The sequence below is a fragment of the Ambystoma mexicanum genome, chromosome 6q, assembly GCF_040938575.1.
Source record: "Ambystoma mexicanum isolate Mex_15411 chromosome 6q, UKY_AmexF1_1, whole genome shotgun sequence".
Classification (NCBI taxonomy): domain Eukaryota; kingdom Metazoa; phylum Chordata; class Amphibia; order Caudata; family Ambystomatidae; genus Ambystoma; species Ambystoma mexicanum.
The window spans coordinates 749,112,766-750,162,354 of record NC_090937.1 but is presented as its reverse complement, the minus strand read 5'-3'; the positions used below and the strand labels follow the sequence as shown (position 1 = coordinate 750,162,354).

At 46.0% G+C, this 1,049,589-nt stretch overlaps 1 protein-coding gene and 2 pseudogenes across 3 annotated transcripts; 1 reads left to right on the top strand and 2 right to left on the bottom strand.

Annotated features, from left to right (window-relative positions):
* The first annotated feature begins 45,154 nt into the window (after positions 1 to 45,154).
* Positions 45,155 to 45,314, top strand: LOC138517073 (U4 spliceosomal RNA; annotated as a pseudogene).
* Positions 45,315 to 103,294: 57,980 nt separating this feature from the next.
* On the bottom strand, positions 103,295 to 942,953 carry FHIP1A (FHF complex subunit HOOK interacting protein 1A). Of its 3 annotated transcripts, XM_069631271.1 has the most exons (14): positions 942,574 to 942,704; positions 771,590 to 771,649; positions 707,461 to 707,569; positions 605,172 to 605,389; positions 522,278 to 522,904; positions 501,278 to 501,436; positions 467,294 to 467,380; positions 371,726 to 371,893; positions 340,090 to 340,169; positions 339,441 to 339,622; positions 220,596 to 221,672; positions 176,264 to 176,442; positions 168,735 to 168,873; positions 104,270 to 104,663 (listed from the first exon to the last, which is right to left on the bottom strand). In XM_069631271.1, exons 4-14 carry the CDS (start codon positions 605,274 to 605,276, stop codon positions 104,410 to 104,412), a joined length of 3,057 nt encoding a protein of 1,018 aa, XP_069487372.1. In that variant the 5' UTR covers positions 605,277 to 605,389; positions 707,461 to 707,569; positions 771,590 to 771,649; positions 942,574 to 942,704; the 3' UTR covers positions 104,270 to 104,409. The 3 variants fall into 3 exon arrangements, with proteins under 3 accessions (XP_069487373.1, XP_069487374.1, XP_069487372.1); XM_069631272.1 differs by lacking the exon at positions 771,590 to 771,649 and having other exon boundaries at positions 103,295 to 104,663; positions 942,574 to 942,953; XM_069631273.1 differs by lacking the exons at positions 707,461 to 707,569; positions 771,590 to 771,649 and having other exon boundaries at positions 103,295 to 104,663; positions 942,574 to 942,729.
* On the bottom strand, positions 270,817 to 316,087 carry LOC138515694 (protein lin-37 homolog pseudogene; annotated as a pseudogene).
* Positions 942,954 to 1,049,589: the final 106,636 nt, after the last annotated feature.

Here is a 1,049,589-nt window from a genome sequence, read left to right as displayed (position 1 = left end):
AGCACCGGCACCGTTAACAATGGTGCAGGTGCTTCTGTGTCCCCATTCCCGTGGAGTCTGGGGTTTAACGAAATTACCGGCACCTGATTTCCCAGCCGCCGGACTTGAAATAGCACGGTGGCACCGGGAAGTCAGGCCATAGTAATTTTTTATGGGTCTGGCGGCAACCCGCCGGTAGCACCGGCACGGTTACCGCTGGAGCCGTAATGAGCCCCAATTTCTTTTTTAAGTAATAGGGCCCCCCTCAACTCCATGAGGTGTGCGTGTAAGAGTCTATGGTGAAAGGGTGCACACTCAAATGTATAGCCGGCTGCCTGTGTGTGTATGGTGAAAGGGTGCACACTTAAATGTATGGGTGGCTGTGGGGGTGTGCCTGCATGGTGAAAGGGTGCACACATAAATGTATAGGTGGCTACCTGTGTGAGTGTATGGTGAAAGGGTGCACACTTAAATGTGTGGATGACTGGGTGTGTATATGGTGAATGGTGTGTGCGCTTGTGTACAGGGGCACAAGAAAACCTTCATTTCGGGGGGGCTAACCCTTCAAATGTTGGGAGAGGCGCTAACTTCACATGCGGTGGGGAGGGGGAAACTAATTTGTGTGGGCGCATCCAAATTATTTACGCATTTTAATGAGACTATTCTAGTGCAGATTCAATGTTACAAGCAGTTAACTCTCTCCTATAAGTCTCCTGTTCCCTCTCTACCCTTCCAATCACTCCCCTGGCATGCAAGCACTAAACCCACATCACGATTTCAATTGCCTAAACAATGTGGAATTTGAATGCAGGTACTAACAGTGAAATGCTTTACGTTGGTAATTGCTGGGTTCTTGTTAACAGCAAAAACCAGGTGCCGTTTAAAATCTGTGTCCTGTTCGGTCTGGCAACTGCTCTAAAGGTTAGCCAAGTTGAGTCAATATAGCCCAAAATGTCAGGGGGGGTAGTGCTGAAGCCCAGTCAACTCAATGGCGTTGCGCTACTACTTGTGTTTAATGCCTTGCTTACTCCTAGCCCTATTCTTCCTCGTCCCAGTACTTATATACGAGGCAGTACGTGTGTTTGAGGCACTCTGCCTCATACAAAAGTACTGGGAAGAGGTAGAGGTACATGGAGGTAATGCCTGATTTAGCTACCTGTAATCTTCATCACTCCTAGTCCCACTGTTCCTCATCCCAGTACTTACCTATGAGGCAAGGAGCCTCATACGAAAGCTCTGGGACAAGGAAGAGGGACGCAGAGGTAATTCTGGGCCAAGGAGCTGATTGTGGAGGTTGGGGTGGTGGGTGGGAGGGAGAGTGGATGTGTGGGGGGGCAGGATTGTGTGATAAATCATAATGGTTGTCCATGTCCAGGCTAAGCAGGCATGATATGTGGTATTAGTGGCTAGAGAGGCATTTTGATTTAGCCAGTCTAGTCATTCCTCAGTTTGGTATGACTTTCTTTTAACTGGACATTTCTGATAAAGTAGTCCTGCTAACTTTAATTACCTGGCTAGATTGGCATTGGGTGCTGCCAGTCTAGCCATTTCTTACTGCGGCATTGTATATTTTTCTGGGCATCTGTGATAAAATGATATGATGTGATTCAAGTCATTTATAATGCGCCTGTACACAAGTGTACACAAGGGAGGGATGATAGAGGGAGGACAAGACAAACGATCTCACTAGGCCTTGTGTCATTGTGAGAACGAGAAGTGCAAGGGAAAAGGGAGCAGGGAAGTGCAAGTGAGAGGGGAGGGGAAAACAGGGCAGCAATGCTCTCAGTAAGTGCAGCCAGGGCAGAGCAGCTATTGGTTGTGCAAGGAGAACAATGGACTGCAGGGTTACAGTTACAGCCCCTAAGTGCATGGTAGGCCCGGAGGCAGTGCAAGGGTGACCAATCAAGATAGAGCCTGGACTCAGAGAGACTCTGAGGGTAGCCAAGCAGCCATGTAGGTCAGGTAGGTCAGCAGGGGGGGAGAGAGAGCGAAAGCAGCAGCGAAGAGGAAAGCTTTTAGCTGCTTCCGAAACTTCAGGTTGTCTGCCTCAAGTTTGAGAGGGGCAGGGAGGCCATTCCAGTTGGAGGCACCAGCAGAGGAGAGAGGTCTACCCCCACTCTCTGCCTGGAGAAATGTCTAAGCCTTAGAGAGTTGGAGGTAGCTGAGTGAAGGGTTAGAGAAAGAAGGTATTTTGGAAGAGAGCATTGGATTTAGTGTTGGCACTGGCCCCAGAAAGCCTTGTGGGCAATGCAAAGGTTCTTGAACTTGATCCTTGCAGCCAGTGGAGAGATTTCAGGGCTGGAGAAATACAATCCCAGGGCTTGAGGCCAAGGCTAAGTCTTGCAGTCCTGTTCTGGATTATTTGCAGATGAAGGAGACTAGAGGAAGACAGATTGAGAAAGTGGCTGTTGCAGCAGTCCAGCTTAGAGACAGTGAGCTTCTGGTGGAGAGTGAGAAAGGGAAGAGTCCCTTTGAGGAGGAGCAGCTGGTAGTGGGACTTCTTGGTGATGTCCGAGATGTTAGGAGAGAAAGAGAGTGTGGCGTTGAAGATGACACCAAGGTTTTTTGCCTCGCAGGAAGGCAAAGGAAGAGGGCCCAAGGTGGTCTGCTATAGTGAGAGAGGAAACACAGTGGCAAGGGTCCCAATGAGAAGGATCTCTGTCTTACTGGCATTAAGGCAGAGATTGTTGGAGGCGCACCAATCCTGAATCGTGGTTAGACAGTCAGGAATGAGCAAGAGAGGAGAGGAGGATGAGGGGAGCCTGAAGGAAAGCTGAGTCATCCGCACAACACTGAAAGTTAGAGGATAAGGTAGAGATCAGGGAGGCCAAAGTGGCCAAGTAGAGGTTGAAAAACCAGCGTGAGAGGATAGAGCCCTGGGGAATGCCACAGGTAGAGAGAGGTCGCGGAGAGAATGGGACCACGATCGACCTGGGAGCGGAGTGGCGGTCCAAGTGGAAGTAGGTCAGTCACTCTAGGGTCTGATCTGTGATGCCCAGGTTCTCACAGAGTCGATTGATCAGGATGGCGATGTTGACCCTGTCGAAAGCAGAGGAAAGATGAAGGATGAGAATAGAAGGAATGCTGGAATCAAGGTTAGAGAGCAGCACAGGTGTTAAGGAGAGCAGTTTCCATGCCTCTGGCAGCTCTGAAGCCAGACTGATGGTCATGGAGACAACCAACAGATTCAGTGTGGAGAGTAAGCTGGGAGATGGCAAGCTTTTCCAAGAGTTTGCTCAGGAAAGGTGGAGATTGAGCAATAGTTTTCCAGCAGGTAGGATCAGCAGACTGCTTCTTGAGGAGTGGGTGCACAAGGGAGTGCTCAAAGGGAGAGGGGAACATTGCAGTGGCGAAAGAGTGATTACAGAAATCGGCCAAGGCTGGAGCGAGGGTGTCAATATGGGCTTTGATGGTTCTGGAGGAGCAGCGGAGCACCTGTTTGGACGACACTTTCATAGATCGGACTTGTCTAGAAACCTCGTCAGGTGTTGTCGGAGAGAAAGAGGAAAAAGGAGGAGGAGAGAAGAGATGGCCAAAATGGGCCGAGAGAGGAAGAGGACATAGAGGACAGGATGTCCTGAGATTTAGCAGAGAAATGAGAGGCCAGAGCTGTACAGAGGTCATGGGAGGGAACAGAAGAGGTATAGACCACAACAGGATTGACCAGTTCCTTGCAGATTTTAAAGAGTTTGGCCGTGTTGTTCGAGGCCATGGAGACACATGCTTTATTGTGTTCTCTCTTCTTGATGAGTGTTATTGCTTTGACTGGCATTTTGCTGAAAACAGTCTAGGTATGTCTAAATGTGGCCTGGCATTCTGTACTATAATGTTATTACGTGTTTACACTGGTCTACATTGTGCAGCCAGTTGGAAGCATTAATGTTCCTGTACACTGTTGGTGACTTGCATGTATTGGATTGTGTTACCCTACAAAACAATTGCAAACACTCTGGCTTTATAGCCAATTTATCTCAGAAAGTGTGCTGTATATTGCATTAAAACACATATTTATATCTTTTTCCTAGTGCAGTGTGCGGCATACCCCTTCAGCAGCACGTTCATGCGTATTGTTCAAGCGTGACAGTCTAGGCCGGCCCAGAGTGTGGCGCAACCCGTGATTTGTTGCCGAGTTGGGGGGCCCCCTCAGCATGGCTCGCAGGGGGGCCCCCACATTTTGTGTTACGCCACTGCACCTCTGCCCTTGTGCCACTCAAAGCAGTTCAACAATCCAGTACCAGATCAATTCCTGGCATCTGGAAATTCAATCGCAGCCCCCATTTTCTAAGCGCTTACCTGGCTTTAATCACAGACGGATCATCTTCAAAAACAGCCTATATGATATTCAGGTCTAGATCATCTCGAGCGTATCATTATTTAGCAGAAAATCTAGCAATTTCCATGGGCCAGCAGAATTCCAGAAGCTGCAACATCCCGAGAATGGAATATATAACACATGGCAAAGAGAAGACCAGGAAATAGTACTTCTCCGGCCATACACAGATTATCCCACCCGACAGTCTTGTAGTCCAACCTTAACTTTCCGGTAAGAACTGACCGCCCGGCGGGGAGTCCCTATGGGATCGCCAGGGACAGTAAAGATGCTAAACCGGGCCTGCCTCCCCATCATCAGAGTTCAGAGGCTGGCCTGCACCGTATACATGCGGGCCTACGGCAGGGGTCTCTACCAACTAACTGTGATCTATGGTTGTATTAGAGTGTTTTGCCTTGCACCTCCTTCCCCGCAGGCCCAAGTTTGTTTTTGTTGGCTATCTTTATTGTACTCAGAATACCAGATGTTACTATGGCCGAAATAAATGGTTCTCATTTTATCAACTTGATGGGGACCTTGCCAGAATCCTTGCATGCATGAACGTTCCACAAGGGTGTCTGGAGGTCTTAAAGGGATGGTCTAGTAAAAAATTTTATTTAAAAAATAGATAGGCCACATAAAAAAAAAATACTAGCATCCTCCGTTTTAAAACTTCCTATGTAAAATTTTGAGCTATTCAAGCTCAAAATTCGAAAAAGCAAGCACAGGGGCGCAGCCATTTTGTGAAATGGATGCCCTCCTGTGCTGGCTTTTGCTTTTGCGGCACTAATGAAGGAAAAGCCAGCCAGCTGTAGTAAACAAAGTCTACCGCTGGGTGGCTTTCCCTTCATTAGTGCCGGGACTCGGAGGACGCGGACCGGAGACCAGAGCAGGAAAGCTGCAGCTGAATCTCGGTAAGTGCTATTTATTTGTTTTACAAAAAATAAGCACTAGCTGCGTTTTTTTTTCTAAGTTTTCCGGGCTGGAGGAGCCTGGAAAACTTAGAAATAAAACCGCAGCTTTAAAAACGTATTTATGTTTGCGGTCGCTTTTGAAGCGACCCAACGAGACTCCGTCTGGAGTAGTCTGTTCCCCATTATTGCTGGTCTGTCCTCCTCAGCTGATAGGTGCATTCAATACAATATACCACTCTCTGGGTTTTGCAGTTAGTGAAATCCAGTAGTTGCTCCTGTCGGTTCCCAATCATGAAGGCTAAGGTTTTTTCCAGTAAATTTGCATACTGAGCACTGTCCGCATGGATGGTATCCCACAACTGGGCGTAGGTTCCAGAGTCTATTTTTTGGAACTATTTTTTTTTCAAAAGCTGAATGGATCAATTTATCTTTTAAATTAGCTGCGTGTTTAAGAGCAAGCATTGGCAGTTCTATGGAAGATTCAATTTCACAATCGGGCAATACTTTAAAATATTTTGTAGGCTCTATGTCATGGGCGAATGAGTAATCACACATGCCATTCTAGTCTGGCTAGTGTCTTTTTCACGTCTCTCTAGTAGACTTTCTCCCAGAGTGTACTTGGCTCACTTCTTAGATTTGTTTAGGAGATAACATCTTTTACATAACCTTTCGTCAAGTATCTCGGCATGGTGTTTGAAACCCACTAGGTCTGTACAATTTGTTCATCAGCCTAAGGTGTTGTCCAAAGGGAAGATTATCCTTTAGGCTCCTGAGGTGAGAGCGTTTATAAAGTAATGCAGTGTTCCTGTCACTGGGCTTGCGATATAACGTACATTTTAACATGTTATCAGCAATTTTCAAATTCAAGTGTAGTAAGTTTACACTCTATCTACTACATTGCAGAGTAAATCTAATATGTGGGTTACAGTTGTTCAACCAAAAGTGAAATTTAGAGTGTTCATGTCACCATACCAAATAAATAGATTGTCATCAGTATATTGTTTCCACATAAATATATGATGTAGAAACTGATTGTCCTCTGCATATATGAAACCGGCTTCAAAGGAGGCCATATAGAGCACTATCAGACTAGGCACAATGCAGCCCCATTGAGGTTCCTTTGATATGCAGATAGTATTGTTTATTAAATAGAAAAAAGTTCTTCTATGGTGCAATGGTCATCATCTGTACGATCAACTCAACAGCAGCCCTATTGTTACCCAGTTGACTTATCAAATGTTGTCTTACACACTCAATTGCCTCCTCTTGTGGGATGCTCGTGTAGAATGACTGAATATCCATGCTGACAAGGATATCCTTTGAGGGAGTCAATTGCATGCCTTCAAAGACTGAGATCACAGACTTAGTATCCTGTATAAACGATCTGGTTTTCTAACTAATAGTTTTCAGAAAAAAATCAATGAATTTACAGATTGGCTCTAGGATTGACCCACAGCCCAATACAATTGGTCTACCATGGGGGATTGTCTCTATCGTTATAAACTTTTGGGAGTGCAAGCAAGTTTGGAACCTTGCCAATAGAGTTGTTAGCAAAGCCAAATTCCCTCTTAGATAACCAATCTTTCAGTAAACCAAACAACATAGTCTCTTGAATTAGACCTTGAATGTCTTTCGTGGGGTCTTTCCTGAGAAAGCTATAGGTTTCTCTACCATGTAATAAGGCCATTACCATCTTTTCATATTGTGAGGTGCTCATAATCACAATACAAGTGCCCTTATACGCTTGTTTGACTACTGTGATAAATCTAGCAACATTGTCACTGATTCTCTGGAGGGAAGCTTCCTGTGCGTGGCCGGGGAAAGGCAGAAGCTACTTACACTGGAGGGGCTTATCTGTGGGAGGACCACATAAAGGGAGACAACTCCAGGAAGGCAAGAGAATATTAGATTTAAACAACCCTTCAGTGGTAACTCCTAGTAACACCCACAAACGTATACCACACTCCTGTATGACTTATTGCAAAGGTGACACTGAATTCCCAGGCTTTCCTAGTGAAGAACAGTATGCACTTCTCCCCCCCCTTTCTAGCACTTAGATGAAGAAGAGGGATGGAGTAATGGGGATGACTGCACTAGGCAAACCAGCACCGCGTTCTAGTCGTTGGAAACTACTGAGTAAGATGGGGGACCAGAGGGAGAGACAGAGCTACCGCTGCATCAGACTTGTTCTGACTCTGTTTAGGACACCTAGGAGAGGGAAGTGCAGAACGCAGCTCAGAAGCTAATGAAGATGGTGTGCAGTGAAGACAAGTCAAGAGAAGTTTGCTGCAACCCTATCGCGGGCAGCTGGAGCTGCCAGACACAGAGGGTACCAAGCGGGAATAAAGCGGCTCACAGAAGGCATTGCCGGTCAGCAGATGAGAAGCGGAGCGAGACGGAGCTTGCCACTGCATCTGACTTGTTCTGATGCTGTTTAGGACACTGGAGGAGAGCAGAGTGCGGAACGCAGCTCAGAAGCTAACCAAAACGGCATGCAGTAAAGGCAAGCCGGGAGAAATTTGTTGCGTCCCCATTACAGTCTGCTGGAGCTGCCAGACACAGAGGGAAGCCAAGTGGGAATGAAGTGGCTCATGGAAGGCATTGCCGGTTAATGGGCAAGAAGCGGAGAGGACAGAGAAACACTACAAATGCTGAAGACGCTGAGTAACACCGGTAAACCAGGAAGAGCACATTGGTTACCGGGGTGCTTCAGGGTGAATACTGCATGCCGGCCCCGCAGCGAGAGAGCCCAAACAGCAAAAGCCATATAATTAATACAGAGACGAACATTGCGAAACACCTAGATGAAGGCAATAGAATTGAGACACACTTTGAAAAAAGCCTAAGAGAAGGCAATATATTTGATACGGACACTGCGAAAACCCTAAGTGAAAGTAATAGAATTGATACAAAAATTGGGAATAGTGAAGACAGTAACATTAATACAGAACCGTACATTGTTGGAAACTGAAGCAAAGACAGTACAATTGATACAAAGCGTGTGAAGAAAGGGCCGGTGACCCAATATTGGAGAAGTGTTGTTTCTTGGATGCAAGAAAGAGTGAAAACAAAGCGAAGAAGTCCTGGCAGGTAGTGATCCAGGCAAACAGTGAGTCTGGGATTCACACCCAAACCAGAAAGTTGCGACACCCTGGCAGGAGAGTAAAGAGCCCCACATTGAAAGTATTGAACACTGATCAAAGGGATGACCTATAGCCCTTGGTAAGGATAAACTGCAATACCCTCAGAGGAGAGTATACTAGGGAGAGAAGAGGAACCAAGGAAAGCTTAGGGGTCAGAACCCCTTTGGAATTGTGCACTACTGATAAAATGGAAAAAGGAGAAACCAGATCCCTTTAAGGATAAGTGTAATTCAAAAGAACTGTATATTGTGGAGAAGACTTAAGGGAACGCGCCTTCCCCCTTGAAGACATTATAACTCTGATAAAACAATATTTAAAGCCAGTAGAAGAAATCTAGAGGAAGGGAGATCCCCTTTCCTGGTGGAATATTATTCCTTTTTGTTTATGCACTTTAAAACTTTGTTTAAAACTTCCAGAATAAGCTATAAGTTTATAGCAGAGAAATCCCCTGTTTTCACCTTGTATTTAGTTTAGCTTGTAAGGGTCATTTTAGGGTTTTGGGTCCAGGACTGAGGACGTTTTAGTTATTTAACACCCTGACACAGGCATTCTTTAGTTTTGTTGAGGTAGGGAAACCCCTGGTGGAATTAGGGATAGACAGAATGTTCACAACCACTCTTATTATTAGGACAATTACCAACATCCAACATGCCACTGTTTCCGAGTCTTACTCTTGATCCCTTATACTACCAAATCATGATTCTTACTCAAAGATTTTAACACGCCTCGCTCTGTGTTGGAGAAATTGTGCCTGATTGCACTCTTCTGGAGTTGTAACATGCACACATCTTGTAGCATGCATTTTTGGAAAGTAATTATCTGTTTAGAGATCTGGGGCCTGATTACAGAAACTTTGCAATGGTGCAAGTGCAAAGTTGCACTGTATTAACACAAGGCCCTATTTTTAAAATCATTTCGACATATTAGAAAACCATTGCATCGTGAAAAGTGCAATTTTGGCTGGTATAACTACTAGGGCAAAAATTGCCCAGTGCAAAAAAGATACATTTTTGATGCATTTTTGCACCAGGGCAAAGTTCGCCCTACTGCTTATACCATTCCGCATTAGCACTAGGGTAAACTTTGCCCTAGTGCTTGTAACATGCCAAACTGCACTTGTCATGGACAACATCTGAGAAGACGATTTGTTGACGATGACCAACCCTTCCTCTGCTCCTCCCAAGAAGGAGAGATTTGACAAAAAGTATAGAGTCCCAGACACTGCACCTACATGCCTAAGAACACCGCCTACTCCAGACTCGGTGGTTTCAGCAGTGGCTCGCAAACGCTCCGCCAACCCTTCCTCTTGTTCAGTCCCCCCAACAAGGAGGGAAAGCTTTTGGGAAGAAGATAATCACCATCAAAGCAGCTAATGCCATGGCTATCATGTCCACAAATGACCGGGAGCAATGGTTCAAGATGGGACCCATCCTAAAGTTCCTCCCAGATGATAGGAAACCAGGAGGCTTTCGCCTTTCTTTGTGAAGGAGCAGCGGTTTCTATCATGCAATATCCATCTACATAGACATAGCCGACACTGGGTTTCGGCAGCTGGGGAAGGGCAAGGTACTTCGCAGGCAAGGCTGGCTCAAGGCTACCAATTTCTAGGCAGAGGTTCAGGAAAAAGTGATAGTCCTCCCGTTCAATGACATCAACCTCTTCGATAAAAAGGTGGACAAGACATTGTAGACCATCAAGACTGACATGGACACGACCCGCTCTATTGCGAATATTGCAACAATGGCACCAGTCCTTTCGCTCAGGAAAGTCTTATTCCTCCAGAACTACACAAGACCACCCCCCTTCCTACCAGTAACCTTCTTACAAGGCACCTTCCTACTCAAAAGCAGACTCATACAGAAATAATCACAATACTACAGGAGCAAACTGCACCTATGGGGCTCCTTGCAAGCCATAGGCCAACCGGCCAAACAAACCTGGCCCGCCTCAGGTCCAGCCCTCCCACTTTCGCACGCCAGTGGGAGGAATACTTTCCTTATTCATCCACGAGTGGCATTGCGTCCCCACCGACAAGTGGATGCTATTTCTTATCAAGCAGGGCCACATGCTGGAGTTCGTCAATCAACCATTCCTCTGTTGCAGAAGGCGGAGAAACACAAACATCTACTACTGCAAGAGGTTCAGTCGCTCATGTCGGAAGATGCCATTGAAAAAGTACCAGCCAACCAGCGAGGGCATGGCATCTACTCTAGGTGGTTCCTTGTATGAACAAAGTCAGGGGGTTGGAGGCCCAATCTAGACTTCCGGGTCCTAAACAAATTCTTAAAGGCCCAAACTTTCAGAACGGTAACCCGTCAACAGGTCCTGTCCAAACTGCAAGAACAGGATTTTCTCATATCCCTCGACCTAGATGACGCCTAACTTCACATCCCTCACCACAAGAAGCACCGCCACTACCTGCATCAAATGCATGTTTTTTCAAGGTAAAGGGTTTAGTGTTATTTATAATGGGTTCTAAAGGGTAAAAAACAGGGATTTGTTGCATTTTGTTAGATGGAATGGTCATTCAATAGTAAAAATTCGATCGAATGACCATAAACCTCAGAAGGGTATTATCCGCTGCGTTCCATTAGTCAATATGGTGCGGATCTGGCAGCCATCCTGTGACCTGTTGGCATTTTTTTATTCTGAATCAATCATCTGCCTGAAAACAGGTGAGCTACTGCTGTGTCTCCTGTCAGAGTGCCCCTGTGAGTGACAGACTGCCTTGGAGTTGGCATTTTCTGGAGGCCACCTGTGTGACAGCTCTACTACCGTGTACCACATCAATTTAAAGCTGTTAATGATTGCTGGCTTTTATGACTAGATACAACAGCCAACACAAGTTTGTTTGTTTCTGCAGTTTATTTGAAAATCACACATGGTCATGCAAATTGTGTGAATAGATGCAGAAGACCAAGGAAGACAGAGGCAAACATGAATAATCACATGCATTAAAGGCTTATTATGAGTAATCATGTATGACCACCGCAAGCCATCTCCTCCATCACTGCTGACATACTCGTCGCAAAAGTGGGGCGAGTTTAAAGGAAATATTTTTGGCTATCAAGTTGTAGTTCATTTTAAAGAAAATAACCCCCTGTATATTGAAGTGGACACGCGTCCTCTAGTCTGCGGCAATCCCCAGCAGCACTGACATCACGCACAGGTGGCTGAGAGGATGCTAACAAGTTCAGCCACAGCATGTGCACACTGGGACCACGCTGCTTTCTTTCCTTGCCGGTACTGTAGTGGCTGACCCTGCACATCCGTTTAGCAGTTGGTCTGCATCCATAGCGCTACATCCTCGAGGTGCTGAGGCTGGGCTCTTGCACATTACACGCTTCAGCAAAGAGGCCCACACTGGAAAGGCAGCAATTGCACCGGAGGTGCCAGCCACTTCCAAGAGAATCCCCCCCACTTTCCTCCTCTGCACATCAGTAGAATAGGTTGCTAGTGCAAACACTTTCTCTCATTAAAACGTCTTGTAGTTTGGTCACCAACATTGCTTTTTGCACTGGACATTTATCACATAGGGCTGTTGATCCGGAATAAGTACTGTCACTCTTTCACAAAAACATGGGTCACAAAACGTGTCCAGAAGGTAAAAGTCACTGTCCTTGATTGCACAAATGTGGCTGAGCCCGCAAGATCATGAGCATTTTGCCATATGGCATCCCTAGTTCCTCATGACATCATCCTGCACACATCCTGGACACTCACTGTATGGTGTTCAGACACTTCTCCAGAAGGCTAATTGCGCCAGGATTTCACCGAGGCCTAATTTCTCACGACTCACCCTCAGAGTTGCTTCTTTGAGCAGCCTAGTCGCCTAATTCTTTAGCTTCTTGGGTTCCATTGTGTAGTCGATTATAGCAAGGCGTTGTTCAATGAGGCGTTCCTTCATATGGAGGGTGGAGCTCCAGCAATTAACACCCTCCAGCTTGATTCGGTGATGTGCCAGGTGGTGTGTGTCCTGGCAGTGGACCAATACGTCACGAGCAGTGTCAGAGCTGCTGAAGTTTACGTAATATTTTACAGTACACTGCCTTTTAGGAACCGTGTGACAACAAGGTTGGCACATGAGGAAAGTATGGTATGTGAGTTATATCAGTCTGGTGCATGGCGCCCACGGCATTGTTGTAATTGTCTGCCGTGACAAAGCCAGTTTCTAAGAGCGAGTTAACCAAGTCGTGCAGTGATCACCAATTTGAGTTTGTAGTAAATATCTGTGACATCTGATCAAAGCTCTGCATGTTGTCTGTGCAGCGTGTGACACCCAGTGTTCAGCAGCAGTCCTGTAGTCCATGTTCTCACCACCTGTCGACTAGGAAATGCACCTTCTCTACCTCCTAGACTTGAGTGCCTTCTGTAGCTCTCGGACAACCTTTTGAAACAGCTCTGGAGCTGCAGTCCTTGAGAACAAGTAGCAGCTCAGTATCCTTCATCTGGAAGCCACATACTCCATCAGTTCACAGAAGCTGCGGTGTTCCTCAGAAGAGAATGGCAGCAGATCTGCAAGAAAGCTTCTTGGCTGTCAGAGCCATGAGTTGGTGAAGCCATGTGGTGCTTGCAGTCATAGGGGATTTTCTTTTCCAATGCCACAGTCTGTGCTGGCTGCCGTATATTCCCGCCATTTCTTTGCAGTTTTTGTTGCCTGCCTTATCTGCTCCTGCACTAACAGCCCACCAATGCTGTCACTCTTTTTGCCGACCTGACCCTGTCATGTTGACAATGGAGTTCTGGGTTGAGGGGCTGGGTGGGGCAGGTGGAGGGAAGTGACACGGGGCAGGAGGGGCAAGGCCGTATTGGTTAGATGTGTTGGAATAAAGCTGTGTTAGAGAACACGCTCGTCTCGGTCCATTTATTGCGCAGCATGGTGCACGGCTCCGGACGGGCGGTCCCCAACCCGGAGCAACCTGAAAGACTCCATACTGACTTGTGGTGGATTTTCATCTCGGCTTTCATTTCCAATGTACTCAGATGGGAAACTAACTTGCCCCTGCTCAACTCCTTCTTGCATAAGGAAAAACACAATGTTGCTTCTTGCTCTGCACACAGTGAAGTAGTCATCCCAGGCTGATGACATGTGTGGGATGCAGTGATGTGTCTGCTACATTGGTTGGTGCCAGCGTGGTATGAGCCTGTGCGAGGGGCATCGTCCTGCAAATAAAACATAAACCTCAGCCCCATTAGGTGTTGCTTCCTGCCTGTCAGCCCTGGGCAGCGCACAGCAATGGATAGTGCGCTCTTTCAGACTCCGATTCAAGGCCCTTCTCAGGTTCACTGTCCCCAGAATAGTCTGAATAGTCCTTCAATTCTGAGTCCTGATCTGGTGCCCACGACAAGCACTGCTGCTTTTTTTCTGTAGGCTCATGTGGATGACCGCTGTCTCCTGTGGGTCTGCTGATTATTCCCCTCGGCGAACCCCATGTACCAGTGCCACTGACAATCCATTGAAGTCCACAGCAGCATTGTTACCGCCCTCTCATGGGTTAAACTCCTCAGCCCCCGTCGTTGGGGAGGCAGAGTTTATGACGTAGGAGTTGGGGGAAAGGGGAGTTATGGGTAAGGCGCGAGAGTGCCAGTTACTGTTATGTTGAGGAAGAATAAAGGTGTTCCTGCAAAGACCTCCGTGTACGCGTCCTCCTTTAGGGGTCTAGCAAAAGGGCGACAAGGTTAATTTTCCTGCGTACCGGAGTCCTCCTCTGGCATTCCGCCGCATCCATGCTCGCGTGACGGACGATCCGCCGAGCCTCCTCCTCCTGCATCACGAGCCACGGCGATCCGCCACACACGCTCGAGCGGCTGCTGAGCCTCCTCCTCCTCCTCCATCGACACGCCTGGTCGTCCTCTTCCTCCTCCGCTGCTCGCATCACTGCATCTGGACCAACAGCGTGAGCGCCGGAAAGAGCGAATCTGTTCCTGAGGGGCCTTTTCGGAGCACGGGTGCCCGCGATCCCACCCACGTGCCAGCAGCTGCACACGACAGCGTCGTCCTTCTCTGACGCACGTGCTACGACACAGAAGGTACTGTTCACGCCTGTGGCACAGCCAGCGCTCCCTGACAGCAAAGCACCGTTTACACGTGCACCACACTCACAGTTCCTCATCCGTACTGCAGCATGAGCAACCCTAGATCCAATCCTGGGTCCAACCCTGGGTCCCCTCAGCCACCCCGTGCTGCGAAATCAATACAGCTGCGTTTTCCCCCACCATTCACCATGACGCCCCAAGCCACCAAAGGGCCCAGATGGACTGACTGGATGGACGACTATCAGCACTTTGTGAGGGGGTCCGGTGATGGCGACTCCCCCAACATCACAGACATCTTTCTCAGCCTAGTTGGGGGGGGGGGAATAAAGACAGTAGTGAAAACAATTCCCGCAACTGAACAAACCACGTTCAAAAACCTGATTGCCGCCCTAGGCAAACTCCTCATCATCGAAGTCAACCGTGACTACGAGAGATATCTATTCAACCAATGCACCCAGTTGCCACAAGAGACAGTCGATGAATTCATAATTCGCCTAAGAGTGAAGGGAGCAAACTGCCAGTTCGACGCATTCTCCCTAGAAGAAGCGATTCGGCTGAGGGTCATAGAGGGATGCCTCTCCCCCGCACTCAAAAAACAGCTATTAAAAAAAACCCTCACAATCCCTGAAGTCAGTGAGCTTGCTCGCATACATGAGAGGGTTGATGCCCAAGCCTCATCCATGGGAAACACGGGCAACCCCAAACAAGACACAATGAGCTCATCGCAGCCATCTTGTCAAGGCGACAGAGGATCGCAACTATACAGGGCACAAGCTACGCAGGTCCCACACCAACAAAGACAGTGCTACTGCTGTGGGATGTCGTTTCCACATTCAGGGTCATGCCCGGCCCTATCTCAACGATGCACAAATTGCGGGAGAGAAGGACACTTCCATTCCGTATGCAGAGAAGGCATACCATTTCCCCCGATTCGCCCCCAAGCGCCCACCAGGATGCCTCTCCGTTCGCCGCCCACACAGTACAGACAACCAAGATGCTATCAACAAGGGCAGTGGCAAAGGCGATACATCAGAGCAATTGATGAGTACCAGGCGCCGGGGTACCTAACACAACCCGACCAGGCGGACCGGACCAGACATTTCCTAGACGAATATGATAATCCACCGGCAGAATACAGGCCTGAGACATTCTACCACGATGATCAGGAAACAGCCTACAACGCACCTTATGACCCATACGACCAGGACGAGTTCGTCAATCTCATACTTGACAACAAAGAGGCCAGGGAGGCCCCCAAAATCCCGATCAAAATGGGGAACTGCCAATTTCAATTCATGGTCGACTCAGGCACTACTGTAAATATCATGGGCGAGCAGGACTATGCCAGGATACCAAACCTGCCATCACTTCATCCATCATACTCGAGAATCTTTCAGTGGGGAGCTGCCACCCCCCTACAGACAGTGGGACACTTCGCACAACGTCTCCTCCTGAATGATCGGCAAGTGGATACAATGATCCACGTTATCCGCTCGCTTGCCAGGAGCCGATGTCTACTCAGTTATCACACGGCTTCCCGCCTGGGACTGATTGAGATTCACGTGAAGGTGGGAGACACCATTACCGCAACCTCAAACAGACTGAACCCAAAGGACTCGGCATAATCGTGTCCTACCAATCGCAGGACCTCATCACACAAGGCGACATCATGAGGAAATTTCCTAATTTATGCACGGGGCTGGGAAACCTCAACCCCCCCCCCTTAAACTACACATTGATCCCTCGGTAAGACCAGTGCCACAGTACCCCAGAAGGGTGGGGTTCCACCTCCAAGAGGCAGTGTCAGAAACACTACAACAACTGCTCTCTGAGGGCATCATCGAACCAACGGCTGGGCCAACTCCATGGGTATCCCCCCCTCGTGGTTGTGCCCAAGGAAGGGGGCAAGATTCGTTTGTGTGTGGACATGAGGGTGGCCAACACAGCAATTCAACGTGAGAGGCATCCGGGACCGTGTATTGAGGACATGATTGTGCAGCTAAACAACGCCCAGATGTTCTCCAAGCTCAACCTGATCCAAGGCTACCATCAGCTGGAGCTGCATCTGGACTACAGGTCCATCACAACTTTTGCGACGCATGACAGACTTTTTAGATACCGGAGATTGAACTTTGGAATCTCTTCTGCTGCAGAGATCTTCCAGGAAGCAATACGCCAGATAATCAGACCCATAAGGGGCATCTTGAACTATAGCGACGATATTCTTGTCTTTGGATCGTCTAAGGAGTTGCACCCCCTCTGTGAGGCTCTTCAAAAGGCTGGCTTCACACTTAACATCAACAAATGCCGTTTCAGTAAAACAATACTTAAATTCTTAGGGCATATCTTTTCCAGTGAAGGGATGATGCCGGATCCCGACAAAGTCGACACGATCACCAACCTCAGCGAACCTCAGCAGGTCGCCAATGTCCGCTCGTTCCTCGGCATGTCGGTATACTGTGCGAGGTACATACCCCACTATGCTTCTCTCACTGACCCTTTGAGAAGACTACTGCAAAAAGAATCATCTTTCAAATGGACTCCTGCATGCCGAAAAGCATTCACCAGCATCAAGCAGGCCCTCATGGAGGCCCACCGCCTTGCCTACTTCAACCCCTCGTGGCGCACGGAGGTGGTGGTGGATGCAAGCCCGGTTGGCTTAGGAGCCATCTTAGCCCAAACCAGCGGCGAGCATGTTAACCCCAGACACGTGGTCGCCTACGCAAGCAGGGCGTTGTCAACGCCAAAACTGGCCTACTCCCAGTCAGAGAAGGAGAGTTTGGCCGGGGTCTGGGCATGTGAACACTTTCACAACTTTCTCATTGGCAAAAAGTTCACCTTAGTCACTGATCATCAGGCACTTCTGTCCCTGTTTGGGAACCCGCACACCAAGATGGCACCAAGGATTGAGCGGTGGGGCATCCATTTACAAGAATACAACCATGACATCATACACCGCCCTGGCGGCGAACTCAACCCTGCTGATTACTTGTCTCGGCACCCGGTCGGGGCCCCACTAACCCGGAAAGGAGATGTTGCCTACGTGCAGTACGTAGCATCTAACTCATTACCACCGGCTTTATCGCTTGAAACAGTCACCGCTGCATCAGCCGCCGACCCTACAACAGCCCTCGCAATCAGCCTCACTTTGACCAGCAAATGGAAAGACCATCATAGGGCTATGCTGGCTCATCCGGGAGTGAACAAACAGGAAATTGAGAGACTGGCAAGGGTGCACAAGGAACTGGCCATGAAGGACAACAATATTCTTCTCTGGGGGTGCAGGATTGTCATCCCTGCCACACTAAGAAGCGAGGTGGTCCGCACGGCCCATGAAGGACATAGAGGGGCTGAAAACACCAAAATACAGCTGAGGTGCCATGTCTGGTTCCCCTTCCTAGATGCGGCAGTCGACGAATGGGTGAAGAACTGCTATGCTTGCCAGTGCACGGCCTGGCTGAAAATCCACCCCCACTACAGCACACACAGATACCTGACCGCCCCTGGGAGCAAGTAGCCATGGACTTCTACGGACCCACGGAAGCAGGTGACTATCTCCTACTTTTAATAGATGAACATTCAAGATTTCCAATAGTCAAAATGGTTACCACCACAGCGTTTCCCCAAGTAGCAGCGGTACTGGAGGAAGTGTTTAGCGAGTGGGGAACTCCCAAAACAATCAAATCTGACAATGGACCGCCGTTCTGCGGACATGAGTTCGGGACGCTAGCGAAACATTTGGGTTTCAGGCACATGAAGATTACCCCTCGTCACCCGCAAGCGAATGGAATGGCAGAACGCTTTATGGCGTTGAATAAAAAGACGATACACAGAGCCAGGCTCGAAGCAGTCAATCCGCACCAGGCATTGTGCCGCCTCTTAAGAGACTATAGAAACTCACCCCACGAAGCTACAAATAAGACACCCGCCGAGCTAATGCTCCGCTACGAGGTGCAAACTCGCATTCCACGCAACCTGTCAAGTGAAGAGCCGCTTGACACGGACATACTCCAAAGGGATGCAGAAACAAAAGAGAAAGCAAGACGTGACACTGATGCTCGGCGCCGAGCAGTGACAAAAGATTTCCACATAGGAGATGAGGTTCTCGTACAACAGCCAACGCCCAGGAAGACAGATCCGCGGTTTGCCCCAAGTCCCATGAGGGTAACCGCAGTGAAAGGCATGATGGCGACAGCTGAGGATCAGAACAGAGCCGTCACCAGGAACTGTCAACAATTCAGACACTATGCCAAGAGGGAAGGCACGGAGACCCCCAGAGACCGGCTACCCCAGAGCCACGAGTTCCGCGAGACGACCTATGGACCCCGGCGGTGGAAGATGGTGGAGGTTCAGACCATGAAGCGGAGACTCAGAATATCTTAGGGCCGGGTGCCCAAGGTGAGAGACCACGGCGAACCGTCAAGAGACCTACGAGACTTGTGGAAGAGTGCTAAATTGATGTTTGGACATATTGTTCGGGGGTGGTGTTACCGGCCTCTCATGGGTTAAACTCCTCAGCCCCCGCCGTTGGGGAGGCAGAGTTTATGACGTAGGAGTTGGGGGAAAGGGGGGTTATGGGTAAGGCGCGAGAGCGCCAGTTACTGTTATGTTGAGGAAGAATAAAGGTGTTCCTGCAAAGACCTCCGTGTACGCGTCCTCTTTTCGGGGCCTAGCAAAAGGGCAACAAGCACCATCTGGGTTGATATTGGCAAAAGCAATGGCAGCATACGTACAGCACCTGCGGGGGCCATTCCGCATGATCCTGCTCTGTAAGAAAGCAACATTCCATATTGTTTACGCAATATATCACCTAGCCCTTTATGCTGTATAATCAAATGCCTAGGTGAGCTGACCTATGCACCAATCTGCACATGAGTCAACAGCACATAGTTTTTCAGTGCTGGTCTTTGAGATTTCGCTGGTACTTACATTGTTGCCTGAAAGAGCTCCTCCCCTCAGTGCTCTGAGGGGTGGGGGGGGCTTACTCTGAGATAAAGCACATAACATAACAAGTGTGCGTTAGCCTTATGTGGTGCATTCATGTTACCAAGGCAGCCCCCCGGACTGCAGCCCTGATCTGTGCAGTAACTGCACTCTAAGACAATATGTTATCAGAGTATCACATTATTCCCTCCTTTTTCTGAGTGCCAGGCCTGCAGCACAGCCTAGAATGGATCCACAGCAGCCTGTCCACCCTTTTCTCCTCCAATGGCATTCACCTTTCACACAGTCTATTCTAGACCAGGCCACATCTGGCCTCCTGGCTGTCAGCCCTGAGTTGGACTTCTGGAGTTTGCCCCGTGAGGCCACCTGGCTGTCAGCCCTGAGTTGGACTTCTGGAGTTTGCCCCGTGAGGCCACCTGGCTGTCAGCCCTGAGTTGGACTTCTGGAGTTGCCCCGTGAGAAAACGTTAACGAGTTGGATACTCTTGGATGCTTCACTGTACGCCAGTCTCCAGACAAGCTTTGGTGCTCTTTGATACCTATGGTGGTGACTTGCACAGTAGAACATAAAACATATCTTTTTTTAAAAACTCAACATAAAATAATATACAGAACACCTCTGACATGGACCTTTTCCGTTATTTTATTTCCCCTGTCCTTTGGTGCATTGACACAGCCGCCTGTGAGCCGTTAGGGCGCATGCAAGTAAGCAATACAAGAATATGTGCTTCTTTTCCCTGTGTCTCCTCCTTCCCTCGCCATGTTGAACTGGGTGACCAGGCCACGTGGCAATTCAACAGTTAGACATCCTCACTGTAGCAGTGCAAACAGTATCCTTTTCTGCTGGCCTGGAGACAAGTGCGTGTGGTGGTGTGTGTGCCTAGGGGCGGGGAGTATTTAAACTTCTGTCCGCTTTCTTCCTCCATTAATTACACATTGGGCTGCGCGTGCACCCATACCTGCCTCTGGAATCCCCTTGAATTGATTGAATTAACTAAAATGTACTTCTCCAGGCTTATCGAAAAATGCCTATTTTTAGGGGTTGTTGTTGTAATTGAATGTGGGCTTCAACCGGCTTTAATGTAATATAGCCTGGGATTTGCAATGGTTTGTGCGGAATTTGCCTACCTCTGCACTGCCCAATTCATTTGTTTTGACAGGATTTCATGGAATTCTGCTGGCTTGCCGTCATAGATTTGAAAAAGGGAGATCCCTAATTGTTTTTAAACCATAATGTGTTTTTTATGTACACCATGTGTCTGCCTTGTTATCTCTCTCTCCCTCTCACACTATCTCTCTCTCACTCTATGCCCTTTCCCCATCCTGTGGGGCTTTCACTTCTTTCTGTCCTTGTGTTTTTTTTTTAATTCTTCGTTCCAAATTTTGCTTTGTTTACCGAAGCCCATTTCATATCTAAGGGCGTTTCATTAATGTTTTGTTTTATCTACATGTATGTTTGTTTATTACTGCCTCCTTCTTCAATTTTTAGACATAACGGCGGTTAAGTTGTACAAACACATTACGAGGCATCGTGCTATGTTATGCTATGCCATGTCATGCTGTGGTATGTCACATTTGCAACTTCATATCACTTTGTACGAGACCGACAAAGCATGTAAGGCAGCAGGAAGCTGATCTATAACTGCCCCCAAAATATGTGAAACATGCCAAATTGCCCATTATGGCCCTACAAAAGCAGACTCTAAAACTCTTCTGAACATACGATGACCCTGCTCACCTCATGTGAAGAGTAGGAGGTATCCGTGGCGCAGAAGGAGAAGGGTAGGCATGGCTAGATTATGCAGAATGAGTCAGGCAAAGAGGGCTCCAACCTCCCACACCCCCATTTGTATTACTTATAAAGCTCTTAGCAGGCCTCAAGAATTTCCAGGCAGCCTTGCTCCCAGTGGACCCACAGAGCACTGTGGGTCTGAGATTGCCCACAGTTCCTCCCAGCCTCCTTGCCTATGGAACCTTCCTGTGCGTGGCCTATAGACTAAGTAGAAGAGAGTGGGTGCTCCCCTGCTCCTTGGCCATGACCCTAATACAATGAAGAAGTACAGAAAGGCCTCAACGCCTGTGCTTATTGTGCCAGAGAACATCTTCATATGTACAGGCAGAGGCGTTGCTAGAGGGGAGGGACCTAAAGGGGCTAATAGCCCCTGTCTTTTGGTTGTAGCCCCGGATAGACTCTCAAGAGCTACAACCAAAAGGCTATCTAGCCCCCATTCCCGACAGTTCTGACATTAGCGTAGCCCCGGGTCTTTTTCCAGGCCTAGCAACACCTCTGTGTACAGTTGCCATGTTGAATGCCTCCCTTGGCTTTAGCTGTAGTGCCAGGCATTATTTAACCTGAACTCTAATGTAATTCTCTCATTCTGCATTCCAGTGATTTATTTATCAATTGGCTGCATGCCAGGGCAGCACTTGTTCTCTCTTCTTCAAACAAATCTGGTATGGCTCGGGGTCGGGGAGATCCTTTTGTCAAACTCTGTGTCCAACAACACTCATTCTGCACATAGCAAATTCCAGGTTGGGACACCATTCGTCAGCAGACGCAAACTTTCCCGAACCCTGTCAGGCTATAAGCAGGAGGGAATCCAATATGATTATCTCGTTAGTAGCACCCACAGCTACTAGGAACTCCTAAGCACACCTCATGGCCATTGTGCATCCACAGCATGAATTAACGTCATACCACCACACCAGTAATGACCTCCAAAAGAAGAAGGGAAGTACCCGTCCCTTTTTTTGATTACATTTTCATCACGTCAACATACTGGAAACTATACATTTGTCTCACTAAGCTAAGCCCATTTGCACAGCTCTCAATGCAAGTGTCATTTCCTTTGAGAGCGGTACATTGAATAATCATTTTCACTCTGCTTAGGAGCATGAAAACCCTCTGATAGGAAGCACCCCACTAGAACATGGTCCTATTGCATTGTTTCGCCTATATCACACTGTATGCACGTATGGCTAATGTCCGTTATCTTGTCTTTGACTGTCATATAGGTCTGCTCATTCTCAAATGGAGACTGTCAAGTGGACATGCATTGAATTTATCTTTGACATATCTGACAAATGTGCATGTAATTTGCATGCAATTGCATTTTATTCATTGTGCATGTGTTCAAGATGTAAAGTATAGTAGAGCCCTTAACTGTAGACAGTTGTCCTTGGGGTTGATGGACTGATTTACACTAGCCCCATTCCACCTGTAGTGCTGCGCCGCATAGAATATAGAATATGGGTGAGTCCCAAGAAAGAATTTGTTCCAGCAGTCATATAGTCACAGACAAATCCATGACGTAGCCTCCTGAACACTCTTCATACTATGGCTTTTATAATGTCACTGCACTATCTCTGCTAATAATGTAACAGTCACTATTTGCATGCAAGGTTTACTCTTTTGAGTGCCTGTCTGTTCACACTACAGTCTGCCAAAAGGCCATTTATGCACGGTGGAGTGCTGTAGAGCACAGACAGCACTGCATTGTTTGCTGGTTACTGGCTTGAGAAGGTGTTTCCGGACGGGCATATTTTGCAGCAACACTCCTACTAGACAGTCTCCTGGCAGGTGCGCAGCGGCGCACAGTGCTGGAGAGTGCAGACGGATAATTGTGACTCAAGGAGAAGTTATGCAGTTCTTCTGCTACATTGGCGCAGCACAAGTTCTATTGAGTGAAGCTTTTTTATTGGGCAATGTCAGTTTATCAGAACTTGCCGTTGTGTCCTTAGCTATATATGGTTCTTCATGAGAGATGGGTGGCCTGATGATGAACTCGCCAGTCCGAAATGCATTGGCCCGATTTGTCTGCCTAATGACATTTTGAATTGAATGGATTCAAAATAAAGATAATTGTCTTTTATCAAATGGGAGAACTAACAATGTATTTTATATGGAAATTTGATTAGGTTTAGGACTACAAGGGTGCAACGAGCACTGAGGGAGTTTCGCATAGTTGTTTATGTATAAGATTAATTCTAAACATTCTACCATCACCTCCTTTGTTTTGCTAAACTCCCCTTTCTTAAGCCTGCATGATGTCCCACTTTTCGAGCCTTTGAGCAGTCCTTCCCCCTGAGCCTGTGCACTTTCCTTCATATGTCTGCAGGACCACACTGTCTGCGAGCATGTTCATTTGTTCCCCACCCTCAAGAATGAGCACTGCCGTTTTGTTCCCAAGCACATGCTCTGCTCTCTGGTCAAAACCAATAGTTACTTTTGGATTAATTACAGTAACCCTAACAGTTGTACAGTGACACTCAGCAAGAAAGCACATAGTAAGTTAGCTGGACAATATACTTTTCAGAATAGCGGAACACTTATTCCAGGCACAGTATAAACCTATAACTGATTCAGGATAACACTGTTATTCTAGGGGAGTTGGACCTTGGGGTACAATATTCAATTGCAGTTGCATTTGAGTTCACTTATTTTGGGAAAGCACACAGCTAACACAAGGTAAGTAATACCTCTATACTTTTGTAAGGAGCTACCAGCAACCTAAATGGTAAGTATGACCAAAGCTGTCTTATTCTGTACAGGCTAACAGCAAGTCAGGGGAAGCAAGACGCAGTGGGGGACACTCGTACAATTATCCTAACAAGAATAATAAAGTGAAACCAACAGCATTACTTTTGGGAAGAGGGGAACTCAATTCACAGGTGAGTAACTTAACCATCAGTCTACTTTCAGTTAGAATGGCGAGACAGTTTCTAAGGAAAGCAAGACTTAAAGATGACTTATTTAAGAAGGCACGCCGCTTATTCAAGGTAAGTGAATCCTATGTATACTTTTCAGAATGGCAGAACAACTCTACGGTAAGTAATAACTTTTTGTAACTAAAAACTCTCAGAGCTATAGTTACAAACTAATTCATTGACAAGTAAGTCACTTTTCGACACTGGTTTTACTTTTCAAGGCAGACCCTTAAGGTATCCAGCCCTTCCCAAGGCTAGTTCCTGAGTTCTCTCAGAGGCAAAAGAGGGACCCTAGTGGTCTAGGAGCCAGCTGTAGGCAGGCTGAGATAGGGCTCAGTTGCAGGAAAGGTTCAGAGTTCCAGAGGAAGACTGTTCAAACAAGTAAGTATTTTACTTTGGAGTTAGTTGTGGGTCCAGGGACTTCAGAGAGGACACCCTAGGAGGATTCCAGCAGTGGGCCTGGGTGAACTGGACGAGAGACCTCCCAATCACAGAAAACAACCCAAAACTACTCAGGAATCACAAGAGACTTAAGGTAAGTAAATACCCAAGCCAGCACAGTACCTCAGCACAGAAGAAGATTTTGCAGCAGGAGGACTTCAGGATCTGCAGCCAAAAACCCAGTCATTGAATTCCTTCATCAAGAAGACAAAATGAGGACTCTTGAAGGACTTTTGCAGCAAGCATCACAGGGAAGGTTATAGGCAAGGTTTTTCTCATGGCTGGATGAGTTTCTGTGGATTTGGCGCCTATTCAGGAGCACAGAAGAAGACAGATTATAGCCAAATGTATTCTCATTGTTTGCAAGGTCCAGCACTCTGGTGAGGGGTCTTTTTACACTCCATTCACATCTCTGGCGGTCCGGCAGGATGCCCACAAAGTTTCAGCAAGTTCGGAATTCAAAACACTGTGCACCCAACAATGGTTTGAGATCCCAGGGTATTGCAGCACCGCAAGGTCGCAGCACGAGGTGCGATGGCTCAAAATGCAGGTCTTCTTGAGTCTAGTGGGGATCACAAGACTCTGGGTCAGGGTAATTGTTTTCGGAGTACACAGGTCGTTTGGAAAGAAGGGTAACAGCAGGCTCGTGTTACACAGCAGGCTTGCAGAGAGCTGGAAATTGTCTCAGGCGCGTTTCCTTCATCATCCTCTTCAGTTTTGGTTCCAGTGGTCAACTACCTCTTCAGCTTCTAGGATCTGACTTTTATGCAGGAACCCAGCCAATCAAACAGCCTTGCAACATTCAAACCTGGGGGGTTGGCAATCCTTTCAGGACAGCCAGCCTCCCAGTTTGAACTGGATTCTCACACTCAGACTGGAAGACAAAGGACTGCAGAGTTTTGGACTCCTCCCTTGCTTCCTGCCTTCACAGACACTGTAGCCTTGGCAGGGAAGATAAAAGTCCCCCGAAGATAAAAGTCACACAAAGGAATTTCCTGTCCTTGAGGGAAGGAACAAGAAAGGAGAAGGAACACTAAAATGGCGAAATACGAAGAGAGGGGCCATTTTGGTAAAATGAGCACCCATGGATGCCTTTACGGGGCTGTGCAAACAGCCCACGGTTAAGGTGCACTGAATTAATAAAAGGGTTCATTGCCACCAGCCATTAAAGGTAAGTTCTTTCTTGTAACATAAATGTTACATTTAAAGTGAGAAAGGGGCTACTCAGTATCTCCCCAGCACTCCACATAAGGTGGGGGGTGCTGGTCTCACCTTATGTAAAAGGGATCCAAAGATGCTTTCTACCCTTGGGAACTGAAGTTATCACAAGGTTAGCCAGAGAGAGTTAAAAGGGCAGCCCCTATGGCAACCCAGCAACAATAGGTACTTATTGCCAAAAAGTTGTCGAAGAGCATCACTTTTGAAAGACACTATCGAGAGTCTTAAAAAATGACACCCATAAAATGAGTAAAAGATTCTGTGAGTGTGGAAAAACGTTCCCACTCACAGCAAAAAGTTCTGGGGTTGACACGGGTCGGGAAGATTTATCTTTGCTATGAAAATCTTACCTAACACCCTGTGAGGAATGCAGGTCTTATAGGCCACTCTCCGTTATAAACATAGATACTAAAAAATACCCCAAAGTGATTATCAGTAGGTTGCTGCCTTCGATGCCCTCATTAGTACTTCGAGACAAGGCTGGTTTTATTCACGAGTAGGTCCACTACTTTGAACATCAGGCGGCTCTTTCTTGTGATGGCCCGCATTTCGGCCAGTGCACAAGCTGTGGTGGTAGCTCTGGATGCACAGAAAGCATTTGATATGGTGGCCTGGTTATATCTGTTCGCTGTGCTACGCAAATGCAACCTGGGTGAACAACTGATTCCATACATCCGACTCCTCTGCACATCCCTGTCTGCCACTGTGTGGGTCAATGCGACACAGTCTAAACTGTTTGTCCTACGTAGGGCCACATGGCAAGGATGCCCATATCGCCCATTCAATGCTCTGGCGATTGAACCTATGTCAGACTAGATGCGACATTGCCATGGACAACGTGGTATTCAAATAGCAGGACGACCAGAGATCATCTCACTAAATACAGATTATGTATCTCTGTACATCAGGGATCCACAAAATGATGTAGACCCCATTATGGAGGACATAACATGGACAGGTCGATATTCGGGGTTCACTGTGGACTATGGTAAATCTGAAGCATTCCCCCTAACCGACCACACAACACAATCTCATGACATTTTTCCTGAAGTGGGCACCAGACAGGTCCAAATACTTAGGTGTTATAGTCACCAAAGACCGCAGCACACTAATGCTGACAACTTTGCTGCCCACGCCGCATATACGCGTGCGAAAACGGATCTCTAGTTGAAAGTGCCAATGTTCCTGTCCGGCCAATTGGTGCTGATTAAAATGATCCTAGTGCCCAAGTTCTTGTACTTGTTTTTTAACGTTCCAATGTAGCCGGCAAAACAGTACTTTACAGACTTGCATGGCAACTTCTCTCAATTCCTGTGGAACTCTGCCATATCCACCCATTTTTTCCTCACAGCCCCAAAGGGGGGTTTACTAACCCGCACATGGAGATATACTGGCTAGCAGCCCAGATGCAATTTGCGAGTTATTGGTATGGAAATGTTGGACTCCCGCCACACGGTAAACTGAAGAAGGCAGCAGTGGGGATCGCATTGGTCCAAGCTGGGGTATCAGGTATTGGGGGATCTGTTTCCAGAGGGAGAGTTCTTGACGCCCCATACTTGGCAGGAGGAGAATAGGGGTACACCCACAGAGCTGCTTCAGTTTTACAGGTTAAGAGCAGTAGTAAAATAAAATGTGGGACTGCCGCCCGGTTGACCCCTAGAAAATACCTAGTTGTCTACATATCCAAATCCTATGGTTGCTGTGGCGCCTTGCATAAGGGTTTTTTAGACGGGACCCCAGTGGAAGAAGATCAAGCCTGAGGGAGGTGGGCCGCGGAACTGGAGTTAACGGATGAACTGTGGCGGGGGGTCAATGTGCATGCTCACTAACGTAGTGTCGATGAATATGCGACTAAAACTTATCCATATAAGGTCCTACACATGTAGCTATTACACACGGCGCAAACTACGGAAACTATACCCTGGGCATGATCGTTGCTGCCCGAGATGTGGTGGGTCTGATGCAGGCTATGTGCATATGCTATGGGCCTGCCCAGAGCTGGGGCAGTTTTGGGAAGGTGATGTATTATGTATAGTTCACTATTCTTGGGAGGCAACTTGAGAAATGACCTATGAGTATGTTATTTGGGAAGTGCCAGGGGGCTCCAGAGAGGCGACTGAGATCCATTTCGACTATGGGTTGCATAGTAGCCAAGCAGTGTATTTTACGCAAGTGGAAAGCCTTGCAGCCACCTACTGTAAAGGACTGGCTGAGGGGAGCTAACATGGATTAGCAACGGCGAAGACACATGCGTCACAATGCAGCCGGTGTCGTCACGACCGAAAGACATATGGGGAGCATTTCGGTCATCCCGTGCTGAAGATTCACAGAGATGCATAATACTGTGAATGTTCCGCATAGCTGTTGATAGGACTATACCTGTGTTCACTGTTATGATGATGCTGCATTTTGTTGTACGTGCCAAATTTAAATAAAGGTTTTTTTTAAAACCCCTGCTTCACTATTTAACCAAATTGTGTAATCGTTGAAAATAATTTAATCTCTCACCGATTTAACTGCAAGAATTGGAGTCCTTAAATTATTTGGAAAAAATACACTCATTCAGTGATTATGATGATTATTGTGATAGGTTATTTATAACACGCTTAATACCCAGAGGTTTCTAAGCGCGGACCCGAGGATCGAACCTGTGTTGCTCCGTGTCGTCTTGCTTCCGAGGCGAGCACATTGCTGCTGAGCTATCACCCCGCCGTGGGGCAGATTTATTAATTTTAGGGACAAAGTGGTGTACTCTTGTGCTCCTCTATTAGTGACCCCCCAGGCCATCCCCTAGAATTGCATTATTGTTGCTCTAGCCCTGCCTCAGTCCCATATCACTTGAGTTGACAGGCAAATAGTCTCACAGACATTCCATGCACCAGAGATTCGAGTATAGCGAGGGGAGGGGAGGGGTGGGTTGCGGCAGAATCACCATGAATTTCCTCACCCGTGGCTGCCAGTCACTCCAGTTGCTTAGGCCCTCTAGATCTGTGCTCTGCATGAGAATGAGTTAAACTGTTTTCTATGCCCTCTTATATGTTACGGAATCTTGTGCAGCATCCCTTCAGCCATTTTGACGGTTTATAGAAAATTCTGGATCTGCAATGATGGGTTTGACACTAATGTAATAGCAGTGGGGAGCAGAGCAAGGATGCTTTGTTCTAATGTTTATATGTGCAAATCTGAAAAGATAGTGCTGTCTGTGGGGTGTATGTTTTAGATATTTTCTGAGCAGTCGTTAATGTGCGCTCGAAGTTGCTATGGTAATTGTGTAGTTGTCTGTGGTGTCTGTCAGAGCAGTGCTTAAGGGCATTGTCACCAGGAATCAAATTTAGGAGGGGCACAGAGGGGGGCCACAGACAAAAGTAGGGGGGCGCCTATAAAAAAAGGCAATGTGGGACATCAGAAGCACTCCTGAAGAGAATCTTTTGTGCACACCAATTATCACACCCCACTGCACCTCCCGTCCCATCGGAATGTAGGCACTAAACCATTAAGACACTAATGACCCATTATTAGCGGTTTGGTGCACTACATTCTGATTGGAGGGGCTTCATTGGTTGTGGCAGCATTGATTGCGGCCCTGTGTAGGGCTTTCAGCGTGCAATTTGAGCAGCAACAAAATAGGGGAAGAGTTTAGCTTCAGATGGTTTGTTTTTACTGGTGATTCGCTGTGGTGGAGCCAAGGACCAGAAGGGCATAGGACCAGAGTAGGAACTGACCAGAGCAGCCAAGGACCAGAGGGTGAGTCACCAGGGAGCCAAGGACCAAAGCAGCAGCTCACAAGGGACTAGAGCTGCCAGATGGCTCCATTTCACGGGGGACACCCTACTCTACCCCGGGCTTTGCTTCAGTCCAATTAAAGCCACTGCAACCAGGTAACTACTAGCAACTTCAAAGTGCATTGAGTTTGAGGTACGAGTATGGGCTTGCCAAAGTATTGGATTTCTATTTCGCTCAACTACTGTTATTTGTAAGTAAACATATTTATTTAGAGAAGGGAATACAACATTAATGTAAAATTAACATGAAAGCGTCACCTGTCATAGCTGGATTGACTTCCCGTTGCATGCAAGTGGGGAAATGTCATATTGACCTACTGACACGGTTAAGAGCTCTATCGCAATATGTATAATAAAGATTACCCCTGCTAACTGCGCAGGGAGTATTAATTCTATTAAAGACTAGGGGGCAAGCATTTTGCTTCAACTTCTTTATTACTACCCTTCAGCAGTTTCAACAACTATCAAACAACAACAAAGAAATGTCCATGTGACTTTCACTTTAAACTACAAATCCCAAAGTCTCTGTAGTCCTTCCTTCTCTCCAGCTCAGTTATGACCACATCCTGTCCCTGAGCTCCTCCTCTCTTTTACGTGCTCTTAATGTCTTGATACCAAAACTTCACGTCCCGCCACCCGAGCAAGGACTTCATAACTCAGACATAACTCTGTAACGACTGAACTCTCGTCGTCTTTCCTAGTCCATCCCCTCAATTGTTCTTCTGCTCCTCCCCTAGAGAAAACAGAAAATATATAATGTCAGGGTGGCACTTAGTTTGTCATCATAACCATACACTGTTACATACAATATGATTATCAAACAGTCGCGGGTGGGAACTAATGCTCGCCTCCTAGTCTTTAATAGAATTAATACTCCCTGCGCAGTTAGCAGGGGTAATCTTTATTCTATGACAAGACTGGAGACGAGCATTATGCTTGTTCAAAGCTGTCCCAATACTGCACTCGCTATACTTTCAGCTGGTTTAAAATAAAATTCTCTGAAGGTACGATCACACGCCCAGTCTGCTGCTGCCATAATATCTTGCAAGGGAACTCCTGTCCTATATGCTTTAGATGCCATGGCCCCTCTCACTGAATGTGCCCCATATTGTCGCAAATCAATTCCTGATGGTACATCACTTCTCTAACCCATCTCGCTATGGTAGCTGTTTTGACCGCCTGAAAAGGCTTCCTACGCGCAATTAACAACTGATTTGTCCCCATCGCTCTGTTCTCTGCCGTCCTAGCTTCGTATTCCTTGATGCAGCTAGCGACGCAGTATTTAGCATTATCTGGGAAATAGGGGTAATGCACTGTGGATGTATTCGATTTGGTCCTCTACACCACTACGAAGGTAACGCCTTCCAGCCCAAACGTCCTCCTATTAATCTCCAATGCTCTAACATCGGACACCCTCTTACAGGACACGAGGCACAAAAGCATCGCTAACTTGCCCGATAACTGCTTAAGCGACAAATATCTATTAGCTGGCCAACTTTCTAATAATCTCAGAACTTTCATCACGTCCCACAGTACCGTATATCTGGGAACTGGCGGCACTTTAAACTTAGCCCCTCTGACGAGCCTACAGACTGCTGGGTGTTCACCTGCTGGCACGCCTTCAATCGGTACATGACCTGCAGAGATCGCAGATCTGTACACTCCTATAGTGCGGAATGCCTTCCCATCTTGCAGTAGTTGTGCTAGAAAATTCAGAATCGCCACTACAGGCGCCGAAATGGGATGAAAACCTCTCCCTCTGCACCAGCTCGTCCACCTAGCCCAAGCCGCGTCGTAGCTCCTCCTAGTTGATGGAGCCCAGGATTCGGCGATAAGCTCTGCAGCCTGCTGCGAAATGCCTGGCAGCTCCCATCGTCGCCTGATATCCTGCACGCGATGAGCGGGAGAGTCCCTTTCGCTCTCAGAGGATGCCACTGCCCAACTGGGTCCGTGAGCAATCGCTCCCCTTCCGGGAGGACCCTCGGCAGATCTATTAGGCGCTCAATAAGCGTCGGGAACCACACTTGAGCTTTCCACAGTGGTGCTATCAGCACTATTTCTGCTCTCTCCCTCCGACACTTCGCTAGCACTCTGCTCAGCATCATGAATGGGGGAAACGCGTAGTGCGCTCCGCCTGCCCAGTCCTGCAGGAATGCGTCTGTACCTCTTGCGTCTGGGTCTAGTCTCCAACTGAAGTAGTTGGGTATCTGGGCGTTGCGGCGAGAGGCAAACAGATCTGTGTGAAACGGACCCCATCTATGATTCAGAGTTTGAAATACTGCCGGATCCAGCTTCCAATCGCTGGAGTCCATGGGGTAGCGAGAGTTCCAGTCCGCTATCACATTCAGAGATCCAGGTAAGTATTCCGCTGTCACTGACGTCCCGGACCTCAGGCAGTAATGCCAGAAATCCTTCGCTAGCTCGGCTAGCATCTTGGATTTCGTCCCTCCTAAGTGGTTTATATAACGTACCGCCGAAATGTTGTCCATCTTTAACAGTACGCACGACTTCACCTTGTCTCTCGTGAATGTCTTTATCGCGAAAGAGCCCGCTAGGAGTTCTAAGCAATTTATGTGCAGGCTCAGCTCCTCTGAGCTCCATTTCCCTCCAGTTTGCAACTCTCCGCATCGAGCTCCCCATCCTATACGACTGGCGTCTGACTCTATCACTAGGTCCGGCCGGTCTCCGAATATGGCACGACCATTCCAGGCATCCATATTCTGCAACCACCATTCCAGTTCTGGGATGGATTCCTGGTCCAGTGGGACCGATTGATGGTATCTCAACCCTTGTCGTAGATGTCTGATTTTCAATCTTTGCAAGGCTCGATAGTGTAATGGACCTGGAAAGATAGCTTGTATGGAAGCCGCTAGGAGGCCCACAATTCTCGCTAAAACTCTCAGAGAAATCACTTTCTTCCCTAAACATGCTCTGATTTCTCTCTTGATGTCTCGGATCTTCCTTGCTGGAAGTTCCAGGGAGGCTTTCCTTGTGTCCAGGATGAAGCCGAGAAAGTCTAACCTTTGTGCCGGCTTGGTAGCCGATTTCTCTGTGTTCACTAGGAACTCCAGTGATCGCAACAGGTCTAGTACCCACTGCGTCTGATACTCCAGCGCTCCCCGATCCTCTGCTAGCAGTAATAGATCGTCCAAATATATGATCACCCAAATCCCTTTCTCTCGGATGGCTGCGGCTACTGGTTTCATTAACTTTGTGAACGCCCAAGGCGCTGATGCAAGCCCGAATGGCATTGTCTTGAATTGCCAGAACTGTCCCTTCCAGCGAAAAGCTAGGAAACCTCTGAAACGCGCCTGCACAGGCAATGTCAGGTATGCGTCCTTTAGATCTAACCTTGTCAGCCAGTCTCCCTCTCTCAGGGAATCTCTGAGCTGATGGATCCCCTCCATCTTGAAATGATGGTACACTATCCATCCGTTCAGCTCCTTTAAATTGATAACTGGGCGAACCTTCTTCCTGTGAACGAGAAACATATTGCTGAGGAAGTTCGGGGCCCCGGGGCATCTCTCTATTGCTCTTTTCCTCACTAACTGCTCCAATTCGGCATTGAGGGCCTTTAGCTCTGCCTTCGCTAGCTGCGGGCGATGGGGCGCCCTTGCCTGCACTGGGTCCTGAATGAGCTCTAATTGCAGGCCTCTGACGGTTTGCAAAATCCAGGCATCGCTGGAAAGCGCGCGCCAGTTTCCCCAGAACATACTTGTCCTCCCTCCCACCGGAGGGTAAGTAATGGCTCTTACCTGGCGTGAACCCTTGGCCACGTCCGGCACCTCTTCCTCGCCGTCCTCTCGCATTGCAACCTCTGGCCGGGAAGAAGGTGTCTTGCTGCCTGTTCTCCCAGTAGTGGGCTCTGTTATTCGGGGGTCTCCTTCCTCCCTGTTGGCGACCGGTCGAGCGACCCCTGTAACAGCCAGTCCCGGCTAAAACTCTCTGCGGGAAGATCTTGCAAATAGATGCCTGTGCTTTTTCCAGGGACGTGTACGTGCCCACGAAGCAGCCCATCTCTTTCCCGAAAGTCTCTCCACATAAGAAGCCTTGGGCTGCTTCTCCGGCCTCATAAGATGCCAGGTCACTGAGCTTCGAGTCAATCTTTAGAAGTAACCCTCTTCTTCTCTCGGAGGCTATAGCGCAATTCGCGTTTCCCAAGAGGCAAACCGCTCTTTGGCCCATCCGGCAAGAGCGTCCGGGTCCACTTCTTCGCCCGTGTCTCTCACTCTCTCCGCTAAGTCCATGATCTTAGCGAGAGGGCCGGCTAAATCCAGGACCTTCTCCTGGCAGCTTTTCCATGACCTATCAATCCCTTTACGGGGATCCTTATTGTTTTTCGAAACAAAGGTGAGCATCTTCGGATCTAGCTCGGGGGTTTCCGCTACCTTCCCCGGCAAGTCTGGTCGGGTGCATTCTGCTCGAAGCCGCTGTCGCACTTCTTTATCTAGGGCTTTCCGCAGCCTTGCTGTCATATATTGAGCCACTCTTGGGGAAGGCTGCCAGTCGGAAGACCTTGGGTTTCTGATAGCATCCGGGTCGAACATATCGTCCTGCTCCTCATCGAGGTGCTTCTCTTTTCGGGCTTTCTTGCCCCCACTGGGTTTCACCCACTCTTCCTCGACTGGCTCCTCCGGCTCCAGAGGGGACGAACCCCTTTCCTCTGGCTCTTCTTCCGAGCCTAGGTCATCATCTCCTTCATTTTCTTCCCCAGGAGAGGGGGTCATGAGGTCCGGCACGGCCTGACGCAGTAAATATGCTTGCTTAAGCTTTGCAAAGGCGTCAGTGACCTCGGGGGCCTTATCATCCGCCCCATCCGTAGGGCCCTGGGGGTCTGCAGAGGCTTTCCTCTTGCGGGCCTGAATACTCCCCGTAGACCCTGCTCCAGAGGGTTCGATGGGCAAGCTGCGAGTCTTCTTGGTGCTTTCGGTAGGCTGGTGAAGCATGGCTTCCAGTGTTTCTAGCCTTTCTTGTAAGGGTCTCACCCCTTGTGCCACTGCATCTACTAGGGAATTCCCCAGCACCTCCTTGAAACTGGCAGCCAAGTCAAGGGACTGCTCCTCCTCACTCCACTCGAATTCTGACATGATAGGGGTGCTGCATGCCTCAATACCTTGTTATAGGTGTCTTATGCTGCCCACTTCCTAGCAGATGCTCTGAGACAACTTCTGTGTCCCTACGAGATAAACTCAGTCTCTCCTTTTCTCTCTTTTATTTATTTTTTTTTTTTTTGTGGCTGCACCGACACACTTGATCTGTTGAGCCTGTATCGGCTTATGGGTCTGAATCTTGTCCTCTGAGGCAGAAGCCTCGTATATGTGTGCTTGCTCGCACTGTTCTGTACGTTTTTTTTTACACCGCGGGAAGCTCCCGCACCTGCCGCCTTCTCTCGAGATCACGCAGGCCCTCGCTCGCCGTGTGCCTCACGGGTGCGGGTCTGAAAACGTGCCTTCGGGAGCCGCGATGAAAGCTCCATCGCGATAAGAGGAAGGATCTTGCTGCCGGGGCCGCGTCGCAGAATGAGTGTGACGCGGCTTGGCGCCTCGAAAAACTCCGCCCCCACGAGGGTGGGGGCCGGAGTCCTCCCTCTCGGCCCTCTGCGAAGGCTCGATGCGCCTGACGCCCACCTCGCCTCCCTGTGGGGGAGGGGAGGGACCTAAGCGCGTCCGCTCCCGCTGTAAGGGCGGCTCGAGGGAGCTCTGCGGCCCCGCAACACACCCCTGGTGTGCCGGGAATACGGCACGGGGCTAGCGGCCGCCGGAGCTCCTGATGCTGCTATGAGGCAGCCTACTATAATCACGCCCAACGCTCGCGCACGCCATGACGCCACGGAGTCTACTCACGCTCGGACCGAAGTCCTGCAAAAAAAACCTTCCTATCTGCGTAAAGCTATTAAAATAAAACACATAATATGCTGCGTAAGCATGCTATGAATCCTCTCACATCCTCAACTTCAATAAATCTTACAGTAATCCTATCTAACACACAATAGCTGGGAGGTAGAAGGAAAATCACTTATCTGCTTGAAGAGCAGTAAAAGAAGAGGAGGAGCTCAGGGACAGGATGTGGTCATAACTGAGCTGGAGAGAAGGAAGGACTACAGAGACTTTGGGATTTGTAGTTTAAAGTGAAAGTCACATGGACATTTCTTTGTTGTTGTTTGATACAGTTGTTGAAACTGCTGAAGGGTAGTAATAAAGAAGTTGAAGCATAATGCTCGCCTCCAGTCTTGTCATAGAATCTGTTTGTCATGCTGTGTTTTAGTGTAAATGATGTCTCACTGATAACACGAATAAAGGAGTTCTGAGGAGATATGTGCGTCATCATGTTTCATTTCCAAGCACAGCTGGATCAAAGATTTCTATTTGTTGGGGATTTCAGGAATCTGGTGCCGTTTTCTTATTATTAGTCCAGGGTGTCAAGTCAAGCCCAGATGCAAGAGCAGCCAATGAAGATTGCAACCTAAATCTCGAGCCCCTTTCTGTCCCACCCCCATCATCCATAGCTCTCAACTCACCCGCTTTTGGCGGGTGCCACCCGCCTTGAAAGCGAATGAATCACCCGCCAAGCCCCTCATACGCCCATTCACTTCTATGGGCCTCTCACCCGCCAACAATAAAATCGGGTGTTTTCACCCGCCTTGGTGACAAAAAAGGTTGGGAGCTATGCATTATCCCGCCCGGCGGCCGCCGCTCCACTGCACGGCCTGTAGCTATGAGCAGGAGCCGCCTGTCTAGTGTAAACGCGCCATTCCTGAATGCACGTGACGCGATTCCCGCATTCTTGCCTCTGCTGCCATCTAGCGGATCATCGTCTTTGTAAGAGTTCCAAGTGGGCTCAGTTTCAGCGCCAGCTCCTTGGGGTGAACTCAACGACATAAACCAGGAACGGGCATTTATTTCACCTCGAGTCCCGCAAGGTGATTGACAGATACACGTTGCGAGAACCTGTCAACTTTGCGGGGGAGCAGAAGGGCTGAAAGGAAACGGGCACGGGGTCACTGAGGTCTGAGTATTAGGGTCTGTTTGAAGGACGAACGTCACACATTCATTGCTTGCATTTAATTTAATTGTGAGTATTTGTATCTGGTTGCGGCTTCGTGCCGCTGTTAGGGGTCGATTTTCGGTGTACACAAAACGAAACAATGTTTTTCGATGCAATTCATTCCTACTGAATATGTCAACCAGGTTTTAACCTGCTTGTTATTTTTTCACAAGTCCAGTGCTTGAGATTTGAAAATATGGTAACAGCTGTAAAAATGGGGAGCAGCGTGCCAATGACACCCCTTTGCATTGTGGTCAAGCTCCCATTCGGCTAAAAGTCAGTGAAATGTAAGATTAGCAATAACTGCGTGCGGCATCTATTGCGTTTCTGTGCCGCTCGTTTCCCTGGTAGTGGGAGAAATCGGTAAACGGAATAATAAAGCCCATTCAAAATTATAAATGTCCCCGGCACCAAGCCTGTACAAATAACACATTCCATTAAAATGTAGGTGTCGGGGATTTGCAAATTGCACCATACTTTAATGTGCCTGACCTTCAAGTGTTCCCGCCCAGCGTTGCTGAGGTAGGCCGATGCCACACCAAGGATTAATCAGGGCTGCTTTGATCACGCATCTCGGTTATCACGCGCATTTAGCACCTTGCTAGCTCCACGTGGCCAGACGCATTTTTTATGCACATGGATGGTGTTTAACTTTCTTACATTTTCCAAGTTATTCATCTTAACAGCAACACTGCATGTTCAGATGGCAGTGTCTATAAATATAAACGGAGAATTTGACGATACTAGAAATTATCCCAAAACAATTACTCACGCGCGGATCTAGCAATTTCGTTGACTTTTCTTTGCTTTTTAATGCTGTGAGCATTGTAATTTTCTTGAATTGGGACGCATAGATAAGTAATATGCTGGAAAGGCGGTGGTGTTAAGGGGGCACATTCCTCCGCAGAATTTTAAAGCAGCATTGGGGCAAGGTAGGTGCTACACGAGCAGAAAGCATTTATTAATTTATGTTTTTAGGTACCTATGCTGCTAGGTAGCCACTTCAGAACTCTGAGTGGTATAGACAAGGCATCGAGAGCGTTCAACTAAATGGTTCATCGAGGATCAGCAGGCAATGGGGAGGCCGTTCGATCTAAAGAAGGAGCGACAGGCAGTGTGGAGGAGGTTGACCTTCAGGAGGAACGAAAGGCACTGTGGAGGCGGTTGGCTTCAGAAGGAGCGACAGGCAGTGTGGATCTTCAGGAGGAACAATTGGCACTGTAGAGGTGGTAGATCTTCAGAAGGAGAGACAAGCAGTGTGGAGGAGGTTGACCTTCAGGAGGCGGTGGATCTTCAGAAGGAGCGACAAGCAGTGTGGAGGAGGTTGACCTTCAGGAGGCGGTGGATCTTCAGAAGGAGCGACAGGCAGTGTGGGGGCGGTGGCTCTTCAGGAGGATCAGCAGACAATGTGGAGGAGTGGATCTAAAGGAGAAGTGACAGGCAACATAGAGGCAGTGGATCTTCAGGAGGAGCGACAGGCAGTGTGGAGGAGGTGGCTCTTCAGGGCTCTTCTGAACTTCAAGCGGTCTGATCTGGAACCATTTGAAATGGAACCACGAAGGCATTCTAGAATGAAGAGATCCCACCTCATAAACTGATAGCCCTTTGAGGGAGGAAGTTGGGCATGGAGCGTGGGTATTTTTTTGTACAGTGAAAAAAAACTTTCTTCTAAACCTAGTTCTTCATCCCAAGTACCTTCAAAATGATGATTAAAAGTTATAATATCACCACAAGTGCAAAGGATCCCTGGACAGCTCCACAAAGAGAAATGCTGCCTTCCAGTTTTGTCAACCAAATGCTCTATTTATCTAGAGCATATATTTGCAATTTCTTTTAAAACATCTAAATCCAGAAACAACCTCATTTTTAAAGAACAGTCTCACACACTGACACATCTGATGTGACAGTCACAGAAAAGGTCATACAAATATATCCTTTAATTCATACATTACAACTGCTACACGCAAACACTCACCATTGACGTTGCGCACGCTGCAACATGTGCTTAATCACGACACACTAAACCGTAAAGGCACACACATTTCAGTAAATATATCATTGCACCTGTCATGCCACTGGGTTGACTTTACATAGACATTACCATGTTGCTACTACATTGCTTCACACAGCATTCATCTTTGTAAACGTGTATCACACTCCACTTACAGAGACTATTTCAGCCAGACTCTTCCATCCGGTCCAAGAAGCAGACCCATATCCAGGCCTACATCTCAGGGTTCACCAACAACACGACTGAACTTTTCAAAATCTGTAAGCAACTTGCCAATCCTACCGCAGTCTCTACTTCTCCTCTTCCTTCCCAGATGCTCTGCACAGATTTGGCCTCCCACTTCACAAACAAAACTCAGTAACACCTGCAACGACTTGCTCTCTAATCCCAACTCCTGTGCGCCTTTTGTTCTCATCCTGCGTGATCTGCCCTGTGCCTTCGACACCGTCAATCATGCCACTCTCTTAAATCGTCTCTGCAATACTCTCGGCATCACAGATCAGGAATGACTTGGATGACATCTTTCCTTTTTTATTGGTCCTTCAAGGTTCAAATTGTCCCTTTTCTCTCCTCTACCTCACTCTGTACCTGCGTTGTCCCTCAGGGTTCAAACCTCTTGCCGTGGCTTTTCAACATTTACCTTGCCCCTCTTGCACACTGGATCTCCACCGTCTCTCCTCATTTCCAGTGTTATGCGGATGACGCACAGCTTTCCTTTAAGCTGCCCTCCTCTATTTCCTCTAATTCCCGATTGACTGCTAATCAGGCATAGTGTGCTGCTAATGATCTCTGTCTTAATGCCAGTAATACCGAGATCCATCTCATTGGACCTCCTGCCCTTTCCTTCCCCCGCCCTAATCGCTTGCCGCCCTCCTTGGGCCCCCTCCCCTCACTCTCTTGTGAGACAAACAACCTGGGAGTCATCTTCAACTCCTCTCTCTCCTTCTCACCTCATATCACAGACCTTTCCAAGAAGGCCCACTTTCAGCTCTAACTCCTCAGAGACATTCTCCCTTTCCTCACATTCCCCTAGAAACCCAATGTCTCCAGAGCTCTGGTTCTCTCCAGGCTGGACTACTGCAGCGGCCTCTTCCTTAATTTGCCTATTTCCTTCCTCTGCCCTTTTGAACTAATCCAGTTTAGGACTGCACGACTACTGAAACAGCACTGTCATGGTCCAAGGTCCTCAGGCCAATCTCCTCCTCTTTGATCGGCAGTTCCCTCGCCTCATCAACTTCCTTTCATCTCCGGCTGTCCCCTCCTCCCATTCCTTGGCTACCTCGCCCACTCATCGCTCCTCCTCTGCCCCTCTTCAGGCCAACTCCACAACTCCGCAGGGCGTACCTCTGATTTGTACCCCTCCCCGGAAGGTCTTCAAGGCCAGCAACCTTCTTCACCTTGCCACTCTCAACTCTCGCTCTGCTGTCAAACACTCCTCTGACATCTGCCACCTCCTTTAAGAACTAGACCTGGATGTCTTCGGTCTTACGGAGACATGGTTCAAGGCCAGCTCTGTCACGAGCTTTGACATTCTCCTCCCTGATGGTTACAAGATCCTCTCCGCACCCAGATCCACTCGGCCCGGAGGGGGTGTAGCCCTGATCTTTCCAGAATGGATTCCTGCCACCATCATTCCCACTCAGATTTACTCCTCCTTCGATTTCCTTGTCTGCAGGCTTTCAATCGCTCCTAGCCACTCTTTTACTGTTGCTACTCTCTACCGGCCTCCTGGGCAAATCACCTCTTTTCTTTCTGAATGGGCTGACCTCTCCTCCTCCCTCCTGACCTCTACCACTCAACTTCTCCTCCTTGGTGACCTCAACATCCACCTCGATTCTCCCTGTCCCTCATCTCTGCTCTTTCGTGACCTTTGCAATTCCCTCTCACTCTATCCTACCCTCTGGCCCGATGCACTCTGTTGGACACACACTCATCCTGATCTCCTCAGGCCTCCCCCTCTCTATCCCTCCGACCACTCTTCTATCCTGGAGTGACCACTGCCTTCTCTCCTCGCAACTCTCACTCTCTTCCCCCCCAAGCCAAGCTCACACCTACACTGCCACCTACCTTCTTGGACATCCGTCCTATGAAGCGTGTGTCAGTTTAGGTTTTCGCTGCCACCTTCTCTCTCCTCTCCTCCTCCGGCTGACTCGCACCCAGACACAACCCTTTCCCTTCTCTACTCTTCCATTTCTGTTACTCTTGATGCTCTTGCCCCTGTCATGAGGATACACTTGAAGTCCAAAGCCAAGTGTAATTCCTGGTATGACTCCGACCTAGCTACACTTAAACGGAAGTGTAGGGCGGCTGAGAGGAAATGGAAGGCTTCTCGTTCATCCTCTGACAAACTGGCCTGTCGCCTGCTCCAAAGGCAATACAGACTCTCTGTCCGCACCAAGAAGAGAGTCCACATTCAAGCCTGTGTCTCTGTGGCCTCTAACAACTCGGTCAAACCCTTTAAAATCTGCAAGGAGATTGCCAACCCTGCTGGAGTCTCTACCCCTCCTCTTGCCTCCCAGGCTCTCTGCAATGACCTTGCCTCTCACTTGATCTCAAAAACCCAGGACATCTTGTCCACCCTCTCCTCCCCGCCCCTTCTTATTCCCCCTCAGTCTGCGCTTGCTAACAACCCTTTAACCTCCTCCCCTCACCTTCCTATTCCCCCTCAGTCTGCACTTGCTAACCCCCCCTTTAACCTCCCTCTCCCTCTTTCTCTTCCTTTCCTCTCTTCTCCCCTGATGAGTTCGCTAGACAAGTCCGATCTATGAAAGCCTCATCGAAACAGGTTCTTCCCCGTTTCTCTAAAACCATCAAGGACCACATTGACACCATCGCTCCGGCCCTTGCTGATTTCTGCAACCATTCCTTTGCCTCAGGATCCTTCCCCTCCCATCTGAAACACTCCCTTGTGCATCCTCTGCTCAAGAAACCCTCAGCAGACCCTTCCTGTCCTGTTAACTATCGCCCATTCTCCATTACTCCCTTTCTGGGCAAACACCTGGAAAAGCTGGCCATCTCTTAGCTTAACCTTCATTCTGATTTTGTTGGCTGTCTCCATGACCACCAGTCTGGTTTGAGAGCGGCCAGTAGTATGGAAACTGCTCTCCTGAACATCTGCAAAGATCTGCTCTCCAACCTTGACTCTAACATTCCCTCTGTCCTTATCCTACTCAATCTCTCTTCTGCTTTTGACACGGTGAACCATCCCATCCAGGCTTGTCCTTGGCAATAAACCCTCGGATCGTATCTCTCCAGCTCTGAAATCTCTCGTTGGCTCCCAGTGGATGCAAGGATTACATTTAAAACCCTCTGCACTGTCCACAAGGTGGCCTGGGCCCAAAATACCTTCTGCTATCCCTCTGCAAATACCTCCCCTTTCGAGCCCTTCACTCCTCTACCTCTAACTCCCTCAGGGTCAGTCGTTTTTCAAAGAAACAAGCTGTGGGGAGATCTCTGTCTTCGGCTGGGGCCTCCCTCTGCAATAGCCTCCCTGCCACTCTAAAACCTGAGGAGAACCATCTCCGGGTCCGGAAGCACCTCAAGACCTTCCTCTTTGCATCTGCCTTTGCTCCCACTCTGCCCTGCTGATCCGCTCTCTGGGCACTGTGCACCTGGCCACCCTCAGTCCCCCGGGCCCAGGCACTGGCTCACCCTGCCACCCTTCTGCACTGCCCCCCAGCCACCCATCGCACTGGGGACTGTACCTGTAACCTTCACAGTCCCCCCACGCCCCATTTTTCTTCTTTTATGCAGTTATCAGACTTACCCAGTTCTGCTGCTGTAAACACAGCTCTTGCCACTTGCTGACCGCACTACCCCTGTTATTGCTTCATTATCTATTTATTTGTATTTATTATTTATCTGTTCTCCTCTGCTCTGCACTTTCCACTCTCCCCCTTCCATGCACTTTTCCACTTTCCCTTTCCCATGCACTTGCACGTTCTCAATGTCACTGGGCCTAGTAAGATCGTTGTTTTGTTCTCCCCTGTTTCCCCTCCCTTGCCTTGTTGCGCTCTGAAACACTTGTGTACGAGCGCAATACAAATAAAATATCATATCATATCCTTGGCCTCAAGCCCAGGGACCCCATCTCTCCAGCCCTACCATCTCTCCACTGGCTCCCAGTGGCTGCAAGGATCAAATTCAAAACCCTCAGCATCATCCACAAGACTTTCTAGGGCCTGGGGCTGCGCTATATCCAACATTCACTGCCTAAATACCTCCCTGTTAGAGTCCTCAAGCTCTAACTCTCTGCAGATCAAACATTTCTCCAAGCAGAGAGTGCGGGGTAGATCTCTTTCCTTGGCAGCAGCATCTCCCTGGAATGACCTCCCCTCCCCTCTCAGACTTGAGCAGGATTTCCTTATGTTCCGGAAGCTCCTCCAAATGTTCCTCTTCTCCTCCTCCTTCCTGCTCTGCCTCCCCTGCTAATGCCCCTCCTGCTATGACTGGCAGCCTGGTCCCTTCTGAGTCTTACAGGGGCCAGTCCCTCCTCCTACGAGTCTTCGGCTGTACCCCATCACCAGCATTTCCCTTCGGCACCTTTCCTTTCCCTGACTAACCTACTGAGTCTGGTCCACCCCTGTTCCGTGCACTTTTTACACTTACTCCCGTCTCTCTGTGCACTTGCCCTCCACGGGCTCCCCTAGCACTTACCCTGCCTCAGCCCTGCCCCCTCTTGCACTCTTTTCCTGCACTTGCACAATCTGAATGTCACAAGGCTTAGTAGGACAATGTTTTGTTTTCCCTCCGCTGGCCCCTTCCCCCTTTGTCTTGTGCCGCCTGGAAACACTTTCTTCTGTAGAGGAGCCATACAAATGTCCAATAAATGCATATGAAAATGTCAAATGCAAGCATAAAAACAACATCATAACCCACATGATAACTGTATCTTTTGATCAGCAATTTAATCAGGGGAGATCCATTATTCAAAGGAAGAAAATCTAATTTCTTTAACAAAAACCCATAAAGATTGAAAGAAAGAGTGATACAATCACAAACTCTTGTGGTGATGGTGGTAGTGAACAAGCTTGTCGCCTGTTGGGCAGTTATTGATTTGTAGTAAGTGACCAAGTACATCACACCTTTCCATAGGCAATGTATTATGATACACTGAATATGTATCCGAAATCACACAATGTCCAAGTCACAGCCCATTGAGGCAAGAGGGACAAAAGTGCAGCTACTCAGCGTGGCTTTGTACATAGATAAACGCACACCTTAAAGCAGGGGCCTGCAACCTTTGGCTCTCCAGATGTTTTGGACTACAACTACCATCATCATTGTCTACTTTATTCAACAAGTTGTCTTTAGCAGACAGCTCAATACTAAAAACCTCACAATGTCTAAGATGACAAGATGTCTAAACATTTCAGCCAGTACATTAAATTTAAAATAACAGTTCATTTTCTTGGTAAGGGAACAGTAAGCACAGTGAACAGAACTTCAGATAAAAAAAACAGTAAAAAAACTATGTTAAAATGATTGTAAACATGTAAGATCGGGCATAATTCATAGTAGTATGATGATCTCATCTCTCTTTCACTGCAATTGCTTAGTTAAATACTTCTGACGTGACCAGGCACAGTGTACAAATTCTACCACAAAATATACATAGTTGACATTATTGGTGAACTGGCATTAATGAAGCCGCTTTCATAGGACAAGTTACACCAGCTTTTCTAAACAACGGTATTAAAAACAGCCTTCTAAGGTCACTTTTTCTTGCAGAATAGCAGAAAATGCATAATGGACTCTCTACTCCGGTTGCAAAATGGGCATCTCTGTGAACTTTGACCTTTCCAGCCAGTTGTACATTTGGCGAAATTTAGGGTGCCAATTCTAAGTTCCCAAAACATAGCACGGGCATAGGCAGGTTTTATCAAGTCCAGATAGCTTTCAATGCCCTGTTCAGTTTTAAGAGCCAAATAATTCAGGCCTAGCTTTAATTTAAAGCAATTATTAATGAGTTTTTCATAATTTGTCTGCCTTGTGGAAAGCCTCACTTTCTCTCTCGTACAATTAGATGTGTTTTCAGGGTTATCCCATATGGCATCTAAGCCCAAACATTTAAATGTTTCCCTAACATGCTTTGCCCATGGTAATGATCCCCCGCCTGGTGTACTTAGCACAGCTAAAATTGCCTCTCGCTATCATATTAGATCTGGGGATGCCCAGAGTCTAATCCAATAAAACATTGGTTTCCAGGCTAACTGATCGTTAATGGGTTCAAGACCACACTTCATCTGCAATGGTACATTCGTGAAACTATTCGGGAGGTGCTAAAGCATTTTTAAGAATGTATTCCCTGTGATCTCAAGTTAGTGATTATTAATATAACGCCATAATTCACCCCCATACTGGGAGCTGGCACAGATCGGATCTTGTAAATTGTTATTCCGAGGGTGACCGCCCTCTCACCATGGTTGACAATAAATGTTCTTATACCTCCACGGTTTCTATCAAGAATGACATGTGATCTATTCATTTGGAGTGACCATGAACCACCTTTGGCAAATCTAACCCCCAAATAGTCATACTAAGGTACTTGTTCCTGCTCAGCCCCCTCTATTTCCATACGACAGACACAAGGTTTAACTTTTGCTGGACTAAATACCAATTTGCTTTAGCTATGCGCAGTGGCAGTATCGTAGCTCATGATATTTAACCAAGGCACGATTATTGCTTATTGCAAACTTTACTACAACTACCATCGGCCTCCGATAACAAAGTGCATGGTGAGAAAGCATGGTAGTCCTGGTCTAATATCTGGAGAGCCAAAGGTTGCAGACCCTTGTCTGAAAAGTTACTATTTTACAAAGAAACTAAAACACTTCTCATCCACATTTAAACCTATTGGTTGTGTACAAAATAATCTTGTTATCCATCTACTTGCCTATTGTCTTGGGAGTGTCTTTATATTGCCACCTCTGCCCTGTTTATTCACTAACTCTATGCCATCATTTATTAGGCTTGTTGTAGATCCCTGATGTGTCTCAGTAATTACGGCAATATGATATTATGCATTACCTTTATTAATGTCCCGGTTTGTGTATGTTGTTCTTTAGAAGCCGTAGCATGGACTCTGCATGGTTTTCTGCATCATCACACAATCATAACAATTAGGTAAGTCCTGGTACATATTATGGAATGTGTGGCAGTCAACCCCTTTTTCACTATTGTGTGTTTAAACTCTTGAAAACGAGAAGGAAAGTCACAGGCCAAAAACCTTCTATTCTTTAAGGGGATTAGTTCAATATAACACTGACTTCTATTTGGCTTTCTAATAGCTATTTGAAAGTTTAGTTCCTAGGCTGGAAGGTCTGTGGAATTTGTTATGTGGAGTAGTTTGGCAGTTCCAAGTGTGCGTTATTTCTTACCAAATGCAAGTGCTTTTGTATCGCAATCAAGAGCCCAGGACACAGCTAATAAAAGTTTACATTGAAAAAACAAGGTACGATATAGTTAATTAGGCAGGACCATTCTAAAAGGAGTCTTGCAAATTTATACAAAGTTAATTGACTTTATTGGGTTTTTAAAAATGTAAAAGTAAAGTAAAGCATATAAATAATACAGACATCAATTGTACGACGTGCAAAATACTTTGATCAAATGCAACAAAAACTACCATGAAGTGCACACATGAGAAAATTGATCTTAAATTCGTAAATATCAATACAAGACAAGACCTGTGTCAACTAAAAGAAGACAAATACTCACACATCCACTGGACTCTCAACCACACGTCATCACATATTTCATTTCCAAAAACAGACAACGTAATCATAGAACATGTTATGTGAAAATAAAAACAGCCATTATATCTCAGCTGGTGCCACACGTTTTGTAGAAATTGTGCACCAATACTTTTCACCTGGCGTTGTTCTGAATAGACACCTAGGGGCACAATTTCCTCACAAAATATATCATCCTTTATATACAACTGCCAACTCGAGTTTCGGCAAAGTGTTGTAAACAGTTCATCTAGAGACATACAGCCTTCTTCAGGGCAGACCCGAAACAGTTCGCTGGTGGATGGAACATTCATATATGCAATAACGATATTGACCACTATACAAAGCAACGGTTATTTAAATTTTCGTCCTATCTCAGGACAACATTTCACCAATTTTTATTAACTCTCTCATCACAGGAGACTGACTTGTGAAAGCTTAACTTGTGGTTCTGACGGGCATGGGAACAAAAGCCAACCTCCCACACGGAGCACCTAGGGCAACAATTACATCTATAGATGTGCCAAGCCTGCAACAACACAACACATGTACAATGTAGCAATATGATATTATCAAGTCATGAATGTCCAAGGTTTAGGATTCTGAAATAGTCACAATAATGAACTCCAGAAAATTATTTTTTGGTTTTCACACAGCCAGGTCGTCAAATCATGCCACAAGATGCTGTCTTAATGGGGCAAGCTGTGCGGCCAACAGGCCAAACCAACAGCAGGGCTAGCCAAGTCTAACTGAATGCACCCTGCAACCTGTGGGGAACAGATGGAACCGGGCGCCAGTATGAAGGATAGTAGACCCTGGGTTTATCAAATAATCTCAGTCTGAGAGTGAAGACCCATTTAAGAAACATGGCACATGTGTATAACAAACTGTGTGTTTCGGAAGGAAAGAAAGATACTGGATCCAATGGAGAATCTACTGCCGAACTCGTCACCATCGACAAGCCCAATTAATTGTGCAATGTCTGATAAAGTGGGAAGCGAAGTTAAACCACTCATGCAGAGCAAGGGAAAGACCCAGGATGCTAAGGCGGAATCAAATAGGGAAAACACCGGCAGGACCATCACCACTGTGGAGCCCAATTAATCATGCATGCACCAGTGTGGAAGAAGCCGTTCAGCTAAGTGCTAAGCTAAACCACAGGGGAAATACCTGGGTTGATACAGTGCATGGCGCTCAGGACCAAGTCCTTCCAATCAAGATAATGTGGTGTAACGGCAGTGTAAATACATAGTCAGCACAACAGACCCCCACCAGGCTTACCTACGGCAGAACACTGTTCACTGCCTTATCCTCTCCCACCTATTCCGTTCACCTTGCAACACTGTTCTATGTGGCCATTGTGGGTTTGAAGCAACTGGGTCAGTCGAAGCATAGACAAAGAAATGGGATTAGCCTCCCCCGCTGCTACCAGTGATGGGTAGTACCAGAAGGTACATAAAAGCAGTCGGTCATCTTAGACTGGGGGGCCACGTCCAGAAAAATGGCTCTCCTGCACGGCAATCCAGACTCCAAAAATTGAACATGGAAAATAAAATGGCAATTGGTACTTGAGTAATTCGGAGTAGCCATCATTTGTACAAAAATTAGGGGCAACATGCTCCACTGAAGTGTACACACATGCGTGTGGGGGGATCCATGTACTACAATCCATGCTTGCAGTGAAAGCCTAGATACCCAAGTACAAAGGAAATTGTCCATAACTGACATGGGAAGGAGCATCATTCGGAGGAGCGAGATATACGGCCCGCAAAGGGACACAATGACGGGTGTTCCAGGACCCCTACATCCATTAAATGAGGCCTCGTTAGAGGGGAAGAAAGTAATCAATATCATGTATACCAGGAAAATGCCCAGAAATCACTGGTGGCCATAACAGGTCAAAAATTGAAAAGACTGGATGGCCTGCAGAGAAATTAATTGTGTCAGAGTCAGTCAGTATATATCATCATTAAGACCCAGCCTTAAACTGTTCAATCTGTGGATACAGATTTGTTCCAATCTGAACAGGCATGATTTTATAGGGCAACCAAGCCGAACAATTTTCAGCTGGTGGATCGCACACCATCTGATGTCATCCAAACAGTGTTTGTGCTGTACTAGGGGCGCAGTAACCCCAGCATTTCTAATTCTACTGCAGTGCTCGCTCATTTTCACCATGATCTTGCACATGATCACCCCAACATAAATCAAATCATATATGGACACAGGATGGTGTAGATAACGTTGGTTGCATTACAAGTTGTACATTTGCATAGTTGCCACTTGAAGTTAGCATGCACAAACTCAGTCATTTTTTTGTGTCTAGCGACAGACCCCACAGTTGCCACATGGATGGTGACCCATCACAATCATTTCTCAAAATTCTGCCCATCTGAAGCAAGGGTTGTTTGAGAGGGTTGATCTCTAGCAGAGAAACATGAGTAGACAGGTTCATTCCTCACAGTGTAGCCATGTTCCAATCAACTGCTGGATTTTGTTGGTATACGCCGAAAAAGTTGTTAAACACACCATCCTGTCTGAGTGTTCAGGTGGGTCACTAAGGGCCAATAAGGCCTCCCGGTTGGTGTAGCGTGCCCTTTTTGTGGTGTGCTGGACAACCATAGGCAGATATCCGTCTTCTTCAAGTCTATCAGCTGTGTTTTGGGCTTGGTCCTGAAAGTCAGCAGTAAACGTAGTGTTACCTCATAACTTGAGGAAGCGCCTGTAGGGTAGGCTATCCATAAGGCCATTAGGGTGTTGATTATTGTAAACCAATAGTGTGTTGAGTTCTGTGGGTTTCCTAAATAAATTTGTATAAAGGAACCCATCCCTTTGGCCCAAACAGAGATCTATAAAAGGCAAAAAAAGGCAGCCTGTGTTGGTGGTAAACTTCAAATCAAGGTGGCATACGTTGAGTGTTGGGATACATGTCCAGCTCCCCTGTCCCCCCCAAACAATTCAGGCTGAAAAAAATATATTAAGAACCGAGGAAACAAAGAGGCACGGCTATGAAGGGTGAGCAATAGGTGACATAAGAATAGTGTGGTGGGGGGGGGGGAACAAGGGTGGAGTGAATTATGTATCCTGAGAAGGCACGAGGGTGGAACGTGTATATGTGTGTTCATATAATATAGTAATAAGGTGATACAAATGATCAATGTAAGAGCCATCTCCATCCTGCAGCAGAAAGTACTGTAGCACTGCCATACTAAGGTTCAGGCACAGGGTGGCACAGGCCGCAGTAAGGCAGCAGCACATCCTGGCTCCCAGTTCTAAAGCACGTCCCCATCACAGTTCCCAGCCCAGGCATTAGCCAAAAATACCTTCAGGACAGACAGATAGACCATCCATTGTCTCCTGCTGCATGCCTGTGCAATCAGAAACAAATGCAAATAGATGAGCGCAGCTAGGGCTGTGCTCGTGCCTTAAGGATGCTGTCCTGGGAGCCAGGGCAGAGGTCTTGAGCTGCCAAAATAGTCCAACCTAGATTTAGGGCTCTCCCCACTGAAAATTGTCACTATTTGAACTGCCAGATGCCCACAAGCAGAACACTTAAATCCCCCACAATTTGACTGATTGGTGAGGTCCTGGAGATGCCCAGGTGAAGGCCCAAAGAGGGGACAGCTGCCAAGGGGGGGGAACACAGAGCAGGATGTCCTGTGATTTGTACTATGAGGTGCATGGGGTGATGCCAACAAATTTGGTTATGCACTGGGGGCGCCTGCGTGTCTTTGATCAGAAGAAGCACCTCTCATTCAGAGGGCCAATTTGACCTTGTGAGTATCCACTGAGCTCATGTCCAACTACCAGGTGCACATCACCTGATTTGTCCATGGGGTGGGAAACCTTACACAGCTCGCCAACAATGTTCGAAGAACCCAAGATGGCAAGCCAAAGACCACATGGAAGGGGGCTGGCATAGGGTGAGCGTAGCCAATCAATCGAAGTTCTGTAGGGGACGGGTGGTATGTAGATAAGGGATAGCCAATGAGGGGGGAATGAGCACCTTATACTGAGTGGCAACATCGCCCTTTATAATGAGCTGTTTACCATGGAGCACACTGGTTAGTTCAAAGCAGTCAAGATTAAATGACCCTACTGTCATGTTTTTCCTTTCTGTTTGAGAAATACAACTTTGTCCTTGCAATAGGTGCACCAAGCCTTTTTGCTAAGAGGATTGTTTTTTGGTGTCTGGCTGTTGGTGGTCTGCCCAACAAATCTGGTGACCGGGACATCATCCCAGCCCCCTCTGCAGGGACATAGGATTTTTGGCCGCACATCAAGAGGGACCGCACTTACCTGCAGCGTCCAGTCCCTTTTGCACAACCTGAAGTAGTTTACAGGAGCTGTGTTTCCAGAATTCCTGTGTGCTCTTTGTAGCAGGGCGCTGCTCCCGGATTTTGCAGGCCGTTAACGGGACCCTGTGACGGAGGAACTCAGGAGAGCACATATATGTAAGTGCACCTTTTGCAGGAGAAAACAATGTGGGGAGGGGAAAAGGGGATTAGCACGACTGTTGGGGAGTGTGGAAGAAGGTAGTGACGTGGTGATTGTGGTGTGGATATTTTGTAGAAAGATCACATGGTTTTTGGTTTTTATATATTTTTTATTATTATATGGAATAAGAGGAGGGAATAACGGGATCCTTCCCAATTGGGTGAAGACGACAGTGGTGTATCTTTAAGGAAAAGGAGAAACGAGTAGAGACTCTATATTGAATGGGCCTGGGATCTCCCTGCCCGATATAAAGGGTATGTGGGAAAGAAACAGTCGTTTTGGTGTTTTATATTGATTTTTGTTATTGTATTAGTATGGCCCAAGGAGGGGACCCGGTTTGTGTGTAGAAGGTTGTGGAGGAGTGTGAGTGTGATAGGTTCAGGTGTGAGAAAGTGGGGATGTAGTGGTATGAGATTGGGGTGAGGGGTGAATGAGTGATATGTGTGTGAAGGGGAGCTGTGGACGGTATTAGAAAGGGAAAAGGTGAGGAAACGGGATGACACGGGTGCCGCTGGATCGCACCCTGGATAAACAGAACGTTTTAATCTTAATATGATTCGACGGAGGCAGAAAATATGGAGCTGGAAACCTATTACAATATATGTGTGCAGCCTTACCAGTATAAGGAACAGATTTTGAAGTACTACTGTGAGTGGGTGGCTGAAACAAGGTGGGGACTGTTCAAACCTTGACCAGAGCAAGGAGTGAATAATGAGGTTCTGGGACACAAGTATACATTCCTGGCATCAAAATCTAAGGGGAGAATGTTAAAGAATAGAAAGGAGGTGTTGGAATTATGGAAAATGGTGGAGGATTTAGAGGATGTTTGCCTGAGTCAGATGGGAAAACATTAGCCATACCACCAGCGTCGTGTGTCTGGACCATGCCCTGCCCATTCAAGAACCCCATGCCCCGCCCACACCAGAGGTAGCAATACAATTGCCATCTGACACACCACAGCCCCCGTTAGGATGTTACCAGGCCCACGCATCCTCAGGGTACACAAACCCAGTAAACGTCCCCCTGCTCTCCACAGCACCACCACCTCAGTCACCACAACCCCAGTATCAGAACCTCGCGAGCACCATTAAAACAGCAGCTGTATGGGGGCAAGAGCAGGGGGGCCAAGATCAGACACCACAAAAGGAATAAGAGGCATTACGAAGGATGCAGGAGGAGGTGGCATGATTGAGAATGGATAGGAGAGAGGGTCCAAAGGCACCTATTTGGTTGGACGAATGGAAGGCGGGGACATATTGTTTAGGATTGATAGTACGGCTATTAGGGATGTACATATTGAGAAAGAGGACAGGGGCAGAGGAAGACAGTGGCCAGGAAGCTTAGAGTACAAGACGGTGCAGTCGGAGGATGAGATAGGAGGAGAACCAGGGGACACAGTGGATGAGATAGACTAAGGGGAGGCTCACCCTGTGATAACACAGCGAGTGGAGAGTTTGTGGGGGCCCAGGTTGAGGAACCGTGTGGCATGGGCGTGTAGCAGTGGCAAAAGGTAAGCAGGTGGAGAAGAGGAAGGTGAAAAAAGTGATGGGGATGCAGTTCCCCCTGTCACATAAAGGACCATGGAGGGACCAGGGAGGGCATAGTAGGTACCCCGGCCAGACATGGATACAAATAAACTGATTAAGGCCCTGCCATCTCTCATGGCGGGTGCAGGGAAACAGATGTATGTGTTTGAAAAACAAATGGTTGTTATCATTCTGGCTGTAGGTGATTTGAAAAGTCTCTGTTGCAATACTAGGGGGATCAGGCAGACGACATCTGGGTGAAAGCAGGGTGCCCCGTAGTATGGTTAGGGGATGCTATTCATGATGGAGCCCATTTTAATATCAGGGTTCAGGTGTGGACAGCATTGCGACACACCTACCCAGACACCCCAGAACTCCAGTCAATCATGCAACGCAGTGTTCCCCCCCCATTGACCTCCAGTCAATCAAGCAATGCAATATGCTACAGACATAAGAGATGTGAAGGGCGGAGACAGGCGTGCCATGGGATCGATCCAATTCTTTTACTTTGTGGTTAAAAAAAGGGCTCCCCAAGGAGGTGCAAATGGCCCCCAAACGAAATAGTGGGGATCGAGGCAAAGGGGTGGGCAGGGATACAGTCCATAATTACAAATGGGGAAAAAGAGAAAGAAACGGCCCAAGGAGTACAGAGGAAGCGAAACTAGTGCAGAAAAAGTTAGCAAAGATCTCAGTAGAAGGGGCAGTAGTAGCAGCATTATAGGGCGGTACAGGCAGACGTGCGGACGGCACCTGCATGTGGAGGAGGATACGAGTGGCATGGTGGGTTTCAACCGCAGTACCAGGGGGGGCCCAGGGAGGGTACCCTTGGGGAGTACGGAGGATGTGCAGGATCCAGAAGGGGGAGAGGAGGTTTTGGGGGAATAGGGCCTAAAAGGGGAAATACTGGACAATGTTGGATGTGTGGGAGGATGGGACATTTCTCACAGGAATTTAGAAGCAGGCCAGCAGTTGCCTATAATCAAATTCCACTGGAGTGCCGACCCTGTACCAAGGCCCTTTGCGCCTGGAACCACAGCGGCCCAGAATGGTGTGCTGTAAGCACCCGCCCCACCTGCTCCCCCTCTGGAGTTTCCGCAGCTACAATCAGTTCCCAATGCCGCATGTCCGTACACAGCATATTCTGCCTCTCCCCAAGCACCTCAAATACCCAACAGTAACGCCGTTCTCAATGCCACTGTTATACATTACCAAAGGGCTAGTGTGCTGGGAGGGAATCCTTTTGTCTTCCCGGGGATGAACACCTACCCAGATAAGGCAGCCCACAGAGAGCCTTAGCATGTGCCCAGTCATGTCAATCACTGCCAACCCAGAAGCGGAATCCTTGGTGGGCATGGAGGTAGATGTCAAACCCTTTATTTTCATGGTGGACATAAGTGCAACCAAATCATGTATCAATAAAAATCACTTTCCTTTGTCACGTGAGGTTATGGACATGCAGGGCTTCCCTGGGGAAGAACAATTGGCCATCAAGGTGTGGGGTAAGGTAGTACAGGCCCTGTTGTTCTCAACAACGTCCCCTGTGAACCTGTTAGGATGAGATGTGCTCAGCAAGTTGAACAAGACGTATCATTCACAGAGAGGAGTTGTGTGTCCAACCCTAGGAATGTGTCACATAAGAGCCATGGTGGTCACTCATGCCTTCGAGAGTGAGATGGCAGCCCGGGGATTGGAATCCATCCAGATTTGTTCATTTATGGGTTACAGTGTTGCTAAATGCAATCTTGCAAGTGGGTAATGAGTGCTGGCAGATACCCTCTGACTTCCTATTCGGACCCACCCAGCCTTAACACATAGCCGGGATTATCCTCATCTTCGATATAGAAGGGGTGGTGGTATTGAAGAAGAGGATTGTCTTAATGGGGACACTACAGATGAAGGTCAGTGGCGCATTGTGTTGAGCATAAAACCAGCACCACCGTTGAAAGAATTGCCAGATGCTGACTTGTTTGAGAATAATGACTATGATGGTGAGATAGCACTGGCCCTGTGTGTTCCATGAGAGATCATCATACAATATCACCAGGTCCCGTGTCCCACGTTTGTAGCAGAAAGTATGCCATCATTTGCCCAAGAAGATCTAGCCCAGGTACCCAGCCCAGGTATTTTGTGGACAACCAATCCCCATGACATAGAAATCCTGCAGAGCGTTGCTCCAATTCAAATTACCCTTAAGCCATGAGCCGTATTGCCCAGAGTGAAACAGTACCCACTATCCAAGGAAGGAATAAATGACACCATTGCAGCACTTTTACACCAAGGCATTATTGTACCTTCTAACACTCCCTGTAACACAGCTATATACCCCTTCAAGAAATCAAAAGGATCTAGTTGAAGGATGATTCAGGATTGATGCCTTCTAAACAATAAAGTGCAAGGTGAGTTTCCGGTAGTGCCTAACCCTGTGACAATACTATGCAATATACCCACGACTGCGACACACTTTACTGTTATTGACTTGAAAAATGCACTCTTCTCAGTTCCATTGCACCCTGACTCCCAATATATGACAGCCTTTACACATGGTGGGAGGCGATTCCAGCACACTAGGTTGCTGCAAGGGTACTGAGAGTCCCCCAGTATGTTTAATAGGGTATATGTGGATTTGGGGAACGTACACCATTTTTCAATATGTATAGAGCAATTTTTGCCCTGGTGCTTTTAATATGCCAAACTACACTTGTCGAGGTGCAATTTCTTTTTAATGTGTCCCAGTGTTTTTAAAAATAGGGCAAACTTTGCCCTAGTGCTAATACCATGCAAACTTTGCACTTGCACCAGTGCAACGTTTCTGTATTCTGTCCCGTTAGGCATGAAGCATAAATTGTGTTCCATTTACCACACCCAAGCCAACCATGTTGTCGAGCGAATCTGCATCCTCTTAAAGGCAAAACTGTCTAAACTATGTGTCACCTTTAAGAATTGGGTCCACTGTTTCCCCTTGGCCCTTTTCAGCATGCGCACGCAGCCCTGTAAGGATCACCATCCATCCTCGCATGAAATCTTGATGGGCAGGCGCATGCACATGCCATTGTCGCCAGTTAGAAGTGCCGCTGATGCTCACAGGGCTATGTTCATTTTGGAGTATGAATTTAAAATGTACCTCTCTGCATTGATGAAGTGAACCAAACTTGTCTTCTGATCGCACAGTGCTGCACCCGAATCTGCGAGCTCGCCACCCACCCAGCTGGCCCCAGGGAACAGGGTATATGTGCAGAAATGTGCCTGCAGGTAGAGTGAGCAAGGTACAACAGCCCATTTACTGTTGTGTATGTCACTCCAGTGGCAGTCAAAGTAAAGGAATCATTGGATTGGGTACACCTCTCAGCTGTCCAGAGGTCTCCCCATGCAGTAACCTCCTTTGTCGGAAATAACAACATACGGTCCCCCAATACCATGACTGTCATTCATTCTATCCATACATACGACAATACAGCACCTTGGTAATTTCACATTGAATTGATTTGTGGACAGTGTGATCGATTTTCCTTTTGTATATATCTCTTTTGCATTTGTGTCAATCATCCTACCTCATCACTGCAAGACTACCTCAGCTCATCCAACGATCCAGCAAGGTCTTCGACTCCTATGAGGGGCAGCTGCTATGTTTTCTGAATGTTTGAATACCATTACTACTGCACTTATCAAATTAAGAAGCACTTTTCAAAATGCAAAGATTTTTTATGAATTGCCGGGCTTACACACTTCTCATTACAGTCTCTGAGTAATGACTATGATGATGTATGTAAAGTTTTTGGTTTTCTTCTAAGGTTTAGCATCTATATGATTGGTCAAGTTATATGGTTGAGACATATAAAGGGTGTGTGCGATAGGGGTGCATGTGTAAATAGGGGAAGGGATCTTTTTGGGGAGGGTACAGTTCCATCTAATGTCCTTTTTGAATGGCCTTATCGATGTACAACAAACCCAAGTAATCAACACGGTCACATGGAAATGGTCATGGAGAGAGAAAAGGGGGGTGGATGAAGAAAGGGGATATGACCAGTACAGAGGGACTGGATTAGATACAATGGCTGATGTGCACCACCCAGAATGTATCAATGTGTGGTACAGCCACATGCGCTCAGTGGGGAAACAGGGCAAATGGGGGATGTTAGGTCTGCTCCTTGATCACCCACAAATCGGGAGCACCCAAAAAAGTGCCGCAGGAAATGTTATCTCTAGAAGCTTAATGCTTAGTTCATCTAGTGCTATGTCAAGTTTACAGCTTGTTCCAGGGGCACAGAGTGTGACTTGTGTTGATGGACAGACGAAGCAAAATGTGCCAAGAATGACAGACCCACAATGCAAACCAGGTCCACTATTAACAATGGAAGGTGTGCTGTTCTTATCAGACAGTTGGCAAGAATCAGTAGTCAGCTGCACAGAAGGGGGACTGCTGGGGTTTGATAAAGAAGTAATCTGGGATTTCAACAAGTACTATATGGGCTGTGTATGTTCCGAAACTGATATGGATCGAAACCAAAGGAACACCTGCGAAAAGTGCAAGCGCCAGAAGAGAACGCACTGTGTTTTTAAGGGCTTGGAAATGTTCCAGTGGAACCCAACAGCAAATGCAACAAGACTTTGTATATCCCATATCTAAACAAAGGTACCGCAGCCCTCATGGACATTTACTCGGTGTGTAGCCAGCAAGCATACTTGCATCTCCCACCATCATGGAGAGGCACATGCTAATTGGCGACAGTACATTCAGCCATCCTTGTAGTACCTGAATCACACCCAACAATAGCACAAACACCTGTTGCAACCACGTGGTGACAATCCCCACCCCAGACCCCACAAATCAAGAAGAAATAAGCGCTCTCTGCAAAGATAGAAGAGGCGATCAAATTATCTGTCTAAGGACTCCACCAAGTTGCTGAAAGAAATTCCAGATAAATATTGACTATCCACCAAGATGGAGGTCTTCTTTGCATCCCTTTTGATACCAGGGGTCCATGCCACAGCCAACACCAAATGGCTTCAGACGCGAGGTGGGAGAGGATCCAGTTGGTGAACGACACAGAGCAAGGATTGAAGGTGATTAAGTGCAAACTGTGTGCAGTCCGGTAAATGATTCTCCAAAACAGATACATGTTCGACCTGTTGACGGCCATGGAAGGGGGCGTGTGCAAAGAAATTGGACTGTCTTGTTACAGGTTCAACCTCCACCCCCTCCAAATTATGCAGCAAATGGGTCCCTAGTGCACATCATAGGGGCCCTGCATAAGCTGAAGACAGGCATGGAAACCGAAGCAGGACTGGAAGCTGAAGATTGGTTTGATAAAATGTTCTCATGGGTATCGTCATGGCTTGGATCATTGGTGAAGATATTGGTCCTTATTGTAGTGCTCCTGCTGGTGATGTTCTGTACATGCCAAATGTCCTTTCAGTGCTGAATAAACTCCCGAATAGTGTGATGGTGATGGTTTAGATTGGGGCAATTGGTGCACCTCCTAGTACAAAAGATGGGCATGCTCAGATAGACGACCCTAAAAAAACCTTGTATGGTGAGAATTGAGAGAGTCATAGACCCCCACCCCCACGGGACGGTATCTACACCCCCATCAGACCCACAGAATTATACTGAACATTGGGTGAACTTATCAGGTGATGGGGGTGTATTTACCTTACTTGTTCCCCAGAACAATATGCCCAAGCAGGTGAAAGCCTACACGACATGTGTAAAGTATGGGTGCCTAAGGAGGGCACCTGTAGAGCATGAGAAGCAGTGAGTTAGTTAATGGAGGATGAACAAACAGGGGAATGGTGGTATACATGTCCAGCTCCCCTATCCCCCCACAAATGATTCAGGTTGACGAAAATGTATTAAGAACGCGTAGAAACAAAGAGGCATGGCTATAGGGTCAGGGGGAGCATTAGGTGACAAAAGGGCAGTGTGGGGGACAAGGGCGGAGTGGATTGTGTGTCCTGAGAAGGCCCAAGGGCGGAGGGCGTATATGTGGGTTCATAGAATATAGTAATAAGGTGATACCAATGATCAATGTAATAGCCAGTCCCGTCTCGCAGCAACAAGTACTGAAGCACTGGCATGGTAAGATTGAGGCATAGGGTGGCACAGGCCATGGTAAAGGCCGTAACGCATCCTGGCACCCAGTTCTAAAGCACATTCCCATCCTCGTTCCCAGCCCAGGCATTCAATGAAAAGACCTTCAGCGCACAGGTAAACCATTTATTGTCTCCCGTTGCAGGCCTGTGAAATCAAAAAGGAATGTGAATAGCCAAATGCGGGTAGGGCTGTGCTCGTACCCTGGGAGCCAGGAAAGAGGTCTTGAGCTGGTAGAATAGTACAACTGAAATTTAGGGCACTAGCGTCCCACAAGATAATGGTCACTATTTGAACTGCCAGATGCCCACAAGCAGAACACTTAAATCCCCCACAATTTTACTGATTGGGGAGGTCCTGGAGTTGCCGTGGGGAGGGGGCAGCTGCCAAGGGGGGAGCACAGAGCAGGATGTCCTGCGATTTGTACTACGAAGTGCATGGGGTAATGCCACCATATCTAGTCATGTGCTGGGGAGGCAAGGCAGGGCGCCTGCATGTCTGGGATCAGAAGAAGCGCCTCTCATCTCAGAGAGTAAACTTGACCTCAAGAGTATCCACTGAGCTAATGTCTAACCACCAGGTGCTCATCACGTGAGTTGTCCATGGGGCGGGAACCATTCTTATACGGCATGCCAACAATATTCAAAGAACCCAAGATGGCAAGCAAAAGACCACGTGGAAGGGGACTGGCATATGATGAGTGTAGCCAATCAATCGAAGTTCTGCAGGGGACGGGTGGTATGTACATAAGGGATAGCCAATGAGGGGGGAATGAGCACCTTATACTGTTTGCATCATGAGTGACAACATCACCCTTTATAATGAGCTGTTTGCCATGGAGCACACTGGTTAGTTCAAATCAGTTCAGATTAAATGTCCCTACTGTCGCGTTTTTCCTTTCTGTATGAGAAATACAACTTTGTTATCCTTGCAAGAGGTGCACCAAGCATTTTTGCTAAGAGGATTATTTTCTGGTGTCTGGCTGGTGGGGGTCTCCCCTACATAAGCCATGACACAAATTCCACTAGATGTTCCTCGGTACCCATCCCAAATAAAGATAATGCCATCAATGTAGCACTTCCACATTGTTCTATTGGCTCCGTGTGGGCTATTGTTATATACAAAGATTTCTTCGAACTCAGTACCCTTTTTCTGAGAAAATACATCCTCTCCAAATGCAAAAAGGTTTTTGCAAAGGGCCAAGTTAAGTAATGCCACTATGTAGGTGGTATGTACCACTTGTGGCCCCGTCCTAGAGGCAAGCCTTCCTCTAATTACCATAAGGGCCTAGCCCAGGGGTATGCTGTTATAAAGGGCCGCTATGTCAAGTGTAACCAACATTTGGGAATTTGGGTCAAATGGTACTCCTTTAAAGCTCTTAATGGCTGATGTGTTCTTGAGGTAAGATTGGGTGTCATTTGCAATGGTTTGAAAAAACACATCTATGTATTGGCCCATTGGTTCAAGCATGGAACCGTATAAAGCAAGAATAGACTTGCCTGGTGGGTTGTCTACCAATTTGTGCATTTTCGGAAGAGGATAGATGACCGGCACCTTGTACTGATCAGGTGTTAGTAACTCAAACTCCTTACGTGTTAGAAAACCCTCCTCCAAGCCCTTAGCACACAAGTCAAGCAAACCATCCCTAAGCCTAGTCGAGGGATCAAGTCCGATCTTGGTGTAATGTTCATCATTGTCTACTAACGTCCTTACAATATTGGTATAGAAGCCAATGTCCATAAGTACAATGTCCCCGCCTTTATCAGCAAACTTAATCAAAGTTCTTATTATTAGCCAGGTCTTTAAGCGCTTGTAGCTCGTTCTTGGACATGTTGTATTTACTGTGGTTCCCTTGGTCTGTAAACAATGTGGGACGATCTTTCAAAATACATTTTTCAAATATGGTAAATTCAGATGGGATTTCAGAGTCACTTGGGGTGAAAGTTGACTTTGGTCTAAGGCATGTGGCTGCCTGTTCATCCATGCGATCCTGCCCCTGAAAGAAAGTCTTTATAAAAGATTTTCTAAGTTCAATTTCCGTTTGGAGACGAGACGCTGAGTAAAAACAAAGTTGAGGCCTTTTGACAGAACGTTGGTATGTGCATGAGTAAAGGGGATATTTGCCAGGTTAAAGATCAGAATGGCTAGCAAGGGTAGTTCCCTCCTCCATGTGTCGAATGTATTCAACCTGCCATGAAATGGATCTTGTCCTCCCCTGCTGGCCCTCGGAAGCAAACCACCTCGGCCTTAAACTTTGATGAAGATTATTTGCATGCATTTTTGTGGTACTGAAAACTGTCAAAGGGGAACCATATTAGCCTGTAGCGTTTAAGCTTTCCCAGGAACACTCCCTTGTCTACTTAATGTAGCTGATGGAGTGCTCATTGTTACCAATGGGCTGGCTTGGCTCGTCCATAATGGGTGGCAGGTTGGTTTCCAGTCACCAGTTACGGACAAACTGCTCCTGCTTTCATTTCCTCTTCTATCCTAACAATATATGAAAGACCTTGCTGTGTTTTTGTTAAACCCCTAATTAATTTAGGCATTTCCCCAACGGCTCCAACAGGAGAAAAAATAAAGTTGTTGAACTGATCTTGCATGTTGTATGCTCTGTGGTATCAGTCTTGTGACATGATGTACATTATTCCATGAATCATTCAGAAAGGAGCTGCAGCATTTTTAAATAGTCATCCAGTCACAAGTTAATGCCAGTCTGAAATGTCATCTTGATATCAGCGAGGGATACACAATTCAACTTAAACTCTACATATTGCGAACACTCTTCTCCATAGCTGCATTTACTTGTTCCGATTGCCCTTTCTCTATTCATTGCTCGCCTTCAACGTCAATTGCTCAAGTTTTCCCAACATTGCCTATATGATGGTGCTTTTCCTTCCACTACCAAGGAATGGAAGTTCTTGTCACTAATCTTCCCATGGATGTAATTCTAATACTTTTCTTTTTACTGATAAGCTTACTTTTAACCAAACCCAGCAATCATGTATAGATGTACAATTTCCTTCCCCACCATTTGCCAGTTCTTCAAAAGATTTCTTTCAAAATTCATTCCAGGTTTAGGCAATGCCAGAACTCGTAATTCATAACACCCCTAAATTCCTCATATCCTGGGCACATGGGACCTACTTCCAGCAACATAAGAGTATGCTTGCAGTGGGATCACTTACAATCTGTGGAAATTCAGAAACGAACTTCAGAAATTAAATTATTTAAGGCTCGAGTGTGTGAGCTGCCTTATAATCTCCTCCAGCCCTGATCCTCAATGCTCCAGCCTTTTTCTTTTTTTTTTTTGAATTTGTTTATTACATTTAGTTAAACATACAACCAGCAGAGCCTTGAACTGGCCGCATACAACACCTTTTGAACACCCCCCATTCCCGTACCTCCCACCCGCCCAACTTTCAAGACAATTTTAGACTGTACCGCAAGGTCCTTTCTGCTTTATTCCACAGTGATCGTACTTTCACTCGATGAGTCCACCATCTTGGGGCTGAATAGCGACACTGTGAGTTCCACCCATTGGAGTAGGTCGTCAGAGGTGTCCAGTCTTTGCTGGTTTCGGGCGTTCTCCCAGGCCCCTGTTTCGGCCTGTGTCCATCTCCGGAGGTCTTCCCACCATGTTACTAAGCACAGGGCCTGGGGGCGTTTCCAACACATAGCGATGCGTCGTTTTGCAAGTATGTACATTAGGTCTTTTAGCTTATTCAGTGGCTTATTCTTCCGGTTCCTGGGGTATCTTCCCAGGATGCATGCTGTGGGCGTATGCACCTCCAGGGTGACGTCAGCCTCAGCCACTTTAGTTTTGATTAGTGTCCAAAAGGTTAGTATTGCGGGGCACCCCCAGAACATGTGGGTCATATCCGCGTGGGGTTCGTTACACTTGGGGCATCCCCTGCTGTTGGCTCTATTGAATCTGGAAATGATTGCCGGGGTGAGGTATGCTCTGTTCGTAATGTAGAACTGTATAAGCTGAAATCTAGCGTTTCTAGATACCTTTTTGTGGTATCTTGTGATGGTTTCCCACTCAGCGTCTTCGATTTGCTGTCCAAGTTCCGTTTCCCACTTTCCCTTGCACTTGAGACTGTGCTGGGTAGTACTGTCTAGCAATGTTTCGTAAACCCTGGAGGTCTCGTGGCCCCCTTCCGCCGCCGCCAGCAGGCTCTCGATCCTTTCATGTCCGGTGTCCAAGTTTTCTACAGATGGCCAGCGGGCAGCAACTCTCTGCACTACAGCGTTGTGCAGAAGGAATTGACCAGTGTGTATTCCCGAGATTTCCTGCAGTTCGGCAAAGGTCAGGATGCCTTGGTCATCTACTAGGTACCCTAGGGTGGCAACGCCGCACAGCTCCCATGTGTCTCTTATTATTTTCCGACTCCCCGGTCTGTTTACCATGATTGCGGCTATCGGGATCTGTGGGGATTAGGGGTCCTTGAGGCCCATGGCTTTGCTGGCTCTTTTCCAAATCTGAGTTCCAAGTTGGACTAAGTATGGGTGTTGGTGTTTTTGACATGGCTCGACCCACAGCAGGTCTCTCAATAGCGATTGGGCGATACTTGGCTGCAGCAGGCGGGTGTCTGTAGAAACGCCATCCGCCATCCACTGGATCACATGTTTTAGCTGTCCGGCCAAATAGTAAAGTTCAAAGTTGGATACCCTCAGTCCGCCCTTGTCATAGGGTCTTTGCATCGTGTCCAGAGCCACTCTGTGCCTTCCTTCTTGCCACAGGAATTTTCTGCAGAGCTTATGTAGGTTGTTAAAGAATTGATGTGGAATGTTGTATGGCACGTTGGTAAAATGGTAAAGCAGCCTGGGTAATGCTACCATCTTGAGCAGCCCCACCCTGCCAGCCACCGAAAGCGGCAGCCTGCCCCAAAAGTTCATTGATTTCACTAGGCCTTCCTTTGCCCTGACTGTGTTAAGGATGTGCTCCGTCTTAGGGTCTCTGTGGATCATGATGCCCAAGTATTTAAAGGAGGCGGGTTCCCATTTCAATTCTAGTGTGGGGAGCTCGTTGGCTTCAAACCCGCTCAAGGTCGCCAGGGGGAACAAGCAGGATTTACTATGGTTGATGTGGATGCCAGTGACTCTGTGAAACCCCTCCAAGGTCTCTAGAATGTAGGGCAGTGTGTGTTCGGGGTTCTTCAGATAGAGGAGCATATCATCTGCGTACATAGAGAGCAAATGGGATACACCGTCTATCTCGATGCCTACGTCTCCATATTCCTGTCTGAGGTATGCTGCAATGGGTTCGATGGCGAGAATGTATAGCATGGGGGATAGGGGTCAACTTTGTCTAGTACCTCTGGATAACCTCCATTTATCCGAATACATTTTGTTGGTACGCACTCTAGCCTCTGGGTTGGTGTAAATGAGTGTTACCCATTTAATAAAGCTAGGCCCTATCCCCATTTTGGACAAGGTAGCTAGGAGCCACCTCCAGTGAACCGAGTCAAATGCTTTGGAGGCGTCCAGAGATGCCACTGCGCATTTCTCTTGTCTACCCTCGGTACTGTAAATGACATGGTGTAGTTTGCGCAAGTTTTCCGTGATGGTTCTGCCCGGCACATAGCCTGTCTGGTCTTGGTGGATTAGGATTGGGATGGCTCTGCGCAACCTCATGGCCAGTATTGCCGTCAGAATCTTGCTGTCCACATTTAATAGGGACAAGGGCCTGTATGACCCACAGTCTGTGGCATCCCTGTTGGGCTTCAGCAGCGGGATGATGGTTGCTTCTCTCATGGTGTCCGGGAGGTGGCCTAATTCATACACCTCATTGAACACCTGGGACAATAACGGGGCCAGTGTGTCTTCGTAGGTCTTATAGAACTCGCCTGGGAGTCCGTCTGGTCCCGGTGCTTTCCCAGAGGGCAGCGATCTGATGGCCGTCGCTACCTCCTCGGGGGTGACGGGGCCTTCCAGGGACTCTGGCATTTGTTCCTCGAGGTGTGGTAGCCTAATGATATCTAACACATCCTCTATTGCCATGTCAGTGGCCGGTGAGGGGTCAGTATAGAGCTTCTGGTAGTATTCGGCAAAAGTGCGGTTGATATCTGTTTGTGAGTATATGTCTAGCCCTACTGCATCCCAGATTTGACAGATGGGTTGTCTAGGGGCTTCTCGTTTATATAGCCACGCCAGCAACTTCCCAGGTTTGTCACCTAGGGCATGGCTTCTTTCGATGTGTTTGGCATAGCTGAGCCTCCCGAGCGCCTCCCAGTGCAGCATGCAGGCCTGCTTTAGTTCGACTGTTGTGCGTATTTGGGCAGGGTCCGATGAGGCTGCAGCCTCTAAGTGTTGTAGCTCGTCTTCCGTACGCGTCAGCTGGGAAGTGATGGATTTTTTGGGCGCCCCCTGCGGGAGCTATCATGTGCCCCCTTATCACTACTTTGTATGCCTCCCAGGCAGTGCTGATATGCTGGACACTGTCGATATTAATTTGCCAATAAGCGGATGTGCATTGCCCTATTTGTTCACAAAATGCCTTGTCTAGTAACGCTTCACTCCGGAGCCTCCATGTGGGTATAGGGGGTCTGGGTGCAGTTGGGGACCATGTGGTCATCAGAGGGGAGTGGTCCGACAGCACTCCAGCCAGGTACTGAGTGTCTTTGAACGCGTCTAAGTGTTCCTCGCTAACCAATATGCTATCTATTCTAGTGTGTACTGCATGCGGTGGTGAATAGAAGGAGAAGGCTCTGCCCTCAGGGTGCTGTGCTCTCCAGAGGTCGCATAGGGCATATTGTTGTGTAAGGGCCTTTAATATTTTTGCGGGCGGGGAGGGCTGAGTAGGTTTACTGTCTGATCTATCCATGCATGGATCTAGAGTACAATTGTGATCTCTTCCCCATATGACCGTGCCATTTCGGCTTGGGCTCAGTCGGGTATACAATGATCTAAAGAAGACCGTGGCGTCGTGGTTGGGGGCATAAGTGTTGACCAAGCATAGTTCTTTACCCTCTATGGTGCATCGTATCAGTACCATTCTACCTTCGTTATCGATGTTAGTGTGTGTCACATTAATGGGAATGTTAGGGGCTATCCATATTAGCACCCCCCTGGCATAGCTAGAGTACGTGGTACCTATTAGGGTCCCCCTCCACACCCCAGCCATCGCTGCTAATTTCCGTGCATTCAGGTGGGTCTCTTGTAATAAGGCAATGCCTATCTTGTGGCGTTTAAGGAAGGTGTAGACTCTGTGCTGCTTAATATAACTGTTCAACCCTCTAACATTCCATGTCATTACTCTAATCGCATTAGCCATGAATGTGGTGTGGGTAAGAGTACCTGGGTGGGCTGCCCGGCGGCGCCCGGCTCCTGGTCCGGTGGCCTGTCATGTGGCGAGTGAATCTGGTCGGTTCCGTTGACGTCTTTGCGTATTTTAGTGGTTTGCGGTGTATTCGTTGGTCTTAATCTTCTTTGTCCCCATAAACATTAACCGTTAACTGAACTTGTAACATAACTTGTCTAGCGGGGTATCCCCCGTTCTGACATTCCCGTTTCCGCCCCATTGACCTAAGTCCCTTGGTGCCCTACGGGCGGGTAATTACCCAAAAAAATAAGATAGTTCTAGGGCGGGTGTGGCTTCACCTCCTGATGTAACAAATGCAAAGTATTTCCGTGGTTGGTGTGGCTCTGGTTGCATCTAGGTTGCCGCTCATTATCTAGTAGTTCTGAATATGTGGTAAATGCTGCCTGGGGATTTTGTAAGCGATCTCCTATGAATAGGGCGGTTTGGGCTTGCGCTGATTCGGTTCCCAATCAGGGATCTGTGCTCTGTCCATCCATTCGGTCGCTTCAGCGGGAGTGTCGAATAAATGGGCTTTGTTGTTGTGAAGGACCTTTAATCTGGCCGGATATAGGAGCATGTATCGCAATCCTGCATTTTTTAGTCTGGCTTTGGTGTGGTTAAACATAGCCCTGCTTCTTTGGACCTGTAGGGTGTAGTCGGGGTAAATGGTGACCTTGGCGGAGTCTCTCTGTATGGAACCGCCCAGCCTAGAGAAGGTCAGGATTGCTTCTCTGTCTTTGTAATTCAATACTTTGGCTATTATGGGCCTGGGCGGATTTCCGGGGGGCGGCCGTCTGGCTAGGGATCGGTGGGCTCTCTCAATAGTAAAACCTTGAGACAGCTTCCCCGCGCCAATCTCGTGTATAAGTAGGTTTTCGACGTAGTTCGTGTGGTCATTGCCTTCGATACCCTCGGGTAGGCCGATGATTCTGATGTTACTCCTGCGGGCCCTTCCCTCGGCCCTATCTTCAAGGTTCTTTACCTTCTGTACAAGGACGTCCACTTCCTTTGAGAGCTTCGCTTTGGACTCGGAGTGTTCCTTTATTTGGGTTTCTAGGGTGTCTGTTCTATTGGCAATGGAGCGCACATCTTGCCGTAGCAGATTCAAGTCTATGGCCACAGCGTCTATCTTATTTTCCATGGTTTTCTGGAGTGTCATGATGGCCTCCAGAAGTTGCGAATTCGCTGGTTCGGGTGCTTCTGCATTTGGTGCCTCATTGCTGGCGTGGGTGGCGTCTGGGCCGGGTGCCCCAGAGGCGGCAAAGGATTCCATAGTGGTCTGTCTATGTTTGCCTCTGGCGTTTTTAACCGACATGGCTTGAGTGGTGAGGCGGCCTGCCGAGTACTCTGTGGGCCCTGGGTGGTGGTCGGAGTGATCTGCTACGTGGGAGTGCAGTGCTGCGTTATATGGCCGAGTGCGTTGCCCACTATCCTTAAGGGCTGCTGCAGGCGGGTTGGGGTGATCCGAGGTAAAGTCGGGGCGTGAGGGCGCTTGTGGCACAGAGGCCCTGCGGGGCCGCCCCCCGCAGGCTGGTTTAAGGAGACGCTCAGAGGTTAAGGCCGTTTGGGTATCAAGTCCGAGGGAAACGGCCCACCGATGCCTAGTTCGGCCTGGCTGGGGTTTTGACTAGGGTATGGTTTGTCGTGTTGTCTTGTCACTCCGCTGCAGCCAGGGCACAGACCGGTGCACCCCGGGGGTTCGCGTTTGTTTCCTAGCGTGGTGGCCTCCGCGTTTGCCCGGCCCTGTTCAGCTGGCCGCCGGGGGTGCCCATACCTTGTGTTGGCCACTGGTTACACTGGGGCCTACCACGCTGGCCCCTATTGGTGTCGCACGCAAGTGTGCCGCTCCGCCTCCTGGTGCCAGGCCCCACGGGTCCGGGGGCCGTGAGGGGTAGAGCTCTCAGTTTTGGAAGCTGGGGAGATAGAGATCTCCGCTCCCCCCCTCCGACTCCTTACCGCCCTTCTTCAGTCGTTCTGCTGCCTCCTCCTGCTGTCGATCAGGGTCCTCGTTGTGGAGCTGCTGCGCCCAGCGGGGGACACCACCGGGCTATCCTGTGGTGGAGCGTCGTCTCCTGGAGCCCCATCCCGGGGTGCTGGGCAATCAGGGTAGCGCTGGGCTGGCTCCTCCCCTCGTTCTCCGTGCCCGCCGCGGTCACGCCTCCGCTGACCGGGAACACCCGGGCACCGGCCTCCGCCTCAGCACGCCAGTGCCGATCGCTCGACACCCGCTCCCCACAACAGAGGCCCCGAGTCCGGTGGCGTCTCAATTCCGGCCGCTAGTATCCCCAGAGCGGCGTATGTCTATGCGGCCGCCATTTTCCGGCCGCGGCGTCTCTCTCCTCTCATGCGTCGCCGTGTCCAAATGAGGGCACGGAGCCGCCCCAAGCCGCGGCTGTAAGTTCCCCAGTCATTCACAGTCCGATGAGTCTATTTTCAGGCGTTATTGCGATCTTTATCTATAGTTGGCGGCGGATCATTGAACGTATTGTACGGAACTCCTCCAAAGTGCGGCTTCCTCACATGGCGGTTGGCCACGCCCCCCTACTCCAGCCTTTTTCTATGTACATCTTAAGAGCCAAAAAGGTCTCTGTTTAGCATATTATATAACTTTACAGAAACATTTCCCAAGTATATATTTTTCAGGTAGAATTTCCAATATTTCTGACTTCCTAACTACTAATTCCCATCAAGTTCTCATAAGAAATAGGACTCCTACATGTATTTGTACGTGCAGCTCGGTACTAGATACTTGGACCAGGCGATAACTTGCCAATCCTCGTGAGCCCACACTCTGTCCAACATTAAACAGGCTCTAGCGTGATTCATTCCGTAAACTGCTCCTTTTGCTGGGATTGAGTGGGTTCAGAAAGGAGCATACGTTTCACATTTTACTTTAGACACATTCTGGCACAGACACCAACATTTGAAACCTCATTTATGTAAAATTTAGCATACTGGAATTTACAAAGAAATGTGTTCTAAATAGGTGAAAAGCATTACAGTATGGTAACTCTCGGCTACCTACTAGACAATACTGCCAACCACATGGACGGCATTATCTCCATTAGCACCCCGCTGTATGCAAGGAGATAGTGCTAATGGTGAGCAGTGTAAAGAGGGGGAAGGGAAGAAATTATTATTTAATTTGATTTAGTTGATACACAACTTTTCAAATATTAGTCATATACATATAAACGAACAATCATTTCAATAAAGATTTTTCCATTCTTTAACAATGTACATAAAATAAAAAAACTAATTTGCACCCAAACCCAAGACATGAATACAGAATACAAAATACAAAACGCAAGGGTACAGATTACCTTCATCCTTAACCATAACCAATCAGATGAATAGGACTGCCATAATCAATAAAACAGAATCAGTAAAACAATAAAACAAAATCAATAAAACACCATTACATGCACAGAGCACTTTACCCCTCAGTATATAGAAAAAGAAAGGCACCATTAAAATGTTCACCAAGTAACCCCACATGGAAGAAATCGTCACAGGGAATACAATACCCTTAACCCAACCCAGATGCTCTCCGGAGCAAACACCACCAATTATGCTGATAATGTTAACTCCCGGAATCTTGTTAGATTTCTTCTCCACGAGGCAATACCAATCTTAAAAATTGCACTATCGCTATCTGTACCCTCTCTGTTGGGTTTGAGAACAGCATTTGCCAAATTTGCTCAGCAGAAATTTGAGTGCGAGTCATAAACACATCGTTAAAGTATCTTGCGCGGACCTTCTTTAGGGAACCACAATCAACCAGCAGGTGTTGAAGAGTTTCCCTTTGATCAGCCACTAGGCATATATCCTAAACCTTAGAAAGTCAGCCCGAATCCGTGGCGACAGGGATTTCACTAAGTACGGGGCCATAATACCATAACCTTTTACTCCAAAGGACCAGATATTGAAATCCTTGTAGTGTGTACACCTGGAAAGAGTCTTAGTCCAGTTTGCTTGAAAGATCTTCACTTCCGCACACTCTGGGTTAGCAATTAACAATTCCAATGTGGCATCAGCCTCCACCAGGTAATCCAGCACACCATTCCGCTAAAACTTGGGGAAGGCATTCCTAGATTTTAACAAGGCAGGGGCGAGCACCTCAAGAATAGTACCGCTATTTATACCCAATAAGCATTTACGAAAAAAGGCACATTGTCTCCACGCAGCCTGTGAGTGGAGAGACAACAGGCCCAGTTCATAGCATATAAGGGTTATCGGAACTGTATTGGGCAGGGCTAGTATCTCCTTCCAATACCTTGACTCCAATGCCTCCCAGGACTGCTGGATATCAGGCAACCTGCCCTCAACACCATAAAGCATAATCGGGACCACTTTCATTTTATAAAAGGAGACCACATGCTTCAGGGAGAATTTGCTGAATTTTTTAATAAGAATTCTGGACTGAGATGTTAGATGCTGTAATTTATTTTGACCGGGAGCTACCTCCTCACTCCTAAATTGTCTATTGGAGATCTCAACCCCCAGATATTTATAATTGGATACTCTTGCCAATTTAATATCCTGAATCAACCATGAGAGCATGGGGAGGAGGGACCGCTTCGCCAAGGTGGCACTACATGATATTACTTGAGATTTAGTAACATTGATCTTCAGTTTATTTGCATGCACATACTTCCCCGAACTTGCTAACATACGTTGAAGACCTCAAGGAGTTTGCGATAATAAAACAAGGTCATCCGCGTATAGCAGATACGGGATTTGTTGGTCCCCAATCTTCGGAGGGGGGGGTCACCATTACAATTCACAAGTTCATGTCCCAGATCAATGATAAAAAAATTGAAAAGGAACGCTGCCAATGCGCATCCCTGTTTTAGACCACGCTGGGTTTCAATTTCGGGCGATAGCATCCCATCTAAAGTAATATGAACTCTCATGGTTGTTTTTGTATTAAACAGGATAATTAAGGACAATAAGGAGGCAGGACACTGATGTGCTTCCAATTTACGAAATAACAGCTCTCTATCCAATGAATCAAAGGCCGCTTTGAAATCAATAATTCCCATGTACAGGGGTTGATTTCGTTCTGCCTGTTGTGCTTTAATCAGATTCAAGGTTATTATGTTTGGGATTGTACCAAGTCCCTTTACAAACCCTGTTTGCAATGGGTCTGAAGGTTTTTTACTCCAAACCCCTGACTGAAGTTTTCTCAGGATTAAACAGCAATACAATTTCCCCGGTACATCAAGCAGTGAAAAAGGCCTATAACTGCTTGGATCTTGTCTGTCCCCCTTCTTATAAATGGGTATGGTGATCGCTTGGGTCCATGAACTAGGCAGTCTCTGTGTTAGATTAACCAGCCGAAAGATTTTAAACAGTACAGGGGCCCATAATTCAGGAAATCCTTTCAGCTCAAAATTATACAGGCCATCTGGCCCCGTTGCCTTTGAGTTACTGGCTGATTTGATCAAAAATAGGATGTCAGCTAATTCAAACAACAGATGGAAGGCCGCCCAGGGTCTACTAAATTCAGTGACCACTTCAGATGCCAGGTAGGCATAGAGCTGTTTAAAGTGGTCAACCCACGTCTGAGTTTGCACTGCATTTGCCTGCAACATCAGTTGTGGGGCCACCACAGAATTATTTATTGCAGACCATATTTTAGCAATATTTTTCCCCGCCAATATGTTGAACATATTTGCTCCATCCTCCTGGAACAGAGCCGCACGCCGACCTCTAACCCAATTTCTATATGTGGTTTTCAGCCTAGTGATAAGGATATTCTTTGCATTGGCGGGAGCCTTTTGAGCCAATCTAAGTTCTGCACGAAATCTAGCTTTTCTTTTTTTTACCTCCTGTTGTAAACATGGAGGTGAGATGTTATTTGCTTTCCTTTATTGGGTTGGGACTGACACACCTGAATGAAATCAGATCGAACAATTGCACCATTCCCCATCATTGAAACATAGTCAGGCTGGCCTATTCTCAACAGTCGTCCGAAATGCATTACATCGTTCTCCGTCCATCATAGTTTGTTACCCTCCGCATTCACTACACAGGCGCCTTTCACAGACATGACGTCTTTCTTGTCCCTTCTCGGTTCACATCCCCATTTTACTTTCAATATGTTGTGGTCACTTGCATCAGATTTTAATACAGAAAAGTTCCTAACTGCAGGCCACAGAGCCTCATTAACATATATATATAGTCAATGGTGGAGCTACTTTTACCCTTTTGCCACGTCTGAGCTGGGGGGGATATCGGTGTCAAAGTTTCCATTAAGCACCATCAGACCTCTAGCTTTCACTAGCGAGGCCCACCTTCTCGCTCTTAATTTTTGCAGCCAAGATTACTCAAACAATTTAAGTTTAGATCACCCGCCACAACAATTGCTCTTACATTTTGGTCCATGACCACCAGATCTAATGTTTCATTTAGGTCTTGAAAGAAACTATCATCCGACATGGCAATCAGGTTCCAGTAGATATTCAAAAGAGCATAGCCCACTGGACATGCCCTTACTTTCACCAACAACATATTTTTATTCGGGATGGCCCATAGTTCCGAGGACAAGCCTCTGCCCATCTTTATCGCGGTTAAAAGCCTGGACATCAGGCGGCCTGCCACTGGTTTAATTGCAGGATTCAAATGAACTTCGTGATCATCCCATATAGGGACATCAGTGAGCCAAGTCTCCTGCAAAAGAACAATATCACAGATATTCAATTCACTGTGGGCATTATTTACAAGATGAGTGAATCCCCTGGTGTTACAACTCACACAGGATATCTGCTCCGCCCCCACCCTTCCCTCACATTACTTCTGAGTGCCCCACCTACTATTCATACCAGGAGATGAGCGAGAATGCGGGCCGCATTTTTCCTAGTTTCCCCCAAACCGCCCCTCTGACTACTCCTGTAATGACCAGGGGTAGATGGTGATTGTCGTTCTCTCTTGAACCGTTGACAGAAGAAAACCCAGGGCATATAACTCGTTTTTGGCCTGCCAGATTACATTTTGCACAACTCTGGATTCCACCCACAAAATTACTGAGTTTAGTTGACCTTTTACGGGAAATTCAACTAATGACATATTGGAGGAGATGACATTGTGTAACTGTGGGATCTCTGAAAAAATGGCCAATACTGCCCGCCTATTTAGATCATATTGAGTACAGGGTGGGTTCCTGCAGGCCAACACTAGAGGGAACGAGGTAGTCATGCTCCTAGCAGGGAACTTAGGCGCTCTACCCACGTTATGAGAAGTCGTCTCAGCCGAGAGGAGAGCCCCCACTTGTGAAGTAGGAACTTGAATTTTGTTCAGGGCATTCTCAATTAGAGACAGAATTGCCCCTGACATATGGGACAAGTCAGCATTATTTTCTTTTTCTGAGAGATACCCTTGAGGTTGTAATGTCATACCACAGCCTTCAGGGACCGTCACCTCACACCCTTTGATCCCCTCCATGGGTCTACCTCCAACCTGAGATATTTTGTCAGAGATCGGTCTACTCAGCCTGAAAGGCACTGCCCCCACTGCTCTTTCTTGCACCGTTCTACTTTCCAGTGTCTGTTGGATGTTATGGGACCGGGCTCACTTGGTTTCGGTGGCGGCACTAACAGCGTTGGCGTTACTTCAGCCATGTATGCATCCACGGCTTTCCTAATTTCCGCCCGCTGTACATCATAGGAAGAGTCTATTACCCCTAAGTCAGACTTAGAATTGGGCAAGGTTTGAACAATTTGAGACTCCCCTGAATTCAGCCTTTTGTCTTTGTCGCTGTCTTTTTTGGACAACTCTGCCAACAGATTGTCTAGAGGCGGATATGCCATAGGGGGAACTGGGCGAAAATTCAGGGTCTCATTTCGTCTCTCCAGTGCCCGTACCCGATATTTTTGCTTGATGGCCTGCGACGCAACAATGGTGGTGCGTTTGGGAACAGGAATTACCTTAAAAAACTGTTTTACAGATGAATTCCCTACATTTTTTGGGGTTTGTTGGTTCTTTGGGAGTTTTTTTGAGGTCATTTTTTTTCTGAGGTACTTTTCTTTTTTCCTGTTCTCCACCCACCTTAGATTGCTTCATACCTTGGGTGGCAGAAGGATCGGGACTATCACCCTTCTTACCTGTTTGGTCACAAGGGGCAACCACACTAGCAGATGGCGCTAGTTTCAAGCTATTTTCACCTACTACAAAACACCCCAAACCACCTATAGGATTTTCGTAGATGATCTCATCAAAACACGGAATTACTGATTTGGCTACATTTGTATTTATGTTAGCATGCAAGTCAATGCCCCAGATACTACTTTCGTCTACATTACTCTCCGTTTGAGATGCCACTGAAGTCATGAGACCCTTCAATTCGCTTGTTGACACTCTTATCCTACACTTTTGCAGGGTTACATACATTCTTCTGCGTAATTAATTTCTGTTCACATATATTTAAAGATTTTGACATTGCAACTAACGCAAGATTCATGCTGTGTAATGCAATTCCCCATCCATTATCGGGCTGATGTATAACTACAGAGGTGTTCATACTTTGATTGGTAGTTGACACTTTTAGCACTTCAGGGGAGTCCTTCACAGATGGTGAGTCGCTTATAGTGCTCTCAGAAAACATTACTGGCGATGTTGTCTGATTTTCAGAGAGGAGGTTATCAGAAAACACAGTCATTCGCATCCAGATCAATCACCAAGACATCACCCCCATCCCTCTGCCCGAGCCGGGGCCTTAGGCACATCCTGCTGCAAAATCCCTGTTGCTGGGATAAGCCAAGTAGGGCTGTGTCTGATGTAGAACAGTTGTCCGACGGGCATTCAGCCTGCTGACCCTTATTCTGATCCACTAAAACGCAGACAACAAACCATTGCAGAATTGGCGAATGTCCACATTGCCTGCCGCATTATCTTTCCAACTACCCCTTCTCGGGGTAGAACATGAGAGGGATGCTTGGCTATTTTTCCCTGTGGAGCCCACTCTCACACTCCTTAGGGGGCTTCGCACAGGCATTCCCGTTTTTAGGGATAGGCGAATCATGGTCTTCTCACACTTAATTATCCCCCCTCACCTGGAGTACACACACCAGTACACCCTGGGAGTCCCCGCCGCCCCAACGCTGTGGTGGCAAAGCGGGAATCTTCGGGACTCGCGCGAAGGCACAACCTAAAGGTTACACCCCGTCCAGGCAATAAACACTATCACAAGGATCACATCCGCAGTTACTAGCGAAGGGGCAAAACAGCTTAAAGTTATAAACAAGTGCCACAGGGCACAACTGCTTCTGTACTGCTACCAGAGGCTACCGGACCGTCAATTCTGGTCTGTGCAATCACTTACTCTTGTAGCAAACAGCAGTAGGCAGAAATATTACCATTGCCCTCATTGTCTCCTCGTGACTCTGTATCCACGTAAGATCAGCAGGCAGAATACAGGAGACATGGCAACCACTGTAGTCAAGGCCTCCAGACGACCACAGGGACTATCGGGACCGCAGCGTTGTTTACCGGAATGGACTCAGCCGCACGGCCGCACAGCCACTCAAACACTCGAGCCCTCAGACGGTGCAGGAATTAAAGGAAAGGACCCAGAGAAGACTGCGTACACATACGTGTACACCGAAGACCAAAGAGCCGTCAAGCCGCACCTCACGAAAGGATCAGAGAAACAAAAGGGAAGAAATGTGGGTAGGGATCGTGGCATGAGGAGCCACACACATAGCTTTTGAGTAATGACAAAGACAGCTGCACCCAGACATTGAGAGTGGGAAAAGGAGAGAAAAGAGACACAGCAGTGAAATGTGTTGGCGGCCGATTCATGGAATTTCGTGCAGAAATTGCTCAAGGGCCACGCGCCGAGAAAAATACTGCGCGAGCCTGTGAGCAGAAGAAAAAATGCATGCCCTGTGTATTCATGGAATTATTCGCGCAAAGTAACCGTATTCACAAGTAACATCTTGAACGCCCCAACACGCCATCATGCAAAACAGAAAACTGCCAGATCAGCTTCCTTTGCACACACCCTTCAAACAGTGCGCAAGGTCTCCCGTAAGCCGGCCTGTGACTTGGGGACCCTGCGTGGGGTCCACCGTAACTGTATCTGGCACCCCGACAACATGCATATGAAAAATCTTAACTCGGCATATAACTTGGGAAATCTGCATGTGAACCCACATAAAACGTCCCTGAATCACACTACACTGCTTACACTCACCCCCAAGTTACATCAGAACCCCTGAATGAGTTCACACACCCTGAAATCCGACATGCGAGACCACCAGCATGCTGATAATTCTACGCACAGGTGTACTTACGCCTGCCTTTGGATGGTGGATTGTATGAAGGACCTGCATGGCCATTTCCCAGCTGAGACGTTGCGCGATCGAATCTATCAACATGTCTCATGCCGTGCAATTGTGGACATGCGAGAGACTGCAAGCAGGCGGTCCTGCGGAATGGCCACTTTTTTGCAATTTCTTCCTCATTTTTGGTGTTCTGCCTCCTTCCCAGCCCTCTAAGCAAGCCACGCCCATGCTCTGCTTGGAGTCTGGTGCAAGGCCCTTGACGGCTCTCACAGACATGCCTAGCCAGCACAAACTCCACTCAAGAACAGGAAAAGTACAGCACATTCGATTGCATGAATCGACGAAGGGGGATTTGTGCACAGTTGCACGTGCAAGTACCTTATTTTCTGTGCAGATAATTTCATGAATCGGCCCCCAAGTTTAGATATGTGGAAAAGTAGTGTGCGGGGAGCAGGGAAAGTTCTCAAGACCATGGACATTGTCACCATGGCAGAGGGACTCGTGGAATGCAAGCTTGTTTCAGCAGATATACGACTGCCTTCACCCGGTCCCAATTAGTTGCCGCCTCATCACATGGATTTATGCATTGCATGTATTGTTTACATGAAAGGCCTTGTTGCAATGGTTCCGGTGTTAACTGTTTCACTATGTGTGATGTTGACATGTTCCAACTTTGAATGTGGGGTAACCTGGCGGCTGGAATCAGCCAAACCTGTGGTGCTGTGGCGTGTAGTACATTGAAGATCCTTTCCTAAACCAGATAATTTCCACAAAAACCCATCATATGATTTGGAGATAAGAACTGATACAGGATTGTTTCTCCGGTACAGTGCAGCCTGACGCCCCGATGTTAGAGTATGCTTTCCTCTAACTAGTTTCTGATACAGAGCTGCAGAGTACAGAGCTGAGGTGTTTCGAGAAGCTGCTTACTACAGTAGCGAACTTTTCTTGGCAGCAGTCCTGAGGTGAAAGAGTAAGGGTGTGCGAGGCATGTTGCAGTTCGGTCAACCGGGCAAGGTGGGAAAGGAGGGGAAAGTTTTTTTATGCATGCGCTGCACTCTCCTGAAGTCCCTCGCCAGAAACATTCAACTCTAGCACTGTGGCCAGCTGTAAGCTTCACTTCGGCGGAGGTGTGGCCGCGAGAGCCTAGCGAATACACAGCCGCTGATTTGGAGGGATTAACTGTTTCAAACCTAACATCTCTTCAGGACTGACGCGGGTGACTGCGGGGTGGTTCCTCACCCTTTGAGCCAGAAGTGTGCCAGCAATAAGGAGAACGCAACACGTTAGACTACCGACTAGTGTGCTAACCACTGCACCTAAACACAGCCAGACCTGTGGCTGTAGTGGGCATGATCCAAATGTCCAAACTACGCAATGGAAAGCTGAAAATCACAGAAAAGTGGTGCATTGCACTACAAGCCCATAAGGAACTTGAAAGGATGTGTGAAGTGCAGCAACTTCAACTGGAAGGGACTTCTGTGGAACTTAATGCAGTTTCTAATGAAGTGGAACCCCCTATAATGCAGCACCAACGTGCATCTACGCTGTTGTCCACAGAAGACAAGGGTAACAAAGGTGAATTACATACTGAGCTGGCTCTTAAAGTAACCTGTACTCCCAGTCTGTACTTAGAAGCACTGGGAACTGGACATGACCCTAATAAAGAGGCTTAGGATCAGACTAAGGGGATAACTGGAAGTGAACTGATGCTCAGAGGAAAAATCCATGTAACGTTTGCCAATTCAAACCTTACGTTCACTGAGATTGACATAAATGCTGTGACAGACACCAACTCAACAATCCACATTACTGATTCCCGGGGAACAATAGACAATCAAATTCCCACTATGACAAATAATGAAGATTAGAGTATACTGGACCAGTCTTTTGAGAAACTCTAATGATATGGACGGCATAAAGGAGCGCTCCCACTGAAATAAGCAAAGAAAGAATGTCACAGTGCCAATCAGGAAGTCAAAGACCTGGAACTGGTCATGAATAGGAGTTGAGTCCTTTAAACAGTTCATTAATAGATCATCAGAACTCAAGAAGGATTAGACAAGCCCAGACCATACCATTAAATTACAATTATTTTACCCCTAAGAACATCACGCTGCAGAGGGACTCTAACATCATGCCACAGATGGAAACCCTAGGCCCAGTCTCGATTTCAGCACTTCACTTAGTGCTGGAATCCATGTTGAGGCTACATGACAATGTAAAGGAGTTAGTCTAGGAGAATGCCTTAAAACTAAATTCCTTGGATCAAGGGTTGAGCAAACTGTTGGCTAATAAGCCAGAATTCCCATGCCAGTGTAAGATGAGGGGTCTTGATCCTGAAACTAAGGAAGGGGCAGAGGAAATGGTATCAAATATGACCAAAATCCAACCACTAGAGGCGGCATGGGTGGAAACAAGGACTGCCCAGGAGGATTTACAAGAGTCGTGAGACCGAACAGCGAATCTCCAGACGGCCCATGCCACTCGCTGAATTGTGCCTCAGGGAGAGGCAAACCATCTTGGAAGAACCTTGTCTGGTGGAGGAGGTACACACAATCAGTGACTCAGCAGGAGAGGAGAGTGGTCAAGAAGGCTGGATAAGAGTGAATAGACAAAAAAGGAAAGGTAAACTTCAAAAGAAGAAAGAATCTAAAAACCTACAAGCCGCAAATGGCAACAAACAAAATAACTCCAGACACTTTATTAATGCCTTATCAGGAGAGGTGACTGAGCAAAACGAGACAACGAAATCCGAGGACAAGAACCTCGGACAATAAAGGCCTTGCTGCTAAAACCTACAACTAACAAAAAGCAACCAAGAATAACCCTATTTCTGGAGAATCCTGAGGCTCTTAATGTTGACACGCCTTCCCAAGATGTCCCTACCTCTAATCATCTTGAAGTAGAGCATGCAATTCCTGCTGAGCTGATGATGAGTTTGGCTGTCAACCCTGACGGTCGAGTGTAAACAGGTCACGGTGGACACGGTTGTTGCTGTTTCTTCTTCCTAATCGAAGCAGCGGCTTGGATCCACTGTGCAGAAACCTGTACCGGAGACCTTTGAGGGAACAATGAGTTGGCAAATTGACCCACAAATACGTGGCTCTCTTCACATATATAGGGGCCAAATGATAAAAGGTTTTCATGCCATTCCTCAGCTACGGGCCTTGAGTTCTGACGATATTCAAAGGGTGGCATTTCCAAAGAAAGGCACAGAGAGGTCAGTTTGCTATTACGCCTCCAATTTGATTGAACAAATTGTCTGGAACAATCGAGAAGCCCTTAAGTCTCTCGGCTACCAGCTGGGACAATTAAATACACAAGAGGAGGTCGAAGCCTACTTGTCCCCTGTACAGATACCACAGGCTCTCGAAAGTATTGTATCAAATAAGTCTGGAAGTCTAGCAGTCGGAAGACCAGATTTAGAAGAATAGTCTTGGCTGGTACCCACAATTTAAATGTTTAAGAAAACCAAGGCTAAAAAGTCGAGTCTTTGAGGGAGGTCCCATGAAAGTAATGTCCTGGAACACGTGCAGCTTTCACAAATTAGACAGTCATTCTGGGCCGGGCCTAAAGACGGCAACTGCGATAGTGCTACAAGAAACTATGGCCATAAACATCTTTGAACTGAAAGGTTATCACACTTACTGCAAGCCAGCATCCAGAGGACCAAAGGGAAGACCAACAGGTGGACGCACAATTGCAATTGACAAACTGTGACAGCATCCACTCAGAGAAAAAGGTCAGGTCTAGAGACCTGATGGTGATTAACCTCAATTTACCATGCTTAAAAGCGAGTGTGATGTTTGTAAATGTTTATTGGAATCGAGCAAATACTGAACTTGCAGATTTACAACGGGAATTAGATCACCTGTTTACAGAGTGGTTGGGGAGGGGCACATTTAAAAAAATAAAAAGAAGTACCTTGTTGTGGCCAGGGATCTCAATGCTACCTGTGTACAATCACAACTCACAGGAGGGCCCCACGGCACAGAGGATTTCCACCCAATCTGTGCAGCAGGGGGTTGCATGGGATCAATATTTTGCGACGTGGGATCTTCAAGTTTGTTTACCAGGGGAATTACAGTTGAATGCATTTTATACTTGAGCAGTGGGTCTAAGAAGTCATGGATTGACCCTTTCTATGTATTTGCAGACTTTGGCTATCTAGGTGATCCTTTGGTGAGGGAGAACACCCTTGGCAGTGACCATTTTCCTTTCATTCTTACTATGCGCCTACCAAATTCCACCTATTCTACCCATCATATGGAATATAGTGCAGCATTTATTACACAGGAGGGGGGAGAAGTAGGTGGGGGTTTGGCGGTGAAATGGAATGCTAAAGTGTGTAGAATCTTTACCACTATATGTGAACATTAGCTGCTATGCATGGAGATTAAGGGAGTTAGGAAAACCACCAATAACTACAACCAATGCCTACTGGTATGCATGAAACTTCTCTCTAACAGGGGCCAAATGATCGGGGGGTAAACACCATAATCAGCCCTATGACATTAAGGTTAAGGAGGCGAAAGAGGCCAAGAGGGCAGCTATTAAAATCTCCCTTAAAACGACAACAGTTGGACCTGCATTCCAAGAGGGCAAAATGCAGATTGTAGCAAAGTATCAACATACTCTGAAATGCCTTGGGCGGGAAAGACTCATAAGAGAAAATCAAGAGGTTAAGACCCTCTTTCAAAATGATAGAATGAACTTTTGGAGAAAAATGGGAGGGGGGAATTACTAAAGGTTTGCAGAATTGCATTGAGTGTAATATCACAGCACAGGAGTGGGTAAACTACATCACCAAAAAATACTCTATGCCCTATGATGAAGGTCAACTAACTTTACTCAATTTGGGGAGGGAACAGTGCGATTTTGGGTCGCAGATTGACTATAAACTATGGTCAATTGGCAAGGCAAAACCGTCGAGGGCTCCTGGTCATGACAACATTCCTCCGGCTTTAACTAAAAGTAAACCAGAGGTCAGGGCCAATCTCCTGTGGGACCTATTCAGTCATGTTAGTCGAACACTCACAGTTCCCTACACGTTGAGAGAATCATTAATAATTCCTATTTTTAAGCAAGGAGACAGGAGGGATCCTAGGGACTTTAAACCTATAGCCCCCTTGCACTCCTCTAAGGAGTATTTGCAACCCTTCTGCTAATAGAACTTCAGGAAGAAATTACAACACAAAACCTGCTATCCCAATATCAGATCAGGTTTTGTGCAGGAATGGGGACCTCCCTAACCGTCCTATGTCACATCTTCTAGCAGCTGTTAAAAACTGAGAAGTGGGCACAGTTTACATGGCATCGATAGATATGTCAAATGCCTTCGATACCGTAAGCAGATCGAGGCTCTGGAGGAAACTCTTAGCAATGAAAATGACAACTAGGTTGGTACAGCTCTTGGCATTACTGCATACGGACACTTAGGGTGAGGCTGAGCAGGCAAGGAGCCATGACGGACCCTATTGGTCCGTATGTGGGTTTACAGCAGGGTTGTGTCGTGGCTCTAACTCCGTTCAATCTTTACCTGGCCGACCTTAAAAAAAAAAAAAGTCTGGGAGGGAGGCATTACCAACTCTTTTAAGCTGGGCTCAGTATCCCTAGATTGGATTGCCTTTGCAGATGACATTGTTTTGTTTTACCTGACACCAGTTGGGCTGCAGAGGAACTTAAACCTTTTTTCAATTATGCAGTAGAAAACAACCTCAAGACAATATGGGAGGAAATCCCTTGAGAGGGTTCAGTCCCTGTTATACCTGGGGTACCATATTACCACAACGAGCTCCAGGGAGCGTTGGAAACAACTGATTAAGGAAAAATGTGCACCTCTGTTGGTAAAATGAGGCAAGTCTATTCTCAGCTCTACCACTTTGTTAAAACCTCTGTTGCAGTACTAGTTGTCTAGCATGGATGCAATGCTGTTTTATGGTTTTGATCTGGGGGAGTACCTCAACTCAGTTCAAAGGATACTTTGGAAAAAAAATCATTGGGACTTGCAAACTCAACCCCAACATCAATCATCAGACAGGACTTTGGCCTAATCTCACTGGCAACTAGAGCCAAGTGGAGAAAATTGGCCGAGTTTGCGGAACTGCTAAACCCACCATTAATGTCCCTCTACCATTGTTGGGGTGAAGACCAGACTAGAGAGTCTGGTGCTAGTCTTACAGCATTGAAGGAACAGATGACCAAAACACTCTCAGTAATTGGCTCCTCTACAGAAGAGCTTTCTACCAACTTGGTCACAGTAAAGAAGAAGCTCTTCAAATACGATTGGCCGGTCTCTTCAGACCAGCTGGGTACCTGCGCCCTGTATGGAGAGTATGCCAAATTCCTTACAAAAAGGGAAGAGATTACAAAATATATGATCTTCGCCTGCCCAAGATTGAGGGCAATTTACCTTCGCTTTCAACTTAACCAAATCCCCACACTAGAAAGAACAAGCAAGTGGGTCTGGGAAACCAGACTTGTAGTATTTGCACTAACTGTACCATTAAAGAGACTACTAAACATCTAGTAACCAATTGTCCAGCATTGGGTGAGGAAAGAAATAGATACTTTGGGACTTTAACTGTGAGTGATGTTATGTGGTCTGGCCTGATGGGAGGGCAACGGCAGAGTCTGATTCTTCACTGTGTAGGTTTCTTGCCTTACTAATGAAGAAAATTGAAGAGCTAAGGAAACAATCAATTTAATTCTATATTAACTGGATTCATTTAACACAAGATGATGATGCTAAAGGAATCCATTTTAATGTAAATATGTATTATGATGTATCATATTTTATTTATTTTTCTCCTTTTGCATGTAATACTGAATGGTTTGTGCACTTGTTTGAACCAAAACCTAAATCATTTTTTTTTTTTTAAACGTGTTTATTTTTTGGTCGATACACAAGAAAGCATACATCATAACAAACAAAGGTTTTGCAAATTATTAAGCCCAATCAGTCCCTTTGCTTTCTGCTAGCCTTCCCCCCTCATCCCGCCAACCCTCAGTCCTCACCCAATTCTTGGTCGTCTGCTCGCCGTTCCATGCCTGTGTCCTCTGCCGATAAGGCGTTTGCCACCGCACGTGGCTTGAATGTTAGAGCCGGATAGCTCTCGCCGTAGTCTATTAAGGCCGACCAGATGTTTGTGAAGCGGTGAAGTCGACCTCTACTTGCAGCTGTGATTTTCTCCGCTATGAAAATGTCCCATAGTTTTAGCCACCACAGGATCATTAGGGGGCCCTCCGGAGATTTCCATGTTCGTGCTACCGTGATCTTGGCTGCTAAGAGGAGCTGGGGGGATTAGGGGGGCTGCTGTTCTGCCAGATCATGGGTATGTGCCTGGGATCGGGGCTCCTAGTAGGATTGATTCCGGCTCCAGGGGCAGCGTGATCTTCGTTATGTCCGCTATCGCCTCCGTGCATTGGGACCAGAACTTTGCGACCACTGGACATGACCACCACATATGTATGAATGATCCTGGGAGGCCACATTGGCGCCAACAGCGGGGGTCCAAAGACTGGTTGATGTGGTGTAGTCGGAGTGGAGGATAGTACCATCGTAAGAGTAGTTTATGGGCACATTCTCGATAAGTGATGCAATAGGAAGAGGAATGGGCACGAGCCCAAATGTCTATCCACGTCTGGTCCTCTATCGGATGATATAGGTCCGCTCCCTATTGAGACATGTAGGTCTCTCTGGTGGTGATAGAGTTTGTCTGCATTAGCTTGTATATCGTTGAGATCCGACCTTGGTGTGGGGGGTCCGGTAGAGTCAGCTCTATGGGGTCCAATTCTCGAGTAGCTGCCACGCGAATTGATGGATGGGAGCACCAATGTCGTAGCTGTGCACAAGAGAATCTGTTTCCCTTAGGTTAAAGGTGCTCTTACATTGGTCAAAGGTGAGCGGGCAGCCCCTTTCAAAGAGCTGGCCCAGGGAGTCGAGACCTCCTGCGATCCAGTTATTAAAATTTGCAGGGTGGGCTCGTGGTGAAAATGTTGGGTTATGGAGGACTGGGGCCGATGGGCTCAGGTCCCTTGGGATGCCCCTATATTTGCGTGTCCATTGCCAGGCTTTCAGGGTATGCTTGGTGGAGGATAGCATGGTGGGCCATGTTCTTCTGGAGGTGGGAGATAGATGCAAAAGGAAGCGGAGGGGGAGAGGCAAGCGGGATTGTTCCAACTCGGTCCATCTGGGTCGATTTGAGCTAATGATCCAGGCTTGAGTGCAGGCTAATTGTGCTGCAATCTGATATTTCTGGAGATCAGGGACTCCCAGGCCTCCTAGGTGTGGACTGGTCAACATCGTTTTCATTGGGATTCTTGATTTTTTACCCTTCCAGATGAAATGTAACACCTTCCTCTGGAGACGTTGAAGCGGTGGCCTGGGGATCAGGACAGGGAGCGCAGAGCAAGTATAAAGGAGTCGTGGGAGGAGGTTCATCTTGCACGCCGCTATCTGGCCCAGCAATGAGATCTCCTGTGAGCGCCAACGATCGAGGTCCTCCTCTAGGGATTTAAATAGTGGTTGGAAATTCGCCCGATAGATGTCCTCTGAGCGGGCTGTGATCTGGACTCCCAGATAGGCAATCGCCTTTTCCGATAATCGGATCGGGCAGAGGGCTTCAAACGACGCTTTATCCTCAGAGTTCAGTCCCACCCCTAGGGCGGAGGATTTCATAAAGTTTATAGCGAATCCCGACGCTTTACCAAAGGAGTGTAGTTCCGCCAGGGAGGATCTTAGTGATTGGGTGGCATCCGTTATGGTTAACATCACATCATCCGCGTATAACGCTATTTTATGTTGAGTAGGACCTACTTGGAGGCCTTTAATTCTGGGGTTAAGACGGATTTGCTGGGCCAAGGGTTCCATAATTAGGGCGAAAAGCAAGGGGGATAGGGGGCATCCTTGTCTGGTCCCACAAGATAGGGGGATCGGATCAGATAGAAAGCCGTTGACTCGGAGCATGGTTTTTGGGGATTGATAATTCGCCAGGATGAATTTCTGAAATGTGGGGCCAAAGTGAAAAGATTCTAGAGTGAGTCGGAGGAAGGACCAGACCACCTTGTCGAAAGCCTTAGTCGCATCCAGAGCCAGCACTGCCAGTTTTCGTGAGTCTCGTTGTGCGATCTCCACCAAGTTCAGGACTCTGCCAATGTTGTCTGGGGCCGATCTATTCATTATAAAGCCTGTTTGGTCCGGGTCGATAATGTCCGGGAGCACTTTTGCCAATCTGTTGGCCAGCACTTTTGAATATATATTGGCGTCCAAATTCAATAGGGAGATCGGCCTGTATGCCGCGATGTCATTCGGGTCCTTCCCTGGTTTCAACGCCAAGACTGTGATCGACTCTTGCAACGATGGGGTAGTTGTTCCAGATCCAGCAAAGGAGTTGAAAAGAGTTGTCAGGGGGGTCACCAACTGGGGGCGAAAGATTTTATAGAAGCGGGTCGAGAACCCGTCGGGGCCTGGGGCTCTTGGTTTAAGACTCTTGATGGCTTCGTCTACTTCTTTGCTCGAGATCGGGGACTCCAGTTCGTCTCTGGTCGTTTGGGAGATCTGGGGAAGCGCTGCCTCTCGGAGGTAGGATTGTTGGTCTTTGAGCGATCTAGGAGATGCCGTCATCGTGTCTGTAAAATGGGTCACCGCAATATGCTGTTTGTCTCTTTCTGCAAATTGGACTCTACCTTGCAAGTCCCGGAGGCCTAGGATTACGTTTCTCTTCTTGATTTTTGCCAGCTTCTCCACCAGGAATTTGTTGGCTTTGTTTCCTTTGGCATAGTAACTTTGCTTGGTTTTGGCCAGCATCTGGGCTGTGCCTTCCGCATAGTGAGCTTCCAGTTTCTTTCGGGATATCTGTAGGGCTCGGTGGGTTCTAGGCGTCCAGTTCTTTGCTTTGCATATTGCTTGCGCTTTCTCCACTTCGTCCTGCAGGGCCTGGCGGATTTGTCACTTCTTTTTGTGATAGGCCGCTCCTTGGGAGATGAAGACCCCTCTTACCACCGCCTTCATAGCGTCCCATGTGGTGGCCGGTGAGGTACAAAATCGGGTCGAAGAGCGACCATTTGCGTTTCAGAGGTGGATCTGGGTCATGAGCTCTCATTGTCAATATAATTGGGGCATGATCCGATAGGATTCTGGGGCCGATGACAACGTCGTCTGTGAACGCTAACGCCTGGGGAGAAGCCAACAGGAGATCAATGCGGGAGTAGGTTCGGTTGACATAGGAATAGAATGAATAGTCACAGGAGTCTGGGTGTAGAACTCTCCAAGTATCCACCACATCTAGAGTTCGGAAGCACGGAAGTAGAGCCGTCGCAATGCTATAATCTTTATGAGCCGGGGGGTGAGATTAATCCCTAATTGGGTCTGGGACCCCGTTGAAGTCCCCGCCTATTATTGTCTGGCCCTGTATAAATTGTGATAGGGCTTCCTCCAAGGTAGAGTAAAATTCCTCCTGCTTTTCATTCGGCGCATAGACCGAGATCAGCGAGTATAATTGGCCATATATCTGGCATTTGATCGCTTCAAATCGGCCTTCCGGGCATAGTAAGGAGTCTAGAATTTGAGGATGGAGATCCTTGGCAAAGAGTATTGCTGCTCCCCCTTTCTTGGTGCCATTCGATGCTATAAACTGGAGCGGGAATTGTCTGTTCCGAAGCCTAGTGAAATCCGCTGGGATCAGGTGGGTTTCTTGAAGAAATACCACTGAGGCCTTTTCATCCTGCATACGTTGTAGAATAGATTTCCTCTTCTGTGGCGAGTTCAAACCTCTGACGTTGAGCGTCAGGAATCGGACTTTCTGGTGTGGCTGTAGGGTTTCATGCTCTGCTTCAAGTGATTGAGAGATTGTTGGAGGGGAGGGACGGTGGGGGTCAGGCATCATCCGTGGGCTTAATTTCGTTGTTGCTCTCCAGTGATCGTGTTTTCTGAACCCTCCAACGGGAGGATAAACTTATCATTTTAGGGGAGGCCGGAGTTTCATTTCCAGACAGTCCCCCAGCCAACAGGGCTTTCAGTGGTCTATTAGCCAACAGGGCTAGGGCCATCAGTCTTAACTGGGTTCGTCTCCAAGGGTGAGAAGGTGGCATACACCTTGGAGTGGGGGGTATGGACCGCGAAGGTCCCGCGGCAAACTTATCAGCTAACATACTTCAGCGGGCAAGAGGCTCTGAGCTGAGGTTCTCGTAGAAGTGTCTTATTTTCGGCGTCTCTGCGTTTTTTTGACAGGGCTGATGGGCCTGCTTTCGAGGAGGCTGGTCTAGGTCATCGGGAGTCGAGGTTGGACTGCGAGGAGGCGAATATCTTGGAGAAGCTGAGTGTAGGATCGATTCGGCATCCTCCAGGTGACTTATCGAGCGCTGGGTCCCTTGGTAGTTGAATGAGAGGGCTGCCGGGAATAGCCACCGGTATCTGATCTTCTGGCTCTGTAGAAATTGGGTCAGGGGCTTGAGAGCTGTCCTTTTTCGGAGGGCCATCATGGAGAGGTCTTGGTAGATCTGTAGGTGGGTGCTCATGAAGGATAGTTCATCTTTAGTGCGACTAATCGCTGCCAGAGCTTCTTTAGCGGAGTAGAAATGGACTAGAGTGATCACGTCTGGAGGGGGATCTGTGGGTACCCCTCGTCTCGGGCATAGCCTGTGGGTTCGGTCAAGGATCAGTTGGGTCTGGTCCAAATGTGGGAGAAGGGTTTGAAAGAAGTTTCCAATGTATTCTGGGAGGTCTTTATCTAGGATGGATAAGGGCACTCCGCGAATGCGCAGATTATTTCTTCGGGCCCTGTTTTCCAGGTCTTCCTGCTTAAATTCCAGGAGCTCGCTTTTATCCTGAAGGGTCTGAATCGATCGTTGCATCTCTATTATAGCTGCATCGTGACTCTGAGTCAGGTCCTCGACTTCACCTAGTCTCTGTTCAGCTTCTGTAACCCGTTGGTCCGTGCGTTCTAGTTTCGTGGTGAATTCGGAGATGCATGATCTAAATTCTTCCTTGATCTCCAGCATAAAGGCCTGTATATCCCCTTTTGTTGCTAACTTTCCCTGTTCTTCTGAGGGCTTTTGTGGGGTAAGCTTCTGAGGGTCTGTTTTCTTGGCTTTATCTGTAGTTAACAACATTGTGGAGATATCCGAGTTTTTGGATCCCTTTATGGCCTTCGTCATTGTAGTGGTTTCAACGCTCTTGGGAGTCCAGATAGGATGTTTCAATAGGTTGATCAGTAGGTCCTCTGCTCAGGTGGGGGTCTGAAGCTTTGCCAAGGTTGCCCCAGGAGCAAGCAGGCCATGGTGGGCCGGGGCGCCCCAGGAAGAGGTTGGGTTGGAGGGGAAGATTGGGCCCTGTGTGGTGGGCTTTGGCACACCGATGAGGGGGGGTAGCTCAGGATCAGTCCTCCGCGGCTGAGAGGCCGGGCCTGTCCTCAGTTCGCCCCCAGGAATCACACGGGGTTCGGGGTTTGTCTGGTAGGGAAGGCACTTCCTCGCCGTGGCACTGGTCTCGGGTCTCTAGGGGGAATGCTCTGCGCCACCTTCAGGGAGAGACAGACCGATGCCTCCTCCGATGCCTCCTCCGGATCGATCTTGCTTGTGTGCTTTTATTTTGTTCCGGCTGCAGGGCCTTATCGGGGGGGCCTTACCTGGATTCCGGAGCTTCTCGTCGCTTCCCCACCGCGGCTGTACCGCCGCTCGCTTTCAGCCAGGTTCCTCGGGCAGGTGTAGAGGCCGGGCCACCACTCCGCGCGATCCAGCGCTCTCGGGCTCCGGCAGCTCTGCTACTGATGTAGGTCGCGTCCCACCTCGGGGAGGATCGCAAGGCTCCGGGAGACTCTGCAGATGGTTCAACGGCCCTGTGCAGGCCGAGCCGAGGCCGATTGCCCGGAATCCGCGGGTCCGCCCCACCCTCACCGCTGCCCCCCTCCAGGATGCCGCAGTTGTATCGACTGTTGCTTGGGGCTCTTCGTCGATCCCTCAACTCCGCTCCGACTTCATCTGGGTCGATTATTCGTTTATGCCTCGATTAGGCCGCCTCACAGTCGCTCCGCCCGACACTTACTTCCCCGGACTGGGGTTGTCGCACTCGGCGGCCATCTTGGAGGCGAGATCCTGGGCCCAGGGGGGGATCTGTAAAGGAGCTATTTTAGCAGCTCCGTGTCCGCCAGCCGTTGCTGAAGGTTTCAAGGGGTGCCTCAGACTCTCATGCTTCCCTGGAATAGCAGATTATTGTTGGATGCCCGCTGCAAGGGCTGCATTTCGCTGGATGCCGCGGGACTCAAGCGGAGGCCATTAAAGGAGCGTCCACATCGCTGGCGCTCCAGGCCACGCCCCCTAAATCATTTTTTTTATTTTTTAAAAGCTAAGCACTGATAAATCCGACAGAGGACTACAAAGTTCTCGGATTGTAAGGCATAACGAAAGTGGATATTCTCAGCCCAATATCATATTGTAGGTCAGGTGGAGGCCATTCTCCATCTCTTTGGGTACAGTACAATTTTCCCCTGCTCATTTTAAATGATTTATTAGCGGAAAATAAAGTTACTATTGCACCATTTAGTTTCCTGAAAAGATATTTTGAAAGAAAGTAGGAAATTGTCTGAAAAAGAAACTTAGGAATTACACTATTTAAAAAAAAAAAAATCAGATTGCTAAATGGGAGAAGCATAAAACGTACAATAATGATTCGTCATCTTACTTTATATATTCATTTATTCTAATACATCTCATGCCAAGATCCCTTTTAGGATATTCTAAAATTGGGGGAAGAAACACTTCAGGCAAAAAGGTTGTTCACATTAATGTGAAGGTCATCGTAGCTGCAGTCAGACAATTTCCAGATAGAGCACAAAATACATTTTTGAAAACATTTTATTGGACATTTGTATGGCGCCTATACACAGGTGTGTCCAGGTGCCACAAGTCAAGATGGGGGAGTGGGTGAACATGGGAATCACAAAAGTACAAAAAAAGAGTGGTTATATTGGTCTTGTGACAATGCTACCGTGCAAGTGCATGACAAGGTGATAAGTGTCAGGGGGTGGGGAATAAGAGAAGGAGTGCAGGAAAAGGGAGCATCCTCGTACGGGGGTGGGCAAGTGCTGGTCGGGCCAAGGTGGAAAGTGCCTGGGGGAAAGAGGGGGAATTGGGTGGAGGAAGAGTGCGGTGGACAGGGAGGACCGAGTTGGGATAGTCCGTGAAAGGGAGCCTGAGGGCAAGTGCTAGCAAAGGATGCTGAGGGGGCTGGTGGGGGTGGGGTGGTCTGGCCCCTTTAAGACTTATTGTAATATATCTTGGATGAAGTGACGACATCACTGTACATGGAATGTGGTGAGGTCAGTGTAAGTGGAGTGTTGGTGTGTTGTGATCTGAAGCTGCATTCTATGCTTGGCAGTTGGATGTATGCTGCCTTGGAAAGGACATGCCAATATTTTGTTCCTGGCAATTGAACTACAATAAACCTACTTAATAGTTTACCTGCTGGTCCGGGTGTTCTTCAGCTTTCAAGTTATTACACTGGCGACGAGGATGGGATCCTGTCGAGGAGGGAACAGTCTGGATCCAGGAAACATTGCCCTCCAGTGATTTCATGTCCAGTGCCAAGTTGTCAGCAGGTTGGAGCCCAAGGTTGTTTAATTGGGCTGCGTGTGACTCTTCAGCAGGCCGGGTGGTGCTGAATGGAGGAGCTGGGTTGGCACACAAGTCGGTGTGCGGTGTTGGTTGACACAGGGTGTAATGTTGCCCAATGTGTTTTGGCACAGTTGTAAGTATTCTGGGGGTGCCATGTAGGTATTATTGGGTTCTTATTCCTTTGGTGGAGCACTTTTCCTGTTTCATGGATCTTCCTTGGTGTGTTCGTGGTTATAGGTGTTATCTAGAGGCAGCTTCTTGTCGCCATTGGAGCTGGGATGTTGGGCATCACGTGCTGGCCACACGTGCATGTTGGGGATTGTCTGGTGCTGGTTTTGTTGTGGAAGTTCCTCTTATTTCAACAAAGGAAAGGAGGGAGAAGTGTTGTAATGTATCTTGGATGAAGTGATAGCATCACTGTACATGGAATGTGGTGAGGTCAGTGTGAGTGGAGTGTTGGTGTGTTGTGATCTGAAGCTGCATTCTATGCTTGGCAGTTGGAGGTATGCTGGCTTGGAAAGGACATGCCAATATTTTGTTCCTGGCAATTGAACTACAATAAACCTACTTAATAACTTACCTGCTAGTCCAGGTGTTCTTCAGCTTTCAAGTTATTACAAGACTCTGAAGGGACCAAGCCCAGTTTCAGCAGAAGATTGGGAGTTTAGCACAGGAGGGGGAGAGGGAAGGAAGAGGAGAAAAGGAAAGTCTTGAGAAGTTTCCGGAACTAAAGAGGATCCGGCTCAGGTCTGAGAGGGGGGGGGGAAGGAGGCTGTTCCAGAGGGAGGTGCCAGCCAAGGAAAGGCATCTACCTCCCACTCTGCTTGGAGAAACGTTTGACATGCGGAGAGTTGGAGACAGAGGACTGAAGGACTCTGGCGGGGAGGTATTTCGGGAGAGAAACCTGGATGTAGAGCGGTCCCAGGCCCCAGACATCCTTGTTGATGATGCAAAGGGTCTTGAATTTGATCCTTGCAGTCACTGTGAGCCAATGGAGAGATTCTAGGGCTGGAGAGAAGCAGTCCCTGGGCTTGAGGTCAAGGATTAATCCCGCAGTCCTATTCTGGATTAGTTGAAAGGGGTGAAGGGAGGAAAGAGGCAGGAAGAGGCTATTGCAATAGTAAAGCCTAGAGAGAACCAGGGCTCTGGACACACGAGCATCTGGGGGAAGGTGAGGAAAGGAAGAATGCCCATGAGGAGGTGGAACAGAAAATTGGACTTCTTGGCAAGGTCTGTGATGGGAGGAGAGAGAGAGGAGTCACAGATGAGGTTTTTTGCCTCATAGGTGGGTGAGGAGAGAGAACCCAAGAAGTCTGGCCAGAGAGTGGGGAGGGGGGAAATAGGGTGCAGGCATCCTGATTAGAAGGATCTCTGTCGTACTGGCATTAAGGTGGAGATCATTGGCAGAGCACCATGCCTGAATAGCAGTCAGGTATGAGGGAGGAGGGGAAGGCGAAGGGAAAAGGAAGGGGGAAAGCTGTTGGGTGTATTGACCCACGTTCGAGCTATTATGCTGCAACATTTGGTGCTGTGGGCTTAGAAAATCCAAGATGGCCGGAAAGCCCATATTGCGCCAGAATCCAGGAAAACTGCGCAGTTTTTGCGCACACCAAAATGGTCGCCTAACCTCCCACCCACCAGTGCGAGCGTGATGGGCCAGGAGTGCCATGAGTGGAATGTGTGCCAAAGGAAAAACAGCAGTGCCTGTTAGTTCAAAAACACTTTGAAATCACCTTTGTTTCTCTGAATGCAAGCTCAAAATGCCTATTCCAAACATTGCAAGATATTCAAAAATCTCACTGAACACCAGCAGACATTTGGCAGAATGAAGTCTTGTGTGCATACAAAATCTGGGAAAAGAAAGAGCCTAAAATAATGTTCATAATGAAACTGGCTGAGCTGCGGATGTCAGCAGCTTAAGTTACATTGGACTGAAAGCCACTAAAATCTAAATGTTTAAAATAAATGAGTGACCTACTGTTGAATGTCACATATTTTGCAACTGTTAAATGTCATAGTTTTGAACTTAGAATCAGCATTCTAGCTGCATGTGTAAAAATTGTAAGTTTGATTTGGATGTAGAAAACTGGAACAAAAGTGACATTTAGCTGAAGCCTGGCTTAAAGAGATTGAATTCTGCCTGGCAACTACCCCCGAAAGGAGTTGAAACTTGCCCAGCAACTCTTCCCAGGCCTGGCTGCATTCTGCTGCCCCCATCTTTCTGCTGCCCCCATCAAAAGGAGATGACACCTCTCTGATTGAATCAGGGGAGTGGCACCTAGGACTGGAAGGAAACAGAACAATGTACTTTCCTTGGCAGGCAAATGTTATATTGGGGTGGGGGGTCGTAAAATAGCTTCCTCTTGGGAGAAACCATGAGGGGCAGTGCCTCTGTGAGCAAGCTGAGCTGGAGGAAGTGGACAAACCAGAAATTCCACCATGTGCTTTGGGAAACCACACCCCTCTGGGCCAGAGCATAATTTTAAAAAGATGGATAATTCATAGTGCGGACTTGTCAAAATTATATAAATATCATCATTCTTGTGATTTTTCTGTGCACATTTTAAGAGGGGTTAGGACTCTGTGGTATGTTCGGGGGGGGTAGTAGCGGAAAATAGGTTGTTACTCCAAATGTATGCATGTTAAAAATCTGACAGCTTATCATCTGATACTCATATTCCTTGTGCACATTTGTGTAAAATCTGGAAAAGTTTAGAGGTCGTTATCTGGATGAAAAGGGCAGAATTCTGTCAGAAGTGGACACGACATCTTACAAAGACAGGGATCGGATGGTTTGGTGCTACAGAAAATATGGTAACTGGACATATAACATTAGAAAAATGGTACATAGATAAATGTGTATTTGGACCAAATATAGATTTGTGTGCAATTTGACAAGGGGAGGGATTTCAGCCAGCCATAAAAATAGCATCACTCTGACTCATCCTGACTCACAACTCAGTCCCCCAATCAAGGGAGAGAGGAAAACTTGGCCAATGATAAGTTGTGAGGGGCAGGCTTAGTTATGCCACGCACACACCCATTTTCTAAAGACATAAAAGGAACACCAAAACCCAGGTAGAGACATTCATTTTCCATTTTCTTACGGAGCATTTTGCCGGACCACACATCATCTAGAAGGAACATCCAGAACTTAGACTCCAGATAGACTACAGAACTTAAAGCAAAGGCCTAACCCACAAGCTGAGAACTCTTCTCAGCAGGCCTTCAGAATCCAGCAATCCAACCAAACTATTCTACAGCCGGGCGAGCTGTTGGATTCTTTGCCTAGAACTTTTGCCAGAACCGGTAGCAGACCCAGAAAGCAGTGCTGACTCAGAGAGCTGTGACTTCAGAACCACCCGCCAGGAGTCCAGTCTAAACCTGATCAGACCTTGACGGCCTATTTCAACTTTAGAGTGTGAGTACTCAGCTAGAACTGTGCCAGAACCAATCTTTTAGTCTAAAATAATCTGATCCAAACCATTTTAACCTGTCCAGAACTGCATCATAGAATCGTGTGTCCCTTCTCTGATTTTAAACCTGTAGAAGTGTCATTTTGCCATTTTGAATCATTATTTCATTTCTGAAAAAACACCTTCATAAAATCATCCGTATCTTTGGAATCGTAGGTGCTAGGAACGTGGTTTAACTTTCATCTTAAAGCTAAGATTCTAAGCTTTTTTAACTCCTTATAGTTCCTCCGCGATCGACACACTCGGAAAAAAGTGCAGCAAATTGACAGTTTGCTTCATTTCAACCACGTGTAAAAATATCTGTCTTTTGCTTCCATTACTGAATCCCGTTTTCAACCCGATAACCATCCCTGAATCATTGGTAGGGCTGACCTGAACTGATTTAAAGTATCTCTCACTCACCCTGAACCTCTAGAGGGAATTAAAAGCATTTTCAGCATATTTTTCACTTCATTGCGACCACATTTAAAAAGGATCTTGCCTGCTTTAAAATCATACCTGTTTTCCTCTAAGCTCGCTGGGGGGAACTGGAAATTTGTATTGCATTTTGTATTCCTGAGAATTGTGTGCTCTCCTTCCATCTCCTTATCTTGCATAGGGGGAGGGAATTGTCAAAGAAAAAGTGATCATATTATCTTTTGTTGAAATCATATCAAGTTTATTTCTGTGCTGCATTTTTCCCTCATTGCTTTTCCTTGAAACCATAAAAGTATTTTCTGCTACCTTATCCTTCCTATACTAACTCCTCATTGATTGTAAAGAAGTGTGCTAGTGTCAGATTATCTATTGTAGATCAACATTATATTCATAAGGGTGCTGTCAAATATTAATTTGTTATAAAAAGTGATATATATATTGTTTAATTTTTCCAATAAATCTTTTAAATTGCAAAACAAACCTACTTCTTGTCTCAGTGAGATCAGGGGGATTCATAGAGAGGGGTGTTTTACAAGGGTTTATCATCCAGAGTATAACTTGTCATAAAAATATATAAATAAGGGCTTCCCTTGAGCAATCCCAGACAAGGCACTGACTTAGTGGGAGTGCTTGATTGGAGTCACTTAACAAAGCAACCGGAAAGAGAGCTGTGTGTCATCAGCGTAACACTGGAAATGAGGGGAGAAAGTCGACATCATTTGGGCCAGAGGGGCAGGGTAGATGCCGGAGAGCCATGGCGATAGGATAGAGCCCTGAGGGATGCCACAGGCAGGTGGAAGAGAGAAAGGGGCCCATTTGCACTTGGGAGGGTCTGTTAGAGAGGAAGGAGGTCAGCCATGCCAGTGGCCTGTCCATGGTTGCCTAGGGTATCATGGAACCGGTTTATGAGGATGGAGTGGTTGAGTGTGTCAAAAGCGGAAGAAAGATCGAAGAGCATCAGAACAGAGGGAATATTAAAGTCCAAGTTAGAGAGTAGGTCTTTACACGTGTTCAGGAGAGCAGTTTCCGTGCTTCTGGATGCCCTGAAATGGGACTGGTGGTCATGGAGGCAGACAGCCATTTCGGTATGGAGGGTCAGTTGGGGGTGACCAGCTTTTCCAGGAGGTAGCCCAAAGAGGTTTGATAGAGATAGGGCGATAGTTAGCTGGGCAAGAAGGGTCAGACAGCTTTTTTTTAGGAGACTTTGCACAAGAGAGTGCTTAAGTGGTTGAGGGAAAGAGCCTGTGACAAAAGAGTGGTTGCAGAGGTCAGCCAAGGCTGGGGTGAGGGTGGTGATGTTGCCCTTGAGGTTCTGGAGGAGAAGGGGAGCACCCGTTTAGAGGAGACTTTCATAGAGCTAAAAACTCTCGAGATCTCATCTGGTGCAATGGGAGAGAGGGAGGAGAGTGTGGGGGTCAGGTTGGCCAAGAGGAGTGAAAGAAGGTGGGGGAGGTCAGGTGGAGCAGAAGACAGAAGACAGGATGTCAAGAGTTTTGGAGGAAAAATGGGTGGCCAGTGCAGAGCAGCGGGCCTGGGAGGGAGGCAGAGAAAAGGAGACTGAGGTAGGATTGGCAAGTTGCTTGCAGATTTAAAATAGTTCAGCCGTGTTTTTAGTGGCTCCAGAGATGCAGGCTTGGAAATTAAACCTCTTTTGGAGCAGATGGCGAGACAGTATTGTCTTTGGAGTAGGCGGCAGGCCAGTTTGTCTGAAGATGAGCTATAAGTCTGCCACTTCCGCTCTGCAATTTTGCACATTCATTTCAAAGCGGCTTAGTTAGAGTCATACCAAGAGTTGCATTTGTAGGCAGGCTTCATGCAGATCCTCATGACGGGGGCAAGGATATCCAGGGTGTTAGAAATAGAGACATGGACGTTAGTTAGAAAAGAGTAGTAAGGAGAGTCCAATGAAGGGGGAGGCAGGGATGAAGGAGGAAGCAAAAGCAGCGACTGACACACTTCATCGGTTGAATGACAGAGAACGAGACGGACAGTGCTTGGGGGAGGAGTCTGGGGACAGGGGCGGTCAAGGAAGGAAGAGAGGTGAGCGTGGACAGACCAGGAGAGGGTAGTGAGAGGGTTGGAGAGAGTGATGTCTGTTGAGATGAGAGCATCCAAGGTGTGCCTGTCAAAGAGGGTTGGACCAGAGGGAAGGATAGTGAGTGAGAGAGTGTTGCATACGTCACGGAAGAGAACAGGGGACACATCAGGGGAATCGAGATGTATGTTGAAGTCCCCAAGGGAGATAGGTTGGGGGGGTGGAGAAGAGGAGTACAGAGGTCGGCCCATTCTGAGAGGAAGAGGGAGGTAGGTCTAGGGGTCTGTAGATGGTCGTGAGAGTAAGAGAGAAAGTAGGAGAGAGAAACAGGTTTGTGTGGGGATGATGGAGGCAGGCACCCACTCAGGGAGATCAGAGCCACTCGGCCGGCCAACCAGGAGGGTCTGGGGTTGGACATGATTTTGTAGCCTTCAGAAAGAAGAGTGTCAAAAACAGTGATAGAGTTGGCCTTGAACCATGTCTCAGTGAGGGCAAGGACGTCAAGGTCAAGGTCTTCAAGGAGTTGACAGATGTCAGAAGAATGTTTGATAGCAGAGCAAGAGTTGAGGGTATCTAGGTGAAGCTGGTTGCTGCCTTTAACATATTTGCGAGGGGGGGGTAAAGGAGAGTGGTGCCACCACTGTGGGAGAGGTGAGAGGGGGGGTGCGAGGGAAGGAGAGGGGGGAAGTTAAAGAGAGAAGGCAGATGCCTGTCAAGAAGGCAGAGGTTGGGCTGAGAGCACTGGGCCATGATAGTGCCATTATGATAGACATTAATGGTGCATTTGGAAGATACGAAGTGAGCTAAGAGCACTTACCATCTGGTGCCGCCAGTAATGGGTGGAGGAGGAGAAAGGGGAGAGGACACAGACCATATGGGGGGTCTATGGGTTAGACGGGGACAGCAAAAAGAATGTCAGTGATAGTCTGTCTGGAGGAAGTATTGATGTAGGTGTTTACGATGGGTATCAGGTAATATCCCCATATATATGGTCGCCATATATAATATCGCCGGGAAAAGGTTGTGGCGATATTATATGGGTGACCATATATATGGGGACAGGGGCAGCAACAAAAAGAAAACAAAAAGGGTTTGGGGGTTGCAGGGGTGTCCCCCGCCTGTTCCATGCAATAATGTCCCCACAAAAAACGGCCATTTTTCTACATTTTTGCATGGCGATATTTTTAAGGGGACATTATTACATGGAACCTTACGATGGGTAGACCAGGGTTGGATCTCAGGAGTGGCTTTTTTAGTTTCTTCCTTTCAGACTTTGTGAACGAGGGAAGATAGATGGAGAAGCAGTTAGAGGACAGAGAGCACAGTGGGGGCAGAGAAAAAAGGGGGTAGAAGGGTCAGAGGGGAGAGGGTCAAAGGCACTATGCAATGATAGAATCACACCAGTCGGCCAAGCAGACCGAAATCAGTGGGAATGCTGGAAGTGCCCAGATTTACAGATTAACAAGTTTGTATAATGCACCTAAGTTGAATTTGAACAGAAAGCACTCAAAAGCAAAGGGTGCAAATAGCAGGGGGTATTAATGATTGATTTTCTTTTTCTTTTGAAGCAGGGAGTTTAGAGAGCAATGGAGGAGCAATCGTTGCGAGGCACATCACGATGAATAGCAATGTTGGTGCTGAGATTACTGGTTACAGATAGGCAGGTAGGGAGCAGCGCAGGCAGCAGTTTGAGCAGTATAATATCAAGGAAGGTGGGTGGAGCAAAGCGATCCATAGTTGCTTATCAGGGCAAGTGGGGTCAGAAGAAAGATTTGTGGTCAGAGTGTGCGGGAGACCAAGTCTTTAGGAACTATGCTGAAAAGTTGCTTCAGGGAGAGGTGCTCCAACCAGCTTCAGACAGGTTCAGACAGGGACCTTTGTATGGGCGTGGGTGCTTGGGTGCTGGGGTTGGACCTCTCGCCTGCCAGTAGGCCAGGAAATAAGGAGTGATACCAATAGCAATGTTGCTATCTGGTCGCTATGGCAATGCTCAGTAGACAAAGGAATGCAGCCATCTTGTAGCAGGAAAGGCACGCTGGTTTTAGTGCATGTGAGTAAAGCACACCTATTTATTTTTTAAATGCGTGCTTGGAATGCAAAATCCACAGTAAATAACCTGGCGGGCGCCTGCCAAGCCGATGCCCATAATTATCAGCTCATTCAGAGTGCATTTCACCCAATGCAGGCAAGATGGCTTTCCTGCTCGGTAAGCGCTCAGCAGGCGGCTTTCATTCGGAAATGGTGCATAAGAAGTCGAGTTGAGGCATTCAGCGACCATCCCACAGGAAAAGGCAGGCAGAATGGAAAGTCCAGGCCCCATATAAAGTCTAAATCTTTAACACACGCTGATCATCCACTCCATCCAGGATCTTTGTTTTTTCGACTTGTTTTAAATTTTCCTAGTCAAGTGTCATAAATATCTACCCGGGTGTTGGCTTCCTTATATAGCAGCAGTACTGACCTGATGAGCTGAGGTGGTCTCCTAAATCTTGATCATCAGGTCAAGCGTTACTCTGTGACCAGGAACCCAACAGCCAAGGGCTGTTCACATGATTATGTTTAATCTAGCCAATGTGCCATGTTAACCGCACTAGAGTCCAATGAGCTGCATGGTGCAAAGTCTAAGTTTTTTTTATTAGCAAATACAAACCGGTGATGGCTGGAAGGTTTAGACTGAAAGCCTCATCACAAGTTTGGCAGTAACCCTTAAATGCGGTGGTAACGCTATTACCACTATTACCACTGCATTTAAGGGTCCGCCAAATCACGGGCGTGGCTGATTTACCCCCTGCTCTGAGTTTGGGGCAAATCCACCGCGATTTTGCTGATTTCCGGTGCTATTACCGACGGCGGTAATACCGACGAACATTCCCCATTGGGCCCAATGGGGAATGGGAAATTCCCGAATGGGCCCAATGGGGAATGGGAAATTCCTGAACGGGCCCAATGGGGAATGGGGACTTACCGTTTCGCCAAACCCGTGATCCGGCGCTAATAGTGCCGGGGGTTTGGCAGTAGGCTAATAGCAAGCATCCCCAGACATGTTTGGCCTTGTTGGGTCTCATCAGTGAGGAGTAGCTTGCGTCTCTAGGTCCAGCAGGCACAGGACCCACGTATGGGCATACCCGTCCCACTCAGGGTGACAAAGCAAAAATAAAAGAGGTGATGGTTGGGCAACACTCCAGACCATCGCTCTGGCTGAAACATGTCTGTGGATGCTTTTGGTCTTGTGCAGAAGGGATGTGATCTAGCAGTTCGGGCTGGACTTCCCCTTTGGGTGTGGGACCAAGCCTGATTTGCATATTGTCTTTTCCCTTTTGTAATGGCTTGGCAGGCGAAGAATGACGGTCTGGGGGGTTCCTCAGAGCAAAGCCAGAGGTTAAGATGTATTCTAAACCTTCCAGCCATCACCTCTTTTGTTTTGCTTTAGTTCTTTTATTAGGACATGCATTATCTTGGCCAAGGGACTTTTCTTTAACATTTGACAGTGGAATGTAGCACATTGATTGGCTTATTAGAACCACATTGTTCTAGTGGTTCATTAGGCTTTGGCAAAATCATGAGAATTCCCTCAAGGGTCTCAGCATCATATTGTAAACCTTATGTAGATTAAGAGTAAATATATGTTAAAAGTGAATTCTAAATATCTCTTTCTTGATATGTTCAAAATTAATTGCACAGACCATCTTCACAAGGGGCAATTTGGCAAAGCTCTTAGCACGGATTTCCTTTCGCTAAAGGTGACTGTGTCCTTTAGTGTTAATTGAACACGTGCTGCTTGGGATAGTTATTTCATTTTAAATGCCCATCATCTTTGTATAGCCCTGTAAAAATGTGCAAATTCTTTCTGTTTGGTCTTTTAGAATTTGGGAAATTTAGAAATCCGATAATGCCCCTTCTAAATAAAAAGGTTCCTTGTTTTTGCTTGCCACACTACAACCTCTGGCAAAATGACCCTCTCCTTATAGTTTCTGTAGGTAGGTATTTTGATTTAAACAATTCACCCACTCATACAGGGCTTCCAACGTTGAGCTTGCTATAATATACTCTTTAAAATGTCTTTCTAAATGGTACAATGCAACAGAACTAATCCATCAAGTGTTTGTACACGCTCTCCCCTCTCATCTTTACCTGTGAAATTGTGTATGATGTTATAAATCCTAAAAAGCATGAGGAGTTATGCAGTTCAAAATGCCCCTCAAACTCTACAGTCTTTCCCACAAATATCCCCTCCGCTGGGACAGAATTATCAATCATCCGTGCTTTTCTGCACCATATTCAGAGACCTCGTGTATTCCCATTTATGCCAGGCAATGGTCTGTAAAATTCCTTGGCTCTAGCATTTCACCCAATCTGAGACTGAGCTAATGAAACAAAACATTTTGCTCATGCCTTCGATTATTTTGTCTATGCGTATTCATACATGTCCAGGGACTTGACTTTTTAAGCATCTATTAATCCCAAAGTCAGAATTATGACCTGAACTCAAAGAAGGCCTTTAAGTTTACGTTGCATGCCAGTAAGTATAGTGTTGATTTATTTCAATGTATCTGTTGAGGTGAATGTAAAATTAAAATAATTCCCAATATAAGAAAAATGCTTAAACTGAAGGCCAAATCTTTTAGAGGGCCAGGATTTTCTTGTATAGGACCATAGAAGCGTGATAAACTCAGGATACTGCAGCAAATCCATGATAGCTATATAACCCATCTACCTTTAGTAACTCAGTTGTGCTCGTTAGGTTTTGGCTTACCCCCTCTATACCAACAAATAGCTACCCAAGAGCTGATGTAGTGCTTGCTAAAACGGTTCATCAACCCAAACATACTTCTCCAAGTGAGAAGATGCTTTATTTCTAACCTTGTGGATTTGGTTTTAATTATAACCTATATCCACCTGGAGTATGAAGATGTGTCATTAATGTTTTGCTTTTGTTATGGACAGTTCAAACCATTGAAACTTGGAGAGGTGGATCTGAAATGCCTATTTCTAACATTTCTGTCTTACTGATTTGCGAATATGTCTACTCTGACCTTTATCTCCACAGTTTACTCATGATTGCTTGTGGCAAACACCTTTTGAATTTAATCTGCTTACCCTCATGTGACCATATTGTTTGTTATGTTATATTCTACCCTACGGCTCTCTCTCTCTGCTCATGTTGGAATGAAATGAGTATATCCCCACCCCCCTAGACGTTTTCAGGTGAGGCGAGCTCCATACAAAGTGATGTAGTATATAAAGGGGGAGAAAACCGCACTATTAAGCACCATGTAGAAGCACTGTAGCGCCAACAGTAGATGCGCTGTACTGGAAAACACATAGCACGACTCCATTTTGTATTTGGCCCGAAAAGCATAGGTTTGCATGATCGCGCTGTCCACAAACCCAGTTCACTAGGCCCACTCATTAAGATTGAATGAATCGGCAGAGCCCCGTTCCCACGGAAGTTCACTTCCCCCTCGTCCCTCCAATGTTGCGAATATTTAGTATCGTCCAAAGGAATGCACCCTACAAGAGCGTGAGACAACACCAGGCTCCACGCTGAATACATCCATCTCCACTAAACTGCCAGTAGGCCTCTAACCCCCACCCAGCCAGTCTGGAGTCAGCCCCACACCACTGACCCGACCCTCACACCTTTGCATTCCCTGATAATCAAACAACCCCCCTTTTCCAACACCAATCAAGTGTCCGCAGAAGATCCAAGCATGCACGGCTGTATTTCTTCAAGCATGAAAACACATCTATTGTAACACCAGGTACAGGGAGGGATACATTAAAGATCAAAACCCTGAGTGGAGACCTTGAGTGCGGGAACTGCGGCATCACACACTGTGGGTAATAATAAGCAGCGCTCAGATACCCGAGGGCTCGTAGCGCTATATAAATGCCAAATTATTATTATTATTATCAACAAAGCCCTGAATGTGTGGGTCAGCGTGACTGTATTTCATCCTCACTTCACACTGGCATCATATCCTGTGCCGCCCAGGTGCATGCCACTGTGATGGAATAGGGAGCTTAGCGTGTTAGTTTAGCTGATACAATAGGTTATACGAGCGACCCCCGACCTTCACCCAAGACTGCGATGAGCCCTGCTGACCCACGTGGATCCCGATAAACAAAAGAACTAACCAATTGTAACCTGGCACCCCCTATGCAGCAGGCCCATCCATAATGCCTAACCAATCACTAGTATTAGTTTGTACTGTATACAATGACGCGACAAGGCCTTTTAAGCTTTTGCTTTACTTTAGAGTAATCTGACCGCTCTCAAGCAGCAGAGTCCTTTGCTGATTTTTTGTATTCTGTACAATTAAAACTTTGTTATCCTTGCAACGCTATTTCCTGGCCTATTTCCCTAGCCGGTTGTCTTTATTCTGGAGTATGCTTAAAATAAAAAAGGGACTTGCCTGCACTCATCGCCTTTGCCTACCTCTTATTAACCCCGCTCTTTAGACGGTAGGACAGAGGATAATAACCTCAGTTTATTTGACGAATATCTGTGCTCATTAAGACTGCAGTTAGACAACCTAGTGTGAATCCTTAAGCGTCACTCTCACTACGAATCTTCCCTCTTTCCCGGGGCTGTTTATTCTAGTTGAGTCTTTGTATTAATGCTACTGCGCACAGAAACCACTGCGATGGCATTAAGCACTTTATAGCATGGAAGCAACATATGCGATCGATGAGCTCTTACTAATAATAAACATGCCAATAATGTTTTGTTTGTCCAAGCAACACTGCTTGACCCAAAAAGTGAATAGTCCAAACAATAAAGACACCCCAATCATGATCACATGTTTCCCTTTTAATTTTCCCAGGTCCTTTTCTATTCCACTGCAAAATATATAATACAGGACATTTAACCCCAGAGGTGCAAGGCGGCAGATAAAATAACTTAATCGAATATAAATAACCAGTGCTTTCAACCTGGAATTCAATTTACCCTTCACCGATATGCCATTAAAACATCCTCTGAAGGGTCATTTACCATCTATAAGAGATGTTTCTGCAAATAAAATAGAGACAAGTCATGTTCTACATTTAAAAATATTGAAAACAAACAGTTCTGTTCCAGGTTGGCAGCAAAACAAATATATACAGTAAATCCAAATTTCATCAAATAGGTTATATTGTACCATGTGCAAATTCTACTTAGTAAGGCTGGATTCTGTAATTAGGTCGTTGTGCCATATTCAGTTTGAAGGATGCTAGACCAATGAAAAGCGGCCTGCAGTCCGCACACACTTCCGGTACACAGCACTGTGACTTTATGGACAGCTGAGAGTTTAGGCTTAGCTGTAATCTAAGGCAATAGGTACAGTGCAAAGCACATGTGGCAGAATTCCACACTTCTGCAGCTGTGGACCCTCGAGAACCCAGGCGACTCTGCCACCAAAAACAGAAAACACAAGGCAAGATGAGGGGGTTCCATTTTTCCTGAAGGCTGAATGTCATGGATGGGTCATCTGTGTAAGAGGCAATCGTGAACATGTTAGTGTATGTTTCATATGTGCGTTGCATTCCACTTCTACCTGTGTTTGGAGTCACTAAACATTTTTTTGAAGAGGCTCTACGGTCCAGCTTTCCAGTGTTTTTTTTTTTTTTAAATATAAAGTGTCAATGAGTTTACCTGAACCCAAGATAAACTTTCCGATAGTGTTTCAAAGAAAACGGTTGAGGGTATAAAAACGGAAAAATTACATTTAGGACGTACAATTTTCGAAAAAAATAAATGTGCATATCAGATAAATACAACACCCTTGACTGTACCTAGAAATATCTCTTTTTGTCAAGTGTTACAGGAAGGATTGTTTAAAAGTGTCAGCCCCTATATATAAAAGCAGCTTAGTAATTAAAATACATTCTCAAATGTTTTATAAAAATCTATAGAAGCATCTGTTAGCAAGTTGTCTCTTCCAAGTTGCTTAATAGCTTGCAACATAAAATGGAATGTTCCTGTGCAAGAGCTGCAAGTTCTTTTAAAAATTCGGGGAACAGTACTGCTCCCAGGATGGCAGTCCTGACGTGAGTCGGAACGCTGGGGAGCGGGATGGTTTTTCTTGCTTTGGTTCCCACCGGAAGCTGAAGTGCATTTTGGGTGGATTCTAGAACGTTTTGCCCACTGCGCGCGTCACCACTGCCGTGCATTTTATCTGAAAGAGAATGAGGACAAACGTGCATTAGTTTAATCTGCAAATCCTTTTTGGCTCAGCTATCATGATGGCAAGTGAAGCCCCGCCCAGATAGATGCGCCAGGATGCTTGCCCGCCGGCGCAAGCTAAAAAGAATAGCATATTTGCGGACGCATTTGACAACCACCTTCTGTCGGAATGAAAGCATTGTCTATTGAATTCAATACCTGAACGCAGAAAAATCAAATCTGCATAATTACCAGCCTAATTGAATTCGCTTTACATTTCATTTCAGAATTAATTTGAGAATGTTGCAGTACAATCAGCGCTGGTGGGCATGCCAGGGAGCACGCCCAACCCAGTTCTTTAATCAGCCAATAATTAACATACCAGAGGGTGGCACCACTTATTAGACCAAATTCATGAAGGTTGTTCAAGTGACGACCCAGCTCTTACAACCATTAATTACATTACATGATCTTTGATCCCTGATGAAAGCACACTAGCATGTTTTCCCGCAAACAATCGCTACTAGAAATCTTGAAGTTAAGCTAATTCATACAAGAAGATTGAAAAGACGGCGCGTAACACGTTACAATTTATTATTGAAAGAGCAGTAGCCAGAAGGGTTAGAACAATCGAATTGGATTGCAAGCAATGACATAAATGCAGCAACATATTGGCCCAACTATCTCTAAATGATCCCATGTGTTATGCTGCAGAGTTTTTTTTGTTTCTTTAAGGGTATGTCTGAAGCCTAGCATAACATGTAACGGGTATTGGGGTTAAAAACCTATTCTCAGTCACCTTCTATATAAGTTTACCCAACTATCTTACATATTTGCGTTCATCAAGTTGAGTAAGTTAAAACTACTTGTATTGGTTACTACCCCTCATTACACAAACAAAACTAAGATAAACCATCCCAGCCTCTTTAAGTGAGCACTGGATGTATCATGCCCTCTCAATCTACCGCTCTCTTTTCGAATCCTCACTCGTGGGCATGTACGAAGGCCCTCATATAAGAGGATTTCTTCCACAGCGCGGTGGGTGCAGGTCAATCCATAGAGTTTAAGCATAATCGTGAGACAAAGAGACTTGGGTAAACAATACCCCATTCCCCCACCTCTTTAAACCACTTTTCGCCACCAGCTGTATTTGGTCAGCATCCTAATTAGATTTATATTAGGCCAAGTGAAAAATGAGGTGAAGAGGCTTAGATCTTGGAACCCTCAAGCTCCCACCCACACAGTCCATCACACCCTAGGTCTTATGGTCTCCAGTTTAACTAACAACCATCAAACAGTATGCAGGGAAATAACATTGATGGATGAATTAAATAAAATAAAAAAGTATCAGTTGCAAGCTTCATCCTTTGCTAGAAATCAGTGATATACATATATATGCATACACCCTGAAAAAACTTTAGTTAAGATGCCCATATTGATCGCAACAAAAACCCTAAAATTCAGCGCGCTCCCGATGATGTCCCCCATAATTCCATTTTGTATGTCATTGTGAATGCCTTCTCTTATAATTCACATATGTGTTCATGGGCTTTGCAACGGGAACGCGTCAAGTTAAGCTGGTCATGACTACCCAAATGCACTGAATTTCAGGGTTTTTTTGCCATAAATTTGGGCTTTTTAACTAAAGCTTTTTCAGTGAATTTCAAGGGTGTTCTACCATCGTTTTTTTCCACGCCACTGGCCATACCCACTGTATATCTTACATCATTACCAAGCCACTAGCCATGGTCTTCTGCCGTTAGTTTTCTGGTTTTCGCGGGTATAGCCGCAGTTATCTCTCACATTGAAGAAAAAAAAAAGATGGCTGCTTTTCCATTTCTGACAAGTCTCTGCTGCAATGCACCAGGGGAGATATCGCTATCTTTTGGTGGGGAGAAGGCAGCACCCTCTAATATGTCAAATATTTTAAAAACTACTAGACAGAATAACCCCAATCCACAAAAGGATTGAGAGTCAACACTTCGTGCCCAAATTGTTCCGACCTGGTCCAAATCCATCCAGCAGTTTTTGCTGTGCAGGCAAACAAAAATTGAGCTTTATGGTCTATAGGAAAATGAAGGCGGGTTATTAGCAATTATTTTTTCGATATCCTATGGTAATAAGTAGTTATGACTGGCTTACATAAGAAACCTGAAAAAATGAATTGCTAATGACTTTTGACTCATACAATGGATCTGGCCGAAATTCTGAAGACAATTAGGTACGCCCAGGCCCCACCAGACTGCAAATATTGGGGAAGATTAGTTACAAAATTAAAATGTTCTTAAGAAAACAAAAGAAAAAACACGCAGTTTTGGCCTAATCCGCATTCATTTTCCCATAGATAAAAAAAGGTCAATTGTTGCCGCACCTCACAGCCTAAACTACTGGACGGATTTGGACCAGGTCCGTATCAACTTGGGCACGAAGCGTTGATGCAAGTTAATGGCCCTTTCAGGCTGCAAATGTTTTTTGGACATTCAGAGCTCTCTGACACCGTTTTGGACCACCAACATTTTCTGGACTTTAGGGGGTCTAGGATGCATATAAACCCCTTTTTTGGGCCTTCAAACTTTTCAAGATTTCTGGAGTTCTAAGACACATTTTAAGACGTTTTTTGGGCTGCTAACATATTCTGAACTTTCAGGGGTGTAGGATGCATTTTTTTGTGCCAAAAATATTGCTGGGAATTTCAGTGGTATAGGATGCAGGTTATTGCCCCTTTCAGGCTGCAAATGTTTTTGGGACATTCAGAGCTCTGACACCGTTTTTGGGCCACCAACATTTTCTGACTCACGATCCTTTTGTGGTTTGGGGTTATTCGTCCATTACTTTTTTGAATATTTGACAGAGAAGGTGGTGTCCCCTAGCTATATTGAGAAGAATCCGGGTGTTTATAAATGAAATGAAACATCCACCATCTTTTCTTTTTCTCAATGCGAGAGATAGCCGTGGTTATACCCCAGGTTATAGGCAAGAATATCGAAAAAAAATGAAACAGCAAAAAAAGCTTTTGCTGGTCAAAAAATATGCAAATGCCATCAGTCTAGAGGTGGAGGTGGCAAGAGGACACCAAGTGAAACATGGGAGTTGTAGGGGGAATAAGGACCAAGAGCGGAGTGCCATCTGCATAACACTAAAAGTTAGAGGATAAGGTGGGCCAAAGGGGCCAAGTAGACGTTGAAGAGCCAGGGTGAGAGGTTAGAGCCACGGGGAATGCCACATGTGGAGACATAGGTGGTGTAGAGAAAGGACCCAAGTTGGACCTGGGACAGTAAATTCAGGAGGATTGTGATCAGGATGGCATGATTGACCGGGTCAAAAGGAGATGAAAGATCAAGGAGGATGAGGACAGAAGGAAGGCTAGAATCGAGATTAGTGAGCAGATCTTCACAGGTTTTCAGGAGAGCAGTTTCTGTGCCTCTTGTTGCTCTGAAGCCAGACTGCTGGTCATGAAGACAACCAAAAGATTACGTGTGGAGAGTAAGCTGGGAGATGGCCAGCTTTTCCAGGAGTTTGCCCAGGAAAGGAGTGATAGAGATCGGCAGTAGTTTGCCGGACAGGAAGGATCGTCAGAAGCCTTTTTTAGGAGGGGGTGCACAAGGGAGTGCTTGAGGGGAGAGGGGAAAGTTGCAGTGGCAAAAGTGATTGCAGAAATGAGCAGAAGCGTTGTGCAGAGGCGTTGCTAAGGGGGCTGAAGGGGCTATAACCTGGTTCTTTTGGTTGTAACCTTGGATGGAAGATCAGGGGCTACAACCAAAAGGCTAGCTAGCCCCGAGTCCTGACATTCGTGTAGCCCCAGACCTTTTCCACCCCTGCAAATGAGGGCCCACTCAATTTAAATTATCTCCTCCAGCACAGCATTCCCCCTGTAGTGAAGAATGTGTCGCTGCAAGCCAGCTGCTTGCCAATAAATGCAGTGATGTCACTGCTCAAACCAGGAAGAACGGTATCTTAACCATCTGCTCACCAGTGGCAGTGCACAAAAGAAAAACAAACCCACAAACAGATGGAAATTCAGGGTCGGCCTACAATTATTTTGCATGATTTAAAGTGTCTAGGGCAACAAGGAAAGGTCAACAATTAAAATGTTTAGAAGTACACTGGTGGGGAGGTTTATTCGAATTTTTAAAGGGAAAAAACACTGCCTGAGTCACTGCATTTTGAAGTGAAAGAGTATTAATAGATCTGGAGTTGAGAAGTAAAAGAAGTAAGGTTTTGAGTAATTTAAGAAAATAGCAGGGCTTTAAATACAGGGGGGTGGTTTCACTCATGACTCAACAGCGTTTCGAGGCTATGACTTGCAGGCTGCATTTAGGCAGCTGTAAGGTCGGGTGACTCAACCAACCGAGCTATTCACCACACCCAAATAAGCATACATACACAGGCTATGCAAGCATATTTTGCTTTAAGTCAACATACCAGAGAGGAATTCATGACTGTATAAGCTGTAGGTTTGCCTTCCTGTTTTAAGGATACCTTCATTGCACAGGCATACATGACTGTCTAGTGACTGTAATCGCTCAGTCTGCTACTGAGAGCTAAAGGCACATATTGAATGAAGATTCTTTCCTTGATTAAGATGACCAGAGGCAAGAGCCACCAGCCAACGACACACAGTCTCCTGTTCAGGCAGATGCAGACTATGTGGGTAGTGCTAGGGTATGGGTAAAAGCAGCTGGCAGAGAATGAGAGGGGCAGCTTTAGCAAAACAAAAACAAAAATGTGATGGCTGGAAGGTTTTGAATTAATCATAACCCCGGGCATAGCTCTGGACAACCCTCCAGACCATCATTTTATAGCCTGCCAGGCCATTAGAGAAGGGGAAAAACAATATGCAAATCAGGCTTCGTCCTACCCCAAAAGGGGCAGTCCAGCCCGAACTGCTAGGTCTCATCCCTTCTGCACGAGACAACAAGCATCCCCAGACATGTTTCAGCCTTGTTCGGCATCATCAGTGAGGAGTAGCTTGGGTCTCTAGACCGGGCTGACTAAGGACCCACGTCTGGGCATACCCGTCCCACTCCGGGTGACTTTAGCAAAAAAAAAAAAGGTGATGGCTGGAAGGTTTTGAATTAATCATAACAGGCATGTGGTAGGGCCAAGCCCGTTTTGCATATGCTTTTTCCCCTTCTGTAATGGCTTGGCAGCCTGAAAAACGATGGTCTAGAGGGTTGCCCAGAGCTATGCCCGTGGTTATGATTAATTCAAAACCTTACAGCCATTACCTTTTTGTTTTACTAAAGTCACCCTGAGTGGGACGGATATGCCCAGACGTATCCAGACACGCCCATCCAGCGGCCAGACAGCGCTCAGACGCGCCCAGTCAGTGTCCAGGCGCGCTTGCCTTTCCCCCAGGATGCCGTTAAATGCCGGCGAAATCACGGGAGTGTGACGTGCCCAAAGTAATAGTAAACAGACTTCCCTTTATCAGGCACTCGTCAAAATTTCAAAATAGTGCAAATAAACAGTTGCTCTCACATGAACACTTCCCAATCTGAAGGTTAAAACTAATAACAGTTTTTTGTTGTTAAAGAAAGCATCTAGAGCACAATTAAAATACAATGAAATGGTAAGCATAGGCTCACAAGTGATCAGAATTATACGGGAACACTTCTTGAATAGTTTTTTTAAATGTACATCCCCTATTTGCTAGTTAATTCCATGGTTCTTTTCTGATTTAGTTAAAACATTTTCAATACCTTTCTTTGTATTGTGGGCATGAAAATCGGGCAGGAGTATTAAAGAGTTTTAAAGATAGGATCTTACCCATACACTAAAATGCATCATGGATTATTTCATTACATTTACTGGATGTCTCAAACTTCTTGTGTAGGTTTTACTACAAAATACCAGTTTCTACTCACACCCACATCAGCCATTATAATTCTTGAATTCAGATCAGAATCGCAGCATTTCAGCCATCTGCTTCCAAATGTGAAACACACCTCCCCGCCCTCCCCAACTTTTAAACTTTCTACATGTTTTTCTCTGTTTTCCCTCACCTTTCTAGTGCAGTGAGCTTTTTGCTATGCAATATTTTGTTGGGTTCCGATATATATGCTTGCACTCTAATGCCACCTTATGGCCAAAACATTGCCACAGAGAGGGGAGAGAAGAGAAAGTGTTTAGAAGCAGAATATTTGGGCCGTCTTGTCAAGTAGCAATGCAATTGCCATGCTTTGGCTGCAGCACAGATTATTTTTAGTGTTCTTCCGCTCACCATTCTTTCTCCTAGTCCTTCATCCTAATGCTTTGTCATAGTCCTTCACCCTCATCCCAGTCCTTCTCCTTCACCATTCCTTTGTCAGTCTTAGTCTTCCCTCAGTCCTCCTTCTCTTCGTCTTCCATTATAGTCTTTCATCATAGTATTTCCTCTTTGTCCTTGATCTTCTACTTTGTCGTAGTCCTTTACCTTATTCCTGCTCCTTCATCAGAGTCCTTCTCCATTATAATCACTTGTCCTAGACCGTTTCCTTTTTCATAATCCATCATAGTCCTTGTCCTTCTTCAGCAAAGTCCTTTACCTTCATTAAATTGATTCATCATCTTTCTTTTCCTTTGTCATAGTCCTCCATCATAATGATCGTCCTTCTCGTTTGTCTTATCAAAATCCTTATCCATAGACCTCCTTCAGGGTCCTTTGCCATAATCGCTCAACATAGCCTTTCGTCATTGGTATTAGTAATGCACAACCAGGCAGAATAAACTGCATTTAGGCACAGGTCGTAATAATTCAAGTTAATCGCAAGGCTACAAACTGAGTAGTAAGAGAGCAAGAATCATTGAAATAGGTAGGTTTTAAGAGCTTTACGGAATGTCAATAGGGGGGCCATATTTCTCAAATTGAGGAGCAGGCTGTTCCACAATCATGGACTGTATGCCGAGAAACATCTCCCCTTTGAATACAGCAGAAGGGAGGTACCACTAATAACTTTTTGTCTTCTGATCCAAGTGGCTGGTAGGAAGAGATCTTATCTGTTAAATATTTTGGAGCAAGTCCATTTACACATTTATAAACCAGACATAGCATTTTAAAATCAATTCTTTGGACTACCGCCAACCAGTGTAAAGAGTGCCAAAGAGTTGAGAACTGATGAACACTTAGGTAATCTAAAGATCAGCCTAAAGATCTCCATGCATTGTATGATGTTTGAGAAAGATTCAGACGGGTTGTCAACCCACAGGTATAACGGAGTATCATCAGCGTAAGAATAATATGACAGGTTGAATTTAGTTAGAATGCTCATCAGAGGCTGCATGTAGATATTGAACAGGATTGGGGACAATGAAGACCCCTGAGGGGCTCCACATTGAACAGAGATTCATTTTGCCAGATAGTTGCCTAATTTTACAAAATGGCGGCAATCCATCGGAAAAGAACGAAGTCAAGCCAATGCTTGGTCCGACGCTGCCACCACAGAAGAGTCTGGAAAGCTTGATATTGAAAATCTACTTTGTTTCCTACAATTGTTTTTCTTTTTTTTCTCAGTAGTCTAGTACGGATGAATATACCCCCTTCGTCATAGTCCTTGTCATTCATCCTAATGCTTCTCTAATTATAATCCTTTGTCCTAGTCCTCCCCTTCATGATAGTCCATCATAATCCTCCATCACAGTCCTCTTTATTATAGTACATCATAATCCTTCTTCATCATAGTACATTTTAATTGTCTCCTTCATCAGTCCTTCTACATAATCGTAGTACTTTGTCATAGTCCTTCTCCAAATAATTCAAAATTCTTAGTAGAGGGGCTCCCAAACTTTTTTTTTTTTAGGAACTTGTGGTTTCACCCTAAATTACCCAGGGTAATCCAAAGGTGGACCCCCTTGCTCAGTGCGCTTAGAGAGGCACAGCTTCAGCTCACTGATGAGGCCCAACTAGGCTGAAACATGTCAGAGGTTGCTGTTGGTACTCTTGTTCAGAGGAGAATGGGTTAGCATTTTGGTGCTGGTCTGTGGGTGGGACTAGACTGATATAAAAATAGATAGGTTTCCTCTGTGAAAGGTACAGTGAGCTACGATGTGGTTGTAGACCCTCCCGAGTGGGCACCTTCCCAGAGAACAGGCTATTTGGCCTTGTTCGTTCTCAGTAGAGGGGCCTACTCCTGTTTCAGTCTTCTTTCTCCCAGAACATATTCCTCATCTTTGCAGGTCCCCTTTGTCCTAGTCCATCCTAGTCTTTCACTCTAGTCCACTATCACCCCAGTCCTCTTACTTGGTCCTACTACTTCATCCTTAACATACTATGTCCAAACCATAGTGTGCCAGTTACAGTCCCCTTCTCTATACCCCCTTGTATCAATGACTCAATCTTTTCTTGCCCCCTCACCCAAAATATGGTCCTTTCATTTTGCTTATTTGTCTTTCTTTTGCTTGCTATCGCTTTGAAGCTCACAACTTAATTACACAGCAGGGACCTGTTAAGTTTACACTTTTGTATAAACAGGTCCCCGCTGTGTAATTGTCCTCATTTACATGTCGGAAAGGGATTCAAAAAGGGAGTGTAAAAAGGCAGCGTACGTGTGTGACCTTTGGTACTCTGCCGTGCAAATTGAGTAAACGCTGCTGGCCATGTATGCATGGGTGGGCGGCATTTACAATGAATTTCTATGGATTCCGCCTGCTTTTTGCTCGTGCTCCTCATCTACACCATGCAAATACTTGAAAATGACCCATAACTTAAAGTGTAAGAGCCATACGCAACAGATTTATGCATTATGTTTATGTTACCGCTCATGGAAAATGGGCTTCTTTGTCTTCCTTTCCATTCCTCTCGCTGAGGCATGTGCATAAAGAGTTTGTTTCACTTGTCCTGTTTAAATGTTTCTCAGAAAGAAATGGGCAAATGGGCTGCATGCTACTGGATCTACCTTGCAATAGTTATAACAAGCATGTTTAAATCATCTGCATGGACATGGTGCTAGTTCTTGTTAGTATTATAATAAAAAGAGGACCCCGGATTCCATAGGAACTTGGGTTGAATACATAGAAAACATAACGTGCTCCTATTGGAAAATATGATAACCAATTTCACAATAGCTATACCTGCCCAAGAGTGTAGTTCAACTTCAGTGGCCACCAAATGATACTCTACTTAATCAAAACCAGTTCCTCAACAAAAACATCACATACAGATATTGGGACTAAGTGGTGGATCCATGTTTGTTCCTTGTTTGCCAAAGATACATCTCTGGCAGGGCATGGTGGAACCGTATCCAAAATCCACCATATAATGGTATCCTCACTATGACCAAGCTCCTGGAAGTGTTTGACCAGTGGGGCAGTGGATCCACATCTTATTTGTGATCTTTGTTTAGTGATTCAGGTAGTAATGGGTCCTGTCGTCTTACCTATATACCTACGCTCTCATGAGCATTGGACGCAGTTTGTGACATATTGTGTCTTACAATTTGTCATAGTTCTTAGTGTCCAAACATGGTTGGCCAATCTCAAAGTCAAAAATCATTTTGGTAACTGTATACACACTACATGGTCCACAAGGGTAGTGAACCCATGACTGATTCCATGTTCCATAAAAAGGGGTGTACAGTAAAGATTTTCTTGATGTTATTAATGTTGGCGCTGTAGGTCAAGACACACCAGTTTATCACATGTTTGCCTCTCTATTTTTGGTGTAATACTTCACTTCTTAAGACTCATTTTCCCTCAGTTGGTTTAATCGTAATGTCTAAGAGATAAATAGATAATTACTAGAGGTATTGGTAAACTGGATGTGATGGTCGCATTGATTAAGCAAGTTTAAAAAAAGCTCAACCAAATTATCTACCTCATGCCAAATCATGACAACACCATTGATGTAACATTTCCAAAGTTTAATATTCTGCAAGTAAGCATTAGATGTATCAAACAAATGTTTATGCTCATTATCAGCCCTATATAAAATTGCCATGCTAGCATGGTTTGTTGGCAAAATTGGCCATTAAACTGGAAATAATTATTTTCAAGAGCTATTGAAATCCGATCAATGATCAACTCATGTGGGTAATCAGTGGCAGAGGGGGCCGAAAGTCAAATGTCTCTGATGTGGGCAATGGCTTCGTTCTGCGGTATATTAGTGTAGAGAGGCTGTATGTCAAGTGTCACCAAAAGTTAATTGTGCGCCAAATGTAACTTCTTCCGAGAGAGTAATTGCATGATTAGTATCTCTAATGTAGGAGGTAGTAAGTTGACTCAATGATTGGAGGAAGTAATCCACATAGTCACTTAATCATTATCTGTTATTGGTCATTATCTACAGACATTTACTGAATGTACAATGATTTACGATTTTCCTTAAACTTTAACTCCAATTGATCTCACTTTCCTTCTCCATTCTTCTCTGAGTCCTTGCACTATTGAACTAGTTTTAGGAAAATTCATTTTTGAATTGATTAAATACCTGTGCATTAAATGTTTTTGTTGAGTAACTGTTTTTGATTAAGCCAAGTATAATTTAGTGCCCACTGTAGTCTAGCTACACTCTTTGGTAGTTATGGTTATTGAGAAATTGATTATTATTTTCAATTTGTTGCATCTAGTTAAGAGCACAAAATTTTCTTATTGCTGCAAACTATAGCTATCAAGCAGTATATGGTTTCCTACACACGGCCTGATATATAGTGGGTCTGTATTTTATTTCGGAATGGCACAGCTATGCTTAATGGCCCTGTAGCAAAAGTATTGCTAGGGGTTAAAGTATCCTATTGGGCTTCTTTTATTGCTGTGTGTAATTAGGAATAGACCATGCGTTTTAATATTACTGATCTTAAAGAGATCAAAATAATGTTATGGACCTCTGTAGCAGGCTTTAGCCTCGGATGCCAATTTACAATGGTAGAAGCATATAATCAGCCAACAAAGGCGAATGGCTCAAGTAATAGTCATGGCATGACCAGCCTTTAAGCTTGTGCATTCTTTGAGCTGGGCTTGTTCTTTATGTGCCAAACACAAATGTATGACTATAACTGTAAAGTATAATGAACAAGTGCAAAAGTCCAAACTATTTATTTTGCCAATGCTTTATTTCCATGCTTTAACATCTTCTTGAGATATTATATCACAAAGGTCAAAAATTATCAAACACAAGTTAACAGAAATAATCAAGAAAATATCACCAACATCTCAGTGACAGCAATATTATATACATCACAGTAAGTCAACGTTTCGAAGTAGCTGCAGTGTTCATGGGCAGTTAAACACTGTATTACAGTCAGCCAGGCGCCATAGAAGGCTTGGTAGGAGTGGAGTATGTCGGTTGCTCACTCCATGGCTATCAAGATCCAGACCCTCACCCACCACTGCACCATTATCGGGCCTCCTATTAGTTTCCATGAGGCACCTAATGTCAATTTGGCAGCCATCAGGTGCTGGGTGGCCACCTTCGCCATTCTGGCCCCTGTAAAAATCCAGTCTCCCCCAAGGCACGAGACGTACCAGTGATGTAGCCTATTCCCTTTGCGCCCCAGTTAGTGCACCGACACATGTGAGGTACCGTTTTCGTCACGACACCTGTGGGAATGTGGAAAGTTAGGACATTTGTTTTCTCTTGGTTTTGAGAACGTTTTCACACATTTCCTACTGAACCTTTTTACACAGCCCTTTCATGTCCCAAATGTGACCTACATTTAGTCACTGCTTTAGGCACACTGAGCTTTTGTAACCTGCACCAGTCACCTATCTTTCAAAAGGTCTGCCTGTGCTCTTTCAAAAAATGTATGCTTGACATTCTTCACCACATTTGTTTTCCTTATTTTCAAATGCCAAGTACGTCCGTTTAGTCAGTCAGCATAAAAATCCTGTGTACCATGGCTCAGATTTTGGCTCGTGGTATTGCTTGTTTTGTGAAACATTACCAAAATGTGTGATTTCCTAACTAGATGAGTCGGGGGAATGTAGCCGTGCATTGCTTTTCTCAACATTGAAAGAAGCCATTATGTTACCAGTCCAAACCTGTCTAGCACCTACTTTTATTTCACTCACTTTTCAAATTTTTGCCCAAATTATAGAAATTTTAGGTGCATAGTTGTTGCCTGACCTATGCAAATCACCCGTTCCTGTACTTAGAATTTTGTCTACTTTTCAGAAATGTATGCCTTTCTGGGTTCCCATCGAGCTTTCCTATCCTCTTCTTCCATTCCCTTCCAAGCAGGTCCTATTAAATAAAAAGGGGAAGAAATCGGCTACCTTGCACAAAACTGAAGGTAACCTTATAAATGTATTTTTTTTGTTTTTACTGAACCTGTTCTTGAAAGCCTGGAAAATGGCGAATTCAGAGCTTCAAACTATTTGTTCCTAGATCTTACAAGAAAAAATCCACAGGCTTCTTTGTACACCATTTTATTAGCATTTTCTGATAAAACACAAAATGTGCTCTCTTTTGTTATTTTCTCTCACCCCACTAGAGCAAACTAGGATTCCTTGGTAGCGTTATGGCCGCTTACATGTGGAAATAAAGGGGGCCAAATGTGGCTGAGATATCTGTTGTAACAAAAAAGTTACAAGGGATTTAATGCAACATACTGAAATCCCCAAAAAAGGGCTCAGCAGTGGGTGGGAAAGCCATCAGCAGTTAAGGGGTTAAAGTAACTTCATAGGGCCCGAGTGCATGATTCTTTAAACTTTTCAAAGAATCTATCTTCAAAAGCAGTCAAAGGGGTGCAGCTTGAAGATGTCCAAAGGGCTGATTAGGAGGCGTCCGGTACCAAGACGGTTGCCTGACCAAATGAGGAGCCCCAAATCTGAGGGAAGATGATGCCACTGGGTAAGACGTCGATCAAGTTGTCTTCGGTTACCATTGGACCCATAGAAAATCATCTTTATTCACAGTGGGTGGGCGCAGAATCTGGCTAGGTGCCAAAGTTACTGTGTGCAGAGACAGGTGAAGAAATCTGATATTTCCATTTTGAGGTGGGTTTGTTCTTGCCCCGGTCTGTGTCACGCCTCAAGAAGGCTGTGAGGTTGCAATACAGGTTGGAATTGTCATGGAACCTGCAATTTGAGGCAAGCCAGAGACCCAGGGAGCTTTGCTCAATGCAGAGCTTTTCTTTTTCTCAGACCCTTGTGGGTCTTCTGGGAGTATTCCAGTAAGCCCTCAGAGAACTATCTGGAAGGTAGTAGACGCTCTGACCATTAAGGTCTAGTAGGCTTATAATGCCGAGGAATCCCCTCGGGTCTAGAAGACCCAGTAGTAGACCCTGAAAGGCCCTATTTGACAACACCGGTGAAAGCCTGAACGGCCTCAGTGACTGCTCTGGTTACAGTCCCAGAGAGTACCTCAGTGTTTAAACAGGTAGAAGCAGAGATGGCCTTGCAGCAGACCCCAGCGACGTGGTGGCTAACTGTTACAGGACTTGCGTCCTTCCGGCTTGCGTGGAGTGCCTGACTTACCGCCTCAAAGATTGTGAAGAAAAACTCCTTAACATGACCGGGAGGCGATGCAAAGAATATCTCTCTCCACCGGGTCAGTCTCCTGCGAAGAGTCTGGGGCAAAAGAGCATGAAAGGAGGAACCAGACACCAGTGGCTGGGCCCTAAGCACTCTAGGCAGCGCGCATGGTTATCCTCCACGGCGAAATGCCTACATAAGAAGCAAAAGGTGGTAAAACCAGTAACGCCCGTCATAAAAGCCTGACTGGTGTTGCTGGGAGGCGAAATTAAAGAAATTGAAATTGCACAGTAAATAATTGCAAGTGTTCACTCGTGTTGCTTTGGAAAAAAGGACTGGTGTTGCCGGTAGGCAGAGTCAACAGGGCTGGCAAACTCCCACGCTGTGCAGCCTTTCACTCAATGTACATTTCTTAAAGGGAAATTTACTTTTGTGATATGCAAAAGTATTTCGGTTCCGTCCCCATAAGAACTCCCATAAGTATGGAGGAAACAGGATGGGATGTAGGTGTATGGTTAGAATGGCCCTTAAATCCCACCAACCGCAGTTGATTCTCCTGGTCCCTCTGGAAGGGCTTGAGGGCTGGGACAGGAATCGCCTATCGGGAAAAGAGCAATCATGGTTTTATTGTTCCCGCAAATGGAAGCCTCTCCATTTCTCCAACTAAAATCGCGTGGTTTAGTCAAGTCTTGTGTGGGATCCTCTACATTTCTGTAAGGGCCCTCATTTTTGTCTGCCACAATTCCAGTTGGTGAGGTTTGCATGCAGCCATGCGGCTGTCATGCACTTGATAAATGTTGCAGCTGCAATCCTTAGCATATATTTTACTTTAGCTGTATCACTTTTTTCAGTTCAGTTATCAAATATAATGGGAAAGGTCTATTTTGGTTCCTATCATGTCTGATAATTGAGATCTCATGGCTTCTTTATAGGATTGTATTTGGAGCCAATTCCAAAAGATATGCCCATATGTTTCCATCATCTAGCATCTTCTCCAACATCGCCGCTTGGGGTCCCTTCCAGTTTCAAGAAGCAGCAGAAGCGCTGAAAAACCTCATCACCAGCTTCCATTGAAATTATCTCTTGCTCGGGTAAACCTTTGTTATGTAGGCAGATTCAAATAAGAAGTCCCAGTACTGATCCGGAAAGCTGACTTCTTGTTACTGTGAATCAATCTTTCAAATAAGTTATAGGATCATATTTGTTCATTGAAGAGGTTATTCTATTAAACTGGGAGACGTCTATGTGAACTAGACCTTAAAATATATTTATTTAGCAATTTGTATAGCGCACCCAACCCGGAGGCATCCAGGCGCTGTTCTTACAGAGGAAGGCAGTCACTACCGCTTGCCCCCGCCACACCCGGGACTCCTGCCTTAGCCCTGGAGTCAGTAGCCTCGGGTTAAGGATATGGGTAAGTAACCGTCTACTGCTGGGAGTTGTTACTCTTAGTGTCCAGATGGTTCCCAAGTGCAGGCTCACTCACTCCTTCCCTCAGGGACTTTCTAACTTTGCCTACTCTCATCATGGGCTACTGTTCCAACAGGACCTTGCTTTGCAACCGCTCTAAGATTGTACTAGTTTCACACACAGCCACTTTCACCTTAAGCATAGGTGCTACCTACTACCTCTCCCCGTCTCCTCCCCACCAACATCTGTCTCTGCAATGTTTCACTCCGCCTTCCTACCTCCACCCTTTGATGTTACTCTTATCCGTCTCCCACCTTACTACTGCCACTAGGCCTCCTCTAGTGCTACTACAACTCTCACCCTTCTACTCATCGCCTCACTACTGTTACTATTCTCCTCCCACTACTACCGCTGTACTTCTCTACCTGCTACCCCCTACTCACTGTCACTCTCTACCTACTACTCCTCGCTCACTACTACTCCTCCTCCTCCTCCTCTCACTATGACTACTGTGAGAAACCCGAGGCGTTTCTCGCTTGCTATTCCCGGGGTCCCGGATTCAGGTGGCCAGGGAAGGGCCATCGCTCTTGGATCCCAACCCTGGGGGTGGACAAGAGAAGGAAGATGATCTGGGAAGGGGACCAGGGGAGAGGAATGCCCTTTGGCGAGACACAATATTTCCCCCGTTTTAGTACATCCCTACTCGACGTCCCGTCTGTCATTATGGGATACTTTTGACAACCCATTTATACACAACACTACAGTTACCGCCTTCACCCTGACGAAAAGCCACATGGTTTTTCCAGTATTCTTCAGAAAAACGACAACTCCCATAATCCCTCCACACTGTTTTTTCCTACAACCACTGGGACGAGGAGGAGAGAGATTTTGAGGATGAGGATTACCAACAGAGAATCACGGACACAGAAGACAGACTCTCCCATTTCTAGATCAGACTGTCCCACTAATGAGGCCAGGCAAAGTCAGGCTTCCCTCCACAACCATGCACACCTGAATTTAATCATACTCCCAGGAAGTATAAAAGGCGGAGCAGGTGAGCACACTGAGCGCGTTGGGGATGCTGGAAGGTGCCGGAGAGAAGGCGAAAGCTCTAGCGAGCGGCAGAGACCCTGGTAGACACTGGCCCTGCTATTTGAGAGGAGACTGCAGTCTGGAGGAGGGAGTTGTGCTTCCAGGGGCAGCTGGGGTTGCCTGGTGACACCACCACAGCAAAACTCCTCCCCTGGGACAAGCATGCGAACCCAGGTCTCTGAGGGGCAGAGGGAGAGACCCTGACCTCCAACTAACATCCCCTTTTAGCTCCTGCAGCTCCCAGTGCCCGAAAAAGCCACTTTTAGGAGCAATGAAGTGGGAGCGAAATTAGCCCAGTGCATTCTGGGACCAGAATTCCCAAAAACCTGGTTTTGCTAAATTGTGAACTTTGAAGGGAGGCTCGAACTCGGCTGACGGAACCCTTTTGTGAACATTGAGAGCTGGAAAAGAGGTGACCCACGCCTAACCAAAAACATTGACTCCTGCTACAAAGCCGATGCAGTAAAGTCAACACAGCCGGTGAGTCAGGGAGATTGTGAACTGTGACAAGTGTGAACCCGACGGAGAGATGCCCAAAGTGAGTTGTTGGTCTGAGCCTGACTGTTGGAGGCTAACGTTGAGGGCCTTCGGGGAGGCCGGCCTGAGGAGTCAAAGTGGTCATACGAGGGACAAGTCAAACCCCTTGTACAGTCGAAAATCTATGACACATTGTGGAGGTAAATGTGAACCCGACTGAGGGATGCCTGTGAATTAGAGTAATCAGTAACCCATCCAAGAACATTGTGATGATAGAACTGTGTGAAGCCTGACTGGCGGCTCTGGGGAAAGCCTGACTGGCAGCTTAAGGGAAAGCCTGACTGGCAGCTGAAGCCCTATCTTAGGTAAGGGAAGAACCTAATGGGTCTAGAATGACTTTCTTTTTGAACTATGCTAAAGTGGCAATGTGAACCCGACTCACGGATGTCAGGAGTAAGCTAAGGAAAGTGAATCCTGCTTTGTGATAAAGCAAAGTGAATTGTGTTATTGCGGCAAATGTGAACCCGGCTGAGAGATGCCTGCGAATTAGGGTTAACAGTGATACACCCGTGAACATTGTGACAAGCGTGAACCCGACTGAGGGATGTCCACAGTGAGTGGTTGGTCTGAGCCTGACTGAGGGAGGCTAACGTTGAGAGAAGGATCGGAACCCTTTTGAGGGGGCTCCCGGATGAGAGCAAATCACCCAATGGGAATGTTTGAGAAAGAAGTTTTTGTTTGAAGGAATCGTGAAAAGGGGTTTGGAGCCCGATGGAGGGGGATCCCGGGTCAAACCAAGCCACCCTACAAACTGTTTGAGCAGAAGGAACTGTTTGCTTGTTTAATTCATCAAGCCCTCTGAAGCAAGAGACATTTTGGATAACTTGAAAGATACTGTAACCTCGTGCCGGAGAAGCTCAGAAGTGTACTCTTTTCGAGTGTCCCCCCCTTGTCCCGTGCTAAAAACATGGCAAAGGGAGACCCTGGCCTTAAAATCCTGACTTGTCATTTTGTGAACACTTCTTTCTTCTTTTGTGAACATTATCCCACACGATTTTATAGCATAGCAGTAAGGACTGGCAATAGTTTTTTCTTTTAGTATAGGCCCTTTTTATTTGACTAGACTCCACTAGGACTTTATTATTTTTAATTGATGATGGGAGTAGCTTGCTCCCATCTACATTTAGGTTTAGATAGGCATTTATCTCAACCATTTTACAGTTTAATAAACTGCGATCACTTGCGTCTGTCTTACTTTGATACCATGCCTTCCTTACACTACCACTACTCTCCCTCCAACAATTACTACTCTTGTCTTTCTTCCATTACTACTCCACCCTCAAACCACTACTACACAAATGCACTCCTTTCACTGTGTCTTCCTTTTCACAAATCGCTCTCTAACCTAACTCCTGCTCACTTGCCACCCAGGCACGCAACCTCACTCTGCAGTACCAATGCCTTGCCTTCTTTCAATAAATGCCTCCACACTCCTTTTCTCCTGCTGGTCTCTTCGTCCACCTCCACTCCACTGCTGACCTCAAATGCATAGCCCCCCTTTTCCTGTTTCTGCCTTACATTTCCCTCCCCTCTCTATGATTAGTTATTTCCCCCTGACTGATGAAACTTGCTCACTCCAAGCAGGGATGAAAAACTTCAAAGGGGACTAAGCCACGCCCCTTCCCGCAAGGGGGCTTGTCGCGCCTGCGTTTGCGATGAGGCCGACCCTTCATGTGGACTGCTTTCTCTGGGCACCGAACTCCCCTCCCCCCGTAACCCACGCAAACGACTGTCCCTGGTGGTCAATTGGGGCCGCAATTATGCTCATGTGTCCGTTTGGCCCCACCCCATGTCCTGCCACAGTGTTCCCTCTGTGTGCAGCCCCGGCTGCTACAACGCAGCGTTAGCATTCCGGGATGAGTCTGCTCGTGGGTGCTGCTGCTTCCTTCTTTTATACTGCTGCCCCGATTCGTGTGGCGCAATGACCTCAGAGTCTTCTCACACGCAGGACTGGCAACCCTCTGCAGCTGCTCGAGACTCTCCACCGCTACTGCCCACTTGCACACCAGCCTTGTCACAGAATGTAAGATTTTACTTGTGTTAATTCTTGCACTTGCAGCTGCCGTTTATCACAACGTATGGGTCAATCCGGAAATGTGGCAATTTAAAATCTAGTTATTTGTGAATTAAATTAGCAACTTTTCAAACCCCATTGGCTCGTAGAGGTGTATTTAAGTGTCCCATCCACGCGTTATGGAGGTAATCCCCCTCTCAGTTTCCTGAATGCATGGAGCATTTTTCTGCTTTTAGCGTTTAAACCATTTATGTTGAGGAAGATTCTTTTGATGTTATCAATAGGATTTGCCTCATTTTCCCACAAGTTAGATGTGCGATTCAAAGCGTTGGGATTCGGGTATGGTGTCCATCTTTTGTAGCAGTGAGTAAGACCATTTTGGGGATTGGACAGGAAACTCTGTTCAGGTGAGATCCGCATTGGCAGGCCTCAATGTACAAGGTTGGTTTGTGAGTAGCCAAATCAAGAAACATTTCAACTAGCAAAACTACTCAAAACATAACAAGTGATAAATAACAACATAACCTAGAAAAAGTAGGCATTATAGATCTCTGGTCTTTGCCCCACCAAGGCTGGAAGACTGCGTGAAACATGCCTCTCCCCACCTCATAAAGGTGCGCTACTTAGTGACCCCTCAGGCCAGCAACCTAGTAGGGAGCCAGAAGGTACTAGGATACCAGTGGGGATAGTATTGTGGCATAAAGCAAAAGGGATACTGGGGGAGTAATGACATAACATGCTCTAATTAGTTAGAAAAAGGAGTACAATGCATCCCCTTTTCCACTAAAAGGGGATAAAGGCATCCAGAGACTACAGGGCTCTGCCTTTGTGAAGAGGATCATAGGCTCAGTGAATAGAAGCCTAGGAGGCAACAATCATCTAACTTGTAAATCAAAATATTTCCTTTGTACCGGTAAAGCCTAATATTGGACCTAGCATCCTTACCGAAAAGGCAAATAACAAAAGCTATCCTTAAGGTATGGCACTAAATTAACCAGGTACGCGACAATGCCAGTTGCCTGGCTTTGTCAAGAGGGGATGAGAATCCCTTTCAGCTGGGAGTGGGAGGCCTGGCAGGGAGAAATCCTTCTCCCGAGGACGATAGCGACAGTTGAGGATCCCATTTCCTATCCTCCCGTAGCAAGTGCATGCTGTTTTGCAGTCGTTATTCAGCCCAAGCCATGTCTCCTTAGCAGAAAGCTCACCAGTCCGTTTCTATTTGTTAGAGATAACGTGAAGCTGATTTTAGCACAAAGAAACTGCAGAGAAAGAAAAGCCTTACAGAACCCCATGTCGCCTGCAGTAAAGCAGCAGAAATATGGTCTCACCCCAGTACACCTTACTCTTCGGTATCCCTTGTGCGCTATGGTCCCCTGCCAGAGATGCAGTGTTAAGAGAAGAGAGACCTGCCAGCACTGTGTCTATGCAATAGAGTGCAAGTGCCCAGTTATCCCAAGCCCCGGCAGCAAGTGCAAGCAGCCAGTGATGGGGCTCCATAGACCACTGGGACACAAACCATAACATACAATCAACGGTATGATCTATACCTAATTTTGGGGCGCATGGACAAGCGTGCCCCAACACAAACCTGGACAATTTGCTTACAGAGCCACCATCGCTTTATCGCAGCAAGCCCATGTGCATAAAGTCGGCGGAGCTTAGACCGCTAGTTACCATTTCTTCGCTGATTGTAACAATCCCCAGATGGGAAAAGCACCAGGTGGATTGGACAGGGAGAGCAAGACAATCGCAGAGAAGGGGGCATAAAAAGAAGGATGGAAGTTGTGCGTTGTTTGGGTGAGATCAGAGGAGCTGGAGGTGGCAAAGCAAGAGACTTGCCAGAGGAAGGAAGGAGCGACAGAGTGTGGAGGTGATTTCTGGAAAAGGTGAGGTATTGGTTAGGGAATGCAAGTGGTACTGCAGTGTAAATGTGCGTGATAGTGTAATGAGTGGCAACACGTGAGATGGCATAAGGAGCGACTGACGTGGATGAAACTGGGTGAAAGGAATGTGACTGAGCAGCAGGTGGGTGGAGTTGTAGTAATTGTAGTGTGGAAGGGGGAGTTGTGGTGTGGAAGGGTAGAGTTGAAGTGTGGAAGAGGAGAGTTGTAGTGTGGAAGAGGGAGACATTTTAGTATGAAGGAGGTGGGGAGTTGTAATGTGGAGGAGGACGTTTTAGTTTGGCGGAGGGAGTAGCAGTGAGAAGGAGGGAGGAGTGAACATCCAAGGGTGGAGGCGAGGCCTAGATGAATGAAAGAAATCAGGGTAACACAGGAGAGATGAGAAGTTAATAGAGATGGGTGGAGACGGAGGAAGGAGAGGTAGAGAAAAAGGGAGAGGAGAGTGTGAGAATGGAAGATGAAAGATTGAATCAAGAAGAGTATTAGCAAGTCACAATCCTTACCCCTGCAGAACACCAATCACTGGATAGTGTAGGGACAGTTAGAAAGTCGATGAGGGAGCCTAGTTAAATAAGGCAAGGGGCCTTTAGGTGGACATCATAGTTTATTTAGTGATTTAGAGTACCAAGGGTGATACTGTTGCTATGAACTAATCTGGGGTCAGGGACGTCTGAGCTACGAGGAGGAGATTTCAGAGAAGAAAGCAGGGCAGCCATACGACCCATTAATACATCAATAAAACCATCTCTGGAGCTTGGAGTAATTCTTTTCCTATCTGTGACATATATGAGAAATTATAAGCTACTCACCATAGTGACTAACGTACTCTTAGTCCATAGTCCCCTTTCCTCCATACTGCATGGCCGTCCCTTCCAAGGGACGGGAGACAGCCTTTTTCACCAGAAAAAAGCTTCGTCCCCTTTAAATTTAGAGGGGTGCCGCGCTGGGAGCATGCGCTACCCTGACTCCGCCATCCGGCGCCACACCTCAGTCCCCATTGATGCGTCGACAATAGATTTTAACATTTCCTAATGACACCAGTATTATTAGGGGGGAGGATGGTGGGACGTATGGAGGAAAGGTGACTATGGACTAAGAGTACATTAGTCACTACGGTGAGTAACTTATAATTACTCTTAGATCCCGTCCCCTTTCCTCCATACTGCATGGGCGATTACAACTTATTGTAGCCCCAGGGTGGAGAGGGGACCCTCCTTAAACAAATAGGTTCCTGAGAACCTTTTGTCCCAAGGCTGCATCAGATCTAGAACCGGCATCCAAACAGTAAAGCTTGCAGAAAGCCGAGGGAGAGGCCCAAGTGGCCGCCCTGCTTATGACTTGTCAAAGGGACATGGCGCTGGAATGCGATGGCCGTTGCCTTGGCCCCGACTGCGTGGGCATGACTGCGTGTTGGCCCTCATATGCTTCTTTGATGGCAGAGACCAACTGGTGAGATAGCCTGGCCTTGTGCCTCCGAAAGTGACAAACAGGGCTGCCGATTTACGGAAGCCCTTGGTCCTGTCCAAGTAGAATTTCAGGGCACGTCCGACATCCAGGCAGTGCAGCACTCTGTGCTTCGTCCTTGGGATCTGGAAAAAACTTAGGTAGCACTATTTCCTCGTTCAAGTGGAAAGCAGACTGAACCTTGGGCAGAAATGCCGGGTGTGTCCGCAGGACTACCTTGTCCTTGTGAAAGGTAGTATATGGTTCTGAGGTGACCAGCGCCTGGATTTTGCTGACTCTACGAGCCGAAGTGAGGCCGACTAGTAAGGCCGTCTTGATGGTGACCAGCATGATGTCCACGGATGCCACTGGCTCGAACAGTTTGTGCGCAAGGGCGCCCAAAACTATGTTGAGGTCCCACACTGGGTGTGGTCTCTTGATGGGCGGGTAGCGCCTTGCGAGTCCCATCAGTTGCTTCTTGACTATAGGGTTGTAGGAGGAGAAAATGCCTTTCTCCAAGTTCCTGTAAGCCACAAGGGCTGCGAGGTATGTGCGTCAGGTGTCCACCTGCACGCCTGAGTGGGCGGGGTGCGCCAAGAAGGAGAGCACGTCGTCCAGGGTGCACGCCAAAGGGTCAATTCCCTTGGAGTCTGCCCAGTGTCAGAATCTGGTCCATTTGCTCTTGTACTGGGCCCTGGTAGATTTGCTCCTGGCGCCCTGTATGATCTCCAGATTAGCCTGTGAGAGGCTAAGGTGCCGAAGCGTTACATGCTCAGGTACCACGCTGTGAGGGCTAGTTTCTCTAGAGCAGGGTGGATGAACTTGCCCCCCTGCTGTGCCATCGGATGTGCTGGGCTCATCGGGAGGTGAATCGGGGGCACTTCCAAGAGACTGAGGAGCTCTGAAAACCATGGCCTTGCCGGCCACCATGAAGCTATCAGAATGATGAGGAGTTGGCGAGACTCCTTGATCTTGCAAATTACCCTGTGAATCAGGGGAGTGGGCGGAAAGGCGTAGGCCTTCATGCCAGTCCACTGGAGGTGAAATGCGTCACCCAGAGAGCTGGGGCCCTGACCTTGCCAGGATGCAAACTGGAGACACTTCTTGTTCCGCCAGGTGGCAAAGCGATTCACCTGGGGGTGACCCCACCTGTTGAAAATCTCCCGAATAACGAATTTGTTTAGCTGCCACTCGTAATTGTCCGCTCCCAGTCTGCTGAACCTGTCCGCTTCCAGGTTGGATTCCCCTGGGAGGTGGACTGCCGCGATGTTTTCCAGGGCCCACTCCCACATGCTGATCGCCAGTCTGCACAGCGGATCTGGTTGACGTAGTACATGCTGGTCGAGTTGTCCGTCTGGATGAGGACACCCTTGCCCTTGAGAAGTGGTAGGAATGCCCTGAGTGCCAGCCAGCTGGCCTTCAGCTCTAGCCAATCGATGTGGTATTCCTGCTCCCGTAGAGTCCAGGTGCCGTGGACCGAGAGATCGTCCAGGGTGGCTCCCCAGCCCCCGAGCAAGGAATCCGTGGTGATGGTGGCTTGCGGGGAGGTGGGCCGGAAGGGCTTGCCCGTCCGTAGGTTGCAGTCTCTGGACCACCACGTTAGGTCCGGGTGGAGAGATGGAGGAACGTTTGTTATCTCGGATTGAGAGCCCCGCTCCTGGTTCCATGAGGCGGCAAAGTGCAGCTGAATCCTCCTCATCCTTAGTCTTGTGTGCGGGACGGCCAAGAGGACCGCTGTCAGTAGACCCAGGAGATGTTGGTGCCACCCTGCCAAGGTCACCTCTCTGCTGAGGAAGTGGGTGGTGATGTTGTCCTCCGAAGGGAAGACCTTCTCGGAGTACGTGTCCCAGATAACACCCAAGAATGTCAGATTCTGCGTGGGCTGCAGCTGCGACTTCTGAGATTGAGCGAGAAGCCCAGATCGTGCAGTGTGTTCATAAGGGCATGGGAAGAGTGGTGAACTGCTTCCGGAGATGTAGCCCTGATGAGCCAGTCGTCGAGGTATGGGTAGATGTGGAGGCCCTGTGCTCTGAGGAGGGCCGCCACCGCATTCATTAGTCTGGTAAAGACGCTGGGGGCCGAGTTGAGGCCAAAGGGAAGGACCTTGTATTGAAAATGGTAGCCCATGATCCTGGACTGTAGGAAAGAACGATGCGGCTGCCAAATCGGGACATGTAGGTACGTGTCCTTCAGATCCTGGGAGCACATTCAGTCTCCCCTGTCCAATGTCTCTGCTATAAAAGCTGGCGTACCCATCCTAAATATTTGCAGGGTAAGGAGAGGTTGAGGGTGGAAAGGTCCGGCACAACTCTCAGGCCTGCCAGGTTCTTCTGAATGGTGAAAATCCTGGAGTAAAAGCCCAAGCCTCGCTGGGAGGCTGGGACTTCCACCACTACCTGGCTCTCTACGAGCGACCGGATCACTGCCAAAAGAGTTGCTCTCCCAACCTGTGGGAGCAGAGGGGAGGAGGGAGGACAGGCTGAGATAGAGAGACGGTACCCTGTAGATACTACGGATAGGATCCAGGGGTCCGCGAAATACTGGCACCAGAAATGTGCATGGAGAACATGCCTGCCCCCCACCGGAGACACGTGGACCCAAAGGGGCGTGTCATGCCTTCTTTCCCTCGGAGGCTGTCGCTGAGGAGGGGGACTAGAAAAAGCCCTTACTCCACCCCCCTTTTTGTTGCTTGCACCAGTTAGGATAAAGACTTAGCTGTTTGTGAGCTGTTTTTCTTCGTGTCCAGCTCTTCATCCGTAGAGGAGTGGAAGAGGTCCCCCCCTCGAGCGGTAGATCTAGTATGTGTTCCTGGACATCCGGGTTGAATTTTGTTGCCTGGAGCCAGGCTGTTCTTCTCATGTCCATGGCGATACAGATGGCACGGCCTGAGGTGTCAATATGGGCCACTGTGGATTCCATGAGGTCATGTGCTACCAGCTTGGCCTCGGCTAGCCCTGCCTTAAAGCGTAATTGGCTTTGGGTGGGGAGTTCCGGGAGGAAGTCCGCAATTTCCCGCCATAATCTTAGGTTGGCAGCTGCCAGCATGGCATCGTCATTGGCCTGACGCAGATGTAGAGAGGCGTTGGAATAGAGTTTCTTGCCATATGCCTCCAAGATCATCTCCTTGCCTAGCAGCGCCGCAGAGGAGGTGGCTGAGGACGACTGAGGCTTGGAGTATAGTGATGCCGCAACAATCATCGAGGAGTTTGGCTGAGGATGGGCTAAAAGCAAGAGTGTATCCCCCTCAATCTGCCTGTACTTGCCGTCCAAGACCCCAGCCATTCTTGGCGAGGAAGACTACATCGGTCTGCATAGGAATCCCTGATTTGGCAGAGGGGCGTTGTGTGAGGACTTCCGCCAGAACCCCCTCTGCCGGCTGCTCGACATCGGGTTGGGGTAGGCCTAGATACTCAGCCAGACCAGCGAGACATTCGTGGAAGGCCCTGGCTGAGGATGGCGTGTCCAGATCCTCCTCCTCATCCGTATCCTGCGGCTCTGGAGGCTCCTGCGGAGGAAGAGGAGTAGTTGGTGCTGTAGGCTGGGGTACAGGGACTGCGTCCGGAGGCTGTGGAGGCGGCTGAGGTTGAGGAGTCAGCTGTGGAGCCGGAGGAGGCAGCTGTACCGGGGCCTGGGGTGCCGATGGAGGCGTTTGTGGTGCCGCTAGCATGGCGGGAATGACTTCCCTGATGGTGTCTTTGAGGATAACGCCCATCCGAGGTGACTTCATGAGGCTGTGGAACCTCTCAAAGAAAACCTCCTCACTGACTGAAGTGGTGGCAGGGGGTGCTGATGGGGTAGCGGGATGCTGCTGTGGCCGCTGCATACCCTGTCCATACGGACACAAAGGAAAGCTGCCCTGCACATAAGAGGGATAGGCTGTAGGCCACGTACCTGGTTGAAGCCAGTCCCACCTTGACACTCGTTCTTTGCCAAATTCCTGGAATGGCGTCAGCCGGGTGCCTCCTTCTGGCACAGTGGGCATTTTGTCGGGCTATCTGCCACGTGCCTGCCGTGTGTTGCTCGGCCCGCTGGACCCGGCCTCTTCCAAGACTCTTGCGTGTGGATCACAAGGCCTACCCTGCTCCTCGGGCCTAGGCCCGGTAAGTGTGACACCCATGACCCGGGGGTTGGTAGAGCTGCGTTTAGGTGCCCCCTCGGACTGATTTCCAGTATTAGGGCGTAGCCCCTCGGCCATGGTGCCGGTACAAGGGCGGAGCCCCTCGGGTGAAGACCTGGTTAAAGAACCTTCCGGTCCCTCACCACCGTTACCGGGAGGATCCGAGGATCCCTCGGCCTGGAGGTCAGTAGCTGTAGCAGCCTCGGTGCAATGGCTGGTAGAAGGACCTGACTGGTCCCTCCCGCACGGGAGAGTCCCTGGGAAGGAGTCTCCCTTGCGGGGTGCGATGGAGAATATGGGCCCTACCTTGGGCCTGGCTTGATGTTTCACGAAGTTCTTGAGGTCCTCTGGAGGCGACTTCTGGAAGAGCTCCTTCCACCTGGATATTCTTTTCTTCAGCGCTTTCGAGGACAGCGAGTCACACGCTGAACAAGCTTGCCAACCGTGGTCTGGGCCAAGGCAATGTAGGTAGAGGGCGTGGGGGTCTGAGGTTGGGAACAGCCTGTTACAGGCTGGACACCTGCTGAACCCTGTGGAAGTCAACATGCGCCGGGGAGAAGCGTGACGCTTGAGGATAGAGTACCTGAATGACAAAACGACAAAAAAAGAAGACAAGGAGAAGAAGTCTCCATGCGTGGAATTACATGGTCGGAGCCAAACCTAGGAGCGCTGATGAATTCGGCCCGTTCCCGTCGACGCAGAAAAGGGGACTGAGGTGTGGCGCTGGAGGGCAGCGTCAGGGTAGCGCATGCTCCCAGGGCCGCACCGCTATTCACCTCTAAATTTAAAGGGGAAGAAGGTTTTTTTCTGGTAAAAAAGGCTCTGTTTCCCGTCCCTTAGAAGGGACGCCCATGCAGTATGGAGGAAAGGGGACGGGACGCAAGAGTAAGATTGAATCATGAGGCACCTTGGGAGTGAGAGCACCAAAGTCATATCAGTGGTTTCATGAGTAGTATGTACACATATTAACATAATTTCAAATGTTTGTGTCGTTTATCATTCTATTTTTTCTTCATCATCTCTTCTTCTTCTGTTCTTCATATCAATGAGGGTGATGTTCCTGAATGGTTTGTTTATTAGTGGGCAGTCGAGAGGCCATCCTGGCAGATTTCTCAACTCATGTTTGGCCATTTTGTCAGTGTTCAGATTACATGCTTTAGTGTTGTGAAAATGTGTATTTTACCTCTGTTCACGAGTGGTAGTTTCACTGGGTGGTTTTGAGAATAGAAGAATATTCTCTTTGTGTCGCTTTTGGAACTCTTCAAAAGTTCTCCGTTAGCCATTCAAACTGCTGTGGTGAAATCGAGGTATATCAAAATGTTAACATTTTGTAGATCTTTTGCTTGTGCCCTTATAAGAATGTAATCTTTGTCTCTGTAGCTTAAAATCCAAGCTATAGGACTGGGGTTTTCCCCTGGTGGCAGTGGGGAGCCAGGAGCCCAGTGAGCATCTTCCTTTATAAATTGCACTGATAGGTCTATGCTGCCTACAAAGGCGATATTAGTTTCTGTAGGAACACCGCCATGTTGCCAATGGGAGTCTATTCTGGTTATCCTAAGATCTGTATGTTTTTGTGTCTGTTTAACGCTTCCACGTCATCATTTTCCACTTGAACAGATTTCACAGTTTTCTCAAGGGATTTGACTGTGAGGCCCATTGGTCGAAGTTTGTATTCCACTGTACTTCATTGGCGTTTCTACTTCATTAATCCAGTCTAGGTATATTTTTCAAGAGTTATTTGAATAAAGTCTACTCTGAAAGAGATGCAATCTCTTTTCAGGGAGACCTCATGGAGTCCAGACTTCTTTGACATTAGCAACTCTTTTAGGACTTCTTCTCTCGATGTGTAGTTTGTATACTTTGATGTCAGTTTTTCACTTATTTGCTCCCTCACCCCCTTGCAAAATATCAGACTCTTTGCATTTGAGTCTAAATTGGGTTCTGTCTAGCTTTGAATTCTGCAATGGGCAAGATAGTGTGTACCCTTGTGGGACTATAGTCAGTGTGTCTGCTTCTATAAAACCAATACATAGGCAGGGAGGATTTCTGATCTTATCTGTTGTGGTCAGTAGTTCGCATCAGTTTGCCGTGTGATGCGTGTTGGGGAATCATCCCAGTTATTAAATTATTAGCATGTCTTTTCCTTAGAGTTTTTGAGTCTCTGCTTTCTCATGAGGTCTTAACTTTCAGAGATACGTTTGCAGCAGTTGAGTTGCTTTGATGGTCGTCAGGACTGAGTCAATCTTCTGTAGGTTTTATTTCTCACCTATCCATTTTGTGAAACTTAATTTGAAAGCATTGTATTTGCAGTTTTGCCATAAGTCTTAAAATACATTTCAAATAATTTCCGATTATCTATTGCCTTAATTCCCATCCTCCCCCACATTTCTTTGAGTGTGGCTTATGAGGTTCTGAAACCCTGCACCACACCCCACCCCACCCTTTATTAACAGCAGCCCTCTGCACCCGTTTTCTGGTTCTATAATGTGTTTTTGTAAACAGAAATATGCCTCATCTGAGCCCCTGCACACCTTCTCACCTCCAGAGGAGTTCACCAATAGAAAAGGCGACTGGGGTCTCTGATGTGAAAAGGGTGCACCCATCAATCTCACGCTAACAGCCACTGGCCTTCAGTTATGTTCCTGCCGCTTCTCTCCTAGAGTTGGTGAGTTTCCTTTCTTGATCGCTAAGGCAGTCCAAACATCTGTGCCTGGGTCCTCCAGCTCAAGCGCAGGTCCTTCTAGGAAATGGTGGTAGGCAGCTGCCAGCAATGCAGGCCTGGCATCCACAAAACCTGATCACCACCTATGGCACTTCCACTAGGAGATGGGTCTCATCCAGATCCTCTTAACTTCCGACTGCCCATCATATCATTGAACTGCTGTTGTATTTTCAAAATCGAAGGATTTTAAAGACTTCATGCAAAGTTCTGCCAGCACTCCTACGAGAGGCAGACATGTTGGATCATGGCCGCGCCCCTCCCCAAGGGACCATTTCAATTTAATGTTGTACCTTTTTGGGTGCCCAGGACTTTTGCAGCTTTCCAACAGCCTATGGCGTTGGTGCTGAGACCATATCGCTCCTTTGCCGGAGCATATGTGGTTAACATCATACTTAGAAAAACCTGGGAAGAGCATATGTGCCTTTTACATCTGGTGGATAAGACCTTCAGGAAGGCTGATTGATAGCTAATCTGATGAAATATTGTCTTGCCTATCCCATCATAAAATATCTGTAGTTGTGATTGGCCAATGTTCCTGTACAACCCCAGACAGAAAAGTACCCTTTCCAACCACTAAGAAGCAACTGCAAATGTTTGTGGACCTATTCGGACATTACAAGTGGTTCATGCCAAAGTTCTCCATCCTAATCAGATGCCTTATTGACAAGTTAAAATGTAATTAAGGTTCCCAGTTTACATCACATACCTCCTTCCTTTCCCAATTCCTCCTCTGCACCAGAAGTTTGGCCTGGCTTCTGGGTGCCTATTTAAGGAATTGATATTTGATAATTGCATTACTCAGAATAAATACGTTTGGAGGTTCAGGAAGCAACACATAATCGGAGGGTTGCAGTCTTTATTTCCTCACAACTACGGTAATCGACGATGACTTGGGTTAGGGGCATTTTCTTGCCTGATGTTATCTGAGGCCCACTTAATAACCTGGCACTTAATTTCTATGAATGCAAGCGGGACTTACGTCGTTGACAACTCCTGGGTCACTTCCACTACCTCTGCTTCCTTTTTTCACTCTTCCCTCCTGATGTGAACACCTCTTATTGGAAATCTACTGCCACTACCTCTTTCTGTCCACCCTCTACTCCTGATGTTACAAACTCTTCCTGCTTTTCACTGCCACTGCCTCTTCCATCTCTCCAGCCTCCTCCTCTTCTGCTGCTTTCCATTATTAAGCCTTCTCCAAAGTTGATTATTTTGGAACCCACACGCTGTCACTGGGACTGGTTATATTTTTGTCTTCGTCCCTTCTCCCCATTGGTGGACTTTTCACTGAAGATCTGTACCTTGAGTGGTCCTTGGGTGAGGGCGGGGGTGGGGTAGCTTCTCTGAGTGAGTGCACTGGGGCTAATTAGGACTGAGGTGGTTAGACCTAGCCTACCTGACTTGTCAGCTATTAGGCTCCCTCAAATGGGGAGGGGGCGTTCTACCATTAATCTGCTGCGTATTACCATGGTTTAGGTCCAAATTCAGAAAGAAAACCTGAACAGGGATCACATGGGTAAATACAAAAAGTATTCAAAAAACCATTGATTCAGAGTGTGGAGACAAAAAAAATGCTAAATGCCAACTGACAACAAAGTGCTAAGTGCCTACTACATGTACAGAATACCAAAGTATCTTAAAAATTGTAGTTTCAACGACATATTAAATCTAGTTCAAACAAGAACTGATGGTCGCCTTCGTCAGGGCGCACTAGTAAGTTGTATCTACCAATTGGACAACACTAATATGTGCAATTTATAATTGAACAAGTGAGACCCGTGATAGCACCAGTTTGGTACTTCAGGCTTCATTGTAGATCCCAATATCTGTAAAGGCCCAAAATAATAAACAGGAGAAAACGAATACAGACAAGGAAGGAAAAGAAGAAAAAAACATGTGTATTAAAATCAAAACACTGACTGTGCCTCAAATTACTCCACACCCAGTTTGAATCCAATGTAATGAACTATTGCTAACAAACTACTGATACGTACCTTTCTGATACCATAGATGCAATTACTCATCTAGAAGGTTTACCCTTTGAATCCAACACTGAAACTCTATTGACACTTGATGTGGAATCTTTGTATTCCAACATACCCCAACATGAATCTTTACTGGTCATGAAAGACTTTCTGGATAATAGACCTGGGTTCCAGCAGGTTCCTAGTGAAGTGTTAATAGATCCTTTGGAAATAGCACTTTCTAGGAACTATTCTCGGTTTAAGTCCACTTATTATTTACAGGTTAAGGGAACAGTGATGGGAGCTTCTTTTGCCCCTAATTACGCCACCCTCTACATGTGGAATTTTGAAAAAAGGTTCATCTTATCTAATACCAACCCTTACAGATCCGCCATCAAAGTGTACAAGCAATTTATTGATGACACCATTATATGGGATAAATCTAAAGGCGATTATCAGATGTTTCTCACATGGGTGAACAATGTGAATGTCAATCTTAAATTCACTATGACGGCGAGCAATTCTTCCTTACCTTTCTTAGATGATCTTGTTAAAGATGGAGGTGGACACATCATAGTGGATTTATACCGTAAGTCAACTGATCGTAATACCATCTTAAGATACGATAGCTTTCACCCCCAATCATTGCATGACAGCATCCCTTATGGTCAATTCCTTAGAGCTAGACGCAACTGCTCCAGGACTGAAGATTACACTATTCAGGCAGATATAATACAGGACAGACTTCAGGGTCGAGGATACCCTTCCCATTTGCTTAGACAATCTCGCAAAAGGGCCAAATTTCAACATCACGATATCCTTTTGACTAAACCCAATCGGGAGAATGTTACCAAGGAAAGAATAGTTTGTGCCATGACCTTCAATACACACCATCATAAAATTAAGAAGATCACCACAAGACACTGACACCTTATGCAAATGAATATTCCTGACTTACCATGCCCACTATATGCTTTTAAGAAAGGTAAGAACTTGAAAAATTGGCTTACCAAAGCTGACAGAGCCGTGCCTGTGAGTAAACAAAATATACTTCCGAGCCTTTGGGGTGCTAAAGCCATTATGGGACATTTTCCATGTGGCTTCTGTAACCAATGTGCACATACGACTGCTTGTACTTCTGTCAAGATCAATAACAAAGTGTGGCACCTTAAACAACACACCACATGCAACACTCAAAATGTGATTTATGTGATAGTTTGCCCTTGTGAAAAAACATATATTGGCAAACCATCAAGGTCCATTAAGTTGAGGATTGGAGAGCATAAGTCCAAAATACGCACTAGAGCTATTACAGCTCCATTGACATCCCACCTTTTGGAATATAATCATAATTGCGATGACTTGAAATGGTGGGTACTAGAGAAGGTCTTGGTGGTTGATTCTATTAACACAGCATCTAGATTGGCTCAGAGGGAACAATGGTGGATGTATAACACCAACAGCTATGAAACTGGCCTTAATTGCCAAGAAGAGTGGCTCAACTGTGTTCCTTGATTTTCTCTCGATTTTCTGTGGTGCTTTGACTATTTTTTGTCATTAACAAAAATATTTTTTTCTATTCCAAATAAGGGTTATAATATACTTTTTCTGGTACAAAATATCTGGGATTTTTTCTACAAATATTTTTCCTTAGTTCAGTGGTGTTATATTTGGAAATTCTATTTTGGTACAACCGCGGGCCTCCTGTGTTCCGGGTGCCGAGTGGTTGAGTGCTTTGGCCCCTCATTGGAGCCTTATTTATCCCAGCCAACAATCGGTGCCTGAGAAGGCGGTTATTCCTTCTTTTGTTTCTATGGCACTCTGTTCTAGGAGGCCTGACCCATTTCTGTCTCTACATTCTCGTGAGGATGAGGATATCTTGCTAGCACGCCAGCATTTTCACTGAAAGGGGGACACGCTGTGGAGTTACATCCCGCGGCCTCTGAGCATTGATGAGCCGTATGTTTACGCGACAGAGTAGTGTACACCCCAGCATATTTTGACTATGGTAAGTACACTTGCTTGGTGTTTCATAAAAAGGCAACATCTATCCATTACAGCTTATGGACTTACTAGTCCATGGTAGGCACGGCTATGTTGAGTATTTGAGCAGTCTGGCTATATTTGATGGGGCACGTACCCGTCCGACGCATTTATCTAGCCTACAATATAGGCTTGACCTTGTTTAGCGCCATTATAGGTCTTGGTGACCGTTTAAATCTAATGTCTTCGACACCTATATATATTTCTTTAGGGCCGGGTTATGTCCATTAGGAATGCATTCTGCCATCTGTCTTGATGAGGCCAGACAACTGCCATATTTCCTTAAATTTACATTCTGGAGACGCAATTAACGCTAATTGCGCTATGATTTAATATCGGCCACTACAATGCTTTGCCCTTAACCTTTTAGGCTAGATCTTTAATGTTCCTCTGTGCTATTCTATTACAGCAGAGGACATTACTGCGACATTAAGAAGATTTTCAGTATCAAAAGTCGGACGGATGTATACATGGTTGTTCGTTCTACGTGTGCACATGCTCTGTTTTGGCACAATGTTGAGGTTAGTATATTGACAGAAACGTGGCTCAATGTGCTTGGGACCAGTTCTTTTGATGCATTATGTTTAGAAGTTGGGATAATTAATTAGTTCCCATAAATACATTTTGTCTCCTCAGATGTAATATCATTGCCATCTGTTTATTTAATGGGCTATGTGATGAAAAGCATTATTCTCTGCGCCCATCATGGACTAATCAAGGTGAAGATAATTTTGTTTGTTAGCGATAGTTCATTACTTTGAATTCAAATTGGGTGTGGAGTAATTTGAGGCACAATCAGTGTTGTGTTTGATTTTAATACACATGTTTTTTTCTTCTTTTCCTTCCTGGTCTTTATTCATTTTCTCCTATTTATTATTTTGGGCCTTTAAAGATACTGGGATCTACAATCAAGCCTGAAGTACCAAACTGGTGCAGCCACGGGTCGCAGTTGTTCAATTATAAATGACACATATTAGTGTTGTCCAATTGGTAGATGCAACTTACTAGTGAGCCCTGACGAAGGCGGCCATCAGTTCTTGTTTGAACTAGATTTAATATGTTGTTGAAACTACAATTTTTAAGATACTTTGGTATTCTGTACATGTAGTAGGCACTTAGCACTTTTAGACATCTAGCATTTTTTGTCAGCTTTCTTAGAATGACTAACATATACTGTTCATGAAGTACAGATGGATTTGAACTATACTTGTCAGTAAAATGTTAGGTTACTTTTATCTCTGTTCTTTGACAATTTGTGATAATTTATTTATATGGATGTACATTTAAATGTATTTTAGGAAGATATTATGTGAATGTATTAAATATTTTTACGGTATGATGATTTTTTGATAAATATTAAAATATGATGTTTACATTTTAGCTATCTTACTGAGCCTCTTCCCTCTCCACACTCTGAATCAATGGTTTTTTGAATACTTTTTGTATTTACCCGTGTGATCCCTGTTCAGTTTTTCTTTCATATATTGCTCCCCCGATCCACGGTTTTGGGGACACCCATCCTTTCCATTTACTTAGGCCCAAATTAAGGTCAGAGACTCCAGGGTTGATCAGCCTTGATGGTGCAGAGGGTTAGAAGAGACTAGCCCCTACTAATGTCCTCGCCCTGGGAAATGACCAGGGGGGGCCCAACAACTTCTCCAGGCTCAACAGCCACCTGCTCGTTGTGGCACAGACCACCTCCCCAGAGTCACAGCCCAGAACCAAGCAGGTTGGCTGTCACAAAGCTTAGTAATTCCCAAATGTATTAACTCCCCCTTCTCTCCAATGAACGGAGACATTTGCAATCCTCATGCTCCCTTAGTGGGTTGTGCAATGCCCTAGTGATTATCGGTCTTGTTCACTTCTGCTTCTACTGCATCTACCTACAGTGGCACTTGGGTAAGGCCCAAATAGGGCACATTTAGTAGTATCCACTTTTTCACTGTATTGCGCCTCATTTATGTAACCAGAATCATATGTATGGCACTTTATTTTTCTTCATTGGACAGGGGATGTTCTGTGAAATTTGTACTTTTTAATGTATATTAAGTAATTGACAAATTATCAGGCACTTTTAATTAAACAATTGGAGGGAACTGATGGCAATCAATGGAAACTATTTCCATCAAATATGATCTATCTAATTGGAAAGGGGATATCACGTTTCAGGTGGAGGTAGTACATCAAGAAGGAACAGTACCAACTGAGGGGTGCGCCACAGAGACCTCAACTCTACCCCCTTTTTAAAAGAAAAATCTATACATCCCGGGGCACCCAGAATAGTGTGCTCTTGATTACTGAGTCCTACTTTGATTTTCAGACAGGCACTTGTCAGAAATAAAAGTAAAAAGAGAAAGGCTATGAAAAACCAACACTGCCTATGACTTAATTCATTGAAAAAACTTTGTTAAACGGATGTTATGGTTCCAAGTGAAACTGAAAAACCCCTGAAATTCGCAGTTATGGTAAGCTAAGCAACCATAACTCGCGCCACCACCGTGCACTGCTAAGACTAACACCCAGGACATCAAAGATGACATCACAAATGTCATTGATGACTTCACTGATGACATCACATATCTGGGCCACTTGTTTTTGTTCCTTGACATATATAGGCCAGGTGGTTTTGTTCACTGGCAGTCAGAATGATAAAATTTAAAAAGGTGCTATATAGCTAGATGTTAATCTTGTCATATGTTCTTTAAGTACTTTCCTTAGGGTTTGGTCTCAGCTCATGGTGCACATACATGGGGAAATGAGCAGGCCTCAAACACACAATTAATTTGTATACATGAAGATAAACTTTAATGGCATTAATATTTTCTGATGCAGTTTTTCCTCCTTACTTTAGTTTCCCTGTATGTGCCTCTGATTTGTATGCATTGTGGTGCTTCATATGTATTGTTTGTACCAGCACAAGTGCTGTAAGTCTTGAATTGTTAGCTAGTTATTACATGTTTAACATTACTCAAAACTCTGATAAGGGAGCATTCATTATTTTACTATCCAAAATGACAATATTATAAATAGTGTAATTCTATGGTGCATGCTGCAGTCATTGCCTATGTTTATATATGATTAGGTTTCTGTATTTACAACACTCCAATACAATAATATTAGATGAGTACATTCTTTAATAGATTATGTAGTTCATGATAGGTCTCCCGATCCCTCCTGAAATCTTGTTATCAACAATATAAACACAACACCTTGTAGAGACTATTTATCTAAATGTATTTCACGTGTGATGTCATCAGTGAGGTCATCAATGACATTTGTGATGTCATCTTTGATGTTCTGGCTGTTAGTCTTAGCAGTGCACGGTGGTGGTGCAAAATTATGGTTGCTTAACTTACCATAACTGGCGAATCACAGGGGGTTTTTCAGTTTTACTTGGAATCATAACGTCCGTTTAACAACGTTTTTTCTTTGAATTTCATAGGTTTTTATTAGTCCAACTTAACCACAATGTCCCCTTAACAAAGTTTTCTAAATGAATTTCATAGGTTTTTATTAGTGCTACTTAACCATAACGTCCCTTTAACAACGTTTTTTCGTTTAATTTCATATGTTTTTACCAGTTCATGATATTTTCCTACAACTTACTAATATCATGGTGAAGTTAGGCTCTAGGAGTGGAACCTGCCTGTGCTAAGCTCCATTTGATTTAAGGTTTGGGAGTATCGCAAGATCACAGGAGTGGTTTTGGGGTTTAGCCTGGACCCCAGTTTGGTAGGTAGGTAAAGAGTTTTTACTCCTAGATATCTTGCTTGGATTTGCTGCAATGATTAGTTCCAACATTCTGGTAGGTACGAAGCAATTCGTTTTTTATTTGGTGGTTTTCTTGGGTGGTTTTTTGAATACAATTGTCAGTGTTTAAGAAACACTATTAGGACTTGATGTACCAATTCGGTCCGCTGACCGAATTGGTACATCAAGTCCTAATAGTGTTTCTATCCTAATTTGAAATAACTTTACGACAAAGCCAGACCCAGGTGGACATGTCCACTTTAATCCTATGTTTTGTCCCTTGTGGTCATGGCCAGTAGCCAGATTGTCTGGATCATGACCTTATTCCATGACCCGGACAATCTGGCCACTTCCCATGGCCACAGGCTACCCCTCAGTCACTAAAGGTATGCCGCTATTTTTTGTAGCTACATTATGACAAATAATAAAACACTGGCACATTTGCAAAACCATGCTTGTAGGTCCTTGACAATGCTCCTTATGCAAGTTTGCTGGAAATCCACCCATTTTTTATTTTTTCAAAAGTGTCAAATGTATGCACATACAATCGTCATATAACGTAGCCTCCACTTTACAAAATCCATTCAGACTTTACGAAAACATCTAAATCTAGATCTTTACAGGCCGATTCATGGAATTAATGTGCGGCGAAAATGTCTGCGCAAGCGTGCGATGCGCAGCAAGTGCGAAAATCGCAGTGCAAGCGTGCGAAAGCCATGCACATCAATTCATGGAAGTCTGTGCGCGTGTAAATACTGGGATGTGCGCTAAAATCCTGTGTGGCGCACACGTCATCAAACGGCATGTGCTACGTGCACAGCGAAAGCGCACATAGCGCGGCGAACACAACAAAAGTAGGCGTAACACGGGGCGTAACACGTGGATTGGGGAACAACGCGTGAAAATGTGGGCGTTACGGGGAAGTACAGGAGGCAAATGCGCGGAATGTCCACACGCGCGCCCACAACACGTATTCATGGAATCGAACTGGGGAAATGCATGCGCCAAAAAAGACGCGCTAATCCGGAAACACGTACGCCAGCAGGAAGCAGGTGTATGCAGACCCGCTCAGCATAAAAGTGCACGCAAGCAACAAACAAGCTCAGATGCTACGATTAACATACTGTTCCTCGCAGCAGTGGTCGTGGGACACCGCAGGAGGAGGATAGTCAGGGCCAAAATTTTTACACCCAGGACCAGCCTTTTTGGGATGCCTGATGACCAGGTGTATGGGAGGTACAGGTTTCCACCTCACATAATACTCGACCTGGTGAGTGAGTGGGAGGATGACCTCATCACCCACCCTGTGCTCCCAAGCAATGAGGCCCTTGGAAAAGGTGCTCAATGTACTGCACTTCTTGGCCACTGGTTCATTTCAGCCGACAAGTGCCATAGTGGGGGGGGGGGTGTTGCAGGCCAAGCAGTCACGCTGCCTACACCAGGTGTTGGCCATCATGACTGCACGCCATTCAGTCCGCAGGCACATATACCTGCCCAGAACACCTGCAGAAAGGCAGGCTGCCGTCCAGGATTTTTACAGGGTGGCACACTTCCCCAAAGTGCTAGGTGCCATTGATTGCACCCATGTGGCTCTACGTCCTCCCAGGGCAACTGAGCACATCTATAGAAACCGCAAGCACTGGCATTCCATCAACGTGCAGGTAGTATGTGATGCCAAGGGAATCATCACCTCAGTATATGCCAACTATCCAGGGTCCACCCATGACAGTTTCATTTACAGAATGTCAACCCTAAACCGGGATCTAGAAACTGGGCGGCATGGCGATACATGGCTGCTTGGTGAGTATAAATGCCTCTGCACATGCATGCATGTCAGATACTGAGTAATGTCACAACCCCACTAATGATACCCATCATCACCTCCCCCAGGGGACAGTGCCTACCCACTGAGCACCCACCTGATGACGCCAATTCGGAACCCTACCACACCACCCGAGGTAAGATACAACACAGCCCATATTGCAACCCGGGGCATAGTGGAGCGCACATTCGGAGTGCTCAAGTCACGCTTTCGCTCCCTTGACCGCTCTGGTGGGCAGCTACTATATGCGCCCCCTGTAGTGTGCAGGATCATTGTGGCAGCATGTGTCATGCACAACGTTGCAACCCGGCGGGGCGTACCGGTGGACATGGCAGTGCCCCCACATACCCAACCACATGCACAGCCGCTGCGCATGGGAGGGGAAAGGGCACGTGGTGTGGCACCCCGTACGCAGCTGGTAGCTAATTACTTCACCTAAAATCACACCCCTGTGGAGTGCACACAGCCCTGGTACATACCAGCTGACAATCAATGATGATGACATAAGGGACAGTCAACTATCACAACCATACCAGCCTGAGATTGGTCACCTGGAAGTGTTACATTGTGTGCAACCCTACCTACCCAAAGACAACCAATGCTGTGTCACAAAAAGACCCACATTTATGCTGCATGAATGACTACCCCCTTGCTAAATAGAACATGAAAACAGCGCCATGTCACCCAACCTCTCCCCATCTCTGCTACCCAACACACCATGGCATGTCATGTAATGTGAAAGCAAACAAAGGAATGCACACCACATGACACAAGTGTCACAAAGTGCACTGTCCCAAATGGAAACAGGCAACAGACAATATGCTCCCAGTAATCAATAACAAACAGCACACATGACCAAATACTTACCAGCAACACAATACAGCAACACAGGATGAAACATTGCCAAAATATGACAGTACCAAATCAAAGTAGTGCAAGTTTTACAACCTGAATAAGCCAGCACATCAACCCCTTCCAACTGCAGAGTGTTGACGTCAGGCAAATGTGTCAGTGTACTGCATACAACATGAACTGCATCCGCAAAGGAGACGGCCTTGTGAAGACATGAAGAAGGTACCTGTCAATAAGGAGGAAGACATGGATGCACAAGCACATATCAATACACCATGCAGTGTTCAATACAACAATCCCCACTAGGGATGTGTACACAGTTTTGACTAAGGACTGCCCACACAGCTCATGGGAGCCCCAATGTCACTGTGTAAGTCACTGTCACTTGGTCACACCCTTTGCAAGCCCATGGAAAGGGAAGCAGGAGTTGTGTGTGTGTGTCAGGAACCTAAGCATCTAACCCAAACACAGGACAAGCCTGCATGTGCCCAGCTGGAATACACAGTGGATGCCCACGGGAGCCACACAAGGCAACACACTGTTAAAAATAAAACAAATAAAAAATAAATAAATGGCCATGTGGGGGGTTGGGGGGTGCGGGAGGCCACCCAGGAGGTTCGAGGACAGGGTGCACACCAACACCCACATGTGTGGATGTTGCGAAAAAAAAAAAACCTCCATGGGCTCATGGCCTGCATGGCTACGCTATTGTGGGAGAACTGCTGCTGTCGCTCTCTTCACCCTCTGCTTCTGCATCAGGAGGTGGTGGTGCTATGGGAGGCATCCCAGTCAAATCCCTGGTATGGTCCTCTATGGCAGCAAGCATGCGGGTGTTGAAGGTCTGATTCTGGAGGATGATAGTGCGGAGATCCCCATGCAGCACCTCACGGGTTGCCTGCATTTCTGCACGCATGGCCTCGCGTGATGCCCGGATCTCCTCCCGAGATGCCTGCAGCTCAGCTGAGAGCTAACGTGTGAGCTGCTCCAGCTGCTGTTCTGACCTTAAATTTCGGGAAGCCTCAAGTTCACTTAGAGTCTGCCTGAGGAACTGGAGTTCTAACCTCAGGGCTTCCCTGTGGCCCTGTGACTCCACAGAAATGGCTTCCCACAGAGTCTCCAGTGCCGCCCGTCGGTCCCTGTTGGACGCCAACATGTCTTCCCTGTGTGATTGGAAAATGGAGTCTGTTGCCTGCTGTTGTTGCTCCATCTGCCTTTCAGGGTGGAGAATGGAAGTGGCCACCTTCTCCATTGCCTGAGCCATCATTTCAACTGATGCTCCCTGTTGTGCTGCAATACCGTACATGGAGTTTTCCCATACAGTATTGCCTGGTGGCGCACGGCCACCGCGTCGGCGGGCACCACACCTGTTTGGGGCAAGGAGATCTGCACCTTGCTGTGCCAGCACTGCCTGAGGCTGCAGGACTGCATTCCCCTCTGATCTGCTGGCCCAGGAACAGGATCAGATGTTGTGGAGTGTGACCCTGCATCCGTAACCGGCAAAGGCAGAGTTACCAACACTGACATCCCCATAGAGGGTTCTACCCCTGGTGCAGGTGGGTTGGACAGAACAGAATCCCTGCCAGAAACACTCACCTGCGACAGCACATTAGTCTCATCATCCGATTCAGCACCTGAATCATAGAGGTCTGGGGAGGTGCAACCAGAGACACCCCTGGACATTATGGTCTGCAATAAGATTGGGTTTTCACCCACCACCACACCACGTCCTCCACTGGTGCCCGGTCGTGCCTGAGATTCCTCCTGGGTCTGCACCATCTCCTCCACCTCTACAGCATCAAGTGCGTCATCAACTACAAAAAACATTAAAGACAACAAATGGAAACAGGCATGAGCACCATAGCACACACATAGGCCTTACAAGTCAGAGATCCAGTACATGATTTACACATGTCCCACATGACAATAACCCTGGCATGCATGTACTGTCAATGAGTTGGAAGGGGAGGCAAAAAGCAGACACTGAGGACACCAAGATGGAAAAGCAACACATTTGCTGCATGCTGGGTAGCACTGGCATCACACATTAGCCTGTGAGTGGCATGTCCAATACACATACATGACACATGCCAGCACACAGATGGCATGTAGGCTAGCCATGGTACATTTGACAAGTACAGCCATATGTCAGTGAATGAGTACTGTCACCCATCCATGTGAGATGGACATGATGAGATGAAAAATGCTAAATAGTGTGACAAAATACGCATGTGCCACACACTGCAACACATCCAGTGTACAATAATAGTGATCGCAGGCAGATGTACACATCAATGGTTGGTCACTTCAATATGACAGGAAACAACTATCATGTTCCACATTCAAACAGGCCCCAAAAATTAATGTGAGCAGGCCAATACTCAATCAGCCTGAATGAACACTGAAAAATTCAGTACAATGTTGTAGCAAGTTGACAGTTCAAGGGCAACTGAAGTAATGTGGTGCTAATTGGCTACTGTGGGCATAAGGGATAGTGTGATACCCAAATCCAAGGCCGGTGAATGTTTTGGAGGAAGCACATGGGTGACCCATACCACTCAGGAGTACACACCCTCACCTGGCACTCAATCAGAACCCGTCACCCAAACTACATACACATGGATTACACACACATGCATGGGCACTCACCGGACAATGTGTCGTAATCTGGTAGGTCTCCCATGCCTTGGATCTGTTCCTCTGTGACGAAGGTTCCAGCAACAGACTCATGTTCAGTGAGTTGGTTGTCCTCTTGTGGAGACCCACCGCCAGTCACCAGAGAAGAGGCATGATTTGAGGCCAGCTTGTTTTTTGCTCTGCGTTTCAGGTCATTCCACCGCTTTTAGCAATCATCAGCTGTGCGCCTCACAAATCCAAGGGCACTAATCTGGTCTGCGATGGTCTGCCAGTGTGCCCTACGTTGACCAGGTGTGGTCTTGCACCCTGCAGTCACCACCATTTCATGGCTATGTGCCGACACAAAGGCCACAAGTGCATCAAGTTCGGCGTCATTGAAGCTAGGCTTCCTTGACATGCCGGAGTGTGTAACCGTGCCTGGGGTCTCAGCCTGTAGTGCCAGAGCACCCTTCTTTTTCAAAGGTGGTACGGATCCTGAGTGGCTTACGCTGCTCTGGTCAGTAGGGGCAGAAGCGCAGGTGGACTGGGTACTAGAAGTGTGCGAATGCACAATGACCATATGTCTTGGTGCAGGCATTGGCTGCAGGGTGACGTTGGCAGGGCCAACGTCGGTTTGATGGACCTGGACCGACACTGTCCCGGCTGGGAGACTCAGAGCTGGGGTGGATAGAGCTGCAGCTGCCCCTGCAGCCTCCCCATCCTGCCTACTTGGGGCAGCATATGACATTGCTGCCCCAGATCCACGTGGCCTGGTGACAGCAACGTGCACCGCCACACGTGGCTTAGACTTGCTGACCTGGAAGTCAGCCTGGGAGTCATCCTGTGCTGGTTCAGGTGCCAAAATGGGCTGATCCAACAAGGGCTCAGCTGGGATGGTGTCAGCTACGTTTCCCACAACCATGGGGGGGCATGGGTGTCCCTGATTGGTCCTACACACACGGGGGTCTAGGAGCACCCTGCAAATCCTGGCCACGTCCCCTACCGCGCCCACCATGCCCACCTTTTGGAGGTCGGCCACCTTTGCCTCCCTTACTGCATGGTCGCCTCCCAACCATGGCACTGATGATGTTGTGCGTATGGAATTTGCAGTAAACAATTGTCCTGGGCAATTGGGGTGAAAGGGGTAGGGTACTAGATGGAATTCGTACCCTAGTGCTCTAGCAAGGCTGTATGTGACCCTTGGGGGAAGATGACGGGTCACGCAATGCACAGGCACCCCAAAAACAAAAGCATACGTGCACGCAATCCCTGGTAGACCACGTGCATGGAAAAATAAACCCGCACTACGCTGTGGCACCCAGAAACACAAAAATAAGCATACGCGTGTTACACGCAGCCTACAATGACCTCTGAAGGGGTACACGACACACGGGGCAACCACAGTTGGAAAATACGTGCGCAACTCACCATCTGCCTTGTAAAAGAACGTGAAAAAGGTGCACATGCGCGCGTATGCAACACCCCCGCCAAAAGAAGAAAATAACGCAGTCTGAGGAAACAGGGAGTACGAACTGGAAATGTTTTGAAGTAATCGCGTGTGAACCGACAAGGAGTACAAGATACACCCGCTCGCTCTCCACAATAAACACGTACAAGGAAATAGCATGATACTCGTACCTTTTAAGCCAGCCCACACGTGAAACGTCACTTACGCGCTTAGGCCCTTTCCTCCAATAGCACGGTGACATGCAGTTTTCTCACGTGCTGATTCACTCTGTATCAAGCTGGCCACGCGAATACACACGGAAGACCACGCTCCTGCCCAAAAGGCCATTTCCCTGCCCCCCAGAGCCCTGAGCACGCTCCACACGGACCAGGATCTGAATGGACATCGTGACTGCCATCAACGAGGAGGGGGAGGCAGTCCGCGACATCAAACATGTCCGGAAGTGCTTGGAGGACTACAGGTCCAGAACCCTCGACAAGGCCCAGCGCCTCTTGAAGGCAGCGGAAGGCAAGGGGCGCCGGGGCCACCTGTCAGACCACCAAATTAGGGTCCTGGAATGCACACGCCAGCGCTCCACGTCCAGGCCCTTGAGAGGCAGACCCGTCTGGAGTCGAGCGGGAAGTGTACATGCATACTGATTGGATGCTGTGCGTGTTGTGGTGTGCCAGTAGTGTGCAGGTTGCACATGCGTATTTGTAGGGCCATGTTTGGATGTGTATGTACAGGGGTGTGAGGCTGACACATGTGAGTCCTCTTATGTGTGAGACTCATGGATGGTGCATGTGTTGGTAAGCATGCAGGCCAAATGCAGGTGTGGGAGCACACATGTTTGAATTACTGTGTATGTACGTTGGCATGGTTGTGGTGTCACACATGGATGGTGGTTCCAGCTGCATGTATCTGCACTGTGTACATGTGCATGTGTGTGTATTTGACAAGTGTGCAACTGTGATGCAACATGGATGCATGTGACACTGACATGTAGAAGGCTGAATGGCAGATGTGACATGGATGACGATCTCATCACTGCGACAGATGTACACATGCATGTAAGTGTGGTGGCCTGTGTGCATGTGTTGTGCGCTGCCCGTGTTTCATGTGACATCAGGCTCACCTTCGGCTGCTCGTGCTGTTTGTGTATGGATGGTGCTGCCTGGTGGAATAATGCTGTAGAACTGCTCATGTGTGCGAGTTGAAATGACATGTGTGTTGGGGAGTGTGATGCCATGTCTGAAGTTTGAAACTGACACTCATGTACAACTGTCATGGGTGTATCAGTCCATTGTCCAGATGCCTGTGTTCTATCTCTCTCTGTCTGCAGCGTCAACTGATGAAGAGGGCGGAGAGGGTGCTGTGGAGCAGAGTGGCAGGGATCGCACCACCAGCCTGAGACGCAAGGCCCGGCTCCCCTCCCAGGTTGCCATCTTGTCGGGGAGTAAGGAGTCTGGTGCCGCGTCCCAGGCCGCAGCTGCCGAGGGTAGGTCCAAGAGGCGGAGGTTAGAGGTGACTCCTCGGCAGCAGAAGGGGCAGCTGAGACCCCACAGGGTCCAACGGAGGAAGATGGCACAGAGTCATCCAGGTTGGTGGGGGGTTTGATGGAGGAGGAGGCCGTGGAAGGGACATACACGGGGTCTGGAGGTGGGGATTCCACTGGTGGTAGTGGTGCAGTGCAGGGGCAGGGACAGGAGGCAGCACAGGCCACCGCAGAGGTACCTGTGTGTAATCCTGTCCCCGATCCTGTGACTGCATCATCCCGCACCAGCAGGGATGCCTACGTCCAGACCCGTTTTCAGGGAGGGGATCCGCTTACAACAAATGGCCTTCCTCTCCCTGCAGACGTGGATATCCGGGACCGGGTTGAGCCTGTCCTGAGTGGGATGGCGTTGCGTCAACAGGGCATGCGAGGTGACCTGCAGTGTTTTCGTGAAGACACTGCAGGTCATCTCGAATGCCTCGTTGACCTACTGGGACTGGTCACCAGGGCTGGATTCCTCCGTTTGCTGGACCTTGTTCCGACCCCCTCTTCACCTGAACACCCTACGTGCCAGTCGTCCTCCATGCCATCTTCCCAGCCATGTATCACCTGGGTACCCTGTGGAGCTGCCTCTGACCCAGCGGCCAGGCTGGTGGAGGACACATCCCTGCCACAGTCGGGAGTCAGACGTCCAGCAGGGGTGGCCACCACGACAACTGCACCCCAGCCAGAGGAGAACGTGTAGGCAGCAAGACCAGGGGCACAGGCACAGCAGCAGCAGCAAGGTCGGAGCCATGATGGCTCGGGGCCATCGACATCGGAGGGGCAGGCATCGGCAAGAGGACCCAGGATTACAAGTGTCTTGAGTGTGGCAGCGTTTGGGCCACGCCATAGAGGCGGAGCGGCAGTGGGCGGAAGAGGCACGGCTCACAATGCTCAGGGCGGAGAACTCCATGTGGAGGGCACTGAGGCGGGCCGAGTGCCTCGAGGCAATTCGCAGGGAGTTGGAGGTCAACATGTCATCGTCCCTGCAAACCTTCGGGGCCATGGAAGAGGACCGCCTCCAGGATATTGAGCGGGAGTTCGATGATGCCCGGGACATCGAAAAGTGAGCCGTCAGACTAGCACGCTGCCATTGTAAATAGTTTTTAGTGTTAGGTTTTATTTTCATTTTCCTTTGATTTGGGGTGATTGGACTATGCCCCACACATTTGTATATAGTTTTTTTCTTAGGTAGTTTGTTAGGTAGGTTTAATTTCTTTTGTTGGGCTCATGGACCCTTGACAATGGATTGTACATAGTTGGACAATGGATTTATTTGAACTTTTCACTTGGATATGAACATGGATTGATGGATTTTTCTTTTTACGTTTCCTTTGGATTTGCTTTGGTGGAGGGAGAGTTTGGACTATTTTTCTTTTAGATTTCTTTGGATTGGTTATACTTTTCATTTACTCATCTTTTGGACATGCTTATCATTTCATGTTTGCTATTTTTTATGCTTTCTTTCATTGCTTTATTTTTGTACATAATACATTTTGATATTTTACTTCCATGTGTGTGATTGGCTCATTGGGTTCATGCATGTGAAAATGTGGGTTTACTCAATCAATGCCAACCAGTGTGTGTGTGTGTGACGGACATGTGTTGATGTACATAGTTGACTTTTGGTTTGTGTCTTGAGATAGGCATGTCAGTGTGGGGTGGATTGGGAAATCATTGCGTCTCAAGACTGGGGTGGCGTGCTGTGGTATTTTGGTGTAGAAGTGGGCCATGATTGTGCATCTTTATGTCATGTAGGGGGGGGGACATGAGTGGGGGCCTGCTGGCAGGTGCCCCTCAATGCTGGGGGGTGGGGGTGCAGGGGGACATGAGTGGGGGCCTGATCGCAGGTGCCCCTCACTGCTGGGGGGTCGGGGTGCAGGGGGACATGAGTGGGGGCCTGCTGGCAGGTGCCCCTCACTGCTGGGTGGTGGGAGTGCAGGGGGACATGAGTGGGGGCCTGCTGGAAGGTGCCCCTCACTGCTGGGGGGTGGGGTGCAGGGGAACATGAGTGGGGGCCTGCTGGTAGGTGCCCCTCACTGCTGGGGGGTGGGGGTGCAGGGGGACATGAGTGGGGGCCTGCTGGCAGGTGCCCCTCACTGCTGGGGGGTGGGGGAGCAGTGGGACATGAGTGGGGACCTGCTGGCAGGTGCCCCTCACTGCTGGGGGGTGGGGTGCAGGGGGACATGAGTGGGACATGAGTGGGGGCCTGCTGTCAGGTGCCCCTCACTGCTGGGGGGTGGGGGTGCAGGGGGACATGAGTGGGGGCCTGCTGGCAGGTGCCCCCCACTGCTGGGGGGTGGGGGTGCAGGGGGACATGAGTGGGACATGAGTGGGGGCGTGCTGGCAGGTGCCCCTCAATGCTGGGTGGGTGGGGGTGCAGAGGGACATGAGTGGGGGCCTGCTGGCAAGTGCCTCAATGCTGGGTGGGTGGGGGTGCAGGGGGACATGAGTGGGACATGAGTGGGGGCCTGCTGGCAGGTGCCACTCACTGCTGGGGGTGGGGTGCAGGGGGACATGAGTGGGACATGAGTGGGGGCCTGCTGGCAGGTGCCCCTCACTGCTGGGGGGTGGGGGTGCAGGGACCCATGAGTGGGGACCTGCTGGCAGGTGCCCCTCACTGCTGGGGCGTGGGGGTGCAGGGGGACATGAGTGGGACATGAGTGGGGGCGTGCTGGCAGGTGCCCCTCAATGCTGGGTGGGTGGGGGTGCAGAGGGACATGAGTGGGGGCCTGCTGGCAGGTGCCTCAATGCTGGGGGGTGGGGGTGCAGGGACCCATGAGTGGGGGCCTGCTGGCAGGTGCCCCTCACTGCTGGGGCGTGGGGGTGCAGGGGGACATGAGTGGGGGCGTGCTGGCAGGTGCCCCTCAATGCTGGGTGGGTGGGGGTGCAGAGGGACATGAGTGGGGGCCTGCTGGCAGGTGCCTCTCAATGCTGGGTGGGTGGGGGTGCAGGGGGACATGAGTGGGGGCCTGCTGGCAGGTGCCCCTCAGTGCTGGGTGGGTGGGGATGCAGGGGGACATGAGTTGGTGATCACTAGTGCAAGGTGACATGAGGCCTGGCTGGGGGGGAATGCCCATGGTGGATGGGCTGCCTGCGGGACATGACCAGGGGTGCAGGGTAGTCCCCTGTGGTGTGGGCTGCCTGCAGGGCCCGTGGGGGGGGAGGGGGTTGAGTGCACACCTGGGAGGACCCACACTGCCAATTCATGTGTGGGACTCCCCGCGCACCCCACTGGATACACATACCCCTCACTGATTGCGAAATTGCGTGTGAAGCTTCCCGGGCACCCCACTGGATACACGTACCCCACTCGCACAGGGCCTACCGCGTGTGAAACTCCCCGTGTACCACCCAAATACACGTACCCTGCTCGCACAGGCCCAATCGCGTGTGAAACTCCCCGCGAACCCCAGTAAAACACGTACCCCGCTCGCACAGGGCCAATCGCGTGTGAAACTTCCCACACCCCCCCGAAATACACGTACCCCGCTCGCACAGGGCCTACCGCATGTGAAACACCCTGCATACCACCCAAATACACGTACTCTTCTCGCACAGGGCCAATCGCGTGTGAAACTCCCCGTGAACCCCAGTAATACAGATACCCCGCTCGCACAGGGCCAATCGCGTATGAAACTTCCCGCCCACCCCCGAAATCCACGTACCCCGCTCGCACAGGGCCTACCACGTGTGAAACTTCCCGCGCACCCCCGAAATACATGTACCCCGCTTGCACAGGGCCTACCGCGTGTGAAGCTGCCTGCGTACCACCCAAATACACGTACCCTGCTCGCACAGGGCCAATCGCATGTGAAACTCCTCGTAAACCCCAGTAATACATGTACCCCACTCGCACAGGCCCTACCGCGTGTGAAACTCCTCGTAAACCCCAGTAATACACGTACCTCGCTCGCACAGGCCCTACCGCGTGTGATAATTCCAGCGCACCCCAGGAATACACGTTCTCCGCTCGACGTTTGCTGTGTAGTGGCCCTGTAAACTGGTCCAGGGTTAGCGCAGCCCTTTTCGCTGGATTGGGCATTTGGATGGCTTTTCCTTGCGCGAGGGGCGTTCTTGGGGGCGCAACTGGCGCTGCGGGATGTTCTCTGCGCGAGGGCTCTTTTTGCCTTGGGAATTCCATGAATACGCGGTGCGCCAGAATGCTGTTTAGCGCACACGGCTGGCGCACGATCCCTCTCTGCGCTGCTCCCGTGCGCTGCCTCTGCGCTGACATCTATTAATTACCCCCATAATCTTTTTGCAAACCTTTGTGTAGATTTGTCAAATGGCACCACATTTATAAGCCTTTACAATATTTTGGGACCCCCACTCTAATTTTGCTCCCCCTCGACAGAATCCCACCAAACTTCGCAAAAACATGTCATGTATATCTTAATCTATTATCAGTTTGCCAAATGAAGTGTCTTTACATTATTTTGGGACCCCCCCCCCTCTAATTTTGCCCCCTCTTCACAAAATCCTCCCAAACTTCGGAAAAACATTCATATCTAAATGTATTATCAGTTTCCCAAATTAAGTGAGGATTTGTCAAATGGCACCTCATTTATAAGTCTTTACATTATTTTGGGACCCCCCCTCTAATTTTGCCCCCTCATGACAGAATCCCACCAAACTTTCCATACTCACTCAGAATCAGCCCAGGCATATAGCATGGAACATTTCATGCAGTTCCATTAAGTGGCACCAAAGTTATAAGCCATCCAAGAACTGCATTTCACCAACCCTGTAATGCTGAGGTGTTCGCGAACTTTCACAGAACTGTTCGCGAACATCAGGACTGTTCGCGGACATTCGTGGCAAAAAACACCTGTTTTTTATGCTTCTTGCAGCCATATCCCATCCTCATCACCCCTCGCTTCCCCAGAGATTTTTTGATAAGTTTGACAAGTGGAATGCTGTGTTTTTTCATATGTTTTTACCGCGATGTCCACGGACATCGGCCGCTGTCTGCAAATCCAAGATGGCGGGTGTTTCCAAAAATCTGACGCCCTTCACGCTCCTCACCATCCAATCAGTGAACACGTCATGTCCGCGGACATGACGCAAGCCGATTAGCCAATCGGAACACTGTCCGTGGAGCGAACAGGGAAGTGTGTCCGCGACCGGACATAGATATCACTAATTTTTTGTGACCTACTTTTTGGTAATTTTTTTTAAAAACTACTGGACGGTTTTTCACCAAATTTACAAAAGCACGCTTTCGGAACCAAGCCGCTGCTCCTGCCTCAAATTTGGTGAAAATCCGTCCAGCGGTTTGGGCTGTAGGCGTGAGCAAAGTTTTTTCCTCATTCAGTCTATGGGGTAAAAATACATTTTGGGACCCCCCCCATAACTTTGCCCCCCTAGACCAAACCTCACCAAAATTTGCAAAAGAATTCTGAGTGGGCCATATACTTTGCTTGTAAAGTCTGGTGAAGATTCGTCCAGGGAGAGCGAAGTTATAAGCCGCCCAAAAAGTGCTCTTCCTATGGGATTAGCAATTTAACCATAACTACACGGCCACGGCCGTGTAATATCCTATAACAAGAGCAACACAGAGGCCTTCACTTACACTACCTAGGTGCCTACGTATATTCTCTCCTTGTCCCAAATTCCTCATGCCCTCGGCAGATTCTGAGCAAGTATGAAATGTGTGCATCAGCTTCAACTCCAAAGGTTAGGTTGAAACACAGCTCACTGCTCCAGCAAACTAAGTTTACCTCATCACTATACTATGTGTAATGTGTGTCCACCCTAGTCGGGCAATGCCAAGGAGCGTTGCTCTTGAACTCCACAGGAATGCCAAAATTGTTGTTGTGCTTCTAAACTGTACAATAACGTAGTATGCACTTCAAAATATAGGGTAACTTCCAAATGGAACAGACACAAAAATAAATCGATACAAAATGGTGCAATCTGCATCGTCTTTATCAGACAGGCATGCCTCAGAAGCACAAAGGTGATAAGGATGGAGATTGGAGAAAACCACTGATGGGTGCAAGTCTCCATATGTAATCTGCAAAGCCACCAGCAATAACTCAGCATTGTTCAGGCGTAAACCAACCCAGATCTCGGTAAGGAGTATATGTTTATAATGGAGTCAAGAGTGCAACAAAGTAAAGTGATGAGATGTGGAGACCTGGGAGTTCAGTCACATGGAAGTTAACTCCTCCATTGTATCCAATTAATTTACTCTTCCAGTATATCCAATCATTTTGACTATTCTAGTCGTTTCTGATTTACTTTGACAAGAAATACAAGTTCTGGGGCCTTTTTTTTTCGACTCACGGAAACCAGTAGACTGAGATGGTGCAATGCACCAAGTCCCATATACTTCATCAGATGGTAGCCACTGAATGCACTGCGTAACACAGAGCTGTGGAAGAAGCTTTAGCATGTGCTCCATTGCATGGAAGAGGTATGCAGGGAATGCAGTCCTGAAACGGGCTACCTATTGTAGGGCAATTCAGTGAATATCAGGAAAGGCACACAGTGGAACTCATTGAAAATAAGTTGCAATTATAGCAGTGTTGTGGATGGCATGTTAAGGAGTTCTATTTTACTCACAGAACATGACTGCACATATTGTGCTCACAAACTTAATTGCAAGGAATTTGGAAGTAGGTCTGAAAAAAGCATTAATGGGTGTCGAGCAATGTTGAAATGCAAGATTTAAAAACACAATCTGAAAGAAGCAAGTATTGTTTCTATTCACTTCACACCGTGTCTAAAAATGTTTATAGGTATGCTTAAGATTCAATTGCCACGGTTTGAGTGGTGCAGTGCAAAATGTTAGCTCAGTGTGTCTCATGCTCGAGAATGGGTGCCAACTATTTCAGCTTTAAAGTGAAAAGTCAGACGCTTGAGTATACTTAATAAAAGCGCATCTGCTTCTAGAGGAGCTGTGGTAACAAGGAGGTTAATAATAGGATTGTCTTCCTTTACACTAAAAACGATTCCATGAGTAAAATTCATATTTGATGTGTCAGAAATATGCAGCCAAGAACAGTCTTCTAATTGCGAGTGTTTTTAATCATCTGAAAAGCCTTATTTAGACATTACCTAACTTGCAATATCAGCGTCTCCGAGAGAACGTTCCAAAAGAAAATATGTTTTCAAGAAAGAGCGGATGAACTAACCAATAAACGGGCGCAAAGAGGCGTCTACAGAGAAGAGTCTTGGCAAAATCATTCACAAGGCAGCGCAATAGGCAAGATCAGAATTATTTCATGCCGACATTAAAATCATAGAGAATATTTTTTTTAAGTAAATGCCCCGTTCAAAATTCTAGGATAAAACATGTAGGGGCTCATTTTCGAGTTCCCCATAATTTGGCGCCATGGACTGGTTAAGTTTACACTCAACCATAGACAGGTCCCTGCTGCCAACTATTCCTCATTTGCACGGCGGAGTGCAAAAGGGTAACGTGAAAAGGCAGTAAATACGGATGTACGACACCCGTTTGCACTACGACGTGCAAATGAAAAACCCTGCCTGCCATATATGCATGGTAGTCAGCGTTTACAAGGATTCCTTAGGAGTCCATCGGCTTTGCTGGTACAAAAAGCTGGCGTATTCCAGAGGAATCCACAGCATTTGCACTGGCAGAAAAATGCATGCCGACGCAAATGCTGTAGTATTTGCATGATGGAGAGGAGTGGTGGAAACTTAAGTTACAGTCTGCTCCTCCTCTCTGCCATAAAAATTGGGGGAAATGAGCTGTGACAGGAATGTAGTGAGTAAAAGCCTTACACAAGACTTTTACGCATTAGAATCCTGTTACGGCGAGCTCAGAATTTGCCATGTTTAAAAAGCAGGAGCAGGAAGGGAAATATTCTGGGATTTGGGGATCATTTGACGAATTGTATAGTTAAGGCAAGTATCTTATAGAGAAGGGTTGGCAAGACGTGAAGGATAGGGAAATATATGAGTTTTGTCTTTTTGTTTGTTGGATGTATTGTCTAGCGTTGATATCCCTGCTTTTGTGTTGTACTATTGAACAGATTTATTGTTGATACTGTAATGGAATGATGTTATGGTTAGTATATTGTTTAGATGTGCTGATGCAACAGATATTAGTAGTGAGAAAGTATTGCATGGATGTTATATGTTTTTGTTGTCCTTTATTAAAATGATAAAGAGTTTTTAAAAAATTCTATTTAGTGTTAAAACATTGGACAACATTATCAACAAGTCCAGAAAATAAACATCTATTTAGGAGCAACCAATGTTTGCATTCCAACCTAGATAAAACCTACAGAGTATATTACATAACCCTGAAACAGGCAGAGGTATACGACAGACATTTCCTGGTAATTTATTTTCTGGACGCCTAACAATCGTTCCCTGCATATTCTCGAACTGGTGTTATTCACTATTCTGAAACTCAAGTCCTAGACTATTTGGGCAGAGTTCTGAATTGTGGTATTAGTGTACATTTGGGGAAACATCCCCCCTGGCGTCATTTTCCCTGGCACCATTTTCACTGAATACCCCGAAGAGCACCATTCTTGGGTTAAGCCTCTAAACATTGCAATTAAGTTAGTAAAGACGAAGAAATGAACCTTCTCTTTACTGGAGAACAAATCAAGTTACAACCTATTGATGCATGTAATGATGGCTATGTTAGTTATATACGTGAACAAGAATGTCTAATACAATTCGCCCAACTGAACACGCACAAAGCAAGCAGTCACCTTTAGCAAGACACTTCCAAGAATCAGGGCTTGGACTCAGCCAAGACTTACCACATTGGAACAAGTACCCAAATCTTTAAAAGAAAAAATGCCTGCTTCTTGTGAACTGAAAAACATGATCGTGACATACCCAGCTATCAAGAAAAGCATTGTGGCTATGTAAAAACATATTAAAAGGCACCTGTGAGGTCATCTATTAGGTTCTCGTGACTGTGTGCGATGGAAAGGCCATGGAGTTTTGCTCATTTCTACAAAGTACATACTGGTAATGCAAATGGAGGTCACCTTCAGTACCCTTTTGCAGAATAGGGGCTAGTGTCTTGAAAACATGGAACATCCCGCACCGTTGATGTATGTCGCTTATAACGGATGCAGCATTGACGGTGATGAACTTGTGGCATAATGATTGCTGGATAATAAAATACAACAGTCAACAGGCTGGTGGACGCACATAAAGCAGGCGTGTATAGCATGCTCCGAGCAGTTAGGGCCGAATGCCCGAATAGTGGCTGTACCCAATCTTTTCCCAAGGGGGGTACTTTACGCACGGATAACCCCATATAATATTTATTTTTTAAAATGTGCATGAAGCAACATAATTATAGCTAAGTGCAGAGAGGATTTATGCACCTAAATATACAGGGCTGTCTGTGCCTAGTGCACTGTGTAATGTTTGCAGCCCAGAAGGTAGATTTGATGGGGGGAGGGGGCACTATGTTCACCGAGATACAAATAAACTTGACAAACCACAATTCCTTCACAATGAGCTTATCCGCACGATTCTTTCATTTTTAATTATGGACCATAAAAGAGTGTTATGCTTTTTAAGTTTCGAATCTGACTCGTTAGTCTATCCCCCGCCCCAGCCCCCCCTCCCCCCAGCCAAAACCAACCAAAGGAATGCTAGTGGCAGGATTTGGTGGCAGAGGGGGCGATGACTCCTCCTGCTGCAGCATTTAGTACTCAAACTACATCACAGTTGGTGCATCAATATGAAAGACCATAGGGGTAGAAAACCCCCAGCCCTCTCCCTATCTATGCACCCGACTTCTGCTGGTGGGTATGCCCAGACGTGGGTCCCGATCCTGCTGTGCCAAGAAACCCCAGCTATACATAAGTGATGATGCCCGATGTTAAGAGAATTCTCTTTTTATGCTGAATTTCCTAACCTAGTGAGTCCCCCAGCAGCTTTGCTGGATTTCTGGAGTTTGTTTTTTTCTCTCCTGCCAAGAGTGAGACTCTTTTTCCCACTCTTGGATATGATTCATGGTGTTCCTTTGACTGGTAATGTGTTTTATGGGCTATGGGGTCCTTTACTCCATAGGGTCTCATGTGTTTTTTTACTATGTGTGTTACACAGCACCATCCGTGCAGTGACACAGGGGTGTCATAGTGACACCCCACCATAGACTCCATACCCTGGGAATGACTACTGTTTCCCAGGGAATGTAAAGTCACCATTGGCTTTACTAGTCCCAAATTGCGAACAGAAACCAGTACAAACCATCATATTGTGGACGTACTGGTCAGGGCAATTCGATTGCCCTGGGGTCTGTTAGTCGAGGGGGGCACGTCTCCGTCCCCCCTGATCGAGTTTTGGCTGGTGGCAGTGGATACTACTTTTTATATTCAACCGCGAATATATCCCTATGGGATTTTCCCATTGTTCGAGGCTACCAACTTTAATTACTTAATTCTCTTAGCCTCGAACATACCGCCGGTTTATTTATTTAATATTAATTCGCCGGTTGGTATTTTTTGACAGGACTCGATTCTAAAATGGCGTTTGTGTTTTCTTCTGTGACTCCAACCCAAGTCGAGCCCTTTGTTCCACTTTTGGCAGGCTTCTCCACAGAAGCCTCCAAAAGTGGTGCCACTCTGTCTGGGTACCACAGGAGGTGTGGGAGGGGGTTTAGGCACCCTGGACTGAGTTACCTTGGTAACTCAAGTCGCACTCTTGTGTGATTGGCCCAAGTGGTGAGCGGCCGGCTCACCACTTAGCATGTTTGAGTGACAGCTAGCTGAGTGAATGGGGGTGTGCTGCATAAAAGCAGGGCTTTGGGGACTGGAACTTCAGAAGTCGCCACAGGACCTGAGAATCCGACAAGGGAGAAGCTGAGCCGACCTGCTACGACGACACCACCGGTGGAGCCCTGCGGAACCGACTCGCCACTTCCCGACGACAGAGAAGATCTCCCTGCTGGAGAGTCTTCTTCCCCTGACTGGTGGGCACAACCAGTTTACCTTCTTTTTCTCGCATCCCATGACGTCTTGTGGTCGAATTGCCCGTGCCAAGCACCCCGGCAACCGGATAGCCACTTACCACTGGACCGCGAACCAAAGGACCGCTCCTTTTAACTGAACTCCGCGGCTGGTTTCTTCCCTGGCAGTGCAACGGACTCCTGTCTTCCTCCCCGACGAGATCCTCTCTTCCCCCGGACGAAGCACCGACTTGCATCCGCTGTGAGGAACAACTGCTCCCGCTGGAGTATTCTCACCACTTTAAGGTACCGTGTCCTCCAGGCCTCCCTTTCTAAAGATTTCTACAAGGTAATATGAACCCCTTAACCTTCTGGACTGGGCTGGCCGCCTTGACCATCTAACTGGTCCCCCTTTCTTTTGGTCCTACTCTTTCTGAACCGTTTCGAGACTTTTGTGCACTTTTTAACCGTGTGACCTTGGACACATTTCGTTCTGATCCTCTTAAAGTGGATGCGGCTTTCTGAACTCTAACTTTACGGTTTGACTCTGCCTTCCTCTCTTGCTGTGTTCTTGTGAAAGTGTTGGGATCTGTTTCAATTTACATCCTGCTTTTCTCTCCCTTTTAAAACAAATTATTAGAGTGCCATCTGCGTTAAGCGCTCACTGCTGTCTGAAAATAAGTGGAGCTTTACTTAAGACTTGTCTAATATTCTTTTAAGGGAGTGTATATCTTTTAGTGACCGTGTTTTTGAACTGCTTAATATTAGTGCCTGTGTGTTTTATTAGATGGAACAAGTTACTTACCTGTAACTGTTGTTCTCCAGCATGGGTCTGGCATGGATTCACATGCTCATGAATATTCCCCGTCGTCAGGCTGGGAATCCTCGGTAAAGAAAAATCAGTATCAGTTTAGTTTCTTATCTGTCTTTCGTAGTAGTAACCAATCACTGATCTCTGCGTCATACTGACCACAGCCAATGACTGCTGTCTCCCTAAGCCCCGCCTCTGGCAGCCATCTTCAGATTTGGTAGCACGTGAAGTGGCAGTATGACCAAGTGAAGAGCCGCAGAGGGGTAGGCGGGAGGGTTCGCATGTGAATCCATGCCAGACCCATGCTGGAGAACAACAGTTACAGGTAAGTAACTTGTTCCTTCTCCAGCATGGGGTCTGGCATGCATTCACATGCTCATGAATATAAGAATACATAGCAGTATACACATTCACAACCACGGGAGGTGGCAAAAGGCTCAACATTAAGCAATACAAAAAACTCAACATTAAGCATCTCTTACCTCCTCGCCACGCTCACCTTAAGCGAACAGGTTGCGCAGCACTGCTTGGCCGACCCTGGACTCCTCCCTGGAATCCCGATCGACGCAGTAGAATCTCATGAAGGTGTGTGTCGACCTCCACGTAGCAGCCCTGCAGATGTCCAGCAGGGGCACACCAGATAAGAACGCCGTAGTAGCAGCGATCGCTCTGGTCGAATGGGCTCTCGGACGGCCTGGCAGCGGTCGGTTGGCCAACCGGTGGCAGTGCATGATGCAGCCGGAGAGCCATCTGGAAATAGAAGACTTCGAGAGAGCCTTCCCTTGATTCACAGGTCCAAAGTTCACGAATAGCTGTGATGTCCTCCGAAAACTCTTTGTGCGGTCCACGTAGAACTTGAGCGCTCTAGCCACATCCAGCGAGTGCAAAGTCCTCTCGGCCGGCGACGAAGGAGACGGGAAGAAAACAGGTAACACCAGGGGCTCGTTAAGATGGAAGTCCGACGGCACCTTGGGCATAAAGGAGGGGTGCGTCCTAAGCACCACCCTCGAGGCATGGAAAGTCAAGTACGGTGCTTTGCAGGATAGGGCCTGGATCTCTCCCACTCGTCGTGGGGAGGTAATGGCCACCAGGAATGCAGTCTTCCACGACACAAACTTCATCGGTGCGGAGTGCATCGGCTCGAATGGGGGCCCCATGAGCCTGGTCAGCACCACGTTAAGTTCCCACGCTGGGGCTGGGGCCTTCACCGGCGGGAACGACCGGAACAGTCCTTTCATAAACTCTTACCAGTCGATGGGACCACAGGGACGTCCGTCCTGTGGTTCGGGTATATCTGGAGATCGCCGCCAGATGAATCTTAATGGAGGCATGGGCTAGCCCAGCCTTTGCCAGCGATAGCAGGTACGGCAGCACTTGAGGGGCCGTAATCCATAGGGGGTTGATCTTCTGTGCTCGGCACCAGATATAGAACCTCTTCCACTTGTGACCGTAGCATTTGAGAGTCGAGGACGCCCTGGCCTTTGCAAGAACCTCTCTGCAATCGGCCGGTATATCGTAGCCTCCAAACTCTAGCGCTGCAGGAGCCAAGCCTGCAGGTTCAGCAACGCCGGGTCGTAGTGGAAGATGGCGCCTCCTTCTCTGGAGAGAAGGTCCGCGTCTGCCGACAGCTTGATGGGAGGGGACGTTGACAAGTCCAGAAGGTCCGGGAACCAGATCTGCCTCGGCCACGCCGGTGCGACGAGGATCATCCTGCACCGGGACCTCTTGAGCTGGTTGATGAGTCGAAGCAGCAACGGCAACGGAGGGAACGCATACAGGTATAGGCCATCCCAGGGGAACGAGAACGAATCGCCCATGCTTCTCGGCTGGGGAAACCTGCTGGCGAACCTCTTGCACTTCGAGTTCGTCGCTGTTGCGAACAGGTCGATTTGAGGTTTGCCCCATCGTCGGAAGAGTTGATCCACCTGATCCTGGCGCAGTTCCCACTCGTGACACGCGCGCAGCTCCCTGCTGAGCGAGTCGGCGATGGTGTTTCTTTCTCCTGCTAGGTGGAAGGGAACCAGGAACATCCCCTGGGCGACCGCCCAGTGCAACAGATCCTGAGCCTCCTTGGATAGGGCTGGGGATCTGGTGCCTCCCTGCTTCCGTATGTAAAACATTGTCGTGGTGTTGTCCGTGAAGATCTGCACCACCTTGCCCTTGAGCGATGGGAGGAACGATTTGAGAGCCCAGAACACGGCTCGGAGTTCCAGGACGTTGATGTGCAGGAGCCTCTCCTCCGGGAGCCAGAGGCCTCTTGCGTGGAGATCTCCGGTGTGGGCGCCGCAGCCTTTCAGGGAGGCGTCCGTCGTCACCGTCTCCTGGTACGCCGGCGTCTGAAAGTCCTTGCCCGCCGTGAGGTGCGCTCGAACGCCCCACCACAGAATCGCCGCCGGAACACCTCGTTGAGGGAGACCCTGTCTTCAAGGTGCCCGTCGCCTGCATCCAACGGGCGTTGAGAAATTCTTGAAGAGGGCGCATCCGTAGTCTGCAGAGGCGCACCAGGTAGTGCACTTTGCCTAGAATGGTCTTCGTCCGTTCCTCCGACGGTGCCGCCAGGCGCCTCACCGTATCGAGCTTCGCTCCCAGAAACAGGGCCACCTGCGACGGCACCAGGTGGGACTTTGGGTAATTTATGGCGAATCCCAGGCCTGTGAGTAGCTGGACGGTCCTCGTAGTGTGTTCGACGGCGAGTTCCCTCGTCCTTGAGCGGATGAGCCAGTCGTCCAGGTAGGGGTAGACGTGAATCCCCTGCAGGCGCAGCCGCGCCGCCACAGGTGCTAGGCACTTGGTAAAGACCCTGGGGGCCGACTTCAATCCAAACGGCAGTGCTCTGAATTGGTAGTGGCGTCCCTGGACGACAAACCTGAGGAACTTTCGGTGACTTTTGAGGATGGGAACGTGGAAGTATGCATCCTCCAGGTCCAACGACGATAGAAAGTCGCCTTCCTCCAGCTGTCCCAGCACGTGCTGGAGGGTGACCATCCTGAACTTTTGTGACCTGATGTATTTGTTCAAACAACGAAGGTCCAGGATGGGGCGCCAGCCGCCCGTCTTCTTCCTGACGAGGAAGTACCTTGAGTACACCCCGGAGCCTCTTCGGGACAAGCTCGATGGCGCCTTTCCTGAGCATCGCCCATACTTCCAACAGCAGTTGCGGGACGTGATTTTCCTTCCTGGCCACAGGTGGAACGTGAGGGCACTTCTTCAGGAATTCGATAGTGTCCTCTTGCCAGGGTATCCAGCACCCAATGGTCGGTGGAGATGGACTTCCACACGCCGACGAACTTCGTCAGCCGGCCTCCCACCGGGGTGCTTCGATGGGGGCCCGAGGCCACGGCCGGTTCAGTCCTGCTTGGAGGTGCTGGCCTTGCTGCCGTGGCCACCTTGCCAACGGTGGCGAGGCGCTCCCTGCTTGCCGCGACCCCTGTAGGCCTCCTGAGACGAGGAGCGTGCCGCCTGGCGGTAGGACGACGAGCCACCGCTGGATCCCTTGGAGGCACCCTGTCTGCCTCCAGAGCTCCGAAAGGGCCGTCGTTGCTGAAGGGCTCCTAGGGCGCGGGCCATCTCCGTGTCCGTCTTTATGGCTTGGAGGGATTCGTCCACCGCCTTCCCGAACAAGTTGCTGCCGTCGAACGGCATGTCCAGCACCCTGGTCTGGACGTCCTGACGGAAGTCGGTCGCCCGGAGCCAACCCCGTCGTCGTAGGCAAACACCGTTGCCCAGCTGGCAGAACCTAGTATCGGCAATATCGGTTGCCACCGTTATGTCGTGGTCCGACGCCACCTCGCCTTCTTGAAGTATTTCCAGGGCCTCGGACCTCTTGTCGTCCGGTAGGAAGTCCAATATGGGGGCTAGCTTAAACCAGAGCTCCCTGTCGTAACGGGCCACGATCGCCAGGGCGTTGGCCGCTTTGATCGTCGTCGCCGCCGACGAAATGACCCGCCGCCCCATGGCGTCCAACTTCTTTCCCTCGCCGTCCGGCGGGGAATTCGACGTCGAGGCTCCTGACCCCGCCGCTTTCTTCTTCGCCGCCGCCGAGACGACCGAGCCTGGCGTTGGCTGGGCCCTGAGGCACAGGGGAGCGGTTTCGGGGACCCGGTACTTCTTCTCGTACCGGTCCCGTTTGGCTGGTGCCGTGGAGGGGTTCTTGAGAACCGACAGGCCCTCCTCTCAGATGTCATCGATTAGAGGCACCGCGATGATAGTCTTCCTCTTGGCCTCCCGGCGCTGATAGAGGAAACCTTCTTTTTTCTGCTCCTCCGGGCAGAGCTGGAACAATTCGGACGCCCTGGCGATCATGGCGTGGAATGAGCCAATATCGTCGGGCGGCGAGGCCCGTGCGACGGGAGACCCGTTCCGTCGCCGTCGCCCTCAGAACCCGTCGTCGAGCCCATCGCACCGTCATCTCCTGACTCGTGGGAGGATGAGGAGGGAACTGTAGGCCTTACGGGGGCGAGTGGAGGAGAGGGTTGGGTCCTCCGTCGTTTGTTCTGAGGACTTCCCGACGGGCCAGGTTGCGGGTCCTCCGGCCTGGGCCGTGGTAATCTCGTCCTTATCTCAGAGCATAAGGACTGGATCGCAGACAAAATGGCCGCCGAGCTATCCTGAGGCCTAGGTTCCGGCTGCGCCGGAAGGGAAGGCTGCTCCTTCCTCGCAATCGTCGTCTTCATCGGTTATCTCCCGAGGATCTTCCGTACGGGATCGAACCTTCTAGAATTGGACTTCGAGATTCCTCACGGCCTCGGTCATTTCCTCCTCCAAGGCTGACTCCGAGCTCGAGGAGGCTACCGTGCCCCCCCTCGCTTCTTCCATCATGGTGGCCATGACGATGGGCTGAAAAGAGGATTCCCTCCTTGGCGGCAGGGAAACTCTAGTCCCGGAGGCAGTCTCCGCTGGCGGGGTCTCTGCCGGCTTGGCCAGAGTCACCGCGATCGCCTCGATAGAGGCTTTTGCCTGCTGGGTAGGGGCCTTCACCACCTGAGGTGCGTCCCGGGCATTCTCCTTAGGGGGAGGGGCAACGCCTCGCTCCCCCTCTTCCGAGATCGGACGGGGCTTCTCCCGAAGCTTACCCGGGGTCTCAGACTTCCTCTTCCCCGAACCGGAGCGCTGGCTCGTGGTTGATGGTGCCGGGGAAGGCGCGCCCTGCCTGGCGACCGAAGAGCCTGACCTTTCGGCACTCCCAGAGCCAGCGGACTCGCGGCGCTTGTCCTGGTGTTGGGCCCCCTTCGCCGGGGCACCCGCACAGGACTTAGAAGCCCGCTCAGACCCTTTCTTCTTCTTCTCACCCGTTGAGCCCTTCTCCAACCAGCTGGCGAGATGGGATTGACGGTCCCTCATGGTCCGCTCCGACAAGTTCTTGCAGAACTGGCAGTCCTTCTCTACATGAGTCTTGTCCCCATGAAGACAGTAGAGGCATCGCGAATGTTCGTCCTCCTTAAACACATTCTGCAGCCCGCATCCAGGGCAGCTGCGAAACAGCTTGGGTCCGGGTGACGAACTCGCGTCCTGGGCCATCTCGAAGTAGGCCGCGAATCTTCTGGAATCCTCCAAGAAGTTGATTCGATGAAATCTTCACCCTTGAGGGGCGTAGGAAAATCCTGCAACGGGTAGCCGTTAACGGGAGTAGAAACGGTGGAGCTTGAGGCTCGATTAACTGAAAAAATGTGAAAATTCACCTGAAAAAGAGCGAAACACGCAGTAAAAGCTCGAGAGCTAAGCACGAGGACTCCCAACACTTGAACGTGTGGTAAAAATCTGAAGATGGCTGCCAGAGGCGGGGCTTAGGGAGAGGGCAGTCATTGGCTGTGGTCAGTATGACGCAGAGATCAGTGATTGGTTACTACTACGAAAGACAGATCAGAAACAAAACTGATACTGATTTTTCTTTACCGAGGATTCCCAGCCTGACGACGGGGAATATTCATGAGCATGTGAATCCATGCCAGACCCCATGCTGGAGAAGTGGTTTTAAATAAATAATTATATCTCTTTTACACCAAGCTCTGGTCAGTGTTTGCTTGTTCTACTATGTTCTTTTGACCTATTGTGAATACTCTGTATACTGCCTAACACTTCTTGAGGGAAGTCTGACTTCTCAGCCACAGCTACCAAGTGAATCTGTGTGGTACAGACTGCTACCAAGTGGGTTTACTGCCACACACCAGTAGTCTTAAATCTTTTGCAGTGGTCCCAAAGGGAACTGCACAGGTTTCTGCATAACACCCGAAAACAGATTAAACATGCCTGAGGTTGCCTGGAGTTTCCTGGTTTCCTGCAGAAGAGATGAGATTGGCAGTTCAAGGCTGGACTGTCCCTTTTGGGGTGGGACTAAGCTTGTATTTGCATATGGTCTTTCCCCTTCGGTAATGGCACAGCAGGCTAAGAACGATGGTCTGAAAGGTTGCCCAGATCTTTACCCGTGCTTCTTGAGTCATTCAAAACCTTTCAGCCAATCACTAGTCAGCGGTGCATACTCCTTTATTCCATGTTCTGTGAGGACTAAGCCTGGTAGACCACAGTCCACTAAATCCCCAGAGGCCATCAGGAAACTAGGGCACACATTTCTCGTGGTTTATCTTCACCCCACTTACCAATGGCTACGCGTCCTCACCCTTCTTACACTGCCAATTCAGCCTCCGCCATCCACATCACTAAATTCATACACACGAAGCACACAGGCAGCCGGCTGGCAACCCATGGTGCTCAACTCTGGAACAGACTCCCATGAAGTTTCTGGTAACTAAGCAACAGCAAGCTTTTCACAAAAGATCACAGCAAAGTGTTTTCTCTCTCCCCGCTTATGCTCCTAGCCCTTGCTGGCTCTCACTGTGCTGCCTTATTCTGTCTGTTTTCTCGACAGACTAACATGCCCAGTGAGATATGGTGGAAATTCTGGACAAAATCACCATGATGCTGTCCAAAAGGCAATGCAGATGCAATGGACACATGTGCTCATTGCCGGAGGAGACAAATGAAAATGTAGAACCCATCACTTATGGGGTACTAAGAGGAGCCAGTCTGGCATGAGCTCTGAGAGACAGACAGACAGACAGACAGACAGACAGACAGACACACACACACACTGTAAGAGATGTATCCATTAAGAATGACTTAAGCAGACTAAAATAATTTAAAAAAAAACATAGAACGTACAGAAGATCAGTTCCAGTGAAGGAATAATAAGCATTAAAAAGCGTGGGAAGGGATCCAAGGGGCCTGACTGACGTGAATCGGCTTTAGATGCAGTGTTGCTATGGATACAGCTGCTAGACCAAGCTAAGCATTCATGTCATACATAAAACATGCATGGCATGCTCTTCAACTCCCACCTAGACCGTGAGCAAATATTAGAATATTACTGGGACGCATTCATACATGTTTCATCCGTTCCAATTCACATATATTTCAAATAGCCTGCGGGAACCAAGGGAACACCAATGTTATCATCGCCCTGCAAGCGAGAATGATGAAAAAAACATGAACAGCCAGAGAGAAACGAGTCACTGGGATACATTTCTTCTAATGAATTCCACCGTTCTGTCTCTCGAGCGAAACATTAATCCGTTTGAAAAGCGCTCCGATGCGATCTTTCGGCCATTTGAGGAACAAGGCAGGCGAGCATGGGTTCTCTTATTTGCTGTGCGCTTCCTGGAACCGGGAAGGTGAGAAGCCAGCAGGCCTATCTGCTGACCCGTGCCGGGACGCTGCTGTTCACGCTTACCTTTGGTTAGAAGCTGTATGTTGACGTCTGACACATCTACCCGGGAGAGCAGGTGCTGCTGGGCTTGCACAAGCAGTCTAGGGAAATCTTTTTCAACGGATGCAAAGTGCTCAATTTTATTTTTCACAGATGCCAGCACCTAAGGAAAAAAAAACAGACAGCAAAGGGACAACGATGACATATCTGGAGCCAACTAACATGTATTTGTTCTCATTGTTTACCATCATTTGCAACCTGGAGTATGCTAGAGCTGCACGTGGCGCAACCAGCCTGCCATCCCTTGGGCGCAGAGCGCTGGGGTTAAATAGCACCGACTTCAGGCTGCGCAGGGACAGGTGACGGCATTAGATTGCCGAAGGGCCAAAACAATATTTGAAGAACATATTGTTTGGGTCACACTACATTTCAAACAGAAGTCTGACCTTTGTTTTTGTCAAAACATTTGTAGTGATATTTTTGAAACACAACTGAAAAATGATATGTATGCAACATCTTTTGCACACTTTAAAACGTGAGCCCTCCAACTCTCACACCTTCAAGGATGAGAGTACAACTCAAAAATGTTTTACTTCACCATCTGCTCTTACTCTGTATACTATGGCAACTGGAAGTCCATGTCCAGACATTAATATGATGTAACTTTGCTTTAGCTGCCACCCTTCAATTGCCCCGACAAGGGCGGCTGAAGTGTTCAAAAAGGCACTACTGGCCAAGCCACTGCCACTGCACAGGCTACAGAGTGGGCAAAGAGCCAAGAATCCAAACTACCTGCAACCAAACCCAATGACGATGCAAAGACCCACCCATCGCATAGGACAGCTGCTGGCCTTTATTAGGAGTCCACCACCTCCAACGCTAGAACGAGACCTTCGTGATACTACAAAAAAGCCTGGCACGTACAGGGCTGTACCCTATGCTCTTGGATGCAGAGTATGTACAATGAACTGTGCAGCCTGAAGCAGCAGTTCTGCTTTCTAAATAGCAATGAGGGGCCTAGGGAGCTGGCTTCCCAGCTCAAGCAGCAGAGCAAAAGGCAGACGCCCTGGGTATGGGTCAACCTTTCTGAAATCCAAAGTATGCCACAGGAAGATTCAGGGGAGGAACAACTTGTGGTGCCTACCACAGCCTTCAATTTCATTCCCCCCAGCAGCCCCATATTTATGTAATACAGATACGTAAAGGAGCGCTTTACAAAAGGTGTACAACATTACAGATACATAAAGGAGCGCTTTTCAGAGAGAACAGAACAGATATACAGCGTGAGGTAGGATACAGAGGGGCACAGAGGAGGGGTGCAGCTGTACAGGATGGCAGAAGAAGATAGGTAGGCGGCGTCTAGCGAGTCTGATGGCGTGAGGGGCGAAGTGATGGCCTAGGTGTTGAGGAGGAGAGACTCCTTGAAGAGGTGGGTCTCGAGTATTTTTCTTAATTGTAGGAGTGAGGGGGAAGAGTCTGATGCGATGGGGAGGCGGTTCCATAGTCTTGGGGCATAGGCAGAGAAGGATTGTTTTCTGGTTCTTTCTTTTTTGCAGCAGTGAATTTCAAGTCTGTACGTGTCCTGGCTTCTAGTGGTGCACTGTCCACCAGAGATGAGTTTCTCTGCAAGGTAGCTGGGTGACTGCCTTATAGATGATGCAGCAAGACTTGAAGGTAATTCGTGCGTGCAGTGGGAGCCAGTGAAGGTCGATGAGGGCCGGTGTGATGTGGTCGTATATCTGCCTAGACCCTTGATGAGGCGTGCAGCCGCATGTAGGACACTTCTCAGGGGCACAAGGGCTGTTGTGGTGAAGTGGATCCACTCTGAGCCAGCCCTAAATCTTCAAGAGTTGTTTAAAAACTGGACTAGCTTGGTACTCTGCCCTAGAAGTGAGTTTGCAGTTTTTCAGGTCAGCCCAATTGGTAGGCTGGTAAAACCTTTCAATGGCTGCCTGGTGTGCGATTGGAGGGCCACAACTTGAGTGAATTCACAAAGCTAGGGGAGACCCTGTTCATTCCTCAGATTCTTACCCAAATTGCCGGAAGATTGCCACAAAGATGGGGTTCTGATTTGTCAGGATCAGGTTTCGAGATACTTGCTGGACCCTGGTTCCTTTCTTTGCTCGACCTATTTAGTGTTCTCCTCATCACTGCTCGAAAACATATAAAAGTCGAGTTATTGGCAGTGGAGCAAGTTACTGCTGGAGGGTTAGAAAGGGTCATGCTGCTAGTTTTGCATTTTATATTGCAATCCAATGCATTAAACACTCCTGTTCTTTCCTATATAGTTATATTGTGTGAGCTTCGGTTCTCCATTGGGTAGTAGTCAATGCCTTCAGAGTTCATATTGTACACGGTTGGTCACCTGGTAGCTGTGTTCTCCCAAAGCTCCCCAGCATCACGATCCGCCATCAGATCCAGAGCGTCTTCCATCTAATCTTACCCCCACAAGACCATAAGGGTTATAACTATCGTTGGAATCGCCGGGACTTCTGGGGTTTGTCTTCTCCTCATCGTAATTGCAGCGGTTCATAATCGCAGTTCCCTCCACACCATGCTGAATAGCCTCTGGGAAGCCAGAAGAGCTCACAAGTTCTCTGGAACTACCACAAAAGCTATATATCCAGTTGTAAAATCCTCCCCCAACAGCGTTGAAGAATTAGAACTGCCCCTGGACCTATACTTCTGCCTATTTACAGCCCATCCTTTAAGTTCTTATCCAATTTATATTAAACATTCTTGTGATTCTTATCGAATTTATATCAAATTTATGTTAAAAATATCAAATTTATATAAAACGTATATCTAGTTTATATCAAAATTATTGGGGTTCTATCACATTTATGTTAAATTTATATCAAATATAAACATTTTTGTGAAGCAACCACATTTATAGGGGGCCAAGGGCGTGGAAAGGGGCAGGGCCACCTGTCAAATGGAACACTTGATGGCAGGTACTACTGTACCCTTTAGAAGCAGGAAAGTTAGCAGGGATGTACACAACTACAGAACCTCAAATACATTTTGTCACAGAACAAGTATAGTATGATCTACAGGAATCAATATTTAAACATGGCATTTTTGTGACCATGTACACAATATACTACTGGGGATGGGAGACCCAGTGAGGCCGGGGCAGCCCAAGCCAAATAGCTGGCGCCTTCTCCACTGGGGTTTCGAGCCAGGCATAGGCAAACCTTGCCTGCTTGCAAAGAAAAAGAATGTTGTGCAAGGACATTATTTTGATCTGTCAATCCATCATGGAATTTGAACTTTTGAAAGTGTCTCTTAAAGTGCAGTCAAAGAAAATGTTCAATTTCCCCGAGTTATCCTGCCATCCCTTTTCCTTACGATGTGTGTGTTTAATACTCAGACACACAATACCAGTAAGCTAATTGGGCTTCATCCTACCCACCCATCTCTGAAATTCTGGGAAGGTGCACGTGCAATATAGCAGCTTTTATAAGGATGAGTTACCGCTAATTAACAGTGTACTAGAGAGCGTTCCCACAGCCAGCAGCTTACAAAGACTTGCAATTACTTTTTGAACATATTGCTTTGAAATCAGCTGGCCTTTTTTTGTTCGAAAATATGCATCCGATTACAACTGTGATGGATATGTTTCCTTTTGAAAGCCCACATACTGCTCCAGTTACCTAGCAAAACCTACACTTCAAAGTGAGCCACAAACTAAAACTCCTTTTTTAAGTTTTTGTGTGCATGATTCTGCTAGTTGGCACACAAAAAAAGGATTTACCTTTTTGCGGTTACGTGAAAAAACCACAAGTTACACGTTTTTGTCCAACTATTGGCAGCTGATCTCATTTCACAATTTCTTTTATTGTGGGTCTTTGGGTCAAAAAAGTACTGTGGTATGAAACAGGAGTTTTTTCAGGCTTGCATGACTTTGCATTCTGATAACGGAGGTCTTCCATTTGCTTAACATTGTTACAACAAAGTTGTATAAATTGTCAGGTTCCTTTACAATGTGATTTGTCTATTTTAAGAACTCTCTAGGAGACTATTATTGTAGTTCTTGAAAGCCAACACTTAAATATAAGTTTGTAATGCCAGGGAAATCATTTAATTTCATTGTGCCTCATCTGCAAATCTAAAAATCATTCATTTCACAGTGTATGTAATTCAAAAAACGTCTCACTCATGGTTTCGTAGAACATAGTGTTGCTTCATATAAAATAATAGATAACCTTCATAAATTAAGCATTAAGTTATTTTTCTGTTGCTTTTTTCAAGGCAACACCATTTGAAAGCCATGTCCCTCCTCTGCCTGCTGCTGCTGGTTATGGTGGAAAGTAGGATGAGTTGTAGGTGGTTATTGTAGACATGCCTTGCCCAGGAGACCACACAATAGCAACTGCAGGCACACTTTATTTTTTTAAACTTCCAAACATAAAAGAAGTTGCTTTTGTTTGCTTATATCCATAAACAATATTATTTCTCCATCTTGTTGTGCGAGATGTGATGAATCCATCCGATGGTGTTATCACTCCTTTCCCAGGAGTGATCTCTCCCCCATATGGCCAGGGGCTGGCAGCCGCTACCTGATCCTGACCCTGTGGGTGGCTATATGAGGGACGATCACATGTGGGAGGCAAACCCCAAGGGAGTTACATCATCATACGAGACATGGTTTTCCCTTTTTTCTTTTGAGGATACCCCCATCCATACTCCATACCTTAATGGCATATGGTTACATCTCCCCTCCCCACCTAGGAAGGTTACTGAAAACACATCCACATACTCGGTCATACATAAAATACACAAGTTGCCAAAACCCGACTTGCCTTCCAAAACTACTTTTCCAGACTTTTTATACAAGTCTTCAAGAACGGACTTCCTTTTTCCTAAATGCGAAAGTACTGGGAAGAGGAAGATGTACCTAGTAATGAAGATCAATGGAGGGCAAGAGCACAAGCTGTGCTCTAGTTGTTGCAGGGAAGAGCAAGTTGCCGGGAGATTTAAAATGGCAGACCAGCTGGCAGGTAGACGCTGGCTGGAGAACTCTAGTCCTCTGAGTCGATCGAGGGACTGCAGGGCTGGTGCGAGGTCTGTGGAGCTAAGCCAGCTCACCGAAGGAACCGAAAGAAGTTGACTGCAAGCAGTGATGTGCAGTGAGGACTCCAAAAGCAGACGAGAATATTAACAGCGTTTGCCGGTGACGAAAAGCAGCAACCTCACCGCCCAAGCTATGAGAGGTTCTGAACGGAAGAGCGGAAGCCTCGAGAGCCAGAGAAGCTACAAGGCAGAGGTGGCAAGAAGGAAAAGAATGACAAAGCACTGCAGGCTGGCCATATGAAAGCCTATACACACCATCAAGAGCTGGTGAATCCACCCAAGGGAAGCGGGGAAACCGGGGTGTACTGGCTATCCCCCCGAAAGCAAACAGCATTGAATAAAGTGTATGAGAAAGAACAAGCAACTGAATATTACTTTAAAAGGCAGAACAAAGAACATTTAAGAGACTGTCAAGTTTGTGAGTGCATGTTGCATGCCTATAAGGAAAGCCCTGGCAGGATAGTATACCAGGCAGAGTCAAGAGAGAACAGAGTAGATTTGACACTATTAAGTCTCTGAAAGTGTGCGAAGTGCACATATGAGGAAATCCCTGCAGGAGAATATACCAGGCAGATTCACGTCACCAGAACATACACAGGAGAAAAGCCCTGGCAGGAGAGTATAACTAGCAGATGCAAGTTGCAAGTCTGTTTATAGAGAAAATCCCTAGCAGGAGACTATACCAGGCAAATGCAAGCTGTAAAGATACTCATATAAGAAGGTCCTAGTAAGGAAGAATACCAGGCGAGCTCAAGTTGAACAGTGTGTAAAATAGGTCAGCTAAGGAAGTCCTGGGAATGATAAAGCCTTTTCACCTTAGAGTTAATTTTGTTAGAATGCAAGGGCCAGAATAGTACTTGCAAACGGGCGGTTTGCTTTGGACATCTTGACATTGGACAGCACCTTACATTTATGTTAGGTAGAGAAATACCTCTTAGAGTAGGGATAGCGAGGCATTTTTCAACCACTTTTGTGTTACAACAAATATGTATTGCGTAAATGATTAGCCCCTATGTTGGCGTCTCAATACTGCCTCCGCACATATGTTATGCAATGTTCAGCTAAGTTATGCTGTCTGAGCCTCTCTTCTAACTGCCTACTGACCCTTCAAAGACAATCCAACTTTAGCATCACTTAGACTTACATGTGCAACTGCAAATGCACCACGAATGCGCAACTGACAAAAACAACCACACATCACATTGAAAACCCTGCATTCCCATGCAGGTGGGTTCTAAAACGAGCTAAATGTTGTGCTTGTGAAACGTATCTGATCTGGTCAAATACACAATTGCTGCTAATTTGGTACTAGTGCCTATAAACATTTATTGGGGGAGAATTGGAAGGGGAAGTCATGAAAATAAGTTTGCCACGCCTCTACAAAGTCTCTGAAGATACCCCAACCCCAAAGTGGGGGTCTAGTTGAGTCACTGCATAACCAAATGCATATATGATGTATGGGTACTTCCTGTTTTTTTTGTTCTCGGGGAACCTGTTTCGAGAGACAAAGATACATACACCACAATACAAGGGGATACCATGTTTCCTCTTATGTATTGTGATAACCAAATGCATGGCAGATGGACGCTTGAGGAAGTGAGTCATGCAAACTCTCTATTTTTAAAAAAAAAAACTTCTAGGCAAGTAGCATGCTCATTTGGTAAGTGCATTCCCTTACCAAATGACTTGCACTTTCCCTCATCCACTTCCATAAACACATCATATTTATGTATTTCTATATATGAACTGCGCCCCAATGTTTGGTTTATACATCTCTTTCAATTGAAGGCAATCTACAAATGTTACTATTTGAGTGTTTAATGCACATGTGAGTTTCCAGAAAGCGTGGGTTGGCAATGTGGGATGGTAGAACACCAGGTCTAAGGTTTGTGTTGCGTAGGGATTTGTAGGACATGAGGTATTGGTTTCTCACTGTGTGGAGAAAGGGGTTTGGGGGATGCCGGGTCTGGATTTTTGTGTGGTGGGCTTGGGGAGCAAAGGATGCCATTTGATTTGGGTATTTTGCTCATGTTTGGCTCTTAAAGCCTCGGCCCATGAATCGGTTCTAGTTATTGCAACAGGACTCTTCTTACACATTATACTCCCTTCCCAATTGAAAAGCAATATCTTCCTGGAATCCTTCTGAAGTCATCTGATGACTCCATCATGCAGTAATCCATGTTTCTAAAGCGCAAACCTATTTCCTTAGCAGCTAGGAAAAAGCATAATTACATTGCACAATACTCTTAAAAGCTATTCTTCTTCTTTTTATCCAGGTGATATTGAGGCATTTGGCCCCCATGAGCCAAAACACCCCAGTACATTTCTGCCATAAAAAGCCTACACCCACTATCACTCCTGAAAGGACTCTACAGAAATGGACATGAATGCAAATGAAATGGAGCAGTTAAAGAGAAGAAAAGGCACAAAAACAAATACAGGCGGGGTGAAGACAAAATGTCGCACTGCATGAGTACCTGATACAGTGACCGCACGCTAGGCTGAAAGACCATGTTGGTGTTGAGCAGGAAGGAGCGGATGAGCGGCTGCGGGTAACAGGCCAGCTGGGTAATGATCCCAATAAGCAACAAGTTCACATGCAATGAATTGTCCAGCATGTGCTCCAATTTGGAGAGCACTACACTTATAAATGGCCCTGCAGCAAAATAAACAAGAACAGGAAATCAGGTTTAGTTATGAATTTACATTTTAAGCATGCAGTGTACACAAGGTCATGCATTTGAGTGCCGATAACTTCTCCCTCCCTCCCTCCCTCCATCTGTCCCTCTTCACTTACAACCACCCAAAATGAGCATGAAGCCCTTTCTTTGCCAATAACACTACAGCGATGTGCACTTATTTTAAAAAAAATAACATGTCCAAGGGACAAAAAGTTGAAGTCTACTTGTCTTGTAAACCAAACTGCTTGTCCAATCTTGATGCCTAAATTAATCAAGTATGAATCCCTTCGCAGCCTGTGCCACCCACAAAATTATGTGAGAAATAAGACAGGAGGACTTGGCCTGCGGAATGTGGGAATAAGATATTTCAACCATTGAAGCTGGGGTATTGCCCCTGAATAAAAGTAGTTAAGGTTTTTCTCATCACTTGTCACCATCCAATAGTATTTGTCATTTGTATTTCATTACAAATAGATATTATACGGCACTTCAGTATTTTGCATAACACAGACTTCCAACAAGGTGAAGCATATAACCATAGCTGACATGATGACTTGCTGAGAGAATATGCCACAAGCAAAACACTGGATTCTAAAGTTAATCTGATTTGCTACTGCTTGTTTTATGTTGGTGTACCTTTTTAATGCGGTCTCTATCCTGCTATTTAGGGCTGACCTGGCCTGTATGCAGTGATGCTGGCTGAAATGACCAAGGCTTCCTGTTGCTGAATTATTGGAAGGCTGATGTGCTATTACCAAAAACCTTACTGGACTATTCTATTGCAGAAACCTCTCCCCTGGCCTTAAACATCCTGTCCTAATAGTTCTGGGAGCATACAAGCATTACTGCTGCAATGCACTGCTTTGTTAAGAGAGAGAGAGTGAGAGAGAGCACCTTGACTGCTTTTTTCAACTTGGCTCTTTTTTTTCTCGTTACTAGGACGAGCAGATTCATAGAATGTGGGGTTCAAAGGCAGCCCCCAGACAAAAAGGAAGCTGCATTTTGCTATGTTGGGCCTAAAAACACACAGAGATGACTGCCAAACTGAAAGGGCAGCATTTCTTTCTCAACCACCACATCAAAATGTTGTTTCCAGAGAAATAAAAGAAATGGGCCTTCCATTGGAGTGAAACTACTTTCCATCACACGTGACTGATGTCTAAAGTGCACCCTTGCTGACACACAACAGAGCAAACAAAAAAGGGTAACTTTGCAAAAACAGAAACAGTTATCATGTAAAGGTGTGCATTTGCAGCTTAGAACAATGAACACATGGGAAAACGAAACTCCATTGCCAGAGTCATGTGAATATAAAAACTGACGCTTTCACAAGAGAAAATCTCTTGGATACTACGAGTCGGAATAAAACCAAGATAACATATCAGATCATGTTTATCACTAAATATGTGCAAGACACTGGACTACTGTACAAAATATTGGATAAGCACTGGAACTTACTTAGGCTAGACTCAGGTCTGGCGACTTATATCACAGAGAGACCTAGATTGGTGTTCACTAGAAACATGAATTTGCGGCACCAATTGAGTCCCTCATTTTTTTGAACCTCCACCAGTGATGAGCAAACATTTAGAGTGGCTGAAGGGCCCTCTTATAGGCTTTCGGAAATGTGGTTTCTGTAATTTCTGTCAATATGCAATGTCACCAGTCAAACATTTCTCTTGTCATCAAGGATTGTCCTTCAAGATACATGATCAAATCATCTGTAGGTCCAAGTATATTGTATATGCTATTCTGTGTGTTTGTAATCGGGTATATGTTATTAGCACCATACGGGAACTGCGAGTACGAATACGGGAACATTTGAATAAACTCAAGGGACAGGACCCCAAGTTGCCATTAGTCATACATTGGCAAAAGACACATCAAATGGACGACATCAAAGACATACGGTTTGTTGGACTACAACAGGCAAAGCAACACGCCAGAGGCGGAGATAGACAGCTTTTTCTACAGCAGCTGGAGGCATGCATGATTTGTATACTCAGGTGTACCACATTAGGCTTTAACCAAGACCATGAACTGAATGTATTTCTTTAACATCTGGCATAACCAATTTTCAGATCTACTGCTTTCACCCTGTAATGATAACCGTATCTTCCTAATGCTGTGATTAATCTATGTTCAGGAAAGAGAGGGTCGCTTCTGACAGCACAACTATGGGCATATTTAATGTTTTGCTATTATCAGATGATGTGATCAGGCAATCAGTGGGTGGGTAGGGTCATCCCCCCAGCAGTATTACACTTAGGCATTTAGCTAATGGACAGCTTGAGTGAATCTGTTTACAGTGCGCACTGTGCATCAATCAGGCACAAATTATTCTACAGTTCTGTTATGCTCTTTGGGACCTAGAGTAGGCGTTTTGCTGGTTAAAAAAAGACAACAGAGACAAGTACAAATTTAACAAACAGATTGGTCTTCATCTTCCTTTTTCCCATAAATTACTACTATAGCTTGGTGTTTTCCAGACATTTTACAGCATCACAGATCACATTCATGTAAACACACCAAGTGGTCTCTAGACATATCCTATCATTATAGACTGCACTTATCCAGGCACATCAAAACATTAGGTCACGTGACAGGGAATAACGAGAGAGGAAATTAAACGCTCACGTGATGATGCGAACGCGCCAACACAAAGGCGCGATCACATGAGCGGGAGTATGCAATCAGGTGCCATTATAACTATAAGCGGAAACAGCAAACTCTGCATTCCCGACTTCCAAAACAGATGCGCAGCGCCCACCAGGCAGTTTGGCATTGAGTCCAAGGAATCAAGTAAGTACTGGGCATAATTAATCCTTGATCCAGTTGTCAGCTTCTGTCGCATGGAAATAATGTTAAGTGCCATGACCCTAAGTTTAACTCTTTCACAAACTCTACAGAGGGCAATCAATTGTGAGCTTTACGATTATGGATGTCAGAAGAAGGGTGACAACGCGAATGCCATCAAATTTGAACTAAACACTTGCAGCATCGTTAGAGCACAGGGTAAATACCGATTTTATTAGGTTTCCTAAACCTTTGAGATCTGCCTCAAATTTGTTCCTAGTACTCCACTTTAATGCACTATTTGTTTGTCAGACTTGTGGAAAGTACAGAGGCTTGAGAGAACAACAAACACGTTTACAATTGACACAGGTAGCAATATCTTAGCTGGAGCACGGCGAACACCAGTATACCTACAAATTGGCCTTAGTTAGTAGTTTTATGCATTAGCCCTGACATGCATGCTGCTGTTTGGATATTTCAAATTATAAGCAATTAAATTTCACAGACTAGGATCTGCACGTTTGGAGGTGGAAGGTCAATATAACATGCACTTTGAAGTACTGCTTTAGGGATGATCACTCACTGGTGTTTGGTGGCAGGTGCCAACAGTAGCTTCACTGTACTCGGGTGACAGTGTTTTGCAACATAGGTCTTACTCAGTTCTTGAACAAGTTTAAATAACCGGACAATGTATTGACTTTGTTCTCTATTTTGTGTTTCTTTTTCTTTTCGCCCTTTGACTGACCTATCATTTGTTGATACATGCATTGAATTGAAAATTGAAATGTGTCATGGAGGACAATACATTGTGAATGACCATTTCTTTGATGTTGACATTTGGAATTATTTTATATTTGATGTGGACCACTGATTTGATACTAATCAAATTCGTTCCATATATATCTGCTTCTCCTGCACCTCCCCCTGTTTCTAAAACAGGATTTCCTATTTTTCTAATACTAAGGATTACTATTTGTATTTTCAAATAGGCCCAGTCTTGAAAAGGACCCAAGTGGGTCAAAACACATGCTGGCTTCTTAATGGGCTGTGACAAGGGCAAGACCCTCATATGTGTAGGGCAATAAATAAGACCTTCATATATGTACAAGGTTTCCAAATGGGCAATCAATAAGACCTGCTGTTTGCAACTAAATAAAAGACCCAATATGGGCATCTAACATCTTTCGTTGACTTGTTCATTCGCATTTGCAATTAGTGACAGCGCACACTCCCTACCAAACATTTTCTGTCATGTGAATATATGTTAGGATGTAAAGATTCATTTATTTATTCATTGATCGAGCGCTCAAAGCCCAAAGGCAACTAGGCGCTGATACAAATTTATTAAGATGGTTACAGGTTTTTTTGGAACATAGCGTCAAAGCCTATGAAGCTACTGAGGCAGATCTGTCCTGAAGAGTAGGGTTTTTAGATTTATTCTAAATGACCAGAAGAGGTGTCATTTCTGAGGTGAGTGGGGAGGACATTCCACCATTTAGGAGCGATTGTAGGGAAACTTGCTCCTCCTGCTTTCTGTCTTCTGTACTTGGGGGTGATGAGCAGATTGGTGTACGGGGAGCGGGTTGGTCTGTTAGATTGGACTTTACGGATAAGGTTACTGAGGTATAGGGTGCCTTGTTTGTGAGTGAGCATGAGGATTTTGAAATGTATTCTGTCCTGGACTGGGAGCCAGTGGATCTTCCTCCTGATGGTAGAAATGCGTTCATGGCTGGCAATGTTTAAAGGGGTAGTCCAGCTAAAAATGTTATTTAAAAAATAGATAGGCAACATTAAAAAAAAAAAAGAATACTAGCACTTTTTTTTTTTTAAACTTCCTATGTAAAATTTTGAGCTATTCAAGTTCAAAATTTGCAAAAGCAAGCACATGGGCGCATCCATTTTGTGAAATGGATGCTCGCCTGTGCTTGCTTTTGCAGCACTAATGAAGGAAAATCCAGCCAGCTGTAGTAAACAAAAGCTACCGCTGGGTGGCTTTTCCTTCATTGGTGCTGTACGCGGAGGACGGGGACCGGAGACCAGAGCTGGAAAGCTGCAGCTGAATCCTGGTAAGTGCTATTTATTTTTTAAAAAAAACCTTATTAGTTATCGAAAAGGTACTACAAACCAAATCCCTCAATATGCCTATCTCGCTTATAATGCAACTGGCAGAGATAGCATTAACGAAGAACTATTTCCTCAACAAAGAAAGCTATTATGAACAAATAGCCGGAACAGCGACGGGTGCAACTTTCGCACCCACCTTTGCCAACTTATATGTTGCAGATTTTGAGAAGAGATATATTTACCCTGAGAGTAATCCATTCATTAAGAACATTGTGAGTTGGCATCGATACATCGACGATATTCTACTGCTATTTGATGGAGACAGGTCAACTCTAGATAACTTTATTTGCTGGATTAATGAATTAAACCCTTACCTCAAATTTACACATGAAGCTAGCAAAACAGAAGCCACTTTTCTAGACCTGAAAATCATGAAGATAGGGCAATCTTTTGAAACTACTGTCTTCCAAAAAGCAACAGACAGAAATTCCCTTCTTGATTATAACAGCTATCATCAAAGATCACTGAAAGAAAACCTCCCGTTCAGACAGTTCCTCCGATTTAGAAGGAACTGCACGACTAGAAGAGAGTATGATCAACAATCAGAAAGATTAGCTAACAATCTCAAGGATAGACATTATCCCCACATGAAATCAATATGCCGCTATAGATAGCGAGACATCAATTACCATTGTATGGACAATAGGTAAAATGGTGGGGACCCATACGAACAGGGACTTTTCCTCCGAGATAACAAATAAACTATGTATATCTGATAAGAACCGTGGTTCTATGATGACGGGGCCTTTTTGTTTCTTATAGGCCCCATAGATACAGACGAACAACTTCTATACAGCTACTGTGAACCAAGACACAAATGCAAGACAGGTAAAAACTTTGAAATAGCCGCACATAGTTATCTTTCCAAGATACTCTCCAGCAGAATGAGAGATATCAGCAGTTGTATGCCATCTATTTTTAGATTTTAAAGGACACAGAAAGCTGGTCAAGTGATAATAGACTCCTCCGAGACTCCAATACAGCAAGAATATAGACGATACCTCAAAATAGACATAGGTAAGGCTAACATCTTTATACAATGTGGATTAATAGTTACATTTGAGGACACAAGATACTTACCTCGAAAAAGCACTCAAAGACTGATGATAGTACATCTGTCTTTTTCCTTGTTTTTTAATCCCATAGGACTCAGGGACAAACCTGTTAAAGCCCATTGGACGCCCGAAGATACCTCTCAGCATCCATGGAAAAGAATTGAATTGCACGAAGAATGCAATACTAAGAAGCATTCGTCCTGAAGAAAGCGGCTACTAACTTGCACCGCTGAAACTGGTTGACTATTGTTGTAGTAGTATTGGACTGATAATCCATACTCCGAGACCCTATATACACAGATGAAAGGGATCGTATAAGTAATAAATCCAAGCTGTATGTACCCAATATAACAAATAACTTGCTGGGTGAATAGAAATTCAGCTTTTTTACAGTTCTCTGACCTCAGTGGTCATAGAAATACTTTTGGATAAGACGCACATACTGGAGGAGGTACAAATAAAGATTGAAACCAACCACCAGTAAGTGTGCATTTATGTTTTAGATATTGAGGAAAGTAGTGAGAGAGGAAAGGGTGAGGACCTCTACATTACCTTGTAGGTGGCACACCAGCACATACTAGGGCTGGCTCTATCTACACAGTAGATATTTTACATACAGGGCTAATACTAGTTATGCTAGGGACACAGCTGCAGGAATAACTTTTAAATACATTTCCTTCTGTTTATAATGTGTTAAAAGATTAGGGTACAAACAGGAGGTGATTACCCGTCGACTCCATTTTGTAACTTCTCAGTCAGGAAGGAGCCTTGTATGTGTGCCTTGACTGTGGAGCAGCTTGTGCCTGCCGGCCGGCTCAGATTAGTTAAGAGCTGCAGTCAGGCCAACCAGGTGCACCGGGCATCAACACAGCCCTGGAGGTGCTATTTTTTGGTGGCAGCCATCTTGGAGGATGCAAACCTCGCGGTTTGTTTTAGTAAGCGAGGATACAAATTCATGGTGCAGATGCAGATATGCTCGTCGTGTAGTCAAATTCAATATCGGTATTATTCAGCTATATTCCGTGTCGGCTGGGGTGAAAGGCGAGGAGCGAAGCGTGGCAGAGAGCAGGGCTTGCTATTAAGCTCAAGGCTTACCTTGCGGCGGGTGAGATCAGCTGATCCTGCTCCTGGAGATTTGCAATACTAAATATGGCAGGCTCAGTCAGGAGGGAGCCTTGTATGTGTGCCTTGACTGTGGGCCGGCTTGCTGAACATTAAGGCATGATGTGAGGTATTAAAAGGCCTCATGTGTAAAAGAAAGTAACATTTATAACAGTTTCTGTTCACAACACTCAAACAGTGACCTGCCCCCTATCTTCCATCCAGCTAAAACATATTTTTGAAGCCACAGCAGTGACCAGGAGGTAATTTATGATGTGCTGGGGCCAGCAACTGGGTAAATAAAAGCAGCCCTTAATCGGTTGACGTTTCTAAAATACTTGGATTTAAAACTCAAATTGTGGTCCATCTCTTTGAGCTAATGACATTTGACGGACACCAGCCAGTGGCGGAGTTAGACCCATCTGGCCAGAGAGATCAGACCACTTCTGCAGGTCTTTCATTTTGCAAGAATGCTGATGGATTTATACTAGCCTGGATTAACAAAAAGAAAAAGATGGACCACCATCTAAGCCGAGAAATGAAATATACTGTTGATTGTAAGAATATGTGTAATTAAGGATTTGCCATAGATTTACATGGAGGATCAGGTTTTGTTAATTTTCTCAAGAACCATAAATCGCACAATAATGGGACAAGTATCACTGTAAATTATAATCTAAAATGTGTTTGTAGCTCCCCAGAAAATGTCACAAAGCAGTGATTTGGGGAGGTGATAGCTTAATAAATTGCATATCTGTATAGAACATTTCATGTTGGTAACTGTTTTAAGGTTTGACTAAATCACGAAAACTCCCATTCGAACCTGCAACATCGTACCGAGATGTACGTACGTACGTACGTACGTACGTACGTACGTATGTACGTACGTACGTACGTATTTAAGTATACATTCAAAATAGTTGCCATGTTGCACTTTAAGTGCAAACTTCAAATGTGTAGAAATGTTAATTCAAGAGGGTGGTCTTCTCCCTCCCAAAATGTGGGCTTGGTAAATGTAGGGCCTATCAAAGAAAAGAGGTCCGTCCTTGGGTAAAGGGATGGAAAATAGTTGTCTAATCCCTATCAAGAGCCAATAAGATGGCATCTCAGAATTTAAGCATTTTTCTGGGAGTGGTGAAAGATTCATAAGGAGACGCACAATGAAAATTAGGGGACTGCCGGAAATCGCAAGTGCTGGAACTGCATACAAAATTGGAGGAAACCAGGGGACTAAAATCTGGATGAGATCTATATTAATGCTGGGGGGCATTCTTGATTGAACCCGGAGAGGCTGCTAACCAAGTCCTGATGTTTCCCCTGAGTATCCAGGAGCCTTCAGCACTTTTACCTATTAGATGAAACCAAGAGATAGTTTATGCAAGTAAAGATGTCCAGCCAAATCAAGTCTTGTGAGGATCTGTTTGATTTAATATCTTACCATTATTGATTGTGTGGGCAGACTAAGTAGACCCTTAGTATTTTTTATTATATAATAATTTAATGAACTCCCCTATAGCCAACTAACAGTGTGATAATGTTGATATTCGAGAAAAAAAAAATAATGCCTCCAGTGTAAATAAAAATATGGTCTGCAAAATAATTGGGGACTCCTATATCTCATTGCCAACCCCAAAATTTCCTAAAGGGAGGGATGCATGAAAATCGAAATTCCGAACTGCTCACCATTCCTCAGAACCTGTCTAAAAGCAGAAGGGCGCTGAATGTAAACTGAATATCTGGGTTGCGTGTGCTGGGGCAGAACATTGTCTTCCCAAAGTAAAACAGAGCATAGTCACTGATTTAAATGCATACATTCTACTGAAAGTAGAAAGTAGCTCCTGAGAGAAGGGAGATTGTGCATTGCATTGTGGTGAAGGAAGAAGGGTTCTATATAAAAAGTGTTGTTTTTAAAAGTCTGTTGTGCTCCAACACTGCTAGCATTTCCAAGTGCATAGGGAGATTTAAAAAAATAGAGCACTGCATGTGGGAAACAGTTTTTGCCAATAGGAAAGTATTGCATGTTATTTAAATTAAACTTCACATAATGTGTATTGTTACGTGTATGATCTGGTCAAGTTTCAGGATGCTACATGTTATTAAAAGTGAACCCCAGGGCTCTCCAAACGGTCAATCACAGGTAATCAGTAGCTCATTTGAGCCTTTTCTGTCACTCTGGCTAAACGGACAGAAATAAAATACTGCCCGGAGCAAGCAAGTGCTTTGGCTGATCACAGTGCAGTACTACATAGAAGGAATGCTGTGATTGGCCAGAGCACATTCCTTGCTAAAAGCTGCACCCCATTGGCCCATAGTTTGGCATTGTGCGTGCACAGGGTTAGTAGGATTTTCATGTTAAAAGGCCATGTTGGTGGAGCTGTGCTGCGAGAAATGTGCCCCTGTAACCTCGAAGACGCTGGAAGAGGAGGCTGCAGCATCCAGATTTAGCAACTAAGTTTTTGAGAGGGTCGAGGATCAGGAGAAGTGATTTGCTGCTGCACGTGTTGAAAATGATCCCAGGACGAAACAGAGACATTAAGTATGATAGCTAAATGTCTCAGCTTCGTCCTGGGCTCGTTTTAAGTCACAGGAGCCACATTATAAACACCGGGGCTCTGGCTAGAAAGCCCTGGTCATTTCTTAAGTGTGCCAGACTGAAACGTTGTCCAGGGGCGGCTCGTCCATAATGGGCGAGGGGGCAGTGACCCGCCGGGTTTTTGCCCCCTCTCAACCATTATGGAGGAGCCAGCCCATTGAAATACGAGCACTCCCTAAGCTGTTTTTTTTTCAGCTGAGGGAGTGCTCTTAATTGTCAAAGGAAAACAGTGGGTGATTGGAAATGCTGGCTGGGGAACTGCGCTCCTGCGCCTCCTCGCACATAAGACAGAGCAGGCTGGAGTGGGGCGTCGAGTCACCCAGCCTCATTCCCTTTCATGCTAGCAGGGGCCTGAGCCACGGGCGTAATGGGGGGCCCCACCACCACGTCCTTGGACTTAAAATAAAAAAAATCTTTTGTTTTTTATTCACTCTACGTTCATAAACAAATTGTTTCTTTATGAAGGCAGAATGATTACAAAAATAAACCATTTCTTTTTGAAGTCTGAGGGCTCCTCCCACCCTCTAAACTGGAGGCCCCCAGGTCATGGGGTTAGGGAGCTCTATGACTTCCAAAAGAAATAGTTTCTTTTTGAAGTCACTCTGCCTTCATAAAGAAATTATTCCCATTATGACTGAGTCCTTAATGGAAATTATTTATAAAGTCGGAGTGACTTCAAAAAGAAAACCATTTCTGTTTTAAGTAATAGGGCTCCCCTCAACCCCATGAAGTGTGCGAGTTTATGGTGAAAGGGTGAACACGGAAGGGTTTGTGTGTGTGCGCGTGCGTGCGTGTGCGCGCGCAACAAAATCTACATTTCAGGGGCGTGGGGGGTTCTAACCCTTCAAATGTTGGGAGAGGCGCTGACTTCACGGGCGGAGGGGGAGGGGCAAACTTATTTGTGTGGGGGCATCTAACTTCTTTATGCATTCTAATGAGACTATTCTAGTGCAGCTTCAATATTACACAAAGTTAACTCTCACCTTTAAGTCTGAAAGCACCCACTTATGGACTGCTGTGAGAATAAGTAGTCTCCTGTCCCCTCCCTACCCATACAATCACTTCCCTGGCATGCAAGTACTAAACCCACATCACAATTTCAATTGCCTAAAGAATTATGCATTTGAATGCAGGTCCCAACAGTAAAATGCTTTACGTTAGTGATACGTTAGTGAACTGGAACTGCACTGGCTACCTGGACACCTCCGATCTCGGGCCCAGGTCCTCCCCTGCCAGCGTCACACACCTGCAATGCCCACCAGGCTACCCTCGCACTTTGGGACTGTTTCTGTATCCCCACAGTCCCCCACCAGCCCTTTACACCTGATGTCCGCACTTACCCATGCACTTGCCACATGATGGCCGTTACTTTCCTTGTTATCATCTTACCATGTGCTGCACTGTCCCTGCCCCCTTCCCATGCACTTGCGCGATCCGAATGACACCTGGCCTAGTAGGATCGTTGTCCGTCCTCCCTTTGTTCCCCCTCCCTTGCCTCGTCGCGCCTTGAAAAACTTGTGTATAGGCCCGTTACAAATGCCATATCATATCATTGCTGGGCCTTTGTTAACAGCGAAACCCAGGTGCCGTTTAACATCTGTGTTCTATCTGGCAACGGCTCTGTAGGTCAGCCAGGTCGAGTCAACATAGCCCAAAATTTCAAGGGTGGGGGGGGTTGCTGATGGTGTTGTGCCACTACTTGTGTTTAATCAGTTGGTTACTTATTGCTAATCTTCATTACTCATAGCCCTATTCTTCCTCGTCCCAGTACTTGTGTATGAGGCGATGAGGTAGGGTGACATGGAGGTCATTTATTTATTAATATCCATATAGCCATACGGCTTTGTATATACAATTACAAACATAAACACAAAAAGAAAATAGAATACATCAAACAGGAACAATATACGCCAGTTAGCAATCCATTGATCACCACCCGACTAGGGTACAACTAATAGCATGGGCCTAATGGTAGGGGGTACGGGGATGTTTGTCCCCCCCCCCCCAACTTTCAGGGCACACTATTTTGTCCCCATTCATTTGAATGGGGCACCTTTTCTTCAGAGGTCATGTCCCCCCAACATTTTTAGCAGTTTCTCCTCTGAATAATAGTACAGATATTTGATCATAAGCGTCATTAAACAAATTAACTACCAATTGATAAAATGTTAAAAACATCTTACACAAATTAAAACATCAAAATTGTCAATTATTAAAAATGGTGTAAAACAATATCTAAAATACCTTTACATTTCCTATAAAATGCTCATCTCCAGCCATACATTTAGACCAGATAGATGACATATCAGAGCAGTCCAAACTATTACCATAAGCTTTGACAAATCGTTCCCTGATAGAAGATATACTTGGGCAGAGTGCCATTAGATATTCCAAAGATTCTAGCTTATTGTCGCCACACACCCGGCACATACGATTAGAGCGTTGACAACCAATTTGCCCACCTTGTAACTCAAGGGCCACACTCATATTAAATTTAAAGAGCAAATACTATTTAATTATATCACTGTTAGGATAGGCATTGATATATGCAGGCTTACAGTCACAGGCATTTCTATAATGAATAAACAGACCACTGTTAGAATTGATACTTAATTTAACTAAGTTGTTTTCATAACTGAAGGTAGTCAGATTCTGTTTCAACCGATCTTTCAATAGTGTTAGGGAGAATTCTCTGTTAAGGCTAATTTCCCAAACCTAGTGAGTCCCCCAGCAGCTTTGCATTTGAAAATGTCCTTTGACTATTTAATGTGTCTTATGTGCTATGGGGTCTTTTACTCCATAGGGCTTCATGTGTTTTTGGTATGTGTGTTACACAGCACCCCCAGTACAGTAACACAGGGGTGTCATAGTGACCCCCAAACATAGACTCCATACCCTGGGACTGACTACTGTCTCCCGGGGCATGTAAAGTCACCATTGGCTTTACTAGTCTTAAATTGTGAACAGAACCAGTACAAATCATCATATTGTGGAAGTACTGGTAGGGGTTATTTGATTGCCCCAGGGTCTGTTTTCCAAGGGGGCACTGTCCAGTCCCCCCTTGTCGAGTTTCTGGCTGGTGGCAGTGGATACCACGCGAAATATTCCACCGGAATATTTCCTATGGGATTTTCCCATTCATTTTAAACACACCACTTTTTGGTGCAATGTTAAAGATACTGCATGGTTATTTATTTAATATTTATTCCCCGGTTGGGTCTTTTTGCCAGGACTTGGTTTTAAAATGGCGTTTGTGTTCGCCTCTGAAACTCTAACCCAAGTCGAGCCCTTTGTTCCACTTTTGGGCAGGCTTCTCCACAGAAGCCCTCCAAATGGTGCCACTCTGTCTGGGGTCAACAGGATGTGTGGGAAGGGGATTAGGCACCCTGAACTGAGTTGCCTTGGCAACTCAAGTCGCACTCTTGTGTGATTGGCCCAGTGGTGAGCCGCCCCGCTCACCACTTAGCATGTTTGAGTGACAGCTAGACTGATGAATGGGGGTTTTGCTGCATAAAAGCAGGGCTTTGGGGATTGGAACTTCAGAAGTTGCCACAGGACCTAAAGAATCTGAAGATGGGCGAAACTGAGCCATCTACAACGACAACACCACCGGTGGAGCCCTGCTGTACGAACTCACCACTTCCCCGACGACAGAGAAGATCTTCTTCCAGGAGAGTCTTCTTCCCTTTGAGCTGGTGGGACCAACCAGTTCGCCTTTTTCGCCTTCCTGGATCGTCTCATGATCGAATCGCCCGTGCCAAGCACCCTGGCGGCCGAATAGCCACGCTTCACCACTAGAGTGAATAAAAGGATCGTACCTTTTAACCGGGAAACTCTGCGGCTGGTTTCTTCCCTGGCAGTGCAACGACCTCCAGCTTTCCTCCACGTCGAGATCCTCTCTTCCTCTGGACGAAGCCCCAACTTGCACCCGCTGCCAGGAACAACTGCCCCCGCTGGAGCTTTCTCACCATTTCAGGTACTGTGTCCCGCCTGGTCTCCCTTGCAACAGACTGTACAAGGTGTCCCGTAAATCCTTGACTCTCTATCCTGGTGTGACCTCGGACCTGCTAACATTATCTTTCTGACTTGATCCAACCTCTTTTTGACTTTTCTGCAAAGACTTTGAGTGCATTTCCACTGTGTGATCTTGGGCACATTCCGCCTTGCTCTCTACAAGAGTGGGCCTGGCCTATGAACTTTTTACTCTACAGTAGACCCTGCCTTTATTGACTTGCTGTGGTTTCTTAAAAGTGTTGGTACAGTGTGTTTTCCTATTCTGCATGTTTTCTCCCTTTTTAAACAAATTATTGGAGTGCCATCTACGGTTACACGCTCACCTCTGTTTTGCTAAATAAGTGGTGTCTTAACCTAGACTTGTCGATTAATTAACTCGGAGGTGTATATACTTATAGTGACTGTGTTTGAACTTGCTTGACATATTAGTGCCAGTGTATTTTTACAAGTGTGTTTTTAAATAAATAATTATATGCTTTTATACCAAAGCTCTGGTCAGTGTTTGCTTGTGCTACTGTATTTTTAGCTCTATTGTGTATACTCTATATACTGCCTAACTCTTCTTGAGAGAAGTCTGACTGCTCAGCCACAGTTACCAGGTAAATCTGGGTGGTACAGACTGCTACCAATTGGGTTTACTGCTTACTCCTGTAGTCTTAAACTTTTTGCAGTGGTCCCTAAGGGAACTGCACAGGTTTCTGCCTAACAAATAGATACGCAGACCTAGATACCAACTATCCTTCACAGCCAACTCACCACTTATATTACCCATGGTACCCTATTTTGCCACATCAATCCAAGCATAAAAAAGCTTTAAGGTATCCAACTATAATCTTACTATTGAGCATGCACAGTTTTTCAAAGCATGTGACTACTTGCTAAATAAAATCCAAACATATCCCGTTTGGATCAAATTCAAGATAAAAGAATTGAACTGAGACTGCCTGCAGCATTCAGAATAACTTGCGGAGCATTTTAGCCTCAAATTCTTTTAAGTCGTCACCATATTTATAGCCCCATACTTCAATACCATGATACAACATAGGTAAGATATTTGTGGTGTATATTAAAAAAATCGTTGAAAATCAGGAACGCCCATTCCACCCAATGAAGCAACTCATTGTCTGAATAGATTTAATGCATTTCACTCTGGCCAGTGCAGGTTCCAGTTCAGGGTGTTCTCCACATGTAACCCAAGGTATTTATAAGAAGTAACACACTCTAGTTTTGAGCCGTGCAATGGCCAAGCAATATTATTCAGCTTTTTCATCTTCCCAGAGAACACCATAACATTACTCTTGCCAATGTTTACTTTAAGCCCATTAATAGCAGCATACTCACCCAATGCATCAAACATAGTTGGCAACCCTTTCGTTATATGATCCATAAGGAGAATATTGTCAGCATATGCTAACTGATTTGTTGGCTTCCAACTTTCAGAGGACAGGTGTGCAATTTACTAAATTCCTCTCAAGTTTTCTAGATGGAGGTTGAAAAGGGTTGCAGCCACGATGCAGCCCTGTTGCAACCCTCTAACTGTTGCCACAGAGGCAGACAATCTACCTTCCCCATCCAACCGAACCTTAATGCTTGTATCCCTGTGTAGTAGCAGAAGCATTTTTAGTAATCTGGGAGGTATGTTCCAGGCAACTACTTTTCACCATAGCCTGTTCGGCAACACAGTATCGACGGCTGCACTAAAGTCTATAAACCCACAGTAAACTGAACTCTCTCTTCTCAACCAGGCATATTCAAAGGTCAATACTAGGATTAACAGATTATGTGACGTGGAGGCTTTCTTTCTAATCCTGTCTGGTTAAGGGGCAGAATAGCATTCTCTTGAATGCAAGTATTCAATTCAACAAGTAAAACTTTAGCGAGTATTTTAGCAGGTATGTCCAGCATTGCTAACACACGATAGTTAGCTGGCCCATTCCATGGACCCTTCTTGTGAACAGGACACATATGGCTTACCCGCCAGGTACCGGGGAGCAGCCCAGAGGTTCCAATGTGCACAAATAAAAGATACAAGGCATGAGCCCACCATTCAGGAGAGAGCTTTAGAAGGCTATTACAAATACCATCCGGGGGAGCATCACGTGAGTTATTCAAGCGCTCAATTATTATAATGTCTAGAACCTTGGCCTTGCACACCCATACAGCATCCGCATAGCTCTATTTGGAGTCACTTGTGTGTGAAGCCCCCAACGTTGATCCAATATGAACTTCCCATACAGGTTCTGAGACACAGTTTATCATTCAACCAAATTTTTCAGCCCCACAAATAACTTGCCAAATTGCATTGTTGTTATTTGTGGTAACCAAGTAGGCAATGTGTTGCCACTTTTCCTTCTGATATCTCAATTTGTGATCCCTGAGTCAACTACGATACTTCTGTTTTGCCAATTTTATGTGATAAGTAATCACAAACTGAGTATATAAGCCCAGTGAAGGATATAATACCTCAAACTTCGGTGCGCAATTTCTTTTTTGCGATTCCAAAACACGATCATCAAAATTATTGTGCGTATTATGAGGCTTGTTACAGCGCTTATGTCAGCTTTTATATGATCTCCATTCACTAGAGATTTCTTTAAGGTTGGCAATCAGCGGCTTAAAATAGCCTACTATGTTAAATAAGGCACATAGATCTAGGCCATCAAAGTCCTCAATAAAACGTGGCAAGTGTGTGTCAGAAGCAGTTTGAGCTTTACTAAGATTAGTTCATTCCAATGCTTATTATTTAGATAGATATCGTCATTAAGATCATATGACCTTGTAGCTGGTCTATTGCTAAATTGTTTCAGAAGAACACAAAGAGGGAGATGGTCACTTTCTTCACGATGCAAAATTGCCATGTCCTCCACTAAAGACAAGCCCTGCCAATTCACAAAGACGTAGTCAATAGTGGATGCACTGTTGGCACTAACTCTCGTGTGGGCCATATGAGTATCCCCTCTAAAATGACCATTAAGACAAATAAAGCCAAAAGCTTCAAGCAACGTAGTCCAGGCTTTACCTTGTTGATTAGAGGTAGACGTCTTAACTGGTGCGGAGTCATAGATCTGTGCATAGTTGGGATTAGAGATTGCCATGCTCGCATTGAAGGCACCCATTATCCATACTGGAAAGGATTGGTTGTAGGTTTCCAATATTTGTCTCACTTGGAGGTAATGGCAGGCTTAGTTACCTGTGATCTTCATTACTCCTAGTCCCACTCTTCCTCGCGTCCCAGTACTTACCTACGGGGCAACAAGCCTCATACTTAAGCACTGGGACAAGGAAAAGAGACATGGGGGTAATTCTGTGCCAAAAAGCTGATTTGGGGGGTTTGGGCAGGGGGTGGAAGGGAGAGGGGATGCGTGAGGGGTGGGGTGGGACAGGGATTGAGCAATAAATCATAATGGTCATCCATGGCCAGGCTAAGCAGGCATGATATATGGTATTAGTGGCTAGAGAGGCATTTTGGTGCAGCCAGTCTAGTCATTTCTTAGTTTGGCTTAAAGTTTATTTAACTGGGCATCTCTGATAAAGCAGTCCTGCCAAGTGTAATTATCTGGCTAGACTTGCATTTGGGTGCTGCCAGTCTAGTCGTTTCTTACTGCAGCATTGTATATTTTTCTGGGCATCTGTGATAAAATAACCATGATTAGTCTTATTGCTTTGACTGGCATTTTGGTGAAACCAGTCTAGGTATGTCTAAATGTGGGCTGCCATGCTTTACTGAAATATGTTATTAAATGTATAGACTGGTTTACATTGTGTAGCCAGTTGGACATGTTTTCATTGTGGCATGGCATTTGTAAAAGCAAAGCATTATATTATATCAATTAAATCACTAATGTTCCTGTGCACTGTTGGTGACTTGCATGCATTGGATTTTTGGATTGGTATTACCTTATAAAACAATTGCAAACACTCTGGTCTTTTAGCCAATTTTTCTCAGAAAGTGTGCTATATAATGCATTCAAACACATATTTATATCTTTCTCTTAGTGCAGTGTGTGGAATACCCCTGCAGCAGCACGTTCGTGCGTGTTGCATAAGCGTGGTAATCTAGGCCGGCCCAGAGAGTGGCGCGACCCATTATTTGTTGCCGAGTTGAGGTGGGGGAGCCCTCAGCATGGCCCCACCATTTTGTGTTACACCACTGGCCTGAGCGCTGGAGAGGAAAGACCAGTGGCAGAAGGTACGCTCGTTAATGTTCTGTTTTTTCAAATAAAAATTATGTGTATGACGCATGTGTGCTTGTGTTAGGTGAATGAATGTATGATGATGGATGCTGGTGTGCTTGAGAGCGTGATTGCTGTGTGCATGTTGTGTAAATGTGTGTTTGTATGTTCATTTATTTATTATTTAAGTGTGTGTATGGATGCGTGTATGCTTGTGTAATGAGTTGAGTGCATGAGGGGTGCTTGTGTGAAGACATGGTGCTTTCTGTGTGTATGTTCTGTAAATGAGTGTTTGTATGATCCATTATTTAAATATGTGTATGGATGCACGTATGTATGCTTGTGTTGTGTCAGTGCATGATGGGTGCTCCTGACTCTGAATGAGACAGCAAGTGCTTGCTGTGTGTATGTTGTGTAAGTGTGGGTGTGCGTGTTTGTGCTGGTCCGAGATGATTTTGGATTTTAAAAATACCTATGTTGCACAACCCTCCCCTCCCCACTGGCCAAATCAGCTCTCCGTCTGAGGTGCTGTGGGGCCCAGGGTAGGTATATTTTTACTGGACATCTATAATAGATGTCCAGCAAAAAATACCCTACCCGCCCCCTGGATTCCCAGGGCCTGGAATACGCACATAACCACATTGTGTGCATGTGTGAGGAGCTCGGGACCCAGGGGTCAGGCGTGTCATTTTATTTACTGGGCATCAATGATAGATGTCCAGTAAAAAGAAATATGCCTTTCCCCAGTGCCTCCCAGCGCCTCGCATACACATAATCACATTCATTGTGTTTGTGTGAGGCACTGGAGCCCAGGGGGCAAGCATGGCAGTTTTTAGTGGGTATGCCCAGTAAAGAATGATAGTCCAGTCCGCTGGGAATCCTAGCGCCTCATATGCTATGTCAAGCCTGACCCCTAAGTCTCCCAGCGCCTCGCATGGACACACAATTGATTATCTGTGCATGTGAGGTGCTGGAGGGTAATGAGGGAAGGAATGCCATTTATTAATGGGCATCTGATATATGCCCAATAATAAAAAATACCATGACTTGGCACCCCAGCACCTCGCATGCACACAATGTGTGCCCGTTAGGTGCTCTGGGCCTCAGGGGGCAGGCATGGCAGTTTTTCCATGGCATCTATGCCCAATAAAAAATGCCATGACAATACCCTGGGTCCCCAGCTCCTGACACACATCTGCCCCCTGCGCCTCGCAATCAGAAAATCACATTCATCATTAATGTGTTTATGACTGACTGTAAGGCACTGGCACACAATGGGGCAGGCATGGCATTTTGTACTACGCTTGGTTGATTAAGCAAGCATATGTTATTATGTAGCTAGACATGCATAATAATGCAGCCAGACTAGCCATTTCATATTGTGGTATGACATTTTATAATGGGCAGCTTTGATAATACAAGCATTATCAGTGGTATTATTCTTTCTGTGGCATAACATTTTGCATTGGCCATCTTTGGTAAAGCAAGCATGATAAGTGTTATTACTAAGCAAGACTGGCATTTTTTTATGCAACCAGTTACCATTACTGAGGCACAACATTTTGTACTGGGCATCTTTGATAAAGCAATCAGGATCAGTGGTATTATTCTTACTGTAGCATGACATTTTGTATTAGGCATCTTTGGTAAAGCAAGCATGATAAGTGTTATAATGTAGCTCGACTGGCATTTTGGTGCAGCCAGTTTGGACATGTGTTCATACTTTGGCATGCCTTTTTTATGGTAAAGCCAACTGGAGCATGCCCTTACGTGTGGATACCGCCATATATTGGCAGAATAAGACATGCATTACTTACCGTAAAAGCATTTCTGATGATTGTATCTGCTCGGATTCACATATAGTCCGACATCCAGTGGTAACCGCAGAGTATTGCATCTTGTCTTTCGAGAATCAAAAGGGGACATCGACATGGGCGTGCCTGTAACACTATCCCTACGTGATGTGTAGTGTACCCAAAATCCCTCATGCGTCAAGGTCCCTCCGATTGTCTTTTTTCTGCCATGAGCGAGCCTATGACTATCGTGAGTGAGCACAGAAAAGAGAGAAAGTAGTCAGACGTCTATGTTCCTTCCATCCGAGCGGTCTGAAGGGTGGGCACATGTGAATCTAAACAGATACAATCATCAGAAATGCTTTTACGGTAAGAAATGCATGTCTTCTGATGCTTGTTAATCTGATTAGAATCACATGCTGTGCATAGACTAGCGAGCAGTACCCGGAGTTGGAGATGGGTTGTTAGAAGGAACAGTAGTGAAAAGATGTCTTAGTACTGCTTGTCTCACCTGAGAATCAGACCTAGAATGAGTGTCTAGGCAATAGTGTTTTGTAAAGGTGTGTACAGAACTCCAGATTGCCACTTTGCAAATGGGCTCTAGGGGAACATTTGCAATAAATGCTATGGCAGCCCCAGTGCCCCAAGTAGAGTGTGCTCTAGGCTTTAAGGGCAGTTCTCTCTTTGCAAAAGTGTAACAGAGTGTGATGCTTTTAACAATCCACTTAGAGATTGCGGATTTAGAAACAGGATCCCCTTCTCTACCAGCTGCCACTGAAACGAAAAATTGGTACGTCTTTGTCAGTGGTTTAGTTCTGTCCAGGTAAAACATGACTGCCCTACGCACAGCTAATGTGTGTAGGCTTCTCTCGGCCATGTTAGTAGGGCTCTGGAAGAAAGTAGGCAATTCTATTGATTGGTTCACATGGAACTTGGAGATAAATGTAGGCACAAAACGAGGGTGAGTGCGCAGAACCACCATATCTCTGAACTGTAACAAAAGGGTCTAGAACTGAAGGGGCCTGTAGTTCACTAACCCTTCTTATAGAAGTGATAGCCACTAGGAAGGCTGTCTTGTAGGTAAGATCTTTGAGATTTGCCTTATGCATAGGCTCAAATGGAGACCCCATAAGTCTGGTTAATACCTCATTCAGGTCCCATCCGGGAGCTGGGTTTGAAATGGAGGGGGGGAATGAATCCTCTTGACCCCTTCCATGAAAGCCTTAATAACTGGTATCTTCCACCATGACACTTTTTGTTGTGACGTAGTGTAGGCTGAGAGAGCAGCTAAGTGAACCTTAAGGTAATTAAAACCCAGGCCTGAGTCAAGCAGGTGAGTCAGGTACAGTAAAATTTGAGTAGGAGAGCAGTCAATGGGATTGAAACCCTTGGTATTGCACACATATACAAACGAAAGATTGAAGGGAAATTATTTCATGGCCCCGGGATTCTTCCCCCCCTAACACGGGCTTGCGCAAACTTCCAAACTAAGGAATCCCGTTGCCTTTATGCTATGCCCCATAGGCGGGAAGAGGAACACTATTAAATCACAATGCCTACGTTTATTACCCAAATTACACTCGACCACTAAAAAACTAGCTTATTACAACACATGATTTTATTAAGATAATACATTTTAAAAATATATTAAACATTCTTTGTAAACATTCCATAATAAACACATGATTACCTAAAATTCATATCACACGACAAGAAGCTCACAAAGTGCAAACGTGCTTCTTTTCTATTCACACACCTCTCATACAAATGTTAGTCCACACTCTCTTCACCATGCAAAGTTATACAGACACCTGTCGAATACACAAAACAGAGAGCTCTCAAATTCTGAATTGCTCCCTCCAGACCGTTCGTGCCCTTATTTAACAAATCCTTTTAAATAAAAGGGTCTCATTAATTTAATTAATCTTTAAACAATGTTGCCTACTAATAGAGCAACCGTACTGCCGGACATGTTTCGTTCTTATAACAATGTTAGACAAATGACAGAACTTCTTCAGGGGAAATTTGACAACCAGGTTCTCTTGGTCTTCTCACACTTTGTGTGGAAATGTTCCTCTATGACCCTATAGGGGGCAGCATAAAAAACAGCTATAAGTTATGCTGTTATTTAATCACATATAATCTCACCAATAGAGTTCCCAATCTCCTATGGTTGACTTACTGTGGTGACTTCAATAAATTATGCAGTCCACGGTATCGTAGGCCCGTTTCCAAAGTCAAACGGCCCACCGTTGCAGTCAAACACCGCGCACACTGGTGTCACCGTCTTACTACAGCTGTGGAAATACAAACGACTCAAGTGCCAAAAACGAAATTCCACGTCACATCTACTGTTTTTGATTTACTACCACAACGTTTTATAATGTCCATTTTATATTTGACACTTCAGTGGTAATAGCAATAAAAAACGCTTTTAATATGGCTCCTCAGTAGGAGGCTACCGTCCAATCCTATGCCCTACTTAACAAGACGATGGAACCCCAACCAAAATTGGACTCTTTAAGCCCTCCTGCATTTTTCCATGACACATTTCCTTTTTTAGCGCAACTCCTTCAGTCGCTCAGAGTATTCCCCAATATGTGTACCTAGCCTACCGATAGCATAACAACAATGTCTGCGATACGGTGCACGGGGCATGGGACACTTTTAAAAAGAGTCACTTATATGTAAGATGATGGCTTCAATCGTAACGGTAGTTGGCAGGTTTTACTTGATCCTGTGAACGGGACCGCCCCTTATGTTAAGCCAACCCGATTGACACTCCGACAAGAAGCCGCTCGGTTAAATCTTCATAAACGGCTACAAAGAAAAAGCACACCGTTCCGTTCCGCGTATAGCAAAACGAAAGGCACAGCCTGAACTTCCACTGTCTAACAGCATACTAACAATACTGTGATGCGGTACGTTACACAGTTTGTGACAGTAATATCCTTCGGAAAAGCCAAACACTAGCGTTCCCCGACAGATTTAATTGGCACTTACTTTTCATTCGTTTGGTGTCCTGCGTTACTTCTAACGTGCTCACGTACGTGTTGCCTCAACCGTCTGATGCTGGGAGGAGCATTTCGCAGTCCTCTCTTAAATACAGCGGTAAAAATGCACACGTGCCTTTAATTACCCTTAATTGATTAGAAAAAAAGGGCTACTCCAAGAACGTGGGTATGTGAGTGTTGCAAAAACCAACTCCATTTTCTAATTAACCAGCCTTGAAAGGTTTCCTGTATACAGGTGTTAAATTCACCTTGTGTTATCTACAGACTGTATATAATTGGAGAGGACCAGCATGAAACTCGGTGAGCACAGAAAACGCTACACAAAATGCAAGTGATCGGTATAAATATTGTGCCACTGTCTTCTTAACGACATCACACCAACGTCTGAAAAAAATGACCATTACAGTGGGTCACCTCACCCAAAACAACAGGGGGTGATAGAGATACCCTAGTATTGTGGCATTGCTAGTCGTTGTAAAATTGCTATATCAAAGTTAACATGTCACGACACGCAATCCCAATCAACGGCTTCATTAAGTCCAGTGACTGCTGTGTTACACAGGAATATAAGCCATTGTTCTTTTGCCTGTAGCCTTTTGGAAACATCTGCTTCATTTCCTGATGGAATATGGAGCAGAACTGTCCACTTGAAATCGTTTGGTCCATGGTCCATCATTAAAAAATGACTGACCATGGGAGCTGTAATAACTTTATTCTTAATACAGCTCCTATGCTCGGAAATGCGAATTTTGAGTTTCCTCTTGGTATACCAATGTACAACTTGCCATACTGGCACCATATCGCATACACAATATTATTCGTGTTGCAATTACTGAAAGGCACTTGGGTCCAAGGTTTGTTCAAACCTAGGTCTACCTGAGTAGTGCTACTAGTCTGATGACTTGATGCATTTGCCACATGGCGCGTGGCCTAATGCTTTGGGAAGACCCCATTCTTCAGTAATGCTCATTTGTTTGGCCATTTTTTTTTAAGATGTCATTTTTGGTGAGTAGGTCTTTCAGATTAGGGCCTCTCTTGAATGCACATAACGGGAGATCAAGAGGGCACTCGCCTCTCATTAGGATACTCCAATTTATCTTAATCTTAATGACCTGGTTCGTTTGAGGGGTGTATGTACTCTCAAAAACTAGCCCTTCCTGCTCTTTTGCTCTGGTGTTGTACTCCAACAGGCTCTCACGATCATTATTTTTCAATCTTTTCAGCGCACGGCGCACTAACTTAGTCGGATATTTTCTGGCGGTCAGTTTATCACTCAAGGAATTAGCTTCCGTCAGGAAAATATCTTTTGTAGAGCTATTACACGCTTAAGTCGTAAAAACTGCCCAACAGGAAGGTTCTCCCTTGTATGTCGGGGGTGAGAACTGCCGAACTCTAACAGTGAGTTACGGTCAGTTAGTTTGTGAAATGGTCTGACCTGTAGAATGTTCCAGTCGGTGTCAACCCAGATTGTGATATCCAGAAAATTAATCTCAAGATTATTCTGTGTGGAAGTAAACTTCAAATACGGATTTTGGCAATTGATCCATAACAAAAATTCTTTTAAGCCTTCAGTAGTACCATCCCAAACTATCAAAATATCGTCTATATAACGACGCCACAACCCAAATTTACAAAAGTATGGGTTGGTGGAATTGTAGATGATCTTACGTTCAAAGCTTTTGACAAACAAATTTGCTGCCGAGGGGGCTACTGAAGAACCCATTGCTGTACCATGGGTTTGATGGAAAAGTTGTCCATTGAAAATAAAGTAATTCTCAATAAGTGACATTTCTGCACACCACAGAATAAAACTGTTTGGTGTATTGCCCTCCGTTCTTTTAGTGAGGAGTACCTCTTCCAACACCTGTAGAGTTTCCTGTTGTGGGATGCAGGTATAGAGTGACATTATATCTAAACTTACGAGTGATTGTGTATTTGGATCAAATTGCATCTCTTCGACTATGTTAATGATTTCCGTGGTATCCTGCACAAAAGAGTACATAGTATGTACATAGGGCTTTAAATATCTGTCGGCAAACTTTGATAGTTGCTCAAGAATAGCACCAGTTCCGGAAACAATCGGACGGCCCGGTGGATTGAACAGAGTGTTGTGAATTTTAGGCAAGATGTACAATTTAGGTATGGTAGGATTCTTGACCACAAGGTACTCACTTTCTTGTGGGCAAATCCAGCTTCTGGCACAAGCTTTCTCAACTTTATGGTTGATCAGAGTTGTGAGCCTCTTTGTAGGGTCGATCTCTATTGGTTGGTAAAACTGTCTGTCTTGCAATTGACGCCGACATTCGGTTATATATTCCTGTCGAATTAGCATAACAATTGCCCTGTCCTTATCTGCTTTCCGCAGAATGATGTCCGTGTTTGTAGCGAGGCCTTTGAGGGCTGCTTTTTCTAATCTAGAAATATTCTGAAAAGAGTGTTTCAAACCTTGACTCTCTAATTGATGTAAATCGTGCCACACTCTTAGCAAAGACAACTGCTTCAGGGGTGTAACTACTGGTAGGTGGATTAATAGAAGATTTATTACAAAAACCACTAATTTTTCTCCACATCAAAATTCTGGTCAGCAAAAAATTGTCAAATGAATTTTACGCAGTAACTGTTCTATCTCTGCGTGTGTTCGGAATTTATCATAGCTGACAGCCGGGACAAAACCAAAACCTCTATTAATCAATTTTACCTCTTCAGCATTTGGTAGGTATGAGGAAAGATTCACTAATCGGGTCGGCTGCTGCGTAGCTGCCTCGGTTCGTCCCAAATGTCTGGAATCTGGCATGGGTCTAAAAAAGGTTGTGGTGGTTGTTGTGGACCTCCACTTGAAAAACCCTGATTTCCCGCATTATAATTCCTTCTGTTGCGTGGCGTCCTGCCTTGCCGGCCTTGGTTCCTACCTCGTTGGCGGGAACCTCTATAACCCTTTTGATTAGAGGAATTACCACCATTTGAGCTGCCTGAACTAAAAGAAGTGTTCCCAAAACTCACCCTTGGCATTGCACCAGATAAAGCGTTTCCATTTAATGGAATAGCAATATCGGGTGTTAGGTTTTCTCGCTACCTTAAGTATGTCCATGCATCTCTGAGGGAGTTGTAGATGTCCGAACTCTATGACCTCAGGAGCCAGGCCACTAAATTCAATGTTTGCGGGCATGGGTGAAGTGTCTCCCCTTTGTCCTGACACAACATGTTGTACGGGCAAGGTAGTTTCACTGGGGGAGATGGAGACATCTCCATCAGATGAGCGAACCAGGGTTGGCGGGCCCACATGGGGGCCACCAATATCATGGTGACTGGTTTCTGGTGCATCTTGTGCACTATTGTGTTGAGTAGGGGAGTTGGGGGGGGGGAAAGCGTAAACAAATTTCCGTGACCATGTGATCCACAGTCTGTTCCCCTTGGAGCATTTCAGTGGGTACCTGGAGGCGTAGTCTTGGCATTGACTGTTCTCCAGAGTTGCAAACAAGTGGATCTCTGGGAAGCCCCATTCTGTGAAAACGTTGGAGACATTGTTTTCGTGTAATTGCCATTCATACATACATGGGTAGTGGGAAATCTTTGCTGAATACGCCTGCCAAAAGATTGAGTTCCCCTGGAATATGTGATAACAGGAACATGTGTTTGAGAGCCCACTTCCAAATGTTCTGGGACAGTTTGGACAGCCCTGGAGAGTGAGTGCCCCCCTGTTTGTTCAGATAGTACATGGCCGTGGTGCTGTCTGTGAGGATCAGGACCACCTTCCCCTGCAGTTGTGTCTGAAAAACTTTCAGTGCTTTTAATACTGCTAACAGTTCCAACGGGTTTATGTGGTTGGATGCTGTCTGACGACCAAACTCTGTGCGCTGTCTGTTGAAGCAGGTGAGCTCCCCACCCTGTGAGATGCATCTGTAGTGAGAGTGGCCTCCACTGTGGGGGTGGTGAAGGATTTCCCCTTCAAAAGGTTCTCCCTCGACCACCACCATAGCGAGAGAACGAGGGCTGGTGAGACAACCATTAGATTGTTCCATTGTCCGCTGGCCTGACACCACTGGCTGTTGAGCCACTCCTGCATTGGACGCACGCGCAAGCGCGCGAGGAACCAAATAAATGCATGACGCCATCATTCCTAACAGTCGCATAGCCTTGCGTACCGTCACCTCTCGACTGGCTACATATTGAGGGATCTGGAAACAGCATGTTTTGGACTCTCTCGTTGGAGGGGAAGACAATGCCGTCCTTTGTTTGAATTAGAGCCCCTAGCAACTGCTTGACTTGACTGGGGTCTAAGCTGGATTTCTTCTCGTTGATGGAGAATCCCAGGCTGAATAAGAGGTCTATTGTCTTTTGGGTATTTGACAGGCATGTTTTGTAGGAATCCCCTGCTATGACCCAGTCCTTGAGGTAAGGATAAACCGGGATGGATAACCTGCTCAGGTGTGCTGCTGCCACTGCCAGTACCTTTATAAACACCCTTGGTGCTGAGGCTATGCCGAAGGGTAGTACCTTGAACTGATGGTGCTTGTTCTGTATCATGAATCTGAGGTATTTTCTGTGCGCCGGCAACATTGAAATATGAAAGTATGCATCTTTCATGTCCAATGTTGCCATGTAATCCCCCTGTGTGAGCAGGGGAATTCCTTCCTGCAGAGTGACCATACAAAACCTTTGGGGCTTGATAAATTTGTTTACTGGGCGCAAATCTAATACAGGGCGCATGGTGAGATCCTTTTTGGGTACAAGGAAGTACACTGAATAAATACCCTTGTTTACAGAAGAAGAGGCACGACTTCCTTGGTGCTCTTTTCCTGCAGGGTCTCGACTTCTTGTAGCAGGATGCGCATATGTTCTGGCATCGGGCATCTTGCTCATGGAGGTCTGAATTGGGGGGACTGGCCAAATTCTATACGGTACCCGTGGGCAACGGTCTTGTGTACCCACTGGTCTGTAGTTATCCCTTCCCGTGCTTGAAGAAATGATGTTATCCGGCCCCCGACCGGGGAGGTATGAGAGGGGACCGGATCTGTGGGTCATTTTTGGCCTGAGGCTGGGGAGAATCAAGGGGTAGAATTGTGACCCCTTCCTTTACCACGTTGTTGGCCTCTTGGGGGATACGGGGTGGTGTAGGTGTTGGCTCCTTGGGTAGAGGACCAAATATTTCCTGAGCTGTATTGGTTCGAGGGAAACGTTGACCACGAAAGGAACGCTTAGACCCACTCCCCCTCCTCGGAAAAGGCCTCTGGGTGATCTGATCCGGGGTCTTGAGGGTGTCTTGCTCCTTCTTAGCGGTTTTGAGTGCTTCGTCAACAGCCTTTCCAAATAAATTAGTTTCTTCCACTGGCTTATTTATTAAGGAGGCTTGAGTCTCTAGTTTAAAACCAGAGTTGCGTAACCATGCGTGCCTCTTCAGGGGGGAACCTTGAGCCAAGGATCTGCCAGCTGTCTCTGCTGCATCCAAAGTATTTTTAAGGATACTCTGATTAACTGCCTGCCTTCTGCAACTGCGGAGAGCAGGTGAGCTGGCAGCGGTCCTGGGACTTCTTGAAGGCCCTCCTGTAGCATTGCCCATTGTGCATCGGCATAGCTGGCCAACAAGGTTGTATTATTTGCGATGCGAGTCGAAAAAGCTGCAGCTGCCGTGACCCTTTTCCCTAGAGCATATAGTCACTTAAACTCCTTGTCAGAGGGTGCCTCCCCAGTTGATAGGGGACCCCCCTGTTCTGTTCCTGGTTGTTGTTACTACCAGTGAATCTGGAGTAGCATGACCCCTGATGTAAAGGGGGTCAGAGGAGGAGGGTCGAAACTATTTTTCTACCTTAGGAATTACTTCTCTAGTTCGGGCAGGCATCAATAAAGAAGGGGCCAACCGCTTCTTGATCAAATTTAACAGAGGAATAGCTTGGCTGGCCGGTGGTTTTTCTTTTAGGACGTCCTCCACAAAATCAGCTTCTGGAACAGCCTCCTGGGTAGCAATATGGATATGTTCCACTGCTTTCCTCAATGTGGCGTTGAGCGCCATTTGGTCGTCGACTAGGGAGGCTTGTCGAGTGGGTGTGGTTAGGGGGGAGTCCAAGCACACGGCATCAAGTTCCTGTGTTGGAGTAGGTGACTGCCAACGGCAAGGATCAATTGGGTCGGGGTTGTCTCCCCGAGCCTCTGTTGAGTGCAAATGAACATCCTCACCGTCAGCAAAGGGATCTTCATCTTGATTGTATAGACCCATAGGAGCCTCCTCCTCAGTGAGGTTATAAATATATTCTTCTTCTTCCTCCTCTTGAGAAGGGTCAAAGACTTTCTGAATCTTAGCCACATCGAGGGGGGGGGGTTCTCCTCTCTAGGTCTTTTGGGTGTGGATTTTTCAAACAACTCTAGCCTATCCATACATCCCTCTAATTTCTCTTTGGTCCAAAAAGATGAACTAGAAGGTTCCAGGGGTGGAAAGGGCTCCTGTAATGGATCTTCTTTCACCAAACGGTAGAGATTTCTCCTTTAATGTTTAAGAAATCCCACCAGTGCCCTCCGAAAAGTCCTTTCGGGGGACCGATGGTTGACTCGTGCCCTTCTGTTTATCTTTGGGCCTCTCCGTGGGTTCCGATGAATCCTTCGGCCAATCCCTGGATTTCAAGGAATCCTTGGACTTGTCATTGGGTCTCGATGAATCGTTGGACCGTTACTTCTGACCGTCCGCTCAAATAATCCTAGTGATGCTTTCGGTAATCACCTCACAGTCGGGAAGTTGTAAAGTTCGGGCCTGCGGTTGCGGGGTTACTTTCGGTGGAACTGGGGCCTTCTCGGCCGTGGATGCTTTCTTCCGATGCGTCTCGATGGACTCCTGAATATTGGGGGCAGCGCCCTTCGATTTAGAGGGCCCAGTCACAAGGCGCACCTGCCGTTGCGGGGAGGGCTGCCAATCCTGATGATCGGCGGGCAAAGCCGAAGTTATCAGTGTGCCCGTTGGCACTATGGACCACTTCGACTGTTTCATCGAAGACGTCCCTGGGGTTGTGTTCTTAGTATTGTGAAACGTGTGTGTCTTTGTCGCCGGGGTGTACAGTCCCCATAGCAGGACCTGAGTTTTGCCTAGTGGGGCTAGGTACAGAAAACGCGGAGCGAGAATGCTCTGCCAAGAGGTCAATCGCCTCCGATTCGGAGGCCTGTTCGTCACTCAGCCCCTCGTCACAATCAGTGCTTGTGGCAGCGGGAGAACTAGACTCGGCCTGCGACATTCCATAGGGCACCCACTGCTTAACATGGCACTCCTTCAGTGTCTTCAGACGCAGTTGCTTGCAAGCCGCACAAACCGTCTCGTCATGATTCAAATTATATGTTATTTATAACGCGCTTTATACCTAGAGGCTTCTAAGTGCGTACCCGGGGATTGAACCTGTGTGGCTATGCGTTGTCTTCCTTCCAAGGCGAGCACGTTGTCGCTGAGCTATCCTCCTGAGACTAAGGGGCAAACACTTGAATTGCCATAGCATTTCTGTGCTGGACTGCCCATTGGGCGGGACAAAGACTGATATGCAAATGGATATTTCCCATCTGTGAAAGGTACAGTGAGCAAAAAGCGTGAGCTGCAAACTCATCTCAGAACAGGTTATAATGCCATTTTCTTTCTGGAGAGGAGAGCCTGCTACCCTTTTTTTGGAGTCCTCTCCATAGCTGAGGAAATAAAATAGTGAGGAAAAAACCCAGGGAACAAAGAGGAAAGGGAAAGGCATTCTTAGAAAAGGAAATGTCCACCCGACCCCGCTCTCCCTACTGTGTGGGCTGGCCAGAAGGCCCAAAAAGATGAGCGCCGACCGGAACACTGTCCGTCGAAGATCTGTGGAACTGTTTTCGGTGGAGATCTGGAAACAGCTGTTGATGGAAGGGACGGTAGGATAATATATAATAACTCTAATAATATACGACCAAAGGTGGAGGATAACAATAGCAATGTCTCTGGACGAGCTCCGCATAAGGCGACCAGTATACTTGGCGGAGAAAAACAATCTGAGGGACCTCGACGCGTGAGGGATTTTGGGTACACTACACATCACGTAGGGATAGTGTTACAGGCACGCCCATGTCGCTGTCCCCTTTTGATTCTCAAAAGATAATATGCAATTCTCCGTGGTTACCACTGGAAGACGAACTATATGCACATCATGCGATTCTAAGCAGATTAACAAGCATCAGAAACATGGTCATGTTTTCTTATAGTATTACTGGAATGATGCACAAAGCAAACATGAGTATGTTCTTATATGGGAATAATAGGGTAGTCAGCATGGAACTGTATGGGCACAGCCAGTGTGAAAATGTTCTATACTGGCACATGTTGTGGGTAAAGGCATCATGAAAATGTGTTGCAGAAATGCTCCTGTGCACGGTTTCGGATTAGCATCTGTTTGACTTTTTTCATGGGTTACATTACAAAACCCAATTGCAAACTGTTTGGCTTTTTACCCAATTATTCTACAAAATGTGCCCTAAAATGCACCGTTTTTACCCATTATTAAAAAGAATATCTCAGTGGGAGAATGCCCACAAACTTCCCTTGAGTGGTGCGGGCTCCCTCGCTACGCTCGGTGGCTCTGGCATATCAGGGACAAATATTTATGCCCCTCCAGTTAAAAAATTCACCAGCCGCCACTGTGTGAAAGACTGCCACACGGACACCATTTCAGCCTGGCACACTGGGGAAATGAGCAGGGCTGGCTCGCTAGAGCCCCGCCGTTTCTGTGCTTGGTTGTTCTGCGGGTGACAGGGAGTGGAGTCAAGAGAAGATGGTTGCTAGTTAGGACGTTCCTTCCTGCATTCCACTTCCCTGCAACCACCTACTTCCGTGGAGGCTCCTTTTATATCCTTCAGGGAGGCTGCCCACCTTCGTTTCTGTACTTACCTACCCGGCTTGGTGCTTCACAAACCCGTACTCTGAAGAGGCCCAGCGCCACCACGTGTCGTGTCCTACAAAATGACCACCTATAGAAAAATACAATGGATAAATCGCCACCCGCCAACGGACAGGTGTTGAATAAAAAGCGCTGCGGCTGGTGTCCAAGTCAATCCCCCCTCCCCCTCAATGCATGTCTCTGCGCTTTAGGCCTAGGGCTGTTTGGTGACCTTTCTGGCACTCCCTTCGGGTTGCTTTGAATGTGTGCGCGTGTTGATGTGATGGCTTGTGCCATTTAGCCATGGCACAGCCATCACTTAACCAGGTGCTTCCCCTCTCATCATGCTTTTATAGCGCCTTGATGCAAACAGTGCTGTACTCGCTCCCTTTTGACCTCGGGAGGATGAAGGCTCAAGCTGGCCAGGCTATGTCATTCAAAGCTGCTCTAGCAATATCAACAGAGATGTCTGCTGCAGAGCTGCCTTATATAACCGGTGTCCTGCACAAAGTGTACAATAAGCTATGCTCCGAGTTTTCTGTCCCAGTGAATGTGTCAAGTGGGTACACGACTCTTTCCGAAGCGCATATAAAAAATGTGCCTACGCTGACCCGGAATCTGAAGTCCCTATTTAACATCACTGGCATTATGTTTATAGCGCCTTGATGCTGGATTTCAACCGCTGCTAAGCGCCGTGTGATAATGGTCAGGTCTCTACCCTCCCCCAACCCACACACGGAGACAGAACGCCCGCAAACGGTGCAGTACTTGTGCCCTTTGGACCTCGGGAGGATGAAGGCTGAAGCCAGCCATGCCACTGTGATTCCAAACTGTGCCAGCAGGTTCAACAGCAAGATGGCTGCTGCGAGCGCTTCCCTGGCAGAGCTGCCTTTTATCGCCTGTCCTGTTATCACAATGATTGATCTTAAACACAGTACCATCAAACACTGCAGTCCCACGAATGTTAAAACTTTGCTGGTGACTCAGATGAAAAGAATAAGGTTCCAGCAAGCAAGAATCCTGCAGAGGACAAGCTGCCATCATGGTCCTTAAACATGTCACAGGGCAGTTCGGTATGCTTTCCACCATACCCAATGCTGGAAATAAAAAAAAAAAACACTTTTCTATTTGAGGCTTAAGCAGCCGCTCGAGCTATAAGTTAATTTCTTTATTTCTAGTGGACCCACTTAGTCTTGAAATAGAAGTGTTAAAAGAACGTTAGAAGAAATCTGTATACTTTTTGACAAAGTTATGTTTTTCAGTAAATAGGTTGCTGGCGAGCGCTTCCCTGGCAGAGCTGACTTTTATTGCTGTCCTGTACAATAAGCTGTGCCCCCAAGTTTTCCCTCCCAGTGAAGGTGCCAGGTTGGTGCACGACTACTGCCACAGAGCACAGAAATCATTTGCCTACGCTGAGCCGGAGTCTGAAGTCCCTATTTGATATCGCTGCCCTTACGCTTTCCTGGACTGGAATAAAGCAGGCCCAAGCAAAGCATGCAAGCTCTTGAGTGGAGTTGCTGAGTGGCTCTTTATAAAAGAGCCTTTGGGTTTTTTGTGCAGGGAGCTGTGACGCAGATGGCTGTGGCTGTCCTCTCTTGGTGCACTTGGTGACGGCCTTGGTGTCCAGACCAAAGCAGTTTGGCAGGTGCAGAAGTGGTAAGGAGAGGGTGAAGGTCGAAAAGCAGAATGCCAAGGAAAAACAGATCAGCAAATTAGACTGTTGCTGAATTGTTATATGTTTAGAGCTGCATGTAAATCATTTGGCTTTTTTCCACTATTCTTGGTGCACAATGCGTTCTAAAATAGCTTTTTTTGACCTGGGGTTGGGTATGCCCCCTCTGCCCTCGCCCCCCACTCGGTGTGAGAAATTCTGCCCATTAACAAAAAACAAACTTAGCACCCATGCAGGGGAGTGATGGGTAGGGTGGCAGGAGACAGCTCATTTGTAGTCACAGGAACCACATGTATACACAGCTGAGCTCCAACGAGCAAGCCCTGCTCATTGCCCAAGTGTGCCAGACTAAGAGAGAGTGTTCATATGAAAGATTGGTCACCAGTCTTTAGGTGGCCAACGTGTAAAAAGCATTGCATTGCACCTGCTATACTGTGGTTGTGAGTCTCCACCTTTCTCCCCCTGGATCTCAGGCTGTATTTCAAGCTGGAGATCGAGGGAGGTGTTGTTGAAAAGGGGAGATTCTCCCCTTTCCAACGACACCTTTTGTGAAAGCATTGCTGGGCGCGGATAGGGCGCAGAGCGCTCAATCCGCGCCCAGCAATGCCCACTAGACACCAGGTATGTCTTTGAATAAGGGGGGAGGTGGGTGCTGCTTACAGTAAGCAGCCCTCTCCCCCGGCCCCCAAAGCATGGGGGCACATATGTGAAGAACCCTGGGGGCAGATGGCTGATCATCTGCCCCAAGGGAAGGGGGCAAAATAAAAAAAAGGAAATGAACAGGGATGGGGGTGGCGGGGCCCCAGACACCAGGGATTTTTTTTGCCCCTGTGAAAGGGTGGTGGCCCTCCCCCCTCCCACCCACACCAAGTGGAAAAGGGGTTCTACCCCTTGTAGCCCTCCCTGGGTGCAGATTTCTGGCCCCAGGCAGGAGTACATGAGGGGGCCCCCCATCCAATTACAACCCTCCAGTGGGTGGGGCTGTAAGGATTGGGCACCCTGGGGCCACTTTGGCACACCAATGTGCCCCTCTGCGCCAAGGGGAGTTGGGTTACCAAAGGTGCCAATCTGCCCCAGGGTGCCCAAACCCTACTTCCCCATCCATTGGGGGGCCTGTCCGATGTTTTGGGATGGGCTTCTCCGCCCACCCCAAATGGAGTGTGGTCGGGGCACCTCATGCAGCCCTGCCTGGGGGCAGATATCTGCCCGTAGGAAGGGGCAAATGGGTTTTCACTGGGGGGGGGGAGGTTCAGTAGACCACCAGGGATAGCTTGAAAAGGGGCAGGGGGCATGCTTGAAAAGTATCGATTTGTTTTTGCTGGTGTGACCGTAGGCAACATGTTTTTGATTTTGTTTACAGCTTTCTCTACGCGAGCAGCTGCAACGTTATGCGAGTACTGTTTTTTATTATTCTATGATTAGGGCCCACTGTCAGTGGGGTGGGTGAGACTGGGGCTGGATTGTTGGTGGTGTGGGTGGGAATGGGCCGTCTGGGCAGATATTTTGGTGGGCTGGGACACAATTGCAGGGGCAGGCCACAAATTGTCCCCCATGCCAGCAGAACATTGGTGTTTCCCTGGGAGTGGATCCCTCCTATGCGAGTTGTCTCTGTCTGCAAGCCCAGACTCCACCTCTGGCTGTGCTACGTTACAGATGTCACCTCCGGGGAGGAATGGGGATCCTGCCAGGGCTCCCTGGAGCTGCCGCTGTGCTTAGGGGACGGTACACCCACATGGTACATTGATGTCCAAGGTCAGGGACAGCCCCTCCAACCGTCCTGGAGTTGCGGCTGGGCTGCATTACAGCTTTTTCCTTCGGGGCGTTATTGGCACACTGCCGGGACGCCCTGGTGGGGAGAAGCTGTAAAGCAGGGCAGCCAGAGCTCCAGCAAAGTCGACGGTAATATCCCTGGCCTTGGGCTCCCTTCTCCCATGTGGGTCTTTGCCGGGGGTTCTGGGTAATACATTCTTACGAAAAAACAATTGGTCTCCAACTCTTGATGGAAATGGTATGTCTTTTGCCTTTTGTTGGATGGTCCGCCTACTTGTGCATCCATGATATCAACTAGTGTAGTTTGTACGTTTCTTTTGGGACTGTGCGTGCAAAGTGATCTGGGGAGGAATTAAATCCATGTGTTATTATTTAAAAAGAATTCAGCACACACAAAGTTCTACTTTGTCAAAAAATAAAAAACAATGGCATTGTAGCACATCCCCAATTCCTGCCAATATAAGCTTTGTGGCATACACCTATGCCAAGCCACAGATTTCTGGCAAGGATAATGAAGGTCAAGTCCTAAAGTCAAAATAATGGTTTGAAAAAATGATCATGGCGAAAGAGGAGGACATTAATGTTCAAAAGGTTGTAAAAAGCATTAACAACCTTTTCGGTACTGAAGACCTATTCTGAAGGTGGCGCATTCTTCCCAAGTCAATATGAATCCGCCACTTTCGGAATATATTTGGCGGTTGCTAGGATGGGTGGGCAATCACCACAATCGTTACCTGCAATTTAAGATGGGTATTCTTGTGGCACTCCTCCACTTTTAAATGCGTGTTAAAGTGGTACACATATATGGTACCATTTAGTTGCTGGTATTGTGGAGGAGCGCCACAGGAAGCTGGTCGCAGTGTAGGTGGGTGGGCAAACAGTGTTGGGAGGGCTGGGATGGCTGGGCCACGGATTGCATTGAACGCCCCTGTCTCTCACCTGTATACTAGCATTATCTTTGTGCTGTATTTTAGCATGACATTTTTTTTAAAGAGCAGTGTAGGCGGTAGCGCTAGTGTGCAGGTGAGAGACATGGTTCAATGCGCGTGTAAATGTAACCAATATCCTTATGGAGACATACACAACTGTTACTTGGCATGTTGAATATGAAGGGTTATTGGCAGCACTTTCATAAAATAACAATGTCGTTATTTATAGTACTGTCTAGCGGCATTTTGCAACAATGCATACACATTATGAAAATAATGTTCCTAAAGGAAGCCGCCTGCGATCCCAAAAAGTAGCTGAACTAAAAGCAGCCCTGCAGATGCAACAAAAGACATCCTTCGAACTTACACACTATGTGACAAAAAGCAAATGTACTTTTACAGATGGTGCAGTTGTGAAACGCACAATAGCGCTTGTGGCAGTGTGTTTTAAAACAGTTTAAAAACTGCCCTGAAATTATGTCTGCAATTTCCGATGTGCAGTTAGGTGCAAACAACATGGCTAGAAGGGTATCTACAATATCAGCCAATGCGATGGGGCAGCTCGAAAAAGATTTGAGCGCATGCACAGGGTTCGAAATTGCCAGGAGCTGGGAGCTATTCGGCTCCTGGTTACAGCCGAGGGTAGCCTGGTTAGCTTGAATACAACAGCTACCAGCAGCTAATTTTTGACTCCTAGGGCAAGTGGGGTCATACAAACCCTAGCTATGTGATATTAACTGTCTATGTTTGGGGATGTATATAAAGAATGATAAAGAACACACTTCAGGGACACTTAGAGCACATTGGATAACATGGAAACAGTGGTCGAAGTGAGCGGGAGCGGTGCTCCTCTACTTTTTTAAATTAAGTTTTACAGCTCCTATACTTTTATTTTAAAAAGAAACTGTTCCGGAACGGTTTAATTTTAAAATAACAGTGTAGTGAGAAGTTGAAACGTGCCTTTTAGTGCACTGCACTGAACATTCTCTTAAACAGCAGGCAAATGTGTTTGGGGGTTTGTATTGTGTGTGGGAGGGGACAGGGCAATAGGGTTTGTGGGGAGCTGGGCAGGTCAGCAGGGAACATAGGTCCACTACTGCTTTCCTTACACTTCGACCACTGCATGGAAAGGACAAAACGTTAGGGTTTCCATCTTGAGAAAAGTTAGATTTGCTCGGTAATCTATACTAGCTCCTGGTTCCCCATGGGTTGCTCCTGCCCAACTGGTTGTACCAGATACTGAGAAGCTGCTTTTTGCTCCTGGTCAACAAATCCCAATTTCGATGCCTGCATGCACATTTTTGTCCGTTCAATGTGATGAATCGATTGATGCAAGTGATACTGCCCAGCTGGTGGTGTTTGTTCGAATGGTGTTTCAAGACTTCACCAGTAAAGAGGAATTCTTGACATTGTTGCCTCTGAAATGCCCAACTAGGGTTGTTCTCTATAATGATCAGGGGTGTTGCTAGGTTTGAAAAAGATCCGGGGCTACCCTAATGTCAGGACTGTCGGTATTCTGGGCTAGCTATAGCCTTTTGGTTGTAGCCCTTGAGATTCCATCCGGGGCTACAACCAAAAGACCTGGGACTATAACCCCCTAAGCCGCCCCCCCCCAGCAACGCCTCTAACAACAAGGTCAAGAATATTTTGGAAAAATAAAAATGCCATTGAACAAGTTGGTGGCAATAAAAACTGATGGTGCACCAGTAATGACCGGGCGTCATTCTGGTGTTGTTGCATGTTGTAAAGCAGACCCGGAATTCCCTCCGTTATTGCACTACCACTGCATAATCCATCAACAGGCAATTTGTGCCAAAGTGATGGAGTTTGATCATGTAATGGCCCCTGTTTGGAGAATTAATTAAATTTGTGCAAGGCCAAACAGCACAGAATGTTCAAAATATTCCTGGAAGAACTATCTGCCGCACATGGTGATCTATTGCTACACACAGAAATCCTGTGGCTTAGCAAGGGAAAAAATACTCAGTCTATTTCTTTCACTTTTTCCAGGAATCAAAACATTCATGGGGTCGAAAAATGAAGATATTGGCCAGTTATGCAGCATTTCTTGGCTTCTTGTATTGGCATTTGTGATAGATGTTACAGAGAAATTAAACACTCACCTGTGAGCTGCAAAGCAAAGGTAAAAACATTGCCGTCATGATAAGCGTAGTAAAGACATTTAAGTCCAAACTTAACCTTTTTAGCGAACAAGTGGAGAAAAGGAAAATGCAGCATTTTCATTCTGTAATCCAAATGCTGACAGAGAATACAGCTAGTGCTGAACTCCTGAAAATTGAAAAATATAGCAATCTCCTGAGTAGGCTTAAGGAAGAGTTCAGTGACCGGTTCAGGGATTTTGAGAAGCTGGAACCACGGGAGATGTTCACCTCAAACCCCTTCATGGAAGTCAATATTTGTGAACTTGCAGAACAAATGAGTACACTGTTTAACCTCAACAGCTTTTGCAATGGAAATGGAGATGGTCAGTCTGCAAGGTCACATTCAGTAGAAAAGCAGTTCATCACACCAATTTCTGGAGCCTTCTCGATTACAAGGAATAGAATAGCATTTGCACAGCAGCATTAAAAGTGACTTCTCTGTTTGGTTCCATCTATCGCTGTGAATCTGCTTTTTCACACATGAACTTCCTCAAATCAAAATCTTTAACCCGTCTGACCGATTAGCATCTTAGTGACTCCATCACAGTTGCTGTATCAAGTTACACACCAGATTATAGAGCAATGGTGGATAGCATGCAGTGCCAGCCTTCTCACTGAATACCCCGATCCGTTTCCTACATTGTGATAGTATTTTCATGAGCCAGCTACTAATAAAAAATGCAATAACAATGTTTCTGAAGTTATAACTGTGAATGCATGTGTTATTCCCTCCATCTATAAAGAGCAAATAAAGTGGCCAATAAAATATGGGTACAAATTCCCACCACCGACATCACCCGCTAGTAGCTCTCCACTATTGGCCCTCAATCAAAAGTAGCTCCAGCTAGGGTAAAGGTTGGAAACCCCTGATCTATACTGTACATATTGTGGGGTTAAAGAGCTTGTGATCCGTCTTATCCTGAACCAACTAGTGTTTTAAATTTGTGTGAAAAGGCAAATGTTCGGAAAGATAAGCATTTGGGCCACTGAGTGAGGTGGCGTGATGTGTGATTTTGTACCAATATAAATGTTCCTATTAATTAATACATTTATATTCTTTCTAAACACCGACCTGGTCCTTGGCTTACCTACTTCTAAAGGGTGATGGGTCTACGTGGTTCTATATCAATCACAGACCGAGTTAGATTGAACTACAACAAAGGTATATTGGTGGGGTGCTTTTGATTTGGGGGGGGGGGGCAGAACTTCCTGTATTAAAGCTGATCCATAAATATATCCAACAAGCAGAACATTCATATGGTGTAGCATTATTAGTGAGTTTTTATTGTTTGCTCTTGGAAAAAAATGGTAGCTCTCAAATGTGGTTTTGTTGCCAAGGAATGGAGAAATGCTGATTGAATAACAGAGCTGGTTGGATAAGGTTGACTGTGTCTCAAGGATTCAGCTTTATTGACTGAACTACTTTCTTGAAGTCTTTGACGCCTGCAATCCAAGATAAAAAAAGGCCACTACATGGTATTAAAATATTAAGAATTCGATTAACCAAAATCTATAATTCTGTTTGACCATGCCCACATATAACATCAAATGTTATACTAATCATGTGGACATCTTTATTTTGAATGCATTGTTAGTTTCTCCAATTAGCAAATTAAGGTATGTGCTGCATAGTCCTCAATGCTAACAGTTTGGACACTTGTGTCGGCCTGGGAAATGGCACTTGCCAGGCAGAGCCGTAGATGGTAAAATGGGCAACATGGTGCGAGTAACTGGGCATCGAATAGCAGTGCCTGCCAAATGCCTAATACACAAGCCAACACTTTTTTCTTCCAAGTGTGCTTATAAATAGAGTGGCGGAAGGCAGACTTGTTCAGACATTACACCAGTAGCAGGTTTGCAACTCTAAGTCGTTAACTCTCAGAAGACAGCTTTGAAAAAAAACACTTGCAGGCACCAAGTACAATGTGTGATGGTAAGGTTTGATTAAAGGAAGCTCAAAGAGTTTCCATGAGGAGGTGTTTTAGGCAGTGAATGGCAGGAACTGGGTGGGTAGGAATGGCCATAGGGATTAGCATGACCATGGGCAGTCAATGGGTGGGCAAATAACCAGAGCAGCTGTCCCCCTCATCTCCACCGTCTTTTCCTCCAGTTCAGATATAACAGAGAAATGCGCAAATGACTAATCAGATGGGGACATTGCAATCGGATGCTTAAAGCTCTTCTGATTAGCACATTCTCGGTTTTATGGGGAATTGTTTAGTCTTACAGCTCCTCTTCGTTGTTGCATTGGAGCCCCTTGCAATTAAGATTTGCGACTACACGCCCACAGGGGACTGCCGATGGGAGCGCAGAGGGAGATCATCTCGTTTTATGCTGACAATGTTCTACTGTATAATAAAAACCCTCACATCAATCTGGTGGCCTTGATTCGGGAAGTGACCCAATTTGGGTTATACTCTGGCCTGAAGGTCAATTGGTCAAAACCCTCCATTTTCCACTCACTGAGAACACCGCCTGCCCCCCAGATATTGGAGAATACACATCGGAACCAATGTTAGTCAGACACCTCTAGGTATCACAGTGAGCAGAACTCATGCAAAATTACTTGTGGATAACCACTTCACTGCCTGGAGTCCCTCTGCTAAAAAAGTGTCTAATTTGTTGACATTACCAAACTCTACATAGGGAAGGGTTTCCCTAGCAAAGATGCTCATTCTACTCAAGATGTAGATCTGGTCCAAAACATCCCAGTCTTGCCTGGTAAGGTCTTTTTTTATCAGTTGAGATCCTGCCTAATCAATCAACTTGACACGGTAACCAAAAACCCTTGAATAAAATGGGTGACGATAGTCTGACCATTCGAGCCAGGGGGATTAGCAGCCCCAAACATGGAACTATATAACCTGGGGTCAAAGGCCCAATTTGCATCCAAATGGATGCCAGGCGCTCTGCCGTTGCCACATCTTCAAGCAGGACAAACTTCTATACATCCTCAGCCTTTACAATCTGCAATAATTTCAGGCAATGTGCAAGATGAGTATAAATTCGACCCAGTTCGCCGTACTACAGAGCCCTGCAAAAAGCGGCACCAGCGCATTAATATTACTCTTTCGTAGGCTCCAGAATTCCTTCTTTGGGGGGGGATTCAAACCCCATCACGAACATGTGACAAATGAATCGCAGACTCCTGGAAAGAGGTGGGAATACAGCGATTTGTGGATCTACACCCTATGGCACTTTTGTAACTAAAGAAAAATGTACAGCCAAAACAGAGCGAGACCTGCATTCCATTTTTCAGTACCACCAAATGCGTGAGGCATTCCATGCATGGGATCAAAACATTCCCTGTGAACATATACCTTCCGCTCTAGTAAAGTACATAGTATTTCCAGTGGCTGTAATCACAACCTCTATGATACGCAAATCAATACAGAATCTTCTACCTCCACCTATTCCCAACATAACTAGTTTGGAACTAGTTTTAGCAAGGGTGGAGTTAATCGTGGCGGGACTCCCTTTCTCCTGTGCACCTCCTCTTTTCTTTTTTCCGAATCTGACCAGCAGCCTGGATCCTGGTTTGTAGAGGAACCAACTCCGGGGGTTCCCATTTATTTGTAAGAATTGTGGGGATGACAAACTCTGGATCAGTTGGGGGCCAATTGAGTTAAGGGGTGGACTTCAAAATGCTGTAAGATGGTCCTCCCAGATAAGGGCGCCAGGGGGGCTGGATAGCCGATCGTTGGCCGGGTCTGGCGAGTTCGTGGCGTGAGAGCGTTCTCGGAAATTCGTGTGAATTTTGAAGTCCACCCCTTAACTCAATTGGCCTTGAAAAAGACTTCGATTGAAACGCGCGTCGGCTGTGTAGCGAGTTACCATGTCAAAAACTTGTCATTCATTTCTACAATGATGTTTTCGTTGGTGCCAACTAACCAAAAATAAACAAATTAATGACTATGACCTGACTGGACCATGTAATTGATCAAATCGCTCAACAGCGACCATTGGACCACCATACCCTACCAGCGCCCAACTGATCCAGAGTTTGTCATCCCCATAGTTTGGAACTAGACATGGGAATCCAAATGGATGACAACCTGGAAAAGAATATACAGTCATACCCGAAAAGTAGCTCTCAATGCCAGATATAAGCTTATACAGTTTAAAATCCTACAACGAGAATATATCACTCATGAGACAGCGAGTTTGACCCCCAACTATAGTGGAGCTTGCCCTAAACACAAAGTGGACAATTTTTCCATCTGCTGTGGTCATGTCTGTTGATTCAGAAATTCTGGTCAGAAATCCTAGCAACAATACGTAATATCTTGAGCCTTGACATCACACTTGAATCTCTTATGTATCCTAGGAAGGATGTGCCAAAGAATTCCTACAAACTGTTGTCAATAAGCCTTCTTAAGCACCATATCCTCCTATACTGGATGACCGAGTTCCCACCCAAAGAAGATGGCTGGCTTAAAGACCCAATTTGGAGCTGTGACACAAACAATATATTGTGTCCTGGTGACATTTGGGGGTCCTTAAGACATTATCTAACCCCTACCCAATATGACTGCTTCATATGCTGCACTCTAGGAAGGCAACAACAGAACTCGTACAAGGCTACAATGCACCACATCTCTACGTCGCAATGAGTCCACAGAAACAACAATGATGAACCTGTACAAATTATCATGCCATCCTAAGTTTGATGTCAATGTAGGTTTTCTTGAACCTGTCGCCAAAATCAACGCCTCTACTAAAATGTTTTTCTTTCCCTGTCCTTCACCGCTCATTTGTTTAATGGTACCATTCATTGCTGGGATCAGTACATAAAATGCAAAAGAAGAAAATCCATTACATTTTCCACCACCTCCCTCTTCCTTGGACCAGTACCCCATTAGTAATCCTTGGTATTATTCTACCCCCTCTTCATCGTCCCGATACTCCAATAGTAATCCTTAGTATTACCTTGTCTCCCTATTTTTCATCCCAGCACCCCATTAGTAATTTGTTGCATTACCTTGCCTTCCTTGTCCCAGTACCCCATTAGTAATCCATTTCATTTCTACCAACTCACTCTTCCCTTGTACCAGCACCCCATTACGCCACCTCTCTCTTCCTCGTACCATGTCTCCATTATCCCCACCTCGCCTTTCCTCCTCCTTATACCCAATAAGTAATCTGAAGCATTACCCCAACACCCTGTCCCTCATCCCAGAACCCCATTAGTAATCCATTGCATTACCCCACTTCACTCTAGTGCACCATTAGTAATCCATGCTGATCTAGGGGTCAAAAAAAGTTTAAATACTTCATAAACCAAATTTTGTGTAGCGGAGGAACACATATTGATAAAGGATATGACATCAGTTATGTTATCAGAAGAAAAAGAAGGTAGAATTACTTAAACTTTAGTTAAGGGACAGTTAAGGCGAATAAATTCAGTGCAACAAAACCCTTGAAATTTATTAAAAGAAACCTTTGTACAAGTGACGTTAATATGCCGATTTATTGCAACAAAAGCCCAAAATCGACGCAGGTGTTGGAAGCTATGCCAACTTAACTAAGAGCCCACCATTGTGCAGCCCATAAGCACACTGATATCACCATAAATGACATCACTGATGGCATCCCATATGCCATCATCAATGACATGACTAGTACAGCAGATGGCACCTGCAAGTAAGAGATGCAACATTTCCTGGCAGTTAAAACTTTTTTGAATTAATTGGCATCCTTTAAATACCTGGGGTCTGGATAAGTATAGCAAACCCTTACATAAAATATAAAAGAACAAGTGATTGTGGTTAGACATTTTCTCAAGATTGAGGTTAGAAAAATTGTTCATAGCTGCTGCCCCATCTACCGGTTATGTATGTGTTCGCCTGCAATGCTCTAATATAACAAAATTGAGCTTTAAGTCTGACACCCCATTCAACATACTCCATTTGTTTTGATTTGGAAGATGTTGCCAACCTTGCTTGAGGACGTGTAGCAATTTGGCTGCAGCAGCATATGCGTTATTTTTATCATAACAAAATAAACCCTCAAACATTACAATGTCGTCCAATTGCTGAAGCATTACTGTGAGCAAACGCAAGCTCTCACCTGTAAATGGTGCTCCTTGGAACCTAGCAGGGTGGTTGGTAAAGGCAGAGTTCTCTTTTGAACCAAATGGAGAAGGTATGCTTTCAGCAGAGGGGGTTTCAGGTGAGAAGCTTTCAAAGTCGTCCTCATCTTCTTCCATTGCAGAAACTGGTTCAGGAGATATTGACCCCTGCTCCTCCAAGGCTACTGTGTTACCGCCCAGTCCTTCCATTATCTCATCGCACCTTGCAATGAAATCTTCACTATCCGGGCTGAGTGTCCTCATGAGAGCTCTTGTGTTTGAATTAGTATCTGGGCCAGAAGAGAGGCTAGGAGACAAATCCGCAGAGGTGTCCATTTTAGAAATGTCATTGCCTATTTGCTCCTTTGTCCCATCGTGTCTCAAGCTTGCATTTTTCATATTCTGCTCCACCAAGTCCTTATCTGATTCAGAGGGAGAAGGAGGCCCGTTCCTCAAGGCTGGTTCCTGAGTTTCATTCTGAGTTTTAGTTGGCGAGTTATCAGTTTCATCTTTGGAGTTAGCAGAATCCTGGGCATCCTTGAGAGCACATAATCTGTAAACCATAACATCATCCTGAAAATCAGACTCTTCGATGTATGACCCCTTTATGATCATTATTGCATTCTTTTTCATCTCCTGAATATGCTTAGGCGGCTCCACAGGTGAAATTGCACCTGTACTGCCTGTTTCATTGCAAAGCGGAGACAAGCTTGTGTCTGACCCTGGCGAAATGCCAGTGTCATAGCTGTCATCCCATTCCAGCTCCATCTGTAACCTGCCTCCCAAGCCAGTCAACTCCGAGGGAGCCAAGTTCAACCGAGGTCTCCTTTGGAGTCTAAGCACAGGATAATCCAGTTTGGAGCTATTCTCCTTAGACAGGGCCTGGAAGGAGGCATCAGGGTCAGGAAAGTGCCCGTCGTAAGGAGAAGACCACACTTGACAATCCCTCATGCAGCGGAGGATGTTCGCCTGAGCATCCCAGAGATATTGAAGATAACTTATGTCCACAGCTCTTCCATACTCCACAATGCACATGGATTCTGCAACTTCGACGCCAGAGGACTGATCAGTAGAACCTGAAATGAAAAGATTATTAATAGTCTTGACCACAATATTTACATAAATAAAAGTACATTTACAGAAAGCTCTAAAGAGGTTCACATTTAGCACAAGAGAATTAAGGGAACAATGTCGATAGGTGCATATGAACTTCCAACATTAGGAACCAGATCTGCATTCATCAAAGAAAGAGTATTTCTCAGGTGTGGGCACAAACTATCACTCGTATACAAAATAAAAACCACGTCATCACTGTAAAATGGGACCTCCACCCAATCTCTGGTACTGTTGTACCCAGAAAGGGGGAAATACACTTCCTCCCCTTGTTCCGCCAGTGTGACACTCAAAGTGGTGCAACATGCCACATCCAAACTAATAGCATCAGAACGTTTGGGCACTTCTCCCCAACACCAAGTAGGCTACACAGGCTAATGATAAAATCCCAAATCATCTGCATTGCATACATTGGAAGTAGCAACCCAGGATCCACCACCCTTTGCTATAATGCTAGTCATTTCTGGTTGTTCGTGCAATTCCAAACATGGCACCATTGTGAGACTGGAAACAAATGCCTGAAACGGAAAACAGGCCTCCTTACTGCTACCCGCTCTGTGGAACAGCATCCCACTAGACATATGCACTGGTCCATCACTGCTACATTTCAGGAAAGGAAAGAAAATGCTTCTGTTCGTTTAGCTAGTACTTTAAAACTAGAATACTAGACAACACACCTCCTGTAACCCCAAAAAGAGTCCACCTCAAACAATTCTAGACTCTGTTTAAAGTCGCTCATACCCTGTACAGAGCGTAGATGCTTCCCAACTAGGTTTGCCCTCTAGGAAAAAGTACACCTGCATAAATGACTAAACGAAGGACACATCCCAGATATCGAAGAGCAGGTTAAAGCACTTTCAGAACAAACATTTAACAGAGAACATTTCAGCCACAGGCTTGCCATCATCCTTTCAACCCGGAGCTTGCAAAATATCAGGGTATGGTAGGTCTGACTCCACTTCTACCCAATTTTGAAATTGTGCCCATGTTGTCACGAAGATATGGTGACAACACGACCAGAGAAATATCATTTTTATTTGGAGGTTGATAATAATGTTTTGGTATGATAGTGTACTTTCCAAGGGCTAGCAACAAAAGGTGATATATTAAACCCATTAATATGTCTCTGCAGCCGCCTTTTAGAGTAGGACTCACTCAAGTCTAGGTGAGGTTTGGTCCTCGTGTTAAGGCTTGCCAGGTTCCTGGAACCCCCAGCAACCAGTACTTCAGGCAAAAAGGGTCCCCAGGTTACACCACCCGTCTACCCTTTTGTGATGTAGATTGGTAAAGTCCCAGTAAGTTTACCAGCCTGTTCTTTCCCTGACTCTGCAAAGAAAAAAGTGACTAAATTCCTGATTTACAATAGTGTCTCTTTATGCATCTCTCTGTGGCATCACTGTGACCATGGGTTAAATTGCATCCTTCAGGTAAAAACTCCTGACAAAGTTCCAAGCAGCAGGGTATACAGCACCGCTCAGATTTGGGGTAAGCAAGGAGGGTTTCTCAGTGATTGTGCAATGGTATTTCCCTGTCCCAGGGGTCTGATCCCATTACTGAGACACGTTTCACTATCCTCCTTTCCAAAACCAAGACTCACTTGTGCGTGGGACTTGTGTAAGGATGCCAGCTCTGGTCTTCGAGCTATTTGTCAGCTATCCTCCTTGCTGTTTCACCACAGCCTCTCATCCATCTCCTTCCTTCACGTTTGGTCTCTCTTCTCCCTCCTGTTCTTCGCCTGTTCAGACTGCTTCCCTCATCTTAACTCACTTGGCAGTCTCTTGCCTTTTTCAATGGTTTTCATCCTCCAACCCATTTCCGTAATCTTGTCCCTTCCTCGTTATTCCTCTCCTTCCACCTCTTCTTCACACTCTTCTAGAAATTCTCTTTCTCCCATCAATGGACTGTCCCCTCCTACTGGGTCTTCTCCAATCGCTCCCCTCTCCTCCTACAATCTATGCACTCCTCTTCCCTCTTGAAAGCTTAGCTCATTCTACTCCTCCATCGCCTCTAGCCCCATACCTCTTTCCATCTACATCTACCCTCTCAACTAGTTCCCCCATTCAACCTCCTCCCGCACCCTCAGCTATCTCCTTGCCGTTTCGTAGTCCTGCACCTTCACCTCTCTCAGCACTTTTGCCTCTCCATCCATTATCACTCCAATACTCTAAACACCCACACTCACTATCCCTTCTCTCAGCTTTCTATTGAGTCTCGATTCCTCCCTCAGGGCTGAGTAGCGCTATATGGGCTGCATGTTTAATTAGAAATTATTTGGCGTTTGGAATTAATCATACAGTAGCAACTCCAGTCACTTCAATAAATCGAACCCACATACCTACGGCCCTTAAAGACGAGGTTGCAATAATTGCAGATAGATGGGGATGCAGATTTTACTCAAACATCAATAATCAAACGGACTCAGGAAGTTGGCAAAACTCTGCTGTTTTATTTGCAATTGTCAAAACACTAAAACAGGGAGTTGCAACGAACATCAATGGACGTTCGCTCGATTTCTCTCAGTGCGTATTATAAAAAACACAACTTTTATAGTAAGAACTTGTCATAAGTGACGTCATACTACGAGGAAAACTACAAAAACCTACTTGGGGATGTGATAGGATTACAGGGACCAAGTATAAGTTCCATACTGACAGGGGAAGTGATTGGGTCTCTACTGTCAAGGGGGTAACTAAGCCCATCTCAAGTACAAGTCATCTTCCGTGTCACACTAATACTCAACACTTTATTGGGCAAGGCATAAAATAAGCAGTGCTGTCGTATAGCAATTTGCTATGCATTTCTGGAAGTTTGCTAATTAAGGTGAAACATGTATAGCAAAAATAGCTATTTAAGTTATCCTTTTCAATGAAAGCACAGCTCACCCTGCATTCCTCTTTTGCCCTTGGGCCTCTCTGCCCCCGTTTTTCCTCTGGTCACTTCAGTAATCATCTCCACCACTCTTAAGTGCCAAAGGTCTGTGTGGGAGGGCTAGTCAAGCATTTTTATTCTTCAAATAATTGCAAGCCAGAAGTAATCAGAATTACATCTTTTCATTAAGCCAACTATATACTGTCTGGAAAAGAGCAGTATATTTTAACTTTATATTTTTTAAAAGCCAGTCATTCAATTTGATTACTTACATAATGTGTAATGGCATTAAAACATTGCAGTGTCTCCATGCTTTACAGTAAAGTTTAGGTTAGTATATCTAAATCCCAGTGTCAACTAGATTTCATTTTATTGGGGAAGAGGCATCATATAGACGAGTGAACACTTTTGAAAATGTACATGATTACACCGCCAAATAATTGATGGTAAACCTAGCTCTGTGACCTACTGGCTGCATACATCTGCAACTGAGCAGAAGCCATACGCTTGTACAGTCTCTCTCATCACCCTGTTGCTTTATACCGCTAGCCTGAATGTGAGATGGCCACAGGCTACAATTTTCCATCTACTTTTCTCAATTCTCTGACTGCTACGCCATCCACTCTAATTAGTCTCATACTTTCCTTCCTCTTACATAATGAATACACAAAACTAACTAGGCATGCATGCAAAGTAGTTATCAATAGTTCCAACAAGTCTGTACATCAACAAATCTGCTGCAATACCTTCCAGAGCTCACTTTGCTCTAGGATGATGATTGCCTTGTATAATAGCACAAACATGAGAGGGGGCCAAACTGTTTTCAGAGCCTTTTTATCATATCTATTTGTGTCCATTCATGGAGCTAACCTTTTACACACACTCTTATAGGGCAAGAAAAGTCTACTCGCCCAGTCATATAGTCGAGTAGATTGTATGAAGAGCGAGTTACCATTTCCAGGGGACGTTTGACACTTTTAATATTACTTTTGTTTGCAGCATGCACCTGTGGGTGGCAGCAGCATGCAAAACAAAGTGGGTATTTGGTGACTTGCACCATTTTACAGAAAACGTATTATCATTTGTCTGTCATCTGGCCAAACTGTATTTCAATAATGTCTTACTTCATGGGTACACACAATGCTGTATTGGTGCTCGTTCTGTGTCTTGGGTACAAACAACTTCTGGTGACATTACAACTATTGGTATACAATTGCTAATCAAATGGGCTTGTTTGCTAATCAAGAACATTTTAATTAGCAAACTCTGCTAATCAATTTTTTAAAACTAATTTATGCCTTGTTGGTTATGCAAAGTATAGGGCTCTTTAATACATGGCTCTCTATCCTTCTGGAATATTCCACACGCTAGCAGCACGTAGGCTACCATGTGCAGGGAGGGCCGGCATGATCATGCCTCCCCTCCCAATTAGCCCAACATCTATCATCACTCTTGCGGTGTGCCAGTCAATTAGTGCTTTGAACTTGGCATTGCAGAAGCTCTCTGTATTCGAGAAATAAAGGTAGTATCTTCTTGGTTTCGGTGTAGCTTGACCCAATGTCTATTTTGATGTGGCCATGTAACTGGGAGACTGCATTTTCAAGCTCTCTGCAGCATTTAATTCTATTAAATATTGAACTCTTGATGCCGTCAGTGTTTTTCCATTCCATCTCAAACAGAAGTTTGTTTTCTTTCACACGTTCATTGTAACTACTGGATGGATAACCAGGCTCACTGTGGCCTCGACCTCTTGGTGCTGGGCCAGCCAAGCTTTTCTTGAATCCTCCTTCACCATCAGTAATTTTCCAACTGCTTCACACTGAAAAACCCTTTCCAATCATGGGGTTTCAAGCCTTGCTTAAAGTGCACTGTGGAATAGCCAAGTTCTATACATTCGTATGTATTATACATTGGCGCATGGCCGCAAACTATTCACTAGGTAGCCAGCCTTAGGATCACTTTGTCTACTTGCGTTACTGTGCCTGTACAGGTGTAAACTGATTTATATTTTCTTCAACGTTTCTGTAGCATGAGCATCTTCATCTTGAGCCCGAAATGTTGCTCATCTTTACCACCATCTCTTCAGAGTTTATAGAATGTCTATGTTCTTTTACCTCGTGCATCTTTTCTAGGTGTCAGCTCCATTCTGCATGGCGTCACCAGTCTTCTCTTTCACTCATTTTCACACTTCCTGCGGGCCTTTGTCCAGAAGGTCATTATTTCTTTGTGAATGCATATATGGTTTTATCAATGGATACCTCATTTCCAGGATTTTCTGCACTACAGGCACCCTCACTGGTACGGCATGTGTCTCAATTTTTGGCTCCCAACATATAGGCAGCCTGCGGGCGGAACATTTGGTGGGGTACTTGACTCCTCATCTACACAATACTTGGGTGCACATTCCACCAAAAGGTCAGAGCCTTTAATAAAATGGTAAGTGCATGTTGGCATTCCATGCAGTAAATGCAAAGCACTGGTGGCGGAGCTACCAACTGCTCTACATTTTCGTTCAGGAGCCGTCGCATGTTCAGGTCCAGAATCACAATGAAACCTCAAATCAGTAATCTTTACTCCATCATCCTTCTTGAATTCTATGGGTCCACATAAAGCCGGGCCACGGTGATGGGATTAGTCTTGAAAATTAAATGATTTAATGTACCAGCAGCACAAGTAGGAACAATGTTCCATGCCCCTGCTGTAGTGGTGACAAAATCAATATCAATATATCTCTCTCTCTCTCTCTCTCTCTCTCTCTCTCTCTCTCTCTCTCTCGGGAGTTATTCCAGCGCTGTAATTACAGTGAACGGCGAGGACAAGCTGCAAAACGAGCTGAGGAAGGTTACGATTGGTGTGGGCATAATTTGTCAAAAAATATCTAAAAATCAGGTGAACTGCTGCAGCCGCGACAGAGGTATTACTTGTGGTCCTCGTCGAGCCCAGGCAGGCTGTGGCTACATAACCAGCTATGGATGCCGTGGGCCCTTCCTGAAAGGGACGAGGTTGATGGTGACGACTTGGGGTGAAGCCCAGCAGATGGGGAAATCAGGAGCGTAGAACGTGCGCAGTGGGGAGAGGATGATTAGCTGGACGCTTGCCGAAGCTCACGGAATCCGCGACGGGCTGCGTTGGCGACTGCCGTGGCCCGCTTGATACCGGAGTGAGGTGGAGCCGCCCTGAGCAGGCCCCAGCCATGATTATCCACAGGGACTGTGAGGTGCCGTCTGCTGAGGTGCCTGGGGTGGCATCGCGACCGGTGCTGTCTGGAGGTGGTGAGCGGCAAGGACAATACAGCCACAGGCTGAGTGAGGACGAACAGTGATAATACCTTGTCTAAGTGCAACGGAACCGGGAGGCGAAAGTAGACTGTTGAACGAATATACTGCCTGCTGGGGTTCCAACAAAGCAAGTGGGCCTTTGGACAACTGGATTCAATAACTGATTGACTGATTGCCTTTTTGCACCTGTGTGTTGTTGCCACCCTGTAACATGGGGCAGGCACCATGTACTTGCCCATGAATCTTAGATGTCCCCATATATACTATGATGCAGTTCCCCATTACATGAGGTGAGCTTTCCAAAGTATGTATTGTTTTGCACCTTTAAGGCCTTTTGTTTGCCTGCTCAGCAACTAAGACATCTGTCAGTTCTTTGCACTTATTGTAACCGTAAGCTTAAGTTAAAGCGCCTTGATACCTCCAGGTTTTGTTGCGCTATACGAGAACCAAAAAAATAAAAAATTAAAACTGTGAAAAAGCAGCAATCCCAGCCCGTATTGCATGCCTTTTAACACTTTTAACACTTTTGAAGAGACCGCACATCTGGGTTCTACGTGGTAGTGCACGTCCAGATCAAAGCATGCAATAATTCGGGGTGAACACTGACAACAGCAAGGACGTGGCCATGTCCTAATGTGAATGCTGGGGCACTGCTGATCTGACGGCTGGCGGGTGATAGCTACTGGCGACGCTGTTAGGCTGAGTAGTGTGGGTTCCCCTTCGCTCAGCTCCCCTAGTTTCTTGTTGTTGGAAAAAATTATGGCCGTAGGCTTGTTTTATTTTCTACAAAACAATAGTACCAATAATATCATGACAAGTAATAAATGACACCACTCGTTTTTGGGCCCATCGTGTCCCGGATGTGTAGATGCCCCTCCCACATCTTGGCTGGTCTTTTTTCCCGGGGCATCCTATCCTGGACACGTGCCGCCACACCTGAGTGGGTGAAGCCTCGGCGGCTCAGGTCCCCCCAAAAAAGCGTCCCTACTTACAACCCCGTTCCGCTAAGGCTCTAAAAATGTTATCCGTAAAAGTTCCCATTCCTTTGTTGGATAAATGTATCCCATCCTGGTGAAAAAGGTCTGGGTTGTTCTGCGAAAACCCATGTTTTATGAACTGTAGCCCCATGCTTTTGCAGTACTTTTCTACAGCTTTGTTGAGCTTTTTCCTTGCCACTTCGATTGCATGCCTCCTGTGCGCGCCATACCAAATTCTGCGTGTGATAATCTCTGACATGAAAATTTCAGTTTTCCACCAGCAATGCGTTATCGCCCTTAGGGACTCACATATGTTGCGCAGCAGTTCCCCTTTATTTGTTTTGACCAAATCATTCCTGCCCAGGTGGATTACCAGGTATTCGGGTGGATCCCTGAAACCGATCAAATCTGACAACCGGTCATGGACATCCTCACAATGCATCCCGGGAAGGCCCCACCAGGAAGTTATTGTCTTTTTGAAATGTAGACCCTCTCTGAAATCTTCGATCCACCTGCCCGCCCGGGATACGAATGAATGGCCGACTATCCATGCCGACTTGTATGGGCTCGTATCTGCGTGGGGTTGGATAGGAAAGAAATCATATCAAATGTTCTCTTATATATCTTTTAAAGCATTGAGACCTCCACCCCCCGATTTTTTTCACTCCCTTCTCCCCCAGCCCTCCTGCCCATGCTGATGTGGCTGCCCCTATTCTAAAGGAATGGGTCCCAAATTCCGCCGCATCCTGCTTTGGCTATGGTTTTCTTTAGTACAGCCTGGAATTGGTATCTGCTTAGAGCCCTGCCGTCCCTATGGATTAGCAGTTGGCCACCTACATCAGGCCTTACCTTGATGAATTCTTGTGTTATGCACCTGGGGCAGTGCCCCCTATCCTTAATACAATTCAGATCCATTGTTCTACCCTTTCCCATTTGATCTGTTTTTGATTTCCTAAGTAGAATTGACATGCCCTTGGACCCCATACTGATGTCTCCCATTGCCAGGCCGTCCCCTACCACCGTGTTGCGTGCTACTAGTTCCCCAATCCTGAACGCCCCGTAATACGCTAGCGCAAATGCAGCCCTGAACAGCTTTGTCTCGTAACTATCGCTGCACGTGCTCTCTAACAGCTGTAAGAGTTTTATCATTTTGTAAAAATTAAGGGGTCTCCTCCCATCCGGCTTCTTTCCTTCCAATTTCGCCCAGCCCTTCATTGCATATTTTATTCGAGGGCTGCAAGTTGGGTCTGCCACCCCTGCCACCTTGGCTGTGTATGCGACGGCGGCCAAATGAGCTGCCGCCCAGCTTTTTCTTTTCCCTTGCGCAAATGCTTTCTCCAGGAATGTACACATTTTGGAGATTGTGATCTCCCCCACTTTTTGTAAACCAGTTTCTTTTAACATATTATTTACATTTTTCTTGTATTGCTTACAAGTCTTGTATGTTATGGCGTTCCTGGCCAATCTTTCTATCACCTGGCCTTGTACCTCCCCTTCTGAATCAACCTGGTAGCTGACCGTTCTTTCGCCATTGCTTCTAAAGGGACCCATGCCTTTAGCGGCGTGGGCGTTTTTTCCCTGTTTGCGTCCGGCCGTAGCTCCCGAAATTTGCCCCACTGGAAACGAGATAAGGCGTCAGCGACCACATTTGCTTCCCCGGCGATATGCCTCGCTTTTAATGCCACATTATTATTCAGACATTCTAGTGTAATTGCCCTCATCAATTCCAATACTAGCGGGCATGATGCGCTTCCATTGTTTACCACATGCACAACCGCCATATTGTCTGACCACACATTCAGTTCCTTGCTATTCAACTCTGCCTCCCAAGCACACAGAGCTACCCAGATAGGGAACAATTCCAATAATGTGATATTACTCGTCCACGATGCCTCCCGCCATGCATTTGGCCATTACTCTGCGCACCAGTTTCTGCCCAAGATCGCCCCAAAGCCAAAACCCCCGGCTGCGTCTGTAAATAGTACCCTATTGCTTTCTTCGTTTAGTGGTGAGCGCCAGATTACCGCTCCGTTGAATGCTTTCAGAAATGCGCCCCACACTTTCAAATCCTTCTTGATACCTCCTCCAATTCTGACTCTGTGGTGGCCTTCTTTTGCCCCTCTTGTTCGCTGTTCTATCCTTCTCTGAAATATCCTGCCCTGTGGTATAACCCGTCCAGCAAAGTTTAGTTTTCCTGCCAGTGATTGTAGTTCCTTAACCTTGGCCTTGTTTTTTCCCCTTAGGCTTCCGATTGTACTCAAGAGGTCTGTTACTTTTTCCTCCGGGATCCTGCACACTCCCTTTCGTGAATCTATTTCTATACCCAGAAATTGTATTCTCTGTGTGGGGCCCATTGTTTTTTCTTCTGCCAGCGGAAAACCCCACTCCTCCATTAATGACATGAATTTATTTAAAGTTGCCCCACATAACTCGGAACTCTGTGGCCCCACGAATAGAAAATCGTCTAAGTAGTGGACCACTTGTGCCTCCTCTATCTCTTTTGTGAGTGACCATTGTAAGAACAACTCACTTTCTCAAAGTATGCACACGAAATGGCACAACCCATTGGTAGGCATTTATCCACTTAATATTCACCCTCCCAGTGCATGCATAGCCACCTTTGGGAATCCCCGTTGACTGGTAGTAAGCGAAAAGCTGATTTTATATCTACCTTCGCCATCCATGCCCCTCTCCCTGCTTTCCTGACCACCTGCACTGCGTCCTGAAAATCTGCGTATGCCACTGATGCTGCTTCTTGTGCTATGCCATCGTTTACCGATGCCCCGGGGGGGTATGATAGGTGATGTATTAGCCTGAACTCGCCCGGTTCTTTCTTTGGGACCAGACCCAATGGTGAGCATATATATACTTCAAATGGAGGAGACCTGTATGGTCCCCCTATCCTTCCCAGTTCTACCTCTTTCACGATCTTTCAGCCCACCAACGCCCTGTTTTCTAATGCGGATTTCAAGTTTTTTGGGATATCCTGGGACCCCTGACCCTCAAAAGGTATCTTAAAGCCCTCCTGGAAGCCTCTTCTGATTGTCTCTGCGATTTCATTGTCTGGGAATACCCTTAGCCACTTTTCCATTCTTTCAATTTTTACGGGTGTGGCCCCCTTCTCCATGCTTTATTCAATTCCTTTTCTCCAGAGCCCTGTGTGTGCTAGCTGATGTTCTGGTACATTTTGCTGTGCTGTGTTCGCCCTTACAATTCTCGCATTTTTTGCCCCAGCTGCATGGTACCCCGTTTTCAAAATTTCTGCATTGTGCTGCCTCTGTTCTAGTTAATCCATTGGCATTTCTTCCTCCCCCTTGTGCTGTTGGCAATATATTGTTCTGCCAACTCCTCTGTGTGTTGTATTGCCTGCTCCGAAAGCTGAGCTCTCTCGACCTGTCATAATTATTCTCCTATCTTCTGTTCCCATATCTATAATCGCTCCTGGAATCGTACTGCCAATATTGCTTCCTTTGAAAGCCCCCGGAGCCTCTCTGTTCCCTAGCGTCCCATTTTTCTTTTAGCACATTGAATATGTATAGGTTGAAGTTCTCTTCGTCCCAACCTATGTCTGGGAAGCAATCCATTTCCTTTCTAAATTCATGGTCATATTCTTTCCATGCCTCCCCCCCAAATGCTTTGTAGACCTTTAACACCCTCTGCTGGTATGTTACCAGTGATAAACCATCTTCTGGATATTTCTGCAGTATGATGGTGGACATAATTTGGAAAGCTGCTGTCCAATTATCGAAATTCCTAGCTACTGTTGCCCTTTTCAGTAAACCCTTCTCATCCTCTTTTATGTCTTCTAGTGCTACATTTTGGCCTCTCTTTTGTACCTCTAGCAATGAAAATATATCAATGAATTCTTTCCTCCATATCTTGTCCTTCACTTTCTCGTTAATGTACCATGCTTGGGCCTTCATTGAACGTCCCTGTACGTCCCTCCCCACTGTGGCCCTGCCATATTTCGTCATTACCGGGGCAGGCTCTTGTACTGTTATGGTTGTGAGCCCGGTCGGTGCCACCGGTATGCCGGTGTTCGCCCCTTGAGGGGTAGTACCTGGTAGTCCCCTTTGTCCATCCCCCTGCGTGATGGGTACCTCGCTGTCTGTTGTGCCTAGACCATCAGCTCCCTGACCACCTCCTGCCCAATCTGCCCTGTTCTTCTTCTGCCTATCCTTGCGTATCACCCCCTTCCATCTCACCCAAGCCTTTAAATGCTCTCTTTCCTCATCCTCGCTTCTCTCCTCCTCTTCGGATGTTACTGCTGTTTGCTCAGACCTGTGGTTTTTTCGTTTTTTCTCTTTACCCTCTTGAGCTCTGGGCGACTTACCCTGAACCGTTATGCATTCTTTCAACATTTTGACAATTTTTTCCCCAATATTATCAATCTTTTCTTTACCTTTTTTGTTGGTCTTCTTTTGCTTCTTCCTGGGCTCCTCCGGCTGTTCCTGTGTTCCCTCTGCTACCTCCCTTGCCCTTTTCTGGCCTTGAGGTATTATTGCTTCATCTTCGCTGCTGCTGGACTCCTCCAGTAGCAAAGGCGACATTGCCCTTGCCTTCTCCTCTTTCTGCATGATCTCCAGTACCCATTGCGCTCCATATTCCTTTTCCGCCTTTTTTGCCCATGCGCTAAATTCCTGCGCTCTTTTTGCCCTTGCTTCAGCCATTGCTTCACACTTGGCTCTTGAATCTTGTCATAAAACCTTTTCCACGAGCCTGTGATTTGAGCTCGCAATCCTCTGATCTGTAGTTAGCCTCAGTGCCTGTGCTATCACTGCAAGCCAGTTTGTTGCCGCTAAACCGTGACTGCCAATCCTGTAGCACTTGTGTTGTGCTCGGGGGGCCCGCCTTCTTTGAGATCTGTGTCCTCCCTGAGCCGGAGAGAAATTAAAAAATTTTGCGCCCAAATATAAATTCTTGCGCCCATACGCTTGAGACTGACGCTCTGCTTGCCGTGCTATGGAGGCTCTGCTGCTGCAGCCCTGCTCACTCCTTGTGTTGTGCTCGAGGACCCGCCTTCTTTGGGCTCTGCGAGCTCCGTGTGCAGCCGCTCGCTGCCGTGCCGACCTCCTCGGACTCTTCCGGAGACCTGCCTTCTTTGAGTTCTGTGTCCTCCCTGAGCCGGAGGGAAATAAAAAAATTATGCGCCCAAATATAAATTCTTGCGCCCTCTCCGGGGCTCGAACCTATGTCCTTATAGGCTTGAGACTGACGCTCTGCTTGCCGTGCTATGGAGGCTCTGCTGTTGCAGCCCCGCTCACTCCTTCTGTTGTGCTCGGGGACCCGCCTTCTTTGAGCTCCTCGAGCTCCGTGTGTAGCCGCTCACTGCTGTGCCGACCTCCTCGAAAATGTGGATTCTGACAGCTGCCTAGAACTTTCAACCTCATGCACTGTAGTCTGCAGTTCTACAGTTGCACCAACGCTTTATGGCTCTTGATGTGCGAGGTCCGTGTGCAGCCGCTTGCTGCAGGCTTCCTCGGGTTCCTTGTCCTGTCTTCCTTGCGTCCTCGGAAAAGACCCGAAACGCCCACCGCTCCTGCTTCCAGACCCTCCGACCGTTTCTCTCCACGTTGCTGCCGTCCTCTCAGCTGTGGGAAAAAAGGGGAAAAAACACGAAAAGCCTACAGAGGCAAAACGATCTTCTCTCCCCTTAAACCAGGCCCTGAGAGCCTACCCGTGTTAGGTGAGCTCCCTACCTGAGTGTGGCTCTCCTCCTTCTTCTGGGGTATTTATTCCCCCTTGGCCTATTGTTACTAGCTGGGGGCAGGACTTCCTCCTGCCCCCATGCTGCTAATTCTCACACCTTTCCCCTCTCAGCTCCTGGGTCGCCTAGGCTACGCTGCGGGTGGGGGCGCCGCCTGGCTGCCCCTCCCGTTCTTAATTGCACCGTCTGTGTTCCCCCCACCCTGCGCCTAACCCCCCAGGCCCTTTATCGTGCCGTACTTCGTGCCACACGGGGCCTGGGGCAGATTCTGTGGCCGCGCTGTGCTTGGGATCCCACAAGAGTGGCAGAGAGTGTGCCGTCTCCGGCGGAGGCCCTCATATGCACAGCGCATGCAGCAGGGGGATGCCGGAGCCCTCTCCCTTCCGGGGTGGCTGCTGGAGACCGCAGCACAGACAGTCAGCTGGAGCCTGCCTACAGGCTAACATACAGTAACGGACCCTTGTTGCGGTTCTAGGTCGGCGCTAACTTCGCCCACTTGGGTGGGTGCCCCCTGGTCAGGGGGGCCCTGTCAGAGGGTGGGGGATAAGTGAGGAACTTCCACCCCTGATTGCTAGGCGGTGGAAACCTGGCGCAACAGATTGGAAGAGGGCTATTGGTGACACTTTGAATACAGGAATGGGGAGACATATTGAGCCCACCATATGTACTTAAAGACTCCTCCAAGCTAGTGGGACATTATGTTTATCCCCCAGGGGAGTGGGCTCTCTCTCCCGGTGCCAGTGGTGCACAGTCTGCAGGCGGAGCTGCAGGTCTGCTCTTCCCTTTGCGGCCACCTCCTACCAATTGGACAGAGCATCAGACAAACAGCACGGGAGATTGAGGATATGGGAAGGTATAACAAATAGCCCACCTCAGTGAGCATTGCAGGGTGTGCCAGGGAATGCAACAATATGCCCAAAGGAGCTGCCCCTAAAAAGAGCGGTACGATGGATACATTTGCCAAACCCACGGCTAAACTGGCAGACACCTGCAGCAAGGGAGTGACCAGCCAGGAACTGGGAGAATCATCTTACTCAACGCCTCCCGTCACTCTACAGGGTGTCATGACCATGATGCAACAGGGATTAAACTCTATCAATAGTACACTGAATGGCATCACTATTAATATCACTACGATCCGGGCCCAGCTGGAAACGGCCACGCAATGAATCACAGAGACGGAGCACAGAGCATAGTCACAATTCAGGGTACTATGAGGGTGGGGGGGAGTGAGGTTTGGGGGATGCTGGGGTGAAAGTGTTATTAAAAAGCACAAGTTGAACATCGCAAGCTGTAGCACAGATGAGAATTGGCACGGAGTAGAAGGGAGCGCACAGATGCATGCGAGAGAGGATGGCTAGAGGAGAACGGACTGTTGTGAAAATATTAAGTTGGAATGTGAGAGGATTGGGCATCCCCATGAAGATGCGCAAGGTGCTGGCATATGTTAATAGGCACGGGGCAAAGCTTCTCTTTCTGCAAGAAACGCACCTACTGGAACACCAGGCGCGGAGGGTCGCCCCTGGCTGGAGAGACCAGAGCTATTACACTTCTTACTCCACCAGAGCTCGGGGGGGGTCAAGATCCTGGTGCATAGGTCACTACCATTCATGCACTATGCAACAGAAAGATGATTGCAGTAGATTATACGGTCCGAATGTGGACGACGCTGAGTTTTATGATGTTATATTTCAGAAATGTGCTAAATACCAAACGGCAGCTGTAATTTGTGGCAGAGATTTCAACACAATACTAGATACAGACCTGGACCGCACGTCCAGTACACATAGAACTCTGATGGGTGCAACACGCACAATAAGCACGCACATTGAAGATCTGGGTCTGCGAGACATCTGGCACTCGCTACATGGTACACAAAGGACTTTCACTTATTATTACACTCTACAGGATATGCACTCACGCTAGACCTCTAGTTGACATCACAGAGGCTGGTGGGTTGGGTATCATAGTGCTGTATATTGGCCAGGGTGCTATCTGATCGTTCTCCGGTGTTGCTCTCGCTCAGTGTCCCGGAGGGAGCTGTCATGGTGGCATTTTAAGGCTACGTCCCTGCGGGACCCTGTATTCCAAACAAGTATGGCACAACACATTACTGATTTCTTTGAAAATAGTGATAGGTCAATGGCCACGCAAGCACCATGACAGGCGTTTAAAGTATATATGAGGGGGGTTGCAATGTTGACCGAATTTGGGGTTCTGCGCAGGGGTGGACTGGGAACTAAAAGAGGCCCTGGAAATAATTACTGGTGACCAAAAGAGGCCCTGGAAATAATGTTCAAAGTGGCCCCATATGACACATTTTCAGCAAGCCCAATGCTTTTCCTTTGAGAATATTTGGAAATACCACACAAAAGAGGCCCAGGGTGCAGAGGCCCACCGGGAAATCTCCAGAGTTCCCTATGGGCCAGTCCACCCCATGTTCTGCGCGATATCAGAAGTGATTTAGAGGCATGAAGACTCATTAGCGCAACGGCAAGCAGAATATGCTGAAAATCCGATACCACAACAGGGAAATGAAGACACAATTAGACTAATATCGCTACACAGCCGACAGATAGCTGTGTTACTTCGAAAGACCAGCTGCAGCCCAAAGTTTTGGGGAGCAAGAGAGACCAGGGAGGCATTTAGCACAGACGGTGCACTCCGAGAATGGTAGCACAATCATCCCTTGTATAACTAGACAGGACGGGGTGGTGGTCAAAAAGGTGGAAGAAGTATGCAAGGTGTTCTATGATTTCTATGCGGCCCTATACTCAACACGGAGCAAGGCCACAAGTGATGGGATTGATGATTATTTGACTAAGATACCTACAACATTATTTTCAGCAGATGCCCGCAATGCACTAGAGGCACTTATAGCATTAAGTGAGATAAAGGAGGCAATTAAGAGCTTACCAGGTTGGAAGGCCCCGGGCTCGGACGGTTTGGGAGCAGAATTTTATAATGAATTTGCAGATGCATTGGCTCCCAGTCTTCTGTCGGTATGGGCTGAGGCATTGGAACTGGACATCCTACCCGAATCAATGCGTGAAGCGGTTATTACCCAGTTATTGAAGCCGGGAAAGCCACCAGAGGATTGCCGGTCACACAGACCACTTTCCCTCATTAACACGGATGCGAAAGTGTTCGCAGAAATACTTAGCACCCGATTTAATCCGTTAATGCCCCATATGGTGCATGAGGATCAGGTGGGATTTGTGCAGGGTAGGGCGACAGCGTCCAACATTCGGGGGATAAATAACATCATAGCAAGGATACCACAAGACATTGACTGTGTGGCTCTAGCCTTAGATATTCAGAAGGCATTTGACACGATCTACTGGCCCTTCTTGTTTAGGGTATTACATAACTATGGGTTTGGTCCAAACTTTATAAAGTGGGTGCACATTCTGTATACTAGACCGTATGCTGGGGTCTGAGTCAATGGGGTTCGCTCAGCAGTATTGACGCTGGCGAGGGGAACCAGGCAGAGGTGCCCGCTATCGCCTTTGTTGTTCGCTCTGGCGATAGAACCTCTGGCGGACCTGATGAGGGCCCGGCATTCCCGGGCCGGTATTAATACCGCTGGCCAGGTGGAATTAATAACACTATATGCAGAAGATATGTTGTATTTGAGAGACCCAGGGAAATATCTACAGAGGGTACTTGTGGCGGTTCAAGAGTTCGGGAAATACTCCGGTCTCCGCTTAAATAGCAATAAATCTGAGATCGTCCCGTTGACGGACAAGGTCATTGAACCTAGGGACCTGTTCAGATTGTGGTGGTCATCTCAACATGTAAAATACCTTGGAGTTGAGATTGCCCGATCGGCGGCCCTCACACGTTCCCTTAACTATGACCCAGTGGTCAATGCAATGTGTGCTAAACTAGGACGGTGGAATCAGCTCCCCATTTCCTTGATGGGAAGGTTGGCGCTAATGAAAATGATTGTTTTGCCCAAGCTATTTTACCTCTTTAGCAATGTACCGCTGTGGCCTGGCAGTGGCCTTGTACACAAAAATAAAGGGAGCATGCTCCGCGTTCGTATGGAAAGGGCAGGGGAGGGTCAGTTGGAAACGACTCACGCTGCCGTATTTCTTGGCTGCACAAGGATATTATGCACCGCACTGGATGGAGGGTGGATCACAGACGGCTTGTGCAGGATTAGAGAGGCAAGGGAAGGAGAAGGAAGCCCTACGGCATAGAGAGGCCGCAAGGAAGCGGGGGAATGGAAACCAGTTGGATCCTGTGCTTGTCACAGCATGCAAGGTCGAGGTTGGTCGACCACCCCAAGAATACAGTGATGTATAGTCTGAGCATGCCGATTTGGGGCACCCCCTACCTGGACCCGTCAAGAGATATAGTGTTAGCGGCACACTGGCGAGGGGTGGGCATACTAAATCAGGACGACTTGTATCGTGGCTTGGGACATGATTAAGGTACATATGGGAGATACCCCTCTCCAGAAGCTTCAATGCTTAAATACTTCTGTCTCCATTCTGCTGTGGCATCGGTGTGGCCCGGATTCCCACAGGAGCCGACTTCTCCACAGAGTCTTAATTATATCATATGCCCAGGCGATGTAAAGAAATCAGCTTCCGCATTATATAAACTAGCTCAGGTAGAGAGGGGAACACGGACACCAGACATCAAAGGGGACTGGGTGAGGGACCTAGGCATAACATTCTCTGAGGAGAGCTGGCTGCAAATATGCAGACTCACAAAGCAAATATCATTCAATTCTCGTTATAGGCTTATGTAGTTTAAGATCCTGAATAGAGTGCACCTCACCCCAGCTTGATTGAAGAGAATGTAGATTACTGCTGAGGGGAAATGTCCTAGATGTGGGGCAGAGGAAGCTGATATAATGCCTATGTTGTGGTCGTGTGGGGAACTGTCGGAGTATTGGGGCAAGGTGTGTGTTGCACTTGAAGAGATGGTAGACCAGCTTGTTCTGTAGGAACACATGATATGCATACTCGGCTATGTGCAAAAAATGAATACACTGAAACTGAACCTGCTGAACATCGGGTTATTGTTAGCTAAGAGGGCAATATTAGTGCAGTGGAAGAGTAGATTAAGTACCACGGTCCAGGACTCGATGGGCGATTTGACATGGTCAAACGAAGGAAGAACTGTACATCAGCTTGATGCACCCAGTGGGCCGGTCGAGGGACATATGGGAAGGCTTTTGGCAGTACCTAGCGAATAGAGATGGTGGAGGATGATGAAGTAAAAGAATAATTAATGACGTATATTACAATGCCCTGGAATAACAACGTTGGACAAAAACTCACTGTGCAATACAATTTATGAGAACTGTATGGTCGTATCTGCTGTGCTCTTGTACAAAGTTAAAGTTTTTAAAAAAAAAACTTAAGCTGTCTACAAATCATGTTAAAAGAAAGTGTATTTATAGTTCATGTGTGTACAAAGCCATCAGCGGATACATGCTGTGCAGATGGAAAAATGCTACTGAAATGTGCCTATTACATGATCTTAGCCAAATCTTGTACAGTAAGAAGTTCATGCGTTCATTTGAATGTGTCAAAAGGCCAGACCAACATCAAACTTTTAAAATTATATGAATTTCCAAAAATAGACCTCTGCTGTCCAATACATGTTCATGGGGGAGATCAGGCTGTTTGCCATCTTGGAGAAGAATAATTCTGCTGACACTGTTCCTAGTTGGCAAAATGTAGTGCTAAGGTTCCAAACATTCCTGTGCTATTATGTCACCTACCACAATTCAGAATGCTGTTACTTAAGTAGGTAGACAACATGATAATCTAATAGTAATTTCTTTCTAAACTGAGTTTTCACCTAACTCTCTATTGAATATTTTAAAGCACTTCATAAATCTTGAATAACTTATATTCATTGCAGAAGCTATGCTTTAAGATCTTCACTTGCTTTAAGGACTTCCCAACTATCCTATTCTAGTATGCACATCAATTTTCAAATTTTGTGATGTACAGAATGTGTAGAATTTGACAGCAATCATTAAAGTATGTTCTCAGAATATGCAAAGCGACCTCACAGATCTCTATAGCCAGTCAGTACAAACTACATGCCATTAAGCTGCTGCATAGATGTCAATATGATCCAGTCCTTCTCCCAAAGATGTTCCAATCGTCCAGCCCGGGGTGTTTGCGCTTGTGTGGAGAACGGGCCAACATAGCTGGCATAAGGTACCTAATTGAAAACTAGTGGCCTCCCTTTACTCATGCAGTGGCTCTGATGCTCCCTGTTCTCCCACTATGGTGGAAGCCTCAGTCACAGCAGTGGCTGATCTGTTGGCCCGCTCTTAAAATTGGTAAACAGAATAAATCCTCTGAACCATGGTTTTCTGAGGAATTCAGGGCTGGGAAATTAGTGTGCAGCCAGCCAAGGAGGAAATGGCGTATAAGCTACTCCCCTGATGCGAAGTCCGAGTTTCGTCACTCTTGTCAGTCTATCAAAAAGCGATTATAAAAGCCAAAAATAGTTTTTTTGCTCATAAGGTGGAATTAGCCATAAACCAGCCTATGGCCTTATTTGAGCTGGTTCAATCTTTATCCGCCCCACCAAGACGGGCTCCCATGTGCTGCCCTCACAGGACTTTTGTGACTCGCTTTTCTCTTTTTTTCACACTAAGACTGAGGCCATCCGTAAAAATATTGATGGGGGGTAGACCAGTCGGCTGCGGATCTTAATTTTATTGACTTACCGCCGTCTAGCTGCACCTGGTCCACTTTTCATGTTTTTTCGGACCAAGATGTACTAGGGCAATTGGTCACCTCAAATCTGCCTCAACTGCTGATGCCATCCCTCTGGCCCTCAAAGAAATCTCAGGCGATTTCATCTCCTTACTTACCACTACAATCAATACCTCATTTCGGGACGGCGATATTCCCACCACACTCAAACATGCATTGGTGATTCCCCTTAAGAAGCACTCCCTAGACCCTTCTGTACTTGCCAACTTTCGCCCCATCTCCCTCTTGCGTTTTTTATGAAGCTGCTGGAGGCCTTGATCTCGCCGCTACTCTCCAACTTTTTGGAGACTTCTGTTTTCTTTTTGACCCTTTTCAATCAGGCTTCCAGCCGTGGAGGGGGACGGAATTTGTGTTAAACTCTGTGTTGGATGATCTTGCCCACCTGGTGGATCAAGGGGGAGTCGGAGCAGTGTTGCTGTTATATCTTTCTGCTGCTTTCGACACACTGGACCATCCCACCCTGATCTCTCGTTTATCTACAGCTGGTCTGTCTGGACAAGTTTTGTGGTGGTTTACTGCATTTCTTGCTGATCCTCTCACTCAGTCTCCCTTTCTCCTTTTTGCTCTCAGCCCATATTGCTGCTCTGTGGCGTCCCCCAGTGGTCTGCTCTTTCCCCGATTTTATTCAATATCTATATCGGGCCTCCTCTTTTCATTCTAGCGCCCGGTTTCCAGTACTATTTCTATGCCGACGATACGCAGATCTTGGTCCGCTTGGATCTCGCCCGTTCCGATACGGTGGCTCGGTTTAGGAGGTGCCTTGAGAACCTCGGAGCATAGATGGCAGCAAATCGGATAAACTTGAACGGTAACAAAACCGAGGTCCTTGTTGCTGGTAATAATTCTCACCTTTCTTTCTGGACAACTGATTTCTGGCCTGCCTCTTTGGGCACTTTCCCCCAGTCAGCCTCTTCAGTTAAGAATCTCGGGGGCAAAATCACTTCCTCTCTTTCGATGGATGAGCAGATCCTTTTTAAATCCATGTGTATCATTCACCGTTCGTTTCATGGACTAGGGGCAGATTACCTTCAAGCAAAATTCTCATGCCATGTTTCATCTTGCTGTCTCCGCTCGCAGTCAGCTCTTGTGGTTTCTGTCACTCGTGTTGGACTTTGCTGTGCGGGCGGGCGCGCTCGCTCAGTGGCTGGTGCCAGGTCTTGGAATGCCCTTCCCTTTGTTCTTCGTGCTACTGTAGACCATCTTACTTTCCGTCGCTTTCTGAAAACATATCTGTTTTGAGATTTCCTTAAACGGTCGCCTATTTGCTGCCAGTGCCATGATGCCTCTGGGCGAACGTGCGCTTGACAAATACTGGTAACATAACATAACACAAACTTACCAGATAACCAGAATGCTTAAAAAAGCTACTGAGACCCACATGGTCAGGTAGGCACACCGTCAAAGGAAGCAAGTCAGTCACAAAGAGAACAGAGGAACAGCTACAGGAGAGAAATCAAGATGGCGATGATGTCATACTGTAATCCATACAGCCACAGGAGACCAGATGAGAAAAATCCGAAAGTGAAAAGAAGCATATTTTTAGAAATTTAAGTTGTATTAAGAGCAGCCAAATGAGAGATCCAACCCATAATCCCAAGACAATACCTTAGGTTCCTTAGCCAATCCCAAAGGTCAATACAAGAACAGAAACTCCTTAGGGACTAGACAACAGAGTGTGGAGCATGGAGGTAGCTGCATAACAGTAGCAGTAGCACTTGTTCCTGGCTGTTTTCTGCCAGAGCAGGGAAACTTCCACTTGGAGAAAGGTGGCAACTTTGCTGGAGGAACTACTGGCTACATGGACGCCGATCCAAGGGCATGAAGCCTTCCAGGGGCCAAGGTGAAACCTACCCACATGAATGCTGATAAACCAGCTCATAGTGAGACTTGAACCTGTGAATGTCCAAAATCCTGGGGTCTCAGGTGGGGGTGGGTGGGACCTCTCAGGAATGCTAAGGTCTAATCTGATCAAGTTAAGTTACAGAGATTGGAGACAAATCCAAGAGTGCAGCAGGGAGCACTGACAACATGGCCACTTTTAACTGGAAGATAAAGAGGCAAAGCTGAATCTTGATGAGAAGTCTGAGACCAAGGAGAAATCTAAGGGAAACAATTGAAAGCACACAGACCAAAGGAGGGTTCAGACTGAGTAAACCCTGGAAGAGCATTTTCAGTAGAAACCTTATTTTGCGTTTGAGATGAGGGATTGACTTTGTAGAACAGGATTTATGAACACTTACTGGCCAACAATTGGACATGTTTTTGTTATAGCTTTGCGATTAGCCTGGAGGCTAAGGATTTGTTAAGCCAAGGTTCAGAACTTAATTTGCATCACATCTTTGGACACTATTTTTGTAAACTAGGGCGTCCCTGCGACTAGAAAAAATAGGTATGGGCTTTAACATTTGGAGGAATTCCAGTGAATGTGTCCGATACTGGAGAAATATCACACATGGAGATTCCACTCGCCCCTATATATGTTTGGTTCAATCTATTCCCTGATTTAGGAGTAAATAAAATAAGTTGTCGAAACCACACTTACCTTGTGTTACATGTGTCATTGTTCAGCCTCCCTACGTAAAGTGCTTACAAATTGAAGAGCTAAGCACGAGAATATGGGGAAGAAGTATGCACTAAAAGAGTTTGTAATTTGTTTACAGTCTTTACACTACACTTACAGTCATCTTTATAGCACAATTCACATTATATTGCATATCCTACTTTTTATCAAACACTTAGAAAACCACAAAATGTACATAAGAACTTTTGTCTATTCAAAAAACAGTTTTATATTATCTTTACGCCGTGACACATGCATTTGTCACATTGATTACAAGAATGAAAAAACTCAATAAAGCCAAACTTTCAGAGGTCAACATCACCCATATATTTACAAAAACACAGACACCACACGGTCATACCATGCCAAAGAAAGCTCAAACTGTTGGCATTGCCAATGCTGGTTTTCCATTCCACTGCACAAAGCAATTTCCCCTGTTTATTTGTTGGAAACAGATTTGTCACTTGGCAGAGCAGCTAAAGAAGCCTGTAACCATGTGCCCCATTAGCTCCCAATAAACCTTTGCAAAGTGGCAAGAAAGTGAGATAAGAGGAATGAAACCCTAGCCACAAAGCTACTGAAATATTTACAAACACTTTGAAGGTTCAAGTAACTCAATTGTTTTTTTTCTGAATTAGAGCAAAGTCAGCCAATGTAAACTGTCACATACATCTAGGAATAAATGGGATTCCACGAAGTGAGAGGATTCAATGCCACCTTGCCCTCTAACTAGGGACCATGGGCATGCAACCTTTGTCTCTCCAGATGTTTAGGACTACAACTCCCATCAACCACAGCAAGCAGAAGCGAGGGATCAAGGGAGTCGTATTCCATAATATCTGGAATGCCAACATCTACAATGTGGACATTGATGCAACCACTATAAGGAGTTTCCAGGGGTCGCATAACTCCCTTGCAAACCCAATTATTTAAAAAGAAAGTTAACGGAAGCTCCTGGTGTAGCATGGTCACCTTCAGCCCCTGCGCTGTAGGGGCTCCGCCACACCAGGTCTGAGGGGTCTAAGGCCCTGTCCTCACCCATCGGGGCTTTTGAAAAAGAAATATAATGTATATTTTGCAATGCATGTGTGAAGTGTGTGTCCAATGCATTTATGTGAATGGTGGGTGAGTAGAAATATGATGATGTGTTTTTGACTGTTCTGGGTGTGTGAGTGTGTGAGTGTGTGTGTGTGCCCCTGTGTGGTGAATGCAGTGTGAATGAATATGAGAGGGGATGTATGGGTGAGTGACCAGTGGGTGAAAGGGGACGCATGGGTGCATGTGTGTGTAAGGGCCTGGGAGACTGGGGATCACTAGAGCATTTTTCACATATCCTTAATTGACTTTGCATGTTTTACTGGTATTTTCGGGCAAAGGCAAATTCATTTGTGTGATTACTTGGCTAGACTGGCATTTTAGTGCAGTCAGTCTAGCCATTGCTTACTGTGGCATGATTTAGTACTCTGCATCTTTAAAAAAGCAAGCATGATATGTAGTGTTACCTCGCTAGACTGATGTTTTGGTGGAGCGGCCTGTATATTTTTTACTGTACATGACTTTCTTATTAACTGGGCATCTATGATGAATCCAGCATGATAAGTGTTTTTATTGGTCTAGACTGGCTTACATTGTAACCAGTTTGGACAGGTTTTCATATTGTCACATGTTACTTTTAATGGCCAAACCAACGGGAGAAGGCTCTTACATAGGAGTACTGACATATATTGGCAGAGCCAGTTTTGTGCCCAGTGCCAGCAATGATACTTTAAAAAAAAAATCTTAAAGTGAACATGACTATGGTTCTTATACGGGAATACTAGCATATGTTGGTGGAACCAGCATGGAAATGTATGGGCACAGCCAGCATGAAAATGTTTTTTATACTGACATATATTACAGGGACCAGCATGATAATGCATTGGGAAATGCCCTGTGCACGTTTGGTGACTTGCATCTATTCTACTTGTTTTTACGATTTACCCTACACTCTACAAAACCGATTGCTGGCCTTTTATCCACATTTTCACTGAATGTGTGCTGTGTAATGCACCATTTTAACCCATTATTAAAACCATTTTCTCAGGGGAGTGGGAAGAATCCCCCTGATAACCAAACCCATCTTTGTTAGCGTGTGCTCCCTCGCTATGCTCGGTCGCAATCCCATACTTGTGGCAAATATTTACACACTCCAAAAAAAACAACTCACCAGGCACCAGTGGTGGCTGGTATATTTGTGGACCAGGCACCACCCCCTTTTTTCTACACTATGTGAAACATTTAAGCTTTGATTAAAAAACATTTACTTCTTTCACTTGCAGTAGTGCATGCCCCTGCAGCGGGATAGTCATGTGTTGGTCTGGGCCGGCCCGGGGTGTGAAGTTCCCTGTGCGTTAAGGTGCTTGGAGGGGGTGGGTCCAAAATGTGCTACGCCATTGTCTGACAAAGGGGTAATGCACAGTGCGTGCCTTGAAGTCTGCAAGTGAGTCCCCGGGTGAGAAGCAACTTCTGGGTGTTTTCAATTTAAAATAACTGTGTGCTGCCACAGACTTGTGTGCAGCAATGATATTACATTAAATGGTGGGGGCTTTTTAAGTCCTCCGACACCCAGTATTACGCTTGCATAATAAACACTATGGGGAGGTCTTGGCTTGGGTATATCGAAAGAACCTTTGCCAGGTATTATACCCCAGCAAAGATAAAATTATCAGATGCACTCCCCTGTGGGCATACAGACCAGTAGTCTAATAGGTTTATTCTTTTGTGGTGGTAGCTGACTCAGATACATTTATAACCAGGGAATTTTGTTGATACAAAATCCTGGTCAATGATTTAATTTTCAGGGCTTGCTCGTGCAGCATTTTTCTCCTGGGTAAACCGCAGCGCAAGCCTCCCCAGGTTAGTGCTTTTTAAACTTGTTTAACACAGTAACCCCACGTCGAATCTGGAAAATGACATTGCCCAAATGTGTTATCGTGGGAAAAAACCTTTTAAAAAAAATAATAATAAAATCACACCTCCCTCTGTGCCTCGGTTCTTAGATCTGGCTGAAACGAGAGCGCCTGGAAACACGGGTGCTAGACACACATGAAAAATCTCAAGGTCATGTGCCATCACTTCCTATGATGCCACGTGGGAGTAGGGTCAAATGGCATCACTTCCTGTGATGTCATCTGGGGGGTCAAGGGTTGCAGTGTGTCAATTCTGCTACCCTAGGCATTTTGATGAAATTGCATCCCTGGATAACATGAAAGCACATTAAACAAAATCATCATATTCCTCTGAGCATGTTGGTTTTGGAACTCGATTTGTACATGGGATTACACAAATGGAAAACTCTGGTAGTTCAAAGAAATTCGATCTATCACTTTTTAAAACACACTGCAAGGAAAAGGAGATGCATGTGATTCATACATGCTTATGAAAGGGAGGCATAGTATCACAAGTATGACACTGACACAAAAGGTACAATGTTTAAAACCTTTATTGATGTTTCGATCGGGTTGGAGAAACTCTTACTTTGCCCTATAGCTAACATGGGAGTAATGTCGACCATGAAATAATAAACAAAATAGTCCTAGTTGAGTTTGTCAAATCAAAATGGCCTAAACTAACAAAACCTAATTCTTGCCCTCTATTGTACAAACATTGTGAAAAGGAGACTATGTATGTAAAGGAAAGTCTGGTTTCAAATATAAAGAATAAATGTGGTAGAGTCGGATATGGGTTGTTTGTTCATGTGTTTTTTGTTCGCCGGTGAACTGCCTGAAGTGCAATTGCTAGGCTGCGCATTTTGACCTTTCATTGTTTTTTTCATTTTTGTCCCCTGCCGCCAATGGTAAGGAAGCGGGGGACACCCCTAAAACCCCCAACTACTGAACATGGGGAGCAGGGGACACTCGAAAAAAATATAACACCCAATTCGATCAAAACGTCCATACCGGTTGTTTTTTTCAATCAAATTGGCTGTTACCACTGATTCAACTTTCCTCCCCACGTTGGACAGCACAGAGTAAAGCTGTCCCTTTAAGCAAGATGACACACTCTAGCTCAGGCTCTTAACACAAAGGCAGTTCAATACGTGGATCGAGGCCCGCCTGGCCTTCTACGTTAAAGTCTTTCTTTCCAACGTTCAAACACAGTTCACCTCGGTCCCCCTGTGTCGGGCTCAGACCTCCTAAAGCAAGGTTCACATCGGTCTCCCTCAATCGGGCTCAGACCTTTCACAGCCAAAAGTTTGTCTCTCTCAATCAGGCTCAGACCTTTCAGGGGGTTGCCTTCCCCAAGCTTCATTCACCTCCATTAGGGATTCCCTTCCCCTAACTTATTATACCTTTGGTCTCCCTGTATCGGGCTCTGACCGTTTCTTGATGCCGAAGGCTTTTGCATGTGTGTGGCTTTTTCTTAAAACCTCTGCAAAACCACTTAGACTTTCCAACTTTTAACTCACACTTCTATATCATTTGCCCCAGTGCTTCCTGGTCTGGGTAGTTCACTGCATTATGCTCTAAAGTTCAATGTTCACTTTTTATTCTCCCCTTTTGTCAGGATCAATTTCAATCACCTCGCTTTTGCAGTTCATTCACTTTTTTACTACAAACCTTTCACCTTTAACAGAGACTTTCAAGTGGGCTACATCCTTTCGCCGGACCACTCCGTTACTCAGTATCGCTGACTTTACAGCTATCGTTACTTCAAGGTTCATTCGCAGGTCTGCCTTTCTTCAAGTCTCATTCACACGCGTGCAGCCTTCACTTGTGTGATATAATGTTGCCACTTCAATCTTTCTTTAGCATGCACCGGTCTGTCATGATGCCTACCTCTAAGGAGCCAGGCCGGGCCCAGCAACCCCAGAGGCAGACATCATTTTCCCCAGGGAAGTCTCAGCGGGCCCAAGTCGGGGCCCTTTGGACTCAGTCCTGGCGCCTTAGGCGCCAGGCTCATAGCGGACCCTAGTCCTGGCGCCTTAGGCGCCAGGCTCATAGAAGAGGATATGTGTTTAAGTGCTTGGGTGCACACGTACCTGATGCAGACCTTGCTGCTTCATCCAGGCCCTCTTGAGGCCTGAATGGGACTACTTAACCTGTAGGACTACTTCACCACCCGGGTGTGGTCGGGGAAGGATACATACCTGATTGGTGGAAGGATACATACCAGGAACTTCTTCCAAGGCTATTTAAACCCCACCCGAACAGCCACACATGCTTCGCGTTGTTCTGCACCTAGCAGCTGGACGCTCACCGTGTCAGCTCCTGCATCCTGACTTCAGCCACGCCTGCCAGCACCCTGGAACACCTGCAAGGGGAGAAAGGAAGAGAATAGGAGAAGAAAAGCACTTACCTGCTAAATCTGCATTCCGGAGTCATTTCTCCAACGGCCCTGAAAAGGAAGACATCATTTTAAAGGCATTTCGTTTCGATCGCTGCAGCGCTGCATTTTACTCACCTTTGCAAGGCGCTTCCATCTTCAGCAGCGATCTTCCGGATTCAGCTACGCCCCGGCGCCTAGAGGAAAAAAGACAAGAACAAAGGTGAGAGGGAGAAAAGGAATAAGGAAAGCTCAGTTTCCTTTTAAGTCTTACCTGTTGGATTATTCCCACTGCATTTCGGGTCCTGCCGCTTCCTGGCATCTCCGGACCCCGGCCCCTATGGGGAAAAAAGACAAAGACATTGAATGAGCGAATGCAAAGACATTACCTGAGCGCTCATCCAGAACTGTTTCACTTCGGGTCGGCGCCATATCTCCGGCACTCCGAACCCCGGCCCCTAAGGGGAAAAAGACATAAGCATTAGCGCTTGCTGCAATTAGACAACGAACATTATTATTAAGCTTGAACTTTTGAACAGAACTTTTACAGCGCCTTACCTGAACAGTCAAGCTTACCTGAACTCCCATCAATCCTCAATCCAGTGAAGTAACTGGGTTTCAACGCGCCCCTGCATCAGAAGCAGGATGGAGAGCTCATCCTTCCAAACCCTAAGGTGAGGCTTCACGGGGAATCGTGGAGGAGGTATCGTGGAGGGTTGGAAGGGAGTGGGAGGCTTGAGCATTGTTCCACAGTTGGTAATATTCCCTTTTCACGCACAGGAGGGTATCCAACGAGCCAGGGAAGCCAGAATAGAGGGGCCCTTCCTGTCCATCTTCAGAGTTCTGCGCCTTCGACGCTGCGCCTCCGTGGGAACCAGGTGAGCGTTACACGGTCTCTCACGTTGCTTGGCAACTCACCGGCTGTGTGTGTTTCTGTTCTGTGTGGCTTTGATTCTCAAGTCAAGGTTAGTACCACAGGCTTGACCTCACCTCCCCACCTCTGCCTTTCACTCGGGAGGTTCGCTCGCGTTCTTGAAACACAATGCAGCTTTCTTGTTTGGGACTCGGCCTTCTCTCCGTGGCTCTCGTCCCTCGGCCCGTTGCTCTGCTCCAGTAGGTTCGCCTTTGCCCCGGAAGTTCTGCTCTTACTCGTGTTCCACCTTGCTCAGAGTGTGTTTCTAAGTTCCGCCTTTTATCCGTGTGAGGAGAGCTAATTGATATCAGATGTATGCACTTAGGGCTAAGTGCCTGACCCAATTAGTGGGACATGTCCAATGCGATGTCTAAGAGTTAGCATTATTACTCTCATTTGTCCTCTTCCTCGGCCCAGTGTGTGTGTGGAAAGGTGGGGCAGTTGGGACACTGGAGAATCCTATGCAATAGGAGGGATCATAGGTAGGGGGAAGGGAGGAAAACCGATTCTCTCCACCGGCTGCCTCACCCCCATTCCCTGAAGACCCCTCAACCAGGTGATCCTCCCGCACTGGTCCACCGCCAGGGTCTGGATCCAAAGGCTATGGCTGTGCTGTGGCCACTTGAGAGAGAGATCCCCGGTGACTAGCAGGTGAGACACCCTTTGGTTTCTCACAGTTTAATGTCAAACGTGAATAGGGTTTTGTTAAAAGAAAGTAAGAACAAGCTCAACTTCAGCTACCACCAAAAACGAACAATAGTGACATTCAAAAGTAAGCACTGATCTACGGTGCTCATTCCCTTGTTGAAATGGTGTTCGACACTAGCTAACATATTTCTTTCTAGGAATATGTTCATTACTAAAGTTGTGTGTTGCTACATTTAGCAACCAGATTGGCTCATTATTGTCTGGATTTCATTGGTTCACAGATTTTGGAGATTGCTTAAGCAATATACATCAAGGATGGAGAGTTTTAACAGGTCGTAACAGCGCTTTGCCCAAGTTAAATGCAGGCTTTGGGCTGTGACCTGCAGGTAAAGCTCTCCCGCCCCCTTCTCAGTGTATATAGCAGGGTGGAAATGCCAATTTTTTTGAGGAACTCTCCTTTGCATGGATCACGTGTGCAGAGCAGCCTTTAAAAAAAAAAATTAAAAAAAAAGTACAAGCCAAGATGGCCATGATGAACACAGAAAATTAGCCCTTTTTGTGGGTCTACATCAGCAACGGAGATGTGGCGGCCCGGAAAGGGAGGTAAGGCTTGGACGGTAGGGTGGGATTACTGTGTAGATGGGTTTGGGAGAGGGGTGCAGGGGAAGCTTTAGGCTAGCAGTGTCAGCCAGTGCAGGGTACAGTATGGAGAACAAAACATGGCAACCTGTGGGAGTGGTGCAGTGGCAAGCATGACAAGCAGGCTTTACTGCACAGTAAAGCATGCTCTACCTTCCACCTGACCTGCTGGCAGCTCTCCTGCAGATGCTAATACGGAGGATGGCACATGGGTAACGCGCTTGTCTTGGAAGCAAGACCATGCAGAGCAACAGAGGTTTGAATCCCAGATCTGTGCTTAGAAACCGAACTCGAGTACAGTATTGGGCACATTACAAAAAAACAATTAAATAAATAAAATACCAATTAACCTTTGGTCAACGATTCTGCTAGTTTACAAAACAAACTAAATGCATTAAACAATACTCAAGTAATCCTGCCATCTGGTCTTTGCATTACCCAACAAGATATCACCCAAGATGAAATGCTAAGATCTGGTGCCTTTGTTACTTAGTTAAAACTTCTTGGAGGTCGGCAAGTGCACTGCAGAATCTAATCAAGGAGCACAGGCAAGGTGGAGGTCATGTGGAGAGGATAATTCCCAAAAGGGCGTGACTATACCCTTCTACTCCCTAGCTCATGACACATTTTACAGACTTGACTTTTTTGGGCACGCATAATGTGGTTCAGAGTTGTGCGCTTAATTACATAGGGGAATATCCTGCCAATAGACCATGCCCCAGTGAGCATAAAACTAGTGCTCAAACATGCCCAGGTCAGGCATTTCAACTGGCGCCTCCACATCGCTTTCCTGCACGACCTGAGAGTAAAGGTGGTGATTAACAAGGAGTTTGGGGAATACATAAGACTGAAATCAACCAACAAAGTTAGTAATAGCACAGTGTGAGATCCTATGAAGTGTTACATGGGTGGCTGCATGATGAACCTGACTGGCAAAAAGGAGAGGAAAACACGCAGAAGGTCTAGAGAAGGAATTAGGAAACTAGAGACCCTATTTGGAATGCTTCCATTGCTTGAGGACAAATGGATATTGGAGAAGAAGAAATATAAATTGAACAAACTGCTCACCTATTAACTTGATTATGCGTTATTTTGAATGAGAAGAACATATTTTCAACCAATAGAGGGGCGGAAAGCTGCTGGCTCAAACTTTGCTGCATGGTAAGCAAACGTATGATTACTGTGATCCAAGCAGAGGGTGGTGAACAGTCAGGAGGCTATTAGTGAGGAATTCAGGAAATATTACTCATTGCTGTATTGAAAGGAGATAACGGGAGGCATGTTAAAGTGCTTCCTTGATGGACTGATGCTGCCAAGCCTCGTTTAAGAGGTGGGGGAGGCAGTGCCAGACTACGTAATCACCAAGGAAGAAATGTAGGCTGCTGTTGCTGAACTAAACACTAGGAAAATACTGAGCTCTGACAGATACTCGGCGGACTTCTACATCATCATGGAGGGGCAGGAAATAGAAATGGTGCAGACCATTTTTTAAGAAGCTTTAGCATTAGGGACCCTGTCTAAAAGTCTACAGCTAGCAACCATTACTTTACTGCTCAAGAAAGATAGAGGCCACATCATGCAACAGCTGCAAACCAATCAGCTGGATGAATATTAATTGTTAAGTGTTAGCCAAGATGCTGGCAAATTGTTTAGAGAAGGTTCTCCTCAAGATGATTAACAGAACAGTGTGAGTTTGTGAAAGGAAAGATGTGCTTTAAAAGATGAAAAGGTTGCTGCATACGATGTACAAATCAGGGCTCGATGTCGATTGTCCCTCTAGATGATGAGGAAGCATTCAACAGGATACAACGGGACTAGCTATTCTTGATTTCGGACAAGGTTGGCATTAGACCAAGTTTTCCAGGTTTATGGGACTGGCAAAACCCCTGTAAACTTCCATGATGGCCTCAGTTTTGACCAATGGATTGCAGAGCATTCGTCATGAGCTTGGCGGACTCGTCAGATACAAACTGTACGGTGCGCTCAGCCCCTGTCTGTTTTATTCTTTATACTGTTTTATAGTTAATCCATTTTAGTTCCTTTTAGGCTACGGGTTATAGCCGGTGTCACAGTGCATGACTGGGGCCCCTCCTACCGACACGCATCTTAAGTTATATATATTTTATTCTCTTATTTTAATTCTAATTTTTTTCCCTTGTAAAGCCAGAGCCTCTGGCTGACGGTGCCTGGCTTCAGGGCACTCTGAGGCTCGGCTCGGAGCATGCCAGAGCTTTTCTTTTCAATAGCATTTATTGACTCAGTCTGATTTCACTCTCCACCAGTGAAGCCCAAGGATTGGCTAAGGTAATAAGATGTGTCATTTAGCAGGGGCGCCAACAGCGCAGCGGTCGGGTGCAGCAGGGGCATGACTCCTGCACCAAAGTCAAGCCCGTCTGTGCTAACAACAGCCAGACTCGCCTTGCTCTATCAAATCTCACTATATTTCCTGCTAAATTCACTTGTGCCGGAACGGAGATGCACTCTACTTTTACTATGTTTAATATAGAAACTCCCCCTCTGAATTTGCTTTTGCTCAACCCTTGACGCCCCATTTGAATTGGATGCACGATTTATTACTGGACTGAGCACCTGATGTACTGTGCCTGACGGAAACATGGCTTTCTGAAACCTCGGCCTACACATTTAACACTGCGCTCCCTCCGGATTACAGTATTGTCCATTTAGACAGGGAAGCATCCCACCCTGGTGGTGGACTCGTCATAGTTGCCAAGTTCCCGTCAGTTATTACTTCTATTCCTATATCGCATTCCATTAAGATGGAAGCTCTCTTGGTATGCCTAACTGTCTCAGGCACTCAGGCTTACCATCTGCTAATTGTATATAGCCCTCTGGGTAACCACTTTGATTTTGTGGACCCATTACTGGCCCTAACCACGGTCCTCCAACTTAAATACCCTAATCTATTGGTTTTGCGGCATTTTAATATCCTGGTCAACTCACCTCTGCCCTCATGCTCTGCTCAGTTCTCTGAATCTATGGCTGATTTGGGGCTAAATCAACTTGTCTTGGAAGCTACCCATTCTCACTGAGGTTTCCTCGATCTTATTTTGTCTGCTGACAATATTTAAATTGACTTGCCCATTCCAGTGATCTGGTCTGATTGTTATCTGATACCCTTCGTATTCTGCACTTAAACAGCCTTCTGCCACACAGGCCAATGGCTATCTTACGCCGTAACTGCGAGGAGCTGATCTGAATACGATGGTTGCGATCATCTCAGAAAAGTGTAAATCGACTTCTATGCCTGATCTTTTCCTCCTAGCCCAGATTCTTCAAGAAGCAGCCGATAAAGTTGCTATGCAGAAACTCATTTATCCTCGTGAACGACGCGCTGAGCCCTGCTTTTCAGAAGAGTTGAAAGCCACCCTTCTTGAAGTGAGACAAGTAAAGCATAAATGGTGTCGGACCTACAACTTGCAGGAAAAAACAGACTTTCAAATGCTCACCTACAGCTACCATAAGGCTATTAAGATAGCAAAACAATATTTTACGTGCAAAGTACTCTCTGCTCTTAATCAATCCAAAGAGTTGTTTTCTGTGGCTAAATCATTTAATTCCACAACCCACATTGCACCCAAATCTGCCCCCTCTCAAACCCTATGCAACTCTCTAGCAGATTTCTTAATTACTAAGGTTACTGGCATTCGTGAACCGATTCATAACAACTCGTCTCAGACTGTAGATACTGGTACAGGTAAGGTAGATATCGCACCTCTGCACATATGGTCCCACTTCCCTGAGGTTTCATTTGGCAATCAGTAAACTGAAATCCGCTGCCCCTTCTGTTCCGGTGGTAATCCTGAAGAAAATTCTCCCCAAGAAATTTCCTGGGTAACACCTATTGTTAAAGGAATAGTGCCATCTAAAATGTTATTGGTTCAAAAGATGGGCCATGATCAAAAATATCTATAAAAAATATTCATTAAAGTTCCTATGTAAACTTTTGAGCAAATGAGGCTTAAAGTCACACATTTGAAGCACTAGGAGGCATCCATTTTGTGAAATGGATGAGCCTCCTGTGCTTGGGTTAATTTCTGCCCTTGCTGCTCTAATGAAGCAAAAGCCAGCCAGCTGTAAAACAAAAGCTACCAGCTGGTGGCTTTTGCTTCATTATTACCAGAGCGCAGAGATTAACACAAGCTGCTGCTGATAACTGCTTTAAATTTCATTCTTTTAAAAAAGCACCGCAAAATGAATGCTGCGGTTTTCTTTCTAAATTAGAAAGAAAACCGCAGCATTTATAACGTTGTATTTATGTTTGCTGTGGCTTCAGCTTTGAGTCTCCTGGGCTCCCCCTGACCCGGGGGCGCCCAGGAGAATCAAAGATGAAGCCACAGCAAACAAATACAACGTTGTTGTATTTAAATATGCTGCAGTTTTCTTTCTACATTTCCCAGGCTCCTCCGAACCGTAGGAGCCCGAGAAACGTAGAATGAAAACAGCAGCATTTACAAATACGTTGTCGTATTTCTGATTGTGGCGGCTTTCACTTTGAGTCTCCTGGACTCCCTCGACTCGGGGGGAGTCCAGGAGACTCAAAGCGAAAGCCGCCGCAGTGAGAAATAGAACGTTGTTGTGTTTGTAAATGCTGCGGTATTCGTAGAAAGAAATCTGCAGCATTTACAAATACAACATTGTTTTTCTGACTGTGGCGGTTATGCTTTGAGTCTCCTGGGCTCCCCCGAGTTGGGGGAGCCCAGGAGAGAAAGCGAAAGCTGCCGCAGTCAGAAATACAACGTTGTTGTATTTATGATTTCCGTGGTTTTCCAACCACGGCAATCACAAATACAACAACGTTGTATTTATAATTGCTGCGCCTTTGCTTTTTGCCTTTCATTTTACGTTTTCTGTGCTTCCCTGGGCTTGGGGAGCATCGAAAACATAAAATGAAAAATGAAAGTGAAGGCAGCCTCCTCAGCCCATGTACAGCTCTGCTCTCACTGCAGTAAGCAAAATAGCTCCCAGTAGGGGGCTTTTGCTGCTTGTTTAGTGCTGCCAGGGCAGAGCTTAACATGAGCTGAGGAGGCTGCCTGAAATGGAAAAATGGATTCTCCCATGTAAACGCTTTGAGCCTCTTTTGCCCGAAAGTTTACATAGGAACTTTCTTTAAAATTATGTTTAATGCATGTTTTTGATTATTGCCCATCTTTTGGGACAGTAATATTTTTGAGCGCACTATTCCTTTAATGACTCCTTTGAACAGGGATCTATTCCCTCTGAGCTCAAGCAGGCCACTGTTCTTCCACTTCTTAAAAAACCCTCATTGGACCCTGTGGTGTTGGCTAACTATCAACCTATTTCATTTCTTTCTTTTATCTCTAAGCTACTTGAAACCTTGGTAGCACTGCTTCTCATCTCCTTTCTTGAGCATTCTAATACTCTTGAATCTTTCCAATCAGGATTCTGGCCAGGGCGAGGTACTCTAATGAAGGCATGGTATCAAGAATAGACAGACACAAGAGTGTGGGATAGGGTTTTCAATAACGAAAGAAGGGTTCCCAAATAATAAGTCAGGATGTGATTGCCAGTGGTCTTCCTTCCCCACGTTTTGAGCACGGCACAAGGCAGATCTCCTGAACACAGCACACACAAGCTTTTCCAGCATGAGGTAACAGTTCCGTACCAGCTATCAGATTCTTCAATGGTTAAGTCTCTTTTCAATAAAAAGTATTTTGCCTTGGAGGGCCTGATGTATTCAACAAAACAGACAAAAAGTTATTTTCCAAATGGACTTTGGGTGATGACTTTTCACCCCTGCATCTCCCTCGGTCGGGCTCGGATCCAAATGGCAAGAGGGACAATCCACTCCCCTGGTCTTACAATACTTCTTGCACTCACAAATCATAATGTCTTTTTAAACAGATCCTCATGCTTCGCTTTTATAGTCGGCCTACCTCTATCGGGTTCACTCTTGCCAACTTCTGCAAAACAGTTCACTGTGGACATCCCTCGGTCGGGTTCACTCCTGTCAATTCACTGTTCATAGGTACTTCAGGCCTCGCCTCATTTTGTTAGCATCCCTCTGGTAGGTTCACTCTTGCCAACTTTTATTAAACAGTTCACCGTGGACATCCTCCGTCGTGTTCACTGTTGTCAACATACTGTATTTCAGGAATTTAGACTTCACCCCTTTTATCAGCATCCCTCCTTCAAGTTCACTCTTGCATTTTCTCATTAATTTCTTGTCATGCGGGTCTCACTTCCCTTCACTTAACACAAATGTGTCGGCCAAAGACTTTCGACTGTACAGAGGATTTTCCAAGACCCCTGTTGACCACTTTGCCCCTTCTCTCGCCTTTCCCAAGGCCTTCTGGTAATAGTAGTTTCAACAATCGGGTAATCGCCCAGAGTTTCTCGAGTGAGCACCCATGTGGTGTCTGGTTCATCTGCTGCTGGCTTTCTCCTTTTACATGCACAGTTCATTGTACATTCTGCAATCAGCAGTTTGCTACTTTTGTTCAACACACTTCGGTTTCTTTATGAGTCCTCCCCTCGACTCACCGGCTGTGATGAACCGCTTGGCTTTCTTTGTATCGGGAACCAAGGACCATACCACGGTAGCAGGCATCTCCCTCTGTCCTGCTTATCAGTGTAGGCACGCTCTGTGTACTGTTGACATCTGCTGCAACACACTTGGGCTATTGTTCGCAGTCTTACATTTCCTTCCACGGAGGTCTCACAGGCCTTTGTCGGAAAGGGCAAGGTCGCTTCTCTCCTTGTAGCCCTCTCGGTTTGAGACTTCTTTCTCTTCCTTTTGAACTGCCATGCCTGGATAGCTGTCTCGTCGTGCGGTCTGTCTTGCTCGTCCTGTACTCTTGTGCTTCTACTTTTATCCCTGTAGAGAAGGGAAAGGGCTGTCAGGTGTGTGTGATTCTGGTCAATTGCCTGACTTTGTCTGACCCTTGTATTGGGATATGTCAGGTAAATGGCTCTGGTGTTAGTCCGCTGTCCTTTGTGTTGTGCGAAAGTGTTATTGTCGGAAAACAGGGGAGGCAGTGTTTTGGAATATCCTACGTTGTAGGATGGGGAAAAGGTGTGGAAAGAAGGGGGATACTGCGTCTCACCCATTGGTGTCCTACTGCCAGTCCCCAAGGAGCCCCCCCCCCATCCAGGTGATCCTCCCTCACGGGACCACCTCAAGGAACTGGATCCAATAGCGATGGCCGTGTCCTGGCCACCTGGATGACTGATTCCTGAGGACTAACCAGGGAGACACCTTCAAGTTTCTCACAGTACCTAGAGTGTACTGGTGTCAGTAACTGATGACCTAACCATGCTGATCAGGATGGAGTGGGAGCCCTGATACTTCTCGATCTGTCAGCACCTTTTAACACTGCCAACCACTTCATCCTGCTGTCTCGTTTAGCTTCTGCAGGCCTCTCGGAAACCATCCTGGCCAGGTTTTCTTCATTTCTATCAGATCGCTGTCAGTCACTTTCACTTCCCCCGCTTCCACTTGACATCTCGCGCCCTGTTCTGTGGTATCCCACAAGGATCCACCTTGTCCCCTCTATTTAACATCTTTGTTCAGCCACTGGTTCTCATCCACTCTTGCGGCTTCAGGTGCTATGCCTATGCAGACAACACTCAGATAGATTCTGGTGCGCTTAGATCGTGGCCAACCTGAAGTGTCGTCCGGGTTGTGCGAGTGTCTGCTGGCTGTAAAGGGCTGGATGGATAGTAAATGGCTTAAGTTGAACAGGGATAACACAGAGGTGATGGTGGTGGGCTCTCCTCTTAGATCCCCTCTTTCAACCTCTTCTTTTTGGCCATTTACTCTTGCCCCCCCCTGGTGCCGTCAGTCAAATATGTGGGTGCATGTCTCATCTTCCACATCGATGGCTGCGCGAGTCAGCGCTGTGTGCAAGGCAGGATTTTACTCACTGAAACCTTCATAAGATAATTCCTTTTCTACAGGTGGTGCTTCACCCCCAGGTGGTTACCTCCCTGATTATTAGTTCTATCTACTATTGCAACGCCGTCTACTTTGCCCAGCCAAAGGGTCTACATATGCCACTGCCAAGTGGGGCATTTAGAAGACTGAACATTTGCATGAGAGAATGTATCTGGGACAAGGACACAGCACATTGCCTTAAAGAAGCTTCAGAGCTCTCTCAAGCAGGGTGGAATGAACTTTCCTAACTTTGAGACACACCATACATACTGCTTTCAGTTTAATGCATTTGGACAAGCAGGTTTTGGAGGACACTCAGGTGTACAGAGACTGGGCACAGTCTGACAGATTTGCTGTGGGGCCACTACAGGCATGTCTACTCTCAATGACTGTTTGCAGAAAGCGCAAGGAGAAAGATCTGGTCACAAAATGTGTGAGGTGGTTCTGGAAGATGGTGTGCATTCTGCTGGCATGTAATTTGTATTTATTTAAAGATGCAGTGACATTGATGAACTTCTTGATTCTGATCAATGTGAGACCAATATTCTGCAAGCCTGGCACTCGGTGGGAGGGTGATGCATAGGAGATGTATGAACTGGATACAAATTGCTGATTTTTGAGGAGCTGAAGACGATTAAGGGACTAAAACACTGCACATACAGTGAATAAGGGAAACTGAGCAGAGAATTAGATATTGGAGAAGATTTTCCAAGTATGTCAGCAGGGGAGGTTTCCGTTTAAGTAAGATCAATGTCGGGCTGCCCCATAGGGTGTCATTGGTATATAGGATCTTGACTGCTGATTAAGTAAATGATAAACTGTTAGTGGCATGGTCAGTAAAATTGTGATGGGAGTTGACCGGGATGGAACTGACCGCCTGGTGCACAAACATCGAGATCATGTCTGTGGATTGGGGGGCACATTGTACATACTGGGCATCTGAGAAGATGCTCAAAAAGGGACTCACTCTCTGACAATCAAGACATGTTGGGGATGGGGCTAACTGATGGAACTAGTAAATATGCTGTGGAAGTGTGTGAAGGTAGGAGCCTTTAGGAGAGGAGTGAGGTCATGCATTGAAAAATATGTGTAAATGAGATTCCAGAGAGATGTGAGGTGATGGTCCTGCAGAGGGTGCGGGGGGCCCGAGTTGCAGGGAGCTGGAGAAGTTGGAGTATGACAGTAAAGTCTGGCTAAAATGGGTGACGATGCTAGCTCTTAAGTCTATACTATGGGTCTGGAAAGCACGACCATGCCCCATGGTGGATGTTTGAGCTGAGGCTATGAAGAAGAAATAGTATGGAAAAGGCAGGTTACAAATGCTATGTTAGCTGAGTGTCGCCCGAGGGGATCTTGGCGCTGAGCTACCAGAGGACAATGCACAGTGATTAGTATCAAGGTTTACTGAACAGAAAAGTCTTCAAGAAAGGCTGAAAGGAATAATGTTCTGCATTAGCACGGAAGGAACTTTGATGGTAAAAGACGCTTTCGAGCAAAGGGGGAGGGTGAGCACATACGGACAGAATTTGGACTGGAGGAACTCAGCCCCTGAGCCATAGAAGGCCCAGTGCACAATGCACAAAGATATAACCTGCACGCTACAAATAATAGGAAGCCAGAGCAGCCTGCACAGAACTGGCGAGATATGCATGGAAAAAGGAATCTGGGCCACTGTTCTGGCTGCAGCATTCTGCAAAACTTAGAGATGATGTAGCAGGAATGGAGGTTGGACAAGGAAGAGAGTTGCAATAGTCTGCCATGCTCAATACCAAGGAAGTTACAGGGGCATGGAACTGAGCAGGAATAAAAGCCATCACTTTGCACAGCACCTTGAGGTGAAATAACCTGATTGACAAACAAAGGCAACTTGAGCTTCCAGCGAATGAGAAGAAGAAAGTTTAACTCACAAATTCTTCACTACAGGAAATGGTACAGGAAAGGGGCAGAGAGAAGAAGGCCAAAAAGAAGGAGTCCACAGAGTATGAGAGATGGGGGCTGACCACCAGCACTTCAGTCTTGCCCCATTTAATTTCAGCCAGTGGTTGCCCATCCAACATCCCACAACCTCAAGGCAGTCTGACTCAGGGTTGGGCTGAGATGGATCAAGCCGCATAATGATCAGAGTGTCATCCGCGTAGAAATAGCATCAAAGACAGTGGGAGTGGATAAGCTCAACCAAGGGTTGGATGTAAATGTTAAAAAGAGAGTGGGGACAAGGCAGAGCAGTGGGGGACCCCACAGCACAAAGGAACAGGAGAAGAGTGAAAGAAGGAAGAGAGAGATTGTGAGTGACCAGACAAAAAAAAAGCAAATCAAGTCAGTACCTGCCGACTATACCCACCCTAGCCAGCTGATCAAGCAGGATGGCGTGTACAATGGTATCAAAAACCATTTTGCAGCTGAAAGATCTAACAATATCAGCACCTGCGCTCCACCCTGGTCCGAGAGTCGGGCAACGTCACCAACAATGGAGACCAGCAAGTTCTCTGGGCCATGGCCAGGGCGGAAGCCAGATTGAAAAGGATAAAAACACACACAGAGTCAAGAAATAAACTCCCAAGAGGAGAGATTAAAGATTCAAAAAGCTTCATGAGAAAAGGTAGTAGTAATATAGGATGGAAATTGGCAAGAACAGAAGGGTCGAGTGAGCTTTATTTTTAAAAGAGGAATCATCAGTGCATGCTTTAACAATGGAGGAATGAAACCCCACTGACAGAAATGATTGACTGCCAGTGCTACCCAAGATGAAATATAAGGCATGATGTCTTTGAAGGTTGTGAGAGGAATAAAATCAGAGGGAGATGTCGATTTCAGCTTTAAAGGGGCTGACACTATATCCTCAGAGGAGAATAAAGAAAAAGTAGACCAAGAGCGAGCTGCCACAAAGACAGATAGGACAACACTGAATTTAGCTGTCTTTAAACCAGACTGCACAATTTTTTCCCGAATTGAAAGGATTTTTTGGAGGAAAAAAAACAGAGATAAAGAATCACAAAGCTCTTGTGAAGCAGAAACCCCAGCCTGAGCAGTAGGCAGAGGAGACAAGGTGTGAACAAGCTCGAACAGTTCCCTGGATTGGTTAACAGCAGAGACAAATCTACATTTAGTTGCCAGAATGGCTTTGTGGTATGTCGCAGTGACTTGGCCTAGAAGCGTACGACCAGACTGGTGGTAGAGTTTGATAGACTTGCGTTCCACTTGACTGCATTCGAGGCTTAGTAATTTAATAGCCTCATCAAACCACGGCTCAGATGGAAAGCTATGTTTTTTGCATAGTTTGAGAGGGGCAAGACAGTCGGCAGTGGTAGAGAACACACAGGTCAGAGAGGAAAGGTCGACAAGCTGCAAAGCAGCAGAGTCTTTAATAACTGTGCCTGCCACAACGGCCGTAGTGACAGGATTCCAGTTACATTTCCACATAGTAGGCTTAGGAGGTAAGGAGAGAGCACGATCAATACCAATAATAAAAGAGATTACAAAGTGGTCTGACCAGTCTTCCTGTAAAGCAGGGGAAAACGGTGACTAGGGTTTTAGAAGAAGAATAAATTAGTTCAAGAGTGTTCCCTTGATGATGAGTAGGGCTGGTAGCAAGCTGATGCAGACCAAAGTCCACCAGTGTAGAAAAGATGCAAACGATTGTTTCATGACATGAAGATTAAAATCGCCAACTATCATCAGTTTAGAATATTTAAGCTGAAATTCTGTGACAAGTTTGCAAAAAGCAGTACAAAAAGTGGAATCATGGCAAGGGAGGGCGATCCACATTTAACACATTTCATGTAGTAGAGGCCTTAACAGAGAAACGGACACGCAGAGCCGCCATCTTGACATTATGGACAAGAGGCACTGCATTAGCCATCAAGGTCGACTTCTGAACCAAGGCAATTCCGCCACCCAGGTGGTAGGCTGTGCGATCAAGGTGCATGATACTATAACTATCTGGAAGCGCCTGTGCAACCACTGGACAAGAATGGTCACATAATCAGCTCTCAGTTATGCAGGCTATGTCTGGTAGGTTATCCCAAAGCATATCATAACATGCTAATGAGTGTGCGACCAGAGACCGAGCGTTCAAAAGTACACAAAAAGCTTGTCCGCAGAGGTTGAGAGTCTAGTGGAAGCAGTACATAAAGCAAAGCCAAACAACCATATCAGCAAGGGCAAAAAGGAGGAGCTGCTCCTGAGAAATACTCTGATGCCTCAGGAACCAAGGTATCTTGAAGATCTTGAGCCCATAGCCTTGACGCAGTCCAAACGAGCACAGGCGGGCCAGACTTTGACATGAACGGCCCGTCTACACTGCGCTCGTCAGCTGCGCTTCCAGGCTGGGGGCAGTTTAAATAGACACATGGTATTTACAATAGCAAAGCCCTCCAACTGTCAGAAGGCAGTGAAGAAAGACTCCCACAGAGTGGAGTGCATGCAGCAGTAGGAATGAAAGACTGCACATCTCCAGGCACGAGACCCTGAAAGGCGAAACAGAAAGCCAGGCACCTTTCTGCTGGAAAATCCAGTTTACATGGAATCAAGGGGGAATTCAAATAATAACAAAAGTAAAATTAAACATGTAACACAAGGTAGATAAAAGGCATCCAGTCAGTCGCCAAGTCGCGGATTGAGTATATAAAAGGAAATGAAACGTAAAAGCCCAAAAGGCAAATCACGCAAACCAAACCAATAAATGAATAAATGTAACGAGAGATGGTAAGATTCAACTCAGTTTAGGAGTTGTATGCTACCTATGAAAGTCTTTAAGGGGAGCATGTCAGCCTGTTCATGGGGGAGCGGTTGAGTGGTTGAAGTCCCTGCCTCACCAAATCTTTGTTCTAAAATGTTGTCTTGAGAATATGAAAAAGTATTTAAATGCAATATATATTATAATGTTAGTCGTTAACAATTAAAAGTACATTAGCACTAAACACTTTATTGTAGCAATACTGAAATGCATCATGCACTTTAACATGAGCAATGTTTGCACGCACTGTGCACTTTAATATTGTCCATGTATGCATTCCCTCTCCTATGAGATTCATTTTAGAGGGTTAGATTACCTCTAATATATCCATAAGATGCCAGACTTGCCAGACAGGAAGACACTGGCTCCCAGTAAAAGAACGCATCGCGTTCGTTCAAAATCCACACTCTCACCCACAAATGCCTCACCCGCACAGCACCCTCATATCTATCGAACACCATAACCAAATCCACCTCCACACGACCAGTCAGAACTCGCTACGCCAACCCAATTCACCCCCCCCCCCGCATAAACAAAGCGAGAGCTGCAGGGTTAGGCTTCCCCTACATAGCCCCCAAGTTATGGAACTCTTTACCTGCTGACATCAGAGCTGAAAACTCCCTCTTCGCCTTCCACAAAAAAGGAAAAACTACCCCCTTCACTTAATCCCACTCTAGCGCTTGCAATTGTCAATGCTACTGTAACTAAGGAAATTGATCTGTAACTAAGAAACATTTCTGTAGCCAGCCCCACGAATCCCCCGGGCTGCTGCGCGCTCTACAAATGTGAATAAATAAATAAATATGTTAACGTATTATAGCTTGATTATATGGATATTATTTAGTACTTTCCACAGGACTTGAAACTACATAATTTTTTATTCTTGGTTTTGCATGCATGGACGGAGAGCACTATGCACTTTATTGCTTTTAGCAATTATTGCTGCTTGGCATATTTTGCACATTCATGGCTACTTTACCACTTTGCACTGTTCTTGTTTGGCTTCTACTATGGGCGATTTTATAATGTATTTTGGTAGTCGGCTGGAACTTTGTAACGATAGTGGACTGCAAGATTATACAGACTGGCGCACCCTGCATGGATGAACATCACTTTTTTCTCTCACGACCCACCTGTGCACCTGTTTGTCTAACTCTATTTACGAATTTGGGCACCTAGATGTGGCCATTTGGCCTTAGCGATTTTCCTTATTCAGCTAGCCATATAGACCATACAGGTTCTATTAGCGCAGCAATTGAGATCGCATCTATTCAGCAGCACACAGCTAATTGTACATGACTAGTTATTTTATCCGTCATGTACTAAGGTGGTTTGATCTTGTTTATTATAATATAGGGGGGGGGGGTTTCTCCTCGGGGCATGCATCAGTCAAAAAATATGAAATTATGTTATGAAATCTACTTGGTTATTTAAGTAACCGTGTCCACTATATGCACTTGTACTATACTGCTGGACAATGTTCAAACATGGCCGCCTTTTGTTACTATGAACGTGTTGCTATGGGGAAGTGGCCACTCTATATATTACCATAGAGTTGTTAAGGTTTAAAACGTAGTCCATTATCTGTGTTTACCCAACCTACGTGATCAAGTGGTCAGAATACCGCGAAACGCGTCGGTTGTAATCCAGGTTTCTCTTTCTCCGATGGACATGCAATAATAAAGGAACTTTTGTGCTGCCTGGAATTGCTGTCATGCTCCCTTATTGCTGAGTGGACACTCATCACTTAGCTGCCCTCAGGTGTGCATTCCGCCAGATCTACCTTCTCACAAGGCTTTTCATTTTTTGGAGACACACACACACACAACACACAACACACACACTCTGAAACCTCATGATCCATTGCGATGATAGAGAATGTATAAGACTTATTCCTTATGAAAGTCTACTTTCTATATATTCCTGTAAATATTAATGTAGTCATCTGCACCTCTACTCAAATCCCGACATTTGTTCTTCAGTGGACTCTACAAATGTTTAAATGAAACCAATGTCACATGCACTCCTGATTACACATGTGAAACTATTATTTAACCCTCAAAGGATATAATGGGATTGATTTCAGTTTGGCATCAAGGGCAAGGAAATACTGTAGCACAAAAACGGTATAGTCATGTAGCTACAGTAATAAACCTACAGAAATCCATTATGGTCATCATTTTGGGCTCCCTCATGGAAAACGTTCCCTTATAGAGTGAAACAGATTGTTCAAACTAAGCAATAAGCAGAATATGGGTCAAATACTACATTCTGATCCCTTTTCTTCTGTGTTTTAGGAATGATGCAGCACATTTGAAATTTAAAGATTCCGGTTTTTTGTTGAAGACGCAAAATCGCTATAGGCCGGGTGGTCCGATTATTAGAGGTTTCTGCCTAGCGTAGCTGTCATATGAGCTCATGTATGACTTTTGTCAAGCAGTGTAGGAACAACATCTCCATAAGGAGCAAAGAATTACACCAACAGGCAATATAGTTTCCCCCAAAAGTTAGTTTAGTTATGGTCGTCATCATCAGGCAGTACAGGTAGGATACAGTCCTGCCACAATAAGAATAACATAATCCCTCAGGCAGGAGGATAGGTGTTGCTGCATTACAGATTATACTTCTGACACATGACCAATCAGCCAAACTGAGTAATATCCCTTCCATCGATTAAGGAGTATAGTTATAGCACCTTTCCCTACCAGACAGTAAAGGCATTACAATCCCTCCTAAGATGGTATCGGTATTACACTTTCCACTCTAAAACCAGTGTAAAGGCTGACACCCCCTCATATCTGTCAGTATTGGGATGACATTGCCCCGGCAAGGCAGAACAGATGTGACATTTAACAGAGTATAAATAGGACATCTCCTGCCATCTGATGAGAGGTATGTCCCCCCCCTTAATGAGTCGGTGAAGAGATGAACTCTAACCCATTCGGGCAATACACAGCTACAACAGTTCCGCTTATACATCTGATGTTGGCTGTATGACAACACCTGTCCTTCGAGAATAGCTATGACACCTGCACACTACCGGGCAGTTTAGCTATGGCCCCATTATGCAGTATAGATTTGTGCACCTAAGCTTATAAGATAGTGTTGCTAAGAGATCATCCCACCAGGCTGTATAAAAATGGCACTTCCCTCCACTAGACAGAATATGAGTGGTGATTTCACCACTAAGTCACTAAATACAAGACACCCCTCTCACAACCCAGCCAACGTTTTAGCACAGAACCCCAATAATTGGCCATCCAGCACACGTGTGATATTTTACTGCATCAGGTGCAGGTAGCCAGACTGTGACCAAAAAAGTGATGGGTGTGAAGGGATCATGAAGTAAGACACAGACAACAGGTTCAACGTTCTGGTAAATGGTTTAGTTTACTTAAATGTCAGGATGCAGTATAGTCTGTATCAGTAATTTCAACTCGAATGTCTGATCAAAACCTATAATTGCCCTCACAACTAAATGTATACAAAGTGTAGGGATGTCAGCAGCAAAAGAAATAGGGCCTCATCACGAGTTAGGCGGTAACGCCGGCGCTAATAGCGCTGGCGTTATTAGCCCTACCGCCAAACCCACCGGCGCTATTAGCGCCGGATCACGGGTTTGACGGAACGGGTATTGCCCATTCCCCATTGAGCCCATTCGGGAATTCCAATTCCCCATTGGGCTCAATGGGGAAATTTCAAGCTTTTCCCGCCGGTGGTAAACTTGCCGAAAATCGGCAAATTTTCAGCATATTTCCCCCCAGCTGAGAGCTGGCGGGAAATCAGCCGAAGCCATGATTTGGTGGACCCTTAAATGCAGCGGTAACAGCGCTACCGTCGCATTTAAGGGCTACCGCCAAACTCGTGACGAGGCCCATAGTGTTCCAAATAAAGTTCTGAGCATCTTCTGGCTCCTGGCTTATATTCATCTTCCTCTTCCCCCAAGTTCAGAACAGTTCTAAAGGGGCCCCAGGGTTCCCTTCCCCAAGGGTTGAACACAATACACAAACTCTCGGGGTTCCCTTTCCCAAGAGTTCAACACAGTTCAAAATCTCCTAGCTTTCAAAACACGTCCAGTTCAACTCCTTAATCATCCAGCCTTTTCAATAGTTCACATAGGTTGCTCTCTTTCTGCATTTATCATTCACTTCAGCAACTGCTGCAAAATACATGCTTCTTTACATTTGCTTTCCTTGGCTCTTTTCTAGCAGGGGGTCACTCAGTCTAGGCACAGTTGTCAGACCACACGGCCCACCCATTATGGGACACGCAACCGATAACCCTAGGCACTTTGTTATACTTCTGTATTTCTTCAGATTTTCACCTACACATGTTTTCTCTCTCTGAACCTGTGTTGTTGGCCAGCACTTATTTCAGATTCTCCTTGGCAGTCTCTTGGCTTTGCTGCAACATGTATCTCTTACAACTCACTCCATGGTGTTCCCCCTTTTCCACCACTTGCTTTCACTTTATTCATAAGTGCTCATCACTTGCTTTAATTTCATGTTGTATTCAAAATATGCTCCTCATATCTTTCAGGTAATTCAGTATTCAATAATGTTTGTTGCATTCCCAAAAGTACTCTGCAACTTGTTCGGCATTCGAAAACACTTGGTTTACTCTTCCATAGCAATCGTAATACTTTCCAGTTCGTTCGGCATTCAGGCATGTCTGTTTCTAGCCCCTGGAGAGCCCCAGTACGAGTGTTTCCTTCTTTACACTCACTAGTATGCAGTGCTCCTCTCGGCTTCTCGATTCTGTTTCACAGCTTTTCGTTCCGACTTTTCCTCACAGAAGCCTCAGCCATCAGCACTTACTGTCCTGGAATCCTGCAGCATGTAGATCTGCTCTTCCTCAGTGAAAGCTATCCATGGCCTGCGGCAATCAGGAGGCTTCGGTGTGCCGCAGCTCCTGCTGTGGACACCGGGCAAGGAGGACAGCAGGATTCTTGACCCTCTTAGGGCCAGAATTGGCCCCGGCATCTCTCTCACACTCCTGCTCAGCACTGTTTTCCTCCAGCCGGTTCCTCTCGAGCCCGCTCCACGTCTACAAGCCACGTCCTTCTCTCCAGGCCGTCTCTCTCCCTCTGTTGGGACGGTTACCCACTTTATACACGTGGGACTTGTTAAATAATTGCAGGTGCAAGTCCTTCAGTTGCCCGACCCAGGTTAAGCCAATTAGCTGGACATGCCTGGCTTTTACAATTAAACTCAATAGCCCTCTTCCTCTTGTACCAAAGTCATGGCTGCGAAATTATGGAACTCCTTACCCAATCCACTCAGAGCGGAACCGTCCTTCCTGGCCTTCAAGAGCAAAGCCAAAGCCTGGCTGTCTACTCTAGACCAGCTCTGATTAATAGCACCCATTGTCTTCTCTGACCTACTACACTGGCGCCAACCCTCTATTTGCCCGTTCCGATTGTTAATATGTACAGTAACTGTATATTTTCCTTACCCTTTTGCTCACTGCCTGTACCCCCCCCTCCTTGATGTATTCTGTTTTATGATGTACTCTGCCTTATGTACCCTGTATTTTTTTGCCTGTAACCTAAATGATGCTCCCTGATGCCCTTGGGCCTGGTGCTCTTTACAAATAAATAAAATACAAATACAAAGTGGTGTGAAGGAATGTAAGTGTGCATAACTCCCACTTGTTCCCTCCTTGTCCAAGTCTTAAGGTGAAAAGGTTTTGGGTGGGAAGAAGGAGCAAAGACTGTCAATAGTCCATGAGGGCAGAGTGAACATACGGTTCATTATGACAAGGGAAAGGGAGATGCCATGTCTCACCAAAGACATCATCTTTCCACTCCCCAGGTTCCCTCTACCCAGGTGATCCTCCCTTGCATTTACACCCCCCGGGTCTGGATCCAAAAGTAATGGCCTTTCCCTGGCCATCTGAGAGGACGACGACGGGGGGAGAAGATGTGAGGATGTCCTCCGGTTCCTCACATTGGGATGAAAAGTTTTGTATTAATCTTAACCACTGGCAGTGCTCCTGGCAGGGACAACCTTCCACATCAATGTTTAATTGCCCATCTGTGCCACTGGCGAAGGGGACCACCCACATGCAAATCAGTCTGGTACTGCCACCAATGGGATCCGTCCAGTCTAAACTGCTAGCCCTCATCCCCATTGCACATTAAAACACATGCAACCACTACTGTAGGCAGGGGAACTACTTCCTTTTTTTTCATTATTTTACAAAACATCTATTTTTTTATTAGTTAGAATTCAAACTATGTGATATGATATATGATATGATAAGGTATTTGTAACGCGCCTATACACAAGTGTTTCAAGGCACGACGAGGCAGGGAGGGAGGGAAACAAGGGGAAGACAGACAAACGATCCTACTAGGCCAGGTGTCATTCAGATCGCGCAAGTGCAGAGGAAGGGGAAAAGGAGAAAGTGCAGGGGGAGGAGGTGGGGGGGAAAGTGCAGTACAAGGTAAGTAGCGTAAATAAATAATAAAAATAATAAATAATAAATAAAAAGGGCCAGCTGGTGGCAAGTGCGAGGTAAGTGCAGAGCTGGGAAGGGGGCTGTAGGGATACAGTGACAGTCCCGCAGTGCAGGGGGAGCAAGGGAGGCAGTGCAAGTGGAGAGTGGCTGGGCCCTGGACCGAGGTCGCTGAGAGTGGCCCAGATGCAGGTATAGTGCAGAATTCAGTGGGGAGTTAAGCAGGTTTAGCAGGGGAGAGGGAGAGAGAAGGCAGAAGCGAAGAGGAAGGTTTTGAGGTGCTTCCGGATATTTATGACTGTGGAAGCAGTCATAAATATCCATCTGCATCAAACCCATTTTCTGGATCAATGAGGTATCTCTCTTTGGGTGCAGAGCTCAGGAGACCATGTCACTGTCTCTCAAACATCTCTTAAGATCTTCATGCTCTCAGAGTACCGCAACTGGTTCTTATGAGAAGCTTCTTTACACCTCTTGCAGATCTTCTTCGAACGCTCCATATTCTCATAGATGAGTGTGCACATTGTTGGCATCAATTCTGGTGGCACATTGATATTCACAGGTTCTTCCTGGCCATGATCAGAGCAAGGGATACACAGGTTTTGTGGCTCACAAGCCTCGTTCAATGGTGAGCGAGAAGGATCTGGCATCCTGTACACATCCTGAGAAGCCCCATTTATCACCTCAGTACCCTCGTCATCCTCAGACAACAAGCCAGGACAGGACTGGTGCAGAGCTCCTCCTCTTGCACTGAAGGATTGTTTCTCATACATGCCCGACAGATTGGGTAGAGAGGAGTGTTCTCATTGAACTGGGCAAAGTCCACACTCTGATTAAAAAGTTTGATAACATATGTGTTAGATTTCTGCTGACCTTTGTCCGTCATGCCATCATCCATCTGTTTCCTCTTCTTGCATCAGTGGTGAGGAAACCTGTATGAAGGCCAGATGTGCCCATCGACGCTGGCAAAGTACCGTCTGATGGGGTATATGTTAGATAGCTCCATTTGCCTAATTGTCTGCATGTAGTGCCTCAAGCAGCCCCTCCTGTGCTACCCTTGGGATTCCCATGCTTAGCTCTGGCTTTTCGGTGCTGATCCCCACACTCATGGCCTGCAGGACGATTGGCTTGGTCCGCGTTGCCACTATATAAAGCACCAACTTGTAGATGTATTGAAAGCACCCTGCAGCTCGCAGCTCTTAGCTACACATCCAGCTCGCCCGACAATGGCCCCTCTTTCGGGAACTACTTACTTGTCTTTTCAACTGGGCTCCACGTCTGCCTTACAGGCCCTTCTTCCTGGTCTTTGCAGCATCTCAGTCTGTGCTGCGTTTCAGCTGGGCTCTATGTCAGCCTTCTGTGACTCTTCTCCCTCGGTCTTAACCATAGGTTTGTGCAGAGTTACCTACACAATGTTTCAGTTGGGCTATGCCTTGGCCTACTGAGGCTCTTCCTCCTCGTAGCTTCTCGGGGCTGCTCCCATGAACATAATTTAGGGGTTGCCAGGAGTACCAGCTGTGTCCCCTGGGTGTTGGCCTGGTATCCTTGGTATGCTTCAATAAAATTGGAGGGCCCAGGGGGCATGGCTATTTCCATGCATAGGCCTTTTTGCAATTAAAGGCGGCTTTGTTTTTCCTTCTTAGGCTCTCTGTTTTCTTTAATTTTGAAGGCAAAGGGAATGAGGGATTGAGGGAGAGAAAGACCAATTTGTGGGAGGAGGACCGGATTTTGTTCGTGTAGCAGGAGTCACTTAGTGACTCCTACACCACTTACCTATCCTCACTTGGTTTCAAAGATAGTGCTGCTAGTAGTGAGCATGCAGTATCCAGAGCCAGGTACAAAAGGACGCAGAAGATCAGCTTCAATAAAAAGTAAGTCATGTTTGCAATTAAGGAGGCTTTGTTTTTTCCTCCTTAGGATCCGTTTCTTTTTTACTTTGAAGACAGATGGAATGAGGGATTGATGGAAGGAGAAAGAGAAGACCAATGTGAGTAACAAGATTTAAATTTCATTGTAGGAGTCACCTCGTATATGCTGTGTCGCCTGCCTGTCCACAGGTAGTGTGTTGCGGGTAGTGTGCCTGTGCCTTCATATTGATAGGTGAAAGGCATGTGAAACTTAAATACTTTGGTGAACATGGGGACGGGGCGGTGGCAAAAGTCGTGTGCAGGTGACAATGGGAGGTACAAACGTGATTAATTTCCTGTCTGACCACTCATGTGTTGCGCGAATATCCTATATCTGTGTGTCATTGTTTGCGCTTATGTAAATCTTGTACAGGGTCCAATTGATTTTAGGGCAGTCAACACAGCCCATGGCGAGCCAACACGGTTATGCAACCCCGACCCGCTCAATGCATTTCAGATGACTCTTGCATTTGCACCTTTTTGGAAACAGAAAGGCCCCTGTTTTGTTTAATCCTCCACCTCCACTTCCACCTCCATGCAGAAGTGCAGGCACACCCCAGGGAGTACAAATGGCTAAGTGGCCACCCAACAACAGAATGCTGCAAAACGATAAATACGTGAATGGACATATGATATGATATGATATATTTACAACACGCCTGTACACAAGTGTTTCTAGGCGCGACAAGACAGGAGGGGGAAACAAAAGGAGGGCAAAACAACAATCTTACTTGGCCTGGTGTCATTCAGATCGTGCAGGGAAGAGGTAGGGGAGAGGTGCCGGGGGGAGGGGAGTCGAGAGAGGGGAGAAGTGCGGGTAACTGAATAAGTGCAGCCAGTCAGGTGTCTCATAAGCGCAGAGAGATGGGACTGTAAGGTTGCAGGTACAGACCCTTATGTGCAGGGGGAGCCCGGAGGCAGTGGAAGGGCAACTGGATATGCAGGAGCTTGGGCCGGAGTTCAGAGGGTAGCCAGGTGACCAGCGCGCAGAGTAGTCGGGGACATCAGCAGGGGGGAGGAAGAGAAAGCAGAAGCAAAAAGGAAGGTCTTGAGTTGCTTCCGGAACCAGAGGTGGTTCTGCTCAAGTTTGGCAGGGAGGCTGTTACAGAGGGAGGTCTCAGCCAAGGAGAGAGATCTGCCCCTTACTCTCTGCTTGGAGAATCGTCTGACCCTCAGAGTTGGAGGTGGATGAGCGGAGAGCTCGAGAAGGAAGATGTTTAGGAAGAGTACGTTGTAGGTAGTGTGGTCCCAGGCCCCGGAAAGCCTTGTGGACAATGCAAAGAGTCTTGAACTTGATCACTGCAGCCAGTGAAGAGATTTCAGAGCTGGTGAAATACGATCCCTGGGCTTGAGGCCAAGGACAAGCCTTGTAGTCCTGTTCTGGATAAGTTGTAAAGGTTGAAGAGTAGAGGCAGGCAGATTTAGCAGGAGGCTGTTGCAGTAGTCCAGCCTAGAGATGACCAGGGATCTGGAGACAGTGATCTTCTGGGGGTAAAGTGAGAAAAGGAACAATAACAGAGGAGGTGCAGCTGATAGTTGGACTTCTTAGAGAGGTCAGAGACATGAGGAGAGAAGGAGAGAGTGGAGGTTGAAGAGGACACCAAGGTTCTTATCCTCAAAGGAGGGAGCAGGATTAGAGCCCAGAGTTGGTGGACAGAGAGAGAGGGGAAAGGAGGGAGCAGGTGTACCAATGAGGCGGATCTCAGTCTTACTGGCATTAAGGCACAGATCATTGGCAGCACACCATTGTTGAATTGCGGCCAGACAGTCTGTTATGAGAAAAGGAGCAGAGGTGGCTGAGGGGATCCTGAAAGAGAGCTGAGTGTAAGCCGCATAAGACTGAAAATTGGAGCAGAAAGTAGCAATGCAGTGGGCAAGAGGTGCCAGGTAGTGATTAAAAAGCCATGGAGAAAGTTAGACCCTAGGGGAACACCACAAGTAGAGAGAGAGATAGAAGAGAGGAAGGACCCCAATTGGACCAGGGTGTTAGAGGGGGGGGTCAGTGAAAAAGGAGGTCATCTAGGCCAGAGCCCGATCAGTGATACCCAGGTTATCACGGAGGCGATTGAGCAGGATTGCATGGTTGACTGTATCAAAGCAGAGGATACATCAATGAGAATGAGGATAGAAGGAAGATTAGAGTCAAGATTAGGGAGCAAGCCTTCACGGGTGTTCAGGAGAGCAGTTCCCATGCGTCTGGCAGTTCAGCAGCCAGACTGGTGGAGTGGAGACAACCAACCGATTCAGTATGCTGATTAAACTGGGAGATGGCCAGCTTTTTCAGGAGTTTGCCCAGAAAAGGAGTGATGGAGATCAGGCGATAGTTAGCCAGAGAGGAAGGATCGGCAGAGGGCTTCTTAAGAAGGGGGTTCACAAGGTAGTGCTTGAGGGGGAGGGGAAAGTTCCAGTGGAAAACAAGTGATTGCAGAAATCGGACAAAGCTGGAGCAAGGGTTTCCATGTGGTCCTTGATGGTTCTGGATGAGCAGGGGAGAACCTACTTTGACACGACTTTCATAGATCGGACTTGTCTAGAAACATTGTCATGGGTGAACAACGGAAAGCAGGAGAAAGGAGGAGGAGATACGGCCACAGACGGCCCAGGAGTGGTAGAGGTGGTAGAGGAAGAGAGGGTGGTCAGGATGTTCTGAGTTTTAGTGGTTAAATGAGAGGCCAAGGCCGTGCAGAGGACTGGAAGGGAACAGGAGAGGTAGAGACTGCAGCAGGATTGGCCAGCTCCTTGCAGATTTTTAAAAGTTCTGTTGAGTTGTTTGATGCCGCAGAGACGCAGGCTTGGATGTAGGCTCTCTTCTTAGAGGACAGATAGTCTGTACGGTCATTGGAGCAGACGGCAGGCAGGTTTTTCAGTGGGTGCGCCTGATGCCCTCCACGTCCTCCCAGCCGCCCTAAACTTGCGTTTAAGGGTGGCGAGGTCAGATTTATACCAAGAGTTGCACTTATATTTGGGCTTTAAGTGGTTCCTCATGACAGTGGCAAGGACATCCAGAGTGTTAGAGATAGAGAGATGAAGGGTAGAGAGGGCTGTGTCATGATGTGAGTCCGCCAAGTGCAGGAGGAGGAGAGAAAGTAGCGGCGAAAGCCCCAACTGACACACACTTCACAGGTCGGATGACCGAGAAGGTAGGTGGCAGGGCTGGGATCGGCTTGGCCTGGGGAGTGGAGAGAGAGAGAGATGGGAGGAAAAAGAGAGGGTGGCCACACCAAGAGAGGAGTGCTGAAATGGGTGGAGAAGGGGAAGTCTGAGGAGATCAGAACATCCAGGGCGTGCCCTGCAGAGTGAGTCAGGCCAGAGGGAAGAATAGAGAGAGAGAGAGAGAGAGAGGGAGGGAGTCACAGAGGTTACGAAAGAGTCCTGAAGAAGAGCTAGTATCATCCAGGTGGATGTTCAGGTCTCCGAGGAGGAGAAGGTGACAGGTACAGGTAAGGAGAAAGGAGGAGAGGTCAGCACACTCAGAGAGGAAGAGGGCGACCTGGCCAGGCGGCCGGTAGATAGTGGCCACTGTGAGAGAGGCCAGGAGAGATAGAGAGCCTCATATCAGGCGTTCAAAGGAGTAGTTGTGCCGCATTGGAATGATACAAGCAGGGATCCACTCTGGGAAAATCAAGGCTACACCCCCACCGGGATGGTGTGTTCTGAGTTCGGAGAGGATTTTGTAGCCATCAGGAAGGAGAGTGTCAAAACTCGTGACAGAGCTGGCCGTGAACCAAGTCTCGGTGAGAACAAGTACATCCAAATCAAGCTCTTCCAGGAGACGGCCGATGTCAGAGGAATGTTTGACAGATGAGCGCGAGTTGAGTAGTGATGTGGAGCAGGATGCCATTTTTGAAGGACTTCCGTGGAGAAGTACAGGCCAAAAGTACACTCTGCTGAAGTGTTGGAGGCGCCCGAGGAGGAAGGAAGAAAAGGCAAGGTAGTCGGAGAGTAAAAAGAATGTGCCAGAGGGGAGGCAGAGGAAGAAGGCAACAGGGTGGCCAGAGAAGCAGCAGGGGGCGATGGAGAGGTGGCTGAAGAAGAAGGGGCAGAAGAGCAAGAGAGGGGTAAGAAGGGATAGCAGGAGAGGAAAGGAAGTTGATAAGGCGTGGGAAGCGTCTATACCAAAAAGGAGGAGATTGCCCTGAGGGCCCTGTACCAAGACAGCGCCATTCAAGTAAACATTAATGATGGTCTTAGAGGAGTGGAAAGGGGCCAAGAAAGCCTCCCACCAGGTGCCTCCATTAATGGGAGAAGAGGAAAAAGGAGACAGAACAGAGACCATATGGGGGGGCTCCATAGGCCTGGAGAGGTAACGACAAAGAGGATGTCGGTAAGGGTCTGTCTGGAGTAAGCACTTGTGTAGGTATCAGTGATAGGGAGGCCTTGGTTGGAGAAGAGGATGTCCTTTTTGAGCTTCTTGCTACCAGACTTAGTGAGATAGTCAATAGAAAAAGCAATTAGAGAAGATAGGTGAGACAGAGCAGCATAGAGGGTGCGGGGAGGAAAGAGGGGTGGGGAGAAGAAAGCCCAAGCAGGGGAGGGTGGGTGGCAGTAGGGGGTAGACAGGAGGGAAGCACAAGGGAGGGACACAAAAGGGAGGGGAGAACAACAAAGATGAACTACGGGCCTACGAAATCAGATGCAATACAGAACCAACAGCAAAGCACAGAGCGCAACAGGGAACCTTGAAGTAAAGAATGCAGAACCAACAGCAAAGCACAGAGCACAAGAGTGAACCTAGAAGTGAAGAAAGCAGGCAATGTAATGATAAAAACGTAGAGAACACAATTTCGAAACCATAGAGAACACCACAACATCAGAGCTGTAGAGAATAACACAAAGTCAATACCATCAACAAGACACAAAACACAACATGCACCTAGCAGTAAAGAATGCAGGCAATGAAATGTAATTCCAAAAACCATGGAGCACAACACAATGTCAATACAGTACACAATAGATCAATGAAGGGAAGGGGCTGAGATGCGGGAGGAAGGTAGGAACACAGGTGGAGGGAACGAAACAGGGTGCAGGGACCTAAGATGCAAGGGATCGCATACTGCACGAGAAACAGGGGGTGCACGTGGCCTAAGTCACGAGGTAACGCACGCGGCCCGAGTTGCCGGGGAGCACATGCAGCCTAAATTTGCGAGTGCGCACACGCAGTCTAAGTTGCAGGCGAGCACATGTGGCCTAAATTGCGAGGGAGTGCATTTGGCATAAGTTGCGAGGAAGCGTACGCGGCTTAAGATGCGAGCGAGCGCACATATGCAGGGGGGATGCAAGTGCATGGAGGAGTGCGAGGACCGTTTCCAGGGGGAGCAACGTCTATGCAAGAGGGAGAAGGGGCATATGTCAGGTGGGGTTGCGTGGAATGAAGCAAAGCTAACTCTAACCACACCTTCTTACCCTGTGTGCACAGACGGGAGGGTGAGGTTGTCCGCACTCACAGTCTGCGCTGTTACCCCATGCCACCAAACACCTGTCGCTCAACACTGCGTCCTTTTCCTGCAAAGGTTTTGCCGCAGAGGGTCTGAACCTCGGTTCTTATAGGCACAGAAGCGTGGACGTAGCGATGCTTTGCTACGTTTAATCAGGCAGCATCTCCTGCGCACCTGTGTCACTCAACACTGTGGCATAGTCCTGCAAGGGCTTTGCCACAGAGGGTCTGGTCCCCAGTTCTTATAGGTACGGAAGCGTGGATGTAGCAATGCATATTATGTATAATCGGGCAGCGTCTACTGTGCACCTGCGTCGCTCAACACCGCAGCCTTGTCCTGTGAGGGCTTTGAGGCAGAGGGTATGAACCTCAGTTCTTATTGGTACGGAAGCATGGACGTAGCAATCCGTGCTACGTATAATTGGGCAGCGTCCCCTGGGCACCTGCGTCGCTCAACAGCGTGGCCTTGACCTGCGAGGGCTTTGAGACTCAAATAACATTAAAAACATGACTGTGAAAACCCATCAAAGCTTAGTGAGTTAAGTTCTCACCCGGACACTTCAGCCCAGTAAACAGGTGCGGAATCCTTCACCGTACCCTTCCGAGATTAATACATTGAGAGGCACCCAATTGGCTAATGGTAACACGCAATGCAGTACTTAAAAGCAGGAAGTAACAAATAAGTGCTATAACTGTACTCATAGTAACAGTTCCACAAAAAAAACTTGACACTTGTAATAAAACTGACCATATCAACCTGCTTTTAGCTTGCTAGAAACCAAGTCACCCCATTATTTACTTATTTTTTTAATTTATTTTTTGCATCATATGACCTAAATAAATAGGTTTTAACACAACAAACATATTACAATCACTTAATTTACAGAGGAATACAATAATTGGACAATTACACATCTCAAAACAAAATTGCACATCTTAAAACAAATTCAATTCCATCAAAAAGAAATACAAAGCCAACAATGTAGATCTTGAGCAGTAAACAGAGTGAACGAGTTCCCAAAAGGATACTCAGAAATAATATTCTTGGAAAACAGACATTCCATCGGATATATCCCTAACTAGCGTCAAAGCTGGACATTTAAAGACTCAACGGGCCCAGAACAGTGCAACTACATTTTGCATCATTCATGTCCTTCAGTTTCCATCTAAAACCATTTTCTTTTGTTAACAACACATTTAAGCGGAAACGCAACAGACATCTGGCACACCCCAATGAGGGGTATAAGAGCAAATGGGGAGCAGAGCCTCCTCTTTTCCTATGCAATACCCCGGCTTCTTTGTTTAGCTTATAACACCTTGCTTTGTCGCTAGTCTTAATCCAGTCAAGGTCTCTGCATGACTCCCTGGATAGAGTATTATTTGCTGCTAATTCATCTATGGTAGTCGATGCCGTTTTAGGAAATTCATGACTTGATTGGATTAAGAGACTCTCTCTCAAAGCTCTTAGAGGATCCATTTGTTCAAAGATAGAGGCGGCGGTGGGTGGCAATATTTTGAACATAGAAGGGATCTAATTCCAAGCAATTCTATGATTAACAGAATTTATGCCTAATTCGTGCCGAATAATCGAATCAGGACTGCTCTTGGTAGGCCAAATACATTTTTCCATAGAAACCCCTCTATGTCACCCCATTATTTATCGGGGACTTTCAATCAGACCTACTCTATCTGCTGTTCTGCATTGAATACATGTGAATACATACACACACGACTTTAGGAATACTCAGGCTGTCATTTTGAAAGGCATGCCAATAACAAATTCGCCCTTGGAACACAGGCCTGAAGAAAAGAAAAAATCTTTCGTTGCTTTGTTTGCTGTTTTTTTTTCCATTCTGCCCAAGTGTGAAAGCAGCGCACAAAACAAGGTAATGCCGATTTTATGCACAGTCTCTGCTGTTCTCGTTACGGCAGGGTGTTTTATGTATAGCTTGGCAGAATAATGCTGAACCGTTATTCTGATGTTGTGCTACACTAGTTTTACACACACTTTACAGAGATATTTTGAATAACACCAAATCTGTGCTATACACTTCTGAAAATACATCTTTGCCTACAATTACGACACGTTTATACAAAGCCTAAGGTAAGTGAATGGCAACAAAAGTGAAGTGTTCGCCTCTGACACGAAGACAGGCTGCACTTTACAAGTTCATATACCGGCAGTAGCGGTGCCGCCAGGACGTAAATAAAGTGCTGTTCAACCTGGGGGAATAATTCAGCTTCCTGGTCTCCGTGGAAGGTGGAAGATTGGGTAGAAATCGTAATGCACCTCCTGTGGGTATCTATGTGTAACCTGCAGGCAATGCATCCGGCTGTGTTGAGATAATGATACAGATTTGCATTCTATGCTGGCACCTGCAGTCACCTCAAGAAGGTGTATGTGTAATGTTGTATACTCAATTGGTGCGCCAAGCTCGTATAACAATAATGCCAATTCGATTTAAAGGTTTTTATTTTGCATCCTCTTTGTTTAAATCATAGTCAAATTATTGAGCCCATCTTGGTTTACCACGTGTTTCGGCCTGCCAAGGCCTTTTTAAAAAACCGGCCTGATTTAAGTAGTAACAGGTAAAATATATGTTTATAGAATACAATTGCATATTCAAAAGACAGAAAATAAAGGAGCGGTGTTGGGTCAGATTGGTAGGGAGAGAGAGGAAAACAGCGTTCGCATCAAATTAGTTACGTCTTGGACATTTTGTGCTTTTGAAATTTGTTATATAAAATGCCAATGTTATCGCCATTTCGTTAGATATTGTAGATATTTAATATATTAAATCAAGCGATAGCTACCAAGGGTCATAGTCACCTGGTCGTGACTTGAAAATGCAAGCTGACTGGGGGGATCTTCATTCATGCTAAATGGTGATTGATAAATATTGCTCAAGTGGTTCAAATATACCCACTGGAGTGGTTGACATGCTTAACCTGGTGCATATATTTGGGCGATAGTAATGTATTAGTAATATATCATTACTCATTAAATTTCTGTATGAAGCTGGTCTTTAAATTGATGTTATAGTACGTGTCCTGGGTAATATATTGAGGAATAATTGCCGGGCGGGACCTACAGCAAAAAATCAGAACAAGATGGACGGATTGTGTTTTGTAATGAATAGTATACTTTTATCTTAGTAGTCTGTGTATCCTGATCTCTGTACTTTTCCATTCAGATTAAAATAAGAATTAGCTGTGTGGTTTCCCGACTACAGGCTAGCAATTCCATGCCCCGCGATTAGTTCATGGTCGCGTTCGCCTGGTCACGTTGTTATTTTGAAGTAAATTCTCGTGACGTCCTCCTGTATGAGCGCAATGACGACGCACGTGCTCCGCGCAGTGTTGCCTATGTTGCAGCGGACATTCTTTGGGCAAATGATTGGTGGGTCTTAAAGATGGCTAAAACTCACTGCCCTCATTAAAAGTCCTGGCCGCACTTTGTGGGCCGTTATCACGTGGCATGTCGCACCAATCTCATCATCAAGGCTTAATTAGCACTATAATTGGTACAAGCAACCAGTCCAGTTGCTTATATTGCAGGCATTACCAACTGGTACATGCCAGTGTCCCAAGCAGCCTCATTGTTGGCCAATGGCTTGCCCCTTCCTACTCTTCTACCTCCACTCTTCTCCAAACATCTTCCATCTGCCCCCTTACTTAACCTCCCTTACATCTACCTGCTCACACAAGACCTAATCTCCCCTTCCACCCTCTCTGGTCCCGCCCTACTCACTCAGTGAGAGAGGTATGCTCAGATGTGAGCCCCTTGCTTTCTGCGCCATAGGGAACCAACATTCACCTCACTGGCTGGGCCCAGCAAAGCTGAAACATGTCTAGGGTGGCTTGGGTTTCCATTCTGAGAGGATGAAGCCTCATCCTATGTTTTGCCATCCTCACTTCAACTGTCTCCCTTGCCACCATGGAAATTGAAGACCAGTGCAATGCAGAACACCTGTCTACCATTTGTATGGCAGCCATCTTTGTCACCAACCAAACAAAAATGACATCAAAAACACACCCTACACAGCCAATTTCTTGCACAAAAAAAGGTGCCTGTGTGCCGTTAGCCTTAATGGCGACAATGGCGAGCTCTACCACGTGGTAATGACCTGCCTCCCTCGTTAAAGGCGCTCGCTGTGCTTTGGCCTATTAACTTGGGTTCAGGCCGTTAGCACTCAGCATGGCCTACCAAGCTCATTATTATTGCTTAATTATGCAGCTGTCTGTCCCTGACCAGCCACAAATACTTTAGTGTGATATAACACAAACACAAATTCAGAATGCAAGTGTTTAATCTATGTAATTGGTCTTGAGGTTGTGGAAAAACAAGATTTACCGACTGATGAAATTAGCATTTTACAGGAGATCGTGGACATTTGGATTTACATTTTAACTCCCCTGTGTAATAACTGCCTTACCCAGTAAGAAATTCCAGCTTCTTGGAAAGGATGTATTTGAGTTGTAATATACCCCAAGAGGTTATCCCACAAGCCTCAATAGGTAGAATACGATTGCGTTTAAGAATGCAACCGCGGAAAACCTTTGCAAGAATACTATTACATCAGCTCCATGAGAGTACAGAGTACAATCTATTCGCCGAACGGGACAAATGGCTATCTCAAATGGTGTGCTCACACTGGACAACTGATTGGGCAGGCTTTGAGTACATAGTTTAGAAGACAATTCCATGAGAGGGCGATAGAGAGCCGTCCAAGATGGCGGCCTCCCTGTGAGCTCCGTGAAGCTCCCCTGAGATCCTGATCAATCGCAGCCATCGTGATGGTGATATGAAGCCCTAACGCCAGCAATATTTAGACGAAGCGTTTACGAACCCAAATCTGCGTTTAATCTGCTTGTTATCTAACGCCTCGCCTCTGAACACACGGCAGAAAAAACCTCCCCCTTCCTCTTGCAGGCCTGAAGACGAGGCCTCTGCTCGGGCGCGGAGGGCCAGGGGCACGGGAAGGCAGCCGGCTGGGAGGAGCCTGCCTCCCTATTGCAACATCCGAGCGGCGCCCACTTCAGGATAAGATCCGAGACCGCTGGATGTGTGCCGCGGTCACCGCTGCAGCCGGGTGCGGCCTGAGAAGAGCGAGCGGCCCAACACCGGCACCAGGAAGAACATAGAGGCAACCGACCGCGACCCGCGGGAGCCCAGGTACGATTGTCCTGCGCACCCCTAAGCCGCATACACATGCACGGCAGGCAGGCTGAATATCCTGATCTCCCTCGTGCGGCAGGCAAGCAAGCGACAAGTCTCGGGGCTGCATCGGCCCGGAAGCCCGTTCCCTAAGAACAGGAGAGCTGCGGAGGGGGTGCCGAGGCGCGACACCGTTGCGCATGTCGGAGGGGAGAGCGAGGAATACTCGGCAGCGAGCGGCACCCCCGGACTCAAGCAACGAAATATAGCAGGGAGGCCTGGTGGCCCTGGAGTTCTGAATATCCTATTGAGGTACTATATACAGTCATGAGTCCCGAAAATCTACCACAACGCCTCCGGGGACACAGCCGGCCCTATCCACAACAAGAATGGGGAAAACCGATAGATCATAGAGAAAGCTGACCTTTGAAAGCTGCTCCTCCACCAAAACGGGCCCCCCCCAACAGTAGATCGCAATCCCCCACCCAGGACCCACCGCATGACAGAGAAGCGACGCAGGACTTCGACATCAGGGAAATACTACTCGATCTTAAAGCCGGCATAAGTGGCCTGGGAAGCAAACTGGATACACTCTCCTCCAAAGTAGACCAGCTCCAACACTGGTTGGACAAGCACGCTGACCGGCTGGATGCAGTCGAGCAGAGGGTCTCCGACCTTGACGACGGGGCGTCATCCCTGACGACCAGAGTGTCCTCATTCGAGACGCAAATGAGAGCGGTAATGGCCAAAAATGAGGGCTTGGGAGGTCGCTCCCGGCGCAATAACATAAGGATTGTCGGAGTCAGGGAGCACCAACCGACTTCCAAGATGGAGGACCACGTGGAGAAGATCTGCACTGACTTGTTTGGCCCTGAGATCCTGTCCAAGCTTTTTGTAGTTGAAAGAGCCCACAGAATCCCCAACTCAAGACCTATCCCGGGAGCGAACCTGCTTCCCATCATAGCTAAGCTACTAAACTATAAGGATCGAGATGCCATCCTCAGGGCCGCAAGGGACAAAGGGGACCTACTGTACGAGGGAGACAAGATACAGTTCTCCCCTGACTTTTCGCAAGCAGTCCAGACACGGAGACGGTCGTTCACAGCTGTGAAACTCAGGCTGCAAGAAAACCAAATCCAATATTCAATGCTATTCCCGGCGAAACTTTGCATCCAATTTGAGGGAAAAACTCATTTTTTTAGCACGCCTGAAGAAACAAGCGACTACCTGGATCGCGCTGGCTGCAGACCAGCCCAGAATAATGGTCTCCCACAAAGGGGACGCCGACCAAGAAGAGACCCGCCATAACGTTACCTCCGGATGAAAAAACTAATCAAAGGCTTCCATTTTTCCATCGACGCAATAAATTCACCATCACTAAATAAAAGCGTAACAGTGGGAGGGAGCAAACCTCTTGGAGGGCTACCAGCGCCCCTTGCACAGCAATGTTGACAGTTTGTTTTATTAGGGACTGTTCGTCGTGGTCCAGTTGGGGGTTGCCCACTCAAGGGAGAGATACGAGTTCAGTGCGGCCGCCTTATACCCCGCACTCCCATTCCACAACAATCACGCTACACGAAGCAGTCCGATCAGAAGCCAAGTTCTCCAGCCATCCGTCGCAATATCCGGACCTGTCAAACATGAACTCACCGGATCTCTCTGATGACAGTGCCAGCACTTAAAGTCGCCACCTGGAACATCCGTGGGGGCAACCAGCCAGTGAAAGCAAGGAGAATCTTCCAGTACCTCCGCAGACACAAAATCAACATTGCCATACTGCAGGAAACCCACCTCTTGCCACAGTCGGAACTGCACTGGGCCAAATCCTGGGGCTGTCACAGGTATTTCTCATCATACTCTTCCTATGCCAGGGGAGTCACAATCTTAATAGACAAGAGAGTGAACTTTAGTGTAATTGATTCACAGAAAGACTCTGAGGGGAGAGCTCTGCTGGTGAGGGGGATAATCGCAGGAAAGGAAGTAATAATTGTGAACTCCTACGTACCAAATACTGACAGCCCAAACAACTTTAACTGGGTGATGTCCCAACTAGGAAAGACCAACGCAGCAACCATTATATGGGGAGCGGACCTTAACACACCAATTGATCCCAGACTTGATAAATCCCACAACACAGCGGGGAATCCGTCCAAAGCCAGTGCTCAAGTTTGGGAGATCTGCCAGACTTTTGGCCTATCCGGCACCTGGAGGCACCACAACCGAGACGCAAAGGACTACACATTTTACTCCGCCGTCCATAACACTAGCTCCCGGATTGATTACATCTTGGCGTCGACCCACAGCCCATTCGAATGGGGGATGAGCCAAATTTTGCCACGCACCTTGTCTGACCACTCAATGGTCACTCTCGAGGTCTCCCTAGCCAACACAGCAGTTCCCGGGCTTAACTGGAGATTCAAACCAGGCACACTTGCCGTTGCAGTTTTCGCAGATGAACTGCGCAAAGAAATAATGGCCTTCATCGAGACAAACGAAGGCTCTGTTGACTCGCCCGGTACCATCTGGGAAGCTCTAAAGTGCTTTGTCCGTGGCATATGCCTAGCTAAAGAAAATGGCCTATTAAAACGGATCCGCAAAGAGTTATCAGACAGTGAACAACGTCTGAAGACACTAGAGCTCCAGGTCCTCACGACCCCAAACCCGCACACCAAGCTAGAACACGATTCAGGCGCAGGGGGGAGGGGAGGTTAGTCTCGTTGCTATATAAATCCCTGGTGGTCGATATTGGGAAGCCCAACCCTAAAACACAGCTAAAATGGGAAACTGCCATTCAGGAAACAATACCCATGGAGGACTGGTCCTATATCCTATGTCAAACTCAAAAGGTCGCACTAAACACTCGCTATGAACTAATACAATTCAATTTTGTACACCAAACATTATACCCCAGTTAAAAAACACAAGTTTCACCCGGAAACATCGCCCCAATGCAATAGATGCGCGGCGGCCCAGGCGGACTTCCTCCACCTAGCGTGGGACTGTCCTGGAATAAGGCGTTTCTGGAACTCGGTTTTGCAAACAATTGCCGACATCATAGGCGAACAGGTGACCCCACTACCACTGGGGCCCCTACTGGGTCTCACTAAATACCTTCCACCTGCAGCACGTAAATTAGCATCCCTTCTTCTGGTGCTGGCCCGAAGGAGGATCGCCATGTCATGGAGCCGAGCCCCACTACCCAAAATCGAAGACTGGAAAAAAAGATATAACATACTGCCAGGACGTGGAAAACAAACTTATAAGAACCCTACCATTGTATGCACAACCCCCCCTCCCCATGACATCTGGGGACCATATATTGCATACCTGCTAAATTGCAATGAATCTTCTGACTCTGATTCAACTAGTACCTGAAAGGAGATTATGGAACTAAGATCCTCAACACTCCACTGAATTTTTAAATTATCAGACTATGATGAAAGACTGTTTCGGACTTTTTTTGTTTTGTGGGGGTGGGAGGGGAGGCGGCCTTGAAGGGGAACTCGGGATTGGGTAATGTGTTATTTCTCTTCCTTCTACCTTCCATCATTTCCTCTCATGCCCCACTCTTTTACCCTCTTCCCTTTTGCCCTTTCCAATGGTTTTGACAGAGCACCATGTTGGTGCGTTTGTATTCAAAATTCAAAAATAAAGTTTAAAAAAATAAATAAATAAAAGAAGACAAATCCATTATATTGCACATTTGTGGATTTTGCTATAGTGTTTCAATGGGGAGGGATAAGAGGAATGGCGTTGTGTACTTTATTATCATGTGTGGGCTCAAATGGACTGTTGATAATGCTCTATACTCATAAAACGTAAGCTATATTGCAAGTCTTTTCAATTGTCGTGTAACATGCTACACTGAAAACAAAAGCACATCGAGACAGATGAAAAGGTGACTGTTCACTAGGCTACTTGCAAGGGATCACCTAAATAGAAACGATTTGGCCGTGTTTCTGAAGGTCAATAAGGTAGGCAGACCTAGTATTTTCAAGGTAGAGAAAGGCACAACCTGGGCCCAGAATAGAAAATGTTTTATAACCCCGGTTGTGAGGGCCAAAGCGCTGTATAGGGATGCAAGGCAATAGATTTTGTTTTAGGTAACCTGGCCTTAGGCAACGTAGGCACAAACTAGACAAAGCAATCTGAAGGAAATGCTACAATGAATTGCGAGACATTGAAAAGATCACCCAAGCAGGCTTTGCTTGTAGAGTCCAAATACTAAATTGACGGCAACATGCCAAACGGACTCGAATCTATGCAGGCGATAGGCAGGTATCCGAATGTACTGAAAAAGAAAAACACACTCAATGTCTGAAATGCCATACTAATGACCTCCATTGTGAACAAACTCCTGTGATCCAGTTACAGGCAGTTGGGAAGTAAAGCCTGATAATAGATGCCCCTGTATCTGTGACGACAGCACTGAAACCACTGTGCAATTTCTGATTTTGTGGGCATGAACTTTAGTTTAAGAACAAGGTGGTTACTGTCTCTTAAGAGAGAAAAACTAAGCCTTTTGGCCAGTCTTGCTTTTTCTACTTCCCTTCCAAACTTGGAATATAGCGTAGTGGCAAAAAAGTAATCCATTCCCTTACACCATCTTTGACACTACAACCATACCCGTAATGAGCTGCCATAAAATCATGAAATTCTATTGCGCCGGAAAAGACGAGAATTAGCTAGAACAAAACGATTGGCATGGAGTGTTCTAGGTTCCAGCAAATCTGATAACGAGTCGAAAAAGGTCCCTGTCAACCAGGAGGCTGAAACGACACCAGGGTTCCAATCAACTAGGATTATTGCAAAACATGTTGAGTAGAAGGATTCCATTTGGAGCAAGGAGAAAATGGTCATCAGAAAAAAAGTCCATCCTCCCTGAATTTAATGTAAAGTGGTCTCGGCAATGGAAGCTTCTGCAAGATTACTGCAACACCCTTAATGACTGCCTTTGGTTTTGACTGATGTGACGGATGTGGTTTTGTTCAATCCGACACCTACTTGTCTTAAAATGTTCTCCATCTTATTCCTGTTTCAAATGTAAATTAACATGCTTAGTAAACATTTTTTTTAAAAAACATTGCTTGAAATTTTGAATGGTTACTGCAAAATAAAAAGTTCAAATTCAATAAAGAAAAGTACCAAATATGATTTTTAATGGGAAACAAAAATGTAAGCTTTCATTGTTTGACTCCTATGCAGTTATGATTGTCAGAGCATACTTGCATTCAGACATTACTAAATGACAAATTAGCTTGATCTAAGCAACAACCTTCCATGACAAAGTAAATAACTTGCATTGCAAAAGGCATAAGTGGTTCTGAAGCTAGTTGTGGAGCCAGTCCTTTGTCCCATAACAAAGGTTTATGAATCTAAAATTGCTTCAATTTTACTATTTGGGATATAGATATGCTACATTTGTACAGAGTCTCCATTGAAGACAGTGGTAGGGTGTTTTCTGAGCATGTTATTTGCTGCCAATGACTGCAATTGTGGAGGACACCTTTAAACTAGAAAGATAGTGCATTACAGTTTCAAGCTTTGAATGCTCTTGCCAAAGGTCGCAGGATACACAGTGTGCGTTCCGATACAAGGTGATGGCAGCATCAGCACGGGCTCTCTTAAGGTTCACAATGTATTTGGAACATTTAGTGAACTACTTAAAAAGCATGGTATAGTTATTAAATATTAGCACCTGGGATGAGCTTTGCAGCCAATCAGCTTGCTCCGATCGTAGGCTGGCTCCCACAATCCAAGTTCAGTCCTTTGCTCCTTCCACAGCCCGCCCACCCCCACTTACCCGCTTCCTCTGTTGGTGGTGGTGGTGGTGGTGGTGGTGCCACCGCCTATGCAACGCAGCCTTCCAGGATGTCATAGAAATGGAAGATGGGCCCCTGCCTTCCATCTCCCCGGCTGCCATTTTAGGTATTTTGTTTAAATAAACAAGACACTGCAAGCGCGTCTCGTACATTCAAAACAAAATAGATTGTGGTCAGCACCCTTGGTTTTTGCTTTAAAAAGCTGGGGTGCTAACAGGAATAAAACCGCATCCGTGGAACGGCAACGGGACTCATTAAGGCCCTCTCGCCAGGCTTTATTTCTATAAGAGTATTATTGAATAGTGCCAAGTCTGGGGTACCAGGTCAGATCATCGTTATTTAAGGGGGTTACTAGTTACAAAAAAGGAGGTTCTTTGGTAATTAGTCCTTCTTGTACAGTTTCGAAGTCAGGGTTGGTAGAAGAACCCTGTACTTCATGCATTAAGTAGGGTGAGAAATCAGTCTGTTGAATCTATACATTATATATGGTCATGCTTGCTAAGCTTGTGATAAAAAAAAAACTGTTAATCTTGTTTATAGTGTAGGGAATTAGGTCAACGAACAAGGTGTTACAAATGACAAACTGGATCAAAATTGATTTGTCGTCCTCTTCAGACTTTTAAAAATCTATTTATGAAGTAACTTGCTAAATTACAAGTCATTAACTGATGTAAGCATTATGACCTAGGGGGATTATTAGTAGCATGGCAATGCAGGAAAACATTTTTTGGCAGTAACGGAATTACCGCCACTTTCCCTGCTCAGCCATACTCAGAGTATGGCTCTGGAGTGGGTGATTTACCTCCAGCATCAATAGTGCTAAAAATGCCCCACTTGTAATCCAGCAGTAATTCCGTCGAAAACAGTAACAGTAACTCCATTGAGCGGTATTCTGCCGGATTTACTGCCGGAATACTACCCAACTCGTAACCTCGCTAAGCCCCTGGGTACTTATTGAGGTTACGTTGGAAATGGTTTTACTGGCTCTAAGTTTACCATTTTAATGATTCTACTAATAACATCAACTTGAATTGAACATCAGATCTCACCAATGACCTTCATTTGGAAGGACAACAAACACAAAAAGGCATCTGGCTGCCGCCCTCAAACATGTTTAGTCAGCTAAATGCTGGTGTGGAGAGTGGTGTTCAGTGTCTGTGCATTTTAAAAAACATCCATAACCGAGCTTGCCTTTTGTAAGGAACTGAACCACAGAAATATCAGTCACCACAATCATGATCGATTTTGAAATTTGAGCACTGAATCCCCTTTCTTTGCCTTGAAATCAGTTGCTACTGAAACGATTAGTCATTCACCGTCAGCGACAGTCTAGACATAAGAATTGATCATATTAGCAGCTATGAAATGAGCTATGAGGTCTGTGCTCCTAATTAAACACAGCAGCAATTCGCAGAATGAAAATCTAATAGCAATTTTCTGCTTACATCAAAAGAAGCTGCCTTTCGCTCCCTCTCTTGGATAATACATAATCTCAATACGCTGCTGAGCAAAACAAACATGTTCAATTTAATAAGAGGAATTACTTTTCTACGTGAAATGGATCCTGATTCTTCCCGCACCCACTAAACGTGTAAAATGCTGTGAGTGGATGAAAAGAATTGGAGGCATTTGCGAAATGTAACATCCGGTAGTTAGCAGCTCTGCCCCGGCTCATGTAATGGCTGCCTCCCTCATGGTAAGTCGAGGCTCCAGACATGTTCTGCCTACACTGCACAGAGCACACCAAGCAGGCTGCCGAATGCACCACCACAAATGTACTTCGGATAGATAAGAGACTCATCCAATTACATTACACCTACTTATGAGATGTACAGCACCAGACACAATCGGAAACTGTGATGTGCTTAGTAACCAGTTATTCAGCCGGGTTCCTTCCGATCACAATAAAGGATAATTAGTGGGATATCAGACTGAGGTGCATCCATCCACAAGCCAAGATAGGAACTCTTATTTTCCTCATTTTTCTGTACAAACAAGGGCTTCCAACTGGTTCTCTATTTTTCTAAGGGCCTTAGCCCAAAGTCTATCCCGGCCTCCGTAACAGGGTCTGTGGCTCTTTGTGGATCAAACATTCACTCACATTTCCAGAAATGAGAACAGTGTTCCCAAACACTAATACACGTGGGTGGTTAGCCTCTTCTCCATACAAAACGCACTTGCCCTTCAGGGAGTAAACCTGCACTGTCCCCTTAATGTATTCAAAACAAACTAACCATCCAGGGTCGCCAAATATACTGTTAAGTGTCTTAATTGAGCCAAAAGAGCCTGGCCTTCGGTGGAGCGGTTGGGGCATAACCACGCTTTGACCTAAGTGGTAAGGGTGCTTTATTGCGGTATTCAATCTTTTTTTACACCAATGAGCTTACCCTCCAGAGTATTACAACCGTTTAGCCATTTCGGTTGTCGGGGTGCGTTGAAGCCAAGGCTACCACCAGCAGTCAGCTGGCAGCCTTAGGATGTCTGGTGGGTTAGACGCTGACTCTTCAGAAAAACAGTGGTCTAGGCAATGGAAAACCCCCAGTTGGTAAGTCTTTCAATCTGTCCCTCACTGGTTGTTCAACTCCTCCACCATGATCACCAGTGAGAACCATCTTTGGACTATTCTGTAGTTCTACTTTTTCTCAGCAATTCTTGCTCCCCAGATTCTCCCTCAATCCCTTCTTTGTCTGGGCTTCCACTAAAACATTCTACTCACCTCTATGACAAATTCTTTAGTACGAGTGTTGCTTTATTTTTCCTATTCTCGTGTCAGTGGCAGTCGTTCCTACTTTCTCAGACAGTAATTCCTACGTGCATTTACCTTGTGTTGTTGTGCTTTCTCATTATCTCCTTGCCTTCGGGCTCCCTCCCTTCTATTGGGAGGCCCTTCCTCAACTTCCTTTGTGCCCAGCCTGCTTACCCTCTTGGGGCATTTCCCACCACCCACATTCTTCTAGCGGGAGGATAGCTCAGGGACAAAGCGCTCGTCTTGGAAGCCAGATGATGTGGAGCAACACGGTTCGATCCCTGGGTCCGCGCTTAGAAACCTCTGGGTATTAAGCACGTTAAAAAATAACCAATTAAAATTAACATCCATTCTCCTGCTGGTTCTTTTTGGCACTACTTCTTTCCCATGGTCCTCTTGCTTTTCAAACTTTCTTTGCCTACGTGCTGATCTTTCTCACGACCCCCAACCACTATGTTCCTTTTGGGACTATTTTCATTCTATAACCTCCCTTCTCTGCTGAGGTCCCGTAGGTGGTCCTCCAATGGAAACACCTGGCTCAGGCCATTAGTTGGCTTCTGCCACTGGCGGTACACCTGTCCAACCCCTTTCCTATGTGTACGGGTTTGTCTCTTACCTACCCAACTTCACAGGCACAGACTTAACCTTCTCAGGGTCAGACAGCCCTGTCATGGAGGACATATGACTTCCTCCTGGTGATGCAGCCTGAGTCGGGTCCCACCATTTCCTTGTGCCCACAAAACAGACCTCTACATCCTGGGAACCATCGGACCCCCGCAGCCCACCACAGGCTCAGCAGGAACTGAGCCAAAGATTAGCACGGGACACGACCACGGTCTCCAACTGCTCATGGACCCACGGGGCCAAAGATCTCCTTGTTGGAAGAGCCATTTGCCGGCCACATAGATAGAATGAGGAAAATGTGACTATAGGGGCATTCTCCTGATTTGTGTGTTGATATATACAGCACATACAGCACCAACTGCAAAAGTGAGCTACTTCATGGCAACCCAAGAGAAGAGTGTGGAAGTGCAGAGAGAAAGAAGGGGATTCAGTTAGCTGATCATTAACAGGTGTTGGTAAATTCAGATCAGTCTATGGGCCAGGAGAGAAGCAGGGTAAAAGTACAAACAAGAGGAAGTGAGTAGGCAATTGCTAAAAGAAGCATGGATAAGAATTGCTGAGGAGAAATAAAGGAGCAGGGCCAGGCAGGAAAGAAAGCTGCAACCAGGAAAGGTCTGCAAGGCAGGAACCCATAGTACACAACGGTCCACTAGGGTATTAAAGACTTCCAGCAAGAGGAAGGGCAACTTTTACGCCTTAGTTAAGTGTCATTCAGGCAAAAAGCTGGTTGAAATGGAGGGTTTTGATTTTTTTCCTGAATCTTCGGCTGGAGGATGTTACACAAGCAGTTTTTAAGCAACCGACAATCTTATGGTTCTGGGAGGGTAATCTCTTTTGATGCAAGCAAAAAGTTACCCGGCATCTAATGCCTCATGAATGCAGCGCAAGAACTGAAAACAAAAAAAAAAAAAAAACATTCCAGCAGAAGACCGTGCATGGCTTTCAAGGTTGGTTTGACGTTATTTTGGAACAATTGAAGGATGTGGCTAAGGTAGTCTAGTCTAGCTAACATCATAGCCCCGATAACCTCCAATTTGTGGTGTATATTCAGAAACGGCAAGATTCGCTTAAGCATGTACAGGTGGAAATGAAAGGCTTCTAAAAGAGAGTCAGCAGTCAAAACATATGCATGTTTCTTGCTTCAAGCAAAACAAAAGGGAATGGCTGGAAGGTTTGAAATTAATCTTAACCTCTGGCATCGCTGTGGCCAATGCTCCAGAACATCGTTCTTTACCTGCCAGGCCCTTACAAAAAGGGGAAAGACCATATGCAAATCAGGCTTAGTCGCACCCCAAAAGGGGCAGTCCAGCCCTAACTGCTAGGTCACATCCCTTCTGCACAAGCATCTCCAGACATGTTTCTGCCTTATTGGACGTCATCAGTGAGGGGTAGCTTGGGCCTCTGGGCCCAGCAGGCATGGACCCATGTCTGGCCATACCACTCACACTTGGGGTGACTGAAGCAAAACAAAAGAGGGGTTGCCTTGTTTTGATGTAGTCAGCCCGAGTGGGATCTGGGTCCCATGCCTAGAGGCCCAAGCTAATCCTCACTGTTGAGGCCCAATGAGGCCAAAACATGTTTGGAGATGCTTAACTCGTGAAAGGATGTGACCAGGCAGTTTGGACTGGACTGCCTCTTTTGGGGTGAGACCACGCCTGATTTGCATGCAGTCTTTCCCCTTGGTAATGGCTTGGCAAACGAAGAATGATGAGGGTTTCCCAGAGTAATGCCAGAGGTTAAGATTAGCCATTAACCCCTTTGTTTTGCTATGCTTCTTGCGTCAGCAACAGGTGTAGGAGGTAGGGGCCATGGAAGGTGGCCACGTAAAGGGGAGGGAGGTGCTATGCTCAAGCTTAGAACATTAACTTTTGCTGTGTTTAGGCATAGGCGATATGAAATAGCCATTTCTTGTATAGAGACCTGGCACTTGGTCATTGCTGCTTTCCTAACTGTATTCTTCGCCCTATGATTGTAAAGCACTCCGTTACTTCCCGAAACTAGGTCCAAGCTCAATTAATACCCCAATAATAATAGTAATAATAATATTGAGAAAGCAGAATTTTGCAGCTTAAATGCAATCTAAATGATTTGTCACAAGCATGCTCCCTGGTCACTGCACACCTTTCTTCCTCATCATACTATGACTTAGTAGCATCTTCCACTTGTTCAGAAGGGCAGCTTCATACAGAAAATATACCACAATTCCCTGAACTTTCTTAAATCTTTGCAGGCCGTGATTGTTTTGGGAACTAAGCCCAGGGTAGAAATAGGTTTCTACCCTATGTAATAGTGGAAATGCATTTAGTTCAGAATCAGATCTCATGATAAGGGTAATGCACAAGAGAGCTAGGACTGATACATTATGCACTGCTCATGACCCAGCACCTACTGGGATTATCTTAATATTTGCACATTGTGACAAATCTAGCAACATTGCCACCGATTCCCTGGAGGGAAGCTTCTCTTACGGGGCCAGCGAAAGACAGAAGCTACCCGACTCCGATCCTGGGAGTGGGCATCTGTGGCAGGACCACGTAGGGAAGGACAAACTCCAAGGAGACAGAAGAATACTGAATCTGAATAATCCATCAACTGTAATTCTTAATGACACCCATGTGCCTTTGCAACATTCTTGTGTGGCCTATGGTGATGTAGCTAGAGAAATCCTGGGTCTTCATTGCCAAGAACATTATTTACCCGCCTTCCCCCTTGTATAGTACTGAGAAGAGGAACACGGATGGAGTAATAAGGTTCATCAGAGCAAGTAAAGCACAACGAGCTCCTAGACTGGATGGTATTTGTAACCAGTTATTAAAATCTGACTTGGAAATCTTGTCAACAGCACTTTACTGGCTTTTCCACTGAATCAGCATGACCCAGAATATTCCATCTTCATGGCGGGACAGCATTATCGTCCCTGTCCACAAAAAAGGGAGCCACACAGACCCTGGTTGCTGGCTATGCTGTATGCCCCGGCGAAGCTCTTTGCTAGGGTCCTGTTTGAAGAGTTGAGAGCCTGGGCCAAGAGCAGCAATATTATCCCTTATAACCAACCAGGCTTTCGGAAGGGCCTTAATACCACCACTAACGGCCTGGCTTTAGCCAGTATTGTCCACCAGGCTTGGCTAAGCCAAACAATCCCTGTTCACGTGGCATTTATTGACCTCAGCGCAGCCTTTGACTCCGTGGACAGGGGTAGAATTTGGAGAAAGCTACGCTCCTGGAATAGCCCTCTTGGCCTCTTAAAAATTATCATTTGTCTACATGAGCAGACTAGGGTCAGAGTTCTCCTAGATCAACATGGCGCCCTGTCTAGTTGGATTTCCACTTGAAGGGGTGTCAAGCAAGGGGTGCATTCTGGCCCCTATGCTGTTCAACTTGTTAGATTTTGGATAGGCTATTGCTAGCCAGTCAACTACACCACCTAAATTAGGAGACACACCCATCCAATAGATGGGATATGCAGATGACGTTGTTCTCCCTGATCTTACACCTAGCAGTCTTTAATCCTCCCAAAGTTCTTTGAAAACATACTCCGACATATAATCTATTGGATTGAACATAGCTAAAACCAAAATCATGATTTTCTGTCCAACAAACAGGAAGGCACAAAGAACAACGTGGCAGATGGATGGGAGTGGAGTCGAGGTAGTCTCAGACCTGGACATTAACATGGAATCCAAATTACGAGGAGATCTCCATCTTGAACATACCAAGACTAAGTTATGCCACTATTGGCTCATTTTCTCATAACGTTGGGGGGTTTAGCTATTCCAATGGAGCATTATACAAACTGCACCAAGCTAAAATCTTGCTGATAGCATTGCATGGTGCAGAGATTTGGGGACACAGGATTAATGCATATCTGACACAATTGGTGTCGGTAATCTTAAAGAGACTTTTGAGACTGTCTGCCCACACATCTTTGGAAATGGTTTACCTTGAATTTAACGCTGTGCCGATCCTTGTTCGCCATCATATTTCTGTCCTGACTCTGCTCTGGAAGCTTGTCAATGCTCAGGAAAACACATTGAATTGGCTAATGCATGGAGTGTTGCAGTCTAGCGCCAGTTTCATGTCTTCTAGTTGCTTGGGGAAAGCCAGATTCATTGCCAATAGGTAGCTTTCCTTGGCCCTAGACAACGGACCAGCAATGTCCCTTGATCAATTTAAGAACATCATGAAGGAAATCTTATACTCTTAGAGTAAGCACAACTGATCGTGAATTTGACCATTAAAAGCAATGCCACAGAATACATTGAGTACATCCAGGCCTGTGGAGATCTTCCTAGTTATATCAATCACTTCCCGGGTAACTGCCTGGTCTGGTATTACCTCAGAATTAAATTCAATGTTGTTGAGTCTCTTGAGATAATGGGCGCTTGAAGGAATATTATGAGGAATTCCATACATTGCCGGCTGTGTGGTGAGATATAATAGGGTTTTTATAATGTGCTTAATATCCAGAGGTTTCTAAGTGCAGACCTGGGGATTGAACCTGTGGTGCTCCGTGTGGTCTTGCTTCCAAGGCGAGTACGTTGCCCCTGAGCTATCCTCCCGAGACATGTGGCTGGAGTCTGTTAAACATTTCTTGTCCTACTGCTCCTCTACCCTTAAGCTATGTATTCCGGCGCTGCAATCAGCAGGAATGATTGGGAACAACACGAGTGAGGCTGCTTGGAACATTCGTATGAGCAGGTGTCATGAACCTTGCATTGTAGACTTTACTATCTTGTGGAAAAGATCAGACAGGTTTTGGCCATTCTGGATTGGTGATTTGGGTTTATAATGATGCTGAGTGCCATTGGTTGGAATGCTGGGTGTTTTGAAATTTGATTTTTGAAATTTGTCCAGAATTTTGATATGCAATATGGAAATGTGTAGTATTCAAACTTATCTTTTGTTGACTATGTAATACAGCAAATAAAATAATGAGGATTACCAGAAGTGGTAAGCCAACGCCACGTTCTAGTCTTTGGAAAATGCTAACCAATGCCCGGACATTTAAAACTGACACAGCTGAACAGAACGCGAGAGAGAGGCAGCGACTGCGGCTTCTGAATCCAACTTGTTCTAACGAGAACGGTGTGCAGAGAAACCGAGCTGAGAGACTGAGAGAAGCTCACCACATTACTTCCATGGGCAGATTGAGCCGCCAAAAGCAGAGGAAGGCAAAGCAGGAACCAAGCGGCTAACGGGACAATCTCCCAGTCAGCAGGCCGAGAGTAAAGAAGAGGTTGAGATGTGAGGAAAGCCAAAGCCAGCAGTTAAGACCGGTAAGCTCGGTGAGAGTGTAATGGGACACCAGGGCGCTTCAGGGCAAATGATGCATACCATTGATCGAGCCTAATTAAAGGAACTGGAATAGTTCATACGAATATTGTTAAGAAAGAGTCGGTGACCCAATACTTGAAAAGCATTATTTCTTGGATGCAAGAGAGTGAATGGAGAATGGAAAAGCGCTAGCAGGACCAGGCAAACAGTGAGTCTGGGTCTCACATCCATGAGAGGACATAAAAATGCCCTGACAAGAAAGTAAACCAGGGGTAAGAAGAGAACTGAGAACAGTCATGGGTAAAAACCCCCATTCTGAAATTGTGGAATATTGATAACCAAGTTCATATAACCCATCTCGCAGCTTATGTGCCCTCCCCCTCTCACCAGTATGGTACCCGATATGATATATGATATGATAGGTTATTTATAACGCGCTTAATACTGTCACGGCTCGCTCCCTTCGCTCCTGTTCCTGCCACTTGGGGGCATGTTTTGGGGTTTATTCCCTAATGGACATTTCCTCCGAACCTTATGCTACAGTGCTGTGATGAATTGGGAGCGCTAAAACCTTATTTTCCAAGTTACTTCCCTTCCGGATCCATTTCAGGTTTCTGGCAACCAGCTTGCTACTTTAGTCTAATGACTATGCTTCCCAGAATGCCTGGATCACTGCTTCACCACCTCCCTTGCAGGACAAGGTTGGGTGGAGGATAGGCAACACCTGTGGCTGCAGGTGCAGCAGGCGGCACACCTGAGGGGTGTGCTCGTTAAACAGCTTTAAAAGCCTCAGTTTGCTTCAGTCCAGCGCTGGTCATTGTTGCAGTGTTCCTGTTGTGACTGGTCCCTTGTTCCTGGTTCCTAGCTTTTGTGCCTAGTTCCTAGTTCCCGTTTCTTGTTCCTCTGCCCTGGATTTCGAATTTATGTGCTTAATTGATTTCTGCTTTCTGGATTTCCCTTTCTGTCTTCCTCTGTCTGCAGGCAGCCTTTCTCTGTGCTTTACCCTTTGAAGCAGCCCAATTTGCCTGTGTTCTCTGTTTCTTTGATGCTGTCCTTTGCTACTGAAAAACTTGATGCATTAGTCTTTCCCTTTATAGATTTAGCTTCCTGCCTTTTCTCCTTGGATGGGTGGGAGAGGTTTCCTTTTGTGATATCATTTTCCCTGATCCTTACTTTCTATTGGGATCCATTCCATGTTTTCCATTGCACTTCTGCATTTATTTCCCATTGATTATTAGGTGTGGGGTGCTGTTGTAACTAGCCCCTGTGTGAATGCCTTTTGTTTTCCTCACTATTCTATAATCAGAATTCCTACTTGCCCTTTGACTTGGGTCTTATGTGTTTAGTTATCCTCCACCCTTTGCTGTTATAGCCTTCTGCGTCCCTGTTTGATCAACTGGGTTTGTGGGTTTACTGACATTCAAGTGGTCTTTCCGGTCCTCGTGAGTACTGTTTCTAAGTTCCTTATTCAGTATCATCCAGAGTGTCAGCTCACAGATTCTGTCCTTGCTTGCCCTCTACGTGGGCTTAGCGCTGTCAGTATCTGTAATAGCATAGTGGGTAAGGAGTTTGCCGACTTACCTTTCAGTCATAAGGAGGTTCTAAGTGCTTACCCCCCATCCCTTTTCATATATAGGTATTATTGTTTCACTCTATTTGCACTCCTGGGTTTTAGTATACACGAGTCTTGGGTATTGTATGCACGTTGTTAGATTCAATGTGGTTCACTGTGCGATTCCGTGCACATTTCCCTTGCCATATTCATTGCCTTCCTCCTTTCTTAACAAATACCCAGAGGTTTCTAAGCGCGGACCCGGCATCAAACCTGTGTTGCTCTGGGTCGTCTTGAGCATGTTGCCGCTGAGCTATCCTCCCTGGACGGCCACATGCCCTCCACCTCACCCAGAAAAGGACACCTTGCGTGGCAACACTGGTTCCCAACCAACCCCATCATGCTTCTCAATCATTAAGCCCTTTGCCACCACTGCACAGATTCCCTTGATGCTAAACATATGCAAACTACTCGATACCTATGCCACCAACCGTTTACTTAAAGTACACATTGGTTATCCGGCCACCAGCAGACCCTGTGTGAGACCTACCGGCCAATCCAGGCTCTGTTCCATAACCTATCACCTCACCACCACATCCTCTCATCTACCCAGCACTCTCAAACTCACCATCTCAGCCACACCTACCTCCTCTCCTACTCACAAGTCACAGCAACCCCCACCAGACCACTCCTCACTCCCAAAAACTCACATGACTTCAAATTTCTGGCTCCATGAAGCCTCCGGCCATCTGATCTCCCAAAATGTCCCTCCCAATTACACTCCACTTAGGACTGACTGACTCAATGCCATTGGAGGTGGAGTAGTCCTCATCTTTAAATCTTCCCTGAAGATCAGACCATGCTTATTTGGAAATGCTTCATTTACTTCTAGCATCCCATTATCAAATCTGCTTGGACTTCTTAAGAATCCTTCCATTCACTGTTCCATCCCTATCAACTACCAGCCCATCAAAACTGTTCCCTTCTTACTCAAAATTCTGGACCATCTTGCCTATACTCAAGTACAACAATTTCTGGAGCAACACAACCTGTTAGGCAACAGACAATCCAATTTCCGTCTAAAGCACAGTACCGAAACTGCACTGTTGGATTTAACAATCCAAATGGACAGGATCCGTGACTCTGGAAACCTTGCCATCCTCCTCCTACTAGATCTCTCGGCAGCGTTTGATTTAGTCGACCGTAACATTCTTTGCCAGCAGCTTAGACTTAATTTCCACATCTCTCCTGAAGCCACTGATTGGGTAAAATCCTTTCTCAATGAGGGCACCACCAGAGTATTGCTTGGAGACTCAGTTGCTGATCCTATCCCAGCCCCCCTTGATGTTGCGCAAGGTTCTTGCCTCTCGCCCATACTTTATACCACTTACCCAAAACCTCTCTTTGATTCCAGCAAAATCATTTATACCACCTTCGCGGATGACACGTAAATACTCATCCCCATCTCAGGCAATGTAAATACTCATCCCCATCTCAGGCAATCACTCACAGGACGCTTCCCAAAAACGCAGTTCATAATACCATCCAAAACTGAATGGCCACAAATAACCTATGCATGAACGATAAAAAAACAGCTTCTCATCGTGGCCTCCCAATACCGCCTTAAACACTTGGACACTTCCTTTTCTTCCTTCTGCGTCGATGACGCTACCGTCATTGTCTTGAACCACATCAAAACCTTAGGATTTCACCTTGAAGCAAACCTCTCCATGACTATACACGTCAATTCACTTGCCTCCTCCAATGGCTAGGCTCATCTCACTGAGTAGGTTATTTCTTTCTCCTGACAACTGCCTCACACTCGCCAGAGCACTTATCCTCTCTAAACTTGATTATTGTAATATCCGACTCCTAGGCACCACTGCTGCCAACATCTCCAAATTACAACTACTGCAGAACAAAGCACTTCGAGCAGCCCTGGGTTTGAAACGCTCGGATCACATCACAGCTTCCAGACGAAATTCTCACTAGCTCCCCATCAAAGCACGGCTCACATTCAAAGCGCTGACCATTGCGCACTGATGTCTTTACAAGGTTGCACCCCGTTACCTCAACAACTGCATGCATAACGACCTCTCCTGTGAGCTCGGATCTAGCACCAGCATGGCTCAGTCTCTTTGGAACTCCTTACCAGCATCCATTCTAAATTGACAAACTTACACTACGTTTAAAACACTACTAAAACGTGGTTATTTGATAAATTTGAAAAACGGTGGCCATTATTGACACTGTCTTCTGTACATGTGACCGTCTTTACCTTCTGTCTGTAATTAACGCCGTGACACCCATGGGTCTGGGTGTTGTCATAAATGTAAAAATAAACCAATGTAAAAAGGGAAGAATCATACACCTTAAGGATAAGTGACAAAGTTGTGAGTACCCTTGCAGGTTAGTACACCAGGGGTAGAAACAGGATTGAGAAAGCCCAGGGGCATGACCCCTCCTTGAAATTGTAAAACAGTGTTCATCAATACAAAAAGGGAAGAACCATACCCCTTTAAGGATAATAGAGATCCGGAGAGTGAAAGATTGAAACATATAAAAGAACTGTGTGCTTAAGGGAGACTCAAGGGAGGAGTCGTACCCCTTGAAACTGAAGTAAAACATTATATTTAAGGAGTAACGCAGGGGATGAGGCCCGCCCACCCCTCTGTGAAGCAGTGGAACATTATTGACTCTTTCCAGAAGTTCTGGAGAGACAGTGGAAGATCTAAAAAATCATATGGGGAGGGAGGAATCCTTTTCCTGGTGGAAGTTTATTTCTTTTCTTTTCTGCACCTTAGAACTTTATGTTTTGGAACTTTGAGAGTGTATAGCGCACAGAAATCCCTGAATTACACATTACATTGAGTTTAGCATGTAAGGATCAGTTTAGGGCTTTTGGACACAGGATGCTTTTTCGTTGAACATCCTGGCACAGATGGCCCTCAGTTTTGTTTAGGCAGGGAAACCCCTCGTAGAGTTAGGGCAAGGTAGGATTTTCTCCCAACTCTTTATTTTATCTTAAGAAAATTCTTGGCCAAAAACATAATGCCACTGTGCCTGGCTCTTACACTTAATCCCTTTCAAAATAGTCACTTTCTGAAAAAGAGGGATGCACTCAAATATGAAGCCACCCTCAACCCCCAAGGGATTCATAATTGTGCACTTATGCAGACATTCCCAAATGTACACAGAGATGCGCAAACACAGTACAGCGCATATTTGCACATGTTTCCATTGGCACCTGTCTCAGTGCCAGTCTAAATAGACAAATATTTTTTAGACATTCAGTTTCTAACAACAGTGACCCTGCTCGTCATAATGTAGCTCTTGCTTTGAATTAATCTTTTTAATCAAGACTTGAATTCCACCCAGCATAGGTTGCGGAGTATGAATTTGGGGTTCAGAATTAACTCCTCCAGCTAACTAAAATAGTCACTGATTCTCAATTTGTTTCTGTATGTGTTCATGTAGCATTCTTTATATTTGATATATTTGAATTTGGTTCATTTTTTGGAGGGCAGCTGTGGGTAGAAAGCATACCACCTTCTTGGTGATAGAATACCGCAACCTGATTTGATTTCAGGTTCTGGAATCAATGAGCAGTTTGGGCATGGGATTTCTTCCAAAAAGAATTAAGCAAAGATTAAAACATTTGATAAATACGCTTTCTTTTAAAGTGATCACATTGTCTGATGCACACAAACATGTATCGTAGGACTATTTTTTAACATTACATGTTTTCACTAGTTTATTTTATTTTAACAAAATTGAAGCAACTTAAACCAAGTCAGTCTCCAGCTTTACCCTGGAGATTAATGCAATCTACATATATCCAAAACAATGATCAATACAACAAAATTGTACCAGACTATATGGATCTGACTATTCTAAGTCCTCACAGGCATTCACTTTCAATCATACCAATCTTTATATAATATGCATCTAAAGACACTAGGCATTCTAAACATGTGTACACTGCATCAGCTCCTCTTGCCTACACAGTTTAGCTTATGAAATGTCAACATGAGGCAAATATGTGCATTAACTTATTTTAATTATTTCAAATTTCTTCCTTGTTTTTCCCCGGTAACAAAACAAGAATGATACAAGAGAAAAAATACATCAATTAACACTCAAAATGTATACAAGTACCAACTCTCTTGTGCAGGTGTAAGGTTGTGAATTAATTATCTTATTAGGGCCACTTGACAAATAGACAATGACTGGATAGAAGTGGACTATATGTTAAGCTGTGCTCATGCAGAAGGCGACTTCCTTGCATGGGCGCACACAAGTTTGAATTCCCACATGTATCCTACTTTTTATGGATGTGTGGGTGCAACTACTACAGACAAGTGCATGTGACTCCTCATATCTAGATGTGTTATTTCATCTATCGGTATGTGTGTGTGAATGGCTTTCCTTGCACATGAGGTATTCCTTTCTTTCCAGATGCATGCACAGTTTTAAAAGGGCCTGCTTGTAATGCTTTCACTCTCTTTATATTTCTGAGCTGGAGATGTATTCTCCAGTAAGAGATATTTATTTGAAACCCCCTTTTCCCTCCCACGTTACCCCTAAATCTGCGTAAGCCTTAAAAGCAAGGGAATGCCGAGGATTTGCACTTTGCACAGTTTCAATGAACAGAATTCTTTCATCATGCATTTTGTCCGCAAACATCCAATATATACTAGGTCTTTCCACGGCTGCATTAAATGCATGACAACATCCCAGACAATAGTTCTTCGCATGGCATTGTGACCTACCGTAATTCGGCACCAGTTTAAACTACCAACTATATTCGCAAATATATAATTTTACAAAGGCAATCCCACTTTCAACTGGATGCCAAAATGCTTTGAGATTTGTATTTCAATGATTAGTGGACTGGGTTTTACAGAAACCACATCACACTTCATGGATATGTATGTTTTTATACGTGAACATTTTAAGATGTTTAATAATTGAATTCTGATCATTCCTGATCACTGTACACTTAACCATTTTCCAGCAATTTAAAAAAATGAAAATGCCCAATTTATTTTACATAGTCTGATAGACATTGCTTTTATGTACAACATAGCCAAAGTTCAGATCAATTGGATGCTGCATGGCAATGCGCCAGGTCATTTAGTTTTTGCACATTTAAGGTGAGATTGTTTTCATGTAAATGCATTGATTTCTTCTATTGTGCAATTGAAGCAGTTCTCCACAAGAGGGCTAAGACGACACATCACCTAAATATTCCCTTTCCAAGTGGCCACTATTCAAAGTAAATTTTCTTGGAGTTCATATTCTAAATGACGTTTCACTTTGACTAATCCAAGGCAGCTATCTGCTCGTAGTGAAACAATGTCATTCACCCCTTCTATACATTTTGCATGCCTATGGGAACTAATTTATGTGAAATTTCTTCTGTGGAGTGAATTATTTTTTCCATTAGTGAATGACTGTAGTACATTTATGTAGATTTATGGAGCTTATCTTATCAAAGGGCATTGCTAGAGCTGTTAGAAGAAAAACAATTTCAAGAAAAAATGGTAACTAGGACACCAGTCTCCTTCATCCTGTGGTGTGTTGAGATGACACTCGCTGAAAGCTACTTCAACTTTAATGGAGGATTCTATTGGCAGACCCATGTACCAGCAATGAGGGCAACCCTAGCACCTAGCGTAGCAAATCTCTATATCGAAGCATTCTAAATCATTAAGATCCACAGCGAGAACAATCCATATTTGAAACATATACGTGCATGGAGATGCTATATAGATGACATTTTGATCATATGAAAGGGCAGCGAGTCAAAGGTGCAACTCTTCTGTGAATAGATTCAACAATACAGATACTCAAAATTCACGTATAACTCCAGTAAAAACAATTAGAATTTCAGTTGAGGAAGAGAGTAAAACACTTTGTGAAACCTTTCCATAAACCGACTGACTGCAATTCGCTACTCTACTATGATAGCTTCCATCCACGCCACGTGAGCGACAACCTTCCCTTGGGCCAATTCCTATGTTTAAAAATGAACAGCACTAGGAAACAAGACTTCAAAGAAGAGGCTGGAGAGTTAAGCAAAAGGCTACACCACTGAGGTTATCCAACGTGCCTAATATCGCAAGCGCTGAAAAGAGCCAGCAATAATAATCATGATTCACTCTTGGAGTACAAAGTATCACAAACCACGAGTAAAGAAGATGAACTGGTGTTCGTCAATACCTATAGTCATCTTTCGAATCCCATTAAAAAGATAATTATCCAGAACTGGAATCTCTTAGAAAAAGGTGCAAACCCACTCAGTAAACCAATAGTCATGTTCAAAAGAAGCAAAAACCTGAAAAATCAGATAACCCGTAAAGACATACGTTTGAAACCATATGCACAGAAGACACTACCAGAGAAATGGGGCATGCCTGAACTAAATTGACACTATTCTTGTGAAACTTGTTCTTGCTGTCAATTTACCATCAAGCCACGGAAACATACAAGCTTCACCAACTGTAATTCAACTATGGTCCAGTATGAAATTTGGTGCCCTTCTAAAAAACTATACATTGGGAAAACAGAGAGAAAAATCTAAACAAGCATAACCAAACATCGAAGCTGCATAAGCAAAATCGGACCCTCAATGCTCCCCTGGTTGGTGATTGGATTGAATTCATGCATCGACCTGAAGAATTAAGGTCGACAGTACTATTCAAACTTAGGGTAGGGACAGATACAAACTATTGAGAATGGAACAACTCATTTACTTGGCCAAAAGTGTTGAAAAAGACCTGAACAAGAAAATGAACTGGTCAGAAAACTAAACTCGGGGTGAGCAGGTTGATAACCTGTTGGGGCACCCATAAACTACAACAACATTGATGCCAAATATGCCAAATAACCACAGCAAACAAATACCAGATAACGATTCAGGCCAATACCTTAGTCTCGGACAAGGTCATCAGTCAGAAAGAATTGGTTTGAAATAGGAAGAGCACCCGGGCAACTACAATACTGGAGATACCTGATGTGACTTCCACCGACAGAGAAAGTATGGCACCCAGAATCCCATGGCATGAGGTATCGTTGCAGCAATATGAAAGATGAAGAGGTGATGTTCCAGCTGAGACCCTGTGGAGATACATTCGAAATACCTGATGTTACTTCTACCGACAGAGCGAGAGTATGGCAGCCATTATTCAATGGCATGAGGGGTCGATGCAGGAACCCGTAAGATGATGGGTTACGTTCCAAGGGAGGCCATCTGGAGTTAGTGATCTCCATGGCAACGCATCGGCATACTGATAGAAAGATGACTGGTGTAGAGTCAGCGCTTGTCTGGGCAGTGTAATACAGTCACGGACATGGAAACAGAAAAAGGAGGTAGGCACCAAAGATCGAGCTACTTATACCGGACAAAGACTAGGAGGCTGGTGTTTTTTTAGCATCTAGAGAAATATGGACCACACTACAGGTTGTTGAACAAAAACAGTGAGTGGGGCTCTAACTGTTCGGCATTAGTGAACATGCATAGCATGTAAACGGTAACTCTGTAAAACCAAACATTTTGTTCTTAGACAGTCAACTGCATCAATGCCATTGAGTCTTGTGTGGAACAAAACCGTCATGGACCTCAGGTTCGTATTACACCGGTAAAGGGAAAATGTTGACTGTGGAGATACAAAGCTAAACGAAGATGGTGACAGAGCAGACGCCATTTCGGGTAAGAACGCTCTGGTTTTCCCACCGACATGCAATGCAGCACTGGGTTATTAGGAACGACATGAACACTAGCAGGTATCCACATTAGGACCCCCAATGTTGTTGTTCTTCCATTTAGATGGTGGTATTGGACTCGAGTACAATATTACCAATAAACAGCTGCATTATTGCTGCTCTTCGCTATAGATGACAACAGTTTCATAAGCGTCACCGTTTCAGACCTGGGTAAGTTATTGTGTAGCTGCACTGCTGTGTCACGTTGTTGATGTAAGGCTCCAACAGCGAAACCAGACGACACAGCCCTACTGCACACCAACACAGAGCTATAATAAAACATTTGCTTCGGGTAAGCGTGCATAGAATTATAATTTACGCACCTGGTGTTGCACCACCTAGACCCCTCTTTCCGAGTCCCCAGTAGTCATGAAGTAAGTTACTTCAGCGATTGAGGAACATCGGTTTAAATTCATAATTAAACTAACAGTAGAGACCTGTTGTTCAAGTCGGTATTTGGCTAGACTGCAATATAATTTTTGGCAGCACATGGGGCGAATCCCCAATGCAAGAGGCACCACATACAATTTCTGCATGTGGCACAGAGCATGTCTCTGTTAGAGTTCTTGCTTCGTATTAAGATTGTTACAAACATGTAACCATATAGAATATAGTTCATATTCTGTGTTTAATATATTAACTATTTTTTAACATATGGTATACTAAAACCAATGTTCAGATAGTTTCAGGAGTGTACTTTGGGTCTAGTGGAAGTGATTAGATCTTCATGCAATACAGCGAAGATAATGGAGCCTATTTATGACCAACAAGAAGCGGAAAGGAAGCTCCATTTATCGCTGCCATTTGCACAGAAAAGACAGTTACCCCCCTGATGAATTTCCTAGAATGTCAATATAATATCAGACACGGAGGAAAGAAACATGTTGGGTGTTTGTGTAGTGAAAATAGGATGAATGGGTGAGAATGAGTCTCTAATAAATAACTGATGTGTGTTAATTTTTACATATTATTGCACAGCACGTAGTACTTTCAACCATAGACGTGTGCAAATATTGTGACTGTTTTTTGCAGTGTTTTTTACAGTGCTTTACTTTAAGTGATTTGAATAAAATATGTTTTTTTAAATAATTGCGACCGTCATCGGCTGCTAATTCAAAGCTACACACGATGGCCATAGGTTCTATTTATATTACAATCCACTAGAATTAGCGACTCATACCCACTTGGAATAATTTAAATCCACAAGCATTTTTGTCTGGTATATAGGTTTACAACCTTTGAGGGGATGATTGTTGAGGTTGGTTTCTCTTTGCCCTTGCCCCTCCGTCTTTGTTTTGCAAGAGATGAGCATTTTAGTGTGGTCTAAAATCCACCTGGCATGCCCATAACATGTAATTATTTTATGTGAGGGGTCAGCAATGCGAGGCGGACAACCGTTTGATGATTGCGCAGCATCTGCAATTCTGAGTTTGGGGGAACAGAACCCTCTCAGAATAAGCAGGTGAAATCTGCTGCATCCACATTCCAGCGTCCCTTTGATTCTCCCATTTCTGCCTGGATTGCCAACACTGTGCCTGCTTCTTTCTACTTCTGATAAAACAGCTCTCACTCCAGCCACAGTTCCAGCTCCTCCTTATTGCTTCCACCTGAGGGGGCCTTTTATGCCCCCAGATTCCTTCAGGTGAGGACTATTAGGCTCAATTGCCTGCCTACTGCTACAGCACACCTCTTCAGTCCTCTTCCTCGTCTCAGTACTCCTGGGTTTATGGGACTTGTAGTCCCCAACAACAAAGTTAGTTCTTTTAACTTCGGCAAACAGCCATCAAAAGTGTGGGATTACAGGGCAAGTTAAACAGTGGGGTTTCCCAGCCTTCCTGGCCCATTTACCCCCCTCCTCCCGCCCCCACAATGTGATCCTGCCGCAGTACACCACCCCCAGGGTCGGGATCAGGAAGAGTCTACCTTTCACTGGCCACATGAGAAGGGTCCCAAGCCAGGTTTCTGGGAGGAATCATTACTGATTAATCACACGTATGACCGGCTCCAACTGGACTAGAGGCCTTGTAGGACACTCAGCATGCCTTTCAGTGAGAATTTAAACTTACAATTTCGTTTCTGTCATTTCATTTCAGCCCCTCTATGTTAAAATTAAATCTATAGAACTTTTAGCAGTGTAATTGCACAATAATAGGCCTTCAATATTCTTAATAACTCGTATTTCGCTCAAATAAAGACAGTCACTCGAAACAAATGCATTTTTCTCTGCTTAAAGCTTAACTTCAATTGTATAATATCCTGTGATTGATATTTTGAGCTCAAGAATTCACACACAACCAATATATGCTTTGCCATGAAGGCCTGTGTTCTCCAATGCACATGTTTAAAATGGGCAGTGATGGAAATACATTTCTAAAACACTTTAGGGAATTATTGTATTCCTTGGGAAATGAGTGCACTCTAAAAAATACGACAATGTTCTTGTCGAACTCCCAGCTCCATTCTTTGAGTTTCTTACAATGGGTGAATGGAAATATATGACTGTACATTTTGAATGATCAAGTCAGTCTTCTTTTTAACCGTAACCGTTATCAGGAGGGAGAAATGCACATTAAGCGCCAAAGTCAATACATGTCATTACTCTTCATCTTGCCAGGAAGGCCCTTCTCATTTGATTTATTCCAGGCCGCATGTTTATTATAAAATCCCTCATAATGCGTGGAGTAAGACATAGCAACCAGCGGATACCAGGTGCGCAAGACCCAACGTACAAGGTTAAGGAGAGCAGAGTGGGATTCTTGCAACAGCAGGGGAAAAACACACAAAGTGATGTGATGAATCCTACAGATCCTTCACTGAACCCCTACCTTAAGTCTCCTCCCAGGGGGCCCGGAAAAAGCAGAGACTTCCTGATCCTGACCTTGGGGGTGGTGTTCTGCAGAAGAATCACCTGTGAGGAGAAAAGGCCCAGGGAAGTGAGGGGCATCCGGGGGTGAGAAACAGCATTTGCCTTCCTATAAAGAAGACATATCACAGATGCCAAAGTACATAATGGCTTGTCGCCATAATTTGTATATTCCACAAGTTGAACACTTTTCTGTTGGTAAACATACACAACCCGTTGACATAAAGAAATAAAACCCCTTCTCAAAACAGAAAATCTCATACAGCTAAAAGCTACACTAACTCCCAAAAGTATAGTGAGCTGAAGTATGCGAATAATAACAGTCTGACTTCTAAAGAACTGTATTCCTCCTATCAATTAAGCCCCATGACTAACCCTTATGACACATAGGAAAATGTGAATAACAGAAAAACTGTTTCTACGGACTTAAAGTCCCATAATCCCCCCAAGTACTGGGACGAGGAAGAGGAACAAGGCAGGAGTGGTCAACTAACAAATGTAAATGACCCATAGCTGAGGGAGACAGAGGCTTAAAAGGCCCGCTCAGGTGCAGGTAATGGAGTGAAGAGAAGCTGAGGCCGCAGTGGAGAAAGCATGAGGATAGCAGTACGAGCAGGGAGAGCAGTTCAGACCGTGTATGCAACCGAGGTCGGACTGGAGAAGGAAGACACCAAAAGGCTGTGCCTGGTCCGCAGAGGGTCTGTCTCTCCAGATGTCCCAGGTGCAGAGGTCATGCAGCAGGAAGCATGTTCAGGGAATGCCGGCCCCTTGAAGACTCATTCTGCAGAGGCAGCACAGCAGAAGGTGAAAGCACAGAGGGAAGTTTTCCATCTGGAGAGGTCTCCGGTGGCTGGCATGCACCAGGAACTCTCAGGAGCCAGGAAGGCTCCAGCAACAAGTGACGTGAGTAAAGGCGGAACAAGAGAGTTTGCGGGGTAACTGGTAGCCACAGCAGAGCAATACCAGTAACCGCAGGGAGGATCAGAGGTCGTACAACCTACCCAGTGAGTGCACAGTGTGAGAGTGACTCCAGGACGCTCCGGTGCCTCTCGCGTTGTACAGGCAGACAGTTTCACTCGTGTATGTGTGAAGGAAGTGTTAAAAATATTTTTGAATACCGAACTATTAAAAATCAGTGGAAGCGGCCTACTAAACTAACTATAAAATTGGGCATTGAGTTTATGGAAAGTCCAACAACCTGGAGAGGCAACCTTGTTGTAAACTAATGCCTACAACTATTACACAAGCCAAGAGAGGGTGAAACCTAAGCAATATAAGTCCAACAGATATTGCCAAAGATGGAAGGGGAATAATAGAAGACCCCAGGGTTGTGAAGTCTGTTATTCATCCTTGATTAACTATATAACAGCTAATTGTGAGAAACCTAAAGGTGTCTCACCCGCTAGTCCCTGGGGATCTGTCATCTAAGTAGCGAGGACAAGGCCATGGCTATAAGATGCAGTTCCTGGGGGTGTACTAGTGCGGGAGGCTCATCTCGATCGGGGTCCTTAGGGTGTTGAAGTGAGACACCAACGGGTGAGACGCAATACCCCCTTCCTTTTACCCATCCTATCCTGTAGGATATTCAGAACTTCTACCCCCACCCCTTTTCCAAAACCACAAACACTTTCCTACACTGTGACAGACAACGGACTAACACCAGAGCCGTTTACATGACATGTCCCAACACAAGGGTCAGGCAGAGTCAGGCAATTGAACTACACACAGCTGACGCGCCCCCCCCCCTCCCTTCCCCATAGGGATAAAAGGCATAGCACGAAAGCACACTTCGAGCAAGGCTGAACTCATGAGGAAGCAGCTATTCCGGACCAACAGTTCAAATGGAGGAGAAAGGCAGAGAGACCTGGAGGGAGGACGAGGAGGGAATTGCCCTTGCCCTTTTCCATTCAGACCCGCAAAGCCTCTGAAAGGGAAATCATAAGACCGGGAAGTCCAGCTGGTGTGTGGTGTGATAGGTGTTAACAGCGCATGGGGTCCTCCCACGCTGATCGCCAAAGCAGGGAGAAGTGTTTGCCGCCGTGGTGCCGTCCTTGATTCCCTAGACAAGAATCTCCAACAGTTCAGCACAGCCAGTGATTCGGAGAAGAAAGATAGTAAACCGAACTGTGCTGGGCAAAAGGTTGCATGCAGCAACCTTGTTGAACAAGAACTTGTGTAAATGAACTTTAAAGAAACCCTAATAGAAGGTTAAGAAGCAGAGTGGTCTGGCATCGCAGGGGCGCACATTCGAAGGACTCTGACTGAAGCCTTTTTGGATTGTGTTTTGTTGAAACTACATTGTAAGAGGCCGTAGGGGAGGCCGGTGTGAAGTCCCAATGTGGTCCTACGAGGGTCGAGCAAAATCCAGCGTAAACTCCAAAGTCTTTAACACACTGGAGAAAACAGATTGAACTGTGAAATTGGCAAATGTAAACCCGACAGAGGGATGCACGCGAATTACCAGGTTACTCACCGTAGTGACCACCTTACTCCTAATCCATAGTCCCCTTTCCTCCATACTTGTGGGACATCTCTCCGACCTGTGGGACAGGACCGGAGCACTTTGTAAAAAGCATCCAAATTTTTATCAAAAATGTGTCCCTCCTCTCTTTCCTGCGCGGGGCCCGGCACGCGGCCTTAACCCCGCCCCGCGCATCGCCCATCAGTCCTTTTCTATCGCCAGGCCAAAGACCCATTAGCAATAACAGAGGAACCTTATTAGAGGGGACGGCGGGCGGGCGTATGGAGGAAAGGGGACTATGGACTAGGAGTAAGGTGGTCACTACGGTGAGTAACCTGGTAATACTCCTACGTCCCGTCCCCTTTCCTCCATACTTGTGGGAGATTCCCAAGCACTCCTTACAGGAACTACGGGTGGATGGAAATACCCCTTACTGAAACAGGTTCTTCAGCACAGCCTGACCAAACTGAGCGTCAGATCTTGAGCTCATGTCGAGACAGTAATGTTTACAGAAAGCAGATGGAGAGGCCCAAGTAGCTGCCCTAGCGATGGACTCCCAGGGGACATATTTCTGAAAAGCAACCGCGGCTGCCTTGCCCCGCACCAGGTGTGCATGGATACCCTTAAGAGGTTTCAGCCCTTGGACGGTGAAAGACTCTGTGATGCAGGCGGCAATCCACCTAGAAATAGTTGCCTTAGACGCCGGCTTGCCCTGAGGGTTACCGAAGGTCACAAAAAGTTGAAAAGAACTCCTAAGCTCAGAAGCCCTGTCCAGGTAGAACTTAAGAGCACTTCGGACATCAAGACAGTGTAAAACCCTTTCCGCCTCTGAGGCAGGGTTCGGAAAAAAGACCGGAAGGAAGATCGCCTGATTCAGATGGAATTCGGTCCCACCTTCGGTAGAAAAGCCGGGTTCGTCCGAAGGACTACCTTGTCCTTGTGAAAGCCCAAGAAAGGATGCTTCACTGACAATGCCTGGAGCTCACTCACTCTCCTTGCTAACGTAACGGCGACCAGAAAGGACACTTTCCAAGAAAAGTACTTGAGGTCCACCGTAGCCATTGGTTCAAAGGGTTTATGGCACAGCGCCGTCAGGATTACATTTAGGTCCCATGGCAGGTGCGGATTACGAACCGGAAGGGTAGAGGCGTGTCAAGCCAGCAAAATGCCTCTTCACCACTAGGTTAGTTAGAGAATAAGAACACAGGTCTGTAGAAAGGTAAGCGGAAACCGCTGAGAGAAGTCCTGCATGACAGGACATGAACCCCTGACTCTGCCAGGGAGGACACAAAGGACACTGTGTCAATCATGGCCACCCTCGGATCCAACTTCTTCTCCAAACACCAATGACAGAACCTAAGCCATTTACTCTTGTATTGAGATATGGTCGAGGGTTTCCTGGCTGCCTGAATAATGCGCATGTTATCCGCAGACAAACTCAGATGCTCTAAAGACTTGAACTCAGGCACCATGCCGCCAAGCTGAGCGATTGTGGGGAGGGGTGCCACATCCGTTTTTTCCCTTTGTTGAAGAAGATCGGGAGTTACTGGTAACCTGATCGGCGGATACACCGACAGGTGTTGAAGTTCTGAGAACCAAAACCTGGCCGGCCAACACGGGGCTATGAGTAGAAGGGAACAGTTTGCCGAGTTCTTCAACTTCCAAATTGCACGGTGAACTAGAGGCAGAGGCAGGAAGGCATAAGCTCTCATGTTGTGCCATTGAATCTCGAGAGCATCCCCCAGAGAGGAGGCTCCCAACCCCCCTCTGGAGGCATACTGAGGAAGCTTCTTGTTCGCCGCCGTAGCGAAGAGGTCCACCTCCGGTGTACCCCAGCGTGAGAAAATCCATGAGAGGACCTCTGCCTTCAATTCCCACTCGTAGCGGACCACTGTCTGCAGGCTAAGGGCATCCGCTGTGACATTCAGCTGGCCCGGGATGTGTACTGCAAGCAGCCAGACACCATGAAGCACGGCCCACTCCCAAATCTGGATGGACAGATCCACAAGGAGGGTGGGGGGAGAGATTTTGTTCCCCCTTGTTTGTTTATGTAATACATTGACACCACATTGTCCGTTCTTATGCGGACCACCTTGTTGACGATGAGCTGTCTGAACACCCTGAGCGCTAGGAAGATCGCCAGAAGCTCCAAATGATTTATGTGCAGGAGCTTGTCCTGAGGCGACCAGAGGTCCGAAACCTGAAGAAGATCGAACGTCGCACCCCACCCTAAAAGGGAGGAGTCTGTTGTGATCATCACCATGGGGACCGGGTCCTGAAACCCTGCGCCCCCAGGCAGATTGCTGAGAGATGACCACCAATCTAGGTCCACTCTCATGGAATCCGGAATCATTATCCGCATGGAATCCGGATCCACTGCCTGACGCCATGAACTCTGAAGAGCCATCTGGGTCCGTCTCATCTTGAGACTAGCAAGAGGAAGAGCCAGCACACACGAGGCCATGAGGCCCAGAAGCCTCTGGAACCACCAGGCCGACATGCTCTCCGACTGCGCAAACATCTGACACATGGCTAACAGATCCGCCATTCTGTCCCCGGTCAGGTACACTCTGCAGTCGATCGTGTTCCAGCGAAAACCCAGGAAAATCAGGTCCTGCGAGACCGTCATGGAAGATTTCTGCCAGTTCACTGACAGTCCAAGATGGAACAGGAGCTGAAGGAGAGACTGGAGATTGCCCACTGCTGTTAGCGGTCAAGGGCTGCGTAAGAGCCAGTCGTCCAAATACGGATACACATGGATACCCTGGAGATGAAGATAGACCGCAATCACCGACATCTTCGTAAAGACACGCGGCGCCGAGCTGAGGCCAAAAGGAAGCACTCGAAACTGGAAGTGTTCCTCTCCCAAAGAGAAGCGGAGATATCTCCTGTGTGGGTTCCAAATCAGGATATGCATGTACGCGCCCTGAAGATCCACAACGCTGAGCCAATCGCCCATCTGTAAGGAGGAGCGTATCTGGCTGGGCGTGATCATCTTGAATTTCTCTTGGGGTTGGAAAAGATTGAACTGGGAAAGATCCAGGATGGTGTGCAGGCCAGCCTGGTTGGGTTTGGGCACCGTAAACAGCCGGGAGTAGAAGTCCTCCCCTCGCTCCTCAAGGGGAACGGTTTCCACAGCTCTGAGGTCCAGAAGTTTCAGAACTTCGGCCTTGAGGGAGGGTGAGCCCGACAGCTGAAAAGGAGGGGTGGGGTAGGGGGTAAAGGTAAACGGAAGCCCGCTCGAGCGACTTGCAAGACCCATCTGTCTTCTGTGATGGTCTGCCACGCCTCCCAAGGAGACACAATGCGTCCTCCCATCGGGGTCTCGTGCGAGCGCTGAAAATCCTCATTTGGCAGGTTTATCTGTGGTGGTGCCACCTGAACCTGATGAGGAGGCTGAGGAACGGGAGAAAAACCGCATGCGTTGTTGTCTACGGCGGTTATTCCCTGCAGGAGTATCCACTCTGCAAGATTTGCGGTCGAGGAAGCCCCTAAACCCAGAGGAGGGTCGACTTTGCGACAACGGTCTCTGGGATTTGAAAGGAGCTTTGACCAGAACAGACAATGACTTAGCCGTCTGAGTGCTATCCTTGGTCTTGGTGAGCTCTACATCAGTAGTAGAATGAAAAAGCTTCTTACCATCGAATGGAAGGTCCAACACCTTGTCTTGCACTTCCTTAGAAAATTTAGTGGCATGCAGCCACGCCTGCCGTCAGGCATCAACCCCAAGCATCAGGCCCCGAGCCGAGGTGTCTACGTGGTGAGCCGCAGCCTCCAGGAGATCCTGGGCCAAGACCCTGGCATCGGAAAGGCCTCCTTTGAAGTCTTCCAACTTCTCAACCGGGATGTGCTCCTCAAACCCCGACAGACCTTTCCACATCCGCATGTTAGTTCCCGCCAATATCAACTCCACATTGGCCTGTCTGAGCTGCAAGTCTGAGTTGGCAAAGATTTTCCTCCCTAGGGAGTCCAGGAGCGTGTCCTCCTTTCCCAAGACCTGAGTAGCCATCGTGGAAGAGGATGCTGCAGGTCTGGATTGCAACATAGCCGCAGCCACCACTGTGGAGGAGGGAGGCGGGCAAGATGACAGGGCCACCTCTTCTAAAGAATGCAGCCTGTACCTCGCATCAATCTTCTTATTGACAAAAAGTCCCGAGTGTGGCTTTTCCCAGACTCTTCGGACCTCGGCCAGCACGTCCTTCTGCAGGAACAGGCCGGTACGCTCCAAGGGAGAAAGGGTGAACGCCCCAGAAAGCACGCCCTCCTGTGGAGCGGGTACCTCGGGCACCGGAACATCTAAGAAACTCATCATGTCCAGTACCCGGTCATGAAAGGCTCTGGTAGAGCAGGTAAGGTCCTTGTTGTCCTGATCGCCTTGAGGGTCATCTGACAGGTCAAGATCCTGCTGAGCCGTGTCAGGCACTGCCTTGTCTACTGGGGACAATGGAGGCACAAGCGGAAGAGCCGGGGGAGGCACCACAGGCAAGGGAGGAGCCGGCGGAACCACCGGAGGAACGGGTGGAGCCGGAGGCGCAGGTGGACATATCTCCTTGAAAAGCCCTTTGAAATATTCCCTCATGGGGTCGGTGCGCATAAGCGCTTGAAAAGTACCAAAAAAAGCGTCCTCAGGAGATTGCTTCGGAACCTGAGGAGGCCTCTCAAGAGGTGGACAAATCCAGGGACGTAACGAGGAAGGGTGGCACACCGGCCCCTCCCCCTACGTATCCACATAAATCAAAGGAGCCGCCCCCGCGGGCAACGAAACATTGTGCGGAAGAGGCATCCGGGCGTTCCAATCATAAACCGGCCGGTAAGGATGCGCACAAGGGACCTTAGGTTCACCCAAGGGACTGTGCCCTACACCAGAGGCCGATAGCGTAGTTGTAGGGGTAGAACCTAAAATGGCCGCCGTGGTCGTGGCAGGAACGGGCACCATTTTGTCATCATCTGAGGGGAACTGCGGCATGTGAGGAAGTGAGGCAGGGGTCCCCGTCGATGGATCAGGGGTCTTAATCTTAGCCTTAACATAAGGAACCTCGGCAGAGACAGTACTATGAGGCCTGGAATGTTTTTGAGCCATACCAACCGCCAAATTAGCCTTCGAAGGAAGGACCTCGGCACTGCCGGTAAAAGAAGAACTTTGCTTCTTTCCCCCCTCAACAGATCTGGTATCCCCACAAGAGCGGGAACGGTGACCAACCGCTTTCACCAACAAAGCCTTGTCCCGCCTCTCAGAACTATTGGTAGCTTTAGCCTCTGAACGAGGGACCTCGGACCCAGGCCCGGTAACAGCCTTATCTGCACGGGCCTCTAACATCCGTTCGGTAACTACCAGCCCAGCCAAGGCCTCGGGGCGCACCCCGGTCTTGTTTTTGAGGGAAGCCGACAGAGACCTCAGAGCGAGCCCCGGTACCCCACAATTCAGTAGAACTGGGTCTACAAACAGCCCCCACAGGAGGGGCCTTTGCGTACTCCGGTGTTCACAGGCCCCTTACGGAGACCCTCGGAGAAAACTCTGGTAGAATTATTATGCCCAACGGGCACCTCAGGGAGAACCCCGGTGACAGAGCGATCACCGCCCCTCCCGGACCGAAAGGAACCCGGAAAGGTATCCCCCAGCCGGGGTGCTCTGAAAAGTAAAGAACTTACCGGGCGTTTCTTCTTCTCGTCGATGAACGACTGAAAATGCGAAGGAGGAGTTAGTCCGAACACCACCTCCCACCACTCCAACCGACGTTGAAGTGCCCGGAACGAAAGGAAGTCACAGTAAAAACAGGAGTACCAACAGTGTTCCGGACCCAAACACTCTAAACAAAGAGGATGGGGATCTGCCCTCACAAAGCGATGGTGACACGATGAACAATCTGGTAAGTCTAATTTGAAAGACAGACAGACTAGTAAACGAATGCTAGCGAGAGCCAGAGAGGAAAAAGGGAGGAAAATCTTCTGAGGATGCAAGCCGATCGAGCGGAGAAAAGGACTGATGGGCGATGCGCGGGGCGGAGCCAAGGTGGGCGGGGTTACGGCCGCGTGCCAGGCCCCGCACATGAAAGAGAGGAGGGACACATTTTTGAAAAAAATGTGGATGCTTTTTACAAAGTGCTCCGGTCCCGTCCCACAGGATGGAGAGATGTCCCACAAGTATGGAGGAAAGGGGACGGGACGTAGGAGTATTGAGGATAAACAGTGATATCCCATGAGCCATGTGGCGACAAGTGTGAACCCGGCTGAGGGATGTCCACAATGAGTAGTGGTTTAAAAAGACTTTGATGCTTTTGAATAAGTTTTTGAGTGAAAGGCCATAGTGAACCCGATTGAGGGAGGCTAACGTTGAAAGAAGGATCAGAGTCCAGCTGAGCTGATTCCAAGGGAAGAAGAGCAATCGCCCAAAGTGACAGATTACCAAACTACATTTTTTTTTTTTTATTGTTTATGGTTCAGCAGGCCTTCTTTGCAGGAAAGAGATTGGCCCCAAAAGGTCCTGGCATTGTTGAAAGGGACTGTAACATTGTGCTGGCGAGGCTCAGGAATGTGCTGTGCTCAAAGGTCCTGCCTTGTTGCGTGCTTGAAACATGGGGAAGGGAGACCCCATCCATACCATCCTGTCTTATCATTTGGTAAATACTTATTTCTTTTCTTGAGAATTTATGCCCCACTATTTGGTAACTTATTTGTAAGGATTGGCAATAGTTTTTGTATAGGCCCTTTTTATTTGACAAGACACCACTAGGACTGCCTTATTATTTTTTGATGGTCGTAGCTTGTTCCCATATTAGATTTAGGCTTAGATTAGGCGTTTTTCTCACCCATTATACAGTTTAATAAACACCCTTGACCTGTGATCACTTGTGCCCGTCTTTTCTGGTGCCACCATGAGTTCATTACATAATATAAAAACACATTGCCAAAGCCAAGAAAGAAACAGAACAAATCTGTATCCTTAACAATATTTGGTTACTGGTACAGTGGGGGAAACAAAAGTGGCAAACAGGCTGCCCTTCTGAAGAAGGTTATTCAGAGGGAGAGAAGCCTAATTTCCAGAGGAATCTTAAAGCACACACATGTGGGTCTTGTTTTCCTGAAAGGTTAATAAAGGTGTAATGCTGCTAACCAAAAAACATTATAAAGTGGTTGCAAAGTGCACGTTAAAAGGTAAACAATGAAGCACTTTCTATTTTTGAAGAGTTATTCGGGCAGGGGAGTATACCCGGATAGTAAGACTGGCATGTAACACCATGGGAATAGACCAGGTAGTAGTTGACAAAGTGCTGAATTGTGGTAATACAATACAATGTAATATTATTTATGGTGCTGATGGAAGAATTGTATAATCCTGCTGTGGAGGAGTTACATTTCTTGAAAGCATTCAGTTGTGGCAAAAAACATCCTGAAAAAGGCAATTTGTGTTACCTTGTGGAGAAGTTTATTTTGAGATTCATTCTTATGCGAAGAGGAGAAAAAACACTCTATTTTGAAGAACTGGAACTTTCTGTTCTCCAGTGGAAGTTACAAAGAACTGTGTTAGAACTTTGTTACCAACAAGGACTTTCTTACCTTCTTTTGAATTGTGGAACAAGAATCCTGGTTCAATCTGGGGAAGGGGAATTCACCTAGACCATAAGCCATGACTGTAGTCATATTACAGGTTCAATTGTGATATTATTTTGTTGGGTTGAATTGCCATGCATTACCCTATTGATTTGTTGAATGTACGAGTGTGAGGGACAGATATCCTCTGTTAGAGTGTTTCTGTTAGTTACTTTAGGCAGGGAAAACCTTTTTATGGTAGGGACAGTGAGGTGTTCATCCAACCCTTTTGATTTAATAAAATGGCACATTTTGAAAACTCTAACAAGTGGTCACATTTCTGACGCCTCACAGTGAACTTTCATCCTCAGTGTAGGGGCACTGAGAGCAGGAAAAGAAATACACTTGTACACACAGACGCTAGAATGTAGGGTTAGTGTGCCATCATGGCAATGCTGCCAGATCCCACCTGGCAGACAGACGTTTGTAAGCTCCGGCAGTAGGCCTCATCCACTGGCTAATTCCAATCCTTGAAACAAACCTCCCAGATGGCAGTAAGTGATCCCAATCCGTTTGACTTTTAGGAGGTGGTTAACCCATTAGAGCAGATCCAATCACAACAGAGCCTACTAATATAGGGCCACAGACCCACCAACCTGCACACAACTTAGGAAAATTACTTCTAGCACAGACCAATAAAGAGAGGTACAAGTTTTCTTACATTGAGGGTGTTATTTTGGCATTACAGTAGGAGGAGGAGGAAAGAAACTAGAAAGTCAGAAACCGCAATGGCCAAGCCAAAACAGCATAACTGTCAGGAAGATCCAAAACAGAAGGTGGCTAAGCCAAGTCACAATGTGGAGCAGGCCAGGCTGAAAGGAAATACTAAAAAAGAGAACCTACAAAGAACCTGGGTCCAAAACCCTGTAGGAGAGAGGTCTTGAAGGTGGAAGTAGGAAAATAGTCCACATATTAGTTGTAGATAAAAGTCCAGTGGCCCAACTGGAGTTTACATCCTTTGGGAAAGCCAGGTGGGGGAGGAAAATTCCCCATGTATAGGGAGAATGGGGGAATTCCTTTGCCGAAAAACCCTAGGGTAAGCAGGAAAGTTACAATTATTTCGCTGGTAAATCATCCAAGGAACCTGTAGGGCAAGAGTGGTACGATGCAGGCCTTGTCCTGGAATGGACAGTTGACCCAGGACATGAAGTGCTATTATAATAGATACTGTTGTATATGGAAAAGGACATGGCCCCTTTAAGAGGACCAAGGCAAGGGGAGCGGGAGGAAAGCGGAAGGGGAGGGGGACAGGAGGAAGGAGGGCAGAACTTGTGAGAGAGGAAATAAAGCAGGTTGATAGGACACCAGGCTCCGTGTCTTTAATCAGGTGTATGCATGAGTGATGCGTACGGCAGGCCTAACACTGGCGACGAAGCCGATGCGAAGACTTGCGTGCCGGCAGCAGTAGCAGGAGGGCGGTGAGCCCAGCAGTTGAGGAGGGCCCGTGTGCCCGGCAGTTCGAGGTGGGCCCGTGTACCCTGTGGCCCAGCAGTGGCCCGTGTGCCCTGCAGCCCGACAGAGGGCCCGTGTGCCCGTTGCTAATCGGAGGCCTGTGCGCCTCGAGAAGGTGAGGCCCGTGTGAGGAGGGCCCGTGTGCCCGGCAGTTCGAGGTGGGCCCGTGTACCCCGTGGCCCAGCAGTGGCCCGTGTGCCCTGCAGCTCACCAGAGGGCCCGTGTGCCGGTTGCTGATCGGAGGCCCTTGCGCCTCGAGAAGGTGAGGCCCGTGTGCCCCAGGTGGGAGAGGACTGCGCGCTTCGGTGGACGGGGAGGGCCCGTGTGCCCGGCATCGACCGGCGGCCCGTGCGCCCCGCACAGAGGAAGTCTGCGCACCTCGAGGGAGCGAAGCCCACGTGCCGGAGAAGTGAGGAGAGAGTGCCGGAGGACCGGAGTGGGCCTGTGCGCCCAGGAGAGACGTGCCAACACCGACAAGAAGACTGGTGAACCGTGATGACCACTTCAAGTAAGGAGGGGGGGGAAAGGAAGCCTCGCGTCTCCCGATCGTGACAAATTAAAGCAATCTGGAAGGACCGTAACTCGGGGAAGGACCCCGTGCCTCCCCCACGTGACACTCGCAAATATCACGGGAGAATAAGAACCCTGTGTCTCCCCACGACATTTTCGGGTCACAAGAGAAAGCAACAACAAAAGAGATCCCCGTGTCTCCCCACGTGACACTTTCAATTCACAAAAGAAAGATACGTCAAACGAAATCCCCGTGCCCCCCCCACAGGACATTTGCAATTTACACGTGGTCACAAGAGAAAGGGACAACAAAAGAAATCCCCGTGTCTCCCCATGTGACATTTACAAGTTTTATGCGGAAACTGCAATTTACACGAGGAAGCTACCACAAAAAGAACCCCGTGTCTTCCCACGTGACATTTCCAATCAAAAAAAAAAATCAAAAGGGAATACACTATCAACACACCACGCGAGAGAAAGGAAAACCTGCGCCCACGTGAAAGCTGTACAAAGGACCGTAACACCATAGTTAACCACTATATGCACCTAAGTGCCACCTAACCAACAAAAGGAATTTCAGTGACACCATCATGTCGGCTCCAGACGCTGCAGACCCCAATGCACAGCCAGCACCACTAGAGATACCATCCTCATACGCCAGCCTAATGAGGAGACCTGCGCCGTTCACTCTAAACCCACACCATGACCAGGGCCAACGATGGGAAGAGTGGATGGAAGAATTTGAGGACATACTAAGCATCTTCGCAAACGTAGCAGGCAGAGAAATTAAGAACATCATACGCACAATCCCGTTACAGGACCGTTCCACATATGCAAAACTACGACAAGCCATCAATGACAAAATTGTCATCTCACCCAATCGCGACTACGAGAGATACACGTTCAACCAATGCAGTCAACTACCCCACGAATCAATGGGGGAATTTGTCATTCGCCTTCCAAGAAAAATATGGAAGTGTGACTTCGCCAACTTTAATGATGAGGAAGCCATCAGGCTACGTATAATAGAAGGCTGTGTATCGTTGATGTTCCGGAAACACCTCCTAAAGAAGCCCTTATCCCTAAAGGAAGTATTAGACCTAGCCAGAGTTTACGAGAGAGTGGACATCCAAGCAGCGGCCATCGAGAACCCCAAGAAGGGAGGGGTAATGGCAGCAGTACATCCCTAGGCCCGAAACACAGCACAACAAACAAGGATGAACACGAGGTACCCGTCACAACGGACACAAAGTGACCGCCAATGCTATCGTTGTGGATTTGAATACCCACACAGAGGTCCCTGTCCGGCCATCGGCCAACGCTGCATGAGATGCGGCATGGAAAATCACTTCCAAGTGATGTGTAAAGAACTGCTACCGGAAGGAGGATCATCACGCCCGAGACATGCCACTCGCACGATGGAAACTCACACAGACCAACCTCGCCAGACGGACAGAAACACTTCAACATCCGCAAATGTTTATCAACGCCCAAACACTGTAAGAGCCCTCAAAGGTCTCCAGATCGAGCCAGACAAAAAAGATCATGAACTATATGACACGCACAGGAGTAACGTCATGCAAAACGTGGAGTATGAAGTGACCCACAAGGGAGAGACCACAAGCTTGTGTGAGCAAGACAGAGACCCATACCTCAGCTTCCCACCCCAACATCACCCAGGAGGGAATGACCACACTCAATACTTGTAAGATGGCTACGACAGAGAGTACGTATGTCTCCTCAGTGTTGAAGATGAAGACACGTCGGCCCCCAGAGTAACGGTCCAGCTGGGCAACATCAGAAACAGATTCATCATTGACACAGGAGCGACAGTAAATGTCATGAATGAAGACATCTACCGTAACATAGCGTCATCATACCCCCTACAAGAATCCAGAACACACATTTTTCAATGGGGAGCGACACAACCCATGTCTTCTAAAGGAAAGTTCCAATGCAATCTACGGCACAGAAACATCACAATACCGGCCACGATACACGTCATAAGGAGCCCGTCCGTCGGCCGCTGCCTCCTCAGCTACCGAACAGCTAAGGCCCTTGCCCTAATTGACCTACACTACGACCAGTCAGAAGAAATAGAAGGGCTACCACTGCCACACGGACTCATCGGGTCAGTAACAGACAAGCCCTTATCGAAAGAAGATCTCAAACGCCAATTCCCCAGGCTATTTGAAGGGGTGGGCATGTTAAAAGACTCATGCATCAAGCTGCACATTGACAACATCAGACCGGTCCCACAACACCCGCGCAAAGTGGGTTTCCACCTTCAAGAACAAGTATCAAAAGAAATACAACTTCTTCTCTCCAATGATATCATAGAGAAAGCAGATGGACCAACACCGTGGGTATCGCCAATAGTCATCGTCCCCAAAGACAATGGTCGTCTCCGCATATGCGTTGACATGCGCATCCCAAACACCGCTATCCAAAGGGAAAGGCACCCGGGCCCAAGCTTAGAAGACATGCTGATCAGGTTAAACCAAGCCAGGTTCTTTTCGAAGCTTGACCTCAACCAAGGATATCATCAACTTGTCCTGGATCCAGAGTCACGGCCCCTCACCACATTTGCAACGCACGATGGGTTATTCCGATATAAAAGGTTAAATTTTGGCATATCGTCCGCCGCAGAGATCTTTCAAGAGACCATCAGACGGCTCATAGCATCGGAGATGAATGCACTAAACTATAGTGACGACATCTTGATATTCGGGAGAGATCAGGACCAGCACGACAAAGCCCTAAGAACTGTCTGCTCCATCCCACAAGACGCGGGACTGACCCTCAACGAGCCCAAGTGCGACATCAACAAGACAAGCTTAAAATTCTTCGGACACACATTCTCGAACAGGGGCATAACAGCCGACCCGGACAAAATTAAAGCAATAACCGAACTCCAAGCACCTACGACCACTGCAGAACTACGCTCCCTGTTGGGAATGGCAGGATACTGCGCGCGTTACCTCCCAAACTATGCTTCAACAACTGACCCGCTCCGCAACCTCCTAAAGAAAAATACACCATTCACTTGGGACGCACCTTGCCAGGAAGCGTTCATGGCAATAAAGGAAGGCCTCTCCAACAACCGACAACTGGCATATTTTCGTCCAGACTGGCATACCATTATTACAGTTGATGCGAGCCCGGTGGGACTAGGAGCCATCCTAGCCCAGACCGACCCCTCGGGCAGTACTCGTCACGCAATAGTTGCATATGCTAGCCGCGCCCTGTCACACACTGAAAAAGCTTACTCTCAAGCGGAGAGAGAAAGCCTAGTCGCTGTATGGGCATGCGAAAAGTACCACCATTTCATCATCGGTCGAAATTTCACCCTGGTCACGGACCACCAAGCCCTGCTATCAATCTTTGCAAACCCCAGGATGAAAATGCCGCCCCGCATTGAACGGTGGGGGATAAGACTGCAAGAGTATGATTACTCCATTATCCACAAACCAGGGGGAGGTGCCAATCCAGCGGACTACCTATCCAGGCATCCCCTAAGGGACAAAAAGGACGCACTAGAACACAAAGCCACTGAATATATCTCATACCTGTCAGCAAATGCCACGCCACCCACCATCTCCTTAACAACATTTGAGGAAAGAAGCAAAGCAGACCCGACAATCAGAGCCGCTGTCTCCCTCACCCGCTCCAACAAATGGAGAGAGCATCGCACAAGAAAAACGGAAATGGAGGAGGTAGACCAGAAAGAACTCGACCGGCTGTCCAAGATACACGATGAACTCATAGCCACAGACCACGGACTCCTATTAGGGGGAAGAGACTAGTAGCACCCAGAGACCTGAGAAAGACCCTGCCAACCCTAGCTCATGAAGGCCACAGAGGCATAGAGAACACCAAACGATTCCTCAGGAACTACGTCTGGTTCCCATATATGGATGTGATAGTAGAAGACATGCTCAAGCACTGCAGACCCTGCCAACTAGCAGCGCAAGGACCGAACCCAAAGCCTCTGCAGCTAACAACGCTCCCGACAAGACCGTGGCAAAGAGTCGCAATGGATTTCTATGGACCCCTAGAAGAAGGGGGTTATCTATTAGTGATAATAGATGAGTATTCGAGATTCCCCTTTGTCAAACAAACGATGTCAACATTATTCGAGGAAACCGCACCCATAGTGGACGAACTGTTCAGCGAATGGGGCATCCCCAACTTTGTCAAAACCGACAACGGATCTTCATTCCAAGGAAGGGAATTCGCAAACTTTGCAAGCCACCTAGGATTCCACCACCAAAAGATCACCCCGCTGTGGCCCCAAGCCAACGGGATGGTGGAACGATTTATGGCTACCATCAAACTGACAAGACAAAAGGCAGTGGCAGAGCAGACGCCACATCCGAAGGCCATCTGCAGCATGCTCCGGGGCTATCGGAATACCCAACATGACGCGACAGGAAAACCACCAGCCGAACGCGCATTCCCCAATGGGAGGATTATACACCTGAAGAAGATCTAGACATCAGAGAACGAGACGCCGAAAAGAAGAGGAAAGCAAAGCAATGGGCCGACACGAGAAGGAGAGCGAAAGAACAACAGTTAGAGATCGGACAAACTGTCCTCATGCGACAAAGGAAGCGCAAGAAAACAGACACCCGGTACAGTCCCGAACCGCGAATCATCACGGCCATCAAGGGACCCATGGTCACAGCAACCTGAGACCTAGGAGACATCACCCACAACTCCTCATTCTTCAAGAAATTGTATCTAGAGGAACCCGAGACACAAGAAACGCCTACTGAGGACAGTAGTGAGCAAGAAGAAACAGAGCCCCCAGTGGAATCAACTGGCGAGAGCCGCGAATCACCAGGGAGACCCCCTCAGACAATAAAGAAGCCAATGAGACTCATCGAACAGATGTAATTGGACTTTCATGTTAAGCACGGGGGAGGTGTTGTATATGGAAAAGGACATGGCCCCTTTAAGAGGACCAAGGCAAGGGGAGCGGGAGGAAAGCAGAAGGGGAGGGGGACAGGAGGAAGCAGGGCAGAACGTGTGAGAGAGGAAATAAAGCAGGTTGATAGGACACCAGGCTCCGTGTCTTTAATCAGGTGTATGCATGAGTGATGCGTACGGCAGGCCTAACAGATACTCACTTTATTTAGCACAGCCTCACCTCCGAACGCTATTAGGAGTATCTCATTCTGCCCTAACCCTATGACTAGTGAAGAGGTAAAGGAGGAATACAAGGCCAAGGGTGGAGTTATACCGTCCTGGGACTAGAGGTTATGCATACCGATTTTAGTCATTGTAATCTACAGGGGCCCACACTGAAACTAGAATAGAGTTTTTAGCTACACAGATCTACAACCTTGCCAAGCAAGTCTGTTCAGAATCATCCATTGTTCCAACTACCTTGTGTCAACTTCAGAGTAAACTGGTTGTTCGCCCCCCACCCCCCAATCAATGATGTCTACGTGTTCAATTCCTCCCTTCTGTAGGCAGTATAAGGAAACATTGTGGATAAAGAACTGCCTCTGCTGAGGTTATCCAAGAGTATGCACTCCATTATGGAGGAACGCTTAAAGAAAAGAAAACTAAAAGTGTTCTCTATTCAGGGAGACTGGGGAACTCAGTGGCCAGCAGTAGCCACCCACAAAGTGATTTGACACCGTGCCAGATCGTAGACAGAGGATACCACAGAGTTTCCACAAGTTCTCCCTGGGGCAAACAATGGGTCCCACAGTTACAGAAGTTAGGAAAGAAACCCTGTGGCAAGCAGGGGACTATGCGCTTCATGAGATGAGGAAGAGAGTCAGCACCCCTTTGCAGTGGAGGAGACACTGAGATAATCAGAAATTCGTAGCTCCATGCATTCAGAATCTCAGTAAAGACAGACAATTACATCCATCAGTGAATTCTGCAACAGAAATGAACAGAAACTATAGTTTAAGATGCCGTCTCCAACATATTCAACTTGAAAGGCGCATCGGACTGGTAAATGTTTTGGGTGTTCTAAGACCAATTCCAATGGGCAGTAGAGCATCCACAGAATAAACAATGCACTGTGAGAGAAATCACCCATACAATTTAGCAGTCGAGGACATTTTTCAGACCAGAGAAGCCATACAGAGCAGACATTCTCAAATCGGTTGTAATATGACAATGTCATCTGGCTCCAATTAAGGTCTGCTTAGAATCGGCAACTGGTGATTGCAAAATGATGGTGAAAAACAATCATTTATTGATGATTTCAACTATACAATCACACACAACAGCCATTTGTGGGCGCTCCTGACATAAAGGGGGAATGTGCAGTTTACATAGGCATTCCTGATATTTGGGAGCAATGAGAGCATTGCTGAGCATTGTTTTATTTTGGACCTGGCCCAATAAGTGCATTCATTCAATATTGTGACCTGCTACTTTGGTGAAAACTAGTACATTTACTTAAAAATCCAGGCTGAATCCAGAATTTACAGTACATGACAAACTACTATGTTAAAGGCAAACTAAAGGCCTACTTGAACTGCCAACACAACACTATTAAATTCACGATGTTACATTCCAAATCGACAATTAATTTCCTGGATTTATGCATCAACGTGAAAGTTGGACATTTGGCATGTACTTTATATAAGAAAACTACTGACAAACACTTTTTTACATTTTAAGAGTTTCCATCCTAGATCTCTTAAAAAGAATCTGCCATTCAGTCAATTTCTTAGACTTCGAAGAAATTGTACTGAGATTGCTGATTATTACACACATGCCAACAAATTAGCAAGTGATCTTAAGGAACGAGGCTACCCAAAGAAATTGGTATCCCATGCCCTAAAGAGAGCAAGATTCACGCCTCGAGAAAACTTGCTGGAATCCAACTCGAGAACACAAAAACAGGATTGCATAACATGTGTCACTACTTATAGCACACAATCATTTGCAATCAAGAAGACACTCTTGAAATATTGGTCCATGGTGAGTAACTGTCTCCAAGATAAAGGCAAACCTCTATTTGCATTTAAAAGATCGAGAAACTTGAGGGACAAACTCGTACATTCTACTAGCCACAGCAAACCCAACACAAGTCACAGAATTCTTAGACCGTTGTTGGGACATTTCCCCTAAGGAAACTGCCGGGCTTGTAAATATACAAAGGAAATGTCCAATTTCAAAATTCAGGAGAGAACATGGGACATACGCTTTTTGTCGAATTGTAAAATGCCAATGTCATTTACTGCATCCAATGCCCATGTGGACTGAGGTATGTGGGCCAGACCACAAGACCAGTCCACATAAGGATCAACGAACACCGATCCAGGATTAAGTGTAAGAATCACCAAGCGCCAATGGTGTCTCACTATGTGGCCTTTGCCCATACGTCTGAGGACATTCAATGGTGGGTATTGGATACTGTGAAAAATAGTTCCAACCCTAAGAGCATTGAATGACAAAGAGTCTAGATGGATCCATCGACTGGAAACTCTTGATAAATTGAGAGGTCTGAATGAGGAAACCCCCTCCTATCAATTTTTACATTGACTTTGGGTACCCCCCAAAATGTATCCTACATTTTGGCGTGTGATTTTCCGTGGACTTTTCTGATGCTTAGCACGATCCATGTGGTCACTCCTTTCCCATGTTATTGACTATGACTGCACTGCACTTACAGCAGCCCCGTAGCAGTAATAGCTCCAACACACCCAGGCAGCCACCATACAGACCAGATGGTTTTCCGTCTGCAATGCGCATTATTTTTTGACGTTGTATTTAGCGGCCTGGCCCGCTTGACTGCTGCGCTACCATCACAAGCAGGGTGTTATTCCCCCTTCTGGCCACCACCACTACAATGGCGCACTTTTTCTGGCGCCTGGACTGCATACCCAGTCTCGAATTACGCCAGTAACGTGGCTGCTCAGGCGCATGCCACACAACTCGATCTTTCATCTATACGATTGCATATCGAGCTCGCTTAACTCAATCAGGGCTGCATTACTATATCTTGGACATCATTGCCCAGAGGACCTTTTAGCCTCGCACGGCTAAACTGGTGAGACTGCGGAAACTGTATGATGATGACACGCGCTGCTTTTCATCCCGGTACACCCACATGACAGCCCTGCTGTGCTTATCAGAGTTTTTCTTCTCTCATGGGATTCGGGGGAGTATGAATGATTAGAGGCCATACTTGCTCTTGTTGCTCCCTGTAGTCCCCAGCCACACCTTAGTTGTGGTCCGCATACAGTGAGCGCTTTACCTTAATGCATTATTTTGGCATTTGTTTTTCTTGACCTTTAGATGCACAGATTCAAGACGAGTAACGAACGATCCATCTGATACGTGCACACAAGAATACATGCTTCTTTTCAATGACCAGCATTAACCACGGCTTCAGGTCAGCCTCTTCTTTTGGTACTTTTACTGTCTATACACTGTCTACCACGTAGGCTTTAGGAACATGATGCGAGAGAATTTGACATATTTTTCGGGTTCTACTCTTGTTTCCCCCCTAGAAAAGCGATGCGAATATCGGGCCCTTTGCACCTGATTGCATTCAAGCTAATTGACACCATAATACTCCAATCCAGCCTAGCCGAGATTTGTCTCCAGGCACTTCTTCTATTACTCCATCTGAGGTAAATTTACCCTCCATGGTATGGGGCACATTACCCAGATCTGGTGATGTTATTACACCGCATTATGTTTCTTTGCTTGTTTCTATCAATAAGTCTTGGTCTATATATACTATCTGTTCCTCTGACTCAATTTAACTATACACAGACTTAAGCACTTTTTATTTTTTGGACTATGGGCACACACTTCTGCCAGAAGCACTACTCTCTAGAACTTGACTTTTTTCTGGCTTTGGGTGTTAATCTCCGCTTTTCTTCCCTATCCTTAGCAGAGGTATTGATTACTTTTGTTCAAGACTTGAGTTCCTCTTCTTTTTTTACTTTTATTTCCGACAGGAATTGAAATGTTTTTATTCTTTCATTAGCCATCTACGGGTGGCTTTTTAGCTTGAATTTTTTGCCCTTTCCCTTTACCCTTTTCTGTTTTTTTCATAGGGGTTAAAAACCGTATACATCTGACTTTTGGTCCTGAGGAAGGCGTTTTCTGTTTAGACCTCGACGCCGAAACGTATTTGACCACACCTGACTGACCTCTTTGGCTGACAGCGGTGGCCACTGTGCCTATATGCATTGGGCCAGTTCACACATACGTAGACCTGAGCAGCACTGTAAGAAGCGGTTGGCAAGTGTGAATGTATAAACCAAGCTTACACCAGCCATACATCTCCACACCCCACTAGGAATTATAATTGTTTCTTTCGTTCCTTGGTTTTCCTTGGAATGTACACAGGTGGACTCCCATAAATAAAACAGGGTGAAAACTAAATAACTTTATAATATTTTTCTGCCTATAAGGATAGAATTCATGTCCTGTGATATTTAGAATTGTTTTGTTTAAATGTAAAGTCTTTTTTTCAGTGGTTTGTCCTTTTGAATTGTTTAATTTTTTGTATATTTTCTTTACTTCACCTGTTTCCAAATATTATTGTTTTTTTACAGTGCATGATTTATTCTGATGCCGTTAACATGATTATAATATGTTATGTAGTCAAAATTGAACCTGCTTCCAGATAATATTTTGTTAAATGACATTGAGGCTCATGCACAAAAGATTGTTTTATGTTTTTCATTAAAATAATGAGAAATATTAATTTTTGTATGATCAAGATTCTGCATTGTGTCAAATGTATATCTTCAAAGTAATGATCTTCTGATAACATTAATGACATAATTATATGCAAAGAAGAGGTTTAACACACATAACTTAGGAGCAATAGATTTAGTCTGTGGTAATCCTTGCTTAAAACTGTTTAACACACAAACTGAGGTTAGAGAAAATAAGGTGAGCATCGGTAATGGATATACCGCATCACCATTACTTTATTCCCTGTGGGGACACAATTTTGTGATTTTTAAAGGCAAACTAGCGGAATATTTGTAGTTTCTTCTGCGAGTCAAAAGTTGTTTATACAAAATCATTCTATGAATACAAATTGGGAGCAGTAGATGGAGATTGTTGGAACAATTCATGCTTATGGATGAACTTATTCTGCTTTCATGAAAATTAATATTTTATTTTAGAAGCAAATACTTTCCTGTTTTGGGGTCATTTTATTTGCAATTTTGATAATGTTTTGTAGATGCTATAATAATATGAACAGTTTATATGTGATGATAGTTCTGTGCTAAAGAAAAACAAGTTACTTATCTTACCTGGTAACGTTCTTTCGATGGGATGTTCCTCGACGTATTCCACATCTTTGACAGTAATTACCACAGCTATGCTGCTTCGGAAATCTTTTTCGGCGTAGGAGTCCTGCATCAATGACATCGATACGCTGTGCCTCGAGGGCCTCCGTCAATGGTCGACGTTACCTGATGTTATATCTAAGAAGCACGACGCTCGTAGCCTCAGTTGTAGTTTTTTCCCCCCAGAAAGTGTGGCACCAATCTTCTGCCAGTATGACTACAGAAAGCCTTGCGGAAACGTAAACTGCAATCGCATAAGAAATTCTGTAGTGGGGCAGGTAGTGAGGGTACGATGTGGAATACGTCGGAGGAACATCCCATCAAAAGAACTTTACCAGGTAAGATAAGTAACTTGTTCTTCAAAGGGATTGTGTCCTCCGACGTATTCCACATCTTTGACAGACTCCCAAAGCAGTACCAACGTATGGAGGTGGGAAACAAATTTACAAATGCATCAATTTAGAATGCCCAATCAAATTGCAGAATAGAGGACTGCCTTACCAAAGGCCAAGTCCTGCCCATGAATAGAGTCCAGGGAATAATGTTTCACAAAAGTATGGACAGAGGCCCATGCGGCTTCTTCGCAAATATTGCGAATCGGAACACCCCTCTGTAGGGCAGTGGAGGCAGCCATACCCCTAGTAGAATGAGTACGCAAGCCTACTGGAGGGTCCTTTCCCACCAAACGATAACACTCAGATCGTCAAAATGATCCATCTAGATAAGGTCTGCTTGGAAACAGCCTGACCTAAACGCCTCCCAGCATAACCAATAAAGAGCTGATCGTCCACTCTGACCCGGGACATCCATGAGAGATAGAAACTCAAAGCTCTCCCAGGGTCCAACCTATGGAGCCTCTCCTCTTCCTTACCAGGATGTGGAGGAGCATAGAATGCCGGAAGAATTACCTTCTGGCTCAGATGGAATTCCGACACAACCTTTGGAAGAAAGGAAGGCCGCACCCCAAGGACAACCCTGTCCTTATGGAACACAGAGAAGGGTGGTTTGGCGGAAAGTGCCTGCAACTCACTCACTCTGCGTGCGGAAGTAACCAACTAAAAATATAGTTTTAAAGGACAATAGTCTCAATGGACAAGATTCTAAGGGCTCAAACGGAGCTCCCATCCTGGAACCTGGAAAGGTGATTGTGGAAACACATTAGTTAGCCCTTTTAGAAACTGAGATATCAAAGTTATTTTAAAATGAGAAGATTCCTAAGACGAGCGCTTAAATATGGACAGCGCCACCAGGTAACCTTTAATGCTACCCACTTGCAGGCCCTTGTGGGTTAAAGAAAGCAAAAAAGGCAAAACCAAAGGAATGGAACATTGGAAAGGATCCACATTCTGTACTCTGCACCAGTCGCAGAACTTTCTCCAACGGCAACGGTACACAACACCTCCATCATGTCTTTGGGGAGGTCCCAATCCTTATACCTCAACCTTTCAGATACCAAGCGTGAAGGCTGAGGGACTTGACCTCAGGATGGAGAACCCGAACCCCACGGTGTGGAGGGCAGATGGACATGTCGAGAAGGTCCGGTTACCACGCTCTCCTGGCCCATGCCAGAGCAATGAGGATCATCCGGGAACCAAACCTCCGTAACCTCCGCAACACCTGCGGAATGACTGGGACTGGAGGAAACGCGTACAGCAGTGGGAAGGACCACTCCACTACGAACACGTCCCCCAAGGCTCCTCTTGGAGGAAATTCCCGCAAGCAGAATCTTTCGCACTTCCAGTTGACACTGGTGGCGAAGAGATCCACTTGCGGGGTTCCCCAAAGGGCGAAGATCTCCAACAGAACTTCCAGAGCCAGCTCCCACTCATGAGAGACCGTGCTTTGCCTGCTCAGAGTGTCCGCCGCCCCATTTTCGTCTTCTGCCAGATGAACTGCCGAGATCGAAATTACTGCTGAATGGCCCATAACCAGAGCTACATCGCCTTCCTGCACAACGGGAGTGACCCTGCCCCCCCTTTTTGTTGAAGTAGTGCATGGCCACTGTATTGTCTTTCATAATCAGGACATTCTTCCCCTGCACAGATGGCAGAAAAGCCTTCAGGGCTAGCCTGACAGCCGCAGCTCTAACAGATTGATGTGGAGTCTGGACTCCGATAGAGACCAACGGCCGCTGGCCGTCAACTCGTTGGCATGAGCTCCCCAACCTGTGAGGGATGCGTCCGCCACGATCGTTATCTCCGACCACGGTTGCCAAAATGAAGCACCCTTCATCAGATTGCCTTCGACGGCCCACCACAGAAGATCCTGTGCGACCGAGGGCGGAATCTGAACAATATCCGACATCCTGCCGGAAAACTGCGACCACTGCATCTTGAGAGCCCACTGCAGAGATCTCATCTGCAGCCAGGCCTCTGGCACCAGGAGAATGCAGGATGCCATGAGGCCGAGCTACCTCAAGAACTAACTAATGTTGAAATTTGCCCACCATCTGCAGAATGTGATGAGCCCTCACCTGGGGAGGCGAACACAACCCCAGGGATGTGTCGAACACTGCTGCGATGTACTGGGGCCACTGGGTAGGGGTCACATGGGACTTCTTAAAATTGAGGGAGAAGCCCAGCTTGTGAAGGGAGTGGCAGGTGATGGACAGATGATGCAGGGCTTTCTCGGGAGAACGAGTTCTGATCAACCAATCGTCCAGATAGGGGTAGACGTGAATCCCCCCCTTTCCTGAGATACGCTGCCACCACCATCCGTTTGGTGAAGACCCTTGGGGCGGAGGGCAATCCGAACGGCAGGACCCGAAACTGAAAATTCGAGTCTCCAACCGCGAACCTCAGGTACTTCCTGTACTTGAATTGAATTGGCACATGAAAGTAAGCATCCTTGAGGTCGAGAGACACCAACCAATCCAGAAGTTGAAGGGCCTGGAGGACTTGAGAATGAGTAACCATCTTGAACTTGTCCTTCCTGAGGAGCTTGTTCAAACCACGCAAGTCCATGATGGGTCTCAATCCTCCGTCTTTTTTCGGGATCTCAAAAAATATGGGGAATACCATCCCTTGTTCCTCTCTGCTACAGGCACCAGTTCTATGGCACCTTTCTTCAGCAGGGATAGGATTTCCTGCGCAAGGAGCGGATCCGGACGCTTCAAAGAGAGCTTCCCCGGTGGATTGTCATGAGGCCTCTGCCGGAAAGGAAGACAGTAGCCGTGGGCTATGATCTCCAGAACCCGCACATCTGAAGTAATGGCACGCCATTCTACAAGATGCTGCGCCAGCCTTCCCCTAACCGGCGAACCATGGGACATGGCCTCATGACTGAGCGGAAGCGGCTGCGGCAGTGCCTGAGGGCAAGGAGGCAACTGCCCAAGCGGCTTTGGCACCTCGAGTACCTTGTTTTCCACCTCTGGTACTCCTACATTGGCCCCGTTGACTGGCAGCTTCTCTCGATCTACCAAAGGAAGAGTAATATCGAAAGGAACCTCCACTCCATTGCTGTCCCCTAGGATGAAAAAGGCGGAGGTTGACGTACTGCAGCGCTCAAAGACTTATCCGCAGCTTTGGAGGTCTGCAACCTCTCAAGGCTCTCGTCAGCCTTGCTGCCACAAAGATGGACACCATCAAAGGGCATGTTGAGGAGCCGGGATTGCATATCCGGAGCAAACCCCGACTTCCGCAACCACGCAAACCTGCGTATCATGGTGCTCGCAGCCATGGACCGGCTGACACAGTCTGCCAAGTCCAGACCCGACTGAATGGATTCACACATGGCATCCTTGCCATCTTGCACAAGGGCTAGAAAACCATCCCGTTCCTCCCCTTCGGGAATATGCTCAGCCGCCAACGACACACAATTCCACAGAGTGAGTGAATCTTGCCATGGCACAAACCGAGTTGCCTGCCTTTAAAGCCATACCCCCAGAAGAAAACACCTTCGCCCAACCATTAAAGTGCTTGTTGTCCCTATCCTGAGAGATAGTAGGGTACGCAGCCTGCTTTGCTGGGGCCGTAGCCGCTTGCACCACCAGACTCTCCGGAGTAGGGTGTGTAGACAAGTAGCAGGGGTCACCACTGGCTGGCCGATATTTTTTCAGCAATGACTTATTCACTGCCGGGAGACTCTCCGGAGCAGTCCAAGCCGCCACCACCCTTCTTTGCAACGCCATTTGAAATGGCAATACCGGGTCAGTGGGTGGACCTTGATCCAGGATATCTTTAAGATCATCCTGCAGAAAATCAGCAGATGGAGCCGACCACCCCAAATACTCAGTCACCCTCGACATGAGGCGCCTGTACGAGGAGTCAGCATGTGTACCAGGCTCAGGCCTGTCAACCTCAACCTCCGGAGAGGTATCAAGACCACTGGCGTCATGTAAAGATTGACTATGGTCTTCCAGTCGGCTATGACCAGACAACAGGTCATCAGGAACCTCAGGAGGCACAACCCCCTCTTCATCAGACCCTTCCTCCACCTCTGAAATGTACTCCAAGGGTTGGAACGATTCCACCCTGAGAAGAGGAACGGAGTATGGGTCAAGCATAGGCCGCACAGACTTGCTAAGAGCCTTTCTCTGAGCTTCCACAGCTCTCCAGGGCACCTTTGGTAAATTCTCCTCAAAAGGCGTTGAGGGCGCTGATGGAAGTGGCCTCGACGTTGACCGAGGCGCCGACGACTTAGACTACAGCTTCGAGGCTGGAGCCCCAAGCGTGTCCTTCAATGGCCTCGGTGCCGGAGCCTCGAGAGAGTCCCTCGACGGACATGGCGTCGATGCCTTCTTAGAAGGCCTCACAAGCTCCAACGGTCTCGACGGCGTCGAGGACCGGGACCTGGACCGGGCATGGTGGCGATCATCCTTGTCCAATCGGGACCGCGACGGTTCCCGATGATTGTGCCGACCACCCGAGCCCAAAGGCGTGCGAGCGGTGGCTCTAGCGAGTTCCTTACTTGCTGGTAGAATTCATCCCATTTGGCCGGCGACAAGTGTTTTGTGGGATAAGCCACCCGCCGTCTGGCAGAGTCCTCGGACGAGGAAGGCGACCGGTGACGGCGCTTCCATGAACGAAGAGGCAGAGGAATGGCAGGACCCACTCCTAGAACGAGACCACCTGGACTTACGCCGATGCAGAGAGTCGCCCCTCGAATGGTCGGTCGAAAGACCAGTAGATTTCGACTTACGGGGTTTAGCAACCTTGTCTACCGACAACTTCTTCCGCTCCTGCAAGGCCTTTGAAGTTAGGGAATGGCATTCATTGCAATCGTCAGTGGCATGGCTCTCACCGAGGCACCACAGACAAACGTTGTGCGGTTCCGTAATGGACATTTTGGAACCGCAGTCCTGGCACTTTTTGAAGCCCGACTTCGGGGTAGAAGAAGACGAAGACATTTTCTCAACTTTAGCAAATGAAGTAGAAGAACTGAGGCGCGCCGAGATTCCGAAGCGAACACGTTCGCAGAAAAAACGGAACTGAGGCTACGAGCGTCCTAGATATAACATCCGGTGACGTCGACCATCGATGGAGGCCCTCGAGGGACAGCGTATCGACGTCATCGCAGCGGGACGCCTACGCCGAAAAAGTTTTCCGAAGCAGCACAGCTGTGGTAATTACTGTCAAAGATGTGGCATTCGTCAGAGGACACAATCCCTTCAAAACAGCATTTCATAAATGTAGCTTTACCTAAACCTCCAGTAAATCAATGTTTCTGGGTTTAAAGACAATACCAGACAGCACACTGGGTTGATATCCTGAGAGGAGCCACCACCGTGTATGCCCTTCACATGCCCATGGTACAGAAAACACCATACAGCCCTATCCATACGGAAACCAATCATAAATAGGCTGGAGACTGAGGCCTCTAACGGGTTCCTTCCATTGCCGATGAATGCTGCCATTGAGGGCACAGTTTACTGGTTGTTACATTGGAACTGTGGTACAAATGCAACCTCTTGTTTTTCAGCTCTGCATAGGTGGTTGCCTATTTAGAAGGTCAAGTTGAAGTAGAGGAATGGGTCAGCTTGAAAAATGAATAAACTGGTCAAGCAGATGAGGTGTGTCGCCTCAACGTCAACACCCACCACTTACTGAAAAGGAAGATGACGGATGTGGCTGTCAGTGAACCAGATCAGACCTTTAGGAAGGAATTTACTGTAGGTTCAAATTTACTTCATGCACCACTTTTGATATCATCTTGTGTCAACAGCTTAATTGTGTTGTTTCAGTCACTCTTCAGGCTAAGGTAGCTTGAAAGAATATCCCAGGGAGAATCAGGCTCCTACAACACTGAAAAGGGATAGCTGAAATGTTTTGAAAGAATCCAAAGCAGAGGCAATTCTGTGGGCAACCTCCCCTCGCCATTGATTTTTAGCCTGCCATGTATTTGCTGAAAGAAAAAGACCATAGCAGATGGGATTTGGCCCCACCCCAAAAAGGGGTAGGCCATTCAAAACTGAAAGGTCACATCTCTTCTGCACAAGACTAAGCAAACCCCAGGCATGTTTGGGTCTCATTTGGGAAGTTATATTATACCTGGTGAAAAGAGCTGACCCCGACCATGCCAGGGTGTCTTCAGCATAACCTGGTGAAGCAACTATTGCTCTAGTCAAGGTCAATGACCACTGTTGTAGCTCATCTGCCTCTCTTCTGAGATCCGTCAAAGTTGACTGCCACTGCCATATTAACCATGTTCCACATCCTATCTTCTTGGTGCAGCTCCTGCACTCCCAAAACCTGTGGACTTGCCCAAGTAAAACCAGTCAGCCACCTCCAGCCAGGGCACCCTTTACTCTCTGTCCTTTAAGGTCTCATGCTCACTGGAAATAGACAAGAGCATCTGGGCTTCTAGAGGCATCACTAGGCCACCTTTTTGTTCTGTATGGAGACCAGTACTATCTTCCCCATGTACATAAGAAGGCTCTGTGCCGCTGTTCTGTAGAAGCGTTCATTCAGTCCAAGTAATGTTATTGCCAAACCGCCTGTTTCCTTCCCTAGGTTAACAAATTGTATCAATGGTGGATACAGCTACTCAGGGAGATCCTAAGACTGTTGGGCTCAGAGGTTCCGATTACGAACTCTGCAGAAGAGGGTGGAGGAATCCTAATAACCTGTAACTCAAAGACATAATCTTGGGTAATTCATGGAATATTGGATTTGGTTGCAGATTAGTCCAAATGAAGGACTTCATATGAGGCCTTTTCTTTGCTGGCATTTTGTCATTGAAGACCACAACTTACATTTGTATTATAGTAAACAATTTTCTTGAGAACTACATCCTTGTATCAATTTCTTTGTACTTCCCACTCGCGTTGCCTGTATCAACACCTACCTTTTAGCGATATACTGTGATTATCAAAAGGTAGCGCTCAATCATGCCCATTTGTGGAATAGTCTAGGTTTCAGAACACTGTTAGCAAGTCATTTCACACTACAATTGAAAGCAACATAATCTAAATTGGACATCCCCAGTACCAATGTTATCATGTGCACAAAAATGACATGCAAGACTAGTTGAGCTAGAATCCCATTACCAGACATCTAGACAAACATTTTCTCTTACCTGTATTGACCTTTGACCACAGGATATAGTCTCTCTCATGACTGCCAAGTGTTAATGTGATTCCGCTGGCACAGCACACAGGTGTCAGCGCAAGCAGTTTTGCAGCTGAGACAGAGTAACAATCCCTTTCTGTGACTGCCCAGCGTTGGCTCAGCATCATGTGATTACAAGGGATGAGGTACCTAAAAAAACCAACAGGTCCATGATGATTGGAACATGTGCACGCTTTTTTCAGCTTAATGTATACATTCTTTGGACATCTTTGAACAATTGACTAAACCTCCCTTTAAGAAAAAAAACAAATGTACATTTTATTTCCTGGTCTCCCGGTCTTTATCCAGTGCGTCAGTGACACCTGCAAGTTAATTGACTGCATGCACTTCTAGAAATGATATGATATGATCATATCATAGCCCAGGCTGTTGCTTGCCCATATTATATCAATATTAAAATAGGTATGCTTCCAGAAAGTGTCAAAATAATCGGAAAGCATCAAAAGCCTAGATTACATCAATTATCATTATGACACAAACATGAGTTTACAATATAAAAATATAAGCAACATAAAATTCTTTAAAACAAAACTGTGGGCACGCTTTTGTAACATTACTGACACGCAAGGTTTGGGGATACACAATTTAGGGTTTACCTTAGGAGCAGCTGTAGCATCACATCTTCACAGTGTAAACCGATGAGTGTTCTGAACAGTGCCAAAGAGACAACACACAGCTGAAAAATGATAAAACATACAATCAGTTGAGAAGCAAAACTTGAATCCTTTTTAACAGGATGCTTGGGATAAAAACAACTCAAAGGAAACATCAAGTGGTTGGAACAATTCAAAATTGCCATACTGAGTGTTTTCGGTTATGATGTGATCCATTGTGAAATTACATTTAGTTTCTAAACGTTCATGTCAGACCACGCACTTGGTATACATGACTTTTAATTAGCTTTGTTTTCAAAACTGTATTGGCTCAAGTTTTCACTTCCACCAGACTGCAGCAAAGGGGGCAGGCTGTTCCAGTGACAAAGCTGAGCAACAGATCTTAATAGGTTTCCTTAATTCTTCTGGGCCTTTGAATCATACTGCTGGTGATGTGTGTTCTTTGGACCTAGTGCGTTTAGCTGACCCAGCTGTGGTCGGCAGTTGGTGCAACATCTTGATGACATTGGTTACATGGAGCAAGGTAAGTGGAAGGTTGGGAGATTCTTAACTATATCAAAAATGGTTCAGCATTTCTGTTTCTCCTTATCCTTCTGGGTCTAATGGAAAATCCTTTGAAATCTTAGGTATAACCTGTTGGCCACTAGCACCACTTAAATGTGAAATTCATGGTAGAGGCTAGGACGTATGGTTATAACTCAAGATTTAAGGTTAACCTAACCAAATCTGTGATCATGCCAACAAGAAAAGTTATTTCACAAGCAAGGGTCTTTGCAGACAAACTCCCACTCATAAGAGCCGAAAAAGAGATTAGGTACTTATGGATTAGACTCGCACAAAAAAAGACTATCTGTACGTCACCAACCACTTAAATCTATGGGACCTAAGTGAAGACTTAAAACGGACTACATTGTCCTTCACTTGGATAGCCAGGCTCAATGTGCTCAAAATGAATATTCTCCCCAGACTTCTTACAAATAAAGAGATGTTACCTATTTTGGTACCAGATTACGTTTTAATACAGGGCAACAGGAGGTTGCTGGCATTTCTCTGAGGAAGGGGCTCTCACATACAAGTTTCTTATTTTGCCAATGGAAACGCGGGGAGTGAGGTTTCCAGATTTTCCCGCTTACTAAAGGGCCTCTCAACTTAGAGTAATGATCGATCATTTCATTCCCCATGTCACTAAGCAGTAGGGGATGTTGGAAAATGTGGGGTTCGCTCCAGTGTCCCTAGGGGACTAACTGTGGCCGTAACATGCCTAAAAGGATTCTACAACACCCTGTTCTAAAAGTTGTGTGGGCCCTTTGGAAAGCAGGAAATGATACTAAATGATTATCGACTTGTCCCTCCACAGTGAGTTGTATATGGGCCCCCCCAATTAGAGACTTGCTAACAGGCTCAAATAGTCTATTAGAACTCTGCTGCTGTTGGAAGAGTTTTCATTTCGCCACGGTCACTTTAAGAAAATCTACTTCAAACGAGGCGAGGCACGGAGTCCCAAGCAGAGTCCAGTCACTCGCCAGTCTGTCGACTGCAGCAGAGTGTGGCTGGGGGAGTCAGCTCAGGGGGACTCGTGGAAATTAAGAGGACCAAAGGAGTTGATCGCTTGAAAATATGGGCAGTAAACAACGCAAACGCGGCTTGCCTGATTTGAATTATCCTGGAGAGCGGGCGCATAGCCTACGAAGTAGTCGCCTGCAACATCCCGCACAACATACCTCGAGGCTGGTGAGGGAATCGGTGGGCAGGCCAACAAAAGAACTGATAAATTATACTGGTAAGCCACATATGACATTGGAAAATCTGCTGCCCTGTTCTCCCCGAGCCCCTCCAGTCAGTTTCCGTCTTCCCTCACCCGTCGCCCCGGGGACTGATTCGGTCTACGATGAACTTACATCATTGACATGTCACTTGGGATTGCTCCCCCTCGTAGCGACAGAGATGCCTTCGCCCACCTCCCGTGGTGGCCGTCGAGACCAGAGGACAGGGGTACGAGGCATCCAGGAACAAAAAACAACCCAGAGCCTCAATGTTGACAACAAATGAACACATCCTTTTGGATCTCAGAGAAGGTGAATCAACTGATAAGTAACTCATGGAGAGTTTTTTTGGTGATGACCCTCCAGAACAGCAGGCTAGTCCACTTCATATAGCCGATCAAAGCAGATGGACCAGAACCCCTGCCCAGAAATGGATAAGACTACATTTGTTAAAAGCACGATGGGCGGGCTTGACCTCTGGAGAAAAATTGATGACCCTAGATACCAGGACCAGAGCATCGCCTAAGTCAGGATACGCCTGATCCACTACTCTTCCAGCTGTGCTGCTACAGTCGGAGGAATCCAGGGCAAATAAGATAAACCCAAGAGAGCAGAGGACTCCCATGACAGGCGCCGTGATTCATGCAAGGTATAGGCTGAATCAACCTGAAGGCCGTCCTAAGGGAGAGGCCTTCCTGGCTGCCCCTGCGGCTGCACCCTTGAAGCAGATTACACCTGAGAAAGAAAGCCAAAGTCTCCCTAACCTTGACTTAGGAACCCTTGGGAGCACGGAAGCCATGGACTTCCTATTAACTCAAAGGGCTGGAGCGCACATTTGCCCATTTTAACCCCCGGCTGAGAGGACTAGTTGCAAACCTAGTGAGCCCAATGCAGTTTAAAAAAACACTAACTGGGAGTGCAACTCAAATCTCCCCAACTTACATCTGCTCCCCAGCTGGGCGCCTGCCATTGAGAGCCCACCAACCATCTGGAGACAACGAAAATCATCAGACAGGAAGGAGAGAGAACAGTCATTTAAGATGATTTGGCCAGGACACCTTCAGCCAGATGCCAGTCATTACTACTGCTATAGCTCCCTTCATGAAATTGTATGAAGCCATAAATTATACCCTAAAAGAATAATCTACTTTACTGCGATATTACACTCCAGGATGATAATAGAAGGCTTTATCATAGCTGAAAAGGCCACAGGAGAGGGGCGCTTTACTGACAAGCAGCTGACAGATGGCCATCTATGCTGCTCCAAAACATCGCTCTTGGAAACACAGAGATCAGACCAAAGGAAAATTAGACAAGCCAAAACACTGCCCAAAAGACTACGGTGAGAAGGTGAGTGCTACAGAGGAGAAGACACAAGCCACCCTAAACACAGCTACTACAGTGGCAGATTTAACCATAGACACCGGACCAACAAAATCTTTCCCACTTTTTGGTAGGAAAAAAAGAAGAACAGAGATGAGCCTCCCTTCCCAGACAGCTCAACCACAGCTATTGCAGGCCAAATCAAAAGGTCTTCAAAACACCACCAAAAAAGAAATGTTTTCCAAATTGAACCAATGGACGAGATATGCAGCATCCAACAAAGAACCAACAAAAAAACTCATAAAAGACAGGCCAAGGCCAACCGGAAGAAACAAGGGCCGAATGCAAACCCGCCATGCGGGAGAGAGGAAATCTCGGACGTGGAGGCTCTAAACACACTTTTAAACTTATCAACCTTTTCAAAGGATGGAGACGAGGCATACTTGAGTGATGCCCCAGATGACATTTCCACCTACTCAATGCCCTGAATGATAGATGGGAAACCCGAGTACAAGGGATTACCCATAAGCATTTCTAACCATGGCTGAAAGAGGAGATATAGCTGTGGCTAAAGCCATGGAACAGGAACAGAACAAGCCAAAGGTTCTAGGGAATAAGGGTACCTACTCTGACAAGGCCCTAGATGGCCCTTCAGAAAAAAGGCCAGAAGCTCCTTGAGTCTCGAGGATCAGCTCAACACTGCTGCGATAGTAGAGAATGATTTTGTAACGCCCTGTAATCGTTGGGCCAACATGGGCCCATCAAGGGGCAAGGAGTCCCCTAGAAAGACTAATCTCATTTCCCTAAAGCATAGTGTTTCAAAACCTACGGTTTCTCAAAAGCCTCAAAGAAACGAAGGGCTGACCGGGAGTAGACTGTTGGGGAGACGTCTGAGACTGGAGCGTGTGGTTGATGAAGGGGTGGAATTGATCCTGAATAGAAGGAATGTTCTGAGGCTATGCCAGTGTATCCTGACCCTTCGCAAAGTAAATACAGACGACTTGGCTATCGTGGAATTTGAAAAATAAGATTGTTTGGATTTGGTACATCTGCACCTACACTCGATTGCAGTAAACATTGATTCTTTCGGCGGCCCCAAGTTTCCTGCTTATGGGCTAGGACCTTAAAGACATAAGCAAGGAGAGGGGGGAAAGATGAACCCAAACGGCAAATAAAAATCTATAGCCAAGAAACACCCAGCTATAGAAGACCTACCATACTCTTTAGCAGGGATTACCATGGAGAAAGGTCCCCTCAAGCCCCCTCAATGATTATCATGGCTAAACCTACCATCCCTACCATCTGTAACGTGATCTCCGCCCCCAGACATCCAGGGATAAAGTTGACGCAGACAATAAAACAGCGAGGTAATGTGGTGAATGATAATATGGAGAGAGAGAAATAAATCAAAAATGACCACAACTGCAGGAGAAGGAAAACTGATCCTAGTTGGAGTCCGCTCTATAAAACAATCCCTCTCACTCGGACAACCCCCCGCTCAAGGTGGGGGGGGGGAGAAGAACCTCACTATGACTTCATGGAATACAAGGGGCTCATCTCACCTCTTCGCTAAAGGGGAGTTAAACTGGTGTGAGCTGGACTTTGTATGCCCACAAGAAACTTGGCTACGAGACTGTCCAGTCTTGGATGGGTTTACATCGTTTTTGAATCCCACTGCGATTGGCGTGGCAGGCTGCCCACAAGTGGGCCATTGACTTTGGTCAGGAATAGTATGGACTTTGAAGTAAGATCTCATATTATAAGAGATATGAACTCTGATTGCATTGCCAACCAGCACAAAGCATTCCGAGGTCACTTAGAAACTGGTAACGTACAAGGTCAGAGAGGAGCCCTATGGATGGACTTAATGATTATAAACGGCCATTGAAAAAAGCGGGGCATTGTCATCGCACCTGGAAAAGAGGTTCGCAAGGATCAGTCATTGACTATATCTTTGTCTCTAGGGATCTGATTGACTTTGGAGACTTCTTAGAAGTGCTGCCGACCACCTCTAGCGATCACAACATCTTAAAAATGACATGGTTCAATCAAGTAGCTATAGAGAAATTCTATGACCAGCGAACTGGAGTTAGTAAACAATGGATGCCAACTGAGAATGACGAGGAAGGACGTCCAACTAGCAACTGCCGCTTTTAAAAAAAGAATTGCTGAATCATCTACTCTGAGCACATTGGGGCAGTTAATTAGGTTCAAACGATGATCCCCTTTCTGGTACAAAATGTGTCGAAGGGGAAAAACTCTCAAACTGCACGCATATAGCCAGCAGGTATTTATAAGAAAAAAGGAGATGAGGATTTCTATCCGACGGGCCAAGAGAGCTGCCCCTCCATATTGCAAATTGACAGTGAGAAGGATTAAAAACACCTATAACAACTGGCTCAAGGGCAATAAAAGTGCTACTATACAGCACGATGCAGAATAGATGCTGAAAATGATCAGCACCAAGAACACAGCAGAATTGCGGGGCGTCCTAAATCAGACAAACCAAGACTCCAATCTTTCACAAATAAATGGAGTGACAGAGGCTAGTTGGATTGACTTTTTGAAAACTCTAAATGCTGCCCCCGTGATGGGCACAAGAGCCACGCAGCGTGTCCAAAGCCCATGGAGTTTGAACTTTGATAATGAAGACTCGACTCATTTAATCAAAGCGCCAATCCCTCCCGAGCCTCGGGGCCTGATGGCCTCTCAAATGCATCACTGAAGGAAAACTCTGTGGAATGGGCTACAATGCTGGAGACGATATTGAAGACCGTGTTGAAATCCCAAAAAATTCCAGATTCCTGAACGTCGGCCAACGTAGTACCAATCGTCAAAAGTGGTAACAGACGGGAGCCGAGTAACTACCTGGCCATCGCCCTTTTGGACATTCTGGCCAAAATCTATGCAACACTCCTTCTTAAGAGATTAAACACCTGGAGGAGTGAGGCTGGTCACTGACATTTTCCAGACTGGTTTTGTCAAAGGTTTGGGAACAGTTCTACTGATATGTATACTATCGACTCTGAAGGACAAAACCTTTAGGACCAACGGCAAGTTGTATTTGACCTTTTTAGACTTTCAAAAGGCATTTAATAGCATCAACAGAGAGCTTTATGGTGCAAATTACCAACTTGGGGGTGCCCGGAGAACCGTGTGGCCCAACTGAAGTCTCTTCATTCCAACACCACCATTAAAATATGCCTAAACACCAAGGGGTGGCTAAGTGAAGTAATTCCAACGTGGAGAGGAGTAAAGCAAGGTTGCCCTTTGGCACTGGCCCTCTTCAACCTGTACATTTCTGATTTAGACACATCAATAGAAAAGATGAGATGCTTTCCACAGACAATAGACAGGGTAAGGGAGTTCCTAGTCAAATAAAAACAGACGACTTAGCTGTCTTGGATCAAACTGATGTTGGCTTACAGAGACAGTTACAGGCCCTGAGTGAGTATGCAGCAGAAAAATACCTTCAAATTAAAATTGCAAAAACAAAGATCTTGCTATTAAAGAAGAGCAACCCGGCAAAGGTGAAACACTTCTCATGGTTTTTGGGGACCGAAGAAATCGAAACAGTGAAATCCTTTAAATACCTAGGGATACACATCTCTGGAAGTACGGTGGAAACGCATACTTGGGTCACCTTAAAGGGGAAAGCTACAGCTCTAGCAAATCAGGCATTGATAATGAAACGCAGATACTGTCGCTACTCCAATCGCCCTATTTTGTAGATGCACAAGGCCAAGATGTTCCAGGTTTTAACCTATGAATCGGAGGCATTGCTTTGATTCCTGAAAAAAAACATTGGGCCATTCGGGAAGGGAATTTTTGAATAAGGGTACTGGGCCTTCCTAGATCAATCCCTATCCAAGTCATTAGACAAGAGTTGGGACTATGCTCTCTAAAAGCAGCAGCATAATGGAAAAACCTTAACTTCTTCTGTAAGTGCACAGATCTAAATGCACCCCCAATCCTGGCCATCATAAGAGCAGCGCTACTGAAGGACGATGGGAATGCTCTTGCCACCTGGGGAGCAGAATGCAAAGCCAAATTGGTTGAGCTAGGTGTATCAGTGAAAGTTCTTTGCCGTTCTCCAGGGATGGTAAAGAGGAAGCTGTGACCTTGGACTGGATCACAACAACCGATTATGTAAACAACTATAAGCTATTTCATATTCCAGCAATTGAACCCGGGAATAGGGGCAATCCCCCGGAATACATAAAGAAGTTCCCGGACCCACTGTTCAGGGCTGACTTTATGAAAATTCTGATGAACTTGTTTAAAACCAACAAAGTCCTGTCAACCAGGGCAGGGATGCAAATAACTAACCCTGGCTGCAGATTCGGTAAAATCTCTGGACAGATGGAAAACCTTTGCCACCTGTATATGAAATGCCAGGCACTAACCACAATCAGGACTAAACATATTGGTTGATTTCTTGAAGCCTACATAACAATAACTACCGAAGAGTGGTGGCCTCTGCTGCTAAGACGAGAGAAAATTGGCCTATCTCTTGCAGTGGTAAAATTCATAAGAGAAGCACTTAACTCACTGGAAGAAGACGGCGGACTGGAGACCGTAAACTAACTTTTAAATTGGAAAAAAGAAGAACTGGATATCAGGACTGTCATTTTGATATTTTGCAATGTTAACATTAAACTAACATTCAAAAAACAAAAATAGACTCAAATTGATTTAAATTAGGGTACGATACACGTTAGGAAAAGCCAGGATGAATGTGGGATAGGGGAAGATATTTAACATTAACACACATGCAGAAGCTGCTAAATGTAGGATCACCGTTTCTTTATCTTCAGCTGAAGGGTGAACTGAATGACAACCAGTGGGGCGAGAAACTAAAGAGAGCTTACTCCCTTTGAGATATTGTTGATATCCTAGAGCAGCAGTGGATGACTAACATCTGGAATGCACAAGCTATCCTATAAACTGAACCCCTAGAAATATTGAGAATTAGAAAGCAACTGGTGTAAGATTTGGAAATAGAGGTGGATGACAGGTTATGGGCTAAACTTTGGCATTCAGTGCACAGAACCTCCATTGCTACTCAATACAGATTGCATGCCAAGAATTATTCCACAGATGGCAGTATACTGCCCAAAAATATCCTGATGTTAGGTCAGATTTTTGGAGATGTTGTAGGAGGGTATTGTGAGAAACCCAAGGGTATTCTCACACCTACTCCCCCTGGATACTCTCCTCGGGTGGCTAGGCAAAGGCCATTGCTTTTGGATCCTGAACCTGGGGGTAGAGAAGCGAGGGAGGATCACCTGGCTGGAGGGTCCATGGGGTGCCCACAGGCGAGAATGGTATGCCTTTTTACTGTTGAAGACCAACCTAACCCTACCCAGGCCTTTATAGGCTATTGTAAAACCTCTCCCCTCATTTCCCCATATTTTACCTCTGATAGTACTGGGACGAGGAAGAGGCGACTAAGAGCAATGAACACTAAATCCTCATTTCACCACTCTAGTACTGGGACGAGGAAAATGTCTGCAGAGTGCTTTATAGGTCAGGCATGTCCATTTAACTATAGCCAGGCAAACCCAATTGAGAGTCCACACCTGCAACTTATCAAGTGGTTGCAGGTGTATAAAGGGAGACCAAAAGAACAGCAAAGAGTCACAGGGAGGCTTGTGTGGGAAAGACCAGCAGGGGGACCCTTTTCATGAGTAGGCAGCCGTGGTGGGTCCCGAGGATAAGCCCGGATGCCAGCAGATATCCCAGAGTCTGTGGAGCCCAGAACGAGTCGGGCCCTAAGGCTGCCACAGGTGTGGGAGCCTTCATGGTTAATGGAAAGCAGCTGTCGCTGCGAGCAAGAGAGAAGGAGAGGACGCTGTCCACGTCCGTGGAGCGAAAGCAGAGCCAGTGGCATGTGTCAGGAAGCTCCCGGAGAGCGGGGCTCGCAGAGACCGGCCTGCCAGCTTGCAAAGCCAACTGGAAGCAGAGTAGCCGAAAGCAGAGTACCGGTGAGTGCAAAGGATGGGCATTCAGAGCCGGGGTGCTCCCAGGGGCTTATGCATAAGCACTGAAGTACCGTATGAATTATATTGAATCCCAAACTGAATTAAAACCTGAAGTAAAGCTAAATCACGCACGTTGAATGCCCAACAGAATGAAAACTGGAATCTAAGCTAAATTAAGCATATTAGATATCGATCTGAATGACACTTTATGAGCAAAAGCTAATAGCTGGTGAAAGGCAAAAGGGAAAGTGCCCGATTGCAATCAGTCTATGGAAAAGGTGTGGAATATATAAAACCACCTTAAAGTGAACTTCATGATTGGATACAGTGTGGCAAGGCCGAAGACTGGCATAGACGTGTGACACTTAATTGCAAAGACAAGAGGCTGACAAAGAGAAGTTAAGTGAATCTGAACCTGACGACAGGGGCAAATATAAGAGAACCTGTGTGGGCTGAAGAGCCTAGGGTTCCTGGTTGCGTGACCTGTGATAGGTGGACCGTGTGGTCCGGCAACTGCACCTAAACCTGGGAGCCCTGAATTGTAAAGGCCAAGGACATTGTGAAATAAGCCAAGATGGAGCACTGTGAGTGGATTGGTAATGCAAGACCTATATATGTGTTGAACTTTAAAGATTTAAACTAGTACAGGTTGCTACGTTGAAGTCTTGGGGAAGGGAACCCTGAGACTTAATGAACTGCAAATACTGTCTTGTGGACGGAGCCTCAAGACCTCTTTTCATTTGAGCTGAGTTGAATTGAACTTGGGGAAGGGAACCCCGAGGATTGTGTGGAACTATTGCCTTGAACTTGGGAAAGGTAATCTTGAGACTTTTGTGGAACTGTCTTGAACTTGGTGAAGGGGAGCTGAAGAGGAAGCTAAGAGCTGGAAGAAGCTCAGAACGTTGTGTTGATCACCATTTACTTTATTATTGACATACCTACACATGGTTTAGCTTTAGTTGTAATGGCAAGGATAGGTTTTGGACAAAGACAGACATTTAAGTTGAACTCTTTTACTCAGACTTTTCTTAGTTACATTCAGGTAGGGAAATCCTACCATAGCATAGAGCAAGTTAGGCCTTCTACCATCCCGACATTTGATTTAATAAACCATTTTATTTTGAACTTTGAATCTGTGGTCTGTGTCTTACTTCATGATGCTTTCACAGTATGTGCATACTGGCATATTTGGTGGGAATGTGAGCATGTTTGAAAATATTGGGAGGAAACACTTCCCGATTCATGACCTGGATGGACAAGATAAAAGGCTGGACCAACTTTTAATGCTTTTCAGTATACATGAGAAGGGAGTGCTCCAAGCCAGTCTCATATGTTACACAACATACTCTTGGCAGCCAGAGTGAAGTTGGTCAGGGTGTGTATGAAGCCTAACCTACTGATTTAAAGAAAACTGTAGCAACAGCAAAAGGAATGTACACAGTGTTTAACGGTGCACATGCTTAATGAATCCTCATGAAAAGACTAATGGTTACCATTCATACTAAAATATTTCAGCAAATATTGGCAGTATGGTTATTTGCAGAATATAAACCTATAGGACGGCTCTAGATGTTAAAGGAATGGTTTGGTCAAAAAATATTTTTGTCCCTATGGGTCGGCCATGTGCTTTTTATCATAATTCGATCGATCGTACAAACATTTCCTGTGCACCTTACCCGCGTTTTCTTCTCTTGAACACAAGCAAAATCAGGCAGCAGGGCACGGCCATTTTGTGATAATCCTATCACTTTCCGCATTGCCCTGGGTGGCCTGCGTTTGCAGCACTAAATCATATCCCCTGCCCCTGAGCCTGACATCACTAGACGCGTACCGCCCATTTCACAACGCCAAAGCACGTCTCGTGTCAACATTCTCTGCGCCTCAGCTAATGACATGTCACCATGGAAACGGCAGGAAGCCTCTTTCCTCGACAAGTATAAACAGAGCGTTTCCCAACACACAACAGCAGATTTTCTTTTCCATTCCCCTCGCTGTATTTCTTTGAGTATTCTGTGACTCGTTTCTCTTCTCTGGTCAGCTACCTTCGTTGCTAGTAGCCCGTGTGAACAGATACCAGTACGAGGAGGAATTACTGGAAAGAGCAAGCTCTGTAGATGATGGGGATTTGGACAACAGTTGGGCGGCGTTTCAACAGATGAAGAACCTGGGCCTAGTCGCATGGACGTTGTTTCCACCTGGTGTACCTGCAATCTGTGCGCGGTAATGCCAACCGAGGTGGAGAACTGCTGCTGCCGAGAAAACTCTGGATGCTTGTCCTACATATCGCAAGGCAATCCACAGCCGCAATGCGTTACCGAGCTGCCAGACTTCACGGCAGTCTGTCTCACACGGTCCGTGTTGAGGATTTTGATGGTGCTTATGCACGAACTTCGCGCAACAGTTCGCCCTCCTAATCCAAGTACCGAATAAGTGTAGTCTGGTTTTGATGTCAGTTAGGGCACTACTATTTCTTGGTTGTCCCCTATATTCTCATAACTTCAAGATATCATTGTCATATCCGTTTAGTCTTGCAATTCTTTAGTAATAGTCGCATAAAAGTCGTTCAATATTGTGCAGTGTCTAGTTAACATTTTTCATGGCAAAAATGCCATTGCATACAAGAATTGTCATTGACAACTAAGGTTTAATACACTTATCTTGGTCATTTAAAAACAGATTGTATCCTTCTCTTTCATAGGTGGTACCGGCTGGTGGCCTATCGGTCGTAGACATGGTGGCTTCATGGGAGGCTTGGACACCACGTTCGACGAGTAACACCCGCTTGTGTTGTTGGCGCCATTAGACGAACTTTCCCCAGCGACAGTGGTCAGTACAGGGGATTTTCCCTCGAGGAGCTGCAACCAGACCTTTACAATGTCTAGTATTATTGTGCCATCAAAATAAGAAAATAAATAAAACGCAACATATTCTTTTATCAATGGTTGTTTCAGTTTTTAAGTGAATCAAGTGTGTCTCCATTCAGCAGTGTTCCGGTGCCTTGTCTGTACGCCTCCCGGCCCATCCATCCCACCCCCCACTATCAAAGGCAGTTTGCACCAGTGGATGTGCGCTGCCATGGGGTGCTGTCAGGGGCGCGAACAGCCAAGGTGCCAAACAACATATACACTTCAAAAGGTATCCTACGCCCAGGGGCAATTGCTCGCATGGCCTCCTCTGACCCCGTGTCTCCAGGCAGGCCTCCCCTGAAGCAGACCATGCCCCTGCAATCCACATAAGTGTGTCTCCATTCAGCAGTGTTCCGGTGCCTTGTCTGCACGCCTCCCGGCCCATCCATCCCACCCCCCACTATCAAAGGCAGTTCGCACCAGTGGATGTGCGCTGCCATGGGGTGCTGTCAGGGGCGCGAACAACCAAGGTGCCAAACAACATGTACACTTCAAAAGGTATCCTACGCCCAGGGGCCATTGCTCGCATGGCCTCCTCAGACCCTGTGTCTCCAGGCAGGCCTTCCCTGAAGCAGACCGTGCCCCTGCAATCCACATAATACCACGACATATACACGTCATACATTCACAAACACACCCCTTTTTGTTATTCTTTATAAACCACTGGATATTTACCATGAGAACATCTTTGAGCACAGCAAGTCAACTCGTGAACGTGCTACTCTGTGACCGCTTCGAGTGAACTCATCAGTGTGCTACCTGTGAACATCTCCCTTTTCGCCTGCCACTAATTACTCTGCTTGCTGAATCCAACTGTTTGTTGGTCAAGGTAAGGGCATGTATCCTAATCATATCTCCTTCATTTGTAAATTTATATTTATTCCAAAGTATCTAACTCCGTACTGCTATGTTAATTTGTGTCACTGCTATTGACAAGAGTTTCTTTTGTTATGTTATCGATAGATCAATTTTTATCAGTGTCAATTGGCATCGTATTGCATCCTTCGCAGACCGTGTCTATAGCATAAGCATGTTTCCCTGTTCGTGCATGATAGAACATTCAAGGGACGAGTAACATGTTCCGATTTTCAACACATCAATGAATGGTTTGTGAAATTTATCCTATAATACAGCCGCACACGCTGCACTGGTTTTGCTGTGGTGCCCAAAAGAAAGCGTGCAATGAACAATGTATGGTCCAATTCATTCTTTCTCACATGCTTATGCAAAATATTTTTAAAATAATGTTGACCTTTATTTTGCAGAATTTACAACAATGCCTGCATGTTGACATCCGACCCATGAAGCGTGTGTCAGTCGAAGCTTTTGCTGCCTCCTTCTCACCCCCTCCTCCACTTCAGGCTGACTCTCACCCTGACTCAGCTCTTTCCCTGCTCTACTCCTCTATTACTGCCACCCTGGACGCCCTTGCCCCTGTCATGAGGATACGCCTTAAGCCCAAAGCTAAGTGCAACACTTGGTTTGACTCCGACCTATCCTCACTTAAATGTAAGTGTAGGGCGGCTGAGAGGAAATGGAGGGCCTCTTGCTCATCCCCTGACAAACTGGCCTGTCGCCTGCCCCAAAGGCAATATCGCTTCTCTGTACAAACCAAGAAGCAAGCTCATATTCAAGCCCGTGTTTCTACAGCCTCTAACAACTCGGACGAACTCTTTAAAATCTGCAAGGAGCTGGCCAACCCTGCCGCAGTATCCACCTCTCCTCTCGCCTCTCAGGCCCTTTGCAATGACCTTGCCTCACACTTCATCTGTAAAACCAAGGGCATCCTGTCCACACTCTCCTCCACTCCTTCTCCCCTCCCCTTCCCTCCTCTGCCTGCTGATCCTCCCTCTGATTCCCCTCCCCCCTCTTTCTCCTCCTTACACCCCAGATGGGGTTGCCAGACAAGTCCGATCAATGAAAGCCTCATCACAACAGGTTCATCCCTGAACCTCTAAAACCATTAAGGACCATATTGACACCCTTGCAGACTTCTGCAACCTCTCCTTTGCCTCTGGGTCTTTCCCCTCCTCTCTGAAACACTCCACTGTGCATCCTCTACTCAAGAAACCCTCAGCTGATCCCTCCTGTCCAGCTAACTATCGCCCCACTTCCACCACCCCCTTTCTGGGTAAGCTCCTGGAAAAGCTTGCAATCCCTCATCTCAACCTTCTTTCTGACTCTGGCAGCTCACTCCATGATCATCAATCTGGCTTCAGAGCTTCCAGAAGCAAGGAAACTGCTCTCCTGAACATCCGTGAAGATCTGCTCTCCAATCTTGACTCTAACACTCCCTCTGTCCTTATATTACTTGATCTCTCCTCCGCCTTCGATACGGTCAACCACACCATCCTGCTCAACCGTCTCTGTGACAACCTTGGCATCACTGATCGGGTTCTGGCTTGGCTTACCTCCTTTCTCTCTGATCGACCCTCCCAGGTACAACTTGGATCCTTCCTCTCCTCTATCTCCCTCTCTACCTGTGGTGTTCCCCCAGGGGTCTAACCTCTCGCCCTGGCTCTTCAACCAATACTTGGCAACCCTTGCCTACTGCATTTCCATCTTCTGCTCCAACTTCCAATGCTATGCTGATGACGCACAACTCATTTTCAGGCTTCCCTCTGCCACTTCCTCTCCCTCCCTCATCTCGGACTGTCTAACCGCCATTCAAAAATTGTGTGCCGCCAACGATCTCCGTTTAAATGCAAATAAAACTGAGATCCTCCTCATCGGCACACCCTCTCCTTCCTTCCCCCGTACTCTATGGCCTGCCTCCCTCTGCCCCCCTCCCACCCCTACCTGCGAAGCAAAGAACCTCGGGGTCATCTTTGATTCCACACTATCCATCTCTGAAATCTCAAAAAAAAAATCTAACTTCTTACTACACCTGCTCAGAGGTACCTTCCCTTCCTCTCCTTCCCACAGAAACTCACTGTCTCCCAAGCTCTTATTCTCTCTAAGCTGGACTACTGCAACAGACTCTTTCTAAAACTACCTGCCTCCACCCTCCAACCTCTACAGCTAATCCAGAACAGAACTGAGAGACTTGTCCTTGGCCTCAAGCCCCGGGGTTGTATCTCTCCAGCACTGAAATCCCTCCACTGGCTCCCAGTGGATGCAAGGATTACATTTAAAACCCTTTGCATTGTTCACAAGGCTTTCTGGGGCCTGGGTCCAAAATATCTTCAACTTTCCCTTCCGTAAATACCTCCCCTCTCGAGCCCTTCGCTCCTCTACTTCTACCCCTCAGGGTCAGCCGCTTCTCTATGAAACGCGCAGGTGGCAGATCTCTGTCCTCGGCCAGAGCCTCCCTTTGGAACGGCCTCCCTGCCACCCTGAAACTGGAGGAAAACAATCTACGATTCCGGAAGCTCCTTAAAACCTTCCATCTGCCTTTGCCACTCTCCTCCCCTGTTGATCTGCCTGCTCTTCTCAGCACTGGCTCACCTGCCAACAGGGCCCCCTTGACTCAGTTACCTGCCCTCCCGGGCATCCTCCGGCACTGCCTCTTGGCCACCCTTGCACTGGGACCTGTTATCTGTACCCTTACAGGTCCCCCCACTCCTCTCCTGCACTATCAGATGTTATCCTATCTGACTTGCCCTGCACTTCTCCCCTCACTGGCTGCACCTATCACTGCTCTTATCACCCTATTTATTCACTTATTTCATCCACTAACTTATATTTTTCCTATGCCTTGCACTCCTTTGCCCCCCCTCCCTTTTTCCTTTGCACTTTTCCCCCTTTCCCATCCCATGCACTTATGCGGTCTCAATGCACTGGGCCTAGTAAGATCGTTTTTGTTTTTATTTTGCTCTCCTGCTCCCCATCCCTTTGCCTGGTCGCGCTCTGAAACACCTGTGTGTGGGCGCGATATAAATAAAATATCATATCATATATCATGTTCTGTTTTCGGTTGCCCTTCGAAGACCCATGACAAATCCGAAGGCCTTTCAATGCATGTATTCCCCAAGACTGTTTTGATCGAATAAGAGAATGGGTCAGACTTTGTGGATATCCACCGGAAGACCTTGAAAGTAGAGTCAAACAAGTCTTGGAGGACAAGAGGGGTCATCGATACCACATCTGCAGCCTGCACTTCTCCCTGGATACGTACGACACATCCTTGTACACAACCAGGAATCAACTGAGAACAACTCGGAAATTGCTCCCAAAGGCTATTCCGACTTTACTCATGAAAATGCCTCCACAGGTGAGTCACTCTTCCAGAGTTAGCTGTACGCCTGTATTTTCGGTGTAAATGCCACTTATAGTAGTTTCCATATTTATGTGATTGAATAGCTGTTGAAATAATGACTCTTTTGCTAAACATCAGTCCTTGTTTTGTAGAACCCACATAGAAAAATGATTTATGGGGACGGATAACTATGCTATATTATGCATTTCAATAAGTGTAATTTTCTCATATTCAGTCTCCTTACATGCCATTTTGTAATGTTGGAATTTCTAAATCGAATAATACTTTCCCTTTACCACTCCATGACTATCCACCGAATATGAAGGAACAAGATTCAACATCCATGTCTTGCCTGGAGTCATCAATCACTTCGAGCGCGTATCAGGTAATGTAACCTAGCTATTCTGTTCCGGACTGGTTTTATGCACGGAATTCTAGATAATGTGATCATATATTCGCAACGTATCATTGCATTACACAATGTTTCTTTACTACTTTACTGTTGATATGTACCTTTGTCTTTCCAAATTGTGTGTCCCGTTTCCAATCTTTTCGACCTTACTAATGCAAGTACTGTGTTTCAGGGAGATGCTGAAGCGTCCACTACATTCCGAACACCCCTTGTAGTAGATCCGGTGTCAGAGGTATGGGTCTTCATAGCTCAATAGGACGAGATAATCTGATCATATTTTCATATCGTCTAATTTTTTTACACGTTTCATTCCTACTTTACTGTTGATATGTACCTTTGTCATCTTTCCATATTGTGTGTCCCATTTACAATCTTTTCGTCCGTACTAATGCAAGTATTGTGTTTCAGGGAGATGCTTCAGCGTCCTCTACAATTACATTATCCATTGTGGTTGTTCCGGAACCAGACCTTACAGTTGATCTGGACGCAGAGGTATGCGCTCTGACAGTGCCATCTAATGAAAGAAAGTTGGTCTAATTAGATGTGTAATGCCAATGACTTATTTTAAATGGATACTATTTTTTGTAGGGATGTATACAAGATCCGTATATTGAACCGGAGGAACGTGTATCTGAGTTGGTGCGCCAGTTTGCTGATGTTAGAGTAAAAAAGGTTTCAAAGAAAAGAAATAAAAATAAGGTTAGTTATAACTTTCTATTGTTGGCAATAGTTTTGTGCTAAGGCCTTCATTATATGTTTTTTTTGTAATGTCAATTGTACAACACTGTATGTTGGATTTACACTGAATATCCCTTTTCCCATCTGTCCTGTAGTTGCCCGATGGAGTACGGACTATGCAGACACAAACAGCGATACAAATGACAGATGCTGCTTGCCAAACTGTTTTCACCATGGAGGAACTATTCATTGAGGCGCGTCGTGTTCACACTCGAGATGCCTATGTCCAATGGCCAGAAAATGAATTTAATAAGACCGGCGATTCCAGCAAAGTGTTCTTGGACCATTGCTACAATGCGCCCGCTCCGCCAGAGGAAGGTGAAATTGAATTTACAGATGATAGTTTAACATTATTAGATGAGCACTTGACACAATCTACACCCGCCAAAAAAATGCCCCCCAAAAAGCAGTCCACATTGATCTTTTCTCCTATCCATCGTCAAGTAACAGATGTTGAAATGACAGAAACTGAAGCATCAACACTATTGACCGACGAAACAGACAAAGATATCGACTACAGTATGTCCGGTTTGGCTGATATGTCCACATCGGTTCACTCCGAAACCACAGTGTTGCCAGTATAATAAAAGAGGCCAAATACATAGTATTCGACAGCAGCTTGATGGAGATTATACAGATGCTGAAATGTGTGCATTCAGTGGGAGGGGAAGTATGTGGAAAGCCATTGGTGAGCGTGACTCGTCCAACACAAGGCAGTATCCTCAAAATACATGCCACCTGTGAAAAGTCACAAAGCATTTTAATGGTCCGCTCAACCGATGCTGGGGAAACTGCCAGCTGGCAATCTACTGTGTGCAGCAGCTTTACTTTTCAGTTGCTCCAGTTTCATGAAGTTATCCAGTTTCTTTCAGTTTGTGGGACTCCATTTTATTTCTAAAACGCAATACTACAAATACCAACGTGATTATCTATTCCCTGTCATTAGTGATTCTTGGAGAATTGAACAATTGGCTATTCAAAGTACATTCCCCGACAAACGGTTCAGGCTAGCCGGCGATGGATAGTGTGACAGCCCCAGATTTTCTGCTAAGTACTCCACCTACCATCTTCAGGACATGGAAAGTAAGAAAATTGTGAGTTCGGTGGTCGTGCAGGTGTCCCAATGTAAATCCTAGGTGGCCATGGAGAAACTTGGTTTTTATAAAATCACTGGAAGATCTACAATCGAGGGGAATGCAAATCGACCTCATAGCCACGGACAGACACGTTTCAATAGCTAAGACAATGAGAGACCAGTATCCAAATATTAAACATCAATTTGATGTATGGCATGTTGCCAAATCAATCAAAATAATCTCGGCTGCAGGGGAAAAAAAAAGGTTTGGAAGGTATTTCGCAATGGTCCCAGTCTTTCAGCAGCCATCTTTGGTGGAGCTCAAAAACATGTGGTGGGTCTGTGGAAATTCTACTGATAAACATGGCGGTCACTAATGCACCACTGTTCCAATGTTCACCACTGGACAGAAAAAAAACATTTCCACCAATGTGAACATGACCCTTTGTCCCCAGAGCAGGCACGGAAGAAGAAGTGGTTGATCCCATCTTCACCTCCACACAAAGCCCTTGAGAAGATTGTGTTTGATATAACTCTATCAAGAGATCTTAAGGGTCTCACAGAATTCTGTCACATAGGAGATTTGGAGGTGTTCCACAATATGTGCCTAAAGTATAGGCCACAGAGATTGCATTTTGGCATCCAGGGGATGAAATGTCGGACTTTACTTGCGGCATTAGCGCATAACGAGAATGTGGGCCGGGAACAATCTAGGACTGCAGGAAATTTAGGGATGCTTCGCTACACTATGGCCTTTACAAAAAGAAGCAAACAATGGGTTGTCAAACCAGTATATGAGAAAATGGAATTTGATTTTGTGAAAGATCTTATTGTTAATGTCGTTGAGATGCATACTCATGGAATTGCGCACAAATCTGTTCAGAGCACACATACATTGCCCCAAAACATTGCCAGCGTGCCACGTCCACCCAAAGCACAACTTGTTAAATCGTTCAAATCCCGGTTGAAATGATTACCGTCTGTTTTTATTTTTGCAAAAAATGTTTCTATAAACTGTACAAATAAAGTATGGATTTTGTCTTTTGAAATCTATCCTCTCAGTCCTTTTCTTAAAAATATATTACAATTATTACGATTGCTTTCACATTCACAGTTTAGTTGAGATACTGTGGGACCTTCATTTTTCGTGTTAATGACCAATGGGTAACAGCGTGTAAGAATATTTGGGTTTTGGCAGTTGACTTGCAATAAAGTTCTGCAAAAAGCTGAATAACTGCTGGACCTACAAAAGGGATTAGACCTAGGCCACAAAACATTCTAGGCACGCAAGAAGTACTGACTGTGAAAACATGCCATGGGGTAGGAGGTCATGAGATAAGCAGAGGTGGCCCTATTAGACACATTTTGACTCCGTTTTTGTGTTACATCGACTATAATTTGGGAATAGGGGCATTCTGTCATTGGCAAATTTCACCTACAGCTCAGCAGCACCACGAACAGCGAGCAGTGATAGCCCCCAATTTTCTGTGCCCGTGTTTCAAAATTCATGTTCTCATGGATGCGTTGACACAGGATGTTCCAAGTAAGAATGTATGTTCATTTTGAGTGAAGGTCACCAGCTTTGAATTTTTGCTTGGGAGCTGGGAGGCCCACGGGTCCCGCGCACAGTATAAGGTTCTATTGTTTTTTTACCTTGAGAGGCAGGGACCATTCCGAAAGGGATTGAATTGAAGAAGGGTGTAATAATGTATGATATGATAAGGTTGCCCATTCCAAAACTGCACCTAGTTACATATATGTTCAGTTTATGAGAAAACGTTGACACGAACGGAGGAGTCTGCATTACGCCTAGAGAATGGAAATGCCGAATATAATGTTAGTTTTTCTTTAGACGATTTCATAACAGAACTAATCGAAATACGAAAAGCTGACTGTTACTGCTGGGTGACATTGTACTTGTTTGTTCTGTTTGGTATATTGCAATGAAGTGCTAGTACAACCTTTGTGTGGAGGGCTATCTACCGGGCAGATGGGCAGGCCAGCATCGAGACGCATGTAGACCATCACTCGTTTCTCCCTGGCTCTACGCTAATAAATCATTACATTGTTTTTGCACCTGGAAATCGTGCCCCAGTTTACGCTTTACTTTTAGAGCTCAACATTCTCATTTGCACTATCCTCGGAAGCAAATAGAGTACTTTGATATTCCACGTTGTATTCACTCGGTTCACATTGTGTCACCTCTGCGCTAATAAAGGAAATGATTAATTGTAATAAAGATCGGCTACTGAGACACTTTTCGATTTTTATCGTTTGCAAACAGGTACATCGTGCCGTTCTGCGATTGTGATCTATTCCAGACCCCAACCGATGGCTTCTTCAACCACCAGCTGCAGCTACATGTCAATCACTGGATCTACTTGACCGTATTTTGGGACGACAGACAAGGTCCAATCTGTCCGTACGCGGTTCCAGCGATTAGGAGCAACATTACAACCTTTACGGTGGTCTAGTGCCAAGTTGAAGCACCAGTCTTGCAATTCACTGTGCAACCGAAGTGCTTTGTTTACCCAAAACGAACACCCTGTGTACCCAAAAGGAGCAGCACGTGACTCACGATAAACATTTGCAAATTTATGAAACGAGAGCAAATAAAAAAAGTTCAATTTTAATTGATTTGGTCACACGCCGAATGTTATCAAAACATTTAATGTGAAATAAATGTACTTTACCAATTGTAGAGTATTGTTGTTTCCTTTAAAATACTGTTTCATATTCCTAATTGTGACGCGCCGCGCTGTGAGACGATGTGTGTTTTCTGGGTTCCACGTCTAGTCGCGTAGGTGACGACTGGGCGCGTTTGGCCACGCTGCCCAGCAACGTCACGGAGAGAGGCGGAGAATATAAATGATTTGGTGATGTCAGGCTCAGGGGTGGGGGATATGATTTAATGCCGCAAACGCAGGTCACCCAGGGCGATGCAGCAAGTGATATTATCACAAGATGGCCGCGCCCTGCTGCCTGATTTTGCTTGTGTTCAAGAGACGAAAACTCGGGTAAGCTGCATAGGAAATGTTTGTACGATCGATCGAATTATGGTTAAAAGCACATGGCCGAACCATAGGGACAATAATATTTCTGACCGAACCATTCCTTTAAGACTGGTGAGAAGAAAAGTTGCAAGATTGGGGTTTTGAAGGGCGTGATATCCTACGTCTGGGAGTGGAGCGCCAGAGCATGCTAGCTTTTTCATTCATAGTATTGATATATAAGGAATACGGTATTTGGTTTCTTATATTTACCAATAATAGATTACATTGAAATGGTATGATGTAAAAATGATATATAAGCATACTGCGATTGAACAAAAATGCAATACAGTGATGGGTTCATATTTTTTCCCCCATTCATCATCTCTTGGAAAAATTTACTAAAAACCTATTGGAAAACAAAAACAAATTCAGAAGTGGAGCAGAAAATGCATACAGTCAATACGAGAATAAGAGCACGTCATATCCTTTTCAAAAGGCACTGAAAAATGGCCCATGTTCCTGGCCAATCCCGAAAAAAGGCTATACTAACAGCTGCTTCCATGTTGGGAGGGAACTGGCTTAGTTTGAGAAGTTGTAAATGTGAGGAAATGCTGGCTACTGTGCAGGTTAGGTCACTCACATCCACTGAAACCTTTTACCCACTTCAGTGCAAGGCAATTCCATGGTGCCGATTAAACAATCTATCAATCCATGGTCCCGATACAGAACCAATTCCTTGCCTGCATCTAAAAATGTGTCACAAAATGTGCAACGACAGGGACTACATATTTTCTCTTCTATAATGAATCAGACAAGGCATATCCGCAGTTCAGTAAATTAACGATGTGTGATGAATCCAATGGACTTGCCACTTTTTTTCCCGGCGGTGAACTCCTCCCATGTGGCCAGGGGACAGCAGCCGCTACTTAACCCTGACCCTGGAGGGTGGGAGGGTGGCTGTATGGAGGAGGATTACACGGGGGAGACAACCACCGGTGAGATATCCTGACTCCATTGAGTGAGACGTGGCAACTCCCCGTTTTCCGTGAGGAAGACCCTTCAATACCCAAGAGCTTAATGCCCTATTGTAAGTTGCTTGTTCTGCCTTGTAAAGGAAGTAAAGAAACCTCTTCTCCATGTTTTTTTGGTCAAACCCCCAAATATGACCTAAATACACAAATCTCCAATACAACCCTTTTTTCTGATGTACCTTCAAGTAAAACCACTAAGAAAAACTACATAAACACCAAGTGTCCAATGACACCCATGGAATCCAACTCCTATAATCACCTACGTACTGAGACATGGAGGATACAGGAGTTTGTACAAGGTATCAAGAACTTGAAGCACAACATGCAGTCTAGTTGTTTTTTCCAAATCACCTGTGTGCGGGACATTTAAAGATGGCAACCGCACTACGGAGTACGGCAGTGCAGGAGAAGACATCAGCTCATATGCAGAGATATATGCAGAGGCTTGTCAGTGCTAGAAAGACGTACTGGTGTGGCGGAGCAGAGGATACTGCAGAGATTTAAGGAGAAATGAAGTGCGCGAGCAGGAAGTGCAATGAGATGCTGGGAACCGTGAGAGAGTTCCTGGGCGCTCAGCAGCTCTAAGAGGCAGCGTTCTCCATACACAGACCTCAAGGAAAGCATGCATGCAAATGCAAAGCCGCGAAGGAAAGTGGATGGACATCTGCACACTCCAGAGTGGTAAGCAAGTGAAAGAGCCTCACTGCAGAAATATAAACCGGACCGGAGATGCTGGAGAGAACCAGGGAATCAACCCGAAGCCAGTGGGGACCCCGTGGTGTTCCACTGCGCCAACGACAATTTGAATGGGATACCATTGCTAAGACTACAAGAAGACTGTTTGAATGCAGACAAGGCAAAGTACAGCTTCAAGCCCCAGTGAGCTATAGATGCATGAAATGCAAGTGTGGGGCAAAGTCTGAGCGAACATTACCACAGATATATATAACAAACATACACAATTCTGCTGATACATAAGAAATGCCCATTCAAAAAATAGCCATTGGCGCCCCTCTGTGAGAACGAACACGACTAAATGACCTGTTCTTTGGGAAGGTACCCACTCGAGAGTCCGCAGCCACACTTTAGCTCACTATACCTTTCACAGAAGGGAAGATAAATTTGCAAATCAGTCTTTGTCCTGCCGACATGAGCTGTACAGTCAAGAATGCACGCCAAATGGTACTAATCCACAAATACACTTTCAAGTTGTAGATCTCACAAACAAAAATTGAAACCAATGGTCACTTGTTCAAAGAAAAGAAAACAGACTCAATTTAAAACAGTCAATGTAACAAAACAATTTACTTCATCAAACAAAGCATACTCCTTCAATATAGCAGAACTTTATCAGCGTGTTTTCAAATATCACACACTAATGACATAAATTAAATACATTTCACAAGCAGAAACAAACATTTAGCATTCGAGTTGTCATACAAACAATTGAAAGCAAAAGGACACTCAACAACTGATGGTCGCTTAGTTCAGCAGACAAACGATAATCTACCATTTACAACCAATATATTCAAAAACCAAATAGTTTTAACAAAAAGTGTCAAGTCTTAATGATAAAAATCGCTGGCACGTCACAATAGCGGACGCGTTTCGGATCATACATCTTTTTTCCAATCTCTTAAACTGCTGTTTTCTTTAGATTCACAAACATCTGTAACCTGAAAGATATTTATGTAATTACTCATTACTCATTCCTTTATCATAACCAGCTGTTACCACATAGTAATGTCAGTTACTAACTTCTGATGGAATTCCCAACACGCAGGTGTAACCCTAAAGTCAAATGTTGAGAAACCTACTCAGACTCCTGAAATCTTAAAGAAATGACACACCAATTCAAACTACATATACACCAAATTCATTCACCCACATCTGGATGGCATGTTGCGTAATAGGATAAAAATAAAATCCTCCCGTTGTCATGCTCTGCAAAATCTCCAAAGAACGAAGTGTAAGTAAATGAGCTACCCCTCCCAGCTTAATGTGAAGAGTACCGTGCATACGTGCCCTGCTAACTATGCCTGTCAAGTCAAGAATCAAGACATCAAGCATACCGCGGGGTGACAGACCGGCGAAACTGGTCAGTTGCCCCGCATCTGTATTACAGGGTTAGATACATTGTGTACACAAGTGTCAGTGTCGGGGAATGCGAGGTAATGCGCGGCGGCCATATTGGAATAAGTAAAATCCTTATAGAAACATCTGCAGTGTTGCAGGTTCTGCCCATGAAGATAGAATTAGAGCTTAATATAAAGGTAAAGTATGCTTTCCAAGTGAGTGGTAAATAAAATCAGGCCAATATCTGAACTGAATTTGTGACGTCATCTTGATTCGCAAAAAGTCATTCTAAATTAACCTCCAACTTGGGGTAACTCAGACAATGCTACAGTCATCCAGACAGACCCCAAAGCAACAGGAAAAACGGTATCTCCAGGGGTCAGCCTGATATCAAAAGGTACTCTGTCCCTTGATACAATTCTACAAAACAAAAGGTGTGTAATTGGTTAAGAGCACCTTCCCCAAATAAAGAAGGTAGACAATGTCCTTTGTGGTCATAGGTTATCCTGACGGGTACTGTGACTGTAAAGATTACTTTATCTTCACAAACGGGTGTGGGGTCCCAGACCCATGGGATTCTCTCGCCTTGGCACTGTATTTCTTTTTCGTTAAGGGTCTTAGAGCTTCCACCAGGGGCTTCCCTTGTGCCCCCGTGTTGTAGCTCCAGCATCTGCCAGGGCCCTCTATTACCCTTCCAACTGTCCCGGTAACCCTTGTACCCTCTACCGTCTCTGCCCGGTCAGTCTCAGGGTTTTCCACCCTCAGTTTCTGGTGCCTTTAGGCTTCTTGGCTTTCCCGGCCTGCTGTGGCGTCTCTGCAACACTTGCAGTTCCTCAGCAGGTGCACCTTCTTGCAACCGCACGCTCCCACGGCTTGGCTTGCCTGGACGTTCGCTGCTCTGCTTCACCGGATGGTTCTTTTGTGTTAGACCAGGTAAAAGCGTCTCTGCCTGCCTGGTAAGCTCTTCTGTAGCTGCTGTGGTTCTCTGCCAAGCCGAGCGTTCCCCACGCACAAGGTTCCTCCAGGGAAGGCCTCTCTCCCCTTTCTAATTTGTCGCTATATTTTAACTAGCTTTTGCCCAATAAGCTCTCAAGACCTAGACTGTTCATTCATGTTCTCACGAGTGCGCTCTATGCTACTGCATGGCTTCCTCTTCCCAGTACTGTTCTTTAGATCTTTCAATGAGTCAATGAGCCTAGCCTGCTGAGCCTGTCTGCTTCTGACTTCTCCTCGCCTGGAAGATGAACAGCATGGAGGTGAATACCCTGGTTCACTGCCTAGATCCAAGTGTCTACTTTTAGTCTGCAAAGAGATGCAGACCTTGTTCCACCCTGCTCGTTTATATTGTACATTGCGGTGGAACGATCCTTATGACAATATGACAACAGTTTTCTTGATTACGATCCACTGAAATGCTCTCAATGCCAGTGACATAGCTAACTGCGCCAAATAGTTTATGTGTTTGTTCTTTTCCAGTACGTCCCATGAATAGCAAAATTGTTCAAGCTTGCTCCCCAGCACTCCATAGAGGAATCCGTTGTAATTGTCACTGCGTGTTGGAGTTTCGTGAATGGGGCCACGTTTAGGACACTGGACTCTTGTTTCCACCATTATGTGTCTTGATGTAAAGAGAAAGGGATTGACATTTTGTCTGTAGGCCAAATGCATCTGAAGTGACACAGTTTGAGTCTGGCTAGTGGGACTGAGTACACACAAAGCCATCAGCCCTAGTATATGTTGGTACCACCTTGCTGAGGTGGACTGTCTGGAGAGAAAGTGATTGACTGCAGAAACAATATCCCTGAACCTGTTCAGAGTCGGGAATATCTGATCCCCAGAAAAAGCAAGCCTTGTGACGGAGCTAGCTCCGACTTCTTCAGATTGATTGAGAACCCTAGTTGGAGTAGTAAATGAATGAGCTTGTCGCATGACGATGTCACCTTCTGAAACGAACTGGCTCTGACAAGCTAGTCGTCCAGGTACGGATATATGTGATGAACCTCCAACCTGAGGACAGCAGCAATGTCATTCATTTTGTTTGTGAACATACGAGGAGCCAAAAGGGAGCACCTTGTATTTGTCCCATCACTGTAAACTGTAGCATTTGCCTGTGCGATGCCAAATGGAAATGCGCAAATAAGCGTCCTTGAGGTCCAGCGGGCACATCCAATTTCTTGTGCGTAAACCCTCTGCAATGAGTGCTGGTATCCCGATCTTGAACTTTTCTAATGGGATAAAAAGGTTGGGGTATGATAGATCAGGGATTGTCGGGCGAGCCTGGTTCGTTTTGTGATTAGCAAATATTCTTGAGTAGTAACCTAGACCCTCCTCCTTCTGTGGGATGTTCTACATCGCTTGGTTTTGAACCAGCTTCAGTATCTCTGAAAGGAGAGCTGAAGACCCTATTTAAAGGAGTGGAGGTGAAGACGGATATTGGGAAGGAAGGGAAAAGCGAAAACCTCGGTAAACCACAGAAATCAACCAAGGGCCTTGAAAGAGCTAACACCATGCTGACTCATGCTTGGCTACTCTGCCCCCGATAGGGGTGTTGTGGACCCAGATTCTGGCCTCATTGCTTCATAGGATCTCAGGATTGGTGGGATGAAGGGAACGAGAAGAACCCCATGTTTACGGTACGCTGCTGCTTCCTCCGGTGTGTACTGGGTGAACAATCTTTCTGCCTAGCCCTTCTATCTTGGAAGCCTCTGAAGCCTACACATGAATGGGGCTTATGTTCCGCTCTTTGTTGTGAGACAGAAAATTGTTTAGCTGGTGGTTTCAACAAGATTGCAAGATACTTTGCTGTCTGTGTGCTTGTTTTCTTTTTAGTCACTTCATCAGTGGATGAAGAAAACAGTTCTATTCTGCATATACGCTGTAAACTTGGCGGTGTGCATCCATACAGACTTCCTCATATCTGTAGCCACAAAGATGGCTCTGCTGGCTGTGTCGATGTGTGATACAGAAGATTCCAATAGGTCTCGGGCAATAACTTTGGCCTTGGCTAGGCCTGATTTAAAAACAGTTTACTCAACCGTTAAGTCAGGGAGAAAGTCCCTCATCTGCCGCCATAATTTCTGGTTGGAACTCGCCAATAAAGCATCCACCTTTGCCTGCCTGAGGTGCAATCCAGCCTTTATCTCAACTTTTTAATCAAAAGGATTCCAATATTTTATCCTCCTTGGACAAACATGCTGTTGCTGAAGATGTAGCAGGAGTGGAACCCGCTGAAGGCTTTGAATAGAGAGATGCAGCGGCGACGACTGAAGAATGTCAAAGAGGGTGGGATGCTTATAAGACAGTTTCACCTTCCATTTGCCTGAAACTGGCATCCAGGCGCATATTTGTAGCTAAGGTGGAATGAGGCTTGAGCCACACCTTTTTTGCTACCGCCAACATGTCCTTTTGTAGCAGAATGCCTGAGCGGCTAGTCTGCCTTAAGGATAGCACTTCTGACAACACTCCTGCTTCTTGTTACTCCTGAAGAGGAACAGGGACTCCTAAGAACTCTGTAAGACCTAAAATACGGTCATGGAAGGCTTTTGCCTATTATGTGTCATCATCATCATCTCTGAGCCTGTAGGCACATTTTGAGTCACGTCTGGTGGCTGAGAAGGCTCAGAAGGCAGAAACCTCAACAGACTCCGGACGGGGCATTGGAAGTGGTGGAGGAGGCAGGGGCATCGGATCTGGATGCAGAGTCTGAGGCTGAACTTGTGGAACCACCTCTCTGATCATGTTTTTCAAAACGCCTGCCATTTGCTGTGACTTCATCAACAGCATAAACCGGTTAAGAAACCTTTTCTCAGAAGCTGCCTGGGAAGACAATTGTCTCTGTGCAGCAGCTGCAGCCACAGCAGCTGTTGGAGTGTATGAGGCGGAATCTGTAGCATGTAAGTGGGCTCAGCAACTAGTGTAGAAGGTGCGGAAGGCCCACTTGCAGATTGTATGGCATTCATTGTAGCATGTCTCCTGCCTGCGCCCTGATGACAGAGGATATGATGTACACCACAGTGAAAGAGGCCACTCACCCCTTGCCCTCCAAAATCCAGTATTGGATGACTACATGGCTGCGGAGCCCACTCTGAGGGAGAGAAGCCGAGAGAATATTGGGACTCCTCCCCTGGAGTACGCCATGGTGTCTCCGTTTGCTTGGTCGCCATGATTGGGCAAGGTCTAACTGGAATACTCTCAGCCTGTGTGCTCGGAGTGGAGCCCTGACCAGGAGGCTCCTTACTGCCCTTGCATTGCACCCTGGTACTGTGAAGGACCTCAGATGTAAGGGGGCTTACAGCCCTCAGGCGTAGGCCTGGTACTCTTTTGCGTGTAAGCATCCCCTCAGGTACAAACCTGGTATGAGAGCTTTGCAGCCCCTCGGACGGTCATCCTTTAGAAGGAATTTTAGGCCCTTCAACGACTGGGCTGGTAGATCTCCAAAGACCCTTTGGTACGTGTACTGGTAGCCCTAGAGGCCTCAAGGCTGGTACCAGATTCTCTAGAACCGCTCTTAGCCAAAGAACCCCCATCAGAAGGAGTGTCCACGTTGTGGTGGAGAGAAGAGATGACTTGCCTTCTACTTCTGTCGAGTGAAGGCCTTGAGGTGCTCTGGAAGCGACTGCAAGAAGTTCTCTCCACCGTGTGGGATGATTTTTCAAATATTGTGATGTTAAGGCGCTGCATGCCGCGCAAGAATCCCACCGGTGTTCAGCCGCCAGATACTGCAAACAGAGCAAATGAGGGTCTAAAGCGGATCTTTCTCAAGACGAGTACCTGGAGAGCCCGCTCAGAGCAGACATGCACCGGGGAGCGGGGCACCGGAAGCCGTGAAATGAAGAAAAAAAAAAAAACCAGGGAAAAACTGTTGTGCAGCAAAAAAAAGCATGCTCTATGCGAGGTGGGCCCGATCCTGTCCGAGTGGAAAACAGGACTGAGGTGAAGCACCAGTGGACGTGGCTAGAAGGGCATATTATGCCCACAGCCACGCCCTGCACATTTAAAATGTAAAGTGGAAGCATTTTTTTCTTTTAGAGGAAAAATGTTACTGGTCTCATCCCTGTACCGGGACGCCCATACAGTATAGAGCAAAGGGGACGGGACGTAGGAGCAATATTTATACTATATGGATCAACATCTTGGCGATGTTCTTGATAGTGCTAAAACACTTGGTATCAGTAGTCGCTGTGTTGAATTTCTCTGATGTGTGTACGTATTAATTCCCAGCGAGGACAGATAGCACTACTGATTTAGGCTTTGTTGCAAGCAAAGATAGTGCATATTTGCAACAGACAGTTTTGCAGTTGATAAATGTCCTTGTGGTGTTGCTCATGCTGGTGCCAATGGAAATTCATGGCACGTGCCACATTTGAAAAATCTATGCGTTTTAACTGATAGTAGTTGGTGGTGTCTGTAGGTTTATTCAATAAGCTAAGGCTCATCATGCCTTAATGATTTTTGGCACATGTTAAGAACATTTTCAGTGTCCCAATGTAATTAGAGAGGTCTTTGTCTAGTTTCGGGATGTGCCAGTGGCGTCTTAATTTTGCACTGTTTGTTTGCTGTGTGTGGAGTATTGAGTGGTGAAATATTTTGTCGTGGATCCTATTCCTACTGGACCCTAGAGTTGTGTATAGTGCACATTTGTTTGGCAGTAGCAAATTCCAGAGCTTGGATATGTCACTGGTTTTATAATCCCTTTTGAAGACATGCTCTTTCACATTTCTAATTTTTAGTTGGTAGAAGTCAATATTGACATTTTCTTGCTCTTAAAAATTCAGCTGTGGGCTTGTCGGTTATAGTGTTCATTAGGTGAGCACTGTGAGCATGTAGGATAGATGGCACAGCAAGTAGAGCGCTCACTTTCAAATCCGTACAGAGCCTGCCAGGCAGGCCCGAATCCCAGCAGGGACAAACCTCCTCAGCCTTTCATCCTTCCGAGGATCGTGGGTAATAATAAGCAGCGCTCAGATGCCTGAGAGTTTGTAGCACTGCATACGTGCAAAAGTATTATTAGAGTTGGTTTCTGTTGGTATAACCTCGTTTCCAGTATTCCTTAAAGAAAATATAGTTCAAGGTCCATGAATTAGATATTTATACTGCTATATGTTAGTGTGAGCTTTTTAAAGAAGTGATTGTCACTGAGAAAAAATATGTATTCATTAAGTTCCTGAATGTTGGCATCCCAGATTCAGAATAACAGGATGTTATCGATTTACCTACTCCATGTGGTGACATTTGACATGCGATTACATTTGGTGTGTGGGCAGGCATGTCGGAGCTCAAACAGAGACCCAAAGAGGTTGCCAGGGACAGCGCCTGTTTTCCTTCCATTGAGACCCCTTGCTTTTAGAGGTAGACATTGTTAACTAGGAAAATATTGTTTTTCATGGCAAGCAACAGCATATTCATGTAGCCTGCAGGTACTCAGCACTGGGTATATTCTCTACTCTCCAGCTAACATATCAATCTAACTGATTTTGCAACTGCTGGCTTCAATTTGACCAAGTGAAGAGCCTCACTTCTGCATGAAACGAAAGGCTGGGTGGTACGGCCTGAAACATGCTATGATACAGGGAAGCTTTATTTTTATAATGGGATGAACCAATCATTGCAACTATATAGTATGTTTTGGTTGGTACGTGCACTGGATATGCTTTTTGTTCTTCATGTTTTTGTCATTTTTCAGAGTCTCCTCAGTGACTAGATTTTCTATTTAGAAACAACACACATTTGTGTCCTTGTACCACTTTAAGGAAAACTTTGCGTAACATGCAGTCAGTTCCTATACTGGGATTTCTGCAATCGCTGAATGCAAGTTTTTCTGGAAGGGTTTCAATTCCCTTTGTGGTTTCCGGTGTGATCCTGGCAACAGCACAAACTGTTCGGCGAGCAGTAGATTACAAAAATCATACAATCCAGCAAAAGAGCAAGTTGATAAACCATGAATGTATGCAAATAGTGCACTTTGAGAATCTGACTAAGCAGAGATGGTGCACTTCATCATCAAATGTGTGTTCCACTTCTCTCAAAGTCGTCACACAATGCATCTGCGCGCCTCTGATTCCACATCTGTTTTCATATTGTACAATTATCGTTAATAAGCATATTTAGTGTTGACCTTACCCGATATGGAGTGTTGATTCGGCTAACAAGAGTGTCCAAGATGTGCACATTCTCATACTGATGGAGGAGGATGAAGCGGAGGAAGATCTTGAGCAGAGCGGGCTCCGAGACACTGCGTAGAAACAGGTCCAGGTAGGCGGTGGTCGTCATCACCTCCTCCACAGTGACCTAGATGCAAGAACACAAAAGCCTATTAAATCACGATCAAAGGCTATAACTAATCCAGTAGCAAGGAACTGAATGGGGTTTTATGCCTAAAAAAATAACAAACTCCATTACACTAGGGCGTCTTTTTCTCTGCACTCATCACATGTCCAATAGCCTGCAATTTCTATTTCACCTCCAAGCTAACATACAACAAGTGAATAGTCATTAACTGGAGACCGAGACATTTTACAAATGTTCTTTTGCTAAAGAGTATGAAGTTAATGAGGACAATCAATACAGAAATAGTGCTGTTAAAAAAATACACTTGATTTAATGTGTCATTAAACAGGCACTTAAGACTTTACTTCAACCTAGGAGGCATTTACGTGCGAGAGGGCAGACATAGGCAGTACACAAGCTCTGCAGCTCCACATCTCACTTTTAGCCCACAGTGAACGCGGTTCTACTGATCCATCCAAACCAAAGGAAAAGGTGGAAGGACTAAGGAGCTCTGTAACTGGAACGGTAATAGATATAGTTACACATGAAGGAAAAGAAAAGAGACCTTACAAGAGGGACTGCTTCTTATATGGTATGTATTCACCATAACACCTTTCAATGCAGGAAGGAAAGCAAGGATGGAGATACAGGTAATGGAATGTCCCCAAGTATCTTTGATCTGACGCTCAGTGTTACACAACCATTTGTCTTATATTCTCAGAAATACATTATGAGTTGGGGGATCCAGTCACTACAAAGCCTAGTTGAATGGAAGAGGCTATGCCTATTTAGAAAATGTCATGTCAACAATGAAACAAGTTTATATTGTATATTAAGCAAAGAGGTGAGGGAGGGTACATTGAAATCGGGGTTTATGAATTTTATGTTGAATGCCTGCGCTCAGTGAGTAATTTGGGAATTACCATAGAGACTTCATTGAGTAACCCAAACAAAGTAAAGAAGTTAATCCAGAGAAATGACTGGGCAACCAACAATGATGTTTTAAAATCTTGCCTGTATGCACAGATTATAGACTCTCAAAAGGAACTAGGCACTATGGAACCTTATCTGAAACGCTTCTCAAATAAGAAAATGAGAATTGATTTTATGCGTTTTAGGTTTAATGCGTTTTAGGTTTAAATTTCCCACAAAGGAAATTTTAAGTATTAGAGCTGGTGAGCTGGAAGCCTGTGCACAGTGTCGATATTGCAAATGTCAGAATGAAATAGAAACTCTCCCACACCTTCTTCTCTATTGGACAGCTCTAAGAAGGGAGCGAATTGAATACTTGAGTAAATATTTGGCTTGTGTACAACGGGTACCATTGGAACTACTCAAGTGGAACATTATGCATGGTAAATAGGTTTCCTTGAAGTTGGCTTTGAAGTTGGCTGTGCTCAGGTTTTTAAAACTCATTTGTAAACTTCCTTAATGAATGTCATGAATTGTATTAGAAATATTATTCATCAAGTGGTTATTTTATATGTTGAAAATGTTATGTGTTCATGTTTTTTATGGAAAGGAAATTTGTACTTCATTTTTCTACAATGCTTTATATTTTGTAAAGATTTGGAAAAACCAACACAAATAAATAAAATAATGTCTCTAAGTATGGACCAGATTTACAACCTCTGTCATGAAGTTGTGGACAGGGTGAAATAATGAGATTAATGCCTCGACAGACTGTATGCTATGTTTTTTATTTTATGTATATCAAAATGGCTGATTAGCATGGAAACCCTTTATTGACCCTCTGAACTTAAACTTTGTTTTTAGTAATCCAACAAAGGATGGCAAAACAGCAAAAATAAAGGAAGTGTCAGACAAACAGGCTTTGTGCTAACTTCACCCCAAAGGTCCAGAGACAGTTCCCAGAGGAGCACTTTTCACGCCTTTAGTTCCTGTTCCAAGGCCCACTGGACCTCCTTATGCCAGACTTGAGGGTTCCCACACCCCTCCTATTTCCCCTGATCTGCAATGTCCAGGATTCTGCCCACATTGTGCTCTTTTACTTAATCTCAGGCCTAAAGGTATCTACATCATTTTCTCACAGTATTTTGGCGTAAGGGTTTTAACACACCCTCTGTTCTTCCTCTGCCAGTCTCTTGGTCTTAGAGGGCTTCCCACACCCTTGTTTCTTCCCCTGGCAGTCTCTCGTAGCTGGTACAGATACATCTTCAAACCCTGAGAAACCTGGGCCAATTTGCCTTGGATTGTGAGTTACAAAAGAGGAGCCTGGCCTGTCCTTCCTTTTCTCGGTGACCACAAGATGAGACCCCAACTCCCCTGGGCCTGATAGTCTTTCCTCTTGGGCTAGCCTAAAGGTCTTTGTTCCTTATGTCTTACCTCCTCCCAGTCGCTATGGACTTTATCTTTTTCTTGTCTGGTGTTCACTTCCCTTCTCCCGATACTCAAACCTTCTTCTCTGTTCAATTTCTTCAAATGTTCCTAAACCACCTCCTAATGTTCACCTCCTCCTAGCCTAGCTTTTACCAACCCCTCCTGACTAGTCCAATTCACCAGTTGTTTATCAACTCCTCCTTTACCCCTTCTCTGATGTTGACTCTGCACCTCCTTGATCTCACCTTCGACCCCTAATGATGTTGCCAATCTTCTTCCTGAATCCTTCCTTCTTCCACATGATGATGCTGCTTCTCATTCCGCTTCTACACCTCACTCCCTCAGGACACCACCTTTTTTATTTTATTTATTGAGCGTGGCGCTAACTTCAAGAAGCAATGGAGGATTTTACAGAGGTAACAACAGAACAGATACACAGCAGGGAGTAGGATAAAAGGGGCACAGAGGAGGGATACAGCTGTACAGGGTGGCGGGGAGCAGAGTGGGCACGGCGTCTAGTGAGTCAGGTGACGCAGGGACAATGTGATGGCCTAGGTGTTGAGGAGAGAGTCCTTGAAGAGGTGGGTCTTTCGTTTTTTTCTGAATTGTAGGAGCGTGGGGGTGAGTCTGATGCTGATGGGTAGGACGCTCCATAGTCTTGGGGCATACGCACAGAAGGCTTGTTTTCGGGTCCTTTCCTTTTCGCAGCAGTGGATTTCAAGTCTGCATGTGTTCTGGCTTCTGGTGGTGCGCTGTCTGCAGGAGATGCTGCGGTTCTCCGCAAGGTAGCTGGGTGACTTGAGGGCGACTGCCTTATAGATGATGCAGCAAGACTTGAAGGTGATTTGTGCATGCAGTGGGAGCCAGTGCTGGTCGATGAGGGCCGGAGGGATTTGGTTGTATCTGCGTAAACCCCTTATGAGGCGTGCAGGCACGTGTAGGACACTTCTCAGGGGCACAAGGGAGGATGACAGGAGGCCTTCGAGAAGGACATTGGCCCCATCAAGGTGGGATAGAACCAGTGCTTGAAAGGGGGATCTAAAGCTGTCCGGAGGGAGGAAGGGATTGACTTTCTACTGGTGGGAAAGTTGATACCAACTTGTATGAGTTTTCTTAGCTATGTGTGTCTTCAAGGAGAGCGGTTTGTCGATGTGGAACCTGAGGGACTTGGTGCAGCCGGTGAGCTTGGGTGTGAAGCCCTTAAGGTTCATGTTTGATAGCCAGGTCTGTATGTCTGGGTGTTCGTTGTTGGTGAGGAGTAGGAATTCGGTCTTGGAGGGTTTGAGCTTCAAGTATGCACTGAACATCCAAGACTGGATCAGCGAGAGACAGGTTTTGAGCCTGTGATATGTGTATGGGCGCGTTATAAATGCCATATCATAAGTGTTTCAAGGCGCAACGAGGCAAGGGAGGGGAAAACAGTGGAAGATAGATAACGATCCTACTAGGCCAGGTGTCATTCAGATTGCGCAAGTGCGAGGGTAGGGAGAAGGGGAAGAAGTGCCAGGGGAAGGGAAAGGGGAAAAGTGCAGTACATGGGAAAGAAGAATAATACAATAAATAACGACCTGAAGGTGGAAAGTGCAAGGTAAGAGCAGACATAAGTGCTGGTAAGGGGACTGAAGGGATACAGAACCAGTCCCTAAGTGCAGGGGGTTGCCAGGGAGGCAGGGGAGGTGTGCAAAAGGCGGGACCTGGCCCCAAGATCAGAAAGGGTGGCCAGGTAACCAGTGCAGAATCGGCAGGGAATTTCAGCAGGGGAGAGAGGCAGAGAAAGCAGAAGCAAAGAGGAAGGTTTTGAGGTGTTTCCGGAACCGGAGATGGTTCTCCTCAAGTTTCAGGGAGGCAGGAAGGCTGTTTCAGAGGGAGGCCCCAGCCGAGGAGAGAGATCGACCACCAACTCGTTGCTTGAAGAAGCGGCTAACCCTGAGGGAGTTGGAGGCAGATGAGCCAAGAGCCAGAGAAGGACGGTATTTAGGAAGAGAGAGTTGAAGGTAATGCAGCCCCTGGCCCAGAAGGCCTAGTGGATAATGCAGAGGGTTTTGAACTTAATCCTTGCAGCCACTGGGAGCCAGTGCAGAAATTTCAGTCCTGGAGAGATAAGATCCCTGAGCTTGAGGCCAAGGACAAGTCTCACAGCCCTGTTTTGGATAAGTTGCAGAGGGCGGAGAGTAGAGGCAGGCAGATTTAGATAGAGGCTGTTGCAATAGTCCAGCTTAGAGAGAACCAGGGCTCTGGAGATGGTGAGCTTCCGGGGGAAAGAGAGGAGAGGAAGAATACCCCTGAGGAGGTGCAGCTGGTAGTGTGACTTCTTAGAGACGTCGGAGATGTGAGGAGAGAAGGAGTGTGTGGAGTCGAAGAGGACCCCGAGGTTTATAGCCTTGCAGGTGGGAGCAGGAAGAGGGCCAAGAGAGGCTGGCCAGAGAGCTGAAGGGAAGGAGGGAGAGGGTGTGCCGATGAGTAGAATCTCGGTCTTACTGGCATTAAGGCAGAGGTCATTGGTGGCACACCACTCATGGATAGCAGACAGATAGTCGTTGTCCTTGTGGATGTCCTTGATGGAGCCGATCTTGAGGTGTAGTTGTAGGTCATCGGCATATTGGTGGATGTGATGTAGTGTGCAGCTAGGAGGGCTCCCAGTGGCTCCACATATTGATTGAAGATCACTAGGGAGAGGATGGAACCCTGCGGGTCTCCACAGCTGACGCATAGCATTGGTGATCTAGGGGAGTCCATCTGAACAAACTGCTGGCGAGGTAGGACTTAAACCAGCGTAGGACAAGGGTGCTAATCCCCATGTGGCGATGTAGATTGTTCGTGAGCGCCTTGTGGTCTACTGTGCTGAAAGCAGCCGAGAGGTTGAGCAGAACCAGGAGTCAGGGGTGGCTGTCGTCAAGCGTTGATGGCATTGACCACCTACATAGTTATCGTCTCTGTGCTGCATCTGGATCTGAACCCTGATTGGTAGGTTTGGAAGAGATTGTGGGTGTTGATGTGTTGCTGCAGTTGTGCAGCTACCGCTTTCTCAGCCGGTTCTTTGCCAGGTCTCGGCCTAATTCCCCCCCTTCCATCCATTTCTTACATTGCCATGTCTCGTTAATGTCTTCTTCCGCCTCTTTCTGATGTTGCACGCCTCTTCGTTACTCCCTCCTTCCACATCTTTCTAACCCTCTCGCTTCCTACCTACTTATCTTATGCAGGCTCATCTCTCCTTCCAGACTCCTTCCTCTGTCAGACCATTAGGAAAGGCTCTTCAGTCATTCTCTTTCAAATGAGCCACCTTGACTGATTGGGCCTTAGGTTTTAATAATGGGATTGGGTCCTCCCTTGGGCTGGTCCCTGGGTGAGGGTCTGCACCTGTGTTTGGAAATTAGTTGAGGCCTGTGATTGGAAAGCTCTAAATGTCTCAACTGGGCTCAATGAGGGAGCCTGAGGGTCGACCAAGCATTTAAAGGACATATGTTTAGTAATTCAATGAGCAGCAGGAGGGAAGACAACACTGGCAGCAGCAACCAAATCATATCACTGACTTATGGGCAAATGTAAAGGAACACAAAGTGGCATTTCCACAGGGACTTCCATTTCTTATGAAGCTCTTGGAAGCACTTGTCTCCCCTTTACTTTTGTTCTCCTTGGCATTTTCAATCTGGGTTCAGACAAGGGCGAGGTACGGAGTCTGTGCTGGTTTCACCTTTCTCGGTTGGCCGATCAGGGTGTGGTGGGGACACTTATCCTTTTAGGTCTGTCCGCAGCTTTTGATACCATTGACCGCTCCATCGACTGGCTAGCGCTAGGATTTCCTGCTCCGTCCTGGGCTGGCTTGTTTGTATCCTCTCTGGGTGATCGTTCACAGTCACTTTCTCTTCGCCCTTTTTCCATCTAAACCTACTCTCATCACTCGTGGGGTCCCTCAGGGTTCTGCGCTTTCGCCGCTATTGTTCAAGGTCTACATTCAGCCCTTGGCCAGACTCGTCCAGTCCCACAGATTCCTGTGTTATTCCTACACCGAAAATACGCAAATTGTTGTGCTTCTCAATCTGGCAGCAGCAGATGCTGCTGTTCGTTTGCACTGCTGCCTGGAGTCCCTGCAGGGCTGGATGACTCAGAACTCGCTAAAGCTCAATGTAGACAAAACTGAGGTTCTGGTGGTTGGGTCTCCTTCAGCTACTGGCTTTCTGGCTCATCTCGCTTGGTCCGCTTCCTACCCATGTTAAGGTGGTGAAAAATGCTGTAAAATCTCTGCATCTCTTTCTGCAGAAGCCCAGGTCAGCATGGTTTGCAAGAAAGGATATTTCAAACTGAAAATCTTGAGGAAGGTTCTTCCTTTTCTTTCCCCATGCACCTGCGGGCCCCTGTGGTTATTACTTATATTTTTGGGCTACTTCATTATTGCAATTCTTTGCATCTAGCCCCACCTCTTTACTTACTCAACAGTCTGCAGGTGCTGCAGAATTCTGCAGCTAATGCCACTGGTACTCCTCTGCGCGAATCTATCCCTCCAGTTCTGCGCCACCTGCACTGGTTGCCGGTGGTACGCTGTATTGACTTTAAGGTGCTCGTCCATCATGCTTTTTATGGAGTGGGTGCTGAATTCCTGCAGGAAAATAAATGTTGGCCGTAAAAGCCTGCTTGAGCTCTAAGGTCTGAGCATGCTCATCTGATTCAGGTCCCTAGGTTTAGATGCGCTTGTGTGTGGTGACAAGCGGCTATCCTCTGGAATAAACTGCCATGCTCCCTCCACTCGACTGAGAACCATCTGTTTAGAAAACCTCATCAAGAGTCTACTCAAATATGACCACACCACCAAGGCCCTGATCGACCTTCACTGGCTCCAACTGCACGCACAAATCACCTTCAAGTCTTGCTGCATCATGTATAAGGCAATCGCCCTCAAGTCACCCAGCTATCTCGTGGATGAAGTTTCTCCGGCAGACAGCGCAACACCAGAAACCAGGACACGTGCCGACTTGAAATTCGTTGCTGCAAAAAGGAAACAGCCAGAAAACAAGCCTTCTCAGCCTTCGCCACCAGACTATGGAACCTACTCCCAGTCAGCACCAGACTTGCCCCCATGCTCCTACAAATAAAAAAATAAAGACCCACCTCTTCAAGGAGTCTCTCCTCCTCAACACCTACGCCATCACATCGCCCTCTGCACCACCTGACCTGCTAGACGTTGTACGCCCCTCTCCTCCCTGCCACCCTGTACAGCTGTACCCCTCCTCTGTCCTTCTGTATCCTACACCCGCTGAATATCAGTTCTGTTACCTCTGAAAAGCACTCTGCTATGCATCTGTATTGTTGTATACTCTGTCAAGTGCTCCATTGCGTCTTGAAGCTAGGTCTGCACTCAATAAATACAATAATAATTTAGCAAGCTGTAAATTGTCTAGCAGGTTAGCAACTTTCTACTTGGTAACACTTTGAAGTCCGAGATCTAGTCAACAATATCGTAAAAATTGTTAAGAAACTCTACTGTGAAAATAGTACAAAAGCTAAAAAGACATTTTTGACAAACAAGCTTTTAAAGCAAGGTAGTTTAAGACAAGGCCAACCCAGCTGCCTGCCCGCGTTTCTGGTAAAATGTAGATAGATTGCTGGTTTAGCTTGCCAATTATCAAAAGTGCACTAAATAATAAAGAGTTCTACAATTAATTCAGTATCATCTAATATCTGCCATACTGCAGAAAGAAAGTTCTTAAGAAAGAGCTCAGATTAAAAAAAAGGAATCTACTTTGCTGGTTCCGTTGCTTTTCTTTGGACTCACAGTGCTGCCTATAACACTTTGTGCCAGCTCAGGCAGCAAGCATTCTGGCATCAGAACTCAAATCTAAAAAGTAGAATGGGTAATGGCAGCAAAAATGCTGCAATTCTTACTGATGGGACGTCCGGTCACAACAAGTCTGTATTAAGGCATCTATTAACTGCATTTTATAAAAAAAAAAAATATATATATATATATATATATATATGACTCGTACTGTATTACTATTGCTGGTAGGGCAGTAAGGTTATTTTATTCAAATATAGGTCATCCAGTCCTATTGACTTTGTGGCATTGTAACTACTGACTGGGAAATATTACAGGTCTTTTTGCATAATGTATGCATATGACTTTGTTGAACGCTTTACAAGCCAAGGCAAGCTATTTAAGACTGATCCTATGTAATCTTTCTCTTTACTATTGCATTGAACACATTTTAGGTGCAACACAAAGTCACAAAACATCTGTGTATAATGTGCATTTGGTTGGGTTTGATACACATTTAATTTGCAATGTACTGAATACAAAGGCTTACAGGCTCTCTCGCTTTGAAACAAAGTGGTCTAATTCCACAAGGAAATCATGCCATTGCCTACCCTTCTGAAAAAGCCATATGTTAGGTTTACATTTCTCTACACTCAGTGCCCTTATCTGCATATCTTTGTATAAAAAGAATGTTCACAGAATCGGAAACAAAATTAGCCTCACATTTACGCATGCGAGACACAAAGTATTGTTTCATAGCATTGGATTGTTTTAATTCATTTAGAAATGTGCTAAATTTGTATTATTAATGCAATTCACAAATAGGCTGCTGTCAGTCACAATGTGAGTGCAATGCTTTAGGTTATAAAACGAAAAGGCCCTACAAGTCTGTTGGTAGGTGCAGTGAACTACCGGTAGGCCTGACCTGCTGGTAGTTTTAACCCATACCGGTAGTTTTTCTTTAACTAAAGCACTGTCACCGTTACCAACAGTGCCAGTGCTTCAGTGTTCCCATTTGCATGGGGTCCTATGGGACTCCACTGGAATGGGAACTTACTGTTCCTCCGCCGCCCGTAATATCTTGGTAACACCAGAATATATGGGGTGGAAATGGTAAGGCGAGTCTGCCTTACCAGCGGGTTACTGGCAGACTTGTAATGAGGACCAATATGTTATTTGAAAACAGTTAAATGCATAGTATGGCTTTAAATTGAATGTAAACATCTTTATGAAGAACATGTCCTTGAACAATGAAGAGTTAGCTAGTTTAAAAGAAAAATAGCTGGATTTCTTTGTTATGCAGCTGCATGTTATCATTTTTGAAAATCGTCCATTTTGTAAATTCAATGGCATTAAATAAATAAATAGGCTTGATCACAAATGTTAATAGTATGAAGCAGACAGAAAACTGGTTATTACTGTGGGAGGACATTTAGACCAGCCTCTGAAATCACCATAACTAGCAAGTGAACTGTTCATTTTTGCAAATCAATGGCACGTTTAATAGAAACAAAGCTTCCAGGCACTGTTCAGTTTTTGGTGGTGGATGGTCCAGGGTCTGCTCTGGGCTTGCTCAATTATAGTAGGTGAGAAGGTTACAGTTTGGGAGAGAATATCTTGAATACAGTCCATGAATGACTTCTGCACAGTTATTTCTTGAAATCAATGTCAAGTCAATGGGAAATGAGCCTGCCCGGCACATTCAAAGATGAATATGGGAGGGTTTATATGTGAGCAATCCAAATTTGCCAAGTTTGCAAAAACTCTCTGAAAAGCATACAAAGACCTCAAATGTGTTGCCTCATTTATGTCATGCTTACCAAAAATACATATTTCTTTTACCAAAACCTTCAGCTTGTGTGCAAAGTGCTTAAGAACACAAAGCCTGTCTATCACTTAGCAGTGCAAAAGAGTGGGTTCCCAATGAGGTGTGAACTCCTGTGCCCTGCACACTATCAAGGGCCAAATACTAGCCAAAACATTACTATGTACATTTAAACATGTGGTTTAAGGAAATATCCAAAATGTCTCAATTAAGTTAATGTTCAAGCAGACTATCTTCAAGAAAATAATTCCAAACACTTATCTTCACAGATTCTGGTTTAATATGAAACCCAATATATTTCGAGATACAACACTTCATCAGGGGTAGTGTACTGTGACGACTGCTGCAATTAACAAAAAAGAGGGCCATGTAAATCCGTTATAGATACTTTCTTTAGATACATATGTTATTTAAATCACCTTAAGCTTGATAAATCACCTTTTAAATAAAACATCCAGAAGTCCTCTGGTGTTCTGTTTAGCCAATAGCCAGTGCTCAGGTATTTCCAAACTGGCGTAACCAATGACCTGGAGAACAAATTAGGGTAAAAAATGTGTAACCCATGCATGTATTTATAGGTGTGTGGGACCCATTCTAGGTAGGGATACAACCATAAATGTCGAGAAAAAAATTGTAAAATGAATAAAAGAAAAAATGACCGTTTTACCACTACATTTATAATGTTCAAGTGTGAGCTGTATAGTCCTGCAAAGTTGATAACATTCAAAAGATATATTCCAAATCTGCAGAAGGGGAAATAATGTATTCTAAATCTTTACCTTAACACTAAGGTTTAGTATCTCAGTATAAATTACCGTTGTAAACTGTCACCATAACAATGGTATCTTACCATTTCTCTAATCCTTGGATGATAAGCAGTGGGGTAGAGTACACATCATATGGTGTGATATTCCTAGTATTCAGAATTGGATAACTAGAGGTAAAAGAAATAGGTCTCTTGTAGTTGACCAAAATTCGGTAATGCATAAGATGCAATAGAGTATGATGTTGCAGCCATGTAGTCAATGATGTGTCAAATAGTCTCACCTGAATCTCCTAATGGTGTGTAACAATCTGGATGTTGTAAGGATTACAAGGCCTACTCTACGTAGGTATGGTGTGCCTTGGCATCCTATAAGACATAAGTTGACATGTCTTGATTAATTAGAGTGGTCCCAGTAGAGTACCAAATAAACTATAGAACAGACCCTAAGGTCTCCAAATCATAGTCCCAAGTTAATTTACCAATGAATTGAATTTGATGGGGACAAACATTACTCCATGGATTCGCACAGTGAAAGGAAATGATCTTGCGGTTCAAAGATGGGAGCTGGTATTTATACCATGCGCGTGACGAGATGTCATTGCTTACGTTGCCGCAGGTTACCGAAACAGAGATATACATATCTTGCCGTAATGACTTTCATAAAAAGATGCTAACCTATAGCGTAAAATATATATTTTTTAAATGTTAATTTTTTAAAAAGAAGGTGGAAGTGGCAATCCAATCCAAGTGCCATGTGTAAAAAAACAATAAAAAGACCGGTAACTATCATGTGTCATCATCCATATGGGAAATCGTACTAGGTGCCTCAATATAAGGATGTATCTGTGTAACAGATGTTACTCAAAGATGTACAACTTGGACTCATTCATGGAGTCATATGTACACAAGCCCCATAAGTATAGAGGACCCATGGTGAAACTTACCTGTGACTCTCCCATTTTAATTAGGAGCTCTTATAGTTCTGTAAATGTACTATAATGTCACCAGAGGAGTCATAAGTGGTCTCAATATGATCTGTCTGTGTAAGGACAAAGTCCAGAGTATCCTCAATTATTATAGGAGTACTCAGCGAGTGGGTACACTTCTATAATGTGAACATACTGATGTCCCCGTAGAATAGAAAACTACTATCCAGACTTGCATACCAAATTGTCATATGCCATATCACACCGGTGTGATCCCTTTGTCTGTTTAGTAATGTCACATTAGGTAAATGAGCAAGCTCAGGGTGGTACATTGTACACACAAGACAGGTTTAAGTTGTTATATTCATTCAACCAGTCTACTCTAGTCACCATGTCTCAAAACAATACATGACTAATCTTGGGTACATACAATCGCTTGCATTTATAGGATGTCAATACATACTTGTCACTAAAAGAGGAAAAGGCATGCATTTCACTTGGACCTAGGTGTGTGCCCAATGTCAATGGCCAGACCTCAAACCAAAAGACACCCGAGTGACTAAAAATAGTGACCCAGATAAAGTTCCTCATTCATGCCTAGGGGGGCTAATGGCATCCAAATGGTAAATCCACTATAGCTCTCTCTGTGCCCATTTATTTCTGCAGGACCCTTGATAAGGGTCGACCACCTCCAGTATCCCACATCTAATTTGTGCCCCGTGTGTCTTGCTTCTTTGAAGTGCCTGTACACTGGTGATTTATCATTGGCTGTCTTGATGCTAGACGTATGCTCAGTACACCGATCTTCAGCCCTCCATATCGTCTGGCCCACATAGTATTTCCCACAAGTGCATTTGAGAGCAGCTGACATTTTGAGAGTCACAACTAGCAAAGCAATGTGGTGTGATCTTTTCTGCCTGTGTTAGGGTATCTAATATGATTGCCCTTGATTATATTGGAACATTGTTGACCGTTAAGACAGGGAAACGTCCCCAACTTAGGTTCACGTAACACCCTCTGTGATGGCCTTTTGATCCTTTCTGCCTTGATCAGTGTGCCCCTGAGGTTTTTACCTCTTTTGAACGCCATGATAGGAGGCTCTGGGAATAATTTATGCAAGAATGGATCCAGTCTAATGAAATTCCAATTTTTCTTGATTGTTCTGCCAAGTATCTGAGAGTGTGAATTATTCTTGGATTAGAGAAATTGTAAGATATCATTGGTACGGTGACAGTTTACGTCAATTCATGAGGTGATACTAAACCTTAGTGTTCAGGTTAAGATTTTGGATACATTATTTCCCTTTCTGCAGATTTGGAATCTATCTTTTGAAGAAAGATGTTATCAACTTTGCAACACTATACAGCTCACACTTGAACATTATAAATATAGTGGTAAAACAGTAATTATTTTCTTTTATTGAATGTACTATTTATTTCCTTTAAATTTATGGATATGAGTCCCTACCTAGAATGGGACACACAAACCTATATGTACATGCATTGGTTATATATTTTTTTACTCTTATTTTTTCTCCGGATCGTTGGCTATTGGTTACACATACCACCAGAGGATTTCTGGATTTTTTTATTTAAAAGGCAATTTATCAAGCTTAAGGTGGTTTAAAAATTATATGCATCTAAAGAAAGCCCATATAGGTGTTTACATTGGCCCTATTTTTTGTTAAATTGCTGCAATTTTCAGAGTACAGAAACACTGATGAAGAGTGTTATATTGGGTTTCACATTAAAACAGAATCTGTGAAGTTAAGAGTGTTGAGAATTCTTTTCTTGAAGATAGTCTGTTTGAACATAACTTAATTAAGACATTTTGGATATTTCCTTAAACCACATTTTTAAATGTACACAGCAATGTTTTTGCTAGTATTTGGCCCTTGATAGTGTGCAGGAGACGGGAGTTCCCACACCATTGGGAACATACTCTTTTGTGTTGCATATTTGTACAGTCCATGTGGCAGGAGTGGGTTTTCTCCCATGCACCTTAAGTTTCACTTTATACTGTTGAATTCTCACAACCTACTAGTCAGATATAAGTAGAACAGCCTAACATAGGAGTACGTAGTATATGTTTTATGTATGGCTTAGAAGTGGTCAGACGTTTCAGCCTTACACAGTGCCATGGTGAGCCAAGGCATGTAGAAAGCAGCGTCCTATGAACTGCCAGGTTGCACAGATGGGAAGGCTGTATGGAAATATGGGCACATTTAACTGAGGGTGGTATTTCAACCACGCCTTCCTTGGGAGCAGAAGCCCCAGTCTAGCCTTTCTGGCGGTTCCCAAGTCCTGCTAGGACCTGTAAGGCAATGGTTATATTGGTGTGTGAGGCAGGAATTCTCTTAGCCTGAGGCTGGACGCTTGGGAGTGAATTTACATAACTCAGCTCTGAACTATTCTTCTCATCCTGGGTTACAGTTACTGTGCCTTGTTAATAGAGGGGATCACACAAATGTTTTTCCGTGTTTAGGGGGCTTCTACCTGCTGTCTTGTGGCTACGTCAAAAGCGCTTAAATAATTTAAGGAAAACATCAAATGGAAATGTCAACATGATAACATGACCTAACCAGCTAGTATAAAAAGGAAACGGACATCATATTCTCCCCGGTCCTCCAAAAGAAACAATTGAGCACTGTAAGGGGTCAAGAGTAAAACTCTGACACAATGGCATGTTTGTTGGTTGCTATAGACTTATTTTCAGAAAATAATACGAAGGATTGGACATGGCCCCATCTATTCCTAAATCTAAAAGGATTTTAATAAAACTAAGAACTGTGTCAGAATGTTTAAACAAAAGAGTGTCCTCCGTCATGTGTCTGGAAATCCTGATCTAACCCTTACACTGTAAACTCACTATAATGTGCATTGGTATACGCTGGTATACTATATACCTTTAGCTTGTTTCAAAAGTTCTGAACATAAAGGATTTAAGGTGCACAACATAAAATAAATACAGGGTTCTGCCAGGAAAGGGATCTCCCTTCCCCTAGAGACCTTCTTGCAGTACAAAGCATCTTTCTGATGTTTTAATAGTATTCACAAGGGCATGAGTCTTCCTTTGAATTTCCTTCAAGCATGCAGTTTCTTTACAATGTTATACTTTGTTCACTTTTTACCCCTTGTGTACTCTCTTGCCATGGTCCTCTTGATTTGCTCTTCAATTCTTAAAAAGGGGCATGAGTCTTCCCTTTTATTTCCACAACTTCCAAGTTTATTTGCCTTCCTACTCCTGGTTTACTCCCTTACAAGGATATCGCTTTACTTCTCCTCTCACTTCTGGTTTGCTTCCCTTTCAGGATATTGCTTCGCTTCTCACCTCTGGTTTACTTCCTTGCCAGGGTATCACTTTACTTCTCATCTTCCTCTATGGCATATGAGTCTCACTTCTTATTCCTGGTTTACTTCCTTCCCAGGATATCACTTCACTTCTTACTCCTGGTATACTCTCCTGTCAAGGTATTGCTTCACTTCCTACTTCTGGTACACTCTGCTGCCAGGATATTACTTTGCTTCTTGTCACCCCCTCCTGGGTAGGAGTCTTACACTTTGTCTACCTGGTACATTAACCTACCAGGGCTTCATCTTTCTTGAATTACTCTTTCTTTCAACCATTTCACAACAGCTTTCCACAGCTGGGTCAATTACCCCTTTTCAACATTGTATTTACCAAGGGTAGGGTCTCCAACCCCTTTTCCACTCTGTTCTTAAGTATCACAGTTCCTCGTTTACAGTTTTGGGTTTTCGTCTCACTTTTAAGAATGTTCATATACACATCACTCCTTCCTTTGGAATATTGGGTCTCGGACTCGCCTTCACCAATGTAGGGACGTCATTTAGTAGTCCCCAGGGGTCGCCTACCCCTCAGGTCTCCCTTGCTACCCCTGTGGTCTGCCTTGCTACCCCTAAAAGAGTGTCTATTTTTTAAATTGAGGGTCCTATGCTGTGGCCAGTAGCATGTGACTCTTTGTTTCTGGAATGGCTGGTTTTCTGATAGCTATATCTGGTAAGATAGCTCAGTGGGTTGAGCGCTAGCTGCTGCAATGTGTGTATAATCTGCAGCTTCAACTCCCGGCAAGGCCAAATCAGCCTTTCATCCTGCTCAGGTTAATAATTGAGTACCAACACAGGTTGGGTGATATTGTATGTATATTTGTTCTATATGAAGCGCTTAGGCATAAGTGCTATATAATAACACAATATTATCGTTTGGCCTTGGATGTCTGCTTGTATTCACAGTAATTTGGTAATATGGGCCTATATGCACTGATATTAATGTATATCATTTTACAGTGATATAACCATATTTCTCATAGTGTACTTCGAAACAATGCTGTGATGCAACTTCCTGTTTTGTCAAGGGGTGAAAGGTTGTGTTCCATCGCTTCCTGTGATGTCACTTGGGGGATGGGGTCAAATTGCATCACTTCCTGTGATGTCACCAGAGGTCAAGTGTCATGTGATGTCACTTCCGCTACCCCTGGAATTTTGGTGAAATGACGTCCCTGCACCAATGTTCTTATTTATATCCATTCTGTTGCTTTCAGTGACTTTCTCTCGCATCCTCTGCGTGATGCGATATTCTCTGCTAGGCACCCCGGAAACCCATTCTGTCTCCCTGAGCTTATCAAGCGCCACTGGCGTTCCTCACGTCTCCTCTTTGGCTTCTCATTCGGTCTGCTGACTAGGCGTCCGTGCTGTCAGCTGGTCCATCTTCACTCTACTCTCTGTCGCCCGATCCAGGCGGCTCCTGCTGCTCCCGGTCACCAGGCGGTAGGCTGCTTTTGGTTTGGTTCTTCCTCACACCGTCCGTTTGAGCCTCCAAACTACAATTTACAAGCTTCTTGCTTCTGGCGTCTTTATCAGCGTTCGCACACATTGCTGACACACTCTCCTGATCTGCTGACCTGTCGTTCGTCCAGTCAACCGTTCCACCTTTGCTTTCATGTCTTTCACTCTGGGCGCCTCCCACGGTTCCTGGTCACTAAGAGGTTGGATGTTTTCGATCCAGTCTCTCTCACCAATTGCTTCAGCCTCCATGCTGCTGCTCGCAGCCTCCCAGTTTCCAGCATCTCGTTCAGTGCTGGCACAAGCCGCTGACAGCTTCTCACTCTACCTCTCTGAATCAGCTGTTTTAAACTTAACTTCCTGGCAAAAGCCAGCCTTTTCCAAAGACTAGAATGCAGCCTTGACTTCCCACGTCTAGTCATCTCCATTGCTCCATCTCTCTTGCCCGTCGCAATGTTAAAATGGGGAACTGAGGGCAAACGGGGCATTATGTTGGAAAAACCTGGAATTTCTTCCTCCATGTTACAGTAAGCCTTACTGGTATGTTGGAAAGGTGTATGTGTGTCATGTGGAATTTTACTTAACTACCAGGTTATCTTGTTTTATGGGTGTTGCATCTCCCTGGAGTTTTCCTTCCCCTATGTGGTGCTACCGCAGATAGCCACCCCCACAGGTTAGGTGTAAGGCAGATTCTGCCCTTCCCTGGCCACATAAAACAAGTTTCCCTCCAGAAAATCAGTGACTTTATCGCCAGATTTGTCACAGTACAGAACACTACCACTCAGGTAGATTCTAGTTAACATGCATTTAACTTTGGGAAAAGAACACATTGATCCCAGCAGAACAAGACATCACATAACATGTTTCTACAGCTTTTAAAATGACATGGCATAGCTTAACATTCCACAGTGTAGCATAATGTGCTCTACCACTTTTTTAAGCATCTTCTATGCGCTAGATGGAATTACCAGTAAACATCTCAGACCAAATAATTGGACAGACCTAAGGAAGATGGTAAAATACTGCTTTAATCTCTAAGGAAGAAAGCAGGGAGATATGACAGCTATCAAAATAGATGCATGCATATTCACACCTTATCCTGCTTGTACAGAGCTTATATACCCTGACATATGTCATTTATGACATCATCCTACATGGTATTTGCCAAACCTAGTTTCAGGGGAATGTCTAATTATAGAATAATATAAGTGTTAATATCTCATTTGATGCATACTTGTCTGTAGGACACACCCTGAGCTACTTCTACATACGTAATATGGTATTGTATGAAATTATCGACTATAAAAAGTCCAACCCCACCAAAAGACCTAAAAAACACCACGAAAAGTTATAACTACCAAAAGTTCAAACTTTTCGTGGTATGTGTTTAGGTGTTTCTGTGGAGTCAGACTTGGGGCCGGCGGAGAGGGCGTCCCCCGCAACACCTCGCTCACTACAGTGAGCAGGGGTTTTGGGGGGAAACCCCTGCAGCTGGCCGGAAAAAGAAAAAAAAAGAAAAAAAAAGAAAAAAGAAAAAAAAAGAAAAAAGAAAAAGACCCTGCAGCGCTGGTTCCTGATTACGGAAGTGAAAGGGAACTGGCGCTGCAGGGACTCAGCGCATCTTCAAAGGTAAGTAGGGTTGGGGTGTGTGTTGGGGTGTGAGTTTGTAGGGGTTTTTAATGTATGTTCGCACGGGAAATGTACAAACCTTTTGTGGTTCGTACATTTGTCAGGCAAACTTTTCCATCGCTGACTTTTTCGCAATGGAAAATTCACGCAGATCCACGTAATATACTGATTATAGCAGAGAATATGGCAGCGGATTGGTAAATGCATCATGGTCTGTAAAAGTGTGTGGCAGGCTTTACGATTGGTTGGCAACCCTTTCCACCCTTGAACAGTACGTGCCTCATTACAACCTTGGCGGAGGACCATGGTGCTATTAGCACCATGGTCCATGCCGCTAAGGGTGCAATTCCGCCATGGTGGATGGCGGAATTACCGCCCCATTCCAAGGTGAGTGGGGCGGTAATTCCCCATTCACCAATGGCCCCTTCCCCATTCCCATTTTTGCCCCATAGGGCATAATGGGAATGGGGAAAGGCGATAATTACGGCACCGTAAATTACGGTGCCGTAATTATCACCAAGGTCCCTTTGCGGCATGGCTTTTAACGCCCGCAGAAAGCAGGCGTTAAACAGCCATCCCACAAAGGGAACCTTGTAATCAGGCATTAAGGGTCGGCGCCGTTTACGGCGCCGTAAACCCCTTAACGCCTGAGTCGGAATGAGGCCCTACGTGAGTGAAAACAAAACCTAGGTGTTCGAGATGAGTTAATTCATTCCTTGTTTTCCCAAATAATCCATCGCATGTCATCAACCTGATCCCTAGTCAAGGTCTTCTGTTTGTAGTTGAGCACACCACTATCTCACTATCTCCATCTGGGCTTTTAATGAATAGCCCTTGTTTTGACTTCCGAGTCACGTGTTAGGAGACCACGATTTTGTCCATTTCAGCCTCTTATTTATGATTATTTGATTTTATTAAACAGGGTGCCATTACCCTTTCTGGACTTTAGATACTTGCTCACTCAGGCTTTTGTCTTTGTGGTTGTTCAACACCTGGCACCTGCAAATGTCCTCGTCTCTCATAATCTTAGAAGAAATATTTCTTAAGCACATGGTCTGTTCATTCAACTCTTTTGTGCCTTAGACCCATCTCTCGAAATAGCCTCCTTGATCCCAGGCCAAGGTACTCCCCTATTCCGCACACACATTCTGCAAAACAGCTTCTTCATCAGTTCTTCAATTTGAAAACATGGGTTGTCGTCCATTTTCTTCCAATGGCCGTCCTAAACGTTATGTATATACTTCTTTTTAGCAAGCTTCTATATGCCTATTCTACCTTGCATTACAGCGTATTTACAGTCATCGGTCGGCATGTTACTTCATCTTTTTATGTTCATGATTACTTCATCTTTAGGTACATGTTTCCCTTAGTGCTTCAGTTACATAATGTTCATATCGTTTCAGCATAGGTTCATACATCTTTATGACATCATTCTGTTGTCATCAGACTTGATTTACGAGTTTGCCCATATTACCTATATGCGCATTCTGGCATCGTGGCAGTGGGCATTCTACTTGGTAGCATCCTCAATCTGAGGGTATATTCTGAATGGCTGCCTAAGTGCATATTGTCTTTCATACACTCGAAACGGTATAGGAATGTTACATGGATTCATGCATGAGTTCCCGATTGTAGCTCTTTGTCTGCTACTCCAATAGGACGGGTTTGAGAGGGCAGGGATCAGAGAAGAGGCATCCACCTGCTCCTCTACAATACCAAACCTAACTGCGTGTGCTATTTCCGGGCATGGACAATATAGCTTAGTGCAGGCAAGTAGCAAAACATGCCATCGCTAGGCATCCCAAACAAATAATGATGCAACCCAGCAAAAACAGCAATGCAAAGGTATAGTGTTACACACAGACACACTCACCAACACCATTGGTTCCAGACTTAACGTTTCTGGATTTGAAGTCTTCTGCTGCTCGTAGGTTTCTAATGAACATATGCAAGGGGATGGCTGAATCACAGAGCAGGGCTGAGCTGCTTGAATATGAAGCAACAAGCAGAGTTTCTAATACCTTCACTTTTTTTGCCTGCATCTATATTTTAGGGCCTTAAGCCATTTATTGACCAATTTTTGCAGCAGATTTTTTCTTTTCCACGATTAAACCATTAAGTGACACCATGATGTATTTTTAGCTGGTAATATTTCAACTATTCTTTGTGCTAGTGAGACACATATTGGATTGTAATATGCGTTTGGAAACAGCACTTTAAGGCCTTTGTTTCCTCTCATATCTCCTTCACCAGGATAAGTCCACCCATCAAAGCACTTGTTGCTGAAACATAGGGATACAGACATGGATTAAAAAATTATTTACTTGTATTTTTTTATCAAAGGCTTTGGATTGTTATCAGGTGACTGCCCTTAGAAGCCATGGACATTTGATTGAACGTATTAACCCTTTCCATTTAACGGGTTTACAGTGGATTGTATAACCCCACTTGTCTTAAGTGTTTCTAAGCTCATTTGTGACACTTCAGATGTGACTCAATGTTCTCTGTACTCAGAAATAACGGATACTAGGAATTTTTGTAGGGGGAGGGGTTTGGAGGGTGCATGAAAGAATGCGATAATGACTTAGGTGCTTGAAGCAAGTTGCATGCACCTGGCAAATTTCAAGGGGCAGAACTTTGAAAAACACCCACTAGCCAACAGTGTTGGTTTGTGTATAGGTATTTGGTAGGCATTTGCAATGGGACGGACATCCTATTCCCAGGAACTTGCACCAATTTCCAGTTGTTGCCATTTGACGGCCAGGTCCATTAGGTTATGATTTTTTCATATGGCAGTGCCTAACTAAGGCCTACCAATATGCCTACCCAAAAGCCAAAAAAGATTAGCTTTGCATGTTCTTGTTTTTAACAGGACTTCATCGAAAGGATCCTGCAGCTTACAGCCAACTTGGTTAAGACGTTTTCATTACAGCTGCAATGAATCGATTAACTATCAGAATTCTGTTTAGAAATAACACCTGCAGCCCCAATACAGCATGTTGGCATTACAGAGCTAGCAATAGACACCCCAGGAGGTGATGTTTTGGGCAGTGAGGGTCAGGTAGCGGGTGGGAATGGCCATAAGGATTAGCATGGCCATGGGCAGTGAACAGGTAAATAAATAACCAATACCACTAACAAGGTGTGTCCCTCCTCACATCCCAACTCCCTCCTATCTGTAATCCACCGAAATAGTTTTGGCTTACAGGTGGTGCTTAATACTCCAAAACTATCCTTTAAACCCCTACCCTCCTTCGCTTCCCCATCGTTAATTTTGTGCGCTGTCTGGCACTGCACATCTGTTTGCGTTCTAGCGTTAGTGCTGTCACCCGCAATCGAGAATAAAAAATATATTTTCTATGCCACCTGAACTGGAAATAGAAAAAGTCCACCCTTCAATTATGAAGAAAGTTTTTCTACTGCTAGTGCAAGTATTCCCACTGCCACTAGAAAAACCTTTTTTCTATTTCCAACATGGACGTGCATCCTTTTGATAGAATCAGACAAAAGAATGTTCTATTTTCAGTACAAGCACTTAACCTTTTTTGGGCAAAGCACCATAAAAGTCTGAAAGTTTGAGAAACCACTCAAAAATCGAGTTTAGAACCCCTCAGACTATTTTGAGCACAACTAATGAAGGCAATGTGATGCATCCTGCAAAAGAAAGGCAAACTAATGGAAGACAAGAAGGCACAGCAAGATACAGCCATTGCTCCATTTAGAGGTTCATAATAAAGTGCTGGTTACCAACTCGTTGCACCCTCTTTTTAAATGTGTGGAGGGCTTAGCTATGTTGAGGTGGCTCTCTGGGTGCAGCTGTGCTAAGCTAAAAGCCTGCTGGTCGCCGATTACACTTTCCATCAAAAGATCTGGAGGGTAAATCTAGAGACTGAACTCACTGAAAGATCATGTCAAGACTGTCTGCCAACATATGTCTTTTTCCACCAGAATCCTGAGCCTATCTTGTACATTCTAGTCCGATTAAACTTGTGCACACTGCTGCCAATGTGAGCTGCAGTAGGACAGTCCATCACAACACCCCCTACCAGAAGCCTTTCTTTTTTTTGTTAACTTGTTTATTTATTAACAGCGCACAGGAGCAAGCATGATAAACTTACATTTATTACAGACAACATATGACATTTGAGATGCCCCTCCCCCCCTAACCCCTATGCCTGCAGAAGGCATTGTTCCCGGGCCTCATTCCGTTCCGCCAGGCGGCGAGCTGTCCCCCCATAGAATGGAGAGCGTTCGCGATCAGGCGCAGCTTAAAAGTAAGCGCCGTATATTTCTGGTCATAGTCCAAGAAACGATAGAGTCTGCCCGCCTTAGCTGCTGTGACCTTTTCAGCTATTAGGATGTCCCAGAGTTTGATCCACCATAGGGGCATGAGGGGGCCTTCTGCAGTTTTCCAGGTGCGGGCTACCGTGATTTTGGCGGCCAGCAAGAGTTGAGTGGTCAGCGTGGCCCTCCTCCCCGTTCTCGGGTAAGCGTCCGGGTGCGGGATCCCAAGGAGGACCTGTTCGGGAGTTAGCGGAATGGTAACTTGGGTGATGTCTTTTATAGTGGCGGGGCATTGGGTCCAAAACTCCTTTACCTTAGGGCAGGTCCACCACATATGGAAGTAGGATCCCAAGTGGCCGCATACACACCAGCAGTGGGGGTCCAGGGCTTGTTGGAAGGGGTGAAGCCGTAAGGGGGCTAGTACCTTCGCAAAAGCAGTTTGTGGGCGCATTCCCGGTTGGTGATGCAGCGGGAATTCGTGCGCGTCCTGGTCCAGATATCCACCCAGGATTGGTCCTCTATAGCGTGACCCAGGTCTGTCTCCCACAGGGACATGTAGGAGGGTTTCGAGAGGAGGGGGTCGTCCAGCAGTAGCTTGTAGAGGGCGGAAATCTTCCCTCGGGCAGGCAGGTCAGCCGCTGTGAGTTCCAAGGGAGTAAGAAGCCGAGTTGCTGCCATCTGGGTCTGGGGGTTGGAGCACCAGTGTCTTAGTTGGGCATAGGAGAATCTGTCCCTCTCTGCTAGCTGAAAGGAGGATTTACATTGTTCGAAGTCAAGGGGGGAGTCTCCTGCGAAGAGCTGTCCCAGCGTTTTAAGGCCTCCTGCAACCCAGTTTCTGAAGTTTGCTGGACGAGCTCCCGGGGAGAAGGCCGGGTTGTGGAAGATCGGGGAGAGCGCACTCAGGTCGCTTGGGATCCCTCTGTATCTGCGGGCCCACTCACATGCCTTTAACAAGTTTTTCGTGGCCATCAGCACATCTGGCCAACTCCGACGCAAAACGTTAGGGAGGAACGGGAGGAAGCGAAGAGGCAGGGGTAGGCGAGATTGTTCGATGTCCACCCACTTTGGGCGACCTGAGGCCAGTCCCCATGCCTGGTGATGGGCCAGCTGCGCTGCGATATGATACTTGCGGAGGTCCGGGACCCCCAGCCCTCCCAGTCTAGCACTGGCCATCATTGTTTTCCAGGGAATCCTCGCTTTCTTGCTCTTCCATATAAAGTCAATCAATTTCCGTTGAAGCTTCATGATGGGGGGAAGGGGGATTCAGACGGGAAGGGAAGCACAGGCATATAGGAAGCGGGGAAGGAGGTTCATTTTGCAAGTTGTTATACGGCCCAGCAGGGAGATTTCCTGCGACCGCCAGCGCATGAGGTCCTTCTCCAATTCCTCGAAGAGCGGAGGGAAGTTGGCCTGGTAGACTTTTGTTGGCTGTGCTGGGATCTGGACCCCCAGGTATGGGATTGCTTGGGTGCTCCATTGGAACGGGCTTTGCTTCTCCAGGGCGACCCTTTCGTCCGGGCTCAGGCCCACACCGAGGGCTATTGATTTTGAGAAGTTGATGGCGAATCCCGTTACCTCGTCGAAGCTACGGAGCTCCCCCAGAGCTGCCCTCAGGGAGGATTGGATGTTTGTGACGGTTAGCAAGACGTCATCCGCGTAGAGGGCGATCTTGTGCTGGGTGGCGCCTATCTTCAGGCCGTTTATCAGTTGGTTTGTCCGCACCCGTTGGGCCAACGGTTCCATGACCAGGGCGAAAAGCAGGGGGGACAGGGGGCATCCCTGCCTCGTTCCGCAGGTCGGAAGGATAGGGTCCGACAGGCGGCCGTTAACCCAGAGCCTGGTTTTGGGAGCTTGATAATTTGCCAGGACCATTTTCTTGAAGATTGGGCCAAAGCTGAAGGCTTCGAGGGTAAGGGTAAGAAATGACCAGTCCACCTTGTCGAAGGCATTGGTCGCGTCCAGGGCATTATTTCACATGCGTTATGGCTTCCTCTAATGTTGGTTAGCCTATATCTACAACCTCTGATGTCCATGTTTAGGAAATTCAAGCTGGGCTTCCACTCCTATGACACCCAAATGTACTTGAGAGTAAATGAATCAGCGGAGGAAACATTTCACAATTTAGTGTCTTGTTTAGATGAGAAGGGTGAGTGGATGTCCCTGAATCACCCCTGACTGAATCCTAACAAGACAGGTCATTTTGCTTGGCACTAAACACATTAGGAGAGCAAGCTAAATGCCCAATGCCACGGTCTTTTTGGCTTTACAATGGCTTTTGCCTCAAAGTCCAAGACCCTGGGGTGCATTTGGCAGGCCAATTTGGGGTGCGAGTACCAGGTTGGAGCCAAGGTGCAGTCGTCAGTGTTTCATTCTCTCTGACTGCTATGTTTGGCTCTTCCATTTGTCCCCCAGACTGACCATGCTATCGTGGTTGGGGCATTTATCAATTTGAAACTGGACAATGGAAATAATACCTTGGCGGTTATCCCAGTTAAACAACTGATCCGACTTCAGAGGGCTCAGAATGCAGCAGTAAGACTTCTTTTTATAGTACCCAAAGCTACCTCTATCTCGCCCTTGTGTAGATCACTGCATTGGCTTCCTGACTAAGATCTTGTGTCTGGGTTTCAAGTGTTTGCACAATCCATCACCTAAATACCTTGCTGAGAAACTGATCCATTATGTACCAACACGTGTGCTAAGCTCCTCAAACAAATCCTTATTGGTTATCCTGCCATCAAGATGCTTGTCCAGGGATGATAGGCATTATTCTGTGGCATAGATGTTGTAATGTATTGCCCTCTGATATTCACAGTACTACATCGCTTCCTTGCTTTAGGAAGGCTTTAAAAACTAATTTCTTTAAATTGTGAGTTTTTGGTGGCATCGATCTTTAGTTCTGTTGTTCGCTAATCTTGGTGTGTTTTGAGTCTTTATGTAGAACATCTGCACTTTGATGCAGTTAAGTGTCAGGCGCGTGTTACGAATGCTTCCAAATCAAATTTTATTGGCAAAGGTACAGCTGGAGAGTAATGCGTCTACTTAAGCCAAGCAGACTGAATGCACATCCAGAACTTGATATTGAGAGTCAACTTGATCGTTTTTAGGTTTCTTTAGCCAAAAAGACTGCATGTTTTAGATGTCACTATGGACTAGAGGTTCATGTATCCAGGTAGAATAGTTGGTATTATATTATATTTGTATGTATAGAGCTTCAGATCGGCTTCCTCCTGCTTCCAAGCACTATAAAAATATGTGTTATTGCTACCAAATGCAGCAGACGATAATTTATCACCCTAAGAAGGATGAAGGACTGATTCAGCCCTGCTGAAATATCTAGTTGGAAATTACAGGCTGGCACATGTCAGGGTTGAGTTTTAATCACTGAGCTATCTAATTACGACAAAGTATGCCATTTAATCAACTGTGCACTTGAAAAGAAGCATTTATAAGGATGCCTACCTACTACCCTCTCATGCCCCGTCCATTACTTTTTAAAACATATAACACTATTAATTTCACTTAACAGTGGACCATGACATTTTCATCCTGCATCCAAGAACGGTAATAAGGGTCATATTAACAGGAAATGTAACCGCCAAGAGCCAAAGCATTACCAAATGCTTGTATATGCACATTTAAGTAAGCTGTAAAATAGCTCAGCAAGCTAAGTGCTCATGCTGGTATCTATGTGTGATCTGCAGATCATGGGTTTGAATCCTGGGAAAAGGTCTACTCAGCCTTTTATCCTTCTAAGCTCGACAAATGAGTATTCATATCGGTTGCTGGGTAATAAACATTTTATGAGTGTTTTATGTAAAGTGCCTTGGTCGAAAGTGCTATATAAGTAATGATTAAATGCCTAAATGTTAGAATAAATAAATCCACCAAAATAATGTCAGTGTTAAATTAGTATTGCTTTAAGCGTGAATTTTGTGACTCTTATTCAACTTCACACATGCCTGTATAAAATCATATCCCAGTATTTCCTTGCTTGGAGGTTATGAATGCATTGGCAGCAATGATGGTACTTTCGCACAGCTTGCTGAGAACAGAAATCATTATGATGCCAATCTATAAATTATCTACAATGTAGTGTACACTTTGCTAATCTTTGTTCATGTTATCACAAACTGTAAATTGCAGGGGAAGGTGACGTGGTTGGGGGGGCCCAATGACTGGAATAAGGCCAAAAGTCAGGCAGGAAGAAGGCCGTCCAGCTACTTCATGCAAGCTACAGAGAGTCCAGGTGGCAAGTATGGGATCTCTGTGTGCATAACACAGCTGAGAAAGCCGCACCATAGGAGCTACAGTCACATGCCTTTTGTAGCTAGCCTGCACCCTGCCATTTCCCTAGCCAGCCTGCACCCTACCATTTCCCTACTGGAGCGTAATGGGAGGCGTTAATGGCAGAGGGAGTGGATACTGACCTGATGCAACCAACACGTTTCCACCTACCTCTGAATGTATCTGTGCTATAGTATGGATAACTTCTGGGGTAAGTGTTCCTGAATGCACTCTGCTGCAAGTGGGTGAAAATAGGACATCGTGCGAGGCCTGTGTAAGTGTGGTTTGTCAACCGTGCCTACCCTCCTCAATCGAGATCGCCCTACCTATCCACAAATCCTACTGGTGAACTTGACACGGTACAGTTCTCAGGTTTCCAAGCATTAAACTATTGATCGATGCAGTTGTAATTATCTTACTTAAGCCATTTGTCCACCCAAAACCAGTGGTGGCTGGTGATTGTTTTATTGGAGGGCGTAAATATATACCACAAATATGTGAGAGTGAGCGTAGCGAGGGACAGCCCGAACAAACCAAGGGGTGTTTGGGTGTTCACCCCAGAGACAATTTTTTGAATAAAGGGTTATAATGGAGCATTATACAACACACATTCTGTAAAAAAATTGGGAAAAGCCAGACAGTAAGCAATCAGTTGTGTAAGGCAACTCGTGCAGAAATGTGATAGATGCAAGTTACCTACTGTGCACAGGAGATTCTCAACACATTTTCATGATGCCTTTACCCACAATATATGCCAGTATAAAACATTTTCATGCTAGCTGTGCTCATACATTTCTAGGCAAATATACATGCCAGTATTACCATATAACAAAATACTCATGTTTGCTTTGCGCATAATGCTAATATAAGAAAGTGTGTCCAATGCATGCCAGTACCCTCACATAAAAACCATACTCTTGTTGGCTTTGCCATTAAAAATACCATGCCACAATAAGAAAACCTGTCGAAACTGGCCGCACCAATGTAGGCCAGTCCAGACATGTAATAACACTTATATATGCATTATCACACATGCCCAGTAAAAATTCAAGCCACACTAAGACATTTATAGCTAGAATGGCTGCAGCAAAATGCCAGTCCCGTCACATAGTATTGCTTTATCTAGATGTCTAGTAATAAATATGCCACAGTAAGAAACCGCTGGACTGGCTCCACCAAAATGCCAGTCTAGCCATGTAAGAACACGCATGCTCGTTTGTTTGTTTTATTATTTGTAATGCGCACCAGACACGGGGGTATCAGGGCGCAACAGTTACAAGAATATGCTAAGCTTCGTTACATTGTTACATAGAGTGAACTACAGTTACATAGAGTGAAATACAGTACATACATGGGTCGATGAAGACTAGAGGAACTAAAGGTGGATTTACAGACATGACAATACATGAATTAGAGTTTTTTCAAAGGATCAGAAGTAGGTAATGCTAAGTTACATCTTAGTTACAGGAGCACAGGGTCATCCCAGGGTGGGAGTTACACCGCCAGGTTTACAGGTCAGAGGATTTGAGCCATGTGATAGTGTTTGATCTGAAGTTCAAGTAGGATTGGTCTTCTCTGAGTGATGGGGGTAAGGAGTTCCAGAGTTGGGCCGATTTGACGGGGAGACTACAACCTCCAATCTTGGATAGTTTGAATCTGGGAACGGACAAACAGTTCAGGGTAACTATTCTGGACAGTCTTAAAGATGTCAGTCTGTGGAATCCTTCAGAGAGGTAAGTAGGTGCCGCGTTGTTTAGTCATTTGTGGGTGAGTGAAGCCCTTTTTAGAAGGATTTTATCGTTGGTCGAGAGACAGTTATTTTGTCGCCTACTCTCAGAGATATGACCTCTTCTGGCAATGCATTGGGCCACTCTTAAGGCATTATTTTGGAGAGTTTGGATTCTCCTGATAATGGTTTTGTTCGAACCTATGTAAAGGGCATTGCAATAATCTAAGTGGGACAGAATAAGGGCTCTGGCCAGGATGATGCAGCTATTGTTAGAGAGAAAGGGTTTACCAGTTCTAATAAGTTTGCACGTGTATGTGGTAGTGGACGCTAGTGTGTTAACCTGTTTAGAGAAGGACAAGGTAGAGTCGAGATAGAATCCTAATGTCTTTACCTCCTTGGCTACCTTGATGAGGTTGCCGTCAATTATAAAGGAGGAGTATTCGGGGCCTAGTTTTTTTAGGTTGGTGGGGGTACCCAAGAAGAGTTCGGTTTTATCATCATTCATGCATAGACCCTGTGTTACCATCCATGCATGGATGATGAGGTACACTCTATTCTCCAAGGCCAAATCTGTATCATAGTCTCCTGAAAGTGGGAGGAGAATCGGAGTATCATCTGCATAATTAGTGTAGGTGATACCAAGATGGTCCAGATCGTCAAAAAGGGGCTTGGTGAAGATGTTGTACAACGTAGGCGAGACACAGGAGCCCTGGGGTACCCCGCAGGTGATGTGTATAGGTTCTGCCGCTGCTGATGGCGAGAGGATCCTCATAGATCTGTTGCTTAAGAATGATCTAATCCACGTTATGGCCTCTTTGGAGAAATGTGCTGCTGAGTCGAAATGGTTGCATAATACCTTATGATCCATAAATCAAAAGCAGCTAAGAGGTCAAAGAGGAGAAGTAAGGCTGATTTCCCACTGTCTGAGTTCATCAACTTGGGCCTTTAGATCGATAAGGGTGGTCTCCGTGCCATGTTGAGGACGGAAACCTGACTGACTCGCTCCTAAAAGGCGATGCAGTTCCAGGTATTTTTGAATTTGCGTGTATGCCACTTTGTCTAATATTTTTAAGAGAAAGGGAACTGTTGCGATTGGCCTATAATTGGTTGGTGTCTGGGGGTCTAAAGTGTTTTTTTTTAAAATAATGGAAGCACCCATGATTCTTTGAGGTTAATGGGAATAGTACCAGTGGCAAAGGAAGCGTTAATACGTTTGGAAATGAACTGCACGCGGTTTGTGACTGGGTGCAGTGCAAAGTTTGCAGTACAGGTTGAATATGGTAAAGTGTGTGTGTTCAGGCTGAGTTGTGGCATTCGGTTTTAGACCAATTGGATCTTACTGATTGCTTTCAATGGCCTATTCTTTAAAGAGCAGTGGCCCTCATGAGAATGCCCCTCAGATATATGCGTCTCTGATGGTGCAATGTTTGTTTTGGGCAGGTGGAGATAAGGTGCATGCTTCTACCACTTAGAAGAAATGGGTAGAAGACGAGGCTCTGTCATGTTCCAGCATTGCATGCCACCTATATCTACTTGGGAGGGTTGTCTAGCGTGCCCAGTGATTTGGATGCAATGAGGAAGACCACTTGAGAGGAACCGCTCTCTATTTTTGTAACATAGATATTGAGGCTCCAGATCAAAATCGAACGTGACTTAAGTAATGTGCACTGCCACAATAAGAGCACACGACCAGGCTGCAAGTAATCATGGTATTATTCCCATCAGACAAGGGGCACGTGAAAAGGTGATTAAGTATCGCTGTTAAGAATATCTGCTCTATCGGAAAGTAATGTATTAAAGGTAAGTTGTTATTTTTCTTCTAATACCTTCCTCCACAGATCTAAGCAGATTCCACAAGCCTCAGAAATATATATACACCAACAAACCCTTATATAGATGCATACCGACAGGGCCAACCATACAAAAGTGTCATGCTCCCATGCCAAAGATTTCAGGCAGTAATGTTTGACAAATGTATCTGGTGGCAACCATATAGCAATCTGCAAGACATCCAACAAAGAACTTCCTCGCTCTACAAGGTGGAGATAGCTGCCTGACGTCTAGCTGAATGGTCAGATACCTTCAGGAACATCCTTGTTCCACAGCTCACAGAAAGTATTGAGGCATGTGACAATCGAATAGGGAGAGGGTGCATTTGGTAATCGTCTTCCTCTTGTGTGGGCCAGCAAATACAACAAACAGCTACATGTTGGTAATATAGCCAATAGGGCAGCTCAGCTGAATAATGCATCCACTGCAGATCTGTGTGCAACTTGAAGGACAAAGGTTAAATTCACAGTGGGGCCACTTAGCCTCAAAATTGCCAGGTCACTAAAATAAGTAAGATTGTATTGAGCAATAAAAACACCAGATTTATGTGTTTTGTTACCAAATGCTTGCCAATTGAATACCCCTACCTGAAACAGCGGTTTAAATGTACCACTTCGCTTTGCTTTTTGGCGGGTGTTTCCCCAATACTTTGCTGTTCCTTCATTTCGATTGTGTTACTGAATACATGTTTTCACTTTTAGGGAGTTATGCACATTTTTAGTTAGGTATTTTCAGCTTTTAGACATAAAACCAACAATTTGTATTTTCAGCCCTTTACGGAAAATCAGTTTGTATTTTATTTATAAAAAATGTGTAACGGCCAGACCCACGCATATTATGGCGTGTGTACAGAATATGCAGTTAAAAATACAGTAACAACCAGATAGTACAGGCAGGACAGGTGAAGGTGAGAGCAGGTAGGAGTGGAGAGTGCCATTATTCATAATAGAAATGCCAGGTTTTCACCAGCTTCTTGAAGATGCTATAAGACCTATGAAGTGTGTTATAAGTGTTTTTCATTACGATCACTTCATTGGTGTTTGGACGGGAAAATACAAAGGCTTGCAACCCTCTTCGAATCGTGGAGGTGAAACTGCTCCTACTTCTAAGAGGAGTTCACCAACACTTTCAAAAGCTGTCTAACAGGTGAACTTGTTACGTGTAGCTTCTTCACATGGTTTCTTTTGAAAACGGATATCGAAGCAGAATCGCCCTGAACAGCGCCATAACTGACAACATGTAGATGCTCTTATAGCACCAACTGGATAACCATCTGGAGGCGCAACACACTTTAGTGGATGGTCTGAGAACCAACAACATCACATCAAGTACATCTTTTGAGAAGAACCACAACCTCTCAATAACCAGGCATGAGGAATCGGGCTGAGCAAGCTTGGAAGAAGAAGAATCTAACCCCTGCCCGCATTTGAAGATCTCTGCTTGGAGGAAGCGTCTGTGGTCATATTTGCAGGTGCACGAGCTTTCAATAAAGGTCTTTCTTGCCCAGTTTGTAGTCACAGGGATTGTGGCAGCCCTTTGATGAACTTGCAGAAGAACACACACACATTCAAGTGTTAGTCTTCTATGGAATCTCTTTGGGGAAACCTCCAGGAACATATCAGGGCAAACCAGTAATTCAGTCAGTCCAAAGACCACATAGCACACATGGTCTCTGACACATCCTTCAAGCTCCTACTGACTAGATGTTGCCAGCTTGTGCTCAGAGGGTCCACAAAGAAATTTGCTAAGTCAATTACTAAAAAGGAAATCTGCACTCATGTCCCAGAACCAAAGGACAATGCGCCTGCCTGCACAGGGGAGGGGTGTTGGGCTCATCAAATACTCTCCCTCTGGGTCTTTACGTTCTTCCAGCTCCAACTCTGTGTGTCAAGCGCTTCTCTAAGAAGCAACCTGGAGGCTGATCTCTTTCCTTGGCAGGCTCCCTCCTCTGGAACAGCCTCCCTCTCCATTTTGAGCCGAATCTCCTCAAATTCCGGCAGCGCTTCAAAACATTCCTCTTTACCTCCTCCTTCCCCTTCCCACTACCCGTCCCGTGCGAAACCCCTCAGTCGCTCAGATTGGTGATCTTGGCCCTTACGTGTCCTTTTGGGTCCTGGCCTTCCTCCCAATCACCTTCAGCCCCTCCCGTTCCGAGCACTTGCCCTTGTGCAACCACTGGCCTGGGTTCCCTCATAGGACTGCACTTATTGTATCGGTAGACAACCAATCTATGTGACCTCTGCCAAGCAATTACCGGTTTCCTGGCAACTTACTTCCTGGCACTTCCCCCTCTAGGGAATTTCCTAGCACTTACTCCCACTTCCTCATTCCTTCTCTCTCCTGCACTTGCACAATCCGAATGCTCACAAGCCCTAGTAGGATCATCTCTATACTGTTCATTATTGTGTTCTATTGCTGTTGTCCCATGTTCCCTCCCCTGCCCTGTGTGCACAACAAAACAGAATTTCTTGCTGTATAAGCACCTTACAAATGCACAATAAAATAAATAAATAACAACCTGAGCTGTATCTGGTTTGATGGTATATTTAGGGGCATTTTATGCTACCTCCGTCTGAGTGGCAGCAAGAAAAGAGAAGGATTGGCGGAAAAGTTCCTGGAATGGAGTACATCATTTACTCTGATTGCTTCAAGAAATGTTTTATCTTGATTCCAAAGGTAACACATAACTAAAGTATTCCTCGTTGAAGGGGCTCTGGGGTGAAAGTACCATCGAGGAACATACAGAGATGGAGCCATTGTCCCTACTAGCACAAAAGCATTTCTATGTTGGGGTTTCTGTTGCCATCTAACACAAGGAAAAGGGTTAAATGGGTTTTTGTTGACACAAATTTTCAAGTGGCAATATTGGTGGACCTAAATTTGGTTGCTGCATTTTATACTTTTTTCCTTTTAATGGGTCCCTCTCATACCGTCCTATATATTTGTTTTACCCGCCACAGCCAAATTTATATTGATCAACTTTACCAGTTCAAAAAGGTGCGTCAGTGAAACCACAATACACAAAGGAAAAGTTGTCTTGGGGACAAGACCGAACTGAGTGTCTTAGACTTTGTAGCAGCCACAGCAGTTCACTCATGAGACTTTGTTGTAGCTCTGCAGGATTTGAATTTCTCAAGGGAGATGCCAAAGGGATATGACCCATGTGAGAAACCTGAAGGTGTCTCCCTGACGAGTCCCCGGGGATCGGTCACCCAGGTGGCCAGGACACGGCCATCGTTATTGGGTCCAGTTCCTGGGGGTGCACCAGTGAGGGAGGATCACCTGGATGGGGAGTCCTCTGCGAGTGGAAGTGGGAAACTGACGGGTGAGACGCGGTATCCCCCTTCGTATAACACCTTTTCCCCACCCTACCACGTAGGATACTCAAACACTCCATCCCACCTGCCCCCTCCAACACAAACACTTTCGCACACCAGGAAAGACAACGGACTAACACCAGAGACGTTTACCTGACATGTCCCAATACAAAGGTCAGGCAAAGTAAGGCTATTGACCGGAATCAGACACAAATGACGGCCCTTTCCCTTCCCCACAGGGATAAAAGGAGGAGCACGAGAGCACAACAAGAGCAAGGCAGACCACACAAAGACAGCTATCAAAGTACGGCAGTTCAAGAAGAGGAGAAAGGCGGCGAGAATCGAGAAGGTGACAAGGAGAGAAGCAACCTTGCCCTTTCCGACCCAGACCCACGAAGCCTGTGTAGAAGGAATCATAAGACTGCGAACAATAGCTAGCGTGTGTTGCATCAGATGTCAATGATACACGAAGCATGCCTACGCTGATAAGCAGGACAGAGCCAGATGCCTGCTACCGTCCTTGACTCCAGATACAAGAAAGCCAAGCGGTTTATCACAGCCGGTGAGTTGAGGGGAGAGCCGATAAGAAACCGAACTGTGTTGAACGAAAGTCACAAAGTGGTAAATTAAAGGGAAGTTCAAAGAACTGTTAACATTAAGGGAAAACCAGCTGCAGAGGGGTCCGGCACCACGTGGGTGCTCACCCGAGAGACTCTGGTTGATCACGCGTTTGTTGAAACTACCGATACCAGAAGGCCTTAGGAGAGCCGCAAGGAAATGGTCAAAGTGGTCGTACATGGGTCTAGCAAAATCCTCTGTAAAGTCAAGTCTTTGACCGACAAACCTTTGGAAAGCTAAGGGAGATGAATCCCGCTTAGTGAGAACGGAGACAGAACTGTGTGGTTGGCAAGAGTGAACCCGACGGAGTGATGCCGACAAGAGGGGGCCAAGCATGATTCCCTAAACACCGCGATGACAAGAGTGAACTGGGTGGAGGGATGTCCACAGTGCGTTGTTTAAAAAGACATTAAGACTTCTAAATGTAACAGGTGGAAGTGTTTTGTGAAAAGCTGTAGTGAACCCAACGGAGGGAGGCAAACACTAGAGAAGGGTCCGAGCCCAGAAGAGGGGGACCCATGGGTGAAAAGCCATCACCCACTGACATATGAACAGCAGAGAAAGTCTTTGAATATAAGTCATAGTGAGGCTGATATTCGAGAGGGGTCTGAGCACTGAGGATGATTGAGGGGTGAAGAATCCTCAACCCAAGTGCAATCCGAAAATAACTTTTTGTTTGTTATTTTTGAACACATCAGGTCCTCGGAGGCAAGAGACTTATTGTAGAAAAGAGACTTAACCACCAAAGGTCCGGCTACCTGAGAATGGAACTGTCGTCTCGTGCTGGGAAAGCTCGAGCGTGTGCTATGCTCAGGAGTCCCGCCTTGTCCCATGCTCAAAACGTGGGGAAGGGAGACGCCCTGGCTACCACACCATAACTTATCATTTGTGAACACTCTTTTCTTTCTTGTGAACACCACCCAACACTCTTTTTGTATTTAGTTGTAAGGATTGGCAATAGGTTTTTTAGTGTAGGCCCTTTTATTTTGACAAGACGCCACTAGGACTGCCTTATTATTATTTGATGGTCGTAGCTTGCTCCCATCTTAGGTTTAGATCAGGTGTTTTTCCAACCTGCATATACAGTTTAATAAACACTCTTGAACTATGATCACTTGTGTCTGTCTTTACTGTTGCCACCACGAGTTCCTTACACCCATCAAACAGAATTACAATCAGCTGGTTTTGAATATCTTCAGAAAAAGACCAATAAATGCATTGGAGTGGGACATGATAACCATATCTGCGCCCATCAACCATACTTTCAACGGTTTCAACACCCAACTTTAAAATGTATTTTGAAAACATCCTTGCCATCAATACCACATCTAACAGACATATCTGGAATGTATCATCATCAGGCATTTGTTTGGCAAACTTCATTACTAGAGCACAATCTCTGGGAGCATCGTGCTCGGGTACATGAGATATTAGCAGCCAAAAAGGAGAGGCCGCTGGAGGCGAGCACCTTCCTTCCAAATCGGTACATTTCTTTCATTCTATGCAACGCAGCAAGTTGGTAAAAACATGTGGAAGAATGCATAGTGCATCTGTATGATGTTGGACTAAATTTCCTGCCTTTGTAGCACATTATACAATACTTACTCGGAGTTACGCTCATATGGTTTTCTGTCACATATTGCCCTAGGAGATTAAGGAGTTACTGCAAGACTATTGGTGTCCTGTCTAGGAGCTATAGGTCTACCGCATACGACACCCAAAAACAATGCTCCCCTTTTATCTTGGGTGACACGAATGCAGCACTTTCTAAGTATTTCCCTAGGTCAGGGAGGTATACATTAAAAAGACAGGGAGCGAAGACGCACCCCTGTCGAAGACCCCGCTTTGTTGTAATTGGATCTGTGACTTCCCCATTCGCGTTCAGTCTTACTCTCACTGAGGTGTTGGTGTGTACCCGTTTCAGGTTGTTAAACATGAATTTGGGCATGCCCCAACTCGAGAATTAGGACCAGAGACTAGCTCTTTCAACTTGGTCGAAGTCAAGACTCAGGTCCACACTTGCACAATGGTCATTTCCCTCCGCGCAGGCCTGATCTATCAAGGATTGGATACACAAACCACTGGGATCCGTTCCCAATGACTTCTGAAAGCAGGGCTGGAACTTCGATATACGTCCTGTGACCATCATCCAGTCCTAAATACTGGTTAGTAAGCATTTGGCAAAAATGTTGCTCTCTACGTCAAGTAAGGCTGTTGGCCTGTAATTTGCAGGCTCACTTCAATCCTCCCTTTTGTGCACTGGCACAATGACCGAAGTGCGGCACGATTGGGGAATGATTCGGTTAATAAGTACACCTTGGAACAGAATGGCCAAGATGTTGGCCCACAAATCCGGGTTTAGTTTTCATATTAAATTACATAACCCGTTAGGGCCTGGGGCCTTGGGGCTAGACCTTGCCTTAATTATTGCACAGAGATTTTCCTTACAGATATCCATGTCCCATCTTGAGTCTCCAACCAGCATGCTGTTGTCAAACGTAACTGGCTTGTATACCACAGTATAATACCTCTTCCAGGCTTCTTCGGCGACAGGATTTATACATTCTGGAGCATCCTTATCCTTATATTCGTTAATGATGCCCCAGAAGTTTTTGGATGATTGTTGTAGGATATCTTTCAGCATCCTTTCCCCTTCCTTTTGGGACAATGTGTGCCTGTGGGTTTTAATCATCCAGTGTTTATAGGCTTGCTTAGCCTTTCCGATTAGTTCACCCTTGTCTATCTCCCACAACTTGCTAGTTTTAAACTCCCTGATTTCACTCCACATTCTTCTTTTCCTTCACCGGATTTCTTTTATGTGCCCATTAGGCCTACAGGGACGAAAGCCTGTCCCATTGTGTGACATTGATCTCGTCACCCTCTGCTTTATAAATATTGGGAATGTCACCACCCTCAACTTTTCCCTTTTTTGAGGGAAATTCACACCGTCCCAAAATTCCCTGATCAGCTTACTGATGTTTGTCAGGCTACTCTTGTTCCAACTTAGTCTATATTTTTGCTGTTTTAGAGTTAGATTTCTATTCACTATTTGGTAAGGTGGTTTTATCTGCATCTTAAATTTTGAGACTAATATGTTGTGGTCACTAGCCTAATTTCTAAGCACTTCTAACCCCAATGTGTCCATTAGGAGGCCCGCTGTCACCATGACAGTCTATCCAGGAGTGAAGATAATTTCTATGCCAGGTGTGTTTCAGCAGCCACCGAAGGCGTAACCATGGAGGATGTGCATACCCCACCCTTCCTAAAACTACATCCACAAGGCTCCCTGCTCAATCTGGGAAAGGAAGAACTTATTTGAGGTATCAATGACTTTGCACAATGATGTTTAAAGTGGGAGGCAATTGGAGTTTTGGTCTCCTACCATGATAATATACCAAACGTCAGATGTATCCAATAAATCTCTGAGCGGCTTCCCAACATTTTCCAAAAACAGATGCAATTCCCTGTGTGCATAGTGCCAATAAGTATTTATCACGAGGATTTTTTTCCTTACTGCATTTTATACCATGTCTAAGGCCACCAGCAAAAGACCCCTACAATTACTAGTAATCTAGCTCCCTTTTATTCATATGCCCTGCCTGATAGCAGTACAAAGACCCCCTGAAGGACGGCCCCCATTTATTCTCAGAGCCGTTTTGCTAGAATAAGAGGTGCCCATCCCACGCCAATTCTTGCAAAGCACAGGTTTCTTGAGACTTGGGTCAATTTAGCAAAACCCCTCACATTTCGAGACGCAAAGTCAACGTTTGGGTGCTTGGATCCGCATCCGCAAGCACTTTCTTGCTGTTTCCAAGTGCCATGTAGGAAGCTCCCTCACCTAGTCGCCGTTTTCCACAATGAAGAGATGACAGCAGGCCAATTAACCTTGTTTGGGCCATACTTAGGTAAGTGTTCAAACTCTACAGGCGTATTTTTTAGTTCAATCTTTTTCTGGACCTGGTTTGAGTTGGAGTAGATGGTTTACAGGCCTTTTGTAATAGAAACACTGATTGGGGCAACCATAAAGCCTACATTGTAAAGACTTTTACTTTCTGATATGACCCACTCATACACCAGTTTAGAATTAAAGTGCATAATACAGAAGTTCGTATCCCTTTTATGAGGGGATTCAATTCTGTCAATAACACCAGAAGCCAGGGCCTGCAGCTTCGGTATTTCAGCGAATATCAGTAAGATATTTGACCTGTTTAGGCATAATGAGTAGCCCTGAACCATGGTGTGCGACAACATAATTTGGAAGCCTTTCTGCTGTCCTAGCATTTCGCTTGCGGCCGGGGGTTGTGCACCCCCTTTTTTATCCTGTAGGTAACTGGTTCAGTGATCCTCGAGTCTTGATCGATACATACGATTCAGTAGTTCGGAGGTCGGCTACCCATGGTAACAGATTGTCCCCCTGCCGTGGGGCTCCGTCTGAGTGTTGCTAGGGAGATTGCTCGCCAGGTCCTACCCCCAAGCTGGCTTCATAAGGCCATGGCACTTCCAGAGGTCTGACCAAGCGTATGGGTGAGGTACTTTTTGCAGCTGATGCAGGGAGGCCTTAGTGGCCTCAAGCCTCGTCTCCGAACCCAAAATGAACAGCAAAGTGACCCCTCTGTTACCCGGAAGAATATATTGTCCAGCCTCGTCTCTTTAGGTGCCGTTTCATCCATCCTGCTCGACACAGGGTACTCTGACCTCCCTTGTTTAAAACCTGGTTGGGATGGGCCCCATGTGCCTTCGTTGAAAAGAGGGCCTTTAACTGGAGCCCAGCATGCCCCCCCCGTTATACACCCCTGGGTCTTAAGTCCCGTAGAGAATGGCCCTTTTAAAGTTCAGCAGCTCCAGACTACTTTGGCAAGCCACACTCTACCGAGGCAACTTTTTAGCCCCCAATCTTCGATTCGGGTTGGGGGATTTGGTAGAGTTATTTACAGAACACCCATTGCCCAGAGGTACCATTTTGTCGATCTTGACTCTCTTGGAGGGCTGGTCTCTGAGCTACCTGGGTCAGAATACATCGATCTCCACCCACTCTGCCCCCTTGAGGGTGAATACAAAGTGAGAGTCTGTGTTGAGCTTGCTTGCGAGACTTTATTCCTGTCCATCAATAGTTCCCTTATGGTTAACTTCTTAAAGAAAGTGTGGGTGACTGCATTTGTTCTTTTAGACGGGTTCTGATTGTTGCTGGCTTTTATGCTGCTCATGTCCCAGGAGATTGCCGACTCGGGATCGTCTCCATTATTCCCAGACCCCTGTCCTATCGTCAAACCATTCCCGTTGGCCCCCAGGCAGAACGGTTGCCTCACCTCCTCATCTGAGTCAGATTCTATGGTTCCATGTAATAATGTCGCCACAAAAATAATCGCCATACAAAAATATCGCTGAAAAATGGTCGTTTTTTTTGGCGACATTATTGCATGGAACATGCGGGGGACACCCCTGCAACCCCCAATTTTTTTTTTGCCCCTATTGCCACATATATGGTCACCCAAATAATATCGCCACGACATTTTTCCGGCAATATTATTTACGGCGACCATATATGTGGCGATATTAATACCTGATACCGATTCTATCAGTATAGGTGCAGGCACTAATATGCCTTCCTGGGCTACGGGCGTCACAGGCCGGGATGGAATTTGTTTGAGTGTCCACATGTCTTCCATTTTCATGTTTATGTTGGAAAGCATGATGGAGTGGGTTCTCACTTCGTCTCAAATGTTGTCATAAGGTAACGAAGGAACTTCAGACTATGTTTAATGCTGACTGAGTCGGGGAGGTAAGTCGAATTCTCTCATCCACTTTTGTGTGTGTGTGTGTGTGGTGCAAATTACTATTCCCATTGTGGATATCTTATTTGGGAATTAGAGAAGATGGGAGTCTGCCTACAACACCCTCATTTTCAATAAAGTGTGTTAACTCAGCTGGCGAGCCTGCAAGCGATGGATCACGTGTGTGTTGAAAGATGGTGTTATTTTGGACTATAACCTCCTCTCTAGATATTAAGTCCACGTGTTCAATCAGGCTCTGGTCATTTAGTTTGTTCATGTGCGTGCCGTCCAAAGTGGCTGTTTTTATGGCCACTTCTTTATTCACAGTGTTCGAGTCAGAGGTTTTGAAATACTCCGTTATTGTCCGGCCTGCAATTGGACGAGAGGCTGGGTGCAGCGAAGAACTGGCTGCTGAAGTCTCCAAAAGTGCTCAGGTGGGATCCCAGGGACTAGCTAGGGAGACACCTTCAGGTTTCTCACAGAAATTCCCCGTTTAGGTCTAGCTCCCCTGAGCATGAATTCTCAGCCGAGTCGCTGCCGTCCGTGTTTTCCACAGTGTTGGGTCCTAACCCTGGAACTGTTGCCTTAGGGGATAAGTCCCCCGGGGGGTGGCGGAGGTGTAGGTCTGGACAAGACCATGTGAAGCGTCCCTAGCCCTTGCACCATCAGCTTTGAGATGTCCTCCCCTGTCCTGGGCCCCACCATCCTGACTTCTAAACCCCTCTCTGACCTTGCCATGTAATGGTGCAGGTGTCGAACAGGGCCTTGCTCAGTACCCTGCGCGTGGAATAAGGGTAGTCACTGTTGCAGATGGGGCTCAATAAAAGTACCAGTAATACAGACGTGGCAGGCACTGCAAAGTACAAAGTACTGGATACTTTGTGCCACACCCCATTACAGCTAAGGCGTCAACCAATGGTAATACGATTGATAAAGTGCACACTTGGCACTAAGCGCTTAAACACAGCTCAAAGGACCCTCTCGTCCCACAGACACTGTGCTTGCTCAAATAGCTGGCATGTACGCATATAGGCATGTAAACCCTGTGTCGGTCTTACCGCTTAGGCCCCCTTGGCCGCAGTTTGCAGACTTCTGCCATCCCAACCAGCATGGGTCACAGCCTTTGATGGTCCCCAGACGGCAGAGGCCTACACCCCAACATCAGCACGGATGCCAAATGCTGACACATATCCTTCAGCTTGTTCCACTCCAATGCTCTCAACAAGCGAGGAAATGCAAACGCCAATGTGAGGAAAGGACCTCGCCCACGGTTATGCACTATGCTTTCCAGCTAGTCAAGCCGCACCACGATCAAGCTACTGGCCACTTCCAACAAGCTCTCACCAACCTTATGCATGGCTAGATTGAAGGATGACACTGCATAAGAAGAGGAAGAATATGCCTCTGGAATGTCTAAGGAGTTGTGCCCAATTAGCTGGCTTCCTGATGGCTCAAGGTGAAGGACTCCACTTCAGGATCTGGGTTATAGGTGCCCATAGGTACATCCATGTTCTCATAACCACCCGCAGTTGCTTCAAGGATGCAGGCATTCGTCATCATTATCAAGAATGTGCTCAAAGGGAGCCTGAGTGCAGTGTTGTCACAAGCCAAGATTAATTGATTGATTGATTATTTATATAGCACCTATACACAATGTGCAAAGAAAGGAAGGGGGAGGAGGAGGAGGAGGGGGTGGCTGTGAAGCCAGGCAGCTATGATTACTATGCCTGACGGCAATTGGGATAGTGCCAGGCTCAACAGGAAAGGAGAGGGGTGGAAAAGGGAGGGGGGGACAGGGTGGGATGAGAGACAGGCTCTACGGTAGTAGAGGTAGGAAGAGGCAAGGGGGCGGGGATGAGGGAAGAGAGGGAGAGGTAGGAGAAATTGAGTGGGGTGAGGAGTAGGAAGGATGAAGAGGAAGGGGGAAATCAAGGAGGAGGGGGGAGACATGGAAGTTCATGCAGAGCTAGGGGGGCACACAGACACTCACGGGGGCAGGGGGGACACACAGGCCCTCACGAGAGGAATGAACACCACAGAAAGAAGAAATGGAATTCATGTTTTACTGATCCATGGATATCCCTTTGTGCCACTACTAGGGAACCTTCTCTGGATAGTCAATCTGGGGGTTATAGAAATTCAGAAAACTATCTGTAGGTCTAGGGGATGAGGACTTCACCTTCATCAAGCACACAGTCTTAGTTTCCTACTTCCTTTTAGGATTCCCTCCTGGAAGGACTGGTCAGTCCATAGAAAACAAATATTGTTGCTCCACAGAGGATGCAACTTGTAGGTTAGGTTTAAACACGTGTATTACGGACTATATACAAAGTAAGGTAGCGCTGCCCAGGAGTTGTAAATATCAGCATTGATGCTCCAGATTCAGTTGAATCAGGGTCCACAGCGTCTCCTGGAGGATAAGGCGGGTCTCTCAGGGTTTGCTCGGTTTTGGCCTGTCTCCCTTTCTCAAGGTCCTGATCTTGCTCACACCCAATACTGTCTCACTGTCCTCCTTGCCCACTTCTGCCTTTGGACATTACACTAGACCTCAGCACTGTCCCTCAAGCTAGCTGTCTAACCGTGGTATTATGGCACATGCTCATTCTCCCTCCTACTCCTACCTGGCAACAGGTGGGCTTGAGCGGTCTTACTCTCTGGCTATCAATATCCCACCGCTTTCCACCATCATACGTCTTGTGCCCTGCTTCAACCCTCCTCCTATTGTTCCTAGCTCTTTCCCATTTCTCTGCCTACCTCCCCGCTCTCCAGACATTTTATCTGGTCGCCTTCTTCACCACCTCGGACCTTTGTTGCCCTCGCCCTTTGTTCAACCTTTTATGTTCTCTCTGTTTCTCTTGCTCCTTCAACACTTTCTATACATCCACCTTCTTCGGCACCTTACACTAAGGGCTCCTCAACCTCCTTCTGGATCTTCACCTCTCTCTGCTCCTTCCTCCCCCTTCTGCATCGCCAGCTGCCTCTGCTGCTTCACCTTGTCCTGCATTTCCAATTTTCTGCTCCTCCACATCCTCCTGCAACTCCAGCTCCTTCTGATCCTCCACCTCCTCCTCCAGCGCCTTCTCTGCTAGTCGAACGGCCCACAACTAACGTTACATGCTCCACACTTACATAGTTCACCAACCTCTCCCCCAGGGTTGTGTTAAAGTTAACGTGTGGCATCTGGGAAGTGTAATGTGTTTGTGCTGGGGATTGGTGACCGAGAAGGTAGCCAAGTGTTTCAGGCTTTTAAGATTGACTCTTGGTTATGCTGGGCCCTGCAGACTGAGTCTATATTATGTTGATCTACAATCTGGTTTTGGAATCTCTGCGCAGGAATGTTCATGCACGCTCCCATAGAAGAGACCAGTGCTGCAACACATTGCTCTGCTATGCATTCTCTCAACCACTAACCTCATATGCATGACCATTTTTCGGAGCGATTATGTGCAAACTATAACCTTTAGAATCTGTTAAATGTTGCAGTACCATGGCTCCATGTAGCAAGGGCTGGAGGGAGAAGCCCACACACTTCCAAAGGTCTTTCTCCAATGGGCCGCAAAACACTGACAAATCCCCTGCCGGCCCATCCTCACACTAATGGGGAGAATCAGAAATCTTACCTACTCCACCTCTGGCCCCCACATTGCGAGTCACGCTTGCACCAGCAGCCATGGTTAGACAGTGGATATTGTCACATATCCCCCACCAACCTCTTAGCTCCCCCACTTGGCTGACTATGGAGTACTGACTCAGATAATCTGCATTAGACTGCAGGTAACCCCCCACGGTGGGCTACAGTAAAGGTTTAGGTTTGGAGGATTAAGAATCAAAAGCATAACTTGGGGGTGGTCTTCCTTATTCATAGTTAGTCAGACCATAGAGGCGTGATCAGTTGCCAGAAAACATTTCCTCCCATTTAAGTAGTATTGGAGTACCTCCAAGGCCTATTTAATGGGCAGACACTATGATATGATTGGTTATTTATAACACGCTTAATACCCAGAGGTTGCTAAGCACGGACCAGCGGATCGAACCCGTGTTGCTCCGTGTCGTCTTGCTTCCAAGGCGAGCCTGTTGCCGCTGAGCTATCCTCCCAAGACAAGAGTTCTATTGTAGTGTAATAAATTTCTCATTGGTACAATTTGTGACTAATAAACAAGATTGGTTCCAAAGCCCACAAGTGATACTGCAGTCTGCAGAACACATCTTTCACTGGAATTAGGCATCATCAGAGGTCCCAAAAGACGGCTCTGCTTCAGTCACCCACTTAAATTAGTTAGGCTGGTTTTATTTAGTTGGCAAGTCAATGAGCCCTCCATTGTTGAAGAATTTGGCATGTAGCTTCTATAATAGTCAGCAGGCCCAGAAATGTTTGCAGAACTTGTGGAAAGTGATGTGCAGTACTGCCTCCACCTTCTCTTCATGGGGTTGAACAGTACCCTTCCTGACTTTGAAACTAAGGTATTTCATCATGAACATAACCCGATGGCGACATTTGCTGTGGTTGGCCAACAGGCTGGACTGTCGCACACTCTGGCAAACTTGGTAGAGAGGACATGTGTGTGTAGCCCAGGCTTTACCATAGATGATTATGCCGTCTAAGTAAGCTCATTCATATTCACAATGAGACTGCGGGAGTGTGTCAATGACCTGTTGGATTGTGGCAGCAGCTAAGTGGAGCCCAGAAAGGAGAACAGTACATTCTCACAATCCCATAGGTGTATAGAAGGCTTCTCTTGTCTTTCTTGTGACAGGGGGACCTGCTAGTAGCCCTTGGTAAGATCCAAATTGATATGTACTGGGCTGCTCCAATGCATATAATAATTTTACAAATCCAGGGTATGTAGCTGTGCATAAAAATTGGAGATTTCTTGGACTTTTCCCCTTACGCAACACCTCTAGTTTGACTTGCTTATACTCGAGGACAAATGCCTCGGTTTCCTTCCATGCTTTCAGCAGGTTTACAGGGTGAAGCTGCATTGCTTCCAGTGATGATCTTATGGGCCTTGATAATAGACATTTTCCGGCTCGTATAACATTTTATGAGGTGCATGGTGCTTGCCCAGAAGATCTTTTTTTATCTTGGAAGGAGGAGTAGGACCATGTCCCCTACCGGATATCTTCATTGCTTGGCTAGTCTGTTTAGGTCTTTTTTGTTTTTACTCGGCTTCCTGTATGTGTTGTTGTACGAAGGATTGCACAATTTGGAGTCAGGCTTGAGTATCAAAGTGGGCCATATTCTGACTCCTACCTTCCTAATTTTTACAATCTTCTTGTTGCATGCATAAAATGTCCTGGGGCTCGCTGCAATACACCACTTCAAAAGAGGAGAACCTGGTGGAAGCTCCCCATTTCAGAAGATTCTTGCAGTCTTGATTAAATGTCTCCACTAAGTCATCCATTTGCAGATGATGAATGGAGGTGCTCAGGATGTCTTTGTCGGGAATGTTCTTCAGTCATGCATTAGTTTTGACATAACGGTGGTCCCCCGATCCATCAAAATACCTGTAGGAAACCCTGCAAGGGAGAAGAATGGGACTAGATATTTAAAAATGTGGTTCACACTGTACGTTCTGATCAGCAAGCATCAAGTTATCTCGTGGCATAGTTCAATATGACCAAGATGGACTTATTCACGTTCTTGGAGGTGCTGAGAGGTCCCATAATACCCATCCCTATCCTGCAGAATGGGACGTCAGTAATTGGAAGAGGCTGTAAGGGGGCTCAGGCCACAAATCTGCAAGAGATCCGACAGATTGGACAGGTTTTGCAGTACTGGTTGACCTGTCATTTTATCCCTGGCCAAAAAAAGACTTAATACTTGGGCCTGAGTCTTGGCAATTGCCTGGTATCGGGTGGTTAACTTGGGAGTGCAAGGTGTGCTAATGCCTTTCAAAAGGTGGTGGTACCAGCAGCTGATAAAGCTGTTGCCTATTTTCAATAGGGTTTTTTCTACAAAGTATGACCCATCTTCCTCCTTGGTAATTATATCCGCCAAAGTGGACTGAAGTGATGAATGGTTTCTTTGGGCGCCCCCCCCCTTGGTCTTTCATGAGGATTCAATATCATTTCACACTCTTGGGGTGGTTGTTCTTATTTGAATATGGTATGTAGCAAGTACTTATAGAGCGCACACTCCTCTTGAAAAGGCATCCAGCCACTAGATGCAAAATTAACCATCAAGTTACACAAACAGCGAATTCAAGGTGGAAACAGAAATGTTTTCAATTTGTCAGTTCCAGGTGGTTGTTCAAAAATCGTAGTTCAGCCGGCAATGCATTCCAAAGATTGACAGCCCAAAAAAATAAATACCCAAACTCCCCCCAACCCCCAATCTGGCCAATTTAGGTTTGGGTACCTCCAAGTGACCAGCAGAAGAAGAACGCAGATGTAATAGTTTATAGTGAATAAATTGCTCCCTAAAAAAGGAGGGAGTACATTTATAAAATATGTAAGCGCAGGGATTTGAACTGAATCAGTTTCCCCACTGGTAGCCAGTGCAATGAATTTAGTGCATTGGTGATATGTGCCCTACGGCTGCAGCAATCTGTACAATCTGCAACTTACTAATGGCATACTTGGGCTGCCCTAGATATGCAGCATTACAAGAATCCAAACGGCTGGCTATAAAAACATTAACCAATTGGATTTTGTGAGGAAATGAAAAGTAATCCAATAGGGTTTTGTTGGGGGTTATAGTGAAGAATACCAGACCCATATCCTGTTTCCCCATTTCCCTATTTCAGCAGTGCTGAGACTGGTAGTCTCTTTTCTTGTGTATGCAGGAATAATTTTTCATATAAAATGTGTGCTATCAGGTCCTGTTCTTGCACAAATAAAACATGGACACTATGACTGAATATTAACACCATAACCTCCACCCCTTGGTTACAAGGTATTAGCTCTGCTTCTGTGCCTATTCCATATTTAAGGGCCAGTCCAGACCTGGCCACTATTTTTCCATAGACTACCGGGGAATTGAGCACTTAACCTCATAAGCACCACTGCTTCAGCTCTAGAAGGAATGTCCATGTCGTCAGTATTGAGATCAAAACTAGCAGGAATCCATTCAAGCTTCTGTGGATCCCATATTTAACACCATTTGTCACCCGGCCAAGTGGACTCAACAGAGGCAGCAACTTGTAGTTTATGTTCAATCAACTATGCCTATTTGTGACTATATACAAAGTTAAGCTACTCAAAAAAGGGGTCAGAATGGCAACAAAAGTAGGTTTTCAAAATGTTACTCAAAAGTCTTGCAGGTTCTTTCCCAATCATCACTCACATTCTTTTATGGACAACATTGATCTGCAGGACTGGGTCTGAGTGACTGGTTGCTCGTTCTAGAGAACAAACAGGTAGGGTAGTGTAGTCCAGGAGATGCAAGTATCCTCATTGTAACACGGTCCACAGCATCTCGCAAAGGACATGCGTGGCAGGAGTGTATTACTGCATGGATGGGTTTTATCTCACCTTTCTGCCCCAGAATCCTGAACCTACTGACACAACCGTGCCTCAATTCCATCACCAGTGCAATGGTCACTTGTGCCTTGGAACCAGACACTCAGCGCTATCTCTCGAGCTGGCTGCTGTCTAGCCTCCTTCAAGTTCAGCCACATATTCTTTCCTCCACCAACTCCTTCTGGACATCTAATGGATTTGAGTCGTCTTATTTGGGCTACTGATATCCCTACACCTCCAAGGGGTTTTCAAACCATCACCCTACTTGTTTTCCTGCATCATTTCTCCTACATCAGATATTATCCTTGCTTGCTCGCCTGCTCCTCCTTGAAGTTCAGCTCCGCCACAATTGCCTGTTCTCTTTTCCTCCAGCTCCTTAAACTCTTTCTGCACCTTCATCACTGCCACCTTTCATTCTCTCTGCTCCTCCACCTCCGTCTGCAAGTCCACCCCCTCTTGCACCTCCAACTGTCTGCTTCTCCACTGCCTCCTGCACCTCCAGTTCATGCTGTTCCTTTGCCTCCATCTAAACCTCCAGCTCCACCTAATTCTCTCCCTCCTCCGCTACTCCAACCACTCACAACTAACCTTCCTATACCCATGTTTGTATAGTTCACAAACCATTCCCCTTGGCCACGTACGGAAAAGCTAGGTAGGCCATCTGTGGTGGATGCTTCATATTCTGCTCATAATCCACGAAAAGCCACAGATCTGTATCCACCAGAGTTCGCTGAAAAGTTAGCTGCTGGCATAAAGAATCTGGATTCAGGGTTGCAGTGAGTACACTATATAATAAAACATCTGAAGAACTTATATTATAAACATTTCTGATCATCCAACTGAGAAAAAGAACACAAAAACACATGGTAGAGTTATTCCCCATTGAGTAAAGTTTAGTGTCCTTGGAACAAAAAGTAGCACTGGGTTCAGATGAGATGAAACCAAAAGTAAGTAGTGCTAAATAGACATTGGGAGAACGACAAGCTCAGTAAACAGTAAAAGTTCATACCAATAGAAATAAACAAACTTGACAGTGTCACAGAGAAAAGATAAAGCAAAAACAAAGAGGTGATGGCTGGAAGGTTTAGAATTAATCTTCAACCTCTGCCAATTGCTCTGGTCAACACTCCAGACCATCCTTCTTCACCTGCCAAGCCATTACAGAAAGGGGAAAGACCATATGCAAATAAGGGTTGGTCCCACCCCGAAGGGGCAGTCGAGCCCAAACTGCTAGTTCTCATCTCTTCTGTACGAGACCACAAGCATCCCCAGAAATGTTTTGGCCTCATTGGGCATCATCAGTGAGGAGTAACCTGGGTTGCTACACCCACCAGGCACGGGACCCATGTCTGGGCATACTCATCCCACTCAGGGTAACAAAGTAAAATCAAAGAGGTGATGGATGGAAGGTTTAGAATTAATCTTAAGATTCATTCTAAATCGTCCAGCCATCACCTCTTGTTTTTCTACAGAGGAAGGATATGGCAAGATATGGTAACATTTGACAACATATCAAACCAAGATTAACCTACTTAGAAAGATTAAATAAATCGGTGTTGTTGAATGTGGACAACAGATCAGAAGGAGCAGAGCCACCTTGTTTTGTGCCGGGAAGGAATGCATAAGGTTGTAGTGGAGCATCTAGTTAAGAGCAATGCAGCTATGACAGGGTGCTCTGCTTCTCCATCTTCTCCATGAATAGGGCAACAAGTTGTCAGTTCAGGCTGGGTACAAATGTGGTCCTATTGCACAGTCGGAGTCTGGTCTCTCAGATGTTCTCACTGACAATGCACAGTCAATAAGTGTAGGAGGTTGCTACATTTGCAGTGGTATGTTGTGTTGACCACAGTTTTGCCAGTGTATTGAAATAATCACAGACATTAGGAGTTCTTTCATACAAGAAATCATCACCAGCAAAGCAAGTACAGCAAGAGAAAGGTGTCACCTGGTCTCTTCAGTTCCCGTTCCCAGATTTGAAAGGGTTCTGCACTTGAACTTTAATGTAATTCATAAAATAACGTAATAGTGGTTTAAAAAAAAGTGTGATCAAATAAAGCCTTGTGGTGCAAACGCACAAAGAATACTCTGACCTTTTAATAATATAGGGGTTCACCTAATAATGTATTGCTCGGAGCAGCAGGTAATCTGTAAAAATGAAGTGAGAGGTAGAAATAACATTGATGAAAATTACAGGGTAGTAATAATGTATGCAATGGTGACCTTTTTACAACTGTAACCAAAGGTACAATTTAAATGCATTTCATCTTGAGATCTGTGACACAATGCACTCAGATACAGACCACAATCAGCTCTTTGTAAGTCTAGAACAAAAGCAACATCAAGTTAAGACATTCTGCAACCCCGTTCTCTTGGTGCGCAACAGTAACAGACTCCACCTGTGTGAATGATGTGTTTAGATTCCTTAGGAATTCTCTGAAAGTTTTTATTCCGCTTTAAACAATAAAATGGGGCGTCATTCGCACTTTGTTCGATCGTGAAGAGTCACAGCGACCCTCTGCTTAAGTTTCTAAGCTCCCTGTAAAATTCTGGAGGCCTGGCAAGTCCTAGATTCACTTCTCTGCTCACTCAGTCTCTACTTATTAGTTTGGGCTATTACACCTAATAATGCCCAAACTATTCCATTCAAATAATGATTTGTGTATACATATGGAGGAATGGCATCTGACGAGGAGCAAAGAGGAATGCATTTGAGGAGGAACACACATTGTATTAGGTGTGGTTAGGTTATAGGCCCTCCCATTCCCTGCCCCTAGCTATGCTAATCTCACCCATTCCTGCCTTTCCCCGCCCAAAAGTCCTCCACATGGGAACTCTTTGAACTCTGAGCGCAGCCATCTTGGCTCCTCCATAACAACACTGTGCGATGGAGCAGGTGGGCGCAGAGGGGCAGGACTAGGTCTGCAGCAGCCAGGCAGAGGAGGAGGGGCGTTCATCTGGGGGAAGGAGGCGGCTGCAGGAGTCGGTTTGCCGAGGGCCTCTGCGGGAGCGCATCGCCCCTCGTCTTCTTCGTAAGAAGACATCAGTGAGACCTTGTAAACATCTTGTTTCCCCCACAGCTTTTTCTTCTTTTTTCTGTAAGTGTCAGGTAGGTAACAAGTAATGGATCACAAAACAGTGCACACAGCTCAGTCTCGGCAAAACGAAAACAAAAAAACACTAGCAGTACACACGCTTGCCAGCACAGCAATCCCTTTCTGTGAAAACATAATAGTGCAGAAAATACGACAAACAATAGTTAACTACATCCGTCCAGATCATGTTCTACCAAGTAGCACATTTTACGACCCGAGCCTTTGCCAAACCTGAAGCAGCGAGAATCCTTAACAACAAGCATGTTATCTCAACAAAGCTTTACCTTTTAGCCCACTGGTCTCTACGGAGAGTTCTGTTGCTGTTATTTGCATGCAAAATAAAGGTTGTAATAAGAAACTAATGGCAATACTGGATGTGTAATACACAATATTAATAGACGGGATGAGGCTGGATTGAAGCCTAAGTTGTTTCACCATTTCATTTTAAGCATGCACTCTTTTCAAACCATTTAAAAAAAACCTTGGGGGTGGGGGAGTGTGGGCAAGAAATCCCAAAATAACAAAATCACAGAGGCAGTGCTGTCTCTCTGCGTTTTATGTGACAGTGATATCTAAGAAGCAGAAACGGCACCGATGTGAGCGGCCAAATGCATTTGAATAACGTAGGAACTAATCATGTCCTTGCTGCACTGCAATGCGTTACTCCCACTCTAATGGAAAGAAGCATAACCACAGGGCTTTTAGTTTCATGGTAAAATAAGACACTAACCCATTCTCGAAGGGTAACCTGCTTCTTGAATCAAAGTCAAACAAGGGGCAATCCATTCATCTTGTCTTGAAAATAACTAGGGGTGTAACAAAATTCAGCTTTGAGTAAGTATTCGGCCGAATTCCAGCTGCAAATGAGATTTTCGGCTTCGGCCGAATACTTAATTTAATTTTCATTCTAAGTCGAATAGTTTCCTCTAAAAAATACATCAAGTACTGTGTAGACTGTGCTGGGAATCAGCTGGGCGTGTCATGTTAATCCTTTAAAAGGATCATTAAACTTCATGTGCTGGACAGATTAATCAGGTGGTTTTCTGGGGAGAGGTGAGCTGAAGCAAAACACTCAACATTTAGAATGTGCAGTAAGAGGTCTAAGTCTCCCTTGTATTTTGCAGCTGAAAACCATTAAGCTGGAACAATAGTTTACACATTCTCCCACTTTGTCCTCTTCTCAGGTGGCCAGGCCATCGCTCTTGGATCCCGACCCTGGGGTTGGAGAAGCGAGGGAGGATCACCTGGGTGGCGGATCCTCGGGGATTGGGGGTGGGGGACCCAGATGCGGGACATGGTATCCCCATTTCCTTATTGAAGAGCAACCTAACCCTGGGTGGAGGACACTTAGGGAGTAGGGAGAGGACGTTGTTGGGTAGACATAGTATCCTGATTTCCCTGGTCAAATTAAACCCTCTATCCCCCATGCTTTTATGGGCTGTTGTCAGTCTTTATCCCGGTCTCCCACTCAAAATATCCCACAGACAATGCTTTTGAGTACTGGGACGAAGACAATACAGCTGTGAGTTATGCACACTTCCATTCATGCAAAACACCACTTCGGTACTGAGACGAGGAAGAGGGCCTTGGAGGAGTTCAGTTGTAATAGTCCGGTATCTCCAGATAATAAGCTTTCTCGTGGTCTGGCAATCAGAGTTAAAGACTCACATCTGCAATCATTGGCCAAGTCACAGGTGTATAAAGAGGGTGGCCAACCCGCACACAGAGAGAGGTGGCATGGAGAGAAGGATGCGGCCTGGAGGAGCGGAGCAGGATGGAGAGAAGTGGCTTGAGAGAAGCCATGCAGAGGAGTGTGGAACAGACACCAGGGCCAAGGCTGCCGTGCGAGGGTCTGAAACCTTGCCGATCTCCCCGTCCCATGCTCACAGCAGGAGCTGGGGAGCACCAAAGCCTCCCGATCATTGCAAGTCTCCAAGAGAGCGAGTGAGGCTCTCGGTAGCTTCTGCTTGGGGAAAAGCGGACCTACATGTTACAACAGTCCAGGACAGCAAACACTGCTAGTAGAAGCTCCCGTGAAAGGAAGGCTAACAATGCGAGGCTGGAAAGCAAAGCCAGAAAACCCAAGGGAGCCCCTACACAATACCGGTGAGTGACACGCAGGCAGAAGGTTAAAGCCACTACATTTGAATACCAAATAAGCTGCAAGCTATTGCCAATGCTTTTGAAAGTTGAAACGTGTATCAATGAATAAAGTGGCTAAAAGACAAAAAGGATGTACTTGGATATCACACAAAGCAAAGCAAGTAATGAACATTTCTGAAGGAAACAGTAGCAAGGTGGTACTGATGGGAATTACCACATGAGAGATGTGAGACCCACATGGTGGCAAAGGTCGAAAGCTATCAAAGGATATGAAATGAAAGTGAAAGCCACAAGTGGCGTCTAAGTTAAAAGAGTACTACGAAAGCTATGAGATTTGAATTGAACGATGGTCAAATATTAAAGAATTACAGGTTAAGGGAAAGAGAGCCTGTGCTGGCAAAAGCCGGAGGAGTACATGGAAGTGCACAGGGGTATCAGTTGCGATATATGATATGATATGGCATTTATAACGCACCTATACACAGGTGTTTCAAAGTGCGACGAGGCATGGGAGGGGGAACAGAGGGAAGACAGAGACAGCGATCTTACTAGGCCAGGTGACATTCAGATCTCGCAAGTGCAAGGGAGGGGGAAAGGGAAAGTGCGGGTAGGGGGGAGAGGGCGGTGCAATATATAGGACCAACATTAAAAAAGAAATAAAAACCGTAGGTAAAAGTGCAGCCAACTAGTGGCAAGTGCAGGGGTAAGTGAAGACAAAGTGTCAAGAGCTGGTGGGGACTGTAGGGATACAGAAACAGCCTCCAAGCGCAGGGGTTGCTCGGGAGGTAGTGCAGGTGTGCAGCTGGTGGGGAGGGGACCTGGGCCCGAGATCAGAGGGTTGCCAGTTGACCAGTACAGTTTCAGTCAGGAGTTCAGCAGGGGAGAGGAGGAGAGAAAGCAGAAGCAAAGAAGGTGGTCATGAGGTGCTTCCGGAACGAGAGATGGTTCTCCTCAAGTTTGAGGGAGGCTGTTCCAGAGAGAGACCCCAGCCGAAGAAAGATCTACCACCAACTATTTGCTTGGAGAAGCGACTGACCCTGAGGGAGTTGGAGGCGGATGAGCGAAGAGCTCGAGAAGGAAGATATTCATGGCCTTGGAACGCATCACCCTGCAGCCAAAGCCCCCAAAATCATTGAACTCCAAGATAAACTTGTACATTGTTTTTTAAAAATCATAACGTCTCCAGCATCACTTTGCCCAAAAGCCTTTTCTCGCTTTCCCTCTGAGCAGCTTTACTGCCCCCTATTCTTGAAACCGCTCACCCCCTTTGCTCATGCTGCATGTGCAGAGCACTTTTTTTGACGCCCGGGCACAAACAATGGCCCTTTGTTGCTCTTGGACACAAACATGGGAGAACAAATGATAGTGACCTGTGATGGGTGGACGTGTGGCCCGATAACTGCGCCTAGACCAAGTGACCCCTACTTGAGAAAAGCAAAGGAAAGCAAATGTCAAAAGGTGTATGTTTTACAACAGTTGTTGAAAAGAATTACAAATGAAGAAGCAGAACAGTTAATGTGAATTACTGGAAAACCTGGATGACCAAAGACTTGAACTGGTAATGTTTTGAAAGCTGGAAGTGTTGAACTCTTGGGAAAGGCAACACCACGATTTTGCAAACTGTGTTTAACTCTTGGGAAGGGAACCCCGAGGCCTTTGTGGAACTATTCTGAACTTGGGGACAGGAAAATCGGAGTCTAAGCTGAGAGCTTTTTTTCTTTTTATTTTGTGCACTTGTCTAATCATAACCATAGACACCTATAAAACCAAAATACAGTACATTAACAATAATTATCAACAATTATCCATTTCCTAGCTTACAATAAATACTTATAAAATTGCCACATTCTCAACAACTAAAACAAGGTTACATTATGCCACAGATTTGGCAATGGCAACCATTACGCCATACATAAAAAAAGCAGCTCCTGTGACTACCAAGGATTCAGCTGAGAATGTTGCTCCCCAAAATTGACTGGCACCAATAGTCTAACCAGGACACAAATTTGGCATACGCCTTTACATAGACTACCTTGAACACCCGGCAGTCCATTAAAATATGCCTTGCAGTCTAAACTGTTGTGTCGCAAAGTTGGCAGCACCTCACCTCTGCAGGTGAATTTGTCCAACAACCTATATATTCTTGCGTGGGCAGGAGATTGAACCGTAAATAGGTAATGAATCGCTTAAGCTTCACCTCACTTATCTTTGTTAAATATGGGCAAAGGCTGTTAACCTTAAAACTCTGTGCGCTTAATTCAGTGTAGTGTCTTCCCCCTGCAACCTTGTAGCATTTAAGACCATGTCCCACTGAAACGACTTTTTAAAAACTATATCATGGTCATTAGGCGTAGAGGACATTTGGTCAAAGTTCTACACAATATTGACCTTATCGGTAAAACCTGTATCTCTCAGACTTTATAAAAAAAACGTTCTTACTGAGAGTCCATCCTTTAACTAGCAGTGTCTTTAACATACCATTCTCACCCACACAATCCCCTAATTCGCTGTATAATTTATAGCGTCTAATTAACCATCTTGTGCAAAATGAATAAACCCCCAGCTTAAACCTAGCCACTTTCACCGGAATGGCAGCTGGAACACCGAGTATAGACCGTAGTATTCTCACCTCTATACATTCAAACCATTCCACATGGGACTCAGCTTAAACTTCCAGGCCATAAAGCAGGCCAAGGACTATACTTTTGTTGTAGATTGCTACCAACCCCTCCACATTATTACCTCCTCTAGAAGCCGTATATATTTTTATTAGCTGCCACTTTTTCCAAATTTCTGCATAATGTGATCTTCAAAAAACGTCTTAGTAGGCAGTGACTTTATTGGGAATCCTAAATAGATATATTTGCTCATCACCTCCAAAGGGAGCTGACCCAGTTTCCAAACAAGTGGACTACCCACACACTTTACTATTAATTATCAAAACCTTCGTTTTTACTGTATTAATTGTTAGATGGTTTGCTGAAGCATAAAGCCACAGGGTGGCGATTGATCTCTGGAGGCCAATCAGCGTTTGGTCTATTAAAACAATGTTTTCAGTGCAGAGCAGCCAGGGTACCGGCTCAAGGACAATCCGTGGGTGAAAAGTGCAAACAGGTGAAGGCATTACCCAATTCTGAAATGTACGGATTGAACAGGAGGCGCTCCAGGCCACACCCCTGCTTAAGGCCTCTGTTGGTGTTTATTTTACTTGCTAGGCAGCCCTCCTGATTCAATCGCACAGAGACCAGTGTATCACTATATAGGAGTTGGATGAAGTACAACAGAGCTGGGTCCACTTCCCAGTTTCTCCCAAAATAAAGGTCTAGGAGACTGAATCAAAGGCTTTGCAGAAATCAATGAAACATAGGTATAATTTTCCATCCAGACATTTCAAAGTTTCCCCAGTTAAATACTGCAATGCGCACAAGTTGGTAATAGTGTTCTGACCTTTTCTGAACCCTGTTTGAAATTTACTCCAGAGGCGGTTCTCCACCACCCACTGTGACGATCGCTTTAACAAGAGGGCTGCAAGTTTTTTTGAGCTACAGTGCAGCATAGCAAGTAGTTTATAATTACAAGTGTCAGGCCTGTCTCCACTCTTAAACACAGGACCAACAATCGTCTCCCTCCATCTCTCAGGGATACGGCCACTATTTAGGATACGATGGAATAACCGTGCGAGTTGAGTGGCTCAAAACTCAGGGTTTGCCTTAAACACCACTTCTGCTCCTGTATCAGGCCCCGGAGCCATTGATGCTTTCAAGTTAATTATAATTAATACATTGGCCCTATCCAATCCCACAAATAACTCAGCCAGAGGCCTTATAAAAACCAGAGCCTGTATTCCCATCGCCCTGATCCAATATAGCTCACTGAGGTGTACCATCCAGGACGCCTCCTGGAACGCACTGAGCTCATGCCCACTAGATTTGGCTAGACATTGCCTACAGTATGCCCAAAATGTCTTGCTGTCATTGGAGCGAACCAATGAGAACATGAATTCCCAATTACTGTTGGACATACTATGCCTATGGCTTCTAAGCCAATCTTTGTAATTGGTAGTAAGGGAGCTAAGCCGTTTCCCTTTCTCTATACTTGTCAAACCTTCATTCCTCCCAACCTGAGCTTTTTCTTTACGAAACTGACATTTCCGTTTTTGGATAGCAATATCAAACAGACCCTCTCGCTTGGCTTGCGAGCTACAAAGATGTTATCAAGTATAGAGGAATGCCTACCATTAGACCAAGGGCAGGGTAGGGGCAAACATTTGAGTGATTTGTTGTTCAGGCACACCAGGTCAAACTCGATGCACAGCTTTCCCCATCCAGAGTTGCCCATCAGTGCCCTTGGAATCATGTGTGCCTATTCCTCATTTTCAAAATCGTACTCAAGAGTTCTTTGATTTTCAAATACCAAGTGTGTGTTAAGGTCTCCTGCAATAACCAAGTTGACATCAGGGGACTGGTCGTACCATGCTTCCACCAACAGTACTATTCTTAACCATATGTTACTATCGGCTGGTGCGTTAGGGGGATCGTACACGTTAACAATCAGCAAGTCCCTAGCGACAAAACTATTGTTATAAATACACACAGACATTATATACGGAGAAATAGGTTTATCATCAAAGAGTCTGGCATTTAGATGTTTTTTACGCCCACTGCCAGGCCACCCTAAGGGCGCACCCTGATGTTTTAGCGAGCAGGGCTACAGATCACAGTGTATCCATCAAGACAAAAAAGGGTCCAGGAGCCATGTCTCCTGAAGCAAAAATATATCACTTGCTAGCAGGGCCGCTGCACCCAAATGGACTGGTTAAGAAGCTATTATGACTGAGTGTTCCTGGAGAGCCAAGAATAGTTATCCTGTTTACATCATTATTGATCACTTTCAAAAGTATGTGACACCCAACTAGATACCTCTTTAAAGTCCCCTTTAGAGGGGTCATCTGCACCAGAAGCCCTTAGAATTGGCCGTGAAATCTGGGATGAGGCCTTATCCTTCAAACCGCTCATTGCTTGCAAATTAGACAGATTCAGTTGGCCTGGTTATGAATGATGTGTGCTTGTAACATACAGTTAGTTGAAAGCCCAGATTGCAAAGTTCCAGAGGATGGGAACTCGGCAGCACCACCAAAGTAGCTGATGAAAATTCGACGATTGCACAGTTGGTCGGACTGTTGAACTTGGGGAGCTCGATTAAATTTGCATCTTCCGTTGTTATGATCTCAGTGGCTCAATTTTCCCACATAACTCAAAGAGACCTCTGCGGTCTTAAAAGGGGCTCTGATCAGACACGTAAAGTTCTTCAATTTTTACCCATTTGCTCATTGTCCTCAGTTTAGTTTTAGGCAAGCAGTCCAATATGGATCTTTCTTCATGTTGCTGCTGTACTTGCGATGAGGTGGCAATAACTTGGGACTCACTTGGAATCCTGGCTTCAATAGCCAGGTGTTGGTTTAACACCTGGTGAAGAGCCTTTGCAGCAACCACCAACCGGCTGTTCAATTGCCTGTTTGTCCAAGGGGCAGGGCTGCTTTATGTTATCAGCCTTCCTTGTGGTTCCACCAGACGAGCGCCCTTGGCTTTAACCTTGGCTTTGCCCTTGGGCCTGGGCGGGTCGCCCTCCTCTCTTCCCACCCCAGTGGCATCCGGTTGTATGATAGCTCATAAATCCAATATAGATGGTGAATGACTTTCACAAGATGACTGTCTCACCTGGGGCGCTGGCAAGACGACCTTCTCTGTCCCCAGAGCCAAGGGCCCAGAGTTAGCCAATATTATGTCTAAAACACAAGCCCGCAATTGTTTTAAATCTCGCTGTTCACTTGCAATGGCCGTGCACAGTGAAAACAAAGCACTCACAGAGGAAGCCAACTCATTCAAAGTAGCTGAAGTTATGGAATTGGAGCAGCGCAGTGGTACTGTTCTGGGCATCCCATTTCACTTTGGCTCGAAGAGAAGCTGGAGGAACTGAACATGAGTCCCTCCAAATCGGGTGTGGCCGATAAGTGCATGTCAGTTGCATTGTCGAGATTACTGGCAGCTGTTTGAGTAAACTCATTGATTCCATTTCCTTTTTGATGCTGGCCCAGTGATCGATTTAACAGTGGATTATTAATGTCTATGGGTGAAAAAGCCGGTACATTCCCACTAGATGTGCCTTACACCAGCAGAGACACTGGGGCTCCCACGGTCAGTGCCACTTTACTTGTAAGATTCTTACGAGTCACTCCATCAGCCAGGGACTTATACATATCTGTAATTTTAGTGATTTTATCTGCAATTGGCATTAACTGCTACATTATAGGACTATTTACATTTGCTAGCACCAATGGAATATTTTGGATTTTTTGATATTGTTGCCCAAAGGTGCCGTTGGGCGCGATGTGGGAGGGGACACTGTTAAATTGCTTGCAGTGTGGCTCAACTGTTTGTTCCTTGTTAACTGTGCTGTAGTGCTTCGCAGGACATATTTGCGAGCCTTTTGTTTAGGCATTTCGCTCTCCCCTAGTGGCTAAGGTTGTATAAAGGGAGCTATCAAAGCCAATCCTCCAGCCAAAGGTTCTACTTAGGTGGTCAGTAAGCAATCAATTATTTAACTCTGGGTCTGCTGGAGTATCACTGTGTACCTTAATTAATATCCGTCTTACAATAAAAGCAGCACAGCCACCCAAAAAAGGAATTCCCCACACGCTCACTGGTAAATCAGCGACCCGGACTCCCATCTACTCCAGCACCTGCTGGCTTAAGCTCTCCAGACGCCGGATGACGCGATCTTGCGGCGGGCCGTGTAGACGAGGCAACCACTTAGTGGCAGGGCTCAGGAAACTCCTGTTGTCTAAATCCCTGCAGTTAAATGAGTGTCCCTGTAAAGAAGTTCTTGCTGTCCCTCCAAGTGTTGTGGTATCCCTAGTGTGCGCTATTTTGTCCCTTTCTAGGATGAGGGATAGACAAGAACCTTACCCTATCATCTCTCACTACTTTCCTGCATCTAAAAAGTATGCGCACACTTATTGGAAGTCGATTATTAGTTTTATTGATATCGCCTCCAATGTGTGCGTCTTATTATTCACAATTACTTGATAAAGCCTAATCAAGTGTTTCTAAAAAACAACACAGTTCCCTTTTGCTGTCTGTAATAAAAGTTTATGTATTTTAACCAAGCTCACAAATCTTTTGTTGTGGGTCTCAGGGTTTAGGCCATCACTCCCAAACCTTTATCGTGACGACCAGTTTCAGCGGTTATGAAAGTCTTCCTGCTTTCTTCAGGACATATAATGGCATTGGTTCATTATATTTTGATATACAACATAAAAGGAAATAATTTTCATTCTCGTCTTGTTATCCACGTGGTGGATTCAGGAGGATATCTCTGGGTTTTTGACGGGCGTTGTGGGTTTCTTTTCACATACCCTATCTTCATCTGCTGGCGAGTATACCACTGTGTCGTGTATTAGCATTCATCACAGTTCATGCTGATCAGACAGTCTTGAGGACGGAACCTCAAGACCCTTTTCTTTTGAATGTGTTGCATAGAAGTTGGGGAAGGGAATCCCAAGCTTTTCATTTGAACTATATTGCCTTAAATTTGGAAAGGGTAATCATGATACTTTTATGGAACTTTCTTGGACTTGGGGAAGTGGAGCGGAGAAGGAAGCTAAGAGCTGCAAGAAGCACAGAACGTTGTGTTGATCACCATTTCTTTGATTATTGACATCCCTACATGTTTAGCTTTAGTTGTGAGGGCAAGCATAGGTTTTGGAAACAGACAGGTTTTTAAGTTGAACTCTTTGACTCAGACATTCCTTCGTTTCATTCAGGTAGGGAAATCCCACATTATCATAGGGCAAGTTAGGCCTTCTACCATCCTGACATTTGAGTTAATAAATTATTTATGTTTGAACTTTGAATCTGTTGTCTGTGTCTTGCTTCATGATGTCTTCACACTAGCCAATAGATTGAGAGTTTTACAAAAACATATTTTTAACCAAAAGGACCCAGTCTGCGGCAGCGGAAATATCCCTCCCAACATTAGAGGGATATTTGTGTAATTAAGATAATTAGATATAAGTTTACAATTTAGAATCATTGGACCAAACGGACACAGAAGTGAAGCAAATAAGCAAAATAAACATGCACATGACAATTAATGATCTGAACATAAACACTGTCCCTTCACTATAGGGTCAGCCGAGAACCGTGGGGGACTGGAAACAGGGGCATAGACAGGGTAGGGCCTGAGCAGGCAAGGCCCACCCAAAATCTGTAAATGCCCACTCAGCACCACTGTGTGGGCATGTACATATGTTAATGTCACTGCGGTGGGCCAAACTACATTAGCTTCAGGCACCACTATTTAGACAATCCTGGCTATGCCTAAATTAACCTATATATTTCTCCCTGTGTATTGTACCATGCCCCAAAACACCACAAACATACCCCATCCAAAAAACACACCACAAACAATACCACACTCAAAAAACCAAAACCTTACTATCCATTAGTGAAGTATTTTTCAAATGTCTCATCTTCTCTATGTACCACAGGTAGAAAACATAGCTTTAGCATCCTAAAAGTTTGTATTCAGTAGCACTTCAGCAGTCAGCAGGGTGCTAACTGATGTAATCATGCCTTTTGTGTTTTAGTGCCTTGCTGGATCCAGAAAGCCAAAGAAGGGCTGGCCCAAAAGGAACATTTCAAAGTATGAGCAGACACATCCCGGTCTCCCTCACAGTGGTTGCATACGTGCATACTATACTTTTGGGCTAGCGTAAGTTACTCTGGCCTGCCCAACAAGTGACACCTATAAATGCACAAAAACACAAGCTTTGCTGTTATTGAACTGTTTATTTTCTGGGGTTATACGAACGTTTTCTGTAGATAGAAATGAAGAGAAATGCAATAAAGAATGGATATACATATTTTAAAGTGTTTTTAATTGACAGCGTGTTTTTCTTATTAAAAAGGCAACTATTAGGCTCTGTATTTGGCTCTGTATTCATCTTCGGCCAAATACTTGTGCAACTATTCAGCCGAATACTTCAATCTATGATTCGGTGCACCCCTAAAAAAGTCCCAACAATGTAATGCAGGGGATTGCGGTGAGGCTTCCCGTGGATCGCTTTTGTCATTATAATTACTTCACTCCCAGGCTATGTGATTGGGGTGGCGCCGGGATACTGAGGTGGGCACTGTAATATGGCTCAAATTAGAACAGCAAGCTCACCCTGACAGCGGCGCGGGGGGTGGGGTGTGTGGCACAAACACACCTCTCGTTTCAAACTCACGCTACGGACTTCAATGCATCCGCCCCGATTTTAATCTTGCATGCTTGAGAGTTTTCAACTTGCGCCTTCATGGTATTAACAACAAAAAACCAAGCGTAAACAGAAATAAGGAGCCTGCAAACTCAGATCCAGAAAGCTTGCACAAAAACCCTACGCTTGCACAAGCATCATCTCAGGACTGGACATTTCTCCCGGAATTTCACACCACTATAGGGCTGCGCTGCTGCGCTTCTGGTCTATGTTCTGCAGGTTGGGTGCCCGCACAAATCGTGGAGAGAAAATATTCATGGTTTAAACAAGAGTGACAACGGAAGTTTGCAATGGCTTTTTCCAAATACTTGGTGACTCTGGCAGTTCTCTCTCTTGCTTTATCTGCACTACCTCCTCCCCTGTGGCTCAGTAGCATTAGGTCATGTGGCCTCTGCTGCTGGCACAAACCTTGACATTTTTGTAATGTATTTTACACCACTGGCTGCCAGCCCTGTGTGCTTTTCATCCCCTTCGTTTTCCTTTGTTTCAGGCAATTTCCTTTTCCGTTGTTCCCCACCCCCATTCAGCCCTCTGTGCTGTTCCTTTGCTGCTATTTATGGACATGTTCTTTCTCTAGTTTTTCCACCTACCATATCCAACCATCTAAGATACTCAACCGACTCTTCTCTCCACCTTCATGCATGCTTCCTCTTCCATTGTAGCGAAGTAGCATCAGGGGACGTTGCCTCTGCTCTTGACCCATTTCACAATGCTTTTTCTCGGGTTTTCCACCATTTGCCTCCAGCCCTCTAGTTGACTTTCCCTCCTCCTCTTTGCACCTTTATCTGTGCTTCCTCTTGCCCTGTGGATCAGTCAGTTCAGGTCACGTAAAGCCCAAGGCATTGCCAATTCGTGTTTCTACATATATCCATCTCTACATAGCAGAGCAGTATGGCTGTGTCTGGGTGTTTCTCTTTTTAACGTTCCTGTCCACTTGTGAGGGAAGCGCAATCTGCTGAGGCGACATATTGCTTTTAAACCCATTGAACACTTCTGACTCCAGAGACCCATGATTGAGGACATGGGTGCAAGAAGGTAAAAGGGAAGGCAAGGGTAGTGATCATTGATGTGGGTGGACAATGCAACTTCAAAAATCAGCAAAGTCGAGTTCAATAGAGTGAGCAACTGGACGAGAGGATGCTTGGCGTCTACACAGGCCGTTACTGTTAACTTATAACATTTAAATGAGCTGAACGACATTTACAAGTGCAGGCATAGAAAAAGCCACGGTACCTCATCAATTAAATCTAGATGTATACCCCAATCGGCTATTAAGCACAACATCCCAAAATCTATCCCAAATTCCGTTAGGCCTACCCATATTGCAGTGTTGTATCTTCTTCCCAGTGTGGGGCTTTGATTGGAGAACTCCATCGCACTTTATTCCTAAACACCTGACCAAGCTAGCACAGCTCTTAAAACTCTGAACCGTCTATTCCAAATGAAGTCCAATTAGATGTCCAGAGCCAAGAGAGTTTTTGCACAGACATGCGTGCAATAAACATGCTGCGTTAAGTTACGGTTATTTTCTCCACTCTCATACAAATACCTATCAACCCATGCTGCGGTGGAATGCTTTTTCTAACCTGCGCCCTAAAAAACCCCGTTTTAAATTTTCCTTGATACTGAAACTGAAATACCCTGCATTGACCACTACCCCCCACCAACCCCCCTGTATTATGACCTGGTGCAGTAAAATACAGAAATATTCTACCAGGCATAGTAATTACAATACTATTACACGATTAGGAACTTCAAAGAATTGCCTTTTCTTTATTCTAATTTAATTCGCATTGTCAGATTCCACCTTCAGCCGGTTTCATCACTCATGGCTAAGGCGGCCATTTAGCTTCTTAAACATTCCTGTTCAGTATCAGATTCTTCTCAATTCAATTAAGTTGGGCATTTAAAGCCTTCAGCCACAATCTAAATTAACCCTACGTTCAGTGAGCTGAGTCACAAGTCATGTGTCATGCCGATATGCGGGAGAATAAAGTCATCTTGGGCGTCATCATGTGTGACTGCCACAGGGTCAAACTACTGTTGCTGAATTTGAAAGGGAATACCAGAGGATTAGAAATGGAATGCTGCTGTATGGCGGCTGGGTGTTTCAATAGAAGGGTGCGTCTGTTAAAGGGCGTTTTATTCCATGGAAAGCCAGCAGTGTATTCTCGTCAAGATTCTCGCAGACAGACAGTGTGTACGCACTTGTCAGCGACTGGATGAGTAGGTAATTATTATTATTTTTTTTTTTTACCATCACTAGTGATGAGGGACACTGTGGGAATCATCTTTACGCTGCAACGAAAATGATTCCTTTGTTTTTAACGAGTCTGAAAGATACTTACAAAAAATAAAGAGATTGCCATCAATTTCTGGAATGCCTGGCGATCATGTTGATCCCACATAGACTACCACCATAGGTTCTTCATCTTCCATTAATTCTTTAAAAGTTGACATGATATATTAGCAACATTTTCAGCGGTCCGCACTTGGTCATTCAAATCACTCACTACTTAATTCCGACATCACATACCCGGGCCAAGTGGGACCCATGCCACTGGGCAAACAGCTGTTTTATTAAGAGGTGGATGGGATCCAGTGGAGTAACTTTGCTGAAAAAGTTGGGGGGAGACATGACATCTGAAGAAAAGGTACTCCAGCCAAATGAATGGGGACAAAATGGTGTGCAATGAAAGTTGGGGGCGGGGGACAAACACCCCTGCCCCCCCTAAAATTACGCCCATGATGAGATCACAAGACCTGTCTCTTACGTGGAATTTCCGTAATTTGGTCATCAGATCACGCATCCCTTTCTGTTTCTCGAGAGCTTGTTCCCAATGCAGATTTACTTTTTCACTGACTGGAGTCTTAAAATCCTAAGTGTGTTGTACAAACTGGGCTGCGTTTACTGGCTAATTCCCTTGTGCCTTCCAGGTTTCCTTGAGGATGTCCAAGGCTTCACGGGGCTCCCAGCGGCCGACTGGTTCTAAGGGTGAGAATCCAGTGGGTATTTGAGGGGTGGGTTTTCTGAATGGCAAACAGCGACCAGAGCTGTAGGCCATTCCAATTCTTTCCATCCTCCTCTAACAGATTACCGTACAAGTTCTTTTAAGTCTGATTGAAACGTACCACTGAACCGCTCATCTGGCAGTTTGTAAATGATTGGCACCAAGTCTGGATTTTCAGGAGAGCCTTAACTTCCCCTATGAGTTTGTACATATAGGTGACACCTTGGTCCGCAAGTATCGCTTTCAGGAATCCGACTCAGGTAAACAGAAGTAACAGGTCTCTGAGCATTTGTTATGTGTGATTGTTCCAAATGGTGAAGGCTCCAGTTAGCCTGTAGCATAATCAACAATTATCAATATTGATAGCCGTCTGCCATCTGCAGTTCTCCAGATTTTTTGGACTACGACTACCATGATCCCTTATGATGGACTTTGCTGCCTTCGACTTATGGGGGTTGTAGCTCAAAACATGTGGAGAGTTGCAGGTTGTAGACACCTGATATATAGGCTTCCCGCTCAAGATGGCTTTAGGTTTCCGATGATGGCTATACTTTATGGCAAGGTGTTGTCAAGAAGGGATGGGAACCACTCTCACCATGGGTTGGGAGGCCTACCAGAGAGAAATACAGAGCCAGTTCTTCCCCTGAGGACGACGGTAACAGTGGAGAGAATCCCAGTTCTTAGCTCCCACTTGTGCCAGAATGCTGTTATGGAGTACCTCTGTCTCACACCATGCTTCTTGAACAAGATGCTGACCAGACTCCAATTTGTCAAAAGTCAACGTACATGATCTGAGCCAAGACAAACAGCATCCAAGAGAGCAGCCCCCCAGCACCATACACGGTCTGCATTCTGTCATCAGAAGCCTAGACTTAAGTGAAAGCAACAATACAGCGCTGCTGGCTTTTCACCACCGGAGATAGAAACCCAGCCAGTGGGGAGAGATGGAATTGGCATACCAGCAACTACGTGGCAACGAGAGAAGCCACACAACCCAACACAGCCAGCAGTTCGCTCCATAATCCGCCGGGAACTAAACAACAGGACTCTGACCCTGAAAAAGACTACACTTACCATGGGGTAGTCCAGAAGGAAGCCCCCTAACACGAACTTGGAGACTGAAAACCTCAGGCCACCATCACTATTCCGTGGTGGGCTGGCACAGAGAAAAGGGCTAGGCCTTAGCCCACTATTTAACAGTTTTGTAATTGTGTCAAATTGAGTGCTGGGAAGACAAAGCCAGATTGTGAAGGGCAGGAGGACCAATGGCATGAGGAGCATAAGGAGAAGAACAGGAAGAAGGACACTGTGGGTGGTTCGGGTGAGATCAGAGGAGGTGGTGGTAGACCAAGAGACAAGGAGTAGGAAGGATGGAGAAGTGGAGTGTGGGAGCGATTCCTGGAGCACATAAGGTGGTGGTTAGCGAGTGCAAGTGGTACAGCATTGTGAGAATAGGAATTTATCTGTAGTGTTTGTGCGAGTGAAAGAAGTGTTTGAGTAGACAGGTGAGAGGAGTGATAGTTGCAGTGTCAAGGAGGGGGTAGTAGTGTGTAGGAGGGAGGGGTCTTGTGGAGGAAGGGGTAGTAGTATAAGGGAGGAAGTAGCAACATCAAATGGTGCAGGTGTGGCTGAAAAAGAAGCAGTAGACAAAGGAGGGACAGAGGAGGAAGACGCAGCGAGCAGGAGTGAAAGAGGGTGGAGTTCATAATGGGAAAGTAGTGAGGAAAACACCACAAACTTTGAGGGAGAGGAGTGCAAGGGCATGATAGAAATGAGGCAGAATTAGGCAAAGTATCGGTGAGGCACAATCCAATACACATATTACATGACTAACTCGGGAAGAACCCAAGGAAGGCATTCTGACTTTAGGCCATCAGGCATAGTAGGAGTACTCTTGTTCAGAGGAGAATTGCCTAGCATTTCGGTGCTGGACTGCCCCAGGGCAGGACAAAGACTGATATGTTTGGGATATTTCTTCTCTGTGAAAGATAGTGAGCTAAAGACTCTGGGTAAGTCTCTCGTAACCAGGACTAATGTCTGGCAGAGGGACTCCCAGGACCCCCCTTGTTAATTTGCATAGTAGGAGTAAGACCTTCGATAGTAGACCTTCGATAGTAGGGTAAATGTGCTGTATAAACTAACCTGGGGAGTAGGGACGAATGGGTTGAGGATTTGTGTGTATTAGACAAACGAGAGAGGGATTGCCATAGGACGAGTTGAATTCTGAATAAAAACCCTTAAACTGTGTCAGTGCATTGGGAGTATTCCTTGAACAATCTGCGACAACCTATTTGTGAAGTGGCTAAAACGGGGCCCCACCGACATCTTGTCAGGACTCGACCTTACTTCCCAAGTCTCCTCCTCACCTGATTCTTCGGGTGACTGGTCCATGGTAACGGAAGAAGACTTCATACGGGATTTCCTCTTGTCGAGTAACGGCCTCTCCTTAGGCTTTCGATCCCTCCGATCGTGTAGGTAGGGTCTGGCTCCTCCGGAGGCCACCTTGGAAGGGATGGGTACCTGCCCTCGGGGGACTCTGGGGAGCCAACCCCAAATTCAGGGAAAAAGCCAAAGGGCTGAAAAAACCCTGGTGTCCAACCTCACAGAGTAGAATGCGGAAGTCTGTGTCTTTAGAAGATGCAGTAATAAATGGCAAGTCTTTGAGCTGGGGTGGCGATAACCAGAGAAGGAAGTGGTCCAGCTATATCCGGAGTATGGATCTGAAATGCAACAGTAGCAACTGGTCCAGATCATAACAACTGAAGAGGAACTCGCAGAACTGAGCAAGCAAATAGAAGGTTAAGGAATGACCACCAAACAAGGCGAGCAAAGAAGGAAGGAAGTACCTAAAACAGAAGCACGAACGAACGAAAGAAGAGAAAGAGAGATAGAGGCTAGAAGGATGCAGAAAAAGGTAGGAGGGCTAGTAGCAAGGTCGGTGGAAACCGGGAAAGAAGATGAATCAGGCAGCATCTGAACAGAGCGAGAAGTGCCAAACGCTTACCCTGGAGTCAGATGGAGACGCGGAACGCCGCGGAAAGGAGCCAAATCCGAGAAGTGAATACGGTCAGAGGGGAATGGAGGTAGAACGCCAAAGGGTTGAAAAGTGGAGAAAGACAGTATGCAAGTGAGCAAGATAGGAACTGTAGAAGGAACGTATGGACGAAAACACAAGGAAAGCACAGGAAGAAAACTTCAGAGTATGCAGCGGAGCACTGTGAACACACAAAACAGATACAATGTGCAGAGCAGGGGGCGGAGTCGGCTTTTATACCTGCATCCGCCATATTGAATGAGGACTAGAGTGGGGATGGAGAAAGATGTCTAATGTCTCCAGTACTGCCACAGCTTCTACCCATGATTCCTGACACATCTGCCCTATAGGTTTTTTAGCAGACTGTGCTGTCTCAAAGGGCCTGCAGAGTCGCCAACACATTCTAGCCCAACAGAATCTTGCAACAAGTAATCCTGTGCCTTGGCCATAACCTCATACCCTGTTAGTTGGGTGTGGGCCATCTCAAATACTGTATTACTGAATGGATTTGGGCCTAAAGGTTGAACACAAGTGCTGCTCTCCACCTTGGCGTTACTCTCCTCTCAAAATGGCAATCACACTTTTTCTACAAAGAAGCAACCCTCTTTGTCTGTGCCTTTCATCAAAGATATCACATGCTGGAATTCTCCCTGCAGCAAGGGCTCTTAAGGGGATAATAAGGACCTTATCATGTACACCTGTATACTTTTAGGTTATGTGGACCAGGATCACTCATGGGCTGTTCGTTCTTTCACCTGGCCCCTGTGTTTCTACTCCCCTCCATATTGCTTGTTGCTGGCCTGCAGCTCTGAGGGCTGAATCTTCAAATGTGCAGTATTTCAATTTTGAACAGGTGACCCCCTGTTAAGGTAAAAACCTCATTCTGCCAAGGATTCCTTAGTTCTGCATGGGAGTGCCTCATTCTTTCTGGTTCGCTGCTCTCATGTGTTTGCAGTTCCCCTCTGTATCCTGTGGTGAACATAGGGTAAAATGTCAATCCCATCTCCAGGGTAACCCATGGGCTGCACTTAAGGGAAATCTCTCTTGTCCTGACTGTTCATTTGCAATCTGGATCAGCAGATCTCACTCTCTTGCCCCCTCCCACGGGCTCCAATTCTATCACTCGTGTGTGGGGCAATTCGTTTGGCTCTGATGATAAGCCCGGGGGCAAGCGAGGGGTCCTTGGGGGATCATCCATATAATGACTTCTGGGTCTACATCATGGAGCAAGTGACACTTCCTGGACCACAGGGTCCTGTAAAAGAAATCTCTATTGAATAAAAGTGCTAACTTTATGGGGTGGCATGTGCACAGCAGTTTGAGAAAAACACACATGCAAGCAAAATGCGTAATATTTTCAAGTGCCCTAAAACCAAAGATGACACGGCCCGAGATTAACATTTGAAGTACCAGAAATGATCCTGCAACCTTTGTTAAAATTGGGAATTGCCTAATCTGTGGAGAAAGAACAGCAGGTGCCGAAAGAAAAACGGATTTTAATTTTGCTGCCAGGTCTACATTTCTCTCCCTAAATACTCCCCTGCTAGAGCCCAAGTAGAGAGTGGGGGGCAGGTCTCGCTCCTTGGTTAGTGCCTCCCTTTGGAACAGCCTCCATGCCCCTCTCAGACTTGAGCCGGACCTCCTTAAGTTCTGGAAAATGCTTAAAACCCTGCTTTTCTCTACCTCTTTCCCTTGCCTGTTAATCGCCTCACTGCTGCTGAGACCGGCGTCCTGATCCTCATGATCAGGAAGGATACCAGGCCCTCCTTCCCAGTCGCTACCAGCACCCTCTCCCCCACTGCACTGCCCCTACGGCCCCTGCTTGGCAGCTCTATATCCCACCCTTGGGAGTCGCCTGCACTAGCACTTAGCCTGAGGTTCTCCTCCTTGGCTCTTGCCTCCCGGTCCCCCCACTAGCACTTGTCCACTGCCCCCAGCCCCCACCTTCCATCCCTATCTCCTGCACTTCTCATTACACTTGCACATCCGAATGCCACAAGACCTAGTAGGACCACGACTGTAGATTTACTATCTTGTCATTGTGTTATTCTTTCCCGTTACCTTCCCATTTAGCCTTGTGGCGCTTTGAAACAATTCTGTTGTTTAGGCGCCTAACAAATGCTCAATAAAATAAATAGCTAAAAGGAACGCCGAGAGTTTATCTTTGTGTAGTATACATACAAAAGATAGATTTACTGTACAGATGCTCTATATTATTCATTCAATCCCATTCTTCTGCTTTTTTTTACCTGTTTAATATATAGACCAAGGTTACTAGATTGTACCACCATGAATCATATCTTCATGGAACCTTCTAATAGCCAATAGCTATTTTCGTAATACACCAGATGGAGCATCCAAACCCAACATATTGTCAAAACAGCAATAAATATTCTTCTTATTCGGGCTTTGTACTGAAATCTGAAGGAAAATATACTCTGACGAATTTTATAGCAGGCATGCATGCTTGTTAGGCCCAGTTCACTACATAAGGCTTCAACGTGTACTTGGTAATACCCCCAACGTATAATGCCATAATTTGCGTTCTTAGCCGTTCTAACTCTATCTGTCAACATTGCAAGGCCATATAATGTAACTGCGACAATACAACCGTTAAAGATCTTAAGTAGGCCCTCCATTGAATGGCCCATATTATGAGTTATAAATGATTTTATGCCATAGCATTTCTTAATCACCTTCATCTTTATGTCATTTGCAACCAATTTGCAGTCAAATGTTTCATATATTGACATTCCCAAATACTTATGTTTTACAATGTCTATGGAAGTGTCGTCAAATTTCCATACAAAGTTTTTAGATCTATTTTCATTTCTGCCATTCACTATCATCATTTATGTTGTCTTCATATTGATGACTAGATCATTTTTTTAGAACCATAAAGTGCTACCAAACTCTATTGTAGCCTGATCGGGGTGCGGTCAAAAATGACTGTTGCCTGCGTATGTCAGCCACCCAATCGATTGATGTAATATCTTGGGGGGAAAACATTGACAGTTGTTATGAGATTCATCTAAATATGACACATACAGATTAAACAGTGTTGGTACCAGAGTACACCCTGGTTTCAAGCCATAGTTGGTATACATCAGTTTTCCCATTTTGCCATCCTGATTGGCTCTCACTTGGGTGCAAGTGCCGGAATATAGGGCCTTAATAAAGTGCAGGATTGTAGGGTCTAGCCCACAACTTTGTAGTTTCCACCAAAGCCTTTGTCTGTTAACAGTGTCAAACACTTTGGGGTAATCTATGAAGCAAATGTATAAAGCATCTCCCGTATTCATGCGAGCTGAGCAGATTAAGTATGTTAAGATCCTCAAATTACCTAGTGTGTTCATTCCTTACCTAAATCCTGTTTGTTTTTTTAAGATGTTACATGTTTCTATCCAAGCGCTAATCTAGAAATTGGCAGACAATCCTGGCCAGAGGATCCACCATCGCCAAAAGGTGATAATTTTCTGGTGTGTCCCTTGGTCCAGTTTTATTAATAGGTGCTAGAATGGATTTATTCCAGCTATCTAATCACATGTTTAAAGATTTGTTCAAGAAACTATTGCCCAATCACTAGGACTTCCCTTTTAGACTATATTTGCTACTTGATCTGGGTAACGGTCTCTTGATGCCTTTAGTCTTTTAGTCCCTTTGACCACACTTGCACCAGGGACACAGGAAACACTTGTGTACAAGCGTGATCTCGAACTCTCCAGCTGTATCTTATTTCGACCTTTAAATATCCCACTCAGGTCCTCTGGTGATATCAGTTATGTCATCAATGACATTTGTGATGTCATCTTTGATGTCATCGGTGTTAGTCTTAGCAGTGCACAGTGGTGGCGCGAGTTATGGTTGCTTAGCTTACCATAACTGGTGAATTTCTGGTGTTTTTCAGTTTTACTTGTAATCATAATATGGATAGATTGTTATTAGTCCAAAGTAACTATAACATCCCTTTAACAACGTTTTTGCACTGAATTTGATGGGTTTTTACCAGGATACCCTTAGTTTGTATAGATGTACCATACAACATACTGAACCCCCCCCACCCCTGGCCCCATGCTGATGGGTACAGTGACCGCGGCCTAAGCGATTGTCCGCGGACCTCTGGTAGCGCCCAAAAGCTCAGGTGAGATCTTACATTGTAGCATACATCAAAGACACTGAACATGTTGAAAGAGCAGCACGTAAATAAATTACAAACAAATATATACTAGGTCTACAAACTCTGCACTTGAAAAACAACAGTAAAATTCCATAGGATATACAACATAATGGAACACACCAGAACAAAAATAACCTATGCCTCCAGCAGAATTACCTCTTATTTGTTGCTTTATACAGAAATGGCAAACCAACTGTCAACAGCACACCTTGCAAAGCACTAAAGGCACAACTGAACAACAAACTGGTATGTGCACTACATTCCTTCCTATAGCAACGCACTTTGTTCACTATGCTAGACTAAAAAATAATTTCTCTTTTTTTACACAGAAATGGCTAGCACCCTGGAGTGGCTTGAAGAAAATGATCATCGGGATGAAATTAGTGAAGACAGTGAAACTATTGGTACACAGTGCAGTTTCCAAAGTAAGCCAATTAATACACATTGTTTCACATGTACCTGACATTTATTTTTCTTTAACAGTAGATACAGAAAATAACGGCAATGCACCAGAAACAATACATCATGTACAACTCCGAGAGCATATGGAACAACAAAGTGACACTGTGCAAAATCATCTAGTGCATTTGGAAGAAAGAACTTACCAATTAAAGAACACTTTTGCTGATTTGAAAGACTTTGTACAAAGACATATCATGGAGAAAATTAAATATCACTGCCCCACCTGCACCTGTACCCCTTCTCCCTGTCTGAGCCAATCATCCCCAAAAATTCCCCATCACCAAAAACATTACGATGGGACCTCAATCACTTCCTCCCCTAATACCAAACCTCTAGAAAACCCCAAATACCCTGTATATGTCTCAATTTCTGCTACCCCCTCTCTTTCGTAATTTGTATATGTGTGTGTAAATAAAGGTATATGTATACTGTTCCTGTATGTGTCTTATTTTTTTCGGGTTCCTGCGAATATTGCACCTGTCCGGAACTGTCCGCCGCACGTATGTCACACTTTTAATTAGTCCGGGGAGCCTAACCTTGTCCATAGAACACCTATGCGCATGCGCACAACCAATCCCATGCAATATATGCCCTACGGACACCCATCCCATTCGCGAACATCTGTTATGTCACCATGGGACCGCACCAACACTCGGCATAGGCCCTTATCTGAGGGCAGTGTCCAGGCCCCCAGACACCAAAAAAGTGTTTTTTTGAGCAATTCAAGAGGTTTTACTATGAAACTTCACCCTTGCACAGGTCGCAGACCATGCCCGTGGCGATTTGGACACTTTGTGGAGCCTTTTGAATGCTCTTTGGTGTTTGAAGTGACCGTGGAGTGCGCGGCTGTCTGCGGAGCGCTCCACAGCGCCTCTATAAAAGGCCACACCCCAGAACTGCTCCTCATTCCGTCTTTGTATACCAGGACCAAGCATTGCAGCACATTGCTGTACATTGCTGTTGGCTTACATTGCTTTCCTGCTGGACTGAACTACTTTTGGAAAACATTCCAGATCAGATGGCAACCATGGCTGTTGCGGCTTCTGCTTCAGCCCCACCCAAACCCCTCCACCACCACCACGACCACCTTTCCAAGGGCCTGGAGAGGGGAACAGGCGTGGAGATGTAGAGAGGGATGAAGAGGAAAACGATGGTGAGGTAGTGGAAGTACTTACTACTGCCAGCCAGGTGTGGAGGCTCTTTACCACCGTTGGAGGGGTACCCAACGGCTGTGCAGACAAGGTGCACTGCACTGAGTGCCAAATGGTGCTCAGTCGTGGCAAACCGGGTCTTTACAGCTACGGGACCACCTCCATGCGGCGACACCTGAGGTCGAACCACAAGACGGCAGTTCAGAGGGTCGTTCCCTTTGAACAAAGTAATAGGTTGAGTTCCTCCACAGCATCCTCCGTAGCCGCTTCTGCCACCACAAGAGACACTCCTGTGGGGCAGCACATCCCTGAACCAGCCTCGCAGGCCATACGCGATGCAGCAGACACTTAACATTCGAGGGTCACTGTATTGTGCATGTACTGTGAAGCAGTACTCTGCCGGGGGAAACAATTTCGGAGTGCTTTCGAGGTTTCGGTCCGGAAGCATGAGAAAGAGTGCCCCCTACCCAAGTGAGGCCCACCCAACATCTTCCTCTCTCCACTTGCACTTTCTTATTCCCGTGGTTGGTGCCCCTTCCTTATATGTCATGAATAAAAAAAAAAAACAGGGTAGCTGCCACTTACCCTGCATAACCTACTCCAGAAGCATACTGTAATTTGTCCCATCTCCTAGCATCAAGTGGCACTTACAATACCGTTTGCTTTCAATATTGCCTTTTACCCTTATCGCCCATTGTAAAGTGCAAACTGTTATTCTCTTCATTCCTTCTGCCATTTTTACAACCACTTCCCCCATTAACACACCTGCTATAAAATGCCTACAATGCACACAGAAAAGAAAACTGCATGTATCTTACCAAAGCATACCAAGTACTTACCAATGCATACCAAGTACATGCATTGCATGCATATGAACAAGGTACCAGACACTTACCTTGCATAACCTACTAAATAATCATACTGTCATTTGTCCCATCTCCTAACATCAAGTGGCACTTACTTACAATGCTGTGTGCTTGCAAACTTTTCTTTTAATGCCCACATGCATACCTGTTTCACACTTCAGATTTCCATTTTATCACCACTCGCTCTGATGTATTCATAAATGAAAAAAAGAAAACCACATTGAAAACACTTTTACAGCTAGTTGAAAAGGCAGGTCTTATGTGAAATGCCCAGAATGCATACAGAGAAAAGAAACTGCATGCATGTTCCCAAAGCATGGCAGGTACATACTTTGCACAATTGATAGAATGCACCATTTCTTCAAAAGCAAACAAATACATGTGTACATTAGGAACAATGCCATTTGTAAATGTGGATAAATAAATCAAAAAAAAGAATTTCAGCACTCATGTTGCAAGTATCTATGTACAGGAAAGTTAATGGAATTCCACACACAAACAATCCTTTCCTATCTGTACATCTTTCTGAGCCTTTTTCTCACCCTACTACAACTTGCGCTAATCCATTTCCAAAGTAAATAGTGCAACAGCAACGCACAAACCTAAAAAGGTGCACCTCATAGGACACGCGTATAAATACACCACTGCCCCCATAACGACACTGATGCTCTCAAGTCTCCATTCATATACAAAGCTGTGCAATTTCTCACACACACTAACTCTTCCTGTCAAGAAATCCTTCTATAACTTTAAATAATGTGTTCACCAAGTGCAATTACTGTGCCATTAAACACACATATGTACCAACTTCCTTCTTTCACAATTATAGTGAAGACCACTCTCCTGAAAGCCAGTGGCGTCTCAAGTGGAAAATAGAACCCAGAAGAAACCTACTGTTCACATCCAACAAAATAAGTGCAATACTGTCGTAGTGTTCTGCCTATTACTCAGACAGTGCTGTGCTCCTGCATTATAGGCTACACAATTGTATCAACCCAACAGCATTTGCTTCACTCTTACTCATTGCACCTCAGTAGGTGCACACTTTGTATTGTCATCTGAACACCAGTATAGTAACACACAAATACCAGTACAGCCTTCCCAACCTGAAGTAACAGCCCATTCCACAATCACAGACCTCTGTATGTATGCCTACCATCATATTCAGACACTCAGGCACAGTGCACACATACACATTGCACAACCTCCCAACCCACACTTTCCTTTCATCTCCAACAGACACTGAAGAATGCCTACCAAAAATCAACTATGTAGAAAGCAACGCAGAAGTAGAGCAGATCAAACTAAAAGCATACAAAATAGCCATCTGCCTCTAGCAGAATTTCTACAAAAAGTTCAAGCAAAACAGCTAATAAAGTCAATAAGCAAAACTGAAGCAGCTTGCAGGAAAGAAAGTGACTCTTTCAAAATGTAAAAATAAAATGTATTAAGAAGATTGCAACTACCACTAGTGCTAACACTGCACCTATAAATCTTGATGTAAGTAAGCATTCCAAAAAAATAATTTTACAAATATTTTTCCACCACAGAGTCCTGACGGACCTTATAAAATCAGGGACAAATCACGCTCAACCCTTAAAACCTACCGCAGAAAACCCATCCTGTAAGCTCTCATCGACAGTGCAAGCCTTCTCAAAAGGAAATGATCTATATTAGTTTTAAACCGAATGAAACCACTAACAAAACGAATTACTAAACTACAACAAGTACTTTGCAACAGACGGAATATCAACATAAATGGCTTTGCAAACATCTGTGCAGGTGAGCGGAGTCACACCACCAGCACAGAGCCATATTTCAATGAAGACGCATACAAACAAAAGCAAACAAACCCAATTGTCATACACAGCAGTGGACGAAGGTATGAAAAGGTTGACAATACCATTACGGAAGAAGAAACGCTGCTCACAAGAATATCCCCAGCAAACTTACAATTCACTATCCATTCCACCGAACTAATACGTCCAGTCTACAAATGGCCGTGCCCATCAATGTGTAACGTGCAAAAAAAACCTCACATTTTACTCCAGTTCCTCAATCAATATGTGAAAGGCAAAGACATTAAAAATTTAAATATGACAAACTATAGACTCCTGTACAGTGCGCAATACGCAGGACTACAAGGACATTCATTAGCCTGAATTTCGGGACCTACTTGCAAAAGCACCTTCCACCATATCAAAATGTTAGCAACACCATTCGACTATGAAATCTCAGTCATAAACTGTACTATGCAAAAAGTCCTGCTTTAGCACTGGCCCATTTAAATAACATTCTCCTACATGGTATATATGATATGATATGGCATTTATAACATGCCTATACACAAGTGTTTCGAGGTGCGATGAGGCAAGGGAGGGGGAACAGAGGGAGGACAGAACGATCTTACTAGGCCAAGTGTCATTCATATCACGCAAGTGCATGGGAAGGGGGGAAAGGAAAAAGTGCGAGGGGGAAGGGAGAGGGAACAGTGCAGTACATGGGATAGTAGAATAAATAAGATAAATAAACTGCATGATGGTGCATGTTAAGAGAAGACATAAGTGCTAGTGGGGGACTGTACGGATACAGAGTACAGTCCCCAGGTGCGGGGTTGCCAGAGAGGCAGTGCAGGTGTGCAAATGGCGGGGCCTGGGCCCAAGGTCACAAAGGGTGGTCATGTAGCCAGTGCAGTTTTAGCCCAGAATTCAGCAAGGGAGAGGGGGAGAGAAAGCAGAAGCAAAGAGGAAGGTTTTGAGGTGCTTCCGGAACTGGAGATGGTTCTCCTCAAGTTTCAGGGAGGCAGGAAGACTGTCCCAGAGGGAGGCCCCAGCCAAGGCGAGGGATCTACCACCAACTCGTTGCTTGGAGAAGCGACTGACCCTGAGGGAGTTGGAGGCGGATGAGTGAAGAGCTTGAGAAGGAAGATATTTGGGAAGAGGGAGTTGAAGGTATTGCGGCCCCAGGCCCAGAAGGCCTTGAGGACAATGCAGAGAGTTCTGAACTTAATCCTTGCAGTCACTGGGAGCCAGTGCAGAGATTTCAGTCCTGGAGAGATACGATCCCTGGGCTTGAGGCCAAGGAAGAGTCTTGCAGTCCTGTTCTGGATAAATTTCAGAGGTCGGAGAGTAGAGGCAGGCAGATTTAGATAGAGGCTGTTGCAATAGTCCAGCCTAGAGAGAACCAGGGCTCTGGAGATGGTGAGCTTCTGGGAGAAGGAGAGGAAAGTAAGAATACCTCTGCGGAGGTGCAGATGGTAGTGTGACTTCTTAGAGACATCAGAGATGTGAGGAGAGAAGGAGGGTGTGGAGTCAAAGATGACCCCAAGATTTTTAGCCTTGCAGGTGGGTGCAGGAAGTGGGCCAAGAGAGGCCGGCCAGTGAGCTACAGGGAAGGAGGGAGTGGGTGTGCCAATGAGTAAAATCTCAGTCTTACTGGCATTAAGGCAGAGGTCATTTGCGGCACACCCCTTCTGGATAGCAGACAGACAGTCAGAGATGAGGGAAGGAGAAGAGGAGGCCGAGGGTAGCCTGAAAATGAGCTGGGTATCATCCGCATAGCACTGAAAGTTGGGACAGAGAGCGGCAATGTGGTGGGCTAGGAGTGCCAGGTATTGGTTGAACAGCCAGGGAGAGAGGTTAGATCCCTGGGGGACACCACAGGAAGAGAAAAAGATATCGGAGAGGAAGGACCTGAGTTGGACCTGGGAGGGTCGGTTGGAGAGGAAAGGGGTCAGCCACGCCAGAGCCTGACCAGTGATACCCAGGTTATCACGGAGACGGTTGAGCAGGATGGCGTGGTTGACAGTGTCAAAGGCAGAAGAGAGATCAAGAAAGATGCGGACACAGGGGGTGTTGGAATCGAGGTTAGAGAGCAGGTCTTCACAGATGTTCAGGAGAGCAGTTTCCGTGCTTCTGGCAGCTCTGAAGCCAGACTGATGGCCATGAAGATAACCAACAGATTTGGTGTGGAGATTAAGCTGGGTGATGGCCAGTTTCTCCAGGAGCTTGCCCAGGAAGGGGGATGGAGATTGGGAGATAGTTAGCCAGGCAGGAGGGGTCGGCAGCAGGTTTTTTAAGAAGAAGGTGCACAAGGGAGTGCTTCAGGGGGGATGGGAAGACTCCAGTGACGAAGGAGTGATTACAGAAATCAGCCAGGGCAGGAGCCAGGGGGGAGTCGTGGTCCTTGATAGTTTTGGAGGAACAGGGGTGAACCTGTTTCGACAAGACTTTCATAGATCAGACTTGTCTAGAAACCTCGTCTGCAGAGAAAAGGGGAAAGGCAGAGAAGGAGGCGGGTAGCTGCAGAAGGGCCAGAGGAGGAGCAGGGAACGGAGGGAGGGAGGGAGGAAGGAATGGAGGGAGGGAGGGAGGCGATATGAGGAGAGGGAGGACAGAATGTCCTGAGTTTTAGAAATGAAGTGAGAAGCCAGTGCTGTGCGGAGGGCCTGGGAAGGTACAGGAGAGGTAGAGACTGCGGCAGGATTGTCCAGTTCCTTGCAGATTTTAAAGAGTTCAGCCGAGTTGTTAGATGTTGCAGAGATGCAGGCTTGGATATGAGTTCTCTTCTTGGTGAGAAGGGACAACCGGCATTGCCTTTGCAGCAGGCAACAGGCCAGTTTGTCAGAGGATGAACATGAAGCACATCATTTCCTCTCAGCCACCCTGCACTTGCGTTTTAGGGTGACGAGATCCGAGTCATACCAGGAGTTAGACTTGGCTTTGGGCTTCATGCAGATTCTCATGACAGGGACAAGAATATCAAGAGTATCAGATATAGAAGAGTGGAGCATAGGGAGGGCTGTGTCAGGGTGAGAGTCAGCCGAAGGTGGAGGAGGGGGTGAGAAGATGGTGGCGAAAGCCTCAACTGACACGTGCTTCATGGGTTGGATGACCAAGAAGGCTGGGTGGCAGTGATGGAGGTGGCTTGGCCTGAGGGGTAGGGAGGGTGAGGTGGGAGGATAAGAGAAAGTGATCACTCCAGGAGAGCGGAGTGGAGAGGGGGACAGAGGGAAAGGAGATGAGAACATCCAGAGTGTGCCCTGCAGAGTGAGTCGGGACAGAGGGGAGAATAGTGAGTGAGAGAGAGAGTTGCAGAGGTCACGAAAGAGTCCAGAGGGAGGACAGGAGGCATCCAGGTGGATGTTGAAGTCTCCAAGAAGGAGGAGTTGAGTAGTCGAGGCCAGAAGTGAGGAGGAGAGGTCCGCCCACTCAGAGGAAGGAAGAGATCTGACCAGGTGGCCGATAGATAGTAGCCACAGTAAGGGAATGGCTACGGGCGATAGAGAGCCTGCAGGCGAGACATTCAAAAGAGGAGTAGGCCTGTGTAGGAGTGACAGAGGCAGGAATCCACTCTGGGAAGATCAGAGCTACACCCCCTCCAGCACGGTTGGACCTGGGCGCTGAGAGGATCTTGCAGCCGTCAGGGAGGAGCGTGTCAAAGCTAGTGACAGAGCTGGCTGTTAAGCATGTCTCAGTGAGACGAGGACATCAAGGTCAAGTTCTTCCAGAAGGCGGCAAATGTCAGAGGAGTGTTTGAAAGCAGAGCGAGAGTTGAGAGTGGCAATATGGAGAAGGTTGCCATCCTTGAAGGACTTCTGGGGAGGGGTACAGATCAGAGGTACGCCCTTCGGAGGTGAAGAGGGAGCCCATGAGGGGGCAGAGAGGGTGGGAGAAGGTAAGGTAGACCCGAAGGGGGCAGAAGGGGGAGGCAAGGTAGCAGAGGAAGGGGGGGAGGGGACAGCTGGAGAAGAGAGGAAATTGATGAGGCATGGGAAGTGTCTATCAAAGAGGTGAAGGTTGGCCTGAGGGCCTTGGACCAAGACGGTCCCATTAGAGTATACATTAATGATGACCTTGGAGAAGTGGAAGGAGGCCAGGAGGGCGTCCCAATGGGTGCTACCATTAATGGGAGAAGAGAAAGGAGAGAGCACAGAGACCATATGAGGGGCCCATAGGTCTGGCCACGGAACGACAAAGAGGATGTCGGTGAGAGTTTCCTTAGTGGAGGCACTGGTGTAGGTATCAGCGATAGGGAGGCCTGGGTTGGAGACCAGGATGTCCTTTTTAAACTGCTTTCTACAAGATTTAGTGAGGAGAGCAGGATAGTCAATAGAGAAGCAGTTAGAAAAGATAGGGAAGACAGAGCACCATAGAGTAGGTGGAAAGGGAGAGTTGGAGACACTAGAGAAGGACACTAGAGTAGGCAGACAAGGCAGCGAGAGGCAAGCAGGTTGAGTAATAGGACAGGACGATGAACTCAAGATAGAACTCACAAAATGCAAATTTATGAGACAGGAGAAAAAACACACCTAGTTTTAGAATCCTGAAGGAGAAGGAACAGGCCTAGGTTTCACAATGAAATTTTAAATACTGATACAGTGCATATTATAAAAACAGCAGGAAAGAAAGCACCTAAGTTTGAGAATCCTGAATGGAGGGAGAAAAGGCCTAGGTTTCACAATGCAATTTTAAGTACTGATACAGTGTATATTATACACATAGAGGGAAAATTCCAAAGCCAAAGAACTACTTGAGGAAATAGACCACATCCAAAGCAAATATCTTGGAACTGAAGACCACTTAGAAAATCCAGAACCTTTAGAAAAGAGTAACAACCTTGCAGATGTCAACCCACTATTACACACATACAAACAAGAAATAATAAAGTTTAAAAGCACATCTGCTGAAGTACCAAACCAAGTATGTGTGTGTATTGCCGCAGAACCTTTTATAATAAAAAAAAGCACCAAAACTGTAGAAATAATGTACAACATAGAAGACAATGAGGAATCCCAGTGGTTCCAATTAGCTCTCTGTCTTATAGCAGAAAACACATAATATGAAATTACTAACCCCGCAATACTTTCCAGCTAATGCACTGGAAAACTTGACAACAACCAAATACCTTTACGGGCTATAACTAATAACTTGACACATTCCCACTGCCAAAACCACACCAACAACTTAACTTGTATGAGAGCATTATAATCCAAACAGTGCACTCATTTCAAGCAATAATACGCCTTCATCCAAAAACAGCAAAACTGCCTCCCTCTGAATTACTGAAAAGCATTTGTGGCAAAGTAGTTTATTTGCCGTTAGATCTGAAAGAACATGTAGACACTCTAGGAATGCAACTGCCAATAGATCATTCTTTGATAATCCTAGTTAATGGCACACCTACAAAAGACAAAACATTTTTGCAGCAACTAGTGGACTTACATAAAGTTAGGGAAGCTCTGCAATACCTAAAAGACAACAATGAATACTACAAAGAAATAAACATTGAAGAAAACCTAAGGGAAACCACTGAGATAATTCAGGATTCATCAGGAACTGGCCAATTTGGTCTTCTAGATCCTACTTCAGCCTCAAATATTTTAGACCACTATACAATTCATCCACTGCACTGCACTGCACTCCAAAGACAACATAGACGATGCACTGGAAACATAGCAAATGCGCCAAGCCAAAGGATCTCCAATCAGAAAAAGTGTAGAAGCACGAGCCTTTGCTCTACTTTTTCCTACTGGAATAGGTGGAAGGTACAATGAAAGATGCACACAAATAACAGCATCAGAATCCTGCTCTTAAATGTATTCGGAAGACCCCAGATTAAGAAAAAACGTTGAATACATATTCCACCTCCTCTTTGAAAGTGAACTAGCAACTCAATGTTACAGAGTTGCACACACATGGAAAACAGGATCCAATTTTCAAAACATGTCTGCTACACAGCTACTTCAAAAGGTGCAAGAGAAAGATGACGTTTTACATTCAAGTATTACACATCTTTTAGCAAACATGCGTGCTACGAAAGAATACTGGTTCCGACGTCACGCAGATGTACGCTGTATGATACACAACCTTGGCCCGCCCACATGGTTTGTGACTAAGTTGTGCAGAGTATGCATGGGAAGACTTGCGCAATTTCCTAAGCATAGCAAATGAAAACAAGGCAAATATAGACTTAAAAACACCAGGAGAAATCTGCTCTCTTGTAAATGTAAATGTAAATGTATCAAGGTACTTCCATCATCGCTTTATTGCCATGCTGTACTTCATTTGTAATAAAAACAGTTCCTGTCCTCGGAGAAGTGGAACACTTCTTTTGGAGAAAAGAATATCAAGCCAGTGGAGCACCACACATCCGCATGCTTTTGTGGATTAAAGATGCTCCTAAATTTGGTCATGACAGTGATGCCACTGTTTTGCAGTTCATTCACAAATATGTCACTTGTGAAATCCCTTCAGAAAGTACACATAGCGACCTACATGCACAAATGTTGCAGTTTCAAGTGTGGCAAGTATTTTCGGCGCAAATATAAAAACAAAGGGAAATACTACACCAAATGCCTCGGTTTCCCTAGACCAGTTTTAGCAATAGGGCAAGTTATCAGCTTCTTCGGTTAGACAGTGTGAAAGGCAAATCACCTAAGAACACATACTGCATAAAAAGAACAGAAGCATCAAGGTACATCAATTATTACAATACAATCATTGCCCTCCTATGGAATGCAAATACAGATGTGCAGAACATTGCAGACAATTCCACTGGAGTTGCACGATATGTCACATCCTACTTAACCAAAGCAGAGAAAACAGAGCTGAAAGACTTCTGGGATGACATTACATATCTGACAAAACACCGTCACAGAAATTGTACAGCTTTGGCATAAAAATGCTCTCCCATAGAGAATGTGGCTGCTACGAAGCCGCAGACCATTTAACCGGCACCGCCTTGTATGGGAAATCTGAAAACATCCCAACAGCCAGCACATTTTAAAGACTCCTCAACACAAAGAACTGTATTACATGGCCCTACTGCAGCTTTTTAAACTATGGAGAAAGGAAGAAGATTTATTAGACACTCATGCCTCCTATGGAGATGCTTTCAATGCAAGTGAAAGCACTATAACAGATATACATTTTACGCAGTACAAAAACATGTTGGACAATGAACGCCAACAAGAACAACTACTCCAGGCACAACTAAATATAGACACTCATGACAGCAGTCAACCTTCTCTAACAGGAAGACAAGAACCACTTGGAAAGCCACTCATAGCAAATAAGGCAGAATTAGCCATGACTGAAGTAGAAAACCCTCTGCATTGTCCACAAGGCCTTCGGAGGCCTGGGGCCTCAACACCTTCAACTCTCTCTTCCTAGATATCTTCCTTCTCGAGCTGTTCGCTCATCCGCCTCCACTCCCTCAGGGTCAGTCGCTTCTCCAAGCAACAAATTGGTGGTAGATCTCTTTCTTTGGCTGGGGCCTCCTGCTGGAACAGCCTCCCTGCCTCCCTAAAACTTGAGGAGAACCATCTCTGGTTCTGGAAGTACTTCAAAACCTGCCTCTTTGCTTCTGCTTTCTCTCCTCCTCTCCCCTGCTGAACTCCTGGCTGAAACTGCACTGGTTACCTGGCCACCTTTTGATCTCGGGTCCAGGTCCCCTCCCTCGCCAGTTGCACACCTGCACTGCCTCCTTGGCAACCCACACACTTGGGGACTATTTTCAGTCCCCCACCAGCCCTTGACACTTGATGCCCGCACTCACCCTTACACTTGCCACTAGCTGGCCATACATCTCTTTGTTTTAATTTATTCTTTCCCCATGTACTGAACTGCCCCCTTCCCACCCCGCACTTTCTCCTTGCCGCAACCCCTACACTTGCACAATCTGAATGACACCTGGCCTAGTAGGATCGTTGTCTGTCTTCCCTCTGTTCCCCCTCCCTTGCCGCGTCATGCCTTGAAACACTTGTATATAGGCACGTTATAAATGCCAAATCATATCATAAAACACCATGTGTCAGTATCGGCAATCTGCAGAAGACTTTGCTCTACTGAACTCACAAATAAACAACGAGCAGCATAGCATTTTCCTAGAAGTAACTAAAGAAATTGAACATAGTGTGCAGCACGAACTAAAACGTGTACCTGTCAAGACTATAAACCTATACTGCTGTATGTGTGTGGTCAAGCTGGTTCATGTAAAACATTCTTAATAAAAATCATCAGCAAGTTCCTCCAACAATTGACAAACAACAATCGTTCAGCTGTTGTAACTGCCCCACAGGTTTAGCTGCCTACAACATAGGTGGTGTCACTTTACACTGATTGCTACTCATCCAGTAGAACACCAAAACAAATTCCACCACTACAATCTTTCAGCAGAAGCTGCTATGGAGCTACGCAGAGTTTTAAAACAAATGAAAATGCTGCTAATAGAGGAGTTGAGCATGGTCGCCAACCTAATGTTGGCTTTGATTCACCTCAGGTTGCAAGAGGTCCTTAAAACAGACTACGAAGAACTCTTTGGAGGAAAACATTGTTTTCAGAGATCTTCAATTAACACCAGTGAAAGGTGAACCTATTTTTAAAACCTTAGGACACAAACTGTGCCATAAAAATCTTGGCAGCATAGGAAATGTAAATCTTTGGCAACATTTCCAATCCAAAGAACATGCGTCAGTCTGCAAGCCTCACCTATGCCAACATTTTTAAAAGTATTCGGATTGGTGTACTATCTAAGGAATCTTCATTAAATACCAGACACATCATGAGCTATATGGACATAACACATGTGCTACTGATGTCATGGAACAATTAGCACACAAAAATGTAAACTGTATGTCCTTAATGCCAACTCCTGCAAGCTGCGCACAATTCAATGAAAGAATGCTGAAAAAAGAAATGCAACCACTAGTGCAAATATACTCCACAGACAAACTGGGTGTGCACGGTATGACACTATGTGTCAACAAGCCACAGCACGACTAAATACCTTAGAAAATTATTTCTAAAACAGCTGGTTTAGAGAAAACGTTAACATTGTGTTTAAACTGTATAGTGATGCTAAAACGTAACCTTGACGTGGAGCAAGGAATAGTTAATGGAGCACTTGGTAGTTGTTCGTTTCCAGAGATACCCACGTGACAACATTCAGTTTGCCAATGTTCACTTTGACAAACCTTCAGAAGTTAAGAGGAGAGGACGCTCAACAGCCAGATTCCTTCTTTTCAAATACATGTATGTAGAGAACAGTTTTCTCTGTCTCTACGCAGTCACCATTCATAAATCACAAGGTCTAACCCTAGATCAAGCATTGATTGATATTGGCAGCACAGTCTTTAAAGAAGGCATGAGTTACGTAGCACTGTCACGCCTACGTACACTTGAACTATTTCTAGTCAATTTTGATTCAAGTAAAGTCAACGTTGACATTCCTTGCATTGTAGAGTACAAAAGACCATGTGCACTCTAACACCCATCTCAAAATGTACCCTGTTCCTCAAAAAGGCAAACTTTGTAAGAGAAAACTAGTGCAAACTCAACTTATACATTATCTCACAACAGTACCACCAAGGAAATGGAAAGCAGCTAGTACTTCATCAATTATCACAACCAAAGAAGGATGTACTGAAAAGAAGAATGCATAACCAACTGCACAAACAAAGACACCTACCTCTTCAAAGAAACTACTTGCACTTCCATCAAATGACTCAGACACAGCACTGTCTGGTCCATTTCAGTTTTACAATACAACGGGTGTAAATTGCTGTGCAAATGTAGCAATCAATGTTCTATTCCAATTGCTACTCATTTTTAAAAAACATTTACTTAAACGGCACAGACCAATTGTGTTTGCAAATGTTAATCCTTCACAGAAATGCAACAAACAATCCTGACAACACTTAGTGTTTCTGGAATAAGGCAGGAATTGGGCTATTGTGCAGGAAGGGTGAGATCACTATAAACACACAAGAAGACCCACAAAAATGTCTAATGTACTTACTATAAGTAATTCAGAGCGGGCATATACTTTTTTTGCAAAGTTTGGTGAGGATTCGTCCAGAGGGATCGAAGTTATACGCCGCCCAAAAAGTGCTCTTCCTATGAGATGAGCAACTTAACCATATCTACACGGCCGCTACCGCAGGCGTATATATATAACTATATCTATATATATACACAGACACACACTCGCAGTGTGTTGAATCCCATGTCGTCATCACTGCTTCTGTGAGGGGGGTGGGGCTGGAGTCCCTCCCGTGAGGTTAGGTTGGTGAGGCCGCAACCCGAAAGTCTCTCTGGGTCTGGTACTCAGCGGGTGGATCTCATGGGAGGCGAGACCCCCTTCGGGATCAGTGACGAACACATCGGGAGAAAACGGTATTTCCACCGGGTACTTGACCATGGTGCCCCTTTCCAGAGTTGCACCACTTATCCTTCCTCTCCTCATTACTCTTCACACTTACCCTCCTACCCTATCTACTTTGATAAGGCAACTCAACCATAAAGCACTGAGACGAGGAGGAGTAATAGTGAGTTACCCTTTCAATACTCATCTAGTACTGAGCCGAGGAGGGAATGTGGAGCAGAGTATGCATTGGAACCACCTTCACCAATATAATGGTTCACGATCAGAAGATAAAAAACAACTAAGGACTTGCCAGATTGTCAAGCCCTCCATGGAGGAACAGCGAGAGCCAAGACGAGACAGACGTGCAGACGGTTGCTGAACGGGATGCCGCACAGAGGGATAAAGAGTCCGAGCTGGTCCAGGACGGGAGGACCGCATGGGCCAGAAGCGGAACAAGACTCCATGCATCCCAGAGACCAGGGTACTGCGAAGGCAAACCAGCACCCCATCCCCAAGCAGAAGAAACCTCTGGAGCCTCTGCTGGAGCAGGTAAGCTCCGGAAAGTTACCTGAGTGCCGTGAAGGGGCCCAGTTGCCTCAAGGGAGCCAGCACCTGCGCGAGTCATAACACAAGGTATGCAGGAAGCCACAGGGGCTCGGAAACCTCAAGGAGTGTGCTGCAAAGCCAGAAAAGGCAAGTCTAGTGTACATGGATTTGTACTAAGGCTTGGAAGGAGAGTGAACCAAATCTACAGAAAATCTACAGAAAATGAGAATACAGCCGAGTCTGTGACTCGCACACAAATAGTACATGGACTTGTACTAAGGCTTGGCAGGAGAGTGAGCCTCCAGTTCTACAGCTTGGAGAGAACATCCAGGCAACACAACACTTTTACAGTGCATCATTTGGTGAAAGGGAACCAGAACTGCACCCACGGGTCAGGGACCCATACAGGTTGGAAGGATCATCCAGGCAAACCTTTAGCAGAGCAGCACTTGCTGACGGGAAACCAGGGCAGTAGCTGGCAAGGGTAAGCCAAAGCTACCAACGAGGGTCTGGGACCCCAAAGGACTGATTTGTAAGCCTGAGTAAGGCTGGGGAAAGACCCCCATTTCTCCAACAGCCAAGAAGTGGCTGGTGTTAGATAAAGAGGATCTGGCAAGAACTGCCTTTTGTCCAGGGGAAGGGAGACACCCGTCTGGATCAAAAAGACATTGCCTTTTTATTTAGTTAGCCTAGTGTGTAAGGGACAGAGCTAGGATTTTCACACTGGTTATTTCCATTGAGGCAGGGAAAACCTGAGTTAGGGTTTTCTTTTCCTTTTGCACCTTTGGATACATGTTTATAGTCTGACATGTGCACCCTTACAACAGCAAATCGAGAGGTTGTAGTCTGCATAATTTCAAGAGAAAGACAGATCCCACATTTTCTCTTTTTACTGAACTCCTGTGAATTTTATGACCCATCAGTTCCAAAGCTCCTGCAGAGATGCAGAGAATGGCACCTTCCATCATGAGGAACAGGCAATGTGTCAGGACTTTGTACTGTATTTCAGGAAGCTGGGCTGCAGAGACCACCACCCAACCGGCACCGTATAGTGCACTTGCAGAATTCTTCACCTGGGCCTTTGGTCTGCTGCTGTGGAAATCTCCAAGTCCCACAGTAAAAAAACATCCTTGAAAAGTAAGACTATAAAACCTTCTCTCATCTATGAATACTACCACCCCCTTCCATCTTTCCAAATGTGGTTCATACCAGCATCACCCTGCAAGTTAACAGTCATTTCAGCATTCTATAAGACACAAAACTGTGTTCTCTTTCAATTGGCCAAGACCATAAAATTAGCATAATTCAAAGTTTACTTTCCGATCCCATCCGTCCGTCCGTCCGTCCGTCCGTCTGTCTGTCCAACCTTCCGGCCATCCATTTATCCATCCGTCCATTCCCCATTACTCATTGAGCAGTCACCCAGTAAAGTACTTGAGAAAAAAAGCATTTTCAGGGATGAACCATGACCATACTAGCCTGAGGTTGTCCTTTGGTCAACCACAGAGAGGGAGGAAAGGGTAAGTGTGCTTTAAAAAGATTCCTCCCTAAAGGACTGCAAGGATGAGATCATGCATGCAAATGACCACCAGTATCGATTGCTTCCACTATTTGAGATCAGGCTTACTTCTGAGTTTATTTGGTAAAATGACTTAAGGTTTGCTCTTTTCATTTGCTTTTGTTTACTTTTTCCCTGGCATGAATTTCGTTTGAAAATTGTATTGTTTATTGGTTTTGCTATTTGAATAGGTTATATTAAATCAGCGCCATATAAATCAGATATTTGACATGACATTGTTAAAAGGACACCAATGATAAATCACCAATGTTATGAAAACTGTCCCGCAGGTTGAACAATTCAGCAGTAGGCATGTCTCCTTGGAATGTAACACTGTAATATTTGTGCAATTTGCTGTGAAATTGAGCACTTCACCAGGTTCTCGCAAAACTGGACTAGCTAACAGTGTGATGCACTAATTAGATACATTTTACTCCAGTGAGCAGTGCGACTGCAGTAATTGACATATATTGCGGGTTATGGGTTTACATATGTGCATATCAAGTACTTGCTTCTGTCAAGGGCACCAATAGGCTCAATTTGATACCGACAGAAAAAACACCCCACGTTTTTCAACCCCTCTGTTATTTTGATTCGGGTTTCCCCACATGAAGTGGGATGTGGAACAGGAAATCTGTTCTTTGCCTTTCCCCACTGTGTGGGTGAATCCACATGCATCTCCACAAGCATCACACTTTTGATGCAGGCCCAGGGGCGTGGGTCCCCGTGGATTCTGCTCACTCTTTGTATGAAAAGAGGGCAGGAAGAGTCTGTAAGGGGTGTGCAGTAATGGCATCCGCCACATAGTTTGTTGGTCATCATTACTGATCACTTCTGTGCGAATGTCTGCACACTGTAGTAATCCAGAATGATAATTTATATTAAGTGGAAATAGATACAGAAATGAAGGGAACCCTGGGTTCCAGTACATATATCATCTGCATGAGACTAATCCGGGGGATCCTTCGGATGAACTTGTGCTGCCTACGCTCCCACAGTCAGGGTCTGTTTCAGCAGATTCTTCACGGACAGCAAGTAGGCACAATCATTACCATAAAATATCCACGTTCAGAATATTTACGTCAGTTTTGCTCTAAGCTACTCAAACCAGTGTTGCGAGATGCATGAGAAAAAGCCGGATATGTACAGGGTGAGCATAAAGGTCAATGGATCATCAAACCTTTAAGGGTTTATATGGCTTTAAAACTCCTACTAGATTTATGTTAGCTGTTAATTTCAACAAGCAGTGTTTCACTGAGAGAATAATAAAGGCTTATCGAACAACAATCCAGTTAAGCCTGGCTGTCACTTAGAAAGTAAATCTATGAACAAAATAAAATACTTGAAAATAGTTTTGTAACAGGGCACATCTAGTTGTCTTCCTAATCCAGGACAATACTCCAACTCACTATTACACAGTTATGATTCTGATGCATGACAGTTTGTCTAATGTGTGTTGACTGAATAAAAATGCAAACAAGCTAGATGCTTTGGAAGTATTATAGGGACAAAATGTCCTACAAAACATTGAGCCTTTTCCTCCAAAACACTTGAAGGGGCATGAATACGAAAATGGTCCTGTAATAAGCAAACCCATTAACGGCAGACCTTACGGAATAGTTCCTACAACATCTGAAAACCACCAACATACGTGTGATACATTGACAACATTTTCCATGATTTGGATAGGAAGGGGAATATGCTCTCATAACAAACAATTTTATCAATCAGTCAATCCCTTCCACTACAAATTACATTCCCATGAACTATTCCAAGACAAGCATACACTTTCTGGATAACTCTGAGAAAGAATGGCCAGCTGGAAACCACAGTGAACAAGAAACCGATGGACAGAAGCAAGTAGGCAGTGTCCATCCTAGCCACCCAAAGATCTGTCTTTTACAGCCAAACAATCAGATACCAAAGCATATGCTCCAACACGTGGATAAGGGACCAGCAACGCTATGCACTCCACACATCCTTTCTACAAAAGGGATACTCAGCCAGACAGATTGACAGGGAGTTTGGTCATGCATTCAAAATTCAAATAGAAAACCTGCTGCAATGCAGAGCATGCAGGACTCAGAACAAGTGCCCCTAGTTGGCACCTATCACCCAGCGTTACCACAACTGAACCAAATTGTGAAAGACTATCAACCAATATTCATCAGGGACGAAGAACTAAAAGACATTTTCAATGTTGCACTTTGATTGCAAATGAGCAACTAACATTTCTAGCAGTGACCCGACTAGAAGCCAAGAACAAACGAGATTGGAGCTTACCCATGCAATACAAGGAGATGCAAAACCTGTCAACACATCTAGATTGAAAGCGATATAACAAACTCTCAGAACCAAACAATACAGATTCAAGGGACATAAAACAAATATACCCAACATTGTGTACTTCATCCAATACAAGAGAAGACCAACAAGGAAAGCAAGTAAGTTAAATCTGACAGGAACTGCGCGAAACAAATTTACGCAGACATACCATCTCTAACCTCAACCTAACAAAACTCATCAAACCAGAGACGTCAAAAAACACCTGGTTTAACAACGATGTTCTTCAGTCTAGATTGGAGAAAAGGGTCCTGGAGAGAGAGGATGGCATATAAAGCCCTCGCCCTTAATATGAACTATAAAAATCTGTCAAAATCTTTAAGAATACCATTATCGAGGCTAAATCAAAACACTTTAATACTATGTGTATTTGTAGTTGTATTTATTTTATTTGTATAGCTCTCCAGGCCCCAGGGCATCCGGGCACATATCTTAGAACAACAAGGTACAGATAAGACAATGGTTACAGTTACATTGGAATTTAAGGCAGTATTCATGAGTGTAGTGCCACGAGCGAAGTACATAGTAAGCAGGATAAATAAAGTACATAGCAGGTGCGAGAGAAAACAGGTGAATATTGGAGATGTGGAAGGAGGATACAGTTAATAATATCAAAGGCATATAGTGTAATCCAGCGGTGTCAAGAAGTAAGAAGAAGGCTGTTGAGTAAAGGGGCGAGTGGCAGTTAGTCGAGTGTGGAGGATAGCCATAGCTTAGCTTTTTGTTTGAATAAAGTTGGAGAAGATAAGGATCTAATGGTTAGAGGAAGTTAGTTCCATAGTTTAGAGGCTAGAACTGGGAAACGCACACCCCCTGCTTTCTGAAGTTTGTATCTGGGGATGGTCAGGCTATGTGCTTGGGCTGATCTGAGTGACTGGGTGGGCACATACTGAATGAAGCGAGAAGCTAGGTAGATAGAGGCCTGGTTGTTTACACATTTGTGTGTGAGGGTAAGGGATTTCAGTGATGTCCTTTGAGCAACTGAAAGCCAACGTAGGCTCTTCCTTATTTCAGGGATGTGTTCAGATCTGGGGAAGTTGAGGGCCTCTCTAATGGCATTATTTTGAGTGACCTGGAGATTGTTGAGGTTGCGTTGATTAGTCCCTTGATATAGTGCATTGAAGTAATCGAGTTTAGACATTACCAACGTCCTGGCCAGGGTAATGCATTTCTGTGTGGAGAGGAAGGGGCGGCACGCTGTAATGAGCTTACATGTGTAAGCAGAGGCAGCGACAACAGCATTAGTTTGTCTATTGAGGGAAAACATAGAATCTAGATAGATTCCTAAAGTTTTGGTGTCATTAGATACTTTGATGGAATTGCCATCAATATTGAAGGATTTGAATGATGGGTCAAGCTTGATCAGTCTCTGTTTGGTACCCAAGATGAGAAGCTCAGTCTTACTAGAATCCGTAATGCTAAATCTAGTTTGGGGGAATTGTTTAGAATCTTGAAAGAGGTTGAGGGCAAGAGTATTGATAACACCAGTATTAAGTGAGATTCTGCCTGGTAACAAACAACTCAGGAGGAATTTTAAAACAAAATTTGTGGTCACCAGGAAATTATTCATACACAGCAACTTGGCTCAAATGCCCTGCTAAGTAAAAATCCCACTCCCATTGCTACTGACTCTCTGAATTCAATTTTAAACCAAGCACCGCAGCAGAGATCTTGAAGATAATTACCAGTCTCAAACTTACACCAGGTAAGGGAGATATTTGCCCTGCAAATATCATTCAAGAATCTCTTGGCTTACTGCTACCATGGATCACTAGAATGGTGAATTTGTACTTTAGCAAGGGTGTGGTACCCAACTCACTCAAAGAGGTTTGGGTTACTCCCCTTCTTAAGAAAAGCTCCCTTGATCCTCTCTATCTAAAAACTATTGCCCAATAACTAACGTCCCATTCCTGCTAAAGATCCTGGATAAAGTAGCCTATCTTCAGTTCCAAGATTTCCTGCAGAAGATCATCATTTTAGGCACTCACCAATCTGGATTTAGAGTATGGCACAGGACAGAAACAGCCTTATTGGATCTAAAAACCTCCCTAACGGATATAGTAGAAAGAGGACATCCAGCATTGTTAATGCTACTTGATCTTGCCGGTGCCTTCGACCTGGTCGACCCCGTCATTCTTGTCGACAGGTTGAAGGACTTTGTTGGCTGCTCCAATCTGGCATCTGACTGGATTGCCTCTTTTCTTGGCGCTGGGTGTCTAGAGTAGCATTTGAAGAAGCTCAGTCTCTTCCTTATACTATCAATAGCGGTGTCCCACAGGGATCTTGTATATCACTTTCCGTCTTCAATGTCTATATTAGACCATTACTGGATTTACTTGACCGCCTGGGTGTCCGGTACACCAATTATGCAGATGACAGCAGGGTGATCATTGAGCTAGCAGGAAACTATGCACAGGACTCTGTAACCATTAATCGTGTGCATGCTGCAATCCAGTCCTTGATGGCTGAAAACTCTTTGGTGCTTAATGACAAGACGGAGCTCCTCATAGTGGCCACCGGGCAAGGGCACAAGAAACTGGACATTGCATACAAAAGCTTTTACATTGCAAACAACCAAATCATGGTTATGGACTATGTGAAAACTATGGGCATCCATCTGGACGCTGAACTGAGTATGAAGTCCCGTGTGTCACACACTCGATTCATTCTGTCACTAACAAGTCCATCCTGGCTTCGGCCCTAGTGAACTCGAGACTTGACTACTGTAACAGTCTTTTGATTGGGACAACACAGGGGAAGCTTCAGTGATTGCAGATCACCCAAAATAGCCCTGTGCGAGCAGGGCTGGTCTTCATAAAAAGGAGCGCATCACAGACTCTCGTAGGACATTGCACTGGCTGCATAAGGATTATTAACAAACTTCTAGCCTTATCTTACAAGTGTAGGACCTCTATTGCCTGTGTATATCTTGGAGAGCAACTGGTCGTTGATCACCCCTCCAGACATCTTCGATTCAGTGACACACACAAATTTAAACAGCCATGGTTCAGATTAGCTACATTTGGTGGTGCCAGCTTTTCTGTGATGGCTCCTAGTGAATGGAATGCCCTCCCACTGGCAATGAGAATGTCCTTCCTGTCTTTATTTAAGTGGACAGTCAAAACCTATCTTTTTAACCTCAAGCCAGGTTAAACCGCTGTTTTCATGTGTTGTCTGTTTTGAGTGCGCCCTGAGGCCTACGGGCATGAGACACGTAAGAAGAAATCAATAATAATAATAACAACAATAAAACAGAATAACTGTTAGAACATCACTTTAGTCAAGACAGACATTAACTGACTTGCTGGTTTTGGTACTGAAGACAGAACTCCCAAATACAAGATGCCAAAGAGCACGGGATCTCAAGTAATTGAAGGCGCTCTACCTAAAGAGCTGAGATTTGAATAGGGGCGTGGGCTTCATGTCTCAGTATGGTGAACTTTGAAATCCAAGCTATCACACAACAATACCATGAAAACACTGGTAATGTAACCCTCAATTACATGTAGGTGCCAGTGATTATGATTCACCCCGTATTTGCCAATATCCAAAAGAACTGACAAATCACTCATCATAGTGGCTAAAAGTCGTTTTTGCAAAGTATAATTAAATATTCCAACCACTGCAGCATGCCTGAAATGGCATACAGAACAAGCATGCAGGATATGAACATGTACATGATTGGTGTAGAGTTTTTCCGCAATGCAGTCGAGTCTATAAAATGAATACTCTATGAAAACATCCTTCTCCTATTCCTCTTTAAACCTTGCACTTGGAGGCATTTATATCATGAAAAGAAATGTACATTTGTTTCAAAGTACTCTAGATCTCCATTTTAGAAAGCACTTAGTGTGTGGGAAAACACACAAAAACGGGATTGTATTAATTATGCAAATGCACACATCCCTTTAAACAGTGTGCTGCATCTAGCTGCTGTGTCCGACAGAACTCTTAGATAAGATAATCTCAATACTGTATTGTATGCATGCTAGCCTTGGCAAAACTCTCAGAATGTGCCTCTACCGTCACACTTCTGCCTATTGCCATCTGATGAAGGTCTTTGGGGCTTTCGAAAACGAATCCATTTTTTATTGCATCATAATACTCTGTTAATTGAATACATTTTTTCTATCAAAACTCCAAATATCCCAAAAATCTAAATGTGATTTAAAAAAAGAAATACTGGACTAGCACAGTGGAAAACATTTGCACAGTGACAAAAAGGAACTCGCAACATTGAACCAGTCATTCAACAGATGCAAATCTTGGTAAACCACTCACCTTATGGAGTGCTGGGGCCATCACCGGCACTAGGAACCCATTGTAGATGTAGTTGACAAGCTGATCACGAATGAGAGGATGAGCCACCTAAGGGAGAAATAGCTTCAGTCATGAAAATGAGAAATTAGACCCTTAAACCTCTCGGTGCTGGTTTACACACGTTGATAAATATGCAGTGCAGTGGGCAAAATGCCTGGCAACATAGAGATATGTCCTACCATGTCAACAAGATATGCCCCCTATCAACACACTGAGTGAGCAGCTTCCATGAGCACAACACAAACTTAAATTCTCCGGGGGAAGTTGCACATTGCATGCTTTACCTATCCGAATTGAAGAAAAATGAATACGTGTATTAATTAGTCCGTTAAAATGAATATAATTCCACATTTGGTGTGTTGATGTAAATATTGACTCCATTAAATAATACAGATGAAAAGAATTACATTTACAAATCTGATTGATGAAAACATTCAATTAAATAGCGCATGTACTGTCAAATATTTAAGTATTGTTACTGTTTTAACATGGTCACTTTCTGTATGTCTGGATAAATGATGCTGTAGCATTTGTTTGAATTGATTATATAATACTAAATTACACTAATAACTTGCACATTATATCTCTACATTTTTTGTGAAGTACCCAGAACACCAAATCAGCTTTTTTGCAGAGCATGAGGCCTTCTCTCTTCCTTAGCCCTCACCCGTGATAAAAAAAAAAATCAAAATAATCACTCAATCTTTTGAGGTTCAAATGTCTGAGCACCTTTTTCTTCGGTTGTGTGGTTGGGAGCCTGACTTTTGCAGAACATGTCGGGATGTCCCTCTGTGCAACTGACACCATCAGGCCTAGTGCTCCGGGCCTCGTGGAGGAGGGCAGGGCTAGAGACTCACTCGGTTCTTGCCAATATCAGTGCAGCGTGGGGTTATAAGGCTCACACCCGGTGCTGCTGGTCTCAGAGACTGACAAAGTTTCTCCAAGCACTTGAGTCTCATCTACTCTAACTTTCTGCCCCTTGGGCACCTTCTCCTCTTGAGGTACTCTATCTTTAGTCTGATCCTTCCCCTTCTCCAGGGCTTTTTCCTTCTACAGACCTCACCACACTACTCCACCTTCCTCTCTTTTACCTCTCCCAAACTCACCTTACTGCCACTAGTTTTCCTCCTTGATTCTTCTATTGGTTTCTTGCCATAAACTATTTGAGGTTCCTTATATCTTTTTCCACAATCTTAACTATTGTCTCCACCTCCTGATAAAGACTCTTAATTCTCCTCCACCTCTTCTTCCTCTGACCTTCTTGCCCCCTTATCCTGATCACTCCCCTCCACTTTTCATGTACCACTTTATCTCTGCTTCCCAGTTAGGCTCTCCTTCTCTTCTATATAGTTATTTTCATCCTACATTAACTCGACTGTACACGCCATAACCACAACCCCCTCCTTTCTCCACTACCTCTCAACTGCCTCTATCCTCCTTGTGCCACTGCCATACATGCTACCGCTTCCTAAGCTTCCAACTCTTGACTTCCATACTCTCGACCCCTTTTATAATTCAGCAGCCCTACCCACTCACAGCACTTGGTTAACTAATGTGGTTCCTTGGTAAGTGTTTTTTTGCTATTGGGTAAATTGCTGCCAGCTCATGAAACTCCCAGCTGATTCCACTCTTCTTACATATTGTGTGCCCTGTGGCCCCACGTTCAGTAGGAGGATTCGACATCTTTGACTCACTCGATCACTTTTTGCAGCTTCATGGCAGCTCGCTTTCGGGCCTCCTTGTTCTGACCAATCGCTTGCCTGCCTTTGTGGAGCTGTCCCTCAAGCTCTCGCAGATCAGGATTACCGGAAGCTGTGCAGGAAAGAACTTGGAACACTGACTGTAACCTGTCAATTCAAGTCCTGGAGATTGAGCTGTCTGACTTGCAAGGCACCATTACAGCAATCCTGAGAGAGAGACTGCCAGGATCCTAACTTCCTTTTAGCACTCCCTACCCTGCCCCTCTCGAAGTCACGCCATGGTAGCAATTGTTAAATATGAAGACTGCAGTCCATATTTGGTGATCATATATTTTATTTAAGATCACATCAACAAAGAAACGACCCCCAGAAGGGAGCCTTCAGTAGCTGCATCCATCTGCCCTGTCTTTCATATCACAACATTCTCTATGTTAACAACATTCCTAAAGAACCTAGTGTTGCAGATCAGCTCCACGTTACCATGGAGCCTATGCAGCCAGGGAACTATGTACAGTATGATAAGTAGATTACACAAACCTATTTATAATAACTATTGTATAATGTTAGTGCTTTTGTAACTATTGATGCAGACCCATCCTAACAGCATGTTAACCTGAAAGTCTTTTGGGCTGTGAATTCATGAAGAGGCAGACAAGTGAGTAAAACCTGGGTCACAAACATTTATTCAAATAAGAAGAGGTTAGGAAAATGCCTAACTTGCCCTATGCTAAGGTGGAATTTCCCTACTTAACTAAAACTAAGGAGAGTCTTTGTCAGGAAGTCCAAAGTAAATATCTGTGTCCAAAACTATAGCTGCCCTCACAACTAATTGAATATATTGGGTAGGGATGTCAGCATCAAAATGGAAAGTGTTCAAAAAAAGGTTTGGAGCTTCTTCCAGCTCGTTGTTGGAAAAGGGGTTTTCCCTTCCCAGAGATTCAGGATGGTTCACTTTGTCAAAAAGAGGGGTTCCCTTCCACACGCTTTCAAGTCTTTCAATGTTCCAAAACCAATACAATTCCTTAGGATACTTCTCAGCTTTCTGGCAGCTTTGCCTTTCGTCAATTTCATCAATATCACAAATATTCAGTTAAATAATATCAGATCAACCAAGTTTCTCCTTGACAGTGAAACTCAAGCTTATGGGTGAGTTACGTTGTTTTTCCTTTAGGTGGGTGTATTCGGTCCAGGCGCAGTCGTCAGGCCACATGGTCCACCCATTACAGGTCACGCAATCGTCCCACCTTACTTGCTTCTTCTTCACAGTGACACTGCTACTGTCTCAGCTTCACAGCGGTATTGGGTTTTCCACTTGATACTCTCTCAAGACTTGTTTTGACACTATTCACTTGGTACACTTTCAAATTGTCTTAAAGCTTTTGCCGCTGCTTATTCTTTCAATTTGCACAGTTCTTCATATTCTTATGGCACTTCCCAATGCTTGTTTTCTTCAGTTTACACAGTACACAGTTACCTTTGTATCGGGGATTATCACCAACTGCTTGCAATTCAAATCCTGTTCAGTCACAGTTGCTTTATTTTGATTCGGTATTCAAAACATAAGGCTTCATTTCATTCCATTCAAGCACATTGTCCCGGGAGGATAGCTCAGCGGCAACGTGCTCGCCTTGGAAACAAGACGACACGAAGCAACACAGGTTTGATCCCCGGGTCCGCGCTTAAAAACCTTCCAGTATTAAGCGGGTTATAAATACGCAACTAAGAGGCATATTCCTGTAACAGTGCCTCGATGCCCACGGGCTGTGTGAGCGCTTTAAAAATGCAAATAAATAAATAACTTGCCATAAAACTCTCAGTTTACTCCACTGCTGGGACTGTGTACCCTGTTCATGGGCGGTTTCTCACTTTTCAAATACTTCAATTTCTCCGGCCCTTTCTTGGTCTTCTCAATTCCATTTAATTCACAGTTCAGTATTCACAAATCCTTCTATTCACTTTTCTTAGCCTTCAAGTTATAGCTTTTAGGTTAGCATATTGTCAAAAGTCTCTTTTAAGCTGGACTGCCATTCACAGTGCTTAAACGGTCCCTCGAACGAACGGACAAACGAACGAACAACCCAACCTGCGCAGAGCACGCGGTTTACCCGACAGCATACCTGAGTCATTCAAACGCCTTTGACTCACTGGGTATGTTGTCTCTGGCTCCTGCTCTTTATGTTGGCAGGCTCTCTGTGGCTGTCGCTGCTCCTAGCTCAGCGCGCCTTGGTTACAGGATCTCTGCTGACTCGTTTGAACAGAGAAGGAGTTCCTCTGGCACCGGGAGGGTTGCAGGCCAGTTCTGCCACCAGAAATCCTTCCTGCTTCAGCGACTCTGCAGCTCCTAGACACTTCAGGTACGCAGGTATGCATCTCCCTGGTCTCTCCTCCGGTTTCTACGGCAAGTGTTATACAGACAATCTCATTAGACTCACCTGAACTGGCCATTTATGCCACCCTCCAGGTCCCAGGTGCAGGCAATGTTCCTTTTCTGGGTAACAGTCATGGTACTTGGCATCCCTCTTCCTCGTCCCAGTAAGATGTTTGTGCAGGTCTGTGTTAATAAAGAGAGGATGTATAAGTCTGGGTTGTCTGTTCCTCATCTCAGTACCTGATTGGGGTATATTTGGAGAGTGTTTTCTGGAGTAATATGGTAAAGTGTGTTAATTCCCTATAAAAGCATGGGGGATGTTGGACTCCTTGTGAAAAGGAAATGGGGGATACAGTGTCTCACCCAAGGGTGCCTCATCAGCACCCCAAGTCGCAGTCACCCAGTTAATCCTCCCTCACATGTTCACCCCCTGGGTCAGGGTCCAAATGAGAGGGCCTTACCCTGGCCAACTGGCAGGAGCATATATTGGGGGAAGAAGTGAGGACACCCTCAGATTCATCACAGTGCCCATAAGTATGTTCCCCCTTATTAAAACAACTCTTGATCTGCGGAAGCATGACAGTGAAGCTACAATGGGGGGCTAACCTGGTACTTCAATCAGCCATCCTTCTGAAGGGGCACCAACAACCTGCCTACCAATACGGAGGCTCTTCCATATGAATGGGTCAGGAGGCCGATGGCACTGCAGAACTGTTCCGATAAACTGAGGATCCTGGCAGTCCCGTCCTTTATGTCTTCCGGTACACACACCATGTAGTGCATGATGGTGCTCACTCCTTCTCCTCCAGTCTTAGTCTCTAACCTGAAACATGGGACTTGGTCCACATGATTTCAAAGATTACAAATTATCTTAAAATGAGCCTAATCTGTGTTTTTCCTAAAATATTGTAACCAATTTTTACAAAACCTCCCAGGAAGTCAGAGTTTATGCTAAAAAGCTATAGAACCCTTGCTCAGAAAATGGGCAAACACTGGTTTTATGCAAAGAACACCACCTTAAACACCATTTCAGAGAACTGTGTGCTCACACTGTGGCTATCAAAGCACATTTACACCAAGTTCAATTTTGTTTAAAATCGAAAGATGTATTATAAACTCATTAGCTCAAAATGTGGTCAGATCCATTTTTAATTCAACTTTTTTCGCTATCACAGTGAACAGACCCCTCTCATCCGATATTGCCAGCCAATGCATTTCGCACATAAAGCCGTCAGGGCTAAATATCTCAAAGCATATGAATATAAATCAATAATAAACCATGGTTCAGATATAACAATAAAGCATTCAAAAAAGCATACATAAGAAGTTAAAATGAATGGATGATAGGAAAACAAAAAGAAAAAAGGGAAGGATAAAAAAAATAAAAGCGCATTATCATACATCGTCATGGTAATATTCATGATGGTCGTAACTACACATATTGGGAAATATTCCTAGGTACCTCCGTCGATAGTGTTTCTTCTTATATGTGCAGTAAAGAGAAAAGGATAGCTAAATGTCCATGCTGTACTAAAGGTGCTAACAGTAACAATACACCTGCCAAAATTGGTAAAGCCTACCTGAGCCACTCTATTCACTGCCAAATAAGATTCATGAAGCATGTAGCTTGAAACAAATGTATAACAAATATCTCACGTGCTGATCTTGCTACAAAAAATATAATCAAGCAAAATAAAAGTGCATTGTAAAAGAAAAGTACCAGGAACGTACCCAAGACGATTGTGCCGCTAGTGTCTTCACTACATCCAAGAAAAAGATAACCTTTTTTAAATTTTTTAAAACATTTTTAAACAGTTTATTACAAACTTTTAAAAAGAAAGGAGACATGAAAAAAGATACAATATTACAGAACGACAAGACAATTTCAGTTGTTAGGATTCTGTTCGCTCTTCCAACAATGCAATTTTCATCTGTGAACATTCCTTAAGTTATTTAGGTATAGTCCACTATATTGGTAGTACAGCAATGCTGTCAGAGATGTAGATGACTGTACCCCGACCTCAGGGCAAATGTTAATTTATTATTTGAGCCCTCAAAGATGACAACTCATCATTGTTCGCAACACCAGGTGGATTTTTTTTCAATTTCCGATCCCAATAATCTTGTTCTCAGATCTCGTAGAGCGGGACAGAATAGCACTAAATGTTTTAAGTTTTCTTCCGTAATTTTACATAGCCTACAGGTGGTAGCATTCTCATAATGTTTTTCCTTAGTTTTAGAATTTCTTTTGTTTCAAGTTGGTTCAATCTGAATCTTAAGAAGAGATCCCGTGAAGTTCTATCTGGAAATTTGGTCAAGTACTTAGCCAGAGTATTACACGATTTCGCTTCAGGCAATACCAGCTGCATACATTTGTGGAGGCTTCTTTGCTGTATCGTTAGCAGCCAATCCCATTGCCAGAGCTTTTTCTTGACCTCATTGGGGTTGGACCATAGCATATCTTTTGTTGTATTTAGCATTTGAATCAGGTCCGTACAGCTCTTCTCCCACATTCCTTGCATCGTTCGAACTCCGTTATCAAGGGATTTTTTTCAATATCTGGAATTGCGGAATGTTATCCATGCCATACACTTTGCTATATAAGGAAAGTGAGTTCCACATGACTTGGCAGTGATTGACGGCAAGCCCAGCTCGAATCTGATACACGACAACGGGGTTCCATTAGGTATGTGTAGGATCTTTTTCCAAATGTGTATTTGCACGCCCCCCATACCTTGTAGGAACATCCAAAAAGGGGCTCGGCTCCATGAATTAGCGCCGGAACTACCTTACTTTTATAAAAGTCAAGGACTGGTTTTAAGCTAAATTTCCCATATTTATTATTTATCATTACTCCCTGGGTTGTGAAATGTTTACCTTTAGATTTAATTACTTTTGCCATGGGATCATCGTCAGTACTTGAGCTTATCATCACACCAAGTTATCTTGTCTGACTGACTCATGTTCTCTCAACCGATTTTCCATTGGAATTTTTCCTTCGATGTTCTTTTTTGGCCACGTAGGTTCTTCAATTCCAAAATCTCTGTCTTTAAAATGTTAATTTCAAGACCATTTTTATCAATATACTCTTGCAAGGCATTCCGTTTTCGTTGCAGGCCTATGCGGGTTAGGTCTAAGGGAACTATATCATCAGCATATAGTATCCAGTCTACCAAGTTTCCATTAAGTTTTGGCGGAAACAATGTTGTGTTTCTGAGTGCATCACCAACATCCGATGTAAAAAAATTAAACAGGACCGCACCTAAGGGGCAACCTTGTTTGACACCTCGCTCTGTATTGGTTTCAACAGGGTGCCATTGCGGTCAAGGCAAATTATTATATTGGTATAAGAATATAGTTCTCTTATTGCCCGGATAAGTGCTTCAGGGCATTCTCTCTCCCTTAGTTTCCTCCATAGCATATTCCGGTCTGCCTCCTAGCTTTATGCTTAATGCCACAAATATGCAGTAAAACACAGCGTAACGTCAGTGCATGATGTCACGTGGCATGACACAATGGTAAACATTTTCTTTTTAAAATAAAAGGCCATAATCCTGTGTTGTCATAATACCAGTAACGAAATCTGCTTAAAGGGTGATGAAAAAATAGCCTAATCTGATTTTATATTTAAAAGTCAACACTTGCAATGTAAGTAACAAAAAGGCTATTATTGGCTGGAGTAACAGCCCAAATAATCTATATATGTATTTGTGAAAGTGTGTTTGTAGGTTCGGGGTTGGTTCAGCCCCATAACAGTTGGCGGGTTGAAATTTTGGCCCAGAGTTGGCATACCAGTCTGGGGTGTACTGGCGAAGGTGAAATCTGACCGACCCCACCTATTCGCCCTGCACTGTGATAACAGTATAGGCCATTTCAGGAGATTGACGATTTTTAAATTTTTCAAAAATAGCAAGTTATGACAATAAAACATACACAAGGCTATAGCAGACCCCCAGGTGCATGTCAGTTACAGACCCGCGCAACACCGGGTGGTACTGGTAGTAAATGTACAGAAGTGCATGTAGGCAGACCATATAGTGACAAATACTTCATACTGTGAAATATAAAGAATGAAAAGGGAAGTCTAGTCTAGTGATGTTAAATGTGATAACTAAAAAGAACTGTCCTAAAAAATGAATGACCAAAAACACAATAACAAAAATACCTCCTTGATATGCCGACACGGAATTGAGCATCATTGTTCTGCCAACATGCTACAAAGGCATATTATCCAGCGAATACCTTTCTATATTTGCTGTAAGGTCTATCAAAGACTAAACATTTCCTAAGGAAGGCATAGAACTAGTTGGTAGCTGTACTCGGTGGCGGCTGGAGAATTTTTTCCATTGGGGGGTTTAAGTATTTCAGACGAAATGTGAGCAAGCGACACAGCCCTAGCCAACCAAAGGGGAATTCAGGAACCATATAAAGGGTTCTCCAATCACAGAAATATTCAAAAAAATGGGTTAGAATAGTGCATTGTACAGCAAAGTAACAATTCATACAATTTATAATCTTTTCGTAGGGAGGCTATCACATGAACAAAACCAAAAGATGCCAGGTCCCGACTCCAACAATAGACAAGAACATGTTAATGTCAAGCACACAATATATGCCAGTGTTCTATCAGCATAACAAGACATTTTCCTTTGGCATGTGGCCAACAGGGAGACTTAGAAAGTCCAAAGCGCAGCTACCAGATTATGAGTTAGCAGCTACATCCCCTTTGCTCCACAAACCTCTAAAACGCTCCCCAACAATCAACTGATAACGTTCAACACCCTCTGCATCACAGATAGTGTGCCTCGCACAAAGGTTCGTTTTTTTGCTCACTGAAAAGAATGACAGCAAGGAAACATGTATGGCTATCCATACGACTAAACGTTTCATGAGGAAGAAGAAATCTTGGAGACAAAGTTGTGGTAATCTGCATTTATTTCAAGCACAAACAATCATCATAAGCAATGAATGGTGGAGCTATAAAACATTTTCAAGAGTACAAGCATCGCTACTACCACCGCTGGCATGGACACCTCTATCAAGCTATGGGCAAAATGAGAATCTATGACTGCATGTTTTCCATTAAACAGTGCCAACTAGACGGTGAGAGGAGAAGAGTTGATGGGCACGCTCTACAGATTAAATAATGTAATTAATGCCACATTCTGTTCTGTACTGGACTACCAGTTTGGGCAGTTGAATGCCGAACTTGGCCTCCACTTAGTAAGAGCTCAATCCTTGGGTTGGACCCCAAAAGAGTCGTGTGTTGCTGCGTGTCATGTAGGTTCTCTGAAGCTGCCGTAACCCACGGGAATAAAAACACCAGGCACAGGTTTACAGTGCAGCCCAGTGATCTTGGACAAACACTGTGATGCCCTATTAGTTATTTTCAGCATATATACATTACATGAAAATGTAGTTCTATAACTTCCTGGTTGAAAAATGAACTGCATTGCAAACAAAACATTTCATGCTGTTTTTTTCGTACTAAACTAGGCCTTTGATCTGAATTCTACCACAAATTTTGTGATGCTGGTTCTTTAATAGTTGCAAAATTGCAAATCCCGAAGAAAGGTATATTCAGCAAGAATATTGCTCTTTCTTCGTGTGTGTGTTGGTTCGAGGGATGCTGGGGAGGAGGCGTGATAAGGGCCAGAAAGACAATTTCGCTCTGAAGCTGTACTTAGCCGTATGCCTTCAATGACCTGAAGAGAGCTGCTCATTGGGAAGCTGTTGCAGCATTTCCTCTACCCCGCCCCATACGGTCTGAAGGAAACAGTGGACCAGCTCCGCTGCTACTGTACACAAGAAACATTGATACTGCCGAAATCGGTGACTGCTACTTCCAGAAAATCAGATGTGTGTGACTGCAAGAAGGCAAAGCACCCACAACCAAGACTGTTGCATTTGATGAACTTTCGCAAGAAGCTATTTTTCTAACCTTAAAGCAAAGCACTAGTGTCAGGTTTTACTTCCTCAGGGAGATAGGGGGAAGTCGTATGATTAAGAAATCGTGAACCCAATGTGGACAATCCAAAAGGGCTTTCTTTGTAAGTTCATCCATTTCACTATTCTTGAGCATAGATGAAATCTGCGTGCGCTGTGGTTCTCCTGGCCCTCAGTTTGCCTTCCTGGAAGTGAGACGATCCTATGCTGTTAGGGTGTGGCCAGCCTCCAGGCCCTCGGGTGAAGTAAGTGCCCAGGGTGACAGCATCGCCTTAAGTTTTCATTGCCATTCTAGGCACATGCAGGGATGTCCCTTATTTACTTACTAACAACTACAATGAGAGGCTGTTCACCTGATTGCTAGAGTCAGAGTCATGCAGAGAACCTTCAGCAGTTCAATGGCGCATGGCTGCTGTCAATCAATGGGCCATATGAACTTTGCACAGCAGCGAGGCCAGACCTACAGCGCCCTATTGAAGTTAATATTTAGTTTAAAAGAGCACTACCATGCACAAAACAAGCGAAGTCTTCGTAGAGCGGGACTCGCCGCTGCTCGTCGTCATGCCCTGTCAGCCAGCCACCACATGATGGCAGTGTACAGGGGCGTTGCTAGGGGGGGCTAATGGGGCTATAGCCCCTGATCTTTTGGTTGACTTTACTGGGTCCTCAGAAATCTTTCAGCATCAGCGTTTGCCAGAGGCCAGCACAGGGGCATGTGGATATGCTCTACTCAAGGTGTTTCTGAACGTCTGCACTTTGAAGTCATGCCCACTTGTCTATTTTGATAGACCTTGGGATGCATGGCTCACCAGGATCTTTTGCAGCTTGTAAAGGACCACCTCATTTATGGTCAATGTCACTATGACCACCACTTGATACCTTCAATTATCATCATGAGTACAGGAAGGAAAGAGCTCCATGCTAGGGTGCAGAAACAAGTCCTTACTTTTGTTCTAGGGGTATTATCATTGTTCCTGGCTACATATCAGTGTTGGCAATTGCTTGACAGAAAGGGCAGGTGTTTACCGTCTCTTTGGTCAGCTGATGGACCCAGCAAAGCATACTTTCCCCACGCAAGTGCGGCTTCATCTTTTTGCCTTTCGTGAACAAGGAGGACAACTCATTTGAAAAAGAATGTGGCAATAGGTTTGGTAGCTCTCAGCAGAAGGTCTTCCACCATCACTGATCAATGACCTTGGATAGCAGTCATCACTGCACCTGTGTTAATGTGGGGTTATGTTGGCCCATTGCACAGATTCAAGGGTGGTGTAGAGAATCGCGGGACTCCCAGTCTTGCGAGATCTCGGAAACACCTGGAATTGCGGGTTCGCGTGAGCGCGAAAAGAGAAGCCGGAGCAGAGGGCACGGAGCAGATCGAGCTCCCGGCGCTCCTCTGAAGAGACATTATTAACCAATCTACAGGCTTTGAACAACCACAGCAGCCTGCACAGTGTAGGGCCAGTTGCCCCAAGACTTGATTGCTGTTGAAGTAATAGTTAATGTAATGCGGACATCAGCGCCATAATAAAAGGGTCCAACCAGTTACACTGAAGTCTCCTGCACATTATTATCCAACAGGTGGCCTAGATAATCTACAGCAGGCGTGTCACACACGTTAGGTCAGGGGGGAATTCCAAAGTACCTATAGCTGGCTGCACCAATTATTCCATGAAAATTAAAATAATAAGACTCGTTGGCGTGTGGACTTTTAAAGCCGTTCGAGCAAGCGAGCCAGGCTGAAACCACTCAGGAGGGCTCAGAGGGGATTCCACTCTGGACATTTTTAAAGAAACTAATACGTTGAATTGGTCAATTTTTCAGCACACGTTTACAGGTTTACGTTTACAGGGTAATTTGGAAAAAAAAGCCATTGGATTAACGAAAGATCTACAGGAACCATAAATATTGCATTACTCCAGGTTAAAATGTTGAACGGTTTGCAAGAGCAGCATCACAAAATGCCACTTAGGTTTGATTTCATGGTGTAAGATTACAAAGTAACCTTTTTGCAGTAAGTGTACAAATGATGCTGCACCAGCAACATTCCACTAGACTCCTCAAGGAATGTGAGCAACATTGAACTAGACTCCTCAAGGAATGTGAGCAACATTGCACTAGACTCCTCAAGGAATGTGAGCAACATTGCACTAGACTCCTCAAGGAATGTGAGCTCGTGGTTAATGAATGATTAAAGATTCATATTTGTTCAGGTTTCAGCCGTGGCATCGGCCTACTGGTATGCTCCAGGCTATGATGACGTTTTGCAGAGCATTTCTGTATATTTTGTTGAGCTCAGAATAATTGCCTTCTCCCTTGTTAAACGTGGCTAAATTCTTGAGCGATGGCTGCAGAAAACAATCCTTTTTGGCTTTGTCTTAAAAGAATGTAGCTGTTTAATGGTCAGGCGTCGGTTTACTTCCATGTATATATTTAGCATTATTTCTATGTATGTTACATTTTCGCTCAACCATGTTTTGTTGCAATGGCACTGCCAATGTGGGGTGTTGGGGCCTGAGGATGACAACAAGAGTAAGAGCACTATAATGCGAGAGAGAACATGCCAACGCCGAGTGCGCTGTATTAAGACTTGCCATTGCAGTTACAGGGTACCATCCAAGCTGGGCATGAGGGCAGCAACTCAGGGAAGGCTTGCCTAGCCGGGGCCTGGGGGTAGCACTAGGGACCCTTTATACATCTGAAGTGAGGCGCGGGGTTAACTCCCTGCTTAGAATGTTCTCCTCTTTCTCAAGAAACAAAACTTAAAATTCACATAGGTACCCGCTGAAAAAAAAGAAACCACAACTGAAAAAGCAAACAGTTCACAGAGACCCGTTAAAGCCAAGATAAAGAAAATGAGCCGGGACCAGATGAAGGCGGAGTTGTTTTTCTTCTATAGCTTTAAATGAAAGTGGCGGTTTTATTTTAAACTACGAGTCGTCCACTGTGACCGAATGCACCGACTGAATGCTGTCTGACATGCAACTTAGTGTACTCACACTCGGTGTTCACATTCAAAAACCCCAACACAATTGAAAAGATGCTGATCATTTAAACAGGATCCTTACGTTAGAGTCATCTCTGCTGCTACCTGCAAACTGCCCTATGCCTAGCGATGCTAATGTGAGAGCGGCAAACTTGATTGTTTATGAGACAGGTAAGGACGCCTAGCTAAAGTAATGTTGCATGACAAATACGCAGCCATACATAGACCTTGCACCATTCCTACTCCCCAAAGTGCCTTTTGTGTTAATTCCACGGAATTATGCACCCGACCAGATTTACCAAGAACACAAATAAATGTGAAAAATAATACTTGTGACTTCAGTTTTTAGAGAACAAAAAGTAAACTAGTACAAATGCACCAGAAAACATGAATAAAGATAGTAATCACCTTTTACATATCCTTCGCCACAAGGACTTTTCAGGTGTCTTGCATTGTGGCAGTGGCACAAGTTACTAATGCCAAAATGTAATGGTCACACATTTAGTGACCTCTAAACGATGAAAGCCTGAATCCACTCTGCTGGTATTCAAAGTTGTGACATGTATATTTTGGCGAAAGCTCACACACCTGAACCATACAAGGTGTATTTTGTTCACTGGGGTAATCTGAAGACCATACTTACGCCCCTCTATTTAAAACAATTAGCAGCCACTACTGAAAGAAATGCTGAAGGAGAATGACATGCCACTGGCCCAGAATCGCAAAAATCAAACCACATCCACGAACCATGGACAGGCAGGCACGTGGAGAGGGCCATCCGGTACCCAACGCCCAAATACCATGACTGCACAGCTCACCTGCCTGTGGACCCGCAATCACACGTATCAGCACCATTCAGATTCTTAAAGAAGTTCATATCCCGGGGTGATAGCTCAGTGGCAATGTGTTCGCCTTGGAAGCAAGATGACACGAAGCAAAACAGATTCGGTCCCTGGGTCCGCGCTTAGAAACCTCTGGGTATTTAAGGCCATTAAAAATGCGCAACTAAGACAAAAACAATTATGCAACAAAAAAACCCCCAAAAAAACAATTCCTGTAACAGCGCCTCGATGCCTACGGCTGTGTGAGCGCTTTAAAAATTCTTTTTTTTTAAAATTTCAGAAAATATCATCTGAGCAAGCAAACTCAAGCAGGAGATGCCTAGGGCCGACTGAGGTACCTGGCCATTGCGTGCCAGGAGCACTCAAGTCAATTCACCATCCCACAAGGCATTATTGTGTCATCACTTCCACAGATCATTATAAAAATGAATGAGGCAGTCCTAAAAGCCATGAGATCATGTAAATGTCAGGGGTGACCTCCATAAATGCCCTCAGAGCACAACTATAATATAGCTCTATGGTATGCCGATACACAGGAACCTATATCCTTGTAGTCCATACAATCATGTGCAGGCATTGTGGGACTTGCATGGTGATGCAATTATTTCTGGACAATAAATGCTGGTTTTGAAAGCAATGATGTGTCAATATGGGTGTCATAAAGGTGAATACTATGGCCTTTTTTTACAAAATGGAATGAAGTATAAATATGCAGGCATCATTACCTAAGGTTGCCAACACAATCAAAAAGTAATAGGGAAGGCAGGAGTGTTTAAGACAGAAAAGAATGGCACCAAACATTCACATGAAGATGTATTCATGGAGATTTGAAAAAACTTGGGATTGATGTACCATAATTTGATGTCACTTTCACATGCATTGGAAGAGGGAATCCATTATAGGCTTTTAAAAGATTGTCGCTGTCACTCCATGAAACAATCACTGGGAAAGTCAGTAGGTTTCACTTTGGAGGGTGACAATTTTGGTAAAGCCCTGTGAGCTCAAAAAAGGCATGCTCTCTACATTAACAAAGCCAAACCTGTTGGGTTCACCAATGCTCCCGTAAATTAGTCATTGAAGAGAATTCCTAATACTTCTACATGTCTGGCAGTTTGGCAAGCTCCATGTTTGACTACGTCCTTAGTTGCCTTTTACTTTTTCTTACCAGCAACTTCTGTGTGCTCTGAAAATCAGCCATGTTTATTTAGCATTTTGGCATAGACTGATAGGTCAAGAATATGCGGCTTTTGTAAGCGTTAAACAAAAGGGTTTTTATGTGGGCTCCAAAACACAGGGAAGGTTGGCATAAAGACAACCAAAAGTGGATGACTCTGTAAAAGAGCGGGAAGGTTCAAGTATAACCAAAACCTGTGCAAAAAATGTCCAGAGCCAGGATCCTGATAGGACAGTAGTGATGAGCCCAGAGGTCCTGACTTTCCTCAGGACATGTTCAGGGGGATACCTTCTCCAAAAGTACTATCCACAGTCACTCAAAGATTCAGGGTTACCGGAAACCCACCTAGCAGTTGTTAGCATATGGTGGCCTTCCTGGGATGTGGTCTCCTGGTGTCCAGATGATAGGCTATTTCTTCCCCATCTGTCCTGGGTTGATGTTCAGGCTGCAGTCATTACGAGCCCTCTAGACAAAGGCGATGCACTTGACTAGGCAACCTCGGATGGTGAATATTATTTATTTTATTTTTTTTAGGTACAGAGGCGTAAATATTTCCCAGGAGTGACCAAGCCTAGCGAGAACGCCTAAACTAAACAAGGGGGATTGGAAGGGCCTCTCCCCAAGAGAAAATGTTAAAAAGAATGGGTCAAAATAGTACATATTACAGCACACTTTATATGAAACAAACACTGCGTAAAAAAACACACCGTTTGGAATCTGTTTTGTAAGTTAAAGCATGAACAAATCCAAAAGGTGCAAGTCACCAACAGAGAAGAGCATTTTCTTGATGCCCTGTCCCACAATATATGACAATATAAAAATAAAAATAATTAATGCAGGATGTGCCCATCACTGTCCATGCTGTCTGCATCACTATATACCAATATTTCCCATATTTGAGCATACTCACTCAGGTTTTTTTTTTGCTCCTAATGCCAGTAATGCTACAATTAGAAAAAATGCACATACTGGCTGGATCTGCCAATATATGCCAGTATTCCCAGGTACGAAGATTTTCTGGTTGGTCTTTGTCCATAAAAAGTGCCACAGCACAGCAAGAACCTACATCCAGACTCGCTGAACACTGTTGGCAATTCTGGCCACAACACTTATGTTTGCTTTACTTCTTGATGCCCTGTGCAAAGTGTCATGTTACAGTAGGAAAATATGTGGCATTTCCACAAATGAGGTGCCCCCTAAATCAGAGCCCCCCCTGCCTCAGCTTGCGCACACACACACACAAGCATACACACATTCATACAGCCTACGCCACACTACAAACATACTCATTCAGCTGCACACCCATACAGCGTTAAACTGCTCATCTGCTCATTCACACATGCAGCCATTCAGCCATTCAGCATACATACACACTAATTCATCCTATTACCCATACAACAGACACCCACTCATTCACACTCATACGGAACAAGTTACTTACCTGTAAATGTTGTTCTCCAGCATGGGGTCTGGCATGGATTCACATGCTCATGAATATTCCCTGTCGTCAGGCTGGGAATCCTCGGTAAAGAAAAAAATCAGTTTCAGTTTCGTTTCTGAACTGTCTTTCTACTAGTAACCAATCACTGGTTTCTGGGTCCTACTGACCCCAGCCAATGACTGCCCTCTACCTAAGCCCCTCCTCTGGCAGCCATCTTCAGATTTGGTAGCATGTAAAGTGGCAGTAGGACCAAGAGAAGAGCCTCAGAGGGGTTGGAGGGAGGGTTTGCATGTGAATCCATGCCAGACCCATGCTGGAGAACAACAGTTACAGCTAAGTAACTTGTTCCTTCTCCAGCATGGGGTCTGGCATGGATTTGCATGCTCAAGAATACATAGCAGTACACACATGCACAACCACGGGAGGTAGCAAGGCTCAACATTAAGCATTTCAACAACTCAACATTAAGCATCTCTTACCTCCTCACCAGGCTCACCTTCAAGCGAACAGATTCCCTGGAATCCCGGTCGACGCAGTAAAATCTCGTGAAGGTGTGCGTCGACCACCACGTAGCAGCCCTGCATATGTCCAGCAGGGGCACACCTGACAAACACCGTGGTAGCAGCGATCGCTCTGGTCGAATGGGCTCTCGGATGGACGGGCAACGGTCTGTTTGCCAACCGGTGACAGTGCATGATGCAGCCGGAGAGCCATCTGGAAATGGAAGCCTTCGAGGTTCCCTTCCCTTGCTTCACAGGTCCAAAGTTCACAAACAGCTGTGATGTCTACCGAAAACTCTTTGTGCGGTCCACGTAGAACTTCAGCGCTCTAGCCACATCTAGCGAGTGCAAAGTCCTCTCAGCCGGCGACAAAGGCGACAGGAAGAAAACAGGTAACACCAAGGGCTCGTTGAGATGGACGGCACCTTGGGCATGAAGGAGGGGTGCGTCCTCAGCACCACCCTCGTCTCGTGGAATGTCAGGTATGGAGGTTTACAGAAGAGGGCCTGGATCTCTCCTACTCGTCATGCGGAGGTGATGGCCGCAAGAAACGCGATCTTCCACGACAGGAACTTCAATGGTGCCGAAAGCAGAGGATCGAATGGCAGCCCCATGAGCCTGGTCAGCACCACATTGAGCTCCCACACCGGCGCTAGAGCCTTCACCGGTGGGAACAATCGGAACAGTCCTTTCATAAACCCCTTCACCAGGCGATGAGACCATAGGGTGACCGCCCCGGAGTTCTGGTGTAGCGGGAGATCGCTGCCAGTTGGATCTTGATGGAGGCATGCGCCAGCACCGCCTTGGCCAGCGATAGTAAGTATGGCAGTACTTGAGGGGCCATAATCGGCTAAGGGTTAATCTTTTGTGCACGGCACCAGACAGAGAACCTCTTCCATTTGTGTCCATAGCACTTGAGACTCGAGGACGCCCTGGCCTTTGCAAGCACCTCCTTGCAGTCTGCCGGGACATTGTACCCTTCAAACTCTAGTGCTGCAGGAGCCAGGCCTACAAGTTCAGCGACCCTGGGTCGTGGTGCAGAATCGCACCTCCTTCCCTGGCAAGCAGATCTGTGTCCGTCGGAAGCCTGACCGGAGGGGACGCTGATAATTCTAGAAGGTCCGGATACCAAATTTGTCTCGGCCACGCCGGTGCAACGAGGATCATCCTACACCAGGTCCGTCTGAGTTGACTGATGAGTCGCAGCAGCAATGGCAACAGGGGGGAACGCATACAGGAATAGTCTGTCCAAGGGGAATGAGAAGCCATCGCCCATGCTCCCCAGCTGGGGAAACCTGCTGGTGAACCTCTGGCACTTGCCGTTCGTCGCCGTCGTGAATAGGTCGATCTGGGGATTGCCCATCGTCGGAATAGGAGATCCACTTGATCCTGCCACAGCTCTCACTCATGGAACGAGCGCAGCTCCCTGCTGAGTGAGTCGGCAATGGAGTTCTTTATTCCTGCCAGATGGAAGGGTACCAGGAACATCCCTTGGGCGACAGCCCAGTGCCACAGATCCTGCGCTTCCTTGGATAGGGCTGGGGATCTGGTGCCCCCCTCCTTCCAGATGTAGAACATCATGGTGGTGTTGTCGATGAAGACCCTTACCACTTTGCCCTTGAGGGAAGGAAGGAACGACCTGAGGGTCCAGAACACTGCTGGGAGCTCCAGGACATTGATGTGTAGTGACCTCTCCTCCGGGAGCCAAAGGCCTCTTGCGTGGAGATCTCCGGTGTGCGCTCCCGCGTCCCTCCAGGGTGGCGTCCGTCGTCACAGTCTGATGTGCCGGGGTCTGGAAGTCCATGCCCGCCGCTAGATGCACGCAGGTGCCCCACCACCAGATCGTTTGGCGGAAAGTCTCGTTGAGTGAGATCCTGTCTTCGAAGCTGCCCGCCGCCTGCATCCAACGGGCATCGAGGAACTCCTGCAGTGGTAGCATCCGTAGCCTGCATAGGCGCACAAGGTAGATACATGAGGACATCATTCCGAGTAGGGACTTGATGGATCCCACCTTGGCCACGTCCATGGTCAACAGCCGTTGTATCTTGCCCAGGATGGCCTTCGTCCTTTCCACCGACGGCGAAGCCAATCACGCCACTGTGTCGAGTCTGTCTCCCAGGAACAGGGCGTCTTGCGACGGCACCAAGTGGGATTTTGTAAAGTTGATTCAGAATCCCAGTTCCGTGAGCAGTTGGACAGTCTTCGCTGTGTGATCGATGGCGAGTACCCTTGACTTTGCTCGGATGAGCCAATCGTCCAGTTAGGGGTAGACGTGGATCCCCTGCAGGCGCAGCTGCGCCGCCACTGGTACTAGGTACTTGGTGAACACCCTGGGCACCGATTTCAATCCAAGGGGAAGGGCCTTGAACTGATAGCATCACCCTTGGACCACAAATCGCAGGAATTTTCGATGTCCTTTTAGAATGGGGATGTGGAAGTAGGCATCCTCCAAGTCCAGCGACGATAGGAAGTCACCTTCCTCCAGCTGTCTCAGCACATGCTGGAGGGTGACCATCCGGAATTTCTGGGACTTGATGTACTTATTTAGACGAAGGTCCAGGGTGGGTTGCCAACCGCCAGTCTTTTTCCGGACGAGGAAGTACCGCGAGTACACTCCTGAGCCCCGGAGCCTCTTTGGGATGAGATTGATAGCTCCCTTTCTTAGCATCGCCCGTACCGCCAGCAGCAGTTGAGGACGTGGTTTTCCTTAGTGGCCACAGGTGGAATACGGGGACACCTTTTTTGAAATTCCAGAGGGTGCCCGCGGGCCAGGGCATCCAGCACCCAACGTTCGGTGGGGATGGACTCCCACACGCTGACAAATTACACCAGCCGGCCTCCCACTGGGGTACTCAGGTGGGGGCCCGACATGGGGGCCTGACACCACAGCCGGTTCAATCCTGTTTCGTCGCGGCCTTGCCACCTTGGCCTTCTTGGCGACGACAACGGGCTTGGCGGTACGACAAGGAACCGCCGCCAAATCCTTTGGAGGCACCTTGCTTGCCCCCGGAGTTCAGAAAGGATGGCCGTCATTGTTGAAGAACGCCCAAGGCCCAATCCGTCTTGGTGTCCGCCTTGATGGCCTGCAGTGACTTGTCCACTGTCTTGCCGAACAGGTTGTTCCCGTCGAAAAGCATGTCCAGAACCCTGGTCTGCACGTCCTGGTGGAAATCGGTGGCCCTGAGCCAACTGCACCGGCGAAGGCAAACGCTGTTGCCCATCTGGCGAAAAACCGGTGCCGGCGATGTCCGTGGCCACCGTTATGGCGTGTTCCGAAGCCACCTCGCCTTCCTGTAGGATTTCCAGGGCTGCAGCCCTCTTGTCGTCCGGGAGGAAGTCCAGGAGCAGAGCGATCTTGAACCACAGCTCCCTGTCGTAGCGTGCTAGGATCGCGAGGGCATTGGCCGATTTAATCGTCGTTGCCGCCGACGAGATGACCCGTCGTCCCATGGTGTCCAGCTTCTTCCCCTAGCTGTCCGGGGGAGGGTGTAGAAGTTGAGGCCGTCGCTCCCGCCGATTTCTTCTTGGCCGCCGCGGAGACCACCGAATCCGGGGACGGCTGTGCTCTGAGGCACATAGGGGGCAGAGACCCTCAAAGGTCTTAGAAGAACGCTCTGACTTCTTACTCTTCTAACCTGCTGCTGTGCTCTTCCCCCTCCAGCCAGTTGGTGAGCCGAGTACGACGATCCTTCAATGTCCGTTCGGACATGTTCTTACAAAACGCACAGTCCTTCTCCACATGCGATTTGTCGTCGGGAAGGCAGTAGAGGCACCGTAAGTGCTCATCCTCAAAGACTTTCCGTAGTCCGCATCCAGGGCAGCTCCTGAACAGCTTGGATCCAGCAGGCGCCATGCTTCCTTTGTCCTGGGCCATGTCCACGAGGGGTAGGCCTCAAAGATCTTCTGGAATCCTCTGAGAAGTGGAAACTCGATGAAAAGATGCCCTTGAAGGGCGTTGAAAATTCTGAAAACGGGTCCCCGTTGATCGGAAGTAGCATCGGTGGAGCCTGAGGCTCGATTGACCGAAAATATAAGAGTAAACTCTTCTAAAAAACACAAAACGCAGTAAAAGCTCAAGAGCTACAGCACGAGCACTCCCAACACTTGAACGTGCAGTAAAAATCTGAAGATGGCTGCCAGAGGAGGGGCTTAGGTAGAGGGCAGTCATTGGCTGGGGGCAGTATGACCCAGAGAACAGTGATTGGTTACTAGTAGAAAAACAGTTCAGAAACGAAACTGAAACAGATTTTTTTTCTTTACCGAGGATTCCCAGCCTGACGATGGGGAATATTCATGAGCATGGGAATCCATGCCAGACCCCATGCTGGAAAAACTCACTAATTTACACGGTCACTTACAGACACAAACCCTTGCATGCACTCATACTTGAATACTTTTTTTATTTTGTATTACCTGTAACACCAGTACAGATTCAGCTCTGCCTCACGTCGCCTGCCACAAGGGCCCTTTGGTTCAAGAGAAGCACAAAACAGGAGCCAGGAATCGGGGAGAGCTCTGAGCTTCCTGCACATGTGTGGTAGAACCAGTGCACCTCAGTTTCGAGGCCTCCAGACCTCAAAATATGATAGGAGGTGCAGGTGCATCCCCTATGAACATTTGGCCCTTGCAGGGCTTCACCCTGAATTCTCAATGGGACGTGGAATGCTGGGGAAGCAAAAATACCCAGTCTTGCATGGCCCATTAGACATGCATGCTGGGATACACAACTGTTAAAGAGAATCCAATTTTCCATATACAGAGTGCTCCCTCAGATGCTTGCATTTTGCTTAGTTCATCCATAAAATGTGGCGTGTTTGTGCCCAGTCACCCATTATGGAAAAACTACCCCTGTGAAAAGTATAATCCCTGCTGAAACGGGTTCCTCCAGAGTCAGGGCCTGGCGTGTGTGTCTCATGTGTCCTTAAGAGGCTTTTTGTAGGTCACAATCAATGTGGAGCCTGGGTATCTTATGGATGCTTCTCAATGTTACTCATTATACAAGGCATTTTCTACAATCCTTTTCTTAGCAGGCAATGTGGTATCCTTTCTTGGGTAATCTGGGTGAAATGGACCGCCTAACCATTAGCATACAGTTTAGTGTCCCGGCAAGCTTAGGTTAGCCTCTGTGCAAATTCTGGTCTTTTAGCTTCCTCTCCCTGGTGCCCAACGAAGCTTCCTTCATGATGGGGTTCTCTGGGGAGTCCCCTGGCAAACCTGGCAGTAACTCTTATCAAACTATTGTCTGGTTAACAATCAGGTATTTTATTTTTTAAGACACCCTCAATCCAAAATCCCTTTTTGAGTGGCTGGTTCCATCAGTATCTGGAGTAGAGCTTCAACCTAACATCTAACTTTCTTCACTTCTTCTGATCAGCCATCTCTTCTTGGGTCACCTGGATTTGCAATTATCATTCTTTGGGCCCTTGGACCATAGGACTAATTTCTCTCCACTCGGACACACTCACTGCTTTCCATCACTTATCCCACTCGTAGGTTATGCCTCTTATACCCCTTCACAATCGTGGGTCCTGTTAGGCAGAAACCTGTGCAGTTCCCTTAGGGAACACTGCAAAAGATTTAAGACTACAGGTGTTGGCAGTAAACCCACTTGGTAGCAGTCTGTACCACCCAGATTTACCTGGTAGCTGTGGCTGAGCAGTCAGACTTCCCTCAAGAAGAGTTAGGCAGTATGCAAAGTATACTCAATAGGCACTCAGATACAATACAATCAAACACTGACCAGAGCTTTGGTATCAAAGTATATAATTATTTATTTAAAAACACACAGTTGAAACACTCCAGCACTCTTATTGTAAACTTATCCTAAACACAGTTACTATTATGATATATACACCCCTTTTTCCCTATTAGATAAATCACAGTAAAACACCACTTATTTTCATACAGAGGTGAGCGCTTAACTATATTGCACTCTAATAAGTTTGTGAGAAAGGGAGGGAAAAAGACAGAATATAAAGAGGTACACCACTCGCTGATTCAGGAACACTGTTAGCAAGGCAGAGAGCAAAATGTCACTGGTGAGCCAAAGTCCAAAGGTTGGGCCCACTCTTAGAGAGAGCAGAGCACAAATGCGCCCAAGATCACACAGTTACACTAGGCTTAGAAAGTCTTGCAGAGGGTTCAAGAAGAGTTTAGAGAGGCTTAGAAAAGTTTTAGCCAAGGTGTCCCAGGATAACCCAGGTTCGAAAGCCGGGGGCTAAATCTACCCCGTACAGTCGGTAGCAAGGGAAGCCAGGCGGGACACAGTACCTTAAGTGGGAAGGATCCTCCAGCGGTGGGAGTTGTTCCTGATAGTGGGTGCAAGTTGCGTCGTCGTCCAGGGGAAGAGAAGATCTCGACTTGGAGGAAAGATGAAGGTTGTTGCACTACCAGGGAAGAAACCAGCCGCAGAGTTTTCCGGTTATAGGTGGTACCTTGGTTTCGCGGTTGTGGTAAAACGTGGTATCCCGGTTGCCGGGGTGCTTGGCACGGGCAAGGCGGCCACGAGGTACGTCAGGAAAGCGAAAAGACGGTGAAACTGGTTATCCCCACCAGTCAAAGGAAGAAGACTCTCCGGCGGGAGATCTCCTCTGTCGTTGGGAAAAGTGATGAGGTAGTCCAGCAGGGCTCCACCGCTGGTGTGGTCGTGGCAGGTTGGCTCAGCTTCTCCCTCGTCGGATTCTTAGGTCCTGTGGTGACTTCTGAAGTTCCAGTCCCCAAAGCCCTGCTTTTATGCAGCAAACCCCCATTCACTCAGCCTAGCTGTCACTCAAACATGCTAAGTGGTGAGCCGGCCGGCTCACCGCTTGGGCCAATCAGGATGGAGTGCGACTTGAGTTGCCTAGGCAACTCAGTTCAGGGTGCTTAAATTCCCCTCCACCCTCCTAAGTACCCCAGACATAGTGGCACCACTTTGGAGGGCTTCTGTGGAGAAGCCAGCCAAAAAGTGGAACAAAGGGCTCGACTTGGGTTGGAGTCACAGAAGAGAACACAAACGCCATTTTAGAATCAAGTTTTGGCAAAAAAATACCAACCGGAGAATTAATATTAATTAAATAAACCGGCGGTATGTTCGAGGCTACCGTAAATAATTAAATAAAGATAGTAGCCTAAAACAATGGGAAATCCCATAGGAAAATATTCGCGGTTGAATATAAAAAGTAGTATCCACTGCCACAAGCCAAAACTCGATCGGGGGGGACAGAGACGTGGCCCCTTGACTAACTGACCCTTGGCCAATCGAACTGCCCCAGCCAGTACATCCACAATATGATGGTGTGTACTGGTTCTGTTCAGAATTTAAGACTAGTAAAGTCAATGGTGACTTTACATGCCCTGGGAGACAGTAGTCAGTCCCAGGGTATGGAGTCTATACTGGGGGGTCACTAAGACACCCCTGTGTCACTGCACTGAGGGTGCTGTGTAACACATATCACAAAAACACATGTAGCCCTATGGAGTAAAAGACCCCATAGCCCATTAAACACATCTAGATTCAAAGAAACACACTCAAATCATGCCCAAGAGTGAGGGTAAAAGAGTCTCACTCTTGGCAGGAGAAAAAAATAAACCCCAGAAATCCAGCAAAGCTGCTGGGGGACTCACTAGGTTAGGAAATTCAGCCTAAACAGAGAATTCTCCCTAACAGGTCCTATGGACTTAGCCACTGTAGGTAACTTTCCCTTGACCTCCTTGTCCACCTCCACCCCTTTCCTTCTTCAACCAACCCCTCAAATTACTTGTCTTCCTCTCCTCGACCTTACTTCTCGGTCCCTCTTAAAATGTCCTACTTCTCCTTCACTTTATTCCTTCCTCCGCCGTGCTGATCTTTCCCTCTTAAAAAGCTTTCCTTTGACTTCCCTGTCCTCTTTCATACACTGTTCACTCCTGTAATGCCTTCCTTTCTCTTTGTATTACTTTGTCCTCCACTCTTCTCCTTGTGCTCTATATTCTACTCCAAGCTGCCTCCTAGTCTCCAAACACCCACCTGCAAAAACTCCCCATCCTTTGTATGCCTCTGTCCTGTTGGCGATTGGGGCCTGATGGGCAGCAGTGGAGACACCAGTGATTGGTTATTGATCTGCCCCTGGGATTGGGGTAAGGGCTACAGGTCACATACATTCACCATGTGTATTCACTTGTGCTCCCAGTTACCATGATAGAAAAAGGAGGTCTGTATTGTTGGAAGCAGCAGGCCCTGTCATGGCAGCCACTTGTTTTTTCCATAAGGAACTCAAGGTAAATTTGGGATTGTGGTTCTGGTGCGTTTCATGATCCATGCATTCACCTTTCTCTTTCCCAGAGCAGGTGCAGTGTTCATGGTCTCTGATCGTGGGAACCTTGACCAAGACCCATTTTCTCCAGAAGTGTTGGGGCGCATTGTATCACTTGGAATGGTTCAGGTCCAATTTTCTTCAGAAGTAGTGCTGAGGGTGAGGTCAGGAATGGGAAAGAGATCCACCATACACCAGCAACTTGGCTGGCATAATTTTGCGGGAGGCCACCCCCGAACTCCAGGGTCCATCTTTTCATATTGCAGCCTCACCAATGGGACTGACAATACCAATAATGATTTTCTTTTTATTAGATACTGCTACTTTAATCCTGTAAATCACATTACATTTTCACACAGCAGGATGGATTAAAAAAAGTTCAGAGAAGAGTGTCGAGTGGTGTGAGAAACCGGAGGGTATTCTCACTCCTACTCCCCTTGGAACCTCTGCCCAGGTGGCCAGGGAAAGGCCATCACTTTTGGATCTTGACCCTGGGGTAGGAGCAACGAGGGAGGATCACCTGGGTGGAGGGTCCCTAAAGATTGGGAGTGGGGTTTCCTCAGGTGAGTCATGGTATCCCACCCTTTCCCATTGACAACCAACCTAACCCTCCCCCAACCTTTATGGGCTATTATAAACCACCTCCCACCATTCCCCCATTTGCAACACTTCACGGTACTGAAACAAGGAAGCGGAGACAGAGTAATGCAGACCAGACCATTTCACCTCTTTAGCACTGGGACGAGGAAGAGGAAGATGCATAAAGTGTAGTGAAGGCCAGGCATGTCCTCTTAATTATGATCAGGCAAATCCAATTGGAAGTACAAACCTGCAACTTATTAAACGGTTACAGGTGTATAAAAGCAGACACAAGGTGCAGCCAAGAGAGACATGGAGACCTGTGGGAAGGAGAACAACAAGAGACCTGTGTTTGGAGGAAGAGGCCGCGGTGGGACCTGTGGGACAGCCAGGACACTGGCCCAATGTCCAGTGTGAAGGAGCAGGAGCCCCTGCGACGAGGGGTGTGCAGCAGGAGCTACGGAAGCGTTGGAGGGAGTGGGACACTGTACGTGTCCCGTCTGAGGCAGTGGCCCGCTCAGCAGGGTAGAGACAAGCCCATGAATGTGAACAGGGCTCACGCCAGTGTGCCTGCTGACAAGCGAAGCTGGAAGAAAGCTGGAGCCGCCGGGGGAACATCACCGCAGACCGGTGAGTGTCAGGAGAGGCCCTCGGCAGCTGGGGGGTATTCCTAGAGGGTGGTGAAGCAGCAATACATTACAGAACGCAAGGAAAGCGTACAAATAAAACTGCTAGATGTATATTGAATACTGATCCAAATGGGAAATTGAAATTAAGCATATTGAACATGTATTTCACAACAAACTGAATGAAACTTAACCATTGAGCATATTGCATATCTGATAAATACCGGGCAGAGTGAAATCACACAATTAAGCTTGTGAAATATAAAACTAAAGAAAGCTTTATGGGCAAAGCAAGTGAGAAAAAGATTACCAAAAGGGAAAGAGCCCAAGTAACAACATTTAAGAAACGACCTCAGTATGAAAGAGTGCCATAAAAAGGTGGGACAGAAGTAAGACCACCACAAAGTGAGCTTTATGAACAATTACAGCGTGGCAAGGTCAAAGACTGGGAAAATGTGTATGACATACTCTGTTTACCAAGGAGAAGCCAAAGAAGGGTGATTATTATACAAAAAGCTAAGAGGCCACAAGGAGAGGGATACTGGTTGCGCGACCTGTGGTGGGTGGCCTGTGCAGTCCAACAACAGTGCCTAGACCAATGAGCCCTGAACTGCTAGAACCTAAAGACATTGTGGAACCATACTAAAAACGGGCACTGCCAGTGAATGGATGAGGTAATCCAAGAATACGGTCAAGCAGACCTTACTTAAGTTGTGTTAATCTTTTTGTTTGAAAGATTGAATTAACTATAACTGGCAGAGTTGAAGTCTTGGGAAAGGGAGCATAGAGATATGAGACATTATGTGTTGTCTTGGGGCAAGGCTTAATTACCATTTTCCTATGAACTATATTGATTGGAACTTGGGGACGGGAACCCTGAGGATTGTGTGGAACTGTATAACCTTGAGGCAAAGAAAGGTAATTCTAAGACGTTTTGTGGAACTTTCTTAAACTTGCTGAAGGGAGCTGAAGAAGCCGAGAGCTGGAAGCAGCTCAGAAATTTGTGTTGAACACTGTCTCGGTTTGACATCCATACACACATCTTTAATTGTGAGGACAAGCATACGTTTTTGACACAGACCTTTAAGTTGAACTCTTTGACTCAGACTTTCCTTAGTTTCGTTCAGGGAGGGAAATCCCAACTTAGTAAATGGCAAGATAGGCCTTCAACCGCCCTGACACCCAAGTTAATAAATATCTTTTGTTTGAATTTTAAGTCTGTTGTCTGTGGATGCCTTCACAGTGTATAGAAAGTGGAGTGAGAAACAGTCAACCCACATTTATCAGAAGCAGTGTTAAATATGCATCTTTTATCGAATTTTAAACCAATACAGGGAACATTTCCAGGGCATATAGTCTTCACCAAAGAGATGTGCACTACATTACACCACCAGCAAATTTATAAAATAATTACTTTGTTTTGCACCAAAAAAATCAGTAAGCAAACCTATTCTCCTTCAATATAATGTAGATATTCATTGACTATAATGTATCATGCCACAGCACAATGTTGTAACAGAAGGAAAACGCGTACAGCAAACATTTTAACTGTAGTGTTTTGTTAGATGTCACTATGCACAGTTATCGCACACAATGAAAAGCCATACTGAATAGAAACATGCTCATGTTGCTGGCACATCAAAGGCAACAATAACATCGACAGGCATGCCCAATCATTCCACAAACACACCCTTTAAAATGCTGCTTTGGTTGAGAGGCAAATTCTCTTGGAGACTTAGTCTGTGCGTCACGGAACAGCTGATCTACTACCTATCTCACATATGCCAAAGGTTGTTACAACCAGTGCATCAGGCACGCAGCCATGCAAGCCTGCTAGAGAAGTGGGTGCACCACTTCGTGGCACATCACTATAGAAACCTCATTTTCTGGTAGAGAAGGATGTGTGGGCGCCACGTGATTTCGTGGGACAAGGTCTTGTCAGAAAATGTCTGGGCATTTATAGAATGCCTGTGAGGCCAGAGTGGCCTTTTTCTTTTCTGGTGGCCCCACTCAAGAAATTGATGCCCAGGAGCACCAACCATATGTGTTTACTTGCCAGTTCTCCCTCTCCTGCCTCCCTCTCCGGCATTGACCTTAGAGCAGCACCCCTTTTCCCTTTGCAAGGCATGTGGACATGAACTCTCCATGCTTGATTTCATGCTCATTTGTGCTGCATTGCTCGGCAGCTAATTTCTGCTCACCATGACAGCCCATTATTTTGTACAGGGCAATGTGGTGACAAGGAATTATGAGACTGACCAAGTGGGGCTGTAAGGATTACTATAAACTTTAATTGTGATATAATCATAAGCTATCTAACTCTAACACTAAAAGGATTTCAATACTTAAACTAAAGAATTCCGTGCAAGTGTCAGGAAGTCCGGTGAAGTCTGACAAAATGCAGTCTTGGTGAGGGCACCTTCTCTATTCCTATCGCTACAATAACCAGAGTCCAAAAAGAACAAATCTTCCAATCCAGGAGAATGACTCCCTTCCCCTGGAGGCAAAGTCTTTTGACAAACTGATAGTTCATAAAACGTCAAACAAAATTCTGTGGGATTTCCAAGGGGCTAGGAGAATGATTCCCATCTTCTAGCTTATTCTTCAAAGTTCAGTGTATACTTAAACCTGGTTGGTATTTCTCTAGACGAGGTTCCAAACAGTCTACTTTTCTCATTTATCCTGGTGAGCCCCCACTGGCACAAGGAAGATGTTCCCTGCGTTTCTTTTGAATTATCAATATCACACTCTTGTGGAACTTACCAGGGATCTCTGCAACAAAGTGGTTCATGACTTACTTGGTCTCTTTACTGTTCAGTCCAAATAATAGCATATAAGGTATAGACAGCCGAACCTTGACATGGGCAATGGTGGTTCTTTAGCTGTGCCGAAGACTGTAGACCCAGTAACACTGGCTCCTGGCAGAGTCGGGTGTCGACCAATAGCAGTATAGAGGTATTTCTCAAAAGACTTTGATTGGTCCACTCACTACAGGTCACACCACCGCTGCGCACTCGCTCCTTCATTAGGCTGACTACCGGCCAAATGACTAAGTGCTTTCCGGGTGTTTTATTGATGGTAAAAGGTTGTGGGGCTGGTGCTAGCTGCTGTTTCAGTCTCAACTGTATACTTGCCCGTCAGCCACCATGCTTTATTCAATTAATTTTTGGTTTTAGGGTAACACCAAGTTCTGTTTCTGCTGCTTCTCGTACAGTCCTCGCATGGGCTGTGCTTTAGAAATCCTCATGTATTCCCCTGCACCAATCCCTCTGTGCTGGACTTGTTCCTTTGGTAGAACACTTGGACTTGACTACCAAGTCTCTCCACCTTTGCATCCCGGTTTAGAGATGGGCCTTCGCCTCGACCTCCGTCTCAACTGGGATTGCTCCTTTTGTCAACGTCTTGAGCCGTCAATCGTCTTACTTGAACACTGACACACTCTCTGGCTCCAACTCCCTTTCTCGCCCTCCCATTGCTGGTTACTAATGGCCTCATATAGCAGGGCCGGCACTAACATAACATTAGTTCGAGCAGCCACAGCTGGGCGAGCGGTTTTCTCGTTTTGTTATATCATTTTCATGTTCTTTCTCGTCTCAGAGTTTTGGAGAATCAGTTTCCCATATTTTAAAAAGGGCACCATTCCAATTGAGGAAAAGAAGTGCTGATTGAGGTCATCAGTGTGCCGAGCTGGCTCTTGGGTTGTCAAGGCCTTCATGTTCACCTTGCCCCAATGTACGTTATCCCCTCCTGAGGAGATCAACTTGTAGCTGTGATGGTTATATAGAGAGGGGCCTTAAGGATTGATTTAGAGTTGCAAACGAGAATCTTGATTTTAGGGTCAGGTTAAAGACGGCCACACTTCTGTCGAGAGCAGGGGTTTTAAAAACTGTAAAAGTTACTTAGTTTTGAAGGACGAAGGGAATACTGGGTAAGAAAGATCTTCCACAAATATATGGCTATGTAACACAAATCCCTGTGATGATCTTCAAACAAGGAGGAAACCCACCTGGGGGTGGGACTCTCCATCCTTATGGACATGCTTTTACATGTGATAGGCAAGATGTATTTTCAAAGGTCTTACAGCAGCTCACTAAATAGCATCTCAGTCAACAAAGTGACAGCGAGTAACTCCCCTGAAATCTCACAAAAAAAGAAAATGAAGGCACAGGAGTGGCCTGACCCAGTGCACCAAACACCATCCCTATTCATCACCTCATTTGATCTGGCTACTCTGGGACATCCTGCGCACCTACGGTCAGTCCTAAGGGCCCATCTATAAATGGACCTTGCCATCATTGTATGCAGCCACAAATTTGACCTCAGCAACAGTAACCATTCTCAGGGTCGCAATTTCTCCATCCAAGGCACCAGCAAAGCATAATCTACTGTAGAAACTATTTCCTTAGTATATTATCAGATGGCAATAACGGCTTTAGGGGTGCCAGCACAGGAGCAGTATTGGCACTCCCTACAGCTGTTTTGCCGATACCAAAGCACGTCCATATGGTGCATTAATTGGCACAGCTGCCGATGGCCCCATGCCTGCTATTCCATCCCAATGCTAACAGCAAACACACAAGGTCTGCTGAGCCTTCAACTTCATTAGCAACAGCTACACAGATCGTAGCTACTGTACAGTGTGGAACCAGTTGCTATAACAAGGATACAGGCCATGAATACCCAACTCCTTGGTCAATTTGTTAACATGGCTTTGGTCGTTGTACAAACCAGTGACCAAACAGTATCCAAAGCAGCAGGGCAAGATATTCCCAAGGAGAAAGTGCAGACAATGAATAGTGGGTCCAGGGTGCAAGCTTGGGGGTTTGGTGACTCCAGGAACTGACTCTAAGATTAAGGGGGGTCTGAGGCTAATACTGATTGAGGACATGGACTCCTGCATACTATTCATAAACAGTTTGTTGGTCAAAGATGGCAATTGTTCAAGGCATTTGACTTCTGAAGTAAACAGAAGGATATCGAAGAAAGACGCAGTGGATGCCTTCCCGATCTATGTATACATACAAGTCAAATAAAATGTGTTTGTGGCTTGGTGACGCGTTGGCGTATGGTAGGCAAGGGCGTATGAGAGGCAAAAGGAAAAGGCGTTTGTGAGGTGAAGGTGGGGTGTATGGGAGGCAAATGGACCCGAGAGGCAATGGTGAAGGCAGGTAGCATTCCAGAAGTTTCCAAATTGTTGCTATTAGTAATCAGATCCAGGCTATGCTTCCGGGCACAGTTATTGAGTACAACTCAGTCGATACAGTGGTGGATGCCGATGAAAGTCGATACAGTGGTGGATGCTGATGAAGCCATAAACTATCCAACAGAATTCTTCAACTCACACGACCCTCCCGGGAATGCCGCCACATCCCCTTCGACTGAAAGGTGGGTCCCCCATCATGCTGCTTCGCAATCTCGACCCACATAGGTTGTGTAATGGCACATGGTTGTTTGTAAAAAAAATTGGTGCTCAATGTAATTGAAGCAACCGTGTTGACCAGCAAGGGAAAAGGAGAAGATATAATCATCCCCCTCATTCTGACAGACATGCTGTTCAGTTTTAAGAGCCTACAGTTCCCAGTCAGGCCGGCATTCAGTATCGTGAACAAGGCACAGGGCCAGTCAATCAAGTGCACTGGTGTCAACTTGGAATATCCATTTTTCTACCATGGGCAGTTAGATGTTGCGTGTTCTAGAGTTGGATCCCTGAATCAATTGTATAGCTTTGCACCAACTGGAAAATAAAATGTTGTCTATAAACAAGCCTTAGAATGAACATGTACTTTGGTAATATTAAACTTTAGAGTTGTTGGCACCATCGGCATCATGCCACCCATCATGCTGCTCAGGAATCTCGATGCTGTTCTCACGTACAGTTATACAATTCAGAAGGAGTTTTTAAGAAAAAACATTTTGTAATTGGTCTGTGTAGTCTTTACAAGGAAACATTGTTAAAATATTAGATAATCGTGAATTTTTCTTTTCACCTTTCTTATGAAGTCTTTCCGAAAAGCGTAAAAAGCTACCTTGTGGTATTTCTAACAAATAGAACCTATGAGAAAATGAAATCCGGGCAAGGCCGGGGATATCAGCTAGTAGTGTATAAAGGTTTGGTAGAGGATAGCCCAAAAGAAAGAAATCTGCAGATTTTTAAGGCTCAGCAAATTTCTCACTAGGTTTGTCAACATGTAGGTCTACAATGCTGACAAACTATGCAGAATTGGCCCAGAACAAGGTCACATACCAACATACTATTTTGTGGGGCATATATACAGACGCGTAGCCAGGTTGTTCTAACAAGTGGGGCCTGAAGGTAAGGTAATTGGACCCAACGCGGCAACATTAATATCTGTAAATCCCGGCACAGTGCTGCTGTGTGGGCATTTACAGATTTTAGGTGGCCCCTGCCCACTCAGGCCCTACCCTGTCTACGCCTCTGCATACATAAACATTCACAGAAGGAGTGGTTGGAGTATGACAGTTTATGAGAAGAAAAATCTTATGATCATGAGTTGCAACAGGCGACCAAGGACATACGTATGCGGTGCAGTCTTTTTGTTCACACTCATTTGAAAATGAATTTCTTACAAATGAAAATGTATTAAAAAACCTCCAGATTAGTTATGCAAAAAAACACATTTTAATGATCCTGCCCATTATTAGCATACAATTTATGTAAATTAAACCACAAATATATGTTGAGCTGTGCATGCAAAGGTCGAATTGTGTGTCAGATGTATTAAAAAAAAATGCCGATAGATTCATGTTTACAATAAAGAACGGGCCACAGAAGTTGATCTTGATATGTGTTAAGGGAAACCTATTGTATGTACAGTGCAAAACGTGTATCTGCAATACAGACTATCACTGGCGATGCTTTTTCTCAGCCCAGATGAACTGCAGGCAGATAAATGTAGCTTGCGTCAAGTACTGAGCAGATCTGAGAACCAACAACCAATTCTATAGAGGGTCATGATCCTTCTGCTGTCACGCTATGGCTAATTGGGACACTAGGACTGCCTTAAACAACATTTACCCTTCCCACCATCAGCGCCCCAACTAAAGTCATTTCAAAACATAATTCCGACCAATAAGGGATTTCCCCTGTATTGGAATATCCCCAGTATTTGCAGCAACTGCAAACCTTAAACATCTGTAAGAGGTCAGCTTCTAGGGCCTTTCAAGGAGGGTTTTGTATCCCAGCAACAGGTATGCTGAGGAGTGGTGCCGCGGAACAACAAAGCACTGTTGGTTAGCCCATTGAAGAAAATTAATAAATTCCCCTCAGGAAGATAGTTGGTCCTTACCCATAGCCTCCCTTTGCACAACTGATTAGCTCCCTATTGTGTTTAATTCCAAAGAAGGAATATAGCCACTTCTGCCCAATCCAAAATGTAACATTCAACATATGCAAGGTAATGGTAATATACAAGCTTGACCAACCAAAGAACTTCAATGGGAGTCAAAAACTGAACAAATGTCTTAACAGTGCGAAAAAGCCCATCATCTTTACCTGTATGACGGCATTGCAGAACTCTAGAGAGTTCATAAACTGGATGAGTTCAGGAACCTGCAGCCAGTCCTCCCTGCACAAGCAATGCCACTCATCTCCTTTATCTTCCAGTTTTGTAGGCAAAGAGGAGTAAAGGCCACTCAGTCCTGTTGCCAGCACCTGCATATCAGAGATACAATGAGAGAAAATCATTCTAAGACATGCAGACATACCAGGCTCTTTTATACTTTGAAAAAAGTGCAATTAAGTTAACATTATGGTTACAAAAAACCAATGGAATTTAACTATTATGAAGACGTGGAAACACAACGCTGTGCCCTCAGTTTGCTGATGATATCACGATTGGGATTATCAAGGTGCACAGTCATCAGCTTCACTTCAGGTGTATTACAGGTTGAAGCGACACATTTTTATGCATAGCTGCGGCGCGGAGGTGGCAGACTTCAAACTCTCACTCTGACAAACTGGCTTGTCGCCTGCACCAAAGGCAATACAGAACTCTCGACTCGTACCAAGAAAAGGGCGCACATCCAGGCTTGCGTCTCTGGTGCATCCAACAAAACTGCTGCACTCCTTAAAATCTGCAGGGGACTAGCCAACCCTTCCGCAGTCTCCTCCTCACCTCTTCCCCCCCAATGCCTGCTGTAATGCACTGGCCACACACTTCACTTCAAAAACTCTGCATGTCCCGAGTACCCTTGCGCCCCTCTTTCCCCCTCCCCTTACCTTACCCCCTTTTCTCCTAGTGTTGGCAATAAAAGGCTGTGGTTTTTATTGCATATCACATAATGCACAATCTTCATAATCATCATAATACATAATGTACACTCTAGGGCACAAGGTCCCCCCTGGCCCGTGCCATCTTCCTAGATGACGTGGGCCCCATTTGTTTGCCCTGTATCCCTTCTCTTCTCTCTTCTCCTTTTTCTTGGGTGAGAGGGTTCCTGGGAAAGAAAGTATTCCGTGTACTGCTTGTGTGGGGGCTTGTCCCCCCCCGGTCGGCTGGAATCAACAGCATTTTGCATCTTGTGGTGCTCTTTGTTTCCTACCTGGGCGTTTCCTGTTTCCCCGACTGCGGTGCTTTGCACCTTCCCATTGTGCTGTAGCACCCTACAGTGCCCCTCATCCTGCTGGCTCCAGGATTCTGAGGGAGGCGAGAGGGAGAGGTGTTGTGCTTTCCCTGTGTCACTGGCTGGTACCCGTCAGCCAGTGTTCTCCCCCTCTACCTTCCGGTCCTCCTTGCCCCACAGGTTACTGGCCCTTGCTTTTTAGCTGTGGGGTGCCCCCTCCGGAGCACTGTCTACAACCACTCTTTTGCTACTGGATCTTTGGTTTAGGATGATTTTCCAGAATCAAAAGGTTCGCATGAACCTTTTGTTTTAAAAATGCTACCACCAAAGGTTCGAACACCAAAAGTTCGAAGCTTTGGTGGTAGCATTATTAAAAAAAACAGGGGCTGCGGGGGTGTACCCCGCATCACTCTGCTCACTATACTTTATGGTATTGTGAGCGGGGGCTGCGGGGGACACCCCTGCAGCCTTCCGTTTAAAAAAAATAAAAGAAAAGGACCCTGCAGCGCCAGTTCCCGATCACAGGAGTGAAAGGGAACTGGCGCTGCAGGGAACCCAGCGTGAAGATGAAGGTAAGTGGGGCTTGTTTATGTTAGGGGTGTGGGTGGGGGTGTGCTGAGGGTGTGGGTGGGGGAGTGTTATGGGTGTGTTGTGTGTGTGTGTGAGAAAGGTGCAAACCTTTGGTAGTTCACACCTTTCTCATGTGAACGATTTGCCCGCTGTAATTTCAACTGCGGGCAAATCACTCGGATTCGGATCTTTCCCCTCCTCCCTCGTGCACTTCCTTCTGTGCCCCCCCCTGAAAAATACCTTCTTGAGACCAGTCTTGTCCAGCCAACTACCGCCCCATATCTATCACCTCCTTTCTTCGGAAACACTTGGAGAAGATGGTCTTCCCCAAACTGACTCAACACACTGAACTTTGCGGTTGCCTCCACAACCATCAATCAGGATTCCGAGCATCCAGAGGCACGGAAAGGAACAAGTTACTTACCTGTAACTGTTGTTCTCCAGCATGGGTCTGGCATGGATTCACATGCTCATGAATATTCCCCGTCGTCAGGCCGGGAATCCTAGGTAAAGAAAAAAAATCAGTTTCGTTTCTGAACTGTCTTTCTACTAATAACCAATCACTGGTCTCTGGGTCATACTGCCCCCAGCCAATGACTGCCCTCTACCTAAGCCCCTCCTCTGGCAGCCATCTTCAGATTTGGTAGCACATGAAGTGGCAGTAGGACCAAGAGAAGAGCCGCAGAGGGGTAGGCGGGAGGGTTTGCATGTGAATCCATGCCAGACCCATGCTGGAGAACAACAGTTACAGGTAAGTAACTTGTTCCTTCTCCAGCATGGGGTCTGGCATGGATTCACATGCTCATGAATATAATACATAGCAGTACACACATGCACAACCACGGGAGGTGGCAAACGGCTCAACATTAAGCATTACATAAACTCAACATTAAGCAACTCTTACCTCCTCAGCAGGCCCACCTTCAGGCGAACAGGTTGCACAGCACTGCTTGGGTGACTCTGGACTCCTCTGTGGAATCCGCAGTAGAATCTCGTGAAGGTGTGCGTCAACTTCCACGTAGCAGCCCTGCAGATGTCCAGCAGAGGCACACCAGACAAGAACGTCGTAGTAGCAGCGATCGCTCTGGTCGAATGGGCTCTCGGACGGCCGGGCAACGGTCGGTTGGCCAACCGATAACAGTGCATGATGCAGCCGGAGAGCCATCTGGAAATGGAAGCCTTCGAGAGAGCCTTCCCTTGGTTCACAGGTCCAAAGTTCACAAATTTCTGTGATGTCTTCCGAAAACTCTTTGTTCGGTCCACGTAGAACTTAAGCGCTCTAGCTACATCCAGCGAGTGCAAAGTCCTCTCGGCCGGCGACAAAGGCGACGGAAAGAAAACTGGCAACACCAAGGGCTTGTTAAGATGGAAGTCCTACAGCACCTTGGGCATGAAAGAGGGGTGCGTCCTCAGCACCACCCTCGTATCGTGAAAAGTCAAGTACGGAGGCTTGCAGGATAAGGCCTGAATCTCTCCCACGCGTCGTGCGGAGGTGATGGCCACAAGGAACGCTGTCTTCCATGACAGTAACTTCAACGGAGCCGAATGCAAAGGCTCGAATGGTGGTCCCATGAGCCTGGTCAGAACCACGTTGAGCTCCCACGCCGGGTCTGGAGCCTTCACTGGTGGGAACTATCGGAACAGTCCCTTCATAAATTCCTTCACCAGTCGATGAAACCACAAGGACGGCCGTCCTGTAGTTCTGGTGTATCGGGAGACCGCTGCCAGATGTATCTTGATGGAAGCGTGAGCTAGTCCAGCCTTGGCCAGCGACAGTAGGTATGGTAGCACTTGAGGCGCCGTAATCCGTAGAAGGTTAATCTTCTGTGCACGGCACCAGACAGAGAACCTCTTCCACTTATGTCCATAGCACTTGAGAGTTCAGGACGCCCTGGCCTTTGCAAGAACCTCTTTGCAGTCTGCCGGGATATCATACCCTCCAAACTCTAGTGCTGCAGGAGCCAGGCCTGCAAGTTCAGCGACTCCGGGTCGTGATGAAGAATGGTGCCTCCTTCTCTGGAGAGAAGATCCGCGTCCGTCGGCAGCTTGACTGGTGGGGACGTTGACAAGTCCAGAAGGTCCGGGAACCAGATCTGTCTCAGCCACGCCGGTGCGACAAGGATCATCCTGCACCGGGACCTCTTGAGTTGGTTGATGAGACGGAGCAGCAACGGCAACGGAGGAAACGCATACAGGACCAGGCCATCCTAGGGGAACGAGAAAGCATCGCTCATACTCCTCGGCTGTGGAAACCTGCTGGCGAACCTCTGGCACTTGGAGTTCGTCGCTGTCGCGAACAGGTCGATCTGGGGTTTGCCCCAACGTCGGAAGAGCCGATCCACCTGATCCTGGCGTAGTTCCCACTCGTGGCACGAGCGTAGCTCCCTGCTGAGTGAGTCAGCGATGGTGTTTTTTATTCCTGCCAGGTGGGAGGGAACCAGAAACATCCCCTGGGCGACGGCCCAGTGCCACAGATCCTGGGCCTCCTTGGAGAGGGCTGAGGATCTGGTGCCTCCCTGCTTCTGGATGTAGAACATCGTGGTGGTGTTGTCTGTGAAAATCCTCACAACCTTGCCCTTGAGACGGGAGGAACGATCTGAGCGCCCAGAACACGGCCCGGAGCTCCAGGATGTTGATGTGAAGAGACTTCTCCTCCGGGAGCCAAAGGCCTCTTGCGTGGAGATCTCCGGTGAGAGCACCCCATCCCTCCAGGGAGGCGTCCGTCGTCACCGTCTCCTGATACGCCGGGGTCTGAAAGTACGTGCCTGCCGTGAGGTGCGCACGGGTGCCCCACCACTGAATCGCCCGACGGAAGACCTTGTTGAGCGGGATCCTGTCTTCGAAGCTGCCCGCCGTCTGCATCCAGCGGGCGTCGCAGAACTCTTGTAGCAGACGCATCCGTAGTCTGCAAAGGCGCACTAGGTAGATGCATGAGGACATCATACCGAGGAGGGACTTGATGGACCTCACCCTGGCCATGTCCGTGGCTAGCAGGTGCTGCACCTTGCACAAAATGGCCTTTGTCCTCTCCTCCGACGGAGACATCAATCGCTCCACTGTTTCGAGCTTCGCTCCCAGAAACAGTGCCACCTGCAACAGAACCAGGTGGGATTTGGGGTAGTTGATGGCGAATCCCAGATCCGTGAGTAGGCGGACGGTTCTCGCTGTGTGCTCGACGGCAAGTTCTCTTGTCCTTGCACGGATGAGCCAGTTGTCCAGGTAGTGGTAGACGTGGATCCCCTGCAGGCGCAGCCGCACCCCCACTGGTGCTGGGCACTTGGTAAACACCCTGGGTGCCGACTTCAATCCGAACGGCAGAGCTCTGAATTGGTAGTGACGTCCCTGGACTACAAATCTGAGGAACTTTCGGTGTCCTTTTAGAATGGGGATGTGGAAGTAAGCATCCTCCAGGTCCAACGACGATAGGAAGTCACCCTCCTCCAACTGTCCCAGCACGTGCTGGAGGGTGACCATCCTGAACTTCTGTGCCTTGATGAACTTGTTTAGCCGACGTAGGTCCAGGATGGGGCGCCAACCGCCTGTCTTCTTTCTGACGAGGAAGTATCTTGAGTATACTCCGGAGCCCTGGAGCCTCTTAGGGACGAGCTTGATGGCACCTTTCTTGAGCATCGCCCTTACCTCCAACAGCAGTTGGGGGATGCGAATTTCCTTCCTGGCCACGGGAGGAATGCGGGGACACTTCTTTAGGAATTCCATCGAGTGCCCATGGGCCAGGGTATCCAGCACACAACGGTCGGTGGAGATGGACTCCGACACGCTGACTAACTTCGTCAGCTGGCCTCCCACCGGGGTGCTTCGGTGGGGGCCCGACGCTACGGCCGGTTCAGTCTTGTTTGGAAGTGGCCTTGCCGCCTTGGTATCCTTGGCGATGGCGGCGAGATCCTCCTTGTTTGCCGCAACCTCTGTAGGCCTCCTGCGACGAGGAGCGGGCCGCCTGGCAGTATGTAGAGGAGTCACCGCTGGATCCCTTGGAGGCCCCTTGTCTTACTCTGGTGCTCCGAAAGGGCCGTCATTGTTGTAGGACTCCCAGGGCTCGAGCCATCTCAGTGTCGGTCTTGATGGCCGGAGCGACTCATCTACCACCTTACCAAACAGGTTGTTGCCGTTGAACGTTGTCTTGACAGAAGTCCATCGCCTTGAGCCATCCTTGTCGTCACAGGCAAACACCGTTGCCTAACTGGTGAAATCCGGTGCCGGCAATGTCCGTTGCCACCGTTATGGTGTGGTCCGACGCCACCTCAACTTCCTGAAGAATCTCTAGGGCCTCCGCCCTCTTGTCGTCTGGTAGGAAGTCCAGCAGGGGAGCTATCTTGTACCAAAGCTCCCTGTCGTAACGGGCCACAATCGGTAAGGCGTTGGCCGCCTTAATTGTTGTCGAGATGACCCGTCCCCCCATGGCATCCAATTTCTTTCCCTCGCCGTCCGGTGGGGAAGTGGAGGTTGAAGCTGCCGCACCCGCCGCTTTCTTCTTGGCCGCTGCTGAGACGACCGAATCCGGCGTAGGCTGGGCCCTGAGGCACAAGGGGGCGGCGTTGGGGACCCGGTACTACTTCTCATACCGGTCCCTCTTGGCGGGCATCGTAGAAGGGTTCTTCAGGATGGCAAGTCCCTCGTCCCAGATATCGTCGAGTAACGGTACCGCGAGGTACTTTCTTTTGGCCTCCCGCCGTTGGTAGAGGAAGCCTTCCTTCTTCTGTTCCTCCGGGCAGAGCTGGAAGAGCTCGGATGCCCTGGCGATGGCGGCATGGAAAGAGCCAATTTCGTCGGGAAGAGAAGCCCGAAGGGGTGGTGATGGAAGGTCTGTCCCATCGTCACCACCGTCGTCATCCGTCCCCATCGCTGTATCCGTTGCCGTGTCATCTCGGGGGTCCTGCGAGGGGGATGAGGGCTCCACAGGCCTTGTGGGCACGAAGGTCGGGGTGGACTCTCCTCCGCTTGTTCGGAGGGCTTCCCGACGGTCCTGGTTCTGGATCCTCCACCTGAGTTAGTGGTAATCTCGTCCTTATCTCGGTGCATAAGGATTGGATTGGCAGCAAAATGGCCGCCGAGCTGTCCTGATGCTCGGGCAATGGCTGCGACGGGCGGGATAGTTGCTCCTCCACTGGGCCTTCGTCATCACCCTCGTCGCTTTCTTCGATCACAACAGCAGGATCTCTCCCGTGGGATTGTACCTCCTCGAACCTCTCATTGAGGCCCTTCATGGCTTCCACCAGCTCCTCCTCAGAGGCTGAATCCATTTCCGTAATGGCCATCGAGCCCCCCCACTCCTTTTCCACCGGGGTCTTCACGGGGGTCTTGTCGATGGGCTGGAAAGAGGATTCCCTCCGCAGTGGCAGGGAAACTCTGGGCCCCGAGGTCACCTCCACTGGCGTAGTCTCCGCCGGCTTCGCCAGGGCCGCTGCATCTCCCTCGATCGAGGCCTTCGCCGGTTGGATCAGGGCCCTCACCACCTTAGGTGCATCCTGGGCCCTTACCTTGGGGGGAGGGTCACTGCCTCGCTCCCCCTCGGCTCCCTTTGAGATCGACCGGGGCCTCACCAGAAGCTTATCCAGGTTCTCGGATTTCCTCTTCCCCGAACCAGAGCATTGGCTCGTGGCTGATGGTGCCGGGGAAGGCGTGCCCTGCCTGGCAGCCGAAGAGCCTGACCGTTCGGCGCTCCTGGTGCCCGCGTACTCGCGGTGCTAAGCCTCACAGTACTTAGAAGACCGTTCTGACCTTTTCTTCTTCTCACCTGCTGGGCCCTTCTCCAGGCAGCTGGCGAGGCGGGTACAACGATCCCTCATGGTCCATTCCGATAGGTTCTTGCAGAACGCACAGTCCTTCTCCACGTGCGTCTTGTCCTCATGAAGGCAGTAGAGACATCTCGAATGCTCGTCCTCCTTGAAAACATTCTGTAACCCGCATCCACGGCAGTTCCTGAACAGCTTGGATCCGGGCGCCGAGCTTCCCTTGTCCTGGGCCATGTCCAAGGTAGGCCTCGGATCTTCTGGAATCCTCCAAGAAGCGCAACTTGACGAAAACTTCACCCTTGAGGGGCGTAGAAAATTCCGAAACGGGTCCCCGTTGATCGGAAGTAGAACGGTGGAGCTTGAGGCTTGATTTAACCGAAAAAATGAGAAAATCTCTTTGAAAAAAGCACGAAAACGCAGTAAAAGCTCGAGAGCTATAGCACGAGGACTCCCAACAGTTGAACGTGCGGTAAAAATCTGAAGATGGCTGCCAGAGGAGGGACTTAGGTAGAGGGCAGTCATTGGCTGGGGGCAGTATGACCCAGACACCAGTGATTGGTTATTAGTAGAAAGACAGTTCAGAAACAAAACAAACTGATTTCTTTTCTTTACCGAAGATTCCCGGCCTGACGGGGAATATTCATGAGCATGTGAATCCATGCCAGACCCCATGCTGGAGAACTGCTCTTCTTAACTGTAGCATCTCCTGATTCCAACACTCCAGCTATTCTCATTCTACTTGATCTCTCCTCTGCATTTGGTGCAGTCAACCACCCCATCCTCATAAAACAGCTCCATGATACCCTAGGTATCTCGGAGCAGGCACTGGCCTGGCTGACCTCCTTCCACAGTGACCGTCTGTCCCTGGTTATTCTGGGTTCTTTCTCCTACCCCACCTCTATCTCCACCTGCGGTGTCCCCCAGGACTTCAACCTTTTCCCCTGGCTCTTTAACACTGATTTAGCTCCACTCACACACCTCAGTTTCACCTTCGCCCCAAACTTCCAGTGTTATGCAGATGACACACAACTCTTACCTCTGATCCTCTCCTTACTTCCTCCATCATTCCTGATTGATTATCTGCCATCCAGTCCTGGTGCACTTCCAATGATCTCTGCCTTAACGCCAGCAAGACTGAGATCCTTCCTATTCGGACTCCTGCTCCCTTTTTCTGCCCTTCACTCTGGCCATCTTCTATGGGCTCTCCCCCTTCTTCATCTGAAGCCAGAAACCTTGGATTTCTTCCTTTCCTCACTTTCCCCAGAAGCTCAATGTCTCCAGAGCTCTAGTTCTCTCTAGGCTAGACTACTGCAATAGCCTTTTCCTTGATCCACCCTCTTCTTCTCTACAACCCCTCCAGCTAATCCCGAATAGGGCTGCAAGACTTATCTTTGGCCTCAAGCCCAGGGACTGCATCTCTCCAACCCTAAAAACTCTCCACTGGCTTCCGATTGCTGCAGGGATCAAATTCAAATCCCATTGCAACAGTACTTTGCCAGAGATTTAAATGTGCCATTACTTCACCTATGGCCTTTAAAATTAACCTTTTTTTTAACTTGACATTTAAATCTCTGGCAAAGTACTGAAATGAAGAATTTAGGTACAGGTTTACCACTACTCTTCACACTTGCAGTGTGTGTGGGGTACTTTATGAGCTGTGCAGTTGGCCAAAGGATTCTACATATGGGCAGCATGCAGACAGCATGGGACTGTAGCATTATGTCGACTGTTATGTACACAAATCATATTTTATTTTGGGAGAAAGTGAAATACGGAAAGACACTGAACGACAGATGGTCGAGGAAAAGGGGGTAGGGGTCAAAGGGTATATACACACTACCGCTAGTTAACAGAAGGTAGCTTGCAATAGTTGGCAAATCCTAGCCAAATCTCTTCATTCTGGTTCACCCTGTTCCAACCCACCCAAACGGTTCATGTTGGTCTTTTCGCTTTCTCAAAAAAACCCTTTTTGTGCATGCAAATCTGCTCGGGAGGCTCCGGGTCACGTGACCATTCGGTTGTGTGTACTCATGCAATGTTTTCTTACACAGAAAGTCCAACTATCTTTTTGGAAAATTCAATGTTTGAAGTGTTAAGTATGGGGGAGAGCGGGTTCCTGTCTGCAGGGTTGTTTACCTGCAAAACCTCACCTTCAAGGGACATAATCAATGGGCACAGGTGCAGAGGTTTCCCGCCAACACGAGACTGATGTTGCCCACATCTGCCTTCCTGATCTATACAGAATTTCCCTATCCAAATAAGGCTTGAATTCAAATAAATACACACATCATGTGCATGGTTTTAATAGCTACCATCGGCAACAGGAGCACTTCTATGGGGGGCGATAGGGGCACGTGACAATGCTGTGTTGGCAGTTCAGATGAAGATGGGAAACTATAATGTTGGTGCGGGCCCGTTTCGCAGATCGTCCGCACACACACTTGGCTTATCTCAAGGGTTCAAAATAAAAGATAACCAATATGCAAGGGAACTCCAAAACTGTTACCCTGATGATCCCTTTATTTAGTATTGCTATGCAGACTATGGCCGACGAGGTGCTTTTCAAGGTTGAAAAAATAAAAACACTGTTTACTCAAACCTCTATATTTTCATTTGTGGGTTCTGGGCCTGGAGAGTTGTAAGCTAGCATTACCCACTTCTCCCCCTTTATTACTTCATGAAGGATGTCTGATCCTTCCAACAAGCAACTTCCCAGTATCCCATGGATACTCTCCCTTTAAATCAAAAACACAGCCTCCATTGGCCCCACACCATCACCTACGGGACCTTCCTATACTGAAAAGCTTCCTGTTTTTTGTGTCTATCCTTCAGACAGCTGTCTGGGCTGGGCCCGGCCTTATCCTTTGTATTCCCATGGCAAGGCCTGTTACTTTCTGGTGAGGGATGTTGTACCTTAACGGCAGAACTGCAGGGGTGACAATCTCTGTACAGTAGCGACAAGGCAGCCATGGCACGTTCCTGTCTGGCTGGGCCAGTACAGGGTTGCATGCACCACTGCAAGGTCGCCATGAAACAGAGGGGCAACTAGACTAAAACGTTATGGGCCTAACCCTTGAAATGTTGGGAGAGGGGCTATCTTAGGAGACTGTGGTTGGGTGGGGTACACTTATTTTTGTGGGGGGGTGTTCACTACCAAGGCATGTCTGTGGGAACTAGTGTCAAGTTCGCAGCAAATTGTGCAATTTAAAATCACATCTGGCCACTGACGCAGCCACTAAACAGGATAGGATTGACAGACAAAATGCACATTTCTATTGGCACTTGCCAGCATGGTAAAACTGTTTGGAATGTAGTGTGTGGTTGGCTTGGTCAGTTGCTAGTTCATTGTGAACGCCGAGCAGCATTGTGGTATAATTCGATTTTAGCTGCAGTCTCGCAAAGGGTGGCGTTTTATTTTCATCTTAAACCAGTATACCTCAGCTTTATAAAGTAACTATTTTGTGAGCCACATTCTTAACCAAATGTGGTTTATATGGCATCTAACTTATTTACACATTCTATTTAGACCACTGGGCGTCGCGCTGGGGGTCCCAAAGGGTTTCCTTCTTGGTTTGGTCCTCTCTCCTGGCCAACTTTTTCCAATCTACCTGCAGGAGCTGGCCAGCTGCTACTGCAGTCACCTGTGGTTCACTGTAGGGTTACTGCGTGGTCTTTGCTCTATGTCAGGTACCTCAAGAGAAACAGGGGTCTCGGAGCATAAAATGTCTTCCACCCCTCAGATGATTATTGTCCTAGCTACTTGTGGGTTATACTGTGCCCCGTTAGTGGGTTCTCACTTTTGCCATCAGGGGGGATGGTAAGAGGGGGGTTGTTCCTCTGTCCATGACTCCTCAATCTGTTGGCCTCCCTGCACATCTTCTCTGTAGTCTGCTCTATCTCCACACACACACTGCGTGCATACAGTCTCCTGTTTTTTGGTTACAGAATACTGGGCAGTTGTTTTTTGGGACATGGCAGTCCCTGCCTTCTTTCATCCGAGATGATTAATGCTCACATGGCGGGCCCTCCCTTCGGGATATCGATGGCCAAGGAGGTGGCAGGAGACTCCAAGTCTCTTTTCAGGACTGTCTTGTGTGGTATCACTCTCTCTCAGCAAGGGGCGGAGGGATTGGGCGGGAAGACGATGCCCTCCCTGAGCAGGGGCCCTCTGTCAACTCAACCTAGAATCCCTCACCACATTTTGGTTTTAGAGGCTTGTATGTATGGGTCTATACATTAAGGCATGGGATGGGTGTGTGCCACTTTGGGAAGTGGCACACACCTATCCCGTGGCATCCCATGCCTATCAGTTGGGGGATGTCATCTTAGTGAGGGTTAGATGGCGTTATGTGTTTATGTCGAAAACAGGAGGCAGGCCGGAATTTCGGTGCCGGGTTGATGGCATGCAATTTGCAGGTTTGGCACGTTTGCCATAGGGTTGCGTCATCAGGCTACTTCTTTAGCTCACAGTAGCTTGTGCCATTATTCAATGTTTTTCTTCCAGTCCAGGGACCTTATCTAGGATTGTATCCTTATGCTCACCAGGGTTGGGAAGGTCAGCTTTTACTGAGGTTTCACAAGTGTGTTGTTCCTCCACTTTCCCTCTCTCTTTGAACCCTTAATCTTGCTCCCCTCGATTTAGAGATCATGCCATGCCTCCACTTCAAGTGTGGGGGATATACAGGGAGAGTTTACGCTGGATAAGGAGATGAGTTGACTCCGGCTTCTTTAACTGTTACAGGAGACACTCCTCGATCTGCCATTCCTGACAGGTCAGAGAGTCCAAAAGCTGCATTACAAGGATGCCTCTGCCAGGGTTGTTGTCAGTGGCTTTTGGTATGGGTAGAAGATGCCTAAAAACTATCCACATTGAATCAGGACTGAGCATCTTGTTATGTATCCAAAGGAAGTTAAAAAGTAAATATAGGAAAATGAGTGCATAAACACTTGTGACGCCAAGGGTTCCTATAAGTTGTTTCAGGAACTAAATCTTAAAAACAAGTGTTTTGGAACTATCCCTTTCTACATGAGCAAACGCCCAAATGGATGGTTCTTGAGAACATTTTTGAGATTTGGGTTTATCCTGCTGCGCACCCGAGAAATGTTGTTTATTAGGAAACTCTGTAATGATAATTAATGCAGATTATGCCATCAGGATATAGAGTCAGTGAAGCATATTTGTATTCAATGTCCTGTCCTGCAAGTCAAGTGGCAGCAAATGTTTTACAAATGTGTTTATGAAGAAAGTTGGCTTAATTACGATGTATTCTGTAATGGGCAGAACCCAGAATTTTTATTGCGGCAGCGACCTTTTTAATTTATTTATTCATTTAATGCATCCATGTAATGACGAAACACAAAAGTATCACAGCGTGTGTGCATAGAGCAGTCAAACAGAGTGGCATGAAGGGTATTTGTTGAACAGCCACGTGTTCATGAGTTTTATGAGGGTCTGGTAGAAGCACACATTTCTGATGTTGGGGTGGAGTGAGTTCCAGAGGCAGGGCGCTGTAACGCAAAAACATGCGCCTCCTGCTCTTTTTCTTTTGAATCAAGGAGTGCGCAGGGTGAGGCTGGAAGAAGAACCTAAGGGCACACAAGGTTTGGGGGTGATGCTGTTAATGTAAAGGGGCACTTCTTTGTATTAACAATGGAGTGTGATCGCCAGCATTTTAAATTTGATGCAAACTTAAATGGGGAGCCAGTGGGCATCACGCCTGGATGCTGAAATGTGGTCTGGGCGGCTTGGTCCCAAAGCTGCACGAACAGCTTTGTTTTGCAGAAGTTGGAGTTTGGCGATGTTCTTTGCAGAAGTACCCATGAAAAGGTAATTACACGAATCCAGTTTCGTGTTTATGAGCGCTCAAGCAAGCGTCAAGCAGTTGTTAAGCGTGAGGAATTGTCTGCTCAGAGATGTAAGTTAGGAAGTGTAAGCTGTGGAGGATGACAAGGCATTGATGTGTTTGGACACGGTGAGTTCAGCAACTAGGTAGATTCCGAGGGTCTAGACACATTATGAGACTGTATTGTTAGTACCATCGACTGGAAAGAACGAACGCAGGGTCTAGGTTTCTGAGACGGGAGGGGGAGCCCACAATGAGTAGCTCTGTTCTGTCATTATTGAGATTGTGGGAGGCCATCCATTACTGGATGATGCAATAGATCCTGTTGATAGCGAGAGCATCGTCTCATAGCTTCCTGTAACGGGAATTAGTATTTTGGTGTCATCTGCAATGTTAGTGTAGAGAATGCTGAGGGAGTCTATATGGTCGAATAGAGGCTTAGTGCATGTATTATAGAGGGTTGGAGAAAGGTAAGCCTTGGGGATTCCAAGAGGCACAGCAATGAGATCTGCTGCTGAAACCCTGACAGTGGTAGAAGAGTAGTGAAAAAAGTAGTGGAACTGTGGTCTCAGCAGGGGAGAGGTGTGATGCTGGAAATGCATCGGAGGGACAGGGCCTCCGTATCCTTGTCCTTTACTGCTTTTTATCATGTGTTCTGTCGTGTTTTCCACGCAGGAGTTCATGTGGGACTCCTGGCGGTGCAGCTCTCTCTCTTTTGGTTTGTTGAACAGACCCGTGGGATACCCTTATGGCTTCCATGGGTAGGGGTACAACCCTGTGCCCCTAGTGAATGTTTTTGGGCACATGTGTGTGACCCACAGAGCAGGGTACGGGCTAGTGGCAGCTCTGTGCTGAAATGACTGGTGCCCTGAGCGTCCTCCATTTTGGGATGCCCAGGCCCCCATGGCCTCTTGCCTTCCATCACCTGTTACCTTGATCTTCCCGAAGTCCCGGGAAGCCCTGCCTCTGTCCCTTCCCCCTGACTGGATGTTGGGTGGAAGTGTGGGGAAGTGCCGACCAGACTGGCTGGAGCCTTCTCAACGACAGTATGTTGTGGGTACGCCTGTGGGTGGGACCTGGGTGAATGGAGTGTGTGACGAATATACATTCTATGTTGTGGCTGTCTAGTATCTGGTGTTTGACACAATGGTTGAGACAGCCCTGCCCGAAACCAGTATGAATGCAGCTTGGAGTGTTGAATGGCTCGGTACTTGTCCCAATACACATAACTTGTTGAGTGTCTGGAGAGAAGTGAATGACCCGAATACCTCGTGGGCCTGATTGGCTGGCTGCCTGCATGAATGAATGCCCGTAGTCGTGATTGGATGCTTGAGTGTGACCCAGCGGAATGAATGGGAGATCAACAGTATATCTGGGGACCTCTCACTGTTAGAAATCATGTTCAGAAGCTGAAGTCCACTACGACGAGTAAATGGAGTAACTGAAGCTTGATCCTGAAGCCCTGCTGGATGAGAAGAATTGCTGTTGCTCTCCTTTGCAATCTGAAAGCTGCTGTGCTTCAAGAACCGACTCAGAGAGGACCTGGTAAGGCGCCCTCTTCCTGAGATATGAGGGACCATCGTGCACAGCTGATCTTTGCCTAAGCTCCCTGGTAGACAGACCTTTGACAGGCTGCCGACCCGATAAGGGGACTGCTGCAGAACTCCAAGGAGAAGCCGGTCCTCCGCTGTCGCCGACTGGAGCCGCCATGCTCCCGTTACCTAAGAACTTCATTGATCCAAGGACGCTCTCGTCCACATCGTCGCCACTGTATCCTGCTGGAGAAGGCCTGACTGTCGACACGCCGAGGAGCATCCACAGGTGGGTTTCCCACCACCCAAAGACCACAGACGCCGACGACTCGACGCCCTTGCTGGTCCACAGTTCTTCAACTCTTTGCGGTCCAGAGCTATCGACACTGAGGTGCCCTGTACGCCTCTTCCTGGCAGGACGTTTACGCTTCCCCATCAACGAGCACCGCTAGGAACGACGCGGCCACTTCACTGTTGTAGCTCGACCTGTTCTCTGTCGGACGGTCGACGACCCGCGACTCCTGCCTGAAAGGGAGGACACTCAAGAAGGGTTGTCGAGTTCCCTGACGAGGAACGCTACAACGCCAAGGTACTTTGGGGTTGCAGAACAATTGGAAAATCTAGTGTGAACAATATATGGACTGGGCTTGTATCTTTCTTCTACAGGTTGTCCAGGTGGGGGGGATCTCCACACAGAACTGTGTCTAGTGGTAGGGGCCAGTATTCTGCCTATTGCTCAACCATCTTGCTTTCCTTCCTCTCTACTGCTGGTTTCCTCTTTATTTTGATCTGTGTGTCATTCTGACCGTATGCACTTTAAGGGATCTAATAACGTTAGTGGTACCACTTTAGAATTGTATATATATACCATTGTTGATTTTCGGAGTACAAAGTGAGTTATCGTGTTTATGACTTTGAATATTAATTATATAAAGACTGTTTTAACCAATACAGTGTGTGGACATTCCTTTGTGGGTGCTTTGGGACTACACTGTACTTAAGAACCAGCTCGCATCACCTCCTGAAAAGCTAGGCCTTAATTGCTCGACCACGTATCAATAAGAGAATCTCAGCAGGGGTCTCTGTGCCTCCCCTCTACCATATAGAGAGCGGAAGTGCAGGCCCCCCCCCCCCTCCGGTCTTTACAAGAGGGTAGGCAGAAGCATTGTGCAACATGTGACAAGGTGTTGTGCTGGGGCATTGCAATAGACCATGTGACTAGAAACTAATGGCCTGATTCACAGAGCGTTTTCCTATGGGAGTGTGCCGTTAGAATAGGCTTCAGTGAATCAGCCGCTTAGGCTCCTATTACAACTTTATACTGGCACAAGGACATGAACGGACACATTCTCTCTATAGAATGGTGAATCTGGTCGTAAAAAGTGGAGTAATGGTAAACTGAAAAAAAAAAACAATCGTGGAACACCGCTCCCGACCGTTCCCACTCCCTTCGATCACTGATCCCAGATTAAGACTTGGAAGTGTGCGCACTCAAGAAGATTTGATCAAGGTGGTGGCCTCGATAAAAAAAATGGAGATTCAAGGAAAGATTATGGGAGAGCATATCATAGTCAACCAGGTCGAATTGACTTCAAACCAAATGATGTTGGTTTCTTCCTTCCCTATTTTTTACATTTTGTAATAATGGATTGTTGTATTAACTGATAATTGATGTATTTGATAGTGTTTAATTATGGTTTTATGCTTTTTGTTTTATTTTTCTCTTGTAAAAAGGTTTTGATGAAACCAGTACAATGCAATAAAAAAAAATAATACATTGCACAGCCTGGAGCTAGTGAAATCACCTTGATTTTTCTTGCGTTCACTTCTCTGGAATATTGTTTTGGCAGACATGGCTCACCAATCACAGTTAAAACGGTCAAAGGGGGCCTCTGTTTGGATTTCCTGTCATCTGTGTGATAGTGGAATACGTTTTGTTTGTTCCCATAGATTGCTATGTAATGGCATCATCTAAAATAAGCTTCTCCGTCACATGGATGAAAAAAGGGAGGTCAACCATCCTAATTACTTGCTAGTAGCACTGCCGTTGCCTGGCATTGGTAAGGTGAAGTGATTTTCTAACTCCGAATGTGCTCATCTCCTGTGGGGAGTGATGCGTGTGCCCAGAGTGCGTGACCTCAAGTCATGACCATTCCAGTCGTTCATTTGGGGTTGAGTTTACAGGTGCCAAAATTGAATGATAATGCAGAGCTTGAAAGCAGGCTTTTCACAGGACACCTTGACAGGTCAGAGCCAAGACTGGCCATTGGGGAAGCCTACTCATACTTTCCATCAGTGTGACTTACGCAACATTAACTCCTCACTTTTTGCTTCTACCTATATCTCTGCTCTTCCTCCCTACTCCTCTTTTGCAACCCTATCTGCTGATGACACTGCCTTTACCCTTTCTTTGTCTCCCTATTCTTCTCTTGATTTAATCTACCCCTCATTGGCCTTCCTTCCTACTCGCAAACCTTCTCAACCATGGCTCTCTCCTCACCTAAGTTCTATGCGTCACTTTCTTCGTCGTCTTGAAAGACACTGGCCGAAGACCAAATCTACGGCGCGTTACTCCTCAAACTTTCCCCATCATGGTCTCTATTATGATTTAAAACTATTTTATACATTTTATTATAAACAAACCACATACAACCAAAACTTGCAGTACATGTCTTAACATTTCAAGGTGTACATATCTCCCGCCGTGTCTACTGCTTCCCCAATTCCCCCCACCCCCGAACGAGCCTACTACATTTTGTCATACACATCTTCTTCCAGAGGGGTTCCTTTATGTATTTCCTCAACTGATTTCTGGTCGCTTGACCAGTCCTGGGTGTGCCTGTTCAGTGTGGCCACTACTATGATGATTGTTTACTCTCTGCTAAACACTTATATTTCTCTGGCCTCCTACATACACAGTCCGCCCACCCTAGGCATCTTTTTCAAATTCTTTCTCGTCTTTTGTCTCCACCACCCTTGAATATTCAGCTTGTTCTACTCTTTCAGCCTCTGACTTAGCCCAAAGTTTTTTGTCTAAAGTAGCTTCCCTCTGCTCTGATATTGAAGCTTACATCGCACCTGCACTCTCGACTTCTTCCCCTCCTGCTTCCTCTACCTCTATTTTCCCGCTTTCAACCAATCTCCAATGCAGACACTTCTCTTCTACTGGCTGAAGCCCACCCCACTACTTCCCTCACTCATCCAATTCCTTCTGCACTCGTTCTCTGGTGTCTTACCTAACTTCTTTCTATAATATCGGTCTCTCGCCCTCAACTTTTCCCTCATCCTTTAAGCATGCTTCCATTATTCCAATTTTAAAGAAACCTACTGCCAACCCAATGCTCGTCTCAAGCATTCATCCCATCTCCTTACTACCCTATCTCTCAAAATTACTCGAACGGCCAATTCCTCTATTCTTCCACAATTCCAGTCAGGCTTTCGCACTCTTCACTCCACTGAAACTGCTCCTCCCTCTGTTTTGAAGTCACTACTTACTGCACAATATTCCAAACACTCATCCCTTCATATTCTTCAGGATCTTTCCGGTGCGTTCGATACTGTTAATCACTCCCTTCTATTGGCGTCCCTCTCTTCCTTTGGTTTCACCGTGTCCATCAAATCTTGGATGTCTTCTCACTATCTCACACTTAATGTTGGGAAAACCAAGGTTCTCTTTTACTCGCTAACACTCTTCCCCCCCCCCGCTTCTCTTCCTCCCTCCTTTATTTCTTTCCCCCCATCCCAACTTCCAATATCTACTACGGCTTGGAATTTGGGGCTTTACCTTGACTGTACCCTATCCTTCTCTCACCACATTTCTCTAACATCACGCGCCTGCCGCTTCCATCTGCATAACATCCGTAAAGCTTGTCCATTTCTTACTTTTCAAGCTTTGAAACTGTTGATCTCTTCCTTTATTTTTTCCCCAACTCTTCTACTGCTCTTCTGCTCTCTTTGGGCTCCCACTTTCCTGTCTTGCCCCTCTAAAATCTGTCTTCAACTCATCTGTTCGTCTTCACTAGTGCCCAGATTACTCATTAGTCTGAGTCCAACTCTTCCTGGTCACATTCATGAAACCCTGCCCACCCATGCCCTGGGGTATGGTCATCTAGCAGCTTCCGGAAGGTAACTTGGTAACATACAGGAAGTTTTGCAGTATGGGACAGCTTCTTATGGTCCCAGGATCAGATGGCAGGGCCTAGGGAGGCTGTGTTTTGATTTATACAGAGTATCCAGTGCATACATGAAAAATGCCTGCCGGAAGGATTGGCCATCCTTTATGAAGTAATGAATATGACGAGTAAAGGTTTCAGAGTTATGAAGATTACCCTATGCAAGCAGGCCATAGTCTATTGTTGAATTTACCAGAGCCACATATTTTAAAGTCTGGCATTGGCCACGGACTAGTTTGCTGTAACTTCATAATACAATCCAGGTTTAGGGAAAATGTTGTGAAGATAGCACAGATAACGAGTGATGTGCCCTTACTGCACTGGTGGGTCTTATTTATTTCACTCTAAAGTGCGCACAAGCCCTTAGGCATCAGGGCTCTATAGAACCTGTTACATGTGGCCCGCGGGCGAAAGTCATGAGGTTACAGAATATGCGTCATCGTACAATATTAACAGTGTCTAGAGGGTCACAGCCTTTTCATGCTTAAAACAAGTGTGCCCACAAAGCAGCCCGTGAGCTCCCTAGGAGGACAATGGAAAGTATTCCTAGGCACGGACTCAAACCAATACCCTTAAGAGTTTCATTTGATGCCATCTTATGTTTTACAATCATTGTTTGAGAACATTACTGAAACAATTTTTTAATTTTTATTTTTTTTAAATTCCATTTTCAATAAAACCGAATGCCAAGAACTGATCACCCTTCTGCTGCTGTGTTGTATGTATGCCACAAACAACATCCAGATGCTTTGAGAAATAACTAGAGCATTAGATTTGACAATGTAAATACTTCTTGGGTGATAACGGTTTAACATGCAAAAAAAGATTCAAATGTGAAACGTGATGGGGGAGGAAATATTAGTTATTCATGGGCCTAATCATTTGCAACACACTGCCATCTACTCCAAGAGGAAAGTCATGTTTTAATGGATGTGTTAAACACATCTCCTTCGACCCCTCACTGCTGGGCATGCTGGGTTGCCCATACGGGTAGCTGTAGGCAGTTTACTCTGCAGTGCAAACCTAAAACGCTGGCATCTCGATGCCTGCTCATGCGTGCAGAGTTACCATCTGCCAGTAATGATGGCGGATACACCGGAAGCTACAGAAATATGAAAATGATATAGACACAGAAGTAAACACGCTCTTTATTTACATTTTTTAAAAGGTAACACCAAACAAACAACACACAAGTAACCTATGCAATTCCACAGAATAAAACCATCCTTATAAGTAAATAATCAGAATAAAAAGCAATAGCACATTTGAAGCAAAAAATGAATCCAAATCACTACATCTAACAATGGCTTTCCAAATAATAGAGAAAAATACAAAATAAAAATTAAAAAAAATAAAACACATGGGACGTGACCAGACATACATTTTAATACTTTGAAGTTAGGCTGGGTTCCCGAATGATCACACGTTTTTGGTTACCTGGTAAAATGCTAAACTCTCACCATTCCACATCGGCAAAGGTAAATGTAGTCTATGATATATCATTCAGAGAAAACATTCGTCGTCAGCGCACAGTTCCACTGGTGGAAAAGGTAGTATATTTTCCAAGCCTACTCCGTCTACATACCGGGTTGATTAGAGAGCATTCTAAGTTCCCCCTCATGTTGGATTGTGTTTAACTGCAAGAAAAAAGTGTTTTTTTCATATAGATGCACTTAGCCATTTGGACAACTAAAAGGCAGAGAAAGAGAGTGAGCGAGGGAATGAGAGAGGGAAAGAGGGAGAGAAAGTGTGTGAGTGTGTGTGTGAGAAAGAGGGTGTCTGAGGATGTGTTTGAGAGGAGTGTGTGTGTGGGGGGGGGGCGGGGTGGGGTCCAGAGGGGGTGCGCCAACAAAGCTATGCTGCCCTGGAAAAATACCAAATATACTACCTCGGCATATAATTTTTAAACTTGTTACGATTCAGGACAACACAGCACTATAATATACAATAAGCTCCATTCACGATTTCATGGAAATACTAAATGACCGTTTGCCGTTTTCCTTGTTCCATAGGCCCCAAAATGGTTCCACCAACAAATGTAGTAAAGTGCGACACAAACTTACCGGACAAAAGTAGGTGCTGTCAACAATATGATTTGCAACAACGTTATTCTCAGCAGATAAGGACATGATGAAGAGCAGTGCATCCCGCGCCTGCTGGCCCACAGTTCCCTCCCTGTGGATAAAGGGAATCAAAAGGGAGAAGATCAGGAAGTTGGCAGCACCCTGATCCTCACTGGTGTGGAAGAAGAGCTCCAAAATGGATGGGTCTTTGACGAGGATGGAACAGAGTTGGTTCAGCAATACAACCAATGCGTTTTCCACAGTGGGTGTGGCTGTCCCTGAGCAAGAACTTAGAAGCATCATCAAAGGTTTCAATATGGGTTTGTGGTGTAACAAAGGCTGATGGGACTGGGTGACCAACATTTCGTACATCTTCAGCTGCTCAAGTTTTGTTTCATCAGTGAACTCTCGCCTAAGGCTCCAGAGGAATAGCTTCTCCATGACATTATCAGAGACAACAAATTCCAAGATGGGCCCCATGGCTGCATCCTTTGCTTGTTCATCTATCAAGAGCAAGAGCATGTGCTCCACATAGTTTTGCACAGCACTGGCTTCATCTGCAGAAATTGTCCCATGTTTTGCTTGTGAGTTTTTTAAAGGGTCGTGCTTCTCCAAAATCTTTATAACCTAGAAAAACATAAGAAAAACAACATGAATGCAAAAGTAGAAGATTCAAGTAAAATTCATGACAGATTTTACAATGACAAAAAAATGCACAAATATTTGCATATTAAAACATTGTACGTTTTGAGACGAATCAGAGGCTGTCATCTCTCCTCCCCTAGGGGCAGACCTTTCCAATGGGGCCAGAGCGATGTGTCCATAGTACAATAGTCCCTCTGGGGTTGGTACACCGAGGGAGGATTACATGAGGAAGGAAACCCCTTATGGGATTAGGGACTTCTATTCCAAGAGAACGCGGTATACCCCCATGTCATTACACCCAAATACTTTTCCAATACCAAATCCTCCTTGCCACCTGAGAATACAAGGTATGCTAAATTTTTTCTATGAAGAACGCAAAGTCCGAGGATCACTCTAAAGAACCAGAGTGAGCAGTCTAGCTTCTCAAGGTATGCGATTGGCCCAAAGCCATTCAACAATTCAGCGCACAAGTTCAAAGACGTCTCAGTTTAGACACTAAGGGAGAGCTGTCCTCCTCCGAGGTACTTGGCAAGCCATGTACGGCGAGCAGCGGGAGCCAGAAGCGAAGTCGTGAGCGGAGGAGAAGGAGAACCTAAACGTGGTCCAGGGTGGAAGGACTACTCAAGATGCTGCTCAGTCAAACCTCTGGGCACCCCAGGCCCCAGCAACACGCTCGAGAAAGAGAGAACATACAGCCAGCTAGATGCATACGTCTGCAGAGCTGCTGCAGACCTCGCTGGTTCTCCGAATGCTACCGGAGCCTCACAATACGACAGCTGCTCGGGAAACGCTGGTACTTGCATGGAAGAGACAAACAGGTACGTGGGTTACCTGAAAGGTGCTAGAGGTCCGGGGAAGCAGAGAGGTGAAAGGAGAAGCTAGATTAAGAGGGTCTGGGACCCTGATGGTGAAGCGCGAGTCTGGGACCCGCACCCTTTTGAGAAACCAAGAATAAGAAGTTCTGGGACCCTGACTGTAAAAGGAACAAACAAAGAAGAGTTGTATGCTTGGCAGGGGAGCAAACAAAGAGGATACAATGCGAGTCTGGGACAAGCACCCATATGAGACAAAAACACCTAAAGCCATTCAGAATACTGAGAGTCTGAGACCCACACACAAAATAAGAGTTTGATGAAGAATAATTAACCAAAAAGGAATCCTGCGATTGGTAGGGAAGGGTGCCAAGCTGTTGGGATAAAGTACTGTGAATTTAAGAAGCATACTTTTGTGAATTACCCAGTGATGTTTACCTAAGAAAGTACAGAGCTTAGAGACCCAAAAGGAAAGAAAGTAGAACAAGAAGGACTCTGGGGGGAAAGGACCACAACCCTTGCCTTGGAGTCCTACATTTGTGAACATTTATTTAATCACTTTGGATTACCCAAGAGACTAGGAACTTTTCTGTTGGTTGGTACTACAATGAACCCTTTACTTTGGGAAGAGAACACCCCTGCACAGTTGGTTTAAGTTATTAGTGTTAGGGACAGAGGTCGGTTTTTGAGACATGACAGTGACAGACATTTCAGTTTTGGACATCCTGACAATTTGCTTTGTTTTCCTTGAGACAGGGAAGCCCCCCTTAGATTTAGGGATAGAGAGTAATTGTTCCAACCCATTCTTGAACAATAAAGGTTTATGGCCAAAAATATGCCACCATTGTGTCCGAGCCAAACTTCTGCACCCTTACAGTCTACACAGGGGATAATTGGGAACGCAATGTAAGTTCTTATCTAAAAGAATAAGAATGGAGAAAAGGCTTTGGACACGTTAGAAGTGTTGCCATATATTAAAAAAAGGCAAATTCAGTAGAAAATTCAGCACCCTACATACAACGCTTCATGTAAAATGCCATACAACTCTGGTAAATGCCCAAATACGGTGGGTTTGTGTCTTTACAAGGTATGGTAAAACAAAACAAAAGAATGCACGGTTCACTGTGTAATGTACCTTAGGACAGTCCTGAAAAGAGATAAGAAGCTTGATTCTGTGATTGTCTACTCGGCATGAGTGCAGTGCCACTATGCATCACGCTTGATACTGTTCACATTTCTGAGTCAAATGTGTACTAGGATTGGCTCAGACCCTAGATTCCACCGTATCACTCCTGGCTAGAAATGTTTGCCTCTAATATACATTTCCTAGTTGGGCACATTTGAAGGAAAAGGCATCTTTTCAAGCTAAACGATATTTAACAGTTAGTTAGCAAGCACATCTAGTAAGTTGTAAACCTGCTAAAGACATTTGGGATGGGGTCAGTTCCCCTGCTCCATTATATTAATAAATGTTGCTAATTGGCACATTCATAAAAAACATTTTGACAATTCTTTTTATTAGGGGCAGTTAGTCCATCTGTATGACAGTGCAGTGAACTGCTAGTCATAATGGAGGAGCCATAGGTGGGTAGGCCCAGTGAAAGTTGAGCAATCCCTCTTTTGGGTTTGTGACGTGTTCACTCATTATCGCATGTCATTCAAGACCAGGGGGCATTTTGCTTTTCCAGCCATGAAAGGCCCAAAGGGCATGCTGGCTGTGGTAATGCATGGCTATTTCTTTATTAGGGGCACTCCAGAACTGTGGGGAGAATTAAAGGCAAATGAAGACTGCCTGAATACAAAGTAAGAGGTGCTGAAAAGTTGCACTGCTTCTTAAAGTGTGACACATATGATTAAACTGTTTGGAGAAATATTGCACCGACAAAACAAGGAAATTGGTGCTGCCTTTTGTAATGGACGATACCCAATACAAGACATAGAGGCTGCCTTAATGTAAAGCTATAAACAGCTGAAGAATGTATCATTGTATTCATTAATATTTTCACCAGTCACTTGCTTCCTTGAGAGACAGCACTTAAAGCAGGAGCAGTGTGCATGGAAAAGATGGCTGGCAGCAACATGCAAATGTAAAGTACTGGAGAGATGCAGAGCATTTATATCATCTTTTTATTGATAGTTTTGCTTGTTTTTCTTTGTTTCCCCCCACAATCCGATACAACACATACAGTAAACATCCCATAGCTTCCTCCCCCCACCCCAAACTACAAACAAATATGGCACTATAGTGCAATACCGACCATGGATCCAATTACCAAATGATAACATTTTCCATTTATTTATTCCGCCCACTCTCTTGCAGCAGCCACTGAATCTCATTTACAGTGTAGGAGGTATAGGGTTCATGGTTTCTGTTGTCCGTTTACTGTTCAGGGGCTGCCTGCTTGATCTCCTTAGCAGCCATATAGTTATGGAAGGGGAACCAATAGTCCAGTGGTCTATTCCGTGCTGGTAGGGTGGAGACATATTAAGTTTCCTTCTGTTCGCACATGGACATATAGGCCAACCATTCCAGAAACACAGGGGCTCTAGATTTCCCCCAAGATTTGGCGATTAGCAGCCGAGCAACAGATGCCATGTGTTGGGTTTTATACTTGGGTGCAGTGAGTCGTTCAGCTTGGGTTAACTTCTTTACTAAGTTGACACAGCAGGTGAGTACATATGAAGCAGATAGGTTAAGTAAATAACAGGGAGAGACATCCACCGGCCCCCTTATCCTTTAAGTTTCAGGCCCCAACTGACAAATGTCGAACACATAGGCACACAGCATTCATAGCATTCCACACCAACATTCTGTCAGGCACTCAAGCATGCACACCAATCAAACAAAGGTAAACACAGACTGTGGCTGGTCGACTGCAGCGTGGCGCAGGCTACTGTCAGTTTTACTGAGAAAACCCAGCTGGTAACACGAGTGGTGTAACTATCGTGCTGGGATGAGGTACTGTTGGTGTTTTGCTCATTGCAAATAGCCCGATGTCATTTAAAAGGCGATGAGACAGTGAAGCAAGCTTGGTATAAAAGGGTGTTCTCTAAACGTCTTCATTGTCAAAGTGCTGCACCATGCCTGCAAGTTCTTTTCTCAGCCTTTGAGCCCGAGCCCATTAAGGTCAACATCCAGAACTCCAGCAGTATTGCCAAGAGTCAAAGAGCATAGTGGACATAGCTATTTCAATCGCTGACCAGAACGGCGGGCTGCACCTGGGGACAGGACCAAGCAATATGTGGGAACTCGGTCATTCCCAGAGTGCATCTGGTACAGTTGGATGATCTGTCCGGATAAAATATCTGTAGTTTCATGGTGGAGTAATACACTTGGTCCAGGAATTTAAAGTGAATTAAGCATAGCAGATTGTTCAGGGACAGAGATTTTGTTTGTAAGCTGATTTGTTTCCATTGATTTTCCATGATCCCAACTTTTGAAACTGTGCCTCGAAAATCTTTTCGTAGGTGAGTGGAACACCCCTGAATTTATAAATCGCAAATGTGAGAGAGTAGAGAATGTCTATCCCAATTCAATTTGCCACTTTTTGCCATGCCTTACAAGTGATTGCAATTGGCTGGATTTCGGTCCGATCCCATGCAGGGGCTAGTCATAACAAACTATCATACCACTGGGGCACGTAACCCCTCTTTCCAGGAAACATGAGGGACACCACCACCAAATGGAGTACTGCAAATTGGGCGGACAGGAAATTTAAGTACAAGTCTGGGTATTATATCCGCCCCATCTCATAGGTCAGCGTAAAGGCATCATATGACACCCTACCCTAGTGACTGGCCCAAAAAAGGCGAATCAATTTACGGAGTCTGGACCAGAAGTTAGCAGGGGGCCAAATCGGGGTATTGTTACATATATAAAGGAGTTTTGGTAACACCACCATCTTAGCCAGGGACATCCAAGCTACCTGTAAAATGGGCAACAGAGTCCAGGCTACAATTCTGTGTTACAAGTGTGTTAGTACCTTCAGGTGGTTTTGCTCAAAGAGTGTAGTCGGGGAGGTGGTGATGCAAATGCCTAAATATTGCATGCCGTTGAGGCACCACCTAAACTCACCGCCATTATCCCCCTGATGGGCTACTGCGGTTAGAGTTAAGACCTCTGATTAGACCAATTATCTTCAGACCGGACATATCCCTGCATAGCTGAATAGCTTGCACAACAGGCAACACGTTCACTTTAGGGAGTTTCAAATATGTCGCCTGCGTATAGCGACACGATGGAAATGTGAGAGTGTAACCCGACACTACGATGAAAATGATATTCCCTTAGGTAGAAGATGAGGGGTTAGATGGCTAGGGCAAAAAGAATGGGAGACGGAGGGCACTCCTGTCTCATTCCCCGGGTGGGAACTATGTATTCTGATAGGATTCTGTTTGTGTCCATCGCGGCTCTGGGAGTTGTATATAAGAGACGGATCCAGCGCAGGTATACGTTACCCAGGCCCATGTGTCTCAGGACCTCAAATAGAAGAACAAGTTACTTTCTTACCTGGTAACGTTCTTTCGATGGGATGGTCCGACGACGTATTTCATATCTATGACATGTAATCACCACAGCTGTGCTGCTTCGGAAACTTTTCGGCGTCTGCGTCCTGCGTCGATGACGTCGATGCGCCGTCGTCGAGGACCTCCTCCGACGTCCGACGTCATCCGATGTGATAAGTAGGACGCACGACGCCCATAGCCTCAGTTGTAGTTTTTTCCCCCAGAACGTGTGACATTAGTCAACTGCCAGTCAGACACAAAGCCTTGCGGAACGTAAGCTGCAATCGCAAAAGAAATTCTGCAGCGGGGAAGGCAGGGCGGGAGCGATATGGAATAAGTCGTCGGACCATCCCATCGAAAGAACGTTACCAGGTAAGAAAATAACTTGTTCTTCGAGGGGATTGGGTCCTCCGACGTATTCCATATCTCTGACAGACTCCCAAAGCAGTATCAAAGCAAGGAGGAGGGAAAGAATTTAGAATCAAAATTTAGAATAGCCAATCAAATAGCAGAGCAAAGGACCGCCTTGCCAAAGGCCAGATCCTGTGCTCGGATGGAATCGAGGGAATAGTGACGTACAAATGTATGTACTGAAGCCCAGGTGGCTGCATCACAGATGTTGCGAATAGGAACACCCCTCTGCAGGGCAGTAGACGCAGCCATACCCCTGGTAGAATGGGCCCGCAAGCCAGCCGGTGGATCCTTACCCGCCAAGCGGTAGCACTCCGAGATGGCCAAAATAATCCAGCGAGACAAAGTCTGTTTCGTCACAGCTTGCCCCAAACGCTTTCCAGCGTAACCAATAAAGAGTTGATCATCCACTCTGACCCGGGACATGCGTGAAACATAAAAGCTTAAAGCTCTCCTAGGATCAAGCCTACGGAGCCTCTCCTCTTCCTTACCAGGATGCGGAGGAGGATAGAATGCCGGAAGAAAAACCTTCTGGGCCAAATGAAATTCCGTCACTACCTTCGGAAGAAAAGAAGGACGAACTCTAAGGACAACCCTGTCCTTGTGAAATACAGTGAAGGGAGGCTTAACTGAAAGTGCCTGTAACTCACTCACTCTGCGAGCGGAAGTAACCGCAACTAAAAACACAGTTTTCAGAGTTAACAGCCTCAAAGGGCAAGAATGTAAAGGCTCAAACGGAGCACCCATAAGAAACTTAAGAACAAGGTTTAAATCCCAACCGGGCACCAGGAAAGGTGACGGAGGGAACATTAGTGAGCCCTTTCAGGAACTGTGAAATCAAAGGGATTTTAAAGTAAGAACACTCTTCAGACGAGCGCTTAAAGATGGACAGCGCCGCCAGGTAACCCTTAACGGTACCCACTTGCAAGCCCCTGTGGGCCAAAGAAAGTAAAAAGGACAGAACCATGGGGATGTCACATGCAAAAGGATCCACATTCTGAACTCTGCACCAGTCACAGAATTTACGCCAACGGCAACGGTACAGAGACTTTGTTGCTGGCCTTCGGGCCAAAAGCAACACCTCCATCACGTCCTCAGGGAGGTCCCAATCCTTATACCTCAACCTTTCAGAAGCCAAGCGTGAAGGTTGAGGGATCTGACCTCTGGATGGAGAACCTGACCCCCCTCCCGTGAGAGCAGATCGTCTCGGTAGGGAAGACGACGTGGAGGGCAGATGGATAAGTCGAGAAGGTCCGGGTACCATGTCCTCTGAGCCCACGCCGGGGCAATGAGGATCATCCGGGAACCGAACTTCCGTAACCTCCGCAGCACTTGCGGGATGACGGGGACTGGAGGAAACGCGTACAGCAGCGGGAAGGACCACTCCACCACGAACGCGTCTCCTAAGGCTCCTTTTGGAGGAAATTCCCGCGAGCAAAACCTTTCGCACTTCCGGTTGACACTGGAGGCGAAGAGATCCACTTGAGGGGTCCCCCAAAGGGCGAAGATCTCCAGGAGAATCTCCTGAGCCAACTCCCACTCGTGAGAGATCACGCTCTGCCTGCTCAGAGCGTCCGCCGTCACGTTTTCGGCTCCGGCCAGATGAACTGCCGAGATCGAAACTTCCTGCTGGATGGCCCAGAACTCGAGCTGCATCGCCTCCCTGCACAGAGGAAGTGACCCTGCCCCCCCTTTTTGTTGAGGTAGTGCATGGCCACTGTGTTGTCCGTCAGGATCAGGACAGTCTTTCCTCGCACAGACGGCAGAAAAGCCTTCAGGGCTAGCCTGACGGTCCTCAGCTCCAACAGATTGATATGGAGTCTGGACTCCGACGGAGACCAGCGACCGCTGACTGTCAGCCTGTTGGCATGAGCTCCCCATCCCGTGAGGGATGCATCCGTCACGATCGTCACCTCCGGCCAGGGAAGCCAAAATGGAGCCCCCCTCATCAAGTTGCCTTCGACGGCCCACCACAGAAGGTCCCGGGCGACCGAGGACGGCACCTGAATCGAGTCTGACATCCTGCCGGAGGACTGCGACCATTGCGTCTTGAGTGCCCACTGCAAAGATCTCATCCGCAGGCGAGCCTCCGGCACCAGAAGAATGCAGGATGCCATGAGGCCGAGCAACCTCAAGAACTCGAACGCTGGGAGCGTCTGGGCATGCTGAAACTTGCGCACCATCTGCTGAATGTGAAGAGCCCTCACCTGGGGAGGAAAACACAGCCCCAGGGAAGTGTCGAGCACTGCTCGGATGTACTGGAGCCGCTGTGTTGGCGTCAAATGGGACTTCTTTTAATTGAGGGAGAAGTCCAGCCTGTGAAGGGAGCGACAGGTGACCGACAGATGATCCAGGACTTGCTCGGGAGAGCTCCCCCTGATCAACCAATCGTCCAGGTAGGGGTAGACGAGAATCCCCCCTTGCCTGAGATGCGCTGCCACCACCACCATGAGCTTGGTGAAAACCCTCAGGGCGGAGGTCAATCCGAACGGCAGGACCCGAAACTGAAAGTGCGAGTCGCCAACCGCGAACCTCAGGTACTTCTTGTGCTTGGGATGGATCGGCACATGGAAGTAAGCATCCTTGAGGTCGAGTGACACCAACCAGTCCTGAAGCTGAAGGGCCTGGAGGACTTGAGAGAGAGTAACCATCTTGAACTTGTCCTTCCTGAGGAGTTTGTTCAAACCGCGCAAGTCCATGATGGGTCTCAATCCCCCGTCTTTCTTCGAAACCAAAAAATAAGGGGAATACCATCCCTTGTTCCTCTCCGCTACAGGCACCAGTTCTATGGCGCCTTTCTCCAGCAGGGCTTCAATTTCCTGCGCAAGGAGCGGATCCGGACTCTGCAAAGAGAGGTTCCCCGGTGGATTGTCGTGAGGCCTGTGCCGAAAGGGAAGACAGTAGCCGTGGGTTATGATCTCCAGAACCCAAACATCTGAAGTAATGGCTTGCCATTCTACAAGATGCTGCGCCAGCCTTCCCCCAACCGGCGAACCATGGGACATGGCCTCACGACTGAGTGGGAGTGGCTGCGGCGTTACCTGAGGGCAAAGAGGCAACTGCCCGAGCGGCCTTGGCACCACGGGTACCCTGTCGTCCACCTCTGGTACCCCTGCGTTGGCCTCTTTGACTGCCAGCTCCTCTCGCTTTACTGAAGGACGAGTAATAGCGAAAGGAACCACCCCTCCACTGCTGTCCCCTAGGACGAAAAGGCGGAGGTTGGCGAACTGCAGCGCCCAACGACTTCGCTGCAGCTTTTGAGGTCTGCAACCTCTCAAGGCTCTCGTCAGCCTTGCTGCCAAAAAGGTGTACACCGTCAAAGGGCATGTTGAGGAGCCGGGACTGCACATCAGGAGCAAACCCCGACTTCCGCAACCACGCAAACCTGCGTATCACGGTGCTCGCCGCCATGGACCTACTGACGCATTCAGCTAAGTCCAAACCCGACTGAACGGACTCTCACATGGCATCCTTACCATCCTGGACCATAGCAAGGAAACCATCCCGTTCGTCCCCTTCGGGAATATGTTCAGCCGCTAACGCAACACAGTTCCACAGAGTGTGCGTGAAACGCGACAAGGCACAAATGGAGTTGGCCGCCTGAAGCGCCACACCACCAGAAGAAAACACTTTCTTCGCCCAGCCATCAAAACGTTTGTCGTCCCTATCAGGAGGGATGGTAGGGTACGACGCCTGTTTCGCCGGGGCCGTGGCCGCCTGCACCACCAAACTCTCCGGAGTGGGGTGCCTGGTCAAGTAGCAGGGGTCGCCACTGGCTGGACGGTATTTTCGCGACAAGGATCTGCCCACCGCCGGGAGTCTCTCCGGAGCAGTCCAAGCCGCCACCCTTCTCTGTAAAGCCATATGGAACGGCAGAACCGGGTCAGTTGGAGGACCAACATCAAGGATGTCTGTCAGATCATCCTGCACAAATTCCCCTGAGGGAGCAGACCATCCCAAGTACTCAGAAACCCTAGCCATAAGGCGCCGGTACGAGGAATCAGCATGAGAGCCAGGCTCAGGCCTACAAAACTCCACCTCCGGAGAGGTGTCCAGTCCACTGACATCATGCAGTGACTGTCTCAACTCGTCAAACTGACTATGGCCCGAGACAATTTCATCCGGAACCTGACTAGGAACCAGGCCATCAGAATCCTCATCCGCCTCTGAAATATAGTCCAGGTGGCGAAAAGAAGGCACTCCTAGGGGGTCCACCCGTGACCTTGGGTACCTCCGACACGAAAGGCGTCGATGGCGTCGAGCGAATCGGCGCCAGCGTCGAGAGAACCGGCATCGGCACCGAGAGGATCAGCGTCGAGGAAATCGGCGTCGACGTCAGATGCAGCGCCTCCAGAATCGGCGGCGTCGACACAGCCCTCGAGACCGGAGCCCCGAGCGTGTCCCTCGATGACCTGAGCGTCGACGGCATCGACAACTTCCTCGGAGCCAGAGCCTCGAGAAAGCCTGTCGACGCCCTTGACGCCACAGACGTCGATGCCTTCTTCGAAGACCTCACAGATGCACACGGTCTCGAACGCGTCGAGGACCGGGACCTGGAACGGGTACGTCGAGAACGAGTCCCCTTGTCCGAACGGGACCTCTCCCGTGACTCGTGCCGACCACTCTTGCGAGCGGTGTCTCTCGACCTCACACGACCGACCCCACTCGGGGACGCGGACGGCTGAGTACCCTGCGACTCAAGAATCGCCAGCATCTTCTTCCCGAAGGAAGCCCATTCCTCCGGCGTCGCACGGCTGGAGGGGTAAGCGACGCGCCGGGCAGAGCCCTCCGAAGAGGACCTGGAAGACGACCGGTGACGGCGCTTCCGAGAATGCCTCGAAGAGGCTGAGGAGTGGCGAGACCGACTCCTAGAAGGAGACCCACGAGACTTCCGACGATGACACGGAGAGTCACCCCTCGAATCATCCGTCGAAAGCCCCGCAGACTTCGACTTCCGGGGCTTGGACACCCGACCTACCGACAACTTCTTCTTACGTTTGCGTAAGGCTTTGGACGTGAGCGACTGGCAGTCGATACAGTCATCCGTGTCGTGGGCCTCCCCGAGGCACCAGAGGCAGGCGTCGTGCGAGTCCGTCACCGACATCTTGGACCCACACTCGCCGCACTTCTTGAAACCCGGACGCGGGGTCGAAGACGAAGTAGGCATCTTCAGAAGGATTTTCACAAACGAGCAGGTTCGAAGAACCGAGAAGAACAGAACTCCAAAGAGTCGAGGCGTTTAAACCGAGAAACACGAAGCAACACGTTCGCGGAAAAAACGGAACTGAGGCTATGGGCGTCGTGCGTCCTACTTATCACATCGGATGACGTCGGACGTCGGAGGAGGTCCTCGACGACGGCGCATCGACGTCATCGACGCAGGACGGAGACGCCGAAAAGTTTCCGAAGCAGCACAGCTGTGGTGATTACATGTCATAGATATGGAATACGTCGGAGGACCCAATCCCCTCGAAAGGGCCATTTGACGGAGACGAAGGCCTTCTCTACATCAAGCACTGCGACTACGATGGGGATGTCTGGATTAACATTGTGTGGTCCAACAGGGATCGTGGAAGGATCTGTGCATCTTTTACGACATGGAGTAAGGCAGGAGTAACCATTCCATAATCGATCCTAGAGGAGCTCCCGTGGACCCCAGAATAGAAGGTGTATTCCTTGGCAGAGGGGTGCAGGACTCTCCATGCATCATACAGTCTGTGATATTCCGCCACGTCTAGCCACTTAACCACGGCTTTAGGGAGCGTGGTTTGCTGTGCCCTGGATCTGTCAAGGGTCAGAGATAAGGCCATATTGAAGTTTTGTAATCCGGGAACCTATATAAATGGCTAGCACACTCTTGGAAAAACTCAGGGGAATCAGTATTCAGGGCATAAATGTTTATAATGAGAACCCGAAGGTCCAACATTTCTCCGGCTAAAAGCAAGAATCGACCCTCTACACCACCGATCAGTTCATGTAGTTTAAACGATAGTCAACTGTGAATATATGTAGCCATGCCCAGAGAGTGTGATGAGAATGTGGAGCCATATCGATGTACACCACATCCTGGCACATTTGGGATTCTACTGTCCGGAGCTAAATGTGTCTCCTGTAAACACATGACATTGACACCATGATTCTTGGCATAGTTTGCTAGGAGTCGTGTTTTTTATGGTTGGTAAAACCCTGTATGTTCCACAAGAGCAGTGATATTCTATCCCTTTCCTGCACCATTAGTAGCGGTACCATAGCATATCCACCAACTCATGTGTCCATACCTTACGATCCGAGATAGTCTACAGCCCCTCCATAGCACAATGTGACCATTCGGTTTTAGAAATGAGATATAATAGAGCCAGGCATTACCACTGCAGTCGCACCCACCCCCAATCATTTGAAATATAAAACTCCCTCCCACCCATGCCAGAAACCAAAACATTCTGTCTACCCCCCCCTATAACCATTCAGTTGAAACAACAACTGAAGCACATAACACCCGCAATATCTGCGGAAACAGGGCCCCTCAGGTGGCCAACAGGCTACAAGGGTAGTGGGCCTTACCCAGTGTGCTTTAGCTTCCCAGGAGGCTGATCTATGATGAGTATGAAGAAAGTACGGTCTGGTCAGTTCACCTCAGGGTCGGAAGGGTAATCCCCAAAAGGTCCACATGTGAACCTAAGGTGAGTGATCTGGGGACCCTCAGGACCCCGGCAGTTCAAGGGCGAACTGTTCAGCTGCTTCAGGGGTGGTAAAGAAAATAGTGTTCCCTCCATGCATTATGCAGAGCTTGGCAGGGAACAACATTGCATAGCGGATGCCCTTTTGCCACAGGGTTTTATTTGCCACTTGAATAGTCTTTCTCTGGTCTTGGACATGAGGGCTGGTGTCTGGAAACAGTCGAAACCACTGCCGTGCCCCATCAGAGCTCACCACACTCCCTGGTCACCTTGAGGATCGCATCTCTATTATGATAGTTGAAGATACATGCAATTATGAGTTTCTCTGGTGCCCCTGGGGACAGGGGGAAATTTAGTCACCACGGAGCGGTGTGCTCGCTCCACAAGGAACATCTTGGAAACCAAGGGGGTCCCCCAAAATCTCCAGGACTAGATTTTCAACAAACTTCTCCATGTGCTCGATAACAGTGGATTCAGGAATCCCCAGGATGCGCACATTGTTCCGTCGGGATCTACCTTCCATATCATCATTTTTAGCTATGATTTCTTTCATGGTTAGTTGCAGAAGAAATACTTCACTTTGTAGAACAGATACCTTGTCTTGCACCTCGCTGATTCAGGTTTCCGCCTCTGTCATGCAGTTGCAAAACTGTTCAATTTGGACAGCTGAAACATCCACTTTACAGGTGAGGGCATCGATCTTCGTGCCCAGTGTGTCTGTGCTACTTTTAAGTGCCAGTAGGGTCTGTTGGAGAGCAGCGACATCAAGCTGAAAAGGATCAGGGGCAGGAGACGAAGAAGGGAGAGAAGCATCCGGTTTGGCGAACTGGCCACCTTCGCCTTCTTTTTGGGGTTCACCATGTTATCATCGTTAACAAGGTACAGTATTGCAGAAGTATAACACCAGCGTATTCTATAGTGTGCAACTGTGGGTTAATTGCAGTATATATACTATATCTACATGAATGATTTTAGACACCAACTCCCCTTGCGCAGTCATTTATGGGCGTTAGGAGACTCCGGGTGCAGAGATCTTGCGCGGGCCAACAGCATCTGCGGGTCGGGTGCCCTCAGTGGGCAGCTGAGTGATATATAACGTGGGCTTAATTGTAAATCTACAGCTGCAATGTTTATAACGTGGGATTGGGGAAACACGCCCCAGGGGTTCGGAGCAGCCCACCGACAGTAAGTGGCTCCCTGGTCGCTCCCCAGTGGTCAAAGGCACTCGCCAGCAGCAAGGGAGCTCAACGGAGCATTGATAAAGCAGAGCGGTTCCCCTGCTCCTGCACAAACAGCAGCCGCGCACAGCCAAGGCGGCCAGCAACCCCAGGTGGGGCACTCTACACTCACTGGCAGTACCCGCTGAGTTCAGTTTAGCGTGGTGGCGTCAGCCGTCTCAGGGAGCCACGGGTCCTCTGGTTCCACACCGCCAGACGTCTGCCGGCTCTCTCCGCCAACGTTGCAGGCCGCACCAACAGCTTGCACACCAATCCGCAGTCACAGATGTTGGCGGACCACAATTCTCGACAATCAGGACGGTAACTGTATTTAAATACACATCTGACTTATTATTAGTGCTTCTGATGTAGGAAAGTCAGGATTTTAGGAAGGATTTAGAAGCCCACATCGCAGCGTTCTCAGGCTGCGCCCATTTCTGTTATCGTGCAACAGCGCCCCCAGAGCATTTATATAATCTAAAAGATAGTGCTCATTCTTTACACATCATGGAACATGCCCTTTACTACATATATCTTCATTTCAAAATGCAGCTTCCCTGCTGGACCTGAAAAATAAACTCTTTGTATTCAGATCCACAAAGTGGAAAGACTATTCCAGTCTTATGTAAGGGTGCAGAAGTAGACTCCGGACACAAAGGTGGCACACTTTTTGGCATAGACCTTTAATGAACTGAAAGTAAGGAAGAACACTACCTTTCCCTACAACAAAGAGGGGGTTCCCTGCCTCAACCAAAAACTAAGGATAATGTCAGAATGCCCATCAAAAGAATAAAGTATAAAATCCAATGTCCTAGACCTAATTCCATCCCTTACACTCTAACAGAAAAGATATAACTAAACTACACCCTGCATAGAACACGATGAATCCCTTCTTCGGGATGCTTTAGGCAGTTCAAAGTTCCAAAACAATATTTAGAAAGGCGTCTCTCTTCCCCAAGTGTTCTTCAGGTTCTCTTTATCAATTGTCTCTGTTACAGTTCTGATTTCTGCTAAAGGATAGGACTCCTTTCCTCTGGTCTTCATGTGATCTATGCCAATGTTTTCCCCCTTGGGCTTTCCCTTTGTGCCAAAGAGTCTTTACCCTTGGACTGCTCACTACTTGTGCCACGGTTTTCCTTCCCTGGACATCTCGTGCTTTGGTTCAAAGGTTCTCTTCCACTGGACTGCTCATACTGTATGCAAAAGTTTCTCCTCCCCTGGACTTCTTGTGCTTTATGCCTATGGTTTTCTATCCTGGACTTCACGTTCCGCTCTTTAGGTCCCAGACCCCTTGTTCAACTCTGTTCACTAACTTGCCATGCCTCTCCTTCAGTCTTTCTGGGATGCTCTCTCGCCCCCTTATTCTCAACTTGTTTGTTTAAGTGTTTGGGTCCTTGACCACTCATCTTTGCAGTCTCTTAGCTAGACCCGGTTCACTATCCTCCACGGCCTCTCTTTCAGTCTCTTTGGCCCCCTTCACTCTCAGTCTCACTCTCTTGTTGGTCACACTGGGACAAGGAAAATGGCTCTGCACTTCCAACCACAGCTGCTGGGGTACCGCTGTGCCTTCCTGGTTCACCGCTGCATACTTTTATGCTTGGTTTGTGAGGGTTCTGGTCCTTAGCAACACTGGACAGCTTCTGCGGATTCCCCTGGGCTCTCGCTGTCGGCACTCAGCTACTGTACAATACTGGTTTCCATCCGGATGTCAAGTCTCACCTGGACAACTCGAATGGCTTTGCTTCTGCCACTGGACTCTGCACCAGGCAAGTGGTGGGGCTCCCCAGCCTGGCAGTTCTCCACCTCTTGCTTCCAGGTGGTCGGATCTGCTGCGCGCCCTTCCTTGGCATTCTGCTCCCCGACTGGAAACTGCTCTGTGACAGGACAGACTGAGTTTCTATGTCCTGACTTCCTCCTAGCTTCTGATAGCTAGCATGCTCATGTTGGTTCCGCGTAGGGCTCTGCATCCTCCTGATCTTCCTCGTGGCAGTTCTTTCTTTTTTATTTATTTATTTTTGGTTTTAAAAGAAAAACCTTTACAAAAGAATAGTGCCTTTCCAAAGATAAAATTGCAATAGGATCTCGGAAACCAGGGAATAACTGGAATAACTGAAGGGGCCAAAAAGTGTCAACCAGGAAGCTCGATAGGCCGTGTCGTCTTTTGATACTTTGTTAGTATAGTAAGTTTCTCTGAGACTTTTACTATCGCAGCAGTGAGCATAATTTCCTGGCCGGAGATCAGTCTGTTCCAGAATGCATCTTGGTTTAGACTCACTTCTCTGCTTACAAATCTCCTCAGTAAAGACACTCTTATGGGCCATGTGCCTTCGCACTCCAGCAGTAGATGTTTCAATGTTTGGAGGTTCGAAGTTTTACAAATTTCGCAGAATTTTGTTACCTTCTCTCCCCGGTTTCTTTGAGCCAATATTTCTCCTGTATAGGCTAGGTTCAGTCTCAGTCTGAGAAAGCTGTTTCTTATCTCTCGATCTGGGAATTTTTACAGGTAACGTGGCATGGTGCCAAGTTTCCTATCTACTATCAAGAAGGAGTTTAATGTTTTTATGTTTCCGACTCCTGTGATTGTTTCGATCCAGTCAGCCATTTTTAGTTTTTTTTTTACTTCCAGGGGGTTTTGTAGAAGGGTTTCTGTTGGTAAATCAAGCTTATGCAGAATCTGTCCAATCTTTTCTTCTAAGCTCGATAGTTGATTTGATTTTGCTTTCTTTAAATGTTGGTTTATATCGAAAAAAAGAGTGGCCCTGCTGGCTATGATTATATTACGATAGAGCGACAGAAGTTTCCACTCTGCACGGCAGCTCAAGGAGGTCAGGCCTAGTTCGAACCTCAGACTGACTGACGAAGTGCACATTGGTAGGGAAATGGACGATTTCCAAATGAGTCCCTCGATTTTGTTCCAATCGTAGTTCCACAGCAGAGGTTTTGCCTCCGGTCCATAGAGGAGGACAGGAACTGCTTTGCCTACGTAGAATTTCTTGAGTGGGGACAATGAAAATTTACAAAATTTTCCGTCTAGGTTTTTCATTTGTGCAATAATTTTCGAGGTCTTGCTGAGAATTGATGAATTCACCTTGTTGGCAGTTGGATGGGCTAAGACTTCATATCCCAGGTATGTGAGCTCATCTACTCGGGGAATTGCCTTATTGTCCAACACCCAGATCCTTGATGTTACCTTTTTTCTTGGATGTTTGAAAATCAGGACCTTGGATTTTAGTGGGTCGATTATTAGGCCGTTTAACCTGGCATATTCATTGAGTTTGGACAAAAGATGTTGCAATCCTAATGCTGATCCATCCAAAAGAACTAGATCGTCCGCATAGGCCAGCCAGTGTAGTCTTCTGCTGTTAATCCTGGGACAGATGAGCAACGCCGAGGCCAGAAAGTCTCCAATGTCTGATAGAAATAGGTTGAAAAATAATGGTGCACCCAAACATCCTTGTCGTACCCCTTTAAGGACCTGGATTGCTTCTGATAGGTTGCCGACGTCATCTAGCCTCACTCTAATCGTGGTATTTTTGTGTAGTTCAATGAGCATAGCCAGCAGGAGGGCTGGAATTCCCCAGTTGTTTAGTTTCTGCCAGAGGAGTGATCGGTCCACAAGGTCAAATGCCTTGGACAGATCTACCCATGCCCCATACAGTGGAGAGCCTTCTTTCTCATTTGAGCTTTCGCTCAGCAGGTTCAGTATGAGGCCATTAAGGATGGTAGAGAGACCCTTCCTGAAACCTGTTTGATGCGGGGGGAGAATCTCGTTTGAGTCCACCCATAGAGAAAGTTCCCTCAATAACATTCTTATGAATATTTTACTGTCTATATCCAAGAGGGCTATGGGTCGATAGCATGTTGGATTTAGCCTATCACCCCCTTTGAAGAATGGAATAATCACTGCGTTCTTCCACGACGGTGGGAAAGTTTTTTCCCTCAGGATTCCTTGAAAGAGATGAAATAGCAGTTTTGACCATAGTTTTGGCTGATTTTTTAACACCTGATATGTGAGGCCGTTCGGACCTGCTGCTTTTGAGGTAGAGGATGATGTTTTGAGTTCTTCGATATCCTCTTCAGTAAATTCCAGAGACCAAGTGATGTTGCAAAAGGTAATATCTCTTGAGCCTGTTGCTTCGAAGTTCTTGGCCAGATAGTCTACCCACTTGTCTTCCGGCACTAAATTGCAAAGAGAACTATTTTGGCCAGTTTCGAGTTGATTTAGAACTGCCCAAAAATTTCTGCAGTTATTTGCACTAAGAAGCAAAAGCATTCTCTCCCCATCCTCTTGTATTTTTAGATGTTTGTGGTTCTTGGACCAGTTTCGATAAATTTGTTTGGTCTTTTTAAGTTTTTGAATGCAGCCTAGAGGATCTTCTGCTCTGGTCTGTCTTATGCTTCGCAATGTTTGTCGCAGGATTCTTTTCCTTTTGAAAGTTTCCTCATCAAAGTGATGAAGATGTGTCTGTTTCACCACCATTTGTACTTCACTTGGTCGGCAGATGGACCATATAAACTTTCCGAATCTTTCTGGATGGCACTCTTCGGCCAGTATTGAGGGATGAACTACTGCTAAACGATCGTTCAAGTTTTCCCCCCCACGTTTGTACTTGACTACTTTCAGTTTCCCCTTTGAGCCCTCCAAGTCCTGTCTGATGCGTGGGTTTGTAGAACACTGAGTTTCAGGAAAGTAGAGTTCCAACATCGCATGATCACTTCCCCCTTCCCAATCTAAGGTGAAATGATGTGGGTGCAGGGTAAGTGATGGTGAAGCGAAGATGTAGTCTATTATTGATTGCAACCTTCCCCAACGCCATGTTGGTCCGGGGTTGCCCGTACTGCTATCGTCTTCAGATATCATGTCAAGATCCCATGATTGAAAGAAGTCCCACCATTGTTTACCTTTCTGTGTGGTGCTGTGTTTAGGTAAGCTGTTTCTCCTATTTCCTACACTAATGAGATCTGTGTTCAGGTCCCCTGCTACAACAATCTGTGCTCCTATGTGATTAATCTTAGCCGTGGAGAATAGTTCATTTAGAGTTTCTATGTAATCTCGGAGTTTGGAACTGGCTGGGTTCCAATAGATATTTACCAGAATGAGAGTGGCCCGGCAGTCGCTCTGTCCTGTCTCTGCTTTACAGGCCTGGATACCCACTGGATTATTGCAGAGCGTTACCACATTTTTAATGGCGGAATTTTTGGTTGCTATTAACATTCCTCCTGCTGGTCTTCCTTTAGCTTTTTGAGAGGCCTTGGGTTTTGCACTGTAAAGCCCTCTATCTCGATGGGATTAGCTAGCCATGTCTCCTGGAGTAATAGAATATCATTGCGCTCTAAGAGGTCGTTTTTGAGTTGCTTTTTCTTCAAGAAGTTTGGGCCTCTGGTGTTCCAGGAGACTAGTCTAAGGCCCCTCCGAATAAAGAGTAGCAAGAGGAGAAAGAGGATGGGGGTACCAGAGTCCTACCTGTATGGCGGGAGGATTTATTTTTAACAGCATGATGGTGTGTATACTGTGTTCTCCCTTGAGAGTCCTTTCTTCTCCCAGAGAGGGGGTTCACACCCATGGGATCCTCCCACCGAGTACCACCCCCAGTGGAATTATCGGCTAGCGGCCTCACCTCCCTGGCCTCATGGGAAGGGCCCCCCTCTCGGGGAGAATTGACGATATCGAGGGATTTGTCACAGTAAACAGTGTATTTCTCCCACACTTTCAGATTATTGTAGAAAGCTTAATAATATGGTGGACTTTAAATAATATCTAACATTGTAAATGAGGGAAAATGTAATGGTTCTATAGATCATATCACATTTATGTTGCTTTGAATAACATTGTACCGACTTCAAGTTGCCCACAGTGTCAATCTGGAGAAATCTGGACCCAACTACACAATCCATTTTGAAAAGGAATCCTTGAGCAACAAGGCATACGTGTATCAGTGTATCAAATAATGGAGAGTTGCGGTGTATGTAGAGAATAACAGCTGCTGGTAAAAACCTGTTCATCATAATCCAGCTTCAAACATTTTCTCACACCTAGCGTATAGATGGCTGGCTTGATTGCTAAGCAGAGTTCAAAAGAAGATCTGATAATGCAAACAGCACAAAGGGGCCTGTTAAGTGCCTGATCAATTATTGATTAAGGCCGCCCATATAGCTGTTTACATATCTTATGTGCTGAGTATTATGTATTGGTCACAAGACACGGTTCAAATATAACAATGTATGGAAGTGATATTGACTCCTAACTTTGGAACCATTCCAGATAAAAACGTGTGCCAAGGGTCTCCTCTTTTTTGTGAAACCAAATTTGTATCTCTATATAAAAGTCAAGAATTGTTTGTCGGTTTGCGGCTTGACCAAGCGTTGGCGTGTGGCAGGCGAAGGCGAAGCGTATGTGAGTCAAATGGACTTGAGAGACAAAGATGAAGGCAGATAGCATTCCAGAAGTTCCCAAATTATTGCTATATAAAGAGGTGCAATAGGCATTTGGTTACTCTTATGAATAGCGCTAAAGTGTTATTTCACGAGGTGCAGTGTGAACAAGCCATTGTTGCTGCTAAAAATGACTGTCAATGAAATTAATAATCAGTTCCAGGATATGCTTCCGGTCACAGTTACTAAATACAACTCAATCAATATGGTGGTGGACACCAAGGAAGCCGTAAACTATCCAACACAATTCCTCAGCTCACTTGGCTCCTACGGGAATGCCACCACATCACCTTCGACTGAAAGTGGGGTCACCCATCATCCTGCTTCGCAATCTCGACCCACCTAGGCTGTGTAATGGCACAAGGCTGTGCATCGGAAAATTGCTGACCAATGCAATTTACGCAACAGTGTTGACCAGGAAGGAAGATGTAGTATTCATCTCCCGCATTCCACTCATTCCGACAGACATGACGTTCATATTCAAGCCCCTACAGTTCTCAGTCAGACTGGCATTGGTTATCACGGTCAACAAGGCACAGGTCCAGTCAATCAAGTACACTGGTACAAACTTTTGTTCTCACGTACAGTTATACGTTTCAGAATGAGTTTTTAAGAAGAACAAAATATTGTGTTGTGTAGTGAATTTTTCTTTTCACCTTTCTTATGGAGCCTTTACGAAAAAGCGTAAATCTACCTTTAGGAATTTCTAACAAATAGTACCTATGAGGAAATGAAATCCCGGGCAACGCTGGGTTATCAGCTAGTTTTATTAATATTCATGCAATTATGAATCTTTATCGCACAATTTATGTCATTTACGCATGCATGTGTCTGCAGGAACAGATTTCGGAAATCCATGTATTACTATTGCAGGTTGCAACCTGAAATAATAGAACAAAAACCATTCTGGGGTCAAGAATATTAAGAGCAGTTTTGGCGCCAACCTTTGATCATTCATTGCAGATTGAAGGGTGTATTCTCTGGGATTGTCAGATTATTATTAAGTAAACCAATGAAAAGACTTACACAATCACAAAAATGTGGTGTCACATGGTACTAGGAGAGGTTACATGAGGCAAATCACAAAGAAGAAGAGGAACACAGCCAGACAGTTTGGAAATATGATTAACAACAACCTGCCCTGCCCAGCTGAAAGGGTGCTGAGATGGTAATATCTGGAGATGAGAAGAATTGTGCAGGAGGGAGATTGAAGCGGGTAGTGGCAGATTTCACCTTTGTCTAGACCTGAGGTATTCAAACTGTGTGGTGCAACCACCAAGGGGGGCATGACCCCTTCCCAAGGGGGCAGGGGGAGCGCAAGACCACAGCTTGAAAAAAAAAAATAACCCTGTGGCCCCCTCATCCATCAGGAAGGAAGATGTAGTATTCATCTCCCGCATTCCACTCATTCCGACAGACATGACGTTCATATTCAAGCCCCTACAGTTCTCAGTCAGACTGGCATTGGTTATCACGGTCAACAAGGCACAGGTCCAGTCAATCAAGTACACTGGTACAAACTTTTGTTCTCACGTACAGTTATACGTTTCAGAATGAGTTTTTAAGAAGAACAAAATATTGTGTTGTGTAGTGAATTTTTCTTTTCACCTTTCTTATGGAGCCTTTACGAAAAAGCGTAAATCTACCTTTAGGAATTTCTAACAAATAGTACCTATGAGGAAATGAAATCCCGGGCAACGCTGGGTTATCAGCTAGTTTTATTAATATTCATGCAATTATGAATCTTTATCGCACAATTTATGTCATTTACGCATGCATGTGTCTGCAGGAACAGATTTCGGAAATCCATGTATTACTATTGCAGGTTGCAACCTGAAATAATAGAACAAAAACCATTCTGGGGTCAAGAATATTAAGAGCAGTTTTGGCGCCAACCTTTGATCATTCATTGCAGATTGAAGGGTGTATTCTCTGGGATTGTCAGATTATTATTAAGTAAACCAATGAAAAGACTTACACAATCACAAAAATGTGGTGTCACATGGTACTAGGAGAGGTTACATGAGGCAAATCACAAAGAAGAAGAGGAACACAGCCAGACAGTTTGGAAATATGATTAACAACAACCTGCCCTGCCCAGCTGAAAGGGTGCTGAGATGGTAATATCTGGAGATGAGAAGAATTGTGCAGGAGGGAGATTGAAGCGGGTAGTGGCAGATTTCACCTTTGTCTAGACCTGAGGTATTCAAACTGTGTGGTGCAACCACCAAGGGGGGCATGACCCCTTCCCAAGGGGGCAGGGGGAGCGCAAGACCACAGCTTGAAAAAAAAAAATAACCCTGTGGCCCCCTCATCCATCATGGAAGAGACATGGAGCCAACTCAGTGAAACACTAAGCGCTCCCTCAGCTGCTTTGTCCAGCTGAGGAAGTGCTCCTAGGCTGGCTGAACTGTCAAAGGGAAACACCATTTCCCCAGCCTCACATGCTCAATTAGCCATGCAAGGCCCGGGGTGCTTTGATTCGCCAGCCTTGCATAGGTCATTGGAAATGCAGGCTCTGGAACTGCATGTCTGTGTGCGCGAGGGGGGAACTCCTGCACCTCCTCGCACATACAGACAGGGCAGGCTGAAGCAGGGCGTTTCGGCACCTGCACTCAGGCCCTACATGCATGTGCAGGAACCAGGAAACGCCTGCTTCTCGATTCCTGTTCATGATGAAGGAGCTAGAGCGTTTGGGAGGAAACTTCTGGATCAGAGCAAAAGGTACGTTTATGTTCATTTACTTTTTATTTATGTGCTCACACATAACTTTATTTGGCTTTAAAATCATAAAAGCAACTTTTCATCACAAAGAAATAAACATATTTGACTCCAGAAATACATCAATAGAATTACATCTATTGGAAGCCCAAAAGCCGAAAATACATGGAATCTAAAACAAAAACATTTGAGGTTCGTCAACAATGAATGCCAACGGTGCATAGCACATTCGCGGGGGATTTAAAAAAATAAAAAATACATTGTAGACATACCATTAGCCAACACATATGGCTCCAATCTCGATGATCCCAAATTCTACAGGCAGGTAATGGAAATTATGTTGAGCGGAGGCCACTCACCGCTTATTTGGGGAGGAGATTTTAACACCATCCTTGATTCTGTTCTCGACCGGTCAAGGGACACCCAGCTCAGCCTAACTAACGCGGGCCACATGATAAGACAGATTTTTTTGTTTTTTTTACTTATTTGTAAATTAAACTAGAAATCTTTTTAAAGGAAGTATCACAAATATCACATGCTCAATCTGCGACTACGCGCAGGACACCAAAACACTAATCTTCCGAGACAACCTGAAACATAACATGACATATTTAGTGAATTATAAAACCAAGTATGTTATATATGTAATTATATGTGTATGCAAACTAATGTACATAGGCAGTACCATCAGGAAACTGCGAGTGAGGATACGTGAACATCTGGGATCACTGACGTCATAAGATGCCAAATTCCCCTTGGCGCAACACTGGCAGCAACAACACCAACTGGAAAGAAAGGAGGACACCAGATTTGTGGGTCTGGAAATCATCAGGCCAGAACCCAGAGGAGGGGATCGTGAACTAAGGATACGCCAAAGGGAGGCAAAACTCATTTGTAAATATAGAAATGTACAGCTTGGCCTTAACACTGAACATAAGTTAAATATGTTTCTATAAGACTTTATGTAATTGTTAGACAGATTGTCGGTCACTCTGACAATGACTTGAAATGTTGTAACTGGAGGGATTTAAGCCAGTTCATTGATTGACAATACAAGATCTCCCAGAATGCTACAAGCACTCCTTAACAGGCTACTTCAACGTGAAGGACCCATCATACAAGCTCCCCTTAACTAGTCCACCGACCGTCAGGGACTTTACCCTGGCATCTTATTTACCAGATAGGTCCCCCACCTCCAAGTGTGGCCACGCTTCATGCACTGATCTGAAATACACGGAATTAAAATTCTAACCTTGGGGTTGCTGGAACACCCTCATACAAGTGTCATTATTAGCGATTTTAAATATCAAACATGACAATTCTTGACAAACAGGCCGCTCTGAACAATATTGGACGCTCATTGAGTATCCTGAACAGTTAATTATCACTTCGCTTCAATCGATAAGGGGTAAAAGACAAAAGCATAGCCCCACGGTACACAAGGGCCACACACAACATCCAGCGTGGAGAAGGGAGCAATCGAGCTGTCTCATTGGCCCAACCATATCGGCTGACCAAGGACCAATCGGACTGATCGTTGGTCGGGACCAATGGGTGGACACTTTAGACGTCAACTATAGTTCTCTGTCTGTTAAGCCCTATCATTAATGTCCTGATAACCGCTATGCTCCCGTTACGTTAGTAAATTTTGTCCAACTTTATTAAATGTCACGTAAACCGTGGAAGCCTCTGGAGCCTTAGGATGCATCTCACTATGTGCTCTGGCCCTGGGTAATGGGGACCAAGCCCCATTCTAAAGAGCAAATCCAAGAGAACGTTATAGGTACCGAACTCTGGGTAGTTACCGGGCGGGGGGGCTATTAACATAGGTACAGCGGCAACTTGTAAACTAATGGAAATTAACACGAATGGTTCTAGCGCCCACACACAAGCACAAATCTACAATCACCCCCCTCACAACGTGATCCCAACATACCATTCGTCAATATGTTAACTTGAATTGAGCTCTAGCCCAACACGGCACACGACACTGGCTCAACAATGGCTACTATGCCATTGTCACCTAGGCAACTCACCACGGCATTCACCTGCAAGTGAGGAATTGGGAAATGACCTGCATATGTACTAGACCGTACCGAACCATGCATTAACCCTTAACTAAATGTTACGTTCTGGCCCAGCACGGCACACATGCATACCATACAGAGACGAGTAAACGACGCTCACATGCTAACTGGAATCAGGGGACCCTAACTAAACATTTTAGAATCTGCTAGTTCAGCACACCACAACCAGTCGAGCACCAGAACAAGTGTAAGGACGAATGGAACGAACTGGCATTCACTGGATGGGCCAATGCACGGGATCAGGCACAGGAGCTTCAAGCACACGCGGACTTCATTAACCCCTCAAATGCAATGAAGGACTTCCATCACAGCTACATTATTATTGATCACTGGAAATGTACTAAACCTTGCACCAAGGGGCACGCAATTTCTTCACGCTGTAGGCAAACTAACACAGTAACCACACACGGGCTGGGGAAAAATTAGTGCTCCCTTTCATCCAATTGGGTATATTACAATGAATGGAGGCATCAGGAAACGGCAACCTACCGTGGACCTAATAGTAAACAAATCAATCTAGGAAAACTCCTTATTATAGCTATCTCTTCCCATATAGGTACCATCCCCTACTATTGCTGAACAAGGAGATATTTTTCCAACCATCCGGAAATGCACTAATTCTACAATTGGTAAGTCTTTACAACCCAAGTTCTAGCTTACCTACAAAACCAATTGGACATTAGACACAACAACTGAAGAATCTTTCTTATCTCCCTTTCAAATTCTTTTTTCCCCTTGCATTCTACCTCTAACTCCATGGAATAATAACTATTGCATACATATGGATAAAACTGACAACTACAAAATGCAATTGCAATGTAACCAATGGGCCACAATGCACACAAATGTACTGCCAAAAATTTGAATATGTCACACCGGACAAATGTCCTGTGACTATGAACAAATGTTTATTGACATGTCAACTGTGGTCTTGCCGCTAATTGCTATCAACCATTGACTATAATCTAATATCAATCAATGCTTCTCTATCACCAGTCACTTTGCACTTTTTCACTAATGTCACAAAATTGTAGCCTTGAGAAAACCCTCATGGGTTGAAACACGTGTCGGCACTCATGGAATAAAAGTATACAACATACTATGTACCACATGCCAAGATAAAGCAAAAAATATGTTTGTCACAGGAGTGTTTGAATCACTGAAGGAGAAATAAACCAACAAGTGTTGTAAACACATATTGTGTGTGGAAATTGATGCTCATTTGATAAAAAGGAACCACTGTCCAGCGCCTAACTACAAGGTATTGGATCTCAGACACCCAGAACAATCTTTGTTCAAGAAACAGTTTGCTGTCATTAGCAATTAATTTTTTCTCCAATACAGTACCTAAAGTGGCCACTCGTCGACATTCTTCAACCAAATGGTGGAAACTACAGACAGGGACACTACACCACAAAGTCTCCAAATTCAAATTGCTATTAAGGCCTCTTTCAACAGCATACTGGAGCAGATCGAGCACAAAGCGATCACCCACTATGAAAACTTTGCGTTTCGCCATCGCTGCCCGCCTCACTACACACAGGTATGAATAAAAATATGGCCACCTTCTCCTGTGACGCACAATTTAAGCAACTCATTGGACAATTGCAATAATCACATTTCTATTGGTCAACATGTTCAAAGGCACAGAATGTAGCACATGCTCCTCCCAAAGTACCGTTCGAGCCGCACCTCAGTTCATTAACAGTCTTCCTTCCCTTTCCACTATCCTCTTCCCACCACGCCCTGATTAGGTATTTGTAAGTACTTACACACGCATTCACCAATGGCCTCCAAGACTTCAGCATCTAACAATGTCACTTCTCCACAACAGTTAATATGTACCATTACAACATTAGGCTGTACGTGTGCGGTTATTGGAAAGCACTTCCAGTTAAAACTTCAGTGAAACATTGCAGTAATTATACATTTAAATTCATGCACCTAAGCACCCATCACCACAAAAGAAACTGATGGACATTGTTGTAGCAGTGTGTGGACAACTCATCTCTAAAAAGCATACTAATGTTCCTCCCATCTGCCACCATGAAGTGGCAATTTGTTGCTATAAGCTTCCAACATTTTTATTTACCCATATCATACGCTATATTAGCTAATCAGTAACTCTGTTGATACCAAATGTGTTTCCCACTAACTCACCTACTACATAACTCGTAAAAATTAGGCACTAAATGCACCACTGAATGTATTTTAGCAACCTACAGAGGGCAGAGTCTGCACGGGTGTGGTGCTTTCTACGCTGCACTGTTGCCACAGGCTCTTTTTAAATTAGCCCACCTCCAATTTCTGTCCTCACCAACTCATGCATAAAAGAGTGCGCAACTTGTCCTTCGCCTCCACGGCAGGTATCCCATCTCTAATTTAGTCAAATTTGTGCACTACCTCCCACTAACTGCGAACAATAAAATAAAAGCCCTGTGCATTATGCAGAATGACATCTGGTCCGTGGGACCTCAATACCTTCCATTCTCACTTCCTACATATGTGCTTTCTCCACCTTTTCCCTCATCAACCTCCTACACAGTCCGGGTCAGTTGCTTGTACACGCAATCAGATGACGGTACATGTCTTTCTTCTGCTGCAGCCTTCCTATACAACACGCTCTCTGTCTCCCTGCACCTTGAAGAGAATAATGGTAGGCTCTCAAAGCACCTGCAAACCTTTCCATGTGCTGCTTCTTTTTCCCCTCCTGTCCCCTGCGGACTTCCTGGCTAAAACGTATTTTGCACTGGTTTCTTACCCATCCTATCAGTGTCCCATTCCACCTACCTCCCTACACTTCCACCCCTGCACTATCCTACAGCCAACCCCCGCACTTGCGGACTGCTTTCTAGAACCTTAACAGTGCAACCAACACTTTATGTCAACACTTATCCTTCCACTTGCCAGCTCCGGACGTATTTGCATGTATTTCTGTTTCTTATTGTTCCCATATACTGCACTTTGCCTGCCCCCTTCCCATTCACTTCTGCACGGTCAATGTCAGCTGGCCTAAAGGAATCAATATCTCTGTATGGCCTCTGTTCAGCGTCTTTCCTCGGCGCTCCTTCACACACTTGTACGTATGTGCAATAGAAACAGCAGAAAGTACCATAGCACATCATATGATTTAATGCACACACTGCATGCATAACATCATGGCTGCCACATACTTTATACACTTCACAATATGGTCTTCCAGTGCAATGCATGTACTACAAATGTCGGAAAAGTGATCCCACAAAAGCAGCAGGGAATGTATAGTAGTAACGTTACACAAGTGCGTTCAGTCCATGCATACAAACATGATGCATGCCCCTTACCTTGCACGCTTTCACCAGAGCCTCCTACATTTTTGTGTACAAACAAACCTTCTTGCACAGTCTGTGTGTAGACACCACAACCAGTAAGCACATTGCCCAATTGCTTTGCCTTCTCAGTGGCAATGCTATAGCTGCCATCCTAAAAACAACCGGATGTGCCACGTGGAATCCTCACAGTACAGCTATACACTAGAGGGGGAGGGAGGGTTGAGAGGATGTTAAGGGTAGTGGGGGGGGGGGTTAAATAAAGGGGTGGGGATTGTGCCTTTAGGATGGTGTGTAAAACCACTGTGGTGGCCTAGAAGGATGACAGGACGCTGTATGGTTTCAATGGGTGTTTATTTAGACACCAGCATAATAACAATGTGGGGGGTTGGGTATGGTCCAGAGCAGGGCTGGGGTCTGTACTCACTGTTGTGCTGTCTAATGATGCAGTTAACTTCACTGCATCCAAGGGGTCATGGAATGAGACACACTTAGCCAGCAAGAGCACCCAGGAAGCTGTCCTCAGCCTTGGTATTAGGCTCTGCTGGCTGGGTCGCTGTCAGGTGGGCCCAGTCACTTATTAAGCTCCTTCTCAGAAGAAGGGCCATGGCTAACTGCCTTGGTCATCTTCCCGCCGAGTGCTGGCGCTCGGTTCTCTTCACGCTCGTTAATTCTCGCAAGGAGGAGTCCCCACAAACACTTATATATTTTTTTTCCTTTTTGTCGTGTTTTTATTATATACGTGCATTCATTCAAATGTTTTCTTCTTCCGTCTTTTGCTCACTGTCTGTTTCCTTCTCCTCCTGACATTTTTCTCCACAGAAGATTAACCGTTATCTTACATTCCTACAGGTTTGTCTGCAAACCTTCGTGCACAGTGGCAAACACAACAGCATTGCCAATGGAAGTCAAAATAATTCCATTTCCCTGGAACCACTGGTACTCTCGCTGGTTATTAATGCTGTCATAGTCCATGCACAACATGCCAACACTGGACAAAGTTGCACATGCTTCTGTTTATCCAACGTCTCTCAACCTCCCTCTAGCTGTGGACAACTGACACCGGCATGCTCCCATTTTCTCCTTGGTGTCATTGATGAGAACATCACCTTTGCAGTAGGAAATATCTGCAAAACAGCTCTCATCAACCTCTTTAAATAAACAAGCAAACAAACACGACATGTGCCACCAAAGGTAGTCCTCCAAAATGCACGACCACCACATCCACAGTACCAATAGAGGCCACATATTTGCAAAGAAGATCCAAACAGCCGAAACCCCACGCAAACTGTGGCCCAAAAAGCCTGCACTCCTTCCAACTGAAAATCAGTATCGAAACCTCTTTCCACGGCATACCTGTGCAGATCGTTCACAAAGGTATCACCGACTATAAGCACTCGCCGTCTCTCCATGTCCGCCAACTTCAATACATCTACCTTTCGTTAATATGTCACCGCCCCTTCAGTTAAACCATACCCTCCAATCCTCATTGGAGAATCCCCACAATTCCATTTGCGAAGGCGCCATGCTCATAAAACCATGATGTGGCACGTGCACTTTCCCAGCTACAGCTAGGGCCACGCCCCAGTAAATCACACACAATACTTCTTCCCTTTGCACTCGATTTTTCCAAGAAAGCCATGATGTGGCACGTGCGCTTTCCAGCTACAGCTAAGGCCACGCCCCAGTAAAGCAGACAATACTTCTTCCCTTTGTACTCGATTTCTCCAACAGTCCCTTACTGGCACCTATTAACTATCAAATTTTCTAAAACGCCTGCACCAATTACATACTTAAACTCTGCATTGAACATTATCATTTCTGTACACAACTCCATATGTCCCCTTCAACACTCTGAGAACACGTTCCCTTTGCGTCCAAAGCCCCTCCACCAGTAACTTTTCCTACAGAATGCCCTATTTCTGCATCCACAATAATCTGCCGGCGCACCCAGTACATCTTTTGCCATGCACACAACACGCCACCCTTGCGCACACACACAACACTATGAATGCATGCATACGACCCTGTACGCAGCTAACATAGTACACAAACATAACATACATAGCGGCACATCAACCCAACTCCCTCGCTCCATAAAGCACCCATTGACGTAAACCGGTCACAATTACCACCATCCACAAACATACCATAGTCTCCATTCACCCCTACCCACTACCATGCAGAAAGTATTGTTTCACTAGCAACCTAACCACAACATTGTCACAACATTTGCCCTATGTCAACAATTCTACACACATCATAGTAAAGAACCCATATAAGCTGAACTTCATCCATACCCTGTGCCATACTTCCAGTATGCATACACTGCACCAAGCGGGGACACTGCGTGACTTTTCATTGCACCATCTCCAATCACACATCCAAAACTTTACAATATTCTACCATCACCTCACATTAGCCAGATGCACAGTAAACATTGCATTAGTGGCGTGGGTTTCCCCAAGTCCTAGGCTCTTCAATCCATGGCCTACAATCTACCACCTTCAGCCATACACCCAATAGGCTACACCTTCAACACAGACACTGCAACTACATAGTGACAGTATGCAAACCCAGCACCCAGTGGACACACTGCACCACTTTTCACAGCACCATCTCCAAGTACACATCAAAACTTTACCATGTTGTAACAGTGTCCTCACCTGCAAAACCACACACGCAGTCATGGCAGCTCACTTGTCCTGCTCTCTTGCATCTGAAATGTGCTCCAAACCCATTCTTTACAGGTCACAACCCTCTGCCTGCTGCAGAATCTAAAATGCCTTATTACTGTGTGTGTCCTAAAGTCCTAGCCTCTTCAGTGCATGGCCTACGCCCTTCAGCCATGCACCTAACAGTCTAGGCCTTCAAGACTGTCACTGCTACATAATAGCATCATCCATTTCACCAACTTCGCCTATCCGCATACACACCAGTACCACCAGCACTACTACCCAACCTGCGCACTGCCACGGACCTATAAGCAACAATTTGCACTACTTACCATAATGTAAAAAGAAAACACTCTCTCCTAAACCCCTGTGCACTTTCATTCACATACTATGGCCGTCCCCATTTCCGTTCCCAAACTATAGTGCCACTGCCTAAGTAGCCACATTCAGTTTGCAAAAGTAGCCTACTTCAATATATGTGCACACACTGCACTATGCAAGCACCACCCTGCACCATATGTACACCCACATCTGCTTTACTGTGGTAGATCTGGTAAAGCCCTATGCTCTTCACTGCATGCCCTATGGTCTACGGCCTTTGTCCATGCAGCCAATATTATAATCCCTCCACAAACCCAACGCAGCTTCCTTAACCCATGCATGCCACCATGTGCCCAAGTACTGCTTTCCATCCGCATGACACAGCCACTCACGCTCCCACCCAACTTATTTCATGTGCAATTCATTCCCCTTCTACACTGTACCTGCCACCACTTAGCACAGAAAGAGGTGGCCGCAAACAGGTGACCTGCACAGGCATCCACCAATCACATACAGAACCTCGGCATTGCACCCATTCACTAAAACAGGTCGCTATGACCAAAATGCATAAACATACCACAGCCTCCACTAACCGTACCCAGACCCATTCAGAAAGTATGGTATCACTACCAACCTAACCACAACTGTTGCACAACATTGGCCCTATTGCCACAATTCATCACACAGCATAGTTACCAATCACAATTAAGGTTCACTTCTACCATATTCTCTGCCATATTAACAGTATGCAAACCCAGCACCAAAGGTCCGACACTGCATCACTTTTCACATCACCATCTCCAAGTACACATCAAATACTTTACCATGTTGTAAAACTGTCCTCACCAGCAAAACCAAACATGCAGGCATGGCTGCTCAATTGTTCTGCTCTATTGTGTTTTAAAAGTGCTCCACACCCTTTTTTTTAATAGGTCACCACCCTCTATGTGCGGCAAATTCCTAAATGCATTAGTGCGCCTTCAACAGTCTCACTTCTACATAATGGCACCATCCATTCACCAGCCTGTAACTGCTGCAATTTCCGAAATGCATTAGTGCGTCCCGTGTGCTACAGTCCTAGCCCCTAGCCTTTGGCCATGCACCTAACAGTGTACACCTTCAACACTATCACTGCTACATAATGGCACCATCCATGTGACCAACTTCACCTATCCACATACACAGCACTACCACCAACACTAATACCCATAATCTACAAAAAAACACCCTCTCCTTCACCCCTGTGCACTTTCATTCACATACTATGGCCGTCCCCGCTTCCATTCCTAAACTATAGTGCCACCGCCAAAGTACCCTCATTCGGTTTGCAACACTAGCCTACTGCAATCAACTTCCACACACTGCACTATGCAAACCCTCCCTGCACCGGATGTACACCCACACTTGCCCCGTTACTGCATTACGTATGGTAAAGGCCTACGCTCTTCACTCCATGCCCTACGGTCTACATCCTTACTCCATGTAGCCAATATTGTAATCCTTCCACTAACCCAAATCAAGTTCCTTAACCCATACATAGCACCATGTGGCCAACTACCGTATTCCATCCGCGGCAGAAATAGGTGGGCACAAACAAGTGACGGCACAATGTATGTGGCTGTTGCGCCACCTGCCTCCAATCACCACACAAAGTACTCGACTGTAGGTACCCACCAGTTCATGCAGTACGCGCCAACAGCACAGGCACTCCTCTGTCTTCTTCCACCTACACACATATTTCATATAACCCACTTTTCACTCCCCTACCCGTTCCGTACGGTCCATTTTCCACACCCTCCCGCCGCCGCACTGTCCTCCGATACACCATGGTGGCGTTTCCCAAATACTTAGACGCAGAGCACAATTCCCTCCAGCCAATCACCGGCCGCGTCCAACGTTTGCCGACATCACGGAGTACCGCAGGCCAATGACACTGCAGTCCGCGGAGCGAACAGGGAAATGGGCCCGCACAGCTGACCCATATATTACACATTTTTTGGGATGGACATTTCAGTAATTTCCAAAAAACTTGCTGGTCGGATTTCCACCAAACACATAAAAAGCATGATTTCTGAAACAAGCCCCTGCACCTGCTGCAAATATGCCGAAAATCCATCCAGCCGGTCTGCCTGTAGCCGTGCGCAACGTTTTCCCCATTCACTCAATGGAGAAAAAAAATGTGGGACCCCCCATAACTTTGCCCCCCCCTACACCTCAGCAAACTCGGAGAAAAAATTCAAAGCCGCCCATATCATTGTTTTGCAAATTTTGTTGCAAAAATTGGTGCAGATTCGTCCATGGGGAGCGAAGTTATAAACCGATGAAAAAGTGCTCTTCCTAGATCTGGCAGTGTGATATATACAATTGATTTTTTATAATAATGCATTTCATGCCAGACTCCAGCCTCTAAGCATGGTAACGGGAATCAAACCCATACTGCTCTGAGTGGTTTCGATTCCAAGATAACTGTGTTGCCCCCGATTTATCCTCCCATGTTACTGTTACGACCAATCTGCCATCTTCATTGCTATGTGGCTCATTTAAACCTAATGACCAGTAAGCAACAGGGTTACAATTGGAATACTTTTGTTATTCAGACCTCAATATGTAGACAGAATTGAATACGGAAATGAATGCATATGTGTGAGAAATAGTGAGATAAATGCAGACAGGTCAATTACATTTTTGTAGACAAGCTGCCTTTGCGTAGCATATTGTTGAATTCACCTGCATAAAGCTGGGCACCACCTTTGTATTTTATTTATAGAGCGCTTTCGCCAAAGCACTTTACAAAACGTTAATTTACACAGTACAATAGTAATGGTAATGATGGCAAATCAAACAATTCAGCTAGCTGGATAGAGAAAGATGGGTTTCTATTTGGGAGCGAAAGATAGGTAGATGAAGCACAAATAGAAAGGGGACCAGTGTTCCACTGTTTGGGGGCAAGAAGCGGGAAAGAACAAAACCGGCAAGAAGCACAAGGCGGCTTAGGAACGGACAGACAATTTTTTTTTTGCGTGAAATGAAAGCGGAGAATAAAAGAGCAAAGAAACGAGGGAGCCAAGCCATGAAGTGCTTTCTAGCTGAAACTAAGAAAGTGAAAAAATAGAGATCTAAAAGGAGCATAGAAGCCTAACAAAGAGAAAGGGTAATAAATGAAGTTGAAAAAGCGACCGAAAAGCAGAAATGAAAACAGAGTGTACAGGAGTAAAAGAAGTTTTAGGGAGAACTAATAAAAGAACTGAGCAATAGTTTAAATGAGAAAATACAGGAGAGTAAATCAAACTTTAGTAGCCTGAAATGATCAAAAAGGCCACGCACAATGAAGATTATAGAGGTGGAAGAGAGCAGAGTGAGCAGTATTGGAAACGTGTAGGGAAAAGTAAAGGGGCAAAGGTGACACCAAGAATTCGAGCGGAGGATAAGAAAGAAAGAACGGGGTGGGAGGAGAAGACCAGACGGAGGAGAGACGGGAGTAGGGGAAGAAGTAGGAAAGAAAAGAAACTCTGTTTTAGAGGGGTTAAGAAGAAGAATTCGAGAGGCCATTCAGGACTTGGCTGCTACCAGACAGGAGGAAACGTATAAAGAGAACAAGAAAAATAGGAGAAAGTAGATGATTTGTGAATCGTCTGCATACAAATGGCAAGATAAGTTAAATGAGGAAAAAAAGGTCAGCTAGAGGAATTGTATATAAAGAAAAGAGAAGAGGTCCAAAAACAGAACCTTGTGGAACACCACAGAGGAGTGGGTAGGAAGAAGACGCCCCACCCAAGAAACAGAATAGGTGCGGTCGGAAAGATAGGATTTAAACCACTTAAGCACAGAACCGGATAAATCAAGAGGTGAGAGAGAAGAAAGCAGCATAGCGTGACCGACAGTATCAAAAGCAGCAGAAAGATCAAGTAGAATAAGAATGGAAGATTGTTTGTCATGCCTAGCAGAAAGTAAAGCGATGGAGGATACAACGTCCGTTTATCGCGGTTTGTTTTTTCACAGGGTTTTTTACCGCTCATTTTTTTAACGAAAAAACCCATCTTATTTTTTAGGGGGGGTTAGAAAATTATTTATATGGGGTGTGGGTGTTTGGGAATAGATAAAATAAATTAAAGGGAATGGGGGTTTGGGGGGGGACACCCCCCACCCAAAAAATAAAAAAAATAATTTGATGGGTATTTTCATTAAAATATTAGTGGTAAAAAAAAAAATGCAAAGAAAATCCTGCGATGAAATGACATGGAACCCGATGGAGACGTGTAATAGAGCACATTGAGTAGAATGAGCAGGAAAAAAAACAGATTGGAGAGGCAGAAGAAGAAAGGAAGACACTGGAGCATAGACAACTCACTCAAGTTGTCTAGACAGAAAAGGTAGCAGAGAAATAGGAGGGAAATTTGAAGAAAGAAGGGTCCAAGGAAGGCTTCTTAAGAATAGGAATACTAACAGCATGTTTCAACAACAATGAGAAAGTAGCAGATCTAAGTGAGCAGTTAATTAGTACAGTGAGAAAGGGAATCAAAGGAGAGTAGATCAGGGAAATGAGGGCAAAAGGAATAGGATCTAGACGGCATGCCGTAGGGTGAGCCATGGGCAGGAACAGAGAAGTATCAGAATAGGAAGTAAAAGAGGAAAGTGAAGGAGAAATAGTGGAAGAGGGAAACTGAGAAGGTGGGCAAGAAGAGGGAGAAGATGAACAAAGAAGTTACTTTATAAATAAAATAATCTGCAAAATCAGTAGCCGAGAGTTGAGAGGGAAGAGAAGAGTCAGGAGGACGAGGCGAGAGGATAGTGTAATAATTGAAAAAAAGACATTGAGGATGGTGAGAACGAGTAAGAGAAGAAACGTTTTGTTTCTTAGCAACAAGCAGACAAGAATCGTAGGAAGAATGGTGAGAAATACAGTAAGCAGGAGCACTGGATTTCTTTCAATGGTGCCCCGGCCTTACGCAAGGCAGAACGGAGGGAACGAAGTGTGGGTGAGAGCCATGGTTGAGAAGGTTTTTTTACAAGGGTAAAATGGATGAGATGGATAGAGATGGTCAAGTGTTGAGTGTAAAGCTGAATCAAGAGGAGTAGAGTCAGATTCAACAAAAAGAGAAGCAAATTGGTTAATGGGAGAAAGCATGGAAGAATAGAGGAAGAAAAGAATTGAAAGAACGACGATCATGGCGCGAAAGACAAATAGAAGGGAGGGAGTCAGAGTGACTATCTGGAGGGAGAAGACCAAAATAAAGTAAAACATGATCAGATAAAAACGTGGGATGAAATACCATAAGGGTATCTGGAGAAAAAGAAGTCAAAATTAAATCAAGCAAAGAACCCAGATTATGAGAAGTAGGGGTGGAAAGCTGAGCTAAATGGAATGAGGTGAGTCAAAGAAGCACGAGTAGAAGAATTTACCTTGATTTCCTTTTTAATGCATTTAAATACATTTGAGCTTCAATCAAATTACTTGTATCCTGACAGAATTGTGAGGGGGGAAACTGTATAGCTAGGGGTCAAGGTGTCCACTTAATTAAGACTACATTAATTAAAATATATCTTAAAGAACATCACTACAAATGGGGCGGGTGGCTGCCTGGAGAGGCTTGACTGACTCATTCTCCCTGCTTCCTAACAGAAGGGGTGACTCTGGAATTTGATGACTCAGTGTGGGTTCCACAAGTGGGTTGGAGCAGCAGTGTTGAGTTAAAAAGAACATGTTTGTGTGTGTGTGTGTGTGTGTGTGTGTGTGTGTGTGTGTGTGTGTGTGTGTGTGTGTGTGTGTGTGTGTGTGTGTATGAATGAATGTAAGAGGGTGTTTTTATCTTTGTGTGTTTGTATAAATGCTGTGTGCTGGACAATGCAAGCAGGGAGGTAGGGATTTTGGTAGGTGCCGGAATATATTTCATCGCAATCCTGCTATGTTATGGACAGTGGCCTCAAGAAAGTGTTACGGGGTAACGCTGGCATGCACTAGCACAGCCAGCACAGAATGTCTTACTAGTGACAATTTGGCATAGTTAGGCATAGCAATCATGAGTGGGTGCTTAAAATAGCTATACTGGCTTTATATTAGGCAGAGCCAGCATGATTGTTTCTTAAATTGTCAATGCTGACATTATTGGCACAGCCAATGTGAGAGTTCTTACATTGGCAATCCTGGCATTATCCGGCAACATGAGTATGTTCCTAAAGAGGCAATACTGTCAAATATTTTAACAGCCAGCATTAAAATCTCTTACTAAGAGTACAGTAGAACAGTAAGTACAGCGCAAAACATGGTGTGTATTCTAGACGCCGCACAGCCATCTAAAGTGACAATAAGAGTTTTGTGGGCAAAGACATCATACAAACGTGTTAGAAAATACTTTTGCGTACTATTGGTGACCTGTCAGATTAAATGTTTTCATGACATAATCTACAGAAAGAATTGTAAATTGTATAATTTACAATTTTTTTGTTGCAGAAAACTATTCTACAGAGCACATCATTTTAACTCAAACTGTATTCAGATTTTTTGGGGGAGAAGCCACTGGACCATCTTTGGCTTGGGCGCCTGTGTTATTTTCAGATACTTGAGCTATTTATTATGAAATATTTACACCCCTCCAGCACCCAGCGATTCTGTTCACAACAGGGCAAACATTATGCTTAAGGGGGTTTAGGAATACCTTCCTGAACATGGAACATTGCAAAACTGTCAAGTGGTCGAATTTTGAAATGACATTGTGTCAAGTAAATTGAATACCTTGCAAACAAAGGGGGGTCTGGGAATCTCTCTACCAGCACGAACACAGCCCAATGACCAGTTCTTGGGTGAATAACCCCTGGGAGAGACTCTACCAAGTCTTTAGCTCACTGTCCTTTTCACAGAGAAGAAATTTCCCCGCATATCAGCCTTTGTCCTGCCCAGGGGCAGTCCAGCGCCGAAATGCTAGGCAATTCTCCTCTGAACAAGAGTACCATCAGTAACCCCATACACGTGTTTCAGCCTTGTTGGGCATCATCAGTGAGGTGAAACTGTTGCCTCTCTAAGAACAGTGAGCAAGGGGTCCACGTCTGGATTGCCCTGTTAACTTAGGGTGAAACCCAAAGTTAATGTATGCAAACTAAGGGGGGTCTGGGAATCTCTCTACCAGCACGAACACAGCCCAATGACCTGTTCTTGGGTGAATAACCCCTGGGAGAGACTCTACCAAATTGAATACCTTGTTTTTGTTCTGAAAAGGCTTTTCCGTCTAAACATTCTGCAAGCTTGACAGGAATAGACTTGAGAATGTGCATCACAAATCTGTTATCTCAACAATGTATTTCTTACCTAAAATACACAAGCCTTCAGAAAAGCATCCAGTCAGTCCAATAGTTTCTTCAATGGGCTTCCTTTTAGAACGTACCTCTAAATATAGAAACGAACTCTTGAAACAGCATTGAGTTTCCACTCATACACCAGGCACAGCGCCAATTCGCTATTAATGTTGTAAATGTTTGTGTCCTAACACATACAATTTGTGACACTAGATGTTGTTTAACCTAACATCAGTATATTAAGACATTGGCTGTGGGTCTTGCACGTTTTCTGTGGATACAAGATCAAATTAGCTAGAAACAATAGATGGCAATTATTCTTGAAGTAAAAATTATGGCTTGATAATACTATATTACAATTGAAGACCAATACTACAGGGAACTTCCCTGGGCTCCACCAATGTTCCAATATATGCAAATCTATATTGGATGGTGGGCAGAGACTATTGCATGGGCTAAACAAGTGAGCAAGTTGCAGACCGTATTTTATTTTGCAATACATATATAGCTATATCTATAAAAGTGAAAGTGTGTGGGTTTGTGGCTTAGTGAAGCGTTGTTCCATATAAAATTCCACACTGTTTTACCAATCTGCACCAAATTGTGCATAGTTACCTGTTGGGACCCTCCGGACATTACTGGGTAACATGATATTTGGACACCCCACCCCTTTGACCGGATTTCAACACCTTCACACATGAGACGGTTCCCTGAAATCAGCAATACACTAATGTGGTCGAAGGAGGACCGGTCCTCAACCCTAGAACGCACGGTTTCTGGGACATTTGCACCGCAACAAACTGCACCACGCCAGGGTGAGGCAACAGGTGGGAGAGAGCACAGTAAGTCCCAGTACGCAGCAGACACCAACTCTCTCCTCCCCAAACCCAAACGTCTGCTCCAGGGTATGTCAGCCTGCCACACACGCGCATTCTCACTGCAGTTTACTTCAGAGTGCAAAGCACATCAAGTGATTAGCGAATCGGAACAGCGACCTACAGAATCATTGATTTTCAACCATTGATGAGAGTGCATCATATCTGTCCACAGAACCCATTCGGAGAACTGGTATTTTTTCCTAATATACATATATTCATGAGGGTTTAGCAGCAGAACACGACAAGCTGCTGCTTCCGAAATCGGAAACTCCAATCAGGGAGGCAGAAGCTCCCATAAGAGTCATCATTAATAATCGCGGAAAGAAGAATAAGAAGATTTTGCAAACATGGATCAATACCGAAGATGGATGAAGATACTCCTATCAGGCTAGGAGACACAGCAGACATTACTTTCTCCAAATCATATTCTCTTAAGTATATGTGCCCGTAGTCTGCTTCCCCTATGCAATCGACATGAAAATTGACTGACCAAACAAAGTAACACAGAGATTCAGATATTATAATAAATGAAAGGTCTATGACATTGCATTCCCTAGAAAATCATTAAAATATGCAGAATCTACCAAATTGTGGCAGATTTTTTACACAATCACGTGCTTAACACCATTTGTGTTCTATGTTATTGTTTGGCCATAGAACCGGATGTTCATAAGAACAATAATCTAGCAGCCCAGAATATGGTTTCTCCCGCATTATCCATGCAATTAAGAACCAGGATTCCAGCTTTTCTCTCTCGCACTTTCCCGCTCTCCCCTAATGTCCTTTTTATGATTTGACACAGTCTACTCTCTTTCCTGGCTAGGCCATTTAATCACTCTTCCAAAAGGTATTTCACTTTCTTTGCACTCTTTTATCACTGGGACATGTATTAAGATTCTAGAAATTACCTTTACTTGATTTCTACTCTTCAATATTACTGGGACGAATATGATTATACCAGTAATGATCCTCACTGGACTCCCTCTCTTCAAGGCTAATGGGACGAGTAGGATTCATGTACCAATTCTGCAAGTTGTCCCTGCTACCTTTTCGACATGGGCTAATGTCACCGGGATGGTCTGTTGGAAAGGAAACCTTTCACTCTCCTTCAGGATGGCTTGAAGCTTCTCTTCTCTCTGCTTGCTTCCTCTACACCTGCTCAACTGTGTCAGTGGCTAAGTGCTCTCGGCGACGTTATCAGACTGCACAGTTCACCCCTCCTGGGTCACACCACCACTCATGGACTGCTTTCTTCTCTGGGGTTCCTACTCCTCCAACGTTTCCTGCCTCTTGCTCTCTTTGTGGCTTTCTCCCAAACCATTTGGTTTTCAGATCGGCATCCTCAATGTCGATCTACTTCCTCTGCTGGAATCTCCCAGGTCCCATTTGACAATGCAGGATTGAAACTCTTGGGTCTCTCTCTTCCAGGACTCCTCCTGCTCTTTATGACACACACAGTTGGGCCTTCCCCAGCGTAGGATCATAGTCTTTCTTTGATTTCACTCAAGTATTCTGTATTACGTGATCATTCTTCTTCACAGTACCCGATGCATGATCGATCGGTATTACTCGTGCATTCTTCTTCTTCACAGTATCACCAACGTATACTTCCTCATAATATACCAGTGGTTTTGTATCACAATAACAAACAGTGGCTTGGTCTTCTTGTTCTGAAGTGTAGTTGTCACTGATGGTTTAGAAACAAATAACTCAGTGAGTTCTCTATGGAACGGGAGCCCTTGACCCCAAGGGGGGGCAGTCTCTCTTGGTGAGATCCTGTTTGCCTCTACCCCTAAGGAGATTGTGTAGCGGGCTCACCTTCCTAACCTCACAGGGAAAAGCTCCCTGCCACCAGGGAGAAGTGACTGAATCCCACGATTCGTCACAGCTACCTTTATTAAAGTGAAATTGTTGCTCACATGTTTTGCACACTTGGTAAAAGTTTGTTTTTCAATTGATTAATTGTCGTTATTTACAAAGTAGTTGATTTAAATGCCTCACTAAAGAGAACACTGAATAATGTATTGCTGTGGGTTTCAGCCGACATGCACTCAGTATATTTTTCATTCAATGATTCAGGTTTATTTCAGTATTATACCATAAGAATATGGTGTGACCATTGCCATTGAGTAAAACTTTCATCAAGAAAGCCGACAACCATAAGCTTTACAGAACAATTTCCACAATACGCATATTTAAATTAGCATCAATAGTCATAAAGAGCCACAAAGCACACAATACTAAAAAAAGGAATAACTTATCAAAATTCATACGGCCAAACTATTATCTTGCATCTTGGTACTGATCCTCTTTGCTCTTAGCCTCTTCCTCATCCCAGTGCTGCCATAGGATACTGTGCTAGTGTCTTTCTCCTCAGTGGTCTGTACTAGAGAAGTATCACATTGGTACATTGTGGCACTTGTTGGAGGGGTATGAGAAGGGGTTTGAGGGAAGGTGGGAGGGTCAAAGGGATACTGCATTCCCCCTATGTGGTCACTGCACTCAATCGGGTCCTCCCTCCCCATGAGATCCTCCCGTTGCGTACCACTCCCAGGAGGACTATCGGGTAGCGGTCTCACCACGCTGGGCTTCCCAAATTTAAAACAATGACGATACCTCAGGATTCCTTACAAAGGGCTTGTCCTTACCCACTTGACATCTCTGATAGTGCACCCTCTGTGTTAGGTACTCCTTGCCCTGATATCTTATGGAACATGGAGGTCTCTTTACAACGCCAAAGAGCACAGTCCGAGGTCAATGGGACTATAGATTGCCAGGTGGGGAGGGGGGTAGTGAGCTTAGTTTCCGATCTGCTTAAAAACGGTTTAGTGCGACTGGTGCACCAATGTGACAAGATCCTACGAAATGGATGTGGCAATATGGCCAGGGACAGGGGGTCCCAATATACCGACCCTCAGTCCAACATTGCACAGCGAGCAGGGGTACCAGGTGTCTTTGGCCACCCTACTGTCTACCCCAAGAGGCAGCCAGGAGAACTTGCAACAGTGGAAAAACCTTCAGGGGTGCTATTGGCTAACCCTATAGACTATAGCATGTCTGTGTGGCGCTTTCTTTAACTGGAACACTATTTAAAAAGCTAGTTTCCAAGGTATGTTGAGATCTCAAAACAAAAAAACTAAATCTGAAGGAAATTCTCAAAGCTTAGTCTGTTTTATACAGACTCTGTAGTGTCACAGATGGCCTCCAGAACACACCAACTATCGAAGGCAAATCAAGGGTGTTTATTGAAGGGATTTGAGTAGGGGCTCACTAAGGGCTGTCCCCTCTCTCGCTCTCTTGCCTTCCCAGAGTGGTTCCCTCCCTAGCCCAGGTACCCCTCAACCCCACAGAGCACAGACGAGATCAGTAACCCCTACTCAGTGACTGGTTGGTTGCGATAGTCTACGGGCAAACACTTTCTATTTGCCTCCCTTTGGGTACAATCTAGGTGAACCTTAATCTAGGTCCCACAACATTTGGTAACAGAAGATGTGACTTCCAAACACTCAGATCTCACAGTCATTTCCTGTATCACCCATGTACTCATTGCCCATATATTCTATCATTCCTCTCCTTCGTCTCTCCCTCTTCCCCTCTGTCCCTCTAATATTCTGTTTTACGCCTACACTCTACTACAGCTTTCTCCGCACCAAAATATTCTACTACAGCTCTCACCACACTCTATTACTCTCATCTCCACTGCTACTCATCTCTTCCCAATCCACTGCTACCACTCTACACTACAGTCCACCCACACCTACTCCATCAGAACCCTCCTTTCACTCTCACACCTTCCTTTGACTTTCTCCCCTACTCTTCCTAGTTAGTCACACACCTTGCATGCACACCCACACCCAAGTACCACTTTCTCCCACCAACCAATACCTCAATTTATACAATCCTTCAGCAACGTTTCTCCATGCCCCTCTGCAGTGGAAGATCTGGTATGCATCCTGGCTAAAAGAAGGATTGCAATGGCCTGCTAAGCAGCGGAAGGCCCTCGCATTGAGGCTTGGTGGGCAGAAGCTGAAATCGTAGTGTGGCATAGGGCTGTGTACAGAGGCCAACGGGAGGTTAACAATGATGTGACAGCATGGAGCACGCTTGTGCAGGGGATGTTTGCGACCCCTGAAGACTGGGTGCCTGGGGTCAGGAATGAGGGAGCAGGGGGTATTGTCTGCCATGATGTTCGAAGTAATGAGATTGAGAGACACAACTAGGGGGAACTGAGACATGCTCAGTTAGTAGTTGTGGTAGGGAGGGGGGTTATTACGTTGTTACAGTAAGGGAAGGGGCAGCAGGAGACAGTGGGGCTGGGGAATGAGTGGTCAGGAGCAGATAAAGGTTCTATTGGGCATGCAGGCATGTGGGGGGGTGTTCCATACCTGAAGGACTGCACCAAAAGGGCGAAGGAGCCAATGTAGTGCTTTTGACAAATGTCGACCTGTACTGATGTCCTGGATGTTTTTTGCATGTTTATGTAAAATAATAAAACACGTTTAAAAAAGAAAATACTTCCAGCGGGACTGAGACACAGCCTGTACATCAAAGCAGTAATCTGGACACTAACTGTAAGCATGAAACTAATTCTGTAATTGACTCTGGTAATGGCGGCCATCCCGCTCAATGTAAACACCAGTGGACCTGCATACAAAAAGGGGGATGGGCTTAATGCCATTATATGCACTTGTGTATCTTTAACCTGGCCTCTGGAACGAGAGAAGCCCGGTTGGCCCAGGGAACCATCTGAGAGAGAAAACCAATGGATAGGGAATATGATGAGAAGGGGCACAGGGAACAGTAAGATTTAGGTTGTTCAGATGAGGTCAAGGGAGTAGAATGAGGATGAAAAGACCAAGGTGAGGAAGGACTTGCAGAGCAAAATTTCCCTCTAAGCTGTGCACATTTCTGCTTGCCCAGCTTCCTTCGGAGTGCCGCTCAGAAGATTTTTTAGCAGTGCACACAGACAATTCTGAACCATTCTTAAAGATTTAATAAGGCACAAGCCACAGCAATTACCTGACATTTGCTGACTTTTAAAATAACTAACTAGTCTTGATATTCTTGTCTAGCTCATTTACATTACATTACTATGCACGCATAACCTTAAAAACCCTAAAAACAAAATACACCCACTAGATGTTAAGAACTAAAAAGAAAAGGTGGCTCCACAAACAGAAAAATGTAACTAAGATATGCCTGCACAAATTAACCAAATAATGCTCCCTTCCCAAACTTTACTCTACCAAGCTTTTACCTTATGTCTCTAACTTTTGCCTCGGAAACGATATTACCGGACAACCGTGACTACTCCTCTCTTGGCTCTATGATAGTTTAACAGACATGCTCCTATATCCACTTGTTTTATGTGTTGTAATATCAATAAAGTTCAAGCTCTAGAATGTCTGTTACTCATGGTGCCTTAGCAAAAGCATCACCCACGCTATGTAACAACTATTATCTCAAATATTAGATGCTGACTAAGTAAGCAGGCTACTTGGATGTGTAATCTCATTCCATGCTTCCTATTCTGTGTATACATGTCACGCACACGCTTTGAAGCAGTCCCCTTGCAAGTGAACGCATTATAAAACTCAAATATTAATTTGCTCTCTAAGAATTTTGAGTAAATAAATGTCATGCTCAGTGTCTCCTAGTTCAGCATTGCTAACCGTGCCCTATAAGTGGTGAGCAACATTGCAATATCATTTAGTTGGCCAGTAAGGAATAATGGGTATGGGCTATGCCCGGCATTACTTGTCTATAGTACTAGGGCAACCAATATTCAGACAGTAGAATGCTTATCACACATTCTGCATCCTTTCCAAGTATTCAGAGTTCCATTGGGCATAGACCACATTTTATGGTAACTTGCTCCTACACAAAAAAGGTTTCACCGAGTATGGTACTGTGGCAGATGTTGAAGTCTTGGACTGGTTGATTACTATTTATAAATCGCATATAAAATATTTGTGTTTTTAGCCTATTTGTTTGGAAAAAGTGTTGCAAGATGCACCTTTTACGCAGATTTGTAAAGAATTGCAGTCGATTGGAAAGGGGAAATTCCTTTCCAAACTCTCTTTAGAGACGGTAACTGACGCTATGTGTGCCCACAAAGTGGCTTACCTCATTAGTCCAGTTGTGCACAGGGAAAATAATGCGAGCGTGAAAGCCAACCAGTTCCGCACATAGAGAAAAATAATTAGTGGGAACATTGCATCCTGGTCAGATGCGCCTTTCCACGCCACCGCAGGAATTGTTCCAGCAGACATGCTCCCCAGTCCAACTGGAAGTATGAGCATGGTGGTTGCAGCCATGTCATCATGAGTGTACAGACTGCCAGTTTGGCACATATACTGTTCCGCTGTCTTGCTGCAGTTGACATTGCAATGCTGGAGTGTGTCTGGATCACCAGTTCAGTGTGAGGGTAGCACAGCGGTTCTGCAGTTCCTCTGTGGCACTCTACCAGTTGGGTTGCTCGCTCACTCCTGTGCCAAAAGACTGCCATACAGATAGGGGGCAAGAAAGATTGTTACGTATTCCAGTCATGCAGTCACAGGTAGTAGGGACAGAAACTGGAGCTCTCCCAACTCACACACCCACCTTCTGGGGTAGGACTGGCTCTGGTGAAAACCATGGTAGGTCTCCCACCCCAGGTTGACAGGACTCCCCATCCCCTCTTGACATGGTAGTTGCCTGACCCCCATCACAGCAGCTTAAAACAAATGTATGACAAGATCACACAATGGACAGAGTCAGCGAGTCAGAAATCATCCAGGTTAAGTGGGCTGCTGGCACATTCACCTCCATGAATAGTCGCACATCCACTGTGCATTGCTGCACGGTTTATGGGCTTCGGACTAAAGGGGTAGGCAGTCAGTCATCTTCTCAAGCACAGCATTAGTGTTACATGACCAAGTATCCTCTTCAAGGAGGACTAGTAAGAAAATATGGCCTACTGTGGCACACATACCTATGAGTTGCTTTCATTGCCTTTGCTGGGCTTTCCCTCAAAGTGCAAATGCCCCTCTCAGGCTGCAATAGACTATCCCACGCACTAACAGCTTGATGGATAACGGATGCTCACAAACTCCCTGCTATGCTTGGCAGTAGCCACACCTCCACCTCTGCACAGATGAAATGACGACCCTGTTCAAACAGGACTCATAAAAAAAAGTATGTGATCTGTGGGTTCAACCCCTACCCCACACCACCACAGGAAATTGGAGTTTCGTACCCACGTTGTCCCACTAATCCCACAATTTATGCCCGCAGGAGTGCAGCATTGCTTCCCCGGAAAGTGACTCCCTCACGCACTTAATGAGGTACCCAATACCAAACTCAAAATCCACTTCCCCAGTTAATGAATTACTGCAGGATACCTCTTCTGCCCTTAGGATCATGAAAACCATACGAGTCCGAGCCTACAAGGAAATAAGTGAAAAACATCTTTTCCGTGTTAAGTGCCACTGGCCGTTTCTTCAGATTAAAACCTACACTAGCTCTACAGCACCGACACACAGAATAAGCACCTTTTTAAGCTTGTTGGCTTATATTTCTGAATTTTGTGACTTTAGGTATGGATGGCTTCATCTCAACCCCCCTCAACTCCCCACCCCTAGAAATATGAGACGACACACGTCTTGCAATGTAGCTAAAAGCTTAACAGTACTCAGCCACTGATGTAATCACACCTTTATAGATGATGCAACAAGAAACCTTCTCCTATTATTAAATTGTGATGAACTGAAAGGTTTTGTCACTCATTAAGGAGGTCGGATCTAGGTGAACTAGAAAACAAAGCGCCTATTCAGATGGGCACAATTGTTTTGCATCATTTTGTAAAAGGTGTTGGGTTACTGCCATGTAATCGCATCCTGTGCTGGTCTCTGCAATTGTATTAGACTCGGTTATGCCTGCATCACAAAGTCAAACTTTTTTTCCAAGTGACCCAGGACTTCTACTATTCAGTCACGAATTTAGTCACAATTATTTTGATAGAATGTGTTCTGTCTGTTTAATGAACGTGGTCAATGTTAGAGACCAGGTATAAAATCAATGGCAAAAAGAAAATAATATTTACAATGAAATTAGGAATGTGATTAAGGACTACTACGTTAAGAAACGATGGGAACTGATCAAGCGTAGAGAAGATGATGCTTTAAGCACACAAAATAGCGTTAGTGGGATACAAGAAAACAAGAGAAAGAATACTTCTGCTGAGGACTGTAGGGGAGGCACGGTATCACAAGTATGACACTGACGCAATGGGTACAAATTATAAAACTGTTATTGAAATGGTTGGGGTCTGAGAAACTCCTAGTCTGCCCTATAACTAAGATGGGAGTAGTCTAGACCATCAGATAATAAATAACACAGTCCTAGTGGAGTCTGTCAAATCAAAATGGCCTATGCTAACAAAAGCTAATGCATGCCCCATCTCTTGTACAAAAAAGTGTAAAAAGGAGAAATGTATGCAAAAGGAAAGATCAGTGCTCAAATGAATAAACGTTGAGCCGGCTCTCCTCCCCGTTAGACCTCACAAAGTAAAGCTGTCCATGTAGGCAGGATGACACTCTGGCTTGCGTTCCAACACAACAGTTGTAGAACATGGATCAAGGCTCGCCTGGCCTTCCACGTTTAAATTTTTTTTCTCGACTTTCAAAAATAATGTTTAAACCAAAAGGTTCACAAAGGTCCCTCTCTGCCAGGCTCAGACCCCTTTTATATGTCGAAGGCTTTCAAATGTGCGTGGTTTACTTTTCAGACCACTGTAGGACAACTTTGACTGAAAATATATAGTTCGAATTTTTAGGAGTTAAAATTTTCCATATCACTTTTGCTGTATATTTTGATTTCTCACTTCGAAAAATGTACCTTTCACAGAGACTTTCAAGTGGGCTACTTCCTTTTGCCAGACCGTTCCGTTACTTAGTATTGCTGAACTCGAATACGCCATTTACTACAAAGTTAATTCACAGGTTTGCCTTTCCTCATATTCGATTCACATGCTTGCAATCTTCAGTTGTGATAAAATGTTGCTATTTCAAACTATAACACACACCAGTCTTTCAGGTTGCTTGCCAACTCACTGGATGTGTCCGTTGTTTCTTTGCTTTACGATTTCAAATTCATGAGTCAAGGTTAGTACCACAGACTTGGCCTCGCCTACCCAACTCTGCCGTTCACCCGGAGGGTCGCTGGTGTCCTTGGAACACGATGCAGTTTTCCCCTGCGGGATCTGGCCTTCTCCACGTGTCTCTTGCAGCCTGTCAGAGGCAACAACCGCCAATAGGGAACTCTGGGGGTTTCCAATCCGTTGTTCTCAACCCTTAGTCTGTTGCTCTGCTCCAATAAGTTTACCTACGTACCTGGAAGCACTGCTCATTCTCGTGTTCGCCTTGCTCAAAGTGACTCGTTGGGTTCTGCCTTTTATTCGTGTGAGGAGAGCTGATTGGTATCAGGTGTATGCACTTAGAATTAAGTGCCTAACCCGATTAGCGGTACAATGTGTAAAAGTTAATGTTACTCATAGTCACCCTCTTCCTCGGCCCAGTGTCTGTTTAAAAATGGGAGGGGGGTGAGACCTCAGCATTCTTAAGGATTTCAATCAGGTGACACACACCTTGGTCTCGGCCTAGTACGCAGCACACGACTTGAATGCTTATATATATATATATATATATTCAATATTGAGATGGTACACCACTCATATAGCACCCCCTTTTCAAATACCCTGTGTCACAATGGACCATGAACCAGACTGGTTGGTAAAATACAATATTTATTTTAAAATTCAAAAGAAATCATACACTTTTTAATATGGAGCAGCAATCACCAATGGGGTGATAATTACAATGAGAATGTGAGCAATGCACTGGGTTTAACCTGCTAGTGGAACATAGACACAGCACAGCAGACTAGGAGCACTTTTTGGTTTGGTAAAGATAGCACTCAAGTTAGGATTTCCCCCTGCAATGTTCCCTCAACCAACAAATAATCAATTCTGAGTGGATAAACAGAAGCAGCCGGTAAAAAGGAATAAGAAACAGGAGACTGAATCCAAATCTGACCTTCCCTGCCCAAATAAGAGAGAAAAACAGATTTTAAACCCCTTGTAATGTTATGAAATGACACTCGAAAATGGACAAATAAATAATGAATGTGTGTTAAAATCCTTCAAGCAAATGTAATTCCTCACCAAGCAACAACGCAAATACACTAACAATCACAAAGAATGGATTACCAAAAGCATACAGTTTGAAAATGAGTGGCAAGTTTAAAACATGTTGCAGCGAAATGACACGTTGCACATTTTTCGATTCCCGCCTGAAATTACCCAAACGGTTTTTAGTAAAAACGGGTGAAATACACTGATTTGGAGTGCGGTTTGGCTGGGGGATAGAGGTATATCACAGGGGTATTCTGGAAGTGAAAGTAAGTCTTTAGCTATGAAACTGGGTGAGTTATGCAAGATATAAAAAGGTGCGCTTTGAGTCAAATGGAGCTGTGAAATGGGAAAGGAAATCAGTTGTGACAAGAACAGTTTTACTTTGCACTAGAGTATTTCAGGCTAGAACCACCAAAGACGGACACAGTAAGAGCCAGTTGATTCGCAAATTCAACCCCGTCACCCAAGCGCCCAACCCTGGCGGATACCAGTCCGATCACTCGAAATAGGACTAATGGTTTAGGATTACACAAGACAAAATTACTAAAGAGATGGCGCTAGCACTAGAAATCAAGGGCAGGGTTGCAAGAATGATTCTGACCATTTTAACAAGTTATCAGCATAAGGATAGGATGACTTAGCAAGTGAGATAAGGACAAAGGCAAGACAAGGTATACTGTGGGTTTCCATGGGGTGGTGATTTATACTCCAAGTCCACTTTTTAGTTTTGGGGATTTTTGGACCGTCAACTGTTCTGGTCACTACACGGCAGCACGCCTAGCAAACAGCTGGGCAGTTCTGGTCACTGGATGGCACTTCTGGACTGGCAATTCTGGTCACTAAAGATCAGCTGGATGGCAGGTTTGCATGCAGTTAGGGGGCAGCAAGCCAGGCTGGTTCAGGATGCAAAACGGACCACAGCTCTCCCCCTTCTCATGGGAGATTAGTGGGTTTTCAGAATGGAGGCCTTGCTCGGAATAGGATCAGCACTGCTTGGGTTTTGCAGTGGGCCCTGGAGTAGGGTGAGCAATGCTTTGGCCTTGAAGTTGGGATCTGGATGGATGGAACAGGAACGCAGTGCAGGAACGTCAGGAAGAGTGTGAGTTTGTCTTGTTAGGGACTCTTACTTATAATGCATAGTGACATCATAGACTATTTTGCGGGGCCGGCTTAGCTAAGCCCGCCTCTAAACAACTGGATTGGACAATCCATGTTGGTTGCCTCCCCTGGGATGTGACTCATTTCAGGAGGTTGCATTTTATTTTATTTTTTATTTATTTTAAATTTAATGTGATATAGTTTTTATAAACAAAAACTTTACACATATTAATCAACAAACACAATGAATCATTCCTTAGAATCCAAAATCATCTCCAAATAATCACAAACATAACTATCACATATAAATAAGCATACTATCTAAAATAATAAAAGAAGAAAATTATCGGAGGAGACAAAACCTACTTAGGAAAACAGATAAACATACAAATATGTACCTATCCATCGATTGATCAATACTTCAAGTATTCAGAATATGATACATATATTCATATATTCAATCACTTATGGGTATCTTTCACTACTTTTCTTTTCCAGGGAGAATATAACAAGGCTCCACCCCCCGTGAATATAGACACTTTCTAAGCTGAGAGACTATTCAGATATCATAATTCATAGTTGTTATTCATTCGTCATCATCAGCATACACTGGGCAACTATTCACATCTCGTAATATTCACAATTAGTTGTTACTCAATCGTTTGTCAACATTACACCAAACTCTGAAGAGAGCTAAATGAAGACTGGCATTTAAGGTGTTTAAACACATATACCAAAATTCATCTTCCTCAATGTTATTCAGGTCATGCACTTGACTGCCATAGTGTTTAATATATAATGAGCCTAATTTAGGGCATAGCATTAGAACATGTCTGGCAGTTTCAAATAAAGTTCTCTTTTTGCAAATCTGACAGAAACGTTCAGCTTTAGGGATTGCTCGTTCAAACCATTCACCATTAATACAGGAAGATGGTTAATTCGTAATAGAAAACGTCTGAGATTATCAGATGGGCACAGAGTTAAATATCTGAGGCTTTTTATATGTGTATAGAATATATGAAATAAAGCCATATCTTCACAGACTTTCTAGGTGTTTAAAATTGTTTTGCCAGTCCCATAACTTCAAACGCTCCCCCAGCTGGAATTTCAGATATTCACAATCTTTGTCGCACTGTGGCTTCCACCCTATGGTCCTGAACAATGTAGTCATTTCATCCATGAACTTATCAGTGGGAATAGACAGGCTATCTTCTCTTACTGATATCAGTAGCGGATTGATAGTATTCACTTGAATTTTAACAAAACATTCTGCTCTTTTTTTAAGAACCATGGATTTCAGTGAGAATAACCCAAGTTCAAGTATCATCACTGCCATTGGTATCCCTTGCGATAATCCCAGTAGTTTACGGCAATAACCTCTAAGTTCATATTGACCAAGGCCTCTAATCCGTATATCACCATGGGGACAAGACATTGGATATATAATTGGCGTGCGGCCCAAATGGAATACCCACTCTGATTTCGAGTGAACTGGCTGATCATGACAGTTAATTGGGTGGCTTTTGTTTTACGATTTTGGGTGCAAGAATCAACTAATTTTGGAGTCAAATTCTACTCCCAAGTACCTATATGAGGGGGTATAGGAGATTTTGTGGTTTCCAACATACATACGTGTGCGGCTGATTTTCCCAAAGGAGTAGAGAATGAATTCCGTCTTATTCTAATTGCTAATTCATTCAATTCTGCATACTCCCAGAGCCGCTCCGCAGATTGTTGAAGGCCGCTGAATGTATGGTCAAAAATGACCAAATCATCCACATAAGCCACATAACCAAACAATGATTAATACCCACTTTCGGAGGACAGTTATGAACAGCTCTAATGAACTCAGGAATGTCAGATACAAATAAATTGTATAAAGTCGGTGCAGTACCACATCCCTGTTTCACCCCCCAAAGTTGTTTTATAGGTCTGGTAGAAGTTTCACTGCCATCCAGTCTTAATTGGACTGAGGTATTGCAGTGAAGCTGTAAATAATGAAGCACCCCGCAGGGGAAGCCATTCCTCTCAGTTTATTACACAGCTTTTCCCTATTAACAACATCGAAGGCCGCCTTAAAATCAACATATAAGGCGTACAATGGGGGATTGTTTGGTAATAAGGCTGTGTCCCTTAAACTATTCATAATAAAGAGATTATGAGAGGTAGAGAATCCAGCACTAAAACCGCTTTGAAAGCAGTCTAACACCCCTATTCCTTCAGCCCAAATTTGAAGTTTTTGTAGTAATAAGGAGGAGAACATTTTCCCCGAGCAATCCAGCATAGACAATAATCTATAATTGCTCGGATCAGATCTGTTTCCCTTCTTAAATACAGGAACTAATATTGCAGTCTGCCAAGTTTCAAGAATTCTGCGCAGAAAATAGGATTGTTTTTCATGACTATATTTGCAAGACCATTAGGTCCAGGTGCACGGGAAGCCTTAAGATTCAAGAAATGTTCCTGAAGTTCTATCACACTTACTGTAAAAGGCGGGGGGGGGGGTATGCTTATCAATAAATGGCCGTACAGTAGACTCCACCATCTTCCCATTGTGTTGTTCAAGGAATCTACCCATTCCTCAGCATTTATGGGATTGATCTGGGGAGTTAACCTACTCCCCGTAGCCTCCTCAAGTAAGGCCCATATATAATTAGCACAGTATTTTGCCAACATTTAAGTTTTCTTGTTCTTTTCCATTGTTTGAACCAGGACCTATATTGATTCTTTAATTCTCTGATTTTACTATGGGCCACGAATCATGGAGCTAGTAGTAGTCTTTATTTTACGTATATCACTTCTAAGTTGACGTTTAACATCTCTGATTAATCGATCATAGATCGGAATAGAACCCACATCCCTAATAGGCCAAGGTAACTTTTTGGTGGCATATTTGCCCGTAAAGGCGTATATCCACCTCTCCATGTCCTCTAGGGTCATGGAGTTCAATACATTCTGATGCCATGTCTCCCAGTCTTCACTGTCTTGGCAAGCTCTTAAAATATTCTTATCTGACCACACTAATCGTGTGGCTGCATGGTTAACTAGAGTAATGCCAGTCGGGCTCATAGTACCTTCCAGATGTAAACTCAAGACCTCATGATCGCTCCAATCATTATCCAGAATTTTCATATCTTTTACTAGGGATGCCACATCAGCACTCGTGCAAACAATCAAGTGTTCGGCGCACTTCCCCCACCCTCCAGGTATATTTCCCCAGATGGTCGCTCAGAGTGCGCCCATTAATGACTTCAAGATCCCATCTTTTCAAAAAACACAGCCATCTCTCTCCCTCCTCATCACAATTATGTTGCATATGAGAGAGCGGATTTAACAATTCATTATTCATAGTTCTTTCTCCTCCTTTCATTTGACAATTAAAATCACCAGCAAGTATGACATCATTACTTTCCAATTCACTCCTCCAAGTACACAGCAACTCATGCAGAGAATCTTGAATTCGTTCTCTGCCAGTTCCACCATGGGGATTATATAAATTCATCAGTAATAATTTCACCCATGTATCTTTCATAGAAATAACCACCTCCACAGCATTAATATTGTCCTCATACTTAGTGGATATTTCTCTTGATGCAATTGATTTCTCTACCCCAATAATTAGGCCTCCATAAGGTCTTCCAAATTGACCCTTTTTTGTAGGAGAATGATATAGCGTATACCCATCTATTATAATAGGAGTGAGTAACCAAGTTTCCTGCAACAAAGAAAGAATGTTCTATAATAGGCAGAAGTGAACCATTCATTACCAAAAAAAGTTTGAAACCCCTCGTGTTCCAGGACAGTAAAGTAAAAGTTCAAGGTTTATTCACCACCGAGGGCAAGGCATCCGCTAACCACTTAAGGGTGTTCTATCATTCATTTGTACATTGTTCCCAGTGGTTAATATAGGCTTTCTGATTGTATTATCCTTAATAGGCTTGGATATCATGTTTATTAACGGATCATTGTCATCAGGATTAACATCCACCCCCAGCCCAATCTGGGCTAGGCTATTCCTGTGTTTCCGTATCAATTGCGTAGATGCCATAACCTTGCAATGTAAAGCTGTCACATTAGGGCTAGAGGAATCTAAGGGTTCAACAAAAGAGAAGTCCTCAGAGTGAATTACTCTCAGTTGTGGTATTAAATGCAATTTGGTAAGCATAGGCATAAGAGATAGCCACTTGCCACTTGTTTTCTGGTTAACATTTTTCACCAGACAGATCTTGTTCTCCACTTCACTTTCCTCTCGCGACTCCTCTATACTTTCCATGTCGGAGTCACAATTCTCTTGACTACATCTTAAGGTATTCTTATGAGGAGTAGAGGATTGGTTATCTCTCATTTGAGAATTCCCAGAGGAGGCAGTAACTTGGCTGTTATTACTGACAATGGAAATTTCAATGTCTTTTTCAGTTAGGATCCAACTAGTTTAGTGTCCCAGTGCTCTTTTTCTGCTGTTTTCTAGCCTTGGAGCTCTTTTCTTAGCCTTTCTCGATTTTTGCTGTGGATTGACTGTTAGGCAGAGGAGATGCCACCACCACCGGTACCTCTTTCATTGCTGCTCTCTTTGCCATTCTACGTTGTTTCTTAGTAGTGTATGTTCTTTGATCTTCCACAGGTATTACAGGTACCTCGATATGCAAAGGGGCCTCAGAAATGGCCTGTTCTTTCTCAGGCTCTATATCACATACCAAATCAGGGTTGGGTAAATCAAGCTGTAATACCGTGTTCACGTGGATTCTCACACACAATTTGAGAAGAATTTTTAATGCGAACTGTGAAGAAGATATTGATGCCTGTATGTCGGCAATTGCAGTGGCGTTAGATCGAGATAAGTAATTTATGAGATCTTCAGACGGATTTTCCGTATCCTCAATATCAATCTGAAGATTAGGGGTCTCAGATAAATGGCCAGTGCTAGGTACATCTGAAGAGCTAGTTGCCGGCTGAAGAACCTGCGCCTTAATCGTGATAGCTGCTGCTTTAGGAGGTAGCCCCATCGAATCATCATCTTCAGTAGTGTTCCTTGGGGCTGGCGCCATTGACCGCTGTATAGATAAACAGAGGTCTAATAAAGAATTGTTATCGATATCATCGTAGTTTGTTGAGTTCAAAGGCTGACTCCCATTATTCACAGAGGGGGTACTCTCTTCTCTGTGCTTATACGTGGGTACAACTGCAGCTTTATTAAATAATGCTGGAATAGTACCTCTCTCCTTAGGAGGTGATTTCACAGTTTCCCCCTCTGCACTTTTATTAGTATTCATATTCACTTTATTCGAACTTCCCTTTCTCAAGTTATAATTTGTTCTGATACTTTGTGCCTTTGGAGGCATAATCACAATCTGTTTGAGAGATGAATAGTACTCACCACAGGCAGAAATGATTACCCTAAATTGGCAGTTACGAGGATTTAATCCACAATACTACTCAAAAGCTGTCAAGAATGAAAAATCTGTCACTTTAAGTAAAATATAGCCTTGTCAGCTTAGTTAGCTGCAGAATGGGCACTGTATGTCAGGTTCAATTGATAGACTGATTAATTCTTGTAAGCGACCCTCCCTTCAGAGATAAGTGCTTCAATAGGAGCGGAATCAAAGAGGATAATAGTCCCCCACACTCTCCCACTCCTGGTAATACACAAGCTCGTGATAAAGGATTATATAAGGGCAAACGTGCACTACAATAGATCACCGCCCCTTTCTTTCTCTGGGCTCGTGTTCCAATTTAATAATACAATTGGAAAGTGAACAGACTCGCCATAAACGAGATAGTCTGCTAAATGCACTATCAAGGAAGGAAGGGGAGAACAGGGGGAAAGGAAGGGAGTGAGGGGAGTGTAGGGGAAGGAAAGGCAGGAACAGAGGGCGGAAGCAGGAGAATCCTCCACACCGGTAAGCCACACCAGTAAGCTAGCTGCCTAGCTACTGGTAATCACTATACCTCGGCAGAAGGCAACCTCCGCTTCAACGCCGCCGCGGTTAACCCAGCGATCCACTCGACTGTCGGCTCTCCTTCTCGCTGACAGACCTCCTCTCCTGGCTTGCTCGCCTGCAAGCACTGCTCCCTGGCAGGCCTCAACCGCTCGCTCCATCTCTCAAGCCTCTCGCGTCTCTCGCTGACTCACGGACTAGAGGTTGCATTTTATGATGTAAAAAGACTTCCCACAGACCTTTTAGTCAAAAATCTGTCATACCAGAATGTACACATTTGTACAGTTGTGGCACCTTAATAAATGACACAATCAGGTTACATAATTTATGTAGATGAACAGCCGTCCAATCCTGCAATCTGTGAGACATTGTTTTGTCCTTTTATACTTTTTTGGTCATTTCCATGCTGAAATATTCGACCTAAAATTCCATAACTTTATACAGATGTGTGGATCGTCATAAGGGATACAAGTATAAACATTTGCATTTAAAACATGGATGCATTTCTTGTAATCCACAATACTTTGCCATTTCTGTCCCCAAAGTGTCAGTGAATTCTACCAGGTCTTCAATGAAAGCCCATAAAAGTAAACTTAAACTATAACATTTTCACTCATTCTTGCTGCAGAGATAAAAAGTCTTTAAAGTTTATTTATAACAGTCTTTGGAAGCAAATGGCAATCCTTGGTCTGTCACTAGACCATTCATATTTTTCTTTCTTCAGCTGCCACCAACTGTCACTTCAGGCCTGCCTTTGGTGGGGTTACCAGTTTGATTGAAGGTTTTATGGCCCCCCTACACTTCACCTGTTAGTGTCCCAGGACTTCTAGTGACCCAGCCTGGAGCACAGACAAATGTCTGACGAGCGTGTGAACTTTCTTCATCTTGGTCCACGTTTTTCAAGCTAGCAATTATCACTTTCGTGTCCTGGAAGTTTATGGTGTGGCTCCCTTCCTAGGGGGAAGCTTTATCTCTGCCAACCGGAATAACCAGTTTTTGACATCTTGCAAATCCAGCCAAGGCAGTTTAAAACCTTCATTTTCTGATATTTGGTCCTGAATTAAAACAAACCTGTGGAATAAAATAGCCCATGTATGTATTTTCACCAGCCCCAAACCCCTTCACATTTCTAGGTAATGGCAGGCTTTCCTTCAACAGTTTACTTTTTAAACAGGCATTTTTCTCCTTTTATTTTGCAAAAGCCCATTTTTACACATGTGTTGAAAACTGCTAGCATTTCCTTTCAAATTCGATTTTGCCATCTGACTTCCCAATATTGCCTTGCAGTCATAGTTATTTTCTTCTAGGCAGTAGTTTATTTGAAGCATAGATGCATTGAAACTGACATGGCTCAGATAGCTGGAGTCTCTTTTGAACTACTCAGCTTTGATACATTTGTAAAGAAATTAATGTGTTTTCCCGTGTGAAGTGAAGTTTCTTGTTGATTTCTCTGAGAGTTGGTTTGACAGGGCCTGTCATTCAGAAATCATGCCTGGTTTATCTGAGGCACAATGAGATACTGGGCATGGCAGGGCCTTATTAAGCACAGTGATTTAAGGAAGAACAGATGGAAATAGCATCAGCAGGATTATTTTAAGGTGAAAAGTTTCCTTTTTAATGGAGATCTTGGGCTTTCAGCAAAGCAATGCTGCCTTTTCACTCCATTTCTTTTGTAAAGGTAAGACCACACTGGTACGCTCCCTTAGTGTGTCTCCTTGTTTCATCCTGCACCCGTGTGCTTGGCAATAAGGTGCAGCAATTTTTTGTTGCTGCCAAAACGCAGTTTTGAGGCCATAGCGCTCACAGGAGCCAGCGCAGCCATTTTGCTGTTTCTGTTCACATGCAACTTGGTGATGTGGGGAAATAATGTTGAGGGGGTCAATATATCCCACAGCATCCTAAAACAAAGGATGTGTTGGATGAACAAAACAGGTGTTAATACAACATCTCACCATTGGCTGTCTCACCCCCACTTCCCAAAGATACCTCATCCAGGTGATCCTCCAGCGCTGGTCCACTCCCAGGAACTGGATCCAAAAGCGGTGGCCATATCCTGGCCACCTGGATGACAAGTCCCTGCAGACTAGCGGTTGAGACACCCTTTGGTTTCTCACAGGACACATTAAAGGGAAAGTGCAAAAGCATGAATAAACGAACAGAACACTTGAGAGTAAAAGTAAGTGTATATCAGTTTGAATGTATCTTCTTATAAATACTTGTAAAGCGCATTGTTCGCCTGAAGGCATCATGGCACTACACTGTAGAGGTGGGAGCCCTTCTCAAATGCATGAATCACACAAAACACAAGTGGTTTCTAAAGTGATGATCTGAAACTGGAGTGTTCCAATTCTTGATTGGCTCTCAGTGAAGTTAAACACTTCAAAAGCGGTAAAAGCCTGAATCATTATCTTTCACCACTAGGACTATATGATTACCCACTGGTGTATTTTACTGTCATCACTGTACACAAGAAGATGTTCAACTGAATGCACCGTTTTAGACTCCATCCTCCCAAAAAGCCAGCCAATGCCCACAAGAACACTTCAAAATTAACAAGGTTTATTGTTGCTCCCACCACACATTAAGGAGCAAAGTATTCAATTTGAAACCTACCATAACAGAAGTTTTGGCTTTGTACTATTATAATTCAATTTTGGTAGTACATTACGCCCACAAAGGGCTCTTCAGGTTAAGATCAGACATGTTTGGTCAATAAGCCATCCTCTGGCTATGATACAACACAAAATAAAGAGAGGGAACAAGAAGAAAATGCAATCCTTTCTTTGCAGCCAAACACATTTGCACATGTATTCCTCAAAACACCTTTTATTCAAGGTATACTTCGTCCACAAGCTATCTCATGCATGTGTTACATGCAGTTCTTTAGCAAGAGATTTTCAAGAGCTCTACTTTGCAGTTGAAAATAAATGTACCCCCAAGCCCCAATTTCGGTTGGTGAAAAACACATTAGAAGAATTGTTTAGTATGCTTCCACAAATCTCAACTCAATGACCGATGCATGAAAATCTGTCTGCCAGTCCTTTGGAGACCTGCATTGGCTAAGGAGCTCCAAAAGAAAACTACAGTGATGGGATAAGCAACTGGCTGGGATGTACAGTGGGGATTACTGCATAGATCTTATGAACGCTCTACTTGAGCTAAGGAGGAAACAGACAGTACCAAAATAGTGATATTTAAAGACTTACGGAGGTTTTAATACCCTCAGCTAAAATCATCCGATCTGGAGACAGAAGGGTTGCTAGGTGAATCCTTGACCTCAGCTGACTGTCTTTCCCTCAGCCAAAGTAGCACCAAAAAGCATTTAGATTACATTCCTTTTTTCCCCATCACACAAAGACCTAAAAACGTGCAGGTTCAGCATGGTCTGCCCTATCTCACTACAAATGCAAACCAATGAAGGGCATCTACCAGCACAGCTTCCTTTTTCACAACCTTACTTCAAAAGCTGCACTGTGTTGCATGGTTTTTCTGTGTGTAAATAGCTACATTCAAATGAAAATGCTCCAGAGCGCTCATCAGGATTTAGGCAGGGGCAAGAAAGAATAACAACAGTAACTACGTTACTTTCCTCTTCTCATTTTGCCATTAATCCTCAAATTGGACATTTCTCAAGTTCACATTTCCCATATGCATGTTCAAAAAGTTACGTTTCTAAGGATTTCCTGAAATTTCATATAGTTCTCTGCCAAACAAAGGTGGGGTGCTAAGGTGCTCCAAAATCCAGGCCACTCTTAGTAAAAAGTGGCCTCCGGGTAGTAGCCTCTTGGCATGGGAACAATTGTTAAGCATGCCGACACAGAAGTAGGGTTTCAAGCAGTACTTTTTAAAATTGTAATAAGGTTTCAGACATAAACCCTTTCACAAGACACTGAAACAGATGAAACACTTAAATCATACCTGAAAACAGTTAACGTGACTAGATGGTTCCCAAAATCTCATATACAAAGTGTGACACATTCAGCTAAATTGTCACTGATTCCCTGGGGAGAGTGTACCCTCATGCTGACAGGGAAGGGCAGAAGCTACCCGACACCAACCCTGGGGGTGGCTATATGTGGGAGGACTTCCGGGGTTGAGGGTGACCAATCTCAGGGGAGAATGGGAGACTTGCTGTATAGGACAAGGTATTTTCCCTTTTCCCTAAAGAACAATGACAACAATAATCTGTTACCTTCTAACCTTTTTTTATAGCATGCTTTGATGCAAGAGCAGAACATATAAGTATGCATAGTAATCACCTCCATGCATAGTTCCATAGAAATACTGAGATGAGGAAGAGGACAGGAGTGACGAAGATTACTGGAGCCGGAAAGTCAACGCCGCATTCTAGTCTTTGGAAACGGCAGAGAAAGACCGGGGCCATTTAAAAGTAACGTAGGTAAACCGAATTGGCGAGAACAAGAAGCATAACGGGAGAGCCAGAGACTGGAGAGGCTCCCGTCTTGTGCAGACATCGTGAAGGACACCAAAGGGGAACAGATTGCAGGGTGAGTGCAGAGGCCAATGGACCCAGTGTGCCAAGCAATTGCCAGGTCGGGGGAAGTTCACTGTTTTCTGACAACGGACAGCCAGAGCTGCCGAGGACAGAAGAAAGCAAGACGGGAAGCGAACAACTCACTGTGTGATTACCAGTAGATGGAGCGCAGACCCCAGGGAAACACTGATTGCACTAAAGAAGCCAGCCATAACTGGTAAGCTGAGCGAGAACGGGTTTCCGGAGCGTTTCAGAGTGAATGCTGTGTACCGCGTACTACGCGATTAAGCCTAAATGAAAGCAGAGCACTTCTTACTGATACGAATATTGTTGAAAGAGCAGGTCTAAGTGAAGACGAAGCAATTTTTACTGATACAAATGACAAACATTGTCAAGATAAAGAGCCTAAGCAAAGGCAGTGAAATTACTAAAAGTGTGAACAGTGCTAAGAGCAATAGCCTAACTAAAAGCAGTGGAAGAAAGAAAAAGGTAGCTGACCCAATACTTAATAATCAAAAATAATCAGGATGTGAGATCCTACAAATCGGCAGGCTATGGTTCTGAACAGAAGAGTTTATTTAGGAAAACCACAAGTGTTATAGTTCAATTAGTTTACATAGCTTTTGATAAGCACGAAAAGCTCAAAAAGAACGGACAATAGTGATTGAGTTTGATGGAAATACAGATTGAGTATTTACCTCTTTTGTGGTGAGGTACAAAGTTCCACCTAAAGGCACAGTGGTATACAGCAGTTAGAGAAACATGTACTTATACAACAGTGCACCCGGGACATAGGGTGGTCCAGGGTACCGTAAACACGGGGTGTACGCAACATAATATACAAGACATTCACAAAAAAGGGTATTTGCAGTTGTGTCAGTTGTGATAAATGTTGATATTTCTTTCGTCCAGAAATATTGGACTCGAATTTTTCCTTTACTTTGTTGATTATATATGTCAATTGTTTCACTGTTCTACATATAGTAATTGTTCTAAAACTGACCGCACAAACTTGTTTTTTGTTTTTTGTCGATTCTAAATAACTATCTAGAAGAGTTAAATGTTATTGTGTTTTCTGCACTGACTCTCTCCAGTTACTCACTTTACACAGCAGTAAAACACTTTATGTATTTTTTATGTATTGCTTGTATTTCTTAATTTGTGTTTTGAGATTGCATTAATGTATACCCATAGGCAGACTCATCCCGTGATTGCCAAAAACTAGGCAACACATTCTCTGTCTTCACAAGTAACTCAAGAAAACAGGCCCAGCAGCTCGCATGGCTTGTATCTCTTGAATACCTAGTGGTTACTAGCATACAGTAAAGGTACATATCTTGTTTCATAAACTAATTGAACTATAACACTTGTGGTTTTCTGAAATAAACTCTTCTGTTCAGAACCATAGCCTGCCGATTTGTAGGATCTCACATCCTGATTATTTTTGATTATTATATATGTGCCCCCCTGGGTATATCAGGACTCCGCCAGGTGCTCTTATTTTTACTTGATTAAAGCTGACCCAATACTGGAGTATTGTTGTGAATTGAATAAAAAACAAATGAACAAAGAGTGGAAAGGACCTAGCAGGTTAGTGAGCCAGGCAAACAGTGAGTCTGGGACTCGCACCCAAGCAATAAAGTGAACATACCATGGCAGGCGACAATAATAATTTTATTAATGTGATACAGTTTCATATACAAGTAAAAAACTGTACACATAACATAAAATTAAGACAGGATCATTAAAACAATATATACAGATCATGGGCTAAAACAAACTTTACCTACTGCATATTATAAAATAAATAAAAGTAAAACTAATGACCCTACAACAACAGCAACAGATATCTCAACATCAGACATGAAGCTCATGCAGGTTTTTGCTGAAAAATCATATATTATATATATATATATATATATACAGATTTATACCAGTTGCAATAAATTCAGCCTGTTTACCTCTAACTTTCACAATCACCTACAGAAAGAGGCGTCTAGATACAGGACCAGCCCTAGTGCTGCAGTTCACACGAATGAGGGCATCACGCCACATCTGGAAGAGTGCTATATGTAATTTGGAATTTAGTGTGTTGACACACTGATGCCAGAATTCTATCTGCGCAATATATTCCGGATTGTGGAACAACTCGCCCAGATTTTTAACTTGGCCTACTCTCGTCCCACGACAAAGTTAAGACGTGGCGAGCAGTTTCAGACTCCGAGGGCAACGCACATACTCTGCAGTACCTTTCTAATTCCACTAGTTCCATTTCAGGGCGTCTAGTGGTCAAAGTAGGCAGATGGTTAAAACGCAAAAGCAGAACAAAATGCCTCAGCTGGTCAGGAGGACAGAGATTTAAATAGGGCTGAGCCTTTTTAAAGGTAAACACATGCATGATGAATTTATAGCTTTTCAGGTTTTCCAGGTGAGTGAAATTACTCTGCCAATCCCACAAGTTTAGGCGTTTCTGCATACTGAGGAACAGGCGCTCATTTTCCCGTCCCCACTCGGGTGACCAACTGAATTCTTCACACAGGGTATTCATGTGGGCTTCTAGTTCATGCTGTCTACCAGCCTGAGCATCCTCTTTAATGGCCATGAGAAGCCTATTAGCAGGCTTATTGTTAAATCTGATGTAAAATTCCACTCGCTTTCTTGGAACAATGGCTTTAAGGGAGGTAATTCCTAACTCCAGCCTAAATATAGCCATAGGGATGCACTGAGGAAGGCCAAGAATCGTCCTCCAGAACTTTCCCTCAACCAGCTGTAACCACCCCAAGTCCATGTTGATAAGGGGATCTAGGCTGTACGTAACCATAGGTACTAAACACTGTATATACAGTTGGCGTGCAGCCCAGATCGAACACCCACTCTTCTCCCGCGTGAACTTGTTTATTAGCGCTGTGAGTTGTGCAGCCTTAGTTCTGCGCGCCTGGATGCATGAGATGTAGTTCCCCCTGTGGTCGAACTCTACACCGAGATATTTATACGAATGGGTATAGTTGATTTCAATGATACCCACCATCATGCGAGGCCTGGCCACCCTTCCTGCTGTATATAGTAGCAGGTTTGTTTTATAATGGTTGATGACAAGAAGATTGGCCTCAGCATGACGCCATAGCTGTTCCGCGGATCTTAGGATCCCACTGAAAGTGTGGTCTAGGATCACGAGGTCATCCACATAGGCCAATATCGTACAGTGGCTAGAGTCAACCTTAGGGGGGCAGTTGTTAATCCCCCGTAGGTATTCAGGAGCGTCAGATACAAATAAGTTGTATAAAGTAGGAGCTGTAACACAGCCCTGTTTTACACCTTTCATCTGTGGGATGGGTTTGGTCATAGTACCTTGGTTATCGAGTCTCAGTTGTACCGATGTTTGTATGTAGAAGCTCTAGATAGTATAAGAGAGACTCAGGGCAAGCCAGATTTCTCAGTTTCCTCCACAAAAGGGAATGGTTAACCGAGTCAAAGGCAGCCCTGAAGTCTACATACAAGGTATACAACGGGGGACTAGCATGTGCCAGCGCCTTGCTTCTCAGTGAATTCATGATAAACAGGTTGTGGGATGTGGAGTAACCAGTTCTGAAGCCGCTTTGGAATCGATCTAGTATTCCCGCACCATCAGCCCACTTTTGCAATTCCTTTAAGATTAGTGCCACGAACATTTTACAAGTGCAGTCCAGCACAGACAGTAACCAATAGTTCCCAGGTTCAGTTCTGTTGCCTTTTTTGAACACTGGTATGAGAATAGGTGCCTGCCAGGTTGCTGGAATTTGTCCCTCAGATAAGATTTTTTCAAATAAGACTTTAAGGAGGCCAGCCCAAAATGGGGGGTTATTTCTCATCACAACATTAGATAAGCCATTCGGCCCTAGGGCACGGGATGAATTCAACTCTCCAATTCTGAGTTTGAGCTCCTCAGTAGAAACCACAAAGGGGGGGTAAAGGTTTAATAAGGGTGGGACTACTAGCCTTACTGCTAACCACACCATTACCGTTTTCTAAAAAGTTAAACCACTCCACACTACCTATAGGATTAATCGTATGCGAGGTCTTGTTCCCCTTGGCCTCCCCTAACACGGACCATATGTTTCGTGTGTTTCTACTGCATAGTGTTTTGACAGTGTGCTGCCATATTTCAACTTTCCTGTGCTTATTATGTATTTTTAACCAGGTTCGATAGCCATTCTTCAATTTCCTAGTGTTGTTAAAGATAGTCAAACTAGAGAAAACCCCCGATCTAACCAATCGAATGTCTTTCCTGAGCTTCCGTTTCCTGTCTGTAATGGCCCGGTCATAAGTAATATCCTTTGGTGATTTCCCCACCTTTGACCATGCTCTGCAGGAAACATGTAAACCAGAGAAAGCACCTTTATCTCTCAATTTGCTCAGAAGACATATGGTTAAATCTATAAGCCTGATTTGTGTCCCAGTCACCAGTGGCCTTGGTTGCCTTTTGTACATTCTTCACTGACCAAGAGATACGATTTAAAGAATGGTTGACTGCCAGGTCTCCCAAGTTGGCTCACCCCGCCAGCGGGGAAGAGATCCCCATACTCATGACCAGGAGATCGTGGTCACTCCATTCGGTTTCCTTAACCCCCATGTCTAACAATGGAAGCAACCTCCGCGCTGGTCAAAATGTAATGAAGGGTGCTCCCCGCCCGCCCATTTCTCCAGGTGAACTTGCCAGGTCTGTCACCCATGGTGCACCCATTAATTATCTCAAGGTCCAAACACTCAAAGAAACCAGACCAACAGTCCCCTTCGGCGTCAGGAGCTATGTGCTTCCAGAGGCTGAGGTTACTCAGAAGCGGATTGTTACCACTACCGCCCCAGCTATTTATACGACAATTTAAATCCCCAGGCACGATCACAAGGTATTTCTCATTGTCAAGTCTCCATTTACCCAGTAGCTCATGTAGGATTTCATGAATAGGTTCTCTGTGCTTTGCCCCCCGGGGGTTGTATATGTTGACTAATAACACTCTTTCCCATGATGTTTTTATCAGAAGGGACAATTCAACAGTACAGATGAGATTACCATCACCAATGAGAATCTTTTTGCTGGGGATCTTGTTAATGATCCAGATAGTGAGGCCCCCAAACGGACAGCCTCGCGCTCCTTTCAGGGCAGGAGTATGGTATCAAGTATATCCATCAATAGCCATCGGGGACTGCAACCACGTTTTTTGAAGGAAAAAGAAAGAATGTTTATTGAGGAGTGAGGGGGAACCCTTGGCTGTTAAGAAATGCTGATGGCCACCATGTGTGTTCCAACTCAATAAGGAACAATCTCATGGCTGTTGCAATACCATGGGCAAAGAGTCCGCAAGCCATTTCAGAGTACTCTGGATGTCGCTCAGCTGGACCTTCTTTGCTGATGGCTGGGCTGGCCTGCCACCCCTATTTTTAGATGCTGAGTATTTCTCACTCGGAAGGGAGGGATCTTCCTTTTCCTTACTCGCATCAACCTCCATGCCAAACTGCATAAGGCTTTTCTTGTGTGTCCGAATCAGTTGAGCCGATGCCAAGACTCTGCAGTGGAGGGCTGAGATATTTGGATTGCGTACCCTCAGTGGTTCCACAAACTGAAAGTGCTCTGAGCATATAACACGCAATTGAGGAGTAAGATGTAATTTAGTCAGGACCTCCGTTCTTGTCAGCCACCTATCCCTTTTCTTCTGATTCAGGTTTTTGATAACGCACATTTTACTTGCTTTGGGATCATCTGCATCTTTGGCTGTTGGCTGTTCTTGGTGCTCCTCTTCCCTAAGATTCTCTTTCCTACAAGGTGTAGAGAACTTTGTAGTCACCAATTGTGCTGACCGAGAGGTCTGATTCTGAGACTTCTGTGTCTATACTTGTTGAGTCATGGGTTTTATCCGGAATGACCCACCTTGTAAGGGTCCCAGCCCCTTTCCTCGCATGTTTCTTTGTTTTCCGACCCCTTTTCTTTGCTTTTTTGGATTTAACAACGGGGGCATTGGTGGCCGGTAGAGAGTAGGCAATTTCCATCACCGCGTTCTTTGCGGCCTCCCGTTTCAGCAAGCGTCGCTGCTTTTTTGTCAAAGGTGGTGTCGAGCTGCCCACCACAGGTATCACAGGGTTTCCATTGTCCATAGGTGCCACCGGTCCCTGGGCCTCCATTGGAGATGCCAATTTTCTTGGCAACTGGTCCGACCCCACCTTAGGATTGGGCAACCCTAGCTGTATAATAGAGTTTGTGTGCATCCTTCTACATAGTTTTAGCAATATTTTTAATGAAAATTGGACTGATACCATGGATGCCTGCAGCTCAATTATCGCTGTTTTATTTAGGAGTTCTGCTACCCCACTCCCTCCACTGTCAGCATGCTCCAGATCTGCCGTGTTAATATATAGATCAGGGGAAGCCAAAAGGCGTCCCATAGTTGGTACCACAGGTGAAATGGGAGTGGGGTGGATGGGATGCATTCCTGACAAGTTTGATGTGGAGTTACCAGTTTGTTTAGTACTAGGGATCTCAATTGCTGCTTGGGGTTCATTATGAGCATCATACAGGACCTGCGCCACCACTAGCGTTGTGCTTTTCTTCGTTGGCGTAATAGGTCTATTATTGGCTGCCTTGGATTTTTGTATAGAGAGACATAAATCAAGGAGTGAATTATTATCTTTATCATTGTATTTCATAGAATCCAAAGTTTCACTGCTATTGTGTAAAGGAGAAGAAGCCCCACCTTCCATTGCACTTTTGTCCGCCGGTGGGGCCACTTTGGGAATAATTTTAGAGAACATAGCAGGAATAGTTCCTTTGTCCGGCTCACCTCCCACCGCATTGTCAACACTGTTCTTGGGGAGCTTAGAAGGCTGTTTTGCCATTTTTTCCATGTTCCCACTACGTAGGTTATATCCGGATTTCACAGATTTTGCTTTGGTCATTTTGTTTTAACAAACTCGAACTCCCGCTTCCAACGATACCGTAACCAATATGGTCGGGAGCTTGTGGAAGAGCTACTGCTTTAGCTCACCTCGTGAAGGGAGGGGAAGGGGGTGGAAGGAGGGGTGAGTGCGCTGTACAGCACAGTAAGCCAATGGGGTGAGTGGGGTGGTAGCACAAAAGAAAAAAAAAACAGGCACCCTCACAGGCCGTGATGCACTCCAATATAAGAAAAAACTTGTGGATGGGATCAAAGAGGGAAACCAACCCTCCACAGTCTCCCGTCTGTAAATAAACAGACTACAGTTAACTTGCAAATGCCTTTTCTTACCGTTCCATAACCGGTAAGCGCCAAGTGAGAGGTCTCCTGTTGGTGCGAGCGGCACTTCGCGTCTGGCCCGGAGAAAAGGGGATCCTGCCCACCGCAGTCCACAAGTGACCACAAAGGACCACTTGTCCTCCCACTTCCCCGCAGGCGACAATACCAGGGGGAGGAAGGAGGACTATAAAAGCTTAGGGGTCAGAACCCATATACATGGATGTGGATTAAAAAGAAGGGAGGACTCATGCCCCTTTAAAGATATTGTAATAAAGGAACAATACCCTGGCAGGAGAGTATCCGGGTAAGAGGATTGAGAGAACTATTGACGTGCAGGGGATGGAACCCCTACATGTGAAAAGTGGATATAATTATTGATGCAGAAAGGGAAGAGCATTTTCCCTGAAAGGAATAGAAGTACCAGGAGAAGAAGCAAAATAGTGGAACCCTGGTAGGGAAGCAAACCAGTGGTAGAAGAACAACTAAATGAGTAAGTTGTGGAATAGCGACACGGGGGGGGGGGACCATACCCCTTGAAAGAGTTAAGAAAAAGATAAAGTGACGACCTGGATAGAAAAGAAACCTCAACGAGAGAAGCATCTTCTTGGGAAACACTGGGTGCACCAGAATCACCGAACTGACAGAAACCAGATAAAACATAGGGGAAGCGATAACCCCTGTTTTCTTGGTGGAATGATAGTTCCTTGCTTTTGTGCACCTTTTTATGTTTGGAACTTCAAGAATAAGCTACACGTTTATAGCTCAGAGCAATCCCCATTTTCGCCTGGTATTTAGTTTAGAATGCAAGGGTCAGTTTAGAATTTGAGACAGGGCTGAGGACGCTTTGTTGGTTAGCATTTGACACAGATGTTCTTCAGTTTTGCTTAGACAGGGAAACCCTCAAGTTAGGGATAGATAGGATTTCCCCAAACCCTCTTATTATTTTTACAATAAAAGTTCATAACCAAAACATAAAATGCCACTGTGTCTGAGTCTTACTACTGACCTCTTACAATAGTTAAGAGCTGAAAAAGCTAAGGAAGTCTGACTATCACTTAAAACACAATACCAAAAACTGGATCAGGAAAATAAATCTAAAATTGTCAACAAGAGAGAGAAAGAAAAACGACCTATAAAGTACAAGTTGGGGCAATCTAGTTTCAAGCAGTGCTTGAAGTAGTCTGGGATATGGAAGTGAGAGAATGGTGCAGTGTCCGTTACCAACACAAGAAAACCATCAATTCCTACCGAGAGCCCTGGAGGGTATTAGGTCAGTGCACCCCTAGAAGAACCATGGAGGGGGCCGGATGGATATGGCTCATTGCCTTCATGCCCCATATATGCAGCTAGCCTTAGATATTAGGTGTTACTGATCAATATCTAAAAGACCTGGGGTTTAGGGACACCTCGGTTAGGGAGGAGGGAGACCATTGGAAGTTGAGTGAGGGTAACTCATTAGAGTACTCCGCTCGCAACCTGACCAGAACAAAAGCAGTGATTTTTACCTTTCTGAAAATAAAAACCCTCCCCTCCTGGGAGCTATTGAAGCCATTCGTGACACATTATATTAACACAAAACAATATAGGAGAAATTAAAGTTACTCACTGTAGTGACTGGAGTACTCATAGTACATAGTCCCCTTTCCTCCATCCTTGTGGTTATTTCCCAACATGGGGATGGTACCAGAACCTTGGGCAGCGAAAGATTGAGCTTCCCCTTCAAATTTAGTATAGTGCGCGGGGGCACGGGCTCGGGTGTGGGAATAGCCCACCGAGGCCCCGCCCTCCAGCAGCTCACCTTTGAACCCATTGGACGCTTAGATACCTGGATACACTCATTACCTATTAGCCATTGGAATACTAGCGGGGAAGGTGGGTGGGACGTATGGAGGAAAGGGGACTATGCGCACTCTAGTCACTACGGTGAGTAACTTTAATTACTCATACATCCCATCCCCTTTCCTCCATCCTTGTGGGTGATTCCACCGAACAAGAACATAGGCTGGAACTGTGGTAACCTGCCTCATATCTAGGCCGAAGCAAAAATGTTCTTCAGAGCCTCCTGATCAAACTCTGCATCGTGCCTGGAGCTAGTGTCCAGTGAGTAGTGCTTACAGAAGGCCAACAGAGTGGCCCAAGTAGGCGCCTTGTTGATGACATCCCAAGAAGCAGGTCTCTGAAATGCACCGGATGTGGCCTTGGCTCTGACCGCATGGGCATGAATCCCATCTGGAACAGGTCTGCCCATGGCAGTGTGTGTACTGAACCATCCAATGAGCGATGGAAGCCTTGGAAGCCCGAGAGCTGGTCAGGAGCCCCCAAAAGTCCTGAACAATGCCTCACACAACCTGAAGGATTTCGTCCGAGATAGAGAAAACATGAGGACCCTCTTGAGGATCAAGGAATGCAGGGCCCGCTCTGCCTCTGACTGCAGGTTTGGGAAGAACACCGGCAGGCAGATCTCTTGATTCAGATGAAAGGGAGAGACCACCTTCAGCAAGAAGTTTGGGTGAGTGTGCAAGATGACCTTTTTGTGAAACATGGTGAAGGGCTCGCACGAGGACAAAGCCTGCAGCTCATTAACCCCGAGCACAGAGGTGAGAGCCACCAGTGCAACTGTCTTTAGTGTCACCAAGCAGATGTCCACAGAGGCCATCGGCTCAAAAGGCTTGCGCTGCAAAGATGCAAGAACTACATTGAGGTCCCTGACCGGGGTGGCCTACGCACCGACAGCAAAAGCCTAGACAACCCTTTAAGGTGCGCCTTAACCACTGGATGGCCGCAGAAAACATACTTGGGGGAATTCATTTAAGCCCTAATGGCCACCCTATAAGTGTGGAAAGTAGCCACCTGAACTCCAGAATGAGCCAGGTGGGATACAAGTATGTCATCCAGAGGACAGGTGACAGGATCCAAACATTTAGTCTTATACTGGTACCGAGTCAAGGAACTCCTGGCCTGCTGAATGATATCCCAGTTGTCATCTGAAAATGTAGCATTTTGAAGCCTCGGCTGGTCAGGAACCAGGTCAACAGTGCCAGCTTGGCCAGGTCCGGATGCTCCACCGCCCTGCCCTGCTGCGTCAGGAATCCCCTGCTGGAGATTGGAAGGTGGACAGGACCTTGGGAGCACAACAACTGCAGCAGATCCAAAAACCAGGGTCTTGAAGGTTGGTGGGGGGCAATCAGGATGAGGCTGCAGCCCACTGAAGCGTGAAACTTGCAGAGGGTCCGTTTGAGGAGAGGGGTGGCCGGGGTCGTACAACACCTGCTGCGGTGCCAATATATCTGGAAGGCATCTCCCAGAGACCCACAACCCTGCCCTGCCCATGAAGCAAACTGGGGGGACTTGTAATTCAGAGGGATGCCAACAAACCCAAGTCTGTGAGCCCCCAGCGCTGGAACAGGGGAAACAAGGAGTCTGTGTGAAACTCCCACTCTTAGGTGTTGAACCCCAAGCGGCTCAGCTGGTCTGCTTCTGCATTGCTGACCCCCAGGTGGTAGACTGCTGAAATCCAAACTCCCTCTGTCAGGACCCATTCCCAGATCGATACCTCCTCCATGCAAAGGCGGTGGGGGAACATGTTTCATCCTGCTTGTTTAGGTAAAGCATTGTAGTAGAATTGTCAGTCCTGACCAGAAAAGACCCGTCCCTGATGAGGGGGGAAAACGCCTTGAGGGCCAGACCCACTGCCCGGTGCTCGAGCAGATTGATATGCAGGAGGGCTTCTGCCTTGGAGCAATGGTATTGGGATCCTGTCCGACTGAAACCCTGTCTCCTGATCCCAATTGGCCGCTAGGTAGAGCTGGAGGGAATGTGCTGAAACCACCACACTAAGGTTTTGGAGTTGGCCAGAAAGTGGCCCACTGCCTTGCAGAGGGACAGGAGCCTCTCAGGCGTAGGGAACACCTGCTGAATGGTAGTGTTCCAACGCACTCCTAGGAAGATGCGTTCCAGAGAGGGGCACAACTGTGACTTCCTCTGTTTGAGGGAGAACCCCAGCTGATGAAGGATATCTGACAATCTCTGGCATGTGTGCAACACCCCTTTGGGTGATCCCTGCCCTCACCAGCCAGCCATCCAAATAAGGGTACAGATGATGGCCCTCCAAGCGGAGAAGGCCCGCCACTGCATTCATCAACTTCGCGAAGACACGAGAGGCCGAATTCAGGCCAAAAGGCAGCAACTTGTACTGAAAGTGGTATGACAACTGTGAATTGCAGAAACCTTCCATGTGGTTGGTAGATGGGTACATGCAGGTACGCATATTTGAGGTTCAGAGAACACATCCAGTCCCCTGCACATAGAGATTCAGCTATGTGCGCAGGAGTAATCATCTTTAAGCGTTCCATTAGTAAAGACAGATTTAGAAATAACAGGTCCAGGACAACCCTCAGGCCAGCCTGGTTGTTCTTGGGTACTGCAAAAATCCTTGAGTAGTACCCAGAGCCCCTGTCTAAAAGAGAAACCGGTTCTAGCATCTGCATCTCTAAGAGCGAAAGGACCTCCCATAAAAAGCTGGGAACCCGATATGAAGAAGAGGAGGAGAGGAGGGTAGCGGCAAAGAAAGAGGAAGACTGAAGCCTGTGGAGAGTACAGATAAGATCCACGGGTTGCTGAAAAGACACGTCCAGGTGTCCTGGAAAAGAGCCAAACGGCCCCCCATATACATGTAGTGTTCCCTGGGATGGAACAAGTTACTTACCTGTAACTGTTGTTCTCCAGCATGGGTCTGGCATGGATTCACATGCTCATGAATATTCCCCGTCGACAGGCCGGGAATCCTCGGTAAAGAAAAAAATCAGTATCAGTTTCGTTTCTGATCTGCCTTTCTCAGTAGTAACCAATCACTGGTCTCTGGGTCATACTGCCCCCAGCCAATGACTGCCCTCTCCCTAAGCCCCGCCTCTGGCAGCCATCCTCAGATTTGGTAGCACGCAAAGTGGCAGTATGACCAAGTTAAGAGCCGCAGAGGGGTAGGAGGGAGGGTTCGCATGTGAATCCATGCCAGACCCATGCTGGAGAACAACAGTTATAGGTAAGTAACTTGTTCCTTCTCCAGCATGGGGTCTGGCATGGATTCACATGCTCATGAATATAAGAATACATAGCAGTACAAACATGCACAACCAACGGGAGGTGGAAAAGGCTCAACATTAAGCATTACATCAAAAACTCAACATTAAGCAATTCTTACCTCCTCACCAGGCTCACCTTAGGCGAACAGGTTGCGCAGCACCACTTGGCCGACCCTGGAATCCCGGTCTACACAGTAGAATCTCGTGAAGGTGTGCGTCGACCTCCACGTAGCAGCCCTGCAGAAGTTCAGCAGGGGCACACCAGACAAGAACGCTGTGGTAGCAGCAATAGCTCTGGTCGAATGGGCTCTCGGACGGCAAGGCAACGGTCGGTTTGCCAACCGATGACAGTGCGTGATGCAGCCGGAGAGCCATCTGGAAATGGAAGCCTCCGAGAGAGCCTTCCCTTGGTTCACAGGTCCAAAGTTCACAAATAGCTGTGATGTCTTCCGAAAACTCTTTGTGCGGTCCACTTAGAACTTCCGCGCTCTAGCTACATCCAGCGAGTGCAAAGTCCTCTCGGCCGGTGACGAAGGGGACGGGAAGAAAACAGGTAACACCAAGGGCTCGTTGAGGTGGCACCTTGGGCATAAAAGAGGGGTGCGTCCTCAGCACCACCCTCATGTCGTGAAAAGTCAATTATGGAGGCTTGCAGGATAGGGCCTGGATCTCTCCCACTCGCCGTGCGGAGGTGATGGCCACAAGAAACGCAGTCTTCCACGACAGGAACTTCAACGGTGCCGAATGCAGGGGCTCGAATGATGCCCCCCCATGAGCCTGGTCAGCACCACGTTGAGATCCCACGCCGGGGCAGGGGCCTTCACCGGTGGGAACGATCGGAACAGTCCCTTCATAAATTCCTTCACCAGGCGATGGGACCACAAGGACGCCCGTCCTGTGGTTCTGGTGTATCGGGAGATCGCAGCCAGATGTATCTTGATGGAGGCATGAGCCAGTCCAGCCTTGGCCAGCGACAGTAGGTACGGCAGCACGTGAGGGGCCGTAATCCGTAGAGGGTTAATCTTCTGTGCACGGCACCAGACAGAGAACCTCTTCCACTTATGTCTGTAGCACTTGAGAGTTGAGGACGCCCTGGCCTTTGCAAGAACCTCTCTTCAGTCAGCCAGGATATCGAACCCTCCAAACTCTAGTGCTGCAGGAGCCAGGCCTGCAAGTTCAGCGACTCCGGGTTGTGATGAAGTATGGCGCCTCCTTCTCTGAAGAGAAGATCCGCCGTCCGTCGGCAGCTTGACTGGTGGGGACGCTGACAAGTCCAGAAGGTCCGGGAACCAGATCTGCCTCGGCCACGCCGGTGCGACGAGGATCATCCTGCACCGGGACCTCTTGAGCTGGTTGACGAGTCGGAGCAGCAACGGCAACGGAGGGAACGCATATAGGAACAGGCCGTCCCATGGGAACGAGAAAGCATCGCCCATGCTCCTCGGCTGGGGAAACCTGCTGGCGAACCTTGGGCACATGGAGTTCGTTGCTGTCGCGAACAGGTCGATCTGTGGTTTTCCCCATTGTCAGAAGAGTCGATCCACTTGATCCTGATGTAGTTCCCACTCATGGCACGAGCGCAGCTCCCTGCTGAGTGAGTCGGCAATGGTGTTCTTTATCCCTGCCAGATGAAAGGGCACCAGAAACATCCCTTGGGCGACGGCCCAATGCCACAGTTCCTGGGCTTCCTTGGAGAGGGCTGGGGATCTGGTTCCTCCCTGCTTCCGGATGTAGAACATCGCGGTGGTGTTGTCGTGAAGATTCTCACCACCTTGCCCTTGAGGGACGGGAGAAAGGACCCGAGGGCCCAGAACAATGCTTGGAGCTCCAGGATGTTGATGTGGAGCGTCTTCTCCTCCGGGAGCCAAAGGCCTCTCGCGTGAAGTTCTCTGGTGTGCGCTCCCCACTTTCCAGGGAGGCATCTGTCGTCACCGTTATCTGGTGGGATGGGGTCTGAAAGTCTGTGCCCGCCGTCAGATTAGCACGGGTGCCCCACCACCGGATCGCTCGTCGGGAGGTCGTTGAGCGGGATCCTGTCCTCGAAGCTGCCCGTCGCTTCGAGGAGGGACTTAATGGACCTCACCCTGGCCACGTCCGTGGCCAGCAGATGCTGCACCTTGCCCAGGATGGCCTTCATCCTTTCCTCCAACGGCGAGGCCAGACGTGCCACTGTGTCGAGTTTGGCTCCCAGAAATAGTGCGACTTGCGACGGGACCAGGTGGGATTTGGCAAAGTTGATGGAGAATCCCAGGTCCGTGAGCAGCTGGACGGTCTTCGCTGTGTGATCTACGGCGAGGTGCATTGTCCTTGCTCGGATGAGCCAGTCGTTCAGGTAGGGGTAGACGTGGATCCCCTGCAGGTGCAGCCGCGCCACCACCGGTGTGAGGCACTTGGTGAACACCATGGGTGCTGACTTCAATCCGAACGGGAGGGCCTTGAACTGGTAGTGCCATCCTTGGACCACGAACCTGAGGAACTTTCGGTGTCCTTTCAGAATGGTGATGTGGAAGTACGCATCCTCCAAATCCAACGACGACAGGAAATTGCCCTCCCCCAGCTGTGCCAGCACGTGCTGGAGGGTGACCATCCGGAACTTCTGTGCCTTGATGTACTTGTTCAGTCGTCACAGGTCTAGGATGGGGCGCCATCCTCCTGTCTTCTTACCTCCAATAGCAGTTGAGGGACGTGATTTTCCTTCCTGGCCACGGGTGGAATGCGGGGGCACTTTTTTAGAAATTCGAGGGCGTGCCCCTGGGCCAGGGTGTCCAGCACCCAACGGTCGGTGGAGATGGACTCCCACACGCTGACGAACTTCCCCAGCCGGCCTCCCACTGGGGTGCTTCGGTGGGGGCCCGACACCGCTGTCGGTTCAATCTTGCTTGGAGGACACCTTGCTGCCTTGGCCTCCCTGGCGACGACGGCGGGACCCACCCGACTTGCCTCGTCCTCTATAGGCTTCCTGAGACGAGGAGTGGGCCGCTTGGCGGTATGTAGAGTAGCCACCGCCGAATCCCTTGGAGGCACCCAGCTTGCCTCTGGTGCTCCGAAAGGACGGCCTCCGTTGCCAGAGAACGCCTAGGGTCTTAGCTGTCTCTGTGTCAGCCTTGATTGCTTGGAGGGACTCATCCACTGTTTTCCCAAACAGATTGTTCCCATCGAACGGCATGTCCAAAACCTTGGCTTGTACGTCCTGGCGGAAATCTGTCGCCTTGAGCCACCCTCGTCGTCTAAGGCAAACGCCGTTCTCTAGCTGGCGGAAACTGGTGTCGGCAATGCCCGTTGCCACCGTAATGGCGTGGTCCGACGCCACTTCGCCTTCTTGCAAGATCTCCAGGGCCACGGCCCACTTGTCATCCGGTAGGAAGTCCAACAGGGTGGCGATCTTGTACCATAACTCCCTGTCGTAGCAGGCCACGATCACAAGGGCGTTGGCCGCCTTAATCGTTGTTGCCGCTGACGAGATAATTTGTCGTCCCATTGCGTCCAGCTTCTTTGCTTCGTCATCTGGCAGGGAAGTTGACGTTGAGGCCGATGCCCCCTCCGCTTTCTTCTTGGCCGCCGCTAAGACGACCGAGTCAGGGGTCGGTTGTGCCCTAAAGCACAAAGGGGCCGCCTCGGGGACCCGGTACTTCTTCTCGTACCGATCCCTCTTGGCAGGCGTCGTAGACGGATTCTTGAGAAGGGTGAGACCCTCGTCCCAGATGTCATCCAGTAGAGGCACAGCGAGGACTGTCTTCCTCTTGGCCTTGTGCCGCTGGTAAAGGAAACCTTCCTCCTTCTCTTTGGGGCAGAGCTGAAAAAGCTTGGATGCCCTGGCGATCATTGCATGGAAAGATCCGATCTCGTTGGGCGGGGAGGTCCGGGCTGGCAATGGGAGCTCCGTCCCGTCGTCACCGCCGTCGTCGGTACCCGTCATGGCCGCGTCCGTTCCCTTGTCATCCCCAGGGACGGGGGACGTGGGTAAAGGCTGAGCAGGCCGCGAGGGCTGAAAAGGCGGGTCTGGATGGATGAGTTTTCTGTTGTTCGGGGGGCTTCCTGCCGGGCCTGGGTCTGGCTCTGGCTCCTCCGTCGAGCCTGGTTCCAGATCCTCCGTCGGTGGTAAGGGCAATATCGTCCCAATATCGTCCTTATCTCTGAACAGAAGGATTGTATTGCCAACAAAATGGCCGCCGAGTTATCCTGCGGCTCCGGAAGCGACGGGTGACTAGGACCCTCGCCGGTGCCGCCGTCACTCTCGTCATCACCTTCATCGGGATCCCTCCTGTGGGGACGGGCCTCTTTGACGCCCTCATTGAGGCCCTCTAAGACTTCTACCAGCTCCTCCTCGGATGCTGTGTCCGTGTCCACAATGGCCACCGCCCCCCCCCCTCTTTTTCCGCCGGGGTCTTCACTGGGGTCTTTTAGATGGGTCTGAAAGAGGCTTCCCTCTGCGGAGGCAGGGAGACCCTGGGCCCCGAGGTCGCCTCTACTGGTGTAGCCTCCACAGGCTGCGCCAGGGCCGCCGCGACTTCTTCGATAGAGGCCTTGGCCGGGTGAATCTAGGCCTTCACCACCTTGGGCGTGCTGGAGGCCTTCACCTTGGGGGGGGGAGTCACCGCCTCGCTCCCCCTCGGCTGAATCCTTCGAGATGGACCGGGGCCTCTCCAGAAGCTTACCCGGTTCTCGGATTTCCTCTTCCCCGAACCAGAGCATTGGCTCGTGGTTGATGGTGCCGGGGAAGGCATGTCCTGCCTGGCAGCCGAAGAGCCCGACCGTTCGGCGCTCCCGGTGCCCGTGGGCTTGCGGTGCTTTGCCTTCTGTTGGGCCCCCGTCGCCGGGGCACCCTCACAGGACTTAGGAGACCGCACAGACTTATTATTATTATTATTCTTCTCACCTGACGGGCTCTTTCCTTCCAGCCAGTTGGAGAGACGGAGGAGTTGGTCCCTGATGGTCCGTTCCGACATGTTCCTGCAAAACGCACAGTCCTTCTCCACGTGCGTTTTGTCCTCATGAAGGCAGTAGAGCCATTTCGAGTGCTCGTCCTCCTTGAACACATTCTGCAGCTGGCATCCAGGGCAAACCCTGAACAGCTTTCCGGGCGTCGAGCTTCCTTTCTCCTGGGCCATGTTCGGGTAGGCCACAGAAACTTCTGGAATCCTCGAAGAAGCGTAATTCGACGAAATCGTCACCTTTGAGGGGCGCAGAAAAAAACCGACATGGATCCCCGTTAATCGGATGTAGAGATGGTGGAGCTTGAGGTTCTATTTGACAGAAAAATAAGAAATTCTCTTTGAAAAAGTGCGAAAACGCAGCAAAATCTCGAGAGCTAAACAGGAGGACTCCCAACACTTGAGCATGCGGTAAAAATCTGAGGATGGCTGCCAGAGGTGGGGCTTAGGGAGAGGGCAGTCATTGGCTGGGGGCAGTATGACCCAGAGACCAGTGATTGGTTACTACTGAGAAAGACAGATCAGAAACGAAACTGATACTGATTCTTTCTTTACCGAGGATTCCCGGCCTGACGGGGAATATTCATGAGCATGTGAATCCATGCCAGACCCCATGCTGGAGAACTTGACATTTCTTTTTGGTGTCAGAGGTGGGGGCAGAGGAGAGGGAGCGGAAAAACCTGTGCAACGTCCTATGCTGCTTCCTCCTATTGTCACTGGCCGACCTGTCAGGCCTCCGCGTACTGCATTGCCGGCACACCTTGAAACCAGAGAAAGCACAGGGTTTGAACTCGTTTCTGCCCTGGGACTAAGGGAAGGACTTCTGTCCACGTTTGGCAAGATGGCCAAGGACGTGGCGGTTTGAGCGAAAGTTTTCTTCTTTGTCAACTTGTCATCGGTTGACGAACAAAAAAGTTCCACGCCCGCGAAGGGCAGATCCAGGATCCGCTCCTGCACATGAGATAAAAACTTAGTGGCGTGCATCCATGCCGTCCTTCTCATTTCGACAGCAAGGCACAAGCCCTCTGCTGGCTGTATTGATGTGGGAGACTGAAGACTCCATGAGCTCCTGTGCAATGGCCCATGCATCTGCCAGACCAGCAGTAAGAGGGCTTGCTTGTCCAAAGGGAGGTTGGGAAGAAATTCCCCAAGCTCCCGCCACAGCTTCTGGCCGCAGCCAATAGGGCGTCTGCCTTGGCTTGCTACAGAGGCAGTCCTTAGCTGGAATAACAGCACTTTCCCAAAGACTCGAGGACTTTGTCCTCCTTGGAAAGAACTGGATGTGGCTCCCGTGGAGGAAGACGAAGAAGACTATTGTTTAGAATACAAGGAGGCTGCAGCCGCTACTGAAGAATCGAGTTGGGGGGCCAGAAGGATTTGCTCCCTGAATGTCAGCCTGAACCTGCTCTCCTACTTCTTATTCATCTGGGCGTTGGCCCTGGGCTTCTCCCAGACCTTTCATGCCCCTGCAGGACCTCCTTTTGGAGAGGGATGCCAGACCGGATCGTGGTGCGCTTTAGCCAAGACCTCTGCTAGCACTCCCAACTTCTGAGACTTTGTCGGGCAGAGGGAGCCCCAAGAACTCCACCAGGCCCTAAAGGCGGTCATCAAAGGCCTTAATGGATGTTGAGGGTTCATCGTCGTTGTCCACCCACCTCCCCCTTTTCACAGAGCCCCTTCATCTGAGGGGAACGCATGAGGAAGAGGAATAGCTTATTGAAGCGGTCCTCACTAGCTGCCAGGTCCCTAGGGACCGGGCCCTCCCGAGGCGCTGGTCCTCCACTCCTTTTCAAAGCAGCAAGGCGCCTGTGGCGTGTAGCCATAAGGCTGTGATAGGTAGATGTATCCCTGAGGAGACCAGATGCCTGTACCGTACAATCCGCTGCCGCTTCCAGAGGGAAGGGGACTGGGATTATCTTGCAAAGCCCATTCAATGGGTGAAAGCATGGGTGGGCCAGAGTTGGAGCCACAATGGCCGCCGGCCCGCAGGCTCCACCACATGCCTATCTGCCATTTTGAAGCCCAGCACCATGCCCTGGTGTATGGGCGCAAAGTCCCTGAGCCACGAGAGGCCTCAGACATTGAATGATACAGCTTGTTTCTTGTACCCGAAGCAGAAGCGTTGACCTCAGATCACACCCAGAAACAACCTCGGAGCGAGCTCCAGTAGGCTGGACGCCTGTGACACCTTTGTCAGTAGCCGTGCTGGATCGTGCCAAGGACAGAATCTTGGAGGTGACACTCGACAATCCCTTAGCCCCTGGGGTTGAAGAAGAGGACAAACTTGATTTCTCTTTCTAGGACAGCCTGGTACTGTCCCCGAGCCCCTCAACTTGGGAGCCGGTAGCCAGGACAGCCTTGGGTCTGTCCCTGCAGAGCCCGGAAGAGCCCCCAGGGTTAGAGGCCTCTGCCTGCCAGAACATGAATCCAAGGAACTCCGATCTGTGGGAACCCCGGGGAAGGAGTCGCCGCGCTGTGGAGCCGTACTGAACAGAGCGCCTACCTTGTCTTGACGAGAGGTCCTGGAGACGAAGTCCTAAAAATGGGATGGAGGAGAAGTGTGGAAGATCTCACTCCACAGTGACAATTGATTCTTCAATGCCCAGTGACCGAGAGCGCTGCAAGCCGAACATGCGTCCCCAGCGGTGGTTCGGCCCCAAACACTGAAGACAGAGTGCAAGGAGACCGAGGCCGGGAACTAGCGGTTGCATGAGACACATTTCGTGAATCCTCTTGTGGTCGACATGAGCTGGGGGAGGTGAGGCATGGAAGGGAAGTTGAAGATTGAAAAAACAAAACGGGGAGCACGCAGAAAGCTAAAAAAGTCTCTGCGGTGGCCGCCAAGTCCGACACTGTCCATGCAAGAAAGGGCACCGAGTTGAGGCGCCAGAGGGCGGGCCCTCGGCTGGGCATTCCCACGCCTGATGCAGCGCCCCTGTCCACTATTAAATTTAAAGGGAAAGCTCAATTTCTCGCCACCAAATGTTCTGGTACCGTCCCTATATTGGGGGACACCCATAAGGATGGGGGAAAGGGGACAGGACGTATGTGGATGTATACATGGGGAGTATGGATACCTCCTACCACTGCAGAGGAACTTCACGTGCAAATCAAGGGATAATTTGCAGAGATATGGCCACTGCTGAATGATGAAGTCTCTCAAAATGTACTCATGCAGCAGCTACTCCCGGTGAGATGAGGGACAGCATGTGCTCAATGGAGGTGCAGCGGTGCACCCCAAAAAGGCAACAGGTTCTGCATGAGAAATCCCGGGCTGGACAGAAGGGGAGGAGTGGGGTGACAATGCAGTTGATTTCTTTTGCGCGATGTGAGGCAGCGCACCTCTCGAGAACCAGCGAGTGCAACTAATGCAGGGAGGTGAGACAAGAAAGTAAAGGGAAGTGTGGCAGAGTGGGCCAAGAGAGGCTCCGTTGGTAGCCATGAGAGCGGAGCAGCCATGCCAAATGGCATCACCGTAAGAGGAGTGTGGACATGTCCCCCATGGCACTAAGGTGAATTGGGGCAGTCCGGTAACAGATTCCCACATCATTTCACAATGGCTGCTGGTAATAACCAAATAATATGGCTGCAATGAAGGGCGTCTTCCAGGTAGACTGCTTTGTGCTCAAAAGGGATGCAAATGAACACTTTCTGAACTCAACAGGCACTATAAATGACTGCCCCTGCTACCATAACCAGTGGGGCTCCACCCTTTCCACTTGTGGCATGCTGGCATGTTAGTGTCAAAGTACTGAGTTACAGTACATCGGGTGGTTGTTCTTGGTGTGTTGTGAGGAATGTGCCCAAGTCCTGGTGGAGGGGCACACATGTGAGAAAGCATTTTGTGGAACTTTGTGCTGGCACATGTCACTGTTTCATCTAAATATCTGTTAGCATAAGAACATTTAATTTCAGGCACGGTGTGCCTATAAGAGATTACTGCGTATAAGTGATTTCGATTAATTACCTGAGCCCAGTGGTTTTTAAACACTATGGTGCAGGTCTCTGGGTCCACTCCCCGAAGGCTCATGGCTTGCTGCTTCTTACCCATACTGTCAGCCAATGACATCATAGCACCCCTGAGGGCTGCCCTGGGGCATTGTAGATTTCCATGAAAACAGCACGCTCAGTCAGCATACGGAGGGTGCATAGGGGAAGGCTCCATGCAGCTTTGTGGAACAAATCCTACAAACAAAAGCAAACAATCATAATTAGGCATTATAAGGAAGTGGGGGGCGGGGAGGTGGTCACGAGAAAGCACGGATGAATGGCAGTTTCAGTGTCCCTGGGCCTGGCCGCTTTTTCAGTTCCCACAAGCTGCAAACGCTGCCAAAGCAGTCACGTATGCATCTCTCTTAGAAAGGCGGCCTTGCTTTCAAGCACATGTAAGCACTGGGTTACCAGGCAACAAAAACCGAAGAGCAGTACCCGCACAAGCTGCATTAAGAGCCAGATAGAGCGGCCAAGGCCCGGATGTACCTGTCGTGAATCTATTTAGGAAGTCACTAGTTTAGAAAACGTTTATTTTTAATTGTTACAAATCTCTGCTTTGTGAAATCTCATTCCGGCAACGTAGCCTTCTCACACAACATTTCATTAAACATAAGCCGGCTTGTAAATTCTAATTAAAAATGTTGTCATTCGCAGCAGAATCGTCTAAGGCTCAGGGTGAGTGGGCGGAGTGGCAGAGGGAGGAAATAGCAAGAGGACACTCGCACTAGTGACACCAGTTTTGTCATTGCCTCATTGGTACATGACGGAGCACTGTGCAGCTTCCCCACAGTTTCCCATCCGTAGGTGTATTAAGCCGGCTTCAGAATTGTATTGTATTTTATTGTTTATATAGCGCTTTACTCCAAAGCGCTTTACAGCATAACAACCAGAAAGCATCAATCAAGGAACATAGAAGCAATAAAATATACATGAATCAAACCAGAAAAAAACAGCATGTGGAACAATTTGCATTTGGGAAGGAAGAAAACAGGAGAGGTATGAGAAGGAGAAAAGGGAAAGTGAAAAGGGGGGTAGAGAGAGTAGAAGGGAGGGTGGAGATCATAGGGGAGACAGGGAGAGATAAAGGAACAGGAAGATGGAGTGAGGAGGAGAAAGAAGGAGGAAGGGGAGAGATGGAGTGATTTCAAGGAGGAACGGAAGGAGGAATAGGTGGACATGGAGCAGATAGAGAAAGGAAGGGAGTTCCAATGTAGGAGGGCAAGGAGCTGGAAGGAGCAGAAACGAAAAGAGGCACAAAGAGGTGGGGGAACAGAGAGTAAAAAGATCAGCAGAGCATAGGGAGTGAAAGGTGGCATAGAGGGAGAGAAGAGATGAGAGGTAAGGAGGGGCAAGGTCATGAAGAGATTTAAAAACGAGACAAAGGAAGTGGAATTTAAGTTGGGAGTGGAAGGGAAGCAAGCCTAGAATTCAAGTGCAACCAAACCTTTGGTCACTCTCTCGAGACTGTCAATAAGGGCAACAAATGCAATAGTGAGTTTGGACTGCCTACCTTCCATACCATTTACAATTCTCACTTTAACCAGTAAAAAAACTTTGTAACTCTAATGTTATGTTTCAAAATGTTTTCTCCTTTTTTTCTTCCAAATGTTGATTTTTGGCGTGGGGAGGATTCCTTCCTGTACATCTGCCCTTGTCTTAGGGCCTCATTACACGGACGGCGGTGGACCAAGGTGCTATTAGCACCTTGGTCCATGCCGGTAAAATACCAGCACCGCCTTGGTGGAAAGGGGAATTACCGCCCCATTCCAAGGTTGGCGGGGCGGTAATTCCCCCTTCCACCACTTCCCTTCCCCATTCCCATTTTTGCCCCATAGGGCATAATGGGAATGGGGAAGGTGCTAATTACGGCACCGCAATTTTGCAGTGCTGTAATTAGCACCAAGGTCCCTTAGCGGGTTGGTTTTTAACGCCTGCAAAAAGCAGGCGTTAAAGCACCAACCCGCTAAGGGACCTCATAGTAAGGTGGTAATGGTTAACGGTCACCGTTACCATTAACGGTCACCGTTAACCATTACCGCCTTCCGTGTAATGAGGCCCTTAGTGTAGTTTTTTAAATAATCTCCATATTTTCCCCTTTTAGCTCTACTGAGCTTCCAGCCCCAAAACACACCTTTATCAACCCACTATAACTTTGCCGGTACATATGTTTTTAGCACCTAATTAAAGCATGCAGAGTCCATAGCATTCCATGGTAAATGCCTACAAACCATAATTTGCAGGGAGCATTTACAGGTTTTACAAAACGGAGAGTAAAAATGAACAGAAAAGGTGACTGAACAGCATATGAGTTGGTAGTCCCATGCATATAAAATTCTTTGTAAAATGACTAACATTCTACAAAAAGATGGTAGATTTCATTTCAGAAAAGCATCAGTTGCTGCAGTGCTCCATGAGAGATATATAACTTTTCCTTGGGCCAGAGGCATGGGTAGCAGTTGTGTTCTCTAGAGACCCTAAATAGCGTCTGTGTGCATTGGCAAAGTCAACAGTTTGGGCTTTTTTGTAACCACGGGATAGGCATTTCCTAAGCCCTACCATCATGGTACTACCTGGACATAAGATGGCAACATGTGGAAAATGTGATTACTAGGGCATATGATAGAAGTGTGTGGCTAATGTCTAACACATATGCACAACCCAAAACTGTTGGTTTCGTCAATGTTGGTTTTTAACAGGACATCATTGCAAGGGACAGCTGGAGCAAGTGGCTGAAGGCACGCTTAGTTATGACGTTTGATGTTGGTGCTTGACATAGCTAGTTCAAAGAGATCCTAGGACGATGCGTTTTGGGCAGGGAGGGTAGGTAGTGAGTGGATTTTCCATAGAGATTTGCATGGCCCTCGGCAGTCAATAGGTGGGCAAATAAACACCCACAAGCTGTGTGCCTCTCCTAGGTGTAAGCAATACAACTGTTTAGCCTGCAAGTGCCACCTTAAAGCCAAAACTAAAAATGTATATTTAGTACAGATGCTGTTGGTGTAATTACCATAAAACGACCAACACCGCTGACGACAGCAATCTAAGCCACTTTATGCCGCTAAAAACCAAACCTAAAAGTCTACTACCAAGGATGATCCTTGTGGTACAGCTTTCGCAGCGGCTCTCCTGACACACTACCTCCCCATGGACAACAACATTCCGACCCGAAAAATACACCAGTGAAGCCAGCAGCTTTCGCTGTGGCACACTGCAATAAGCTTACCCACACTCATCCGCCTACTTTGATGGTCCTCTAATCAACAATGGACCACTGGGTGCAAGTTTGAATGGACTTGTAATGTTTAAGTGTAATCAAAGCTGACAAAAAGTTGCCTGATTTTGTTTGGATTAGAAATAAGCTATGCAGCAGCCTTCTGGAGAAGCGAAAGACTAGATATGGATACACAGAGCTAAAGTACAATGTCAAATTCGAAGTATGACTGCTAGTGCTCCAACAGCCGAGGTTGATAGAATGTAGTAGTGGCTGTAATAATTAGGACTACCTTGGCTTTACATTAACATCTAATCTACAGGGGAGTTGGCATATCATAATTAGTTTTAATTAGAAAGTATACAAAAACTTTCATACTTTTATACTTTAATTTAATATATTCCAAAGTAAATGCATACAATGATTTCATTATACTTCACTAATAACAGTTAATTCATGACATACAAAATCTATATAACATTAATAAATTACATTATCTATAATGAAAGGATCCAACATTCTCGCCAAGCAATTCACTTAATACAATTAAAAAGTGATTTAGTGCAATTATCAGGCCAGTATGATTGCAATTTAACTGTCTGTGTGAAAATCGTACGCAGTCCAGTTCTTCAACCTCATATTTAACTATTAAAAATCTTTCTTTTTTCTAAACCGACTACATTCACAAGTGAGCTATTCTATTGTGTTCAGCATTTCAGGTTGCTCACATAGCCTTCAAGATACATTAATATATTTTAAGCCCTTCCTGGGCCCATAGAAATCTAACATAGGGAATCAATTAAACCTAGACTGCATGTACGCCCGCCCTATATCTGGGATATGGAAAACGTTCTAAATACTTATTTATTTAAGGCATCATTCTACATCACCCAATCATAAAGTTTCACTTGGGTTTTAACTTTGCAATGGTTATTAATATGGTCTAAACTGGTTCCAATCTTATTTAGATAATTCATATTCTCATTAAGAAAAGCCATTAAAACAGGTGATTGCCCACTAATCCATTTGAGTAAAGGCAACACACAGCATGCTTTTGGCAGTGTTGAGTACCCTATATAAGATCATCGAACTTTTTTAAATGGACTACAGAATGAATCATGCAAGCCAAACTCCGTCAATGCCATTGAGGGGCTAGCAGGAAGGTCTAACATTTCCTTCCATACAAAGTACTCTAGTCAGATCTCCCTCATGTAAGGAGCTCAAGACTTCTAGGCCATATGTAATGTTGCGAATAACGAAGATGAAACAATTTAACAACGGGACCAATGAGTATGTACAAAATGTAGTTTTGATTTTTTTCATTTGCGCCAAGAACGAAATTACTTTCAACTTGCCAAATCTGACAACAACCCTGCTTCATAGCAGACGGGGAAGCCTAGATACATGACATGTTGGGCAACCAACAGCCTTTTTCCGTCAATGCACCAATTAAATGTATGCACTCTATTAGTATTTGCAAATACCATATTCACAGTTTTATCCGTGATAATCTGCAAGCAGTTGTCAATAACATTATTATGCAATTGCATAAATGCATGTTATAGAGCAGTCTGCGTGCTGTCGAATAGGACAATGTCATTTGCAAAGATAAATGCAATCATGTGGACACTACCCAACTTCAGGGGAAAGATATGGTCAGTAGCAATTTCCTCCATTAGAGCTGAGATATAAATGTTAAACAGGAAGGTGGCGCGGACACATCCTTGCCTTAAACCTGTTCTTATCTTATCTGAATAGGCCTGGAATGAATGTAACCTTATATATATTTTGGTCTCTGTATGTAACAAAATAAGACCTTTTGGGAACATGTGGTGTATACCCCACTCCCAGAGCTTCTACGACAACCTGTATCGGTATCTGAAGTCAAATGACAAGTTTAAACAAACAAAAAGCAGCATACAGTGATGATCCGCTTACGAAATCCCGTTTGGAAGGTGGAAAACTTACTGATTTTATTTGCCCATTCATTTAGTTCATCCAAAATGAGAGAGGCAAACATTTTGCTTGTTCTATCCAAGAGCGCAGTTCAGGAGGCAAAGAAATGATTCTATAAACAAAGAATTAAGGACGCAGAGTCAAGCTCCAAAGATCTGTTCAAAATTCTCTGCAAGCTGTAAGTCCCATGCTCCGTCATCTAGCCAGTGATCAGAGACACTATCTGGTGTACTGATAGCCAGAACTTTGAGGCAAAATATTAATAATATCAAGGAAGTGCATTGTGTCAAGTCTTGTGTCACCCAAGATCCAGCCACCACCGCCAGACCAGATCAATCATTTTCATCTCAGCCTCTTTAGGTTCTGTGAAATATCGGAACCAGATACACTTGAACTACTGGTGAAAATTAAACCTACCATCTGCAAGGGTGATATCTGTCCGGCCACCATTGTTAAATCATGTGCAGTTATCTTGGTGCCTATTATCACCAAATTTGTTAATCTCTCTTTTGGGGAAAATGCCGTCCCAAGCTCTCTTAAACAGGCCAATATACCCAGCAACTATCGCCCATTTACCAACTCACCCTTTTTTGAAAATTCTTGATATGGTGGCGTATCAACAAATTAAAAAATTCCTAGTTTTACATAACATCCTTGGCTCTAAGCAATCTGGTTTCAGAAGCAATCACTGTACAGTAACCACTCTTCTAGACCCGAAAACGTCCATTCTTCAGCATGCGGTCAAACGTAAAGCATCTCTTTTGATGCTATTAGATCTTACTGTGGCCTTTGACCTTGTGGATCATACCATTCTAGACCCCAGGCTACAAGACACTGCCCATTTCTCGAGCAAGGCAGCTAGTTGGGTCCTGTCCTTTCTCTCCAATCGGATGGCGACAGTCTTTTTTGAAGAGACTATGGCATAGGGCTATGTGCTGGAGTGTGGGGTGCGCCAGGGCTCCTGTGTGTGCCCAACGCTTCAACATCTTTACTCTCCCGCTCTTCAGCTGCCTGGATGCAGAAGGCGTTGTGTATGCAAACTATGGGGATGACACTCAGTGTCTTTTTCCTCTCTCTGGCGACCATGAGCTTGCTTCACAGTCCATTAATAACACTTACAATCGCATTCATCAATGGATGACTCTTAATGGCCTGGTACTTAACAATTGAAGGACAGATTATGCTGGTAGGCTCAGTTTCCAAACCGCGTAAATTAGATCCGGCGTATGCCACCTTTACAATTTCTGACTGCCTTTTAACGACACTCATGAAAGTCAAAGTCAAAACATTGGGTATGATACTGGATTCTGAGCTCACATGAAAGCACGTCAGCAGCCTTGTGTCTCGTGGCTCCTATTAAGACAAGCTATTGGTACAGGCAAGACCATTCCTTGATATGAGAGATAGCGCAACACTGTGCCAGCCTTCTTCAGGGCATTGGAAAGATGGAGCTTAATTGACAACAGGTAGTCCAAATAAATGCAGTCAGGGCGGTGACGGATCATTGCAGAACAGAACACGTATTTAGGACATTACGCATGCATGTCTTTACGGAAAAAGCCCGGGATATCTGACCAAAAGAATAAGGTGGCTGCTAGTTAAGTGAGCACTACGACCCAAACAACACAGGATTGTTGGAAATGCCTAGTGCTAAGCTCTCCCATGTACAAAATGGCTGCTTTTCAGTGGCCACACCGCGGTTATGGAATGCCCTTCCCCTGGATTTTAGGGTTAGGATAATCACACTATATTTATTCACTGCTATCTCCCTCTACCTGATTGATACTTGATAGGATATGGCATTTAGAATGCGCCTACACACAAGTGTGTTGCTTAGCTATGTTTGTCTTGTCCCCATGCTTCTATGCCCATGGGCTTCACTCCAGCACGTTACAAATTAACTAAATAAATAAGCGCTATAGGCCTATAATGTTCTGGGTTGGTGCCATCTCCCTTTTAAAATATTGGGACTAAACAGCTATTCCTCCAAGAGTAAGGGAGTTGCCCTTACATGCATATATGATTAAATAGAGGACACAATAGCTCAGCCCAAAAGGGCAGGATTGTCTCTGAGAAGAACGGTAAATACCCCATCCAGGCACATAGCTTGGAAATGTTTGTATACAAATATTGTATTCTCTATATAAAGTTCGGTAAACTACCCCAACAATTACGTAGAGAAGCAAGGTCAGAGTTTGCCACAGATTGTGAGAGTCTTCTGATGAACTCAAGCCATAATAGATTCATCTTTAACATTTGTCTGTAACCTGTCCTGCATATCCTCAACTTAAAGGAGAGTTCCAGGACTTTTTTTTTATTGTCCCTACGGTTCGGCCATGTGTTTTTAAGCATAACTCGGTAGATCGTGGAAAACTTTCCTATGGACCTTACCCGACTTTTCGTCCATTAACGCACTCGAAATCAGCCGCCATTTTATGATAATCCTATCACTTGCCGCATCGCCCTGGCTCACCTGCTTTTGCGGCACTAAATCAAATCCCCCGCCCCTGAAACAGACTTGATCAAAACATTCATATTCCCCGCCTCTATCCGTGACGTGACTGAGCTGCGTAGGCAAACGCGCCCAGGCGTCTTCTACGCGACTCCACACAGAACCAGGAAATCAACACAGATGAGCTCAAACAACACAGCGCGCCACAATTGGGAATATGAAACTGTACTTTTAAATTAAACCGCAAGATTGTAAATTTGGTAAAGTACATTTATTTGACATCAAATGTTTTGAGAATATTCAGCGATTAGCATTTTTATTTGCACATGTTCCAAAAAGTTCGTTTCGAGGCACACGATGTTCCTTTGCTGTACACAGGGTCTTAGATCATCTTACAATACAGCGCCACAATTCGGAATATGAAACAGTGGTTTAAAAGCAAACGGCAAGATTGTACATTTGGCAAAGTACATTTATTTGACATCAAATGTTTTGAGAATATTCAGCGATTTGCATTTTTATTTGTTCACGTTCCGAAAAGTTCGTTTCGAGGCACACGATGTTCCTTTGCTGTACACAGGGTCTTAGATAAATGAATTTTTATTTGCTCTCGATCCAAAATATTTCGTCTTGAGGCAAGCGATGTTCGTGTGCAGTAGACATGGTGTTGGTTTACGATAAAATAAGCTCTTCGGTCGCACTGATAATCGCATGGCTATTCCAACAACGAGGCACTAGGGCACCACAACGGTCTGTATGTTGCATCTAGCCGTTAGTACCGCGTAAGAGCATACTTGTACTTGGCGATCGTCCTACAAAATGGTCAGGGTGCTAACGTTGTTCACGCGGAGAAGCAACTGGCGATTATAGAAGCCATCCGCCGGTGTCTGGTACTCGTGACACAGACAATAATGGACGATGTATCTATTTGAAAAACATAAAAAAAAGGAAATTAGTCTCACCATCAGATCTTTATTAAAATTATTCATTTTATATATTAGGTCTGGAAATTATTTCATAGCTAGGACAGTGCAACTGGGTTTTAAACGTCAAGGGGGGCTGTAGGATACTGAGACAGTCCCCCAGTGCAGGGGTTGACAGGGAGTGCAGGTGGAGAGTGGAAGGGCCCAGGACCGAGATCGCAGACAGTGGACCAGTTGTAGCAGGGGAGAGGGAGAGAGAAAGCAGAAGCAAAGGTTTTGAGGTGCTTCCGTAAAAGTATGATATGATATGATATGATATGGTATTTGTAACGCGCCTATACACAAGTGTTTCAAGGCGCGACGAGGCAGGGAGGGAGGGGAACAAGGGGAAGACAGACAAACGATCCTACTAGGCCAGGTGTCTTTCAGATCGCGCAAGTGCAGAGGTAAGGGGAAAAGGAGAAAGTGCAAGGAGAGGAGGTGGGGGGGAAGTGCAGTACAAGGTAAGTAGCGTAATAAAATAATAAATAATAAATAATAAATAAAAAGGGCCCGCTTGAGGCCAAGGACAAGTCTCGCAGTTCTGTTCTGGATAAGTTGCAGAGGGCGGAGAGTGGAGGCAGGCAGATTAAGATAGAGGCTGTTACAGTAGTCCAGCCTAGAGAGAACCAGGGCTCGGGAGACAGTGAGCTTCTGGGGGAAGGAGAGGAAGGGAAGAATACCTCTGAGGAGGTGCAGCTGGTAGTGTGACTTCTTAGAGACGTCAGATATATGAGGAGAGAAGGAGAGTGTGGAGTCGAAGATGACCCCGAGGTTTTTAGCCTTGCAGGTAGGGGCGGGAAGGGGGCCAAGTAGACGGTTCTCCCCAAGATAGTGCGCGGTACAAAACAACATGCCACATAGAACGAACAAGTACAACTTAACCCGTCTTTAAAGCAACTGTATAGTAATTAAATTGCGGTATAAACTCATCTAAAGAGTTACTTACATTATATTTGCATTTTCCATTGCGTCTGTGCGTAGGGCAGCCCCGAAATACCACTCCTTCTATGCCGACGTTATTTCTTCTAATGAACGAACATGAAATGGCTTTCGTTTCTGAAATTATATTCATTATCGTTTCTTACGTGGTCCAGGCGTGTCAAGGTCAAAATACAATAGAACCTTATTCTGAGTCGTGGGCCATTCTGGCACCCGAGAAAAAATCAAAGCAGCTGACCTTCACTTCGAACGAGCACACATTCCAAGTTAGCTACATTCAGTGTAAGGCATTCTCACAGGACTTGAAATTTACACTCCATCTTTGCATTTTGTCTGCGTGCTTTGCAGCCACACAGAACCATAAATACGGAGAGATTCTATATTTATTGAAAAATGATTTATATTACTGTTTGGTTTAATTTAATGCGCAAATGAACAAGGTTGGCTAGATACACATATTCAATGGGCCTGCGACATGAGGAGACTTGAGAGAACAGACAATCAAATTACAATCATTTAAACCGTGATGTGTATTTCTCAATGAGTTCTTCTTTAGGTGGACATGGAACAGATGCAATGTTGGGTGGCAATGCAGTTGTCCCCTGCACAGGTTCGTTCACAACTCCATTTATGTGCCTATCTAGGACGTCAACAATAAGTTTCTCAAACTCATATTGCATATCCTCAAACACTGGTTTGATCACCCATTGTTTACTTCTTTTAGTGAAGGCCTTATTGTAGCGAAGCGTCCCTAACGTTCCGGTCGTCCTACTTTGTTGACGGCCAACATTATGGTTATGTGCCAAGACCGCTAAAAGAGTCCGATTTATCATGCCCTCCATGCCAAAATGCAATCGTTTTGGCCTGTACTTTAGGCACATATTGTGGAACACCTCCAAATCTCCTGTGTGGCAGAATTCCGTGAGTCCCCTCAAAGCTTTTGTTATAGTTTTATCAAATACAATCTTTTCAATGGCTTTGTGAGTGGGTGATGAAGGAATCAACCACTTCTTCTTCCGTGCCTCCTCTGTGGACAAATGGCCATGTTCACAATTGTGGAAATGTTGGTTCGTGTTCCATCGGTGAACGTTCGTACAGTGTGGCATTACTGACCGCCATTTTTCCAGTAGAATTTCCAACGACCCTCCACATGTTTTTGAGCTCCACCAAAGATGGTTGCTGATTGGCTTGGACCACTGTGAAATACCTTGCAATTCTTTTTTTTTACCTGCAGCCGACAATTTTTTATTGATTGATTTTGCAAGATGCCAAACGTCAAATTGGTGATTTATATTTTTGTACTATTCTCTCATTGTCTTGGCAATTGAAACGTGTCTGTCCGTGGCTATCAGGTCGATCACCATTCCCCGCGATTGTAGTTCTTGCAATGATGCTACAAAGCCAACTTTCTCCATGGCCACTGAGGATGTACTTTGTGACACCTGCACGACCACCGAACTCACAATTTTCTTACTTTCCATGTCCTGAAAGTGGTAGGTGCAGTACTTGGCTGAAAATCCTGGGCTGTCGCACTGTCCATCACCGGCTAGCCTGAACCGTTTGCCCGCGAATGTACTATCAATAGACATTTTTTCCATTCTCCAAGCTTCGCTAATGGCTGGAAATAGATAATCGGTTTGGTATTTGTAGAACTGAGTTTTCGCAATGAAACGGATTCCCACAAACTGAAAGAAAGACTCTAATTTTTTAAAACTTGAACCACTAAAAAGTGCAGCCGCTGCACAAAGTAGATTGCCTGCTGGCAGTTGTCCCAGCATAGGTTGTGCAGACCATGTGAAAGGATGATATTTTGTACAGGTGGCATGTATTTTAAGGTTAGTGCCTCGAATTGCACGAGTCACATTAATCAATGGCTCCCCACATACTTCCCCACCTATCAAATGCCCACATTTAATCCGAATAATAATATCAATCAAACAACTATCGAATACAATGAATTTGGCCTCTTTCCTTATACTGTCAATCTGCATCCCAGCTGGTTCGGCCTGTAACGTTGAGGACATGTCACTCACATGAAAGGTAGAATCTCTGATATCGTCTTCCGCTATGTTCAGTGATATTGATGGTGTTTCATTGTCGTCTACTTCATTCTCTTCCATTGCAACATCTGTTCCTTCTCCGGCGATGGGTGAATAAAACAATTTCTTCAACTTTCTCGCCGTCTTAGTTTTTGCGGGTGTGGATTCTGTGAATTGATCTCCGACTGCATCCGAACTACCAGGAGGACATTCACTATCAATGGCTGGTGGTGGTATAGCTCCGTTGTCAATCACTTCATATTCTTCCCATTGGCACGATGCTTCTCCAGTCTCAAGTCCCTGCCAAAAGGTTTGACAAGCAACATCTCTCGTTCGCTTCACTGTCTGTGTAGATCTAGTTCGTACACCCACTCGCAACTAGAGGACAGATTGGAAAAGGGTTGTTCAGTTTAAACACACCTTACAGTATTGAACTATTAACAGTGAAAAACAACATAATATAGTGACCAGGACACTAACCTTCTTTTGCTTTCTTTTCTTTGAAGCTTTCTTGCCTCGAACTTCAACATCAGGACGCTGTTGCTCCGACTCGTGTGTGCATGTCTCCACTTCCTCTTGCGCTGCAACGACTATGTTTTCCTGATAAGCACATCCATCACGCACTGACGCTCCATGGACTCCCTGAAACATAGAACTTTCATTAGTATGTATAATAATATCGAAAACACAAAATGTACTTGGGGACCAATACCCACGTACTTCTCAATAGCAAAACACGAATGAACGCTTTGTGTAGAACATTCAAACGACAATTATTCACGCATTGTTGATCTAGTTAGATGGAACTGTCAAGATCCATACCTCGGGCTCCTCATAGACTTCCATTGATGATATTATTGAAGATGATGCTTCAGTGACTCCCTGAAACACAGTAATTGCATTAGTATGGTTTTCTATTTTGATAAAAAGAACAGAAAGTTTGTGCAGGCGTGAACGGCTCATCTAAATAGACCTGCACAAATGATCAGTTGTCTAAAATAAATAATGGATATCTAAATATGATTCGATTTGCTCGATCGTTGGAAGTGTCACCACCCAGAAATCTGCATCAACTACTAGGGGTGATGTTCTTGTAGAAGAAGCTCCGTCATCTCCCTGAAACATAGTACTTGCGTTAATAAAGAAGGAAGTATAGCGGATGTAATCACGTCATATGATTTCGCTTCATCGAACTGTCAGTATCCATACCTCGAAATGCATAAGAACATCAAGGGACGATGTAACTGCGGTGCACACTTCTGCAAGCTGTTGCGCCGACCCGTAACTGCACGCTCCCCCTTCTTCTTGGACTAATGCTCCATCGACTCCCTGAAACATAGGACTTTCATTAGTAATGAACACAATATTGAAAAAAGAAGACACATAGGAGGGCGACGACAGAAGGACATATCAATGGCTAAAAACGAAAGAAACATTGTGTGTAACAATCACGCTACAAGAATGCAAGATCTGATGATCTCCATCGATGGAACTGTCCTGAAACGTACCTCGAGCATCTGAGTGACATCAACGGTAGTCGTCAATACGTTGGACTCCTCAGCATCTCCCTGAAAGACAGTACTTGAATTATTTTGGATAACAATAATTATAACTGAAAACAAAGACTAGAGGACGAGTACAAGGGTGTACCATTAGGTAAAATAATTACACGATAAATTAAAACTATTGATTTACATGCCTAAAACAAGTCAGTGGCAGAATAGCCAAGTAAGATTACCCGATAGGCGCTTGAAGTGGCTGATGACTGCAATAACGACACGGATGGAGAATCTTCCGCCTTCATTTTGAGTGGATACATAAATGGGGAAATTATTGTTAGCTAATGCTACACACTACCGCAAGGCCGAGAGATAAATACGTAAACTTGACTCACCAGTGGAGGGATGTGGACGAATAGAGTGGGAATAGCGGTTGAGAGCAATTTTCGCCTCGCTCGCGGTGTGTTCTTCTTTATTGGCAATGATGTGGAGTACATGTCAGAGGTAAAGTGCCTGCTGCAGATGCGGTATCGATCACCCCTCTTGTCCGCAAAGACTTCTAGGACTCTACTTTCAAGCTCAGAGGGTGGATATCCGCAATATCGGACCCATTCTCTTATCTGATCTATTGTCTTAGGGAAAACATGCATTATAGTACCTTCAGATTTATTATGGGTCTTCGAAGGACAACCGCCAATGGAACAGGCAGGCATTGTGGAAAGTTCTGAAAAGTAAAGATCAACAATTCTCTATGAATACCAATGTGTTAAAAAATTAAATACATAAAAGGTTCAATGCAAGGTATGTTTTGGTTCTTGGAACTATACACGTTATTCACATGCGGATAAGTATTTGAATAACTTTAAAAAAATACAAAAATAATTTGACTAAACTCAGAACATGTGACTAGTTCCTTGCATGTACTGTCTTGAACGAAAAGAAATTGGACGCAAAATGAGTATGGTACATGGCCTTACCTTGACGAGCAAACAGTTAGATGCAGGGATCAGAGTAGTTTCTTGTCGTAGAACAGGGAGCAGTTCACAGGTTGCAAATTGATGAGTTTGCTCAAAGTGGTCACGGAAGTTCACAGAGACGAAGAGCAGACAACCAGCACCTTCACGGGTTGACTAGCAAAGCGCAAAGAAGTTCTCATTAGAAATATGAAGTGGGTTATAAAGAATTCGAAACAGGGGTGTGTTTGTGAATGAATGACGTGTATATGTCGTGGCATTATGCGGTTTGCAGGGGGGCGTCCCGCGTGAGGGGGGATGCTTGGCAGGAGACACGGGGTCTGGAGGTAGACATGGGAACAACAACCCATGCTCTATAGACCACTTTGAAGTGTACATGGTCTTTGGCACCTCTTGGCCTTTATCGCTCCCTGACAGCTCCACTTGCCAGCACAAGTACCCCGGTGCGAACTGCCTTTGATAGGGCGGGGGGTGGATTGGGGCGGCGATCGTGCAGACAAGACACAGGAAGACTCGTGAATGGAGACACACTTATGTGGATTGCAGGGGGCCGTCCAGCGTGAGGGGAGATGCTTGGCAGGAGACACGGGGTCTGGCGGTAGACATGGGAACAACAACCCATGCTCTATAGACCACTTTGAAGTGTACATGGTCTTTGGCACCTCTTGGCCTTTATCGCTCCCTGACAGCTCCACTTGCCAGCACAAGTACCCCGGTGCGAACTGCCTTTGATAGGGCGGGGGGTGGATTGGGGCGGTGGTCGTGCAGACAAGACACAGGAAGACTCGTGAATGGAGACACACTTATGTGGATTGCAGGGGGCCGTCCAGCGTGAGGGGAGATGCTTGGCAGGAGACACGGGGTCTGGCGGTAGACATGGGAACAACAACCCATGCTCTATAGACCACTTTGAAGTGTACATGGTCTTTGGCACCTCTTGGCCTTTATCGCTCCCTGACAGCTCCACTTGCCAGCACAAGTACCCCGGTGCGAACTGCCTTTGATAGGGCGGGGGGTGGATTGGGGCGGTGGTCGTGCAGACAAGACACAGGAAGACTCGTGAATGGAGACACACTTATGTGGATTGCAGGGGGCCGTCCAGCGTGAGGGGAGATGCTTGGCAGGAGACACGGGGTCTGGCGGTAGACATGGGAACAACAACCCATGCTCTATATACCACTTTGAAGTGTACATGGTCTTTGGCACCTCTTGGCCTTTATCGCTCCCTGACAGCTCCACTTGCCAGCACAAGTACCCCGGTGCGAACTGCCTTTGATAGGGCGGGGGGTGGATTGGGGCGGTGGTCGTGCAGACAAGACACAGGAAGACTCGTGAATGGAGACACACTTATGTGGATTGCAGGGGGCCGTCCAGCGTGAGGGGAGATGCTTGGCAGGAGACACGGGGTCTGGCGGTAGACATGGGAACAACAACCCATGCTCTATAGACCACTTTGAAGTGTACATGGTCTTTGGCACCTCTTGGCCTTTATCGCTCCCTGACAGCTCCACTTGCCAGCGCAAGTACCCCGGTGCGAACTGCCTTTGATAGGGCGGGGGGTGGATTGGGGCGGTGGTCGTGCAGACAAGACTCGTTTGCCGTAGGGCCTCACCAAGGAGAGGCCATCTAACTGCATGTAAGAGGCAGGCTGCAGGATCTAGTACATGGAAGGCAGGGGGGTGAGTTTATAAATACCTCAGCCTCCCAGGAGAATATATGGGTGCATTTCACCCTGGAGACCCTGAACAAAGTGGTGTGGTAAGTATTTTTGGGGGAGGAGGCAAGGCCGGGAGGCTTGATGCCAACCCGCAAAATAACATATGTATGTCTGCTGCATATGGGTTCAACGGTTATGTGGATTGAAGGTGGGCGGCCAGCGTGAGGGAGGATGCTGGCCGGAGACATGTGGTGTGACAAGACAAGGCACAGGAAGACTATTCAATGGAGACACACTAGATTCATTTAAAAAATCAAAACAACCATTGTTAAAATATATGTTGGGTTTTATTTTAGATCTTAATTTCAATTGAACATAAATAATAAACATTACACATTGTAAAGTTGCGGTTGCAGCACATCCCGGGAAAAGCCGCGGTATTGTCCACTGTCGCTGGGGAAATGTTGTCTAATGGCAAGTACCGCACAGGCAGGTATTACTCTCCGAACGCGGTGTCCGAGCCTCCCGTGAAGCCACCAAGTGAAGCAACGATAGGCCACCAGCCTGTACCACCTGTGAAAATGAAAGATGCAAACTGTATTAAAATGACAACTTTCTTATCACTGTCGATTCAGGTACAAAAATGTCATTCTGCTTTGAAAAAAATTCTATCTAGAAAATGCACAACATGGAACCAATTTATATGCATTCGAATGATATGTAGATGTAGTTTTATATGTGGGAGACGACCATGAAATAGTAGTGGCATCACTGACATCACAACCAGAGTATACTTACTCGTTACTCGGATTATGCGGACGAACAGTGCCGCAAAGTTCGTTCATAAGCACCATCATCATCCTCAACACTGTCCGTGAGAGGCAGGCTTCCCTGAACTCTGGCAGCTCGGTGATGCATTGCGGACTTGGCTCGCCTTCCGAAATGTAGGCCAAGCACCCGGAATTTTCACGGCAGCAGCAGTTCTCCTCCTCAGTTGGCATTAGCTCACACCGATAGCAGGTGCACCGGGTGGAGACGCCGTCCATGCGACATGGTCCAGGCTCTTCATTCGTTGACTGGTCCTCCCAACTGCCGTCCGAATCCCCATCGTTTTCGCGTGCTTGCCTTTCCAGTAGTTCTTCCTCGGTGTACTCGGGCTCGTACATATACGGCATTATTGTAGCCATTGTGTGGTAAAGAAAGTAAAATAATTTATAGCGGTGGTACTGGTATCTGTTCACACGGGCTACAATCAACGAAGGTAGCTGACCAGAGCACAGAAACGAGTCACAGAATACTCAAAGTAACACAGCGAGAGTAATGGAATCGAAAATCTGCTGCTGTGTGTTGTGAAACGGTGTGTTTATACTTATTGAGGAAAGAGGCGTCCTGCCGTTTCCATGGCGACACTTCATTAGCTGAGGCGCAGCGATTGTTGACACGAAACGTGCTTTGGCGTTGGGAAATGGGCGGTACGCGTCTGCTGATGTCAGCCTCGGGGGCGGGGGATTTGATTTAGTGCCGCAAAAGCAGGTGAGCCAGGGCGATGCGGCAAGTGATAGGATTATCATAAAATGGCGGCTGATTTCGAGTGCGTTAATGGACGAAAAGTCGGGTAAGGTCCATAGGAAAGTTTTCCACGATCTACCGAGTTATGCTTAAAAACACATGGCCGAACCGTAGGGACAATAAAAAAAAAGTCCCGGAACTCTCCTTTAATTTATTAATACCCCAAATCTACTTTTATATACCAGGATTTTCAGGATAACAGCACCACCCCTTAATTTCATAGACCCTTTGTGCCGTTTGAGCCAATATTTGTATTTTTGTTTTATACCCCAGATAATGGCCGATGTGATTCGATGGGGGAAAGCTTTCTTGGTTTGCCTCATCTCTTTTCTATACTCTCTTTTTGTGTAAGCTTCAAGACTATCATAAGAATGGGCTCTAAAAAAGGGCTGTTTATTAGTAAATGTCTATCCTGTAATAACGGGCGTTTAAGTAATCCATTATATTACTGTAGATAGAAACAAGAGAATCCTAAAATGCCATTTCTACCTGTCCCTGGTCTAACCATCTAAGTAGGCGTGTTGTGACTATTTCTTTGGGGGAACAGAAGTGTTTCAACCTAGTCTCCCAATTATTGACCATTAGCTCTACTAAAGAGCTACTCTCCAGTTTATCACCAAGAGGGAACGCCAACAGAAACGTTATATAAATGTGGTAGCTTCTAGTACTATCCTGTACCACAAACGCTTTGGCTAAAATGGCAATATTTTGTGTAGCATAATAGTAATCTATGGTAGAGCAATTTTCACCTATCCGCCAAGTGGGCTTGCAGGGTGTATCCCCTGCTAGGTTTCCAATAATTGAAAAAGGTTTCAAGTATAGCCCAAGAAATGCCTCTGGGTGAAACACTGATGCGGTAAGAGGGTCCCACACCACTATTCCCTATCTGGGGAGCACTCAGACAGATACAGTTTAGATCTCCTACCAAGACTATACAATAAAAAGCTGTAATATTGTACCAGTCAGACAAGAGAGTGTGCCCATCAACCGGACCAGCACATATGTATTGGTATATACAGGATTCGAGTATGGATTAATCAAAAGCAACTGTTTGTCCCAAACTCAAACTAGTTGCTAAAACAGAATCAGTCTACATGGCATTCCTTAAGGCAACTACCCAAACTGTTGCCCGCACCAATAATGAGCTCTCCCCATGGGAGACCCATAGTACCTTTATTTGCCTCATTTAATAATAGGGAGTTCCCATCTAAAAGGAAGGATAGACGCCAGCCACACTTCCTGCAGCAAAAAAGCACAATGTTCCAAAACCGTTAAGCTACAATCAATAAAGCTATTACAACCCCTAGCATTACAGGGAATAATGGACAAATCCCTTTTGTTAAATGCCATTACCCTTTTCAATGTTACTCTTATTGGCTAGTACTGTAGGCAACCAAGACCATTTTTTTCCTCAGCTTTATTGATTAATCTTCATTAGGGGTAATTTGTACAAGTCAAGTCCCCACCCCCAGAGTGCAAGAGATAGCCTCTATTGGTTAAGACTCAGAAACAGATTTGTTACATGCATTTGTGATCTGTCCAACCCACCCCAAGAGTACTTCTCTCCCTCTCTTGTACAATCAGTCTGTTTGCAAGCAAAATCATCTAGGCGTACATCACAAATGACTCCATTTCTAGCAGGTTTAAATTGTAAACCACCTTTGAATATCTGGGAGCTACAACAAAGCCTTGCCAGTTATCTGATCTGTCACAAACTCTACCAAGCTGATATATTTTGAGATCAAAACTAGCAGCATCAGAATCATATTAAAGAGCTAAAGCATGGCATATTTATATAATAGTAGGTGGCCCTGATCACAAAGATCTGTTCCAAGCCAATTGCTAATTGTGTCTGTTCAGCTTTACAATTTCTTTTACTCGATTCAAGCAGTTTTTTTAAGATAGATACCGATTTTCTCAGTTATCTTTCGTTCTTCAACCGCTGGAAGATTGCTATTCAGATCAGAGCCCCCTCTCTTAGGCTTTATATGTCATAGGCATGGGTCGTCCTTGATAAGTTGGTGGCTATCCTCCATAGGGGACAATTATGTTGCCTCGTTGTCTAAAAGGAGCATAGAGCGACAATTACCTCTTCACTAGGCATAATCGGGTCACCAGGTGGTTGGGATATTAAAATCAATTTTTTCAGTAAGGTAGCCTTCATGATGAACACTCATGCGTAGTTATGCTTAGGACCTCACCTTTGGCGCCTTTTGGTATCAAGACTAGTTGTCCGTTCTTCGATTTTGGTTGAATGAGCCTTATCATGGGGAGAGAGACAGAGTCTCTGAAGATGGAAGTCTGTGCTTGAGTCACATACAAGGTGCGCTGCATCATTGAACTTATGCTGTAGCCTCCCCCTATGTTTTATTTCGGACTGTATCATCACATATTTCATTTAGGCGAACAGTGTACTGTTTTGTTTCTTCGGGTATAATATAATACATTATAACCGTTGATTATAAGAAGACTAGGTGAAGACCTTCAATAGTGTGAGGTCTTGTCTTCATTCCCCTTCACAAACTTAATGATATATTAGAGATGGCACTATCATTACAGGATATTTCACCAGCAATTATTTTGTTGGTCAAGGGATTTGTTGCAACAGGTGAAGAATTGATGAATAGATCCATTGTTTTTGAAAGTGCCCTCACTCTGCCTTCCTTTGACTCAGCTTCCAGATTAACATAAAGGAGTTGTCCATCTTCTCCAACGCCCTCTATGTATTATTTTGAACATATTGCTGATCACTTTACTTAGTCTTCCGAACTCAGCGTCCACATTCTCAGTTCACAGGGAACATGGTCTGGGCTACTTGGAGGAGGAGTCAATTCGAGAGCCTGTAAATCACTGGTGTCGAATTTTGGGACACAGTGCAGCTGTTCTCTCATATCTGATTTTAGATCATGTCATTACATCGGAGGCTGGCTGTAGGCGCATATCTTGGCTAACACACATTAACAAGCAAATGACCTTGGTAAATGGCAAAAACTGGCAAACAAGTGCCATTGCTGTTCCTTTTTTGAGCCCTGTATCAATTTTATGAAACGTTGGAAGTAGACTGGCATTACATTGAGAAGACAAACTCACTAAACATTTAATTGCACTCATTTTGTACTGGCCACTCAAAAGGCTGCAGACTATCTTCTGTGGACAAATCACAGGCACGCGAGAATATCAATTACACAAGTTAAGCTCAATGTAGTTCCATTGAGAACTGTAATAGGCTAAAGGCAGACTAACAATGCAGACCAGCAAAATACATTTGATTGCCCATTTTGTAATGGTGTATAGGAGGATATTTATAATTGTCTTTTCTTCTGCCGAAATTACTGTTACATCAGGAACATAACAATTGGGGCTCTGCTTAGGCAACTGGGTTTTAGGCAAGGCAGGCAATACTAATGGCTAATGCTCCAGTGGCAGCATGGTCATTACAAGTTCGTTGTGCATAAAAGCAAAGCAAAGTATTAATGTTTTTATGTCTATTTTATCAAACATATTTATATGATTTGTCAATACTGTCTGGGTCCTATTATTGTATTGCTGTGCATTTTGATTGTTTTGTACTTTGATGGATGCTTAGTTTATCCAAATAGAGTATTTTGACGCGTATGGTAAGGTAGGATGTGTCTAATGAAGTAAAAGCTGGTGGAAACATACTTCTTTTAGCCTCCTCTTAATCAATGAAACCACGATGCACTCAAGAGTTGTGGAAATGGCTGGAAAAGATGATAACCCAAGCCAACCTGAAAGGCAGCAACTGCTACTCTTTCTATTAATATAAGCTGCCCACAAGCCACGTTCTGACTGCATACAAATATGGGATACAGGCAGGGGCAGCTTGCCGAGTGGCCAGTGTTGGAAGAGGACGTGTCATTTTGAAGTAAAGCCACCATTGGCCCACTCCATCAGCCACTACCAATAAAGCTAGCTTTCCAGAGTTCCCGCACATCGCAGGCAATGCATGTAAATGCACTGTCTGCGCAGGTGGGCAGTGAGATCATATATGCATGTCAGTGTATTGAGGAACTGGTGTGGCAGCAAGGACTGTGGGGTATCCCATAAAATGTGATGAGCTTTGCTGGAGGCATACTTCTGCAATGTATTCATTGACAGCAATCCCATCAGCGACCCAGCATAGGACAGGAGCCCAAACCAAGTGGGGGTGGGGCACTCTCCCAATACGGCCTGAGAATGTGCTCATGATGTTGGTGCCACCAATATACATCACTGCCTCTTTAATTCACACTCATGGTGTTGTAGCAAACCAACATAGGCAATCATTGCAACTTAAAAGAATGCTCATGATGCAGGTGCCAACAACATAGGTCATCATTGCCACTTAAGAAAAATGCCAATTATGTTTTTGACAACACTATAGGTCATTGTAACAGCAAAGTATTTTTTAAATGTAATTGCGCTTTGGCTTGTTATTCTAACCTTTCACAATACATTTAAGGATTACATACAATAAAAAAGGAAGACAAAACAATGTAGCCTATATTCATACAGTTCAATAAAAAAAGTCAACCTAAATTACTCAAATTTAAAAAGATCAATTAATTCATCATAAAATACATACAACATACTTTCTTATCGTAGATGATAAAGTATCTCAGGGAAATATGAGCATTAAGAACCTGATAAATGCTAGTGTTAAGGGAATATTTGAGCCTGCACACATTCTATGCCAGAATTCCACCGGAGTTAATGATCTCACCCAGCATGAATTTACCCAGATACAAATGGATAATTTTCTCAAGAGCCTTGCAGTCTACCACCAAATGTTCAACATGGTTGGATGCGCATTACAGAAACCGCATACCCTTTTATGCCTCGCTATCTTCGCTCTCACACACAAATTTAAATTGTAGGGAACAGGTTAAGTCGGGCTGTTAGAAATAGCCCTCTCCAATGAGAGTTAGGAAACTTCCTCAAGTAGACTGGCACATTATTAAGCGGCTTCTCCCAAGTGTTGGCATATGTAAACACAGCTTTTACAGTTGTCAGTCCTTACCCAACCTTGCAGTCTTTCTACCTTCATAGGTGTAGATGAAGTGTCTGAAGTGACCTCAATGGATAGGCAATGCATAATCCAATTATTAAAATCAGCATCCCGCCTTTTCTAAAACATGTTTTTAGTATGCCAAATAGAGAACATCCCAGTGTAACCAATATTACTCTAAATAAAGGCAAAGTTTTCCAGTTTACAGAGGCCTGCAATGAAACTAAGCCAAGTTCATAACGTATGATTGGGATATGTTCTCCCTTATGTTACCCCTTTACTTTTCTCCAAAAAACATGCCTTCCATCAGATATTTATGTTTGACAATAGGAGATCGGCATCCTAAGTTAAAATCGGAACTACCTTCGAGTTGTACAACTTTAAGGCTGGCAACAGGGAAAACGCCCAAACCTACAATTAATCTTTTTTTGCTTGCAACACCAACATTACTGCTTTCTGTCTCAAATTGGTATTCAGACACTTATTACAGATCCCATCAGTGTGATAACTGAAATACCCAATAGAGGTGACAACCTCTAAGCTAGATTGATATAATCTCCACTCAAAATGTATAATATATAGAACCACATCATTATCTCGTATATATTTTTCAAGGGCATTAAGTTGCAACTGAGGCCCAATTGGTGTTTGATCTATAATCTAAAATCACTAAATCGCCCATGTAGGCCAGGGATGCCCCCAATTTAGGTGGAAAGGATCTCGGATTTGTTAGGGCACCCCCAATGTCCGAAATAAATCAAAACGAGTTGGTGCCAAAACGCAGCCTTGTTTTAGACCTGTAGCAGTGGGGATAAGAAAGGACAAAGGTCCTTCAGTGTTTAGTCTAACTTGGATTGTTGTGTCAAAATGCAAAGCCTTAATATATCCACAAAATAGGGAGGACAGCCCGATTTTAACAATTTGCACCACAGTAATGAGCAAATGGCGCAATCAAATACCATTACAAAATCAAAAAAAGCCACGTAAATTGTATGAACTTTGGTAACAGCTGTTGCTTTAAAAAGATGCAAAATAAAACCATTCATGGAGGTGCCCAATCCCCGCATAAAACCCAATTGATGGCTGTCAAATTTTCCTATCTCACTTGCCCATCTAAACAGTTGTTTTAAGACCATTGAGGCAAAAATCTTGGCAAAAGGCCTTGAGGGGGAAAAGAACCTTTGCTATCCCCATGCCCCATACCTTCACCAATCATCCTTTCTTATCTTGCCCACATGCTCCCTTGCCTCAAAACTACCCTACTTACAGCACTTCTATCATTTTGGGGAAGTTTCCAAAAACAGATCTAGATTTCCTTAATGGCGGACTTTCAGAAATGAGAAATCTTGCCACCGTCAACCCATCATGGGTTCTGGTATTGACTGCATTTTCAACATTCTGACTTTGAAATCAGAAAGGGATGGGAAATAATCTAATGTCCAAGCAAGGTAACATTTAACAACCCATACCCTTTTTCGGAGCATCTTTTGTGCTTCAACTTGCTTATCGACAAACTGTTCACTTTTACATTACAACTAATGGATGCTCATGTAAACCCCCCCCCCCCCCGTCACAATTCACCAGATTTGTAATTAAAATGCTTAACTTATGAATACAACCGTGTTATTTAAATACTACAAAATATAACCAAGTGTCTACTCACAATTAAACTAATGTTTTTTTTTTCTTCACCACGAATGTATTGCTTTTACTATCACATGCTAAGATCCTTCCAGATTTCGGGGGCCCAACTTGAGGGCCCCACCACAGTCTACATGGTTACAGTGTGGCATTAGCACACGTGTGTGCAAATCATGGCTCCAGCCTCGAGGGAAGGGGCTGCCAGAGTGATGATGTGTCTGCTGTGGAGAGAAGAGCATAGCAGCCTGAAAGATAGTGTCCTTGATCAAAAACAATGCGTATGCTCCTTAAAACAGCATCGTTGGACGTGTTAAATAGTGACAGTGCTTTATTTCAAAGAATTGAAAAAGTTTCCTTGGTGCAAGGCTGAAATGACAGCTGCCCCCTCGGCGCACTCTCAGTGCAGGACCTCTTTCTACAGTAAACACAGACTCGGAGAAACTGGTAATACACCATACAAGCAGTGGTGCCCACCCAGCGGGGTGCGCTGGGGCCCGCGCACCCTCAGGAAAGGCTGTTTTCGTTACAGTCCCTTTTACCTATAATGGGAAAACCAAAAGTCTATGCCCCTGGTGGAGCCAGTAAGACAGCCCAGCAGGATCATTTGCGCGATGAAATAAATCTGTGTGTGATTTGCAAGTGGCAGGTTTAACTCCTAGCTTCTTAAACTTCGTGGCATCAACAACTGTCATTTAGCTTGGCTTTAAACTGCAAGCCAGAATTTTAGTAAAAGCACTCCCTTGTATTATTACGCATATTAATAATAGTACGCACACTATGACACACATTTGCAGGTAGATGTAGAACACAAATGTAGGCCAGAGATGCCAGTTTCTCTAATGCAACCCTTAATCAGGTTGCACACATGTTATGAAATAAAACAACCAATAATTACAATGCAAATACATTACGTAATTCACACAGCTCTATGGCTCAAGCTTGAAAATGGTAGGATGCTCCTTTTACGCCCTTACCTTTAAGCTTCCTTTGGCTAGCTGTCCAACCCTCTGGCTGAAAACGATCTACTGTTCACACACCGAGATAACTGAAGATGTGCTTATGGGAAGGTGTGCCATTTCTGCTATATCAACTAAACGCACAAACGCATGAAAACAAAAAGACGGGTATACATGCAGGTTTGGTTGGTTACATAGAGCTCAACACTGCCCAGAGGACATTTCTTTGTGCTTTCTGGGAACAAGTGTGGAGGGTGAGGGACTGGGGAGTTGCTAAGTCTGGAAAAGACCCGGGGCTACGCTGATGTCGGAACTGTTGGGACTCGGGGTTAGCTAGTCTTTTCGCTGTAGCGCCTGAGATTCTATCCGGGGCTACAACCAAAAGATCAGGGGCTATAGCCCCCTTAGCCCACCCCCCTAGCAACGCCCCTGGTGAGGGAGGAAGGGAAAGGAGCGAAGGGAATAAATGTCAAACAAGCATAGATCACCACTTAGGCCTCATTTACTAAGGAAGCTACTAGCTGGGTGCTTTCATTCCTGTCGGACCGTACTGCCAAGGTTTTCCATTAGGATACCATGTCAGAGGGGTATCCTTTAAACTGTGGCATACCACCGGGATCGTGCCCGTCTCCAACTCTCTTTAATATCTTTATGCTCACATTGTTTGATTAGACGCTGAAGGTACTAGTTATGCTAACTATGCAGACACTCAGTCTCTTCCCGCTCACTGGCAATTATACCAGAGACACGGAGGTCATCAACGCTACTTATAACCAAATTCACTCCTGGATGTGGCATAATGGCTTAGCCCTATACAACTCCAAAACAGAGCTCATGATCTTGGGCACTGCTCCTAAATTGCGCAACATGGATCAGGCCTACTCTTCCTTTCAAATTGCAGATGCCTACTTCCCCACCCTCAAGAAAGGAAAGACACTGGGAGTAATTCATGATCAAGAGCTCTCAATGAGGGCACACATCAGTAGCTTAGTGTCAAATTCATCTTATTACATCAAGCTCCTGGCACAAAGTAGGCCGTATCTTGAAGCTTCGAGTTGTGCCACTTTGGCAAGGGCAATCATAGACAGCCATCTGGACTACTGTGCAAGTATCCTAATAGGCATAGGAAAAGAAGAACTTAACCGCCTACAAGTTGTTCAAAACAATGCAGTTAGGGTTGTGGTGGGTCTGCACAAAACCGATCATGTATCAGTAGCACGGAAATCACTACATTGGTTGCCTAGAGCAAAAAGGGTCATGTTTCATACCTGTTTCATTCAGGTGGGCAGTGAGATCATATATGCATGTCATGTCTAGTGTTAAGGGAATATTTGAGCCTGCACACATTCTATGCCAGAATTCCACCGGAGTTAATGATCTCACCCAGCATGAATTTACCCAGATACAAATGGATAATTTTCTCAAGAGCCTTGCAGTCTACCACCAAATGTTCAACATGGTTGGATGCGCATTACAGAAACCGCATACCCTTTTATGCCTCGCTATCTTCGCTCTCACACACAAATTTAAATTGTAGGGAACAGGTTAAGTCGGGCTGTTAGAAATAGCCCTCTCCAATGAGAGTTAGGAAACTTCCTCAAGTAGACTGGCACATTATTAAGCGGCTTCTCCCAAGTGTTGGCATATGTAAACACAGCTTTTACAGTTGTCAGTCCTTACCCAACCTTGCAGTCTTTCTACCTTCATAGGTGTAGATGAAGTGTCTGAAGTGACCTCAATGGATAGGCAATGCATAATCCAATTATTAAAATCAGCATCCCGCCTTTTCTAAAACATGTTTTTAGTATGCCAAATAGAGAACATCCCAGTGTAACCAATATTACTCTAAATAAAGGCAAAGTTTTCCAGTTTACAGAGGCCTGCAATGAAACTAAGCCAAGTTCATAACGTATGATTGGGATATGTTCTCCCTTATGTTACCCCTTTACTTTTCTCCAAAAAACATGCCTTCCATCAGATATTTATGTTTGACAATAGGAGATCGGCATCCTAAGTTAAAATCGGAACTACCTTCGAGTTGTACAACTTTAAGGCTGGCAACAGGGAAAACGCCCAAACCTACAATTAATCTTTTTTTGCTTGCAACACCAACATTACTGCTTTCTGTCTCAAATTGGTATTCAGACACTTATTACAGATCCCATCAGTGTGATAACTGAAATACCCAATAGAGGTGACAACCTCTAAGCTAGATTGATATAATCTCCACTCAAAATGTATAATATATAGAACCACATCATTATCTCGTATATATTTTTCAAGGGCATTAAGTTGCAACTGAGGCCCAATTGGTGTTTGATCTATAATCTAAAATCACTAAATCGCCCATGTAGGCCAGGGATGCCCCCAATTTAGGTGGAAAGGATCTCGGATTTGTTAGGGCACCCCCAATGTCCGAAATAAATCAAAACGAGTTGGTGCCAAAACGCAGCCTTGTTTTAGACCTGTAGCAGTGGGGATAAGAAAGGACAAAGGTCCTTCAGTGTTTAGTCTAACTTGGATTGTTGTGTCAAAATGCAAAGCCTTAATATATCCACAAAATAGGGAGGACAGCCCGATTTTAACAATTTGCACCACAGTAATGAGCAAATGGCGCAATCAAATACCATTACAAAATCAAAAAAAGCCACGTAAATTGTATGAACTTTGGTAACAGCTGTTGCTTTAAAAAGATGCAAAATAAAACCATTCATGGAGGTGCCCAATCCCCGCATAAAACCCAATTGATGGCTGTCAAATTTTCCTATCTCACTTGCCCATCTAAACAGTTGTTTTAAGACCATTGAGGCAAAAATCTTGGCAAAAGGCCTTGAGGGGGAAAAGAACCTTTGCTATCCCCATGCCCCATACCTTCACCAATCATCCTTTCTTATCTTGCCCACATGCTCCCTTGCCTCAAAACTACCCTACTTACAGCACTTCTATCATTTTGGGGAAGTTTCCAAAAACAGATCTAGATTTCCTTAATGGCGGACTTTCAGAAATGAGAAATCTTGCCACCGTCAACCCATCATGGGTTCTGGTATTGACTGCATTTTCAACATTCTGACTTTGAAATCAGAAAGGGATGGGAAATAATCTAATGTCCAAGCAAGGTAACATTTAACAACCCATACCCTTTTTCGGAGCATCTTTTGTGCTTCAACTTGCTTATCGACAAACTGTTCACTTTTACATTACAACTAATGGATGCTCATGTAAACCCCCCCCCCCCCGTCACAATTCACCAGATTTGTAATTAAAATGCTTAACTTATGAATACAACCGTGTTATTTAAATACTACAAAATATAACCAAGTGTCTACTCACAATTAAACTAATGTTTTTTTTTTCTTCACCACGAATGTATTGCTTTTACTATCACATGCTAAGATCCTTCCAGATTTCGGGGGCCCAACTTGAGGGCCCCACCACAGTCTACATGGTTACAGTGTGGCATTAGCACACATGTGTGTGCAAATCATGGCTCCAGCCTCGAGGGAAGGGGCTGCCAGAGTGATGATGTGTCTGCTGTGGAGAGAAGAGCATAGCAGCCTGAAAGATAGTGTCCTTGATCAAAAACAATGCGTATGCTCCTTAAAACAGCATCGTTGGACGTGTTAAATAGTGACAGTGCTTTATTTCAAAGAATTGAAAAAGTTTCCTTGGTGCAAGGCTGAAATGACAGCTGCCCCCTCGGCGCACTCTCAGTGCAGGACCTCTTTCTACAGTAAACACAGACTCGGAGAAACTGGTAATACACCATACAAGCAGTGGTGCCCACCCAGCGGGGTGCGCTGGGGCCCGCGCACCCTCAGGAAAGGCTGTTTTCGTTACAGTCCCTTTTACCTATAATGGGAAAACCAAAAGTCTATGCCCCTGGTGGAGCCAGTAAGACAGCCCAGCAGGATCATTTGCGCGATGAAATAAATCTGTGTGTGATTTGCAAGTGGCAGGTTTAACTCCTAGCTTCTTAAACTTCGTGGCATCAACAACTGTCATTTAGCTTGGCTTTAAACTGCAAGCCAGAATTTTAGTAAAAGCACTCCCTTGTATTATTACGCATATTAATAATAGTACGCACACTATGACACACATTTGCAGGTAGATGTAGAACACAAATGTAGGCCAGAGATGCCAGTTTCTCTAATGCAACCCTTAATCAGGTTGCACACATGTTATGAAATAAAACAACCAATAATTACAATGCAAATACATTACGTAATTCACACAGCTCTATGGCTCAAGCTTGAAAATGGTAGGATGCTCCTTTTACGCCCTTACCTTTAAGCTTCCTTTGGCTAGCTGTCCAACCCTCTGGCTGAAAACGATCTACTGTTCACACACCGAGATAACTGAAGATGTGCTTATGGGAAGGTGTGCCATTTCTGCTATATCAACTAAACGCACAAACGCATGAAAACAAAAAGACGGGTATACATGCAGGTTTGGTTGGTTACATAGAGCTCAACACTGCCCAGAGGACATTTCTTTGTGCTTTCTGGGAACAAGTGTGGAGGGTGAGGGACTGGGGAGTTGCTAAGTCTGGAAAAGACCCGGGGCTACGCTGATGTCGGAACTGTTGGGACTCGGGGTTAGCTAGTCTTTTCGCTGTAGCGCCTGAGATTCTATCCGGGGCTACAACCAAAAGATCAGGGGCTATAGCCCCCTTAGCCCACCCCCCTAGCAACGCCCCTGGTGAGGGAGGAAGGGAAAGGAGCGAAGGGAATAAATGTCAAACAAGCATAGATCACCACTTAGGCCTCATTTACTAAGGAAGCTACTAGCTGGGTGCTTTCATTCCTGTCGGACCGTACTGCCAAGGTTTTCCATTAGGATACCATGTCAGAGGGGTATCCTTTAAACTGTGGCATACCACCGGGATCGTGCCCGTCTCCAACTCTCTTTAATATCTTTATGCTCACATTGTTTGATTAGACGCTGAAGGTACTAGTTATGCTAACTATGCAGACACTCAGTCTCTTCCCGCTCACTGGCAATTATACCAGAGACACGGAGGTCATCAACGCTACTTATAACCAAATTCACTCCTGGATGTGGCATAATGGCTTAGCCCTATACAACTCCAAAACAGAGCTCATGATCTTGGGCACTGCTCCTAAATTGCGCAACATGGATCAGGCCTACTCTTCCTTTCAAATTGCAGATGCCTACTTCCCCACCCTCAAGAAAGGAAAGACACTGGGAGTAATTCATGATCAAGAGCTCTCAATGAGGGCACACATCAGTAGCTTAGTGTCAAATTCATCTTATTACATCAAGCTCCTGGCACAAAGTAGGCCGTATCTTGAAGCTTCGAGTTGTGCCACTTTGGCAAGGGCAATCATAGACAGCCATCTGGACTACTGTGCAAGTATCCTAATAGGCATAGGAAAAGAAGAACTTAACCGCCTACAAGTTGTTCAAAACAATGCAGTTAGGGTTGTGGTGGGTCTGCACAAAACCGATCATGTATCAGTAGCACGGAAATCACTACATTGGTTGCCTAGAGCAAAAAGGGTCATGTTTCATACCTGTTTCATTGCACATTCATGCCTTCGTGAAATAGCCCATCTTACCTTGCAGTGCAGTTAAAATGGCTCCCCGACAGACGCAGCCTTAGATCCAACAACATAGGTCTATACTGCAAATCCCTAAGGCAAGATTATCGCTGGTAAAAGATGGATGCTTTTCTACCTCTGCACCACGATTATGGAATACCCTTCCCCCTGACCAGAGGTTGTGCCCTAGCCTCCACATATTCAAACGCAAACAGAAAATGTTCCTCTTCGAATGAAAAAGAGAACTACCATTTCTGTCTGATTTAGGATCCCCTGCCTGATTTGGTCTGTTGCATGTTGTTAGTCTCAATGCTCCCATGCCTCAGGACTCCTTGTCCAAGCACTTTAGAAATTTGTAAAATAAATAAAGAAGGTAAAGCGAGGAAAAAGGAGAAAGAGTCAAACTTCCCTATGCAAGCTAAGTTATTTGGATGGGGCTTAATATTGCCCTGAACCTACACATCTGGTCTTATCTGGAAACATTTATCACCCTGCTTGAGCACCATAGCCAATCAGAAGGCTTGGAATGTGGGCCTCAAATAATGGTAAAGCCTAATTTCCAAGCCCTCTGACAGACTCGATAATCTTCTCCTAATTCCTGCTCTTCCTCTATGGCTGCACCAATAACCCCTCCTGCGCCACATACTCTCAACTCCTATCCCCCCCTTGCTCTTCCCTCACAAAACATACAAGCCACGGTCCACTATCAGTCTCCGATACCTAGGCTATTGCTGCTCCAAGGACACGTAATAAAGAGAACAATTATTGCCAATGCCAACAGTTTGGGCTTTTGTGTCAGCATGAGAAAGGGTATTAACTGCCCATCGATGGTAGAAGCTGCAAAATGGTGCAAGTACCCAGGCATCTAATAGCCGTGCCTGATGAATGCCTGCACAAACCAAAACTGTTGGCTTTGTAAAAGCTTGTTTTAGCAGGACTTCAATGATGGACACGCATAGTGCTTATAAATCGAAAGGCTGAATGCAGACCTGCTTAAGACATTTTTATTACATCAGTAGCACGTTTACAACCGCAATTAAGCCATTAACTTTCAGAAGACTGCTTTGAAACAACACTCACTGGCACTTTGCAAAGTGTGATGGTAGGCTTGGCTAAAGCAAACTCAAAGAGTTCCCAAAAGGAGGTGTTTGGGGCAGGAACTGAATGGTCGTAGGGATTAGCATGGTAGTCAATGTATGTGCAAATAACCAAACACCACCTTCATGGTTTGTGTCCCTCCTCATATGCCATTTCTTCCTATCTATACTAACAGTTTCGGATTATATGTGGCGCTGCCGCCTAATAGCCCAAACTAAAAAGGATTCTGGGAGTTCACTTCATTTCCATAATCTTTGCTTGAAGTTTTTAAGTGGGAAATCATTTCTTGCTTGCTTTCACAGGTGGTAACAGCACATATGGCTTTGTTAAAGGCTGTTGCTTCTCAGCGGGCCATTAACTTGATCCACAACCCGTTACAGTGTGTAAGAGCCCACTACTTTTTACTGCAGACCTCGGTAGGCTCTCTCTTCGGTGATAACAGTACACCTAAAAATGATAAACCAGCAAAAAAATAAACGCAAAATAAAAAAAAGGTAGAATAGTGGAGGACAGATTCAAACGAAGCTCCCCTGGCTGCTGCATATTTCCCAAAGTCTAGTGGGCAATCCTCCACACTAATAAGGTTCTGATTAGGAAACATACACACGCATATATTGCGCGACAGTAAAGAATGTTGCGTCCATGGGCAGTGCAGTTTACATACAGCGCCACACTTTCGAAGGGGGTAGGTAGTTTTCCTTAAAGCATATCAACTATGAGGAAAAAATAAAGAATGGGAATGGCTTGCTTAAATGCAGGGTATTTATTCCCAGCACAAGGTACATTGCATGATGGCCAATAGTGCAAATGTCCATAGCAAGTAATGTAAACTCGTTGGTACATAGTATGAGAAAATGCAACCTTCCCCTTTACTAGTCTAATATACCTACAGACTGCACTTGCTCTCCTCCTTCGATGTCACTTTCAATGCCTGGTCCTGAAGGCAGTTCAAACAAGCATTGGCAATGGCAACTGTTTGCGCTTTTGTGCTGTAGGCATGTGAAAGGCACTAGTCAGGTACTGCCAGGGACGTCATTTCACCAAAACGCCAGGGGTAGCGGAAGTGACATCACATAACCCTTGACTTCTGATGACATCACAGAAAGTGATATTTTATTTTTTTATTGACTTGGTTGAAACAAATCAACCTTTCAAAAACGTTTAACATTACACAAAACAAAACAACATTTATCCCATTTCACAAACAAAACAAGTGATACAAAAAAGAAAGAAAAAAATAAAAGGAAATATTACATTAAAAGATTTCAACACTATACATTTCACAGTGTATCGATATATAATAAAAGTAGAAAAACTAAACATTAGTTCTTACCACAATTCATGCTGGTGTACAAGCACTTAAAGAAATAAAATGATTCAAATTTGTATTAAGCAAATTAAAACATGCTAAGCAGAAATACTGGTAAGGCAACACATCCTTCACACTCAACTAATAAAACTGAAATTATCCTCTCAAAAGTCATTTGATCAACCCCGAAGTGACATCAAGGGAAGCGATGGAACACGACCGTTTACCCATGGACAAAACAGGAAGTGGCATCACATAGCATTGTTTCGAAGTACACTATGAAATATATGGTTACAATATCACTGTAATGTGATACACATTTCGTACAAGAATGTATCACCATATGTATAGGCAGAAAAAAACATGCTATAAATGCAACTTGCGAAAAGCAAAATACATAGTCGGAAATGGATGCTTATTCTACTCTAAATGCTTTTTGCAGGATTGTGTCTGCATTGTGAATTTGCGGTGTTTAAGAACAGACTAAATCAGGGCCTCACTCCCTGAAGTGTGCCTGAAATAAACCTTTAATGAGTCTAGCAATTACTGTTTAGAATTCCAGAAAGACACATGGTCCTTCCTATTCTTTCTTACACAGGGGCACTATTCAAAGTGTTACACTTGTAAAACCCCCTGTTTTTTTTAACAAAAGCCTGAACAAGAAAGCAAGCCACTCTAGAAGCAAAGAGGCACATGGCCTGGCCACAGCGCAGGAGCTTCAATTTTTTTGGGCATGAAGGAAGACCACAGGGGTAGCAAGGTAGACGTCAGGGGTTGCCAGGGAGACCCCTGGCGACCCCTAAATGAGGTACCTGGGTACTGCCGTAGTGGTATTAACTGGCTATAGATGATAGCAGGTGCAAAATGGTGCGAGTAGCTGGGCATCTAATAGTGGTGCCTGGTAAATATCTAATAGTTATACACAAGGCGAAACTGTTGCCTTTGCCAATGCGTGTTTTAACAGGACTTCAGTGAAGGACACCCATAGTGCTTATAAATTGAGTGGCAGCAGGCAGACCTGGCTAAGAAATTTTGATTACACGAGTAGCACGTAAACAACTCCAATTAAGTCATTAACTATCGGAAGACTGCAATGAGAAAACACAGCAGGCACTGAGTCCAACGTTTGATGGTAAGGCTAGATTCAAGCTAGTTCAAAGAGCTCCCATGAGGAGATGCTTTGAGTTGCGAGGGACAGGAGCTGGTCATAGGGATTAGTATGGCCACGGGCAGTCAATGGGTGGGAAAATAACCAAACAACACCTACAAGGTTTGTGTCCCTCCTCATATGCCATTTCTCCCTATCTATACTTTAATGCAATAGTTTTGGCTTACAGGTGGCGCTACAGTACCACCTAATAGCCCTAACTAAAAATGGAAGCCGACCTAAGTTAGAAAAATGCTAAATCACCACTTAAGAAAAGCTATCAAGCTTTCTTTGTCATGGTCATAGGGCAGGCCCCCTCATGTTTTGGGGGCCCATGTTAATGGAGAAGAGAAAAAGGGCCAGGCAATGTGCCTCGGTGCGACACTGGCAGCTAGTTAAAATTTAAACAGGTGGTGCATAAATGCCCACAACAAAATGGACTGATCGAGCAAAGCAATGGCCCCTCAGGTTTTCTTATCCTCTCCTGCCTTAATCTTTAAACTTTAAACGATTCCAAATAAAATGCCATACGATTTGCAGGTATTTCAGAAGAAGCATTTCTCTGCAGAAACAAATCATAAATGGATAAGATAATTGTGCCTCAAACACAAGTAGTGGGTGCACAGCAGACAAATGTTCATGCCAAGTCCCAGGAGGATAGCTCAGTGGCAGCGTGCTCGACTTGGAAACAAGAGGACACGAAGCAACACAGGTTCGATCCCTGGGTCCGCGCCTCTGGGTATTAAGCGCGTTATAAATAACCTATCATATATATCATATATCTCATATCATAAGTCACTAAAGAAGTTCCCCACACAGTGTGCCACTACTTCTCTGTGAAAGAATGACAAACAAACTGCATGCCAGTAGAAATCACACCGGTCTCAAATTTTTCCTCAGTGATGAGCCAAAAGCAGAGTCATATTGCCAGGAAAGAAAATGCAATAAAGAAATGCGATTGTTGGCCCTGATCCGGCTACTACAGGCGGAGTTACTTCCAAAGTATATCAGATCGCTGCTTTAAATAATCAGGGTGCTGCTAATAATATGTTGCTCAATGTTACTAAAATATGCGAGGGGGCTGTCAAATATGCCAAAACTCGACTCAATTATAGAGCTGTCAGTTTCCCATATACCTTTGCATTTTCCCCAGGCCATAACAGTGTCATGCCACTCAAAGACATTACTATGCCAGAAAGATCACCATGACAGTATCTTCTTGCCCCAACAAATTGTTACATCCTGCCAGTGTCACATTGCCCTCAGAAAAGGACTATGCAATTTCCCATGGCGTTTGCAGTCGGGGACACTTTCTTTTTTGCCAGAGCTGGATCAATAGTGAGTCCCAGCACCTCGAGTCACCCAGGACTCTTACTGCCCGTAGCTTCGTTCCCAGGAGGGGGCGGAGCTTGGAGAAGCACCACGTGACCTGACCAGACTGCAAAACCCACCTGCAATCAGGCGAGCGCTGCGTTTGCAGTCGGGGACACTTTCTTTTTTGCCAGAGCTGGATCAATAGTGAGTCCCAGCACCTCGAGTCACCCAGGACTCTTACTGCCCGTAGCTACGTTCCCAGGAGGGGGCGGAGCTTGGAGAAGCACCACGTGACCTGACCAGACTGCAAAACCCACCTGCAATCAGGCGAGCGCTGCGTTTGCAGTCGGGGACACTTTCTTTTTTGCCAGAGCTGGATCAATAGTGAGTCCCAGCACCTCGAGTCACCCAGGACTCTTACTGCCCGTAGCTTCGTTCCCAGGAGGGGGCGGAGCTTGGAGAAGCACCACGTGACCTGACCAGACTGCAAAACCCACCTGCAATCAGGCGAGCGCTGCGTTTGCAGTTGGGGACACTTTCTTTTTTGCCAGAGCTGGATCAATAGTGAGTCCCAGCACCTCGAGTCACCCAGGACTCTTACTGCCCGTAGCTTCGTTCCCAGGAGGGGGCGGAGCTTGGAGAAGCACCACGTGACCTGACCAGACTGCAAAACCCACCTGCAATCAGGCGAGCGCTGCGTTTGCAGTCGGGGACACTTTCTTTTTTGCCAGAGCTGGATCAATAGTGAGTCCCAGCACCTCCAGTCACCCAGGACTCTTACTGCCCGTAGCTTCGTTCCCAGGAGGGGGCGGAGCTTGGAGAAGCACCACGTGACCTGACCAGACTGCAAAACCCACCTGCAATCAGGCGAGCGCTGCGTTTGCAGTCGGGGACACTTTCTTTTTTGCCAGAGCTGGATCAATAGTGAGTCCCAGCACCTCGAGTCACCCAGGACTCTTACTGCCCGTAGCTTCGTTCCCAGGAGGGGGCGGAGCTTGGAGAAGCACCACGTGACCTGACCAGACTGCAAAACCCACCTGCAATCAGGCGAGCGCTGCGTTTGCAGTCGGGGACACTTTCTTTTTTGCCAGAGCTGGATCAATAGTGAGTCCCAGCACCTCGAGTCACCCAGGACTCTTACTGCCCGTAGCTTCGTTCCCAGGAGGGGGCGGAGCTTGGAGAAGCACCACGTGACCTGACCAGACTGCAAAACCCACCTGCAATCAGGCGAGCGCTGCGTTTGCAGTCGGGGACACTTTCTTTTTTGCCAGAGCTGGATCAATAGTGAGTCCCAGCACCTCGAGTCACCCAGGACTCTTACTGCCCGTAGCTTCGTTCACAGGAGGGGGCGGAGCTTGGAGAAGCACCACGTGACCTGACCAGACTGCAAAACCCACCTGCAATCACCCTCGCGGCGTTGAGCCCGGCAGGGGTAGAGGGCGTTGGCTGTTGAGCGGCTGTTTGGCGCTAACGGCGTGAACGGGAGACTGCGGAGGTATTCCCTCTTTGATCCCGTTCCGGTGACCAAGCGCACTTGAAGTGGGCTTTACAAGTGGCTGTTGGGCTGTTCGGATGCGTGGAGGTGTGGAAGTGTGAATATTTGTGAACATCTGCAGGTAAAAAGTTGCTTTTCATATGACATCTAGTGTGTGGAATTACCACATTGCAAAATTTAGTTTGCAACAAACACAGAACTAGAGGAAAGTTGTAATTATTATTAATTTCTGTGTTTTGACTGTTCTATCTCCAGTGTTGTGTGGCTATACACCTGGTGCAGGATTGTACGAGAACTCCCGTAAAGTCGAACTAATTGTGTACTACGACTTGGACAAAAAGTCAACTATGGTAAAAAATCTACGGAGTGGGAAACGGTGCTTAAATAACGCCTCAGCGGCCCCAAATGAGGGAAATGTTTCAGAGGATGATTATTATGAAGACTCTGTGAATCAAATAAAAAAAAAAGGGCGCAATATAGGAATCACTAATGTGGATCTGTCACAACCTGGGTATGTGAAATCACAAGTTGGGATTCCCCTGGGTGTTTCTGTGGCGTATAGAGGTACAGTGATGACAGATGAAGCATTAGTTATACCGGTTTCTTCAAAGAGCATCTGCCCTGAGGTGTCTGATGTCACCACACACCCAAAGAACTTGATCTGTAACATACCCATTAATGATAATTCGATTTTGGGTGCGGTTGGAGACATATCTATGATGCCGGCATCTGATACATCATTGGTAGCCCCTGCAGTACTCGCCGAATTACACAGCCGTATGAGACTGTCTAATGGGCCGTCTACACCCGCAGCAAGCTCTCATGGCCTTAGGGATCAGGTTCACTTTCATGCTGCAATAGAAGTAAACCTGAAAGAGTTAAGAGAATTGAAAAAAGGATGAGAAGATACTAACAAAAAATACAACACCTAAGGCTAGTTCCCCTGCTTATGAGTCTGGAAACAACCATGAGGACATCAGTTATATCCATTCTCCGGTTTTGGGTGGGGACATTGATCAGCAAAAGGGAAGAGATAATCCCACACGTCGTCCAAACTCATCTCTTCCTCTTTTTCCACTTGAGGATACTCTTGTGGATCTCAACAATCCAGAGCTTCAGAATTTTCCTGTTCTAACAAGAATTCTGAACCTGCTTGATAAGGGTCACGAGTACACTCATGGCGCAATTCATGCGTTGAGTACTTCTAATGCAGAAATTATGAACACAATATGTAGAATTGAAGGATTCATGATATCCCAAGAAAAGTGTAACAACTTCTGGGCATCTCAATTGCTGATTGTAAATCAGCTGGGGGGTAAGGGAATTGAGAAGAACCATCCCATACAGCATGATCAATCCTCTCAAACAGATGTGAATATAGATTTAATGGTGAACGATAAAAATTTGCAGAACTCATTAGGTACCAGACAAACTTCACTTATTCCTCCCGAGTACCTTGAAATTGCAAAACTTCAACATGACCGCATTCTAGTACTTGAAAATATCATAGTAGCAGCAAACCTAATACCATCAGAGTTAATGAGAAATGATGGTGGATTTCAATTGACAACAGCAGAACTACTGCCGGAACGACCTGATAGTCCCACGGCTCTGACAGACTTGATTGACCTTGACATAGCGAATCAAGTATCAACCGTGGATAAGTCTATCAGGGACGAGGAAAAAGGTGATTTACAACAATCCACATTTTCTATGTCCAGGAAAGCAAAAAAAGCATTTGCAAGAGCTCAGAAAAGAAAGGGTCCGTCTACCATCCCACTAGTGCCGACAGGAAAACAAACAAAAAAAAATTTCTAAAAAAACAAAAAATATAAAATCATGCAGTCCTAATTCCTCTGTCTTATGTCTTGGTCAAAAGCAACTAGATGACATGGGCATTGAGATAAAGGAATTGGGGAATTGGGCAAAGAAAAAATTCTATGTTTGGAAGAGAAAAATTCACAGGATGTTGAAATAGATTCTATATTACCCTCTTTGATCCAGGCACCTGAAGCGCCACATGTTGTGAGACCAGGCTTAAAGATATCTAATATGAGTGGGTTGCAGGATCACTCGCCTCTGTTAATTCAAACACAATTACAAAGCTTCTTCGAAAAAATTGATAAAAAACTTACCACCATGTCTGTCCAGGTTTCTAAAGAATCAAAGGGCATAGTAGAGAAGGAGGCTTTTTGTACAAAGAATATAGAGATGTGTGCTCAAGATAAAAGCAACGATGGCAACGCCTCGCCGACCTTGGAGAAAGACGCCTATCTCATGAAAGGGGCCCAAGAGGCACCCCTTCCAGCACTATCAGAAAAGGAAAAATTCAATGAGATAGAAAAGCTGGGAAAGGCAGTTTCCCCAAAAGATCTTCCTGTGGAAATGAAAACTGTGCTAGGCTGGAGGGCTGATAAAGTAGTGCTTGACAATCCTAGTTTAAATCGTGGTGCAGTAATGAAGATTTTTTGCCAAATCCCGGCTCTACGTAATTTGGTATCAAATGACATCGACTGGATAAGATTACCTTCCTCATGTAACTACCGGATGATATGCAAGTTTAAATCACCTATAATTGCCTCGCTGATTCGGGCTCATTATGGGGACTTGGAGTTTCTGGGTTATAAGTTATTTGACTTCTACTCAATGAATGATGCAACCGAGTTCCTAGACTTTCAAGAAATAGAAAGCCAGCAAAATATAAAAAGTGAATATAATAACAATCAGTTGACAATGTTGCAGGCAAAGGTAAATTCACAAGCAGAGTCTGTGGAACAAATTATAAAAAGTCTAGCATGGCTAGAACCCTTGACGAAATCAATCCGTAAAGAGACCCCAGGAGATGAAAAATCATAAAACAATTCCTTTTTAGTAAAATCATGGAATTGTTGTGGCTTTAAAAACTTAAAGTCGTGGTTTCGGATGCTAGATTGCGAGAATCGCCCAGCAATCATTATCCTACAAGAAACCATGGCCACCATAGATATTCCTATGGAGGGATTTACAAGTTTTTTTAGTCATGCTCAAAAGGGTCAACTTGGACGTCCAAAGGGCGGCCTTGCCATTTATGTCTCCTTGGTATATAATGTGGAAATAAGGAAGTTATATTCCTCCGAGGAGATGCTAGCAATTATTGTTATGTCAAGGAGTAATCAGAATGTTCCATTGTTGATAATAGGCTTATACTGGAACCCAAATGGAACACACATTGATGGTATTCTTGAAAGACTGAATGCTTTATTGTTGGAGGTGGTGGATGAAATGCCCAACATCGAAATTATTGTGGGTGGGGATTTCAATTCAACTCTCATACAAAAAAATCGGGAAGATGAAGGTCAAAATGTTCAGTATGCAAAGTTGTCGTGTGAGAGGGGCCAGTTATGGTCAGATTTTTTTAAAGAATGGGATATGCAAGTTATTCCTTTTGCATGTTATGGGTCAAAAGTCACCTGGACTAGGGGAATATATAATTCCTCGATTGACTATATTGTCACCTCAAAAACATTAGCCACGATGGCTTTGCCCTGTACAATAGAAGTATCTGCCCTGAGTGATCACTCGATTGTGACATGCACTATGAGTTGTAAATTTGGTACTTATTCTATCTACAAACCATTGGTGTTACCTGAATCCGACAGACAGATGCTATCAATAAAGTGGAATTTGAAAACGTGCAGGTCATTGAACAGCCTAGTCAGTTGTGATATATTAAAATATAATCCCAAGCAGTTGTCCACGGAAGAATGTAGATCATTAGATCTCATGAATGAGAATATGATTCACTACCACCTCAGTCAGATAGTCACTGGAAACAAGCAAGACACATCTACTGATCTAGTTGGACGTCATAATTTTGAGATAATGAAAAGAAAAAGAGAGAAAAATGTTGAAATTAGAAATTTGGCTAGGGACTATACCCTTCATTTTGATCAAGTAACGTATAGGAAAAAATTAATTCTGACTAAATATAAACAGGATATCAAAACTATTAAATTCAATGCATATCTGAGAAAAAATCAAAACATGATTAATCTCATGATCGGTAGGAAAACACGCGAAATCTGGGCTATAGTAAGAGATACTATGGAAAGAAGCCAGGCAGAGAAATGCTCTACAGTGAGTGGCGACCTATGGACTGAATTTTATAGTAACAAATATATATTACCAGATAAGTTCAGCTCACTTAAGTACGATGTAAAGGTATCACTACTGCCCCACACTTGTCCATGGGACATCGAAACAATTGAGTCAGTGATTACGAATTTAAAGTTTTCAAAAGCAGCGGGCCCGGATGGAATTCCTCCATGCCTGTTGAAGGATGATCCAAAATTTTGGGCAGCTCACTTAATGCGTAGCTTTGATATCATCTTTAAAACAAAGAAACTACCAGCTTCCTGGACATCTGCTCTAATTATTCCCCTTCATAAAAAAGGAGGAACAGCTGACCCAAAAAACTTTAGACCCATAGCTTTGATAGATACTCCTGCAAAAATTTTTGCCAGTTTACTTCTTAGAGAACTGAATGCATCTATAATGTCTCTACGTATCCTCTCACGCTTTCAAACAGGCTTTAGAAAACGCATGGGAACACAATTGAATGCAACTATTCTTGCGCACTTATTAAAGAGCTCAAGAGGAGAACTTAATGGTCCAATTTATATGGCATTGGTGGACCTGTCCTCAGCGTTTGACTGTGTGATTAGAGAAATATTGTGGGCAAAAATGCACAAATGGCAGATCCCAGTCCATTTAATAACAATGATAGCCATGCTCCATACTAACACCAGTTATAGTGTAAGAATTGATGGTACGGGTCGGCTAACTGACCCAATAAATACGTTTATTGGGGTGAAACAAGGCTGTAACCTCGCGGCCACTCTGTTTAATTTGTATCTAGCAGATATAGATAAGTTGTGGGAACAATCGAACAGCTTTGCTGTAAAATTGGGACATCTAAGCATAAATTGGCTAGCTTTTGCCGATATCATCATCCTTTTAGATCGCACGCCATTTGGACTACAAAACAAAATACATCTGTTCTATGGCTACTGTGAAGAACACAACTTGACAGTCAACCCTGGAAAATCGAATATAATGATTTTCTCTAACAAAAGGAAAATAACATCATTTAAATGGCTAATCAATGGAAACATGATTTCTCGCTCACTAGGGGTGATTTATTTGGGATATAATTTAACGAACTTGGATTCATTGAAAAAATGGCAAAAAGCAATATCAATTAAAGCATTGCCACTTGTAGCACAAATGAAGATTATCCATCGTAAGCTCTGTAGATTCTCTCTTATCCCACTAATAGAGTTTTACCTGCTTAAAGTAGAGGCAATTATATTATATGGACTGGATTTATGCACATTGGCGATGGGGCATATTCTAAATTCCGTACAGGGAATGATTTGGAAAAAGGTATTACTCCTGCCCCTTTCGTTGCCAAATCCCATAATAATCCATGAATTGGGGCTTACATCTCTGGCGTCAAAAATCATATGGCGCAGGTTGGCAAACTTTGCTAAAGTTCTCCAACCAATGGAAAACTCGCTATATGAAGATTTAGCAGTTATGATTAAGAGGGGCAAACCTGATTCTATACAGAAGTCTTACAAGGAGATACAACAGGTATTGGATTTGATTGCGCAAAGTACAACAGACCTAGCTACCTTGCCTCAAATAGTAAAAAAAAAACTATATATTTATGATTGGGCAAATACATCTGATTTAATTGGACAATATAAAATGTATGAAGAATATTCTAAATTTAGGCATAACCAAAAACCAATATTACTATATATTAGGCAGGTACCTAGTAATCTGATAAGAGCAACGTACATGCGATTCAAGTTTAATTTACTGTTAACGAAAGACCGTATGAAATGTTGGAAACATAACAAAAACGAGGGGTATAACTTGAATTGTAGATTTTGTATGAGTGATATAAATGAATCCTTGAAACATCTAGTATTATACTGGATTTCTTTTGAGGAAGATAGACAAAAATATTTGGGCAAATTCCTATTTGGCACCATGGGAATTCCCCCAGAAACGCTATCGGTAGAATGCATGTGGGGAAACAGGATTTCACTTATACTTGCACTAGTAAAAGTCCTACAAATTATTGAAAAAAAACTCGATTGGGTTGAGAATTATAGCAAAGAATAGAAAAAGATGTGAAATCTGTAAATGTTTTATTTAAGTATGCCCAAGTATATTGACAGCCTCATCCGATACTGTTTGGACTTGTAGTGCTCGAATTAGACTTATAAATGCCGTTTTATTATGCTGGTAGAAATATTTTATATTTTAAGAATAACTGTGTTATACATTGAAGAAACATGTTTTCATATGTATTTGGAAACTTGAATTTTATGTTTGAAGTAAATTGGATGTTGTAAAGATCTATCATCAAAAACAACAATAAAAAAAAAAAAAAATTCCCATGGCTTCATACTGGTTTCCCATTGCCCCCATAAATATGCCAGTTTCACGTTGACCAAAGTAAACGTGACATATGCATGCTCATATTGCCCATAAAAGTAGTCTCTGATGTGCATGTACCTGTCCAAATCACATGACAGTGCCACTGCGACAGAATGGCATCTGTGAGGGTGCAATAGCCCCAGCCTTCTGGATTTTTAATTAATACAATTATATTGGTAATCCTGCCTCTGTAAAGGGATCTTCGCTGATCAAACTCCCTTTCATAAATGATCCTCACAAAAGAAAAACTGGGTGCACCCTTGTCCCTTCCAGGGACAGCCTCCTGACAACCCCCAGCAACTGCTTTGCAGTGGCAACAGGGCAGGATAAAGGCCACACGTGCATTCCCCGAATGCAGCCTGCTTGAGCCGAAACTTCAGAGGCAATCCTTTGCCCAAATCAAAACTGTGCTTCAGGAGAGCCCGGTGGCACATTCTCTAAACATAAGACCTGTCTGGTTTGGCAGGCTGGCTCCTAAGACTAAACAAGTATGCAGCCACAAGGCATTGATGTCATTTTAATTGCCAACGCGGTGACCAGTGACTCATCCATGGCAGGGGTAAGTGTCAATGCGGATCATTTGGCCTACGTTCCACACACATTCATTTGGGTGTAGCATAACACCTTTCCTTTTAAGCCCCTGAAAAAGTGTGTTGCCTTCCTTTGGAGAACAGGATGTCCCCCTGGGGTATTAGGTGGGAAATGGGCTTCAAAGACAGCCTGCCAGGATACAACAGTCCTGTACCTGCTGAGCCTAGAGACCCAAGCTACTCTACACTGATGAGTAACAACAAGGCCGAAACATGCTTGTGGATGCTGGTGGTCTCGTGCAGAAGGGATGTCACCAAGCAGTTTGGGCTGAACTACCCCTTTTGGGGTGGGACCAAGCCTGATTTACATATTGTCTTTCTGCTTTTGTAATGGCTTGGCAGGCGAAGCACGATGGTCTGAAGGGTTGTCCAGAGCAATGCCAGAGGTCAAGATTAATTCAAAACCTTCCAGTCATCACCTCTTGTTTTGCTTCATAGACAGCCTGCCAGGTTACAACAGACAACTGTCACCAAGGTGCTGATTACCAGAGACTCTGAAGTAGGAAGATAGAGGAAGGGGGGGATTTAGAGAAAACTGGGAGAGCAATACAGTTCACAGAATGGTTCCACCAACTGTTATCTTTCCGGGACTTTTAAAACGTAATGTCCTTGCACCGCTTCCTGCAGACAGGCCACTTTGGGTATTACATCACAGGGCAGAGGACAGCCCTGATAGGAGCCCTCACAGAAGACAAGAAGGGAATCAATCAGCTGTAGCACTTTGCCTATATAATGGAAGGGAGAGGCCCCTCTTAGGGAATTCATCTTTGGACCATCAATAGGAGGAGGATTCACTGGAACCTGATTGGGAATATAGTCTATACCAAAGGCCACTGCCAGACAGGTGAAGCGCACATGCTGACAAAGGAAGTGATAAACTTGTCTCTGTCCCGTTCCCAAGGGGCCATTTGGGGCAAAAGACCGGGAGAAGCAGAGCGGGTGCCACAGAAGGATCATTTGCAGACCGGCAGCAATGGAGATGCTGTCGAGGTCACGGTCACAGTGAAAGGCAGACGTTTCACCGGCGCACCACGAAGAAGCCATCAGGGGAATGGCGAGAGGGTCTGAAAAGTGGGAAACGCTGTCCTGGGGCACGGATAGTGCTGAAGCTCTACGCCACAAATCGGACACACCAGCAAACACTGGTGAGTCTGCCCAACAACATTGGGAGTCCTAGGGCGTACCGGCAGGAACAATTGGAAAGTTACTTTAAACATCAAACAAGTAACATAGAAAGACTGAATTCACACAAGTCTCCATATACGAGATGTGGATAAATGTCATGAGCAAATGAACTTTGAAGCAAATGAGAGGCAAGATCTGTACACATCCTCATATGGAAAGGTCACTATGGGGAAGACTGGAACAAGTATTGCCACAAGCCAATAAAGGTTAAGAATAAAGATGACAATCCAAACTTGAGTAAGTCTCCATATAAAGGATGCCAATATGGGGGAAGTTGGAACAAGTGTTACCTGGAGCCAATAGAGTACAACTCAGTGAAGGAGTACAACTGTGTTATACTTAAAGAGAAAGAAAACTGAAAGATTAACTGAAGACCTGGTGAAAGAGGTGCATCAGGCAGCAGGCCTTTGGGGGTAAGATACCTGCCAGGAGTATACCAGGACATCTACCAAGCACAGAGGGGGGGATTCCTGGCAGGGAAGCATGTCAGTTAAGCCATCTAGAGTTTGCGAACAGGAAAGACATTTTTGTGAAGTGGGTTCCTAGCAGGAGAGTACACCAGGAGACCTTTAAACAGTTCAGTAGAAGAGACACTTTGCGCCATTCTTATAAAAACCACCACTACTTTGAAAATATACTCTTTGTTATTCTTAAGAATGTGTTGTGTAAAAGACATTTCTACTGCTCATGGGGAGCTATTGCTTGTAAAGAAAATGTTCTCATCCCTAAAGTGTTAAAATATAATTTCTTAAATTGCCAAGAGATACTTTGCCATCATTAAACCACCATTGTTTGGAAAAGGCACTTTTTATCATCTTAAGGAAGAGTTGTCGGAAAGGCATTTCTACCACTCTTAAGGAATTATTGTTTGAACTGAACAATTTCAACATTCTACCTGAAGCAGTTCAGGGGAAGGGAACCATCCCCTGGATACAAGGAATGTTTTGTTGGATTTATAGATTTGGTTTTTGTGCCCTTTTTATGGAATTTAAAGCAGAGGCATTTTCCTTGCACATTTTGCTGTTCATTTTTAGTCCGAGGTTCAGATATGTTTTGGACACTAGGATAGTTTGCCTACTTTTGACGACGAGACACAGGCTGAGCTTTAGTTTTGGTTTCATAGGTAGGGAAACTATCTTTAGGATAGTGACAGAAAGGCCTTTATCCAAACACTTTAATTTTAATAAAATGTCTAATGTTGGATACATTACAACTTTGTGTCAGTCTCTCATTTCTGACCCATCACAGTGTCAGACAGACACTAACTTAAGATGCTAAGAGTGGGACACTGTAGGGTTCCAACAGGTACATTGTGCTTCTGGTTCTCATCTACCCTCCACGGACCAGCCATGTGTAATGATTAATGGGTGAGCCTTGAATGGATATACAGACTGGCTCAGCAGTCTGTTGTAAATCATGATTCCAACAGGACATGCAGAGCAATTTTCCAATAAAATGGTGAAACCTGTCCACAGCACACATGAAATGCTCATTGGCTTTACATTTTTGAGTGGCAAGTCCATAGACATAGCATTGGTTCCAAAGCAAAGATTGGCACTTTATCTTATTTTGCATTTGTATAGTGCCTTTTACCATTGTTAGGATTACGAAGCGCTGTGGGTTGAACGCCATTAGGGACCGCAGACCAGGTCAGTAGAGAAAGTAGTGCAATACAAGGGTGCACTCTGCATGTGTGCAGCATAGTGCAATCAGTGGTTTGTAGCTGCATACTAGAGCTAGGTGTGATGTGGTGGTTGTGCAAGATCAATAGAATGTGTGCAGCGAGACCAATGGACTACAGTATCTGCATTCTGGCAGTGCTGGTTGCTTGAGAATGGCCTTGTGCGTTTGCAGGTAGGCTGAATTAATCAAGGGGTGTAGCTGCGTTCTACTGTTTGTTGGTGCAAAGGCAAGAGTTGCATAGTGGTGTGCTTGAGTGTCTGTGGGGCACCTTGTTCCTGTTCGGCTTCCAGTGCGGGCCGAGGGCGTGGTAGCTCATTGTTTCTTGGCGGGTCAGATTGTTTGGCGAAGACTGATGGGTGGTGATCGGCAGATCTGTGCCAAATAACTCATGTTATTGTATTGGTGTTGTGGCGTCTTCGGTCAGCAAATTGCTAGACCGAATCCCTGGAGGGTGGTTCTACTAGGACATTCCCAGGGAGTTGGGATTAGCCAAGAATGAGTGCTAAAACATTCCTTGCTTTGAATTCTCCACAGATATTTCCAGGTATGTGGCATTAACAACCAAGGATTTTCAGCTTTGATAGTGTAGTGGATATTTGCTGGTCAATGATCAGGTTCGTAAGTGCCATTAGTGCTAGGGTTGTTAGTTGTGCTAGATAGATTACCGGTGGGTGGCTCTGCTATATTCATATGATAATGTGTGATTAGCAGATTCACTGCTAGACAGCTCCCAGTAGCTAGTGCTGGTGTTACATTTCCAGGTGTGTAGGATTAGCAGGCAAGTGTCGCCTTTGACTGATTGCATAGTGCACAATTGCATAGCCTTGATCATGAATGTTATTGGTTCTTGGGTTACGGGTCAAGCACAATCACCCATGATTAATTGCGATGGATAGCTTTAGGCCACAGAGCGTATGGAATTCTTGCGGGTGAGGTGAAGAATACATTCTGTCAGGTACCGACTTCTGTCATGATCCTGCTACGATTCGTGTTCCAAGACTGGGCAGAGGCTCTGGGTGGTGGAGTTAGATAGCGCCAAGCCTCACTGTCTATGGCAGGGTCTGTAATCAGCGGGCTACCATGCCAGGTGTCCATCATGGTGGTAGGTCAGGGTGGTTCACTGCAAACCCTTGTGCGTTTTTAGGCAAAGAGCTAGGTTTTGAGTGCTTTCCGGAAGGCCATGTAGTCTTCGCTATGTCTAATGCGGGGAGGGAGTGAATTCCACAAAGTTGGCACCAGGGTTGGGAAGGCTGGCCCTCCGATCCTAGCCATATTGGAGGCCGGGGGCCACTAGGAGGAGGGAAGTGCTTGACCTAAGGGTGCAAGTCGGGTGGTAAGGTGTAATCTTATTTTGTAGGAATTTCAGGCCTCCATCGCTCGTTGGGTAAAACATAGTAATTTGAAGGTGGCCCTGTGTCCAATTGGGAGCCAGTGTAGGAGAGCGGAGAGCCAGTGAGATGTGGTCCCTTCGTCCCAGTGCGAAAAAGCAGTCTAGCAGCTGAGTTTAACTGGTATGCGAGTGCACCCAGATAGAGGGAGTTTGCATAGTCAAGTCTGGACATGACAATGGACATAATTGCATCTAGTCTGTTCAGGTAGTAAAGATGTGCTTCAGGAGCCTTAGGTGGAAGTGACAGGCTTTGGAATTATTTTTGATGTGGTAAGACAGTCAGGTCCAAATCCATTGTGCAGCCAAGGTTTTATTTTTTACAGTGGCAGTAGTCGTGGGGAGCAGGCCGAGTGAGGGTGGCCAGGGAGTCGGGTGGGGGAATGGAGTAGATTTTCCACATATCATGATCTCTGTTTTACCTGGGTTCATGAGGAGATGATTAGTCGTCATCCAGCGGTTGACGTCCGAGAGACATGCTGCTACGTCAGGGGTGGGGTAGGTGGTATATTTAGGGATTCCCGGGATGATTTGTTTGTCATCCGTGCATAGTTGTAGCAAGTGAGGTTGTGTGAGTGGATGGGCCTGGGGGGGGGGGTCAGGTAAAGGTTGAAGAGACGCGGGGAGAGGCAGGCCTCTTGGGGTACTCCAGTGTTTACTGGGTGTGCCGCGGAGAAAAGGGGGAGATGGGTTATTTGCTTTCTGTTAGAGAGGAATGAGGTGATTCAGGAGAGAGCTGAGACCCATATTCCTAAGGAACTCAGTCTGTCAAGGAGGATCATGTGGTTGATGGTGTCAAATGCTGCTAAGAGGTCAAGAAGAATAAGAGTTGCACATCCCTCTGAGTCAGCTGTCACTTTCAAGTCATCCCAGATCGAGATCAGCATGGTTTCTATTCCATGGCATGGACGGAACCCTAATTGTGCAGCGTCTAGGAGATTGTTAGATTCTACAAAGCCACTGAGCTCTAAGTAAGCAGTGCTGTCGAGGAGTTTTGCCAGGAATCTGGTATTGGAGATTGCCCTGTAGTTGATTGTAATAGAGGGTCAAGGGATGCTTTTTTAAGCAGAGGTTTGACATGCGCAGTTTTGAAGGAGTTTGGGAACTTGGCAGAGATGATGGAGTCATTGAAAATGGACCGCGCCAGTTCTCCCGCACAGGTGGATATGAAGATTTCTTTTAAGAGAGGCAGGACAAGGGTCCAGGGGTGAGCCGGAGAGTCGGCTGGCGGATAATAGTTTTGTGACATCCTCGCTCGAGGTAGGGTTGAAGGAGTAGAAGGAATGGTTTTCAGGTTGGAAGGATGGGAGGTCTGGTAGAGTGGGTGTGGGGCGGGTGGGCAAGAGGGAGAGTTTAGCATTGATGGTGGTCGTCCTGTCTAGGGCCGTTTTGTGGAAGTGTTCAAACAGGGAATTGCGGAGGGTTTGTGATGGGGGATTCGTGGCTGCGGTGCAGGGTGGGTTCAGGAATTCAGTGATGATCCCGTGGAGCTCTTTGCTGTTGCTCTGGCAGTTCAGGATCTCTGTATTATAAATATGCTTTTTTAGCCTTTCTGATCTCCGATTTATAGTTTGTGATGGCGGGTGAGTACTGATTTGCTTTGTGGGGTTCTGGAAGCTAACCATTTGTGCTCAAGGCAGCGATAGTGGGTTTTTAGAGTCTTCAGAAGGGGTATGAATCATTTGGGCGTAGGTCCTACGGGGAAGGAAGCGGACATGAAAGGGGCGCTGAGCTCTATAGGCAAGGGTCCAGCTGTGGTCAGGAGTGGCGGAAGGGTACTTAGTAGTGCAGCGGACAGATCGGTCCTGTAGTACCTTGGCCTTGTTTCAGCACTTGAACAGGGATGAAGGGGTATGGATTGGCTTGGGAGTGGCACTGGTGTGAGGATGAAGAAAGGTATGGCGGAGTGGTCTGTCCAGATGAGGGATTGGGGGGTGGACGAGGTGATGAGGATGAAAGAGCTGAAAATGGCGTTCAGTGTGTGGCCAGCTGTATGAGTTGGTCCTCTGATATGCTGGGTGACTTGGAGTGCCTCAAGGCTGTCGACCACTGGTAGAGTCATGTGAATGAAAAGCAATGTTTAGAATTTCGAAATTTTTGCAGAAGAGGCAAGTCACTGGAATGCATTAGTAACTGTGCTCTTTCTTGGCAAGAGATGATTTTCACTGTATTTCTGTATAATCAAATTTGCGTTACCATTTTCTTGGAATTTGTAGTAGTTAAAAGATACCCTGATTCAAAGTTATTTGTTGTAGCTATTTGGGTGTATGTTCAACTACATGGAGTAATAAAAGGAAGTAAATTAGTGATAACCTCAGATTCTAAAGCATTCTAAGGATTAGCCTTAGTGTTTTGACTGAGCCTTTGGTTTTCAATTCTCTGCAAACCTTTGATTAACAATACATAAAACAGGCATAGTTTATCTGTTAACGCACGCAGGCCTACGGGCCTGCTGCTCTGTATAATAATTTAATAATCATTTGCTTCAGAAAATGGGTAAAAAAATCATTAGGCCACATTTCTCCTTCACTATGCCTCAAAGACAAAACATCTGGTGATAGCACCGTTTTAATGTGCAGGACAACATGCAACTAATGTAACAGGACATGTACATGGTCCATAAATGTTTTTAAAGCAAAGTGATATGCATGGTGGTCGGTCACAAACCATATGCCTAGGCATGTGCATGTCCAGGAGCGTCTTGTGGGGCTGCACCCAACTGCTACATAGAAGGGAACCTCATTATTAGACAGTTTGAGATGATGGACGCAAGGGTCCATGGCACCTCACAGAGGTGAGGTAAATGGAAACACTCATGGGAGGTGGGGAAGTTAAAGAAAGCACTGACAAGGTTCATGTATGCTTAAAGAGCCATCGACACAGCGAATGGACAAGGAATCCTATATATCAGGCATTCTAGGCTGCAGAATCTTATATCAAACATGAAGGACCACATTTGATGCAGAATGAATGCTACAACTACAACAAGCAAGCCTGTGGTTGGCACTGTAAAAGCAAAGCATGCCGTCTCGTGAGTTTTATAAAGAAGTCTATATCACACTGACAAAATGCATGTCAGGGTTTGAGGACACCACTAAGAAAGACCTAACAAATTCTCATTTGGTCACCGAGTAATCCCACACTCAGGATCAAAACATAGATAAAGAGGTGGATCTCAGGTAGCCTGAAGCCACCCTGAGCTGAGGAAGAAAACTCTCAAAAGATGTGACTCGAATCAATATCAAAAATTACCAAGGGTTATGAATACTAGATGGTCAGGCAAAGAAGGTATACCTGCAGAGTATGAATGAAGGCCAGGAAGCTAATGAAAAAGAAAATGGGGTTCAGAATATGAAGCAATTCTAAAAGAACTCAAAGACCACAACCTGTAGGATGACTAAGGAAACAGGATACTAAAGCCTGGAGAGGAGACCCGCCTGCATGTAGATGCTAATTTCAGAAGTAAGCCACCCGCACATTGACATAAAAGTCTGAGGAGGTAACAACCTGGAACACGGAAGGTAAAATCAGAAGTGCTAACCACTGGCATACGGCCATTCAGAGGTCTGAAAACGCCAAACTCCACAAGACTGTTCATTGTGCAAACCTACCAGGGCCATCCAAACAGGTCAGCAAGGTAGGGCTTCAACAAAGAAATACCATTATGATAAGGGCTGGGAGTGAGCAGGAAAAAACAATGCCAAGATCTCCAGCCAGGGAAGTGGAGACACAGAATCCAACAATACACACGCAGAAACCCATTGTGGAGCAATTAATCTAGGGTCAGAGCGGTTTAAACACACTGCAGGCAAAATGGCACCATACATGCTCAGCTAGAAACGAAAAACATGGCACCATAATGTTTCTAAAGTCTGCACATGTGCACTCTAGGATTGTGGCACCATCACCAAAAGACACCCGACACCAACTTGGATATAGTCTCACTATCACTTTGCTGCATCAACTTGCGGAAAAACTGAAGAGGTCGCCATTCGTGAGTGGCATGCCTGCTACGAAGGACACTGCAGAATCATGAGCAAATCTCTTTCTCACCTCCAAAGTGATTTGCCAACAACCCACCTTCAATGCGCAATTGCAATTAATAAATGCGCTTTTTTTTTGCATAAATATACACTTGAGGTCTCATTTTTTCCATTTGTCAAGTAAACCGCAAAACTGATATTCACTATGCCCAACTATGATCATGCGTGAAGAACATGACCTCAAGTAGGGTTGACCAGGGTTTGCGGCCTCTGGACGGCAAAAGATGCGCCACAGAAAATGACGTCACAAAATGTGTCTAATATCCATGGGAATCAAACTGTTACAGAATATGAATGTTAACTGTTAATATTACATATTTGGCAATATTTCCGGAGGGAGGCTTATTTTGGAGTAGTCTACAGGGTTATCTGAATCATTTGTAAATATGTCTAATTTTGGCACGTAAGCCTCAGTGAGATAAATTGTCTTACCCAGGAGCACACATTTTGTCCAGTGACCAAGCCAGAATTGGGAGACCAATCAGTAACTCCGCCACTTGAGCACATATCTTCACAGCTGCAGATAGTAGAAATATTGTTTGTGAATGGTATTTTTGCAACTTTGGTTTGAATACACAATCGGATTATGGCATGCAGGGCATTAAAGTGGTGTTTGTGTTTTGCTAACCAAAGTTACCTGTTTTTGCACAAGTTCCACGATTGCTTTTAATTTTATGGGGTATATATTTGGCCATATTGTCCAAACTAGCAATGTACCTTTAATTTAGACGATTATTTTGATTGTCAAAGAAATTAATCTCCAAGCAGTGCTTTATTTTTAAAACAGTATGCTATACGCTATCCTCCACCTCCCTCTTCCTCGTCCCAGTGCTTACTTATGAGGTACCCAGCTCAATTGTCAGGAGCCCTTCTTTTATTTCCATTCTCTTTTTTGTTCATGTTCCACCCCTCCCACTGGATGTATAACACCCTGGTGTCTGGCCATGCTGCAATTCAAATAGTTCCAGCCTTTGGGAGGGACCCAGGAAGGCTGCTGGGCTGTCTCGTGCAACTACTATCCTCTCCCTGCCTGGCTTGGAGGTGAACTGAAAAAATGGATCCTCTGGCCTGAGCTTCTTGACTGGGCCTTGGGGGACCTGCCACGAGGATTGGAGTTTCGTTTGTAAGTATTTGGAAGAGGAACATGGAAGTAATTTTCAGATTGCGTGTGTGTAATCTTCATTACTCCTTGTCCTGTACTTCCTTGTCATAGTCCTTGCCTCCAGCCCCAAATCCATGGAATCAGCCAAAAGGTACGGCCATTAGCTGTTGTGTGCCGTTTCCTGCGGTTTCGGTGGATGTATGGGTGAGGATTGGCTCTGGGCCAGAGAGGGCAAAGTGCCTTTGCTGCAGGTTTTCCTTACAGTGCAATCGAAGCAAAGAGTATTTACAGAGAAGGAATGTAGGCAGTGAGCAAGCAATCCTGCAGGTCTTCAAATGTTATCAATAGGGTTGAAGTTCAGAAAAAGGGGCAGGGCTCATTAACATACACACAGGGACTGAACGTATTTTAAAGTGAAATATGCAAATTTAGTTCAAATGGCCTTTCGTAATAGAAGGGAATGCGTAATACAAATGAACACTGTATTTCGAAAAATGGACCATCAATACCTGAAAAAGAACCAGATAGAGAACGTTGCCTGCAAATTATAAAAGGTGCACATCTTATATCCCATGGACAGCAAAATACCAATACAGGGGATGTGTTTTGAAGACATTTCCACATGGTATTGTGGGTAAGTGTGCATTGTGAGCATGAGGTCCTGTGTTCATATCCTGGAGACCGAACACTTACCCAAACAAGTTTTTTTGCATGCTGCCCTCAAAAAACACCTAAGTGGATGGTGTCCACTCTGTCAAAAGTGGGCGGACGCTGTCTACCCACATATACCCTCAGCATGTACCCGGAGAATCCACGCAGGATGAGCGAGAACACCACCTTCAGTACAGCAACCGCTCTTCTCATACCCATGGACCTGGTAAATCATCACAACCAATGCATCTCCCCGACCCCATCACCGCCACGTTTGGCTTTCAAAAAGAATCTGTTTTAAAAGAGGACGGAAAAGTACACAGATCATCATTAAAGTTCACTGGATATATAGGAATCCTCATAGAAGTAAGCTAAACAGAAAGACTACAACTGTTGTGTTATTTTCCCCCGAAGAGTAACAGGGGATACCAGGTATATCTCTGTGTTGTGATCTGTCCTGGATCGAACCGAAATATATACCTAAACGAAAAAAGATCACAACACTAGTGTTTCCATTGGTAAACTCAGGATATGTGCACACTTCTGTACAACCGATACCTCACAACAACATACTATAAGGTATCATTTGTTAGAATACCAGGACACGACATGTGGTGTGAAACAATTAAATTCACATCACTCCAAATTACAATTCATAATAAAATCTTTATTAATGCATACCTTTCCGAAAATCACAAATTCTAAAAATCATCAATGAATCACAAGATAACAATATATAACACAAATCCTGTAAAGTGCTAGGATGGATTATGATTCCATCAGTACATACACATAACCATATAACATTCCCTGACGAAACTCTCCAAACATACCTCACTCATACACAAACTGAACATGCTCACTTCACTATTCTGTAACGTACTACTAACACCACAGTCTAAAAAAGAGACAACACTCTAAAATACAAGCGAATGTCCTATCGTTTTTAAAACGATAGATATAAAACTGCAGCAAAACAGAAACAAATTTTACAGTCAAATCAAAGTATTTCGCCGTTTGTTGCATTATTCCTTATACAACATATTCATGCTACCCAACCCAACATGTTTCTTTCCGTACATCGTTCATTAGGTGGAAATTCATCAGGGGTAAGTAGGTCTGGAACCTTCAAGGAAAGGTATATAGAAGCACAGACGTGTAGACAACATAGGAAGCTCACACCCTTATGACTGCTTCAATTATAACCGCCATCATTAACAAATGGTATTGACAGGGCAGCCATCCCCTGTCTGCAAGCTGACAAGATGCAAGTTGGTGTAGTCGCATAAATCACACATCAACTGTGCAGAGCTTATTCTCCCAATTTGTATAGTGTACGGCCTCAGTCGTCGCAGCTACTAGATCGTTCCAGTCGTAACTCCTCTAACGACCGGAACAATTCTGCCATCTTGCAGCATTACTGCAAATAGCACCAAAGCATCCCATTGTGTTGCCGGCCACTTCGCGGGTCACTTCCAATGCGTCCGGTGTTATTTTCCCCCATCTTCAAGACTATAAATGCAAAAATGCAATTGAACGAAAGGATACAAAAATGGCTTGTAGGCTTTCTTTGATGATTTAGACACGTAACAAAAGATCACGTGAATAGGTAACCTGGGTGTTCTGCATCGTTTGACAAAGAAATACTGATGATATTATGATGCAAGTGGAATGTGATATTATGCGAAACAAACAAATTTGACACACCAAAAATTAAACTAGCAAGCAAGTTTGCAACATGTTTAAATTGTCCTAAAAAAGAGGATTTGGGCATAAAACTATTTTTTGTATGTGCCTTCAGAATAAATTATTGCTTTTGAACACCTTGTCCAAGACAATTGTTCTTAAATGGACCAATTCCTCACTGCAAGACCCCATGGGGTAGAATGGGCTGCTGGAGAGTTAGGTGGATTCTTGTCTCTAAAAGAGTCACATGGGGTTGGCTGCTGACATCACGGACTCACTAAGACGGGCACAAAAAGCCCTGTGTCTGAAAGCCGTGTAGCCCCCGTTAAATGCAATTTGTATAACTTGATATACTCGATGCAGCTGGTGGCTGTAGAGCCCCCAAGAGCAAGGGGGTCCGGGACGCCGGCACAGTCTGCCCAAGCCTCGGGCCGGCTCTGGGGTTGAACTCGCAGCGAAAATAAAAGCTCTCTGGCTGCTGGTCACATGCCGGGTGACACTTCGGCATATTCAACCGGTTACACATCTTTATAACGACGCGTTTTATGTAGATGGCACATATACCGAAGATTTTAAAACAAAATATAACTTTGTTTTTCATGTTTGGGGGTGGGGGGATTCCCAAACACTGGTTTCCCAACCCTAAAAACCCACCCCACACGTTTCCCCGCTAGATTTTATCCTTTACCCCACCCCCTCACATATTTCGTTATAAAAGTTTTGTTATATGTGCATGTCTAGTCTACATAACATTTTCGTTATAAAGAGTATATACCTATTGAACTGCACTGCACTCTCCAACGTTTTACCAATAAACACTCACCGAAGGGCCCAGGAAAATGACGGAGACAGTTTTTGCACTTTAGAAGTGCCATATGATATGCCATACCGTACAGTTTATGTTGTAAGAAGGTATTCGAAAAGGAAATTTAAAGTGGAAAAAAAGAAGCTTCTACAAACTTCATTTCTTTGCAGGCCGCAGTGTGCATCCTCGAGTCCGAGAGCACGCACATTCATTGACCATTGCAGTATAAAATCCATAGTTACCTTGAACTTTGGTTAAACGACAACTTCTGGTATCTACACAATCGAGTTGTGTTTACTCACTTGAGGATACGCGAGAAAAGGCCTGGTGGGGTAAACTATTCATCGGGTTGCACTGGATGACGCACGGTGTAAGCAGGTCAGCACGGGCCTGCTGTAACCTTGTAGGAAAGGCCATCCACTGAACTCACACTTGGATGTCTTTTGTATGTATACAAGCATCGCCAAACATGAAATCCATGGGCGGGGCCACCTCTGCGCCAGCTGCCATATTGTCAAGAGCTCTGCGGCTCGCCCGTTTCTAGTGAACGCGAGCGTTTCATTTCATAAATCCGCAGCCCGTCTGAACCACTTCGCCAGGGCGCTGCTGAAAGGCTGATCTATGCTACCACGAAAAGCAGGCCCTCGGCGCAAGAACCTTGATAGGCTACTGAGTGCCGAGACTAGCCTGTGACTTTGCCCCTTTGTTTATGCTATGCGTTCCCTGGACTGGCTCAAGCCAGGCATCAAGAATGAAGCATTTGTCTTGCATTCTCCGGTCCCTTTCCACAAAAGGAAAAGGAATGCATCCTGCTTCACTAAAGCAACGGGATCCTACTCCTCTACGAGGTCCGATTGCACAGGTTTGTGTTCCTCAAGCCCGTGTTTGACAATACATTGTGGGAATTCCCATTTACAGTGTTGGTTAAAATAATCGTGTTCATGGTGTGCCAGGGCCCCACTCACAAACGGGGCAGTTTTTAGACATTCGTACAGGACTGGAGGGGTAACAAAGTAGTGTTTTGGATTAATTTCCATGGCCTCTACTGGTTACCTCCAGTGGGGAAGCTTGAAGCAGTCCAGTTGGTTGGCTGCTCCAGGGCAAGTTCACTGTTCCTGGATTCATTCATTTTTGCCCACTAAATTGCAAATGGAGTAAAGTTTCAATAGATGCCGAGTGTCTATTGCATAACTGCATTAATGCAAAAGACAATTTGATTGGGAAAGCTAAACTAAGGAACAAAATGTTTTCCACAAACATTGAACGAGTCAGACGAGCGTATTGGGGTTTAACAACGAAGTAGGGCTTTCTGCATTTCTTAAAGGCACATAAAACACCGACAAGAGGTCTCATCTGGACTAGTTCCAGTACTAAAAAGCAGTAGCACTTTCCCTTTTATGCCCGTTTTGAGTAAGCCACAGTCAACAAATGCCCTTTATCTGGACAATGAAAGATACGAAATTTGCAGGGAAAATCTAAGGCACATGCAATGGCTGGTCGCTGCTCGTCTCCCAGCATTGCAAACAGCTGATTTTGAAAGAATACAGTGCATGCTTAGCCAAGTAAACCAGCCCTTCACAGCGACAGGACTGCACAGCTCAATGCCCCCTCCCGCCCCCCCACCCCACTAAAGGCGCCATCCATTTATGAAAAATTAAAAGCACCCCCATGCCTTTATATTTGAAAGGGCTGCTAGATCCAGGACACCAACGCGTGTGGGACTCCTACTCTCTGCCAGCTGATGAGTGCCTTAAGAAAATATCGAACAAGCTTTTTAGAAGAGGGAGAAAGGATGAAGATGAAGACTGACCTGAACACGCAGCCACAACAGCATGGGCGTAATTTTAGGGGGTGGGGGAGAGAGACAAGGGTGTGTATCCCCTCCCCCAACTTTTGTGGCATACCATTTTGTCCCCACTCATTTGGCAAGGGACCCTTTTATTTAGATGTGATGTCCCCCCACCCACCACAACATTTTTAGCAAAGTTATTCCACTGCACAACAGGGTATTTGAGCTTCTGTTACCGAAAATTCCATGTACAATCCTGACGGACTTCATGAAAACCCTACTCATTTTAAAAATGTGAAATGGTGACAGCAGTCACAAACTCCTTTGCTTTCCTCGTAAAAGTAAGTGCAGCCCTCACCTAAAGAAGCCCAAGGACGCGCGGCCACCTGCTTTATGCATTGGTCAGTGCTCTTTGACAAGCTTCATGTGCATCAGAAACAAGTGGGCAATGTCCTAGATACAAGCACTGAAACCATCTAGGGGGTAAACCCAAATCAAATGTATATTAGGATGAGCCAACTCATTCATAATCAAAAATCATCTTCATTATGCACCCAATTTTGAGCGCTGGAATGATCACTGCAACTCATTGGCAGAGTAGTGAACACAAGTATCGCTAAAGAAAGGCAAGTAGAGTCATCTTAATAGCAAAGTGAAGGATCACATCCTGGCTGCAAAGCTCAATGAGCACTGTCCGAGATTTTAATTCGAACCGACAAGACACATATGAAGCCAAACAGATGAAAAGCATAAAGTAGGCTTCTATGTAAGTGGAAGTATCAGCAAATTCTAAAAGCATACTAAAAATTCCGATAATCGCGATTCAAATTTGATGTACCCAGTTTTTGATGTTGAGGCTATTTCATTAAACAATGTGAAATGAAATCTTTATTCTGAAACAGTCCGAGGATTGAGTGGCCCCCAAAACGGCAGCGTTGTTACAGGACAGCGCTGTACATTATATCCTGTGCTTGAAATGCAAGTGGAGGGTGATTAAGCACACACGCTACAGATCAACAGCCCCCGATTTAGGCCACTTCTGGAGGAACAAAAACATTTGCAGAAATTGGGGTTAGGTCAACAACCTCTTTAGAAATAGAGGTTTGAGGGTTATTTGTTGGAACACAAGGGGGCCCAATAATTTTTCATCAAGGGCAATGGAAAATTATCTGTTTGGTGAGGGGGATGTCCTGATGCTGCAAGAGACGTGGATATCAAATCAAATTGCAGTAGAGGGTTACCATATAGAGGTGCAAGGTGCCTCCCAGAAAGCAAGAGGGAGGCTGAGTGGGGGGGATGCTTTTAGCCTTTAAATGTGCAAAATGTAAGGATATCAGCACAGTAGAATCGCATATGCAGGGCTTGCAATTGTGTAAAGCAACGTTGAAGAATGACAAATGTGATCGGGTGCTATTGTTTTGTAACATTTATTGGAACCCCACTTGTATAGATCGTAATGTCTCCTTGACTCAGTTAGCCAAATTGTTGGGACATAATTCTGGGAGGGGATTTGAATACACAATGTATTCATTTGTCAAGGGATCAAACAATGTCAAAGGGGAAGAGGATTACGAAGAAAGTTCACTTATGGGTAGAGTTCCTAAATGAGTGGGACCTTAACATGTCTAATGGAAATTTGCCAGGAGATACCCCAGCCAAACCCTCCAGAATCCAAGGCAGTTCTATATCAACACTGGATTATCTGTTTCTCTATGGCATGCTCTTTGAACAAAGAGTCACTTTGAATATCATAGAAGGGGGAGGGAGCGACTACCTTTGCTTAGAGCTCTGTTTCCCAGAAATAACATCAGGAACTCAACTAATAAACAACCAGTGTTTGGAGGTGAGGAAGGGAAGAGTCTGTCAACTTAAATTTAAAGCAGGGGAGCTAGCACTTAATGAGAGGTTATCAGCTCTGCCTGTATATATTCAAAAAGAGAGCTGTTCCCCCTCAAGCTTTGTAAAGTTTATTTGGTTGACTCATCCACCAAAGACCAATAGCGGGGGAGCAAAACAAGTTCACTGACATATGTATGATGAGGAATCAATGTAAAAGAAAAAGAAACTTAAGAAGTTAAGACAGATATAAAAAAATAAAAGCAGTCTGGGTAATGAGGAGGTTAAAAAGGCAGAAAAAAAGCCTTAAAAAAGTCATACAAGGAATGGTCAGTGTCGAGAAATATGAAAAGATACCAACAGGACGGGCAGCATATATTAGAGATACTGGCCAAGAGGGACGCAAAGGGCTTTTGGTCTGTAATAAATGAGTTGGAAGGTAAAATACCATACCAACAATGTAATCTGGTTCCAGAGAAAGATTGGATTAATTATTTAACTTCAGCATTTGGTACAACACTCAGGCAGTTTGGCACCTGACTTTCAATGAACTAGACATTGAAGATTTAATTTTAAAGGGGTCAACCTCAAAAGTAGCCGGACCTAATGGTCTGACCTACCAAGTGTTAAGGAATAACTCGCTCTTTAGAGAGATCCTATTAAAGAAGCAACTCCCACTCATGGTGAACTGCTACTGTAATTCCTCTGTTCAAGGGAGGCGATAGGGCGCTGGCATCGAACTACCGCCCTATCGCCCTCTTGGATATTGACAGCAAGATTTTTATGAAAATCTTGTTGGGAGAGAGGAGTAAGAGTATTATCCAAGTGTCAGACGGGTTTCAGGAGGGGCTTATCAACCGCAATGAAGGGTATGGTGATAAATCTTATGAGTGCGAGGACGCGGGAGAGCGGTGAAGAACAACTGAATCGAGCATGGGCAGACCTTTCCAGGGCCTTCGACCAGGTAGACAGGGGAAGGCTCTGAGGGAAGCTGAGAGCAAAGGGTTTACCAGAAGGTTTGTTGAGGATGCTCATTGAGTGTCACAGAGAGAATGAGATCAGAGTGGGACTGGATGCAGAGGGGCACATGTCCGAACCGGTTGGAGTGAACTGGGGGGTAAGACAAGGGTGCTTAGGGGTTCCCTTTTTCTTCAATATGTACACAGCAGACCTGGGGGACTACCTAGCGCCGTTCTCATTGGCGAGTCCAGTGTTAAATGGGACAAAAATACACTGGCTTGCCTATGCGGATGACGTGGTGGTCCTGGATAGAACGTCCATTGGGTTACATCATCTACTCAATGGCCTGCACCAATATGCTGCTGAAAATTGGCTCTATTGAAACCCAAATAAATCCAAGGTAATGGTCCTCAGGCAAAACAACAAACGAATCGCCTTCACCAGTTGGTCAATTGGGGGGGGTGGTCAAGGTGGAGGACCTGGTTTACTAGGGTTACAAAATCTATGCGCACCCGGCAATCTGCAAGGTAGAGTTGGACATTGAATTGAAAATAAAACCCCTTGCAGCACAGATGAAGAAAATCCTGTGGAAATTTGAAAAATGTTCCATCATCCCTGTACTGAAATTTTATCAGGCGAAGGTAATCCCGGTTCTGCTTTATGGTCTTGAAGCATAATCCCAGTTATGGAATACCATGTGGCCAAAATGGGAAGGCATTTTGTGGAAAAAGACTGCGGGCTTGCCAATGAACCTGGCAATGGACAATTTTAGATTTGAGCTGGGCCTTAGATCTTTTAAATGCCAAGCTGGATGAAAATTGATCACATTTCAACCACGAATTGCCAGAGCCCAGGATAACTCATTGTTTACAGACATGAGGAAGCACGCAGGGGGGGGGGGGGAATCAAAACTTCTGGGTAAATTAAACTCAATTGTGAAAGATCTACTTGCAGACAGAGAGAAAGGGATTGAGTTGCTGTGAGTGAACCAAACAAAGGCAAAAAGGAAATTGGAGGAATGGGATTGTGGATACAGACCATTGGAAAAGTAAGATCAGGTCCTCATCCCAACCCCCTACAAAAAAATGATAGAACATTGGGTTTTATAAGCAAATACCTGATCAAATTCCCCGACTGGAGAATTAGGAATACATTCCTAAGGTTGAGACTTATTGCACACAGGCGAAGTGCAGACAAAAAGAGGAATGGGGGAAATGGCTATAAACCTCTGCCACATGTGCCTAAATCCAGAATACCAATCAATTAAACATCTAATGATGGAGTGTGAAGGAACTCGAAGGGCAAGACAACAATTCTTTGGCAAATTTGTATCCGAATCAATTTACTGGGCACAAAATGAATTATGGGAAATATTGATAGATGGTCAGTCTCAACAAAAGACAATAGCAGTGATACAAATGCTGGAGAGCTGTAAGATGGGGCTTTATGCCTTTAGGCCCTTGGTATGAAGGGTCAACCAGTATTTTGGTAATTGGGAAACTGTTGACAAGAAATCTGCAAGTCTGATTTCCATCTGATGTTCAAACCTGCTGGTTTCTTCTTTTTATGACTATCTGGCTCTTCTGTCCTCTTTCATCTTCGACTCCTCCTCGCCCTCTTGCCATCTTTCCCTCCCTCCCGGTTTTTTTTCTTTTTTCATTTATTGTCCTTTCCTCCTCCTCCCCCTCCCCTTGTACAGTTTATTCTCCTTTGGGATTGTCAAGTATTTGAAATGGCCACACTGAAAGAAAATGATATCGTTTTAATGGTGTTTTGTATGGATTGGAAATTGTTTGATTGTTTTCTTAACCTGATTGAAGGAAACATTGTGTATGTTTTAGTATATGTTTGTGAAAGATGAATTTGTCAATTGTGAACGTTTTTTTTATAACCATATACAATTAAAAAAAAACATTTCAAATTCAATATTATATTTGAAGGAGTCAACTGAGCATATTGTACTTGAAACCGTCTGGTGAATTTTCAAGCAAAACGTCCTGGAAAACATACAGAGGTATGCACCTCCAGCAATAATCTTTATTTACACAAATCATTTCCATGTGGTTTTTAACAATGCTTTTGAGATAAACAAAAATGTGCAGTGATAAGTGCTATTTTCTGTTAATGGCAGACTATTTAGGTTAATCATCATTACTCCTAGTCTGCCATCTTGTCACAGTCTGTACTATGTTATTTGTTTATATACAGGGAAGAACAGTGCTCTTTTGATAGTAAAAGAATGTATAATAGATAAGATATCAGATTTGATGGGAAGCAGCAAGCGTCTTATAATGGGGTGAGTTTGAGTGATATTCTGACCAGGTTGTGGTGGGCAGTAAATGGAACAGTCACCGGGGACAATACAAAGATGGACTCACATAAATTAAGAACAATCAACATGAAACATTTTCTAAGTGCTAGTAGGCAGTACGGCCAGCTATGTTAGGGATGCAACCCTGATGGATGAAGAGTTTGAGTGAATGTAGAGAAGGTGAGGACAGATGCAGGTTAGAGGCGAGGGAAACATTTTAGCATGAAAGCAGATGAGGGGTAGGTTAAGGGCATAACCCTGGGGTAAGAAGGTAGGCTTTCCATTTGGCTTAGAACAAATTGGTGTGGAGCATTTCTCAGATGTCTGGGAGAAAACAATACCATTCAAGTGGGGCAAGAAGAAAAAGAGTGGAAGCGAGATGAACAGAGGGCGAGGTGTCACAAGGGTAGTCGACCAGGCAGAGTGGAGATTACGAGAAAGCTTGTACAGTTGGGCAGAGGAGGCTAGACACAATGGTGCCTTGTCATGCATAGATTTGTGAGCCACGGTAAGAGTTTCAATCTGGCCCTGTTTTGCACATCAGCCATCCAGCCTAGTGACAGTGAAAGGAAATAGGTGTGAAGTGAGGAGGTTCAAAGAGTCCTGGGAGCCAAGTTAATGATCTCGTCGAGAGGACAGAAAGCATATCTGTGGAGACCAAAGAAGATGCTGGCACAGTAGTCCAGTTTAGAAAAGACGAGAGTGATTAAGAGATGCTTAGCGGTGTTGAAAGGAAAGAGGTGCGTGATTTCCTTTCATATTTAGAAGGTTGAGATGCGCCGCCATTGTAGTTTTGAAGATGAACCTAGAGTAGCTGTGAGAGTCGTAGATGATACTGAAGTTTCTAGCTGAGTAGTGGAGAGTGACAGGTGCAAAATGGATAGGCAGGGGAGAAGATGAGACAGTATTTGGCAAGGAAGAAGAGCGCCTCGGTTTTGCAAGAGTTTAACATCAGAGTGCAAAACCATCCAATATCTAAATGCAGAGGCAGTTGGAAATCTTGATAGATAGATCAGAGGAGAGTTCAGGAAAAGAGAAAAGGATTTGGGTGTTCAACAAGAGTTGGTATGAGGACTCAAAGAAGGAGATTAGTGCCACAAGAGCAGATATGTAGAGTATAAAGAGGAGAGCACCCATGACAGAGCCTTGTAGAACACTAACAGAGGATCAGGTTGAGGCTAACAACGGCTCCCTGCCTTCCAATGAAGTTATCTACATACATTTTAGAATTCTCCCATACTCCTTAAGGGCAATCTAAAACACTGCCTCTCTGTGTACTCTGCCTGTGGTTTGATTAACCCCAGACAAGGAGGTAGAAGAACCAAGGAGGGAGAGGGTGAGGGAGCTAAAGACTGTGATGGGACAGGCGGACTAGGATTAATGATGACTAATCTGTGTAATATATGGCATTACCTTTCATCCACCGAGTCTCATCACAATCCTTAACGAAAGCAGTAGCTTTATATACCCCTCTCTAGTCACGACAAATACAGTACTAGGCACACTGCCCAAGAAAGTATTAAGAATTGCATGCTGAAAATGACAGAGTATTTGAGGCAGTGGTAGCCAGAGCGGGGTCACTGTCGCAAACCAAGGACTCCACTGTTATGTTTGTGGATGTGCTGTGTACAATGCCCAGGACGCATCACTGCCGCTGATGAATTAGTCTGCAGAGGGATGGTAGATGTAATGTTTACAATATGATTAAAAGACATAAAATACCAATTGGCAATGCCACATTGAAAAGACAGGCAAACCGTGGCCTCCCAATTGCAGACATTTCTGTCAGTGCATCCTCCAGAGAAATCTTCTCTGACATCCTTTTCTCTGTCCCATCTTCAGACCTAAGGACCTCTCATCTCTACTCTTGCCCCTTACTCTTCCCCCTGCATTAATGGCGGCATCAAGTGGGAAGTCCTTTTGGCAGGTTTCTTTTCATCTTGCTGCTGCATTAATGTCTACTTCACGGGCACCATCCTGGTTCAAGGCCTCAGGTCAACCTCCTCTTCTTTGACCAAATCCTGCCATCACTCATCACCGGATCCTGACGTCGCTCATCAACTTCCTTCCTTCCTTCTTTCCTTCTCCTGCCTCTCGCGCTACTCCACCACCTCTGACTGAAGCACAACGCCCCTCTACTCCATCTCAAAAAACGTTCAAAGGCAGCAATCGTCTACACCTGGTGACCCTCAACGCATGCTCAGCCAACAAACACTCTGCAGACATCTGCCTTCTCCTTGAAGACACTGACCTTGACATACTCGCACTCACTGAGACTTGGTTCAATGCCAGCTCAGTCACTTCCTTTGACTCTCTCTTACCCAACGGCTTTAAGATCACCTGCAAGCCTCGACCTGACCAGGCAGGTGGTGGGGTTGCCTTAATCTTCCCTGAGTGGATTTCTTCTTCCATCCTACCCTCTCGGCTCGATTCATCCTTTGAGAGCCTAGCATGCAAACTGATCATCTCTACCTCCTCCACCCCGATGACAGGGCAAGACAACAATTCTTTAGCAAATTACATTGTGGCGAGAAATGTGAACCCGGCTGAGGGATGTCCACAGTGAATGGTTGTTTAAAAAAACACTGATAATCTTGAATGTTACGTTTGGAATGAAAGGACATGGTGAACCCGACTGAGGGAGGCCCCCGTTGCAAGAAGGATCAGAGCCCGGTTGAGGGGGATTCAAGGCTGAAGAGAAATCACCAGACATGAAGATTACTGAAAGAAACTTGTTTATGGCACATGAGGTCCTCTGAGGCAAGAGACTGTGTGAAAGAGACTTGGCCACAGAAGGCCCTGATATTTTGAAAACAAACTGAGCTTGTGCTGGTGAAGCCCAGCAGTGTGCTGTGCTCCAGAGTCCCGCCTTGTCCTGTGCCAAAAACGTGGGGAAGGGAGACCCCAGCTATCATTTTGAGAACACTTCTTTATTTTCCCTGTGAACATTATCCCACACTACTTTGCAGCATAGCAGTAAGGACTGGCAATAGGTTTTATTAGTATAGGCCCTTTTGATTTGACTACGACACCACTAAGGCTGCCATATTATTTGATGGTCGTAGCTTGCCTTCTTCTTAGATTTAGGTTTAGATTAGGTGTTCATCTCACCCATTGTACAGTTTAATAAACACCATTGAACTGTAATCACTTGTGTCTGTTTTTACTGTTGCCACCATAAGTTCCTTACAGACACCAGCACCCAACTTCGTCCATGGGCTCTCCCCCTGCTTCCTCTATGGTAGCCAGAAACCTTGGAGTCATCTTCGACTCCTTCCTCCCTCATACGCAGGACACTGCCAAGAAGTCACTTTCAGCTTTTCCTTCTGAAAGGAATTCTAACTTTCTTTCCTCACCTTCCCCCAGAGACTTAATGTTACCCGGGCTCTGCTTCTCTAGGCTCGACTATTGCAATAGCCTCCTCCTTAATCTACCTTCATCTACTCTGCAACCGCTCCAGCTAATTCAGAATAGGGCAGCAAGACTTATCCTTGGCCTCAAGCCCAGGGACTGCATCTCTTCTGCCCTACAAAGTCTCCACTGGCTCCCGATTGCAGCACAGAATAAATTCACGTCTCTCTGCATCATCCACAAGGCTGTCTGGGGCCGGGGACCACTATCTGCAACTCTTTCTGACTAAATATTCCCCCTCTAGACACCTACATTCCTCTGGCACCAACTACGTGTGAGTAAAGCAGTTTGCTAAACAGAGAGCAGGGGGTGGAGTGTTTCGATCACTTTCCTCAGCTGGCTCCCTTCTTCGGAACAGCCTCCCCTCCCTCTTTGTCTTGAGCAGGACCTCCTTAAGTTCTGGAGGAAAAGCCTAAAGACCTTCCTTTTTACCTCTTCCTTCCCTTTTTCTCTCCTCTGCTAATCATACAGTAGCTTGATTGGTGTGCAGGGCCCTTATGCATCCTCTGGGCCCTGCCCTCCCACATCTCATCTTCCCTGCTGCTGTCCATCCTCTGCACTTGCCTCGGCTCACCCTCCACCACTGGAGGTTGCCTTTAACTTTCTTTCTTCATAGCACTTCACCTGCTGCTCTCCGTGAGTACTACAGCACCAATCCCATACCCCTCTCCCCTCTGCACTTGCACGTTCTGAACACTCACAAGGCCTAGTAGGTTTGTCTTCCCTACCCCATTGTCTATTGTTTTATTTAATTATTTAACGTTGTTGAAATTTCATTGACTATCATCCTCTGTCCCCTCCCTGTTGCCCCGTGGGCACTTTGAAACAGTATTTGCTTCCTGTATAAGCGCCTACCAAGTGAACAATAAATACATTATTTGACAACGATGTATCGAGTGGCCTGCCCTAGTGCCCGACGAATAATCCTTGCTTCAGAGTATAAAAAAGCTACCCACATATACACTGCTTCCCCCTAGTAAGAATGAGTATGTCATATACATCACTGCTGGTGTTTATATGTGTATGCCATGTAAGTTTACCAACATATCCAGTCATATTATTCAGACATCAAGGGTTTGAATATTCTTGATTGACAACACTTCAACTTGGAAAACACATGTCGGGCAACCACGCCCACCAGGACCCAAACACTGAATCCTGATGCCAGCCGCTTCAGTTGTGAAGGCATCGGCTCACTGAACTACTAGTCTGTCTCAACAAGATTTTCCTTAGAATTGTGGCTCCTAACTGCTCTAGACCTCCTGCCACTTTAGGGAATTGAGCACAGCACCTTCAAGTGGTGACTACTCTACCCAGTGAGCCATCCAGAACCGAATGCAACAGAGCTGTTTTACTTGATTAATCTATTACACCACAACAGTCCGTTAGAAGGTAGCTTTTTTTTCTTTTTTTTAAAAGCTCTTATGTGACTTACTACATGATTTAAGGGGAACCGATAAGAAGCCAGGTGGAGCGATGGCACAAATTCTTATTGCAAGACGCATATGATGACAACCAATGCTTCGAAAGGTTGTCTACGTAGTCTTTCCTTAACGGAGTACATCTGTCCTCAGTTATTATTCGAGTAGTTTACAATGGTATTAGCCAATTACCTGCATTTCCCCTGGAGTGGAAAGGCTTGTGTAGCCGAAGACATGGCAAACACCCCCTCCCTCTTCACTTGTAATTGTTTATTTGTAAAGTGTTTATACACAAGTTAAATTCTTCAAAGCGCTTTTAATGGGGGGAAGCGAACAAGGGAATACAGTTGACATTCTTAGGCCTTGAAGATTCCAAATGATCTAACAACAATAGCTAGCATACTAGGCCAGAGGCATATATACTAGCAAGTGCTTGACAAAAATGGAGAAAAGGGGTGGGGAGGGGGGAGCGAGGAGCATACCAATCAATGAACTACAGTACTGATCAGGCAACATTTCAGACTGCTTGGTATTTGGTCATCCAATGCGCCTATGTATGAGAATTTCAAGTACGACCAAGCTAGGGAGAGGAGACAGAGGGAGGACCGGACAGACAGTCTTGCAAGGCCTAGAACATTCAAGGTCAAGGACGTGCAAGTGCGCAGAACAGGAAGAGGTAGGGAGACCAGTGCGCCCAGTCCAGCAGGGGCCTGGGTTAAGTGCAGTAGTTGCTCCTCTCACGGAGCATAATGCAGTAGTGCCAAGCAGAGTGCAGAGGCCGGAGGCAAGTGCAGGGCTGGCAGGGGAGCCTTGGACCTGTCGGGCTCTGGAAGTGCACCAGGAGACCAGTCAGCTAGCTTTGAAGGTTGAGGAAGAGAAGGATGGAGGGAAATGAGCAAAGAGAACGAAGGTTAGCAGGGGAGAGAGAAAGAAGAAGAGAAGAGGTTTGTCTTAAGGAGTTTCCAGAATTTAAGGAGGTCCGGCTCAAGACAGAGAGGTAGGTAGGCTGTACCAGAGGGATGCACCTGCAGAGGATAAGGATCTACCCCCAAATCTGTTTGGAGAAATGGCTCACCCGCAGAGAGTTGGAGGAGGGCTCTGGAAGGAGAGTATTTGGGAAGAGAGCGTTGTAGATAGTAAGGTCCCCAGAAAGCTTTGTGGACTATGCAGAGGGACTTGAACTTGATCCTTGCAGCCTTCAGCAGCAAAAAATCTGTTAGAGCTTGAATGAAGGCCCATCACAGCATAGGCTTAACCTGAGGGCAGTCTGCACCAGCGAGAATAAGGAACGATGCACTAGTTTATACTCCCTGCTCATGTTGGCAAGCGGGTGAGAAGCAAGGAGACGTGCTAAAAGTATCTTGGCTGAACCTGCCTACACCATGAATGCTCTGTCAGCCTGATGACAGTAATTCAGGAACCCCAAGAACATGTCCGCTTTTACATGGGTGAACGATCCAATCTGCAATAGCAGGACCCTGCTAACCAGACACCGTCACAAGTTCCACAACAGTGCGACACATATATGCACATAAGAAAAAAGCCAACAACAGTGGATAACAATACTGTTGTCAATCAGACACTCCACCACGTTATGGTACACACATTGCTTGTAAACTAAGCATCCTACGTTATTCAAATGTAAAGATTTATTCCATCAAAGCTTGCATGGGGAGTTTAAGAAAAAAGCACAACACCCTAGGTAGAGGGTGAATGTGTGGAGGATCAGCATCTTTGGAAGTAGGGCCCACCAGCACCCAAACCGCGCAACTCAAGAAAGATGTACACTCACATATCTGGTGCCCAATGGCACAACCATAAGTCTTGAGAATGTAAAATTCCACCATTATAGACTGGCAACAGTGTGGCCTGCTAAGAAAAGTAAAAGGAATTACACCACAGCTTGAAACAGCACTGCCACTGAAAGGAAGCGGTAGGTAAGGGGAGGGTGCAGGTGAGGTATGGGGCCTGCAACTATACAACGCTCCGTAACACCATTCCATTTTCTTCAGCATGTAACAAACTGGTAACAGCCTGGTCCCAGCCTCCTTTTCGATCTCCATTTTGAGACCGAAAAACACTACAAGAGGACAATGAGAGGCAGTGTTTTATTTTTATTTATTTGTTACGTACTAGAGCCCACAGGCATCAGGGCGCAAAAGATATAGAAGAAAAGCTACAAGAAAGCCAGAACGAGCTATTTAAACAGTAGAGTCTTTAAACGTTTCTGAGAGGTAGGCAGATTTCTGGCAGCACGAAGGTTCCATAGGGAGCCAATTCCAGGCCAGGGCTGCCTGTACCGGAAAAAGAGCGGCTATTGCCTTTGGCACACTTGCTTCTAGGACATACTAGGAGCATCGATTTGTTGGACCGAGTAACTAGCAGATTGTTGTACGGTAATACAATCTTTTAGGTATAATGGTGCTTGTCCTTACAAGCATTTGTGTGTAATGGTGTTCACCTTAAAGCAGATTCTCGCCTCAACAGGAGGCCAGTGTCGATTCCTTCTGTGCACAGTGATAGGGTTGCATCTGGGTATGTTTTTCACAATTCGCACCGCGTCATTTTGTAGTATCTGCAACTTTTTGATTAGCTCTATTTAGTAGGGAGGTACAATAATCAAATCTAGGCATTATAACGGCTCGAACCAACATGCCACAGTTTCCCGGGGAGACATACAGTTTCACTAGTCGCAATAATCTCAGGTGATTTTGAGATTTATTTACTACATTATCAACATGAGCCTCGACACTCAAGGATGGTACAAAAGAAATACCCAGGGTCTTAACTTTGAAGGCTTTCTTAATGTAGTGAAGCCAGAGTACTGAGCATCTAGCTTGATCGTGTTTGAGAAGGTCCGAAGATGAGAAACTGTCTTTGCTCCACTGAGGCAGAGACCATTTGTCGCCATTCAAATTTGGACCGACTTGTGAATTGAGGAGATGCTCTCAACATCTTTATCATAGTCTCCACTCAGCTCCATAATGAGCCGAGCATCATCGACATAGTTGGTGAATCACTTTCCCAGGTTGTCAAGTAGATCACACAAAGGATGGCAATACACATTAAAAAGGGCCAGGGAAAGGTGTGCGCCTTGAGTGACTCCGCAATCGATCAACTTTAGCTTTTACTAGACGTTACCCCAAACAAATGTAGCCATCTATTCTTGAGAAAGGATCTAATCCAGACTTCTGTTTCCCCAGAGCACACTCCTATACTTGCTAGCCTTATAAGAACCTTCTCGTGGTCAACAAGATCGAAAGCGGCTGATAAGTCTATCAGCAGCCCTGATTTGCCTTTATCCATGTTTAACATTTCAGTTTGCAAATCCAGCAGGGTGCTTTCCGTGCCATGTTATGATCTAAAGCCGGACTCTCTGGATTGTAAAGTACTGGTATTTTGCAAATGCTCCTGTAACTGTATAGTAGAAAGTTTGTCAATTATCTTGAACAAAAAAGGAACATTTGTTATAGGCCTTAAGCTACTACACACTTTGTGGTCTTTGTCAGGCTTCTTAATCAGTGGAGTGACCGTCACAATTTTATAAGATCTGGAACATTGTCACCAGCAAACGTGGCGTTACTAAAACGAACAAGAAATTGGGAAAATAGTTCAGCATGTTCTAAAATGATTTTAGACAGGATATCACCAAGGCATGTAGTTTCTCGCATTTTCTTAAGAACTTTTCATCATTAAATCTTCCAAAATGGCTTTAACTTTGCTTAAATGTGGAAGCTCGCCAGTGACTGTAGTCGAGACTTTCGAAATGTTGGCTAAATTATCGGTGATCTTAGCATGCGCTTATCTAATTTTATCAGCAAAAGCTTTCTGGACTGCTTCACAGTCGTCATTAGTTGGAATAAAATGATTTAGCTGGACTCTAGGTGTCTCCAAATTCCTAAGAATCTCTAAGAGTTTAGAATTTGAGTATTAAAATAGTTTCATTTTGCCATAGGAATGTCATTTCGATATTTTTCTATGGACTTCCATGTATCCTTATTCCTCCCTGCACCCATACACCGTATCCCCGCAGCCCCCAGACTCCTTCGGCTCTTACTTTTTCTTGCTTCCGCGCAGTAAGAGCAGGTGTATACCATTTCTGACTATTAGAGCTTTCTCTAATAGTCTTAGACTTCAAAGGTGCCATATGGTCCACCGGCTTTGTTAAAGAATTCTCTATTCTATTGCCAGGGAGTGCGGGAATCAAAACCAGAGGTAGAGTCCATGAGCCCAGTAAGGCAACATTCCAGATCCCCAGTTTGGATGTTAACATTTCTGCTAATTACATTGTGTAGGTAATTATTTTTGTGGACTAGTTTAGTGCGGAGCGTACATTCAAAAGTCACAAAGAAGTGGTCGGACCAGACACATGGTCTGATATCCAATGGGCTTAAAAGATAGTTTCTTAGCTGCAACCCAATCTAGCACATTGCCCATATTATGAGTTGGCTCTTTACTAAGAACAGAGAAAATATTAGTGTTAAAAAGTTGCGAGGTTAAATACGTTGGGATCCTGAGGATTTCCTAAACGTCTATTGAAATCTCCCAGTACAATTGTTGAACTGTGGGGTTTATTCAAAGATGCTAAGATGACTGACATTTCCCCATGAAAGGATGGCATTTCACTAGGCGGGAGATAGACAAGCATAGTATTTATGCAATTATTAGGAGTAGGTGTGATCTTTAGTTGCATGATTTCACAACCCTCACAAGTAATAGGTGCCTGAAAGAAGCCAAACTCTTGCCTAGCCATAATTGCCACCCCCACCCTCCCTGCTGTGATCTCCGTTTGCTCCATAAAATGTATAACCATTTGGGGCGGCGAAATCTACGTTAGGACCACTAGAGACTTTTAACCAGGTCTCTGTAATGCACATGATATCAATTTGCTGGTAAGAAATGTAGTCCCGAATATCCATGGCATGCTTATCTAAAGATAGAGTATGAAGTCATTAAATCTTTACGATTTGGCCCCCCCCACCCCATACAATTCGTTACTCATTGCCTAAGTGTTTAAGGGTAAAGAGGTGATGACTGTTTCAAATATAGGTAAACCAGTATCATGTGGAGTAACAACAGATTATCGTGCTCTGGGCATTATGGGGGGGGAGGGGGGGTCATTTGTCTGATGTATTAGTGCATGCATGATCCAGTTGATGGTTAACCAACACATTGTCACCTAGTCCCTGCAGGTAGATTTCATTTTTGATATTCAATTCAGGACCGTGTTCAGTAAGAGCTAGCAATGTTGACGTAATAGCTTGGTGTTAAATACACTGCATTTGTCAATGATGGCCTGTCTCTGCAATCTTTGGGGCAAATAATAAGGCGTCAAGCTGGGGATCCATAATTATCAGGTCCAGACTAAGACACACAGGACTTGAAAGTACTTACAGTTGAAAACCAAGACGATGGGTAAGCCACACCCCACGATCAGCATCTCTCGCACAGCCTGGCTAAGCCCCGACTCACCCGTTTGGTAATCAGTATTGCAGCGTGCCTGCAATCCCCAAGGGAGTTGTAGTTCCTACAATGACCCTAAGTGATAAGGTGCAAGCAGCTCAACAAAACCAACGGTTTTAAAAAGGAATGCAATCATACCTCTAAAACAATAAAAGGTTAAGCAGCAAATCACAGCGATTTAAAATGGGAAAAATAATTCCACAAGCAAATTAAGCGATTCTAAAGTGATGAGTGCTAACATCCAATAGTATCTAAGGTGCCAGTATTCAAAAGCGAGAGTGGGAAAATTCCAGATTCTATGGGTGATATAGTTGATTTCTGTCTGGAAGGCAGGGAGATTTCATTATTAAGGACTGGGGCGAGACAGAATTTTTTTTCCGCATAAAATGTTTTGTTAAATAGCTTGTTCATCTCAAGCTTTTTTACAACAAAAATACTCCACAAAGCTCCTTTACTTATATTCTGTTTTGTGCCCGCCAAGGAGTAGCACAGTGGTGTCTTCAATCACAACACAGACACCATCGTACTTGGTATAATATTTTATTTTTGCTACGTCACCAACAGTGCAACTTCTCTAATCCTCTTTTCTCTGACAGTGCCCTCTCCCTGCTAGTCACCCCCATTAGGTACATAACCTCCCCCCCCACTTATCTTAAGACCATTACATGTGTGGTCGTCCAATTGTACTCTTAGATTTCTTGATATTCGCCTTCAAATTCTTTCTTCATTGGGGTTCATAGCTAATCCCTCTGGGTTGATACAATGTCCTGTATGTGTATAACCACTGACTTCTTTCTGTTGTCCTTCCAACCCATTTGTTACCTCACCACACGATCGCCAGAACTGGTGGAAGCGCAATGCATTTCTTGTAGCTCACTTGTGGGCTGAGGTAGCTGTGATCATGGTGCCTTTGTGGGCTGGTACGTGGAAAGATTCAAGTGTATAGCTAGAGTTCATCTTCTTAACCCGTTTCAAATTCCTTGGCATGTGCACTTCTCATTTCAGCTTTTTGTTTCATCTTGGCATCTCTGGCTCAGACTTCGACATCCTCTAATTTCTTGGGATAGATATTTTGGGGTAACATGTCACCATGGGTCTTACCATGATGAGGCCAACCTGGGTCATGCCTATAGCTGTGTGTGGTGGTGTGTCTGATACTGTTGCAGCATCCTGCGCAGGGCCTGCTGGAGGGACATTCTCTATCTCAACCTTCTGTGTGGTCGTCTTTATTGTGGTCATAAATCAATCAGCCATGCCATTAGCCTGTGGTTACAGGAACACATTTGCCAGTAGTTGAATCCTAAAGGGGCATTCTGAAGTCTTGACTGTTGAACATCATCTCATTTCACTACTGTTGATATGCCCCATTCACTGAACACTTGAACAATGGCTTGGGCCACAGACCTGAAGTTCACGGATAGGAAGATTTGCGCTATGGGAAATCTGGAATATTCGCAGATAGAAATTAATATGAATGTGATGGCCCATCAAAGTCAACAACAAGGATGTACCAAAGATTCAGAGAGTTCTGTGATTTGCAGAGGCAACAGAGGGCTTGATGATCTCATTTCATTTATAAGATCCCTCAATGGCCTTCATGTGCTATCTGTATGATCAAGTTCCTTAGAGTCTTGGGGATGGAGATTTGGTCTCTTGTAGTAACAGTGAGCTATTAGAGTTCTATATGTATGGGTACAAGGCATTTCAAATCTTTAATGTGTGCTCCTGCTGGATGTAATGTTTGTGTTTTGAGATCCTTCAGTATGTCCTCTTTGGTGAGCTCTATGGACATCTGGCATTTAGCATACATTTTGTATGGCAGTGGCTATAGCTTTTCAGATATTGTTGATGGTAGTTTATTCACAGTCATGTAGTTAAAGGTAATCATCCCCTTCACTGATGGCATTATTGGTGTGGGTTGTGAGGGGTCAGAAATGAGACACGGACACAAAATTGTAACATTTTCAACATCAGAAATCTTTATTAAAATAAAAGGGTTGGATAAGGTCTTTCTGTCCAAATCCTAAAGAGAGTTTCCCTGCCAAGGAAACTAAAACAAAAGATCAGTGTGTCTTGGCAAAATAATACTAATCGTCCTTGCATCCAAAAGTTATCTGACCCTCACACTATAAATGAACAACTAAAGATGTTTGCTAAGAGTTTCTATTTTGATTAAGTAACATTTGTAAAAATCAAGTAAGAAAATCCAACAAATAGTCTCTGAATCTGGAGTCTGGTTTCCCTTCCCAAGAATTAGTTCTGGTGGAATAGCAAGGGTATTTCCTTCAAACAATAAGCCTTTCAGGAGTAGATGAAATGTTGATTTCTTCCAATACTTGTTTCAGCATGGCAAGAAGTATCTTTTCTTCTTCAATACAGATTTAGCTCTCCTGGTGTAGTCTCCTGCCAGGTATCTCTTCCATAAGGTATTTTCCTTTCACAGGGTCTAGAGGATTTACCTGGTATATTCCCTTGCCAGGCTTTTGCTTGTGGCAATGATTGTTCCAACTATCCCCAAATCGACTTCGCGTGTAAGTAGACTTGTACAAAACTTGCCTTCCAGCTTCTTCCTTAAATGTGCACCTGCTGAGGATAACATTCACTCTAGCATTCCTAATATTGCCCTCTCTCTCACTCTCACGAGGACTTGCATACGTTCTGTCTTCTATTTGTCCACATGCCTGTCCTCATGCCCCGGGATCCCCGATACTCAATGGCAGACTCACCAGTGAAGCTGTGCCTTCTGGAAAGCTTTTCTGGCTTTGCTGACCGTCACTTGGCTCCAGCGTCAGTTCTGCGTTCGCGGGCCCGTGACGTTGCAAGGCTCTCACTGGACCGCGTTCCCAGCAGCCTCATCTTTTCTGCTGACCCTCCAGTGGTCCATCCGGGGCAACAGCAGCACCATTCCCAGTCTCCAGTCTCTCTGGCTAGGTATGCCTCCAAGCAGATGCTTATAAGCACCAGCTTCACCCAATGCGGTTCTCCTCCTCACAATTGCCTCTACCACCAGTGCTGCTTCCCTCTCCGCTTGCTCTGCAGGTTCCTTCTTTCTTGAATCGAAACTCTCAATCTGATTTAAAGGTCCCGTGTAACTGGTCTCTATTAGGGTAGCTAGATGGCATAGTCAGCTTGATGTTCTCTTCATTCCTCATTAACTTCCTGTTGGTCAGTGGGCTTATTACTGTTACGGTGATGAAGTTCTTGTCTGATGCTACTATTGGGCAGATGGAAATCTGCTCAAGCCTTTCTCTTCTGCCCCTGTGTCCCGTTTGGTTCTTTCACACTTCCCGTCACCTTCTTTGGGACTTTGGTACACCACCGGGGCTTCCTGGGACTGGGGTGCGCCTCTCCAGCTCCTGGGGCTTCTCTCCTCTGCTACTGCAGCAGCTCTGAACTCTTCTGGACTGCTCGGCTCTCTTCCTACTTTGCGTTCGGGCCTGCTCCAGCTGGACCCACGGAAAAGCCACTCAGCAATTTGTCGGCGTCCTCTGCTCTTAGGCATCCCCAGTCAGCCGATAGGATTTGAAACTCCAGCTCTGGATGGTTTCCACACCTGCTGCCTCTCCCGGCTAGGTCTTACCAAATCTTCAGTCCTTCTCTTATACATAGTTGCCAGTCCCGCCCTGGTGGATTGTGAAAGTCCTTTGTTGTTCTTGATGGGTTGATCTTCATGCATCCTCTCGGCCACCTCATACCAGAACTAGCAAAGTCAGTAATCTTCTCTTCTGTACTCTTATTCGACTCTTCTGTACTCTTCTTCGACCCTGGTACTTTCTGTTTTGGCTGTTTGTCCTACACTACAGAAATACATGGGTCTACTCTTAAGGATGTGGTTTTGAATGGAGGGGGGTGGTGGTTAGGGAAGGTTGGGGTGTGTACCCTAGGTGATCGTCCTTATCCCCAGAGGCAGGGAGGGGGAGTCCCTCCCCATGAGGTCCTCCCGCATTAAATCACCTCTAGGGGGACTATTGGGTAGCCGCCGCACCTTCCTAGCCTTATGGAAAAAGGCTACCCCTTTGGGAGAACTGACGATACCTAGTGAATCGTCACAACCTGCTGAGTGTCCTCCTATCCCTCCTTCTCCCATTCGGAACTCTGCAGTCCTGCTCGGCACATAACAGCCCGGAAATAACATTCCGCGGGGAAATAACATTCCACATGCTTCGTTTTTTCCATCAGTGGATTAACAGGATATTACATTTACAAATGTATAGTGCTTTTGCCACAAATTAACATGGCTGTACAACAAATGGTATTTAGGTGGCATATATTTTCAAACTATTTTATGGCTGATCAAGTCCCTCTCCACCATACTGTGATGTCTACTTCCCTTACTCGTTATTCGGATAATATCAATTATTCTTCGAGAGGGAGGGCGGGGTGCTAGAGCGTGTGTATGTATGCGTTCATGTTCTTATGTTTTGCTATTTGTTAAACAATAACAGCCAGCACTTGCTTTTGTTTATGGCTTAGATTAGCAACCTGTTTAGATGCTTCCAGTGTGATGACATAATTACCACTTGTGACTGCGCGCACCCTTGTGAATTCTCATTACTGGTGAACGCCTCACATGTAACCATTTTTCTTAACTATGACCAATCTGTTCCCAACAAAGGGCCACGAATGAATCGTCCCAAACGCAGGTAAACAAAGACCTGGAGCACATAATGCCCCTCCATTTCTTTCTTGCCATCCTGAAATTGTACGCCCCTGGGAAACATGTATGTAAATCGTCATTTAGATGGCATGTACATCGCCATAATGCGTTCAAGGGATGTGAAATGAGTTCATCTCAACGCCCAACCATTTCCTGACAACTTTTCATAACAAGATGGAGTGCTATAGTTTTCTGTGGTTCTTGTTAGATTGGGGAATGGGTTGGAAACTGGCTTTTGGGCAGCACTCATTGAAATATATTTACTGAATTGAAGTGTCAGCTCCCAGGGCTTGAAATATGCACTAATGCACAAGCTCAAGCAACATGTGCACATATCCCAACTCCATCCAGGCTGCTGTTTGCAAATTATATTTCTCCATCCATACACCAGAGGGGACACAGGCGGTCTGGCCATTTGTACATGTGTGCGGATCCGGTGTATGAAGTAGCAGTGCATCGCCATATGTTTGGATACGTCTCCAGGCGAGTGAGGAGCGGTTTAGCAAAGTAGCTAGAACACAAATAAGTTAGTCTTTAGAGTTGTACGCACAGGACACACCGGGCAGCCAGAACGTATTTTCATTTGTTTGGCCTTGCAGAGGGAACTGAGCAGAGTGGCATGCAGAAATTCCTGAAAAGTTTTGTCAAACTGTGAATGTTAGCATGCTAAAGGTCAGGTAACTTACTAACCAATATAAGCTCAAACTCTGCATACTTATCTCACACAAAAGACTCACACAACCATCTCTCGCACAACAAGCCACACGCACTTCACAACAGTGCAACAACACAAGCCGGAGCAACAGCACACATGGACTCACACCGATCCAGTACCCACACCAAAGCTCAGCATCCGGTGTATACCAAGTTGAAGCTGCCAACAGAACACCACTCCTCTCACTAGCCTACTCCCTCTTCACCTTACTAACCCATCCCACCTTATCGTTTACAGATCCGCCAGAGCGCCTGGGGACCACTTCCGTTGGTGACGGTGCGCGGTACAAATATCTTTAACATTTAGGCATCAGAAATAGCCGGAAAGGTGGTCGACAGCACTCGCTGCACACCGCAGCCACAACCAGTTCCTTTATCAATCACTCTCCTCAGGAGAGTGATAACGACATACCCGCGCTATCAGGATAAAAATTCTACTTTAACCTGATAGTGCAGAATCTTCATTATTATCACTCATGTATAATAACTGCCATAGTGTGGAAAGCCAGAAGGAAAGACAGACTTTCAATGGCAGGAAAAGCTATGACTTCTTGCCTCCAGCGAAGTGGAGGATTAACGTCGACAGCAAGAGACACTTCTCTGCAGACCCTGAAGCTACTTCACAATTTGTGGAAAAAGAACGGACAAGAAAAACACTTGATGGCCTAGATTGATGCAGTCTTCACCCATACATAAGTGTGCAATTGTTGCTTAAATGTTATTTTCCTCGATCATTTTTGTTGGTTTATCAATCATGATAATGCGTCAATGAATATGTTAATAAGTTTTGTCTAAAGTTAACACGACTTGAGGTTATAGATATCCTGTTTGGGATCTGCAGAGCTTACTTATGTAAACGGTGCTCCACAATGTGCTGTTGTGTGGCATGCTATCTTTCAATAAAGATTCGACATCATCACTGCGTTCTTCTCTATCAGGGAGTGTACTCATTTTGGTTCATTTGGTGGGTTGGATAAAAAGTATTCCCATCAGCTGTGCTGGCCTATTAGGGTACCATTGCTGGATCTGCAGTTGGAGTTGGGACAAAAGATGGGGGTAAGAGTATGCAGTTGGGTTAATGAGGAAACTTACAGCATTCATACTATGTGATCCAGTAGAAGCCATGGCATCAAAATAAGCGGATTCATCGGATTGTTCCATTCCTTCCCTCCAGACTCAAGTGGTTACACAACAAACTGATTATTTTCTTTAGCCCTAGCACATATGCCGCTTGGTCCCTCTCCCATGACCTAAAAATGAGCCAAGAACCAGACCGATGTACGGGAAACATATTGGTATTTATTTAAATACAAGTAATAGAACTTAGCACGAAAATGCCAAACACCAATTTATCCGTGGCACAACACAATCAACTTCTCAGCATAAACAAATCACAAAAGTGAATTAAAATAAGACCACAATCACAATTCTTCACTTTCTGCAAATTTAAATTCACTAAATAATTACACTGATCAATCACGAAGGCAATTATGTAATGGTGTGCGATTTTGATTTTCCTGTAGGCTGAGAAGGATAGCAGTAGGATTTCAAGATTGGCAAAAATGCATATGGCAATTATGATTTCACCCACACTTTTGGTTCAAAATAAACACAGCGTGATTGAGCGGTTTGTTTTTCAGACCTCCCTTGCTTTAGACCATGTTGGGAAGTCAGACAGAAAAATGGGAATGATTTGGGGAATTCTGGATTTCAGACCCCCCCCTTACTGAAAGGCCTGTGTTGGGGAAGCTGGATAAAACGGTTGGACAGATTTAACAAAGACACCCCTCTTCCTTAAAGAAGTCAGGGGCAGCTGGACAACAAGGATTACCCAATTAATGTTTAGGCTATAGTTTTCAGCACACACTAGGAGTGAACTTTATTAATTTCACATTGTAACAAAATTCACCAATAGTGTTCTGCCAAATGGGGAATTTATTAATATATTTAGTTAAATATGCTAAGGATATACACCGTTTTGCCCCCCTCACTCTCTGCCGACTATAAAGGGAAAGGATTCAAGGCAAGCAAACTCCCCCGCATTTTGGTATCCCAGGGCTCAGTTCTACTTGCCTAGAAAGCCTCTGTTTATAGTTACGGAAAGCCAGATACATCTCGGGACACTCTGGAAAGATAGGACAGGGGTCTGATCACTCCACTCTCAAAGATGGCCTCCCGCTCTCCACCATAGGACCCAGTCAGTTTTGAGGCCTTCCTAGAAATAGACAGCTCCACCAAGATGCACTCTCCGCAATCTCCTCTGGAGTCGCCTTAGAGCTGTCAGATGGTACATTTCAACACCCTTCCTGATGGTCTGTCCCTTGTCTGTCTGTCTTTCTGTCTCTGTGTCCTAGTGCAGTCCCCCTTATATAGCAGCAATGACACCACCAATTTTACAATCTTGGTCAAGCACCCTGCAATAATTCAACAGTTAACCTTCTCTCTCCTCCCAAACCCAGCCTCCAAGTCAGGATTGATTTAGGGGTCTGGAAAAACATATGGCAATTCCCACTTGTAATAGGCATTTGTTCTTCTCTCAACATTTTGGCAAAAACTAGTCATGTATCACAACTTCATAATTTTACTATCAACTACCATAATATACTTTTTTTATTCAGCTAATCATTGGGATATTAGATAAGCTGACCACCAAATCTGTACCATGTAGCACGGCCATGTGTGCCACCTTTCTGCTGTTTCCATAAAAAGCACAACAGTTATGAATATGTAAGTTATTAAGCATATCATTTTCCACCCACTCACCAACTCTCACATTTGGAACATGTTCAGATCAACCAGAAACCTAGTTTAGCTGGCCTTTACAGTTCCCTGAGTCGCAGGTTGATGCATTTTAAATCCCCAAAATGGCCTGAAAAATACATTACAAAAATGGTACATAGATGAAATCCATCTGCCTTATGATGGCTGAGAAAAAGGCCTAAATGAGAATAGTCCTTTTACATTCATTGTGAAACTTCATGTGGGACAAAGGGCCCTCCTCCTGCCTTCCGACCATTTGTTTTCACTGGGTCAGCCTGTACCCAGAGTTTTTTTTTATCAGTCTCCTTTATGTTCTTGTAGTTAACGCTTCCAGAGCCAGCAGGTCTGGCGAACACAGAATTTTGACACCTTTAGCAGGACACTTTATTTCAGTTAGTAGCGATGTGACATCCAGGATGGGAGTGGGACATCTTTGCCCACAGCCAACAAAAGGGCTTGTCTGGGGCTGACATTTTCCATCAAGACAAAGTGGCTCTTCAAATGTCACTGGAGTTTTGTAGGTGAAACATAACATACATTGCTTTTTGTCAACCTGCACATTCAGGTTTTATTTTCCTGACATTTTTCTGTGAGCAGTGATACTTTTTCACTTTTAAAACTGCTTTTATTTGCACACACCTGTGCAAGCCGTTTTTTGTCAATGTTTAAAATACTGCTTTCTATGTGACAGGGATCTTTAATTCCTCCTTTTGTAAATTAAAATGCTGCTTATCCACTGGTAATGACCGGTAGGCCCCTTTCCTCATGGCTATTTAATTTTACTTGAAAAACAAAAACAAAAGGCCACGCCGTTTTTGTTTGTTTTTAGAATCTTGTTATTCATCTGAAAGGGACCTGTTTGGGGCCTTTAAATGCACCCCACAGAGTAGACAGAAGAGGAAAGTAGGGAGGGGAGAGGGGTACAGAGTGGATGGGGGAAGAGTAGAGTTGCGTGAAGGGAACAACGAAGAGCGACAAGAGAATGGGAAGATGACCAGAGGGAGTGAGACAGGATGGAAAGAGAGAGAGGGAAAGAAAGGGAGAGAAAGTGACTGAGATAGAGGGAAAGCCATACTGTGACATTAAACACTTGAAATATCAGATCCCATCAACAAAACCATGGGACACATTATGTTAGCGCATCCTTAGAAAAATCCCTGGAGGGAGCCAGATCGATAAGGCTTTTGCATGCATGTCCTTACGGTTGCAACCAAACAGTAGGTGTTTCCGATCTGTAGTTACCAGCTTGGGGAATAGACACGTCTGGGCAAGGGAGGAGGAACACCCACTGGCAACGAGAGAGGGACACTGTTTAGCATGCCTGAGATCAGCCCCTGCACAAAATCTCTTGCATTATTTGAGGAACTGATGATGAAGACCCTTTAAACTATTTCCAGTGTGCGTAATCCTGAGGCCATATGTGACATATTTCCACTGGACTTGGTTCTTGTGATTCTTCTCATTCTGTCTCAGTTTTCTGAGATGTTTAAAACGTTGGTGGCATCTCACTGTACAACACATTGCTCTTCAGATATCAGTCATACCCTTCGAGCTTTGACAAAAGGCTCTCATGGCTCTCCAGGTAGTTCCTACAGCATTCCACACTCCAAAGGCAAAGCTTTCTCCAGACTACTCTGCTGTAGTAACCACAGTAGCCCCTGAAGCAACTTCGGTTGTGTGTTTCACAATGCCACCTGAGGACAGAGAGCTTCCTGCTCATAGCCTTCTGAACCCTCTTTCTTCCTAGCATCAGCAGTCACTGCCTCGGTCGCATCTACCATTTCTCCACGAACGGCTGTGTAATTTGTTGTCTAGATACCATGGCCCCAAAAGCCAGAGGCACAACGGGTTGGACACAAAAACTTGACATAGATCTGTACCTTTTACCTTTCTCATACTTAAAATGGCCCTCCCCTATTGGTGTGAAGCCCTACACATTTTTCTTTCTGGTCTCATTTGGCGACTGTTCTTCAGCTACTCCCTAAACCACAGCATTTAATCTTAATTGGTTTCATACCAGACTCCAGCCTCCAAGCACAGTACTGGGTACGAAACCCGTGCCGCTCAGTGCAGACTTCTTTACAAAACCAAAGCGTTTCCCCCATAGCTATTCTTCCTGGTATTTTCACAAGATCGAGTGTGGGGATGTTATAAAAGATCAGGCCTCCATCTTCATTCGGCCAGAGGTGAGTGATCTCTCTTCCTGTGTTCTATCAAGGGTAACTGGTTGTGGTTTAACTTCTCCCATGGCTTACATGCAGCAAATGGGGCGATGTTATGTTTATTTATAAAGAAATTTTTTCTGTAACAGAAATTATTTCTTTAGGATGGCAGAGTGAATACAAAAATAAACTTTCTTTTTGAAGTAGGTCACTACCCCCACCCCTTGACATGAAGGCCCTAGGCTGGAGGCCTCCATGTGATGAGGTGGGGGAAGCCCTATGACTTCAAAAATAAATAGTTTATTTTTGAAGTCACTCTGCTTTTATAAAGAAATGATTCACGTTATGGTTCAGTCCTTAACAGAAATAATTTCTTTATGAAGTCAGAGTGACTTCAAAAGGAAACAATTTATTTTTGAAGTATTATGGCTCCCTTCAACCCCATGAAGTGTGCATGTGTGAGTGTAAGGCGAAAGAGCGCACACAAATGTATGGGTGGCTGGGTATGTGTGTGTGCGTGTATGATGAAAGGGTACACACTTAAATGTATGGGGGGCTGACTGGGTGTGCCTGTGTGGTGAAAGGGTGCACACTTTAATGTATAGATAACTGTCTGTGTGAGTGTATGTTGAAAGGGTGCACACAAATGTATGGGTGGCTGGGTATGTGTGCGTGTGTGTACGGTGAAAGGATGCACACTTAAATATATGGGTGGCTGCCTGGGTGTGCCTGTGTGTTGAAAGGGTGCACACTCAAATATATGGATCACTGGGTGTGTTTGTGTATATATGGTGTGTGTGCTTGTGTTCAGGGGCGCAACAAAAAACTTACATTTCAGGGGGCTAACCCTTCAAATGTTGGCAGAGGCGCTAACTTCACCTGTGGTGGGGCGGAGCATTAGACTATTCTAGTGCCGTGTCAATGATACAAGCAGTTAACTCTCTCCTTTAAGTCTGAAAGCACCCATTTATTGGCTGCTGTCAGAATGACTGGTCTCCTGTTCCCTCTCTACCCTTCCAATCACTCCCCTGGCATGCAAGTACTAAACCCACATCACAATTTCAATTGCCTAAAATAATTTGGCATTTGAATGTTAGTGCTAATAGCGAAATGCTGTACATTAGTAATTGCTGGGCCGGGCCCTTGTTAACAGTGAAACCCAGGTACCGTTTAACATCCGTGTCATTTTCTGTCCGGCAACTGCCCTGTAGGTCAGCCAGGTCAAGTCAACATAGATCACAAGTTCAGTGGGGGGGGGAGGCGGGAGTGCTCTAGCCCAGTCAGCTCAATGGTGTTGCACCACTACCTGTGTTTAATGCCTTAATTACTTATTGGTAATCTTCATTAGTCCTATCCCTTTTCTTCCTCATCCCAGTACTTGTGTATGAGGCAGTACTTGTGTATGAGGCAGCATGCCTCATACACAAGTACTGGGATGAGGTAGAGGTACATGAAGGTAATGCCTGCCTTAGCTACCTGCAATCTTCATTACTCCTAGTCCCACTCTTCCTCATACCAGTACTTACACATGAGGCAAGGAGCCTCATACGTAAGCACTGGGACAAGGAAGAGGGACATGGAGGTAATTCTGGGCCAATGAGCTGATTTTGGAGTTGGGGTATGGGATGGATGGGAGGGAGAGGCGATGTGTGGGGGCGGAGGGGGTGGTATTGTGCAATACATCATAATGGTCGTCCACGTACATTCTAAGCAGGCATGATATGTGGTAATAGTGGCTACAGAGGCAATTTGGTGCAGCCAGTCTAGTCATTCCTCAGTTTGGTATGACTTTTTTTAACTAGGCATTTCTGATAAAGAAGTCCTAAGTGTAACTACCTGGCTAGACAGGCATTTGGGTTCTGCCAGTCTAGCCGTTTCTTACTGCAGCACTGTATATCTTTCTGGGCATCTGTGATAAAATTGCATGATATGATAAGTCCTATATAACGCGCCTGTACACAAGTGTTTTTAGGCGCGACACGACAAGGGAAGGAAAACAGGGAGGACATGACAAATTATCTTACTAAGCATTGTGTCATTTAGATCGTGCAAGTGTGAGAACGAAAAGTGCAAGGGAAAAGGGAGTGGGTGGGGGAGTGCAAGGGAGAGGGGAGGGGAAAACAGGGCAGCAATGCTCTGAGTAAGTGCAACCAGGGCAGAACGGCTCTGGGTAGTGCAAGGAGAACAAGGGACTGTAGGTTTACAGTTACAGCCCCTAACTGTGTGGTAGGCCCGGAGCAGTGCAAGGGTGACTGATTAAGAGCCTGGATTCAGTGAGACTGAGGGTAGCCAAGCAACCAGTTGGTACAGCAGGCAGATAGGTCAGGTAGGCCAGCAGGGGAGGGGGAGAGAGAGAAAGCAGAGGAGAAGAGGAACGTTTTGATCTGCTTCCGGAACTTCAGGTGGTCCAGCTCAAGTTTGGGAGGGGCAGGGAGGCCATTCCAGAGGGAGGCGCCTGCAGAGGAGAGAGATCTCCCCCCCTCCCTTCTCTGCCTGGAGAAGCATCTAACCCTTCGGGCTTGAGAATGAAGGTACTTTGGAAGAGAGCATTGGATGTAGTGTGGATCGCAGCCACAGAAAGCCTTGTGCACAATGCAAAGGGTCTTGAACTTGATCCTTGCAGCCAACAGGAGCCAGTGGAGAGATGTCATGGCTGGAGAGCTAGCGTCGTAGGCTTGAGGCCAATAATAAGTCTTGCAGTCCTGATCTGGATTAGTTGCAGAGGGCGGAGAGTAGAGGAAGGCAGATTGTGAAAGTGGCTGTTGCAGTAGTCCAGCCTAGAGAGAACCAGGGCTCTGCAGACAGTGAGCTTCTGGGGGAAAGTGAGAAAGGGAAGAGTCCCTTTGAGGAGGTGCAGCTGGTAGTGGGACTTCTTGGCGACATCTGAGATGTGACGAGAGAGAGAGTGGAGTTGAAGATGACATCAGGAATGAGCGAGAGAGGAGAATCCGCATAACTCTGAAAGTTCGAGAAGAAGGTAGAGATCAGGTGGGCCAAAGGGGCCAAGTAGAGGCTGAAAAACCAGGGTGAGAGGATAGAGCCCTGTGGAACGCCACAGGTAGAGAGGTGGCAGAGTGAAAGGGACCAAATTGGACCTGGGAAGGGCTGTCGAAGGGGAAGGAGGTCAGCCACTACAGTGCCTGATCCATGATGCCCAGGTTCTCACAGAGTCGATTGATCAGGATGGTGTGGTTGACCGTGTCGAAAGCAGAGGAAAGTTCAAGGAGGATGAGGACAGAAGGAATGCTGAAATCAAGGTTAGAGATCAGATCTTCACAGGTGTTCAGGAGAGCAGTTTCCATGCTGGCATCTCTTAAGCCAGACTGATGATCATGGAGACAACCAACAGATTCAGTATGGAGAATAAGCTGGGAGATGGTCAGCTTTTCCAAGAGTATGTGAGAGGGGAAGTTCCAGTGGCAAACGAATGATTACAGAAATCGGCCAAGGCTGGAGCAAGGGTGTCAATATGGTCCTTGATGGTTCTGGAGGAGCAGGCGAGCACTTGTTTCGACTACACTTCCATAGATGGGACTTGTCTAGAAACCTAGTCCGGTGTTCGAGAGAAAGAGGAGAAAGGAGGAGGAGAGGGAGAGATGGGAGGCCGAGAGAGGAAGAGGGAGAGGAAGAGGAGATAGTGGACAGGATGTCCTGAGTTTTAGCAGAGAAGCGAGAGGCCAAAGCCGTACAGAGGGCCTGTTGAGGGAACAGGAGAGGTAGAGTCCGCAACAGGATTGTCCAGTTCCTTGCAGATTTTAAAGAGTTTGTCCGTGTTAGAGGCCGCAGAGACGCAGGCTTGAATGTGTGCTCTCTTCTTGATGAGTCTCATTGCTTCGACTGGCATTTTGGTGCAACCAGTCTAGGTATGTCTAAATGTGGCCTGGCATGCTTTATTGTAATGTTATTACGTGTCTACAATGGTATACATTGTGCAGCCAGTTGGATGTGTTTTCATTGAGCATTGGAATTTTTAATGGCAAAGCATTCATGTTCCTGTGCACTGTTGGTGACTTGCATGTATTGGATTGGTGTTACCATACAAAACAATAGCACACACTGTGGCTTTTTAGCCAATTTTTCTCAGAAAGTTTGCTGTATATTGCATTAAACACATATTCATATCTTTCTCCTAGTGCAGTGTGCGGCATACCCCTTCAACAGCACGTTTGTGCGTATTGCACAAGTGTGGTAATCTAGGCCGTCCCAGTGTGTGGCGCGACCCGTGATTTGTTGCTGAGTTGGGGGGCCCCCTCAGCATGGCTCACAGGGGGCCCCCAGATCTTGTGTTATGCCACTGGAGCCGAGGTGTCTACGTGATGAGCTGCAGCCTCCAGGTGATCCTGGGCCAAGACCCTGGCATCGGAAAGGCCTCCTTTGAAGTCCTCCAGCTTCTCGACCGGGATGTGCTCCTCAAACTCCGACAGACCTTTCCACATCCGCTTGTTAGCTCCCGCAAATATCAACTCAGCGTTGGCCTGCATGAGCTGCAAGGCCCAGTTGGCAAAAAATGTTCTCCCTAGGGAGTGAAGGAGCTTGTCCTCCTTTCCCAAGACCTGAGTAGCTGTTGTGGAAGAGGATGCTGCAGGTCTGGATTGCAAAGTGGCCGCAGCAACCACTGTGGAGGAGGGAGGTGGACAAGACGACAGGGCCACCTCTTCCAAGGAATGTAGCCTGTACCTCGCGTCAATCTTTTTATTTAAAAAAAGCCCAGAGTGTGGTTTTTCCCATACTCTTTGGACCTCGGCCAGAACGTCCTTCTGCAGGAACAGGCCGGTACGCTCCAAGGGAGACAGGGTGAATGCCCCAGAAAGCATGCCCTCCTGCGGAGCGGGTGCCTCAGGCACCGGAACATCTAAGAAACTCATCATGTCCAGTACCCGGTCATGAAAGGCTCCGATAGAGTGGGGAAGGTCCTTGTTGTCCTGATCGCCTTGAGCATCATCTGACAGGTCAGGATCCTGCTGAGCCGTGTCAGGCACTGCCTTGTCCACTGGGGACAATTGTCATGATGCCTACCCCCGGGGACCCAGACCAAGTCCAGCAACCCCGGAAGCAGGCATCAAGTTATCCCAAGCAAGCCCAATAACCCCTGCTAGGGGCTATTTGGGTCCAGTCCTGGCGCCAGGCTCATATGGAGAGTCAGTCCTGGCGCCATAGGTGCCAGGCTCATAGATTAAAACTTACCTGATGCAGACCATGCTGCAAGAGCTCCAAGCCAAAAGAGGCTTGGAAGGGACTACTTTACTTCGGGACTATTTTTTACTCGGGCGGGGCTGGGGAGGAATACTTACCTGGGACTACTTTGGAGGCTATTTAAACCACGCCGGAAGAGGAGCACACGCTTCACGTTATTCTGCATCCAGCAGCGTAACGCTCACCGTCCTGCAAGTCTGCATCCAGCCTTCTGCCACGCCCGCCACAAGTTTGGAGCTCCTAGGAAAGGGAGAAAGAAGGAGAAAAGGTTAGAACAAGAGCAATACCTTTGATCCTTACCTGAATTCCCGATCCATCGCGCCTTCAAGCTGGAAGAAAGAAGCTATTTATGCGCGTCGCCTCGCCTGCTGCAGCACTGCGCTGAACTCACCGGCCTTCGCAGCATCTTCACATTCCACCGCATCCTCCTGCATGTTCCCGCCGCACTCAGGCACCTAAGGAGAAGACAAGAACCGCAAGGTGAGCCAAGGGAATACACAGAGGAATATTACTTACCCCCCCATAGACTTACCTGATTTTACCACCGGGGGTACTATTCCTCTTCATGGGTCGGCGCAGCTTCCACTGCATCTTCGCCGAACCCCGGCCCCTAAGGGGAAACAAAAGGACAGAAAGGTGAAACAAAAGGACTAAAAAGGGGAACCCTCCTCACCACAATAGACTTACCTGATTTTACCGCCTGAGGCATTATTCCCCGAGACTTCATACTTTCTCTCAGCGCCTGAATAAGGGAGAAAGCAACAGGTTACATATTGACATTATTTTATCGAACTGTGTTAGAAAATACAAATCCTTACCAGAATACTACTGGTTGCCTCGAGGAACTCTTCATTAGGGTCAAGCTGCAACCTGCAAGGAATCGGAAAAGAGTGAAAGTCAGGCATTTGAACTCTTACGAACTTTATAATTACAGCGTGTTGCCGGGAATCTCGGAGTCAATATTGTTCTGGAACTCACCAATTCCTTCGAGCCAGTGAAGCAACTGGTTATCAACGTGCCCCTGCGCTCAATGCAGGATGGAGAGCTCATCTTTTCAAACCATCAGAAGAATATTCCTACGGGTCAAGCAAACGAAGCTAGGTGGGCCAGTCCAGTCCGTCATCTCGGCCCTATGCGTCACATTGGTGGAGACCGCAGCTGTCCAGTTCCGATCGACGCCTCTGTGGGAGCCAGGTGAGCGTAACAATGGAGGCACAGGCGGAAGAGCCGGGGGAGGCACCACGGGCAAGGGAGGCGCCGGCGGAACCACCGGAAGAACAGGTGGAGACAGAGGCGCAGGTGGACATATCTCCTTGAAAAGCCCTTTGAAATATTCCCTCATGGGGTCGGTGCACATAAGCGCTTGAAATTTACCGAAAAAGGCGTCCTCAGGACATTGTTTCGGAACCTGAGGAGGCCTCATGAGGTGGACAAATCCAGGGACGTAACGGAGAAGGGTGCGACACCGGCCCCTCCACCAACGTATCCACATAAATCAAAGGTGCCGCCCCCGCTGGCAACGAAACATTGTGCGGAAGAGGCATCCGGGCATTCCAATCATAAACCGGCCGGTAAGGATGCGCACAAGGGACCTTAGGTTCACCCAAAGGACCGAACCCTACACCAGAGGCCGATGGCGTAGTTGTAGGGGTAGCACCTAAAATGGCCGCCGTGGTCGTGGCGGGAACGGGCGCCATTTTGTCCTCATCTGGGGGGGAACTGCGGCACATGAGGAAGTGAGGCAGGGGTCCCCGTCGATGGATCAGGGATCTTAATCTTAGCCTTAACATAAGGAACCTTGGCAGAGCCGGTACTATGAGGCCTGGAATGTTTTTGAGACATACCAACTGAGCCTACAGGGCGAACCCCGGTGACAGAGCGATCACCGTCCCTCCCTGACCGAGAGGAACCTGGAAAGGTATCCCCCGGCTGGGGTGCTCTGAAAGGTAAAGAACTTACCGGGCATTTTTTCTTCTCGTCGATGAACGCCTGAAAATGCAAAGGAGGAGTTCGTCGGAACACCTCCTCCCACCGCTCCAACCGACGTTGAAGTGCCAGGACCGAAAGGGAGTCACAGTAAAAACAGGAGTCCCAACGGTATTCCGGACCCAACACTCTAAACAAAGACGATGGGGATCCGCCCTCGCAAAGCGACGTTGACACGATGAACAATCTGAAAGTCTAACTTGAAAGACATAAACAAACTAATAAACAAACGCTAGCAAGAGCCAGAGAGGAAAAAAGGGAAGAAAATCTTAGGATGCAAGTGCGTCCGGCCCCGATCGAGCAGAGAAAATGACTGATGGGCGATGCGTGGGGCGGAGCCAAGGTGGGCGGGGTTACGGCCGTGTGCCGGGCCCCGCGCAAGAAAGAGAGGAAGGACAATTGTTTGGAAAAATGTTGATGCTTTTTACAAAGTGCTCTGGTCTCGTCCCACAGGACGGAGAGATATCCCATAAGTATGGAGGAAAGGGGACGGGACGTAGGAGTAAGAGCGAAAGAGGACATGGCGACGTCATAAGAGACTAGCGTGACGCACTAAGAAGACTGGCTGAAGAAAATGCGTGGACCTTATAGAAACTGATGAAGTTAAGAATCGAGTAAACTTTTATATGCAAAAAGAAGATTGCACGTGTGTGATGCACTGCAGAAAATGCAAGCCGCTCAAAAATGGCAACACCTTTTTGCCCCCCCACCCCCAGATGCAGCAACGTAGATTGAGTAACCTTAGAAGCTGGCTATACGTAGTGCATAGACTGAAGGCGGAGCCGCCATTGTATAGAAGCTGGACGTCGGTGTCATGAATTTAGTAAGCCCAGACTTATGGAAAGGAAAAGGCCGAGAACTGTGTTGCAGCAAGAATTCGCGGAAGTCGTGGACATGAGTGGCAAGGCTGTCTGGCCTGGTACCAAAGCTGAAGGCAGCCAAGGCGATTATCTAGTCTTGAAGGCGGAGAACATGAGAAGCTGAATCATCCCTTGTTAAAGTGCAAAGAAAGAACACCAAGCATGCTAAGTTTTATTCATTTATGACATTTAAATGCTGCAAAATGGTCCAAATCGTGGTCTGTAATGCGAGCCAAGGATGAAAATAGAGTTGAGCATTGAGTTCCAGAAGTACGATACTGTGTGCTCGCACTCCCTTCTATTCCCAGAGACAAGAATACTCTGCAAGGCCAAGTTCAAAGACAATCTTCCTGGCAGAAGGCATAGGTGATGAGACGTTGGTCTAATTGGGTGGGGAGGAAAAGTCAAGTCCACTTCCTGGCACCTGGGTCTCAGCTAACGTGCTGCTAAGTAAACCGAATGTTCCAGACATGGCACGGCCATGCCAACCAATTGTAAAGGGCCGTATAACGAAGGGCCTTATAAGTTTGAGAGCCAATGATATACTGTGTACTTACTAGTGTAGAAGATGACACATTTTAGAGGTAGCCATAAGTTGTCCACCTAACATTAGATATTCAATCAAAACCTCACCCCTTACAGAAAGTATACTTTGATGTTCCCCTTGAACGTATCACAACCCCTCATAGGTTTTTCTCATTTGTAACGTAGTATGATGTCACTTATGTTGAATTTTTTGTATATAAATGTGTTTTTATGAGATATGCGCCAAGAGAACGTCCGTTGATGTCCATTGTAACGCCCCGTTTCAGAAAATGGATATTAAAACAGTAAACTTTGCCATCTTCCCGAGTTGGTTCAATTATTTGGTGTCACTTATTCTGCATCCCATGGCGCTCTAAGCTCAGCATCAAAGAATTATATTTATTTTTTTCAAACAAGCTTTTCCATCTATCACTTTTGAATGTTACAAAGTCGTCCTAGGTGGCCTAGCCATGCCAATAAATGGATTTCAAGCTGGTTTTGCCCAAAATTCCTAATCCGCCAAGGATGACATCCAGGGAGGCTAAACAGGTCGCGGATTGCTCGCTTGCAGAAGGATTAGATTTAGCATTTTGGGCAGGACTGGACTGCGACGATAGGACAGGCATGCTTTGCACATGGTTTACCCCATTCTGTACTGGCATAGCAGGCTGTAAATCGATGGAATTGAATGCAACCTTGAGCACTTGGGAGTGGTAATGAGGAATTCAAAACGTTTCCACCCATCACTCTTCAGTGTTGCAAAATATTTTTCAAAATAATGCCGATTACTCACTTTAGATGGACAAATCAGATTTGAAATAAAACCGCTTTTTAGAATAGAGCGTAACCATTTACAATTGACAATGAAAACCCTTGCGTGAAGCAATCCCACATTTTGTCATAGCAACAGGTGTAGCATGTACTCTGATACTAAATCCGCTTGCTACGACCTGTTACATTATTTAGCAAGTGCGCAACGACAGCGGCACTGGATAAATGATAGCATTCATTTGAAAGAGTTTTTGTTTTGCAATACTTAAGACTGCTGCCAACAACAGCTGACAGCCAGAAAGAGACCTACTTCACGGAGCTGGAAGAGAAAAGGCTGTGCTACACACTAAAGCACACTGGTCCCGCCACAGCCTCAGTGCTAAAACGGACATTTACTTCCAAAGACTCTACATTGCTGACAAGAAAAAAAATGCCACTTTCCAACTCAAGTCTATGAAGGTGAAAAGACAATTGCTGGAACATGTAGTTCAGGCTTTCAACGACATACTCTGCAAGATATTAATGTCAGTCCGACAGATAAGTAGACTAATTACACATTTACTATAGGGCCCAATCCTTCCTCCCCATGTCCGGTCTTCAACGTAGCCATACAATAAACTATCACAGAGCTTTGAATCTGGGCAGCGTTTGGCCTTTAATCATTGCATTTTATCCCAGAGAAGCAGAGCTTGCATGATCGGCCATGGCAGCAAGAAGCTCCGATGGTCCTGGATAACCCTCCTTAAGTTTCGATAGCTCCCAAAAAAGATCAAACACTCTGAAGGACACCCAGACCCCTTCGTGGATTGTCTCAGGGCCATGCAGCTGGTCCAATAAGCTGCTAGACCTACTGGAACAGTGGAACTGGCCCAGCTCGTCATTACTGCGATACTGGGTAAATAGGTTGTTGTAATGTAGTCTTGTCATGTGATGTCACTGGCCTGGAGAGCTTGCTATTAGAACGTTGATGCATGAATGCAGCTCAGGAGAATGTTGAGTGGATCTGTGAGTGAATGTTCCGAGAGTGTCAGTTGGGGGCCTGAGCTGGGTTGTTAGAATGGCCGGCGGGTTTTCTCCAATGTATTAAGTCGAATACCCCTCCCTGTCCCTGTCCTGTACTTCATGTAATGTATACAGCAGAAGAGTAACTGGATGGTGTGTATATATATGTACAAACTGTACAATAAAGCTTCCTGGAAAAACATATGACTCCACAGCAGGTTTGAGTGCGAGTGCCAGCATGGATGACCACCAAACATAACATAGGTAATTTTAGCCTTTGAGACTTGCAAGATAGGCACCTGCTGTACCCAAAATGTGCTTCTATTACCCAAATTAATTTTCTTGCAATGTACCAACCTATGAAGGACGAACGGCACAGCTTGCCCTGCTGTAAAGCAAACCTCTGACCCACAGATGAGGCCGAAATCTTAACAGTGAGTTCTTAAGCAGCAGAGCTGGAAGGATTGGCAATACTGTATAGCGTCCCTGGGTGGTCGTCTGCGGCGGTTGGATGGTTGTGTGGGGCCTGCAATTCCCTCCTGGTTGTTTGGTGCTAAAGACGTTATGGAAAGGGGAAGAGTGCAAGGGCGTAGAGATTTGGTACCCTCAGCGAGTGACATCTTCGGTGTGCTCATGCTTGGAACAGAGTAAGAGATTCAGAGGATACAACTTTCAACTCTAAAGGGACAGCAACACCTGCCCACATTGTGGAGGGTCATTAAGATTACAAGTTCATGCAGATGAGATCACAGCAGGTGAGGATGAAGTAACCGAGCATCACTGTGAGCTGCTTATGCACATCAAATGGATAACAGTTGGAATGCTAAATTGCCCCCAAAGGAGAGGACGGGAGTGTAGGACTGACCTATTTTCACTTTAAAATTATGTTTACATAAAGATGAAGATTCCCATATTTGGCAGTCACTCACCATCAAAGCCTGCTGTCACTGAGCTCTTGCCCAAGACAAAGCAGAACAATGACACCTTGAAAGCTAAATTCAGTGAAATGAATGACTGTCAAGGCGTTGCAGGGCAGGTTAAACCATTTGATGCATCTGAAAACAGGCGTAAGAAACAATATTATTGAAATTAAACTAAGATCCTTAGAAGCAACCAGCGTCCAATAGAAAACTCCTTCCATTATGAAGAATCTGAACCTGTTGGGGGTTTCCTGCAGGAATGGAATGATCAGATTTGAACATCTTTTCGGACAAAATGATTGCACTGATCTTGCTATGATATGATAGTTTATATATCGCCGATACACAATGTGTTTCAAAGTGCTTCAAGGCAAGGGAGGGAACAAGGGAAAATACAATGACATTCTTACAGGCCATGAACAGTAAGGTTGTGAGATTAACTATCATACTTGTCCTGATGACATTTCAGATAGTGCAAGAGCTAAGACATAGCTAAGGAAGGGAGGGGGAGAGTGGGAAGGAAATGGAAACAGACAGGTGACTACCGTACTAGGCCTGACGACTTTTCTGGTAGAGCCGGAGAAAAACAAAAGGTGAGGGAAAGGGGTGCAGAAAGGGCGGGGAGGAACAAAACAAGCGACTATCGTACTAGGCCCGATGACATTTCAGATAGTGCTGGAGGGGGAAGGGAGGGAAACAAGTAAGGAGGGGGGGGGGCAGACGAGGTTGCTATCATACTAGGTCCAGGAACAATTCTGATAGAGTAAGTGCACAGAAGAAATTAAGGGGAGGAGATGGGAAAAGGAAGAGGAGTAGAGAACAGAGAGTAAGCAGTCAAAAAGAGTGGAGAAGCAAGAGGGAGAGCGAATACAATTGCAGAAGTCAGTAGTAACACACAATGTTGCAAGCCAGGATACAAGACGACCTTGGGAACAGCACGATTCAGGGCCACCATGAGGAGAACATGCAAAAGAAGTCCAGCATGAGAGTTGAGAAAGGGTGGCGCACCGTGAATCAATGAAGTCCATAAAAGTCAAATCCAGCATTGGCCACAAGACGGTGAAGAATGATATGCAACCACCGTGGGTATTCATTATTATTCTTATTTATTTTTTCTATGGTGCCACACGCCCATAGGCTTCAGCGCACACAATCAACAGTACAAGAAAAACAATACAAAAAAGAAAGGAAAGTCAGATGGTGGAATTAATGGTGGGCTGCGAGATCAAATTCTCATTAACCGAGTTTAAGATTAAACAAGTAGGTTCCCTTGAACTCTGTCAGAGATTGGGTAGATCTCAGCACTGAGGGAAGTGCACTAGTTCCTCTAGTTCCTCCATATTTAGCCAGCCTAAACCATGGTTGCTTAAGTTTGTGGCTGTCATTAGAGCGCTAATACCAGATTGGATGATTTATGATCAGATCGATATTGGGGGACAATGGAGGTCCAGCACTTGTAAGAGAGTGTTAGAAGCTTATGCAAGATCCTATTCTTAAAGCAGAAGCCAGTGTAGAGCCCTTCTTAAGTTATTTATATGATCACGTTTAAATAAACCATAAACTGCGCTTCTCCGAGTAGTTTGAAGGGAATGGGCAGTATTCCAGTCTGGAATTCACCAAGACCGTAGCTACAAGTCGATCGATTACTAATGGAAATATATGGCCTAATTTGATTTGATCATATATGCGCCACCTGGGCCTTGTAGTCAATTCTGCCTCCAAATCTTAACACATCGGGTCACCATGATCTTATTGCAATCAATCACAAAGCTTTCATAAGCTGGATCTAGTTTCTTGAGCCGTGGCCCGGTATCCACAATGAGAAGCTCTGTTTTTGCATCATTCAGCGCAAGGGAGTTTGAAACCATAAATGACTGAATGGCAGCATTTGCCCCATTCATTCTGTGGTTTGTGTCCCTGAATTTTAGCAGGTTGTCTTTGGGTATTTTTAATGTGCAAACAAATTCCCTGTCAGTGTGTCTTGTCAAGTAACCTTTTTACAAGAAGGATTTACAGAGTGTGGCAAACTCAGTGTCCCGGGTCTTCCTGACGGAATATATGTATACTGGTACTAGGGGAGCCTAAAACACCTTGCCACATCCTTACACAAACCCCACATATCGGGGCACACAAACTCATAGAATGCAACATTTTCACAATCCCAAAACCTGGCCAGAATTCCCATAAGTACAGGTTTTCCCAAGAACTCACATCCTAATCCCCAACTCACTACCAAACCCATGATTGCTATCACTTCTAAAATACATCATTTTGTACCGTGAACCGAACCTGGACTCGGTTCCCAGAATGAGTGTTGAAAAAAAGGAGCAGGACAGAGAAAATTGATAGGAACCTGGGGAACTGACAAGAATCCTAAACACATTCCTATAGTTCCCCCAGACACTTTAGAAAAACCCAAATCAGACCCGAGCACAGCAGAAGGCAGACAGCACAGGAGAGAGAGGGCAGACTGATGGCAGCCGACACAGGACCATTCAAAGTTTGGGTGTGCATTTAGCCAACCACACAGCATCCAGATGGCTGTCAGCAACCCAGCAAGGAAGTCCCCAGGCTCCTTTCCTCACCCAGAGAGACTTCTGAAGTGTTGCCACTCTACTCTTGCACATGGAAAAATGATCACACTAAGCCACAATAAGAATTAAATGTTCAGGAAGCAGAGAATTTAACTACCAGAGGCTCTAAAATTAAAACCTCCCAGAAGACAGGTCAGCAACACCACAAACTCCTAGAAACATCACTAAAACTACAAGGCTTACTAGAAAACATTTCAGTATTTTGAGAAGAGGAGACAAGCAACCTGCCTGAAAGCATCCATCTCAAGCACTAACACTAACTGGAAATTCAAGATGCCATCCCATGTCTTGGAACGTTGCTTAGTTACAGAGGCAGAGAAGGAGGAGTAATCAAGATACGTAGGAGCAGTCTCCTTTCTCCCACTGGCTGACAGCTAGTCTCAATTGCACCTATTAAAGAGCAAGAACACCCAGTGTGTCACAGAACCAGATGAAGCGGACAGCTTTTCACCACTCCCTTGAGAGAAGGAGAGGCTACTACCTAATGCAAAGCAGTGTTTTCTGCTGCAGAGCAGAAGTACCCCTGGCATGAGGGTCACAATAGGCTGCCTGAAAAGGACCCCCAGTTAAGGGGGAGAAATATTTGTTCCTTCAGAAGCACTATGAGAGAGACCAGGGAGAGGGGGAAGACCACACTTAGTACAACTGGCCACTTTGCTTGAGAAGCTACTTGCTACCTTGACCTTTATACAAGGGTGTGAAGCCTTCCATGGGTTGTGTTGAGACCTCAGAAAATGTTCTGTTGAGGACCCAAGGTCATGGTGAGACCTCGGAGAGAATTCTGAGAATCGGAGTTTGTGGTAAGACCTCTGCGAAAGCAAGAAAGCAGAGGTTGCGAAGAAACCTCAACATCCCAATAGGAACAATGGGCCATGACAAGGCCGTTTTGTGAGTAACCCAGGATGGAACTGTACAAGAAAAATGATGTATACTTGTTTTGTTAAAGTAGGGTCAAATTCAGAAAGACTAGGCCTATGAACATTTGTGTTGGTCAAACTTGGATATTTTTCTGTTTTAGTTTAGGGTTAGAAAGGAGGCTGGCGGACTTATTGAGTATAGGTCTGAACATATATGTTGGTCACCTCTTTGGATTTTGGTTATAAAAAAAATAAATAAATGGTGTCCCTGGAAGGGTAGAGACTTATAAGAATAGGCTTAAGCTTTTGTTTTTAAAACCTCACCACATTGTGGCATAGGGTGCACCATACAAAAAAATACTTAATGTAGGTCCATCCTTGACACTGCTTTATGGAGGGATTCCTCAGTTTCTAGTTGGTTCCTTTAGTTCCTATAGGGATACATCCAAACCCCTGCCCCTGTTTCAATCTTAAAATAAAAACATTAAGACATGACACCATGTTATCGCGGTCCCAGCCTCTCACAGCAGTGGCACGCAATCCTAGAACATTTTATATGCAACTGTTTTATGAATAATGTGTGCCTTTTTGGTGATCCACAGCACTGTTAGAATCACGAATTGGTTTCAATATGTACAATCTTTTCTTGCCACGTGTATGCCTCTGTTGATCACCTGGCCCTCTCAGGCCTGCATCCCATGCATATTCTTTCCTCTCCCAAATGCAAAATATTTTTCTTTTTTTCTAGGAGGAAAGATTTTTAAATGTGGTTTCTTTGCTAAACATTAGCTCTGCAGCTACCATCTGATCAAGAGTTCTTTAGGACTTCAAAAGCTAATGCATTTCTCCATCTCAACTAATTATTTCCGCTGAGACCATGTGACAATATCAGTAATCAGGCATTGTTACAACAAGGTGTTGAGAACTGCAGTCGGCCTGGAATAGACGGCCTACCAAGAGGGGGCAGTGGCAGTTGGGAGAGCCCCAACCAATTCCTATCCCCTGCCCAAGCACCACTTTGTAGCTGAATGGTACCACATGGTATTACAAAAACAAATTCTTGCCAGTCTTATTTCTATCATTACAGACAACCACATATCACAGAAAACTAAGCAGGCTACCAATAAGAGCCTAACCAATCAGAGATCCCAGAATCAGCCTTCCACTCAACAGAGCACTGTACACCACGAAAGGGGAGCAAACTGGCAATCTGAAAGAGAAAAGATCTGCGCAGCTGCAAAGAATGACACCCCCCCCCCCCCCATCTCCCTACCTGGGCAACCTGTAACGGAAACACTATGGTGTACCTTATTGGGTCTATTACAGCCCAGTCCAAAAATGTTCTGCTTTACTTCTACAGGTTCCACCACTCCAGAGTACCAGTGATGCCACAGGAGAACAGGATCCAAGACTAATCTAGGACACCTGGATGATTCCAGAGGCTGGAAGATGCTCTTCCTCGTTACAGTACCTTTGGTGACTTGGCAGGTGAAGAGATGGAGGTTCTTGGCTTCAATCGACAGGACCCCTTTAGTATGGACCCCCTTTGCAAGAAGGAGTTGCTGCGATGTTGAGGCCAAGAGAAAAAGAGGAACCAGACAGTGGTGGTAAGGCAGCACTTTCCGTCTTCTCTGTGGTCTCCGTTGGTGGGTCGTTACTCTGGCTGTGGATGTACCGCAAAGGGGAAACTTATCAACTCCGAAAAGGCCTGGCTGAAGAGGACACAACCCTTGGGGACCTTAGATGCCCTTCGGTGGCAGAAGTAGGTGTCAGGTTTCAGGATTTCATGGTTTACAGATTTTTGGTTCTTCAGTGCTGCAGCCGCAGCACGTAACTCTGGATGGCTTCTAGTGAACTGGACTGGATTACAGACCCTCCCCAAGGCTGGACACTCAGGACGTCTTCTTCAGTTTTCGGTGCTGGGAAAACTACTGGAGACCTTCCTCTGCACGCAGCGAACTGGGATCTTCTTCGGTGGGAAAAGTGGTCAGATGTGTCAGGGATGTCCCTTGAAAGATTCTTTCATCAGGTGAAACTTTCGCAGCTCCAGGGAAGCACCATGCCAAGGTACCCCCTCTTCTGGGAATATGTAGCAATCTGGCTTCCAGCGGTCATGAAAACTCTTCTGGGCCCTGGGCGACACCTTGATTTCTTCGGATCGAGATGTCCAAGCACACCTCTTCTAGACACACAAAGACCCGTTTTCCGTATGGCAGAGAGGGTACTTCTGATCAAGAGTAGCAGGTGCATGATGGTCCCTCGTAGCTCGGGGAGAGGTCTTCCAACTAGGTCCTCTCAATTCAGGCCTTGGGTCATCTCGGCATGCTTCGGATTCCTTGAAGAAATACAGCTGCAGACTCCTTCCTATGACTGGACCCAGGATTCAAGCTCAGGTTTCAGCTTCTGAACAAATTGGTGAGTGAGAGGTCCCTAGTTATACACATTTGTTCCCCAGTCATTCAGGCTGAGCCAGGTTCATTCAGCCAATCATGAACAAGTGCATTAATGCAGGCAGGCAGGCAGTCAATCAGGCTCACAGGCATTCAGGCCCTTCACCCAAACCAGAGACCCATAACACAGATGTGGATTGGAATAAGCACCCAGCCTTTCAGAACATTGCACGCATTCACTCCAGTTTCAGTCAGGGCTGGCACATGCATTGTCACACACAACCAAAACCAGACTCTCGCAACACAGAATGTGGGTGGACTTCAGACTACATTCATACAGGTCCCACCCCAAGGGTGTGCCCACAACACAGCCCTGGGAAGCCTCCAGTCATTCTGGAGGGAGGCAGCCCCCGAGCCATATTTGGTCTTTCCACTCAACAGCCAGTCAGGGAGAAGGGGACAGAGTCAGGGCATCCCAGGACTTTGGGAAACAAGGTGTAAAAGCAATAGAAACCTAGAGGCTACAGTTCCCATCTTGGCTTTGTCCAGGAATCCATTGATTCCTATGGCAGGGACTGGATGTCCCAAATATGGAGGACACTCAATGCCACTGTTAAGTCAGCATATAGCTGCCACCAGCCCATACCTGGCTCTGTGGGCAACACACGGTGTACACGGGTGTACACCTACCCTTGGGTGCTGCAAGGGTATGATAGATTTATAACGTGCTTAATGCCCAGAAGTTTCTAAGCGCGGACCTGGGGATCAAACCGGAGTTGCTCCGCGCAGTCTTGCTTCCAAGGCGAGGCGTTGCCCCGGAGCTATCCTCCCTGAGGTATCCCATGGGTGTTCACCAAAAAAAAAAATGAAGAGCTGCACTGCCAGAGGTCCAGGCTTGACCTCAGAGGCAGAAAACAGAGAAAACACACAGAGAAGTGGTAGGACAAGTACTAGGAGGTCCTGTCCCTCAAATACGTATTTAAAACATCACAGATGTGTAAAGAGAACTGTGAAAATGAAATGGAAATCAATTGGATGGCTACTGCACCTATATGTGGATTACCCAGTTTCCCAAAACTTGAATACATGAGGGAAGACAAATTGATGGGCAATCGAGGCAAAGGAAGGCATGTGTGACTGAGGAAGCCACGCTACGAAGACCTGAGCGCGCGCGCACACACACACAAACACAAAAACACACAAAAGCCCCTTCACCTTTTCACAATGACTACTCAATAACAACAAAACAATTGAGGGTTAAACCTACCTGGATCAATCCGGGTGAGGATCTGTATTTTGAAATCACTCTTCAGACATAAACCAATGTCTCTCAAACAGAAAAAGAGCATGCTCCCATTTCCGGTAAGCAGGAGATTCTGTAAAAGGGTGGAAAGAAGCCTCTATTATTAAGTGGAATTTGACGCTGTGGCCTCTTGCTCTTATACAGTGCGTTTTTCCACAATGCATTTTCCTCTCTAAAGTTTACAAGAAAAACAGTCAAAAGTCTGGACTGTTCTGGTGGGTTGATTTTATTAAAGCGCACGCACACTCAGCAGCCAAAAAAAACTCAGACAATGTAATGCATTCCTGCATTATCAGGACACTACAATCCTTCTGTAAAGAGATAAGCCACCTTAAAGTGATGGGGAATATACCAGTGCACAGCTTAATAATATATTATTGGACTCAAGTTCATAGTCTGTCCTTCTTTCCCCTCCCCATCACTTCCCTCTTGTTTTTCCCACGCATTCATCTATACACAGCCAACTCTTGCCATGCACACTTCTGTCAGGTGGCTTGGCAAGCCCAGTTATCCCCCTTGCTCGAGTGAGTGTTTCTCACAAACTAAGCTGGTGAAAGCCTCCACATAAATAGGGCCCTCTTGAGCACCTCTCAGGTCTACCACGCAACCACACACCAGCCATACTCTCACGACAAGTGCACTTTATTAAACTATTAAATCTGTACAAACCTGCAAATCCCGATGAAATATGGCAGAATATCTTTTCCAGCCCAAGATTCACAGTAAGAATAGCAATACTACATTTTCTAGAATTATTATTACAATATGTAGATGTAAATATGAAGACTACAACCTGAAGAAGGACTTTTAATATAGATAGCTAGTCAGTCTGTATGCAGTGCTAAAAAGCACCCTTAAACTTAATCTCATGCTATCTGAAAGTTGCTTTCCTTTTTTTCTTCTTTTAACCTGTTTTGATGTAACATTCCAAACTAGTAAACGGAATTCTGTAAATCTGAATGTGGGGCTTTTATATGCTGTAAATGTTGTACATTTTGTAAATATTGTAAACATATGTAAACATTTGTAAACTTGTAAAATGTGTTTTGTTTAAGTTAAATGATTGCATATTTGAAAGATTGATTTATTAGCCAACCAAATAAAAAAAAAAGAAAATCATATTTATGCTAGGTTGGACAGCCACTGGTGCAATCTGAAAGAATGATGCAATCTTTCCCCTTGGCTTACTCGTGTTAGTTGCAGCAATTTCAGAATGTTCAAGCGTCGGTTTAGCCAACTTTGATACTAGCTGAGGAATTGGAGCGATATTCAAAGGCTTCCGTCTGCCCCTGAAATTATATTGAATGGGCTTAATGCTTTTTTTAGATGCAATTTTCAGCTTAGTTCATGTTAAAGATTGCAACTGGCACTAAATCGTGATTGCCGATCCACCTCTGCTCTGACTCACCGACAAGCAGACGGCCAACAGCATTCACCACACACTCAACCCAATGCGCGCATGCCAAGGCAGGCGGGTGCTGCAATTTTAGCACTTCTTGGTCGAAAGGCGGGACAAAGTAGATTCTGTCCAATTAATTCAATTAGTTCCATTATTCTGGCCAATAAAGATTCAACGTTAGTGTCCCAGTGCTATTCCAGCATGTAGTTCATAGCAAATGCAGAAAGGCCTGAAACTTAATAAAATCGAAATGAGTGAAGGTAGCAGGTAAGTAGGAGCAGGCAGCCAACAGCACTCACTGGTCAACCGACCCAATGCACACCAAACGAAATGCATAAAGAGAACACAACAAAAATACAAATCTTAAATACATTATAAGATTGAATACCATAAACAATAAACATCAGTTGACATCAAAAACCCTTAACTAAAATTTAACACACAAGTTCAGAATAGTTCGCCACTATTATTGTATGTAATCATGAGTCATTAGTAGCCCAAGCAGAGTTAATTTGTCCAATATGAATGTTTGCCATTAGAACATGTCCGGACACCAGCAACTAAAATGATCATATGCATACTTTAAGTAAAGGGATGCTGTAAGACATTGAGTACATTGCATATTTGTAACCGGAAGTACAATGTAGAATCTCCTAGGAACAACCCACCACTTTCAAAAGAACAAAACAAAAGGTGCATGCTTGTTTTGATTGAGACATGGTCACAGGTCTAAATTTTTCTCCCATAAAACATGAGAAGCTATAGGTAGCTGGGAAAACCTTAATTTCGTACATTTCCAAGCCATGCTATTGCCAATATAATTAAAATAACTGTTAGAAATGTCCTTCACATGTCTGAAAGTCATGCAGAAACTGACAAAAGACGATACGTGCGTGAAGCCAAGGAAAACGTTACTTTGTGTTGCTTCATAGTGTTTATTGATTAGTGAAGATAAGTTGAGACAATGTTCTGAACCACCCAGTCCAGAATGAATCTGGGCAGGGTAATGGTGACCATTCAAATGATATTTTGTGAACGTCAGATAAATAAATATATCCAGACTTTTTAGTGAATTTTAGTGAACTATCACACAGAGCAATTGAACATGCCAGACTACTCAAACCCTTTTTGGATAATATGGTGAAATAGGCAAAGCAGATGGTAAAATCCTTGATGTTAACATTGCTCCAAAAAAGTTAGTCAAGAGAGCCCAAACCTCAGGGTTTACACTCATTTCTGGGCACACCATCAGGAGCTGGTGCTTTACAGGATTTTAGATCATGAGTTGAGTTGATGTAGACCGTAAGTTCTTGAGCAAAGCCATCGAGGCTAGTAACTTCATACGTCATTTTGGTCACTTCCTTCCTTGTAGAGGGTATAGAGCTACCATTACAGACTACATTGGAGAGCTTAAACTTGACTCTAGGGATAATGGTCACTTACAGGATCTGAAGTCCTGATTGGAGCTGCACGTATCCACTATGTGCGTTCGCAGAAAAATAAACAGCAGGGGCAAAGGGACTGACTACCTATGAAGGTACCCTTGGCCTGTGTAACAGTAGGCAGGCAACCATTTATACAGCATAAATTATGATTAACCATAAAATGAAGGAGTCTTTTTCCTTGGCAATTATAAAACTGCATGCCCTACACATAGGCATAAATAAATCGCCACCCAAAATTAGCACGGAATCATTTGAGGTCACAATCTCTGCATTAATATACTTATCCAAACAAAGTATGATCCAATTCATTTGGACAGACATGATTTACGTCAGTACCAGAACAGCGATTTTAGAAGTTGACAATGAATAGTTTGTACCATATCAAAGTCTAACATTCAGCACTTGTATCGTTTAGATTCTAGTTGGACCAATTTAAAATGACATAATATCAGTAAAATAAGAAAAGAAATCCTGTGGATAAACCGACCAGGTTTCTTGTAACAAAATTATATCAAAGTCTGCTATAAAGTTCATGCAATTTGGATCTTCAAGTTTGTAAGTATAACCAGCAATTTTCCACAATAACCCTGCCCTCGGTCTACTACAGAAACATGTTCCCTGCCCAAAATGCATGGTCTAGGATTAGAGTTTTCTTCCAAATATGGTGGGAAAGATATCTCTAGGGTCAACTGTCTCAGGTTATAAGAAGTGACAGCCAAATCTTTATGGACAAAAGTAGTGTTAACTGTTTGACATAGGCCACCAGCAGACACATCATTTTCATAACATTGCAAACATCAGAGCAGGATGAACAGATCCTTAAGGCGGTCATTCACCAAATGATCCCCTGCCCCTACTTTTACCACTGCCTGGTTATTACAACACATCCATGAGCCTTAATAGAGAAGTATTTCCCACCAAGAGGACAGACCTGGAAGAGCTAAGGGGGTAATATTCTATATTCAATGGTCGTAAGGTTGTCCACTAAATCTTTATCAAATCACATTCTTATATAATTGAGATTATGGTTGGTTAGATAATGAGGATACACTGTATTAATGGCATCAGGTCTAATGGTGGAAAGACAACCTTTGGCATGACGTCACCAGTGCAAACATTAGTTAATGTTAGTTAATGAAAACTGACCTTCATAAATCTCCCTTTGAGCTTTGCAACACCATACCTAAATATCACAGTATTCTGGAAAAATTTTTGATCAGTTTTAATACTCCACAGTGGAGTAGATCTAACAACTGAAGCTGAACAGTGCTCACCTAGAGACCTTCTTGACTGGTCAAACATTTTTAGGTGTAGTCTCTCATAGCTGCATTGTATATTAATGTTTGGTTAATCCAAGTAAAATGTATTCCATAGAAGGGCCACACTGGCCACCACGTATTGCTTGAATGAAGAGAACCTATACTCTGCATAATGTGAGGAGCACCTCTCCGGCATCACCTATCCCATGCATCAGCCATAGCTACACCACATTTCATGCAAATTTAACCTTAACACATGCACTCAGGATAATCTAGATGGTATGACAAACCAAAAGCCATAGCCCTAACCGATACAGTGCCACTCAATGAATGCACTATTCCCGTCACAACCCAGTTTAACCACAGAAAGGCTTGCAATATTTTGGAGCACCCTTCCGACCACTCCTTACACCTGCAAGTTACTCTACACGAAGTACCCATCTAAAGCATCAAGTATCCAAAATACTTGAATCTAGTATAGCGGGCACCTGAGCGGTTAATAGAATGTGCACCTTCGGACAGGTAAACGGTGCTATGAAGTCATACCAACACTGACGTGCACTAGTCAAAACTCTTGACATTTTATTATTCACAAAAATAGAGGGTGGTTGTGCTTATATTAGCCTGTAACCTCTAGCCAAATTAAAATTATGCCAAACAACCTCTTTTCCTAATGGAAGAATAAAAGATCATTTCCGGCACAGGCATGATTTGCTCTAAGTGAACTGTTAGGAGTTCAAAGAAGGAAGCACTATTTTTATTTCATCTGAGCCATGATTTAGCTCCAAAACATAACATGATATTTCTGCTTCCAGGAGACTTACTTCCGACTACGACACATTGTTTCCAGCATCTGGTGGCTTATAGCCCTCGCAGGACAAGGCGCAGTGTTGAGCGACGCAGGCGCACAGGAGATGCTTTGCTATTACACATAGTATGCTTCACTGCGTCCACACTTCAGAGCCTTTAAGAACCAACGTTCGGATCATCTGCAGCAAAGCCCTCGCAGGACAAGGCTGTGGTGTTGTTTGACGCAGGTGTTTGCCGGTGATGGGGTAGCGGCGCAGATTGTGAGCACGGATGACTTCACCCTCCTTTCTGCGTCCACAAGGTAAGAAGGTGCGTGGAGCATTAGCACTGCTACACTCCATGCACCCCCCCAGACATAGTGCCCCTCTCCCTCTGTACTCGTGTTACCCCTGCAGCCGGTCTTTACCCCCCTCAGGCGCTCGCTTCCCCCTGCCCACATGTGCCCCCTCGCAATTTATGCTGAGAGTGCTCCCTGCTTCTCAAGCCACGCGCACTCCCTCACATCTGGCCGTGCCTCTATCTGGCTGTGTACTCTCTCACATCAGGTTACGTCACAAATTAAGCTGTGTGCTCCCTCGCATCATAGGTTCCTGCATCCTTTACAGGCCTACCCTCCCAGCACTTCCCTACCTTCCTCTCGCATCTTGTCCCATCCGCCCTCTGACCTATTGTTTTGTAACCCCCTTGCGTGGTGTTTCCCTGTCCATTCCATTGTTTTGTTTCACTACTGTATCTTTGCATCGTTTCATTACTGTATCTTTGCATTTCCTTCTAGGCTCTTCAGTTGTGTAATGTGCCTTGGTGGGTTGGGTTTCTGCACTGTACTTTTACCCTGGCGCTGTTTTAGCTCTACTTTAATGACATTGTGTTTCTCCTTGACTGCATTCCTTACTTCTAGGTTCCTTGTGTGTATTGTTCCTTGCGGTTGGTATTACATTGCATTGCATTGCCTACTCTCTTTACGTCCAGGTTCCCTATTGCGTGTTGTGCTTTGCTAATGGTTCTGTATTGCATCTGATTTCATAGGTCTGTTCCATGTTCTGTGCTGCGCTCCCCTGCCTGTTGTATCCCCCACTTGTGCCTCCCCCCAGTGCTCCCCCCTCCCCATTTGGGCTCTCCCCCCACCCTCCATTTCCTCCTGCACCCTCTATGGTGCCCTCTGTCTCACCGCTATTCTATCGACTATCCAATCCCACTCACTAAGTCTGGCAGGAAGAAGCTCAAAAGGGACATCCTGGTCTCCAACCCAGGTCACCCCATCGCGGATACCTACACCAGCGCTTCCTCCAGAAAGACGCTTATCGATATCCTCTGTCGTTCTCTCCAGGTCTATGGACCCCCCATATGGTCTCTGTTCCCTCTCCTTTTTCCTCTTCTCCCATTAATGGTGGCACCCGGTGGGAGGCCCTCCTGGCCCCCTTCCACCGCTCCAAGACCATCATTAATGTCTAAATGGCACCGTCTTGGTCCAGGGCCTTCAGGTCAATCTCCTCCTTTTTGATAGACGCTTCATGTGCCTGATCAACTTCCTTTCTTCTCCTGCTATCCCTACTTACCCCTATCTGTCTTCTTCCTCTCTGACTACCCTCCCATCTCTTCCATCCTCCTTTGCCCATCCTCGGGCACTTCCAACACTTCCGCAGGCATACCTCAAGCCTGTATGCCTCCACTGAAGTCCTTCAAAGGTGGCAACCTGTTTCACATCGCTACTCTCAACTCTTGCTCTGTTGTCAAACACTCCTCTGACATTTGCCATCTCCTGGAAGAGCTTGATTTGAATGTACTCAGTCTCACCCAGACATGGCTCATGCGCAGCTCTGTCACGAGTTTTGACACACTCCTTCCCGATGGCTACAAGATCCTCTCCGAACCCAGAACCAACCGTCCGGCGGAGGTGTAGTCTTGATCTTCCCAGAGTGAATCCCTGCTTCTATCATTCCAACCCAAGACTACTCCTTTGAATGCCTGGTCTGCAGGCTCTCCATCTCTCCTGGCCTCTCTCTCATGGTGGCCACTATCTACAGGCCGCCTAGCCAGTCGCCCTCTTCCTCTCCGAGTGGGCTGAACGCTCCTCCTCCTTCCTTGCATCTACCTCTCAACTTCTCCTCCTCCGAGAACTGAACATCCACCTGGATGCTACTAGCCCATCTTCGAGGCTCTTTCGCAACCTCTGTGACTTTCTCTCTCTATTCTTCCCTCTGGTCCGACTCACTCTGCAGGGAACACCCTGGATGTTCTGATCTACTCAGACCTCCCTCCTCTATAACCCCTCTCACCACTCTTGGAGCGACCACTTTCTCCTTTCCTCCCATCTCTCTCTGGCTCTACCCCTCGGGTCAAGCCGTCCCCAGCACTGCCACCTACCTCCTTGGTCATCCGGCCCATGAAGCATGTGTCAGTTGAGGCTCTCGCCGATACTTTCTCTCCTCCTCCAACACCTTTGGCTGACTCACACTCTGACAGCCCTCTCTAACCTTCAACTCTATATCTCCAACACTCTTGACGTCCTTGCCCCTGTCAGGAGAATCTGTTTTAAGCCCACATACAAGTGCAACTCTTGGTACAATTCTGACCTTGTCGCCCTTAAACGCAAGTGTAGGCTAGCTGAGAGAAGTGAAAGGCATCAGGCACACGCTCTGACAAACTAGCATGCCACCTGCTCCAACAGCAGTACAGACTCTGTCCTCTCTAAGAAGAGAGCCTACAACCAAGCTCGTGTCTCTGCAGCATTTAACAACTCGGCTGAACTTTTCAAAATCTGCAAGGAGCTGGCCAATCCTGTTGCAATCTCTACCTCTCTGGTCCCCTCTCAGGCCCTCTGCACGGTCCTGGCTTCTCATTTCACCACTAAAACTCACGACATCCTGTCCACCCGCTCATCCTCTACCTTCTCTACCATCCCTGGCCCATCTTCGGCTGCTTCTCCTCCTCCTCCCTTCTCTTACTTTCCCCTGTTCACCCCTGACAATGTTTCTAGACAAGACCAATCTATGAAAGTCTCATCAAAGCAGTTTCTCCCCGGCTCATCCAAAACCATCAAGGATCACATCGACCCCCTTGCTCCAGCCTTGGCCGATTTCTGTAATCACTCCTTTGCCACTGAAACCTTCCCTTCCCCTCCATAAGCACATCCTCTGCCAATCCTTCCTCTCCGGCTAACTATCGCCCGATCTCCATCACTTCCTTCTTGGGCAAACTCCTGAAAAAGCATGGAAACTGCTCTTCTGAACACCCATGAAGACTTGCTCTCCAGTCTTGACTCTAATCTTCCTTCTGTCCTCATTCTCCTCAATGTATTCTCTGCTTTTGACACGGTCAACCATGTCATCCTGCTTAATCGCCTCTGTGACAGCCTGGGAATCACTGGTCAGGCCCTGGCCTGGTTGACCTCCTTTCTCACTGACCGGCCCTTCCCAGGTACAACTGGGGTCTTTCCTCTCTTCAATCTCTTTCTACTTGTTGTGTTCTCCAGGGGTCTAACCTTTCACCCTGGCTTTTCAACCACTACTTGGCACCTCTTGCCCACCGCATCGCTACTTTCTGCTCTAGCTTTCAGTGTTATGTGGATGACACCCAGCTCTCCTTCAGGCTCCCCTCAGCCATCTCTGCTCCTTCTCTCATACCAGACCGTCTGGCCGTAATTCAGGAAGGGTGTGCCGCCAATGATCTCTGCCTTAATGCCAGTAGGACAGAGATCCTTACCGGGACACCTGCTTCCTCCTTTCCTCTCTCTGGCCGCCCACCCTGGACCCTCTCCCTGCTCCTTTCTGTGAGGCTAAGAACCTTAGTGTGATCTTCGACCCCACCCTCTCCTTCTCTCCTCATATCTCTGGCATCTCTAAGAAGTCACACTATCAGCTGCACCTCCTCAGAGGTATTCTGCCTTTTCTCACTTTCCTCCAGAAGCTCTCCATCTCCAGAGCCCTGGTCCTCTCTAGGATGGACTATTGCAACAGCTGCTTTCTAAATCTCCCTGTCTCTACTCTCTGACCTTTACAACTTATCTAGAACAGAATTGAGAGACTTGTCCTTGGCCTCAAGGCCAGGGATCGTATCTCTCAAGCTCTGAAATCCCTTCACTGGCTCCCTGTGGCTGCAAGGATCAAGTTCAATAACATATGCATCGTACAGAAGGTTTTTGGTTGCCTGGGACCGCAATACCACCAACTTTCTCTTCCTAAACATCTCCCTTCTCGAGTTCTCCGATCATCCACCTCCAACTCTGTGGGTCAGATGCTTCTCCAAGCAGAGAGTGGGGGCAGATCTTTTTCCTTGGCTGCGGCTTCACTCTGGAGCAGTCTCCCTGCTTCTCTCAAACTTGAGCAGAACCACCTCCAGTTCTGGAAGCAACTCAAGACCTTCCTTTTCGCGTCCGCTTTCCCTCTTCATCTTCCCTGCTGATGTCCCCCGACTGCTCGGCACAGTGGTTACCTGGCCACCCACTGAACTCGGGCCCATGCTCCTGCATGTCCAAATGCCCTCACACTGCCTCCGGGTTCCCCCAGCACTTAAGGGTCTGTATCGGCAACACTAAAGTCCCTTCTCTTTTTACTTATCTCTTTGAGCTAGCTCTATCAACCAATAACATCAAACTTTGTTTTGCACATAGCCTACCCATTGCCATTTCTAAGTTGCTTTAATAAAGAGCAAAGGGATTCATTGCATATATAAGTGTGCTACTGATGCAATAGGATACCTTAACCAAGTGTGCCTTCAGCTACTTCACTTATAGGCAGTATGTGTTCGTGCATATGTTCACTTTTCGAAGTCCTGTTATAAACAAGAATTGGCAAAGAGTTGTAACTTGTGTATAGGAATTACATAGCCATTTTCCAGGCACTGCTATGACCAGGGACTAATACAATTTTCCAGCTGTTACAGAGAGAACCATTATGGCGGTGCCGGCAAATACATGGGGTTGTTTGGGACATAATTAAAGATCATACATCTGTAGACTGCAACCTGAATGCATACATTATATATACACACCCTCTACACCGAGATACATACATTGTATACTGCGAGGTATACACTGTGCATTGAGATATATACATTATATATTGAAATAGATACATGGCACACAGATACATTCATTGTATACTAAGAGGTATATGCTGTACAGTGAAATTACATATTGATGTATGCATATTCACTGTACACTGGAGGTACATGCATTGTAGACCGAGATGCATATACAGTATTTTATTGATATTGATAGTATTTGTATACCACCTATACACACGTGTTTCAAAGCGCTTCAAGGCAAGGGAGGGAGCAAGGGAAAATACAACAATATTCTCACAAGGCCTTGAGACATTAAGAATGTGAAATTAACTATCGTACTATGCCCAACGACATTTCAGATAGTGCAAGAGCTTTGACAATGATATGGAGGGGAAGGAGGGAGGGGGAGGTAGGAGATGAGACAGACTACTATCATACTAGGCCTGACTACATTTCTGGTAGTGCAGGGGAATGACAAAAGGTGAGGGAAAAGGGGGGTGGGGAGAGGAAGGAAGGAGAGGAACAAAACAAGCGACTATCATACTATGTCTGGCAACAATTCTGATAGGGTATGTGCATAGAATATAGTGAGGGGAGGAGAGAGGGAAAAGACAGGGAGAGGAAGAGAAGACTGAGAAGCAGTGAGTGTGGTGAAAGAGAGGAATAAGCAAAGCTGGTGAAATACAGTGTTATAGAGCACATAAGCAAGTGGAGAGAGCACATCAAGTTGCAGAGGTCAGTACTGAACACATATTGCAAGAGATTAGCAATTACAAGCCATGATTCAAGTCGTAGATGGGCACAACATGACTTATGGTCACCAGGATTACGTGATGCTTAAGGAAGTCCAGCATGAGAACGACGAGATTTCAGATGTGTGAACCAACATGAGTCGCACGAGTCCAAAAATCAAATCAAAGCATCAGCAAGAAGGTGGTGATGGTGTCACCATAATGTGTCAATACAAACTCCCACAATGGGCAGGAAGGGATTGTTGATGCGGGGGGGGGGGGGGGGCGGTAGCAGGAGAGGGATTCCTTGGGGGATGGGGAGACAGCAAGATAAAGAATTTAAGCATACAGGCATCACATGCATACAACAGATGGGGGACAGCGAAATACAAGAGGCATGCAGTGTTACACAACTTGCAAAATTTACTGTGCGATGGAGCACTTGTCCTCACCCCAGCATCAGAGAATTTGGCATTGCCTGATGATGGTGGGGATGGCATGTGGGGACAGAGGGAGTAAACACAAGTTGGTGCATGTTTTCCTGCGGTCTGAGCAGGTTCAAACAGGAATTGCCCTTTTCTTTGTCTGCTCTTCACTTCTGATGCCCGGTCGAAAGACGCCCTTGATCTAAGAGTTAAGAGCAGGAAGGAAGAGGCAGGGCTAAGAAGGTGGGAGGGGCTTATGCCAGGTGACCTAGATCCCACTTGCTGCTGCTCCCCATCTGCAAAGGGAGAGGCTGGAGGGCTCCTCAAGTAGGGAAGAAGAGCAGCAACCAAGAAGGCACCAGGTGGGCGGGGTTTGCTAAGTGGGGAAAAAGAGTGGCAACCAGGAAGGCAACTGGTGGGCAGCCTTAGGCCAGGTGACCTAGATCCACTTGCACCTGCTCCCTATCTGCAAGGAAGAGAGGCTGGAGGGATCCTTGAGTAGGGAAAAAGAGCAGCAACCAGGAAGGCACCAGGTGGGCGGGGCTTAGGCCTTTTGAGATGCATATATTTATATTGAAATGTGTATACATAGCACATACATTGTATACAGAGATGAATATATTGAAATGCATACATTTTATATTGAAACATATATTACTGCTCAGGTAATGACCTGGGGCCCATAGTTACATGCCCCGAGGCATTACCTGAAGCGGCAATATCCCCCCTACAAGGGGCTTATTGCCATTAGTGCCCTGGCCCGTAAGACCTGGGTACTAAAAGCAATTTCTTTCCATTTGCAAAATGCTTGGGCGTTTCGCAACTGAAAAAAAAATGGCCGCCAAGGAAGGGGAAGTCAGTTATATCTTTCCATGAAAAAAATAGGAAACAAAGTTAACAAAAATAATGGCTGCCATGGAAAGGAGAGAAGGGACAATATACAGTCCCTTCTTCCTTTCCATGGTGGCGTGTCGCAGATCGGGAGTGAACGCTCTTGGGACTGAAGTGTTCCCAGCACGTTGCTCCCGAAAAGGATCAAAAAAGAATTTAAGTGGTGGGGGTCTGCAGGGGAGGGCACCTACCTTGTTCCCCGTTGGGGAAGATGGCGGTCTCCGGCCCTAAAGGAGGCTCAGAGTGGCGGGATTACCGTCTGGTAATGCCCCCGTTCCAAGCCTCCTCATTGGCTGGGAGGGTGACGCCCTCCACCCACCCCAACGGGTAGTATTTATATATAATGCACATAGTGTGGATTGAAATACATATATTGTATAGCAACCTATATATATATATATTATACAATGAGATGTGCATTGTACATTCTAACTCATATACACAGCATGCTGAAATGCAAACATGATGAGAAAATGCATATACGATATGAGAAAATGCTTATGCTAAGAGACATTCATCCTATATTATAATGTATCTACTACATAATAAAAAGACATACTGTAAAGTGAACATTCTTGTACACACCATGTCAAAACATACATATTGTTAAATAAAATGTGTATGCATTCACTGATATATATATACATACACACACACACACACCACATGTTGAAATATATACAAGATATATTGAGAATATTTATATATTGAACTGACAAGCTTGCAAATAGCATGGTGAAACTGCTTACATATTAACACTGTTCTTATACACACACACTACTTAAAATGCCAAATGGTTTGCAATTCTGCTCACTGGAGGGAGACGGGGGGAGCTTGGTCTTCTCTTGCTAGTTTCACTTTCCACAAGTTGTTCTGAAGAGCAGCTGGGCCTTCAAAGACAAGGGGACACTTTGAACAACATTCCCTGACTGCCAGTGTCTTTAAAATTTGACTGTTAGCTAGCTCGAGCTGCTTTGTTTCGAGTGCCTGGTCATAATATCTGTTGGTTTTGGAGACAAGAGAAATGGTCGTCATCGCAGCAGTATGTTACTGTAGATTTTCAGCAGTGGGCATAAGATGGTTTGAGGTCGTTTTGCCTAGGAGCACAATGCGCTTGTTTATGTGTCCTTATTACGGTTTCTCAGTAGGCAATGGGTCTTACGTCCTACATATTTGAATTCTAGATACAAACTTTTTAAAGTCCATTAACTATTAAAAATTATTAAATAAAAATAGTCCTGGGTGAATAAATGATGCATTTGGAATGCAAAGATTGTTCGTCTTCTTCATGCATGCATATGCATGCATATCTATCACAAAACAAAGCTCATGGAACATTTGAAAGAAAAACAAAATATGACAAAGTAAAAACAATTGTTATGAATTGAAAACCAGATACAGCTGGTCGAATGTTGTACCTGTGATCTACACCAAATCAGCACAAGGTCTTTTGTCCAGACTGTGAAAAAACCACAGGGTGTTTCACGACCTAGTCCCCGGGGATCCCATACTCAGGTAGCTGGGGAAAGGCCATCGTTTTGGATCCTGACCCTGGGGTGGACAAGCGAGGGAGGATCACCTAGGTAAGGGGGCCACTGGGAGTGGGGAATAATCACCCAATGGTGAGACATGGTATCCCCCTTTTTCCAAAACCAATCTAACCCCTATCATTGCTTATTTCATGGGAAACTACAATTCCCATAATTACTCTCCACTCTGACAGTACTGCACAGAGGAAGATTAGGAATGAGGTTAGAAAAATCCCCTCCCCTGACTTGTACTGGCCCTTTCCCTGTAATGAGGCCAGGCAGAGTCAGACACGTATCTCTAACAAGGTACACCTGCCACTTATTAACACTCCCAGTGAAGATAAAAGGTAGTGCATATAAGAACACTGTGAGCGAGGCGGAGTACGAGAAGGAACAGCTCTTCCGAGGCTGATGCAAACCAGTCTGTGGAAGTTGGAAGGCCAACGGACTGATCGGCAGTTGGGAGGATCAAGAGAAAGCCAAGCAAGATTTCCAAGCTTTCGGGAAGCCGTGAGCGTTTGAAGAGCAAAGCCGAGTGAGCACAGGAAAGAAACCTTCAAGTTGCCATAAAGCAGCCAGCGATCCTCCTGGGTGAACGGCAGAGGAGGCATTGGTAACGGCCTTGAGCTGCAAGAATAAGATGAAAGAAATCCCATTAACACGACCAGTGAGTTCTCCAAGAGAACAAAAGTCTGGTTGATGTTAAAGGGAAAGTGACTGTCATTTGAAAGTTGAAGGTTGCGCGTGTGCCAATAAAATGCAAGAACAATTGATGAAAGGAAAGGATACAAAGTAACAGGGTGGTCCTTCGAGGTGAAGTCGCACATTCGAAAGTCTCTGAAATGTTATGAGTTTTGAAAGATATTACAATAGAGATTAAAGGAAAGCAAGTAACTGCGATAAAGAAAGAAAGTTGAATAAGAGGAAAGTGAAATATAGGAACTGAATACGGCAAGAGGGCAAAATAGAAGAACTTTGCTAAAGGCCAAGAAGGCGAGTTAAAGAAAATAAGAACTACAAGTACCAAGAGGCATTAGTGCTGCAAGAGAATATTGTGAATTGAAGGATTGTTGCAAGAGAGGTTGAAGTGGTCATGCAGCAGTTCATGTGAATTCCTTGTAGTTTGAAAAGTATTCAACAGTGAAAAAAATACTTTAGATACAACATGGGGAAGGGAACCCCCATGATGGAGAGACAGGCTCGAGCCGAGCAGAGGGAAGCCTGTGCAGACCTATGAGAAATTGAGAAAGTAAATGCGAACTGATTATTGATGTCACCAGAAAATGGAAGCCTAAGATTGTACTGCTGAATTGTGCCAGTAAGCCGAAGTGTGCAAGACTAATGGAATTGTGCCATCCACCTATCCTTTTTTTTCCAACAGTGGGGTTGAATCTGTGGAAGGGAGTTAATGCTGAAGCCATTCTGACATTTCTTTTTGAGACACTATTTTTCTTTTTTATACCCTTAACGCATTTGTCATTTGAGAAGGAGGGCAAGGTAAGGTTGTCTTAGTGTAGGCCTTTTTATTTTGACCCGACTGACGTGGACGTATTTGTTGTTCTTTATTCGTTTTAGATTGAGGGCCAGTTAGGAATTCTACCAACCGAACTAAAACTTTAAATAGAGGTTTTCAAAACTAGTATCCATTGTGTCTGTCAACTGCTCGATACTATGCCTTCCTCACAAGACCTAGACAAGCCACAAAATACTGTAGGGTGTAGATAAAATGCATCACATACCGTCAACATGCAGTGTTTTTACCCCACATTCCTAAAGGCCGCACATAAAATGCAGCATGTCCCGAGCTCAGAAAGTGTTAGCAAACTACTGCCTTGAGTGACTAATCCCTTGGTCTCATCGCTTCTTCCCAGGAAGAAGATGCCTCCCATGGGACAAGGGAGGTGTGAGAAGGTGTCTCACCCGCTAGTCTCCGGGGATCTGTCATCCAGGTGGCCAGGACACAGCCATCGCTTTGGGATCACTTTTGGATCCAGTTCCTGGGGGTGGACCAGTGCTGGAGGATCACCTAGGTGAGGGGTCTTTGGGGAATGGAAGTGGGACACCGGATGGCGAGACACGGTATCCCCTTCCCTATAACACCTTTACCCCATCCTACCAGGTAGGATACTTAGGAACTCAACCCCACCCCCCCCCTTTTCCAACATGAACACTTTCTTGAGGACAGCACACTGTGAGAGAAAACAGACTAACACCCGAGCCGTATACCTGACATGTCCCAATACAATGGTCGGGCAGGGTCAGGCAATTACTGATCATTACACACACCTGACTTCCATCACACTTCCCCATACAGATAAAAGGCAGAGCACAAAAGCACATTTTGAGCAAGGCAATGCACACGAGGAAGCAGCAGTTTCAAGATGGCAGTTAATACAAGGCAAAAGACTGCAAAACCTTAGAGGATTACAAGGAGGGAAGAGCCCTTGATCTTGTCACCGAAAGACTGTTACTTTCATGAACCTTTGAGAATAGGAAACGTAAGACCAGGAATCAAGGCTGAAGAATACTGCATTGTGTGTTGGAGGTACTCAGGTTCTCCCACATCGATAGTCAAGATGGGGAGAATCGTTTGCTGCCGTGGTACTGTCCTTGGCTCCTACAATAAAGCAGCGCCAGTGATGTCAGCACAGCCGGTGAGTTGGGGAGACTGATACCAGACCGGTCTGTGTTGAAGTCAAGCAGCAACATTGTATAGTGAAAACTGAGGCGAACAGTGTTTGAAGCGTATGCATAACTAAGCAGCAGATGAGTGATTGAACTTTGAAGCCAAGATACGATACCGTAGACAGAGTGGTCCGGTACCATGTGGGTGCTCATTCTAAAGTCTCCGTTCGGTATCCAACTGAAAGATTGTAAATGTGAAAAGTGATGAATTGTGAAATCGAAGTGGTTCTGCAACGTGTCAAGCAAAACCCTGTGCACATTTGAAAGTATTCGATAATTGATGAAAAAGAATATGAAGTCGATCTGCACCTGACTGAGGGGGATCTGAGATCTGAGCCCAGCTGGGGGGGATCCGCAATTTGAGCCCGGCTAAGGGGGATCGGGGTGAACCGCAAGTCACCCGGGAAAGAATATCCTACGAGAAATTGAATGCATAACTCATTTACAAACATTGTGTTGAGAGGTTCTGAGCCTGGCTGAGGGGGATCCGAGGTGAATAGTGAAATCGCCTAAGGAATTGAGTGCTTGTGAATATCTGAGAGAGGAAAAGAACGTATAATTTATTTGTCGCATCAGGCGCTCTGAATGAAGCGACTTTGAAAGACAGACTTGGGTACAGAAAGCCCTGATGCTAATGATTGAACTGTATCCTCATGCTAGGAAAGGCAGAGACTGTGCTAAGCGGAGTGTACCGCCTTAACCTGTGCTGAAAACGTGGGGAAGGGAGGTCAATGGCCTAAACATTCTAACATATCATTTTGTGAACACTTTTCTTTTTCATAACATTGTTTCCCACACTATTTGTATTTAGAAGTAAGGATTGGCAATAAGTTTATTAGTATAGGCCCTTTTATTTTGACAAAGACATCAATAGGACTGTTATTATTTGATGGTCGTAGCTTGCTACCACCTGTAGATTTAGGATTAGATAGGGGTTTATCAAACCCTTTTTGAAGTTCAATAAACACCATTGAACTGTGGTCACTTGTGTCTGTCTTACTGTTGATGTCATGCCTTCCTTACAGGAGGTGAGGCTACTGCCCGATAGTCCCCCGAGGGGTGGTACTCAGTGGGAGGATTCCATGGGAGGGGACCCCAGCCAACGGGAGAAGGGAAGATTATCAAGGGATAACGTAGTATGTTAACCACCATGCTGCCATGCATTGGTCACACAATAACACAGATAGGGCCCAAACACCCCCACCTTCTTTGTCTCCTCTTTCTTCTGCTAGTTAATTCATGCATAGTAACCCTGTCTATCAGATAGACACTACTGCAATGAGGAAGAGAGGAAAGAGTGAAAGTACTGGCACAAAGAACAACAGGGCAATGAAGAGCCCTTTGCGAAACCAGACAAACCTACTAGCTATCCGAAAGACAGTTTACCATAAAAACCAACAAAGTCCTCTCCTCAGAGTCCGTTCTGTGCCAGAGGATCATTGAGCTGGGGAGCAAAGCCACGCAGGGAGGACATGCTGCAGACCTGGATGCCAGGAGAACGAAGTCGGCGTTCGAGAAGGCTGAACAGAGGGAGTGCTCACCTGAAGGCTGGGAAACCTGGTGGCAGGAAGCAAGCCATCCGAGTGGTCCAGCGAGGCCTGATGTATGGTGAGAAACCAGTATGGCAGAGCTGCCAACAGCAGACCACCAGAGCCCAGTGAACGCCAGATATGCTTGCTGGTGTTGCAGAGGACCAGGACCCTCACAGACCGAGTCAGAAGGTGCACAGTGGGGGACTGGGAAACTGCAGGGACTGCGGTCGGGAGGAAGTGCAGAACCATCTTCCTCATCCCAGTGGGAACCAACAGATAAACAAAATATACTTGGTGAGAGAGCACCCCAAAGAAATCAGAAGAGAGACATGGATCTGGGAGCCGAATGTTGAGAGGCTTGGAGAGTTATAAATACAAGAAATTGCCTGGCAGGATAGTGAACCAGGCCTGAGAATTACCAGGTTACTCACCGTAGTGAACACCTTACTCCTAGTCCATAGTCCCCTTTCCTCCATACTTATGGGACATCTCTCCGTCCTGTGGGACGGGACCGGAGTACTTTTGTAAAAAGCATCCACATTTTTTTTTGAAAATGTGTCCCTCCTCTCTTTCCTGTGCGGGGCCCGGCACACAGCCGTAACCCCACCTACCTTGGCTCCGCCCCGCGCATCGCCCATCAGTCCTTTTCTATCGCAGGGTCAAGACCCATTAGCAATAACAGAGGAACCTTATTAGAAGGGACGGCGGGCGGGCGAATGGAGGAAAGGGGACTATGGACTAGGAGAAAGGTGGTCACTACGGTGAGTAACCTGGTAATACTCCTACGTCCCGTCCCCTTTCCTCCATACTTATGGGAGATTCCGAAGCACTCCTTACAGGAACTATGGGTGGATGGAAATACCCCTTACTGAAACAGGTTCTTCAGCACAGCCTGGCCGAACTGAGCGTCAGCCCTAGAGCTCATATCGAGGCAGTAATGGTTACAGAAAGCAGATGGGGAGGCCCAAGTAGCCGCTATAGCGATGGACTCCCAGGGAACATACTTCTGAAAAGCAATCGCGGCTGCCTTGCCTCACACCTATTGTGCATGGATACCTTTAGGAGGTTTCAGCTTTTGGACGGTGAAAGATTCCGTGATACAGGCAGGAATCCATCTGGAAATGGGTGCCTTAGACGCCAGCCTGCCCTGGGGTTTACCGAAGGTCACACACAGTTGGGAAGAGCTCCGAAGCTCGGCAGTCCTGTCCAGGTAGAACTTAAGAGCTCTTCGGACATCCAGGCAGTGTAGAACCCTTTCCGCCTCCGAGGCAGAGTTCGGAAAAAAGACCGGAAGGGAAATCGACTGATTCAGATGGAATTCGGTAACTACCTTTGGAAGGAAAGCTGGGTTCGTCCGAAGGACTACCTTGTCCTTGTGAAAGACCAAGAAAGGATGCTCCACCGACAATGCCTGCAGCTCACTCACTCTCCTCGCTGATGTAACAGCTACCAGAAAGGACACTTTCCAGGACACGTACTTGAGGTCAACTGTAGCCATTGGCTCAAAAGGTTTATGGCACAGCGCCGTCAGGACTACATTTAGGTCCCAGGGTGGGTGCAGACTACGAACCGGAGGGTAGATGCGTGTCAAACCAGCAAAATGTCTCTTCACCACCGGGTTAGTTAACGAATAAGAACACCGGGCTGTAGAGAGTTAGGCGGAAATTGCCGAGAGAAGTCCTGCAGGACAAGACATGAACCCCTGACTCTGCTAGGGAGGAGACAAACGAAAGCACCGTGTCAATCGTCGCCACCCTCGGGTCCAATACTTTCTCCAAACACCAATGACAGAACCCGAGCCATTTACTCTTGTATTGAGATCGGGTCGAGGGTTTCCTGGCTGCCTTGATAATGCGCATGTTATCCGCAGACAAACCCAAATGCTCTAGAGCCGTGAACTCAGGCACCATGCCGCCAAGTTGAGCGATTGTGGGGAGGGGTGCCACATCTGCTGTTCCCCTTGGTGAAGAAGATCGGGGGTTACTGGTAACCTGATCGGCGGACACACCGACAGGTGTTGAAGTTCTGAGAACCAAAACCTGGCCGGCCACCACGGAGCTATCAGTAGAAGAGAACAGTTGACAGAACTCTTCAACTTCCAAATTGCTCGATGAACCAGAGGAAGAGGCGGGAAGGCGTAAGCTCTCATGTTGTGCCATGGGATCTCGAGTGCGTCCCCCAGAGAGGAGGCTCCCAGCCCCCCTCTGGAGGCGTACTGAGGAAGCTTCTTGTTTACCGCTGTGGCGAATAGGTCCACCTCCGGTGTGCCCCAACGCGAGAAAATCCATGAGAGGATCTCCACCTTCAACTCCCACTCGTAGCTGACCACTGTCCGCCGGCTGAGGGCATCCGCGGTGACATTCAGCCGGCCCGGGATGTGCACTGCAAGCAGCCAGACCCCCATGAAGCACGGCCCACTCCCAAATCTGGATGGACAGATCCACAAGAGGGCGAGACTTCGTTCCCCCTTGCTTGTTTATGTAGTACATTGACACCGCATTGTCCGTTCTTATGCGGACCACCTTGTTGACAATGAGAGGTCTGAACGCCTTGAGCGCCAGAAAAATCGCCAGAAGCTCCAATTGATTTATGTGCAGGAGATTTTCCTGAGGTGACCAGAGGTCCGAGACCTGAAGAAGATCTAATGTCGCGCCCCACCCGAAAAGGGAGGAGTCTGTCATGATCGTCACCATGGGGGCTGGGTCCTGGAACCCCACGCCCACTGACAGGTTGCTGAGAGATGACCACCAGTCCAGGTCCACTCATGGAATCCGGAATCATTATCCGTTTGGAATCCGGGTCCACAGCCTGACGCCAGGAACTCCGAAGAGCCATCTGGGTCTGTCTCATTTTGAGACGCGCAAGAGGAAGAGCCAGTACACACAAGGCCATGAGGCCCAGAAGCCTCTGGAACCACCAGGCCGACATGCTCTCCGACTGCGTAAACATCTGACACGTGGCCAACAGATCCGCCATTCTGTCCCCGGTCAGATACACTCGGCAGTCTATCGTGTTCCAACGAAAACCCAGGAAAGTCAGGTCCTGTGAGACCGTCATGGAGGATTTCTGCCAGTTCACCGACAGCCCAAGATTGAACAGGGGCTGAAGGAGAGACTGGAAGTTGCCCGCTGCTGCCAACGGACAAGGGCTGCGTAGGAGCCAGTCGTCCAAATAGGGATACACATGGATACCCTGGAGACGAAGATAGGCCGCAATCACCGACATCTTTGTGAAGACACGCAGCGCCGAACTGAGGCCAAAAGGAAGCACCCGAAACTGGAAGTGCTCCTCTCACAAAGAGAAACAGAGGTATCTCCTGTGTGGGTTCCAAATCAGGATATGCATGTACGCATGCTGAAGATCCACCACGCTGAGCCAATCGCCCGCCTGCAACGAGGAGCGAATCTGGCCGGGCGTGATCATCTTGAATTTCTCTTGGGGTAGGGAAAGATTGGACTGGGAAAAGTCTAGGATGGTGGTTTGGGCACCGTAAACAGCCAGGAGTAGAAGCCCTCCCCTCGCTCCCCAAGGGGAACGGGTTCCACAGCTCTGAGGAGCAGAAGTTTCTGAACCTCGGCCTTGAGGGAGGGTGAGCCCGACAGCTGAAAAGGAGGGTTGCAGGGTGGGGTATGGAATAAAAGTAAGCGGAAGCCCGCTCGAGTGACTGACAAGACCCATCTGTCTTCTGTGATGGCTTGCCACACCTCCCAATGAGACGCAATGCGTCCTCCCACCGGGATCTCGTGCGAGCGTGGAAAGCCCTCATTTGGCAGGTTTATCGGTGGCGGTGCCACCTGAACCTGATGAGGAGGCTGAGGAGCAGGAGAAATATCGCGTACGCTGTTGTCTACAGCGGTTATTCCCTGCAGGAGTATCCACTCTGCAATTTTTGCGGTCGAGGAAGCCCCTAAAACCAGAGGAAGGTCGACCTTGCGACAACGGCCTTTGAGCTTTGAAGTGAGCTTTAACCAGAACAGACAATGATTTGGCCGTCTGAGTGCTGTCTTTGGTGAGTTCTACATCAGTAGAAGAGTGGAAAAGCTCCTTACCATCAAATGGAAGTTCCAGAATCTTGTCTTGCACCTCCTTCGAGAACTTAGTGGCATGTAGCCATGCTTGCCGCGAGGTATCAACCCCAAGCATCAGACCCCGAGCCGAGGTGTCTACGTGATGAGCCGCAGCCTCTAGGAAATCCTGGGCCAAGACCCTGGCATTGGAAAGGCCTCCTCTGGAATCCTCCAGCTTCTCGACTGGAATGTGCTCCTCAAACTCCGACAGACCTCTCCACATCCGCATGTTAGCTCCTGCCAAAATCAATTCTGCATTGGCCTGCCTGAGCTGCAAGGCCGAATTGGCAAAGATTTTCCTCCCTAGGGAGTCCAGGAGCTTGTCCTCCTTTCCCAAGACCTGAGTCGCCGTCGCGGAGGAGGATGCTGCAGGTCTGGATTGCAACATGGCCGCAGCCACCACTGTGGAGGAGGGAGGCGGACAAGACGACAAGGCCACTTCTTCCGAGGAATGTAGCCTGTACCTCACGTCAATCTTTTTATTGACAAAAAGTCCCGAGTGTGGCTTTTCCCAAACTCTTCGGCCATCGGCCATCGGCCAGAACGTCCTTCTGCAAGAACAGGCCGGTACGCTCCAAAGGAGACAAGGTGAACGCCCCAGAAAGCACGTCCTCCTGTGGAGCAGGAGCCTCGGGCACCGGAACATCTAAGAAGCTCATCATGTCCAGTACCCGGTCATGGAAAGCTCTGGTAGAGCGGGGCAGGTCTTCGTTGTCCTGATCGCCTTGAGGGTCATCTGACAGCTCAGGATCCTGCTGAGCTGTGTCAGGCACTGCCTTGTCCACTGGGGACAATGGTGGCACAGGCGGAAGCGCAGGGGGAGGCACCACGGGCAAGGGAGGCGCCGGCGGAACCACTGTCGGAACGGGTGGAGCCGGAGGCGCGGGTGGACATATCTCCTTGAAAAGCCCTTTGAAATATTCCCTCATGGGGTCGGTGCGCATAAGTGCTTGAAATTTACCGAAAAAGGCATCCTCAGGAGATCGTTTCGGAACATGAGGAGGCCTCTCATGAGGTGGACAAATCCAGGGAGGTAACGGGGAAGGGTGCCACACCGGCCCCTCCGCCGACGTATCCACATAAATCAAGGGAGCCGCCCCCGCGGCCAACGAAACATTGTGCGGAAGAGGCATCCGGGCGTCCCAATCATAAACCGGCTGGTAAGGATGCGCACAAGGGACGTTAGGTTCACCAAAAGGACCGAACCCTACACCAGGGGCTGATGGCGTAGTTGTAGGGGGTAGTACCTAAAATGGCCGCCGTGGTCATGGCGGGAACGGCCGCCATTTTCTCCTCATCTGAGGGGAACTGCGGCATGTGAGGAAGTGAGGCAGGGGTCCCCGTCGATGGATCAGGGGTCTTAATTTTAGCCTTAATGTAAGGAACCTCGGCAGAGCCGGTACTATGAGGACTGGAATGTTTCTGCGACATACCAACCGCCAACTGAGCCTTCGAAGGAAGAGCCTCGGTACTGCCGGTAAAAGAAGAAACTTTCTTCTTTGCCCCCTCAACAGATCTGGTGTCACCACAAGAGCGGGAACGGTGCACTGTCACCGACAGGGCCTTGCCCGGCCCCTCAGAACTTTTGGTATCCTTAGCCTCTGTACGAGAGACCTCGGACCTAGGCCCGGTAGAAGCCTTATCGGCACGGGCCTCGAACATCCGTTCGGTAACCTCAAGCCTAGCCAAGACCTCAGGGCGTACCCCGGTTTTGTTTTTGAGGGAAGCCGAAAGAGCGGCCTCAGAGCAAGCTCCGGTACCCCAGGGCTCAGTAGAACTGGGTCTACAAACAGCCACCACAGGAGGGGCCTCGGAGCGTACTCCGGTGTTCACAGGCCCCTTACGGAGACCCTCCGAGAAAACTGTAGAATTATTAGGCCCGACAGGCACTTCAGGGCGAAACCCCGGTAACAGAGCGATCAACACCCCTCCCGGTTTGAGAGGAACCCGGGAAGGTATCCCCCCGGCCGGGGTGCTCTGAAAATTAAAGAACTTACCGGGCGTTTTTTCTTCTCGCCGATGAACGCCTGAAAATGCGAAGGAGGAGTCCGTCCGAACACCCCCTCCCACCGCTCCAACCGACGTTGAAGTGCCCGGACCGAAAGGGAGTCACAGTAAAAACAGGAGTCCCAACGGTGTTCCGGACCCAAACACTCTAAACAAAGAGGATGGGGATCCGCCCTTGCGAAGCGACGGTGACACGAACAGTCTGGAAAATCTAGTTTAAAAGACAGAGAGACTAGTAAACGAACGCTAGCGAGAGCCAGAGAGGGAAAAAAGGGAAGAAAATCTTCCGAGGATGCAAGTGCATCCGGCCCCGATCGTGCGGAGAAAAGGACTGATGGGCGATGCGCAGGACGGAGCCAAGGTGGGCGGGGTTACGCGCAGGAAAGAGAGGAGGGACACATTTTTGAAAAAAATGTGGATGCTTTTTTACAAAAGTGCTCCGGTCCCGTCCCACAGGACGGAGCGATGTCCCATAAGTATGGAGGAAAGGCGACGGGACATAGGAGTAAGACATAAGAGAATTGGAGGAATATACATGCAAAATAATGCCTGGCAGGAGGTGAAGGGAGACATTTTCCCCAAGCTGTGTGGAACTATATTGTAAGGCCTAGTGACGGCCAGGGGAAGGAGGATATTCCTCCATCACTTAGCAACTGCCTAAAACCATCCAGAAGGAAGGAGTCACCCTTCCGGAGAGAGGGCTGAACCTGTTATATAGGTTTTCGTTTGAAGTGTAAGGGACGGAAATAGGTTTGGGACCCAGGACAGTGGACCATTCTGACATCATCCTTAGTTTTATTTTAATTTGAGGCTGGGAAACCCCTCTTAGTTAAAGAGAACAGGTAGGCTACTTCCTTATATTCTGTTTCACACAACTGTATGCCAACAAGCATGGAACCCTTGTGTCCCAGAGTCTACACTGCACGCTTACACCTGCAAGCTTTAAAAGCAACATATCCTGCATTCATGTGGTTTTTGAAAACCAAGGCCCTGCACATCTTTTGTATATTAAAGTATGTTATACATTAGAATACAAATTTAAGTCAGTGGTCTAATTGACTTCTCCCTATTTATGAAACTATATCTGCCTAAAACATTCTAGAATGATATATATATATTTGCACAAACACAGACATTTTATACTTTTGTTGAAGACTGTTAAGTTTACATATAGTCCAGAGAAGCTGAGATTTGGCTCAAACTACCGAGCTTAACGCCAAACAAGCCCTTATAGATTCCATGAAGGCCCTTGTAGTTTGGAACCAGCCTGTGTACGGGTCGTGGCTTGCTGTAATTAATGTCCATTAAAGTCTCTATTTCAGTGCTTACAAAACAAATCAGCTAAAAGTGCAAGTTAACTCCTTATTTTCCACAAGCAAATAAAGCTTACAGAAAGCAGAGTGGGTATAGCACCCTGGATACTACTTTCAGAGCAAACATTTCATTTACTTCAGAAGGATGAAGGGTCTAGTTGTCCCTGCCTGGATTTGAATAATGTGATCTATCATACATGTATGTTCATATTTATTCAACAAGAAGGTATTGGTGAGTGCTTTGATCAGAAAGCTTGTGCATGACGACAACAATTAGCAGATCGTGGTCCAGATGTTGGAGCGGGATGGTGCCATGGGAACATGGACTGGAGATAACATGGACCAACACGTTTTGTACATTGTGCACAGATATTGTAGTTACATTATTTACATTTCGTACAGGTGTTTATTTTGGGGGTTGAATGCAGTGTGGAAGTTGGTACTGGGGGTGCGGGGGGGGGGATTCCCCTTTAGGTCTCTGGTGACACTTTCCTGACTAGAATCCACATTCTGAGAGTGGTCTTGAAGGCGGATGTTATATTAAAGTCCCACAGCAAGGTATTCTCCCACTGCATGTACAACGGGCTACAGGCCCTTGCTGTTTTCCTGAATAATCGACTTTTCTCTGACAAATCCTAATATGAGCCTCATCATGGACACAAATGATGGTGTGCACCCTTAGGATTTCAAAACCCCTCAAGGTCAGGCATATATATACCATGCACCCGGTCTTGGTTTGTACGAGTGCTCTCACAGGACGTACAATAGGCACACTTCTAGTTGATGGTAGTTTACCTTGTTTCTAGATGGGGTACACGTAGCCTGCGGGGTGGACCAACCTGGAACACTAGTTCAAATCCAGTACATTGTACCACAGAGCATCCCTGTTTGGGCGAGTGGGCTTTCCCCACCACACCCGACTGTTGTCAGCAGCCTTCCAGATAAGAAGTGTACATGTCTGTTTCACATCCTAACAGATAAACAACAAGCAATTACTCAAAGGTTCTGATCATCCAATGGAGAAAGTAAGGCTTAAACAACACTGCCAGTTTCAAACCTTCAACCAGCAAGTTGCACATGTACCACTGCAGCAAATACATTAACACACTGTGCTAGCTTACCCAGGTAAGTTTTTTAAGAGGCCCCGCCTATGTGCCCATCACATCATTTACTACCATTTTATGGCTCTCCCCGCTCTGCCTGACAAAACTAGCTGAAAAGCCAAAGAATTCCTAAACTAATCAATTGTAAATGCCTGCTGTAATCGTTAACTGTGGGAGGCATTTACCGTTTCCCCACCGAACGCAGGTGAGTACAGATGACATTGTCTTTGTTATTTGCTTTTCCACTACATGGAAGAAATTAGCAAAGTCATGGCGGTTTGCATTTCAGCGCAAATGAAGGTGGTCCCCTCCATGCAATATCCTCCTTAACGGAAAATGACCCGCAGGCTCCATCAGAAGAGAAGTTATGGCATTGTGGCTGCCGACTGAATAGACCACGCTTGCGAGCCAGAACCCAGTCTTCCCTGCACTCACCTGTATGCAGGAGAGGAACACAGTCCTAGTATGAATGAGCAGCTGACAGCACTCACAAAGGCAATGGTGATAGTCTTACATCGGGGAGCCTCATACCCAGAACACTGCTTCTGCCCGACTTCAAAATGGCACTGCAATCTTCAACACTGCATGAACACCAATTACCAACAGGAGATTATTATCGGTTACAATTGGGAACCCTCATTAAAAGGAAATGTGATGAATTTGATGGAGCCATTACTGTTTTCCCGGGGGCGACTTCCTTCCATGTGCCAGGGGACGGCAGTCGCTACCTTATCCTGACCCTGGGGGCGACTATATAAGGGAGGATTACATAGGAGGGAACAAGCTCCAGTAAGGAGTGGTGCTATATGGGACATGGTCTCCCCCTTTCCCTGATGAATCTTCTGTACATAACACCCTAATTGCCTATTGTGATTCTTTCCCTGCTCCCTCAAAGGAGAGTGCTGAATTTCTCTCAATCCAATCTACAGACCAACTTTCAAACACCGACTTGCCCTTAGAACATGTTAAAACCATTCCTCCAATGTTTTTGTGCAAGTTAGTTAAAAGAAGCTACTGTTCCCATAAATACCTTAGCACTGCGACGAGGAAGAGGAATAGAGTAATACAGAGCAGGAGAAGACCCGAGCACAGGAAACGCTCTAGATGTTGAGAGCGTGGACCTTTGCCCAGAATGTTTAAAACAGGATCACCAGAAGAAATGGCAGTCTGTTGTTGGGAGCAGTTGGTTTGTTAGTTTCCACTCGTTCGGCGCATGTGCTGATTTGAATATAGAGGTTTCCTCTGTCGTTTCCAGCTCTGGTGCATTGAGAAATTGAGGTCCAGCACTAAGCAGCCATAGCCCACACCAATGGTAAACTCTTTCCTACTACCCAATCACAAGCCTAGTAAGGGTTTGGACCAACCATGGACGGACTCAACACCTTAATCACTCACCCTGAGGTGTTCATCACTACACCACCACAGTGACTTTTTCACAACAAGGACCAACCCATCTCTTCAAAGGTTAGGGAACACCCTGCTCTATTGACTATCATACAACGGGACCAGCCTGCCAGGCATCACAATCTATGGAGATTGCACATCCGCTGAAACATCCAATTTTGTGGCAGATGGCTATCCACCTTGACATCCCCCATGGACACCCCCCTTGCGGGTGCAACTTTGACCAGCATTTCAAGGACCGTCACAACCTACGGGCCACAGGTCTAACCCCACAATGGACCCAATCACCCTCATGGATAACAACCCACCGTGCCTCGGGGCCACTTCATCAACCGCCCTAAGTGGCACATACTGACAGGCACAGTGGGATATAGCCCAAACCTCTATGCATGGCTCGCCACCTATTGTACACTCCAAAGGGCCCACCGACCTCTTTGGGTGACACCCACAGCTTTATCACAGCTTTTTCGCGCACACCAACCTGTGTGTTTTCGGTTTCTTTATTTAATTTTATTTTCACAGGCCAACTGCCATTATACTGCACGACTGTTCGCATTGATTATTTTTGCCTCCCTGGGACACCACAGCCACATTTATCCGGGGATCAGGGACTTATCAGGGACCCAGAACCATTCTCCAATTACATTCAGGCACCTAGGCCACTTCTCTATCGCCTCTCTGCCATTTAACAACCATGGACAAGATAGTCCTTTGTAGCTGGATCCGATGGCAGAGACGCAACAGCATTAGGAGGCAAGATATCCATTAGAGAACGCGGCAACCTCCGCTTTATGAATTAATGCACTTTAGTATTTACTTATGGAGAGCTCACGCTCTCACCACTGCCAGCATGTGTCCCCTCTCACCAATGGAACCCCAGGGAGGAGGTCGCTCGAGCACACGATCCTGTGCCTTTAACTAACCACCACCCGGCAACCCCCACGAATATCAGAACCTCACTGAGGGAAATGATTGGGAATTAACCCAATATCTGCTATTTAGAAGCACCGAACACGCGGCATGTGACCCTTCTCCCACTCCTCATATGGCCCCCTCGATGACAGGGCACTGGGCACCTCAGCCCTCACTCCACGCAATCACCACCTTGCATTTTCCCCACTATTCAAACCTTATTGCAGCTAACTTTTGGGATCTCATCCCAGGGCCCATTTTCAAGCGGCTCTCAGCACATGGCACCTGACCCTTCTCCCGGTCCTCCTGAGGTACCTTGAGAGAAGGGTCACGGGGGACCTGAGCCCTCACTGCGCCCAACCGCCACCCAGCACCCTCAATATCATACCTAGTAATTTTATCAACCAGCATTAGGCTCATTGTTACACCCAACACACGGGCTCAGTAATTAGGGGACCAATTCCCAGCATGCAGCAAGGGTCACCCACCTACTCACTCCATTTCACTCACTCCAATTCAACCACGGTATAAGCATACAAGGGCCTTATGGCAGACATTTTATTTGATGTAAATAGCAGGACTATGGGATACGGCCCACAACCCAACTGCACTGCACCTACCTTAACGGCACAGACCGAACTAGCACGGGACCTCACCGCCATTCTATCCATGACTTCCTAGGTAAACACCTCAGAAAAAATCAATAAGACAACGGCGGACTCAGCCTCACAACTGCCAGCAACGCAGGCCGAACTGGAAAGACCAGACATCAATGCACCCAGCATAGATCATGGCATACCTAAGCCCTCCATACACCAGGTGAGCCTTGCCCACTGATACAGCTCCTTCTGACCAATACTCGCACTTCCTGGACATGATTAACAGTCTCGTAGAAACTTTTTTCTCTCCCCCTGTCTTTTCAAAAACCTTTTTTTCCAATTATGACGCAACATTTTCATGTATATGTCAAAACATAACTAATTGTATGTTGGATTCAACTAATTTTGTAAACGGCATGAAATTAAATAACATAATGTGAACTCGGACACCATGTCACCTCATTTGGATGTTGCCAATGCACACATGTGGTTGAATAATGACACCCTGTCTAATTTAATCTCCTGTTTTGAACCACTTCACACTGGGCTATCATACTCACCTTGCACTGTACACGACTCTAATTTTACAAACTCATCCATTATCATGTATCTTTAAACCATATTGGTAGCCTTGAAAAAAACCTGCAAGGTTGAAACATGTGTCGGCACCACTTGATACCGCACCAACTGAACAATTCAATTGAACAAAAAAAAAAAAAAAAAAAAAAAAACTAACTTTTGTGGACCTCAATTTCTCCATGCACTAGAGCTGGAAACGATAGAGGAAACCTCTATATTCAAATTAGCATACGCGCCGAACGAGAGGAAACTAACAAACCAACTTCTCATACATACAACAGGCACCATGAGCACAGGCCTTTTTTAAGTTTCCACCAACTGGCTGCTAGTGCACCATAATAACAGACTGTAGGCACAGCAACCCACGGTTCCTGGTGCTCTTACCAAACTATTGTTGGGAGCAGGCTTCGTGTTACTGTGGAGTTGAGAGGACGACGTTGGAGCCAACCCGCTCAAGTGTTAACCAGAGGAAGGCTGTGTGAAGAAGATTCCATGCGGGAATGCCAGAACCACGTGAAGGGATCCTGTGCGTTTGCTGGTGGAAAGATGCAGCAAGACACTTAATGGACACCCACGAGCAGAAGAGAAGCCCAGACGGAACAACAGGAAGCAGGGATGCCAAAAGCCGAGCAGCGCGAGGAAGAGAGCATCTACAGACTGCGAGCAGACAGGGAAATTTCACAAAGAGCCGGTGAGTCCATGCTGGGACGAAGGGAACACCGGGGTGTATTGGTGAGCATTCTGCATGTTAAAATTTGAACAACCCATAGCGGATAAAGAAAGGATCACTTTTGTTAACATCGAAAGCGAGAAAGTAAAAGTACATTTAACACTGAAGGGAATTTTTGAAGCTTGCCCCTATGTACAGGTAATAAGAAACAAGAACAAGTTAGTATTTACAGGACAATGTGAATTAGCTAATAACGCTAAGGCGGTGAGTTACCAAGATTGGAAGTGTGAGCAAAACACTAACAAGTCAATATTCTATGGCCAAAAGGGCTAATGTGGTAAATTATCAAAAGTGGGATTGCAGAGACAGGCAATTACACGTCTGTGAATACAAGAAGCCCTGGCAGGCAAATATTCCAGGCAATTACAAGTGTGTGAATAAAGGGTAAGCGAGAAATCCTGGCAGGCGAGTATACCAGTTACTTGGACAACCAGAAGGCTAAAGATAATCGTGCCTAATTTTGGTATTGGTCAAAAGGAAAGATCAGAATTGTTATTTTCAGGAAAACAGGAAGAATTCAGGGGAAGGAAAACACCCTCTGGATTAAGGAGCAAAATCCTTGAAATAGATTTTGTTGAGTTATTCATTGGGTTTTCCATTTTTTAACATTTAAAAAATGCTCCCCAAGTAAAGACCAAAGATAGTCGAATATAATTTTGTATTAATCCAGAGAAAGTACAAGAACTACTGTTTGTGAGAAAACATGGTGAAGGATCCAGGGGAAGGAGACACCCTCTGGATTATGGAGCATTAGTTATTTATTCTTTTTCCCATTTGAACATTTTTGAAACACTGACAGCCAAAGACATCCTTTTCACCTTAAGATTTATTTCCTTAGACTTTGAGGGTTAGAATAGTACTTTGGGCACAGAACAGTTTTGTTTTAGACATCCGGACACCATCAGATCCTTAGATTTTAGTTTCATTAGGGAAACGCTTCTAGAGCAGGGACTGAAAGGCATTTTGCCAACCCCTTTTATTTATCAATAAAAGTATTTAGCCAAAACCATATCTAATATGTCAGAGTTCCATTCCTGACTTCACAGAACACTGGCCAGCGAAAGATTGCAAAGGGCTAATAACCAATAACAAACACAGCATGTGAGAAAGAGGACAAACGTATCAGTGTTAGCATTACATAATCCAAGAAATCAGGATCATTACTAAACAGACCAGGGCCATCCATTAATGTTGCACATGGCTACCAACTTGGCAGCACAAATTGTAGAGAAGGTGTACCAGGAAGAACCAGACATTGGGGGAGAAGGAGAGACGGAGGGATTTATGAGCTAGTTGAGACGATATATGTCCCAGAGAAGATGAGAAAGTAAAGTGCCTGCTGAAAGTTATATTCCAAACCCTGGCAGAGGGCTAATGCGGAGGAGGGAATGGCAAGAGCCTGCTGAGAACTATATCTGCTACTTGGGTAGGAGACCAACAGAGCATAGAAGAGATCTTAACCCTGGAGACTGAACTGTAGGTGTTGGGTTGCAATAAAACAGCCTGACAAAACCCTAAGCGAGGAGGAAGAAATACCTGCAGATAGGGGGGTCTGTGTGTGATCAATATTGTCATCAATGTAGGTGGGCAATTCTGGGATAGAGAGTACCGTTATCTGAACCAGACAAATACACAAACCCATGGGGGCTAGGGGAGACTGTCATGCCAAGAAAATCTAGAAGTAAAATGTGTGCTAGATCTGTGAGATGACTGAAGCTAGGAAGCCAGCAAAATACTAATTCGAGAATCTTTGGGAGGATCAGGACTACTATACCTTAAAAGTACTACACCTTACTATACAAGAAGCCTATGTTATTTCTATTGAAGGTATAGCCACATATCCGGTTTTACTAAATGCAAGTGCTAAAACTGACATAGGAAAAGAATGATTTCATTGAAAACAGGAAACTTATTTGAGCAATAAAAGGGTAGTAATTAATCCATGCAATAAGCTTGAAGCTCAGTCTCTCTTCTTGCATGCACTTTGGAAACCGAAAATGTACTTTCAGATGCAAGAATCTTCAGGCCACACTGATGCAAGGTCCAAAATGAGACTTCCTTGGCCTTTTCCAAATGAAATACTGTACAGTATTTCTGATCAAAGCGCTCACCAGTACCAGTTCTTGTTTAATAAATAAAAACTATATATATTACCTCAAATTGTTGCTATTCAGGAAAGGACAACCAAGCCCGTCACCCTTTGGAAGCAAATTATAAGTATGCTCTAAAACTAGCATCCAGCATGCCATATCCAATGCGCTTTGCTGTAAGCTTCGTTTATTTGTGGAAAATAAGGAGTCAACTTGTGCTCTTAGCCTATTGTTTTGCAAGCATTAAAACAGATAGTTCTTTGCCTAAATGGTGCTGCCAAGCCCAACATTGTGGAAAGGCCGCCATCAGATTCTGGCTGTGCCATTTTCGGGGGTGTCCACCACACAACCCCCTTTCTCGACGGCCCTCGCATCTGCCTCTTACCCACTGCGTATCCCTACCCTCCACTTACTCGGTCCCCCGTTCAGGCTCTAGAGGCTGTGCAAGATGCTCTTTTGTGCGTCATTTGTGGCCTCAGAACGCACCTTTATGCCTATGAGTTGCAACAAGCTTTGACTTGGATTGGATCCAATTTATTAAGGACTTCATGGGCCTTGTTAGGCTTGCCTAGGCTTAAGCCTCAGAGATCGGATTCCAGCCTCAAGTTCTCAGGAACACATGTAAACTTTCTGATAGCCACTTATTAACATGCAATATTCACCAACAAAAATGTATAATGTCTGTTTTTATATCATACATATGCAGCTTTGTAAACACGATCAAGAGTGTTTCAGAGATATTGAGATAGAAATAGGGAGCAGTCGATTATATCAATTACGTGCATATATATTCTAATAGATGGCAACATATTTTAATAAACAAAAGATTTGTAGTACATTGTTTTGCGAGCCGCACGAGTGCAGGATATGCTGCATTTAAAGCCTGCACAGCAGCACTTTGCAAATACGTTCTGAGCTCTGTACATATTGTATTTTCTGAATAGCCTTTAGGAATGCAGTTTATAAACACTACATATTAACTATGTCATGCATTTCGACTATATCATGCAGTGCTGTATGGTTTAAATAGGTCTGGCCATGCATCTGTGCGCTTATTTGGAGTGGATAATAAGTTGCAAAATCGGACCAGCTGCTTTCGGTGTCAAAAGCATAAGAATTGTTATAATTTGGTGAGAGTTTGTTATTCAAAATGTTGCATAAGCCTTCTTTTGTAATAAAGATATGCATGTATGAAAAAATAAATCTTTGAATCCAAATTCAATACTGAACTGAATACAACTAGATGGGCAAAGCGAATAGCGGATGATAGCCAAAAGGGAAAGTGCCCATTTTGAAAGTAACATATGGAGAAGAGTGCACTTGCGAAAGAATGCAACAGAAAGGTGGGGCATGAAAAAGACAACAAAGTGAACTTGTATGAATGCATACAGTGCAGCAAGGCCAAAGACTGGCAAGAAGTGTGTGACATGTTATGGCAAAGCCAAGAGGTTAACCAGGAGTGTGAAACTGCACACAGAGTCAAGAGGCCGACAAAGGGAAGCCAAGTGAATGTGAATCTGTACGCAGGGGCAAGTACAAAAGAACATGTTGGCGTTGGAGATCCTAGGGTTCCTGATTGCGCGACCTGCAATGGGTGGACTGTGTGGTCTGATAACTGCACCTAGACCAGTGTGCCCTACATTGTGAAAGTCAAAGGCATTGTGAAATACACCAAGAAGAAGCCCTGTGAGTGAACTGATGAGATGAACAAGGAGGGTCAAGTGGTCCGAGATTTGTGTTGAACCTTGAAAGACAAACAAATATCAGTTGCTACGTTGAAATCCTGGGGAAGGGAACCCTGAGATTTGATGAACTGCAAATGCTGTCTTGAAGACGAAGCCTCAAGGCCCTTTTTCTTTTGAACTGCGTTACCTTAAACTTGGGGAAGGGAACCTCGAGGATTTGTGGAACTGTTTTGAACTTGGGAAAAGTAATCCCAAAACTTTTGTCGAACTTTCTTGAACCTGGAAAAGGGGAGCTGAAAAGGAAGCCAAGACCTGGAAGAGGCTCAGAACGTTGTGCTTATCACCATTTCTTTTGGTATTGACATCCCTACACATCGTTTAGTATTAATTGTGAGGGCAAGGATATATTTTGGACACAGACTGACTTAAGTTGAACTCTTCGACTCAGACTTTCCTTAGTTTCGTTTCAGGTAGGGAAATACCACCTTAGCATAGAGCAGGTTAGGCCTTCTGCCATCCTGACATTTCATTTAAAAAACCATTTTGTTTTGAACTTGTAATCTGTTGTCTGTGTCTTGCTTCATGATACTCTCACAGTAGCCAGTAATGTCTGGGGGTTCCGAACAGGTAACTATGCCTAATTTGTTGCAGATTGGTGCAACGGTGTGGAATTGTTTAAGGAACAAACAAAGAGGTTTGCTGCTTCATATATAGAGAGATTAAACACATGGCTCTAAATTAGAGTTAATCAAATAGTTTACCATCAATCAGCTCACAAAAACCCCAATTAATTTTAACTAAAATCCATTTTAGCACTTCAATGCATTAGTGTACTACATGCCTCTTCAAGAAAAATACTGAAACAAAATATCGAACGTGTCCCTTGTCTTCAAGTCTTAATTCTAGCTCATTCCAAAAATTCACGATATCGAAACATAACGTATGTTCTTCTCCCCTTAGGTGAGGTAGCCAAATTGTTTAATTGTCCCTCTTAAAACCCAACCATTTAAAAGTGTTGAAAAGTGCCTTTGATGCTATTTAAAGGCAGTGCATTCTTTTAGAACGCTCCATGCCCGGTCTCGCGCCCAATACTACAGTTAGTTGATTTAATCAGTCTCATATAGGCTCTTCATTTTTCTCAACATGGAAAAAGCTCAGTATATGATTGTACTAGACAGGACTTTTCACCCAAGTACAGGATCTCCTTTTTGTCCCTCCACCATTTTTGCTTTTGTTTCAGGGTTTGTCTCCTTAAATGACAAGCTTCTGTCCAGATTTAACTGAATTAAATCACATTTTGTTCACACAGCTGATCCATACCAATATGGGGAATTTTCAGTTCTTCACTAACAAGTTGGATAGCTGTACCTCCAGGAAAACTAGTATTGGAAAACTAGTATTGGTTTACACAAAAGCACCCTAGGTTTGTCCATCCAAATAAATCTGCTTGTCGCTTTGGAGAAATGCAGAAAACAAGACTCATTGGGGTCGAGGGTCTCCACGTTGTACACATGCCTGCATGCTAGAATACAATTGTGCATTGCAGGCCATAAGACGTTTTGATGGAACAAACAGCATGCCTGTTTAAAAGGGCCGAATTTATCAGTTTCCAATCTGTGTGCAGACAACACAGTTCTGCATACAGTAACACAATGGTGTACTAATGCTGGCATATATTGTGCTGGGTGAAGAATCATGAAAAGTGATATACAGTGGCAGTGTTACCATATGTTGTGGTCAAATCTGCCAGCATCATGAATCGGAGGATTTGCAGGGCAAAGCTTCTGGCACCAGCATATATTTGGAGTGGCGAGCATAACTTCATGAAAGTAATTAGTGTCAATGCGGACATATTGTGGGAATTCGGCACAGCTTCATCAATGTGATATGGAGTGGCGATGCTGGCATAAATTGCGGTGGCAAGGCATAAGATAAGCAGCATTGCATCACAATTCACGATACTATGACTGTTTTTCATTTTATAAATCCTTTGGCACTAACTGCGACGTGATTTTAGAGAGGATGAGCACATGTTTTATTCTGTGCATCAAGCTCCAAGACAGCACAGGGCCTATACAAAGGAAAATGGAGACCCAGGCTACAGGCTGACCCCAACGCTTATTATTAATCACCACTTTGGCATATGGAAACAGCAGATAAGAGTGACTGCTGTGTGAGAGCTTTCTGTCTTTGGCTGTAAATATTGTGAGGGAGTCAGGATGGTACTAAACGAGTTAGCCCTCGTCTTATCGGCATCTCCTTCCTCCTCTGTTCCCAACATTTTTCTATGTCATTACTTTTTTGCTCACTTCTGCACCCTTCATTGATTTTCTTCCCCTTTCTTGTTCATTTTTCTCCCTCATTTATCCAGCAGACCAGATAACTTTCTATTTTACCCATCTCCCCTGAACTCTTCTCAGTTGCCCTGGTTTAATCTTTTCCTTTCTCACACCTCTTGCTTCCTAAGTCAATGGTCTTCTAATTTGCCTTTCTTCTCTGCCCACCTTTGCTGAGCTCTAGATTCAGCGAAGACTGCAATGTCCTTAGATATGATGGGCTTTCATGTGTGCGTGCAAACACTTATTGTGTGCATGCATATGAAAGGTTGGCGCGTGCATGTACGTGAAAGGCTGAGTGTGCGCATGTGACTCTTTGGTGTGGTGCATGTGCAAGGCTATAGTTTGTCTGTGTGAAAAGCTATGCTGCATGTGAAAGGTTGGGCGTGCAAATGTAAGACTGAGGTCTGTGGGCAAGTGAAAGTCTTCATTGCTTGTGCAGAGCTGTGGTGCTCTGGTATGTGTTGCTGCGGTTATTGTATATTGTACAGGTTACCATTTGGGCAACATCTTAATTCAATGACCGCACCAAAAGCTAAGATTGTGTTTAACCCTACTATTGGCAGGTTCTATATTCCGGACAAAGCTAACAAAGCATAGGCTAGTCTTTTTTTTATTAATGTACATGCCATACGGTAGCGATTTGATAGAAAAATGTGCATGCAGACGTCAGACTTTCATACCAAACGTGAACTTTGCTTTCCTTTTAAAGTTGACAGGTTGATCATTGGCACGGATGTGTGAAAAAAATCTTGAAGTCTCCCCATTTTTGAATTTTGACATCACTGCAAGTGATAGCACAGATTCAAGATGGCCACTGACACTAGATAGACGTGTCAACGGTAGCTCCCGAGACCGTGGTAAACAAGGCGGTTCCACCACCTCCAGAGCGCAGGCAATGAGGGCAGAACGGGAAGGAAACTGAGCAGAACCCTTGGAGCGGATCGAGAAGGCAAGGGGAGTTTGAAACTCGAGGTGCCAGGCAGAGAGAGGTGACGATGCAGGGCTGCGAGGAGCAGCGCAATGAGGAAGTGGAGGCGCGATCCGGCTGCAGGAGGAAGACCAGAGGTGAAGGAGTGAGGTGCGCACCGGTCGCAAGTCATGCTCTGGAGGAACGTGTTGCAGGTCCCAGGAGAAGAGCCGTGGAGGAGGGCGCGTGCCCAACCCGACAAGCACAGACAACCACAGAGGAGCTTGCCTGGAGGAGTGCTGACAAGTTGCAGGAAAGCTGCACCCAAGAAAAACGCAGTGAGTCAGGAGGATCATTCTCTGACCGGACCCGGGGCACCACCATGCAGCGCAATGCCCCTGAAAGGGGGCACGAAAAGTATTCCGCAGCCCCCCGCCAGACCCCCAAACACTGGAGTATGCTGCAGGGAGGAGGCAAAGAGAGCAGGGGGACCCAGGACTGATTCTGGGCTGGGGATCGTCGGCGGAGGCCCCACTAAATGCTGGGGATCGAGAGGAGCCCACAGCACTCATGCCCAAGGCGGGAACACCCATGCTCACAACAGTAGGCAGCCCAGTGATAGGGCGAAGGCCGGTACACAAGGATTAGAAAGGGGAGAGCCCCCCCCACCACTACCTGGAGCAGCGCCAAATAAGCATTGAAAAGAGAGCAAGAGCGGTGAGGCATTGAAGGCCACCCCCCACTTCAAAAAAGGAAATACACCATGGAAAGGAACAAGGCTGACAGCCCAATCTATACAATCAAAGGAAGAACAGGGCAAGGCCCTAGGGCATAAATGACATCCAAAGTAAAGGGTAGAGCCACAAAACTGGCCCCCACCACGGGAGACACACTGGCCACCCTCCCCATAATGTGGCCAACCCTGGAAACTAGAGATCTGGGTGAGAACAACCCGGACCGCTCGAAGGAGCGCAAGGACCCCGCAGAAGTAGAGTTATCAGCACCTATATCCAGGCAAGACTTTCACGGAGAAATGCTGGCCATTCAGGCGACCTTGGCCAAAATGTTCCAAGAACAATTCCAACTAATGCGCACCAACCTCAATTCAGCGCTCGTGGAAATGAGGCAGGAGGTGGACAAAGAGACCACGGCAAACAGCGAGGCTATAGAACGCTTAAACGTAGAGACTCAGAACCTGGAGCTGCAAATGGAAGATATGGAAAATGGGTCCCAGAAAATTAACGTAAGAGTTAAACTACTGCCAGAGTCGGTACAAGATAGAGAACTAAGGGAGGTGACAGGATCTTTGCAGGCTTACTGGGAGAAACAGAGCCAGAGACAATAGAGCTGGACCGGATCCATAGGGTGGGCCGGCAAAATAAGGGTCCCAATGCGAGGCCCCTTGATGTCCTGGCGGCATTTGCAAGGTATGGGCAAAACAAAGCGGTCTTGCAGGCAGCAAGGCTACAGGAGCCGGTGTTACACAAGGACCAACAGATCTCCCTATACCAAGACCAAGCGAACAGCACACTAACCAAGTGTCGTCAAATGGGCCCAATAGTCAAGGAATTGAATTAACAAGGAATCGGGTACAAGTGGACCTTTCCCTTTCAACTGGTGTTCTTGTGGGAAGAGGTACAAAAGAGAGTAGACTCCCCTCATGAGGGAGGAGACATATTGCATCTGGATTTGGGTCATGACCAGCTGGGAGAGGGGCCCTCTCTACCAGAGAACAGAGCGAGGCCTAGACCATGGGAGTGGGCGTTGGCGGAGGAAAGGCGCAGAAGGAGAGTGATACTACGAGGCCCACTTCCAAAAGGGGGATAGGAGGCTAATGGAGGAGGGGGGAATGAGGGATAGAGGAGGTCGACAGAGAGCTCATGAGCACCAGCGGTAATGAGGGATGTGGGCTTATAGGTCTGACTAAGGGCATAGGGGCACAGGGAGCACAAACATGTTAGATTCAGTAAGGGTGGACAAGCCCGGGTGGGGTGGAGGTGGGTTGGAGTAGTGGGGAAGGATGAGAGGGATACATCCCAAAGTGGGGTCTGGGATGAGGGGGAGGGGAGTGGAGGAGTGGAGGGGGTAGCAGGAGTGAAGTCAGAAAGGGGGGGGGGAGAAGGCAGGAGTGGGACCAAGTGGGCAGAATAGGCATAAAGCAAAAGGGCACACCTCGAAGGAGATGAGGGGCAAGGGTCATTATAGAAGGGAGGAGAAGTAGGCTCGGACCATGGGAGAGGGATAAGACCCATACAACTGCAAAATGGAGAGATTTACTAGGGTGGCAGGGCCCAATGTTTTGGCATTGCAGGAAACGCCTCCTAAAAAAGGACCAAGCGCGACTCAGATTAAGGGGCTTTGCCCAGATATATTTTGCTTCGGGCCCAACGAGGACAGGAGGAGTTGCAGTGGCCATTAAGACCAGCATGAACTTCAGGGTCTCAGAGATCAAAAGGGTTAAGGCGGTAGATATATAATACTAAGAGGGGAATATAAGGTATCGGCCTACGCCCCAATATAGGCTAGGGATTCATGAGGGATTTCCTAGGTGAACTGTAGGAATGTGCGAACGGCCACATAATTCTGATGGGAGACCTTAACAAGGCATGAGATAGGCACCAGGACAGGTCAGCGCAGGGAGGGCCAGGAGGTGGAGCATTAGCGTCTGCCCTATTGCAAGATGGGTTGGAGAGTATGGGACTAAGGGACGTGTGGAGGGGACGGAAGGTGGAATAGAATGGTTATACATTCTTGTTGGGGTTCATGGTACATAATCAAGAATCAACTATATATGGGCATCGGTGAACCTAATGGGTAGCGTGGAGGAAGTGGAGGTAGGCCCTCTGGGACTAGCCGATCACAAGATACTATCTGATAGCTGATCACAACTGCTCATCGGCAATTACCTCCATCTCAGCCCTTCCATGGACGGACCATCACCTCATCCAATTTACCATTCCTACCACGCCTACTCATAAAACCTTAACCCATGCCCCACCCGCTAAAGTAAGAAGCTCCAAAAAACTCACTGCTGCCAACCTCGCCCCTCTCCTTGATACCTCACAACTCAAGCATCCATTCCCCACTGACCCTACATCTCTAGCCAACATCTATTCCAGCACACTCACTCAAGCCATCGATCTCATTGCCCCGCTAGAAGAAAAAAAAGGGAAAAAATCTATGTACTGCAACTCCTGGTTCACTGAAGAACTATCCGTCCTACGCACCAAGAAACGCAAAGCCCTAACCAGGTGGCAAGCAGCGCCTAATCAATCCTCGCTTAAAGACTTTAAAGAGATCTCTCTGACCTACAAAAAAGCCATATTCCTTGCTAAATCCGAATCCTACAACCAGAGAATCACTAATGCCAGTTCCAAATCAAGAGAAATTTTCTCCATATTCAAAGAACTCACCACACCAGCCTCTAGCCCAGACAAAATCATCAAGGATGAAGCATGGTGTACAGGCATCCAGGCTGCTCTCCTCAACAAAGTTAAATCACTCCAAGACAAAATAGCCTCCCAACGCAAAGCTCTCAACACCCCCACCTGCCCGCCCATACCTCACACCAACAACTCCCCATCACAAACACCCCTTTTTGCCTTCAGAGAAGTCTCGGAGACGGAAGTCAATGACCTCCTTAAAAAAATCAAACCCTCCACTTGCAAAGGGGATATCTGCCCACCCTCCGTAATCAAAGAGAGCGCAGAATACCTCACCCCCATCATGACGGCTTTTATCAATGCCTCTTTCACATCTGGAAGTGTACCACAATGCCTAAAAGAAGCCTGGGTCCGCCCGCTCCTAAAAAAACCCTCCCTTGATCCTTCCTCCCCTAACAACTACCGCCCCATCACCACCGTCCCCTTTCTCCTTAAAATCTTGGACAAAGCTGCACACAATCAAATCCAACACTACCTGAAAACAAACACCATCCTAGGCAAAAGACAGTCAGGTTTCCGCAAAGGCCATGGGACTGAAACTGCTCTTCTAGATTTAAAAAATCAGATTACTAAAATAATGGACACAGGCAAACCTGCCCTCCTCCTCCTACTCGACCTTTCTGCAGCATTCGATTTGGTCCACCACAGCATTCTCACAACGCACCTCTCCAATGCTGCACACTTCTCTCACAAGGCTACCACATGGATCACATCCTTCCTTAAAGGCAGGGCCATGAAAGTGTACTCTGACCAGGATAGCGCCCCCCCCACCACTATCAATTGTGGAGTCCCACAAGGGTCCTGCACCGCACCGACCCTCTACAACCTATTCACCAAACCCCTCTTTGACCTACTGGACTCCCTCAACATAGCGTACACCAACTACGCTGATGACATGCAGGTCCTCCTCCCCCTCTCTGGAGACTACGACCTTGACTCAGAAGCCCTCCTCAAAATCTACTCAACTATCCAAACATGGATGGCTATCAATGGCCTCTGCCTAAACGGAGACAAAACCGAAATCATCATCCTAGCCCCTAACGAAACTCTAACCAAACTCAGCCCCAATTACTCGCACTTGATCATCGACAGTATTAGCATACCTGTCTCCTCTGCCGTCAAGACCTTAGGAGTCTACATTGACGCGACACTCTCAATGACGAGACAAACCAGCGCCATTGCCTCAGCTTCTGCTCTGACTACCAAACTCATCTACACCATAAAACCCTACCTCACCACGCCCAACTGCCTCTCCATAGCCAGAGCTACTATAGGAGCCAGACTGGACTACTGTAACGCCCTCCTGGCAGGCACCTCATCAAAAAACCTAAACAAGCTCCAAATAGTGCAAAACAATGCCCTCCGTGCTGCACTACACATGCCCAAAACTGACCATATCTCACAGGCCAGAAGACGCGTCCATTGGCTCCCAGTCAAGGAAAGGACCAACTTTAAAATACTCACCCTCACACACAAATGCATTAACCACACAGCACCCCCCTACCTATCTGAGACTATAACCAAGAACTCCTCCATCCGCCCCAGAAGAAGTCACCACGCCAACCAAATCCAAGTACCCACTGTAAAAAGAGCCAAAGCCGGCGGCATTGGCTTCCCTCACATAGCACCTAAGCTATGGAATGCCCTCCCCAACGCGCTTAGAGCAGAACCATCTCTGTATCTCTTTCGCAAATCCCTCAAAACCACGCTATTCAACTAACTCCACCTTCCCTTCACCCACCTCAGCTCGCACACATCTGATACGAAAAGTGTTCGATACGAAATGCTTCCTGTAATGAAAATTGCTTTGTAACCATCTTCCTTCCATTGTAACCAGACTATGTATGTATTCATGTAACAGCGCCACGATGCCCCCGGGCTGACGTGCGCTTTAAATAAATCTGAATAAATAAATAAATCAATGAACATGAACCTGCAGGGACATACATCGGCGCTATGGAGATAGAAAATCCCACGAGAGCTGCTCAGAGATCCAGTGATACAGGAGGACTTGTGTGGGTCAGGGGGGAGGATGGGGGAGATCAAGGCCTTCTTTGAGCTCAATAAATGGTCCGATACAGGAGAGGAAATTCAGTGGGATGCATTCAAAGCAACCATGAGGGGAGAATTCCTAGCGTCAAGGGCACAAAGGGAGAAACAGATGAAGACGTTCGAGATCCAACTGAAGAAAGAGGTGGAGGAGGGCCAGGAAAAGGGTGTGGATACCCCTACAAGAAACACTCTCGGGGCATACATTCGAGCAGTAGGGCAACTAGCGGTCCTCAGAACAAAGAAAGCAGAGGGAGCACGGTTATTTGTTAGGCAAAAGTATTATGCAAAAGCCAATAAGGCGGATGCGCGGTTATCGCGATTACTGAGGTGAGCAGGGGGTGAGAATACAATTATAGCCATGAATGACAAAAGGGGGAACCGCCAATCCAACACGGAGGAATTGTAGCACTGTCTGGCCAGGTCCTACGAGTCCCTATATTCATCCCAAAACCCACTGAGTAGACTTCCTGGAAAAAAATACAGCTGCCCAGAACCGGCCCCAGTCCACAGAGTTATTGGGCCAGGTGATAACGGAAGAGGAGATGAGGAGAGCTACTGCAAAATTGCCCACAAATAAGGCCCCGGGAGCAGACAGCTACACGGCCGTCTTTTATAAGACATATGCTTCACTGCTAGTTCCCCAAATGATGCAGCTTTAGAACACCTTTAACACAACAGGACGCATTGCATCTTCCATGGAAGAGGCTAAGATCACCCACATACCCAAAGCCAATAAAGACCCCACTGAATGCACCTCATGCAGGCCCATAGTGCTTATAAGCTTAGAAGCAAAAATATACACTAAAAGATTGGCACCCAGGCTAGAGGGCTATATTCTGTCACTGATTCATCAGGATGAATTGGGTTTTGTTATGGAAAGACAGACAGCCGACAACATAAAGAGGGTGGCACACCTAGTCGAGAAAGCCCAGAAGACGGCCTCAGTCCTTTTATCACTAGATGCGGAAAAGGAATGTGACTGAATGGAGTGGTCCTTTTTATTTAGGGTGATGGGGAAAATGGGTTTGGGGGGAAACTTCCTAAAAATGGTCCAACCCAACTACAACTCGCTGGTAACACGATTGATTGATGGTGAATTGATCCATGTCACACCCTATTTGCCTGAGAAGGAGGATTAAACAGGGGTGCCCACTCTCCCCATTGCTGTACACAATCTATTTAGAGCCTCTGTTACAAGCAATATGGGAGTCAGGGGAGATCAAAGAGATACCCTTTGGGGGTAGCAGCACAAGGTTGCAGCATTTGCCGACTATATGCTCCTGTCATTGACCAGACCTAGAGAATCTATACAAGCATGAAGGGAGCTGCTGGAAAGATTTGGGGCAGTATCGGTCCTGCGGGTTAAGCTCAATAAATCCAAACTGATAAACCTAATGGTGGGGAGGGAAGAAACAGCAGAGTTAAAGGCATCATCCTTTATATGGAGCCTAGGAGGAATTAACTACCTGGGGGTTAAAATGACACCGACATTGCAGGGTTGGTATGTAGCCAACTACTCCCCCATATTAACGGCTATTAGGAAAGACTCCCAAAGGTGGAGGAATCTTAGAGTCTCTTGGGTGGGAAGGATGGTGCCAGTCAAAATGGTCACACTTCCCAGATTGCTCTACTTTTTCCAGGCGATTCCGCTGGCAGTACTTTCCAGCTTCTTCAGGGAATTGGGGAAAATAACACGAGAGTTCACATGGGAGGGGAAGAGGCCAAGAATTAGCCGTCATCTCTTGACGGCTCCAAAGATGGAAGGGAGATTGGCTCTCCCCAACTTCCAACGATACTACGAGGCACACAAATGCGGGTGATAAGAGACTGGTTCTTCGGAAATGTAGGGAAGCAGTGGGTCTTGATGGATAGAGCCGTAGCACAACACGACTTGAGGGAGATGTTGTGGCTGTCACGACAACTCAGGCCAAAACATCTTTATCTGAGCGCCATCACCAAACTGTTGGCGGATACTTGGGATAAATTGGTGAGGAAACAAGGAATCACGACCTTTCCATCCCCTTTCACTCCTATCTTTATCAATGGGGACTTTACCCCGGGGGATGCAGGATGATTCGGGTTATGTTCCAGGGCCAGAAAATGTGTTCCTTTACAGAGTGCAAACATGAGCTTGGGGTGGAGAAGGGGGAGGGACACTTACTTCCAACTAGCTACTGAATATAAATATCAAGGCAGCAGCTACCCGACAGGTTACCCCATTTGGAAAGCCCTTGCTAACACAGGATGAATCAAAAGGCCTCATATCAAACTTACACAGGATAGTGGATGACGCCACCCCCCGCGCCACATGGCCGTACATGGCGCATTGGAAGAAGATGACGGGGCAGGAAATAAGCAGGGAGGAGTGTGGAAAGACTGGATAATGATACCCAAAGTGGCGAAAGCGTCGCAACTCCAAGAAACATGGTACAAGATCATGTATGGGTGGCATTATACTCCTGCCCTTCTTCATAGCATATAGCCAGACGTGTCCAAGGAATGTTGGAGGGGTTGTGCGGAAGAGGGCACGGCATCTCAAATGGTGGCAAAACCCCAAAATTGAACTGTTTTTGATGGAGGTGTTACAGGCTCAAGTCCAAGCATTTGGGGCAGGGACTGGAAGACCCCTGGAACGATTATTGGTGGGGATGAGAGAGGCGGGGAGGAAGGAGAAAGTAAGGGCCGACAGGAGGCATGGGTGGTACCGACCTTGGCAGAAATGACCTTTATCGCTCAAAGATGGAAAGGAACAGGCGTCCCCTCAGTAAAAAAGAGTGGTTCTGCAAAGTTTGGGAACTGGTGGTGCTGGAATGTGACACACATGCAATGAACAGCAACCTGCAAACATTTGCCAGCGATTGTGGCAAGATTTTAGCATTTTTGAAAGATGACTTTAGGGCTCAATGGTGTCCCCAACAACTAAAATATCTGGACCTACATGGCACAAACCCCGACGAGAGAACCACGCAAGAGGAATGAGACACTGAAGTCCCAAGAGGGGGAAGGGGAGGAAGGGTAGTGGGGAACGTTTAACATGGTGTAAAATCAATAAAGGGAATACAAAAAAAAAAAAAGTCAATCTATGCTAATTATTTTTACTGAGTAGCCTTGAATAATCAATTTTGCAGGACTAATGTATACCATGTGGTGGGCCATGAAAGTGATGGCAGTGTTGTTGGCATATATTTTGGGCAAAGCTTTTGGCATCATGAATGTGGCTGAGACATGCGGGTTGATATGGAACGTAACTTGTATACTCTTATGTCGTAGCATTTTTCATTGCAAAACCCTAATGCTTAGGTGGAGAGGAATAAAAGACAGTCTTATTGCCCTGACATCCTGTGCTGTTCGGGCACCTTGGAATACAGAGCCATCTTCCGACTTCCTAGTGAACAGCCGGAGAGGATGCATCCACCTGAATAGGCGCCGGTAAAACCAGCTTTGCCCTGCTTAAGCTTGCCAGCCTTTTGTCTCTATCTCTCTTCAACTTGGACCAGTGCACTCCTGCACTTCTAGGCCTTCATCCTCTCCCCTGCCTTGTCCTACCCCCGCTATCCTCCCCTGTCTGCCCATCATGAAGCCGGATTGGCTTGTGGGTAACCACATGGCCTGGAAAACCTATATGACCAACTACACCAAGGCAGTCTTGCCCATGCAGCCGGCGAAGGGCAGTGGACAAGGGCTTGCTCCTTGCTTGCCTGGCTCCCCATCCCTGCCACACGCCTCACTCTGCATCAACAGCGACTTTCAGATAAGGGATGCCTACTGTGTATCTCACCACAGTTATACTTTGCCACACTTACATTTTTCCTCCCAGAGTTTTCCCAATTTAGATAATTTGAAACTCGCCACTGTCCTATTTTACCACATGTACATTTTGCCTCCTGGAATTTACCGGCCTAAGTATGACACGTTTGATCTCACCTCTGATATTTTGCCACACTCGCATCTCGCCTCTTGGAGTCACAGCAAGGTCTGGGATCCTTCACCATATGTCCAGAACCAGGTTAAGCTGCTTTGGACTCATTTCCCACCCCCTAAGAAACCTGTATAAATAACTGTCACCCTCCCATTAAGACAGGATCTCCTCACTCACAACTTCAGACTATGGCTAACAGCCCCAGAATTGGAAGTTTCAATTGGCACTCCAGAAAGGCCCCATTCACCCGGTCAGAAACCCTCCTTACACATCTCCAACACCCACAGAACCTGGCACTCATGAGAAGCAAAGACCAACACCCCACTTCCTGCCAAGTTAACCCACCCCTCAGCACCCCTTTCAACAACTAAGTTATCGTTCCAGCCCTCTCCCTCCCACCAGGCCTACTCCACTGTGGACCTCTCCACTTTCAATCTACTAGCTTCACCTGCCCATCAGAACCTGTCCATCCACACAGATCACACTTGCATCTGAAAGCACCTTAGGTGCAATCCTTGCCCCCACCCCCTGCTGGGCCAACATGCAAACTCTTGCCCACATGCCTGCAGCTCCCTCAAAATATCTAAAGAATAGACACCTCTCCTTAACCGCCATGCCTAGCGTGCAAAACCCCCCTAACTACCGCCGAGTTCTAACTCACACCTACTCCCCCGCCTCCTCCCCACACATCCAAATCCAATCAAATCACCTCTTAACCTGCTAAATAGCCTCCAACACCCTCATGCCAACCACTCCACGAACCTCAAAGACACATCATCGGATTCCCATCTCCGAACTGGAAATGGAAACCCATCTCAGAGACCTTCTAACCCCCCCACACACCCACACAATCCTGCAGTGATTGTCTCCTTCCCTATCTGCCACACTACAAGTCAGCCTCCTGACCTCTCCTTTCAGCCCTTACTTGCCTTCACAGCCTCCATTACCATCAGCCAACACCCTCTCCACATCGAGCCAACCCCATCCCTCTGTGGTCATCCCTTCGCCTCTCCCAGCAGCCACCAAGAATGTAAACCTCCCCCTTACTTCATACAAATGACGAAACAGTTGGCTGAATTGAATTCTCATCAAGGTCAGGTTTGTCGCAAAATATTGTCACAATATTTATGACCTAATCTCATCAGAATGCCCAGACATCCTCTTCATCACTGAAACCTGGTTCTCCCAAATCTTCAAGCTGATGGTGCATGAAGCCTTGGCACCGGATTACTAACATATTGTGCAAAACAGGGCCAGCAGGGCAGGTGACGTTGCCATCCTTTGCAAAGGCTCCCTATCCACCTCATACACTGCCGAACAGGCCTGCACAAACTTTGAATCCCTCTTGGTAAAATTCCTGCTCTCCCCCTCTTATACTCCCAGCTTCTTGCTCATATATCGACCCCCGAATACAATGGAAGTTTTGCAGAATCCCCAAGTGACTCCATAGTAGCCATCATAGACTGCCACCTCACAGTATTGGGGGATTTCAACATGTGGTTCGACATGCCACAACGCAATGAGGCAATAACTACTGGACAACCTGGAAACCTTGCTTCTAACACAGCTAATCTGAGGCCCAATCCTCTTGGCTGGTCACACCCTAATCACAATCATCGGTTCACTAGACCTCACCACACTACCACTGTGCCCGGTTGTCTGGTCAGATCACTCTGCCATCCTCTTTACACTTTGCTCTGTGGACCCACCCGCCTCTCCGGCAGCTCCAGTGCCACCAACTCAATCCCACCACTGGGAGGAAATCAAAGTGATTCCCGACATCGCAGAGACCCTACTCATCTCCCTGACCTCTAGCTCTTTTACACAGATCAGAGCACCATCCATAACTTTGATCACTGGCTTTCAGAAGCAATCCGCTCCTTCTCCTGCTTCAGATCTTTCTCTAACACAAAAGGAAATTCACACAGATAATTTAACCCAGCCCTCAAAAAACTGAAAACCTTGAACCCCATCCTGGAGCTTAGATGGCGTGCAGACCAACAGTTATCCAGCAAACTGCCCTACGCCTTCCAACTCAAACTATATCGTGCAGACATACGCAAAGCCAAAACGCTGTACTATTGGAACAGAATCTCCAAAGCCCTGCACCCATCGAGGGTCCTCTTCAAGCTCATCTTGAAGTCAATCCCCTGCCTGCACCACCAACATTCCCAACCACAACCAATCCCTCTGACTCTCTGAGACAACTTCCCCAACATGGTCCTAAAGACGCAAATGCATCCTCTAAAATCTCAATGTTAGCCCGCATCTCCCCCTCACCCCACCCACATCAGAAACACCCTCCATCTGCCCACTTTTCTCCAACTTCTCAGCCCCCCCCCCCGTCCCCTCAGAATTCATCAAACTACCATCACTCTGCTGGGAATCAGGATCCCCTAGGGACTCCTGCCCCCTCACCTCCCCCTCTGCTAAAATAAATCTTGACAGCCACCTGTGCCGGGGACCTCGTAAGACCAATCATGAACTCCTCTCTCACTTCCGGTATCTTCCCAGCAGGATTTAAGCCCTCCAACATCAAGCCCCTCCTCAAAAAGACCTCTCAATCCTCTTGTCTCGACCAACTATAGACTCATCTCAAACAACTGCTATATAGCTAAATTAGATGATTGGGCAGCATACTCACAACTATGCCCCTTCTCAGGATCAAGTAATACCCTTGGCTCTGCTCAATCTGGCTTCATACCTCTACGAGGAACTGAATACTGCCTAGTCTCCATCTGGGATGATCTTAAACGACACTCAGAAGGTTGCACTGCCCAAATCCTACTCTACCTCTTTGCAGTGTTCTACACCATTGACCACTCCATCCTCGCCAAGAGACTACATAACATCGGCGTCAGACATACAGCTCTGAATTGGATATCCTCCTTCCTCTCCAACAGATCTCAAATAGTACACATGCCTCGGTTCTTCTTGGCTCCCCTCCCAGTCGCCCACAGTGTCTCCCTCTCCCTTCTCTTCTTCAACCTCTACCCGAATCTGCTTCCAGCACTCATTTGATCCAACGGTTTATCATGCTATAATTACACAGACAACACCCAAATCATCTTCAAAATCCCAAATAGCCCTGCTTCTACCACAATCTCACAACCTGCCGCTCAGAGATCTAACTGTGGATGACTGCCAACCACCTCCTATTCAATCTAGGCAAAACCGAGATTACACTATGTAGAAAGACTGCCCTCTTCCTGCAACCCACCCCATGCCCGACCTCCCCGGGCCGACCTCCCACCACCTCCAACACAGTAAATAATATTGGGTGCATTATGGATGCAAAGTTAACTCGGTCACATTAAATCAACGCTGTGGTAAAATGTCCCCTAAAGCTTCTCTCTGAGGAAATTCCCTGGAGCAAAATCTCTCGCACTTCGGTTGGCACCGGTCGCAAACAGATCCAAGGGGTTCCCCAAAGGGCAAAGATCTCCTGAAGAACTTCCTGAGCCAATTCCCACTTGTGGGAGACCGTGCTCTGCCTGCTCAGAGCGTCCGCCGCCGCATTCTCCTCTCCGGCCAGATGAACTGCCGAGCGTGAGATTCCTTGCTGTATTGCACAGAACTAGAGCGGCAGCGCCTCTCTGCACAGTGGGAGTGACCCTAACCCCCCCCTTTTTTGTTGAGTTAATTCATGGCCACTGTGTTGTCCGTTATGATGAGGACGCTCTTCCCACGCACAGACGCCAGAAAAGCCTTCAGGGCTAGCCCGATGGCCCTCAACTCCAAAAGATTTATGTGGAGTCTGGACTCCGACGCAGACCAACAACCGCTGGTGGCCAGCTCATTGCCATGAGCTCCCTCATCCTGTGAGGGAAGCATCTGTCACCACCATCACTTCTGGCCACGGCTACTAAAAATGCTCCCCTCTCATCAGATTCCCTTCGCTGGCCCACCACAGAAGGCCTTGTCAGACCTTGAGTGGAATCTGAAGAGGACTCCACATTTTGCCTGAGGACTGTGACCACTGCGTCTTGAGAGCCCATTGAAGGGATCTCATCCTCAGTCTGGCCTCTGGCACCAGGAAAATGCAGGATGCCATGATGCTGAGCAACCTTAACAATTCGTAAGCCGTAAGACTCTGGCCATGTTGAAATTTGCTGACCATCTGTACAATGTGATGAGCCCTCACATTGGGTGGTGAGCACTTCCCCAAGGAGGTGTCTGACACAGCCCCGATGTACTGGAGGTGGTGAGAAGGTGTCAAATGCAACGTCTTGAAATTGAGGGAGAAGCCCAGCTCGTGAAGGGAGTGGCAGGTGAGACGGAGATGATCCAAAGCTTGTTCGGGAGAATGCGCTCGGATCAGCCAGTCGTCCAGATAGGGGTATATGTGAATCCCTCCTCTCCTGAGATACGCCGCCACCAACACCATGAGCTTGGTGAAGACCCTCGGGGCGGAGGTCAATCCGAATAGCAGGACCTGAAACTGACGTGTGCAAGTTGCCAGCTGCAAACCTCAGGTACTTTCAGTGCTTTGGATCTATCGGCACATGAAAGTAAGCATCTTGTAGGTCCAGAGACACCAACCATCTTGAACTTGTCCTTCCGAAGAACTCGTTCAAGCACCGCAAGTCCAAGATGGGTCAATCCTCTGTCTTTCTTTGGAATAAAAAAATATGGGGAATATCATCCCTTGTTCCTCTCTGCCACAGGCTCTAGTTCTATAGCACCTTTCTCCAACAGGGTCAAGATTTCCTGCACAAGGAGCAGCTCTGCAATCTTCAAAGAGAGTTTCCCCGATGGATGCTCTTGAGGCCAACGTAGGAAGGGTAGGCAGTAACTGTGGTCTATTGTTTCCAGAACCCAAGCAGCTGAGTAATGGCTCACCACTCTTCGAGATGCTGAGACAGTCTGGCCCCAACCGGCGAACAATGGGACCAGGCCTCATAGCTGTTTTGGAGTGGCTGCGGCAGCACCTGAAGGCAAAGAAGCAGCTGCCTGAGCAGCTTTGGCACCCCTACCCTGTCCCCACAGGTAGTTTTACGGTGTCCCCTTTGACTGGCTGCTCCTCTCGTTCTACCAAAAGAGGAGTAGTAACGAAAAGGAACCCCACCCCCCTCCATTGCTGTGCCCTAGGACGAAAAGGCGGAGGTTGACGCACAGCTGCGCCTAATGATTTAGCAGAAGCTTTGGAGGTCTGCAACCTCTCAAGGCTTTCGTCAGCCTTCCGGCCAAACAAATGAGAGCCATCAAAGGGCATGTTGAGAAGACGGGCCTGCACATCCAGAGCAAAACCTGACTTCCGCAACCGCGCAAACCTGTGTATCACGGTGCTAGCATGTCATGGACCGGCTAACCCTATCAGCCGTGTCCAACCCAGACTGAAGGGATTTACACGTGGCATCCTTGCCATCCTGCACAATAGCAGGAAAACCATCCCTTTCTTCCGCTTCGGGAATATGCTCAGCTGCTAGAGAGACAATTGTGTGTGTGAAAACTTTGCCACGGCACAGGTGGAGTTGGCCGATTTCAGTGACATACTCCCAGACCTTAAAAGCCCATCCATCGAAGCGCTTGTCGTCCCTATCAGGAGGGATGGTAGGGTACGCAGCCTGCCTCGAGGTGGTCGTGGCCACCTGAACCACCAAACTCTCAAGAGTAGACAGGTCGCTGCTGGATGGGCAGTATTTCTTAGTCAACGACTTGTTGACCGCCGGAAGAGTCTCCGGGGTCTGCCAAGTAGCAGCCACCCTTTTTTGTAACACCATGTGAAATGGCAACACTGGGTCAGTGGACAGACCCTGATCTAAAATGTCTGTCAGGTCATCCTGGGTGAAGTCAACTGGAGGCCTGGACCACCCTAGGTAATTCGTAACTCTCAACATTAACCTCCTATAAGAGGATTCAGCATGAGCCCCAGGCTCTGGTCTCCCAAACTCCACCTCAGGAGATGTGTCAAGACCACTGGCATCATGTATAGACTGACGCAGATCCTCCAACTGACTGTCCTCAGGAAAGACCATGTCAGGAGCCTGAAGTTTTTCACCAGGAGTATCAAAAGGCTCCAAATCCACATCAGACCTCTCCTCATCCTCATAAATGTCCTGCAGTGAATGAAAGAACTCCTTCCTAGGGACAGGAGCTGCCCTGGAGTCAGGAACAGGCCTCACAGTCTTAGATAGAGCTTTTCTCAGAGGATCCACAGCCACCGGGGCCTCCAACAGCAAATTCTGGCCATTTGGCCCCAAAGGTGACGAGGGCACAAGGCTCCGTGGGCCGGACTGAAGGCAAAGCCCCTACAGCCACACTTGAGGGACACGGCACCAACGCTGTCGGTGCCCTCCTCGACACCTTTCTAGATTTCGTCGGTTTTGTTGGGGACGAAGACCGCAACCTAGATCTGGCACGTCTCTGGCGATCCACCAGAGTCTTGTCCAAATGGGACCTCGACTATTCCTGATGTTTATCATGCCGAGTGCCCGAGGCTCAAGGGCGCACAAGCATCAGACCAAGACCATTCCCTGGCGGCTTCCACCGAAGGCGCGGACTGAACTGTGCCCTGGGATTGAAAAATCGCGAGCATTTGCTCCCTGAATGCCTCCCATTCCTCTAGAGTGGAGGATTTAGTGGGACAAGCCACTTTCCTCACGCAGCCATCAACTGATGAGTACAGAGAAGGTGACCGGTGATGCTGCTTCCGGAGTGCCTCAACGAGGAGGACGAATGGCGGGAACCACTCCGGGACCGAGATCCCCTGTACTCGCTCCGACGAGGCGTCACCCCTCGAGTCGTCGGTAGACAGACCCGTAGACTTTTTGGTTTTACGGGGTTTGGAAACCTGACCTACCTGAAACTTCCCCTTCCCGCTAGGACGACTGGCACTCCGAGCAGTCATCGGTATTATGGTTTTCACCCAGACACCACAAACAGATATGGTGCAGGTCCGCGATGGACATTTTGGATTTACAGTCCTGGCATTTTTTTTAAACCCAGACCGCAGAGTCAGTGGGGTTGAAGACAAAGACATTCTTTCAAAGAAGATAACACCAGGCGCGCCGAGGTGTCGAAGCAAACACGTTTGCGGAAAAAACAAAAAACTGAGGCTACGGTTTGCTGTGCGTCCTATTTATAACATCCGATGATATCACCCTCGATGGAGGCCTTCGAGGGACATCGACGCGACGCAGGACGCCCCCTGCCGAAATATTTCTGAAGCAGCACAGCTGTGGACATTACATGTCAAAGATGTGGAATACGTTGGCGGACACAATCCATTCGAAGTGTTAACCAAACCCTTCATTGATTACTAATGGGATGGCATAATACAGACTAGACTCCCTTACCATAAAAGGAACTAGAGTTTCTACATGTTGGCAATCTAGTTTTTTCCATTTTGCATGCATTATACAGTTCTAAACATGACCGCCCCTCAACCCCCTCCCACCCAGAGTAGATCAAATGCATGAGGCATGTACTAAATATCTACCCCAAATATGGTGCTAATTTCTTTTATGTCTTTATCCAGACTCTCCAGGACAGGTTACTCGAACTAGAGGAGGGCGCTTGGAAGGAAAACTGATTTCTGGTTACTGTGATGGTTTCCTCTCTTCACACGTCTGAAGGCATAAAAAGTTATTCAAAGTAACCAGCTTATTGTGCTAATGATATTTATCTTGATTATTAGAAAGCTAAAATATTTGATTAGCAATGGCATTATTTTCAATGTAATGGGAAGCGATTGGTATGCAAGCCATAAAATAAATATGCAGCAGATTTGTGTTCTTCTGAAACTAGCTTTTCGCTGGGTGTGCGAGGGACTGGGAGGGTCCATTAAGGAAAACCCTAGTGACGAATTAAAATACAACATGAAATGCAGATGGAAATGCTACATGGCACATTCCCGGGCTCAGGTGTCCTGGTGTGGTTTATGGAGAGGTTTCATTTCTAAAAATAGATGTTCAAAAAGTCAGAGATGTGGGATAAGAATAATGTATTGTGTCGCAGCAGGGGGGAAATTGTTGCAACGTGGCACCATAGGGTGGGGATATGAGGTTGGCGCTCTTTTAGCCATTTAATGGCTTCTTAGGAGAGGTTTTAGTCCCAGTCACACTAACCTGTGTATTTACATCATTCTGGGCTGTGCGTTGACTACCATTGCATTATTTGGGATGGCAATCTGGTTTAACTCAACAAGAACCATAAGGGTTTGACCAACAATCCGGCCAATATGGAACTTCACCGGACATTTAGCCACGATGTGATTGATCTTTTGGACTTCTACATCATATTACAAATAAACTGGCCCTTTGGCTTACAGGCGGGACACCTCTGCAACGTAATTCTGCATCATCAACCTACCCACACACAATCCCTGCTGTATAGCTTCCCTTAAAGAGTTTTTCAATGAAACAATTGTTTGTGTAACTTCAAAAATGAAGAGCAAGCCAGCAGTGCCGAGAAAAGATTTTAGGATAGGGATCCTAACCATTCTGTCATCTCAAGTGTTTTATAAAAAGTTGACATGAAGCCCACCATCGCACTTGCACCACATCCTTTTGACGACACGCCACATGGCAATAGTGACCCTAACATTGGGAGTCTCCACTTAATCATTTGCAGTAATAATCAGCTCAAATAGATATGTGGAATTATCTCCAAGGACTGTGCCATAGATTAGATTCTCATTTTGGCAAATTCTACCAGATTACCTTCAGGAATGGGTCTATAAAGGTCATGAGTAAGTGAAAACGATTGCATAAACGTAACAACTGTTCTGTCTGCAGACCTTTTCAAACGTGTTGTAGCATCAAAATGGTAAATTACCAGAAACACAATATAATCATTGCTCTTTGAACTCCTTGTGTGTTTATACTAACCTACGAGTCTGCATTCATTTACCTAGGATTCACCATGCGTATGCTGAAAATTGTGTGTATTGAAACACGTACAAGCAACAAGAAAATGCACAGACTGTTCTGTTGCAATATAGCCTTAAAAAAGACAAGAGTCTTCCTCCGATTGCTTGATTCTTAAAGATACAGAAGATTTGAACACCATAGAGGAGGCAATCCCAGTGGATTAACATGTCTGGGTACCAGTGCTCCATATGGCCTTTACATCGATCCAGCACTATATATATGCACTACATGTATTCTTGCTATGGCATTTTTTCAGTTGTAGATAATACAGCAAAACATTGTTTGCAAAAATGTACTAATCCGTGCCATTGTAATGATAGTTTGTGGAAATCCTATCATGTACCCTATATATATTATAGTTACCATACAATTGGGTACTATAGCCTCAAGAATAATGTATTTTGATGTTATAGTGTTGCTCCAAGATCTAATAGATCTAGTCTACTTATCAGATTTTCAAAAGCGATCATTACACAAGTCTCTCTCTCTCTCCCTCCCTAGTGTAAGACAGTATGTACTGTCGATGACTTGCAACCTGTAAAAATCACAGTTGCTCTTTTGCCATTTTCAGTCATCGCTACTTTTGAGCATTTCTCCCGACATTAATAGTTTGACCCACCTATACACTGTGCGGAAACAATCGTTTCCTGCTCTTTACTATTGGCAGAAACAATCAATCATACATATTGAAGTATATTACTACATTTATGCATACTGTTTTTACTCACTCGTGATGGCACCCGTTTTGGACTATGAACTTGTGCTTGAGCAACTTGCTACATTCATGTCGAGTTAAAAACTATTTTGTAGGTTTCGAACCACCCCAATGACAGAGTACTGGCGTTGTAAAGAATGGCTGTGCCCCTGATATGTTCCAGACCCATCTTTTCGGAATGCAGATTTTTGTACTTGGACACACTTTATTGATCTACGTATGCACTTCGAAAAGATGGCTGGTCTGTTGTTGACTGCAGAAAAACGAATCCAAAACAAATGCTTTTCCTCTTCAAACGGAGTCGAATTTTATGAGAGAAATCTGCCTGGTTTCATTGTGAAATACTTTCTTCCATAATTTTAAGACGTCTCTCAATATAAGAGCCTCTGCCCATTCGTATTTCAAGTCATTCCTGACTAACCAGCACAAATATTTCAAGATGCACGCTATTAGCCAGCCATACAAATTCACTCACTACTTCAATTCTATACATGCACACAGCACACAATTTGTTGCTTGCCAATAATCAATTATGACTAACGATTGGCTAGCGGAGAGTGCAGAATTTGGACCCTGCAGCACAGATTGATGTGCTATGTCTCAGAGGCTTTCATTGCTCCCACAATATGTCCAATAGGGCCTACAATGGCAATGATACTCTATACTGTTTATAAGATAACCCTTCCACATATTCTAGCCCGCCGGACACTGGAAATGACCTGTAAGTGCACAAACACAAATCCAGGGGTTCAACGAAACAGTTGAATGTAATTGAGTATTCCACTCATGTTAAATGACGTGTGCGACTTAACGGGTGGGACTAAACTGGATTTATTTTAATGGATCCATATCTGAGCAATTGCTATACTGCAAGTATTAATTGCTCAAATGCTCAATGTCTATGGACATGTCACAGTCACAGTCAAGCTCTGTCCGTGAGTTGCATAGCATGTTTAATTGTGAGCCTGTTTCCATACCTTTGTCAATAAAATCCAACAGAAACAGGGTAAGGCCACCAAAGTCACCTTTGTGGGATCATTCCATGCTGCCGCTCCCACACTGTCCTTGTCCTCCCAGTGCCTACTCTCATATTATCTATGCAATGGCATCTACGGTGCCGTCCCATCGGAAACACTAGGAGCGCTCCAAAAGTCCCACAATTATGTACTTTACCGCATTCATGTGCTAAAGGGAACACAAGCATCACTCTTCCAATACAGTCACTATGCTGGTTTCCTATTGAGAAGAGAACAGGGTCCACATTTCACAGTTTTTTCCACATGCTTACAAACACTTAATGTTAGGGCTTAAATGAGCACAATGTCGTTTGAATTGTCACAGGCTTCATTGTCAAACAGATCTGTGGTTATTCTTATGTTCCCGCAATGCTCTTCTATTTTATCCAAAGCAAGCGTTGTGTCCCCTTTCTTTTGCTGACACGGATATTTCCAAAGACACTAGGGGTGTACCAGACTAACCAACTTGGACTGATAACATTTTATCCGACTTTAATGTATATGGTTTCTCAGTGAGTGCAACATACTTATTAATGTGCAGTCAAAGGAGCGACGTTGCAGAGGGCCCCCCAGTAAAGGCCTCTCCTCTCAAGGTCGATCTTTCTACCCCCCCAATCCCACTGGTCAATTTCAGACCGGAGGTTGGAAGGGGTAGTAGAGTGCCCCATACACTCCTTCCGCTCCACAACTGTGCACCCCAGTCCTCCCACCCTGCTCACTCACTCTACCTTTCCCATCCCGACTTCATGTCAGATTGAAGTCTCCAGCCTGCAGGGCAGAAACGTGACACACAGTGCAATGGCTTAAGTTATTGTTATATATCTTTTATGGCGCAACTCGCCCAAAGGCCTCAGTGCGCAGCACGTCAGAGGAGTGAGAGAGTAGGTCAAGACCAGGGAATCCAGAAGAAGAGGTAGAACTATCCATCAGAAACAAAGATACGTTTTGAGAGCTTTTTTTAAAAGAAGGTAATTCATCACAGAGACAAAGACGGGCAGGGAGGAGGTTGCACAGGCGTGGAGCAGTGGAATCAAAGCTCATGCCACCATAGCGCTGAAGCTTAAATCTTGGCGAGACGAGTTTCAAAGTGCGACTAGACCGAAGTGAGCAGACAGGGAGAACACGTCTGATCCGATTACTAAGATAAATGGGTGCTTTCTCATGGAGACATTTATTTGTGAGAAGTAAAAGCTTGTACAATATAGAGGGTTTTACAGGGAGCTAATGCAAGGCAGTTTGTGCCTCAGTCCCATGTATTCTGGAGAGGCCACCAACAGCATGCACCACATTATTCTGAGCAACCTGTAACATTTTCAGATTAGATTTAGAAGTGCCCGCCAGAAGGCAGTTTCCCATAGTTAACAAGGGCAACAGCAAGGGAAGCAGCGTTGGCATCAGAAAGGAAGGGTTTGATCTGCCGAATGAGATAGGTTGTATAGGCACACAAGGAGTCAAGATAAACACCCAGTGTCTTAACCCAAGGACTAGTGTTGATGGAAGAACCCGCAATATCAAAGGCAGAGTATTTAGGATCAAGTTTTAACAGACGCTGGGGAGAGGCGACTAGCATAAGCTCAGTTTTGCTACCGTTGAGAACCAGGGAATTGTTTATCATCCAATTTTCTATCAGACCGTCAATGTGGTTAATATAAAGAAGATCTTTTCCGTAGTTGCCGGTGAGTTTAATGATGATCTGAGTGTCAGCAGCATAATTGGTGTAAACTACACTGAGACTGTCCAGAAGTTTGAAAAAAGGACAAATATACAAATTAAAAAGGGTAGGCGAGAGACCAGACCGGAAAGGAGTTCAGGAGAAGACTTAAAGCCATCGGAGGTAACCCAAGCGGATCTAGGGCCCAAAAAAGAGGACAGTCATTGTAGCGCCGCAATGCTGGAGCAATTGGCAATACTCCCCAACCTCTCAAGCAGCAGGGAATGATCCACACGGTTGAAGGCTGCCGAAAAATCGAGAAGCATAAGAAGGGCAACCTGACTGGAATCAGTTATTTTACATAAATGAGCTTTAAGGTCCATCAAAGCAGTCTCAGTACTTTGAAGTGCTTGAAAGCCAGACTGAAGAGGACCAAGCTAGTTATTGGTTTCAATGTGTAGTTGAATTTGAGAATAGGCAACCCTATCAAGAATCTTCATAAGAAGAGTAGTGTTGGTTATAGGACGGTAATTGGAGACAGAAGAAGGGTCCATGGAGGCTTTTTTCATCACAGGAGAGATCCATACCTTCTTGAGGGATTCAGGAACTATAGAGGTAGCAAAAGAAGTATTAACCAAGTGTGTAACTAAAGGGATCATACAGGCAAATGATTCTTTCATTTTGGTATGTGGACAAATGTCATCAGGACATGAGGATGGTTTTATGTGGGAGATGATCTCTGAAAGTTCATCTTCACTGATAACTTTAAAGTTAAAGGAAAGAGTGCAAGGAGAGAATGGAGAAAGAGTGAAACCATTAGACGAGGTACAGCTATTCGTACAGGAGAGAGAAGATCGCAAGGAGTCAATCTTGCTGTGATGGGAGTTCAATTTATTTCTAAAGCCCTGTTCGATGTCGGAGCACCATAGATTGCTTTTAACCAGGGCAGGGCAGGAATTATCTTTCTCTTCAAAATCCCTAAGAATAGTAAACAATTCTTTGTGGGAGGAGTGAGCAGAATTAATGCGCTCGTCATAGAAATCTCGTTTGGCCTGGATGATAGCAAGCTTATAGTTGGACGCTGCAAGTTGATATGATGCAAGGGTGAAGGCATTGCTATTTTTCTGCCAGGCCTGTTACTTTTGTCTTTTAGTTGTTCTTAGAGTGAACATTTCCTCAGAGAACCAGGTTTTAGCTAAAGTTTCAGATCTAACCATTTTAACTACAGAAGGGGCAAGGAGTATTGGTTAAGGTGGAGTCAATCTTGTTACACTGGTCAACAAGAACATCAGGGCAGTTAGAGTGGGGAAGATTAGATAGAAGGGGAGAAGCAAGTTCCAAGATGGCTTCAGGGGTAATTTTAGGATAATTCCCAATAGCCGATTGAGCCCTCGGGTTGGTATTCAGCCTGGCAGGTTTGCAGGGCAGGTCCAGAAGAAAAGTAATTAAACTATGATCAGACCAGGAACAGGTCGTAATGTCAAAGTTATATAAATTCAAACAGTGAAAAAGGACCCTGTCAAGAATATGACCATCTTTAAGGGTAGGGGTTGTTAGGTGTTGTTGACGACCGTAGGCTCCAAATGAGACGCATAAGCGAATAGCTTGGTGATCTTTAGTATGAGAGGCCCAAAGGTTAATATCTCCAAGGACAACAACATAGGAAGCCATTTTAAGGATTTCGCCAAGAAGCATAAGGAGTTGTTCCTCAAAAAGGGGCATAGATTTAGGAGGCCAATAGATGTTAAGAAAGCAAATGGTTGTATTAGCGGCAATGGCAATTTTTTTATCACAGTTCGTTCACAATCATCAATAAGGATGGTATTATATTTATGAGCAGCAAAAGAATCTTTAATAATAGCGGTTCCCCCCTCCCCACGGTTCCAGTTGGTACAAAATATTTGATAGGCAGGCAGAGTTGCAGAAACAGCTACATGATTGGAAACATTAGAGAGCCATGTCTCAAAGATGCATAATATATCCAGAGATTGAGTATAGATCACATCATCAGCATGTTTGACCAGCGAACACGTGTTCAGTAGTCCCACACGCAGATGTGAGCGAGGGAGGTGCATCACTGCAGAGGTCATGAAAAGGCAGGGGAGCAGACTTACAAATGATAGAGAGGGGGTGACTAAGGTAACCAAATCACAAGTGGGAAAGGGAACCCAGGGAGAAGGAGAAGGAGCAAATGTGTTCTTACCAGAGAAACTGGTGGGCAGACGTTTCTGAAGCGAGAAGCGGAGCAGCCACGGACTGGCACAGACCGGCCTCACTCATGCGTCTGGTTGAGGCTTAAGAGGGATAGAGAAGTACATTTTGGATGGGAAATGTAGTTCCCAAAGAAAGCAATGACTGCAGATACTTGTCAGGCAGTCGTGGAGGAAAGTCCTGTTACGATAAACATGGCAAGTTTATAAATTCTGAAAAGAGTTCAGAGGAGGGTAAAGTAAAAAAGTTTGAGTTGAATTGGATTAGAAATTATTTAAAATGCATTACAGTTGATAGCATTAAAATACAATACCAGCAACTAACAGTAAAAAGCGAGACACTCTTTGGTGCATCGCCCTTCAGCTCTGTGGTCTTGAGACCACAATCCATAAAAACAGCTTCACCGCCACCCACCTTCTAGGTATGTTTTATTTCCTCAGGCCACGCTGATGTCAGCAAAGGCTGTGGTGGCTCTAGCAAACGTGCACCGGCAAATGTGGGGGGAAGGGAGAGCGGAGGTGAGGGGGCCGAGGACCCGAGGGGGATCAACCTACAATACACTGGGTACAGCTAGTATGATAGCAATTGTGGAGGCAATATTATGTGAAAATAGTTCTAAAAAGCAAAATAAAACAATGGATTCTGGGGAGTAAACAGTTGGATACAGACTACTTGAAATCGCTCTAAAACAGAAATTCTCAAAATTAAAATTTGAAAAATGTATTTTGAAAAACAAACATTCTCAGTATCTCTATATCTTGTGTTGATATGGACCACGGCAAAGGCTGCCAATATCAGCTTAAAGATTATGACTTGCTTCCTGAAGCTAGGTCCACACTATAAGTACCTTAACAATAATAATAGCCCCAACAATATGGGTGGAGGCACTGACTGGCATAGCATACAGAATTATATATGATATGAGACTTATATGATAAGGAAAGTGGTAAAAGGACTATCTGACTGCAATTAGGGGTGGAGGAAGTGGTCATTGGCATGGCCTTGGAGGCCATTACGGTCACTATCAGGAGCCTTTGCAACTCCACTTCATATGGGTTAAGGCATTTATTGGTTCGACAAATAGATTGTATGGAGGGTGAAATGAAGGTACTGGAGGGAGAAACAGTTAATAATTTTGAGTTAACGGAAAGGGTTGCAACAGAAAAGGTGGAACAACATAACCTGTATGATCACTTGGGTAAATTGGACTGCATATCTAAAATGCATGATTAAGGCGATAATGGCGGGAGAGAGCTCACTTGGCTGGTCAACAGAGAAAAAGGGCATAGTACAATTACAGCGATTAATGGACCTGATTGGAGGGTCACTGTCAGGAGTCAGGGTTTGGGCAGGAAAAGGCATATAATGCGGAAGTAAAGTGTGGGAACTCCACTTCCCAGTAGGCAAAGGGGCATTGTGTAGTTCCCTATGCGCGCCACTAAGCAGCTGCAGGCAATCTAAGAGGCATGCTTATAACCGCCAACCGGTGCTGATAATTAATGTTGGAGAGCACGGGCGGCAGCAGCGAAGTAGCGGGCTGAAGATGCGCTGAGGCTGGCAGGTGGCAGAAATGCTGGAGGGGGCGTTGGACTAAGCGCTCAAAAGATCCTGGCGAGAGCCGTGCAGGAAGAGACTCGAGTCGTGGCGGTAAGAGGAGATTGCAGAGCTGAAACTCTGTCATTTCTTCGGGTCCGGGCCGCCTCAGGAGGCGCCCGGACATCCAGTTAAGTGGCTCACAAATTTGTATATGCTTTTATGCTAATCTGCTAATGCCTGGGTCGCGGCGCTGAAAGGAGGTGGCCAGGCGCAGAACTCTGCCTCATTACTTCAGGTCCGGACGGCCCGAAGAGGCGTCCGGGCATTCAGTTAAGTGCGTCTTACTATATGCACGTTATTATTGCCCATATGCCCGGAATTGAGAGGTGGCCTAAATCGTATCACTTGGTAAAGAAACATTTATAGCTCATGCAGGCCTGCTGTGCCTGCAGGGTTTTACCGAGACACATTTTTGGTTAAAACAAGAAAAGGACTGGTTCATTAAGGAGGTGTTGAGAGAAAAGAAGATGCCAGTTAATGGCCCTTTTGCACACACAATGCTTATTTCAACTACACGTACAGCGCTATGTTCCTTGTTTTGTGGCTCTACTTGCCCATTTAGGGCTATGTGTCTGTCACAGTCACTACAGGGAATTCCCTAGTTTGTGCCATCATGCTTACGCAATATTATGTTCTGTGTATGAGGAGTTGGTTATTGGTGTTTGTTGCATTTAAGTTATGACCACTAACCTATATGTTCTATGTGCTTATGTGAGTCTATTGAATATGTCATTCTCTACTAGTTGTATGTATTAAGGTTAGAAGTACAGGGGTCGAGAGTAGAATTCATGTGGTAACAAGTCAGGAGCTGTTTTGTCAGGCAGGAGTTATGCGCAGCTAGGTTTTTCTATGTATGCATGTTTCTTTACCCCCATCTTCCCTTTGTCATTCCATCCCCTTTCCCTAACTCAGTCTTCCCCCCATTGGCTGCCACGTGGTTTCCTCTATTAATATTTAGGTGCCTGTGCCAACCACGGTGGGAGGGTCGATCTATTCGGCTTCTGTGGTTCGGGAGAGGGGATTGATATCCTCCTCCTTTATGCAGTAGTGACAGTCACCAGGAATCAAGATGGTATTAACGAAGTATTTCAGACTATTATGCAGCACTTGTACATGCATCATTAGGACCGACTCAGACCAGGTTCTCGTCTTATTGGGAAAAGCATACTTACCGAAATGTTTGACGTCCCTCTCAATTTTGGAGCTGGCTCACTAACTGGACAGCTGGGCACCTGGGGTTAGAAGAGACATAAAAGACTAAGTAGATTCTACTGGCATGGGGTGTAACTCAAAATCGAGCTGTTCTGTGACAACGGTCCAATCTGCCAAAAAATCGCCCCCAGATGATGTACCCAAAGCCCCGCTGCATCCATTACCAGTCATAGAACTGTCTTTCTTCAGAATCGGCATGTACCTAGACGCTGGAGCATTCAAGATCTGGCAACCAGTACATCTTGGTAATTTTGGACTATGCAACCAGATATCCTGATGCCTTCCCTTTAAGGAGTAACGCCAGCAATGCCATCCTGGAGTTTCTCCAACCTCACTTCACCCGAGTGGGCTTCCCAGCCAAAATCCTAAACGATCAGGGAAGCAGTTTCATGTCAAAGCTAATGGCGGGCATGAAAACCCAGATGGCCATCCAAACACTCCATACCTCAATAAACCATTCCCCAGGCCAATGGTCTTGTCAAACAGTTTCCTTGGACCCTATAACATATCCTAAAAAGGCTGGTCACTTGGGCTCTGTTAGCCATCCGAAAGACCACAATCTTCTACGGGATTCCCTCACTTCGTATTGGTGTACAACCAGAATCCCCAATATGTTGGCTATCATGTGGGATAAATGGAAAGGACCAGACAGCCGACAGATCAGTGAGCATCCAATGGTGCAGAATACGCCTGAATACATGGAGGCACACAGACCCTTTGCAAGAGCTCCAGCCCCAACAAGAGAAGTTGTCTAACAAAAAAGTCAGGTTGTGCACCTTCCAAGTGGGTGACAAAGTAATGGTATTACTCCCAACTACTCAAAACAAGGTATTGGCTAAGCGGCATAGACCAATCACAGGAGTTGTGTCGCATCTCACCTACAAAGTACAGAAAGCCGATTGACAGAAAGTAAACTGCAGGCGTGGAAGGAAAACGGTAATACCAAACTCCTGCTTCTATATGCCAACAGCATTTGGGAGAGTTCTCGATCAATTGAAATTCATGCAGTGACCTTGCCAGTTGGTCTCCTTGCAAGCAGCCATCAAGAACTCACCCAATTGATAGGGAGTTTTTGTGCTCGTTTTACACAGAACCTGGCTGCGTGAAGGGAGTTGTCCACAAAATCCAGGGAGTGTTATACCCCACCAACAATCTGATGCGAGAAGGTCTATAATGAATGGTCTTTGCAAATAGTCCATGTTCCCAGAAAATACATGAATTTTGTAGTGCCTTCAGACGACTCAATATCCAAACCTGATGCCATCTAATGCATTGGATAGATGAACTTGTGGAGACCTTAGGGAAGGCAAGGTTCGTCTACACCCTGGTCCTGACACTAAGGGCTACTAGCAGGTTCCCCTGGATGAAGAAGTGAAGCCGAAAATAGCCTTCTCACCTCCAGATGGACTTTCCAGTTTACCATACTGCCATTTGGCCTTTACTGGGGACTTGCTAACTTCCTGTCACGCTCACCTGATTCCCACGGAGGCGCAGGTCCGGCTACGAGTGCTGATGCTTCTTCAATGGTGAAGCGCAGGACTCAGAAGATGGACAGGAAGGGCCCCTCTACTCTGGCTTTTCTGGCTCGCAGGAATATTCCCCTGTGCATGAAAAGGGAGTATTACCTGCTGACGGAATAATGCTCAAGCCTCCCACTCCCTTCCAACCCTCCACGATACCCTTCCACGATTCCCTGTGAAGTCTCACCTTAGGGTCTGGAAGGATGAGTTCTCCATCCTGCTTCTGATGCAGGGGCGCGTTGAAACCCAGTTACTTCACTGGATTGAGGTTTGATGGGAGTTCAAAATAAGCTTGACTATTCAGGTGAGGCGCTGGAAGAGTTCTGTTGCAAGTTCAAAAGTTCAAGCTTATAATAATGTTCATTGTCTTATTGCAGCAAGCGCTAATGCTTATGTCTTTTTCCCCTTTGGGGCCGGGGTTCGGAATGCCGGAGATATGGCGCCGACCCGAAATGAAACGTGCAGTTCCAGTAAATGACAGGTAAGTTCTGGATGAGCGTTCTGGTAATGTCTTTGCATTCGCTCACTCAATGTCTTTGTCTTTTTTCCCCATAGCGGCAGGACCCGAAATGAAATGGGAATGACCCAACAGGTAAGTCTTAGAAGGAAACTGAGCCTTTCCTATTCCCTTCCTTCTCTCACCTTGTCTTCTTGTCTTTTTCTCTCTAGGCTCAGAGAAGTGGGTGCGGATCCGGATGATCGCTGCTGAAGATGGAGGCACTCAGGAAAGGTGAGTGAAATGCAGCGCTGCAGCGATCGAAGCGAAATGCTTTTAAAATGATGTCTTCCCTTTCAGGATCGTCGGTGTGATGTCTCTGTGATGCAGCTTTAGCTGGTAAGGTCTTCTTTCTCTCCAATTCTCTCTTATCTCTTATCTCCCTTTGCAGGCAACCCAGGATGCTGACCGGCGTGGCTGAAGTCCAGATGCAGGAGCTGACACGGTGAGCGTCCAGCTGCGAGGAGCAGAACAACGCGAAGCGTGAGTTGCTGATCGGGCGTGGTTTAAATAGCTTTGGAAGAAGTTCCAGGTATGTATCCTTCCACCGATCAGGTATGTATCCTTCCCTGACCACACCCAGGTGGAAAGTAGTCCCACAGGTAAAGTAGTTCCATTCAGGCCTCAAGAGGGCATGGATGTAGCAGCATGGTCTGCATCAGGTAAGTGCACATTAAAACACTTGAACACATGTCTAGCTTTATGAGCCTGGCGCCTAAGGCGCCAGGACAGGGGTCTAAGATGAGCCTGGCGCCTGAGGCGCCAGGACTGTGTCCAAAGGGCCCCAGCTTGGGCCCGCTGGCACTTCCCTGGGGGGAATGATGCCTGCCTTTGGGGTTGCTGGGTCGGACCTGGCTCCTTAGAGGTAGGCATCATGACAGTACCCCCGCTCAAGGCCCCTCCCAAGGTTGTTCCCTCCGGGGGTTTTGGCTTGTTCGGAAATCTCCGGTGGAACCTTTGTATTAATCGAGGTGCGTGAACATAGTTACTAGGCTCCCACGAGCAATCCTGAGGTCCATATCCCTTCCAGTCAACAAGATAGAAGAGTTTTGACTTTAACACCTTGGAGTCTAAAATGTCTTTAACTTCGAATTCTAATTCCCCTTCAATTTGAACTGAGTCTGGAGGCTTGGACAGTCGGGTCCCTGGTTGTACTGGCTTCAAAAGTGATGCATGAAAAACTGGATGAATATGCATGTTAGACGGTAAATCCAGTTTAAAGGCCACGGGATTGATTATAGCCTTGATGGGATAAGGTCCTATGAATCTGGGATTGAAGGTTCGCGGGCCCTTGAGGGGTAAATGTTTCGTTGCTAGCCATACCTGGTCTCCTACTTGGTAAGGAGGAGTTTTACTTCGGTGTAAATCAGCGTTTTCTTTATACTTTTTCTTGGCTTGCTGTAAATGAGTTGCAGCTTCTTTGAAGGCTCGGGTTATTGTGGAATGCAGATTTACTGCGGGCATTTCCAGGGTCAGAGGTGGATCTAGGTCAGAGGTCCGAGGATGGTGACCATACAAAGTATAAAAAGGAGTTTGTCCGGTTCCAGAATGCACTGAATTGTTGTATGCATATTCTGCGATCCAAAGGATGTCTTTCCAATTTAACTCGGATTGGTGTAACATGCACCGAAGATATTGCTCAAGAGTCTGATTGGTTCTCTCGGTTTGTCCGTCGGTCTGGGGGTGGTGACTAGTGGATAACCGCACATCTATTTGTGCTAGTTGGCAACACTTCTTCCAAAAATGGGAGATGAATTGACTTCCACGATCCGAGACTAATATGGAAGGGAAACCATGTATGCAAACTATATTCTCCAGAAATTCCTTGGCCAAGGTGGAAGCTGAAGGCAAACCCTTTAAAGGGATAAAGTGGGCCATTTTGGAGAATAGATCCACAATTACAAGGATAGTGTTGTAACCAGCACAAGGGGGCAGGTCAGTTATAAAGTCCATTGACAAGGTGTCCATGGTGCCGATGGAATATCCAAGGGTTGAAGTAGGCCGGCTGGCCTTTTCTTTTGACCCTTGTTTTGGGTGCAAATTCCGCAAGACAATACATAAGACTTTATGTCTTTTCTCCAAGAAGGCCACCAGAAGTGGCGTTTGATTTTTTCCTCCGTTTTAGCGGTACCAGGGTGTCCTTCCATTAATGATTCATGATGATGGGCAATAACAAGTTCTTGCAATTCTTTACTTGGCAGAAACAACCGCTCCTGGAAGTAGGGTAAATCATCCTTAACGGTGTAATGAGGACCCTTTTGACTCCATTCCAGTAAGGCTGAAGAGTCTAGAAGTTGTTTTACTTGCGTTTGGATATCCTCAATAGTTTGCAATGAAGTTAAGCCTAAGATTCTTTGTTCAGGTATGATTGGCACAGGTTCTAAACTCGAATTGGGTTCTTCCATGCCAATCCGGGATAAGGCGTCCGCTTTACCATTCTTGCAGCCAGGGCGATAGGTAATTACAAAATCAAATTCCGCAAAGAATAAAGCCCATCGGAGTTGTCGTGAAGATTGAGCTTTGGCCGTCTTTAAATACTGTAAATTTCTGTGGTCCGTAATTACGGTGATGGTGTGTCTTGCCCCGAGAAGGTAGTAACGCCAAGCCTTGAAAGCAGATTTAATAGCCAGTAACTCTTTGTCGGTAATTGCGTAGTTGATTTCAGGAGGAGAAAATTTCCTGGACCAAAAAGGCCACAGGGTGTAGTTGGTTAGTTTCTGGGTCTCTTTGCGACAGGACAGCTCCCATGGCCGAACTGGATGCGTCGGTTTCCACAATGTAAGGGAGATCTGGGTGCGGGTGCTTCAATACAGGTGCAGAGGTGAATTTGGTTTTCAGGTCCTGAAAGGCTTGTTCGGCCCTCAAGAGTCCATTCAAAGCATTTGTTTTTCTTTAGGAGAGCTGTGATGGGTTGGACTGTTCGGGAAAATTCCGGGATGAATCTTCGATAGAAATTGGCGAAGCCGAGCATGCTCTGAACTCCCTTCACCGAGCTAGGAGATGGCCATTTGAGGATGGCGTCCACCTTTCGCGAGTCCATTCGGACTCCTTGAGGTGTCAGGATGAATCCGAGAAACTCAACTTCTGTGGTATGAAAAACGCATTTTTCGAGCTTTGCAAATAGTCTGTGCTGGCGCAATTTCTCAAGAACTGCCCCAACATGTTTTCTGTGATTGGATTCTGAAGAAGAGTACACCAGGATGTCGTCAATATAAACAATGACACAGACATCGATAAGTTCCCGAAGAACATCATTCATAAAGTACTGAAAGGCGGCAGGTGCATTGCACAAACCAAAGGGCATCACCTGATATTCGAAAAGCCCAAATTTGGTGTGGAATGCAGTCTTCCATTCGTCGCCTTCTTTTATACGCACCAGGTGATAAGCTCCTCGGAGATCTAACTTGGTGTACACACAAGCGTCTTTCACCTGGTCGATAAGCTCAGGGATCAGGGGCAGAAGATAACGATTCTTAATCGTTATTTGATTTAGGGCGCGATAGTCTATACATGTTCTAAGGTTGCCCTCTTTTTTCGGCACGAAGAACAGAGCTGAGGAGACAGGAGACTTGGACGGGCGAATAAAACCGTTGGCTAGGTACTGATGTAAATACTGACGCAAATGCAGGTTCTCAGGTTCCGTAAGAGCATAAATCCTGCTACAAGGTAGTTGAGCATTGGGTACCAGATCGATTTGGCAATCATAAGACCGATGGGGAGGTAACGTGTTAGCCTGTTCCTTCTGAAAAACGTCTTGGAATTCTTGGTATTCTGACGGTAGCTGTACAGGGGTGGAAGTTGCTGAGGCTAGACCCATAACTGGATTTCTTGGATAACAAGTTGGTTCACAATTAGGAAAACTTATCTTCTTTGCTCGCCAGTCAATTCTGGGATTATGTGTTTCTAACAAAGGAATTCCAAGAATTACTTGAAATTGTGGGGCCTTGATCAGATCAAACACAATTGCTTCCCGATGTCCATCCTGACCCACCAGTGTCATTTCAACAGTGGAATGCGTTACAGGCCCTGAGGCTATTTCGGTTCCATCTACTGTAGTAATGACATCTTGGGTTACTTTCGGGCGGAGAGGGAGCTTAATCCTGGAAGCCAATTCACGGTCTATGTAATTTCCAATAGCTCCACTGTCGATGTATGCTTTTATAGCATGCAACTGCTGAGGCTGTTTTGGGTCCACGAGCACCATTGGCATGACAAAATGCGAGGTCAAAGTTTGTTTTCAAGCTCGGCAAGCGGACCCCTACGCTTGTTGGGCTAGGTCGTTTCCCGAATCAGGTGTCAATATATCGTTATCAGTGGCTCCAACCACCTTCTTAGGTGGTTTAACCGGACAATTTCGAAGAAAGTGACCGGAAGTCCCGCAATACAGACAAAGTTGCATTTGCCGCCTTCTCTCTCGTTCCGTCTGCGTTAATGGTCCTTTAACACCGCCGATTTGCATAGGTTCGGATACGTCGGTACTCTTGGAGTTAACTTGGGTTTTGATCGGTACTCGGGTTTCGTATTTGAACCGATCTGCTTTTCTATTTTGAAGTCTATGATCAAGTTGAACCACCAAGTCTAATGTAGTCTGCGCAGACCTGGGGTAGATTTACAATCTGAGCTAGAACATCCTTAAGCTCTCCGCGCAGGCCTCGATGAAACAATGTAATCCTTTTGTTTTCTGGCCATCCAGTTTCCACAACCAGTCTATTAAAGGTGGCAACGTAGGACAGGAGATCCTGATTACCTTGTCGTAAGGATAACAGTTCGTTATCAAGGGCCTGTCCTTGAGAGTGTCGAGCAAACAATCTTTCCATGCTGGCCTGGAAGCCCTGAAAATCCTGGAGAATGGGATCATCCTGATTTACCAATGGAATAGACCAATCGGCAGCACTGCCACTGAGGTAAGATAGTATAAAGGCTACCTTGGTCTGGTCGTTAGGGAAGGCTCCGGGTCTGCATAGAAAGTGTAAACGACATTGGTTCATAAAGACGGCATATTTCTTGGGATCCCCGCAAAACGTTCAGGCGGGGCCAAAGGCATGTGTCCAGGTAGATTGATTTGTACCGGGTTATTCAAACCCATTGATGTGGAAGTACCTCTGGGATTAGGTAAAGGAGTGTGCCCTGCCTGGGCCTGCAGTAACCTTTTGGCCAGGTCATCTGTTCTTTCCTTTGATAGGATCAGTTCTCTTTTGAGAGCGTTAGTCTCCTGGCGGGCTGAGTGCACCTCTGCCCGTAATTCCCCCAAAAGTTGAGCCAGCTGATCGGTCTCGGAAGTCTCCATAGCGCCCGGGTGGGAAATTGTGGGTAGGCTTCGCGTTCTGTCACGCTCACCTGATTCCCACAGAGGCGCAGGTCCGGCTACGAGTGCTGATGCTTCAATGGTGAAGCGCAGGACTCAGAAGATGGACAGGAAGGGCCCCTCTACTCTGGCTTTTCTGGCTCGCAGGAATATTCCCCTGTGCGTGAAAAGGGAGTATTACCTACTGACGGAATAATGCTCAAGCCTCCCACTCCCTTCCAACCCTCCACGATACCCTTCCACGATTCCCCGTGAAGTCTCACCTTAGGGTCTGGAAGGATGAGTTCTCCATCCTGCTTCTGATGCAGGGGTGCGTTGAAACCCAGTTACTTCATTGGATTGAGGTTTGATGGGAGTTCAAAATAAGCTTGACTATTCAGGTGAGGCGCTGTAAGAGTTCTGTTGCAAGTTCAAAAGTTCAAGCTTATAATAATGTTCATTGTCTTATTGCAGCAAGCGCTAATGCTTATGTCTTTTTCCCCTTTGGGGCCGGGGTTCGGAATGCCGGAGATATGGCGCCGACCCGAAATGAAACGTGCAGTTCCAGTAAATGACAGGTAAGTTCTGGATGAGCGTTCCGGTAATGTCTTTGCATTCGCTCACTCAATGTCTTTGTCTTTTTTCCCCATAGCGGCAGGACCCGAAATGAAATGGGAATGACCCAACAGGTAAGTCTTAGAAGTAAACTGAGCCTTTCCTATTCCCTTCCTTCTCTCACCTTGTCTTCTTGTCTTTTTCTCTCTAGGCTCAGAGAAGTGGGTGCGGATCCGGATGATCGCTGCTGAAGATGGAGGCGCTCTGGAAAGGTGAGTGAAATGCAGCGCTGCAGCGATCGAAGCGAAATGCTTTCAAAATGATGTCTTCCCTTTCAGCATCGTCGGTGTGATGTCTCCGTGATGCAGCTTTAGCTGGTAAGGTCTTCTTTCTCTACCAATTCTCTCTTATCTCCCTTTGCAGGCGACCCAGGATGCTGACAGGCGTGGCTGAAGTCCAGATGCAGGAGCTGACACGGTGAGCGTCCAGCTGCGAGGAGCAGAACAACGCGAAGCGTGAGTTGCTGATCGGGCGTGGTTTAAATAGCTTTGGAAGACGTTCCAGGTATGCATCCTTCCACCGATCAGGTATGTATCCTTCCCTGACCACACCGAGGTGGAAAGTAGTCCCACAGGTAAAGTAGTTCCATTCAGGCCTCAAGAGGGCCTGGATGTAGCAGCATGGTCTGCATCAGGTAAGTGCACATTAAAACACTTGAACACATGTCTAGCTTTATGAGCCTGGTGCCTAAGGCGCAAGGACAGGGGTCTAACATGAGCCTGGCGCCTAAGGCGCCAGGACTGTGTCCAAAGGGCCCCAGCTTGGGCCCCTGGCACTTCCCTGGGGGGAATGATGCCTGCCTCTGGGGTTGCTGGGTCGGACCTGGCTCCTTAGAGGTAGGCATCATGACACTTCCGGAGACTAATGATCTGAGTCCTAGCCCCATGTGAGGTATTTGCTGGAGCATATCTTGACTACATTTTTCTATACAGAACATGGAAAGAGCACGTCACAAACTTAACTGCCATGTGTGATCAACTGTGGAAAGCTCATTTTACTGGCAATCCAGCCAAGTGTCTCCTGGTGCTATCACTTGTAAAGTACTTAGGGGTCCAGGTCAGAAATTGTTAAAGGCATACTCTAGTAAAAAAATTTTATTGTCCCTATGGGTCGGCCATGTTTTTTTAAGGCTAAGTGGCTCGATTTTAGAAAACTTTCCTATGGACCTTACCCGAGTTTTCGTCCATTAAAACGCACGCGAAAACAAGCACCTGGGAGCTGCCATTTTCTGATAATCCTATCTTTTCCCCGATCGCCCTGGCACACCTGCTTTTGCGGCACTAAATCAATTCCACCGCCCCTGAGCCTGACATTATCAAAACATTCATATTCCCCGCCTCTCCCCGTGACGTTACTGTGCTGCGTAGGCAAACGCGCCCAGTCGTCTTCTGCGCGACTCCACACAGAACCCGGAAACCAACACAGATCAACTCACAACACAGCGCGCCACAATTCGGAATATGAAACTGTACTTTACAATGAAACAGCAACACGGTACATTTGGTAAAGTACATTTATTTGGCATCAAATGTTTAGAGAATATTCATATGAACTCCGGAAGACATTTATTTTCTTTTATCTGTATCCGCAATAACTGTTCCGTTTCATCTTGGGTCACGCGCTGTTCCATTATGGCACACAGGGTGTTCATTTTCGTAAAACGAATCACTTTGGAAGCACGGTGAACCGCAAGGCTGTTCCATCAACTAGGCACTAGTCGAGCCTAAAGTTTGTTATGTTACTTCGAGCCACTAGTACAGCGTAAGGGCATGTGGGCCCTTGGCGATCGTCCCATAATATGGTGATCGTGCTCCAGTTGTTGACACGAAGCTGCAGGTGTCTGCTGAAGAATCCGTCCGCCGGTGTCTCAAACAGGTGGCAGTTGCAGAACGGGATCAAATACCTGTTAAGAAAACAAATAAATGATAATTAGTCTCACTATGTTCTTCTCTAACATAAATGCGAAAAGTAACGAGATAAATCTAGGGCAACACACAATGATAAACGACACTCTACATGCATGAGGAATGATATGATATACGATATGGCATTTGTAACGCGCGTATACTCAAGTGTTTCTAGGCGTGACGAGGCAGGTGGGGAACAAGGGCAGACAGACAACGATCCTACTAGGCCAGGTGTTTTTTTCTGATCGCGCATGGGGATGGGCTGTACAAGGATAGTTGAATACAAATTAAATAACAGGGCCAGCTGGTGGCAAGTGCAAGGTAAATGCCGGGACAAGGGGCTGAAGGATACAGAGACAGTCCCGTAGTGCAGGGAAAAGTGGCTGGGCCAAGGAGCCAGATCGGTGACACCAGTGAACCTGCATGCCCATGTGCCCACTACAAACAGTTTCAACATCTTTTACAGTCATCATTCATTCATTTATTCATGCATCCATTCACTAAATCTTTATTCCGGTATAAAAGCGTGTAAAGATTTACTTACATTATATTTGAAATTTCCATTGTGTCTCTTCGTAATGCAGTCTGTAAAACGGACCATGCTCTTGACAATGATTTTTCGTATACTGACCTAAAACTGAAACTCGGTCTAGTTTCTGAATTATCTGCCTTATCGTCTCTTACGTTATTGCGCACTCCCTTCAAATGTAGTTCTTTCAGCATTGTCCCTGTCTCAAGGTCAAAAAACAATAGACCCTTATACTTCCAGTGCGACTTGTGGGCCTCATCTGTGCACTGTCCTTCGCATTCTTTATTTGCAACATCACATAGTATAGGCATCTGTGAGAACTTGAAGTTTAGAATCCGTCTATGTAGTGCGCCTCAATGTGCAAATGCGAACTGGCTTCTCTCCCAAATGCCACGGCCTGCTTGGCTGGCGCGTTCTAAGTGCCCCAATTTTGTCCCCGTTGTCTGCGAGCTTTGCAGCCTAAATTGAAACATTTAATTTTTTGCGGAAGGTCAGGGAAAGTATAAAGTACCACAGGAGTTGAGTTAAAAGTGAGATTTATTGTTTGTTTGTTTGTTTTATTTTTTGCAATACGCAAGCCTCCCCTCCGTTAACAGTGCGCAGCATTTACATTTACATGAGATGAGACATGAGAAAAATATATACATACACATATGTGAGGTGAATAGAGAGAATTCAAAGATGACACCCAGCTTCTTCGCCACCCATGATGGTGAAGTTGGGGGTTAGGTTTACTGGTACACTGCACAATAACATTTATTTACAAAAATACAACCCTATTGCAATTATTTAAACCGCGATTTGTACTTTTCAATCAGCTGTGCATCGGGTGGGCATGGCACAGTCGCAATGTTTGGTGGCAATGGATCACTTCTCTGTACAGAAACGTCCAAAATTCCATATCTGTGCTTCTCTAACACAGCAACAATAAGGCCTTTCACAAAGTCGAACTGCATTTCATCATAGACTGGTTTAATCACCCATTGCTTACTTCGTTTTGAAAACACCTTGGTGTAGCGAGGCATCCTTACTTTGCCCCTAGTCCTAGATTGTTCACGTCCGACATTGCTGTTATGGGCCAAGACGGCTAGTAGAGTGCGATGTTTCATGCCCCGAAAGCTAAAATGCAAGCGTTTTGGCCTGTACTTTAGGCACATATTGTGGAACACATCCAAATCTCCTGTGTGACAGAATTCTGTCAGTCCTCTCAAATCTCTTGATAGAGTTTTGTCGAAAACAATCTTCTAAATGGCTTTGTGTGTCGGTGATGATGGAATCAACCACTTCTTCTTCCGTGCCTCCTCTGGGGACAAAGGGCCATGTTCACATTGGTGGAAATGTTCATTTGCTGTCCAGCGGTGAACGTTGGTACAGTGGTGCATCAGTGACCGCCATTTTTCAAGTAGTATTTCCACTGACCCCTCGCAAGTTTTTGAGCTCCACCAAAGATGGTTGGTGATAGAATGTGACCACTGCAAAATACTTTCAAAACCTTTTTTTTTTTCCTGCAGCCGAGATTTTCTTATTGATTGATTTAGCAAGATGCCATACGTCAAATTGATGTTTAATATGTGGGAACTGCTCTCTCATTGTCTTGGCAATTGAAACGTGTCTATCCGTGGCTATGAGCTCGATGTCCATCCCCCTCGATTGTAGATGTTCCACCGATTTTATAAATCCTAGTTTCTCCATGGCCACTGAGGATGTACATTGTGTTACCTGCACGACCTCCGAACTCACAATTTTCTTACTATCCATGTCCTGAAAGTGGTAGGTGCAGTACTTGGCAGAAAACCCAGGGCTATCGCACTGTCCATCGCCGGCTAGCCTGAATCGTTTGCCTTCGAATGTACTTGCTAGAGTCAATTGTTCAATTCTCCAAGCATCACTAATGGCCGGAAACAGATAATCACGTTGGTATGTGTAGTACAGCGCACTAGAAATGAAATGGAGTCCCACAAACTGAAAAAAAGCCTCTAACTTTCTAAAACTGGAGCCACTAAAAAGTGATGCAGCTGCACACAGTAGATTGCCTGCTGGCAGTTTCCCCAGCATCGGTTGTGCAGACCATGAGAACCTATGATTTAATCTACAGGCGGCTTTTATTTTGACGTTAGTGCCTTTCATTTTGCGAGTCACATTAATCAATGGCTTCCCACATACATTCTCTCTAACGGAATGCACACATTTCAGCATACTTATAATTTCCATCAAGCAACTGTCGAATACAATGTATTTGCTCTCTTTCATTAGACTGTCATCCTGCGTCAACGTTGTTTCAGCTTTTGACGATGTGGAGATGTCAACACATTGGAAAGTAATATCGCTGCTATCAAGTATTGTTGCGTCTATGGATGCTGCGGCAGCTTCATTCTCTCTCATTTCAACATCTGCTAATTCAACATTGATGGGAGAACACAACAATGTCGACATATTTTTTGGTGGCAATTTTTTGGCTGGTGTAGATTGTGTAAATTGATCTGCAACTACTTCAGAGCTATCTCCAATACATTAAATAACATCTTCTTGTAGTGGTCCGGTCGCACAGTAGCTATGGTCCAATGCAACTTTGCTGTAGTCTCCAAACAGAGCTAATTCATGTTCTGGCCATTGGACATGAGCATCTCGAGCCTGAACACGCCTCGCCTCAATTAATAGTTCCTCCATAGTGTACATGGTCTGGCAAGCCACATCTCTCATTCGCTTCAATGTCTGTGTGTGTATAGTTCTGATGCCCACGGGTAACTGGAGGAGAGATTGGAAAAGGGATGTTCAGTTTAAACACAAGATGGAGTGCAGTAGAATTGACTAGAAAAAAACATAAAATAGTCCCCACCACAAATTTTTTTTTAAAGTTATTAACTGTTTGTAACTAACCTTTTTTGTTTTTTTTTCTTTGCAACTTTTTTGACTCGACCCTCAACATCTGCACGCTGTAGCTCCGATTCGTTTCCGCATGTCCTCCCTTCCTCTTGCGCTACAACGGGAATATTTTCTGTATCCGCATAGACAGCAAGGAATGAGGCTCCATCGTCTCCCTGAAACATAGTACTTTCATTACTATGTATCAAAATATTGTTAGCATAAAACACGTGAGGACGAACACACAGGTACATCTCAATAGCCAAATACGATTTAAACATTGTGTGCAACAATCAAAGGACAAGTATTCGACCAGTGATGATCTATTTCGATTGAACTGTCAGTATCCATACCTCCGGCATGGACAGCCATGAATGGTTGTATTGGAGAGGAGGCATCCGCATCTCTCTGAAACACAATACTTGCATTAGTATGCTTTTCAATATTGGAAACATAACACACACTTGGGGTCGACGGCACAGGTACATATAAAGAGATAACTGCAAATGATGCATTGTCCAAAAGAATCAAGGAAAATCCAAATATGATCACATTTCATCGACTTATTTCAACGATTCCTTTACATCTGCATCATCTCAATGAGATGTTGTGATTGAGGTGGAAGCTCCGTCGTCTCCCTGAAACACAGCACTTGCGTTTATAGGGAAGAAAGTATAGCAAATGGAATCACGTTATATGATCACGCATGATGGAGCTGTCATTATCCATACCTCGTGCTGCTGAAGAATATCTATGGATGTTGCAAATGTAGTGCGCACTTCCGAAAGCTGTTGCGCCGATTCGTATACTTGAATGTCAGGCTCTGCATCAAGTGTAGGGGTTGACGCTCCATCGACTGCCTGAAACATAGTACTTGCATTAGTGAGGATTACAATTGTGAAAACATAACATACACCTGGGGTCGACAGCACAGGTACATATCAACGGCTAACCACGAATGAAACATTGTGTAGAACAATCAAACGACAAGAATTCCAGCTCTGATGATGATGCTCGATGGAGCTGTCAGTATCCATACCTCCTGATGTTGAAAAACATCTAGAAATGTTGTAGATGTGGCGGACGCTTCAGCATCTCCCTGAAAGACAGTACTTGCATTAGTATGGATAACACTAATTATAACTGAAAACAAACACCAGTGGACGATAACTAAGGTGTATATCAATTGGAAAGCAGTAACCAAACATTCGGTAAAATATTTACACGATAGAATAAAACTATTACTTGACATGCATAAAACAAGTATGTAGCGGATTAGCCTAATAAGATTACCTGATACGCGCTAGAAGTGGTTGATAACTGCGACCACGTCAAGGATGTAGAATGTTCTTGCTTCAGATTCAAGGGATAGTCAAGAAGTTGTAAAGGTCAATTAATGATTGATAATGAAATGCCAATATTGAAAATAGCCATGTAAGCCGACAGAATACTTGAAAAATGCTCAATACAGCACAGTTCCCTGTCCCCATATATATATACATTGCGTTTGTGGGTTATGAAATCGAAAAAGAATATATTGATAAATGTCATTATTCAAAAAACTATACACTCATATCAATATCGAAATTATTACAAGGGATAGAACACTTACAATATCAATTAATCCATTCGGCTACACACTACCGCAAGGCCGAAAGCTAAATCCGGACACTTGACTCACCGGTGGCGGAATGTGGACGAATAGAGTGGGAATAGCGTTTGAGCAATTTCCGTGTAGTTCGCCGTTTATTCTTCTTTGTTACCCATGAAGTTGTGTACATGTCCAAGGAAAAGTGCCGGCTGCAGATGCGGTATCGATCGCCCCTCTTGTCCTCTAAGACTTGTTGGACTCTACTTTCCAGCTCATCCAGTGGATATCCGCAATGTCTGACCCATTCTCTTATTCGATCGACAGTTTTCGGGAATACATGCATTGTAGTTCCTTCAGATTTCGCATGGGTCTTCGAAGGGCAACCGCTAATCGAACAGGCAGGCATTGTTGATAAATCTGAAAAGTAAATATCGACATTATTATACAATCTTCAAGAATAAAGATTTGATACAAAAGTAAATGAATCATACAATGATCAATGCAAGGTTTGTTTTGGTCGCAGGAACTGTACCAGTTCATTATGTGCAGCTTAGTATTTGCATAAATTGCAGAAATGTATAAATGATGTGACTAAAATCTGAACATGTGACTCATCCCTTGGATGTTCTGTATTGCACGAGAAGGAAACATGCTTACATCATAGACTGGATCCCCGAAGGATGCAATTCGATGACAATAGACACAGATGAAAATAAATAGATCTATTGATAGCATAGCAATGGAAACTCTAGTCAATAGCAATGAGACCAATGAACATAGCACTATTGTGTACTCTACTCGCAAATAGATAGAAATTTAGAAATCTGCGAAATATGACTAGGATACATGGCCTTACCTTGACCAACAAACAGTCGGATTCAGCAAGCAGAGCAGTATGTTGCAGGAGAATAGGTGGGTGGCCACAGGTAGCACACTGATGGGTTTGCTCTAAGCGGTCACAGAAGTTCACGGATAGCACGACGACGAGCAGATTAGCGTAGATCTCAGTGGTTGCCAGGTAACACGTTCAGGAGTTGACTTGCAAAGCACAAAGATGTTCTCATGAGACATATCAAGTGGTTTATAAAGTATTTGGAACAGGGGTGTGTTTGTGAATGAATGACGTATGTATGTCGTGGTCTTAGGGGGGCGGCCTGCTTCAAGGGGAGGCCTGGCTGAAGACACGGGGTCTGGGGAGGCCATGTGACCGATGGCCCCTTGGCGTGGAACACCTTTTGAAGTGTACATGTAGTTTGGCACCTTGGCCTTTCGCGCCCCGGACAGCCCCCCCCCATGCCAGCGAGCATCTACCAGCGCGAACCGCCTTTGATAGAGGGGGGTGGGATGGATGGGCCTGGGGCGTGCAGATAAGGCACAGGAAGACTGCTGAATGGAGACCCACTTATGTGGATTGCAGGGGGCGGCCTGCTTCAAGGGGAGGCCTGGCTGGAGACACGGGGTCTGAGGAGGCCATGTGACCAATGGCCCCTTGGCGTGGGACACCTTTTGAAGTGCACATGTAGTTTGGCACCTTGGCCTTTCGCGCCCCCGACAGCCCCCCATGCCAGCGCGCATCCATTGGCGCGAACCGCCTTTGATAGAGGGGGGTGGGATGGATGGGCCTGGGGCGTGCAGATAAGGCACAGGAAGACTGCTGAATGTAGACACACTTATGTGGATTGCAGGGGGGCGGCCTGCTTCAAGGGGAGGCCTGGCTGGAGACACGGGGTCTGAGGAGGCCATGTGACCGATGGCCCCTTGGCGTGGGACACCTTTTGAAGTGTACATGTAGTTTGGCACCTTGGCTTTTCGCGCCCCTGACAGCCCCCCATGCCAGCGCTCATCCACTGGCGCGAACCGCCTTTATATCGATATACAGTTAATCGCCTTTATATCAATGATAGTATATCGTTGCTTATCAATAACAAATGCCACATACCGGAGATTCTTGTGAGCACAGACCCACACCTCAACCGGTGTATTATAGTGGTCAAGACCCTAAGGCCTGTATAATCCAATGGTAATTGTTAGTATAGATATATGTGTGACTTTTATAGAGACATAACCTACTGAAAGACTTTGAACAAGTGTTATTTAGTGCATGCATTATCGAGAATATGTTATGTTAGCTTAGATAGATAGTGACCACCCTGCTTCACAGCGACCAGACCTTCACCCATTCGGAGCACAGATGTCTGACGTCCATCCTTGAATGGAGACACACTTGATTCATTTAAAAAATCGACACAACCGTTGTTAAAATATATGTGGTGCTTTATTTTGTATCTTATTTTCATGACACAAAAATACAAGACTTTAAAGATTGTACAGTTCAGGTTGCAGCACAGCGAGAGAAAATCCCCTGTACTGACCGCTGTCACTCGGGAACGTTTCTCTAATGGCACGAACGGCAAAGGCGGGTATCACTCTTCGAACGCGGTGTCCAAGCCTCCCGTGAAGCCACCATGTATAGGAACGATAGGCCACCAGCCTGTACCACCTGTGAAAAGGAATGAAACAAACTGTTTTTAAATGACCCAGATAAGTTTAATAAACGTTTGTTGTCAATGACAATTCTTGTAACTAATGGCATTTTACACGGACAAATGCTATCTAGACAATGCACACTATTCAACGCCTTACATGCGTTACAATGATATGTAGATGTAATTTTGGATATAGTAGAAGAACATGAAATAGGAGTGGCATGACGAGCAGAGTATACTTACTCGTTACTCGGATTACGAGGACGAACAGTTGCTCGAAGTTCGTGCATAAGCACCATCAAGATTCTCAACACGGCCCGTGTGAGGCAGGCTGCCCTGAAGTCTGGCAGCTCGGTGATGCATTGCGGTCGTGGCTCGCCTTCCGAAATGTAGGCCAGGCATCCCGAGTTTTCTCGGCAGCAGCAGTTCTCGTCCTCGGTTGGCATTAGCTTGCACCGATTGCATGTGCACCAGGTGGAGATGCCGTCCATGCGACTAGGCCCAGGCTCTTCATCTGTTGAATCGTCCTCCCAACTGCCGTCCGAATCCCCATCGTTTTCACGTGCTTCCATTTCCAGTAGTTCCTCCTCGGTATACTCAGGCTCGTACATGTAGGGCATTATTGTAGCCATTGTGTGGTAAACAGAGTAAAATAATTTACCGAGATGGTCCAGGTGTTCACACGGGCTACAAGCGGCGAAGGTAGCTGACCAGAGCACTGAAACGAGTCACAGAATACTCAAAGTAACACAGAGAGAGGAATGGAATCGAAAACCTGCTGCTGTGTGTTGTGAAACGGTCTGTTTATACTTATTGAGGAAAGAGGCGTCCTGCCATTTCCATGGCGACACGTCATTAGCTGAAGCAAAGTGAATGTTGACACGAGACGTGCTTTGGCGTTGGGAAATGGGCGGTACGAGTCTGCTGATGACAGGCTCAGGGGCGGGGGAATTGATTTAGTGCCGCAAAAGCAGGTGAGCCAGGGCGATCGGGGAAAAGATAGGATTATCAGAAAATGGCGGCTCCCAGGTGCTTGTTTTCGCGTGCGTTTAATGGACGAAAACTCGGGTAAGGTCCACAGGAATGTTTTCTAAAATCGAGCCACATAGCCTTAAAAAAACATGGCCGACCCATAGGGACAATAAAATTTTTTACTAGAGTATGCCTTTAAGTGTTAACACAACAAGACTAGGTGGAAGCTGTAGAAAAAGCACCAAAACGAGTTGTCAACAGGGATGTATATGCCTTTAATGGCTGGTCCGCTACTATCAGACAATCATCCCAAATTCTGGTGAGAACGCTACACCCTTTTCAAGCAAGCTTGTCAAGCGTCACCCTAACATCATCCAATAGGATCCAAAGGCCTAAGAAACCTTCAACAACCTAGAGAATGCTCTGTGTAAGAGAATTTATCTTGCAGCCACATGCTTCATCCGTTGGTTTTGGGGTAGTGTTGTCGCAGGTACAAGAGGGAGAGGAGAAGCGCAAATGTTTATCAGCAGAAACATTCACATTCCTTCTAATAGTATAGCCTTCCCTTGGCTCACATTATCACAAAAGACAAAGGAGGAAGATGTCCTGGCTGTGCAATTCCTCCCTTTATCCTTCCTGCAAAAGTGTCCAGAATGCCTGCCTACATTTGTTATGCATATTCTGTCTTCTTCTAGGGGTGGGTTTTTATAGTGTTTTGCTAGTTATACAATTAATGTAAAGTATACATATTTTTGTAGAACCTTGGTTGGTCATTCCTTTAGTTTAGAACTGTTGTACTATTGCTGTTTGGGTTGCTACTGTCTTCCCTCAGCCCACATTACCGCAAAAGGTGAAGGAGATATCTCTTGGCTGTGCCTATTTTACCTTTATGATTGGGATCACTGTTAATTTGTAGAATTGTGGGCCTGGTCAGGCGGTTTAACCACTAATACTCCCTGTATTCCTGCAGAACAGAAGTGATTTCATCACAATGTCATATTTGGAAACTTCAAAAACGGGTTTAAAAAACAATTCTAAAAAAAACAAAAATGAATATGCGCTCGCCAATAACTGTAGCAGAGGGAAAATGGCCAGACAATTCCAGGTCAATGGCGGACCAGTTATCCCTGCAGGGAGGGGGTCTAGATTGACAAAACTGTAAACCTCTATAAACCTACAAGTCGTCAAAAGAACAAACCCATTTCTGAATCAATCTTCAACACATAGGGCCTCATTACACTGATGGCGGTAAGGATTTACCGGTACAATACCGGTACCGGTAAATCCTTACCGCCTTACTACGAGGTCCCTTTGCGGGTTGGGGGATTTAACGCCTGGTTTTTGCAGGCGTTAAAAACCAACCCGCAAAGGGACCCAGGGAGCTAATTACGGTACTGCAATTTGCGGTACCGTAATTAGCGCCTTCCCCATTCCCATTGAGCCCTATGGGGCAAAAATGGGAATGGGAAGGGCAATGGTGGAAGGGGGAATTACCGCCCCGCCAACCTTGGAATGGGGCGGTAATTCCCCTTTCCGCCAAGGCGGTGCCGGTATTTTACCGGCATGAACCATGGCGCCAATAGCGTGTAATGAGGCCCATAATGTTGTTAATCCTTTGATAACAGGTGCAGGAAAGAATTTCAGACTAAAAACAATTCGTCCTTGGAGATGGCTCATTTACTATTTATGTGTAAAAGTGGTTGTAGTTTAATCAGGCGTGCAATAACTAGAGCCACCTTAGCAAAGGGAAAGATAGGGCAGTAAGATGGATCAGTCTTCATAAAAGAAAAAAAAAATAAGTAAGTGTTCACCACTTTTTAAAACTGGGTGGACAATGATCAATCTGAGCCAACCCATATTCACAGGTTATGTATGCACTGTAAGAAGTGCTTGCTGTAACCCAAAGGTCTAGTCTCTGGCAAATAAAAGTTCCATTCATGATCAAAAATGAATACCACTTAGATGTCCGATTTGTTTCAGATAAATGTTGCGTTTCAAAAACACATTGCATGATACAAAGTTCACAAGTCTCTGAAAGTCAGCTCAAGATATTTTCCGATTAAATACTGCAAACAGGATTTGCAGGTTCGGTCAAGCCCGTCATGATTTAAACACAACAGAAAAATACACATAGGGCGTTATTTACTGTGCTTCGGTGCCTCAGAGGCAACTTTCGTATCCAATAGGGACTGCACAAATAAAACCTGCTAATATTTGTTAGCAAATAAACTATTATTTATTCTCTTTAATCCAGCTTTCCCCGAAAATACAATGAATTGGTATTTATGTTCAGAGAGCCATCCATTACAGGATTCCAAACATGTATAACAAGGCAAAAGGAATTCCCTGAATGGTCCACATCTCTCCAGGCACCTTCCTGGGCGTCAGGAATCTTTGCCATTTTTCTTCGCAGGGCCAGAAATGTGGTGTGTTCTTCCCGAATGCAGTTGAGGGAAGACTCTCTATTAGGTTTGTACAGCTTGAGGTTTAGTAGGTGGTTCAAAAACACTTCTGTGGCCTAACTGAAGAGTAGGGATGAGAGAGCACATTTCGTTCAGCGGATACTGTGCTTCACAGGTGCTTACGAGACCTTTTCAAGAGGGGGGACAGATGCATATCTGGATCAGAGCGGCCAATGACATGAGGAGGGTAGAGCAAGCATCAGCAGAAGAAGTATGACTACTTCAATGAGGTGTGGGGGGATGGGCAAGGTGACTGGAACAAATTAGACAGCCACGGATGAGGAGTAAGATGCATCAGCTGGCGGCGGGATGGGACACTTCACTGAGCTTGAGTGAAGTAAATGTGGTGCATCGCCATGGAAGTGTTAGGGCTGGACACAAGCAAAGCCAGAGCAAGAAGCAGAGCAAGAGTAAAGCACTGCATACATTACTGAGGCAAGTACATACGTTACTGAGGAAAGTAGATTAAAGGAACACATATGTGACAAGGTGAGGGCAGGGTACATCAATGGGACACTGCAATAATCAAAATGTACCCCCAGAGAAGGAGGAGGGACAGGCACATTAATAGGGACCAATAAGGGTAAATTTGTAGTTTTAATTACAGGCCATTTTCTAAATACATCATTCTCATGGATTAGTGGCTCAGGTTGGTCACGCCTCCCCCGCAAACCTCAGGCTTCATTTTGTTAAATATAGGTAGCTAAGTGGGAAGGGGGCGCTGTCGTGCAACAAGATGGCCGCCTAAGAGTGGAGCGTCTCTCCGGCGTATTATCCTTCTAAAATTATATCCTGTATCTGCCTTCATCCGCTCTCCTGGACCAGCGGATTCGACCATTGTACCTATCCTGCAGCCACCGGGAGAAACAACGGACGAAATCGGCCCCGGCGTGCCCAGATACGGCAGGCGGGGGGGGGGCCTTGCGCCCTCCTCGGTTCCAGAGTAATCTACGCGAGTGCCGTGGCCCTGGGTGAAGTGTGGGCCCTGCAGTGGGCGGGTCCGACCCCGTGGGCGGAACGGACTCACAGCACCAGGTCTGCCTCGTGTGCCACCTGATAGGAAGCAACGATCGCTCATCAAGGACGGTGTCCTTTCTGGTAGGAGAAGCGCCTTGAGACCTGAGCTGCGTGTGCCCTGCCCCGTCCCTCCGCCTGATTCACCCGCATTCTCCTACACGGCCCTGGGGGGCCCTGTTCAGGCGGAACCCCCACTGGTCTTGAACACTGCCATAAAGAAGGGGGGGGCGGAGCAGAAAGCACACAAGCTACAGACTCTAATCCTGTGGCCGACCGCGCGGGGCAGGTGGTACGGACCTGCTGTGGATTGGACCCGCGGACAAAAGAGGGAAGCGGAGAGTGACGCTGTGAACAACGCTGCTTGGTATCTGCGTGTGGGCCCCGAAAGAGAAGCTCCTGTTGAATCAAACACTGTCCGTCCCACGGCGATCGTCCCACGCACGGTGCCTTCCTCGGCCCTCTGGCCGGCGGCGGCCTAGTATCACACAGCGGCTCCTAGATGGACTACCACAGCAGCCCTCCTCACAGTCCGGGGCAAGCCTCCCCCCAACGGCCACCTTCGATCCTCGCTACAACGGATATTAACATTTGGTACACTCGTGGGATGCCTGGGAAAAATGCACTCAAGGGCAGGAAGACCGGGCCGATGGACTCTTTCACGAACTCACAAGCAATCGTAGAGGCCTCTGGCCCTTCAGCAACAACTGACCTCCCTGCCACGGAAGACTCCAAGTTCGACCATCTGTTGACAACGGTTCAGAACGGATTCCTGGCGATAAATGTCAAGCTGGACGATATTGTCTCCACGATAGGATCCCTTAAAGCCAGGGTAGATAAGGAAAGTGCCAGAATCACTGATGCCGAAAACAGAATAAGTGCAAACGCAGACTCGACTCATCAAAATACTCAAGACATAGCTGGCTTCAAAAGCGAAATGAATAAGCTCTGCGATAAGTGTGATGATTTGGAGTCGAGGTCGAGAAGGAACAATATACATATTGGCAGAATCCTTTTGCAAAGGCCCGATGGAAACCCAAATCGAAGCCCTTTTGAGGTCCCTCCTAGGTGCCGACTCCTTCTCTTCACAATTCTTGGTCGAGCGAGCACATCGCACCCTGGCTCCACCGCCCAAACCGGGGCCCCCACACCGCACGATAGTGGCAAAACTTCTAAATTACAGAGACAGAGACGCAGTTCTGTGGCTGGCAAGGGAAAAGGGCCGTTTGAGACACGGCAACGACAACATACACATATATCCTGACTTCTCTGCGGGAGTCCAAACTCAGCGACGTTCCTACAAATCCATCAAACGACAGCTGCGGGTGAGACAGGTTCCGTATGCGCTGTTGTTTCCAGCAAAGCTACGGATACACCATGGCGGACGTGCGCACTTCTTTCATTCCCCGGCAGCTGCGTTGGCCTATGTGGAAGCTGCTATTCCTCTACCTCCTGGTAGGAACGAACCTGATCAAAATCTCCTTCAGCAGCCGGTATAGTAATCTACACAGTACACTCTCCGACCGCAGCTATGATCCACCCTTTACCTACAACGAATCGGCTATTCTCGTCTCACCAAATACAGGTAGGATTGTTCTATTTTTTGTTGTTCTTATTATTCTCTAACATTCATGGACAGCCGGATGAGATGCACTCGCCCCCCTCCACGAGTGAAACCACAGGGTTTTGAATGGGGTTCATCATCAAATTGGGCCAGATGGTGTGGGTGGGAACCGGGAAGTTGGGTCTGTTTAACCGGCCAGAGGTAAGGTCGAAAGCCCCAGTTGGGCAAGTTGCGAAACAGTTTATTGCAGTGTTTAATGTTAAAAATGCAGTCACAAGTCATGCGCTGATTCCCCCAAATCGTCATCCTGTTCTCCCAAGATTGTCTCTACACCAATTGACATGGCACATAAACCTCACACCTCCAGTGGGTTGTCGCTTAAGCTGCTAACTTGGAACATCCGGGGTCTGAACAATAGAGCTAAATCCAGCAAGGTGGGGGCATACATCGACAGGCACCGTCCCCATGTGGTAATGCTTCAGGAGACTCATGCTCTCCAAGAGACTAACGAGAAGATCTTGAAACAATGGGGTAACAACAGGTATTATACTGAATACTCGTCGCAGAGCAGGGGTGTCCTCACACTAATACATCCATCACTGGGGTTCGTCCCTGAAAAGAGTAGATCCGACCCGTTGGGTAGATACGTGGTGGTATGGGGCACATTGGCTGGGGACAGATGGGTGCTGGTCAACTCCTATGGTCCAAACACGGACGACCCCGAATTTTATGCCCATCTCCTCACGGAAATAGATGTGATAGCTGACACATGGGTGCTGTGGGGTGGAGACTTTTAATACTATCCTAGATATGCTACTGGACAGGTCTTCCAGTCGACAAAGGTCACTCACCAGATCCGCTAACGCCATCCACCAGGCCCTACAGGACAGGGCGTTGACCGATGCCTGGAGAGGGATACATCCCACAGACCATCAATACACTTTCTATTCGTCAGCCCATGATTCTGAATCTAGGATTGACTATTGGTTCATATCCGCTCCCCTGCTGAGCTCCGTGGTGGGCTGTGAAATCCTCCCCCGTACGTTTTCTGATCATTCCCCAGTTACGCTTGAGATGACGCTCCACAATATCAAGCGTCCGTCCCCGCGCTGGAGAATGCCCCCTAACATCCTGAAGGACCCCAGCATGGTTGAATCGTTGCAAACTGAGATGGAGAAGTTCTTTCGACTGAACACGGGGTCTGTGGGAGATTGGGCTACGGTGTGGGAAACGTTTAAGGTCTGGGTGAGGGGTAATCTTATGTCAAAAACCATTGGCCTCCTAAAGAGTGTCAGGTCCAACCTCAATATGATCGAAACACTCTTGAAAACAACTATAGTGTAACGCATGACAAGAACAAATTGGCGGACAACAATGCACACCTCCTCAGATTCAACGAGCTAGCAATCCTAGAACTACAATACATGTCCACTCCGACCAGGGCCCGTAGATATGGTAAAGGAAATAGAGCAGGACATCACTTAGAACGCATATTACGTAACAAACACAATCATCCCCCCATCGCAAGCATAATGACAGACAATGGTGATCCCGTGCACACAGAGGAAGAAATCAACGCCGAATTTGCCAAATATTACACCAACCTATACGCAAATCATGATACACGGAGTCTTGTAGACATAGCGACATACCTGAACGAGATAGATCGCCCTACCCTCTCACCCGAGGACAATGTTGTCCTTGAACAAGATATAACCAAGGAGGAGATCGCTGAGGCAATTAAAGCACTGGTGGCTGGAAAAACCCCAGGCCCCGATGGCCTAAGCTCGGACCTCTATAAAACATATACAACAATACTATCCCCTATTCTAACACATGTATGGGAGGAAGCTCTGAGCTCCGGCTCCCTCCGAGATTCCATAACCGACGCAGTCATAACGGTCCTATTGAAGCCTAGACGTCCAGCCCATGACCGCTCGTCCTATCGTCCACTCTCCCTAATAAATACAGATGCCAAGATATATGCAAAAGTACTTGCGAATAGAGTCCTCCCTAAAATGACTTCCCTAATACACCCTGATCAATGTGGCTTCATCCGGACGAGATCCACTGCCCTAAACCTACGTAGACTGTTCGGTATTATGGCCCAGATCAAGCCTGACGCGCAGGCAGTGGTCGTCTCGTTGGACGCCGAGAAGGCATTCGACTCCGTCTCATGGGCATACATGTTCGAGGTCCTCAAAAAATTCGGCTTTGGCCCGTATTTCACACACTGCGTCAGACTGCTCTACACTTCTCCCAAGGCTAGGGTCCTAACAAATCGCACCCTCTCTACCCACTTTACCTTGCATCGGGGCACCAGGCAGGGTTGCCCCTTCTCCCCATCCTGTTCGCACTCACTGTCGAACCAATGACGGCTGCAAGCAGAAGAGAACAAGAATTGAGGGGCATCAAGTTGGCCCGCAGCTACCAATATATCTCATTATTTGCGGACAATGCTCGATTGTATATACGTAAACCGGAAAACAATTTAGAGCCCATATTGGCAATAATACAGGACTTTACTTTTCATTCAGGGTACAAAATCAACACAGCTAAATCTGAAATCTTCCCACCGACAGTCCACCTCCTGTCCTTCACATACACACGATCTGCGATGGTCCCCGGATTACATCAGATATCTGGGGATCCTTGTATCTAGAGACAAACAGTCGCTATATATAGATAATTATTAATCCACTTTACAGACGATCCACGCCAAACTCCAGATCTGGACCAAGTTGCCAATATCACTGGCCGGTCGGATAGCAGTGCTCAAAATGGTGATCCTCCCCAAACTCTTATATATCTTTAATAATGTCCCAATATGGCCAGGCAGACCCTTTTTTGAAAACCTGCGATCCCCGTCAACTATCTTCATTTGGAACGGTGGGGCCAACAGGCTCAAATGGGAAAAACTGGTGGAACCCTACGACACGGGGGGGCTTCGCCGCGCCCGATTATGAGCTGTACTACCTTGTATCTCAGGCTCATTATGCCAAATACTGGCAGAATCCGATTTCGGAACCACCTCATGTCCCCATTGAACGCCACTCGTTCCGCCCTACGGACTTGCGATCTATTATTTTTGCGTCATCTTATAAAGACGATTGTAAATTTGACCCAGTGGCTTGCACGATCGCAGCCTGGGCTGCAATCGGCAAGCGCCTCCACATTGATATTCCCTATGACTCCCAGGCTCCATTGTGGAATTTTCCGGGCATAGCCCCCTTGTATGACCCCGGTATACACAAAGCCTGGATCCCGAACTATGACATTACAATGAAGGCTATGTTCCCAAATGGAAGCTTTGTCACCCCCGAAGACTTCGCTGACACAGTGGGGAGAGGCCAACTTGTGACACTACAATATCATCATATGAAAGCGGCGTTCAGGAAACGCAGGCCATCATTCCCAGCTGAACCACCCAAGCACCCCACTCACAGGCTCATATAGGCGTCTCCACACTGTACAACATAGTCCAGACACATACGAAGTCCTCCAACAATATAAAGTCCACCTGGGAAGAAGACATGGGTACAACGATAGAGGAAGGAACGTGATCGAGGTACTGCCTCCTTACAAAGAAGGTCTCCCTCAACGCGGGGCTCAGACTCATACAATCCAAAATACTCAAACTCCACTATACCCCTGTTAAGATGGCTAAAATCAAGATGTCCACAAGAACGAACTGTCCCAAATGCAATAACCCTCAAGCTGACTCATACCATATGTACTGGGCCTGCCCTGAAATAATTGGATTCTGGAAGACAGTGGCGAATATACTGGAAGACATTACTCAAATTCCCGCACAACTTACCCCCAAGAAATCTGTTTGGCGACATCGGTAAATTCCCAGAAAAAACCAGGCGGCTATTCAACGTCGCTTGTGTGGTGGCTAAAAAATGTATCTTGCAAAAATGGAAGAGTCCCCACGCCCCCTGTGCAGAACAATTCCTAAAATCACTGGCATATGTGCACGAATGTGAAGAAACGTACATAGGTCTGGTCCCCTCTCCTTGCAGACCTAAAGACATTTGGTCAGCGTTCAGGTCTTACCTTCGCACCACCACACCTAATTCGGAAGAGGACGATGCCGATTGAAATGTGTGCCTTCATCCCGCCAACAAATGTTTAATATCTTTAATTGTGATGTTGTTTTATATAGGTATATGTATGGGAGAAAACAAAGTGTATAACATGTATATCCAGTGACACGGAGTGGTTCATGCGTGTGTATTGTGAACTGCAACTGAAAAATAAAGTTTTTATATAAATATAGGTAGCTAAGTGGACTTTTTTAACAGTTCAAATGCTCGCTTATGGATACATTTAGTGCTAGTGTGGACATCTGCTAGTGGTCAGAGTGTCCACCCAACAGTAATTCCTCTGGTCCTTTAGTCAGTTGGCATGGCATTTGAGAAAACGTGGCTACTGCATGCGCACATACTTTGAGGACACAGCCGGCTGGCGAATGAAGGAACCCTATACATGTCCCCTTCACATTTGAGAACTATGGTTTTCTGGAAAATTCTGAAAATTAGTGTGTTGACTAAATGCACAATACGGACAGCACAATGATACTTATGTACAGCCTGAACAAGAAGAAAATAAGTGGTGTAAGGATGCAGAAGGAGGATACTGACACACAGGTGGCATAATGTTTGCAATCAACTTTTATTCAGTATAAAAATAAAGAAGAGAAAACGTATCTTTCCCTACATCTATGAGGGGTTTCCCTCCCTCAACTAAAGTACTAATGGGTTTGTCAGAATGTCCTAGTACCTGAATTCGTCCACCATCCTGTGTCAAAACATCCTGAGCTCCGTCCCTTACACTTATTACTAAACTAAAGGTTGTGCCAATGTTCTTGTTCCAGGTGAATGACTCACTCCTCCTGGACTGGATAGCGCAGTTCTCTTTTGCAAGTTCCTTGCCAGGGCGAACGACTCCCTTCCCTGGCCTTGGTTAACAGGAGAATGACTCCCTTCTCATGGTATCATGGTTCACAGTTCACAACACCAGGGTGAATGACTCCCTTCCCCTGGCTTCCTCTAATACTTGGTTTCACAGTTCACACACTTGGTTTCTCACTTAACAACAGGGAGAATTACTCCCTTCCCCTAGCTTTTCTCGACTTTACTTAGAGGGTCCCCGACCCTGGCTTCTCCCTCTTCAAACTTGGGAAGAGATGGTTCACTCTCCTACCAGGCACTGCTATGAAGATGATGGTTTATATTACCCATTTGTGTGGGTGCGGGTCCCAGACCAGTCTTTGGTTGTTCCCAATAACTTTCCTGCCATTACTGGATCCTGGGAGAACCACCCTAGCCTGTGTGTTGCCCCCTTGAGCCCCTCTGGCTCTTTCGTATCTCCCCTGGCTCTTTCGTATCTCCCCTTACCTCTCTGGGGTTTAGATACTATACCAGGAATTCCAGGGTTCGGAGTGCACCTCTGTAGCTCTGCGGGTCAGTCTCTGCTGCAATCGTTATGCTGGTGTGCCTTCCCGGCTTCAGGATTTGATTTGCCTATTCGTGGCGAACAGAGAACTCCTTCTGGGTCTTCCCGCCATGCTCTGCTTCTCTCCGGCTACTGTTCCACACTTTATTCTCTTGTGCTGGACACTGGCTGCTCTCCTCAACAGGGCACTTCCTTGCGGACTGCCTCCTTGAAGCATCGCGATTCGCGTTCTCCTTCCTTCCAGCTTCCCAATCCTTGTTGTTCTTCCTTTAGTGCTTTTTCCCTTTTATTAGTGAACAACTGGTTACTTGGTTGCACACTCTCCCACGGAAGACTAGAACGCTCTCTTTGTTCCACAGGGTGGCCTTCATTACCCTGCACCTCTTCGTCATCTCAGTATTTATCAGACAAGCCTCCCCAAGGTAGTCAATGTGCTTCTTCGTCTCAGTAGAGTTCAACTCCATGGCCAGACACATACCACAGAGTGCATGGGTCATGGAAGTGTGTAGGGTGTTGGGTGAGGGAGGGGTGAGGGAGGTCATACCACATTCTCCATAGATGGTCATCCTTGTATCGGAGGGCGAGTATCTCCCCATGAGATCCTCCCTCTGTGCATCACCCACATGGGGACTATTGGTTAACAGCCTAACCTCACTGGCCACATGGGAAGGGGCTAACCTTCAGGGAGAAGTGACGACATCCATGAATTTGTCACAGTGGATACAAGAAAATGGATGCAAAGCTCCTCATACAAATCTTACTCAATACCCCATGAAATGGAAATACGGACATGCAGCAAATCCACACAAACCACCATGGCCTTTAGAAGAAGAAGAAACATAGGAAGAGGTCAACACCCTCAATTACCTTCAATTCGCTTCCGATCTCAGTTGATGCAGAGGCTGTGTTCTAGACCCCATGTTCTAAGTACAGAAAAAAACACCACTGGTAACAAAGATATTAAGGAGAAATTACATCTCGCATATGGTCACCAAATTGTGCCTTTATTTGATCTAGATAAAATGCATTGTAGGTCAAAAGGTTTCCCCGATGGTTATGGCCCAAGAGTATTCCATTTGAAGGGTAGCTTAAAAACAGCATTGAAATCTGTAAAGTCACCACTAACTTAGCAGGACCCACCATCCAAAAATGTTACCTCCCACAACCCAGGGTGGACTTATTGCCTTCATAAGTAGAGCCATGGGGATCACCAAAATGCTCATACGGACACTCAAAGTCCTGATAAAACAATTTGCTAGAGGTCTCCAGCCTGCCAAGATACTTGCAATAATCTCTCTCGCTTACGATTAATCTAGCATGCCTCACATATTTCCATGATAGGCCCATCGTTCTAGATGCCTTTTGGGAAATGTGAATCAGAGCTTTTGATTACATTTGATAAGCTATATTCACCAAGTTGTCTTCTTCAGCCATTTCAAACCCAAGACCGTGTTGGACAAAATCCCAAATTTTAACAAGGACTTCCTAATCGGACATTTTCCAAGGCATGTTTTGCATGGATAACTGTAGTGCTCCTCCCGGCATTCAGAAATAAAGCAAAACGACCCCATTAATTTCTCACCACCATTTCCCCATCAATTGGGCAGATGACGGGAGGACTGATCATCCACAGTGTAATCCTAGCTCAGGACCCCTTCCAAGCATTAAGTTTATCCAAGTACAGTTCAGTTGGAAGCGCACCCCTGAATTCCAAATTGATGACTAATTCCATCAGATCACTGTGTTATTCAAAACTGTTCGAGGTTTAATAGCAATATAGTTATTTCAGCACACAATCTATTAGACTAAGAGGACAAAGATTTGGTAAAGTGAATTACAGAAGAAAAAAGGAAAAAATACTATGCATGCATGTTATTTATAAAGTACTAACGTAGTTGGCAAGCAACAGAGCACTATACTTGGCGCACATTAAGGGGGATTAAATGTAGGGTACTCACATAGATTATATTAAACTAACTAATCTGAAAATATAACATGTCAATTAAAACGAAAAAAAGTCAGAGATGCAGTGTAGATTCAAAAATGAACAAAACATTGTCCAGCAATAACCGGGATGGTCGATCAAGTACAAACATTACTTTAGATGAATCTGCAGTCAAGGTTTTCAATTGGGAACTCTGCAATGAGCACCCGAATACTGTGGAAAAAAGCAGTGCAGTATCCAGATGGTGCCTCCTACCTATGGTGCAAACTAGGAGGCTAGGAGTTGAGTAAGCAAACTACATTCTGACTAAAGTTTGCAAAAGGAAGTACAAAGAGAACCAAGCTTTCCAGCGTGCCATTCGGGGTCCGCTTGTAATGAGCTGAACTAGCGTATCCTGTGCATCAGAGGAGGACTGTAATACAGGTCATGTTGCAGAAGAGAGAGGTTGTCACCCTACTTACATGGTCAGGCCTGACAGTAACACAATCGCCGCAGCCACGGTCCCGTGGACACCTTTGCCAGACACTTTTCTGCTATTTTCTCGATCTTACAAATAGAGGAAAACTTTGCTCCGTCTCTACTTATCTGCGTGTACAAATAAAAACCGAACACTGCAAGTCCAAAGTAGAAGGGGCCCATAATGGTTAATATATCTCTTGAAATGTGCAGCACGAGCTCTGAGCCGGGGCAACAAGAACGAATGATTTGGAAAACTTGTTCCATTAAAAAAAACATTTCGATTCCATCTTGAAGGTTAATTTCTGCATTAAGATACTTCCAATAGATACAACTCCTCCATTCCCTAGGGGACAGATTCCATTCTCAATGTACTCCTCTTCATGCTTGTGAATGTAACTAAGAGATCCAACCAATATATCAACTTGGGCAAATTAGCACGATGAGCAGTCTAGCGGGCCAGTTTCAGGGTGACACTCATTACAGATTCCCTGCAGAGGGTAAAATAGGAAACGTCCACACAAATGTCTTTAGCCCACAGATCGCAATCTGCTCACCTCAGAGGCATGCAAGCTACAGTTTTTGCCAGCTCAAATACATGGACCCAGGGATAGAAAAGCAACATTCTGGGGCACAGCAAAGTTTGGAGGAAATGACTCAGTGGCACCATCTCCATTTAAGGTGTGGTGTATTTAATAGCTATTGTTCCACATTTTATATCAACTTCTGGGGCATAGCACATAAAACCTATTTCACACCTTGGACGATTTAAGAGCTTCCTTTGTAGTCCTACGCCTTGACGAAAATCCTCTGGTGTTCTGAAATCTGAGGCTCTACGTTTGTCAAATAGTCCTGCACCAGTTTGGCAGGTTTGGACTTTGATAACAGGAGGCAAGTGAAAGGTGTTTTTCACAAAGCATTCACGTCAGGGCTTTTAATGCAATGTTCATGTTTATTAGGAAAATGTTACAATTTTCAGTCTCCGGCCTGAGGTTTCACAGTGCAAAGGGTAAACAACAAAAAAGTGTGACACTTGGGGTGGCACTAACTTTCTCACTCTCCACCTCGAGTAGAAGAGATCGGTCCAAAGAATAAGGAGTAACAGGACACACAAAGAATAATAACGAGCAAGAAAAAAAAATAATAACAAACAAGATCTAATGTCAAAGAAAGCTTTGGGAGAGTGTGTAAACCCATCTAGAGCAGAAACAGAGGTGGTCACTGTTAGAAACATGTTCAGTGGGTTTGCAGAAACAGTGGTATCTGGCCATGGGAATGTATGAAGCAAGAACGGCAGAAGCCATAGTCGGGGATCATAGGCCAGAGCACAGTGGCTGTTGGAAAGAATAACCAAGCTAAGTCACGATTAGAAGGTGTGTAAAATCCAAAGGGCAACCAGAAACACTCTTGGTTATAATGCAACAGAACTCATTCTGGGCTGTTACTTGGGCTTGTAGCAGCAGTCTGGCCAGTCTGTGTATATCACAACATGGTTTGATGTCCCTGGACAATGGCAGGGAGTGTTTTGTATACTTGTTTCTGTGGTATGGGTGTTTATGTGCTTTTAAGGTTCTTTGCAAATTTTTCCAGCATTTCCTGAAGGGCAAAACCACAAGATGACCTTCATGGAGTGTAAAATTAGTAAAATCAAATTCATGATTGTCAGAGTCTTATTTCTAGAGGATCAGGTTTCACGCCTCTGCCCCACCTCAGACTTTCCTCTTGTTGGAGCTCTTCCTTCCTTTGTCCCCTATCACAAGTCCATACAGAGGTGACTAGGATTAGTGGAGGCCGCTCTCCTTTGCAGACTTCCAAAGTGGATTTCAGGGATGCAATCACATGTGGAAGCTGGTATTTTTGTGCCCAAAAATTGGGCCAAGCTTGGACTTCCAAACGTTTTCAAAGAAGCCTGGTCTGGAGTGGCCTAACAAACGATGTAGGAGGGCATGCATGTTACTTTGGACTGATAAACCAGGTAAGCAGTGTTAGAACAATGGCAGATAAAGTGGGAAAACAGCAAGGGGCAAGGGCCACAGATCCATCCTTTGTTGAACGGCAGCTACTTTGGACCACCAACAGTCTGGGTTGCGTTTGCTGAGGATCAGAAGCTAGACCGAACTCTGGCACACAGAGAGCACCTGGCAGCAATACAGGCCAGTCCCAGACAGCGACAAACTCAAAAATGCTTTGCAACACACACCACTCTGTTTTCGTTTCTTTGATTGGTTCCATACCGGTTTTTGAAGAAAATAAAAAAACAACACTTTGTGCTCAAATTCCAAACTGCTCTTCAGTTGTCTGGTTCTTAGTTTGATGAAACAGAAATGTGTCGAGGGCAGTGAACAAATCTTGAAAGAGCTGCAACTTGAAAACGTTTCACATTTCAAAATGTTTCAAAGACTTATATCAACGTACTCATTTCCTATAGTTTTGACTCCGAGCTCTCGCTCCTTTCCACCTGCCACCCGAATTCTAACACTCCTCACAACTTTCCAGGATTGAAAGAGATGTCTTTATTTGACTAGATCTATCTTGAAATCAGATAATTCAGCCTAAAAGTATTTTATTTGTTCCAATCTTATAACGATTCTGCGCTCTTTATAATTTTTGAGCCCCAAATCCTTCCCTGGTCCAGTGTCCTTTGGGGAAGTCAGAAAACATTGAAGGAATCCGAGATCCCTTTAGTCTATATAACCTAATGGTGCCTGCCAATAGGATGGGGAGGTCTGATGAGGTAAACTGAGTGAAACGTGGGTAAAAAAATCAATTAACCAGCAGGAATCGGAACGGGCAAGGCAGGGATCTTTAGGCGAAGGGGGACGTATCAGAAGAAGGTACAGCCATGTAGTCATAAGAATGCTACACCAGTGGGATATTCAGGGAAGGCCATCAATGTGTAACATGTCAGGAAGCAGTGGCATGTGTAAGGGGAGGAACCTAGATTAAAGGCTGGGTAGGCACAGTTCCATATTTGAGAAGGTGGTGAAACGAGAAAGGGATAATAATGAAAGTACTTGGGTGAGAAAGTAAGAAATGAAAGCTCAAAGTGAGAAGAAACCAGGGTGAGGCAAAATAAACAAAGGAGGGCGAGGCAAAAGAAAGAAAGAAAGGAGGGCGAGGCAAAAGAAAGAAAGGAGGGCGAGGCAAAGGGAGAAGTTGTCAGTGATGGGATCGCACAGGGTTAAACACTACTAACCTCAAGGTGACGTCCCTCAGTGTTGAGGAAGACGGGAACAGACAAGAGACATACCATCAGGAAGGCTGCTGGAATTTACCATCTGACAGCTCTAAGGAGACACCAGAGGAAATTGCTGAGAGTGCATCTGGGTGGAGCTGTCTATTTCTAGGAAGGCCTCAAAGCTTACTGGGCCCTATGCTCGAGAGCGGGAGGCCATCATTGAGAGTGGAGTGACCAGACCCCTGCCCCATCTTTCCAGAATGTCCCGAGATGCAGCTGGCTTTCCTGAACCTTAAACAGAGGCGTGCTATGCAAGTAGAACTGAGCCCTGGGAAACCAAAAGGTGGGGGGGGGGCATAGTCTGCTGTACCTGAATCGGTTCACTTTATAGTGGGTGGTGGGCAAACATTGTGTAGATCCTTAGCCTATTTAACCAAAAATATGAACGTAATTAATTTCCCATTTGGCAGAACATTACGCGGTGAATTTGGTTAAAATTCGAAATTTAAGCTCACTTCCCAGTGTGCGCTGAAAACTATAGCCTATACATTCATTGGGTAATCCTTGTTGTCCAGCTGACCTCGACTTCTTTAAGGAAGCGGGGTGTCTTTATTCTTAAATCGGTCCAACCTTTTTATCCAGCTTCCCCAACACACGACTTTCAGTTAGGGGGGGGTCTGAAATCCAAAATTCCCCAAAGCTTTCCAATTTTTCTTTTCGACTTCCCAACCTAGACCAAAGCAAGGGGAGGTCTGAAAAACAAAGCAATACATCACCCTGTGTTTATTTTAAAACAAAAGTGTGGGCGAAATTACAATTCCCCCATCTGTATTTTTACCAATCTTGAAATCCTACTTCTACCCATATAAGCCTGCAGGAAAATCAAAATCGCACAATATTGCATGATAAGCACCTTTGTTATTGATCAGTGTAATTATTTTGTGAAGTGAAATTTGCAGAAAGTGAAGGACTGGGATTGTGTTCTTTTTAACTCACGTTTGTGATTTATTTATGCTGAGAGAAGTTGATTGTGTTGTGCCACGGATAAAGTGGTGTTTTGACAATGTCATGCTAATTTCTATTACTGTTAATTTAAATAAATACCAATATATTTCCTGTACACCGGCCTGATTCTTGGCACACTGTTAGCTTAGGGGGAGAGGGATCCAAGGGGCATGATATGTGTCTAAGATAGGGCTTAAAAATGTTTTTTTTAAAAAGAATAGTTCGTTGAATAACCACTTGAGGGAAGGAACTCCCTGTGTTGAGGATGGCTTCTATATAAGCCATTACATCAGTTATGGCTTCTGAACATCACCACAAAGTTTTGCGATGGCATACAGTGTATGCATCTTCGTGGCATGTCGCAGAACTAGTCGCACACTCAAAATAACGGGTGTATTATTCTACATGCAATTTACTAAAATACATTAGAGAACACCCTTACACTTTCTAAGTAAGCTTGACTGTTATCATAGCTTTGCTTTCACGACAACGAGAGATTCCATAAGCAGCAAGGTCTCAGCTGCAGAATAGGAAGTCAGTCAACAAAGCCGTAGAAAAGGCCTCAGATCTTGGCTGCGGATGGGGTAAATCCTGCTCGACAGGCAACAGTCAGTGGGTGCGGGTGGATGCACGCATACACGTGAAATTACACGAGGCACAATTAACAAGCAATTATCAATGCAAAAGTCATCAACACGAGTTACACCGATGACTCATCATTTGTCCTTTGTCTTGGTCCTTTGTTACTGCAGAAAAAAATGTCTTCTTCCTTGAAGTCAAGGTAGTGTGCACGCCAGTAATTGTTTTGTTGAAAAATCAAGCCGTTTCTAACATCTAAGAGGTGCTATGTCGCCATATCGTTTTAGACCTTGGTAAAGCTGAAGTGCCTGGATTCAAATACTCCCTGCGAGTGTGGGAATCTATTCGGCCTCTACCCGACACGAGCACTGCCGACACCCCGACACGTTTCCTCCAGGGGTTTTCATTGAGAACCCTTGGGTTTACGGCGACAAATAACGCACATCTCGGTTGCATCCTACTTGCAACTCCTAGGAATGGAAAGGGTAAAAAGCGAACAAAGACGACACCCAATGCCAGGTATTTATCTCAGCAAAGTAGATTCTTGCAATCAGGCATGACTTGCGTGTGAAGTTCTCACAATACGTAAAAGAGCCTCTATGGCCAGACTATTTACTTAGCTAAATTCCCACGATATGCATGTACACTCTGCGATGGAACACAAAGGAACACATTTAAGAAAGAAACCTGCAGAAAGAAAAAAGGTAAGGGAAACAAACAGCTCTGCCTTTTTGCTATTAAATGAGCACATGTGGAAATCATTAGTTTCTGTCGGATGAACAATCCAATTTTTTCTGAATTTTCAAGGTAGGCTTGGTTCGTAAACCCAAAGTCCCAGTGACTTCCTTGCATGCTGATGCAGGACCAGGTGATGTGCAAGAGCCCGAATACAGGAAGCAACCTTTCAGAGGTCTAGACCAGGAGGGCAATCCCTGCTAGAGGCGAGCCAGAGAGAAGGAGAGAGTGTGAGTGTGCATGTAAGCCTCTTAACATACCGACCCTGGCTGCCTGGCACGTGGTATACAATAGGTTAAACGAACCATGTATTCCACATGTAAGCCCCGAAGGATTCAAGCACCCTCTTGTTAAAGAAGGGCGCACAAGCACCAGCCTGCTTGCTATTCCAGGAGAGGGGGGCACTACTAGGACACCCGAGTACACAAGTGTGCTAAATGAATAGACATGGTACCCTGGCACTGCAAGGCTCTAAAACATTCTTATAAGATATATTAGAAGTATAGAAAAGGGGCTGGTAGGTAACCCAAAGGACCAAACCAGACAAAGGCAGCTCAATCGGTAAAAACCTAGCCACCAAGTGAGATGCAGCACCACATCTTTTATTAAGCGGAAGAAAACAATACAAATGAGCGCACATTTAAAACAAAATCAAGGATTCTTTTGTACAATAGTTATAAAGTCATCCATTCACAAATTCAAAAGCTGGGGTCGAGTAAATGATACAAACTCCTAAACAAGCAATGGTTAGAAGCATTGTAATAGCTATTCCGTTGGCCCACAGGACACTATTTGCTCCTCGGAAACAGTCACTCCATTTACTAAGCAGCCGGGAGGCACTCTAGAGCAGCAGTGCTAGCATTAGAACTTTGATATTCCCAGAGGCAGCCCGCCACTATGGCTGAAGGTGATGGGGTGTGTAGTGTCATTCAGACCGAGAGCACCCTTTTCTGTCAAGTTTGGCCGGAAACACGTCACAGGTGTTTCCTGCAAGAGCAGTGACAGTGAAGAGTTGGTCAGCAATAAAGACGGACATAAATGCACATGGCGTTGTGTCTTTATTTATACTGCGCCCCGCCGACCGTAAACCCAGAAGCAGGTTGAGTCGTGATGCAACACTGGCGACGAAGGTGGGATATGTTATAAGGGGGACCGGGGGGGAACGCGAAGCGTTTCCCCCCCGGGGAGGTTTTTGGCGCTGCACACGGCCAGCGAGTGGCCGTGGGGGGCAGAGCGCCTCCCTGGGTATTTAAGGGTCCAGGGAAGGTTCGTGAGGCAGGCGACGGTTGAACTTGGTGATTGTCCTGGTCGCCTGCTCCCGAGCCTTCCCTGATCTGGGTCTGGTAGAGGGTGTTTGTGAGGTGAGGTTAGGTTAGTAGTGGGTAGTCTAGGTTTGGGGGCTGGTGGGTAGTTACATAAAAAAAACAAAAATAAAAATAAAAAAAACGTTTTTGCAGGAGGTACCGTAAATAAGGTACCTCCACTTACTTTGGTTTCTGTGGGCTGCGGGCTCTTTAGGAGCAGTTTGTTGGGGAGGTCTCGGTAGGTTTCTTTTACTGCTCTACATTATCCGGAGCAGGAGGGGGTTGGGCTTCTATATATACGGAGCTTGCGGGAGTTTTACGGGCTCTGCTGGGCTTCCGAGAGTTTAAGTTAAATAAACAGCTGATTGCTGTTTTCGGGGTCTGTGTAGAAAGTTCTTGGGGAATTTGTCATCTGCTCGAGGTTGGGAGAGGCTCTTCAGATTTATGAGCCGTGTTTGTCAGGTAATTGTGAGGGAGTTTTCTAGCTGCATCTGCACACGCGGTGTCTGCTCGAGGTCGGGAGGGGCAGTGCAGTGTTAAAGGAGGCGCGCACATGTTATTAGTCTCCGGTTAAATTTTCAGTGCTCTGTTGGAGTTTCTCTGTTGGGGGTGTTTTTAGGGGTATTACTCCTTAACAGTTTTGCCACATTTTGGGGGTAGGAAATTAAAAAAGAATAAATAAATAAAAAAAGAAATAAAAAAATGGGTTTAATTTAGTTTCTGTCATTTGGCACAGTTAGTAATATCTGAGGGACAGTTAGATAGCTGTCTAGTTTCCTCAATCTCTAATTTTAGTGCAGCCTGTTTTCATTTTACTACGGCGCATGCGAGGCAGCAGTATTCTCTGAGTGAAAGGGGGACAGCAGTTCCCTTAAAGGGACCGTTCTATTTACCTGTGCCTTGCAGTGCGAGTAGGCCCTTAAGCTGCCAGGGGGCAGTGTTTTAAGGTTTTTTGGCATCATTTGAGCTTGGGCATTTGGTTTTTGGGGGTGTTTTCTTTAGGGCAATTAGGACGTAGGTTTGAGGGTCTCTTAGGGCATTGGGCATTCCCATAGGGATTTATAAAAAAATAAATAAATAGATAAATAAATAATTATATTTAAAATATAGATATATATATATATATATGTATTAAGAATTAGGAATATATCGCCTATTTGGGAATTGTAAGAGTTATCTTAATTTTGCTATAATATTTTATTTCTATAGCCCAGTTTCTTTTTCTGGGCCCTACATTAAGTGATAGTTGTCCTCAGGGGTTGCCAGTCATTTGGTCGAAAACAATTGGTCGACTGGACAACTGGTCGAATCAATTTGGTCGAAAACCAAATGGTCGAATTTTTTTTTATTTTTATTTTTACCCCTCTTTTGGGGGGTCCCCACCCAACCCCCTTTTTTCTTCTACACGAAAACCCACAAAACACACATATAAATAAAAAAAAAAAAATTCCACCATTTGGTTTTCGACCAAATGACGTCGACCAAATTGCAGTCGACCAGTTTGTAGTCGACCAAATGACTGGACACCGTCCTCAGGTAGGTTTTTGGCTCGGGGGCTTAGGGTAGCTAGGTGAACGGTAAAAAGGGGCATATTTTAGTGCACAGATAAATTATTTAGTGCACTGTGGTGGGACAAGGAGCCGGCAAGAAGGGTTTAGTGGATGCCAGGGCTCTAAGGGAGGCCTTGGAAATTATCAGCAGGGCGTCTAAGGCCCAGCTGGAAGGGGCGGTGGTGGAGGTCACGGGTGAGGTGGAGTTACGTGGTGGTAGGCCGCAGCGTAGAGCTGCGACTGGTGGGGCTCTCGCGGCAGTGGTGGCTTGCACCCCCGCGGCGGGGAGAGGGGAGGTTTGGGAATCCAGGGGCAGGAAGATGAGGAGGGAGATAGACAGGAGGGCGCCCGGGGGAGAAATTATTTCGGATGGGGAGCCAGTGGGGGGGGGGGGGGGGGGGGGGGGAGTGAATGATAGCCCTAGGGAAGCTAGGAGTGCTCAAAAAGAGGTGGGAAAAGGGAACCACGGTGGGGGTGGTGATGGGGCACAGAAGGGGGCGACAGGGCAGAGGGGAAGAGGGGGTAAATACCTGCAGAAGAGTGCAGGTGGGAGAAGGAGGGAGAGGTCCCCATCAATTGAGGAGGTTACAGTGGGGCGCAGAACGGCCCCCCTGGGTAGGAGGAGTGAGGGCGGAGGGCGCTGCGCAGCCCCCGCTGTTCAGGTGGAGGTAGAGGGTTTTAGAACGGCCCCTCCTCAGTCAGTGCAAGGAGAGCCTAGAGGGTGCAGCATGGCCCCTAGCGATGAGGATTCCAGGGTGGAGGACGGCACGCCTCGCCCGAGAGAAGAGGACCAGGCAGGGGTTTCTGCGGCCCCGCTGAGAAGACTTCAAAGGAGTGGTGGGGCGGACGCCTCGGGCTCACACGAAGAAGATCAACTCAACTCGGGCATGAGCTCGCATCCACAATGGTATTTAAGGGGTGATGAAGTTGGATTGGAGGATTATTTCGGGCAGTGGGAGGTAGAAGGTTATAGGGCTGTAAGGGAAAAGGGGGAGGAGAGAAGAAGTTTGAGGTGGGATCGGGAAAGGCAGGTGCACGGTGGTCGGGGGGCAAGAGGGCGGGGGAACTATTGGCGGGGTGAGTCTGCTGATATGTTTTGTCCCCGCAGTAGGAGCCCTCTAAGAAAAGAGATGAGGAGCATTGGTGTGGACGACAGACGGCCTGTGTGGAAAGAGGTGAGCGGGAAAGGAAATGGTCATCTGCATGGCAGAGGGGGGACACGAGAAGGGGGACAGGAAATGAAGGGTCTGGACTGCAAGGGGTAAGGAAAGACGTTGGTGTACAGGCCATTGGAGCCGTGGGGGATGAGAAGAGCATTTGCTCAGTGGAGGTTCAAACGGACAAGGTGGTGGAGCCATTGGTGCTCGAGGTGCAAGTTGAAAAAGAAAAGGAGGTTGAAGTGAAAGGAAAGGAGAAAATACTGCCATACATGGGTATAACACACTGTTGGGGGGGCACTTGATGGCAGCGACCAGGGAGAAGATTCAGGCGCGGGAATTTGTAGATGTTTTTAAGTTGCTCCATAGGGAAGTGAGAGCAAAGGAGGGGTCTAAAGAAGAAGAGGGAATTGGCTTCGCGCCCAAGGGTCCCGGTGACTATTGAGAATTGGACGTCTGCATTTATCATTTATGCCAGTGTATATTGTGAACAATTCCCGGAGCGATGCGTGGCCCTGCTTAAATATATGGACGTAATTAGGAAGGCTTTCACAAGTTTTGGGGGTTTTGCCTGGATACGCTATGATGAGGAATTCAGAGCAAGAATGGCGGAGGACAGTCAGGCTGTCTGACGGGAGACAGACATGGATCTTTGGCTGCAGTGGATGGCTCCAACGAGGCCTGCCCCGACATTGCACACAGCAAGTGGGCTGCCTGTGCCTTACCGGCCCTTTCTTGGTCGCCCCGCCCATGAGGTGGCGGGGGGAGGAGGCAGAGGACAGTCCTCAGCAGCATGTTGGGCTTTCAATAAAGAAGGATGTACGAGGTGGATGTGCAAATTTAAACACGAGTGCAGCAGGTGTGCGGGTCGGCATCCGGTTACAGATTGTTTTCAGGGAGGGGACAGTGGGTCAGGGCGAGGAGTGGGGCAAGGAGGTGGGGGGGGGGGGAGGAGGACCGCATGCCAGGTAAATTGGGGTGTTCCGGTAGGTCGGGCTCAGTTTATCAGAAAAGGAGGGGGAGCACAAGGTTTGATGAGAGGTTTGGGGGCGATCCAAAGGGTGTAGAAGAGGGGGAGGAGGAAGGTGCTTAGGTAGGGCAGGGGGGGGCGCAGGGGGGATGTAACTGGAAATTGTTAAGGGGTGGTGGCCGTCGTTTCGAGGGCATGGACGACGGTGGCAAAGCCCTCACGCTTGCCGCACGACAAGGTGAGTAAGCTTCAGGCTGCATGGACGGAGGTGCGTGAGCGCCTCCGGTGCAGCAGGGGGAAGTGATGAGATGGGTCTGCATGGACGGGGGTGCGCTAGGGCCCCTGGTGCAGCAAAAAAAAAATAAATAAAAATGGAGCAACGAGGCAAAGGGGCTGGAAGAGGAATTTATCTGGAATGGTCTGCATGGACGGGGGCGTAGGTTTGGCCCCTGGTGCAGCGGTGGAGAGGAGTAAGGCAGAAAAGGGGCCTGCATGGACGGGGGTGCACTACGGCCCCTGGTGCAGGTGGGAACAGGTGGTAATGGACGCAAGGAGATTGAAGATTAGTTATATGGAATAGACTGCATGGACGGGGGTGCAGGTTTGGCCCCTGGTGCAGTGGCGAAGAGGGGTAATAAAGAAAAGGGCCTGCATGGACGGGTGTGCACATGGGCCCCTGGTGCAGGGTGGGCAATGCAGGACCATATTAGGAAGGTGAGGGAAGGTGGGGGGCAAGGGTAAGCAGGAGGGTAATAGGTTAGAGGAGAAATGGGGTCTAAGTGGGATTAGGTGTATTGTTTAAAGGTTAGGTGTAAGGTGCGAAATTTAGGGGGACAGGTAGGAGAGGACCAGGGGAGTTTCCGGGGAGGGATAAGGAGATGGCCAGGAAGGATAGGTTATTGAGGAGGATGTTACTAAAGGTGTGGGAAAGGTTAGGTGGTTGAACTCATTTCATTTAGGAGGGGTGCAGCATCTGTAGGTAGCAAGCTGGGCTATTCAGAGGAGTAGGTGGAAAGTTTGGGACGCTGGAAGTAAGGGAGATACAAAGGGTATGTCAGGGACCGGGGCAAACGGGATGTCTTTGAAGAATTTTTCAGTAGGTAGCAGGAGTGTTGCGTTTATTATGATGTTGTTGACTTGTAAGTGATTTTGTAATTTCTTTTACAGATGCTGCTAGGAGGTCGGGTCAGATGTCAAAAATCTGGTTTGTGGGACATTCTATGGTTAAGTGGGCGGGGAAAGAAGATGAGAAAAGGGCTGTTGGCAGGCAACTGGGTTGCAGCTATAAAGATGTTGTGGTAAAATGGTCCGGGTTTGTGGGGCTGCGCTGGGATTAGTTGCTTCCTAGGTTGGCTGGGTTGAGGGAAAGCTATGGGCCTCCAGATGGGGTGATTATTCATGGTGGGGGAAAGGATGTGGTAAGGGATACGGGTGTGGCTCTTCTTAAGAAAATAAAAAAGGGATTTTGTTATGGGTCTGAGAAGTGTGGCCTCAAGCATCTGTAGTGGGGACTAAGTGGTTGCCGCGGAGAGTTTGTAGGGGAGCGAGAAGTGAGGGAGCGATAGAGCGGGCTAGGACGGGGATAAATGGAGAGATGGTTTGTGCCTCGGTGGCGGTACAGGTTATGGACCATAAGGAAATAGTCTATGAAGGATTTATGATCTTTAGAGAGGATGGTGTACACATGTCGCTTTATGGGAATAATCATCATCTGGCGGACTTGGGCACTTGGCTGGGAGATTGGTTAAGGAGTTGGAGGTAAAGAAAATTGGTGGGGGGTGGGGCAGAAAGAACACCTCGGTGGAGGGTTTTTCTGGTGCCGGGGGCATGGCCCCTTTTGATGTGGGGGGAGGGAAGCACAATGGGGGAATGGCACGGGAAAGGATGGGGTGGTGCTGTTTCCACAAGTGGGCCACCCCGGGGGAACAGGTATTGAGCCTGGAGGGGCATAGCCCCGGGGAGAAAGCGGGACGCCTGGAAAAGGGGTAAGGAGACGGTAGGGTCCAAGGGATAGTTAGGGAGGAAGGGGCTTTATTTAATTATTGGGGGAAATTAAAAATGTTCAATTATTTAATTGGTTGTTTAAAATATTTCTTTAGTTTGTAAGGCCATGGAGCCAGGTAAGCGTTTAATTGTAAGCTTTGGCCTGTCACATTAAAGCGACCTTTTCCACCTTTAAATGAGTCTGGGTTTTTGTGCAGTAAGCCAAAAGGAGGGGCCCGGATTCGGGCCTGTGCGAGTATCAGGTATGCCCGTTCATGAGCAGCATGAGCCATCTGACCGCGCTGCATTGCAGAGTCCCTATAAGGCCTACCTCTGCCTGATTGCCGAGTGGTATCCGCCTGCACTTTATAAGCGCTGGTTGCCGGCAAGCACTGCGGTGCATGAGGTCACCACGAGACCACACTGCATCACTGCATGGTGTATCTGGATGTCCTGGAGACGGACTGTGCCATACAGACTTGGGAAGATGGAATTCCCCCCCCCCCCATCTCCACGCAGTTACTCAGAAAGGAGTACAACAGTGAATTTTGGCTAGCAGAGGGAGCACGCACATCAAATGATGGGGCAAGCTAAATAAAGTAAAGATTGAAACTACAGAAATACAGTCTGAAGCCGCAGAGAGCCACCGACACAAGCTGCAAATCAACATCAGCCAAGGGGAAAGTGATAGGGTGAGTACACCGACACCTGCACAATGTCGTGTGAAGAGACCTCTGCATCTGCGCCAGCCATTCCTGCGCTTTTTCAACCCATCACGCCCACTCAAGTTCAGCTGGAGTGTGTCCAGCTGTAAGGGGTGACCCCTTTCGACATCACGGACATGAGTAGCCGGTGGTTGTTGGTCTTCTATGTTAATACAGGCATGCTGGGGGTGCGTGACTCAAGATGTCTAAGAGGACTTTTGATGCATTCACTGGGGCCCACGTTGAGACACATGGTTTATTAAATGTCTCTGCAAACTACTGTCTCGTACACAGATGTCATTGATGCCTTGAAAGCATATTTAGCTCCGCATCGCAACATTGACTACGGGAAACCCATGTTCCATACCACCATGCAAGTTAAGGGCGAAACTTTGGATTTGTTTGTCATGAGACTCGGGGAGAGAGTAAATTACTGCAACTTCGAAATTATTCCACAGACAAAGCCCATTGATCGGCGGGAGCGTGTCCCCGGATTTTTGTAAGAAGCTACTCCAGAAGAGGTTGTCCCTGGAGGAGAGCCTCATGTTGGCAAGAACCTAAATGGCTATTGATACGCAAGCTGAATCCATGAGGAAGGTCACCATCTCCCAATGCGAGCTCTGCCCCGTAATGTCAGATTCAAGCATTGGAAAAGACACGCAAGAAAGACACGCCAAAATGTTTCAGATGCAGCTACGATTTCACTCATGAAGGACATACCCAGCACTAGGCCATCAGTGTGATGCCTGTGGCTAAAAAAAACACTTCAGGTCGATGTGCAAAGCATCCACATATAGACCAAGCCAAGGGGAAAGAAGACACTCAATAAGGCCGTCTGAGGGTCAGAAGTCCTCACCCGCAGGCTATCACCCCAGCGCAGCAGTAGAATCTCCCGGGAAAGGCAGTGCACATCACCACGAAGTCCCAAATTCGCTACCAGAAGCTGCCACGAAGGTCGCAAATCCAGTACACCTGATGAGCAGAAGCAAAAGTCTACCAGGCAAAGTCTGCGCTACATCGAGTCGTCTGAGACGTCAGTTCAGATGAGCGATCCTCCAGCGGTGAGCGGAAAAGATGATATGTTCACGCCATTGGAAATAGAACAGCAATAGAATTCAGCCAGGCAGTACCCTTGCAGCATAGCGGATGTTCTCACTAATACGGGAACCACTGCGAAAGTCACGAGTGAGGCAGGTTATGCCTCATTGAAGTGCCTTGCCACTTTACAGGGTTCAGATATTGACATTTATAGCTTGCATAAGCTACTGCCATGCAAAGGCATGTTTTAGTGCACTTGCTCATACAAAAGCAAGTCATTGAAAGTGATCCTTTCCGTGATAAAACGGAATGTGCTTGGAGGCAGCTTTCTGAGCTTCAAGCCAGCAATAAAGATGGCGCTGGTACACATGTATTGATTAATGTCAGTATATACCTCCAGCCCAAAGGACATGGCAGTTCAAATGTTACAGTCGCTCTTTCAAGGTCTGGGCACGCTAAAGAGAAACCAAAGAACGTTACAAATTGACAAACACAAAGCTGACAGCCCAACACGATACCGAAGTCCTTTGAACATCCAAGTGCAAGTGGAACAGGAACTAAAATCTCTACTTGACCAAGACAACATAGAGTACGTGAAAGGCTAGGCTGGATGCTCTGTGTTTCCCCCATAGTGCCAGTGCCTAAAAGAGAACATAGGGACAAGGTACGCTTATGTGTGGACAGGAGAATGCCAAGAGATTGAGAGAGAAAGGCACCTCACACCTCGAATGACAAACATGATGCACTGGCTCCATGCGCCAAAGTGTTTTCTAAATGAGACAAAGGATATCATCAGCTAGCGCTTCATCCGGACAGCAGATATATCACCACCTTCAGGACACACGTCAGAGTGTCATCAGCCACCATCATTTTCCAAAATGACATTCACAAAGTCAAACACATTCCTCAGTGTCTGAACTAAAGCAATGACATTTTGGTATTTGGGGCAACTCAAGATGGTCATGATGGCACTTTGCAAAGTCTGCACGGCGCTGTTACAATCAAACCTCACCCTCAATTCCAGAAAGTGCAAATTCAGCAAATCCACCTCAGAATTTTTTGTCCACATCTCATGCGACGGCCTACAACCGGACCCGGTGTAAGTACAGGCTCTGGTTGATTCATCCATCTCAGCTGTTTTCGGAATGGCCAGTTATTGTGCACGATACAATCAAGACTTTGCGTCAGTCAGCACACCGTTGCGCCTCCTCACAGCGAAAGGGCAGGAGTTTTTCTGGTCCAGAGAGTGTAAAGCTGCATTTTAAGAGACCAAGTCTCACATATCTTCAGCGGCCTGCATGTTTTACTATGATCCAGATAGGGAGACAGAGGTAACAGTGGATGCAAGCCCTGTGGGTCTGGGAGCCATACTGGCACAATACAAGAAGGGGTCAAATTCGTCAAAGTGTATGGTCTCTTACACAAGCAGGAGCCTGTCCAACGCTGAGCGTGCTACTCCAGCCAGAAAAATCTTGGCTGTAGTGTGGGCCTGTGAGCACCAACATCTTTTCTTATATGGCACACCATTCACAGTTATTACAGATCATCAGGTCCTCACCACCATTTGTGGCAAGTCCAATGCCAAGATCACCCCCCGCGCCCCTGCATCGCTCAGTGTGGCCTACAACTTTAAGAATATTCCTTCAAGATCATTCACAAGCCCGGAAAGGAGGAGAACAATCCAGCCAACTTCTTCTCCCGGTTCCCACTACCGGCTGGAGTGGCAGCACAGACATCCAAGGAAGAACAATACGTAAATTACCCCGTTAAAACATTCTTCCCCACAGCATTGTCCATTCAAGAAATAGTATGAGGAACGAAAAGGGATGAGCTGCTGTCCATAGTCCAAGATTACATTCTTGAGGGAAGATGGTGCACCAAAGCGAACGCAGAGGACGGGCTAGATGAAGAACAACAGAAAACATTGCAAACCTTTACACTCCTGAAGGACGTGCTGTCCACATCAACACAAGGACTAGTAATAAAAGAAAATAGGATAGTCATCCCACTCTCCCTACAGAATCGCATCATAGAACTAGCACACAAGGGACATGGGGGAATCGTATCCACAAAGAAGTTGATGAGAACCAAAGTATGGTTTCCCAAAATGGACTCCAAAATACAGGCAGCACTGGAAGATTTCATGGTGTGCCAGGCTGCAGTGCCCCGCATGTTTCCTCAACTGTTGCAAGTAATCTCCATGCCGCTAAATGTGTGGGATGAGGTGACAGTCAACATGTTCAGGCAGGCAAATGGGAAATATGTATTGGTGGTCAGATGAAATGTCTCCATACCCAGAAGTTCACCTGGTATCGTCCACTAGAGCACATGCCATCATCCCCGCACTTGATAAGACATTTGCAGCCTATGGCATCCCCTCGATAGTAAAGACAGACAATGGTCCCCCCTTTAGCGGAAAGGAATTTGCCAGATTTGCTCAATACCTGGGATTTCAGCACCGAAAGATCACACCATTTTGGCCCCAGGCAAATGGAATCATGGAACGATTCATGGCCAACATCAAGCACACAGTGCAAGTATGCACCATCACAAATGGGCATTTCATGCAAGCCATCTGTGCACTACTAAGGAATTACAAGAACACCCCGCACAGCCCTATGGGGCTATGTCCCTCGGAGCTCATGTTCAACCCAAAAATCTGCATTTGTCGGCCATGTATCCTGCAGACAGGACACAACGCATCCGCCAAAAGAACAAGGACAATAGGCAGAAGATGAAAGAATATGCAGATACAAGGCAGAGTAAGGGAGCACAATATTCACTTAGGAGATGCTGTGTTGGTGTGTCAGACACAGACTCAGAAGGACGTGCCAGTCTTCTATCCCATGCCCCTGTGAGTGACGGACATTAACGGAAACATGGTCTCAGCGGAGAATGATGATCAATTGATTACCCGGAATTCATCATTCTTTTAGAAGGACAGCCAACCCTGCAGGGAGAGACCATCGTCAGAAGATCTTAGCAACAGCGATCCCTCTGATAGCCGTCCCGAAGACATGGACGCTGATGTGGACACTGATGACAGCAGTAACAATGAGTCAACTGCGCAGCCACCTGGTCGAAGTCCGTCTAAGAGGGTTGTGAGTCAACCCACAAGATGGATTTAAGTAATGGAATAAAACAGTGCATGTTGTGGTTTATGTAGTGTTCTAGTTATTCGGGCCGAGAGCGCCCTTTTCTATGTTAATAGTCATAGTTGGTAAGAAACATGCCACAGGAGTTTCCTGCAAGAGCAGGGTCAGTGAAGAGCTGGTCTACAATAAAGACAGGTGTAAATTCACACGGCGTCGTGTCTTTATTTATGCCGCACCCCGCCGACCATAAACCCAGGAGCAGGTTGAGGCCTCAACGTAACAGGGTGGATGCTATCACCTCAGCAGAGTGGCGCCCCTTAACCCGAGTGACAGGTAGCACAGTTCCACATGTACTTTATTTGCATGCTAACTATTCTGCCTGCCTCCAAGCACTTATTTGTTTTGTGCATTGCTCATAATAATGGGAGACATCGGGCATCGAAGACTAAATAAGTGTTATTACTGGCCTACATGGAATACAGGTCAGTCTAGTCATTATGACAATTCACAGTATTGTGTCACTTCTCCCCAGAGTTGAGGGCGGAGAGTCCGCTGCACAACATTCCCCCTAGTGGTGGCGCTAGGCAGGACCTCGCAGGGAGAGACTCCCCTCTTAGGGGCCAGGACTCCCCTTCCATCAAGGAACTCCCTAAACTTCTGGATGAAAAGCCCCCCCCCCCATATCAGCAGAACTTCCTGTAAACTATCCTGCACAAGTCACTGGTACTCAGTAGTTGAAAGCCAATCAAACAGAGACGAAGATGATTGAGCAAGTAATAATAAACACTCAAAGGAGAGCGACAAAGGGCTACAAGTCTACGCTGTGGATGGGCCAAGACGCCCTCATGAAAAGAGGAAGGACCAACGTGCAAGTAGCTTGAGGCAATGGCGTGACCCAAGCAGGGTGGATTGACTACTCCTTGAACTACACCGAGACCGCAGGAGAACTGGCTCAGCTGAGCCGTGCAGAAAAAGGAAGAATGAATCAATGGAGGCCGCATTTGTTGCAGCAGAGCGAGCCTGACCCCACAGGAAGAACTGGTGACGCCAACCCATCTAAGAAAAGATAACGGAAATGGCAGGAGACCTGGGAGGGGAGAAGGACTCGAGGAACATGAATGCAAGTAGCGAGTACACCGGGACTCATACTCGTTCCAGTGACTAGGAATACCTTAGAACAATTGAAGAATACAAAAAGGGACTCCTCATACTAGTCCCAGTGGTTGTGAGTACTCTAAAGAAAGTGGAGTATCAGTACACTCGGCTCATAAAATGTGAAGGACACAAAGAAAGTACAGGACACTTTGAAGCTGAACTCCAAGAAGGAGTTGATATTTCAACTAAGTGTAGAAACTAATAAAGAGACACTGCAAGATTCCAAAAGGAACAGGGTTCAAGAACAGCATCCAAAAGCACCCTAGTGAAACTAAAGGAACTGGCTCAGCGAACCTAAAAAAACTTTTGAGGATAGCATACCGAGGTTTGAGTAGCCTATCCAGTAGAAGGTAGTCATTCCCCTGAACATCTTTTCTTTGATTTCTTTGGTATAGTGGGTCAGTTTACGGTAGCTTTTTGGATGGAGGATGGACTATGACTTTGACTACATTCCTGATGATGAGCACACTGGTTAGATTATATGTCAGGACAGGCATTTTCTTCATTATTTTAAAATAAAACATGAGAATGCCACCATTATGTCTGCCTCCTTCTCCTGATCTACCACACCATATAATAAGACCATGCTTGCTTTATCCTAGAGGCCTAGTAATAAAATGCCACAGCACATTAAGTATATGGAGACTGGCACTACCAGTCTTCATGTATTTTCTTTTATTGTGGCATGGCAGGGAAAAGCAAATATGATAAGTGTTATTTCGTGGTTAGCTTGGCCTATGGTATGCATGTACTTTCTCATTGTATGGAATTTGTTAAAGCATTACCCAAAACTGTTTTTTCTTACTAATTCATGTAGTGAATAACCAGAACCCCAAAATTTGTATTCATTCATGAGCTTTGAAATGTGCCAAACGGATCCCATTCGTATGCCAAAATAATATTTGCCTTTTCTTTATGCAGAGGGACCAACCTAAACATGGAGACCTCTTTTCCACGCCTGGCCCCTCCCACCATGTGTGTTCCTTTTTAGTTTTGACTATTAGGTGGCATTTAAGTGCCACCTATAAACCAGAACTCTCACATTTCAGTACAAGTAGGAGGGTCATGCCTAGGGACGCACATCTTCTGGGAATTGTTTAGCTATTTATACACTTATTGACTCCCCCTGGCCACACTAATCCAAATGGCCAATCCCACCACTACCTTTCCCTCCCCACCCAAAACAACTCCCCCTGGCGGTAACTTGATATGTTGGCATGCCAGTGTTATTTCAAAGCATTCTGCTGAGAATTAATGGGTTAATCGAAACTGCACATGACCTACTGAAATAGTAAAAATGGCTTAACCAAGTGGGCCATCAGTGCAAGAAGCCGAAGTCCTTAAAGTGGTTGAAGTCCTGTCAAAAACGAGCACTGGCATAACCAACAGTTTCAGTACAGTCTTGGTTTGTTTAGGTATTAAGCATTTGTCAGGCACTTCTATCATAGGCTTAGGTACACCTTTTTCCAGCTGTTGATATCTTATTGCCAGATAGCATTATCTCAGTGCCTAGCAAACGCCTATCCAACCAAAGACAGAACTGTAGGTTTTGCCCAATTCTGGTCTATTGTGATGGCAACTGGTAGAATTCAAATCAGTATTTTCCGTATTGAGGCCTTCGTGAAATAATGCTTGCATAAATTATCCGTTTTCAGTATGGTTACATTGTTTGCAGCGGAAGGCTTCTCACTCAAAAATATCCATTAGGCAGCATGGTCTGTCTGTCACAGTGTACCCACTCACAAGCGTCCATCATGTTGGACCACTGCACCCGGCAATTATTCAATAGTACCCTTTTTATTATAGCTATGGCATTGGCAATGTAGCACCTTCGCTGTTTCTCCCAAACCCACGTGCCGAAAACCTATCGGAGCTGAACAAATAGATTTAGCAAACTGTGTTTTGATAATACATTTCTTTCATCAGGTTTACATTTACAAACAGGTAAGTCAAACAACAAAAAAAAAGTGCCATACCCTAATCACGATTTACAGGAAAGCCTCCAAAACCCATTAGAACATGGATTTCATTATAGATCACCTATCAGCCAATCAGAATGCTTGGAATGCAGTCTACAATATTGGATATAGACCTCTTTCTAAAAATTGTTACTTGAGGTGCATGCAGCACAAAAATATTTGTCTTCAGCTATGTAAACGCAGACAGACAGTTACATTCCCCAAACTAACAATCAGCGATAGACACAAAATGTGTCGTTTATTCCAAATAGTTCCATGTTCATTAAATGAACATTACATATTACGTGCGTGTGCACATTTTTTATTGTAAAACGTGCTCCTTTCTCATTAGACAACTATGTGCTCATTCAGATAATGACCCATCCCCAATTAGTAACCCGGTGAGAGCGAAGCAGAATGCAACAAGCATTCCGATTGGCTCTCGCCAGGTCCCTACCCGGCCGGAAATCCCTCCGTCGGGATTCCACGGCCTTTGTCCCCGGCGGGGGGCGTGGCAGCCCCTCAGCCAATGAGGAGGCTCGAAGCAGGGCCATCTCTGCTCCGAGCCTCCCCGCGGCTGAGAGGCTGCCCTCGCCCCCCGCCGGGGACTCGGGTAAGTTTTTTTTTTTTTAATCCCTTCCCACCCTCCCACTCACCCCCCCCCCAATTAACCTTCTTGGTCCTACGTCCCCGGCGGGGGACGGGGGGAGCCTCCAGCTGTGTGGAGACTCGGAGCGGGGCCAGTCTCCCCTAAAAAGTATGCTACTAAAGATTCAACAGTTTTGACCCGTTGGCTGCATGGGGACAAATCTCAAAAACCAAGACGCCTCCCAAAAGAGAGAAAACACCTCAACGATAAGTTGGTACATCCATCTGTTAAGTGGAACCAACAAATTAACACCATTATCATCATACTTCAGTGTTCACATATGTGAGAAACCGCAAAGTGTCTCACCGCTAGTTCCCAGAGATCTGTCGTCCAGGTGGCCAGGATATTGGCATCACTATTGGATCCAGTTCCTGGGGGTGAACCAGTGGGGGAGGATCACCTGGGCGAGGGGTCTTCGGGGAGTGGAAGTGGGACACCGAGGGTTGAGACGCGGTATCCCCTTCCTTGCAAACCTTTCCCCTTTCCTACCCTGTAGGATATTTAGAAGCGCTACCCCCCTTTTCCAACAGGAACACTTTATCACACGGTAATAAAGAACGGACTGACAGCAGAGCCATTTACCTGACACGTCTCAACATACGGGTCAGGCAGAGTCAGGCAATTGACAATAACCATGCACACCTGACAGCCCTTTAGCTTCCCCCACAGGGATAAAAGGCAGAGCATGAAAGCACACTTCGAGCAAGGCCGAACGCATGAGGAGACAGCTACACCAAACCGGCAGTTTAAACTGATCAGAAAGGCGGCGAGACCTGGAAAGACGGCAAGACGACAAGGGAGATTGGGGGAGAAGGGGGGGAGTTGTGCTCTTGCACTTATCAACGCACACTCGCGAAGCCTCCGAAAGGGACATCGTAAGACCGGGAGTTACAGCTGGAGTGTGGCACAGTAGATATCAACAGTGCACGGCGGCCCTCCCGCGTTGATAATGCAGGCAGGGAAGCAAGCTGACTACCGTGGTACTATCCTTGACTCCAGAGATCAAAGAAGCCAACGGGTTCAGCACAGCCGGTGAGTCAGAGGAAGCTGATAGCAAACCGAACTGTGTTGAGCCCAAGGTTGCAAGTAGAAATATTTTGAACGCAAGGAACGTGAAGAGAAAGAAGAAAGAACTTGTGTGTTTGTTTTGAACTATTAAGAAAGCACAGACAAGGGCCAGCTGCAGAGTGGTCAAGCACCGTAGGAGTGCTCATTCGAAGGACTCTCACTGGCCCCTTTGGTTTTGTGTTGAAACTGCAAAGACAAGAATGCCCCTTCAAAGGGGAGGCATGAAGCGTCAGAGTGGTTCTACAAGTGGCAAGTCAAATCCTTTTTGTACAATCAAAAGTCTCTGACCCTCTTCTAGGAGAAAGCTAGGGGAAGGGAACCCCCGCCTTCCAATAAGCTTGTGAACTGTGAAATAAGGCAAGTTTGAACCCGACAGAGGGATGCCGAAAGAAAGCTCCGAGAAGGAAACCCTGCTTTCTCATAAAGATGAGCAATATAGGAACTGTGTTAAAGAAAGGCCGTAGTGAACGTGACGGAGGGAGGCCAGATTTGCAAGGAGGCTCCGAGTCCGGAGGAGGACGATCCTAGGGGGCGAAGAGCAATCGCCCAAGGTGCAATATGACCGAGAGAACGTTTGTTTGTTTATTATTGTGAATCAGCAGGACTTCTAAGGCAAGAGACTTTTGCAGGAAAGAGATTTAGCCTTTGAAGGTTTTTGATATTGTTGAACTGTAACTATGAACCTCGTGCTGACGAGGCCCAGGATGTCCAGTGCTTAAAACGAGGGGAAGGGAGACCCAGCCATACCATCCTGACTCATTTTGTGAACACTTCTTTATTTTCTGGTGAACATTATCCCACACTCTTTTTGTAACTTAGTGGTAAGGATAGGCAATAGGTTTTTCTTAATATAGGCCCTTTTTATTTGACAAGACGCCACTGGGACTATTTTATTTTTATTTGATGGTCGTAGCTTGCTACCATCTTAGATTTAGGTTTAGATTAGGTGTTTATCTCACCCATTATAAAGTTCAATAAACACCCTTGCTTGCAATGTGATCAATTGTGTTTGTCTTCACTGTTGCCACCATGAGTTTGTTACACATACCACCACCCATGTGGCTGGCGTTGTGTCTGGAGCCTCCCAAAGAGGAGGCTCCACATACACTCCTCACCTAACCGGAGATGGGCAGTATGCTCCCTTGTTTTTCTCACCCAATTGCTTGTTGATCCCTTGCTGCCAAATTGCCTGCCTCCCAGTTGTTAGCTCTGGCTACCTTCTAGCTCTGCTTCTCTCCCTATGTACTTCCCCCTATGACTTGTAAACTGTACTGTTGCTTCCAGAAGCTAGGTCTGCACTCAATCCTTCCTCTTTGCTTCTAGCTTCGAACCCACTCTCCCCCTGCTGATCTTTGCTTCTAGCTTCGAACCCACTCTCCCCCTGCTGATCTGTTCTCTCCTGGCACTGTGCACCTGGCCATCCTCTGTCCTCCAGGCCCAGGTTCCTGCTCACCCTGCCATACTCCCTCACTGCCTCCAGGCCACCCCTTGCACTGGGGCCTGTATCTGTACCCATAGAGTCCCCCCCTTTTGTACTTATCTGACCTACCCTGTCTGCTGCCTAAAACTCAGCACTTGCCACTTGCTGGCTGAATTACCACCTTCGTTTGCTTTTATCATCTATTTGTTTTTCTTTAGTATTTATTCAGTTCTCCTTTTGCTCCGCACTTTTCCACTTTCTCCCCCCTCACCCCTTTGCGCGTTCTCAAGGTCACTGGGCCTACTAAGAGCGTTGTTTTTGTTCTCCCCGGTTTCCCCTCCCTTGCCTTGTTGCACTCTGAAACACTTGTACGAGCGCAATAGAAATAAAATATCAATTATATCAATACCCTAATAATGATAATATCATTAAAAAACAACTATCAGACTGAATGCATGTATTGTGCTCTTCAGAAGGCAACTATAGAACATGCCAACTACCTCACCAAGAATGTAATTTACGCGATTCGTTGCCCTGTTGGTGATGTTAGGATGGTAGACGCGTAGAGCCTCTATTCAGATGATGGAAAACAGACATTTGGACTAGAAACCCAACTAGTAAGTCACTTTGTCGAGAATCGGCACACTGAAAATCAACTTCGGGGGCTTATTTTAGATACTCAAAAGCCAGACTTGAACCTTTCCATTCTGGCCACACTTCCGAAGCTTGATCAACACTGGATTCGCCGGCTTGATTGCCATCTGAAAGGCTTTAAAAACGTTCAGCTGCCTATGAACTTTTTGAGGTAGACTATCTGACATGTCCAGTAACACTCAAATTACCCAACGTGCAGTTGTCCATAACATATTGGGCTCTCCCCCATGGATAAAATACTCACAAGCTTCTCTGACAAACCCATGGAAAGCAGACTGGAATCGGGTACTTCCAAACTGTACCCATAAACACTGCAGGTTTTACATGTGCCTCTCCCACTATCCAACTAATGACCCCCCCCCCCCCCATTTTGTTACCGCAGCAAGGAAACCAACAGGGTCGGAAAGGAAATGTGCAGGAACACTTGCATTACAAACATTTAAAACTGTAAACCGTTTTTTATCACCCCTTGGATGCTGCGTACTGTTATGCTACTCAGTGTTCTATACTCCTTGACGTGATAGAAACTTTGACCCAGTCTAGTTATTTATATTGCTTGCCATGGGCACACCCACTTTTAGTTGCAACATCGCTATCAGGGAGTAGGTGCAGTCCTATTTTGAGTTCTTTGCTAGTTGTGGCATCATGTACACCACATGTTGTGCATAAAAAGATTTGACATGCAAAACATGTTCTGAAGCGTGTGTTTTTTCAAACCTCCAACTATACTTCTGGAGTACTAGTCCTGCAACTTACATGATCCACCATTTCAACTTTTAAGAAGGGTGTCTTCAGTGCTTTAAGTGAGCTGGGGCTGGGCCCCAGCAGTCTCCAAAAAGTGGGGCTGAGCCGGGGCCCTGCTGGGGCCCCTGGTCCCACCATATCGTTGTCGGGACACATTATCCTGCAGCAGCCGCAATGGGAGATGCGCAGGAATTAAACTCAGGCAAGCTGACAGAAGTGCTAGCCGGCCACAGCGACGCTGTGACTGCCTGGCACTTCGGCCAGTCACTGTAAATTCCACTGGTGACCCCTCACACGAGGGGTCACCACAGGAAGTCTGTGCCTTTTTTTCCCCATGTCGCTGAGGCATCTTTAACTCTCAGCGAACCTGGGGATTCCTTGAAATAATTTGAGGTTTATAAAAGATGGCTTGAAAAGTACTCAATTCAAGCCATCTTTTATAAAGCTTTGCCGACGCACAAAGACGCCTCAGGCTTTGTCAATCAGCAAAGCTTTATAAAAGATGGATTGAATTGTGTACTTTTCAAGCCATCTTTTATAAATGTTTAAAAAAGGCGCGCATCTAAGTGGGCATGCAAGAGGCTGTTGGGCTGCTCATAATCTCGCTACCATAGTGGATTGCTCAACTCGCCTGAAAACTGCTGCCTTGCTGCTTGCGCCGTCCGCAAGAGAAAGTTTCTTGCCGGCGAAACTCCAGCAGCATTGGATCAAAAACCAAGTAATGGACTAGTGTACTTTATAATTTAGAGTCTTTTTTGTTTAGAGCTTAGCTGCAGCTTCGCCGCGGCGGTCCGCACAGGCGGAACATTGTCACACACTTCCCAAGTGAAACTGTTTCCTTTCCTCTCTTTCCTTTAGTCAATCTGGTGCTTGGTCCCGGCTTCCACCCGCCTCCTCCAGCCGCCAGCCGTGCCGCACTTCCTACAAAACATCAGGAGCATGCGCATCGCGCGCGCGTCTCTAAGTGGGCATGCAAGTGGCTGTTGGGCTGTTAGGCTGAGAGGAGGTGGAGGTGGAGGTGGGTCCTGCTTACTGAAAGTTTGTGATTTTTTTGTACTAGCCCTTGCACTAAAATCTGTTGCATTCCTGCGGTTGTGAGGTTGCTTTTGCTTGATTGCATGAAATAACCGTAAATGGTTTCAAGCCTTCGCAGTGGTCGTGCTCTCACTTCACCCGCTTCAAAAATAACTACGACCAAAGCACAAAAAAAGAAACAAATGTCGCTGTCAAAGGGTGCTGGTAAGGGTACAGCTCCTGTTCCCTGTAAGGTGTCTTGTTTGCCTGCAATGTGGGGCCCCGTTACAGACCAAGACTTGGTACGCCACGAGGTAGCATTTTCCTATGCACGTGCACAAGCAGCCGCGGTGGCTATTAATGTTTCTACCCCTACCACTCCCAGTCCATGTCCTGTTAATGTTTCATTAAATTTGGGACGCAAGAGCTTCCTTAGCATGTGTATGGATGATCCGCTCTCTGCCCCTGATCGATCAAATGAGGAACTTCCCTCTTCTCCCTCTGATAATTCTATCCTCTCACCAGTCGTGCTTGCTGCACTCGAAAAACTGGGGCGGCTATCTGTTGGTCCCTCCACTCCAGTCACACTTCCAAGTTGCAAGCGAGCCGATGTACATATCCATTGCAAGGATGCCGCAGATGTGGTGGATTTCAATATCCTCCAGGGACTAGACGTACACAAAATGAACTCACGCAATCTTCCCTCCTCCAGTTCCTGTCCCTCCTCGCCAATTCCAAATCCAACCGTACCTTTAGATCCTGCATTGGGTCTTGTGTTCTCACCCACCAAAAAGCACCCGAATCAACCTTTGGGATTTGACTTATTGGAGCCTACTGAGGACATGCAATCCCTGGAAACCTCGTATCCTGTACTAACAAGGATACACAATTTACTAGACAGAGGCCATGAATATACCCATTATGAGATCAGGGATTGCAAGTCCTTCTTGACTGAAATTCTCGTAAAAATCAATAAATTGGAGGGATTTATATTTGCAGACAGTCTCAGATGTGAGCTCGGTGTTCAGCAGCCGCTGAAAGTGGATGCGCCTCGTTATGCCTCTGTGAACACGCAAACAGATGTTATACCAGCCTTTGTGACATACCAACTCGGTACGCTCCATGTGTCACCTACTAATTTCCTCAATCATTCGCCCAAACTGTACTTGCTCCACTGGCTGATACTTCTTGTCACATTCTCACGCATACACAATTATGTCAAGAAGTTGCTCCACATGCTGAGAAACTGGAACAGGTCTTATTTTTCTTTTTACAAACTGGACCTGATGAGCAGATGGAGAAAGCTCCTTCACACAATATAGAAGATTGTCATACCTTCCATCCTGATAGTCCCTCAGCCTTAACAAAACTGTTGGATGCAAAAGATCAATCTGACTCTACCTCTAATGGCATTGATACTGCATCCACCAAATTTCCTTCGACAGGTTCAGGGCGTACTTTTACCTCGAGGAAGGAAAAAAGGCTTTTCTTGCGAGCTTTGAAAAGAAAAGCCGATAGGAAAAATGCAGTACAAAACCCTTGTGCAGGCCTATCTGGACAAAATAAATTAAGTGAAAAAGCAAAAGAAATTGCAAAACGCAATGATCTCATAACCTCCATGGGCACTGATGGACAGCCAGCTAACTAGGAACAAAAAGGTATTAACTTGGAAGAACTGTCTCTAGAATCTAAAAATGCACTTCAACATCTTAGCCCAGATGAACAGATAGCTCTTAAAGGTGGCCTTGACCCTTGTGCAACCCATCCCAAAAAATCCTCCAAAGTCGTGCAAAACTTGGGTGGACACAGCCATGGTCCCTCCCCAAAAAGTCATATGAATGCAGAAGACAAAGCACACTCTTCTCCTCAAACTCAATTGCCAAACTTTTTTAAAACCCTTGAGAATAAAATTATTCAAGTAGGGAAGGCTGTGGTTACGGCACCCTCCACCAGTAACTCAGATCTTGACAATGATCCATCTTCCATGGCTTTGATACCTAATGACATGGCCTATCAATTGCAAAATGCCGAGAGCTGCCGTGAGTCTGCGAAAAACCTCCCCCTCTCGCATGGTCCTATGGTGGAGAACTCAAAGAAAAGTCAACGGTCTCATTCTCCAAAATATCCTAGTCGGGATGACGAAGCTATGGGTGAAACGAGTAAACATTCTACGACCATCATAGGCTGGGAAATTATTTCTGATAAAAATGGTATAAAGCGCCTTAATCGGTCTGCCCTGCTGCAAGCATTTAGCAGAATTCCAGCACTACGAACACTGAATACGGCGGACATAGAGTGGGTCACTCTGCCCCCAATTCAGAACCATCGAATGGTGTGTAAGGTGCAATCGGACATCATTACCAATTTGTTGATGCAATACACGGAGGAATTACGATTTATTGGTCTGATGCCGCATCTTTTCGATTCCATCGATGATGCGATCGGTTTTAACGTAACTCCAATTCCGATTATTCCCCCAAACTCGCCAAAGATAAATTCTGGTGACACACAGGGTGGTATAAATGCGGATGTAATTGTTCAGCTCGCAGGTTAATCTACATCAGCAAGGACTGGTTGTGGTTATCTGTCCTAACTAACACCTTAAACCCAGCGGTGGACAACATTCCCCAATTATCACCCTTCTACTTTATCCATTTTGTCCTGGAATTCGTGTGGTTTTAGAAATTTATATACATGGATTAATAATGTGCATTTGGGCATCGAATGTGATATTATGTTATGCCAGGAAACTATGTGTGAGCAAGAACTTCTGTTGCCTGGATACATGGTTTACCAAAACAAAGCAAAACGAGGCTCAACTGGATGCCTTATGGCGGTTTTGCCATCTGTGTAAACAATAATGTGAATATACTTATTTTAGAAGAATATAAATCCATGGCAACATTGGCCTTGTTGGTTATATTAAATGATAAACAGCCTGATCCCTTGCTCATTGTTTCCATTTATCACAACCTGGCAACACTTCAAATATCAACTGTCTTCCGAGAGCTTGATAGTCTTTTTGATGAAGTTTTAACATCACATCCACCTTGTGGAATATTGCTGGGAGGAGACTTTAATGCCTTCTGTCTAAAATCAAATAGCCATAACACGATTGCTGAGGCCCAACATCAAGCTGGCTACAGAGGTCAGTTATGGCAGGACTACTTAGCACCTTGGGAACTTGATTTTCTTCCTTTTGATGCTAGTGATGGCGGTCACATGGAGGAGGGGTACGGCCTCTTCCTGTATTGACTATTTTGCTATCTCTGCAGACCTGCATCAAATATCTAGTAAAATTGCTACTTATGATCCTGGTTATAGTGACCATTGTATGATCCAATTGAAATTAGAGGTTGATGTGCCTATGCTCATTAATGATCATCAACAGGCATTGCTGAAAGGGGATTGTCCCGGGTTGTCAATTCGATGGTCTACGAAACTCTGACAAAATGAATGACAAGATTACTGCACGACTTATGAATTACTATAGCTTCTCTCATCATCATTCTTCGCCGCAAGTGGAACTTTGTTGCTTATCCAACATTATAACTAAAGTAACAAGTACCCTGCGAGAGAAGTCTGATGCTTTTTTGTCTTCTTCACTAGACCACATTACTAACCCAATTCTTGTAGCAAAAGAAATTAAGAACATGGCTCTTCGTGAACTTCGAAAAACCTCTCTTCCATGGGAGGAATTTCTGAGGGAAAAAATAAACGATTCTGAATACATGTAGAAGGATGCATTTTTTGGCTACTGCACATGTGACATTAAACAGTCTTCTGGTCTTTTCAGAACATTTGCCGATGTCACCGAATAGGTATTTCTGTGGGGACAGCGTCGGGGGGATTTGTGTGATCTCATCTAGTATATTTGCCACCTCCCTCCAGAATCCAGCCACCACCGGGCAGCTCCAGTACATGTGAAACGAGCCAGCGTAGTCTGCTTTGCACTTTGGGCATTGACTCGGAGCGTTGGAGACAAACTTGGCTATCTTGGCCGGGGTGTAGTGCAATCTATTGAGAATTTTAAATTGGATCACTCTTAGCCCAGCATTAAGGGAAACTTTTTTAGTTAATGAACAGTATCTATCCCAAGTCTTATCGTCAATAGGGATCTGGAGATCTTTTTCCCATTTATCTCTGCTAAGACCAGGCGTAGGAGTGTGTGCTTGTACCATGGCATATAGACTGGAAACACTCAGGCGGCCCCCGGCAGTGATCATCTGAACACAAGGGTGTGTAGGGGGTTCATCAGGGAAAGACGCCCAGTGTTTCTGGAAGGCCGATCTCATACGGTAGTATTGCAGAACCCTAAGTGGGCCCCTGCCCAGAACCCCGGTTGTCTGCTGGAGGGTCGCGAACCTTGCATCGATAAACATATCACCCAGGCGCATCTCGTCGTCAGGGTCCCAGGCCGATCGCAAGCAGGCATCGTGTGTTGGAGGGATACCAGGGTACCTCCAGAGGGAGACCTCCGGATTATACAAGCACGAAAGCCTCAGCTTCCTAAATATTGCCCGCCAGGAAGCGACCGTACTACTGACAGGGTTGAAATCACATGTGTCTCTGTAGTGATCGTCAAAAATGACAGACTGTATGTTCGTGGGTGCAGTGGTAAGTTCCTCTACATCAACATGTGGGGGCCCCCCTCCCTGGATTACCAATACCTAGAGAACTGGGCCTGGGATACATGATAATAAAGTTCAAAGTCAGGGACCGCCAGCCCACCCGAAGAGTATGGTTTGGTTATCCCCTCCCAACCTATTCTTGGAGTCTGTCCGTGCCAAAGGAAGGCCGTGGCCATGGACCTAAGTTTAGTGAAAAAGAGCCTTCCCGGCCAAATTGGAATGTTTACAAATAGGTAAAGCAGCTTGGGAAGGACCACCATTTTAAGGACTGCTACTCTGCCGTGCAATGACAACGGAAGGCGGTCCCACAATAACAGTTTGGTCTTCAAGGCCTGTAACGTGGCATCGTGATTGTCAGTGTATAATCTGTTTTTCCCCCGTGAGACGAGTATACCCAAATATCTGATGGACTCGCTGGACCATCTCATCCCGCCCAGAGAAACAGGGCAGTCTGTTGCCGGTGTAAGTGGAAAAACCTCTGACTTATTCCTGTTTATGGTGTACCCAGAGTATGTAGAGAATTCTTGAATTTCTGCCATTATGGGGGGTAGGTTATCCTCCGGTTCACGAATATATAAGAGTGTATCGTCCGCGTATAGGGATATTAGTTGTGTGGCTCCCTTCAAGTTAATGCCCCTATTTAAGCGTCGAAGTCTTATCGCGATTGCCATTGGTTCTATTGTCAGGGCAAATAATATAGGCGAAAATGGGCAGCCCTACCTAGTGCCCCGTCCCAACAGAAACATATCCGAGATTGTTTGATTTGTTAGCACCCGGGCTCCAGGTTTCGTGTAAAGCAATTGCACATACCTGATAAAGTTCGGGCCAATCCCAAATGACTCCAATACTGCCAGCAAGTAGGCCCAAGAGACAGAGTCGAAGGCCTTCTCGGCATCTAATGATACGGCCACAGCGTTCCTTACAGGGTCAACCTGGGCCAGTATTCCGAAGAGCCTGCGTAGGTTAAGTGCCATAGATCTAGCAGGGACAAACCCATTCTGGTCAGGGTGGACCAGTGTTGGGACCGCCGGCAACAGCCTGTTGGCCAGTACTTTGGCGAATATTTTGGCATCTGTATTGATAAGAGACAGTGGCCTGTAGGACGACATATCCTGGGGAGGGCGGTGTGGTTTAGGGAGAACAGTTATTAATGCCTCTCTCATGGATGGAGGTAATATATTACACTGAAGGGATTCCTCCCAGACCCGCAACAACAATGGAGCAAGCTCCGAACTGAATTCCTTGTAAAATTCAGCACCAAGGCCATCTAATCCTGGAGCTTTATTGGACGTTAAATCTTTAATCGCCGCAGCAATCTCGTCTGTGGTGAGAGGTTGGTCCAGTGCGAGGCGGGTCTCATCATGTAGTTTTGGCATTTCCAGTGCCGAAAGGTATGTCCCTATCTCGGTGGGCGATTTAGTGTCTCTATTGCTATATAATCGTTCATAGAACCCCGCAAACTCCGAATTTATTTCTTCCTCATTCACTATAACCGTACCCCCAGGCGTCTGTATGCTGGTAATACGATTTGGGTGTCTGTCTTGTTTGAGCAAGTTGGCAAGGGACCTGCTCGCTTTATTGCCCTCGCCATATCTGCGTGCACGGATTGGGGATGTCATGTACTGGACCTCTCTAGAGGCCAGTTTACTGAATTCCTGAAGATGTGACTGTATGTCCGCCAATATGTTCTTGTCGTGGGTGCGAGAGTAAGTGCCCTCGAGTAATTTCAGCTTGTCTTCAGTCCGTGACAGTTCAGCCCTGACTCCCTTAAGAAGACCAACAGATTTAGACAGTAGCGCACCCCTGACCCAGACCTTAAAGGATTCCTATACCGTGGAGTATTTATCGACTGAGTCTATGTTGATTTCAAGGAATTCAGCAATCTCGATGTGGAGCCCCTCCACTGTCCCGGGGTCCCGGAGCAACCCCTCAGGCATCCTCCATCTTCTAGGGGGTCTAGGGTGATTGTGAAAAGTGGCTTCAAGTGTTATTGGGGAATGGTCAGATAGAGTGCGGGCCAGTATTTCACATGTCTCTATGCCAGCCATTAAAGGGGGGGAGACAAACCAATAGTCGATCCTGGACTCGGAATCATGTACCGAGGAGTAGTAGGTGTAACTCCTCGTAGTCGGGTGGAGAGCTCGCCAGGCATCTTCAAGGAAAAGCTGAGACAGAACATTCTGCATAGCAAGAGAGGCCCTGCTAGGTGCTCTTACAATTGTGCTGGATCTATCAAGCACCGGGTCCATAACAATATTGAAATCTCCTCCCCAAATTATGGTGGGGATGTTGACAGTAGCGATCAATTGATATACATCAGCATAAAAGGTGGGATCATCAATATTGGGCCCATATGTGTTGACCAACAGTATCTGCTGTCCCAGTATCGAGCCCCAGACAAGTGCGTATCTGCCCAAAGGGTCCAGTTTATGGCCTTCGAGTCGGAGCCCAAGGTTCGGGTGTATAAGAATAGCAACCCCCCTGGACTGGGATGATTAGTTGGTATAGAACCTGGACTTGCCCCAGCCGGACATGATGACCTCATTATCATTTCCCATAGTATGGGTTTCCTGTAACATAACGATTTGGGCACCATGTCTGACAATGTAATTACTCACTTTTTTGGCTTTCGAGCGATTGTTCAGCCCTCTCACATTCCATGAGATAAGTTTAACCCTCAGGGCATGTACAGAGCTTTATCTGAAATATAATATACGGGTAATAACCAGTGTGTGAGGAGGGCCTTACAGAAGGATTGTGTGGGTAGTAACAGACGATTCCCAGAGAAAATATCATGTCTTTTAGACCGTGTGAGTGCACTCAAGACCACAAGTACAAACAGTAACCAACAAGAACTTCCCAAAAAAACCTTCTCAGAGCAGAGACCCATGAAGAGGGGGAGCATACTCATTTCGCAGCATGGGATTCGAAACAAACATTCCCAGCCTTTCCCCTCGCCAACCCACCCGCCGCCCGCACCGTCTCCCCCAACTCGACAGTGTACGACCCCAAACTTGTGGAATACTCCCGGGGTAGCCATGTTGCCTCACATGACCGCCATCCCAGGCCTCCAACGCCGCCACTCACAGAAGATGGCTGACTGTAATCCCAGAACAAAAGGGCCCGTCATGGGGCCTAAAAATTCTTAATGACGAATGTGGAAGCGTGCACTTCCTAGTCTGCTGGTCGAGGTCCATTGCTCGGAGCCGGTCGCTCTCCCCTTGGGGGGAGGGGTAGAGAAGATTCAATATATGAAAGGGCCTCAGATGGGTTCTCAAAGAAGTGCGACCTCCCTGCGTGTTGGATTCTCATTTTGGCTGGGAGCATTAAGGCATATTTGATCTGTCGTTCTCCGAGGAGCTTCTTGACCCGCTCGTACGAGCGTCTGCTAGCCTGGACAGAGGCGGAGAAATCGGGGTAGATGTGTATGCGATTGCCCTCGTAGTGCAGCGTACCCATTTCTCTGGCCAACAGGAGGATTGTGTCTCTGTCCCTGTAATTTAGTAGACGAGCAATTATAGTTTGTGGTGGCGCCCCAGGTTTGGGAGCCGGCGCTAAAGTGCGGTGTGCTCTCTCAACAAGGAAGTGTTCAGACAATGTGTCGGGCCCAAATAAGGATTTAAAAAGTTCTTCCATTTGCTTCTCCATTTGGCCCTTGCCGAAGGATTCGGCCACACCTACCACTCGGACATTGTTCCTTCTGGATCTAGATTCAAGATCCTCACATTTACTCTGGAGCTTGTTCATAGTGTCTTGGATATGAGCTATATCACGACTGTGTTGACCAACAGTTTCCTCGGTGGCACCTATCCTGCCTTCTGCATCAGTGACACGCGCACTTTCTTTATCGATTCTGGCCTTCAAGGAACCAATGGTAGCAACTATCTCATCCAGTTTGGTATTTACCGCCAAAAATCCGTTTTGAACTAGCATGGCCAATTTATCCTCTCTGCCCAGCATCGCATGCTCGCCCTGCTCGTCCTCGCTCTGCCGGGTGTCAGATGGCTCAGATTGACTGACCGCATTGGTAAATGTGTCCATAGGGCCCCTCTTCCTGCCGCCAGGGGTCTTAGGGGCTCTGTTGGATCTGCCAGGTTCCCCCATGATCGCAGTAACTCTATTTATATATTGTATCTGGGACCGGTTATCTGCAGGGACGAGACCACCAACCAAGGGAGCGGACACGAGATAAGGGCGGACTATGTCTTTCTGTGCCAATGATGTCAAGCACACCCGCAGGATATCCAGTATACCGGCCTACAGAGGTAGACCCCAGTAGGCCGCAGATCAGCCGCGTGTCTAGTGCAGCGGAGCACCAGTAATAGTCACAACGAGCCGGGATCGTTCACAGCAGAGCGTAGGGTGGATTGCGGCCCGATAGGCACACAAACAGAGGGTCTAGAGAGGGAAGTAAAAGCGGGGTGGGCCGTTGCTCAAAATCAGGAGTTCTAGAGATAAAACCCCCGATCCCCCTCGGGTCGGAAGCCCCCTCACCTAGCAGGATATTCCAGATATCCCCGGCGTCCAGCCCGAGCGGCGGCAAAGCAGGGGGCCGCACGTCCGATAGCGGGACCAGGTCTCAAGAGGGAGCGGCGCCAGCGGCTCCTATTCCAGGATCAGGTGCCAAGGAGGGGAAGCTCCGCCCAGATCAGGCCACACCAGCCAGCAGCCGCGGCACCCGGGTAGATTCCCTCGGAGCCGGGAGCCGGCCAGGGAGCGTCGCTCGTGTCGGAGGAACTTGGAGATTTTCCCCCGCGGAGATGAAGCACTTTTCCCGGCTCAAACTTCCACAGACCGTGCAGGACCCCGTCCAAAGGAGATCAACCAAATTGCAGCAAATCAGTCAGCCGGATTGAGGATTTATAGGCTCAGGATGTAGAGGCAGCGCGGGAGCCACGGGTTTAGGCAGCCATTTTCGACGTGCGCAACAGCGCCCCCCCCCAATTTGATAACATCTTAACGACTGCATTCATTCCCTCTACTTGGTTAGCCTCCATTATTGTACCTATATATAAAAAGGGCATAAGAACTGACCCGTCCAACTTCCGACCTATTGCCCTAATTGATACCGCTGCAAATGTTTTTGCCATTCTATTGCTTAGCGAGCTTCAATCTGTGATTGGACAGCTCAAGATCCTGTCTCTGTATCAAATTGGGTTTCGGGCTAGGATGGGGACTGCATCAATGCAACAATAATGGCTCATCTTCTAGCAAAAAGCAAAGTGCGGAATTCTGGTCCCTTGTATATGTCATCGATCGATCTCACCTCTGCTTTTGACTGCGTCATACGATCCCTACTCTGGGAAAAAAGGGCCTCAATGAGCATACCTCTTTACATCATACAGTAAATTTCTAAACTCCATGCCAACACCACGTATCTTGTAAGAGTCAACAATGTAGGTGCAACTACTAATGTGATTACAATTGATATTGGTGTGAAGCAGGGATGTAATTTAGCAGCCACCCTCTTCAATCTATACTTATGTGGTATAAATGACATTTGGGATAAGCAGATCTCTTATCCGGGCGAGACTTGGCCACTTAAAAATCCACTGGCTAGCTTTCGCCGATGATAGAGTGATCTTTGACCGCACCCCAAAAGGTCTCCAAGTCAAATGATCATTATTTGCTTCCTACTGTAGTAATCACAATCTCAAATGCAATGTAGAAAAATCACATATTGTGGTATTTTAGGAATCTCAAGAGGAAATATACTCCTTACAAATGGACGATTGAAGATTTTCCAATTACTATAGTTCCTTCGATTCGTTATCTTGGCTATACAATATCTGACTCAGACTCTTTGGCAATGTGCAAAGAGGCACTGAACAAGAAAGCGGCTCCCCTTGCAACCCAAATGTGAATGGTATATGTCAAGTACTGCAAATATTCATTAATTCCATTAATTCAATTTTATATTCTGAAAGTTGAATCAGTACTTTGTTTGCCCTGGACATGTGCCTTGCAAATATTGATAGCTTCCTTGATCAATTGCAAGGACGGTTATGGAAGGGGGCTTTGCGCTTGGCTAAGTCTATTCCCAACATAGTATTGAGGCAGGAATTTGGACTCACTGCCTTATCTGCGCTATACAAATGGCGGCTGTTGTCAAACTTAGCCAAAAAGTTATATCCTCCAGCTAACTGCCTATCTGAGGATCTGGGCCAGATGCTGTCTGCTTCCTCCCCTTCATCTATTACAAACTACTATGAACGAATGGTCTCCTTACTTGATGAAATTGCACTCAAACCATCGGACTTGGAATTCAGACTAATACATGTTAAACTTTGCATATTTGATCATGACTGGTGTAAGACCCTAAATGGAATGTCTCAGTTTAATCTATATAAAGAAGCTGCTAAATTCAGTACCACAAGACTGCCGAACAAACCCTACCTAATTCAATTTCCCTGTAACAAAGCTAGAGAAACTTATCTCCGGTTCAAACTAAATCAATTATTGACCCTTGAAAGAATTGGATGCTGGCATGCATTTCTGAAATCTGCTAGTGAATTGGGTTGTAGGTTTTGTAATAACGGAACTCTCATTAAAACTACAAAACATCTAGTCATTTTCTGTCCACATTTTGAGGAAACTCGCCTACTAATTTTTGATACAGAAGGTGTAGGCTTGGATTCTCTCAAAATAGAGTGGCTTTGGTTAGCCTGCATGTGGGGTAACAGTACAAGTCTTATTTTGTCCCATTGTAGATTTCTAACAATCATTAATCAGAAACTTGAAATCATGTATCAAAGTTCAGAATGGGTGAACTAATAACTTTGTGTAAACTTCTAGCATGCGCATTGTTTGTTTGCTAACACCATTTTAAAAACACCTATCACTAAGTGGAAGTGTTTCTTTTGATTCTATACTCCTACGGTTCTCTTTTTTCTTGTCTTATACTGACATTGTATAATTGATAAGGTGCGTATAGCTGTGCTATGTTGATTTGACAATCTGTTAAATACGTCTTCTTAACTAGGGCTTAAGCTGAATGATTCATTATGATAAATGTATTATTTGTTCTTTTTCAAAATGTTCGTATGCAGTAAAGAACTGCTGCCATGTTATTTTATCACTCCTCTGAGCCTCCTTTGCTAAAATTGTAACTAAATCACTTAAAAGCTTTCCACTCATTGTAATGACATGCAAAGAGAAGCAGAAATCATATGTAAAATATAATTGCAAAGAACTGTGAAACATATAAAAAAGGTTGCAAAAGTTTGTTAATCGAACTAATACAGCAACAGTTTGAATAAAAAAAATAATAAAAAAAAGGATGGCTTGAAAAGTACGCAAACCATAAGGTATGCACACAAACATATAAAATGTTCTATATTTGTGTGCCCACCTTAATATGGTTTGTGTACTTTCCAAGCCATCTTTTATAAACATAGCACTTTATAAAATATGCCTTGCATTCTACACAAACCATAGTGAGGTATGCATACAAATATATAAATGCTTACATGCATTTATAGATCTGTTTACGTACCTTACTACAGTGTGTGTACATTTTTAGGCCACGCCCATCCCACAAGCCACACCCCCGAATGAGCCCGCCCCCCCCCATTTCTTACCCCACTTATCTAGGTGTCCGATTTCTACATTTGGAATTCATTAGAAACTGATTAAATCCCTAGTACTCTGGAAACACAGTTATCAACATTCTGTGTTGTGATCAAAACCCACTGTACAAACTAATGCTATCCTCGGAGATGAATTCACAGTGGAAATCAATGGTTTAAACCTATCTGTATCCAGTGTAGTGTAGACACTGAAGGCCTCCTTTGTTAAGCGTTTTTCCGGAGTTCTAAGCTCCTTCCATTGCGCAGTTTGAGGTCTCAAGTTTGCTCCTTAAGTTACAGCATCTTTTTATGATTATTTTCCAAATTCAATCGCCTAGTATTGAGAGGCCATATGATGAGGAGTACTTTTGTCTATTGAATTGACCGAGACCTACTACATTACTTGAGAGTTTAGCTGGCTGGGAGTATATTCACTTTTACAATATATAGGTCCCGTTTTTTGACCTCACAAATCTTGAGGGTCATTAATGCGTTCTCTTTATTGTCCAGGTATCATTAGAACCACAATATACACTGTGCAGGTCTTCTATTGTATTGCTGTTCCTGAAGAAGGCTGGGCCATCATTCATTGTTAAAATCTAAACTTGGGTCAACAATTGAATCCATTATCTGGTGCATACTCGGTGAAAGAGTGAATTGCAATCTTATGACCCAATCTTAAGTATACCTATTAAATGTTTCATTATACACAAACATGCTGGGCTTTATCATGATGTTCATTAAAGGATATGACCTTTGAAGTCATTGTATGTGCTTGTTTTAATGTTGACGGTACTGTGTATTGTGATACGGTCACATAATCTGACCCTGCCAGGGTGGGGACCCCTTTCAACTTGGGGTGTGAGGCCTAGCAAAGTTTCACAAGAGGCAGGTTGTGGGAGTGGGAACGGCACAAGCCCCTATTCCTTCCACAAGGGCCTGCTTGCATGAATTTAGCACCACCTTGCTTTGCCCCATACCTGTACTCCACAATGCTGGTCACTTTCATTTCTGTCCCATAGGGCTTCAACATCCAGCATCCCTAGCGGCGGAGGAACAAGCAAGAAAGGACAAACCATTCAGGAGAGAGGCAGCAGGGGTAGAGCAGCTCGTTCAGCAGCCCAGGAGAACAAACACGCTCTGCGAGACAGACCAGCACAAGAAATAGGAGGCCAGCATTAGCAAATATATGAAGCAGGCCGCTCATTTTTGCAACAATTGACGGGCTCAGCAAAACACACAGAGAAAATATGGTTACCTGCGAAAGGGCCATGGACCGGTCCCCCCGGATGAACCAACATCTTAAACATGCTGGGCATACCCCACACAACCAGTCACTACGATTACAGCGGGTCACCACTTTCCAAAGACAGCAGACCATTGTACAAAAAGTAGGTGGGGGCTTAAGACCCCTTTTAAGAGTATAATCACCTCTACCACCTACCCAAGGGAAAGTAAAGACATTGGTTGGCCTGGGGAACCAGGTGAGGGAGAGTGCCAATGGAGGGAGAAGGGGGAGGACAGAAAGGGCAAGAAGGAACAGGAAGGTGTGGGTTATTCAGGTGAGGTCAAATTAGGAGAAGGACCAAGTGGAAGAAGGTCAGTGGAGGAGGATTGCTGAAGGGGTGTTCAAGGTAGGAGAAAGTGGTTCTTAGGTTTTTAGGGTCAGTGCAAGGTGTGTGCACGATGGAGTGAATGAGGTCACTCTGCAAGTGAAAAAAGAGTGACTGTGGAAGAATGTCTGGATAGAGTGCAGTCGTAGAGTGAAGAGGGGCGAATAGTAGTGGTGTGGAGAGAGGAGAGGGGTAGTAGTGTGAAAGGGGCGGGGGGACTAGTGGCAGGGAGAGGACAAGTGTACAAGTAGAGCTACAACATCAGGGTGAGGAGCACAAGGGCATGAAAGGGAAAGACAAAGTGGGGCCGAGTGTCTAAAAAGGCACCTGTGTGTTGCACTGCATTGGGGATTGTGAGAGGTCAGTAATGCGAGACCCATAACTGTGTTTAGTTTTGTCAAGGTTTGATATTTTATTTTAAACAAAATGATAAACATAAACCCTAACTAAACCTACTCTATCAGGGGATTCCCTACCTAATCTAGGATCTAAGGGAAAAGCTCCAAGCGTACACAAAACTAACCCTCACACTAAACAGTAACATTCAAAGTAATATAGAAACATAAATAAAAGGTTACCAAACAACCATTGTCTTGGATGACTTCTACTCGTCCTGGGCGGATCTTGCTCCCCAAGGAATGTCACAAAGACAATTTCTTCCAAGGAAATAAAAGTCTTAAATCAAGTCTTCGAAAGTTACAAAGAAAGCAACGGTCACACAAATAAAAATCCACTGGTAACAGTTCCTTCTTTGTCTGATGAAAGGACTCCCTATTCCACAAAGAAAACAGCACCGATGATACTCATGGATAATCTCCTTCCAGGAATGGATGGGTAAAGTTGAAAATCAATCTCTCCCTATCTCCCTCTCTCCCTCCACCCCCCCCCCAGCTTATCCATCACCCACAAGGCTGTCTGGGGCCAGGCACGACGATATCTACAACTTGCTCTCACCAAATACTCTCCCTCCAGATCGTTATGCTCCTCCGTCTCCTACTCTTTGTGTGTCAAGCGCTTCTCTAAGCTGCGAGCTGGTGGCCGATCTCTTTCCTTGGCTGACTCCCTCCTCTGGAACAGCATCCTCCTTCATCTCTGTCTTGAGCCAGATCTCCTCAAGTTCCAGAAACTCTTCAAGACTTTCCTCTTTACCTCCCCCACTCTCCCCCCCCACAGTCTCAGTGATTGGTGGCCTGGACCCTTGTGTCCTTCTCGGTCCTGGGATTCTGCCCAATCGCCCTCAGCCTTCCGTCCTCTCCCACCACTTGCCTTTGGCACCTACTGGCCTTTGTTGTCGTCTCACAGGCCTGCACGTATTTGTATTGGCCGGTGATCACTCTGTACCAAGTGATCTCTGCCAGGCACTTAATGCTGCTCGCAACTGACTCCCTGGCACTTCCCTCTGTGCAACTCTTAGCATTTACCCCTTCCCTTGTCCCTTCTCTCTCTCTGCACTTGCACACTCCGAATGCTCAAAAGGCCTAGTAGGACCGCCTCTTTCTTGTTCTTCAGTTTTATTTCATTCTGCCTTTGGTTCCCATGTTCCCTCCCCGTTTGTACTTGGGTGCTTTGAAACACAATATCCTGATGTATTATTTATTTTTGAAATGTATATAGTGCAATTTATGCATGCGTTACAAATGCATAATAAATAAATACATTCTGTGGAGTCTTTAAATACAGTTGTCAGGATGCTTCTGCTTAGGGTTTGCTCCTTCCCTAGCAACTCCCTTCTGCCAATGATACTATGCGAGCAGGCTCCATGCTCCACAGTGGACTTCTGCTTCTTCTACATCCAACTGCTACACTTCCAACAAAGGTATCGACAACCATAATTCTACTGCTGCTAATAATTTTAAGCGACTTCCACAGGACTCTTCTACCTCTACAGGTGGGCAAGGCACTCTTCTCTCTTTTATGACAAGAGAGGGCAGCCTCTTTGCCTTTTATCTTGCAGTTACCAGAAAATCTGTCTTTAGCTTCCAAACTGTTTCTTCTCAACTTAAACAGTTTCAGCTCTGCAGATTATATTATGTTTCTTTTAACAAGTACCAAGCTCCCTCCACTGCTTCATATTTTGCCTCCAATAGTTGCCCCTGGGCTGTAGTGCCACTCTTTCATCCTTGGACAACCTTGTCACCCTTGTATCAGAGGACTTGGGGGTTGCAACAACTTCAGTGACTTTAAAGTAGTGATATTTAGTTCTTAAATGTGCTGGTTTCACTTTAACAGGGTTGGGCCTACTGGCTTGGGTAATACTTGTTCTTAATTCAGCTTCAGCCACTTCAACAACAATGTTCAATATATCACAAGTAGCAAGTAGCAAGTTTCTCAATGGAAATTATACACGTTCACACCTTTCGGTCAGTGTTAAGATTACAAGGCAATCAGGACACGCTGTTGCATGCGCAATGTCTTCTGAAGTTAAAGACACTTTAAATATTGCGGGAAAGTGGAGTTCAGCTTCATCAGGGTTACCAACAAGTTTCTCTTCTTTAACAAGAGACACATGACCGCTCAGCATCAAGTTACATCGAACGAGGTACTTCAGCTTTGTTAATATACCTGTGTGATACAATTCCTTTGTTAGAATGACTTCCCACTTCGGTCAACAAGTTTTACTCCCTTCTATGTATGCACAAGTATAAAATAAGCTGGTTACAGTTACCAGCAAGGTCTTCTTGATTATTTGGAGTACGGACCTTCCCTTTACCGATGCAACAATCGCAGCGACTGCAGGCTGCCTCTGCTTCCCAGCTTGGCATCTTCTACTGCTACAAGTACTCTTGGAACCCACACCCCACTGCTGCACGGGTTATCTGCGATCCAGCCTCATTAAAAGGAGAGTCTTCCACTCTCCAGCTTCCCTCGGCTTGCTTCTGCACATGGGCCTTGGGTGGATGCACGACTTCAGCTCTGTAATCACAGCAATTAGTCGCACCTGGAAAGACTGCCCATTTCTTCCAGCCTCTTCCAATGCAGCCACAGCAAAACAGGGTTTGTGGGCACATTACAGACTCGGAGCCTGAAGATGAAATCTGCTCTTCATCTGCTCTGGCATCCCTTCTGTGGTCACACTTCCTAGTGAACGGTCATCTGCCATCCTCGTACTCTGCTTCTTCTGCTACTACCAACCTTCCTGTTCCTGCTTCTTTCTACTGCTCCTTCCTGCTGCAGCCTTTTATGTCCCCAAGGTGGATTAATTGGATTCAGGTGCAGGCCCTTAGGGTTAATTGCCTGACCTTGCCAAACGTTATTAGGCCTGCTTGTCTGTCTTTGGATCCTGCAGATCTCTTCAGCCCTCTTCTTCATCACAGTCCCAGAGGGATTCTGGGACATGCAGTCCACCTTTACAAGATTAAGTTTTCTTACTTCTTTGAAAGGGTTTAAGAAATGTTTTTTCTCCCTTGAAATTATTGAAAGAGGAATTATAAAGTATAACTTTTGAGAGGCAAATCCGCCAGGAAAAGACAAATATTCATCGTTCCTTTTGGCATTTTGGAGGATATGAGGATTTAGCGATAACAAATTTGTTCCTTGGGTTCAACACAAGAATCCCTTTTTAATTTTTTTAATTTTTTTTTACGAGTTTACCTTTTCATCCTTAGTAGGAGGTCGAGATATATCAAAACGGCAAGAAGCCAGTTCCTCCTCTAAGCCTGTGGAAAACGCATTTCTCCTTAAAGAAAAATACTGTGTCTCACCCTGCGACATCACCCCGCTACCCTGGGCCTCGTCTCTGCCCTGGTGAACCTTCCGTAGTATACCTCCCCCAGGATTAGGATCAGGAAGTGTCTGCCCTCTCCTGGCAACCTGGGAGGAGACTTCAGGCAGGGTTTTCGTGGGGTGTCTGCAGGATTCTCCGCAGGATCTAGATTAGGGAACACCTTCATTGCTCCAAGGGGGAGATAGTTGGAAAGGGTGTTTGCTTTTAGGCCATCACCAGTAGAAGTCAGAATATTATAGACAATAGGGGTTATCTATCTCTAGAGATCATCCTGGGGTTAGGCCTAGCACTAGACGAGATCGAGAGGGACGGCCCTTAGCAAGCCCCTTTCAGTACAATAAATGAGCTAGCTTTGAGAGTTGATGTGTTCTTGAGGCCATCTGTGGCGATATTTAGATTGATCTTTGGCACATGTTTATAATGATTCAAAATTGTTTATTAACCGATACCAAATCTTTTCTTTTGTTGAAATCATGCATATAATTTTGCATATTACAGAAACAATTTTTCTTCTTCTAATTCTGCCTAATTGTTATCCATTGATTCATGTCTATGTGATTATTTAAATAATGTGTGGAAATTGTATTGGACTATTCTGATACTCTTTTCAGAACTTCCTTCACAATTATTACTTTCTCTCCGGTCCCTGCTGAGGAAAAAGTATTGTTGGATGTACCCTCTCTTTTGCTTACCCTCCCAGATTTCGCCATCTGTGTGTTCATGTAAGACCTCTTCGGACAAATGATCTTAAGATCATGGATTAGGTAGAGCAAATAAAGATTCCCGTAAGTATTTGAGCTTTTTAATGATCTTGGTACACAATGTGTTGCCCTAGATATTGTGACAATGTCCCATTCATAGCCCTTGATGAATTGACTGAGGGAGCCGGGCCACATCACCAGTTATGTGATGTGCATGGGCAGAATAAAGAGGATTCCATGGTCCACCCCCCATCCCCAAAACCACGAGCGGGATTGCAGTGAGGCAGTATACCACCACACTGGAGCCACTAGCGCCACTGGCCCTTAAAAAATTCACCGCAAGATGCAGGGTCAAAAACACAAATGACAGGGGGACGCGCGTCTGCTGACCTTAGTCCCCAGCAGGTCGCTGTTGGTAAGCAGAAGAGTTGCTTGTGCCACGGACGCCCTTTCTGAACTCTGCATACAAGTTACTATCTGTGTGCATGGAAATGCAGACTCCAAGATGGCAGACCAGCCTTTTCAAGGCAGGAGCCATAAAATGATTAAAAGCACTGCACCACTGGAAACCCTTAGAGCACAACTAATCTCAAACAGTGACTAATTATCATACAAAGATTCAACTCATAGGGTAATGGAATAAACCCCTACAAAGGCCCAGGCAGAGAAGCAGACAGGGTTGGTGTATGGAGAGGCAGAGCAGTACAAGGTGTAGAGAATAAGATGAAGGTGCAGGAGGAGGTGGCGATGGTGCAGGTCAAATGGCACGGAGCATAAGAGGTTGCTGCAGAATATCAAGAATGAGAGCAGAGAGCATTAGAGCTCAGAAGAGAATCAATGAGAAGGGAAGAGAGCATATCAGACTGGTATAGGTGAAGGAGGAAGGGAGAGATAAACCATCAGAAGAAAGGAAGGAGGGAGGAGTGTCGAGAAAGAACGCATCACATGAAAGAAGTGGTGAAGGAGCAGGAAGTAGGAGAGGAGAAATGTGGGAAGTTCCTTGGAGGCGTAGCAACAGTCACAGCCAGTCAACAAGAGAACACCAGCCTATCTCTTGTCTGGGAAAAGGGGCAAGAGGAATGGGCATGTGGCAGAATGTTAAAGAGGCTGGAGGACAGCCAGTTTGTGAGCTAGCATGGAGCTCGGGTAGCACCCACAAAAGGCATGCAAGACAGTGAGAGGGACTTTGGTGGAAATAGGTTCAGACACAAGTGACATGAAGGGAACACCCAATACGACCAGGCATCGAGAGAACCTCCTGACCTACCTCACCTCTGGCAGATGCTGTGGAACTTGCTTACAGAGCTCGATGGTCAACACCCAAGCAACTCTGCCCTACTGTGGCCTATCGAGAGGGCAACTAGTGACCAGGACATAGTGCATTGGAGCAATATTTGTACTAGGACTGAGTGATGTTGAGGACAACTTGGAAGAGACTGTTGGTACAAACATTTTGAAGCAAGAATACTTGGTTTGACATTATGACACCTTTAAGTTCCCCAGGATTGTAAATATTTAGAAATAAACCTTTCGGAACTGAACCCATGAGTCGCATCCTCTGAAGTCCACATGGCTTTTTGATATAATACAAAGCACATCTTTAAAAGGTGCTTGTGTGCAGATGCAAATCACCAGGAGTATGTCAAAGATTCTCTAGGTTTCCAGGCTGGGATGTGATACTCTATGGTGCCTGGTAAAAATCCAAGATGGGCATGGGCATTAACTTGTTTAACCCAGGCCCGAGCAGCAACATTAGATACATAATTTCAGAATACAGTTCCCAACTGCTGTGCATTCTCACAAATGGTTCCAAGAGACTCATTCTGAATGCCTACGGTTCTGACTCACTGAAGAGGATAAACCTCTGGGGTAATAAAGGGTGCACACTTTGATGTGTAATCGAAGAGACCGCCAAACTTTTTTTATGGCCCCGCACCGTTTTCCATGATATGATATGATAGTTTATTTATATAGTGCCTATACACAATGTGTTTCAAAGCGCTTCAAGGCAAGGGAGGGAAGAAGGGAAAAAACAATGACATTCTTACAGGCCACGAACAGTAAGGATGTGAAATTAACTATCGTACTCGGCCTGACAACATTTCAGATAGTGCAAGAGCTAAAACAGATGTCCTCATGAGTGTCATGTCAATGGCAGCACATCCTTCAATCAGAGGTTGCGTCAGCCATACAAGATATCCCTTCTCTAAACAAAACATGGATCCCCCACTTGCATTTACAGTTCCTTGACCAAGTCTGGAACTAACCAAATACCAATTGCTGTTCAGAGGAGAATTTCCCAGCATTTTGGTACTGGGCTGCACCAGGGCAGGACAAAGACCGATATGTTTTGGATATTTTGCCTCTGAAAGATAGTGAGCTAAAGACTCTGGGTCAGGATCTCGTAACCAGGACTAATGTCTGGTAGAGGGACTCCCAGGAACCTCCCCGCCCCCCTTGTTAATTTCCAGTAGCAATATTAAGCATACGTCTGCATTACTTTCCACTTCATTTTCGAACAAAGAACTGTCCGCATCTTGCTTTCCGATTTTCCTTTTCCAGTTCCATTTCCCTTGACCTATTGTCAAGCGACATAATATGATATGATAGGTTATTTATAACGCTCTTAATACCCAGAGGTTTCTAAGCGTGGACCCGGGATCGAACCTGTGTGGTTCTGTACCGTCTTGCTCCCAAGGCGAGCACGTTGCCACTGAGCTTTCAACTTTAAAATAGTGATTGAGTTTTCAGTTTTCCGCATGCATAACACTTCAACCGTGACTGCTTGAGCTCTGTACATGTACCTTTGCTTAATTCAGCCTACCACTATAAACTGTTCTTTTTTGGTGGAAGTGGTCGTTGTTTCTGCTTCAACTCGAGTCTTTCAGGCTTGCAAGCTTTCATGCGACCTCTTAAGGTCCAAAACCTATCTAAAGAAATGTTGTAACCTCTTAGGATAGGCAACGTAGCTATCCTGGAAGAAGTGTGCTTCATTTAGAGTCAGGATTGTGCACATGCTCCCCAATTCTCACAGCTGTGCGTGTTACACGATCTATCGATTCCTCCAGCACATGCTGCGTTTGCTGCATTACTAATTATTTGCATTGTGCATGGATTTGCTGGCTGAAGTGAGCATTCAGAGCAGCCACGGCAAGGTCAGGGTTGTCTGCAGCCACACTCAGCAGGGAGAGGAAGACCTTGTGCACATCATCGCAAGCGTGGAGCGGTTTTGACTCTGCGTCAGAGTCCTTAAAGGCCTTCGTGTAATTAGTGAAGCTCACTGTCCACAGCTTCCATCCAAGGTTATTGGGTCCTGGCGAGACACGCAAACGGAATCGCAGTATGTAGATCAAGTAGGGCCAGCAGCGGTGGCAGCGCTCCGGGCAGCAAGACAAAAACAGGGTGCCCCACTCTCCCCCCACATGCCCCTGGTCATAAGGGGCAAAAATGAGGTGCCAAATCTTTCAATAGGCGCAGATGCTTAAGCACCAGTGCCCTATTGTTATTAAATGGGCCACGCTCCAATTTAATTTCAATAGGGCGCCTTACCTGCCTTCTTCCACCACACCAGCTTGCGGGGGCCCTTGAAAGACTCCCCCAAGCTAGCAGGGGGGGGGGCATTGATGCCCTAGGCGGTCGCCTGGGTGGCCGTGCACCAAGATCAAGGATTTAGCTTGTAATATTTTGGGCTAAGCTGCCACAGCGTTGAGAGCTCCGTCTTCAGTCATTTTGCGTACTCAAGATGTAGGAACAGGCTCTCCACCTTGGGCGACACTCGCCCGTATTCTGCATGCTCTCAGAGGATCACCAGAGACTTGTTAAGACTATCTATAGTTTCCACTCACTGCAGAGAATAGACGGCAGGGATAATGGAACACTCACTTTGACTTGCTTTGGCGAGGCCTGCCCATCCTCTTTAAGGATGTTGGTAGGTGTGTGTGTGTGTGTGGGGGGGGGTGGGGGGGGTGGAGGAGTGTGTGGGTGTTCCTTAACAGTGGGATCACTAGTCAGAGGTTGCCCGCCACACACACAAAAAAATGTATTAACCGTGCATACATATTCTGCCAAAATCTACTTTGCATTAAATATTTCAATATAAAATAAGCACTTGTATACCCTGAAACCAAACGCGTTTACGCACATCAGATCAACACATCTCCAAGCGCACCTGTCAGCTCTAAAGATCGCGTCTCTTCTCGTAAAGCCTGGAGTGGTGCCATTGCACCCCTGTCGTAATCTTCCATCGGAATGCGTGTATTCAGTCCTGTCGAACAATTTACAATATTTCTATCCCTTTCTACCCAGTCAGTGATCCCTGGCCCTCTGTTTTATAAACAGTGATACAATCAAAAAAGAACTACAAGAGATCGATAGCCGTTTTCCTTGCCTTTTTTTGTTTGTTGCATAAAACATGGCAGACAGAGTCCCGGTGTGGCAATTTACAAAGAGCACATCACGGTTCCCCCAATATGTAAGAACAAAGGAAACATATAACTCCGAGCAAACAGAAAAACGTGAGACGAAAAAAAGAAAAGAAAAAAGAACAAAAACAAAAAAACCAAGAAAATAAATAAATAAATAAATTCAGACAACCTTGACGTTCCAGCAAATTACTAAAACCTAGAGCCTGATGTAATCCTCTGAAAATCAATAAGAGGCATTTAGGACGGCAGTGGCCCCTTTGAATATCAATTCTGCTGGATCTGGCCCTGTGCATTGCTTAAAGTGCCTTATGGCATTGCTGCTCCAGAACAAAGCCGTGAAAGACTGCACCACCAGGCCACCCTGTGCCGGCAGGGCAGGGAGCGGTCGCGTGCTCATTCCTTCTGGAAAGAGGGACCATCTGTCCCAGGAACAAATGCCTGGACTTGGCCCAACGCCACAATAAAGGATTTTCGGAATGAGGATCATGCAGCACTTGCATATCCCAGGGCTCTGTGCCACATCTGCCTGCCTGCCTGCTGGGGGGCTTGGCTGATAAAAAGCAAGAATGCCAAGGGGGCTTATCTTGCACAATCCATGGTTGGTCGCCAATTTCAGATCCCTAGTCGTAACGCACCTAATGATTCTGAGTTCTTGTGTTACTATTTCAAGGAAGAGACGCCCCTTGCGTCTGCCCAACAGACCAAACAATTCCAACAAGGGTCCGCTGTTCTTTGCTCTCTCCTGTACTTACTGGCCATTGCAATCAACAATCCTGCACCAATGCATCCATTTAATGGAGGCTGAGGGAGGATAGGACCCACCTGAGATCCTTGCGTCCACTGGGGGGGGGGGGAGGGGTATATAGGAGTGAATTCCGATATCCCACCACTCTGCATCCCAGTATTCGCCCGCGCCATCCTATGCAACCCGTTGCAAAGAATGGGCATGCTCGAGATGGCAGCCTGTAAACCAAAATAAGCAAGAATCCATCCTGGACAACTGCACTTCTCTTGCCACCCACCCCCGACCCCCACCCCCAGGGTTATTATTGTTTTATTCTGGGTTTTCATAAACGAATTGTGTTCCGCCTGCATTCTTCAATGTTCTCATTAGAAGACATTTAACCTGGCCGACGCCCATGGTCTGTTGTGCGCTATACAGATACAAAAATTAAATATACAATCTTCCTCACTGTCGAAACAAAAGCTGCGAAAGCGGATACAAATAGTGCATCCAATTGTGATCCGGTCGTCATCCGAGGCCGGTTGCAATTCAGAACACTGCACGATCATGTATCTTATTAAACTATGCATGCAGCCTTGAGTCATCCAGCATCCTACCGGAAACGCAGCTGGTCAGTGTGAATGCAGCCCAACAATATTGCAAGCATTGGCAATGCCAACAGTATGGGCTTTTATCTAGGGATGGGAAAGGCCCTTGCCACGAACTGCCATAGTGATATTAACTGGCCATTAAAGATAGCAGGTGCAAAAAAGTGCGAGTACTTGAGCATCTAATAGTAGGGCCTGGCAAAGGCCTAATACTGATAGACAAGTCAAAACTGTTGGCGTTGTCTTTCACAGGACTTCAGTGAAGGATACGCACTGTGCTTATAAATCGAGTGGCTGAAGGCAGAGCTGGTTAAGACATTTTTATTACACCAGTGGCAGGTATACAGCTCCAAATAAGTCATTAACTCTAAGACGGCTTTGAAAACACACTAGCAGGCACCTAGTGCAAAGCTTGTCCATAAGCCTCGATTAAAGCGAGCTCAAAGAGTTCCCATGAGGTGGTGTTTTGGGCAGGGAGGGGCAGGAACTGGGTGGGAATGGCCATAGGGATAAGTATGGCCATGGGCAGTCAACGGGTGGACAAATAACCAAACACCACCTACAAGCGGTGTGTCCCTCCTCATATGGCATTTCTGCCCAGCTGTACTCGAATGCAACGGATTCCGCTTATAGGCGGCGTTGAAGCGCCACCAAGCAGCCCAAGCTAAACATGGCATCACGATGATTTTTTCGGAAATACATATATCATTCTTTAGAGTCAATAACATGCATTCCACGTCTGCTAGGCATCGTTGTCATGCACCATGCAGAGCTTTCAAATAACAGCACAATATTTCGCAGGTGAAGAGCAGCTGGTCATAATAAATCATCAAATGGGATTTCACACATTTTGGAGGTTTTTATTGCAGAAACCTTCCCATGACCAGAGCACCTCCCTACCGGACCCACGATTCCATGCATGGAAGCGACCCAAACTACCATGTTTAGCATTATTGGGCGCTCTAAATGGGCAGTAAGAAACTAATTCACCCTTTCACTTCTACAGTTGTTTTAATTCAAAATCAATATTTTAAGTGAAATGTGATTAGTTGTTCAGGGATGGAAAGCAGAGTTGCACACCAGAGCGCAGGAGCAGTTCCAATGCACGCGTACGGCTCTGCAGGGCACACGGACTGTACTAATTCGCCCTGCTACTGTTTAGTCAGGGTGGACGTTATAAAAGTCTTCCTTCACAGCTTCCTCCAGTCTTGCTTAAGAGACGGCGCCCCCCTAATAGACTACACATCTCATAAGCCGATGCTTCCCGACTGTTCGTTCAATGATAAGTGAACAGGGGCCGCTCCAACAAACAGCCAATGGCCACAATAGTCTCCACATGGAGTTCCTCCTGCACACCCATCAGAATATTCTTGCATTTGCTCTGTAAAAGGCCTCCTAAATTTGCACACATTGGCAGGGGAACATTTACCTCTGCCTTAATAGCATGGTATGCTGCACTCCATAGGACCATTTTCAAAGCCTAATGAAGCCCCTAGCTGCAGATCATGACTCAAAAAAAAGAAGACTCACTAATCCACAGCCGGGCAATGAGCCCAATACAGCTCACGCTCTCCATTTTGCTTCTGCAATTCCTCATTCTAATCCAAGTTGAAGCAGAAATATTGTGACGCAGGAGAAAACATCCTCCCGTGAAGGTATCCTCTGCGACAGTCATAGCTGCCTCCTACAGAGCATAGTTCCTCACCTCACATATATTTGTTGCTGTAAAGCAGCCGTATTCAAACTGTGGGATGTGACCCCCGGGGGGCTGCGGCCTCATGCCTAGGGGGTGGCACACCCACAGTCTGAATTAAAAAAAAAAAAAGAGAAACGTGTTTTTGTTATAACTGCAATTTTATTTTAGTCTAGAATCTAGACCGGAGTCTATATTCCACAAAAAAAAAAAAATCTGGTCTTCAGCATGCAATGAATATCGTGTCGGAATTACCGATGGGATACCGGCAAACTCCTAATGAGGGCTATTGTCTTATTCTGCCTGACACATCTGAACCTAGTACTTTCATGCTAAACTTTAAAGCATTTACACATTTACTTGCATACGTCCATCATTGCACACCATTTCTAGACAGAAGGACATTTAGTGTAATGATAGCCGCATGCAGGTAAAGGGCACCATTACACACATATATTCATTGCATGCTGAAGACCAGATTTAGCATATAGTAGAAAGGCACCTGTCTACACTATTGGCCATAGGATCTGGCATGTTTTGTTAAATCATGACATAAGTTAAGTGCGAAATTAAAAAATGCAGACGATTTGAGGCGCACCATAAAAAGAGCGATTTCTGAGCAAGCTAAGGGATTTGCAACCACAATAGGCCTTTCTACAGGGTCATCATCTTCACATGCTTGATGAAACATATTTAGGGCTTTCGGTTTTCTGTATTTTTTTTTTATTCTCAGGCTGTCATTTTTATCAAAGCTTTATAAAAAAAGGATGGGAAATCTGCTTTGGGATTTCTTTACATCACAAAAAATGGCAAACAAAACAAGCTTTGGCGACAAAGCCACGGTTGGCGCTTTTATAGCTATTAGATAGTTTGCCATCCACTGCCATGCATATGCTCAGGTACTCGCACGATTCTCCAGCTGTTGCCATCTTATGGACAGACCCCCCTGATAAGGTAGTGCCTGCAAAGGCACATCTCCTTTCCACACAAAAAACAAAACTATGGGCTTAATCACTACTTGTTTAAGGTTCCTAAAGACTGCATGTTTGTGCATTGCAAAGGAAAGAGGGACATTTATAAAATTATTAATTCAGTTCCAATACTCGTGAGTTTTATATTGTACCTTGATCCTGACAGCAGCCACTTCAGAAAGTGGTTTTATATATAGGTCATTTATAAGGAGCCATATGGTGCCAAGCGTTCATTTCATAGCACAGGGTGCTTGCGCTCTAGGTGTCATAGGTGCACAATAGGTTTAGTGGGGCTTTTTCCATTGGAAATCAGGGTGCACTGTTCATCACAATTAGATGCAACCTTAATTCCTCCAACAAAGATTTCAAAGGGGAAACCCGCTCCGGCAAACTGGCTTCTGCTGAAGACAAATGATTTCAACTCACATCAGAGAGGACATCTCCACTGAGGGGGGTGACGGGCACAACTGTGCCATGTACCAGACAGCACACCATCACTGCAATGCTTGATGTTGACAACAACAAATCCACCTCACACAGGACACCAGCATTGCAAAATTGAAAAATTGAAAGGTGAATATGGATGCAAAACTAAAACAAGTGCACCTCAATACAGGAGAGGGCATTAGTAAAAGTACCCCCCACAGAAAACTCAGCCGGATTATATTAATAATAAAATACTGAATAGCGACCATCACTGAAGGATTGAAACAAGCCGATATCACACAGGAATAGACACCAGCACTGCACCATTAAAAGGCGACTCACATTGCAGGATTAAAACAAACACCTGAACCAGGACAAACCACCTGTATTAAAATATTGAAATGCGTCCTTCAGTGCAAGAATGACACAAGCACACCTCATACAGGACACCGCCACTGCAATACGGAAAGGTAATCCTCATTAGGACTGCCACAAGTGCAATATAACTACTGCAAAGTGACCAGTGCACTATTACTAAAACAAGTACCACCAAATGAGAGAGGCATGCCACTGCTGCAATAAATAGTGATGATGGCTGTGGGTATGGTGTGAAAAGAAAAAAAAAAAAAATCACCTCACTCAGGACAGGGCACCATCACTAAAATAATGTCGGTCATTGCAAGAGTGAGACAAGTAGGCCTGAGACAGGAAACACATTTGTATTAGCCCTACAGTGAAGGCACCCTTTCGTTATTGATATAGTAGTGACTTGGTGCTTGGCAATCCAACAGTGAGTGTGCAGATACTGAAAGAGTGCCGTCATTGCAGGCCCAAAACAAGTGAGCCTAAATAAGCAAACATCCACCCTGACACATACAAAGAGATCTGTACATATGTTGCAATTTCTTTCCTTCTGCTGCCTCACACGATGACACTTGTTCTAGGATGACAAACTTACTCACCCTGGTGACTACCTTACTCCTAGTCGATAGTCCCCTTTTCTCCATACTTTTTGGACATTCCGTCCATCTGGACAGGACCGGAGCAATTTTTAGGCATTTTGTCCTTTTATTTTTATGCAGGGCCACCGCATGTGACCGCAGCCACGCCTTCCTAAACTCCGCCCCACGCATCACCCTTCAGTACTAATCTATCACCAGGTCCAGGACCATTTAGAAAAAATAGAGGATACTTATTAGAGGGGACGGCGGGCAGATGGAGGAAAGGGGCTATGGACTAGGCGTAAGGTAGTCACTATGGTGAGTAACTGTCCTACTCCAACGTCCCGTTTCATTTCCTCCATACTTGTGGGAGATTCCCAAGCACTGACCAAAGGAAAAATGGGTGGATGGAAATGTCCCTTATTGGAATAAATTCTTAAGAACTGCCTGGCCAGATTGGGCATCAGCCGGGAGCTCAAGGCAAGACAATAATGTCTGCAAATAGCCCAAGTAGCAGCCTTGGCTATGGACTCCCAAGGGACATATTTTTGGAAGGCAACAGCATCCGCTTTGCCCCGGAGTAAATGTGCATTAACACCCTTTGGGGGCTGAAGGCTTTGAATTTTGTAGGCCTTGGAAATACATGAATCTATCCAACGAGAGATGGATGATTTTGAGGCAGATTTCTCTTTTGGGTCACCAAATGTAACAGAGTTGTGAAGAACTTCTAAGTTCGCTTGTTCTGTCGAGGTAAAACTACAGAGCTCGTCTGATGTCTAGGTTGTGTAAAACCCTCTCGGCATCGGAGACCAGGTTCAGAAAGAAAACCTGGTAAAGATATTGACTGGTTTAAGTGGAATTCAGAAACCACTTTGGGAAGGAAAGAAGGGTGAGTGCCAAGCACAACCTTATCCTTGTGCAAAGTTAGGAACGGATGTTCGACAGAGAGCTTGAAGCTCACTTATCCTTCTCGCAGATGTTACCGCAATCAAGAAAGCCACCTTCTAAGAAAAGTACTTGAGCTCGGAAGTGGCCATAGGTTCAAAAGGTTTATGACAAGGCGGAAAGGACCATATTCAGATCCTATTTGGGATGAGGACCGAACCGGCGGAAAAAGATGAAGACCTGCAAAATGTCTTTTGATGACTGGGTTTGCCAGTGAAAAAGAGCAACTGTCTGTGGACAAATAAGCCGCAATAGCGGATAGATGTGTTCTGCATGATAAGGTGTGGATGCCGGAGGCTGCAAGGTCTGATACAAAAGACCAGACAGAGTCAATAAAAGCCTGTCAGGCATTAAGCTAGACAGCAAACAGAGCCACTTCCTCCTATACTGCGCCCTCGTAGAAGGCTTATGTGCCATATGAATTATGAGCAGGTTATCCTCGGAGAGGTTGAACTGCGCTAATGTTCCGAAATCAGGTACAAGGCCGCCAAGCTGAAGGATTGTGGAGCGGGGTGCCACAACTGGTGTTAGCTTTGGTGTGTAACGTCGGGAATCTCTGGCAACCTGATCTAGGAGAACACCGACAGGTGCTGCAGTTCTGAAAACGAGAACCTGGCTGGCCACCAAGGAGCTATGAAGAGGAGAGTGCAGTTGGAGGGACTCCTGAGTTTGTAGAGCGACCGATCAATCAGCGGCAAAGGAGGGAAGGCGTAAGCCTTCATGTTGTGCCAAGGGATCTCAAGAGCGTCCCCCAAGGAAGACACTCTAAGACTGTCCCTGGAAGAATAAAGAGGAAGTTCCATTGAGATTGCAAAGAGGCTGAATGCTGGAGAACCCCATTGCTGGAAGATCTTCATCTCTCACTCATAACTCGCCGCAGACTGGCAGCTGAGTGAGTATGCAGCCACATTGATGTTACTCTGAATGTGCACTGCCTGAAGCAAGACATTGTGTTGGATAGCCCAATACCAAATTTGGGTAGCCAGGTCCACCACGGGAGGCAATCTGGTGCCCTCCCTGCTTGCTGATGTAAAACATCGCTACAGAATAGTCCGTGTGAATACGAACCACACTGCTGGTGATAGAGGGTTGAAAAGCCTTAAGTGCCAGAAAAATCGGCAGGAGCTCTAGGTAATTGATATGCAACTGCCTGTCCTGGGGTGTCCACAAATCAGACACCTTGAGGTGACACAGTGTCACTCCCCACCCTAGAAGGGAGGTGTCTGTAGTAACCGTTACTTGTGGGCAGGGCTCCTGGAAGGAGGTCACCACTAAAAGTTTGCTGGCGGACAACCACCATTGAAGATCCGCCGATGTGGAGGATGGAACTGGAATCATCTTGGAGTCCGGATCTGAAGCGTGAGACCAGCAGCTCTGAAGAGCAAGCCGAGTGCACCTCATCTTCAGACGTGCAAGAGATATTGCCACTTGCGTGTTAGCTCTAAGGCCAAGGAGTCTTTGGAACCACCAGGCCAACATGTGGAGGACTGCAGGAAGAGCTGAACATGGTTGAAAGGTCTGCAATCCTGTCCTCCGTCAGGAACACTATGGTACTGACAGTATCCCAACAGAAACCTAGAAAGATCAGGTCTTGAGCAACCGTCATCAACGATTTCCACCTGTTCACTGACAGCCCGAGATGGAACAGGAGCTGGAGGAATGACTGAAGTTTGGCTGTTGCAGCTTGTGGGCAAGGACTGCGCAGGAGCCATTCATCCAAGTATGGCTATACATGAACTCCCTACAGTCTGAGCAATGCTGCGATGACGGCCATCTTCGTAAAGACACGCAGCGCCGAGCTGAGACCAAATGGTAGCACTCGATACTGGAAGTGTTCAGTTCCCACGGAGAACCGCAGATATTTCCGATGCGGGCTCCAGATCAATATATGCATGTAGGCATGCTGAAGGTCTACCACGCTGGCCCAATTGCCCTTCCGTGGAGAGGACTTTATCTGGCTGGGCGTAATCATCTTGAATTTCTCTTGGGGTAGAAAGATTGAAATTGAAGAGGTCGAGGATAGTGTGCAGGCCAGCCTGGTTGGGTTTGGGCACTATAAACAGATGGGAGTAATAGCCCTCCCCTTGCTGCCACAAGGGACACAGGCTCCAATGCTCCGAGGTCTAGAGGTTTCTGTACCTCGGCTCTGAGGGAGGGCGACCCAGTCTGCTGAATAGGAGGGCGGGGTAGAGGGGAGGGGAAAGCGGAAGCTCACCCGGGCGACGGACAAACCCCATCAGTCTTATGTGATGGTCCTCCCACCAGTCTCGTGCGACCGATGGAAAACATAATTTAGATGGTTTATCAGTGAGAGACCACCTGCTGCTGAAGAGGAGGCTGTTGACCGAGAGAAAAACTGGCCACCTTGTCTTAGCTGCTTGCGCGAGGGCCACCAGTGGGAGCATCTGCCTTGCGCGCACGGCCGTCCTGGAACCCTCCGAAACCAGAGAAGGACCTAGTTTGAGACCCCAACCTCCTGAGTTTAAGTTGAGTTAGCTGGGGGTTTGCCAAGGACCAACAAAGATTTAGCAGTTTGCACACTTGCCTTGGTTTTGGCGAGTTCCTCATCAGTGGAAAAGTGGAATAGTTATTTTCCTTCGAAGGGAAGATAAAATACCTTGTCCTGAACCTCCCTTGAGAATTTAGTAGCATTCAGCCACACTTGGCGGGAGATGTCTACTCCAACCATAAGACCCCGAGCGGAAGTGTCAACATGATGGGCTGCGGCCTCATGTAGGTCCCGAGCCAGAAGCTTGGCATCGGATAAGGCACACTTAAAGTCATCGAGTTTGTGAGGAGGAATACATTCCTGAAACTCTGCAAGCTCTTTCCACAGCTTCAGATTGTCAGCCGCCAGGATGACCTTCTAGCCTGACCCAGCTGGAAGGCCGAGTTGGCAAATCATTTTTTCCCAATGGCGTCAAGAAGCTTGTCCTCCTCAGAAAGGATTTGGCACACTGCAGTGGAGGATGTAGAGGACGGTTTAAACTTGAGCGTAGCTGCTGCCACCACCGTCGATGAGGGCAGTAGACATGCAGTCAAGGATCTGTCTTCAGATGTGTGTAGCTTGTAGCAAGCATCAATTTTCTTGTTTAGGTGCTGCCCAGAATTAGGTTTTTCCCAGACCTTGCAGGCTTCGGCCATGGCATCCTTTTGAAGCAATAGACAAGTGCGCTCCTGTGTCGACAGAGTAAAGGCTCCAGAATGTACATCTTCTTGTGCAGCTGGACCCTTGGGAAGGGGTCCTGCATTGGAATGTCTACCAATGTCATCATATCGACAACCCGGTCGTAGAAGGCTCTAATAGAGCGGGGCGGGTTGTCGCTATCCTGATCCGCTTGATCGTCATCCAGTGCAGCGGGAACAGAATCCTGATCTGTAGCACGTGGTACCTCAGACCCCGTGGGCAGACTTGACTGCGCAAAGGGAGTCTTAAGCACAAGTGAAAGTGGAGGCAGAGGAGGAAGTAGAGGCAGAGACCCCTCTGGAAGTGGGGGACGAGGTGACACTTACGGAGCCTGCATAGGAGTAAACGGTATGCCTTCATTGGATCAGAATGCATAAGCGTCTGAAACTTGCCAAAAACGCAACCTCAGAAGAAGGCCTAGGCACTGGAGTGGGTAGAGGCTGCTCGGAAGGGGCCTACCCCTAGGATTGCAAAGAGGATGGTTGCCATGAATGCCCTCTGTCAACTGGGTCAATGTAAACCAATGGAGCGGATGTAGTAGGGAGCGTGAATGTATGACAGCGGAAAACGAGCATGGCAATCCATTGGAGGGCAGAACAGATTCTTATTATCCACTGTTGAGAACGTGGTGTGAATGGTAGTCAGAATTGCCGCCGCAGGGGTTGGACCGCCATTTTGTTACTGCTTGAGGTGAACTGCCTTACAGGTGTCAGTGAGACTGTGGTTACCGCAGATGTACCAAGGGAATTGTATTACATTTTAGCCTGTGAAAGAGACCCTCGGCAGAGCCGGTACTTGAAGACTTAAGGTGTTTAACCAGCTTCTTTGACCCCCCTAAGCATGATCAGTTTGACCACAGGCCTGAGTGTGGGAAGGCTCAGTGTCACCCCTTGTAGCCAGAGCCCTCGGAGGTGCCCCCCTCAATATTGCTGGTCTTAGATATAGCTCCAAGTCGTGGATCCTTGGGGGTAACCTCAGTGCATTTAGTCGCCTAACGGGAACCTCGAGACGAGTCTCGGTACACTTCGTTCCAGATTTGGAAACCTCAGGAATTACCCTGGTGACAACAGGCCCAGAAATACTGGGTTTAACTTTAGCCCCCCCAGATGAAGATCTGGTCCTGGCAGCCCACTTACAGGGAACCTCAGAAGCAACTCCGACGTCCAGGTCAGATCCCTTTCGGGATACTGTGGGAGATCCCCAGTACCAGAGCCACTTGGACCCTTCCCGGAACCAGAAGACCCCGGGAAGGAGTCCCCTCGCTGAGGTGCCCTAAAAAGGAAGGAACTTACCGGCCGCTTCCTTTTTTCTTCAATGAACTGCTGTAAATGTGGAGGAGGAACCCGCTGGAACACCACCTCCCACCTGACAAGCCAACGCTGGAGTGCCCGGACAAAGAGAGAGAGTTGCAGTAGAAGCACGAGTCCCACTGGTGTTCCGGGCCCAAGCACTCCAGACAGAGAGAGAGCGGGGATCCACCCTCACAAAAAGCGACGTTCACACAAATAACTGGACACAAATCAGACTCTGCAGCATAGGCGAAAGAAAGAAGACCGTGGAACTGGAGCATGAATATGAGGGACAAGAGAACAAAAAGAAAAATTATTCCCTAAAATGCAAGTGCGTCCGACCCAGACCGTGTGGAGAAAAGGACTGAAGGGTGATGCACATGGGCGGAGCTCAGGAAGGCGGGCTGCATTCACATGCGGTGGCTCCGCATAAAAATAAAAGGACAAAATTATTTTTTGATTGTTAATAAGTGTTCCGGTCCCGTCCCGATGGACGTAATGTTCCACAAGTATGGAGGAAAGGGGACAGGACGTAGGAGTAAGATCAGTTAATAAGCTAAGGAATGGGAGGTAAGAGTGCTAAACTGGGTTAATTTAAAAAGTCTGCTCTAAAATGCAGTATTTCAATCCATTATTTTAAAATAATTCTCGGGGTGGCCCCCCCCCCTCGATTGGATCAGGCTCCCTCCCTACGCTCAGTCGTTATGGCATATCTGGGGGAAATATTTATGCCCCTCCACTTAACAAATTCACCAGCCGCCGCTGGCCCAAAGACACTGCTGGGAGCAGGGTGGGTGAGCTCAGGGACTGGGCTAGGAGTTGGATGAGGGAGTCCAGAGACTAAGATGGGAGCGGGTGGGGGAATCCAGGGACTATACTGGAGCAGGGTGCAGCAACGGTGCGCAATAGTTCATAGGCATTTGGACTTACTGTCCATTTGGTATTTGGGGGGGTCCCGGCCTGACCATATTTTGCTTGGGTAGGGAGGAGGGCAAGCCAAAAAAGCTTCAAGGCCACTGCTGTAAAGGAAAACTAGTGTGACTCCAATGCCAAAGCACTGCCTTGCTTTAAAGGTTGGAGAGGTATTTTTTTAGCTAAAACTGGAGAACAGTGAAAGGTTTTAAAAACATTTTTTTTAATGAGGGTCAAAGAGGAAAAGACGAAACCTGCCAAATCCAGTTCTGAAAAGCAGGATGGAGGGCCATAAGAAGAAGCAGTTGGAATTGAAATACCTACTTACACAAAAAAAGACATATTTGCAATGTAAAATCTGTAAATGCTTTAAAGTTTAGCATGAGAGTACTAGGTTCATATGTGTCAGGCAGAGTAAAAGACAATAGCCCTCATTAGGAGTTTGCCGGTATCCCACCGGTAATTCCGGCAGGATACCGGCAAACTCCACTTACAATCTGCTCCGCACGATATCCCGGTGGCGGAGAGCTGGTAAATTACCATTCCCATGGAGTTCAATAGGACTCCATGGGATGGGATTTACTGAATCACCGGTATTACCGGTGCCAGTGATTCAGGCATTTATCTACGGGTGGGGGGCTGATCTACCGGCAGGTCTGACCTGCCAGTAGATCCGTGGCCTCCACCGGCAGACTTGTGCTTTGTCGGTCCAAAAAAAAATCTGGTTCCAGAATGACCTGCATTTTTTTTTCTAGAGCAGCAAAGTCGTAATGAGGAGCAATGTTTATCCTGCCCGCCCTACTGTGTTTAAACAGGATACAAAGCAACTGGATTCTTGACAATCAAAACAAGATCTCAACTATTAACATTGGAAAACTGGTTTCTTTTTACATCAAATTGAATGAACATCTTCGACCCAAAATTTGAGACACTGACTAAATCAAGATTGGCATGAGGTAGCTTGGAGAGTGCCAATCCATCCAAAAATGTTTTGGCTACGACACACATCGGTTACGGGCCCACTTCATAGTCCAACCTCATACAGAAAGCCTAGAAAACAAAGTATGGACTGGATACCTGAAGAGTGAAAGGAACGTGTGCTTTTGAAGTGCAGAGCACGATCTCAGCATGGCCTAGGGAATGACGCTCTTTCCGGTTATTACATGTGTGCAAAATGTGAGCTAATTTGGAGACACAGAAGCAATAGTTAAGATCGCAGTGTCGGAAATTCAATCAGAACCTACAACAAGAGAAGATTGAAAGGAAGGGTTGTTGAGACCATACAACTTGGCAAAGATGTTTTGCAACAAAGCTGGACTATGCTCGGTTTAAGCATCCAGACTAAAAACATCACAGAAGTATGAAACTTCTGTTCGTGGCTAAGGAGAGCTCTGTAAGAGCAATGAATGTCTCATAAAACCACGGGCAGGGAGAAGTGCTCATTCCCCAAATCGAACGAAGAAATACACTTTGTGCAAACTGATTACATTCCACAGCAAAGCAAAACAAGCAAACTAGCCAACTAACAGGCTCAGCATTATGGTCTTAGCAGACTGGTTCTTCTCCGCCACTACAAGCCGTTGTCTAGTCCTCCCTTACATCTCTGTCCAAGACAAATACAAGTCAAATCCGTGCCTACGAGAAGTTATGAGGTTTCTTATCCTCAGAGGGAGATCTGCTGGGTGAGCGGGAGGCTACCACATGAAAAATAGCAAATACTATAATCACCAGGCTAAAACAACAACACACATTTACTACATTTGACAGATTTTTTAGGAACTGCTCTTATTTTGCCTGCTACGTTAAATGTTTTGCATACTATAATGTAGAAAAGCTTTTAAGACTCGTCATCAAGGTTCACAAATTGCCTATGAAACGTGCCCACCCTACCAAAGACAAAGTAACAGTTCATGTTTGGTTAATTAGCACATCATGATCAGATCACCTACATTTTGGATAGCATGTCAAAAAGAAATGGGTTTACACAATGACTAAGAAGGCATATCTTCAAGGTTCACTGGCATAATGTGGTCTCATGCATGTGTACAGAACAAAATCTAAGAGAATCGGGGAGCTGGTCAGAAGAAACACCTTTCTCACAATATGGCAACGCAAGAAAATGTGCTTAAAGTCTGTATCGCATATACAACATGTGCTGCACGGTTGAACGGTATCAGGTAATATCATCCCCAACAAAAACATCGCCGTCGGCCAAAGGCAATATTTTTAGTGGAGATAATATTGGGGTTTTTTGGGAGCAGGGGTGTCCCCCGCAGGTTCCATGCCTTAATATCGTCGCAATAATATGGCAATATTTTTGTATGGCGATATTTTTGTGGGGATATTAAAACATGGAGCCGGTTGAACCACAGAATTATGGGTGTGGTCACTATTTGCATGATGCCTTGAGTCAAGACTGCATTGCTACTCCACTATATATTTGGCAGCCTTGGTGGGTGCAGCAGCCACTCAAGTTGCTCCAAACCCAAGCTGAATCTACTGATGCAAGCCTGGGTTCAGAACAACCCGAGAACTCCGAGCACCCGCCCTCCACCCGATGTCCCCTGCCTCCGGTCCCCAAATCCAGCCCCTGAACACCCCCCGGCTCCCGTCTTTACCTGAAAATGGCTCCTCCACCCGGGCCACACCACCTGCCTTCCATTTCCATTGCAATCCTGACCATCTCCGGCCGCTGCTGTGAATAAAGCAATGCAGCCAGGGTTTTCTTCTTCAACTGCTATTAGCACCTCAAGGGTTTGACTCGGGGTGCTAATAGCAATAAGGTGTTCTGCGGCCCAGTAACGTCATGGGACCTGGCGTTGAGGCACTCACTTCGATCGGACCTATTACTTGGGCCCGGGCCATTACCGTCCGGTGAAGCCACGGAACACATTATTATTGCTTATAAATATGTACACACACACACACACACTGTACCAGAGTCAATAAGAGCTTGGAAAGCAGACATGAATTGATTGTATTTCCCTGTATTCCAAACCCTTTGAGTGGCTCCCTGCACGGCCCATGCTTCTGTGCTCTCTCCTCAGTCTCCTGCGGTACTCAAGTTTGTCTTCAGTGGCTCTACCCCCAGCTCCCTCCTCACATCGGCTCCATTTAATCTAAATGCCTCCCATCATGAAACCCTACAAAGTTAAAGCAGGCACATTATTTTCTGGTGCTGCTCCTAGTTTCACTTCTCTGTGGCAGCCATGTCTGGCTGTTTTTATTTTTCAGTACTCTTGAGTAGAATGTGCTTCGAATACTTGCATTCAGGGCACACTCCATTTCTTCTCCCCAATGTGGCACGTTTGGCACCTGGGCTCTCTTGCCCAGTTGTCAAAAGGTATACAAGCCAAGTGGATCTTCAGGAGGTAAGTGCTGTTTTTGTTAAGTAATTAGTTCCTTCTGATGGTTTGGCTTTATTTAGCCTGTTTGCTTTTCAGCATAAATCCTTGGATTTTAAGTTCTTGTCTAGCACGTGATGAGGTTGTTTTGCATAAACAAATTCCAAAAATGCAAATTTGAAGATCTTTCTCATCCTTGGCGCATGAACTACGAAGACCTATTTTTTGTGAATTAATTACTGTTGGGCAAACACAACAGTTTATCTTTGACCAGGCGACAAGGAAACCAAAAACAGATACACAAATAAAACGCGCCTAAAAAATGTTTGCAAACATACTTTAAAAAAAAAAAAAGGTATACAGCCAACGCCTGCAGGATAAACTGACATGTTAATGGCTGTCCGCCGTCTTTAACGCCCTCGTTCGCATGGGGCTGTTAACTTGGGACTGCCGGAGATTAGCAGCTGTATACCCCGCAGGTGCGGTGTGTACAGCTAAATTATAACACTGGAAGGCTGGAGGGTCATAGTAAAAATGGCTCAGAAGTGGGCCTGAACTACTATTGCTGCTTCCCTTTGAACATTCTGCATGAATGCTCAGTGTTTATTCAGCATTCCAACCCGGGGAAGGGCCATCGGCCAATCAGGTGGCTGTAACAGCGGGAGAGAATGGACATTCTCAGCCTGCTGCCGCTTCCCTGCAGCCCTTCCTCAGGTGGTGCCAGTTTGTATTTATTTTTACATGGGGAGGCAACGGGAAGACTCTCCCTGTTGACTCTCCACCATCCAACCCCCCCCCCCCCCCCGCCCCAAATCAATCCAAACTCTTCCCTCCCTCCCCACCTACCTGCTGGGGACCAGGGCTTTGTACCGGTTCCAGCACTCCTCCCTTCTGGCTGGCACCATGGGAATGGATATGGCAGCGGTCATTTCTTTTTCTTTTTACTCGTAGATCAGCGCGCAAGCAGCGCAAATTTCCAGAGGGAAAAAAAAAAAGCCATTCGCACCCCGGATGAACCCTGGTGTGTAAATGGCTTTCATGCCCGCTGTGGAGGGCTGACATGACCTTTAACGGCCCACAGCCCAAGGCGAGGACCTCGCTTTGGTCGTGCCTATCATGGCTCGGACTGGCGGGCCATTAAAGACCACGTCTGCCACTTACAGCAGGCCTGAAAGCCACTTTCCATTAAGTAAGCTCAGTCCAAGGTTCCAAGTACCTTCTTCAACTGGCATTGCTCGGCTAGGTTTTCTGCGCTTTTGTTCTGGACCTTCTTTGGTGTTTTGTTTTTCATATTTTAATGGCATTACAGCAAGGGTGGCGTGTGATATAGCAGGTTATTTCAATCATTATTCCCCTTTAGCTTTGCCTCAAGCCCATAACTTGAATATTTCCAGCAAAAACATAGTCAGTGGAAAAGTCATGGTGAACCTCTGCAGTGAAAAAGTTGCCAAGCAAAAAACCCAGCTGAAAAGTAGCCAAACATGTAGTGCTGCTAGGGTAATTGTTAGCATTAAGGAGGGTTTTGTGGGCTTTTGATTGTCTAGTTTAGGGTTTAGGGTAAGGATAAGGGTTAGGGTTAGAGTAAAGATTTTTGTTACAAACAGGGTAAGAGTTAGATGGTTACTGCAGGGCTGGTGAGGTTGGAGTTTGGTTAGTTGTTAGGGTAGGGGTCTTGGTAAGGCTAATAAAGGGATGGTTTTGAGGATTAAAAGACGGGATAGGGATGTTGGGCAGGGCGGGTGATGTTGGCGTAGGATAGGATAAACCTAGTGGTTAGAGCAAAGCAAGCATTAGTATAGTGTTAGTTGCAGTTAGGGTAAGGGTAGGATTAGAGCAAGGGTTTGGGTTAGGGCAAGAGCTATGTCATTTGTGGCGAGCTGGTGATGGGATGGACGCTAGGTTCACTGTAAGTTTCCACTGATTCTGTAGTGAGTAACATGCAAAATACAATGCTTTAGTGCTCTAAAGGGTATGTGTTCTTTAAGAGTTCATGGTAATAAGCGTTAGGGGAAGGTTAAGGAACGGAGCTACGTTGATTGTAGAGGTTTTATTAAGTGTGGGTCATTGTTAAGGTTACAGCCTTATATCTTTGTGTATTTAAAAATAGCTTTTTATGCAACCGTATTACTGGTAACGTTTTCACACTTTGCATTTATTGCATTGAATGACTACATTGTTTTTAAACGACATTTTGCTGGCTTCATTTTCACAGGACTACATTTTCCTGGGGACATTTTCACATAGAACCGTTGATAGCACCCGTTACAGCCCTCCCCCACTCCCCATGAGCTGTGTAACAGAGTCCCCTGCATGACTTTAGGGACTAGCAATGGGGTGGTCAAGGGTGCCAGGTACCACCCCAGACCAGAGTGTACTGGACCCCATGGCGTTGCATGGGAGATCCACAGACAACCCACTTTGGGTCCCTGCCGTAAGGGCAGAGGACACTCGCAGGAACAGCAAACATTACACAGCCCAAAGTAAGAGGCACAGGAAGCCATACCACACAATAAACAGACCCAATGGCCTTGAAGACACTGGCCCTGGGTACCTCAGTGAGGCAGCACCGAGAGCTAGACTGTCAGGGGCTTCCCAGTAGACTGCAGGGAGCACCACATATGCTAGCCCAAACAGTACCGGCCGCCCACTGCAGACTCCGAAATACACAAGCCACACATGTTAGCGAGGCCAAACAGACAAAAGAAATATAGGTGGTAAAACAGGCAGCCAAAGTGCCATAGTTATACACTTGGTGCATTTCCTCACTGCAAGACGCATAACAAAACATTTGAGGCAAGCAAAGCATTAGGCCAGAAGCGAGAACCACTGCACGGCCAGCAAAAGCCATTTTAGAATGAAAAATGGCAGATGGCTTTTTTGTAAGCTTGGCCCATCCTCCTTACCAACTAGTGAGCTTAGCTGAATTACTTAACCCTAACCAATCACAGCAGGCCAATAATTTGGAAACAAGTTGCAAGCGCTCCTAGGTAACCAGACCAAGGGGGGTGGATATCCGCCCTATAAACCATGAGTCCACAGTGGCACCAGGTAGGTTGTAGAAGAGGGATCTGGAGGGCAGAGTTTGGTGGCGATTGGAGAGCAGAGAGTCTTCTGTGAGGACATTGTAGAGGAGCTTTAAGCGCAGAGGGGAAGAACGAGCTGGAAAGCAGTTTGGAGGTGCAGGAGGGAGAACATCAAGAGTGAGGAGGAGGTAGAGAGTATTTTGAATGAGGATGAACATTAAGAGAGGGAGAAGGAGGTGGAGCAAGAAGAGGGTGAGCATCACACGAGAGAGGAGGAGAGTGGAGAGTTGAATGAGGAATCGAGTGTTCTGAGGTGAAGAGAGAAGTTGCTGAATCACGTAGAGGCGGCTCTAGAGAAGCAGAAGGACAGTTCCAGCAGGCCAGCTCGGTGCAAGGCAGGAACTAGAGGTGGGAGGAGGTAACGGATGGTGGCACTGAGGAGGGAGTTTACTTAAGAGAGGAAGGCAAGGAGCGTGTCATGCCCCAGCTCTTGAAATCAGGAGAGTGATGGCTCCTGGATGAATGGTCCACCACGCAATCCCAGTGACTGTCAGGGGAACAGCTTCGGATTGGCCCAGAAGAGGCCTGCATCAGTACTAGTGTGACAGCAGAAGGAAACCCCACAAAGGAAGGAGAGGAAGAAACCACCAGAGGAGTAAAAAAGGAGGGGTGGGTGGGTCGGCTAGCATGCACACACAAAGCCCTCATAACCTCCATCTGAGAGGTCATATAACGTTAACTAATGCTAAGAAAGTTCTCTGTGCTGCTCTGTTTGGGGAAAAGTCAAAAACGAAAATGATGCACCGTTTTTAAGTGCATAACAAATCTCAACAATATTGCTTCATATATTGTGTGCTCGAGCATGGTTTCCAAGTGTGTATATTTTGGGTTTACATTCATACAACCTATCGTAATATTAAAACATACATAATAAAGCAACCATAATATAATATATATCAATAAAATCCTTTTTAAAATCCAATGACAAAGGTTCCCTTCAAGTGCTCTATAATTTCATCTAAACATGAAACTACAAAACATCAGCAATTAATCCAAATGAGCTCAAATGTGTTGTGCTCATGGTCCCTTTAATCGGGTCTCTCACCAGACGGCTCACAGTGGGTGTATACATACGTGTGTGATCTGAAATGTGTTACTGCTTCAACAATTGGATGGAATAGAACGCGTTCATTCTCTTCCTCACACAAAGACTCTTGCATCACATCCCAACCAGGGCCCAAATTGCAACAGTTCTCCCAAGTCACTCAGAGGGCGGTTCTGGCAACCATACTTACCTGGGTTCAACATGCTCCCTTCCGCAAAACATGCCCATTTGAAAAGTAGTCAACTGGCCAGAAAAGACCTCATCACTAAGACTACCAGCACTATGCCACAAAGTTTTCTTCCCTGTTCCGCTAAAGCATGCCACGGCGACCGACATGGGCAATGTCAGAACACAGCGAGCAAGCCCATCTTAGAGACTATTCTACCTTATTTTCCTGGCCAAAGCATTTCGTTTAAACACATTTTTGCAAAGTTTGCTACAAACACGTCAATAGCAGACCACTTTATAAACTGTCATAAATAATGAAGACACTGTGTTGTAAACAATAGTGTGATATCGTGCCCCTGTAGCTACAATATTTTTAAGGTTACAGAACACTTTTCGTAGGGAATTAGCAGATATTTTACAAAATAACTTCAGCACTTGCAGCTTCCCCAAATCTGTCAAAACAAGTTTGGTCAAATACAACAACGCAAATATGATTGAAGAAGTTTGTTAAATGCTGGCTACAGAAGGTGTATAAAAAAAAGTAATTGGGCTTCCAAATCCACCCCAAAAAACTGTTTGACGACAAATATCTCTAAATAGTCTCATCTCATTCCGATTTGTTTTGTGTGGTATACACCCAGCGCTTGAGTGGAATTGGTACATCCTGCAAAAACATTTTAAACCATCAGACTAACTTGAGATAACCACTTTTTTTAGATTGACTAAATAGAGCTAGAAATCAGACCAGCTCAGTAGGTGAAGTTGCACAAGCATGCTTACAAAAGAAGATTCCAGATGCACATTCTGAATGCTTCCCCTTCTAAAATGTAGTGGCAAAGTCCTTCAGACAGATAATATTGCTATAGCAGTGGATGCGTGAAGCGGATGTGGTCATATACCCTCATGCCTGGGCTGCCTAGGATTCCCTATTGCTGCAGACGTCAGAAACCTTGCTTTGGCCACAGCTCCCCCCACCCCCGCCCCCTCCCCCCCGACTGCCTCGAATAAGGCTGTGCTCTAGGGGGAATATTTTTTGGCAATTCAGCCCTTTTGCTGCCCTCCACCCTTGGCCAATAGAATTATTTTTGACTCCCCAATTACATTCGGATGCCTACACACACACACCCAGACCCATACACAGGCGAGCCTTGATGAGTGCACAGTAGGCCGCTAGCCACCTAGTCTTGCCCCCAATTTTTCCAACCCCTGCCCAACTGGAACGTATGTTGCATGTTCATTGGCGGCAACTAAGATTCCCTTCCTGCTCGTTTGTGAACTCACAACCCCCTTAGACACCTTGCAACAATGGTACTGTACGCCATTCTCCACTATTTTAACAAGGTTGCAGAACTGAAACAAACCTGCCTGTTTGCATATTCCCTGCACGACACGGGCTTTGCAGTCAACCGCAGAGGCCCGTCAGCTTGTTATTAGTTATTCAAAGATTCATGTCTGGTGTACCTAAACTATGTGTGCCCTTTTAGTGGCTTGACGCCTTTCTAAAGTATTTAAAATTGGTAGTATTAACAAGACATTTCCCAGTGACTTATGTTTCCTCCCAACTTTTCACAGTCAAACACACATTTGGAGTCTAAACCCCCGACATTATATAAGCAGTGAAAGAGGTCACAAGTGTAACATTTCTTTATATTACTAAGAACTACAGAAAAGAGAAATCTTTTTTTTAGCTTCTTCAGTATTTGCACGAAGGCGACACTAAAAACAAGAACAATCAGTTGGATTCAAATAAGTAAAGTATGTTTTCATAGGAAAAATTCGTTTGTCGAAACACCCAGTTCACAAGAAACATTCTACCTTAGCTCGCCTTGTCTGGTGGTCAATGTAGCAACAGCTGCAAGTCTGTGACCCAAGCATACTCTGGGCAAGGACTGCCTTCGGCAGCCTGCCTGAACTTTCCATGGTAGAGAGAGGGTTGGAATCCGAAGCATGTATGAACTCAGCAACTTATACCGATAGTAGATAAAACCGTCTCAACGCAGATCTTTCAAAGAGGAGATTTTTTTTCTGAATAGTAAGTGGTTTTCATCCGTCACCAGTGATATCGGCAATCATTCCAAAGGTTAACAAATGTGTTGAATATTTGGCAAAGTAGTATCTAGGGGTTTACCATGATACGCCCCAGTCTATCCACCACTAGCTTGGGTTTCACAAAATGAGACTAAGCCAGGATAAAATGTGAATAGATACTGTGTCATTGCTCTCTCATTCAATGGCGCCTACAATTATGTTAAATGTTAAAGGTCTTTGTACCGCGCACCATCACCAGGCGCTCTGGCGGATCTGCAAACGAGAAGGTGAGGTGGGTTAGTAGGTGAAGCGGGAGTAGGATAGCGAGAGGAGTGGTACACGAGGTGCTGAGCTTTGGTGCGAGTGTCGGATCGATGTCAGTCCTCGTGTGCTGTTGGTGCGGTTTATGTGTTTTTGCGGTGTTGTGAAGTGCGCCCTGGGTTGTTCTGCGAGAGGTGGTTGTGTGAGATTTTTGAGTGAGATAAGTCTGCAGAAATGCTGAGTTTTTTTTGTTAGCGGGTTGTATGAAGTTTAACATGCTAACATTCAGAACTCAGTGTGGCGCTCGACAATCCTCCCAGTCTCATCAGGGTGGGCGAAGGGGTTACGCCTGGTGGGGTTTTAGGTTTGTGTGAGAAGCTCCCTGTGCTGTTCTAACGCGCTCTGTAACTGTTCTAATTGCTCCTCGCCTTGCTATTCTAGCGAGCTCTGTAGGAGTTCTAATGCTGATGGATGGAATGGTGTGGGTTGGGTGTCTATTCTCCTCGTTGGGTGCTGGAGCTGGTGTTGTGGTCTCCTCTCACTAACTTTCTATCTAAATGTGTCTGCTGGGGGTTTGGGTATGGTACGGCTTGGAGGCAGTGGAAGAGTCGTTTAAGGGCTTTCGTCTCGGTCTGAGTATGTGATCTGTCTATGGTGACCTCCTTTTGTTATTTCTCATTTGGGTTCTGTGCGTTTTGGGAGGATTCCTTCTTGCATGTAAAGCAAGGTGTATCAGAGCAAGTCAGTCTACTGCTTCACAAACACAGATGGGAGAAAGTGGTTTTGCAGCATTCTTTCTATTTACTGAGAAAAATAGAACATGTACTGCCGTTTTCTGGAATCGGTGGCATTTTAAAATCAGTCTGCTCCTTTTTTTCCACTGGTCAAAAGTATGCATTGATGAACGGTTCTTATCCTGTACTAAGGCTTGACCTAACCTGCAGATAGTTCCCATACTGGATACACTTCCTACCACTGCCCAGCAGGTTCTGGTCGCATTCCTACAGCTATAGTGGCCGAGGCTGGGGGGGTAATACCAGAGATTAGGTGCCCAGAAAGCAGTGGCGTAACGAGCAGGGGCGGAGGGTGCCTAAGGGGAACCGCTTGCCCCCTCAGTGACTATCTGTAGCTGGACTGGGGTATTTGGGCTGGCGCTGGCGGCTGGGCACCATTGTCCTCCTGGCAGCGGGACACCTTTCCCTTCAGCACCCTCATCAGGGCACAATGATTCATTGTCCTCCTGCCAGCGGGTCCCACTGAAAAGACGAGCGACGAGAACTGTGCTGAGCAGGAGCAGACACGGCAACATGTGTCCGCATCCCACCCCGCTCTGAGCAGCTGCAGACTGGAGCAGTGCGGGAAACACGGACACCAGACAGTGCTCCTGTGAGCCCCTTCATCTCCAGTCCTGAGCGCATTCACTATAGTCCGACTTCAGAAAGAAGTCACAATTATCTGACTTCTGTTTGAAGTCTGACTAGTGAATAGGCTCAAGGATGGAGGGAAGCACTGTCTGGTGACTTTTCTTCAGGGCATCTATGATGAACAATTGGCCGGAATGCCTTGCTCCCAATTGGCAGAGCCAACATGAGCGGTTGGAAAAGGGCTGCTAAAGTCAGTTTAGAACTAGTGGCTGACAGTAAAGATGAGCCAAGACAAAACTAGGTGAATAACCTTAGCAAACAAATGCAAAGGCTGAAGAAAAGCAAAACCATTTCTGAATTAGCTCAGAGGTAGATTAGTCTTGCCTGTTTTGAAGGCGGATCATTTCGTTATCAGCGATCCCACCCAACTTTGGCATACAACACCTATTTTAAATGCAAAAGGTCTGGAACAGTCATGATTAGCAGGGAGATCGCCCTGCATTCTATCAAACACGAATGGTATCGCCAACTTTTACATAGTCGGCGCACAAGTTAAGGTAGGTTTCTCATTGGTCAATGTATCATCACAGTAGTCTACTTTTTTTTGGTGAAAGACTTTTATTAAAGAAAAACGAGGGGTTGGGGAAATCCTATCTATTTATTTTAAACTTTTGTTTATTTATTTTCACAAAGGAATACCCCAACAGGCCTCAACAACCAATTCCGCCCTCCCGCTCCCTTCCTTCTGCATGTCAAGTGTCATACGCGTAGTTCCGCAGTACATGAAGTCCACCTGGAGTGATGACCTACCTTGATTAATTCCCAGTCTCATTGCCGCCATTCGCCAATGTCCTTGTGGGCAAGTCCCCTCTGTTCATCCAGTGCAAAATGTCCTTTCCGCCGGAGCATTATATGAAACACTGGGTGCTCTGGTGCTGCTGACAGGTATTATGCTACGCCAATATGCTCTCACACCTCCAACATCTCTTAGAATACAAAAAAGGTAGCAGGCGCCCTTCTCTCGAAAGAACACGGCATGATAACCTGTTCAGTGGTTTATAACCACTATGCTTTTTGCTCACTGTACCTTTCACAGATGGTAAATAACCATTTGCATATCAGTTTTTGTCCCACTCACATGGGCAGTCCAGAACCGAAATGCTATGGCAATTCCCTTCTGAACAAGAGTACCAACAGCAACCTTTTTTGCATTTTTGGCAGGAACCTGGGGTTGGTCACCCTAAATTACCTGGGGGCAACCAGACGTGGTCTCCCTGCTCACTGTGCTCGGAGAGGCACAGCTCCACCTCGCTGATGAGACCCAACAAGGCTGAAACACGTGTATGGGGTTGCTGTTGCTACTCTTGTTCAGAAGGGAATTGCCATAGCATTTCGGTGCTGGACTGCCCATTTGAGTGGGACAAAAACTGATATGTAAATGGATATTTCCCGTCTGTGAAAGGTACAGTGAGCAAAAAGCAGATGGCTGCGAACTCTCAAAGTGGTTAAAAACCACGGAACAGGTTATCATGCAGTGTTCTTTCAAGAGAAGGGCGCCCGCTACCTTTTTTGTAACATCTCTTATACCCTTATCCTCCCCCATATGATCTTCCAGCCCTCTCCCCTCCTCTACTCACTTGGGCAGCCTTCATATACATACATACATACATACATACATGTTTTCTAGCACCAACACATTATACAAGTTTATCAAGACCCATCTTTTTCACCCGAAGTGTCAAATAGTGATTGGGTAGGCACGTTCCAGACCAACAACTCCTCGCTCCCCTCGCGGTGGCCTCTCTTTTTATCGCTCTATTCCATACCGCTGTTTCTGCCATTGCCCACCGTCTCGGATCTCCCCACCATGCTTCAATGCTAGGACCCTTCGCTAGTTGCCAGGCCATGGCTATGCTTCGCTAATATACAGATAAGGTCCCTCATCCTTCTAAAATGTACGGCATGCTTGAAGTGCCCGTTTCCCCCACTTCCTCCGGGGAACAGACCCAAGAGGCAGGCTTACTGGCTCCATGCCTCCATCTCAATCCCACCCTTAGCCACCTTCGCCCCGATGGATGCCCAGAACTACCCGATACTGGGGCAGTCCCAGAACATATGCAGCATTCCGGTCCCTTCCACGTCACATCTGGGGCAATGTTGCCTGCCTGCACCGGCATCTGCAAGATTCTGTGTGGCGTCATATACAAATATTGCGTCACATACAGCTGAATCAATTAAAACCTGGCATTTCTCGACACACGCTTTGTGTAGCGCAGTGCTTTTGTCCATTCCCCTTCTGTAAATGACTTATCCAGGTCTTCCTCCCACTAGTGAATGCAACGCCTCCTGACCCCGCTACTCTATGAATAATCCATATAGTCACAACACTACATGGCCCCCTTTATTAATGTCATCCATGGTGTCAAGCATGTTATCACTCTATTCCCGTCCGTACAGCTGGCCACCTCTTCCAAATTATGTCCATCAGGCTCATTGTACCAAAAACTGTCCTCCGTGGATCTATGTATCGCTAATCAGGGTCTGAAAATCTATCAGCCTCCCTTATTGCATTAGGTCTCGACGGTGGCCACACTCCTTTTCCCAGTGTGTTCAGATAGCCTCCCTTAGGTCTGTGCGTTTCCCAACTATAGCTGCTAAAGGAATCAATGGAGAATGGGGGGGCTTTTTTTCAAGTAAATTTCCAGGCCCTCTTCCACATCTTCCTACCTAGTGCTAGCAGAGGTGGCATTTCTCCACATTTTCGATCGTCTAGCCACATGATCTTTTTTACGTATAGGGGTTTAACCCATGGCTGTAGAAGTCTTGTATCGAGAGAGGCCGCATCTGCTAGCCAGTCCATGACAAATTGTAGCTGTCCCACCACAAACTATAATTAAAAGTTGGGCACCCAAAACCCTCCCTCTGCATAATCTCTCTGGAGCATGCTCAGCGCTATACTGTTCCTTTTTCCTGCCCAAAGAAACCCCTGCATTATTCCCTCCACTTTCTTAAAAAGCATCCTAGGGGTATCATATGGGATATTAACCAGGTGATACAGTATTCACGGCAGCGCCACCATCTTAATCAACGCAGTCCTGCCCGCCATTGACAGAGGCAGTTTCCCCCAGAACTGCATGGACTTTTCAAGGTTCCCCATTACAACCTTGGTGTAATGCACATGCATGTCGGTGGGATCATGCCAGATATGGACGCCCAGGTATCGAAACGTGCACGCAGCCCACTGCAGCTCCATCACAGGTAGTTTCTCTGCCCTTCGGCCCCTCATTCCCCAATGGGAACAGACACGATTTCTCTTTATTGATTTGCATCCCAGAAAGCGCTGCAAACCTATCTACGTATGGGAGGTCTAGTCTATACAGGTAAAACAGCATGTCGTCCGCATAAAGTGATATCACATGCTTCTCTCCCGATATCTCGATTCCTGCATCCCCCTATTCAGACCGCAGGTACACTGACAAAAGGTTCCAGGGCAGTATAAATATCATTGGGTACAGAGGACACCCCTGACGCGTGCCTTAAGTCAAATCCCAGAGTCTCAAGATACGTTTCCCCGTTCTGACTCTAGCCAGGGTGCTGTATATACCACTCGGGTCCAGCGCTGGAAGACCGGCCCCACCCCGAAGCGCTGCAGGGCTGCATATAGCCAGTCCCATTTAACTGCGAATGCCTTTATGGCGTCCAGTGAGGCTATCGCACAGTCCTCCTGCAATTGGTTTGTTAGGTCTATAATGTGGTGCAGCCTTCTCAAATTCCCAGACATGCTTCTGTCCGGGACATAACCCGTTTGATCAGGATGCACTAGTGTTCCTATTAATCTATGTACTCTGTTCACCAACGTCACCGTAAGGATCTTACAATCCGTATTCATCATAGAGAGGGGTCTATATGATCAGCAATCTAAAGGGTCTTTTCCAGGTTTCAGGACTGGTATAACAATAGATTCTCTAAGGGTTCGTGGCAGTGTGCCTGCTTCGTATGCGTCCTCATACATTTCCAAGTGTCTGGGCGCAAGCTCATCTATGTACTCTCTATAGAGTTCCCGAGGTAGCCCATCTGCCCCCTGCGCCTTCCCCGTGGGCAGTGCCCTGATAGTTGCCTTTATTTCTTCTGTCAGCAGTGCATCTAGCATCTCCACCTGATCTGAATCCAAGCTCGGAAGGGCCATTTGCAACAGTGCCTCTTCCATTTCCGACCGGTCTTCCCCCCCCTCCATCTGACCATACAGACACTCGTATGTGGCGAACACCTCGTTAATCCCCACCTGGGTCCGCTGCATTATCCCCTCATTGTCGCGGACTGCACAAATCATCTCTACCCGCCTCCCTTCGATATAGCATATCTCCCCGTCATGTAGGTGTTCTGTGTACCTTGCATTATCAAACTTAACTAGTCTATGCCATTGTGCCATACACAGTTGCCTAAGTGCCATCAACCCTCTGTCCTGATCCCCTGACTGTTTGTTCCTGTTCCGTCCTGGCAATTTGGCCTTCAATATCCTCCAGTTCCCTCAGCAAGGGCGTTCTAATGCCACCTCCTTTCCCAACGTGGCCTGCCCCCGATCACCACTTTCAAGGCTTCCCACTGTGTGCCCCTACAGTCTCTGCTTCCCACATTGGTCTCAAAGTAGCTGGCTACACTGTCTGCTGACCTCTAAATTCCCCTTCAAGCAACATCTCGGCCCTCAACCGGCACACCGGGACCGGGGGTCTCTGCATGGACACCTGCGATCCCGCAAGCAGTGGTGCATGATCCGAAAGAACCCTCAGCAGGTATTCAGACTTACTAAATTCACCCAGCGTTTCTCTGCCAGTAAGTAATCGATTTGCGTATGTACGTCATGCAAGCCGAAAGGTTTGAGTATCCTCTAGTCTGTCCATGCTCAGTTCTTCAGACATCCCCAAATTTTAAGTATTCTAGCAGTGCTGCTAGGGCTCTAGTAGGCAGAGAGGGTTTTCGGTGCTTACCATCAGACATGCCTATAGCGAGGTTGAGCGTGCAATTAAGGTCCCCTCCCCAGATACAGGACGCTCCCCTATACATCAATAGCCTCGGGTATAGGGACCTGAAGAAAGGACTGGTATCGTGGTTGGGGGCATACGTACACGCTATGCACACCTCGCGGACCTCCAAAAATCCATGCAACAGTGTCATTCTTCCCCCATTGTCACTCTTCATCTCTATGACCCCGAGGGGGACCGAGGGTGCCACCCAGATCAGGACTCCCTACCATATTCGGAAAAGGGTGAGCCTACCATCCGCCCCATTTTTTGCCAAAGTGTGCTGTTTTGCCGCAGTGAGGTGGGTTTCTTGCAGCAGTCCTATTCCTACCTTTTTCCTACTTAAATAAGTGTGGACCCTTAACCGTTTCATATAGCTGTTTAACCCCCTGACATTCCATGTGGCTACCCTCACCTCTTCCGCCATGGCAAGTGAATCAGCTCACCCGCGCATTCTCACTAGGCTTCCCACATGGCTTCTCTCCTCCAACCCCTCTCCACAGCGGAAATTCTGCCGATGACTGCTGGACCCCCTGGCCCCCCCACCACCCAACCCTAACTCAAAACTCCAACCAGTAGAGCGGGGCAACATTGCTCCCCCGTCCTACAAACATAGCCCCAACAGCCACTGGCTCATTAAGGCCCTCCGGCCTCTCCAGTCCCCGTGCCTCCCCATACGGGCTACGTGCAGCGGTGGGTACCTCTCAACTGGTACCGAAACAGAAAGTCAACTTGGGCACGGGCATCACCAGTCGTTGAGACTGCAAACTCTCAGCGCCCGGAAACTAGATCCTGCATTTTGCGTATAGTGTCTGTGTATGCTCATCTGCTGTCCAATTCAGTGGACCTGCATTAGTCAAATCACTTGGGTCATCATTCCTCCTTCCCCAAATGGGTTCCAAACCAATGGTATGCATCCAGTCATGCGCCTCTGTCTCAGATTCAAAGAGGTGTGCCCTTACCCCACATTCCATGCAAAGCTTATCAGAGTATAGCAACATGCATTTCAGCTTTGCCCGGCGCAGCCTTTCTTTGGCAGGTCCAAAACGTGCCCTGCTCTGTTGCACTTCTAGTCTGGATAAATTGCCACTTTTGAAGAGGCTCTGCAAATAATCCCCTCCTCTCTGGAGAATGCCAATATGCGCTCTCGGTCTTTAAAATGCAGTATTTTAGCGATGATTGGCTTGGGCGGTGCGTCGGGCGGCGGACTCCTGGATAGGGCCCTATAGGCCCGTTCCACCCCGAACCCCTGTGTAAACATCTCAGCTCCGATTTCCTGTAACAGCAAGTTTTCGATGTATTCCGTTGCATTCCGTCCCTCCTCTCCTTCAGGCAGGTCAAGAAGGCGTATGTTGTTTCGCCTGGCTTGCCCTTCCGCATCTTATGCGCGACGTTCCAGGCACTTCAGCATTTCTGTCAATTCAGATACGTTTTTCATGGTACCGTCAAGGTTTACCTTGTTTTCAAGCACTTGTGCCTCTTCCATATTTAGTATGTTTGCAAGTGCCCGAACATCCGGTCTCAAAAGGCCCACGTCCACTATGACCAAGTCTATTTTGTTTTCCAGAGAGGCCTTTAAGGCAGCTATGGCTGCCAGTATCACTCCTTCACTCTGCTGTCCCCTCAGGGGCCGCTGTCCTCACTTCTGTGCCTGGGCCAGATGCCAGCCCCTCCTTGGTAGTGTCATTTTCCATGTTCGTCTGTTTGCTCTTGCCCTTGGTTGTCTTGCCAGACATGAGTGCTGTTTTTTGCTGTTGTGGTCCCCTTTATTTCTGCACGAAGTGTGCATTAGTTGGTATGCCTTTGCTTTTTCAGGACCTTGCGCTGGGATGTCTACCCCTCCGCAGGCTGCTGGGTATCCACTCTCCCTGGCTGCAAGTTTCAACTTTTTACCGGCCCGTGGTGCCCTTCTATGGAGCGCTAGATGCACCACCTGGAACCCTCCCTTTTTAGCCTAGGAGCCATCCCAGAAGCGCCTTGTACAGTCCAGGTGTTGGTGCCAGAGTTCTTACCGGGTCTGCGGCCCTTCGTTCACAACCTTCTCGCTCCTCCCTCTCGTGTCCACTGTGTGACAGCATTGTGTCTCTGCTGGGCCCCAGCCTTAGTCCAACTCCGGCGAGGCCTGCCAGCCCAGAGGTCTCAGCAGCCGTTCCGTAGCCCTACCGATTTACCAGATCCTGTCCATCAGGGCAGGCAAGCGGACCACTGCTCTTGCTACTTCACGGGGGAGGGGAGGCCTCCGCCTGCCACTGCGTTCCCACAGCATCATTCCTCAATGGAGGGGGGTGGGGTTCTCACTCTCCAGCCTCCGCTTCTGGGTCCTCCCCTGCTCTCTACAGCTCTGTGCATGGTCAGCAGCCCCTCGCACATTGTTGCGGTCCCGGTCGCAAATTTCTCCTGCAATCTCAGCTGGGCGATCTGTAGCCTGGTACACCAGGCAGCTGCCTCCCACCTCAGCGCACTCCGCGACGGCTTCCACAACTTTAAGCCAGTTGTGACGGGAGCCGGTCCCTTGACGGGGAGCGTGCTCATGTGAGCTTGTAATCACTGCTCGCCGCAAGTCTCACAGCCTCTTCGTCCGGCTGCCATTTTACAGGTCTGGAGCACTTTCTCTTTGACCTCAATATCTTCTCCTGGAAGTTGCCTTATGCCTCCAAACCTTCTTGATCACTGCCACAGCACTCCTCCTTCACAGTATTCTACTTATGTGCTGTCCAACTCCTGCTTTGACCTCTTGTATCTTCCTCTGCTCCATTTGTTAGACCAGTGTTTCTCTGGCGAAATAAAGTGGGAGAGCAAAGACGCTGCTGACTTTCCTGGCTTCTTAGTCAAAGGGAGCAGGCCCAGAAATTGGGTAGGGGGGTGGGAGGTGGGGAGGGAGTGGAGGTCGACTGGACAGCCAGGCTGCCTTGCATAACCTTTGCTGTATGCACAGCCCCTCTACTGATCCTACTGACCTCCATGGTGTAACAATATATTTAGAGACTACCCCTAACATGGGGAGTTCACCCCCCCATTCAGTTAAAGCACTACACAACATATCATTTATTTGATTCAGTCTCTCCCTGTCTATTACTCAAAGAGCCCCCTGTGCCACCAATAAGCCAAGAACCAGGCCGGCGTACAGTAAGAATAGATTAAATAATAAGTTCAATGAATAATGCCACCAAATGATTACACATGCCACCTTCTATGTGGCACAAACTAAAGTTTCAAGACACAAACTCACGTTTTTGGGTTTCACTTTTGGATCTCATGTACATGGAACACAGGCCAAATAAACAGTTCAACCCTCCTGTCCAGCAAAAACCCCTGAATGTCAAAATTAAACCATATCTCTGAACATTACAAGATCATGATTATTAGCATTCTTTGACAAGATTGAGATTTAAACCAACTGAAACCTTTTTCTATTTTCAAAAGCAATTTCACACATACAGCGCTTGGCATATTTAATTTCCCTGCGCACTTGAAAATGCCTGCAGTTTTGCAAGCACAACAGACTTGATAATATTTTGGATAGAACATTTCTTCCTTCTTCACCCTGAAGCAATACAAAATCTCTCTTCTATCAGAGTCACTTTCTAAGTGGATCATTTTACACAGTATAAACAGAAGCACGCTGACTTGGTTCATAACACAAACAGTGAAGCCTCACCCTACAGGAGGTGATCGGGACAAACATCGAAGGCAAACTAGGCAGAAATGGAACCAAAGACTGAAGCATTGATGCCATGGAGAACCGGATAAGAGAGGGGTCTTGCAGCATACAGTGAGTGTGCCCCTGTGTTTTGGACAAGAGTGTGTTCTCCCAAGATGTGCCTGCCTAGGTTATGTGACTGTAGTTCTACGAGTAGGTGGGCTCTGTAGACTCAATTACGTGCATCATCCAGCATGCTGACTGATGGTATACCAAAATTAAACGTATTGTTTAAATAATTAATCTCTGGCCTACAAGATGCTACATGGGGCTATTTGGAGCTGTGGGGGCGCCGCAGTTATAAGGTTGGAGCCGAGCAGGCGGTTGTGTGGGCAGGACAGGGTGAGGAACGGTGGCCCCAATGGTTGCGGCCCTGGAGGTTCTTACCCTGGCAGTGTCTTGAGCCAGAGTAGTGACATCAGTGTGCTGCAGAAGCAGTTGGCAAAGTTAGAATCTTCCATACGGTGATCAGCTGGTGTGTGTTTCAAACCCGCTACAACGGTCTTCGGAACTTGCAGGCTGTGGGGTTCCCTGAGTAAAGGACCCAGTGGAGGAGGCCGGCTAACAGGTTTACGTTCAGCAATTCAAAATAGAGAGATGGCGTCCCATAACAATTCAATAGTATGGGAAAGGAGCTTACCTGCGTTGGCAAGTTACTCGTTTGCATGGCGGAGATGGACTGGTCGCTTGCCGACTGAGGCGAGATATTAAATAAGAGCAGAAGGTTAGCTAACTTTTGTCTGCGAGCCAAGTTTTCTTTTTCTTCCATACCATTGTTTCACGATAGAAGGTGATTGCGGAGACATAAACTGGGTCGAGGGGTGAATTGGCTTGTCTCTAATGGAACCTTCATATTCAGAGCGTTATTTCAAGGTGCTTGTTTAACTTGTGGACTCATGGTAACATTTGGTTCACTCTTTGTAAATGTTAGACATGGCGCCTGCATTTGACATTGCGATGGGTTCAGGATTTGTTCAGTACTAGTAAAATGTACTGATATTTATATGTGCATAGAAGTGTTTAAATGGAATCCCCGTATGGTGAGTAAGATTAAACAAAATGATCTTAAGTGCGTGTGAGGCAGGTATTGCACATGCTTGAGGATTGGCACCAGGTTTTCCCCAGGAAGATTAGGTTACATCCTGACATGTCCCTTGCACCCATAATGTTTTAGATACATTGCAGATTTAACTATTTTTTGAGGAATTGCAGGAACAGCCAGCAGGTGCAATAGAGTGTTTTTAGTGATGTGTGTGGTTGCTTGGCACATCCTGTTGGATTGGTGCAGTGCCATAGTGTTTATCACAGCTTTACATTTTTACCTTTTCAGGAATGATAGCCGCTGCAAGGAGGCAGAAATGGCCTTGTATTGGACTAATGTTTAGCAGTGGTGATGTGGAGTAGGTTATCCTGCATAGCGTTAAGTGTGTGGTTAGAAATAACATCTTGAGGCTTTGCAGGATATTTAGATTGTGAAGGTGCAACATGGACGTTTAGCATGAAATTGTGTTGAGGATGCTAGATTGACAGCGTTTGAGCATTTGCGGGATGTTTTAAGTTGCACATGAGAAACATGCACCATGGACTTCTTGGAGTTTCATGAGAACAATGCAACTAAGTAACTAAGCAATTTTTGTTCAAAATGTATGCTTATGCGTTATGTAAGGTTTTTCAATGCAAGAAGTACGCACAGTTTTTGGCATTGGAGTACGGGTGTAAGCTTTAGCCTATTGATTTAGAGTAGGTGTGTGTTGCATGCACTTGCCACTTGTAGTATGGGTAGAGTAGTTCCCATTTGATGTTGTTTAGGGATGCCGAGTGTGAGAGTGGCGACCCATGGTTTTAGTGTGAAGCATGTTGCTGCAAGTTTATTATGTGGTTTTTGAGTATGGGTGAGAGTAGTAACCCATGGATTTTGGTGTGAGGCATGTTGGTGCAGGTTTCTGACGTGGTTTGAATATGGGTGAGAGTGTTAGCCCATTGAAGTAACAGGTGTGGGGCAGGGCCCTGACCGCATGCTGTTGGTAGTATGGGTGTGGTAGGGACACCTTCACATCTTGTTGTTCAGTGTTACAGTGTCCAGTGATGAGATCGCAGTGTTTAGCTGGATGGGAGTGGTTCTCATTCCCAAGAGTTGTAAGAAGTTATCCAAGTTCCCGAGTTAGAGGATCTGGTTGAAGTGGATTTGGGGGTGTGGGGGGGATGAGAAGAGGTAGCCCCGCCATGTCAAGTAGGGTTTCTGATTTGTGTTTTCAATTTGTCACAGTGAATGCCAATTCCATAGGTGCAGTTCTTGTGATTCTGGGGCAATTTGTTTCTTTTCTATCCGGTCGTCGGAGGTCCATTTTGGTAGTAGAGATGTTGGATTTGGTTTGAGATCCGAGGTGTCATGGGTCAGTTTGTGTTGCCACCAAACTGGGGTTCGTGAGGGTTTTCTTTTGATTGGAATCCTACTGTGCGTGTTTGTTTCCCAGGTGCATGTGTAGTGTGTGCGGGTCTGGGTATGCGTGCTGATTGTGTGTCGATTGGGTGTGTCCCTGTTGTTCCTGGTTAGATCTTCGTGATTTGGTTGTATCTGGAAGTTAGTTAGATTTCTTGTCATGGTGCAGTGGGACTACGTGCCAGTCCATCTAGGCACCTTTTGTGCTTGGGGGTGGCAGCTCAAAGATCCATTAGTGGCAGTGGTGGATAGAAGGTGTTCAGTGTTCTTTTGAGGGTTTCTGGTTGTGTTTTGTCGCCCAAGGTGGGGCAGGCAGTGCTCAGACGTGGCAGGTTTGAGGCTCTCTGGTGTCAGCGGTGAGCGGGAGGAGTTGTTTTTTGTTTATGTTGGGATGGGATGGGATGGGATGGTAGTTCTGTTGGTGTGGTTTTGCTGCCAGTGTGTTAGTTATGCCCGTTTGTGTAACCATTCTTTATATTTGGATTCGGGTTGCGCAAGTGTTTTGAGGTGGGTGTCTTTGGTGTGGAAGAAAGGGTGGTGTGTTGTCTTGTGTGTTTGGTTAGGTGTAAAGGAGGTGTTAGGAATGGCATTCCTATTTATATATTTATTCCCCTGCTTAATCCTACTTCCTGAATGCTTGCTGTGTCTCTGTAGGTGTGAGGACATGAATGGAATGCCTGGAGTGTGACCGACTGGAATGCTGAGTGTGAGATTCCACCCAAGGCAGTTGGAATGGTGAGGGTCTGCTTGTTGCCCATAATCCATTACCATGGCAGATGAGGGGGGCGGTGACGTCAGCAGCTGTGGAGAGCTACAGAAGGATAAAAACTGGATGGTAAAGGCCCAGGGTCCCAAGTTAATAGGCCCAAGCACAGCAAGGGTCTGTAACAAGTGGGCACCAGGGTGTTACCATCCAGTTCAACCCACAGAATGGGAAGGATACCATGTGTGGCAGCAACTCAAGGTAAAATGGGAGGAAAGGAATGAGGTGAAGCAGAATAGCTGGGAAATGTATAAAGTAGGTTGGTGGCACAGAGAAAAACAAAAAAAAAGAAAAAGTAAGATAGCCAGTGACAGTAGGTCGACCATAACGGTTATACAGGTGCATCTGTAGGTGGATTGCCTCAGTTGACCCCGATTAAAAGAACATAAATCACAGTATAGGGCACAAGGTAGGAGAAGGTGTAGAATCCCCGAAATTAAGTACACCAACATTTTTAAGGAGTATTTTCCAAGGCCTCACGCGTTTTCAGATAATATTATGGGTGGGGGTCCGAGGCTAAGGGGCAAAAGGGAGGTCTGATGGTAAGAGGGAGGTTTGAGGGTAAGGAGACATTTCGCAGTTGCCTTGTATAAATCAGGACGCCCGTTTGTTCTCGCGATTAATTCTTACAGTGATATGGCTCGACTGAAACGCAAGGCTTTTGGATTAAAGTTACTTTTTTCCAAGACTTTGCTATAAATGCTTGCCATAGGGCTGTGGAATAGTGCGACCCACAGAAAACCTAACGTACACGGAAATATGTTCACCAGCTCAGATACGTTTTAAAAGCTAAAGGGTTTTACGGTGGCATGTACTGAGAAAATGATTTAAAAGAGGATCTCAGTGGTTTTCACAGAAAAACAAATCTATTATTTTACATTTAAGCAGCTTTACATAATCTCCTGGCCTGCAAATAATCCCTTCTGTGGGAAAACATTAGATGGGAAACTACATGAAATGTTAATCTTCTGCATTTGAGAGGGTTGCTTTGGTTAATCGCACTGATGGGGAAGGCCTAGATATTTAAATAAAGTAGATGCCAATGTATTTCTTGGCACACACCATGAGCCATACCAAAGGCAATGTAGCGTAACATTGTACAAAGTAGTGATGCACAAAAATGTAGGGTGTCATCACAACTCGAGGGATTACAGGTGGATGTAAGAATCACAAGTCTGTTACCATAACCCAAACACCTAACCAGATCACATATGAAATCTAAATAAACGGGGGCCGACACTAACTGGGCTCCATGAGGTGTGTGGTATGCTGCAGATCAGACTTACACTCCCTTCTCCATGCATGGGCTGAGCGGTGAGCGGACAGCAGAGAAACCTTTTCTGGGGGAATGCAACACTTCCAACTCTGACCTCTGCAGTTAGCAGAGGTTTGTGAGACAGTGATTTGTGTCTGTTCCCTGACTTCCCGAACGGTTTGAAGGTGGCGCCACAGCAGTTTCTGGGAGCGCAGGCACCCAGGACACACGTCTGCAGGTGTGCAAGTGCCAACTGACCCCCAGAGCTACTCTAGTGGGGAGCGACAGAAATACAACAGAGGGTTAACAGGGTACCAGAAATGTTGCTTCCACCAATCAATATGGACACAGGCTTGGCCTTGAGAAGTTAGGGTAGTAAACTCATCTGGAAGGATTGATACATTCAGGAAGGGGCACAATGTGCCATAGTTACCGCCCCCCACCCCCAGTTGTGTGTGATTACTGAGGATTGTACCCCTAGATTTCGGAGCAGTCTCTGACTCAATGTGAGGTTAGAGAAGCACCAGACTCCTCCTCCAATTTAAGAACGAGCCATACTCCTCATATGGTGGTGAGAGGGGTTCTGAGCCATCTGCTGTCTTGAGAGCAATTCCCCCTTAAGACTCTGCAATGCCCTCTACCCCAAATAGACAATAAAAGTAAGCAGAGGAAGGGAACATTTTTACCCCCCAATCCTATGGAAGTGGATGGGAGTCTTTGAAAGTGGCAATGCGGACCAGGTGCATTGAACAGGGATGACCCCCTGCAAAATTACTCTTAATTAAGGCCTGTAGGAATGTATAGAGGGCCACCAAAAGTATTGAGAATGCAGTCTAATCGATGCAGAGCAAGCAGGAAATCATGAACACATGCATCAGTTCAAGGATGAAAGATACAGATAGTCTAGGGACAGTGAATAGGCCCGAGACCAAAGTGAAGGTGGGGGTGACCTTCCCTCAGAACTTCAAACCCTACAAGACTATGCTGTGCTCTCCATTAGTGAGATACCGATGAGGGCCCAGAGGTTTGAAAATCTTACTACAGCCTTTAACCAGCAGATCCTAGGACTTCTGCCTGGTCCATTGAGGGAGAGAGAGAGAGAGAGAGTGTGGGGAGAAAGCCTGGAACTCATGGTCAGCATACTTTTGAGGGAGGGCGTTTAATCTATTGTAGCAGGATGGGGTGTGGAACTGAAGAGCATTGTGTGTGCCTACTGCAGGTCCTGAAAGATAACACTCCACAGTGGGGACTGATTGTATTCTTAGACAGTCCTAAATCTAGAAAGATGGTCATGCACTCTTGCAAAGAACATAGGCTCCCAATTTACTGATCGTAAGGCGTAGGCAGGTGCTGCGGGGCATACAAAAAGTCATTGAAAAAGCATAGTGAGGCAGCAAAGTAACAACCTGCAAAAGTCTAAGTGGCAAGCCAAGGGAACACATACTGTTCATACTGTTGGAGGGAGCCCACACTTTGACAGATCTTGAAGATAAGAAGGTTACATACATTGAAACGGTTCACAGTTAGTATTCTGGTTAGGGAAAGCATTTTGGGCACTAGATCATAGTCTCCACATGTGATTCACTCTATTATTTTTTTGAACTTCTTGTTGCATTTATTAGCTGCACGGTCACAGGTTTGTAGAGGTGTTGCACCCACCTCTACTTTGGATTTAAGCTTTTTTGTACCCGGATACCTTGTGTTGGTTCTAAATAGATTTCATATCTACACAATTGGTTTGGTTCAGTAGGGTTTATTTTGTATTTAACAGTGGTCAGCCGACACACGTTTTGACCCTTCAGGGTCCTTTCTAAGGCTGGTTCATGTACAGACATGTGTAATAGTGAGTAGGTGACACATAGTACTAATGAACCAAAAAGTATCAAAATGGCAAAGAACCATCTCAGCACACCAGGAGGATATATCAGACGGAGTAGCAATCCCATCCAAACCATCCTGAGAGACTATAACCTAATGTTAAAAAAATATCAAAACAAAGGACTACTATCTGATGATGAAAACCAATACCTATGTGTCACTCATCCAATGATGCCAACCCTGTATTGTCTACCAATGGTGCACAAAGACTACAATAATATTCCTGAGGGCAGGCCAAAAATGAGTGGCGTAGGAGGAATGTAGGAACCTTGAGCAAAATGCATTAATGTAAGCCCGAGGTACCTACTATACCATCCTACTTAAGGGACTCAATGCATACTCTGCAAATATTGGAACAAATTGAATGGGAATCAGACTTCCTCCTTGCAACTGTAGATGTAAAAGCACTTCACACCTCAACCGACCATCAATTAGCACTGGATAGCATTCACCACCTGTTTGCAAGCAAATCAGCCTCCCACTATATCCATCTGGAAATGACAAAATATTTTCTGCAGTTCTCTCTATCCAATAACATCTTACTTCTTAATGAGGACTATTACCAACAAACCAAAGGGATAGCCATGGGAGCCCACTATGCCCCATCCCAGGCATATAGCTTCATGCACCTATACGAACAAACACACGCCCTGTCCAATGGCAAATTCAAAAGCAATAACAATGGTATCGCTTCATTGATGATGTAATCCTCATTTGGCAAAACCAATTACAGGCTTTTCTCCCATAGCTAAACACAACCATATTTGGCATTGAACCAACCAGCCATGTCAGTACCACACAACTGGAATTTCTAGACCTGGCCATTCAGGTCTCAAATAATAAATGTACCACCAAAACCTACCGCAAACCAACAGAGGTCAACTCAGTCCTACACACAACGAGTTGCCACAAAAAAACAGTTATCACCAATATCCCAAAAGGTGAATACATTAGAACTGCAAGGAATTGCAACACAAATGAAGCATTCAATAAAGAATATGAATTTCTAGAACAAAGATTCCAAGACAGATGGTACGAAGCATGTAACCAGAAACAGACAAAAGAGAAATGGCAGTCAGCCTTAAAAGGGAAACTCTACTAATCCCCAAACCTAAAACACAACGGGATGATAAAATGATCAGATTTGTAACTAGATAAAACTGAGATAGCTACAAAATACAGAAGATCCATAAAAAACACTGGTCATTACTGCTCATGGACCAAGATATCAAATCTGACCTTAAACCGTATCCAAATCTATCATTTAGTAGAGCACCAACATTGCGAACTATCCTCAGCCCGTCATTCATGACAAAGAAACCAGAACCATTGGATTGGCTGAGCCAGGCCAGACCAATAGGCTTTACCAAATGCAGTACCTGCTCCATGTGTGGATATTCAGAAAAAACATGAATTACCAAATTCAAAGAATGTAAAGATATCATCAATGAACATATTAACTGTCACACTAAATATGTAGTATATGCCATCATTTGCACTTGTGAAAAATGCTACATACGTAACACAATAAGAGAACTCCGGACCAGAATTAGAGAACATTTCACGACTATAGGTTCACAAGACTAGAAGCTCCCACTGGCGAAACACTGGCAAGCAAATCACCTACTTGATGACAAAAAGAAATTCAATTTCATCAGACTCCAAACTGCAGTATGTGGAATCAGGGGTGGAAATCGGGAACACAAACTGAGACAGCAGGAAGCCCGAATGATCTGCCGATTCAGTAACCAATGGCCTGAACACAGATCATGAATTCAATGTGTATTTTGTAATGAAACATGTATGACAATTAAATATCAACTGTTTAAGGGCTTAAACTTTTAAAACCTCCAACGGTACCCTTTGATCATGGTGACACAACTGTAGCTTAGGAATGCCATTACAATATCAAATATATATTAAAAAAGGCCACTCTTTGAATGTTTTTTTTCTGTGTATAAACCAATATGTATGACACCCAAATTATGTAATGTGAAAGAAGTTTACGGTTTGTTTTTTGGAAAAATATGTATGAGACTTCAAATACCAATTGTGAAATATAGATTATGTGTATGCCAACACACTAACATAGCCTTAAAAGCCAATCCTGACTTCACCGAAATTAATGAACTAAAAATTGCTTTTTTTGTAAACTAAGGCAATTTATAATGATGGAATACATACATACACCCAACTATACTCTCCAACCAATCAGAACAAAGCTTTCCATGAAACTTGGACTAAAGATAAGTAAGAGTGATTATAGTTTGCACAACCAACCATCAGCTCCCACTGTGGTTAACTAAATTGTTTAATATGGAGCCTTATTTTAACAAACAGCTCTACCAAGCAAGCGAGAAACAGCTCTAGAATAAACAATAGCGACTCCATGTAGAAAGTGCATAAACCAGGGAATAGCGTCCTCACTGACTGCTGCAACACTGCACGTCCGCTTTATTGAAACACATATGGGCGAAGAGAAGCAGCTTCAGCTCTGACCCAACACGTATGCGCAAAGAGCAGTGTCCCAGGCTCTAAACGCATCACAGTACACAAGCTTATAACCCCAGATCCTCAGTGCTCACTTCACACCATATGGCTGAGACTACATCAGCGACATTTCACCCCACAGGTACGTTATCTACAAAGGAATTAGACTATGCCTGCCCAACCCAGAGTACCGCCCGGTACAAGGCTTGTTCAAAATTGGTTATAAACGAACCTATGATTTAAGTGTCCCTCACTAAGACGCAACTAGACTATGCCTGCACAAACCAGAGTACCACCCAACACAATGCTTGTTAAATTTCGTTTCAAAACGTAGTGTCTAAGTGTCCCTCAGTAAGAACTCATCTAACAGAACCTCAGCTGACCACAAAAGCTGGGGGGATACTCACTCAAGCCCCAATCATTAGGCATGTCTAGGAAGATCCATAATGACTGTGCTATGGGGCCTTATAAAGGTACATGTTAAACCCCTCCTAGACCATAATTATCGGCCATAGCCACCACAACCCAAGGGGCTCACGCATCATCCCCAATAGACAAACTGCACATGGGATAGCCCTTGCCACAACCTTCAAACCTCACGTGGCTCACGCATCACCTTCACAGGGCTCACGCATCACCCCCCCACGGGACAGCCCTTTGATGAGACATAACTTTGCGCTTAACAGCAACCTGGGAACCCGTTAAGATCACACGCCAAGCACTAGCATGATAGAATAGATTCTACGGGGTTGTAACAAATTAACCAGGATATACTCACAATAGAACTCACTGGACGCTTTGGTTCTTTTTGAAAAACTAGAAACCTCAAATGAGCAAACTATGCATTAGCATTTTCATTATGGTTGAGTTCTCCAACTCATCTCTGGTTCTCTTTGCAGCAACCAGCCCAACTGGGCCATCGTAATCGGACCACGGACCCAAGACGTGGCACACAAACAATCAAGCCCTAGGTAAGGCCCAATACTACCCTATATGCCCATAGGAGGCACCTATGTATTAATACTACCTCTGTAGAGTATAATCTTACTAACACAAGGACCTTTCTTCCCTCCGTCTCCTTCCCATGCCTATTCATGTACTTTTAACTAATTATCATGCTACCTTATTAACTATGTTAAATTAATATACTGAACTATACCTGCAATATGTATACACAAACAATAAATCAATGTACTACAATCATGTTCACCTTTATCACCCTATGTGTCACCTACGCACTAATACACATGTCTGTATATAAACCAGCCTTGAAAAGGACCCTAAGGGGTCGAAACATGTGTCGGATGACCACTGTTAAATACAAAATAAACCCCACTGAACCAAACCAATTGTGTAAATATGAAATCTATTTAGAACCAAGGTATCAGGATACAAAAAAAGCTAGTATTCTGGTTAGTTTACATTTGAAGGGACGATCTCTGCTTGATGTAATCCTGCATGGGGGGCAATGACATAATGGTTGAAACTTGCTACTTACAGCTAAAAAGGCAGATGAGATTTGGGTCGATGTCCCTTTGCGTTGCCGTCCGCCTTTCCCATGCCAGTTAGCTGCCAGTCAGTGGCACAGGGCATGTTTGTTGATTTGTATACTCTAGATGCTCCATAGTAAAAAATAAAAATAAAAAAAATAAAAATCAGTTGGGTTAACTTGGATTGTGGATAGAGGAATAACTTGTTCACGATATGGGTTCTTATGCTATTGTTTGTAATCTTATAGATGCAGATTAGATGTTTCTCTGTGACAAACAGAAAAATCAGATGCAACTATTTTGTAAGTTTGTGCACAGGTCTTTATCCAAAAACTAAGTTCCTTTATGGGAACAGATACAGAGAGGCCAAGGCAAAAAGGGATGGTGTGAATTCCATACAGAAGTCTCTCAATTATGACCCTTGCATACACAAACACACATGCTAGTAGCCAACATTAACTCAACACCGAGATTCTGCCAACCATCACAGCCTTGTTCACATCCCCCTCATCACCACTATTGTGCATTTGTAAGACGCTTATACATCAAGTAAATTGTGTTTCAAAGCGTGCAACGGGGACGGAACAAGGGAATGAAAGGCAAATACAATAACAATTAAGAGAAAGAAAGAGGTGGTCCTACTAGGCCTTGTGAGCATTCATAGCGTGCAAGTGCAGATAGAGAAGGGACGAGGAAGGGGGGATAGAGGGGTATGTGCTAGGTGTTCCACGGAGGGAAGTGCTAGAGAGTAAGTTGACCACCAACAAAAGGGACATGGTCACCAATCTCAGCCACTGTTTGGTTTACAAAGGAAGGGATAGGGGGAAGGAGGAGGTGAGAAGGAAAGTCTTGAGGAGCTTCTGGAACTTTAGGAGATCTGGCTCGAGACAGAGGAAGGGGGAGGCTGTTGCAGAGGAGGGAGCCAGCCTAGGAAAGCGCTTGACACAGAGAGTTGGCACCCGAGGAGCGAAGAGATCTGGAGGGAGAGTATTTGGTGAGAGCCAGTTGTAAATAATGGCACCGGAGGAGCGAAGACATCTGGTGGGAGAGCCAGTTGTCAATGTGGTCCCCAGCTCCAGACAGCCTTGTGGATGATGCAGAGGGATTTGAATTAGATCTTTGTAGCAACCAGGAGCCAGTGGAGAGATTTTAGGGTTGGAGAGATGCGGTCCCTGGGCTTGAGGCCAATGCTAAGTCTTGTAGCCCTATTCTAGATAAGCTTGAGGGGACGTAGAAAGGAAGAGGGTAGAGTAAGGAAGAGGCTGTTGCAATAGTCCAGCCTAGAGAGTACCAGAGCTCTGGAGACATTGAGCTTATGAGGGTAAGTGAGGAAACAAAGGATTCCTTTGAGGAGGTAGATTTGAAAGTGGGTCGTCTTGGAAAAGTCCTGGATGTGAGGGAGTAAGGAAAGAGAGGAGTCAAAGATCACTCAAAGTTTCTGTCTTCAGATGACAGAGAAGGGGGGAGAGGGTGGCCAGAGTGTCCCAATGGGAAGGATCTCAGTCTTGCTGGCGTTGAGGCAGAGATCATTGGAGGCACACCAGGACAGGATGGAAGATAGGCAGTCAGGAACGATGGAGGAAGTAAGGAGAGGATCAGAGGGAAGTTTGAAGAAGAGTTGTGTGTCATCTGCATAACACTGAAAGTAAGGGGAGAACGTGGTAATTAGGTGGGCAAGTGAAGCAAAATAGATGTTAAAGAGCCACGGAGGAGGGTTGGAGCCCTGGGGGATACCACAAGATGGAGATGGAGGTAGGAGAGGAGAAAGCACCCAGGATAGCCTAGGAGGAACAGTCAGTGAGGAAGGAGGTCAGCCAGTCCAGTGCCACCTGGAGAGTTAGAATTAAGGGCTGCAAGCAGTTATTTAAGGGTGTTCAGAAAAACAGTTTCCGTGCCTCAGGATTCTCAGAATCCAGATTTATTTATTTATTACATTTATATAGCGCGGAGGCAACCCAGGGGCATTGTGGCGCTGTTACTTGTAGGGGAACTTAGTTACAGGTACAGGTTGTGCCATGGGTTACAGTAAGGCAAGATCCTGTGTTAAGCGATAAGGAGTATCATACACCATAATACATCATACACCATAGTACATCATACATGTTAGTCATGAAGGTTTAAACGTGTGGGGTTGGTTAGGTGAACAAGGTAGTTTTCATGGCTTTGCCGAAGGCAATTAATGAGGGTTCAGCTCGCAGAGAGGTGGGCAAGGTGTTCCAATGTAAAGCAGCAAGGTAGGGGAAGCTGGCGCCACCTGCTCTAGCTCTTTTTACCCTGGGTACGGAGAGCATATTGGCATAGGGTGTCCTGGTAGGTCTACTGGAGGCGGCCGGGTGGATTCTCTGGGATAGGTACGCTGGGGCTGAGAGGTGGATGCATTTGTGGGTGATGCTTAACGCTTTGAATAAAATCCTTTCCTTTATGGGGAGCCAGTGGGATGCTTTTCTGGCAGCAGTGATGTGTTCTCTCTTGGCAATGCCTTGTGCAGCACGGAGGGCGCTGTTCTGGATTACTTGCAGCTTCTCGAGGTTTTTGTTAGAGGTCCCTAGAAAGAGAACATTACAGTAGTCTAGCCGGGAACCAGTTATGGCTCTGGCTATGTTGGTGCAAGTGTCTTTGGACAGAAACGGCCTGATTGCGTTGAGGAGTTTTGCATGGTAAGCCGCAGAGGCGGCGATTGCATTTACTTGTCTGGTCATGGACAAGTTGGAGTCAAGATAGACCCCTAGTGTTTTTACTGTGTCCAGTACTGGGATTCTGATTGAGTCAATGATAAAGTGACTAAACTGGGCGTCAAGTTTCTTGAGGGTGTCTGGGGAACCTACGAGTAGGAGCTCAGTTTTGTCGGAGTTAAGGCAAAGGCCGTTGATGGCCATCCACATTTGAATTGTGTTATATATGTTGTTGCGAGTTGCGCAGTCAGTGTCATAGTCACCTGTTAATGTGAGAAGGATCGGAGTGTCGTCGGCGTAGTTGGTGTATGAGATGCCCATGGCGTCGAGGATTAGGAAGAGGGGGCGGGTAAAGATGTTGTATAGGGTAGGGGAAAGGCAGGAGCCTTGGGGCACACCACATCGCATGATGGTGGGTGACGCAGTGGCTAGGTCAGAGAAGACTTGCATGGTCCTGCCTTGGAGGAAGGAGGTGATCCATGTGGTAGCTTCTTGGGAGAAGTTGGCTGTGGAGGTGAGGTGATGGCAAAGGATGTCGTGATCTACAAGATCGAAAGCTGCAGAGAAGTCGAGGAGGAGGAGCAGGACAGGTTTGCCTTGGTCCCTTGCGTCATCCATTTGGTTTTTGAGGTCGATTAGGGCGGTTTCTGTCCTGTGTCTAGGCCTAAAGCCAGATTGTCTTAGTCCTAGGAGGTTATGCTCTTCGCGGAAGTGCTGGACCTGCAGGTAGGCTGCCTTGTCTAGAATCTTGAGGAGGAATGGGACTGTGGTTATGGGGCGGTAGTTGTTAGGGGAGGTGGGGTCAAGTGTCGTTTTTTTTATGAGAGGTCGGACCCATGCTTCCTTGAGGCATATGGGGACTTTCCCCGTGGTGAAGGAAGCATTGACGAAGGCTGTTAGGAAAGGGGCAAGGGTGTCTGCGCAGTCTTTGATGATGGAGGCGGGGCAGGGGTCTCCTTTGCAATTGGATGGTTTGATATTTTTCATGATGTTGATCATGTCTTTCTCCTGAATGGTTTTGAGTGAGAAGGTAGGGGGGGCCTCTGTGGCTGAGGAGAGGGGGGTAGGTGGGGGGTGGGCGGGGGTAGGGAGCGCTAGTTTGGTATTCAGAATTTTGGTTTGGAGAGAGCTGATCTTGTTTCGCATGGCTGCTTGGATGTCATCGCACCATGCTTTATCTTTGGTGAAGTTTTGGGGGGTGGGTGTAGGGGTCTCAAGTTCCCTGAATATGGCGAACATTTCCTTGGAGTTTGATTTGGCCTCAGAGATTCTATCTTCAAAGGATTTGGCTTTGATGATGGCTTTCTTATAATCATTTGCAAGGGATTTGAAGTTGAGTTTGTCTTTATCATCACGGGATGATTGCCATTGGGCTAATGCTGCTCGTTTGTCAGTGCACAATTTGAGGTGGTCTTGAGTGAACCAGGCATTGGTGTGGCTGATAGGTTTGGTTTTGCGCGGTTTAAGTGGGGCGATAGCATTGATTGCTGCCGAGATAGCAGAGTCGTAATTCTTGGCAAGAGTTTCTGGGTCGTTGGAGAAGGGGGGTCTAAAGGCAGGTCCCTATAGGAAGGGTTAAGAGTCTTTCTTTGGTTAGTTGGCGGCCGCTTCTTGTGAGGGCTGGTGGTAAGGGTTGGGGGAGGGGGGATGGGGTGGCGGTGGGGATGTTGAAGGTGATGGTGTGGTGGTCGGACCACGGGGTGGGGGTATTGCCTGTGACTGTGAGGGGGCAGTTGTGATGGGCTATCCAGTCTAATGATCTGCCTAGGGCATGAGTGGGGTCTGTGATGGTGTTGGTGAATCCTAGAGTGGCTAGAGCTGCGTCAAGTGATTTGGCAGCCGGGTCTTTGGTGTCATTTAAGCCTAGGTTGATGTCACCGGGGAGAATGGCTTTGGATGACTTTTTTAGGTTGTCAGCCAGGAGGTGGGAGGGAGGCCTGAAAGTCTCCCAAGGGGCCTGGTGGCCGATAGATGAGGTGTAGGGTGATGGTGCAGTGGTGTGAGATAGTGAGTTTCAATTGAAGGTAGTCACTGTTATTGTTGATAGTTTTGTCTACTTTTCTGATGGTGATCGAGTCTTTGGCTATGAGGGCGACACCGCCTCCTGTGGTCAGGCGATCTTGTCTCGTGATGGCATAGCCTTGTGGGAGAGCGAGGGATAGAGCGAGGCCCGAGGCTTCATGTAGCCAGGTCTCAGTGACCATTAGAAGATCTAGATCTAGGGTGGTGATGAGGTCGTGGATGTCTAGGGCGTGAGCATTGATGGATCGGGCGTTGATGAGGGCACATTTGAGGTGGGGTTCAGGGGTGGCATTGGTGGTAATGGATCGCATGGTTGTGGTAGAGGAATTGCACATTGCGGTATTTACATTCAAAGTAGTGGGGGGCACATTTTATGGGGTCCTAGACACAGGTAAAGTAGCATTTGCATCAGTGGGTAGCAAGGTTCTGGTAGAAGATTTGCACATTGCGGTATTTACATTCAAAGTAGTGGGGGGCACATTTTCTGGGGTCATAGACACAGGTAAAGTAGCATTTGCATCAGTGGGTAGCAAGGTTGTGGTCGAAGAATTGTACATTGCGGTATTTACATTCAAAGTAGTGGGGTATACAGCCAACAAGTTCAGTATGCTCGGCCATTTGGGGTTAGACCAGTTTCTCCAAGAGTTTCCCAAGGAAGGGGCAGATAGAGATGGGGTGGTAGTTAGCCAGACACTAGGGGTCGGTGGAAGATTTTTTCAGAAGGGAGGACACAAGAGAGTGCTTGAGGGAAGAGGGGAAAGACCCAGTAGCAAGGGAGTGATTGCAGAAATCAGTAAGTGCGGGGGCAAGGTAGCCAATATTGTCCTTAATAGTTCTGGATCCACAGGGGGAGACCTGTTTGGAGGAGACCTTCATAGAGCGGACAACTCTAGTGACCTTGTCAGATGTGATAGGAGAGAGGTAGTAGAGCAAGGCAGAGGAAAGATGGTAGGCCATAGGAGGCAAGGGGATGTGAGGGGGTGATGGAGAGGGGGAGAAGGAAGAGAGGGTGCTCAGGATGTCCTGAGTTGTTGCAGTGAAGTGAGTGGCCAATGCATTGCAGAGGGTCTGAGAGGGAAGAGGGGAGGTGGAGACTGCTGAAAGGTTGGCTAGTTCCTTGCAGATTTTAAAGAGTTCAGCCATGTTGTTGGAGACACCAGAAACGTGTGCCTGGATGTGGGCACCTTTTCTTGGAATGGATGGAAAGTCGGTATTGTTTCTGGAGAAGGCGACAAGCCAGTTTGTCAGAGGATGAGTCCGAGGTCTGCCACTTCCGTTCCGCAGCTCTGCACTTGCGTTTCAGGGCTGCAAGTTCAGAGTTGTACCAGGTGTTACGCTTGGTGGCATGTTTCATATGGATCCTCATGACTGGGGCAAGAATGTCGAGAGTGTTAGTGATGACAAGATGGAGGTTGCTCAGAGCGGAGTCAGAGGAAGAGTCTGTGGACGGAGAGAGGGGGGGTGAAGGTGGCTGCGAAGGCAGCAGCTGGCACTCGTTTCATCAGGTGGATGTCTGAACAAGGTTGGCAGAGCTGGGGGGGGGGTGCGGTTGAGTGGCAGAGAGGACCCAAGTGCGAGGAGAGGAGGGAGTGGTCTGACCAAGAGAGTAGGGGGAGAGCAAAAGATCAGTGTAGATCAATGCATCGAGAGTGTGTCCAGCTGAGTGTGTAGGACCAGAGGGGAGAATGGAGAAGAAGAGTGAAGTGCAGATGTCACGGAAGAGAGTGGATGCCGTGAGTGATGAGTCAAGATGGATGTTGAAGTACCACAAGAGAAGGAGTTTAGAAGTGGATATGAGGAGAGAGGAGGAGTAAACATCCCATTCTGAGAGGAACAGGGTGATAGAGCCAGGTGGCCTATAGATAGTGGCAAAGGTCAGGGAGGAAGTGGGAAAGATGACCAGCTTGCAGACCAGGCTCTCAAAGGAGGTGTATGGCTGGGTGGGTATGAGGGAAGAAGGGAAGTTCAGGGCAACCCCACCGCCCGCACGGTTATGGCGGGGCTTGAGATAATCTTGCAGCTATCAGGGAGAAGGGAGTCAAAAGCAGTGGCTGAGCTGGCCTTGAACCACATCTCGGTGAGAGCGAAGATATCTAGTCAAGGTCTTCAAGAAGGAGGCAGATGTTGGCAGATTGTTTGATAGCAGAGCGAGCATTAAACGTGTCTAGATGCAGCTGGTCACTGCCTTGGAAGGTTTTCCAATGAAGGGTACAGGGGCGTAGTACACCAGTCAGAGGAGGGGGGCAGAGAGAGGTTGAGAAGGGATGGCAAGCAGCGGTCGAAGAGGAGCAGGTTGGGTTGAGGACCCGAGCCATGATAGTACCATTGGGATAGACATTAAATGATACACCTGGATGATGAGAAGCCTGCCAGGAGCACCTCTCATCTAGTGCCACCATTAATCGGTGAGGAAAGAGTAGAGATGAGATGCAGAGTCCAAAGATCTGGAGAGGGGACAGAAAAGACGACATCAGTGGCAATCTGTCTGGAAGTTGCGCTAGGGTAGGTGCCTGAAATGGGTAGACCAGGGTTGGTGGTCAAGATGTCTGTTTTAATTTTAAACTTTTTTCTTCCAGACTTTGTGAGAGAGGGAGGATAGGCGATAGTATAACAGTTAGAATAGATAGGGGAGATGCTGAGTGCCATAGGGGTGGTGGAGAGATAAGAGAGACTGTACCGCATCAATGAACTCACCAGGCGGCCTAGTAGTCCAAGCGAGAAAAAATTATGCATTAGGAACACTTGAACCCCAAGAATGTGGGGTGAAGAGTTGTTATAAACACACCAGGATTCGAATTTCACCAAAAGCACAAAAACGCAATGCACAGTGGGGGTGAAGAGTTAAGCAAAGAAATGCAATAAGTAGAAGGGAAATAGTAAGGGAAGGAACACAGAATGGTATAGGCACACCTAGGTTCAACAGTTGTGCGAGTCAGTAAGAAGGCATTACAAAGTCCAGGGCGTCAATCGCAGCTACTCTTGATGGGAGGAAGCTCCAGAGGCACAGGTTTGTGGGCTGGCTGGCTGCAGCTGGGAAAGCGTGAAGAGCATTTAGTGGGTCCTCATGCTCATCAATGCACACTTCACAATACTCCATGACACAAGCATCCCTGACCTAAACACCTCCTGTAACATGAACATGCTCTTAATTGATTGATTAATTGATATTTTATTTCTATCGCGCTCGTACACAAGTGTTTCTGAGCGTGACAAGGCAAGGGAGGGGAACAGGGGAGAACAAAACATCGATCTTACTAGGCCCAGTGACACTGAGAACGCGAAAGTGCATGGGAGAGGGGGAGGGGAAAAGTGCATGGAAGGAGGGATAAGTGGAAAGTGCGAAGCAGAGGAGAAACAGTTAAATAACAATAAATAAATAATAAAGGCAACAAAAAGTCGTAATGCAGCCAGCAATTTGCAAGTGCTAGGTTTAAGGCAGCAGACAGGGTAGGTCTGATAAGTGCAGTAAGAAAAAGGGGGGGTTGTATGTGCACAGATACATACCCCAGTGCAAGGGGTGGCCCGGAGGCACTGCTGGAGGGTGGCAGGGTGAGCAGATACCTGGGCCCGAAGGACAGAGGGTGGCCAGGTGCACAGTGCCAAGAGAACAGATCAGCAGGGGAGAGGGGGAGCGAAGGCAGAAGAAAAGAGGAAGGTCTTGAGGTGTTTCCAGAACCGGAGATGGTTCTCCTCAAGTTTTGGAGTGGCAGGGAGACTGTTCCAGAGGGAGGCCCCAGCCGAAGGCAGATCTACCCCCAGCTTGTTTCTTTGAACAACAACTGACCCTGAGGGAGTTGGAGGTAGAGGAGCAAAGAGCTCGAGAGGGGAGGTATTTGCGCAGGGATAGCTGAAGATATTTTGGACCCAGAAAGTCTTGTGGACAATGCAGAGGGTTTTGAATTTAATCCTTGCATTCACTGGGAGCCAGTGGAGAGATTTCAGAGCTGGAGAGATACGATCCCAGGGCATAAGGCCAAGGACAAGTCTTGCAGTCCTGTTCTGGATTAGTTGGAGAGGGTGGAGAGGTGAGGCAGGTAGATTTGGAAAGAGGCTGTTACAATAGTCCAAGCTAGAGAGAACCAGAGCTTGGAATACCATGAGCTTCTGGGGGAAGGAGAGGAAAAGCAGAGTAACTCTGAGGAGGTGCAGTCGGTAATTCAACTTTTTAGAGACCTCAGAGATGTGGGCAGAGAAGGAAAGGGTGGAGTCAAAGATGACCCTGAGGTTCTTAGCCTCGCAGGTGGGGGTAGGAGGATTACAGAGACATAGTCCACTTGCCACTCTCCGTACATCTTGCAAATCCTAAGCCACTTGGGATACAACAAACACATCAGCTGCAAATGAAACTCACAATGCCAAAAGGATTGGCTTTATTTCATGCCACTTGATGTCTCATATTCTCAGGAACAGCCTCACATGCTGCCATTGTATGTTTTCTTCAGTATCAGGTGATGAGGCACTTTCATCAATGTCCATCTACAGTCAGTCTATTCCCATCCTTGGGTGGCAGGTATTATCATTATATTTCCAGGTGCAGCATATAAGCCTAATACAGATGTGTATGTTCGGTACAAATTCATGTCTGAGGATGACCAAGTACCAAAGAATGCTTGCCGATTCACAAAGTACACATTAAACACAGGCCATTCAGTGCAGAAGCAAGAACATATTTCTAAAATACAGGTCTGTCTCCTTTGTAGAAATATCCGATCATTAATACATGCCCCACATTTCTCTTTGGCTAACACAGGGCAGAGGCTCCAAAGGACTTCATTTTCAAGAATACATTTTGTATAACCCAATACTGATATCAGGAAAGAACTGTATGTCTGAGAATGTATTATGCCCCACTCATTACTGACATCGGCACTGGCATTCAATTTGCCTCACTAATTGTAGGCTTGGTGGGATATTCGAAACAATAATAGCAGTCACACACCAAAAATGTGCTTTAGCACCTCTTTATTTTTAATATCAAAGTGCTCAAGGTTGGGATTATGCAAAAACCTTCAGGGGAACTCCGATACTAAAGAGGGATATCTAAATGAATCAGTCTAAGGATAGGACAACATAAAGTGAGGCGTTCCTGGTATTCAAAACCTTAGCAGGTTCAGGTTTAAAATCAGATCAAATGTCTTGTCCTTTTGCCTCCATGGATGTAGTAATCTACAAATAACCATCAAAAGGCTGCAACCAACTAAAGTCCTAAAACCTCATCTTAATGAGTCTTTTTCCTAAACCATAAATAAATGTCAACAACATAAAAGGTATGCAACCTATTTAGCCTATTCTTCAGAAGTCCATCCCTACGTCATACAAAAACCAAACGATATCTTCTGGGAAGGCTCATTCCGGGTCTACTCCCAATACTGTAGTCTGTCAGTCTTCCCATTTTCTCTCTGCTTCAGAAGACCTCTGACAGGTATCAGGTTCAACCTGTCACTGTACCTTTGTTTTACCCAGTTACTTTGAGATTCACAACAGGCCCTTCCTAGGCCTTGGAAACAAATCACCTCCAGGAGATTAGTTTCAGGCTTTGTAGCAGGCCCCCTGCTGAACTTTAACGTTAATGAGTAGTTTTCACCCCCCTCATTCAGGGGCCTTTTCAGAAAGGTGCAATTCTCTGGCCATCCTATTCCGGGCCACAGACCCTTCCTAGTGGTCAATGGTGGAAAACCTTTGGCTTCTGCTTTCCAATTCCCCGGCATTAGAGTGGCTGTTTTGCCCTTCAGACCAGTTCCTTTAGCGCCCGCATGCTTGGCCGCTCTACCTCTCCTTCAGGCCTCCCCAGGCTTACACTGCTTTCCTCCAGAAAGCAGCCCTCTTTCCAGCATCCCCTCTTGTATCAAGGGAGCATCATCAGGCAGGTCTACTTTCTCCGGGTGTACAGCCTTGAATAAACCTTTCCTGCCCTAATTATACCCATTGGGCTGTGGGATAGTTTCTGAAGCTGGTTACAATTGCAGCCCCCCCTTGTGCTCTTGTATTCTCCATTGGGATTGGCTATTCCCCTTGGGAGTCTTTCTTCCCCTCGTTCTGCAATAAGCTGAAGCCAGCGATTGGTTGATGGAGTAATGGTTTCTATTAGGTTTTAATTGGAACTGAGTTTTTATTAGAAGCATGTGGTATAGAGCATCATCTTGAGGTTGTCTGTTCCACAGCATTCTGCAATCTTCCTATCTAAGGATGTTTGTTGTTATGAGGAATTCAACCATGCGCACAGGGAGAGTTTGCTCCCCTGTGCTTTTTCTAATTTTTTTGATAAAGAAAAATGAATGATGGGAGACCAACTTCTGAGAAATGAGTGCGGCCATTCCTCACCCATTTCATCTGCTTCTCACACCAGACACAGTCACCTGTACTCTGGGAAGACACAGCCTACAGGCGCCGTCTTCCCCGGTCATATTCACATGGAATGTGACAGCCCTTGGTACATCAAAGCATTCCAAGAAGGGGGAAGGCGCACCTTCCTCCAGCCATGAGCAGCCTAATTAAAATATCAAAAGGCTCCATGGATCAGCATTCCTTTGTTCTCCAGCTGGTGGCAATGCATACTAATGAGAGATAATCGAGGCAAGCCAGCCGAGTGGGCTTGGTTGCCAGAAAGACAACAGGAAGGTGGGACTAACACCACTTTGGAGTGCATGTGTCAACTTGAAGCTAGTTCCCACCCCTCTGTATGCAAGGCAGTGAAATGCATGTCTGGGGCACTATTTACCATAGGCAAACCCCTGCAGAGCTGACCCCTTTCATAGTGTTAGAAGTATGTGGTTTGGGAGAGGAGGGGGGAGAGAGACAGGAAGTCTGCTCCCAGAACATACTTCAGGGGAAAACCTGTGCTTTAATCAAGAGTCACAGAGGGCTCAATTAACCAGAGAGACACTTTGATCTACAACAGATGGGAAGATAGGTGGGACTTGGGTATATGTTGTCACCCCCTTGTCTGTCCTGTTGCAGAGCACTCTGGTCCTGGCCTCATGCATAACAGAAGATTGTTGGTGGGGATCCATAATTGGTTCATTAAGGTGGGCTTAGCCTACACCAATCACTGGGGCCCATTTGGCTTTAAAAGAAGGCTGAACCCCTCACTGACTTCACAAGAAGTAAGAAGGACTCCTTTGGACCCGAGCTGAAGGTTCAGTCTACCTCACATCTTCTGCCAGTGAAGGAAGGCCAGGAATTCCAAGAGGGAAGCAAGCTTCCTCCCCTAAACATCTCCCAGGGAACAGAGGGAGATACCGGACTCGGAGGACCTGTCCAGCAGCTCCAGAACCGGTACCCAGCCAGCACACAGCGTACCCTGCTATGTTCTGACAGCAAGCTTCCCAGATGGGAAGTGCCGGAGAGTCTCTGGACAAAGGACAAGGCCGTTGCCTGCTAACCCCCTTCTGAGCTTTGGGCTGTCCGCCTTGAAAGGACACGAGCCCTGCGAATAAGCTAGGAGTGCCACACCAGCAGCATCCGGCGTCCATCTTTTTAAGGACAATTTCGAGACAGCAGAGTCCTCGAACCGCATCTGGCTGCACCGCTGACTCTGTTATCATGCCGCAGTCAACAGGGCCGTCTGAGACACTTCGACCAGTATTCCAGATCCACCAACCAGCACAGAGACGATTCTTGTCCCCGAGCTGCCGCGCCGGACAGCCTGCAGACGTCCATCCAGCCTTGCTTGCCGAACTGCCTGCTGCCTGGTACCCGCAGATGTCTCCCGCCACCAACTCTGCCTCAAGGGCTGCAAAGCGCCCTGGAACCGCCTCAACGCTGTCAAGCACCAAGAACTTCAGCACCAGGTACATTGTGGTTCTGCCCCCGAGAGCTCCTAGAGACAGTTAAGACCCTTTGCCCCTTTGGTGCTGGAACAAAATAATCTTGAACTATAAGACTGATTACCAACTACCCTCCTTTCAGTATCCAGAGTGCATCCCTTTCCTTCGTCAAACTGTCTGTTCACTGTGTTCCTTTACAGAGTGGGTTGTAATTGTAGTGTGCTATAACTGTCTGTTGTAGTAATGATAAAGTAGATATTTGTATACAACCTTGACTGGACAGTCCCTTTTATCATTGGGTAATAATTGTATTTTCGCTGTGTTGCAACTAACCAACAATCCACAACCTTGAGGAGATAAGCCCGCTGTTCCACCCACTTTACCAAAAATTGGCTAAGGTCGGCTTATAATTCACTTGTATTCCAATCTGTTCGGATCCCTTCTGGTGTACTAGAGGTGTGGGGTTGGTTGATGGATTAGCAACTGATATTCATCCCTGGACCACTGGTGCCCGGAAGTTGATTCATCACAGTTGTTCCAGTCCATGTACCATTTTATTCCTGCATGAGGTGTTTTGAGTACGGACCTCATGTGATTGATTTGGCTGGGTTGTGTTTCTCGCTCTCTCTCAACCCCCCCACCCCACCCCACCCCACTTCCCCCCTTTGCCCCCTCCCTGCCCTCCCCACCCCCCCTCCCCGGTGGTGATTACAAGCGATCCTGTGCCCCAGAATATACTGCATCTCTCTTAATTAGAACACCTTCACAAAACTAGGTTTCTCATAAACCAGCTGCCTCCCTCAATACAGATGCCTGAACAGGTCTGCATGTCGAAACGTTCACATTGCTTCATTAAGTTAAGATGAAAACCATTCCGCCCACAAATGCACACAGTTGTGCATGGGAAGAAAATACATTGCTCCATTGTGAAAAGAAACCTATAGGACAGTGCCTCCAGAGAAATTCCTTCATCCCACGCCCGACCCTTGGGGTCTACGGAGGGGGTAACAAGCAAGACGTTTAGCCAGGACACACAGTTCATAATACAGGTTACAAGGGTGGTCTGGGGTGGATCCCCAGGTCATCCCCATTGCCTAGGTCATGGAGCAAGATCTTGTTACATATACCATACAATTTTCACTGGGCCTTTTAGAGCTGCCAACACAAGAATGTATCGATTCTCTGTTTGTATTTAAAGGTCTGCAGGTACTGTTTGGGTGAAGATCCCACAGGTAGAAAACAAAGCACATACATTTAAGACATACCAAAGTCTCATGGGTCCAGTCTGCACAGCATGGGAGACCCACGTGTATGGATTAGAACCCCTCATTAAACCCTCTAATCCCAGCAAATCCGGTAACAAAACCAATAATGACGAACAGCAACATATGCTTATAAATAACCCAGCCCCGGGAAATATTGCATACAAGTTTACATATGGGGGGTAAAAAATAAAATAAATAGATGAAGATAAGTCAGAACACCACCTTATTACAGAAAGGCAGCCCCTTACTTCCCTTTTAGTAATGCCAAAAGTTGAGAGTGTAACATCTATACAGACCTGCCCTATCTCTAGAAGGACAGCCATCCAAAATTAGAATAATACTGCATACCTACTTGGAAATGCACAATTCTTTTGAAAACTGGGAAACTCGAGGCCAAGTGTTAAATGGCAGTTGTCTGCTGAGAGAAATGAGAGATTCCCTCTCTCCGTCTCTCCCTCCCTCCCCCCTTCCCCCTCCCCCCACTCCCCAGGGCACAGCCATCACCTTTGGATTCAGACCCTGGGGGTGGACCAGTGCGGGAGGATCGTCTGAGTGAGGGGTCTTCTGAGAGAGGGGGGGGGTGAGCAGCTGATGATTAACTTTTCTGATTGTGATATGGAACTACCAATACCAAGAGACATTGGGGCAAATAACATTAAGTAAGAGCTAAAGTTAAAGTCAAAGTGGTACTGCACAGGTCTATGGTAAAAGCCTTGCATATTCGAAAGTCTTCGACATCAGTGAAAGGTCCAGGCCTGACTGAGGGAGACCGGAAGCATGACATAGGTTAGGGGAAGGGATCACTAAAGAATGTGAATGAAGCTCGGAGAAGGGAACCCCTGCAAGTGCTGGAATTACGAGGGCCGGGCCCGGCAGAGGGAGATCTACGTTGAATCAGGTACTTTTTGGTTGAAAGGTCCGAGCCCGACAGGGGGAGACCCATGTGACCTTTTGTTGAACTGTGAAAGAACATTTGGAAAGCTGGAATAAGTGACTTTAAAGTGGAAGGCCAAACGTGCCTCGACCCATGTTTTGAACTCTCTTTTGTTTATAACCTGAGCCAGAGTGCGTCATCCTGTTTACGGGGGCTATCTTACTCTGTGCTGTCCAACGTGGGGAGGAGAGCTGACTCAGCCACCTTGATCCTTTACGTTAGAACACTGACTTTCCTTTGTATACACATTCCGCTTTACACACTTTTTGTATGAGAGATAGGGCAGACGTTAGGTTTTGTTAGTATAGGCCATTTTGATTTGACATAGACTGACAAGGACTGTGTTTTCTTTATTATTTAATGGTAGAGACTACTCCCATCATAGCTATAGGGCACAATAGGAGTTTTTCCAAACCCCAAGAATCTAATAAAAGTTTTTAAACTTTTAACTTTTGTGTCAGTGTCATACTTGTGATACCATGCCTCCCTTACACTGCATAGAGCAGTGGAAGAAATGTGGGCAAGAGATCAGCCAGTTTTGCATTAGAAGATATTTTCATGCTTTGCTACAACTGTTACGCTCACCTGGTATCCACGGGGGCGACACGCGATACTGGAGGTCTAAGCGCTATCCCGGACCCCTCTCTGCTTGGTTATGTGCCACACGTTGGGTAGCGCCTATAACAGGAGAATGGAGGGTTAAGATACTGGTTCTGTGATGGGTGAACTCCCACCTCCCCCTAGTCCAAATCCCCTCCCTTGGGGTTTTTGTGCGTTCAACTCTCCGTCCTGCATCTCTGTGCAGGGGCGCGTGGTTGGTGCGGGCGTTCCGTGGATCTAGATGCTTAACTGGTCCGTGTGCCCTTATGTTGGGTCCAGACCAGCTGTAACTCCGACTCTGCTTGCTGTCTTCCAGGCGAGTTATAATGTCTTTTCCGTCTTTATTCTGTCTCTTTCTTTCCCTCCGTTTCCTATGTCTTCTCAGTGTCTTGCTCCACTACGCTGTTCTCCAACACTGTCTCTCTTGTTTTCACAGGGATGGTTGCGATCTCGGAGTTACCGCGCCGATGGCAAAGACCATGGTGAGTTACTGATGCGCGGAGCGCTGCGCTGTTTATTGGTGTTAATTGCTAACCTGTGTTCTCTTCTCTTCTTTGTACAGGTTGCAGTGATGTTCGGAGTGATGAGCGATCGAAGTGCTGCTTGCCCAGGTAAGTGCTTTGTTAATGCTGACCTTGTTCCTTCTCCCTTGCAGGTTGCAACAAACTCTGGAGGTGGGCGAGGTAAGCGAAGAGCAGGATGGATTCAAGGCCGGTTACCACAGGTAAGTGTTCTTGCTCGCTAATGCTGTTCTTGTTCTTCCAGGTTATTAATGGAATCCGGATCGGGCCGCCAGAGAAGCAGGTGGGCAGGAGCTGGACATGGTGAGCGTTACGCTGCAGGAGCGCAGAATAACGCAAAGTGTGTTCTCCTGTTTAGGTGTGGTTTAAATAGACCAGCTAAAGCAGTTCCAGGCCAAGTAGTTCCAGGCCCAGCCACACCCAAAACACTAGAACGCATGGCTTGGTTCCAAAGGACTGAGCTGTGTAATAGGCCTCCATGTTTGATTAAGGTCCAAAACTGGTATTGCATTATTCCTGATAATGAGCCTGGCACTAAAGGCGCCAGGACTGACACCAGGTATGTTTTTGATGGAGGTTTAAGGCCCTTGGGGCCAGTGTGAAGGGCTTTAGCCCCACTGCTGCCAAGGGGCTGTTATACCTGAGGGGGTCAGGTGCATGGATCGTGACAACAACTATGTTTTGGTATGTCTTGCCATGTCGTTATGCCATGCTAGGCCAGGTTATGTCTTGCTATATGTGGCTCGACTGCTTGTGCCCCTCACAAACCTAATAATCATTAGACTTTCTTCCATTATATTATACTGCACCCAGGTGCCAGACTCTGATTCTCCCCGATGGGTCTTTATTCCATATGCCCCACTGTAATTTTGCTCCCTTTATTTATGTCCCCGCCTCCCCATGAAGCTTTGCTCGCATGTGTTACCCTTTGCGATTTTGCGCCTTAGTATGCAATGCAAATAGTGTCCTACTGCCTTTTGCTTGCGTTGCCCAATTTAATTTTATGTGACTGGCTCCTACAGATCGCACTTTGATGACATCCTATGCATGGAAGTAGTGCCTAAGCACCATACCAGGACTCTGCCCTCTCTGGAATCCTACACTCTAAACTCCTCTTGGGAATTATCCTCTCCTCCATGTGTTTATGCACTATCAAACGGCCAGTCGCTGCACACTTTTCACTGCTATCTTACATGACACCACTACCGATAAGTCGCCACGGCTTCCCTGCACTAACTTTTACCATCCTCTTTGCTTAAAACACACTAAACCTGTACCAACTTGGCCACTACCACATAGCAACTAAATAACCTTCACAGCAGACCTAACACACAGAACGGTAGAATCAGCTTACATTGCACTGCCCCAAGAAATGTATTCTAGCACCTCAGGCACCCAAGGCTCCCTTCTGGACATAAATGCTTTTATGCTCTAAACACAGGACCCCTAGAAACAGACCTGCATGCATAGCTCAGGGTAAATCCGGTCTGTACACATGAACACCATATTAAAGTCATCTTGTTTTTTCCCCTTCTCCCCCCATTCTAACCCTCCGTCCCTCTCTTTCAGAGTTTGGTGGCGGAAGAAGAGAAGTTCGAGAAGCAGAAAGGCTGTTGGTGAAGGAGGCAGTAAGAGTAGGAGCTGAGGAGTTGGTTAAAGGAGCATGTTGCTCAACTGTAACTCTGTTCTCCAACATTGGTATCTTTCATGGATTCACAGGCTTTGAATATTTCCTGCCAACAGGGTGGAAATCCTTAGTAACCATAGTATTATAATTTATAGTAAAGTTTTTAGGCTCACTTTAGCAGCCCATCATTGTCCTTTTAGGTTTATTCTGCCCCATCCAATGGGACGTCGAGTATCTAGCTCCACCCAGGAGGTCATCTTCAGATTGTAACCACAGAGCGATGAGAGGCAGTGTATTATAGTTTACTCCCTACGGGGTGGATGGCGGGCGCATGGGAATCCATGAAAGATACCAATATGCTGGAGAATAGGAGTTACAGGTAAGGAACATACTCCTTCTCCAGCATTGGAACTGTCATGCATTCACATGCTTTGAATAGAGTATACAGCAGCTGGCATTCCTGAATTGGAGGTGGTAAGGGAGAAAGGTATACCTTATTGAAACAGGCGCTGCAGGATGGCTCTTCCAACCCTTGCTTCTGCTTCCCCTTGTCCCTCCATGCAGTAGTGCTTCACAAAGGTTTGCAGTATATCCCAGGTTGCTGCACGGCAAATGTCTGACAGGGGAATCCCTACCCATAATGCCACAGATGAACCCACTGCTCTGGTAGAATGCGCTCAAATAGGCCATTGTAGGGGCCTGTTGTTCTGTGCATGTGCCTTTATGATTACTGAGGTAACTCAGCTTGCAATGCCTTGCTTAGAAATGGTTTGACCCCTGTAAGGGGCTCCAAGGCTACAAACAGCTGTGAAGTTGGACGGAAACCTTTAGTTCTGTCTATGTAATACTTAACACCCTACGAAGATCCATTGAATGTAGGGACTGCTCCGCTGGAGTAGTGGGTATTGTGAAGAATACCAGTAGTGTTACCTCTGATTGGAGGTGGAACTTTAGGGATGAAGCTGGGGGCATGGCTAGCCGCCATGGAGTGAGGTTGCAGGAAAAGTGAGCTCCCATCGGATCTTTGCCATTGATATAAAATAAAAGTCCGATTTTGCCAACAAACTCAAGAGACATCGAGCAAGCATCAAAGATCACTCTGGGGAAACCTTGGTCGCAGTGGCGGAGAACACAAACAACTATGTGCCTCAGAAACATCTGAATGCGGTGAGCCAAAATGCCAACCAGAGCTGACACGCACAGAGACTGAACTCCGAGCCGCTGCCTGACAGGAGCGCTAATGCGAGTTGGAGCGGACGGCGAGGGAAGACCAGCCAGCGATTGGAGGAAAAAAGAAAAGGCGAGCGGAGGCTGGAGGAGAGCGCGATGGGACCTGACCCGCCAATGGCAGTGACACATACGGGTGCAGAGAAACTGTCTACAATGGCCCAACTCAGCCTGGAATGCTGCAAAGGCTGCGAGGTGGCAGATTTCCTAGAAAGCGTCCTGGGAGACCGGATCTGGACCTGGGCAGCACACCATATACTTCACGGGAGCACGACATCGCAGTGGGGGCAGCGTACTGGGGCCAACAAGACGATAAAGCCACAACATGCGCCATAGGCACCCACTTAACCGAGTGTAGCTGCAGAGCGCGCAGTGCCACGGCGAGAGAGAGACAATGATCGGGACAAGGATCGGGCTGCCAGGCTGCACTGGATTAAGTGGTAATACATATAGGCCTGGGCGAGCAAGACACTGGGCATTGAACACGTGTCAGAACTAGGCTGAGGTACTCGCGCAAACAAAGGCAACCATGTCCACCCAGCCTACCACATAGCAGGGACACACTAAGGACAGTGGGAATCCCCCACAGCACGTCCCCCAATAGAAGGACCTCTACTACCAGCCTGCCCAGATAGTGACCCAGATGCCGGATAAAGCACGTAAAGCCAAGGATAAACAAATGCCGTTGGATGCATACCCCCGGAAAGAAGATGGAGAAGAGACTCCATCAGCGGCTACTGGAACGGGTTTGAGGAACCCACAGGTAGGCCCGCAGGAGGATGAACCAATCCTGGGGGCAATAGCAGCCCTGAAAACAGCACTTGAGCACAAAATGGACGCTGTGATCGTATCCGTGGGGCTGGTGCATCAGGATGTCCGCGAGCTTGTGTACAGAAACAGCATGGCGAAGCAGAGGGTACAGGAAAAGACTGCCAATATAGCCAGTACACGATCCCAGATGGCGGATGTGATGGAGAGAGTACAGACACTGGAGAACCGAGTGGAGGACGCAGAGGGGAGAGCCCGAAGGAACAACATCAGGATACTAGGCCTCGCAGAAGGGGAAGAAGGAAAAGGCCTGACAAACTAAATAGAGAACCTACTATTACTACTATTACAGGAAATAGGGTTGAGCACGATGATCCAAGGATTCACGGTTAGGCGGGCACACAGATCTATGGCCAAAAGATCGCCACCGGGAGCACGTCCGAGACCCGTGATAGCGAAAATAATGTACTTGAAAGACAGAGAGAAGATCCTGTCTTTTGAGAGAGAGGAAGGCATGATTAAGCAGAACTCCTCAAAATTGGCAATTTGCCCAGACTATATGGCCCAGGTGGAAAAACGGAGAGCAATGTTCCGTAGAACTGAGGAGAGACTGAGGAGAGCCAATCTAAGATACATGTTAATAAGCCCGGCGAAGTCAAAGGTCCTGCACAATGGTAGATCACTCTTCTTTGAAAACACACTGGAAGCGCAGTCCTGGGCCTTCCACAATTGCCAAGCAGGAACAATGACGGACACTGAAACATGGTTGAAGAGGCACGACTGACTAGAGCCTGGCTCTGCTTGCAAGTCCATTGGGATAGATAGTAAGAATGGGCGTTGATATGCATCAGTTGGGAGACCCACAGCAATGACTTTGGACATGAAGGCGGCATCGCTGGGCAGCTACTGAAGTCCCCCACTTAGGTACCAGATGCCTTTTGGAAGGCATTGAGATGCTGCACGTAACCCAAGGAACGGGAGAGGCAAGAGGGGGCGGGAGAAGCGGCTGGGCCAGAGGTTCGCAGTATGTGGCTAGGCAGTTAGCCAAGGTTTTGTTCATGGTTTTTGTTTTTTTTAATTGGGGGGAGGGGCGGAAGCTCACCAGGTTAAGTCGTCAGCCAGTCAGAAGGGTAAGGTTTACAGGGGAATTGAACTGCGACATGTACGATGTAAAAAGAAGTAATGGACTGGTAAAAGGCAGGTGATGGGAATGATACAACCCTGGGAGTCCATCCTAGATGGTACAAATGGCCTGGGAATAATCACCTGGAACATCTGGGGACTTAATAATTATGTTAAGAGACTACATGTGCATGCATATTTGAAAAGGATGGGGATACAAAAAAAAAAGAAAATAAATGCGCCTTACAGTGGACAGGCAAGCTACGATAGCTAAGACATGGGGTGGGAAGCTGTACGGCTCTACTTTCTGGGCTTACGCAAGGGGAGTACTGGTGTGGATAGCCCCTGGGGTCCCTTTTCAGCTACTACAATATAAAATGATGATAGTAGATGGCACTGGTGCACGGCTTGCTAGAAAACAGGGAAATATGCTTAATAAAAACATATGGCCCCAACCATGATGCAACAGTGTTCTTCAGATAGTTATATCCCAAATTAGCCACATACAGAGAGACAACATGGGTCTGGGGAGGAGACTTTAACTGCACCATCAACCCCGACTGAACAGATCCGACGAGAAACATAGGAAACCAGCACCACCGGCCAAAATACTGGGTGCCCTCCTGAGTGACTTAAGGCCAGCAGATATTTGGAGAGAAAAACACAGACGGAGAGATGGGAAGATAATCGCATTTCTTGGCTCCCCACGGAACATACACCTGAATTGACCATTTATTCACAGGGGTGGAAACCTTGGGAGAATTCGGAGCAATAGAATGCAAAGCTAGAGTGCTATCGGTCCAAGACCCGTTAACTGTACACTGGCAAGCGACCGCCCCGAGGGTGTCGATACCAACCTGGAGACTGAGAGATGAGGCCCTGCTAGAGGATGCCTTCAACAACCACTTGGGAGATACTCTTCTATTGTATTTTAACACGAACTTGGGCAGTATAGCGAAAACAGGAACACTATGGGAAGGCTTCAATGTAGTTGTCAGAGGGGCGGCAACAGGGAAAACGGGTGGCCTTAGGGCAGACATACAGAAGACCCTGGAAGGTTTGGAGAATGACATAGCACAGGAATAAAACATAACCACAGGCGGGGAACGTAGGAGTGGCAAGACTATTTGCATCAAAAGTGTATAGCGGAATGGGAAAGACTGGGGAGACTGGATTACACAAGATAATCGCAGAAACTACACGTGGAAGGGGAGCACCTCCGAGACCCATGATAGCGAAAATAATGTACACGCGGAAGGTGACAAGCCGGGGAGATTGCTGGCATGGTTATGTAGGCGAGAGGAAACCAGGGACATGATTAATAGCGTTACAGATGAAGACGGGATTGTAGTCGGGACCCAAAAGGAAATTAACAGTACTTTGCTAGATTTTATCAATCCCTATACTCCAGGGACACAACCAGGCATAGTGGGACAGTTCAGGAAGCACTGGGAGGGTAAAGGAATTGCTATTGTGGTAGACCTCTTGGAAGGAGATAAGATGTTGGAATTTCGACCCTCGCTATTGAATGTGGAATACACAAAGGACAATTATTGACGTATCCAAGTGTGGTTGGCAAGGTCTGGAGGGTGAGAGGGAGTCCAATACCCTACTAGACACAATGTATGATGTATCGGAAGGGGGACACACGGTCTCCAGAATATATGACTTATTGGATACAGAGGAATTGGCAGCACGCAGGGGATGGGAGCGACACCTGGAGGGGGCCTTCACTGATATTGAAGAGTGCTGTCATATAGTAAGAACGTTTCTAGAAATACTAGGTTCCAACTCATCCAGACATATGTGACTCACAGACCGTACCTGACTCTACATAGAATATCAAGCATGTTTAGGAATAAGGAACAGGGTTGTCCAAGATGTAATCAGGAGGGTGCAGACATGATGCACATGTTCTGGACATGCCCAGTGATAGTAACTTTCTGGTAGAACATAACAGACAGAGTGAAGAAAGGGGGGAATCCAGATGCAGGTATGGCCCCCCCCCCCCGATTTTGTTTGTTGGGATTGTTCCCTAGAGCAGGGAAACAGGCAGTTCACCTCTATAAATACCTGATCTGTATCCTAGCAACACATAGGATAGCGATGGCCTGGAAAATGGCACAGGGCCCCAGGATAGAACCTTGGTGGGCAGACCTGTAGCGCTCATCGTTGCCCGAGACGGCAGTGTGGCATAGGGCGCTGCAGAGAGGAATACATAAGAAGAGTGAGGGAATAGGGGAGTGAAATTCAATCAGAGAGGTGTGATCTCCTTTTGGTGGTGCAGCAGAAGGGAGGCCAGGCCTGGGAATGCAGTTGCTGTGCAAGTTTCCATTCCTGTCGGGGGTAGTTGTCAAGCAGAAATCAATCTCTTTAAGCCAGGCTTCAGCTAAATGTCACTTTTGTTCCCAGTTTTTCTTCATTCAAATCAAACTTACAATTTTTACACATGCAGCTAGAACGCTGATTCTAAGTTCAAAACTATGACATTTAAACAGTTGCAACCTATGTGACACTCCAAAGTAAATCACTCATTTATATTAAACATTTCGATTTTAGTGGCTTTAAGTCCAATTTCACTTGAGCTGCTGACATCCACAGCTCAGCCAGTTTTGTTATCAACATTATTTTAGGCTCTTCATCTTTCCAGATTTTGTATGCACACAAGTCTACCTTCAGCCAAATGTCTGCTGGTGTTCATTGAGATTTTTGAATATCTTGCAATGTTTAAAATAGCCATTTTTAGCTTGCATTTCAGAGAAACAAATGTGATTTCAAAGCGCTTTTTGAGCTAACAGGCACTGCTGTTTTTCCTTTGGCACCACTTTTCACTCATGGCGCTTCTGGCCCATCACGCTCGCACTGGTGGGTGGCAGGTTGGGCAACCATTTTGGTGTGCGCAAAACTGCACGGTTTTCCTGGATTCTGGCTTAAATGTTGGCTTTTCGACCATCTTGGATTTTCTAAGCCCACAGCACCAAATGTTATAGCATAATAACTTGAACGTGGGTCAAGACAACTGACACTTGGTTGCTGGTTGTTGAGTGTTCCGAGGCTCCCCTTGAGGAATGAAAAGTGTGTCGCAAATCAGAGTTGTTAAAAATCTCACCGTGTCCATGTCCTTGTCCATGCTCGTCTTTATTGCCTTTAAGGCATCATCTATTTTGGGTCCAAAAAGCGTATTGCCCTCAAATGGAATGTCCAAGACTTCTTTGCACATCTCGCCTGAAATCAGTGCATATCAAACCATTCTTGTCTTCAATTCAACTCCATTGTTGATTTGTTTGAAACTACTGCATCAACTGCAATATTGATGGCATGATTCAATGCCTCCTCCCGCTCTGAGGATTTCTATGGGCTATTTGCGCTTCTCCTCTGACAGATGCGCCATTCTGTTCCACATTTCGCAATCATACCTAGTATTTAATCGCCAGGGTATTTGCCATCTTGACTGTAGTGGCTACTGTAGCCAAGATTTTCTTTTCAAGCGTATCCTGCTTTCTGCAGTCAATGTCCGGTGGGATGGTACTTTTTTGGCCTTGTGCGTTTGACTTAAGCCCTGCTGCCACCAAGACAACCGACTCGGGAGTTGTCTGAAACGGAAAAACATCCGGAACCCTGGACTTTTCCAGTCGCCCTTTTATTGCTGGTTCCGTGAATGGTTTCTGCAATAACATTAAGCACTCCTCCCATACATTGTCTAAAATAGGAGTTGACATTACAGTTTTCCTTCGCTTATGCATCAGATCAATTACGAAACAGTCTTTCTTATGTTCTGAAGGGACGAGTCCAAATTCTTTGCATGCCTTCTGCATGATGGCGTGAAATGCACCTTTTTGATTTGGTGGAGGCTGTTGCTAGGATTGCTGGGCACTGGATCAATTCATGTATCTTCGTCCTCCCATTCACCCTGTTGGGGTAAACGGGTAGAGGTAGTGTCTATATTTTGTTTGTCATCATCCATGGTCAACGGCGGCAGCTCTCCTCCTTGCCTGTGATATGGTGAGTAAGCTGGCCGCGTGGAGAACCTTGTGTTCTTATGGGCTTCTTGACCGATTTCTTTGCAGAGGTATCAACGGTCTGCTAGCAGTATGTCTCAGGGACGGTCTAGTACGTATTGGGAAGTAGCAAGTGGCTTTCTTCATTCCCAAGCGGTTTAGAATTAGCAAGACTTCTGTTAGTTTTCTAAGCAGTACAAGAGTCCAGGGGGGAGGAGGGTAACTAAATGAAGATAGTTCGTATTTAAATACAAATATAACGTGCAAATAGCCATTAGCTGAATGAATTCCCTGCACTTGTCTTGGTCGTCGACGAGGAATTTGCTATGGAGTACTTTATTCCTGTAGGCGATATACCACGCACCATCAACACAGGTGCTGCCGTCTGTGTACCCGTTGTATTTGCAGGCTGGTTCGTCGACGAGGGGGGTCTTCGTCAACAGGGCTGTCGTCATTCAGGTTCTTGATGTGGACAATGTTGTCGTTGACGAGGTAGTCTTTGTAGTCAACAAAGCCATTGGTTTCACTGTTGACGGGGCAGTCGTAGACAATGAGGATTTTCCCCATGCTCGTTGATGGAGTCGCCTTGCTCATCGGCAAGGGTTTATTCTTAGTCATCGGCATGGCTGTTGTAGATGGCCTAGAACGTTTCTCCGTCATCGACAGAGATTTTGTCAACAGCGACTGTTGACGGACAATGATATTTTCATCCTTTGTCTTTTAAGAACAGGATCGCAGTATTTTCTCAGACCCATCTCTTTTGGGGAATGGGGTCCGTCAGCTTTGTAATCCAACACACTTAAGTCAGCCTCTGAGGGGGAGAATTTAACTGAATTTAACCAGAACACCAATCTTTAAAAGTTTTAGTGCTAAAAGTATCGCAAATCTCACAGTCCTCTTGAATATGAATAATAATTTTATTAAGGTTTGGGTAAAGACAGTATATGCATTCAGCATGTCTATCTCGCTCTCTCTCTCTCTCATGTACATTTTTAATGCCACATGTTTGGCATCCCTTGAAAAGGGCTTTCCATTTTTCCTCTATCCTCCTTGACAAAAACCCACTTATCTGTTGGAAGGGATGAAGATTCTTGAAGGAAAGAGGTTTTCTTGAAGTATTACCAAAGAAATTAAGTTTCTCTCAGGAGAAATGGCTCAGAGGACTCCTCAGCACAATGTGTGGTTCGAATCTGAAGATGGCCTCATGGGTGGAGCTAGATAATCCATGTTGCATTGGCTGGGGAAGAATACACCCAAAAGGACAATGATGGGCTACTGAAGTGACTCTAAAAAGCTTTACTATAAGTAATAATACTAAGGTTACCGAAGATTCCCAGCCTGTCACAAGGGAATATTCACAGCATGTGAATCCATGAAAGATGGAGAAAGAGCACAGGAGTTGGTGAATAAAGTGCTGAACAGAAGGTTATGAAAAGAGGAGAAAAGGAGGTAGTGGGAAGAGAAGCAGAGGACAAGGTAGTAAGAACAGAGGTGGAGATGGGGAAGTGAAGATCACAGGAGGATTTGGTTGTAATAAGAAGATTGAATGTGGTGGTGAAAGGAGGAGTTGAGGGATGGGTGAGTGAAGGAGAAGTGATGGAAAGGGAAACTGAAGGGAAGTGGGGGTGTAAGGAAAAAGAGAGAAGAGAATAGAGAGGGAAATACATGTGCCACGGTTATAGGTGTGTGTATGGGGGTGGGGGGGGCCTGAGCATATAATAATTGGTTATTTATAACGCGCTTAATACCCAGAGGTTTCTAAGTGTGGAACTGGGATTCAAACCTGTGGTGCTCTTCGCCATCTTGCTTCCAAGACGAGCACGTTGCCCCTGAGCTATACTACCCGAGCCATATGGGGACAGGTCATTTAAAGGTGAAGGAGAAGAACAGATCCAGGAAAAGGTATTTTAGGAACGAGCCAAAGTTAGGGCCTCTAAGAGGAAAGTGAGATTGGGCTGCTGTGCCAGTATGCCAGGGCTGGGAGGTGGTCAGAATCGTACAAGCCACCCTGTACAGCACCAAAGCTGGCCTCACCTCAGGTGGAGATTGTGGGCCCTGCGCTCACCAAGCAGGTGAGAGATCTAGTAGCAGTACAACAGCCCACTAACTGATCCAGACTAAGCAGGGCAAACTACAACGATCTGCCAGCTGGAGGACAGGTGAAAGGGGGGACTTTTGTGTTTGCACATGAAACTGACCCAGGGTGACTTTTTAGAGACACTTTTGGCCATGAAATGATTGCAATTCTAACCCATGCCGGATTACATGTTTGGGCACTTGTGTCGAAACAACCCCAACAAATAACTGTTTTGAACTTAGTTTTGGTGTGTCCTTTGTGGGGGCCACTCAAACTCATGAAAACTACAAGTTAAAAGATGCAGTCTCACTAAATAAAGAGCCTTTGCCAAAAGAACTGCATGCCCCCCAAATGCAACCTCCCACTCTTGCTCCTACCAGACTGCATCATGTACTCATATCACAATACCCTCAGAACCTTTTAGCAGATGCTTTAGCAGTATTGCGTAACACAGAATGCCCACTGCTTTAGTACAGGCAACTTGCCTTCAGAACAGGACTACGTCACAGGATGCACTCTCCCTACAAGTACAGACTACCCCACATAGCGCTACATGTTCCTGAATAAGCTCCACCTCAGAACTGAAGACCACTCACTCGAGCCATTGCATGTCCAAAATCTCACTGAATTTCTCTGCAAATTCTGCTATTTTGTTGTGCTGCTGTTGGATCATGTTCAAGATGAAGAAACGCAAAGTCTGCCCATCTGAGGGTAGAACCTGCGACCTGTAGGTCTCACAATACCACACTTCACAACAGCAAACATTTGAACTCATTGAGCTAAATGTTATCCTAAGTGTGTTCCCCTAATCTCCCTGATGTGCTTTCCAAATGTACTTGATTTTCCTAAAATTTCACTGACGTGCCGGCCATACTTCATAAAAGTTCTCTCAAATGTTCCCTGTAAATCTCCCCAACGCTTCCTGCAATATTTATAATGCTCTTTGCAAATCATCAGGGCGTGCAGGCATTTGCACAGACAGCCCCATGGCTCTGTGCCAGATTCTGGAAAGGGCAATCTTGCTGCAAGAAGGTTGTGTCAGCAAAGGGTGGGGTTTTAACTTTCGCTGATTTCAAGTGTCAAAATATATTGAATGTGCCCAGCTGTGACACAACGCTAAATAGAAACAGGGCAAGTGGACGAAAGTGACGTGAAAGAAAAGCTCCGCCCAAGTGGATGTTCCAGAATGCACTCCGCCTTATTTAACGTTATGTGTCCACATTTGGTTCCAGCTCTTGTAGCAGACTGTACAATGCACTGTGGGAGATGTAGTGTTTTTATCTTGACTATGCCAAACATAAACATTATTCATCAAGCCTTCTTGAGTGAAATGTCCTTGTCTTTACAATCCTGTACTGCAAAACTATTCCACAGTTTTCGGTCCACATACAAATCCTAGTATGCATGCCTATACAGCGTAGAGTTTCCTCTGCCTCAATTACAGTAGTGAACACTGTGAGAAACCTGAAGGCGTCTCCCTAGCTAGTCCCCGGGGATCTGCCATCCAGGTGGCCATCGCTATTGGATCCAGTTCCTGAGGGTGGACCGCTGACAGAGGATCACCTGGATGGGAGGGGGGTCCTCGGGGAGTGGGACACAGATGGGTGAGACGCAGTATCCCCATTCCTTTTACACCTTTCTCCGATCTTCACAGAGGACATTGCAAACCCCTGCCCCCGTCCCCTAACTCTTAACACTTTCGCACAACACAAAGGACAACGGACTAACACCAGAGCCGTTTACCTAACATGTCCTAATACAAGGGTCAGGCAAAGTCAAGCAATTGATCAGAATCACACACACCCGACAGCCCTTTCCCTTCCCCACAGATATAAAAGGTGGAGCCAGAGAGCACAGTAAGAACAAGGCGAGCACGGCAGACAGCAGGACCAGACGGCTACCACAAGGCAGTTCAAGAGAAGGAGAAAGGCGTCAGGAATTGCGAGGGTGGCGTGGAGAGAAGTGACCGTGCCCTTTTCATCCCAGATCTGCAACACCTTCGTAGAAGAGAGTCTAAGACCGCAAACAATAGCACAAGTGTCTTGGAGCAGATGTCAACAGTACACAGGGTAAGCCTATGGTGATAGGCAGGCTCGAGGGAAGCTCCCGTGCCCGTAGTAACGGCCTTGACTCCAAAGAAGCCAACAGCCAAGCGGTTCATCACAACTTGTGAGTCGATGGGAGAACTGATAATAACCAGGCTGTGATGAGCGAGAATAGCAAAGTGGCCAGTTTAAAAGCAAAGCTAATGAACTTTGAATTAACTATTAAATGTGTGAAGGGAAGACCAGCTTCAGAGGGAAAGTGGCACCACGTGGGTACTAACTCAAGCATCTGGTCGAGCCCCATATGTGAGGAATTGCAAGTACCAGAAGGCCATAGGAGGGCCAGGCAAAATCCCCATACAATCGGAAGACTTTGATCTACAAGCAGTATGTGGAAAATGGGAGCAAATCCCACAGTGAAAGTGAACATTGAAAAACCAAGGGAAAAGAAATCCTGCAAAAGGCAAGAGGGGTCTGAGCCCGACCAATGGAGATCCAGGGGTGAAGCTGTCACCCAAACTTGATTGATAAAGGAACTCTGATATATTTTGGAATACGATATGAGAAGAGTCAGCACCCAGAAGAGGGAGATAAGGGGTGAAATCGTCACCCCAAGGGAAACTGTGATATGCGATTAAGACGGGTCAACTCCCAGAAGAGGGGGACCCAGAGGTGAACCCATCACCCAGCGAACCTTGGAACGAACTTTCATTTGTTAAAGGAACTTTTGTTTTGTTGTTTGAACACGTCAGGTCCTCGAAGGTAAGAGACTTTCAAGTGAAACAAGACTTGGCCATCGAAGGCCCTGATAACTGAAAGTTCGAGGGTTAAAAGCTCATGCTAGAAAAGCCAGAGAGTGTGCCCTGAGAGCTGCAATTGAGTGGTCGTCTTCTGCTGGATAAACCAGAGGTTGTACTGTGCTTCAAGCTCCTATCTTACCCAGTGTCCAAAAAGTGGGGAAGGGGAGACACAGGCTACTGCATCCTGATATATTATTTGAGAACACTTCTTTCTTTTCTTGAAAACTATCCCACACCCCTTTTTGTATTGGCTGTGAGGTTTGACAATAGGTTTCTTAGTATAGGCCCTTTTTATTTGACACAACGCCACTAGGACTGCCTTATATTCATTTGATGGTTGACGCTTGCTCCCATCTTAGATTTAGGTTTAGATTAGGTGTTTTTCCAACCTGCATACAGCATTTCATGGTTCAATAAACACCCTTGAACTGTGATCACTTGTTTGTCTCACTTGTCACCACGAGTTCCTCACAACACCCTTAGAATCTTCACCACCCACTCCGTTCAGCTACATATCCTGTAATGCACCCGACTCGGTGGGAAGGATGATTAACTGCACATGAAACAATGACCTCTGTTGCCCTTTTACACCTACCCATCATCTCAACCATCCCAGAAAAAATTGTTTAAGGACTGTTAGTATTGGGATTGGGAGAATGGGATAACTGCAGAAAAGCTGACACAATCAGAAAGTACAGAAGGGTGGCTACCACTAGAGAGGGGGAGGATTTGATTTCTGCTGGGAAGTGCAAGGAAGGCATGGAATCAAACAGTGAAGACAGACACAAGTGATCATAGTTCAAGGGTGTTTATTGAACTACAACGGGTTGATTGAACGCCTATCTAACTCCAGATCCAAGGATGAGAGCAAGCTACAACCATCAAAAAATAATACAGTCCTAGTGGAGTCTCGGTCTAAATAAAAGGGCCTATACTAATAAACCTATTGCCAATCCTTACTTCTAAAAACAAATGGTGTGGGACAACGATGTATGCAAAAAGAAAGATGTTCAAGAAATGATAGGTCAGGATAGCTGAGCAATTGGCTTCCCTTCCCCACGGGACAAGGTGGCACACTCGACCTTCGCAAACACTCTGGCTTCTCTGCCAGATGCAGTTCAAAACATAGGTATCTGGGCCTTCTGCACCAAAGTCTCTTTCCCAATAAAAGTCTTTTACTGCAGAATGCCTGGCGTAAAACACGTACCAAAGTTCCTTTCTCATCAGGATTTTCACATTCATAAGTTCTCAGGTTTACTGTTCACCACGGGTCTCCCTCAGTGGGGCTCAGACCCCCTTAAACACAAGTACCCAATTGGTCTCCCTCGATCGGGCCGGACCACGGGTCTCGTTCGATCAGGCTTTGGCCTTATAATTTCACTTCCTTTGCATTCTTTTTGTTGACAAAATTCAAAGACTTTCCATTGTAATGGATATGGATTTTTCTTAAACCATCGCACGACCACTTCGATTCACTTCATCCATAAGTTTCACTTTATTGCTTTTGTTTCTGCAACTTCTTGACTGGGTACATCACAGAGACTTCGATTGAGCACACCTGCGGTGCCAGACCACTCTGTTGTTACTTTATCTCGTACCTTCCCTGATTCATATTAAAGTTCACACATCCATCGGCAATTGAGCTTTACTCGCGTCCTTCAACACACGTGTTAATATTCTTCGCTCTTGCGCTCTTCATACAATGTTGCTGCTTGCAGCCTTGACTTCAACACAGACTGGTCTTGCATCAGTCTCCCCAACTCACCGGCTGTGTTGATCTCTCTGGCGCTGCTTTGACCCTGGAGCCAAGGACGGTACAACGGCGGCTACTGCTCCTCCCCAACTCGGCTAGTCATGCAGGAGGGCCCCGGGTATCTCTGACACACAATGCAAGATTCTATAGTCTTGTTTCCTGGTCTTACGCCTTTTAATCTGAAGGTTTCTGGAAAGTAACGATTTCTTGCCAGAAAGGTCAAGGGTATCTCCCTCTTTGCTCTCCCTTCTCGGTTTGGCATCTTTCTTCCCTCATTCAGCTGCCATCTGGAAAACGCTGTTCCTTCATGTGCTTTGCCTCGCTCAGAGTGTGCTTTCGTGCTCTGCCTTTTATATGTGTGGGGAAGCTTAATGGAAGTCAGGTGTGAGTTGTTAACAGTAATTGCCTGACCATAGTGGTGGGACATGTCAGGTACAATGCTCGGGTATGAGTGTTTCTCCCAGAACGGGCTGTCTGTGTTGTGTGGAAGTGTTTGTGTAGAAGGGGGGGGGGGTTATTACAGTTCCCTGTTATCCTACTTTGTAGGATTGAGTAAAGGTGTTGGGGGGTGTGCGGGGGGACTGCATCTCACCATCAGGTGTCCCACTCCCTGAAGACCTCTCACCCAAGTGATCCTCCTGCACTGGTCCACCCCCAGGGTCTGGGGGAGGGAGAGAGGGAAAAATATATATATGGACTAGCGGGTGAGACACCTTCTGGATTCTCACAGAAGCTGCTATCCAAGTTTTATATGTGCAGGGAAAAGCTGTATAGGCTGCTTGGGTGGAGCATAAACTGCAGTGCTTCTGTTGAGAAGGTGAGATCAGGTGGAGCAGTGGCAGATCAAAGGAACAGGTGGAGGGCGGATAGTGGAGGAGACTGTGGGATTGTTCTGAGAGTTTAGGTGGCGGATCAGTGCAAGAATACTTTCATGAAGATGAGCGCAGTTTGCAGTCTGCGGCTCAGTGGTTGCCATCTGGTGGCTGCCGATATTGTATAAGTAACTTGGACTACTGCAACTACTTCTCCTGCTAAATTAGACGGTACGTGGGTCCCTGCTACCTTGTACCGTTTACTGTAACTTTTACACGTAATAGATACACAACTTGAGGAGCAAGAAGGAAGATAGCGTAGGTGTGTCTAAAACCGTGTAAGACTATTAAGGATTTTTTTGTGGTGCCCGCTCCACCAACATGCTTCAAACTACCACGCCTACTGGCTCTGCCTTTATGCAAATAGTGCCAGAGGGTAGCGACAATTGTTCTATAGCGCCATGCGACATGGGGTTATTATTTAATGACACAATGGATTGCCAACAGACTGATACTGCTCTTCTGACCTCAAGCTCAAATCATGATTCAATCATTTTTCAAGATTCCTTAGCATCAAGTCATCAAATTCATCTACGCCAATACATTAAAGGAGATCTTCTTCCCAATGCGGTAGAAAGAACGTCATGAGCTTGGGACCGACCTCCATCGCTGCTCTTAATTTGGTCCAAACATCCCTTGTATTGCTTCAGGACAACATTTGAACCGAAGTTAAATTCCAGACTACCATGTTGCACTCTATTCTTGGTTGACAAAACTCTGAAGCTTCTAATATAGCTATGAACAATGACAGGGGGCAAGATGGATGGAACAGGGCCTTATGGAAGTCGTTTCAGAGCCAGTTGGGGACATTAGAGCACAGATTCCATCAACAAACAAGCTTCCAGAAGTACCAACACCCGTTGTGCATAGTGAGATCATTGGACCAAATTAAGTTACTTCTAGCTCTGGAGGTATAGGCAACGCTATTGTTATTCTTCACTCTGGCACATGACAAAAAAAGCAAAGATCGGTGCCAAAAAGAAAAAGAATATGAAAAGCTGGTAATCGTAATAGGAAATCCTGAAGAAAGTTTCGACGCACGACAAATCTTCAAAAAGTTTTTTATTCATACAACAATTCAATTTCATAAGGCCCCTAATGCTGTATGACGACCTAGGTTGGCACTGTCGTGGAAGATAATACTTCCCTTAGGGTGCCTATTGGGGTAACTGAACATTTGAATCTACGTAATTTGTCTATACTCAGGCGAACAGGGCAATTGAACTAAAAACGCTCCTGTACAGACCAGAAAACAACTTGGCAAGGCCCCCACTGTTGGTATGTCAACTCAAGTCGACTGTTTTAGGAGACAAAATACAAGCTCCCCATTCAAATAACACACATATGGGAGTAACAGAGCATTTGAATTTAAGAAGTACACCCATTGCAACGTAAAAGAAGATATATATAATGTGAGACACTAGATTCCAAATTGCGGCAGCTAATCTTAGCCTGCATCAGTTGCACGCTCCAGTGCGGAAGGTATGGACTTTGGTGCCTTTTACTTCAAGAGGCATTAATCCATCATATGTATCCAATAACAAAAGTAATGATATTACCATAGGCCGCATATTGGATATGATGGGTTGAAGAGACTTATCTTTGGAATCCAAATTGATCCTAGAGTTTAGTTTATCTGGCCAAAATAGACTGTTACTAAATCGTTCCAATGTCCTGGCTTTGTTCTATGAAATCCCTAATCTTAGGTTAATCTCCTCTAGAGAGAGAGCTGCTGGAACGTTTAGTAAAATGATTGCACCGATTTGGTTTCACTCGCAATCAAAGAACGATTTTGGCTAAGCTGAAGGAATTGCGTGCTTTGGGTTATATTGCTAGCAAACGAGACTGGGCTTGTCCCTCCTCAATTGAGAAACTTTCTGGAGCTGATAATATTTCTGGAGCTGATAATATTAAATAACTATTTGTACCACCTTGATTCAAGCGGTTGATAATTATTTGGATCGCCTAAATCCCCCTTTTTAAAAAGTAGGGACTACGATGGCCTTATGCCATGAGTTATGAAGTTTCATGTCACTCATAATTTGCCTGAATAAAGGGTATAAAATATTGCCCTATGTAGGGTTGAGCTTAGGAACTGCATTGGGCTCAGGGGCGCTAGATTTTTTCAATAAAATAAAACATGGATTCAACATCAGTTTAATTGATCATCCCTCTCCAAAGCGGGGAAGGGCTTCCTAATCAGGTTGGCTCCATCAACGATAAATGTGCATATAGGCAGGGGTGAGAAAGCCAAGCATCCTCCAAGGTGGGATTACTGGGCAAATATTGTAGGGACCGATTGTTACAATCAAGTTTCGAAAACAGGCTTTATATTTGTTCACGACAACTTCACACATCCTTTGACGTATGTGTACCAATTTCAAACCTTTCTAGGATTTTAACCAGTTCTTGTACCTTTGATTAATTCTTATTTTAGCCTCAAAGTAACTTGTCCTACTTGGAGCGTCATCTCTTACAAGTTTCCATAGCTTATAGCAGGTTTCACATTTCTTTTGTTCGATGGCAAAATCAAAAGGAACTAGGATCTTGAGAATAGGAAAGGTTTTTGAGAGTAGGTTTAGCAGGCCATCAGCCTGTAATCCATTTGCTGATGGTCCCAATAACGAAGTCAGTGTAAAATACAGATTCATGATTAGTATCAGTGTCAAGTAGTGAGATTGAAAGAAAGAGTTACATTTCTTAACTTTGCAGCATGACCATTTAACTCTACTTCTAGATTTATCAGCATTTAGCATATAGCCAGTGTCCAACTTTCTCGGTATGTCCCATTTTAGATTCACAACTAAACGAGCACCGTCACTTATGTTGGTAGATGTCAAAGCCAAAGCAGTGCATAGGTCACAAATCAAAGCTGTCATAAAAATAAAAATAAAGCCAATTGTTGACTCAGAACTTCCTTTGGGCTATGTATATTTACTGGGGATATCCCCATCAATGCTTCCATTGAATACAGGCAGTCCATCATATATAAAAAGTTAGCCCGGTTGTGACCACTCATATCAAACTTATCAGATATAGCATGACTAGTGATATGCACACAATGAAGAAAGACAATAAGAGTTACCATCAACTGCATATTGGATCTGAAGTAGTCAACCATCCAAACAGACAGAAGAGAATCAATTACATTCATTATTTCCACATCAACACCATAAGCAGGATTTATGTATATAGATTTAAGAAAAGAATATCCTGTAATTATGTCATTTGTGTCTATGAAGCCTAAGACAACTGAGCTATCATCGTTTACCCCATGATCAGAAATAACCTCTTTGGATCAAGAAGTGCCATATCTTTTCTCACAAAAATTCGAAAACAATTGTTGCTTCCATCTCCAGGTGCACATAAGAGACCTATAAGCTTTTTTGCGAACGGTACTTACGATTAGAAGGAGAGAGTTTGGAGGGACCAGGCTGAGGGTTCGGGGAGTGCGGGGGGGGGTGACTACAGACAAAAGGGTGAGAAAAGAAAGGGGAGAAAAGTCTTCAGAAGGAGGTTGCAGAAAAACATAAGGGGAGGAGGTTTCAGAAGAGCAGTAGGAGGTGGGAGTCTGGAGGAAGCACGGAAGACTAGCAAGATGTTAACTTGAAAAAACAGGAAGGGACGAGGAGGCAAGCTTGGCCCAAGTCAGGGGTGAGATACCATCAGAAGGGGTTAAATCCACAGTGGTAGAAAGAATGAGCATGTGGCATGCCATCAAGGAGGTAGAAATTTTGCCAAAAGGAGAACAATTAGAGCCTTAAGCAAGGGAGGTAATACGGCCCCCTTGCCCTCAACTGTGGAAACTCGGGAAGGCAAACATGATGTTCTGGATCAACGTCAAGAAAAAGCTCCCATTGTATTAACTATAGTATGTCGGAAACACAGCAGCATCTGCAGGAACTATAAGGAGAACCAGAGGTGGTCGAATCCCACAATTAACCAGGAGACAAGAAGGAGGAAGTGTGCAGAGACTGAGTGACAGGGTGGTACATGAACCCTTGTGAACTTTATAAGGCAGCCCAAGAAATGTTGGAAGTTTTGATAAAAGACTTTTCTGGCATTATTATTAGGTTTGACCCAGGAGAGGAGCTTTTTGTGTTAAATTAAACCTGTTTTGACCCAATATTGTGCGAGACAGGCATGGCATCAAGAGAGACACAGACTCAAAAGTATTCATTTTAAAACCGTTATTTACGAAGGTTCCTGGGTTGGTGTAATGCCCGACTAGCCCTAACTCTAAAGCGATAGTTCCCTTAACTGATGTTTCTAATTGCTGTCGTGGTTTCATAGTCAAACTAAAGGTCCATCTGTGTCTAAGCCTATGCTTGCCCTCACTCTTTCAAAAAAATGCGATAGCAAGTCTTTTGAAAAGGAAAATAGTGGTTCAACAAAGAAAAAAAGGGAAACCAAAGTTGGTTTCAGGTGGTCTTCTCACCAGGTGCAATTTGGTCAAGGTCACAAAAATGAGTTCAAGCAAAGGTACTGTTCGTAAGACATTCTCCACAGACCCTTACCGTGAATTCAAATACCATGAGTGTCTGAGTTCTTTGGAGTTCCATTCCCCAAGCTCCAGCTTATTCAAGTTTCAAATGTCACAAAAGAAATGGAACACAGTTCCTCTTGATACCCCCCCGGGGTTCCCTTCCCCACGCTTCAATCCTTTCAACAATGAACAAAACCAATAAGTCTCCAACTTGGTTAGGCCTCTTACGGTTCCCTTCTCCAAGCTAAGGCCCCTTCTAGCTTTCAAAACACAAAGTCGGTTTCATCACGATGCACTTTGCTTTCCTCAATAGGCCTCGCAGGGTTCCCTCCCCAAAGCTCACGCCTCTCCCAGCTTTCAACAAAATAGATCACAGTTCTTTTTTAGTTTCACAGAGCGCCCTTGCCCAAGCTTAGGCCCCTCTAGTTCCAAACACAAATTCAGATGGCCAGGATGTTCCTTTTCCTTATATATAGTCTAGCTTACATACAATCCTCTCTTGGGGTAGAATCAGAGGCTTTCGAAAATGCCAGGCTATTTGATTTTCCTCAGCATGACCACTCTGATCCTTTGCCCTCGTTTTGTTTCTTACTCTTGCTTTTCTTTGCACTTTTTATCTTCAGGTGCCTCCTGCAACACTTTGATGTATTCCTTTCTCTTTGTCCTGCACACTTGCACTATCCTTTATTCCTTCTCTCTGTTGTGTCTCTTGCTCCTTTCATTCTCACGTGCACCCGATGCACTTCTGGGTCGCTCGCACACTTTATGACAGTTCAATGTTTATCAGATTAATCCTTGTTACATCTTTGTAGTGCTTCACTTTTTCTCACTCTTCCTTTAATTTAAAGTTCACCTCCAACATTTTTCACGGGCTTCTGGGCCACTTTTCACTTGTATCACTTCATTGTCCAAATTCATTCCTTTTGTTATTTCACACACGTGAATCCCTGGCTTCCTGCTCACACTGTCACTTGTATCTTTCCATTATTGAAGTTTTCCCCTTTACCTTAAATCGACATTCACACAAACTCGGTCCTCTTTCTTACACGTTTCTAGTGTTACTTTTGTATTGCGCTCTTCACAACCCTGCTTTACAATGCTCTCAGGCTGATTTATGTGCTTCAGCTCTACAACAACTCTCGTTCCGAGGTCGGGGTCTCACCGCCTGCCGCTCTCGGACACTCCTGGGCTGTCTCACCGGCCCAGGGGAACAAGCATTCGCCTTCACAGGTTCTGCAGGTGACCAGCACGCTTCTCGGTTCCCATGCACAGACTCTTCTTGGCTCCCTGGAGACACGCTTCTGCTCTTTCAAACTGCAGCATCTCGGCATCACAGCCTCTGGCCTCTGCTCCTGAGCAGCTGTGGCATCTCCGCTCTCCTCCCTACTCACTCTCTTACTTCCTCATCCATCTGTGCAATACCACACCTTTTATAGTGAAAAGACCAGTCAAGTGGAGTCAGCTCTGAATGTTTACTATTAAATGCCTGACCCTGCCTGACTCTGTTAGTGGGACAACTTGGGTTCGTTCTAGGGTAGGTTTCCCTTATTTTCCCCCAGGTTATTCCTATGGGTAATCTTTACTGATCTTAGTGGGCTCGTCTCAATATTTGTTGGAAATGGGGGGTGGGGGGGGGGGAGATGGTGCGAGATTGGAAATACCTAAAAAGAAAGAAAAAAGGCTGGGGGAAAGTAGGTTAGGGTATTTTTGAGACTGGGTGAATACCTTGGGTAGCCTCAGCCTTGGGTATACTCCTCCCAATCCCTCGTAATCCTCCACTGAGGTGATCCTCCCTCTCTTGTCCACCCCCAGGGTCGGGATCCAAAAGCAATGGCCCTTCCCTGGCCACCTGAATGGAAGACCCCGAGGGAGTGGGTGGGAGAATACCGTCAGGTTTCTCACAATTGTGTTTGGCCTTTTTGAGGGCCCCACTCCGATATATGAGAGTACTCAAAATGTGAGTGGACAGCGTTCATTTGCTTAGTTAAGCTGGGTGCTCCCCACCAAATGACAATTGGGGAAATGGGGACAATTGTTAATGCGTAAAGTGGGAGTTACATAGAGAGACCCATCTTTCAAAAAACCAAGTATTAATGTTCCCAAAACATCTGTCAGGATAAAAGTCCTCTTGCTTCATGGGGGCCGGAGACAGTTTGGGCACTCTTGAATATCACATGTAGCATATCGGGGACACACTATCGTCTTACCGTCTTATGCCGAGTTTTATCAAGACAAATTAACACTTGTAGGTGACTAAAGTATAACAAAGGTTTTTTAACCAAAAAAAACGCGGTGCTGCAATAGTTACTTAGTTCAAAGGAAGGTTGACCTTTAACGCTCCCATCTAGTTATATAAAAAGGAGGATAAAGTCCTCAGTACTGCGCCCCTCTTACCAACGAATGGGATGGGATTCTTGAGTATCTGTTGAATGATCATTCTTAATCTCCCTGAAACTAATTTCATTTTGAGTTGGTAATAAAATTAATAGGGTAGAGGACAAACAGCATTGAGCAAAGACCATGTGGGAAGGGAGTAGAAAGAGCATTCTGACCTCCAAAGTGATTGAGTTTCTGGCGGTTATGTGAATTATATGAATTTGGGTGGGATTACATCTGGGCATGGGGAGGGGGTATGCAAAATAGGTTGCCGGGCCCAAACTACGTTACAAAGAATACATCCGCTATCGGGTGTACTGTATGAATGAAGGCAGTGCATTTAAAATGACTTCATTTTATTCTGCATGAAAAGCAGCTGTAACACTAGAAAGGGTCAACATGCATCACTCCAATTAGTCACAAGATCCCACTGATTATGTGGGAATGCCACAAGCAAGGCACCAGGGCCTAATGACCACACTACCAAGGCTCAGAATTACAGACACATTTTGGAGGGTATGCTGAGCATTAATTATATTAAAAATCCTAAGAACCCTTAGAACGAGCACCCCAGAAACCCAGACAATCAGCGAGGGAGAATTCCCTCAATTAATGTCCAAAAGTCGCATGGGCCCATTTAACATGGATCAAAATAGTATGAACCTGCAACAGCACACCGATTAGAGGAGTGACACAACCTCAGTACATTCAATGTAGAGGGACACAGAAGGACTCACACACAATGGAGAAAAAAAACTCATTTTTTATATCTAATATAGTACTTTAAAAGTAAAGTCAACAAGACATGTCATGCTTTGGGTTCTTTCGAGCACTATGTTTCGTAGAGAACCCCAGGTTGTGGCAATAGAAATAAACATTAGTTATCCTGTGTATAATGAAATCCTGGTAAATATACACAATGGTCAAATCAAATTTAAACTGAAAGCCCAACAATGAAGGCACATCCCTGCCGACCAAGGTGTACTAAGAATACATTTCAGACACCCTAATGTGTTGGCCTACAACTCTTCCGAGCAGCTAACAGGCAAGAAATGGGCACTCATTGCTAAAAATGATAGATATTTCTATCTTAGTATTAGGGCTGATTTACTGTGTGAATCCCGAGACCTGGAAACTGTACGATGTGGCCAGTCGCCTCACGCACTATGCATCGCAATCCCTCTTTAGGGCTACTATAGGGAGGTAACAAGGTATAGGCCCTGGACTGGTTCTGGTCATGTAGCCGCTCTGGACTTCCCTGCTCTTGCGAGGTGTCCTGTACGGTGGTAGAAGTGTAGCAGCCACAGGACCGAGTCAAGTGGCAGTCACCGAGCAGAAAAGCTAACCAACGGCAGCCACCATCGCCAGGGAGTCCTAGGGGTGGACTGAGTGAGCAGCCACACACCTATGGAAAGCCTCTCAAGGCTGGAGATGCAGCATACAGCCATGGTCCATGGGTAGCGTCTTTGCTCTCCAGGGCCCTCTGGTACTTTTGTGCCTCTGAATCAAGACATGTATTAACAATGGGTACTTCCCACATTTTTTGTTAAGGGGGGGGGACCAGTTGCTAGTGGGGAAGGTGCCTTTAAGACTATATAAACAAAAAAGGCGACTGACTACCCCTCCCTCATCTACACTTATATTTATCAACACATGCTTTTTTATGATAGTCAATTGTAGCATTTCGTTGTCCAAAACAAGAAAACTGCATTATTAATCCCAAAAATATAAATGTATTCATAGAAATTACAAAAATACATAAAATACATTGTTTTTCATCTAACGCATTTTTGATACCAAATTTCATCCAACAAAATGTTAACATTACATATAAAAAAGTATGTCGTAGAGTAGAGTTAGTAGCAATGTGGTTTAGTTGCTTCTCAACATATTCACTATGCTCACTACAATTCTGTTTTTGTTTTATTCATTTGATTTAAAAAAAGAAAACAATGTTCAGAACAACAGAGGGGGTCTACGTTTTTACTCAGACACCTGGAAGAAGAAAGAAAGGATCGACAGCTTGTGTACATTCTATGAATACATTTATATTTTTTGGATTAATAATTCTTAATCAAGGCATCCTACATGGGCTGAGGGGGAAATGCATTTGGTAGGTGTCTTCTGCTGTCGCCGCTCCCGCAGCCTCATTCTAAAGCCCTTCACTCAGCGCCGACAGCTCCTAGAAGTGCGCCATTTCTGAAGAGCGGAGTGGGAGGCTAGACTGGCTCTACTTCTTTCCCGGAGTAGGAAAGGTCACCGCTGCAGGTCAGAGAAGGTCACCGCTACAGGTCAGAGAGTGACGAAATCAGTTGCGAGGGCAGGGCCGTGTGCAGATGCCGAGCAAAGACAGCAGGTTCATTCTGACCGGTACCGCCACAGTTTTGCCAAAGATCAGCCAGAATGCGGTGTCTGGATGCAGGAGCCAGAAAAGACAGCATCTGAACTCTTTCGCTTAAAGGTGGCTGGAGACTAAAGTTCAGTCAATTGCGGCGTTTGTGCAGACACTAAAGGAGCACTCTGCAAAATGGGCGCGGTTGCCTTTAACATGTACAAAAAGGGGGCAGGCCTGGATAGAACTGCATGCAGAAACCGAGACTAAAGTTGAAAAAAAAAAAACAGTATACTGTGAACTTGTAAAAGACAGGGAAAGCATACAGGGCTTCTCACATTAGCACCAAAACTATTAGCATGGATCCCCTAATAGCAAATTATCTCTTGTGCCAGAGTACCGACCGCTTTCACCTGTGTGGCTAAAAAAAGAGCTCTTTCCTCAGAGGCCCCAGAGGGGAAGCGCTGATGTCTAAGGAGATGTGTGTACGGGAGGATGGCCAGCCCCCAGAGGGGGCGCTAAAGGGACAGCATACATAGCAGGCCTCCCCTCTGGCCACCCCCCCCCCCCCCCCCCCCAAGTGCCATTCCCTTGGGTGGCTGAAACCGGCTCTGATGCTGCGGTTTGGGATACGAGCGGTACCCACTGGCCGCATTCAAGCCAGGTTCGGGCTTCGACAGGCACCAACTCCTTTATGGACAGTTGAGACTCCTCTTCAACTGAATGTAGTGGTCCCGGGTCTATTACTGCCTAGCAGTTGCTAAACAGAGACGGAGGTGTGCTACTTTGCAAACCAGAAGTGACATGGGTCACCCGAGGACAATAAATATAGTTGCAAGCTCGGGAAATAAAAAGGGCTACCTTAAAAATGTGCTGGAAGTCATTGTGCTAAAGAAGGCTAGGACAGCTCCCCAATTTGTTTGCTTGACTTCAAGAAATGTGACCTTTTTTTCCCCAAAAGTATACATTGTCTCTGTAGTTATTATTCGGAAAGTAATTACTGCCTCTGTGCCTGGGGAAAGGGGGGGCCAAAGTAGAGGATGGCCCCACTATGTACATGTGTGTAACCTGCAGCGTAGCTGTGCTGTCTGAACGTTCATGATCTGTGTTACTCAAGAGGTAAGTGGGACGTTTACATGTAAGCCTTCAATTTTATTTATTTATTGTGCATTTGTACAGTGCTTATACATCAAGTAAATTGTGAGAGAGAGAGAGAGAGAGGCGGTCCTACTAGGCCTTGTGAGCATTCAGAGCGTGCAAGTGCCGAAACAGAGCGATGGGGTGGTGGGGGGGTGCAAATGTGCTAGGAATAACAAGGAGGGATGTGCCAAGGAGTATGTTGCAAACTGTTAAGTGACTGGCAGATATCACTTGGTGAATGGTCAACTGCCAATAAATAAGTGCAGGCCTATGATAACCCAGGCTAGTGGGCGCCTAAACCAAGTGCTGGGAGTTTGCAGAGGCTGAAGGCAAACAAGCGTTGGGAGGCCGATTCCAGGACGACACATAAGGTTGTGTTTGATATCTTGTACAGTATTGTTCGTTTCCTGTGTTCTCTGGCCGATGGCTTTCATCACCAGGAGGATCGCCTGTAGTTGGGTCTGAATTGAGCCTCCATCATGGTCTGTTGCCGGGTAGAGCAGCGTAGCGGTGTGTTTACAGAGCCAGCATACGTGGTGTCTTTAATAGAGGGATCGGGGGTTCCCCGTATCATTTCAGGTGGGTGCTGATTTGGGATAGCCCAGATGTTGAAAATGTGTATGGTGATGTCCCCTATGAGTAGTACCACCCTGCAGGGGTGCTCAGTTGGTGGGCAGTTCCAACAGCGAGGGTCACTTGTTTAGAGTGGGCAAGTTGGTGCGCTAACAGTTTTTCACCTCCACAGATCCGAGCTGCTTACTGTATTGTGAGGGTTCTTCCTCAGGGTGCCTTCAATCGTCAGAACAGCCCTGCGGCACCCCAGGGCCTCTGTGCCGTAACGTAGTCGGTGGAGTTTTGCGGGGCAGCCAGCAATGGGTGCTCGCTTGGCAGCGGTCCGGGGACGGGCAGCGGTGGGCTGACCACCCAGGGGGCAGGGATGGCATGGCGTTATGTATGGCACAAGATGGGTAAGGGGCGTATGTAAGACCCCACCGGGGTCACATGTCTGATAGGGGAGGTGGCGTCATAGGCCCCTCATGGCCCGCAGAGTCATGGTGCCCAGCATGATTTAGTGTCTCCCAGGTGGCTCACCTCATTGCCAGCATGCCATTGTTATCAGGGTCGCTCCAGCAGTGGTCGAGAGGGAGGGAGTCTCCTGTGGGCTGCAGGCGTGTCAGCTCCCCAGAGTGCAGTTCCTAAGAACATTTGTGGCTCAGGCTTCTCTTCGATCCGTGCAGGGTGTCATGGCCGCTGCACATAGAATTGCTTGTATTGTGAGCCTATCACTGTTAAGATGGATTTCTGAACTCTGACCTGGTGGGCAGAGGTTCAGGAGGCCAGCCTAGTTTCTTGGAACAGGGTAACCTTCTGGACAAGCCAGACCTATCAAGGTAGCTTGGCAGCGGTCAAGACTAGGTCTCAGGTGGGGTGAGGGTGACTGAAAGACGTCGTCAATGAGCACACAGAGTAAAGGACACTTACGAATCACTCCTAGTCAGGTGTAGATATATTCAAAATGCATATACATTTATTTCAAGGCCTTTGAGTTTCAAACACAGAAATCAAATCACGGTAATACTATTTAGACCAATGCAATACTACCAAAATACATATATAAAAGACCAATGGGGTCTAAAGGGTTAAAACAACAAATTAGTCCACAACCTAAAAGGGGGAGGAAACAGGCAGTGCAAATAGTCTTTACCCCTTCTACATCCAACACACTCCTAAGAGGCAGTCCGATCCCTAAGAAGAGAGGAGTCTAATGCTCAAAAGTACAGGCAATGCAAACACATGCGGTAGTTCCAATGGACAAATCGTGGTCTCTTCAGGGGTCTCTAGCAGCTCAGGAAGGTGGGTGCGGCAATGAAGAATAGGTTCCCACTATTCGTGGAGGGTCTCCACTTGAGGGCAGAGACGATTCCAAGAGTTGGGAATAGTTTGCTAGTTCGCACTAGCAGTGGAAAGGAGAGGAGCCCCCAGTGGCCACTTGTGCGTAAAAATGGATGGAGGCGCTAAGGGCCACCAGCTAGGGATGCAATTACTCACTGAACCCCGGCACACTCCGGACCAAACTTCGTTAGTCGAGTCCACTTCAGTTGCAGGTTCAAGTGCGGCAATTTGGCGGCTCTGCAGCTTTCAGCGAAGAAGATACATTGATGATTCCCAAATGGGACAGTGGCAATTTCTCCACTCCTGGTGTATGGATCAGGCCAGTTTCACTGCAGCAGGCTTCAGGGGCAAGAGGGGCACAAATGCAACGCACCTGCAAGAGTCGTCACCGCGGCTGGGCGACAACAGTAACCACGAATGCTCTGGTTCTGGCGCACTCCTCTCACTTCAGACCTGGGAATGCCAAGTGTAGGAAATTTGGTATGAGGGTGCCGTGAACACAGAGCTAGCAGTATACCAAGTTTCGAAGGGCCTCCTAGAAACGGCGGCAGAGACAGAGCAAAGGTCCTGCGTAAACTGGTCAGCCCAGGGACACTTCCGAGAAGGTTTACTTGCAGGTTTTGGTGAAGGTGCCGAGAATAGTTCGACCCACTGTTCCAATGGGTCAAAGCGTTTTCGCAGACCTTCTCGGACGACCACATGCAGAGGGGTCCCACGGGACGACAGCGGGCTCAGGGTGCCAAATCTACCAGCGGTTCCTCGACTCGGCTTCTTAGCTTCAGGATACTTGGATCCTATCCTTCGTTCAGTGAGAACACCAGATATCGACATGGTATGGCTGTTTGGGGGCTTCTCTTATCCAGAATCTCCTTCGCACCAAAACGAAGAGGATCCAATGGGAGATCTGCTCACATTCCGACATACCATACGTGGACCAATCACAGACCACAGTGGTCCCAGTCATTAACATTATTCCAGACTCTCTGGCACCCACGATGTGTATTGCGGAGAGAGACCCCAGCCCACATCCTGGAGGCACACACACAAGGCATGCAGAAGCCTGGGAAAATGAATGCCCAAATAAGGTCTGACCCGGGTCGGTTCGATGGCCAAATGACAGGACAAAGAACCTCGTAGCATGGCCATTTTGGAGCCAGGCCACTTATTCGTGCCAAACGCTGTAATGGCGGTTTACCTGGCAGGAAAAGGTTAAAATTTTATGAAAAGATAAGCTGCCACCAACCCTGTCCGTGACATCTACACATCTCCTAAAAAATCCTTTGAGTGTATCTAGGGCCTTTGGAAATTACTAGGAGACCCAAGTGCACTGTACTGAAAGGTACATTGTACACTTGTTACATGTTGCAGAAAAGTTGCAACATTGACAAGGACTAAGGGAAACAAAGTCTCCCAGTACTGACTGTTTTAAGGGCATGTCAATTTCCCCATAAAAAAGGGAGCGAAAGCCCATAGGAGTGCAGCATAAAGCTGTGCTCCCCTGGCAAAGTCAGGCTATGGTGTTAAACAGCAGCAAAATTTGGGGGGGTACACAACTGAAGGGAAAGTTACACATATGGAAATCTTTCCTAACAATCACCACTTCTCGGCTGTCTCTCATTTATTTGTCCTGGTCGGGAGTGTCCCGAGGGATGAATTGGTCAATCACATCTCCCCGACAAGTCTGCATCTGCAGGGCATCAGGGGGCGGTGCCTGGTCTGGAAGTGCTCCTCGCCTTTCTGGGTGCTGCAGCAGGTCGGCTCCCAGGTCGGCTCTGGTCCTCGCAGCTCACCAGCGGAGTCGGCTCACGGGCAACCTATTTATTCACTGGGTCTTCCTCGGACTTTCATGAGATAATATTCTGTTTCGTTTCTGCTTAGATGGGTGAAATAATGGCGGGAAGCTCTTGTTGATGCCCGCTTGCAGCCTGGGCTGATTCATGAGGCGAAGTCCCTGTGCATCACATGGCGCTATACACTGGCAAACAAGATGGTGCGTTATTATGGGAACCACGAGCTAAATATGTAGATCAACTAAAATCACTTCTGAGCGGCATGATGTGGTGTATGATACATATGCACCCCCCACACTACTGCTTGGTCCCAATTCCTCTCACGTTGCATAATATTGCTAGAGAACCACTCAAACTGCTTCTGTTTTTGTGTGGTTGTCATTCAAATTGACCCAGTGAGCTGGTGACATGAAATATCACTGAACCGGCCTCTGGCAGTGTGCCACCAACTGCAGATTTAGCCCTGGCATGGGGGTGGTGAATAATACTTCTTTCTTACATCCTTCCAAGGAAAGGGCTATTGTGGTGCATTTGAGAACAAAGTCATAGATTCTACCCCATGGTCACCAGCAATAGTGATACCATGCTCCAACAAAACTTTCAGATGCAGACTCAGTCATTGCCTTGCAACAGAAGCCTAAAGTGTAAAGAAAGCTCATTAACCTTTTGCAGTTACTTTGGCCGATAATTTTCTAGGATTGAGTAGATTATTACTTTAATTTCCCCTCTGGAATATTTGAAGAAAAACGCCTGCCTCAGGACCAACGAAATCTTTCTGGGAGACACCTTCTTCACCACTTTTGTCAGTATCCGTTTCTTCAGCCCTACACACAGCAGCATCACCCCTGAATTATCCCTGGGTGTATCTCCAGCTGCCAGCTAACTCTCACAAGGCCCCTCCATCCCTACCCCCTAGAGGCCTTGTCTCGGTGACCACTGCCAACCAATGCTGCTCCTCTACATGCCTTCCCCTGCCTACTCTGGCGAAAAAGGATCGCATACAAGAGTTCAGACAAACAAACAAAAAAAGTCCACACTTCTGAAGTAAGGAGGGAGAGTTAAACGCCGGGGAAGACCCTGTGGAGGCAAAGGATCCAGGCGAGGAAGGGCAGTTAAACATAGATGGTCAGTCTGAGAGAGGGCTGGTAAAGGGTGGTCAGAAAACCCGACATAAAAGAGGACGAAAGAACACGATGGGGGAGAGCCTGAAGAAGGAAAAGGAGGGAGACAAGAGAGAGATTAGATACCAGCCTGAAAAAAAAACAAAGTGACTGTTAACGAAAAGATCCATAAGAATCCAAGACAAGGCAGGCTGGGGTGCAGCTGCCAAGGAGGCAACCCAACAGCGCCCGCATGGCATGTCGGCAGGGTACTAAGACTGGCCTGTCAGTTAGGCTTCCAGTTTGGGGGTTGCACATGGAACTGGCACAGCTGAAGCCTCCTGCAGAGGCATCTCTGCTACCGGAAGGATGGGCGACCAATCCCCCCCAGGCACGCAACCCGAAGTCGGCGCGGCACAGAGCATTAACTATTCATTCTTGTGGAGGCCCGAGTAGTGACCATGCCGTCACCAACATCCAATAATTTACTTCAATTAGTAGATGAAGTCCTAAAATACTTGAATTGAAAAATACTGTACGTTCGCTGACGTGTAGCGGCTGGCTCACCCCTGCTCACTGCTAGCCGCCAAATAAGCGCTGCCGTCACAAGAGTAAACGTCACAGCCCGATAGTGAGACCGACTGACAGGTTTCCCTGGAGATAGTTGCACAAGCAAGCACTTTTGCACAAAGCAGGTTCCTCATCAACACACATGCATGGCCTGTGATCTCACACACCCCTTTTACACTACAAAGTTGGTAACACAAAACAAGATATGCCCAAGATACGCCACCAGCTGAACAGTCGAATGAGTTGGTATTGATATCATCCCTGAAAAAGTATCACGTGCTTTAAGGAGGGCGGTTTGTTATCGCAAGAGAAACCTGCCACTACGCAAGAACAACTACCCACGCAGGCATCCGCGGCCTGTAACAAGATGTCCCACCAGGGCCACTTTTCAGAATGACTCGCAGGTTTACCATGTCCATACAGTGCATCTGACTGTCAGGTGGAATCCAAAACACGCACCCCCACCCCCCAAACGAGCTGAAAGATGTAAACGGCTCAAGTGTTACGGCTTGAAACGGTTAAAAACAAACAAGGCCAGCCTTCGGCCCTTACTCACTGGCATAGTATGCTCCTACCGCCCCCCTGCCAAACCAACCCAGATGCCGCTCATCACACAGGGCTATAAAAAGAACTGGCTCCCGTGACAGCGCTGCTCCAGTGGCCCCATTAGTTCCTCAAACTAGACTGTCCAGCAGGAGAAGGGTCGGTGTCTCGGGCTGCACTGGCATTAGACACCTGCATCCCTGGTGGTGGCTCGTCGCCGCAGCTCTCTCAGGTAACCAGAAACCAGCGGGCAGCTGCGGGGCTGCTGAGCCGGGGGCCGAGAGCAGGTGCCGCTGTCCTGCTCCAGCCCTGCTCTCCCACAGCAGCGACAGGGAAGCCGGGCAGCGGCCAGGTACTATGGCGCCCACACACCAGGAGGATAAAGGCCTCAACGCCTCCGAGTTAAAACGGCGCTAGGAGTGGGGTTAAGTGGCAGGTGGTCTCGTTGTGTTAAGGGCTGCCGCATGAGGTCACAGGTGATGCGTGTCCCACCCGGACAAGCTAGAGCCTTGGCTTCGGGTGTCGGAAAATACATTGTGGGGCGCATTCGCGTATATAAACCATTCTAGTGCAATGAAAACCGCCAGATATAAAAGACCCAACAAAGATAAAAACAAATGAGCCTGTGCCTATTTTCGCGGAAATGCAGTCTTGTAACTTTTAATGACCAGCTTCTAAGGCGTACGTGTTTTAAGAGAGTTGCATGCACACTGCCTTGTTTTAAGAGCACGCACTCGCACTGGCAGCCAGCAGTCTGCAAACCACCCTCATGTTTACAATTCACTGGTCTGCGCTCCACCACAACACCGTGTCGCCCACTGCGCCGAGGAGTGGTTACCTGGGCTTCGAGTCGCCTGGTGCCCTCTTCTCCGGCGGGCAACCACCTCCTCAGCTGCTCTCCCCAGTGACCGCTTGCCCTGGCGGTGTCCCCTTGTGGCGTCCACTCTGGTACCAGGGGGCGCAGAGCAGGTAAATCCCTCACACGGCGTGCACTGCCGGGTTACACGTAATCCTCAAAGAGCCGGTGTCAGGAGTGCGCAGCTCCGCCCCCTCCTCAAGAGTAGAGCTAAGGGAAGAACGCTGTCAGCGGCTGCCCTCGTCCACAGAACAAGCCCGGCAGAGAGGGCAGGACTATTTCGTAGTTGACAGGAGCGGGCACCGATGGTGCCACCTGCAGCAAACGAGACAAGCCCCAGCTTGCAGTACGAGCGGGGTGGGGGCGCGCCGGGAGGAGCTGAGGTGAGGAGTGCGTGCGTGTCCCCTGCCGGCTCCGCCCTGCCCACTGTGTGTACACGGGCGCCTGCAGAGACTGGGCGTGCCGCTCTAGCCGGCTTCCCCTGTGGCTCCTGGCAACACCACGCTCCCCTGTCAGAGGTGTGTGTGTTTGTGGTACACACCAAGCCCCGAATTCCAAGCTGACCTCCTGTGTTATTCCTTTTTAGTTATCAAACAAGTACATTTCTTTACAGAGGCTGTCTCATTAACGCACTCCTCGTGTTTTACTATGCAGGCAGGATTTTTAAACGTGCTGCCCGTTAACACACTGGGCGTTCAACGTTTTGGACACGCTTGTTCCTTTAAATGCAGGTTTTTTCCCCGAGATTTCAAAACTTGGGGCAGTCAAAGCTTATAATGCGAGAGAACGGCATACCAAATGGCAGAATCGTTTAATTTACTATTAGTAAAATTACGAAATGGAAGACTTCGTTGCAATTGCCATTGGTTATGCATAGATTGAATGCTTACCATCCATCACTTTTTAGTATTGGAAACAAAACATGCACAGGTCTGGCCAGAGTCTCTGAAATCACTTCTCTGGGAACACGTTTACGTTATGGTATGTTATGTTAATATGCTTTATACTGCACCAAATCACCAATGCAGTGGTAGCAGAGCACTTAAGGTATATGCTGCTATTTTCATTCCTTATATTCTACCCAGTTTATCACATTGTTCATGCCTGGTAATTGCTATGCAATTGCCAAAAAATGTTTTTGTTGTTGAATATTTTATTTAGTTTTAACTATGTGCAAAGCAACACATACTAAACAAACGTCTATAATACAATTCTTACAAAGGTAACACTTTAAAATCAATTCCCCCCCTCCATCAAAGTTCACATTTTTATTCAACTGATCAGTATAATGTAAGACATTTTCCCCAGATCTTTTCAAACAATGGAACTTTCTTCTCTCTGTGGTAAAGTACCCTCTCAACTTCTGCCAAATTATGCATCTCCGCAAGCCATATGGCAATATCTACAGATTCTTCAGTCTTCCATCCTTTCAGGATACGCTTTTTTCCCCAACCATAGCGCTTCTGAAAATCCACTTTTTCTGACAAGTAGTCAGATCATCTAACATCAAATCACTACCCAAAATCAGAGTCTTAAAGTCATATTTTAGTCTTTCCCCTATAACTCTCTCACAGGTGTCATATTCTAACCAGAAACATCTCACTCTTGTGCAATCCCACAACATATGCTCTAGCATTCCAGACTCATGTACACAAGCCCAACAGTCCAAGTTATCACTCATACCTCTCCGTTCTAATCGCTCCGGTGTCCAGAAGACTCAATTCAAGATCTTGATCTGACGTGATCTCTCTGTCAACCCCAAAGAACATAGCTTGACATTTTCACACATACAGTTCCACTCGCTCTCATCAATCTCGCTTCCAATCCTCCTGCCCCATTCCTCTCTCAATAAATCATCACCTCTGTATGCAGCCACAATCATTCCGTATATACGGCTGGCTAGCCCACACTCTCCCTGTCTCAGAATTTTCCTGAACTCGTCCAAATTCAACCCATCTTTTGCTTCTATATCTCCAATAGCTTTCCTTATTTTCAGATAGTCTGCTCTCTTGAAATTTGGAATATTAAAAGTAGACTGAACCTCTACCCCTGTCATCCATCGCCAATTCTTGAAAAGGTCACCAATCCATCTCACACAGGAACCACTCCTGCCAAAAAAAAAATACTTTCCATCTACTTCAATTTTTGGATTCATCCAGATTGAGGCCCCAGGATCTTTCATAGCATCAAATCCAAGATAACTATTCAGTTTCTCCCATGGGTTTTTTATATTCCTAGTTATGGGGTCCTTTATACCACCTGTTCTAGAAACAGTTGCCAACATTGCTTTTGGCGTAAGTGGTCCATGAAAATTAGTCTCAGCAAGTACCAATTCCCCTGGTTCTGGTTCTGGTTCTAAGAATTCAACTAAGAATTGTGAAACAAAAGCCAGATGGTATACTTTAAAGTTTGGAACCCCCAAACCACCTTTTGACAAGGGAAACTAATTCACTCAACTTCAATTATTCTCTTTAACTCCACCCAATATTTTTTCTCCATATCTAGCGGTATCATACTTAAGACATAGTTTATCCTTGGGGTGGAAACCATTTTCAAGGCATTCACCTTTCCCCAAAGAGACAGGTGAATTTGTCTCCATCTCTCTGTGTCTAAATTTCAATGCAGAACAAACCATACTCATGTTTTCTGTAATAAACTCCTTAATTCCCATCCCGGTGTTATCCATACCCCTAAGTATAATAGCTTTTCCACACACAATTTAAACCCCAACTGTGTGATAGATATTTATTGCATGTGTGTGCTACGGGTAGGACCTCAGATTTGGCCCAATTTATTTTGTAACCCGAACATTGATTGAATGCCAATAACACACTCATGAGTCTAGGTAAAGATTCTTTTTGATTACTTAGCACGAGAAGATCATCAACATGTAGCAAAACTATTTGCTGCAGACCCCAAGCCTTGTATTCCTGTATCTGGCAGAAGAGCTATGGCCAGAGGCTCGATAATAATGGCAAAAGTGGACACCCTTGTCTTGTGCCCCTCTAAATTCAAAGATTCTGATCTTTGCCCATTTGTATTTACGTCAGCAGTCGGACGTGTGTAAAGCAATTTTACCCATAATCTAAATTGGACTCTGAAGCCCATTTTAAGATCTTAAATAGAAAATCCCAATCGACCCGGTCAAATGCTTTCTCGGCATCCATTGATAGGACCGCTGAGTCTTCCGGACAATCTGCAGCTTTCAAGATGGTATGCAGTAATTTCCTGATATTACTCAATGTTGTCCTTCCCCCTCACAAACCCTGATTGATCCTGGTGTATTAGCCTTGGTAGTAATGACTCCAATCTCATCGCCAAAACTTTAGCCAGAAATGTATTATCAACGTTTATTAAACTTATTGGCCTATAGCTATTTCCCTTCTTTAGCAGGACCGAAATCATAGCATGTCTTGTAGTGGTTGGCAACAGACCCTTGGCTAGTGAAGTTGAAAACATACTCTTTAATAGATTTAGGGCAGAATTGGTAGTATTTTATAAAATTCTACCGGAAATCCATCAGGCCCGGGTGACTTTCCTGTATTCAGCCTAGCAATTGCTGTTCTTACTAAGTCTAGTGTAATATCTCCTTCTAGAGCTTGTGTGTTCTCAACCGGAACCTTAGGAAACTCTAGGTCTTTCATGAAGTTTTCTTCTGAGCCATTACAATTGTTTCATTTTTGTACGAATCCATATAGAATGATCTAAAAACAAACCTCATATATTTCTTTTGGTTAAATTAGTGACCTTTCCATCTTTGTCTTGGATTGAAGTGATTGCACGTTCCGATTCTCTCTTTCTCAACCTATAGGCTAACCACCGGTCACATTTCTCTTCTCTCTCAAAGTAAGTACATTTTAAATTGAAATATTTCTTATCCATACGTTCCGTCATCAATGTTTTGAATTCCCTTTTCAACTTTAATAACTCTGGAACCAGACCAGTACTTGCAGGATCAGACATCAACTTCCTTGAAATGTCTTTAATCCCAAATTCTAGTTCCTGGAGTTTCTTTGCATACTTCTTTTTGCTGTCCACTTGCCATACCAATCATAATACCTCTAATCGTACACTTAAACGCTTCCCACACTACTTCAACCCCCACATCTCCTATGCAATTTTCCACGAAAAGAAATTCTATTTCACTCAGTAGCTTGTCCAACAAATCCTTGTTATCCAACAATGAGCTATTCATCCACCAAGTAAACCGCTTTTGCGGGGCAAAGTCTAACTTCAGATCCATTATCACATGAGCGTGATCTGTTAAAACAATATTTCCAATTTTACTTGATGCATAACATTCTGACATTTTCCCACTCATGAATAGCATATCTAACTTACAGTAGACTGCATGCACCCCAGAGTAAAAACTGTATTTTCTTACTAAAGGATTCTCTGACCTCCAAACATCTTTCAAATTGTGTTCGTCTAGAACAGGGGTGCATAACTGATTTTGACAGAGGGCCGAAAGTACCTTACATGATGGCTATAGCGGGCCAAAAAGTAAATGTGGGTGAGGCGGTAGGCGCGGTGGGGCGTGGTGTGGCAGGAGGCTTTTTCAACCCCCAATTTTTATTAAACACTATGCCCCATAGCCCCCACTCCTCAAGCATACACTATGCCCCATGACACCCACCCCTCATGCAAACACTATGCCCCAAGGCACCCACCCCTCAAGCAAACACTATGCCCCATGGCCCCCACCCCTCATGCAAACACTATGCCCCAAGACACCCACCCCTCATGCAAACACTATGCCCCATGCTACCAAGCATGCACCATGCATACATACTCATACAGACCCCAACCCCCACCCCTGCATACAAACTAACAAGTATACACCATGCACCCATACAGACCCGAACCCCCACCCTCAACTCAGCACACAAGCATACACCATGCAGCCATACAAACTCGAGCCCCCCAACTCAGCACACAACCCACAAGCATACACCATGCACCCATACAGACCCGAACCCCCCACCCCCCAACTCAGCACAAAACCCACGAGCATACACCATGCACCCATACAGACCCAAACCCCCCACCCCCAACTCACCAAACAAACTCACAACCATGCACGCATACAGACCCGGACCCCCCACATCTCAACATACACTGAACGTGCACACAAACACATTCAGGCAGACCAGACCCCACCACCCCCCACATCTCAACATACACTGCACTTGCACACAAACACATTCAGGCAGACCCGACACTCACCCCACCCCCGCATCTCAACATAAACTGAACTTGCACACAACCATTCAGGCAGACACGACACACACTCCACCCCCGCATCTCAACATACACTGCAGACATACAGATACAAACACACCCGACACACACCCCCACCTCCGCATCTCAACATACAATGCAGACATACAAATACAAACACACCCATACACACACAACACACCCCCACTTCCGCATCTCAACATACAATGCAGACATACAAATACAAACTCACCCATATACACCCGACACACCCCCCACCTCCGCATCTCAACATACAATGCAGACATACAAATACAAACGCACCCATACACACCCGACGCACCCCGCCACCTCTGCATCTCAACATACAATGCAGACATACAAATACAAACACACCCATACACACCCGACACCCCCCCACCTCTGCATCTCAACATATAATGCAGACATACAAATACAAACACACCCATACACACCCGACACACCTCCACATCTCAACATACATACAAAAACAAAAAACACAGTCAGGACGGAGCCGAGACAGACACACACACAAACATACAGCACCCCCCACCATGTACTTACCCAGACGTGCTGGAACGCTGGCAAGGCTTCTGGCACTGCCCAAATCATTTTGGGTTGGGTGTACCTCTACATCTGTGCACCCCGGTGCACAGATGTAGTAGTATACCCAACCCAAAACGATTTTTAGAAATGGAGGGACAACTGCAAAACATGTGCCTCTTGCTTTGCATCCGTCCCTCCATTTTTAAACATCGTTTTTCCCCCGGCTTTTACCCGGGCCGTCAGAGAGAGACAGTATGGATGGAACAAAGGGCCATCCACACTGCGTCTCTTCTGTGTGGCCCGTGGAGGGGGGTAGGGGGGACTCAGCCCTGACTTCATTCTGCCGGGGTGTGGGGGGAGGGCCCCGCAGCCCCCCGTACTCTGCACCCCTGCCAGGGCAGATTAGGTCACTGAGCCCCAGCTTCCCTCGGCAGCATACACACACACTACGTGACACACGGCCCGGCAAGGAAAACAAAGACTTTCTTAATGGAGGGCAACCTTTGCTGCTTGCGGGCCGCCTTCCATTAGGAAAGTCTTCAACCCTGCCGGGCCGCATCCAGCAGCATCACGGGCCGCACTTGGCCCGCGGGCCGTATGTTGTGCACCCAAGGTCTAGAAGATCCTTCAGCGCTATAGTTTGCGCATCTGGTTGTCTGAAATGTCTAGAAGTACTTCTGTCCAGACCCTGGTCCAAAACCGTATTAAGGTCTCCACCTAGTACAATATTTCGGCATCCCAAATTCTGTAAATCTTGAGCAATTCTCCTAAAAAAAATTGCCATTATCAACCGAGGGAGCATAAATGTTGTAAAAAATTACTTCTGTCCCCTGAATGTTAACTAATGACGCAATCATTCTTCCTTCACTGTCACTCAATTCTTTCAAGACTTTTAGTGGAGCATTCTTCCTAATCCATATCGCCACATCTCGTGATCTGGTATTGAATGATGAACCATACACTCTTCCAAGCCAACCTTTTCCCAAGCTTTCAAGTTCCCCTTGTATGTGGTGCATCTCTTGAATAAAACAAACATCCGTTTTCAAATCATTGAAATAAGCAATCACCTTTTTACATTTTGACATGTTGTTTAACCCGTTCACATTCCACGTGACCACTCTTAATTCTTCATCCATTTTTAATTCCTTAATCAAACTCAATTTGCCAATAGACTCTATATTCTTAAAGTAATATTCAAATGTGAACCTCAAACCCCAAACTCTGAATATAACACATTTTAAACTGACCAGCCCTGGACACCCCTCCCCATAATACTGAACTCAAAATGTTAACAATTATCTTATTTAAAAAAACCTATTTAAAAAAACTCCTAATAATCTATATTCCAAAAGATATTATTTCAAGGCCCCTCCTTTCCTAAGTTTCTATTCAGCCTCTTGATTCTTGACGGTATTACCCAAATTGTTTGTTTACAATTGTTCGAATGAACAATTGACCGATTTTAAAGAGTCACAATTGACCTTTTCACAATTGACTATATATATATATATATATATATATATATATATATATATATATATATATATATATATATATATATATATATATATATATATATATATCCAAAAGACTGTTTTTTCTGCAGTCCGTGGAAAGCACTCCCCCAGTCAAACAATGTTACTTCAGGAAACCAGTGTCCGGTATCAAAAAGTAGCCTTTATTAGATAAAAGCGCGCAACATATGGCTCATGAAATCCACTGGCATCATGGTTCTCCCAAAACATATGGCCCTCGCATAGCGGAGTTTATGCGTTTCGTGGTTTCCTCACCGCTTGATATATGGTTTTGCATTGGGTGGGGGTTGCGGGGGCTTTCCCCCCGCATATGTTACAATTGACCTTCACAATTGTGAAAAGGTCAATTGTAATTCAAATAGTTGTAAAACGAACAATTCGTATACAACCTTCTTGACTACCTATCATAATAGCCAATTTCAGTCTATTCATCTTGCACTAATTCGTATACAACCTTCTTGACTACCTATCATAATAGCCAATTTCAGTCTATTCATCTTGCACTCAACTTTTAGTCTATCTAATCACCCTTTGTGCTTACAGCTTTGTATATAAGTACAACCATATTCCCCTTGATTGTCATCAGGCAACTAACAGTTTTAACCTTGAATGTCTAAAGCAATGATGTTACATTTTCATAACCCCAGAAACCTTTCCCAACCTCCTCCACCCTGCCAAAACGTGCTTCATATCTCAACTCCTGTTTGAGTTCTAGGACACCCTATTTCTCCCTTAAACAGTTTGTATTGGCCCACTAGTCTCCCATATAAAACCCTCAACACTATGATTCTACTACATTCAGCTTAGATCATTGCATCTACTATTAATTCTGTTTAACAATCTGATGAGCATCTCCTCACACATCCTATAGATTAACCTAACACTAATAGTACATGAATACACATTCTAAACATCCTCGAATCTTCTTTGCCCCCCACTATTTACTCATCTTCTGTCCTAGCTAAATCACTACATATTAAATTGGGTGCATAATCCAGCACAAATAATTCAGCCTTATATCCTGCATTGTTAGTTAATAGTTTCTCTAGGTCATTATGAATGTTAACAAGCAAACCAGCAAGTCACAAATGCTGTCCTTTCATATATGGTTTTGCAAAATACAGAGCCTAGTCTCCTAAGATTGTTATTTATTTAAAAAACTTTGTATGGCACTCGAGATTGAATCCAATTACAGCCTGTTCCTCCTGGCAGCGGCCAACAGGGCTGTGCACAGATGATCAAGAACTGTCAGCCCACATAAATGCCAATCCGAAGTGCTCAGATCCGTAAATTAAGAAGTCGAGTAGCAGTACAGTAGTGTCAAGCAGGGAAATGATTGATGTTGAGTTGGCGTGGCATAATTAGGACGGTGTGATTTAGGGATAATAAACACCCAATTCCAAAGCCATGAAACGGTGTCACAATTACCTCATCCGCTATTATGTTGTCAGCAGGACTGTTACCGGAGCCATAGAATGTAAGTATAGCGGCTGACCTGAAAGGGGCCCCTAGGGCACCCTGACGTCTATGGAAACAAGGCGAGTCACCACACACGATAGATACGCCAGACACGAGGTTGTAATCCCAAAGCTAGGGTTTATTGCAAAGCAAAAGTCTCAGTTGGCCAACTCGGTCTCACGCCCTGCGACGTGTATCTCTATACCTCGAGGGACGCCAGAAAGTGAATTATGTACATCAGTTACATATCTACAAAATGCATATCAATCAGCTATGACATGTTTGACACCCCCCCCCTTTATTGGGTTTCTTTGAACTTGGTGTGATGATGGACATCTCCGACCACTATGATACCTTCAAACATCTATTCTAGTAACAATTTGCAATTTGTGAGTGCGAAGGCATCTTTCAGTTGTTGAATAGAACACATCGCTTCTGTTCTTGGAAGCGAGCTACATACGGGGGGGAAGAATTGCATTACGGACCTTGCTATCTGTCAGGTGCTATTCGCGTCCTGGGAGCCGACGCGCTCTAGCGGGCTCAGCAAAGGGGGGCCATAAGAAAAGCATAATTCAAGCCTTTAGCGGTATTATTCTAACATATTCTACCATATAACGAGACTGGCTGGCAGCTGTGAAATGATTAAATGCCCTGCAGCTCTGCTTCAAGGCTACATTCGGGAGGGAGCCGGGCATTCTTCCTGGCGCTGCCTACGTTTGTGTTTCAGCGAGCTCTTGTTATCCTCACGGCCCTGCGGCCTTGTCCTTTTCACATACAGACAACAATGTTTCAAGTCGAGCAGTGTAAGCGGAAAATATACTGCGAAGCAATAAGAACAGAAAGCAATGAGCAATGGTTTAGAAAAAAAAGAATGGCTATTCTTGTTACATCAAAATGGCCGTTCATTGGCAAACTCGAAAACCTATATTTTGTCATATCGTGCATGAGACGGTTGGCCCACGGCCACCAAAATGCGTTTGCGGTCTCAAAGTAGAGGTATCCGTATTTCTAGACTGACAAACCCTCCTTTGGCCGTATGCCAAACGTCTCATCTATTTATTGAAACCTCCTCTAGTGATGATGAATCTGAAGTACTTATGTCTGAGTCTTGCATGCTATCATGGACATCATTGTCTTCATCAATATCTATTGCCATCAACTCTTTTACTGCTCTCATCTCATTTGGGTCTGGGTCAGTTCGATCATGAGGTTGTTTTTTCTTTATCATATGCATACATCCTTCCGTACATCCCTCAGTTACCTCAGCACAAACTATGGGTAAACAATGTATACAACAACAGCACGTTAGGAATATTCCAAACACCACTACTAATATTGAGATCTACTTCCATCCCCAAGATCGTAGTATTCCCCAAAACCAAGATTCTATTCCCCAGCTCCCTTCTCCAGTAGGGAGTTCAGAGCTTAGGACGTGCATTTTCTTTATTGCTCCAAAGATCGTGGGGGAATAGTCATCGACATAAACGCAACATGCTGATCCCACTATTTTGTAAATTCCCCCACGGTCTACCAGGATCAGATCGAGAGCCATTCTATTTTGCAGCGTCATTAACCTGATTCCTCTTTCTTCCAACGTCATGTTAAATAGTATATCAGTTGTTGTCTTTATTGTATTCTTTAGGATTCTGGACAGTTGCCTTATATTATAGGAGTTCAATATCTACCCTAAGAATGGAATGAATGATTTTGCTACATCAGTTGCTATTAAAACACCTTTGTCAGTCCTTTTGACTCTAGGTCTGGATAATCTGACCATGGCTGCTGTTTCTAAGAGGAATACTCCTGGGAACAGTGGCCCTAGGTAACATGTACCTCCCCAGTTTCTGGGCAACCAAGGGTATGCTTTCTCTTCACATCTAAAATAAACTGGATCACCTACGTATACTGGTTCTATTTCCCATTTTAGTACCACTGTATTCATACAACCAACATATGTTCTGACTGAAAAAGAGCCTTTCTTTTTTAGACAAAAAGGGACAGTTCTTGGGCTATAATTCACCGTGTAAGATGGGGGAATTGCATCTTTGTCCCTTTCTGTTCTTACACGAAACGTCATTACAGATGTTTTTTTTGGTGGGGACAATCTGTCTCATCTATTTTGTCGTGTTATCTTTAGTGTACTTTTCCTCGTGGGCTCTGGGGCTATTAACTGTGCTTTATGGAAAATGTAACAACCCACAGGCTTCATTATTATCTCCTCAAACTCATTCATGTTGGTTCTGTCTAATTGACCCGTATTACTCTCCTTCCATTTCCCATAGAACATTGCACCTAAAGATGCACAACATGCAGAACTTAAAGGTAATGGCTGCACATACCACCCTATTCCTTTCCCAGCATGCTGTGGTAAATGGGCACATACCCAGCAATTTGTTTTCTTCAGGATTTCATGTGTCATGTTCATGATCAACAGTAAAGTGTTATTTCCAAAACCTTCCCTGTGTTTTTCTTCCATTGGGGGTAGGGTATAAGTGATCACCTGAACCGGGCTTTCAGTAGTGGATATATTAATTATTGGTAAAAACATTTCTAATGGGTTTATTGTTTCTACCCACCATAATATTAAGGCTGTCGATATTGGTGCTACCACGCTCATAAAGCACATTATTATCGTTAGTACCAGCATACAATTTGTTTTACCATGCGTTTTTCTTAAGCTTATAGTCTTTATAATTGACTCATTCTCAGCGGTGCTGGTGCAGGAGGAGGCTGGAACCGGTCCCGGCATGTTTCTCGTCGTCCTTCTACTTTCTTATCACAGTTCGTTGTGGGTATCTCTCTTCGTCGCGCTTGCTCTGATGTTAATAAGTTCAATGGAATTGTCATAGTTCAGTTCTGCCTGTCCTTTTTATTCTGGATTCGATTATTCGTTTTTAGGTGAGATCACTTGTCCTTTCTTATACTGCTCAGAGGACCTTTGATCAGTTATCTTATGGCCTTAGTATCATGTGCGCCCAGCTTGTCCGCTCTGGTTCCGGACACATGTACTTTTTATGGTCGCACCGAGGAGCCACGAGTCTTGAATTGTCCGACTTGCACAATTCTCACGCTTTTCTCCTCTACACCTCTGGTGCCTTCTCCATCCATGAGCTGAACCAGAAGTTGACATAAACACCAAAAAGAACTGCGGATCACTGTCTTCCGAGGCCGCAGGCTGTATCGCCTTGCTCCTGGTATCGTATGATCCGTGAACAGTGCCATTGCACTTCCAGATTCAGGCTCGAAGTCAGCCTGTGATGCTACTGCAGGTGCTGGTGTGCGCCGCGCCAATGATGCAGATCCGTTTTTTGGCGTGCTGGTGGGCGCCAAAGGGGTACAAAATTTGATTTTGCTGGTGTCTGCAAGGCAGATTTCGCGTCGGTCAGCAGTGATGCCGATTCTGCTGGGCAACGTTGGGGCACTCTTTGCCCTTCCCCCTCTTTGGCAATCATCTCAGGCTTTGTTTCAAGTTTCACTTCTCGTTTTGGCAGATTAGGTGGCTGCTTACTGGCAACAGTTTCTTTCGTTTCTGGGACCGCTGTCTCTTTCCGGTCATCAGTGTCAGGCAAGTCTTTCAGTGCAGTTGGAATCTTCTTGGCATGGGTGGCATGGATCCACGACTTCCTTCGATCCACCCGTATTGCCATCTGCGTTGCCAAAAGTACTTGATGGGGCCCGCGCCACCTGGGTGCTAATGATGACTTTCTTTCAAAGTTCTTTAGCAGCACCCAGTCTCCTGGCTCCAGCGCGTGCCCTGGACCGGTGTATCTCACTGGTAATGCCTCCTGCACCTGCTGATGAATCAAACGCAATTTCTGCATTAAAAGGCCACAATAAGTACTAAGCACAGGATGTTCTATCTCACTTAGTCGCTTTGGCTGAGGTGCGCACCAAACATTTGCCGGCCTCCCCATTATGATCGCGTACGGGGAGAGCCCAGTTTTAGCCTGTACAGACGTACGCATGCATAATAGTGCTATTGGTAATACATCCACCCAACTCAACTTGCTTCCCGCACAAATCTTGCTAATCTTTGATTTAAGAATACCGTTGTGCCTCTCCACAAGACCAGCAGAACTCGGATGCCTTGAACTATGGAATCTCTTATCAATCTGGAGACCAGCAAATATCTGTAATACCTCTGCACCCACAAAATGTGGTCCATTATCAGACCATAGGACTCGGGCCAACCCAAATCTGGAAAAGTACTCCTTCAACATTACTTTTGCCGTGCTCATTGCTGTGCAGCCTTTCAAAGGATATGCCCCCACCCACTTACTGAATGCACAGATCACCACCAAGACGTATTTTAAGTTTTGGCACCTCTCCATCTGTATGAAATCAAAATGAATTACCTCAAATGGCATGGAGGGCGGGGCAAAACGTCCTGTTGGAGTCACTGTTCCCTTCCCTACATTGTGTTGCAAACACGTGATACAGTTCTGCACCAACCTCTCTGCATTCTTTTTTATGTTTACATTCTGCCAAACTGTAGAAAGGTGCTGTATTATTTTCTTCGCACAGATGTGAGTAGGGATGTGGGCCATTGTGACCATTGCAGCCACGTACGAATTTGGCAACATCCAGTTTCTAGTTCCCTTGTCCACCCAACAACCCTCCAGATCTAACTCAGCAGATCCCTCTGCCCACCCCTGTATTTCATCGGCCGTAGCCTCGGCCTGCATTTCTTTGACAGTGGCAACTCCAACTTCTATCATACAGGGTACTTCCTCTGTCTGAACCGTCATCATCTTGGTATTCAAATCAATGGCAGTTTGTTTTGCAATTCTGTCTGCAAACGCGTTTCCCTCTCCTACTTTGCATGTTACTTTTGTATGTGCCTCGCATTTCACTATTGCTAGGTGCTTTGGAAACGTGAGTGCAGACAGCAATCGTGCAATCAAAGAACCATGTTGAATTCTGGCACCATGTGATGTCAGAAACCCTCTCTCAGCCCAGAGTCGACTAAAATTATGAACCACTCCAAAAGCATACTGACTATCAGTATATATATATTCACATTCAAATTTTCAGAAATCTCGCAGGCTCTGGTCAATGCTATTATTTCCGCAGCTTGTGCTGAATTATAGGGAATTCTTTTACTTTCTACAACACTCTCTAGGGTAGTGATACATATGCGGCAGTTGTCGTGCCATCTGGTAATTTAAAACATGAGCCGTCACAAAATAACTCTCCATCTGGCTCTTTCTGTGGGATATCACTTAAATCAACTCTTCCCTTGGTTTCTTCCTCAGTGACCATTAAGCAATTGTGGGGGGGTGATTCATTCTTCCCAATTTCTTTTATGGTTGGTGGCATTAATTCTGCAGGATTCAATGCGCTACACCTCATAATTTTGATATGGGGCGCGAACAAGATAATCTCATATCTTTTCAATCTAGCAGAGGTGAGGTGTTGCGTCTGTGTCCTATTTAATAGAATGTCTATGGCATGTGGCACCATCAGAATTAAAGTGTGCCCCAATACCATCCCTTCCGTTTGTTTCACTGATGCAGCAGCCGCCGCGACAGATCGCAAACATCGGGGTAGTGCACGCGCTACAGGGTCCAGCGCAGAAGAAAAATAGCCGCACTGCCTATTTCTTCCACCTTGTTCCTGTGTCAAAACCGCCAATGCACATCCTTCACTTTCACACACAAATAGTCTAAAAATGTTCTCATAGTTCGGCGTACCCAAAACTGGAGCCGAGCATAATGCAGTTTTCAATCCATCAAATGCTTTCTGACATTCCTCATCCCACTGCAAAGGCATAACTGCATCCTTTCTAGTTAAATTCACTAATGGTTTCACAATTAACGCAAAATTACCAATCCATTGTCGGCAATATGAAGCCATGCCTATTATGGCTCTGACTCCTTTTTGTGTCTTTGGAATAGGCATACAAGAAATACTTTCTATGTGTTCTGGCGTTAGTCTTCTCCCTCCTTTCGAAAGTAGGTAGCCCAAATAGGCCACCTCCTTTCGATTATACTGAAATTTCCTCAAACCAGCTTTATGGCCATGTGCCGCTAGGTGTGACAGTGGTAATGCAGTGCTTTCTTTACAAATCTCCTCTGTCTGCAGCTAGCAATAGATCGTCTATGTATTGCAAAAGTACAGAACCCACGGGTAATTCCAGCATGTGTAGCTGCTCTTTTAATGCTCTACTGTAAATACTTGGACTTTCCGTGTAACCTTGCGGAATCCGCGTAAATGTAAATGATCGTCCTCCTAATGTGAACGCAAACAAATATCTGCTGTCCTTGTCCACTGGAATACCGAAGAATGCGTTTTTTCAAATCTACTACACTAAAATATTCTGCTGAAACAGGTATCATTGTCAATATTGCAGTGACGTTTGGCACTAGAGGAAATTGTGGATCTACTACATTATTCAATGCGCGTAGATCAATTATGAAACGGTATGGTACCTCATTACCTCTTTTTTTATAAACCGGAAGAATTGGGCTGTTGCATGTACTGCCTGTAATTTCCTCGATTACCCCTAATTTCACCAAATCTTTAACAATACTCTTCAATCCTTTCTCACCTTCAACCGACATTTTGTATTGGTGTATTCGCGGTAGGGTAACACCTTCTTTCAAAATAATCTTTACTGGCTCTATCTTTAAACATCCCACATCGTTGTCATGCATTGCCCATTTACAGGTTGGTACTTTACTTAGTTCCCCTGGGAACGCTTCGGACATGAATCCTGACACAGGGGCATTGTGTGGCCATATCGTTAGAAACACTCCGTCTGCCGTGCAATGTATAACGGAACCTAGTTTTTTCAACAAGTTTAATCCCAACAAATTCTCCCCACAATTTTCTGTTAAAAGGAAAGGACAATGTTCAGTAAATGGTCCTATGGTAACTGGGACTGGTTTGGACACTGGGTTTATGACTGGTGTACCTGCGAACCCTACGGAAATATTCTTTTGCCCTGACAGTGGTATATCCGGAACCAAGTGATGGTCTATTGAACACTTCTGTGCTCCTGTATCTACAAGAAAGCGGTGCTCCTCATTCCCGACTCTCATTTCTACGTAGGGTCCTCTCTGATTCACAGGAATAGACACTGGTTCCGACCCCTGTCCTGGGCTGTCCTATTGGGGAAATAATACATCATCCGATCTGTAATCATCACTATTACTGTAGTACGTGTTTGGCTGTGTATCGAAAACATTTCCACTCTTCCCTCTATTTCCCCCACTCTGATTTCCATATTGTTGATTTTGCTGTCCCTGACTCTGGCTTGGGGCATTTTGATTTTGGCCTTGGTTTTGATTACCTCCGTTATTGTGATGCTGCTGCATACTATTCCTATTTGGTCCATTCGCTCCTGGGTGTCCTCTATGCTGTCTCCTCTGACCAGACCCATTTCTATTCTGTAGATGCGGACATTGCGCTCGCCAATGTCCTTCCTCTTTACAATATGCACACTGATTCGGTCCCACTGTTCCCCCATGCATATTCGTATTACTCCTTCCTTGTGCGTTCCCTCGCCCTATATTATGTCCTGTTACTTGCTGCAATAGTACCTGTGTTCTTATTAAACATTCTTTCAAGTCCGCCCCCACCTGTTTTAGCAATGATAATTCGTTCACCATCTCCTTCTGCCCCAGCGATGGTAATTGCTGCCGTTTATTATGCAACCCCTTTTCCCCCTTCCCAGGTCTCCCGATATCCCTACTCCTGTATGCAGGTGTAGTAAACACTTTGACAGGTGCAGTAAACGTTTCGACATAATCATTATCTAATTCATCTCTAAGCTCAAAAAGTCTATACACATGTTCTCTCACTTCTTCATCCCTCTCCCTACAGTGTGCTAATGCATTCAAATCTCACAATCGCTGCGGTGGTAATTTCCCAATTAGCTGTTTCCATTTCTCCACCAAATATTCACCCATGCATTCCGACACTACCTGTCTTTCGTTGCTTCTACGGAAGTCGTATATCGAAGCCACTGCTGCCGTCCCATCATTCCCCTCTATATACATCTCTGCCTGTTGCTGCAATTCCACCTTCCTTTCTTTGCTGATTGCACTGCGGGTTACCCTCGTGCACCCCCGTTGGTCAGTCCCGCCTCTTGCCCCCATGGTTTCAACTTCAACCCCGGGAGGAATGGACGGTACCGAGTCTGTGCCTGAGGCGGGAGGTGCGGATGGGACAATGGGAACAGGGAGTGTCTGTTGTGGGCCTGATTGGCTAATAGGAAGTGTTACGCGCACGGTCTGTGGCGGCAGGAGGGCTTGAGCTACCGGAGGGGGAGCTTGAGCTACGGGCGGGCTCTGGGCAATAGCTACTGACGTGTCTGGTCTTACTTCTGATCTTGGGCCTTGTTTTGTATGGGTCAATATATTTTCTATCAATTCATCTGCTACGTGTAATTCTCGTTGTGGGTATATCTTTCTATATTCAACTGGTCACGCCTACCTGCCCTTCTTAGACTCTCAGTCCACTCCTCCTCTTCTTTCTCTTCCGTTACTTCGCCTTATCGTTTATGCCTGCGTGCATGCTTTGCTCTGATTTTAAATCGGAGCATTGCTTCCTTTCTCCAATCTTTAATAGTCTCAAATGCTGCAGGACGCGCTTTCTTTCTTATCAACACCCTTTCCAGGTTGTCTATCCTCGCTATCTCAAAACTACCATTAATCGGCCACTGATGGTTTTGTTGCTTTCTGGTTTGCCTATGCCAAGTCTCACAGAATATTATCGCACCCACTCCATACTTCACATACATCTCATATGCCGGCATTCCCCCAGGTGGTACAATTTGGCCATCTTCCAAAAATTGTCTACCACAGCTGAAAAACCCTGTTAGGGTGGACAATACCCCAGGCATGTTTCAACCTTCCCCCTGGTTAATCAACCTTACCTAGGGCGTTTGATTTTGCAAAGTCAACTCTCAACCAATATCAGGATACTTTGAATCGGGGAATGACTCACCTGATAAATCAAGTCGTCTGTATACTGACGCACCAAAGGACGTCGTGTCTGCGTTTCTTGGCTTCCGCCTCGTTTCGGGACCCTCGCCTCCTTGTTCTCTTGCCAGGCACGTCGATCAGGGATCAGATGTGTGCAGATCTGCAAAGGAGTCTCTCATCACTTTCTCAGGGTGCCCCGAACACCTCTTGATCCCGGCTCGATCGTCCCGTCCTCGCCGTTCTCTGCCTTACTCAATTACAACGTTATGTGATGGAACAAGTGGGGGAGGGTCCCTATTCGAGTGCCATCTTGAAAGGGGCCCCTAACAGACCCTGACGTCTATGGAAACAAGGCGAATCACCACACGAGTCACCACACACGATAGATACACCAGACACGAGGTTGTAATCCCAAAACTAGGGTTTATTGCAAAGCAAAAGTCTCAGTTGGCCAACTCGGTCTCACGCCCCGCGACGTGTATCTCTAGACTTCGAGGGACGCAAGAGAGTGAATTACGTACATCAGTTACATATCTACAAAATGCATATCAATCAGCTATGACATGTTTAACACCCCCCTTTATTGGGTTTCTTTGAACTTGGTGTGATGATGGACATCTCCGACCACTATGACACCTTCAAATTCTAGTAACAATTTGCAATTTGTGAGTGCGAAGGCATCTTTCAGTTGTTGAATAGGACACAGCGCTTCTGTTCTTGGAAGCAAGCTACATACGGGGGGGGAAGAGTTGCATTCCGGACCTTGCTATCTGTCAGGTGCTATTCGCGTCCTGGGAGCCGACACACTCTAGCGGGCTCAGCAAAGGGGGGCCATAAGAAAAGCATAATTCAAGTCTTTAGCGGTATTATTCTAACATATTCTACCATATAACGAGACTGGCTGGCAGCTGTGAAATGATTAAATGCCCTGCAGCTCTGCTTCAAGACTACATTCGGGAGGGAGCCGGGCATTCTTCCTGGCGCTGCCTACGTTTGTGTTTCAGTGAACTCTCCTCACGGGCCTGCAGCCTTGTCCTTTTCAGATACAGACAACAATGTTTCACAGTCGAGCAGTGTAAGCGGAAAATATACTGCGAAGCAATAAGAACAGAAGGCAATGAGCAATGGTTAAGAAAACAAAATGGCGATTCTTGTTACATCAAAATGGCCGTTCATTGGCAAACTCGAAAACCTATATTTTGTCATATCGTGCATGAGACGGTTGGCCCATGGCCACCAAAATGCGTTTGCAGTCTCAAAGTAGAGGCATCCGTATTTCTAGACTGACGACCTGATCAAAACTGCATAACGGGTGATTGCCTGCCAGGTTGCATAACAATCAAGGACGCTGATCTAAAACATGCAGTGCATTAATTTTAGCTCACTTATCATCCGTCCCATTGTTAATCTGTGACTGTAGTGGGCGTGGTATAGTTGCGGCGTGATTCGAAGACAATAAATGTCACAATGTAGTCTATAGAACTGTTACCGGATCAACAAAATGTCATTAAAGCAACTGACGTGATCGGATCCGCAAACGGGCAGTTGCACGCCAGACTACACAGGAATCCAGCGTTGCTGATCAAAAACTCACAGCACATTCATTTTAGTTTGCAAGACTAGCTGTGAGACTGAAACATCCATTGACAGACCGCATCTTCAAATAAGCCGGTCAGCTGATTCAGGGCACGTAGGGCCACGCAGCAAGGTCCTTTTTTCAAAAATCTTCTCTGAATTGAAGAACGACCGAAGCGGTGAGCATTCTTTAAAAATGCTATTGTTTAACTACAAATCCTTTCAGGTGCCATTTTAATCCATAATAGTAATCTCAATTCAATTGTCAAATGCAAAATAAGCAAACCCTAAATAAAAACAAGAGGCCAAAATTATTCCATACCTATTGATCCATAGCCGAAGAACTTGTCTTTAATATTCCCAACCATTTCATAGCTTCACTTGGTGCTGAAGTAGTTTTTTCTCCACCAGGAAACAACAATGTACACTTATTGAATCTATTCAGAAAGGTCTTTACACCCAGGGACTTTGCCAAGAGCTTTGCCTCCTTGAAGGATTTCCCAACCATTAAAAGACTTCTTAGGATAGTCTGGGTACACAAAAACCTGATTTTCCCAGTAATAAGCAGCTTCTTTGATCCTTGCCACTTTTAAAATGTCCTCCTTGGTTCTTGTGGTCATAAAGGAGACCGAGATCTGCCTAGCCTTAGGCCCCATTTTTTTTGCCCACTCTATAGATGTTATCAATATCAGCAGGAGCAATGTGTCCATAGTTGAATGAAGACTTTAGTATTTCAATCACCATTTGTAATACGTCTTCATCGTCCCTTTCTTCCACGACCACAATCCTAACATTTTTGTTTCGGATTTTCAAATCTATTTCCATGGTTTTCTCCCTTCCTTTTTGAAAGTCTTCTCTTAAGTTCCTGTACACCCTGAAACTTCCAGATATCTCTGAAGACATTGAAGCTGAGCTAGTTTCCAAGACAGAAACTCTACTTTCTAGCTGAGTGACTTTAAGGGACAGATCCTCCATAGATGATTTCACATCCCCAACATCCTCGGCCACTTTTGCAAAGTCCTGGGCCACTTTCAGGAGTAAAGAATAATTGTCCTGTGGACTCAGGACCCCATCCATCTCTGATGTAGGTTTGGACTTCTTAGGGATCGGATTATCAGCAGTATCAATCTTCTTTTTAGAGTTCATTATTTCCAATCATCAATATAGAGAGAGGGCCAGGAACTTAATTGACGGACAAAGTGTTGTCCGCTCAAGGAACTCACGCTGGTGGAACAAAATGTACAACCAGGCTGCAATTGAAGAGCCCGTGAATAATGTGGTGGATGTTATAAAACCAACTGCTAATTCATATCCTTTGTCCTGATGAATGCAAGAAATAACTTAATTGCAGAAACCAGTTGACATTTATTGGGAATACTTCCCCTTGAAATGTATTGTTTAATGGATGACCTATACATTTTCCCAGGTAGCCTAATACATGAAGACTAGTCTTACTCAAAATGTGTGGGGTATAGGCATGCTTTAACATACAATGAAGATTACCCAGGCTTACAGCGCCATGTAGTCTTGATTCTATTAAAGACACAGACGCAAGCATTATGCTTTAACTCTTTAATGCCACTCTTCACAGCAGCCTTTTAAAACATCACTTTCTGATTTTTATGTTTTCAATAAACCACCAAATCAAACAAAACTTACACCAGAAGGAACTTCTTTCTTGGGCAAACTCTTGGAAAAGCTGGCCATCTCCCAGCTTACTCTCCACACTGAATCTGTTGGTTGTCTCCACAACCACCAGTCTGGCTTCAGAGCTGCCAGAAGCACAGAAACTGCTCTCCTGAACACCCATGAAGACCTGCTCTCCAATCTTGACTCTAATCTCCCTTCTGTTCTCATCCTCCTCTATCTAGCCTCTACTTTTGACACGGTCAACCAGGCCATTCTGCTCAATCGTCTCTGCAACAACCTTGGTATCACTGATCAGGCCCTGGCCTGGTTGACCTCCTTTCTCACCAACCGACCCTCTCGGGTCCAACTGGGGTCTTTCCTCCCTTCTATCCCTCTCACTACTTGTGGTGTTCCACATGGGTCTAACCTCTCTCCCAAGCTTTTCTACCACTACCTGGCATCTCTTGCCCACCGCATCACTACTTTCTGTTCTGATTTTCAGTGTTATGCAGATGACACCCAGCTCTCTTCAGGCTCCCCTCAGCCACCTCTGCTCCTTCTCTCATACCACAATGTCTCTCGTACCACACTGTCTGGCCACAATTCAGAATGGTGTGCTGCCAATGATCTGCACCTTAATGCCAGTATGACTGAGGTCCTCCTCATTGGGATCCCTGCCCCTCCTTTCTTCTCTCTCTGGCCGCCCACTCTGAGCCCTCTTCCTGCTCTTTCCTCTGAGGCTCAAAACCTGAGGGTCATCTTCGACTCCACCCTCTCCTTCTCTCCTCACATCTCTGAAGTCTCTAAGAAGTAAAACTATCATCTGCACCTCCTCAGAAGTATTCTTTCTTTTCTCACTTTCCCCCAAAATCCCATTGTCTCCAGAGCACTGGTCCTCTCTATGCTGGACTACTGCAACATCCTCTTTCTAAATCTGCCTGCCTCTACTCTTTGAACAGAACAGGACTGCAAGACTTGTCCTTGGCCTCAAGCCCAGGGATAGTATGTCTCCAGCCCTGAAATCTCTTCACTGGTTCCCTGGTTCCCTGTGGCTGCAAGGATCAAGTTCAAGACTCTCTGCATCGTCCACAAGGCTTTCTGGGGCCTGGGACTGCTCTTCCTCCAACTTTCAATTCCAAAACATCTTCCTTCTCGAGCTCTCCGATCATCCACCTCCAACTCTCTGAGGGTCAGATGCTTCTCTGTGCAGAAAGTTGGGGGCATATCTCTCTCCTTGACTGGGGTCTCGCTCTGGAACAACCTCCCTGCCTCTCTCAAACTTGAGGAGAACCACCTACGGTTCCAGCAGCAACTCAAGACCTTCCTTTTCGCTTCCGCTTTCTCTCTTCCTCTACCCTGCTGACATACCGGACTGTCCTGTGCACTGGTCACCTGGATACCCTCTGAACTCAGGCCCAGGCTCCTGCATGTGGATTTGCCCTTGCACTGCCACCGGGCTCCCTCAGTACTTACAGGTCTGTACCTGCAACCCTACAGTCCCCTCTCTCTGCACTTATGAGCCACCCATTGACTGCACTTATTGAGTTACCTGCACTTCTCCCTTCCCCTCCCTCCCTGGCACTTCTCCCCTTCCCTCTTCCCCGCACTTGTGCGATCTGAATGACAAAAGGCATAGTAAGATTGTTGTTTTGTCCTCCCTTTGTTCCCCCTCCTTGTCTTGTCGCGCCTAGAAACACTTGTGTACAGTCGCGTTATAAATGCCATATCATATCATAACTACACATCCCCAGAAGTCCTTGTGCTTCTGTAGTTTTGTGTACTGTGAAAAAAACAACCAATCCTGGCTCAGCACTCCTCATGTCCTGTCCATAACTCCTCCTCTTTCTTTGATCATCCAACGATAAACAGTCCAACCAACAACACAACCGTGCGGAACACCCACACGAAACCACTCCGACGCAGGAACTTGCACTGCCTTGAACCATGACTTCTCCAACAGACCTGCTCCAGCTACGGATGGATACCCCGCTCAACAGTTCTTATTGTCATCACCTAGGACCCAAACAAAAAGGCACCATTAGGGAAGGAAATACCCAGACAAACGCACACATGTGCATACATTTTCCTTTAACATCATATATCACACCCTTAACTGCTGCATCAGCCCTTCTACTGACTGTTCCTACCTGCGTATTCTGGGTGGGATAACGGTTGCCTCATTGTCTTTAATAAAATCAAGACTACCTGGCGCTAAAAGCCTGGGTAATCTTCATTCTATGTCAAGGCTGGAGGCGAGCATTATGCTTGCAGGAAGCTATCTAATACCACTGCAGCCATCAATGACACAGGCTTGAAAAAAACGTCTTAACGGTCCCTTCCGAAGACCAATCAGCAGACTTCATAATATCCTGCAGACAAGCTCTGACAGTAAACGACTTGGATGCCATTGCCCCTCCAGCAGAATGTGCCCCAAACAACTGTAAATCTACGCCCGCCATGTGCATGATGTCTCTAACCCATCTAGCAACGGTGGCTGATGCTACTGCAGGGAAAGGGTTCATACGCGCTATTAATAGATGCTGCACTCTGCAGTGCCTTACACCCTTGGTTGCCTTCTAATAGGCCTTAATACACTGAGCCACACATAGTTTGGGCTCCTCCGGGAAATATGGGTATGAGATAATGGAGGTCCCTCTTAGTCCTCTTTGCGATGTAAAAATCTAGCCCCTCCGGATAAAACACTTTCCTATTGATCTACAGAGCCTTAACATCGGAAACCCTCCTACATGATACCAAACACAGAAACATGGCTAATTTACTGGACAGACGATGGATAGAGAATTGCTCATTTACCGGCCACTGTTTAAGGAAGTGCAATACAACTTCAACATCCCAGAGCACTAAGTACTTGGCTGGCAGTGGCTTGCGCATCTTTACTTCCCGCAAGAGTCTAACCACGGGTTGGTGCTCTCCAGTTGTCATCCCATCACATTTCTCATGTCCCGCGGAAATGGCTGACATATACACTCCTATAGTGCAGAACGGTCTGCCATTTTATGCCAGCACCACTAAGAAATTTAGGACATGGACTACAGAGTCAGAAACGTGATGAACACACTGTCGCGTGGACCACTCTTCCCACTTGGTCCAAGCTGCGTCAAAGCTCCTGAGGGTGGAAAGTGACCAGGAGTCTCTGATACAATCTGTAGCGACTTCCGAAAGGCCTGGCAATGCTCAGCATTGCCTGAAATTATGCACTCCAGAAGCTGCAGGTGACTAATGGATGCTCCTGACGTTCCGGGTTGCACAATAGATTCGGCTGGAGTTGAAGCACTCTGGGAGTCCCAAGAAAGGTCCATTAGAATTGGAAACAAAATTTCCACAGCAGACTCAAAACCACCAATTCCGCTTGTTCCCTGCACACTTTTACTAATGTCCTCCCCAGCATGATAAATAGGGGGAAGGCATAGTTTAGCGCCCCCGCCCAACTGTGTAGAAACGCGTCTGTCCCCAACACCCCTGGGTCCAGTCTCCAGCTGAAATACCTGGGCAACTGAGCAGTCAACCAGGAGGCGAAAAGATCAAGGTCTATCAGCCCCCAGAGCTCCTGTACCTGTAGGAATAATGGCCTGTGCAACCTCCAATCGCTGGTGTCCTCCAGGTATCTGGAGTTCCAGTCTGCGACCACATTCTGCTTCCCGGGCAGATATTCCGCTGCAATCGCTATTTTCCTCTCTAGGCAATAATTCCAGAAATCCTTCCCCAGTTCCACCAACATTCTAAACCGTGTTCCCTCAAATCAATTTATATACCTCACTGAGATGTTGTCCATCTTCAACAGGACGCAGCAATTCACTCTCTCTCTCTTGCGAACGCTTTAATGTGAACAAGCCCACCAGCAGCTCTGAGCAGTTTATTTGCATCTGCAACTCTTCTGCAAAAAACTTTCCTCCTGTCTGCAAATGCCCGCACCTTGCGCCCCAGCCAGGCCTGCTAACGTTTGACTTTATCACTAACTCTGGCACATCTCCAAAAATGGCCCTGCCGTTCCAGGCCCCATAGTCTGTAACCACTATTCTAGCTCTATCTTCCCATCTTCGTCTAATGGGACCAGTGGGTGATATCGGACACCCCCATGCAAGTGCCTGATCTTGAACCTCTGTAGCACTGTCTAATGCAGAGGGCTGGAAAATATGGCTTGAATTGAAGATGCTATAAGCCCCACTATCCTGGATAGATTCTGAAGCGAAATATGCATCTTCAGAAACACTGCTCTTAGCGCCTTTTTCATCACCCTCGTCTTCTGCTGAGGGAGCTCTAAGGTTGCCTTTCTGGTCATTATGAACCCTAGAAACTCCATCCGTTGTCTCGGAATCAACTCTGACTTCTCCATATTCACTAGGAAACCTTATGACATCAGAAGAGAACACACATAGTGTACCTGATTTGCTAGCACTAATTTGTTTTGAGCTACAATCAGAATGTCGTCCAAATAGACGATGATCCTGATCCCTCTGTCTCTGATGACTTGTACCACCGGCCGAATGAATGCCCAGGGGGCTGATGCCAGTCCAAAGGGTAGGCAAGTAAATTGCCAACTCTGCCCTTCCCCAAGAATATGAGGAATTGACTGTGCTGTGATGCTATTGGGATGGTCAGATAGGCGTCCTTCAAGTCTTGCCAGCCATTCCAATTTGCGTAGTATATCTACGAGGAGGTAAATACCTTCCATCTTGAAGTGTTTGGAGACAAGCCAGCCATTCAGCTCATTCAAGTTTATCACTGGTCTCACTTCCCTTTCCTGTGTACCAGGAACATTTTGCTGTAGAACCGTGCTCGATCCCCTGAGCATTTCTCTATTGCCCCTTTTTCTACTAAGCTGTCCAATTCTTTGTCGAGGGGGACTTCCTCCTCCTTTGCCATACTGAGTTTCATGGGAAGCCTCCTCTGCTGTGGTTGACTCACGCACTCCAGCTTGAATCCGGCTACCGCTGGCAGGACCCAGGAATCCCCTGATAGCTTTGGCTAAACATTTCATTGTCCTGCCCCCTATTTTGGGGTAGTATTCGCGCTGTGCACTTACTGTTGGGGATGTTGTTATCTATAGCTTCCACGTCCTCTCCGTCCCTGCATGCCTCTCCTTCTGGATGGTAAGAAGGAGTCTTGTTGGTGACTCTCCCGGTGCTGGGCCCTCGGACCTTGGGGTCACCTCGTAGACCCAAAACGACCGGTCAATTGACCCCTGTATCGCCCGGTCCCTGCAAAAACCCGCCCAGGCAATATTTTGCCGATTGTTGACTGTGCTTTCTCTAGAGCAGTGTAAGTTCCCATTAAACTGGACACTCTTTCGTGAAAGCTTCACCAAATAGCAGTCCTTAAATCGCTTCACCTGCCTCGTAGTTAGCGAGGTCCCCTAGCTTGCTATTTTTAGCAAAAGACTTCTCTGTCTCTCCAAAGACTGAGCGCGGCTGGAGTTGCAGAGCAGGCATACAGCTCTTTGCACCCAACTAGCCAGGGTGAGGGCATCCATGTGTTCGCTTCGCCTGTGTCCCTGGCTCTTTCAGCCAAGTCCATTATTTTTTCCAGGGGTCCGACTTTGTCCTGGCAATTCTTCCAAGCGCGTTCCACGCCTTGCCTGACATCTTTGTTAGCTTTGGTACAAATGTGACAATTTTGACATCAATTTCTAGTGTGTCCATTACCTTGACGGGCAACTGTGGTCTTGGGCACTCGGCGCTCATCTGGAAGTGCATTTCCTTGCCCAGCGGCTTCCTAATACGCAGGGCCACATATTGGGCTACCCTTATTCCTTATGCCATCGCGGTCAAACATGTCGCCCATGTTGTCCTCTTTTTCCAGCATAGCTTTGGGTAACTGTGCTGCTATGTTGGACTGGCCAGCAGATCTGCTACAATGGTCCACTATGCTGCCATCGTCTTGATAGCCATCATCCTTTCCATCTTCATCTGAGGGAGTGTTGCCTTCGTCGGCTTCCCCTGTGTTTTTTGTCCCTGGGGTCAGGGTTATGAGGCTTGGCACTGCCGAATTCCCCAGAAAAGAATTCTTCTCTTGGGGTTATTGCAGACCCCCATCACTTTTACCCGCGTGGGTAGAAGAGTGGGGGCTCTTCCAGGTCTTGTACACCCCCTTGGACACTCCTTTTTCTTGGTGTGTGATGCCAAGGTGCCTTCACCTGGGTTTAGCTCTCTTTCTCTTACTTGGAGCTATGTTCTTGTAGCAATGAGGGATTCAAGTGCCCGTGGGCACTCTTGTATGGGCTGGACTCTGTGACACTGCCATGGCTAGTGAGTCCCCCAGCACCCTCTTAAAACTTAAGGACAAGTCTCTGTCCACTTCCTGCTTCTCATCACTGTACTCCGGTGAAGAGCTTTCGAGCTCCATGTGTGTCATGAGTCCCTAGTGGGGACTTTTAAATCAGACGCTTGTGCCTTGGTGCAAAGTCAGGGCCTGGGCGTTGCAGGCTGCATAGAGAGAGCAGGCACTTTAATGTGTTTCCCCATGGACTGTAGCATCTTAACTGCGGAAGTCGCATCCAAAACGTTCTCTCCGACACGATCCTTTCAGTATTGCGCATGCTTGCGTGCAACCTCTGAAAGTGCTTTCCTCGGAATGCAGCAATGACGCCTGCCGTAATTCTGATCCCCTGCCAGGATCGTGCGCGTTTTGGGACGGGTTCCCATCCTCTAATAATGCGCTCGTGGGTGTGGGCTCGGAAGCCCAAGTGCCTTCCCGGGGAGCATACCGGTAGTGCTGGGTGAATTAATTTTAACCTATGCGAACCCCGGCAGCGGACGCCCGCTGTCAGCAGCATTCCTCCCCCTTCCCCGCTCTCTCTAGTCGTCAGGAACCGGAGGTCTTGCTGCAGGCAGCGATCCCCGGCCTCCGCACTACGTTTTTTGGCAATATTAAAGAGTCCCCAACTCTGATAGCCAATTAAGCACTGCAAAGCCTCGCCCACAATTATAATGCAGTGCATGTGGAAACGCTGCACAGTACAGTATTATTCACTACCATAACGTAAAATCACTAAGGCAAACACATGCAATTTTATGCAAACTACACTAAAATATGTCTTATCTGCTTTGAAGAGCAGCAAAGACACAGGAGAAGTTGTGGACAGGGCATTACATAAGCGGAGTGCTGAGCCAGGATTGGCTGTTTTATCACAGAACACTAAACTACAGGAGCACAAGGACTGCTGGGATTTGTAGTTCCTTGTGATGAAAGTTTTGTTTGATTTGGTTGTTTATTGAAAAAAGTAAAACAAATAAAAATAGAGTGATGTTTTAAAAGGCTGCTGTGAAGAGTGGCATTAAAGAGTTAAAGCATAATGCTCGCCTCTGGTCTCGACCTAGAATGTTGCTTTTTCTGGGTTTTAAATCTAAGTTTACAGAATGTCGCTAGTATAAATGGTATTCTTTTCTTTTATTTAATTAGTGCTTGAGAGTATGCTTTCTTCTTTAAGATAGACGTGTAATAAGCTTACCATCCTAGGTACAAGATTCGTAATAGCGACAGTTAGTGTTCCAAATAAGATGTTGAGGTGGGAGTATTTTACTCCCTATTTTTAAACTTTGAGAGTAAATGTGATTTCAAGTGAGTAAACATGTTTTTCCTCCTCCTTCACATTTCTCTCACAATTAATAGATAAAGCACAGTGTGCAGAAGCACAATCACTCACAAATGGAACAGATGAGCACTAACACTGTGAGCTTTCGCTGCATGCAAAGAATAGGTACAATAGCTTAACACTTCCCGCACACAGAACAGGCCAGTTTAAGAAGGAGTCATTCAGGCTTCCCTCACACAGAGAAGGCACATCAGGACAACAGAAATGCAAACCTTCATCATGTAGAACAGGTGGAGTTAATCCGTGCAAGGCAAAGCAAGGGTAGAAGAAACCCACACAGAACAGATAACGAATGGGTCTCTGCAGTAGAAGCTCCCCTCACATAGAACAGGTACAATATATCCTTCAGGAGTGTACACTTACTAATATAGAAAGGGTATGCCATGGGCCTCAGTAGATCATTCTTTCCCCACATCGAACAGGAATGTTGTGGGTCTCAACCGTACAAGATTAGCCCAGAAAAGGTCACAGCAGTTGAAGTTCCACTCGCATAGAGATGAAACTGCATTGGAGGGAGCTATGAAACCACCCACACACTGAACAGGTAAATGAAGGGCCCCCAAATGCAAGCTAAACTCGCATAGAAAGGGAACAGCGTAGGCTTCAGCAGTCCAAACTCCTATCACAAAGAACTTGCCCAGCAGGGGCTAAGCGATCCAAGCTCCCCTCACACAGAATAGGAAAATCTTAGTAGCCGTGGGAGCACCACCCACATAGAACAGGCACAGTTAAATGCCTCTGCCAGCTACTAGTTCAAGGAAGACGGGTACCTCCGCTTCAAGAATCAGAAAAGCATCTGATAGTAGGAGGTTAGTAAACCATAGTTAGAAGGAATTCAGCCATACAACAACAAATGATTGGTGTACCAATTTTCAGCCAGTATTCAGATAGTTCATTTCCTAAAGCATGTTGCAGAAAGTGATGTTAATATTTCAGGAGGATATGTTAAATACGACTTTCAATTTTCCTGCACATTTGATCTCTTCTGTATATATTTTGAGGTGCAGGCAAACCTGGCCCATTAAACAGTAAAGCAAAAATTACTTGTATTCTGTGCTTTGAGGTTTCATAGTAGAATTGTCTGATGATTTAAGTCTGCATTTATTGGAATTGTTCTACTTAATGGTATGCCAGTGTTGTGATACGATAGCGCAGAGAAGCAAGTGCTCAATTCTAAAATCTTTAACCTCATGGTCAAATATTGGTGGGCATGAGTGACCCTTAGATTCTTCAGAGGGCACTAAACTATCGATTGAGGTAATAACAATCACACTGCTGTGAGAGAGGCATGGTATCAAGAGAGACATAGGAGCAGTACTGGACTGGCTGACCTCCTTCCTAACTGACCTTCCCTCCCAGATTATTCTGGGCACCTTCTCCTCACCTACATCCTTCTCCACCTGTGGTGTCCCCCAGATCTCCAACCTCTCCCCCTGGCTCTTTAACACTTACCTTGCTCCACCGACACAGATTATTTCCTCCTTCTCCCCACCAACTTCTAGTGCTACGCAGACGGCACTCCACTCTTCTTCAAACTTCCTGCTCATCCCGGACTGCCTATCTGCCATCCAATCCTGGTGCACTTCCAATGATCTCTACCTGAATGCCAGCAAGACTGAGATCCTTCCTATTAGCACCCCTGCTCCCTCTTTCTTCACCTCACTCTGGCCATCCTCTATGGGCTCTGTCCCCATTCTCCTTCATCCGAAGCCAGAAACCTTGGAGTTACCTTCGACTCCTCTCTCTCCTTCCTCCCCCACATCCAGGACATTGCCAAGCAGTCCAACTTTCAATTCTTCATCTCAAAGGAATTCTCAGTTTTCTCACTTTCCCCCAGAAGTTCAATGTTACCAGAGCTCTGGTTCTTTCCAGGCTTGACTACTGTAATAGCCTTCTCTTGAATCTACCTTCCTCCTCCCTGCAACCCCTCGAGCTAATCCAGAATAGGGCAGCAAGATTTATCCTTGGCCTCAAACCAGGGACAGCATCTCTCCAGCCCAAAAAGCTCTTCACTGGCTCCCGGTTGCTACAAGGATTAAATTCAAATCCCTCTGCATCATCCATAAGGCTGTCTGTGGCCGGGGTTCACGCTATCTGCAACTTGCTATTAATAAATATTCTCCCTCTAGACCTCTACGTTCCTCTGGTACCAACTCTCTGTGTGTGAAGTGTTTTGCTAAACATGGGGATGGAGGCCAATCTCTTGCTTCAGCTGGCTCCCTCTTGTGGAACAACCTCCCCCTTCCTCTTTGTCTTGAGCCGGACCTCCTCAAGACTTTCCTTTTCACTTCCTCCTTCCCCTTTTCCCTCCTCTGCTAACCTCACAGTTGCTGTGATTGGTGACCTTGGCCCTTATGTGCCCTGGCCTCCCACACCCAATCGCCCAGCTTCTGCCTACACACAGAACATACCTCGGCACCCACTGGCCTACACCACTGTAGGCCTGCACTTACCCACTTATTGCAGCTCAACGCTCCCTCTCACTTGCTATACTTGGCACTTACATAAGCAGCTCAAGCATGACCACAGACATTCCAGCACTTACTCCCACTCCCTCTTCCCCTCTTCTCTCTCTCTCTCTCTCTGCACTTGCACAATCTGAATACTCAAGTAGGTTCAACTTTATCTTCCAGAGTATATATTGTTTTTCTATCCCATGTTCCCTCCTTGTTGCCATGTGGGCGCTTTGAAACACAATTTACTTGTTGTAGAAGTGGCTAACAAATGCACAATAATTAAATAAAGATGTTTATTTACTATGGTTCCTGAGTTGGTCTAATGCCTAACTGGCCCTAACCCTAAAGGGATGGTTCCATTAACTGATGTTTCTAAGGGCCGTCAAAGTCTTAAAGTCTGGGGTGCTGTGCGCAAATAGCTGAATAGACGCCATTGCGTGAGCTCCGTGCATGTAAAGAGCTCTCCGGCGCTACATCATCAGTAAATGTAGAGGGCTTGCCACAAGACTAGCTGAGAAGAGTTACCAGGGGGGTGGGCACAGCCTGCCCGAGAAGCAGACGGATTGCTCCAGCAACACCGGAGATATTTGGAGGTTTGGCGGGGTGTGTCTGCCGCAACGGTCTATGGTTGCTGGGAAGACTCCTTAATGGCGGTGGACCTGGCGGCTGCTGCCAAACAGTGAAGCCTTGCAATTGTGAAGGCTGGGTGCAGAGACCGCGTGAGGGCGAGGAGAGATGGAGAGCTGCTCGCTGGTTCTGCGCCTGTCCTGCCTAACTGTGCAATGGGCAGTGGCGGCACCTGTTGCATCCATCCTGTGCTGGTGAGAAGAGGAGGTGTAATTAGAGGCACCGGCTTTGTTTTCACTCAGGGCTGCTGGATAGAATGTGAGGGGGACGCAGAGGGCCTGCCTCTCACTGCAGCCCTGAGGCTGTGTACGGCAAATGCAGAGCACCCATGAGTCTGCGTAGCGGTAACTGCCCGATGGACTGTAGTGTGAGCATGACATCTGGTATCGGATACCCCGTGCCATGCATGGGGACCCATTTATGGTGCTTCCGGAACTTGGGGACACACCGACCCAGGCTTGAAACGCGTGGGTTTTGCCATAGGCAGCATGACAGGACTTTTGATGGTACGCGTAGGTGCTGCCAAGAGGCGTATCAACACTTTGGGGTGAAGGCTGGCCCAAATTTGTGAGGGGGGGGCAAATCATGGATTGCGAGCATGGACGATGTTAACGACGGCCCGCGAGCACTGTAAACGTTGTTCCTGGAGGGAAGTGCGACGCGTTGGGAGACTCATCAGTGTGAGGCTGCTGGGCGCTTCCTGCTGGAGCGGTGGGACAGCTGAAGTGGCGTGTGTTGCTGTTCTGATCCACACCACACTCTTGGGGGCACCAGAGCGCTCAACTGCTGTATACTGCTGCCGGGAGTCAACATGGAGGGACGGCTGGCTCTTGCAGGTACTGTGATATAGTCACCATTTCGCCCCCCCCCACCATCTCCCATAAAGACGTTACTGCACCCATCTATGCAGCCCTGAGGGCACTGGCTGTGGGCTCTGGCTGGGAGGAGGGGAAACACGCTCAGAACCTCAACTGGGTTATGAGCAGAGGAAGTGGGCCTCAATCAGCACACTAAAGCAGCGTTTTTAGTTACACTTCTGGGGCAATGTGGGAGGTGAAGCGCTATAGTGCAAGCAATTAGTGATATTGTACAATCCAATAATATATAAAAAACATTTTTTGAATAGAAAATCTTTCAATTCTTGCTACAAATAGCGTGGAACTACATTTTTTTGGGTCTCACCCGTGTCAGTTTAAAAATATACTATTGGATTGATGTAACTGGGATTGTACATTTCATTGAATCATAATTTCCTTATCTCATAATCAAGAAAAAAGTACACACCAAATAGCTGACAACCAAGCCTCAACTAGATAATTCTAGAGAAACCAACTTTGAATTCGCCCAAAGAACAAATTCCTCAATTTTGATTACCATCTACAAATTCAAATTAGGGATATTGAAGCCTGCATATGAACTGAAGGACTGCCACCCTTTATCTGGCCATGAGGGGCGCAGCCCTTGCGGTGTAGCCCAAATCGAGCACTCAGTGACCTCTGTGACCCTGCTCTATTCCTTCGCCCCCCCCACCTGTATGGGAGTGCACAGGCTGATTCACTGAGTCATGATGTAAACGCACGTATTGCAAACAGTGGTGTTTCCTGAGGGGCAGCTTGGGCGCAAGGCGTGGGGGTGGTGCCTCGTGGCCCATTACGCATTTATGCTAACGGATCTGGAAGTGTTTTTCGAATAGGTGACTATCATACGTAACAGAAGGCTGTTAGGTGGGAAGCAGCCTGACCTATTTGTATCATAGAGCACACAGTATTGAAGTTTGCAAAGTTTGTCAAGTGGACCAGCATTAGGCCTAAAGGGGCAGGCCCCAAAAACAGTTGTACAATGGATACATTTGCTAAGCCAACCTCTAAACAAGTGGATGCTGGAAGCGAGGGGCCAAGTAGTCAAGAATCGTCAGTGACAGCTCCACCATCGCCTCCTGCTGACATAGAGGGAGTCATGGACATTATGCAGTAAGGATTTGCCTACATCAATGATAAGCTAGATGGTATCACTGTCAATGACAACATAATCCAGGCTCAGCTAGAGAAGGCTACATAGCACATCACGGAGATGGAAACGCGGATGGGCACGGCTGAAGACGCCATAGTGGCATTGCAGGGCACCGTGGCAATCATGGCGAAAGATCTGGGTAGCATCAAGATGAACTGTGAGGATTTGGAGGAGAGATCACGACGGAACAATGTCTGCATCATAGGGGTGCCTGAGGACGCCCTGAAGGGCCCCATGAAGATAGCACGAGTTATTGAAGGACTTGTTGGGAGACCCGGGCTGTTCTCAAATGTTTGTAGTGGAGCGCACGCACAGGGCACTGACAGCAAGACCTAAATGAGGCATGTTCCCTACGCCAATAATTGCACGGCTAATCAGCTAATGAACTACAGAGACAGGGACTTGGTTTTGAAGGCCATGCGGGAGAAGCAAGATCTGAAGATGGACTCCAGTGTGATTCGTATTTTTCCAGACTATAGGTTGGCAGTGAAGCAGGAGAGGCGCACAATCATCTGGGTCAAAAAGCTATTGCGGGAGCGTAAATTCCCCTATGCTATGCTATACCCAGCGTATGCAATTTAAGAACACTTTTTCGTGTTCCCTGAGGAGGCGGCATCATTCGTGGAGGCCAACATTCCCCTACCAGAGAAGCAATCACCGGAGGAAGTGTAGTGTTAAGAAAGGCTGTGCAGTACAACTGTGATTCTACTTAAAGTGTTATATGCTCTAAACTTCGTCAGTGACTATGTAACCTATAATGTGTTGGTAATGTTTGTTTAACATTTTCATTATGGTCCAAGCCCGGCTAAGGTTAAGATAATGCGCAGGCTGGGATCTCTAGTCACCACGGTAGCAGTCACCACCAATGCGAGTGCACATTTTTGTTGAACAGGGTTGGGGGGTACGGGAATGGGTCGGAACATAGTCAAAGTTTGGGGTACTATGAGGGAGGGAGAGGAGGAATTTGGAGAAAGTTGGGGCGAAATAGTTATAAAAATTCACAGGTTGAGTACGACTTATTACGGTCAAGCTGAGAGATGGTACAGAGTTGATGAGATTGCCTGGATGCATGTGAGAAATGACAGCTAGAGTTGGCTCGACTGAGGTGAAGTTACTGAGTTGGAATGTGAGGGGCTTGGGCATACCCATGAAGATGCATAAGGTGATGGCATACGTTAATAGACAGGGGGCCCAGCTACTGTTTTTGCAAGAAACGCACCTACTAGAACACCAGGCACATAAGGTTGCCCCAGGTTGGGGAAAGCAATATTATTGCACTTCCTACTCAACCAGAGCCCGGGGGGGTCATGATCCTGGTGCACAGGTCACTGCCATTCACACATTACACGACAGAAAGTGATGAATACGGCAGATATGTGATTGTACATGGGGAAACTGGGGAGTGCGGTAGTCCTACTGATGGACATATATGGCCCTAATGTAGACGATCCGCAGTTTTATGAAGAAGTGTTTAGAAAATGGGCTAGGTACCCCACTGCATTAGTAATTTGCAGCAGTGATTTTAATACTATACTTGATTTTGACCTAGACCGCATGTCCATCACGTCCAGACCTCTGAGCGCAGCAGGTAAAATACATCTACACATTGAAGATCTGGGCTTAAGGGACGTTTGGCGCTCGCTGTAATGGGACACAAAGGGTGTTTACTTTTTATTCATCAGTGCATTATATACACTCACATATAGATCTTTGCTTAACATCGCATAGGGTGCTGGGTTGGGTGTCTGAGACCCGGAAACTGCCCAGAATTCTGTCTGATCATTCTCCCGTGTTGCTCTCGCTGAGCATTCCAGAGGGGGGCCCCCAGAGGCCACAATGGCTCTTCAAGGCCACATCTTTACTAGCCCCTGTATTTCGGACAAGCATGGCGCAACATATCACTGACTTCTTTGAAAACAACAAGGGATCAGTAAGAACGCAGGCTGTTTTATGGCAGGCATTTAAAGTCTACATGCAGGGTGTCGTAATGTCGACTGAATTTGGGGTACTTCGCGATATCAGGAGAGAATTAAAGAGACGTGAGGATTCCCTAGCGAAATTACACATAGAATATGCTGAAAGCCTGTCTCCACATATTAGCGGGAAAATTAAAACACAGTTGGACGAATACCGTGAGGCAGCAGACGGAGAGCTACGCTATTTTAATTGGCCGGGAGAGTCACGCAGGTATGGGGAGCAAGAGAGGCCAGGGAAGCTCCTAGCACAGACGGTCCGCTCCGAGATGGGTAACACAACCATTCCGTGTATAACCAAGAAGGACGGAGTGGTGGTTAATAAAGTGGAAGAGGTCTGCAAGGTGTTCTATGACTTCTATGAGAGCCTCTACTCACCTCAGAGTGTGGCTACGAGTAGCAAGCTCGATGAATATTTATCCAAGATACCTACGACACTGCTATTGGCTGAGGCTCGCAATGCGTTGGAAATACATATAACGCTGGATGAGATAAGGGATGCGATCAAAGCTTACCCAGGAGGGAAGGCCCTGGGCTCGGACGGGTTGGGGGCGGAGTTCTATAGGGAATTCATAAATTCATTGGCTCCCCGTCTCCTATCAGTGTGGACAGAGGCACTTGAATCTGGCACCCTGCTGGAGTCAATGCGCAAAGCGGTCATCATCCTGTTATTAAAGCCAGGAAAGCTACCAGAAGATTGCCGGTCTTATCAACCACTGTCCCTTATCAACATGGATGCGAAAGTATTCGCAAAAATAGACTTAACCAGCTAATGCCCTACATGGTGCATGCGGACCAGGCAGGATTTGTGCAGGGGAGATCGACAGCATCCAATATGCGGAGGCCTTATAATATATTGCCGAGGATACCATAGGACATCGACGGGGTCGCTCTGTTCCTATACATGCAGAAAGCACTCAATACAGTATACTGGCCATTTTTGTTCAGGGTGCTCCATAATTATGGTTTAGCCCAAACTTTATAAAGTGGGTGCAAATTATATATACAAAGCTGTACACCAGGGTATGTGTGAATGGGGTGCTTTCTACAATACTGATGTTAGCGAGAGGCACCAGGCAGGTATGTCCAGTCTCGCCTTTGCTGTTTGCACTGTTGATAGAACCCTTGGCAGACCTCAGGAGGGTCCACCATGTGCAGGCTGGTATTGTCATTGCTGGGTGGGAAGAATTAATAACACTATAACCAGATGATACAATGATGTATGTGAGGGAGCCAGGAAAATACCTGGAGAGGATATTAGCTGCGGTCCAAGAGTTTGGAAATTACTCAGGTCTCAGTTTGAATAGCAATAAGTCAGAGATATTCCTGTTGACGGACAATACACGGGAACCTAGTAACATATTCGGACTATGATGGACGCCCCAACATGTAAAATACCTATGAGTAGATCTAGTGCGCTCTGCATCCGTGTACTCTATCTTAATTATGACCCATTGGTCAATGCAATGTGTGCTAAACGTGAATGGTGGAATCAGCTCCCTATCTCGTTGATGGGGTGATTGGCGCTAATGAAAATGATTATTTTGCCAAAGCTATTTTATCTCTTTAGTACTAAACCGTTGTGGCCAGGCAGATCCTTTTTCACAAGGATAACTGGAGCATGCTGGAGGGGGCAGGCAACGGCCAGTTGGAAGTGCCTTACATTGCCGTACGAGCAAGGGGGGGATTGGCAGCCCCTGACTATGAGTTGTATTACCTGGCCGCTAAGGCATTCTACATGGTGCACTGGACGGAGGGCGGGCCACACGCATCATATGTGGAATTACAAAGGCTGAGGAAGGGAACCACTACTTTGCTGCATGGGGTGGCTATGGGTAGGCAAGGGAACAGCAGCCAGCTGGATCCAGTTTTGGTAACACAGCAGGCATGGTCAAGGTTAGTCCACCATCCCAAGGGTACTATAATGTACAGTCCAGACATGGTGATCTGGGACGCGCCCTATCTGGACTCGTCAAGAGACACAGGTCTGGCGGCACACTGGCGTGGGGTGGGCAAAATGAACCTCTGGGACTTGTTCCATGAAGGCCTGTTTGTGACCTGGGACACGATCAAGTTACATGTAGGGGACACCCCACTTCAGAAACTTCAATACTAGACTCCAGTCAGCGGTGGCATCGGTATGGGCCGGATTCCCGCAAGAACAGCCCTCCCATCAGAGTTTGAATGATATAATATCCCCCGGTACATTGAAGAAATCAGCTTCAGCACTATATAAACTGGCACTGATGACAAGCGGGGGTGCAAACACCAGACATTAAGGGAGAACGGGAGAAGGACCTGAGTATTAGCTTTACGGGAGCTCATTGGCTGAAATTGTGCAGACTGACAAAACGGATATCTCTCAAGGTATAGGCTAATCCATTTCAAAATAATGAACTGAGTGCACCTCACCCCAGCCCGCCTTAAGAAAATGTATGTAACAGCTGAGGGGAGGTGCCCGACATGCGGGGAAGAGGATGCTGATATAATGCATATGTTGTGGTTTTGTAGGGCACTGGGCCTCATTACAACACCAGCGGTAGCCGTGCCTGTAGTACAGGTATGGCTGCCACCGGCATCATTTTTTTCCCGGCACCCGATAATGGCCAATTACTGGATCATTACGGGCCCGCCGGACCCAGTAATTGCCCTTTCGCGGGTGCCAGAAAATAATGCTCCCCATATATATATATATATCGGTGCCGGTGCATCCGACATGGTCTGCGGGCGGGTGCCATTCCAGCGGGCAGGAAGGCACCCACCCACAGAACTCATAGTTTGCCGGTCCGGGAACTACGGTACCGGCAAGCTTACCGGTACCGTAGTTCCCAGAACGCCAAATTTATAATGAGGCCCACTATCCATATATTGGGACAAGGTAAGTGACGCGCCGGAAGAAATGGTGGACCAGCCCGTAAAATGGGAACACACGTCGTGCATATTTAGCTATGTGCTTAAAATGAACCCATTGAAGAACAAATGGATAAATATCGGACTGTTAGCGAACTGTGCTATATTAATGCGGTGGAAGAGTAAAGTAGCCCCCACGATTGAAGAATGGGTGAGTGATATGACCTGGGAAAACGATAGGGAAGAGCTGTACTCCAATCTGCTGCCCCTAACAAGCCAACCGAGGGACATATGGGGAGGGATCTGGCAGTACTTGATCAATATAGGAAAGGGGGGGTTGCCTAACTACAACACTGTGAATGATTTGTAAACTGCGTTGCCCTATTAAGGATGATAGAAATGACTGTCTGCACAATGCAATCTCTGAAACTGTATGATTATGTGATGTTGTACCTTTGTGCAAAGTTAAATAAAGGTTTTACAAAAAAACAAGTCTGAAAGACCAAAGTAAAAACCTGTATGTGTCTAAATTTATGCTTGCCCTCACTCTTTGACAAAATGTGTTAGGAAGTCTCTTAAAAGAAAAATATAGTGGTTCAACAGAAAATAGGGAACCAAGGTTGGTTTCAGGTGGTCCTCCCACCAGGTGTAGGTTGGTCAGTTTCACAGAAATGAGGTCATTCAAAAAGAACTGTTCATAAGACCTCCTCCACAGTTCTTGCAGTAGTCTCAAACACTTTTAAAGCCTTAAGTTCCTTGGGATAACCTTCCCCAAGCGTTAACTCATCCAAGTTCCAAACCTAATCAGAAGAAATATACATAGTTCCTGTTCAAGCTCCTCTGATTCCCTTCCCCAAGCTTTAACTCCTTTAGCATCAGAAACCAATGAGAATTCAACTTTGGCAGGCCTCTGTGTTCGCTTCCTCAAGCTTAGGCCCCTTTTAGTTTTAAACACAAGTTCAGGATGTACCTTTCTCTCATATACAGTTTTTTTCACATATAATCCATTCAAGGGGTAGCATCAGAGACTTTCAAAAATGCCAGGTTGTTTACTCCTCCTAAGCGTGACAACTCTGATCTTTAGCCCCTTTCTTTATTCCTCGTTCTTCCTTTTTCAACCTTTCACATTCAGGTGCTTCCTGCACCCCTTTTTGTCCTTTGTTTCCTTTGCTTATTTCTCGTGTAGACTTGCTTTCTTGTGCAGACTTGCACTTTCCTTGCTTTATTGTGCATACTTATACCTTCTTAATGTTTTTACTTTCTGTCTGCGCCACTAGCATCTTTTCCTTTTGTTGCTTTTCTTATCTATATCTTGTGCTTTTTCTTTCTCATATTTCCGTTCACTTTTTTGCGCTCCTTGCCGCTCTACAAGCTTTCGCTCGCTTCTTTCACTTTTCCGCTCCATCCGGCTTAACCAACTGTTTTTCTCCCGCTCCGCTCCAGTCAACTGTAAGCTTCTGAGTTTCTCTCTCACTGACATAAAACTCACCGGGCAGCGTCGCGTTGACGAGCGATCCTATCGATACACAGGGTTGAGGACAGGGTCTCACCATCTGCCCCTCGGATACCCTTGGGACAGGCACAAGTCCCAAGGGAACAAGCACTTTTCTGACCGCCAACACAGGACGCAGGGTGCCTCGCTCCGGCTCCTTGGAGACACAGTTCCCACGCAGCAGCCGTTTTCAAATACCAGTCCAGCGTCTTGCCACAACGTTCTCCTCCAGGATTCAAGTCCTTCTGCGCTCTCGGGTCCAGACAGCATCCCCAGCTCGCTTATTCTTTGGAAAAAGACCACACCTATTATAGTTGTGAAAATAGTCAAGTGGAGTCAGGTGTGAGTGATAATTAGTAAATTCCTGACTCTGCCTAACTCTATCAGTGGGACAGTTTGAGTTCTTTCTATAACCGGTTTCCCTTGCACTCCCCATGCTGTTCCTATGGGAAATCTTCACTACAGCGGTTGCCTCTTCCTCGTCCCAGTATTGGTTGGAAATGGGGACGGGGGAAATTGACTGGGATTGAAAATGCCTTGTGAAAGGGGAGGGAGAGGGATCTGAAGTGTAATGGGATTGGAGATTAGATTGAGTTCCTGCTACTTTTTTAGGGAGTTGACATTGAATATAGGAAAATCTTCTAATCTTGCCTTTACTTAAGGGAATAGTTGCCCCCTTCCTTATGTCTGCAGGTTGATAATAAAAACAGGGGTCTTGATGGTATACTCTGTAACTTGGACAGGTAGAAGATGAATGGATCTCAACACAAGAACTTTGTCCTTGTTTCATTTGGGTCTTCTTCCTTCCCCCTCTTGGGCAATTGACTCCTTTCTTTCTCCCTCTTGGGTCATAAATGATAGAATTGGAATGAAAGGCCATGACACCAGCATAAGAGTTTTGGTGATCAACATATCCCATGAAGGCATCCAGGAACTTCCTCTTCCTCCTCTATTGTCCCGTCGGAATACAGTGTCTCGCCTGGGGTGTTCCCACTAAGACAACCCTGGACTCCCCTACTTAGGTGATCCTCCCTCGGTCATCCATCCCCCACGGTTGGGATCCAGGAGCGATGGCCCTCCCCTGGCCACCTGAATAGAGGACTCTCGGTGTCTGAATGGGTGAACACCCCTAGGTTTTTCACACTGCTTAGATGTTAAAGGAACACTGCATGAATCGCTACATGAGACAGTTAAATACCTATCTGGATTATGTGAGAAACCTGAGGGTTTTCTTCCATAGGAGTTCCCGGTAACCCCTTATTCAGGTGGCCATGGAAGACCGGACCCTCGCCTATCCCAATCCTAAAGGTGAGAAACTGTACTACGCAGAGGAAGCAGAAGAGGAGGGTGTAATTCCTAAGGCCTTTGTAGGCTACTATACATCTGCCGCGCCTCCTCCCAGTAAATCTCTCCTACCCAAACCCAATAACCCCTCTGTACAGAATCAATTCCCTAGGATCTCAAACCCCATCACATTCAGAAACCATCATTTCCAAAAACCCTATTTTCCGGTTCCCTATTCAAATACTCTGAATCATTCTTCTTCCCGTCCCATTGATTATTTTCCGCACTCCCAACCTGCTCCGGTAAAATACTACAGTTCCCACAATCCCCCTTCTTTATTTCATGATCCCGGCTGTTCCCGTTTACTCCACAAACCATATCAATCCTATCCATCTGATTGTCACTTTCTGAACTCCCAGTCGAAAGTGACCACCAAATACAATACCCACCATCCCCTATGTTCTGTTCTCCATCCCGGTCTTTCTCGTCCATTTCACAAACCTTACCCATTCTGTCTTTTTCAGTCTACCAACCGACTCCCTCCTGATAATCGCATCACTTCCCCATCATATCCCGTAGGACAATCCGACACTCCAACTCCTCCCTTTCCTGACATGACTACTGGTTTACAGACTTGTTATGCACCTGTTTACCTGACATGTCCCGACACAAGGGTCAGGCAAAGTCAGGCAATTAATTTAAATCACACACACCTGACGGCCCTTCCTTTTCCCCACAGGGATAAAAGCTGGAGCAAGAGAACGCAGTATGAGCAAGGCAAACATGGCAGACAGCACGACGGCACAGCTACGCAGGTGCAGCAGTTCAAGAGATGGAGAAAAGCGTCAGGAATCGAGAGGGTGGCGAGGAGAAAAGTGACCTTGCCCTTTTCATCCCAGTCCGCCAAACTTTCATGGAAGAGAGCCTTAGACCACGAACAATAGCACAAGTGTCTTGCAGCTGATGTCAACGGTACACGAGGCAAGCTTATGCTGATGGGCAGACCGAGGGAAGCTCCTGCGCCTGTGGTACCTGCCTTGACTCCAGGAAAGCCAAAAGCCAAGTGGTTCATCGCAGCCGGTGAGTCGAGGGGAGAATCGATCAGGACCAGGTGGAGTTGTATGAGAAGTGCAAAGTGGCAACTGTAAACCAAGTTTAATGAACTGCAAAAAGTGTTAGAGGGCAGACCACCTGCAGAGGGAAAACTGGCACCATGCGGGTGCTAATTCAAGAGACTCTGGTTGTTCCCCATCTGAGAAAAAGTACTGGTACCAGAAGGCTGTAGGAGAGTCACCAAAAGAGGTCTAAGTGGTCATACAGGAGGTCTAATAAAATCCCAGTACAATCGAAAGACTTTCATCTACATCAGTGTGAAAGCAAGGGAAGTGAATCCCGCCATATGAGAAAGTAAGGGAAGTGAATCCCGCAAATACAAGCAAATGTGAAGTTGGCAAGAGTGAGCCCGACCAAGGGATGCTGACGAGAAGGGTGCAAGTCTAAAGTCCCAGGAAACAATGTGTTGACAAGAGTGAACCCGGCAGAGGATTTCCACTATAACTGTTTAGAATAGACATCAAGATTTGTGAGCAAAGGAGAAGCTGTAGCGAAACCAGAGAAGGGAAGCTGAAAGTAAAGAAGGGTCAGCACCCAGAAGAGGGGGGACCCAAGGGTGAAGGCATCACCCTACATGAAACTGTGGTAAACAATTGAGAAGGGTCAGCGCCCAGAAGAGGGGGACCCAGGAGTGAACCCATCACCCAGTTAACATTGGAAACAAACTTTCATTTGTTAAAGGAACTTTATGTTGGAACCGGAGAGGCCCTCAAAAGTGACAAAACATAGCTATCTGGGGTTTTGATATCCTTAAAGAACTTTCAAGGGATTTGCACCAAGAGGAGGGGTATCCCAGGGTGAATGTCGTAAGCCAAAGCCCATGGAAAAGAGACTGTGTATTTGTTTTGTTATTTGAACACGGCAGGTCCTTGAAAGCAAGAGACTCAAGACAAGACTTAACCATCGACGGTCATGAGAGCTGCTATTAGAACTGTTGTCTCGTGCCGAGGAACCCTGAGACTGTACTGTACTCCAAGCTCCCATCTTATCCCATGTCCAAAACGTGGGGAAGGGAGACCCAGGCTACCGCATCCTGACATAATATTTGAGAACACTCCCTTCTTTCTTTTCTTGAGCACTGTTCCACGCCCCTTTTTGTATTAGTTGTGAGGTTGGGCAATAGGTTTCTTAGTATAGGCCCTTTTTATTTTGACACAACATCACTAGGACTGCCTTAATTTTCATTTGATGGTCGACACTTGCTCCCAGCTTAGATTTAGGTTTAGATTAGGCGTTTTTTACAACCTGCATACGGCATTCTTTGTTCAATAAACACCCTTGAACTGTGATCACTTGTGTCTGTCTTACTTGTTGCCACCATGAGTTCCTCACAATTAGACTAAAGTAAGTGAGTTTCCGTTTCATTACAAATGTAACCATTGCATTTTTGTTTTGTAACAGTGCTTGCACTGACTGAAGAGTAAGTTTTGAATGTTTTAAGTTTCGATTTGAAAGAGGCTGTGACCACTGATTCCTGCAATGACAACCACTCACCCTTCAGCACCGACCTCAATGCCGCTGACCATTTATAGTACCATTTACAACATTGATTGCGTGTTAAGGTTTAATGGACGTTTAAACTTGCTGTGAGGGGTCAGAAATGCGAGGCAGACAACTTTGTATAGGTTTTTCATTAGATGCCATTTTATTAACTAAAAAATGGGGTTTGACAAACGCTCACTATCCCTACCCTGACGAGGATTTCCCTGCCTAGCAAAATAAACTAAAGGAAACACTCTTACAAAGGGAATCTGTCACTCACACTTATGCATACTCATACCTATACATACAACAACTTAACAAGGTATGGTAATGTATGGCTATTCAAATATAACAGAAATTACAGTCATGTTCAAAACCTGATATCTGTGTCACCTAGTAACCTGGGTGAGTTCCCCTTCCCCAGATTCAAACAGGATATTCAACCAACAGTTCAAAATACAAAAGATATATGTCAGCAACGTTCAAATAAGGTTCTTCTTGTTCCAACAAGTCTCTCACCTGAACTTGATCAGTCTTTTTCTCTCCACCTGTGGTAGAAAGTTCCACACAACTTTTCCACAGTTCATCTGTATCAACAAAAGGTGCTCTTGTCAGGATGGCTCCATAACAGTTCACAAAATACTTTAGTGGGCTTTCCACTTCTTCTTCTTTACAGTCTTTAAGCACAACGCAGTACATCAATGACTTCTACCTGGTCCACTCACCTGCCAGGTCTACCACTCCAAAGTCCTTGCCCTGGTATACAAGCCTGCTGGGACTCAATGAAACCCCTAACTACTAAAAGTACTTCTGTGGTAAAGTTTTACTTCAAACAATTTAGCAAAGTCTCTTTACTTTCCACAACATTAGTTTTGACTACCTCTTCTGGGGAGACATGAAACGCATTGTTGCTGATTGTTCCACACTTGTGATTGCCTCATGCAATGCAGGTCATGCTGCCCTTTTGATATAAAGTATTCAGGAGGAGAGGAGCATTCCCGCCACCCTTGTCTTCCCCCTCAATTTTAACCAAGTGCTGATAATGGCTGCTTCTCACACTTATTCTTTCTTGGTTTAGACAATGCTTGTTTGGGTCAGTTCCAACTAGTGTTTCTTTAACATTCTGGCATCAAGGTTTGTAAACAACTTGCTTCTTAATTGCCCTCTCTCGGCTTTGGCAATGTGGGTTCTTATTGACTTGCTTTAATATTTCCCTCTCTTGACTTTGACAATTATTCTGACCTTGATAAGTACAATGATATCTTTATTCTCTGTCCCCAAAGTTCTTATTGTTCTGCCACCTTAGTATCAGTTTGATATTCAAAGTGATTATATTCTGCCACATTACTTTCTTTACGTTGGTTCGGTAGTCAAAGTGAGTATTATTCTGCCACTTCACTTGCTTTCATCAGTTCGGTATTCAAAAGGTTTAAACCAGGTCAGCAGGTGATCATGGAGCGTTTGGGGTCAGGTAACATTAGTGAGCTCAACGGGTACTGCATTTGCGTCAGCTCACTCAGCTGCCTCCTGGTCTTCTGCTTCCTCTGCTTCGCACGATCAGGTAAACTACTTTTTCCTCCTCGCTCCCAGGACCCTCCGGTGCTCGCCTGCCACCAAAACCCATCTTAGAATGGGGAAAGCTTTGCAACTTAATGCTTCCCACCGCACTACCTCTGTATTCATGGACTTTGAAGGTAGAGACCTTCTCAGAACCGGTATCCGCTCGACAAACAACGGTGACTCTGGCGTCTCAGCTTCAAATGCCACGTGGAGTTGCTGCACTCACTCCACTTCCTAATGCAACGTAGTCTGCCTCAGTTTTGAGTCATATACAACTTAGCCTGCCACTAGCAGTCCTTTGCCTCTGCATCCCTCTTCTTCGTCCCAGTACTTTGGGCATTGTGGGACTTGAAGTCCTCTGTGTTCAAATCACCCTTTCCTTTCACAGTGTCAATTTTACAATAGGACATTAGGAAAGTTTGGTCTTAGTGGAAGTTAAAGGGATTTTCCCATTCCTCCTGACCTGCTTCCGCCGTCATGTGATCCTCCCACAGAACAGCACCCCCAGGTTCGGGATCAGGAAGTGTCTGCCTTTCCCTGGCCACATGAGAAGGGTCTGAGGACAGGTGTTCTGTGGGAATCCTCTCTGATTCCTCACATTGCATACTCATCCGTGCCCCAGACAAGGTTGTAGGTGGCAGTAATGTACACACTATTTTATTGGAGTGTAAATTAAATCATAGGAGTAAACATAATTTGCCTTAGCAAGAGTACACATATTATGTGAAAGGCAACCAGAACCTTACGAAACTTGAAAATGAATAGAGCACAACCAAAACAGTTGTGTAGCAAAGATGTCTGGCTTCAAACAAGTAATTAATTCATGAAAAACTTTCTCTCATTCTCTCACAGATTAATATGTATGAACACAACACATAGATGCATGTCCGAGAGATCTGCAGGTCGCAGTTTTGAATCCCAACTCGGCCTTGCATCATTCTGAGGTTGGTAAATGAGTATCAACTATAGTTGGGTGATAATTGTATCTACATATGTTCTATGTACAGCCCTTTGGCATAAGCCCTATATAAATACCACATCATTATCATTGATGATAAATGCACACAACACAAGCTGAAAAATATGTTGGTGCAATGCAAGAAAGCATTCACTAAAAAGCATAATTTGTTTGTTAAAAGAATACGATCCTAAAACGCCAGGAAAATAAATATGCATGCATTATGAAATGCATAATTTCCATGACTTTCTACAGAGCCAGAACACAGAAGTTGAACAGAAAGAAACCATTCCCCCTCTCACTGTGTGCCGTTTCCTACAGGCTCTGTGAGTGTAGCACAGAGAAACCATTTTGAACTGCTCCTAATGGTCTGCAATTTCATCCATGCAGAAAAGAATCAAAAGAGCTGTTCTGGTTTCCATCAAGTCTCTTGCCACTCTGCTGTCAACTTGTGCGTAAATGGTATACATAGAAATATATTAGGTGTCGTATTTTACAAGATTGTAATGGGTAAAAAGACCCAGTACGACACTTATTTGGAGTCCTGGGGACAGTTCAGTTTTTCGGTGTGTATTTAACTGGGACAAGTAGACTGAAGCGAGAGGGAGAGAGGAGTGCAAGCAGGAGAAGTCCCTGACAGCAATGCACCTTGCAGAGGCGTAGATAGAGTGCCGTAAGCAGGGGAAGCCCCCTGACATCACTATGCCTTGGAGAAGCGAAGACAAGGAGCCAACGACTTTCAAGGAAGTAGAGGACACGAGTCTGAAACGCTAAAATGGAGAAGCTGTTATGAGCCCAGAGAAGAGAATCCAATATCCGGTGGTGGCATGGCCACAATGACATCATGGGGAGCAGGGCGCCCGGCGAACCCTGCCAAAACTATCACAGTGGAGAGTGTGTGAAGCTCTCTGGTACCCACGCCTGTACACAACAGCAATAAGAGAGAAAGCCGAGAACAGGAGGCTGGCGACACGAGAAGCATGAGAGCCGATGCAGGAGGAGAGGATCCAAGCGAGTGCCGTGCCCTATCGCGTTCCTGTGCACAGTAAGAGGTAACAGCGAGAACAGGAGAAGCGGGAGGCTGCCGGGAACCATTACAAAGCGAGAAGAACTTGTCCCAGGGAGACAAACGAGATATTGAATATAAAACGATTTAACTCGAAGTTTGAAAATACGATGAGGAGAATAACGAATAAACCTGAAATAAGTCATGAGAGACTGGGTACAAATACCAGGGGAAGAGCGGAAAGTGCCCCATGGATTCAGAAGTGAAGAGTGGAAAAGGCCAGAGATAAAGTCCAGTAATTACAAATGGAAAATCAAAATATCCTATGAACCAAATAAGTGGAGAGACAATCAGAGTGAGAAACCCCAAGAGAAGGGAAGGTCACATGTGAACAAAACATACTCAAACTTAAAGTGTGGGTTACAAGACTCGGAAAGATATAAACATTTAGACCAGAGTATAAGAAAGTGTATCAAGGAGAACTGTGCCTAAAGAGGGGAAAAAGCCCAAGTGTGTTCTGAACAAATTACAAGTACTTATCAAGGAGGTGTTGAGACTAGTCAGAGACGTTTCTAAGAAAACCTTGGAATTAAGAAGAAACATTACCATAAGAGGCAACCAGGAGAAGAGAGGCATTCTCTTGATCTTGTTTGTTAGTTAGCATAGTGCTAGGGTCAGTTTGGACCAATGACATATTAATTTGGGACTTCCTGACAACCGACAAGCACCTTTAGTTTATTTAGATAGGCAGGGATACCCTTTAGCAGTAGGGGGCGATAGGCCATATTCTTATTTTATTATATACTCCTTCGTCCAACCCGCCTATATGGTGTAAAAAGTGGGATGTCAACCAACTGATAGAAGTTGGAGACCCGTGCTATTTACTAAACTAAGTCCAAAGCTGAAGCCCCTATGGTAGCCACAGAGGAGTCCATAGGATTTGACTTACAGGGTAAGCAGGAACTCTTGATTCCACTAGGGGAGAGGCGCTTGATATCCACAAGTCTCACCGTGGCTCCTCCCAAGTGAACCTATATTAGGCTAACCTAAAAATCAGGATTGGCCTGGAGATATGGGTTGGATGTCATGGCAGGCGTCATCGACCCTAATTTTAGGGGAGCTATTACAATTCTATTGCTCAATCATGGGAATAATCCCTATGCATTGAAAGGGGGAGAAAATAACCCAAGGGACCCTTGAAAAAAACATATTTCCGTTACCCCAGGAGGTAAATGCATTAAAAGAGACTGAAAAAGGTTCAAGAGGGTTTGGTGCGGCAGATCTCGCCATAGTTGAGACCCCCCGAGAAGAGGTAAATCTGTCATGCCTACTGGCAAAGTTATAATTGGCCGGTCCAGTAAAAGTGCTGGTAAACGTTATTACCAGCACTTTTACCGTGTACCGGCCAACTCTTCGTGAGGGCCTAAGCCAGAGCGTATGCAATTGTTTTGTAGGGTAACATCCAGGGCCGGTGCCGTGGCAGCAGCACCCCGGGCAATTAAATAAAAATGTGTCACGCCTCCATTTCCCCCCCCCAGCCCCCAGTCAATGCCCGTGGCCTTTGTGGTGCCACATTTTTGTTTAACTCTCCGCTACCATGGTGGAGCGGGGAGTTAATCGCTGCAGTAGGGTCCCGATGCGAAAGTATCAGCACCCTAAAGTGATGAACTATAGTTGAAATGGAACAGTTCATCTATGCTCAGCAACAAAACAGTTCTCAATTTGGGTGTGTGGCAAAATAGATGTCAAGGAAACTGTTTCAAGGATTGCACATTTTTTTGTTTATTACTCAGTTATGAGGTTGTGGATTCTTTTCTAATATTGCAAATTTGCTATTAATATTCATAGTATATTGTTCAGATCCTCAATATCCAAACAATTTGTCAATGGTAAATCATAATCTTCAATTGCAAATCATCAATGTTCATCACGATTGATCAATGCTTTTGCATGAGGTTTTCAACATATTCCATTCTTCAATATTCAACCAAAATAATCTGTTCATCCAAATTTCACTGTTGCTTTCACAAAATTAAGTCTATCTAAAACAAATTATTTTATATTCCTCTCTACACGTGTTTCACCAGATTGTTTGTGACTCGTCAGGAGAGAACATTTAAACTCAAAGCATCTCAAATTGTTGATGCCATGGACAAAAAGTCCTTTACCTAAAATACAAAAGAGCAGTTATCAGGAGGAGGATGTGTTAAATCTTTTGATTGCAAATTATATCAGAATCGTTGTTTCAATTCAACATTGGATTTTATTAGCCTACTCGCACTAAGTTGTCTGTGTAGTGTTACAGGCTTGGTTTGGATTGTTTAAGCAAGGTATGATAGCCCTGTGTAAACAAAATATATGTGTCAGAATAATGTTTTGCTGGTTTTAAAGGTTCAGGATGTGTCCAAATAAATATAAGTAGTTCAGGGATGTATAGCAGAAGTAATGTATTGTTTACCTGTAGTATGCTGGACTGAATGGGATAATTCAGTCTATTGCCGGGTCCTAGAACGCCAAATCCACTCTGATTCGGCGTTCTAAAATGGCCACTTGAATTCATTGTGTGTGATATCATTGCGCTCACGTTTTCAAGCACGATGACATCACGCTAGTCTGTATGGCGGTTCGTGGATCATTGTGAACAAAGAAAAATGGTTTTAACCAAAGTGGATGTTTCAAATTTTTCCACAATGCACAATGTAAATGATGGCCTTCATTCAGCATTATTGTGATGAAAACTGCCCCGTCCCGCGCCGCAGGTAATCATTGCAATAGAATGGCGAGAAAAGCATCAGCGCCCTATTGTAATGTAATGCGCCTGCTCTTGCTCTGGAAAGTCCGGCACCAGCACGAGAGTTGGGTGCATTTTTTTGTAATAGGCTGCCTGCTGCGCCTTCTCCCACCACGCCATATAGGGGGAGCCCTCGAAAGACTCCTCCTGAGCTGGCGTGGCGGGGGCTAATGTGCCCTACCCCCCCCTTGCAGTCGCCCTGCCTGCACGGGCCTAAAGCAGGCCCTGGCAACACCAATTTCCTATTAAAAATGCCATGACACAATAAACACATGTCCAACTGGCTGCACAATGTAGACCAGTCTAGACATGTAATAAACATTTTACAGTAAAACATGCCATGCTACATTGTCATACCAAGACTGGCAGCATTTTTCACTTTCAGATCTCTGCCCCGCTTCAGCCACACGCACACTTCTGGGTTTCTCTCTTTAACTCACCCAGGTAGCGCAGCGCTGGCAGGTAGCTCCTCAGGATCTGTGGGCTGAGGACAGGGTCTCGCCACCTGCCCCTCAGACACCTATGGGACCGGCAAACATCCAAGAGGAACAAGCGCTGACCTGGACAGGGCCAACAATGACCAGCTCGCCTTACTCCGGCTCCATGGAGACATGGCTCCCTCGCCACGCTGCAACCCTCCAGCCACACCGGGTCAGCGTCTCAGCATCCCGCTCTCCTCCGGTCCTTCCAAGTTTCCTGTGCTGCAGCTTCCACGTTCCAACCAGCATCCCCAGCTTGCTCATTCACATGTGAGAAGTCCCTCCTTTTATAGCTGAACACACAGTCAAGTGGAGTCAGGTGTGAATGGTTACTTACAAATGCCTGACTCTGCCTGACTCTTAGCGGAACAGCGGTTTTCTCTAAAGTAGGTTCCCCTAACTTTCCCCATGTTATTCCTATGGGTGATCATTATTGGTCCTAGTTGCCTCCTCCTCTTCGTCCCAGTGTTATGTGGAAATGGGGAGGGGGGATGGAAGGGGTGTTGAGATACCCCATAAAAATGAAGGGAGGGGGGGCTTTAGGTGTGATGGGAAAAGGGGGCGTACCATGTCTCGCTCTTGGGTGTTCTCCGCCCAATCCCTCGTGACCCTCCACTCAGGTGATCTTCTCTTGCTTGTCCACCCCCAGGGTCAGGATCCAAAAGCGATGGCCCTTCCCTGGCCATCTGAATAGAGGATCTCAGGGGAGTAGGTGGGAGAACACTGTCAGGTTTGTCACAATGGCCATTAAGATTTCGCGCACAACCCCTGCCCCAATCCACCCCCCCCCACATCCCCTCTGCCTCCCACCACCTACCCCTGTAGAATCAGCGCCTCGGCACAGAATTACCTCCAGGTCCCTCTTCCTCATCCCAATGCTTATGTATGAGGCACCTTGCCTCATACACAAGTACTGGGATGAGGAATAGTAGGGATCGTAGCAATGAAGATTGCCAATAAGTAATCCAGGCATTAAACACAAGCACACACTCCATTCATCATACACACGCACACACACACGCACGCACCCAGGCAGCCACCCATACATCATGCACTTATACATTATATACACATATACGAACACACTTTTAAACACAATACGTATTCTTACCTTTTTTAGTTTCCTGCAGCAGCCAAGAATGCTTGTTCATGTGCCGAGGATCTGGAGGGCTCCATGTCAGGGGGAGCACTATGATTTCACGCTAATCGTTCTGACTTCATAAGAAAATTATTTCCGTTAGAGAAGAGTGACAAAGAAATGATTTATTTTTGAAGTCATAGGGCTCCCCCTCCTCCCCATGACATGGAGACCTGGAGGCTTCCATGGCATGGGGTCGGGGGAGCCGTTGGACTTCAAAAATAGTTTCCTTTTGAAGTCACTTTGCCTTCATAAAGAAATATTTTTCGTAACGGAAATAATTTCTCTATGAAGGGAGTGAATTCAAAAAGAAACATTTATTTTTGAAGTCAGAGGGAGTGAGGCCCCCTCCCAGGAGTGGTGGCGGGGCCCCGGCTGACATCCTAGCAGTGCGTTGGCCCCCTTTATAGAGCCTTTTCCTACTGACTTTTGTATACATGTGTCATGTGTCAAAGGTTTCATTAATCATATCCACCAAAAACCTGTCACCCTTGTGACAAATCTCTAGATGTCACTTCTCCCCAAGGGGGAGCCCCTTCACATGAGGCCAGGGAGGTGAAGCCCCTACCCAATAGTCCTCCTGGGTGTGGTGCACAGCGGGAGGATCTCATGGGGAGGGACTCCCCCTCTCGGGACAAGGACAACCATCTAGGGTATGGCCTGGGAGAGAACACTGCCCTCCCCCCAACATCTTCACACTGCTTACCTTTTCTGAGCTCTCAATACCTAGTAGAAACATGTACTATTGTAAGCCACAAAACCTTCCTGATCTTGAAAGTACTAGGATAAAAAAAGAACATCCAAGACCTAAGCAGGTAACAAGTTGGTGCTGCAGAGTTGTAAAGCTGAAGTCCGTAACAGGGAAGAAGGACTTACACAATGGGGCCAGACAACATTGGCAGCACTGTATACAAATCAACAAGAGACTCATGTCAGGAAAGGCTTGGCATCATCAATGAAGACCAGCACAAATGAGACACAGTTAAAGGGTGTTTATTGAATTTTAAAGGGTTGGTTAAACGCCTAGCTAAACCTAAGTTTAAGGATAAGGATGGGATCAAGCTACAACCATCAAATAATAATAGCGCAGTCCTAGTCGAGTCTGTCAAAATAAAAGTGCCTACGCTAATAAACCTATTGCCAATCCTTACTTCTAAATACAAAACGGTGTGGGACAGAAGTGTATGGAAAAAAGGAAAAGTGTATGAGAAACAATATGTCGGGACAGTTGAGCAGTTGGCCTCCCTTCCCCACGGGACAAGGCAGCACACTCTAGCCTCGGGCACCCTCTGGCTTCCTCGGCACGAGAACACAGTTCAATGGTTCAGCTGGTCTCACACCACTCTGGCAAAGTCTTTAAGAAACAAAAACCATTCTTAAAAGAAACATCTCTTGTCAAAACACAGACTTCCTCCGCCTTGAAACAAAGTTCACTTTGCTTGTCAAAACACACAGTATTACCTTCTTTCCCAGTGATTACTGGTACTTGTAGTTCCTTTTGTTGCTTGTACAGTTCAATATCTCAGTATAAGGACCTTCTGTACCAAAGTCTCTTTGCCTTTCAAAGTCTCCTACTGCAGAGGGTCTGATGTAGCACACAAACGTTCCTTTCCTTTGTCAAGATTCTCACATTCATAGGTTCGCCATTGGTTTCCCTCCTTCAGGCTTAGACCATGGGTCCCCCTAATCCGGGCTCAGACCCCTTTTCTACAATGTTCACAATTCACAACTTGGTCTCCCTCATCTGGGCTCGGACCATGGATCCCCCCTCGTCCGGGCTCAGATCCCTTTTCACACAATGTTCACAATTTGGTCTCCCTCATCCAGGCTCGGACCATGGATCCCCCACTTCCGGGCTCAGATCCCTTTTGACACTAGAATCAAAGACGTTCGACTGTGTGCAGGATTTTTCCTGACCCGTCGCAGGACCACTTCGAATTACAATTCTTTACAACTCTTTAACTTTCACTTCTACCACTTCTCAGCTGGATACCTTACAGAGACCTTTGATTGGGGACACACGCAGCACCGGACCACTCTGTCTCACAGATTTGCTCTTTTGCACTACGAGTCCCAGAATGAGCATTCAAGGTTTGGTTCCCACTTTGCCAGTTACAGGCACTTTTGGGATTTACACAAAGTTCTTGACAAAACATGTTATCCCGCCTTCGCTTCCTTCTAGTCACAGGGTCTCCACCTTTTACCTTCAGTGATGAGGTGTTAGCGGGTCCTCAATGGGGATTCACTTGAGGTCAGAGTCCCAGCAGCTGCCCCTCAACTACCTGGATTTCGGAAACTCACCCAGGAAGCCAGCACTGATTAAAACACTGTCAGAAAGGTGTAGCTGGAGTGTTGGTTCCCTGGGGCACGGCTCCCCTGCCACACCGTAGCCCCCTTTGTACTCCCAGACCTCAGTGTCTTGGCAGTCTGCCCCCCCTTCTGGCTTACCAAGGTTCTCCCAGCTGCTGACTTCTCCTTCTGGTCTTCACAGTTCCTTCAGCATCTCCTGCTTGCTCAGAGTGTGCCTGGGTGGCTGACCTTTTATACTCTTTGAAAGAGTTGATTGGAGTGAGTAGTTGTCCCTCCCTGCCTGACTCTGCCTCACCTCGTTATCTGGACAACATGGAGACTGCCCATTGGAATCCATTGTCCATTGATTCCTATGGGTAATCCTCATGACTCCCATCTACCTCTTCTTCGTCCCAGTAGTTGGACTTCTAGAATTAAAGTAGGGACTGGGGGAGTTGTAGGTTTTCCTCGAGATAATGGAAAACCATGTAGGTTTTTGTCAGGAAGAAGAGGGTAAATGTATTGTGATGGGTAAATGGATTTTATATTGGGTTTACATTTTAACTGGTTGTTTTCTCCTTTTTCTTACAGAAAGGTACTGGGGTATGATGGGACTCTGCTGACAATATCCCATGACAACTGAGGGGATGTCGGGTAGGGGTGTATCATAATGGGAGGAATACCATGTCTCGCCCGAGGGCGTGTCTCCCATTGACCCCAAGGACCCCCTGCCCAGGTGATCCTCCCTCGCTCGTCCGCCCCAGGGTTGGGATCCAAGAGCGATGGCCCTCCCCTGGCCACCTGAACAAAGGATCACTGGAAATAGCCTGGGAGAAATGCCTCAGGTTTCTCACACTAATGACAGGGAGTCTACCTTCAGCAGGAGACTGCAGACTTGCTGCACTTCGATCGCGGGAGAATCAAAACTGAGTTGCTGAACTGACAGAGAGAAGCAGCAGTGTCCTGACAGGTCCGGCACAACACAGACCTGTGGGGAGAGCAAACAGTGTCTAGACTTGCATACCGAGGAGCGTCGAGTGCCGACCAGAGCCGAAGGAGCAGAGGCACGCAGACCCCAACCAAGTCTTCCAGCTGGCAGGTGAAGGAAGAACAAGCCCAGAGAGCAGCAAAACGCTGAGGAGCTGCTGACTCCACTAAGGAAAGTTAACCAGAGCATAGTTGTATGGAACAGTGTGAAAGGGGCCTGGGACCCGCATCCCCAAGAGAAGAACAATACAAGTAATCTTCTTTGTGGCAGTACCTGGCAGGAGAGTTAACCAGGTCTGCCAGATCAGAACAGTAGAGAGACACAAGTATGTGACCTGTACCTGCAAGAAAAGAGAGGTACACGCCATCTTCCTCGTGGCAGTATTTGGCAGGAGAGTGAACCAAGTCCGCCAACGCTTAGAGATGGAGAAGCATGGGTCTGGGACCCTCAAAGTAAAAGACTGGCAGTGTTGAATTGTGAAACCAAAGTAAAAGTGAGACCAGGTGAAGGGAGTCATTCCTCCTGGTGGTGTCCAACTGTGAAACCAAGTGGAAAGAGAACAGTGGATGGAGTAATTCCTCCCTGGTTGTGTTGAACTGTGGAATTCTGATACCAGGAGAAGGGAGTCATTCCCCCTGGTTGTGTGAAACTGGGAAATCAAGATACCTGGAGAAGGAAGTAATTCTCCAGGTAATCAAAGCTGCAAAAGAAAGGTCAAGAGACCCGAGGAATGGACTCATTTCCCTAAGTGATGGAAAATAAACTTTCTGATAAAAAGTGTTAACTGGCAATCCGTGTGCTGCCAAAGAGAAATGTTGGAACTTTGTCTTTTGGGTTGGAGGACAATTCTCACCCGGGGGAGGGAGCCATTCCTCTAAGAAGACGTCAAAGCCTGGAAGTGAACTTGTATTCCCAGTCCCGAAGAAGGGAGTAATTCTTCTGGGCCAAGAAGCTCTACTTTATCTTTAGTTTTGAGTGTAAGGTTCCAGAAGTAGGTTTTTGGCACAGGATGGTGGACTGTTGATTTACACTGACATTATGACACAGCCCTTAGTGTTTTCATTGAGGCTGGGAAACCTCACAGAAAAATAGGGAGAGATAGGTTTTCCTTTTCTTTTTGGGCCAAAATAAAGGTTTATATCAACCACTATGCCACCTGTGTGTCGGTCTACTCCTTCTGCACACTAACACCCCCCATAATACTATAGTATAGCCTGTGCACTTTCTGCGTACATTTCACTATCAAGCTCTGGTTCCATTTGAACATATTTTGAGTATTACGTCTAGGAAAGCTAACCATGAACAAGAGATTAGACATAGAGAGTTTATAGACACAATGATTGATAATGGTAAATGGTCACTCAATTGTCAACTCGCAACACTTAGAAGCCAAATATGAGGAGAGGAAGATCTGATCAATCCAGGAACTTTGTGCACCTCTTCCACGTATAAATATTGGATGTTTCTAATCTATAACTGGGTAGAAACAAGGAGCTATTTCAAAGACGTCCCGCCATGCCTTCCCTCTGGACTTCCCTCTCATGGTTTCAGATCTCACCTGTGGCATTAATTATTTTATTAGGGTGATCTTCTCGCACCCATGGCTCAATCACCTTCCCTGTGGCCAGCTGAACATCACAGAGTTGATTTCTATCTGGATTCCAATACATGTTGATTAAAAGGCGTTCCAAATAGGGTTCCCTAAATTTGATTCCAATAGTTAAAATCCCAGAAACAGTTGCATCAAGCAGGTAAACATGTACCCTTAATGCTAAATCGATAGCTATAAGCAGCCCTACAGAAGGTCACCCACATTTGCCTCTAATGGCTTCCTGTGAGATAACCTGATATCTATTTGGCACTAACGAGGAGGTGTGGGTAGCCTCTTGGATGCAATAAATGTCATATCCCCAAATTTTTCAATTATTATTAGCCAACTCTGTGAAATCCAGAAAACCACAACTGTTCCAAGACAACAGCCAAGTCCAATCAACCACACTATTTCTACTATTAATAGTCGCAGCATCTTTCAAATTCACTTAATTACAAGAAGAATGCGCATCGCTGCTTCACAACATGTTGTGGCTCTGGGTTCCTCAAAAACGAAGAAAGCTAACCTTTGTTATTAAACTTGACAACATCAAATCCCATAGATCGGATGACATCCACTTGATCCCATACAAGTTTAGTACCTACATTTAAGTAAAAATAGGAACTAGCTTGTCTCTCCCCGAATCTGGTATTTCTTTGAGGTCAATATTTCCTGTATGGAGAGGGTGTAAGGCCGGGATCCTCGCATAGATTTGCAGTAGTATTGATTAATTCAAACAAAGTGACCCATTAACATTAATAATTCTCAAGTCCCAAAAGCCAATGGTCGAAATGATACATTTCCATTGATGTTCCTTGGGACGATTTTCTAGGTTGACCAAATATTACAAGAACTCTTCCTGAATTTTGGAAATTAGAAGCCTGTTTGAAGTTATTTGCTATTACATCAGGACACACCTCAATCGGACTAGAACTTGAAGTGCGCCTAGGTGTAAATTGAACAGCTATGTAAACTAACTTCCTGTGTAGAACAAGATGGCACCTTTTTATAATAATCCATTTTATTGTTGTGGTTGGCAAAATTCTGTTATCTTAGCTTGTTTTCGCTTAGGCATAGGAAAGACTTCCACAGGGCCCTTATCCTGATCCACCTCCACTGAAATCACTGCAGGTTGTGAGAAACCTAAAGGTGTCTCACCCGCGGAGATCTGTCATCCAAGCGGCCAGGACACAGCCATCACTTTTGGATCCATCACGTGGGGGTGGACCAGTGTGGAAGGATCACCTGTGTGAGAGGTCTTCGGGGAGCGGGACACTGGATGGCGAGACACGGTATTCAAGAGAATAGGGAAGACCCTGTAATACCTTTACCCCATCCTACCAGATAGGATTCTTGGGAGCTCAGCCCAACCCTCTTTCACAGCACAAACACTTAATCACGGACAGCTCTCTGTGAGAGGAAACGGACTAACACCCGAGTCGTATACCTGGCATATCCCAATACAATGGTCAGGCAGGGCTAGGCGATTCCTGACCATCACGCACACCTGACTTCCATTGCACTTCCCCACACAGAGAAAAGGCGGAGCACGAGAGCACTCTGAGCAAGGCAAAACACAAGACGAAGCAGCAGTTGTAATATGGCAGTTTAACACGAGGAGAAAGACGTCAAAACGGAAAGGGATCGCAAGGAGGGAATTGCCCTTGACCTTTTTGCCGAAGAACCATTACTTTCATGAACCCTCAAGAACAGAAAGCTTAAGACCAAGAAACGAGGCTGAAGAATCCTGTATTGTGTACCCGGGACCTCCTGCGTCGATAATCAAGGAGGGGAGAATCGCCTGCCGCCGTGGTACTGTCCTTGGTTCCTACAACAAAGCAGTCCCAGTGAAATCAACACACCTGGTGAGTTGGGAAGGCTGATATCAGTCCGGTCTGTGCTGAAGCCAAGGTTGCAAGCAGCAACATTGTATGGTGAGCGCTGGAGCAGACAGTGTGTTAAAATGCACGTGATAACAAACGTGAGTTAAATTGAACAACAGATGAATGATTGAACTTTGAAACTAAGTTACGATACCATTGACAGAGTGGTCCGGCAACATGTGCGTGCTCATTCGAAAGTCTCTGTAAAGTATCCAACGAGGAGTGGAGAAAGGTGAAAGAGTGGCAAAGAACTGTACCGAAGAGGTCCAGCGACATGTTAAGCAAAATCCCATGCACAATGAAAGTCTTCCATGTTGAAATTGCCTAACGAATTGATGACAAGTGAATTAAGTTGGTCCGAGCCCGATCTCATAGAGATATAATATATATAAAAGTGAAGGATCGTTGGCACAGACAGAGTCATATTATGGGACTGCACTACGCTTAGACAATGAAAAATGCCAATATAATGTAAGTAACCCTTTAGATTATTTTATACCAGAAATAAAATAACAATAGCGTGGCGTTAAAGCCCGGTTAAGTTGTACTTGTTTGTTCAATGTGGCATAGTGTTTTCTACCGCGCACTATCACCGCCGAATTGGTCCCCTGTCGCTTAGAGGGCTCTGAAAAAGGCAGAGGACAGAGGGTGGGTTAATGGGAATAAGTTAACATACTCTGTTGCACTATCCTCGCTAGCAAATAGTTTCACGCCCTAATAAATAAAATGAATATTTATAATGAAAATCGGCTGGTGAGACTAATTTATGTTTTTTAAAACGGGTATGTCCTTCCGTACTGTCAATGCCACGATTTTCAGACCCCAGCCGACGGATTTTTTAACTTCCAGGTGCAGCTACTTCTAAACAACTTCATGACCCTCACTATTTTATGGGACAATCGCCAAGGACCAATATGCCCTAACGCGGTACTAGCGGCTAGAAGCAACATACCAACCATTATGGTGGTCTAATGCCTCGTTGTTGGAACAGCCTTCCGATTATCAGTGCGACCATAGTGCTTCTTTTATCATAAACCAACACCCTGTGTACCGCAAAGGAACAGCGCGTAACTCAAGATGAACTTTTGCGGATCGACAGCAAAGACAAAAGCAAATCGCTGAATATTCTCTAAACATTTGATGTCAAATAAAAGTACTTTACGAAATGTACAATCTTGCTGTTTGCTTTTAAATCACAGTTTCATATTCCAAATTTGTTGTGCGCTGTGTTGTGAGATGATCTGTGTTGTTTTCCGGGTTCTGTGTAAAGTCGCGTAGGACTGGAGACGACTGGGCGCGTTTGGCTACGCACCCTGTACCGTCACAGAGAGAGACGGGGAATATGAATGCTTTGATAATGTCAGGCTTAGGGGCGGGAGATATGATTTAGTGTCGCAAAAGCAGGTCAGCCAGGTCGATGGGGCAAGTGATAGGATTATCACATAATGTTGACGCACAGCAGCCTGATTTATCGTTTGTTTAGTGGACAAAAAGTCGGGTAAGGGCCATAGGAAATTGTAATGTCAACGGACATAAGGAGGGTTCTTAGAACATTTTCAACCTGACAACGAACAATACGAACAGCGTTCTCAGAACACCCCCATTTTGTTTAATTGCAAACATTACCTCCACGTCCACTCTTCTTTGTCCCAGTACTTACTTCATGAGGCCCCTGCCTCCGACACAGGACCTTCTTCTATTTCTTTAAATTACTATAACTACTCCCCCACATCACTCAGTTTCATATTACCAAGCCGGAGCATGGGACCTTCCCAGCAGGGAGGGTGAGGAGAGTCGTCAGTACTGTGACGAGGAAGAGTAGGACTAGGAGTAATGAAGATTACCAGTAAGTAATCAGAGCATTTCAGGATACCGCAAGTGTTCTTAGAACACATTCAACTTGCCAGAGTACAATACGGACAGCGTCCTCAGGACACCCGCATTTTGTTTATGTACGAACATTTAAGGACACCGAAAGTGTTCTTAGCTCAATTTTAGCTTGCTTGCGAACAAAACGGGCACATACTCCGTCCTCAGAACACCCCACCATTTAGTTTATATAGAACATTTCAGAACAGCTGTGTTGTCCGCAGACAAATCGAACACAACAAAAGTGTCTAGCATATAAAAAAACAGAACATTGAACCTATCTCATACTCCTCCACCCTGCCCAAACACTCTTACACACCAACACACTCCACTAAATACAATTTTTAATCCAAGTTTCACCGCGCTGTCCGCGGTCGTCCGCGAATGCAAGATGGCGGGCGCCACAGAAAATCTGACACGCTTCATGCACCACGCCATCCAATCAGCGAACACATCACATGTCCGCAGACATCACGCAAGCCGCTCGGCCAATCAGGGCACTGTCCGCGGAGCGAACCGGGAAGTCCGTCCGCGGAGCGAACGGAGATATCACTAATTTTTTTGCCTTACATTTTGGTCATTTTAAAAAAAACTACTGGACGGATTTACACCAAATTTGCAAAAGCATGCTTTCGGGACCAAGCCCCCGCTCCTGCCGCAAATTTGGTGTAAATCAGTCCAGCGGTTTGGGCTGTAGGCGTGCGCAAAGTTTTTTTCCCATTATGTCTATGGGAAAAAACAAAAGTTTTGGGACCCCCCTTACAACTTTGCCCTCCCTGGACCAAACCTCTCCAAAATTTGAAAAAATTCAGAGTGGGCCATATACTTTTTTTGCAAAGTTTGGTGAGGATTTGTCCAGAGGGAGCGAAGTTATAAGCCGCCCAAAATATGAAGCACAGCTTCTGTGAAGCAGGTAAGGCAGTATGAAACATGCTGTTACCAGTAAGGTATTTTTTAGCATGGCATGGGCACTCTGCTTTCGCACGCTGACTGCTTCATAGTCAAGTGTTTGAAAGAAAGCATCAATCCATTAAATGGTATCAAAGCCATTTTAGTATTGGGTGCAATTTGTGTGGTGGTGATTCTGAGTTCAGATGCCTTTGCAGTGGTTTGTATGCATAGACATATTTCAAAACGTGTTCAATTGTGCTGAAGTCCAAATTGTCTGGGCGGCTGGCGGCCTCATAGTCTGCCATGGTGAGACCCTAAAACGCATAAAGAATCCAACTGAGATATGGCAGAGTGAGAATTGATCTGAAGAGGAGGTGGCATAGCTCAGAGGGAGGAGTAGGAAGACAGGAATATGAATATGCACTATGACATCTCTGGTCACAATATCTAAGACCTGTAATTCCGAATGGCATATGATTTATTAGTGTCATTTTTTCAGAGGTGGTATTGCCACGTTGTATTAACCCTTGACTTGATAGGGCACACATATGCATCCCTCGACTACGAGAAGGTCAAACAATGTTCTGGTGAGCACATACATGGTTTGCTGCTTCAGAATGCTGCTTTGTGTACTGTGGCTGACCTGACATCTGTATTTGAATATTTAACGGGTTCCTCTCAGAACTGCTTTTAAAATCCTATTGCTTTAACCACAACTCTTTTGAGAAAATGTCCTGGAAAAAGCCCCGTTTCCATTAATTTTCAAAAACATTTTTGGGGGAGAAACTTCCTCTCCCCACCCCCACGTACCGCCTTGATGAAGTTGTGCGTTCCTCGCTCTCACGTGCTTCATTTGAAACAACATTCACGCCTCACCACTTTCAAAAGTCACCAGCCCCCCACTGCTTACCAGGCATATTCAAAAGTTTACAGATTTGAGTAATCTGGAGAAAATAGTGTTCACCAGCGCTCCAAGGTTTTCTAAAGGCCTCCATGGCCTCCCATTGTCAATACTGAACGGTCCTTGCTGACCCCCTCCAGTATGCAAACAAATATGACGGCGAGGTGGGGTGGGGGGGCGGTAGAGAAGGGGAATACCTTTGACAATGCCCCACTGCTGGGATCCTACCCAATGCTGATTATAAGAATGCCTTGGTGGACTGCCTCCTGGATAGCACAACCAACTCAGCCACCTGATCTGACAGACTTGGATTCTTCACTTCCTGCCTCTGAACTTCCTTACTAGGAGTCTCAGCCAATGGAAACACCTGCAAAAGTGTTGCTTACAGAATGCCCAAGCCTCCTGCAAATGCTTTGGAAGGTCGGCTTCAGGAGAGGGAGAGCGATCCAGGGAGGAGTGGAAGAAATGCCCGAGGCAGTCCGCCCCCGAATTTAAGGCAACCTTAATGCGGATGGCGTCTAGAAATTCCACACGCGTCGCAGCTCACTTTTGCAGACCGCTCCTAAATCTAAGTCACAGACTGATGATAGAGGCCCCAGAAGCCAGAGGGCTGGCCAGTAGAGTCGATGGTGGGCACCCCCACGAAGGCAGACTGTCTTCCGAGTACGTAAACAGGTGATTTAGGCATTTTGCGTGGATTGAAAAAATTAATGCGACGGATTTGGGTTGTACCATTTGCGAGCACTAATAATACGCGTGTCTTAAAGGTTCCATTAATGCTTGGGGTATTTAAAGTCCTTTTTTTCAGCGATGCTTGTCTTCCCTTGCCCAGGCCTGAGGCCTGCAGTGGGGCGCTGCCTATGCAAGGTGAGCTGTGCCCTCGTTCTTTGAAAGTCGCTGCTACATGCTTTTCATTGTGGATGGCAAATGTGATCCGCCATTGTGAGTCTCTTATAATAAACGTGGGCTATTCTCATGCAATTTCCCAGCGGGACGCGTTTGACCTAAACAATCCAAACAGAGCAAGGGTGTAGGACCGAACATATGACTCGGGAAACGAAATAGGTAATTTCTCACAAGCATTACAATATTTGACCTAGAATCAGTACCTCGAGTCATTTTTTTTCCTCGCGGGATGACGGTGAGAAAACAGAAAAGTTTGTTCCGAGAACTTGGAAGGTGCAATGTAAGAAAGAGTTCGTCAGCTATACGTTTTATTTTTCCCAGGCCTTTAATACAAGATGGCCTTAGATACATGCATTGGCAGAGAAGAAACATGTCTGTTATTGTTTTGTTTTTACATTCGAAGGTTTTTGTATTTGGACCATGAAGATGTGTCGTGTTTGGTTCTGTAAGATTTTCTATGAAGCAGATACTGGTGCATAGGGCCAGAAAGGGCAACGTTGGAATGGCTATGGAATAATTTAGTGGGGCATTACTTGCACCACATGACCGTATCAGCAGAGAGGCCAAGCTACGAATGGACATGAAAGCTGTGCTTCGATTTATACTTCAAAGTGATTGTAATGCACACTCGTAAGAGCTGCACAAAGCACCGTTCACAGCATTGCTCATGCTTGATGTGAATGGCCCTGCTTTTGCCACACCAGCCGTTCAAAAATATCCTGTTTGGAGTTGTGTGGCTTCGAAGGCTGTTGAGAGAATGCATACCTTGCTAGCTCCGGACCTTAGTAGCCCAATAAGTTTACTCAACTGAAATGTATTACAATAGCCACCAGCAAGATATTTACCCAAATCCACGAGAAAATCTAAGGAACAGGACAAAATTGCCAAAAATACAGAAAGATAGGACAATGATCTCTGAGACAAACATTGGAGAGGCACAACACTGGCACAGGCGTGCAAGCTTTTATCACAGACAGAACAAGTACAGTTCTGGAAGCAACAGTGCAATATTCCACTATGCACACAACGAGGACAGACCAAAGAATACGAGTGCCAGGTAACAGAAGTGACCGCTTTCATGACACATACAATAGGCGCAATAAAGACAATGGCAATAAAAGATTCGCCCACATTCACTCACACAGAACACTACTGCACAAATGTAATGCAACGGAAGTCTTGAATAGTGGTAGTCTACCACTATTGGTGACCACGTTGTGCTTGGCTCTATAAGAAAAAAGTGGCAGGGTTCATTAGTGGCACAGTTAAAATGGGAAAGGCAAATGTGAACCCAAGTGCACAACAGGGCTGGCAGCAGTGCAAGCATCCCTTTCAGACATTACAATTACAATGCAGTCAGCCACAATGGAAATCCGCACACCCTCACCCCATCCAAAGGGGCGGACTGGGAAGGGGGAAAAGAGGGCATTTGCTCCCCGGGTTGGATGAGCTGTTGCTACCTGGGCCAGAGCTGCAAAATGTAAAAAAGAAAAATTGAAAAAGACAAAATCCTTCAGAATCCAGCCCGCCTCGGAGGACAGAGTGATGCAAGGCCTGCTGGACTTCTGTGTAGAAGGGAAGAGGCACTCGTCTTGATTTCAGCTTTATTGTTAATGTGCTTGGGTGGCCCCCACACATGTGGCTCTGTGAGGAATTCGACCATCCGCACAGAGAGTGTGCGCTGGCCTGGGCTTTTTCATAAAAATAAAAAAATTGAACTGAATGATGAGAGATCAACCTCTGAAAATGTGTCAGGCCATTCCGCACACATTTCCCCTGCTCATCGCATGAAACACATAGTCACGTGTACTCCGGGAGGACACAGCCTACAGGGGCCGTCCTCCCCTGTCATGTTCAGCTGGAATGGGACAGCCACGGGTACAACAAAGCATCTCAAGAACGGGGAAGGCAACCCCTTCCTCCAGCCTTGGGCAGCCTAATTAAAATATCAAAGGCTTCATGGATCTGCCCTTCTGTTATCTCAACTGCTGGTGGCAGTGCACACTGATGACAGTTAATTGAGGCAAGCCTGTTAAAGGGGCTAGGTCGCAGGACAGACACCTCTTTGATATGTAATGTGTCAACTAGAAGCTAGTTCCGACCCCTCTGTATGAAGGACAGTGAATGACATGTCTGGGTCCACTAGTACCGTAGACAACCCTTGAGCGGGTGGGTGGCTGGTAACAAAGTTGACACATTTAAAGGGATGTACAATTTGATTGCGTGTGAGAATGTATTGAAAAATTGTGAGGTTGACTTACACCAGCATCTTGTGGACAAGACTATCACAGACCCTAGGGAGCTTGCAAAGGCTGCGAACAGGTGTGTGAGTACTCAAGTCCAAAAAAAAAGCTCAGGCCAGCACATCCAAACCGAGAGAAATCGTCAGACAAAAGAATTAACAAGGATGGGCAGGACAAAGGTCCACCCTCCCCACCACCACTGCCCCCATCACCCACTGAGGCCCCTCCCACCTTCTCGTTTAAAACCATCCAAGAAAACGACATGATCAACATTATGAAAAACATAAAACCCTCCAATTGCAAAGGCGACCCCTGTCCTGCCTCCATCATCAAAGACTGCGCAGACACCCTGGCCCCTTTCCTAACAGCCTTCGTCAACGCCTCTTTCACCACAGGGAGAGTCCCCGCCTGCCTAAAGGAAGCATGGGTCCGACCCCTCATAAAGAAACCCACACTTGACCCCACCTCCCCTAATAACTACCGCCCCATCACCACTGTCCCTTTCCTCCTCAAGATTCTAGACAAAGCAGCTTACCTGCAGGTCCAGCACTTCCTCGAAGAACAGAACCTCCTTGGACTGAGACAATCCGGCTTTCGCCCTAGGCATGGGACAGAGACCGCCCTACTCGACCTAAAAAACCAAATGGACGATGCAAGGGACCAAGGCAAACCTGCCTTGCTCCTTCTCCTGGATCTGTCGGCAGCTTTTGATCTTGTAGACCACGACATCCTCTGCCACCACCTCTCCTCCACAGCCAACTTCTCTCAAGAAGCCATTACTTGGATCAACTCCTTCCTCCAAGGCAGGACCATGTAGGTCTTCTCTGACCTAGCCACTGCATCACCCTCTATCATGCTATGTGGGGTGCCCCAAGGCTCCTGCCTCTCCCCCACCCTCTACAACATCTTCACCCGCCCCCTCTTCCTCATCCTTGACGCCATGGGCATCTCTTACACCAACTACGCCGACGACACACAGATCCTTCTCACTCTGACAGGCGACTATGACACGGACTCCGCTACCCTCAACAACATCTACAACACAATTCAAATGTGGATGGCTATCAACGGCCTCTGCCTTAACTCTGACAAAACTGAGCTCCTACTGGTAGGCTCCCCTGACACCATCAAGAAACTTGACGCTCAGTTCAGTCATTTCACCATTGACTCAATCATGATACCAGTACTTGACGCGGTAAAAACATTAGGCGTCTACTTAGACTCCAATCTATCCATGACCAGACAAGTAAACGCCATTGCCTCCTCGGCCGCTTACCATGCAAAACTCCTTAACGCAATCAGACCTTATCTGTCAAAAGACACTTGCACTAACATAGCCAGGGCCATAACCGGCTCGCGACTTGATTACTGCAATATTCTTTTCCTTGGGACCTCCAACAAAAATCTTGAGAAGCTCCAAGTAATACAGAATAATGCCCTACGCGCTGCACAAGGCATTGCCAAGAGAGAGCACATCACAGCTGCCAGAAAAGCATCCCACTGGCTCCCCATAAAGGAGAGGATCCTATTCAAGGCTCTAAGCATCACCCACAAATGTGTCCATCTTGCCGCCCCAATGTACCTTTCCCAGAGGATCCACCTGGTCTCCTCCACAAGACCCACTAGATCACCCTATGCCAGCATGCTCTCAGTACCTAGGGTAAAAAGGACCAGAGCAGGGGGCTCCAGTTTCCCGTACCTCGCTGCCGTACACTGGAACACCCTCCCTAGCTCCCTGCGCTCTGAACCCTCACTGACCGCCTTTCGGAAAACCCTGAAAACGACCCTGTTCATCTAACAATTACATGGCCTAGCCCTCATAATTGTATTGTATGATGTATTATGTGGTATATCTGATCACAGGTCACTGCCTCACTGTAACCCAAGGCACAACCTGCACACATTGTAACTAAGTCTTCCTTGCAAGTAACAGCGCCACAATGCCCCTGGGCTGCCTGCGCGCTATATAAATTTAATAAATAAATAAATAAAACCCAATCCTATTCGAAGTCTTGTCCCCAAAAGAATGAAGGGAAATCCCAAAACTCTAGTTCAGCTCTGCACACCAAAAAGAAGAGCGCAGGCACCCCTAACACTGGGACATCTGCGCTCTCACCACCCAAAGGTAGTTTTGTGTTTAAGGAGCTGGGCCATAGGAAAGGGGATCCTGCTTGCAAGGGATTAACCATGCAAGCCATAGTGAATGTTAGACTCATGGAAGAGGCCATCATTAGTGTGGGCCTCTTAGAGGAGGACTTCCCACTAGGGCAGTGAGTGGCCGAAATGTGGATTGGTTACACTGAGTGGGAATAGTACCGGGTCTCCAGAAGAGATCCCAGTTCCCAATAATACTCAACTCTATCTAGAACATGTGTATATCAATGGACACAAAACTCCTGCGGTCCGAGACACTGCGGCTAGAATCACTGCTGTCACCCGGCAGTGGGTACAGCCAGGCCAGTATATTGATGGGCCTGATTGTAACATAAGTGGGTTTGATGGAAAGAGTAAGTACCCCTTGGCGATGGTAGAGTTCAGATGGCGAGGTGAAACTACACAGCGCTGTGTAACGGTGAAAGACTCCATCCCTGTCCCATGTCTGTTGGGTAATGATCTTCCTGATCCCGAAATAGTCACAGCAGCTACCCGATCGAGGGCCAAACAGAACGCCAGATTGAACACTCTCAGAGCCTTAAGGCCTGGAGTGCTCCCATAGAGCTTGTTGGAAGGATCGGCGTGGCCGGTAGCCCCTAGTCCAGTTCCACTGACTACTGAGTTGCCTACTCCTGTGGGAGAGGTGCTAGTAGTCACTGAGGATCCTACTTTGGAAGCAGGGAACTCCGTCACTTCAGAGTTGCCTAGCACAGCGCAGGATCCTGAGGTGGAGGACCAGGTGGCCGCAGATCTGAAGGGCCTGCACAAGCTGGATGAGTCTGCATTAGCTGGGGGCCCAAGTCAGACTGACCGCTTCACAACCCAGAAAGAGTGTCCCACTCTGGAGGGTCTACAGAAGCAGGCAGAGGAGCAGGATAAGGGAGAGGGCTCTTTGATCTAGAACAGGCAGGAGGATGGGTGGGAGAAAATGGTGTCACCCCCTAGCTTTCCTGTTGCAAAGCACTCTGGTTCTGACCTCGCGTATTACAGAAGATTATTGGTGGGCACCCCGGATTGGATCCTTGAGTTAGGCTTAGCCTGCACCGATCACTGGGGCCGATTTGGCTTTAAAAGAGGGCTGAGCCCCTCACTTACCAGATCATTTGAAGGCTTCACCAGAAGCAGAAAAGAAGAACTCAGCATTGGATCCTGGCTGAAGGCAGGGGTGTTGCTAGGTCTGGAAAAGACCCGGGGCTATGCTGATGTCAGAACTGTCAGGACTGGGGGCTAGAGAGCCTTTTCGTTGTAGCTCCTGAGATTCTATCCGGGGCTACAACCAAAAGACCAGGGGCTAAAGCCCCATTAGCCCCCCTAGCAACGCCTCTGGCTGAAGGTACAGTCTACCTTACATCTTCTGCCAGTGAAGGAAGGCCAGGATTTCCAAGAGGGAAGCAAGATCCCTTCCCTAAACATCTCCCTGGGAACAGAGGGACCCAGAGGACCCATCCAGCAGCTCCAGAACCAGTGGGAACTTCCTAGGTGGGAAGTGCCAGAGAGACTCTGAACAAAGGACAAGGCACAAGGCAGTTGCCTACAAACACTCCCCTCAGCTTTGGGCCGTCTGCCTTGAAAGGATGCCACGAGCACGGCAAAGAAGCTAGGAGGACGCCACGAGTATATCGAAGAAGCTAGGAGGAGTGCCACACAAGCATCAACCTGCGGCCATCTTTTAAAGGACATTTTTGAGGCAGTCGAATCCTCGAACCGTGACCGGCTGCACCACTGACTGTTGTCATGATGCAGTCACTAAAGCCATCAGATGCACCTCAACCAGCATTTCAGAGCTACCAACCAGCACAGAGACAACGATTCGTGACCCTGAGCCGCCGTCCAGCCTCGCTTGCCAAACTGCCTGCCAACTGATACCCGCAACTGCGTCCCGTCCTGAACTCTTTCACAGGAGCTGCAAAGCGTCCTGGAACTGACTCAAAGCTGTTGAGCATCAAGAACATCTAAAGCACCAGTTACATTGTGGTTCTGCCCCCCTGGTCCTTCTCCGAAGGCCCCTAGTGACATTTACAACCCCTTTACTCCCTTGGTGCTGAATCCAAATAACCTTGAACCGTTGAGACTGATTGGATACGGACAGGAGGGTAGTCGGTAAAGCAGAGTGCTTCCCTTTCCTTTGTGAAACTGTCTGTCCTCTGTGTTCCTTTACAGGGTGGGTTGCATTTTGTAGTGTGCTAGAACTGTCTGTTCTAATAATAATAAAGTAGATATTTTTATACAACCTTGAGTGGACAGTCCATTTTATCATTTGGTAATAACTGTATTTTCGCTGTGTTGCAACTAACCAACGATCCATGCCCTTCTGGAGATAAGCCTGTCATTCCATCCACGTGACCAAAAATTGGACAAGGAGGTTTATAATTTACTGGTTTTCCAATATGTTTTTTGAATCCCATCTTGTGTACTAGAAGTGTGGGGCTGAAACCAATATTCCCACCTGGACCACTGGTGCCCCGGAAGTTGATTCGCCACAGCCTGCACAAAGTGTGAGTGAGAGGGAGAAGAGTCTAGGCTGCAGGTGCTTGTTCATACCATCTAGGGGCAATGCACACATTTAAATAACATGTTCTGTGATACTGGATGGTAATGTTGGCACCACTGCGCACCCTACAACATTAGTCTGTTACACTTCACAAAAGCTTATCACAACTCCTACCTTCAAAGGAAGTAATGGCCCATATCTTATTAGTTTGTTCTCAGTTTAATTCTGTAAGAATGCTTCCCCTATGTTCTGGTGAATTTCTTGAGCACTAGTGAGTTCATTAGAAAAAGAGATCAATAGCTGTAATGGTTTAAGAGGTCCCCCTCAACACCAAGAGTACCTTCCTTCCCCAATCTAGGTGTCACACAATAAAACATGAATGTCTGTTCTTTGTTCAGCCCTATCTTAGATTCATCTCATGCCCCTTGAATCCCTCCCCGTGCGCCACCAATGAGCCAAGAACCAGGCCGTTGTACAGGAAATATATTTATATTTATTTGACGTATAGGCAATAGCGATCACACAAAAACTGCACTGGCCACCTTCTTTGCGGCACACAATTAAACCTCTTATTACACAAATAAATCACACAAGTTGGTTGGGAAAACACAAATTACAATACTTTACTTTATCCCCAGTTAAATTCAAGAAATAATCCACACTGGTCAAAATCAATTACATATGCAGTGTTGTGCAATTTCGATTTTCCTGTGCACTTAAAAGGCTAGCAGTTTGATTTACAGATTTGTAAAAATGCATGTGCAATTATTATTTCACCCACACCTTTGCTTTGAAATAAACACAGGGTGATTCAACAGTTTGTTTTTCAGTCCCCCTCACTTAAAGAGCTGTGTGGGGGAAGTCAGACATAAACATTGAAATGAGTTTGGCATTTTGGATTTCAGACCCCCCTCCCTCCGCTTAAAGGCCTGTGTTGGGGAAGCTGGACAGAAAGATTACCCAATTGCATTACAGGCTATAGTTTTCAGCGCACACTAGGAATGAGCTTTGTTAATTTCGAATGTTAACAAAAAAATCACCCCGGGTGTTTGCTAAATGGGAATAAATTAAATTATATTCAATCAAATAGGCTAAGGATCTACACAACCCTCCCCACCCCCCTCACCCACTATAAAGGGAAAGGATTTAAGGCAAGCAGATTTCCCCACCTTTTGATTTCACAGGGCTCAATTCTACTTAGCTGGAAAGCCTCTGTTTAAAGTTCCAGAAAGCCAGCAGCATTTCAGGAACCTCTTGGAGGAGAGGGCAGGGGTCTGGTCACACCACTCTGAAGGATGGCCCCCAGCTCTTCACCATAAGGCCCAGTCAGCCTTTAGGCCTCCCCAGAAATAGACAGCTCCACCCAGATGCAATTTCTGCAAATCTCCTTTGGTGTTTCCTTGCAGCTGTCAGATGGTCATGTTTAGCAACTTTCCCCTTCTCTCATAATTAATCCACTTTATAGGCCAGTGTTGACACCCTCAAGAACTCAATATTTGGCAGTGCCCTGCAAGAGTTCTCCAGACCAGGATTGGACAGTTACCCTTCTCTCTCCTCCCAAATCCAGCCTCTCTCTAAGGATTGGTTTAGGAGTCTGGAACAGACATACGACAACTCTCATTCATTTGGAATCCTCTATTGTTTCCACGTCACATTTTTGGCAAAAAGTAGTTATGTGGCAAAACCTCAGAATGTACTAGTAACTGCCATAACACACATATATATGAAAAAATGTTGTTAAAGATACGTTATGGTTACAAGTAAAACCAAAAACCCCCAGAAATTCACCAGTTATGGTAAACTAAGCAACCATAACTCGCGCCACCACCGTGCACTGCTAAGACTAACACCCAGGACATCAAAGATGACATCACAAATGTCATTGATGACATCACATATCTGGGCCACTTGTTTTTGTTCACTAACATATATAGGCTAGGTGGTTTTGTTCACTGACAGTCAGAATATTAAAATTGAAAAGGTACTCTGTATCTAGATGTCAACCTTGTCATATGTTCGTAAAGTACTTTCCTTAGGGTTTGGTCTTAGCTCATGGTGCACATACATGGGGAAATTAGCAGGCCTCAAACACACAATTAATTTGTATACATGAAGATAAAGTTTAATGTTATTAACATTTTCTGATGATGCTGTTTCTTTCTTCCTTACTTTAGTTTCCCTGTATGCACCTCTGATTAGTATGCATTGTGGTTCTTCAGGTGTATTGTTTGTACTAGCACAAGTGTTATAAGTCTTGAATTGTTAGCTAGATATTACATGTTTAACATTACTCAAAGCTCTGATAAGGTAGCATTCATGATTGTACTATCCAAAATTACCAGATTATAAATATTGTACTTTTATGGTGCATGCTACAGTCATTGCCTACGTTTATATATGATTAGGTTTCTGTATTAACAACAACACTCCAATACAATGATTTTAGATGAGTACATTATTTAATATATTAAGTAATTCATGATAGGTCTCCCAATCACCCCTGACATCTTATTACCAACAATATAAACACAAACCCTTGTAGGGACTTTTCATCAAAATTAATTTCACATGTGATGTCATCAGTGATGTCATCAATGACATTTGTGATGTCATCTTTGATGTCCTGGGTGTTAGTTTTAGCAGTGCACGGTGGTGGCGCAAGTTATGGTTACTTAGCTTAACATAACTGGCGAATTACTAGGGTTTTTCCTTTTTACTTGTAACCGTAACGTCCCTTTAACAAAGTTTTTTCAGTGAATTTCATGGGTTTTTACCAGTGCATGCTATTTTCCTACAACTTACTAATATCATACTTACCCAATATAGCAATATTTGTGTCCAATTTACAAAGTGTCACCTTAAACTCTGCCATTTTCCACCTTCTAGCATCATTTTTAACTCTTCTATACAATGTTTGCAACTATTTCAACTGATTTTGCATCCGTAGACGTCTACGAACATCTGACTTCATTGCGGACCTTCAGTACAGTGCAACATGACCATACACTGGCACGCGGCATGAAGATGTGTCCGAGAACCTGTCTGCTCTTCGCAATAAGATCTGTGCTTTGCAGACAGTTCGGATCTGCATTTTCTACTGATCTAGGAACTTTCAACTTCAAAATTTCCCTTGCACAGCTCCTACACCTATTCCTACTCAATATCCATTGACAATCGAGTACACAGTACATACTCGGAATTCTTTTTGCAAAACTGCTATTTATCTTAAAAATGGCATCAGCTAATGCCATCCCTCCTCCCCAAGAGCCACCACCAGCTGGAGGACCTTAAAACAAAAAAGTGCAGTACTTCCTAGACAATGAAGAGGACCAAGAAGATGCGGTAGAGGAAGTGCCTACCTCTAGCACCCAGAGAGAATCATGGGTGTGGCAGTTCTTTACCACTGTTGGGAATGTACCAAAGGCTAAAGCTACCAAAGTAAAATGCACTGAGTGCAACTTTGTATTAAGTCGCGAACTCCCCAGACAGTAATCCTACGGGACCACATCCATGTGCTGCCACACCAAATCCAATGACGCAATGCTCTCAGAAAGGTTGTTCCTTTCTTAGCAAGTAGGAGGCTGTCTTCCCCCACCCCATCTTCCTCAACCAATATTGTGACCACACAGCCTACATCTGTGGTACTGACAGATATTTTGACCCACTCAGCTGTGCTATCCTACATCACTTTACTGCATTGGTGCAAGAAACAGCACAAAATGGCTGCGCTCACTCCTGTGCGCGCCGAGATCTTTAAACTTCGTTTTATAACAACCAGAAAAATGGCAGCACCCCCTGCCACACACATTTCAGGTGGGGTGGAACAGAGTACTCGCTGCAGGAATGTGCCAGTGTGCTCTGCAACATTTAACATGGAGTGAAGTAAAAGAGGCAGCATTATTTTGCTGAAAACCAAAAATGCCACTTTTAAATGACACTTTTACAACCTTAAAAGTGCTGCTTGGCACTAAATTCATCAATTTCTCAAGAACCACTGTGATTAAAAAGGCCCTGCAATGCCCAGGATCATTCATTGTGTCTCGGAGGAACCAGGCCTCATTTGAATGACAGCTCCTGTCAAAGGTATCCTTGAAAAATCAACGAGGGGCTTTGTTTTCATTTTACACGGGAAACGCCTCTATTTTCTTTGCAACGGTATCAAGAATCAGCAGTCCAGAGAAAGACTCTAAATAGATGCCTGTAACCATATCCATGCTGCAAAACAACTCCAGCACTCAAGAAAAGATCAATAGCTCCAGAAAGTGTATATTTGCTGAAGATGAAAACCGAATGTAAAGAAATAGTAACATGTGCTTTTCCTGACTGAAGGGGAAAATTGCCTATTTAAAGTACATTATTGTGTAAAGGCTTGATTACTTAGAAATGTAAAAGGATTTGTTGCTGATAGAAATACATCTATAAACTGTTTTAATTCTATAGGTTTAATGTCAATATTTAAAAGGAGAAAATCAAAGCTAAAACCCAGGCTGAGTTGACAAACTATGTAAAAAATAAAATAAAACTTGCTCTGCCAGTTGCTAGCCCTGAGAAAGGGTGACACCTCATAAACTTCTGGCGCAGGAAAGGCTAATAGCTAGCTTGGAGGCTTGGAATACCCAGGTCAAAGGGACTTCCCAAGTCGCATCAGACATTAGTCTTTGCTCCAGGCTGAGACAATAGCAGGCTAAGACTCTCACGTGTCAAGTGTGAGGGGCAGGAAACTTCAATCAAGAGAGAGGCCCCTCATCCTGCTTCAAAGGAATTGACATTTGCTTGCAGTTGGGGAAAAGGAAAAAAAACGGATTAAGTGACAATAGACTTCCTGTTGGTTTTAAAAAGCATATTTTGTAACTGAACTTTAAAGACATTTAACTTTGCAGCAAGAATGAGGAAAAATATGAAAAGTTGTAGTTTTAAATCTAATTTTATTCTCTTTCTGTGATAACTTGGTAGAACTCATTACTGCATAATGAACAGAAATTGTAAAGAATGACAGATTGTGGGGAAAGTATTGATATTGCGCACATAACATTTTGTACACACATCCCAGGGGTAAATGCGATTTGTACCAAGTTGGGAAATTTTAGTCCAAATATTTCATGGTGTAAATTGCCAAAATGTAGCAGAAAGGCAAAACCAGGTCCCACAGACTTGAGGTTTGGCTTGACTCAGAGGTTATAAATGTATAAATAGGTATTTGTGGTATAATGAGATTTTGGTTCCAGTAGCTAGGAGGAGGTTTCTAGTCATTGTAAAAATCATCCCATAAACATGACATCCTTCTATGTGATCCAATCAGCTGTGGACAAGGTACAAACTATGCTCTTGCCCAATCCTAGCATTATGCGTGTGGGTAGTAAGCCTGCTCCTGCCATATACTTTAGTGATGTCAGTTGGCATGATAAATAAGGGAACCTGACAGCACACAGACACATATATTCCTGACTTTCTTTCTGATTTCCTGTGTGGCGTCCTGTTCCTGATTTCTTCATCCTACTTGATCCTGTTTGCAGATTTCATTGCAAAGCCAAGACCTATGCATTGCTGAACCCCTTTTCAGTTAGGCCTCAAAATCTAAAAATCCCAAAAACCCAAGGGAAGCATCCTGATCCAGTCTGGCTTGCTACTGCTAGATGCCTGCTGCAAACTCGCCATCCCACTGATCTCCAGTCTCCAGTAACCAGAAGGGCCAGTCCAGTGCAGTCCGGTGACCAAAACGGCCTAGATGATCCTGTCCCGCCATAGTTGCCCAGCTGTCCTTGGTTAGACCCGATCCGTGTGATGACCAGAACCCTTGACGGTCCAAAATCCTAAATTAATGTTGACTGTAAGTATTAATAGGAATCATAGAAAACCATAGCATACCTTGCCTTGCCTTGTCTCATCCCAATCTCTAAACCATCCTATCCTTACCTTAAATAACTTGTAACCTTGTCAGAATCCTTATTGCAATCTTGTCTTTGATTTATCCTTGCCATTTCCTTAGTCATTTTATCTTGTGTAAAACTGAAATTATCACAGGGACGTGGCTAACTAGCCATGGAGTAGGACGTGCTCCTGGACAGCAGCTCCTGGTGATCCGACGTCGATCCGTGTTACTGCACTGAAAGTGGACTAAGAGTTCCAGAAATAGCAAGTTAAGGCATCGGAAGGTGTGCCCCAAGGCCGTAGCAATTTGCAGATTAATTGGAGTGAGCATGTCCGAGATATCTGTGTCTTTATGCGCGGCTCGGTGGGCATGCAGTCCCACAAAATGGCGGATTACAAAGGAATCGGGATCATCGGCAGTCAGGGTCACGAAGCCTGATAACGCATAACAAAACGGAAAGCTCGTACCGGGCGGGGAGCCTGCCTGCTTGATGGTAGTTCGTATGAAACAGCTGACAGAGGGAAGCTAAGGAACGGCGTACCAAAGGTACATTGTTGTGTGGGCAGGGCTAACCCGGGAGATATATCGCTGGAGCGGGCTGCGTGGACCTGATGCTGTCGATTGCAGTCGGAGCGGGTATCTGAGCATTTATGTAAATAAAAGCTGTGCATCAGGATCATACGAAACATTGTTGCGAGCGCCCAACGCAGGGTACACAGCTGATGCCTGGAATGGATGTGGCAGTTTCGGGATGGCTACACGGGAGGCAGTGAAGCGTGTGAGCCAAACCGACACACATAACGTGGACTTTAAGCAGCATGGGCAGCAGAGGTAAAGAAAGGCTGCTTATGGAGTACGATAGCGGCTGGTGAGGTCGGAAATGAGCCCCTGGTAGCCAAGGCTACCGGTGGATACAACAAAAGACAACTAGACTGGCTACAAAAAAGATGCCTCACTGCATTGAGGGACAAGGTGGAACATAGCAGTGGGAGCAGTGGATATTCTAAGGGGCTGAGGATGAGCAGAGGACCCCTGTGGAGCCAAAGGGGTAAAGAGTGGATGCTACCACAGAAAGGCACGATATGCAAAGTGAATCCTAGCGGATGTAGATGGAAGAGAGACTGCTGTGGAGGTAAACAGTGATGTGCAGCATGCAAAGAGCCTGGTAGACAGGTGATAATAAAAAGGGAAAGCGCAGCCCCTAAGACACAATAAGACAACCCCAAACGTGGGAGGACACAATCCACTCTAGGATTCGCCCAGTAAACACAAGTCTACGCTGGGGCCCCTCTGGGATACCTTCCCCGACCCGGGGAGACGCACTGGTGACATATCAACTCTGAGGAGCAGGATCAACACACCTGAGAACAAGTAACCGCAGGCGCATAACTGAGGCCGCAAGATGACGGGGCGAGGGGCAGTAAGCAAGAACAAGAACAGTATGTGTAGGGACTTTCTGTGGCACGGTACTCGGAACAGATTGGCGCTATGGAAGTGTCATGATCTCTGCTTCCAAAAGATCAGGACTTGCCCGACTCCCTTGGAAGCAGACCCATAACCCCGGTTCCGAGTGCCAGCCAGTCCCAATTGGGACCTTTTGGACCCTGTCCTGGCGCCAGTGGCACCAGGCTCATAAAGATGCCCAGTCCCAGCGCTGGAAGCGCCGGGCTCATAATGCTTGGGTGGACTTACCTGCAGCAGACCATGCTGCTTACTTACCTGCCAGTTGAACCCCGGATCCTCTTCTGTTTGGGACTACTTTTCCTGTTGGGTGGGGCAGGAGCCACTCCCTAGGTTCAGAACACTGGAACGCTTCTGGAAAGCAGGAACTCTTTTCTTACCTAGGCGTGGCTGTGGAAGGAGACACCTAAGCACTACAGGAGGCTATTTAAACCACACCCGATGGATGAATCTTGCTTTGTGTTATTCTGCATTCTCTGCAGCAGAACGCTCATCGTGTCTTCTGCTTCTGATCCTGGGCCTAAGGAAACAAAGGCTTACCATCCTGGAATCCAGTCTTCAGCAGCACCTATAAAGACAAAGAAAGAACAGGTTAGCACTACGGTCTTCAGTGGCAGCGCATCTCTTACCTGGTCCATCGGCTGTCACCAACGCCTCGCGCTGCATTCCGGCATCTGAAAGACAAAGGCTTACCTACTCTTCGCATGTTCCGGAGGTCTTCGCACTGCATTCCGGCATCTGAAAGACAAAAGCTTACCAGCTCTTCGCACACTCGGGAGGCCTTCGGCGCTGCATCCCGCATCTGAAAGACAAAAGAAGGTGCGTTTAAAGACATTGGGCAACTTTATTACTCACGTGCCATTACTCCTTCCCACGCCGAATCCAGTGGGTATTCCAGCACCCTTCAGCTTCTCTAAAGCTCCGAACTTGTACCTGCAAGATAAAAGGGACAGTTAGTGCGCATCGTGAAGCAGGCTACAAGCGCTTACCTACGTGCTTCCAGGCGCTTCTATTCCTCACGCGGGTTCGATCCTCAACTCTCATCAGCCCGCCATCCGCCATCGCCGGAACTCTGCAAAACAAGAGATATCATTACAAAAGACTTTTAAGACATTTGAAGCGCCCAGAACTTACCGTTCGTGCAGTTAACGACGGACAGCAGTCCTCTGAGGTCAAGAGGCCTGCACCCTTATCCAGTGAAGGAACTGGTTAAGGCACCCTGCCCCGAGGCAGATGGAGAGCTCGGCGTTCACTTACCTAAGGTGAGGGCGTTAACCTTTGGGGTTCTACAGGAGAAGAGAAAGGGAAGAGGAGAGAGGCACCCAAAACCCCAGTTCATTAATCCCATATTTTCTATCTGCAGACATCTTACTCTTCGAGTCAGACATACAGTGCACAGAGGTCCAGCCCAAAGAGCCAACCGTGTGTTACACATCACCTTTGAAGATACGGCATTCACCCAGTCAAGACCGGCGCCTCTGCGGGAATCAGGTGAGCGTTAAAGAACACAAAGCCTACTGCAAAACTCCCACCCAGGCCCTATGGAAACCTCAGATACCGACCAACTAGCCCAGTTACTTGGGGAACTAAGAGCAGAAGTGCATGCAGCCCGTCAGGAAACGAATGCTCTAAGAAGGGAACTGATTATTTCCAAGGAGCGAACAGACGATCTCGCTAGACAATTGCTACAGTCACAAGACGGACAAACTCCGTTACCCGCATCAGGGGCAAATCTTCCTTCAACATCCTCTATTAACCCAGTGCAGATCAACCTACCTGGGAATGTACCTCTGGCTCCGCCCAAACGATTTTCTGGTGACCCAAAGAGGTTTGCAGTATTCATTAATCAGTGCCGGTTGCACTTCTTATGCCGGCCAGCAGCCTTTCCAACTGATCAAGCTAAGGTAGCTTTCGTGCTTTCGTACCTTAGTGGCAATGCGGCAGACTGGTCGATCCCTCTAGTTAATCAAGATGATCCGGTTCTCCATGATTTTCAAGCTTTTCAGCTCAGTATGGAAAAACTGTTTGCAAGACATTCACAGGGGCAGGCCTTGGACAATGAGCTCCTTTCATTGCGACAGGGTAATCAAGACCTTTTGGCTTATATTGCGTCTTTCAACAGACTGATAGTGGAAACTCGATGGCCTGAGGACAAAAGGATTATGCTGTTTTATAGAGGTCTATGTGGAGAGCTCAAAGATGTGTTAGCCCAAGTAGTGAATCCCCTGCAAGACTGTTCGGACTATATTGACTTAGTCGTTCAAATTGACCACAGACTGCAGAACAGGAAGGCCGATCGTTCCAAGTTTGATGCTCGAGTATTTTCCAAACCACCAACTCCTACCAAAGGAGTAGACTCCGGGGAACCCATGCAAATAGGGGGCCTGAAAGGACCACTAACACAAAAGGAGCGGGAAAGGAGAAAACAGCTGCAATTATGCCTCTATTGCGGAAACTCGGGGCACTTTCTTCGAGACTGTCCGGTGAAACCAGCCAAGAAGGCAGTAGGAGCTGCAGTTACCAGGGTCACAAACTCTGAGCAGGGAAACGACCTCGCCCGACAAGAATAGAGGTCCTCTTGCCGAGCGTTAAAACCAGTTCCGTGACCTCGCATTTCGTGATACCTATGGTCCTCATTAGCCTTGGACATCCGGATCGATTACATGCGATTGAAGCTTACGTCGACAGCGGTGCCATTGGCAATTATGTGGATCATGAAATGGTTTTGAGGATGAATCTGACTCTTTGTCCAAAGGCTGTAAAGGACGTCATTACTACGGTGGATGGTACGGAGATAGCCTCCGGACCAGTAACGCATACCACCCAAGAAGTGACGCTAGTAAGTCAAGATGGACACCATGAGAAGATCGTGTTCGATGTGATCAAGGCCCCTCAGTTCCAGATTATTCTAGGAATTCCTTGGTTAGAGAAGCACAATCCTCAGATCGATTGGCGAGCAAGAACGGTTCAGTTTCCAGAATGTGTCTCTACTTGTCACCCTCGACCTGGTGTTGCACTGGCAGCAATTTCTTCGGAGACTCCCCAGTTACCGCCCGAATACCTAGAATTCCAAGATGTTTTCCGGAAGGATCAGGCTAACTCTCTACCTCCTCATAGGTCTTATGACTGCCAGATAGACCTGATACCTGGATCTACTCCTCCTTGTAGTAGAATTTATGCCCTCACCGAGCCTGAGAATCTTCACCTCCGACAATACCTGGATCAATACCTAGCGAATGGGTTTATTCGTCCTTCCAAGTCCCCTGCTTCCTCAGCTTTGTTCTTCGTTCCAAAAAAAGAAGGGGACCTTAGAACTTGTATAGATTATCGCGCCCTGAACCAGATCACCGTTAAGAATAGATATCCGTTACCTTTGATCCCTGAACTCCTGGACCAAGTCAGAAAAGCATGCATATATACAAAGCTGGATCTTAGAGGAGCCTACCACTTGGTACGAGTAAAAGAGGGCGATGAATGGAAGACGGCCTTCCGCACCAAGTATGGGCTATTTGAACATCAGGTCATGCCCTTCGGACTTTGCAATGCCCCGGCCGCCTTTCAATATTTTATGAACGATGTCGTCAGAGAGCTCATAGATGTGTGTGTTGTTGTTTACATTGACGACATCCTCGTTTATTCTTCATCGGAAACTGAACATCGGAAACACGTGAAAATGGTCCTCGAGAGATTGCGTCAACACAAACTTTTCGCTAAATTGTAAAAATGTGTTTTCAACGTGACTGAAGTTGAATTCTTGGGATTCATATTATCACCTAGCGGAGTGCGTATGGATTCAAAGAAGGTCGATGCAATTCTCAAATGGCCATCGCCATCCTCCGTAAAAGGTGTTTAAAGCATGTTAGGCTTCGCTAACTTTTACCGCAGGTTTATCCCCGAATTCTCTCGAATAGTCCAGCCCATCACCGCCTTGATAAAGAAAAACAAACGTTTTGAATGGTCTACCGAGGCGAAACAAGCTTTCCAGAATTTGAAGACTAGATTTATCTCTGCACCGATCTTAAAACATCCTCGCCCAGAACTCCCCTACATCGTTGAAACTGATGCTTCGAGCCTTGCCATGGGGGCAGTTCTATCACAAAAGGACCCAGTAACCAATCAGTTGCATCCCGTGGCATTTTGGTCCCGCAAATTCTCGCCTCCTGAAATCAATTACACTATTACTGATAAGGAACTTCTAGCTATCAAGTCCGCCTTTAAGGCTTGGCGGCATTATCTTCTGGGGGCCCGACACACCGTTACTGTGATTACAGATCACCGAAACCTGCAATATTTGAAAACCGCAAAAGCTCAATCCTCTAGGCAACTCCGTTGGGCACTATTCTTTGCCGAGTTTGACTTCATAATTACCTATCGACCTGGTACAAAAAACGGTAAAGCTGATGCCCTTTCTCGGATGGGAGTGGAAGAACATTTGATCAATCCTAAACCTGTACCTATCATTCCCGAACAAAGAATTCTAGGTGTAATCGCCACACAATCCATAGAGGAAGTTAAGGATAAAGCCAGGCTACTGGTAACTCCAGCAGACATACAGAATTGGCATCTGCAGGGAAAGGACTTTACGGTGAAGGACAACCTATTATATTTCAAAGAACGGTTATACCTGCCCAGCACAGATTTACAGAAAAAGGTAATCTCTTGTTATCACGATTCTTTAATGGAAGGACATCCCGGTATGACCAAGACCTCGGAAAAGATCAAGCGCTACTTCTGGTGGCCGTCTTGGAAAAAAGATATCAGAGACTTTATAATGTCCTGTGGAGTATGCGCCCAAAACAAGAGTCAAAAGGAAAAACCAGCCGGCCTCTTACGCCCTATTGACATCCCGCCTCGCTGTCATGATGCCTACCTCTAAGGAGCCAGGCCGGGCCCAGCAACCCCAGAGGCAGACATCATTTTCCCCAGGGAAGTCTCAGCGGGCCCAAGTCGGGGCCCTTTGGACTCAGTCCTGGCGCCTTAGGCGCCAGGCTCATAGCGGACCCCAGTCCTGGCACCTTAGGCGCCAGGCTCATAGAAGAGGATATGTGTTTAAGTGCTTGGGTGCACACTTACCTGATGCAGACCTTGCTGCTTCATCCAGGCCCTCTTGAGGCCTGAATGGGACTACTTAACCTGTAGGACTACTTCATCACCCGGGTGTGGTCGGGGAAGGATACATACCTGATTGGTGGAAGGATACATACCAGGAACTTCTTCCAAGGCTATTTAAACCCCACCCGAACAGCCACACATGCTTCGCGTTGTTCTGCACCTAGCAGCTGGACGCTCACCGTGTCAGCTCCTGCATCCTGACTTCAGCCACGCCTGCCAGCACCCTGGAACACCTGCAAGGGGAGAAAGGAAGAGAATAGGAGAAGAAAAGCCCTTACCTGCTAAATCTGCATCCCGGAGTCATTTCTCCAACGGCCCTGAAAAGGAAGACATCATTTTAAAGGCATTTCGTTTCGATCGCTGCAGCGCTGCATTTTACTCACCTTTGCAAGGCGCTTCCATCTTCAGCAGCGATCTTCCGGATTCAGCTACGCCCCGGCGCCTAGAGGAAAAAAGACAAGAAAAAAGGTGAGAGGGAGAAAAGGAATAAGGAAAGCTCAGTTTCCTTTTAAGACTTACCTGTTGGATTATTCCCACTGCATTTCGGGTCCTGCCGCTTCCTGGCATCTCCGGACCCCGGCCCCTATGGGGAAAAAAGACAAAGACATTGAATGAGCGAATGCAAAGACATTACCTGAGCGCTCATCCAGAACTGTTTCACTTCGGGTCGGCGCCATATCTCCGGCACTCCGAACCCCGGCCCCTAAGGGGAAAAAGACATAAGCATTAGCGCTTGCTGCAATTAGACAACGAACATTATTATTAAGCTTGAACTTTTGAACAGAACTTTTACAGCGCCTTACCTGAACAGTCAAGCTTACCTGAACTCCCATCAATCCTCAATCCAGTGAAGTAACTGGGTTTCAACGCGCCCCTGCATCAGAAGCAGGATGGAGAGCTCATCCTTCCAAACCCTAAGGTGAGGCTTCACTGGGAATCGTGGAGGAGGTATCGTGGAGGGTTGGAAGGGAGTGGGAGGCTTGAGCATTGTTCCACAGTTGGTAATACTCCCTTTTCACGCACAGGAGGGTATCCAACGAGCCAGGGAAGCCAGAATAGAGGGGCCCTTCCTGTCCATCTTCAGAGTTCTGCGCCTTCGACGCCGCGCCTCCGTGGGAACCAGGTGAGCGTTACACTCGCCCTTGGCATACGCTTTCTATGGACTTCATCACCGATCTACCTCCATGCTCCGGATACAATACGATCCTAGTAATCGTGGACCTATTCTCCAAGATGGCGCATTTCATTCCACTCAAAGGCTTACCAACAGCAGCAACTCTGGCCCGAGAATTTCTCGAAAACATCGTCCGACTGCACGGTTTTCCTTCAGTTCTAATTTCGAATCGAGGTAGTCAATTTATTTCTCATTTTTGGCGAAGTTGCTGTCGGTCGGCTCAAATTGATGTGAGACTTTCGACCAGCCACCACCCTCAAACCGACGGACAAACCGAGAGGACCAATCAAACTCTGGAACAGTATTTGCGCTGCATGCTACAACAAACTGAAAAAACTTGGAAAGATATCCTTTGGATAGCCGAATATGCCTACAATAACTCTGTCCACTCGGGAACTGGGAAGACCCCGTTTTTTCTTTTATACGGTAGTCACCCTCGAACCTCGGAGTTGGATCCACTCCAAGATCTTGGAACACCAGCAGTAGACCACCTGCATTCTACAATCACCCAAGCCTTTAAGGAAGCCGTTTCTCACCTTCAAAGGGCTAAAGAACAATACAAGAAAGGAGCAGACCAACATCGGAAGGAAGCCCCCCAATATCAAGTAGGAGATCAAGTCTGGTTATCCACCAAATATCTACCTCTAAAAGGACCACGCACATTCAACCCAAGATACCTTGGTCCCTATTCCATCACTACCATAGTAAATCCAGTAGCGGTCAAGTTGGACTTGCACGTCTCTCTATTAAAACCCGTGCAATCTCAAACCCGACTAACTACATCTCCAAAACCTATTCTAGTTGATGGAGAACTCGAGTTTGAAGTCAAAAGCATCCTGGATTCCAAGATCTCCAAATCTAAACTATTTTACCTGATTGACTGGAAAGGCTACGGTCCCCAAGAAAGATCCTGGGAACCTGCAGAATATGTCCACGCGCCTCGTCTAATCAAAAGATTTCATCGAACATTTCCTAACAAGCCCAAACCCCCGGAGAAGCCCGGTTTGGGAGGGGCCTTGAGGGGGGGTGCTGTCATGATCTCTGCTTCCAAAAGATCAGGACTTGCCCGACTCCCTTGGAAGCAGACCCATAACCCCGGTTCCGAGTGCCAGCCAGTCCCAATTGGGACCTTTTGGACCCTGTCCTGGCGCCAGTAGCACCAGGCTCATAAAGATGCCCAGTCCCAGCGCTGGAAGCGCCGGGCTCATAATGCTTGGGTGGACTTACCTGCAGCAGACCATGCTGCTTACTTACCTGCCAGTTGAACCCCGGATCCTCTTCTGTTTGGGAGTACTTTTCCTGTTGGGTGGGGCAGGAGCCACTCCCTAGGTTCAGAACACTGGAACTCTTCTGGAAAGCAGGAACTCTTTTCTTACCTAGGCATGGCTGTGGAAGGAGACACCTAAGCACTACAGGAGGCTATTTAAACCACACCCGATGGATGAATCTTGCTTTGTGTTATTCTGCATTCTCTGCAGCAGAACGCTCATCGTGTCTTCTGCTTCTGATCCTGGGCCTAAGGAAACAAAGGCTTACCATCCTGGAATCCAGTCTTCAGCAGCACCTGTAAAGACAAAGAAAGAACAGTTTAGCACTACGGTCTTCAGTGGCAGCGCATCTCTTACCTGGTCCATCGGCTGTCACCAATGCCTCGCGCTGCATTCCGGCATCTGAAAGACAAAGGCTTACCTACTCTTCGCATGTTCCGGAGGTCTTCGCACTGCATTCCGGCATCTGAAAGACAAAAGCTTACCAGCTCTTCGCACGCTCCGGAGGCCTTCGGCGCTGCATCCCGCATCTGAAAGACAAAAGAAGGTGCGTTTAAAGACATTGGGCAACTTTATTACTCACGTGCCATTACTCCTTCCCACGCCGAATCCAGTGGGTATTCCAGCACCCTTCAGCTTCTCTAAAGCTCCGAACTTGTACCTGCAAGATAAAAGGGACAGTTAGTGCGCATCGTGAAGCAGGCTACAAGCGCTTACCTACGTGCTTCCAGGCGCTTCTATTCCTCACGCGGGTTCGATCCTCAACTCTCATCAGCCCGCCATCCGCCATCGCCGGAACTCTGCAAAACAAGAGATATCATTACAAAAGACTTTTAAGACATTTGAAGCGCCCAGAACTTACCGTTTGTGCAGTTAACGACGGACAGCAGTCCTCTGAGGTCAAGAGGCCTGCACCCTTATCCAGTGAAGGAACTGGTTACGGCACCCTGCCCCGAGGCAGATGGAGAGCTCGGCGTTCACTTACCTAAGGTGAGGGCGTTAACCTTTGGGGTTCTACAGGAGAAGAGAAAGGGAAGAGGAGAGAGGCACCCAATAACCCCAGTTCATTAATCCCATATTTTCTATCTGCAGACATCTTACTCTTCGAGTCAGACATACAGTGCACAGAGGTCCAGCCCAAAGAGCCAACCGTGTGTTACACATCACCTTTGAAGATACGGCATTCACCCAGTCAAGACCGGCGCCTCTGCGGGAATCAGGTGAGCGTTACAGGAAGTTGCAGAACTTCTATGAGAAAGGGGGGATGAAATTGCCTAATTTTTATAGGTTTATTATGTGGCAAGTCAGCTACAATACGTGGCTCAGTGGCTCTCCGATGAAGTGACCCCTGAACTAAGGTTGTTTGGGCAGGACAGTGCCCCGTTTTACTTAAGGGAAATGATCTGGCTGCCTGAGTCAGAAATGAGTGAGCGCCCGGGGATGATGAGGTTCAGTGGAAAATGTGGCAGCGAGCATGCCGGATGATGGGGGACCCATTACCATGCTCCCAGCATGTACCGCTGGTCGCATTGGCAGGGGGAGATAAGCAGCTGAGGGTGATTATCAGGACTTACTGGGAATCGGTGGGGCTGGTAACGTTAGGGGACATTTGGCAAGAGGGGACCATTAGGGACTTTGAAGGACTTGGGGAAGAGGCGGGATTGCATACGGGCCAATATGTCAAGTATCATAGGATGTTGCAGGAAATCCGGAAAACGTGGCCTGTAACAGTATTGGCAGAAGAACCAGATGCTGTCATGGGGGCAATATGCGATATTTCAGAAGGGGGGCACGAGATTTCTAGATTGTATAAGATGGTGATGACTAAAGGCTGACACAATTGAGACTAGACTGGGAAGCAGAGGTAGGAGCCCCAATAGAGGATGGTATGTGGGAACGTGCCCTGGGATACCACAAGAAGGTGTCAAGAAATGCCAGACTAAAGCAAGTACAGCTGTATATAACGCATAGAGCGTATATGACTCCTCTGAGGATATCTAAGTTTGAAAACGCTGGGCGACAGGCATGTCCCAAATGCGACAAGGAAAACACTGATATGACACACATGTTTTGGTCATGCCCAGTAATTGAGCGTTTTTGGGGGAAATGGCACAAAAACTTGCGGAGAAGGTGGTTACGCTCATTATAAACACGGCTTGGGCCTGCTTGCTGGGAGGGTTCCCCAGATCACAGAAACTTAAACATTTTGAGAAACTAAGGGATTTGGCATATGCGCTCGCAAAACTAAGGATTGTCATGGGATGGAAGGCGCGTCACAAGCCACGGGTTGAGGTATGGTGGAAGGAGTTGCAGAAATGGGCGGAGGCTGAAACGATGGTATGGCAAGAGGCAAGCAGCATGAGTGGGGAGGAAGAAGTGGGTACCCTGATGGCTTGGAAACTATTAATAGCGGAACTGTTTGGAGCAGTATCGGACCCACCAGAATCCGAGGGTGGCGAGACCCTGCCACGTGTAGCGGATACTGAATGTGAGGAACAAGTAGGCTTATAAAGGGGGGTGGGATTGGGGGAGCAGTGATCAAGACTAATTAGTGAATAATGGAACTGTTTTAAATTGCACTGCGTGTTTGGTTTGTATTGTTGTTTGGTTTGAATAGAATTAATAAATATTGTTAAAAAAAAACTTAAATTATCAATCCTACTTCAAGTGATCCTACTGGTTCCGCCGCGGCGGACACTGGGGATCTGATGTTGAAGTCATGAATCAACTCTAGAGTTTACTGGGTCCCTCCTTGGTATTCTGGCCAGAATGCTCTAGCATAGAGTAAAAATATAGTAAATCTTTTCTTGTCCAATCTGAGTTTCTTTTCTGTTTTCACTACTTGATTTTTCCAAAAACACCTCTCATTCAACCTTGCATATCTTCCTCAGTTTAATAGCTAGAGACTTCATTTCAACTCTGGATTATACCTAAGACCCATAGCTACATCCCGTTTTTCTTAAAAAACATTTGGTTAATTTTAGGCCATTTGCCACTCTTAGCCAGCCTGTGACCAGAGTTTTTAAAAACAAATGTATTAGCCTCTTTGTTGTTTGAAGTTGGTAGGCTGCTTGCTTGTAAATCGTTGGGGATGTACCGGCTAACACTGGCTAATACAGAGATCCCGCACTGCAGATAAAGAGCTAGGCCAGCCTTGTGATATCACAAGGTCCTGCAGATATCTACCATCCTGACCTCTTATCTGAAGGGGACCACCATTTCGATCTGAAAAGCTTCAATTTTCTAGTATTTTTTTCAGAGTTCAGCATTTATTGCAGCCCCTGTTTTCGCACATCCTCCTTACATTCCAGTCATGCATCTTCTCTGTACAGAAATGAGCTTTTAGAGACACCAAGGGCCCCATTACAAGTCCAGCGGTAACCGTGCCAGTAAAACTGGGAGGTTGCCGCCAGACTCGCGATATTTACCGGCACCTGGCTTGCCGGAAAAAGCAGGGGTTTACTATAGGACTCGAATGGGGATGACGGAAGCACTGGCACCGTTAATAATGGTGCTGGTGCTTCCATGAAAGTCGGCGGACGGGTTCCGTTCTGCCCGCCAGGTCAGACCCTGGTGGGCGGGACAGCACCCACCCGTAGACTCGTAGTATGCCGGTGTGGTAACAACAGTGCCGGTAGGCTTACCAGCATCATTGTTACCGGACCAGTACACTTAGAATGAGGCCACATGTCTGGGGAAAGTTTGTTTTCAACAACCTTAGCAGCCACACTTTATTGCAGTTGTAAACAGCTGGGATGCAAGCCACGCTTTCAGTGGGTAAGTACTTTGTGAAGTTTTCCCAACAATAAGCAAAAGGCCTCAGGCTTGCAGGAAATTTTCATGTCACCCAGGGAAACAAAGTGGGCTTTTCTTTTCAAATGTTGCCGGTATTTTGCATGTGAAGCATAATATACATTACATCTTGTCAATGCTAAGAGGGCCCAGCTGGTTGGACCTTTGGTGCATGAAACCCCATGGGAATCTCTGCCCCAATCTTATATTAGGCAGGGAGATGGATAGAACGCGGAAAAACAACCTGAGGGGTGGCGGGCCAGACATTTTTTCGACTTGACTCACAATGGGAGGAAGAGAAAACCTCTAAATCCAGGTACAAGCAGACAGTCATACTTATTACGGGAAGAGGGCAAAACCCCAAGGATCCCCAATATATCAGATTCCTCTCCCTGAACAGGATATTGTGATAGACTTAAAACTATGGTTGCTCCAGTTGATGCTTTAGAGAATAAAGCGGTCTCCTTAGTGGAAACTCGAGACAAGGAAATTTGCGGACCTGTATGCCTTCCCATTACCTAGAAAACCCTCTGACACTTTAGTTACGGATAATTGTGAGGTTTCCCAGTCCAAAATGTTTCAGATCTCCTTGTTGGGTGATATTTTCACACCATCTGAGGAAGATATACTATTAAGATCAGCAACTCCCTTGACAATCGAGAGTGAGGAGGAGCTTGTTCCCTCATGGCAGGACTTTGGGTTTCCTGTCGGTTACCGAACCCTAGAACAAGTGTGTTTATTCCTGTGGAAAATTGGGTCATCTCCCAAAACATTGTCCTGCTAATATACTAACAAACTCTATCCTACCATCAGAATAGAAATTACAGCATAGGAATAAGTCGAATTCCAGGGTTTCCTATGCCAATATTGTGTGTGCCTGTGCTAATGAAAGAACCATCGCTGTTGAGAAACCTGATTGAGAAACCTGATTGAATTTTTTGTACTGGGGCAAATAATAGTTATCAGGTCCCTGTAGTATTCCAAGGAAAAACTATTTGGGCTCAGTTGGATACTGGAAATAAAGGTTCTGATGTACGAGCTAACCTTCTCCCATCTGTAAGGATTGCATGGTATCGAGAATAGACCGACACAAGTGATCACAGTTCAAGGGTGTTTTCTTAAACTGTATAGGTAGGGTGGAAAAACGCCTAATCTAAGTCTAAATCTAAGATGGGAGCAAGCTTCGACCAGCAAATCAAAATAAGGCAGTCCTGGTGGCATCTTTTCAAATCAAAAGGCACTACCACTGTTGCCTCTTATTTATTTTATTATTATTTATTCTGTTTCTCCTTTTCTCCGCACTTTCCACTTCTCCCCCTTCCATGCACGTTTCCACTCCCTCTCTCCCATGCACTTGCACGTTCTCAATGTCATTGGGCCTAGTAAGATCGTTGTTTTTACTTATTTTTTTTTTGTTTCTCTCCTGTTTCCCCTCCCTTGCCTTGTCGCGCTCTAATACATCTGTGTATGAGCGCGATATAAATAAAATATCAATTCAATTCAATAGACTAAGATAAAACCATTGCCAATCCTTATCCTAAATACAAAAAAGTGTGGGATATGGTTCATAAGAAATCAAGAAGTGTTTACAAATAATAAGTCAATATGCAATAGTCGTGGCCTACCTTCCCCATGTTTTGAGCTCGAGACAAGGCGGGGCTCTTGAGCACAGCACACCCTCGAGCTTTCCATGCACGAGACAACAGTTCTGTTTTCTGCTATCAGGATCTTTGATGGCCAACTCTCTTGCTCTGTAAGTCTCTTGCCTTCGAGGGCCTGATGTATTCAATATAACAACAAAGGTTCCTCTCAGTATGTACTTTGTGTGATGACTTTTCACCCCGGGATTCCCCCTCTTCCGGGATCTGATCCCTAAATAGTTGTTAACGATATCAGGACCATCAGAGGTTAGCTTTCCTGCTTCCCATGGTCTGATAGATTCAAAATCAACAAACAAAAGTTCCTTTCTGCTTTGCACTTGAGGTGATGTTTCTTCACCCGTGGGTCCCCTTCTTCTGGGCCTCAGAACCCTTTTGAATATCCACCTCCCTCTGTCAGGTTCACACTTGCTTGTATTCCCTCTTCCGGGTGCAGATCCCTCTTAACTGTTTGTCTCCCTCGGTCTGGTTCAATATGATGTTCAACAGTCTCTCTTCTGCTTATAGTATCGAATCTTAATGTCTCTTCAAACAATTCAATGTGGACCACCCTATGCCGGGTCACTCTTGCCAGTAGACTGTTCTTTGGGACTTTTATACTTCGCCCCTTTTCATTGGCAACCCTCCTTCGGGTTCACTCTTGGCAATCTCACAGTTCCTTCTACTTTCTAACAATGTGGGATTCACTTCCCTTATTCACAATCATCTGCTAGTCAACTGTACAGAAGATTTTACTAGATCCCTTTATGACCACTTCGACCCTCTTCTCACCTTTCCCAAGGCCTTTTGGTAACAGTAGTTTCACTGATCGGGTAATCACCCAGAGATTCTCGAGTGAGCACTCAAGTGGTGCCTGGCTCATCTGCAGCTGGCTTTCCCCTATTACATCAACTTTTCTTTGTACATTCTGTAATCAGCCGTTTGCTACTTTTGTTCAACACAGTTTTTTTTAATCGGTTCTCCCCTCAACTCTTCGGTTGTGATGAACCGCTTGGCTTTCTTCGTATCGGGAGTCAAGGCCAGCACCATGATAGTATACGTCTCCCTCCGTCCTCTGTGTACCGTTGATGTCTGCTGCAACACACTTGGGCTATTGTTCGAGGTCTTACAATTCCATCTGCAGAGGCCTCACAGGCCTTGGTCGGAAAGGGCAAGGTCGCTTCTCTCATTGTCACCCTCCTGGTTCGTGCCATCTTTCTCTTCCTCTTGATTTGCCGTGCCTGGATAGCTGTCTCATCGTGCAGTCTGCCTTGCTCATCTGGTGCTCTCATTCTCCACCTTTTATCCCTGTGGGGAAGGGAAAGGGACATTGGTTGTGTATGATTTTGGTCAATTGCCTGACTTTGCCTGACCCTCGTGTTGGGACATGTCCGTTGAACGGCTTTAGTGTTGGTCCGTTGTCCTTCATGTCAGGAGAAAGGGTTCAGGTAGAAAAAGGTGGGGGTAACATGAGGAGTGATATCCTTCGTCCTAGGGGTGTTGGTAAACTAAGAAGGGTGAGATTGGTAGGGTTTGTGAAACAAACAAAAATGACCAAAGTTTTTATCGTGACCTGAACAGGAGGGATTGTGGGAATGGTAGTGTGTTATCTGGGCAGATTGAACGTTCAGGAAATAATCAAAGGGACGAGGAGGAAAATGACTGGGAATATTCGGATAGAGAACTCCCAGGAAACAGGGATTCAGGGAGTTGTCATTCTCAAGTGGAAAGGGTTTGGGTTCAAAGGGGATTTGGAGAAGGGAGATTCTTTACGCGGAAGGGAGGTTGAGTTGGTATAACCTATCAAAGTCTCAAGGACCTCATCTTCCTCATCCCTTTCTTCGGTATAATGCTGCATCTCACCTGGGGTATTCCCCTGAGTATAACCCTGGGCGCCGCTCTCCAGGTGGTCCTCTCTTGCTCTCCCATTCCTAGGGTTGGGGTCTGAGAGTGTCGGTCCCTCCCAGTCCACCTGCATAAGGACTTCCTGAGGTCTGCTTGGGAGAATACCCTCAGGTTTCTTACACACCCAATTGGAAACCCATAGGTGAAAAGGAAATAAGTTGTGTCCATGGTCAAACAAAGGACATCCTTTGACTACACTTGAGGCTACCATTCTAGGGAAGAATTTGCCGGTATTAGTGGCAGTAATGCCTGATCTTCCTACATCTTTAATCTTGGGCAGTGAGGTTTCCTATTTTGATGAATGGTTTTTTAGAGTGTCAGATAAATTGAAAACTAAGAAATCTCTCAATAGTCAAGTTAGGAAGAAAGATTATTTATATTCCCCTCTTAATTCATGGTCTCAAGTGGACATTCTTACAGATGATCCAGTCTGGGACTGGAAAGCATATGAGACTACCATGAATGTGGGGGAGGCCACTAGAAAAGAAGAGGAAAAGGAACCTAGACTGGGAGATCAGGTCTTAAGGGGAAGGGTATGTGATGAATCCTGCGGGTCCCTCACTAAACCACTGCCTAAAGTCTCCTCCCAGGTGGCCAGGGAAAGGCAGACGCTTCATGATCCTGACCTTGGGGGTAGTGCTCAGCGGGAGGATCACCTGGGACGAGACAAGGCTCAGGGTGGTGAGGAGATCCAGTGGGATGAGACACAGTATTTGTCTTTAAAGCAGAAGAACTTTTCAGAAGTACGGAGGCATGTCATGGCTTATTGTCGTTATGATTTTTCTAACCCACTAATTGAGCATTCTGATGTGGGTCAAGTTAAGATAAAATCCTTAAATATAGAACCCTTGTAGCGAAAAGCAGGATAGATTTCTGCAATCTGTAGAGTTAAGGGAGATGGATAGAGAGGCGCAGGAAGCGCTCAATCGGCCTATCACGGAAGAGGAAGTCAGAGGGGTAATTAGGGCTCTCCCTACAAGTAAAGCCCCGGGCCCGGATGGGTTTACTCGGCATTTTATAAACTGTTTGTTACGCAGTTAGCCCCACAAATGACTTTGCTAATTAACTCTTTCCGGCGGTCGGGTCGAATTGCCCCGTCCATGGAAGAAGCGAAAGTGACCCTAGTCGACAAGCAAAGGAAGGAAGGCCATTAATTGGGGAGTGGGCTGATGAATGGGTACATCTTGGGAGCAATGGACTTAAGGGCGCAAAATGATATTTCATAACAAAAATGCTACTACATCTTTATTCACAAGGATGTAAAGTTACAACAAACATAGTACTTTGTACATCATGTTGTTGTGCCCTAGGCTTACCTGACACCAGCATGGAAAGATGAGAACCTCTTTACAGGGAGGTCCTAGTTTAAAAGGCAATGGGGCCTTTACAAGGGCTTGGAGGGGGAGGGGGACGTTTTTTCATACTGGAACATTTGTACAGAAAGAACACTCCTTCTCTTCACCATATCTCGTTCCTGCCCAGATGCCCTCCTTCATAAACCAATGACACTAAAACATGTTGCAAATGTGGGACGTGATGTGGATCTCCATTTGGAGCCCAAACATTTAAATCTTGAAGTCGTACTTCAATTCAGCCTCAGCACATATTGTTCAAAAACATATCACATGATCTCAACCTTTTATATAATGCTTCATGGTGGATTCCTCCCACTTCTAAGTGATGTATTATGTATGTTTTATAGACCTAGTAGAGGGAAGGGGGATGAGCAACAAACAGGGGAAGGCCATTACCCTTGCGAGCATGACCCTCCGATGGTTATAAGGCTATTAGTATACCTAATTAACTCTCTTTGTTCTCCTTTATGCACTCGGATCTAGGAATGTATGATTCCCCTTCCGAGATCGGCTGCAGTGCAACAGTGCAGCTTTCAGTGTCCAGGAAGGAAGGCGAACATGGATAGTTGAGGATCAAAGAAAGGACCAAACAAGAGATGGCAGGCAATGAAGTCTGTATTGGGAGCTACAGACTGCATCAAGCATTCTTATTGGCTCATTGGTGGTCTTTAACAGCTGCCAGGAACTAATATATGTTAGTATTACTCAATTAGACAACTTCGGAAAGCCCAGGCAGGATTCGAACCTGTGATTACATGTTGCACAACAATGTTCAGGTGGCGTTTAACATGCTACCTTCCTGGCTTGAAGGCCGTGGTGGTACAATTTTAGCCAAGGAATGATGATTTTGAAGTTAAAAAAGGACCTGACAAACGAAAAGCATGACCAGATTTACTGGTGATTTACCCATGTGTTACAGACATTTATTACACAATGGATGACTCTAAGACAGCATATCACAAAAAGAACTATTGATACCCAAAGCCCAATGATTGGCAGCTATCGAGTGGGGCCAACCACCTCAACTGACACACAATAATTACAGAGAAGAGGTCGAGTAAATGCTAATTTTGCGAGGTTGCCACGGCCCTGTGTGCACCAGGACCCCCAACCGGCCCATAGAGCTGAGGTTTGCCCAATAGCTCTTTAAGATGGAATAGCAGCACCTGTGAGATGGATGGGGATGCAGATTAATACTCAAGCATCAAATTAATAATGACAACTCAACGGTTTGGCAAAGGGAATCTGTTTAATGACAAGTACAAAAAACGGGGCGTCTCATGAATATCAGTGGATGTGTGATCTTCCCTCTCGCTTCACAACTCCAATGAACTTCATAAAAAACACATAATTTATACTAGAAACTCATCATCACTGACGTGTAACGCTTAAAAGTTGGCATGCAATTCTATTGATTCTAGGAAGGTAACTTTAATACAGGTACTATATCTGTATATAGTAACGAAGCAAGGGGATTGGGTAAACACTGTCAGGTGGGGCATCTAAGCCCTTCCTTCAAAATGGCTATTGTAGACGTTACTAAAAGTATGACGTACCATTGGTTCTACTAACTATAGGACCCTACATTACTTGGTCCACTGTGATTGGGTTGGCACCAACCCCGCTCATTCATACTTTTCCAATTTGCTTAGCAGCATGCAGAATGGTCGGCCATTTGCAGGGTGCCCACCAGCTCCCCCGGTCTTCCTCCAAGCATTGTTACAATCAATCATCACTTTAGTGGCCATGTGTCAATTATTTAACTGTGGTTGGTCTCGAGACTGCATCTCCTGTCTGAAAAAGCTCTGATATGGCAATGCCCTACTTCTGGGGGCCTCCAAACGGTGCCTACAAAGCTACCAAGTTATACAGAACAACGCAGTAAGAACCGTCAAACTTAAATCTAGGACAGAGCATATCAGCAACTCCAGAAGGGAGCTACACTGGCTTAAAATTGAAGATAGGGTGCACTTTAAGACCCTAACTATCGTCCATAAATGCATTCACGGAAAAGCACCAACATACCTAAAAACGAGGATCAGTTCATACGTCCCAAACAGAACTCTGAGATCATCCCTACTCGGCAAAATTGCTATAGCCCCACATAAACTTAAAAGTGGCCTAGGCAGAGCCTTTCCAACCCTTGCTGCCAACCTTTGGAACAATCTCCCGGACCACCTAAGATTAGAGCCTAACTACATCCATTTCCGCAAATTTCTAAAAACCCACATCTTCAAATAATACTCCACATGTTCAAACCTCACCCGGAGTATTCCTTGTATTTTCCGTCCCGTCTTCATATGTCCGTCTCACTGTCAGTCTGTCTATCGTGTTCCTATCTCTGCGCCCCGAGGCTCGCGAGCTACCGGCGCACTACAAATATTAAATAAATAAATAAAAAATAAAATATCTTTGCCTGGCCAACTGCCATGCGTAGGTGTGAAAGTCCCCCTTCTTCTTGCTCGGCTGGTCACGCGATTCAGACACCCTAAATTTGCCTTCTTCTCCATGTAATTTATGTATTTGATTTTCGTTTTGCCCACCACCTGCCTTTGGTTACTTATCTTGACCTTTCTGAGCAGGATATTCTGTTTCTTGCTTCATTAATTGTAGCTAATGTTCATCTATTTTAGCTGATATGACCTTGGCTTTTCTGGCACGATTTGCCTCTGCTGAGTTTTGATTCTGCCTTTTATTCTCAATTTGTTAAATATGAAGCTCTCTTCCTGTGGCCTTTAATAACCTTTAGTTGATTCTGCTTTTTGTGCTTAATGGAAGTATGCTCAACAACGTGCTTCTTTTGAGGTAGATATGTATAGGTGGCGCTTGCTGCAATCTATCTTTCTACTAAGCAAGCCGCAAAAATGTCTTAGCTTTCTTGCGGTTCCAAGCATATGTACATGCGTAAACTGGTTGAACACCTTCGTCATGGTCGTAGCATAAGTTTCTTACATTTGACATCGTCCTTTCATCTTAGGTTCACGATGTCCCCTGTCCATGGTGTTTTGTTTCCTTACGTCATTCTCAGGTCTTCGTATCTTCTATATGTGGGTCAGTCCGGGTTCTTGTGACGTTACCATTCGTCTTCCATTAAGACCTTTTTGGCCTCTTCAGAGAATGTACTCCGATGACCTTCATTTTGTTTCATTTGTTGATATGGTTATCTCAATGGGTACCTTACTGTCCATGTTTTCCTTGGTGTCGGTACTTCAATAGGTGCTGTTCTTCTGATAGGTACTGCACAGACCCCACTGCGGCTGTCTGCTGGTTTATTTGCTTATCATACGTCACATATTTCGGCGTGAATGTTCCTGGTACTTCAAAATGGATGGTTGGAGTGCGGGCCGTATTTGGGACCTCCTCTACACTCCCCCCCCTCTGGGCGATTCATCAACCACTTTCATCTCTTCTTTTGTAGCCCTCTTTTTTGGATCCTCAGCATTCACTTTCACTTCATGGTCTAGGTCCATTTTCTCATCTTATTCTGGGTCTGAAGAAATGTCCCTTTGGCGTCCATATTTTCATAACTCCTTTTAAACTTCCTCTTGGCCTTACGTGTTTATCTTTATTCCACGTCATTAGTTGACAGTGTCCATTCAGGCTGCAATAGATCCATCTTCCCACATAATTTCTGTGCTTCCTGGGATATAGAAACTTTGTTCCTTCTGGTGCATAAATGCTGGCCTTCACAAAGTCTCTTATTTCTTCATCAGACAAGTCTTTGGGCTTCCATCCTGGTTCGACATCAATCATGATCTTCATCCCTATGGCTTTTTTCACAGTTTTCTGACAGTGAGAGATTATTAGCTTGATAACACAAAATGCGAGCAATATCATCACTAACAGGGCTCCTAGGAATTTGAATGCATCTGCCATCCACTGTGGAACCCATGAAAACAATGATCCAAATCGGCTGTCGTCGTCCACTTCGTCAATTTCATCAATCATTTGATTCTGTAGTTTCGTCAGCATACCTATGGCTTCTGTTAGAGTTCCATTTTCATCATCGGGAGAAGATATAAATGTGCAACATGATTTTCTGATTTTTGCAGAAACACCTCCATCCATAGCTGTGCTCATGTCAAATACATATCTGTTCTGGGGAGTCATAAGTCTGATCACCCTCAACTCTTCTTTTATTGCATTGAATCCTTTTATGGTCGTTTTGATGGTCTGCAGTAACTCCCATTTGGTTATGCAACCCTTTAGTATTTGCTCCAACCTGAATTCTTGGCATGAAGATTGTCATGAACACTGATGAGGTCTGGCTGAACGGTTTTGTACGATCGGACCCAAAAAAAAGGTCCGACCATACAAAACGAACGAAAAATGCTACCACCAAAGGTTCGAACACCAAAAGTTTGAACCTTTGGTGGTAGCATTGCAGGCAAGTTAAAAAAAAAAAGACTGCAGGGGCTGCGGGGTGTCACCCGCAACACCCTGCTCACTATACTGTAAAGTATATACTGTAAAGTATAGCGAGCAGGGTGTTGCAGGGAACACCCCTGTAGTATGTAAGTGTTTTCGCATGTGTAAATAACTGTAATTGACTGTAGTATAACAATGGTGAACCAATTAATTTCAGTGGTAATGACAAGGAACGAAACCTTAGAGTGGACTCACCCACAATGAAGCCCTCCAGGATCCGCTTATACCCGGATTCCGTGTAGGTTTCCGCTGAATTGAATCTCACTGGGCTCTCCCTCCTTCCCCGTGACAAAAGCCCCGGAAAGGGAGAAAAATCCCAGGGAAACCTTCAAAGGGGAATGAAACCCTGCTCGTCTGCTCACTCGTCAGCCTTCTGATGTCTTCTGCAAGTGGCACATCAATGTAGGTTTACATTGTGTTGTCTAATAGCGGAAAATGAATGAGAAACATTAGGCAATGGTAGTTCTTGACTCGACAGAGAAATACATGAAAAGAGGGAAGCAGGACGGAGCAAAAACCTGTAGTGGGCTGATCAGTGGTTTTATCAAGGATGAGAGGTTCTGCTTTCCGGAATGCTTCGCTATACAGAAAGGAGAGGTAATGTTGGCAGAGAGAGGAAACAAAGGTAAGTGCAACTCAGACAACCAGAAGTACCTGAGAGAAGGATCGGGCTGCCTGCTGAATAGTGGTTTAACTAAGCAGTCTACTGTTGGTTAAAAGTTGTGGAAGTGGAATATTGGCTTGAGGAAGGAAGGACATTATATTAGTACTAATCTCTCCATAAGATGGGAAAATAGAAGGAGCCAACCCTGCCCTAGTACCTCGGATGTGACCGTGGGAAGTTCAGGTACGAAGTTCCGAGAAAACACAGAAGTTTCCCTGGAGGACGAAAGCGTTCGTTCAGCTGATGGGCTTGCAGCGGTAATGGTCCTATGGCAGGGAAATGAGGATAGCTGATAAGGGATGCAGAAGATAAGGTCAATAGACACGATAGTATAGCAAGGACAGATAGACACAGCCTAGATCCGAACTTACGTAGCGTTGATATGCTGGAGTAGCAATGGACCGACTTGCTGTAAAGCGAGCCTGATATACGGCGTTCGGTTGAGAGGGAGGAGTCAGGTTGCCGTGTGAATACAAAACAGCTAGACTGCAACAAACAGCTGTATCCGCCATCTTGGGAGTAAAAATGGACACTGCGTACCTGTGGACCCAACGGTACCATAGCGACCAGCACTTCCTAAGGGGTGTGACAGTATGCCCCCTCCGAAGGGCCGGGGCACCCGGTTTACCGGGGTGAAAACAATAGAACTGCCGAATCAAATCAGGGGCATGCACAGCAAAGGCAGGCTCCCATGAATGGTCTGCGGGAGAATATCCACGCCAATCAACCAGATACTGAAGACGACCCCGATAAATCCAGGAGTAACAAATCCCAGCCACCTCGTATTCAGGACCCGAAGGAGTAGAGAAAGGAGGAGGACGGGAACCCCGGCTTCTAGCATACCGATCTGCTACATCCTTCTTGAGTTGGGAGACATGAAAGACTGGATGGATCCGGGACCATAAGGCAGGGAGGCGAAGTCGAAAGGCAGCGGAACCCACTCGTTGAAGAACAGGGAAAGGACTAAAAAACTTTGGTGACTATTTGGACGGCACCAGATGGCGGGGTAAGAAGCGAGATGCCAACCATGCATAGTCCCCTGGAGCCAGCAGCGGAGCCGGGGAACGGCGACTATCAGCAAAGGTCTAGACACGTTCTTGAGTGGCAAGAAGAGAGGCATGAGTGGAACGTTGACACTCCTGGATGCGTAAGAGCAAACTATCAACGTCTGGAAACCTAGACAGTGAAGACAGACCCACAGGAAAACAGGTCGGATGAAATCTGTAAGAACACTGAAAAGGACTAGTCTGCAGAGCAGAATGTCTTGAGTTATTATAGGCGAATTCAGCCAAGGGTAATAATTCGCACCAATTGTCTTGGGAGGCCAAAATGTAACAATGTAGGTACCCCTCCAAAGTCTGATTGAGACGCTCAGTCTGACCGTTGGTCTGTGGATGGAATCCTGAGCTCAGGGCCCTATTGATCTTTAGATGGGAACAGATCTGACGCCAGTATCGAGAGGTGTACTGGGACACTCGATCCGAGACTATGGTTTTCGGGAGTCCATGGAGAGAAAAGAACCGGGCGATGAAAATTCTTGCCATTTGAGCCGCTGTCGGAACCCGAGGAAGAGGAATAAAATGGGCCAACTTTGTAAAGTAGTCCACGACCACCATAATCGCGGTACACCCTTCGGAAACAGGTAGGTCAACTACAAAATCGGTAGAAATGAATTGCCAAGGACAAACTGGAACAGGCATATTAGAAAGAAGGCCCTGGGGATCTGTATGTTGGGACTTGGTTTGTAGGCATATTGAACAAGCCGAGACATAGTCCCGGATATCCTGAACCCATTTGGGCCACCAAAAATGTCATTGTACCAGTTCCTTAGTATTGGCAATACCGCGGTGTCCTGCCATACGTGAGTCATGGCACAATTGCAACACCATCCTTCTCAGATCATCAGATGGTAGGAACAATAGCTTCTCCCGGTAGGCACAGCCCTGGGACAGAACTAGCTTCAAGTCATTCAGTGCCGAGGGTTTATTTCTAAGAAACAAGGCTGTAGCTTCAGATACCGACTGTAAGAAGGTAGTTACAACCTGCAGAAAACGAGCCCTGGGAAATATAGGCTCTGACCGGAAAGGATTACAAAACGTGGAATCTTTCCTTGATAAAGCGTCGGCCTTCAGATTGACTCTGTCAGGTATGAAGGTAAAAGTTATCTCATTAGGAGAAAAAAAAATGCACCCAGCGGGCTTGCCTACTATTTCGAGTCTGGGCACACTGAAGGGCTCGAAGGTTACTATGGTCAGTCTGGACTTCGATAGCGTGACTAGCACCCAGTAACAGATGCCGCCATTCCTCAAAGGCACGCTTGATCGCCAGCAGTTCTTTTTCGAGGACTGTATAATTCCTTTCGGATGGTGAGAGCGTCTTAGACATGTATGCCACCGGACATTCAATTCCCTGCTTGTTTTCCTGTAAAAGAATGGCTCCCAAAGCATGGTGGGAGGCATCAGATTCCACAATAAATCTCTTAGTTTGATCAGGGGTAATAAGTATCGGACCTGAGATGAAGCGAATCTTAAGTTTGTCAAAGGCCAGTTGAGCCTTATCTTACCAAAGGAAATGCACTCCTTTCTTGAGAAGAGCGGTCATGGGTAAGATCTCCTCTGAATAGTTAGGAATGAAGCGCCGGTAAAAATTGGCGAACCTGAGAAATATCTGTAGTTCCTTAACACTTCCAGGAGTAGGCCATTCGGTAATAGCAGATATCTTTCGGGGATCCATGGAAATTCCGTGAGTGGAAAGAATGTAACCTAGATATGCCACCTTCTCCTTGTGGAATTTACATTTCTCCAAGTTACAGTACAAATGATTATTATAAAGTCTTTGAAGTACCTCTGTGACATGTTGAATATGTTGAGAATGGGATGAAGAAAAGATCAGAATATCGTACAAATAAACGATCACAGAATGGAGAAGAAGATCGGAGAAAATGTGGTCCATGAAATGCTGAAAGACAGTGCTAGAGAGGCCAAAGGGCATGACTCGATTTTCGAAATGCCCGAAAGGTGTTTGGAATGCCGTCTTCCATTCGTCACCAGCTCGGATACGGATAAGGTGGTAAGCTCTGCGGAGATCCAACTTAGTAAAAATAGTAGCACCTTGAACGGCTTCAATAATGTCCGGGATCAAGGGCATTGGATACCTGTCGGCGACTGTAATCTTGTTCAATCCATGGTAGTCTATACATGGTCGAAGTTCTCTTGTATCCTTTTTTGAAACAAAAAATAAAGAGGCTCCTGCTGGAGATGTAGACTCTGCTATAAGACCGTGGCGCAGATTCTTTTGCAGATATTCCTTTAGGACTTCTTTTTCCTGCGAGGACAATATATACATGCGCCCAAATGGGATAGGAGCATCTGGCATCAATTCGATAGAACAATCATCCCTCCGGTGAGGTGGGAGTTTCGCATATTCTGTGTTTGAGAGCACTGTGTTAAAGGGCTGATAGATGTCATGAATGCCCTGAATATGGTTAAGCATAGCGGACTTAGAACTACGGTCTTGCACAGAAAGATTAAGATGAAATCCTAAAGCTCTACTCGAAAGACAGTGTGTGGTACAATATTCAGACCCCATAAAGATAGTTCCTGCCGACAAGTTTATGTACGGATTATGAATCCTGAGCCAAGGTAGTCAAAGTATGATTGGATAATGGGCAGTCCGGATGATGACCAACGTGATGGATTCGCTGTGGGAAGCAATTCTCATAAGAAGAGGGTGAGTTTGTTTGGTTATAGGTCCGGAAACCAATGGACTACCATCAACTGATTCTACTGGAATGGCTAGCTTTTTTAATGATGATGGAATACCCACTTGCTGAGCCCACTGATAATCTATAAAATTGCCAGCGGCACCACTGTCGATCAAAGCGGGTACATCAACAGGTTCTGCTTTATCCCATTGTATAGAAATGTGTAAGACGACCATTGACAAATCTGGAATCCTGGTGACTTGAGACGGCACATGTAACTGTGAGGAACCGTTCTTTAATTCCCTATCCGTGGTTCCCCTGATGGTAGAGAACAGGCATTTCCCGACCTCCTCACTGGAGCAACAGGACAGTTCTGAACAGCGTGATCCTTAGCCCCACAATACATACAAAGATTATTCTGCCGATGTCTGTTACGTTCCTCCGGAGCCAGACGTCCTCAGGCAGAACCTATCTGCATCAGCTCCTCTACAGGAGCTCTAGAGGGGATAGAAGTAAATTTAGAGGTAGCTTGCGGAATCCTGGGTCTACAACACTCTCTATGTCTCTCCTGTATGCGGTAATCCATTTGCATTACCATAGAGATTAATTGTGCAAGATTGGGGGGACGAGGTGCCCAAGAAACCTCATCCTTTAATTCCTCATTAAGACCCCTTCTGAAAAGAGTAATGAGTGCGTCATCAGCCCAGGAAGTGCCTGCGGCCAGCTGTTTGAACCTAGTGATGTAAGCCAGGAAGTCCTGTGACCCTTGCCTAAAGTCCAAAAGTTGTTCTTGAGCGGAGATAGTGATATCTTGTCTAGTGAACATACTCCTTAGGCTATTTAGAAAAGCCGGATAAGAATCCAATAAGGGATTGTTATTAGTCACTAGTGGTGTAGCCCAAGCTAGGGATGGACCGGTTAAATTGGAGATCATGTGACCAACCTTATCCCTATCGCTGTGAAAGAAGGCAGCCTTAAATGAAAATTGTACGGTGCAGGCTTCAATGACAGCCATGAGCCTATGCGGATCGCCGTCATAGAGACCTCCGGGAATAGGACCAGGGGGTAACTTGGAGCAACTAGGCGCTCTTCCCACATGTTGGCATAGGATTGCATTCTCCTGTTTGAGAGATTGAACTTCTGCGGTTAAAGACTGAAACGCTGTCAGCAGTTGTTGCTGTTGGGCCGGGTCCATTAGAGGTAAGCTTAATTGAGAAGCGGACCAAAGTCACATTCCTCGTCACACCACTGCCCTTAAAAGGCTCTTTTTCTCTTCTTTCCTTTCTTTGGGCGTTGCTAACTGTAAATAACTGTAATTGACTGTAGTATAACAATGGTGAACCAATCAATTTCAGTGGTAATGACAAGGAACGAAACCTTAGAGTGGACTCACCCACAATGAAGCCCTCCAGGATCGGCTTATACCCGGATTCCGTGTAAGTTTCAGCTGAATTGAATCTTACTGGGCTCTCCCTCCTTCCCCGTGACAAAAGCCCCGGAAAGGGAGAAAAATCCCAGGGAAACCCTCAAAGGGGAAGAAAACCCTGCGCGTCTGCTCACTCGTCAGCCTTCTGATGTCTTCTAGCAGTGGCACATCAATGTAGGTTTACATTGTGTTGTCTAATAGCGGAAAATTAATGAGACACATTAGGCAATGGTAGTTCTTGACTCGACAGAGAAATACATGAATAGAGGGAAGTAGGATTGAGCAAAAACCTGTAGTGGGCTGATCAGTGGTTTTATCAAGGATGAGAGGTTCTGCTTTCCGGAATGCTTCGCTATATAGAAAGGAGAGGTAATGTTGGCAGAGAGAGGAAACAAAGGTAAGTGCAACTCAGACAACCAGAAGTACCTGAGAGAAGGATTGGGAAAAAGAAGTACCTCAGAGAAGGATCGGGCTGCTGTCATGATCTCTGCTTCCAAAAGGTCAGGGTTTTCCCAACTCCCTTGGAAGCAGATCCATAACCCAGGTTCCGAGTGCCAACCAGTCCCAATTGGGACCTTTTGGACCCAGTCCTGGCGCCAGTGGTACCAGGCTCATAAATATGCCCAGTCCCAGCGCTGGAAGCGCCGGGCTCATAATGCTTGGGTGGACTTACCTGCAGCAGACCATGCTGCTTACTTGCCTGCCAGTTGAGCCTCTGATCCTCTTCTGTTTGGAACTACTTTTCCTGTTGGGTGGGGCAGGAGCCACTCCCTAGATTCAGAACACTGGAACTCTTCTGGAAAGCAGGAACTCTTTTCTTACCTAGGCGTGGCTGTGGAAGGAGACACCTAAGCACTACAGGAGGCTATTTAAACCACACCCGATGGATGAATCTTGCTTTGCGTTATTCTGCATCCTCAGCAGCAGAACGCTCATCGTGTCTTCTGCATCTGATCCTGGGCCTAAGGAAAAAGGCTTACCATCCTGAATCCAGTCTTCAGCAACACCTATAAAGACAAGAAAGAACAGGTTAGCATTACGGTCTTCAGTGACAGCTCTTCACTTGCCTGGTCCATCGGCTGTCACCAACGCCTCGCGCTGCATTCCGGCATCTGAAAGACAAAGGCTTACCTACTCTTCGTGCGCTCCGGAGGTCTTCACACTGCATTCCGGCATCTGTAAGACAAAAGCTTACCAACTCTTCGCACGCTCCGGAGGCCTTCGGCGCTGCATCCCGCATCTGAAAGACAAAACAAGGTGCGTTTAAAGACATTGGGGAACTTTAATACTCACGTGCCATTACTCCTTTCCACATCTAACCCAGTGGGTATTCCGGCACCCTGCAGCCGCTCCGAACTTGTACCTGCAAAATAAAAAGACAGTTAAAGCGCATCGTGAAGCAGGCAACAAGCGCTTACTTACGTGCTTCCAGGCGCTTCTATTCATCACACGGGCTCCATCTTCAACTCAGTTCAGCCCGTCATCCGCCATCGCCGGAACCCTGCAAAACAAGAGACATCATTACTAAAGACTTTAAAGACATTAGAATTACTCGAAACTTACTGTTCGTGCAGTAAACGACGGACAGCAGTCCTCTGAAGTCAAGAGGCCTGCTCCCCTTATCCAGTGAAGAAACTGGTTACAGCACCCTGCCTCGAGGCAGATGGAGAGCACGGCGTTCACTTACCAAAGACATCTTACCCTTCGAGTCAGACATACAGTGCACAGAGGTCCAGCCCAAAGAGCCAGCCGTGTGTTACACATCACCTTTGAAGATACGGTATACGCCCAGTCAAGACCGGCGCCTCTACGGGAATCAGGTGAGCGTTACAGAACGCAAAGCCTACCACAAAACTCCCGTCCAGGCGCTATGGAAACCTCAGATACCGACCAGCTAGCCCAGTTACTTGGGGAACTAAGGGCAGAAGTGCATGCAGCCCGTCAGGAAACGAATGCTCTAAGAAGGGAACTGATTATTTCCAAGGAGCGAACAGATGATCTCGCTAGACAATTGCTACAGTCACAAGCCGGAAAGACCCCGTTACCCGCATCTGGGGGAAATCTTCCTTCTACATCCTCTATGAATCCAGTGCAGATCAACCTACCTGGGAATGTACCTCTGGCTCCGCCCGAACGATTTTCTGGTGACCCAAAGAGGTTTGCAGTATTTATCAATCAGTGCCGGTTGCATTTCTTGTGCCGGCCAGCAGCCTTTCCAACTGATCAAGCTAAAGTAGCTTTCGTGCTTTCGTACCTTAGTGGCAATGCGGCAGACTGGTCGATCCCTCTAGTAAATCAAGATGATCCGGTCCTCCATGATTTTCAAGCTTTTCAGCTCAGTATGGAAAAACTGTTCGCAAGACATTCACAGGGGCAGGCCTTGGACAATGAGCTTCTTTCGTTGCGACAAGGTAATCAAGACCTTTTGGCTTATATTGCGTCTTTCAACAGACTGATAGTGGAAACTCAATGGCCTGAGGACAAAAGGATTACGCTGTTTTATAGAGGTCTACGTGGAGAGCTCAAAGATGTGTTAGCTCAAGTAGTGAATCCCCCACAAGATTGTTCGGACTATATAGACTTAGTCGTTCAAATAGATCACAGACTGCAGAACAGGAAGGCCGATCGTTCCAAGTTTGATGCTCGAGTATTTTCCAAACCGCCAACTCCTTCCAAAGGAGTAGACTCCGGGGAACCCATGCAAATAGGGGGTCTGAAAGGTCCTCTAACACAAAAGGAGCGGGAAAGGAGAAAACAGTTGCAATTATGCCTCTATTGCGGAAACTCAGGGCACTTTCTTCGAGACTGTCCGGTGAAACCTGCCAAGAAGGCAGTAGGAGCTGCAGTTACCAAAGTTACAAACTCTGAGCAGGGAAACGACCTCGCCCGACAAGAATAGAGGTCCTCTTGCCGAGCGTGAAAACCAGTTACGTGACCTCGCATTTCGTGATACCTATGGTCCTCATTAGCCCTGATAATCCGGATCGATTACATGCAATTGAAGCTTACGTCGACAGCGGTGCCATCGGCAATTATGTGGATCATGAAATGGTTTTGAGGATGAATCTAACTCTTTGTCCCAAGGCTGTAAAGGACGTCATTACTACGGTGGATGGTACGGAGATAGCCTCCGGGCCAGTAACGCATACCACTCAAGAAGTGACGCTAGTAAGTCAAGATGGACACCATGAGAAGATTGTGTTCGATGTGATCAAGGCCCCTCAGTTTCAGATTATTCTAGGAATACCTTGGT

What these genes read in the sequence shown, in the direction of transcription:
- FHIP1A (XM_069631272.1), bottom strand. Translation starts at nt 605,276, where the DNA reads ATGATGTCATTGGCTGACAGTATGGGTAAGAAGCAGCAAGCCATGAGC. An exon ending in ACAGCACCTACTTTTGTCCG is followed by an intron (nt 501,437 to 522,277) that starts GTAAGTTTGTGT and finishes TCTGATATGCAG; the next exon opens with GTGCTGGCAACAGGACTGAG. An exon ending in ATGCTACAGCTGCTCCTAAG is followed by an intron (nt 339,623 to 340,089) that starts GTAAACCCTAAA and finishes TGGTTTTTTTAG; the next exon opens with GTACCTCATCCCTTGTAATC.